A 1,024,905-nucleotide genomic window follows, 5' to 3' on the forward strand; every position below is an offset into this window, starting at 1 on the left:
TTCTGTAAGCACAGATCACCTAAAACGATGACAAGAAGAATTTTGGGCGCTGATTGTTCTTTTTTCTAATTACAGTAGTCTCGGACCCTAGACTTTCTCTCCCTCCTCTTCTTCCCTTAGCACCGAGGTTCAGCCGCTGAATGGCTTCTACTCTATTCGCAAAAATTATTCAGAATAGCGAAGGTGTGTTGTGAAAGAAAAGCTTCAAACAGAACAATCTGAGGCCGAAAAACCGACTTGTTTCAATACAGCTCAAGCAGATTTCACGGTATGTTTAGCTCAGACCATAACATTCAGCAGAACGTTGCGAGAGATTAGTGACTAATGTATATGAAGTAATCCAACCCTTGAAGGAATTGGTTTTTATGTACACACACGCATGCACACACACACATACACTATTTCGACATCATTCTGCCTTCAAGGCTCTCTGCAAATATCAGTCTAGCCTTCTATAACCTACTCTTTCCTCTGGCTTGTATTTTACCATCTTTTTTTATATATAGGAGTCCACATGACCTGTCAGTATACAACTGCTAATATTTTTTGATTTTGTCGATCTGTAAAGGTCATATTTCAGGGTATGCTAAAAGCACCTTGGCGGAAAGTGGAATTTGTTATTACAGCCACAAGAGTGTATTTTAATCGGATGTGTTTAAGTGTGAGTAGGGCTGAATTTGTGTGTAAATGTATGCTTCATAGGATGACATTGGACTTTTTAATTTTAGAAAAGTCCATTTTTCATTAAAAAAATAAGAGCATTTAAAAAAAAAAATAAAAAGAAAAGCCCACAGAATTCGAGATATGCCTTGTTAATAAGTATTCTATATTTATCTTCTATGAAACTCGATTTTTTTATATATCGAGAAACGCACATCAAGAGTACAGTATCAGGTATATCTTTGTCCTCGCAGTCCTTTCTTAGTACTTGTTTGGATTTCCCCAGAAGGTCGACATGAGGACTCGAGAGGGCCCCGAGGAGGGGCGATGGGAGGGCGGGCAGGTACCGCCCGCTGTCGGGAGCCCGCTCGGCGGCGGTGCTGGGGGGTGGCTTTCGCTTGCTGAAAGGTAGGGTCTTCTCTGCCTCCTCCTGTTTGAGCATCGTCCTCCAAAGAGGAGGCAAGGGACGAATTTCTTCCTTTGAGTGAAATCGCCCCATTCGCGATACTGCTCTGACCATGCCCGCGCTTCCACACGCAAGTGAACGTACGGGAAGGAAGAATCCGTCGGTGTCTGCTGTCACCCCGCCCCGCGAACACGGCAGAGGCAGCCGCACGCAGCTCCCGAGCGGGCAGAGCGGCGGGAGGGACCGGCCTGCAGCCGCCGCCTGGCACCCGGAGTGGAGCCGGTGGAGGGGGATGGCAGGCCCTGGTGTACAGCCATAAATCCGAGCTGTCAGCTGTGACAGACGGCTGGTGAAACACAGCACCTGTCCAAACACTTTCCAGCAGTAGGTAATCAGAGAACTGACACTTTACATTTTTGTGTAGAACAAGCGCATTAACCATTTCGCAAACCTTCCCAAAACAGCAATGTTTGTGTGTTTGGGTGCTTTGTCTCTCTTAATGTCTAATAAATCAGGATGACAGAAGAGAGACAAAGCCTTGCTCTTTGTGATATTTAACACATCAGCAGCAAGCCAACACTTTGGCACGCTGCTCTTTCAGCCCTACTGCTGTCTGCATCTGTTTGTTGAATGGGTGCAGTTTGTGGTACTTGAGAGATTTCTACACCCTGCATAGGCAAAAATTAGGTCAGAGGCACAGAAAGCTGGCTGGAACAGGGAACAAAATAGTCTCTTCAGCAGCATATGAGAGGACCTGAAAACATCCCAGGCTGGCTGCTCCAACCCCTCTGCAGTTTCTTTCTGCACTTGGTGGAAACCTCAGCCTGAGCAGGATTGCACATGAATTCAGAGTCAGATTGGGCCCTAGTTTTAAGTGCATTTTTGAAAAGATATTTGGATTTCCAAATAAATATGTTTTGTTCCTGAGACTTTTCTTCCCCCATAACTGTTTCATTTCTTTCAGGCATGTTTTAACTTGCTTTAAAGAGAAATCTGACAATCAAAAGATTTTCATCAAATACTTTGGGCAACTTCTCCCTATCCTGCCCCCCGATGTACACACATACACACCCCATGGCAGATAGTGATAAAAATGGTTACCCTGAATAACTTTAGTCCTAACCACTCTCCTAAATCTTTTCAAATTTTAATGTACTGAGCAAAAGAAGTGCATAAACTTCTCCTTTGTGGATTAAGACCAAATTAATACAAAAGAGATGTCTAAGGAGAAGTTTGTGCACTTCAGGAATTAATAGCTGCCAAGCATGAACTCACAGAAGAAATAAGCTTGCAAAAGTGATCAGTAGATAATTGCTTGCCTATATTACATAGAGTCCATGCGGCAGGATGATGCAGTAATACTGTGTCTAATCTCCTCTGTAGTCGAGTAAGTGTTTTATGCTTGTATCTCAATGGAGCAAGGCCAGCAGGGAAGCATTTTGATTGTATTATTTTCCCATCAGATTAATTAACCTGATTTTTCACCAAACAGATCTGATGAAGCCTGAAACTTGCTTTCACCTTCCCCTCCCAATGACCCATAAGATGGCATACATACCCCATCGATATCCCTAACCGTTACTCAGGAAGAAATCCACTGAAATCTGTCATTTTATTCAAGAGTCACCTCAGCACAGCAGTGCTGGCTACAGGACTCAGTTCAACACAGATCTTCAGTGAAAGCTTCTAAGCAAAAAAGTGCAGCCCTTGGTGTCACACTAGATGCTGAGAGGACTGAAAGAGGTTGGATGGAATTTTGTCCTGGGACCTTACCAGCTTTTTCTACCCCAAAATCTTTTGAAAAGGTGATTCTTAAAGGCAAGATGTATCAGGCACAGAAGACCCTGAGTAAAAAGAAATTTCACTCCAGAAAAAGGTACATACAAAGGGCCCAGATTCATAGGCCCTTCGACCTTTCACACTATGCCTTAAGTAGCCCAAAGTGAAATTTCCTACACAAGAGCAAGGAGGACAACCACAGCACTGCATACAAGGGTAGTGCCTCTGAACCAAAGTCCAGATTTTGCACAACTTTTGATTGAGCTGGGGGAGGTGTTTCATTTAATAACAGGCAAGAGAGTCAGTCCCTTTGTTGTGCCAGGCTTTTTGCCTTTTAAGTCTGAAGGAGACATAAAAACAAAGTTGAAATCCACCTCCAGCCAAATTCAAGGTACTAAGTTGTGATTTTGGCAAGGGTGCTTGTATCCTATTGCAACTCTCCTGAACAGTACACTAGCTCTTTAATGATGGGGTGAATATGGTTCCATCTTTCATTTACATCCTGGAGAGGAAATATTTCCTCCTGGATAAATTCTCCTGTCCTCATTGACACTCTCCAAAATTTCAAAACCAGCTCCAGGGAAGACATCTATGAAGCCCGAATACCCCATAATAAAATCAGAGAAATAGCTACAGAGCACCAAGTCCTTCCTAAACATTCAAACCTGTATTACTACATCATTGTTTAAGTTATATATTGTCAGTTTCAGAAAGCCAGTAATTTGCATAGTTTCCAGCCCTGCATAGTAGCCAAATATTGCTATTGCCTTCAGAAAGTTATACCTCCATAGATCTGGATGGACTAGGCCTTTGTCCTCTTTTCCAGAGCCGGAGGGGGAGAGTATGAGGAAGAATTGAGAGAACACAGTTATTATATTTGTCCTCTTGCACCATGGTATTGTTTTCTTTGTTATGACCTGTTTCAAAATTTCAGAGCTCTTTTAAGCAGCATGGCCTACTAATAGCCTCCTTTGCTATGGGGAAAAGCAATGCTTTTGTGGGTTCTTTCCTCTCCTTAATAGCAGAGAATATTCAAGATGGAGCAATACAACTCTACTCTTCAATACAATGGCTTGAGCAGCTTATGTGGGACCAAGGACCACAAGGTAAAAAAACATGTGAGAGGGGAAAAAATAAGAAAAACAGCCAACACCTAATTTTCCAAATTCCACCGTAGTTGCTTCCTGATCATAACTATTCATGGAGTACATGTTTATAAGCAGTATGTATGTGTTCATAAATGTTTTAATAAGTATAATTTAGCTGGTTTAGGGTCCAATGGGTTTATTTCAGCTATTTGAATTGTTGTTATTTTAAGTAATAATTTGGCACTGGAGTATAACTCCAATAATATCTGACAGCTAGTAACCCTTCACATAAATAGTGTATTTCATGTTTATTCTTACTATTACTAAAGTATTTTTAGTCCACTATAGAGAAACAATGTTAATGAGTACCATACCAGAGTCAAACTGGGCTTAACTACTGGCATTGCATGGCTCCATGAGGTATCCAGGTTACCTCACTGGACAGAAGACTCTTAAGTAAGACTGTGTCTAGGAAATTAATTTATTTTTTTTTTTAGATCTCTTAGTTACCTGTCTAAGATATTTTAAAATTTCAGCAGAAGCCTGGGACTCAAATTTCCTAACCTGGTATTTTTATCAGTAGCTGTTACAAAGAGGCAGATAAACTTCAATATTCCAAGCTGAAGTTGTCAATCTTACTTGAGGGTTTTGACAAAACAATTTTCTGTAAAGCCTCAGAGATTACCTATGGCCTTTCAAACCAGACATATGACACCAAACTGTTTATTTCAATTCCTTCTGTAGCATTTACTGTTGAAAATCTTACTACTACTTACTTCTGTAGCATCTTACTACAGAAATAGTTTCACAAGGCTTCTAGTAAAGATCTGTGAAATGTGGACATGAAAGTCTTCTAAAATTGCCCAATTTACTTTCCCTTCAGTGCAGTTTCTTCCAGTTTATTTTTAATAACTTATGAAGAAGGCACTACCTAGTAGATTTCTTTAAAAAAATCTCAAGCAATGAAGAAGAAATCCCACAAAGATATGTTTTTCTTTGTGAGAAGACTAAAGTTGCATAACCAGGTAATAGATTTTTAGCATTATTCCTGAAACAAGTGTCAGGCAACTGCTGTTGCTCTTGGTACTTCACACAGCCATCTTCAATACAGTGGTATGTGCTCATTACTCATCCTCGTACAACACCGCAGTAATTCCCCTCGTTTTGGCATGTACAAGCCTCAATTAGTTGCTTGTTATCATCACATTCCCCATTAATCATTTAGCAGAACTGTACAGAAGTACAGCAGCAACTTTCTCAATTTATTCCTTGTCAGTCAGTCTGGGAAGCCCCCTAGTCATTTCTGTGTTTCCCTGAACTTCTCTGGAGCACCTCTTTCTGACTAATCATAAGAACACAGTGAAGGCATAGCTTTCTGTGTCACAATAACTGGAGTCATGTCGGGTTCTTCCCACGCCCCCCAGCACCAGAAGAAGCAGGTCAAGGAAGGACAAAGAAGTTATAAATTATATTCCAAGTGGTCAGGCTAACACGTGACAACAAAGTACAGATTGCAGTTACTCAACCTTCTCAATAATAACCACCAAAAAAACCCCTTCAGTATAACTTTTCAACAGTCTTGCTCAGTTAGAGAAACAGCCTTCCCCTTTCACCTCCCTCTGCTCCCTGATCTTACTCGCCGTTATCCAAGCCTATCCTTAAGGAAGCAGAAGCAATATTGCCCTTGAATCTAGCCCACAAAACATTAAGCAGAAAAAGAGAGGACTTGCCATAGACTCTTCTGATGCCTTAGCATCATTTGCTAAGATGACTTTGTCCCATGTCTCATAGAGAGCATCTCTCCTTCCAGACCCTGAATTGGGAAGATAAGGCATATAAACTGTATTTTGCCTGGTTAGATCTCCTAAACCAAAGCCCACCCATCCTGTAGTAAAGTCACTGCTGAGACCATGACCAAAACAAAATTAAAGTATGCCACTGATTGTGACAGTTCCCAAGGAAATGTGAGTTACTGACTCTACTACAGCTAGGAAGGTAAAATGATAGTCAGAGCTCTGCAGAAACAGTCAGGTTAGAATTTTTCTATTCCACAGAAACTCAGCATTGCTTCTCATTTCTTTACTCTATACAAATGAGTTTGGTTTTATACTTTGCTGGGGATAAGTTTCCCCCACCCTGTACTGTTCCTGGTAGCTGCAAGGGAGAATTTCCTCTGTGCATTAGTGTTTCTATTACCACAGATGGGAGATTCAAATCTGAACAGGTGACCTGACAGGCTCAGCATATCCTGTCATCTTGTTATCATAATTTCTTCCTTTCCACTGAAAACAATCAGAATAAGAACTGTAAGACTACCCAAACTGTGTAAAACCCGAACTTTAAATAATGTTTGTACCAGTAAATTTTTGTTCTTTGTACAGCTGAAATCTCAAGACCAAAAGTTCATCTAATTAGCCTGAAAAGAAGTGAAAGGTGTACCTTTTCCTAGCTTGATTTAAATGTTGAGGAATTATTCTGGGTTTTCCTATGGGGTGGAGATGAGTCCTCAGACTGGGAAACAGCTGAAGAAGCTAGAAATCAATCAGGTCACCTACAAGTTTGTGAATACTGGAATGGTGCCAAAAGTCTGTTAGTTGGAAAAGTGAGTCTATGTAACACAGAAGAGTTCTAGATCTAGTGTTTGCACTAATTAACAGAAGTTGCAGTTTTTTACTGTCTTACTTAGAGGTACCATCAAAATCTTTTTCTTTTCAGGTCATGGTGTGGTATCAGCAATTAGTAACTATTTTAGTTTCATATATATGTGTGTTACATTTTAAAAAGCCCCTACAATAAAACATCTTAAAGCTAGTAATTCAAAAACTGGACAACTGTACACCATTGTTATAGTACCTTTTAATTCAGTGCACATATCATTGCAGTGCACTATTTAAATTAAAGGATCACACTCTTCTTCTTCCTATAGGATTCCTGCATTGTCCAATATAACTAGTTGTTGTGGAAAAGAAAGAGTCTTGTGCAATTGAAAGGAATATTGTTTTCAGGGACCTGACTCAATGGAAGTCAGGAGGTTTATTCCAAGTGAGAAAATGAACCTTTGGAAAAGAATGAGTGATTTAAATATTTAAGTCAGTGTTATAGATGTGCATGTACATAGGAGAACTAAAGTAATTAAATCTTTTCAGCAAGCCTGGTATCAGGATATATTGTAAACTGTTGTAAACTAAGCCATACTGGTTTTTTGCAGTTGGAGTACTTCTGGTAGTTAGCTTTATTAGGACCAAAGGCAGTTGTTACTTTACCAGAATCTATTCTAGTCCAGGGGACACTGCAATGAAAAAGCCAGGCTGCTTGTGATGTCTTGCACACCCTGTCAGAGTATCCTTTAAGAAATGAGGTTTTGCAATTTCTGAGCAGTCACATGCACCCAGGCTTGAATCTAACTCAGATAATAATCTAAGCTGTTGGACCCTTCCCTTTGGCATGGTTCTGATCTTCCTAACCAGAACAAGAAGCCTGGCTTAGCAGGCTGGTGCCTACAGGTCTCCCAAATGTGATGAGGTCTGACAAAAATGTATTGTCATACTCACTTAATTGGTTGCAAAACAGGACTGAACACTGCTTGAGTTCAATTTATTTTGGTTGGCTGCTCTTGTAAGCACCATCTATCCATATCCTCTGACATAAGGCCAATAAGTAGCATCCTGTGATCAGAGATTGTGTCTGTAGCCTGTATCTATCAGCCATCACTATACAAAGTGCAGCACAGGAATATCACAGGGATCTGCAACACAGAAGGTTGGTATTGTAAACTTATTACTAGAGTACATTCCTTAAAATGGCACATACAGTGCTCAGACCATGCCTGCTGTATGTACACAGCTTCTACTGATACATCAGAGCCCATATACACACACCACAAAAGCTGGCAAGCAATTATGAACTTCACGAATGAATCATTGTATTTCATCACTTCATAACAAGTGTAAAACACGTGAATTGTATGGATATTTCCCCTCAAAAGGACTGTTAAGAATGGATGCACATAATGAACTCCCTTCTACTTATTTGATACGTTTCCCATTCAATGGCAAGAACAGACTGAGAAAAACTGAAAATGTATTTCCATATATTGACTGAGAATGATGTTCTGTTTGACTTCAGCCTCAAAATTTCATTTCACAATGGGGAAAAGAAAAGTTGATGCTACAAAAAGAAGAATCCATTTGTTTTCAAGATACGCGCACATCTACATGACAGATAGTTCCAGTTGATTTCAGCAGGAGTTCTCATGGACACTAAATATCTCAGTCATTAAGCTCTTGTTGGGAGTGGCTCAAAACCCAGCTGAGCCAGGAACTAAATGTGAGCAGCTATACATTAATCTTAATTGCTATTCTATAAATAGTCCAGGAAACGACAGCCAAACTGAGCAACCAGTGTCAGAAAGGGGTATTTTTGTGTCCCCTGAGTTATTAAAAGGCTACATGAGTGTTCACATTAGAAGGCTCAAACACTAACATCAAATTTTATTTTGAGCAAGAGACTCATTTTGGCATAAAGCCAAAAAATCATAAAACTCATTTTCATTTGTTATATGTCATATTTCTCCACTGCGCTTCTTTAAACTCGCTTTATAAGAGCCAAATTTGAGATCCTAAGATGCTGAACAGGCTGATTACTTACATTGTAACTCTTTTCCTGGGTCTTCAGCTTATTTCAAGGAACCTTAAGGTCACAACTGCAGTAGGTTGTGAGGAATCAGTGGGATTTCAGAGTACATCCAGTTCTTCTGAGGTTCTCAGCATGGAACAAAGAATAGGTTAAACAACCAAGCATGCCTGCTTTTGTGCATTAACAGCCCATCCCTCAGATTCTGCAAAGTTTTGACCCAAACAGGCAAGAAAAAGTCTCCATCTCATACAATGCCACTCAGAAGTCCATGCAATACTTACTATAAATAAAGTCCATCCTTACTATAAATAAAAGAAACACTTTGACTCAACTGGGAGGTGAATTCAATGAGGAACACCTAGAAGATCTAACAGACCAGGTCTTCCAAAGGCACATACCCCTACTAGGCAGAACACCCCCCCCTAATCCTTCAAAATACATACTTATTCTTCAGGTACAGTCACAATAAGCAGGAGTTAGTCAGATAACAATGGACAGACACTCATCATTCTTTAGCAAAATAGGGGAAAGTTACTCCCTCATATATGAAACCCCTGTCCTGAAACCTTGGGGACAATCCTGAGGTCAAGAGTCTTGGATTTCTGTTCTTCTAACCAAAGCTACTCCACAGGATGTCTGCAGAGATACCAGCTTTGCCCAAGCCCTACCAACCACTCCTGCCTCTCAGGACGGTCAATTACCAAACACAGCAGCAGCCAGAAGAAGTCAGAGAAAGGAGGATGAAACCACCTAGTTGCAGCTCTGCCTAACACCTTATCACTCACAAGTCAAGAGGTTTGTAAGTTTCCAACCCAAATACTCTTATCACCATATGCAGCTTTGAGTGTACTGCCCTGAGGGTTCCCTTCTGCCTGTCAATACAAGATATGTCATCATAATTTTCTATCATGTAAACGCAACTACTGTTCAAGCTACAGTGATATAACTATACAGTGTTGATCATCGATATCAGGTTGAAAACATACCTGTACTCAGATGTTTATATGTACAGGCTAGTAGAGAAGTTTGACTGATGGCCCTATTTGCATAAGGCTCTGTCTTCTTACTCTATTAGTTCTACAGACTGAACATACAGAAAAACTTAATATTTAAATAGAATTCAAGGGTTTTTTTCATTAAGATAGAATAATAGGGAGAACAGGCCCAGAATCTTATTTTCAGTTTGGAGGGGGGAAAATCCTATTTGAAATTATTTACATTTCAGCTTTCATTTGGTTTATTTTTCAGAGACCTGAGCAACACTGACAAACATTTCATTTGCTTTATAAACTCAAATACCTGCTTTACTTAGCAACACCCCACAAAATAAGGAGAAAAAAAGCACCAGAAAGTTTTACAAATACCATCTGATGAAAGTAATAGCGAAGGGCCCATCAACACACACAAACTGAGTAATACATCAAAATTTTATCTACAAATAAAAGGCTCAATTGTTTGGCAATTCATAAAACCATTTACACTTACATGACAAAAAAGCATGAATACCATGTTTTCATGGCTGCACAAATAAATACATATTTACATTAACTGAAAAAACAAGTTTGCCTTGTTAAAAGCCACATAATATGACAGAGTAGAAATATGGGTTAAATTTGGTCACATTTGAACTATGAACACAGGGCTCATAGCTACAAAAACATTAGATCTTAAACCTCCAAGTTTCACTGACGTAAATGGGATCATGAAAAACAAAGGTTTTGTATGAAAAAAGACTTGTAGAGCCAGTTTCTCATTCTGCAATCAGAGAAAGGCCCACACGCTACGAAGAAGGAATCCATCCTTTTGATGTGGGAAAGTAAGGGAATGTCTCTTTCTGGACAGCAGCGTGCACCTGTACCATGAGTGGTGCAGGTCACTATGCTGTTCATCACCCCAGGGTCCCATACGTTTCGCTTCAGCCTGTGAGCTCTGGCAATATCTCCCAGCCTGTACCTGTACGGGATGCTGAAAGACCCAAGCAGGGCAAGCAGGTTTGCTAGACTATGACAGCATGTCCTGCCAGGTGAATTACCTCTTGCCCGGTAGCTCTGTACAAGAGAACTCCTGCAGATGTCATGCAGTTCAAATACATCTTACTTAAAGGTCAAATTTACATCCAACTTATATAGATCTTTCCAACTGACCTGTAAGGTGGAAAATGTCATGCGAAACACCGAGGTAGATTGTTAGAATTGTTATGCATCTTTTAATAGGAAGCCATGGGATTCCCAAATCCCTTCAGATATGTCCAATATAAAAATCCACCTGATCTATGTCAAAGCAAAGGTTTAGTTAGCCCAAGGTCCTCTCTCCAGTACAGCTATTCTCCATAACTTAGGAAATGGTCAACAGCAGTTAAACATAGTCCCAAAGTATTTCCTAATCCTGCATGAAGATTAGGATATTCCTGAGTCAAAACAGGATCCTTGTGCTTAATAGCCCTGAAGAACTTTTCCTTCACAAATTTGTCCTGTCACTTTTTTGAGCCCATGCCAACTTTTTCAGTTCAATTTCACAGTCAGATTGTTTCATGTAAAGAAGCATCTCTTGCTATTTTGCTCTGAAAGTACCATGTGATAACAGACCAGAGGATCAACAGTTGCCATCTGAGAGAGATTTGCAACCATTCCCCTAAACGCTTCTCTCACAACTTGAGACTGCGTTAAATCCCCTTATGAGAAGTCTCTTGAAGAGCTATAATCAATTCATTCCTTATCTTGATCGTACTTGTGAACCTGTTCTGTCTTTACTGTACCTTGTTTCACAAAATCACAGAATATAATGAGTTGGAAGGGATGCACAAGGATCATCAAGTCCAGCTCTTGGCCCTGCACAGGTCCATCCCCAAGAGTCACACCATATACCTGAGGGTATCATCCAAATGTTTCTTGAACTCTGTCAGGCTGGGTGCTGTGACCACTTCCCTGGGGAGCCTGTTCCAGAACCCAACCACCCTCTGGGTGAAGAATCTTTTCTAATATCCAACCTAAACCTCCCCTGGCACAACTTCAGGCCGTTCCCTCATGTCCAGTCACTGGTCACCACAAAGAAGAGATCAGTGCCTGCCCCTCCTCTTCCCCTCACAAGGAAGTTGTAGACTGCAGTGAGGTCTCCCCTCAGTCTCCTCTTCTCCTGGCTGAACAGACCAAGTGACCTCAGCTGCTCTTCATTCAGCTTCCTCTAAAGGCCCTTCCCCGTTTTTGTTGCTCTCCTTTGGACACTCTCTAAGAGCTTAATATCTTTCTTATATTGTGGTGCCCCAAACTGCCACAATATTCAAGGTGAGGCCACACCAGTGCAGAGCACAGTGGGACGAACGCCTCCCTCAGTGGGCTGGTGGTGTTTTACCTGATGCCCCCCAGGACACAGGTAGAGGTGGTAGCAATTGTACAGGGGTGTACAAACACATACAGGAATTCAGAGATGAGTGTGCCATGGACCCATATTATCCAAATAGAAGTGAACTGGTAGTCATGAACAAATTATCTTTACTTGTTGCTACTCTTTTCTCCAATTGCAACTCAATGTGGACTTTTGGTTTTCAGTAGAAAAATCAAAGCAGTAAGTGTGGTAAGTTTTGTTTCAGAGCCTACCTGAAGCTTTTTTTACCATTAAAGCTGCTATATATCAAAAAGCCAGACATACTCCAGCTTTGGTGGGTAAGCTTGGACCTGTATATGTGATCAGTATTAGTTGCATAGCTCTGTCCCTTTGTCTTTAAGTAAGCAGGATGGGATTTTGTAGATCTTGCAGCACTGTTCTCAGGGTGAGGTTAACAATAAGTCATGCTTGAAACCCCTCCAAGTGATCTTCCATCATATCATCCATACCAGGATCATTCATAGTTGCACATTCTATTCTTGAAGCCTCACCTACCACCTCTGTAAGCAGAAGCACTGGCCTGCTGAAGACTAACTCCAATTTTGCACAAAAATTTTCTGGTTTTGACCTCTTCTACTGACCCTGAAGACAGAACAAAGGTGTCTTGATTATATAACTGGAAATTCTTATTTTTTAATGAGAGCAGGTGAAGAAAGATTTCATGGTTTAGCAGAATGGGACACAACCATCAGGAACAAGAGATATCTTGTCCACCTTTTTCACAGCAAAGGTTGGCCAAATTCTTTGGGTCCTTTCTATGGGCCTGGATATTTTCTGTAGAAAGAAGACCTTCTCTATTTTAATAGGCTTTGGCTAGAGCTTTAGTCTTAGTAGGCAAAACCACCATCTTTAGGAGTGACCTGTATTTTACAGAGTATTCTTCATGGCAAACCTACATGCCCACCACTGCCCGATCTGCTGAGAAGAACAGTTCTGTATGTTCCTGATTAGGTAGAGAAGCACAAAAGGAAGGCTTTGGAGGAGCTTTCTATTTCATATCTGTATTTGTGAATCAGCCAAAAGCTATTAAAACAAGGAAAAACACTTTCAGAAGAACAAAACATCCATCATGCCTTTCCCTCTTTCCCCCGACAACTACTTTTGTTTAATATTACCTTCAGTAACAAAAAAAAAAAAAAAAAAGAAAATAAAGAAAAAAAAAACTCATTACAAATTACCCAAGCTACAAGATAGCTTAAATATTAACAAGCATGTAAAGCCACTGGGGGTAAGAGCCTGAAGCTGTATAATAATAAAGCAAGACTCAGCGAGATTCCATAATTATTTGTTACACAACCCAAGAAACTAGCTAGAGCATTTCTAAGATTACACACCTTGCATATGATGTCTAATGCCAGAAATTACATAAGGCTTTTTATAACATAATCATTTATCATTAAAAAGGCAGAACAAAGGGTCATTATGACCAGAGGTGACAATACAAGAATTAGTTTACTTAGGATCTGATCCAAAGCCCATGATAGTGATTTACATACATTTCAACATGCTTTGGATCTGACACTCAGTATTTTCCCTTCTGGATTTTTTTTTGTTTTGTTTTTTTGGGGGTTTTTTTTGTGGAACTAAAGGACTGGAGCTGTGGAGGAAATAAAAGCAGGCATGTGTTCCTGTCAGAGCTGAGAAATCAAAGCTGGCACTGATTTTGGTGGTAGTAGCATCTGTTTTACATCTTCTCAGGAAAAAAAAAAAGCTGGCCACCAATTCAGATTCCCAAATATGGATTCAAATGCTTTCTAGGTATTTCAGTTCTGGAAACATTGACCTATGCAGACAGCCCGTGCAAGAGTTGCAGGCAGTATCTGAAGCAGTTCAGATCCAACTGGATATATCTATCCTAATGTACTTTTATGTCAAGAAAAATGCAAAACACATGACCAGCTGTAGTGTTATAACAGGAAAATGACATCTGCAGCATGGAAATAGAGTCCTTAGCTTTAAGTCCAGCTCTATCCAGCAGGAAGTCCTTTTGGATAAGAGTGGACACCCTAGTGAGACAGTTAATCTGTAGGCTTGCAGGCAAGGACTCTACTTCTTCCCTTCCTTCAGGCGTGTTAAGAGCTGTGGAGAACACAAAACTCAGTGGGGATGTACTATGAGCAGAAAGAAAAAAATGTTACCCTCAATATGGTCATATATATATTGACCTAGAAAACACAAGACTCCTGCATAAGAAGCAAAACAAAGGCTTCAAACTGACTTACCTGGTAACCATCTACAGGATCAGGTTAAAAAATATCTCACTATATTTTTGGATACTGTTCTGCAGCAGCTAACCATAATACAGCCAGAGTCAACACACCAGGGTTGGAGGAGAAAAATCACCTCAGAATAATACAACAGAAATCTACAGAATCTTGAATATTGGGGTCAATGTAGACAGGGCCCAGATGTTAATTTTGTTCCAGAAAAAAAAGTTTTATAGTCCCAGAGAAGTCTCCTTGCATGTGAGCAGGACAGCCTCACTGGGCAACCTAAAATGGGATTTTACTTGGTTTCTGGACCTCTAACTTGGTTGGAACATCCACATCTCCAGACCCCCATCTGACAGTAACACCATGCAGGACTAATAGAGCACCCCTGAACTCCGCAGATGCGTAACTTCTCCTTTAGCCCACAATTCACTCCATGTAATTTGAAAGACCTAAGCCTGGCTTCAACTGAGGGCTGCACAATGCTTCTCCAACATATGCTCTGTCTTTCCAAACACAGACATACTGTCTGGAGAATTAATCAGGTCAACAGTAACAGGGGGCACCTCTCAGTAAAGCACAAATCCTTTCTATTCAGCTGCTTTCCAGATAGAAGGATTCATGATGCTGAGCAGCCTAGGGTCTTGCCAAATCATCCAGACTCCATTTCTAAATCCTTTTGGTTCACGTTCAGCTGAGCAGAGGCCAGAAGCACAGTGAGGTACTGGTCTGCATGCCTTGATTTATGCCTGCACTAGGTCTGGGGACAGAATCTACCAAGGACTTTCCCAGGAGCTCACCTCCATAGAGACACTGGAGATGCCCCATCTTCTGGTCCTGTGATTTCCAAATCTGACCCAGCAAGTGTGATACTTGTGCCATACACAAGGCAAAGTCACACTGCAATCAAGGATTGGAACAATAAACTTCATACCCACATTCACACCAATTAAGAGGGGATTCTTCTCTTCCCCCTACCCAAATTATTAGTGCATCAATTTACCTTTCCTTTCCCTCGTTGCTAAGGAAGGCCTAAAAAGTCCAAAAGCCAACCCACTACACTCAGTCTTCCATGTTCTTCAGCAACAGTCTCTGGACATGCTAACACTTTTCTACACAGACTGGGAATCTCAGATTTAAAACTGTCTCTTATATCATCCACCCTTACAAAAGGAGGAACTATTCCTGCAGAACATATTTGGCCCTCATTCTATTCTTCAGACACATGCTTCCAGATGAAAGGATAAGACAGAATTTGATATTACTTCTTGGATATAAAGCTAAACATCTTTCAGTCAAAGGAAATTTGTAGATGTTTGTAGGAAAAGACACTTTCTAAGCCAAGATGGGTTTACCTTTCAATAGGAAAATCAGCAGCCCTTACAAACCTTATGTTCTTAGATCTACTTGGTAAGAACAAACACATTACTATTAGAACTGACATTATTCTTTCTCCCCCTTAGCCTGAGTGACACTGATCAAAGTGTGTGTTATCTTAGTTTGAAGCCAGTTTGCTGGCTTTCTCTTGACTCCAGTTTCTTCAACTGGTGATCAGCATGCCCATTAAGAACAAAAATGAAGCAGAGCATTTGTAGTGCTGTGCAGATAATCAAGGCAACACTGCAGCCTGCAGGTGTCTTTTAAGATAACACCACAACACACCTGGATACTCCTCTGTTCTCCACTCCCAGAGGACAGACAGCGCACTGGCAGTGACAGACTATAGAATCTTCTGAAGTCACTTTAATGGGCTATGTATTAAGTGGACCAAAATAAATTATTCAGGCTATGTTCATAAGTAGAAGGAAATTATGATTTACCTTTCCTGTCCCCTCCCCCCCACTCTCAGTAATTGAACAACTTTGTGAAGGTTATTTGTAGAATTCTTTATTTAACCTTGGATGTTTTTGTGTATGGGAAATGCTAAAAACCTCAAGATGATGAACAATAAAAGCAATTGCATGCAGAAATGGAAACATAAAAGAGAAATAGACTTAGAACCAAAAAGGAACACACAAGTGGGGACCGAATCAGCTAACACTCTCATTGCCTTCTTTGATTTAGAAGCAAGACACCTTCTAAACGTCCCACTCAGCAGCCTGTTGAGGTAACTTTTTTCAAGTCTATTGTCCCTTTCCATTGCTTTAACATATTCCTTCCCTTGGAGTTCAGATGCTTTACCACCACCATTTTCAAGCTATTTCAGATGATCCTCTTCACTTAAATTACTTCAGAATTTCAGATCCTTTGTCAGTTTCTCTAAATAAGATTCAGAAGTAGCATTTTATTTTACCGCTTTCCCCCCATTCATACAGTTAAATATTCTCAGCATACTCCAAGATTTTATTTAGTTTTGTCCTCTTATATCTTTCATTAAAACTCTTCCTTCTAGTAGTTACTCAAAAACAGATTCTGCTCTAACTCCTCCACTCAGTTTTGTGACCTCAGAAGGCTTCTGAATCTTTACTTTTATTTCCCAGAAGCATTCTGTAAACTAGCTGCTCATCCCTTCTTCTCTGGAGAAAGTATATGCATTCTTGGCACATGGTGCAATCCTTCCCTTCTGTTTCCCTGTCTCCCTTCCAAGGCAACTTATTCTGATATAGCAGTCATATGATCCATCTGCCAGGTTTCTGCAGTACCTCTTATAACATAGCTTTGGCTGTGTTCTAAGACTTTGAATACTTCTTGTTTGTTACCATACCCTTGGCATTAGTGTAGAGAGATGTCAAGTGCTCAGCTCACTGTCCTATTATTCTCAGTCCTGTTTCCCTGATGGTTTTTGTACAGCTTCCCATTCTCCCTTCAACAGGTGTCAGGATACTCATTTATCTGTGGACTCTTATCACTTGTCTCTTCAAGTCTAGTTCAATCTTCTGTCTAGAAATCCTTTTCTCCTGCTTAACTAACTGGACGTCACCTTTTTTTTTTTTTTTTTTTCTCAAAGCACAAAAAGTTCATGACCAGCAGACACAGAGCAATTCTATCAGGTCCCTTTGCTCAGCTACACATTCCCTTCTGGCACCTACCTGTCCCTGCCTGAATCTCTACTTAGGGCAATGACAGGAGCTGTGACTCCCCCAAGCTCCAGACTTATTTCCAGTCTCAGCAGGGTCACACCTGGCTGTGGAGCCTCTGTATGGACATAAGAAAAAGCAGTCAGAGAGTCACTGTCACAGTTCATCTTCCCATGATATCTCCACCTGTGGCTTAAACACATCCTACTACACAGAACAACAGGGGAAGCAGTCTGAGGACCATTTCTGTGCCCTTCAGAAGTCAGCCACTGATCACCAACAATCTCTCTGACCACCAATGACTCCTTTTCTACAAAAGCCAAAAAACAATGATGTTCAAACATATATTAGATCACTTTCTGCTAAAGATGACAACTCCTTTTCTTCTGTCAATCCCAGATTACCCAAAGGGGATTGAAACAACTCACACTACATCTGCTAATCAGACCTTGCATCGTTCTAAAACACACGCATAATTGCTACAGCAATCTTCCTGTTTGCAAACCACAGAGAACACCCAGTTATGATCGCAGCCACAGCCTGTGGGCCACCCTCATTTTTATGGTTGCCTTAATCAGCAGTATATGGAAAAGAACTGTGCTGCTCAAACTCAGAAAATTTGCATGCAGTCACCCTGGCCTTACGTTCCCTCAGACCAGCCTCTTCAGCACAGCAGGCAGGTGGTGGTCATCCTTCAAGTGGTCTTTCATGGTTATACAAGCATGAGTTTGGGGTGGATGTTAGGTCCTTTGTGCCCAGTGTAGCTCCTAATGTCATAATATCTCTCCTGCACCTGTCTCACACAGGCACAATTAGGAGTGATGTGATGGGCATTAGCTATTGGAATGGTTTCTACTTTAGCCTTTTTGTCTACTTTTTCCATATGTAGATGGATCCTTTGCAATACTTACTGCTCACCAGAGTGCCCCTGAATGGTTCCCAGGTGGGTGCCAGGCATGCACAGAAGGAGGGAAAGAACATGAAGCCATGACAAAAAGACAGAATGGTGTGAACCTCAGAAGTTCAATTTACTATATATGTTTCAATATTCCAGTAAGAGTTCTTTAACTTTCTGTACCCTTGAGGTAGACATAGAAGTTTTGAAAATTCCTGTGATTTTTCACCATCTCCAAAACTCTCCTCTTCTGTCCCAATATTTCACCATGCACCTAAGGCCTTACCTCAAACATATAATGTTTGAGCCTCAATCTGTAAGTGAAGTAATGTGTGATTTCTAATGTTATCCGTATGACACCAATGGGCAAGAAAACGTAGTAGGAGTATTAAGTGTTCATGCTATGCTGTATTCTCAAGGAACAGGAGGCAAATTTAAGATATAGTTTGAATACTGAGTTTAAGAAGAGCAAAAAACCATAGAAATGTCACTCCCTGCAACTAGGACTTTTTTATGATTATTAATACCTCAGAGGTCAAAAGTTATTTTTGGAGGTTCTTCTTGTTTCTCATACTCAGTCCAAAGCTGTTGACATTAGTGGAAACTTTCCAGTTTAGAATATGGATTGGACCAATCTTTTAGAAGTATATTTTTATTGAAAAACCACAGAAGGTAAAAGAATTATGAAACCAGTGGAATTATCTCAGTGAAGTACACTGGGGTAAATAAGAATAAAGTAGTTCTTAATTAAGTCCCAAAAGGACCCTCAGTAATTCAAGTGAGCTCTTGTAAAGAAGCTTTTTTGCTGGTCTAGGAAGAAGAACAGAATGTAACACACACTCCTGCACTTCATAATAAAATCCTCTTGAACCCCAAAATAGAAGAAGAGAACAGAGATATTGCCTGGCTTTTGACAAACAGCTATCCAAACAGATAGTATTAGTTAAGAGACAGGTTCTGTGCAGAAGGACTCACAGTCCAAATAGGTAAGATAAAATGCAATAAAATAAAAGCAATCTTCTTATCCCTGTTTATTGGGTAAGAAACAGAGCCCTGAAGAAATTAATTGCCTTGCTCAAAGCCATACAGGAAATCAGTGTCAGAGGAAACAAATGTAAACCTGAGTGCCATGGTAGTTCCTTCCTCTTGATACCATTTTGACCATCAGGGCTTCTTTCAATTAAGTCTTTTATTGAGGACATCTCTTTCTAGCTATGCAATTTTTTTATTGCATAACCTACATGGTGGACTTGTAGAATTACGAGTGTCTCCAGCCAGCTTTTTTACTGTGTTTTATGAACCTTAGTGACAACCCTCCCCTCCAAAAGCTGAAATACCTGCATTGAGGGGAAAGGGAGCAGAGAAGCAGAAATAGCAGCATTGTATGCAGCTTTTAGTGTGCGGTCCAGGTTCACGGAGTGGTGTGTAAACAATCCAATTTGAAACGTTTAAGGACACGCACAATTTTAGGAAATCCAAACACCCTGTTAGCCTACTGACCTCTAGATAACCTACTTCAACAACAATGAAACTTACAGTGTGCTGGGGAGGTGGAGGGGCAACGCCGGGAAGATGCTTTGCTGCCATAGGAAATGGGCCAAGGAAAACTCTGTCATCATTTTGATGTTCGTTTGATGAGTCTGTAAAAGGAGAAGAGTATCAGCTTGCTAGAAAAACTGTTTCCTGACAGAGATTTGCAGTGAATTTTGCTGCCCCGTAGGAATCCAGGCACCGAGACGTGGTGCTGCCTACACTTGCCTTGATCCTCTTGCCCAAGAATTCTGCTTTTCCACAGACCGGGGTGAAATGGAATCCAAAGAGAAAGTAGCTCCACATTGTCCAACCTTTTCAACCTGAAGACACAGAGAGAGTGTGCAAATCGAGCTCTTTTGCCTTAGATACATAGTCTCAGTATGGAATGTGGTAATTCATACAAACGGAGACCCAGGAACACAAGTACAGACACAGAATTGAAAGTGAAGGGTAAATTCGGGTCAAAAACAGGAATGAGGGCTGTTCATATGGCTATTTAATAGCATCACACATTCAGTAAGCACCTATCTGTATAAATACCTTCAATTCACCTTGCCTAGGTTTCTTTTTCCGGTGCACAGTCAGGTGTTGGTCACACCGTCACTAAATCCTTCCTGTACAGGAAGAGCTGTGAGGGGAAGTTACACAGTAAGGATGAGACACCATTTGCATTTTTCACCTAGGCATGTCTGCCAGTGTCTTTTGAAGTGCTTTCTTGACGAATTCAAGGGTCCCCATCACCTTAGCTAGTCTACTGCCCAGAAATCTATATTGAAATTACTTGCTCAGTGACAATGTAGAGGACAGAAGCGATGTCTCTTCACCTTGTCTGATCAGGATCACTTTTAGCTGCTGGGAATGGCTCTAGTGATCATAAGGAAATCACACATGCATTGGTATTTTATCTAGTTCAATACGTTTGTGTTCTGAAAGCCTGGACTTACTGTGGGAAAGCTGAAGAGAAAGACCTTTACAGCTGCATCAGCTTTGTGGTGGAATATATAGGAACCTAGAACAGCATTGTTAGGTGGGCTAGCCACAGCAGTGGGCAAAAAGAAACATAAGCAGGCTACAAGGAATAGTCTCATTGCAAGCCTATCTCTGCCCATCTCCATTCAATCCTTTGAAAAAATCATTTGACTCTTTCTCCTCCCAGTCCTTGGTTGTGACATACTTAAGCTTCACTCCACCCAGTACTTAGATAAAATCACCACACGTGCACCACGCAGGAATAGCAACAGCAGTGATCACAGTATTGTAAGAGCAAGAGATTTTATTCTTTATCACCTTGTTGCATTGGTCCTGCAAGCCTAGCCATAAAAAACACCTTGTAACAATACCTAATATCCAATATGTCTGCAGCGAAACACATTTTTCATGTAATCTGACTGTATTGAATCCATATACAGCATAGAAAGAATGACTTGGAACGGGAAGAAAGACGGAACATTGAGTTCTAGGAAAACTCAAAGGAACATTTTATTGTAACATTTGTAATAGAAGTTGGGGGGTTTAGTTTTGCCTCAAGGTGTAACTTGCTCATAAAAGTTCTGGAAAACCTGCTGTGTATAAGAGCCCTGGCCTATGATGTCAGAATTCATTATGCACACAGGGGCTATTTACAGCCTTGTAAAGTTGTAGACGAGGAAATTGTTGCTGAAATATTGTTTCAAAAGTTTAAAGGTAATCATTCTACTGATGTATACACCTCAGCTATTGAACAGATCTTTTAAACAGTTCCGTGTAAACTGAAAAAGTCATGTGGCTTGACTTGTAAACATCCACTCCTGTTTCTACATATGTGTTGGGTATAGAATTATATATATGTATGGGGGTAAATGTGGGGTCTTTATTTTTATTCAAAAGTTATCTGTATAAACCTATAAATTAAGTATATGTATAAGGTGTTCAGAAATAAGACAAACTGAAAGCAATTTTCACTGCCCTCTTTTCACTTCCCATTCAGATACTTAAAAAAAGAGGAAGAAAATCAAGAAAAGAGAGAGACAGCAAAGAACTAAATCCAGAAATGAACAAATGTATTTTCAGCTTTCTAAATCCAAAGGTTTTTTATCAAAAAGACTGAAGCATTAGTGAAAATATGTATTTTTTGTCAGAACAGCTGTGGATTCATGAAGGCTCATTAAGGATCAAGCAAAATTTGATGCAAAAGTGTTGCTTAGTTTAATGGGTCAGGAGAGTCTGCAAGAACCAGTTGAGAAAGCAGTTACTTTGGGTCTGTTACAACCCAGACTGGTAGTCTCCCCTATTTAAAATTAGGGGAGAAAAACTGTTGACTGTAGAGTATGCTCTGTTTCACTTGATTGCTGCATACTGTTTTATTTTTTGGCTCTAAGCATTTTAATTGCTACTACAGTGATTTTTCTGTCACCCTGAAAGGGTTTGTGACCAGATGTTATTTGTCAATTGTCCCACAGTAGCTGGCAATAATATAATTACAGAAATATAGAAAAATGTGCTCAGCACTAGGGATTAATAGGCAATCTAAGCATTTTCCTACTGAATCTTTTTTTTTCAAATATTCCTTCTCACAGCAGTCCAAATGATTTTCTAGCTCTGGATCAGCTAACTTCACAAGCATTCCAGTTATATTTATTTTTTCTAATGCACTTGTCAACTACTTCGTACTCCACCCCAACTCCTGACAGCAAGGCCAATCAAATACCCTCTCATTGTGGTTTCATGGGGAACCAGCTCACAGTCTCAGAAATGGACTTCACCCAATGGCACGAGCCCAAAAATAACCACACCACTTCCACTTTTTTCAGTGTGCCTGCATTGTTCCAATAGCACTAAGATATTACTACTGATTAATGGTGCTATACAAATAACATGCAAAATGGAGGAAACCTTTAAATTGTTGGGATTTTTTTCTTGTTTTTACTCATGTTCACAGTAAAATTTCCATGGAGTTCAATAAACTCTGTATACCAGACTAGCACTGACACAGTTTCATTAACTTTCCTAAATTAGTCCTTGTTTATCGCAGTTGAAATGAGTGGAAAATCAAGACCAAAGGGATAAGAAATAATACTATTATCCTGTCCAGCAAGATTGCTCTGGTTTTAAAGCTGAGGTTTAGTTTTAGCATTTGCTTCTTTGGTCACATAAGCTTTTACACCTTTCCTTGATCTCCGCAGCCATTTTGGTGAGTTCATTTTTCTCTCAGTCTTTCATCTCTCCTTCCTCTTTCTGCTGCTGGGCTTGCTTCTTCACCAGATCTAGCCAGGCACAGCAGACAATTTGTCAGCAATTCATGGTACTTAGTGACCTACTCAGATGACAACTGATAACAAACGTCAAGAAGAAAAATGTCCTTCAAATCTGAGAATTTCTCTGTGACATCACAACATGCAAGTTCCCAAAAGATATGTATGGAGAAGGTGGTCAAGGCACAAATCAGGCAAATTTCTCTCACATCCCTCCAGCTCTGTAAACCAAAGGCATCACCCATTCACCTATATGGAAAATAGTTACCTACAGCAGAGAACACCCATGCATCCAGTCTGCCAAGACAAATGCAGTTACATCAGACCTACCTCATGAACAAATATCATTTTCAAAATGGGATGCCTGAGATTTCACCTCAGTGTTGGTCCCCCTGACATTACTCGGTAGCTCTGTTGGAACTGAAGCAAGCCTCAGGTGAAGAAAACACCAGAGAAGGAAAAACAATTGTACATGGCACTTGTTCCTTTAACACATAGCTAGCCAGTCTGGACTGCACTTGCTAGTGAGTTTATATAAATGTTTTATGTATGTGCTATATGTATGACTATACAAATATACGAAGGTGAAGGTCATATGTGTGTGTAAACATGTATGTTTATACTAACATATATAAAATCTTTTATGGTTTTCCATTTAAGAGCTAAGTAATTGATAACAATCCTGTTGCTCCTAACTTCCAACCAGGAATGTGCCACTTTGCAGGGCTAGGTCCAGTCTCTGAGGAGGAATAACTTTAAAATAAAATTAGAGATGGGTTGAAAAGACAACCAGCCATTGAGATGTAATCTGAATGTGCACAAATGTCACTGCTAGTTATTTTTACACCCTGATGTCCTGGTGAGATGAATGGTTCAGAGAGCTACAAGTGCTCAAACTTTTAAAGAAAATGACATGTCTTCATCCCCAGCACAAGAATTGTATTTCTACATGAAGCTCAGAAAATTGAATGTGCTACCTCCTGTGAGCCAAATTTCCCCTTGGATCCACACTGTGGATTTCAGGAGTTGGAATAAGTTATGCTTTGTAGAATGAATTCATTACTGGCAGGACAATTTTGGCAACAGATTAATCTTCCAATCAGTTGCTTCACTAGCATTCTTCTAGCCCGGAGAAAAGGGCATGTCCTCTTGGATCTGGTGTTTCTTGGAGTGAGTTTGTAATAAGATTCTAATTGGAGGGCAAAAGATGTGATGTTTTCTGTTAAACAGATGCACTCCTGTTCTGTTATGGCCCACAGGCACTTTTTTTTCTCTGTATTTTTTTGTGAGAATGAGAGGAGTAGAAGAGATAGGAGAAGGAAAAGGAAAGGGAAAAAAAAGCCTAATTAAAATAACAGGATTTGAATAAATACAGGACCTTGTATCATCTGTACCATGTGAAGCAGCAGAGCTGCACTGCCTTCCCTGTGGGAAGGCTCTACCTCTCATCCTGTTCACAGCTGTTGTTTCATTTCTTTTTTGGCTCTCTCTTAGGTGTCTCCACAGCCTCCAAGCCACTATGTATGATCTGTTGAAATAATCATATGCATGGTTAGCCATAAGAGTTGTAGACTACCTGTAGGCTCTGAGACTTTAACTAGTGCCTTTCCAGAACACTGGAAATGAAGCCTCTATCCCGCTGTTATTGCCATGCAGAGCTTCTGGTAAAGGAGGAGACAGAACAGAGATCTGTTTTCATGTGCAGACTGAATCAGAGATTCCACACAATTTTCCCCATGGTGTATTTGTTGTACCACAAGAGCATCTGTCAATCCCTGCTGCACACCATAGCCACATTGCCAAGTGACTGGACATACAACTAGGAGAGGAATCCTCTGCACAGTGATTATAGAATGTATTTCCTTGGGTGCAGCTTGGGAAGTGCTGGGATAAGATCCAGAAAGCTGTAAGCTCCCAGGGCAGTAATTTGCTATCCTAGCATCTTTCATGCATGACACTGGATTTCTGTTCTGAGAGCTTGAGATAGAGCCAGGTTCTGACCATGAGAACAGTTCCTCCACCCTGGGATCTGCTGGCCAGACCTCCTTCTCACACCTCTGGCCACCTCCTTGTGTCACTCAGCCTGACACATTCCCTCAGTCAGCATGCCTCTGAGCGCATGCCTTGTTGTCTTTGTCAGACTGCAGAGCAGCTCACCCTGCTTTGCATCTGGGAAGGTCTATCTTCATGCCCTGCAGCCTCCCTCATCAGCAACCCTCAACCAGTAATCAAGAGAGGCACCTGCAGAGAAGAGCCCACTTCTAGCCCAGCTCCACACACTAGAAACTCACTGTTTCACCCATACAGCTTCAGTCCCTTTCCCAGAACTGTATTCTGCCTGTGCAGGGCTCCCCTCCTCCTTCATGAACTCCTTTTTTGTCTAGCAGTCTAAAAGCCGAGCTTACAGACAGGTCTCAGAAAGAGTGTTTAAAGCATCTCACCCGCTAATAACGAGTTACTACAGCAGTCAGGTACACCATTATTGCATGTAGTGGCATCAGGAAAGATGTACATCTTCACACACTCGCAAACAAAGGACAGTGTTCTCTGAGTGGGAGGATGAAAATATTTTCTTTTCATGGAGAAGAACGCAGACAAGGGAAAGGAAAAAAAATAAAGGGTAAAGAAAATTTCTCCCTCAAATCCATTTTATTCTATTTTTATTTGCATTTTTGTTTTCCTGGGGGCTGAAGGCAAGGAAGAAAAGGGGATTTAACTATATCTAGTGCTGGAAGAGATCCATTGCTTTGCGTGTCACATACAACCTTAAAGGCTGTTTGGGTTTGCAGAAGAGGAGGAGTAAAACGACTTCGCGACTGCGTCGACTTGGACATTTTTCTACCTCTTCTCTGGTGCCGTTCAAATGGCTTTTCACACCCAAATGGTCGGAAGCACTTTTCCCCTCCAGCCAGAGCCGGTACCAGGCTGGCTCGGAGAGACCACGGGGGAGAAGCAGCCTGCACCCGGGCCGTGCACCGCCCCGGAGCGTCTGGCTCCCAAGTTCCCCCTTCGGCGACGTCAGAAGGAGCGCCTGGCTCCCTTTTTACAGCCCAGGCCCAGAGCAAGGGGTTTATGTCCACCTAACCCGCACCATCCCCCACAACAAATCTCACCCTCTCTCTCCCTTCCGTCCCAAAAATAAAAACCTCTCCTCGAAGTTTTAATAAAGACGAACATATAACGTAAGTGTGATGTCAGCCTCGTGTTTAAAAGGCATCGCAGGTCTTTATAAGCAGAGGATATTACTCTGCTCTGGGACAAATCCGAGGTGAGAGTTTTCGCTTCTGGAGTGATGTTTAAACCTAGCCTTGCGGCGGGGAAGACCGGGAATGGGGCCGGGGCCGCCCCTCTCCGCCTGTCAGCCTGGGAATTTATTTTCGTGGCAAGAAGCAGACATAGCTGGCGTTATCGGTAGGGATGACACGAGAGCCAAACAAGGGGGCCTTTGAAATCGGAGGGGTCTCCCCTCATCCTCTCAAGCAGTGGCATAGTTCATCTGAATAGGGCGCGAAAAATATCGATACGGAAGTATCCTTAAAACTGTCCGTCTCCGGAACTGTTGGAGAAAGGCATACAGTGAGGGTGAAGATGGGTGTAGGGGGTGGCGGGGGTCTCGGCAGGTGAGGCGCCGTTGGAGCCCCCATTCCCAGGATCCCAGCGCCACCAAGCGGAGAGGCCAGGCCGGCGCCGCGGGGGCCAGGAGTCTCCCGCCAGGGCGGATAGGGAGCCCCGGCAGCACCCCGGGTCTCCCCTCCTCGCCCGGAGACACTGCGGGAAGGAGGTAGACAACTTGCAAGGGGCATCGTTTTAAAACCCTCACTTTTTTTTCTTTTCCACTTTTTGCACCTCTGCTGCGGTGGAAGAGCTGGACCTACCATGCCGCAGGGTCCTAATGAGTTTTGGAAAGCAAGCAATAACGGTGTATGTGCTGTGGCAGTGAAAGTTTAAAAAAAAGGGAAAAAAAGGGAAAAAGAGAAAAAATAAATCATGAGGAGGGCTTTTTGGCCCGGACTCCATGATTCCGAAAGGTCAGTGGTATCACTTTGACGTTGATTATGTAGCGGTTCTGGTCTCAAGTCTGCTCCCCTCCCCTCCCAGCGTGGTGTGCGAGGATTGTATTTGAAAGGGAGGAAGCAGATACCGAAAGTGATGGCTGATGAATTGTCTAAACCCTTCAGGGACGTTTCTTGCGGGGGCTCGGAGGCAGCTCATCCATAAAAGCCTCCCGGATGGAGGAGGGAAAGAGAGAAAGGGTGATGGGAATGGGGGTACGTGGACCCCGGAGGCACCACTGCTCCCCCCTTCCCTTTTGATCTGGTGGGGGATCGTAGCAGACACAAGGCTTTGGAGGTACCGGTGTAAAAAGGTGTGTATGGAGCGGGGAGAGGCGGGGAGATGCAGCCTGTAAAACCACACACACACACCAGGGGAAAGAAAAAAAAAAAAAAAAAAAGATTTAAAATAGGCTTTACGGTTTCCTGCCCCTGCACCTCGAACCGGCCCTACTGAGGGTCGCCGAGGCGGGAGGTGGCGAGGCCGCGGCCGCAGCAGCCGTGCCCGGCCCTGGCAGGCTCGCTACTGAGGTGCGATCTTGGATTATTACTTTTTTCCAAACTATGTTCGTAAATCATGTAATAATCCGGCACTCAGTAACTCGGCCCTACCTTTCACTGGGTCGTTATGTTTTATGGGCTTTATTTAAAAATTAATGCAAACCTCTCACGAAAAGAGAGGGGGATACGGAGGGGGGAGACGGGGAGGAGGAAAGGAGCGAGCGGGGAAACCTGCTCTTGATTAGTGCCTTCTCCGGCAGCGGGGCTGGAGCTGCGGGAGATCCCCGCTCCGCGGCCCGTGGGTGAGAGGCGAGCAGGGTCTCCCGGCGGGGCCGCACTGGTAGCTGCGCGCATCTCTACGAATCCTTCTTCCTCCGAAATTCAAACAAGCCCACACACCCTCCGATGCTACCGATGTGCCTGTCGTCCCAGTCAGCCCTTGCGAGGGCTCCCCCCTCGCTGCCCTCCCGACGAGCCCCGTTGCCTGGCGCGAGGGCGTCCCGCGGAGCTTTCCACGCAGGTTTCTGCGGGAAGGGGATGCTGCCCCGCCGGAGGTGGCGGCGGCCGGAGGGGTCGAGGTGTATTCCTGGCGGGGCAGCGGGGAACAGGGAGAGAAACGCAGCCCTCCACCAGAACCGAGGGCACCGCTGGCTCTCTCCCCCCACTGAAACTATTTGCTCCAAATGGTATGGAAAGTAATTAAGGTCGGCGCACGTATGAAAATTATTGACAATGTGTAAAGTCAGAAATCTCATTTGATTGGAATGTAAGCTTGGGCGGGGGAGAAGCCAGTCAAAAAGGTACCGTGTGTTCAGATCTCGGGCCAAAGCGTTTGCCCTTATTCGCGGCTGTCAATGGGGTATGCAGAGCAGGACTGGAGACAGGGGGTTTTTCCTACAGCGTTGCAGAGACACGATGAATCCCTACAAGGGCTGCCGCTATTATTTTTGCATTGGCGCTGCTGGCATTTGCGCGACCTTTTACACTAAGATGTGTAAAAGGACGTACAGAGGTCGGCATGTGCAGGGGCGGAGGGTATCGGCTCCGAAACCCATCTCTTTAGCAGCCTCCCCTCGGAGGTCTGCCTGAGCCCTCAGCCTGTCTCCTTCCCGGGAGTGCGACAGAACCTCCACCTGCCCGGAGCCGCCTGCTCGGCTGCCGTCGCCCGGCTGCCCGCACTGCGCCGGGACCTCGCCTCTGCTCTGATCTCGAAACATCCCGCTTCTTATTTTACCCCGCGCTTGTCACGTTTTATTTACACCGACAGAGGATGCTCGGAGACAAAGGAGTATTTTTTTTTTCTCTACGTCAGAGATGTTTTATATTTTTGGAAGGGTTGTGTTTCCTTTTAAAGGGGTGACCTATATCCTGACCGCTGTAGGGGGTTTATTTTGATGCTCCGGGAAGTTCAGTTGGAGCTGTGCAGAGCTGGGAGGGAATAAAATCTTTAACATTGTCATCTGGTATAGGAAACGCAAAGTCTACCCACAAAAACACTTGGTGGAAGTACTCGGGGGCTGAGCTGACACTTAAAAACCCGACACTATCACACGCGCAGCGTGCCTTCGTGAAGGTTTAATCGCCGCGATATCCGCGCAGGTCTGGCGGGCTGTTGCAACACCCATATTATCTGCAGGGCGTCCAGGTAGTCTATCAGTAGGAGCCCCTGCTTTATCCCATCCCACATCTGGGGATCCCCTTTCTCCTCTATCCCATCAGCCCGAGACCGCGGGGAAAGCACAGAAGGGCACTCGGGACGGGTTGCCCACTGGGTCCCGGCAAACCATCGTCGGTACCCCTAGCACAGCCCCGCGGCTGGGTGGATATCATCTCTGCGTTTAGGGAACACCTCAGGCTCGCAGGGTGTCTGCCTGTCATGGTTCCCGCGTAATGATGAGGCTGGGGTGGGACGCAGGGGATGCAGGCATCCTTGGGGGCGGAGGGCGGGGAGGGCTGAGGGGTTAACATTGCGACAAAACCTTAGGCGTAGGTGTTCCCCGGAAAGTCTAAACGCTGAGAAACTCTTTTGCAGCCGGTTGAAGAGACCAAACGGCTGTGAAAGCGGGACTTGTCCGGAGAAAGGGGGTGGGGGGCGGCGGGGGGCGGATATGTTCGCGTCCCCGGTGTTCAGTGCTCGCATTTCCCCTCCACGGGGTCCTCCGGTCCTTGAGGCCCACGGAGTACCGGCTCCCTGCGGGAAGCCCCCAGGAGCCAAGGTTCTGCGTGTCCAGCGTGGGAGAGTTGAGTGGAGACTCCCCACCTGCTGAGGCCGATTTTCGCCCGGCAAACACTTCCCTAAAGGCAAGTAGAGTTTGCCCTTCGGCTGGCTTCTCGCCCAAACTTTGTTTTTCGCCTGGTCTTTCTCTCCGTCCTCGGGCAATGAACAAAGCTCTCCTGGCCGTGAGAGTCGTGTAGCAGAGAGGAAAGGGAAAGGTGCGGCCCTGCTAGTTTACGATCACCACGTTCATGGAGGTGTCCTGACCCGGAGTTAGCTTCCCCCCACATCCAGACATTGATGAAAATTTTCTTAAAATATCCTCGTGGAAAGTCATCCAAACCCGTGGCGATACCCCAGGTAACTCCCTCGAAAATGTCACGAGAGGTCCCTGTTATGTGCACAGGGAGCGTGTTTGGTGATGCTTTTGGGGTCAGGCTGGGGTTTTTTTCCCACAAGGCGAGGTAGGCCCCTGCGTTTGCCCTGAATGTCCTTGTTTGCCCTTGAGATGGGAGGTGTCTCAACCCCTCGCATTGCCATGATCATCTCCCCTTTTCCTCTGCCTCGGGAAAGGAGGGAAAGACCAACTCTTCAACGGGAGCTGGGAAGAAGGGTCCTGCTGGTAGCCGTTGGGAAGATGTCTATTAAAAGAGTCACTCCTGCTGCCCATTGAGTACGCAAAGAAAAAAAAAAGAAAAGGGGGGGCGTAAAAAAAAAAAAGTGGAAAAACCTCTCCAAACAAACATCGGGATCGCACGGCTACTGCCAGAGGTCCCAAGAAGTCAAGAGGTCCCGGGAGCAGTACAAAGGACGGGACAAGACCGCTGCGAGTCCCTTCCCATCCCGGCCTTTCTGCTCCCGCCGCCGCAGCGGGACTGCCACCCTCCCAGCCCCCAGGGTGGTCGCTCTGAGCCGCCGGGGACGGGTGCCGGGCGTTCCTCTGCGGCCGCTCGACTCCTTCCAGCTCGTTAAAATGCCCGCATGCCCTTCATGCGGAAAGGGATCTCTGTCAGTCGCTGTGGATGGAGATCTAAATCCAGGCACCCTGAAACTGACAGTTGGAGGAAAATCCTCCAGGGCTTAAGGAAACGCACTTTTACAATACTGAAGGGATTTGTTTAAGTTTCAGTCTCGGCTTTAATTGAAAAAACGCTTCTCATCTGCAGGACCTCAGAGGAGAGGAAAGAGCCTGAAGCACGCAGTTAAAAAAGAGAGGAAAGGGATAGAAAAAGAACAAAAAGAGGGGCGAAAAAAGGACTCAAAGATAACCGTAAACATTTATCTTTCGTATTTGCCTCCCATTTTCTTAACTGGTTTAGTTTAACTTATTTCATTTAGCCCACGAAGCAGAGGGGACTGTGTTATGAACATGAAACTGAAACCGCAATAATGAAGAGATTTCCTAGAATAAAAACTATGATTATAGAACAACATCTGAGTAACCAAATCTGCCAAAAAGTTTAATTTCCGTATACTCTGGTAAAACAAACCAGTTGTGCTCCGAAACTGGGATCAGCTCAGAAATGGATACACCAACTAAAATAAACATCTCCACCAAACAGCAAATGCACTTCTGTTTAATCATAGGCAATTTAAACCATCTTTTAAAGTCTCAGGATCATGTTTAGGAGACTTTCTAATGCTATATTTCAAACAAGCATCTGCTGCTGCGAAGAAGACGTTGCTAACAGGTAGAAGGCGGCTGATCGAATGTGTTACCCCACTGTTCTCGTATCAGGACTCCGTCAAGTCGCGAGTGAAGCAGCACTCGTCTCTCTGCCACTGGGCTGCCCTTCTCGGTTTTGTCTCATTGTGTGTCCATCTCGCACCGCTGAGAAACCAACGACACCCTAGTGTATCGTGACATCTTGTGCTGGGAGTAAATGATTCTTCCTGCTCGACTAACATTAATGATTGAAACGAACTGTCAGAAACGGGGGCAGGTTAGAGTGCTTTACAAGCAACGACCTTCCCCCTTGTCTTTAATGCCTTCGGTCTGCCAAACATCGCAGAAATTACTTGGACATGTCATCCAAAGGTGACATTTAGACAGACATCCCGCCGAGGAAGGCGAAAAAGCACCCTCACTTGCCGATCGTGAGCGAGGAAAGATGTTTGTATTTAAAAACACGGATATTAAAAAAAAAAAAAAATCAGAATAGGTCCTTACAATGGGATCAGGAATTGCATGTTGGCCTCCCTGACCTTCGAGACAGGGGAAAAAAAAGATAAAAGAGATAGATAGATAGATAGATAGATAGATAGATAGATAGATAGATAGATGGATAGATAGACAGACAGATATTCTTCTACTTTTTTTGTTTTATTTCTTTTTTTTTTTTTTTCCAGTGGAAACAATTTAAATCGATGCCTCAAGGAAGGTAAACATGGTCTATCGACCAGGCGATTATTTTTTCTATTAAAAATGTGTCGTAAACATTGCCAGGCTTGGTAGTGTTTTTCTTAGCTGATCCTCAGATACAATCAAGCCATTTTCGGACACATTCCCATGTATGTAGCAGTGGTGATCTGGAGGAAGCTGTCGACGCCTGTTCAGTTAATTTAGGTTTTCTTTGTCTAATTACTGTGGAGCTTAGGGAAAAGGAGCCGGGCTCAGGGCAGTAAACTGACACTTGGGCTCTGTGTGTGGTATCCAGGCAAAGTTTGATGGAAAAAGCCTGCTTCCACTCAACTGCAGGTCACTGTCTGGGACCAGCCCCACCCCCTCCCTGCCCGTACCCACCAGCGAGCTCTCAGCACGGAGCTGCGCTAGAGACAAACGGACACACAGACACACACACACAGCACAGCAGGCACGCTGACACGTCGTCCCGCTCTGTCCACGTCCTTCCCACCCCCGTCCCTTTGGTCCAGCATCCCTGTCTGCTCTGCCTCTTTTCCTGCCGCCGTCCTCCTTGCGTCTCTAGTTTGATCCTGGAGCCTCCTCCATCATCCGAGAGCAGGCCTGTGCCTCCGCCGGCCCCTCTCCTCCCTGCCCCCTCCGGCGCCCCGTTTCCTTCGGCAACCGGCGTTTGCCAGCACGCGTGACCCACCCGTTGCACCGGGCGGGCGTCCCCGGGGGGGGCGGAGGGAGGGCGCATCTCTGATCCTCGGACTCTGCCTCCGTTGCTCTGTAAAACGAAGGGAGTTTTATAGGGCTGTGGGGGTGGCAGGGGGTAGCGAAAAGTCTTTAAAAACAGATGTATAGCAGGCTTGAGAAGCAACAAACACTGCTGCCTCGGGCTCCGGAGGGTGGGCGACCCCCTCATATGCATCTACGCCCGCACACGGCTGCGTCAGCGCCCGTGTGACCCGGGGTGCACCGGCAGGGCTTCGGGTTTGCAGCCGCTCGACTCGCCCCGGGGCGGTGCCGGGGATCAGCGGGCAAAGAGGTGCCTGTGGGGCCACGGGAAATCCGGGGAGGCAGTAAGCGGGACCGGTGCCGGGCCGGCAGCGGGAGCGAGCCGGGGATGGTGCCGCAGCAGCAGCGGCAGCCGCAGCAGCAGCAGCGCCTCCTGCCCAGATGACGGGTGGACAGAGGCCAGCTGGAAAGGGGGTGGTCTCTTTCTCCCCCCTCTCGCTCCCTCTCTCCCTCTCTCTATCTCTGCTGATTTCTCGGCCGGATTCAGGGGGGTTGTGGGGAAAGAGAAAAAAATAATAGCAATATTGAAGGAACTGATAGGCGGTCGCGCTGTGACTTTTACGCAAGAAAAAAGTATATATTAAAGAGTAACAGTGCGGAAGAGATTGGAGAGGGGGGCTCTTGCGCTTCCTCTCCTTGCCGGATTAGGCAGCGGGATGGTCCCCAGGTGGGGGTCAGAGAAGGAAGCGGAGCGGCACTGAGCGGAGCCTCCGCGGGCGGCGCGGCGCAGGGAGGGAGGGGGCCGGACCAGGGCCGGGGCCGGGGCCGGGCCGGTCCATCCCGCCCAGTGCCTGGCTCCGGCGGAAAGCAGAGGAGCCATTGCGCAAGGGACCGTGGGGAGGGATGCGCAGGGCGCTGCCACCGCCCCACCGCCGCCCGCCGCGCTGAGGAGGTGCCCGGAGGACAGCGGCTCCCACCGCCCCCCCTTTCTCCCCCTGCGGGGCACCCCCGCCCCGGTACCCACCCCACTCGGCTCCCCCCCTTCCCTCCCAGCCTCACCCCACCCTGCCCCATTCCCCTCCCTCCGCCAGATGACCACCGAGAGCGGGCAGCAGCGGCTGGAGCCCCCCGTCCCTCTCCGCTCCTGCAGCCCGGCTCCCGGAGCTCTCCAGATGAGCCGGCCGCCCTCCTCCGCCCTGGAGACCTCCACCTCCTCTTCCTCTACCTCCACCTCCTCCTCCTCCTCCTCCTCGGCGGCGGCGGCGTCCTCCAAGAGCAAGAAGGCCAGCTCAGGGCTGCGGCGGCCCGAAAAGCCCCCCTACTCCTACATCGCCCTCATCGTCATGGCCATCCAGAGCTCACCCTCCAAGCGCCTGACTCTCAGCGAGATCTACCAGTTCCTGCAGGCCCGCTTCCCCTTCTTCCGCGGCTCCTACCAGGGCTGGAAGAATTCCGTGCGCCACAACCTCTCCCTCAACGAGTGCTTCATCAAGCTGCCCAAGGGCCTGGGCCGCCCGGGCAAGGGCCACTACTGGACCATCGACCCGGCCAGCGAGTTCATGTTTGAGGAGGGCTCCTTCCGACGGCGACCTCGCGGCTTCAGGAGGAAATGCCAGGCGCTGAAGCCCATGTACCGCATGATGAACGGGCTGGGCTTCGGCGCCTCCATCCTCCCGCAGGGCTTCGACTTCCAGGCGCCCCCCGCCTCCCTCGGCTGCCACTCCAACGGCTACAACCTCGACATGATGCCCAACGCCATGGCCAGCGGCTACGAGGGACTCAGTGGCGGCCACCACGTCCCGCACATGTCTCCCAACCCCGGCTCGACCTACATGGCCAGCTGCCCGGTGACTGCCAACGGGGACTACGGCCCTGACAGCAGCAGCAGCCCCGTGCCCTCCTCGCCGGCCATGGCGAGCGCCATCGAGTGCCACTCTCCCTACACGAGCCCTTCGGCTCACTGGACAGCCTCGGGGCCCTCGCCCTACATAAAGCAGCAGGGCCTCCCCGCCGCCAACGCCGCTTCCTCCGGCATCCACTCCAGCGTGCCCTCCTACTCCCTGGAGCAGGGATACCTGCACCAGAGCCCCCGCGACGACCTCTCAGGTAGGGACCCGGAGGGGGACGGGGGCGGTGGGGAGTGCGGCGCCGGCGGGAGTTTTCGCTGGCGACAAAGGTTTCGCGTGGGGAACCCCAGACCACCACGGTGTTGGAAAAAGAGGTGCATTGTCTGCAAGAAGGAAAAAAGTACGCGTGGGTTGGAGCTGTTCTGCTTCGGGACAGGGGGGCTGTCGGGGGGTTGGCGGTGGGTACGGCTGCGAGCATCCCTCCTTCTTGCCCAGAGCCAAGAAGGAGCAGTTCGAGGAAAACCAGGCTCGTGCCGGCTTAGTGCCGGCTCGGACGCGGCTCACACGTCCCCGTCCCGGTGTCTGCGACATGTGCGCGGCGGTGGGAGCGGGGTTCGCCCAGCCGTCCCGGGCTACGGCTTCACTTCGCGGAGAGCGCCGCCGGGCATCGCCGCCGCCTCGGTAAACCGCGCTCCGCGGAGACGCGTCGCGGGAGTAATCAAATAAAGGCGTCAAATATTACCATCTAAACCCTGCGGGTGAAAAAAAAAAAAAAAGTAAGAAGAAAAAACCCCTAACACCAAAACCACCCGCTTATCTTAAAAAATGCTAGAGAGATTAAAGCGGATCGAGTATATTTCTGCAACTGGAGGGAAAGAGTTTTCTGGTCTCTGTCTCCCACCCCTTCATTCCTCCCCCCACCACCCCGGCCGGTGATTACAGACAAAGTCTGTTCAGAAATATCTGAGCACAAAAATGGGTAAAAGATGTTGGGCTCTTATGGGGAATTTTTCCAAATAGCCCTTTTAAACGTAGGTCCCAGAGGTTAAGCAAACAAAGACAGTCTGGGCTGGACCACACCGAAGAGGATTTTAGCCTGACTTAACCCCTATGAGAGCGGGGTCTTGTTCAATTTTATGGGAATTTCAACAAGTAACAAATACAGGCGACCCTCAGCTCTGGGTCCCCTCCCGCCCCCTCCCTGGACTCCTGTCAATCACTTTCCTGTCCTGCGAGAGCCGGAGTCTGCCCTGGCCTCCTCAATCTGCTGTCGCCGTGGGGACGGCGAGCCGCTGGGCAAGTCCCTTTGCCATCATCGCAGAAGGGATATGGGCTGACAGGGGAGACCAAGCGATTGCAAATTTTTCTCCCTTGAAACATAATAACAAAAAAAGACCCAAACCCCTAAATAGCCCTGATGTGTCTTCTGGGGAGAGGCGGCTACCAAGCGGATCACCGTCCTACCAGCGTTTTGGCACAGAGGAGTGCGGGGACCAGGGGCGTCCCCAGGTGGGCTCCTCCGTGCTTACAGCGCTCTCCTGCTGAGGTTTAAACCAACTTTTCTGAGATATAAGCCATCCTTCCACGTGCTTTTTAAGGCCGAGGCGAGAGGCCAGTGGGTTCACAAGGGCATCCCCCACCGAACTACGTACTTTCACCGTTAGGAATTTCTGCTTTGGTTTGTTGTTTTTGCTTGGATTTCTGTTTTCTTTTCCTTTCTTTGGGTCTGTTTCCCTCTGTTTGCTTTACTCTTCGCGGCCGCACAGTCCGCCACGCAGTGCCCATGGGGCCCACGCGTGGAGCGGGAGTGGGACTGGCACGGGGAACAGAGCTGGGAGGCAACTGCCTCCTCCTCCTACCAGACACCTGAGGTAAGAAAGCCGATTCCTAGAAGAGAAATTTTCATCCAGAAGCTGCCCAAGAATACGCTTCTGAAACTAAATGCAGAGGGAGAGAGAGCAAGGGTTCTGGTCCCCCCGGACCTTCCACTGTGGTTTCCGAGGTCGGGGTGGTTTAAATCCCAATTGTTTCTGTTTAAGGACGGATATAGACTCAGATGGACCATTGGACACTTTCTTAACGCCGACGACGAGCGTCCGTTTCCAGTAGCTCAGATTTAATGCCACCACTATGCAAAACGGGTTTTCTCTGGTTATTTTTTACATCTTCATCATCTGGGCCTAGGAATTTAGTGTAAGCCATCCCCAGTTCTTGATTCACTAAAAACCCCAAACCAACTCTATTTTTTTACGGGGATCCAATTCTTATTAGTGCGTGATTCGTAAAATGCCTGTGGCGTAAACATTTTAGAAGAGCTAAAGGAGATGCGGAAAAAGAATCCGAGTTCTTTCATTTGTAATTATAACCAGCAATAATCTTTCTCCCTCTCTGCACAAAAGTAACATCAAGTGAATTTCACCTTTCCCTTTCTCTTAGTGAAATGCAAAGCAAATTCGGTGGCAATCGCTGTTGATCGGTCAATAATCCTCTACCCGTGACAGCGTCAGGGTGGACTTATAACCTCGAATTTACATCAGACCCAAGTATAAGAGTGGAAAAAATTGGAAACAGGAGGCTTGGTTCTGCTTAAAGGATTTTGAAGCTGGGGGGTGGGGGGAGCCGGATTTTTTTCGCACACTATTAAATCCTGCTAAATTATTGAATCAGGATTGTAATAAAGTGCCCCAGTTTATAGTGAGCATACCAGCAGGGTTATTAGAAAGCCGAGGAAATCCAGCGAAATAATCACTTTTATAAAGTGAGCTCTGCGGGGTGAAGGAAGGGACAATGCCGGAGGAGACGGGCTGTGCGCGCCACCGGCCGCCGCCGCCAAAGGGTTCGGCTCCGCCATCCTGAGGAAAACCGGGGACGTCTCCCTCCTGTTTTTTCCTTTTTTTTTTTTTTTTCTTTCCTTCTTTCTTCCTTTTTTTCTTTTTTTTTTTTTTTTTTTTTCCCCTCCTCCTGCCCCCTCCTTCTCCTTCTCTTTTGCTGCTTTTTTTTTTCTTCCCTTGACCCTCGGTCATATTTGACAGGATGCCGCTAGCCGAGTTTGACATCCATACGCCAAACCAAACCCCTCTCTGGCTCTACCCTGCGGGCCTTGCTCAGGTCGGATCCAGTAGGAACCCTGCCAGACTAAAGATCCCAGCATGGTCCTACGGCGCGGAGTGTTGGGGGTGGGGTGCTGTTTCCCATGCCGTCCCATAAAGGCTGCCTTAGGCTGTGGGAAATTAAAATGAGAATTTGCAAGGTCATTTATATGTCGGTGCCACGGATGTATTTTGCTTGTTGTTGTTGATGAACCGTAGGGTGTATCTTCTGTTTATGAAAACACGCAGGCGAAAAGGCGTGCACGCTCTTACACACACATACATAAATAAATACATACTCTATCAATACACGAATGGATCGTGATTGGAACTCAATCTTCAACCGTTAAAGTCAAAAGCAAAAACCTCCCAGGAACGGGATAGGGAGGGGGGGAGAGCGAGGAAAGATGGGAATCAGGTTTAAATGGCTGCGACGCGTGCAGGAAAACACGCAGGTGGCATTATCTCCTCGGGCGCACACATACAGACACAGACGCAGGCACAGACACAGACACTCCCTCACCTACCCCACATGCAGAGGGTGTACTAACCCTACACGCTGGTAACTACGTGGGTAGAAGGGCAGACAGACAGCAGTGCATGTGTGTCCACGCAGGAGGGATTCTCTGAGATACGCGTGCGCCTGGGACGCGGTCGGGCACGTGTCCGTGGACATCCACCTCCGCATGCCTTCCTCTCCTCAGCCTGCGTGCCACACGGTTGTGTAGTTTAGAACCTCCCCGTAGAGCAGGCACGAGGGCTCGTACGAGCACGGGTGCAGCCCGGAGCCCCGCGGGCCATGGGGGACTCCGGGCAACTCACGTCCCCTCCTCGGTCGGGGCTCTCTGCCCTGCAAACGGGGCAGGCTCTGCCCCGGAGGAGCGTCCAAGTCAACTGCCAGGAAAGCCAAAGAGGAGTTACCAAACCTTGCAGGGGGGAGCCGAGACCCGGGGTAAGGAAGCGGTGTGCCAGCCCTATGCAGGCAGCCTCTCCTCTCTGCGGGTGTGGGAGGAAGGGCTCTCCGCCCGGGCAGAGCTCTCCGACTTCTGAGCAGCTCTTGTTATTTCCTTCTCTTGCAGTGGGACTGCCTCGCTACCAGCATCATCCCTCCCCAGTGTGTGACAGGAAAGATTTTGTCCTCAATTTTAATGGCATTTCTTCTTTTCACCCATCCGCTAGTGGATCTTACTACCACCATCACCACCATCAAAGCGTCTGTCAAGACATCAAGCCCTGCGTGATGTGAAGGCAGCGCTCCAACAGAGACAATCAGGTGGTGTTGAACAGAGCCGAGATATAGACGGACCACCGAAGATTAAATATATTGTGCACTCTGATAGCATTGATAGTACACGAGTCACTTAGCAAAATTACCAAAGGAAGCAGTGTTTTCGGTCCCACTCCATCCCTTGCAGGACACGTGCAGCCGATATAATGCTCCAAAGCTCTTACTAAAAGAAAAATGCCTTGTGTGATATTTTGCCTTAGGGGAGACGTAAGTATCCTTATGCCGCCTTAATCATATATCGCCTTTCTGTGATCTGAAGTATCGAGCATTGGGAAAGGGAACAATTAATTATATTTTTATACCTGAAAGTGTATTTGAATAGGAAAAATAAATCTCTCGGCTCAACACCTGCGAGGACTCCCCCTTCCGTTACTGCGTTAGCAGGAAATTTGCTTCTTTATTTTGTTTTCTCCCCGAGCCCCACCAAGGACACTTTGTATGGACTTCAGCACCGACCAGTTGATTATTATTAAAACAGTGTTGTTTAGCCATTTCGTGTATAGACTTTAAGAAAAGTTCATTTTTTTCCAGTATTGCAGCAATACAATGTTTCGTTTTTTATTTTTACAGAAGTTGTTTTCTACCACAATATTTTTAAAAAATTATTTTAAATAAATCTCGTGTATACTCACACACTATTGCTTTAAAAGGAGAATATATTTGCACTTATGTATTCTTTTTACAGTTTGCCAAAATATTTTGATGTAAAAATTTTTTTCCAATAAAATGTATATAAACGACTATCACTGGACAGGCACTTATGTTCCCTCGTCTCCCTCTGAGAAAACTCTTCCACCCCAGCATCCGAGGTCGTTAAAGATGCAAGCCCACATCCTCCAGCCGCTGGAAGTGGAGGAGGAGAGCGAGTGGCTGCCCCGAGGTGTCATGGTTTCTGGACTGCACCTCCTGCCCTCAACCACTTCCCACCCTGCTTTGCCCCGCTGCTGGATGGACTTTGAATTAACCGGGGTGGAGGACACAGAAGCAGGAGGGTCCAGACTGCACGCTCCTCTCTTCGAGGACCCGTCCAGGTCCGAAACACCCTCTCTGCTGTTTAGGGATGCCTCCAGGTGTCCCCGTGTCCCCGTCCCACATAGCCCCCTCGAAGTTCCTCTGTGCCCGATGGGACTTTGCCAGGCGCGGGGGCAAGAGCCCCTGTGCAATGTGATGTTGGGCCCGGAAAGGCATGTCACGGGTGGGCGGCGAGAGGGATCCGCGATAAAATCGTGGCTTGATGAGGGCTCGGTGAAGCACCGAGAAACGGTGTGGCCAGCGAACCGGGCCGCAGGGGAGAGAGAGAGAGAGGGAAAAAAGTAACAAAAGAAAATTAAAAAAAGGCCCCCGAAGCACCCTAGGCAATGCAACCCTTGTCCCCACGATGCCAACGTGCCCCGTGGATGGCAAGCGGCCAAGACCCGGAGCCGGAGCCGGGAGCTGCTGGCCCGTGCATCCTGTAGACGCCCATGGCCGCGCCGACCCCACGGCTGGGGAATGCCCACAGAACCCACCCCGCTTCGACCCGGCAAGTGACCAGGAGCACAGCCCTGCGCGGCCCCACCGTCGGGTGCGGCCCGCCGCCGGCCCCCCGAGCAGCCCGTCCCGTCCTACGGCGGGGACAGAGCCCCGACGTGCCCCGCCGCCCGACTCCCTCCGGCCCCGCTCCCGGACGCTGAAAAGCGGGAGAGTTTCAGTAAAATGCTACATGCATATGTGCACACGTGTATATATATATATGTATATGTATATATATATATATATATATATATGCGTACACACACATACACACATATATAAAATTATATCTTTGTAATTATACATAGAGATAAGACTCGTCATCTCCTTAAATACACACTTATGCTCAGACATGCCCTTTTCTTCCCCGAGCTTCTCAGGGCCTGTGATAAATTATAAAGTCAGTTTCAGAGTTTGCTCCGACCACAGTGCTGTGTTTACATTCTTTCCGAGGCAAGCCTGCATGGTCGTAATTTATATCCTAAACACTTGAACGTAACTTGTTTACACAGGAATGACAGGACCTCAAAGAGAAAAAAACTGCCTTTCCCTCCCCGGCGGCCGGGCGTGGGGCTCCAGTGCCCTCCAGCGGCCCCTGCCCGCAGCGGCGCCCCGGCCGCCGAGCTGCGGGCAACCCCCTCGGCTCCGCGGCTTCACCCGATGTTGTCATGGCGATTTTTATTTTCTTTTAATTATATTTTTCCGCACCTTTTGAGTGCTGTTATATCCCAGAAAACGTGAGTTTTCTGCTCACGGTGGCTGTTCTCCTAAGAAAGGGGAAGGATTTGCTTAGGGTATACTTCTGTTTTGGGCTTCTATATTCTGCTTTGGTGATTTAAGGTTACTAAGGGTCCCTTTTTTCCCGTTAAACCTTCCCAAACAAAGGACGTTTCAGAACCAGTACTCTTTAGATAACGATATGTTTCTGGGTGCTGCCAGTAAAATGAACTCAGCCTCTTTCTCCCGAATTTAAGGGTGACTTAAATGGCAGGGAGGGAAAAAAATCCGACAGATTTTTAAGTTAATTTGATCTGATTTTGTTTTGATATTTGATTTTATTGTAGTACCTTCTACCCTAGGAATTCAGCTTTTGTTTAGTCTAAAGAACTCCAGTGGTTGCAGAGCCAGTGAGATTCAAGACCAAGAGCTATGCCACTGCAAGAATGAGGTATTTACATTTTAGCCTTACAGTTAAAAATTCTCTGCATCTTTCAACATTTGTTAACAGCCATCGAACATGTGCAAGTACTTCATATTTCAGAAATAGAAATTCTCTGTTAGAGATGCAGCACACTGAGACTTCTAATCATAGCAATAGTGATGCAGTATCAGAGAAAGTATCAGACAAAGCTGAAATTTCTAGTGTTATAACAAACCCAAAAATCGGGATGTGTATATTTAGTCTGAGCATTGTGAAAGATCCAGGAGGGCAGACCTGAAGCTGAGCACGCATTTACTAGTCACCCTGTAGGGAAACCTGTAGTTGTTATGCTGAAATGAGCATCAGGTGGTATAAAACATGGGAAGGTCTGTGTCTCTATAGCTCTGGGTTGTTGCTCTTTTCCTTGACAATAGTCTATTCTCTTCCTTTTTGTATCTTCATTCTTTGCCTGCTAACATGTCCCTGACTGCTTTGTTCTCTATGTTTGAATTGTAAGACACCTAAGTGGGACTTTTTCTTTTTCTTTTGCAGTGCTGTAGTACAAGTAGCACCCAGCAACAGTCACATACCTCCACTGTGTCTGAAAATATGTTCACTGCTGACTTTTAGCCTAGGGCTTCAGCTCTTACATTTACTTTGTCCTTACGGGTGAGCACAAAGGAGAATGAGAGCAGAGAGTTTCTAGGTACACTTCTGGTCTATCCCAATGAAAAACTTGTGTATCCAGAAAGCTGCATTAGCTTTTCCAACCAGATCAGTTGTTCTAATGCATTAGTAATGTGTCTCCTGCAAACCTCGCCTCCCTAATGACCTTGGACTGCCACAGCTACAAGAAAGCTACAACTAAATTACAAATACTTAGTCATCCAGACTGATGGCATAGCTCACATTTGGTGAGGTGCTGAAGCAAATGGATTGAACATAGGCTAATCCAAACATTTCCATTATTAGAGCACACTAGGCAGAGTCTCTGTGGGATGGGAATGAAATCACGCTGGAGCGCCTCAAACAGTTTGCATGTGATCCGCTATAATCTTACATATATATTTTCTCCATTCTCTGGTTTCATCACAGTCTTACCGCCTCAGTGGAGGGATTTTGCTTGTGAGGGTGTTTATGTTACACACAAAAAACCCCACTCAACCACTTGAAAGCTGGGATCATTTGAACAATAATTTTAACACAGGCAAAATTAGCCAAATGCTGATATCTTATGTGGGATGTCAAATTTCTAGTTGGTAGTTGACCAAAGCATTCTTTAAAAGAGTCAGTTTATCAATCCCATTAAATCTTCTTGCCCATTATTCTATTAAGACCAACATCAGATTAATATCTTGCTGTGTTTTGGCTCAGCTGGCAAAGCACTTTTAGCCAACATCACGTTTTCAGTTTAGCGTGAGAGTTTTAGCCTGCTTTGCAGGCAAAGAAAAGATTTTAATTTTTTTTAACTCAATAACAATAACCCTGATTTTATTGAACTAGAAAGATTTGCTCATAACATATACACGAGGTAATATTTAAATAAGACTGTTCAGTAAAATGCTAGATATGTCACTTAGGCCCCGAGAAAGCAAGGTGCTGTTTTCAATTATAATTTTAATATCCCTCAGCCCATGAGTACTCCCATTAAAGTCAATGGGATTATGCAGATGCTTAGGGTTAAAACTGCTTTGCTGGAGATGGATGATGGGACTAGAATTAAACACTACAGGCTCCTCCTATATGCTGCAGCTGAGCTCTGTATAAGAAAAGGAGTAGAATATACCTGATTCATATACAGGATGAAAATTAATTCAAAACATGCTCTAGTTTTGAATAGGGATGTATTTTACAAAACCTGCTGGCATTAATCTGCATGAAATACTGCCTTAGCTAATAAGAACACCCGGGCTTTATTTATACATTGAGCCATTTGATAGATACAAATGAAGAAAGAGGTAAATAGAAGCCAACATATTTTTGAATAAAAGCCCAGAGGTTCTTTCAGAGTTCAATGATCTTTGTGTCTAGATTATAAAGAATTCAGAGCAGCTTCGTGTGACTTGCCAACTACTGAATAGAGCTCCAAAACATCTGTAATATTAAACAACTTCAAGCCTCCTTTTTATGCTTGTTTTCATCCACCAGTGATTTATAGAAATCTATTGGCTTCTCCACTGGTCTTTTCTAAAAAGAAATATGCAGAAAGGAGGAGGAGGTTTTAAAATTTGTTGGGACACCACTACCAAACTGCAGCTGGAAATGAGAGGTATTTTAACAGTGGATTTAGATTTATTTAGGAGATTATGGAGAAATGTTAACTGCTTACATCGATTATTTTAAGCATTGCAAAATGAATTTTTGGTGTTGTGCAAAGAAGCATTGGGTTCACAGGTAATTTGATGTTTTCAGGGCAATTCAATGTTTTCAGGGTAATTCAAAGAGACTGAGCTGCTTTTGAGGAACAGGATTTCTTGGACTGGATCCCCACTGGTAACATTTTCCTTGCAGTAGATTTGCAGTCCATTAATTCTTACTGTCCAAATATAGGTAGCATTAGTTTAAATTAGAAGTTTTATAACTGATTTAGCTGAGCTACTGAAATCCCTTATATACACAATCTTATCTCATTTTCAGAGATCCTCTTTGGATTGGTTTATACCTGTCCTGATTAACATATACCAAACACATTTTACTTGGTGAAAAATATCTCAGTTTTGGTTTTGGATCAGTTCAAGCTAGTTTAAAATTATTCTCTGATACCGAGTCTCATGCACAAGAGTTTTCTGATATGATGAAAAGTGTGATTTAGTTCAAACTGCATAACTGTTGTTGGTGGACACTCCATCACTATAATCCTTCGTTTATACACGTACAGCTGCAAGCTGTGCCAATGCAACCAACTTTAAAGTGGTATCAACTCCCAAAAGCTGATTGAAACTAAACAGGGCAGTGCCTGTGACTAGGAAATCCTTGTGTTAAAGGACTGCATCTTTTCCCTGTGAGATAGCTGAACATTAGAAACTGGATCTAAAGCATGATCAATACTAGAAGTTCCTGGAGAATTTTACTTGTGGAATCAAGACCATAAAGTCATGCCTTGGGCCTTCTTGAATTCATGGTTTGGGTTTTTTTCTTCACAGAGGTTTCCCTGCCAGAGATCTATTGACCACCGGTGGCTTGCAGAGCATTTGCCAGTGGCTTAGAGAAAGCTATTTGGTTACAGGACAGTGCCTCTCATCCTTTGTACTGGAGAAAATATGAGCAAACGGGAGGGGAAAGATGCAGTGAAGGTTAGAGTCAGGAGCATGGTTCACTCTTTTTAAAAAATGGAATAAAAAGCCTTCAACATTAAAATGGCATAACACAGAAATGTTTCCAGATTCTGCCATCTGTCCTTTGGCACATGGTCTCTTAGTGCTGGTAAAGCCAGAGGGGCTTTTGGCCATTAGTGCTAGAAGAGCAGAGTTGTTCACTAGGGAGTAACAAGGAGCATCAGAAAAGCACTGGAGGAAGTGTACTTGGTGACTTAACAGGAAGAGCCATAATAAAAAGGGTGCTGATTCCAGGGAGCGATGTGAATGTTATCAAGCTGGGGTAGTCACTGATAAAAGAGGTTCAAGAACAGGAGTAACCTCTGCAGCCACCATAGGAAGTTTCACTATGTCATTACGAAAGGCAGAATTATTAGGTCCCTTAAATAAGGGTCAAGTTCCACCCCTCATATCATGCACGAAATCCTGCTTTTGCAAGTGAGAAGCTTCCCTCATTTGGGTGCACCCCTTTTTCCTTTCTGAAGCAGAAACAAAGTTGCACCAGGAATCAGGAACACTTGAATACATCAATATATTGGTTTTGCTTAGGGTGAGGTAGCAAGGAGAAGCAGCAGGAAAAAAGTAATAGCTCAAAAAAGTGACCTCCAGTAAACAGAGGTTTGTTCCAGGACAGTAGAAGAGCAGGGGGTAGGAGGATTTTGGCTTGACTATTCATTGAAACTATCCAAAGTAGTCTGAAAAAGCACAACCAGGGTGCAGGACTCGGCCAAGTTACTCGGCAGGCTCAGAGGCTCTGTCAATAAAGCAGTAGAAACTATTTAGCAAAACCTATCTTAGGCACAGGCAAATGAGAAGCAGCCCAGCCTTGCTCGAGCTCCCAGCAGTAGGAAGTATGGAGAGATGTGCAGAGCTGGTAGTTTCTTAAATATCTTCTTTCTAAAAGCATTATTCCTTCCATGGAAATCAACCAACAGTGTGAATTTCAGAAGACTAACAGTCTGAATTTCAGAAGACTACTTTATCCCTGGATACTTGCAATTACAGGCTTCCCCAAAGATGGCAAATGCTCAGCCCCGCGGTCAGCCTGGGAGGCACAACGGGTGCACTGCATTCCACAGCAGCCTCCAGACAGTGAAGCCTGATCTTGCACCCAAGAGAGGAAAGGACCACAGCTCTGTGCTTGCCTTCAGCAAGATCATAGTGGAGATAAGGATGGATCTCAGCAGGAGCACCTCACGCCTGATGTCAGTGTGTTTATGACGGTAACAGAAGTGAATATCCAGGAAGATGATGACAGCTGCAAGAGCCTATTATGGCCAACAGAGTGCAGAGTGGTATTCCCCCAGCATGCATTAGCCTTAGAACTCTGATCTTTTCAACCTTCTTTTGCTGTCCCCTCTCCCCTTTCCATGCCCGTTGATTACCCCAGATGATTTCTTCGTCTGCCAAATGAGCTTTGTTTCAGTCCTGGGACACAAGCCTTGCTCCCATACTACTTCAGGCGAGGCCTGTGTTACCAAAACCATGAGGACTGTGAACGATTCATACATTACTGTTTCTGTTCTAATATTATAACACCAGATACGCAGACCTCTGCAAGCCCTTGACATTTCCTCTACTTTTCCCCACTGATTTCCTCCTTATTGTTACTGATGAATTGTTTGCACTGCAGTTTTACTATAGGACCAGGGTATAAAGACATCCCACAGTAAAAGAAAAGACATTCACGTGTATTTGTTTCCCAAATCCAAAGAGAAGAACTAGGATTCCAAAATTATTATTTTTTTTTTACTGTAGCCTGCTGATTCTGAATTCTCTGATTCCCTAAGTTCCCACTCCCTAAAGGAAATACCAGGAACTCTCCAACTCAGTTTCTGAAGGAAGAGGTCAAACAAGAAGACGACCAGAACAGATGAGGGCAGACTCATAATAACTAAGCAGATCAGACCCACAGGAGGCATAAGCAAAGAGCTAGAGAAGGACAAACGTGGAATTTAGCCCAGCAGGGGTGGTCCAGTTCTCCTACCAGCCAGTACCATGTTTGGTTAGCTCCTTCTTGGCCCCATCCTTCAGCCTTGGAGGAAAATGTGATCAAAAGGCCATGTTCTCATTGAGTAGAAAACATCAGCTGTGAGCAGCTGACAGTTGTCTGTTTCAGGAGAGCCCTGTCTTTCTTTTCAACTACCACTGCCCATCACCTGGGGGCTGGCTGCCTCCCCAGGGGCGTGTCTAAAGATACTAGAGAAGGGCATGAGACATCTGAGATGTTTCCACCTGCCCATAGTTGGTTCTGGATTTAAGTACCCCCAGGATCCACAGGGAGCCACACTCCAAGGGTAAGAAACAGAAAACAGATGGTCATGTGAAACAGACCATCCCGTCTAGGGGTATCTAAGGACATATTTACTAGTCAGGAGCATGCACCACAGCAAAACATGGCTTTCTTTCTATATGGAAAAGCTTTTGATGGTTGGCTAGTATTGGCTGAAAATGAAACAAATCCATAATCCAGATAGGCTCTAAGTGTGCCAAAAAGATCCATGTGCTGGCAAACATACTATTCAGCTTGTTCATTTCCTGTACGCCGTTTGAAGCAGCCAGAGCCCTTTCTCACTATTTAGTCCTTTGAATGCAGAGTAAAATAAAAACAGAAGAAGAAGCTTGCAGCTAGCAAAAGTTCCAAGCTCAGCACTTCAGGAGGCACTTGAGCACAGGGAGAGCAGACAGAGGACCCCCCAAAGCTGGGAAAGCCCCAACTTATAGCATATGTTCTGCATAGTCTGCTCTGTGGAGATGTTAATAAATTTATCTCTTGCCTGCACAGCTGTCATTCACAAGGTCACTTTTTTCTGCCAAAAAGAGGACCTGACATAGCTCTCTCACATCCTTATTGTCATAGGCACTGGGTAGAAGCCTATAAAAAAAGCATCTGTCCATAAAGTGCACATGCTTTCATGTTCTTCCAGGAGTTGAAGTGTCTCTGGAGGGTGTGATCTATATCCTGAATGTCATTCCTTGTTTTAAGAAGATCAGTCATTGCACCTAGTTTTGCCAGGGCATTCATTTTCCCAAGATACCCACTTGGCAGTCCAAGAACTGCCTATCGAACTCAGCATTAGTTTCTTTTCCAAGCCCACAGGTAAATGCTGCACAAATATAAGATATTTTTTCAACCTGTTTAGCCTATTCCACCAGCCTCAGGTACTTCAGAGGATGCAAGGAAATTTTGCAGCAGGCAAAATTGCATCCACACCAACCGCTCTAAGGGTGAAATTTGCACTCAGATTTGAACTTAGCTCTCTAATATCCTGTGCTGGGGGACACCAGAGGCTGTTAAGGTGGTATTTTAAAGATACCTTTTTTTCTGTGCATTTTGTCTATGTTTATTTTAATCTTAATTCCAAGACAGAAGCTCTTGATTCATCTTATTTTTTTTAATTATTTTTAAGTGATTTTGCCACATCTGTACTTGTCCACTTCCTGAGGCAGCTAACCACTACCTTCAGATATTCTGTCCCTAGTGCTTTATTGTGATTTCTTTAATCCCCACCTCACAAGAAGCAAAAACTGCTTAGGCAGGAGAGTGAATTTTTCTATAGCATACCTATTACAGCTAGTGTTCAAAGCTCCTTTTACAGAAGAAGTAGTCAAAATAGGCATCAGAGAAAAAATGATGGGATCTGTTGCAGATCTCTTCTTTAGAAAAACAGAACTGAACTTCTGCATGCATGTTTCTCTCCATTACCTGTAAAAGAGTTCAGAAAATGGGCTCAGGTGAAGATGTCTTTTTTTGTAGTCAAGTGAGATGAATCCTGGCCAAGATGCCAGATCCTGATGGGACAAGTAGTAGACAAGATTGCACTGCCATCTTCTAGCATGATGCTGTATAGTCCCCACCACTCTCCTACTGCAGCTTATAGCTGCACAGGAGAAGCTTCTATTAAGCTGTCTTCGGTAAGATCCAAGTCTTTTTTCAGAGCTTGTATCAAGTGTTCACAGTCACAAGAATATTTTACCTTCCCCTCTACTATATCTTATTTTGAATGTGCCACTGATTTAGCTTTATCTGCTGTTGTACTGGGCCTTTGCCCATTTTGCTGAAGTCCCACTGATACGCTGCACCCATTGAAGTACCAGGCTTTAAGAAAAATAAATAACTTCATCAATTTCACTTCCTTACTCCCATTCCCCTTTCCAAGCTGCCAGTATCTCTGTTAAACCATACCAGACCTTGGCACTTCACTACCAATGTTTTTTCAGAGACAAAAATTTGCCATTTTTTCATGTTTATTGCCTCCAATTTCATAGAATTATAGAATCATAGAATAGATTGGGTTGGAAAAGACCTCCAAGATCATCAAGTCCAACCCCTGATCCAACTGCAATTACTATATCATGGCACTAAGGGCCACGTCCAATCTCTTTTTAAAAACCTCCAGGGATGGTGAATCCACCACCTCTCTGGGTAGGCCGTTCCAATGCCTGATTACCCTCTCTGTAAAGAATTTCTTCCTAACATCTAACCTAAACCTCCCCTGGCAGAGCTTGAGCCCATGTCCCCTTGTCCTATTGTTGGTTGCCTGGGAGAAGAGACCAACCCCCACCTGGCTATAACCTCCCTTCAGGTAGCTGAAGAGAGTGATGAGGTTGCCTCTAAGCCTTCTCTTCTCCAGACTAAACAACCCCAGCTCCCTCAGCCTCTCCTCATAGGACTTACATAGGTTTTGGTTCATGGCTTCTCATCATGTGACAGGCTTAATTTCTACGGCAAACATTTAACCAAGATCTTATCAAATTTCTTTAATGGAAGGATGTTAGATGCTGGAGTTTTGGTTTGGTATTTTTTTTTTTGTTTGATTTGGTTTGTTTATTTTGGTTTGGTTTGTTTTTGTTTGTTTGTTTTAAATATTTTTTGTACAGAAATCAGGTTGGAAATATATAGTTACAATTGGAAGATCAGTTCCCAGGGTGTAGGCAATGCTTTTCAAGCCCATGAATAAGCTTCTTCTCATCTTAGTTGCGTCAGTGCAAACTAAGCAAGCAAGCAAGAGCTTCATTAGTTTTGACTGATTACTTTGGCAGACTTAGTGTAACTGAAAGAAAAACCTAGTAGAAAAATTTTGAGAAATGATCTGATACTGTATTATAAATACAATAAGCTAGTTTGATCAATAAAAATTTTATTTATAAAATTGCCTAGTCCAATGCACAAGTCCAATTATATACTTGCAGATATCAGTATTTCCCACATGTTAAATGCACTAACAGTGATCTGGAGAGCCCAGTAAGAAGAGATGAGAATGAGAAAGAAAACCAGCAAATATGAAGGCCCCAGAGGAAAAAGAATTTTGTTTTGAGATCTGTCACTGTGCCTTTCCTTGCTGTTATTTTCTGTACAGTGCAAAACAAAGGAGGTGGGTAGGAGGAGATGTGCAGGAAATGAAATAAGGGAGGGTTTTAAGATGTCCCCAGAAATAGTGAGCAGTGCTCAGGGGATGGGGAAGCAGCTGATCATCCCAGCACTGCCCTGGCTGGCCAATGAGCTGGCATGTCATCAGCCCCATCCGGACCCTGAGCTGACAGACATTCCCATTTAACACCGTTTCCAACAGAAAGACAGAGAGTTGTGTCCTGCCTCTCCCAGTCCAAGCGCAGAGGTGCCAAGACAACATGGAACTTGCCCAAAATTTGGAAGGGAAGAATGAAGCTTAAGTCATATTTGCACGTGCAGTCCTTCTTTTGTTATTTTAACCCAGTTATCGAAGCAATGTGTTCCTGTTGATTTTTAAACCCTATTTTGTTTTGAAAAGGCCAAACTGTGTCACTGGATGCATTGTCTGGTTACAGAGCTCCCGAGAGCAGGGAACTTCCAGCCAGTGTCCAAGACAAACCAGCTCAGCAAAATGAGTCATGGGGAGATGGGGTTCAAATCCAGAGAGCTAGTCTGAAAGGGATGGTCCCACTCTGAAATGATGGAGAGCACAGGGAAGGGGTGCCTGTGGAGAGGCTGCAGAGGAATGGGAGGGCAGCAGGCACATTGACCGTGGTGGGGTCATGTTGACATGGGCAGATGGATACAGGCTCTCCTCGTAACCTGGTGCTGTGGCATGGTGATGTGACAAAGTCCATCACAGCTGACAGGGATTTTTCCTTTTTCACTTGTGCTTCTATGTTCTGCAGACCCAAAACTACCTGTAGAACTGGCCTGGGGAAAGCATGACATCCACTTAGTTCTGAGAGGTAACACATGTCAACAAAAATGTGTCTGGAAAGCAGGAAAGGCCTGAGAGATAACAAGAGAAGGAGAGTGGCTTTACAAAAAGTGAGCCTACAAAGAAAGACTTTTGACCTAGAGGGTGGGGAAACACATATGGGGTTAGGGCTGGTAAACAGGTAGGAATAAAAAAGGACAAAAGAGAAGTAGTCAGACTCACTCTCATGAGGAAAGAGAGTGGGAAACCCAAAGAAAGGGAAGCAGCATTAGGCAAAAGGCAGGCTAGGACAGAGGGAAGATGAGGAGGCTGGAAGGGGTGAATAAAATGATGATGCTGGGAAGGCATTTACAAATGATAGGGAAGCTGAGATGGTTAACCTGCAGTGTGGGGAAGTCCTTCCAGTTTGGTACATTACGGGAGACGAACTGCCATCAGTCCCTGAAAACTCAGTCCAGGAAAGGAAAGACCAAAGTGCATACAAGGGAAAGAAGGAGGGGATGGGGAAAAAGACAAATCTGCATGGGGATCTTGAAAATGATCTTTCATTTATCCTGCTGCTAGTCTCCTTGGACTTTTTATTTCCCTCTCTCTAAGACATTTCTAGATTATTACAAGCATATCAGATCCTTACTGAAGCTCACATGATTTCTCTGCACAAAGAGATGTGGGGGTCTCAATATATGGTATCTGCTATCAAAAGTATTTTTTGCTACCACATGAAAATGCATTTAGCTTGCATATGGGTAACATTTGCAGATTCCTTCAAAGATGAGCTTTAGGTGTCTTATAACTGTCTCAGTATTCCTGTTTCCCTTATACCTGTAGTCTGCCTGCAGAGATAAAGTCACTTAGAAAGAATATAGATTTACTTCTTCAGAAGAGCCTTATTTTCATCTTATCAGTGAAATAAGTACATCCTGTGCACAGAGACTAAAAAAAAAATTAAAGAATCCAAGGTCCACGGGACCTCACCATTGTCTTACACTGCCAGATTATTATAAAACAGCTTAAGTAAATAAATAACATTGCATTGTCCAAAAACTCCTTTCTTGGAAAGCTTTGTTTCCAAGGTCTTTATGCAGTGAAGGTACCACTAACATCTTCCTGGTCCTTTAAAAAGTAGTCTCTTACATTGCCATAAAAAATGTGGGGAAAACATACTCTAAAATTATTCCAAATAAGGGAAATCTGAAGCATAATTTATTACGGCCATAAATTCTCATGTAAATGTCAGCAACCAATAGATCCTGGACTTCAGTGATGGCAACTCTCCTAGTAGGAAAGACGTAGTGTTTAGTTTGAGGCTGTAAAAATGCTCCTCTGTAGCCTTTGGACAGCCAGCAAACAGAAACTGCCTCCCAGCCATAGAGTGTCTCAAGTGTGACAGACTCCCATCAACAGCACGAACAGCAGCACAGTAGGGTGGTCAGCCTGGGACACTGTGTGCTGTCTCTCAAGATGAACTTCAGCTTTCATCTGGGAAACCCAAGACACCTTTACTCTGAAAATCATGTGCCACTTCAGCAAGACAACAGAAGCCAGTTGCATAAAAATTGAAAGTTGTTTGTCACTCACCACTCCCAGGGTTTTGGGATCCACAATATCTTGAGGTACCCAGTTTGGAGAAGAGGGGTTCTTTGAGTTCAGCTTGACTGCTGGGACAAGAGGTGCAGGAAGATCAGCAGGCCAAAGGCAAGCAGAGTTTTGAAGCAAGAAGTCTGATTCTGCCCTTGGGCTGATTTCTTGTGTGGTTTATTTTTTTTTTAGGTTAGGCCAACATGTTCCACCTGTCCTTTCTCCAGCTTAAGGGAGTAGAGTTTTTGTGCCCGTGGCCACTTGCATGCCTTTCTCCTTAGCTCTGCCTCCTCCCTTACCTCAGCCTGTTCTCTGGCATGCCTGATACAGCCTTTGCCTCTGCAGCAGGGTAATTCAGATGCAAGGTAGGAGGTTATTCATGACATAAAGCAACACCAAAGTTGGTCCAGCTCGTACTGCATTTAATACAACCTGCCAAAAAGCCTACCTTGGCTGACTCATATGCACACATCTATCAAGGAAGTCCATGATATTGCAACATTAAGAGCTGCTCATGGTTTTGCTAAAGCAAATACCTACAGACATGTCATAAGTAGAGATTTTTTTATGTAATTTATTTAGAGGTTGACCACATTCTCAAAGTGAAAAAACCAACACATATCCAGTGGGAGGAGCATGTCTGGAGCAAGGAACAAGGATGTTATTCTTTTCCTCATTTTCTCATTTCTCATTTCTTTTGCTGCTTCTCTTTCTCTCTCCACTTCACTCTCAGCAAATTAGAAACCCTTCCTTCTGTTTCCTTTCTTTGCAAACCCTGTACCCAGTCCCAACACTACAGTTTCCTAGCAGTGATGGGAAGGGACGAAAAATGTGGCTGGTCCACACGTGCAACCCACAGCCCTTTCCTGGGGGTGATGCTGGTGGTGGCTCTGCCATTCCAGCTGGCTCAGCTCACAGGTTGTGGTTAACCTGTTTTATAGGTGAGATGGCATTTTTGAAGCAAAGGTTTCGGTAGATGCTTTCCTAGACTCTTTGCAGCAGCAAGGCACAATCCCTCCCTCCAGGACTGTTCAGCCGGCTTTGGAGAATGCAGCCTGACCATGCAGAATCATGCCATTGACTTTGAAGCCAAATTCCTCAAAGCTGAATGTTTACAGGCAGTTAGTCCAAGATGCTCAGAAACTATTACAGTTCCTTCCCCACAGACTGAAAACAATTGGGAATTTTTCAGTGAGTACTCTTTCATTTTAGTAGGTGCACAAGACCATCAGAGAGAACTGGGCAAGTTGTATTTTTCTTTGGTGTAAAGATGTCCAAAACTAAAGCCAAAATCCAGGGAAGATTAGGGACAAGAGGAGACACTGTGAAGGTACGTGGTGTGGAGAGCCCTTTGGAAGGCCCTTCTCAGGCTTGGAAGGGGTTCAGATGACATTTGGCACTCACTGAAAAAGGTCTTGTCTGAATCAGCCTATTACTCATGTCAACAGCTTCCTCATCACATCAGCCTCAGGTCTTGCTGGGGCCCCAGGGTCATATAGGAAGAAGAGTTGTTGCATCAAATCTTTCTGTTGGAAAGCAAATGCAAAGGTGCAGGTTTAGGGAAGAATTGGCCCCTAAACTGTAGAGGAATGACCAGGTACATACCAAGAGATCTTGTCACTGTCTTTGCAAGATCAGCCTTTCCATACGTATTAAAGCTATACACTTAGATGTGATACCTTAGAAAAGAAAGATGTTTTTTTTAAAGACTATTTTAATTTTCAACCATCATATTTTAAACCCAGTCTCCTCAGAAAGTGAGGGCTGCCTGAGTTAAGGTCTTATACTTTTTCGTCTTGCTTCTCCACTTCCCCTTTCTGCTCCTGTCTAGGGTGGCTCTGACAGCTTCAGCCTTCCTTTTGATTTTAAAAACACAGATGTAAGCAGATAATGAGGTCACAGGAGGAGAATCCTTCAGGATGTCTTGTTTGGTTTGGAAATATTTAAATGTCTGCTGCATTTCCTTTGAGCACAAGGCAGGAGTTTGTGAAAAGGCGCTGCTCCTTCTCCTACCCACAGTACTGCTAAGGGTTGGAGAGTGTGCGTGCATGTAAGCATATGTGTGCATGTGTGCATGGGATGGCTTCTAATCTTTTCAGCATGGTTCTTTTTCCTGGGTGTGCTGGTTTAAAAGTTAACCATCAGGGGGAATGAACTCAACTCAAAGGAGAGATTATAAGTCAGAATAACAATTTATTAAAATGATACAGTAAGTACAATAATACAAACCAACAATTGGTCTCAACCCACAAAAACCCAAATGTGTAACCCAGTGCCCTGGGGCCTGAACAAAGTGGTGTTCCTTGGGCCCTGTTTGAGTCCAAAGTAAAGGGAGAGGGGAAGAACCTGCTGGTGGGAGAGCTGCTGCAGTCTGGCCAGAGCTGGTGATCGCAGTCCAGTGGTGGTCTAAGTCTGGTTGAGAGCGATGAGATGCAGCCGTCCTCTGGATCCCACGAGTGGGTTCAAAAATGTTCCAAAACTCCAAGATTATATATCCTCCAGTTCAGGCAGGAATGTTCAGTGCTCCCCTCAGGGCGGGGAGTTCCACAAAGGGTGTGAGGACAGAAACATCCTCCTATCTCACAGGCCTCTTAACACCTAGTTTATAGCCTGAGGAGTCAGGCTCTATGGGCAGAGGGTGCGAATAGTCTATTGACAACAATAGTCTAGTTTCTGGGAAATGACATGGAAGGCTATAGAATACAGTTTTGGGTTACACCCACCATGATGAACTGATCTCAGCTGTCCTAACTAGGACACTGGGATAATGCGAAAAATTTCTGTAGGTTACTTTTCCCTGGAGGATAAGATTTTAACTCTAGTAGTTCAGGTGAAGCTTGTTCTACCTAAATAGCCTGCCAGTTTCACATGATTACAACAAATTCATAACTTTCTAAATCAGGATGATTTGACAAGTGATTTTTTTGTGGTTTGGAGAGGTTTAAATACTAGTGGCCATTATGAATGATGGCTGATTGGTTTAGATTAAAGGATCATAATCAAGAAGAAAATTTTATTTTTGTGCCATATATAAAGCGGTGAGTGGCTGTTGGATGTATTACACAAGTCTGAGAATCAGAGTCAATCAGCTTTACAGTGAGGGTGATACAAAGCAGTTGCCCAAGAAACCCTAACACAGAAAGAGAAATCTTCCTCATTTTGCTCCATGACATTAAAACTGTGTTGCCAGTTACTCTTGACTTTCTACTGGCAAATACCTTGTGGCCTGACTACCGCAGACAGGGCCTGGGCAGAGGTGGAATATAGCTCTTATTAAAAGGCAAGGATCAGAAAAAGACACTTCATGGCAGACAAATGTGCATAGAAGAATAATGAGTTATACCACAGATGAATAAATAAATAAAACTAATATCCAGGGACTTTTCATAAAATATGAAAAGTCAGTCACATACAAGCCATGCATTTCCTGGCTTCATACAAAGATAGCTGAGGTCTATAGAAAATATTAATAATAAAGAGTTGTTTGCAGAAATGTTCAAAAGAATTGGCAGCATTCATGCTAAAGAGTTGCCAAACATGAAAGATCACTCGTTTTCACTAATCACGTTTGGACACTACAGTTCAAATTTAGAATATACAGATCAATACAAAAAGCAATAGATTAAATTTGCAATACATAAATAAGAGAAAACTAAAATCTGATCCAAGGAATTTAATGGACTTGAAAATGCTCTGACCACGACAAATGATTGTGAAATTTTGAAGTGACTTATTCCGATTTTCAGAAACAAGATTGTTTCAGAGAAGCATAAATTACAAATACCCTTGCATGCTGATTGTGCTCCACATACCAACATGCGTTGGTATCCCAACATATGTTTTAAGCCTCGTATTAAATATGATTTTTTCACATGCACTTGGCAGTAACTGTCTTTTATTGCCTGTGCCTTTGTATGTCATTTTAATCACTATACACTGATACATCAATGGTTTATATACCCATAGTGAAAAAAATTCTCAACTTCCATTTTTAGCTCACAAAGTTAACAAACTTTTCAAACCAAACTAGTGGAAGGATGAAAACCTTCAAATGTTTTAATTTAATTTCTAAGGAGACAATAAATGTGAGGAAATATTTTTAATGTGACTTACTGTATTAGTGGAGACTGTAGTGTAAAGAGCATTTTTTTCTGTTTCAGTTCATTGTGCCAACAGTTGAGCCATGCAGCTTCTCTGCTCTTAAAAATAGTAGTACTATTACAAGTTTAAAACAGGATGCCATGATATGCACTCTACAACCACAAATGCATTCCAGAATGTTGTTGCTAGTAAATATGCATCCTGGGCTTGTCTTGTGGGCAAGTCAGAGAGTGGGATGAATCCATCAACTGAAGATGGACACTGGATGTGAGCTCAGTGAACACACGTAGGCACACAAGCCTACACACACACACACACACACACACACACACACACACACACACATATAAAAGTAAATATTTATTAAATGGATGTCTCAGTGTCAGCCCTGCTCTGTATGTTGACATGATCCAAGTCTAAAAGTCACAGCTCAAAACAAAACAACCTGTGAATACTTGACCTGGAAACAGTGAGAAATTCTTCTGCAATTCTCTGATCTTCTAATATTTAACCCTTGCCAGTTTCACTTCAGGCTTCTTCAGGAATATTTGAGACAGAGCTTGAGTGGCAGAAAGTGAGATATAATTATGTATATCCAATAGATTAACTACCTTAGGAAAAGAGGGCCAGATGAAGTAGAACGTGCTCTGAACAAGTGGAGAAAAAAGTCACACAGCACATGCTGCTCCCAGAAGGGAAAAAAAGAAGGAAAACCTTTGAAAGAGTAAAGATTCTTACATTCAAATTACTCCTTTCCAAGTCTGTAATTTCTCAGCTAGGTCAAAACAGAAAATGAGTGATTACTGTTACAACTGGCATACACTCTGCACTTTGGCTGCATTTAAGATACACAACATTTTCCAGAGAATCATGTTGGATAATTTGTCTTGTGTATTTTAAGCCTTTTTCACATGTCCTGAATGACATGAGCAATAAAATACCTTAAGGAGTGCAGTGGCTGAAGAGGGGAGGAGGCATGGGCCCAGTGTCAGGGCACCCGGGTGCTTTCCCGACTGTGTTCTCATCTATCATATGACTCCAGATGGGTTGCTGACACCAATACTCCCCAACTTGGCTGACTGAAGTTCAAAATCTCTTTGGCAAGAGTAATTTCCAATGCCAATAGTACTGTTTATCTTCACACAGAAGAAAAAGTAACTGCATCTAGACACCTAAGTCCAGACTGACAGGCAGAAATAAGCACTGTGATTTGCAGAACTAAGCTCCCACGAGGTCAGTGCATGGTGCTGTACCTGTTTGCATATCTGTATTGCCTAACTTGCATGGTTTTAGAGGGTCGGTGTAAGGAGAGAGGATCCTTGAAGGAGTTTCACAGCATGAAATGCAGTTTGGTTCTTGGAGGACCCCCTGTTCCCAAGTGCCCTAATCATCCAGGTTGCTCACTGTAATGGGCTCTCACTTCTCCTTGCCTAGACTACTTTCTTATGGAAAACAGATCATGAGAAGGAAGCACTGAGGATTAAGGGGGGCTCTCACCTTGTGTTCAGTATGGTTGATGACACACATACAGGAAACTGGATGGCACTACTGACTTGCCCAGAGCAGACACAAACTTGGCTTCCCCAAGTCTCTTCCTATCTCTTCCTGCTGCCCCTATATACACAACAGGGACACTGGGCTTAAACTACCCAGTATTTGTTTACCCCAGATTATGTGGTATATTCTAGAAATTTCTTTGAGCAACATTTCCTCTGACTTTTTCTACTATATTTTAAAAAAACTCAAAATTCTTTTAAAGAATTTAACTTGTGTGACTATACTTAGAGAAGCAATCATGTAAAAATATTACAGCATTCAGACTTCTTATAAGAGAATTTTTATGCACTTTTTAAACTTGAAACATATGCTCTGGCCTTATTAAGTTCAACATCCTTCCACTTTGTCGTAAATTAATTACTATTCTTAGAGCATTTCTCTTTAAATTCAGTTCCACAAGTATATCATTCCTTGGCTCAAATTTATTTACTGCTATTTACATGGAAAAGGAAAGAAAATTCTAAGATTGCTTTGTGAAACAGAATTGCTAAATTGTGGTTCTAGTCAAAAGAATGAATGTAAAAGTAGAATTCTGGGTTTCGCTGCTGTTGTTCCCACAAGGAACTCTGATCCACTTACCAGCAGACATGTTTTTACCTATTGCTAATATGGAAAATTCAGGCCAGAGTTGAAAATCAGTGTCCCTGTCCAGGAAGTCATGAATCTTTATGGTCAGAAAGGACTTTCTGATACAGGTGGCTGAGGGACTAATGAAGGGAGATGGACCTGTTATTGAAAAACAAGGAAGATTAGGTCATGAATGTGAAATCTGGGTGTGGCTTTGGCTGCAGTGACCATGAGATGATGGAGTTCAAGATCCTGAAAGAAAGGAACAAGCTAAAAAGCAGTATCACAACTTTGGACTTCAGAAAAGCAGACTTTGGCATATTTGGCATATTCAGGGACCTGTTTGGAAGACCACAGGGGATGCTCCTTAAGAGAGGAAGAGTCCAGGAGAGCTGGTGATTTTTAAGGACCACCTTCTCCAAATTCAAGAATGGTTCACCCCAACAAGTCACAGATCATGCAAAAGCAGCAGGAGACCTGTACAGATGAACAAGAAAATCCTCACTAAACACCAGTAAGAAAAAGTAAGTGTAAAAGAGGTGAATGAGATGGCAGGTAATCCAACTAAGGAAGAATACAGATACAGAACACAGTTCTAGTGCGCAGAAGTGGGCTTAGGAAAGACAAAGCCGATCTGGATTTAAATCTGATGAGGGACATGAAGGGTAACAGAGCTTCTACAAGTATATGAACAGCAAAAGAAAGATGTGGGGAAATGTGGGCGTGCTGTTGAGCAGGCAGGGGGATGTGGTGATAAAAGACATGGGAAAGGCCAAGGCACGGAGTGCCTTCTTTGCCTCAGCCTTTACCAATATGGTTGGCCTTCAGCAATGCAAGAACCCCAAGGCTCATGGGAAAGTCTGGAGTAAGGAAAACTTACCCCCAGTGGAGGAGAATCTAGTTAGGCAATATTTAAGCATATTGGATCCACACAAGTCTATTGGTTCTGATGGGATTCACCCATAAGTGCCAAGGGATCTGGCAGATATCATTGTGAGGCCACTCAATAACCTTTTAAAGGTCATGGCAACTGGGGAAGTCTTCAGGACTGGAAAAAACTAAGTGCCACTGCCTTCAAGAGGGGCAATAAAGATGATTTGGGGGACCACTGGATAGTCAGCCTCACCTTGATCCCTGTGAATGTGACAAAGTAAAATATCCTGAAATCATTTCCTAATACACTAAAAACAAGTAGGTTATTGAGAGAATTCATTGTGGATTTATGAATAGGAAATCATGTCTGACTGACCTGTTGGCCTTCTACAACAAAGTGACTAGGTTGACAGATGAGGGGAGAATGGTGGGGTTTCTTTTATAGTGACTTCAGCAAGGCTTTTGGCTTGTTGCCTGTAACATCCCCATTGACAAACTAATGAAGTATAGGCTAGGTAAGTAGACGAAGAGGTGGAGTGAAAACTTGCTGAACTGCCAGGCTCAAAGTTTTGTAATTAGCAGCACAAAGTCCACCTGAAGTCTAGTGACTAGTGGTGTGCCCCAGGGGTAAATATTCGTTCCAATACTGTTAAACATCTTCATTAATAACCTTGAAGATAGGAGACAGAGTGCATCCTCAGCGAATCTGCAGATGATATCAGTGGTGGGTGTGATACGTTCACAGGGACCTCAGCAGGCTGGCTAAATAGGCCAACATGAGCACCATGATGCTCAATAAAGGTAAATGCAAAGTCCTGCCTGTGGAGAAGAATAACCCCATGCACCAGTACAGGCTGGAGGCTGGCCAGCTGGATATCAGCTTTGCAGAAAAGGATCCAGGGTGGTTCTGGTGGTCCCATAGTTGCCCATGACCCAGCCATGAACCCAGAAGGCAAAGAAGGTCAGCAGCATACTGGGTTGTACTAGGAAAAGTGTTACTAGCAGGTCAAGGGATGTGATCCTTCTCCTCTATTCAGCACTGGTGAAACATGTGTGGAGTGCTGAGTCTGAATCTGGGCTCCCTAATACCAGAGATACATGGACATAGTGGCCATGAAGACAGTGAAGGGACTGGACTCTCATATGAGGAGAAGCTGAGAGAGCTGTGACTGTACATTCTAGAGTAAAAAAAGCTCAGAGGAATCTCATCAATCTGTATTGATACCTGAAAGGAGGGAAGATGGAACCAGACCCTTCTCAGTGTTGCCCAGTGACAGGACAAGAGAAAATGGGCACAAACTGAAATACAAGAAATTCCATTTAAACACAAGAATGAAATCTTTTTTTTCTTTTTTTACACTGACAGAGGTCAGACGCTGGCACAGGCTATACAGAGAGGTAGCAGAGTTTGGAGATACTCAAAACCCAACAGGACACAGCGCTGAGAAATTTGCTGTAGCTGACACTGCTTTGAATTAGTCTAGACCTCCAGAGCTGCATTCCCACTTCAGCTGTTCTGTGATCCTGTGACCCCTGTGATCATTTTGTCTAATCTCTTGCCATCCACAGGCCACAGAGTTTCATTCTTGGCTTCCTCACCCACACAAGTCAGACATGCTAACTGAACAGAGCATCACTTTTAGGCAGGCATCTGTAATGGGTTGTAAGATTTTAACTGATTGCAAATCCGCTATGCCCTTCACAAATTTATATTACCTTTGCTATTAAGAAAACATTCTTCACCTTATCTAATCATCATCTTCTACCATTAATATTTAACAGCTAACAACTGAACATTTCCATCAACCAAATAAGACCCTCATTTCTGCTTGAGGAAAAATACTGCATTCACTGAGTTCAGTCCCAGTACAGCTAACTTAAACTTACCAGACACTTCTGAGGGTGAAACATGGCCAAGAATTGGGACTAACTAGCTCTTTCTGACTGGGACAAGTTGAGAAGAGGACAATGGACTGCCAGTCTGAAGAGAGAAGTGGATCAGCTGCATAAAAATATAATATTGTTAAGATGCTTTTCAAAGTAAAATTATCCCCTCTTTAGTAAAATTACTACCCAGATATTAGCAAAAGGTTTCCTGTTTGAAATGCACCTCAAAAGTGGCTGACTGAAACTCCTCCCTCTTAGTTTCCTCTGAAAACCCTTCCTCCATCTTGTTAATGCCACCAAAAATTTCCTTCACTCAGCTATTGCAGAGCCAGAGCCTCTTGCAGAGACTGAAAAGCCAGTTAGACCCTGTGCTTTTAAGATGTCCTTGAAGATTAGAAAATAACTGTATAGATTGTGTAATACACAAGTCATTTTACCTGCCTTGAGAACTATATGTAGTTTCCCACTCATCAGAAAGGAGGGTACATCTGTTAATTTGGAACATGATGTTTCAACCTATTTTTGTGAAACAAAGGCACATGTAACCCACTATTGAAATCATTACAATAGCAGCCACATTTTCACTTCTAATAGTTCACTTTAAAACCAAGACTTTGTATTTCTAGCACTCTGCCACCCTGGTTTGGCTGGTCTCTAATCCCTACCGCAATACTTATTTTAGCTAATCATCATCATTTTTCTTTGAATAAACCCACACTAACCAAAGTGGTGAGGGTATGAAGCACATTACTTCTTTTGTAGCCCAATATCTCCATCTTATGGTCATAGCACGTATAAGTACTGAGCTTCTCAGTATTCATTTTATGATGACTTGTAGTGGAGACTGTGTAGCAGGTAAAACACAGTTTAGTATTTTATCTGAAATAGATGGGATTTTTTTTTTCCTAAGCTTTTAGGATTCTGAACAGGAGGCTGCTGCTGAATCTTTTTCTTAGGAAAGGGGTAGTATAAATTACTGGTCATTGATACAATCCTAGCCTATGCTTTCCTACATTGGTGTTGCACCTCATAAGACAGAAGCTATATGGACAATACCAATTCATCTATGTGCCAGAAAACCATGAATTGTCACCACTGTGGTTTTATTCCACAGAATTCCCAAGGGAAAATTAAGTAACGCAATATTTGCAGTATACTTTCTTTAATGTTTGGAATCAAGGTCAAAGGCGACCAGCCAAAAATCAGAAACAGATATATTGTTAAACTCTGTTTAGTGAATGGTTTACTGCTCTCCCAGGTTGGCTGCTCATAATCTGCACAGCCTAGAAAGACCCAACTGAGCAGATAAGAGCAGAGACCCGGAGGCAAGGAGCTTAGCAGGAAACAGCTGCTGGTAGACAGACGTGATAGACAACAGCACTGATTGCTCTCAGAAATGCACTCCAGATGGTGATATGGCACTCTGTGCTTCACTGAGAGCAACTTTGTTTGTATGGGGCTAGAATATCAGCTCCTGACTCCACTGAAAAGAAGTATATGAATATGCTGAGGCCTTAGATCAGATGGGAGTAATGAAATCAATTTAGCATACTAGCCAGGTTGTGACCTGGGAGATATGCACTGTACATCAAGCATACTGCTATTAATGATGTGATTGATAGCACACCTCTTCTGTTATGTGGTATCTTTCTTCTGGGTCTGAATGGTAGCACCATTTGATTTTCTGCAGAGGAGGAAGAAAACCCCAGTGATATTGAGCCTAGCTAGCCTCAAAACATCAACAGTTTTATTTGCTTATCTAGACCAGTCTTGGCACAGATCAGATCAGAGCTGGCTCAAAGGTTTCCTCTAATCAGACAACCGGGCAAGCAGCAAACACTCTTCAGCTTACCTTGTCCACTTTGGACTGCTATCTCTTCACATAATTCTGAACAGCAAAACCTGCTAACCACACAGCATCTTTTCCCAAGAACAAACATTTCCTCACACACTAGCAAAATTAAGACAAAAGTCTGTATTTATCAATAACATATGGCAAAATCTGCAACAAGAGGACATTTTGGTGTGGGAAAACTAATAATTTTGAGAGATGAGTTAGGCACTTTTTGTCAGTCTTAATGCAGCCTAATGATAATGGCAAGTAAACAGTAGCCCATCCAGCTTGTCTACCTACTGTAGCTCTTCTGTTTGGTCAAGTGAGAGTCTGTCACCAAGTATATTGCGAGTACTGCTTCTAAAAATTTAGAATTTAGGATAAATTTAAAATTTAGGATAGATGTGATGTTCCCATACTGCTCAGCTGGTGTGTTTTGAAAGAAGGTCTAAATTTTTTCCAAGCTTAAATTTAATCCAAGCACTGTTGCAAAAGGAGCACTGAGGGAAATTGCATCATAAGGAAGCACAGTGACTGTATGGGCCCAGGAATAAGAAAGACTCTGTAAGTGGGATGTAAGATGTGCTTGTTTATTTAAAATAGCACCTGACTACTGAAAATCTGCACAGTATGAATCATATTGAATTGAAACATGCCCAATCCCACGTAAACAGGAGAGACTCCAGAATGACTGGGCTCCATGATGCATACCACAGGCAGAGGGACTACATTCAAGAGGCATATACCTGTTATCAGCAATGCAGTTTTTCCTCTAAAATCAGACATCACTACCTAGGCTATACAAACAGAATGATGGCAAAGTGAAGGAATGGGAAACCATTACTTCATACTTTGCTTTATCCTGTATTTTTCAAGCAAAATCGAATCTCAGCAGTCTTTATTTAGTCCAATAATTACAAAAAAACCCTAGCTTTGGACCTGTTGGTTAGAGCAAACTCATGGCAGGTGCCAGAATCTGCAGCTTTCCCAGCTCTCTGCACAGCAACTTATGTTCCCACTGCTCTGAATGCCAGTGCAGGACCATGCAGATAGGGCAGCATGACTGCCCAGATGGGACCTTCTCACCCAGGTCTCTATTCGTCATATACTTGGGACCGACAAACAATTTAAATTCTCTATAAGTTATTTTTGGTTATGGGACCTAGAGTGGTTGACACTGTGTCTAAATTTGCACTTGAAAACAGTCAGAAGTAGAGCTGAACCACTGCAAGACTCACTGTTGAATGAAAACAAAACAAGAGACACAAAACAGGAAACACAAATAACATCAAGTGTAGTAGAAATAAAGAAATGTAGACCTGAAAAAGATATGAGAGGACAGTTACCATTACAGGTGTTCCTCAGTTGTAGCACTGGGAAGTAATAACATGCTGCTAAGTTCCAAAATCAGCTTAACTCATTGTGTAATCTACACATGCATCACAATCACAAAATAAATTATAACTGCTACACCTACACAATTAAACATTTTTCCCCAGTGTATCAGTTCCTAAAAGTATTCACTGGCCAGAAAGCTGAAACATTAACTCTCTTTTGCCAAAGGTACATGCTTTGAACCATAACACCAACTACCTTTCTCTAACTGCACCAGCAAAAACAGTTGAACTTCCTAATAGACAGGAATGTTCATCATCCTTTTCCCAATTTAAATCTGATTTTCTGTTTGCTATAGAGAAGTCTCCCATGGATCCCATAACACACAGTCTGGCATTCTCCCTGCAGAGTCAGGAAAGATTTTGCAGAGTTTGCAAGTGGTGGATAATACAGGCATACTGCTCCACAAAACAAAGCCCAGGAGAGTGAGTTTTAGGCTTTCAGCAGGATAATGCCTGCCTTTAATACTGCACTTTTCCTTCTGAACCAATAAAAACTGTTCATAGAGTTTCAGATCTGAATTGAAGAGCCCTTAAATAAAGTTGTCTTCCAGTTTCTTGTGGTTTGTTATTCTTGGTCTGACTACAAAATTTCCACAAAAATGCTCATGAGTGCTGCCTTCACAACTTAAAAGAGATTAAGAATGTTGTTTCTCAGGAACAGTGAACTATAAAATATCACTGTGGAGACAACAGAACTGTGTAACTGCTCTACTAGTACTTGCAGTGTCATAGTTAAGTCCTTTCCCACCTCATCAACAGATAAAATTGCAGCCTGTAAGTCCTTATTACACTTTCCATTATCTATTTACACTGTCAGCACAATACTGTCATGGCAGATATATCCTCCATGGTAAAAGTGGGTGTGCAGTCAACTATTTATCCATAGGATATTACAGTCAAGGTATCTCAGGAACAAAAAAAAAGAAAAAAAAGAAAGATATATATTTTTTCATACAGAATAAACATCCCCGTACCTGCTCCAGCGTTGGTGGCTGCAGGATTCTGATAGATGTTGCTTTGCTCAGAGTAGTCAAAATGTTTTCGAGTGTTGTTTATGATTTCAAAGACTTTTAATCTCATATAACATTGAACTTTCTGGGCATTTCCTTGGTCATACCCAACTTTGTCTTGCAATGCCAAAAAAAAGTAAATAAATAATATAGAAAAGGTCTATTCTAGCACAGGTATGTAATAGATTCCAAATACTCACAAACTCTTGCTATTATAGAGGATACAAATTCAATTTTACTGAATAAATAAGGGATCTACAGAAAGTGCTGTAGATTTATTGAGATAGCTTTCTTTGAAGAGGTCTTACAGATCCAGTAAAACATATTCATGGAATGAATTAAAAACTGTTCCTTCAGCTCATAGTACACTGTAGAGAATACTATGTGTGCATCACACTTAGAGAAAACATGAAGGATATAAAACACAAGTAAATCTAAGGATCTAATCCATGTACAAGGAACGGTCTCCATCACACCAGTGAAAGTGAGAAAGCATTGCTTTGACAACTGATGAAGCAACATTTACAATAAAAAGCTTTTCCCCAAGGAAATACAGCACCACCAGGTAACTCTCAAGGGCAGGAGCCAAGGTCACACCCTGAATCACCAGAGGCATGCAGTTCAGCACTCACAGTTTTCTCAACCACCTTCATTTACAATTACAAGGGTGAAGGGGGACTTGCCTTCCAAAGGGAGGTTTTGTTGAGTGTTGTTGTATACCCGGGGCTGAATCTGCTCAGCTTTTCACATGACAGTTTCTTCTGAAATCTCAGCACTGCACCAGTTCCAGGGCAGAGGGGACCTGCAGTTGCTCCAAGTGTTGCTGAGTCCAACTCCCCAACCAGAACAACTAGGCTGCCTGTGGAGTCACAGCACTTACTCATCCACAGGGCACTGGGTCCAGTGAGGAGCTGCCTTCCTGAAGGGTCCTCGTGACAAGCAGGAAGAAGGCACTGAAGAACTGGTTCCCTAAGTCTTTGTCTTGCCTTCGCCCATAGCAGGGAAATGGGCTGCTTTGCCCTGCTGCTTGTGTAAATCCTCTTGTGTTCTCTTGGCTGACTCAGCTGGCAGTGAGCTGTTGACAAGGCACAGTCTCTTCCTTTTGCTCCCACTGTCTCCATTTCCAGGTTCATTTTCCCAAGGGTGACTGACTCATAGGCTGAAGGGTGGACAAAAAGGCAGAGTGCTTGACACTATGAGACTTACAGCAGGTAAGCAGTAAAGAAACACAAATAGCTCAGGAGATATACAAAGGATTTTTCAGGAAAATCGTTAAATGTAGATTTTGAGTTTCTTTAATGGAACCTAAAGCAACTGGCATTCCATTTCCATGCACATCATGTGTGTTTTGCATACAGCATTAATCATGATCCTTGAATATTTAAGCACAAAGAATTCCAGTGTTTTCTGACACACGTGTTGATGTTGGATTTATAGGTATGATATTCTAAAGATTAAGTGCTCCCCTTAGTGTTAGCAATTTAAAAGGCACATAGCTATTTCCTCTCATCTAAATATGTGATGATGCAACAGCCAAAATAAATACCCCCAAACACAGTCATGTTGAAGCGCCCATAATATCGAGACACAGTTCTAATATAAGTAAAATAGTGCTTATAAGGGTTTGGCTGGATCAGAGAGAAGAAAAAATGTAAAACTAGATCCAATATACACTCATAAACCATTGCATAGGAAAAAGGATAATTGCAATTCAATTTGAAGAATTTTGCAAAGAGATGTCTTTAAATAAGAATTATTAAATACAAACAACATATTTACACTCATAAAAATAAATCCATTTAAAAAAGCATTATTATTATTATGGACTTATTAGAGATAATTATATTTATAAAGCACTGAAACTTTGTCTGCTGCCCTTACAGAAACACAATATTAAGCAAAAATCAAAAGTGATGCCTTGCACCAAGCAGGCATTTCCCTCACTTGGAGGAAGCCTTAGATGGTCCAAGCTGGGGAGTGTGTCTTTGGGCCAAGGGCTCTGCTGTGCAAAGGACTAACACCCTTTAAATGTTTCTGCTATGGAGCATGACTAGCATGTCATGGAAGTGAGAAGAATAGGGAGCATGGGAAGAGACTATGGCATCTGGGGTGATAGCCCATGTGATGTAAAACCTCATTGAACCAGCTGCAGCCACTCTTTCCCATGCAAGACCAGGAAATTAGGGAGTGCAGAAGCCATCAAGCCATTTTTCCTTCCTTGCTACTCGATGTTTTAAGGGATGTCTATGGCACAGGTAAAAATCAGCACCACAGAGCTTGGTAGTGCAAAGCAAAAAGGGTAACAGTGGTTACAGTAAGCATGAAAGCAATGGTTGCACTGGTTTTGTACTGGCTGCATGAGATCATATAAGGTGGAATTGTTCCTCACCAGCCCCAAAGAGCACCTTTCAAATTTTATATTTGCATTTTATAGAATAGGAGGGCTTTCAAGAAGTGATTTGGAGAAGGAAATGGAGGGCCCTGACACACATTAATCAGAAGGCAGCGTGGAAAGAGGCCCTGAGGCAGGACTGGGGAAAGCAGAACAAAAGGAACAGTCATGGCAGATCACAAAGGGCAGGAAAGAATGAAGCAGAAATAAAAGCTCTATTTTCAGGAAGGTATGAAATGCAAAGGGCTTAGGGGGTTCAAACACCTTTGGAGGGAAAAGAAGAGATGAAGACAGCATAGAGACGCAGATTCAAGGAGACAGGGAATGAATGGTATGAGGTGGTGAGCTTGCTGGAGGGATTTGGAACAGACCAAGGGACTGTGAGCAAAATGGGCTCAGCCCAGAGACTTTGATGTGATAACTGGAGTAACAAATTACCAGAGAAATTCTTCAGGTGTTGGCAGAGGGGACAGTAGGAGACCATTCCTGTGGGAGCACTAAGGAGGGAAAGCAAATGCCATTTAAAGCAGTCAAAGAGGAAGTGGAAAGAGAAAGCTTGCACTGAATGATATCACTTAGCCTTTGAAAGGAAGGAAAAGTAAGAAAACAGGAATGTCAGAGTAAGAAGAACTCAAGTGCAGAAAGGGGTTAAGAGTAGAAAAGATACATATAGACATAGAAAAAGCCTTGAAAAGAGAAAGGTCTTTTGAATGTCAGCAAAAGAGTTACGAGAAAAGGCTTATGGGAACTTGCCTCCCCTCTGCCACTTAGATGCAGTCCATGCACTAAACTGCATGGGCATGGGGAGATGGAATGGCTGCACATACAGGTGTCTGTTCCCACTCCACTGTCTGTATGTGGTGTCTGTGCCCAACTCTACTTGGGAGCTGAACTGTGGCAGAGGTTATGTATCCTAAATGCCCAACAAGCAAGCTGCTAAACAGTGGGAAAACAAAATACAACAAAATTGATTCCAGCACAGCCTCTCACTTGGCTAGAAACTCTAGGCCATGTCTTCAGCTCCTATAAGCTGGCATAACTCCACAGGCATCACTGGAAATGCTTTGACTTATAGCAGCGTTGAGTAGCTGACCCTGTGTTCCCATCATTTTCAGGAAAGAATGTGTGTAGTTCTTTTCTGTGAACAGACTTTGAGCCGAGACCCTTCACTGAGAAGCAGACCAAAGAGAGTATTAATAAAAGAAACCTCCCACCAGCAATTCAGTAAGATAAAATTCCATATATTTTCTTTTAAAGTCTTTAAAATAACTACTGGATGCAAGACTCTTCAAACCCTACTTTATCTCTCTCCATCCCCACTTTGCATTTTCCCTCTCAGCCAATGATGAGGTCTTAACCATCACAGTACTTCATTTTTTATTTTCTGTTTTCTAATTCCAAGGCTTACTGTTTATTTTAGAAGTAACCTTTTTAGCATCCTCCTGTAGTCAGTTTTAATTGCCTGTTTACATTTTATTTAAAACAGTTCCCTATTTTAAATGAGCAAGACAAATAGCTCTATTGTACAATGTCTTTAATTTTACAGTGGTTTTGTGTCACTTTTTTATATCAGTGGAAATGCAGATGTGCTCCTTCTTCAGGAGTTTGAAACTAAATAGCTGGTGCACATCTGTTTAAATTCAATTTGCACTTACAAGTTCCAAACTGAAAGTAAAATGGGGGGGGGGAGGAATGGGTACTTTTTAAAGCAAGTACAATAGCAAAATTCTCTTCTTTTTCTTATTCCCTTATGTAACTATTAATTCCCCCAGACTCCCATGAAAGTCTTTCTGAAATCTGTTACTTTCATTCCGCTGTTTCAGTTTCTTTTATCTTTTTCTCTATGGCTCCTTAGAGCTCTGTTACACCATATATTCTCCCACTGTGTATTATGTTAATCCCCCCATCTAATGAACACCTGTAAAATGTGATTCCCACCTTCTCAAAAAAAAAAAAAAAAGTGTTGAATTTTAAAACTCAACAAACAACAAAGCTCGTTTTCCAAAGTGGTGACTTATAAGCAGCCCAATAACACTATAGTTAGTTCCTGCAGCCCCAGCAGCGACTGGAAACTCCACTGGGTTTGGAAGCAATGGAAGACAAGAATCTCACTCAAGCCCTTGCAAAAGCCATATACATGACCAGAGGGAGCACAGTTGCAAACACAGGCCCCAGGGACAAAGTGTAAGAAAGAGGTGCAGAGGTGAAGCCTGAATTCGTATCCCTCACCAGGTCTGCTGAGAAAAGACCAGGTATGCAGCAAGGCATTTTCTTCCACTTGGAACAGCAGCGGGTCAAAAGGCTACCTGCTGTGCCCACACCAGACATTTCCGTCTACTCCTTCTCCCTCACTAAGTTAGGTTAAATGAGCAACCTGAAATGTGATTAGGAACACTAATCAGCAACCAAAAGTACTCTTTGATTCAGCAGCTGGCTTAGGAACTGAAACAACCCCAGGCCTTTTCTAGTATGGGACCTTCCAGCTGATTTCCCGGGTTAAGGCTGTCCAGCTTAGTGTGAGTAAGAACAACCAAGTCTCAGAGAGACTAAATATCCTCCTATAGAAATGAACACCCTACTCCCCTACAGGGAGAGACTGAACAAATCTTTCATGACCCCTTTCTAACAAAACCAGCCTCTGAGTCAGTTTTTGGCAGGAGACAGAGAAAGGAGGAATCCTTCTCAGTGGGAGGGCTTCGGCAAGAGAACATCAGAAGGACCCACCAGATGGACACTTGGACTACATCTAAAGCTTTCTCACATTTCTTTTCCTTCCTCTCCACCCTCCTTCCCCACCCCCTCCCCGCCCCCTCCACACACACACTCAGTTTACCTCTTCCCTACTTGTCTAGAAAATGCCTGTTCAAAGCGCCGGGAATAGTGATGGATGCTCACACGTGCAAGCAGGAGCACAGCGGCTGACATGCTGCACGTGCCGCCTGTTGCAGGAAAGGTCTTTTGAGACTGCAGGGCACAGTGGGCAGCAGAGACATCTTTCTCTTCCAGCCCAGGTCCACACTGCCTATTAAGCCCTTTAGACCAGGCTTTCCTGGGTCCCCTGCAGCCAAGCCTCCTCCAAAGCCTTTTCAGGCAGAGCCTGGGTGGAATGGCACCTTGCACCAAAGTGCTCCTACCAACAGGCAAAATATCACATGGGCAAGACATGGTGCATGCTGCTCCTACAGACTCCCCAATGCCACCATTTTAATGCCGGGAAATTGGTGGAGGGGGAGGAGAAAGGAGGAGTGGAAGAATGGCTCTGTACTGATTGCAGTGGGATTTGGAGCTGATTTAATGAGGAAAATTATTCCCAGCTCTTAAATTGCTATGGTTTCCTCTTTGATTGTATGTTGGTATTCTTTTAAGCTTTTAAATGAACAAATACGATTATAATATGCATTTGATAAGTGAGTATATCTGGTTCTTTTGCATGTAATTTATCTTGTTAATCTTTATTCTCTCTCAAAAAAAAAATGGTTTGACTCTTCCTAATATTTAGGGCATTAGTTTGCTAACAGGCTGAAAAGTGTCAATTCACCATTTTGATGAGATCTATTTTCTTCAAGTTCTTGGCAAGAAAAAACCCCTTGCTTTAGAAGACAGCAAAGTGTCCTGTCTTGTCTTGTTATTCCATTGGGAACAAATAATTCTTTTATGTATGCTTTGATGTTGAAATAAAAGGAGTTTTAAATACCATTTCACTGTACTGGTTATAAAAACGCTGTCATTTCCTTGTTATTTGTCTTATTGGAAGTAAGTCAGCAACAAAAGCAAAAATACCATATACACAGAAACTTCCTAAATACCCCTTTTATCCACAGTGCTGTGTTTTATTGAAAGGCTCTAAACCTATTGTCCGTGAATGAAACTTCAGAGTTATTGTCTACATGTTGTTATTCTCACTCCAAGTCTGAGTACAGATACGCACATTAACCTGGTCACTATGCAATAAATCACACCCTCACTCAAACACTAATTTGAGAAGTTGAATGCGGTGTGGATTACGTGTTTCTAGTCATATGTTGTGCAAGTGGCGGTACAAGGCTTCTGTATTTGGCTTTACCAACACTAATAGTCTTAGACAGCACCTTCATTCAGAGATACTAATGTCTTATTTGTGACTTCAGTGGCACTTACACAGCAGAGGTCAGTGGACACATGTGTGAACATTTACAAGTTATGCGTTAAATCCCACTTGGATGAAACCAGCACATAGCATAAATTCAGCTCACCACGTATGTTTTGAGTCATGAATGCAATTCATGCCAAGAAAACTGAAGGCTATTGAAAACAGTTTTTATGCAAAATTCAAAAGACCAAGTCTTATGATTAACTTGCACTCATATAACTGCACTGACTCCTACAAGGCTTCTTCCCCTTAGTCGAGCAGAAGCAAGAAAAAGATTAGACCTTTGTATTTAATCTTCATTGCAGAGTTTCACAGAGACATGTACAGACCTGTGTTCAGACACAATAGAAAATATGTTGTTCAGTTACCTCTCTGACACCATTCTTAGAATGTGTTGGCACTTCCACTGCCAAAAGTCAGCATGACTCCCCACTAAGCCATAAAGTGCATGACATTATGTGAAGAAAGGCAATCAGAATGCTAATTCTTAAATAGGTTTTAATGAAAGGCAACAAAAAGTCAGTGGTAGGAAGAACAATAGTTACCAAAGGAAGAGGAAGATACACCTTTTATTAACTTTTGCTCACAACCAAAAAGAGTTCCTCTTCTATAATCTGCTGCTATTCATAGCAAATGGAGTAACTCCTCAGACATTCATTAAACTCTACAATATGATTGTACTGTTGACAGAACAAGTCAATAAATCTTGGACAAGATGGATGGTGAAATCTCAAATAAATTGTGGTTAAGGATGTATATTGGTCATGGACATAAAACAGTCATTGAGAAACAATGATTACCTTAAAACATGGAAATAGGCCTGCACGTGCTACCACAAGACCAAACTGTGAGAAATTCAAACAATCCTTTTGCTTTGTTTTACAGTTAAGCTTGTGTCTGAATCATCATGGAAGTAACTGAAATAATCAGTCTCGCATTCAGCTCCATAGAAGGGACAGAAAGGTACAGCTGAAAGAATCTATAGAGGAGGAGTAGAGAAGGTGGTGTGACAGATTAAAAATATCTCAGAACGTTTTGTTTTACCCTTGGAAACCACATGCTTGAAAGAAAATCTATAGGCAATTATGCAGTCCAGGCTATAGGGGGCTGTCAAGAAACATACAGAATCATCTGTGGTGGACAGTTTTAATCAAATCTGTATTCGTGATCAGTAGACATGAGGTCAGTGTATCAAGGAGGAAAAACATTTTATTTTTGGCTTTTCAAATACCTCTGGATGAAAGACCAAATAATAAAAGCTTAGCTATATAACAAGCAACTCTGTATTTTACAGGTCTTTAAAACACACTTCATAATGTTTAACTAGTAACGTAAGCCTGGTTTGGGTATTAAGAGCACAAAATTTGCACAGCCAATTTTAAACACAAGAACATGAAATACAGAAGAAGTGCAGCAAATTTAAAATTCAGAATAATGTTTCATTGTCAGGAACCATATTTAATAGGTGTCTTTGGTATTCAGTATCCGCATATCTACATGTGTCTTGGCTTCTCTGAGAGGTTGGGCTGCATCTGAGACATGTAGAGACTTCCAAGTTTGTGGTAGAGCAGAAAATTCTAGATTTGCAGGTGCTTTAGCTCACTGAACAATACTGCCTCTTCTAGCTCATACAGTTCTTCTCTCTCTTGGGAGGGATCTGCTAATCTGAGAGCAGAAAGAATTTGCTTGGTCTCTACCCAGTTTGGGTTGACTTTCCCTCACTCTTACCCTCTGCTTTCTTTATTTCTCACTACAAAAGAGAACACCAGACTCTAACAGGCAGCTACCATCACTCAAAAAGTACAAATCTGAACTTGGTAACGTGATGCCTCATAAATTGCAGTATGGGATGGACCTGGGGCAGGTTGTCTTCGGTATGTCCCTTTCTCTTTTGCTGATTTTTATGTCAGTTGGTTGACTCTTGGGGCCCACAAGAGATCCAGAGAGGTACTTTCTACAAAAGCGTGTAATGACGAGACCAGAGTCAATGGTTTTAAACAGACAGAGAATGGTTTTACATTGAGTAATAGGAAGAAAATCTTTACTGTGAGGCTGGTGAGGCACTGGAACAGGTTACCCAGATAAGTTCCAGATGCCCTCATCCTTGGAAGTGTTCAAGGCCTGGTTGGATGGGGCTTTGAGCAAGCTGGGCTAGTGCAAGGTGTCTCAGCCCATGGTAGAGGGATTAGAACTAGATGATCTTTAAGGTCCTTTCCAACCCTAACCATTCTATGATCCTTTATATATCATAAATGCCTTGAATTATCTTAAACATAGCATTAATACATAAATAAATGTTCCCTTGAAGTGCTTGAGGTATCTTCTGATACCTCTTCAGGCACTTCTAACTTTTTCCAGAACTTGTACAGGCTTCTGTGTTGAGGAAAGCAGGACAAGATCTGCAGGAGGCATGAACTGATGTAGCTTCCAGTAAAGTGAGGATCAGGCCCAGGAAAGCAGTGCATTTCCTCTGGAAAGGAAAGCCACCCACCTCTTTCGCTATAAATACACCAGACTTGTGTGCTTTGTTTTGAGCCCAGTTTCCTAAGGAAACAAGGTCTATGCAGTCATGCTGCGCCTGTCTGCTTCTGTTCCCCACTCCTAATGCTCATTAATTGTCTTGACCAGATTTGACCGTGGGGGCCTCAGTCTCCAGTACTTTAACATTTTTTTGCGCCTTGGTGACCAAGAGGAGAAAAGTGCTTGTTGTTCTTTATGTCTCCCCTAAGAGATGAACTTTATCATATGCTTTTTCTGTCCAAGACAGAATCCAGAGGGGAAGAGACCTTGTGAGACAGGTTATCAGGAAACCAGGTTGTGTTAGTTCCTCTGCTCCAGGAACTACTTGTTTAGCTTACAGTCTCCACATGACATTTACCATGCAGGCAGTGCCCCAAAATACCTTTTTGATGCTGGACATTTCGGTTTTCAAAAGTTACAGATCTTTTTAAAGATCTGAGAGGGTACCGTGTTAGCTTTTGAGGGCTGAGGGAAGTCTGATGCTTCTCTGTCAACCATGCCTTTGTCTTTGTGATGTCTTTACCTTTTTGGGGCAAGAAGACTTTGGGGTGCATGGGAGGACGCCCCTTTCCCAGGTCACCCTGCCAGTACAAACCAGGCCTTGCAGATCATGCAGTCATTTGCTTTTCTGCAGATTCAGTGGATGGTAGGGGTCCAGTCATGGTAGTGATGTGTATTCACCTGCTCGTATGCATTGAGCACAAATCAGAGGAAAATGAAACCTTAAGGATCCAATAAGGAGAGCGTTTTATAGCCACCCTGCATAGCAGTGAAAAATGCACACAGTATGAGGCAGAAAGTCTGTTCTCTAGAGTGTCTTATTTGTGTTACAGCCCTATATTAATCATAGCAGTAGTATTCTCCTGGCATGCGTATGCATAAAATCATCACTTTTTTTTTGGTGTAATGATGCTGTTTATCTACTGCCTCAGCAGCTACATGTAACAAGCACATAATCTGCGCTTAAAGAATGAAACACATATTAATAAAAAAAACCCAAACAACTACCTGTAATTCAGAATTGCATGACAGGTTCCAAACAGGATCTTATTTCCTCTTCTTTACTTAACAAACATATCACGTAGACACATCTATCTTAAGGCAAACATGATTATTCATTGCAAAAACTACAGCTATTTTTATGTAAAGCAGAAACTAATGAAGTAAGAAAATGTATTGAGAGATTTTTGGCTACAAATTTTTGGATTGCGAGTGTGGTGTTCACATGGTAGTTGCTTTGCTGGATACTGCCTCACTGATGGCTTGTGGCATTGATTTATTGACATTCCCGAACTAGAAATTAAGGCAGCCTCCAGGGAGGATATCAACTGACCTGTAAATTGGAACATGTGTTTTGAGTTTTTTTGTTGTGACTTTTTTTTTCAACAAGAATTCTGCCACTGACTTCAACTTTTTCCATTGAACACAAAAAAATTCTTCCACATCTCAGATGTATTCAGACCATAACAATAAATTAGGACAATAGATTCATGCTGACTGCTGTCAGTGGAAGATCTAGCTCCTGTGGCTGAATTATTTTTTCCTATATAGCATTAGAAAGAAGAGCTACTTATTCTTTTTCAACAACTTTTTCCAAGGTCAAGATTAATCTTAAGTAACGAAATATGAGGTCAGCGAATACTGAATTTGAGCCAGGATATTAGCAAGTTGGTGAAAGAGCATTCTCATGGAGCTGTCTGCCACATCTGCTGATGTTCCACAACAAAAGAGACTCCTCAAAGTCCCTGTCTTGAATTACCCCTCCACCAGGTTTCTACTAGTCAGTCAAATTTTGTCTCAGTCATTTACCCGCCCACTCCAACAGGAGCGTGGGAGCAATGAACAAAAGGCAGGCACCCACTGGGAACCTGGCCAGAGCGAAGACTGACAGGTCACACTGGGCCCAGATGATTAGATACTACATTTTCGTAATCAAATTGTGAGGCAAGGATTCTGCTTGTCTCTACACTGGCAGAATTTGTCCCATGACGGGGCCTGATACCTCAGGGAAAGAAAATTATGATGATAATTCTGTCATCCAGGCTACTTATGAAGCATCTCCTAGGCATTTTTGAGGCAGGAACAGTATTTCTGGAGAAGCAGAAACACTAAGCTAGCAGAACGTTCAGGGGAGTGGTTACCATTCAGAAGCATAGTTTCCAGCAGATGTCAGTGCCTGGCCACCAGAATCCAGCCACCCTTCAGCCACTGCTCACAGGAGATAGCACAGGCACTTCACTGAGTGACCAACCCTGATCCCAGCATGGGCTGGCAGGCCCTCTGTGGCTCTCTCCCACAGCTCTCTCCATGCCTTCTCCTGCATGGTCAGATGTTAGTGATGGTGACTGATAGTGCCCTTGCACCACTGCACCTGTGCCTGCACTGCAGCTTTTGGCTTATGTGAGATGCTGGCAGCTCATCAACAGCATAGTGACTGGCGCAACGTGCCTGGGGTCTAGCTGAGAAGGACACAGGTTCAGTGGCAAAACACAAGATCACAGAAGTCATCATCCCAGGGAAGCACTTCACGGTACCTGCACTCCAGTTTTTATTCTTGCCTTTGGCCTCATCAGCTGTGTCAGTTCCAGTGCACTCACGCTCACTGGGCAACACAAGAGAAAACCACTTTTCAGTTTCATTTCTCCTTTCTAATGAAATGGCAAGACAAATCCTAACCACTATATTTTCCTTATAATTTTTGCACTAAACCATTGGCACACATTGCAACACTGTCCGGCTACTCGCAATTGCCTTAATCTGATTTTCCATCTCTGTAACACGTGGCCGTATTAGCAAGTGTTATTTTAGAGGAAGACCGAGTTCCAGTGTCAGTTTACCATTTCAGTGCTGGTAGATGTGCTACTTTTTCCTCATCCCTCCCCAGTCCTGCAAGATCTGAAGTAAAGTGTTCTCCCTTTTGAGATTCACCACCTTTGCCCTAGTCGCAGTACAACACAGGGGGAACGTGAAGTGCTCTTAACAACTCCTTTGACATGTGTAGTCTTCATGGTAAGTACCTCTTTGGCCTTGAGTTTCTCTTCTCACTGTAGATTTACCATGTATATGTAACAAGGAAATTGCATTAGCTTTAATGTGCAAAACCATATTCAGTGAATTAAAGATTTTCTTCTTTTTATGGATGTCTACAACTGTACTCATACCAGGTATCTTTTGCTTCCACTGGTGTGTATTGTTCTGAAAAGCATCCATTTGAACAAGTTCTGGAAACTAAAGTTTTTGTTTACTCAGTAAGCTCTGAATGCGTTAGCGCTGAAACTAAAGTGAAAGAAAAATAATGGCCTTGATCTCTTCCTCACCTCCAAGACCAGAAGGTGGAGGAAATCCACAACCTCTCCCTAGATCTCCACCTCCAACATCAGACAGAAGAAAACAATTGCCTTCCTTGGAGACCTCACAAAGAATAAAGCTAAATAGAATTCTCATACCAGCAACTTTGGGAATTACTCTGTTATTGTTACAGCAAAATCTTCACTGATGCTGAAGGACTTTCATGTGAATGGAAAATGGTCCGGAAAAGAAGCCAAGATGACAGCAGTACACAATTCCTACATTGATTCTGCTGTCATGGATCCAGGGCCTGGTAATTCAACCAATGCTTTCCCCAGCCTGATGACACTAGCCTTTCCTTGCTGATTGCTCTTGATTTTCACAAATGACTAGAGCTCAGAGCCTCCAAGGGTGGTCATGGCACAAACACTGGTAACAGTGCTTGTGACTGAGTGGACAGAGGACATCAGGCCCAGAAGAAAAGCTTGTGGTAAGAATCACATGTCAGCAGTTATACAGCTATTATACATCACTAAAAAGCAAAGAAAAAGTCGATTTCACAACTATTCAGATCTTACTCTTTTAATAGTAGCAACATTTTTACTCAAATTATGGGTGTGCTCAGAGAAAAGGCACAGCTCTAAACTTGGCCTCCAAATGCAGATTTGCTAAATATCCAGAATAAACCTGTATGTCTATCCAGTTCTCAAAACCAGTCATCAGGGCCCCTTGCAAAGACCTGTACCTTCTCCAGTTCTGCTTCAAGCCAGCCAGGTTTTGCCAGCTCCAACCCAAGCTGCCCTGAGCTGGCATGGATACTGCCTGCCTTTCCTAAATGGTGTGTGAATGGATTCAGACTGCATCATGGGAACAGCATGAGGGAAGCAATTGTAACTTCCTCTGTGTAGAAAAGTGCCTGCAGAGATTTATTGTCAGCTGGTGTAAGTAAATGTACTGGCAACACAGTGATGGCCATGCTACCGAGGTGGAAGGCAAAATGCACTGAAGGAGTATGAGAGGAAACACTGTAATTAAAATACTTATAATTTGTAGGTCAACAATAAAAGCATTTTACTAGTTTAGAGCACCAGCAGGAGTCAAAAGAGTGAAGCTGTACCCATGATTTGCTATGTAACTTACAGATGTTTACCTTCTCCAACACTCAGTTTGCATAATTAGAAAGTAAAAAAAAAGAATTAGGAGCAGTAGGAGACACAATACACTAATGCTTGTAAAGTTCCTTCAAATATTGGCTCTACAGTAAATTAAAATATAAATTTTAATGATCTCTTACTTATTGAGAGTGAGATAGATGGAAGCAAGGCCTCTGGGTAACCTTAAGGTATTGCTTTCATTGCATACTAACAATTTATTAATGTTCTTTCATTTTCATTTCCCAAATCCATTGTAATTAATTCTTAAATGTTTCTGAATATGCAGAGTCCTTTGTTCAAAGAAAGGCGTCCTCTCCCCAGCAGGCCCAGAAACGCTGGCCCGTGATTACAGGGGTAGGTTTCTAACAATTTATAAAACATTTTTTACAGTTTTAAAGAGATTTCTCAGTCACCTCTCCTTAGAAATTTCTCCCCACTTCAGCAGCGGAAGGTGCCTGGCTGCACCTCCCGGCACAAGCCTGGCAGGCGTGTGTTTATGTGCTTAGCCTTCGCCGCCGAGGAGAGACTGCCAATTGTACTGCGCTGTACTTCATTAAGCAGCAGTTTTACGAGGTGGACTGCAGCACACGGGGGACAGGCATGAGACCACCAGATTTATGGCATTTCAGTGCTGAGCTGACAGCGTGGCAGTATTCACACAACAAAAACCATATTACAAGAATGTTAAAGTCATGGGAGAGCCCTGACAAAAAAACACCCAATAACACAATGAGGTAGGAAGTTCAGGGTTAGGCACGAAAACTCCAGTACCCAGCATGGCAACATTAAGGTAGCACATCCCTACCTCTCCCTGTCTGCTCAGGTCTTTAATCTTTGGCTGTGGCTTAAAAAGCCTGGCTTTTAGGGCAGGTTTTAGATGCCAGGTTCCACCACCCATGCGCCGGAGGTAAGCACTCATCCTGCCTGCACCAGCTCTTCACCATCATCTCTGTGCCAACCATATTGACTTCTTAGACCACCAGCAAAGAGGTTATGATTCATTTAGTATCCACACGGACATCTATCAAATGGGAAAGGAAATACAAAATTTCTTCAAACCTGTTTTTAAAAAATGTTTGTCTCTCTTGCCTGTATCTCCTGCCAAAGAATGGGTTCTTGTTTGTCTCAGTGAGAACTACCATTTCAGTGGTATTTTCCAGAAAAAGCACAGAATTATTACGAAAAGTAGAAATTATATGGCTACCATAGATGTGAAGAGGTAACTGAGTTTTTGTGTACTCAAACTTTAAAAGATCTGGATCACAGGGAAACTCAGCCAACATCCTCCCACACACACATACACACATAACTTTTTAGACCCATTACAGGGAATGTTCTCTTACTTTAGCCCAACACGAAATTCATCCTGGCAATTACAGGCTAGTGGTGTCAGCTCCATGTACCCGTAATTGATTCTTAGTGCCACCAAGGATAGGAGAGCAGAAACTGATATCTCAAGGGCATTTCTCTACAGGACCTTGTTCAGGAAGAATTGCTCAGGAATCCACTTGGAGAATGAATTATACGCACCGGAACAAGGAACTGTCTCTCAAAATCAAAGCCACAGTTAATAAATGTTGTAATTTAACCTGACACCTTTACCTTTATCTGTAATTTAGATGAACTCAAAATCCTGATGGACATCAAGGGTTGCATTGCTCAGTGCAGCCTCTGTGCATCCTCCCAGGCCAGAGGTATGCACATATAATTTCATCCTGGTTTCCAGGGCGGTCTTCAGACATAAAAGAGACCTGCCTATTGCCCAAACCACATTACTGGAGAGAGTTTCCTGGGACCAAAAAATAGCTGGTCCCTGGCTTCCTGGGGCACCCTTTACTATAAACCTTTTCCCGCAGCAATGTTCTCTGTTTCATGGCAGAAGGGGGCAGCAAGAAACCCCCAAAGCAGGCATCTCTACAGGGCAAAGAGTCTTTTTGTTTCTTTGTCTTGGTCTGAAGTTGCTCTATGCGACTAAAGGGGACTGAAGCCACTAAAACAGGCCTTAGCTACAGTCCCAAATTGCAATAATGCTGTGCTTCAGACAGCAGGTAGTTTTGCTTCAGCAGCCTTAGTTTAATTATATCATCCAAGAACTGCATAAAGCTGCTGTAATCTGATAAGGAAACACATTGCACTGATACTATGACTTGATCTTGTTTGCTCTAATCAGGCTTAATGCTGTCCCAGGGCAATCTGGGAAAAATTCAGGTTTATGCACCACATCACAGGACTGAGAATTTTCAGATCAAGGCCCTCCAAAGTGTTTTAGTGACAATTTCCATACTTTTCTTTCATGAAAAAGAAAGGTTTAGTGAAGTTCAGCCTTGAGAAGAGCAGGCTCAGGGGAAATCTCATCATTGAATATAAATAGCTGATAGGAGGGTACAAAGAAGTTGGAACCAGGCTCTTCTCAGTGTGGTCCAGTGACAGGACCACGTGAATGGGCCCAAACTGAAATACATGAGATTCCCTCTGAACATTAGGAAACACTTTCTTACTGTGTGGTAGCGGAACACAGGAAGAGTGAGTCTGTGGTGTCTCTATCCTGGGAGATATTCAAAAGCCATCTGGACATGGTCCTGGACAACTGGCTCTAGGTGGTCCTACATGAGCAGCTGAGTTGGACCAGATGATCTCCAGAGGTCCCTTCCAAACTCAACCCCTCTGATTCCGTGAAGAGTTATAGCCTGAAAAATAAAATTCATCTGAGGCATGGATTACTGCAGGGTCAGCTAGTCACACAGTGCAAGTGTTCAAAATAAAACCAAATCAACCCCAAAAAGCCAGACCACTGCATAGGCACAGGCATGGGCAAAGTAACATCCTCACATCTCAGGCTGCAAAACCACAGAGGGAAAAACAGCAGCACCATGAATGTGAATGAAAATTGAGGATTACTGGTATTCAGAGGTTCAAACCCCCACCATCCCTCCACCCCGCTCTGCCGTTCTGCTGCCCCAAAGCATGCAGATACAGCTCAAAAATCATCTCCTCCCTGACAGACAACTTTTGAGCTCGATGGCTGCAGCCAGAAAGCACAGCACTAGAGGGCACCAACAGGATGCAGCCGTTCCCCAGCTGCTGGAGCTAACCGACCTGCCTCACTGGGGTTAAGCACTTCTCTTTTTGCCTCTTTTATTTTAAAAAATTAAAGATATTTAACTCACTCCCAGAAAGCAACACATGCGTCTCTTTGGCACAGTCACGAGGATCCTTCTGATAAAGAGAAAAGTTGGGTGCTAAGACCCTAATAGAGATTTCACAAGTCCTTGCTGCTCTGCAGAGCAGCACGAAAAACCTCTGAGGCACAGAGCATGTGGGGGACTTCAGACAGTCTGGGCAGCACGGATTCCTTCCAAAGAAGGACAATTGCTTATTTAGCAATATTTGAGCGTTGTAGTATTCAGAACTAGAGGTAAGGAAAGGCAACTAAGGAAACAAAAGAAGATAGAAGATGAAACTCTGTTAGCCAGTCTCCCCATTTTCCCCACTCTGTTCCTGGAGGATGCTTCAGTATCCTCAGCAGGTTGTGCTCTGACACCCTTGGGACCCAGGGCCACTGGTCTGCTTTAGGGAGACAATAGCACTGGACATCCTACCATACCCACACACAGGCAGCAGGACTAATCACCCCAGAAAGTCCTGTGCTAGCACTCCTCAGCTCTCCACAGGGACCTCCCAGGTTGTTGCCTGCCTGAGGTGGCTGCTCATCCTCTGGGTTCATCCTGGGGGTCACCCCAGCCAGCATGAAGTATCCCCCATTTGTCATTGCCAGCCAACATACAACCCCAACCAAGTCACCTTCGCCAGGCTGCTACCATTCCTCTGCAAGGTGTCACCTGCTCTGTCAAGTCTCATCTTCTCTTTCTTTGAATTATATGCACTACGGGGGTGTATCAGCACCAGGAACACCATCTCCTCCATCCCCACAGGAAGGCAGGAGAGGCACACTGGCAGCCAGAGCCATCCCCCACCTCCCTGTCACCTCCAGCCTCCACCTTCAGGGACTGGGAGCGGGTTCATATGCTCGGTGCTAGGCCTGAGCTGAGTAGAGACTGCCAATTGTACTGCACTGTACTTAATTATGTAGTAGTTTTATGAGGTGGACTGCAGCACACAGGGGACTAACGTGAGATCACCAGATTTATTGCACTTTAACTTTGAGCTGACAGTATAACAGGCTCTAAGAGGTAAGTACTCAGTGCTTTATTCACTGATCTTTTGCCCTCTCCCTACATTTTCGTACAGCATTTTGGAGCCTGTCTGGGACAATGGAAAAGATCTGGAATAGTGAATAAGAGCATGAAAAGAAGAGAAAGGTAGGCAAACAGACAAACAAAGACACCCAAAGAATAGGAAAAGGATGAAAACAGAAGAGGCAGCTTCTTGTACAAGCCCACAACCAGGTGCTGCAGACTGCATGGCCCTGGGTTTTCATGTCATTTTCTTTGTCATGAAATCACAAACTGGTCTTGTCAGCAGAGGTAATTCCTCTGGAGGTGCTAATGGCTGCAACCCAGTGGGATTGCTAGCTCAGCACCCATTTCTTAACAGCAACACTCATATTTTAACAAAATAACAAAAGTAACATCTTAGGTGTTTTCAACTGGGAACAACCAGCTATCATTCCCATCCCAATGAAAAGCGAGTGAAGGAGTTACTTCAACAGGATGTTTTCACCAACTTCCTTTGGCGACATGGTCTGGATTCAGCCACATGTGCTCAGGGTTGGAGGAAAAGAAATACTGCTTGGTTTTGGAATGTGGTTGGCTATATGCACCAAGAGAATGGAAAAACCATCACACTTTTTTTTTTTTAAATCTGCACTTGTTCAATATTTAAAATATTGCTTTGAATCTTTACAGATTTTCAGTTATTGGACCACTTGGATTTTTAAACCTCACTGACTCTCAGCCAGACTGCCTCCGTCTGCATTGAAAGGAGCCATTCTTCTACTTTTTTTTTCCCCCTTCAGTGAAACTGGAGCCTTTCCCTTCCCGTAACTTTCAGCTGGCTGAGCCATTCCTAGATCTCTGCATTTTTCACTTTCCAGCCTGACCCCCAGGACTTTGGGAGACCTGTAAGAGAAGTTATGTGACATATTGGCTGCAGTGAAAAGCTGTGTAGCTGAAGTGAAAATGCTACAGATGTCAAAATAAAATAAAATAAAATTTTATATCTACAAGGAAAACATACAGTGAAAACTTTCTGTGAGGAATGGTATTAGCTACAAACTAGAGGAAAAGTACCAAAATAGAGCAAAACTGTACAGTGTAAGAAATAAAGTGCATGTACCATTTTTAATTATATTTGCTTTTTCTAGAAGACCACTAGGAACTGTGTTTTAACTGTTTCAAATCTTCTTTCAAATACAATTATAAATAAATAATCACATTATTAGAAAATAATCTAATTGGGGTAAAACTGCACTTTAAACTAGCTCAAATTAACAGATGTAAATTGTTATGGACACTTTATAGGGAACAGCACATTTTGCTTGGAAAAGTAAATATATAGCATTATTGCAATGGGGTTAAAATTATTAGACTTCTTAGGGGGCTTAAAAACAGTCCCAGGGCATGCTATCAAATACGAGATCACACAATCCATTAAATTTTTCATGAGGCTTAATGTTTGAGAAAGTTTACTAAAATCCTCAGGTTGTCTTATGATTTTTAGTATTTATTCATTGCAAAAATACTGTGAAAAAAGGAGCTCTTAGATTATATGTTGCCATGTGTGAAAGATTCACAAAATTAATTTCTCAACCAAACACAGCAAATAGTCTTGAGCCCCATGCAGCTGAAATGCAAAAATTCACATTTTTCTCTATATTTTTCAAAGAGCAAATGCTCTTAGATGCTGTTCCACCTAGAACAAAGATAAATCTCTCCATTGCACCAACTTAGTAAAAGATAGTTATTGTACCAGGATTCTCTGTAAGTGTTTGAAATGCTTCTCCAGTAAAGCACCAGCATACTGATTCTGTAATTTTACTTCTGGAATTATCTGGGGAAGTATCATCGCTGAGCTTACCATGAGAGGAAAGATTAGGTGTTTTAAGGTTACAAACAAGTGCTGGGCAACTATTACCAGTATATTTATATTGTAATGTGTTTGGACCTGGAGCTGCCTCTCACTATGTGTTTATATCATTCGTAGCACAAAAAAACCCCTGCTTTGTTTGGGGCACCTGGCTGGTAAAGGAATATGAAAGATGAACAGTAAAAGCCTTGACAGGTGATTCTATGTCACTGTAAAGGTTTATTGTAAAGGTGCATATATAATACTGTGCTGCCCCATCTGAAATTATGCTTCTCTTTTTTTTTTCCACAGATCTGCTAATATTGAAAATTAAGATTAAAAAAAAAAAAAAGAAGAAAAAAAGAAAGCCAAATTATTTACATTAGGTATACAAGAAACTGGCAAACAAGATAACCTTCAGTCTTTCTAGGTTTCTTATTTCATTCAGCTTTGCACACGTCACAGCGACAAACACGGTTTTAAAGGAAAAAAAAAGTTAAGACAATGACAACTGAAACAATTAGTCAGCCAAAAGGGGTTTTACCCAAAGATCATTAACAGGATCTCACTTAACTTATCAGTATGCAACAGATGAAATGGAAAATCATGTAAGTGGTGGTGAAAAAAGTCTTAAAACTTCCATTTAGCACTTTCACACTTGAAAAAGGTTGTGCTGCACCTTGCTGCCAGACCTTTCTGTCATTAACGCACATTAAGGTTGCTGAAGCACAGAGAAGTCCTGTTGTATCAGCTCTGCATACCAACCCACGTACGTAGGACTTCATACCGTCAAGACTGGAAGATTTTACCTATCCATCAGTGGCTAGGAAATGTAAGATAAGCGGACAAAGGAAAACGTCAAAGCACGATTAGGTAATCTCTTTCCTTTACGAAATGGTTTCTCATACTGGGAAGATGAATGGGACTGCAAAAAGCACGTGCCCTCTCCTGTCAGTAGCAAAACTTTTTTTTTTTTTTTGCAAAAGCAGGCATTCCAGAGCTCTCAAATTCCTGGGCAGAGAGGATGCGCTTCCCGTTGAGAGAATCACGTTGATAGCTATCCCCATCATCCCACAGTACGTCCCTCCTACGCTCGTCTGCTACAGTGACATGTTGTTTCTCATCTTCCACTTGTCCTGTTGCACTCACCAGGGCATTTGTGAACTATTTGGATCTGCATCTCAATGATATCTTTCAGCACCACCTATAAAAATTAAGTGGATGAATCATGCACACAAGCTGTGTCTAAGGCATGGGCGCCTGTGTTTTCCTAGTAATTTTACAACCTGTTTTCCTATGTCAACTAAGTTTGACAGTGGGAAAACACTTCTTAAGACACAAAGTTCCCACAAGTTCTGAGAAACAGACATCCAAATAGAAGGAATTGGCAATATAAATGTAGGAAAGGCAGCAAGATCAACTCTGCTCTCACAAGACCAGAGTACACCCCATAGACACAAATCCACAGGAAACCAGGTTTCACTGGGTCTGCAACTCATAGAGGTTCTTGATTCAAGGACAAAATGTGTCTGTGCAGGAGTAGTGTGGATATACATTGTGCTTTCCTTCCTATGGGTGTATGAACCACAGGGTCAGGCTCACACCTTCCATTCCCACAGTTACCCTACTCTGTTCAGCGCTGGAAAATGTAAAAGTATCTACTCTGGCAAAAGGGAGTCAATACCTGCCTGTTGGTGTGATTTAGAGGAACCTTGAGGTGCAACTGAGACATGGATCCCCCTTCTTCCCTTCTGACTTGTGCTGCTGCCCAGCTTAGCCCACCAGGACTACAAGTAAGGATGTTCTGTCCTAAATCCTACTCTCTCTGCACCATAACCAGGCCCCAAAGCTTCATCCTAACATAAAGCCATTTTAAATGGGCTTAGAAATGGAAAATGCTTCCGTAAATATCTGTTAGATCCAGATCCAGCCCCAGGAGTTTAGGAGATATCTTCAGTAGGAGAAAAACAGAGCAGACACCCAACAGACGAAGTTCTCTGAAAGGAGGATACACAGGTCTGTGCAAGAACCACCAGGTGTCAATGTGCAACTCTCTGTGACATTCTGTAATTCTACATGCACACCAATACACCCAAGAGTCTCCCACATTGGAAAATAAACACAACCATGGACCATCACTAACAAATTCAGCCTATTTGAGGTCAGACCTTCACTTAGAGGCTCTTTCTCCCCACTTTTCTCAGGACAGTTTTAAATATACATCACTTTCTAGAATCTTTTTTCTTTTGCTCATGCTCCTGAGGGAGCTCTCTCCTGTTTTTCTGCCAGAAAAATGCAAATCTTTACAGAGCATCCACTAGTAAAAGTCCTCTGCATCTGGAAGCCAGTGCATCCCTTTATTTTGGACAATGTCCGTTTTGGGGAAGGGGAGGGCTATTTTTCAGCCAGCTGATTTTGTAATGGAGTCTGACTTATTTGGGTTTTCACTTTTTAAACAGCTGTGGAGAAGTGATCGTGTCTAAGCCACAAGACCACATTGTGTATTTGCTTCGTAAATACCCGGCTTCACAGCTGTCTAGCTAATTGTATGTGCAGACTAAGATGTTTTTGTATACAGTCATAGTGAGAAATAGATAATCAGTTACACAATTATTACATGTTTTTCTTCTCCAAAACTGCTCAGAGTTTTTCTACCTCCATGCCAATGATTCTGTAGCTGCACAGAAGACAAGTATACGTAATAAAACAAAATTCACATGCTGGGTAAGTCTCTGTGACTACAAGTATCACCTCTACCATGCACCTATGTGTCAAGAAGAATAGGTCTCTGAGAATTCATCTTCAAACCCACAAACTTTTCATCCCTTACCTAAAAAAGAATCTCCACTAATGGTGCCAGTTGTGCGGCCAAGCCAGTGACAAGAGAGAGACACAGACAGGAATAGGTTTGACATTCCACCAAGCAGGACACAGCAGTAAGCTACATACCCTTGTCAATACATTTCAAAAGAAATGGCAAGTCGCTTCAGCAAAATATGACTCCTTTGATACTTTCCTGTTTAATTTAATACAGTCTTTTAGTATTAAAAGAACCCCACTGTTTTGAAATGAGGAAACGCGGTCAAAGACTTCGGCAGCCAGCCCACAACTGGCAAGCATAGTTCAGGGACCTAAAACACAACTTCTCACTAGGCTGGCCCTCACAGACAATGGAGCTTTCAAAATTAAGGCTTGTATACACAGGCAAATTTATCAGCCTGATTACACTAGCATAATTAGGCCGATAAATTTCCCTGTGTAGACAAGACCCGAGACTCTCAAACTCAGAACTAGGAAGGTCTTTCAGAGAGAGAGAGAGAGAGAAGGAGGGAGGAAAAAAAAAGGAAATTAGTAACTCCTGAAATATCTGAACAATAATTTTTTTCTGGGTATCTCATTTTTCTTTTTTAATATTTTTTTCCCTACAAGTGAAAGGTGTATTTCATTTCCAAATTGAGATTTGGATGAGACATTGATACACTTGTTTTTTGACAAATTAAAAAGAACAATCACCGACATTCCCTTGACAGAGAGGAGTCTATCTCCAGCGTCAGACACAGCATTGGTAGAGCTAGTCTCAGGATTCCAGTTTAGAGCATGAACTGAAGTGGGTTGCTCATTTTTTAGGACCGTTCATCTGATATGAGACTCTCAGACACCTTTGTCCCTCCACAAGCATCGCGAGAAGCTCATGCTGCTGAGAACAGCAGTCTGGACACACCAGGAGCAGCCTTACTGTTAACTTTCTTCCTTTCCATCCCTCCCTCACCAATCTTTCCACACAAGAGTATCATGTAACTCCCTTTTGAAGCTGCCAACTCCACAATGACATAGATCAAGCCTAAACTGGAAACAGCCCAAGACATCTGACCAGAAAAAGACCCCTCTGGTTTCTCTGTGGATGGGAAGAGTCTCTCATCCCAGCACCTTCTGCACTTCACTAGGCCTCACTGTCCTGGTGCCCTGAAGCACTACTTCTGTGACAATAAGGGTCACATAAGGGGGAAGAATCATATTGTGGTGCATTTGATTGCAGGACAATCAAACTGAATCTAGTCCCAAGATCCTTCCTAATGGATAGTACTGCCTGTGCTCTCTGGGCTTCCCACCGTGTGTGATCCCACCCTTGTTACTCCTAATATTAAGTCACAAAGGCTTCATGAGAATTGTGCCAACACAGCTATTACCAAGATTAATCTGCAAGTGCTGACTTCAGATTCTCATAGTCTCACTCAAAATAAACCCTCAGTGAGCTTGGAAGATCCAGTCTTCAACTTCAACTACTTCCCCATCCCATCCCAACATTTTATCTTTCCCCTATCTTCAACTTCCATCTTCTTCCATACCTCTCCTTGTTAGAGACATACGTCTCTGCCTTGCCAGTGGCAAAGAACTCTCTTGACAACCTAGCATTTTCCCCAGTCTCTCCCTCCCCTTTACGCACTGGTATCAACATAATACCCAGCAGCTCAAAGAAGAATTGGGGCCCCCATCATGCTAGGCACTGCATACGCACACACTGGAAGAGAGACTTGTCTTCTTGATCTTACAACCTAAACAAATAAGGCCAAAAGAAATGTTATTCCCATTTTACAAATGGGAAACCAGGACCAAAGATATTAAATGTCTAGCCCTAGGAAGCCTGCAGCTAAGGCAGGAAGTGACCCCCTGTTTCCTGAGAGCCAGCATTTGGTGCCTAATCGCACATGATCAGTCTTTCCTCTCTACCTCCCTGTAGGCACGAGGAATTTGTGCTCTACGTCTCCACATGTTTCTCTTGCACTGTACTGCACACAGCCATACACACCTAGACGGGACTCCTTAATAAATAATCGCATATGGATTCCTGCACTTCTCTTATACTTGTCAACTCGTGCCTCCCTTATAGCACAGGAATTAGACTTTCCTTCCAGTATTCCCAGTGTAATTATCAAACAAACTTGCCTTTGGCATAGTCTTCCCACACCAAGGACACTTTAAATCTCACACATAAATCTCCTTCATTTCAGCAGGTCTCTCTCCTGGAGAATGGCATTTAATGGTGATCTTTTTTTAATCAGGTTCAGTCCCCTGTTTCCCACCCCCGTCTGGTGGAAAGCGACTTTCCACTTAGAGAGGAAGTCAGTCTTTGATTTCATAAATGATTATAAGAAGATTTAACAGCCTCAGGAGTACAACTATTTTGATTAGAATATAGTTGCTCCAATTCCTTTTCCAGCTGTCCTTCTTCTTGATACAAATCCCGAGATACAGAAATCCCTCTGAATTCACCCGCAGACACTTCAGTGTGGAGACAAGCCACTCACCCTCTCATCATTTGGACTCTGACTCCACGTAATGCAGCAGAATCAAGCAGGGAATTGTCAGCACACCAACTATCTGCTGGCCTGTACCTTAAGCCCTGGCAGGCAGTTTGCTGAGCATGGACGTGTGCGGGCTTTTTTGCTTTAGCTCACTGACCCCTGCTCTGCTACTGAAGCCCTGCAGCACGCTGGGACTGCCACCATGAAGAGCAACTTGTCTGGAAAGACAGAGGAGCTGGACAGCTGAAGACTTTCATAGGAGCATGCATCTGCTGTCACTGTTGCAGACAGGCTGGTATAAGTATAATTTTAAAGGAGACTATAATTTTACAAGTAATGCCCATTTGTGCACAATCTGCCCCTCTTCATGCTGTGGTCAGCTGAAGGAAAACATCGGATGCTGTTTGCACAGTGTAATAGTGGACTGGAGTTTTTTGGCTTCAAAGGCAGATTTGATCTGTAAGATAAAATTTTTCTGAAGTTTTGCTTTCAAAGACTTTGTACCATTTTTCCTTTCAAATATTACCCCTCTGAGGATATGTGTACACGTAAAATGAGATGGTAACATGAGGGCCACAGTCCCAAGTCACCCTCTAGTCCTCTCAAAGGCCGTCAGAAGCTCAAAGGGTTCTCCTTAGAAAACAGTAAATGAGATTCCGGTTTGGAAAGACAAGCTATGCAGAAAATTGCTGTCTAGGTCTCTTCAGCAGTGCTTCTGACTCCCCTACCGGTTCCAAATGGGTGGGACCAAAATGTGAAATTGTTTTTTGATCAAAGTCTTCAACATCCCATCCTGCCTGTCAGCAGCTGTGCAGCTTCATTTCAGCAGCACCAGCTTTGTGAAACAGAGCATGAACTGTGTGAAGTAAACATCACCTCTGAGGACTTCACTCCTTTTTTAACTATTTTCCAGACTAAACCTATTCTCCAAGTACCAAAGACTTTCTTTTGAGGTCTTGATAACCCAGTTTGCAGGTAGCACGCCCACCCAGGAATACATTGATTAAATGCAATCTGCCTATGTTTCAATACCACACTCACTACAGTCCCTCTCAGATCTGATTGGCCTATTTGGATTTGAGCTGGCGTGACTGGAGACTCAAACTCTTACAAGTCTTCCCTTTCCATATCAGCAGCAGCCATGTCAGTGCCTGTGGCTGTTGTTGTTCTAGAATGCAGAAATAAACTTCCCCATCCTACACAGCTTCTTGGATGTTGAGGCCAGAGGGACTTACTGAAATCATTTTGTTTGGCATCTAGAGCAACGTGGACTATAAGATTACGCTAAGTAATTCTTGTTTGAAGTTCCATAGCTGTGGTTGAACAACAACTGAAATAAACATGCAATCGTGGAAAATCTACCACAATCCCTAGTAAGCTGTTCCAATGGTAAATTACCCTCACTGTTAAAAATGTGGACTAGTTTTCAGTGAGAAGGTGTTTAGCTTCAACTCACGGCCAATACCATATTGTTGTTACAAGTCTACTGAACTGCAGAACCCTTCTGAAATCGCTGATCTTACTGAGGTATCTTGAGCCTGTAAGAAGGGACTGGTTTGAAAGTTAAATAAGTAGAACTCCCCTCACATCTTTCACTGACAGGAGGGGTTATTTTTGCTTTGTTTCTTTTCACTTTGCTTTTGTAATATTCCTCTGTACCTTCTCAATTTTTTAATATCCCCCTTGAAACCAGTTGAGGAGCTTGCTGAAATGTAAACGGTTCCCTCAACATTCACAGAGTTAAACTACCTCCTCAGGCTTTGTTCCAAAAATTTCCAAATGCATTTATTAGATCCTTCCAGGCTGTATTTTGACCAGTCCTGAAAGTTACAACAGCATTTCCAAATCTTCAAGACCAAACTCATTTTAAGTGACATTAAGATGAAGCAACAGGCCCTTGAACCCCCACATTAAAAAATTTAGAAAGAAGCAGTTTCACAGCAGGACCAGCAAGTGAGCAGAATGATTTGTCAGCTGTTCCCCCTTCTCTGTGTGGGCAAGGGCCTTCACAACAACTGTCTGCTCACTCGAGTCGATGGCTGCAAACTCACCAGGGCTTTGCTGTTGCTGTTTCAGAGTTTTAGCCTATTTCTTTCCATCTGCCACTCAAAGGGCCTGAGGAAATACATGTTCCAGACCAGCTTTCCTTTTTAATCAAAAAGCAAGCAGCTCTGCATACACATAGGTTGTTCATGCCCAAAACACCAACCCAGCCAAGTAGAGTCAGCAGAAATAGCAGCTACATTTGCAGCTGCAATACCCCTGGAGTCATGCATTAAAGAAAGGCCAGCACTTTTCTGAAAGCATGCATCTCAAACCTATGTTTTCCACTGGAAACAGACAATCTTGCCTCAGCTTATTTTTTGGCAGAGCCTTGTTGATTTACAACTAGCAGTATAACCCATCCTTCTGTTTTGAATGTCATGACTGTAATCACAAATTTAAGAGTTTTTCCTTTCTTTGCCCCTGTTCCTGTGTAATAGCAGCACCTAATTCAGTCAATCCCTACAAGCAACTTCATAGCCTGCAATGGTGCAACTAAAACCCCTTCCATGGTTGCCTCTTAAGCTGAAGAGCTATCCTGGTCTGGCTGCATGGGACGTCTTTGCTTAAGGAAGGAAGAAGACAAGAAGGTCACCACCACACCCCAAACCCAGTCTTTCCCCATACACATGCCACTGCTCTCTGAATATTAATAAAGCAGGTGCTGAAAGCAAAGCTCAGCCTGAGGGCTGCTCAGTACTACACTTGTTGCTTGACCCACCTCCTCATCCTAGAGATTAATTAGGCCTGGCCCCTCCCTGCTAAATTGCCTCTCAGGCACATTGCTCAGTCTTCCTCCTCTTGCCTCTGGCATATTCACTCACTAACTTTTTATTTCAATATTCATGTTTTCCAGTTTGTAAGGATCTCTGCTCATTTTCAGTAAGCTGCCCCAAGGACTCTGCTCCAGTAACAGGAGGTGGCAGAGGAAGGATGTCTGGAACAAGGGAGGAGGAGCACAGCTGTGTAGGGATGGGGAGCTGGAACTTCCAATCTTCTCTCTCTTTGCTCTCCAAGTCTTCCCCGTGATGCTGTCCCAGGTGAAATGCACTAGCTGGGCTGAGAGACAACATCACTTCTCATATCCTGAAGATGCTCTCTCACCACTGGGTGCTCATTTGAGAGTTGTAAGTTCAGAGGTTCTCCACCAGTGGTAGGGCATGCAGTCAGCTGTCCACTACCCTCGGCTGGAGCTATCTAGGGACATGGTTGTGATAACTGGCTGCAGAAAAGGCCTCTAGGCTCTGAATCCTATCTGGGGAAAGAGGACAGTCTGAGGAATAAACCTTCCCCACATTTTATCAGCTAGCTGGCATTGTGCTTAGTATGTTAGCTGCTGTCAGTCCTTGTCTTAAATGCCTTATTCTTTCTGTGCATAATCTATGAAGCTCAGATACCTCACTCAGAGCTGAGGATCACACTTTCAGCTCAACACACCTTTGTATAAGTTTAAATTTTTTCTCCTGTCTCCATCGTTGTTCATTTATGCCATATGGAAAGACTGGAAGCTCTTTGGGCCAATGCCCTCCTTTTTCTACATGTGTGCAGCAATAAGCTCAGGTGAACCTTAATTGAGGTCTCTGGATGCTGTTGTAATACAAAAAAATAAATATTAATTAGTAAGATCAGTAGATTCAGTACCAGCCATATTGCAAGTCACACCTCCACTATATTTATACATGCTGATATGTGAATGTGCCTGCAATGGTTAATACCCCTATATATTTGACTTGTCTGCTTACAGTGTTTTTCATGTAATATCCTTTCCTTTCATAATCATGTGTCACTTAATGTCCTGATTAAGACAGAACATTCTGTAACACAGTAGCACATGTTTGGACAGAATAGCGAAATTACCTTTGAAATGTAGCACAGATGGAAAGATCAGATGATGAGTTTCCATTTCTCTAACTTTCTACTGTGGCTACCTGTTTTTTAATATTTTAAACCATCAATAAGTTCATTCTTCATGCTTTTGATGGACTAAGTCATGCTCACAGCTATCCGATTCTTGTGTGCAGGTTGCACATTCCAAAGAAAATCCATAATGGAAAACACAATTGCAGTAACAAGCACCCTACAGGAATGTAAAATTCCTCCAGAGATTCATCAGGGGTTAATTGGGCTCTTCTTTGCACAGTTCCACAGAGCCATTCCTATTCATATGACTGAACACTAGAGGGAAAGCAATAAAATTACCAGCTAAGTTCCAGGTTCCTGCCTATTCAGTATACCATGCTAATTTCTAAAGACAGAGCTCTGATTGTATGGCTGAGCCAAACAGGATGGCTGTTTTTAACACCATTTTAACTTATGGTAACCATTAACAATAACCTGACTTCCCATTACAACATACCACTGTGTACACCTATTAGCAACTAATTGAATCATCTAAAAATTATCATAATTCAAACCTATGTTTGTGGTTTTGTAATGGTTCTTACAGCTTTTGCTGTAATACAGGGGAATATGCAAATCAAGGCTCTGTTTTAAAGCTCATGGCAAGATGGAAGTTTAAATGGAAATGTAATGGAGTGACAAAGGGGAATAAAGCCATATTGTATTTTTGATGTTACCCATGAGACATGATAGAAGAAACTAATAACAGGCTAACAAGGCTCCCTATCTCTAAACATTTTCCAGCTGTGAGCCACTGAAGAGCCAAAAGACCTCTCTGATTCAACACCAACAAATGCATATACTCACATCATAATTTTCTGCAATTTCTATTCACAATTTGAAGCCGTATGACATTTTTCCTTCTCCCTTTTATTTAAAGAAATAAAAGTATTTCCTCTCAGAGGCATCGGGATTGTTTTTCAACCCACTATATCCTGAAACCTTCCATTTTGTTGTCGTTCTTTAAACATGAGCATGTTGGTTTTGTATTATGAAAGGGAACAAAGGCAACAGCGTTATTGACAGGTTTGTGCCTATTTGCTGCTGGGGATTTTTAATTTGATTTACAGTCTGATTTTATAAAGAGTTTTCATGTAACCTATGGAAAAGTTGTTATGTGCTATTTTGTGTAGAAATATGTATGATTCAGATTAGCATAAATTAGCTTAAACAAGCAAATCAGTTTAAACCATCTACTCAAACTGAAAGAAGAATATATTTCACCAACTGTTAGAGAACTGTCAAGAGCAGATAAAAAGATACCACATGTCAAGTTGAGGTTACTGTCTCTCCAGAGAAAAGATCCACTCCCTTCTGCTGAGTTACAGAATCATGGTGCTTCCAGGCCATTGCAGTGCAAAGTAAGGTGCAATTGCTTAAAGCTCACTCAAGGTGTCATTGAGGTTTGCATCAGTTAAATAAATCCAAACTCAGCAGGAGGGCGGGGGAGGAGGGGGGATTTAGGCAAAACTTAAGCAGCTCCCTCCCACAATGAAGCAAGCACCCAACCACCATCAAGTCTGTCTAATGTTGATAACTATTTGCACAAGGAGGTGTGAATTTACTCAATATATGTGAACCACCAAACCCATCCCACTGCACTCCTTTTCCACATTATCCACCGGTCAGCCCAGAAAAGGGCTGTTCAGATCTGCATATTTGGCTTCATTGTAGGACACAATGCCTGCCTGCTGACGCTGGCATGAGATGCGACCCATTGCTGCCTTGCAGGTCACATCCTTTTCATATTTATTAGATGAATCAGGTGCTTACATCCTGCATCAGCATCAGATGCAGACTGCTGCCAGGTTGGAATAGCCATCAGTTTTCAACCAAAGAACTTTTAAATCACTTGCCATTCCTCAGGCTGTTTCCCACTGTTTAGCACAAAACATTTTGATGGATAGGGAATGGTGGATTGTCCCTCCAGGAACTCTATAATAAGAATTATGTGTTTAACATGGGAGATGGGAATTCTTTTCTGAAGATACACATGTGCAGCCCTGCTGGCTTTCTTGGAATCTGCATACATACTTCTGAACAAACAACAACCACATTACTTTTGTAGGCTCAGAGATTGTGCTAGCTTACTCCAGCAAGCTTAAAAATGTGTCAGAAATAAGCAACTGAACTCTTATTTAGGCAATTCAAACAACAACATTTTTAATGTCCAGCCCCTAGACCTTTGTTTCAATCCTCACTTCAGACATTATAAAATCTGTGTTTGTTAAAAGCACCAGAATTTTCTGGAGCAAGCAGCACAAGGAAGGCAGTGGCCGGGACAGGTGTGGCAATTGCCCTCTGGCTGCCAGATGGGCTCACAAGGTGTGTGTGTCTCCCCCTGGTTTTGGGAAGCCCCTACTGCCCTTATTGCCACCAGAGCTATAAGAGTTTCTTCCACTGATCGAGCTGTGGGGTTTTAAAGCAGAAGAGCTCATGCAGTTGGCCTTCTTATGCCAGCACAGCACAGTTAGTAACCAAGGCACCTACGCTGCACAGCAAAGACATGATAGAGTTGCCAGCACCAAGCCATGGAGGGGCACAGCAGCAACCTAGAAGCATGTTTCAAGGAGCAACCTGTTTGTCTTATAAAGTCTCTTGGCATTGGGAAAAATGTCTTCATCTCATTTCCTAAACTGTAATGAGCTACCAGCTTCCACATTTTTCATTTTAGCATAGATGGTAAAAAAACCCTCCTGAAAACAGGAAAATTGACGGCAGCAAGCAGACTGTGTGCCAACCATGCTTTCTTTCAGTCCCCATTCCATGGAAGAAAGGAAATTAATTTTTTTTTTTAATTCTCCACTCTGACCTACTAAGCTTGTGGGTCACAACCCCCATTTGGGAAAAGCTGCACTTTCTCCTCTTCCTCCTCCCTGTCTCTCTCTCTCTCTCTCTCTCTCTCTCTCTCTCTCACACACACACACACACACACTCTTGCGCACCATGAAAACATTACCCTAATGTCCACTGACAAAACAATGCACAAAAAAATGTGTAAAATATAAGCATCTAAATAATAGAGCCTACAAAACATGACAGCCTCTTAACGTCAATTTCAAACATACAGTAATATGAAAAAAATCCCCAAAAGCTGTACATTTTTACTAGACAGGCAATTCAGCATTACATAAATTGACTGAAAATGACTGAAAGTGAAATAAAATGACAGCACCCAAGAGTAACCATTAATTCTGAGTTCTTTCCTTTCCAGGTCTTCATTCATTTTTCTTCCCTTTGACTTAACACTTGTATTTTTTTCCTCCTTTTTTAAAGATACTATCTTTGGCTATTTCTTTCTGTCTCCTTTCCATATTTGCTTGACTTTCCTCTCATTTTCTGTGGAGCCTAACTCTGGGTTCCCCATGGAGCTCATTCACAGTCAAATGTTTCTTAGTCAGTGAAACCTTCCACATCATCAGGTTTTTCAGTGCAGTTCCTCCAGCTTTCATTATACCCTTGGGCTAAGGACCATGTGAGTCCCCAGTCTGGGGAAAGGAAGTTCACTCTTCCTGCCATCCATGACAGCTGCCTTCAAGCATCCCAGCGGGGTCTCTTGAACCCAGAACGGGAAAACTCAGTCCATGAGCAAATTCCTTTCTCCTCTCGGATATGCCATGCTGTTCAAAATTTCTGTCCTGGGTCCATTACCGAGGAGGCCTCAGTTATCATTTGCAGAGAGGTTCCCTTTACTGGGAGACAGCCATAAATAGAGATGCACCATGCTCAGCCCTGGTACACCCAGATACACCATAAGTTGGATACAGTGATCCTGTCTGGCAATGTGTTTCACCTTTCTCTTTCTGCATCTGTATGTAGCTGCATCTCCTACTTTGAAAAGGAGCAAAATGTTAGATGGCATCCCTGAAGAGCTATTCAAATTCCTGAGCTGCACTTGAGGAAAAATGTTCCTGCTTATCATGTTACTGAAATCTCCTGGCTCCACACAAATTCTCAGTTCACTAATACTGATTCCATAATATTTACCATCAATCACATTCAGGTCTTATTGCTTTCCATCACTGATGATGGTACAGAAGTAGTATTTTTCTAGCATGTTATTTGACTTTTGCATGCTGTGCTCTCTATCTTTTGGAATGCCTTTTTCATTTATTGCAATTCAAGCTGTTTATCACCCCCACTACTCAAGAAACACAGAGTTTGCTAGCCTAGAAAACATCCACCGGTCCATGAAAAGCCGTGACCACGCAGCACCACACATGCTAGGAATGTATTCATGCCAGTCCCAGCAGGGGCTCATGTGCAGGTGCAAGTTAAATGCCTGTTTTGTCCTTTTCACCATACAGCATTAAATCTCTGGATTCCTTAATACTCCCACCCAGCCTCAGAGCAGGCACGTCTGAAGAGACATTAGTGTAAGCATCTTGTAGTGCTGGTGAGGTACTTAGTTAAGCGTTCCCCTTTTGGGCCTCACTTTTGCTACTATGCACAGTAACGCTCAAGGCTATGCAGCTGCACTCCAGTTCATGCAGGATCAGGTTCCCCTGCCCTCTTTCTCCTGGTTTAGCAATTCTTTTTTTTTTTTTTCCTTTTTTTACCATAAACTCATACATGAACACTGCACAGCACAGAACACCATTAAGCTCAAAGAGAACATGCATGAGCACTTCATAGCTCTCTGCATGGCCTTTTTGCCAGCCTGTCCCTTCAAAGAGGCTGCTCCAGAAATTGACTGGAGCCAGCCAAAATCTCCCCGTTGGCCTTGGATCAGGCCCAAAGTGAGGGACACAATTAGACAGGAATGGAGGCACTGACGAAAGGCAGCTTGCCTGCCAGCAGGCAAAACGCAGGGAGACCTACACGGAGAAGAGGAGTATTTGAGGGTCAAACTTGCAGTCCTTTGAGAGATGAGCCTCTGTGTGGTGAATACCCTGCCAAGCAATCTGTGCTCTTCGTGACTTTCATTCAAGCAGCGTGTTGAGGCACTAAGCAGTGACTTTGAACTATGACGTGAAGACAGAGTATGGGCACTGCCTCACTTTTTTTAATCCACCAGATTTATTTGTTTAATATATTTTTGCTGTATTGTTTATTCCTTTTATAAATCTTACTATTACAAAGCATGATTTTTAGATGGCAGTGGAAAATATGTCAATTGAATGTATTTGGGAGAGTCAAAAAAACCCCAACAAATAAAAGCTTGTATTCAAATTTTGTGAGGGGACAAATGGGTATTGTTCTTCTCATTCCCCTTTTTCTTTTGGATGTACCAGTCAGCCCAGGAAGAGATGTCCCAAAGTAATTCTTTCCAACTCTTTACCAATAAATAGGGCAATACAAGAGTCTTCACAGTGCAGAAGTTCTTACTGCCTATTAATAACTTGCAAACACACGCAGTGTTAGCACCTCCCAGTTCAAAATAAAGTCCACATTCAATGCAGATTGTCCATGGTTCTCTATTTTTCATACTGCTCTTTCTTGAAAATTGCTTCATTGGAATGGTTCATCTACCTAGTTTAGATCTCAGTGCTTTCTACTCACATTAACATGCAATGCATACAAATGAACTATCTCATCTGAAAGAAAATCCAACAGATCCTTTTATCAGAGTTGTAAGATTATGTATTTGGATGAATTGTCTAGCAGGGTCCTGCTAGAGCTCTGGTTTGTTTAACATTTTCAGCAGTTATCTGGAAGCATAAGTAGAAAAAACCCATTAATTATATTAGCAGTTGACACCCAGACTGAGGGAGATGAAGGAAGGCAAGAAGTTTATAGGGGAAATGGAAATCAATTTACAAGGATTTGAGAATTAGACAAGCATTATCCAAATGATGCAAATTTATAATTACAGTATGTCAACAAGCAGACTGGTTTCTTATCATGTCTGGATAACATAATATTACCTTGGAAGATACTTTGCACAGAAGAAAAATCTTGCACCCAGAAAATGAGTTGTCCATTCTTTATACAGTATTTTAAATGCTGTAGAAATTCATAGAGATGTGGAGATTGCATCAGGTGAAAAGTACCTACAGCTGAACAGGAAAGAAATACAAATGGAGAGACTTAAACCACTATTAAATGTGCCCCTTTAGCCTAATGAGAAGAATTGAGTTCAACTACTTAATGACCACAAATCATCTCTGTGACAGTTTATTTTGTACATAAATTATGGTTTACTGCACTGCACATAAAGTACAGTTCACTGCAACACAGATTTACTTACACATGAAAAAGAAGAGGAGATAGCTAGATAAAGGTTTCTGTCATGCACAACAAGATAGCTCAGGAGCATCAGTCCATGGAGGAATCCATATGTATTACAGACTGGGCTGTATGTGTTGGATATGGGCTTAGGCCTCCCTGATGGAAAAGCTTTCCTCAGCACTGTAAGCTCTTGCACTATGAGCCATTGCAAGGTCCCAGAAACCTGCAGATGCTGGGTGAGAGGCAGTGAGCGTTGTGATCCATTGCCTAGCTGGACAGAATCCAGCACATCACAGCTGGTGTGCACAAGAAATGGACCCTGTCCCATAGAGATATGGGACTTGAAGACAGCAAGTCTTGAAGGCCACCCAGATTGAAGGCCACCAGATAGACACAAAATGAATGTCTGAGCCATAAATTGCCCATGAAACTTCCTTCTTCTGGCTGCAGCCTACTATTTTTCTCTGGCTCACCATCACCAGCTCAGTTTTCCATCTTCCCAGTCCTCCATTTCCAGTGTCCCACACTCACTCCCTTTGCCTCTTCTTTCAGCCTGACAGGCTCCCTGCCTCTAGCACAACCCCTGGGCACATCCTGGTCTTTCCCGTTCTGCCTCTAAGTCTGCAGGACAAAAGTAAAAGTAATTACAATTTTCTCCAAAACATTCTCAGATCCCTGTGCCAGACATTCATTTCACCATCAACCAGGTTTTCCTGGAAACCAATAGATCTCTGAATACTACAGGGTTTTTTGATCTTCCAGCCCCAAATATACTCTGTACAGTAAATATACCAATACAACTCTGAAGACGTTAAGATGATGAAAGTACAAAAATCCTGTCAAAACTTCAGAATGAAGCCATGAGGGTCAAGGCATGATTCAATTGCCTCAGCACATTTTGGACAGAAGTCTAGAGTTTAGCCTCATTAGGAGCATATTCTCAAGAAGCTGTCCCAAGTTGCTTAAGCAGAGATGGCATAATCAAGTCTCCACCTTAGTGTCATGGGCAAAGTATCCTGTCTCTGCCCATGCCTTAGGAAAACCTCTAGTAATGAGATAGTACAATGGAAAACTTACTCCCTTTGTGGTTTTTCCTTCTCATCATTCTGTGAGTCAGGTGGAATTTGTACTCGTTTGTAAGCATCCTAGGTTGGCAAGGGCCAACTGAACACACTGGGGCTTTGGGCACCTCTACCCTTGCCCTGTTAGTGTGTTCCCAAGACCCACCATGGCAGAATTTACCTCCATTGTCTCATCTCTCCTTCCTCCAAGGTAACAAAGAATGGATGTCCAGGAGTTTTGCTGGGGTATCTGCATAGGCCGTTGACTATCCAACATGCTTCATGCTGAATTCCAGTGTGGCACACGTACACCCCATGCTAGGTTATAGTCAGGCTGTATCCATACTAGTAAACTAGACCATTATGGCATTAGGACCAAACCTCCAGGCCAGTTGCAGAGAGGCCAGAGAACAGTATGCTACTGAATGAGCTTCCTAAATGAGGTGGCAGCAAGCAAAGTACCTACTGGGTAGTGGTACCTATTGGTCCCTGGCACACTCCAGTTGCCAGACCATACCCAAAAATTGTTCAGACCGAATGTAAGTTGCAATGAGCCCTGTTTGTGCCAGAGAATGTGCTAGCAGTGTACTAGCATAGATAATCATCTTCCAGGGCCAAGGAAGACTGCCAGGCATGCTTGGATTTACTAGCATAGACTCAGTCTCAGCATCTGACTGTTCTGCATCTGAATAATGATACAACAGCATCCCAGAATGTGGCAACCACAGAGCTAGAAAAGGTTCGGATTGCACCTTCTGTGTGGGAAGGTGGAAAGGTACATACTGAGTATTTCCTTCCCACTTGATCTTCCCAAGGTGAGATGAAATCCATCAGCACTTTTTCTTTTATCCAGTCTTTTTGGGATAGGTAGGAAAATACACTTGATTACCTTCTTCAGTTGAATTTCTTTAGTTTTAAGATTACTTTTGAAGTTTGCTCAGGTTCTTCAAGACTGCTTCATGGATCTTCCTCAATGTAAATATGTTTTTACTAACATGCTTTGACAAATGACACTCAGAATTTGCTTCACAAACCACACTGAAGTTTAGAAACAGCTGAATGTAGCTTTGGATATATATATTTTAGGGACAAAAAGCTTTCCTTTCAGGCCTACAGAGTTACACATGGAACAAAATATATAGTACACAGAAATGACTGCCCTCATCCTCCTCACCTCATTGTAATTCAGGAGTGATTCTCTCAATACCAGAGTTGTCTGCCAGCATAAGACTAGTATCACAAAAGGAGCAATAGACCCATAATAGAGCCTAACTTTATAGCCACTCTGGCCAAATGTCCTCTTCCAGCCCCAGCTGTGCCATCCACTAAAGGTGCGATCTCCAGTCACCTTACCTACATGCCACTGCCACCAGTAACTGGTCTTTCAGCTCAAGAGTCCTCAGACATTCTTAGCACATTGCACCTGAGTAGCTCAAATTATTTAAAGCACAGGGTTTGGCCAAACCAGCTCGTTTTGACTGAAATAGTTCAAGAAGCTTTTACTTAAGCAAGCCTTCCAGAAGATTAGGATGGACCTTCAGAAGGTAGATGGTAATCTGTAGCTGAAAATTGCAACATCTCCCATAGATGCAGTCCTTTGCTGAGCATCCTAGTTATAAACACAGGGCAATAGCTTCGGAACAGATGTTAAGCAAGGAATAATGTGCATGTACCTTGTGTCAAATGCAGACATTAAGAGCCAAAGTTGATTGAGTTAGGTGCACTCCCTCCAGCTATAGCTGTACTGTTATTTTCCAGCTCCAAACACAGACTCTGATTTAACCTCAGTACTTGATGTTCACAGTCAAAGATTAAGTGGAAAAGAAGACAAGCCACAGAACAACTTTGGCTGGAAGTAACCTGTGGAGAACTCTAGTCCAAGTCCATGCTGAAGGCAGAGATGACTTCAAAATCAGATTCAGGTGCTAAGAGTCTTGTCCAGTTCTGAATATCTCCAGGTAAATGCTCTTCTCTCACCAAGTCCTACTCAATCCAGCCTTAAGGATCTGTCCTTCCCAGTTGAAGAACATCTTTCCTGGGAAGGTGCACCTCTTGCACCTTCCTACCACCTGTGGGTGGAGGTTGCAAGGAGAGGAGGTGCAGGCAGACAGTCATGCCTGAATCCTGTCACTCTCACACAACCCCTTTGCCATTTTTTAGAGCCTCCTCTGGCTTTTTAGAGATGCTGCTTACCTTACCTTCCACTACCTGAGCCTTCTTAGGCCACTGCAGTTGCTTCCAAAGGCTGTGAGGGATATGGGAAAGACAAGAGCCGAGCCCAGAAAAGCAGGGTTCAGCTTTCCCCTTCCTCCCAACTCCTGCTCTAGGACTGGTAGCACTTGGCAGCACAAATAACAGTCATGACCTGCTCATTCCCCCCGTGGGAGTAGTGGCTCAAGTGGTGGCAATGGCTGATGGAAAGGCCATAAGGCAGGTGGAGGAGAAGGGAAGTGCACCTAGGACCTGACACTTTTTACCTACTCCCTCAGACATTCCTCAGGTTGCTCATGGCACCCCTGGCATCTGCTCATCCTGGCAAGGAAAGCAAGACACAGTGGTGGTGGCAATGGGGGCAAGGGACATAACCTCTTCTAAGAGACTCAAAGAAAGGGGAAAGGGGAAGACAAGCAAACCTGAGACCTCAAAGCAGCACCTTACACGTCTATCTTCTCCCACATTTATTTCCAAGCACTCTCCTTGAGCTGAGCTCACCCCTCAGAGAGGGAAGTGGCTGATGTAAATGTGAACTGAAGTGCCCATGTTACAAGTGGGCTCTGCACTTCTCTCCCCCCAAAATACACTACTCACTGCTTTGCCATTTATTGTTGTCACACTGTTTACTGTTCAGGATATCTATATCACTCACCTAGCTTATAAGCTCAGGAAAGCAGTACCTGTGGTGCCAGGACCCAATTTGCTTGCCTTTATCCACCACTATTTCCAGTACAACTGGCATAAATGACTAAAGGTGCTCCTAGTCACTGAAATCCTCCACTCCTGCTGAAGATCAATGTACATCTTCAGGTGCTGGAAGACAACTCAGTATCTGAAACAGAGTCATATTCATCTGTATTTCAGACTAACATGACATCAGTGAAATCATAGCCCAGACTGAAAAGTTTAGGTTTGTCTGCTTACTGTTGGCAACAAGATCATTGAGTAGTTACCTCACTACTGGCCAAATGCTGCATTGCTGACTCAGGCACAGAATGGGATTTTCAAAGTGCTTCAGGAACTTGCATCCCAGATGAAAATAGCACTTGTACCCACAGTCTCACTCAGGGTTTTCTTTGGCTTCCATAGCAGATAGGGACAGAAGGTCTGAGTTCTCTGATCCATGTCTCTATACTGTCCCATAGACACTTAACTGAAGGAAAAAGTCACACAGAGCCCTAAGATGCAACGAAAAGCAGGCAATACTTATAACCACAGACTAGTCACCCTGACTTCTGAGCAGCTCACAAAGGTGACTATATTTTGTCTTTATAGTGGTCTCAACAGATAGGAAGAGATTATCAAAAGGTGTGTCCCTGGAGCACAGATGAACACCTGATCTATAAAGCTGTCAGATCCCAACTCACCTAGGGTTTTGTGGGTCAAAAGCATGAAAAAAAAGGGGGGGAATGCCACTGGCTCAATAGGTACAAGTGAGCATAGCTCCATTAACTATTCACTAGGTGCCTTATCTGTAGACTTGACCCAATTGTCTATGAAGTTTAAAAAATCTTAAATCCTCAGTTTTAACAAACGAAGCTGAAAATACTTTCCTCCTTTTCTTTTAACTTGTATTATTTTTTAACTCAAAATTGATGTATACTTTGAACAATCGAACAGTGAATTCAAAGACGACAAGAGACAGACCAAAAGCCAAAGAGATTCAACCATGAAATCAAGTCCTATGGAATTACTGAAAAGAACAAGACTGGAGGGTCAGCTGGTGCAAATTGACTTTGATCCTTTGAAGCCATTGAATTCCACTTTCTGAGGCAGTTCTTGTTCAAGCCCCTCATGACCTGTTTGGAACCTACTGCCAGGATCACAAAAAGTTCCTGGGCCTGACTGGAACTCAAATGTAGCACTGAAAAAATGAAAAACAAAAGGTGAAGGAAACATTCTCCATTCCATGAAATGCAGAGAAGCCAGAGAAAGACAGAGAAATAAGAAACAGCTTTTTTTTCACCACCAACGAAGAAGTCTGAGAAAAGACTACCACTCCTGTGACAGTCGAAGACTCTAAGAGATGTAAAATAGCTTGTGGTAACAGCCTGAAATTGTCTTGCAATATCGGTGTCCTCATATTGCCTGGATAGATGATGAAACCACATTGCATTAGCTCCATGGCTCACTCCGGGCATTGTGCTCCAGCTCCACAGGCTGTCATTACATGCGGTACTGCCTCCTGCCTACGCTGCGCACATCTTCAGGGCAGAGTATTGGGGATAGTCAAGGACCAAACTTTCAGCTGCCGTAAATTGGTGAAGCCCCACCAGCTTCCCTGAGACTTCATTGATTTATAGCAGCTGAAACTATGGCCCCTGCTATGCTTAAAATCTGAGACAGACTTTCATTGGACACAAAAAAATACACTTTGGGACACTTTGAAACCTGTGCTGTGCGCAAGCTAAGAGCTAAACGATTCCCAAGATTTTCTGTGAGACATGTACAAGCACACATTGTGCACTGAGTACGAGCAGGCTTCACCAGACACACAGACACAGAATACGCTCCCTGGGATGTGCCAGGGTGAAGAAGAGTTTTCTAAGTCACTTCATTTTTACTGGAAACTCTGCACCAGTCCTCCCACATATAACGCACTGTGCACTCCTCGTAACCAGCATTGTCTGAACTTGTGGTATTTTAATAAACGTTCCTGCCAAGCCAAAGACGCCCTAAGACACATCACCTTTGTCCAGAGGAAGATCCCAGCTGCAACGAAGTCCAGAGTGTGACCTCTGCTACAAACCAACACATAGGTATGTTAAATGAGTTTCTATTAAAAATAACTGCTCTCCGTACTGCCTGTAGTAGAAGGGGGCACAGGCTGTTTAGAAAGTGCACATGAGGGTGACAGATAGCAACAAAAAAATCCTTTCACCGTACATACAGGAAAATGAGGCAGTACAAATGAATGCCTCTCTTTTATTTCATAGGGACAGGTTGGCAAAAGCAGGTTATTGGGTTTGGGCTGCATGGAAAAGAAGAATTTTCTTCTTTTTTTTCTGGATTCCTGATTCATCTTCATTATTCAGTCACTCAAGCTTTCTTGGAAACAGAGTGCCACTGAGTTATTATGGCAGTCATAGATGAATTCAGCAGAAAAATATATGTATAATAATGAAAGAAAGTAAAACTGCTCTCCTTGTGCAGCCCTACCGAGAGACAGCCAGACAAAAGCATGAAAAAATTGACTGTCTGGCCAAGAATGAAATTGCTGGCAAGTCTGGTTTCAACCCTGCTATTAGCTTTCTTGCAGCTGCTTCAACTACCCAAGCAGTACTAAGATAAGTGCATGCTCTGAAGTCCTTTTTTTTAATTGGGGGTAGTATATTTATTTGCATATTAGCCTACTTCTGACTAATACCTCATCTGAAAGAATTTAGGAGCTAACAGACAACCACTGTTAAACAAAACAAAACAAAACAAAAAAATAAAACCCAAGGGTTTTGATTCAGAACAAGGCACTCAGAAATGTTCCTGCATTTCAGGATGAACATCGTGCTTCCTCTGTGGGCAGAGCCCTCTCCAGCTGCATCACACATGGGGCAATTCTGCTGTGCCAAAGGGGCAGGACGCAAGCAGCTGCACATGGGGGTGGCTGGGGAAGGCAATGTGCTCTTGCAAACGTGTTCACTTGTGCAACAGGAGGATGGACAAAAAAGAGTGGCAGGGGTGGATGTGCATCCCCAAAGCTCCTGTCCTGACACCACAGCCACCTTAGTGATACGAGGAGCTGTGAGTCAAATGTTATGTGTCTGTGGGAGGAAAGTGGGGGCCTGGGGGAAAGGCTTGCATCTTGACCCTGTCCCAGGAAGGTTGCTACTGAGTGTTGATGGATCGGGTCAAGGGAGGTCACACTCAGGGTCTGGACCTCAGGAAGATATTTCAGATCTGATGTAATGATAAGGCGTGACACTGTGTTAGCCTTCAGGCTCGCTCAGCTCACAGGCATGCCGTTAAGGTTTCCTCTCTTCAGAGGTGTAAAGCACTTCTGTTGCAAGCCCAGTAAAAGAAGGTACTGTCTAAGGGTGGAACAGAAAATGTTACGGAAGATTTGCCAAGAAAGTGCCCTTGCTCTTCTCTTTCCAAAACATGGCAGGGCTTAAAAAAAAAAATTGAAAAGTTTCAAAAGGCATCCAGCGATTGTTTTTTAAGAAACAAAAGAAGTACTTATGGGTTAGGTTTTCCAAGTTACTGCATTAGTATATACACTAAACAGACAGCTTGATCTGGATGAGTCATATAGCAGAAGAGGAACAATGACCTATGTGTTCCTCTAGTAGAAATTATTCATTTTTTGCTGTCAATAAAGATTTTTTTAAATATAATTGCATTTGGGCAGCCAATCAGGAGGGTGTGGCTATCAGAAGATCATCCCATACCCCAGGGAGTCAAGTATTTGGCAGGGTGTCAGAATTTCAGGATACCCTAAGGCAAGCCACAGCACCTTAAAATAACTTCAACACACCTTATATCATGCCTGGATGTTGAATCAGCCCGGAGATGTCAGTCACATACTGCATTCACAGCAGAATCACCTCAGTTGCTCTGATCCTCACTTTTGAACTTACAACTTCCCTTCACAGGAATCAGAGGAGGTGTGGGTATGTGTGTGCGTGCGTGTGTGTGCCTCTGTGTGTGTGTGTGTGTAATTCCCCAGTCTTCACAATAACAATTCCACCCTTTAAGCCTCCTTGTTGGGAAACAACCCTTGCAGAACAGCAAGTTCCTCTTTCACAACAGCTGCTGAAAGAAGGCAGCACAGCTTGGCAATGGCAGTAGGAGACAGCAAACCTGTTTATAGTTTATAGGGCTTTTGCTACCAACAGGCTTTTGCTACCAACAGGTCTGCCAGTGTGATTTAAGCCCACCTAGTTATCCTCAGCTTGGCACCTCTAACTTGTTCAAAAGTATCTGTTCATGGGATGAGCAAGTCTCAGTTCTCTGAGAGCTTGGCTTGAGACACTAGGTCTGGTTTGCAGAGGGTCTCAGGTTCCTCTGGTACTGTATTTACTGTGGTTGTTCCTGTGGTGGTTATTTATCTGCACTGGAACAGTATCCAGCAGACCAGGATCCTACTATGTTGAATCCATATGTGCTCTAAATCCTTACTGACTTTAGTTCACTGTTCAGCTTCCCTGGGGAACAGTATCTACATGCAGCACCCAAAAACAAGGATTTGAAACGAATACTATTTCTTAAAGTATCTACCATCCTCCCTCATACCTCATTTTCTCCAACTGCAAAGTAAGGGTGAATACAGATGTGTAAAATACTGTGGGATGCATAGATTGGTGCCAAGCACTTTGTAAGCGTAGCACAGCATTTCATTGCATTGCTCTTCGGGTTAGGAACACATCATCTTCTCTGCTTCACCTTGCTGTCACAGCATCCTTGAAGTTGTGGTCTAACAAATCACATCAATTCCCACAGAACTAAATCCAAAAAAATGACTTGCAAATACAAATAAAACCCGTATTATTGTGTTATCCTTTCTGGAAAGTGAATAATCCACTGCTTCATATTAGGGCAAGATACACGGTTCCAGAGATGAACTTCACGGACTTGTTGCAGACTTGGAACTCCCAAGTTTGGAGCACTTGCCTTAATTTTTGCAGACCACTAGGTGGAAGTGCTACTCCATCTCAGCCTTGACATTCCCAAGCCCTCTGGAAGAGGTAGCCAGTTGCTAAAGCAACCCTCGGCAAAACCTTTTCATAGGGAAGTGAAAGATGAGGAACCAGAAGCCCCCGTCCTCCTTTTTTCGAAAGCAGAGATTTGGTCCCAGTGCACACAAGTGTCGCAGAAAACATATATCAAAATCAACATATAATGAAAATCATAACAACAAGGCTTGTGACAGTGAGACATAAAACCTGGAATGTGCCTTCAGAAGGAGAGACAGATGGATTTGTCAAGCGTGCCATAACACAAGCCACTTATGAATTATCAGTAATTTATAATGCACTTTTAGAGGAGCGGGGAGAACCTGGGGAAATTAATGGGCTTTCTTGACTTTTCTCTAAAATGATAAATGTCTTCTCTATTCCATTTGCTCTCTCCAAATTCTCAGCTTCTAGCCTCTCTCTATAAGCCTGCTTAGCAAGAGGTAACACTACACCTTCTTCTGCTGCTCTTCCCAAAATGAATTATCTCTTATAGCAGCTGGCCAGGGCAGTGCCTGCCAGAAGGCAAGTGCCTGGGATAACGTCCTGTCCTAGGTTTGTCTGTCCAAAGCCATTTGCCCTGCAGCCTCACTCAGAGCTGACCTAGTAAAACGAGACAAACAACTCACAGCCATCTTCCTCCTCCCTGCTGCCTTCTCTCCCTCCCTTCTGTCCGCCCTCTGTGTTCTCAGTCTCTCACCTCAGCAATTTCATTTTGCTCACTCTCAAATCCTGGGACCACCAGGCACTTCATATGTCCCTGACAGACCAAAGGCAGAGTAGGGTAATCCTGAAGGGAAAGACAAGAAAAATGGCAACACAGGAGGGTTAAAGGCAGGCTGAGCCTAGCAAGCATCGTCTAGACTTTCAGTCTCATGATTCAGTGTGTCTGATGTAAAAGTATTTAAATAAGAGTTATGTAAATAACATAGCAGACAGATAGATTATTTAATATAATCAAAGTGAGATAAGGGCCAGCCTCAATCCTTCCCTGAAGTAAGACTGCTTTGTGCCATCCTTACAATGCAAACAGCCCTGAGGCTTGAAGACCCAGCCAAGGGAGGATCACCCCAGTGCAAGGAGATAGTCTCCTGGCTTGCCACCAGCACAGCAGCTCCTACACAGCTCCTCCATCCCTAAAGCCAAGCAAAGGGGCATTCACGAGAAACCTCTGCATCCAGCTGGTCTCCACTGCCATATTAGCAGTGACAGTGACACACTGGAGTCACTGTCATTTGGGATCATTTGTAACAGTGTTCCTCTAAGGTTCCACTGGAGGCTTCTGCCTGCAACTGAGTCAGCTGGAGACTGTGACCAGTGATAATAAAAAGAGTAACTTTATTCCTCACCTCTTCACCTTCCAGCATGGTTAGCCTCAAAAACATAGTTGAAAATGGCCCATTATGTAGAATAGCACTTCCTTCTCACTACCCTGTTACCACCTTTAGCATATTCATCTGAGTTTTACCTACTTTTAAATGTCCCAGGGCATGTCTGCACCACAGCAGTTGCGTGCAGGATGGGCCCAGCTGAGCTAGCTCCAAGGCACCTTACTAGGGGACTGATGGCAGTGTAAACACAGGAGCACAGGGTTGCTATGATTTGCAAAACCCAGTGGAGAAGCCAGCCCTGTGCACAAGCAGCCAGTGCCCAGAGCATTGCATAAAAGCGTGAGGCTTGCTTGAGTTTGCTGACAGGAGAAGGAGCTGCTGCAGTGAAAACGTGCCCTTGTGTAGTGTAATTCCTCCCCCAGGACGTAAGGCTTCCCACTAACTTGGCGTGTTTTCATTTCATAGTGAGGTAAGGCTATTTTCTTGACCGTTGCCCCTTTCTTTTCCTTCAAACATATAGGGTTGACTTGACTGTCCCTGTGTTAAAATCAACACACAGGCAAGTTTAAGTAAAGTTTAAGTAAGGACTGTGCTGCTGGCACTTTCCACAGTAACACCAGTACCACACCTTCTTGCCTCTTCTTCCCATTCAGGTCACTCCTAACTCTCCTGACTACACCTTTTTTCTTTTCTTTTTTTTTTTTTTTTTTTTTTTAGTTAAGTTACTTGATATCAGCTCCATCTAATCTTCTCATCCACATTGAATGAGACCAACCAGTTAGGCTTCCAGACACAGCTTGACCCACAGATAATCCCCACATGACCACGTCAGTGTCAATTAAGGACAGTTTGTTTGTTTTTTTAAGACAGGAGCACTAAACTGATCAGGGACAGGTGTATTCAGGTATAAATATGCTTTGTACAGGTACACTATAGTCTCCCTCCCACACGGCCATGCAGGAATGTTGAAGCAATGCAATGGAAGCCAGTGCTGTTTTTTTTACATACACATATCAAGCATGCACGGTTTTTGCACACACACAAAACCAGGGTGACTACACGTGGGATCTCTCCCTCTCTATTACAGTCACTCACTGGTGGACAACAAGTTAGTGCATCTTCTTTCAGCCTGCAGGCAACAGTAACCATGTAAAGGCAACTTGAACAAGGAACAGATTTGCTCCGACTTCCTCCACTCCTACCTTCTACCCAAATTAATGTTGGAGTAGATAAGGCTGGAGAGCATTTCCCCTCCCTTTTTTAAACCTTTCTTTGGTTTAAATGGTCTGACTCATCAGCAATGCAAAGATGACAAAATGTCTATTCTCCCTCCCTGCCCACCCCTCCCCCCAAATATTTTGGCATTATTTTGCTATCAAATTAGGGTACTAAATCCATGCCAGTTGGAAAAAAAAATGGGCTCCCAGTACACTCATTGTATATGATTAGGATTTGGGGAGGGTGCGGAGCATAACATCATCACAGGCAGAAAGTGAAAACAGCCAAAGGAAACGCCTACACTCTTCCTTTACAAAAGCTGCTTGTTGTGTCTGTCTGAACAATTGTTAAAAAACCTGGAGGGGAATTAGAAGGAAAAAGATAACCAACTTTATTAAGAGCAAAAGATTGATTGAGCAATTGATTGCACTTAATTGGAATGGTGTGAGCAAGGGAGAGGATTTCAGGGTTGTTCTGGGTTTCTTTTCCTGGTCTCACAGAGAGTCCTGCCACAGAACTGTACAGGCAGCAGACTGAGTCACCCAGCTGAGAGCTCAGGTTTGCTCCTTCTCTCAGGGCATTGCTTGCTTGGAAGCAGCTGGTTTTGAGAGCTACCCCTTCCACAGCACTGCCAATTGCAATATTTGAGGCCTCAAAAAAGAGGAGGAACTTAAGAGTCATAAGGTTAAACTACAGAGTTTGGTTTGTTCATGTGTTTCTTCACAGAGCTTTTTTTTCTTTCTTCTGAGGTTATGCTCACACTCACAGGATGCCTTCCTCTCTAACAACGAGGTCTAGAAGCCTCTTTTTTAAGAGAATGGCAAGATTCTCATTTCATCAATCCATTTCAGGAGTGGATTCTCAAAAGAAAAAGTGATATCCAATTCATAATAGTAAACCCTGGAAGAATTATATTACTAAAACCTCACTAACCAAAGGGAGAGAGACAGTTATGGGGTATATTTTCACAAAGTTGAGACCTCATTTTCTGGAGTTACGCACATAATAATGAAGCTGCAGCACAAGAGAGAACTAGCACAGAGTTTCACAATCTTTCTCCCCAAAACAATCCTCAAGGCAAAAATTACTATGTGCATGAACAGTTAAAATAAAAGCAAACCCCGAGCTAACCCCTTTGAGTGAACCAATTCCTGTTGTTGCATTGTTATTACCTTACTATATATTACCTTAATTTTCCTCTTAAGCAGCAGGAAGGACAGGCATTCATACTGCACAGATAAGAGTCTGATTTCCAGTGAAAACAAAGGTTCCAGCAGTTACATTTGTATTCGCTTTGTTTAAAATCAAATTAAAAGGTATGTGGGCCCCAAACTTATCTAAACAGTACAGTCAGTACACAGATTCATGGAGTCATTGAGCTTGGAAGGGACCAAATCAACACTGCCTTGTTTTGCCAGAGTGATCACTTCACATTAATAAATATAAAGCCCTCTTGCCTGTGAAGGCAAGGAGTTGAACTGGACGGTCAGGATGCCCTGTGTATGGCTATGCTCTAGCTTCCCAGATGCTGGCAGCTGGTACCCTGTAGAGCTGTATGTTCCAATGATGCATTTCACACCCACTAATCTCATTTGCCTACTCTAAGCAACAACAGAGGCATTACCCAAGTACTTGTGGATGAGCAATCCTGCTACGAAAGCAAAACAAGAGAGAACATAGGAGCAACATTGCAAGAGAAAATGTCCAGTTTTGCAGACTGAGGCAATAACGGATGGCCGTAAAAATGGTAGGACTAAACAGGTGTCTTGTGACCTTCCTCCTTACAAGAAGACCTAGGAGCTGTCTCTTGTCCTTCTGCTCCACAAAAAATATCTGAAAGCAAAAACATTAAAAGCAGCACAAATTTCTCCACTACCCCTTCTGGTTTTCCAGTGTGAGTCAAGAGCCTCATGGACAAGCAAGAAGACTAAGGAAACAAATAATACCTTTTACAGTGACATTTTCGATAACAAATTCCTTAGGACTGAGAGACAAACCAAAGGAGGAGGAACCAGCATGGGCTCGTCTCTCTTTGTCAGATACACACCTCCTGTGCCAGCTGCTACTGTTGTCAGCCTCCTACAGCCCTCCTACAAGCCTCTCCAGAGTCACCTTTTCTGCCCATCTACCAGGAGTTACCATTTTCCCAGGTCTTCCAGCTGAGCTGCTCGTTGAAGCACTCCCTCATTCATTCCCACAAAAACAAGCCAGGTCAGCTAACATGGTTTACCATATAGGTCTCCTCTAACCAAGTTCACTGGGACTGAGATGGTTTGGGAAACCATAAGGTGAGCGATTCCACCAACAGGTCTGAGAAGTCAGTGACCAGAGGGCAGGAGGGCAGTGACCAGAGACAGGAAAAATCAACCCTGACAGCCCAGAGAGTCCATGTTGTTGAGCCTTTACAGTCCTATTTGCTCTGTGCCCACATTGCACAGGACCAGTGGAGCAGTCATGCACACAATTCTTCTGCTTCTTTGCAAAGGGCCGCATCACTCTGCAGCTACAATTACCTGTACCTAGTGCTCGTTAAGTGCTTTGAAGATTAAAAGCACAGATACAAGTGTTAAATATTGTAATTATTCTTACTACATAACATTGCAGCACTGAAAGTAGGGAGGGGTTGTTTTTTCGTGTTTGTATGTGGGAATACCATGACAGCTACTCCTTTCTGTAAGTGAATTGCTGCCAAGGACCTTGATAAGGGATTGTGCTTGAAGGAAAAGAACTGAGTCTGGGAGTTTTCTTGGAGTGCTGCATACCACAGCGAAATTAAACTGTGCTCTTACCAGGCTTCCACCGTCAGAGCTTATTCCTATACATGCTGATTACCTTGAGCTGCCTCTGGCTTCAGGAGGAGAAGAGGTGACTCTCTGCAGCACAGCAGGGCTCGATCCTACAAGCAGCACGCAGAAGGAAACGCACTCAGCACAGACAAACAACTTAGGAGCAGCCCTGCAAGCATCAAATCCTGAAGTCCACATTTCTGATTTATTCAGTTCACACTTGGGGCTTTAGGAAAGAGCTGCCTCTGAACAAGGCCAGGGCAGACAGGGGTTTGGTCTCTTCTTTCTGTTAAGGACACCTTCTGAGTTTTTATCAGAGTAAGAAAGGCCTGAGCCTGAACACAGTTTCCCCACACTCTGCACTGCTCTCCTGCACTGTCTTCCTGGCACTGACTCACTGAACCCACATGCCTGGGGGGAGTAGCTGGGGTAAAAGCCCCTGGGTTTACTCCATTCTTCTTTATTGTCAGAAACAGGTGGGAGGATGAGGCTGTGAGAGCAGCACGTACTTCATTACCATCTTGTCACTGCTCCAAATTATGCCAGAAGCTGGGCTGACATCTAGCTGGCTTTCTGTAGCCAAATACAAACAAAGCTAGTCTGAATTTGGGTCATGTCTGAGGACAAAGTCATGAGTGACTGCTTCAGTCTGTGGCATGGAGTTCAGTGTACTTCTGTGTGCTTCTAGTCTCTGTGACACAGCACATAAAGCCAAGGGCTGTAGCATTTAATCAGGCAGTGCTTTTCTGTGTGTACTGGGAGTTCATCTGAGCTAAGATACAAAAGAATACTATGAACTGCTCTTTATATGTCTCATATCCTCCCTTCCCTGTTCTGCAACAACCTTGACCAGATTTGAGCCTTTCTGCAGGCAGAGGCAAGTACATCCCATGGACCAAGAAGAAATGATGCTATGACCCATCTCCTTCACACTGTTAGGCAGCTTTTGGGAGTAGACGGAAACTAAGAAAGGCTGGGGACCAAGGACCCACCTTGCCTCCCCTTTCTGCACTCTCACACACACAGTCAGTCCTGAACAGGTAAAGCCACAAAAAAGGTGGGCTGTCCCACTGGAATAGAAAATCATGAAGAAAGCACCTGAAATCTTACCCTCTCAAAGAGAATAAGCATAAGTACAGGCAACTGCTGATGGTGTATGTAGGAGGTGTGGGCAGGAACCAAGCCAATGGGACCCAGTTTAAGAGGTGTTCAAGTACCTACAGCTTCCCCTGACTCCCATGGTGTTTGAAAGTGCTCTGGGAACCCATGGTGAAAATCCGTAGTGGTGTTTGAGTCCCATAGAAGTCCTTGTATTAATTCGAAACCTACCGACAGCAACAGCACTGGATTTGGGATCAGAGAGATCATTTGTGGAAGGAGGCATGTGTTTTGCACAGAAAGTAGATTTGTCTGTCTTTCAAAAGGGGTGAGGAGGACTAAAAAAAAGGATTAAAACATGTATTCACTTTAGAACACTTTTAAGCTCTTGTAGCATGGGAGAAGGCAGGAAGGTAGCAGAGGATGAAGGACTAGCAAAAAAGAAGCCTGGGTGTGTCACAGGGGAAGGGAAAGGTTGTAGGAGGAAGCGTGGGAGGCAATGCAGACAAGCTCACTAAATTGCAAGGCAAAATGTGGATTTTGTCCCCAAGCAAAACACCTCTGTACTGCTGTCAGGTCAAGCTAATAAAGACAGCTCTTCAGAGACTCCGTCATCTGTCTATATTTCCTCTCTTACTAAGAGGAAAAATAATTAATGAGCACCTTCTGTCTGGTAATCAGCAACTATTTGCATCATCATTTATGGAGATGGAAGCCTTCCTGATCACAAAACACAACTTCTCTTTAGCAGTGGAGCTTCTGCTCATTCAACCCTGTGTGTAGCTGTTATCTACAATGCTACACCTGACTTGGAAGAAGTCCCTGACAGAAGGAGCTGAAAGTGGGCAGCACCCATTGTACAGGCTATAAAGTGAAACTCACCGGGGTTTCTCAAGCCTCAGGAGGTTGTCTGGAGGCGTGAAAGCCAGGCTCCAGTATTGGCAGAATCTTTACAATATAGGATTTGCAATAATATATAAGCATGGCTAGTGAGATGCAAAATTCACAGTGAATTCAGTAACTAATAGCATAACTTCCTTTGTTTACTATGCAGAGGACATAAGAAAATTAAGCTAATCTGGTGCTTGTCCAAATCACTGCTAAAAACATTTTTGACAAAAGCTGACCTCTTTGCTCCTGAATAAATATTAGCAATTTGTTTGAGTATTGTTCAGCCAGTTTGGTAGACAGGCAAGGAAAAACGAGCAAGGAACTTATTTGGTCATTTTTTTCCCCTCACCAATTGTCAAATAAATTATTCACAAATACAAGCTTCCATCATTCATCTAGCACTAGACTAAACACTTTCTCCTAAACTTAGTTTTCAGCATCGTGTTTCAGTGTATACAGTTACATTTTTCCCTGGGCAAAGCGAGCCAGTCATTAGACAGCTCTCATAGGTTTCTACTAAACATGCTTGATTAAGTCTCTTAAGAAGGAGTAGGTGAAGGAAATTGTGCTTTAAAGTCAATGGGAACATTTCCATTCACTTAAATGGGAAATGCGCTGGAAGAGATAACATTATTTTGAAGAGTTAACGAGCATATTTAAGTCTGCATAAAAAACCCCGATGTATCCCTTGCATACTGCACTTTGTGAGGGACAGTTTTCAAACAGAGTAAGAAACCAACCCCAATGCTTGAACTGCCTAAACCAGCAGTTTTCTCTAATACCATCCCACAGTGCGACCTGGCACATAATACACATACATGAAATCTAGCAGCATCATCCAAGCTCTAGTCTTGCTCACTCTCCAGTGGCTTAAATTCTGCGAGTGTATTCACCATGGTGGTGCTGAGCTGGCTCAAGTGCTTGTCTTTAATTTCTCCAAGCCAGAGCCACAACTGATGCAATTCAGTCTAATGGCTTCAGGATCTGGCCTCATTTGAAAGGGAAAGCAGAATATGAAAAGAAAAAATAAAATAAATTTAAGCATTAATTTCAAACATGAATTTCTGGACTGATTTACTGCAAGGCCACACAGCCGTGCAAGGTCAGGATGACACACATGCAGGAGACCTCTGAGACAAAATAACTACATGAAACTACTACATTTGGAATTTCTATGGGTAGGCAAATTGAAAAGCGGGCGCACATCAAGAGCACACCTTTGCTTCAGGTCAGCAAGAAAACTCGGTGTCATCATTTTCTTCAAAGAGGTTTTGACAGCTGCTGCCATTCTCCAAAATTTAGGAGAAAGAGGGACATGATGTACTATTCAGTCTATGCAAATCCATCATGAACACTACTGAATGCAACACCTGTGTTCACCTCTGCAGAAAGTGATCATTTTAATTGAGTAATTACCATAAGCCCTCCTCTTCCAACAGAAATGATCTATTTTATCCCCAGTCCAATCAGTTCCAGATGAATCCTTGAAGAGTATCCCCCAACAAAATTATGCTGACTCATTATTACCACATCAGCTCAAGATCCAGGCACAGTCAGGAGCTAGACAGTGTACAAATGTAGAACAGAAGGCAATCCCTAACCTGCTGAGATTACAATCTCAAAAGTCATAGGAGGAAAAAAAAAACAAAACAAAACCAAAATAGACAAACAGGCTCAGCAAATGTTGAAAGCTAGAGGTGTGGTGGAGGGCTCACATTCCTTCCCTTATTCAGTGTGTAGACGCAAGACATGCCCAGCCTCCGGAGGGAAATAAATGTATGGAGAGACACAAAACTCTTCCCATGGCCCAGGTTGTCCATCCCTGTCATTGCAACCTTATTTTACAGAGCTCTCTCCTGCCCAGAACAGTTGTTTCAGTTGAAGCTATGCCCGTGGTGAATATTAAGCACAACACATCTAGACATAAGCCTCATACCCTTCTCTCCTTCTTCACTCAGCACACTTGGCAGGTTCAGCTCAGAGCTTTCTGAAGGACCAGTGTTTGGAAGTCTTGCTGTCTGCATTTTTTTTCTCCAGACCTTCAAGCTCAAGGCCTGTGTAACAAGGAGAAAGGCAATAGCATAAAAAGCTATTCGACTACTGCCAAAATGTGTCACTTCAAGTCACTCCATCCAAAAACCATGAAGATCTGGCCAGAGTTGAGACCTGTAAAATACAGAGATACGTGGTGCAGAGATGATAAGAACTTTCCCTTCAAATCTATCCCAAAGCCCAAGACATTATCTATTGGATCAGACCTTGCGGGTACTTAGACGCCACTCTGCCTACTTTTTGGATCCCACTGGGATTTAGGCTGAAAACAGGTGCCAAGATGCTCTGACTCAGGCAGTTGCAGGCATGCCCAGCAGCAGAGCTACCAGTGCCTGGGGAACACGCAGGTAAAAGACAGAGGCACCGACCAAGGCTGGATACCTTCAAGGTTAGATGGTTGCTCAGTGTGGGGCAAAGGGGCATTGCTGTGATTTTGGCTCCGTGGCCTGAACTCCCCTTATGTTCTGTTGCAAGCGACAAAGTTCTCCACTTACAAAAGCCATGCAGGTTTCCTCTACACTGTTCTCTCCACTTAATTTAAGTGTGCCTAATCAGGAAATCTACTTAATTGGAATATCTCTGTTAAAAATCAGGGGTGCTTACTAACAATGACTGCATCTTGATCGGGATGGTAATATCACTTAATTGGGATGCCTTCAGGTATCTTAGTGGTTTGGGTTTTTTATGTCTCAAGCTCAAGCTAGTTTTGTCTGTCTGCTCCTCATAAAACAGCTTTCAGTTCCTCCTTAGTAATGATACAGGCAAACGATGATGTAAGCCACTTTAACATTTTTTGCTTCTGGCTGTTAGTTGGTGTGGGAGGGGCAAATTACCTGTTTCTGTGGGTGTTCTTGCCACAGGGACGGTTATGGTAGCTGCAGTCTCCATCCCATGACAAGACTCCTTCTGCCCCCATCACACAGGCAGTGCAGAAGGCTTCACTGAAAAATGAATTATATTTTCTGCTACCTGGCAAGCTCATCTAAACTGGGGGAAAGATACCAACCAGAGTGTCCTATCCCAAGTGTTCTGTTTGTAACTTACTGTTTCAACATTTGCAGTGCCCACAACTCTTGAGAACAAAAACTGTGTACTAAAGAAAGGACAGCAATGTATCTGCCTCTCTACTAAACCAACCACGCTTACACATGTGCAGTTATACCTGTGCAATTATTTTCATTTTTAAATGTAAGCCATGGCTAAGAATCTCTGGCTCTATTTTAGAGGTTATTGAGCTAGATAGAAAACTTAATTGTTTTACACGACCCATTGAGAGTCCTTTCCTTCATGCTACATGATCTTAAAATACCTCTATTTTTATTTATTAAGTGTAGTACCTCTAAATTGATCATCTACCACTGAATACAGGCTAGAAATCCCTTCTGCTTTGCAAAACAGGGGAACTGACCTTGTCTGGCTTGTCTGATACCATCCTCACATACAAACATTAGCCATGTTGCCATCACAGTTGGCCAGCCGGTCTCACTGGGGCAGGAATTGGGGCATGAGCTCAGCAGTTTGGTAGGTGATATGCCAGAGCCATGCACCCAACATGTGGTCAAATGAAGGGGGCTAATGCCACTGGAATAAAAAAGAAAGACTGATAGCTTTGCTTTTACTTTGTCTTTGAGAACAGAGAAGGAGCACTATTTGGGGAGACACTGAAATACATCCTGCCAAAGCCCTTTTCTGCTTCAGTGCAACTTTACTGTTCAAATCATGCCTACCAGCCTTGTGGAGGCAGAGGAGGGAGAGAAAGAATTGAAACTGCAGATGTAACACACTCGAGAACTGAATGATGACTTCTTTTGCCTTTAAATTATATGCTGCTTCATTTTGAGGCCAGAGACCCACTAGAAAGAGGGGCTTACCTTGGGTCACAGCCCATGGGACTCCTGCAGCTGCAAGTTTCATGTGTTTGTGACACAGAGTGCATTTAAAAACCCATCTCTTTTGTGCATTCCTGGTGGTTTGTGGAAAATAATAGCTACATCTCGAGAGCTCTATTTTCACCTCTTTTTATTGTACTTTACTTTTTGCAGAGTGAGACATTGTTTTCTGTATGCAAACAAGCATGGGTTACTTCTACCAGTGCACAATGAATTGCATAGACAGCATTTGTGACTTCATAAAAGTGCATATGCAGATACTTGTATTACCATAGCTGCTCCTAGGAGCCTTAAAGGAGACTAGTTCTTTGGTGTGATTGTACTTTAATAACCATAAATACCTTGTAAAACCCTGAAAACCACGTGTGCGTGTAGCTGTGCATGTGTGTGTATATATGTTTGTGTACATTTACACATCTGTAACAATGGTGCAAAGGCATTTGTCTCTGGGTTTACCAGGCGGTTTTACGAAGAGATTGAACACATCAGTAATTGGACAGCAAGGAGGAGGTTAAAAAACAGAAGTACTTTTCCTGGAAACCAACACTTTATCACGCGCGCGTTTTATTGGCAAACCTGGTAACCAATAAAGACGCTCCTTGGCAGAGAGAGGGAAGAGTATAATGGCCCGGAACGGAGCAGGCATGGCTCTAGCGCTCACCTCCGACAAAGAGCTGCGCTCCGCGAAATCCACGCCGCGTGGCCGCCACTCCAGCAGCCCAGTGGAGGCGGGAAGGGTTTGCCAGGGGGTTTAAACCCCGCTTCGCCCCGCGGCGTGTGCAAGGGGGGAGCGTGGCCGGTCCGCGGGCGGGCGGGGCGCGGGCAGGTGCCCAGCGGGGCGGCCCACGGGGCGGGCGGCAGCGGCGCGGGCGGCCCGGGAGGGGGAGCCCGCGGCCCGCGCAGCGCCCGGACAATGCTCAGGTGGCCGCCGGCGCGGTGCGGGCGGTGCCGTGCCCTGCCCTGCCGTGCCGGGCCCTGCCGGGCGGTGCGGTGCCGTGTCTTGCCGTGCCGTGTCGTGTCGGGCGATGCGGTGCGGTGCGGTGCGGCGCTGTCGCTCCTTCCCCCGCGGGGAAGCCGTTTCCCTTGGTTGTCCGCTCTCCCACCCGGGCACCGCCGGCTTGAGGGCCGACTCCCTGCCCGCGCAGCTCTTGGCCGAGGGCGGGGGGCTCTCGACTGCCCCCCGCCAAGGGCCGCCCGCAGCGGGGCAGCGCCCGATCGCGGCTCTCGGCAGGGCTGAGTGCCCTCACCGCTACACCCCCACTCCGCACTCCCACCTTTCTGCCGCACACCCTCCCGAAAAAGCTCCCAGCCCGCAAAAACGAGTATGGGAAAGGCAGACAATTATGTATCCAGGGGCTGATCTTTATCTGCTACTTAATGACTTGCGAAGTACTTATCACTTCCCAGACTAGGAACTGTCGCTTCATTCTGATGTAAATAAACCCTTTATACAAATAAGTTTCTCCTCTTGTCTGCTGAAGCAATAGGTGGAGATGAAGCAGGATGGAGCTGCAAAGGTTCATACTCCCGGCTTCGCTGCTCCCTGTGTGTTTTCATTTATATGAATCCAGAGAATCCAATGGATACAGCCCCCTCCACCCTCGCTGCCCCTCCTAGAGAAAGGAAGGAAATAAAGGAAGAAAAGGAACACAAAAGGGACAAGGAACCTTGGGAAGTAAAAGAAAAAAAAAATCCACGTCTGGCTATCTTCTTGTCAGTTTAGGAGTGAGTTTTTAACATTCCCAACCCCTCAGATGTGTTTTACCATCGGATGTCAAACTAGAGAACTTAGCAAATTAAAGGTTTCTTATGCACTTGCGGGTTTTAGTCTGTGTGTGTATGTGTGTGTGATAGTATTTTACAGAAATTACTTTACAGCAGAAACAACACAAGTAGTTTCCCACAGCCTGGTTTTTGTTCTTACTCCTAGTGCTGCGACAACTCTGGGACGCAACTTGTGTCACAGAGTCGAATTATATGTACGACCGCGATAATTATCGTGGGAAGATGAAATGCGCGGGCTCTGATCTCTTTATGGTCTCGGTTCTTCCTTGTAAATTAAATGCAAAATTCACTTTAGATACCGAACGTGAAATTAAAGTATTTCTCTCGTGAATTGCACGAAGCCGTTGACTGCTGCCTCGTTTACTGCAAAGGATGATTTATTTCACAGTCAAGAACGAGAGGCTAAAGATGCCACAGGGAATGGAGTGCTTATTTTCGTATTAAGTTGTGTTATTTATGTCTCAAGATAAAAGACGCCCTGGATTGGAAAACTACCTCTGCTTATTTACGGAATTGTTAACCCACATTAATAAAATAACAATCATTCCTGTTTGCTTAACTGAGTGCCACGCAAAACAGACTTTGCATTTAGAGCTCGGCTTAATTGCACAGGCTTGAGATTGCAGAGGTGCTGGTGCAAGGACGGGAGGGAGGGATTGCTGTCACTCATGTCCAGCAGCTCTAAACAGAGAGGGGATTTTCGGCACAATAGATTTTTCTACTGGTGAAGCACGGATTTGATGCGATCACTTCCCTCCCTGCCCCTCGAAAGGATGTCAGCGGTTTGCTCCTGCGGTGTCGCCCGCTGTTTAAAGAACATGAAAAGCTGCATCCTGAGATGCAAAGAGCCGGGCTGGATGGCTGGTTTCGGGGTTACAGGGATACTGCTATGATGTTGAAGCCAAAAGAAAGGGAGAGAAGCGAAGCTCTGACTACGTCTAAACATAAACAGCCCGGGGCTGAAAAGCAGTTCACCCCCAGGTCTTCGAGAGGAGCGAGGACAACGCACAGAGAATTGTTTGTGTCCACCTGGGCTTTGCCCAGGTCAAATGGTACTTCTTCCGCCTACCGTTCCGATGTCATCTTTCTTTCTGACATATTTCTAAATAAGGTTGCAAGTGACCACACACGCGAAGCCTCGGAGGGTTCCAAGACAAGCGCGGCTCCCCTGTCCTGGGGCTGCCCATCGGGGCTCCCGTCCCTCCGCCGGGGCCCCTCGCCCGGCTTCGGGGAGGAGGCGACAGCGGCCGTGCCCGCCGCCCGGGGCCCTGCGGGAGAGGGGGTCCACGGAGGCTGAGGCTGCTGCCGTCCTGCTTCGCTCCTGCGGCAGACCCAGGTGGGGCACCTCAAAGGCGACTGTCCCTCCCGGAGGCCAGGCTGAGTAAGGCGGCGGAGGTAGAGCCCTGGGAAGAGGTAGCCCTGCCGTGCGGCATGGTAGGTGAAGCCCAAGAGCCAAGGACTCTTTCTGGGTGGTGTCCAAAGACAGCAGGGGGAAAACTGATCTTTCAGCCTCCCTAAAACCACTGTTTCCCCACAACACACACACACACAACCCCCAAATCCCTCTATGAACCTTCACAATGGTGACTTTTGTGCCTCGAGTAGAGAAACCAAAGTCCTGCTGGGTTGAGGTCTGTAACTTAACCCACGTTAGTTGCGTCAGTGAGCAATTATAGCATCGGAGTGGCTATTGCAAAATATATTCAATGCAAAATACGCCGGATTAATGCCCCCTCCCCTTCCCTGTGCTGAAACTTCTCGGTGTTACTCCAACCTCTGCCTGTGAAACAGCTTCGCTACCGTCAACACTGTCCAGATAAAATGAAAAAGTCATTGAAGGCTCCGGGTCTCGGAGCGGCCCGTTATGGACGCTCAAGGGAGCGAGAGGGAAGCCCGTGGAAATTGTTTTTAAAGGCAGGTAACACCGTGGGAAAACCGGATGACCTGGGCTGCATGGAAACGTGCTAAAATGCCCCTTTTCTTTCTCTTTTTTCCTTTTTTTTTCCCCCTCAGTAAAACAAGAAAGAGGTTTGAAAATATAAAGTGTTGGAATTGACATTTAGTCCAGCGCTTGCACATTTATTAATTCTGCCGTGATGTGAGGAAAGGGAAAAAAGTGTAATTAGGCAGGAGCAGGTGAAAAATTCCAGACGATGAAACACAACAGGCTAAACGGGATAATGTATTCACCATTAAAAGACTGACATTTATTACCAAAAGGAGACCCGTTACGTTTGAATATGAAAAAAGCAGATATTAAGCAACGTACATTACCTTCTTCATAAGAGTTGAATCTCATTTAAACTACTTATTTATTTTTTAATAACCAACTGATCGGTGCTTCAGCGGAAAAGCCGTACTTGCTAAAATACCACCAGGCAAATGATGCACCTTTAACACGCTCCAGAGACACGATCCCCAAAGCAATCGATCACAGTAAAAAGTGTGGAAAGGGGGTTTCAAATTAGTGAAGCCAAAAGAGTCTTTTGACGTATTTGTAGTGTCACGAGATCAGGATGGGTAATTCATCTCACAAACACACCACACACACGTCTTTTCCATACAAATTCCACCTCTTAAAATAGATTTCAGCTTGATCCTTTCAGCTGACCTATTATTAACGCTAATGAAATTTCAGAGGTATGGTCTCCAAAGAGAATGAAGACTACAGAGTTGTATTTCGAATATCTAACGTATTGGTAAACTAGACTTCTGTGCAACAATGTATGCGAATTTCTCCATGTTTAAAGTATGAAAAGAACAGCTTCTTTTTTTTCAAATACAAGAGAAAATTGAAAGTAGAATTTAAAAAAATAAATAACCAAGCCCTCACTCTTTGCTCCCTATGAGCTCCCGTTAAAGTCTTATTCTGATTAGAGCCCAAATATTATTTCAGATAGTTAGACGAAGGCAAAGGAAATAAAATCTTCATAGTAGAACTGGCCAAGCAGTTTAAGGAACATTCATTTTATTTTGCTTCTTTTTCTCTCTCTCTTTTTTTTTTTTTCGACACACCTGACAAAGCACGGAATCCACTCTGAAGCAGACTAGGAACAAAATTATGCCCTCTCTGTCTCAAGTGAATAAAGAAATAAAGTGAGGATCCGCTCTTCATGTCACATTCCATATGGTCCGTAAAGATTACCTGAAGGGGCGAGCTACAGACCCCATTCAAAGAAACGCACCCCTGCTTATAAACAGCAGAGGCAGCGGGCGCTTCATTTGCAGACAGAGAGAGAAAAGCCCTTGGTGGCTGATTAATAAAAAGGTGCTTTAGAAGACTCGTCAAAACCCTGTCAACCGGAGGAATGCAATCTCTTCAGAAGCGTTTGAGCAGGCAGCTGATTGCAAGCAGGGTGGTGCTGCTGGGGCAGGGGCATCCCACCCCCCCCTCCACACATACACTTTCCTCTCTGTCCCCGCGGAAGAGCTCCTGGCGGGGGAGGGCAGGGAGCGAGCCAACACACAGGCGTGGAGCCGGCCCGCCGACACGGGCGGCAGCCTGGAGGGAATGGGAGAAGAGAGGCCGACCGGAGCGTGCGGAGAAAACACACTAAGGAGCTTACAAAAAAAAAAAAAAAAAAGAAAAGAAAAGAAAAGAAAAAAGAGAAGTAACATTTCGGGGTAAACACGCGTGGCAGAGCGCAGGGTGTGCCTGGGCGGGAAGAGCTCCGGGGGAAGCACATACAGATATAGATATATATACACACATACAGGTGCGGGCATGCACGTCATGCGTGTACCCGGGGTGCGTGTGCGAGAGCGACCGCACACGTAAGTACGCGAGTGGGAGGGTGAGCGAGGTACGAGGCAGTAGGGGTCGGGCGGGTCGTCGCGCAAAATGCGCGAGTGCGGGGGGATCGCCGCGGGTGCGCAGAGGCCCGTGCGAAGCCGGGGCTCCGCGGCGCTCAAGGCGTCCGCGTGTGCCGGCGAGCGTGTGTGGCCGGTCCCCGAGCGCTACAACTCCTGCGGCTGCTGCTGCAGGGGTTTTTTTTCCTTTCTTTTTTTTTTTTTTTTCTCGCTCGCTCCTTTTTTTTTTCCCTCCTCATTCAGAGTCCCGGGTGTCTCCCGGCCGTCATTGGCCGCCTCGGCTCAGTGGGGCGGAGCTAGGCCGCCTGCAAAAGGAGGAAAAGAAAAAAAAAAGAGAGGAAAAAAAAAAAAAAAGGAGACCGAGAGAGGAGAGGGAGGGAAAAAAAAAAGGAGAAAACTGTAAGTGCGTAAAAAAGTTCTCGCCGTGGTGACGGATGCTCAAAAGTTCAGGAGTTTTTCCGATGCTTCCCAAAGCAGCCTGCGACTGAAAAAGAGACTGAAAAAACCGAGAGGGAGAGAGAGAGGGAGACTTTGCACTGGGAGATCGGGAAGGTGGATTTTTTTTCTTCTGCTCGCTTAAAAAAAGCCGACAAAACACATCCCTCTACTTTTGTCCCTCCTTTGCAGACAACTTGTTGCAGATCCCCGTGGAACAAGGAACTGGGACCGTGGGAGCCTCTTTGCAAAGGTTTTATTTTCTTAATACTCTTTCTGCGTTTGGAAGTTGCTTTCTCCGCTGCGATTACTTTTTTTCCCCTCCGCCGTTTTCTTTTTTAAAACAATTTTTCCATTTTTTTGCCCCCCTCCTTTTTTCCCCTCCTTTTTTGATTTTTTTTCCCCCTCCGCGTGGAGCGCGGGAGCTCGCCGGTGGGCTTTTCCTGGGCGAAGAAGAGGAGACTTTCGGCGCTGCCGTCGTTATTCTTTCTCCCTTTTACCGCGCTCCGCCGGGGGGGTGGGGGGGTGGGGGTTGCCCGGCCGCCCGGTCCAGCTCGGTCCGCGGAGCGGCGGAGGGGTGGAGGGGGAAGGGACGCGCTGTTTGGTCCGGCGGGGAGGGTGGGGGAAAGCTGACGGGAGGACATGCAGGCTCGCTACTCCGTGTCCAGTCCCAACTCCCTGGGAGTGGTGCCGTACCTCGGCGGAGAGCAGAGCTACTACCGCGCCGCGGCGGCGGCGGCCGGCGGGGGCTACACGGCCATGCCGGCCCCGATGAGCATGTACTCCCACCCGGCCCACGAGCAGTACCCGGCTGGCATGGCCCGAGCCTACGGGCCCTACACGCCACCGCCGCAGCCCAAGGATATGGTGAAGCCGCCCTACAGCTACATCGCCCTCATCACCATGGCCATCCAGAACGCGCCCGATAAGAAGATCACCTTGAACGGGATCTACCAGTTCATCATGGAGCGGTTCCCTTTCTACCGGGACAACAAGCAGGGCTGGCAGAACAGCATCCGCCACAACCTCTCCCTCAACGAGTGCTTCGTCAAAGTGCCCCGAGACGACAAGAAGCCCGGCAAGGGCAGCTACTGGACCCTCGACCCCGACTCCTACAATATGTTCGAGAACGGCAGCTTCCTCCGCCGCCGCCGCCGCTTCAAGAAGAAGGACGCCGTCAAAGACAAGGAGGAGAAGGATCGCCTGCACCTCAAGGACCATGCCCCGCCGCGCCCGCCGCCGCCCGCTGCCGCCGCCGCTGAGCCCGAGGGCGGCCCCGCCGGGGGCAGCGCCGCGCCGCCGCCGCCGCCCGTCCGCATCCAGGACATCAAGACAGAGAACGGCACAGCCTCGCCGCCGCAGGCCGTGTCCCCCCCCGGCGCCGCGCCGCCGCTCGGCGCCGTGCCCAAGATCGAGAGCCCCGACAGCAGCAGCAGCCTCTCCAGCGGCGGCAGCCCCCGCAGCACCCTCCCCTCCAGCCGCTCCCTCAGCCTGGAGGCCCCCGAGCCCCCGCCGCCGCCCCCGCCGCCTCCGCCGCCGCCGCCCCACCACCACGGCCCGGGCTTCAGCGTGGACAACATCATGACCTCGCTGCGGGGCTCGCCTCAGGCCGCCGCCGAGCTGGGTGCCGGCCTCCTGGCCCCTGCAGCCGCCGCGCCGCGCACCGGCATCCCCCCCGCGCTGTCCCTCGGTGGGTACTCGCCGGGACACAGCTCCGTCTACGGCTCGCCCTGCGGCCAAGCGGCCGCCGGCTCCGCCGCAGGCACCTACCACTGCAACATGCAGGCCATGAGCCTCTACGCAGCGGCGGGCGGCGCCGACCGGCCCGGCCACCTGCCCGCCGCCGCCGCCAGCCCCGCCGAGGACCCACTGCCCGACTACTCGATGCCCTCGGGCGGCGGCGGCGGCGGCGGCGGTGGGGCAGGGGGCGGCGGCGGCGGCGGCGGGGCGCTGGGGCACGGCGGGCTGGGCGGCGCGGCGGGCGGCCACCAGGAGGGGCACCACCCGCACCCGCACCAGGGCCGCCTGGCCTCCTGGTACCTCAACCAGGCGGCGGCGGCGGCGGCGGCAGCGGCGGCGGCGGCGGGGGAGCTGGGCCCGCTGGCGGGCGCGGCGGGCTACGCGGGGCCTCAGCAGGGCTTCGCCGCCGCCCCGCGGGAGGTGTTCGAGGCGCCGCGGCTGGGGCTCAGCGCCTCGCCGGGCGGCGGAGGCGGCGGCGGCGGCGGGGCAGGGGGCGGCGGCGGCGGCGGGGCGGGGGGCGGCGGGAGCTGTCAGATGGCCTTCCCCGGCAGCCAGCCGCTCTACCGCACCTCCGGGGCCTTCGTCTACGACTGCGGCAAGTTTTGAGCGCACCGCGTCGCGGGGACACCGCGGGGACTCTGCTCTGCTCCGCACCGCGCCCGCGGAGGGAAGCGAGCGCATCGCGAAAAGCTTTTGTACAGAGACAGCCCCAAAAGCATGTCTTGGTTTGTTAAAGGACAGTGTTACTCCAATAACACGTAAGTTTTTTTTTTTTTTAAATTGCTTTGAAAAATACTTTTTTTTCTTCCCACCCCGCGTCCCTTAAGGTGTTGTCATGCCCCGTTTTTAAAAGGGAGCGAAAAGTCCAGCGTAGAGTACCAACTTCTTCCCTTCTCCCCTTCCTCTTCTACAAGGACTTGTTTTAAAATGTAAATTGCGACATAGTAATTTATTTTTAATTTGTAGTTGGATGTTGCGGACCAAACGCCAGAAAGTGTTTCCCCCTTTCCTGAAAAATGACGTTAAAATTGACTGAAACGCTGATTTTTTTTTCACTATATAAAAAGGGAAACTGTATTAATCTTATTCTATCAATATTTTTCTTTTTTTTGTTGAAAATATTCTGAAGGTATTGCATTGTTTGTTTATTAATAAATTACCATTCAGTTGGAATGATACACGTCTGTATATTTTAATACTTTCATTTAGAGAGAGGAAAAGAGAGGGAAAAGGGATTTCATAACTAACTTTGTCGCTGGAACAGCTTGTTCCCCTCCGCACAAATTCCAAAGACCATTTAGGAACTGCCAGGTCGAAAAATCCCTTTTCAGTCTCTTCTGCAATATGTTCCACTTAGTCAGCTCGCCTTATCCGCTAGGAAAAAAATACTTTCCCATGGCAGCTCTGAGTTGGCAAATAAACAAACACGTTTTCTTAGCAATTAATGGGCAAGACCTGGAAACATTTGACCATACACAGTAGTATGACAAGATTATGGCTTTTTAAATAATATGCCTATGTAAGGATATATTAAGCGATAACTCCGAGATAGAAGTGCATGCAGCAGATCCCTGCCCTTGTGTAACTGTGTATATATATCGAGCTATTTATCGGTCTCTGTGTGTTTCAAATGTATTTATATCTAGGATTTACATATGTACCTATATTTAAAGAAGGATTACGTAGTTATTTATAGCTTCATATACGCATTGCATATTTTTCTAAATTCCACAGTGTATAGCAGATGCCAAATCTGTAGTACGTTTATTCTTAAATATAATGCAAACATATAAATCACTGCGTTTCAGAATTAATAGCAATGCGTGCAATCACATCTGTGAAGCTGCTTCTGTAATACCTATTTTTAAAATACTATTTTATTTCAGGGGAAAAAAAGTAGTTGGATTAAAGGGTACTTGTACAGTCCACCCTTACACCTTTATAGTAGCTCTACATTACTCCTGTCCTTCAGGGACTTCACTGGTCTGTATCTTAATTATTCGGACTGAAATTATTTTAAAACTATTTTGTGTGGGCGAATTTTTCGTATATAGTTGGAAGGGGGTTGTTTAATTTTTTTTTTCTACTTCCCCCCTCATTTTTCCTTAAATCGGAAAAAAAATATATATTACCAGGGTAGCAGATGAGTGCTGCACAGACTGACATCTTGTCAGATCAAGGATTTTACCTTCTGGACAATTTGCTACTAAGAACCTACGAGCCATGGGGGTCACCTTCCCTTTTTGTAAGTAACCACCAAAATGCAATAAATGCATTAACGTAAAAGAATCAGCCTTGTCAGTCATAGCCTTGAGAATAAGCTTACTTGATTACAGATACTTAAGGCCTAAAATTTGCTTTCAAGGTAGTACAGTTTCCTAACAGAAGCTCTTATCTAAAGGGAACACTTAGCAGTAATTGCTGTTGCATTGTTAAGGGTTATACCGTAAATAAATACAAAGGTATTTACAGTTCAGCCTTATTACCTCACTTTTGAGCTGTGCTTCCCTTCCAAAGCAATAATCCGAAAACACCTTCAGGAGATCGAATGAACATGGGGAAGTGTGTGTCATTTTATAACGCTGGCTTAGAATATGTTTTTGTGAGTGTAGCATAGTCTTTGCTTTTTCGTCATAATACCTCTAAAAAAAATCGGCCTTATTTATATTTATTTGTTTGCTAAGTTGGGTAAGAGAAGCTCAAATGCTCCATCGTCCGATTGTGGTAAAATTGAAGAGAATGACGAGTAAAGGCTGAGCGCCTTCGCTCCAGGGACACGTTTTAAATGCTGCTGCCCGTTTTTCACCAGTAAAGGGAAATAAAATGTTACCTATTGTCAGTCAGGCTCACTTTCTTCTCCCCACCGTCCCCTCTCCCTGTAGCGAGCCGAGGGGCAGCTAAACTGGGAGCTCCCTCCCACCCCCACTGCTTGTGAGCGGGGCTGCCGGGCCAGGGGCACGGCGGGGCTTTCACTGCCTCGCACCTTCGGTCCTTCTCCTTGGAGAGGGGACCCTCGGCGGGGCAGCTCCCTCTGCCCCGGCAGATGGGTTTGCCAGCGGGGTAGCTATGTAATAAGGCCATTCCTGCCCCCCGTCATATATTTAAAAAAAGTTTAAAGAAGGCACAGGGTAGAGGCGATTGCCTGTGCTATTTGCCTGTTATTTTTGTTGCGATCAGGCGCCGGCTTTCCTGTAGTTTGGGTTTTCTCAGCGGTCTCCAGCGGTAGGGTGTTTGTGACGAAAAAAATAGGGAGGAAAGCAGTTGTTATCCCGGCTTGTTTAATAACCCGTTGCATTGTCAGTGGTGCTGCTCGGTTAGGGGATCTGGGGGGACTGTGCGTAGCCTGAACAAGTGCGGTGTGTAATTACTGCTAATGCCTGGGGCGGTCCGCGGGCCTCCGCAGCGGGGCGGCCGCGCAACTTGCGCTACCCGTGGCCCAGGCTGCAAAAGGGGCGGGAGGAGTGGGCTCGGCGAGCTGGGGGGGGGGGGGGGGGCGGCTCACAATCAGGGAGGGGGCAAAGGGAAACCTCCTGCTCGGGCGCAGGTAGGTCGTGTCGGGATCCTCTGCCCCCGGAGGGAATATCTTTCCTGAAGTGACGTGCGTGGTCCTGGCGGAGGTCACCTCCTCGTTCTCAGTGCGATGGGCTGGCTCACCGCACACGCATTTCTGCTTTAGTTTTAAAATCATTATTTTTATTATTACCATAATCATAACTTTTTTTTTTTCTCCTCCTCCGCACAGAAATTGATCACAACAAAAATAAGATCAGTAGTGCTAAAGGTCCCCCCGGTAGGCGGTGAAAAGTGCGGGCTTGGCCGCGGGAGGTGCCCGTCGGGAGCGCAGGCCAGTGCCGCTGGTCCCTGCACAGCATTGCACGGATGGGGACCTGCAGCTCCGGACTCCGCCGGGCCGAAGCCTGCAGTGTGAGGCGTTGCTGCTGCTGCTGAGATGGGGGAAGGCCGGGCGGTCTTGCTATAAACCATTCAAGGTTGGGGCAGTGCCGCTGGGGGTCATGGAGCGGGGCTTTCTGACCGCGGGCTGCCCTCCTGTCTGTAAGGCACGAACTGCGGGCAGTGGGGCCCAGCGTGGGGTACGAAGCCTTGTTCGTGTTGTGCTTCCCTCCTTTTGAGAGTAGAAGGCAAACCCGAGCGTCCCTTCTGACCTATGATTGTCTCCCAGGAGAATCGGGCCTGCCATGAACGCCAAAAGAGATGCAGTGCGACCTTGCGCAGCGGTGGGCACGGGACATGTGCCTGGGCAACAACTGAGATGTGTCTCCGTAAGGCCTCGACATCTGTGTTGGCAGCCCCTACAGCGAACGGGGACGCTCGACCCCAGCAGTGCCTGCAGAGTGGTCCCTTAAGTGCCAGGAGAGCGGTCCCTTAGGTGCCAGGTTAGCATGGGGCTTTTTGTTGAATTTATACCTCAAACTGATTTTTTTTCCCAACTATTGCTTTGCTTTTTGTCTATGAAAAAGCAAAACTTTTTTTTTTAAATTAATTTGAGGGACCATTGTGTTTAGGGGTTTCTTACTTGTATTTGTTCATCTGTCATTTAAACTGTGGAAAATGTGGAGGAGAGGAATATTCTCCTAAGTTCCCTCCTTAGAATTTCTTCTTAAAGCAATTACAGTTCATATTATGTTCTGCAAAGGTCATAACCAAAAATAGCAGAGAACTGCACGCAAATAGTCAAGAGGACATTGATTAAAACCCCTTCTCTATCTCCACAGGCTGGGTTAGATGGAGAACATGGTGAGATTGTGTTGTGGATGGAAATGTTTAAAGGAGTGTTTCCGAATTGGCGTTTTACCATATCTGGGGTCCTTTCTGAAAGCCACGAAGTTCGGGAAAGGCGCTTGGAAGTTAGCATAAGACTATTTTCATACTTAGGTTCAACGTCATAACACTATCGGTAACTCTGCAGCGGCAGCATATTGACCGGTCGGCTGTATGCTGCCCTGATCCCCCCCAGAAATATGCTGCTGGAGCGGGACGAGCTTAAAGCTTCGCCTTGGCCTCCGGAGACTTGGCTTGCGCGTTGCGGGCCAGTCTCACACGGCGCACGTGAAGACCGGTGCGGGTTTTGCGGGAGGCAGAGTGGCGCTGCCGCTGCGCGGGAAGGAGCGGTGGCGCACGGCCGGGGGGCTGCGCGCCCCTCTGCGCCCACGTGAAGACGAGTGTGAGGTCAGAGCGCGCAGTCTTTATCACGTCGTAGGCAAAAGCGTGCAGCGCCGAGGCGCGCACATGGCGCCGCCGCGCAGGTACAGGAGCGCTGCAGTCCGGCCCCTAAGAAGCTCTCTGCCTCCCACTTCCCCAAATCGCTCATTTCAACAGCGACAGCTAATTGAACATTAGATTTCAATTAATTTGTCTCGTAACGTAATTTAAACTCCTCGGCGTACTAAGTCCATTTTCCCCCGTCTCTCTGTGTCAGGGCCGGGTGGTTTGGCAAAATGTTTTCGTCATTTTAAGAGGCGCTGATGTTTTGGTTCGTTTGTTTCTTTTTTAGAAGGGGAGGGCAATGAGGAACGCGGCGGCAGGCGCTGTCAGGGTGTCCGAGGTGACGCGGGGGCACAGGTAGCGCGCCCAGGCGCGCAGCCAGGGTAGGGTGGAGGGCGAGCTCAGGTTTACGCGGCAAGCTGCGCAAGAGGCTGGCGGGCCTGAACTGTGGAGTAAGGGAGCTGCTTGGTGCTCCCCCGCGGACGCGCGTGGGTTTCGATCCATCGGCATCGCGGTCACAAGCTCACGGGCTGGGAGGATGCCAGTTACTCTTCCCGTATAGCTTTCCCCCACCTTTTTTTTTTTTTTTTTCTCTTTTCCCTTCTGACTCGCCCCCCCGGCTGCTTGTCTGTGGTGAATCCGCCCCAAAGGTGGTGCGGTGCCGCGGTGAAGGGAGCTCTCCTGGTTTAATTACGCTGGGGCTCATAAAGCCATTCGCTTCTTTCCAAAGTAATAAACAAACGTCGCGTTAGGTCAAGATTGATGGTGTCCATGCAATAAAAACGGGCCAGGTCAGGAAGGAATAAAATTCAATCAGAGCTCGCGGAATCATTTTTCAGGGGACAGAAAGACAGAAAAGGAGACGGGGGTCAAGGGAGACGATGTCGCCATTCACAATACACCAGCCGGGAGGGAGGGGGGCGAGGGTTAACGAGCGATTGTTTTTTATCAAGCGGAGCCTAATTGAACGAAACAATAGCTGCATCGGCGGAGGAGGTCCGCCTCCTTGCCCTGTAGTTGCGGGGCCGGGCGACAGCCCTGTATTTCGGGGGGCACCGGGGACCCCTCGCAGCACTTCTGTGCCCCCCATTTTTCCTTAAAATTATGCACACGCACCTGGGGCAACGGGCAGGTCTTGTCCTAGGCCGGGGGCTGGAAGTGCAGATAGGGGTAGCGAACGGTCGGATGTGTAGGGGACGAGAGCGGGAGACCCCCTCATTTCGCAACAAGGCGTCGTAAAAGGCCTGCTTGGACGGCCGGAGGAGTAAGCCCCAGCTCTCCCGAGGGTAACTCTGGCTGGTCCGGCCGAAACAGGAACCCTCGGTGTCACTTGCAACTAACTCAGAGTTTAGTTCCGTGGTAACGCTGTTGGCGGCCAGCGATTTGGCAAGCGGCTGCGAGATGGTATTTGCCGGACACCCGACGGCTGGGGGGTGTTCAGCAGTGTTCAGGGAGAAGACACCAGCACAGCCCCGCGGGGAAGCCCCTGTGGTCCGAGGGGCATGTTTTCGTCCCGGCCTGTTTCACCATTGTTTTGTGCGGCGCGGGTCGGGGAAGCAGCCGGCAAAGGCTCCCTCCCTCCGTTTAGCCGGCAGCGTCTTTGGTGGAGGGGGATTTCTTCCTCCTCCCCCCAAGCCAACGCATCTGTCGCACACACCTCCGCGACCTTCTAGGCCCGTAACTTGCGCCTTGCTTGGTATGCGTGTGCCACAAAATAATAACTGTTAAAAAGTGGTTTGATGGGGAGGGGGAAGGCAGTTCGGGCTACCGATGAGATCTCCGGCAGAAATGGAATTGGGTGGTCGGTAATTTTTTTGCCCCCGAAACAAACACAGCTTGAAACGACTTGGGTGGGCAGAAGGGAACAATTTGTGAGCCAGAGAGCAAGTGAGCTGGGCAGGCAGCCGGCCTGCAACTTACCTGCTGGAGACTTTCACCTGACCTTTAGGTGTCAAGGGGCTTGCTTGTGCAGTGTGTTACCCCCACGTTCAGGTCAGCTGCTTTATACTGCGTTCAGCAGAATTAAAACGGCAACAATGAAACCCCCAAACTGAAATCGCCCCTCCTTTCCAGCCTCCATCACCCCTGGGGAGAATCCAGGAAAACCAACACATTTAGAATCATTAACTCTTAAAATAGCTGAATTTCCTCCAGTAGAAAAAACGCAAATTATTACACTGACGAGTTCAGCATATTTATATATTATACGAATCGATGAATAAACAGGTCATATCACTAGAACCGTCATCCCTCGGAAGGCAAGCGGTCGGATCAGAAAAAACGCCATTGCCGTTTTCCCCAAAACATTCCTGGAATTTATTTACTTGCCAGAACATTTAAGCGGCCGACTTTAATTTCTTTCGTTTATACTTTTTTTTTAAATAAATATTTAAAATAAGGAAAAAGAAGAATGTTTTCCATTGAACGATAATGTAAAAATACTGATAATATCATCCGTAGCAGAAGAGAATTGTTTAAACAATGTCGGTGCTTGCAAGATTGCCCAGTATAAATACATTTGCAGTGTCTTTTTGATGCGAGTTTCTAGTGGAACTCTTTCTCCTGCATGTGTTCTGTATATGCATTTCCCCGGTCCGATTGTGTGAAATAGGGCTAAACCCTTTAGCTAGCGGAGGGCACGTCGCTCTTCTCGTCCCGTCGCCCGGGGCCGGGGATGCCCGGCTGCCTGCGGCGCAGGACGAGGCGCAGGCGGCGGGCCGGGGCCGGCGCTCACACACCTCGCCCCTGCCAGCGAGGAGCTGCTTGCCGTTTTCCCCAAGCGAGGATTTATGAAAGTGTTAGCGGCCAGCGCTTCTAACCTCGCCTTTCAAGGATGAGATGGATTTTAAACTGAATAACGAATTGCAGAAAAATTACGACTTTCTCCCGACGCCATTTCCCACCCCCCAAGCTCTCCCCCGAGGGTGTGGGACGGTGGTGGAGCATGGAATGCATCGGTGCGAGCTCATTAGCAAAGCAAAGGTTGCAATTAGTGTCTGCTGCTGTGAAGCGACCTCTCCTCCGCCTGCCTCTCCTAGCCCCCATCACCAAATAATTGTAAAGTATCTGTTGATGTTTTTCTTCCACCCGTCAAAACGTTGGAGCCCTGCCTGCTCCAGGGCTCCGTCCTGGGTTTGTTGTGTCTGGAGACAATGCTCCGCCAGCGAACCATCAGAGGTGAAGGGGGGTCACAAGGGGAGGCAGGAGCGCGGCCCTGCGAGCCGCCTCGGGGCCTCCCACCCCTGCAAACCTGCCGCCCACAGGCGGGAGGGGCGGCGACCCCCGGCCGGTGCCCCTCTCCCCGCGCTGTCCCGGGGCAGCCCCGAGCACGCCTTCCCGGCTGGGCGAGTAGCGGGAAGAGGATGTGACCCTCATGTCCGCTCGGGGGGACGCGGCTGCTTTATGTGCAAGGGGCCGGGGGAGGTGGCGGCGGGGACTCTTCCATTCCACCAATTTACACCTAAATTTTATTTTTCTAAATACACTTACAGCAGTCAATGCGTTTCCGAGCGCGACCAGAGCCGGCCGCGGAGCTGCTTTCCCACCACCACCTTACCCCGGCGTCTGCGTACCCGAGGAGCGGGGCTACCCCCCCTTCAGCCCCCGTTTGCTTTTACCCTTGGGCTGGCGCTCCGAGCGTCGAGGTGTACTTTTAGGTGGTGCTGGCGGTTTTGCTCCGCGACCCCGACGAAACCCCCGTCGCTTTGTCTCGCCGGCCTTCCGCACCGGGACCGGGGAGCGTCGCCGGCTGCGTCGCCGGCGGGCCCTGGGGCAGCGCCGACCCTCGGCCCGGCCTGGCCCGGCCCGACCTGCTTGCAGAGGTGGCGAGGGCTTGTGTTCCCGTGGGGCCGACCCACCGCGGGCCACCGCCGCGCTCCTTGCTGCCTACGGGGACTGCAGCCCACGAGTGTCCGGTGGCCCCGAGCGGCCCTGAAAGGCCTCAGAAGAAGGAAAAATAAGATGAATAATTTAAGAAGGGGCGTTCGTGGCAGTTTTACCTTTAGCAAGACAGGTTTCTGGGGAAAGGCAGCGGCTCCCACGGCAGAGGTGAGGGGCTGAGTTATGGCTAAGAGACGTGGAGCGGCGGCGGCGGCGCTGACAGGCGGCGGGCGCGGGGGAGCGAGCCCGGCCGTCGCTGGTCGTAATTCCCGGCGCTGCCGGGCAGGGAGCCGCAGGCAGGGCCGAGCCGGGCCGGCCTTCCCCATCGCGCCCCAGCCCTCTGCAGCCCACTGGGCAGGAGCTGGACCGCTCTCCACTCCCTGCCCATCGAAACCCCCTCTTCCCGACGGGGCGCACGCCCGGGCAGCCTCCACCACCCAGCGCTGGCATTACTATCCCACTTCTCCTCTTAGCAGCGGTGCAGGGGTGAACCTCTCTGCTTCCCACAGTGCAGTGGGGACAGGCTGCCCGGGCGGGGGCTCCTGGAGGGCTCCAGGGCCCGTTTTTCCGGCCTCGGACAGGGCAGAATGTCCATAAGCTGGACACAACCACCAACCAGCCTTTCCCCGCCGGTGCCACGCAGAGGATCCGAGAAAGGATACACCCACCTTGCCTTTTGCTTTGTTCGGTGCTGCTGCTGTGGGTGGTGGGACGCTTGTGAAAGATGTGGGAGATTAAAAGCATGCTCGGTTATTTACTACTGGAGCTGCCCTTTTCCATTAACGAAGGTGCAGTGACTCCGTAAGAGACTTGAGACGGACAGTGGGGGGATGTATCTTCCGAACCTGGACCCACAAAACGCTTGACGTGCACACTAAACTGATGTACAGAACACAAGTCTGTAACTGTGTTACTATTAGCTATATATACAGTATCATTTCCCTAAATCGTAGTGTGCTAGTGTTTTGTTTTAGGTTTTTTGGGGGGGTTTTTTGTTATTACTTATTTCAAGATGTGATCCCATGGTCAATGCAAAGAGTGGTACTTTAGAAGCAATAAGAATTAGGCAAGGAAGGTAGCGTAGAGGGAACTGAAAAGCAATTCAGACCTTTGCCAAATGGTCCAAGGCAGCGGGGCAGTGTGCGTTTTGTCCTATCACAACCAGTGGTGTGGTTTTTTCCTTCTTAAAAAGGCAGCAAAAAGCACAAGGCCACCGCGGAGGGACGGCTTGGTATAGTATCAGTTTTTGCTTTCCCATCCTTTTTCTCTCTCTGTCCCCAATATAGAGAACGAAAACAAATAATGAGAACACTTCTCTTGAGTGCACTACACTTAAACATACCAAAGAAAAAAAAGCCGGGCAGTCGAAGTTTTCAGATCTCTACAGAGTTGTCTAAACTAATATTCAAATGTACCAGCAAGACTCCCAGTGAATCACTGTAAGCAAAAAAAAAAAAAAAAATAGTTCTCAGCAATACAAAAATGTGTTGTCATAAAAGCACTTTTTAAAATTACTGTTATTCCATGCGCCACCAAAGACCCGCCACCCGCAGCCTCTGACTGCTTGTCCGAATCGCTGCGAAGGGGGCAGCCCTCGGTGAGGCCGGGCAGGAGGAGCTCGTCCCCTCCCCTTAGCGGCCCCAGGATGGGGAGGCTGGGTCTGGGCACAGGACACCACTTCTCCCGTGGTAGGGTGTGCGGCGGCAGCCCGCAGAGCACAGCCACAGACATGCGGCCACACACGGGTGGGTGCCCACGGCAGAGGGGGCAAGAGCGTACTGCCGGGGCTGTGTAGCACATTCGCTGCGGGAGGGGACATCTAATGTAAGGAAGGGAGTTTATTGCTAGTTTATTCCAGAAAAAAAAGGCACAGCTGCGGAGTCATACCCGTTCGAGGAAAAAACATCCAAGAAAACTTTATATAAATATACCCACGCGTGAAGGTGTATACGCGCGGGATGAGAGGGAATGTGTGCGTGATGCTGCAGGGCGCTCCAGGCCTTCCCACGGACGGAGCTCTGCGACCAACTCGGCGTTGGTTTATGCTGGGAGAGCCCCGGTGCTCCGCGGAAACTACGCGTGGGGGCTGGAAAGCCTCACATGCGTAGGGCAGCGGTTGGAGCGAGTGCAACGGGGACATCCTTCCCTCTCCTGTTCTCTCTGCCCTGTGAGGGCTCGTACACCGTGCACCTGTAGGAAGGATCCCAAGCAGCGCCTGGGCTTCCACGTTTTCCTTTCCCCCTTGTGCTGGCATGGTCGCACTTTCGAGGGGACAGCCCCAAAGGAAGCGGCTGCTTGGGCTGCCCGGGTGCGCTCCGCTCCGGGCTGCGCGTTTTTCACAGCACCTCCGGGCAAATGCCGCCGTTGGCGACCGCTGCACCGAGCACCCTTTCTCAGGCCGGCTGGCTCCCCTCCGGCTGCTCCCGAGCCTTTCCTGTCACCCCACATCACTTCCATCACGCTCCCGCTCCCGCGCCCAGCTAGAGCCACAGCCCCTAGCTCCGTGCTCAGCCACCTCCCTCCACTTTTAACAGCGGTGTCCCCCTGCAGAAAGTAAAAAAGCAAGAGATGAACTTTGAGAAAGTGTATTTCCTGTGTATGTCCCGCTTGTGTTTCTCATTCTTTGCTTACTTCCAGGCAAAAAGCTAAAACGATGGGAGTAATTGATGGGTGGAAGATCCGAAACCAACGGGAAATGTATGGGCTTGACGACCTCTGGATAACCCGGGTACCTTGGCACAAAAAGCAAAAAAATATTTACTCACCTTGAAGTTTCTATTTTTTAAAAACTTTTTTATTTATTTTCTTTTTATTTCTTTAGTCATCTTTTGAGATGGTTCAAGTTCCCGTCTGAGGTTTAATTATAGTAAGCAGGAAAAGGGTGGAATGGGAATGGGTTAATTCTGGGGAGAGGGGGTCAGAAACCAAAACACCCTAAACCCCCCAGATTGAGGTGGTGCGGGAGAAAAAGGCTTTCTGTGACTCATGCACACTCTGAAATGAAGATCTGAAAAACACATTCAAGCCCCGGCTTGACTGGTTTGAAAGCAATTCCAGCAATTAGGAATTAATTCGGCATGGTCAAAAGGCGATTTCACTGCAAGTTATATCAAGTTATCCAAACTTTTGCAGAGTTCAAGTGGTGGAAATGGGCCGCTGGGGTGGAGGTAAGGCTGCAGAAAAGAAAACCAACAATTGTTCAGGAAAGACCAAAGAGGGGAAGCTGTGGAGCAAGGTCTGGAGGGATGGTGAGCCCATGTTAGCGCCAGAGGTTTGCTGATGTTGTTGTTGGAGGAGAGGGAGATTGTGGGGTGGAGGGCAGGGGATGCTTTGTTTCTCAAATGGGAGAAAGTACTTAAAACATGCTAGAGGTCCTAGGTAATAGAAAAATGAGTCTTAATTAAAAAATTAAATCAGTGGGCTTGTTACCTGATCAATATTTCAGGTTCAGTATGACCCTTCTCTAATTAATGGCAGGATACAGAGTTAGTCCAGGCAGGGCTGACCCTGGGATGATCTGTGGAGCAACAGGCACTGGGAGGATGTGGAGGGTGGAGGGAGGGATAAAACCGGGTTTGCACACACAGGCAGGCCAACAATAAAACCGTCACAGGGAGGGGCAGGTACCAACCCCGGTGGCTTATGGCAGTGCTGGCCATGGGTTGTATCCCTGGCATGGCTCCTCTGATGCCTGCCCAGCCCAGCCAGGGATCAGGCATTGGGATTGTTCCTCATGAGCTCCACGTCAGCGTCTACCATCTCCCTGACCAGCTCCTGCAAAGAGGGAGAGAGACAGATCAGGGCCCCAGTGCAGGGGCAAACAGGCAGTACATCAGGAATGCCCCAGAGCATGACAAGCCCCCTGGTCCCCCACAGCAGAACGAGGAGGGGAAGGGGCTTTGCTGGGCTCTTCCCACAGCAGCCCTGGCCCTGTGTGTGTCAGTGCATTGCTTTGCACTGGGGTGCCCATAGTTGCAATAGTGGCTGCTGTTTTCAAAGCAAGAACCCCTGCAGGTTCACCAAAAATGGGGTTTCTCAGTGTGCCCAAGTTGTCCCACACAGAGGTCCCCCACTCCCTTCCCCCTCCCTGTGAATTGCTTTTAGAGGATGTGAACACCCAGCAGGTACAAAGCACTCCAGAAAAGCCACTCACATCAAACGTGACTCTTGGCTTCCAGTTCAGCTTTTGCCTAGCTTTGGTACAGTCCCCTTGCAGAAAATCCTGTGGAAAAGAAGAGAGAGGTGTTGCAAGAACCATCACCTTCCCCACCTCGATGGCCTCCCCGTTGCTCATACTTCTCTGTGAGCCAAGCATGGCCAGGGCTGGACTCTTCTGAAGACAAAATATTTCTCTTCAAGATGCAATTTTAGTGGAAGCTCATATGCCTATTAATTCACCAGGAGGCAGCATGCTTTCACCAGGTTATTTCAGACTGAAACAGTTACTCTGTTTCTTGTGTGTGCACAGGGCTTGAACTCCAGCCTTATGGCCGTATAATGGTGAACATTTTGTAAGATGATGTTGTACGTCTTAGTCATGCTAGTGAATGAGCTGATTCAAATTCTCTTTTCCCCCATTTGTTTAAATAATGTAAATCACAGAGCAAACATGACAACTAGTCTCTTTCAAATAAAAACATGATCACAGACAGATGATGCTGAAAGACTGTAATGGATATGGGTAACCATATGCAATAGTAGTAAATGTCCAGCTTTTGAATGTCTACTAATTTTCTTCTATAGTATTTTGAGCATCCACATGCAAATAGAAGTCTAAATATCTCATAAATTAAAAGAAATTATCTTGAAAGCATTACAGAAACCAAGACTTTGGTCATGTTCACCTTACTGTTCAAGTATCCTTAAAAGTGCTACCACACCAAAACAATCCCACAACCACTCATCAAAAATAATGTAACAAAATTAAGCAAAGGCAAAAGCTCCTTTGACTGCATTTCTAATTGAATGCAAAACCTGACCTCATCTTTCTTTAAATTTCAAATAATGTGTTTAAACAGTTAGCTTTTTCCAACTGTATGTGTTCATTTAATAAAATATATTCTTTTTCCTCACAAGCTGTGTTTTTCTGTAGCAATAAATACTAAAATCATATCTGTCTAGGTTTAAGGAAAACCAGACAGACCCAGCTTTGTTAGAGAACAACAAGGCTAAGGCTGAATTCTCCTCTTGCATTTGACTTCATGGTGGTAACACAGCAAGCTTTCCAGAAAAATGCATGGTCTGCCTTTCTCCTCCCTTTTCTACCCCCTGACCAGCAGTGGAGCTAAGGAGCATTTTCTGACTAGATTTTTTAACTTGTACTGCTGCACGTTACATTTTTCAGATGCTCTCTTTTGTGCATATGTGGTTCAGGTCATGTTAAGTTCCAAAATCACCTCATCCTGTGCAGTAAAATGTAGGAAATTCTTCTTCATAATTTTGCTCCAAAAAGCTAGACAGCTTGCTTCCAGGAGCAGAGGAAATCCACCAAAGGAAATACTGCACTGAAGAAGGGGATGTGGAACAAACACGTCTGCCCAGACTTATTCCAGGCAGCATTTTTACTAGTTCAGTCTTCAGGCTAAAAAACATTTCAGCTCACCCTTAGAAAAGAGTAAACAGATGGATCAGAACAAAATGATATGAAAATAAAAAATGCCATGATTTCCTTAAATTAGACTAAATGATTTCCTACTGCAGCCCTATAATGGGCTTTTTGAAACTGCAGCAGACATTTGAGGCCAAGTCATGCAAAACCGCATCAACTTGAGGGATCCCCTGGAGGGTCGTGTGAATATGGATTACAAAATCTGGTTTGAAATGGGAAAGACACCTACTAACTTTGATAAAATTTGGATCAGACTCTAATGTGCTCATGGAGGTATGCCTTTTATCTGGAGTTCAGTTTAATTTACATACGTGTGTATATATATATGTGTCTGGAAACAAGGAAATCCTTCTTAAAATACTAATTTCAGTATAAAAACAATTGCTTTTTTATTCTGTCCTAATTCAAGCCATTAGTTAGAAGTGAAGTGTTTTAACACCACCTAGTTTTAAGTCATAAAAGCCATATTGTAAAACTTAGATTTTAATTTTTATGAATGTTATGTAAGTAAAACTTTTACACCCACAATTTTCATATTGAATACATTCTTTGCAATTGAGCCTTATCTAGGATACCGGCTTCCTATTTAAAAAAAAAAATGGACTGTGAAGCATAGAATGAATTGTCATGGCCTGCTATATGTAGCTGCATTCTGCTTTTGAACAGCTTGGGAGCAGTCTTTTAACTTTCTTGGACAAATGCTTTTTGTTAAAACAGTTTATCTAAAAAAATGCTTTACCTAATTCCAGCCCTTCATTCAAAAACATAAACACTTATCTGCTGAATAGGCCAAAATAAGGGTGGGGGGAGGTTGCAAATCTGTAAAAGTTATTTGCAGTGCTGGATTATACACAGAGATCACACAAACAACTAGTGTATTGAATCCATGTAGGTATAAAAAATACATTTTTCCCTTAAACTTTCAGATGCTTTAAAAGTGATGCATTAAGGGCATTAGGGCATAATCTGTGAAAAAAAAAAAGAGAGAGAGAAAAAGAAAGATTTAATATATATGATAATATGAATTCCCCAGCTGACTTAGGTTAAAAGATTAAAAATGGCTCTCTTGAAGAAGTTTGTGTACTTCTGAGAAATGCTAAACTTTGTTTGTTTACTTGAAAATAGCGTAAAATATCTCCCAGGCACTTTTAAATAGGTTCACTTACAGAAGTTACTAGGTACAGAGATCAAATTAAACCATACTATTAACACCATATTACACCTAAATTCGAGGTTTGATTGTATTCTTATTAGCCAAAATTTCAACATGGAATGGAAGTGATGACTGGAACAAAGCTATTCCTGATTAAAGGATTGTATTGCAGTCATGTTTCCTGTATTTATCTACAAGTAGCTCATAATATGAAAACAATAAGGTAATTACAATAAAATAAGAATATTAAAAAAGCTTCTCTTGGAACGGAATGACTGCTTGTTTATATTATTTAAGTCTTTCACTGAAACCAGAGATGCATCTGTCAGGTTCCCAAAAGGAAAAAATCCACAAAAAAAGACACCGCTCAAAAAAACCTTCAGTATGTTGATCATTAAAGTGTATTGATTTTTCAGTGCCAGGGCATCACTTTCTGGAGGTGCAACCAAATCAGAAAGCAAAGAAAGAAGAGGTGAAGTTCCACAGGGGAAAATCTGGATTTTTGGGGGGAGGAAGGGGCTGATTTGGTGGGGGGGGGGGGGTGGTTCTTGAAAAACAGCTGCTGCTGAATATAAACTACCCCATATCCCTGTTCCTGATGGAAAAGCACCTGATGAAATGACACCACTTCATGTTTTGTATTCCTTGTTCCAAGGATAACTTGTTCTGTGGCATTGTGCTTTACATACTGACAGGAAAACCCAACCCTTTGACTCCATGAAAACTCTGAGGATTTAGATACTGAGCTGAGTCTGCAACCTGAAAACACTGGTTAAGGCTTTCTGTTGTTTTTACAGTACTCAGATCATGAATGTAACATTCTTTGCTTTTAGTTATCCATTTTGTGAGGAACAAGCCCTTATTTTCCATGCAAATAGTTAACATACGTGAATAGTAATGACAAGTTTTACCTGCAAGCTAAGAGTCAGAAACAACATCCACGTAAATATTTAAAGAGAAGGAAGATGGAAGACAGCAGTCAAATTCCCTGTTGCCACCTGAGAGTAAATTCTCCTATGTCTTTCTGTGTAGTTCACTGTCATATGACTGTTTCTCAGTGAACAGAACGAGTTTATACTGTGCAAATTTTTCCATTTTACGTTTTCTGTAAGTGAGGCTGTGTAACTATGTAGAAAATACCCCATTATTACTAAATTTGCTTTTATGATTATTCAATTTTATTGTCCAAATGCACACACAAAAATACATACAGATAAGCAGAGAGAAATTTGTTACACAATGTGGTAAAGCATTTTAAAATCATGAGACAAAAATGTAAAATATTTTAATGTAAATATCACATTTCCCAAGCTCTTGTTCTGAGTGTCATTGCAAGTCCTATTATGTCTCGTGCAGTGATTGATCTGGTTTCACTGTGCAATGTATCACTGTCTCATTCAATTAACTTTGACTGAAAATTTAAAACCTCAAGACAATGTGAGAAAAAGGAAATAGTATGGCCTGAAAGAAGGCCAAGGCATCCTTTATTACTACAGCTCAGCTGATTCTCCCTCGAATGTGCCTTTACTGAAGCCAGCACCCAGTGCCAGCTTTTGCTTTCTCTTACACTAGAATAAAACTGAGATCAAGTCCTCAGTAAAACACCTGCAATGGAACTGTGCCCAGTTCCACTTGCTTTAGCAGAGACAAGGCTTTACCTTTAAAAATAAACAAACTTGATCTAAGCACGTAACAGTTTTACTGCATCTGAAAAGCAGCCAGGATTACGTTTACAATCAGCATAACCGCCTGGAAGGTGATTTTTTACATCAGAGCTCCCATAAGCAAAGAACACAGACCCAGCTTGGTGGAGGCTCTGGCTTGCATGTTTAGTCTTGCACTTTTTTGCTCAAGAAGTTTTGTCAGAAAGGATTTTAAGAGTCTAGGGACCATAATTTCCTGTAAGCCCCACTTGTGTTTTAGTTTCTTTATTTCCTTCTTAAAACCGTCACCTTTCACGTTTAACTCATCCCATTAAAAGAAAAAAATCAATAAATTAGGCAGTGATAGCTTGCAGTTTTGCATTTTCATCATTATAATTGAATTATAGAATGGTTTGGATTGGAAGGGACCTTTAAACTTTACGCTCATCTAATGCTCAGTCCAACCCTCTTGCACTGAGCAGGAACATCTTCAACTAGATCAGTTGCTCAGATCCCCATCCAACCTGACCTCAAGTGTTTCCAGGGATGGGGCATCTTCTACCTCTCTTGGCAATCTCTTTCAGGGTTTCACCACTCTCATCATAAAAAGTTTCTTTCTTATATGTTGTCTAAATCTACTTTCTTTTAGTTTAAAACTATTGCCCTATTATCTTGTGTCCTATCACAACAGGCCCTGTTAAAAAGTTTTATCGCGGTTATGTATATAACAAAGTTTGTCTTACGAAACAGTCTCCCCTTTTGTGCCCTTTTTGGAGCATTTTTCATAGTATTTTTTATGAGGGTTCAAGTAGCATATCTCAGTAGTAACATCAGTAGTAATGTCACAGTATATATGGGCATCTGCTGCAGCTTATTGCTTGGAGAACACTTGTTGTCCAAGTGTTGCACATACTCTGGTGGCTGCATGCATTGCTAGGCAGTTCTTTCACCATCAACCTTACCCCCATTCCCTAGTGTTCTATCACATTTGCCACCATGCCCAGGGATGTCATGTTTTAACCCAGATGCAATGTTGGAGAACAGTTACTGTGACTTCTTCCAAGCTATTCCCTGTGCACTCTATTAAGTAAAACAGTAAGATTTCATTAAGCAGAGCTGTATAGCCTGTAAACATGCACCTTGTTGGTGCAAAATTCAATGCATAGTTTAGCTAAGCTTGGATCAAACCCCAGAAGGAGTCACAATAATAAGCACTGTGTCTCCTGTGTGCTGCTCTACGAGTACTTCTGGAGATCCATGAGGCAGAGAGAGCACTGGTTTGACTTCTTTGCAAAGGGTAGTGTTTGTTATAATATCTATAGTAACAGCAAAAACCCCAGTGTAATTATAAAGTGATTCCTATCTCCACAGTAAATATGAGGAGACTGAAAATCAAACATATCCAAGAGCGAAGCCCAAGCCTAACAAGGAACACAGTAAACATCTTCAGGAATTTAAGATGAGCCAAAACGTGTTGTCCCTCAGTTTTCATTTTTTCTTTCCACTATTCTTAGAAAAGCAAAGTTGTGGAGCAGTTAGGATACCAAGGGAATAGAAGAATGCCAGTGAATTTGGTTCCTGATCTAAATTTGTTTTAATGCAGCACGAACAGACTGCTTTCCACTCTTGGGTCAGCAGTCTTTTGCAGAAAGACAGTATTGTTCGCAAAGAACCACAGGAAAAGGCAAAAGCAACCAATAGGCTGAAACTCGCATATAACTAAATGCCATTGAAAGTAAGAGAGCCATAATTTTTTTTTTCCCCAACATGTTTTCCTATGCAAATCCCCTCCCTATTCAGAAAGTTTAATCTTTACTAAAACCATGTTGAGGGGGAAGGGGAGGGGAAAGAATGACTTGAGGAAAGGACTGATTCTGCACGGTGCTCAGCCCCTGTGCATTTGATGGACCTTGGCAGGCTGCGAATGTTGGGCATTTTTAGGGCAAAGTCTTATCTCGGGACCCCACTATACTCCAACAATAAGGCATCAACACAAACCTCATGGTCAATATAAGACCTGAGCACATCCTTCTTTTTTTCGCCAGGAACCAGGGGCGTTAGAATAGTGGCTTTATCTTATCAGCCTGATAATCTTTAATTTGACCAGCTTCCAAAGGGTTAAGGCAAATGAACTCGAAGCAGCAATAAACATTAGGGCGATAATAACAGTAATGGAGCTCCTCTCTCTCCTCCTCCTCCTCTTCCCCTCCCTCCCCTGCGCCTTTTCCACTTCGCTGCTGCCTATCAGCCCAAACCGAAGCCGAAGCCAGACCTCTCTTTCAATGACAGGGGGTGATAAGAGACTCGCAGAAAACAGCAAGCTGTCTGGTCTGCTCAGGAAGTCGGGGACGGCTGGTATTGTCCATCAGCGAGGCCACGCGGCGGCCGGAGGCCGGGAACAATGCTCTGCTCTGGGGAAATGGGCTCACTCAGCGCCGGTCCTGGCAGCCCCTACGACACCACAGATAAAACGGTGGAGCAGGGGGAGCTGGCCCCAGGTGCCTCGGGGGGCTTGTCCTCGGACCGTAATCGCTTTGATGCCACATTAACCAAGGCGAGGCTGCATCCTGGGGTCCCTGGGAGTAGAGATGTGCAGCCCTTGGCCCCGGTGCGAGCACTAGCCGAGCTGCAGGCCCAAGAGCCCTTCACAGGGCCAAGCATTACTCAGGTCTGTCCATTTGCCAAGTGAAGCCTGAGAAAACATCTTGGCCACTGGCGACCCTCTAGCCAGATAAAATTCCTCCCGAATTACAGCCTGATATCCGTGAAACCAGTGCTGAACTCACTTTGGATCCAGCGCTGAGCTCACTCATCAGGAACCATCCTGCATGGGGATTGGCATAGCTCTGTACCAGGGCATCCCGCTGCAAGTGGGACCATGGCTGCTTTTCAGGTTGCCACGCATGAGGCAGTCTGAAGAGTGTTTCCTCCACAGCAGAGGGAAACAAACAGCAAAATTACCACAGCTGGCTGCAGTGAGGAGGGTGCTTCCCTCCCTCATAGTTTGCCCTGAGGCCCAATTTTGCACTCCTGGGAAGACCTGGAAGTTGTTCCCCAGCTTGGATCCAAGTGTAGTTGTAACCTCAGCTCATGGCTCTGCAAAATGCCAGAGGCGTCTGAACAGAAAGACGATTTCTAGTTCAAAGGAATGCCTCTGCAGAAAAAGCAGGGAACTTCTGGAGGAAAGGAAGAAGATCAAACTCACTCCGTTTGCCACATACAGGCCATAATTACGATAGTTCAGGTATCAGAGCTGGAGACAGTCATAGAATCATGGAATGGTTTGGGTTGGAAGGAAGATTAAAGATCATCTAGTTCCAAGCCCTCTGCCATGGGCAGGAACACCTTCCATTAGACCAGCTTGCTTCAAGCTCCGTCTAACCTGGCCTTGAACATTTCCAGGGAGGAGGCATCCACAGCTTCTCTGGACAACCTGTTCCAGTGCCTCACTACCCTTACAGACAAGAGTTTCTTCCTAATATCAGATCTAAGCCCTCTTTCAGTTTAAACCTGTTCCCCTTTGTCCTATCACTACATGCTCTTGTAAAAAGTCCCTCTCCATCTCTTTTGTGGGTCTCCTTTAGGTACTGGAAGGTTGTTCTAATGTCTCCCCAGAGCCTGCTCTTCTCCAAGCTAAACAACTCTCTCAGCCTGTCTTCACAGGAGATGTGCTCCTTTGGATTATCTTTCCAGCCCTCCTCTGGAGTTGCTCCAGCAGAAACTCTTTCTGATATGGCATACCAAGTCATCTGAACACACACATCACAGCTAAAAATCTTTAGTATGTTTGCTCAAATGCAAGCAATTAATTATATACTCTGTGTTATTATGAACCAAGCTGAACTTTTCCAACTCTTTTAACAAAATAGAATTGCTCTTTGCAAATGCTGGTTACAGGTGGTATCACTTCCATTGACTGCCACTGCCCTGTAGCCTGGCTGCTGATGTGTGAGCTGACCCTTGCGTGCTTCACGCTAACCTGGGCATAAAGAGGTGTTTGAATAACACAGATTTTGCACGACATGGGTTAGAAGCATTTGTGAATTTTCCTTTTACAGCAGAGGTTTTGGGGAGGTTGTACATGAGCATGCTTCTTCAGGCTCCCTGGCCAAATGTGTCACATTTGCATCACTAAAAACCAAGACTCTATCAGAGATTAGCCTCTTTCATATGGGTGGAGATCAGCCATAGTACAGGAAAAAAACAGGTTTCTTCTCTTTTCACTGGTATCTTCAAGTCCTGCTTTTGTTCACTGTTCAGTGTTTTCTTCTTGCTTCACCTATTCTCCACTCTGGCAACTATTTTGTGGGTGAAAGTAAGATAATAATATCCTCATCAGACATGGGTTTATTGCCGCACACATTATGTATTATTTAGGCAAGGGCATGGCACTTTTAAAAATTATTTCATGTAATTCTCACCTCACCCTTTTTTTAAATCCACTCTGATTAGTTTTCTTATCAGTCTTTCTGCAAAGATCAGAAAATCTCTTTGTGAAGCTGTTTGATTTCAGCTGGGTTTATTGTTCAGTAACGAATGTATTTCTCATTGGAAATGGAATATGGACCCTAGGCTTAGCTGTCTTCACTGGTTGACATACCAAGATGAGTAGGAAAACTGATAACCCCAGCAATCCATGATGCAAGCCTACTTAGTTTCTTCTCTTCTTCCACTAAAAAGTACTTCATTTATGACAATATACTGGAAATGTAAACAGATTCTGTTATCATTGCTAGTCAAATACCAAGTGATAACCAACAAAACAGTGATCAAAGGACAGTGATCTTGTATTCTATAGATATTTATCTATGTACTTTTAGAGCATTAAGTAGTAATTTAATGAATGTAGATCTATGAATGCAGGATATTACTACTTCATTAGAATGAATTCTTTTTCTTGTACAGGATGCATTGTTTGTTGTGATTTTGCTAGCCCATGGATATTCAGATTTCTGAAAAAATCATGGCATTTGCTAACACCAAAACGACATTAATTTTTTTTGAAGGGTCTGCTGTTATATTTGACTTAATAAAAATATTAATTTACTCAAAATGTAATTTTTCATCTAAAGAGCATGTCATTGAAAAGTTCTAACCCACCTGTAACAGCATTTGCTGTCTTTGCCTTGTGCTCAGTGCTCACTTCACCACTCTGAAGGCTTGGCTGTGACTGAGATTGGGCAGGAGAGATGATACTCCTTTCTTTACTTGCTATATTGATATATGAACCTCTGTCCCTCTGAAGCATGTGTAAGACTGGGGGGAAAAGGACAGAGAGGAGATGGATATTTCTCTCTTCCGTCTTCCTTCCCGCTATGGATTAACTAGTACATAAGAGTTAGCATAGAGGATGTTTGGTCATTTCTCATTGTTTGAAAAGCAGTTGTAAAATACTCCCTCCTTGCAGTACGAAGGATGAAGAGGGGAGCTGCCACTTCTCTGGACAAAGTTACATACTGTTTTTACTGCTGGTTTTTTTTTTAGAAGCAGCCCCCCTTTAAACGGTCATAAACCAAATGTAATTTATGGAACGCATCTCCTCATCTCCCACCCGTCACTGCATTCCAATTTCTCAATAAAACCTCCATCTGATTTGAAAACCCTTTTCAAGGCAAAATATCTGGAGAGAATTTAAGCTGTGAGAGGTTTAAAGGGAGCTCAAGAACTGAGGGAAAAAAAAAATTCCAAGTCCCCATATGGAGAGGACTCAGGATGTGATACCCTGTACCTTCTGTCTGCAAAAGTGAAGCTATCTTTGACTGAATACAGTTACAGAACAAGCAAGAGTCCACAAAAGGGTTAAAATAAAACAAGGTAGGATAATTTCTGATGCTGAATATGTCCCAAATGTATTCTCCAGCATGCTTGATAGAGAAGGAAGTCCAAGCAGTGGCCTTTCACATGACATCATAAAAGCCTAATTTATCACCAGCCACCAAACATCTAGAAAATCATAACATCCTTTCAGGAAAACCATGTGCAAAATAATCAGATTTGCTTTGATGAAAGCTTTAGTGTTTGAGTCCAAGTAGGACACTACAAAGAATAACCCTTTGCAGGTACTGGCATACAACAAAGCAGCTCATATTTATTGCTTCAAACTCACACTTTATCCATTAAAAAGCTTATGCATTTCCTGCCCATAAACAAACATGTTTCTACTCTGCATGTGTGTTCAACCAATCCTGCTAAGATAAAACACTGTTCACTGGTAAGTCCAGACAAGGTAGACAGCCGCATATGTCCTTTACAGATGAAACACATGCTTGATTGCTGCAACTAAAGGCATTGTGCTCCCCACTTCCTCATCTCATGGTCCCTTACAAGTGTGCTAGGGATGTGGGCTGAGTATTGCCACAGCTTGTCCTAGCTTTTCAAAGGATGAAGTCCTCCCAGCACACTCAGCATCATGGCTACGCATTCCTCCTGACAAACTCCAAAACACTCTGCCAAACCCCCTGTCTGTCTATCCAAAGCTCTCACTGTTCTGGCTCATCAGTTTTTGGTGACCAGTGTAACCCGACTGTCTTGGTGGAAAAATACTGCTGAGCAAGAAGTATATTGCCGTAAAATCAATTGGCTTCACATTTGCAAATGAGATCAAACAAGTCTTCTGTTTGTGTTGATTAGGTAGACTAAACAGACCACAAAGCAATTCATGAATGGCTACAAATCAGCTACATGGTGTTCAAGATTTCTTTTTGCTGTAATTTAAGTTTGTTGGTGTGTATTTAAAGACACACAGATTTCAGTAGCCATCCAGTTCACTGCTTAATAATCTGACCCTTAGGCTCCTGCTGGTCAATGGCCACAGGTTCTTCTGGTCTGACTAGAAAAATAACCGGATTTTCCACACCATTCTTGGTAGTTTGTTGTTGCATGTTCTGTGATCTTGGTTAATAAAAATAACTTCCTATTACATTTCCTGCACAGGCAAGTCTGGGGAAAAAAAATCATAGTTTTTCCTATTACATCTTTCACTTTCTCTCAGAGCAGACCACAAAACCCACCACAATATTCCAAGAAATCAAAAAAATGAATACAACTATTTTATTGTCTTTTAAAGATCAGTATTTTGTTTTCTTCCACCCTTCCCTTGGTATTGAATTTTTCTAATTTTCTTTGTTGTATAAATCTTTCCCATGTTTTGGCAAATTTATTTTCCTGTAAAATCCCATGTATCTTTTTTTTATTTTAAGACATTTTTCTGTACTAATTTGATGTGTCTCCCAGTCTTTCTCTTTCATTCAAGTTTGTCCCATTTATCTTTTGAGAATCAATGTCCTGCTCACAAACATCATCATAAATCTGGCCTTACTTTCCCATCTCTCCTTCATCCTTAAAATATGTCATCTTGTACTGAGATTTTGTTCTCATTTCTACTATAGTGTTCTTTTCGCTTGAATATTTTTTCTGAATACATAGAGGTATTCTCTATGTATCCTCATAGATTTGTTCCTTTTTCTTTTCTAGTGGTAGTCCATTGCATACCAGTGCCAGCTTCCTCTTCACTCAGAATTTTGCGTAGAATATTGCAGGGGTCTGGGAGACAATTCATATTACTGGTAACACAGTAGAGATTTGCTGACAGTTTTGAAACTATGTTGAAATAAGTTTCAAAAAAACAATAAGATCTCCTAAAGCTCACAGTGCCAGTTTCACAATACAGGTAAAAGGCAGATTCATTGACTGCTATTACTATTCACAGTAGCTCCCTATAAAATTCCACAGATTTGGCAGTGCATTCACCATATATACTTTAAAAGCGTGGATAGTATGCTCTGTTTCTTTCCAAAGCATCACCAAATGAAATACCACTTCCTGAAATCTGTCCTCTCAATGACCTTCTTCTCTTAAACACTTTCAATTAAACAAGAAAGGAATTTTGGATCTGTTACCAAAAAAATTCTTTATTATTTTTCACCCTGCAGCAGTCAAATATGAAAAAGTGTTACAGAAGGAAAACGGTTAGCATTTTCTCGTGGTCCTGCCCTACTTACCAAAACTTCTTTAGTTCCACAATTAAAAAGCAAGCAAACTACTCAGGCATACACAGCAGTAGGTATGGGCTCAGAATATTTCAATGCTTTCACCTGTATAATGTTTAAAATGTGAGATGCCTAATCAATCACTTCATTCCTTTACGAGGAAAGTGTCTCTTGAGACCACTCACACGGGAACCATTTATTGCCAAGTTTCAATATGAAAGACAGAGCTGTTCCTCAGACAAGTAATCCTATTTTTCATTCACATTTCGGCAGGGCAGAGATGCCAGGTAAAGGTCCCATTGTACATTGCACAAACACAGAAATGGCAGCCCCTTCTCTGAAAATTTATCAAAGTCAAATATCACCTCATGGAATATACAGTTAGAACTCACTGACAGCTCGCATCTCTTTTCCATTGTGGGTCACCAATGAAACCTTATGGCTTGGTTTACTTTCTTTGATGTATTCCATTGTAATGGCAATACATATGAACACATAAGGCCATGAATTACAGAACTTATGTATATCTACTGAGAATTGAAAGAGCAGTTGAAGAAAGCTAGATAAACATCTTGGCAGCTTCATTCCACTTGTAACCTGAGCAAGACTTCAACTAGATGTAATACCACTTAGTCAAAACAGAACTGCTTCACAGCAGCACTACAATGACAATGAAGGACAGAGAGAAAATACAGATTTTATATAATCAAGCAGCAGAGAGAGAAAATATAGATTTTATATAATTAAGCAATAGTAATGACATTACAATGGGGAGAAAGCACTGTCATCCGCATTTTATAAAGCTAGGAGGCAGGATGATTTAGGGACTTGACCAATGCCTTGGAATGAGAGGGAGGAGCAAGAAGAGAACCCAGGCTGTGTCTCTCCACTTCTCTCTGATGTATAGCTTACTACAGATAAAAGAGCCAAAGCATTCACGTCACAGTGCATCTGGCACAATTTGACCTGAGTGAGTCTGTACCATTGATTTGTAGTGAGCAGCCCACCAGCAGCAAATTGCTCCAAGGACAAGTGGTCATATAGCACCTTGATGCAGCAGGTGACTTATTTAACATGCATTTCTTATTTGTCTAAACTTTCACTTCTATTTCTGCCCTAGATTTACTTTTATAGCTTCGTTCACACAAAAATCAAATACTCATTCCAGCGATACTAAAAAATTATGATTGCTTGCTCAACTTTTCCTCTCCAGGTTCCTATGATCGACTTGAGAGTAAAAGAACTCATGAGTTTATTGGGTTGTCTTTTGTTCTCTAAAGACCTAATTTTCATCTTTACAGAGATTTTTTTCTAAATGTAAGAGGTCAGAGCAAAATATTAATATGTGAAAAGGCTAAGATGTGTGTAACCACAGGACACCAGAACTTTCTGCTTCATGAAAACAAAACAAAACAAAAAAGGATAATACAGTATTAATTACAGGACTGCAGAGGTTGGCAAAACATAACAACAGCTATTTATTTCCCTTCCCTGTCATTCAGGTAAGGGTTTACTGTACCAGTTGCAAGAAAGGACCTTGCAGTGCATTGATACTGCAGCCTACAGGAGAATTCTTCCTTTTTCCTGTGATTTCATCTTTACTCCAAAGGGCATCAGACTTCATCAGAACTTTTTAGAAGTGCATCACCCCATGCATTAAAAAAATAAAAAAGGAAATACAAAAGCATTCAAACTTATCACAAAAGCTGCTCAACACTTTATAAACTTTTGCCAAAGTATCCACAAAATAATAATTAAATCTCCACTTGCTACAAGAAAAGTATAAAAGGACTTTACATTCTTATTCTGTTCAACAATGCTACCCACATCATCTCACTTCAGTAGCACACAACTGAAGCATGAAACAGCTAAAAGCTTTAGCAATGACAAAAAACCAAACCAAAATAATACTACCTCTTTTAATTGAGCTTCACAATGCAGTATATGGCAGAACAGGTAACTTCTGTGGTCTTGATGTTTGATTTGAAAGTATAAAGACTGAAATTGTTCACTAATATTAAAAAAAAAAATCATAGTAACCTAAATGGGTGGGATGTCTGGCAGTTTACACTAAAAAGACCCAAATAGACCAATTGTATTGTTTAAAACTAAACCAGTTTACATTTTAACAGCATATACTGGAGTAAAGTCCCATGAACTTACTATTCCATACAGGCAGTGAACTGAGAGCACTCTGATTTTTCACAGCTTCTTTTGGCATAGTTTATATTTAAATAATAACAATCAGGATCATTTTCATCCATGTGAAAAAACAGAAGTTCAGATCTAATCAAGAGACAGTACTGTCTCCTGACACTGCCTGCTCTATGCTTGCTTGAGCACGTAGGCAGCAGCTGGCACTTCCACAACTTGATCATTACTATTGCTCTTCAAATTATGCCTGTCAGACAGGTTAGGAAAACATGAGTAATTAAACATAAACAGTGTCATAAAATAATAGTAAGAAAAAAATTAATAATCATCCAAAAGAGTGTTTGGGGCACCTCCCTACAGCACCTTGGATTTCTGCCCCTTCTGCTCAGACAGTTTTCCTCTATGTGCTTTTTAATTATTTCCTTCATGAATCCTTTAAGGCAAAGAAGTTTGTAGAGGTGGGAACAAAAACACATATTAGAACTGATGAGAACAGTGATATGCAACAAAGAGAAATGCCAATTAAGTATTCCTGAGCTACTGCAGCCTGACTCTGAATTGCTTATGGCAAAGACTTATGCCTCACTATGACACTGATAGTTAGAGATGTATGTATTTTAAACGCAAAATTTCGGAAATTGCGTGTTCCTTATTTAAACCATGCACTGCAACTGGCCACCTGGTGCAGTATTTCTCTTCTGGTCCATCAGCTCAGTATTTAAACCATATGCAGGTCAATGCAGAAATTCTGCAGTCCTGTGGCCCCAGCAGTACATGCAGGTGTAAGTCTCCTTTTGCTTGAATAGTCAACAACCAAGCTAATTCCTAGCTCAGTTCCCTTACAAAACCAGCATAAACCAACAAAAACAATAAAGATTGGGACTTCGGACCATGCTATTAACAACCCTAAGCAGGTTGTTGCAGCCTATTTTCGTGCACATGGTTACTGGAACTGAGCATGCAATTCTGGTAATTGCATACAAAAATGACCAGCTACATGAGTAACGGGACATTCGTCATCTGCAATTCTTATTGTGTAGGAACTGTGTAAAATGTGTGATCCTTCATGATAGCAGACATGCAAATGTTAGGTAAGAACAGCACTGTTTTCAGCTGCTTTACATCCAGAATAGTTATTCATATATTTAACTAAAAGGTGCAACCAACTAGATTTACTCCTACTTGGTCTGTGTTTTGCATGTGTAAGAATTAGATAAAGTACAATGTAGGGAAGACTCGTGCCTGTCTACATAAGAAGAAAAATAAGTGTAGCAACATACATAATGTTTAACACATTAAAGCCCACATATTAAAAGAACATTTAGAGATGGTTCTTGTTCTCATTGGGTAATTTTGCTCATGTGTGTGCCTCAAGTTATGTATTTTCATACAAATTTCAGCGCCTCTCTGAAATAAAGCTCTTCTTCCCCCAAACCGTAAGTGCTTTACTTTCTATATTCAAGACTGGAATTTTTTAACTGACCTCATCAGAGGTGCTAACTAGTGTACTACAAGTATGCCAGCAATTCAGTAATAGCTATCTAACAGAATATTTTTGGGGGGAATTGCCATTTCTGGGGAGGAGGGACTTGCACATTCTCATGCAATTTCCCAATGAAATCATCAGGAGCCTGGCCAAAAAGTGACCGAGTGGGCTAAATACAGCCAAACATGGTAATGTTCATCATCACTGCTGGTAGTATCCCACCAGGCTAAACTCATAAATTTGAAAGTAGGAAGAAAGGAACTGTCCCCATCTGCCAGTATTCTTGCGTTTTATATCTCTGCTTGATTTAGTCCTTTTTCCACTGACTTGATGTAAGGACCACTAAACTCAACCGCCAATTCTCTCCTTGACTTCAGGGTTTGGTTTAAGCTCTTTTTTCTCAGCATCAACAGATAACATAGGATGAATACCCAGCTTGGTTCCTTCTTGGACCAAGTATCATTGGACATTCTTGATATCTCCAATTCATGGTTATTTTTATCTTCCATTTGATGTTTTTCTACTACGCTTTTTTCCTTTTTCACCATTACCTTCCTCCCCATCTCCTTAAAGGCTCCACCCCTTGTCCTCCTATTTCTCAGCCCAGTGAAATCCCCATCTTCTGCTTTCCTAAGGCTTTTCTACCTTTGACATGTATGAATATACTTCAGTCTTTGGTCACATCTTTGGAGAGGGTGTTCAGTTAATTTGGCTCTCTTCACTAATCAGCTTTCCATCAGAGTTTGCTTGCCAGGACTGGGGCAAATTATACTCAGATTCATTAATCAAGATATAATAAACTCCATTCACTATTTAGCAATGTGTCATATGTGGCAAAAAAAACCCCCAAAACAAAGGGTAGATGAAACTAGGAGACCCTCTGACTGGTTTGTGGCCTTAAAGTATTTCTGGGAAGGTCAAAAATCTCCAAGATATCTCCACAAATTAGGTTTTGCACTTGGATTTCTAATTTAGCTGAAAGATGTGTAAAAACACATGCAGCCAGACAGCTCCTTGGCTATACATCTAAGGAAGCTCAAAGTATAAGTTATTACTTCCAAAGTCAATTGTAACTTATGCTCACTAAATTGGCTCCAGATCCACCCTTTTCAGACAGTAGTACAGGAATAATTTATTCTTCTGGTGAAAAGCACCCATTTTAGCTAAACCACACCCCCAGCTGGGAGTCTCACCAGCAAAAGTGCCAAAGGCAGAGAGACTCAGAGGTGCAAAGGGCTATTGGAGGCCAGCAGAACAGGGGTGAATAAAGCACAGTATGTAATAGCGTCTGTCAGCACACTGAAACATATAACCTCTCCCTAACATAGGGGGTCCACAACACAAATCTGAGAGGAAAATTTGTTCCTGTGGTTCAATCATCACATTAGATGAAGAGGTTTCCTCACTTTTAACATCCATGTGATTTATACCAGAAGTCTTATGGATAGTGGTGAAATCGTTGCAACTTTCTGGATGTTTTGATTTATGTCCTCAATGTGTATCTTGTTTTCTCCCATTGAGAAAATGCTGTATATAAATATGGCATGAGAGGTCTGAGAGCTCTAATTTTAGACACCTAACCCAAATGTCAAGTTAAGTGCCTAACCAAAGCAGAGATACAAACCCCACATAAACTAGGAGCTTTTCTCTCACCTATTACACTGGTAACCTGAGCTGACATACCTGAATTCAGCCCCTTCCAGTGGCAGCAGTGACTTGAGGCGATCTGCACCACAAGAGAGTTAACACTCTCATAAGAGATTGCTTCACCAGCTATCTACAGAAATACCGACCTACATACAAGGCTTTTCTTTCCCCAGGTGAACTCCTGCATCAGCAGCTATCCAACAGGAACCTCCTCATATGAGATCTTTAATAGCAGCAGCTGCTGAAGCAAAGGGAACTGCAGAAACACACTTGTTGCCAAACTGTGCATTTAGTTGGAAGAAGGAGAAACAGATGGGGAAATCGCTCTTCAGACAGGGTTTACTAGCACAATCAGCACCTGAGGCAGCACTTACTCAGGTGCTGAAATTACAGAGGTAAGTTTTATGATGAGAAATCTATTCCTCATATGACAGCTATATTTCTCATCATGGATCATAAAAAGCAGATGATCCATCAGATAACTGCTTGATTGTAACGTGCATCACAGTAAAACCATCAACTTTCTGTTTTGTTTTACGACCCTGGTTACATCTGGAATGCTTTCAAGAAGGATGCTGATGTTCACTATGGGTACAAACTGACTCAGTGAATTTCTGTTTTGCTACTTATGTGGTAGTAGACAATAAGAATAAGGAGGAATGATAGCAGGAATACCTCCAATTTTGCTACCAGGAAGACCCCTTTGTTACGACTAATATAACTTCACTGAATACTCTTCTTGGACTGGACCATAAAGAGGATTCTTAATTGTCTAATACCTTTCTCTTCCTTTTTAGTCAAAAAGACTATTCCTTTCAGTCATCTATTTCCTCTTACATTATAGATCTTTTCCACAACTACTAATTCAATAATAGTAATGATAGCCATAAAACCAGTATTTGTAGTAACCACACAGTTCCGTATTTCTATAATAACAACAGTAATTTCTTATCTTTACACAGTATTTGGTGTCAGATAATTTCTAATTCTAGACCCCTTAGAGGTAGGAAAAAAGGTGAAAATACTTTTCTAAGGTTGCAGAGCAAGCCTCAAATAAAATTCCTGATTTATCTATGAGTATGTAGTGGAAATGCAAGCTTGTAAGTCAACACCCCAAAGACACATGTTACCAAAACCAGTTTTTACAAAACTTAGAGATCTGCTCTTGGAGATTGTTGTGATCTCAGCAGAGCATAAAAACTGGAAAAAAGTTGTCCTTACTGATGTTCAGTCTGCCTTTTTGCTTGGCAAGGTTACAACCCCATTAAACAAAACAAAACAAACTACCCTCTGGTCTTGCACAACTCTGCCAGGAGGGCTTGCAAGTTCTCTGGACAGCTATGGTTGCTCTTAAATTGTGGGGTTGATCCATCACATGTTGAAATCAACAACACTGAACCACAACTCAATATTCAAATCAGTTCTTCATGGAGGAACAACATGTCTGTAACCAGCCAGGACATTGAGTCACTTCATTCTTGACCTTAACCAAAGGGGTTAAAGCAATATACATTTTATACCGCCCTGCAAAAGCTCAGCTGTGCTTGGTATTAGCAAATACTTCCATTCATTCCAAGTACCAGACTTCAGTCATTTTTTTTCTGACTGCATGATAAAATTCAGATGTTTTAAAAAGATCCTTCTTCCCTACATGTGCCCACCCAAGCAGCAACAGCAGGGCTTCTGCTAAAACCTGACAATGAAATTTCATTTTGGAGAAAGACCAAACGTGGAAAACTTTGTGTAAACAACAATTGTTTCAGAAAATTATGAGTGTACCAGCCTGGGGTATGGGAGTTGTAAAGGAACGCGTTTTTGCCAGCTCAGTAGACCTTACCAAGCTTCCACCTTCTCAATGGACCATCAGTATAGACCAATGAAGTCTCTTATTGTACAGGCCAGGCCTCCTCTGCTGCACTTATGGTGGTCTGACTAGCCCTACACGCGAAATCTCACCCTCCTTTCAAGCGGCAGCAGAGATCTGTTTAACCTGCATCTGTAATATTATTTCTGTCCCAGCTGGTGGGGAATCCAAGCTGTCCCTCCGTGAGGCTAGTGAACTCATACATCCTGAACTGAGCACCAAACTTCCACTGTGTTTTTCCCAGTTAACCAAATGCATTTTTCTTTTGCAACAGTTCCCGTAGAGATACAGCTGGATCCTAAGGGGTCTCTAAGTGGAAGATATCTGTCCACAAAGCCAACTGTGCCTATATGTCTTCTAAATCACGTGCTGTGTAGCTAGAAATAGCTACCTTGGTATCTTACCCTACAGATATTGGGGAACAGCATGGATGAAGAGAAACAAAGATTAAGTGATGGAGAAAAGTGCTGTGCTCTACATGCATAAGGACAAAATGGGCAGGAAAAGGGACTGCACTCAGAAAAAAAAAAGGGATGTCTCTGTTGAAAAGTAGATGTTCTCATTGAAGGTCCTAGAGATGCTCACGTGTCATTAAGATTATGAAAGGAGCTTTAACACCTGCTTGGTTGTGTGCAAACAATGCCCCATCAAGACCTAGATCATGCTACATGTAATAAAGTATTTACCGTATTTAAACAAATGCACTGTCAGGTATGAGGCAGGGACTGAATTACAGAATGGAAAAGAGACAGCAAGCAATATTCTTCCTTCAGCCTTTTTTTTTTTTCTTCTTCTTCGAATTGGTGTATTTAAACGAAGGGGTGTAACTACAAACTGGGGGTTTAAAATAAACAATGAATATTTTGCCTGTATCGACAGAAGGTAAGCCAGATGCATGCAAGTGTTGCTACTTCATTTCTACCATCTTCAAGTTATCTAAGAGGACTATTATTTCATCCTACAGAAGAGACATTGCTATTTGAAGTTAAGAAATATTTCTATTTAAAAATTCATATTTCATTGTGAAATTAACCTCTGAAAAACAGTCCTATACCTACAAAATCAAGACACACTGGAAGCACATGGTTTTAGATGCTTTTGTTATTGCAAGTACCAGCTATCAGGAAAAAAAAAAGAAAAAAAATGAGCCACCTCTCCTTTTCTTCAATAGGGTTATTAATTTTTTTTATTCCAGTAGTTCTCTAAAGTATGCAAGCAGTGTCCTCACATGTGGGAAGACAGAAGCTTTTGTTTTATAAACAGAAATTCCTTTTGCCATATAATCAAACTCAGATTTGAAGATTTTTCTACAATGCTTTTAAGGAGCTAAACTCCATTTATCAGATTATGTCTTTATTTGTTGATACTATAAAAGTTTGGATACTCTCCAATGAATCCCAAGCAAAGGGAAAGAAATTTGTATTTTTTTTTTTTTAATCAGGATGTTACCTGATACTACTTGCAGTGGGGGAGAGTCCATCCTGCACCTTTCTTTTAGTGCAGTATTCAAAATATCTCTTCATGATAGTTAATTTCAATAACAAGACGTACATTTCAGTATTGCAAGATTCTGCAGTAGGGTTTACTACTACACTTTCTCCTTGAAGGACCTCTTCTTCCCACCCCTGCCACAATAACTCTCTGCCAAACCAGCTCAATGTTCTCATATTTTAATTGATGCTAACTGGATCCATCTGCTGCATGACTCAGGGGTTACTCTGAGCCTTAAAGTCCATTCTTATGCCAAATCTCAGAGATTTCAGTTCTCTTTTAGGAGAATGCTGTTTTCTCTCTAAATTTTATACGAGGCAAGTTTAAATTTTAGCACATGTTTGCACAGCAGTGAAAAGCTGAATGAGACACTTGACACATCTCTGCCAAGCATTCTAAAGTCAAAGATAATGAACATATGGCTGCTACTCTGTGCCTCATAGCTTGCTTGCTCTTATTCATGATGCCCAAAGGTCAGTCCACATTTTTGCAACTGACTACAGTTTTGTTAAGACCTGTAGCTGAAAGAGTGCTTTGACTGTCACAGAGACTATTTCTGTATTTGTGCGTTATGATGGATAATGCTTACAAACACCTGCAAATGGAGATGAGAAATACTTCTGCCAAGTAAGTGTTTAAAAGGGACACTAACATACAGAGGCATTTCTACTTTTCATTGCTGGCAGCCAAAGAGAAGGCAGCATTTAATAAGTAAGTAGGACCTTTGATTGGGTGACTGTGTGCATGGGGAACAATGCTTACACAAATTGGAGCATGATTACTTTTTCATTGGCAATTGAAGAATCACAGTATCATTTTGACCTAGCTTGGCCATGGACATAATTTTAACTAAGTAATAAAACACATATCATATTACTACAAATACTATTTTAACATTGCATACAAGTAACTCCTGCTGATTTAACAGTGCCTGGAAAAAATAATACAGCATTTGTCTCCACGGAATAAAATTCCTCAAGATCCTGGCAATTGGTTGAATGCAGCAACAGAAACAACAAAAATACTAGAAGTGCTAAATAACTACTGGGAACCAAACTTGAGCAGCTTCCCCTATGCCAAGAACCATAGAAACCTGTTTTTGATTTTTGGCAGTTCTGCCTTTAACAGAGCTCCTAGTGGTTTATATTGGTCTAAAAATTAGGATCTCATTTAATGAATTCACCCTTGTAATTCTTCCTAAAATGCAGTTTGAAGGAACAATGAATCAAAATAAATTGTATATAATAGGGGTTACCATTGAACAAATTACTGTAAGTGTGAGAGGCATTTGGTATGTCCTGCTAAATGCCTTGTCTGGACAAATCTCAGGTGAAGAATTTTCAAGTCATGTCAAGTGCTGAAGTATTCCACTAGGGATCTGTCTTACATGCTCTCCCAAAGGCTGAAATGCAATAACAAAGCATGACAGACCTCTCCAAATATTTAAGCAACAAAGGACAATGGTATGAGACAATGCTGCAAGGTAGTGTTGCATGCAGGGAGTGTTGCTGGCCTTGAAGTCACCTCTCAAAGTGTGGTAACACCCTAGGGTGTCTCCTGTCATTGCATCATTTGAATACGAACTGGAAAAAAAGAAACCTCAGACCTTTAAAGAAACCTATTTTCAGAGAGGAATTATTAGCAGATGGAAGCTGGTAGAAAAAGGACTTTGATCTCTGCAGCTTTAATTCCTACTGAGTTTCATGTATGTTCAAAATGGTGTCATCTCCTGAAGGAAAGGCAGGAGATGTTAGGTCGTTGCTCACCTTACAGTCCCTTCATCTTCCCAGTGATCATGTCCCATTTTAGGGGTCATCTGCCAACAACTCGGACTTCGGTCACTGTTCTGCGTTGGTTGCATGGTGCTGTGGGTATCTGTGGTTCTGATCTACCGTGAAGTTTACACAAGAACTAGGATGAACCCTAAGGTGAATCTAGCCAAGTATTCCAATGCCTTCATTCCACTGAGCAAGTATTTTCAGGCATCATTCTAACTCAAAAATTTTCCACGTTTGATTCCAAATGAACCTTTTCTATAACAGTGTGTGTATTTGGCTAATTGCTGAATCAAACCAATGGGTTTCTATGAACCTTCACTGGGAAGGAATTTGGCCAATTCACTTTAAAATATATTGTGCTTGAAAAAATGGGATGCCAGCTGGCTGTATTTTATCTTGGGTTGTTTCAGATAAATAATGCCTGTTTTCTAGTAGGCTGAAATACATGCATGGGACCACTGCTTCATGCAAAGTAAAAAAGAAATACTTCCCTTTGAACTGCAACCATCTCACTGTGTTGAAATCCAAACACTCTGAATAGCACTGTAATCAGAAACAGCAGATGCACGAATTTAAATTATGTCAGATTTGAAATAGTGTATGGTGGATCACCTTGATTAAGAGAGTCATATTTCACATGCTAGAAACTGAGGATTGCATTCCCCATTCTTCTGCAAAGACAACTCTGACCGCGCCTTATGTTTGCTGAAATCGTTACTAAGAACACTTACTCTGCAACTGGAATATTGCAGATAGCTGGGAAGTAAACTCCTATTTCATCATGGATGTCACTGCTAAACACTCCAAAAGGCACATAGCACGAAGCCCCCAACACTGTGAATAGCATTGTTGTCTGATACAGCAAGTCCTGATGCAGCCAGTCATGGAGAGGGAGTAAATGTTTCATCAAACAGCATAAGTACACCAAATAAAAACACTGAGATGTCTGTTTAAGTGTGATTTTTAAATTAGGCTTTTAAGAATGTGATGAGCTAGCTTTGTTTTTCTGACATGACTTACTTCCAAGAGATGCAGGTTGACATTTTTGTCCAAAGTCAGTGACTACAGTACTTGTGGATTTTGCTGCGTTACCTTCACACAACCAGGTATGTCAGACATTGTGCTCTACAGAACCAGAGCTGAACACCATGTTTATAACAGGTCAGGATGCTGGCTTAATTTCAAATACAAAGCTTGGTGGACTTTCAGATATTTCAGATACATTGTACACTGATCTTACACGATATGCAATTTTATGAGCTCTAGCAGTGAATGGATGCACCAACTTCCTTCCCTAACACTGAAACAAAATTATATATAGGGCCACTTCATGGTACAGATTGGCTTTTTGAAGTCCTTAAAGTGGTTTAAATTGATACAACTTCTTTTTAGGTTTTAAAAAAAACCAAAAGACCAGTAGGTCTTCCATTTAGCAGACTACATGTACATTAACATGAGTGAAAGAAGAAATATGCCCTGTATCAGAGTCAGATAAGGATACACTCATGCACTGAGATATAATCAAAGTAATAGAATGATACAAGCATGTTTTAGCATACTTCTGTTTCACTTTTTAGGTTTACTTAACATCAGCTGCATATATAACGAAAATAAATTGCCTGACTTCAGTCTTCATTAGCTGATGAAGTATGTTATAGTGATACAAAGCTGTTGGAGTGTGTGAAATACATATACTTGGTAGAGTATCAATAAGCCAAAAAGCCACAGCATCATGACAGGAAGAGATAACTAGACACTATTTACACAGCAAGTGGTACCAAGAAAACATACATTATTGACCTGAAGTTACAATATCTCAATACTGTTCTTTACAAGAAGTCCCTAGGCAGAGCTGAAATGCTACTAATTATTTGCAAATGTACAGAGAGTTGATAGAAAATAATTTCCCATAATAATTCTTTTAATGATCCTTCCATTGGAATTTGTAAATAAATAATAAATAAAAGCTTGCAACATACAGTTAGTTATCTGTGGACTCTTGGCTATTAGCAATTAACAGATAAAGGCAGAGGCATTTCTCATTTACAGAGAAAGGGCTTGGTGAAAATGGACCTGAATTATTTAATCATCTTTGGCATAAGAAAAAAAGATTTTCATGAATGATAACATTTATTTGCAAACATGCAGGCAGTCTTGTATGACTGTTATGTATATGATGTCATCATGCTTTTAAATTGTAAAAGATATGAATGACTTAGCATGTAAAAGAATCCCAAGATGTCATTAGGAAGCTATGACAGTCATTCCCCCTTTAATTTTCCACATAAACCACTGACAGCCAAAATGGTTCTGGAGCAGACAGCTAAGCAAACAGAGTGGCAGTGGGAAAGCCCTCCTTTTGAACTCGTGTGAGATGAAAGATAATTATACTGGCTTCACTGCTGGGTTTTTTTAACTGCTCGCTTAATATACAAATTGTGCAGCTGGGATGAGGCTTGCTGTCACCCTGGTAGGCAGACAGGTACTTTGGCTGTAGGGAATATGCAGTTCCTGCCTGTGTCTGCTTGGATTAAAATGGCTCATTGCATGTTGGGACCTGCATGGTTTTTAAGACACGCCTTTGTGTTAATGCCAAAGGTGGCAATATGGTCCATTTGACGTAAATATGATACAGCCCTTGGGCTTCTGGCAAGTCTCCAGGGCAGCCCACAGCTCTCTTATGAAGACAATACCACTGTGATATTCTACAGAAATCAATTAAAATGCTGCAGCCACTTCAACGTTGTCTGCAGCATGTGAGATCCCCTAACCTAGAATTCTTAAGTATGACAAAGATTTATATATTTATTGTAGCCACATGCATATATGCACTGTCAATAATTTCTAATTGAAAGCTCAAAAATTGAGAAGATGAATATAAATACTTGGAATTTGATTTTAATATATTGTGCAACAGGTCAGTGGGATTGTTTCCACGATTGACAAAAAAGTCCAGTCCTGCAAATCTGTCTTGCTCACTACAGTTTCCTGGTAGTCTTTATACGATACTGGCAGGCTAATAATTTCTTTTTGCTTTTTCTCAAGGCAAAGCTATTAGTTTCTCTAATATCATAGTGGGTTGTCTTGGAAATTAGCATACTACAAAATGAGAATGGCAAATAACTCCATTTCCAAATGCTATGTTCAGCAGCCAGATTTATTAGTGGATTTGGCAGCATTTGCCAACTCCTTTGCACATGAATAACTCTACTCACATAGTTTAAACAAATGAAACTAGGATAAATGAGATTAATTTGCCAATAGCAAATTGCATTCTATCTAAAAATATGAATTAGCCTGTACCAAATCCACATGCTTTTGTTTATTTCCAATATAATTAATGCACAGAAACACTACAGCAGACTATCTGAGAGTATATGCTGCAGTACATTTAAAATAGCTGAAAACGAGAGGAGTATCCTAGAACAGGGATACCTTTCTAAGAGCCTGGAGACCACAGATGGGCATGTCAGAAGGACATGGCACAAGGAGAAATTGCAACCATGAACCTCTCGCAGAGCTCATGCCACTTTGGGGAGGAAAGAACTGTGTGTTACAGCCGTCTTAGTCAACACGTCCAGCTCAGATGGAGGGGAATGTAAACCTGGATTAACCTACCATTGCAGATATTGTTATGTATCTAGTCATAGCTGGGGATACTGGTAACTCTACTCAGTGGAAAGCAGAGTCTGCTGTAAACATTACTTAACACCTAAGAAGATTATTTCTCTTATTGTTTCCTTTGCCTGTCACGTATTCAAACTGGTCCTCCAAACTCAAGTTTGTTCTCAATTATTGCATTCCTCAATTTGCTACATAAAGCTAGGGTAAGTATGGCACTTCAGCTCTCACTGATGTACAGTGAAAATTTTTTGATTATTATAACTTTTTACTTCAGTGCCACAAGTACTCTTAAAACTGTTCCCTATATCCCTTCTTAAGTTGTTTATATATCTTCCCTTTTAGGAGCCATGGTCTTTCTTCATCTTCCCTTGGCTGTTTTTGTTTCCTTTGTTGAACACTTTTCCACTTGCTATATTCCCATCTAAATCACCCCTCTCCCTCATATGTCTTTCTTTAACATCTATTCAGTTTGTCCTACTGGGGCTTTCAGACTTTTGCTGTTTCTTCCCTTCCCCATTTCTCTGAAGGTTTTTTTCATTCTCACTTATCCACTGGGACTTCTCCTCCTACACTGGTTTTTGTCCCACCACCCTTATAAACTGTGTGCTAGCTACTCCCTCTCTCAAGTGCAAAGCCTTCAAGATGGGATTTAATGCCAGTGGAGGCAGAGGGAGCACAAAGCCTGCCTTCTCTCCTTGGTCCTTCACCTGGGAAGAGACACTTGGAGCACAAAATAAGAAAAGGATCAAGAAGGTCTCCTTACTTGGAGCTGACACCATGGGTTAGACCACCCTTCCAGCACATAGCTGCATGGGTCCATTCACCATGGGACCAGTTGCAACACCATTCATCACAAGCTCTAAATATGGAAAAGGATAACTGAGAACACAACTGCCTCTAGTGATTAATCCTTCCACACCTTTCAGGACTCGCAAGACTTGGGGGTGGATGGTGACTTCCATTGATAAAGCCAACTAACTTGGAGGTGAGATGAAAGCATCCTTCTCTTAAAAGGAAAACAGATCTGTTATAAAGGTTATCGCTTATGCCAGGAAAATTACATGCTGGCTATTTAAAGACTTTTTCTTGAAAAGCAATAAAAGTAATTAGCAGAAAAGCGATGTCATTTCTGACACTGTCAGTGTGGAAGCCCCCAATAGCAAGTATTGTAAACCATTTCCCAATCTGCTTTTACACAGGCCTATGAACTAAAAAGAAAATTTTAGTGTTTAGTGCTTAAACCAAATGTTTAATTTTGAACATCCCCATAGAGTCAAACTGCAGTGTGGAGGTTGCAGTTAAAAGCCCTGATTCCTTCATCTTCCTGACATTGAACCTACAGTATAACAAAAACATTTTGAAACTAATGTAGAAATAGTTCTAACTGGGGCATTAACATAATTTACTTCAGTCATGTTCATTAGGATCATTTACATCTTACACATGGGATGTGTAAGTATTCACCCTCCCTATACATATACAGTTGGATTTTATATATTATATATAAAAACACTCCCTTGCAAAGTATGATTCATTGGTTTAACAGTTGGTATTTTAGCTTTTCCAGTATGTTCAAAAGCAGTTTATACATTTAGAAATATGATGTATATAATCATTACCACTTTAAGTAGGATCTCATCCCATCTATATGAGAAGACACATTACACATGCTAAGCTAAGCACTGAAAACTACTGAGACGATTCAAAGCTGTGCAAGAACTGTGAGCCAAGCCTTGACTGACTGTTTTCTGTGCCATTATAAAGTGGCACTGATTTATAATTGAGCACTGTAAAATATATGTATCAAGACAAAAGAGAGTAAAATGCCACCCTTTATCATGTACAAGAGCTGATCTTGCAACAGGCTATGCCTTGGCCCAGGAGCAGGACTATGCTGCCTCATGATTAGAGAGCAGGGCGGGGAGTCAGATCCCATGGTCTGTCCTGCCACTGATCTGTGGCAAATTGAATGGTCTCCCTGGGTTTTGGTTCCTAAAAAGGAGTGGCAAATCTTACCAACCTAACCCGTATGTTGAATTTTCTTACTTAATGAATGTCAGAAAAACACAGGGATCTGCTGACTGCCAAGAATGGTCCTATATTCATTTGACATGAATTAAAGGCATTTCCACTGAATACGCATTGAATATCAGCAAACCCAATGTAAACACATCATAAGGAACATCCTTATGGAAACAGTTCACATGAAGGTGCAGAGAAAATGGGAAAAATGCATGCCCCCATGCGGAGTAAAGCTTGTGCCATATGTGATTACAAAGACTTGTAGGCTGAAATGAGGCTGGGTATATTCAACATTTGTGTCCCACATTGGCTGTTATGGGTCTTCTTAATGTTGTCAGTCACAGAAAGCCCACCCACACATGCTGTTTGAGACAGAGGAGAGTATTCTCATTTTTTGGGTGACAGATGTAACTGAGAACCTGGTTCGCTGTTTTGTGTGCAACCGAAGAAAATTTAATGGGACCTTTGCTAAAAACACTTAGGTCAGATAATCACTAACCTGCTAGGCTTTGAGGTCTGCATTGCCTCAGTGTAAGCAATAGAGAATGAGCAAACTTGGGAACAATGTTGATCTTCTGTACCAAGTGGTTCCTCTAACCACAGAGAATGCCATGTGTTGGCAGATTCATTCAGTTCGACTTCATGGTATTGGCAGGATGGAGAGAGTGTGTTTGATGATTCTCAGAAATAACATTTCATTTATCACCATTAGAAGCCCGAATATGTTGAATTTGAATGAAATATTCAGTCATTTTACCTGGAAAAATAAAAGACTTTTTGCTAAGTATGTGCAAGCAGTGATTTTTTTCTATATCTCATAATATGCAGCAATTTTCACAGGAAAAATAATGTATGCCAATGACAATCATAGCCAATGACAATCATAGCCAATGACAATCATAGCATCGCCCTGTTTCAAGTCCCTGCCTCAAAGCAGGATGTTACCAATGTCCAATGACAACAAGCCATATTTTTTTTTTTTTGTAATGATTATTGGAGATTATTTCGAATGAAATTTCCCAACTTGGGACAGACATTTAACATAAAAAATTTCACCCAGTGTGGAGCAAAATGTAGAAACTTTCTCATAAAAGAAATTAAAATTATATGATAGGAAATTCTGTATGGTACAAAAAAGGCAAAGAAAGCAATACCTTTTTGTTGACAACCTTATTTGGCCAGCAAAACCAGACACATTCTGTATGCAAAAGCCTCTCTTAGGGTCTGAATTTGGATGAGCAGACCAGACTCGCCTGTCAGGATGTCTTGCATATCTACCTTCTCCTAATGAGTATATATTTTAGGGTCTGCCTGGTAGTAATCTTGAATATTTAGGTTGCCACACACCAACTTAGATAGTACAAGGAGAAATACATAATTGAACATTATGTTTCCTCATATTAGAAGGGCAGCTCGATTTGTTATTCTGTCTATCACATTTCTCAGTGTTGTGCTGGGTCACTCAGTACTTGCCCCAAGTAATGCCTGACCACCAATCAGCCACACAGGGATGCACTAGGAAACCACAAAATTTCGTCCTGGACTTGACATCTCCCCTCCCAAGCCTTTCCAATGGTCTGTGCTCCTTCCTTCAAGTAAGACATTTCTGTCTAGGTTATATTGGAGAATGGCTCTTCAAGTGAATTGATAACAGGGCTGATCAAAGTCTGGCAGTTGTACCTTATCTATTGGGGATCATAATTCAGGAATGAAGCTGCCCTTCAGTTTGCTCCTCCCCACCATTAAATTACATTCAATCACTGCATGGAGAATGCAGCCCATGCACTCGCAGCCAGATGTTATCATTACAAGCCTTTTCTTATAAACTGATGCTGAAACCTGAGTGGTTGATGAGACTAGCTAAGCAGTTGTACCTTTGACCTGATTGCATTAAACTTGCCCTATCAATTTAAGCTTAGTATAAACACCATTTCCCAGAGTCCCTCATGACTTCAGTAGTGAGAAGAAGCTGACTAAGCCTAAACATTTTTTAACAGCAATCTTGTCTTACAACACCAAGGGGATTTACCATGTATCTGGGGCTTTATAAAACCATATGAACATGCTGAAAGAATTAAAGTCCTTTAAAAAAGCAAAATTGATGGTGACAGTCCTTTTAGAAAATCAGTTTGTTGAACGTCAGCACAAGGGGGGTTGAAAACAGGACTAAAACAGTTTTTAAAAATACAACAGATTCGTGTTTGTTTCACACCGCTGTTCCTGAATACTGAGATTTAAAGACAAAGACAAATGAAAAAAATATCCCAAGCTGAATTCACCACCTATTAAAAAGAAGTCCCCCCTAGCACTCCACAAATCAACGCCCTTCCAGATATATCACCTACCTGAGATCTCCCATGAAACACAGAGCATTTTTACCCTGGCATTTCAGATTTATTTTTAATAAAGTTTGGTCTATTTCACATTGAGGATAATTCAGATAATCCTATCAAAAGTTTCTATGCAGCAGCACACGAGCTAGAGCATATGGTATAGCATATGGCCAACAAAGCTTGGCTAGGCTGAATAAAGGGGAAAATGCTTACGACTGTAAGCATAAGAATGAAAGTAACATCATGCTTGAGTCAACTGTATTGCCTTCTACGGAATCCTAAATCAGTGGTTTGGTACTGCAGATGTTGGCAAAACCGTGGGAGATAAACCAGCAGAACATGGATCTTCACCTCGCTAGGTTGCAAGTGCTTTGGCCCTGATGCAGAAAAACACACTTGAAGTTGAGATGAGTATCCCTGTTAATTTTAGAAGAAGTATAGAAGTAGTCAAAGCTCTGCAAGACTGAACCTCTGTTCCAGAACTGGAAAAAATAAAGAAGTGTGCAGGAGGGGCACTCACTTTAAAACAGAAGTTTTGTGTTGTCTGTTGGTTGTACTAACATAACAAACTTGTCAGTGGAACTGCTGCTAGAAGTGCAAAGAGAAAGAGCGTTAAACAAAATGTGATGGCTTCATGCTTATGGAGAACATGCCTCAGAGCACTGAAACATAAAGCACAGAAAGCCAACGATCCCTCTTACTGTTTTGAAATCTAGCAAAACAGGAATATGCATTTTAAAAAAAATCGAAATAGTAAAAAATGACCTCAAAACAAGCATAAAACCCCAGTCCAACTAACAACTACTTTTACTTAGATAATTATGGAGAAGTTTTTGAAGAACTAATTTATCTCAGTTGTTACCTTGGTTACTCTTAGAAGCAGCAGCATCTGATTTTTGTTAAACAAATGCCACTACAGAAAAAAAATACGAGTAAGGAAAAAATAGTCTGGTGCATAATTTTACATAATACAGAAGCAGAAACTAATATAGAACTTAATGCAGAGTTCTTTTGTGTTCAAATTAAAGCAGGGTCCTTTTAGACAAATAAGTAAAGTGCAGATTTAAATGAGAAAACCTAAACCCAGCATTAAAAGAAGACTTGCACAAATTGCTTGCCTTGCAGAAAGTATATCTTCTTTTGAGATTAGGTGAGACAGAACAAACCCAGTGACCTTGCATCTGAATCCAGAAAGGAAAAAAAAAGGTGTCAAGTCCTTACTTTAAACTTTCGAAACTAATGCTGATTTACCTAGCCATGCCCTGTCACTACAAAAGATACTTCTGTCTCATAGCACAATGTGGAAGCATCTGAGTAGCTTTAACCCTACATTTGATACTAAGAGTGATCTAGCTGTGGCATGATAGGGAATAACATAGGTTATTTTAGCTAATCATGGTGTAAATGGATGCACTGTTCGCTGGGTAAAAAACTGGCTGAATGGCCAAGCCCAGAGAGTGGAGTTAAATCCAGCTGGTGGTTGGTCACAAGTGGGGTTCCTCAGGGCTCAGTGTTTTGGGTCAGTCCTGTTTAATATCTTTATCCATGGTCTGGACAAGGGGATCAAGTGCACTCTCAGTCAGTTTGCAGATGACACCTACTTGAACAGGAATGTTGATCTGCTGGATGGTAGGAAGACTCTGCAGAGGGATCTAGACAGGCTGCATTGATGGGCCGAGGCCAATTGTATCCAGTTCAATAAGGCAAAGTGCTGAGTCTTGCCCTCGGGTCACAACAACCCCATTCAGTGCTACAGACTGAGGACAGAGTGGATGGAAAGCTGATCAGCGGAGAATGACCTGTGGGTGCTGGTGGACAGCTGGCTGAACATAAGCCAGCAGTGTGCCCAGGTGGCCTTCTTGGTGAGGTAGAACCCTGGCTTTTATCAGAAATAGTGTGACCAGCCAGGACCAGGGCAGAGATTGTCCCCTGTACTTGGCACTGGTGAGGCCGCACTTCAAATCCTGTTCATTTTTGGGTCCCTCACTTCAAGAAGGACATTGAGGTTTTGGTGCATGTCCAGAGAAGGGCAGTAGAGCTGGTGAAGGGTCTGGAGCACAAGTCTGATGAGGAGCTGGGGTTGTTTAGCCTGGAGAAAAGAAGGCTTGTGGGGAGCCTTATTGCTCTCTACAACTACCTGAAAGGAGTTTGCAGCCAGGTGGGAGTTGGTGTTTTCTCCCAGGTAATAAGCGAGAGGACGAGAAAAAATGGCCTCAAGCTGCACCAGGGGAGGTTTAGACCAGGTATCAGGAAAAATTTCTTCACTGAAATGGTGGTCAGGCCTTGGAACAGGCCTTGAAACAACTGCCCGGGGAAGTGGTGGAGTCACCATTCTCAGAAGTGTTCAACATGTAGATGTGGCACTTGGGGATGTGGTTTAGCAGTGACCATGGTGGGCTGGGTTAACGGCTGGACTTGTTGATCTTAGAGGTCTTTTCCAACCTAGATGATTCTGTGATTCTATGATTTGTCCTTCCAGTAACTAGAATAACAGCTAAGCTGGAGAAGGTGAGGTACAGAAGAGGAATAATAAAGTATGTAAAGGAGGATGGCAAAAGGTCAGAAAAGGGAAGTCTTAGGCTGGCATGAAGTTACTGGTTGTGTTTGTCATTATCTGCCTTAAGAATCATTACAGGTACTTTCTATAATGTCAAAAATATTACAAACAAGCTGAAGTAGGTTGGTGATGGCTTAAATTTGAGAAACATCAGTACAGGGGAGGCTCAGGTTACAAAGAAAAAACTAGCTCAGAATGAAGATTGCCATCATGGAAAAGTTGAGATTCAGGAGGAAAAAGCGTGAGGTAACTCAGAGACTAGAAACAAAAGGCTCACTGTGTTTGGAAACAACAGATATAAAGAAGAACCTGGAGGTACCAGTTCATCACAGATGAGTGTGAATCAGAAGTGTGATGCAACCGTGAAGGGAAGCACAGTCTTAGTATGTGTAGTATGAGGTGTTTCCAGGCAAAGTAGAGGAGCATTAGTGCTAGTGTGTGAGACACTGATTGATGTGTCTTTTCTTTCAAATACTGTGTAGTACTCAAAAACTACTCTTGGTAGTGATGTTAAAAAAATTAAACTGCATTTGGTTCAGATAAAGAGAAAATTATAAGGACGTAACAACACAAGGACATATTTTGTTTGTTTTGTCAACCATACTAAAATTTGGAGGTGATACAACTATGTGCTATAACATCACTTGGGAGAAGATGCTATAGAATCACTAAAGGAAAGAACTACTTAAATGAAGGCCAGTGGTATAAGAGCAAATGGATATAAGCTTGCTAAAAATGCAAATACAGCGGGAGGTTAGAAGAAAATTCTTAACTACAAGATCAGGCAGGTTCTGGACTGTTGTACAGTGGGATTAGCTGCGGCTAAACTTCCTCATGACTTTTAATGCGCAGTTAATGAAAAAGGTTTTGCGATGTGATACCTGCTACAGAGATGAAGTGTAAGTATCTTCCAACTTGCTGTTAACAGCATGGCTATAACATGAGCATCAGCATCTGGTAATGCTCTTATTCTTCTTAACGATTTAATATCTTAAATTTATATCATACTTTTCAGCCCAAAGAATCCCAAAGCACTTAAAAAATTGCAATTGATGTGCAGTCTGTGAAGAGAGGGCTTAATTCACTGCAGAAACAGAGCTGCAGCACAGGTGAGAGGCAGCTGCTGTTTAAAGTGTGGTTATACTCAAACTATAAAAAAGTATTTACATTTTATAATAGGGAAGACCAAAGTGGTCTTTTGGGGGAGAAAGTATTTTCACTGAAAATTTGTAAGTACTCTGTATTTCCTATTTTCTTCTCCAGGCAGGAGCTCTGCTGTTGATGTCATGGAGGGACCATGGTGCAGCAATCCTAGTAGAATGAAGGCAAAAATATTTCCCCTGTTCATGCTTCTACTACCTGTGAAAATAATTTTGCTATGTGTAATGTTGAAAAGTCATCACTACATTCTTATTTTAAAGGGTTTCCTGCCTTCCTCAGGGGATATTATCTCGAGAGATTCATTAGGACATGATCAAACTAATCCCCCTAAATCAAAGGGGATAGTGAAGTGTGCTTGTGCAGGATATACCAATGGGTGGGACAACTTCAGGCTATCTTCCCTGCAATGCATGAAAACCCCAAAAAATCAGAATGGGCCTTTGCAGGCCACATACAAAGGCTTGGCCAGCTGTTAAGTCTAAACCTTCAAAAATCATGAGACTGGCTTATGAGTAGGATGATGCTATGTTCCTTCTGCCTTGACTTTGGGATTTTTTTCCCTCTCCTTCCCTTGCCCCCCCCGAAGACATGATGTATAATAACACTGGGTAAAATACAGACATGACTTTTAAGGACTGTCCTGTGGCTATCTTTCACCAAAAATGACTGCAAAGAAATGTGTGAGCTCATCAGGGCACCAGTGTAAGAGTTTACACTTAGCATCATCAGATTCTATTTGGCTTTTAAAAACAGTCAGGACAGCACACTGGTCATCCCATTATCAGATATAAGTGAAGACATTAAAGTCAGGTCTCTGTAAAAAGAAATCCCAGTGCACTTGTGATTCTTTACAGCTAAAAAACAGGAGTAACATTTGGAAACTGAAGAGAGAAGAATATTGTTACTGGTAACACCTGAACAACAGGCAAATTACTAGCTATCATAGGCTCAAGGTCTGTTGTTCTGGAAGCTGCAAAATGAGCTCTTCTTGAAGGATTTTCAGTAAAAACTCAGCATACTTGAATGTTCAGAGCAATCTGAAATCCACATAAGGAGAAATCAATGCCATGTCAAGCTTGGAAATAACTTTTTGAAAATAAGCCAAATAAAGAAATTCCCTTTTAATTGTAATGAATGAAAGTTGCTCTACAGAACAGCTGAATTATTCATAGATGTGTCTCTTCCATGGCTTTTTTCTTCCCTCCGCCCGCCCTTTCTTCTACATTCCATAGTTACAAATGGAGAAGTCATCTACAGGTCACATCACTGCCTCTGGTGCTACTTAAAAATTTTTAAAAATGTATCTTCACACCAGCAACACATACAACCCATGTAGGTTGGATTTCCATGAGCAGTTGTTATTCGAGCCCCCCGCTGCTGCCCCGACCTCCCATCCACTTCTTCCTTCTGGCTCCCATGTTCCCAAGACTGGCTGGGCTCAGCTGCCTGGCTGTCACAGAACTGCTTCAGGGCTTGGGGAAATTTTAAACAAGCTCACCCATCTCCAGGAGGCTCTCCTCCCAGTGAACAAATGCCCCTGAGATGACTCTAGGCAATCGGCTCACCTGAAGAATCTGACATGGGCTTCCTTGTAAGCAGCAGTAGTTGACAGGAGACCCTATTGACAGGACAGTCCTAAGACTGTGTCACTGAGCAGATTATCAACAAAACTTCTTACAGGAAAAGTACTTGCTTCCTTTGGGCTGCTGGTGAGCTCAGCTTTCTTTCCTCACAGAGCTGTCAGGGCCTTATCCAGCCTTTAACGAAGGCAGCCCTGGAGCGTATGTACCCACCTGAACCTCCTTTTTCTCTTTGTCTCAGGACAGTGGTGAAAAGCTGCATCCTGTGACCCTGTGTGTTGGAGAGCTCCCTCTTGCCACTGGCCCCTTTTTGTACCAGTCTTAGTGGAACAGAGGAAGAGTAGGACCTGGAGGCTCCATCCCTGGCTCCTGGGTGCATCCTTTGGGTGTTATTTCTCCATAATGTCTCAGCTACTGCTGAAAGAAAACTGTAGACTGTCTAGAAAGCTCTAATCCTACTGTATTTTACAGCTGGGACTCAAAAGAAGCAGGATTTTGGCAGCTTTGCTGGGTGGATATGTTCTGCCATTCTAGTGGAAGCTCACCCAAGCCTGGTCAACTTGTGCCTTTCAAAAAACAAAAATGTGTCAGTTTGCACATGCCCAGAACTGACCGGATAAGGATGGATAGCTTAAACCTTTGGATGCTCCAACATCTCTGAAACATTTCACATGTTTTGTGTATTGGCTAGACAAAGCAAGCAGGTAACCTTTGACAAACTAAGATCTTGTAATGCTCGCATTACCTAGCTTCAAGATATTTGACTTTGTACTTTAATAAGCCAAAGTTCCTTTAACTCTTGTGTGGTTTCTATTTTTTAAATGCTTTTCTAGTGTATTTTTGTTTCTCTGTGTACACAGACAGAGAGACAGACAGGCAGTTTCTGTTTCATAAAGCAGGAGATTCCTACGTGCTCTACTTGCATTAAACAGAATCTATATTCAAGAATGAACTGGCAGACAACTCAGTTTGTTGGTTCATAATATAACCAGATTGCAAGGGGAAGATGGGAAATCAGTGATTTTGCCTAGGGGAGCAACTTAAGTATTAAAAGGAGAGGGGAAAAACAGACTAAAAACCTTTACAAAACCATCATTTTGAACCAGAAAAAGAAAACTACTCCCAAACCATCAATTACTGAAGCATGTGAATACTATTTAGAACACATTTTAAAAATTAAAATTGAAATACCTTGGACCTAATTTTAAACAGGTTTTGCATGGTGTAACACCATTGATGTCAGCAGAATAATTTCCAAGTTATAAATTTGTTAACATAAGGTCAGTACAAGGTTGCAGTACAGTAGATGAGAATTGCTTTGAAAGTACACTATGAGATGGAAGACTGTATGCTAATGTTGAATAATCTTCTAGGAGATTATTTGCTTTCTGCCTACACAACCAAGCTATATATTAATTATTGCTACCACAAAGACTGTCATCTCCTAAGGCATAAAGCAACACAGTAATATTCTAACATTAATAATAATTAATATTCTTTCTTATGAATATTGTTCAAATAAAAGGATGTTGTATTTTAATACACATTTACCAAGACCATGTAAAATACAAAGCACCTATTTAATTTACTGTTCTTCTGCCAAACACAGGTAATGATTAGTAAATAACTTTGAGCTGATGAACAAAGATAGGGGGTTACATCTTTAGAAAGCAATAGCAACCTCCTCAGAATTTTAATTTGGATGTGGTTCAAAAAGCCAACGTAAACAGCCTGGACAACCATATTAAACGTGGCTTATTCACACTTTCAGTGCACAAGAGTTGATGAAACAGTCTTCAGCATTCTCTTTCTGCCTCCTCAGATAGACATACAGGGGCACAAATGCAATGCCAATTGTTAAATATACAGCACGAGCCTTGGACGAGGCAGGGTCAGGGAGCACCTGTGAACCAGAGGCAGGTGTTCTACAGGCAGCTGGTCTGGCTGCCTAACCCTTCAGGGCTCTGGGTAGCTGTAGGAATACTTCCAGGTCTTGCAGACTCCTGTATAGAAGCAATGAAACTACACCCAAAATACAACCTCAGCACCAACAGCGAACACAGGAAAAGACTCCAGAGTCGAGCTGCACCATGACTCAGCTTCAGAACTGTGAGGTGATGACTGAGTAGGGAATGAATACTAGGTCATAGAAACCAAATTAAGTATGGAAAGTAGAACAGAGGCTCAAAGGTCTGTAAACTAGGGCTGCATTTATAACTTAGGAATGAGGAAGAAGGTGGAAAGACTATGTTTCCATCAGTTCAACACAAGCAGAACAGGGAACAGCATATTGAACTTGCAGAGTAAAACAGGTTCAGGAGCATGGAGTGGAGGGCACTGTAGCAGGCTGTAGCGCTCACAGAAATAATGCAGGAATTAAAAGTACATAACAGAGAAATCACTAGCTTATGCCAAGTGAGAGGGTAAAGGAAAAGAACAAATACCTGATGCTGATGCCATGGGAGTAAACAGTAAACCCTGGAAGAATTGTATGGCAAGATAAATTGAAGAAAAGCCAGGCTTATATGACAGTTTATATAATAGTTTTTGAATGGTGAGAATGAAATTTAAAATAAAAGATAGTTATAGTCACAACAGTACATGTAAATGTAGCACTTTGAGGAAAGCAGAGGACTTCTAAACAAAGGACATATTAAGAAAAAACAAAACTAGTGCATCTGACATGCCAATAATGTTATAAGAGTTCAGGAGGCTGGAATATGATAAAAGTGAAAAGACATTGCCTGAAAAAAGAGAAATATAAGGACTCAAAAATGTAGGAGAAAGAATTAACAAATAAAGGAAGGACTAGGTAAAAAAACCCCTGATCTCACAGATTTGAAAAGCCAATAGCGTTCTTGGATCAAAAGTACTACAATGCCCAGTGTAATACATTAGAACCTCAGGAATCAAAAATAAAGGGAGATTCAAGTAACAGTGGGAAAAATATAATAAAGAATTGAATACAATACAAAGGTTCAGAGAGGAACAAAGCTCCAAATCTGATATATGGCAGAAAGCAGTGGCAAGATTTCATTTCCACCCACTGCTACCACAAACAGTAATAAACAAACAACTCCCTGTTCAGTTATTCAGACCAGTTAATTTAGTTGTTTGTTTGTGGCAAAAGACCGAGATCTTTTGTTGATATAACTGAAATCAAGCCAGGTAAAAGTTAAATCCTGCCTGCTAGACATTACTTGGGGCTTGGGAATCATGTTACACGTGTCAGAGAAAACTCAGGCCTCCAAACAGGCTTTAGAGATGCCATGGCTGGTGAGGGATAACTTAGCCTCTTTGCTGCACGCTCCTCCTGAATTCATGCTGCAGTCCTTGTTTCAAGAACACCAAAATCCAGATCTTTCTGAAGCCTCAAGGTCTCATGTCCCTTGCAGTACAGGGACTGTAGCTTCTCCTAGTACTTTGATGGCTAATTTACATTTATTTTTTCATTTCCTTTATTGTATTTTAGCGTGGCCCTAAGTGATCATTCTGACTTATTTTCTCTCTTCCTCATCTCTTCTATAGGTAACTGTACACTGCATATATATTGCACATTGGCTAAAAATAAACACAACATCAAAATTATATTCAATACAGTCTTTGATTGAAGCACCATGCCCTGCCTTATCAAAGACATCAAGTTCCTACTTTGTAATTTCCCGTTTATAGTTACAGACTTCTGATGCATATCTTCTTTTTGCACTGAGGTATGATTTGGTAAATACACCTCAGTTTTCTTGCAAGTTGCTAAAAATAGCAAAGGATATCTGATTCTGTCTAGAAGAGTCACACTGTTCTGGTGAAACCTCCCTGAAGACAAAAGGACAACTCCCATATTTTCACGATGGACTTGTTAGTGGGCGTGATTCACCATTTCCCCATTCCATCTTTACACCAGTGTAATTAAGTCAATGGGGGTTATATCAAGATACAACTGAAAAGCATAATGCAAAGGTGAATCAGATTCCACATGCTACAAAATATAAAAGGACTGTTTCCTAGCAGGATGATGAATTTGGAACTTGCTTATCAGAAAACATGTGTTTCAAGGTGATTCCTGATCATTTTGGAATTGCCATTACAAAATCAGCATGGGTTTGTTCTATTGTTAGTCAGATCACAATTGGGTAGGAAACATGCCAGTGCAAACCTCCTGAAAGATACTTCATATTTACCCTTGAACAATGATCTGGTCTTCCAGAGGGGGAAAAAGAAGATTACAAGATTGACAATGGACTACATTGTTCTTTGATGTTGCAGCATGGACAAATCACAGTGTATTACGTAAATATCTGTCAAACTGACAATTAATATCAGTTAGGCTTTAATCTGACATATTACATTGGGCGCAGCAAATGCAAAATCTGTTCAAAGTAGATTGTAGATATGTACCCTTCAATTAGACAGGAGGGAGGAGGAAATCCTACTCTCTGAGAAGGCACAGCATTTAACTCCTGAACTGCTAGAGCTCTCTGTGGATGAGATTTGTCCTTGTGAAGATGGTCAGTCTGAAACTTTTTTGAGCCCTCGCAATTTCAAAAGTGTAAGTGGCATTTAAGCAATCAAGTCAGAAGGAGCTGTTCTTTATATATACACACATACTTCAGTGTACAGTGTTTAGCAGCTTCTTTCTTTGACACATAAAAAGGCCAGAGTAGTGGAAATAAGAGAGAGATCTCTCTGGATAAGACCTCCTGAAACAATCACTTTGGAGTTGGAAAGTAAGAGAGTATTTAAAAAGCTACATGGGAGATGAAAAAAGTCACTTTCATGGTGTGTCTCAGAGCTGGAAACTGGACTAGAAGAACATACATCTCTTCATTTACATATAGAAGACCTAGTGATACAGCTTCCCCAGACTTGATATGTATGTGTGATGTCCCTGCATGACTGTGTTCAATACAGCTCTGTGAATTTTTTCAGGCTTTACAACCTCAAGCAGATCCCTAAAACACTACAGTCAAAACAGCAATATGATAATTTCTCCTCAGAGTGAGAAACTGCAAATACATCACCAAAACTGAACGATGGATTGTCCTGGGGTCAATGAGACACAGAAGTAAAACACACAGTGATAGATTCTCAGCAAGATTCTCAAGCAAACCACAACTGCTGTCAAAACTTGATACGTCAAAATCTCAAAAGAAAGCAGACATGACTACAGTATTTTGTGGCATATGAAGAATATGCATGAGGCAAATGAGGCAAAAACCACAATACTTGCCCTCCTTCTGGAGAAAGCACATAACCTGTTTTATAGCTTCCTTCATATATTCTGCAACTGCTTCCCTATTTTGAATTAACCTTTTCATTTTATTCATTATCTCGTGTATGCCCACCAAAATATAAAATGCTGACACAATTTTTATACAGCACTATTATTTAATGTTGTGTGAAGTTTATCTTATTTATGGACTTTTCAGAGAGCTGGCTGAAAGAAAATACATAACTTCTCATTAGTCCTAAAATATGCAGATAGAATTCTGTCTCTTGCCAGCCATCAACATAAGCTAAAATTTTCATTCCTCTGACATCCCACTAGCCATGCCTCAAATTCGTATGGAGTTTAGAAATGCAAACATTCAGCAGGATGCCTTTAAATCATCAGATATGCTTCATAACAGAGATTTGCAAAAGAATTATACTTTTAAATAACTCTACTCTCATTTAATAGACATTAAACATAATCTCAACAATTTTAATTAGGGCTGAACTAATGAATATTATCGAAAATATACCCTTTTGTTTGGGTACATAAATACTTACTCTTCCATCCAGTGATTTCATACCCTGAGATAATGCTAAACATTGCTTTCTGAACCCAAAGACGGGAATGAATACTAAACACTAAATAAAAACTAGATTGAAAAAAGGAGTAAAATAAGAACTTCACACCTGAACAAGAAAGCCACTGCTATACAAGAATATGAGACTCGTATTTTCAGTTTTGTGTTTCTACAAAAGGCTAAATTCTGCTCTCTTTGCTTGTGCAATGAAGTATGGTTGACTTTGGTGACTTTATTATGTGAAGGATAGAAAGGAGAAGTCAAGAATTCCCATGGTTGTCTCTGGAGACGTTCAACTCATGGGTAACTCAGACAATCATTACTTGACAGAGATTATGTTAACACTATTATCTCATGAATTCTTGTTCCACTGCTTTAGGTACATACAGGCTTTGATTCACCTTTACAATAAGCCTTCTACTGCTGTCATAGAGCAATAGTATTTTTGACAAAACATTCAGGAGCAAGAAAATCCCTCTTCCTTCTTCTACCTGGCATTCCTAAATTCCTTGTTGACTTTCAGTAAAGTAGAATATCTACTGAGATAATAATTTTTCTGCTTTTTAGGATGTGGAGCTCTGGAGCCACTGGAGCATACCTCCACCCCTTGAACTTTAGAACAGCACTGGAGTAATTCTTGGTATCACCTTTGGGAGACACCTCTCCTGCAGCTGCTGGAAAGCAGTGGGAGAAGCTTTTCATTTCGCTTTGTATTTTCACAAAGCACTTCAAGCTGCTGTCCTGACATGTCTGAGCAAAGCAGGAGGAGGCCTCTTGCCAGACAGCTACCCCATGGTATGCAGCCACTTGCCGCTCCCTGCTCTGAGGCCGCAATTACATAGGTGGCTGACTGCTGCCAATGCCTCTCAGAGCAGAGATCAATGTGAGGACAAGGAAGGAGAATCAGGCCATCACTTGGTTCTGCCATAAATTCATATGAATAAGGAAAAAGAAGAAAAAAGAAAAAAATTAGAGAAAAAAAAAAAGAAGAAAAAAAAGACTTTAATAGGAATGTGTCTTAGAGTCTTTTTAAAATAAAAATCCCATTCAAATAAACAGTGAGCCATCTAACAGACATCTGCATAATAAGAACAGTTCTACTTAGTCTCAGGGTCTCAGACCTGGTCACACTGGAGCTAATGACCATATTTTCAGCATGAATAGTAACAACTATGTCTGTAGCATTTCCGAAATCCTTACTTTCCCAAAACCACCATTATTTCTCTTTCTGTCCTCTGTCTCTTGGTATAATTTTCCTGTATAATGACTACTGTTACTGATCAAAGTTACATTAAAAAAAAGCTAAGTCCCATGTACTTTATGACCTTTAGATGTTAAATGAAGAGAAGTTACATGATACTATACTATGAAAGCAGTCTGACAGAAACAAAACCCAAAACTATGCTACATTTGTTAGAGCAATGTATCATCTGTTATTACTACATAGTTCCATGGCCAAAAAGTATCCTGAGAAGGATTCATACCACAATGTTCGTATGAAATATGAACAAGTCTAGGTCATATCCATCCTTCCACTCCATGAAGAGTAGGAATTCTGGGATTCACCAAGGCTCTTGAGCTTTGCAAATGAGCTGAGAGTCCAAAACAAATGACATTCCCAAGAAAAAACCACGACACAGGGAACGCAGCCTGGCCTGATGTTGTTTCCTCCCAGCTAGAGGTATATAGCAGTGCCGTGATTGTGGCTGAGGTATGCCATACAGTAGCCCTTGACAGTGACACAGAGAGAGTAGCTTGCAGGCCTGTCACAAGAAGAGAGGATTTGATAAACTTGGGGAGGAGAGGAAAGGGATTCTTCTGGGCAGAACAGATCAGGGTCCACCTATCATCAATCCATCAAAAACGCAGCCAGATCCTTGGATCAACACTGTGATACTGCATGGCCATGGTTACACTATCAGTACGTGACAACACAATGCAAAGGGTGTGAACAACACAGTGCACCTGACTGGCCTCACCTTAGTGTGAATTATTGCATTTATCTTACTTTTTTTGGCCGATGTGCTCATATTTTGAGTCCATCAGCCACTGTGTCAAGCATGAACTACTACATTTTAAAACAGTTAATCAAAAACATCAGCAGTCCAACAGAGATATTCTTTTACTTACCTTTCCACAAACCATGACATATATGTCAACTGAGTTTGCAGATCTCTCATATTTGGCTTATTTTAATCCTTGCTCCACAAGGTAGTCATAACTTCAGTGAAGATTTTCCCAGCTAAATGAGGGAAAACTGCAAGAAATGCAGTTTTGAACTTGTTCATGTTTTGAATGAGATGCTCCTGTTTAACTCAGGATTCCCCAAGAGCAGTCAGCACTGCTTCTGCAGAGATCTGCTGTGTTTAAAGGCAAGGTGGTCCTCTTACTAGAACCAAAGCTGTATTTCCTTTGAGGTGTTCTTTCCTTCAAAAACTCAATTACAGGATGAATTGCAATATTCTTAGCACCTAATGCCAAGACTATTTCTTTTCTTTCAGTTGACATAAACTAAACAAGTTATCATACATTTTTGGACTGTACAGATCTAAAGACATGATGGAAACTGATGAATTTAAAGCAGTTTATGGATAGCCATCTACTAAGTTGACCAGTGGTTTCCAATGGTGGATCCTAGCCCACGTCAGTAGTTAACTGAAATACATTCACCTAAACCACTTTCACATTCTAGAAAGGAATTGGGAGGGAAACATTGTTAAAGTTGTTATAATTAAGTTCCCTTTTAACATATTTAAAATATACTGGTAGGTAATCTTGAGCTACTTAACTGGTACCACCAGTTTAAACTATCACCTATTCTGTGGTTTTGCATGCATATCCCACATCCCTCCAAAGCTTTTAACCCATTACTAGTTATTATTTTAGAGGAATGTGATACATAAATTTAAACATGTCAGACACAGTGTTCAACACTTCTAATGATCTATTACCCTCATATTATTGAAGTCCCTCAGGAAGTTTGGCAGACGTCATTCAATCATCAAGCTATCATTACCATGTTTTAGCTTTAATCTAAAGTGCCTAAGAGCTTTGTGCTTCTTAATTCATATTCTATCACTCTTAGGGGAAAAAAAAGGGTAGGTGGAATGGGTGGAAATAGTTCACCTTAATTGGCCTACATTTTGTCATATTTGGGGAACAGATTTTGGTTTTCCAAACTAGATTACTTTTTCATCTTTTAGTTATAAATCTATTTCCTCTAAACTTATAGTGATATCTCACTAATTTAATTAATATACATCTGGAATATGCTATGAGAAAAATATTATGGGAATTAAAAGGACTTCAAAAAGCAAGCGTTGTTGATCCAAATCTTCCCAATATAGGAAAAGAAGTGCAAAGTTAACAGCTTATGCACAAATGCATTATTACTTATGAGTCTGTCTTGCAGTACTGATTATTTATTAGTATCTCAGTTTCTGATTACCTCTCCCAGACCATTCAGAGACATAATATTATGATGTAACACTGTGGCTTTATGAATACCTCACTGTTTTGAGTACTTTGTTGCCTCTGTTGAAGACAAGATTCAGACTGTTTGTTGTAGGCAGTAATACCTCAAGCAGTGATTCAGGATGCCTGTTTTCCAGAGTTCTAAATTAATCTGGGCCAATGTGGGTGTGTATGAGCCCAGTTGCAATTCTGTGGGCTGGAACACATCCAACTCACTAAAACTCCATTTCAAGGCAGGTAAATGTCCAAACACAAAGGCTCTTATGCCCTGTGGCTTATACACACTGTAGGCATGCGCTGACCAACTTGAAACTAGCACATACCAGTTGCTGTGGCCAAATGAGACGATATGCAGATTTTGTGCAACATCTGAACTGTTACAACGTACATCAAAAGATATGGAAGATCCGGGTTGAGTTCCCTCAATTTCCCAGTCAACCTTGCAGTGGGAAACATATTTTTCTGTATCTAATTTAAACCTTTTTTTTCTGCAATTTAGGCTTTTTTTTTTTTCTCCCATTCATTCAATTTCAAGAATAGCCTACTCCCTTCTCCTTTATAGCATCCTCCTACTTATTGAAAGACTTATCATGCCTCCTCTCTGTATTAAACATATCAGTAACACCATCGTTCTTTAGAACGTGGTTTCTAAACTTACAATTGTCTTTGTTGCTTTTCTGAGTCCATCAACCTACATCCTGCTGCAATATGGTGCACAACACCAGATACCATCCTGTTGTTGCAAAACCAGACTTCCATCCCACACCTTGCGAGCACTGAATAGAAGGATCACTGCATGTTTTAGACACAATGTTCCTGTTCATCAGTTCCAAGACGATATCTGTTTTTCCACAGTACTCTGACAACACTGACAAGTTTTAGATGGCAATCCTCTATGTTCCCTCCAAACTCTTCTCTGGAAAATAGCTTTATAGCTCTTGTTTTTCATCCTATATGGCAGATTTGGTATCTCTTCTATAAGTGCAGTACTCTGCATGTGTTCTCATTGAATCATACCCAGTCATATTCATGTCATTTCTCCAATAGTCAAGATCACTTTGAACTCTCAGCCTTTCCTCACAAGTTGCTATCAGATGGCTTTCTGGCCTTGAGTGTTAAGCTAATCCCACCTAATGCCATTCAGATTTAGCAAATATGCTGCCTGTCTCATCATTTTGAAAATACTGGAGAGAATTCTGTAAAACCCCATTTGAAACTTGTTTGTAGGTTGATACTCTACACAAAGGTAGGGTATTGCTTAAACACTTCTTTGTACAGATCTATTTGAAGATAATACAACTTCTTCAGTAAATCCTCTTCCAATGTACACCCTCCCCGAATCACAAATGAGTCAGGATGCCACTTAGTCAATCAAAAGACAGATTCTGGCCAAGAGACAGGATTTATTTTCTCTGGATGGAGAACATTCCTATGCAGGGCAGAAAGCTAAGTCAACAAAATAGTACAAAAGCCCAGCTCTTGCCCACAACTATCCTTTATATGCAGACAATTGACACCAGGGTGTGATTCTTGGGAAGGGCACACTGGATTTGGCTCCCAGCCAAGCCCAAGAAGGTACAAACACCTTTCATGCACCCCATCTTCCACAGCAGCATGCCAACAGGCAGTGCTTCACAGATCTGCTCTTGCCACCATAGCTTCCTTTCAAACAACTGTCTCTCTTTGCTCTCATAACAGGTATACCATGCAGACACAAGACACACTTCTAAGAAAAAAAGAAAATAACATGTTGAGTGTTGAAGATCTCTTCCCATAGCCATTGCAGTTAATGATAGGGTTCACCTGGCAGAGAATTTCACAGGCCCGTGGAAAGCTACCTTTCATTTTTAAATTGCAATCCAAATGGAAATAGTAAGACTTGTTGTGTATTAAAGACCAGCTTGAACTCTACCTGCAGCAATTAGAGAGGGTATGTTGCAAAGGAAAAAGAGAAGAATCCAAACACAAGCTGCTTCCTAGCAGCAAAATGTCATGAGGGTCCTTGGGGTCCTATGGTTTCCAGTACTCTTTATAATTATTTAATTAATTGGAAATTACAGGTAAAAGAATGAGTCGGTTTTTTTACTTTAGCTTGATCAGTCTAAGGCTTCCAACATCCAGCTTCTTTCAAATATGTTGGGGTCTTTTGACTTAAAGTACTGCATTTTTACTTTCAAACTAAGTAGAATGTATTATAGAACTGGATTACTGGGAGATGAGGCCTATCTGGGACCACAGAGAATTTATTCACGCAGAGCATTGTTTTACCCTAAAGGAAAATAATTTGCATTTGATCACGACACCTCCCTTTATATGTCGCGTTACCTTTGTCTGCTTTCATACCACAGGTTCTTTAAGATAAAGACATTCTTTATTTTTGCCTTGTGTGATGCCAAATATGTTGTCGGTACTTAAAATAAATAGCAGTAATACAGGCTCATTATCATGCAATTTAAACTCTGGCAAGTATAGATATACTTGACCAAGGGAAGCCAGTTTTTTTCTGACACTATCTGTGCTATCTGGGGAGGGATTGTGCTAATACCTTCCATGTGTGTTAAAACAGCCCTTGCTGAGAAGGTTTTCATGCTTGCTCTGAATCTGATTTCACATACCCTGTTTCACACTGATGTAACTGTTTTCTTCAGTACAGTTGCACTTCATATAGAACCTTCTCCCAGTGACCCTCCATGAGCCAGAGGGAAAATGTGAACCATTGTTTCTTGGGCCAATGTGAACAAACCTCATATGACTTTATTTTTAGATTTTTTTTTTTTTTTAATAAGAGATGCTGAAGTTTTGTGATTACTTTCCAAAGATTGGTTTCATATTTCCCCTGGGGCCTGAAGAAATGTGACATTTTCTATTATTCTATTTCCTACCCAATGCATTAGCAATTTAGGCAAATTTTGCCTTGTGGTATTTAATTTAAACAACTGGAAATGGGTCTATGCTCTGTAGATTGTGCTGGAGCACAAACATGTTTGCAAGAAAACAGGCTTTACAGTGCTTTGTGTGCCCTGCAGCCACAGACTCCTGAGACAGGAAATCACAGCATTAACCTGATGATCAAGCTACAGACAGCAGCATCTATGTGCCACAGAGTTCTGGTATTCTAAGTAAAAGGCAAAGGCAATGAAAACAGATTAAAATACAAAAATCTGGCAAGACAGAAGAAATTTGTCTCATGGCTCTTGTCTATATGCACATGTACAGCCATATACAGACAAATGTATCTCCTTTTATATGTAAACCAATAGGGATGATATAAAATACAAATAGGTTTCCAACTTCTCACAGAAAACAAACTGCATTCTGAAATGATTCATATTACCTTATGGCATGGCAACATATTATTTAATAGCTGTATAAAGGAATACATGCTCTGAAGGGGCTATGCTCACAAGAAAAGCTTCTTTTGGAGTCAGTTGCATGCATTACATCACTCGTGGCCACATATGAATGTTATTTGTGCATGTACTCTGAAACAAAATAAGGGGGGATAGACAAAGAGAGATTCCTCCCACACCCTTCATGCCAGAATCTCGTTTCCTATCCTCAGCTGGTGCTCAAGAGTCTGACTCCAGCAACAACAGTCTCCCACTGAGATTAAAGCACTGGCAAACACAACTTATCTTGGTTAATGTATACTTAAGTTTTGTGTGTATTATACATACATATATTTACATATATAGATGCACACACATATGTATATATTTATGTCTCTCTCTCCCTCTACTGATACACATATTGTGTTTATACACATTTATAAATATGATATGCAGGAAATCTTTTTGCAGAGAGGCAATAGTCCCTGGGTGGGAAAACACCAGTAAATTTGAGCCCAAGCAGATATGATATTTGACTTCAGCAGCAGCCCCCTGCTCCTCTGCAACTTGACGGACAAAACTACACTCAGAGATCTCCGTCTCTCTTCCTCAGGGAATGCTGGGCTCCAGTCCTGCTGCAGAGTTGTGGATGACAATTTGCCAGTTGCCAGTAATGTTTGTTCCTCCACCTCATGTGAACTGTACTAAGATTGTCATAAAGCCTGAAGGCTCAGAGACCTATGACAAACAGAGCAACAGGTCACATTTTTTTTGGGATGATCAAGCAACTGTGCCCAAAGTAGGCAGGACAGACCCTGAAGATGTTGCTTGCTGACTAGTTTCCTCAGCATTTCTTGAGGCATTGCAACATTTAGCAGTTTACCCCATGGGGACAGTCATAGTGGTAATTGAGGTTCATTTAATGATCCTTTTAAAGTTTAAATTAGTTTGGGCAGACATACTCAGCAAGGGCAAAAGACAAGAGAAAGTGATCCAAATTTTGTGGATCATAAACAACACTTTTGTGGAATTACTGGGACATAAACAGTGCTTACTTATCCCATGGTAAAGTGACAATAATGTTTCTGAAAAAAAAAAGAATAAAAGATCTCTGCTAGTAAATCTCATTAGGAGTATAAAGGTATAGGCATATATGCCTACACACATGCAGTTGTCAGAAGTGAAGGGTTTGTACTTCAGATTTATGTGACATCTTTTGATTACCAGAGCAAATTAATTTCCCCTGAAAACTAAATGGATCTGTACAATGCATGTATGCTGGCGCTTAGAAGATACAAACAGACCAGGAACCTTCATACAAGGGAAATGCTAAAACTGCCAATACTTACTATTGCATCATTTTGGCACAGAAAAAAGGTAAGGGCGGGATGTCCATAAATAAAAGCTGTTATTTTAAATCTACTAAGAAACTCAGGTATAAATATATACCAGTGAGTCAGAAAGTGAGATGGAAGTAGGTGGAGTTTCATCATGCCTCATTTTAGGTGGATAAAAATGAGATGGAAGAAGGGAAGTTAAAGCCTTCAAGTGCCTGAAATTCCGAGACTGAATTGCATACCTGTTAAGCAGTAAGCCAAAGAAACCATGCTAGCATACCTGCTGGAAAGAAAAACAGCATACAGCAAAAGTACTTCTATGCTACAGTCAGCAAAGGTAGAAAAGTTGTGAAGGACACAATAAAAGGAAAAAAATGTGCGAAGGTACAGATAAAATAAAAGAGAGATTATGACAAACAATTGTTCTTTAACATGAACAAATGCAATCCAAGTCTATAAGACAACTGGGGTTCCTCTGAATTTACAATACATAATGCAACTAGAATTCCTTTGTGGTAAATGTCTGCACATGAAGCACTGCTATGAAAAAAAGTCAGCAAAAATTTTGGTAGGTGAAATACCTACATGCGCATAATATATTTTGATAAGAAGCAGCCACATAGTCTGAGAACATTTAACATGAATAGCGTGACTAGCCCAAGTCTATCAGTCTCTTGAAATGGTTTCTTCTCAGCACATGGTGACTATGCTACCAGTTTCTTTAGATGTTTCCCTAATCTCAGCCATTAAGTGAAGCATCTTTTTACTCAACCAACCATTTCATCCTGGCAACAGTATGTTCACGTCAATGGATATGTGTTAGCTTAAGCACAGACCAAATTGTACTGCTGAGAATGCATATAGGAATGAAACTTGTGTTTTCACAGTGGTCCTCACCACTCATGAAAATTCCTGATTCCAAAAACCTTTTAAACAGAATTTATATACCTATGATCTTGTTTTCTATGGGGCTGTGCAATCTAAACTTGGCCCAATGTAGATAACTTTTCTTCACTGGAAGGGTTATCAAGCACTGGAACAGGCTGCCCAGGGAAGTGTTGGAGTCACCATCCTCGAAGGTATTTAAAACTTTTGCAGATGTGGCACTTTAAGTGGTAGACTTCGTAGTATTAGGCTAATGGTTGGACTGGATGATCTTAAGGGTCCTTTCCTGATCTTAAGGGTCCTTTCCAACCTTAATGATTCTATGATTCTACTTCCTTGGGACATGTAGGACAGACTTTCTGAGGGTGTAACCTGAGCAGCTCCTTGACTAATAGGACTTTTTCTCCGTTAGTCTGCAAAGGTGAACAGCTATGACAAAACTTTGCAACTCACAATTTTTCAGTTTGTTCATGATGCCACCTCAAGACAGCTGGGAAATATTGGATCCCTTACCTGTAAGTCTCAGTTCTAATCAACCTTGCTGCTTACAAGCCCTACAGCTTTTCCGTCCTTAGGGATGCCCACAATTTTGAGATCATCAATATGGAGAAGTAGTGCCAAGTTAAGTAATTTCTTTGCACAGTTTTTCACAGGGTCTCTTTAAGGTTCTGGTTCTTCAAGTGATAAAGTAAAGCTGCTGAGGTGAAAGGCCAGTTGTATTGAAAATCACAGCAAAGATATGGGAAAGAGGAATGGCTTACAAACATGGAAACTGAATGGCAAGCATGGCACTCAGAAGCAGACAGGTTTGGTTGCATCTTCTTAAGGCTGGAGGTGGGTTAAACATAGTCAGCCCTCACAGTCCACCTCAATCAGATCTGAATTTATCAGCACATGGCAGTTCAAGTAAAGCATAGCCTTAACTTTCATTCTCGAAATTTGTGTTGCCTCTTGAACAGCACTTCACTCCAGGCTGAAAATGCAGTCTGTAAACTGGAAATCTGAGATTATTAGCACATTTAGAGAAATAATTGGATTAAAGTAGCAAGGGGCAGTAGGGATGGAAATTGTCTATCCTTTAAATACATCTTAGTGACAAAAGCAAAATGCTACTCCTCTTCAGTGCAGCCTAGCCACGTGAAAGACAACTTTCAATTTTGCAATGGGCTTTGAGCCACCAGAGATATGATGGGAGTGGGAGTGAGAAATAAATCTTAGCTCACTAATGAGTTAGGACTATCTACTGTTTTTGGCTGAAGAGCTGTTACTTAGTTAAATATAGCAGTTATTCTCCTGGCAGTGCAGAGATGAACACCTCATGAAATGAATTAGTGACATTCCTCTGGTTTGATTTCTCATGATCTGTAAAATTTTAAAACTGATCCTAATTCCCAGATCTTAGTTTTTGTGCCAGATTCACCAGACAGGAAAATATTAATCTGCTGGAATTTTTCAAGGGATTTTCTAAATCTAGAGATGCTGAGAATATGTTCCTCCAAAATCACATAACAGCTATACTGCTCTCCTCCTTGCTTTCAAATCACTTTTGACTTTCTGCAAGTCTACAATGCCTACCCCACTCAGTCTCCAATGGCTTTTGAAAGATAGAAGTGGAGGTAAAGCTATTCCATTTTTTCCACTAACCCAGTTCTTCTTGGTGCTCAATCCAGCACTGGAAAAACATTGCCTCCACAGAATAGGAGCACTGCAACTTAATTGCGACTCCATCTGAGTCCTGCTTGGGACTTTGTGTCACTGCTTTGACTGCCACTTCCCTGGGCTTCCTTTATGCCAAGAAGAAATTAAAACATGCAGTGAGAAGGTGCACCTCAGCATGCATCTCTTAAGGCCAAGACTTCAAGACAAGCACTTGCAGGACAGAGGGACGAGGTGGATGTGATATAACATACTGAATAACAGAGGGACAGACTGAGCTCTCCTTTCTGTGGCTCAGAATCCACTTCAGAAAGTATGAAAAGCAAATTTTGGCCTGACTCTGTAGCTGTGGCAATCTCTGTCATCCCATGGCTACTTTAGATCCAAAATACACTAGTTTGATTCCCCCACATCATACAAAAAGGGAAAAAAATATAAATTGCAAAAAATATGAGAGAAATTTATGTTCGAACTCTTACAAGGACAGAGCATCCAATACAACCAAGTGACACTCTAACATTTGTGCAACTGGGAGGAGGCATAAAGTGTTTAATGACAAGGTTCACAAAGCTTGCTCAGCCTGTGGATATTTTCCAGGAAGAGAAGCTCTGAATGGGCTGTGTCAACAAAACTATCCCAAATCCCTATGCTTGCCTTTAAAACTGCACTGAAAAACAAGTCAAAGAAGGTACAGCAATTAATCCTAGCTAAAGATCCTCAGAGCAAACCTTGATTGTACCTTACTTATTTATACATAAGGTGATACTTAAAGGTTGATTTCCATATAATATTGAGAATTGATACAGAGTGGTAGTCAGGCTCATTTCAAGTCAAATATGCCCATCTGAAATAATACAAAAAACTTGCTAAAGGTTAATAAGAACTGATAAGAACATTTTGCCTCAAGGCAGACATGATGTTATAAATGTAAAATTTCCAAGTTTTGTGGGGCGTGGGGGATTCCTTAAAACTGACACATCCCTTCCCTTGGGCATTGTCAAATCTCAAACTAAATTGGGAAGCCAACACTACTCTTCCTACACTAGACAGATTCAAAAGAGAGAAGATTCTGCTGGAAACATCTATGCTAAGCTCTGCCAAGGAAGTATGTTTTCTCAACAAGAAATGACACTCTATTTGCTTTGTCTCAGACATGTAAACAAATTATTAACTTGATTTTTTCACATTTTGGACATGGTACCAATCACAGCTTTGATAATGAAACTCCATCCCACCTTGGAGATTATAGCTTGAGAAGCCCCATGAAATGCATAATAAAATACTTTAGAGCCCACAGAGGGAATTCAGCACAACAAATACCTGGAGGAAAGATTATAATCTATTTCCTTTCCACAGAGTCAACAAGACTAAAGACTGCCCACTTGATTGTGTTTCTTTCCTCAGATGCAAGTCAAAGTTACTTTCTTGACAGAGAACACAGGAAGAAAGAAAAAAAAAAAAGCCTGAATTTGCAGTCTGGATGGGTCATGCCTGAGGGCAGATGTGGTGGGCTGATGGTACATGGCATTTCTTGCTGTCTGGCTTTGCAGCCTAAGTGCCCAGAGTGGACCCTTAACCACATAGCCACACCGTCCCATCTGTGACTTCTTCTCCCAGATCTGGAAGGACGCACCCTCTCTGTGAAAGACAGTTAACTGCATCTCCATGATAACTTAGCCAGAAGATTGCTAGTAAGTAGAGGCTATCAATTGTGTTGAAGTATGACTGCTGTTTTTTGTGTTCCAGATTACTATCCACCAAGGATTTCCTAATGCTGTTGGACTCTAGCCCACATATGCAAAGACAATCTGAAGTGTTAAATGAGATGCTGAATTGTAGGTCTTGCTATGGACAATGCAGATTATTTCCACTGAGGAAACCACCTCCTTTCTTAATTGCAGGGAGGTGTTTTACTTGCTCATTTTAGAGCCAATGTTTGCATCGCACACAGAGATAGCTGTGAATTCTTAAGTGTAAAGTGAGAATTAAAAAGTTTCCAAGGTTGCAAAGCACAGTGTAACTTGATAAAAACTTGTTTAGGAAGCCAAGCATAATGTATGTTATGTTACACTAATCCTAGATCATGAGCTTAGGACTGAAAACACAGGGAGAACTTTAAAGTCACAAAAAGCTAAAACTGAAAATCTTGCTGAAGCAACAATTATTGTTTCGCTTTTCCAAAGAACACTTTTATTTTGGAGAAATATTATGCCTTTCACCTCAAAATGCAAACAACCTGGACACTAAAAAACTTCAGTTTAACATTGAAAGTGTACAACAGCTCTTCTGCTTGTCTGCACAGATGTCATATTTCTGCAGCCCAAGGTTAGAACTGTCACTGAACACATGCTAAATTTTGTAATTGTACTGTTTCACATTGCCTAAATAAAATTTATTATTCTCGACTCATAGCACCCCCAAATAAAACACCAGCCTTTTATCTGAAGGAAACCGAATAAGGAAATCAACAGAAAATACCACTTAGTGGCCACCTCAGCTGTTCTTGAAGACAATCATGCTTGGACAAGGTTACTTCCAGTAAATATACTGCTTTCCTTTATCATGTCAACAATGCTTGTCAGTCAGTGTTAGCTGATTTGGAAAACCAACGTCACTCCTGGGATGCTGAAATTACGAACCTTTGAATTGGGTATGACTGATGAAGTAAAATACTTTTTTTCCAAAGGATGAACATGTACAGCTAAAGTAAGCCTTCACTCAGAGTCTCTGCCTGTCCACTGATCCTGGCTGTGGGGGTGTGTTTATACCACAGCCCTGCTGAACTGCAGACCTTTTCAGTGCTCCAGCTTTGCTGGCAAGCACTTCAACCCTAAGGCCAAGACACCGTCCATACCTTCCTTCCTCGGTGAGTAACCCTGGAAGGATGCCTCGCTCACAAATTCCGACCTGAAGCAGGACACAAGATCCCAGGGAACTGTTTGCAGCTCTGAGGCCCAGTGTCTCTCTAAGCCTCTACTCTAATATTAGTATGATTACTGTCAGTTATTAATGTGGTACTGAGTTTGGGAGTGAATTAAGCATGGGATCACTGGCTTTTTTGCTTCAAATCTGACTTGCAGTCAGTCACAGCAAGTAAATGAAAGTATGTGAGTGGCAATTGAGCTACAGCACTCTTGCCATCACACAGAAGGGGAGAGCTTTATAAACTTTCTTTAAACCAACACTTTGGAGCATCTGTACAGCAATACTCACAGGTCTTCTAATTGCAGTATTTCATCAGAAAAAAAGCAGAGGGGGAAAAGCAAAGTTTTCCAAACTGACAGGACAAGACAGAGTGTGTGCATATATGTGTGTGTGTATGTTTCTGTAAATTACCAAAACAAAAGAAAATCATTGTCACTTCAATTCCAATTCTTACCCTGGGTGAAATTGGTGGGATTACCATTCCCTCTCTCTGCAATCATCCCACCAAAAACTCTCTCTGAGAAGCATAAAGCACTTTATTGAAAGCATCCACTCTCCAGGTAGTAGGATCTGTTTTGTGAAAACACACCATACAAATGAGACCTGGGCTCCATTGAAGTCTGGGGTCAGGATTTCAGCCACTACCTGACTGATCATTTCCATACTTTACCTCTTTGGCCCCCGTATTCTGCAAGAAGGTCTAACACAGGCACCAGCACCATAGCACCTTAAAATCAATTTCACCTGAAGAACGAATGGCTCCATTTGTAGTGCATGTCAAGTGTTCAGAGATCTGTTTCACAGCCCACACCTTTATAACCACTTCAGTTCAATATATTTTCCTAAGAGGACGTACACCATTTGTAAGTCTACTTTCTCATTCTCCACTAACAATAGTTCCCAAGGTTCTAATTTCACTAACCTTTCAGTGTGCTGCCTTGGCAGACGATTGCAAGCAGGAAGGGTGGGATGTACTTAATTTGAAGATGCCCAAGTCCAAATATCCTTGTAGCCAGATGTTTGTTATAACTCACAGCATCATCAAACATGCCCAAGATCTGCTCTACTACAACACAGGTACCGATTACTTTGTTATTTTTGAGCATAACACCAAGGAAACCAGGCAGAAAACTCAGCAATAGCAACTACGATATATTCACCGCTCACAAATACTTGTTGTTCATAATTTCTATTGCTGAAGCTGCCACTACTTTGCATCTTTTTTTAGCATTCCACTCATTAGCCAATATCCATAAATAGAGGTATTTAATAGTGCTCCCTGTTAAAATTCCCTTATAAAATTCTACAGTTTTCTACACTAACAGTCCCTAGCGCTTTGTTTTACAGAAGTGTTAGAATAGTGTTTTGGGCAATTGCTCAATAGTATTGGAGTACAGGAGTTGTTAACCTATAGCTCTGAATCAGCAAAGCTATAAATATACCCTAGCAATTTATTTAATTAAAAGAATGGTAAACTTCCAAACATCTGTGTTTCTTCAGATAACCTTCTACAAATACACTCAAACAGGGATGTTAGAGATGGGTAATGAAAACATGAATCAGGAGTACAGAACCAAGCAGAAATATTCACACTGCTCATGATTCTGTCAGTGGGGAAAAATTTCCTTTAATAGAAAGTAAAAGATTTTGGGTTTTTTTCTATGTAATAAACAGTAGATTGTTAAAAGTGCTTTCAGTCTACTCTGAAGTTGTGTGAAATACCTTGTCCAACAAATTTGAGAAAGTACCGATTTGCTGTGAAGTTCTGTCATTTTCTGTTTTGTAATTTTGTCCCTGGCTAAGCACAAGAAACTGTACACGATACAGACTTTGCATCTCTTAAGACAGTGTAAGGAACATTTTCCAAAAGGCACTGGTTGTGTTCTCATGAACCCCTTTTTTCCTCCTTTATGACTCCTCAGCAGCTCAACTGGTTTCAGACTGTTCTGTAGAGCAGTCCCTGCAGCTGGTGTTTGCCTCATGACAGAGTTGCACAGGGATTACAACTCCCAGCAGTCACCAAGCACTGTTTAAATGGGATTTAAACAGAGAAGAAAGAGAGAGAAAGCACATGTATATTCATGACACATGCATCTCATCAAGAGTGAACACCAAATCAAGTTCTGTTTCACTTACTTACCAATATCTGGGGAAAAAAAAGTCACAAAGAAGTTGAACTCTTTCCCTACTTTTTGCCTGTAGAGTATTTCCAGGCATATGTTTTTTTCATTTTTGTTCTGTGCAAGTACAAGGTGGGATTCTTGGAAATCTTTTTAAAAAGGCATCTCCTAGAATAAAACCTGAAGTTCTGTTTCTGCAAAAAGATTGAAAAGATGCTTGCGTGTTCAGCTAGCTGGGCAGCAAAAGCAGAGAGCAGTAGTAGGTGCTGGGGAGTAAAAGAAGTGGGAAATTAGTGTTCTGGGACAAGAGTCTCATAATTCTTTTTGGGGAAAAAAAAGCATAACGTAAAACAGAAGTATTTTAGTCCTGAAGAGATGCAACAGTAAAACGCAATGTCTAAATACCTTTGAAAAGGAGTGGTAAGAGATGAGTGGGGGGAAGAGAAAGGAAAATACTGGAATGACTAATGATGGTATAGGAAGATGGGTGATTAGATGATCAGAATGCAGAGAATTAAGTGTAAGGCTAGGGAGAATAACAGAATATGAAGACAATGTATCTCAATAGAGAGGTATAAGTCACCCTATGCACAAGCACATGGTGAAAAGAAATAGGACAGGAGACAACCCTCAACCTTGCAAAAATACTGTACAGTCTGCACATGACATGTGCCACTAGCAGAGTTAAGCTGATATTTGAGCCTTCGTTAAAGTAGTTTAATAAACTTCCCCTGCAAAGCCCATTTTCATGTAAAAGTAGTATAGGAAGGTCACAGTGTAAATGAAAATGAGTTCTCAAACTCTCTATACAAAACTTCCCAAGTCTTTAGCATCAGAAATTGTATATAGCTCACCCAAGAGTCACAGCAAATCAATGACAATCTGATCCTTAACCCTGAATTTTCAATTTTTAGTAGAAAAACTACAGGATAAGTTTATTTGGATCTATTAGGTACTTTTTACTTCCTCATGAGTAGAAGCAGAGAGGCAGGTGCTGATCTATTCTCTCTGGTGACCAGTGACAGGACTTGAAGGAATGGCATGAAGCTGAGTCAGGGCAAGTTTAGGCCAGATATCAGGAAAAGTTTCTTCACCCAGAGGGTGGTTGGGCACTGTAACAGGGTGCCCAGAGAAGTGGTCACAGCACTACGCCTGCCAGAGTTCAAGGAGCATTTGGACAACACTCTCAGGCACATGGTGCAACTCTTGGAGTGTCCTGTGCGGGGACATGAGTTGGACTTTGATGATCTTTGTGGGTCCCTTCCAACTCAGGATATTCTATGATTCTATTCCAAGATTCTAACTGGATCTTTCTGACAGAAGAAAAAGCCAGGTGTTATACAGTCCGTATAAGGGCTAGATAAAACCACGTTTACAGCTTACAATGTTTCCATAATTTTGAATATAAAATACATCTTATAAAAGTACGTGGAAAATAAAAAAAAAAAAAAAAAGGTTTGAAATTTATAGTAACGCAGTTACCAGTATAGCACTTGTATGATACAGCCAACAAGCCACTACGTCACAACATTTTTTCCGCATGAAGAACAAATTTGTAAAATTGGCTAATGAGCTGATAGTGGAGACTGGAGTGCCAGATATTCTCATTTTCTTTGGATCTTCCTTTAACTGCAGGAACATGAGAGCTTTATATTTAAAAAATGTGTTAGTACAAATACGTGAGTTTACAGTTGCAGACCATTAATTTGAAACACTAATGCAAAGAAAGAAGTACCTAGAATTTCAGAACAGGCTTCCATTGATCCACTGAAGAGTGGAAAGTACTAATAAAAATACTGTAAAACATTTAAAGATGGTATCCAAAGAATTTCCAGTAAGAAGATGAGCTCCTTGGGTCTCAGGGCACTGAAAAGCTGTCTTGTTACTCAGCCAGTGAACTAGGTTTGGTATGCTTCCTTCAGCTTTTTGATGCAGGTGGAAGTCTGCATTTATGAGTCAGAATCTTAACAGATGTAATAAACAGGTTCCCACATATGTTTCTCTAAAATCTTTGCAAAGGTATAATGGTGATTATTACAGTCTGTGTCTAAAAACCTCTGCCATCACCAAGGATCTTCCTGCTCTAGCTGTGCTGCAAATCAGGACCAAAAGAAATTTTCTTGTGCAAAATGTTCATAATGCAAGGCCATGCAGCATATTACTGAACTAGTTAATAACATGAAGTTATACTGCTACTGTGACAAACAGGTTTTTATATGAGCTAATTTAACCTGTTTCTGCTGCACTGAAGCATTTCATACTGATGTGACTAGATTTTTCTCCTTTGTTCAGGCTAAATCATTAAGTCAAGTTGCATGCACATGCCCACAGTACATGAAATGGAGCACAAAAAAGGGCAGTGAAAGAAGACAACAACAAACAGCAGTGGTCATCAAGATGCACAAGAAGTCACAGCACATCACTAGTACAGTGATTTTTGAGGGCAATAAGAGAGTTTTCAGGAGGGATCTGAGGGTACAGAAAGAGGAATCTGCTTTCTTTGCAGCAGCAATCAATGGGATGTTTTGTAGAGGGGGGCAAAAAAGAAGCACCAAACCAGAATGCTTGTAACCTTTCTCTCCCCAAAGCATCACTTTATTAAGCAAAATAAAAATTAATTTGGGGAATGAGAACAAACCAAAGCAAAACTCTGTATGGGACATGAGGAAACGATTTTGTAAGCATGCCTGGAACTTGGTTTTGGAGGGAGCCATCTTTATATCTATGCCTAAGGCCATGAAAATATGCAAGGCCACTTCATATTCAACAACATGATATTCAATATGATTTGGTTCATGTCCACATGAAGTCTATCAGGCTCAAGGCCCTACATATTTTATTCTTTTGAAGAAGCCTAAACTTGCAGCTGAAATGTACTTGATTTGATACAAAAGCAACACAGGAAGAGTTTATCAAAAAAGGATATTAGTCCTTTTCACAGGGCTAGGCTTAACTGTACAGTGTTTCTGGAAATGTTTAATAGAACAAAAGTATGTGAAAAAAAAAAAAGAAAAAACTTCAGGCACAGCTGATGCAAATGTTTGAGTTGGTTTGGGAGTTTTTGTTTGTTTTGTTTTTTTTTTTTTAATAATAATTTTTATATTACCTAAATCTCTAAAGTCAGAGTCTGGACTCTGTCTGAGGGCTTCCCAAAAATCACTGCTTGTCAACACCCTTTCCAAAGAAATGAGTCTGTTTACCTCCACCAGTGCACTGTCAAGTCATCTCTTCCCATTAGCATTACAGTTTAAATTAGTATCCTTACAGAAATGTCTAACCCTCCCTTTCCTTATTCAGAAATTATTCCAATATCTAAAGCCTATGTTAAAATAATTTACAAAGTGCATCTCTACAGAGATCCCTGTAACTGGTTAGATGGTATTTATTATGAGAAGGTCAAAATTTGGTGAGTTGATAGCAATAAATAAAAGGAAAATGCAAAAAGTTCTAATTGCGTATTGATTCACTTTTAATCCTGATCCAAAGTGAATATTTTCATGTAGAGGAACTTGATGTAAAGTTCCTTACTCTGCCTCAACAATCCACTCACGGCTTTTGGAAGTGACACACAGGTGTGATACATCTACTGGAGCATGCCAATATCCTGAACTGTCTTTGAGAGGTTGCACAGGAACCAGGAACTCTGAGGAAGCCTTCATATCACCCACAGTTTGAGGGCATTCTTGATATACTTTGATATACATTCTTGATATATGTCCTGTGAAGCTTTGCTCTGCAAATAGTGTCTCGCTGAGTTCTTGGCAGTTAAAAGAGACATTGGAAGACTTGAGGGACAACCCAACTTCTACAGGCTTGTAGGGGGTTTCTGTGGCTAGGTTTTGGTAGCAGAGGGCAGGAGGGTGATGGTACAGGGGTGGCTTCTGTTAGAAGCTGCTAGAACCTTCCCCTGTCTGGTGGAGCCAATGCCTGCCAGGTTCAGGACAGGCTTCCTCTGCTGGCCAAGGCCGAGCCAGTTGGGAGTAATAGTAATGCCTCTGTGATAACATATTTAAGAACACAAGGTTGTTGCGCAGTCAGAAATTCCATCCAGGGAAGAGCAGAGTGAGAACATGGGAACAACAATGCAGACACCAAGGTCAGTGCAGAAGGAGAGGCAGGAGGTGCTCCAGGCACCAGAGCTGAGGCCCCTGAGGCCTGTGGTCAAGGCCTTGGTGGAGGAGCTGTGCCCCTGCAACCCATGGAGGACCATCGAGGTGCAGAGACCCACCTGCAGCCCATGGAGGGAGGAGCCCATGCTGGAGCAGGTTTTTCCCGGATAGGACTTGTGGCCCCTATGGGGGACCCACACCAGTGGGTCTGCACCCACCGGTGGGTCTTCTCCTTGATGAAGGACTGCACCCCATGGAGGAGTGACCCACGGGACAGCAGTTTCATGACGAACTGTTGCCCGAGGGATGGACTCATGTCGGAGAGGTCCATCAAGGACTGTCTCCCGTGGGAGGGACCCAGAAACAACAACTGACTATAATCCCCATTCCCTGTCCCCTTGCACCTCTGGTGGGGAGGAGGGAGGACATGGAAGGAAGGAGGAGTGGTGAGGAAGGTGTTTTTAAGATTATTTTACTTCTCACTCTTTTGCTGTGATCCTGTTAGCAAGAAATTCAATTAATATTCCCACTTAGAGTCTGTTTTGCCCGTGATGGTGATCTGTGGGTGACCTCTCTCAGCTCTTACCTGATCTCATGAATCCTTCGCTGTTTTTTTTCTCTCCTCTGTCCAGTTGCAGAGGGGAGTGAGAGAGTGGCTGTAGTGAGTACCTGGCATCCAGCCAGGGTCAGCCCACTACAAGGCTTTACAGAAAAAAAAGGTAGTCACCAACAAAGGAAAAGTTGGTATACAAATCAAGGAGGCATTCACATCTAAATATATTTATTTCTTTCTGTCTCTAGTGGTTATTGGCATTCACTGGTGTGTGGAAAGAGTTATTGATTACATTCCTCTGACTACTGTGCATATCCCTTTAGCTGACCCTTTCCTTTTACCATGATAAATAGGACAATCCTTGGTAGTACCAACCAAGAGAAACAGTGACTCCTACCACTTTGTCACATTTCTAAATGGTCCCTCCCAGCTCAAAGTCCTAGTAAGTCATAAGCTGTCTCTATGTCAAAGTACAAAATGCCCTTTTGATGAACTCTGGTATATAATGCTGATCCTCAAAAAACCCACAGCAAGTACATAAGCTGCCACGTACCTGTACATAGGAAGGGCTTTCCCAGAAGTTTTCCACCCAGCAAGCATGGTCCTGACACCTGCTTCCTCTGAAAGGATATCACAGCTGAAGAAGCTGCTGGATGCGGATGTTTGCATCCAGGGTATTCTCAGTCATAGCAAGCTATGCTATCAAGGATATCAAAGATAATTGTCCAGGCATTACTCTGGAGTAGAAAATCCTTCACAAAGCCATATTTAAGAACTCAATTAAGTCAATCATGTTTTTTTTTTTCTTTTCTTCTAATTCCATCCAGCAGTTAAGCCAAAGTTGAACTAATTGTGGTCACTAATACTAGAAGGCAAAAATAAGAATACTTCTTGTGAGCTTTCCAGCGCACAAACTGCCTGTCATCCATCACCAACGCCCTTTGGCTGTTCTTCAAGTGCTCATAAGTCTTTGCTGCTGTCAGTCTCTACTGTGGTGAATAATGCACCTTCACATGTTTCTGTTTTTACTTCTGTGTCCACCTACCCCTTGCATTCGTTATGCCACAGCTACTGAATTATTATAGAGGTGGGTGGCTTACCTGTAGGGCTAGTCACATTCTAATCATGACAACTTTTTGTTTACAGTTCCTGAGGTATCTTACTCCTGGGATTCACTTCATCAGTCAAGATTAACTTTGGTCTTTATTTTAAGCCCACAAGCTATCCAGAAGGCATCTAACAAATACATAAAATACAGAAATAATACCAATAAGCACCTTTGGGAGGAGACAGAGAAAGAAAGGTCAGGAAAAACACCTAAATACTACCTTGGATACTCATCTGCAAGCCCTCTCAGCCAACTATGTGCAGGATAAAAGACTGTGGTAATTTTATAGGATTAGCACTACAGAAGATTTGCTTTGAGTGAGGAGTGAATGTCACAACATGTGATGAGTGGTGACACTGCAGTACATGAAGAGGCCCCAGTAGGCTTTGTTTCATAGATACGAAAACAGTGCACAGAACAAACTTGGCCCTACCTGAGCTTTTCCTAAAACCTCACATTTCCTCTGTTTCCAATGTCACCTTCACAACCCACTTTTTAATCTCCACCAACAGATGGAAACAGAAACTTGGATCAAGAGGAAACGCCGCCAAAGATTAGAAGTTTGGAAATTTACAACTCTTATCTAAGGAAAAACTACAGTGGGAGCCACTTGCTTTAGTCAGAAGCCTGTATTATTGTAAAGAAGCTGCAATATATGTTTTTGCTTTCAAAATCAGAAGGTGGAAGAGTAATATTTTATGGGTCAAGCAGAATTAAAAATAAAAACAAAAGCAATTCATCTCCTAGTCACCCAATCTGGAAATTTTTAAAGCTAAGGTCTGCAAAGCACTAACTTGGTAACAGACATAGTGAATAACAAACATGAACTTGTCACAGATCACTGTAAAAAAAAAGGCAGGTGTCCTACTTTAAACCATATTTTTTTGTTTTCATTACTGTTAATCCGCTTTTCCCCTTACAGCTATTCAATAGAAAGGATGACTGCAAAGTAATACCAGCTCAGCAATTTGGAGGATGGAAAAAAAAGTAAGAGTGCTTTCAAAAATTACAGAACAGAGTTCCAAAAAGAAAATCTGATTTAAAAACTCATTTCTGTTCAGCAGTCAAGTGGTCTGTTTTGAATTTCAATGGCTATCTGTAGCACTGAGGTTTCTGTGTCATTGCATACAGAAGAGCTGACAAGGAATGGTGCTGTCTTACTCTATTCCTAACCATAACCTGGTAGATAAAGTCTGCAGTCACAAGGCAGCTGAGAGCTCCACCAAGACTATTAAAACTGGCAAAGCTGAAAGGAAGAAATTTAAATGAGACCAGGTTAGAGGTTTCAAAGGGATGAGTGACTGATCCTGTTTCATGTTATGCCAGACAATGCTAATAGTTTAAACACTAGCTCTGTCAAGTAAGAAATATATGTATTATTGTCTGTGAATTATTAAAATTGACTTCACCTACTCACCTTTAGACTTTTCTGACTGAAAGAAAAAAAATCAAGGAAAAAAAGTCTCACAAGGGAGGCATGCACTCTTAATCTATTACTAATGTCTTCTTGAATCCTGTTAATATTTTTCATATTGTCTGCTTTGGTGAGCTCAGAGACTATATGTGAGGAATGAGCAAAAATTCCAGCTGATCCTAGGTATAAAGCTCTTAATGTTTAAGTCTCTCTTGCCCTGCAGATAATTACTGTCTCCTCTTTCACCCATCCAGCTGGGACATCAGACAATTTGGGTAGCATCCAAGATGGGCATGAAGATCCATTTCCTGGTTCATGACAAGTACTGTAGATGTTTATGCCACAGAGATAATTTTTCTAGGGTTTTATTCAGCAACAACCCCCCGCACCACCACCTTTTAAAGTTGTTTATATCTGCAAGGCTCAATTTCCCCTGCAATTCAACCATACAAGCTCTCCTTGGACACATGGGAAATATTAAGGATACAAAAAAATAATTAACAATGTAAAACTTTTTTGTAAGTTCTGTTAAGGTCAGAATCATTGCTACAGGTTTTTAGTGGAATACAAAGATGAGACAAGAAGATCTGGAAGGTGGTCAAGCACTCCTCAACATTATCATCATCATCATCACAGGGTAGCAATAATAACAAAGGTCCCACCTTTTCATGCTTCCATCATGAAATTATTAATTTACAAATGATGAGTCTGAAGATGAGAGTAAAGATGAGAGAGCGGAAAAGTGAAGGTTTTTTTTTTTTTTTAAGCAACCACCTCCAAACCTCTACTTCCTTTCCACCATTTGTCCTTTTGAGAGAAATTGCAAATGGTGAAGGACAGAGATAAGAGTCTGAGCAAAAGCTTCTTATGGACTTTTTTGGGGAGACAGAAGATCTCTAGGATCAATCTAAGAAATAGCCTAATCAAAAAGTACCTGCTCCCCAAATCAGGCTTGCCTTAGAAACACTAAAGAGTCAATTTTTTTCTCTTTTTTTTTCTTTGAGCAGAATATTTTTTGACTTTTTTTCCCGTATGTGAAGTTAAAACATCCTACATTTTCTCGGGGAATAAACTTCAGATAACTAAAGAAAGAAAAGAAATTGAAGAAAGTCTATTGTCATTTTTGGACTGTGAAACACCTGAAAAATCATGAAATGAAAGCTTTTGGAGACAAACCCCCAAAACGTCCTCCTTCCTCAGAACTGGCTACACCTTTATGCATTTCTCCTTACCTGGTCCATATAGCCCTTTCACACTGCCCTGGAGTGTCCCTCCAAGGGACAACTGCACTCACTCTCATAACACCTTCAGCAGCACCAAAGTAACAATGATAAATGTTTTGCAGAAGGTGGCATAGGATTTTGAGAATCAGTGGCTTGAAGTACCATCTTTCAAGGAGGAAAAATATTAAGTGCCATGGCATACCCAGGCTTGAGAGAGTTATTACCCCAGCAAACCAGTGACTGGAAGACTCCATGCTGAAAAGGCCAATGTCAAGGCATCTGCTGACCCAAACCCAGCAGAAGCTGCTTTTACCAACACTAAAATGATCTCAAGATAAAACAAATGAACACTCTGGGGCTGTCATCTTCCTTTGTGCACCCACTCACCCATAAAATAAAATAGAGCCAGATGAAGGCAAGCAAGCTCTGGCTAAGGCTGAAGAAATTAGACATGAGTCTAGCCCTTAATTCCAGATTTGTTGAAGGAAACCTCACCTCTGTCTCATATCCTCTGTATTCAAAAGCCATTTTTATTTTCATATAAATCATGTCATTTACAGTTTTCTGCTGCCATTCTAAAACCATTGCAAGGGTTGAGTTGGCAGAACACATGCAAAAGAAAAGGTTACAACGAGGTGGGAAACACAATCAAAATGAGAACAGTATTGTTAACACATTGCTTGACTTTTAAAACCCTATTGTAAAATAAAATAAACAGCTTCTAAAAGGGAGACAGATCTTCAGACATGCTCCCACTTTTGAATGTGAACCAGCAATCAGGTGTGTAAGTGACCTCAACCACCTCTGATGCCAAGGTCTTCAGAAAGCCCTGAAACAGATTTGTGCTGAGCCACTCTGCCACTCTCACTGGGCACTCCAAAACGTGGCCTGAACCACAGTTTGGCTCTTTTGAATGTCTGAACTCATGTAGGAAATGGGGAATAGTCTGTAGGTGGTGGAGACTGCTGGCAGGAGGGAACACAGCAGTTGTGACAAATGTGTCTTTGGTGCTGCCTAAGCCCAGATTTCTGCTCTGGCTTTTGCCTGCTCCAGGCTCTCTCCCACCCCCATGACTTCCCTCCAGAGACTTTGCATTTCCCACCACATCTGCTGGAGTGTTTGTATGGGATAGGCATGGGACAGGCATAGGACAGGCAGCGATAAGAGAACAAGGGATGGTCCAAATGAGGGTGAGACAACAGAGAGAGATAACAAGGGGGAGGAGGAGGCCAAATGGCAGGCTAAGAGAAGGGGGAGGCAAGGGGATAGGAGGTGAGATAAAGAGAGACTTTCTGTGCATGAATAAACATAAATAAGTGAAGAGGTGGCAGTAAGACCCCCCACTGCCAGGAAGGCAGAGAAGAATTATGGGCAGGAAACATCACTGCAGGAGCAGTTGATTAAAACTACAAACTGCATGAACTTGATCTAATTCCTTCTTGCCTGCAAAGCTACCCTAAGAGAACCTGGCTAAAGAAATTCTCCTGCGCTATTTCAGCATCTCTGCTCCTGAGCACTGTGCTCAAGTACAATGGGGCAGGCAAACAAGAATAATGAGCTGGCACCTCCTGAGTTCCCACAATGTTCAGGCTGGTTGTCTCAGTTCCCATCACAGATATATTGCTTTGCTTCATATTAAGACGCAACAATGCACACAAGCACACTCTTAGCTAGTAGTATGGAAACTGTCCCTATTAACTATTCATGCCCTTGAAGTGAAGCACTTGCTTGGATGCGGTGCTGAATCAGGCAGTTTCTAATTAAGGAGGTAAACAGCCTTCTATCCTCATTCATCTCTCCCTCAGCCTTAATCCTCCAGTCACCTAAGTTTAATTTAAAAATCTGTTTTCAGGAGTTGAGCCTGGATCTGTCACATCTAAGATTGCCACTAATTGCTATGTGTCAACAGCATTCAGAAAAATGAGCAACGAATTAAAACCACCAACTCCTCTGCCTAGATGACAGCTTTATCTTTACACAGCTTTTCAATGGGATTGCAATCTCTTTATCCACCCAGATTGGAAAGTTGTATTGCCCAAAGTTAGTCAGAGCTTTCTCCAGTTAGTCTGAACATTTCCAAAGAAAAACTACTCGTCTTGTAAATGAACATATGGTCCAACAACCAAGGTGCAAAAGCACTCCAACTTAGACCCCAGGATGTAAGGAGAAATTGCAAACTCTGGCTAGTTTTGTCAGATGGTTGTGGCATTAGAGGATCGGAAAGCAGACTCAGAGAGACAGGCTGATGTTCTCAGGAAGATCAATGAAGATGTGAAGGTCACAGATGACACATGGCTGGTTTCAAAACCTCAGGAATGACAGCAGAGAAAGAGGTGGTGAAGGAAGAAGGGGAACAGAGCCAGCTGTAGAAGTTGCCAGAGAAATGTTTTGTTGGAGGCACAGCAGAGGAGGAGCAGGATGACGCAAAGAGAAGCAATGAGTAAAGCACAGCATAGGAGCAGTGGTGTCCAGAGGGATTCCTTTACTGGATGTGGCTGTCTAATACTGATGTAATGAGCTAGTTGTGAAGCAAAAAGTCAGAATTGTGTGTGGGAGGGCTGGAGGGGCACATATTAGGTATCTGCTCCCTCAAGAAAGGAGGTAAACTAGGGCTCCTGCTAAGAGTCTGTTAAGAGGATTAAAGACAGTGAGCAAGACTGTACATGAGCCTGCTGAAGCTTCTCCAGTTTGGTGACATATTGAAAGGAAAACATGATAGCAATAATGGTCTTCCCATCTCCTAAGGAAGAACTAAGATGAACAAAATCAGGGTGAGATTAACTAGAAAGCTATCTGTGGAGGAAGGGTTGCATCCACTAGGAATGGCAGCAGAACACAATGCCGTCAGGCTCTTCCCCTGACTTTGCTGCCACTCGAGTATATCACTCAAGTTGTGTAGTCTGTTTGCTCTGCCAGACATGTTTCAGAAGCAGAAAGACAGTGATGCTATTTTTAAAAAAACCTTTTTCACGTGCTTGTTGAGAAACATTTAAAATATGTTAAGTGCTGCTTAGATGTTATACAGAGACAAGTTACTACTGATCATTATTTTAGTTGGCTGAATTTGATAAGTATATTTTCAAAGATACCTCTGAAATACCTGATATGTAAGGCCTTCACTAAAACAAACAAACAAACAAACAAAATCTACTGCAGGTTTTATTAGCAGGAGGGACAAATAAAAGGAAGAGGGTGACAAAGCAATGCAGAGATAATGTTGAGTTTGAAGAAAGGAACAATACAAACATTTTGGCTGACACAGCAGCAAAGTCACCTTGGAGGAGAACTAAGGACAAGAGAAGCAATAGTTTTCAGAAGCTGACATATATTTTCAGAACAAGCGGAAAAAAAGAGAGAATACTCTCAGTATTATGACAACTCACAACTTCTTTACCTGGCTGCTAATGAGGAAAATAGACAGGAAAATCATCTGAGATTATTCTTCCTTAAATGCTCCCATTTCATTTTCATGAGTATTAGTACAGGCCACATATTGACACTGATGAGCAAAAACGGTCCTTGAGGAAGGGAAGCATGTGTTTCCTCATGCAGACATTTGAACAGTTTACAGTCACAGGCGGTTCTGAACTTAAGAGTAGGAAATGAAGCTTGTATGAAAACTAAAGTGGAAGTGTGGGGCATTTAGGGGTTTGTGATTATGGTTTCATTAGATTCTAAATGTTCTTTAGGGCAGGAACACTTAGAGCAGTTCAAAAATGTTTTTGACTGTAAAAAAGCTGACTTTGGGTGAATGTGATATGCCCCAAGGAATTTTTTACTGGAATCCTATGAAACATGGGAAATACAGAGCTGAATTTTTAAAAAAACATCTGAAGAGACTGAAATTTAAAGCCATCCTGCTTAATTCCAAGGAGGGAAAAGGGTAACTGAGGCCAAACATAGTTAAGCAAAGATGCAAAGTTTAGTAAAAGCAACACACAGAAAACTTGAGAAATCACATATATATATATATATATGTATATATATTTAATTTATATCAGTGCTAGAAAGAACTGGGAGAAAAATGTTGAGGTGTATAACAAAAGGAAGAAGTTAGCAAGTTAGCATGACCTTTTTAGTTTGAAGAATAATACGAGACCAGATGATTATTTAAATATTAGCATCACATTGTGACAGAGTTTCCAGGGCTTGCTTAAAGAAAGGAAATTTGCATTGATGATGCATGTGCATCCTCAGAGTTACAGCCATGTCAGCCTATAACAAATGTGATGCACAGATACAACCTGCAGTTCCTACACTAGGCAATCTGTAGGAAAACAGCAGATGCAGGTGGGAGGAAAGGGGAAGAATTCCCTGTAACACATGTAGAGCATTAGATTCAGAGAAAAAACATTTACATATGGTTGAAAGGTTTCTTTTCTTTTCCCATTCAAAAAAGTAACACAAACTCCTAACTGAGAGATATATACATCTAAGTTCTGTGATGACAGGACACACCAGTGAGACCTGGGGTTAATCTTCATTGTTGCAGGAAAGGGCAATGAAATGAAGCAAGCTTCTGTAGAACTGTAAGATTAATATCTGCCATGCAAAAATAATAGAAGCACTTTTACTCACACAGCTTATTCGGCAAAATTTAATTAGAAGCAATTGTGCAATTCTTAGAGGGAAATTTATGCATACAAATTAATAGTAATTGTCCTGCTGAGAGATAAGAAAATTAAAGACAGACCATAATTCTGTAAAAATTACCCAACTTCAGGGGCTGAGAGACCTGATGCCTACGACGTCGTGTGCTGCAGGGATGATTGTTTCCAACTTACTGAGGCAGTTCATTGAATTTCAGTCTTAATTTTTAAAATAAATTTAAAATTAATTTTAATATGTTTTTGTAAATACTCAATAGATTATTTAAATCCAAGTATAGATTAAGTTGCCTACCTACAATATGAACATTCTGACTGTAACATAAGTAGAAAAGACTAGTGAGATAATTTCTGAAGTACCTACATTTCACAGGTGAATAAACTCTAGTGGGAACTGATTTTTACATGCTTAGGGCAGAAAATTAGTGTAAAGTATGAATTCACTAGCCACGTGCTTAAAAAGCTTGCAAAATGCATAAAAGCATCTTTCGTAGTGTAGTATAAAGTTCAGTATAAAAGCAAACTTGCCATGAAGCTCCTGTGAAAACTGTTGATTTTAAGAAAGGCAAAAGTAATAACTTTTCTCCAATCCTTACTGCAGATTAGAGTTTCCAAAAACAATTTAAAAAGGGTCAGAAAGGATACTGATAGGAATTCGATACAAGCCGAAAGAAACAATACTGATAGGTTTGTAGTTGGCAAGGCACAAGGAAGGAAGGAGAGAGACAGGCATTGGAAGCATTAGCAGGAACAATTCCCAAGGCCAGTAAATATCAAGGGGCCCCAAAGCAGTCAAAAGCAGAGTGAAGAGATTTAGAGCCAAGGCATTCAAAGGGTCTACTTAGTTTGACCAGAAGACAGTCTCACATTTCAAGGTTTCTTCTTCAGTACAGCTAAGCTTTTCAATGGGAGGCCTTGACCCCAAGGATCACTAACTGAAGAAAACAAATGTGTTTTCAAATGAATGTATTGGCACTGTCAGAACTGACTGTACACAAGATTAAATTATGTTTATTTTCACTTTCCAGAAGACCATGTTAAATTTTAGAGAGATAGACAGACAGAAATGTTTCCAAGTAAGACATGAGAATCTGAGCATCAGTTTTTCTGCGTCTGTTGGGATTCAACAGCAGAATTCCTGTTAACTGATCTGGCTATGCCTTCTTCCAAAACGTCAACCTGAGTCTTTCTTGCCTTCAGCAGTATTGGTATGGGTGGCAGGAGGGGACATGTGCTGTCAGTCTGTTTTAGTAATTTTGTTGCTTTTCCTTGCTTTTGTGCAATTGATTGGAATTTGGTCTAGTATTTTGAATTGCACAGATGTGATTCTCTGAATGAAACAAAAAGTAGTTTGCCTGCCTCTGACAAAGAATGAAAATAAAATCAGAATTTCAAAAAAAGAAAGTGATTCTGCGTATCCATCCTGAGATGCTCTAAAAAGGAAACTGATTTCAGGAAAAGGATGCCACATCTATTCATAGAGGAGTTTGCTCACAGTTCATCTGTTCCTTAAGACAAAGGTAGTTCAAAACCCATTTTGTGCTTCTACTTTGATCATGCTTGAGCAGCTTCACAGCCTTTTTGGGTTCCATAGGAACCAAGTAGGGACTGTATTAAGAGCCCTCATTCAAGGGAAGGTGGCCTATGACAGATCAGGTAATTTCAGATAAACATCAGACATCCACCATGTTTATACACAGTGCTATTTCCAGGTCAGAATCCACTCTGTATATGAATACATCCTTATACGCATATATGGATCCACTAGAAATTACATGAGTATTCCTGACAGATGTGTTCTTATGCACTATTCCAAAATGGACAAATGTATAGTGAACTGAATTTAAAATTGAGAAACTGTATTCCCAAAAGCAGACCAATAAGGACAGAGAAAAAGGAGACCATGAGCACCACTATTTCAGCAGAAAGCATCTGAGCATGTGAATAAGGTGGAACTACAGCCTACAGTGATGGCTTCCAAACAGCTACATATTAACTGTGAATTTTGAAGAGCGAATATGTACTTGTTAGTAAGAGGTATGACAAAGCAGGAAAGTGGGTCTCACAAAGCAGAGACTTGTTGGGTCAAGTGTCCTTTTCCTGTTTGGCAAGTCCTTTTGTCTCTGTCCTCCTTATCATCCTGACACCTTACCACAGCACAGAATGACCGACAGCTCTTAATGACTTCCTAGCATTTGATTGCAATACACAGGCCCAGCCCTTTTTAACATAACATGAAAGTCTCTGTTCTCCTCTGAATTTCAATTTTAGAACCTATGTCCACTTCCACACATGCAGGCTCCCCACTCCCACCCTGCAACACAAAGGTGCTCTTGTCACCCCCTTGTTTGAATCAGACAGCTCTTCATCGCCTGACAGCTGGTGCTGTGTCAGCAGCCAGTGGGGCTGGTATCACTCCCCCAAGGAGAGAACATCCTCTCCTGTGTACATCCACTACTACATTGCACAATTGGTGCTACTGTTCCCTGTGTCCAGAAACCAGGCTTCGTCCTGTACTGTCTCTGCACATTGCCACCATCCTGCCAGACCTGGAAATATTGTTGTTTTTTTCCCTCTCCTAGAATGCTTATTAGGTGATGGGAGCACAGGGATTAGTGACTTGATCCTGCTGGCAGCATGTGTTGGTTTAGTACCCCTGGTAGACTTCACTGGCGTGTTCCTGGGAGTAAAGATGTGCTCTGCAAACAATCATTTGCTGAGTGGGATCCTGCAAAGCACCCAAGAAAACAAAGCACGCGTGCACTTCTAAAACGGGAATTTTGCAGTACCCATAGCTACAAAGATCTAAACTGGACAGGGGATACTCACTGGGTGAAGTTGAAACACTGTCATGAAACACAGAAGGAGGTACTTTATAATGAAGCTCATCAGTGCCCACCTTCCTCTGCTTTCCGCTCTCATAGCTGGAGGAGAGGTGACCGTATTCCCATTCACAATCGGAAGGAACAACGAGATGTTTTACGCTTTGTTTTGTTTCCCATATGATGTTTTACCCCCTACAGCGCCACCTCTCCCAGTCAGAGAGGCTGACCAAGATTCTCTGTGACAGGGCCACCCGCTCCTCCCACCTGCTCACTTGTTTCTTCCCAGGTAGCTGGCTGTGAGGGGGCCAATAAGCAGGCTAATTTAGAGCTCTAAAAGCTGGCAGCGGGAGTGCAATTAAGCTGTTTTCACAGACTGCTGGCCAAATGCAGCAATTTATTGGCTGAGTGATTGGATTATTCATTTGCAAAGCTAAGAGAGGGCATTTTCTTACCACTTCAGTTGGCCTGTAGTACTTGTGATTGATTGTCACATGAATCTTGCCAGTCTCTTTGCATCGTCCCACTTCATTTTCATTCTTCCCTTCCCACCTGTAAAGAAGATAAACATTTAATCAACCCATAATTACTTTAGTGCTCTGATCTTACCAACATTTGGCCTTCTTTCATTTACTTGAGGCTGGTGTCGATTCTCCCTGCAGGACAGTATAAACTCATTAGCTATAGGAACAAAGGCAGAGTTTAGACTTGAATGGAGCAACAGTGGCTTTTGAAGTCTCTTTGTTTTGGTTTTTGATTCAGTGGAAGGTCTAAAATACAAGACTTCCAAATTAAACACATAATGCTAAGGGAAAATAAAATGTCCTTATTTCATAATGTCTCATGTATCTGCGAATAAATATGACAGTGAGGTTTTTCATTTATGGATTGGTTCAAAGTTGTTTTCTTAAAATATTTTTAATTCTTGTATTTCGGCCAATACTTTCAGGAACTCTTTAATCTGTTAATTTTATAGACGTGAAGCTCTGTTTGAATAGCATTAAGCTGCATAATTTAATTTGTGCTTAACTAGAAAAACAAAACAAAAACAGTTACTAGGTTTTAGTCCTACCTCAACATGGCACTCCACATACATGTATTGTAAACGCTACTTACTATCTGTGAGCTGAAAGACAGCTACTTTATCCAAATTAGTTTCATATGTGTTGAACAGCCCGCAATTTGCTGCAATTTATGTGATCTGGTTGCGCTGTGAACTCTTCTCTTTGAGACTGCCCTGGTCTAAAATTTCAGGAGCAACAGAAGAGGAACAGTTTGGTGGGTGACTAGCTCTGCCTTTTGGGAGGTCAGCCTGCAGCCTCGATGCCTGAGGACAATGCTCCCACTCAAAATAAATGCTTCAGATGACTTGTGTAGGAACATACATCGGTGCATCAAACTTAATCCATTGAATATACAAAATCCAGAGTTATGATTGAAAATCTATCCTCTCTTTGCTTTTTCCCTCTAAGTATATACCATAGGGCTCTGCACCAGCCTGGCATAAAAATATGATGATGAAGACAACTACCTTTTTTTTATGTTTAAGTAAAATCCATATAATTTAAATCAGCACTGTGATTTAGACTATTTCGCCTCAGTCACCAGCAAGGAAAGAAAAGCAACCTTTGCCTCCCACTTGCTAATTGTTCTGTCAGCTCTTGGGATTTTGTCAAAGATTTGATTTCTCCTTGCTCCCCTGCTCCACCCTCCCACCCAAACCCCCCACCCCCTCTCCTGAAGCTTCTAGAAGAATTTAATTCTTTGACAATCTCAGCCTTCATTTTTGAGTTTCTGGCCCTGAGGGCTAAGGAGAAAAGTCTGAAGATGTGACCTCTGTGTGCTCATGAAAGTTAAGACACTGAAAGGGAGAAAGAAATACCAAATATGCATTATTACTAGTTTTTGAATCCCACAATTTTTATAACACAATTCATGACTTCTGAATGACTAGCAAAGCCTGTAGGATGCTTGATACTGGGAACACTTAGCATTGAAATAATTTCCAACAGATAATAGTGACAGTGAAGTCAGCTGTTAATGGTCATGCCATGATGCTAAAGATGATTTATAATTTAAATTTTCCTTCTTTCTTTTTTGCAGTTGCTCTGTTTTAAGCCTGAACTGCAAAGTTTTCATTCAGAAGCCAAAACTAACATTAGCCCCTCCCTTTAAGGGGCAGAGGGTAAAGATGTGCAGGACTCAAATGAGCTTAATAGAAAACTAACCCTCACCAGTAAAACAACAGGAAGCGCTTAGATCAGGAGACGTCAGTTGTTGGAGGTCACTGAGCAGAGAACCCCATTTAACACCCAACAGGCTCCAGAAGGCTCAGTCGAGCCAGTAAAGACTCACTTAATGTTGCTATCAAAGTTATATAACAATAGAAATAGCTTAAGAAGAAATCTCCACCCGTTCTGTTCAGCCCAGTAATGTGAAAAGTTCACAAGTTAAAAAAAAAAAAAAAAAGAAAAGTACATTGTGAACAAAGTAACATTTGATAGCTGCACTTCTAATTGCTCTTGGCACCTCTATGCTCACAGCTGGGGACACCATACTGCTGATAAAAGGGACTGTGCAAGGGCCAGGCTGACACCAGCACCAAGACATCCATTTCATCAACCAACTCCCCCTCCCCTCTCTAATCACAAGGAAAGAGAAAAAAAAAAAAAAACAACCACCAAACCCCTCCTTAATTTATAGTCAAATTGCCGTCAGAATTTTTAACTGGAAGATGTCATGCCAAATTATCTCGAAGCACAAGCGTGGTGGAAGAGGCATGGGGAACCCCTGTGTTGCTGTGGCTTTAGATAGTTCCAGCCACAGACTACCCAATTTCTGCTCCTTAGGGCCAACGCCCACACAGGCAAGAAAACAGTCTTGTGTAACCTGGGGGAAACACTGAAGTAAGTTTGGCTAATCAGGACTGGGCTAAATTTATAGATGATGAGGAGTGGATCCCCCCAAACCCCAGCTGATGTCAAAGCCCAGAGCTACCAGGCAGGCACCTGCTGGCCTACTGGAGGCTTTTCACAAAATGCTGGTCCTGCAGACAACAAGCCTCTACAGCAAGGCCATTGCCTGCCCCACACTGTGTAGCTTAACCCTCTCACTGAAGCAAAGGATGGGTTTGCTGTCACAACTGGTGGCATCAGCCATAGGCCAGAATGTTCTGCACTTGCTACCAACAAAGCAGGTTTGATGCCCTTTGCATCTACACTTCCATGTCGAGTGCCTCACTGTTGGAGATGGGTTCTTTGGGATTGCTTAGAATGATAGTCACTTGTTGACTATGGTGGATATCACTGCTATCGAGGACCTCAGAAATTCCCATAAAACTAAGTTAGTTACATTTCAAATGCATGTGCGAGTTTACTTGCTTGAAAAGTTCTTCACCTCAAGAGCTTTTAAATTCTGGATTTACAGAGGGATGGATTGCATTTACTTTAAGGCTAATTCCATACCTGGAGATCACTACTATCATAATACTTATTATCAGCAGTGACCAATGCTCCTTGTGTTTTACAACTTTGGAGATTCCAATTATTTTTCATTTCCTATAACTATTCAGTAAGAGAACAAGCTTCAAGCTATAAAAACATCCACAGGTAAAGAGGATTTTGTAAGGATGAAAAGCAGGGGTACCCACCTGGTGGAGTGTGAGCTGGGCAGGGAAGGAGACAGGGGAGCCAGGATAATTGAGGAGTGGTGGGAATAGCACTGCAATGGACCAAATGGTCTGAACGGATGTAATTGAGAAACAAACAAAGCAAAGTACATATATTTTTGTGGTGGTCATGAAATCAACTAAAAATTAAGTCTTTCACAGAAGCACAGATAAACTGAACAAGTATATGCATTTCATGTCCTTGTTTGATCTTTACATAGAAACAGAGCTGATGGTATTTAAAAAAACATTTAAAACCATTAATGTCTACAGCTGCTCAGCCTCTTTATGGAAAATAAAACAATCATGTAGACCTTTAAAATGAAAGGCATATTTTCTATATGGCATAGAAAATAATTTTACATTTAAAAATGAACAATAAATTAAAGAAAAATAAAATTTTAGGAAAATTTTGCCCTTCCTCCACAGGTAATATGATATACCATTTGTGTAGACTTCTCAGATCTGTGGCCTGATTTCTGTTGCATGCAAAATTAAGCCAAAGCACTTCATTCTGTCTTGGCACTTTATAAACAGCAAAACTGACACCATATAACAGACCATTAATATCTTTTGCAAGTAATCTTTTGAAGGAAAACTTTAAGCATGACTCTTTATATGTTCATTTGCCACCAACTCAACCACCAACCTCGCCAGCAGCTCTGACGCATCAAAGCAATCAAGGATATAGGGATTGTGTAACCACAGCCTTGTGCTTAAATCAAAAGAAAAAGTATTCCATAAAGGAATGTACCTAAAATTTCTTTTTCAAAAGCTCTGGTGAATCAGCTCTTCAATGCTTTTTTCACTAGACAAACACAGTTAAAAAAATGCTATAGTTGTTGTAGTGCATGCATTTTCAAGCTCGAATTTCAAAAATCTAAATTGTGACTCCCCATATTATGAGACTTAAAAAAAGAATACATGCTAGGCTCCCTTTTTTTTTTTTACATATTTCCAGTTAATTGGAAAGCTTTTGAAGCTCTATCTCTTCACTCCAGTTTGTGAAATTTGGTGTTGAGAAGAAAATGTTTGCTGAAACAATAGTAATGCTTCAGTGAAAATCAAAGCATTATGAAGAGAAAAGTTGTAATTTCAAGTAAGTTACATTAGTGTCAACCTGAAACAAAACTATATTAATAGTATATAAAGGAGATGCTTTGACATCTTCAGAATCGATTTTTTTCTTTCGAATGGCTTTAAAACTTCTATTTACGTTATTCTTTCTTTAAATGTATGTCCAGCTGACCTGAAATCAGATATTTTCCTGAACTGCATTTGTAAGAAATATTTTAATTTAATTTTGGGGGTGGGGAATACGGAATCTCCCATGAAACTCCATATTTCATTCTCACCCAGTCTTCGTATAGAAGAAACTGTCACACCTCTTATGAAGTATAAAATCAGATAATTAAATTTTTACAGTCTTCAAGCCTTAATTTGAATTGTGAAACAGAACTATTATTGGGTCTGCCTACAGATAAAACCCTATATCAATAAGAAAGTACAAAAATGGTACAGTCCTAAGCAAGGACCCATGCTCGTGTGTGTTCACCCAGGCCAGCACTCTTCACCAACCTGGTTGGGTTCCTTTCAACTCTCTTCAAAATGCCTCCAGTTCCTGCATGAGATCCTGTTCCCTTCTTCTTTATCTGAAAGCGTCTGAGTTTCTTGAGCTGGTAAATACAACACATAGCACTAGCTAGCCAGCACTTTTTGATGGGCAAACCAGACTGGAAATAGCAGCTGTTTTGCTGTTGACTTCTGATGGTTCCTCTTCCATGTCCCCACAGCACCATTATTAACATATTGTTGGCTTGCTGTTCTCACAGCAATCCTTCAAATCTCATGTGTTTCTGTAACCCAACCTTCTACTTCAGGGCAAAAAGAAAAAAAAACAAACCAACAAACAAACCAGAAAAACCCTCTGCCCTCAGTTAAATTTCAGTTCAACCTTCACTGTCACTGAAGAGGTCACTGCTCCACTTTTGTTAGTAGTTCACCTCATTAGACCTTATAGCTTATCTGCAAACTTCCCCTTTTTAAGGTCATCGTTTATAAGACCAACTAGCACATTAGTTAAGATAAAATTTGTATGTAGAGCCAAATGACTGGAGTAAAATATTCATTTTTTTCTGAATTAATTCTGATCCTGCAAGCAATGACTATTTCTGTAACAAATGTGCATGTATTTTTATATTAATAAAACCAACAATAAATCTTTCTGCAGCTTGAACAGTTTTTTCTTTTCTTTTGCTTTTTTCTACTTTCCTCATTTGCAGACAGCAGTCTTTCTAGCAGTCTGCAAAGATCTCTGAGTGCTGTAGTGGTTTCAGGCTATCTTCGCAATCCTGTTCTAATTTAATAAGATTAATGACAGAAAATTAGTCAAGACAAGCGTTTGCCTGTTTCGTGTACCCTGCTGTAGTTCAAATTATAGGCGGGAAGTGTTTCCCCCAAGTACTACTTAATTAGTAATAAGTAGAAAGGAAAGTAAAAGAAAAAAAATGTAATCCTTACAAGGGAAAATATTTGTAGCTTTGAGGCTTTCCTGGTAGTACAAAGGGCTGAATTTGAATGATTCAGACTATATAAATATAGTTTGAAATTTCTCCCTTGAAAAAGAAATGTTAGAAGAAAACAACCAGACAAGTTAGATAAACTTCTGTGTACAGTTTACAGTCAATTTCAGAGAGAGAATCAGTCTTATTGCAGCTGTACATTTCATTAGTTACAAAAATGTAGTAAAATTTCTCTCTCTCTTATTTTGGCTGGAAGACATAGTCCTGACATGTGCTAATGACTGTCTAGAACAGAATATTATGTTATGTTCTTGGAAAGACTTTTTAGGCTGTCCTGGATTTTCAGCTGTACAAGTTAATGTGAATTGTTAGGAAGACAAAAAACCTAAAAAAATAAAATTCATATTTTTAGCTGGTTGATGAAAAGCCAGGATTGCTTTTCTTCCTGTTCTCTACTGCAATATCATGATGTGATAGCTAAGATTTTACATAACTTTCCCCAACAAAGCACAAAGAGTTAGGAGTCCCTGCACATGTGCCCAGTGTTCTCAGATGTGGCATGAGCTCTGCCAACTATTGTTTGCCACGACATCCATCCTGGTCATTTACTCCATCATTCCATCAATTTTGAAAGGCAGATTGCACAGCAATACTGGGAGGCTTTGCCATCACTTATAGCAGTGGAAAAGGTGCTGTAAATTTCCCAGATAAGTTTTTGAGGTTGCAAAATTTCATAATACCAGTAACCCTGCAAAAAAACCCCAGGAACCCCAAACAACTCAACACAACTCTGAGGAAGGGAGATAGGAAGAAAGCAGCCATCCCCACAGGAAATTGTTTAGCAATTGCACTCTGGTGTACTGCTTCTTAGGTGCCTCATAAATTGTAAAGTAACAGATCAATGGGACTCACCACTGGGGTCCCACAATGCTAAAAGGGAGGATTTTGCTGCCAGGTTATTCCTTGAAGAAGATATATTCAAACTGGAGGAGGTGGGAGTGGAAAGCTGTTGGGGGTTTCAAAGAATGTGAGAGGTTACCAGCTGGCTGGCCAAGAAGCCAGCGAGGGCAAGGAGAGTGTGTCTGTGTGTGTATGCACTGCAAAAGCATGGGTCAGGCTGACACCTAGAAAAATTGTGGAGGGTCTTAACAAAACTTTCCAAATCCTGAGAAATATTTTACATCTAGTGCAATTTGAAAGATGAGTAGTAGATCTCTTGAGACATTATTCCCACCCTGAGAGCACAGGGAAAGAATGGCTGGTTTATCAGGACGGACTATATCCAAAACGTTCAGAATTGCACCATTGCCAAAATGATCAGCAACAAAATTATCATTAGCATTTAAATGTCACCTTAGTCTCCATATATGCAGTTATACACTGTAAATGACGTAAGGAATTAATAACTTGTTCACAAGAAAGAAAAATTTCAGAAGAGTCAAGCCCCCATTTCTAAAGTAATTTATGTTCTTAAAAATCCATGTCAATCGGTGTCATGTGAGTTCTCATACAATTTTTGAAAATTACTTTTTTTGATTAGTAATTAAAAAATCCACTATGCCTTTGTACACAGAAAATACCTGCCCTACCTCATCATTTGGAGTTGTACTGTGAAGTTTTTCTAAGAGAGCAACTTGTGACTGATTGATTCAATCCAAACACTGACTGCAGCAAACACCAACATGAATGATATGCAGTCCACCACATAGTGCCATATGTGAGTAAAAATTAAACAGGACACAAAATTGGGAGTGTTAGGAACAACTAAATCTAAACTAAGCCTTTAATATCCCCTCTATAACAGAAGCTATTCATAAAAGTACTTTCACTTTTATTGTGGACTTGTTATTTCCTTTAGGTTTTCTTGAGGGTTTAATTTGCTTTCTGAAAAATACACGTGGATTTGTCACTCTTGGGAAATGCTGAGACTCCTTAGGCCAACTCTAAAGCAGGGAGTTCAATTTTAAACTAATGGATAAATTTACTAACATCAAAAGAAACTGTAATGTGGGGAACCACTGCAAATAAAGACATTCAGATACGTACCAACCTATATGTATAATTTTCTAATTGTAGGTAATCAAAATTAAAAAAAAAAAAAGAAGTTGTTTACCAAACATTCATTCTTGTTTTGATAAACAATACTAGACAGGGGCAAAGTAGTTCTCAAAATCACTAGAATTCTTTCTTATACGGAGCAATTGAATTTGCAGCATTTTCTTATCCATGCTTACTAGAGTGAATTAGGTTATAAATACAAGAAAGAAAAGTATAAAAAGTGAAGAAAAAATAAGAAAGACAAAGCTATTACTAGAGCTCCTACTAACTCCTCTTTACCCTCTCAAACCTCACTAGTGTTTAAGGCATATGGCACAATGTGTGATCACAGGGACATCTCGCAGTCAAGAAATGCTAAAATTATGGAGAGAAACTTATTCCCCAAACTGATCCTTTGGGTTAGAAATACTGTTAATACAGTCTCTCTCTCCCTCATCAGAATTTTTTTTTTCTGGAAGCTGATGCCAAAAATTGAAACCAGACACTAAAAACTCATTGAGAAGAAAATGTTATTACCTCCCAGCCACCCACTGGCTGTTCAAATAATATTGTATATATCTGTGCACTTCTGCATATTTATTGAATTTGTCAAGTTTTTGTTCCCAAGTAAAACTTATTGGCCCTGTCAAAAGTTCACCAGCTGCACAAGTGACTTTGATGGCCCGAGGAACAGCCCTGGTGCTAGCGTCATGGAAGAGCCTGTGGCTTTCCTCTCCCTTTTCCAGCTGAGATTGGTATGTTGATGCATGGGGCCCAGAGAAGATACAGAAGGAGGGAAATTGAAAAAATAATAAACAATAAAAATATAAATTACAGAAAGCGCTCACCAAGCCATCCTGGTTTTATTATACGGCCTTGAGAAGGAATTTTGTATTTTCAATCAAACTATGTGGAATATGCATTGTAAACATTCTGCACCCACTGCTCAAGATTTCTATGGCTTAGAAGGAGAAGAGCTAATAGGAATGTAGAGTGGTTTGCTACATAAGTGTTGTAGTGTGGTTGACAGGCTGTCGTGTGGAAAGAATAGGATTGGCAGGTGTCACCTCTTCAGATCACAGAGGATGGGAGCAGGACTGAGGGGATCTAGGGACACAAAATAAAGAATTGGGCAGAAAAGCTCCTTTCATGGGAGGGTGATGAACAGCATTAACAGTGCCCATCTTTGGAAGGGCATCTGTGGCCCCAGGACAGGGAGTGAATGGGAGAGCAGCAAATGAAGACCTTGACTAAAAAATTAAGATTAACCCACTTACATTTTTACTTGTGATCTAGAGAGCACCACTAGACATATCCACTGTGGCAGTCATTTGTGCCTGGAAGGTCTCACATGTTACTATTAGAAAGTGAGGGGAGGAAAAAAGAAGAATGTAGACAAACAATACTCTGTAAGACAGCAAATGTGACATGCTAGAAATGTTCAACCTGTGGCTGCTCTCTTATCTTTGTACTTACACGATGGTTTTCCCAATGTGCTTAAATGACTTCTCCACAAATTCACGGACACTGTGGACCTCCCCAGTAGCTATGACAAAGTCCTCAGGCTCATCCGTTTGCAACATCAGCCACATGGCCTGCAGAAAGGTAAACAAAGTCAGATTCAGTGCACATGTAAGTGGCCCCTTTGGTACACGATATTGTATTACTGCATTTTTGACTTGGAAATAACTAGACGTACACACACATATCTCAAACTGGGGAAATTAGCACTTTCCATACACAGTGGCTATTAACCAGTTCAGTGCAACTCTAAGAAGAGTCCAATTATTTCTTATTATAGAAAACAACGCTGTATTTGATTTTCAATTTGTTTCACAGCAGGGGTTTCTGCAGGGGAGACTTTAATATGTTTACTTTTGAACACTGAGACTTGGTTTAGTGCTCAACAGAGTAGATTCACTTGTTTAAAGCACTGCATGAATTGACATTGATATGGAGAAAAGAACAAAATTTTGTAATGTTTCAGTCTAGAGCGCTGTTGTCTGTCTGTTATAGAACGATGTTAAATACACTGAGGCATGAAAATATGGATCCTTTTCACTCTTTCTTCTGTCATATTTGTTTTTCCCAAGTGAAGATTTTAATTAAGAATAAAAGAGTTTAAAAGGTAACTAAGGATGTTTAACAGCGTATTTGATCAAATGAATCTGTTTTTCCTGCTGAGTATGTGCTGAATGTTACATACTGAAGCACTGTAGAAGAAACTTTTTCTTTTGACACAGGAAAACAGAAAACACTGGTGGAAAAGCGAGACAACAATTAACATCACTTTCAGAGAACTGTTTGTGCAGCAAAAGGTTCGCAATATGGTTTGAAGCAACACTTCATGGGATTGTCAACATCTTTGCATTTCAGGGGAGCATGTTTAATTCCTGCAGCAGTCTTTCACAGAGTCCCCTCCCACAAAAAAGTAATGATGGATGAGTGCCATCTCAGAGGCCTGGCCAGCTAAGTCAGCATGAAAAACAGAAAACAGATGGAAAAAGAAGCATGCAAAGACACGTGTGACTTGTCTAAGGTATGGTGGCAGGTACATTTCAGTTTTCTAATGCAAAAGGCACTGCCGCAGTGACTGGACTATCTGACTGCATAGGAGCTGTAGGTGGACAGAATAATTATTACTTTGGATCAATCAGAATGATGCAAACGGTTCATTTCCTTTGGCAAGGAAAAAGGAATACCTGTATGGCATGATCTTCATTTAATAAATAACCAAAAAGGGAAAACAAAATAATTCAACTCTCTCTCCATATGGTAGAAAGGACTGTCATCCTCTCACAGTGTAATCCACGATGCTATTTGCATTGACCTCTTCACATCAGCTTTAAAGAAAACAACTTTAGTAGGTCCCTTGATGGTAGTGGATACTCTGCAAATCAGATTAATAAAAGCTTTGGGACAGCTCAGTTTCTCTTGGTAAATACCACCTGAAATATTCAATTTTTCCCTCCTATTCTTAATAAATCAGTGTCCTGCATAGCAAGGCAATACATTCCACTTAAATGGTTCTATTTCCAAGTCATTTTTCTTCCCAGTTAATATTTTATGCATCTTCCAAAGTTTTGACAAGACTTTATTAACATGTTCCTTTTGAACCCTTTTGCTTCTTGAACGCGCATGGAAGGCTGGGTTTTGGGGAACTGCTGTGTAAGTCCTTGACATTAATTGTGCTTTAGGGAGATGACCTGCTGGGCAGGACAATGGCAGCAACTTTATTTTTCCTTTCCAGGATTGAACATCCTAACCAATGACGCAGAAATACCCAACTGGCTAATGAAACTCCTCTTGTGGGGAGGAGATGTCTTAACTTGTATCTCTCATATTAGCTTTCTTGGAGCACTGGGGTTTCCCTGATGATTTGAGAGGTCACTGTAAATCACCAACTCCTGTTTCTTCATGACTGGACAAGCTTGCAGGATTTACAGCTGTAGCAGCTGCACAGAAAGGTAACAGGAATATCTGAAATGGGTGGTTGATAGCTCTGTTTCTCCTAGCCTGGTCCCTAATTTCACAGACCTTCGGCTTTCGTTAAGCAGTCCAGCTGAAAACAACATGCTTCCTCATATGAGAGGGCATTATTTGAGCAAAAAAGGATTTCCAAGATTAGACAATCAGTCAGACAGAGGCAGAACTAACAGTGGTTCTTCTCCTGACTTTAGTGGATGTTTCCCATATATAATGAACTCAAGTTCTCACCCTGGCACTGTAGTGTCAGTTACATTTGAGAGATATGTGACAACATAACCGCATTGATGGTAAAAATCACCCCTTAGCCCCAAATGCCACATAGGTTGACCGAATATGCAATAGTAGCATAAGCACTTGCTGTTTACTATGACCTTTGGTAAAGTGGTATTAAAATGTCTAAACAGAAGCCAGGATCAGACTTTCAACAATTTTTTGCCACTCCCCACTTTTAAACACCTCAGTATTGTAATTCATTAGACACAATTTTAGTGCGGGTGCTTATGCTAAAACATTGAACAATCCAGTGAGTATTTAAAATATTTACGCATTCCTTTTGCATATTAATATAAAATAGCATTGAAAGTTTCTCTTTACTATAAAATATGCCCTACATCAAAGGAGACAGCTCCAAAATACTGACAAAACCCAGCCTTTGACAGTGGGTCCAACCAGGTTTTATGCATTTGGGTGTATCAGCTCTTGTCTACTGTTTCAAAAAAGAAGCAATCACTGTCTTAGAAATACAACTTAAACTGCAGTAAATTTTTACAGAATCAACTTAGCAGTGATCAAACAATGCAGATAGAGTTGCTAAAAGCAACTTTTGCCTCAAAACCTACCAGGAAAGAATGTTTAACTTAATGATTGCTTGAGAATCTATCACTGCTAATTCTTTTATTTTTTCTGGCATTCACAATTGTTGGCACTTACAGTTACCTCGATCCAACCAGGTATGAAAAAACTTAACATGCTAAAATTTACAAAGTAAGTGATAGTTCTGTTTTGCTTCGAGGAGGGTGACGAAATGCTGTTGCTTTGAATGTGTCTGCATGAACAGTCTGTAAAAAAATGCCAAGGCAAGCCAGAAGAGAGAAAAAAATTTGAATAAGTTCCACAGTCAAATCTATATTTCCACAGGTGCAGCCCATGACAACCAATGAGACATATGTGTACAAGCAGTAGCGATACGCTTTCCCTACAGCAAGTGCCAGGAATGTGTTTCCCCCCACATCAGACTAATAAAGGCTCTTGACCTATCAATTTCTAGGCATTTCCTTTAAGAATTCATATTGTACCAGACTCCAGGCTGAGAATGAGAGGAAAGAGGGAGATACAGCTCTAGGTTTATTTATCATTACTGAATGGCTTACTGGTTTTAACAGAGGGGAAAAGCTTTGTTTAAATTTCCACTGAAAGTAATTAATGGTTATTGACTGGCAAATGAAGAACAGGTGACACTCTGAATTAGAAGATAAATGATCTCATGTTCTAGCGTGATAATGGGTTAGTAATTGCTACAAAGCCTCAGCCTAGTGCGTCCCATCATAATGCTAGATCATGTCCAGAACACAAAGGCCTCTGTGTGAGAGGTATTCAGCCGTTCACCTCCTGATACAGCTGCAGAGTGATTTGCTCCATTTATTTTCTGATGGACTGCACAACTGAGGCAAAAGTTCACCCATTCTCACCTTCCTGTTCACATGCTGAACCACATGACCCATGACATGGCTGAACTGGGATAAAAACATTGCCCAGCTTCGGCTCTTGGCTATCTTTTAACCATCGCAAGGTCACATATTTTAGGAATTTTTCTGTTGCAGAAATGGAGAATCATGGATTTTTCTGTATTTCTTTGTAAAGGCTTTTAAATAAAGATAAATAAAGAAATTACTTGTGTTCAGTTCTGCCACCTTCTCCCTAATGTTATGCTTAATCCAGATAACAAAACATGGACAGATGTTGAAAAAGAGGAGAAAACTACCATGGATACAATTCAGGCTTCTACTCTCTTAGAATAAGACTGTTCCTTTAATGGAAAATGTAACAAAACATTTTTCATATTTGAACTCTTTTTGGCTCTGGTCTAGTGAATCACAAAGTCTAAAGGCAATACTATGTCATTTACATTTAAAGACAGAAACCTAACTGGAAAGAGATACACAGCAAGTCTAGCAAGCAGACACACTTTTATGATTATGTGGACTAGGATATCTGTTCTGCATGCCTGAACTACAGCCTCTGCCAAAATCTTTCCTCTTTCATCTTTTCCCTCTTTCCTTTTCTCAATATAAATGCCTGCCAGTAGTAAGCACCGTTTTCAAGCAACATATCCAAAATATGAGCCAGTCTTCTCCCCGCCCAAATTTCTTTGCTTACATAGTGTTTGCACGTGGGCTAGTGAGTGCGAAAACCCAAGTTCAACTAACTCTACTCCCATATAGGTACGCTGTGTGCATGCCACTGCTGTTATGGTTGTGATGTGTCTGCTTGCCTTGAGCGTCTGGAGTATGTTGTAGATGTGTTTCAACATTAACTCCCACTAGTTCAGCATCCTAGTGAGAAAACATTTATTAACCGGGCTGTCATCCATGGATAACAAAGACTGGTAGTTGAGGTTATGTTTAACTCTATATATTTGAGACTTTTGTCTCGCTGTCTGCTCTAGCACTGTATATTGTTAAAATGGGCACATAGGTATCTTTGTATTCAAGAGGAAAAAATATACAAATCCAACTTTCTCAGAAATAAAAGATAATTTTTTTTCAAGAGAATAAATAAAACTTTTCATATGTCTCATCTAATTCAAGACCCGAAACAGACATGACTGAACACAATGGGATGAACTGAAAACGTTCCTGTTAGTATTAGTTACTGTTGCCCTGCAGTGCTGCACAGCATTTTTTTCCAAGACCTAAACTGTAAAAAAAGTCTTTCTTACATATCTCTAGGTGTTATGCAGAGACATTCTGACTTCTTTGTATTTGCCACACACAGAGAAAAAAAATCAAACCAAATCAGTAATGTTTACTTTAGGAGATGGAACAGATAGTTGTAGCCTGCTGCATGGTGCATCGTCTGTTGGTTTCAGAGACAAAGAAGCAGACACTGGTGAATGCCTAGCTCTACTTACTTGCAGAAGGCATGGGTTACTTCAAATCTGTAAACAATCAGGGAGCAATTTCTAAGTCAGAAAACACCACCACCTGGAGAGACCCAAAAGTCCATTATCACCATTTAAAGAAATTCTGTCTTTACAGTATTCCCTACTCCATTGTCTAGAAATGGGCAGAAGCATTCAGTAGGTTGGATATGGTACTCTCTAGTGATCCCGAATGTCGCTATCCTGCTGGGTTCACTACTGAGAAGGAGAATTGAGCATTTAGGGCCAAAGCATGATGAGCCTTTACAGGGATGCGGCAGCAAAGGAGAACTTTCTCCCCATATGGCGAGCACAAAGGCCTGGCATGACTGCTGTTCCTGTGTGCATCATGAGGGACTGTTCCATTTGCACTACAAAAGACAGGGCTATTGTACCACCTCCCTCTCTGCATTGTCCCTACTCAATTGCACTGGCATCGAAAGAAGCTGCTCGGCATCTTCAGTGCTGTGCGAGGTGGGGAGATGTCATACCCACGCACTTCCTGCCTGCCTGGGATGTGAAGCGGTTCCAGATGCCACCACCCGGCTGCTCCTGACACAACCCAGCTGACTGGCTGTGGTTTCTCAAGCTGCTACAGAGCTGACCACAGCTGATGACTGTGCCTTAGAAAAGTGAGACGGGACGCTGACTCAGAGCTCTGAACCCGAACTGACTTCCAGTTTATCTATTTACTTACTTTTGGAGAGGCACAGAAGGAAGAAAAGGTGCTGCACTGGCTGAGTCACCCACATCTGATTGACTTCTGAGACTGTTAAAAGCGTGTAGGTGTGTACTGGGTGTACCCAGTAGGCATGAGAGGGTGTTATATAAGGAGATTATCTAAAGAAACAGTGATACCTACATATAATGCACATATAATACCCAACAGAGGGGAAAAAAGATCTCTTTATACACGTTCTGCACACAACAGAGGCATAGCACACATGGCTGAAAAACACTAATGAAGCTAAAGTGCAGCAAAAAAGTCCTGTGATCAGAGTTAAGTGTAAGCTGTTTTTGCCTGAGAGCCAACATACAAAAGTGTTGGGCATGATCCCATGCTCCCTGCCACAATGGGAGTTCAGTCTAGAGTAATGACTATTGCTTTAGTACTTGTTTCTGACAATGTTATAGGTCAAGGCAAGCACAGCAGGGAGGCTCTTGCCAAAGAAAACCACAGGGATGTGCTGCCAGGCGTGCCGATACTCCCAAAAAGCCAGTGACAGCAGGAATATGGTGGGAGTATGCATAATCAATGTACTGCTGTGCTTTTTTCCCCCTAAATTACAACCCTTCTTGCACAGCTACTTAAAAAGTTAGGGTGCACACGCATTAAGAACCTTACTATGCTGTTACAGTTTGTGTTTGAAAGGCAAACTGAAGTTCAGGTCATTGTCTATCACTGCAACGAGTGACACTTTTCAAATGTTCAACCCCCTCTCAAAACCTACAGCAAAAGAAGAACTGCCCAAGAGGTGCAGGACACATGCCTCTTCCTTTCCTCTGAAGAGTCATCATCCTGTTCTCTCAGATTACCAAAAATCACAATGTTGGTGCAAGTTCTGTTGCTCAAGGAACCTCCATTCATGGAAAAACCCTTCTGAACACCATTTAAGTATCTATCAGATCTCATCAGTTTAAATACATTTTGATATGCTTCTACCTTAACTGAATAATGCTGAACATAAGGACTACAAAGTCTGTGTACAAAGTTTTTCCTTTAGCGTTGCCCTTTCTACTCATGCAGAGGAGACATTGAGTACTTGTGACATGGCAGCTGCTTCCATTCAGAAGAGAGACATTTGCAAACCATAGACATCACTGACAGAAAAAAAATATAAAATGAGAACAGATTTGAGATGAAAACATTTTCCTCTGAGAGAAAAAATACATTATTTGCTAAGAAACAATGGAAAATTTATTTTAAGGATCCCAAGAAAGTAAATAAACAACAAATCTCCTGGAGTATAGGTACAGAGATAGTATTTTGTGACTCATTTTATAAAATTTCTCACAGATTTTCAAAGTTACAGTTGATAAATTGTCACAGAAGCAATTTGAAGTATGCTTGCTGATTTAGTCAAATCCTATGGTTTGGCTCTAGATGTGAACTTGTTCAGATCTGAACTGTGTTCAGAGCCATGATTTTTTCTTTCAAGTTAAAAGAGTATAGCTGATACATTTGAAGGTAATAATCCAACAATTATAAAGTTACTAAGATAATAAAATACCTGATAATCTTTGTGGAGCATCTCAAAGAAAAACAATATCAATGTCTTCTGAAACAAAAGCCCTCACATCTGTAGGAAATACTAGGAAATACTGTCTAACTCTTCTCTTGTAAGCAGATAGGCCAATTGTTTTACAGATCTCAGGGAGGACTCGTGAAACTTTAGTAGGCAGTTTTATTAATAAAAACCACAGGAATTATAATCCAGATAAGCCTTCCCTGTTAATGGAACATGATGTTTCTCACATGCATCTTGGTTGAACACAAAGTTCTCATTGTATTATCAAAAACTAGATGACTTTTTTTTTTTCTTGTGTCATTGAATGTCAAAATATTGTTCTTTCAATACGTGGAAGTATTTGTATACAGTTTTATAACTGATCTTTAGTTGCTAGCTGGAGGCAAAAAAGAAACAGTAAAGCTGCTTGTTGGGAAACCTCACCAACAATGAAAATTAATATAGTCTTTTTTCCTGCCAAAAAATTTTGAACAGATTTTTAGGTTCACAATGGTTTGTTTATTCTTCAAATGGTTAGATTGGAAGTGACATGTGTGACCCAAAGCAACTTAAACGAAAAGATACAGAAAGGATGCATATATACTCTGTTTCTTTAGTTTTAATTTTGGAGGATATTGTCACAATTGCTAAGAAAGAGCTGCCTTAAATTTTGTTTACGAGAAAGGGAAAGAAATTCAAAGCTAAACAGAGAGAAAAAAAAGAAAAATTCAAATTGCAGAAAGTATGTGTGAGTTTTAACCACTCAGATTCGTATTACGTAGTCAAGAATATAGAACAAATACATGTTTCTCAGGCTCCACCTAGCAGACAATTCCAAAAGATATTTGACCCACTTCCGCCTCCCTTTTTACCCTTACAGAATTAATTTTCCCTGCTATTTTTATATGAATGAAAGACAAAATACCTCTTCACAAAGCAGCAGACTCCCATTTAACAGGATTACTCATTGCTAAAGTAAAGGGTTGTACCCAGGTTGTGGCGAGGGCAGAGAAGTCTTAGGGACCCATGCCAGGAAAGGCTGGTTGGGGCCATGATCTAACCACAAGAAAACAGACTAGGCTTTCAAGTCAAGTACTGGCATGTTCACTGGAGCAAAACTATCAGCCACAAAATAATGATCACAATGTAGATATTGATCACAAATTGTTTACAGTGCAACATTTGACTATAAAAAGGTCCTAGTTCCTGCTTCTGACACCTGTTTACCTCCTATTTCTTTCCTGGATTGCTCAGACACTTATAGCTAAGCACAAGTTGGTGTGCTCCTTTGAATGGAGGTCAGACGAACAGCATGATCTATGGATCAAAGTACTACTGATGTCCAGCCTGCCTCTTCAGCTTGCTAGCTTCTCCACTCAAGGTTTGTAGGTCTGCCCTAGGGATCTGCCCAGTGCCTATCCAGTAATGGGCCCTGACTCAGGTTAAACCACTAGTCGTACTGTAAAAAAGTGGTAAGAGTAGCAGAGAACTGCCACAGCACAGGCAGATAGGCTCAGAGATAATAAATCAGCACTTCATAATGTTTATACATGTTCGAGGGTATAACTGGGAAGGAAGAAGAGCAATCCTTTAAAATAGTAACAGTAACAAAGCAAGAGCACTGAGATAAAATTTATGAACAATGTTATTTTAAAAAAATGCAGGGAGATAGACTGAGTTAATAACATAAAATTAACCTAAAATCTATTTTATAATTTATATTTCCCCTTCAAATTTCTAGAGTTGTTGCTTCATTATACATATTCTCCTCAGACTGCTACCAGTTTCCAAATGATATTGCACTCCTGAATATTAATCTAAAACAACTGACCTGAAATGTTAATTTACTAGGAAAACATTTACTATTTATGGGGTTCTTAAAAATGAAAAGTTATCATTTTCTGAATAATTTGTGTAAATAAAGAGGCTGCTACCTTAAACACATAATTGAACCTCACTTTCTTATTATATTCCAGTTTTACTGGAGTTGGAAGTAAAAAAGATTATGCCATTGTTACTTATGATGCAGTGATAAAATTGTATGCCAGGCACTGTTTTACTCACTATAAAAAGCAAGAAGTCACCTGAAAAAATACAAAGATACTAAAGTGTTCTCATTCCTGATACCGTGGATTTTTTTTTTCTTTTCCTTTACCAGAACATTTCAGGTGACAACATTCTGGAATTTGATGCTACATTCTCTTGGCTGAGTATAGACTGAGACAAGAGCACAACTTTGATGCCTCAGGGATACGGTAATGAAATACAGAGGGATTTATTTTCTTTTTTATTTTTACCTCATGTCACAAGTTCAATTTTAGGCCAACAGTACCCAAAATGGCCACCATGTGATATAGGAGCTTATGCAAAGAGTCTGGCAGTTTAAACCCAAGCCCTAGGACAGAGGAATCTGCCTCACAGACTTGCTGCCTCAGTGTTCACATTACTGTTGCTCTGACCAAGTTCCTCCATGCTCAGGATTGGATACCTGCTCATGGTTTATGCCATCTAAAATTGGGGCATGGAAATTTCAGCTGGAAAAAGACAACAGTAAAACAATTCCAGAAATCAAAGGATGTTTTTTAGAAGTCTGTCTGTGCAGTGCAGATGTGAAAAGGCAACATGAAGATTTCTTTTGAAATGCACAAAAATACATTTGGAGGACATTTCACATTGACCTTCCCTTGGCTTGTTCTGGTCATTCTGATTCCATCGTTATTAGTAATTATTATTTCTGCAACAGCACTTAGTCGCACCAAAAAAATAAGTCAGGGAAAGGGAAGGATCTGCATTAAAACCATAGATATGACTGCTCTCCATGGGCTTGTGTCAGAAAGGAATAGAAAATTTTATTCAGTTTGTTCCCAGCAATAAATACAATCCTGGCATCCTGGATAAATCCTTCACATAACAGCATGTGTTCTTTTATGCACCCTGGGAGTGATTCTATTTAAAGCCATAGAATTGTGGGTGTGAGACTGTAAGCACATCCACTTACCCAAAACAAAATTAAAACCTGTCTTATATTAGAGTCAGGAGAGCTGTTACGAAAAATGCAAACCATATGAAGTTTTAAGTATACTTATGTTTTTTATCTGTCTCTGTGTAGCATATACAATTGACTTTCACTGCCTGGGATGAAGTGATGACAAGTGTTTTACCATATTATTACAGAATACCCCAGTAGCATTATCACACTTCAACTTTTGCTTGCAATAAATCTCTTCTCCATGCATGTCAGAAGTCATTGCTCATATCACATCCAGACAAAGTAAGGGCCCTCCCTCCCCAGTGGACATGAACGAGACTCCACACACACTAGGTATTCTGCCATTAAGGCTGGAATAACCCCCGCAGGTCAGACACCGGGAACAGTGTTCCCACACGCATTACTTGGCAAGGGCCAGAGGTCTGTTCTCAGGCAAATAATAGTGGCACAGGCATGAGTCATTGCAGAATGCAATGGATTTATCACCACAATGACACCATCATCCCTTATATACTGGTTTCCATGTGCAAGTCTCATTCCATTTTTTCTCTTCTTCTTAGAGATTTATAACTCAACTGCTGAAACATGTTTCACATGAACACAATTCTCTGCTCTGCATACTTTTTTTCAACAGCTATACCATAAACCATATTCTAATTGCAAGGTTCCAGCTTTAGGTCCAGCCTGTTTATTGGTTTCAGTTTGGTCCAAGCAAATGATGAGCAGAAGCCATCTTCAATGTCCCAATCTCAGCGGTGTTAATGACACTCTTTAGGGTCTTCAATAAAGCATTTAATATTACTGTCTAAATTTTGATGTCTATGAAGCTGGAGTCATAATATTTATGCAACAAGTGTGCTGTAAGAAACTTAAGGGTAGCAGAGATATTTCATTACAAAGTACATTATTTGTTATATCACTATTACAGTGAAAGGTGGGAATTCATTCTTCCTTAATACTGACTAGCTCTGGACTAATTAAAAACAAAGGAGCAAAGAAATGTAAGGTTGAGAGCACACAGAAATCATTGTTAGACTGCACAGTCCAAAACTTAATGAAATAGACATTTCTTGAGTTAGTGCATATTTCTGCTTTGATGCAAGCAGTAAGAAACTACTCAGATGATCAAGATACTAATAAACAAGCTACAGTGGTTTCTTGGTGTTTTCTTCTCTCTTGCCTAAACTTCAGCAAATTTATTTTTCCATTTTTGCACAATAATTGAAGGAAACTTGGAAATTAACACTTGGAATATTTTCCCATAGAAATGAGGTTTATCCTGCAAACCATGTCTGATTCCGGCTTCATGTGAAATTAATTTCATTAGTTTCTACAGCCTATCAAAGTAAAAGAGAGGAAAGCAGTTCATGTTAGTGTAAGTAGCTCTCTGATGCTGCACTATTTTCTGCATTTGACCCGCCTGGTAGTTGTAAACCCAGGTGTGAAACAAACTGTTACATCAAATGATGAAATAATAACTAAACTTATTATTAAACCTCCTCACTTAGTATTCTTCCCCTTTTCAGCACAAAAAAAATACCAAGGCATGAGATCATGTGGGAAGGAAAGGGAATAAAACCATCTTGCTGCACATCCCAGAGAGACATCTAAAGCCTGAGACCACTGCAGTTAGACCTCCCTTGAATCCTGTCCTCCCTAGCTGCCACCTTTCCTCAGTCCCCACGCTGACCCCCTGAATCAAGCCAGATGAGACTGGCAGAGACATGTCAAGGAAGTGCTGAAAAGGTGACTTGGGTCTCTGGCAGCTAGTCTGGAGCTCATTTCTATGCGAAATCTCTGGGGGCTGCTGCTTTGCAATTTCTCAGGAATGTTTAATTCTCCTCATCCCTTTGCTGAGTCTCTCTGGAGAGGTCATGGAGGCCTGTGACATCCCTGGAGGGCACTGCCTAACTAAATTAGCATGAGATAACTTTGGACTCTCTTCCAAACAAGAAAATACAAGGGAGAGAATTTCATTAAAAGCAGAAGACTAGGTGATCCAAGTTAATCCCAGCCCAGAGCTGCTGCAGAAATGTTCTCTGTTTATATTTTGACTTTACTCTCTGTTACAGAGTTCACTGACTATAATGGAAGCTGTGTTAAGTGCACAACTTGACCTCAGTTGACCAAATCTTAGTTTCATAATAAAGACAAAAAGTGGGTTAGGCAGCTCTAAAAGGTCTGATTAGTTACTGTTTTGCCTGTTAGTGTGTGTGTGACTATGTAGGGCACCGAGTGAATGGTAGAAGATAAACACTGATGTACTTCATTCTTCATACGAACTTTTTAATCAGGAAACGTGAACTCTTTCATATGCAACACTACTATAATACATACATGTGTAGGCTTAGCAGTCATTAGCAAAGCAAATACAACCAAGTCTCAACCTTGCATTTTGGTTTTTTTTTAATGACTTGTGTATACAGAGTTTTATTTAGATTCCTTCAATGGATAATGGAAAAAAAGAAAACTTGGAGAGAGGGAATGTCAACATCTGCACACTGTTCTGCAGTAGTGTTTCCCATGCAACTCAAGGGCAAGGTAAGACACAATGGTAGACCAACACACCCAGCAATATCCCACCTCATTTTCCAGTAGAAGAGCATTCACCACAGCAAATAGCTCCAAAACAAGGATTTGATTGTCTGTATACAAACAGGATCAGGAGCAAATTAGAAATTTTTCACTTGGGCTGAGATTAAAGCAGCTGACTCTAAGGAAACAGGAGATTAAATAAAAATGCACTGAAAAAAACTCATCACCCGATCTTGATCTATTGGAAAAACTGGGTTGGTGAGACCCAGGAATTCACACTTCAAAGTATTATTAAATATATTGGTAGTAATAAAGTGAAACCACCTAACTTAGTCCAATATGAATGAAAACCACATTATTCTTAGATTAGAGATTAGAAAGTGAAATCTTTGTTAAATGCTGTTTATAAGCCAGTCCAGCATAACAGCATGCTTTGGCTATACTGGGACAAATACTCTTCCTTCTGAGAAGACAAGAAGAAAAGGAAAAGGTACAAAAGTTCATGCAGTTCATATTAAGGACAACCCACCATGCTCTCTCCCTTCAGGAAGGAAATATTAGCATGGCCCCTTAACTACACTCTGAGTGCAATGATCTGCTGGGAAACATGACTTCAAGTCATCAGATCTTGGGGCACCAACAGGCTAAACCAGGCTTCTTATTTGTGTCATAATTGTCTCTGTTTCACAGAAGGACTGCTGCTTTGCCATGGGTGCCACTGAGTTTGTACACGCACAGTTAAAAAGCAAATTTTCCCACTGAGGTTTTCCAGAAAAACTGAGTGTCTTTTTAGTAAGTGCTTTTTCTAGTCTTCCTCAGAAAGATGAAATAATACACCAAAGGAGAAAGTTATTCCAGCACGGAAGAAAGACTAGAGAAAATGCATGAGAATAAATCTTCCTTTGACAGTGAATATTCCTATCCACTCCCTCCAGCTTGCTTCATCACCAAAATCATACCCTGAAATCAGGCATGTGGGCCCAAATCCAGCCCCCCCTGGAGTCAGTAAAATCTTTGCTACAGACTTCTGTGAGGATGGAATTTCATTCTGTGTGTAGGGGCCTGTCACGGCCAAAGGCGAAAAAAAGGGTGTTTTCCATACAGGCTCTGCTTTTCTACTTTTGTGTCCCTTGGGAAACTGGTGCAATTAGATCCCTATTATTATATACTGGAAGGATATATATTGGCACTGCATGTGAGTTTATGTACTTAAAAAGTTTATATACTTAAAAACAGAGGGAAATTTTAAATATAAGTTACTTTCTTTCAAACACCAGACTTTATATATAAACAGTTCAGAGCTGCTATAGTCTGGTAAGTGAATAATTAGGGCGAAAAAAAGCATGTGAAATACATGATTAGCTGGCAGAGGAAGATTGCTAAATAAGACTCTAACCCCTTTTAAATGCCAAAACTAGGGATAAAAATTCATATTTGTGTCCAAAAAATAATCAAACTAACTTCAAATATTTGAATGAGAACCACAAGGAAGGAGATCTAAATTTATAGCTATAGGCTTTTGTCTTTATTTTAGAGCTTCCTGGGAAGATGCAAATAAGAAAATTAATCCAAATAAAGTAAAGGTGTGAACTCAACAAATCTACTTATACATGCATTAAACACATCCTTTGTCAGAATGAGACTTCTCCCTTTTATCTACCTAATTCAGGACACCCTGGTTTTGAACACAAGCCCACATTGGGGTTTAATACAACTGAACTGATTTACTTTAGTGTTTCATTCAGACTGATTTTCCTGGAGGAGACCCATGGGAATACTACAGTGTGAGGAACAACATGTATGGTGAGTGACAGACTGATGGAGTTCTTACAATAAACACTGATTGTTTTTTTTTTTAATCTAAAGACATCTCAGCTTGTGTTCTATTTCCTTAAAAATGTACTTTCTCCTTTTTTAACTGTACTTTCTCCAGTTTTAACTGGATACATTAGTCTGCATTGTCCTAAATTATCAACAACAGTATTTTGAAGTATTTACCAAATAATCTGTTTTGTCTCCTGAGAAAGCAGCAAGTCAATGGTGAAGAAAATCCTTGCATTTACAAGTACAGCATGCATAGGAGGGCACACATGCACACTATATATCCATCCTCATATGTCATATGCATATCCTGGTATGTCAATTAGTCTGTAATGTACTTGCAGATATTTCTGGGTAAAGGTACCACATCTAAGCTTTTATATGCCTTACCAGAACAGACCTAGACAGAGAGGAATGATTTTGTCTTTATGTTGCAGGGCAAGAAAGGAAGATGCCTTTTTTTCCAGCTCTCCCAGCAATTCAATGCCTGGAGGAGGAACAGGAAAGAAACCATGGTGACCTCTCTGAACTTAGGGAAGCAGCTGCCAGCTCAGCAAGAGTAGCATTGCTGATGGACTGTAGTACCTACCGCTGGAAGAAGCTTTTAAGTCAGTTCTCTTTCTCGCCCTCTCTCTCTCTTTTTTTTTTTTTTGACATCCTCTACCCCTAAATTATACAAAGGGAAGAACAAGAGAGGACTTTTAGAAAACTCAGCTTGTTATGAGACTGGATCAAGAAGTCGTGAAGTTTAAGTTTCCATTTATCCATATAAAATCAAAACAATATAATTGCTGTGTTGAGCAAGCAAGGCATAACTTTGTTTAAGGTATGATTTATGTATAATTTCAACTTTCTTGAACACTTTGTCTTTTAACATATTAATGTTACTGCTCTCTGAATTCAAACTTCTAAAAAAATGTTTACATTTCTAAAAAAGATTTAAACTTGGCAGACGTGAAACAAACCTATGTCTCACATGTAGAGAAAAATTCCACACAAAAGGAAAATTCTGACTTTTCTAATTCTAGCTTTAAAGGTACCCCTGAAAGTTTCTAGCCAGTTATCACAGTGGAATTCAGGAACAACTTATTGCCTCTGCCTTTGAGAAAATGAAATTATTAAAAGAACAGAAAGCAAAATAAGGAGATATGGTGAGAGGAATTTTTAAAAATTGTGAGAACATCAGAAAACCAGAACACAGATAGCATCCTGATCCTGAATACTTCATTACACACATTTAATCTTAGGTATCAAAGGGAACTCATGCACATATACGTGGGGAAATACATACATGTTCTAGTACCAACACCACACAGAGATGCCACATGACACTGAGTCACGACAGCTGGTCAGTTAAGGTTTCTTTTTGTTTTCCCTGTTGCGAAGCTAAAGTAAATTTATCATCTTAAGACACTGTATGGAGAGCTTTCAGTGAAAGCACTTATACTTGTGATGGGTTAAGAGCACATAGTGAGTCTGCTATTTTGGCTCAGCTACACAAGGCGACATGTAACTCTTCCTTAGGTGCCTGTTCTTCTTCTGGTTTCTTTTTTTTTTTTTCTCCCCTACTCAAAATTTAGGAGACTCAAGCACAGGCCTTGATTTTGCAAATGTACTCCACAGGGCGTACACTAAATGGGGCTCTGTCTGGAAGTATCGTCAAGCTCAGACCTTTAAAGAAGTAGTTTAGGCTCTGCAGTTAAAGGAAAGAGTTGACATGAGGCTGAGAGAAAAAAGCAGATGATGAGGGAGGGGGAGGAGAGAAGGAGAACATTTTCTGGCATTTGACCCAGGTTTAAAACTGTGTTTCATTTTCTTAAACAAAACCAAAACACTCCTCTAACTTTGGGAAATCCCTAGAAAAAACAACAAAAACATTGTTTCAAAAGGCAATTATGGTTGCTAAAATGACACATCATTTATGAATGGAAGTACTTAGAAGAGAGTAAACTAATTCTTAAGGACAATAGCAAACACACATTGGATCTAAATTTGCTGTTTCTTTGGCACTGTTACATTGACAATTAAATTACTCAAGATTTGCACTACTGTAACAAAAAGCAGAGCCAAGACCATTATTTCCATCAGTGACAAAGAAATACTTATATCCTAACTGTGCAAACAACTAAATAAAACCACAGAACGAACGATTTAATCAGTAAATAAAAGATAGACTAATCAGAAAATTGCTAATAGTAGTAGGGGTAGTAGTAGAAACACTAAAAATAATAATGATGACATTGTGGCCATATATTACAGGCATCCATTAGATAGATTCAAAAGGATGCCTCTGTCTATCAGGTGTATAAGTCACAAATTTTATCATTATCCTGTTAAACGTTATCTACGAAAGCACAGAGCTCAACAGCTGAATATATGCTTGGAAAAACTCCTGTTGTTAATTAGTAAATTTACAAAGGTTAATATGTCCAGTTTAACAGCATTCCAATAGTACTGATACAGAAATTGAAATAGTAGCCTGTAAATATCAACCAGTTCACAAGTCACACTTAAGACTGTATATTGTAACGAAATGTCCATTCTTTAGTATCTGGTAAAAGGAATGTGCTTTTTTTATCATCCAGATCAGATTTAAGGCTTTCCATGCCATCACTCCAGTTTTGAAAGCAAGAGGATAAATACTTCAAATTGCATTTCCCCACAGTCACCTCTCCTGTACAGTCAACCAAGTTCACAAAAGAAAACATTTCCTCTCCTCTTACATATTTACTGCAAAATAGACAGACACAGTTCACTAGATTTTTTCATCTTGTTTACTGATGAAACAAGGCTTATGCACTTTACATGCACATGGCTGCATGTCCAATAACTTCTAATTCCCTACTGCCTTATTTCCACCAAAATTTGGCAAAGGAACATCAGTATGAAAAATACTAAATTTCTGCAAGTCTGAAATAGGAGTTGTCAAAGGGAGAGATAACCTGTTGGATCACTGAGGGAATGGTCAAGCCTGAATGTAACCAGTGAATGCACACAGGAAGGAGTTATTACAAAGGACCAGAACGCACGGGATACTTCAAGCAGAGGCTGCAGCTCATTAGATACTGGAGACTCAACCACATGTTATAAAACAAATGGCTTGTTTACAGAACTGCATGTTCAAAAATGAAGTTTAGACTTACCTGCTTTGGAGAAAGATTGTGCATGAACACAATCTTTGGATTGTTTTCTTAGTCTCCTTTTAAATGCTGTTGGCTTGCACAACAACTAACACATAATAATTACAAATGGACAGGCTGAACACACCTTGCCCAACACACCTGACCAGCAGTATAAAATTTTGTGTGAGTTTCCCCACCAGCTGCTCCTATCCTACCAAGGCAAGTGCATGTGATGCTGGCATCGGAACCCTTTGCCCCTTCCAGTCAGCTGGATACTTCAACACCAGTGTCCCAAAGAGCAGACTAACCTACCAGAGGCTGAGAGCAGAGCACAGCTGATCTGGAGGGCCAAAACAATTGCACATTGCTTCCTACAAGGGTTAAACCTGGAAACATGCTGCTGTCTTAACACTGCAGTGCATGCCCAGTCCTGCTGATAGCATCTGCTTGCTTGCCTCTAATTCAAGGTAGCATAACACAACAATGACGTAGTTCTAAATATGACATTGGGGGGCACCCACTACCCTCCTGTTCTAAGTGGATTGACACAAAGAAGTTATTTTAATCAAGGACATGAGAAAATGCAAACAAGAAAATGTAGGCACTTAAAACTGTTTTTCATTTCCTAGTGCTCTCCAATGAAATTAGTTGAGAGAGATTAGTTATTTCCCTTGTACTGCCCAACTCAGCCCAGATGTACAGAAAACTCCTGGTGACAACAGCCCTAGAGGTTGTACTCATGGCTCTGACTGTAGCAGCTTGGATGGACAATGGGAGCCTATAACATCCTGCAGCCACAAGGGGAGAACAAATATCTGCCCAAGTCCCAAATAAGCTCTCATCAAGGCACTTGGATCAGCCCTGAGCTCACCAGAGGAACACAAACTCTTTGTACATATACCAAGACATTTCATCTCTCAATTGAAGTAAAAAAATCCATATATGTGGGTCTCTAAAGGAAGACGTGTTTTCCTTGTGCAATCCCAACCTACTCCATTCTAAATACACCTTCAATCATGACTCAGACCTGGGAATGCTGCTGAGGAAGAGGAAGGATGCACCGCAGCACAAACACTTGCTAATCCAGCCAGATTACTATGGTGTATAGGGCAGGTAGTTAGAGATATAGAAACATCGGAAAGTATATCCCCATCTTTGGGATAAGAGAAAGCTAGCAGGTCTTTTATTTTATATCACATTATGGTACTACCAAAATCCCTTTGAAAATGTTTGCAGTTAGATATTATATAGTATTTTACCATGCAGCAACAATGTGAAGAGAAAGTATTCATATCTATTTGAAACAGTAAGCTATATTAGTGTCCTATGGCATTAAACCATCATCTTTCCACAATCATTTCACAAGTAGTTTTTTTGTAAGTATTTTTCTTTAGATTTTGTCTGTGTGTGTTCAGTTTGCAGCTCCACACCATTAGAAGCATACAGATGTTCTTGTCTCTTGGTAAATACTATGTAAATTTGTTCCTATGATTACAGCACTTGCTAAAATGAGCATAATAATTAGGAGGCAATTCTTACTTTATGAATTTTCCATAGTAGGTTTGATGCTCCAAGATAAATCTCCAGTTCATCAAAATAGCCGTGCATGTGCTTAATTTCAAACATACCTTTACTTCACCACAATTAAGCAAAAGACTTGAATACATGCTTGTTGCTTGAAGGGGATTAAATCTGTTGACTTTAATTAGATTTATGTCCAGACTGAAGTTCTTGCCTGAATTGAGGCCTGTGAAGTACAGTGTTTTGAAAGAGGAAGTACTGAATGAAAACTAAGAGAGACTATTCAGATTAGCATTTGAATATGAAATAATACTTTATATATTTCATGTTCTGTATGCATTAGCTATTTAAGACATATGTCATCATCCATAAAGAAGACAGTAAATGCCTTTAATTTATTTAATATTATCCAACTCCATTGTAAAAAATCTTACACTTATATCAAGCCTCATAAATAGCAATTCATGCTACAAAAAGCAAACTCTTTTCCTTGTGAATTAATCCTAGGAGAAGATACAGAAAGATTGTTATAGATAAAATAATATGTTTCTTATGCAATTACTTCTGGCATTTCAGGACAATGTCTTTGTGGACACATGAATGTATTTTAAAAGGCTTGGTAGTAATTTTTCTAAGTATATACTCTATTAAATCTCTTAACAAATTTCTTTCAAAAATACCTTCTAAACAATGATCAGTGAAGTAACCCCCATAAGAGAACTAGATACTAATCATAATTTGAAATCAGACAGACAGGAAATTGCCGCACCCTACATTAGTGAATGAATCCAGGTCCCATGGTAGTCTTTATAGTGAGTTTAGATTGTCTATGGGAAATGAAATCATGTGCCAAAGGCCAAGTAAACCCAAAATTAAAATTCACAGTAATGTCTCCCAGTTGCATGCATAATCCTTCTTATTGCCTCTTACATCATTATAAAGTGTTCTCTGGAATAAAACAACCCACTGCTGTGGTATGTATACCACTGACATGCTATAGGCTGTCCAAGTTCTGCTCCAAAGGCCAAATATCACCCACTCAGTTTTAAAAATCATGCTCAGGGTCATCATTCACGTCTATGCGGTGGTCAGACTCTGGGATACTACATGCCTTGGAATTATCTGCTGCTAATTCCCAGGTTTGCTTTACCACAAGCCTTCCGATTCACTTTTGGATATTACATTCTATACGATGACAACAGCAACTACAATCTACACTCTATTATGGAAATAAAGAGTGGCTCTTCAATTCCCTAAAAGTTGTCACTGTAATTACTTGTCATGCCATTTCTGGATAACGTCTTTGTGGACACATACAAATATTTTAATTGTTTGCTGCTAACTTTTCTTTTACATGTATTTGTAATACCTACCATCTCTCTAAAGTTCATATTCAGTGGTCTCAATTCCCTTCACTGTAGTTTGCAAGAATGGGAATTAGAAACTTTGATGACCTGGTGAAATCACTCACTCAAGAAATTAAACCAAACAATAAAACTAAGTAGCCTAAATATTGTTTAGTAGAAATGTGGCACCTGCAATCCATTACTGAAAGAACTCAGTACCACAAAAAACAGTGATCAAGATTTCAGATAGCCCCCAAAAAATGTTAGTAGAGAATGAAGATAGAGTAAGTTTATTTTCTTCTGGTTTCTAACTTCATTTAGATTTTGTAGTTGGCAGCATGTCAGGACCAACAGGCTTCCGGCAGGAGATCATTATTTTAAAACATTAACTCCCATGTTAATGTTTGATTTCCCTAATGTTTAAATTGGGATATATTTCTAAGCAGGAGAATGGAGGGGTAAAAAGATCGCACACAATGCTTTTTCTCCAGTAAAAGTAGCCAGAGATGGGTTACAGAAAAAAAATAAGCTAACATAATGTAACAGATATAATACAATTCACACAGGTAACTACTAAATTGAAGGTGCAGGAAAGACAGGAAAATACAAAGAAAGAGTTTAGTGATAACAGAAGTAATTTATTTGGCATAGGAGTCTCTGCCAGATTTCTATTATCCCAATATTTGAGTGAGGGCTCCTGCAGAGCATCAGTCTTGAAGCTCTGTGTCATCAGAGAAGCAGTGTTCTGGAAGAGACCTAAATCTCAGTGCCTGACTATGGGAAGTCATTGGAGATCCCATCACACTTTTAATGAATAAAGAGGTAGATCCTTGTCATGTAGCACCTGGGTTAAATAATTGGCAAGCTAGCATGGAGAGTGTGAGAGTGGAAAGTCAGAGATGAATCACAAATAAAAGCAGATCACAGAAACAGATATTCTTGCCTCTTGAGTTACTCTCAAACTTAGCTCCATAAAATAGCTGATGATCTCGCATAAGTTCGCTAATGCACTCTTCAAAATAAGAGAGTAAATTTTTAAAGAACCTCTACTGGTTTTAGTCACAAGGCACCAAGGGACTCTGAAGTATATGGCTTAACTCTGAGCTGGATACCTCAAGCATCAGAGTACATAGGACTCTATTGTTCCCTACTGTGCCATCAACTGCTGCAGATACACTTATCCCCATCCTCCTCACAGTTCTGACTGCATCACATATATTTAACTCTCTGTTGATAGCCTTGTGTAATACTACTGCCATGCCTTAAAATTCAGCTCACACCTCATCTAGTTTCCAAGTGTTTTCATAACAGGAAATGTGATTCATACATATCTTTAATTACATGTATCAATGTAAAACACTAATATGTTGCAATAGCAAAGCCTGAATATCAAAACTTTTCCAAAATTTCAGCGTGGTTTTACAGAAGAAAGGATTTCATGTTATGATTTCCCAGTGCCACTTTGTGTGCTCTTCATGAAGACCATGTCTCCAATATTGACACCCAGCTACCAGCAATCATGAACTTTTGTCCTCTGCAAGGAGAACTTTGACTAGAATTTCATACTTCTTTTTACATAACAAGACACCCTGCAGAGAGATACTAAATTTAGATACAAATGAGGCTTCATCCAGATTTCAGAAGGCTGATGTTGCTGAGGCACGCTTACGGGCAATCTAACCAACAAAAGACGGTACGAAACAGTAAACTAGAGCAACTACTTCTGAGATGACATGAATTATTCCCATTAGTTTAGTCAGCATGATACGAACCACAAAAATAATCTGTTACACTGAGAGGAAAAGGAGTAAATACTATAATTTTCTTTCTTAGAATCTAAAAGTAACAATGCAGATTTTCATTCCTGTTGTGCCCTTGCAATACAAAGTGACTGATTACTCATTGAACAAACTGGTGGGAAATGACAGAAAAAAAAAGATATTACACAAATACAGAATACTGTAATTTTTGAGACTTTAATTGGCAGTCTCTACTGTAAACTAACTGGTTTGCATAAATGCATTTTGTTAACTAGTCAGTAGCTCAATTATTACTTTGTTGTCTTGGGTTTAAATAATGGAAGTTGAAGTATAACTTAAAACAAGAAATATCTGTCAAGCAGGAAAGCTCAAGATACCTTTTAATAACATACCACCAGAGAGCTGCTTTATTGTGTTGCTGCTGTTGCTTCTTTTGAACTCCTAGATAATATCAGCTGGGAACATTATACTGTTCTATGTACATTTCCCTCATCACCACAGTATCTGAAAAGCTTCCAGTAGTTCATTAAGCAATGTGACTAACCTCCCTCATTTGTGGTTTCTTCATTCTCTCTCTCATCCTCTCTCCAAGGGAAGAGCTCTGTGTGTGTGTGCATGCTCAGTGTTTTGGTGTATTGTGTTGGTTTGGGGTTTTTTTATTTTAAATTTTATTATGTACATGCTACTCTGCATTTATAACAAAGGGATAACTGCTTTATCTCGCTAAACTTCTGGCTTTGCTATTGCATATTACTGAGTGGAACCTCCATTCCTTGCCCTACCTCTTTTCCTCAGTACACACTACCCTGCTGCTCGTCCTCACGCCTAAAGGACGCAGCAAGTTGGTGCAAAGTACAAAAAAGATCAATTGAGTTAGAGAAAGAGAGTGGAAGGGTGGGAGAAAGGTCTCATAAATTACGCAGGCCATGACTTCACAGTTGCTGACAAGTATTGTGCTTTGTAAGATGAACTACTACAAAAATCACTTTCTGTGCTATTAAAGTGGATAGTGAGCATATGAGAGTCCCCCGTAAGGGCATATAAGGAGTTGCAAAATTTGTCTGCTGTGTATGAAGTGCAATATATAGGGGTTTTGTTGCCATTATACAACTGTGTGGATGAAGACTGCTTTTCATATATAAAATGCAGATATGAAACGCTTCAAAAAAACTAAGCCTGACTCTTTCCCTCCATTATGCTAGCATATGTAGAGCATAGCTGCATTATCTCAGCATATTCCTGTGCAAAAAGAGACCACATCTTGGTAGCATATGTGTAATTTTTTTAAACCCCAGAGTGAAAGACATTATGATAGTTAAAGTATTTAAGTTAGAGATAGACTACCGTAAGTATTGTGGAAAGCTATTTCAATTTTTATGCATTCATCAAATTTGGTATCAAAACACTGGGGACAGTCTCTGTTCCCCCAGTCAACACTTCTGGTATCATCACCTCTCTCAATTCAAGTTCATATGCATATCTAGCTGTGATTAACAATATAAAAATGCCTTCAATTTCTGCAGTGTTTTTCCCTAGTGTATCTGGAAATGGCTCAAGAAAAAGCAATATTTGTTATTATTTTAGTGATGGTGAAAATGAGAGAAAGAAAAAGGAGAGGACCCTTCAAAGTCAGTCAGTAGATCAGAGCTGAGTCCAGAATGAAACTTCAGGGCTCGTACACCAGTCTGTTCCCAAAGCAAAAGTCTGTACTAACCCTACAGAATCTGCTTTAGAATGAAAGGAAAAGTTACACTTATGTTCAGTGGTGTAGATACGCAATTACCTCAATATATCTTTTCTTTCTAAAGGCAAACTTCTGTTCAAGTTATTGGAGATCTAGCCCAGCATTATCTATTATTTGACTGCTGTCATTCAGAATAGTTGCCAGTGAGTTGAGACCCTATCTTCTCAGCCAGAAGGAGACAGCTAGTAAACAACTGAATCTTTAATTGTGTGTTGAGGACACTTCTGAAAGATTTTACTATCCCAACACTTAAAAACTAGGAAAGCCAGAGTAAAAGCTAATATGCCTTAATACGAAAAATGTTGGGAATGGGGCTAAGCTGTCTGGCAGATGAGCAGAAGCCTTACAACCTGCAAGATTCTGAACAGAATCTTGAGGGTTTGCCTGCTGCCTTCAGACATCAATGCGTCCAGAAATGACACAGACACCTGGGTGTCAGCTGTCATTGCAAGAGTCTCACTGAACATTAAAATGCTCCCTGCATCAATCAAATACAATTTCTGGTGTAAAACCAGCCACTCAAGGGTCAGTTCAATTCACCTTCAGCTTACTGTTGCCAGTGAGAGCAGTTGGGGTGCATTTTTCCCTCGTCACCATGGCTTTCTTGCCAAAAACTGTGGTACAGATGGCAAAAAGTGCCACAATAAACTCAAGCTTGCTCTTTCCCAATAGCCAGCAATGTCATTCGGACATTGCCTACTTTAGAAAAAAATGGAGAAATGGCATATTTTGAGACAAGTTTCTTAATTGCTTAGGGATTTTAAGCTAAGCCTTCCAATAATTTGGTTTGCTTTTCACCTTGAAATAGTTTTTCCTCTGAAATACCCTCCTGGTCATAATTTGTTTTGTCAAGTTTGCTTTTTTTTTTTTTTTTGGAACAAGCTTTCTTGGCCTAAATCTTTTTTATGGTTTTAAGTTGCTGCCAATTACCTGAAAACGAAAGTGTGGGTAAAATTTAAGATAGCTGCTCCAGGACCAATACTGAGTTTGATATGCAGGAGGGATGATGCAGACTTGCACAGTTGTCTTGAGGCCTGAGAAATTTTTTCTTTTTTTTTTTTTTTTGGAACAGTGAAGACACCATTATTTTTCCTGCAACGTATAACATCTCAGCCACTTACACCTTCTTCTGGTCTGCACATACTGTAGAGCATAGACCAGTCCTGTCCTCTTATTCACGGATCAGACCTTTGCACCTATTCGAAAACAAAGCACTGCCTCCACCAAATGTATCAGGAAAGGATATTACACAGACAACAAAGAAAGCACAGGCACAACCTCTTGCATGGGAAATGTGTGCGGCTATAAAGCAATACAATAATAGATGCAAAAGCAATTGTTTTCATAAACAAGCAAGGAGAGAAATGCCCGAAACTGATGTTTCTTGTGGGTTGTTTTTTTATCTTTTTACATATTGTCCAGACATTCACTGGCTTAAGCTCAAGGGCCTGCATGCAGAGTATTCACACTGGGACTCTGCTCTTTTCTCTCAATAACGTTATTTCAACTATTGAGTCGTACTGCCACTGGGAAAATATGAACATTTCAACAAAGAAAAATAAATTGCAGTTGTGTTCTCACTTCAACTCCCAGATTCCTGCTGGAGACGTGCCAGGATAGTGTTTCAAGGTGCTGACTATCTCCTTCTAGCAAAACGGAACAGATGGGATGGGAGCTAGGTTGGGACTCAGCAGCTAGATGCAAACACATGGAAGTCCTGTATCAGAGTAAGTCTCTTTCCTTCCCTTACCATCTCTGCTTCAAGTATCTTGATTTCAGAACACAGACATCTAAGCACAGCAATTAGGAAGGAGCCATGGCACCTTTGGCTCATGCATTGCACCATGTGCTGCTGCAGTTTGGACACTGCTGGGGAAAGCAAGGTTTTCTTCCCTCCTTTGCCACCTGCAGCCTCAGAAAAGTCCCTCCACCACTCTCAAATGTAGTTTCCCTCCATTCAACAGGAATAATTCCCTGTTCCTGGGATAGAGCTGTATACCAAAGGCTCTACAATGGCCTGGCACTAATACTTCAAGGCCATGCAAACGAGGAGGCTCTACAATTTGTGTCTGTGTGCATGCACTTCATGTCAGTGGACCCTGCCACTCTGCCAGATTCTACAAGACACGCACAACAAGCACATTTGTAAATATAACCCTACTGTGTATCCACACAAACTATTCACAGAAGTTGGTTAAATCAAACATGGCATTTGGTGGCTGTAAGCAGTGGAGGGAGGGAGGGCGCGAAACATGACCCTAATCGGAATTGGGGAGATGGGGTGAAGAGGGCTGCAATCCACATTTACAGAACACTTTTTGAATGCCAAAAGTTTTCCTCTTTATAAAACAAAAACTTCGTTCAGTTCACTCACTATGAATAATGAACTGGGGAATTAAAAGCTTTAAACCTGTTAAAGAACGAATATTAACTTAGGTATAAATATAGCTGAAATAATCCAGACAGTTTTATGACCTTACACCCCCAAATGAAGGTGAAACACAGAATTCTTTCCCCAGGAATAGTGGTAAACACAGCTAACAGATGGAAGAGCTGAATGGAAATTTCAATAAAGTAGGCCACAAAGAAGCATTTGTAAGTGCAGGGGTGCTCACTTAAAAAAAGAGGGGGAAAAAAAGAAGGCTAAAAAATGGAACTTTGTTTTATTTTGATAGAGTGCCAAAACAGTACTGCATTCCTTAAAGAGCAGAATAAAGGAACGAGTTAGACTGGCCTTCTCAACACCTCAGCAAAAGCCCCCCTGGGTCTCATTTTGCTAGGATGACTATTTATATGACAGGTAAGGGAATAATTTTGTTGGATTCAGTTACACTAGGCCTCCCTGACCTCTGGGTCAAAAGAGCAAATGCAAAAGTGACAATGTGGATAATTGCCTGTTTAGGATAATGGAATACTGATTGAAGGTCAATTATTATAACACCTGAAAGATAAATGAGCTGATGTGAAAGGTTCAGCAGAGATAGCAAATGAGGAGAACTGTCTGCATGCACCATGCCATGGCTAATAATACAGAGTACAGACTGCTGCGTTTGATAGCAGGGAAACATATTTCCTGAGCTGAACTACTGGAGCCGAGCAGTTTCCAAGCCCTGAAATATTTTAGTTTGTAAAACATGCCATAAAATAGAAATTCAGCTCCACTGCCCAAAGCTGCAGGATTAAAGTAATATTATTTAACATGCTACGCAATTAATTTCCATTATAGCCCTTGTCTGTGCCTCATATCCCAGACTCATTATTTCTTCTGTCTCCTGAGTGAACTTTCTTCCATTGCTACACAAATAAAGAAAACCAGGTTTGACATTTGTATTTCTAAATCCAAGCAAAAGGGAAACACCATTCAGGCTGTTACTGCAGAAGGCCACTGTTGTTCACAGGATTTTTAAAGAATCGAATTGTGTCCATAAAATCTTTTGAAACTTCGTGCACATGGCTAGCCTGGTTACCTTGCTCTGCATCGTTTTTGGGTGCTATGGTTCTTGAAATGCTTGTTCCTTACTTTGGTTTTCTTCCTATTTCTTGTTTCCCACAAAAGATGAAGATCCTTCTTTCCTCCTCTACACATCATGACGGTATATGGTTTGGGTTGGGAAAAAGGCATTTTCAAGGCGAAAGCACAACTGACCCCTCTTTAGGGTTAGAGTCCAACAAGAGGTCTGTCACTATTCTCTCCACTGAGTATTTAGTCTGGAGAAAAGGAGGCTCAGAGGAGACTTTATCGTTCTCTATAACTACCTGAAAGGAGGTGGTAGCAAGGTGGGAGTCAATGTCTCCTCCCAGGTAACAAGTGGCAGGATGAGACAAAATGGCATCAAGTTGCACCAGGGGAGGTTCAGGCTGGATATTAGGAAAAATCTCTCCACTGAAAGGGTGGTCAGGCGTTGGAACAGGCTTCACAGGGAAGTCGTGGAGTCACCATTCCTGGAAGTGTTAAAAAAATGAGTAGATGTGGCACTTCTTGTGTGTGGTTTAGTGTTCATGGTGGTATGAGCTTGAAGGTTGGACTTGATGATCTTGGAGTTCTTTTCCAACCGTAGTGATTCAATGAAGGCACATCAACATGTGCAGTGCTTAGAGGGAACAACATGCTTAGAAACTGTCTTCTGCAGAAATCTACCAGAGCAAGCAGACAGCTAGTCTCCAGACCCGTAGAAGGACCATCTCTGGTGCGCAAAAAATATTTCCAGATAATTTGAAATGTCCATCTTGTAGCACATTTCCATGAAAGAACAGAATAATAAACATATTGTATTAATAAATAAAAATAAGAAACACATCTCCATGAACAGCACGGATCTGATAAAATGCTCTCAATATGAATATTCATGTCTCAAAAGTATGCCAGATCAAAAAGCATTATTTAGAGAATATTTCACTCAAGTGAGATGAAAAGCACTTCGGAAATCTTCTGCAATAAACTCACAACTCAATATGAGCCTCCTGCAGTGTGGTAAAATGCCTCTTCCACAGCGGCACGTGAGGACCGTACCTGCTCTTTTCTGCAGCCTCTGTGTGAACAAGGATCTTGGAAAAAGCAGGAATAAGTATGCTTAGGTCTCTATGACACTGTCAACAGAATACATTAGAATATAATAGGCTGCCACGAAAATGAACATATGAAACTGTACCACCTTCAAGGAGACTTGATCACTGCATGAATACACAGCTATGGACGTTGCCCAGTTTGGTTGCAACAGTGTAGGTCATTACTGCCCTATGCCTTTCAGATATGATTTTTCACTAAGTTACTACATGAATGTTAATCTTCCAAATTTATAATCCTGTATTTTAGCACAGATGTATCTCTGTAAAAAATTCCAGCTACAATGACTACAATGCATCGTAAATTAATTTCTTCTCTCCAAGTGGCATATCATACTCTCATACTTCATTTATACTCATCAGGTAAACTGGCAAAATGTGAATCACCAGACCATGAGAGGGGTTTGCAGTTAATTCTCATCTCTAATTTATTCCATGGGAACATCGCTATCTCTTTTTCAATACCATCAGCTGCAGGAAGAGCACTTTTGATGCCAAAAGGAATTTCAAATCCACAATGAAACTCCCTTATCTACAAGGTAAAGAATCAAAACTAATCAACCTAATAACCGCCCAAGCGTCCTGCTAGAAACACCCCCTTGTAGGAACAACAAGGATGGAGAGTAAGTCACATGACTTCGAGTAAGAAAACAAAACAGAAAAATCCCAACCCTGGGCCACTGATCAAACACTGTCTCACAGTGACTAATTTCTGACTAGAACCCTACTGCTTTGGTTTTCCTTTCCCTCAGACAAGATGAATCATTGTATGCAGGCTGACAGAAACAGAAGGCATCCTTTTCCTTCAGCTGCCAAACCCTCATGATTTTCCTGTATGACAAAAGACCGTCTGGCAGTGATGAGAGATTTCTGAAACTAATTGAAGTCTCCAAGGCTTAAAAGATTATTGAGATCTCTTCCAGTGTGGGGATAAGTTAGGTCTTATTTCAAATATGATGTATTTTCTATTCCATTGCATCTAGCTTCTGCAGGGACCATATCCCTCAAAAGTTTCACAGTTCAGAAATGGCTCTCATTTTACTCTCAAAGTTATTTATCTTCCTTGAAAATGTTCTGCCTCTGTGCTTTTGTTATTTAAAACTCCTTGTAGCAGTAAAAACAAAACAAACTCAAACCTCTACAAGCTGAGCTTACAGACACACACTTAAAGGTATAAATCCCATGATGTTTTCAGTTCCCATGCAAACATGTTTTTTTGTCTCTGTCCCGCACTTGGGTGCTGGCATTTTGAGAGGCATCTAGTACAAAGATACAGTGCAAGTTTCATGCAGACCCAAAAGCTCAAGGCAGGACACTTTCTTCCTTCTCACTCCTTTACATGAGTGCCATGAATGAGGCACTCATGTTGCTATTTGGGCTATCCTAACAAAGTATCCCTAAACAAAACTTGTTCCTGAAACTAGTTGTGATGATGGATATTTTAAATTTTCATAAACTGTGTTAACTGTTAAACATGGGCCTGAATTCTCATAAATTACAGGAACTGATTACTACTGCAAAACAGCACAAAGCCCTCTGGAAAGCACCATTTGGTTTCATTTTATTAAGGTCCCACAGAGGATTCTTGTTCTGAGGCTACTTATACAACATAACCAAGTCTCCAAGAGCAGCTCTGCATGACTACCATGTAATATCCCACCAGGTAAGAATGGAAAGTGACAGTTAAGATTACATATATCTCTAGAAAGAACTGCTGCTGCTGAATGAATAGAAAACGAGGTGTGAAGGCAACTGATACATTAGTCCAACTCCACAAATTGCAAAGCAAACTTTCCTGCAATAGCTTAGCCCCAGAAGAGACCAACAGTGATTTTGCAAAGGATGAGAGAGTTAGCAGTGCTCTGATTTGGTGTAATTCCCTTTTAAACAGCCATGCTACCTCCCAGCCTGTTCTTAAAAGGCCACTGTCTTGGAGAATTAGGATGTGCAGGAAGCTTGCAAAACCATAGATTTGTCTGGTTCTCCTAGGGACAGACGTAATACCTGGTCCCACTCTTCATTTTTTTGGGTATGTTATATTTTGACTCCTTAAACCTTACTTACTATCTGTGCAATTTAAGGGGGATCCTTCTTATGCTTAGGGCCTGTGCAACAGGGATCTGGAGCCCCAGGAGGTGCCTCCGAGAGCTGGCATTTTGGCTGGTGTTGATTCCTGTCTCAACAAATCCTCTGCATGGTACAGATGTTGCAAAGGAGCCACTGGCAAATGTCAGTATGCTTGCATAGCAAAAGCCTCATCAATCTGAGCTCTTAGCTTCTTCTCAACAGATGGCCCCAAGATCCCTTCCACAGGAGGAAATCTCATCAAGTCCAAATGTCTAAAACCTTTTTCATTTTATCAGAAAAAAAAAAAAAAATCAAAACCCTGAAGGTGTCTTTAAAGAGATTCAATAGAGATTGCATGGAAAAAAAGCCCTACAGACTAAGGAAAAGAAAATCTGGAGTGACAGTGAGCTAGAAACCTATTGTAAGGACAGGTAAAGAAGAAAATGAAGCCTTAAGTGTTTTAAATGGAGAAGAATACGGACCATTTAATTAAGAAAGAAAGATGAAAATGATCTGTTGTATACAAAATCCAACTCAAATGAGTAACTTCAGGAGAGATTAATGGCAAACACAAATTCAGTAACAGCCAATATAATAGGAAGAAAGGCAAGACTTTATGCGTAACAGAAATACATTCCTAACATTATCCCATCTTCAGCTAACTTACATACCTTGAAAGATGGGAATAACTCAAAATCAAACATAACTTTATCAAAGATTGGGATAAATCAAAATCAAACAGATCTTTATCAATAAAGAAAATAAATCTATAAGCTGACAAAATTCTGAAGATCACTCATGAGAACTATCTCACTAAACATTACTTTAAAATAGTCTCAAATTTGGGAGTTTGCTGAGTATGCTGCAAAGCACAGTTTTTAGAGTGTATTTTTAGAAAAGAATTTGCAGAATGATGGAAAGGTAAAAGGGGTTTTTTTCTTAAATAGCAGGCTGGGAAAATTCCTTCCCAATAATTATTTTAATGCAGCTTGGCTTCATTGCAATACAAATGGTGGCAGGAGCTTGGGGTATTTTGTTTGGTTGTTTTGTTTTGATCGTTGTTTTCTAATTTGTGTCATCTCATTTACATTTCAGTAAAGGCAAGTATTCTCGGATGTTTAAGTTTAAGTCGAGATGTCAAAAAGGACATTACAGTAATTAACCTGAGCTCAAAAGTAAACTTACTGGAAGGAACCTAGAACAAGAAGCTAAAAGCTGATCAGATTATGTACAAGAATATGAGAAATCATCTTTGAAAAACATATTTTTTTACTGTAGTTTTTGTCATTGATGTTTTTTTCTCCTGGGAAGAATAGATTTGCAAGCAGCAGTAATGTTATTGAAGACAAAACTGAAGCTTCTTAGTCTGTGTGATTAAAAGGAAACTTAAAAGGAGATTCCTAAACAATAACTATGCTGTATTTATTAGAAAGGACTGAAGTCAAAGCAACATTCAAACTGTTTTTAGAATTGCTACCAATATTCTACACTTTTTCTCTTTTTCTTTGTGAACAGTTTGGATGCTGTTGTTATTCTAAACTACTAACAAAACAATGACACAATGACAGACAAGATATGCATACCTGACTCAAATGATTCTCAAAGACACCCTCGCACCCCTTACATGAAACCAAAAAGTTAACTGCAGGCTGCAGTCAACTTGAGAATTCTCAGTCAACACCACCATAGACCGAAAACATACCCTGACATCTCTCTAAACCTTGTTCACATGAAAACCAGATATATGAACAGAGACATCTGGAACAACATCCCAGTTTAACTTGGGCATTGGAGTTTACTATTTGGCATCACTGCTGGCCCCGGGCTCATGTGACATGATAGGTTTCCTTTCTGATTCTGACCCTTAAAACCATACACCCCACACCCATGTACCTCTCCATCTTCTTCCCAGCCTGCCTTCCCTCGCATGAATGAGTAATCCAGAAGGCAGTATGGATAAGTGTGACTGAGAAAGGAGGGTTTGCCTTGCCATGGTTGAGAGAAGTCAGGAGAATAAACTTCAGTGTGATGTGCTGCAGAAGGGAACTCCTGACACCAAAGTTTTCTGTTATTTTGTGGTATCTTATGTGTTTGGAGGTTATAGTGACTGGGAAAGGAAGAAAGAAAGAGCATGAAACATCACATTTCAGAGGAAGAATTGAAATTAACATCAATAGGCAAACTCCCTGATTAAAGGGAGACTCACAAAAAGAAGCATTAATTAGCAGTTTAAGTGAGCACTTGAGACTTTCAAGTTTTTAATATACAGATTACAATGAAGTCATCTTTCCTGCTGTTCTCCTTAAGGTTAATATTCATAGCACTTAAAAAAATGGTGACCTACTCCCGCTTGGATATGCCATGCAAATGCTGAGAACATGTAGGACAGGGAAAAATTAATTAGCAATGAAGGAGACAGTGACAGCAATGGAAAAATCTTCTGAAGGATAGGTTTAAACTTTCACTGAGAAAAGATCAGGGCTGTTTTCTTCTATCTTTTTCAAAACAGCATTTTAAAATTGTTTCTGTAATAAATCGGATATTGTAACATCTGAGATGTGGCTAGTACATGGTTTCTATTGAAAAATCTGAAATGCACAGGAAACTTGAAAACGGAAGGCACAAGTTCTCCAGCCATGCCATGAACCATTTTAATGACCCAGGCACGCCAAGAGGGAGCGAGTTAGGCAGCGACGTGCTAACATACTTCACATGAAGTTTAATCTGCCATACCAGAAAATGGATGTTCAGTTTTCCCCTAAGAGGAAAAACATTTATTTTAATAATAGTAATTTAATTCAACAGGTCTGTATCAATCCCTTTCCTTATTTACAGAGAAATAAACTGCTTGCTGTTTAGATAACATTCTCTTCAGGGCAGGCATAGCTTATCGGAGCTGCCTGCTGTGAGCCCAGTCCAGGTTGCAAACAATATGCTTTTACCAACTCTACTGCCTTGAAATCTGACAACATCAAGTAAAGGACAAATTGCTTTCCGAGACTTTCTTCAGCTTTCCCCAGCATAGCTTGGAGAGACTTGGCCCATTTATAGCAAAAGTGAGACTGAATGAACGTATGTGCATGTCAACTGGCTCTTTCAGGGAAAATCCTGGCTGTGTGATGGGCATCCTGTCTAGGAATTTCACTGATGGACTTTTAATCCATTCACTCCATAGAACACACAGAGATAAAATCAGTGGAAACCGGGAGCAAGAAACTAGTGTTTTGTGCCACTCCGCTCTTTCATCACTTTCCATTAACTCACCTCTAACCTGCCCTCTCCTGTGGACTTAACTCTATCAGTGTAACTAAGTTCAACGAACGTTTAAGGCAGGCAAAACAGCTTTTCTCACTTGCTCTGTATTTGCATGCACATGAAAATCTGCTGAGGTGGTCAGCTGCCTGCCTTAGAGGAGCTGCCCTCTGCACCTGCCGGTGTCTGGCAGGAATGTCCCACCACCAGCACCTCCATGTGGCTACATGACCGTAAACATATCGCAGACGATGACCATGCAAGCAAATGATGCTATATGAGCTGTCTGATGTGCCTATATTTTTTTCATACCACAATCGGAACGAGGGTGGCAGCTTTCATTATCATTTTCCCTTTCAGCTGGCCTAAATACACTCACGTTTGAGGCATCACTCTGGAGCAGCCTCCAGGTTTTGAGAAGCCCAACTCTCTCCACAGCTGACAGCCTTGCAAGGTGTCTCAGCAAAAAACTCTGTGTTGAAATTCTGCCAGGGCAATGAAGAAGGGGTTGGCCAGGTGGTTTCCAGTTTCACTGGTGTTAAATAAAAATAATAACTAAAAAAATAATTTTTAAAAAAATCACCAGTTCTGTCAGAGAAAACCATCTCAAAAGCCCCTGGAGGTCCTGCTTCAGGGCAAGGACAGCCACTCCATAGAGTTCTCCTCTCTGCTTTGATAAACAACTTGGTCTTCACACCTCCTGTCTAAGACCAATAAACTATAAAATATCAAAATTAAAATTACCAGGGGATACATCGATAATCCAGGAATTTCACTGTTGGCTGTCTAGTGGCTTGGTGTGCTGTGACCCATAGCCTTCAAAATTATAATTTCTTCCCTGAATGAAACACAATTAAAAATATATAATATTTCAAAGTACCAAGTGCTCCCATATGGAGATCAGTTCTTTAACTGTTGTAATTTGACAACTCTTAATATGCTGGAATTGTTTTAATGAAATATCCTGTGCTATTATGTAAGCAGAGTATTGTTTCCATTCACACTCCTGTTCTACACAGCTATTCCAGATGTTCTACCCACCATCTCAAGATGTTCTTTAGACAAAAAACCAAAAAGTATATACACATGTATACATATTTAAATATGTATGTGTATAAATAAATATATACGTGCATAAAAATCAACTTAATAAAATAAAACCTGGCATTAAATGTTTTTGCATTTAAAAGAAGTAATCTTCTTTTAACAAACCTTCCATCATATAATCAAACCCTTAAATTATCATGGTCCTAAATTGTAATAAAAACAATAATAAAAGTTTACTAGAAGGTCAAAAACTGTCAAGTATATAAGCAAGAGAAAATACAGAGATGCAGAAGCAGCAGAAAGGTCAAGTGCTTCTGAAAATATTCAGGTACTGTACGTTCAAGTATATTGCAGCAGTAGGTGACTGGTTACTGCTGTTTTATTTAATAAGACTTCACATAAATTCCAGCTGCTAACCATGTGATAAGTCCATCTCAGAACAGAAGGGCTTCTATTCTCCTGCCACACTACGATCCAGACTTCCACCCACCTCACTGGGAGTTACAGTCGTACTGAGGGCTGATCCCATGGACTGCTTCCCTGTGTTCAGATTTGATTATAATGCGTGAGCTGTGTGAATGAACAATTTTAGGATTTCAGGAAAAAAACACCTCATTTTATGTAACCATATATGTGGCATGGTAATAATTCTGGGGCTTGACTGCACAGCAATTTTCTCAGTGCTTTAATGCAGAGATGGCACTTTTTTAAAACAGGAAGGAGGGGAAAAAGAACAAAAAAATGCACACAGAAGGAAGAATGAGACTAAAAGATTAGCATTTCTGACTTTTTCTTCTTTTGCTCCTTCCTCCATTCTTCTTTTTTTGCTGTATTCCAGTTATCCTGCTGCTTAATACATAACTCCTGAATTTGTATTAAGGGTCTGATCCTTTACAAAACGTGGAGGGCCCTAAACTTTTAGCTTTTTCCAGCAACTTTATATAGGAAAAATACATTTTTTTTTCCCCTGGGCAGACTGTGCAGCTGTTCTATAAATCCTATGGCAGCAATCAGGTTGTGGTAGGTTCTGCCATACAAACGAGTATTCTCCTGTGCAAAGGAGGAGGAGAAGGTGGACAGGAAGATCCACATGTCATATTTCTGTCCAATCCTGACACTGTGTGACTGATAGTTACATCAACTGAATGGGAATGGGGAAAAAGAAACAATGCAGATGCTGGTTGACTAGCAAAAAATTGCTACTTTTTTCCCCTAAAGAAAAGGGAACTTTTATTCTTGTCTGTTCACTGATCTGTTTCCCCTCTTCTATGTGTAGTTTTTGTACTCTTGGATAGTTGGAAATAAAATATTTACAACTATGAAAATAAGGAGATACTTTCTCCTTGGTTTATAATGGATGTTTTTCAAAATAAAAATATAACATTTTTAATTACATTTTCCCCCCATAAAAATCTTATTAAAAATGATAATTTTGATGAGAGGAAAATAATTCTGTAAAGTATTGAGTTGTGAAAAAAAAAGTCAATTAAATGTTTACTATTAGTGGACACTTATTTCAGAACAAAATAAAGGTATAAAATAAATGCCACACTTCATTTTACTCTTAACAAGGATACAGACAGTGCTGTATATTAAAGTGGTATGTAGTTTTTTTTCCCTTTAACATTTTTAATCTCTTTGCAATGTTATTCTTATAGGAAAACTTTATTATTTCACATACAGTCTATAAGGCTTTCTCTGGAGACCTACATCAAATATCTGTAACACAAGCTGAAATTACATTTAATAACGTCCACTGTGCTAAATTCACTCTTTAAAAAGCAAGAACATTCAAATAATTACGGCTCAAGTGTTTAAAAGAAGTCATGTGACTTAATGGTAGACTTTTTAAAACATTGGAAGTGCAACTTGTCAAGAAAGAGCGTGACAGCCTGGGAGGGGGGGGGAAGATATCCCTGACTAGTGATCATAAGGTCACAAAGAAATCCAGATCTGGAAATTCATCTGTAGCCAGGTAGATGAAGCACACCAAACATGCAGGCATGAACTAAACCATCAAAAAAACTTGTCCCAGCTATCTGTAGAAATAATAAAACAAACAAACAAACAAAAAACCCCACAGGTATTCCAAATTCTTATTTCTCTGCAGCAAGCTGATTTAAGCTCCAGTTGTAGCCCTTCTGCCTGTGGAGTTAGCAGCCAGGCAGCCCAGCTTTGACTCAGATGCAGCCTCAACTCAGTACTCTCGGTATCTCCGAGCACAAGCATGGACATTTTTGTCAGGCACGATGCTCTTTTTGCACTTTTTCCAGGGTCTGCACAGTGAGCTACTGCAGACCATGCAGTGACCTGATGTAGAGACATGCAGGGAAAGGGTGGGAAAACTGAAGGAGGTTTACTGAAAGCGTGACCACAGGAGCTTGGGATGATTATACAAATGGCTCTGCATCTTTTGATGTTTCCTCTTTTCTAATAATACGATGGTCATCTGCATGCTTTGCTTTCTGAGAAACGTCACTTCATTTCTCTCCCATAAAAATAGTCTGTTTCCTCTCAGTGAACAAATTAGAGGAAGAGACCTACGATAATTTGCAGTATACTAGACAGTTATTACTGTGCAATCATATAAAATGGTGATTATACTAAGTGAGAACTTTGGTAAAATTCATATACTGGAAACAGAAGAGTACGTTCAGGTTTGGTACTGCATGTCTGAACTGAAATCATCCAGGGCAACATAGAAATTCCAAATCCCAATCATCTTACTCATTCGTGTAGTTTCATCATGATTATTCAAGCACTGACAGTGTGTTAAGGCTATAACAAATAAAGAAGAAAAGAACTTAAAGGCTGGCTTGTGTGAATATGATAGGCACCATTTGGTCTCCTATGCCAGTGCATCACAGCAAGACTGTGGGTCTTGCTATCATGGCCTTTGCACACACTGAACATTTCTTAGTACAGCTTAGAACAGGAAAATAGGAGAGATAACTTGTTAGTTCCTGCTTACTACCAAAACATGAGAGGCAGAGCTGTGTTAAATGGGACCTGCTTCACAAAGCTGATAAAATTCAAGAGTTCAACAGTGTCACAGCCTGGCATCCGCACTAAACTTTATTTTTTATTAGCTAATGCATGTGCTTCATTTTAATGGATGCTAATGTAAATAGATGTGCTTATTATGACTTTAGTGCACTCACAACAGCTTAATAAAGCATTTTTATTGTCATCATTTATTGCCACATTCTTTTCGCACTTAGAGTGGTGCAAGTCCAAAACAGCCCCCTAGAAGTCATGGGTTTACCTAGGTGTAAATCTGTGGTTACTTTAGATGTTTATTGGCCTGAAAGGATAGTCTGGCTCATAGAATCTAAATATCACTTTGATTTAAGCGCTGCTGAGTTTAAGCAGACTGTAACCAGATGCCAAAGAATCACTCTAGCTCAGGAGGAGTAATAATTTTAAGTAGGGGAGAACTCTATTCCTTTATATAGCTTTTTAAAAATAATTTTTAAATAAGATGTCTTGCTTTGCCTATGAAATATCTACAAAAGAATATAAACTTTGAGAAGGTTTTTGAACCATTTGGCATCAGCTTGCAGCTCTTTAGTGCCCCTACTTACTTTACCCTTGAGAAAGCACTGTCTGCCACAGATCCTTTTCTCCTCCTCATTTTTCATATCAACTGTCAGTGTTGTTAATACACTGACAATACATTGTTTCAACACATTGAAACAATGTGAATTTCCATTCTAGGTAGGGTTTGTACACAGGAATATGTAATGAATTATTTGGGGACCACACAAACCACTACTGAAATGCAACTGTGCCTTAAGTGAGCAGAGCCAGGTTTAAGAGGGTAAAGAGATGTCAGAGAGCATGTTATGGCCAGAAGAGAGAAATAAGGGGACCTCTCAGAGGCATGGAGGAGATCAACAGAAGAACATAAAGCATGCGAGATCACACACATCTTCAACTGCAGCTGCAGAAACAAAACTGGCCTGACATTTTACAAAAGGTCATCAGTCTGTGAGCATTCAAAAAATGCTATTTACACAATCACAGAAAACAACAACAAAAAAAGAGGCAACTCTAGGAATGCTGTTCCCCTAAGCCAGAGTTGGTGTGCTGGTCCAGAAGAACTTGGTACCAGAAAATCAGGTGCTACAAAAGATGTCACCTGACTGAATGCACAGCCCAACTACCACAGTATGAGTTTCTTGAAGGACACAACTGACCACAGCTGAGCACGAGAGACCTGAGAAGAAATAAACTCAGACTGGCAAAGTCCTTAATAGTATATAGGGAGACAAATGCTGGAACAAATGACCCCAGTACAAATAAGGGCATGCCAGTGGTACCCTGGCAACAGCACACATACACAAAACCGCACAGAAAACGCTATGTTGCATTTATCACAGGAAAAAAAACCCCTACATGGAGGCATTTACCACAGAACAACTGAAATGCTGTGGGTACCTTCTGGTAATGCATTGTATATCCAAGACTGGTGCTTTCCACAAACAGTTTTTCCTTGTGTCTGCAAGCTCAGACAGGAGAACATGCTTTCAACCCTAACCAGTCAGGGGTGTTTCTTGCCTTTTCTTCCATCCAAGCTCACTCGATTTAATAGCTCTTCCTTACAAGACTTCACCATTTATGAGGAAGTTTTCTCAAATAAAGAGGTAAGCAGGTGCCTGGTTTTTACTGACTACCAGCACCTTGCTCCTACATGAGCTGTTGAACATCTCCCCAGACTAGCTTTGTAAGTGCCTGTGAAAAATAGGCTGGAGAACAGGCAATCCAGCTGGCACCTACTGCAACCAATATGCCCACAGAGTTGCGAGAAACTTCCGTAGTGAACTCCCAAATATCATCTACCAAGTTTGCCAAAATGTCTGCAAATATCTATGCATTTTTCTGCAGACTTAGTTGAAATTATGACTTCAGGTAAAAGCCATGAGAAAAATCCGTGGTTGTTGTTTCTTCCCAAAGCCAGGCAACTGCCACCAAACCCACAAGTAGAACATAAAATGCAAGACAGGAAAAGTAAATGAAGGAATATTTCCTACCAGCCTCTGCAGTCCAGGGCTGCATTGTTACATGCCTATGAACACCAATTGGAAAGGTTGGGATAATAATGAAATACAAAAGAAAGACAGGAAGCTGAGGTGAGAATCTTCTGATGTGATAATTAATTCTTGATTCATTCTTCTGCTGCAGGCAAATAAGAAACTATTAGATAATTGCACAAATGTTTGTGCAAGCTGTGGGCCCAAATTCTGGTTTCTGTTAATCAGACAGAAAGCTTTCAGGCTGACTATGGCAGAAATAAATTATTCAAAGTGACATAAAGTCACGAGGCACAAACATGCCCTACCCCTGACAGAAAAGAGCATACCAATTTTTGATTATTTTTTCAAGTTCAGAATCCTGAATATAAAGTAATGTAAAACAATAGGGAAAAAAATCTTACTCTCAAGAATACCCTTATCAGACTAACCTTTTAAGCAAGCTAACACTGCAACCAGGTTGAACCTAACTTTCTTTCCCAGTTTTTTTCCAAAGGTAACACAGGCATATTGGACAGAGAATGCAGCAAATCCTCCAATTCTTTGAGCTTAGCAGCTTGGGGAGCTATACTCAGACCCTTTCCATCTTGGTGGACTGGGGCTGCACATCTCATCAAAGTGCTCACGTTGATTACAAGGTCTTATCATCCCACTGCAGTCAGTCACCTGTCAACAACACAGAAAGTCGCACCTCTCATCTGTCAGTAAGTGATGAGTCTGAGGATTCCTCTAAACGAACAATCTCCAGCCACGGATGAAAGCAGGTACCCAACACTGTTTGAACAGTCTGTTTTGCTTTCATTTCCTGTGCTGCCTCACCAGCAGCTCACTCCTGGAGTGGCACAGCATCTCAATTTGGAAGCAGCTCTGAATTCAAATCTAAATCTACCATTGACAGCATGACTTGAAAACTGCTCAATGTATGTACATCGCAACTAGGCAAGCAAATGGTCTCTTTGGCAGAATGCCACTATCCTACAGCACAATTAACAAATCCAAGGTGAAAAAGTTGTATTGCTTCCCCTCTCTCACACCTACACAGGCCTTTTGTGGCCATAGCTAATGAAGGTCTGCCACTTCAAGGAAATACCCTGTGCCCAAAACCTATGCTGCCTAAGAGGCACATTTTGCTTCCTCAAAGCCAGCTTAGTTACACCCACACAAAGCTACATACATTCACTAAGTCTTTGGAAATCCCAGCTTTGGTCTGGGTTTGTATAGGCATTCTTGAGAAGGCTGCCATTACAATGGAGGCACTCCCTTCTCAGAGACGCAAGATGGGGCCTGGAGAAACACATCCATTTCACTACCCTGTGGACAGGTGGAGCCAGGTGAATATGACTGCTGCGTTTCACACTACATAAGCACAGCTCTCACTCCACAGTACCATTTGGGTCACAACATAAAGAGAAAATGTCATTTTTTCATAGATTTTGCACTAATAATTACGGAGAAGCACACTTTACCCTAGGCACAATACAGTACATCTTTCCTGCAAAGAGTAAGTCATGAGCTGAATCACTGGAAATATTTTCTGAATTGCCTACTTTAAAAATGCTTCCTTTAACACAGTCACATGTTTTCAAGCCCAGTTTTAGAGGTGCTTTCTGAGGTTAATTTTAACAACAAAAGCAAGCTGGTGTGATGTCTTTCATTTTTAAGATAAAAAAGGGATTGCCAGATATGGAGCCATGTAACATAGAAGCCTCTTGCATTTTATAATTTTACAAGCATGCGTGTTTACTGAATCACAACTATGTAAAATTAAGCTGCAGAAAAAATATACCTTATTCACCTCCCATCTATTTCATAAATAGGCAAATATCCCATCAAACCCACAACCAAAACCCTAAAACCACTGAAGTCAATCACCCCCAAAAAACCTGCAGCCCATGGATATCACCAAAAAGAACATACTTTTCAGTACTTTTTGTCCCCATGGTTCAGCAGTAAGAATTCAGCGAAATGCTCTGGTTTTCTTGCATGTCTGGGCAACTTTCCAGAGCTTCTAAGCCCAAGAGGCAACTTCTAGTCCTATCTAGGTTGCATTCCTTTGTGCTACTCACCTGCTTCCTCCCTGTTGACATTTGCACAACATACAATGCAGTTGCAGTGAGAGATTCCTTCACAAAAAATGGCGCTGCAGTGCTATCTTTAAAAACATTGAAAAACTTACAAAGAAAGTGAGAAAGAATGACAATACTCTGGGAACATGGAAAACAGATACAGAATTTTGCATACTGCTTATACACATACCTTTGCTTAGCCAACTGATCCCTCATTTCAAATAACTTCCTCTAGTCAAACAGTTCCAACACCTTCTCAATTGATGAGATAAAAGGATGCAAAACTTAATTCTACCAAGCTTTACCTACTTGTCTTCTGATTATAGGAGCTAATTAGCCCTTGTGTGCATATAAAAAGGGTGGTATGCACATAAGATGGCAAAAGACAGAAAAAAGGAATTATCTTATTCTTAAAAAGGGGAACAACCTAGACAGCTCAAATGAAGATAATACATAAAAACAATGCTCTACTTTTGAGCACCTTGAGTTTTTTAGACAGTCAAAAACTTCACAAAACCATAACACAGCTAAGGAATTTACTTAATCTCACAATTCATGGGTTTTTTTAATCCTCCAGCTTCTGTATCAGGTTTCCATGTTTCACTTTTTAAAACTCCTGTTACCCCAATAAATAGCTTTTTTGTTTACACACCATATGCCTCAAAATTGTTTTTTCTTATGACATCAAAAAATACCAACAGAAAAAAAATACATTTCTCTATATCCATTTGCTTCTAAGATACTTCATCTTAATCTTTGAAATGGTTCTCTTCTAATCCAAAACCCTTGAGGCATTTTAGAAGGTAAATGAGTGATTAGAGGCATTCCTGTTGTAATTTATATGCTTTGTAAACCTTAATTGTTCTGAGCCAAAGATTTCTGTCTTCCTAAAGTGCCAAGTTTAGTAGGTTTCAAAGCATACAGCAAGATGTACCAGTTGGTCAGACTTTAATAGATTCTGGCCTACCTCAGTGCATTGTATGCTTCATATTTTAAAATACAGAGATTTCAGTTGTTAGGAAAAAATTATATTTTCAATTACTAATTGAAAAATGCTTTTCATCAAAATAAAAATTATATTTTGAATTTACAAAAATTTTGAGCAGTTTTAATGTTAAGTAATATCCCTGAGGTCATTTTAGAGGCTAAGATGAAAGAATACAAATATTACACCCAGTACTTTGTCATTAAATTGTAAAGCAAACAAACCAAAACCAGTTGCATACATAAAATGCATGTCACAGATTCACTGGGGGCCCAATGGAGCAGCACATGGGGTTTTCAGTGGCACTTGCTTGGAACAATCCATAAGAGCTCATGTATAGCAACTTATGAATAACAGGGTCATTTTAAACTCTGAACTAATAAAAATCTTCATACTTTGTCAACATGCACTATACATATTCAAACGCATGACTAAGGAGAAAACTGCAGACGTGATAAAAGCATGCAAACAGCAATACTAGGTGGTGGTTGTATGGCAAGAAGAAATTAGTTTGCATGGATATGTTCATGTGATTTATGGACACGAGCATGTACTATGTATAGAGAAGTGAAGTAGGTCTATCTCAAACAAACATGCAGGAAATTTATACAATTAATGCTTTTGCTATAGGTACAATATACTTTTCTTTCTAAGTACTGAGCAGCTGGAATCTTGTTTCCTCAGCCCAACATAATTTCATGCTTAATTTACAGAATGAGAATAGTCAATGACTGTCTGAAGGGGGAGAAAATATGGACAGTATAACATTAGTACAGGGACCTGCTACTCTGTTGTTCAGCAATCAGAGGGGCCTGTGTAATTTCTACCCTTCAGTGCATCATAGTAAGATTCCAGCAAAAACATATGTTAAGGGGGGAAAAATGGAGGGCTGGGTGTTCAGCTGAATGAACTTACTGTTACCTTTTTTTTTTCCTAACACAAGTCTTCTTTTTCCTGATACTGTCTGAATTTGAAACATCTAATTTAATACATTGAAGGGCCCCGTCTTCCTTTTATTTCCTGTCTGTACTGGAGCAGTCGCCTGTTTCAATTATGACTTTCTCCAGCTCCTACATTTTTTGTGCTCCAGCTGGCTCAAAGTGCACTTCCTCAGAAGGTAAAATGGACTAACTGTGCTGATCGGAGACTGATAGCTAGAAAGCCACAATATTTAATAGCTGAGCTGATAAGTGGAGGGGTTAACAAAAAAAAAAAAAGGCAACAAAAAAGTCTTCAACCCCTCCCCACCACAATTTTGAGCCTAAACAAAAGGATATTATATAGCTACATGTTCAGTTAAGGCCCCATTTAATATATATATATATATACACACACAGAACTGCAGACTGCTTACATAAATTCATACTTTTATGGTAAATTTCATCCACTTCTATGTATGTGTGTTAAATATTTCTTTCCTGCTTTTCAGTCAGTTAGTGCTGACTGGGGACTAACTCAGCGCAATTATTTCAAAGAACAGGATTGTGGGATTGATATGGCACTACTGCAAACCCCTGTCCAGCTAAAAATAAGATTGTTTTGTAGTCAAGATGGAGGGTGAAAAAAAGTCTCAGAGCTGTAAACACCAGTGAATGTATTTTTTTCTGCTTTATGAAAACCACAAATCTTTTTTTTCCCCTTTCCTTCTTACTCATAGGGCAGTTTAATTACAGTTTAATCTCTTTCAGTAAGCACCCCTTGAGACCTTATTGTCCAAGTACTGTATTATCAAGGCTACAGCTACAATTTACAGCAGTAGGTGGGGGCTCCCTTTAGAAAGGCCAGAAAGTACCAAAGAAGTCAAAAGAAAAAAAAAAGAAAATAGAAAAGGAGTAGTTCAGTTACTTTATTACTAACTAACAGTGCAGAGCTTTACTGGACCCTAGAGGTACCAGTTCAATAATTAGAGAAACTCTGTAAAGGCGATAGCCAACACTCCCCCCTCTCTAACTGGCTTGCGTCAGTAAATCTGAATGAAAACTTGAAGTTAACAAAGTTGTACGGTTCTACATTTGCTACAGCAGCTTAGGTACATGGGGTTGGAGGAGGGAAGGGAAGAAGTTAATGAAGAAAAGCATATTGTGAGGTGTGAAATGCAAGGCATAGATATTTTGGTTTATAGGGCAATATTGAAAATAAGCAGGAACTAGTAATTTAAATAAAAAAAGTAATCTACAGACCTTTGCCAGCTTTGTTTTCAAATGAACTTGAAAGTATTTCCTTGAGATGTGAGAATGACTTTGTGTGTAGAAAACCAAGCTTAATTCAAGCTGGCAACGTGGAGGACATTGCATCAACTATTTTCTCCTGTTGTTTATACTGGTGCAAGTACTGAGAAACAAATGTAACTGAGAAGAGAAATGGTCCAGCATGAAAATACTCATGCTATTGAGGAGAGCACAGCTACCTGATCTTTCAGGTATGGTTTAACTGTATGTTTGCATAGGCAATCAAATTATATCCCAGTCACACATCACGTAAACATGGTATAGTGAAATCTAAGTGATGCATTACTAAAATCTAGGAATGATATTTTTCCAATTATTTTTTGCTAAAAAAACCAACTCTACCTTCCCCTGTCTGTTCTCTCACAAGCATTTACTGCACATGGCAGGAACTTGTTGCCAAGCACACAGATACGATATGGTATGTAGACAGTGACCTAAAGGGAATATTTATTTCTGTGCAGCGTAGCAGGTTATGGTTACAGCTATCAAGCTGTTCCAGTCACTGATTTATTCACCCAGAAGAATAGATACAATATTTTTCTAAATCTGTTTCCTATTAACTTTTCCTCCCCCCTGCCATGGCCACCCCCCTTCAAGATTCCTAAAATGGATGAAGTCTCTTCTTTTCTCAGCCACAAACCAAGGTATACTGTATAGAAAAATTCCCTCATCCTTGAGGCAATGATCAAGGAACAGGATATCCTGGTTAATACTAATGCAGGAAGAAGGTTTGCTCATTCTCACAGACTTTTCAACCCACTGGTGCCTTCTGAACAAGCCTAAGGCATGCTTTCCTTTTCGTCTCTGGGAAACAAAAAACCCAAACCAAAACAAAAAAAAATCCAGAGATTATTTTAAAAGCTCAATGACAAGGCATCATGGCACTGCAAACCCATGCTCTGCCACATTAGACGGCAGCAAGGAGATGTTGTGAGTGCCGTGTGTTTCCCAAGAGCCAGATATATTGGCATGGTGTCCCATCTGGGAAAGTGCTGAAGGCCTAACTGGATGGGGCTCTGCACAACCTAGTCTAGTGGAAGGTTCCTGCCCGTGGTAGGGGATTCGGAACTAGAGGATCGTTGAGATCCCTTTCCACCCAAGACACTCTATGATTGTATGATTCTTTGATTCTGTAAGCTGTGCTCTCAAAGCCTGCACAACTTCTGGGCAGAATTGCGTCTCGAGGCCAAAATTGTTAAAGCAGCCATGGCAACAGAAGATGTTCCAATATCTGGTTGCAGAATGTGGAGAGGCTCCCAAACAATCTGAAATTGTGAGTGATCAAAAAAAAAACCACAACAAACCCACCCACAGAAGCAACCCACGGAAATAGTAAGACATCTACTAGTCCCTCTGGTACTTCTCACACACAGAACTGGATTCTCAAGAATGAGAAAGCAACCTATGCAAAGAAAAGTCAGTAGTACACACCAGTGCAAACTATTCATTTTAACACATACAAACACATACCTCGCTGTTTCAATATCCACTATCTCCTTTTTTCCTCACTTCTGTTAAAGTGCCATGAATTAACACAGATGTTGAGGAGATAAGGTTTTTAATAACTGCTTTTATTTCCCAAAGCAAATGTTTATGCAAGTAGCACAACACCTTGTTATTTTAATTCATTTTAAGGCATTATGCAAATTGCAAGATCTAATCAAGTGACAAACATGTTAGCCACATGAATAACTGAGCAGCCTTTGCTCTTGCTCCTCTTTAACACATGATGCAGGTGGGTTTTGGTTATGCTTGTTTTATATTGGTATAATCTTACTAATTGCAGGGAAAATAATCCTGATTTATAACCATATGAGTCAGGAGGGCAACAAGAACCACAATAATTTAAGCATTAAAACACCTCCAAATAAACATAAAAGCTTTTCCTGCTCGATAGAAATCACTGTGAAAGAAATAAAGCCAAACTTATCTACCTACACACATAGTTATGAACTCATGCAATGAGATTATATTAAATCCCTACAGTGTAACAAGACTTCCTTCTGGTGAGTCAAACAACTTTATTAGGAGAATCTACTCAGGGTAAGAAAGGAATTAAAATTCCACAATCAGTTCAGGAACAGTGCTGAATTCATTCTTGCTTATCACAGGGTGATTTTACACTAGTAATTTTTTTCCCCTTAATGCTATTTTCCAAGATTTTTTTATGTTGGTGTAAGCCACTAATATTTTGTCCATTTTCCCCACTGCTTAGACTCACTAAAACTCATGCCTCATAAAATGAGGATTTAAATCTTCTCAGAATAAATGCATTTTATTTCTCACATTACCCCCTCCCTCCCCACCCAAGGTTTCTACTATAAATGGTTGGTTACAGCCCAATCAAGTGCATAAAAGCAATTGAATAAATAAAACTATGAAGTAAGTGTAAAATATTAGTGTCCAGACATGCAAGATGTATGCAGGTACTACGAAACTTCCACAGCTGTATGGGCCTGGAACTCATGCCGTGCCACAGGTTTAACAGGACCCGCTACCAATAAGAGTTTTATTTGCTTAATGAATTACATTCAAAAGCACAATAGTCCGGGCTCTTAGCTGTAAAATTGCCAAATATTGTCAATGACTGCTCTCTAGTTATAAATAGTAAAATAATGTACAGCTCATTAGATTTTTGATTCCCTATGCAATTCTTTCTAACCATTACTCAGAAACATATAAAAAGTGACTCTACATGACATTTTATAGAGGTTATAAATTGCAATGAGGAGATGACATGGGATAAATCTGTAGGCAGGGTGAAAGGGACTCAGCCAAGCCAAATGTGTAAATTAAGAGTTCGGGCAAAGTGTAGGACTACATGAAACAATACTGCAATAATAAAGACAGATGGATAAGGATTAACTGCAGCAAAAGGAGGTATACACTGATGGAAAAAACACCAACAGACCTCTCTGCTTAAGATAGATAAGTTAGCTGTGCCTGGTAGTATTCAAAAATCTTGAAATCAAATTCACCTCAAGTAACTTTAATGTTCAAAGTAAGATTAATTACACTTGAAGAACCATTGTGGAATGGCCATCTCACTTGTATAAACCAAAGTTGCAGGATTTTCTATTTACTTTTCAAGATGAGTTTTGGCAGCTCTACCATAATTTTACTGGTCCATAGTGAAAATAATAGCTTCACTGGACAATGTTCCCAGAAAATTAAACAAGTTTCTTGTTTCTTTTTAAATAAAGGAACTCATTAAAAAAAAAAACAACACAAACTACACATAATGATGCTTTTATTATTATGTATTTACATACTTAATCAACATATGACAAAATACTTTGAAACTTCCCAACACAAGCTTACAGGACTCATCGCAGTATTTCCTTTTAGTGTTAGGACATCAGGCAGAGAAGCTTTTCCTTCACTGCATATCTCAGTGTCCCTGAGTGACACTAACATCCAGAGGATACTGCGCAGCAATTCTTGTAGTCTTGCAAAATTCTGGGTGCTTTTCACAGGGTAGAATTGCAGTAGGAACCTGGATGAAATCCTGAACCTGTGATCATTTTCTCATACCTTAGTGGAGGTAAAAGTCAGTAGGGGCATATCCATAAGGTTCTACAGGAATAGGGTTTCACCTTAACAGTCGAGGGCATTCAAGTCATTTACAGTGCCAAGAGCTGAGGTTTGTGTATTTGGTTCTCACTGGATATTAAACTGAATTAATGAAATACAAAACTTCCCAGAGTAGCAATTATATTGTCTTCCATGCTTCTTAGAGAGACTTCCAAAAAAGAGGTTTTGCCTTCTCCATCTGTACAGTATTAAAGCCCTCTTCGCTAGGGCTGAAGTTGGCATCTCCTGTTCAAATGACTCCATGTCCTCAGTGCTATGCAATAAATGTGCACCTGAACATCTTGGTATATAAATTTCACTTCTTGGACAGTATCTAATAAGCATCTCTCCACTATGAAATGAGCCAATCCTTTTGGACAAAAAACATGATGGAAAACTGGAAGATATTTTGACTACCTAGTTCACAAATAAAAGACTTCATCAACTAGCATCATTACAGCTGTAGAAGAATGAGAATAAAGCAAGATAGAGTTTTAGGGAGAAACTATAGATTTTATGAAGCCAAATGATTCAATGTGAAAAAAAAACTCCTAATGTTTTTTTACACAGACAAGCCTTTTTACAGGTCTTGATCGACTTCAGTTAGAGCAATAAATGGTACTATGTCCTCCCTACAAGCTATGCCTCATCTGCAAACTTGCAAACAAACATGTTTTCTCACACACTCTCTTCCTTTCTTAAATAGAGGGAAAATGCCTCACGACACTGAACGTTTTCCTCGGACAAATTAACAAGGCATGGGAAATATGTTCCCAGTGCAGTTGCAGCAGTAGAGTAGTCCAGTGGCAGAACATCAGGCTGAATGTCAGGAGACTTTGTCCTATGTGTAGTTTTGCTATGATTTGACCTTTGGTACCTTTCTAGCTATTCCATCTTTCATCCTTTATCTGGCCTGTCTATAACAGATTGACAGTCCTTTGGGGCAGAGTCTACTCTCTTCCTACATATTTGTGTAGTGCCTAATACAAAGGAATCCCGATCTGCTTTTAGCACTGTGCAAACACACAACTGAAAATGCAGCTTTTTCCTCTGGGACCTTGCAATCTCTGGCAAGGGACAACAGAGAGATACATCCAACAGATGAAAAACATAAGTTAATTCAGAGCTACAACTGGTCTGTCCGAAAAGCAGAAGCTGGTTTGATTTGCAGAATATGGCTTTTGTCTAATTCTGAAGGCCCCCATTAAGACACTCTGAACAGTCCACCAGTGGTCATTTTTCCTATGCTCCTTAAGTGAAAATAAACCAACTTTATGGTAGAATAAACAGGAGTCCTTCTCAGGAGATTTTTATTTCTTATAAATTTGCATAGTGGGATTGCAAACTGAAAATGGTATATATTCAGTCTTTTTTTCCATTTGTCTAGTTCCAGCGTTACCTTATATTTTGTTGATGGCTGTTTTCATCTGTTGTCTCTTGGATCTAATCTTCTGAGAACAGACTATCCTGCTGTTGCACACATACTGTGCCCACAGACCTGAGATCCTGGACTAGGAGACAGGTCCCAAAGTACCACCTCAACATAAAAAGGAAAAGGCAACCATTGATAAAAAAGCTCAGTGAAATGTCAACCACCATTCTTGTTCATACATATGTGATAGCAGAACTAGATAGTTTTGTGTCATCTAAAAACAGACACACAAACATTTGAATTCCCTAAGAGCTACAATGGTTATCTAAAGAAATTTAGAAAGTCCAAAATACCTGACAAAGGAGATCATGTGAAATGTATGATAGATTTATTCCATGGAAAAAAAAAATCTGCAAATATATCTGGTTGAGCTGGGACATTTTTATGCTTACACACATGCCATGAATCTCAACTGAGTCAAGGGCAGCATTAGGGGCATTTTTGAGGGAAGAATTTTGCAACCTCCTAGTCAGCTAATTTCCTTTTTTCCATGTCCGAATGAATTGGGTCCTGTCACTCTAAGACCTCAAAAAATCAGGGCCTTGTAGAGCTTTCTAACTGACGTCTTTCTCATTCATGAAAAGCGTAATCTGCTGGGCCAGTAAAAAGCTATAAATATAACTTCTACCCTGTTTCTTTTTCATATTCCTGGCTCATGGCCACCTGGATTTGAATAAATCCATCACCGGAAGATTCCACATGTTTGCTATTTGAGCAAACATCTGTTGGTTAAGCTGCTGTTCCCTTGGGAGTATGGCCTGGCTGCTCCACCAGTCAGTTTGGTGGCTTGGTTTCCCTTGTATGCAAATGCACACTGATTTTATTAGCTCATTCCTTTTCTCTCCAGCTATGGCAGAAGCCACATTGTGCTCTGATGTAAGCTTAAATGCTTGGCACCTTTTTATTGCTCTGCTTAGCTCAGTCCTACTACTCCTTTGGAGGATTGCTAGCTTGCTGATTGTCATACTAAGGGCTTCACTGACAATTATTTTTTCATAGAGTTTTTCTGAAGGATTTATTTTTTTTTTTAATGCCAGGGAATAGTCTAGACCAAAAGTCTTTCTGTCAACATGGTAATTAGAAAAAAAATTAATTTATTAATTATGTGTACACAAGTACCACCCCAAGTCTACTTTCATGACTGTTCCTAAGGTCTTTCTCCCCTCTTCTGCTTCTTCAGTTCTGCATCTTCCCTTTTGTTTCCCTTGAGGCTTTCCTACCTTATTATCTTTCTGCTTCTTCCTTTACTTTCCTCAGAGCATAGGCTCTCACCAACCATCTCCCACCACTTAAAATGAGTGGCAATAAAGTAAGTAAGGGTTGATTACAAAATCAAGAGTTGTATAACAAATCTCAAATGAAACACGCATACACACACACAGATATACATATATGTACACGAGTCTTTTTGAGCTATAGCTTCAGGCAGTTTGCAGACCCAAGAAGACAGGGTGGAATTGGTTACAGGCTGGGCATTCATGAGTCATATCAGTGGTCTAGACACCACTGCTTTAAACTTTCCTCTGAGGATTCAGCTGTCTATGAATGAATTTAGTCTCTGTGTACATGGCAACACCAGGCAGCAATAGCACAAAAGCTTGTACTGGTTTTCTGGTAACAGAAAGAGGATCCAGTGAGAAGAAAATGTTAATTTTATTCTTCAGACTGATCCTGTCCTTTCTTTTACTGAATAATCATATATACTGCCAACATGCAATTTCTTCTCCTATCCATTCCATCTTTTCCCCATATGCTTGCCCATTTGAGAAAGCTCTTGTGCAGAGAATCATGACCAAATTTCTAAGGATAAAATATATACAGCACCCTATTTCAGACAATGGTTTCCCGATCTCCTATTACCCAGAATGATTTTCAGGTTTAGAAACATGCTGGAACATTTGTGCATTAGAACTGGTTTGGAAGTACTAAGAGTGCCTTAAGGGAAGAGAAATTTTTAAAAAATGCAATTTTTTTCTCTTAATGTGGTAATGCTGGTTATTGTAATTTCAAGGCAAAAAAATGATTACTTCTTCTCAGAGCTTCTTCTGTTTTATTTCAAAAAGCAATGATGGTCCCCTTCTGATGACATTTGGAAGAGAGGAGTCCTCACAAAGGGAGTCCCCAAGGGTCGTGGGATCAACCTGCATGGGAGCAGTTGCAAGATAAAGGCCAGAAGCACTGTATGCAGAATTTGCCCTGTCAATCAGTTTATCCAAACAAACTCTTACTGGAGTTTGAGGAGGCCAAAGAGCAAGATTTTATCTCTGTGGAAGAACTACTTTTCTGTTCGTAAATTTTTTGTAGAGAAAAATCTGAAGGAAAGTAAAATAATTAAGTTCGGTTTTTCTTTCATTTTTTTTCTCCTACTTTCAAAATTTTAGCTTCTGGATTTCTTAGGAGAGAGAAGCAAACAAAGGAAAAAAAAACTCCACCAAGTATTGACTCATTTCTTCTAGCTATCAGAAGACATTTGATAGTTGCCTGGAAAAGAAAGCTTGTGCATCTATATGAAGACTGAAGGAGGCATCTCCAAGACATTTGTGTCCCATTGAGAAGGATGTTTCTCCACATGATTCTTTAGACTCATGGCCTAATCTGTTGTTCAGCAGGGAGGGAGCTGCATCCAACTTCAGCTAATGTCTGCTTGTCACAGTTTTCATATAAGAAGCCAACAGCTTTGGCACCCTATATTTCTCCTTCTTCATATTAAGTCACTTTTTGGCACTGGGTCTTACGACAGAGCAGAAGACAGTACATTAACCAGACAATTAGCTGAATTTCAAAACTGACTGAGTAGGCAAAAATGAAAATGAGAAGTCCTCACCACCAGCAGTGCATTTTGCGAGCTGCGTTGTCTGTAAAGCACTGCGGCCACCTGGGTTAAACTGCAATGAGTGCTTGCTGCCAGCTGGCCTTGTCATCACTTTCCCTCTGTGGGCCATGGGCTGTGCAGTCAGAGTAACAGACAGATGATAAATTGCAAAAAGAATCAGAGGACCTGTTGTCCCAGCAATTGAATTTTTTCAGACCAAATAAATGAATGTTTTTCTCTTTGAAGGAAACAAGGCAGCACATCTGCTTCAACCTAAGAGCAAGAATAACTGGGAAAATCTCACACCCTCACCACACATATGTGGTGTGAAGGGATGGGAGGTGCACCTATCAATCAAACACAGCTGTCTCTGCCGAGGGCAGGAAGCTCAAATGGCTGACTCAAGGAATCGTTTTCTAAATTTATACTAAGTCTTATACTATTTTAAATAAGATCACTGTAGCCTCGTGAACTGAGCAGCTTTAAACTTCTTTCGCAACATATTCCTCCTCCACCCATTTAGGACCAGACCCAGCAAAGCATTTCTGCTTGCCCTTCTCTTTGAAGGTCTCATACAGGTCCCTGGAACTCAGCAAACTACTCTTGGGCTTAAATGCTTTGCTGAACATGAGTTGGAGCAGCATCAGCACAGCACCAATATGGTCCTCCAAGGGCTGCATGGAGTGTAAGCATAGCTTGGCTGCTGGCATTACATTAGATGGACTTCTGGTCATCCCTACCAACGTGAGAAGTCATAAGGAAGTCAGGAGATGAGTAACTACTTTGAAGGGTTACAGTTATATGTACTTAATTGGTTACTACTCACACTACACCTTACACTGCTGTCAGAATGCTATTTTTTTTCACAGACTTCTTTTTCCAGAAATGCTTTGGCAGAAAATCTTGCAGGTTGGAAAGAGATGCAGAACAAATGGAGCCAAAGTCCTAGAATCCAAATTCCTAAAAGGTGTGTTATGGAATGAAATCTTAGAATAACAAATGAGCGTGGCTTCTTTGGAGATACTTCCCCACAGCTTGAAACGGAGATGTGGGAATGTCTATGCTTGTACTCAAGCTGTTTGCATGTACATTTAGTAGAACTCTAATATTCATCACTCGGCAGAAATTGGGTTGATATTAAAGCAAATACTTCAAGAGAAGATTTATGCCCAAATCTGCTTCTACTTAAATTGTTTCTAAAATATGAGTTCATTCACCACGTGCCTAAAGCAAAGACCAAAATGAAACAGCTGGTGCACAGGGCAGAGGAGAGAAGCACATGCTTGATGAGCTGTGCTGCATCAGCACTCTTTTACAAATGACTGTGCACTACTGAGCGTTTTGCTGCAGACATGACACCAGTGGTGTAAATACAGGTTGATTCTGCTCCTCTGATTTCATCAGAAGGTGAGATAGGAGGCTAGAGAGAGCAAGAGGAAGGTGCCACCATCAGCCACTCCTGCCAAAGTAGCGGAAAATTCAGACAAGAAAGATTCATACATATTGCAAAATGATGGACTAGCTCAAGCTTACAGCTGAAATTGATGTGAATGATTTCATCCGCAACAAGCCTTGATCATCTAAAACCAGCAGAAATCACCTCATAACTCCCTTGCAGTGGTGAGATTTACAGAAGAGACATTAAATGCGCATACAGTGCCAGGTTCTTATTCATTTAAGCAGCACTTAAACCCAGCAAATGGTCCCAGTAAGTTGACAGGGCTGCTTGCAGAGCAAGGAACTTGTCTCACTCCTGGCATTGAATTATCTTGCACTGTTTGATTATGCACTGCACCCCTCCCCATGCACACCATTGGTAAATCACCTTCTGATTCATTAATGTCCACAGCTTTCTACTATCTTTTATAATTATTCTCCTCATAACATCCACCACAAGTTTTTCCAGGTTACAAGTTAACCACCTGCTGAGTGACCAAAATGCTGGTCCAAAACTTCAAACACATTCCATTACTTTCATATGTGAGTAATTTTATGCTCAGGAATAATGTCACATGAGTCATAATATCCCTTGAATTCACTGTCTGAAGGATCAGTGCCCAAAAGCATCCTCAAGCTCAACAGTTGCCATGTTTTTGTCTCAAAGAAAAAAATAATATAAAGAGAAGGATGCAGTGCTTGTTTTCCTTTTTTATGAGGTAAGATGGCCAGAAGCACTGTTTTGGTTTTTTCTATATTTAACATGTAAGTAATAAATAGAAAAATTCACCTTGCACTTGGAAAATTTTTCCCTTGTTTATATGGATAAAAAGATAACAAGAGAAAATTTGACTGCTTTTCTTTAGGAACATAAAACTCAACTCAGTTTCACATATTAACACAGAAGCAATTTTTCAAATTAATCCAGGCAAACATTCAACTTATAAAATATAAGCTACATTGGCATTCTAATGGGAAAACATTTAATGCAACCGTGATATAAAATACTGAAAAATCAGCACTATGCATGCTTGTAACAACTTTTATTTATTTGTTTTTTTTTTTTTTTATTTCCTGTAACTTATTTGACAAGCTGGAATAGATTTTCTGCTGTGAACACAGAAATATTCGGTGCTATTTCCAGACCCCTACTAATACAAATGGTACCGCAAATTTCAGAGCAGTAGTGAGAAACTGCAATTAATGGGGAAAAAAATAAATTAGTAAAGTTCATGTGAGAAAACCGTTCCAGCATGACCTGCCCTGGCTCTGATTCAAGTAATCCTTCAAACATGTGGTTAAGTGCAAGCACAGATGTTGTTGTAAATAGGAAAGAAGGAGGGTCCCCCATGGGAAATGAGTAAACTGCATTGCCCAAAATTAGAAGCATTTGCCCTGATCTACACCATTGCAAATACAGAAGCTGGCTATCTGGGCCTCTAATCCAGCCATGTCTCCATCAATCAGATGACCAAGTTGGCCAGCAGAAAATCATAAGAAAGTTTCAAGGTTTAGGGATGTAGTCACAAGGCCAGCCAGGGCTACAGAAAGCACATGCTATTTTTAGTCAATGCAACTACACAGAAGCTATTTCTTGCAAGAGATAGTCTGCTTGTAACTCCTAATTATAATATATGACTTATAAGTTCATTAGCCACACATTCTTTTTAATATCTTCTTGACAAGTAGTAATGACAATTCCAATAGTTGTAATTAAATTAGTTACAGGATCCAAAGCAGTCCCCTAAATCAGTCATATGGAATACACCTTACTGCTTAATTCAAATAGGTCTGGACTTCTTCAAATGGAGAGGGTTTTTAAAAAATCTGCTTCTTTGCAATGTGTAATACCTTGAACCAAGACAGCCTTCCTCAAAGATTTGTTTTCTTCTTTCTCACCACAAAATGCACGACACCACTTGACCAAAGGAAAACTCCCCTGCCTGGGAGAGTTGCTCAAATCTTTTGAGTAAAGCTAAAAGTGGGCCTTCAAGGGATAAGAAAATAAATGACTAATTCTAATGCCTTTGAAACAATGATTTTTCTCATTTCATTTCCAAACTTAAATCAACAAAATATTTCAAGAGATATACAATTCTAAATTCCACACAAAATAAGTGCATTTGAGTAATGTTCTGTGCATATTGTCTGAAGACTCTGCAAGAGGCTATGTGTTTCAGAGAGAAGCTATGGGTTACTCTAGCACTGGCAATTGAAACAATATCAAAAAACCTTTATAACTACATATGAAAATTTGCTACAGACATTTTATCTATAGTATAACTGCGTGACTTCTTTTATCTCTTTTTGGATAAATTTTTACAAACCAGCATTCACCAATAGCCACAGCAGGCACACCTGATCAACCCTAATATTCAGTTGTGCCATCAGATTTGTGTCTGAAGGGGATGACTTCATCATCCAGTGGATGCTTCCAAACTTTTACAGCAGGTTCCAGTCTGGTAGTAGACAGAAACCTAGACAGTTATATGAGACACACACTTGAAGTTGTTTACAATGATGCTAACAAACCCTTGGTCTACACACACCCCATATTCTAGAGGAGGCACAAGCAAGGAAGTTTAAAGTCATGCTTGTGGTAAAGCTGAAAAAAAGAGAGAATACCAAACACTTACGATTTTTCAGTACATTTGCCTCCAAGACAGAATTCATCTTCATGTTAACCAGTGTACCATTAAGAGACTGAATAAAAATGCTGGTATCATGATTTCAGATGTAAGACAAGACTAACATGCCAATTCTGTGATGCAAGCCTGACTGACCTTTTAAAAAATGCTGGGAGGACAGGGGATGACTAAATGCCTATCTAGCATTCTTTCCCTTAAAGCTAAAAAAAGACCTTCCAATAGAAACAAACTTCTGATCAAATTTAACAATCAGCTACAGCCAACCTTTACCTAAGAGAAAAACTAAGACATGTTTGGAAATAACATAATTTGTTTGTCAAGATGTAGCATTTTAGTGCTGCCACTTCCCAGAGTTTTCCAAAACTATATGACTGCTCTACACAACTTTTCTGAATGTGATATCATCTGAAGTTTGTATACAGTTCTGGTCTTTAATCATTGCATTGCTGGATCAATTTTACGTTTAATACTGGTGATATTCAATTCTACTTTTTCCTGTATTCTACAGGAGACTAATCCCCAAACACAGATAAGAACATGACTTCATAAGTAGCAGGATGAATTAACATACGAGAGACAGCAGCAGAACACACTATCAACTGATTATCAAATTAATTCATATTGTCTTGCTTTTCCCAAAAATCTGGCTTTGAAAGGCTTAGAATTAGCCTTAATAAGCATTCACATAAAAAAGTATCTTTAAATAAACAGCTATAGTACCCTAATATCCCTCCAACTATTTCCAGTCCAGGTATTGTAACCTATGCAGACTTACTGGTTATGAGCTGCACCATCAATACCCAAGCTAGAGCTTTATCAGTTGCTTCTAGCAAATGTCCTATGCATAATACCTACATGAAATATTAACTCCTCAAAAGTATTTGCAAACTGGGTCTGTACTGAATGAATCGCTAAATTTAAAACATATTTTCTGTTGTTCCGATATTGTTCTGATATTTGATATTAACAAAACTCAAGGTAGAATTAAGAGCCTCCCTTTGTGCTCCAGAGATCCGGTTTAGTGCTATTATATCATATGCCATTAAAACTTGTAGTAGATAATAATGACTTTGAAAAAAAATACTTCATGCATATATGCTATCATGTAACAATGCAAGACTTAATTTCCATTTTAGCGACAACAAGCAATGGAAGAAGAAAGTACGTTCAGATCAAACTGCACAAGAACTTTCCTTTTTCTTCCCCTTTGATTTTCTTCCCCTTTGATTACAGTCGATGAAAAGAGTGTTTTGTGACCATCTAGGAAACTCCCTTTCTTGCAGACATGTTACAAATACTTTTGATGATTGTCCTATAGCTGCTACTCTCTTTTTGTCTCCTTCATTTATTATTTGTCTGCATCTACTTGTGTTTCTATTCCTTGCTTGTAAACTTGCTTGAGTGTATTTGTCCTTTTGTGCTGAGTTTAACAGTGCAAATAATGGAATTCTGGTCCAGGAATGAGTTCCCAATGCAATTGTAAAACAAATAATAAATTAGGCTGACTGACTAGAACAGTGATCTGAACAAAGTTATCTTCATGTTCAGGATGTGGCCCATCAGATATAATGCAAAATGAGATAGGATGTGTTATCTTACCATTCTTCACAGTAAATTATTTCTCTACCCTCTGAAAAAAAAAAAATGCTCCAAATTTGCTGTCTCTGAAACTTGAGAGATTTTCCAGATTATGGAGGACAAATCCAGACTGAATATTTTGAAAATAAAAATTCTGCAATATATAGGAAAAAAAATCTAAACGGGAAGGGCCTTTCAAAGTACAGCCCTATTTTTCAAAAATGCATGTTCCAGGGGATTACCAATATTACACTGTCCCTGACAGAGCCAAAGTTTACATGTAGTCATAATGCAGTGGAACAGAGATGATGGTGATAAGGTTGGTAACAGCTATAGTAGCAGTGGAAACTTGATGATCAGACCAGGAAAATGGATGGGGCAGCAGGGAGGAGTGAGGGGCGGATATGGAGCAGATGCAGCAGGAAAAGTTCTCCATATTTTTTATAAAAACAACAAAATTCAGACTTTATAGACTCTAAGAGACTTTGTGAGAAACTAAGAGGTAATTGTCTACATTCCAAACATTTTGATATACAAATTGTGCAACCATCACCCATGAATAGTTCAGCTGTTAACAATTTCACCCTCCCCCCTGCCCCCCAAGATAATAATCAGGCTTCATGCCAAGCAACTTTTCTCCAAGTGAATGATATTTTGAAAGCCTGGTCAAAACATAGCTGTGACATAATAAGTTTTTAAAGAGCACAAGTGACTCTGAAAAGATCCCAGTCTGGGTTTGAAAGACCCAGTTTATAACCCAATTAGGAAGAAAGCACTTTCAGGCTTTCACTCTAGTGGAATTCTCAGAGAGTCTCCCAAAAAAGCCAGTCCTGCATGCACATCTGTTTCCAGTGTGATGCTGGTATGCAAACTATTGTCTATTGGAAGTGTGTTGTGGTAACGTTTGCCAGGGTTAAAGACTGGGTCAATTTGATCAAGAAGCTAAAATTAGCTTCTGTGTGTTTTCCTGAAAAGAAAAAAAAATACTGTAAAGCTCTTTGTTTTCCTTCAAGTCTTGTTCTCAGATTTCTGTTCAGCTGTGTGAACTACCATAAAGCAGACGGTTCCAAAACCTACTTCTTTCTTACTTGTTCTTTTTAATTGATGCAATAACAGTAGCAGCCATTATCTTTTACAGAACTGAACTGTCTGATGCTGTATTTCATTCATCACAAGAGTTTTAAACTCACTAAGGCACTCAAAATCCCTACAGTAAGACAGATGCAAGGAAAAAAGTTTTGGCTAGTGAAACTAAAACAAACAGAATAATTTCAGCTACTAACAGAACTTTAAAGAAAAACTTTTACATTTCTGACAATGATAAAATTGCACATGTTCCTGGAAATGTTTTAGTGCTTTGTCTTTTAGTTACATGCTCATTGAACAATACGTCACTTGTATCTGCTGTATTACAGCCATATATACAGGAATATTTTATGTCACAGAATCACAGAGGTTGCTAGGGTTGGGAGATCATCTAGTCAAACCTCTGTGCCAAGGCAGGGTCACCTAGAGCAGGTTACACGGGAGCATTTCTGGGGGGGTTTTGAATGTCTCCAGAGAGGGAGCCCACATGACCTCCCTGGGCAGCCTGTTCCAGTGCTCTTCCACCCCCCTACGTAAAGAAGTTCTTCCTCATGTTGAGGTGAAACTTCTTGTGATTTAGTTTATGGCCATTGCTCCTCATCCTCTTGCTGGGCACCACCGAAAAGAGTCTGGTACCACCCCCTTGGCAGCCACCTTTGAGATATTTATATGCATTGATGAGATCCCCTCTCAGTCTTCTCTTCTTCAGACTAAACAGGCCCAGCTCCCACAGTTTCTCCTCATAAGAGAGATGCTCCAGACCCCTCATCATCTTTGTGGTCCTCCCCTGGACCCTCTCCAGTAGCCACTTGTCTTTCTTGTACTGAGGAGCCCAGAACTGGACACAGCACTCTATTTTCATAACAAACACAACAACTAATTTATACTTAGAGTACTTAATTAAAGGAAACTTCTTTATATGGAAATATTTACTAAATTAAACACTGGTAACATTGTACCTGTTCATGAAGGCTTTTAATTAAAGATATTTAAATTAATTAAAGGTAGAAAAAAATATTTAAAAAGTCACACTAAAACTGTACTTTTCATAGATCATTTGGTTCAATTTCAACTGGCCTCAGAATAGCACACTGAGTTTGGGAAGAGGATCTCCCTTCCCCAGGAAGTTAAAAAAAATGAAAGAAAAATAATGTGCAATCACTTTGCTTACACATACATGAGGCTCCTAAAATGGAGACAATGAAAATGTTCATTTTAGAGCATTATAAAGACAAAGATAAAAGGATAAGAACATAAAATAGAATAAAAAGAGCCTGATCCTGAAAGTAGTGTCACATGAATACTTTGATAATGATGAATAATCCCAAGAATTCTAGTGAGAACTACTTTACCTGTGTAAATGTTTGTAAGTTTGATGCAGAACTTGCACCATCAGAAAAATCAAAGAGCTATTATACTGGTTCTGGGAAATAAAAAAAAATACTGGAAATATCTTTAGTTTTAGACACACTGTACGAAGCAACCTGAGACCAACAGGTTTTTTGCCATGGATTCTCTTTCCACAAATATCTCTCTTCTTTTACTAAAGACTAACTAATCTTTTAATACTGAAAAATTGACTGGTTCTCATAAGGCACTGTGGAATGATATGTTTATTTCTGAATAAGCAGTAATTTAAGAACTCATTTGCTAACTTAGCATTAAAATGTCAAAACAAGAAAAACGCCAGCCTAACATACTGTCAGTGTTCAATAGGCTACCTTGAACTTAGTGAATATGTTTCCTATTTAATCAGCTCTAGAAGCAGGATCAAGCTGAAGTTACACAAGCAGAAGAGAGGTCTTTTGGAACATCATATGCTTATTAACAAGAGTTTTATTGTCTTCATTTTTGAATTAGCTGCACACATTGGTGTACCGCAGTTGTTCCAACTACTAGTCCTCCAAAATTTTCAGGCAGACTGCCTTTTAAAGACAGAAAATGTTTAATAGGCAAGAAGTTAACATCTCTATTTTCTGGCTTTTCAAACTGCATATGTTATGTTTCCCTAATTTTTAATCTTTTACTCTAATTTATGAATATCTAAGTCTAGTGTATCAATACAATATACTATCTATGTTAGCTTCACCATCCTTGAAAAGAGAACTTACAAAAAAAAAAAAAAAGGACACAGAAGTTTCAGATCTATTTCAATAAACTGAACTGAGAAAAGTTTACTGTCATCAGAGATAAGGATTTTACATTCGATATTGCATTTCTGCTAGTTCTGTGCAAATCTTTTTGTGGTGAGTATTTTATGGTGTACCTCCCTCTACTTCTTAGATACAAGTTACGGTCTCCAGAGGTAATCACGTAAAGTCACAATATTCCTAGTAAAATCAAAGGCCACTTGCTTAAGAGCTTGGAGCATCTGGCTCTACATGAAACATTTTCATGCAGAGTTTTCCCATGGGCTCTCTGGGCCACAGACTGTAGCTAAGGGGAGCTTCTCCTTGGGAAACAGAAATACAGGCAGTTTTTTGCTTTCCTGGGAAAGTTCACTGTGTCCCTGGTTTTACTGAAGATAAGCCTATGAAAGTTAAGAAAGCCTGAGGAATTCTGGGCTACGGTGAGTTCAGCTACATGCAAATGTCTATCTGAACAGGAAGTGACATTCATCCCATTTTCCAACACAGTCTCAGTTTATCTATCGACGTGCAATTGGAGTAAGGAATTCCAGGGACTCACCTGTTTCTTCCGTCGATCTCATTATTTCAGGCCATCTCAAGACCTTTACTAGTTTCTTTCAGGGACTGAAATCACATTCTGGGAGAGGGACCAGAGACTGCTGTGAGCACTGAAAATACTCTCTGGTTGCTTGGAGGAAGCACCATGTGCCTCAGCGCAAACCAGGTGCTGCAGTTGCACAACCAAACTTCATTGGCTTAAATTCACGAAGCTGGCCCTCAGGTGCTTTCTGGCTGTACACTCTATGGTTCATCTGCCTCCAGAAGTATGCTACACCAATTCGTTTTCAAGACTAGTCATGATCTTTATGGAGATTTTCAGGACCAGTTTTTCTTCTAGATACCACAAATTAGGTAGTTGGAGTTGCAAGACTTAATCACTATTTGCAACTACCGTTTTTGTATCTACAGAACAGAGAAGTAAGGAGAAACCTTGAAACTAGACCAAAACCTTTGCTACTGCTTCCAACTGTACTAGCTTGCCTCAGAAAAGCTTATCAATACATACGGACCTTGTCTAAGCTTATTGTCTACTGTCTATTGTCTTATTGTCTATTGTCTGTATTTTAGGTATGAAGACATTCCCTCATGCTTTGTCTTTCATTTCGTTATACATTTGCATCTTTTTCAGCTACTGAGGAGTACACAGCCATTATTTGCTTTGGATGAGATGCCTTCTTATTTTGCATTTTGCATTGTGTGCATCGTCCTGTTATTAAGGTAATTTGAAACAGCCACGTGCAAAGTAACAAGGGAAGACTCCCTCAGTCATGTCCTCATCCTATGGGCACAATTGTTTTCACATTATTCAGGCTGACTATTACGTAATTACAGAAATGTTCAAGTGAAATTCAGTACTTTTTCTTAAAACAGTCATGTTATTAAAAGACAACTTTTTATCTGCAGTATTGGCTCTCACATACAAATGCAAAAAAGAGGGAGGGGAAAAAAAAAGATTTCTAAATTAGATTTTTTTGTGTTTACCAAAGTAAAACATAGTGGAGCACCAAAGGGAAAGCTAATGTAAAACCTGTAGAACAACTCCTGTAATAGCACCATTTGATGAGCTCTTTGAGAAAAACATTCTGGAAAAATATTTTGTGCCTTCCACCTCCCACCCCCCCCAAAAATAAAACTCACAAAAAAAAAAAACCACCAAAAAACTGAAGAGGAGAGAAATGATCACTTTCTAAGGAAGAAGAGTTAACGTTTTCTGTCTTCACAGCCACAATACAGATCACCTATTTACACAGTAAGGTGTGAGGGCCACACAAGGAAGGAAGTCTTCAGCTACTGAAGATCATTAGCAGCAACGAGGGAGGCCACCATCAGTTGCTCTGGACTAGTTTCTCTGGATACTCGTACAAAGGACGGAAAATTATCGGCGCCACTGGGCCTCTGCCCAGGTCATCCTACAGCTGAACACATGAAACGTTATGCCCTGAGAATGAATGCCCTGGAAGAAGCCCAGGGGTGGTTTGAGCCCCTGCACACATTAATCACCCTGAATGTGGTCTCATGCTGGGATTCACAGCCAAGGCAGCCAGCAAGGTTGACTCCTCTGAGAAGGGGAGGCGTCAGAATAATATTAGAAGCATCAAATGTCCTCCCTTTCCCTGGTATGGAAAGCTCATCTAGGAGGTGTCAGGATAAAACATGAGAGCTGCAGTTCTACTTAGAGACATGAAGGAGTGATTCACTGTTTCATGGCACAAGTAGAGGAGGAGGCTGCAATAAAAACTTTTACAAGGTGAGATCTAAACCCTGAATGCAGCAGTGCAGGATTACAAAGCCTTTTTTGTCTTTCTCAGGAAAATAATACCAACCAACAACTGAGAGAGCTGAGTGTGTTGTAATTAAACTGTAAATTTCTTGAAACAAAAGCACAAACTATTGCGCTCCTGCCACACCTGCTTTATGAAAGTTATTCACGTGCATTTTTGTTGATCCGTACTCTTTAAGAAGGAATCCAAAAGACTTCAACAGAAAAAGTATGCTGCAAACTGCTACACATGAATGACCACCTTTTAATTATTAAGGAAGATAACAAAAAAGATGGAATGAAGTAAACAAAGTAGCATCTCCTTCATGTCTCCTGGGGGGAAAAAAGGCAATAACCAAGCCCTTGGTAAATATACACTGAGAAAAACATATTATTTAGATTTTGTAAACATTAAAGTATAACTGTGCTGGTATATTAACTCTTTACAACTATATGTTAATTAGCATTTTTTGGAAAGATACTAATCATGGTGAGACCTCCAATAGGATTACTCAAAATATAATGGGTCAAGGCAGAAATATATCTGCCTGACAAGACCTGATGAGTCAATAATAACATTAATATTTTAGATAAATATTCTATTAATTCAGGAATTAAGTCAAGTTTAATGACAGCTAAAAATCAGAGGAAATCATCACAAAATGACAAATTACACAATTAAAGCACTAAATTTTCACAGAAAAACAGGAGAACCAGGGAAGGAAAAAAGCTTTTCTTGTGTACTGAACATGCTCACTTATCCAGCAACAAATGCAGCACTATTTCTTAGTTCTGCTGTCCAAGCAATTCCAATGTCAAAAAATTCTGTCTTACCCAAATCTAATAGAAATTTAACATGAAGCCAGTCCTAACTACCACTTAAAACCCCAAAGCTAAGATGTGCCAAGATTCTACTTTGAACATTCTGGTATAAGCAGGAACATCTTACTAGAGAGAATACCTCTTTTAGGACTGGTGAGAGATAGAACTGAATCATACCATTCTGTACTTCATCAAGCTGCAGAATAACTTAGGGTGCTCTACAGTGCTAATTACAGTTTAAAAAAATAAAAAGGAAAGAAAAAAAGTAGCAGGGCTCATATTCAGCATTGTTGTAAGTGTGCTATGTTCTTCAAGACATGTATAGTATGTAGTTTTGGCCTTACTGACATGTCACTCAGATAAATGGAATATCTTCTTTTACACAAGATGCTCCTACATCTGTTTTCCCTGCTCAGATAATTTTCCAAGATCTTGGCTACAAACAATTTTGTCAAATTTTTCAGGTAATCTCAGAGAGATCTGGAAATACAATTCCATACTTAAGTGCTGACAAAAAGTCAGGTCCTGAAAAATTCACAGACTTTGCACACCTTACTCACTGTAGACATTGGGAAGGATCACTTATAAGTTTCTATTGTTCCTATTCTCTGTTCTCAAGCTTTCATTATTGGCCACTGGCAGAGACAGGGTGTTTAGTAGGATGAAATTCTGGTTTGAGCCAGTATGGCAGTTCCTATGAATAGCTAATACGCTGTTGAAAGTTCAATATTTTCATACTAGCTACTCTCAAGATTTTCTTGTAATCCTCTATGATGGGACATTTCTCTAATCCTTCTCACTCCATCTGTAGACCAGCTGGAGTCTTAACCTGATACATCCATGGTCTGATGTTGTTTTAATATATATATAAACTGACTTGCACAAAAAAACTATTGCTGACTATTTTAGTTCACCTCTCTGTATTTTCCCTCTGGGTAGGAAAGCATTGGCACTTATGTCTGCCATTCTGCTGTCTTCATTCAAGCAGGTTTCCAGACGAATGCTCCGGAAGCCAAATGACTTTCTTTGACTACAGTGAGTCTTGCTCCTACCTCCCAATAGAAAAAAACCCCCTCTCTCGCTGGTTCTTTGTGTTTCCTTCCTGTTTCCACTTAATGTTTTTTAACATTCCAACCTTTTCAAGCTGTTGCTTGCTGTGGTGCCAGGACCAAGAAGAGATAGAGGGGCCAAACAAAGAAACCTGGCTGATGAGTAAAGATTTATGTGTCCCAGCTGAACTCCCCTAGCAAGAGAAAGATGCTTTGGGTGATTTAGGACATATGCAGTCTCAAAGTCCAAGGTCTGTTCCCAGTAAGTGTAAGGACCCAGACCTAGCTGACAAAGTCTTCATCCTACTTCTAAACAGGAGTTAAGTACCCTATAACAAAAAAGAAGAATGGAGTACAAGGAAAGCCTGAGACAGGAACTTTAACAAAATGGAGAAAATCAAAACAGAGAGATAGAAGTGGTATGGATTGCAGGACTGACATCCTGACAGAAGGGAACAAGCAATTCTAAAATTACTTAATTCTTCTAAAAATGGGGCCAAGATAGAATTGTGCTGAAACATTTTCAGACTTCTAAGTCTCTCTTTGGGTGTGATTACTCTTTACTAAACTTCTGGACTTTGTCCCTGAAGACCTTTAAAGGCTGGAGAACTGTCCTCAAATATACATCTGAGTTTGAAATGACAAAGAGTTTCAGAAGAGTGTCTTGGCCTCAAGAAGTCTGCAGCTGGAGTTTGGCAGCCATAAGACCATAACACATGCTACATCTGTCGAAGAAAATTTTCAACTGAATAATGTAAAAATGGTAGTGTGGAAAAAAGGCAAAGCTAACACAATACTGATCATCTGACCTCTACATGCTGACAGTATTATGAACATCAAGTTTACGAGCGATACAAATACTATTACATATTTTAAAACATGCTAAAAAATAAAAGTAATTACACTGTGATGGTGACAGGTTATTGTTTGCAGGTGCACAGTGCTGGAGAGCACATCTTTCTGGATTAACAAGTGACAATACAGGCAGATACAGACAGCTGTCAGTCATCTTGCCTAAACTAGATAAGTACTCCAGAGGTGATGCACCAAATATGATGCAACAACCAGAACTGAAAAGCACAGGTGTATTCTAGAGAGTAGACACACAAGAATTCAAAGGTCTAGGAAACGTCTTTTAAAAAAAATATTTTTTTTGGTCATGCTTTAAAGGATTTACCCACAGGAAATGCAACTGCTCTGCCTGGTATTGTCCATATTCCTATGTAAGCTATAAGGTTACAGTCAGAAATTACTAGGCAAGTGGCATGTATGAGCTGTGTTGTCACCTTGAAAGGTGTGATCGTCTCATAGCTCATAGGAGTATTTCCATGAAGACATGCTAGTCTTCATAACTCACTAATGTGAAATGCACTCTTGCAACAATTTGTCCTGTAAGCAACAGAATTGATGATGCCTGTCTTCTCACAGGTTTATAATTTTTAATGTCCTTCACCATCTCAGCTGCTTGTTTCCTCCCTCCTCCAAGAGGTCCTGCTCCTCTTACAGTCCCTACAGCATGTCCCCAGGCAAGAGACAGCCTCTGCTAGAGCCAAGGGACGCATAGGTGTGTGCTGTTCGACCAGGCAACTCTTGTTAAATAGAATGGACAACAGCAAAATTGTACTTACTATTCCCTCAGTGGGGGCATTAATTTCAGTCTCTCCCTTCCTCGGCCACTGATTTTCAGACTTGAAGAAAATTAATTACCTGCGAGACTCTCATTTGAAATTGTCTAGCAAGTTCAAAAGCCCTCAAGGAGAAGGAAGGCACAGAAAAAAGAGTGTGATTGCCTAAGCCTTGTTTCCTTAGGAAACCAGCCTAAACACACATTGAAATGAGGAACATCAACTATAGGCTTCCTTTGGTCTGGTCCCTTAATCAGTAACCATTAATACTTGCATGGAAACAGAGGGGAGTATAATGAAGTTAATTTCCAGGGAAGGTTATCCCCTTAAGATATCACTACTGTTCTTGGCCTCTTTGACTAACATCAGCATCACTCCATGCTTCAAACAGGTCTCACTTAGAGAGACCTGTTAGACAATGCAAACTCAAAACAGCTGGAAGGGTAATTGGCAGATCTGGGTGAGAAATCACTATCTTGTTCTTAATAACCTTTCTGCAACGCTAAAACTTTTCCACTTTACACTGGTGTGAACACAAGCCTTTTGAAACTGAGAGAAGGAAGGCAAAACAAAACAGCATCCCCAGGAGAGACCTATCCCAAAACCACCTGTTGCTCAACGTGTACAGAGTCCTTACTCATCTCCTAAATTCCTAATCCACTGAAACCACAAGGGACTTGAAGCCTAGCCCTTCAGATGTGCCATTTAAACACCTTAGTGATTATTCTCAGGTTGTCACCATGCATCGTTTTTGTTGGAGTTGTGATACCTTTGTATAGATATTTTCATATTTGGACCAAAGAGCATGCAGCTCTACAGAACGCAGACAAGAAGTTTCAGGTGGCATGTGGGAGACCAGGCTTGCAAAATTATTCCTATGGAATAAATATGTGAATAGATCTGTAAATACCCATTTTAAAATGTTCAGTAATATGGTAAAATATACTGCTATAATGTGGGATTGAATATGTGGATGACTGGTCTAAAAGTAACAGTGCTGGTAGAGATAATGAAGACTCGAACTTCTTTTATTTACTGCCAGTGAATTTGTATGTTCGGGCAAATATTTGATTGAAACAAACCAACATTTTTTTCTGTGATAACTTATTTTGTCAGAAAATTCCTGAACCAATCTAGTAATTTGAAATTGTAACACAAACCAATGCCTTCTCACCCTAGGGATTAGGGGAACACTCCTCCAGTACTCCCATGCTCCTTAGGGCAGCATTAGAGGAAGAAGTCCAAAATGTAATTTGATTCCTCCAGGCCTGAATGTTGTACTAGTAGCGGATCACTCTGTTGGCTCCAATTTTAAATTACTATTTAAATAAATTAGAGACATTTTAAATAAACATTAGAAGTTAAAGATTAACCACATCAGCTTATCAGGTAATGATAAACTTTTTTGTTTTAAATGTGCCATTTTTGCTCTAACAGGAATGCACCGAACAGAATATTTAGTTTTAATACACAGAGAAACCAGAAACAGATCTGCCATCAAATACCTCTCTGAATCAACCAAAATAATGCTCTTCTTTCACTGACATGAAATGAAGGGAGAAGGGATGATTTGAGGTGGGGCCAGGGAAAGGGGAGTTATTGAAGTACTTGTATTAATGCATGCTTTTTCACTGAACATTGTAAATTTAATCTTTTTTTTTTCCTATAAATTTCTGATGACTCTACTTGTAAACCCCCCATTTCCACCACAGTTATGCTTTAATTCAGAATAGAAGACACTGAAATTACATAAATCTCCAATACAAAGTAACATTTTGTGTGCAAAGTAAGAGCTGTCATGAAAAAGGTAATGAAGAAGAATAGCTCATACAGAGGGCTCTAATGCTATCCAGCTGCTGCTATATGGCACTCGCTGATAAGACTTTGTTTTAACTTTACAATAGAGAAATATTGGGAAAGGTTAAAAATCAAAATACAGGAAGTAAAACTCTTTATACTTCATCTGTTACATTTCCTCTAAAGTAGCATTTATTTTCTTACATAAATTAGTTTTGCACAAAGAACGTGTATTTGTACCTTCAGGTTTTTTTTCTTCTTAGTAAAAAGAGAAGAAGTATTTTAAGTTGTGGTTTTTAGTTACGTGTTTTTAGGCAGTATTCCTATTTTTCTTGAGAGCTTTAAAGGAAAGGACTGTGCCAGAACGGAGTAACACCAGTAACTCCATCAGAGTTATGTTTTGGGGATATTACAGTCATAACAACACTGTGACACTCTACCATCCTATATCTTCCATTACATTTTAAAAAGGGGAGTGGTTAATTCTAAATTAAAAAATGCTAGGAATGTGTAAATAAAATGCTATTATTATGCTTATTACTTTTGTTGTTTAGGCAACAACTACTGGGAACATGTTATTGAGAGGCATTTTAGCAATAACCGTGTTGATAATTACATTCACAAACCAATTTTTCCACAGAACTATAGAAACAATTTTTAAAATTATGTCTGAAAAATAAACAGAGATGTTAAAAAGGGACAAGAAGGATAAACCTGGCTTTTCAGTTTTGCAAAGGGAATAATTTCATGTTAAGGTTCAAATGCATTAATATGTTGTCCAGCCACAAAAACTAGGATGACCTCAATTAGAATTGGTCTAGAAACAAAAGTGAAACCAACTAAATTCTTTTTGTTTCCTAGATGGGAAAACCATCTAAAAATGTAAAGAATGTCCCTAGAGAGAACTTGTAGTATTTCAGTGGCTATATCATGAATAGGTGGCACTTTGAAACACATCTTTAAGTTGCTTACCTCATGTACCAGTGATAAATATAAATTCCTTTTCCCCATATGTCTTTCTTTTTTTTAATTTTTTTTTCATTTAGAGCTCCTATAAGGGAGGCTAGAAGAGGCACATACCTATCCTACATGTCAAAAATGACACAAGATGATAGCGATTACCAGAGAGCAATGAGAAGCTCCATTGTTCCCTTGCAGTGCATGTGCAGTATCTCATTAGTGCTAAATATGTAGGCTGAAGGAGAGCAAAGCCTCAAGGAACAGAGCAAACTACACTCCAAAAAAGGTTAGCATGCAAACACCTTCACACATTGCAACTATTTACTGGTAAGCCAAACTAGCAAGTTGATACTATGGTTTAAAGCATTTTTATTAGCCTTGATGACACTAAAGATGTATTTCCAAATACTGAAGTTGGCATCAATAATCTCTGAATCAAGCACTACTAACATCTCCCGGGGGAGGACTGGGTAAAACACTGTTGTTAACGACTCTTAATGGCAAACCTCTGCTAGCAATTATATCAAGAGACAATGAGCATTTGGCAAAAAAAAAGCCGAGGCAGCTTTGTTGAGGCAACAATGTTGTAGGAGGCAAAGAGTTAAAGCGAAGCTGTGAAGTTGTGCAGAGCGCTGAAACCTTCCTGTTGGGAGTTCCTTTCAGAAGGACTGGGAAAGGAACAGTATTAATAGCTGTTGCTGGGCTGCACTTTCCCACAGGTCTGGACAGGATCTCCACATCAGCTATTGCCTTTTTGAAAGGAAGACCTGAAATGACTGCAGACGTTGGAAACCTCTGGGCCTCACAAGGAGGAAACAGGAGGACCTGAAAGACAAACCAAAGGCTGTGCCATGCATTATGACTGCCCACAGCTGAATGGCCACAGAGGAGAAAAAGGAGGGGGGGCGGGGAAGGAGAGAGGAACAGTGAGGAAGAGGAAGAGAAGGCGGCAGCAAGTAAGCAACAGCAGTAGTGATGTCAATGAAAGGTTGCTGTCACTTCGAGATTGCTCAAACAAACCCACCTGTCCCCTGAGGAACAAGAAACTTTCTGTCTCAGCAGGAAGCTCGCTGGTACAGGAAAGAATTAAAAAATCCAAGAACCCTCAAACCAAACAAAATTCCCCTAAAAAAATAAATAAAATTGCTCAAGTTTGTTACAAATCACCTTATTTTGCACAGTTGAGTCAAGGTTGTTGTTCTCAAAGAGTTTTACCTCTGGAAGACAAGCAAATACAAACTGTGTCCTTTTTATTACCATAAGTAGGAGTATTCTGCCAAAACCTGTAGGGACCTGCAAGCATACAGGGGTTTACTTAAATTTCTTCATGCTGACAATAAGTTTCTTTGTCTTCACTGCCACTTACATGACTACCACTCCAGCTAACTTAATCCAGGTTATAGTTGTTGACCTGCAGTGCAGCACAAGTTGCCAGAAGGAACTGTATTATCAATACCCAACACATTCTACTGTGTTACAAGCAGCAGTCAAGCGTTCAAGTCACTCCCCTATCTCTGCCATTGCTGGTCACCTTGGGTTTAAAGAATTGTAATTAATACTGTTGAAAAGGGTGAGGAATTGTTTCAACACTGGACACATACCTTATGATTACGTGAATTTGGCCTAGTTTGCATTCTTCCTCTCAAACCCAAATATTATTAAGTCCTATTTGTCACACATGTGAAAAGTTACGCTTCTCATACATGTGAAAAGGCACTTGACTTTTTGTCCAAATAGATCATCCTCTGCAAGTTAGAAACAATTACAACAAATCCCTTGTGATGCAGAATTCCAAATGAACTGGAGTCAATGGGACAGCAGGCAGGAACAAGAAAGTTTTCTCTTATGAGGTTCTCAAAATAATGGGGTCTCAGCTACAGAAAATACAAGCTTTGAAGATGGGATGTGAATAACTTTTTGAGGCTATCACACCACTTGACTAAACATTTTGAAAGCCCTCTGCTCTGTTCCAATACTAAATAATGTTCCCACATCTGCTGTCAAATCTTGCAAATGAATATTTTCTCTAGCCAGAGTTTGTACTAAGCACCTCCTTCTGCTGACAAACAAAAACTATTGAGCAGTGAGTCCTAGTGAGAAGAAACTCATGTCTAATTTAGGTGATCACCTAAAACACAACAGAGGAGATTTTGCAATTAATAAATCCTGCATCAGACCTACTGTGCATCAGTTTCCAGTATGTGAAGCCACATCAATTATTAACCATGGTTTTAAGTGTATCTTGAAAATTATGGCTAAAATGTTCCATAAATGCAAGATCTTAGCAGGCTACCAAGGAGAGCTTATTCCACAGAGGATTATTCAATGGTAAAAACCATTTTGGGAGGGAGAGCAGGGAAAGAAAGGAGTTTGTCACAATCACTAAATGCAGACATACTTATCCATGTTGTTTTCTAAATGTAAAACAACTCAGAAAAGTATATTACAAAGCCACCTTTTCATTAAAACTTGAAATATTCCTTACATTCAACTTCAGGGAAGAGTTGAGGACACTGTCTCATGATTACATTCACTTTTGAGATTCAAGCAGGAACAGCCTAAGGATGTTTATTTTAAACAGCAAAATGCTGAGTGAAATAAAATGAAGTCACTGTAATGATTAGGGGGCTTCTTTTTCTCTTTAACAAGCAGAAGATTTAGTTTTGCTTGGTATTGTGATGTCTATGAGTAAGCAATCATTCTACCTATTACTATTATGTTAACAACTGTAAACCACCTACAATTACTACCATGATCCCTAACCTCTGAGAGGTGGTAATCCAGTATTGGTTGTTAGCTGTCAAATTTATTTCCCTTTGGTGAAATATACCCTGGATTTAATTACCAGTCATTCTTGATACTTTATGGAGTTGAGCTCAAGTACTGTGGCTCTGACATTTAACCCATGACCCTTAAATATTTACCAGCTTTACTGGTTGTGTACAATTATCCCTTCAAGTATATCTCAGATCCATCATTCTGCCCATGACTTACTACTCCAGTCATTCTAAATCATATACATCTTCTCCCTTCCAATGAAAGGGGAATCCTTAGTTTCCATTCTAAAACATTAAAAAAAATTTAAAACATACTGCTGTATGGAATTGTGCATTGTGGTCAGCATCTGCTAACTGTTTTTTACTGTGTTAGAGGATGACTTGCATCTGAGGGACAATAAACTCAGTTCTGTGCAATGTTTATTAACAGGAGCATCAAACAAGAGTTCTGTTACCGCTTATGAACTCAGGGTTCCTCTCCAGTGACAGGAGTGGAGTTCAGGGTGAAAAACAACAATTCTCTGACATGCTTAAATGATGACACTGAGCCCACACACACTTTTCCATGAGGTCATGTTCCCATGGGTGAGAAGATGACAGTACCAGGGAGTAGCTGTACTTCAAACAACACAAATAACTTCTCAGAGTTAATGCAGCTCCAATGTTGCAAAAAACCCTCCAGATGGTCTGCTTCTCTGGAAGAGGCAGCTGATGGCCCTAGAAGAACCATCCATGCAGGGAGGAAAGGGTAAAATGCATCCTCCCAGAGGCAGTCTGCCTCCAAAGGCTTCAGGTTTGGGAGCAGGGTTTCAAGCAGATACCCAGGGCCTTTCCATGGGCACTGAAGCTTCCCAGTTCTGTGCAGAGCTGAAAAGACAATTCAGAGGAATAAAATCTTGTGCAATGGCCTGGGTATGTTGTGCTTTCCTCAAAAGGCTTTTGAGAGTTAGTACAATATGATTTTAACTGATAGGCATAGATAATCTAAATATCTTGTAGAAGCAGCTAGCCTAGTTTAAGATACACAAACTTTCTGCTGCCAATGCTGCTACAGACTAATCTAAATATGAAAAACCTGGCGAAAAGCACAGAAAAACATGCTTAGATGTAGTCATTTTTACAGTGCAACACGTGACAGTGTTTGCACATGTGCATGCACATACATAGCTTCTCAAACAGAATCTGAGCCTGAGAAGGTTTACACTTACCCTTGATTTTACTCAGCATGAGTTGTCACCTCGAGAGGAACACTCACATGGCACAACATTAAGCATATATGCAAGTCTTTGTAGTGGCAGAGCCAATGACACACATAAGTAGTGTTTATAAGTAGTGTTCAGCTTCAGAATATTCCTTTAACATAGTTAATCAGCAACCTGGCTCAAGACTATGCAATCTAACCTCATTGATTCCCATCCAAAATCCAAGCCACTGCACAAAACATATATTAAGAAGTTTTCAAGTTAATTATTTATTTGCATGTAGTTATCTTACTTCCAGAAGTGTTTAATTTGTAGGTAATTTGCACTCCATATTTTTAAAAAGTGTGATAGTCTAGCTGCCTTTAAAATTTGCATATTACTTGAATGCTTTATCTCTATTTTAATATAATTTTTCTTCTCTTATAAATAAATATATAAAGCTTACTTCTAACAGGTAAATGAAATGCCTCATGGCCCTCAAACAGACACACATACTTACCTCATATACAAAGAAAAACACAAATGTTTTTTCAACAGCACTGGAATGTTCCAGAGAATTCAAACTCAGATATTCTCTGTGGAGACTGACTATTCATTCCTCCCTTCAGCTATTTCTAAAATCCACAATAAAGTTTAAAAAACTGTAGAACAAGATGACTCTTATCCTACTGAATTAGCATAAATTCCCTTCTTAATATATGGCTTCAAGGAACTCCACTGTACTTGATAGCATGGTTTTAAGATGCAGAACAGAAATATTAGGACTCTGATAAAAGGTACCTTGTGTGTATGCCTTTTCAGAAGGAATTCAGGCTATTGTTCAGGAATCTGTTGCTCCATGCAATAATTTGAGAAGTAGGAAAGGACATACTGGTATCATGTACATAGTTATGAAACTGCAAGTATCCATAGGCTCAAGTCTTTCAGTTGAATCAGACTTCCTGCTGATGTAACCCTCACTCTCAGAGCAAGAAGTCACAGCGTGGAGACTCAGACAAGGTCATGAAAATGCTAGAAATAAATACCATATTTAATTTTCCTAAGCAATTCCTTTCATTCATCTCAGTGGTAGTTGTGCCAATGAGATCAGCAGAAAAAAACCCACATCCTTCTAGAGTAGCACAGCATGGTTCAAGCAAATCTTTCTGCTTTTTCTGCTATCTACAGAGTAACTTCACTGTAAGACAAGGCTCATTACAACTACAGTTGCACTGTGCACTTCAGAACTTCAAAAAATAAAAATATCTTTGGTTTCACTTCATACTATTATCATTACATGAGCATTCACCATGTGAATGACACTTCAGATCTCTTGGAAAAACTAACGTTAAAAAACCCAAACCCCAAAGATTTATTTTAGACCTCTCTTATTTTAACCAAAAATACAGCCTTCTTTTGAGATGAATAGAAAAAAAAGCAATTCCAATTTGTACAGTGTGTGTCAATCCACTGCATGTTTATGAGCATGAGCTATAAAGCATTTAACAACTAAAAAAAAAAAACAAACCCACAAAAATAATTCAATCCTTATCACCAGCTTCTAAAGTTTTTAGCGGACAATGATACCTATGAGATTATTAACTATGTTGGAGAGAAGTAAGAAGTATAATCAAAGTGAATATATATATCACACTTCTATACTTAAATGGAGCAAATTAAAAACCAAGAAAAAGGCTCTAATGAAAATTTTTTTTGTATTGGTATAGAACTGTCTTTTTAAGGACACGGAACAATGAGAAGCTGAATCTTAAAATATTTGACATGTGGGATATATATCATTTTAGAAAGCAGTCGCATCCAACCTACAAAATGATCAGAGAATTATAGAATAACTGAGATTGTAATGGCCTTCGGGAGCTCATTTAATCCCAACTGACCTAATCATATTTGCTATACAGGCATTTTTCCCCACATCCTCCTTGATTCAGGTTTCTGTGTGTTCTCTTGAAACCATTGTGAATCTTCTGTCTCGCATTTCACACTTTGCAGGATAATTTAAAATGTGTTTATGTCTTTCTGGAAGTCCAAGAGATGCTTCAGTTGCAATAACGTAGCTTCTGAGAAGGTATGCTGTTTTTTCTGCAATTTCTGCATTTTATATATAAATTTATTTATGGAGTTACTCATATTCAAAAACACATTCCAGTGTTTCCTCCCCCAGCCCCTGCCCAATATAGGCACAGTCTAACTTACTACTGTAGAAGAATGAATTATTGGCAACCATCTTACACAAGGATAGCTCTCAGAATACATGACTTTTATTTGCCAAGATTATAGTGTTCAGTCAATACTCCCCATCCCAGTATTGTTCTGCATCAGACTTAGGCACTGATTTGATGACTTACAAAGTATTTGCAGTACTTAAGTGACCTACTGCTGAAAGAACATACAAAATCAGGTCCCTTATCAAAGGCAGCAGAAACCACTATCAAGTCTAATTTGCTTTAGTTCACCTTACTCTTGCTTAAAACACAGGTGAAATTCACCAGTTCTGCAAAGTGTTTTGCATTTCTACACTAAGAGAGTGCATAAACAGGTGCAACATAAGTAATTCTCCACGATATGATAGAAAAGTTTAATGAGTTAAAATAATTTTTAAAGTCTATAAATTCCTGTGAACAATGTTCTTAAGTCCTCCTATCTATAGTTGTGTGTTCAAACTTCAATTATAAATATGTAAACCATACCATGTTTTCCCCTTTACAGCTGGAAGAAATTCTTGAATGAGAGTAAAAAGTAAACATTATAGCAAGGCTTGAGTCTGGATAGTACACAGAGCAATAGCTTTGCAATTGAACAGTGTCCATATTAATTCCAGTGATGTATTATTAACCTTTCTTACATCTAAATGGATTACTTCATGTGATCAAAAGCATGAAAGAGAGCATGGGGTCTCCAACAGAGATACACTTTGAATAGCATTTCATTTTAATGTTAAGGAGATTGGCAGCTGAGAGCCTCTTACCTCTTTCTACTTATCTCAAAGGTTAGGCCAACTCTGAAGCAATCCCAGACCAATGCAGCATCTAGAGTGACACAGGGATGCCAAGAGAAACACACGAATCTACTCAGCTGCATTAAGAATAAGAGCATTAAAGGCAAACTAAGATCTGCAAACTTGGTGGAAACATACAGCTGTGTTGTGAAAACTACAGAACCAAATACCTTGGAGACAGAAACAACCTCTCCTTCTGGCATTAGAAAAACCAGCGCAGTTGAAAGCACATCTAATCCTCCTCCACCTCCAGTTTGACCCAATCTATAAGGAAAAGTACGATCCTATTTTTTGTAGGTACATCTGATTTCCTCAGTTGTTGCCAATATATCTTAACTAGCTCATCAAGTCCGAACAACCATTTGTTTCTTACTGATCACCTGAGCTACAAAATCAGAGCAAAGGTAGTCCTTTTTCGTGTGTCTTTTCTCCTTTCTTCTTCTTTTAATAGGAACATTGTAGGATGCTTAGATAATCTCTGGAATGGTCTAAGCAGGAGTTAAACCAGGACAGTTCTAAAGGTGAGAAATTTACAAAAATTGAAGCAACATTTTTGTTTTGTTTTCTCACATAAGGTTATCTTTGGATACATTATGTGTGAAACCTGTCAATGTAGATATAAGGAGCAGAGAAATCTCAAGCAAGGAAATGTCTTCAACCAACAAATTCAAAACAATTTCAGCCCTGCATTGATTAGCATTGACTGAGAAACAAGGAAGGGCACACTCAGCTGCTGCAGAGTTCAGACTGTCTTGTGATCATCATCACTACCGATATTGTATCTTAGCCAACAAAACTGAATCATAGAATGGCTTGGGTTGTAAGGGACCTTAAAGATAATCGAGTTCCAAAAAATGTGTGTTCTCCCTGTTTAGCCTCCAAAGTTGCTTGATGTATGGAAACTACAAAATGCCTGGGGGCACGATTTACAACCACATCTTCTAACGAGTAGTTTTACAAACCTGTACTGGCATTTGAAACACCCAACTGCATTTTGGAAGAGGTTATACAGAATACAGGTGTGGAGTTCAATGCTGCATACTAAATGGTATTACAACACCATTCAGCTTTTCACCATGAAAACGCCATCTTGACGTTTAAGCCCTATTATAATCCCTCCACACTGCAAATTACTCCAGAGCTTCAGATACTAGACAGTAGCCTTACATATTGTATGATTCCCTCAAAGCAATAAGCCAGCCAACAAACACTCACAAGTAGAGCACAGAAAAGTAGTTTTTGGAATTGATGCTGCAGGTACATACTGACTATTCTACAATCCATTGCAAAATCTGTTGTCTTCAAAACATCATAAGGAAATACCCAAAGAATTCTTGTATCTTCCAGCATATCCTTATCTGCCAAACAGAGCTGTAATTATTTTCCGGTCTTATTGAATTCGGTTTTCTAAATGACCATTAAAAGGCTCTGTTGCCACAGAATCTGCCTGAAATGACAGATTAATACAAGGTCACTAAACAGCTCGTCATGAACTTCCTGATATTTTATAAACTAGACTGCCTTCATATATTGTGACACATGAATGATTGCAAAACTCCTTTCAACAAAGAACTTTTCAAGGCCTTTTGTCTTTAGTACTAGAAGTGTTTGGAGGGAGACAGAGTTCTCTGAAAAATATGAGGTTTAGTTTTTCACAGCGAGGAAGCTCAGTCTTAAAAGACTTTTTGTTCCTATCGAAAAGCCTTTGAATATAAAGTTGAACTGACTAGAAACTCCTGTAAGTGATCCCTGGATGAAGATATAACACATATCAGAATGCATTTCTTTACATCCTCTGCTCCATGCTTGCTAAATTCTCCCAAATTAAATCAGTAAATGGTAGAAAATGCATTTTTGTGCACTTTTGGTTTTATCATAAATGACGAATTTCTGTCAAAAGTCAGCAGGCACAATGGTAAGGATATTTCTGCATCAAAAGGGTTCTCCATTTTAAACAAAGGGGAAACCACTCTAAAGTTGAAAAGTCCTCTGTGAGTGTCATATTGTCAGCTAGACTGATAATGGTTCAAAATGCTATGACTCACTAAAAGGTATGCTTTTTTTTTTTTTGCATTACTATCCCCTCACTAAATTGGGATCATAGTGTTTTCTGTCTTCAGCATAGATAATAAAATCCTGACATATTGAAAGGCCCTTTTAAAAGTGCCCCTCTGTCACTATAAAAATAAATTTTAAAAAGTTAAAAACTACACCCACGTGTTAAGAGATACATTAATCTTGGAAAATTTTCAATTAATTTACAATACTGTTTTGTTTATCAGAGTGGGAGCTGAGCCAAGCTCTCTGTGCCTCTGATGAGTCTCACAATAACCCCGAATGCACCTGTTAATTTTGCCTCCGGGTAAACAGTTGAAAACTCCTCAGCTATTTCCTCAAGTTGGGTGGAAACAAAGAAACATGAGATTAAAAAAAAAAAAAGAAAGCACTAGATTAGGGAATTGGAGATGCATTAATTTAAGAAAGGAACAGGGTCAAACTAGGGGCTAGGAGGCTAATAAGCACAGAGCACACAGCAAGAAAGCTCACAGCAGGGTAAGAGTTCACTTAATTTATTCAAGCGATCTATTCCAGACGCAGTAAATGATACATTATTGGATCCAGACCTGCAACTGCTTACTAGGACCAACCTCACTTAAGTGTCATTACCCTCCCCTTTAGAAATATTGCTATTACCCAAACCTGTTCACAGTGAGGGCTTTACTCAGCTGGCAATCCACTAACTTTTGTTCTTTATGATGCTCCCCCTAATTCCCCCTCTCTGCTGTGGGAATTAGGCATAACAACCACCATGCTAACTGCAGAACACCCAAGTTGATACAACTCTATGAGATTTTTAGTACTATTACACCGAAAACCAATCCTACGGATAGCAGACTATAAACAACAGCAAATGCTATATCAAGCAAGCAGTAAGTGGTTAAGGACTTAGAGGTTTACTAGGGGCTTTCAATCAATCAAAATCTCCTTCGTACAAATTAGAGAAACCTGAAGAAGAAAGCAGAGAAACACTTATCATGGAAAATTTTAAAGGAACTTCAATTTTATGTCTTTTTCTTTGAACAAAAGAAATAAAGGGCAGATGTTTTACTGTAACAGATTGGCTTATTTTTTTCCCTGCTGAATTATGATTAATGCATTTACTAAGCAAGAACAAAAGGGAGCACTTTTATGATGACAAACTCTCCAGTAGCTGGCTGTTGACATCCCTAAGAATATCATCTAATTCAGTGATCAGGTTACACAAGATTTCAGAATACATTAAACTATACTGTACAGACAGAAAGTGGAGCAACTGTGAAGCACATGGAAAGCATAAACCTTTGCTTAGCGGGGACTTTCTTCAGCCCTTGGAAACCTGCTAAGGTCACATATTAGAAACTACTTCCAACTACCTGTCTTAGCATCCCAAAGACACAACTGACTCTTCTGTTTGTCCTAGTAGGGGCTATAAGATTAAACAAACCACAAGCCCCTGCAGCTCTTGCTCTGTGTTTGGGCAGTCTGAAGATGGACAGCACTCAACAAAGAGAAGACCACAACCCACCACCCCATCGTGGAGGGAGACCATGGTGCACATTGGGCTGCGCTTACAGATTACACCACACATTCACCTGCGCTTGCTTGTGTTTTTTTCATTCATGGTTGGGCTTTGCGAATGAAGATCTGGGGAGGGCTCTACCCACATTTGTTACAAGCACGCTGGTGGCTAAAAAGGCCAATACGAGATAGACACGTCCGGTTGCAAACGGTACAGCAGAAGGACTCCTTAGGTGGTATATTCTGCAAGACATGATTCTTTCTGCAGTGCCTTTTCTCCTCGAGAGTGATCCTGTGTGCTTTCTCAAAAGCATCAGCAGCGTTATAGATGGTGTGTGTCCAGACCTCCTGATTGGAGGCCAGAGTAGACCAGTTATGTTGATCAACATGGCCAAGGCTGAGATGTTGTTTCAGGGAGTCCTTGTATCTCCTCTTTTGGGCTCCTCTCTTGCGGCAGCCGGTGGCAAGTTCACCATAAAGCAAGATCTTAGGGAGGCGGTGGTCCTTCATCCTTGAGACGTGTCCTGCCCAGCGCAGCTGTGTTCTCAGAAGCATGGCCTCAATGCTAGTGACTGCTGCTTGTTCTAGAACTGACGTGTTAGTCACATAATCTGACCAGTGGATGTTTAGGATTGTACGGAGACAGTGTTGACGGAAGCGTTCTAGGAGACGCAGGTGGTGGTGGTAGATGACCCATGATTTGGATCCATATAAAAGAGTAGACAGCACTACGGCTCTGTAAACACTGATCTTTGTACTTTTCTTCAAGTGTTTATTTAGTCACACTCTTCTATGGAGTTTTCCAAAAGCACTATGTGCCTTGGCTAACCTGTTGTCTATCTCTCCGTCAGTCTTACCATCCGAGGAGATGAGGCTGCCTAGGTAGTTAAACTGTTGGACTGATTTGAGCTCTGATTGGTCAATGGTGATATGGGGATGATGGAAGACTTCCTGAGGTGCTGGTTGATAGAGAACTTCTGTCTTCTTTAACCTGACTTCCAGCCCAAAGAGCTCAGCAGCATCTGCAAAGTAGGATGTTAAACGCTGCAGAGCTGCTTCTGTGTGGGTGACAAGGGCGGCGTCATCAGCATAAATCAGCTCCTGGACAAGATGGTTTAAGGTCTTGGTGTGGGCCTTCAGTTGCCTTAGGTTGAAAAGGCTTCCATCAGTACGGTATTGAATGTAGATACCGTCCTGATCATCGAGGTCTGCCATGGCCCTTTGGAGCATCATGCTGAAAAAGACTGAAAAGAGTTGGTGCGAGAACGCAGCCTTGCTTCACACCATTAGTTATTAGAAAGGGCTCAGAAAGTGCATTGCCATATCTGACTTGGCCGTGCTGATCCTCATGGAGTGAGATGATCATTTTAAGGAACTTGGGGGGACAACCTAAACATTCCAAAATCTGCCATAGACCTTTTCTGCTCACAGTATCGAAAGCCTTGGTGTGCCATGAACTGTATGGCATAGATGGTACCCCAGATGAGATTTCAGTGTGGTGAACTCCCTCCGTTAGACACCTGTTTCAACTTGTACCTTCCACCTGGCTGGGGCAATAACGTTCTTAGGCTGATAGAAAAGGAAAGGCTAATCTGTCACGAAAAAGATAACTGCTGCAAACCTTAAAAGTTCCTCCTGTCCTCCCCGGGCTCAAACTGAGTAACACTTAGCTTGACACCAAACACAGAACAGCTGGAATAGTGGGAACTAGTGAACATTTTGTTTGTTAAAAAGTTAATTGACTGAAACTCATATATTCAGCCATTTGCTTCCATGTTTGTTAATTTCCCACACTTAATAGCTTTTGCAAGGTCCTTTGCATTTCTCACTGGGGGTAATCAGTTCTTTATCTCTGGAAATTAGCACTTTTGGAAAGAAAACAACACTAACACTCAGCTCAAGAGAAGTAGCTCACTAGAAGCCTTTAGCGTGAAAGTGTTATGTATCTTTCAGATTTGGTATCCATTTGCACAGCTGATTGCAAGGCTGATGACAGTGTCAGCCATTATGATACTTTATCTGCAGCAGAAGACCAAAGACTCTTCATAATGCTTAAATGAACATATTATAAAGAAAAAAAATCCAACACCTATTTGGTCATTTTTCTCTACTATAAAATCTTATAGATAACCCTCAAATGCTTGTGCAACAAATTAACAAAAGTTTGGCTCTCAGTGTGAACTTTCAAGATGGCTGAACTCTGGGATTTTAGGCTGGGACACTCTAGAATAAAGTTAATTCCCAAAGCAGGATTCATATTTGTCTCTGAATGTCAGAAAATGTCTCTGAAAGTGAGAAACAACTAGCTCTGCCTCTTTGCTTTGCACACCTCTAGGTGATAGCATTAATAATGGGAGTGCTGGCGGCAATTTGAATTCCAAGCAGATCTATTCAAATTGATTATATTCAAATTATTGCCATTACAAACTTTTAAAAGGCCTCTGCAAAAGCCACAATAACATTCAGAACTGCCATTTCTAGATTTATTTTAATTGTTACTTTTGATCTTTCAACATTCAGATTTTCAGCCTTTTCTTGGAAATCTCAAGGGCTGCAAAACAAAAAGCTGAGATCTTGAAGTTATCATCAAGCTCCAGGAGCTGAGGTTTAAAGAAAACACTAGATATTGCAAGACCCACATTAAAATCATGAGAGTTGGAAACGCTGTGTGAGGCTTTGGTTTCTCTTTACATAAAGTACTGAGGAAAAACAGCATGTAAAAAAGGTGATTAGATCCACCAGATAGATTTATAAATGTAAAGGGGCTTAAAATAACCAAAATATATTAGATTGATAAAGAATATTTACTACATCTGATATATCTGTAATGTAAAAAAAAAATAAAAATTGGAGTATCATATACATAGACCCAAACTAAAGCCATTCATTTAAAATTCCCCCAAGTTTGTATGACTCATATAAGGGGAATTTTTAATTTTAAATTATTTTTCCCTTCTGATATCAGTGCCAACTCTCCCCGACCCCTTAACACAATTAGCAGCAGACAATGCCACCACTGTTTCCAGGGCAAGGACACAAGCTAGGACCAAGTAATATAACAAAGCTGTTCGTAGCTCTACAGTTAAAGGTTATGTCAGCATTTTCGTGATAGAAACCCTGTTCCAGAGGTCAGTAACTCTTCTGGAAAAGCTCACTCCACTCAGAAACTTGTTGCAGAGTTCCTGCCATAAGACACATTCTTTCAGGAAAACTTAACTACATGCAGGTATGTCTGTGTGTTAGGCTGATGTTGAGAATAATGTGCAAGTCTTTATCCTCATTGTCCCACAAATCAGGGCTTACACAGGCAGCAGTTTCACACCTGCATATTTGTCTCTCCTATCTGCTCTATCCAACTAGGGACATATATGTGAGGCTTTTCAACTCAGACAGCCTGGCAGGCAGTGTTGACATCCAGACAGTTTCACAAGGAAACTTTGGACTGGCATGAGGCAATGGACAATGAGGCAATAGGCACATTTGCCAACAGAGCACCTGGCTGGTAGGGGTATTCAGGGTAGCACTTCTTGAGATTGAGACTGAAACTCCCTGATGCAACTACAGAATTACTTGTCTGTATTACTATGGCATGACCTGGGCTGGGTAGGCTACAACCTTTGCCATAGTAGTTCGCACAGTAGTAGTAGTTTCATAAAATAAAAAGTCTCAGAGACATGAAACCAATAGAGATGGAATTTTCTTCAAATGGCCATGCTGGAAGAAAGACGTAGGAAAACCAGTTTGACTGTCATGACAGGCAATGTTTGCAGTACATCGGCTGTCTAACCATTGTGAAGACTCCTGTTGGCATCACAGACTGAGATTTTGAAGCACAGAAGTGATGAAATAGCTTTGAGAGTGTTTACAATGGATGACTCCCAAGCTTGACTAGTAGTATAGGAGAAAGAGAGAGGTGCTTGTCTGAAAATTTAAAAATTGGGTGCTGAAAATGGGTGTCAAAAGTTGGCTTCAGGCATGAGTCAGCCAGTCAACAGTGAAGCAGAGATGACAGGGTGAATGTAAGCCGTGAAAAGCTTGTGAAGCGGAGACAAGTAACACTGGTCTGATGTGACAGAAGAAAAGAGCCAGCAAAGACTTGTGTGATATGCTGAATGTGGCAACTGAGGGAAATGATCTTCCCAGAAAAGTTCTGAGTGGATGTGCACAATTTTGCAAATCATGTTCTCCAAGCCCACAGAAAATGATGCTGCCCCACTTAAGACAGGAAATTATTTCAGACTGAATGTGTTAAGTAGATTTACAGAATTTAGTATCTCTTAAAGACACGATGCACAAAGACTCAGCAAAATGTAGACTGAAACTGGTGCATCTGGCTTTGTCCATATCTTTGTCCAGAAAGCTTCTTATAAGTTTGTTCAAAGACTGGATAAAGAAGTCATTATCCCAATCTATTCAGCACTTGTCAGGCCACACCTGGAATAATGTGTTCAGTTTTGGTCCCCACTATGCAAAAAAGCTCTGGACAGGCTGGAGAGGATCCAGAGAAGAACCACAAAGATGAGCAAAGGCTCAGGCAGCCTGACATGTGATGACCTTATCACCTTGTCCCAGTATTTAAAGGATGTCTAAAAAGAAGATGGACACTCCCTTTTTACAGGGAGTCACATGGAAAAGACAAAGGGTAATGGGTACAAGCTAATTCTGGGGAGATTCTGATTGGATACAAGAAGGTATTCTTTCACTATGAGAACAATCACCCATTGGAATAATTTCCCCTGGGAAGTGATGGATTCCCCAATGTTGGACACTTTCAGGATTCAGCTGGACAGGGCCATCTTGTCTAGATTGCGCTTTTGCCAAGAAAGATTGGACCAGATGATCCTTGAGATCTCTTCCAACCTGGTATTCTATGATTCCATGATTCTTGGAAAATATGTGGCTTTGGCAGTGTTCATCTCAGCCACCAGAAACTACGAAAGGAGAGACAAACCTCAAAACATAGTGAAGTTCAAACTGTTTGTGTATTCCAAACAATTAGAACAATTAAAAATAGTTAAATCAATAAGCAATTTGTTTATACCAAGTGGAATTGGTGGATGATAATTCTTATCACACACCTGCAACTTTACATCATTTTTTCAGATAAATTATTATTTGTCATGCTTCTAACATTACAAGCTCTTTCCCTGAAAAGAATCTATAAGCCACACAGTCTATCCAAAACTTGCCTACTTTAACAGAAGTCTAGGACTATATTTGTCTTTATTGGTACAGGGTCAAGATGCTGGTGTGTATTTTGTTTCTTTTCTTACCATTCAGATGGGATACAACATAGTAGAATATTCTTTTTAAGCAGGCAGCAGCTTTAGGAAATGACATCTCAATCCTCAGCTGTGTCAAAAACAAAGCCAATTTGTTACTTTGACAAATTGCATACTTTTTATTCAAACAATTTCTGAATTGCAAATATAAATTACATACCATAACAAACCCCATAATTGCTATTCTGAGGCCTTTATAAATTCTGGGGACTAGGATTTTCATGCAGCAGGTGGGAATATCACTATGACTGGGCTTTGATAGACTGAGGATGGACTGCAACCAAGTTCCAAGACAGGGGTGTGGATGGGTTAACTCTGCTACTACTGCACCACTTAAGTGCTTAGCAGTCAGAATTATATGCTAGGTCCCCAAGGAAGGTGAGGCCACAGGGTCTAACAAGACACCCTCCCCTTCTGCACTATAAAGTAGGTGAGAAGCTAAGAAAACACGCAAGGGTTTCCCACAGGGGGAGGGGGGGGAGAAGATGCCCTTGAAGACAGCTGCAGTAGTAGCAGAAAGCCAGCCAGGGAATTTGTGAATAATCTGGGACAAACTGGCAAGGAACTTTTCACAGAAGGGTGTTGCAGGACCTGTGGGGCGGTGGAAAACAGCTGTAGTGTGCCCCGAGCAATGCCTCCAAGTGGGTGTTCTGCTCACTTCTGGCCCTGCACCGGTGCCTTGGGCAGAACTAGTTTCATTGGGCTTTACACAGGGATGTGAATTCCACCTTCAGTGCCTGTATATGGATGCTACGCTAATCCATTAAAGAGAGCAGCAGCTCTCAAGGAGCCGCTGTGGTCTGAAGAATGGAGGTCCTCTTGGCATTGCTTAACATGGGAAGCAATGACATTGCAGGCTACCATACCAGAGCACCAGAAAACAGGGCTTGTAAACAGCACTGAAAATTTAAATGGCCCTCAAACCGATCTGCAAGCCACTCCAGAGCAATTTCACTTCCACTGAACAGAGAGGCAAAGGAAACTTTTTATGAAGTAGGAGGAAAGAATTTATTCATAGTTCAAATATATATTTATATATATATATATATATATATATATATATAAAAAATTTACTCCTTGACAGGGCAAAATACTAGAGCATGAAAACAAAAATCAGAACAGTGACTGCACAATGAAAGGAGTTTCTGCCAACAACAGTGAGCACTAGGACTCACCTGTATGGCATGCCCTGGCTGTTCAGTATTGATGGGGACTGTCTCGGGAGAGGAGTACTGATGAAGGAGGACTTTTTCTGCCAGCACTACACAGAAGTGTGCCATGTGACATGAGAGTCAGGCTGGTTCCTAGCAATAATTGCAATATTTTGGGGGTTACATTTGCATCCAAAGCCCAATTCAAAAAGTAGGTACCCAAGAATCTGTTTTCAAAGATAAATACATACTCTTTAAGGTCTTGTATTTGCAGAAAAATGCCTGACACAATGAATCCTAAAGGCTTATGAACCATAAGACTTTTAGCATTATTATTTTTATAATCTTTATAACCTTTAAGCCAATTTAGTGATTTGTTTTGGATTCAGACTCATAGCTTTGAAAACCTGTGTTTCTGGTTGCGTATTCATCTGAAAACAGAATTTTGCCTAGAAAGACAGTCTTGAAATACATACAGAATTATGCTTTCTTAAACAGGACCTCATTTTAATATCCTGTAATTTACTCCATCCTATAAGGCAATAATAATTCTTTTCAGCATGATTTCTTGTCTGCCTTTCAATATTTGTCAGTGTTATTTTGGCTACCAGTATGAGATACTAATGATTTTAAATGAGTTTTTGCTGCTTGTGAAAATCTTTAGTCACCAGATAGATAACATACATTTAATGGACTTACTGCTAATGCCAAAGTCATATACAACTGCCATTTTATTATACACTGTTTATTTTTTTAATATCTGTGCATAGCTACAAAAGAATATATTTTTAATCCCAGACTGGGATTGCCATTCTTACTAAGATCATGGACTTGAATATCCCTGTTGAGTATAAAATGCAAAAACAGACAAAATGCAGCTATAAAGCAATGTAAGCCCTTAAGCAATAATAAAACACAAAGAAAAGTACTTGAGACGTTACCCCTCATTTCTTACAAAGTAAGCTCATATTTAAGTTCAGATGGACCAGGTTAACAATCACTATTTTTAATGTTAAAATGCCCTGGGGAGGTTATAAACTCACCAAATATGCTGTTAAACTTACTCTATATTGTGTGCAGCTGTATGGCTTCATACCAGTGACCAAACTTCCTAAATGGGCCAGTAAAGTAAAAGACGCTCTCCCCTCCCCCCTCACACCCTACCTCCCCCCCAACAATGACTTACTTGTCACAGGAATTTAATTTATTTCAGTAGTAAGTCAGGCTACTTTTCAGTTCTGACTTTCCCTACCTCTCTTACCCTACATTTTCTGCATCTAGTAAGGTCAGGATGAAAGAACAGATAAAGCAAGAGTAGTACTAAACATTAATGACACTTTCCCCCTTACAGAAGTGATTGCTATGAAACATATATGTCAGATTTCAACTAATTTTGAATTATGTTGTACTGCTTAATGTGGGTTTATTTTATATTCACATTAGAAGCCTTTCCCTAGAACTATCCAGCATAAACAATTCCATAAACTAGTTATCAAGCTAAACTCCACATTTTTCCTTTTTTCCTTTTTTTCTTTCTATAGATCAACCCTATAAGCCCACAACATTTATTTCTTGTAGTAAATGTATTTTCCTGCAAATGTTTCTGTAACCTGTATTGGAGGTCTTAAAGGAGGAGGTCTGGCTTGTGGATTTGGATTTTGTGAACTTAACAAGGAGGCTGTTATGAAATGGAGCTTTGGCACGCCATGGCTCATTGGCAGTGATTAATTGACCGACATAGTTTCACATGATCCATTCTGACATCTAGACACAGACCTCACCTAGGAAATCGCCAAGTGGATATCGATACTGCATCGCCAAACTTAGCATCACAAACTCTTTAAGGCTATTTTAGGCTTTACTGGCAGAAAGTGGCTTCCCCTGAAGCCTCAGTTAGGATAAATGGCCATAAATGAAATAATTACTTAAAAATGGATTTCAGGTTGGATAATAAATAATAAATCAATGTGATCAGAGCAATAAGGAAAAATTGTGCCAGGCTGAAATGCCATCAAGAAAAACAGGCTCGTCAGGAAAAGAGCAGACTAAATGCAAATTAGAAAGATAACTGCTATCAACAGCACAGCAAGGGGAAAATGCTCTCCTCAGTATGGTTTGACAATTTGTATTATTTTTGACCACTAAAAAAATATAATTATTTTTTCTATTTTTTTTTTTTGCACAAAATTCATGCATTTTCAAAGCTCCTAAGACACATAGATAAAAATAGCCAACCAGGTTCAAAAAAAATGCTTTTTAAATCACTGGTCAACTGCCGGACATCAGTTAAAGTATAGAAGAAAATTTATTTTGCTACAGTATACTAGGTCCATTTTTCATTGTAAAGAGATAGCTATCTTATTCAAGAAGAACCCTGATTAAAACTAGTTTTTTTTTTTAATTCAACAAGTTTAAATATATTACTAGTGCTTCAACTTGATTTGATTAGAAGCCTTAAAAATCTTCCCATAATATACACATATTTGTTTTAAAAGTAAATCCGTGTGTTTCATGTACAAGATCAATCAGCTGCCCTGTCCTGTTGGTGACCAAATCTGTTCAGAATGCTGTTTGCAGAGAAGTGAAGGAGCGGACAACATTAAGTCACAACAAAGCATCCTGTCACTAAGTAAACAGTGTTACAGAATGACATCTCACAAAATGAAGGAATGATAAAATAAATGCAACTATTCAAAGTTTGTCTATGTGAAAAGAAGTGGTAGGAACAGCTACCATAATGTTCAGTGCCTGAGGTTGAGGCAGGATCAGGCTTTCCATCAGATTAGCCAAGGGCCACCAGTACAAAGAGGATACTTCTCATATCCTGAGCACTGACTTGATTAGCAGTTTACAGGTAAATAAGGAGGGCAACATTTGCATTAGCAATAACAGTGAATAGATAGTTTAGCTCAGGGCTGCTAGTAACTGCAAACCGCAAAGTTCAGTGTATTGATTCTTTCCATTGCAAGTATTCTATAATAGGCTCTGGGAAATATTTAGTACTTGTTTATTAATTTATTTTTGAGGTTAACAAAGCTTACATAGCAACAAACATGCCACAAACCTCGGGTATTACAGAGAATGGCTTTTGGAAATACTAACTCTCTTCCTTTGTTCTGGATTTCAACTGAATCAGCATCACTGGAAATAGACTCCCTCATTCCTACTCTTTCACTGTTCAGTGCTGTTAAGTCATACTGAAATGTATTCCTATGGTCCAGAAACCATTGTCATCCTAGAGTCGTTGCCTAATAAAAGTATACAGACAGAAAAAACTTATTTGCTTTAGAATACCTTTTCTTTTAAAGAGCAATATTTCATGGAAATGTATCTGTTTCAGTGAAAATATTCAGGATGGAATTTCTAGTGGGTGTGAGAAAGAGTTCAGCATCAAAATGAACACAAGTCCCAAAGCTCCTCTCCCCTCCCTTAAAATGAAATTGTTGTTCTCTGACTAGCCTTTTTTCTGGTGGAGTTCTAAAGGGATAATTGCACATTTTGAAAGCTGAAAACATGTATACCAGTCCATTAAAATAGATTTAAAGCACCTCTTAGAAGAAAAGATACAGCTATTCCAAACTCTAGTCACCATTTCCATGAACTAAGCAAAACTGCTATACAACACACAAAACTGATGCAAATCCTTGTTGTCTCAAACAAGAAACCAAGAAAAAAAGATGAGAACAGGCACATACTCAGCTATGCCTTACCTGCAAGCAAACTGCGTCTATCATAGAAAATCTGAATCCATAAGCAGGCATTCAGGTCACTGTAGTGGGAGCTTATGGAGCCCAACTTCAGGCAAAACACAAAGCTGAGAGCTCACAGTTCCCTCTAAGGAGAATATTACAGGCACTACTCCTAACATTATAACATTACTGTATTATACATAGATGTGAAAGTACCTCTAGGGTGTAGAGGAAGAAGACTGATTTGGAGGAGAGAGGTTGCTAGAGTGTAAACAACTATGCAATAAGGCCAAACAATTAACCCAGTTTATAAAGTTTGCAAAGTCAAAAATAACTCATGTAATTTTATGATGCAAATTCTTCCTCAAATGAAAAACACCCTGTCTTTTGCAACTGTTGGAACTTTACAATGATTAGAAATCAAATTAGGATTAGAAGATATCAGACAAAATTTAAGCAAGGGCAATACTTCCTAGTCAGTGAAATCTCTGTTGAGGGCTACTGTGTAGGCACACATATGTGTGGGAACTCTGTAATATGCTTAAGCAGTAAATAATTAAAAAAAAAAGAAAGAAAATTTCTTACATATTGTAAATAGCTCACACATGTTGCAACTTGTTATAATTTGGGGATTTCACTGGCTATCCCCCAGTTTATTCAGGCAGAATGCGAAAAGCAGTGTGCAGAAGAAAGTCACAAGATCCTTCAGTAAGTAATGGGAATTTTTTCCATTTTTCCAATGCATAAGAAGTAAATTGTCTCACTGTGGTAGCACTGAATGTAATAAGCAGTAATGAATAGCCCAGGCTAGTTTTGGTTAGACTGCTATTGCTCTCGCCTGTCTCCCTGATGTTACGCTGCCCCTGCATGTCACTGCTGAGGTGGAACAATGAAGATCTTGGCAAGGACGTGTGCAGTTCTGGTGGGGAATCGATCCTGCCCTCTCCACAATAAGAGTAACCCTGAAATCCAACCTAAACAAGATAGGGATAGAGGGCAGGAATGTATCAAGACTCTAATACAAGAAATCTGTTTTGCTGAAGTTATGTTCCCTATGCTCAGCCAGGCATGGGGCAGGCTCCTTTTGCCATATGCTTGCAGGTGTATGAGCACAGTGAAGCATAAAGTATTTTTCAAAAATATCTTCCTCCACCTACCTATTCCTAGAGGCCAAATTTCTCTACAGAGGATAAGAAATGTAGTTACATTTGCAAACATTAAACCAATTTGACCTTTGACAAGATGTAGCAGAAAATTTTCCATATACAGCAGACAATTTCCAACTGATTTCAGTAGGAGCTGGATCAGGACTTCACAAAGTAACTGATGAGAAGGAAGACAGTGATGACAAGACAAAAGACTGGCAATTTTACAAAATACTCATTCTATATAAGTCAAACCAGTGACAAGTGTTCTATCTGATACCTGAAAGTACATCCTTTCATTAAACAAGCTCCAGCTTATACAACAGTATTGCTATTACTATAATGTGTTAAAAAAAAATCTTAGTTTACTGGCTGCTACTGTATATAACAACCATGAGCAAAAATTAATGGGAAGAGATATACCAAACAATTTCAGTATGGACTTCAGATCTGCATAATGCTTCTTAAAGCTTAGTCCATGTTATCTGTGAAATCAGACAAACACTAAATTTAATTAGTTCAGCTTGAATAACAACCAAAATGTCCTATCATAAGTATTTTCTAATATTTGTACAGAAGAAATATCATATGTGCAGTTGCGTTTATTTAGGAATTATCTGTTCCAAAATCTTGATCCAAGAGCATTTTTCTCCAATTAGTTATAACAGTTTTTAATTTAAAATACCTACTCCAGTTTCTCCTGGGACTTGGTAAAAGTAACTTACCGTATGAGTAGGAGAGCTCTATCACTACTTCTAATTGCAGAACCTTACAAAAGTTAATCTGTTGAATGTTCACATCTAATGTGAATGTTTCTAACAGAAAAGTCAAGTTGGACAGATTTTGATAGAGTAGCATTTGCCTATAGTAGAAACACAGTTGCTGTAGTAGACAATATTAGGTCATAGACCTAATTACCTGCAATTTGAAAGCTTCTGAACAGAAAAGACTTTGCTAAGGAGACTAATACAAAACATTTAAACCAACACCATCCGCAAAAAATAAAATTCATCAAGGTGATAGAGAGGATATTCAAACAGAGTTCTGCAAAATAATGCAAGCATGCATGCACAGTATCTAGATGGACAACAATACAAAATGCTCTGAGATGAAGCAAGTTAAATAAAATAAATATCTATTCCTTGAATTAGATAAGCCACAATATAGTTTTAACTTGATACTGTAAAAAGTGTAGATATAAGGAATTACTACTTCACATAGTAGAAAGAAAAATGAGGAAACTCCAATTCTAGACACTAAACTTAACAGCTTCTAATTCTTATCTTTAGGTCTTGATAACCTTTGTTACCTTTATAGCTTTCAACTATGCCTACCAAGGACCTGGAAAATGAATTAGAATTGCCCATTAGTCATTTTCTGGTCTCAAAATGTTAAATCATACTTTTGTTTATTCTACCCTTCACATGAAAACCCACTGTTAGAAATGTACAGCCCAATGTTTTACTCTTAACAGGGCAAACGAAAAAGAAGTGACAGGTAAAATTAAATGTTTCAGATGTTTTCTTTGGAAAGTTACATCTCAACTATTTTGTGGGGGAGGATAAATGAAGCGAGATCATTTTAACATACTACCTCAATAATATATGCAGAGTGCCTCAGGAAATGTAAGAACTGTTGGCCCTGCAAATGAAAAATTAAGAGGAAGACAACTATTTATTTCATTAGTCATCTATATTTCTACTTAGAATCATTGAATAACCTGAAGGCTCCAGCTGTCTAAAGATTCTTTGTGATCTCAGAAATCAGGAATACTTAACCAATTTTTTTAAGATAATATTCAGCTTATTTTTCTCTCAAGTCACAGTTGTGTAAGTTTTCTGGAATTTTAGAATATGTTAAGATACATCCGAATTGCCATTATTTTGACTTGCAAATATACATAGGAGTTTTACGGGCTAAAAAACCTGTATTTTAGTTTCCAGTGTATATTTCTGTTTCTAGCATCCAGCCATTTCCACCATGTATCTTTCAGAGTAATTCAGGCAAATAATATTTTTTTCTTTTCTAATTTTAATAACTGCTCATTTCCCCCCCCCTGGTTTTTTGGTATATTTATCAGTATAAAACACATTCTCTTAAGCACACGCATCCACTCTTAAAATCCAGCAGGCTCCTTTGCAATAAGAACCGTGACTGCAATCTCCAGTCCCACAAATGACTACTGTGCTGGGCAAACATCTTCAACATCTATTTGTGTCTTTCATTTGACACTTTCTTGGCACAGATCAAATGATGCCATGACTCTTCCATGTTTTTGTCACAACAATATGTTAGTTAGTAAAAACCATATTTGGAGAAGTCTAACATTTTTTATGAGTCTTCAAAAGGAAAGGAAAAAACAAACATCTTTCAGAGTTTTTAAAGCACCATTAAGGACTAAAAAAATCCATTTGTAATAACAAAATCTTATAAGAAAGATATGCTCTACCTGGAACTCAAAAAGCAAAAGGAAATCATATCACCACACTGAACAAGCTTTGTCCTTACTTGTGTTTTTTAAGGTATGTTTATTCTAAATTAATATTTGAAAATAATTTAGAAGTGTTGATGACTATAATACATATTCAGAATATTTTTTCAAAGTTATGAAAAAAATTAAAGGTGGATTATAGTATAGTTGGTAGTGGGAATCATATAAATCACATAACTTTCTTTTTTAACAGCTATATTTATTTTTTAAAAAATATAGGCTACAGAGAGCCTTAAGAAATCATGACCATGGTCAAGAGACACATGTGCATCCATAAATTTTCATGCACATGAAATGTGCATGAAACTTGGTATTAGGTGCCTTGTGTGGAAAAAAATTAACATTACTTCAGAGCAAAAAAGGAAAACATATCGAATGTTGTATTACAAACAATAGGCTTAATATTCTGTGATGCACTTAGAATAAATCATACAGATTTGCAAGATCTGGACCTGCAAATCTCCATCAAGACTTTTCACCCATAGTCCTACTGAAGTTACAATGCCTATTCTCGAGCACAGAATAAGAGGTACTTAAACTCTTCAGTATCCTATTTATATATCATCTAGTACATCCCAAACCTCAAGGGCTATGCTTCTAAAAACTCATGGGAGTTGGACTCCATGATCCTTGTGAGTCCCTTCCAACTCGAGATATTCTATGATTTCAACCTTTTTACAACACACAAGACCAGAATAAAGAGACAAAAGAATGTAAAACAACTAAACATCACAGCACATTACACAATCATAATCACACGAGATTTACTCAAATGAGTGAAAGTCAAGAAACAGAACCAAAAATTGGTGATGATCTTATTATGAAAAAAGAAGGGCAAACCTTGGGACATTTAGCACCATCTTTAAAATGAGAAAAAGACTTATGAGCCAGTACTCAGATACTCACTAATCTAACAAATTGGAAGTTTGATCTCCACCTTGGCTTCCACTCTGATGTCTGTAAAAGAGATTCCTGTCAAAACCCAGGTAGTGAATCTCCTGTTGTCTTTTCCAGCATGATGTTTTTTGACTAGACAAAGAGCACAGAGATAATCTACACGCTGTAAATTCAGACGATCCTTCTTTCACCCTCCCTCCCCATTGTTTTAAATGTGGTTGTTCATGTACAATTTCTTTGATTTTTAATGTAACTATGATTTGAGTCTTTGGTACATGATCAGATTTTTTTACTCCTGTTTCCAGTATGTTTGGATTATTTATGTATTATGGAAGAACAGGAAAGTTAAGTTTGAAACAATTTTTCTTTCAGAAACTTGACATCAGCTGTTACATGTTTTTGCACAGCTTTCATACGAAGCAGTGGTTTTAACAAACTTTTGAGTGATTATTATTTGAATAATGTCTACATTTAGGACCAGTTTTTGGTGGATTAAAACTAGAAGCAAATTGTGCCAGCACTTACTTATTACTTTTACAAATGCATAGCCCTCTTTTAGCTGCAGTACTGCTCTGCTCCTTACCCCATTACTCCATATCCGTAGCTTTTTCCCACTTCATTTGTATACTTTTTGCACTTTTTGCATGCTTCTTTTTTTGCATTCTCTTATTTTCACACCAGTCAGCTTTTGGAAAACTGACAGTGAATGAATGAATGAAAGTGTTGTGAATCATACCTAAAAACACCTGGTAAAGGTTTATTTTATGGCATCAAATAAAAATGCTGAAAAATACCTGTCAAATGATATTTTTTTAAAAAAACTAGAAAACCAGAAGCTTGAAATACAGTGAAGTAAAAAAAGAAAAAAAAAAGTGTAAATTTACAAGAAGCTAGACAACAGATTAAAAGCAATTATGCAAAAGTTAAAAAAAGAAAAAGATTAAATGACATTAAAAAATATCCAAGTATTCATTTGATTATCTTTAATCTAATTATAAAAAGGAGCTGCTTAGTTCCCTGCAAAACAAGGGGACCTTAGATGGTTTAAGCAGAAAAAACAAAGGTTAGCGCAGCAAAAATAGTGCTAAATTAAAGCACTTGGAGGCCACGGGCTTTGAACCTGGGTTTAAGCAGTCATTCCAACCTTGTGAGGCAGGGACTACAGAAGTTTGGGCTCCTGCTAACAGAGCCCTCATTGTTTCACCAGGCAGCTAGAAAAATGCTGCTTTATATCTCCTCACACCACAAGCCCAGCACACATAGCCTAGGAGGAGAACAAGTCCGAGGGTGTGCTATCCATTGAAAAGCCATTTTTCCGCTATAAACTACCCTGTGCTTCAGCCCTGGCTTGCCAGTGGCGCTAACGGGATGTTATGATGGTGCATAATTTATAACTGGAAATTTCTGATTTATGTGGGATTTGGGGCATTTTTGTGCCCGCCCTTCCAACCTTCCCTCCTTCACTCAACCCTGGGCACATCAAGGTGAAACCTTCAAATTGCAGAGCCAAGGTATCCACTGCTCTAGTAGATAAACATTGCACAGTTGAAAGTTCAGTTATTCCACACCTGTTTAATATGTTTATTCAGTAATTAAAGATTAATGCTTATTCCAGACCAGATAAATATATACTGTACACACGCATGCATGCTGCAAGGAACAAAGATTTAACTGTATTGGGCTACTTAAAGGGTACTGAAACATACAATTTTAAAAAGCCTAAGCCATGTCACATTTAGGCTGTGCTATAAATTACATTATATACGCTGGTAAAAGATGCTAACACTAGGTCAGTCGGAAGAATTACTGAAGACAATTTAGAGACAGGTCACTATTTATTTTTATGGCTTTTAATTACGGCTGTTTGCAGAGATGGCTATGGTTCATCGCTTTTCTGCAGCAAACTCAGAAGACGTGATGATGTTTGCATGATTTAGACTTGCTGAACCTCTAATAAAATGTATTAGGCTGAAGTGCTCCAAAATGTTTTATTTACATATATGTACATATATAGATAGATAATATGTATATATTTTTATATACATAGCTGCAGAAAAAATATTCTTCATATGTATATACATAAAAATTATATATATGTACACACATATAAATTAAGTGCTCTGTAGTAAGTTTTCCATATGCAAAAATATATATAAAATAAAAAGGCCAGATCCACTGAGATAAGATAATGAGATGCATCATCAAAGAAGGACTTTCACAATGATTGAGGCAGACTGTCTTTTCCTTAACAAATGTCCAATTTGAAAATGTCATATTTGACCAATTTAAAAAATAGATGTAATATAATGAATCTCACCTATTTTTTTTTTTTTAATGCATAAGGGAATGGAGAGACTCTACTAGCATCCTGTTACATTTTAAAGGAAGCTTCACACGTACCCTCTCATAAGGCTCTTATGAAAAAAGACTGTTTTCCTGTCTCCAAACTCATGGTGTAGTGTACCATGGAGATTGGAAGCAACATCTCTACAGCCATAAAGGACCATGGGAATAGCTGTGTCATGTCTGCCTGCTGAATTCACAATAATGATGCTAATTCTATAATTTCAATTACTCAATGTAATCAAATACAATTCAGTTAACTCTGCTTCTTATAAAGTTTAGAGATCTATAAACAAAGCATCCAAATAGTAGAAGAGTTTAATGGTATAATTTGGGATGTTATTGTGCTCAATTAAACCTACAAAGCTGGCAAACTAGTATGCTTGTCATGCTGAAAGTAACTAAACCACTGCTAAAGAACACATACCTGAAATACATTTTAGGTGTTTTTATTATTTGTAGCTCCAAATCAGAACAGCAGTTTATGATGTTCTTAAGGTTTAATCAGGAGGTCTTACATGAGAATATACCTCAGTGGAATTATCAGCCCATTTAATCCATGCTCTGTGCTGGATTTGTTTTGCATTGCACTTCCAGCCTCTTTTAAGAAGGAGGGTTCAGCCAGTACCAATTTTTTGAATCTTTTTCCCAGTGCATGCCTTGACCTTGCTCCCATTTAGTAAGGGCAGAAAGTTCCATACACCTGAATGGAGAACAAGGCAAGACCTGTACAGTATGAAGAGCAATCCTCAGCATAGGGCTCTCATCCCACTCACCAGCTAGCAGAACAGAAAAGGGTCTGGACTATTCACACGTAGCAAGGATCTTCCAAGTTTGTTTTTTAAATGATTTTTAAAAGCTGCTGATGCTGAAGACACTGATGCAGTTCTTCTCACAGAAATTGTATACATGTTTCTTTGTCTAGCATTTTCTAGATGGCATGTTAAACAACTCAGAGAGAGGACAATATGTATGAGTGCATGTTCAAATATAAAAAGTTTGTTAAAGCATTACTGTAAATTCCCAAACTGCCTCCTATGGGCAATGCCACAAATTTCTGACCAGTCATCTTTCCCCCTTCCTTGGAAAAAAAAAATTAAAAAAATAGAAAAACTGTTCTCAGTTTTAAGAAAATACATGCACTTTGCATAAACGTGAAGTACACATGCATTTGTAGTAGTGTGTGCACAACTAAGTATAGTGGTCCTTCTCAGAACCATAAATATAAATGTAACAATAGAAATCATTAAACACAAGCCACAAAATTACAAATTAAAATCCAAACAGCAGAATTATTTCATGTTCCAGACTTCTGAAATGACAAGCTTCCTTCCTTCATGTTCATAATTCAGTGGGCAGAAGTGCAGGCAAACAGAAAGGAATTATAATCACTAAAGTTCTGACCCATTCTTGGCTTTCACAATGTCCCTACGACTGTGCAGAACATCAGTAACTGGACACAAAGAAAAGGTGTTGCAGATCCAAGTCTCAAATCAAGGTTTTAGTCCACAGAATCACAAGCTTGTTTTGAAGGGACCTCTTGAAAGGTCATCTGGTCCATCACCCGGCTCAAAGCAGAACAACTTCAAAGTTAATCCAATACCTTGGTTTAAGCATGCAAAACTAGAATAATTCAGCTATTCAAATATCATTTTGGTCAAACAGCACTATATATCCTCACAGGAAACAGAACTGTAGAGGATAGTGTATTATGTGTCCACACTGAAACAGAATAGCAAAGACATTTGCATATTTTAGCAAAAATAAACTTATCTATCTAAATTGTGTTTAGTGTAATTAATTTGCATGGAATTAGTGAGAGGATTTGATTTGTTTGAGGAGTGGGTTTTTTTGTTTGGGTTGGGTTTTTTTGTTGTTCTTCTTGGTTTTGGTTGTGATTTTTTGGTTGTTTGTCGTAGTAACAGGACTCTGAAAATAAAGAATGAGTTTCAGTGAGCTTGTCACTAGAGCACATCGTAGTACTCTGTGTGTATAGTAGAGGCAGATGTAAATAGAGAAAGCACATAAAAAATATCCAAAGTTTTTGACTTTTGGATACACTTGGATGCCAAAGCTGAGCTCTCTTACTGAAAAGTATTTCTAATTTTAATTCTTCAGCCCCAAAGATGTTTTATTTTACTAGCACAACAGATTAAATTTTCAAGTATTTTCTTAAAGGTGAAAACTATACATGTATGTATCTTAAGGTAGGATATGTGACTAGCAACCAGTCACTGCCGACTTTATAAGTCTTGTATAAATACAAAAAATTCAGTTGTAGAACACATAATTCAACACTGGAGCATATTATATATTAATAATTAATTGAATACCATAAAAATGTCTCTACCTATCAAACTACTGAGACTTAATTATAAAGGGAACACAACAAGGCACAGCACAAAAGTACACTGAAATCAGTCCCATGCTAACTTTCCCATTAATGCACTTGGTATTGTTTGCCAAGGCAGAGAGGGTATGAAGGGACTAACCTAGTCCTGTTAAAATAACAAATATGACAGAAAACATTAAAGCAAACAGAGATCTGTGGATTAATAGGTATACTCATCTTCTCCACCCTAGGCAAATGCCTCCTTATCTTGCCTCATCTGCAGTCAGCTACACTGGATTAAGGAGAATCCTGAGGTTTGAACAGAGAAATCACTCTTCACACTAGAGAAGTAATTTGAACAGGCATTTAATTACTGCAGCCATGCAAACTGTAGTGAGGTAAAAGTGCAGTCTTTATTGGGGGGGGGGGAAAGCCAACTAAACCAAAACCTCCAAACATGTGAACAAGTCAAGCCTATAGCAGCTGGGAGCTGTTTGTGACTTTTTCGTTTCACTCCTTTAGACTTTCTGGCATTTTTATTGCCTGTTATCCCAGTGATTATGTAAGCATGCAAATAGATTAAATTGAGAAGTGGGAGAAATAGGGGCCACATGGAAAGGAGCAGAATTGTAGTAACTGATAAATATCAGTAACTTTCTAATAACCTAAAAGTTTCTATAAGTTAAGAAGTGAGCAAATAAACTGTTAAGATAATATTCTGATGGAAAGGCTAAGGGGAAGTTTAACATTTGCAAGAGCAAGCATTCAAAAATTGGTTCTTTAAGCTCCCTACCCTGCCCATTTGAAAAAATGAATTTACATTTTGGCTTCTTTTCTTTTCTTGTTTTTGTGCTTTCAGATTTTGCTTTATGACCCCAAGTGCCAGAATCCACCCCTCTTTTATCTTCCAAATGGCAACTGGGATTTTCTTGAAGTCATTTGACTCCAGTGCTGAGGTTTTAAGAAAAACAAAAGAAGCACACACTCTCCAAACTAATGGGAAAAATAAAAAAAAGCTGAAAATGCTAGGGTTTGGTTAAAAATGTCTTTCATTTAGAATCAGATGTTACCATAGATCTCACAAAAGTCTATGAAAGAAGGATGGACCAATTTTCTGTCAAAATTACAGGATTTGGACACATTGCTTTGCCAAGGTGAACCAGCTAGAATATTCACAATGGTTATATTTATTTACTTACTCAGCTAGTGAAATTGTGGAAAATTCTTTCATAAGCATAAGCACGTTTTAAATGCCTGCAAGTGGGCTTTTTGCCAAAATAAAAAAAAAAAAAAAAGAAAATAAAATAAAAGCAAAGCCTTAAATAAACCTAGGCCACATGGGAAGAATTTCTGATCTCGCTGATTTCATGGGTCCCAGCCTTTCACTCCTATAGAATGAGTTCACTAACAATGAGCAGAAAGCTCTTTTCACTATTTTCCTCAATTCAAAATCTGAAACACAGCCTCAGTTTCTTCACTGATGGGAAGTATGTCGTCAGGTGTCTCTCATTCAAACACTGCAAGGCCCAATCTAAAAAGAGGAGTAAGGCAGTTACTGAAAAGTACTCATTAGGTGTCATCAGTACTCATTAGGTGCCTGGAGCCTTATCTCAAAATAACACTCCCAAAGCCCTCAAAAATTAGATAAAAGCCTGAGGTAGCAGAAAGGATCCCACAAAAGACTTTCAGATTAATTCTCCAAGACCTTGTGCATCAAAACAAACAAAACACCTTTCCTAGTTTTCCACGGGAAATAGAAAAAAGGCACAGTGAAACAGCCAGCAGCTCAGTGGGCTCAACAGCCTTCTCAGGAATGCCAAAGACAGAGGTGCAAGTCCCTGTGGCATTTGATTGAGACTAGAGGATAGAAGCTCTTTCTTTGTGATACACAGTGACTAGCACAAATGTCAACTCATTAATTAAGTCTGAGGCTGATAAGCATTGGCCTCTTGTATATTGACCATAATTCTTATCCTTGTCAAAACTGATAGGCACAGTCCACCAACACCCTTCCCTTTTGATGAAAGAACACATCAGATTAACTTCTCACTCAACTGTTCAGAAAACACCTAGGAGATGGGAGATGCAAGACGATAAAGAACAGTAGGCAAGCCCCTACCTTGGAAAGCTTTTGCTAGTTGGCTTTGAGGAAAAGCACGACACACTTAGAAAGAGCCGTGGGAACCACCAGGATGTTCAGCAGATACAGCCAAAGGGGAGTCTTCTCTCACATGAAGCAACTGCAGTGGGCACCGCTGAATTGACATGACCTAAACCAAAGTGACTGCCAAGCTGGGAACCAGTTTAACAGCATGAGCACCTCGAAGTTCAAATAAGAGGAATGCAATAGCAAGGGTCACTGCAGGAACAGGCTTGTAAAGGACTGGTAAGGTTTATTAAACACCACTCATCACTTCGTTTAGCACAATTGTGGGAAAAGAAGATTTTATAGCACAATGATCCAGTCTACATCAGAATTCAAATGTGCAAGACAAGTCCTGTCTCTTGGGAAGAAATCACCCTTTAGCTGTGAGAAAAACCACATTTGCTTCTTTGGCAAAATATTGGGGACTTTCCTCCCATGCAGAAGTCAGACAGGACTGCTACTTAACTGAAGATGCCAAGAACTTATTACTACATATATAATATTCTACCACATTCTTTCTAAAGGCATCTCTAACATTACATGTGTACAACCATCTACAACAGTGCCATACTTTTGCTTATAAATTAAGTAGCCCAGCTCCCAACACGCATTTGTATGGGAATGCATCATCTGAAACACACAACCAGAACTAAGACTGAGGGTCAGAAAAAATATGCCCTACCTATCTAGATAAACTGTAGAGAAAGCAATCAGATTTATTAAAAACCCCACAACAATATTTCAGAAGCTACATATTGTTTGCTGAGAGGATACTCACTTCAGACTTCATCAGAGGATGCAGGATATTTTCAGTAACTAGGAAAGAGTTACCCCTTTTTTCTTTCACAACTATTCCTATATAAATTGAAATAAAGATATTTTACCATAAAATTTTACTCACTTGTTAATTAACTACTCATGAATAAAGTTATAATCTCATTTTATAAAAAACCTGAAAAAGAAATTAATATAATTTTTATTATACTTCAGGAAGTGAGCTGTGGTTTGTTGGTTTGTTTCTTTTTTCTTTTTGTAACCTGCTGCCCTGTCAGGTCTTATTATTTTCACAAAGATCTGACAATCATGGGGTCATATTTGTTGGCTGCTTCTGACAACATTCAAAAGGGGCACTATATATCACTGAAACAGCTCACAAACTGGCTAGTCACATTATTTATTACGAGCCACACATGTGACAAATTATTTAACTCAGTGACTCCTAATAAGTCAAAGAGCAAGCAATTAGCTAACGCAGTATGAGCGCTGTTTGTGGCAATTTATAGATGCTCTCAAGCTGTCACAGCACTTCAAAGTACTATTGGGGGGGGGAATCTCTTAATGACTCACTTGAGATGACAAGCAATACACAGCACACATGGCAGCGATGAATTTGGCAGCCGATTCTGTTACTTGAAGCTCCTTCCCTTTTCCCCAACAGCTGTTTACATGTTTGCATTTCTCTCTTGCAAGTTGCTCATGCTGGAAATGCGGAGAGGGAGGCACTGTGTTCTTTTGCAACAGAGCACATGCTGTTCAAGGCTGCTCTGTGGGTACATCCCTGGGACTACAAGAAACTCACTGAGCTGTATGACTGTTAACTAGGAGAGAGACCACAGGTAAAATCTATTGGTTGCATTTAATTTCCAGCTCACCCCTGGAATGGACTGAATCTCTTGGAAGTTGGGGTCCTTTTCCAGTTAGGTGGGATTACACTTCGTAATAATTATGCTTTATAGTAAACCAAACAAGGACATTTTTAGGACATCTGAACTAGGTGACCTCCAGACCTTTCAACCTCAAGCATTCTGTAAAAGCAAAGACTATCACTTTGGATTCACTCAGAAATTGGGAAAGATCCAAGATTTAGAGATCAGATCAGCTTTTCTCAAGCTTAGTGCTTGACTTTCTGTATTAAATTACAGTAACTGGTGACTATCTTGAATTTCCTTCTTTGCACCTCCCTAAAAAAGCATATTCTCTTTCTCCTGAGTCCCCTCTTGCACTTTTAGTGGCACTGAGTTAACGAACTCCCCTGGCTGTAAGTATCTTGGTGAATTATGGACCTATGTGAGTCAAAGACTGCATAGGATAAATCTAGTCCAGACGTTCCTGTTCATTTGAACACAGTGACAGTGTATGAGCAGTGCAGGAATCAAAAATAATCTGACAGCATCAGGCTGAAAAACATGGTGATGATTAGCAGATACTGTGTTGGAGAGTGGGATGTTAAAGAGAGATGAAAGAGGGAGCTCAGGAAGGGGGCAGTCAAATTATACTGCAAATTACTTTGCAGTAACTCCAGGCAATAAAACAAAGGTCAAAGAGAAGAGGAGAAAGATAAAACTTGAAGCCACCGTAAAGGTTGTACCTGCAGATATGAGAGCATGACATAGCTGTGCCTGGTGAAAGATAATAGTTATTCAATGAGAATGAATGGGTGACACTGAGAAAAAAACATGCTACCACAGTTGAATGTGACTGTCCTATTTCAGGAGGGAAGGAGAGGATAAAAAAAGCAGATGTCAGACCCACTTTCAAAAGCAGTCACCCCAAGCCATCCAAGTAAAGGCTCCCCCACACTACAAGACATATAGCAGGAGCAATTAAACCTCTCTCTGCCACACGCATTCCTTTTAAAAATGGAAAGAGTCATTGACTGTGTTTCAGCATTCCTCAGCAGCCACAGCTGTATTATAGCAACTCTGTTATTCCAGATAGCTTGAGGGGAAAGTACCTGCACAGAGTGTTAACCTCTGCATTTAATTGCATGATGACATCATCCATGAGATTTAACTTGTGTTTTTGACACAACATCAGACTTCCAACGCAAAAGCTTAATTTAATACACCATGAAAAAGTGCTGAAATCCTCTTCAGTATGAAAATCAATATAGTATTTATCAGGGACAATGGAAGTCTAAATATGTAAGGAAATGTTTTGTCTATCAGAAGAGTTTTATATTTCCAAATTCCTGAATTTGCATATTGAGATTGCTTTAAAATGTGGGTAATAAAAGTTAGAAATTATTTTAACATATGGAGTTTGAATGATAGGAATACCTTTAGGAATAACTAAGCACAAGAGTGTATTTTTCTTCTTTGGGAAGAAAAAGCAACATATTTAAATCTTTATATATTAATATAAAAATCTTCAAATGATATAGGGGAGGGGAGATGTTTTCGGGTTGGGATTTTTTGGTGGTTTTTTTTTTGGCCAATGTTCACTGCAGTCCTTAACTACCTGACATTTAATCAATCTTCTGGCACCTTGTCCTCTTTTTCTTTCTTTCTTTTTTTTTTTTTCCTATGGCATCACTTCATCTTTGTCAAGGTTTGCTTTTCTTCCCATGCATCTATGCCATGCTGCTGAGCTTTTCAGAAGTTATGAAGTAGAACTATCTGAACACTGTGCCAAAGATCATTTTACTACATTAATGTAGTAACTCATCAATCAAATTTCAGATACGCAGGTATTACTTATTTTGTTGTTCTAACTTACAAAAACTGTTATACTCTGAGGGAAAAGTATTTCTAGACAAACCAGGTTTGGGTAGGGGAGGAGGCTCCAGCTTACATTAGGCAGTAGAATAGCTAAGGAGAAAAGAGAAGAAGTAGGAATGTTTCTTGAAGTAGCTCTTTTAGAACTGGTGTGTTATCAATTCAACTGTTTGACCAAAAGCCACAGTTGGCAGAATATAGATTTCATGTGCTGCAGGACATGAACAGAATTCTGATTTTTGCTATCACTCTCAGGATCTTTGGTGCTTTCCTTAGACCTCTTCCTCCCAGAGTGATGAGATTGTAGAGGCCTCTCAGCTTTCTTTTCAAAAGAAATAAAACTAAAACAAAAAAATAAGTCTCTCTACTTTCAAGGGAAAATTTAGAAGCATAACTTGAGTATTCCCCGAAAGCTCCAAAACCCAAAAAGGCAAATAAATCAACACTTACTCTTTTTAGGTTAAATAAATCATGAGGTTTTGTTTTAATCTTCTCATTTTGAAGACCCACTTCAATTTCCATTTACTTATTTATTTAAACACAGGGGAAGAATCCATGGTGAATGTAACAAATCATAATATGGTGGGTAACCTCATGCACCTCACAGGTACTTTTCATCAGGATAACAATTTCCAGTGAGAGTCACAAAATTCAGTCATATTTTAAAATACCTTCTCTTGAATCATCATGACTTCTTTTTCCCAATATCTGATCTCCTAGTAATCAAGGAAAACAAACAGCCTCATTTTGCAATCCATTTCTAATCTGTGGAGAAAAGGACTAATAGTATAATGGTGCCTATTCAGTAACAGTCAAAATATTATTCAAACACTAAGCACTAAGGCAGAAATCCTTCAGGCTCTCCTGTTTTCTGACAAAGATCTCCAACTTGGCAAATGCATGTAAAGTGTGTTTCTGAAGTGAGCAAAGCTAACCTCTGAACTTTGTCTTTAAGATACTCATACTTTAAAAGCAGAACGTAACAATTATAGAAAAGTGAGCTGAAACCCCCAGGGTTTGGCGGAAGGATAGATGGCCATGCCCGGGTAGAAGGGATGATATTCTACACAGATAATCACTCCACTCTTACTTTAGACTTTATATTTTGCCACTTCGATTTTGCAGATATGTGATTGTGTCCATGGTGATTTATTAGCATCTGTAGGACTCAGTAACCAAGGCTTATCCTCTGAACAAATATTTAGTGCTCAGATTAAAACCTGTCACTAAGTAAGACTGTGGCTGAAGCCTTTTAGCCAAGGTTCAGGGTTCAGGTTTTCAGTGGTGATAGCCCTGGCTGTGGGATTTACAGTTTGAAACTGAAAACAATTGGAAATATACAAAATTGTGCCTTAAGTTTGGTAGAGTCTTAATCTTCTGAAATGAGCTTTGGACAGACATTATAAGATCACATTTCCCAATAAATACATGAATGAGAACACGTCTACTCCCTGCAATTAAGGTATCCTTTAAGGACTGTAGGCAATGAGCTATTCCTCATGACTCAAGTGCCTACATCTTCCACCTTTGGAGTGGAGCAAAGAACAAGCCCTTCACAATTCACACAATTCACACTATATCTGTAGCCTTTCTCCACCCTATCAAAACTAGTCATCCTCATTTTAATGCAATTAGATCTTCATTACTTATATCTAATATCATACTGTTTCTTTTCCTCTGACCAGGAATTTTTTCTTTAAATTTGTTCCTTCCCCCACTCCACCATCTCCTTTATCCCATTTTCCTTTGAGTATGTTTTAAAAGATGTCCAGTTCTGATCATTAACAGCATCTCACATCTGTTTGTTCCTTCTCAGCTCCATTATTCTGATCAAATTGAGTCTTCATCTTTCAGTAACGCTATGGATATTCTCTGTTCCACACGTTCCTGAAGTGCAATGTCTTTATTTAATGACTACTGATCTTCCCACACTGCTGTGTTTCTTAGCTTGCCTGTCTCAAATTACCAGACTGGTATGTTAGCTGGATATTTGTCATAGCAAGATATTACATGCATACAGAAAACACATACCTTGAAGATCAGGGTAAGAAGACACAAAAGGCACCTCAAAAGCATTGTTAAATGATGTTAAAGAAAGTATTTGGTCAAATTCATAGCACTATCCTGAGAACCTCAAAATCCTTAGCACCATCTGAGAAGCAGTTCTCCTGGATTGCTGTGATAGACAGCAATTCAGCAAATTGAAAGGGCAAAATATTAGCCACTCTGCTCAACATAGACAGCATTTAGGCCAAATAAGGTCAGTGGTTAGGCAGCTGGACCACATTTGAATGGGTCAGCTAACTTCTAGGTAGATGCATCACAGAGCCACGTTCTCTTCTCTCTCCCATCAGATATGGCTACTTTACTACCTTCTTCCAAGTATTTCAGGACAGTCAGCCACAGAAAACATTAGCTTTGCTACCTCAGTGCTGTGCAGAAACCAGTCAGGCTAAATTACAGTAATAAAATGTCAAGTGCCTGCACAGGAGTTTAATTCCTGCATTTATTGGCCCAGATAGCACAGTCTGCATCTCATTTGTAAGGAGAAGTCTTGATGAACACAGCTGTCTGTTATCAGCACACCCCACTAACAAGAAGTCATTGCTGAAGTGAAATGCTGCACAGAGTAACCTGGTAATCAAATGAGTGTTGCAGACACGCTTGCAGAGAACATTGCAAAAAGTTGCTGAAGAAACTTCCCCGGGTTTGTTTTAGCATCCTAGCTAGAACAATGACCGATGAAGTCAAGTCACCAACAAACTTAAAAGCCAAACAGAACCCCATATGCAACACTCATGCATTGTTAGGATGGTTTTTTTTTTTTTTCCTTTCCCTTCAACAGCTCTGGGTAGCAGAGAGGCTATTATCTTCATAAGAAATCGTACCAGGTCAAACTGAAATCTGAGGATTCAGATTACACCATATGATCAAGAGCATCTGCTTTCATCTCAGGCACAGCAGGGATGAAGCAAGAGTCATCATTCAAGATTTGAAAAATGAATCAGCAGCAAGTGTGGCACAGTGAGCACTCTAGTGGGAACGGAAACAGAACAGAATCAGCAAATATTGTTTTGCTTGTTTGCTTTCCTGCTTGCTTTTTTTAATAAAAGAATCTGCAGAGTTTCTGTGTGTGTCTGTATAAATGCAAAATTATATAAAGCAGAATATGTTATATAGAGGTTATTTAGCTCTATCAAATCAACACTATTTAAACCTAGGTTTTTAACACCGAATTTTTTTATATATGGTAAATATGTCCACACAGAACAATTTCCCTTATAATGCCTGACCAGCTTCAGCTGTCTTTAAAAACCACACAACTGAAAAAAACCCCAAAACCAACCCTCCATAAAATCGTGGGTTTGACTTCTTGTGCTTCAGGACATAAATGAAACTCTAAAAGAGGGAAAGAAGAAGAAATTTCCTTCATGATGCATTTATTCCACAACTGCCTACTCCAAGTTTCTCATCTTTCTTGGTAGGCACAGTGAGCTGGCAGCCATCAGAGACACTGGACTGAATGTTGGTTGGGTTGGGCTGCTACACCAAATCCTATATTTAAATGTACAAGTATTTGTCTTTTCAGTAGTCTTGGTCAGACCTGCTGTACTCAGCAATGCAAAGAAACTTTTAATTTTCCTCTGTTTTTACAGAATGTAAGCACATGCATGCAGGTCAGAAGGATTTGTACAACACTTTACAACAGTTTGCGGAGCAGATTAACTAGATTCTTCCCTGCTGAAAGGATTATATAAAGATTAAAATATTCAAAATAGAGAAAAGCATGTAATGTGTGAGGGTAATTTACACTAAACCTATTATTAGGGAGATGAACACATTTAATTGAAAAAAAAAAAGAGACAGGACAAAACTTGAGCCATGAAACAGTGAGATGATACCCCTTTAAATGAGGACAGCCCTCAAATAAAGCTGTGGTAGAAGTTATTTCTTCACCAAAGTGGCATTTTTGCCAACAAGATTCTTGGCAGCTTTCAAGGGTCAACACTAGCACAATTGACCAAATATGGTTGGGAATTTGAAAACATTGAAGATATTAGCATTTATTCCTGAGTCTAACATAACACAGTCCAGTCTTGCCACCAGAGCCTATAACTATTAAGTGATAACTTAAGCACTGGAATGCAAATAATCCATTGGTTCACATTAGAGTTGTTTCCATTTGTTGATATTCTCAGTCCCCTTCAAATGCTGGCAGTACCTTACTTGACTTCTAAGGGGAACAATCTACAGGAAATGTACTAAAAAAAAGTTAAATTACGAGAGCAGAAGTCGGCGGTGGTTTACTTGCAGAGAAGGGAAAAAACGATGATACATTAAACAACACTGTCCAGAGTTACTTGACCTCAAACTGATTGCTGTTAAATTGCTTGAATTGATGTTAGTCATTTACCTACTGGCAGCTACTCAAGATTTATCTTTACAGGCTACAAGGTTTCATCATTTGTCCTTAAACTCCCCACCAAATGTTAACTTTCAAAATACCGGTTTAACTGTGAAGTGTGTGGAAGTTTTGCTGAAATCAATGCAAAATGAATGTAAGTGCAAGATAAAAGATTAAATACTTAAATAATTTGGCCCCATTCCTCTGAAAAGTTAAAAGGATGCTCTGAATATTTAATGGGTAAAATAGAATAGCATAATAACTTTTAAAGAGCAGTCTGTGATCTGAAGTCATCTGACCTAGGAATGTCATCATGGGCATCTGTATTGGAAAAATAATAAGGGTTTATAATTTATTAGAATATGCTAAACAAAAATTAAATTATGGTGGAGATAAATTTTATGCTACAGAGATAAGTGCAATTACTTCTCATTTGAAGGAGAAACAAGAAAACTCACCCTGGGAAAGATGAAGTCCTCCCACACTTTTAACTACACATTTATCTAGCACATATATCAGTTTAACGTGTCCACACATCCCAGCAAAGAACTGCGACTTTTAGTTTAAACCTGCATTTGAGCAGATACAAGAAACAGGAAAATAAGCAGCAATTCCCCCTCACCACGAACAGTGCCCAAAACATGGATTTCAACAAGCTCTGTAATTGTCATCAGGGTATTTTTTATTTAAAAAAAAAAACAAAACAACAACCCACCAAACTAACAACAAAAAACCCAACGAAAGAATGTAAAATATGACAGTGACCTTACTGAAAAACTGTTGTGCTTTCTTAAACACTGTATTTTTATGGAGAGTGAGCAGCTGCAGGAGGACTCAGCACTTTGTTGGACTGTATTCTGAAGATATGCCTGAGGGACCATCAAATGACTCCCCTAATACTCTTTGCAGCTGACTTCTTCCTGTCTTATTAAGGCCAATCAGTGATGAACACAAGGGTAAAATGCAAGTAAAGTGGCAGACACCAAACTCTGAAGAAACAACCTCCATACCAGCCTGAGCTCTCCCTCCCATAATCCAGTCAAGTGAAGCATTAATCAGAGAGATGGCATCACAGTCCAGCCCAGCCCAGCGGAGTGCCTTAGCTGAGCTATGCTTGAAGAGCCCAAAGTTATAAATATCTTCACAGTCTGACATATTTCCTGAGCTAGTGTTCTCTGCAGAGCCAAACAGGTTGGACAGACCTCCATACCTAAAAGAGGTACAAGGGGACATTTTCCAGGACCAACATAAAATGTTCTTAGAAATAGGCAAAATTCAATTTTTTCCAGCTATGTGCCCTATGCTTGACCCAATTATTTACTATGCCATTCCCCAGAGCATGAAAATCAAAGAAAAACTGAAAATCCTGAAGCCAACAAATAAGTCATCAGACACATCAGCCTCTTTAAATATGTTCCACTGGATTAACTCTGGAAAACCAGAGTTTGCCTGGAAAATGTTTTGGTTATTATTTTCTTTAATTTTATTTAAAAGTAAGGTAAAGAAACAAGCATTTCTGCATTTTCCAATATCTCTGCATTTTCAAAAGCAGCCTGTTACTCTAGGCACCTCAGCTCCTGAATACTCAGCTTCAGATACTGAAAAAGGACTCAATTTCCTGAATTGAATGATCCTCACATTTTCAACAGGTAGATGGAGTCTGCATACCAAAATGGAAGCATTCAAGATCTAGAGCAATAATCTCGTTTAATAATAAAAGTAAAATTTAGAAGATTATTAGATTTACGTTCTGAATAAAGGAAACTAAGCATATTACTAAGCATATTCCATCTGGCCCTTCAAAAGACCACTGTATATTAACATCCACATTGCCAAGATGCATCCCATTCCAAGTTCAACAAAGGGATTTTCACAACTTCCATGAAAACGTAATGACTGGGAAAAAACCCCAGAACTATTTATGGCCCAAATATTCTATAAAAAAAATTCAGTGAATGGGATGCTCAAGTGTAAAAGGTGTCCTGAAATTACTGCTACCATACTTTCCTGCAAGCAACATTTCAACTCACTTCAGTGGAGTTTCCAAATAAGCTGTGAATGCCAGCAATGACTTGGATTCATCTATATCAGATAGCTCCATCAGATGGCACTATGCAGACAAAACTGTAACTTTTGGTATACAAATATCATTGCAACATGAAGCCTAGATATTTCAAGAGGTATCAAAAAAGATTTCTTAAGAAAAAGTTTTCTGGGTGACTTTTCACACTTAATAAATAACGTCCTAACAAAAAGAAAACCAGGGGGTTTCTTTTAAAGAAAGCTAGAATTTAAAAAAAAAAATAAAATCTAAGCATCCTTAGATTAAGTCAATAGTTTATTGGTTCTAAGAGGAGAAAAATGATTCTATTTTGTTATACACTTGCAGTTTTACTCAATTTACTCAAGAAGTACTTGCTCAAGAGTTAATTACCTGAGTAGTAACTCAACCTTTCTTTTTCCTCCTCCTCCCCCCAAATTCCTAGAAATTATTTGAAAAGGACAGCATCACATTCATTAAAAAGCAGAAAATAACATTCCCATGGAAAAGGTAACTCTGCTTGATATCTTAACTAAGAGATTAGATTTGAATGCCTTAATAGTTTACATAAACTTAGTTGTCACAATCTAAACTAGCCTTTAATTTTAATAAATGATTATTTGCATAACATCCCCCTTTCTCTTTGGCATAAAAGCAAGTATATGACTTGGTTTCCCACCAAATATGCCAATTGGCTTTGTCACAGTTATCTTCCTAATCTATGTTAGCAATTATTTTTAAGAAACTTTGCTTAATGCGTAAGAAATTAAATCAATTGGTCACATTCATTTTGTATACAGACTTTTCAACTGCTTTTCTCATTTCTTTTTGGCTCCAAGTCACTATTCAAAACATTTGTAGAATAACATAACCATATTTCATAGATAAGAAAAAAGGGCATGTGTCTCAGCAGAGAGAGAGAGAAAACTCTATTTTAATGCCAATATTTTGACACTTTCTAAGGAAGATAGGAAAAGATATGTGCCCACAGAATTCAACTAATCTTGCATGTCCACTTCTCTTATTTTCCCGTCACATATCACAGCCAGAATAAAATGTTAACTTCCAAGAAAGAAGGCAAATGGGAAAACAGACATGAACCCCACAGGAAATCCAAATTCTCTGTTTCTGTAAGCACACTAAGAGGAAAAAATCTGGAGTTTCACGCAGTTTTCAGATGCAGATCTTAAAAAAAACCCCAAAGTCTAAGCAATATTCTGTATAGAATTTCTGAAATACTTTTGTGGCCAGCACCTTTTGTCACAGGCAAATTAAGGGACCTGTAATAGAAACTCAAGGTATTCAATGGTAAAAACATGAATAATGACAATAACAAAACTAAAAGAGCATTCAGAGGCAACCAAGGTTGTGGTAAAGTATATAAAGCCACAAACTCATGATTCTTAAATAAAACATATAGCTACACCTTTGTTCTAAACTGAGTTTTCAGAAAAAGAGCTAAGAATCTTCTTTCTGCACCTGCATTTTAAAATGAAGAGAGTTTTCAGTTTAACATTATTTTATTTTATCCTTACACTAGCTCTTTCAGAATGTTTTGCAGTGCGCAACTACCTTTCTTTAATTAAAAAGCAAACAATACCCAATGATTTTTTTATTGATGCTATGTTGTTTCTGGATCAAAATATCACTAGTATTTAACAAAGCATTGCACAACGCATCTTCTACTGAGAAAAGTTCATTGGAGATGCCATTTCAGAAGCACCAGAGGTGAAACAGCCTCCTCGTTTCCTTTAGGCATGTGAACAAGAGGAAGAAAAGCTGCTGAGAGAAAGAAACCAAAAACTGAGCTGGCAAGATCCATGACAAGCAGCTGAAAGAGGGACCTTGAGACAACAATGTCGTCATCAGTGTCCAACATTTTTTTCGTTTAAACCAGTTCTCACATTTTTTCTCTATGATGAATAGCTATTTTCAGAGGTCCCCTCCCACTCTCCCCTCAGTCTCTACACAGCAGCCCTATTCCATGTGTCTGCTATTTTCTACTTTTTCACGTAATATTTTCTCCCCCTATTCTCTTTGCACTCCATCTGACTTCCCATGTCTATTTAAATGTGTCATGATGCTCATGCTGCTCAGTCCGGATACGTAAAAGTGTAAATCCTTTCAAGAAAGGATTTGCCATGATCTCCTTCAGGAACTCCTGAAGAATTGGAGCTCTGATCTTGGTCTGGGTCCTAAGAGAATGGGCAATGCATAAAATAAACAACTTATTTCATGATCTAAAACGTTTGCTCAATCAGTAATTGCTTCCCACACAGACATACTTCAGAAACAACTCAGTAGTAGGTAGCTTGCATTGAGAGCTTGTTGAGTGACAAGGAGATCTCTAAAACATCTGGGGACATAATTGGATGATGAGCACTTTTGAAAACCTGTCCTCAGTGCTTTTACCTCCCTGAAAAAGTGCAGACTACCTGTGAATAATTTTAAAGATGTTGATTCCCACAGCTTAGTTGTACAGGTCAGCTTCTCAAAGATGACACTGAAGTTAACAACTAGCATGAGTCAGCTGTTCCAAAGTGTCCATTGCCCCAGTGCTTTTGCAGCAGTGTACTGAATGTCCATATAATTGAGATTACATGGAAAAAAACTCGGAGATCATCATACTAGACATTTTTTCTAAATTACATTTCTTCGCTGATGGGGACAGTTACCAAAATCCTTTAAACTCATAAAAATAAGCATGCACACAGCACAATAGCCAGAGCCACTTCTCTCCAAGTGCAATAACCAGAATAAACATTGTTTACCCATATGATAGTTCCCTATAAAACTCTAAAGAAATAAACCTACAAAAGTATTTGAGGTTGTCTTACTTTAACATATCATACATTCCTAGGCTAATTTGTTCAAAAGTAAACACAGGGGACAAGTAATTTTATTTTTAATCCTGTTGTAGATTTTTGTCTTTTAGATATAGTCATTTAACTCCTCATTATCATCTTTTACCATGAATTTCTACACTTGTGGCAGGAAAGCATTTTTTTTCATTTGAGTAAAGAAAAAAAAAACCTTAAGCAAGTGCTTACCAGAAGGCAAAGGAATACATCCACTTCATTAGAAATGCTCATCTACTTAATACCATCAGATGGTCAAATTTTTTTAATTCTTGTTTACCTATATACAGACACTGACATGTAATTGTCATGACCCTAAAATTCAGTTTTCCTAGCTGAAACCTTCTAAACTGATGATGTCCAAGATTTTACAGGGAACATAAGCTTTAAAAGGCAAAGAAAGACAAAAATGTGCATGTGGTGAAGGTAACGATGCATACAGGCATACATTTGAAGTTATTAGTTAAACTGTCAGTAGCAGGCACCAAGAATTCTCTTTCCCCTCCTTTGGAAATCAAATAACACTTCCTAAATAAAAATATCCAATGGACCAGATTTTCCTTTCAGAGCTGCACTCTAATCCTACCGATATTTGCAAAGTGTTGGGGGGTAAAATTCCACCCACACACTTAAAAGTATGAATGTAGCCAAGGATGGTCATATGAAAAACTGCTTTTCTTCCTCTCCCTCCTCATGGTATCTTTATGACTTCCATTAGCCTTAAAAAATATATGCCTCTCCTTACCTTCACTAAGTTGTAAATTAGTTATTTACAAATAATAATATTATAACATTGTGTATATATATACACACACACATAAATATATTAGGATTCTACTACAAGCAACAGAAAATAATCCCATTTTCTTAAATACAAAAGTGGTTCATTGGACAAAGTGTTATGTAGGCAAATAAGTCTCATGCTTTGCTCCCTAATTACTGTGATCTGTATACAGGATCAAAAAATATTTATATAGTCACAGTGTATATGCATACTTTTCTTAGTTGCAAGACCAAACACTAAGTGTTGCCTATTTTGGAATTCTACGTTTGCCAAAGGGCTTTCATTAACATGTCTGTCTCTATAAACTCCAAGACATGCTAAGGTTTTCTATAAAAGTGCAACAATAAATCCATGCTTAATCAACTCTTTGTTGAGCTGCACACACATAGACTCTGTAAAATACAACTCAGATCTAATGGCAGGACCTCTGTTCATAGCTTCAAGTTCAATGGTGTTTAAGACCTGGAAGTGTTACTATTTTTTACCCTGAGCCATGTAAACATGAATATTTGATGCCTTGGACTTCTTTGATTAGACATGCATTCTACCACACAGCTGCAAACAGTTTTTTTTCCTTCTGCTATTGCTCCCAGATAAAACCAAGTGATTTTGCCTCAATACTAAACTCAATCCTGGTCTCCACTGCCAGTTCACCTCCAGCTGCCTGTACAGAGTTTCACACTAAGCCCCTTGTTTATATCAGTGCTGCAATTAAGCCCAGACCAAGAAGAGAAGTCCCTCAGAGGGTAGCAGAAGTGCAAGGCTAAGAACTGATTTTCAACTCCTGAGATGTAGTCCATACACAGCCTCTCAACCCTAGGAAAAAAAAAAAATCCACAGCCAGATCTCATCTCAACCCACCTTTTTTTTGTGTGTAGAGGGTTTTTTTGTTTTGTTTTATTTTGCTTTCAGTGGCCATTCTGGGGGCATTTTTCACAAGCTGAATCCTGTTTCCAAATTGGCCAGTGAAAAGTTTTAGCCATGCTGAAATCGTTTCCAGGGCTAAATTGGGAAACCTGAGGCAGCTGGGCAATCTTACAGCTGGCTGAACTGTGGCTTGCAATAAAAGGCAGTGTGAATAAGGTATATTGAAGCTAAATTGGATTCGCGTGAAGGGCCATTTATTCTGAAGGGGGGCATGGGGGGAGGAATTAATGAACAGAAATTAAATTAGCTCAACTAAGCTTTTAAAAATATACTGAAAAATACCTGATCTGCTTTTAACAAAGCAGGAACTTTGGGCTAGCAGGACCAGCTCAGCACAGTTTTATTTCCCTGCCAAAGGTACAGATGTCAGAGGATGTACACTACTATTCAACCTAATAAGAAGCCAGGTTTACCATGGATAGGGCAGGTTTTATTTCTGTAACCCAAAGTCAGTGCAGGACAAAGTCACTGCTATGTGAAATCCAGTGTAAACCAATATACAGCCCAAATACAGAGGACATTGTGGCTGATTAAAATATTTAATTAACTAATCAGCAGATCCCTAGAGAAAAAATAAACATGCCCTTTCATTCTTATTGCCAAAATTCACTGAAATACAAAGAAATCACAGACTATGCTGGTTTGGAAATATTATTGATTAACCTTATAAATCTTAGTATAATAATTAACACGAATAATATTTTAGTCACACTAATCTAATCTAGGACCTCTTGCAATGGAAGAAATGCTATATGACTATAAGTAGTGGCTGATTTCAAAACTGGAACACAACATTTCTTTGGGAGCATTTGGTTTGTTGTTAGTGGGGTTTTGGGGGCTTCTTTTTTGAAGGGGTAGTGGAGGCATTTGTCTGGTTATGTTCTTCCCTCCCCCCCCATAACAGAATGAAATAGTGAAACTGCATATTCCTGAAAAGCTGAAGCCACTCCACTGACATAGTTAAATCTGCTGTAAAAGCCACTTGGCTTTCACAGTTTCCCTCTGAATTGTAACCCATATTACATCTAACTTTTCTACCTATTACAAGGGCTAGTACTGTTTTTGAAATCCTGCAAATTTGTACATGTGCTTCAGAATAACAGTATTTGTAATTAGCTATAATAATGCCTACTGATGTGACAATTTATATCTTAACTCTGAGTGAACTTGGCTTCATAAGCTTCTCTGAGAGGCACCCAGATTGCATCCATTTTACATATGTAAAAACCAAGAATGAAGACTGAATTATATCTTGCTTGGACATTTCTTACACCTGATCTGCAGCTCTCCCTTTGCTGGCCACAGCATTTTAGAAATAGAGAAAACTCTCCTGAAAAATATGCTCAGAGATCAGATGTTCTCAGTCACATTTGTTGAGGCAAACTCCAGAGAAACCTGTATTTTGTACCATTTTTTGCCCAAGTATGAGAGCTTTCTAGGGTGGGGTCATGGTTTCCCTGTTTCTCCTCTCTTCTTGCCAAGAGGTGCCACCTTCCTCCTCCTCCTCTCCCCACCCCTCTTTCCAACTGTGAGTCATATTATGAACTTGATGACGAGAGAAATCAGATTTTCCATCACTCCACTGTAATCTTTACCTTGGTATTATTCATCCTCCTCCCAGCCCCAGTTCTAGCCACAGCAGAGTCAGTTTCTCCAAAGTCAGTCTCAATAGAGATAGCTACACTATATCTGGAAATAAAAATATAATTTCTCTGTCTGTGTAGTGACATCTTTCCTGGTATGAGTTGCAAATTTGCTGGGGGCATCATGAGCCATATCAGCAGCTCAGCAGCCTCCCTGCAAGTTGGTGTCACATCAGATATTAAAATACCTAAAGTAAGGAAAGGATACTCTATAGATATTGCTGCAGGCTGAAATCTGGAATCATAATTTAATCAAATAAATTTGTTCACACTGTGCATGCAAAACACATTGCAAGTAAGAATGGGCAAAACTTAAAATGTCTTCATTTTATTTTGTTACTCAGTGGAAATGTATCATTTGTGCATTAAGTTATTGCTTGACTTTTAACTGTGGGCAGGAAGGAAAGAGAAACTGGTTTCTTATGGGCTCCACAGACACTTATATTTATTGTATTGATTGGCTTCTATGGTCACTGTTACCTGGCTGTAGGTGGCAACAAATGCTTCTAAACTTACCTTTTCCCCTGCCTCAAATTCAGTTTTGAAGTTTTCATACAAATTTCTTAGAACGACAGAGCATTCCAGACAGGCTTTTGTGTATTTGAGGATCCCCTGTTTTAAAGTCTTCTATAAGTTGTACTCAATCCACTATGCCTAGGAAGAGGTTAATATATCAGGCAGTTTACTTTGTGTCCTGAAGACTACAAATCCATGTTCAGAGATGAAAAGGATGCAGCTGAGAACAAAGCCAGGTCAGCTCTGTGTGATGCTCTAGATTTTGTGGCCAATATCCTAAGTGAACCCCTGGTCAGTTTAAATGCATCACAATGCAAAAAGCCCAAATAGACCCACTACACATTTCTCCCAAACAGACTTTCAGTGTAGATCATGTGTTGTGGTGGCTGTGGGACTGAAAGCTCAGGCAAGCAGTAGTACAAGACTATATAGATTTGCATTGGGAGCTTGCAATAACCACTGCTGAAGTTTCTCCATGTTTTCATGTTGTGAATTTCAAATTTTCTTTCCCAGACTAAAATCCAAATTTGTCCAAAACTGGAACCACCATATGCAGGTCCATCAGTGTGCCACGGCCCAAAGAACAGTGCAGAAATGCTTGGTCTGGCCTGCCTTTCTGTTTTTTTGTAAAGGGTGCGCTGCTTTCCAAGACAGAATAGTTGAGCCAGTAGTTTTATCCAACATGGAACCCATATCTGGTGGCTTATTTATTGGCTGAGCTGACTGCCAGCTCTTCTGTGCCAACGGTAAATTAGTATTTAATTCTAACTATTTTTTATCACTTTATAACAAAAGCCCTAACAAAACAAAGAAACCCAATCACTACACAAGCATATAGAAGGGTCAACTTCCACAGCACCGCAAATTAGACAGAAAAACTGCTGCACAGACCTGAAAACACAGAAAGGAGAGTTTCCTGGCATCATAGAGACCTCTGGGCAGCACCACTGTTCTCCCCAGCTTCCGCAAGAGACATGGTGCCTTGAGGTAGGGAAGGAGCGAGAAGCAGTCCATATCTGAGACTAGTATCACCTGGATATAGGAAATATGTTCAGGGGCCCCAAGCAACTTGAGAGTGGTGCAGTCTGTAGTCAGCCTGAAAATACCACTACAAACAGAAAGATGCTGTTACCTCTTCCTTATGACACAACTGAGCAAGTTCTGAGCAAAGCCAAGGACCCTGAATGTACATTGAACAATAACTACACGTGCTAATGACTTACATGTTGAAAAATTACATTACACATTGCAAACAGAACAAGAACTCAGGCTAAATTCAGTGTCAAACTTTACACTTGGACTCTGACATCACTTGTCAAAAAATGAGCTGGGTATTTTTATTTTATTTTTTTTCTAATTTCTGTGTTGGGTTAAAAAATGCAAGAAAATATTCTCTGCTAATGGAAGTACCAAAAGACCTCTAATTATAATGACATGAACAGGTAACACAGTGTAAAATTTCTGAAACAAATTTAAAAGGCCAAGTTACTAAATCTAAACAAAGTTAACCGATCTACTTGTATATTTTTCTAATCCCTACACATTCATTACTTCACTCGTGATAATTTTCATCACTTATTCTCTGTTCTGAACAGAATTTTTTAAAAAAAATAAAATGCATTACAATCAAATGAAATGCACTGACATGTTCCTCTTTTTTCCAACTGATTTATCTTCTTTAAACTGTTGCTAAATTTCTATTAGTAAAAACATTATTACAAGGAAGGGACTCCTCATCACCCACTCAGCTCCCAGAAGCCAAGAGAACAAACCCAAAGATTGTTTTTTCTAATTTTACACTGATACTCTTTGGTCCTAAAAAAAATATTCCAGGTCTAGTGTGCATTTTAAATGGATTTATGAAGAATTAGCTCAAGCAAAGCCAAGGGCTAACCTCAAGCTTATATTAATTTTTTAAAACATGGCATATAGGACAAATAATTCCCTAAGTACCTTTTTACTCCCTTCCTAACTTTCACATTTAAAATGCTCCATCTTTTTTTAGGACAGAAATGTTCTAGGATGGTGGAGTAACCTCATCTCTACAGCTTTTAATGCATATCATACTTACTATGGAATTCTGATAATAGAAATAAGAACAATCAACCAAAAGACCTCAGTCAACTTGATTTGAAGCAGGAACGTGATTTTTTCCCTTTCTTCCCTCCAGCTAATGATGAATTATTATATTAAAAATATATATTTCAACTTCAAAGAAAAGCTAGGTTGTTATAAAATGCAGGCATTCAGAATTAAGTTTGAAAAGACTTGACCTTTTGCACACAAAAACTAACACCTACATGAATGAAGTACTGTAGTAAGTGATGATATATGATGGATCATTTAAAATGTGTGTATGGAACGATGCACATTTTTTAAGGCAGGGGCAGATGGTGGTTACAGCACATCCAACATTTTCCAATTACTTTGTTTTTTCAAAATATATCCAGCCTATAAAAATACTAGCAGAATCCTTGAACTTTCATAGAAGCAATACTTTTCAAATATAAAAACTTTAAAATATATTTCAGTTCAAATTTATGTTCAAAAAATATCTTCAGACAATCCCCTTTGCCATCTCTTCCACAGTTCAATAGGTTGCAAAGGAAGAGAAAATAATAAGGGGGTAGACTCAGCGTTTTATTCTAACACGTTAACTAGAAATTTATCCTGGTTATCTTAAATAGGACATAGGAACTAAATACAGAGTTGCTCCAGCCTGATCTGATCTGAAGACAGTCCTAGTCAGATGCAGGGTTTTAGTTTTGTCCAGACTCTAATACGAACATAAGTAATTTGAGACTGAAGATAACAAGAAATCTACTACCTTCACAAAGAGATTAAAAGTAAAATGGGGAAAACAAATACAACACTATTAACACTTTTATGTAATGAAATTAATATTTCTTTCAATCTTTATGCAGTTAGGTAAAACTCTAGGATGACATTTCAACATAATGTACATTGGCCTGACAATGGAGCACAAACATTTTCAAAACAAAAATCAAATAAGAAATATATTGGAATTGGACCCCAGTGTGAAGTGAAACAAAAGTTCACAAACACAGCTCCCTTCCAAGTCAGGCTGTAAACTAGGAACACATGGAGAGAAGAAAAGGCTGTTTGTGTTGTTCCAGGAAACTGGACCAAGGATTATCCCATAATTGCATTAAGCAAATACAGTATAATATCTTACACAGTGAAAAGTTCAGAGACACCATAGGCCAAGTGATCAAGACTGATCACAATACACTGAAGTCCTGGAAGCCATTAATTCCTTAATTACTACAGTTATAAGCATTTTACATCAATACCATTGTGTTCTGTAGCAAGGAAGTGGATAAATGGTGTTCTGAGACATTTTTACTTCAAGTACAATTTTTTTAGCATGTTCATTTTCAAGTTAAAGTGCCGTCATGCATATGTTGAGGATGTTCATGAGTTGATGCATTGTACACAATAAAGCCTGAAACAAAGGTAAGAAATAGTCTTTAAAAACTGTTACTGAACTTATAGGAGCTGAGATGCACACTGTGGTTTCAAGATGAATGTAAGTTACTACACCAAGCAATTATCATATGGTACACGCTACTTACACCTTTACAAAATCACATTATTACTATCTTTACTGGTAAAAAAACCTCTCAGGAAATGACTTTTCATGGGTTTTCAGGTCACCAGAAACTGCTGGGCACAGACACCGATGAAAGATGGAGGAGAAATTGTTTCTGCTTTCATCACTGCAAAATTCTTCCTTGGTGACTCTAACAGAAGACCCAAGTCAATAATGCAAATCCTAAGAAGTTTGGCCTGGGTATGGTCAGGACAAGGTCTGCTACCATACCTTTACATAAACCTAACTACCTTCAGGCTGCAGGGGAGAAGGGAAGAAGTACTGCACTGCTACAATTATGCTGATTTAAGTGAAGCAAATCTCTTTAGAAGATACAGTTTGATCCAAAACTCCAGTTGCTTTCAGAGTCCCATCATGAAGACAATCTTGCTACACAGTACACACAACTTCCTTGTCTGTCTGTCTGTCTCACTGAGACACACTGTACAGGCTAATAAGCTTTCTGCCATCCCAAAATGATACGGAAAACTGTCCCCCTATAGGTTAATGGTTTTGCACCTACCTTACTCTAGAAAGCTACGTAGCCATTGTAAATTAGCATACTACTATTGCTTTGAATGGGATCCACTGACTTGCATCAGCTGAATTGCCAGTTCTCTAAGGAAGGAAGAAAGATTTATTTCCAAAAGTGCTAAGGACAAATCTCCCAGCATCCCTGACAGGCAGGACACACTCCTTGTGCTGTTCATCCGGGCCCAGCTTTGGGTGGTTCAAGATTCAGCATTACTTCTCACACAAGAAAGCTGTTGTCTTATCTCCTGTACCACTCGTCTCTCTCTGGTTCTGCAAGTATGAAATAAAGAACATTACTGGCTGCCTCCCAAAGGGGTCTCAGCCTTCCCAGCAGGAAGGACGGTGACTGCGATGAGAGGGCCCCTTTACAGGGAGAGCGAAGATGGGGAAAAGGGGGGGATGGGATCTTAAACGAATGGACAAGGATGGTAGGGACCACCCAGAAGATAAAGAAAACATGGGTTGAGGGGAAAGCTGGGGAAGCTCCTGAGCATGTACAGTAGCTAATTGTCAAATTTTAAGCACTTAGGCTTTTAAATCTCTTTTTTTCATCCTTTCCTTTACACACACACAGAGCAAAGGCATAGTTCACATTCAGAAGTAACAGCTTGCAAAGACATTTAAAACTAAAGCAGATTTTTAAATTTAGCACAGCTTTCTTAGTGTTTTCTAATCCTGGCTCAAAGGTTGAACTTTGTTAAAATTTGTTACAAACAAGAATGTTAAGAAGTTCCCAGACTTTGATAGGCTTTGCTAAATTTAAACCCATGGTGAAATTTTTATAGGAAATTACAGACCAAAACCGATATAGCCATAAGGAAAGACCACAGTGGAGCTCCTTGTAGCTTCTCTCTTGTAAACCTCTGCAGGATGGGTGTCACAAAACTTAGCTCCCTTTGCAAGCCCTAGGTTTCTCTCCTCCGGTGCTCTCCGGTCCAGGCTTTCCCACACAGAGTAAAGCATTCCCAAATGTGACTTTACAGCAGTCCCCAAGAGGAGAGGGGAGCTGGAGCACTGGGGCTAGGCTGGCTGCGTGAAAGCCAATTATTGTTCCCCCAGGCAAGCAGCCCCACAAGGCACACTGACTCCCTGTCTTCAGAGAGAATGCATGCACAGGGTTTCTTTCCACCGCCCAATATGCTTGGGCACAGAAACATTGTAATTTCGTGTTAATTGGCTCAACCCCCTACTTTAATTAAAATAAAACTCCAGATTTTTCCCGTTCTACCTCCAGTTATGTTCTATTATTGCTCCAGTCCCTTCTGTTGCTCTTGACTGGCACCCCGGATGGACTCCAAATCCGATTCATCACCTTGCCTCACCTGGAGCTGTTGATGGTACCTTGTTACCTGCACCCAGCTCTGCTCATCCAACTCAGATGCTGCAGGACTGTGCCCCGGTTGATGAAGGCACTGCCTGTGCTGGGGTCACCATCAGTGCATAGCCTGGCACCCTCATGGTGCAGCCCAGTTCCCACTACTCCCTGACACTAACAACCACTGCAACTTAACAGGGATCTTCTCCTCAGCAAAGCCACCAATTAAGACTCCTGGAATATTTACTCTTTAGCACCTGCAACTAGTGGCAATAGCAGTGACAGCCATGAAGGGTCTGCCATCTAAAACAGGTATGGTGAACACATCATCCAGGAGCATGGAAGAGACCAGAATTAAAAAGAAACTGCTATTGGAAGAAGCAGGGTACGAGGAGGCCAGTGTAGGTGAAATCTAATGAAGCAAATGGACAGCATCTCAAAATAAAGACTTTAGGAAATATGAAGGGGTTGCACCAAAGACTTGAGAAATGAGCAGGGAAATTGAAGGTATTTAGAATAATGTTGGGGGCTCCTTTAGAGACAGGACCATGCATGAGGCAATCTAGTATAAACTGTCCTTTGGTGACCAATGGAGGAATGTGTACCCAACCAGCGTTGCAAGTTTCTGTGTGACACATTGACTCAGCAGAGAAAAGTATCATGTTCAGTAGGTTTTTCCCCACTGCACAGAACAAGGGAACGCTGTAGAGCAAAACCTGTCACTTGCTAGCCATCTGACATAGAGGTTAGTCAAGGCTCATCATGGTTCTGCTTTGCCAAGGTGATACAAACATGTATCTACCATATGCAACAAGGACAAGCCCCAGAGTCAGCAGGACTGTGAAGTCTAACACCAAGCTTCCCTCAAACCTTGGCTTTCATCAGATCTTCTTGGGGCCTTAACAAAGAACTGTTATACTCTTGGCACACATTTTGCAGAAATGAAACCTTAATCTGTGCCTCTTGTCCACTCCTTATCTCCTACTTTTCTGCCTGTTTTGCAAGATGACACTCATTTAATCGGGGCAGAGGAGAGATTAGAGAGGATGTCATGTCTCTAAGAAGATATATAAGTAAATGAATACACAGGTCTATCACGTACATACGCATGGGAACATCTCATGCCTAGGAATATCCAGGGCATCAAAACTGACAGCTACATAAACAGTGATTCACTACATCAGATTGAGGAGCACAGGGCAGTACTGCTTGGCAGATCTCTCCTGCTATCCCATAACCACTTGTCTAGGTCTATGAAAATTTAACACTGCATCTCATCAGAGCACGTGTGTACTCATTACTTACACACAGCAAGTTCAAAGAAACTGAAACCAATTATGAAATTAAATTTTGGACTAATCTTATTCAGGAAATCATTTAATTCAATACAAACAATCAGGTACTATTTTTTTTCCCCCAGGAAATTGTATTTCTATGCTTGCAAGAGAGAGTGAGAATAACCATATATTGTGTCCCACAACTGAGCTGCAACACTCTTTAAGCGTCTGTCTTTTTTTAAAAGGGTTTATTCTGTGCACATTGTTCAGTTAAATCACTGTACCTCTGGAACCAAAGTTGGAGTTTTACAAAGGCCATAATGCAAGCAGCATGTAATTTCAGTATATTTTACATATTTATATTCAAATATACTGAATTTAGATACATATACATTTCCATATCTGTCCCTATCAGAGCCTCAGGAATCTTCAGTCAAGATGACTTTCAGGAATTTAATATAAAACAGGCACCAAGCAAGCTCAGTGACTGGAAATGCCACATATATAAATTTTTTTGACCATAAAAAGTGCAAAAGTTCACTCACTGTCTTAGTTTTATCCCACTCCCAATTAATGTTGAGCATTTTAACAATTATGTTCTCTAAGGCTGTTAGAAATATACATATGCAGGCTTTGTATTTTTTTCAGAGGTGCTCTAGCATAGAGCTTGTCTTGTTTTCTGCCAACGTGGATGCTATAAAATCATGCTTGATTCAGTTTACTCCTTTCCACCTCTCCCCTCCCTTCTTCCCTTTTCCTCAGCCTTATCCTCCTCCATGTTCTTGGGTGGGCAGATTCATGGGGAGACTTGGTTTTTAGTATAGCCACCACCAAGCAGTTTGCTACTCTCTTGAAGCACATCTGGGCTTTATATCAGGCCTTTAATTAATCCTCAGTGAAAGCCAAGCTATGACATTTTGACTGGGCAGGCTCCAGTTTTGGACAGGTCTTGATTTATTGCGACTGAGTCTCAACCTACTTTGATTTATTTCAGCTTTGGGGAGGAGGGCAAGAACTGAACAGAAAAAGCACTGTTGGATGCAGAACATGTGATGCACATGAAGGACCTCCAGAGTGCTGTGGCCCAAATGACAAACAGCTCAGATAATTTACAATAAAAATAAAATGAAATAAACGCAAGTGATGAAAAGATTTTGGTGAAAGAAATCACTTAAAGCAACAACAACTACTACTATCAAAACGAGCAACAACAAATAATAAAATAATTAGTGAACTAGGATCAAATTATTTGGCAGAAAGTGCCAATGAAGGAAGCTTATGCCTTATCTCTAAGTAAACAGTAAATCCCTGGTCACTCATTAGTGTTAATCATGCCTCTCATCCGCATTCAGCTAAATACAGAGAGGCAGGACCAATGTTTTCCTGATGAGTTGCTTCCAAAGAAAAGGATGTTCTGCTATTGTCTGCCAGCTTGCTTTGAGTGGATGTCCTTTTGCAGATCTCTCTTTCTAACCATACTGTGCATGACATGCAATGTGCCAAGTCTTCCGGACAGCGAGAACAAAGACAACCAGACCCAAACTGTTCATCTAAATAAAGCAACAAACATAACAGTAATAGTAGCCACTGAATAACAAATCCAATCTGCTCTACAAATCTTTCTTGTTTCTATGGGTAGGCCTGCTCTCTTAGGCCCTTTTTTTATTCTGTTTTAATTCAAATTCTCTTGGACAGATAACTTGGCAAGTTTATTCTGAATACTCCTGTAGCTACTTCTAATTAATTCTCATTGTGTATAAACAGAAAGGAACTTAGTATCTTGAACATTCTAATGCAACCAAGTAATTTTATTGTCTTCCTTAAAGTGTTTTTGTTAAAAATTCAAATACACTTATTTATCCCTCTCTATTTTCTCTTCACCAAGTGAAATTTGTTGTTGTGTTTTTTCCCATCTAACTACGGGAACTCGGAGATTTATGGCTCTATCAAAAGAAAAGAAAGAATGAAGTTCCAACAACTGAAAAGCAAAAAAAAAAAATAATTGTGTAAACAAACTGGCACTTTTTATTTGCTGACACCTCTCAGGCTTTGGTTCCTAGTGAACCTCTAGTAGAAAGAATGCTTTTGTTAAAGACTGGGCACCTGCTGCTATTAAAATTTCAGTAACACCTCAGATGCTACTTCAACAGTCCCCACACACAGCCTTGGAGGACAAATCTTTGCACTCTTTTTATTCTCTGTAACACAAGACAGAAGGACCAGCAACACATACATGCACATTCAGGCTTGCTTCAAGGCATCTGCAGCTGTTACAAGGCAGAAGAGGACACACACTGGGTATGAAAATATTATGTGGGTTGTTATTAAAAAGTCATTGTTAAAAAATTAGGTGTTAATTTTTGAGTTTCAGGGTGAAATCTGAAAGAAAGGTCTACTGTACTTGGTTGATCAGATGCGTGTGTAAGTTAAGGCCACAGTCCAATTGTGCACTTTGCCATCAGTAGGTAAGCAGTAGCATTCAAAGCTTAAGATCACTTGTGTCTTCTGCTAATTAGAAGCAACTACAAGGGTGTTCTCAATCTAATTTGTGTCACTGATGACTAGTTTTATCATTTGCAAAAAAGCTGCATTCATTTTAGCAGTGGTAGCATGACAGACCTATTTGTGCTTGTAGGTTACACAGGGAACCCACATTTGCTGCCTTCTCCCCTAACCAAGTGTGCAGGCTGAGCCTGTGCCCAATACAAAATTACTAATTCTGCAGAAATATTCATATGCCAGTACATGAGATCCTGCAGAGCCAATCTCTTTTAGTTTCAGGAGTAGAAGTCTAATTAGTATTAAGAACAATTCTCAAGTCAAACTTATCTACTAAACACATGCTTCCCTCATCTCTCTTCACTCTGTAAGGAAACAAACTATCAAAATCTAATGCAATGTTTGCTACTTTCTATGCATGTTTTTGTTTTGTGACCCACTCAAGTTAGAGAATTTCAGTCTCTTTTCACAGACAGAATCAAGCACAGTGGCAGCTGGCAGCTCACTTTGGCCCAAGAGCAGGTGATGAGAACACAGTATTCTGCTATAAACTAGGGTCTTAATCCCTATACTTGTATTGCCCGCACATCCCTCCCATAGGAAGATGCAGCGTCAGCTGTGGTCCTCCTGAGTATAAATTCACTTTTTTCTGCCAGACAGTGCTTCTTTTAGCTGCTGTAGAACTGGTTCTGGGTGGGATTCTAGATCCTAGCTTTCATCCTGAGTACTCCTATTTTGTTCTAGTATACAAGCAGTTTTATTTTCTACCTTTTATCTGCCTTCATGAAATAGAAAAGTTTGTGTGATTTTTTCCTTCCAAGAAAGTGTAATAACACTGCAAGGTCCAGCAGTACTTTCTAAAACCAACACAGCCAGAATTTGCAGTGACAAGTTAGTAGACTGTTTCACTGAAAGAGATTTTATATGAACCAGTATCCCAGTGAAAGCCATATCTAGGCAAAAATGGATCACTTTAAGATCCTACTAATAAAACTATCAGCTTAGTTATGAGTAAACTATTTTACAAGCAACTCCAGAACATAAACAACTGTTCAAGACATGGTTAAGATAGTGTTTTCAGAATTTGGATTTCCTCCCTCCGCCTTGACATATTTATGACACATTGTATTTAAATGATCAGACTGCTACAAATCAGTGCGACTAATTGCCTATCATCAGCATGCAATTTCATGACACAATTTGTTCCCAAACCTCATATGAATAAATTAAGCCAAGGGAACTGAGTCTTGTTTCTCTTTATTGCACAGTGTATTTTAAAGGTAAATGTCAAATGTGCATGATTCTGCTATTATTTAACACTGCTTTCTGTAATCACTCCAAAATTATTGTGATAATAATGATGATTAATTTACTTTTGGTTTGGGTGTACTTTTTACTCAAACTTGTTCTTTTGCCAGCTATACTTTTACACGTGCCTGTTGGTTTTACACTACCTTTCTTTAGATGTGACCTTATGAACATCAGCAACAAAAAAGCCTTCTTTAAGGAAAGTCTAATTTACTTAATTACAAGGAGTGAGCAGTTGTGCACCAATTCCATCATTCTGTCAAACTTGAGACTGAAAACTGGCACTGAGCAGGCCAGGTGAAAACTCTTTATTATGCTTCCTGGTTTTATTGGTAATGTGTTAAATGTCATTTTAATGTCTCCTGAGGTCACTTTTAGAGCCAAATTGTGGCTGTCCCTATCACAGGTGTACTGTGTAACTCTGGGCAGGCACAGAGCCTCTTTCTCTTCTGCTGGCCTCTGCCTCCCTGTGCACAAATGTATGAATGCACAATGAATGAAGTCAAGTCCCACCTAAGTCAATAATCATATTTTTAGAAGAAGATTTCACTCTAAACCAGTTCCTGCAGTTGGTTTGCATCATCCTCGGTCTTCAGGCTTCCCAAGGGGGCAGTGAGGGAACTCATAGCCCTACAGTCCTCTTGGGGCTTGAGCACTTCACACATATTCTTACCCTGTATTGCTGTCCGGATCAAATAGTATATTTTCTAAAATAGCACCCTTATTTTTAAGATGCCATCAAAATGTTGTACATGACATAAAAGTGTTACATTAAGCGTGCTCAGACCATAAGAACTTGCAAAACCCACCAACCAATACCAGCTTTAAATTGTTACTCAGCTGCTCTTGAGATATTTTCAAAAGGAAAAAAAAAGGTTCTTCTAGAGATGAGGCACCAGTTAGCCTCTAAAAGGTCCTTGGAAGGGAAGCTCCTTAGTGCTCCACCTTGGCATTCCCAGAAAGCAAAACACAGAAGGGTCCTGCTCTACAGTACGGTCCTCCTTGCAAACCAGTATCATTTCTTTTACCAGTACTATCAACTCAGAAAGACACATTCCAGTGGTGTATACCATAGTTATGGCACGGGATTCACTGGAAAAGGTTTACAGGGTATTAGGGGCTGAAATAAAACATCAAACAAGCATAAACATGGAACATGCACATATAGGAGCAGTGGTAATTCCCTATCTGCAGCTTGAATACAACACTCAAATACAGCCTCGGGGTACGGGGGTTTCAAGAGCAAGGCTGCCGGTAACCAGATGATGGTGGTAAGAGGCCAGTGCCAAGCAGCAGCCAGGCACTTCTTGGGCTTTCCCTTGTTGGGAGATGGAGCTATCATGTATTGGTCTGTCAACACAGCCTACAGACCATCCTGTCTTATGCCTCCTGACACCTTTCCAATAACCTGGGATATGCCTGTAATGTGGCAGATGGACAGTTTTATACCAGCAGTGTTTTTAGTATATATCTACCTTGGATACCAGTAATAATACTGGCAATAAAATGAAAAGGGTATATTTAAAATATTTTCCCCTTGTCAATTACTTCCCCTATAAAATGAATATGATATATTAAAAACTTGATGCTTGTTGAATTTAAAGCACCTCAGAGGAAGAGAGAAATTCCCACCAGATTTGGAAAAGTAGTGTCGGTCTGGAAATAAATGCAGTATAATAAATTAATGGTAAGGGGGAAAATATGCCTGTATTGCAAAAGAAATATACTGCATCAGCAATACAAAGCATTACTTTTTCTTGTAAAATAAAGCACTGTGCAGCAAGATCATATGATTTGTACCAACTTTTCATTATGTCTAAAGCAACATGTGTGCGTGGTATTGGAGCATTAGGGTTGCCTTGATAAACTGTTATGGTGTAGAGTAACATCTCACCTGCTAAAGGTTAAGGCAGAAGCAGGAGTTAATGCTCTACTAATGCAATTTACTGCTCCTTAAAGAAACCTGTAAAGTGCACATGGAAGAAGAGAAACCTCTTCCGATATAAAAAAAAAATAAATCAAATCTATTTGCAGATCAAGAAATAGTAATGCACAACTTGCACTAAAAACTATCAGCTTCTAAAAAGTACAAAGCTTATTATTAAGAGCACAGTTAAAGAGTAAGCAAATGTGCTTGGACTGCATTCAATTATCAAAAAAAAAATCCCAATAATTTGTCCTTGCAGAGAGGCAACATTTCACATGAATAGTTAGGGATCCCCTAATTTTCTTCCTCAAATCCAATAGCAGAGACCCTTTTAATCCCACTGCGCAACAGAAAATTTGGAAGCAGATATATGGGCCTACTCACTTAAGAAGCATCATTAAACCCCTTATTTCACTAGAAGCAATGAAATGGCCACCAAGGTTGCTAGCAGCAGGAGTTGACCAGTGCATCTGCAGGGTGTGTGAGGAAGGACAGCTGCTCAGCTCTCTTGCACCAGTCAGCCTTGACCCTCCTTCACAGGAGGAAGTGCTGGGATGGCTTGAAGGAACAACCAGCTGTTTTGCACAGTGCTCTCGTAAGCTGCAGGCACTGGATGATGTCAGGGCCCCACTGTTTACTGCATTCTCCTCTTCGATGGCTGCAGGAAAATCCACCCCAGCCAAACTGCCAAGCTGACTTGGGGCGAGGGCTAAGAAGACACTAATGTCACTCACCTACCTTGCAAATGTAATGCACCTCATACTCCTGAGGAAAGACACAATTGCTTTCAGTGCAGAAATCACGTGGAGAGAAAGGAGTCAAGCACAAGACAACAATAAGCTTTCTTCACATACTTAACCTGGTAACCAAGTGAATCACCCCTAGGGAAAGCTTAACATCGGCCAAAGAAGGCCAACTGGAAAGTTCAGCTGCTCTGTCTTTGGATCATTAATGTTGGTTGTTAGGTCAAGGCTTCGTCCAAAAACACCTACAGCTAAAATTCAAGTATTTCTGCTACAACTAAAAGTGGCATATTAAGTGCACCCTGTGGGTTTGGGGAATGTTTCCCACTCAAACAAACAAAAAAATGGTATTTCTTTTCTGTACCCAGATCAGGAAAGAACAGTCACTCTGCTGATAACCAATCTTCTTAATAATGCACAGAATATTAACAGCTAGAGTACAATAAAAGTGAGCCCTGACATTTTAATTTACCCTCCAAAACATTTCTTCTTTCAGTGGAATGACCTGAAATTGTTGGAGGGCTAAAAACTTTGGTTTTGGGAATGCACTGCCCGTGCTGTTTTACTGGCTTAATTTCAAATGAAAACAATTACTGTATAGTGAGGATGCTGCCACACAGACATAACAACACCATTAACTATTTTTGACTTCCAGTGTAAATTGAACCATTACGGGGTTTTAAAAATGTCCTCATTAAATTTTAATGATCTGTTTTAAGGGAGTTTTTCCCCTTATTAAAATTCAAACCAACTATGCTATAGAGCTTTCTCAGAATGTGGTATGATACTCTAAGATTCAAATAAACCTGTAAATCATAGATTAGTTAATAAAGAGAAACTATATGGATTATTACAGGTGGGGCTGGTAGCAGTACCTGTTATTAATGCTACCTAACATTTACCAATAAAAGATGCTGCTTCCCATTCTTTAAAATGTTGCCAAATACCAACTGATTGAATAAAAAAATTTCTGAGTTCAAAGGTAGACATACTTGGTTGGTTTTATTTTCTTTCTTTCTTTTTTTCCCCTCATGATAGGAAAAAGAGCAAAGAAAGGAAAAACATCAATTGAAGTGATTCAGCTCATTAAAGAATACATTTCATTAGTTCTCTCATAAACTTCAATATTTTTTTTCCATGAACTAGAGGTTTCCTTATTGTACAGTAAGTATTTGAAATTTTGCATGCAGAGGGCTAGGGAATTTTATGAGAACATTTCCTTCAAATTTGCCTTGAACGTGCCCAATTCGTAAAATTTATGTGGACTAAAATGGGGAAAAAATGCTGAAATCATGATTTACACACACTTAAGAGAGACTTGTGAGACCTTTGCTGTTAAATTTTGTGAAGATTCACCTTATGGCAAACACACTCCATTCCATGATGGGGCAGTGGTTTCACTCCAGGCGGAGCTGCAGCCTTGAGCAGGCTCTCTGGTGCATTCACTCCCTGGGTCCAGGCAATCTCATCTCCCTCGTGAGATTCATCTCTTTCCCACAGTCTCATCTGCAGTTGCCCCAAGTTAAAATTACCACGAGACTGTCTGGAAGATGGAACAGACCCATTTTTAAAAAGCCTGGCTTGTTTTCACCCTAGTGTTATATTGCCACCTGCTAATGAGTAAACATTGTCCTGCAGCATGCACTGACGTGGACTGCAATGATGGTGTATATATACTGCATTATGTAGTCTCTCTGCTGACATTCATATGTTTTCTACTGACCCTATAACAAGTAAAAGTACAGCTCCTAAATGTGGACCCTGTAATAATTTTACTTGGGTTTTCACGTATTGTCAGACAGAGCAGAAATCTAAAATTACAGGGACACAGTGTGCATTTACAGTTACTTATGTAAAGTGCCTTAATTTGGTATTTTCAAGAAGAACACACTACAAAAGCAGAATTTGTCAGGAGAACTCTTGTATTTGTATTATTTGATGGAAGAGATACTGCATTCAAGTTACAATGGCGAAATAGGTCAGTCTCAGAAATATGACAACAATACATAATTTATCAATCTGGAAACCTTATACTTGAAAGAAGCCTTATTCTAACCTTTCCATCACTCCAATTGAATTGTAGGACCACCACTGTAACAAGACTACTTAGAAAACCACCAGGGTGGCCTTGATAATAATACACATATCATTGTTGAGACACAGGAAACTAAACCAGATGGTTTTGCTGAGGAAAGTATTTTTTTTTTTGGCTTTGTAAATCCTAAAAACACTAATAGGTCAAACATGAAAGTGGTGAAAAAGAAAGTTAAAGGAAAATCTACGCAAATAATAAAAAAGAAAATCTATTTACATATATGTTTCCCTCACAGAAAATACATCTGATAGAAAATAAAAAGGGAAAAATGTGCTATAGTTCTGAAATAGATCAGGATAGTTTTCTGAAAGGACAAGAAGTCTAACAACAACATTACAGTTGGACTTACAGTCTACCACTGCTGCTGGAAATCAATACCATATGATGTGTATTAGACAGAACACCTACATATTGTAATTAATACCCTTTTCTTTCTTCATTTTTATGTTTTAATTATGGAGACCATTCCTGTCTATTGTAATAAACTACTTACTTTCATGCAGAATCTGTTATTATCAATCATATAAAATTTAACGAGAAAATAGCACATACATGAAAATGATTTTCACAAAAATCATCCAGGCACAGAAACATACTGTCCCTTACAGGTGTTCAAGGAACAACTGGACGTGGCACTCAGTTCTCTGATCTAGTTGACAAGGTGGTGATCAGTCACAGGTTGGACGTGATGATCTCTGAGGTCTTTTCCAACTTCATTGATTCTGTGGTTCTGTGATATTCAGGTTGTGTATGTGTGTGCATGAGCACATGAATAAAGTGTGTTCAAATTTTCTCATTTATGCTGTAATTATTTAGAATCATATTATTTACAGACTTCAGCATTTCAAAAACCATGAAGGACTTGGTTTAGGTTTCTTTTTCTTTAATGTAGACAGCATCCACATGAGTAAAATTAAGATGATAGTCAGAGTGTGTTACTCTGTTGGGAATTGCAACTATTCCTAATAGTCAAGAATTCTAATCTAAATTACACACACTGAAAGAAATGCATTATAAGGTCTTTTATTGTGCAGTCTTATTTACAAAAATGTAAGCCTTTATTTAGCATTAAAAGGAAACTTTTACTATCACAGTTATTCTAAAACACGTTCTCTCTTCGTAAGGGAAAGTTTGCCCATATTTTCAAAATCTGAAAGAAGATGCTTGAGATTTATACCTCCACTGTGCTGGCACCAAATCATGCTCTAACAGAAAGAAAACATGATTATTTAAATTTCAACTTTTTCTCTGCTTCACTATATGCTTATAATTCATGACAGTTCATTTTAGTACCTCTCAGAAATAGCTTTGGAAAAAATGTTTGGTCTTCAGTTCCACTCTGAAGTTTTTGACTAAAATCAGAGAGTTAAAAGAGTGGTTTCTGAAGCCAGATGTCCTTCTGAGCCTAGGGAGCCTGATGGAGCCTACCTGGACAGCAATAAAGAGAGAGAAATTACGTCAGTGTCTCACAGGATCCGATCTTGATTCTGCATGAGACATGCTGGGGAGACACCAGTTTTGTGGCCAGTGATGCCATCTACCACTTCAAATCAAGACTTGAGCTCTTTTGTAGTGCTGGAATATTGTTGAGGTGTAATATGTACAAATAATTTACTAAAACAATGGTAGCATGAATTGCCCTTGGAAATCCACTTATCTATGTCTTTTCCCTATAGACTCAACCAGAGGGAAGACAATCTGTTCTTCTTGGACCTGCTCTTCCAGCTCTCTTGTTGTGTCATGAGGAAGTGGCTGCATTGCAATGCCAGTGCCTGTTGGTCAGCGCTGGGTGAACTTTACTGAGACCAGTTGAAACTGTGCTGTGGTCACTTAGGCTGCCTGTGTCGTATCCTGAGAACTGGATCATTATTTGCGTGGATGATTGATTGAACATATTACCATGGTCAAATGCCCCTTCCTTTATCCTGGACACATCATATCTTCACATGATCAAAGTATTTACATGAGAAAATCAAAGAATATTCTGTCCTTGGCAAATGCTTACTGACTTCAGGAAGATATTGCTTTCTCAACAGTCTCATTTTTTCAGCATGAGACTTAGTTCTACATTAAAGATTTTTAAACTATTAGAAAGAATCTAAGGTGGAATAGTCATTGTCTCATTGTCTTTAATACACATGCTTCCAGAAAAGATAATGCTTCAGCTAGTACCACCTGTCAAGAGTTTAATGAACAGTCAGTAGTGGATCCAAAGTTTATCACATTTTTCTCCTAAAGGTTCATACAGGTCTCTCTGTTCTCACAACTACTTCACTTAGATGGAAGCAATAACCAGTTCAGTGGATAATCACATCCATTGGAGCAGATTTGATTTTATTTGAAGATAAGTTTGGCTTAACAGAGCCATCAGTTATCCCAGCTCAGGCAAGCTGATGGAAAGAAAATGTTCTTATTTGGAAATACACAAAATACTAAAACAAGTCCAGCATTGAGAGTTTGAAATTATTTCTTAACTTTTATTAGAAGATTCTTCTTTATTACTCATCATCATGGCTAGGCTTCGCGAATGAAGATTTGGGAACTAAAGGAGACTTTAAACATAAAAATGAAGCAGTAAGAAAGGAAAAACTTTTTCACTTCAGTCCATAACAAAAAGGTAACCCCATTTAGAAACATGTCTTGAGTTCATGAGGCAATCTCATAACTATAGGAGGTATTGATATTTACATGGACAGATACAACTGACTTTCTTTTTACAACCAACAGTCCTTAACAAAGCCAGACTCTCACAAACAAGAATTCAGCTGGGATGGTGAAAGGATTAATCAGAAAAAACTTCAAGTCTTAGCAGACTAAAGTAAAATGTATCTCAAAAGACAACATATTCTTAACACTATAAGAAAACAACAAAACAGAACTAGATATACCTTGGTCAACAGTCTTGCTGGCTGACTCCTTTTCTTAGGCACAAGAGTAAAGTAAAATTTTAAATAATTCTGTCTGGCAAGAGTTTTTATACTTAAACATACACACGAACATACAAGAAGGGATTTCCCATAACAGAAATGGTAGTAGTTGTTTCCAAGGGTCAGTTTCTGCCTATTAGAGTGGTGAATAGAAAAATCATGAATAAAAGACCGGGTGATGCTGACTAGAGATTAAAACAAAGACTAGATTTTACTATTCAACTTCAATGGGCACAAAATTGTTTAAGACAATAAAAATCACTGCATTTTCTTATGCATTTTAATTGCAGAGTAAAGTATGAATCAGCACCAGTACATATTTGAAAAAAAGCAAAAAAAAAGAGTAAGATGGAAAGTCTCTCTTCAAGCAGTTTCTTAATACACTTGGTTGGCTTGTACAATAACTTACTATATTACTTATTTATAAACTATTCTCTTTTGCTTTGATTGTTTTCTTTTACATTATTTAAATATAAATTAATGGAAGCTGATTCCCATTCAGAATACCAAATGCACCCTGATTTCACCACTAATGCAGGCCCATACTTAATTCTAAACATTTGACTAGACATGTAATTAATTTAATTGGTGCCAATTACGACCAAATTATGAGTCCTCTGTAATTATTGCTTGAAATACTGCTGAATTTCTATTGAAGGCAAGAGAGAATATTTCTGATCTGTATAAATACCTAAAGATTATTAAAACTGTTATCTTTGACTTGTTCTGTTAGTTTTGTAAGACATATATTGGTAGGCTTTTCCTGCATTTATCAATGCAGTATTTCCACTGTCTGCACAACACTGAGGTGTAGGCAGCACAACTGCAGAAGGCAGTCTGATCATCAGCGAGTGATAAAGAGGAAACCGAAGGAAAGGAAGAAAAAGTCTCAGCTTTTGAACTGTAATATGAACTTGCTCTTTTTCCACAGGGTAGGAGGGCTCTGCAGAGGTACCTGAACAGGCTGGATCAGTGGGCTGAGATCAACCGTATGAGGTTCAACAAACCCAAGTGATGGTTCCTACACTTTGGCCAAAGTAACCCCATGCAGTTCAACAGGCTGGGGTTAGAGTGGCTGGAAACTGGCCCAGAGGAAAAGGACCTGGGGATGCTGGTTGGAAGTCAGCTGAACATGAGCCAGCAGTGTGCCCAAGTGGCCAAGAATAGCAATATTGTGTCCAGCAGGACTAGGGAAGTGATTCTTCCCCTGTACTTGGCAATGGTGAGGCTGCACATCAAGTACTGTGTTCAGTTCTGGGACCTCAATTTAGGAAGGACATTGAGGTGCTGAAGTGGTTTGAGAGAAGGACAACAAAGCCAGTGAAGGGTTTGCAGCACAAGTCCTGTGAGGAGAGGCTGAGGGAGCTGGGGTTATTTAGCCTGGAGAAGAGGAGGCTCAGGGGAGACCTCATCGCTCTCTACAGCTACTTGAAAGGGGGTTGTAGCCTGGTGGGGGTTGGTCTCTTCTTCCAACATAGTCTTATGCATCAGGGAAGGTTTAGGTTGGACATTAGGAAGAATTTCTTCACTAGAAAGGGTGATTAGATACTGGAATGAGACGCCCAGGGAGGTGGTGTACCATTCCTGAAGGTATTTAAGGGAAAACTGGACGTAACACTTCACTGCCATGGTCTAGTTGACATGGTGGTGTTAGGTCATAGGTTGGACTTGATGATCTCAGAGGTCTTTTCCAACCTAACTGATTCTGTGGTTGTGTGATTGATGGGCATTTTTTAATGGTCCAAGTTAAATGTTTTAAAGATCTATATTTATTTGAAATAAGACTCTTGGGTGAGGAAAATCTTTATGATTTCTGAGGAAATGTGTATGATTCCTTCTGTTTTATAAATGGCATAGAAATGACACAGACTCTTAAGGTTTGTTATTGAACTAATAATTGAAAATACCTGGCAGATGGTCTGCAACAAATAAAAGGTACATTACCATCACAAAACAAAACAGTACACAGAAGATTCATATGTCAACAGCACTGATATATTGTTTTTCCTCTTCCAACTCAGTGGCATTGATCCTTATCTCAAATATCATCCCATGAGACTTGTGCTGGATCACAGCAGAGTAAAAATTAGGAAAGAGGTAGCAAGAAGCAGCAGCAATTTCTGCCAATATGTTAAGAGTTACCACTGTAATTTTAGATTGAAAATTTTTGGTGTAGGATTATCAATTTTAATGTCTACCTATTTCTATTCTATTCTCTTCAAACACTGAATGGAATCCTTTCTTTCTAATGAGTTGGACTTCCCAGTTTTCATTCACCAGCACAATGCTGCTGTACCCTGTGCATGCAGGTGGCAGTTCAAGTTCCAGAACAAAAGCCTAATCAAACACATATTCCAACTGTTCTCCACTGATATGAACTTATGTTTGAACCTCAAACTTCTGAATTGTCTGTTATTAAAGCTAACCCCAACCCATCCCTTGGTGGGCACATACATGCTGCAGTGCAGGAACACTCTTCCCTACTTTACTGTATGCAAAGGATTTTGCCCAAAATCATACTGGCCTTTGTAACCATCAGACATTCTCAAGTTGAGCACATACGGATATGGTCTCTCAACAAAGTCAATGGGAATTTGCTCATCAACTTTCATGAGATCAGGAATTGACCCATAATATTTTATAAAACAACAAAAAGGAATGCATTTATGGTTTTATTATTATCCCTAATAAGGAAATAAGAAGAAAGAAAACACGGTACATGGTCTGTCTATACGCACATGTGTTACTTGTATTAATATCGATGGGATTTAAAACTACATATGGAGAGGATAAGATATATCCCTATGTGTTCAGCCATATGCTTAAGGAAGCTCCCCAAATGCTTGTAAATATGATCATGCTTTCTAACATACTATGTATTTATTTGAACAACGTTAAATCTCTAAGCCCTACTTTCCAGTCCATTAAAGCCTCAAATAATTGTTTATTTCCAGTTTAAAGTTACTCTATTTTTTAGCCATTAGAAGGCTGCCTGTAACCACATTTTCACAATACTCAGGGAATTAGAGAATTGATAATAATTCTCCCATTATCCGAAGGGATACCTCTCCGGGATGAGAAATACTCAAGATGAACTATATTTTAGAGAGGAATTCTTTCCAGAAGATTTTGGGACAGGCCCAGAATGTGTAGCTGAAAGGCCTGGAATGCTACTTGCACAAGAAACATGTGTTTGTGCCATAGACCTCAGACAACTACATTCCTTCTGGAGGCCAAAGGCCTTGAAAGCTAGTCATTCTTCTGAATAGACTTGTTCTCATTTCCTTTTTGATTTTAAAGGTTTGAATGATAGACTCGATAGGCTGAGGGAGCTGGGCCTGTTCAGCCTCAAGAAGAGACAGCTGACAGGGGATGTATGTCATCACCGTATATAAGTATCTGATGGGAGGGTGTCAAGAGGTTGGGCCCAGGCTCTTCTCTATGGTGCCAAGCAATAAGACAAGATGCAAAGAGCAGAAACTGATGCACAGGAAGTGCCACCTGAATATGAGGAATAACTTCTTCGCTGTGTGGGTGACCGCACACTGCAACAGATTGCCCAGAGAGGTTGTGGAGTCTTCCTCACTGGAGATATTCAAGAACTCTCTGGACACAATTCTAGTCAATATGCTCTAGGATAATCCTGCCTGAGCAATGAGGTTGGACCAGATAACCCACTTCCAACCTTACCCACTCTGTGTTACTCTGAACATAGGACAAGGGTCTGACACATAAGGCACAAGAGGGTTATTTTGCATTTCCCTTACGGAAGAAGACATCAGGATTCATCCCATGATTTATGACTTAGTATAAATTGTCTTGGAATGAGACAGCCAGAGTCTTTATGAAATATCCAATGCCTGTTAGCAAATTATATTCATTATGTTCATGCAACTAATCATTTTATTTGGCAGCTTTTACTTCCTTTCAGTTGAGACTTGGTAACTGATTTTATGAATACTCTTGACTATAGTTTTATGCGTTAATAACATGATAGGGCTGGTATACTACTTCAACTAATGTTGTAGCCACAAATATAGAACAACAGTCATGGAGGTACAGTCATAACACTGATGGTGCCCTTAGCACCTCACACACAAATGCCGCACAGAACCAAAGCCAATTTCAATTATAGCTGACTGACAAAAGGAACCTTCTTCTCTTACTTTAATGTAACCCCTTTGATGCCAAGGCAATGCAGCTGTTTACTTGTTTTAATGTCATCCAGAACACAAGTAAACATTGAGGTATTATGATTTTGTTTTCTTGCTGTTTCTTTTTGACCATAAACAAGATTTGAGAGCTCAGCTTTTACTTTATCTTTAAAATCTCAATTTACGATAAAAATCAGACTTTTTCCTACTGTGATACTTCTTATTTTGTAATACAGAAAAACAAAACAAACAGTCATCATCTTTTTAAACTGCATCAATGAATGGTGAAGTCAAATCCGGTTTCCCAGCAAGGAATTATTAAAAGACAGAAATAGTCCAATGACCACAGGAAATCTTTAAGCACCAAAATGGGGACAAAAATCTCCTGGGGAAAAGACAATATTTCCTACATGCTCATTCATGTCCCCTTGTAATACAATGCAGGGGTATTGTTTGTTTGTCTGCTTAAGTAGATGGGTAGAATAAAATTAGAAACAAATCCTGACTACAAAAACATTTCAAACACTAAATTCAGGCTCATGCATTCCAAAACCTGCCATCACAACTATGTTGTGATGCTTCTTTCTAATGTATAAGCAGAAAGACCTTTGATCATTAATATACACATCCTTCTTGCCTTATTAAATAAAGGTCACCAACCTCCAGCAGAGTCTTTGACTTCAGGTTACACTGCATCTTGCTGCAATTTTAATATTGGTCATAAAATTTGTCAGAAGAATGGAAGAAATACTCTAAAATAGATCCACATTATAGTCAGACCCCTTCCCCAGGAATTCAGGCAAGGAATGTAAACTCAAAGATTTATTTTTCTGTTCAGGTCATGCCTGGGGTAGACTGCTGTGTTACTAAATTCCCTAATCTGAAGTCAAGAGCAAGACAAAGTTAACAGACCTCAACAGGCAACAAAAATCTCAAGATAGCCCTCCATGGACCACAACCTGAAGTTACAGCAATAAGCATTATCCCCACCATGAAGATGACTTAGAAAAAGGCCCAGCTTACCTCAACATAGTCCCTGGCATGACCCCAGTCTCTCTTAGCATCCAGATTGCCCAGGCTGAAACAGTCCAGCTGTCCGAGGTGAATCTTTGCTACCGATCGGCTAATCTTTCGAGTGACAAAGTTAGCCCCTGAAATAGAAATAAAAGGTAGTATAAGCATAGTCACAGTGGCAGATAACTGGCCACCACAAACACCTTGTATACTCAGTACATGGTCCTTTCAGTCTTCATTCACTCTCCTTACATCACCCAGACTCATGCCATCTTTCATCATTTGAGCAGGCTAAGAAGCTTCCAGTGCAAGTGTCACATTAACTGCAGTTTCACAGCAAACATCTTCCTTTGTGGGACTTCTTAAGCATTCCTAATTTGCTGCCTCAGTATTCACTCTAGGCATAAAGCCAAAGAAAACCATTTGGAATGTCAGTTCTTAAACACAAAATGCAAAAGGTTACATAAAGAAGACAGACATCTTAGACCACCCTCAAGTTTTTTGTTGCCGTTTCTGTTTTTCTTTTTAATTTTTTTAAAGGAATGTATATCTCTAAATAAATTTGCTTATTAATAAAATAATGGAGACTGTGCACTTACTACATATTCTCCAAAGGACTGGTTAATGGTTAAATGCATTCCACTTTTCTAGTTATTTATGATTCTTTGTCCACCAGGTTCAGATAGGTCGTGAAATTGTGATTTCAACTTTCTCAGTTGAGGACTGTATGTTATTTTATCATATTTCAGTATTTGGTTCACAGAATTACTTTAGAAAATTTGTGAAACTATTTCCTCTCCAGGTAGAGTTGCTTTAAATAATATTTGTTGTTACTTGCTTTTGTGTCTTGATTTTTAGGTTATGATGGCTGCGTTTCTAAAAAGTGCTCACAGTCTCCTCAAAAGCAGAGGGATTTGAATTTAGACCGTGAGTTTAGGCTAAACAAGTCCAGTGGCATTTGCACACTAATAAGCCACAAAAATTAAAATTACATGCCTTTTTAATAGCTAAAAAAATATGATAAAGTGGTGACAGATGATACTTCATCCAAATGAAAAACAGGAAAGGTAGTGAAAATGACTGCACTTAGCAAATGCTAAAATGCTCTTAGCAAATTTCAGAAGTCCTAAGTAGTGCATAGATATAGATTTTTTTCATTATGGAACTCTGCTGTTGAGATATGCATCTCAATATATTCTGTTTCCTGTCAAACAAATGGTAGGCTCTTGTAACATTATTAAAGAATGGGAAGTGTCTTTTTCAGACTACTGATTTTTCCTGTAAAGTCAGGAGCATTACAGTACTTTTTTGTGTCATTTGACTCTCCCAAAAGTAAAAAAACCCAAAAGAGCACAGTTCTAAGAACCATGTGGAATGAAGCACTTAAATAATTTAGATCTTACCACAGGATTAAGAGAGAATTTTAATCTTTACATCAACTGCTGACCTAATTGGAATTCTGGTTATTAGCCATTTAGGACATATCATCAGTTTGTGCCTGTTTTTTAAAGGATGAAAATCATATAATTTCCATATCCCCTGAAAATGTGTTCATATATAAAGGAAGCTTCCTAAACAGCATGATTTGCAAACTTTCAGAAACAAAATATACTCCAGAGTCTTTTTTAAAGCAAAGTTTCTCAAAAATTGGACAGGAATAACACCGACCAACTCTGCTATTGCAACTTCTGAAAGCAAAGTACTCTGGTTCTCCTGTTCCTGGCTGGACAGACTTGCAGCAGGAGTGGAGGTCTGTCTTAACAGAAACCAGTGACAGTGTCTTTGGCTTAGTCAGACTGGCATCTCTCCAAAGATTGTTTCAGTTTTTACCTTATCAAAGTGATTTGAGACCTTCACACAGATTATTGCTAATAAAGTAAAACCAGATTCAAACTGCTACAAAAACTTATTAGGATTAGCTCTGAAACTTCCTAACCTTCTCCACGGAAATAATTTCAGTTAGCACTATTATTCAGCAAATAACAATTGAAGGAACAGCTCTTTTTCTAGGATAAAGCATATGGCTTTATGTTCCAGACTGCAAATGAGTAATAAGCAAAACAGAATGCTTTCAACACTACATTCCCATTCACAGCAAAAGCAATGAGAGTTCTAGTCACCATCTGCATTAAAGCAAGTTTTACTGTCAACCTACAGGACTAATGAATGTCAATTTCCATCTTGGAGCAACCACTTCCTCAGCATGAAAAGAAAAAAAAAAGTGTATTAGGTTGTGTGAGAGAGAGAACTTTTATGTTATCAACTTAACTTTAAATATATGAACGATACCACACAAGAAAAAGCTGATTTGTCTAGCACAACACAGCAAATACTAATAACTGCTGTCTTCTTGCAGAGTCACTGTTAATTGGAGAGAAATGATCTTTGAGATATTCTCCAAGTAAAATCATAATATTCCTCAAAAGGCTGAAGTGAAGAACTAGAGAGCACCACAATGAAAAACAAAAACCTTTATTTTCCAGAAATATTCCAGTAAGGGTTCCACAAAATAATACCAACTCTCTTCTTGGAAGTGCCTTAGCATTAAAGCTGTGGAAGAAAACTACTACAGAATGCTACTGCTCATTCTGAGAAATGTGATTAGAATTTTTTTCATTCACCCAAGGACTGAATGGCACATTTCAGAAACACTCAAATGATATAGTTCATAAATAATGCTTAAATATGGATTCTCTTCAAACACAGTATCTTAAAATATCCTAATTACGCTATGTTTGATCCCATGCCATTAAATGCACATCACAACTGGAATTTAAGCTGGTGCCCGCTGGAGACATACAAAATAGTTAAGGCTATGTCAGCATTTCCATTAAAAAGCCCTGTCCTAGGGGTTTGCAATCGGGCTATAAAATCTTGCTTTGGCCTGAAATTTGGCAGACGTAATGTCTCTTTCCTCAGGATTGATTCTATCTAAAATGTCTAGGCGGAGTGCTACAGACATCTTTATATAACTGAATGCAAAGTACCTTTTGAGGCACAGAAATGGTTAGCTTCCTTCTTCCTCATGAGATAGTGAGGACTTGCTAATGTTGAACCTATAAGAGCATTTTTCTCCATGGAATGGCCAGCCAGTGCCAGAAAGAGTATCAACAAAGCTGCTGATGTGTTAACCACTTCACCCTTTATATTGATTTTCATCAGATCAAGATGATGCAGCAGTTAAAATGCCACTGGTTATCACAGCTGAATAAGGCCTAATTTACTATACTAACCTTACTAATTCACCTGGAATTGAGTTGGTTGTAGCAACAGAAACTTACTTGGATTGGTGGGGAAGAGAGATGTCAGAGTCCCACATTTGTGTCTGGCTCTACACTGCTTCCTCAGATCAGAAAGGTTTTGTAAAACACACCTCATTGCTCACACCTAGTATGAATGAACGTGGAATGTTCAAAACCCTTAAATGGTTGATGTATTTTGACTTTTTTGAACACTTTTTCAAAATGTGTGAGGGCAGCATTGGTCTGGGAGCTCACTATCCCACAATAACCAAGAGAAGAGTCATTCGAGGGCCAAGCATGATGGGCTAACCGCCTTGCATAGCTATCTGTGCAGCGAATACATCCAAACCATGATGGGCCACATTATGCTCTGGTTTGCACTGCTATTGGCAGCACTGGAATTGCTGCACCGCAGCAGAAGAGAAGTGGCCAGATGGAGCAAAGAGTGCTTTGGTGTGTCAGCACATTACAGTGATTGCAAACAGCCCTACTAGAGCAGTGACTGACAAGTTTTTACATTTTAAAAGAGGCCTTAAGCATGAGTTTTCATGATATTAACAGCTCTTTCAGGAACCCTGGCATTAGCTTAGATTTGTTTTCAAACTCAAGCCCTCCCTTTGAGATCATTAGCATTCCAATAGGAACTGTAAGGTCTGATTTACAAACCCGACTTTTCCTAGACAGGATTTAAAGCAATCCTGTCAAGCAGACCTGATCTGTAAAACATGTAACTTGTCAGCAAACCACTACAGGAACAATACTACAATAAAAAAGGAATAGCAGAGGTATAATGCAATAGCTTTGGCTCTCCAGCCCAGGCCTGTCACCTGTTGCGCTGCCTGGCTCAGGGTGGGAAACAGCTCATCCCTTCAAGAAGGATGCTGCCTACATCTGGTAAAGATGCAGTTTTGAAAGCTGCACACATCTCTCATTTAAAACTATTGCTTTAGGGGCACAGTCTAAATGCACCTACAGTTCCAAAGCTGGATGCCCCAAAAACCAAAATCTTGGTCTATGCATCAATACCCCATTTCTTTTACCAGCACTGGGGTTTCACCCTTTGTGTATCATCAGGAAACTGGCTGTTTGAAGTAGATGTTTTTCTCTGGAATCTGTCGTTTAGAAGAGACAGCCAAATGAATGAAGAAGCTTTAAGAGCCACTACTGTAGTGTCTGTTTGATTTCAAGAACCCTCATTTTCCAGGCTCTCAAGACTACATACAAAACCCAACAGATGACAAAATTGTGGTCTTAGGAAGACTGTAAAACACCAGTTGTTTCATGCATAAGAAAATCCATTATTAATCCTAGTAATATTATAGAATTAGGTTGAAAAGGCTTCCATCAGTACGGTATTGAATGTAGATACCGTCCTGATCCTCCAGGTCTGCCATGGGCCCTTGGGGCATCATGCTGAAAAAGACTGTGAATAGGGTTGGTGTGAGAACACAGCCTTGTTTCACACCATTAGTTATTAGAACTAATATATATCGCTGCTGATGCCTTTGAGAAAGCACGCAGGATCACTCTCGAGGAGAAAAGACAACGCAGAAAGAATCGTGTCTTGCAGAATATACCACCTAAGGAGTCTTTCTGCTGTGCCTTTTGCGACCGGTCGTGCCTATCTCGTATTGGCCTTTTTAGCCACCAGTGCACTTGTAACAAATGTGGGTAGAGCCCTCTCCAAATCTTCATTCGCGAAGCTTAGCCATGATTATAGAATTACAATCAATCTGAGAGAATTTAATAGCAGTACTTATCTATCAACTGAGATGCAGTCCTAGCACAGTCAATCAAGTTGTCATAACACCTTTTTCCTCATTTTACATAAAATACAATAAAAAGGTTTCTGTCTCTAAAGAGGCTGACACAGGAAAAAGGTTGTAGTTTTCTTTTTCTCTCCAAGTTTCTATGGTTCTGGCATAGATTCTAGTGGAAGCCTAACATGTTCAAACACATTGTGTACCCAGCGCTTCTACTAACCCAAAGGAACATATTTCTTTTAATATATATGTGTTGTAAATGATACATTTAATGAGATCATGAAAATGTTTTGATTGCCTGAAAATCCACACTGCTCATAATTTCCATTCTATGAGAACCTTTTCCATTTCTTTGTAACAAGCTGAAGCTAAAAAACAAAGGAACACCTAGATTTTCTAAGAAGTCCAGAGTCTCCTTTAACTTACACTTATGAAAATCAATAACAATTATTCCAAAGCCAATGAATTTATGTCACTGTAAACCAGACAAAAAAATCAAGTTAAGATCTTTAAACTGACCTTTCATATTTTGGGTTTAAATGGAATTTTTAACTGTGTCTTGATCAAAACAACTGATACAGTGCTGCATTTTTGTAAAACTTGACGAGCAGCTACTTAGTATATGTTAAACACTCATGCATTTAAATTGTGAATCCATTCTAAATTTAAAATAACCAATTGTTCTTCTCACAACAACAAATATACAAAGTAGAAACATCAGTTTTTGGCAACAAAGGAAAAATCACTGTTAAAAGTGATTTTTTTTTCCTTCTGCTCATCATAATATCCTGCAAATTTTACACAGCAAGTACAGCTACCTTTGGATGAGCTTTTCATAAAGTCTACAATCAGATTTTTGCAAAATGAAATATATATGAAATAAGGGTGATATGATTCATAAGCATCTCCTTGTAAAGTTATGCATTGAATGGGAAACATCTTCCTGACCAGAGCAATAAATCATTTTATTTCCTAAAACACAAGATATAGTGCTTTAATCCTTACGTTTTAATCCTGTATAGCATAGCTGAAAATACTTTGCTTCATCATAATATGTTGAATCTTCTTCTGTGGTATTTAAAATTGTGGTAGTACCTTATGGTAGTAGTTTTCTCAGATCTTTAATATATTTGTAATGTTTTTCAAACACTTTCAGTTTATGTACCCCAAACTATTTTCAAATGGACATGTGAGATCCCTAAATAGGAAAGGTAAAACTACTGACAATATTTTTTAAAGGTTATTCTTCACCAGCCCCCTGGGAAATAATCATGTAATAATAAAATCCATAGATCTCAGATTGAAAGCAACAGTCCAATAACATGGGGATAAAATTGCCCCTCCTTATCAAGTGACCCTCATCTGGTACTATTTTGAAATGTGTGATTTAAATAAAGTGATGTGGTAGTAATTCTTTTAAATGTTGCTAAGAAAGACACCAATCAGCATATCAACTGAATTCTTTTGTTTTATAATATATTGATACATGTTTTGACCTTTCCAGTGCTAACATGCACTAATTCTGCTTGGCCCCATTTTCCATTCCTTGGGTAATGGAAAATGTGCTACTACTTATATTTTAAAAATGAGGAGGTTAGAGTAGAAAGGTAAAGGCATGCAGAGGTAAGAAACATCAGCAGGGGAGGGCAGCACACTGGAGGGGGCTGATGCTCTTCAACCGAAGAGCACCTCCGCCCCTGCTATCCACTTGCACACAACATTTGGTCAGCTGAGGGCAACAGGAGGTCATATGAACTAGGCATGGGAGGAACACAAATTAATTATTTTTATAAGCTGAGTGGAAAATGAGAGTGAGAGACAATCTTGTGAGGAAAAACAGGGTACAGATATGGAGAGGGAGCGTAGAGAGTAGGAAAATTTTTCTTTTTCCCAGTGGGTGGAGAGATAGCATAAAGTTTACCTCGAGGGACAACTAGTACACCCTGCAAAAAAGGTGCATAGAAGTAGGGCAAATGATGTACCAAGCACGACCAGAGAATGAGAATCAGAGGTGATGTTTGCCACAGCACAGCAAGCCACGCTCCCCTGTGATTCAGTGGTGCTAACCCTTCACTGGGCATCTGTCATCAGGGCTTTAGGCTCTTCATGATTGTTTTGCATACAAACAGATATAGGTTTCCACCTCCCAAAAAACAATGACAGGATGATTTCTATGACTACACAGTAGCAGTTCTCTAAAGCGACTGTGAAAAAATGATGTCTGATTAGCAGACAATCTGCATGTGTACTGTGTAACACAAAGCAATTAGATTTCACATTAAAAATATTACTAATTAGGACTAATTACACATGTCAGATTTATCATATGGGCTTGTTAAAAGGACAGGGTGATATACCAGCAATAAGTACTGGGCAAAAGGTGCTATTTTAGTAAGTTTCCTCCATATAATTTTTCTTAAATTAAAATATTTTCCTCTCAGGAACTGTACACTGAACAGGAAAAGGTGAGGCATCAAAGATTCTTATAAAGGAAAACTCAAACATTAATACTGAAAACAATATGTGAAAGTGTTATTCCTGTTAATGGCACTTACATAAACAGAGCAATGTTTCGCTTACAGAAAACTTAACCTTTTGCTCCAAAGCAAATCACTTTGATTTTTTAATCGCAGTTCATATACACTACATTATAAAACAAAGGTAAATGCCATTCTGATTTGCTAACACTCATTTATACTGTGTTTTCTAAATTGTACAACTAACATTATTGAATTCAACCTCTCATTTCAGCTGTCACTGAATTAGGCAAGCCCTTGCACAGATGAGTTGTGGGTAAACATGAGTGTGCTTGCCCATCAGTACAGACTATTTATATTGTTAAAGCCTGTGTAAACAATTGGAGTTAAGTACGTGCTTTGCTGAATTGGTGCTACAATTGCTAGAAAAGTATGCAATCAAAAGGAAAATTCAGTACCTGTACAAAATGGAATTATCCTGCAGTCTGAGGCAACTTGCACAAAAAAAAGTTCCGATTTTAACTTCCTTTGATAAATAGCTATCAAAGTTCAGATGTGTGCTCTTAAATTTAACACCCCTTTCCTTTTCTCCCAGTCTTTCCCCTCCTCCATCCTCTCAGCAACCAGTAGCACATCAAAAAAGTTGCTGTTTGATGGTTCAAGCTGAGACATTCAGCCTTTACCCTAGCACTCCCTTGAGATGAAGCAGGCAAGGCTTTTAATCTTACCTGGTGACACATGACTGACTAATGCAGTTTCTTGGACCTTCTGACCTCTGAGGGACTAAAGCTGGTTGGTCTCTCAACCTCTCCAGGTGGCTGGGACATCAGTTTGCGGTGAGTCATGATGTAAACAAAGTTTTGCACAGGTCTTCTGTGACTTTGTGCACCCATGACTGTACTAACTTTTATGTGCAAATTTCTGAGTATGAAATGTATTATTTTACCTCAAGTCAGGGAGAAAAAGAACTTTCCTTTACTACTACTACTACAGGTAAAAGACTGTAATAAGAGAGAGCCTTAAAACCAGTCACGCTGGCATACAAATTTGCTGAGTCAGTGCTGATGTATTTTCTTGGAGAGAGAAAAATGGTCTAGCTACAGCCAAATAACTTACTTGAAACTTCACCTCCCACACAAACTAATAAGCACTGCTAGACGGGTTTGACACTTATACAGTATAACTCAAGATGTTCCTAAATCCATGTGCCTCCCTTTGGAGATTTGTTGCTCAACTGTTTTTCTCTCAAGACTTTCTTCTGGTTAGCTTTGCAACAGTGGTAGGCCTCGAGGCACCCTTTAGGCCCTCAATACATCATTTGGTAAATGTGTTTCAATTTTACTAAATCACCCTTTGCTACAGGAGTCCCGAAGCCACCAAAAAAGAGAGGGTCCTGAAACACAGCTGAGTCATTTTTCCAGGGAGTTGGAAACAACCATGGGCAAAGAGCTCACCAAGTAACAAGGTAAGGGCCAGTAAGAATTGGAGGGAAAGAAAAAAGGAAATCTCAGCTTCTGCAAATATGGGAGGCACATTTTTTTTTTTCTACTATGTAAACAAGGCACATAAAATGCAAATGCAAGGTGCTACATTTCTTCCATTTTCTATGTTACGAATAATTAGATTCTCAGTTAGGATGCGGTGAGAAGTATATCTCCAACACCAGTGATGATCCCAAAAATTCAATGTACAGATCACCAGTTGTGAAGGTCTGCAATTACAAGTATAAGGATGAAATCTTCCAGGTACAGACACCCTTTCAGACCTATAACAGACCAATCAAGTAAGCACATGGCTCGGACAGAAGAGCCAAAAAAAAAAATCTAGATAGTGTGTGCTGTGGCATGTAGTCAAGCTGGTGTGTGACCCAGGGTATGAGATCAGCTCGCAGTGTTATCAGCCTGCTCTGCCTGCTCCTGCTGTACCCATTTCCCAAGCTCTGCTTCCGCATAGGGACAAGTGGTTCTGCTGAGGTCAGAACAGGATGACATTGGAAGACATTATTTTAAATAAAACCAAACGAACAACCCTCAAATGTAGTATTTTAACAACAGACCCGTGTAGAAAAAGCTTCAAAGTGATTGTGTGGAGCTGGGGTGGGGGAAAGGGAAACCCAACCCTAAAGTAAACCCCCAGGCCCTAACAGTTTAAGATAATAGGGTTAAAAGGCAGAGAGAAGATGACAGTACACCAGGAAGACTGCAAGCCAACAAAGACAGTAGGTCCCTTCTGGTCTGAAAGACTTGGTCATGTTTGGTCTAGCTGTGTTGACCTCCTCTATTTAGAAAGCCAATAAAAACATTATTTTGCCTAGCTGTAGTTACTGCTGGTTGCTTAAACTTCCCATAAAAGCTATGTCCCTATTTTAGAGCAGGCTGTGATCACTCTCAGAGGACCCTGAAGTTAAGCAAGGGTGCTATGCCTTCCACACTCAGGCTCCACAGGCAGAAAGGGTATGTCAAGAGGTTGCATAAAAACCACTGCTGAGAGAGAACTCCCCTCTGGGACAAAGCCTGGGCCTGTTGCTAATTTTCACTTTAAAATGAATAAGGCACCGAAAAAAGAAATGCACACTTATTTAATGAGAAAATAATTTGAACGCAACCAATAAGTAAAATTATAACAGCTTTTTGAAATGGACACACATTTTAAGGAATATTCCTTATTTCTAATGTTGCCACTGAAATAGAATCCCACTCCTGCATTCTTTCTGTGTGCGAATAGAGTTTCTCTAGTCTAATTAATAAATTAAAAATAAATATGGAGCTATAAACACAGAGAACTCAACCTTCTGGCAAGATAAATTGATGCAGTTTCACTGAAGTCAGATTACTTAAATTTATAAAGAATCCAAACTTATGCATACCACCATTAACACATCCAATTACCACAAAAATTTTACATAAGAAAATGTGAAGCATTTGGGAAGTGATTCCATGGCAAAAAAACAGAGTGTCTATATAAAATGTCTATTTACCACCCTTCAGTTTCTCATGCTCACTACTGTTTTAATATCAGTATTTTTAAGAACACTTCTTCCTTTGTGGAGTCCTGAAATTCATTGTTATCCTGTTTTTGTGATATTTCCCATTTAAGTTTACACTTCCTCTAGGAACAGAAGAGGCAGTCAGATCACCTGCTGTTCTGAGATGTCTACAATACTTGAGTACAATGGGGTGAAATCAGGACAGAAAGTTAGCCCAATTCTGAATTTCCTGGCTTTGTATTTTTAGTGGGACCTTTCACATAATTTTAATATCCCCATAGGTAGCTGTGCATGTTCTCAGAAAAACACACATGCACATACACACACTCTGTACATACTCAAGAACAAAGATGTAAATTCTAGCACTAAAAGTTAGGATTACGTGTGCCAGTGTTGTTTTTGAATGCACAATGACATAGTTCCACAAAACACCCCCAGATTAATCACATACTATAACTTTTTTCCCTAACAGGATTGCTCCCCATCCAGAGAACAGGCTTGCTCTAAGAGTAAAAGTTGCCGTCTTGTGAGAAATGAAGTAGGCAGGGTCCTATGGAGTCTGAAGGTAAAGAATTTCAGAAAAAGAAGTTATAGATTCACAGTTCAGTCTGATTAATGCTGTTACAGGAAAATGAATAAAAGCCGGGTTTCTTGTGGAAATTCTGAAAGGGTGCTTAGAAAGTCACTTAAATCAAGGTTCTCATTTAGTCACTGACACATATTCCTCTATGTGTTTAGTTACCAAGCCCTAAGATGGAAATACATAAGAGTTTTATTCTGAACATGAACCAATCAATCGACCAATGTAAAACTCTCTTGGTTTTTCATGCCTTAGTTTCTCCGCCTGAAAATGGAAAGAAAATGCCAAAATTTTACAAGAATTTGACTGTCTTGGTATTTGTGATACAATGAGACAGAAGTACCCTGGAAGAGTCAAAAAGGGAGGAAATTATTCAAAAGAGTAAATCTGCTGTCAAAGAATACATTTCTTGCACTCTGCCCACCACTCCACCTCCCCCTTTCCCTCCTGTCCTGAAATTGCACATCTAGTCATTCCAATGAGAACTCCATCCCGTGCAAGGAGTAAGGAAGAGGGAGCCTGTGGGGAGAAAAAACAAAAGTGCAAACAAGGGCTTTATCAGAACACATAAGCACAAGTTTAAGTTTGTGGAGGCACCCTTCATTCAGTCATTACAAAACTTTTGAGCTAATCAAATTTGCAAAGTTTCTTTTACCCTCCTTTCATAGTTTTCAGGATGTATTCATATGTATCTCATTTTTTATGCCCCCACTAACAGGGTGAAGACTGTAACTGCTGTGGCCACAGAATTCTTAAATTTTCTGCTTCAGTCTATAATACACTTCCAAAACTGGACAAAACTGAACTTTAAATAGTTTTCCCAATGCACACTGAAGAGTTTGTCTCTCAAAGGGCAGTTTATTGACAGGTTTGAGGAGCAGGGAGGGAAAATCGCTGAAATTTTACCCTGAACCCCACATGAACCCAGGGATTGGGGCTGCATATTTTCCACTGTCCTGCCATCTGCTGCTTCACTGCACATGGTAATCTTTGGCAACCCCACTGAGAGCTGCCTGGGCTATGGCTCTGTTCAGACAGGGTGTAGAAAGAAAAGACACTGAGAATGTCATGGCTGACTGACCAGACTACTGAGATCAGAGAGATTATGCCTCATTTGCTCACCAAGCCCTGCCAAAAGCAACACCATTTAACTGCAGGTACTCAAAGCCCAACAGGCATGTTTAAAGGAAAACCAGGCTAAAAAAGAGGACCATTCATAACATGCATTTGTTTGGGATACTGTAGCTACCACCTTCTGGCAATTATTCATGACAGTTTTAAAAGAAAGTTTACAGTGCCCACATTTCAGGTACAAGTGATATCTGGCAGAAAGTATCATACCCCATTTATAGGACACATAGACCTGGGAGATGACTCAAAGCAGGAATAAACAAAAGGGACCAAATAGACCAGCAAACAGAGACTAACAGAGAAAAAAACATAGCTGTTATTTTAAAACAGCTACAGTCTGTTTATCTCCTGGCTGTGAAATGCTGCACAGTATGGGAGTGTGCGGGTTCGGTACTTATATGCGTAACCTTCATATGTCATCTCACGACAAGGGACCTCCCTTGAGCCAAAGCCAAATCTACATTTGTTCCCCAGAGCACCCCCGCTAGGCTCCAGATGCAGCAGGCAAAGAATCAGTTCTCAAACTCTGATTTCCTCTGACCACACTCTTCTGAATATGGGTCCCCGACTCTTTCAGTGATGAAGTATCAAATGTTTACCCACAGACGTACTGACTTTCAAAATGATGACTATAAAAGCTAAGGAATATTTCAGAAGTGTCTTAGAGCTGCTAAGGTATATTTTCTAATGGTGTTAGATCTGCAAGAACACTACTGTAGGATTCAGAGTTACTGTAGGATTTTTGAATCATATCATGCTGACAACAACCACCTGTTATTAACATTTCTCTCTCCCTCATCCTCCCTGCTTCTGCCAGAAGTACTAGAAATGAAGATACAATTCCATATGTGTTTACAATAACATCCTGCCCCATTTCTTCACTCAAATACTGATCTTGGAAATGACAGTGTTTTCTCTCAAATCTGTTTGGGAAAACAAAGGCACTTCAGTGAGAAAAGCTTCTCCAGGGGCTGCAGAGCTATGGTTGGCAGACATCAGAGTTGACAAATGTTCTTCTAATTGCAAAGGGACACTACAAAATTGTCCTCTGATGTGGAATAGACAGTTACTGTCACCCTTTCTTCTTCCCTGCTGCTCTACTGCCTCCACTCTGTCTGCCTCACAGGGAGATCAGGAAAGAGACAGAAAAAAGCCATGTAAGAGAGGAGGAACAGGCATCTTTTCCCCAGCTCCAGCTGTGTTGGAGCCAACAGGCTCTGTTGTTTTGATGATTCCAGGACCCTCACATCTCATTTGATCCCTTCTTGACAGAAGTGCATAGCAGAGGTGGGAATGGCTCACAGACCTACAGAGAGAGCTTCTGAAATCCTTAAGCTGTTTCCTCCTAGAAAGGGCTCTTCTTTCTGAGAGCTGGCATCAAATAACCTTGGCACCAACCTCTGGTTAGTAAGCAAGACAGGAGCAATGTGTTAAAATGAGTAAGGCAAAGAGATCAAACATGCTTTCCAAGGTATTTTTCTTTTGATACAAACACATAGCTTGAAAAAAAGTAAGTTTGAAGTAATAAGCTGCCCACTAATATTCTCTGTTTAAACTGTTTTTCGGCTGCTAAGATCCGGTGAATCAGAGCTCCCCACTCCCGCTCTCCTTCTTGACTCATAACCTTCTTGACAGCCATGAAACCGGGTAGAGCCACTTTATAAAATGTACTAAATGAAGCAACTTTCAGTAATAACAAGGACTGGCAGGTAGCCATGTTAGAGGAGGAAAGACCTAGTAGGAATGTCCTGCAGCATAAAAATCTCTGTTCTCATTACTGCAAAGGAAGAAAATCTCTTTTAAATGCTTTTGATTCAAATGATCATTTGACAGAAACAAGGGACAAGATAAATGGCTGTAAAACAAGGCAGTTGGATTTCCTACTGCTACAATACCTTACTTGGCTCCCATGACACAATTTCTCTGTTATTCTGCCTTGCCACGGTAAAGTAAACTTACAGGCTACCCAGAAAACAGATGAGTGTAATCAGTCCTTTATAAATTATATCCCTTCACTCAAGGAAAGCAAATAACTTTGCCTGCTCTATAATAACTGTTTCTAATACTTCATTTATTCTTTAAATTGTTTATAAAACACTTCAAGGGAGGTCAAGATGAGAGGGCAATAATAATTGGAGATTAAGGAGACTCTCTAAGTATTTTGCACCTGTGAGTAAACACTTTGGCAATTATTATGGTATGAGATAGATCTACTAAAAAAACCCAACAGCTTATTTATTATTTTCTTGGACACACATGTTATTTCATCTGAGAAGGAGTCCTCATCTTTTCTACAGCTATTTCAATTCAAATTTAATCAGCGGTAAATTTTTCTGATGTCATGTGATTGGCAAGCAACAATAGATTTAACCTGGTCTCTTATCGAAGAAATCTAAAGAAGCAATGAACAGAGGGTAAGTGATTTTCTGGTGAAGTTTTTTCCAAGTCCCTGAGGAAGCAGGGGCTTTCCTCCTCAGAGACAGATATGTTAAAGCCCACAGCAGAGCTGAGCCTGAAGGACAGGGATGCGGGTATCTTCAGGCAGTTTCAGAAAGGACTTTCTAACAAAAAGGGGACATCATGTGCTTTTGCAGTCTCTGTGGCATAGTTCTTAAGTTATTCTTAAGAGTTTCAATGGAATTCAGCATGTGATTCAGTAAATTCAGTAAACAGCATGTGATTCATGACAAAGTACTCTCTTTACCCATTTTATATGGTAAGGTTATCAAAATGCAGATTCAAAATTCAGATTTTATATCACTCCCTTTTACTTTTTTTTAAACTCATGTTTTCTTGATTTTCTCAAAGGCACAAAATCATGTGGATCTAGACACAAACAAAAACTCTCTGCAAATTGCTTCATACTAATACCAAATCAATACAGATTATTTATACATAAAATGGCAACTGAACCACAACTGCTACCCAAACCAGTCTTGCTGACTCTAATGCAGAACTGAACCAAAAAGAAAATACCTGATTACCGGCTCAGAGTAATCAACAAAGAATTTTCCAGAGGAAGGTCCCTTATCACTTAAATTGACATCTAAAAATTTTGCATTTTTGAGCTTGAACTGATTAAGAAATACCAAGGCAGATAAATAACTATTGAAAAATCAGATGTGAACCAAACAATTTACTGCTTTTTCATGCTTTTTGCCTTTTTTTTTTTTGATTGGTACTTTTCAAGTACCACAAGTCCAGAAAACGCAATTGTATGCAGGAAACGCAATTTTTCTTTCATTTTTAAATGAGTTATATTAATCTTAGCAGTGTTTCCCACAAACATTATTTCAGAATAATAGGGAAATGAGGCTAAACAAACATTTCAAGGTAGCTTTCACCTACATCAGTAAATAGTTGACAAGTTCTGCTTTTAGAAGCAGAGAATTATCAGATTCTCTCAAAACTATTAACGTTATGCTTCTGTCTTGGAAGATTTCTGTTAGGCACCTTTAAAATACGTAAGATTCCCAAGGCTTTGAAAAATCTGAATGATCTTGCCACTAAACAGCAGGTTTGAAAATTTGATAAAGGCAAGTGAGATTTCACTGCCTTACCTGTGACAACTTTCTTTTAAAAATCAAAAGAACCAGATTTAGATTTCATAAGCATCAAGGTGCCTCTGTAAGTACTTCCATGATCATGACTATAACATTCTGTTTAATAAAAGGCAGAAACTTCAAAAAGAACTTACTGCATCATGTGGCTGTGTATGTATTCCTTTCCAGACAGGCTCCAGAAAATAAGAAACATTTTTGTTAATCCATTGAGGATTAACGTTCTAATTTTTCTCATCTTAGTAGCCTTGAGGAAAAACATATTTTAAAAAGTGTTAGATCTTTCAGATTGTTTTAATTCAATCTTAAGCCATTTGTATTAAATATTAATAAATATTTGTATTAAATATTACACTATCTAATTTTAACCAGTAGAAACAACACTGAGTTTGACTGAACCTTCACGTGCCTTATCAGTTTGGACAATTTTGATTTATTCTGCTTTAATACCAAATTTTACTAAACACACTAATCCTTTCATCAGACTTTCCTGTACAGGCAGCCATTTTTCAAGCATCATCCATGTACTCACACACATCATTTTGGAAAAAATGAACATTCACTGTTGACTCAGTGGGTTTCTTCATGGGTGTTGATGCCTGGTTATCACTATCTATAAATGCGATGGTAAATCAGATGATATCACGACACCACCAAACCCACAAGGAACCTGCAGAACTTAACTTACTTGCAAGTAGACCAAAGTTGTGCAATAACTGCAGCACACTAATGAACTCAAACCCAGAATTGCTTCATCCCATAATTTCAAAACAAAGAGCTTCTTTAAGTGCAATTTAAGATTATGATGCTTTTCTTAAGAAAAGCATCATCATGAGACATAGCAAAAATTTAATAATGACCTGTTATTCACTGGTTACTTTTCTTGTCAGAAATAGATCTTGGATTCACCAGCATGATGAAAACTGTTGCCAGTTTTTAAGTAACACCAGAACTTTAAGAACTAGGTAGTAAACTAGGTAGCATTTGCCTTCTGTTGTTACACGAAATAAAGCTTTCAAACTCTCAAGAGTTAGTTACACCAATCTTTCTCTGTTTTTCACAAATATTATGTGGCCTGTGTGGACCATTAAATATCCTAAAAATAAAACAATTGTATATGTGCTACACTTCTTTCTTTTTTAGTTTTGTGCAAAACTCAAACAGGATTAAAGAAAAAAGCCTATTATTTGTACTACATGCTCAGTTTACTAGTTAATGGCCTTGTTCACAACAGCATCCTTACCTGAAGGTGCAAATACAACACAAACATAACACAAGCTAGCCGGTGTCCATTACGTATGATTTAAGGAAATGGACTTGAGACTATGTGACAAATGAGGGAACACTTACATTTCTATGAGGACACACCGTGTACAAAGGAGACCCATAGAGCTCAGATGCATGACAAGCACTTATAATTTTCACCAGAATTCAGATGATTCAAGTCATTACCTGGAAATTGCAGTGTATCTGGACAGGTTATGGCCGAGGACACAGAACAGCTACGCAGAAAAGGAGAAGCACATACACTGCCTAGTTTTAGACCATACAGAGGGGAGCGGTTTGTCCATGATATATGAATTCCAGATGCTCTATCCCAATAGAGCACAACTGCAAATTACACCAATAGTACCACTCTATTCAGTTCCCCCATTTCCCCCAATGGGCCGGGATTTGAGAAGGGGAAGACATATCCTTGCTGAAAAACACATATTAAAATTAGCAATTACTGGCCTGATTTTCAGTAACAGATACATGCAATATTTATATAAACAAACAGAATGGAAAAAAAAAAGGAGTATTTGCAAACTCAGATGCCTGTTATGGTCACAGGACTGACTTCACTTAAGATGCAATGGCACTTCAGTATAAATGTTTTAAAATGAAGTACAACACTACTGCCACCCTGAACTAACAGAGTGCTTAGGACCAGGGATAATTTCCAGTTTACTCTGTTTTCAAGAATTATATAAAATTTGGGAAGTTTAATAACTGTTCCTGACCTCAGGAGGTGCACAATGTTTCCACCTATCTTGAAGAAGTGCAATAATGGTGATAAAAGATCTTGTTGGTTATTTTTGCAGTCTGCAGCAAATAGAAAGTCAGTGTGAGAGCACACAGTGTACAACGCAACACAAGTATCCCTAATGGACGCACACCAATGACTCAGAATGTGGGCATGAGGTGGGGCTGAGAAGAGAAAGGTGTCAGCAAGAAAGCACAAAGAAGATTTATAACTTAAAAAAGCCACTGTTTCAAAAGAAATGTTTTAAAAAGTAATGGAAAGTAAAACGTATTTGAGTGTTACTGATGTTTTACTCATGTCATCTGGATTTGTCTTAAACCCCAAACTAGCATTTGATTTTTCCAGATTCACACTGCCTAGACCTGGGATTACTATAGGATTTTACTGTAAAGTTTTGGCAAACATACTCAATCCACCTACTGATGGATATTGATGAAAGGAATAAACACCTTAAATCTGTTTTAATATAAGGATTTTAATACAAATGAGGGGAAAAAATATGTAAACTGAAGGTCTGAGTTGCTTTACCAGATAATTCTTTAGAAATTGTAAATCTATTCACATATAACGTCATGAAATCAAGGCCTTGACTTCAAAAATAAAAATCCATCAGCATTCTTGCAGCATTTCTATAGCAGTGGTTCTCAAACTCATGCGTCCTAGGGCAAAAATCAAGAGAAAGTAGAGAAAACATGATACTGAATTCTCTCTGTTGGCTTAGTTTTAAGTTGTTTTCCCATACCAAAGAGCAACCCTGAAGGGTTTAATGAGAAACGTGCTAAGTCTTTGTTTTAACAGCTATCATTCTATAAGGGTGAGATACAATACAGACTAAAATATGCAACTGATATTGCAACATCTAAATAGCAGGGGGTATCTGGTTTAATAACAATGCTTTTGGCCATAGCTTTCATTTACCAATTGTTGCCTAACAATTAAGTAGAATTATAATTAAATTTTAAGTGTCTGTGAAATGCAAATCCTTGAAAAAGAAGTATTCTAACATGGTTGGCAAGGTGTGCACACATCAACAGTGGGGGAAACGCAGCTGACAGTATATACACTGTTGTAAGTGGTTGTAACAGAAGTTAAAATCTGTTCAAAAATACTTGCAATTAGATGAATAAAACTGGCACAGATCAGCAGTCTGCCACACTGCTGAGATTTTCAGCTATTTCATAGTGAAAACAGTACATGCTTATAAATGTAAAACTTCCATGCCTACCAAAAAGTGCATAATGCACGTGATGGTCTGAAATCAAACTGCCTACACAAGCAATGTTTGTATGTGTAGTTTTGCTTTGTATTTTTAAACACATGTTTCTGGGAACTGTAAGTAAACACTTAGTGAAATCAAGGCAGAAAAGGAAAATTGTTTGTAAATTCAAACCAAGCTCTGACCAAATGCACTAACCTTCTCTCTGATCTCAGATAAAGTAGCTTACCTGCCTAAAACTGCTGTAAAATCTCACTAGGTGATGAATCTTATCAGGGGACATCTGATCACATTGCATTTCTCACTTAATTGTTTTTAATGAATCCTGATAACTTTTTTGAGGAATAATTAGTTGACATTTTCTTCTGCAGTGGTTTTTGAACCACTAATGCTGGAATTGTTTTATTGTGAATTAGTGTTTCTCCTGTTCAGTTTCTCATATCTGAAATGGCTTGGTGGGTTGATTTCAAATAACTCTCAAACAACATGCACTTTCAGTGGATTTACTTTTAAAATATTTTTTTTAAAATTATACATGACTAAGTAGAGTTCTAACAAGAGGGAGGCAGCCTTTGGGAGAGCTGTTTTAGGGAAAACAGGATGCACACTGTTGAGAAAAGGCTTCAGATACTAAGATGGGCCAGGTAAGTGTGGTAGTCACTGTATGCATACACGATATGTGTATGACCAGGCTTTCAAGTTTCTGCTTCTGGTAGATGATGCCCAAAGTTTGAAGGTTGTGGAATAAGGCCTCATATAAAGTTATATGAGTCTCACATACTTAACAACTCTGCAGTGATACCCAGGACTCTGAAGATGGCCCATAAGCAATTTCTAATGGTTTTTACCTCATACTCTCAGGGGAACATTAGCATCACTGATGTTGGACAGGAAAAAGACAAAGCAGTACACTAGTATATTACACAAGAAGTTTATGTATTTGAGAGAATTTATATGAATAATCATAGTAAGACAATCTTCAGAAGGTTAGGAAATAATACAGTAACAATGACTGAAATACTAAACATTCATTACTTATAGAATGTCAACAATGTAAGATGGATTCATTTATGCAACATCTCTTGCCATAATGACTTGACCTTTGCTCTTCATGTGATTTTTTTCCTTTCTTGCCTCTATTTCGGAGTACAATGGTATTTAAATTTAAGAGCAAAATGCAGGAGGAAATCTTAGTGAAACACAACAATTGTGTAGATGCAACTGCAAGGAAAAATGGCTCGAGGAATTTCTTGACAGAAACAAGACACACAACTGGTTGACTGAGTGTCCACATCCAGAGAAACTGTATCCCACAGTATGCTCTCTTGCCCTAGGCTCTGGGTACAACTGAACTATGACTTAACCGTGTGTTCAAAGGAGGTGTTATTCCCCAGCTAAAGTTTCCTTCAGAGAGGGTCTCAAGTACAGCAGCTTGGACTGGGTCCCTACAGAGCCTGGACTGGGTAAGTAGTGGACTGGGGGGCATCTTTCATGTATGGTCTCTTAGGCATCAGATACTGTGATCTGAGACAACCACTCTGTATCTATATTGTCTGCTATACTCCCCTTAATGTTCTGGCTGAAATCACTTTTGTTCTTCTGACTTTCTGCAAACTCTGCATTCGCTTTAAGCTCATTTGTAAAATGCAAGACATAAACCTCATAATTCTTGACTGTATTTCACTTCATGTTCTCATTTATACATATGCAAGAAGAGCAGAATGGCCACATTTTATACTGTGTTTTGCTTGCAGAAAAAGAAATGCAACTAAGGGGAAAATATAGGGAAATAGGCACCTAAACCACATTATTTCTAAAAAGTTTGCTACAGATTTGTGCGTTAATAAAAACATAAGAACCCTACAGGTGAGTCACAAGCTATGCCTCTCTATTTCATGCTTTCGTAATTTCCATAGCACTTTGTTTCAAACTTTTGGGTTGATATTTCATTAAAGAAAAAAACCTGCAAGCTATAGTTTAAGAAAGTAACATTGATATATGTTAATATAACATGAGAAATGTAAAGAATTACACGGAAAGGTTTTCTAAATTTAATAGTTTTGACATTTTGTAAATTGCGGGGATGCTCTGCCTTTTTTTTTTTTTTTGATTAAAAAAAAGTTGAAATCAATCATGGAAAATAGCAAACTCTTCTCAACACAGTTTAAACCACAAGAGAGCATGATTTAATGACAAAAAGATGCATCTGATAAGATAATAATTTGCTCAAGGAGTGATCTGGGTTATGAATGCAGCTGTTCCAAAAAATCTAAACCACAGGCAAGAAATTATTTAGTTTTTGTACAAACTATGGTAAAGATTACCACAAACTATTGTTGCAAAGACTGAAATAAAAAGATTTCAGTAATTACAGAGCTCAACACAGCATCTTTCTTCATCAATGACTTACTTTAGAAAAATATCTTTTTATATCCTGATTCAGTTTGCATACATGACTGTTTTGTTCCCATACGTGTCAAGTTCCATGGCGCTGACCTGGATTACCTGGATGCCCAAAGCTAAGTGCACGCAGAAATAGTCTCAGCCTTTAGCTCTAATTTCAGATGTCTGGTACTGCTTTTAAAACACAAGCTCACGGAGACAACCCCACTTTCTGGTGTGATTGCACTGCCTTCCTCTATCAGCACTGGCTAGCAATAGGAAAGTGACACTGGAAGTATAAGGCTAATATGGCTTATTAGCAACACAAGAATCAGACAAAAATCTCCATATATTTTGATGTGCTCTGATCTGATCTGTACTAGTTGGTCAGTAGCAGGTTCAGCATCATCATAATTAACTGAATTCACTTATTTTGTAACAGCAGATCTTTTTCAAGGGGAAAACACATGTACTTAGGTAAAACAGCAGAAAGGTATTACCCGGCAATTTTCTATTATTACAGTCAATATTACTGCAAAGCCCTCTGTGCAAGTAGACCCCAATGCCCACATTTATCCCCGCTGACATTTGACTGCATGTGTAGATAAGGAAACACCTGCATGGATCACTTAGCAGGATCAGTCTCGCAGCAGGGAGAAAAAGCCAGTTGGAATGCATGTCTTCAGGATACTGCATGCTTTCTCTGTTGAAACATGCAAACTAAAAAGCATGAAATGATCTTGGCTGCTCTATAGCACACAACTGTCTCAGTAACTCCTTTTACATTGGCCATGGTACCTTGCCATCAAGTATTCAATATGCTAGCCAGACGATTCTTGATGATACTAGCCAGCCTGTATTCTTCTCATCCAGCAAGGAGTAATAAAGCCACAAGCAACACTCTGCTGAATTTTGCTATTCAGAAATACTCAAGGGTTGGGAAATTTTGTATTAAATGAAAGAGACATAGCTCTGCACTGAAAATTTTACACACTTCTGTAATTTACAGAAAAACTACCAGCAAAAGTCCTTAGTGTTTCCAATGGTACTAGGTTGACCAAGTTTCTCTTGCACAGAAAGTGAGTCAGGAGACTAGCAATTAGTCTCCTCAACCACAGAAATGAGAAAGGGGAATCTGGCAGATGTTGACTATATCTCTATACAGTAGATGCAGAAGAACAGCTGTTACAGTAGGGATTGTATGGATTTTTTGTGAAAGTCAGTAGCAGATGTCACCATCTGCTTCTGCCTTCTCAATGAAATAGAGGCAAAAGGGAGACTGAAAGGTGATTTAAAAAAAGGTAACAACAAAAACATAAATTCTGAAGATACCCAGACATATTGACAAGTAGGGGAAACTCCTACCCCCTTCCCCGTGGCAAACCTGAGATCCAGATGAACAATAAAAGCAAAGAACATTCCCTATTCTCTTTAAATCATGATTTCTTTTCATTTTAATATTACTACATGTACTTTGACAATGTTCAGCCTGCAATCTAACACCTAGCCATTTCCTCCCCGGCTGAAAGAGATCACAGAAATGAGCAGTTGTATCCTTTCCCTCTGGCTATACAGCAATGGTTTGATGACAACTGCTTTACCAGGGTTGGTATCAGAGAAACAAAAATTCCCTACACAATGATGTCATGTGTGGAGGCAAAGTATTACTTAGGGGGAAAAAAAGCAACAAAAACAAACAAAACTTCTGTTGCATTGTGTCAGGAAACACGCTGTACATGTTTGTACATCTTGGCAGATTAAGATCAGTTGAGGCAAGCAATGAAGTGGTTAACCAAATCAGAAAGTTATGTCAGACATCCAAAGGCACATCTTGTAAACCTGAGAAAACCTCTTACACAGAACTGAGGAGAAAAAATAGTAAGAGCTTGTCTGGGAAGAAACGAATGATACTGTCAACAAGTAGTTTGCTTTCTCTCTCGGAAGAGAAGGTATTAGTGAGATCCACAGCCCAACAAAAGAACAGGAACCTTTCCAATGAAGTAAAAAAAGGTTTGGATCAAGCCCCAGCCTTCCTGAAAACTAGACTTGCTAATTGCCTCACTCTTTCACTGTCAAACCCATCATCTCACTGAACAGAAATATCTTTCAAATATTGCTATAGGGCAGACATTTCCACATTGATAATACTGGTAGACAGGTTCAGCCACCACCAGAAACTAAGTGGCCACCAAGTTCCCCATCTGGTATCCCATAATGTTGTTTTGGGGAGTGAGGGGAGGGGAAGCATCATTCTGGAAAAGTTTTTTAGACTTATTTTTGTTTTTCATTTTTGGAAAAAGAGGCCACCTTGTAGCTTTCTACTACTACAGAGCATTTTGCTTTTCAGCTCCTGTCACACTTAGACAATAAATAACCTTCAGAAATGGAAGATCCCACTCACCTTGGCATTATCATAAATCAGGAAACACTTGAGCCATACTGGAATAAAATTGATGAAAGTAACTGAAGAAATCAGTTTTAGCAAGGTATACTGCTAATATAGTTCTTTTCCCCAAAGGAAGCAAGTCATGCTTATCTTACATTACCAGACTATTACTGGAAGTACTATGCCAGACCCTCAGCTGGCATATATCAACGTGACCCTATTCACTTCAGTGCAGCTATGTTGATTTATGTGAGCTGAAAAGTATGTACTGGTCAAAAAGTGACTATTTCATCTTACAAAACTGTAAAAGTGACTAAGTGAAATGCAAGGGAAATCAAAGGAAAGGCAGTATGTATAATAAAAAGAAAATAACAGAAAGGAAAGTACTACAGAAAGGCTCAAAGTAGATGTATATTTTATTAAGATTAGTCTAACATAGTCACTAATTTTTCTTCATATGAAATTTTAGATAATAGTTTCTGCTGCTACGTACACATGTATCTCTTGAGTAGGGACACAAGTACTTGTGCAATTTAATAACGCTGTACTATTCCCAAATTAAGAGGTAAGGCTTAGGCAGTGGGTCCAGCCAACCTGGAATTTATCACTGGTGTTTTTGTAAAGTCACTCTGACTGTCAGAACATGAAACATCATACTTAAAAGAAAGCCCACACAGCAAACTTAAGTGCTCAGCTTTACAGTATAGCATTGCATCTTAAGAACTACTCCTATGACAGTCTTTCTCTCATAGGGCAAGATAAAAGTAGAAAACCAAATGTTCTCAAAACCAGGACTTCTTTCAAGCCTTTGTGATTTTGAGGAATACGACACCACTCATATTAGACTTAAGCACTCTTTACCCTTATGAACTCTGCGTAGACTTCCGTATTATTATACAGGCTACATGAGATTAACTACTGGTGCTCCTTTCTGAGTTTAAACCAGAAGGCTCAGAAGAAGAACTGGCATTCTGAAATAAGAGGTGTGTATTCCTAAACTCTTTTCACAAGGAAGCAGTTCTTGAGATTAGATAGTTCTCATTTTCACTAGGTTTGTGTATTGCTGCCCCTACAGTACAATATCAGAACACTATATAAAGAGGGATTGTGACAGGTGTACTTGACCTTCTTAACCAAACTAGCAATAGCTTAGTTCAGGCTCCAAAGGAGGTAAAGGCCTGAGCTGTAGCTGGGTAAAGAACTCCTCCAGGAAACCCACAAAGGGCCAGAGTGACCCAGAGTGCACCAATGCACATGAGCTTGGAACACATGAATAGTGGGTGGTTTTTCCAAGATTCAATTATCAAGGAACAAAGAAAGTTGTGGGTACAAAGAGTGTCATACATACCTTTCCCATCACATGTAATTTGACTACAAGCCAACCACTTTATCCCATAAAGATGAGAGCCTAAATGAGCCGTCTTTGAGGTCTCCCTGCTAGGCAATGTGGCAGTGCTCTCTGAGTTAGGACGCCTCTCAAGGTTGTCCCTTGAGCCAGAAAGACCTTTCTACTCGTGACAGATCTTCGGATAAGTCCAGTTTGAGTTCTCTTTAAATTGCAACTGGACTTCATGGCAGTGCCTCTCCCCTTGATCTGGAACCCATCTCAAGGTTTGAGATTCCTTGCCTGTTACTTCATTACCCAAGGTGGAGAGATCCCTTATTCATAACAGATGCTCAGTAAGTTGCAGAGCATGCTAGTTCATTAATACTAATGAATAAATGAAAGAATTAATTCCTTTAGACATAAACTATTGTACAGGTCTGAGACTAAGATTGGAACTACCTTCACTAAAGTTCCACCAGGAGTTTAGAAAGCAAGGAAGTGCACCCTGAACCTCATGACTCAGTGGGTCTCCCTTACACTTAAGTGTTTTCGGTTTCTGTGCAAATCACTGTAAATTGATTCTAACTCAATTTTCCTTTGCATTTTTTCACCTATGTAGTAAATGAGAGTGAATCTTGCCTTCAAACTTTGTTAAGTCATACTTTTATAAATTCGTATAAAAACTATTTTTGTTAATAGCTTTGAGGGTGATTCTTTGAGGGACCCTGAACTACTGATTTACAATACAGATAATGAAGCAAACTCTTTACAATTGTCTATTCAATTCAACATCAGTGACCAGCTGCTAAAAGCCACTTGACAGACAACTGCAATTCACCATCCTTCACCATGAGCACTGGTACTTCAAATACAAATACTTCTGTATTTGATCATAGTCCACAATTCAGCCTGCCAGGTAAGAAAAATGCATTCTGCTTATCCTTAACAGTGCCTTACAATGTCGCATACCTCATGGATCCCTGCCTACAAGAAATACTGGGGTTTGTCTCTTCACAATGTTCTCCTAGAAATACATTCACTGTAGGAAGCCTACAGAAATTTTCAGAAGTATGGTTAACACTTTAGACATGCACTGTTTGCCAGGACTGATCATAGAATCACACAGTGTTAAAGGGTTGGAATGGACCTTAAAGATCATCTAGTTTTAATCCCACTTGAAATGGGCAGGGACACCTCCCACTAGACCAAGTTGCTCGAGGCCTTTTCCAACCTGGCATTGAACACTGCCAAGTTTGGAGCATCCAAAACTTCCCTGGGTAACCTGCTCCATGTCTAACCATCGTCTTCTTAATATCTAATAACCATTTCTTCTAAATATTTAAACTTCCCCCCTTTCAATGTGTACCCATTACTCCTTGTCCTGTCACTACAGTTCCTCATGAAGAGTCCTTCTCCGGCTTCCCTGTAGGTCCCCTTCATATACTGGAAAGTTGCTAGGAGATTTCCATGAAATCTCTTCTCTAGGCTGAACAGCCCCAACTTCCCCAGTCTATCTTCATAAGGGCGATGCTCCAGTCCTCTTATCAACCTCATTGTCCCTCTTCTGTACTTGCTGCAACAGTTCCATGTCCTTTGATCAACTCTGCACCTCAGCAAGAGACACTGCCACAAAATTCTGCTCTTCTCTGACTCCTGGGCATCAGGTTATGTGTAGATGAGATGCACATAGTGCCACCACCAATGGGATGTTGTATTTGATCCATTCAGTGTAATGCCAAACCAACTGGAATAATGGTATGTAATACTGGAAGAAAATATGTGTTGGTTTATTTAGGTATTCCCAATCACTGAAATCAGTAGAATAAAAAAAGGTCAAACCATAAGGCATTTTAAAATTTCCATGTATATTAGCCTCTGGGTATAGGAATTAGAAATCACAGTTAAGTCCTCCTTTTCTCCCAAAGTGCCTTTCTAGTCTTCAAAAGTATTAGGAAAGTGATGAATGGCTATCAAGAAACAATCTCAAAACTACTTTTCTTCCACTTTCTTAGCTGTACAGTTTCTCAGACTTTCTACCATAAAACCACTATGCAAATGGCACTAGCCTGTGGTTACAGTCACTTTCATGGCATGTACTCCTGCTAAGGCAAACAGAGCATTTCTAGGACAAGTTTCCTGTTCATGGTATAAGGGGCTTAAAACTGCACCCAGCACATACACACAATGAAAAGTACAACCTGAGGCTTCCAAGCACAAACTTGGGTTCTCCATGGGGACATTAAATGTGTTGAAAAGGACTTGGGATTGATAACTCTATTGCAGCAGTGTTGCATCAGGAACAAATGTCAGAGAGATCAAAATAGCAATCAGTACTGAAGTTTTCCTCCTTCAAAATAGCAGAAGTCTACAGAGGAGCAGCACAAATGGTAAATGAGTTTGCATAATTTCCATCTTGTAGCTCCTTAGTGTTACTAGAAATCACGCCAAGCAAATACTAGTTATTGCATATTCTCTCTTTATGTTGGTCAGAATGTTTTAATTACATAGTAATAACTCAGTGCAATTTGGACATCAGTTTTCAGCACACTAAGAATATACCTTGGTAGACTCTCTAATAGAAAGCAAAGTATTAGGGGTTCTAAATGAAACAATGTAGTAAATTTGATTCTCTTTTAATTTTGAGCTTGTGCTGTCATTTGCTTCAGTGAAGTGATGCACCAGCTTCTACACCAAATGTTTGATGCACCACTTACTGTAAATGCTGCCTACCCAGCGTATGATGAGATTTCACAGCTGTGACTTCCAAAGACTGAAATCAATATTTAAATCCTATTGATATCAACTCCTTTTTTCTCTTCTTTTCCACCCCCCTACCCCCCAGCACAGTTACAATTATGGTCTATTTTACATTTGTAAGCATGATTAAAATTTTGTGCCAGGCTATAATTTATATAATTGCATTCCTGTAAAACTTGAATTTATTTTTCATTTAGAAACAGACCACAACAAAAGGCTTCTGCACTGAGAACCCAGTTTTCTGTGCTAATATAAAAGTTTAATTTTAGAGTGTTTTCTACAGTCACAGTACTTACTTAAAGAGCAGAGGAAAACTGTCATTGTTAAAGAGACTTATAATCAGCCATGGACTCTTACTCAAAATACCAGCATTAATTGTTCATAAAGTACTGTAAGCGGAAAAGGGATGATTAAGTGGAATTTAAGCTGCATTGCTATTAAGGATTAAACTGAAAGGCATTTTAAAGCCATGTGTTAAAAGCCGTCTTGTCAGAAGGGATGGGCTATAATTCAAAATACACTCATTAGTCTTTCAAATTTAGAGCATCTATTATTTCTGTCTCTCAATTTGACATTTATATGCAAATAAAAACCTTCAGCATATGTCACACCTGAAATTGCATCTGTTTATGTAGTTGCCCAACTAAACATTTAGAAAACTTTCCTTTTTAAATGTGTCTTTTTAACATTTTAGCCTTAACTTATTATCAAGAAGGAAAGAGAATGCAGGGATGTTATGTTATTGCAGTATCTCTCTTTTGATACACAAAGTTAGGTACACAAACCTCCCTTCAGCATCAGAGGGCTACAAAATGGAATACGATGCTCAAAAGGGAAAGCTGTTGCTCTGTAGGCTCTGCCAGAAGGGCAACATTAAATGCCATGAGTAGGCTACAAGTCATGACACCCTCCCTACGGAATTCTGGCTAGTTTAAATGAAACCTGTGGATACGTTGTTTCATTTTTCTGATCAGATGTATGCAAAGTTGGGAAGAGGTTCACATGGATTTTCTAACCTCTCCTGGGGCTTTCATGATTGAAGAGGATGCCGTTCACAGCAAAGAGATTGTAGGCTTCTCTGAAGTTCACCACAATCCAGTAGGCATACAGTTTTGCTGCCCCTATAAAAATAATTTTGAAGCGTTATTGTATATCTGCTCAGCTCGTACACAGCTCAGACACAGACACACACAAATCTATTTCACAGGCGGGGTGAAGTCCACATTTCAACAGCAGAGTGCTTTAGAATTTGATTAATTCCCTATATGTGTCAAATTTTATATGGAAAAAAAAATCCAGCCCAATAAACAGCAGCTGACAGGGAAAATACTCATCTTCTGTGCAGCCTCTGAGCTGGCCAGAAAGCATTAGGGCACCTTCTCACTTGTTTTCTTATGCACACTCAAGCACAGCATTTTTTCTTTTACAATATAATTAACACAGAGCGTGTGAAATACACCACTGTGGTGACCTTTGCTAATTAAAAAAAAAAACAAACAAAAAAATAACTTTGAAGGAATAAAAGTGAAAATCTGGTGCCTTAACACTTAAATTGATTTGAAAGTTTATCACCGAAGTCCTCCATGCCCATTGCTTTAATAAGTGTTTCAAATTTCGTGCGAGTTCATGAAGGAAGAAGTGCGCTCTTGGGAGTTTTTCATTTAGGCAACAAAAAACCCGAAACCTTATCACTTCAGTGGTACCTCACAACCCTTTGTGAAGGAAGAGTCACTCTGCCTCTTCCAGCCCCACCCCGTCTCCCCCCTCAAGAGCTCTTCACCTCTGAGCTGAATGAACAAGGTATTGTGAAGTGAGATGCTAATTTCCAACCCCCAGGCAATGGCAGCAAATACTTTTTATATAGTCATTCATAAAGGTATGCCTCTCAACATGTCTAGTCACTTTAGCTCTATCATGATTCTAATCTCACACACAAATGACTTCAGCCCTGAGACATGAGCAGGGAGAACAGACAGACAGACACTATACACACACACCATCAGCAATCCTCACCATAAGGCGATCTTGGGTAAAAAGGGGTGGTCTCCTTTTGCGGGATTTCTTGCACTTTTCCAAAAAGTTCACTGGTGGAGGCTTGGTAGAACTTCACAGAGTTGATAAGGCCACAGGTCTTAATAGCATCTAGAAGTCGCAAAGTGCCAACTCCATCAACGTCAGCAGTATATTCTGCTAGGTCGAAAGAAATCTTGGGGAGAGAAAGAAATAAAACCCCACTAATTTTACTAGGGGAACCAGAACATGCTGTGATCATGCACAACCAAACAAAGTAATACATCACTTGTCACAGACCATCTAAACACTTCTGTACAGAGTAGATACTCAGAATACAAAAGTATCCTCAAAGGATTTCCAAGAATAAATAAGTAGTTCCATAAATAGCAGAACAAAAAGACTAGTGTTCCCTGGGATTATTTTCCCATGTGAAGCAAGGCGTAAGCCTCCCCCCAGTGGGAACATTATCAGGCACTCTTATCTCCACAGCTGCCAATTTTCACAACATTCACTTGGGCTTAACGTATTTGACACACTTGGATTTGGTTATAATTGCCTAAAATATATTTTAAAAAAATAATAGGCCAGACAGACAGCATGACAGCACAAACATATCAAAAAAACCCCAAAACTTTAAACGACATCTGAAGTTTTGCAATTTTAACATACATCAAAGTTCAGAGAAGACTAGAAATATCTGCTATCAAAATGAGACTACCCACCCCATCTGACCAAGGTGTACCAGAGCTGTTGCTTTTGGACAGAGGTTAGGGGGATGATGAAGTGTGAGAGCAAAGGGTTGAGGTATCCTAAAGAAACCGGACATATCCAGCTGATATATTCTTCAAAGTATGATAATAAATTCATGCACACTGATGGGCCAAGAGTCCTTTTTCTCTCCCCACTCCAGTATTTCTCAGTTGTCTTTATGATGAGCTTGTGGCCTATGCCACAATCAATGTTCAAGTCTAAACTTTCTGAGTATTTAAAAATATATTAGTTCTTTCCCTTTCAGTTACAGCAGAAAAAAAAAAATTGGAAAAAGCAAGCTGAAAGTAAGAGATGTGTTGTGACCATCTCAATTTGCAGGCAGGAGAAAACATGCTCAGAAGGAAACTCACTCTTTTTGCTTGGTGGGTACAGGCTGGTTTTTTGGATGTTCTGACAAAGCTCCTGGACTCTAAGGAATTTTTTCCCACCAGTTCCCACCCCAGAGGCATGTTCCTCGCATGTTCCTCCCTCTACACTCTCTCTCCAATCCAGGGATTTTGCCTGTTAGTTTTTGAAAAAATTTTCCTTGTTTATACTGACAATGTTATAAAAAGTAAGGGGAATGGACTTTTAGAGCAATCTCCCTCATGGTCCTGAAGAATTATTCTACCTATGTCCCCTCTGGCTGATGATTGACTTCCAGGAATGAGCTATAGAGTGATGGCAACATTGCAGTCCCTTTATAATATCTATGCTGGATGTTAGTGAGACACTACCGGTATTAGACAGTACAAATCTACGATACCCCCTTCATTAGTCTTTAGTAACAGGGGAGCTACTAATGGAGTAGAGAGTAAATGACCACAGCTGGACAAGCTGAGGTGTCACAGTGAAAGCAGTGGGAAACCTGTCACTTACCAGTTAGTTTTTTAAGGATCTTTGCAGATTCAGACAGATAGCCCTATATTAATTTCTTTTGTTAAGCCATTTTCCCTGTTCAGTAATTACTGGAAGTTTAAGGCTTATTTATACAGCAGATGGAAAAAAAAATTCAATTAATTTGAGTTTTCACTTTTGGTTAATTTAATACAGGTAAGAAATTCTCTGAATTGTGTTCCTGTTCTCCAAAATAAAAAGATTCTCCCAGAGTTTTGATCTGAAATAGCTAACAGTATGAACAAAACCAAACCTTACTTTTTTTTTTTTTACCAAAAGAACCCCCCCCCCAAACGAAACCTGATACTTTGGCTTGTTAACATGGTATCACCCAGCTGAAATTGAGCACGGATCTACCAAGAAGTGATGTGCATTTTTTGTTTTAATCCCTTTGGCACAAAGATGACAGACACTTAAGGTCTCTCAGCTTCAGTGTCTAAGTAACTCTGAGGAAAACATTTTAATGAATAGGTGATACAGTCAACAATGCACTAAGGAATATAAATTTGTATATTAACCACATGTCCCAGCTTTCCAACAAAAGGCAAAACACTTACTAATTGTAGCAGAACCAAGAATTTACTTATATTAAGGTAGTTTCCAACAAATAACCCTGAAAACATCACCCTGAAATGCAAATCTTTGCTTACATATCCTACTACAAAGTAAATGGCATATGTAACTGAGGGAGTCTGAGATAACAGATTATAAAACCTCTTAACCAGAGAGGGTAATGAAGCTGCAGCAGTACAGGGAAATGCTCTCCCTGGCTGATGCAGAGACCAATTTCACAAGAGATGCTTTTCCCTATTGCCTGATGAATGACCTCAATCTTCACCTACAAAAAAAACACTCCCTGGGGTGTGAGGTAATTGTGCCTCCATGCCTACTGGGTCTGAGTGTCCCCAGGTAGAAACCACCAGTTTTGTGTCTGTTGGGTGGTTTTGTAATGCAGACAGTTGTTCACCAGAGTCAAGATTCAGACCACTAAATTCATTTCATTTTGGAGTGCAGGTTAGACAAGAATGGCATTTATGAAAATAAAAGATGATTTTATCTACTAAAACATCGAACACCAAAAATTCTGGACTGTTGAGACACCCTGTAACAACAGGCAGTAAAACTACAAATATAGATAAAAACAAACCAAATTTTAATTTGATTTTAATTCAAAGTTAAAAATGCAAAAGAGTCTTATAAAATACAAGATCAATTAAGTAGTTAAAAATAAAGCAGGGCAGAGCAGGAAAAGGTGATAAGTTATCCCTTACCACATTATTTCCCTCTCCTTATACATATTATTTTGCGCAAGACCCACAGGAAGACTGAACTGTAAAAAGAAACAACAAAACCCAACAAAAACCACACAAAAAACCTCCAACCAACCAAAACAAAACAAAAAACCAAACAAACCCCACAAATAAACAAAAAACCTCCCCAAAAAAACCTCAAAACCAAACCAAACCAAAAAGAAAAACCAACAAAAGAAAGGCAGGGACCTCGTTAAGAGGGATGTGCAAGAGAGAACTGACATACATGCATGCATAACACAAGAAAAGACTGAGTTATAGAAACAAAATATAGAATCAGATTCAATAGATGTTACTCATAGAAATAATCTCCACTGGTGTACTGAGCTCCAGTAGTGGAAATACTTGAGAGAGTAGATATGTCATGGAAATGATTGTAAAGGCAGGTGTATGAAGGCTAAGAACAAGTCATACTTTATGAAAGATTAAACACTTACCCAGTGGAAAAAAGTGCTTAGATAATACCTACAGATGAGAGCTTTCAAACTGCCTACTTTATGACAACTTTCTTAAGTGCCTGAATTAGGAAGATTGTCTTCCTGCACACCAATAAAGACAGTGGTGAGTCACAGCAGAAGGCCTAATGAAGATGCTCCTGATCATGCTTTGGCAAAACCATATACACACTCCTCTATTAATTCAGCTACCTAAAATAGATGCTCCATTCTTTCCTCAAAAATCCAAAATTATCCGTTACTATCAACTGCAAAAAGCAAGACCTGCAATTACAACTTGTTTTGAAGGATGCACCAGAATTTTTTTTGTAATGACTGGAATAGGGAAAAGAAGCTTCTTTGAATGGCAGAAACTTTAAATCTGCAAGTTTTCTCAAAGAATATTGAAGTCATGGATCCAATACTACTTCACCTTCTTTGGACAGACAAAGAAAAAGCACAACATACCAACAAAACAGAAATTGCCTGCTTGGAACATGTTAGTCTGAGTGACCTTGGTACTCCCTTCCCATGTATAATGAGGACACTATGCTTTTGCAGTTGTCATTATTGATCCTGGAGATACTGTAAAGTATATTCTTCAGATATGTCTATTTATTCCATTCAATAGGTAGTGATAAGTGTGCCATTAAAAGTGGACAGAACACTAAGGAGACACTTAAATCCTTGGTCAAAAGTACTTCAAATTCCAGGGTTTCACATTATGAACACTGCAGAATTCCCTCAAAGAATACTAAAACGCAAACAGACTCCTTATGTACGTAGGAGTTCTATATACTGAGTATCTTCACTGCTGGATTTGTCCCTAATATATGCATTTCAAATATATTCTCAGGCAAGAAAAGATTTCCACAGCAAGGCTCACCCATAGAATGGTAACATTTTCTTGAAAAAAGCATAGTTTCATTAGTTATAACACTTTGGAATCACAGGACACAATATGAATACACTGAGCCACATAATTTCTCTTCTTTCATGTGGCTGCAATCACAATGAGTTTTGTGAACTTGTTTCTACCTTTTGAATTTGAACTCTTGCATTCCCTCCCTCCCATTTCTTTATAATCACCAGATTCAATCTCTACAAGAGATTTGAATTTAATAGAGCGATGTTTTAAATATGATGTTTCCCAACTGATCATTCAAAAGCAAGCTTAGCAAGGTCTTTAACAAGATTTAAAAGCTTACTGAAAATTATCTAAATGAAAACATATGGGTCTTACCCTCCACAAGACCACATTCCTATCATGTCTATAAGCACTACATACAAGACTGTCGACTTAGTAATACTTGCTTCTGACCAATGCATTGTCAGCACTGGTGATATTCTGAAAATTATCAAACACAGGTTTGGCTTTGTGAGATACTTCATCTCTGTTTTTTCATTTGGAACAATCCAACAGATGGGCTGCAGTCATATTAACTATCAGTTTTCAACCAAAAAACCCCCTGTATTCCAGCAGAATATGCTTTAATGCTCTACCTAAGGAATATAAACAATGATTTAAAACTTCATCTCTTTCTTACAGCTTTCTCAGTTTCAGAAGATGGAATTTCTGGAAGGCTAGTGTTAATAAGAGGAAAGGTTTTGTGAAACCCCAAAGGAAATAGGATAATATAAACATAAATTATTATTCTTTCTCTGTAAAAGGAAAGGTGGCTAACCTAACTATAACATCAAAATAAGCATCTTTGATCTCTTGAAAAAACCTACTGTAGATTCTTGAGACTTAGCAAAGTAGAAGATATGTATTGGGTCATTGAGAAAGGTTTAGACCTGAAAAGCAAATCACAGAACAAAAAAACTGCTCAGAAATTTTTCAAGTCTCACAAGTTTCACAGTGGTTACTTTTTTGTATTCTTTAAAATAAATTCTGTTTGCTTTGAATATTCAGTGTTCCTTCCACTGCCAATAAAAACCATTGGGATCACTTATATCATCTCAGTAAGCAAGCTGCTCAATCCCTAGGAACAGGCATGTAAAGCACAACATTCCAGTTGTTAAATCTAATGCAGACTATAGGCCAAGCATTCCTATAAAGTCCTAAAACAATGGGGAAAAAAAAATCTTAGGGATTTTAGGAAATCTAAAGAATCCAAGGGGACCTGGGTGATGTCAAGAGGATGGGGAAGAACCTATATATCTACGAAAATGTCAGGTAACCTTCTAGGAGAATATGACAATTCCTCTTCCTCCCAGCCTCTTAACTCATAATGAATGCTTAACTTATTGTCCTCTCACCCAATAACAGAAGTAGTTGAAAGACACAAGATCCCCCAAACAGCTATATACTTTGCTATACAGAAAAATAATCAATTCCATAGGTCTGAACTGCTTATGGTTAAGCAACACTCTCGATCTCTTAAAGCCCTACTCAACTTCTTAGCTAAACAGAAATTGACTAAAAAAATAATGACAAATTCTTAATAAAATGAACATTCTTTTTGTAGTTTTATCTTCTTTCCTATTTATTTCCCTGTTCTCTCATTAGCAAACCAGAAAAAATAAAGTAATCTGTATAAAATGAGAGTAATTTGACAACATGATTACAAGCTGAGAATTAGCCAAGAAAATTTTTATAAGTGGAAGCAGAAGTCAACATTGTTTCCTAAAATGCATGTTAGCCCAAGACATTCATAATATTGCTGCAGCAAGAGAGTTTGGGTAACTTGGATTTTCAAGGTACTCATGATGTAAAGGAATAATCAATGCAGCTTCTAGAAGATGTGCTTCTCTACCAGCACTTACATTTTGGTCGTAGTGGTGGAGTTTCTCTGCAGCTCTGTCATACTGTGTGACTGGAGAGACTTGCTGAAGTGGTTAAAAGTTTGACTTTGACACCACTGGGCCAGCATTTCACCTTCACCTCTAACTGCGAAGACCCAAACCAAAGCACAAAAAATAAGCTCTTTGCTGTTTAGTGATTTGAAATGATCCTTGATGCTCTTCACATTCTATAATAACTTCCTTTGTACAGCTGAAATACCCAATGATTCCCCCTAACATACTGCATGTATGTTTAATATGGTAGTTTCTTATGGTTTGGCTTGTGTAAATCCTCCTCACAACTCTCCTCCTGACTAATTTCAAGTTCTTGATGCATACACTCTGAAATAAGCTTTAAAGAGAAATAGCTTGGCATTATTAAAACAGGTTCCCTTTTTCCCCTTTTATGAGTAAAAACTACTACTTGCTTTCTGTTGGGGGAAAAAAGAGAAAAAAAAAAGAATCAACTGAAAGCAGAAAATAAGTATAGAGAAATATTCCCTGAATACTTAAAGTTTCATATTTACTAGATCCCTTATCAGTAGGGCTTGTAAGTTGGATTCATTATTCAGTTTCTTTAGAAAGTGACTCCTCCCTGGCAAACGGCAGGTGCAGTTGTAAATCCAGCTCTTGAGGTCATCACATTCACCTTTGCCTCTAAAGCAGCCTGCTGGTATATGCCTGACCAGTTAAGAGCTATAGAAGAACCACCAATTGCCTATTATTTTCAAAATTTTTATGCACAATCCTTAAATTGGAATATCTATTCTCCATTTTAATAAAACAAAGTCTCCTACATATTTTACAGCTGTCTTTGCCATTGACTATTGATTCAAAGGCATGTTTAGAACAGATCTCCATTACAGGTAATTTGTACATTGCTTATTCTTCCAGTCATTAACTAGCTACTTTAGTGAATTAAGAGAATTTAACAGACTGGATTAAAAGACAGTTGCCCAGAGACACTTCAAAGGCAATGGACACAAACTGAAACATGAGAAATTATAACTAGATATTAGGGGAAAAATAAAGTTCACAACATGGGTAGTCTCATACTGAAACTGGTTGTGCAGAGAGGCTGTGGTATCTCCATCCTTGGAGATACTCAAAACTCAATCAGACATCACCCTGAGCCACCTGCTGTAAAAGCTGGTCCCACTTTGTGAAAAGAGCAGGTCCAGATGATATTCAGCAACTGCTCCCAAACTACATTGTTGCATAATTTTAAGAAGGCAGGGAGATGGGATTACAGCAGCGTGTTTCACGGTTCAGACATGTAGCACCATCCAATGACTAGAACGTGGATAGACAGCATGCAAGAACAAGGCCTGGTCTTGTGGAAAATCAGCAATTCCTACTGTGGGAGTAGAGAGTTATTCACAGCAACTTTTTGGAGGCGCATAGTCCAGCTTGCTATTCATCATATCTCCTCCAGAGAAGAGCTTCAGATAGAGGAATGCTCAGATCTGATAGTAAAAAAAAAATACCAAAGCAGAGGAGGAAAAGGAGGAGGGCTATCACAGAACATGAGATTCAGTATGGCCATAAACCTTTGTCACAAAAATGTAACCTCACCATTAGTTTTGCTTATCTTCTCATTCATTTGTTATTAACTTGATGGAACTGGGGAGTTGTCAGGGTTATGTGATGCAAGGGATTTATCTTGCAGAACCATCTCCAAACCACTGTTTTAAGTCTTCAGTTTCAAATTACAGAGATTAGAAAAGAAGCTTTTAAAAAAGGAGCATTGATTCTTTATTCATTGTCAGCATGATTTTGTTCAGGGATAGCTTTGACAACATACATACACACTCAAGTTTTTAAACACATGCCACATGCAGCAAAGTCAGGATGGGTTTCAATGTTTCACATTTTTTAGCTTCAATAGCTAATGACATCGTAATACCCTAAAAGCTTTCTTACATACTGAAGTCCAGCTGTGCCAGAGGCTTTAAATGTTATTTAGCAGAAAGACAAAAAGGGGCAACTTGCAGAGTCACTAGAGAACATTCAAAGGCAGATGTAAAAAGATAGCCAATTCATTTCACTTTATATGTACATGGGGAATAGAAAGTTATGAATAAAATGCATGCAGGGAATGCAGTCACTTCCAAAGAACCAGCACCATTTTTACACACTTTCACATATAAAGAAATTAATTTAAAACGTACAGGTGATTTAAAATTGTAACATGACAACTAGTTTATAGTATTAATTTTATTTTTTTTTAACTCCTGAAGCTTTTTAAAAAACTTGTATCCTTGCTTCCTTGATGCTTTCAGAACACATTGAAAGATGCTTTGCACAAAAGTGATAAAAATAGCATCACAAAAAAAAAAAAAAAAAGAAACAAATCCCAGAAAAACCCACAGACCTTCACCACCTACCTGCTTTATGATTTTGATAGACTTTCAGTGGATAGCTAGATAGATATTGAATTAAAGCAATAATCTAGTATGGCAAAGCTTTGTTAACAACAGTCTCTTTGCTCTTTGCCTCCCTAGTCAACAAGACTTCAAGACTTGAGTTAACACAATGGACCCTCCCAAATATTAACAGAACTTCTGTATTGGCTAGAAGCTAGAATTAACCCAAAACTTTGCAAATTACTACCTTGCCTGACTCTCTTGTACCTCTTACTAACGCATAAAGCAAAATATCCCTATGTTTATGGAGCCTGTCAGAAGTTTTGATTTTTTAACCAGAAAAAAATGTTTTCAGCATTTATTATCACTGAAGATTCCTTCCCAGACTGCAATTTCTTATGCTGCATACAACTGTTAAAGAAAGCTTAAAAGTAGTTCAAAGAAAGTACCAAAAATGCTTCTCCCTTCATGACAAAATAAAATATTTCGTAAATGGAGTTTTGACATACTTGATTAGGGACCGGGGTCTTTTTTCCTTAAAGGCATTTAATTTGGAAACAAAATGTACTGAAGAAAAGCAGATCTTTTGTAGAATAATGTAAATTGAATTTGAAAATCTTGAGAAAGCTTGCTATAAAATGGTAAAATTTTTTTTTTAATAAAAAATATTTTTTGTTATTCTTTTCCCCCCTGCCCCCACATTATCTATCGGCAATTGTCTGACCAGTTCTCTAAGCTATAATTGTCATTATTTTGGTTTGACTTTCTCTGCTATATCTACCTAGTGACTGATGCAGCACAAATCATGATAAAAAGATGAGAAAAAACACTGACTGCTGGCAAAATCCCATAATTAATTCTGACCAAGCTGTGCACACTCTGAATGAAGCATCTATAGAGATATGACATATACTTTATAAAAACCAACTTTCTATGATGATTAACAAGAGCTTTTACTTTTTACTCTATGGAAACCTCTGTGATTTTTAATTTTTCCTTTGAACAAGAATTGCTATCTCCTTCCTAACAGCTAACAAGTGGCTTCACAGGGATTCTCCAAAAAAAAAAAAATTAATTAGATGAATGTGCATGTATTACTCATTAATGGGACCATAAACCCAATTAGAGGGATTGCCCATGAATATGGGCCTTGAGTCAGCCATTCAATTTGCAAGCTAAAGGTGCAGACACAGCCAAGTCACTGCAAGAAAGCAAGTTACCATTTCACTGTGGAACTGAGGTAATGCTGTCTGGAAGCACTCTTAAACCACAGCAAACACAAGATAAAGCAACTTATCTTCTCTCTTTTACTGACAGCTACTCAAAAATCAAACTACTTAATTCATCACAGCCTAAGAGCAGGCAGGTACCTCAGCTCTGACCACACATGGCACTTGCTACCTTGTGGTGCTTCAGTCATGGAAGAGCTTTCAAAACAGGACTTCAGGGAGACAAAACGGAAACATGAATTTTTGAGGAAATGAATACGCATGTGTGTACATGCACACACGCACAGAGAAGAAATGATGACTTGTTTTCTTGGGCACAATGGAGAAATGGTGGAATCACCACTCCTGGAAGTATTAAAAAAATGTGTAGATGTGGCTCTTGGGAACATGGTTTAGCAGTGAAGAGGGCAGTGTTACATTAATGGTTGGACTTGATCTTAAATGTCTTTTCCAATCTTAACAATGCTATGATTCTATCTAGGGAACAATCTTTGCCCTGAAGTACCTGGGGAGGGAAGTTCTGAGCTCAGAGTTCAACATCTCCACCTGTGTGGCATCTTAACAGGTTGCCCCATTTGTGTACTCAGTTTAGTCTTAAAACAGTACTATAAAGTACTATATAAACACATTTTCCAAATAAATGCCACCACTTCGGTCCTATTCCTGGTCCACTCACATTGTTCAATAAGTCTACATTCTCCCCTTACTCACCATCACTTACAATGTGTCTTAATGTTATACCTCCACAGATCTAGTTCTACTTTCTGGTTTGCCATAAATCAGCTAAAACTGAGAACAAGTCTTCTTCAGCTACAAAGCTTTCAGCACACCTCAGACTTCTATGCAATTAATTTCTGAGGCTTTTTTTTCAGTTTTACTGCATGTGTATTAAGAAATAAATTGGGATGGCTAATTGCATGGGGCAAATTTGGGTGGACATGCATGTACTGACAAAAGACATGCTCCCACAGTTGTCACCTTCCCAATTCTTGCTCCAGTACTCCAGCAGGAATGACTGGGAAAATGACTAAACATGCAACAGCATGTCAAGAAATAAGTCACCAAAGTTTTTTTCAGTTTTCTTTTTTGAAGAGGGCAAATAATCGCCTTTTCTTCCAGTGCATAAGGTCATCTTCTGTGAAATTTCACTCTGAAATCTTACTCAAAGAAAGGACAACAATTCCAAAACCAATATATTTTTCCTACACACACCCAGTAGCATTCTTTTCCTTTTACTTGTTCTTGAGAACAGCTGATACTTAAAAACATTCTTTAAATAAATATAAGAGTCTGAAGTTTGCCCTTGCTCTGAAAGGAAACCATTGACTCTTTTAAATGCATTAAACTTGCAACCAACAAACCAAAAAAACACCTTAAAATGCCAAAGTGGGTGAACCCTAGTAGAGGAGTGCTAATACCCCTACCTGTAGTGCAAGTACAGGCACTAAATATGATTAATTTCAAAATCAAGGTATTAATAGCATTCATATAAAACCAGTAGCTGATGACGGCTTTGTTGTGAATGATGTAATAAACCTGTAGAAATAGCTTTCAGTAAACTCACCATAGTAACACCTAATTTTAACATTCCATTTCAGGTAAGATGGGGATAGGAATAATTACATACCTCAAAGTGGACTGTGATAGTTCTTCATCCTGTGTAAGGAAGCTACAGGAATGGAATATACTATTACCACCACTGCTAGAGCTCAGATTTTAATGTTGTTAGGATACTTATGAAATCACGAGCCTTACATCTTCTCCAGTTGCATCCTTTCAGGGCGAACACTATATGACAGTGAGCACTCTGAACTCAAAGGCAATCCCCCCACATAAAATGTTCTACTTAATCAACTCATGTGTCTTAGAAGGACGTGGGTGGGTGGCTGGCTAGAAAGAAACCTGTGGGATGAATTTGAAAAAAACATGTGTCTTGACAGGTATGTAGGGGTAAGGTGGAGAAGGCCAAGGGGCAGTGAGATCTTAAGGGGATGAGACCCTCTGGTTAAACTTTATTGAACAAGCAGGACGATACTTGCAGAAAACAAATCAGTTTGTTATTTTTTCTGCTGGTATCCCCTTTGCCATACTTTATTCTTACATTTATTATTGACTACTAAAGCCTCTTCACTACAGCTCTTAGAAAACAATGTATAGGCATAAATTTTAAAAGGCAGGTTTGGCACTCATGAGCCATGGTGATCATAAATCAAAGCAGAACATTGCAACTAATTTGTGTACTGCAGCACACAACCCTAATTTCAGCCCTGTTTTTCACCTAAGTCTTGGGTTCTGACCCAGAGAAAAGGACTAGGAATAATAGCTGCTTTTCACTTGGATATGAAGGTAAACCTTAAATTCAGGAAATAGGGATGTCATAGTCAACTAATCACATAAAAACAACAAGTTTGGGAGTTTCCCTCTCACCCCTAAGAACAAATATTGCTTTAGTACTCCTGACCTAAAACAGCATTGAAGTTTTTGTCTCTAGTAGTGCTAGAAGCAACAAAAGACCATATTGACACCTATGAGACAGTGCCTCTCCTCGTCTATACTATGGTGTGGCATTTGGTCTGCCAATAAACCCCCTCTCAGAGGAGCTTTGAGTAAGACTTGATTAAGATATAAAAAGCTCCATCAGCTTTCACAGTGAACTTGGAAGCCTCAGGATGAGGCACGTTGGAAAAGCAATATGGAAGACAAGACCAAATTGCCAAAACACACTGAACAAATCATTGGACATGATCAGTGGGAACATCAAATTTCACAAATAAGGTGAAGTCTGTAAAATTGTGAATGACTGCATTTTAGTTTTAAAAGAATGTATAGCTAAGGCAGATGCCACATCTCTATTGTATGCAAATATTTTATTTCAATTAGCACTTTTCAATCATGCTTTTTCTTTTCTGAATGACTCACAGATACCTCAGTCAAGAAATGGCAGGATCAGAAGTACATGCCAACAGGCTGCATTTATCTCACAGAAAGATAAATGTGTAAGGAATCGTGTAAATCTATCTCAAGATTTTTTTGAACCTGTCTTCCCTTCCAAACACATTTTCTCTACATGCCTGCAAGCCTCTATAAAACAACATACTCAGTTTCCACGTCCTTCCAAGCAAGCAGTATTCATAAGAATTTAATTGAAACTAAGGAGATTGTATTTCCAGAGCTTATCCATCAGGCAGAAGAAAAAAAAAATCAAGTTCAGTCTATAAGTTTTATCACATAGTATTAAGCCAAAGAAGAGGTCATAATAGTAACTTGTCCACAAATGCACATACAAAAAGGGGAAATCTTTAGAACTTTTATAGGCCACTGAGAGAGTCCTGCTGCACAGGCCATTATAAGCAGTGATCGTCCATGAGGGAAACACTCTGAATAGCTGTGAAGTACGGCTGGATGAAAAAATACTGTGAGTTAACATCCGTGATTGCACACAATACTGACATAAGCTAGGAACACTATGTCTCGTGGCTGCAGTAGGAGTTTTAGCTAATTTCCAGTGTGCTGACCCCAAGTTGCTTTGGGGCTCTGAGCATCCTCACCTGGGACACAAAAAGTTCTGTCAAGGAACCACAAAACGTTGGGAAAAACATAGTGGTGCTGCCTATTAGCCAGGGAAGCAGAGGAAATTTCTGAAGTGTCATATGGGAGTTTGGAAACATTAGCTAATTTTTGATCCTGCATCACTAGTATTACCAAAGAAGCTGTGCTGGGAAGTCTGAGAAATGTAAATAGTCAATGGTGATGAAAAATTCTATAATTGGTAAAAAATTAAAAAACTTCATCATGAACGCAAAACCTCAGCATTTCACTTTTCACTCCTATAGATTTTAACACCTCTTATGTTGCAAGAGTACTCTCTCCACACACAAATTTAAGCTGATATTAACTGCAGTTGTATCTGAAAATATGTATTTTTAATACTGGTCAGGTTCTAGGCAGTAATCCCTTTCTCAGAAACTGAATGATTTAAATGAAGTCATAGTTGCTAAGTGCACTAGTCAGCCATATATCATGTTCTCAGAAGTACAAAGAGTACTTGAGGGTGAAAGGTTTTTAGGATAATGTACGATTTCTGCATTAAATACAGAACTGCCATTATAAAATTTTAGCAGCTTGCCAAGCTTTTTTTTTTTTTTTTTGAGCAGAAGTAGGAGGGAGAAATAAGGAGGTTGAATGGAACTAAAACAGTACTGTTTGTACCCTGGTGAATATTAGGGAAATGATAAATGATCCCTAGGACACAGACTGATTTATGCAATAAAAAGTAAAATACGGTGGGGTAGAGCCTTTGTGTGAAAATCTCATCCTTGGACAGCTACAAGGTATGAAATGCACCCAAGTGTCTCAAATCCCTCAGGGTTGCAATTAACTCATGATAACCACACCCATGAGAACTGTCTCCTTTGCTCCTCTGTTGGGTGGGAGGAAAAGGAGAGAGAAAGAGGTATATTTCTGATTATGAAAAAGAGAAGATTGACAGTTTACATTAGTGAACCCTTTAAAATCAAACTGTTAAAAGTTCTTATTTTTTCTAGTTAACAGCATGAGTAAAGAGAAGCCACATCTCATGTCACTATGATAAAGGAAAAAACAGATTAAACATGACAGTAAGACAACTACAAGCAAAAAAAGCCATATATATGCATAAATCGGACTTGTTAGTAGCTTTAAATTAATAAAATAATGAGATTAATACAAGAACCAGACAAAATACAAGTAAACCTCATTCTGCAAAGGCTATTACTCAGAAAATTCAAATAAAATGTGCTACTCTTAAACTGGCAACATCGTTTGGTAATCCTACCTGCATGCAACTAGACCTTTTTTTTTTCTGCTTGCAGTGCTACAAGATATCATTAGAGAGCACTGAAGTCTTACACCCTCTTGTATTTTCTTGTAAAAGGCTGAACTCTTCCTAAAAAATTAAGGGATAATGTTAGAAAGTTTTTTCATTTTTTTTGTTGAAAAAAAAGTGAGAATCAAACCATTTTACATTTTTGAACTATACTGGCTATACAGACAATCCTCAGATTCAGGTAAACAGACTTGGCTAATATATATACAACTCAAATTAGTTGGTGTCTACTTATATCCTTGGTGAATGGAAATGCAGATGCATTTTTTCATATTATAAGCTTGCCAAATTTATGGAGAAAATAGCTACTATGCTAGTAAATTATAGCGATGTGTCGGCCTAATAACACATTTACAGCGCATTTTTATCCTGCAGAAAGAGAAAATAAACAATGAATTTTCTTCCTGGGGTGAGAGAACTCATAGATACTTGATTCACTTTACTGAATTGATAATATTTGCTCTCTGTACAACAAGAGCAAATACTGTGCAATGTATTGCCACAGGAACTTACCATATGCAGGTATAAGATCTAAATAGAAACTCTGCCAGGTTTATACAGCAATCTGATCCTAGTAGTCTTGCATACCCCCAACACTTTAGTTCTCATCCACAACCACTAACACTTTTGAAATTATAGCTTCCCCAAAATTCTAAATTTAAACTCCATTCAATTATGTATTTGTTTGATATTCAGTATTGGAAAAATTAGTATGCTCATAAAATTGTATGTAAGGACATTTCAGCACACAGTAGAGTAAATATACACTGCAACTCAGAAGTTTGTTTCAAATATTTATTCTTTTCTTCAGATCCACTAGGAATAGCAAAACTGAAGTTGTTTTAAGAACAGATGAGATGCAACAGGTTGCTCTAAAATGCACAACTTAAACAGTATGAACTTTAGTTCAGATTAATTCTTCATCCTAAAAATCTCTCTCAGCTGCAAATTATGCTGCCTGCATTGGGAATTCTCACTTAATTGTACAGAACATTTTATAGTTCAAGACAGCAAAGGAGGGGATAACAAAAACTTTTTAGCTGTCACACTATTTTTCTCACATTTCCCTTTGCTATTCATCAGATCCTTGAATGAAGTCTTTCACTGTATCTGAACTATGACTCCACGATGTTTTTTCTATTGTTACAAGAGGGAGCGACTACCTTGTCAAGCAGGGGTTGAGCTTTTCAGACAAAATAGGTATTTCTAACACAATGAGTCTACAGTTCATCCATCATCCACCCACAGCCCTGTCTAAAAGAGGGAAAAATGTGATGTGCTCCATGGTAAAGACAAATTAAAAATTTCACAGCTGGCAAGTTTGAGGTACTGTTTTCTTAGTAAAGTGTAGGGCCACAAACAGAGAAACTGATTGACTGCTCACCAGGTTTTTTTTCCCTTCTCACTTTACTGCCTCAGTCTTAAACTTTATAGAAACCTGTTAAGTACAGGATCATGATTTTTATTATTCGATTACTTCTTTTTCTTCAAAACTGTATCAAAATATTAATACATTTAAAATTGGGATTTGAAATTAACTTATGATATTCCAGTATAGTTTGACAAAAGTATTTATCTGAGCTTATTCCAAAATTCCAGCTACAGTGTATGAAAATACATTTCATCTCCCTTTCTTTGCAATCTGAGGCAACACTTTTATTTTTGGAACAAAAGACTGCAGATATTATCTCTGATAAACAGCTCCAGATCTGTCAGCATGATGTCCAGACTGCAAGTCCTCTTTAAAAGTTTACATTCATGTGTAATATGCTACAGAACAATAGGTCAACAAGCTCATATTCCTCTAAAATTTCTTATCTGTCATTCTTTATGTCTTAATCTGCAGGTTTTTACTGACAAATGAATAAATGATGCAAATATAAATAACTTCATCTTAACCAGAGCTAATTTTGAACCTCAAGTGCATACACAGGTTGAGCAAAATTGAAAGGTTTCCCATGGACCCATGGTTTCATCCTGGGGGAGGTGATGGTCGGATCAGTGTCTAAGTTTAGACTTCACCTTTCTAAGGAGAAAGAACACGATCACCAAAAATGTGGCATGTTCACATATGCTATCATGATATCACATATACCTTTAACACTTGGTATTGTTCTATAGTTTTAAACTACTGCTGTAATCTGCCCTCCCAAACCCATTACCCTCCTGTCCCAGTTAGAGAAATCAGTAAATCTGGATCCAAAGCCTGGAGTCATTAGATCATGTTTTGGCAGACCTTGACACTCACAAAGCTGGTTGGGCACACAACCAGCACTATGTATTGACGGGATACTGCCGGCCACATTTCAGAAATGCAGAGCTTCATAATGGTGAGAGTAAAAATCCTGTACAAAAGTGGGCCATGGAAAAGGTGTACAACTACATGAGCAGCAGGAATACTTTCTGTGTAACTTCACCATATCGATGCATGCACTGAAGGAAACCTTAATTGCACGCTGATTAAGTAACTCCTCAACACTAGGCTAAGGAGAACCATCAGCTGCCTTGAATTGCAGCATAAACCCCAGAGAGGTTAGAAATAGGATATAGCAATGGTTTTATTAATATGTATGAAAGGAGCATACTCCACATGACTTTACCCTTCCATGCCTCAAAAAACAGTCTTTCCTATTGCTTTGTTCAAGTCCTAAGAATTAAAAAAATATAACGCTGTAATGTTTCACACTAGTCTGTCTTGGCAGCCTATTGCATTCTGGCTGTAGAAGTGTCTGCTTTCAAACCTTAAGCCCTCATGGCAATTATCCTGCTCTCAGACTAAATCTACAGAGCATATTTCAAAAGAAGTTACATCTAAACAGAGGGTATTCAACAGTGATCAATGTTCAATGGGCCTCAGTGGCAATAAACTATTTACTGCCTTAACCTTTTAAGTTTGCACAACCAAAGCACCCAAGAGCCTTGTGATGAATTAGCTGAAGTGTTTGGTTGTGAGTGGAGCAGCCGCTGGTTCAAATCATCTGTCCAGCAACACCACCCGCCTCGCAGTCCTGCAAACGACAGCCAGGTGCCAGAGTGAGTGTCTTCTCATCTCTTCTGGAGTTCCATTGCCCAGATGTAGTTTCTGCCAGATTTTACTATGTCCACCATCCCTAATGGAGTCATTTTGAAAAATAAAGCACATCAAAAGCTGGGCATGATCCTAATCGTCTTTTCATTACCCACCTGATTATTACCTTGCAGAAGACATAACATAAGAGAGGACAAACAAAGTGCAGTCAGCACACTTGTGGCTGCAGTAGCTAATTTAGATCTGCTTCTCTCCTATTGCAAGATTGTCAAAATAAATTGAAAGGGAAAAAAGAATCACACCTATTGCATTAGTGTTGTTGTCACCAAGACTTTTCCCACCACCCTGCTGCTGAAACACAGTAAAAGAAAGTAATCCACTACAGAAGGCTGAAGACACCTAAGCCTTGGCAAAGTACTTTTGGTAAGTCTGTCTTACAGAAGTTAGTTTTTTTAATTTCAAATGGAATTACTTTGCCCATGACTTAAATGCAAGACTAGGTCTTTTATTTTAAAGTTGTCTTTGTAATTCTGGGATTATTAGCATAGGTTTTTAAAACCACTAAGAACTCTGTAGGTCTTCTTTTTTTAACAGTTTTGGATGAATTTGGCTTCTATCACCACTACTTGGAAATAAACCAGGTTATCTCTACCTTGTCTTTTCAGTTGAAACATCTTGTGTTTTTCTCTTTATGTAGATATATGCATGTGAAATCTACAGGCTAAGATACTACATATACACACTACAGTTAATTCAGGCTTTCTAAATAATCTAAGGAAATATAGAATCAGTTTTATGTTTCTATTCTCCATAAAAAATTTGGAGATCTTATTTTAATTTTTAGTTTCATTTCAAAAGGAAATAGGATTTTTTTGTTTACTTGTTTGTTTGGGGATTTTTGGTAAACACTACTTCAGTGTTTATAATTCAAATGCTTTAATACAAAGCGTGCTAGTGTAAAAATCTGGAAGCTAAACCAGAAACCAGAAACACCAATAACATCTTAGTTTTATACAGAGTAAAAACATAGCTGGTATTATTGAAGTCTGTGGATGAAAAAACTGAAAGAAGCATCAGCTATTCTGACTGATATGTACATAAATCCAATGATTACTAAAGGAAAAGAAATAAATACTTTTGTTTGTATGTACTATGTTCGTAAGTAACAATTATACACATATAGCTAATACTACTTAGAATTCTCCTTTTTCTAATATAATAAAGTCCTGCATACATAGGCCATATGACTTCACTCAGTGATTCTTATACCAAGCTGTATAAATAGCTAGCAGTTATTTATATCTCTTAGGCAAGCATCCAATCTTGATTCAAGGACTGCAAGTAATGGAGAATCTTTCACTTCCTTTGGTAAGCCGCTCAAATGCTAATTGTCCTCACTCTTAAAAATTTGCACCTCTTCTCTAGTTTGAATTTGTTTAACTTTAGTTTTCAGCACTGGATCTCCACATAATTGCCTATGAGGTTAAGCACCCTGTAATACCAAACATCTTACTCCCTGTGTGAGCAGGATCAAATAGCTCCTTCACATTCACTTTAATGAAGTAACTCTAGTGGTCTCCTAATGTCATTTACTGGGAAGACTGTTTTCCATGCCTAAAAATCACTTCTGTCTTTCCTCTGAGTTGTTTCCTATTCTCAGTATATTCTGGAAAGCAGAAGACCTGAGGTGTTCTTATATTAGTTTATATAGTCAATATTAGCTCCTTATTTCTACTCAGTAGCACCCTGGCAGGGTACCACCTTCACTGTTTTTCTGGCGTGTCACTGCCCTGTGTATAGTCCAGCACTTACTGCAACTTCTAAATTCCTCTGCAGCTTCTACTGTCCAGCATACAAACCTTTTCCCCTCCTTTGATGCGACTAAAGTGCTTTCAGAGACAAAAATGCCCAGTTCTGTGGAGGATGGAGCTTGGCTAACGCATCTGCTGGACCCTAACTAGCTCCTCACAGAGATATCTTAGGTATCCCTACTCCATATTCCCAAAACCAGGGGTACTGGGCATTGCCCATCCTGTCTCCAACCATATTCACCATCTTCAGTAGAGCAGCATAAACCTGCTCTATGCCACAGGGGTGCTGTGCCTACTGAGGCTGCCTGGCCAAGTACAACTTCAACTCAAGGCAGAGGTGAGGTTGGCGGTGGTGATAGGAATACTGGTGGGGGGAGAAGGAGAGGGCACTCTGCAGCATGTCAAGAAGCTATGTGAATGAGTAATGTGCTGCAGAAGCAATATGGACTATATTCCACAGGATCACTAAGCTGCTACTGAGCTTCTCAGGCATCCAGAGTAGATGCTCACTGTCTCCATAGTACTGATCCCCTGCCTTGGTGTTCTTCATATTTGCACTCCCTTGTGTACCTCCTATCAGAGTGCCTCGGTGCCTTTTCCTAAAGTAAGAACTGTATCTTACCCAGGGCTCTTAACTACTTCAACCCAAGGTGAAATACAGTCAAAGGAGGTATTACATTAGTTTGATTAAACTTTTTTTAACTTAAGAGCTTAGAAACACCAATCAACTCTTTCTGCAAACTGAAAAGCAACTCAAAGTTTATAGCAAGTTACTAAGGAACAAAACACTAGATTTGTGAGTGACAAATCTATTTGGAAGCCTGACAACATGTTTTTAAATAAAGAGATAAAAACAGGGTATCTCACATCTCAGAGTATGTGAGAATGAAGAAATAGGAAATGTTTCAGTATTATATTATAATTCTGCTTTATTTTGAGTAAGTAGTTGCTTTGATGATGACACCAGAAACCTTTCAGACAGATGACTAATGATTCCTCAGCACACAGCTTAACATAAAAAAAAAAAAGTTATAAGGCTTTCCAGTTGTGGGTATGGGTAGTAAGAAGGTCCGGTTTAAGAAACTACAAGTATTGTTTCTCTAGGGCTTCCATAAGGGAAACTACTAACTGGAAGTAATGTTTTCTTCTTTTTAAATTAAACAGTATGTTGGGAAACTTACTTTTCTTTTAGATTTGTGTACAGAGTAGATCTTTTTGAAAGGCAGTTCCTACACCGTAACTCTGCGTTAGAGACGGGTTTACACAGGTACCTCAAAATCATAGAAAATGGGCCTTGAGCTCGGGACCCCAGGCACATGCAACACAGCAACAGTGACTTACACAGCTGTAGATGGAAATCCCAACTTCCAGGTGGTCATGACTCCTCTGGTGGCATAGATCTTGAGCAGAAGTCAAAGGTACATTGTAGCCACTGGAGCTTTCCTTGCTGTCGTGCCACACAAAAGCTGTGAGACACAGCTAAGTCCTTGCTGTGCCTCCCAAAAAGGCAAATTTGACGGAATAGGACCCCAGAAAAGACAGCTGCATCAAACTAATCTCTGTTTCTTGGCTCTGCTGGCATCAACTAATCATCAATTCACAAGCAGATGCCCTTTCAAACTCCTGGAGCTGATTTGCCAGATTAAGCTGCAATGATTACCTTCATCAGCATCTTTACTGAATTAGAGACCTCACTTGGATTGATCCAAAATGAAAGCAGAGGGAAAAAAAATTTCCTAGATGAAGCAGACAAGATGACCCTCCCTCCCAGTCTTGTGTCACAAAGTTGTGTTCCTACATTTATCTCCTGAGTCACATCACTAAACTCCTCCATTTAGGGTCAAAAAGTAGATGAATAGGCCTGAAGTTCCTGAACTTCATTAAGTTTGTCACAATGCCTTACAAGACCAAAATGTTCACTAAATCTATCCCAAATCCTACTGAAGCAAGTAAAGTTTTACTATGGTTCAGGTCAGTTCTGCTGTGTCTATTCCAATTTCATTTGCTGAGATGAACACACTGGAAACAGGTTTTTTTAAATGGAAAGAATGTCATTATACAACTAACTGTAATTTAAAAGTTTAAAAGCAAATGAAAGGTTTCCCCAAGTACAAGATATCTTTTTCTTGTACTGATGAGCTCCTGCTTTCATTTGTATTAGTTTCATTGCTACTGTGTCTCTGCAAGCATCACAGGATACATTTTTGCTAAACTTCACTATAACAGTTTAGTGATTTACCACTCTTCATGAAAAACGAAGAAAAAAAAAAAAGGAGTGTTTGAAAGCATCATGAGATGCACTTAGTTTCTGAGTTAATGGGAGGAAAGAGCCTCCCGAAACAGAAACAGCCATCTGGGTTTGTTGAGAAAAGGAAAATAAGTCATAAGAAACACTCCTTTGGCTCATTTTGAGACCTAGCATTGTAGGAGTGAAATAATAAAAAATTTGTTTTCTCCTTGTTGGCTTTATCTCTCTGGCATGAAGGGATCTGGAGAACACAACTGAAGTAAAATTCGGAATGTTTGTAATGTGGCCAAAGAGCATTAAAGCTATTGCTTTATATTTATAACTATACATAGAGCAACAGCACACCACCTTCGGGGTACATGGTAGAATAAACTCTAGGGAGAATCTACAGAGACACACACATTTATATTTGCATTTACATGTGTGCCTTTTTCACAGTCTTTTCTCAAGTTAAATAGAAAAACTAACGTACTGATAACAGTACTGTTTTCAAAGCATAATATGCATTGAATAATATAGAATACCTATTGAACCATATAAACTACATTATCTGATATAATACTTTAATAAATTTATTCCTGGTTTGTTTTGCACATCCTTTTCCAACAATTTTCAATGAAAGGCAATTAACCTCTAACTATTAGAGCATTTTCTTCTGAAAGCAATCTCTTTCCACAAATGAACCAAAGGGAGTAGGGGGAATCAGACTTAACATACAAGTTTCCATAAGTTGTCTCAACATCCAGCATCTGCCTTGGGCTTTAAATATAGATATATCTAAGAATACATAATGATTATGTTCTAAAATTGCACCAGACAAGTTCCATTAGCTCAGAGAAAATAAGTGCATCTCTCAGTACATTCGAGCAACTTTTTTTGGCACTACAAGACAGGAAAAACACATTATGTGATGAGTAGGAGTTTAATTGCTCCAGTGCTTTAACTGCGTCTATATAAATATAACTTGTATTGTCATATATAGTGTGAACAATAATTTATAAAGAGTTTCCTAAGCTTTATTAGGAAAACACATTACAAATTAATAGGAAGCTAGGCTATACACGATCAAAGGAAAAAAGAGAGTAATTTGTCACTTTCTAACAGGTGCTAAAAGCCATAAACAGAATGATACCTGCTATACACTGAAACATGCCCATTTGCCTCAAGCAATGCCTGTTTGCTCAAAGAGCTAACCGCAACTTTCCCAAGGGGCAAGGCCCTCTGTTTATACAGACAAGAAGGCAGCACAGCAGCCCAGTACAGACACCGGCTCACCTCTTCTTCCCATGAAATACCACGCGAAAATCATTTTAGCCTCAACCAAAATCCTGCAGCCCTCAGAAGAGTCAAAAGGGGAACATAAAGTACCTGAGCTTTGTACTTTATAGCACAAGTTCATGGAAGTGTCCTTTTGTTCTCTCAACATCTGCAGAGACCCTTGGCTTTCCAACTGTTTATATAAGTATCACTTTTCTTTGCTTGATGTAAAGACACACTGTTTTGGTTGACATATACCAAGATCTTAAATATGGAGCCCCAGAGCTCATAAAATCTGGCAGTAGCTATTCTCACAGTGCCATGGCAAGCAGGCAACAGCCCCACTACTCATATTTCAGGTATACTGTTAATACTGTTTCTCACAAAACAGTACCAGCATTGCCCTGGAAATTTGAAGACAAAAGGGAGGTTTAGAAATGGAGTGTCTGGCAAACTTTACTAAAGAGAGAAGACAATAAAAGTATATGCAGACTGAGACTTTAATAGGTACATTTTCCTTTAATTCAGGATGGGAAAAAAGTGTTTCAGGGATACCTTTAAAAAGAAAACTATTTTTCTCTGAATTATCTGCTTTTCTGAAGTATTAAAGTGAAGGTTGTTACTCTGGCCCTCTGGCAGCACTGCTGCCCACAGAGAAAGGAGCCGAGGGGTGGATGCCCCAGTACAGAGTGCTAGCAGCAGGAGGCCTGATCCAAAGTTTAAGGAAGCCAAGAGAAGTCTTGCTCCCGACCTCATCGCTTGTTGGATCAGACCCAGGGGCTGCACGAGCAAACAGCCTGTGTTATTGACTCAAGGCACAGAGGGGAAGCTGCGCACGCATAAAGTAGCGTTGTGATATGAGTGCAAAAAGCCCAGGAGTAAGCACATAAGAAGTTAATTCAAGAAATGTTAAAGAAGGAGCTTTGTCTTGAGGTTCTTGGAAGATTTCTGACACTGAAGTAATTGCTGTATTTTAAGCAATAAACCACTGTGTAACTGTTACTGTATCTACAGCATATGCTACAAGACGCTTATTTTTTGCACTTGGCTGTAATCTGCAACACATTCTACAACTGCATGGGGGAAAATAACTGCTTAACACTTATTTGAGGGCATGTGTGTACTCTAAAGCTTTAAAAAGCTGTGGTTTTTTATAGTTTCTAGAGCACAGGAAGAAAGCACTGACAAAGGGTTCACATTTTTTCAGTGTTTCCATAAAAAAAAAAAAAAAAAAAAAAAAAGAGAAGCACGTTCATTGAGGGGCTCTGCGTGAGCTTGCAGCAGTGAGAACTACCACAGCGATCCAGATGGAAAATGCATCTTGGTCTCCACGCTGCTCTTACAGTTTTTGACTTGCTGAAGGTGGGTGGGCAGAACTTGGAGAATTTGGCACCTGCATGACCAGAGTCTGTAAAGTTAGCAATTTGGCTATACTGATGATGAGGAATGTTGAATAACATTGTGACCAAAACTGACTGCCTAGGTCAGGCACATACACATTCAGCTTTTTCCTATGTTCTGTACATTCTACGTGGTTTCTAAGGGGTCCAAATACCAGAGGAAATAAGTGCTTATCTGTCAAAGAGTCAGGAAAACAGAACAACAAAGGTGGAAGGGATTAAAAAAAATTCTTTTGCTGTCCTACCCCCAACTGAGAAGAGCTTGGTGCTTCCTCTTACTCCCAGCTGTTCCTAGTGCATTTGGCTTTAATCAGGTGCAGGGCAGGAACTCAACATCCTGTTGCCTTGCTCTGATTAGGAGGAGTCAAATTCTACAAATTGGCAGATTTCTTCTTTTAGTGTTCCTTATTTGATGAATCATTTGTTTTAAAGTATTTGGAAAGGGCCATTACAGAGGCAGTGGATCCAGCTTGTTGCTGCTTCCAAGTCTATTTATAACTGCAGCTCTAAGGAGTTTCAGCAGACTGCAGTTTCTTCTCCTTTAGCACACAGAAAAAACCATCCTGTTAAAGCAATGGTACAAAGGAGAAGTGATAAAAACTCCAAGGCACCTATAAGTGGCAACGTGCTAATAAAAACGTACAGAAATGTGATCAGAAGCCCTATCCTTGAGGTTAATGATCTTTTCTTCAATGTCCATTGTAAATAATCTCAGCTTGAACACTTAAGCAATTTAAGTTATTCCTCTATCCTTGCATTTTACTCCTTTTCATAAAGATTTTGAAGTCATCATTTAACTGACCGAGCACAGTCTGCTTTCCCACGTTGTTAGCAGTAGCAAATCTGTAACTCTATAATCATTAAACTTTTAAGGATAGTTACCAAATCAGTTGATACAGTTAAAGATAGCACAAAAGCCATTTAAAAAGAAAAGTATCTTTTTGTTAAAGACAAGATAATTACTTCTCTAACTGAAAGTACAGCCAAAAATACACTTAGGAAAGGTGTACAGAAAATAATTAACATGATCAGCTAAAGTATTTTCCCCCATTCAGCACTGAAAATAAGAAGAAAGACAAAGGAATAAGTGTTTTACTGCTACTCCTTTTCACCTTTATTTTTCCTCCTGGTTTAACTTGAGAGAAGCCAGTCAAAGAAGAGATGACACTCCACCCTGCCCATGCACAGGATTTCCTCTTCCTTCTTTCATTCTACTTTGCATCTCGCACTTTAAAAACATAAAAATATAAGATGCTGACCAGACTGGAAGTGTATAAGATTGAAGAATAAACTTTCAGTATTAACCTTACTCTTTATAGAGGGATCTTTCTCCTAAGGGAGGAGTCACATTTATTAAGGAAAGTCTAAAAACTACAAATATCCAAGTTTGACTTGGATACATACTAAGCAGTTTGGGTTCGCTACAAAGCAAGGAGTTGCTGGAAAGATCTAGTTTATATATTACTAAAATTCATTGGAGCATTAAGAGTTGAATCTACTGTACTTTGCTTTAAGTTTTTATTAGCTCCCCATTAAAAGCTGCTGCCCAATTTTATCATAAATCTTATATTTTATGTCTGTAATGATTCAGACCATCATCTGCCACACAGAAGTCTAGCTGTCATGTTTGCTAACAAGATCTTGACCATGAAATGCAATTCTGTACAACAAAAAGTACACAAAAGGACTACATCTACCCTTCAACAAACCAACAATTGCTCCTAAGAAGGCAACTCCCAAGCAGAAGATATGCATGGTGTAGCCAAGTGGTCAACACCTGGCAACCTAGAAACCCTCAGAGGAAAACTGAGATTAAGACTTAGCTGCAGCCTTATTCTGATAAAAAGCAATATAGAGAAAACTGCAACCAGTAGTAGAACAGTTTTCTAGCTCCTGGCCTGCACTCTCAGCTGGGTCCTCCGTATTTAGAAAGGCTCAAAGTATGCCACAGAGCAAAGAGGAGAGCAGCACGGTGCAGTCTTTCAAAGAGAAGCTCAAATAACTTTCAATACCTGGATCATATCTGTCCCGTACATTTCATATGCAGGGACAAACAAAGTGCAGAAAAAAATTTTCCAGTGCTTCATCCACAGCTTGCTGGTAATTCATGGTTGAAGAAAACAGACTTTAGGAGCAAAGAGGACACAAATTAGCACATAGAAAAATAAAGATAACTAGTATGAGATGCTTCTAACCCCTCCCTTCTTTTGTTTAAGGTTGGTTGCTAGTGCAGCCAGTCTTCAATCAAGAATGACATTTAAAAAGATATTTTATAAAACCTAAGTGCAGAACACCTGTATGTAACTTTAAAAACTTCAACTTCAAAGAAACTGAGTAACATAATTTTAAAATAAAATATCAGGTTTTCTCCCCACCTCTACCTCAGTGATAGCCAAGAAGCTCCTCAATGTCATTTAAAAAATCCTATTTATTTTGCTCAAATACAGGTCTAGTTAGCAACAAAATACCATATTAATTTTGTTTACTTTGGATTTGAGCTCATTTGTTTATGCTACATTTTCATTATATAAAGGAGGTATTTAATTTTGGTATTTTTCTCTTTTTCCAAGAGTAACATTTCCTCATTTCAAAGTCTACAACTGATTTCAGTCAATGGATAAACAATATCCAGACTATATTTAAGGCTTCACAAGAATTCTTCACAAGAATTAGTCTTGTCCTGTCGTGCATATCAAAATCAAGCTTAATTGCAAATTATATTCCTGTTCACTTCTAAAATGTGTCAGATCACAGGACAATTTAATGGCTTTTTTGTTGCCTTTTTTTTTTTCATTCTGAAGCTCTCAGTAGAAAAGACCAAAAAAACCCCACAAAACAAAACAAAAAAACAACAAACCAAAAAAACCTGACAAGGGAAAGGGAGGGGGGGGAGAGCTGCAAGGGTTTGGGTTTTTTCTGTTGGAGTTTCCTTGAGAACAGGACTGAGGTAGTAATGGCCTTAGCATTTCCAAGAAGGCTGAAACAGAAGGTATTTGGGAAGTCTTTGCTATTTTACATTCTTTTTAACATGGCAACACAAATTGCAATTAAAATGTATTACCAATCCTATTATTTTGAATTTGGGAGGGGGGGGGGGAGGAGTTGAGGTCTCTTTTCCATCCAAAACAGTATATTTAAGGAGGTTTGGTGGCCTTCTTTTTTCCCCCCAACAAATGCATATTTTAACCATCAGGGTGTGTATGTATTTCTTCAGATAAAAATGTACACAAGGCTCTACATGGTTAAATGAACCATTAAAATATTTACTGACACATATCAAAGGGAATATATTCTCCAGAGCCAGCACAATGCACTTGGTAAATAATACATTATTTCATAAATGTACCTTTTTTTTAATAAATCTCTTTTGCCAACAGAAGGCACAACTTCTGTGAGCCAAGACAGTCAGTTGGCCACATTCTTACAACCCAGAGCATTAAGCTAATCGTTCACAGGAACTCTGGAAGCATTTAAAATGAAAAGTACTGATTTTCATCAGTCTGGGTCAAGTTTAAGTCCAGTGTATGAGTGCAACACCCTATACACTCTAGAGCGGGCCTCAAGAACAACTACTCCCTGCTGTCCTAATCTGAATGGAAAAAGCTTTCCTGTTTTCTGATTCACTGGAGTGACACCTCTCCAAGTTGTAGAACAAGCCTTTAAAAACAGAAGCTTATGTTGCAAGCACTGGCAATCTCAGCTACAAAACCTCAAATAACTTGCATTTCTATTCTGAAGGATATGTATTCTGAAAACATTTGTGAAGTTTCCATCTTTAAATTTGTGGTGAGTTCCTCTGAAACTTTCATATGCTTAGTCCATACAGTAATGTTGCATTGTTGTACAAATCCGTATTACTTTTATACACACACACAGCATAAGATCCAAGTACGCTATTATTCCATGCTGTAATTTTCTTCATCCTGAAAAAACTGCCTACAATAAGAACTAGTTGAATTTAAAAGTCCTTACTCATGCAAGCTAAGAGTTGGTCTGAGTTGGCTCTTTCATTCAGGAATCAGAAAGGAAAATAACTATTTTCTTCAAGAAATCTAAAAAATAAAATTATCGCAATACAGTTTCAGAAATCAGAGAAATTTGTTTGATTAAAACGTTCAAAATATTTTTCCCCTTAAACATAAGATAGAAGATATGAGTCCTTCTTAAGGGAATTCTAAAGAACATTTTCCTTAAGGACCTCCTATCCTGTGAATTGGAAAAAAAATATCCCGCTCCCCTTTTTTTCCTATTCTCCTTCTGCACTACAGCAAAGGACACCAGAAGTGTTAAGGTCATTAGCCAGTTGATTTTTGCCTTGCACATGTACACTCATTAGGCAAACAGGATCTAATAAGATAGCTGTCTCAGTATCTTAGTGGTGAAGAAAGGACAGAAGGGCACATGGACTTCCTTTGCTGCTGGCATCTTAATTGGTTCCAGAACAAACACTCACTCAAACTTGTTAAAGGAACAACCCTGCTTCCACAGCAGATTTGCACTACCTGCAGTCAAGTAAGGATTTCACCCACAATTTAATCACACCAACCATAAAGGTCACCTCCAAACTGCATGTGCAGAAGGCAGCTCTTCCAAAAGGTGCATCACTGTCATTCAAGAAGTTTGCAAAATATTCTGTGGGACTCAGACATGCCATGGACTTCTATTGCAGATTTGGGGAGGTCACTAAAAGCAACAGGTTAATAGTTTTACACTCAATTATAACATTCCTGTTGATTGCAATGGGTATAAGATTTCACTCTCAATCCTTCGAGAATATGAAGAATTAATTTTCTTTCAACTTTTCTTTATACTGCACATTGAAACCATCTTGTATACAATTTGCTTCTTTTTTTATACCTCACCTATCTCACTTGTAGGGTCTTTGTTCCTGTGACAAACATCCTGAATTCTTGGCTGCTGGAGTGGCTGCCACATTGATGTACTCTCACAGTTAAGTGAGAGTGGGGGATTGAAATCCTCTAGGATGAGGAAGTTTTACCATACCGGTTTTCCACTTCTTAGGTAAGTAGCTTAAGTACTAGGCTTTATACAGAATAAAGTAGGATACTATTTCAGCTAAGTGTCTGAATGAAAGTAGTTATGACTATATATTCAATAAAAAAAACCAAACCTGTGGTAAGAGACGATTACATGTTTCCTCTGATTCATATGCTGGAGTAAAATTCCTCTCTCCATTAACTAACAAGGTACCTAACAAGGAGATCCCCTCCCTGGGCTCAAGTCAGGATAGGGTAAGGTATTTATCAATTCACATTACCACTCTCTAATGTTCCACAGGTATGAACAGTCCCCCAGAAGTTGATGGTATCACTCGTACGTGTACATCTCAGCAAATCTGGGCCAGGGAGAGTCATCATCTCACAGTGGAAGGCTCTGGGAGTCCTAGTCAACTCCAGAGGACTTGGCCTGAGTACAGACACTAATGTTGGCTGGCTCAGTTCAGAAGAGATCCTTTAAAAAGCATTTAAAAGAAAATATTTGTGAATTGCCTACAGATATGTTCTACAGGATAAAAAAAGAAGGAAAACCTAAGAAAACTCCCCTTATAATAAATCAACAAACCAAACCACCAGTAGTAGCCTGGCAAATTTATGGAAAATTGAGTTAACAAGTTTTCATTTAGCTTCCCTTCATCTCTGTTTAGTGAAATACTGTATCTGTCACTAAAGAGAAATTTCTATCTACAACCTAACGTCTATCCAATTAATTTGATAATGCTGTAAATCCATTGCCTGTGAAATTAATATCTCCTCCACAGCAACTGATCTGCGATACTGTCAGAAAAATCAAGCAGAAATAGTTCAGAGAAAGAATAATTTTCTGTTAAACTTAAATCTCATAAAAAATCCACAAATAAATAAAAAGTAAACCTATGCAAATAAACATGTGTACTGGAAGATTTGAATTTTCAAGAGAAATGTTGCAGTAGTACCTGACTGTATGTTTGCGCTTACATGCAGAAGAAGTATAAACCTAAAATTTTGTACATAGTTGAATATATTTGGACAATTCTCGGTCATATGGATCAAAGGAAAATAAACAGAGTTTTTTACTTGTATGATGAATTTAGAAACCCACAGGGCAAAGTTCTGTCCAAATGTAGTGACTGTCCTTTGAGAGCTGTGTGAACAAGCTCTGCTCGGTTATTCCCTGGAATTCAGTTCCACAACAGGCTACCAAAAGGCACAGCACACTCAACTGCACTTTCATTTATGCTTTATAATGGGAAAATATGACATGTTTTCCAATTTAATTAGCAAAGAAATTATTTTTCTTAATTTCCAAAGACAGCTCATGTAGCTGCACTCAACAGAGAGTCAACTAAACAATGCGACTTACTAGCATGGGACAAAAGGTCATTTGGAAGGGATGTGTCTTTAAGGACTTACAAAGGCTTCATCCTCAGTCCTGTATTAAAAGAGGAAGCCTATCTCAGTAAAGGAAGGATGCCCACTTTAAATAAGGAAATGAGTTTGCAGGATGTACACATGCTGCTTTCTATTAATGATAAGCAAAGTCTACAGAAAAAGCAATAGACTTCTTCAGCTTTGGCAGAAGTGATCTTCTTGTGGATTACCTGTAAAGAACTTTAAAATAAACAGACCACAAATAAATGTCCTCAACCTCTTTTTTAAACTGATTTATGTATGTATAATGGACATTAACAAACAATGATTACTATACTCTGTGGCAAGAGATATAATTACAGACTGATGATTTTACATGTAGGCCAAAGAAGATAGCAGTGGTCTGGGGCAGCAAAAATGACTGGTTGTAATATTTGACATTTTTTTCTTCAAGCTAAACTTCACAACTAGAGAGACTAGCTAGTCTTAAGATGTTCTAAGGATTTGCAAAATTCTCTCTTCAAGTTTAATAAACCACCACAAAGTGATTATTATTTTCCATTAAAACCCTGTTATTTTTTTAAACATGTAATGAAACCCACATTCTGCTTTGCAGCAAAGATTGATCATCAGGCCACAAATTTTAAATAAAAAGAGAAGCTATGTTTTGCTGTACTCTCATTTCACTCTTCTATGAGTACATATTACTTGACCACTGAAGCTCAGGGGAATGCATTATCATGTGTCCTGGAAAAATTGCTGTAAAACTGAAAAAGGCACATGAGTAACAATGTACAGAAATCCTTAATAACAACATAATTAGTTTAAAATATACATACACACACATGCACACATAGGCTTTTTAAATAAATATGTAAATTTTTTTATATGCACATTCAGATTCAGGTAGAAGGGTGAGCTCATTGCCTCAAAAAAATTACAATTTTCATGGCTTAAGCCCAGGACACCAGTTAATGAAAGAAATCAAGTTTCCTATTGCCCTTCAACAATTAGAGGATTCAGTGTTCCTATACATTATTATTTTTACATCAAAAAACATTTTGAGTTTCAAAGGGTGATTTCCATCCACACACCCCCACCCAAGAGTTTTTAAGATGACCACAAATTCTGGCTGGCTTAAAACTCTGAGATGAACATCAGTGGAACAGCTAAAACAGAAATTCACCTCTGTGTAACCAGCAAGAACAAGACTTACACTCCTTATACCACAAAAATCAGACTTTCCTCTCTTTTTTCATTGCCCTTTTTCATACTTTTAAGACAAATTTCCCATCCAGTCTTCAAAACATTAGTAAGAAGCACAGGGAAATTGTCATGGCATGGAGTTAGGAACAACTGCATACCAGAGTGGCCATAATTCTTATTTATCCTCTTTCACCATGTTGCAGAAACAAGTGTTACAAAATCAGGTGTGTAGGCTCAGACATATGCTGAGTACTAATACTCAGGAATACCACCAGCTTTTCCTTTAGTGCCAGAGCCTGATAGTTCTGGTGATGACAATCTCTTTTTTGATCACACACAACACTCCCATGCTATCTGAAATAAATTTGGTCTTAAAGAAATAGTTCAAATAAGACTTCAAAACACGCAGCTCTAAAAAGCAAAAGTCTCATTACACAAAAATTATTTGTTCTGCTGGCCTTGGAGGTGTCAACATTTCCATTATACACTCATGTGTTTAATGTTTATTATTCAGCTGTAAAAATTTGCTGTTAGCCCCGACATTTGGCATAAAAAGATTTTTTAAAAATTCAGCAAAAGTCAGACTGCGTATTATATTACACAAGTGTTTGGGTTTTTAAAAAAAGAAATAATTATGAGGATAAAGCTCTTCTGGGTGCTTGTGTAATTCCAAAACAAACAATTTTCCTTAAAAGTGTCTCTAGGTATTCATGGGAGAGAAGGAAAGAGGGAAATTAAAACTGACCAAGCAATTTCATTTATAACTTTCTGTATATATTTTTTTCAATCAAGTATTTGTAAGAATTTTCAGCAAGCAAACTTTACACACATGTATGGCAACCAAACGAATATGGATAGACCACAACAGGTCCCAAGAGTTGTTACTGTCTATTGGGTCAATAATATGCAAACTGAGAAGGATTTACAAGCTGGACCATAATGGCTCCTCAGGACCCATTACTTTCTGATGGGTAAATAATACATGTTTTCTAAACTATTGCCATGCCAAAATACGTGTTTGCCCTGTAAAGGGCAAACCTGTAAAGGTTCCAAATAAACCAATAGGATTTGTCAGATAAATTATACATTTACAGAAGCAAAATACATGTTTAACTAAATAGCAATGCACTTAAACACCAACTGAAATATGAATACAGATGTCTTTAAATATTGTATATATTTAGAAGTTTATTGGGAATCAATGAGTATGAAAAATCAAAATAAGTTACTAAGTATTAGGGGGAGTTCTCCCTTCTGAACATATTTGCAGACAGCCCTTTGAAATATCTGTCAGAAATAAAACCCACATTCAGACAACCAAAGCGAAAGCTACTGAAACTGTTTGCATATAAGAAGCAACTACAGATGTTACAACCCTTAAGGGTTCTAAAGGTTGCCACATTTCTCAAGTAGTCTGCATTTCATGGGATGTCCTGTTATTAAACCATTTTCCTGACCATGTCTCACGACGCTGTTCTCACATCATGATTGTTGTCTCTGGACTGTCTGATCTCCTCACACTTTCCTCCCAGCTTTGGCTGCAGCATGTGACCAAAGCTAGGAGGGAAGCACTGATCAAAAGCATGAGAATTAACCTGATGATGTTGGGAAATGTGATCCCAATGTTTGGGAAGGGGAGATAACACACAGGGATGGTGCAGAGAGCACCAAGGAGGAAGGAACAACAACAAAACTCACAAGGGAAGAAGTGGGTGGCAAAGACAAAAGCCAAAGGAGGAAAGGAAAGATGAAAGGACCACAGACAAAAAGGAAAAAAAAGGAAAGAAAAAAGGGAAAAAAAAAAAAGAAAAAAAATACCAAAGCAGAACATGTTGTCCCGCATTTCAGACTGCAGAGAAACCTTTGTCTCTACTAGAAGTCTCATAAATTGCCAAACACGGTTGAACAATTAGCAAAAATAGTGAGTTCAAGTATAATACCAAAACCATGCTTCAGAAGTACTCAAATGGCCCACCTCTACTTTGGATATGCTTCTTCTGGGGACATTTTATGAGTTCATCAGCATCTGATGTCAGGAATGCAAGAACATATAACACTCCTTTATCTCACAGAGGCAACCCAAGTCTAGTCTGGTGAATCTTAATTAAAATTAACCAAGTTACAAAACACTGGTTTTGAGACTGACTGGATGAATCAATCAAAAACTGCATTTAATAAGAAATGAAATAGCATAAACAACCAAAAGACAGACTGTAGCAGGGAAAGGTGCTTTGAAAGGAGCAGAGGTGATGCAGCCTCAGAGCCTCTGCTTCCAGGAGAGTTCTAACTTTAATCAGCAGCAGGCAGCTAAAAGAGAGGCTGCAGTGGCTAGAAAGGAATTTGGTGTTATTTTTGTCCTGCAGCCCAGGTAAACCTTTAAGTTGGGTGAGGAGGATATAGATATCGAAGCAAGCAAAATACTTGAACAAGACCTACATTTAGTCACAGCAGCAAAAATGTTCTTCTGTTTCCCTTCAGCTGTTTGGAGAGCACTTCCTAAAGGGAAGGTGGTGAAGCTTGTAGTGTTACCCTTTTCAAAAAGTATCCTGCTGAAAAAAGAATTTCTTTCATATCTGCAGGAGTAACAAAATGAACGAGATTCTCCAAAGGGCATTTTGCAACCCTTTGTGTCTTAAGTTAACAATAAGTATTGAAACAATAGGTCTGGACAAATCATTGCTTGTTCACTGCTCCAGATACAAAGGAAATTCTATATTCAATCTCCATTTCCTTCAGCAACATTCATATCTCACCTTTGACATTCAACAGAATATGAAAAAGAATTTAGCCTCTATTTTAATTTAATTTTTTTAGCAGTTTCTTTACATTGGAGGGTAGTATTTTAGCAGCTAAAATAATTCATATTTTATGATAAATCACAACTGATGATGCATTGGGGAATATAACACTTTATTATGTATTTACCCTGCAAAAAGAGAGATGAGATTGTTGTGTTCTGACAAGGTTTTTAAAAAGAAATTAATGGTCATGCTTTGGGGTGTAAAAAAGTTTCAGTTTAACCTCCATCTCTAACAACCTGTCAATAACAAAAATCAGCAGAGCAAAATTAAATGATAAATTTTCCTTTCCAAAAAATATATTAATCTTTTCTGGACAGCTCTTAATTTAACAAGGTATTAATAAAAATCTACATATATTGAGGCAATATCCAAGCACATGTCTCTGAAGGACATTTATCACCACCCACAGCCATCTTCACAGAGCATGCAGAATCGTGGACAATCAACCCTCTTGAAGACTGTGCTGTAAATACTCTTGACAACAACCTTTGCATGCTCAATATAGCTCACAAATACTGCTCAAAGATGCAGGATTTAGCATTAGTTTCAAAATTAGATGAATGAATCTACCAGGAAAAAAATTTAGGATTTAATCCTTCCCAGTTACTAGCTCACACATCATATAGGAGGAGATGATAACTTAACATGCAATTAAAAAATGGCAGGCCATAATTTTATTTATAATATGTACCCATTATCAGGTAGAAATGAGTTACATCTATATCTTACAATCAGCAAACAACTAAATTCTCTATTTACAATCTGCTGGGCAGGGATGTAGAAGGGATGATTTCCTGGATCCAAAGGTCACTTACTTAAAACCCAGGGTTCACCGAGTTGCATCGCTGTACTTTTCTACAGTGGCCATGACTCAAGGTGTGTCAACCTGCTATCATACCACTTACTTCCCAAGGTTGTCACCTGGCCATCTAAATACTCAAGATTCCCAATCATTGGGACTTGTCCTTATCCTTTAAGGCATAGCTATTTAAAAGCAAATTTATCTTCCCGACACAGTCTCTATTCCTCTGAAATTTCTGATGCGAGCTACATTAGTCTGAGTGTCAGTCTGATCAATCTCCACTGTGGCAAGTTGCCTGCTGTTTCCTCACTTTATTAAAAGATAACAGGTTTTGGTCAAACAATTAACTTAAAAACCAGTTTGGCTCCTGAGGTGAGTACTGGTCTATAATCCTTTTTCCTTGACTCTCTTGCTTCCAATTTCCTGTCTGTGACTCACCATAGGGAGGAAAGACTGTTGTGACTTACCTGTCTTGAACATTGAAACATACAGATTACAAAGCAAAAATATAATTCTTTGTTCTGCCTGGTTTTGCAAACCTTTAAAAATCAGTAACACTTTGTTCCTCAGAACCGATGATATCCACCTGCCTCATGTTTCTCTCCTCCTGTTTGAGGTATGATCCACACCTGTAAAATGTGTTTGAGAACCCAAAATAAAGAGCACAGTAAAGTGATCCACAGAAAGTGACCTCCCTTTGGCATGAGGTCTGCTAATAACTCACCCTGGGCAACTATTTCTCTTGGTCCATACAATTTATAAGAATTAAATTGAACACCTCCATCAGAAATTTAAAATCATACTAAATTAATGAACATTGCTAATAAACAAGTGAAGCCCTTCAAATTAGCCAGAGATAGCAACAATTTCTATAACATAGCTGCTTTGAAGTACTTCTTAGACCACTTCCTTGCAAGGGCTGTCTAATCACATCTACTGCAGCAGTTATGACATACCAGTAGCTGCATGGGGTACGTTGTGGGGGATATATTCTACAAACACTTCAAGAAGTTACACTGGGCAAAATAATCTGTATTGAAGCAATATTTCAGGAAGTCTCTAGGTAGCAATTTGTCAGCAGAAATCACAGGTACTACAATAGCTAGAGATGCCTGGGTCCTTCTCTGGGTACAGGTTGCATAGCACTGAATCCTAGGTAAAACTCTACCAAAGTATTTCCATTGCAGCTATGTAAATCCATCCTGTCCCTATTTAGTCATTAATAGCCTCAATCATTGTCTCAAGCTGTTGTAACGATATTTGAGCATTCTTTTAGAATACAAGGTTTATTAAGAGTCATATCAAATAATTCTGATGAGTTCCGTCCTTGGATTGATATAAAGTGAGTATTTTAGGTGGCGCTTTTTTGTAAGTCTCCTAGATCCAAGTTGTTAAAAGAATGTTATTTATTACACTTATAAGTATCATGGATCAAATAATCAGTACTAAAATTAAAGTTCTCCACTGTTCCACATTTCTTATTAATTTTCTATGTTTAAGAAAAGGAATCAAAACACTGTCCAGTAACAGACCTCATTTGCACAAGTTCAAAGACTGATATATAACTCATTAACAGGATTTGTCATACTTCTATCAAAGTAACTAAAGTAAATTGTTTCTAGACTTCACTTGTATGCCATGCAAATGCTGAAATTCTGAACAAGTTGAATATTTAACACTCCCTCCTCCTACTCTATCCCCAGGAAAACGCTTCTGATGACAAAGTTCCCTCACACAGAACGGCAGTTTTGGAAAGTCATAATAAAACTGTTCTAGGAGGAACCACGAACCACAGCCTGAGACTTAGCTTTGCCATCAAAATGACCGAACAGAAGGTGTTCAGAAGACTGCAGCATCATGAATTCAAAACACTCACAGTCGTGCAGGGATAATCTTCTCTTGGGATGCCTGTGGTCTGCAAGGTGAAGCGTTATGCTGTACCCTGCCAAAAATCAGCAGTGTGTCAGTGTACTTCACCCAGCGGAGAGACATAAAAGCCTGACAAGCTTCAGAGGGACACTGGAGCCAAACCCAGCCTCATCATCGCCCCAGCGGGATTTGGCCTGGCAGAATGGCATTCCACTCTCGCCACTTTCCTTCTCCAATTATTAATCTCCAGAGGACTTGTACAGGTTGGAAATTTTACAGAGCATTTATGAGCCTGAGACCAGTGCACAAGGTAAGGGGGAGGAATGGGGATTGGAGCAGCAAGGGCCAGAGCAACAGTCCAGCCCTTACTCTAGTGAAGACCGCAGGTGCTGTGGGCACCCGTTGAGAATGAAGAAGGTATTTTCAGCAAGTGTCAGGAACCTTCGCTTGAAAATTATCCTTCTGTATTAATCTCTGGCTAATACAGGAGGTGATTAATAAATGCCCAGTGCCCGCTTCCACCCCACACACCTCTCTCTAGCACAGAACTAAAGAAACCCTTTGCTACTCCTCTGCTTTTTAATCCACCCAAGACCCTCTTCAATACTGGACAGCCTGTTAATCTACCCTGCCACCTCACGTGTTCCCAGTTGCTTGGGTTTAGGTTTGCTCTGCCAATCCCCTGCGTCCCCCACAGTGGACCTCTATTTTCTGGGATCTCCAGGCCCAGGAGCAGTTTGTGGGAAGCTCAGCACTTTCACCATCATACTTGTATTCTGAAGAGCAGGCCTGGTACTAAGTCTTTCTCCACTGCTTCCCCCAAAACTGCACTAAATCCATACACTTGCAGAGGGTTAGGTTCACCCCCATGAAGGCTAGATATTTAACTTGTGCTTAAGTAAGAAAGCAAACATTGACAGAAACGAGGTGTTAGTTTCCCCATTCTAAAAGTGCTATGAACCTGCCCCTCAAAAACTGTTCAATCTCAGTCTACCTTAGAATCTATTTTTATTCTCTGTATAACCACATTAAAAAAACAGAATGGAAAAACACAGAAATGTAAGCACACACATTCACAGCCTGTATCTATGTTAAGGATATACAACTCTCAGAAATACTGATGGATCCGGTCTGCTATATTAGCACTTGAAAACAGATATGCTGACACTGTCCAGAAAGGGGACAGGGGTTTACCAGCAAGTAAAAATCCCTGTCCCAGTGCTCTGAAATCCACCCTGTGGATATTGCATATATTAAACATCTACACAAACACACATGCTTAGCTGTGATAGGGAAAACACTTTTTTTTTTTTTTTTTTTTTTTAGTAAAAAACAAAAACCACAGAACCTTGGAGCTGTGCTTGGATTCTTTTCTTTTAAAGCTTATAGGAAACAAACCCTAAACTTGAACAAGCCCCATAGTACAATGTTGTTCTTGTCATGAGCTCTGAAACAGCTCCACAGCACATAGTGTATGCATTGAAAAACAGCTGTTGGGTGACAGACTGCTAGCTGGGAAGTTTGAGTTGAGTGAAGCGGTTAACCCACATCCCTTCCCCACTGATAAAGTGCTTTGATAAGCAGGCTATACTGGTGAAAGTTAGAAAAAGAGCCAGAACTGAGACTTTCAGGAATGAATGTAAGACTTGTTTAGTGGAAGCAACCTAAATCTCTTGCACAGCTTCCTTCAGTTGCATTTTACCCATCCATCTCCAGTTACTTTTAGTACACACTCTTTCTGATTGCAGCAGAACCAATTCTTTGACATGTCAAAGCAATATCCTGTACATATGGGAAATAAAACCAGAAAACTGCCAAAAAGTCTCCCTTACTTCGATGTTTTATGAAAGTATTTTCTGCAATTCAAAATGTTACTAGTGGTGTAGCATTAAAAAAAGGTCTCTCTTGGAAAAAGCATGACTGGACTAACTACAGGCAAGAAACACATAGGTATACTTTTTGGGGGGGTTTATTAACAAAAAGTAATTCAAATGGAAAACAAAAAGATTTCTTAGGATGAATTTCTGAGCTTCAGCTGAGCACTTTTAGAAATAAAATTCTTAATTAACTACAGATGTCATGCTGACAAGATTTTACAAATCTTACATTTTAGAAATATGCCCACAAGCTGTACTTACTATAAAAAAAATCCACTAATAAAAGACACTTTTCTCTTAGCATGTCGTCTAATTTGTCTAAACAGTTCTTACACACATACAAATTTATAGAAGGTTTTTATCCTTCCAATAACATAAAATTTCAGTTTAGTTAGAAGTAGGCATATTCGAAACTCTCTCAAATAAATCAATACCTACGCAATAAGGCTGAAAGTTTGCTGTACTACAGATATACACTGGCACACTCTGAATACTTTTCTTCCATGTTCTGGTCTTGGTGTCTCTATAGTTCTGGTACTCAATCCCTTTGAAAATTGAAGAAATAAACTGCCTTGCAATTGTTGCTTGACCCCCAAAGAACCATGCTATTGCTTTAACTTAACCTGCAGTTATTCATCTGGCTTTGCATCGACACGCACGTTGGCCTACGTGTGGAGTGAGATATATTCCCGGATTAAAAAAAAATAAAGCTTCTCTAGATGCATTCTCCTACAAAACCATTTAACTCAGCATTGATTTTCTGCTGCTAATGCTGACTAGTCAACAGAGATAACAGTAATGCAAAAACTATTTAAGAAAATTATAATAGTTCCGAGGATGAAAGTTTACAGGAAAATGTATTTTAAGTATTTTTTTCTTAGCATTTTGACATATCACAGTCTAATCAAATTGATCAGAAGTAGTTTTTCTGTCTGCATTTAATCAAACAAACAAGTAATTTCTAAATATCTACACTTAAAACAGTTGCAAAGGGGTCTAAAAATTACTAGACAGGGAATACAGAAAAACAGGCAGAATTCTGAAAGCCAATTAAGAATTGCTTAAAGGAAAAATCCTACTAGTCGTCCTCTTCACAATTAGTAATTAATCAGAATTTTTTGTTAGTATAAAGCCTGTTAATTTTTCAGGAAACGTAACTAGAAGTGCAAATGAAGAGTAGAATAATAACAGTCCTCCCCATACTTTAAGTAAAAGCATATTGTTCTAATGTTCAAGAAAAGGGAGCGCTCAACCATTTTACTTTCTAAGCTTTCTTAACTATCTTCATTAAAAACATAGTACAGCTAAACCAAAAAATGTTTCTGTTTGTTTGGTTGGTTTTTTGCACCGGAACAGAAATCTGAAGAGAATGGATTGTGTGCAGGCCTAATTTGAAACTGCTTTGTTTATTTAAGCAAAACAAATCCCCACTAAAACGACTGTTATTATTAAGGCCAGACAACTAATTCAATTGATCATCTATGAAGGGGAAAAGGAGAATTTGACTAAGGACATCAAGAAAAAAACAGTCATATTTAAAGGACTGGAATAATATTGAGTTCTATTAGGGCATACACCTCCTCTCTCCCCAGACTTCAAATCAAATTGAAAAAAGAAATAACAGTGCTTTCAAATTGCCATTCAAAGTCTTATTTACCAATACATCAAACAATTCACTGTAGACACCTATGCTTGGAATGAAGGACTTGAAAATGGAGAAGGACTTTGCCTTCAACTAGCAGCGGTAGGAGGGCTCCTGGAGGAAAAGGGAACAAGTTAGAGAAAATCAAAGGTAAAGAAACTTCTGGTGAACTTTCTGGTGTGTTACCCACATAGATATGAGTAACAGTAGCTCACATAGCTACTGAAAAGCCAGGGTTGGTGTCTTTTTCATTGATTTAGCCTTTTTGAAGCTATTTTGATACAGAATCTACCTACTGGAGTATATAAGCAAAAGCTACAGCATCTACAACACCCAGTGAAGTCCAACAGCACTACTTTTCCAGTGCATTATCTTGTTTTGGAAGAACATGATCTGTTTCAAAGACATGCAGTGAAAAATTGGTATGTATAGAGATACAGCAGAGAGAGACTGAGATAGATACTGGCCTGCTTCTGGTTCTAGAGTGCTTCAGGGTCCAGAGAAATTTCCCATTTCAAAAGAAGTTTGGAAAGGCTCTGAAAGCATGTCCCCAAAGCAAAACCAAAATATTGCCATAGCATGGATACACAAGCTCAAATTGAGTTGGTATGGATAAAAACAAAGCACTGAGGGTAAGTTACATTTGCACCAAAAATCCTCGGACAAACAACCTTGGTAGCAGACTTAACAGACAGAATGCTTGATAGTTCAAAGTGGAAGTCCATGACATCACATCTCTGTTGTTATCCAGCCTTGTGCTCATTAGGTCAGTTCTAAGAAAGCTGCACCACTTCTGTTTTACAGCAAAGATACACTGAAAGCTACAGCAGCTGCAGACCTGTCCCCATGACGGTCCCCTATGCTAAGGTATGAAAGATGACTCAGCCTTTACAATACTTGACAGGGTGAATTCACTCTGACTTTCCTCCAGATAGTCCTCTACTTTTATTACTTTTTTATAAGACAAAGAAAATAAAAATCACAACCACTATCTTTACCCATAATAGGGAATCCCACCCGTCAGAGTAGAGAAAAAATTCAGTGCAGCCATCCCAGAATTTACAAACTTCTCTATGGGGACCAGATAAACCAGTAAATCTTGGTTTTGATTATAGGGACACAATTTACCCACATAAAATATATTTTTCTGTAGGTGCTTTATGAGACAATACTAAGCTTGAATAAGAAGCTCTAGTTCAAGCTACAAGCAGTGTGATGCTTATGTCTCCAGACTCTAAGCTGTACTCTGTCTTCTTGTCAACTGCCAGATGTTACTTGCTTTAAGTTAGATTTTTAATTCTAGGTCAGGGGCAAATGTGTTTTGCAAACCAGGAATGAGGCCTAACAAGATGTCCTATATATTGCTGTATAACAAGTAATGAGAGGTCTCAACAGCTGCTTATAGGACTGATTATATTAGCAGGCAGGATGCTGTTCTCTTCTTGAAACTGAGGGAAGAAAATTATTGCTGTCATGCAGCATTTGTATTACTGGGGTAGAGTGGAGAAGACTGAGCAGGAGAGTGACATTCCATTCACTTATGGAAACACAAAGGAAGAGGAGAAATACCTATTGTTGTCAAAACCAAATTTCTCTGTAGGGACTCTGTTCTCTGGCCCCTATAAGCTGGTTACACCTGTAGCCTTCTGAAGTACTCGCACCAAACTACCTTTGATCACGAAAATTTCAGCTTTTACCATAAAATACCATAGTTATTGCAGGACCAAAACTAGAAGACTGACAATTTCCAATTTTTCTTACAAATGTAAGCATGTTCAATATCTAGAAGAGTGCTAGAAGACCCAAATTAAATCTCCCTTTGAGTCATCACAGATCAAAGGCCAAGACATTGGACTGGTCTTAAGATTGATTAGTCACAGCACATTACGGTTCAGGGGAATATTTTGGTATCTAGGACACAGAGAGTTGTCCAGGCACTTTAAGGGAAGCACAGAAAGCATGGACTTGCATCTTCAAGGATTAGATTCTGTGAGAAATACAGCTCTGAGACACACTAACACTGGAATAAAGCAGAGGTCACACACAGATTTAAAAGGTAGTCCTGCAATCTAAGAGTAAGAGTCAGGTTGACCAGCAACGCACTTCACCAAATTCATCTCTTGTTTCTATTGGACAGCTTTCTTATGAGATTTTTTTTCCCTTGGACAGCCAGTCACTTTGCTATCAAACTGACTTAGTTCCTTCCACACAGTTGGGAGCTGCAGGTGCTGAAAAAAAGAGTTACCCCACATAGGTCCAAGCTTTCTTAAACATAAAATACAAACACTCACTTTATTGTTAATAAAAAAAAAAAAAAAGGAATAACTCAGAAATAGAGGACTACAGACAACTAATTGCTATGCCCCCGAGGAGATTTTTAAAAAGACAACCAAACAAAAAGCCACAACAGAAAACACAACCAACACAACTGCAATGTCTGTCCTCTTCTCAATGTAACTCCTACTAACACAAAATAAAATGGCATAGTAGAGGATTAAGCAGAAATTGAATCTCTAAATATTTTGCCATCTCACTATTTAATAAATTTTGAGAGATAAACCAATGAAACAAGCAAAAATTCAGCTCTCAAAAAGGCTACATATTTCAGTAAAATATATTCTGACAGCTACTTCAGCCTATATTGCGTTACACAAAAAAGGAAGGCATACTATGAAGCAGGTTTTCAATTATTCTAGCGCAACACACATCTTTCAGCTCCTAGTTTTGAAGTTAAAAGTTTCATTGATGACGATATTATGCTTGGGTGTGAAACCTGCTCTCTACATATCATCTTGCAAGACAAGCCTCCCTACCATCAATCCCAGCTTTCTTCTCTGACAGCCAAAGACAAGCTGCTTGCCTGCTTATTCTGACACGAATAGGTTTTACTGCTGCCGTAAGTACAGAAAAAATAAGTAGTAAATAAAGCCCAAAAAATGATAGAAAAAGAATTTTAGTCCATTTTCTCACAGCACCTTTATAACATGAAACATATATTCAGTTGGCATTAGAAACAATTTATTTTAAGAATAGTGTGCAGAGATTGTGTTAAAGCTCTAAAGACCTACCCAGACAGAGACACTTTTAATAAACTATGTGCCAGTATTGTGACATAACTGTTGGGATGTTCCCGGGGACCTTTTGGATTAAGACTTGGTGAAAAAATATCATATGCTCTTAATGAACACATAAAGCCAAGTTATGTGAAAAATGCAGTATCAAGGATACAGCTACATATAATTAAAATCTCAGTAAAGTGAAACAACTGTAGTTCTCACTTTGAGAAATCATATTATCTGGTTGTGTCTTCTTGATCTTATGCGAAGGGAGTAGACAATGCAAAAGAAGCAATAGGAAGCTCATTCAGTCCACCAACAGACACAAAATTTACTGAATATATTCATTCTATCTTCTACTGAACTGCTTACATAGCATACTCTGACAAGATATAATTATTATACTTAATTTCTTAACTTCATGCTTCATTTCTGATTTTGACCTATTTTAATTTTATGCACTGAACTTCATAGAAATTTGTCCTTTTTGGACAAATTAGAAGAAATAAGGATATCAGCAGAACCAAGATCTCCTCACTTCAAGTACATTTGATTCAGGTACTCTATGTAGAATAACTTCACTGCCCACATTCTTTCTATTTCTTAAGCCAAACAATTAATGATTAAGCTCTCTGTTACACTCTTAATCCTTCATGTAGAACTAAGGGTCTGTGCATGTTCACGTATAAAATTTCCACTGCATCAAACTGTTACAATGATAATACTACAGGTTGGAAAGGAGTTGTAATACTTTAAAAGCAGGACTATCTTCTATCAGGTCAACCATCAGCTTTGTCAAGGTATGTTCTGAATATTTCCAAGAACAGTGTATCTGTGTAATGGAGATTAGTCTTATTTCATATCTTTACAAGAACTGAAGAAAGATGCAAAGTGAGCTACAATGAAAAGAAGAAAATATGCACCTACACGACACAAAACCAACACTATTTTCAGTGATGCCAGGACAGTTCCAAGATAACGAATACTGACTTTGCAGACTCTTGAACATCAACACTTTTGGTCTTCTGAAAACATGCGTCTGTCAGAAATTTCTCTGAAACTTTAGAACTCTGAGTCTAATAAATGTCCAACACATTGAACTTAATCTGAGCTGAAAATTATATAATAGCAACTGTTTTAAGCCATTTTCCACGGGAATAAATGTGTGCCAAGAAGCATGGGGGGGGGGAGGGAAACTTAAACTTACTAACTTACTTCTGTTACTCATTAGAAAAATAAATTTGAAGATTAATAATGCTGTTACAGTCTATCATAATTACCCACTTCATTATTCAAGTCTAAATTCTAGATTCCTCAGGGTACTCACACACCTAACTTTCAAGGAAATATGATTATTTTTACCAAATCTGGCTTCTGCCCTGTCTCAGCCTTGCCTCATATGCTCTGCAGTCAGGTTTTGTCTTCAGCTGTTCTTTGCCAGACATTAACCATTTACGAAGCCAGTGTTTTCCATATTTGCATTCTGCCTAAGGCTGGTGGGGGGTTGTTTTGTTTTTCTCAAGTTTATCTCAAGATATAGCTCATGTTTTTTGCAAATTGGAAGCTAGCAAAACTTCCCCCCCCGCCCATGAAAAGCTACACTGCCTACAGAATTTCAAGTAGCAGCAACAAGATACAACCAGGAGAGTTACAGGCCAGAAATGCGGATTTGCTGATCCTATAAAAAAATCTATCCTTGCTGAGTTTTAAGACTTTCCAAATACCAACACTTGCTTATAGTTAACAAGCTTAAGTATTTTATTGGCCCATAAAAATACAATTTCAAAATTCATCAAATCAAGCCCAAACTCAAGCAGACCTAAGTAACAGGTGACAAAATCTGCCAACTAAAGTGTCTGTTGATACCTGTAGAGTGAATAGATTAAAGGAGGAATATCTGGTGTTACTCTATCTGAATCAGATTAACTTCTGTGTACCTCTTTTCACTTGGAAGATGACTGCTATCCCACTCTTCCTATTCCTAATTCCAACTATTTGAACCAGTGTTCCCGAATCATTCAAACCTCCAAGAGACGGGAACTCTTCCTTATGATTAATGGAAATTTTATCAGCAGAGGCAATGTCTCATCATCCCACCATGTCATCACACCTTGGCATGATTATGAGGGATCAAACAGACGAGCTGGATATCACCAGTGCACATGCACCACATCACCACCTCTCTGCACATACAATTTTCTCTTCCCCACATCCCTACTGCTGAGCACCTGACTACACAAGGGGTGGTCTTTAAAGCAAAGCATGCGTTCACACAATTTCTACTCTCCCCACATCATGATGCACGTGCTTTTGTCCTGCACTCCATTAACATTTATATTCAACCTTCAGCTTTCCAATAGCTGGTTGTCACTATTCTTCAGGAATTCCAGTATGATCACCATCTCCCTTGCTCCCACCTTCATCAGATCACCAAAGGGCAATGTAGGACACAGTCAGAGAGGGAAAAAATGTGGAGAACATTATTGCCCTGGACTGGCAGTCAGGAACACAGTAGGGACTCAGATATTGCACAAGACAGGTTTAGAAGTGCTAGGAAAGCAGTTGGGTAGGTGTTTCCCAACTTTTTGATAAATGCCATCACAATACAGAGGTTCTTTTGCCTTTTCCTTTTATCATCTATACAGTAGTTGATTTAAACTTTCCCAAAAAAATTGCTATTACATAGAAAACAGCAGCATGGAAAATAAACATTTCACAAAGATGAAAATTAAAATTAGTAGAAAGCGAAGAATTTCCTTGCTTACATTTTACTATCCTTAACCTTCTTCAGTAATTAAAATCCTCTAATTTATATCCTACGCCTGTAAAATGTGGAATCCTGTAATTAAAAAAAAGATGAGTAATTATCTCAATTAAGATAACATAATTTCCTGTAGGAAAAATACATACAAATAAATGAGTCACAACCCTGAAATTATCGCTTTTGGTCATGAAAAGAAAACATTTGTAGGATACAAATGTATTAGGCTGCCAATTTATAGTGACCCCTAATCCCTGTGCAGTTTAAAACTAACTTTACCTCACTGCAGGGAGATGCTTTTCCAGCAAACACTAACATGGATTGTTAGGATTGCACCCAAAGCATGAAAGGTTTTTCTCCTCCCTTTCTAAGGGAAATCACAGTCAGAAGCCTTTTTAAGGGGAGAAAAAAAAAATCAAAAATATATTAAAAAAAAAAAATCAGCCTTATACCAGCCTTTTAATTCTGATACATCTCAGTTACTGATGAAGCATACTGTAGAGAGTATGAATTGCTTGGTTTTGTTACATTTGGAAAAATTCCAAGGATTTAAAAAAAAACAAGTAGTTTCAATGTGTAACAAAACTGATACCAAAGTCACACCCCAGATTACTGCTCTTATGCAATTGACATTGGCCAGAATCCATATAAAAACATACATATCCTGGCTTCCTGCTCTAAAATTTGCACTATTTCATTTCAAATCTGTGCTTTTATTCTTAAAGCCAGAGCAAGATTATCATACCACAGTGAGAATATTTCTGCAGAAACTCAATACAGCATATGTGCAAAACTATCCTCTTTTTCACACCCAAAGAAGATATTATTAAATTATACATCTACTGTAGGACTAGTAAAACCGTTATAAAACACAAAATTAAAAGGTAGGGAGAAGAACACCAACAGATTCTACTTTTTTTAATGGAATATTTGCAAAAAAGCAGTACCAGTTGTCTGGCAGCAATGTTTATGATGTAGCTTTTAAAAATCACACTTTCTTTTCAAATGATAGAATCTTTTATTACAAATGTAAACTAACAAATCTTTCTAATCAGATGCTGAGGAGTAAATAGAAGACTCAGTCTGCACGTTTGCTAACTTGTTTTCTTTGAGCGAGAGAGTTAACCATTACCTAAACTGAAACACGCAATTTATGCTGATATTAATGCATGGGGTTTTTCTACTGTCTCACAGAGGTTTTTGTTTTTTGACAGCCAAGGAAGGGTTTTGAAAGATATCAGCCCTACTGTTTAAAATATAACCCTGCAACATAAGATGGAAAAAAGTTAACAACATACTCAATCCATCATACAAATTCATCTATTGCATTTCAGTTTACATGACTTCTCAATCACTTTACAGAATATGACATTTTTTTGTTGTGAACAGTAGTGGGTATAGTTAATATCTATTAATTCAGGATAGTTTGTGTATCTGACTACTGTTTTCAAAATTACTGTGTGTTATATGCTGGAAAAATTAAGCATTACCACAGAAGAAAGCAACACTACTTGCAAGCATGCTGTGCATTAAAGGCATCATCCAACAACATTTTTAGTCTTCCCAAAAAATTATAATGGGAACCATGATTTTTATTGAAAAATAAATAATTTGCTTCACGTGGGTTTACTTGGAGAAACAAACAGATTTTTTAAGCTTCCTTGGGAAATACAAACATATTTAAAGGCCTAGAGTTTTAAATATGTGAACACCAGTGCCAGGCTTGAAAGACACAAGAGTCATTTTTAGCACTTCTCTTTCTGCTCCTCCAGCATGGAGAAGACCAAGGAAAGAGAACAACATTTCTATAAACAAGTAACTTAAGATACCTATGGTGATATTCATATTTGTAGTTACACTCAGTTGATAAAGAATGCAGCAGTCATATGATAAAACATTTACCAAGACCCATACCAAAAAAAGACCAAATACAACAAAGAGATCAAAGACAGGAGGTCACCAGTTGATGGAGAATCTTCTTTTTAAAGTAACAAACAAGCAAATAAACCCTAATTCCACTCCGTACACAATGAACTTTTTAGAAACAGCAAGGAATATGAAGGAAAAAAAATCTGAAGTATTACCATTTCGTTTTTGTTTTGGGGGGGGCTGGCAAATTTAAATATGAGAAGGGTACATAATGTTATGTTTGTTTCACTCACATCTCTATAGCTTATACTTTATAGCTTAGAAATCACAGCATAGCTTTTCAAACACTGACAGTATAATGAACTAGGTATCGTTAGCATAAGTGAGACTGAAAAAAATAGGTCAAGTTAATAGCAGATTTCTAGCATTAATGATTCATAGCATTAATGCACTGAAAAATAAAGCTTCTCTGATAAAAACATTTTCAACACATTGGTACTGATACTTCCAGAGCCTTTCAGACAAAAGTTAGAGGAAAAAATAGTGCAAAATCTGTGGTTCTGATAGATAAATGTAATTTCACTGAACAATTAGTTTGATTTGGTCACTCTGGAATAATGTTGAAAGTCACTGAAATCAAAAAGTGACCCTATCCATAAGAATGGCACACAGGCTTACCAGAACCAGTCACCTATGCCCTGTCAAGCTACTCATGATCTTCACTACCAAACCCAAGTGGTAAGGAAGACCACAACCAGTGTGCAAAGACTCACTTTTTTGTGTAAAATATCTTGATGTAATTATTAAACAGGTATAATATTTTATTTTCAATCTAACCCTTCAATGTGTACTCCATTATTTAATACCCATTGTGTTCTGCATTTTCCATATAGGATGCTAAAGGCTTAAATAGTTTGAGGAAGGAGGAATGGAAAATCATTTTTGAGGTTATGGCTTTAGTAGTGCCACAAAGTGGTACCGGTCTGAAATAAATTAATAACTAATCCAGTCAAACTTTTTAGCAAATTTCAGGCAAAGCATATTTTGAGTTTCAGAACATATGGATACATGAATAGTCAGAAGTTTGTTACACACATCATAAACGCAACTTTTACAATTTAGAATTTTTCCAGGTAGAACAAATATCTATCTTCTAGGACAGGAATTATTATTATTATTATTATTATTATTATTATTATTGATAATAACAAAACCAACAACATATGTATAATTTGGAGAAAAAACAGATCAATGAAACATGCTGTTTCCTCTGTCTATCATGAACAACTTTAAAATTCAATAATTAACTGACAACAACTCCTTGACCTTCCCAATCTGCTTCTTTTAAAGGTCAACAATTTCTGTCACCTCAGTCTATGCAAGCCTCCCCATACAGATGCATACAGTTTAACAGCAAATTCATGTTGCACATGTTACCAGAGGACATCCAATTCAGAGCCAGTGGCTGCAAAACTAAAAATCTGCCCTAGTCAGAATTTGGGCAGAAGGTTACCAAAGGGCTAGCAGGGAAATTCAGTTGACATATGATGCCAAAAAGGACACGAGGAGTGCAGCAAACTTCCATTCCGACATGCTGGCAAACAAAAATTTCATAGCACTTACAGTGTCATAATCTATAACCTAGTACATAATGTTGCCTCTATGCATGCCTCACTGACAGGAATTTTTGCAAGTATTAAGCATAAGAAGTCCATTTCTAAGTCAGTGTACAACAATTACCTTATTGTCACTCAGCCCACTGTGCATTTTAAGTCTGATTTCATGTAGCAATCTTGCTGCATGCTGTCATGCCCGGGTACGACGATTATTGTATTTTCACTGTTCTTACTTCAGGGATGACAGGTCCACCTCTCCACCTTCTTCCTCCTTCGTGTCTCCCTCCCTGGATAGCAGGACATTTTAATCCAGGCACCCTCACAGCGGAGTGATGACATCATGAACTTTACTTACATGTGCTGTCTTGAGATGCAAGACGTGGCCAGTGATTTAAGCTGTTGAGAGGTATCACTGGTTCACTTCAGTGCAGGTGTTTCAGAACTGATCTATCACAGTTACAGAGCCAGACTCGGTGAAAAGTCAGTCACTTAAAATATTACATTAAAATGTGCTTCTAGTCATAATTTCTAAAACGTTTTCCTCATATTCTATTAGGAATAATTTGACAGGTATGTTTTATGCACAGAATCAATAGGTCACCAGGTGGTTTTAACTTTTCTTGAATGGTTTGTTTTCTATTCAAACTGTTTCTCCATTGGTTTAAGCTCTGCAGTTTAATGACAAGACAAGACAAGGAAAAATGAACACAACAAAAATAGGACAAAAAACATCTCTAAGAAAAATATAGAGAAATAGTTAACATTTCAGGGGGTTAATATGAAACAAAATTCCTTTTAAAGCTACTATTATCAAAGTACATATTTTTTTATCCAAGAGCAATGGAAAATAGTATCTTCAAGCAGGTAATAATCTTGCCAAAAAAAATGGAGCAAAACTTAAGAACTTCTTATGAAAAAGTTCATGGTCTCAATTCACATTTGGCCAAAATCCTGCTGTAGAAGTGGCAGTGGATTAGTCACTGGACTACCATTACTAGATTAATGCAGAAGGAAAATTACAAACTTATTTTCTATTAGTAAACAGCTGCTTTACAAAAAGATTTTTACTAAATAGGAATATTTAATGAGGTTATTTTAAGGATCATTTTCTTCAAAAGATGTCATGAAAAGTGGTGATAAAGAATGAATGAAGCACTCGAAGTGATTCCTGTATTTATTTTGCCCTAAAGCACTAAGGGCTGTAAATGGATGGTAGTAAGAAGTAGTCTGTTTCTGTTAGTAATTGGACTGTTCCAGAGAGAAAAAGCCTAATTAGAAGAAAAAAAAACAAAAACTAATTAACTCCAAATATTGATTTCTAACAGAAATATAATATCTAATTTTGACATTCCTTGAAAGCAAACCTCTGTGACTTCTACTTGAACAAAATAAGTCAGGGTGTTTGCCATGCAGACTACTGTACTTCATCACACAACACTGTAATTTGTTTATTCACAAGTAAGTGGGGAAAAAAATAGGCAATAAAATGTGACAACTGTTTTTTCAGGCAAATGACAAAAGACTGGGTTGACAAAAAAGTTGGTGCATTAAGAATCCTTGTATATTTGTCATTAGTATCAGTATGATCTTTTCTTTCAGCAAGAAAGTCTATTAATTTTTAAGATTTCCAAAGTTACATCTTTTGGAAATTGGTCTATTTATTAGAGAAGTGGAGATAAATCAACAAATCCAAAGAAAGTATACTCCACAGACAAATGGAGACAAAGCTATGCTACAAACCAAGAAACGGTTCATGGTCCCTCAGACAAAAATTAGGGAAAGGATGTCAGCACAGGTAGGTTGAAGCCCTCCAGCAAAATGGTTGCTCCACAGTCTAGATGGCATTGCCTCAGTCTTCTAAGTTTGGACACCTCAAGTTCCCTCTAGTTCTCCAGCAGGTACTTTATCCTCTTCAATGAATATATATGGAGTTTGGTTATCCAATGTGTACCTTTTGTTTCACTGTCAAGTTACACGACTGGAACAAAACAACATGGCTACTTCCCACTGCACACAATTCTCAAGTAATGCTTGTAAGGCAACTACAAGACCAAAATCACTTAGGACAGGCTTTCTACAGAATTTAAGCATCTGACAGTTTTATAGCTAATTTTGAAAGTAATCATATCCTTACTAGAGCTTTTCTATTTACTTCAGTGGCATTTTCCCTTTTCTCATTCAAATCTATATGAGCGGGAACATTTCATTTCAAATGCAAAAAAACCATTTCAGATTTGATTTTTCAACAACACATATTTCTCAATGTTTACTGTTTGCACTTAATCACTGCTGAGGTTCATTTCAGGCTACTTAAATAATAAAGACCATAGTACATATTCTATTTCAATTCCAGGTATTCTGTTGTCCAGGATTTAGAATGGCAATTATTTTTTTAAGTCACATAGTGGTCTTATTCAATATTGTAAAGGTCTGTATGACTGAATGCCTCTGAAATGTGGCCTCAAAGTTTTGAGATGTCAGACTTCTAAAATACTAATTTTGACATTAGTTTTTGATCTGGAAGTTATCTTTTTCATAGCTGTCTCATGAAAACATCATGAATGTAACAGCGCCACTCACGCTTGCATTGATATTTTTGGGAAGTACAGACACGTTATTAGATATCCTTTAGAAAGTTCTCAGTTGAGGTTAAATTTACAAAGTGCCACAAACATACTAGAAGTCTGGATCTTACTTTGGAGAAATTCACCAATTTCAAATTAATAGGAAATTTGCCACTGGGCATGTTGGACTAGGAAATTCTATTTTCATTGTTCTCTTACCTCACGGCAATACCTATATGCAGTTTATTATAAAATTTTTGGTGAAACAGTATATCATCTCCAAATGAGTATAAAAGAAACTGATATTTTGGTTACTTTAATTTTCTTGTTGACATAAATGTTAAAGTAATATTAAAAAAAAAAAAGTATTCTCAACAGGTCTCTCCACCCACTCCATTGTCATGATCGCCTCTCCAAGTCAACTCTCCTACCCAAAACATACTGCTATAAATTAAATACATACATAGTCCTCATTGAAATAATTTGTAATTTGTAAAATTATTTTGTAAAATACTAGAAGATATATCCTTGTTGGTTCTTTTATGGAATGCATTCTGATCTGGTTTTAATACATTACACTAGCTTTAAGTCAGTAGCTCTTCCTGAATTCAACAGAATAGTGAAGATTTGTACATTTACAAATATGAAACCTGAAGTTCTAGTTTTCATGCTTTTTAGTTCCAGTTTATTATTTATCAGCATTGTATGCAGTGCACAAAATCATTAGACACATTTGCTGACACAGGGAAATAATTTATCTTTTCAGATTTATATGATCATCTTGTATGTTGCTCTTTCCACTTACTGATCATCATATTAGCATGGTAACTTTAAATGTTCTTCTGATTGCTAACATATATATAACTATACAGCATATGTACCATATCCTTAACATAGATCACATGGAAGAACACACATCCCAGCTGCTTCATTCCACTACTTTATTTGTAAGTGTAAAAATTTTTGGTTTGAATTCACCTTCAGTGGCCTTTTTTTCCCCCACTTGATTCTGGTTTTCACCATGAATTATAATCAGTTGCTTTTTTAATTGAATTTATTTCAACGAAAGCCAGAAAAGATTCCTTCCGGCAGCAATATGCTGAGACCTTTACCCAGCTTACAAAGCACATGGCTTAAAAAAAAAGCAAGGTACAATGGCATAAACCAAATACAGGCTTCTGCTACATCAGGTCTTTTCACAGGTATGCACCAACTGCTTCCTTTCAACTCATTCCACGCCAAGCCAATTCAAGCGACATACAAGGGCAGCACACAGAAGCTGCCTTAAGAAATACATCTTAAGTTCAAGCACTGGCTTATTACATGGTAATTCATTCATCTGCCTACCTCATTGCAAGGAAGACTTATAATAGAACATACATAAGGGGAAGGTAATCAAGAGAGAGGACTGTCAGATGTAGTTATTTGTGGTATTTATCCTGAAATGCATTTGAAGTGTTCCCCTATTTTGTGGATTTTAATAACAGCAAATGCTAACAGAACAGTATTAACAGTGAAACAAATCCCATGTTTTAAACATTAAGTTAGATTTAGAATCTAGGGGAAGCACTTTTCAGGCATTATAACATCATTAGCATCATTGAAGGTAAAAGCTGTAGTTTCTGCTAACAGATTACAGAATTTAGTTTGAGTAAGTCACAATGCTATACAGTTTTGAAAAACTTTATAGTTGTCTTCTGAATGTTTATCTTTGGAAATCTTGGTATATTCTGTGAGTCTGTGATTGTGTGAAATTTATCGTGAAAGAAGAACATCAACATATACACTATGCTAAGGTCCAGATATTTGAAAATATTCAGGAACCTAGCAATAGAAATTTCATAACTAAAATACCTTCCCACATTTAGTCTGAATTCTTAGACAAACAGGATTTATTAAATGGTTAAAAGTGACCATCCTAAAAGTAACAGAAAGTCAATGTAAGACACATCCTAGGCTGCAACTGTGAAAAACAAGCTACACAACAGATAACTAAGACAACAGTAAAAACAGATTATAAAGGGATTAGACAATTTCACAGAAGCCAAATTTGTTAATGGCAATTCAAATAAAGGGTCTGGACATCACATTTGGTTTGTGAAATCACCAATTCACTTGCTGCCAATTTCTTATTAATTCAGCAACTCGCCCACCTGGGACCTTGCTAACTCAATAACGTATTAATTTATTTCAAGCTGCAGATAAAGTAGTTCATTTCAAACTCTGGATTAAGTCCCCAGTATCAACGTTACACTGTGTTTGGTCTTGACATTCACAGATGCAGGAGAGACCAGGTTTCCTGTTACTCTATTCCTATCTGCTTCCTGTACTGCAAATCAAAGTTTCTGGTTTGCCATACCTGCTCAGGACTTCTACTTAACTCTCAGAAAACTGGCATCTTACTGTTGAATTTTAAGCTTTACCTTCTTTCTGTTAGTAATTGAGAAACTGAAGAAACTAAGGCCATAAGTCCTCTACAGTCACAGAGGAGTTCAATATCCACATGAATCTTCAGACTGCTTCTTGCTACCCACTCTGTTCCAACATTTGAGCACCTTTTTTCTTTAAATCTACTTCTCATGTTTATAACATTATGACATAGCCTAACATAAGCTGAACACAAGGCATCCTGAGTAGGTCATTAACATCTCACTAACATTACTGAACTAAAACTTCTTTTTCTTTCATTTTAACAGAAAACTACCCAGAATTTCAAAATACTGAGAATTATCCAGGTAATCCTTTGCTTTATGCCATTTTGAGAGAAGCTGGGGATGCCCCACTGCTGCAAGTGTTCCAGGCCAGCTTAGATGGGGCCCTGAGCAACCTGCTCTAGTGAAAGGTGTCCCTGCCCATGGCAGGGAGGTTGGAACTAGATGATCTTTAAGGTCCTTTCCAATTCAAACCATTCTATGATTCTGCGTGTTTTCTCTGCCTGAAAACTTGAGGTTATTAACAAAATGGAGACAATGATTAATGAAATGCTAAAACAAGGAACCAAAGAGCCCAGCCCAGTACGGGCATACAAATTTTTATTCATGTGAAATGGAGGTTCACCAGAAGTTCCTAGAGAACTCCTGACAGATGTGCTGTAACCCCATGGCACATGGGCAGGGGCTGCAGTCCATAATGTAAGCTGGGCACCTGGGCAAGCCTAAAGGTACATCAATCAGCAATGTCACAGAAGCAGGATTTTTGGCTGTACTGGAGTCTAATGGAGGTGCAGCTGACTCAGTGCTCAGGGAAAACTAAGTGAACTGGGCCCTTGCCTTTGGCATTCCTGACTTACAGAAGACCTTACCTTTGACATGCCTTTTCTATCATGATATGCAACAGAGAATATAGCAACACTAACAGCCTAAAGAGCCACATAATGCATAAAACTAGTGACAGCATGTCCTTAATCATCTACTGGCCATCAATTCTTTCCTAATTACACCTTTATAAACGTTACATCATAGCTTGTTTCCTGCTGGGATATTCTTGCACAGAGACAACAAAGGTATACTCTGCCAGTACCAAAACCAACTGCCTGCCTCCAGTGAACAGATAAGAAAATTCCAAATACTTAGCAAACAAATGTTGAAGTTGTATAATTTACCCTGCCTTCCCCACTATCAGACTGTGGTTTTAGAGTCACGGTTTTAATAAATGTTGCTAAAGAAAACAGAATTGAAATATTTTATTTATTGCTGTATATTCCAAACTAAGTGTGAAAGGGAAAAAAAAGCATGCACACCTAAATATAACGGGAGATTTACTGTGGAAAAAAAAAACATACAAAAGGAAAACTTTTTAACTCCTGTTGTACAATTTGTTTCAGAAACATGCTAACAATGTAGGAAAAAAGCCCTTGATGCCATTTATAAGGCTAACTCTTGCAGGCATGTTCCAAGTCCAATAAAGAAGGTTAATGCTACAATGGCAGTGAGAAACATGCAAGTCAAAACACAATCTGGAAGGAACAAAGCACCCCATACAACCCAAATTTCAGCAGCACTAAATAATATCCCACCTGTCAGTATGTCAAATAGCTTGGCATGTTTCCATTACAAGACAAAAGTTACTTTTGTTTGTGTGTCAAATGTGCTCTGAGCAAAAGGGGAAAAAAAAAAATCATGCTTACCACCTTTGTGTCTATGTTCAAATATAGCATTTTGGTCAGCCAGATGTTACAAATATAGTTACAATCACACATAATGAACAAATTTAGACATCACTGATGCATGGAAGATAAGACAGGGTAGAAGATACCCCCGCAACTTCAAAAAATTATCTGCAATTTACTAATGGGATCCAAACAGAAATGCTTGTTAGTACCTTGTTTTCCATTTCGCCAGGATTCTTTTTGTGTGTTGATTTATATTTTTTCTATAATCAGAAAACAGAGGATGGCATTAAGAAGATGGACAACATGATTTAGTGTTGCCTTTTCATTGCCTGATATAATTTCACAAAATATACCGATTTTTAATTTTTGCTTTAGTTTAAATAATCTGTTCCACTTATTTTAAATGAAAACATTGAACTTGGACAGTGACAGAACAGATTGTTTTTGTCTCAATACAAGATGTGCCTTAAGCTGGTGATCTGTCAGTGGTTTGAAAACCCTCTGTTTATTATAGTCTCTTAGCAGTGACAATAATTGCTTTATTCCAGCCTGTCAGACTACTTGGTTCAAGGGACAAGAAAAATCAGAGTTGGAAAATGTAAATGGAAAGATAGATGGCAATACTTTACCATTCTGTCCCTGGATGCCAAAGAACCTTACAGCTGTGAATTATAAGCTTAATTGTGAAATGCAAGTAATATTTAATGATGACAGTCATTCCTAATAAGAAAACAGAAGGAGACCCTGTACCAAATTCATTGCATTAGTTTACAATAACAAAAAAAATAAAAACAAAAACCCCAAAGCAATAATCCTCATACCTCACAGAGTAATGGAGCACAGGTTTGGCAGGTTCTTAAAGCAGCTATACCTGGACACTGGATACTGTAAAATACAACTCGTAAGATCAACTACGTAATCATGCAAGAAGCCTGACAGTTGATATTAGGTTCAATAATAGTGCTCACCTTTTAGCTGGTTGTTTTGCCTAGAATATTTACAGAACATTGGCAACCACAGAAACACTTATGGAGGAAACCCAGCAACAAATACCTGCTATCATGACTTTATTTCCCATGAAAAGGAGACATGGGGAAGTCAAGAGGACAATTAATTACATTCAGTGGTAACCACCAAATGGCTATTCAAGCTGTTTTCACATACTCAAAATAAAGCTAAAAAAAAATGTTTTATATGAATTAATGCAGAAATTAGGCCCAAAAGCAAAGTCAAAGCTCTTTGATCCTGTCATTGCTGCGTAGGAGCTAAACTTTTGGTTGTTTTATTTTTATTATTGTTATTTAAGATCAGCAAGCAACTCACTCATATCACTAAAGGTGTTAGGAGTGAAAGAGATCATCAATTATCTCATAAGGGAAGTCAAAGAATTTACACCATTCCAAAAGGAAACTGCAAAGATTTAGAAGATATGACAGACTGATAAAAAAATGTACTTCATGTCCAGAAGGGTAATCCCCCAAAAACAACAGTATACTGATACCCTGCCTGAGTCAGAAGGCAGACTAGTTGGTAGTATAGTGTAAAAATACTTCAAAACTGCTACTTTGAAGCATGTTAATCTTTCTATATCTGTATGGAGCAATATATTCACCACATGCAAAAAGGAGCAAGAAGTTGAAATCCCCGGCCCTGCAAAGGTCATTGCAAAGGAGCATGGTGGGAAGGAGGGGAGAGCTCATAAAATGCAAGGTTTAAGGAATGATACTGGAGCACATCCAAGATAAATCTCCATTCCATTTCATAATTTTTGGGAGAAGCAGCAGGTTCTTCACACCACATGGAGTAAGATCACAAAATGCCAAGAACAACAGGCATAATTCTTTCAAGATCATTCCATCAGGATTTTGAAAACGAAAACAGATTGAAATATCTGGGGAAAAAGAACTGCTGAAGAGAACAAGATTTTCACTTTTCATCCTTCTCACCACCAAGTTGAATCTAATTTCCCCTACCTCACAAAGACCTTCTAAAAGACAAGGAGAAAAGCTGGAAAGTGAATACTCAACTACCTCAGACAGGTGAAAAACCAAACAGTTCACTGGCTGCCCTTTTAATATTTTATATGAGCCTTTCCAAGATTTTACTGATTTTCTTTATGTACTTTTACTACCAGAGGCTCACTAATCTTGGAATATTAGCTAACAGTTGTGGTCTTACACCACAATGTTTATGTTAGGCTGTCAGTGCACAAAGAAAATGAATACAGCTCCCACCTGCAGCTCCTGCTGTTAACTTATGCACATGGCACATGTGTGCAGGATTCATGAAAAAAAAATCCACTGCATCCCTGGATTCCCTAGGAGGCCTCTCTCCAACCATCTCCAGCTACATTCAGTCTCTGTGGTATTCCAGTGGGGCAGAACCAGGGCTGGCTTTAGGCACAGGTAGCAGTAGTCTAAAGCTGCAGATTGCTAGGGAGCAGCAACCAACCTCCCTATGAGGGTATTGATGCCAATACGTTGTGTTGTCAGATGGCTGGAGAGGCAAGTGGGCTGCTACAGCCCTGAAGGGAGAGGTCTGGATGAGGCAGCAGCCTTTCCTTAACTCCAGCAGAAGATGCAGCCACCTCTCACTCTCATCTGTGGTGACAAAATTAATTTCTGCCTACACCACACAGAAATACCACCCATGGTAGAACCATCTGCCTTTAAGTCCTCAAAGAAACAATCAAAGGACCCAAAACCAGTCAGGAATATGTATATGAATATGTATATAAACAGGTACAGATGAGACTGCTCTTGCTTTCATAACATCATTCCCTTTATTTCCAGGAAGAGCTGTATACTATCAGATCCCCTGAGTTTTATGCCTTTTCTTAAAATTCCAGCTCATGGAAGAGAGATCCTAAAAACTCACTAGAAAAGTGTTACTAAAAGTCTTCAGTTTTATTCAGTTATAGTTATGATTTCTCCCACACACCCCAATTTTGTATGCTTGTGATTTTCAAAGTTTGTCTTTCATTTTTAAGTTAGATTAATGATATTCAGTTGCATGAGACTGTCCACACAATTAAAGACTAACTTATACAAAGGATCAGAAAATTGAAGCAGCTAACCAGTCTATGACACGACTTTGGATGCAACTTTCCTATTAAATTCTATTGCTCTCTTCCTTGAAAGTGAATTAAGAAAAAGGAAATATATTTTTCAATCACAGACATAACATTGAAGATGTCAAGAAATCTACTTTCATTAACAAAAGAATTTCATGACTTAGCAGCTGCAACTGTCAAAACAAGTACACGTCTGTCTTCATTTTTTCTTGGTCTAGAGAGGTTAATGCTTCCTTCCGAGACCATACACTGTCTTACAGTATGCTAGTAGGACTAAATTTGTAACTGGAAAACACAAACAACCTCAGCAAGCAAATGGAAGTCAGTTGAAAGGAATAATATGTTAATACAGTCTAGTGAACACTCATTTTTTTAAAAATTACTTTACTTGTAATATAAATTGTTATTTGATAAAGCTTCATTATGACCAGAGCTAGTTTTTTCATATCAATAAAACCTCTCCAAATTTTTCTGTCAAGAACACACCTTTTCAGCTCGTCTCAGCTGTTCTTGAGAATCAGGGGAAATTCAACAGGTGTTTTTTGCATAAAAGACGGAGCAAAACACAGACTTCAAGAGATTAAAATTTAATTCTTAGCATTTTTTGGCAACAAATAAAACATATTTGTCATGTACCTGTGTACATGCCAGTCAACTTAAAAGAAGGTACAATAATATATGGAAAAAAGGTGTTCCAGTAGTAGAGAACTGCATTAGACTGTACATAGAGCATGTTTTAATAGTTAGCAGATCTTTCTAACATTATTCCTCCTTAACATTACAGTGAGCAGAATATCACCTCAGTCTGACAAAAATTAGGGGGGTTATCTATGACAACCTGCAAAAGAGCATTACTGAAACCTCAGAACCAGAAGATGATTAGTCATCCTTACTCCATCATGAAACTCCCTTGAGTAAATAAGGTGTAAATGCAAGAGAACTGGGAGACAGATTATTGCACTTTAAACACTCTGTCCCTGGAGTCCCATGATAAAAAAGAAGGGATTCTTTCATTTTAAAACCAGAAAAATATCAAGTCTACTCTTCAAGACTGCAGAGAAGCTTTCTAAGAAAGAACAAAATACACCAAGGTCTTAAATACCAGAAGACAAAATACAACAATGGTTAAAACCACATGATTTTGAGTAGCTGGATTGATAATTCCAGAAAGACTACTTCAAGGTATGCATAACAGGTGAAATTCTAGCAGCCCCAGGAGGAGTACTTACAAAGCAGAACTGGGGCACTTCCCCTATGTGAGCACTGGCTTAGCAGAACACTAGTGGTTATATTATCTGTTTTAAACATAGCTACAAGAAAACATGGTATGTTGAGAGACTCTAGCACCACAAGCAGTTATTCCCCCCTGAGTATGGCAGAAACAAGGTGTCTATTCATAGCAGACAACATGCATCTGAATGCATATATGAAAAATACCTCTATGACATAGAAACATTTTGCATAGCATGGAAATGACGACCCATGTTCTCTAGAAGAAAGCTTTTTTTCCTCATTGGACAGAATGTCTCCCGAAAATGCTGTTCGAAGCACCCCAAAATAGACATGACTTTGCTTCTGGTTGCATCTGTTCGCAGATGTGGCACTGTCACCTTTTAACCACCATTGGGGCAACGGTCTATGGATACCACAGTGTGAAATCCACCTTGTCCCACACGTTTTACTACCAGCTAAATGTATGCTTCAACATTCTTGCTTTATCTCAGTGAGATGTGAACTTCAGTGACAGGCTAGGACCATATAAAAGCTATAAACACAATGGTTTTCTCTTCATCATGCCCTTTCCCCCTTCTTATACCTCTGAAAACTAAAGGCACAGAAGAGGAAGAAAAATATTATTAACATAAATTACTGTTTAAGGGAACAGTAAAGAAAGGCAAGGGAATGAAATATTCACTGATTCATACAGCAAAGAGATATCAGACAGAGCACTGTATTTATCTAATCAGATGAGCATTAATTGCTTGTATGACTGATTTTGAATGGCAGTTAATTTCAAGCAGCATCAAGAAACACACTTTGTCATATGGCAAATTTACTCTTTTCCAGATGTTAAAATGGAAACCTCTTTACAACATCTTTAAACATGTATAACTTTCACTTTGCACATTAAAGGCAGTTTTAATGCAGCATTCCATCTGGTGTATTAACAGCAAAATCATACTTGTCTAAACACAACAGTTTTGGCTGATGTCTCAGTATCATTTTGTCCTGTTAAGAAGCTTATATGTTCCTGTTCATCTGCCATGATCCAAAATACCTGCCAGACACTTTTCTCGTTCTCCTGGCCATATTTTTTTCATGAATGAACTCGCCAGTACATTTCAAGGTGATGTTTTGTTTTTAAATCACAAGCATAAAATTGTTTTAAATTTTCCACATCTCCCTTTACATACACAGAGGTTCTCTTTATTCCCATTTCTCATATATATAATTTGGCAGTTGAGGGAGGGGAGTGTTTGTTTGGGGGTTTTTTGGTTGGCTGGTTGGTTTTTACTTTTCCCATGCATCTGTTGTGGTTTTACTCAAAGTGCCAAACATTTAAGTAAATTGTGGAGCAGATCATTAATAGTGTTACAAGTTTACTGCCTACTTGTAGAAGAAAAAAAAAAGTAACCTGACATAAACTAAGTAATATCAGAAGACCTAAAAAAAGCATTTTTATAATGAAAGAAAGGTGTATGCGCTCATCTACTCCCAGAGAACTATTTTCTTCATACCAGCTTGGTCTTTAAATGGCAAGCTATGTTTTGATTTTTGCAGCTGAGTGAAGTGTACTAATGGCTTCTGCCAACATAGAAAGCTCAGGGGAGGAACTGAAGTTCTAATTAATATAATCATAATTAATTGGTAGTTTATATGGTTAGGGATTATAACAGGTCATTATATTTGATTAAAGACAAAGGAGAATACAAAGTTTTTAATTAAACTTTCAAATTTCCTGGTGAAAACCCTAAGTTTTAATGTTTTACAATTTAGGATAACCATATAATATCTGTGTGTTACAGTTAAAAGAGGGATCAGTGGAGTGGAAAAAGCTCAAGCTCTTAATTACATCTTCATGAAATAAAGCCAAGTGACAAAGCAGTTGCTGCTGCTTATTATATATAGTTGCTTGGCTATATTGAATTAATTCCTTAGCACTCTGCTTTTCACACCCCGGTTTATAGGTCTCTGATGATCCACAAGCTCAAAGCTAATGGTCTACAGGACCAGATCTCATTTAAGTGTTTTTAATTAAAAACTTAACAGAAATATGCACAATCATCCATGAAAAAGGCAAAGAGTAAACAGTGGCCCATTGGTACAAAACCCATGGGCACTACTGTCCCAGCATGATGTCAAAGGGTTTTATGAAACAATAAATACCAGCACAAATTTCAACTGGTAGACTGGCATCAGGATCTTAGTCACTTGAATTTTAAGGAAGGATTGGGCTTTATAGCAAATATCTAGTAACTGCTTTTCCAAACCACTTTAATAATAGTAACACAGAATAGTTTCTTGTACACTAGACTAATGGTTGGATACTGTCAGTGCCTCTTCAAGCCCAGTGGAAGATGGGATCACTAACACGGCAGGTATGTATGAAAAGTTGTGCTGCCCATTACTGGCCACCACAAAAAAACCTCATGAGACTAAGGATGCCCACTCATAGCAAGCCCCTGTCCTTCAGGTAGCTTTGCAGCAAGCACACTAACTTTCAGTCAGAGAAATGAATCAACAACCAGCAAGCTACAGCTGTCCATTCATCACAAAATTTTGAAAGTAATCAGATTACACCGAAGAGATTTAGGGCATTACTTTTAAGACAGCCTCCAGTTTGCCCACACAGGTATAAAACAGAAAAATGCTTGCTCATCCATTTACTAAATCCATCTCAGATGACTTGCTACAAAAACATTTTGTCTCTGGTGTTCATATACCTTTACCTTGGTGTCACAGCCAGGGAAAACCTTTAACAAACTCCCCCTCATTCACAGAGATCCATAACAACAACTTCCTTCTTTTAGAAGTCTACAAAAAGACAGAATTGCCACTGGAACAGACAGTAAAGATGCATCATCTTTTCCAACACTAGGAACAATTGTCAGTGTCTGTTTTTCCTTGTTTAGTTATTCAGGATACCAAAATCCTTCATTATTCATGAAAAAGGATTTTTTTCCTTTTTTTGCTGATGATCCAATCACCTCCAATATATTTTAAGGTTTAAGAAAACATCTTAACATTTAGGTAAGACCAGCACATTTTCACAAACCAAGAGCTGCCCACATGTTGTTCTAGTGAGCATTTTATTTGGAATTTTGTTAATAGTTTGACATCTGTACTTTACCATGTCATTGCTACTGACAAATAACAAGGAAAGGAGCACTCAAAGATGCTCCAACAATTTTAAGAGAAAAAAAAATAAAAAGCACCCCCAAATCAGACACTTTTTTCTTCAAAGTCTGAATCAGCTTTTGTAGATGTACAGCAATTGCTTGCATATTTGCCAACACAGAAAACAATGAAAATAATTTTCAGTCTATTTGGATACATCATAAATCAGTTAAAAGAATCATAACAGAAAGACAGAACTTTTTAGTATGAATTGCAAAGGTTTTAACAAGTGAGCATTACTCCACCCTGAGTATCAGAACCTTAGTTTGCCCTCCCTTCCCAACGGACAATGGCAAGCGAACAGTTAAAACCCAGGACTGCTACTTTTAGCCTAGTATTTCAGCCATTAGAATGTGTTCTCTACTAATCTCCTTTTTGTTCCTAAATATTTTTTTTCCAACAGTGTTGATTGCTCCAAGGTTCCTATCTGCAGAACTCTAATGAAACTACAAGAAGTATTTAAGCTTAAGGCTGAATTATCAAGTATTTTCAGGATATAGAAAGCAGGAAACAGCACCACATTATGTAATACAGCCATTATATACTGCCATAATAAATATTTAGAAATTCCAAGACTCTCTAAAGAAGCCATTCGTGCACAGTATCAGCATTCATCCCTTCAGGGTGTAACATACAGACTGCTTCTCCACAGGGAGTTTTATCTTATTTCATTTTCGTACTGCATTCCACCTCTATGTCGCCAACCAAATTGTTTCCTGTTTTATTGTACAGAAGACCAAGAAAATGTTTAGTAGTCACTATCTGCTTTTAATGCATACTGATGAAATTACCTAGGGCATCTAATATATCTGCTGTTATTTAACCGTAGGAAGTCAACAGGGTCAAAAAAGGTGCAAAATATTGTATTTTTAGATCTAAATTTTATGCCTAACATTTAAAAACATTTTAACATCTATTAGAATTGCTTAATTTTCATATTAAAACTTTGCATTTATGTTTGAATGGGTATCAAATGCTTTGGTCACTAAGAAGGGGTAATGTCACTTAATTTACAAGGTACCTTTTCGTTTCACTTTTCAGAACAGGATTGCAGCCTTGGTTATAATACAACAATACATTATTCTTATGCACGTCGGCACAATCTTCCTGTTTGGAAAAGGCACTGTTTCTCAAACTGGATATCATAAAGAGCAAATTAGGAATTTTTAAAATAAATTTATATAATAATAATTAAAAAAATAAATTTCTTTATTCGCACTTACAAGACACCAAATCTGAAACAAAAGTGTATTAAAAAAACCCCAAGTTTAATTATGATAAACTGAGCTACAGGTTTCCCACATCCTAACACAGTTCACTAGACCAACCAAAGTGCAACATATTAACTAATGAAATCCGCAATAAATGTTGTATAAAACCAATGACCAACAAAGCCTTAATGGCAGTAACTTGTGCTTTTGATTTGTATGATTCACAAAAAGCCAAATAATTAAAATGTGAACCTGTAACTCAACGTCATATTAGTTAGCATGTTACTCAAAGGTGGGATGGAAATAACAGCTCTCTGTGAAAAGAAGCCTTAAACAAGCTCATGCCTACTCTGCATTTGAGATGTCTACAGTAAAAGTGTTATTTTTATGTCTATACTACTGAGAAGAGTCACTACCATCCTGACTGCTTGAATTCACAATTACTATTGGTACACTAAACAAAACAATGTCACCATCTAATAAAACAACTAGTGTTTTGATTTCTATTCAAGACACATATACCAGTTCTGTTACTGACACTGCAGTGAGAGGAGCAGGGAGAAGCCACCTTCCCTCCTCCTGTCAAAGGACCAGGCTCTGGCTATGATCAGAAATACATCAAGTGGAACACTGATCTAACCAGACACAAAAGGTACTGTAACACAAAAAGTACCTGTAACACAAATCAAGATGTAACCCATTGTCTCAGGGAAAAAAAACCGCAAATACCTCAACATAGAATTTGGAGCAATAAAAAAAATTCAGTTATTTTTTTGAAGAACAACTTCAAAAAAACCAGCAATCCCCGTGAGCTTGGGGTACAACCACGTCATGACTGGAGCGTACTATTAATAGTGTCCGAGGCAGTAAAAACACTTGTCACATTGCAAAGTCTGAACTATTCCCACAGAACACAACACTTGAAAAAGTCTGAAGCATTTATGTTTCCAGAGCAGTTTTATAAACATAACCTAGTCATCAGAATATGCAAGTATACTTTCTAAAGTGACCCATGCAATACCTATTAAGACTAAATGGCTGGAACACATACATTCTGGCAGGGAAGCATATGCACCTCTGAGACCAGCCCACCTTTGAACCTCTTCACTGTAGCTCATGCTTTGAAGTAGGAAACCATAAATGGAAGTTGTTGCTTTCTTCATTTCATATACAAGATGAAAGATCCTTACAAAATGCACGTCAGATGCCACAGCAACAGATCTTACATGAAAGACAGCAAGTAACACAGAAGAGCTACATCTCTTGTCACATAGAACTTCCTATCTATGCTAGCAACACAGCCCAAAGGGACAATGCAATACACCATCCTACCTTGTTGACACAGTTAAATGCTGCTGGTTTTCACTATGAAATAAGCCAGTTCTTAAGAGACAGGTGGATACTGTGCTCTGCGTAAGTTTGTTTTCAATGAGCTTGCTCAGGGAGCAGCAACATCTTAGCTACAGATATTCTGGAACGCGCCTCAGAAGTGTGGGTCTCTGGAGGAGGGATTTGAAATAAGTTAGACATATAGATGAGAAGAGAGGAGGTTCTGGTTTTAAATATTATTATGCATGAAGACACTCCTGGGTGGAGGGAAAAGAGTAGAAAGGCAGTTTGCACCCACTGTCAGCTGCTCAGTAAAGATCTTATGTCATCGCAGGTGAAGGAGGATGCTGGTTAGTAGGTGATGAAACAGCCTGAGGGCAAATAAACAATTTACACTCAACTTTGTTTTCAGCTTTGAGGAATATACTGTAACATTTTTTTCATAAATTAAAAATGTTACAATTTCTAGGCAAAGAACAAAGAACCCTGAGCCAAGGGGCAAAGTAACTCTAAATCCAGTGCAGCGGGCCTTATTTTTTCATTTTAAAAATTCAATTTAATTCAAAAATTTGGTTCCTAAAGCTTCCTGGAGAATATTTGTCTTCCTGGAACAAATACCATATCCTAGGATCTGTCTGTTCCTAAGTACTGTCCCTCTGCACTGACGACCTACAGGCATACAGCTCTCATGGAGTTCATCCCGTGAAAGGTGGGGTTCATATCTCCAGCACCTGGGATGAAGCCCAGATGTGCCTTTAGCAAATGACACAAATATTCTCAGAGTTGACTTGGCAAAAAAGGGAATATCTAGCTCAGGGTGAAGACACTCTTCACATAACTGTGAAAATTATGCCAGCTTCAGCTTTTGCATACTCTGTGGTTTTGTATTTATAATGAGTTGAGGTCACAAATCACTGTAACAGAGTATGGGCCTGTAACATGCTGCACAATTTTCTGATGCTGCACTGACACTTTATTTTTTTTAAAACAGTCTGATAGAGGATGAACATCCTGAAAAAGTATTTTTTGTTCTCTATCGTCTTTTAACTATACTGCTTCTGCCAACTTCTTTATCTGAAAGCTCATTTTGGATAAACTTGCAATATGGTGTTGTTTACATTTGCCCATTTTATTTGGTAGGGGTTTTTTGGGGGGAGTTGTTGTTGTTTTGGATTGGTTTCTTTTCCTTTTTTTCTTTTTGGTATGTATTTTTTTCTTTTTGGCTAGTATTTTTACCTGTACTATATCATTGGTATCTGCAGCTGTATTCAGATGGATGCCGAAGGACAAAGACAAAAATCTAAGCTATGGAGGACTCTACATATCCATACATACAGCAGTTAGAGTACTGCTTTGTTTTCAAAAAGACTGACACAAAACATTAGCGGTAAGGAGTCTCCATTTACATTTAAACCCACCTTTTTGGCAACAGAATTATTTAGTGATCAGGCACATCAAGGAAAAGGTATAGCATGGGGGTTTGTGCATGAAACCACCACTCAGAAAGCATTATCTGTACATTGGGTCTTGTTTTGATGCTTGCAGGGCATTTATGATTTTTTGTTTTAAAACGGGTAATGTTCAGATACCCACTTCTAGTTGTAAAAATGAGATAATGGAATATTTTCCTGACTTGCTCTGAGAGTAGGGAGTATGTAGAACATCAGTTTCTCTATCAAAGTAGAAACATGTGCCTCCGGCAGATCATACAATCAGAGAATGCTTCAGGTTGGAAGGGATCTTATAGATCATCTAGCTCCAACCATCCCCCCCATCCACTATCGGCAGGAATAATTATGTTCTTTCCCAAATTTCATCCTATTAGTATCATATTGTTTAATATGCAAATAGGTGGCTCCTCTCCCATGAGTATCCTATATGTCCCTTCCCACTAAGGAATTCAGACCTGCAAAACTATCCAGAAACAAGAGTAGGCTGCTACAGATCATTGAGCTTTCAGTATCTGTATGCTTTGTATTTTTACATCTTATTATTTTTGTAGATAGTTCTATCCACTAGCTCCCCTGGGATAGGTTTGGCCTATTTTTCAAGAGCAACTTGAAGATTAGGAGGTGGGAACAGATGGTTTTAATCAAAGCCTTTTAAATCAGTTCCAAAGTGTAATATTTTCACATACTCCCCATGCTTACCACCCATCTAAAAAATCAAAAGAACAAAAATCAAAAAGTGACAGAAAAGGAGGAAAAAAAGATGAAACAGACTAATTTATTCAGTCTGGCTTTTGTAGTTTAACTTGGTAAGTTTTAGTTAATAACAAAACACCCAATCTACTACACTGGTACTATTATCATTACATTTAGCACATGACATGACAAATACTTGAAATCTTTGGCATTATTAGTATGCAGAAAATACCTTTGATGGTATTCCAAGTAATTAATCTGTGCCACACATTGCAACTAAGTGTTAAAACAATGAAGTTCAACATGTATGAAATGTGGTATCTAATAATAATAATTTAATAAACAGTTAAAAGAGCACTCTTTTCTGTTATGCTATCTCTTCATAATTTCATGCGTCTTTTGTATAACAGCGTCTCACACAGTGCTACAAAGAAACAAGCCAGGGAAAAGAAAAAACATAAAAGTTAGGAGACAAAATACATCCAATTAATAGAGAAAAACAACAGTACAGATAGTGTAGTCTTCAGATTTCATTGCCTGTCAGGCAAGCAATTTCTCATTTTAAACATAGCATTTTAAAAGTAATTACTGTATGTTTCCATATTAAGAGAAACAGAGTAATTAGAATTCTGTGAGAGAACTACCATTTTCTGAAGATACTTTAAATCACAGTCATTGATGAAAATAACTATTTGCCTATTGCCCTCTTATTTTCAATCACAGTTTCTAAAGCAAAGGTTTTTAATAACTGGCTGTAGTTATGTGACAGGATGGTCAAATACAGTAATACATGTACTAATAAAAATTTCTGTAAAGGAAAGAAAGTGTAGGCAGGCCACCGTAGACTGTGATAAAAAAAATCTAGACAGTTAAGTTAACCCTTATTTATAGGTTTTACTCACAGAACCTGACATCTGTGCTTATGTTTTTAAAAGGAATGCATCTGCACTTACAGCAAACATTTTTAACTACAGATTTACAATGTACTGGCAAAAATGATATCTTAAGTGAGAAGATTTAATTTAGGAAGTATATGGTTTCTGATTTTACGCAAATCTAATCAGGTTGTAAAGATTTTTTCTAGTAGGCTGAAAGCTAAAGAAAGAAAAAAAGAATTTGTACTAATTCATGAAAATCAAGAACGTACATGAATCACCACCAATGCTGTGCAAACACCAGACTAATTAAAGCCAAGAAAAACTACGTTAGAAAGCTTGGTCTGAAGCAAGGTGCCTAACCGTGTATTAGTGGAAGTGAAGCAAATATATATTTCCACTTAACTGTTTCATTTAAACCACGGTCTGACATTACAGCATGATAGTACTGTCCAGAAGAGATGTTATAACCACAGCAGAGCCCACTTAGAGTTTAGAAGATGCATGGAGAAATATCCTCTGTGCTGCAGGTCTTGTCACAGACTCACTACAGCAGGTAGAGATTAACACACAAATGAACCAAAGGGCACCTAAGCAAAGGTCTAGTGACAGCCAAGTTTACACACATCCATGTGCACTCTGGGATGTTCTTTTCAAACTCATAGGCATATGAAAGAAAGCTACTTCAAAAAGTTTAAAAATTATTTGTGACGTTTTAATTCATAACATTTTATGGCACTGTGGAAAAAGTTCCTCTTCAAATATTAAAGACAGAGAGTTCATCCTTCCATACCCCACATAAAACCAAAAGTGTCTGCCTACATTAAAAAAAAATAAATCCAACCATAAATTAAAATTTAAGCTACATTTAATTAAGGTTCAATTGCTTCCTTGCCTTGAAATGTAATAACATTTTCAATACATTGTTCTTGAGACCTTTAAATCTTCAAATTCTTTACACTCCATGGCATTAGAAAGCCACATTTCACTTTGTTAACAGTGCAGTTTGTGAACATGTTAACATCTAACAGTAAATATGCATATGTAACATGTCATTAAGAAAGACACCCCTCCTATAAAAATATTAACATTTGCTTACAAAAGCAAAGTCAACTTTAATCTGTACTTGCTGACAGAGAGGATAATATATTGCAGGCAATTCTGTTTTATCCATGGGTCTCACTATATTAAACTTTCTTTTACTTCCCCTCCCCCCTGGTTTTTTGTTTTGTTTTAAAGCAAACCAGTCATGGATTAAAAATATTTCAGCTTTATTAAGGAAACCACTGAATCAATGGAAAAATTGCCCTGTGAATAAGGACAGGTTTTCACACTAGATAATGTTACATGGATTTTTCAACCATTAAATTGCAACACTATTACTTTCCCTAGATTACTAAATCTACACTGATACTATCATAAATAACTTCTATTGATCAGATGCATGTCATTATTGGGAAATTTTGTCTTCAATATGACTTGATGCTAATCATCAGATTTTTAATTATTTATTTTAAATTGAAGCATTGGAGAGAATGTTCAAATAATTTCCTTTTATCTATTTAGTATAAAGAAAGAATACCCTACACTAATATTTATAGAGGAATTCTAGTTCAGTACCTTAACCACAAATGTAAGGCAATGAATTACAAGTAATAAACCCCTTACACAATTTAAACACGGTTAACAGTTATGTCATTTTCCAAAAACTACCCAAAGTTTGTGTTCAACTGACTTGTGTGACATTCTTTTAGATCTTAATTAGCATTCAGTGTTTACAGTCCAAATTTCTAATGCACATTTCTTATCACTATACGCTATTTAATAAAAATAATACAGCAACAAATGGTAGCACTATAAAATGCAACTACTGGAATTTGCAACATGATATATCCAAATGTGACAAAATGAAAATGCACAATGTCTAGAAATACTAATAGCTGAACAAAATCAAAGTATTACAGTATAGAAACAAAATCTGAAAGCATGAAATACTCCCAGGCACTGTAAAGAATCTATGCCAGTGATGTTAGTGGCCTTCAGATCACACCTCATGACAAGTCAATCAGTCCTATTTTTTTTCATTAAAGTATTGCAATCATTTTCAGGAACATCTAGTACATGAAAAAATAAAAAACAACCTGATGTGTTTTACAGAATTTCTTGCATAGTACTTTTGAAAATAATTCTCATTTATCAGCTATTTACATACTGAATTGTTTCATTTAAGCTGTAACTTTTGAAATCTGCGGGAAGAATTCTATAACATTTTATTTCAGATAAATGTTGCAACAACTGCCACTATAATTAAAGTTTAGACATGGAAGAGATTACAGTATAGATCGGTATCACAATTAATTAGTATTTTACATTATCCTTTACTCAATGTAAATTTAAATCTATTTGATCAGTGGAATTGGCATTTTAGATAATGTAAGTTTAGTAAAGTAACTGAATCTTTTACTAGCTCCAAAGACTCAGGTATGCTGAATGTATGCAATGTTTTCAGGAACATTTCTTAGAGCTTTGCAATTAAATTTTACTGCCCAGCTAACTAAATACATAGGTTGCATATGCCTTGTAATTAAAATACATCATTTCTGGAGGATGTTCTTTGCCACAGTGGAGTTTTAGAAAAAAGTCAAAGGAAAAATATTACACCAATATAAAATTAGAAAAGCTCCACAGAACTCACAGCTTGTTATACAAACACACTCAGAGAGCTTAAAAAAATTCAAGAATATTAAGCATATTAAAAGCTTTAAAGCAATGCTTAGAACTTCTAGCATCCTTTAATTTGTTTTTACATCCTTGTTTGATGCTGTAAGGCTTTGTTCTGATGCTATGCCAGTGAAATTGCATCACCATGAAGCAATATTATGCAAGAATGTCTGGCTAAAATTAAAATGCTATTTCTCAGCATCACATACTTACAGGAAAAATGCAGTTCAGGCATTCACAATGCAATTATGCAAGCCAATATATTTGGTAAAAACTTAATGAAAAAATAGGGTAATGGAAAGCTAGTATGGATAGCTGTATAGGAGGATAAACACCAGACTACTCCCTTCTGTTGCCCTAGCTACTCCTTTGGAGACCAAGTCTATCACCAAAGATGTTTGATACAGCTCCACTTCAAAAAAGTCAGAGCAATAAAAACTAATAGAAGTTGAGGACTTCATAATGTAATGGTAGATAGTACTGATTTTTTTTTAAATTAAGTTTTTCCCAAACCATCAGCTGTTATGTAAAACATACCTAGCCTCTGCAAAACAAGTTGCATGTTAGAGCACAAACACTGACAAAGATGTTCTCTCTATTGAAATCTGAGCATTTCATACAAGCAGGGAATGTTCCTATGTTACAGCTCTTTATTGTCTCTGAAACAGAGAAATTTCCTGAATAACTGTTTTCTGCCTGCTAAAATGTAACACAGCATCATCACAATAAGATTAAACTGCAGCAAACCTATTTAAACCAATTTGAATCCTAATTCAAATGGATTATCAATAAATACCAGATGCACACTGTTTACAAAGTAAACCATCACCTCATTCACAGGAGACACTTAGTTAAGATACAATATTCTATACAGATTCCCTCAAGATTACCGTGATTAAAACAAAAATGAACACAACACCGAGAGACCCTAAACATCCCAAAATGACAACTTACATTTTTTTCCTGATATATTTTTAAATATAGTGAAGTTGAATAACTATGTCTATTCCCAACATCCAAAAGTAAAAAAGTCTCTTTATGTTTCATCTTCAATGTCTAAAATGTTCAAGGAAAAATAGAAACTTGTGTCCATGGACTATTATAATAGTGGAATTAATCTTTGTTCTGTCACTCCTGGTCACGTAGCCATTCTAAATCATACTTTCTGTGAGGTTAAATGTGCATGTCTCACTGCAACAGTTCTTTCACAGAAATGTTTTGTGTACTTTAAGTTATTTCAATGCCGCTTCACTAAGAAAATAAGAAAAAACATTTTTTACCACAGAAAATCTTTATTTCTCTTGTTTTGCATGCCTGTAAAACATACTGAGAAGCTTTAAGATGCACAATGCTCTTCTTCCACAGATGAGGAAGTCGAGAGAATATACATATATTTTTAAAGCTGCATAAACCACAAAGCCAAACTCACACAGAACAAAGAACAAATCTAGCATTACTCAGCAAGAAGACCAGAAACATGCACGCACACATACACCCTGACAATTCTAATAAAACTTAAGGAAAAAAAGAAATACTGCTTTGTTATGCAAATATACCATTTCAAAATTGAGAAAATTAAATGATGTCATTCAAGCTAATATCCTTACCTCAATGGAAAAGAGGCAAGAGACAACAACAACCCTCCCTCCCCAGCAACCCCCTTGCAAACAGTGCTATGAGGTTTGGCTTCAATAGCAGTCTGTAGCATTTAGCCTCAAGAAGAATTACCAAGAGAGTTTTGGAACTGCTTATTTTAAGAAGTTTGCATTTGTTCTGCCAACCTAATTTATCTGGACAATCAGTGAAATGCATGTATTATTGCGTAGTCACAGATTTTTCATAGCTTCCATTTTTAGTGTTTAGAACAGCAACTTAGTAAATGGTTTATAAAAATATAAAAACACAGCCATGTTATTTCTTCCAAGAATTTTAATATGCCTCCATGGAAGCATGTTCCGACGCACAATAAAAAATAAATATATAACAAACTAATGTAAGACTTAGCAAAGGAAAAAAAATGTTTTAAAATAGCTTTATATTATTACTCATCCAACAAATCACATGCATTTCTTTCATTTAATAGCAATGTTTTACCAGTGTTCAAATAGCAGATAATTGTTATATCCAGATTTTTCTTAAAACTGCTACTTTAAGACATTAAATAGTAATAAAATAAATAAATAAACAAACCAAAACACACACAGATACACTCATCCTTCTGCATGAGCAATAATTTAACCACAATGAAAAAGCTCCAAACGTCAGAGCTATTCTATTAACACCTTCCATAGTGTACGATGAACGATACCGAAAATCACCTACGCTCTTGTAGACCTGCATTACCCTGCAATCTCAGTAACCTGTAGCAGCTAGCACCAGTTGCCACACTTCAAAGTGAATCCTATATGCTTTTCTTTAAACCTGTAAGAAACAAATTACACGGTGGTTTGGGTTTCTTAATAGCTTGATGAAGAGGGTGGATGGATCACTAAAATATCCAACATGAGAAAAAGAAACATTATATGAGAAACAAGTTGTTATCACAACAGAAATCTGCCAGTTGTCCTCAAATTTCTGCAATAATTTTTCAGGTAGCCAGGTTAAAAAGCATGTTTACAGAAAGTAAACCCTTTATGAGGTCTATCATAAATAAAAACAGTAAAGCTAATGCTCAGCCAGGATGATTGCACTCAGAGCTGTAAGAGAAATAAAATATAATGTAAATTTAAGACAGCATCCCACATTGACTTTTCCAGCCTTGGCATAATTTCTAGACAGTAACGCTATACAACTAATAATAATTTCTTAACTTCTTTTCTATCTTTCTACCATAATATCTTAAAATCTGAGAGCTTGAGCAATCATTGACATCAAAGCCTTCAATTCCACCTTTTATTTCAGGATCATCCTACTACAAAATTTTAGATGCAGATGAGCATACAACAAAATATGTTAATGTCTACGATGACTGCAGCTATTATGCAGCCATTAATTTTGCACTTAATAAATACCAAGCCAAACCCTGTACTAATTTTATTAATCAAACACTTCTAGAGACAAATCTGCAGCTTGACCCAGTTTAATAGCAAATCTAACTTTGGGGATCAGAGCAGAAAAGACTGCAGTTCTTTTTCTAAAAATGCTGACATTTAAGTAAACCTTACCAAAGAATGCTTGCCTGATTGAGGACTGACATTTCCTTTCTCTAACTCACTTAACTGAAAAATAGGCTTTCTGGCCAACTCCTACACTACCCCAAGGCAGCTGTATATCACTTTCAGTTGCAACTTGTGAATACTTTCTTTTTCTTTCTGTCTCTTTATTTTGACATGCATATTATGTTAGCTGATTTCAATCATGTTGCATGAGTGGATGACATACCTTAAAAGATTAAGTTTTGCCACCTGGGACTACTCCAGAAATTCAGTACTTTATAGCATCTCATACCCTTCTTCATCCTCTATGCGCCTGCATTATCAATAGTAGCTTTCTTCCCTATTTTATGCTTAACGACAAGTCTTTCAAGGCTGCAGTTGATACAAGTCAGCTTGAAGTGTCATTCCCCTCTCATTCCCATTACAGGATGGAGCTGCTCCATTGTGTACAACGCTCTGCTGCCATCTATTTGACAGAAGAAATACAACGCCGCCACCAACACCACAGCTGGGTTTGCCTTCCCTTTTCCCCAGCTTTCTCTCCCCCTGCATCAGCTGTTAGAAGAAAACCCTCAGGGAAGTTTTTGTCACTCCTCCCTGCTCATGTCCAGAAGCAGAAACCACTTCAGCAATTACTTTTGCACAAAAAAAAAACCAGCTACAACTACAGCAGAGATTTGATTATTGCAAGCAAAAGCAGAATGATACGATAAACCATTCATCTCTAAAAAGGGAATCCAATTTAACAACATTCTTCCATTTATAGGCCAGTTCTAAAGTATAGAATAATTGCTTTAAAGCAATTATTTTAAAAGTTACAATTTAATTATGTAGCCACAGATCACATCGAAGGCATGATTTCAACAGGTATCCAGACTCAGCTGGGGTCATGGCACTGAATGAACACGGATTCATTGGCTGTCCCCCTTCACTACAAAACGCTTAAAATTCAGAAGTCAGGAAGTCACATTACAGAGCCTTAAAGCAGAAACCACACACAAAGCACGAGATGAAGGAGGTGGTACTTTATCCGTCATCAGGGTCACAAAGATAAACACCACTTCATTCATCACAGCATTCAGCCTGCTCTGTATGTGACTGCACAACACAGGAACAGCAGCTGAAAAAAGTCCCTAGCTTGCGTTTGTAAAACATCATGCAAGAGACACTTGTTAAAGTTGCAAAAAACTCTAAAGGAATCTATAATCTTCAGTTACAGATTCATGACAGCGTACATTCTGTTCTTTAAAGACTAAGCCATGTGGAAAAGTCCTGTTTCAGGGCTCAGTCTGGTCCTTTTCACGTCCCTGATTAAGTACTCCATTTTTTAAAAAAATTTTTTTTTTACACGGTTGCTTTCCTGATACACTTAAACAACATATTTATAGAAATGTGCTTCAACATTTACCCTGGAAATGATCCATAAGAAAAAACAGCAAAATGAAAGACTACATAAAAGCAAAAATGTAGCACACAAACTATAAATAAGGTCACTGTGATCCAAAAAGCATATGAACTCTTGCGTATTTTTCTATAGAGGGGGAAAGAATACCCCAGCTCAGAGCAAGAGCAGGGAGAAAAGGAGAGTCTTTGTTGAGGGAGGAAGGAGGAAGGTAAGGAGAAAATGAGAGATGAGGAACAGGAGGGCATGGAGGCAATACCAGCCCGCAGCAGGTTATGAAAGTTCTTCCATAGTATTAAAATATACCCATAAACATAATGTCTTCATCTTCTCACTGGTATTGACATAAATAGTACTTGGTTTGGGAAGCAATTTGTTAATGCCTGTATTTATTAATAAATACCAGTACCACTGAGTGCATTATTCCATTGTTCTTTTTATGCATTCATAACATTTTCAGCCATAATACATGTAGTTAACTAATAAAGTTAATCTGTTTAATAAAGTTATTAGTTGCACTAAGTTCCTTACTAACACTTGGTTTTAAATCTATTTAGTCTGACAATACAAGCTGCAATTATAAAGATTGTATAAAATTGCCATAAATATTTAGTAGAGTAAGTGAAGAGACATATATAATTCCAATTGCTAGCTATTACTGGAATTACCTTTCCTTCAAGGTCACACAGAATCTGTTTGAACAGGTACTGCACAGGTACCGCCCAGAATAATTCAAGTGTAAAACTACCTAAAACCTGATTGCTTAAAAGGAATTAGATTACTTAAAGAGTTTAAACTACACACAGCATAACATCACATATAAGCATTTGAAAAAAAAATCACTTGAGAGGCTTATTCTGCCCTCTGGTGCACTCTATCCCACAAGGACACAGCATCCTGCACAAAATCCAGGAAAGCATCCAAACGACTTCAACAATCTGAAGTTGAAGCAATTAAAGAGCGTGCTGAACTAAATTAAGACAGTTCAGCACCTTACAAAATCATACCCTGTGTAATATCAGCATGAGCAAAAGGAGTAAAACACTCTGCAGGACAGAAGGTAACCCAGCTAATGTTTATTCCTTTGTATTTACAGCAGAGGGTCTAAATGCCCTGGCTAAGGAACAAGACCCTATCATCTAAAGCCCTGTGCAAATACAGAATTTGCTGGTTAGCATAACAAATTTTAGAGTGAGGTTGTGTTCACAAGGCTAGTGTCATGAGCTGGCACCACCAGTAAACAGATGACAGGAGACTGACAGTTACCAAGCAGGCCACAGAATATGGTACCACAGGCCCACGCTAGGGTCCAATGATAATCAGTGGTACCTTAGGGCAGTAGGTTCTATATTTACAGTCTTGTACTATAAATTAATGGCGAATAAATTGAACAGCCATACATGCTAAATTAGAAGTAATTTGATATCATATTCAGACAAGAAATATTCTATAAAGCGTAGCTATAAAATTCTCTAATTACATAAAACTAAGGTCTGTTACACTTATTTTTCTCTATGAATAAGTCTTACTACAAGTCTACAGAGTATTGCTAATGTCCTTTAAAATTAACTAGACTAAAACTTGTTACACCGAGCGGCCAAAATGCTCATTCTATAAAACACACAAAAAAACCCCATTAATTTTCTCAGAAGCCATGAGCTTCTGTGACATTCATAAGAAGCTTAAAACCTATGCAATAATACAACAGCATACTGAATGATAAGAACCATGAGGTACAGTACATAAAACATTTATTATGCAAGCTGTAATGACTAATTCTAAGCCTTCTTACTAGTGCAAATACTGGCAAAGCTTTACAGTTAATTCCTTGAATTATTTAGCCTACAGTTTCATGTAAGTAATATTGTATTAAATAATGAGAAAAGTTAAGAAAACTCAAATGCACAAAAACAACAAACCCAATCTTTTGCCATGAGAAAGCACTGCAGGATCAGAACCAAACTGGGTATGTACAAAAGTAGCATAATTAAGACTACTGATTGGCATTTACATGTGACAAGAAAAAATAATCCACTCTACAAATTAGAGGAGAGCATTCCTGTTTAACACATGGACCACCATACCAAAACACATCTCCAGTGCAAAAGAATTACTTTCAGAATTAATTCATCAAATAGACAATGACAGCAATCACCAGAAGCTATTTTGCTTCAGTGTTACTGAGATACCTAAAGCTAAGCAAAATCAAATTGAAGGTTTTTCAACATAAGGAGCTTAATAGAGAGCCGCTCTCTAAGGAGGGCATGTTTCCCAACCTGGCTATTGAACAGCATGAGGACAGACCTTGAAAGGATCCCACAACTCAGCATTTAGGAGACTTCAATACTCAATTCTGACTTAGTTCTGTGCTAAGTTATTTAGTGCCTTGACTATCCTCATAGCTAAGTACTCACTGTATATGTGCAGTGGAAGTACGTTCTTCACATGAAACTGTCTCAGAGCGACACCATCGTCTCCTACATAGACTTTCTCATAAATAATTTTCAACTATGCTAACTGCATGGATAAAGAAGGAATCAGAAAAGAGGACTGCCCCTACAACATCACTGATAAAACCTGCAGGGGAAAGTCAGCAATAGATAATTTTAATTTTTTTATTTGCTTGTGTCCTAAACAGAAGGATTCCGGCTTCCATACCATGTCCTAACCACTGTCTTCTTCACTATAGAGTTGCACAGCACCATTACCCTCAGCAGACTCTTCTCAGTGGTATATAGAGACAGAAGGTGAGGTCACAAACTGAAATACAGCGAATGCCATCTAAAAATATGAAAACATTTCTGGTGGTATGTGTTGGTTTTTTACTGTAAGGGTAATGGAACTGCACGGGTGAGGAAACAGTTGCTCTGGGGGTCTCCATCCTACTTAAAACTTGACTGGACAAGGTCCTTTGCAGCCTGCTCTAGCTGACTCCACTTTGAGTAATGGGGTTGGACTAGACAGTCTCCAGAAGTCCCTTCCAACTTTTAACCATTCTGTGATCCTGTTAAATTATATGATGTAAACTTTTTCTTGTGTACTTCGAGTTTCCTCTCCCTGTAGACATCCCACTTTCCCACCAAGCAGCATGCAAGCTATAACTTCAGGATGTAACAAGAGACATGGGTGAGCACAGGTTTTTGCATAAGTTGGGATTTTCCTCCCTGAGCTCTGAAGACCTATGCATTACTAGGCTATTTAATACTTGACTACTAGGAAAGCAAGAGCCATAAAAACAGAGTTGTTTCTTCAGTCCTACATTTAACTGCTCAGATACATTAAAAAAGTTTCAAGTGCTGAAAGCAAGGTATCTTTTACTAAGGTAACACTGCCTTTTGGATTCAGAAATTTGTCAAAAAATATTTGCCAGCTTCACTAGTTCAATACAACTCAAAAAGAAAATCTTAGAGCACAGTCAATTACTGATGAGACCATCTGTCCTTCAGGAAAAAACAGTTACAACCTTATATCTATGTGTGTGCCTCCTCTGAAACCTGTGCAAGAAGAGACATTTACATCATTTTAGCCAACCTATCATTTGGATAATTTATTTTCAAGACATTCAACAGACAGAGGGATATGAGTACAGAGTTCTGGATAACAGAATTTGAATTAAGCCATCTGAATGCTACTATATACAATAATAGATTATTGTTTAGAATTAATATACTGTAAACAATCACTAGCATGAAACCAAATTAAATGAAAACAAATCACAGTCAGCACATCAGATTCCCAATGAACTAAAATGCAAAGGAGGAGGACATATAAAGACTGGATAGAGAAAATGAGGCTGAAATGTTTATTTAGTAACTATGAAGTGAATGTGCCACTGTTTTCTGAACATCCGATGGCAAAGACACAGTGCAGAGAGCTAATCCCTGTTTCTCACCAAAACAGACAGGAATGTACCCTGGATAATTTGTTCCTACTGATGATATCATTCTGTTAAGTTTACTGTTTTTAATAAGAAACAAGTTTCAGTCTTCTCTCACTTTCTCCCATGTACAAGATCAGATCAGCCTCCCAGTGACCTACTTTATGAGTCACAGCCCTCACTATTTATGATTCAGAAAAACGTCTTCTCTGACAGTATTTCCCAGACTACTGTGGGTTCATTCCAAGAACCAATTTCATCTTCATTGGTTTCCTACAGGAAACCAGACCAACTTCCTATGATTTTATTTTCCTTCATTTCAGCATGGCTCACATAAACTAACTGGAAGTGAGAGTGATAGAAAACTTTATTCTGCATAAACACAAGCCAACATAAACACCACCAAAAAAATACTGAAGATGTCACTGACTCAAAGCCACCAGAACATGAAGCAAGCTAAGATTAGAAGTTCCTTTCCCTCCTTCCCCAAACATGATGCACACAGGCAAATCCAGTAAGTTTATATAACCAAAGTTTAATAGTAAGAGCTGTTCAGGTCTCTGGTGAAGACATTCACCTGAACAGATGGCCAGGTTCCACTCCCTCTTTCAGCACTGGCAATTATTTTAAAATGGTAAACACTGTTGGACCATTTTTAAGTCCTACCAATACCATAGTCAAGTCCCCCAATCACCTGAGTCAACAGATTTGGGGTGCCTACCTTCTCTCCTCAACTGCAATGACAGAAGTACTACTGGAGATGCTAGGAAGCAAGCACACTTCAAAGAAGTCCATCTAGACTTCATATAGGACTGTTAACTTTGCCTAAGTATAGGCTTGTTGCATTCAGGGTAGCTTCCAAGAGAGCCATTTTCATGGTCCTTCAAGATACATCAGATTTCCAAAAGCTAAGACTGGGTCAGATCTTCATGGGTTCAAAATGCTCATGCAGTGAGATATTTCAGGAATGAAGTTTCCTGTATCCCATGACAGTCATGGAAATATCTATAGCATCACCACCACCACCACCAGCTCCCCCTTCATGCCACCTCAGTGCTGTGACTGAGCTGCAGCAGCCACATGGAGATAGCTTGGTACTAGAATATTAGTACCATGCTAACATCATCTAAGAAGGACAGGTAATTTCCATGGAGATTGCTATGCAGTTAACCAGTTCAAGAAAAGGAATGCTGGGATACCTAGCTGTGAACTGCAAATACTCCAGCATAGTTTGCTGGCTCAGGTTTCACTCTGCAAAACAGCAGTTCAGTCGCCTTCTGGACCAAGGCTGCCCTTGGATTCATACAGCCTTGTCATTATACTGCTCTACCTGAGCTAATAAACCCAACCAGACCCATGTTTACCACAGAGCAAGCTGGATAATTCAATCATGCAAGCAAATTATAAGCAAAATTATTCTCATTTTGTCTTTATATTCTGCTGTTTGTGTTGTCAACAACTGTATTCTTTCAACATGATTTCCTCTTACTGGGTTTCAAGGCTTACAGAATGATAGGAACAAGAAGTTGCTTTTTGTAGGAAGGCTGACTTACAAAACTAAAGGCAAACTGATTTTCATGAAGTTTAAATGCTCCTTCACTTCTCAGCTCAAGAGAAGCCAGGGAATATTAACACTTTAGAATACTTTCACATCTCACACAGTAACGACAGAACATATGACTAACACACAATTTATTTTAATGACAATTTGGTACCTGGCCATCAGCTTCAGTCTGTAATAATGAAGAATGAATAAGTATTTTGCAAGTAAATAAAGGTCACCTGTTAGTAAACTGAGATTTTCCATAATACAGCAAAGTAGCTTAACAAACATAAAAACCAAATTAAAGTTATCATCTCTACTATTCATTTCCTTTCCTTTTGATGCAGCAGTACTTGCCAAGGTCAAGTGACTAATCTTTAACAAGCCCTTCTTGTTCTAGCTTCTCTGACTTGATTTTTGCAACCAAAACCCCAACAGTTTCATAATATTGCAAGTAGCAGCAGAGCTGTTTCTCTATTTGTAGATCAATCTTTCAAAGAATACCACCCGCATGAAAACTGGTATAGGTAAAGCCTTTCTAAAAGTGACACACTCTGATATATGTATTGATTTTAAATAAACCAAATCATGTTATTTTAAGCACTGTTTGGCGTAAGAACACTACATAACTTCTCCACTAGGTCTGATGAGCAGCAAACTCCACAGTAAAAGTTGTTTCATATGGCAGAAAAATCAGATTTTTAAACCAGTTGATTTTGTTGACAGTGACAATTCAACCTCTACTATTGACATCATAATATATATTCAGTAGCAAACTCACGCACTAACTTAGCACTGCAGCAAGCACAACTATCTTGATTTAAAGCAGTGTTTACCTGCTGAAGTTAGCAGTTGTTAAAATGGCTATAAATGCTGCAGTCTACAATAATCAAGGCAATATACCACCACCGCCACCACACATTCACAATTCTTGCTGCTAGAGGCTACTCACCTTGACATGGCTCTGAGCTCCCAGGTTGTATATTTCAGAGGGTTTGACTTCATTAATGATCTTCACCAGGCAGGTGCTGTCAGTGAGATCCCCGTAGTGCAGCTTCATGTCTTCGGAGTTTAAGAACAGAGTTAATACGCTTAATCTCAGAACAACACTACATTCTTGGTCCAAATCCTATTTTACAATAAAATCTAGGTAAATATCTATTGGAAAAAGTTAAGAGATCATCAGCTAAACATGGTTTTGCTTGGTGGTTTTTCCTGCTTTAAGCACAAAGTACATTTCTCCATTTTAGATTCTCTTTTCATTAGTCTGATTTATCTAGCAACATTTATATCACTTGTTTAAAATTAATAACTAGTTTACACCTCATTTACTCAGGTTGTATAAATTAGTTCAATATCATATATAGAATTCCACAAAAAAAGAGTATTTTTAGTTTGGGCTTCCAATCTGTCAGTCACAAAGGTTTTAACACCTTCTTAAGCATATGTGAATAGCTTTCTTCTTCTTCCCCAAATGTTGCACATGTTAAATTTCTCACTGCGAGTCATTTCACACCACGAGTGCCTAAGGTATCTACAAGATGAACATTTAGATAACATTACAGTACAACCTGCTGCATTTGTTACTATTGTTTTGCATTCAAAAAATACAGATACACACTGGAAAGCAATTTCAGAAGACAATTCAATTGTCAATGAAACATGCTTCATGATACTACATACCAAAATTTTGAATGCAGCTAGATGCAGCTGTTATTTTCCCTGTCCTAACTTAAGTTTCTTTTTGATTTGTGCATAAGAAGGTGGGTAAGAGCTCCCATCAAAATTAAGAGAGTAAGTGGCATTGGTTTATCAAATTGTGCTTGATTTCAGACCCTGACCTGTCAAGAAGATATTGCAAAAGTGAAATTCACAGAAACAGATCTCTTTTTGCTCTTATTAGAAAAGAAAAAAAAAATCACCTCACACTGCTATTGACATGCCTTTCCAATAAAAACTTATAGCTATTGATGAATTAGCTGTTTATATTTATTTGCCATATGCATATAGGTTTTCATTTCATGTTTATGACCTTAATAAATTTATGTTTGCACTGCCCTATCTCCAGGAAAATGAAGAAATTCCTATTTCAGTATAGTTCAGCAGTTTTTCCATTTGATGATGGTCCCCACTTTTCTGGGACTGTATCATCTACAGACTTAATCAACTTGATTACTTATTTTCTTCCTTTTTTTTAGCCCTGAAATACCAGGCTTATTACAAGAGACTATCACAAGAATCCACAGTACATTTTTAATTGTTGCAGTGATATGTAAACTTGTTATTATTTATGCTGGTTTAGGTTTATCTTTAATTTTTTTTTTAAACAGGATAAGGCAGCAAAGAAGTTACAGATAACGCATTTCTCAGATGTTCAGCCTTGTACATTCCTATATAACAGGTTGTTGAGGCTCTTCAGGTCGATAAAGTAATACAGCCATGGTATATTCTTGAAATTTGCTTTTACATCCCACATTGCTTGAAAAAGACATTCTGACAACACTTCAGACCCAGTTGAAGCTGTGACTAACAGGTAATGGAATGGTAACAAAACTTTTTTTTTTTTTTTTAAAGTGATAACTGTGATTAAATATGAAGGCTGGCAAGCAGCTTGTGACCATTCTTGTGCATACACCTCAATTATCCGTTCTGTGGGCTACCTTCATTCCTGAGACCAGTTCTATAGAGGCTGTGCTAGAACACACATTTCCACTGGTATGGAATACAGCTGTTCTGTTTCCTAAATTAAATTCAGTACATGAAAGTAGTTCCATCTGTGGGGAGAGGAGGCTGTTACAAGGGGAGGCTCAGGGAGCAGCAGCAGCTCTCTAAGAGCCTTGAGGTCTGCAAGAGCAACTAGTTCCCCTCCAGCATAGGCAGCTGCTAGGCAGCAAAGAGGTGCCACAGCCTGTTTTCCTCTTCCTACACATGCAGTTCTGCAATCATCCCCAAGGCAGAGTGCAGTTTCAAAGCTTCTCAGGGGAAGGTGGGCTGCTAGCTGGGCTGAGCCAAGCAACAGAGATACCCTCCCACTATTACCTTAAATTTAATGCTCTCAGGGGGAGTGCCCATTTTGGTCTACCATCAAATCTTCAAAGCTTCTTGTCCACATGGCTTTTTTGAGGAGGAACAGGGCATAAAGCTATGTCCATTTTCTGATCCAAGAAAAAGAGGTCTTTCAAGAGTAATAGGCTAAGTGGAAAGACTTACTAGAATTGGGGCTTGTTTGGTGCACAGATTTTTAAACACAGATCAAATGTCAAAACCTCTGGGCTTTAGTACTATTAACCTATCTGAGAACCTCCCTAGCAAGCAACAGCTGGAGGACTTGCTTCAGGAAGCACTTTTCTTTTTCCTTCTTGTGCTTCCTACCTTTTTTTCATATAGAAGTTCACTGTCTACGAAGAGTACCATCTTGCAACATGCGATCAATTCTTCAAGGGAAGAACACATGTGGCAAAGATAAAATTCAGGTTTGCTCACATAATGACTATTGCCTCTTTGCTTTCTCTAGTAGTGCCTGGAAACCCATTGTTTCCAAAGAGTTTCCATGGAGCAGCCTTTCCTGAGATTCCAAGTCCAATTCCTTCTCCTCCTCCCATTCATATAGCTGCATTCTTCAGTTAAAGGAAAATAAGATAAGAAATGGGGAAAAAACTTCAGCGTCTGCTTTCCTTTTCTTTCTTCCATCCCTTTCCTTAAATGTTTGTGTATGCATTTATCACAGTCTACATTGTCTTCTCAAATCACTTTTCATATTCACAAGATGGTCCTCACAATGCACAGGTTCCTGTTTCATTTCATTTGCTTCATTTTACCTCATGAGCCAAGAATACAAGTCATGGGAAACAGTTCTTACATTGTTCTTGACAGAAAAACAGGTTTCAGCATTTTTCATGAAGATATTTTATTCAATTTTACCCCTCTCTTAATCAGATATTTTAAGGAGCAACGTACAGTAAGTAGCAACTATTCACAGCAAATACCATGTCAGAGTCATGTAAGAAATTAAGTATTTTTTTTAAAAAAATCACAAGTAAAGATCAAGTGAAATCTATAAGTTGCATTATGTATTACAACTTGATAAAAATAAGCTCTGTTCAACTATGGTGTGAAGCAGACTTTAAAGACATGATTTATTTACACCATGGAGATATTTAGTGTTAACAATACCTTAAATTGGATTATTTAGGACAGCTCCTGTCCTAGTTAGAACAGCTGTCCTAGTTAGAACACAACTGTCCTAGTTAGAACAGCTGGGACCAGTTCATCACTGTATGGGTGTAACCCAAAACTGTGTATTCTATAGTCTTCCATGCCATTTCCCAGAAACTGTCATCAATAGACCATTTATACCATCTGCCCAGAGCAGGCCTGACTCCTCAGGCTATAAACGGGGTGTTAAGAGGCCTTGGAGATAGGAGGGTGTCTCCCTGTCCTCACATCCATTGTGGAACTCCCCACCCTGAGGGAGGTACTGGGCATTCCTGCCTGAACTGGAGTCTTGGGACTTTTTCAACCACTCGTGGGATCCAGAGGAAGACTGCAGACTACCACTCTCAACCAGACTGCAACCACCACTCTCGACCGGGGTGCAATCACCACTCTTGACCAGACTGCAACAGCACTCTCACCAACAGGTTTTTTCCCTCTCCTTTTACTTTGGACTCAGGGGGCCCAATGAACAGCACTCTGTTCATGCCCCAGGGTGCTGGGTTATACATTTGGGTTTTGTGGGTTAAAATCAACTGTTTGTCTGTATAATTGTATTTATTGTATTATTTTATTAAATTGTTATTCTGACTTATAATCTCTCCTCTGAGTTGAGTTCATTTCCCCTGCTGGTTTACCTTTAAACCAGCACAACAACTCTACAAAATACACATAGCATAGAGAACTACATGCTTGTTAAAGTGCTCAGTCCTTCTGCTGAACTGGACCCATCCAACATTTGAGTTGCTTCTCATTAAGTGACCACTTAACCTTCTTTAAGGTAAAATACTCAAACAATTTTTACAATGTGTACATTAAAGGTAATAATTTCAACTTCCCAAATTATCAGTGGTAATAGAGAATACAGTAAATTTTCAGCAAATTTCCAAGAGCAATGCCTTTCCTTCAGGGAAAGCAAGTAATCACTTCCTTGCGTGTAGAAATTCATAAAGGTCCAAAGATTCATTCTTCCTGTCATCAGAAAGAACTTATCACGTCTTACTCGTGCTGTCATACAGGCTGCTTCCAAACCTTCACCTCCATCAGACACTCAGAAACTCATGAGGAAACAGAATTGGAGTACTTAAGATAAGTGCCTCAACCCCCCCCCCCACTTTACTATTCTAACATTTCAGTGTTTTTAACCTCACACAGCTTTTTGCAGGCCCAGCCATTTTTTAACTGCCACTGCCCAGCTATGTGTGAACTCTGGCAGCATTTCTACACAACAAAGTGCTTTCCCGGGCCCCTCATATTTTCCACTCTTTGTAATTCACACACACAAGAGCATCTATACTTCATGCCACATCTTCAGAGAAAAATGGTCCCTTTTCTTTCTCAGATAGAGCAGCTAGCTAACACAAGCACAGGAAAATGGGATTCCCTCCCTTCTCCCAGGGACCTTTCTCCGCCAAGCTGATAGAACAGACTAAATAACATATACCACCTTAAATAAAAAAAAAAAGTCTTACTTCCTTCAATGTGAGCCTGTGGGTTCTTATAGAGATGTTCAATCCGGCCTGTATTAAAAGAACTAGACCGACGAACGATGCCATGCACCTGGGGATTGAACAAGTTAAGATGCAAAAGATAAGTGGGAAACATTAAGAGGAAAGTGTTTATCACCATCACTCAAAATATTCATATGCACAGACCTAACCCTTATATCAGGTAATCAGAGGTTGTATCTATTCCTACAGGTGGGCAGTTATCCAAACAATAACATACTTGGAGATGCCGTCATATTTACTTGAGTACTCGAGTGCTTTCCCCTTCTCCCTTGCTGATACCACTAGCAGCTGGAGCATCACACAGTACAGAAAACATATTGAATTGCCCTAGAGCACCGTCTCCTAGTGTGTGATATTTGATGTTATTACCAGCATTGGAGAAGAAATATATGAATGCCAAGAAAAGCATTTCTCCCTGGTTGCAGTGAAGACTTTCTGGAGGCAGAGATGACTGGCATGGAAAAAGCAGCAGAAGGAGATGGGACTATGGAAAGGAGAGAGTGAGCAGAGAAGAGAGAAGGGAAGAAAAAGACAAGGGGAAAGAAGAAGCAATAGCTGCAAGGCCCAAATATATTTTAGAAATCAGCTGTCATTCACTTCCTGGGGTGTTGGAAGAACAGCGAGAACAGTCAGTGCTGTTTTGTGGACCTCATGAGTCAGTGTTCTCCAGTGGGTTACACGACACACAGACAAGCCTGAGGCTGAAATCCAGCTTGGGAATTTCCTTTAAGCAGCCACGATAAATAAGTTGGTGGGAAAAAAAAGCCCCACTGGTTCTGACTAACACTAAAGAAAAGATCATTTTTGTCTAATACATCAGAGAAATTCGAACACTGACCCTGTTTCCTCCTCTCCTGTAAGACAGGATCATGATGCCTGCTGGTAAAATTCATATTAGCTTAGGTTATCAGCTGCAGAAGTTGCACTTGTACAAGTGAAACCAAGCTTAAGCATCTGACTGTCCCAACTCTCCCTGCCTTTTATTTCTGAAAGTGATCCCTTACACTTTGATGTATCCTACACTTGGTTTGGTCAGGCCATTGCTTTACTTTCTCACTTCCTGTTAACTTGTACCTGCAAGAACAGAGCAGCAGGAACAGGCAGTGTTTAGGGCTTTGGTTTGGTTTGGGGATTTTCATTTTACACATAACACAAGCTATGCTTATTGACACAGAAAACGTTTTTCATTCAACCATAAGTCAAAAATTTAAATGAATAGAAAAGTGTACACAACTGCAGATTGAGACCAGTTTGCTGCTTTAAGAATGACATTTTGGTGTCAAAATCTCTAAAAACAGCTCAATAGTCATCTTTACAACTGCAAGTCAAATTTATGATGCCAATTTCCTTGCATAAAATCTCCTGTGTGCCCAGTCACACAGCACACTCACAACATACCATGTTCTACAATTCAAATATTTGCACTTTGAGGATCAATGAGGCACTGAGAAACATGCCCTGTAAAAGAAATTTTCATCAAATAATGAATTTATGAAGATAAATTTTCAAAGATATGTAGTCAAAAGCCATATCAAAATAATTAGTTATAGAATGTGTGGATAATTTATAGGGACATCAGGTTTACAGAGAAACACTATCTAAAAAAAAAAAGACCCTTCCATAATATCTTCAGTTTTACAAAAGATGCTGGAAATATTTTGAGTACTCAAATGAACTAAGTTTGCTGAGTAAAATATCAGACTTCACAGTTTTAAAGCAACAAATTATTCTAAAGGAAGCTAACTGAGGTGCTCTACAAGAGGGGAGGTTTAGACTGAATATTAGGAAAAAATTTCTTCATGCAAAGGGTTGCCAAACACTGGAACAGGCTGCCCAGAGAAGCGGGTGAGTCACCAACCCTGGAGGTACTTCATAGACATGCAGATCTTGCATTTAGGGACATGGTTTGGTGATGGACTTGGCTGTGTTGCATTAACAGTTGGACTAGATGATCTCAGAGGTCTTTTCCAACCTAAATGATGCTGTGATTTTTCTAGCAAAATTAAAGATTTTGGCTTAAGGTTCTGATGAGGGACTTTTTGAGCACTCAATTATCTATCTCTGAATGAAATCATGCTAAAATTCAAGGTCATGTCAACGATTAATCAGTAAGTCAAATCTTGCCAGCTCAAAGCTTGATGAAAGACTGGGCTTGCAAGAGCTTTGTGTCAGCTGAATGACTGTGATTCCAACATTTGACCAATGAGATGTGCTAAATGCAATCATCCCAGGACTTCAAAAGTTTCAGTAAACATCAGACAAACCCAGAGAGCCTGTTGCATCCAGCAATAACAAGAAAGCATGTGAACTCTGCTTTTTTTTCTTTTCTTTTTTTTTTCTCCCACTCCTTTTTCTGGTATGCACATACAAGAGCAGGAAAACCTGTCAAATGCTTAATCCATGACAGCAGTGTAATTGTAAAAAAACTGATGAAAGGTACCTTTGTCTGCATGGGACAGGTGAAATGCAAACTCTGTGACAAGCCACAATGTGTGCAAACTGGTTAATCTGGTTAAGAATGTAAGATCAGTGGATTTTTCCCAACAGGCCCAGATCTTTAAATAGATTGAAATTAAAAAACAAAACAAAACAAGTTAAATGAAGCATCTTGGTTAGGGAGGCAATCAGTTATCACGTGGGCTCTTGTGTTCAGTTATTCAGAAGAAGAGATGTCTAACTGGGAACACAGGAAAGAATTCCAAGAAAGTGACAGAGAGTTTAGGAACAGAAGAAAAAATCTCTACCCAAATACAGTAACCTTTCTATTGTGGAAAGGGTTATATTTCATTTTATTTGCTGTTGGCAGTTCCCAGCTTCATTGTGGACTAGGAGAGAGTATGTGCTTTTGCCTTCAAAGGAGCAGAAGCAACCTTGTTTCACACCATTCTTTATTAGAAAGGGCTCAGAAAGTGCATTGCCATATCTGACTTGGCCGTGCTGATCCTCATGGAGTGAGATGATCATTTTGAGGAACTTGGGGGGACAACCTAAACATTCCAAAATCTGCCACAGACCTTTTCTGCTCACAGTATTGAAAGCCTTGGTGAGGTCAACAAAGGTTACACAGAGACCTTTGTTCTGTTCCCTACACTTCTCTTGCAGTTGTCTGAGAACAAACACCATGGCTGTGCTACTCCTGTTGGCTCTGAAACCACACTGACTTTCAGGTAGAATGATCAGGACGGTGTCTACATTCGATACCGTACTGATGGAAGCCTATTCAACCTAAGGTGACTGAAGGCCCACACTAAGACCTTAAACCACCTTGTCCGGGAGCTGCTTTATGCTGATGACGCCGCCCTTGTCGCCCACACAGAAGCAGCTCTGCAGCGTTTAACATCCTGCTTTGCAGATGCTGCTGAGCTCTTTGGGCTGGAAGTCAGCTTAAAGAAGACAGAAGTTCTCTATCAACCAGCACCTCAGGAAGTCTTCCATCATCCCCATATCACCATTGGCCAATCAGAGCTCAAATCAGTTCAGCAGTTTAATTACCTAGGCAGCCTCATCTCCTCGGATGGTAAGATTGACGGGGAGATAGACAACAGGTTAGCAAAGGCATATAGTGCTTTTGGAAAACTTCATAAAAGAGTATGGTGTAACAAACAGTTGAAGAAAAGTACCAAGATCAGTGTTTACAGAGCCATAGTGCTGTCTACTCTCTTAAATGGTTTCGAACCATGGGTCATCTACCGCCACCACCTGCGTCTCCTAGAACGCTTCCACCAACGCTGTCTCCGTACAATCCTAAATATCCACTGGTCAGATTATGTGACCAATACTTCTGTTCTAGAGCAAGCAGTTGTCACAAGTATTGAGGCCATGTTGCTGAGAACACAGCTGTGATGGGCAGGGCACGCCTTAAGTAAGAAGGACCACCGCCTCCCTAAGATCTTGCTTTATGGTGAACTGTTGCATGAGAGGAGCCCCGAAGAAAAGATACAAGAACTCCCTGAAACAACATCTCAGCCTTGGCCATATTGATCAACATAACTGGTCTACTCTGGCCTCCAATCGGGAGGCCTGGAGACACACCATCTATAACGCTGCTGCTTCCTTTGAGAACACATGCAGGATCACTCTTGAGGAGAAAAGACAACGCAGAAAGAATCGTGTCCTGCAGCATATACCACCTAAGGAGTCTTTCTGCTGTGCCTTTTGTAATTGGATATGTCTATCTCGTATTGGCCTCATTAGCCACCAGCGTGCAGGTAACAAATGTGGATAGAGCCTTCCTAAATCTTCGTTCGCAAAGCCCAGCCATGATGATGAGCAGAAACAACCACAGTGATGTGTCTCTTCCACAAATGGAATGAAGAAATAGTAAAAAAAGAAAAAATCAATTTACAACACTGAAAAGCCAATATCAATAAGCAAATCAATCAACAAAGCAGGAGAAAGGATGGAATAAGCAAGGCAAGATTAACCTGGAGCAAAAGCATGGAAAGCACAGACTGGTTGAAAAGAGACTTCTCACTAAGCTATGAAGCAGTATTACAACAGAAGTAATAAAATTCAATATTAGAACAAGCATTAGCTTTTACTAAAAATGAAATTAAATTGATCACCCCTCTCCTTCCATTATTGCACCTTTTGGAAGCATCTTGCATGACTGAGAAGGCAAATATTCTTACATTTATGTCAACATCAGTTCAAACACATCAAATCATATAGATGGCAACAATGTGATTATTGCTTTGCTGGGTCACAAGAAATGTAATTTTGCCAGGGAAAAGTATGCAGTAAGAAGGAATCAGACTCCTTAATTCAAGGAAAAGGTAAGTAAAAATCATATGCTAAGCAAGAATATAATAAATCTAAGAGAAAAGGTAGAAAGCAACTCTACCAAAATATAGGTTGTTTTGGGTTTGTTGTTTGGGTTTTTTTTTTGCATTTTAAACAGGGAAAGCAAAATGCAAGATTTTCATTGCTGAAATATAACTGCCAAAATAAAAGGGCCTTTACTGCAAAGAGAGAGGAGGGAAAAGAGAACAAACAAGAGATTCTTATTCCTTTATGTGGTACATTGCATAATAAATTATTCCCTAATTCCTTACAGTTTTGGCTCACGCAGGTCGCTGCTTATCTGAGTTGGCGGGAAACATGCAAAGCAGCTATACCCTGAGGAGAAGGGGGAATCCACTAGTGGACATTAGATGATAAATAGTACAATAACCTGGCATGATTACAGGCCATGTTGCACATTCCTCTCTGGAGTTTTGATTTGTTATCTAGGGCTGGAGTGGAAAACATACACAGAGAAGGACAGAAGCAGAGGAAGCCGGACAGAGCTGCAGCATCCAAATGATTCCATCAGCCTGCAACCAGTCACCGAGTCACTCACCTCGTAGCCTTTTTCCAACAGGAACTCAGCCAAGTACGATCCATCCTGGGAATAGTAAGACATAGGAAAATGTTAGAAACACATTGAACAGGCCTGGGAGATTTGGACTGCTTAAGATCTCAAAAAAGGGAAGAAAATAACCTTGTTGTGAGTTGATGGGGTAACAAGCATATACTTTGATTTCTCTAGATTCATATACTGATCTAAAAATACTATAGACTCTTTTTAGTTACTTTTATATTAAGCAGCAGCATATTTTAAGATAACTTGCTTACAAATGCTAGTTGAGAACTCCTGTCTCTTGAATTTCTTCCCAAGTTCCATTATGAAGTGCCTGGGGACATCTTTCCAAAATATCCTAACCAGACTTATTGAATATGAACTATTTTGGACATAAGGAAGGAAGAATATTTAAAACCAAAGTAGTGCAAGCTTGGCATACTCTGCAAACCACTATGTCTCTGTAGCACTGTGTCACACTGGCATTTCCCTTGCACACGCGGTCCTTCCACACAGCTTCTGAAGGCAGCAGTAACTCTGCCTGCCCGACCAACTGAGTTTTCAAAAACATCCCTAGCACACCCTATATTTATACTACAGAATACAAGCCATTTTCACATTTTATGTATCATTGAGGGTTGAGAATTTGGGTTGTTTATTTTTAGGAATTTTCTTTTTTTTTTTTTTCATTTACATCCTTGTCAAACTTCAGCTAATAAACTCCCCAGAAGACAATACTTTAAAACACATGCTAGTGCCCATTTTCCTGCAATAAGATGGTTTTTCTGGTATGAGTATTGCCAGGATTACCAAATACAATAAGTCATATCATCTTTATAAATGTGTACACTCCATCACAAACCCAGTAAAGTTTACCCCTCCAAAAGAGTTCTCATTGTCCAATTCAGTGAATAGTACTCATGCCCGAAGTCTGCATCTTCTCACTGACTTTTTGAATTGTTTGTTCCTTTAATATGCAAATGTATTTCACCAGAGCCAAATGGCTTGCTACAAAAAGACCATAAAAACACTGAGATGCCACGTAAGCTTACGTGCTTAAACCCTATTATGTGCATCTGCTCTGTCGTGATCATGGCCAGAGCATTTAAGTGCAATACAAAGACACATCTCTGTGGTTGTCCTTTAAAAGTATGTTTTCTTCAGAGAATTTTTTTTTTACCTCAAGTTAAATGAACCTTTTTGTCTCACAGAGAGCCTAAGAAGAAAAAGATACTGAAGTAAGAAATTTGAGAAGCACTAGGAGGCCCTAGAGCAGCAGGACTGCCAGTAGAGACTGTTTACTGCATTGATGGCAAAACCCTGGGTATATCTATGCAAAATGGCACAGTGCAGTGTACGAGGGGCATGTTGCTCTATGTTTAAAACTTCAGCATTAGAAAAAAAATTAGTTACTTTATGTGTAAAGTCTTACAGAGTCTAGAAAGCTTGAAAACAAGAAAGAAAGTCTCAGCTTACATACTTCTCCCACTATATGTACATGTGTGTATGCACAAAATTTTACAGGGCTACAGCCCTACAACAACAGCCATCAGTCTATGACACCCATTAATTGGGAACATGACAAACCACATCTGCCATGGCATCACTGGAACCATATGTATTTCTGTACATCAAATGATAAGAACAAGACCCTACTGAAAGGAGAAATTCAAAGAATATTCAATGGAAAATGTGGAGGAACATGGGGCCAGAGCAGGGGATGACAGCTATCTCGAATGATTTTGTCATCTTTTTCATTAGTAATTCCTCCAGGATTTAGTAGAGGGAGGAAAACTTCCTAGTTCTCCTTGGTTGCTCAGTCCACTAAAATAAAAAAAAAAAATAAATCAAATAAAGCAGGAGGTGAAAGTGGGAGACTCAGACCAGAGAGTGCAAAGGAGATGAAAAAAAGAAAGGCTGTGATTACTTAGGAAGCTGATGGGAAACAGACTTGACTAGGATTGAACCCTGTCAATAAGGTCTTGTTCTTCTCACCCAGGCCATTGCTCAAAGTTTCCAGTCACCCTGGAACATTTTGAACCATCAGTGGCACTTGCTTCCTCTGCGCTTCCTTTCCAGGTCTATCAAGTGATAGGGCAGGGCTTTACAATGAGTGGGAAACAGGCAGCAAGTGTGAAAGCTACTGCTTTCTGGCTCTAGCACAGCATAGCTGATTTACTGTCTGGTAATCACACGCAGTGCAGATTCATGCTGTCCTGCACTGAGATACCATATCACACGTGGCCCCCAGGTTTCATGTTTCCCTTCCTTTTCTTTTCAGAACAGCAGCCTGTCAATGCAAACGGTAATCAGAACAATGATCAAAGTGTCAAAGAGTTTGCATCTGGTAAGGACAGTACAGTTTCCATCTTTTTCTAATGAGGTCAGAGAGTACATAATATTAAGTAAGCTCTGTTAAGTGATTTAAACCTTAATCCATAGGAGACTGCATTACACATACAAATTCTATTATCAAAGCTATTAATTTCCATTTATACTACAAACAGAGCTTTCAAAATTCAGGAATGACTGAGCCAGAAAAGGGATATTAACGGAACTAGGTGTTTAGCAACAAATCTCAGTTTTTGTTATGGTTAGCACATTTTGCTTTATTTGAGCCACATAATGACAAACATTCATTCCGGATTTGTATCTGAGTAGGAACAGACCAGCATGAAGTGCATGACTTGGTATGACCTGTGAAGTTGGAGACTGGGAGGCAGGGTCTTCACAAGAAATGCTTGTAATGACCTTGATCCTATTTTGTTAAGTGTTTTACCCCAAGACTACATTATGTCCTCTTTAGGACTGAAAAAACCCAAACAGGACCAGCTTAGGTAGCACATGCAACCAGCAAGGTATTAGTACACCCAGACCCCAATCAGATCACTGAGGTAGCTATGGATAGTTACTCTACTCCCCGCCAAACACAAAACCTAAAAAACCAGGATCTGTACAGACCAGAGTGCTTACTTAATGTGTCCCTCCACTGGGCAGTATGCTATTCTGCTTCAGACGTGTCACATTTGAGAGCTTAGTTTTGCTAATGTAAAGCACCCAGCTAATACTATTCCATTTATAACAAATCAACAAAATCTCAGATGACAAAAGCAGGTTTTGTCTGTGGACAAAACATCAGTCTTAAAAGAAAATTGCCTACAAATTGCCTTTAAGTAGGATTGCAATGAGACCTGGCTCTGTGCAGATATGTTCCAGCTTGAACGATCAAAACAGTTCAACAAGATTGATTAAATAAACCACCTCAGTTAAAACAGTTCCTCATCAGCACACTCTAACATCTCAGACTTAAAGATTCACTATGCTGTCTTTAGTCAAATAGTAGTTTGAAAGCTCATGCAAAGAATGATACTTCAGCGGGCTTCCAAGACACAGCAGCAGGTTTCCAACTGCAGCTGCCTTACAACATGTCTGTAAAATTCCTAGACAAAAGAAAACAGTCACATAAACTAGCGTGAGACAATTTTAGGATGCAATATTTTATGTTTAATACAGTAGTTAAAGTCAAGAACTAAAATAAGCTTTGAAACTACCAAAGAAAACCTCTTCCAATGGAGTGAAGAAATTGAGACATAAACAAGTTAGACAGTGCTTTGCCACAATCATCTGGAATAAAAACAGTATCAAGTTTGACTTGATCCATGAGCAAAGAATAGGACAATTTATACAGAAAACTGAAAACAAGTGGAACTAAATAGCCTGTTTAACAATCAAATATCCTTTATTTTGCACTGTTTTACACAGGGAAACTCCACTTGCAATGAATTCATTTTGAATTTATATTGACACATTCAGAGAAGGCTGTAAAAGCAACTTGAAATGCAAGACATCTTCATCCTCTTCCTTTGATATGGGCAGTTCCAACACTGTTCCACACAGTTCCTGGATTCAAGAACTAGATAACATCCTACCTATGATCTGCTAATAAAGAGGAGTGGAAGAAAGTACTAGATGTATGAAAAAGCAAGGGAAAAGAGACCAAGAGGAGGAGGAATAGGGTTCTTTTATTACTATTCCTAGAACTCCAGGAGAAGTGTATGGAGTGCCTTTTCAGAAGGAGGGAAAAAGAATTAAAGACCTAACAAATTATGCAAGTTTATTATGACTATATTCCTGAGGAGAAAGGGCTCTGAATTGCAGGGGAATAATATAAACAACTGAAAACAAACATCCCTACAGAATACCAAGTTTTCCAAATTCATTACACCTTTGGAAAAAAGGTGTAACAATTTTCCACATACCACAGAAAAGGCCAAGGGTGCTTCTATTTATAAAATTCAAAACTGATTGAGGCTAGTGCCATGCTTTTAGGAATTACTGGAAAGGTGAGTTTATGGAAGTTCAAACTACAGATGGTGTCAATTATCAAGGTCATTCTTAGTTCTAAATTCCTTTTGAACTACAAACTATAGCTGTGCTCTGCTGAAGTTAAATTTTGATAGGGTCAATTAATCTGTTTGGGGGACAGTAGGTGGAGAAGAGGCAAACTTTCAGCCATGAGACACAGGTTTTATGTCTTAAAGACATTTTTCTGCAGTAATATCACCAACAATGCACCGTCACCATTTGCATTTAGCCTTGTTTTGAATGAATAATCTATACTTCCATTAAAATATGCAGAACCAGTGCCACTAGTGCTTTGCACAATAAATCGTTGCTTCATCAAATTTTCAACTTTTGCATAGCTATAAGCCAATGCTTTTTTAGAGACTTACAAAACTGAAGTATGGTGACAGATCCTTTGGAGCAGGGAATACACACCATTCTAAAGCAACATCTAAACGATTTTAATGTCAATCCATAACAAAAATTCATTTCTTTGTAGCACTCCAGAAAAGTCTCCTTTAAGAAAAAAAAATCCAAGAGAGTAATACAGTGTTATTTTTGTTGAAAAATGCATACTTCTAATAATTTCCAGTGATTTACAGAGGAAATCAGTAATTTTTTGCAGCTACTATAAACAGAACAGTGCTGCACTTTGTCTCAAGTCTTCAAGGTGATACTTGAGGTAAAGCATTAAAGCATTCATAAAAAATCCCCATACTGAAAACAGGAAAAATTATGAACTCTGAAGTATTTAACTGATTTATTAAAGCTGCCACCCTCCAAATGCAGTAGTTATTTTGCTATTTTGATTTGTATTCTGGTCAAGTAAAAATAGAAATATAACTGTCCTTTTTTCCTGCTGTCAAAAGAAAAACTCAAAAGGCAATAAATGACAAAAAAACCTAATCTTTGTTTTAAAAGATTGTTCACTTAATTGAAGTTTTTTAAAAATTCATTAACTTCAGTACAAAATAAAATTGAGGAGGAGGAAAAGCTATCATTTGCAACAACAACAAAAGCATTCTAATTACATTACTATGTTCTTTTTCAATTAAGAGTTGTTTAAAAGCAAAAGCAAGTTGCTTTGGAAAAGTGAATCACCATATTATTTCCTAGTCTAAGCCCCATCTGACCTCACACACTATTCCACTGCTACACTATTAAGTTATATTAAGAACTGCAACTGTAGTTACAGACAACACATTTTTCTTCCTTCATCCCTCCAGTTGTCTTTATCCAAAACAACATTATTCACATCATCAATATTTATCGCTATTCTACTGTGAACCTCAGCACGGACACCTCGTCTAAAAAACAAACCTCTGCACTACTCTAAAGCCAACATAAACAGAATAAACTTCTGTAATTCGAGTTTGCTCCTTACCATTAGGACAGGCAGCCAGTTCTAAATTTTGGGTTAACTTAAGCCAACAACAGTAAGGTATGTCAGCTCGATGTTGCTGATTTATTTTTCAAGTGTTGATACTTAAATATATTAAAATCTTTAGTCTAAACCACATACGATATTCTACAACAATCAAACAGCTTGTATCTATCACACAAACCTCCCCCCAGTATCTCAGGTTGGGAAAAACAAGTTGCACCAACAAACTGAATGTATAAGGTTTTTTCTTGGTTGCAGGGAACTGTGGCACTTAGTGTGTTACTTCCAAACACACCACAAATTTCCCAGTAATGACAGTCAAGTGCTCGACAGATTTTTAGAAAAAAACCTAAAGATCATGTCCCTAAACTCTCAGGCTGTGTGCTCTAACATTAAAATACTCAAAATAACTACCACTTCTCAGATATGTCCAAAGAACTACTATTATGAAGAAGAATAGAATCAGTAGAGAGCCTTTTGAAGATTTTAAAGAACAAGCTTTTTCTCAATGCATGTTATGAGCCACAATATCCTACTTTTTTCTTCAAATATGAATGACTGAAGTATACTAACATAAACCAAAACAGTTACGAACTCTGAATTTGAGCAAAACCTAGCTATATTTTTCTGCCTCACTAGTGAAACCACAGGGATTGGAAGAATGTGTCTATAAACATGGAAATGCAAATCACATGGACAACACTCCACATGAAAATTAAAACCTCTACTTATAATGTTTGTAATGGGAAATACATAAGAGTTTTAAAACCCACAAGCTGATTGTTTTACCCATCCCTATTTCCTCCTGCTTTCAGAAAGGTACTGGTATCAGATGATCTTTCACCTTTCCAAAATAGCAAGAGCAGCTCCAGTCAGCAGCAGCTATGAGCATTTTGGATGTGTCCACCCTCTAGTACCCAGATTAACCCAACAGCCCCATTAGGTGACTAACACTGACTCAGGGGAAAACCCCTCAATATGCAACAAATGCAAACTAACCTCAAACACTACCCAATGGAAACCCAAATATGCAAAACCTAGTTGCACAAAGTAAAGAAACCAGGAAACCCAGGACTAAACTGCAGGCCACACCCCCAAAAGAATAACTTTGACCTCAAAATTTCAAAGTTTAGAGTTGTCACAGTAAAAAAACATAAAGCCGAGAAATTTTGGATTTGGAAGACATTCTGTGTCTTTCATGTTTAAGGCAAATGAGTAATTCCGTGAAGTGACATCAGGAGGAAAATATGAAATCTTAGCATGCCATCTTTACCTTCAACATCCTACAGAGGAAAACCAAAACAAAGCAGTAACATGGCTATTAGTGTAACTTGAGGAGGCCACCTGAATTTATGACCACAGTTCAATACACATCCTACCAGAAATAATGGACCCATCTCATTCTTAGACAGAGCTACATTTTTTCTTTTCTTATTTTTTTCTTCTTTTTCTTTTCTTCTTTCTGCAGCAGCCTAATACAGTTGCAGAGGTTAAAGCTGTTTTAACCATTGTAGCACCAGCCTCTCACATTGATGGCTCAAGCAGGCTTTCTACCACTTCTGCTCGTTGCCTGAGTTTGCTACTTTAAGCTTAGCCCAAGATATTGTTTCCTAATAGGGTGCAAGGTCAGTTATTGGAGACAAAACAAAATAAACATCACACTTGCTATCTTGTTTGCATGAGACCAAAACCTAGAAAAGGAGAAGTAAATGAGTGTAGACTGGGAAAAAATTTTTTAATTCATTCTTCTGTACTCAGCTTTACATACAGACATAACAATTCTGTCTGAAATGTGGTATATTTACAGATAAATACAAAACCAGAAAGCAAGCATGTTCCAATTGGAATAATGAAGTAGTGCACAGTAACTCAACTTTTAAGAAAATAAAAGTTTGCATAGTTAGAAATTTGAAAATCCAGTTAGGAATGCGTGATTGGTATGTTATAACTTGAACAGCTCTCAGTGTTGCAATATTTGCTTGAATAGAAGAGAAGTGCTGATCCTGCAGTGATATAGTCTGCAAATCGTGGGAGCAAACATTGTTTCTGGACACTTGAAGTTCTAGTAAAAGAGAGCTTGTCTTACAAAGGGTCACAACTCTCTTTGGTATTGCCTCTCCCAGTCAGCATCCTCAGAGCCCAGCTTTTACTGTTCTGGCATCTACCAAAGCATAAGCAAATTTGTTCACGAATGCTGCTTTGTTTATGCAATTTCCACCTTTTCATTTCGAGGTTCTCAAACTTCTCAATTTTCAGTAACAGAAGTCTTTAAAAGGTGGCCTCCAACACTTTCCAAAGTTATGAATTCAGAGTGGCCAAAAGATCAGCAAGCCTAAGTGTGATCATCACCATCCTGGAGCTCCAGGTAGTTCAGATTTCTCTTTACACCAGAAAGGGATAAAATAAGAAGCAAAAGAACCCAAAAACCTATCACAGCAATGAACTTCCTAATACTTCTGCAATGGAATAGAAAGGGAAATGCTCAACTGAAATTCCAAAACAAACAAACAAACAAATAAACAAGGAAAACCCCCCAGAAAAGACAAAGCTAAATTCTTGCAAGAAAATATAAGTATTTGGACGAAAGTGCTACACTTTTATTTACTCTTTACATAACTATTTGTAATATCTTTTCTTCAGGAAAAACTGAAGAAACAGTAACGGGAGAAATGTAGCAGGAGAGTTCTTAAGAGTTGTTCCCTAGTGTTTATACACATGCTCTCCCTCCCCATAAAAGACGTATGTTATGTATCTATGTATCACCTAAATCTACACTTTAATTCATTAAAAAAAACCCACAAAAACAAAACCAAAAAAACCACTATAAAAATACCAAATTATAAGAATCTTAATATGACAAGTTCTTCCTATGCCTTCCAAAACACTGTCCTAACAAAAAAATAATTCAGAGAAACAACTGGTGAAGTCAAAGACACACGGTCTTCAAATATTTGAATACAATACTTTAAACCATTTTTCCCCAAAGATAACACTTGTCAGAATTCCATGTTTTGCAACATTTTTTTATTATGCCTAGAAGTAGCTTCACACTTGTTGGATATTTTTAAGCAAGAGTAAATATGCTTCAAAGGTTTTGTTGTTTTGTTTTCTCATTTTTTTTACAGCCTAGGATTCACTTTTTTAAAATACATAATGTATGTGACTATAGTATAATTGTAAATAAACACATTCACTCTCTGGTAAAATATTATTGAATGAACAAAAGTATTAATTCAGACAGTGCCTACTTTCCTCTGTAAGTAAAGACAACTGTTAGTAAAGATGCTTAACTATATAACAAAGGTACTCATGTTCAAAACATTGAAGTATAGATTGACTGAAATCGGACATTAGACTTGATACCTCTGTTCCACATGGCTGCTCTTGCTAATCAAGGGCTCTGATGCCACATGGACTGAGCTTCCTGGTGGCGAGAAGCCAAGCAGGATAAGGATTATCTGGGTGATAGCAAAAGGATGCAGTGTTTTTTCAGAGAAGGTTGCAGAAGGTCATCCCTATATTTACAGATACCATACAATGCCTTGTGTACCCAACTTCACAGGTTTCCCTTGTCAGCTTCCAAAGGGGAAAAAAACCACCCAGTTTCAATTGCCAAGGTTCTTGCCTATGGGGAACTAGAAAAAGGAAAGCGAGCAATCGTGTTTGCTTATCCTATCTGTCAGGAGCAGGATCTGGAATAGCCAACTACCATAAAACCACCAGCAAAATACCAATTCCTTCAGTTCACACAGTATTAAAGATCACCTGCAGTTTGAGTAAGCAATAACCCCTTGTATTATCTTGAAGTGCAGAAATCAAGAGAATTCTTTCATCCAGATAGCTTTCATGAACAGCTTCCTAATTAAGATTAGGACAGACCAAAATCAAGGGGAAGCAACTGTGTAGTTTAACTATTTCCACGTTAGTTTTATTCCAATTAATTAAAACAAAAGAACTATTTAAAACTTTCCCAAAGAAGCCCTCAAAAAGTATCAAAACACATTACTCTAAAGAGTATTTGTATTGCTACAAATAAATTTCTTTCATTTGCTTTTCCAGAAAACCTGAACCTAGTTGAATTTAACTAACTTTATAAGCTGTGGAGAGATGGAGTACATAGAACATATTTTAATCATTTTTTGTTGTATTCACAGTGATTTCCTCTAGTCTCAAGGTTTCTTTGCACTTTGTTTGAATCACTTTGAGCCCTCAGAACTACAGGAAATACTACGGAAACCTCCCAGTCTCACTAAGGTTGCAAACTGTTCTGTTACATTTATTCCTACCAAAAGCCAAATGCCACAGGATCACAATATCACTTCTTTAAAATTCATAAATTCTTTAATTTCCAAGGGACATAAGGGTACACTTTAACTGAACAAACACAGCAGTTTTTGCAAAAAGGCCAATGTGAAGAAAGTAGTATCTACTTTTTTATTACAAAATCACTAGCACTGGAAAATGGCAACTTCCTATCCTTTTTTAAGAAACACTGAAAATTTCAATAGCAGGCACAGTAAGAGAGCTCTTGGTTTGCAAAACATCCAATGTAAACATGACCAAGCAGAAGAGGGCCTCATTTTCAGAAACATGGGGACTCAAAGCAGCCCTTTTTTTGAACAAGACACTAGAAGAATATTATCAGATATATAAACAGTCCCTAAAATGAAGTACACAGGTCCTCCTTTTAATGCTGTTAAGAATTGCAGATTAACACCACCATAAAGCTATTTAGAATAATCTTCATGTTTCATATTTGCAGGTTCACCTGACAACTGGCTTTTGCCTGGGCTTAGCCAACACCTCCATCAAATAAGGACAACAGATAAAAGTCAAGAAATTGCACCTTATACCACATGAATCTTTTTAAATGCTCATGCATCAAATCACTACAATATGCTCAAAGTTGACAGAAAAAGCAAGCTTCCATGCTGAACTACATCACACATGGAAAACTAATTTGAGCAGCCCTTAATGAGTTCATCACCACATCAAGTAAACTACTCTGCATCAAACCATCTCTCTTGTTCCTCTGCCTCATTCCAAGAGAAAGGGCATCATCCATTCCCCTCCCATTCCTCCCTTTAAAGGGTTATCTGTTATTCAGAAAGCTTGAAGAGGCATCATAACAGGACTTTTATTTAATAAGTCACCTGATTTGTGATCTGTGCCCTGACCAAACTATACTAGAGGGTACCCTTTAGAGCATACTTACTCTTCAGGGGCTGATTGCATTTACTTAGGGCATCAGGAAATACACTGAACAAGGTCTGAGGATGCCCTACGCAAGGTTTGGGCGGGGGCCGGTGAAAACTGAAGGACGAATGCGGGGTGGGGAAGGAATGCCTCCCCATGACATGTGGAAGCTGAGAAACTGCAGCAGCTGGAACAGAGAGAAGCCAAACCAAACAGGTTTTTTCTGGATAAGGACTTTTGGTGAAAAGTATTTGGGGTATAAAAAAACGAGCAAGACCCAGAAATCCTGCAACCTGGAGGGGAAAGAGTGAACATCTTACTCTCTGGAAGGAACCTTCACAAACCAGGGAGGAAGGACTCAAAGCTGACTCCCTGGACCTCGTGACGAAGACCTGGTAAAGCAAATGTTCCTTTGCAGTCCAGGAGGAGACCTCGGCAGAAGCTGAGGAGCTGGTGGAGGTGCAAAAAGCCCCTTTCCTGATACCCCAATGAGAGAGAGACTTTAACTATCATCCTGGAGGGTTTTTCTTCTGAACTGATGTCAGAGGACCCCCAAGGGTGGTAGAGATTGTGTTAATACTGTGTATTTATTTGCTTTTTAGTTTCTATAGTATTTATTGTGTTAGTAATAAATTTTGATAAAACTCCCCCATGCTGAGTTGTGCCTGTCTGAAACCTTCTCTCTCGTACATTGAGGCAACTCGTGGGGGAGCTTGGAAATTGGATATTTTTGGGGTCAAACCCCCACAAGATGACATCATACCAGCAGGTATTTTTGAGAAAGTTCTTCAATTTATTACAAGTCACAAAGAAGAGTACAACATATTGCTGTGAGATGATGGTAAAACTCAACCTTCATGATCTGAGGCATCACAACTACACCCTTTCCCTCCCTCCCTTCTCACAGACCAGTTGTGCTGTCTGACACAAAGCACTACGTTTCATTCACTCAGAGTTGTGACTAATGCTGTAGTCATCTGTGCCATGTGTTGTGTACAGAGAGACCATCCATACGCACAGGCAGATCTCCAGCCACCCACACACTGCTCCCATGGCAGAATTCCAAAGAAAAACTGTGGCTTCATGTTTGCACCTCTTGTTTGTCAATATTACTTTGTTTCTCTAAGAACTTGGCAAACAGACAGGCTAGATGGATTCTAGCTAGTGCAAAGCTGCTTCTTTCAGCAAAATACCTACATGTTGCAATTCAAACATTCTGCATGTACTGGATGCTCTGTGAGGGAAACAAACCTTTCTAGGTAGTTTTAAAAGTTTCCTTGATTCTAACGATTGCAACAGTTCTAGTTACATATGGAGAACTTTCCTTTTATTCCCCAGATATTTCTGTTTTAGTCATGATAGTGGTTTACATGAAGGGATGTTCAAACTTCAAAGAAAATATTTCCAGGTATTCTCATGCACTTCTGTAGGACAACCTCAATCTAGCAAACTACTTCAGCCATCAGGTAACTAAAGTCTACCTCAGCAGGTAAACTGCAGGGGTCCCAGGGAGGTAGCAAACAACTCTAGTGGAGGGATGCTTATCCTGTTGAAGTGTAAGAAAAATTTCTGCCAAATGACTGGAATGGGACAAGCAAAGGTTGAGCTTGTTACTCTGACATGCAGAAAAGGTAAAATTGTCACTTGTAGTGAAAGTTGATGCACATATCTGTTCGGAGAGTGAAAGCTATGCTTTCCCACAACTATTGTCACACTTTAATTTTATTCTACTTTCCTTAAAACAAAAGTATTTCCCCAGAAATGTTGGTGTCAGATACCTAATCAGCCTTCTTGATGCATTTCATGCTGTAAGGATGCCAAGCTATATTTTTCTCTATGTACCCATGTTAATATACATCCGGTACCTTCAAGATGATTGAATCTAGTCAAGTAAAGAGCATTTCATGTAATCTTGTACACAAAGTCCTCTTATTGGTTCATTTACACAAAAGCAGTAGCTAAGCTCACCACTAGCTCCTGAACAACATCAGGAATCATTTGAGCACACACATTTCATGCATGGGGTCAAATGCATTTCTGATCTATGACAATTCAGTTTTCCTTCAAGAACACATGGAAATAAGCGGGTATATTCCTCACTTGATCACCCATACCCTCAACAGCTTAATTGTTCTATGCTTCATTGATGCAGAATCACAATAATTGCATTGCATCGTGCTTCTTCCTTCCCCCTTTCATGGAAGCTAGCAATTTGCAAACACTCACTTCATTTATATTTAACTTTTCACATTAAATTGGGAGAAATTCATCAGGCTGAAGCTCCATGATCCTAATGACACTTTGTAGAAGGTGGTCAAGAAGCAGCACAGGAACTGGCTGTCCCAGATGTCCACAGGAAAAACAAACAGAACACCAATATCTTATGTACTCTATTTTAGAATCTTCTTCATCTCCAACTATCTATGCTTTCTAAAGTCTTAGAAGTTAATAATAAGGTGAAGATCATCTTTATAAGATAGTTCTTCACTTTGCTTATGTTTATTTATAGCTTGAGGAAAATCCTAACAAAAATGCCTCCTACAATGCAAATGGCTGGACTAGTAGTGCAAGACACTAAAAGAAATCATCTTTTTTTCCCTTTTTAATGCATAACAAGACTGAATAAAACAAATTACTCTTGCTGATGTCATGCAGCTAAAGCAAAAATTGCAAAGTAGTTTTCACAATTTTTGGGTCATTCTCCTGAAAAGGACTAAAACTCTGAAAATGCTGTTTTAACAAGAGGTACAGTTTTAGTTGCACTGTCCTTCCTAGTTTAAAACATGAAAAGAACAGTTCTGTGGGGCCTTCACTTTTGCCTCTGGCATGATTTGTGTTTGATCTCAACCAATTAACTTAAACTTGGCTTGAAGGCTTTTTTTGCCAAAGTGTAAGATGAATGATTATGCATAACATTGCTTATAAAACACTATAGCAACATATCCAAACAGTCCTGAAAACAGGTATCAGGAATGAAAACTGATTAAAACATGGATACAAGCACAAGTCCCAGCAGAAATTCTCAGACAAGAGAATTTACCTGTTGTTAAGAGGAAAAGGGGAAAGGTTTTTTAATTGCAGAAATATTACTAAGTGGCACATTCAAGTATGTTTTGACAGACTAGGCATGAACAAATTGATGTTAAAATTGCTAGAAACAGTGTGGTGGCTGCACCAACACATTTTGAATTGAACAGATTTGCTGAAATCCAGAGGAGAAGCTTGACTGAAAAATGAAGCTATTAAAGTAATACAAGCCTTACTGGCCTCTATCAGATCCACTGACTGTGGCTCATTCAGTTAACTGACCCTTGACAGTGTTTTGTGGAACCATTTTCAATTAATTCATAATTTTAATGATTATTTTTATTGACATTAATAACATTTTCTAGAGAGAGAGAGGGAAACAAAGACAGACCTCTTGGGTAACAGTACTATAGCAACTGAAAGGCTCAGAAAGAAATCTTCAGCTTCCCTGTCAACGATCATTGAGTACATTGTGGAACAGCTGGCAGGACATTCTACTGCATCTCATCACTTCTTTCTCAGGCCTTCTCCCTTATAAAGTTATTTCCTCTTGATATCACCAGACACACAATAACTGGGCTGAAAAATAAAGCTTGCTGTCTAGAGCAATCCACTTCTTTTCTCCATCTGGAGTTCAAGCCAATGTAGGAATATTGCAACATTTCTGGAGGATTTTTATCATTATTTATTAAGAAAGAAGCTTATTTTTAACTCTCTTATGAGCAAATTGCCAATACCCAGGAATTGGGAATACTTTATTAAAATAAGCCAGCTAGAATTTATATAGCTGCATTGCTATATATGCCATTATGCGCCATGTTTCTTCTGCCAGTAAAAATAAAGTTGTTAAGGACCTTGCTTATCACATAGAAAAATTCTGCAAGTTATGGTTAAAAAGGGAGAGGGAATAGAGAGAACCCTAACTATGCTAGATACTGAAGAGGAATGCCTTATTCTTAGATTTGTTCTAATTCTCAAAGCTTCAGTGTCATATTTTGTGTGCAGAGAAAGAGCTGTGAAATATTTTATAGGGAAACATTGGGGGAGAAAGTGTTATAGTATGAACTATTCAGCTTCATTTTACTTTCTGTACATTGCACAATTTCATAAAATGGTTTAGGTTGGAAGGGACCTCAAAGATCACCTAGTTCCAACCTCTTTGCCGTGGGCAGGGACAACTTCCACTAGACCAGGTTGCTCAAAGTCCCATCCAGTCTGGCCTTGAACACTTCCAGGGACAGAGCATCCTCTCATCTGAGCAACCTATATGGTTGGTACAAATTGGTGGGGTCTCTGAAGAGAGAGACTTCACGCTCATGAAAAGCACAACCCGAAAAGAGACAAAATGGGAGGAAAAAAGAAAGGGGACCTATACTTTGATTTTAAAAAGCATACAAAAAGGTTTTTATCTCCAAACCCCAGGAACTAGTTAAGAACCATACAGTGTATCACAAATACAATCCTTCAGACTGAAGTAATTTTTCAATGCTCCCCAGCAGTGTTAGCTTACATGAGGGCACTACTTTGTATTTCTTCAGAAAAACTTTGTTCCGGATAATTAAAACATTTTTCCCCCCTCTAGCTGAGGGAATACAGTCCTTCAGATTAGAGGGAGTCTTAAAACCAAAGACTTAGTCACAGGAGGTTAATACTTCAAGCAAAAGAAATTACTTTCAGATAAAGTAATCAAGTCTTTCCTTTGTATTTCAAAGTATAATGTAATGCTAGCATAACACTGAATCCTTCAGTACTATGGCAAGTCAAACTATTCATACAGATATAAGGTTCCACCTCTGAAATAACCTAGAAGTAAAAATATCAACAGCAGGAGTGCACAGCCTTGGTTATCACAGACACCACCAAGATTCAGGGATGGAAACACAGAGCACCACACAATTTAACAGATCTGTAGCAGAGGCTGCAAGTACCTTCATGCAAGGCTATCATCAAGACACCTGAAGTCATTAGTCTATTTTAAAACTTGAATAGACTTGACAAAACTTATCTGATGTACCATGGAGACTAAGACACACTTCAGAACCAATGTCAGATCACAGATGCCCTAGAACATTTCCCAGATAATCCACTGCATTAAAAAACATGTGTTCTCATTTTAAAGATGCACATGAAGGCCACATTGTTCCATTCTGAAAGCAGAGAAACTTTCTTCAAGATTCCAATTTAACCAGTGACTTTCATACTGTTCTACAGTTAGTTCCCATCTTTATACTCAGGATTAATAGAATAATTCACCAACGTGATGATTCATCTGCAAGTAGTCAACCAGTAATTGCTTCCTTCATCTCATCTGAAGAGCATTTGAGTTCTTGTTTGTTTGTCTCCATTTTTGTGTTTGTTATTTTAATTTTAAGCTCTTTCCTTCACCAGTGGTAGATCCCAGGCTGGAAAAGAAACAGCAATTCGTCATTAATGTGTCTCCAGAGGAGAAAGTGTTTGGCTACAACTTGATGTGACACTTTTGGTTTTGGCACAATATAGCAATCTTTCAGTCACTGTATGAAATTACAGAAAAACAATGTGCAAGTCAAAGTTCAGCTGTAAATTAACACTCACTTTAATAAAAAAATCACTTTAAAATAATGACATCAGCTAAGCCACTCTCTTGTAGACTTCTTCTCACACCTGCAAATATAAAATACACAACAGATGTTGGAGAAACCAGACTCTTCCTCCACTCCAACTGAAACACTGAGATTCTGCTGCAAGTTGATTACATTCATATCTTTTTTAAATGTGTGGTTCTGCTGGCATACATATACATATAAAAAAATCCAACTTGCACAACAAAACAGGTCTGAAAACCTCAATATGGTTCTGCTCCAATTACAGCATAGGACAGGAAAACCAGAGGAGCAAAGGAGCTCTAACCTGGTGCAAAACCTTTTCACTAATTTGGGAATGAATTAAGTAAATAAAAGTATTGGATTGGCTCCAAGGAGAGCAGAACTTCCACAGTTCGTAGCTGACACCAATTAAAAGTTGGGCCGATGGCTTGCATTAGAAATCAGTGAGAAGGAGCCCACAGCTCCTTCTGGATGTCTCTGGTAAATAACTCCTTAGCATTTAAAAGGAAGCCTATTGTTTCCACAATTCCTACAGAAGACTGATGGACATTCCCACTTAAATGAACCCATACAGACAGCAGAGACAGGTCTCTCATAGTAAAAACGGTCTGGGATTTTGTTGTGTGAGGTTTGTTTGCCTTTTTTAACTAAGAAAGCCCTATGCAATACCATTGGCTTTTCAATTAAAATACCACCTCAGGGACAATCTATCCTTAAGAAGAATTTCTAGCCATCCCTTTTTAATCTAAAGGTACCAGAAGTATCTGAAAACTGCTAGTTTTCCCTGGAAGGAGGTCACAACAATGAAGCAGGGAATTTCTGCATTTCCAGATTTCACTTTCAACCCTGTTCCCCAAACTACAAGCTTCAGCACAAAAGCTCTCTTCACTTTTGGAGTGGTTTAATCAGGTTCTGTACTGCCCCTAGGATGGATGAGTCCATCCTAGGCATCTAGGATCTATTCACAAAACCGGCAGCCATGTCAATCCCACAAAGCTTTCATGCTTTGGGAAGCCAAAAAGCAGCATCAGTATAAAAAGAGGTCTCTGTCCCCAGACTTCAGGTGGCATCATTGGAGCCTTCTGCATTTAGGGATTTCATTTCCAAGGAAAAGTAAAACTTATAATGGCATTTAATCTCACTGTAAATGAGATTAAAGGTTAACACAGGGAAGCTGTCAGTCATACCACCTTTTGGCAAGGGATGCCAGATCTTTTTTTTTCTAAGCATTTGATTTAGATTACTGATTAGGATCACCTAAATATAATATCCTCCTATAGTTCCTGTAAGAAAATTTACAGTTCTTTCAACCATCTGCACTACCATCTTTAGAATAAAGTCTACATCCAGAGTAATTAGTATATATATAGCATAGGCATCTGTATTTTCAAGTGAATCTTTTTTTTTTGTTTTGCTCCAAACAACAGGTCATCTACTATTCTTACAATGCACTTGAACCCTGTAAATCTTCTACATAAATAAAGCACAAGAAAGTACATAGACCTGATATCAGGTTGCACTGCAGAATTTAAAGGCACAGACAAATGGAAAGACATGGAGACAGCAGAAAAACACAGTCCAAGCAAAGCCTAATGGAATAATTCCAGCAAACATTCCAACAAACTAATCCTCTTTAGTGTTTGACATCTTATAATTAGGAAGCAAAGGATTCTTATAGGAAAGGTCTATAAAAACAACCGTTTTACTGCAAAAATAATGGTTGAATCACTTGCTCTATGGCTTAGCCACATGCCAGCGCAATATGCATCATACTCTGATGCAGCAGTAACTACTGTGGTATTAAACAAGTCCTTCTGAAGGGAAGAACCTGCCCTTGGCAATCATAAACAGTAGTCTATTGAACAAGAGTTAGTAAAGAACTGAAGAACAATATTGAGCTCTCACAGTAGTTCTCTTCAGAATGAAAGTTTGAGAATTCAATGAACACTATGGAAATTGCTAATCTGCTAATCTGGAAATTATTAAAATAAGCAAGTAAAAATACTGACAGAGAAATACCCAAAATTTGATCAACAAACTTGATGTTGGTTCTACCTGAAGTTTAGCCACTTCTTTCCCCCTTGTCAAAACAGATTTTTCTAATACTCTTCTGAATGCTGGTATAAGGCAAGTCAAAACATACTGTCAAGATTCTTCTTCCAAGCAATTTGCTGGAAGGTGCTTATTTTCCTTGGTGAAAGTGATTCAGACAGCTTGTCTTAGTTACTACTTTGATTTTATGAATTATTTTGCAGAAGTAAAGGCTCTTTTTGATATCAAAAACCTGTGCCAGATTTGGTCCTGGCATAGGACTTCAGCTAATAGATTCATAACCCAGACAAACTTGATGGCATGTCATTATTTGGCCCTTATATACGTTATTCAGAACACACATTTTATGACACACTCTTTTAGCACGTTGCAAATAAACATCAGGTTCAGAGACTATCTTCTAAAAGCATCTTCAAGTGTATTGACAATAAATATTGCTCAAAGCAGTCATTGTCCCATACAATATAGTCTAACTTTTCTGCTTATTACCTACAATAACATTGGGTGAAATAATTTTACGTTTGATAGCCTCCAAGGTGAAAAAGAACCTACCCTCTCCCCTAAGGAAGGGGAAAGATTCAAAGAAGAGTGACAGGGACTCAATGCTGAGAAGCAAATGTTACTGTACAATTTGGAGTTTGGGTGTTCAAATTAAATTTGTTAATCTGTCCCAAAATTGATACTGAAATAGCAACTGAGAATGCATGAACACAGAGAGAATATGAAAAAGAAGCCAAGAGGATAGAGGAAAAAAATGTATACATTTTTTCGCTATACACCACACATTAAGTTCAGTTTCCTTCTGCCATCTCCTCTGTGAGGCCAAACATGGAAACAATACGAGTTCTGTGACCCTCCCCTGTGCTTAAAGGTTGCAAAAAGGGGAACACAGCACCAACTCTGATTCTTAGTAAATTATGGTGAACACAAGAAGCAGAAGGTAAAAATAAAAAAAAGCTAGCCACATTTGGGAGGAGGCTAAAAAAGTCTTAAAATCCCAGGTTTAGTTCCTTCAAAGGCAGATAGAGATAGCTGAGAATAAGCCAAGAAAACCATACATTAAATTTCAGCTTCCATACTGGATGAGGTGGGAAGAATGTAGCTACGTATAAATGTAGAGCCACTGTGGCAGAAATAAATGCTATAAGGAAATGCTTTTTTCAATAAAGGGGTGCTCAAAAAATTCCCTTGAGAACAGCCTGAGAATGAAAGGCACTTGCTAATTGTTTGAAGAGTGAATAGCCTGAACTAGTCCAACAACTGTAGCTGCTACCTTAAAAATACAACATGTTTTTATTCTCCAATATGAACTTCTGGGTCTTTGCAAGTGAGGGGGTTCCCACTTTTTCTTTTGTTTTTGACACTGCAGGGCTTGCCGTAAGTTATTTAAGAAGTTGAATATCAGGCTGTTGCATTAATTTAGCCAATACAAACAGCCAAGTTGTGCTATTCCACCACGAAGGAGGCTGATTCCTCACTATTCTACTCAGGACTCCCTAGAACACCAAGGTTCACATACTGGAGTTTCTCACATCATCCAACTTTCTTCCCCCAGATTGTTCTCCCCTTCAGACAAAGCTTGGTATGTCCTAAAAAACTAATGTTGAGAAAAGCTAATTAGCTTATTAATCAGCATAATTATTAATTAAATATTATCAGTTAATAGTACCTTTTAACTCAGGAAAGAGTATCATTTTATGCCTGCTGCCATGCAAAAGCTTCTACAAAACTGTTAGAGGTTTTTTTCCCTTTAAACTTCCTTCACAGTAGCTTCAAAACTTTATTATCAGAGCAAAACTTTCAGCAGTTATAAGTTAATGAAGGCACAATAAATATTAAAACATTTACTAGCTGAAGTGAGCTGGGGTATGCTGCAAAGAAGGTAGAATGAGAACCATTTCCTTCCAATGAGTCTCCTATTGAACCATTTGAGAACATAAGCCTGCAAATCACTTCCACATTGCTAATCCTAATTATTCTAATTATTCTCTGAATAGTATAAAGCATATCTCCCCACTGGAATTGGAATAAAAAGAGAGGAGAAGTGGAAGCCAGCACTGGCATAACTCTTAATCTGCTAAACTACTAGTTTATCTTGATGAAATATAGTTAAACTATCAGAATGCTTTGAAGGTGTATGCTAAGAATATTTAAAAAAATACTCAGTAGCAGTTTCCAGAAAATAGCTTCCAGGAGACTAAATGCAGGTTGTAGACACAGCTTTAGATGGAAGTTTAAACATACCTATTCCTCGCAAGGCAAAAAAAACCCACATTTAATAAGGAAACTTAAGTCTTACTACAAGAATATATGTACCAATTTAAGTTTTTAATCTCTACATAAAAGAACATGTTTGACAAAGAAAGGGATTGTTTCTGAAACTACTCATCCCACGTCTTGATAAAAGATTAACATAAATATTATTAGTTAAGTTTTCACCAAGAGGGAGATGCTAAGGAGAAGGAAAAACACACATCTAATAAAGTAAAATAATATTACTATACAATTATATAACAGTCTTCACGGAACAGTAATGTCCGAACTACTATTCTCAAACACATCAGCAGATTAATAGCTTCTTTTAAAAGCATTTACAGTCAATATGAAAGCTGAAACACTTCACTTTTGAGTGACCGGAGTTGCAGTTACAATGCAACACCAAGAATGTACTCATATGCTCCAAAACAGAAACAACCAGTTCTTCAGTGACTCATAGTCAGTAGTATTAGATTTTGTAGATCAGTACAGACTTTAAAAAGTGAGACAGCAAATCCTCAGAAACATTGTCAGGTAAAAGGACTTCATAAAATTGTCTGTATTATTCTCAACCTTAATTACGGGTTTACAGTAGTTACTTTATATAAGAACACTGCTAGCCCTGCTATGTGACAACATTTAATTACACTTTCCATCTCATCTTACCAGGGAGTAGTTTTCAATGTGGCACACTGCAAGATGATGAAGATTGGGAATGAGTCAGTCCAGGAGGAAGGTAGTAGAGAACTACAGCTCAAATCCACCAGAGAAGAGGGAGCCAAAGTGGTGGTGTTTGGGTTTGTGACAGCAAGCAACTATTTTGCTTTTTCTTACTGAATGAGGTGGGGTGGGAAGGAATCAGACACAATTGTCAACTCAAATTAGAAAACATGAGAAACTTAACCCCCTCAGTAACAGGTCTACCCAGGGTATTATTAAAGAAGTTGCTGATTCTCATTCAGCACCAATGAGCAAAGACATCTGTTATAGTAAGCACAGACACCCTAAAGTTTGAATAGGTACTTGAGAGGGATGGAAGCAGGTAAGTTTATCCTACGCTGTTGATTCTTTTCTGCAAGCCATAATGCAAGTGAAGTTTCTTCTGAGGAAGAGTTACAACACATAACACACAGCCCAAGAGCTAGTCCTTCAGAACTGCATGGGCTAAGCAAGTCGAAAGGCATCCAGAGGAGCACCAGCGAACTGACCCACTTTGCAAAATGGAAAGAATGAAGGGAGAAGAAAACCAAGAGGCAGAGGCTGGCCATTTGGTTAAAAGTCAGTGAAAGATGGGTCACAATTGCAAAGAAATTTGGGAGAAGGCTATCCTTAGAAATCCTGAATGTAAGTGAAAGCCACCTTGAATTTGTGTTTCTAAATTAGAGAACTCTAAAGCAGCTGAAACCATTTTGTTGTATGAAAAGAATGGAAGAAGCCACATAGGTCACAGATTCAAGTTGTCTCAAATGGCAGGTCATTGCATCATGAACACCAACTCTGGAAGGGCACACAAAAACAGCTACCTTGCACCGTCTTTCCCTTCCTTCTTCTCATGTTCTTAACACAAGTATATTTCCCCAAATTATTCCTTTGATGGTAAGACTCGAAGTATCCACACAACTCTTAGGCCCCACTCACAGCTCCAGGCAACTGCAAGGTTTATCAATAGCATCAGCAAACCTCACCCAACGCTACACCATTCTCTAGTGCTGCAGTAGGAAAGAAAACCTTTCCCCATAGCTTTACTTAAAGCAAAGTAGAAGACTACTTTCCAGTTTCTACAGGAATAAAGTCATTACAGAACTTCTCTCATTGTTATGAATGTCCTCCTTTCTCTCCACAAGCATAAGGGTTCTTGTGACCATTTTACAGGCATTCAAACCTGTAATTCCTATCCTTTCCTAGTCAGAATGTGTTACATGAATACAGGAGATTTAAAATTATATCTAGATACCAATAACAGATCCCAGAACTATCCCTATATATATATATATCCATATGATAATTCCTTGTAGAGGAACTCAGTTAAAAAGAGCAAAATCAACACCCATTTGATACTGCTTCATGTCTCAACCACACAAAAGACATCCTAACAAAGTCCACACTGACAAAAAAAACCCCACACCAAAACTGTAAAATGCCAATCTCCTAATATTAATAGGATTTTTATTTTTTTATTCCAAGTCAATCAAGTAGGATTACAGCTTTTAAGGTAAACTGTCAGAGTTATATAATTTCTCATTTTACTGTTTACCCTCTCTTCCAAGAATGAAACAGCAAAACCACAAAGAATCTCCAAGACACATGGTATGTGTAAGTGGAGTGTCACATTCAAGGCGTGTCAGTGCCCCAGCTAACATTTCAAAGCCTGACTCAAGCCTTAATGAAATCGGTGACCACAGATTATGCAGAAAAATGAATAAAAGTTATTTTATTTTAAACAGTTCATTAAAAACAGACAAACAAACAAATAAATAAAAAAAATCCCAAATCAAATCAAAAAGAACCCCAACAAACACAAACCCAAGATAAAAACAACCAACCTACCCTTGTCAAACCTGAAATTTGGTTACTTCTAGTTCATGGCACAGCAATCTGTACTTGCCATATATTTTAATCTTTTGGGTACCTTACAACAAAGGAACAGTTAAGTAAAACACTTTTGTTTGTAAGGTTAACACATCTATAGCATCATTATTTTGAAAAAGCAAAGTATGTTTAATTTTTCTTCAGAGACCAGATAGAACCACCTGATCCTGCAGGCACAAACACTTTCCTGTATTTTAAACACAGACAAGTAGAAGAGCACCAGTTCAGAGTACTATCTGCTTAGCTAGAAAAAGATGATATAACACAAAATAACTCTCTACTGTATCAGATCATACATCATAAATATTTATTGAGTGATAAATACTTCTCAGGGAACATGGAAACAAGCTAATTTGTAGAGAGACCTTGTACTCCAGCAAGATGATTACAGACTTCAATTATTTGACTATAGACACATTATAGTGGTGATACAAGTTTATATTGTACAAAACATAAGCAAAACATGTGAGTCAGCTAGATTTTCCTACCAGGGCACAACTGTTAACCTGTTTATCTGAAATGAGAAACACTTTTACTATTAAATAAACAGTGAATGTTTCCTTGTAGGAGGGGAAGGGGAATCCCCATTCCCTCCCTCACTCCAGGTTTTCCTACAGAATCATTTCAAGTCTCATAATGTTCATACTGGCTCTTTCAATGCCAGTTTTTCCTTTCTCGTTTTGCCAAATGCCTTGTTCTCCTTTAGCAGACAGAGTAGAGGCTGGAAAAATATTCCTTCCTGCATACTTGCAAAAGAACATACCACACTTACATGAGATTTGAACCTATCAAAACTTTTTAGAAGCTACCAAAAAAGTCAGATCTAACACAGAATAAACTAAAACGCAAAATAGGACAATTTCAGCTTTAGAAGAAAGTGGATTCCAACCGTTCCTGCGACTTTTCTTGGTCTTCAAGAAAACAAAAGGAAAAAGTGATTTCACCAGAAGCAGGTTTCCATAACAAGGCAGGAAGGTATGATTAAGCAGTTGCCTGTGCATGGGATGCATTTTTTTATTTTCTCTTACAAAATAGAGAAAGAAAAAGGCAATTATAACACAGAAAGCAAGTACAAGGCTCTGTGGCTAAGAAAAAAACTGTAGTAATTTTATGTTTGCCAGACAACTTCAAGCATTTCCTTTCTCATTCCAGGAGTTGGCATACAAACTAGGCACACCCTATAAACCCTACCACCATCCTGGCCCTCATACATTCCAGTTTTTACTTCATTAAGCAAAAAAATTAAATAGTGTATGTGTGTATGTATATATATACATATGTCCATACATTTACACACATATATATCTTATCACAAAAGAAAGACCGATAGCACTACTAAAAATAGATGTATGCCTTGCTTTAATGTGAGAATAAAAGTATGTTTTCACTTGCAATCAAAGCGCAATGAAGGCACCAAAGGAGATTGACATTGTGCTCTCATTGATGCAGGGCATTTCTCCATAAAGGGTACAAAAATCTCAAGTCATCATTTGTTTATTGGCATGTTACTTTCTGTCAAGGGACAGTATATAATACCACCATAACAATTTTGCCTTTTACCTGGAGATACCCGGGGCCTTCAGGGGTATATTCTGGCACATTTACAAGTCAGGAATTTTTAAACTATTTGTCGTTTGAAGTTGTAGGTTTTGATTCTGTGACTTTTTCTTAGAAAAAAAAATCGGTTCACTGAAAGCAAATAAGTCTCCTTATTGGTATCAAAGCCCCAAAGCTGTTCTGAATCCAAAATCTCTAAGCAACGACTAAGGAGTATTTAATTCCTTGATTTGTAGTGTTTAAAAGTGATACATTAACATCATTAATGTTCTCATCCAGTGCTGTAATGAATTTCAAGTAGCTTGACTAGCAGGTGTTTGTTCAAGGGTTTTAAATAGAGGTAATAGTGGCTACTAATCAAGAGGAAAAAAAAGACATGGAGGGGAGTGAGTAGAGGAGAAGGATGACTTTTTCGCTTATGTTACATTGAGTAAAGCCATATTAGAGTCTGCTGTTAGGTATTGTAATAGGAAGGAACAGCTATTTGTGGCTTTGTTGGATGTATAACCATTAGCATTGCCAAGCAATTTTCAGCTAAAGGGACTTCATTTTGGAGGGGCGGGGAAGGAAATGCTTTCTCCCATATCAGACTCAAATATAAAACTATTTAGCATTCATATGTTTCAGCTGAAGCTCCTTGCCCAGTTTGTAAACTTACAATGAGCCACCTTCTCTTTACCCCTTTTAGAGTCTGTATTTTGCCCTTGTCTGGGCAAATAACACAAGACCCACTCATCTGTGGGACAAACATGGTTACATGGGGGTAAGAAGACTTGACTTCCCTTGCCTGCATCCTGAGTGAGCATCTAAAATAGCTTTAATTCTCCCGCCACTACCTCCATTACAGGCTTGGGCTGGGTGAAACTGGCCAGGTCAGAGGAAGAAGAGATGCAGTTTAGTCTAGACACAGCATTTCCCCTTTCCTTTACCATGGTCCTGCTTCCAGAAGAGATCCTTTAGTCAGTATGCCACATAGAGGACATTCAAGAGCTCGGGGCTGTGAAAGAAAACAAAAAGTGCTAATTCAGGAAAGGAATATCTTGGAACAAAGCAGCTGTAGTACAGTCTGGTATTCACCAAATTTCCCTTCCTGAAGCAGCACTAAGTGTCCTGGATCCACCCTCAACATTGATGTCAAAAAGGAGATCTTTGTAACTAGTCTATCACAAGGGAAAACATGTTTGGTTAAGCATGCAAGTTGCACCTCAAGGGCTACAGTTCTACAAAACTGCTCGCAGCTTACAGGTCCTCTAAGGCCCACACCTGTTTCTTGATCATTGTAACATGAGTGCCAGAGCAATTTGTACAAACTGCATTCAGCTGAGGCACCAGAACCATTCTTCAAATCCAGGCATTGTCCTGGACAAAGCCTTACTGATGGGAGGAAAGACAACCATATAACACACTCTACAAGGGACTGCTGTCCTCAACTACCCTGACTTGCCACGCTAGACATACTGCAGGTACTTGCCAGCAAGCTGGTACAGGGCTGCATGAATTCTGCTGCCTGCTCTGCAGTCCTCATTGTATTTGTGGGTATTTTCATAGTTCAAAAACTTTATTATTTCTTTCCAGACACAAAATTAAACTAGAATATTTGGCTAAACTTCATCATACTTAAATCCTGACTACAGCAGGAAGACTTGTATTTAAGAATACTTCTCACTGTTGCTGGATAAACTCCAGATATACAGTACATGTGCATTCAGAAATTAAAAAAGATTAGTAAATGCTTGTTTCTGACTCCACTACTAAGCATAGCATGTCAGTGTGATTTGTGAAACATGAGTATCATCTTAAAACAGGGTAACAGAACAGCCTTTCAGTATCCAAGATGCCTTCTCTCTTCTCAATTTTAATCACATGATTTTAGTCCCTAATATGGTAGTCAATATAAGATATAATCGCTTCATTATTTGCCACAGCTACATGCAAAATGTTAATTGTCTACCAGCTGTGAAGCCTAAACAACCCACTATGGATCAAAATAGTTCAAGATTTAAGGGATAATTGTATGATACTAATCTTTTTCAGCTTGTTCTGGCCTGCATCCCCAGAACCAGAAATATCAGCAGCTGGTGAAAGTCAGACCATCATGTACTTACTACTTATGTGCTGACAAGATGTGGTCACAACATGAAGAAGCAGAAGAGATAATGAAACCCAGGACTCCCCATCATAGGTCTGTAATTTCCCAAGATCCATAAGATCTGCATCTTAATACTGGAAATGTTCATTTTTTTTTTCCTTAATCTCCACCATCCTCTATTCCTCACCTTGGTGGCAAACCTCTCTCCCTGACCCATGATAGCACTATTAGGAAGCATTAGTCATTATCAACAGGAGATGAACCTGCATCCATTCTGTAGCTCAGGCACTGCTGCCACTTCTGTTTTAGCATTCCTACTGGTATCCAAGCTAGAATTAAAAGTAAGTTTTACTAGGTCAAAATGGAAATTGTGTGGGCTGGAAGATCATCTTGTTCCCTGAGAACTTCCCATTTTTATTTCAAAACAAGGTGACACTTTTATAGTTACTCTTTGATCCCAGGCATATTAAAGAGATAAGGATCCCAAATATCATGTTTTTTTCTGCAGCTGCATGGCCATTTTTATTTTAACTTTTTTTGGAAAGAGTTCACCTTTCAGTGTCATAAAAATTATTATTTCCATTTTCTCTCCCTACAAACAGTAAGACAACCTCTACTTTGGAGGGCTTAAGAATGAAGTTTCAATTAAAGCTTCAAAAGTGAGTAACAAATCACCTTAAGATGAATCAATTCCAAAAAGTTTGACCAAAATACAAATCCACACTACACAAACATGTGGAGGACAACTTGCTGCCTCTACACTCGTGCAATACAGACCACACAGGGATGCACAGAAGTAACTACGTACTGCTCGAAACCCGATATAGCAGGTCGCAGCACTATACACTACAAGTGTTTTCACATCGGTGCTTAACCTGTAGTGAAATACTGCGGTGTGAAGCGCAGCAGTTTTTAAGTGCCCGAGGCGCTATATTGTTGAGCCACCTTGTGGTATATTTGCCGCATTACAGCATCACGCACCGGGGGTTGACAACCACTGTTGAAACACTGGGTCTGTCCAAATTCAGGTAAGAAAACAGCACATAAGGTGTGCTACTACAGCATGCTCATGAAGTACTCCCTCAGTAAGAAAAACGTGAATTTTGGAAGTTAGGCTTCATAAGACCAGCCAACTGCTCGTGTCAATCCCCTTTTTCTAAGAAACTTGGTTATTCCAACCAATAGCTCCTTACAAAGCAACCTGCTATGCAAGTTCTTAAAAACCACATTTAGGCTGTGCATACATGTCTCATCTTATGGATGAGACAAGTGTGGTATATTATATCAGCTGGGAAAATATTCAGCAATATTAAATTCCTCCCCAAAAGAAGATCAAGAACAGGCACTCTTACATTTTCTGAATGTAAAATATTTTCACATGCAACAGTTTTCTCAAAACAAAGTTCTACAACCCAAGGTTTGCTCTGAAATTGTTAAATTTTTGGATTAATGTAACTTAACAAAAAGTGAAGCAAAGCCAGAAAAGAAGCGTGGGTCTTCCGAGGCCTCAGATAAAAAGGAAAGCATTTTTACTGCAGAAGATCTCTAGGCGTTAGTGAATCCATGGAATATATGGAATACAAACTCTCCCTACTGCCTGCATACATAGGACAACCAAAGTTAGTGCCAGGGCAGGCACAGCATTGGTTACTGCAGGTCAGCCCTTATGTAACAACCCATTCTATTCCACGGTGATTTTTTTTCCACTTCTAAACCCTAAGACAGCACCAAAACACACAGCTGTTTTTTATACAAAGTGAGCGTTGTGTGGCCAGTGGTAATGTAATCTTCTTACCACTTTACTGTAATCATTACTTCAAGAGTCCTTCATGGAATAATTATAGTTATCCATTGTTGCCTCTTCTAGCACCACTGAAAGAAAAGTAGCTTTTAAGAGTTAAAAAAAACCAAAACAAACCACAACAAACTTAACACCTCACACACTCAGAGACATTTTAGATCCTTGTTTACCACTATATACTACTCATACTGTTCATAAATGTTTTCTGCAGATATACTACATATAGGGTATAAAGAAATACAAACTTTTAAAATCAGTTCCAAGCCTCAAAACCCAGGAAAACCCATTAGACAAAATCCTGGCAGGACACAACACACACACCATTTCTAGACAAATAAATAACAGTGAATCTCAGCACAGTACCAACAAGCTATAGCCTTTCCATTAACCCCAAAAGTGTCGAAGTAAAGGAGAGGATTTACAAGGCCTTAACCAGCTTTATAGTCTTTTCATAGACACTGGGAAAATACCAATAAGTAACATTCTTGGGATATGGCACACCAGATACTTCACTAGAACACCCACTATGGTTGACAGAAGAGTAAAAACCATGATTTATTTACTTACTGCCTTAATTGTTTCCCACTCTATCCTTTACTGAAGTCATGAAAGCACAAGTACTAATCTTGATTCTAATTTCTTAATAGTCTCAAGAATGTAGATAACCACAGCAAAAATACAGAGATGCTCTAACAACCATTTCCTTCCATCATCTTAATTTTGCCCACTTCCCTCTCTTCCTTACCAGAAAACTTCCTACAACCTATAAGTTTTCAGGTTTCCCAATTTCTGCAGCAAAAACAAATTAGGGTTGGTACCAGCAAGATGAGACATAATAGGAAGCAGCAATACAAATTGGCTTAAAGCACACAACTGAATAGAACAGAATAATCAGCTCAATCTAAAAATGCTTTTCTCTCAAGTGGCTTGGAAGCTGGTAAATGAACAACACTTAAAAAGAAAAATTAGGGACGGGTCTTTGAGTGGGCTTGAGGGCAGTCCCACGCACCTTTCAGTCTCAAAATGTCTAGCCCCATCCCCACAGCTTTCAAAAGCGTTTCACAAACTTGATTTACAGTAGTGGAATTCTTCAAAATGTCTCTACTTGCATCATAATCTAAGGTTACTAATTTGGAAAAGTCATATCATCCCATGATATAGATATCTAATCTTGGGATGAAAACACAGTACAAAACCCACAAAGCTTTTTAACTGCTTTATGCTCTGTTTCAATAGGAGGAAAGCATCTCTGTGATGTTTGTGGATTAAGGCTTAATACAATGTTAAAGAGTTGCCTTTTCCTAAAGCTAGAAAACATTTTCAATTTGGACCGTTCCAATTATCATCAACATCCTGAGCCAATGCAGTTTAAAATATATATTCCCCAAGCATTGACATTCACACATTTCCTTGCAGCAAGTATCTATGCCAATATACACACAATTAAAACTTTGAAAAAAAATAGCTTTTCAGATCGACTTTCCATTTTATCTTCCCTCAAGAGATCTGGAGTGAGGAGTTCGTGCAGAAATCATGGATATTTTACATCTCCACAATTACTTGACCTGAAAGCCAATGTCTGCTGCACTTCATGAAGTATCTACCTGCTTATAAGGATTTGGGATAAAGACTACAGCTGATAATAACACAGTCATTTCACAGTTATTATAAGTTAAATAACCTTCGTGCCAAAACCACAAGATTTGTACAAATGGAATTTGATAAACTTTATGCAATTAATAAGTTGAGATGTTTGTAAAGATCCAAATTTTGCAAAGCTGCAAAAGGCATTACAATGATCAGTCAACTTCAGATTTTAATGTTTAAATTCAACCTGAATGTGCTAATTTTTCCCACGTGCGTAGAAAGCTTTAAGAGCTTTATGCTGATACTTAAGACTAAATCTAAATAACTCAAGAATATTTTAAAAATAGCAATGCATGTTAATTTAAGTAAACACAGTATAATATATCAGCATGGGATTCTGCATCGGTCTCGCTCCTAAAATAATAAAAATTAATGAATGTTGATAGAAAGCATGTTTAGAAAAAAATGAGTGTTCAAATGTTAGAATATCAGACTATGATTCACTATTTTCAAAACAACCCTCTGTCCTTCAGTTAACTATTAAAATAATGGTATGAAATGCATTGAATGAGGTTTATGTTGAAAGGAATAAAAAACATTCAATAACAATACAGAAAACCCTCAAAATTCTGAAATGTTGGTAGACTGCCCCAAATTAAACCTCTTCAGCAACCAGATTTTTAATCCCAGAGCAGGATTTAATCACCATAAAATATACTACTCCGTCTACATAACCATCACCAAAAAATAGGATTAAGTTTAAAAAGCTTCACGCAAAAAATATCCAAACTTCCAAAAAAGCCAGCCATAAGCTGCTTTCACGAGGAGAAATTAGTTTTTAAATCTGTAACTTAGTACTATTGCTCAGGAAGAAAAGGACTCATACAAACGGAGTTTTCGCACACCAACAAGCATGCAACACAAAAATGCCTGTAAAAATTTTCTAGTTAACAGAACAGCTGATTTGCATCTCATCTGCCTGCAATATCTTTAATCTAGATTTAGAAAATATTCAGCTCTCTTCAGTAAAAGGAAATGCATCTCCCCTGTCTAGACATTCAATTTAAAAAGATAGCACCATTTTTTCGATTTCAATTAAAGAACACATATGCCAGATACTTCTTTTATCTAACACTTCTGAAACTCATACAGTAGTTTATTCATGAAACTAAACCTGTAAATACAAACCAGCTATTTATTTCCCCTTCAACAGCAACAGTAAGTTTAATGACCTGTTTCATGTAAAAACGCTTCATAATCCTATATTGTAGACTTCAGCTGTTCATGGTTACACAAATATTTATCCCAATTAATTTATTGTGTGTTGTTAAATCAATTTTATATACATCATTAAAAATTATTACTTTTGTTTTAGAACTGCGATTTTCCAAGAACCCGTTTGATGGAAAGTCATAATTTCATGAAAAGCATTTCAAACCAGACATCTCTGCTACGCTTCTTGTGTACAACAACAGTTCTGCATTTTAACCCTCTGCTGGCAGCAGCTGAGGTTACCTCGAGGCTGATGTCTCAATACCAGCACGCATTTGCACTTGGGTCGAGAAATATGAACTCTCACCTTTGAAGGGTTAAATGCAGAAATAAGCATGCATTGCTTGCCAAGGGACTATCTGAAAAGCAGCAATTCATATGACTGCGCTTTTAACCATGACTTCACTGTAGCTGCAGAGGGGCACAGGCAGCACAAGGTTAACAGATAAAAGCTACTGACCTTACCAGAATAATTGAGATTTATTTTTTTTTTTTACAGAAAGGAACAAAGAAACCTATAGACTCAAACCATCCTGAAGTGTATATTCCCACAGCAATGAAGATATAGTTGATAATAGCATTCCGTAAATTAAGCAATCTGATCAAGATTATGAACAATCACATCACTAAATTCAGAGGAGCAGGGGGAAGCTACACATGTATTTGTGCATTTAGCGGTTTCAGCTTTTTTAAAAGCACGGAAGTAAGAATGTGACATACTATCACCATTGCTTCAAGTGTATGCTTCAGCAAAGTAACATTAATAATAGAATCAAAGTAATATACAGGAAGATAATCCAGCAGTTCTAGATCAGGACATGACCGTAAATCAACCTTCATAGAAAATTTTCTTTATTATTATGGCTTTTAGCAGCTCCTTTAAGTTTTTAATATCATATTTATTTTTCATTTTTATGTACCTATTGAATTTATGCAAAGTTCAAGGAAAAAAAAGAAGTATTTTTAGTTTCTACTCTCCAAGTGTAATTTGATTGAAGCCAGCTATGTTGGCATACATATTTACTTTCAACTGAATCATATTAACACTGAAAAGTATTTTTATTCTACAGTAAGGAATACAGCAATCCAGAAAGTAGTTTTACCTTTAGCAACCTTTACCTTTTATCCAACTACAACTGACACAGAAGTACTCAGCAAGGGAGCTGTGCTGTAGTCCCAAGTCAGCGAATTTAAGAGTAAGTCAATCACCACATTTATTACAACAGTTTTGTCTTTATAAAATTGTTTAGCCTATAAATTTGATAAAACAAGGCTCAAACTAGAGACAGGCTGTTTTATAAAATATGAATGGTAGAATACATTTTAGCAAGGTGAAATCTCTCCACAAGGGACCTGTTAAATACGTAATTACTTTAAAAGCATCTTAAATGTTTCTAAAACTATACTTGGCATGTAAACTAGCCATTTTATTATTAAGACCATACTTGGGTTCAGCATTATGCAGTGTCTGTAAAATTGCTATTTACCAGATGAGTTTCTTCAAGACACAACACAACGAACACTCTAAACTAACAAGCAAGCATCAAAGCTTCTATACAAGAGGTTGAATTACTGAAGTATACAGACATGATCTGAGCTAAGAACACAAACTATCACCCATAACAGCTCAGGTGAGTACTCTAATCAGTAGGCAGAAAGATTATTTTTCCCTGTCTCAGAATATACAGATAACCTAAGTTTAATTTACTCCTAAAAAAGCTTAATTGTTAATAACTCGCTCCAATAAATTTTCCCTTGAAAGACTGAGTTTCAAAGCTATGTAACCTATTATGGCTATATCAACACAGACAAACACTAAACACAGTATTTACTTGTTTAATAGAGAAACCAGTGCAAGAAAAATAATTTCAATGATCATGTGAAAATTTGTTTCAGAGATGCTTTGATCAGAGAAACGAGGATCAAATTGCAAGTTTCACTGAGCAGATAAGAAGTAAATGGCTATATATATATATAAATGTCATGGGTTAAGATTGGCCCCTCCTGAGAGTCAGGGGCTCAGAGGTGATTGGGTGCCAGGGCAGTGCTTCTGCTAAAAATCATACACACACAGCACCAGAAGCTGTTGGCAGTTTTTCTATTGGTGTCTGCTGCATGTAGATGTAGAAGGCCAGGGGGTGGCTGGGCTTCTTCTTCCCCCCTCCGGTGGGGAAGAGGGGAGACCTGCAGCCCCCCAACTCTGCCTAGGCCAGAGTTAGAGACAGCATCGGAGTGAGTGTATGTTTGTGAGGGATGCGACTCACGAACAACTGGTAAGCCTACTTGCACAGGCTCTATATTCCCATAGCTCACAGGAATTTCACAGGCATATAGCAGAAGTGTACCCACATGGACATGCTGCCAAATCAAGTAAAGGGGCTTAGTGTACTTTTTAAACACAACAGACGTAGTATAAACAGTAATCTTAAAGACCTTCGCATCCACCACAACACAATTTGAGCACAAAGCTTTTAAATAAAAGTCTGTAAATGTAAGCACATGGAAAGTGACTACAAAGGTGCTGAAGATCAAGGGCTATAAAAAAGACTGCTGCATATAAGAAGAAAAAAAGCTATTTTCTTCTTTCATCACACCAGGTTTGCCTGTTTAGTGCAGAGAATATTTGACTACACTAAGTTTATCCTAAGTGCTTTCACTTTAAGGCTGCAAATCTCTTCAAACACTTGAAAGAGAAAACACTAAGTTCAGACTACCTGTTACTTCAGAAACTGCTAAATGCTCAGTTAGCAGGAGAAAATAGCTTTAAACAAGTCAGTAACTGTTTAGAGCAAAAGATATCTCCCATCTTTGTGGTGGTTTGGGGCAGAGAGTGCATTCCTCTATAGAGGAGGGAAACAAATTAAGGAAGATGCTAACAATGCCTAATTTTTCCTGGACTGAGGGAGTAAAAGAGAAAGTTGAAACTGCTGTGTGACAGGTCTTTCCTAATAGCAGCAGTACTTTAACTGTGACAAAATTTAAAAGTCCAGTTTATTACACAAAGATGCATGAACCAAGGTGATGCTGCATAGTGGTACAATAAAGTAAAGTAAATGTGGATACATCCACAGAGCAGCTCATGCTGTTCACTACTCTTAGCAGTTCTGATGTTCAGAGGACTCATACCCATTAGCAAGGGACAGAGTTCTCGTTCCATAATTCCTTGCATACACATACAGGTAAGAGAAGAGACCTTTGCTGTGAAACTACCAGCAGCTTTTCACGCTTTATCCTTCAGTGTCGTATTTTACAAAATGCTGTCGATAACTCCTTTCAGGACATAATTTCCACACAAGAATTCAATATTACTTGAATAAAACTAAAACTTACATAGCTTAACTCATGCAAAGAGGTTCAAGTTTTTCTGTTGGATAACTAGTCAAGGCAATAATCAATATATCAGCTGAATTCTTGAATTATAGTATGCAAATTAAAAATTTTCAACTTAAATTATTTGTGTCAGTTTTTTAATATTACTTCTACTAATTCATTAGGATCCTGTACCATGCTTTGCCTAACTAAAAGCTTACAATTTATAATTCTGCAAGATTTCTACAATAAATAAATTGTAGCTACAGTCTGTGCTGTCTTGTGCACATCAATTGCAAGCAAAAATAATGGAAACCTATCAGACAACAGTAACCAGCATTCCCAGGTAAGGCTGGAAAAATTAACAGTAAACAATGGCAAGGCAATGAACAGAGACTGTGCATCTGACGCTTCATCACACTGTGAAAATACACCATGTTATATTCTCAAGCTGTTAAAAGACAGATTTTGCACCTAGAATTAACTACAAGTTCCTCTATGAACACCTGGTAACAACTCATAACAGAAAATCAGTACACACAACTAGCACTTCCAGAAAATATGAGGGTAAATTAATTTTTTTTAAAAGTTAGAGCCAGCTAGCTATAATTTATGAGTCTTTACAACATACCCAACAAAATTACATGCCTTCCACTATTTTAATACCATTTCTATATTTTATCTTACTAAAACCTTTCAAGTCTTACTATCAAAGCAAATAAAAGGAAAGAACAAAGTCCTCAAATTCCCCTTTCCAATCTCTAAAGATTAGAAGGATGCAAGACTATGAGCTGGTTTGATGAGTGACTGTGACCCAAATCTAATTTTGGAAAAGGTTCCCTATCATGGGAGGCAAGGAACCTCTCTAAGGGAAACAAATTGACTATTAGTTCACAAGTTTTACACAACAATACCTTTCTCTGTATTTATCATTATTCCCTTGTTCTGTTACACCAATCCTTTATTTTGAGAAAAGCAATACTTTCAAGTAAAGCTAGAAGGTCTCATTTTTAAATGGTATTCCTTTCAGACAACAGAACAGCTTTCTGTTTCTAAACTAAGCGTTACACACATTAAAATTACACCTTCGCAAGCCTTAAACTCCAGCTTCTTACTGAGAATGTAAGAGTCAAACACTAAATCAGTTTTAATGAACTTGTAAAAAAATGCTTTCTAGCACTGATGACATTTTCCAGGATGTTTCACAGATTTTCCATAGTAAGTTTCTCTGATTTTATTAATATTGCAAGACTAAGAAAACTATTACAATTTTCAGGTCATTAAACAATAATCAGGAATTCAGCTCTGAGGTTTTTCTCCCCCAGGTGAATGAAGTTATCAATAATTCGGTAGCCCAGCTATTATATTTCTGATTTCATAGCTCTAGTAAACTGACTCGTGAGCTTTGGGTGTTGTACATTCCCAATCTTAGTCATCTAATTTTCAATACTTTACTCAATGTCTTAGCTAAGATAGTCCCTTAAATAAAAGTATTTTTATTTAATAAAAGTCTTCTAAAAAAGCAAAGAGAAGTTATGTAGACTTTTTTTAAAAGAGAAGTTATATATACTTTTTTTTAAAAGATATGCACATTTATACTAAAACCTTTACTCTAAAATACCTACTGTCATTACAACTATTTCAGTATAATGAGTTAACCTCTCTCCTCTCCTCTTATTTGAGCAAAGTATTACCCAACCACTTGGACCTACAGCCTGACCCCCATAAGACTGAATAGGTGGTCTAACCCCTAATTTTGCTTCCCTTTGCTATATATTTAGAAACTATTAAAATAAACTGGGAACAAGAATATCATTAAGAGTACCAGACACCTGCCATTAAAAAACTCGACTTAGTGTAGCAGTGTCAGCATAAGCTCTTCAAGCTTAGCTAGCTTATCTCTAAATTCTGTTTGCCTCTATTGAGAACAGGAGTGAGAATTAACTACCTTCAAGGAAAATAAAATGGGGGAGGGGGGAAAGATACTGTTTTGTGTCTGTGTAGATATTCTTAACAGCTTTGGTGTGAAGATCCAGCTTCAAAGATGGATCTGCTTAATAACTAATTCACTTTAATTCCTGCAGGCTGCTGGCTGTAGGACACCCTCCACTGCTCATTAGAGTGCAATGTCTCAAATGGCCTGCACAGCAAAGGATAAAACTAATCATTTACTGCCTTAATTCCTCCCCCTCAAATGTACATATCTCTAATACAAAAAATAAATTTCTTAATAATAGAAAACTCATGAACTACATTTCACATTTTAGCCAAGGCAGACAGATCTTTAGTGGGGGTTTTTTTGTTTGTTTTTGTTTGGTTAGTTTTTGTTTGGTTGATTGCATTTTTTATTGTAATGAAATTTAAATGCATATACCAAATTGTTTCTATACAATTGAAGCCTTCAGAAATTAGTTGTACTACCAGACTCAAGTGTGCAAAAATTCGAGCAAGAATATGTTGCTAGATATTTGAAAAGCTAGGAAACCCCCAAACTGAAGGAAGCTCCTAGATGACTTTATTGAAAATTTCCCACAACAGCAGCTTCTTTGGTAGGTGCACAGAGAATATTTTCTTCACTTGAATTATTCAACTTATAAAATTGAATAATAAGTTCTTTCAAAGCTGAAAGCAACTTTAAATAGAAAATTTGTAAGAAAAATAAGCTTTATAATCTATAAAACATGACTAGATATGATCTTGCACTTGACAGCAGGAAGACTTCCACTCCGAACAACTTTAAAAGGTGCAGAGAAGGAAACAAGCCATAAAAGAAGCCCCTGCTCATCTCACTTAAAAGCACTGATGATTGCCTGATGAGTGGTACCTCTCCTTTGTGTTATTTTTGGTTGTAGCCCAACTCCCAAGCTGAAAATCCTACCTTCACTCCCCTCCCCCAGGAGAGTTAACACTGCTTTAAGTAAAAAGGTTTCCAACTCCTGGGGCTTCAGTCAGTTTAACTGAGTCCAAGTTAGCCCCTGACACAGAAAAATATTATTGTGCAGTAAACAAGTAATTCACAATGCTAAGAAGAATAAAAGCTAAGATACATACGGATATATTGTTCAAAAAGTGTAACATGTTCTCTTGGTTAAGAAAAGTAAAACCAAAGGTAACACACAACCTATATTTAATAGTCAGCATGTTTCATAATGTGCAGGCTTTGAAAATTAAATCATTTTCTAAAGGACTGAAATGTATAGAAATGCCAAAAAAGCCAACAAGAATAACTATCTGGCTTAAAAATCAAGGCCCCTTAATACCCCAGATTTGAAGGAACAGATGTTCCAGTTTACCTCCCAAATACTCACTGTGTGGATAAGGGGAAAGTACAATACAGATAGCACAGAAGGACCTGTTGGTATTTATATTTCAAAGAAAGCATGTCCATAAACAGATACACTTTTGCCCATAATAAGACTCCTAGTTCACCACAATTATAAGTTTTTCTCACATGGAGAAGCTTTGAATGAAACACATTTTAGCTCACTCAGGAACAATTCCAGCTCCAAAGGATTTCAAAGCAGTACTCAAAGACAAATTAAATGCTTTCTGCATGATGGCAAAGTATTTGAGTGAAGGAACTCTTCAACACTTTCTGAAAAGCCACAGATTTTATCTTTACAGTTAATATACATGTGGTTTTGCCCATCCACAAGTGTTTAAATTATTCTTATAAGCTGTGGCAAGTAAATTAATGTCACAAACCTACAGCAAATGTACTTCATTTTATACTGCATTTTGATTATACTGCAGACCACCTTTTTAAAATTGCACCAGTATTATCAAAACCAAGCTCAAACAACTAAGAAGCCACTCATCTGACACACGTATCTTCAAAAAAAAAAAAGGATGAGAGCCGACATCTCAAAATACAACTGCAAAGATTTGAAACTGCTTTTCTTGTGCCACATTACTCAGGCCTGTCTAGACATTGTGTTAAGGTTGGTCATTTTCTGAACCGCTTGCAAAACTTGCTTAAGAGCCTGGAAAAAAAAAAGTCAAGAAAATAACCCTAGAAATAAATAAATAAAAATCTCATTCTAAAAAAAGGCATCAAAACAGCATTTGCACAAGTTTCCCACAATGGACCTACTGTATTGTCTGGTGGAGTTTGGCATTTCTATCTAGAGCCAGTCAATAACAGGAACTCAATCATAAATGCCCTGCTTTCCAGCGAGTGCCACAGCCTCAGCTGTGCAGCCTAATGAGCCAGGGGCACAACAGTTTCAGCAACATCTGGAAGAAAAGTTCACCAGAGAAGGTTAAAAGTTTTTACTTGGTTTTAATAAAGCCAGAATTATTTCACTGTTAAAGGAAAAACAAAAAAGCCCACCAAAACCAACCAAACAACAGAAACCAAACAACCCACACTCCTGATTCTCTCATTATTGCAAAAAATGGTAGAACAGAGTAGAGGAGAAAAAAGGAGGGCAAAAAAAAATCAGCAAAGAAGGGTAATACAGAAAGTAAGAGAAGAACAGCAGAAAAGAAAGGCAGGGAAGAAGAGTAGAAATGGACAAAATTAAAAGAAGGGCAGAGAAAAGAACAGAAGGATGGAGAAGGTCAGAGAAGTTCAAAGAACTTCAAAGAAGGTCAAGGAAGATCAGGGACAGTTGAGGAAGGTCAGGGACAGTCCTTATTGAAGATACAGCTCTTCTGCTAAGAGTCCTTGTACTTAGAGCACTCACTGCACACATACTTGGTGCAAGTTACCATGCTAACAGGAACATACGTAACTGATTTTGAAAATTACTAGCCTTTGAAAGAAACTGTAAACAGGCAGTTTTCCATAAGCCTAAAGACGTTACTACTATAAAAAAGGTAACCTCTTCTTAACACTTTCTCTTTAATATTCTTCTTATTCCTTTTTAATTCAACTGTGTTTTCACATGGTTCATTAAGCAGATTCATCCATTTACTGGTTTTTGAGAGGAATCCTATAACATTAAATGGGAAAAACAGAGTATTGTTGAAGGAGCACTAATACATAGCTCACTGTCTGTATACCACGTGTGTAAGAACCACTTAAGATCTGAATTAAGAAAGCCTTTATATGAAGCTCCCTCCCCACAAAAAAAAAACCAAAACTTGCTATAAATCTAAATATCTAGAACTCTGACTCCTACTAAAAGTGAAAAATAATCAGTAACTTTAATATGTGCATAAGTTTTGGAATTAAAGATGTCATCTTAATTACAATTAAAGCACTGAGATCATTTCCTGTGAAAAAGCTGTTCAGGTTTATTAGTTCAGTGGAGAGTTTTCAACCTCAATCTTAAACTGAGAATCAAGATTTAGAGCAAAGGCATTTTCTGTGGTTAAACAAAGTCTTACTCACATTCAACATATTGCAGTCACTTGATTCAACATTATAAATCTACAAGAAGTTTCTGAACAGTATCAAAACTGATTAGACACCTGTATGCACACCTCATTTCATTTAGGTTAGAAATGCCTGTAGCTGTCCAGAGCCTTCAAATATTTGTGTGGCTAAAATCTGTGCTGGTTTAAAACAAGATCATTTTTGACTGACACCTTTTTGATTAGTATGAGTTCTCCAGTTCACATTTGTCAGCTTGCAGGAATTGCCAAGAGGGGTTCAAATCCCAACCTCCATCTGCACACAGTTACAGTGAAATAAGTGATGGCCACCACATATGTCAAAGTTAACACAGAAAAGTAAGTTTTTGTTTTGTTACTGAGATGACAGCTCAGTGCTTCAACTGAAAGTTGGCATCACCCACAAGTATGCCCAAGTCCATAGCTCATGCTTCACTGAGGTTGATCCCTGTGGGCTCCCTGCAACCTCCCACTTTACAATGGCCCAGCAGTCAAAACGGAGGAACACAGCTCCATCCACTTCCAGCACAGAAAGTTTCAGATAGAGAGTATTTTTCTTACCATAGTGCTCTGGAGCAAAGCATTGTATTTGAGACCCAAATAACACTGTAAGCTATAACCTCAGGGGAAACACATGACATGAAAGGGAGCAAGACCCTGCATATCACTGCTCCCAAACCAGGACTGTCTCCCTGACCAAGGCTCTCCATGGAAAAATTTGACAGAGACTACAATTTCTTTTCTCAAAAAATGAAATAACGAACAAAGTGCATGCATCAGGATGTATTTAATACCTCCCTCACTGATGAGAGGATGAGAATGGGGACAGGTAACCTGAGAGCTGGATTCAATATCCATCTTACTGAAAGTCCTTCCTATCTCCCTTTCTTTCCTTCCCACTTTAGCTGGAGACTGCCAGAAAAGAGGGTCCTCAATTTTTGGAGACAGAAAAAGGGAATTGCAATGTCTTTCTACTCTTCACATTTGTTTCCAAAGGGCCCCTGCTCAGTTTCTTATCCACCACTAGCACCAAGTACAGTGGCCACAGTACCCTCTATAGTCAAAACACTCCTGCTGCTTCAGGCCCTGCTTCTCACCTGGTTCTTCCACATCTTTTCTTCTCTCTCAATAATGAATAGGATAGGAAGTGATAAGGACTGAATCTGGCCAACATACCACATAAGGAGCAGCCTATTAAGCATAAAGTACTTTGTAGATGTTGTATTTTGCACAGAATATTTTTTTGTCTTTTGATAATTACATACAAGTGGCTTTAAATAGCTAATAAATAGGCACTCACTGTTGTTATTTATCTAGTATTGTAAGAGTCACTTCCAGATTTAATTACATAAAACTCCATGTTAATGATATGTAAGAATGAGTAATTTGTATAACACAATAACACAGAACTGAAGGAAGGTTATCTCTGTAGCACATGTGGTACTTATGGAGCCTCTAAACTTGAACTGTGATAAACAACATCTGTTTCATTTTTTAAAATAATTCAGAAATCACAATAAGTAATTGGGTTTTAACAATAAAAAATTGTCATTGTTTTGAATAATTAAAAAAATTGTCACAAGCTGTTATTCAGAAACCAACAAGTCATATGAACAGCCTATCCCAGGCAGCTTTCTGATGGAAAGACTGCTGCTCCATTTTGAACTTCAATCAAAATGGAGCACCAGATACTTCAGTGAGTCATGGCATATCAGTTTTTTAAAGGATGAATGTAAACATATAGGCTATTCACTTGATAAGAGACATACCTGTATCCACAATAACAAGCCATATAGAATCCTAGGGCTTTGATTTTGAAATTAATAACTAACAAGGTGCCCTTATACTGTCAAATTCAAAGGGCAACAAAACACTAACTCACTTCAACTATAAAACTCCATGCTTTTCACTATCAGAATTGAAATTCTCCAGGCTAATCTATTGTAAAAGACCAAAATTTCATCTTCAAATTCAAAAAAAGGAAGCAAAACACAGTTTTTATGTCCAGAAGTTTCCAGGGCAGTAAGGGTGTCAGGATTTCTTCAGTCAAGAATTTGATTGAATTCCATGAAGAAAGTGGCCTGTAATGAAGCTAAGATGATGAAAATGACTGGTCACCACACAATCACTTCCTGTACATTGCTGCACATCAGTAGCAACAGCACAGTTCTTAGAATTGAACATATCTGTCCACGAGGCATCCAAGATTATAGGACACAACACAAGTAAGAACTAAGAAACCTTGGAAGAGCAGCATGGGAAAACATGCCTGTAATCCTTCTGCATTCCATACAACCCAATACTTAAAGTTACTATTAAATTGTCACCCCAGTTCCTAAAAACAAGGTGCTTCTCCACTTGCCTCACCAACAGCCACAGCTATAATGACACCTCACACTACAATACCCCATATCACAAGCAGCAGCAAAACACACTTTCAAACGGAATAAAAGGATCATCTCTATTCACGTGGGGCAACAAGTTTGTCCGGCATACCATAAAAGCACTCAAAAAGGATGAATTAAAGCCCATGGACAAGCTTGAACAAGTCCAGAGGAGGCTAAGGAAGATTATCAGGGGGATGGCGCACCTCTCCTCTGAAGACAGGCCGAGAGAGTTGGAGTTGTTCAGCCTGGAGAAGAGAAAGCTCCAGGGAGACCTTATAGTACCTTTCCAGTACCTAAAGGGGCACTTCACAGGCCCACAAGGATGCTGAGTCTGGCAGAAGAAAAACGTTGTAAGGACTGGAACATTGTCAGCACGGAGAAAACTTCTTAGGAGTCAGACAGGCAAGACTGTGAAGTCCCTATCTGTCTACACAAACAGACTTTTTCAAGACTTTATGAATATAGCCAAATCAGAGATAAAATCCTTTGTCCCAAAAAAGACCTCAAGACCATGCTCCAAACCACTCGCCTCATCCTAGTGGTACAAAGATTATGCAACACTGTAAAACTTGCTCTTCATCCTCACACTTTGTTTTCTCTCATAGTTGGTTCATTCAAACTGACATGTCGTGAAACAGACAGTCAATGTAGAAAATTTTAGGATCAGCTGTAAAAGCCTGGCAAGAAAAAAGAAGGCAGTCTTACAACAGGAAGTTTCAGTATATCTAGGAAACAGAGCTACCAAACTCACCCATCATGGTGGTAGCAGAACCCTATAGAAGACCCCTGATACTCTGCATCAACACCACAATGTGTTGTCAAATATAATCTGGGTTAACTCACTTATGGCTTTCTTCCCTGAAGCATTAATTCAGATATCAGCAAGTCAGGTTGATTTAGTGCAAAACTGTATTTAACAAATAGCATACACAATAGCAATAACTAACTTTAAGCAGTAACTCTTGTTAATAAATATCACATATGTTCCAGCAGTTCCTCCTAGATCTTTCAAATTATAAAGTATTATTTAATTTTGTTATCTCTGTCCTCAATTGTCATGGCAGTTATGCATAAGCAAACTCTTCTCATTGAGGCTGGAATAGGAAAGTAGCTTAGTTCATATGAGGAATCTGAAAATCAAAATGCCAGTGCTATAAAACATGAAGAAATTGAACACATAAGAAAACTGAAAATATTCCAGGCATATGTAAGAACACAAGGATTTCATCCTACTCACATTAAAGTTTATTTCCTTCCGTAAAAAAGAAAAAAAAAGGAACGAAACTAAGTTTTCTCTCTTTGTCAGGACAACATAGCTTGAATCTTTATAACATGTATTTGCTACATTAACCACAGTGAATATACTTTTTGCCAAAAATCAGAAACACATATTTCTAATTCTTCATCAGAGTCCAAGATTTTTTTAAAAAGGCTGCCACTACACCAAAGCAATACATACCTTCTGCAACAACCTATTTTGAGTCCAGATGAACAAGATATATATAAAATTTTCAAAAGGTAACATTCAGCAAATGACTTGAAATGTTCTTTCAAGAAGATAAGTACAATTTTCTGCTGGAACAGAAACCTTATCACCTCCTGAAACTACACTCAGATGCAGCAGTTTCATAGTTCTTCACAGATGGAAGAGGTATGTAAATCTCTGCACATCTGGACACAATCGTTAACAGAAAAGAACAAAATTGTTGTTGGCTTACTTTGTGGCTTTTTTAAGCACATGAAAAATTCGAGTCTGGGAATAAACTGGCAACTTCGCAAGTCCCAGAGCAGGACAGATAGAAATATCATGAATTACTTTGCTCGTTACCCGGCACTACATCACCGCATAGCACTCCAGCTGTGACACAGTGAAACTCTGTTGAGAAAGACACATACTTTATAACTTCATATCTAGAGAGAAGACTGCCCATTGAGGAATTTTGCTCCCTTGCCACTCAAATTGGGAAGCTGAGGGGTTGATGTCAACTCTAAAGTACGCCACCAGTTCCTCTGAAAGCTTGGAAAGGGAGGTGGGGAAATGGCAGCAGCTACAGCTGCTGGATGAGAGTGGTTCTGACAACAGTTTTCCTAATAACCAAAACCTAACAGCACAGGAGGTGGGCAGCTAAGTTTCATATAAAACAAATAAGGTATAAAACAGAAAAGACCCAATGGGAGAAGAAATCTAAGGTAAAAGCAGGAGAGCTAATATACTGGAGGGACACAATTTCTTGCAGCTTAAAAATACGACCTTTCACCCATGATAAAACGTTCGGGTTTAGACATTACATTAGACGTTCGGGTTTAGACATGCAAGCATAGCCATACATTTGGAGCATGCTGGGAAACACACTTGCCCAAGTATTGTCTTCAGCCAGAGTAAGGTATGCAGCCACTCTTCAAAAGCATGCTTTCAAACCAAGGAATGAACAAAGCAAAGACAGTAACTCTAGGCAAGTGATTTCTTTCGAGGCATTAAAAAAAAACAACATAAAGAGGCCAGGAGAATGTAAGGACTTCTATGATCAAATTTTTGCATACTGCATCCTCTCTTATTGACTAGGAGAGTTTAAGGGTTTTATTGAATACAAAATGCTAACCAAAAGTTATCAGTTACTTGATTTTGCCCCTTATTGATGGTGGAAGCCTAAAAAAGCCAGGTACAGCTAAGGTACTGAAAATGATGACTAAATCATGGTAAGAAACAAATCAAGGAATCAAGTCAGAATTTAATAATACCACTACAGAAATGCTGATGTATAGCAACAATATTTACCTTAAGGCAGCTTGTCATATTTCATCTCTAACAGTTACTTCAGGAGTATCAAGTTTATCTACAACTTATTGCAACACCTAGACAAAGCAATTAATTTATTTAAACATGTAAACAAGCTTTCTTAAAAAATACTTATTTTGTTAATGAACAACATACAGTTTTACTCTTGCATGCTTCCACTGAAAGGGGTCATCCTACCTTTATCCTCCATACCCAGTGCCAGCTATATATTCTTGATGTTTTCCCAGCACCCAATACCTGTGTGGCCAACCAAGGTCAACTAACATTGAAGACCAACCAAAAACCCCTGAAAGAAGGTTTTCAGCTGGAGCAGATGTTAAGTCCTCATCTTTTCATAGCTCTTAGTTTACTTGCAACCATCAGCATTGAACACAAAGAATCTTCCATTTCCTGCCCTAGACATACTGTTGCATCATCTGTCTCTCATGAGCTGAAGATTTGATTTGGCTCGGCTTGAAAGCAGCAATGAAGATAGACCCACTGAAACAACTAAAACTAGAGGAAGGTCATCCAGAAGCTTTAACTTTATGATTTCTACTCCTCACTCCCTAGTCCCCACCACCTCCCCAACATTTTCAACAGATTAGTCAGTCTTCTGCCATAGAATTAATGAACTAAGAGTGGCTAAATTTATTAACAAGATAGCAACGTTAGGAGTGTTAGTTCTGCAGGGCTGGTCTCCATGCTAATTAACAAAATCTCCTAAAAGCCTAATAACAACTTTCAGCTAAATCTAGATCAAGTATTTAATTACCTAAACTGTTTAAAGGTGCAGCTACATACCCATGCATATCTGATATAATTTTGAAATCTGCATCAGTGTCATCAATTGCACATAAACCTAACATACATTTTTCAAATGTCAACAAGCTCAGGTAGAGGCCAGACAGAAAGAAGTGTATCAGTACCACACCACATCTGCAAGTCATGTTTCAACAGCAGTCCCGAAGAGGTTGTAACTGCAGTTGAACACTGAATTATTTGCTTTATAGATGCCAGGAGCCACACACAGAAAATTGCTCACTTCTGAAACAAATTACTCTCAGTTCAGTTTCTCCAGAGGTCAAGATAATTATGTCCTGGTGTATTATTGCATTAACCTGCACTGCCTAGTAGAGGCAGTGTGCCAGTCTTCAGCTGCTTTAAAATGAAGCTCAATGATAACTGCACAAGAGAGCAACAGGTTTTACAGTTCACTCCATGGAGGGTTGTCTGAAGAGTGATTATATCCACCTAAGCTGTTCCAGATTCACGTTCTGTACACAGTCACTCCTTTGTCCTCCTAACCCCATCACCTACAACAGACCTAAGAGGGAGCAACAGAAAGCCCTGCAAGGGGAACTCTGTCTTCTGTCATCTGCTCTGCTAAAAGCACAAGACATCTCTATATACACCCAGCAAGAACTGAGGGAAGGCTTTACTACTATATTGAGTTTTCCTTGCTGGTGTCTGAAACACAAGCATACAGGCTTTTCTTCACAGTTTTGCTATACCTGGTATTCCCTCAAAGAGCTACAGCTCCTACACTGTCCTGCCAGCCCAGCAGCAATGGCAGAGCAGTAACAGAGATCCATGTTTTCTCCGAGAAAATTGACAACAGAAACATCAGATAGCATGAGGCTGCCCACTGTCGTAGCCAAGCCAGTTTCTTTCTGCTTTTCACCCTAACACAGAGCTGCACTTGAAAAATTAAAAGTAATGAACATTTTCAACATATGGATTTTTATGACCAAAAACCTCAATAGGAAAAAGAGTCAAAAGGTCTCTCTGCAAAAATTAATTCTGGAATTAATGTGATTCATTTGAAAACTTACCAAGTGTTGTCTTATAAGAATTATTGTACAGGAACACCTGTAAGGAGCCAGCTATGAATAGTACCAATGAAACTGTCAAACAAAAACAAAGAAGTGCTACTTGTGGCACTGTAATTAAGGCTGTGTCAGCAGTTTGATTTTATTGACTTTAACGCCCCGCTGTAAAAATGGCCTTCAGCAGAAGCAAGCATATTGCGCCTGCACCCATAGGAGAATACTTTCTGTTTTCACTGGGAAAAATGCAAGAGTCAACTATATTTTCATACATAATCTCCAAAAGTAAGATCTAGAATTTGCAAATTGTTTTGGGAAATAATCACTGCCAAACAGGACTACACCTTAAAAGACAGTTTGATAAACAGTGCAAGACAGAAACTTGGTAGAGTACAAGAAACTGAGAAATAAGAATGTGTGATTTTTCTGTTTTGGCATAGGTTTGTCAAGAATTAAAGTTATATCAAAGAAACTGCCTGCTAATACACAGTTCACAACTATAGATCTTCATAACTTGGCCACCATTTGCTTAAAAACAGAACGGTTTTAACAGATTTATGTTTCAAAAGGCACCACTTGACATTCAAGCAAGAAATTCATAACTAAATAATAAGCAGTGATTAGCCTTGTGCAAACACAGAATTAAGAGCCCCACTTACACTGACATAGGACCTCCATAGGACCCAAAGAAGAAGGAAAAATGCAGCATTTCAATCAAATGCATGTTAGGGATGCATTACTGAAGAGGTCCTGCAATAAAATAGCATCTTCTTTTAAATAAAAAACAGGGTCAAATCACAAACAGAATGCAACCAGAACCCAAAAGAACTTCTGCCCATTGTGTTTTGATGCATCAGGCACACTGCCAGCACTCTGGATTTTATTCTAATTAGTATTAAGTCTAAATTACAAAAACATTATGATTGTCTTAGAAGGCTAGCACCCTTGACTGCCTCTGTATGGAAAAGCAGTAATGTCTCTTAGTTGCAATAGTAAGATAATTCAATTAAACACTGAATTTTAACAGTCTGCATCCGCCACACAATCACATATAAACTATGAGCTATGTTTCCTCCACATTCATAATGCTAAAGGCAATACAGTCCTATTGTAAATAGACAAAAAGTAGTTTTTCCTCCTGGTCTTTCCTACATTTTTTTCCCTTATCCCATATTAAAACAAAGCCTCCTCACTGAGACAATCAGAAGAACATGTTGCACTAGAAAGATTTAAAGGCAATGCATCTCATAAATTCTGTAGATTTATAAACTCTCCCCTTCTTCTTTCCCTTGGTCCCAAACATGTGAGAGAGAAAGCTGAACACACACACACACACAAAAAGTTAAATCAAAGTGAAAAGTCCCATCTGAACTGTAAAGAGTAATTTTCTAATTGAGTGGTGTTCTGTTTGTTAAAAAAAATAAAATATTTGAGTTGATAATTAGCAAGTACCACTCCCATAAGTTCAAATTATTTCTTACTGAAAGCAATTTAAAAAAAAAAAAAAAAATAATCATGGAAACCACCAGAACTGAAAGTCAAAAACTGCTCTGGATCAAACTGGTGACTCAGCATACTGAATGGCTTATAAAACTTCATTAGGAATGTGGGCTGGTACTTCCTTTAAAAGAGTCTCTCTTAATAATTGATTTTTGGCCGCTCTTTCTCTTTTCTTACCATCCACAGCTATGAACTGGCCTTCAACACACAGAGGCAATACAGTAGCTGCCAACATTTGTAAGTAATTATAGGGAGGTTTTACAAGGGGAAGATGGACAGTCCTTAACTTACACCAAAGTGCCACAGTCTCAGTGAACCGATAGAAAAAAACAACCAAACTCTCCAGAGAGTTTTGGAAGCAAAGCCATTACATTTTTGCCTGGAAGCATGGTTTAACATCAAAGTCTCACTACACACGTGATAGAGAGCAACATAAGACACGTTACTGAGGCCAGGCAAGCTGAAAAATCAAAACATGCTGGTTGGTTCCTCAAACAGAAAAAGGATCAGGGACAGAGAAGACAGCAGTGACAATGCAGCTGCAGTGCTGTGCAGAGGGTGCTCAGACAGCAAGTAGGGACTTGGCAGCACAGTTCCTCTTCAGAACAATTCCAAAGCAGCAGCCTCACAGGAGCAGTACCAGCAAAAGTACTCAGTCCCCATTTCTTTAATTGCATATAAACACATGTACTGAACCATATGCTCTTTTTACTACAAGACATAATACAAGTAATCAAACTCTATCACCTTTGTTAATCCTATAAAGTGCTTTGGATTAAAAAATTGCTCCCTCATAACAAGACAAAGTGCTACTCAGGACAACAGAAGTATAAACCCCATTAGGTAGCCACCCTAAGCATCTTTCACACCCAGCAGAGGAGATAGGCTTATAGCCAATGCAATTCACAGCACTAGGCTTCCTAAGGTAGGCACTTGCATTTGCTCAAATATGCCTGGCCTCTCAATCAGCTAGAGGGTTCTCACTCACTGAAACAGATGCCTAGACAGCTTGCTCAGGTATTGAAACAGCTAAGCAATAAGGTTCCTACCCAAGATGACAGAATCCATCACCAGTAACACCTGCTTGTACAAAGGAAATGAAATTGATTCAACTAATTAATGAAAGCTCACTATCATATTTTGAAGTCACACCAAGTAATTCTGAGAAACTCAACCTACTTAACCAATGTGAAGAGTAAGCTGTATGTCCACCACTGCAAATACTAGTTATGCAGCTTCTCCACCAGTTAACGTATTTTAAACACATGTGCACACTCATTTCCTGCTTTACACATCTTCATGTTCACTAAAAATAACCATCATTTTACAGTTCTCTCAATTTATCAAAATCAAAACCACAGCATCACTGCTTAGGAAATTTTAGTAGTCTTAAATTTGTTTTCAGTTTGCCAAGTCTGTGTTACACTTCCCTGTAACTGATCAAGGCGACAGATGTGAGATCCTGGGGTATGACTAAAACTGACAGAGTTTGCATGTGACAGAGCTGAATTGCACTCTATAAAGAATTTCCCCATTTGAGTTACTCTCCAATTTTAAGAAAAAGTCTGATCACTCATAATGTTTAAACAAGCAAAGCAACAGACAATATAATTATTTGTTCTACCTAGACTTCACAAATCAAAAACACCAGCATAATAATGCATTTCCACAAAGATGGTTTTTACAACATGACTAAATATTGAGCCAGCATAAAGAGAAGAGTGCGAAAACACAAGGATAATACCAATGAAAATACAGCAAGTGTCATTTTGGAGATCCAGTCAGTCTTATGATCTTATTTTATTCTTAAGTAACAGAAAATTCTCAAATTAGAAAAAAATCCTCTTCTCACTTTAAAGTGCAGAAAAATGACTGAAACAGTTGCACTATATATTCAATTATAAAGTGCTGCAATAAGAACATAGAAATATTTAACGTATATCAGGTGACCTTAACATCAAATACATGAAGCAAAACCCCATGGTTGTAAGTTTTCAGTCTCTGATCAGCTGCAAACATAACTGTTCTCCTAAAATGGATTAGCAAGGGCATAAAGCAAAATTTAACTCTCAGTCTTCATAACTTCCTTGCCCTCACATGTCAAGAACAATTCTCCAACTTTATTTTGCCTGCAGATCTACAGCCACAGAGTACCACTGCTCTTCAAAGGCCAGCCAGATTCTGGAACAGCTTCCAGTATCATTGAAAACACTGAGGGGAAAAAAATTACTCGTTAGCAAAGAATCTGTAAAGGTCTGCTGATAACAGACCAGACCAGTAACAGCCAAATGAGCACCAGCAAAAAGCCTCTCAGCAGTACCTTCTTAAGTATTCCCATGCAACACAGTCACCTCAAAAACACACATAAAAGGTGGAAGAATATAATATTTTGCATGCAGGCCTGAAGAGTTCTGTGTCCCTTTTACACTGTTTATTTTGTAGTATTTTAATAGTATTTAATTTCAGAGGCAAACAGCATGCTCAATTTTGGCAGGAATACATTGACAGACTATTACTGTGTAATCATGGAAAGAATTACACTGACATCAAAACCACAATTATTTAGTTGTATGAAATCCAGAAAGTGTAGCCAGAAATTTCAGTTTTCAAAACCAAACCTGCTCCACAGTAATGTTTATGGTCTTAGAGAGTGGTATCAGTGCTAAAAAAAGGCAAGGACACTGATCCACAGCCAAAGATAGTGCGTCTGTTCCTTATCTTTCCAAAAGAGAAATCTCAATTAAAGGGAAGCTATGGGTCATCACCAGTATCACTGATTAAGCCTAGCCATTGCTAATGCACCTAAACAGGCTGCATGCACCAAACATTAGGAAAAAAATAGACCAAATAATCACACCCCACTACAGTGTGCCTGCAATTTGATAAGTAGCAACTTCAATGGTCAGATATTGCTACCCAGTTCCAGAATAGCACCAGCAGAAGTTTACAGGTAAGATCTAGAGTAGCAGTCAGGAAGGACTGCAGCATATCAAACTAGAAGCATTAAAATAGGAACAGTCAGGAGTATTTCCTGTTTGACTTAGGGTTTTATGTTCTGCAAGACATATATACCAATCTATATGCCTTGGGAAGGGCTTATTTCCATTCATAAAGTGGTAAATATCCTCAAGCTACTTCTGGCATGGGTTCAGACATCATAGGATACAAACAAAAGAACTGTTTACTGTCTTCTAAACCGGGAGTTGGGTGGGTTAAGGCTTCCACTGCAGTATGGAGACATGTTACCTCAAGCTGCCTATGAATACACAAGAATAGTTACAGGATACCTGACAGCATAACCAAGAGCCAAGAGGCACATATGTAATGGCTATGCAGGTATCAGATGTGCAGCAGAAACAAGGCATCTTCTCATTATAGCAAAAGCACTCAGACATTTAACATGGCAAATTTTTTCCTTCTGCATTAGAATTCACCACACAGGCTGTAGGAATTCTCCTTTAAGAAGAACTTCCAAGCAGCAGTAAATCGGTCAAATGACAGCTAAAGGAAAGCCCTACAGAAACTTTTCATAAAATTTGACTATATCTTACTAAATTTTATAGTTAGCCAGATTTTTCTAGCATGAGTATATTTTCTTCCTGTTATTTCAAAGGTGTTCAAGCATGGCAAATGCAGCACTAGCTGGTTTATCTGCTTGGAAACTCTTTGCAAAACACCAAGATCTATGGCATTCCACAGCCAAGGCAAGTACAACTTTGCAGCTGACATACCTGTTGGATCACTGTGCTTCTGAGCATCACAACAGAGTAGCTGACAATATCACAACACCTAACTGACCAATTTGACTGTACAAGGCAAGTTGTACCATTATTCAACAAAATGGAGTTGTTTCAGGGTACAGTATCAAATGGTCCTGAATGGTAATTATTACAGAACTAACTGCAACCAGATCAAAGTCATGTTAGACTTAATTTGATTACTGCCAGATGACACTGTTGAGTTACAAATCAAACTTCAGGTTTCCCATTAAAAAATAATAAAAAAGAAGAGGAAAGGAGACTTTAACAGGAAATACTCCTGAAGAAGGAAGCTCGCCTTAGGTACACTGCTTTGTGCATATTTGTGACTAAAGAAAAATTGTTACAAGATTTACACTGAGGAAGTTCAGTTGCTTAACACCACATGTAAAAAGCATGGGTGATACAAGATAAGCCAGTTTACATCAACTTGTTTGGCAGGCTTTACAAAAGGTTCATTGTGGATTTAGATTGCAAAGCCTGTGCACACCCAGAAAGGAACAAGCTATAAGGACTTTCCAGTAATAATAACAGGCAACAGGAGAGAATTCCACTCTTTCACCTCACCTTCTACAGTTTTGCTTAATTGAAAGTTTTGGACTTAACTGCATCCCCAATTCATATACATATGATCCAAAGGAATTCCTCAGCTGAGGTTCTGAGGGGGAAATAAAAAAATCAGTGGACTCATATGAAAGAGGCAGGAGGTAGCAAAAATAATAAAGAAAAAGAACTTTTATTTTGCTCACTTGGCCAAAAAGCAACCAAAGTAGCAAGAGATTTAGAGCAAGAGAGAGCATATACCCGTCAAAGAGGAAATTGGACATCTACCACGCTGACGACCTGCTCTTGTGCCATTATTCACTCAGTGCTTCAAGGAAACCATGCTTTCCAAAATAAACCTGAGTTGTGCTGCAACAGTGTAGGAGAAACTGAGCTGACAAGTTTGTAAGAACAGTTACTTAATCAGGATGCTACTCTAGACCCAGGACTCTCAAGAAGTTGGGATAAAGTTGCTAGAAATTGCCAAGAGAGAGAAAGTACTCCCTGCCCCCCCAAACTAAATTAAAGTATAGGTAAGTGCAAAGAAACTCAGCCTTGGTACTCCTCAAAGACATGAGGTGAGGGCAACAGGAAGCACCACTAAGATGAATACCAGTATCACAAATGCACTGAAAAACCTTTTATTCAACATTTTATTTATTATTTATAGGGATCAGAGTAGTAGCCTTCACAGTATCTCTCACATAGGCCATCAGCAGGATCAAGCACTCCATTTTCCTTGCCCTTCTGCATAGCTATCTATTTTCTAAGAAACTGGCTCCCTTGTGCAGAAAGCTCAACAGTCAAAATGATCTGAAAGAGACAATCAGAGGGGAAAAAAAGACAAAAAGTTAGTGGGAGAAGATGAAGTCATAGGGAAGAGATTTTTACAGGAGTTCTCTATTCAGATTGGGTTGGCTGTACATACACGGAGAAGACAATGCTTCAGTTCTTTAAAACTTTAGGAAAAAAAGAAATACAGATTCTGTCTATGCCAACAGTCACCAATCTTCATTAAATTAAAAAAAAAACAAAACCAACAGATAAAGACTAAGCAAGAAGCATGCTGCTAGCAATAGGATATTCTATTCTTCTTGTCAGTCTGGGCAGCAGTGGCAATAGCACCCCTATCCACAGTATTAGAAACTTTCATAAGAAATGTTGCTTGAAGGAAGTCATCTTCCCAAACCCAGTTTGGTTACCATGTGTCTATCTGTTTCGTATCTTAACACCATTAACGTGAACTTTAATATTTTATTTTTCCTGGAATATTTTCACTATTTTATCTACTTTCACAGCAGGTACACATCATAGTATACAGTACCTTATAATTCCCTTGCTGTTCACAATGGTTTTTGATCCATATCCTGTATATATTGTGTTCAAACACAAAGGAATCAGATTGACTGCACTGGTCTTTGAGTTAAAAGCCTGCTAGCTGAGCCAGGCTACCAGAACTTCCCTCTCTAGTATACAGCTAAAGAATAGACTTAATTGGCAGTCACAAACACTGAGCAAAGCTGTACAAAGACGGAAGTTAATACATCAAGACACACATGAACTAATCCTGTATCAGTGATACTTTTTATCATTAATATCTTCTAGCTTACTTACGTTCAAACGCCAACAGTAACTGCACAGTTCTGAAAGGCAACGGAATACAGCTGGGCTCACCTGGGCAGGCACAGACCAGCCAAAGTCCCAGACTCCCAGTTCTCAGAGAAGACAAAAGTCCCATCAGTCTGCAAATGTTGTAGAGTATAAAACACATATGAAAGAGTAAGGCATTGAACCATGTATTTATAGATTGCTATTAATGCACTAGTTGAATTAGACTATCTGGTAGCCCTCCTCTCTTCAATAGAGAGTCAAAGCAACCAAAATTCAGGCATCTTTCTGCAAATAGGACCTCTGTTTTCAGGTAATATTCTAGCCTCCCATTTCAGTATTTGTTATACCACTTCTCAACGAAATACCTTTTCCTCAAGAGTTTGGATAAAAGTCAACAGCAACACTTCTTATTTCTATCCTGTAAAAGGAAAAGACCTGGAATTATGTTTTAGGCGAGTTTAGGTTTCAGAGCCACTATTCATTTGTTGCAAAGTTTTCAAAAAGCCACTTATGCCATCTTGTCACAAACTGCAGGTGTTCAACTTCCAATACTGTGGAAGAAATGCAGAATGATACAAGTTTACGTTGAAAGGGACCTCTGTGGATCACCCAGTTCAAGACAGGGTCAACTAGTGCAGATTGCTTAGGGTCATGTCCACTTTAGTTTTGGATACCTCCAGGGACAGATACTCAACTTCTCCAGTCAGTTTCTTCCAGTGCTTGGTCCCCCTTGTCATTTACAACAACACAATCAAAAAAACCCAACCCCAAACAATACACACCCTCTCAAGTTTAAATGAAGTTTCTTGTAGTTCAGTTTGTGCCCAAGGCAAGTGTTCATAAATCTCTGTATCCTCAAACTATGATAAGGATGTTCAACACACCTGAAATTCTCACTCAAGACAACTGCTGGCTACTCAGAGACAAACTGAGATACAGTACCTGGTTTCAATTAAGACAATATTTGTTTAAATGAAAAGGCAACAATACTAATATTTAGCCTTAACCAGAAGGCTATTTGTTTTAATAAAAGGCAGCAATGCTAATATTTAGGTTTAGTCAGTGTCAGCAAAAATTGTCCTCCTATTTCTATGCAGAAAAGCAATCCTTTCAATTTTATCATTCACTGGGCAAACCAGTGTCCTGTCTCTGGCACAAAAGGCTATAATGTTTCTCTGCATCTGTTTTTCAGGTGTATACACATTCCCCAGTGACACAGATTCCCACCTTACCACTTGATCGCAATACTGAAAGAAGCTTTAAAAAAAATTTAAACTGTTTCCTTTACAACTCTTCTCCAAGAAACAAATTTATTTTAGCCACAACGTATTAAAGAGTTTTACAGCCACACTCCATATCACCTATTTGTTTTTTGTTTTTTTTTTTAATACTAGGAAATAAGTAATGTTCTCTTATTATTGGTACTTTGCCCCATGGAGTCTGGTTTCATCTCAACAGCCAAATTTAAAAAAAAAAAACCAAAACAATTTAACCTCAATTCACAACCACAAATCTTGCTTCCTCAGTATCTTTCCCCTGTCTTTTGATACAGTTAACCTTTTTCAAACTATGAACTGTAACACCTGCCTCAAACTTGCAGTGCACATATATAGGGGTTTGGTGGGTTACAGGAATAGCAAAGGCTGTAAGCAACCGAACTTCTGATACCAGAAAGACAGAGGCAGACCCCAAGCTTCACCTACATCACCTAATCGAAAAGAATGTTCTTATATTTCTTCATGCACACTCTTCTGTCAGTTGTATTTTACACTATCTTAGGGTTTGGTTGAACATTCTGAAGTTGCTACCTTAAGTTTTGCCAAAACGAAGTCTTATTTGACAGAACTGCAGGCAAGGGAGCAGAAGCTGGTTCTAATGCAGCTACAGTAAGAACTCTCACAAGGCAGAAATGCAACTGCTTTCTTTATCTACAATTTGCAATAGCCTCTGGGCATATACTGGCACTGAGCTCTAACGCATTTCTTCATTCAAAACTGAGCTTTGCAAGTGCCTGTTGAATTATCTCACTCTACAAACTCTTACCTTCCTGTCTCTCCAAGTAAATCAGGACAGAATCAGAGACGGCATAGACATTTACTGCTCATAATCCAGGAACTGAGTGGGGAAAATAGAAACATCAACATATAACCTCATCATTAGGCTCAGACAGATTATTTCTTGGTGTTTCTCCAAGAAGTCAAATATCTAAATGCTTCTACAAGCATCAGTTTTCAGAAAGTCAATCAGACTGATTGCAGTGCAATCAGACATTGTAAAGAGATATTTAAATGCAATTTTAACAGACATTTAGTCATAATGTCTAGAAAACAATGCTATCAAAAAGTACTGCTTTAGTGGCTTCCAGAAATAAGAGACAAGCCATATTTGCATATCTAGAATTACATTGTTAGTAATACTGGTATCCCAAAACGCCCATTTTTACAGAATAATTCTTCAAGGTACCAAGGTTTGAAAAGTCCAGCACATCTATATTGCATTGTGAAAGCACTCTTCCAATAAGAGTCACATTTGAGGTTTGTTTTGTTTTGCTTTAATACACACAGCAGGCCTGTTTTATTTGAAATACTTTTCTTTAAATGAAGAAAAAGGTGCTATGCATTATTCACAAGTAGTCTGCCAGCAGACCAATACCTACATGACACTTCAGAAATGTTTCATCCATCTAACCACAGCAACTGGCTCACTCTGTAAGTTATTTAAAAGAAAAAAAAAAAGCAAAGTGTGGTTCATCCCACTGCTGTGGTGTGAGAAAGAAGATAAGGGAAATCTCAATACTGCAAAAGGAGTATATAACACCACTGCCTATGTGCTTAAAGTCTCTTATCAGTAATGCAAGTGGTAGAATGATACCGATTTCCCTGTAACTCCACAGGCGAATGCAGGATTTGTTGAGGTTCATACATCTGCTTTGATTTCATAGAAACCAAGGTTCAGCCCTTGTAGCCGGAATGGTGTTTGAGTCCTGACTATACAATTAAGAAATTTGCTTTCCTTTGTGGCTTCACCATGCATATTGCAAACTCTTTCTTTTATGTGGCCAAAGGTCACAAACTCACTTTCCTATCAGTAACACATTTGCCCTTGCAGATACCTGTCCTTTTAACATATTGTATCTAGAAGAAAAGCAAGTCACCAGAACTGGTTTTGTTAACTGGTGCAGTAAGCAGGCAAACAGCACATATCTCCAGTCACTCACTATACAGGGGAACTGTGCAGACAGCCCATCCTCTTCTGGCACGCTGTAAGGCCTTATGAATCCCATTAAAAGTCCATTAATCAGAAGTCACAGTTGTACCACATCTCCCTGTTATGTTTCAGTTAAAAGCTGTATCGTCAGTCAATTTCCCCATTATCAAAACATAACCCTACCTGAGCTCAACACTTTCTCCATCATAGAAAGAAAATTCCATCTTTTGTCAGTAGAAAAGATGGACAATCCACATGGTCATGGTTATACAGATGTTCTGAAAAATAATGAGTTGTCTGATTTCAACACTACGATAAAGCACGCTTGCTGTGGCATCATCTTAACCCAGGAAGGGCTGCTACAGTTCAAGCAGCACCTTCCTTGGCCCAAGAGTGCTCTAAGAACAAAAGCACTACTGTACATTTGCCTAAAATTGTCATGGTCCTGTTAGCTCAGTACTTACCTCCCACCTATCCTTGTTTCAGGTACCAGGCCACCACAGGGCCTTAGTTCAGCAAATATTCTCAGAGTACACTAGCCACACATAAACAAAAGCAGGTTCCTTATACAATGCAACTGTGCCAGCTCACCTTTTGCAGTAGCAGAAAAGGCTCAGTTTAAGTAAGGGGAGTTTACCACCTGATTCTGTTCTATATCATCTTCAGTCTGAAGAGATCTAAACCTTTATCTCCCACCTTGAAAGAGCACCGCTTTCAAGGAAGAATGTAAAACAAACCAAGACTCTTTAGCCCCATAGTTGAAGTAACTGCCTGGGAAAGACAAAGCCTGAGCTCTAGCTTCCACTTCAGCATATTTTTACATTTTACACATGGTAATTAACTTTGAAAACATGTGGCACTAGGATTTTCTCCAGGGAGGGGGACATGCAAGTCTGCCTGTTCTCAGATAAACAAAATCCAAATGTCCCATTTCTGGGTGAGGCCTCTCCAAATAAAACAAAAGCTATTGCGTAAAAATAAAGAAAGGGAGTGGAAGATGGTAAGGAACAAGTACTATGGTTACTTTCTTTAAAGTTCATCTAAGAAAAGAGGGACTAGGATTCCTGGCAGCAGATCTCAAAATTATGGAGAACTACAGAACCCCAGAAGAGGCCACACTCTACATAAAACTTTCATCTTAAGCCAAGAGTTGGCACAGTCCTCACGAAGGAAGCCCACCTCTCTCACTAACTTTCATGTATCCCAGGCCTTTACTAGCTCTGGGTCTCCACACATTCCAATGCTAAATAATATGCCTTGCAAAGGTTAAGCTGAGAAGGAAGAGCTGCTTTGAAAATAGAGAAAGTAACATAGAGAACACAGTAGTGTAAGAATCACGGTATTGTAGCTACAGGCCTCTAACTTACTACCTTTGATGAAGAGAAATGTACTTCTGTCAACAACCTGGAAGACTTTTCACACAGCACCAAAGTAGTCCTTGGGAAAGCTCTGACTGTGCTCTTGCTAAAAATAAACATCAAGCAAAAGTGTTAGTATACAGAGATCATTAGTTTTTCCTCTTCTCAGTTACAATCTTGTCAGAGAGGTGCTTGGAGGACTTTCCTCAGCACCGCTATTGGCACGCAGCTGCTAACCCATGGGAAAAGTGCACCAAAAAGTGTGGCAAGAACACCTGAGAACAGGCATAATGAGGTGAAACACAAACAGTGGGTGAATGTTCAAAGCATAGTGCAGGTTCTCTTTGATAACAGATGAAAACTGCTATGACACTGTACTGCATCTGGATTTACTCCGTCATAAAAGTCCCAATGGCTCTTCTACTACCAAAAAGAGAGGAAAAAAAAAAAAAAAGCAGTGAGAGAGAGCGAGCATTGACTAACACTGTCTCAGACTGAAAGAGCAACATCTTCATTTTGACACGTATTTTTTTCGCAATGCTCATGGACTTCTAAACAGCCCACACGAGCACCTCACAGTGGATCTGCAAGCATACCAGGACAAGTCACAGGTGAAGGAGAAGAAGTTCTTCCATGTATGAAGCTGTCACTGATTAAATGCAAGCCATAAAGGAAAAATGCTGTTCCACTAGGATTCCAAAATAAGCATTAATGGTAACTATACATTACTTACTTAACAGGTTATACCAATCACAGGACATGCACCCTTCAAGCAGAAGTCATTCAGTACCAGTACATTCCAAGAGATAAGCAAAGTGAAGGAGAGCAAACTTTTCCAGGTAGTGTGCAGTATCTACATTGCAAATAGGGTGTTCCTCAAATATGACTAAGTGTGTCCAGGATAACTTTCATTTAGCACCCACTTGCCAGCAAACATAGGGCAATGCGTGCACAAACAATCCAACCATCTAAGCTACCTGTTGGAAAAGTAGCAGTACAAGCCACAAACTGCATATATCAACCCTCCTGCATGTCTCACCAGGTTGAAACTCACCATCAGCACATCTTTTTTCACCAAACAGAAGGTGCTCCAAGGGAAACTGATTTCTTTTTCTTTCCATGTCACCTTTCTCCTGCACCTTCTGCTCAAAGCACCAGGACTCTGAAAGCATCATTATCTCTATAAGTAATATAGAGTAATAAGTAGCCTGGGGGATGCTTTTGTCATCCATTCAGATTTGGGTATAAAGGAGGTACTGACTGTAAATGCACGGTTGTCCAGTGTGTCAAAGCAAGAGACAGCAGAAAAAACAAGTCTGCTGGGAACAAATCCGATGACAGGATGCCTCACATTTGCACTGCTACCTTCCCCACTGCAGACCATCAGGAGTAAGAGTCCCAACACTGGCTCCTTATACTGCCTTTTCTAGGTGTGGCTGCTTTCTCAGTGATGCTCCCTTCACACTTCATCTCAGTACTGGTTTAGCTGATTTCTCAGGAAATCCTGGTACAGGTTACTATACAACAGTCCAAATCCGAGACATAAAAGCACTGCGACTCCCCGCCTCGCACACACCGGCTGAAGAACACTCCGCACTCCGGGGGCAAACAAGCACTACCCACGGGGCGGTGTGTCCGCCCCTGACCCTGCTGAGGGCTGTCAGGGGGAGCTCCAGACCGGCGCGGACTGTGCGGGGAAGCGGGCACCGGGCACGGTGCTGGAAACGCACCCGCGGGGATGCGCCCCAGGAGCCCGGGAGGGAAGGAGGGAGCGAGGGAGAAGGGAAGGAGCGAGGGTCGCCGCAGCCAGCGAAGGCGCCAGGCAGACCCACGCTGAACCCTCCACCGCCGCCGCTCCCATGCACGGCCTCAGTCACGGCGGGTCTTCCCCATCCCCTGCCCCTGCGCCGCCGGGAGGGCACTCGAACGAGGGGAGCCCCCGCCGTTACCTGCCCGGTGATGCCCGTGATCAGAGCCACCTTCCTGCCGTTCATCTCCTCGCCGTCGTCTCCCGGTGCCGCGGCGGCGCCGGCACACGCCCCCTCCTCCGCCGGCTGTGCCATCCTCCCGGCGGCGGCGGCGGGCACGCCCCAGGTGCAGAGGTATCCCGGGGCGGAGGCGCGGCCGCCGGGGTCAGGCTCGCGGTGCTGGGGGCGGGCACGGAGGGGAGGAAGGATGCCTGCGGCCACACGGGCGCTACCTGCGCTGCCCCGGCCGCCGCAGCCGCAGCATTTCCGCGCTCGCCTCCCGCCGGCGAACCCGTCCCGCCCCGCCCCGCCCGCAGGTGCGGCCCCCCTGGCAGGCGCGCTCCCGAGGGGTGGCCCGGGAGCGCGCCCCGCGCTAAGAACCGCTCCCGCGGCGCGGCTCGGCCCCGCAGCCAATCAGCAGCCGCGGCACTTCCTTAAAGGGACGGGAGACACGCCGAGGCCGAAAGCGGGCGCGCTGATTGGTTGAGAGCGCGCGGCGGTGGGCGTGGCCTCGGGTCTTGCAGGAGGCGCTGGGCCGACACTTCCTGAGCGCGTGTCGGGGAGGGCGGAGCGGTCCCGCGTGAGGCGGTCGGGTCTGCGGCACAGCGCCCCCAGCGGCGCGGAGGGCACCGGGCGGGGAGGGTAAACGTGGTGCTCCTGGGCTTGCCGCCGGTTACAAGTGGCCCAAAGGCTTCTGGAAAAACGGGATTTGTAACAAATATGCCTTCTTCTCGTGAGATACTGGATCAGCATCCCGTTTCCCGAGGCAGCGGGTTGCTGTGTGTACAAGGAAGAAGGTGCCTGCCCGCTTGCTGTTAATCCATGCAAGCTGTCGCACCAGTTTTCTCAATGTATGCTTGGATGATGGAGCCTCCGCATACGCAGACGATTGTCTTACTATAAATTTTCTATTGTTACAGCTTACTATGGTGCATGGTCAAAAATTAGTCAGTGTCACTGAAAACCCGTTTCTTTAAAGAAATGTGGAGTCTGACAGCATAGTGCCTTTCAAATGGAACTGTACTCTCAAATTGTGATTGGGTTTTTTTGCGCGCTACTACCCATGCTCTCAGTTTAAATCCCCTTTTTGCAGCCTCGCTGTCTGTGATGCCATGGAGAAATTGTATTATGTCACAGTTACTTAGTTGCAATATGTCATCCCAATTGTACATTCTCTACAATCTACATCCTGATTCTGAAACCTTTTCCCAAGAACATGCAGTTTTATAAAGTTGGCAACACTTTCATTGCTTGTGAAAACTGATTTCATTCCACTAGTGATTGCTTTATGGGCGTGCAATCGCAGATTCAAAGAGGAGGGACAGCACAAATAATATGAATGCCACCCTCTCAGTTCTAAAATGACACTGAAAAAATAAAAGGATATCAGATTTTGAGAATTTCAGGATTCCATTTACCAGAAATAAGGGACAAAACTTTATTTGAAAACCGAGGATTTGAGATTAGAGGGAGTTAGAGCAAGTTTCCTTTCTCTACTTGCTTATATACATTGTTCCCTCTCCTGCTAGATCTGAGCTGCGTAAAGCAACGCACGAGCCTTAAAAATTGTCCTTTTTGGGGCCAGATAAGCTTGTCATTTCTAGCTTTCATTGGCAGTCCATTAAATGTGCTGCAAAGTCAATATTGCTTTCTTTCTTCCTTCCTCTGCCCAAGAAAGCAGTGAGTAGGGCTGATAATGCCTAAAGTCTTGAAGCTGGGCTAGAGGAGCTCACATCCCTGGGGCCTACATGTGCAGTTAAGAGCCTTTTTTTGATTACTTTCTCCAAGTAGAATTTCTCTTACCCCAGTTGTCCAATATCCCCCAAGAATTATTTTTCAGATGTAGCATTTTCCTTGACTGTTATTCCCAAAAGTGCTCCACTGAGCAGGGAAGCTGGTTCACACCTTTAAAAAATGATGACCTTGTGCACGGTTTTACTCTCATATGGCAGACACCTTTGGCTCTTCCCCTGGTCAGAGCAGTAGCTTTTCTTCCTACTCAGTGTGTGCGCTCCCGAGTGATTTAGAGCAAAAGACTCTGCAATGTCTGTCACTTTTGTAAGGGAAGCACCTCAGCTTTAGCTGAGACTTAGCTGAGAACACTTTAGCTGGGTTCATACTTGTATTTTTCATCAATACTAATACTAAAAACAGGTAGATGAAGCGAGACAGGATGCAGCCCAGTTCAGGTTCCAGCTGACTAAAGAAAAAAAAAGGAAAAAAAAAGGAAAAAAGGAAAAAAAAAGGAAAAAAAGAAAACGGAAAAAAAACTTGTTTAAATTTCTGTCCTGTTTATAAGTCTGGCAGTAGCAGAGTAGTTGCAGACACTGTTAGCCAGCTACCATAATCCTTCTAGGTCTGCCCCTGGCATGCACAGGCATATTCCAGGTTTAATGTACAAAGACTGTTCTGTCACCAAAGTCTTCCAATGTACATTTACAGAAGAGACTGAAGGCTCATTTGTGGCCCAGGTACTAGATTTTACCTAAGTTGCTCTGGTGTTGACAGCAATTTGTGTCAGATTGCAGCTGAAAACTGGACCAGCATCCCCCAGGGACTCCAGGATTAATATTCACTCTGAGCGTTAACCTGCACTGATGACTCCTTGCTGCCTCCAGCACCTGTACCATTGCATGTGCTACCTTACTTAGAGCTGTGTCTGCCCACACTATAATCACCTTCTCACACATCTGTGTGGACCTGGTTCCATCCTCAGAAAAACTGGCAAGGCCTTCACATAAAGAGGAGACAGCAGACTGATACACATCTGCACCTCTAGCCCCCTTGAATCCCCGTAAGAGGAGATGCTTGTGTAAGCATGGGCATCCAGTAAAAATTTTATGCCCAGCAAGTACAGAGTCTAAGGAGACAAAAAGAATAGCATGTGTAACATTATCTTTAAAGCTGCCACCCCAAGAATTGGTGATAAAGAGATAGGACAAATGCTAAGAAATTTGCTTGGTGGTGGGTAAAAACATGTATCGTGGGGAAGAAAGAAGGATGGAGAGCATAATTGATTGAATCAAGCTGGTTAAGCCAGGAAATAATGTAAAACGAGCAAGAACAGGGAAATTGGAGAGAAAATAAATGTCATTGAGAGGAAGGAAGAAAGGAGTAATAGGAGGAGAAGTGTACTGTACACTGAAGAGCATTAGATTACAAAAAATAACATCTTACATGTTAAGGGAAAGTCAAAACGAGGGAGAACATATATACACTGAAGCTTTATTATGCTTGAATACCACATATATTGCAATCTTGATGATCTCCATGTTCAATTGGGGATGTGGCCACATTGCTTTTGGAATTTGGAAAGGTAACTGTGTGGTTTAAGAATCTCATGTGAATCGATTCTAAGTGCCTTCAGGAAATAAGTAACCTTACTTTAACTTCAGAGGTAGAAATAGCTGATTTAAAATGCTGGTTTTATTCACTGTGGGACAAAGGTATCCCTAATTTATTACAGTAATAGTATAGTTCATACTATAACTGCAGTAAAAGTTTACATAATAAGACTGTATCCTGTTCTGTACAGGAGTTAGAAGTTGTCATTGAATCAAGTGGAGCCCTCTTTCTCCACATCACTCAGTGCAACAAAGGGGAAAAGTGATTATTTTTGTTTTTTCTGAGATTCTTCTGAATGATCCACATCCAACAGTTTAAGCAACTTCCACGTCATACGGCTGTGAACTCCACTAGAGCAGTGTCCAGGGATCACAGAAGAGCACTGACCAGAATACATGGCACTTTGCTTACCTGCAGCTAGAGAATACTTTGGATGCTGTCCCCAGCTGTGAAGTCCGTGGTGGCATCTAGAGGTTGTTCAAAACGCCACCATGGGTGGTTTGGGGACTGCAGAAAAGGAGCCAGGGGAGGACAGGTGGTGTATCTGAGTGCACTTTCTTTCTGAGGAGCTTTTAGTTTATATAGGCAGGCAAGCGAGGGGACTGGTAGGCTCAGAATAAGGCACTATAGAAATAGTTTCTTTTTTTACTTTGTTACTTTAAAGTAATGACAGAAAATAGTTGTATTCATTGACTTCACAGATCTAGGGAGGTGAGGAAAGGATGTGGAAAAGGAGGGAAGGGTGAGTCCAGGGGAGATCCGCTACAATGTGAAAGTGCAGATGTTGGAGTGAGAGTAAGAAGTCATAGAGGAAAGAGTACCAGATCTCATTAAGAAGTAAAGAGAAGTGAAGAGCGGGCAGAGGCAAGAGGATGAAAGGGAAAGTCTCATAAGTGTTTTTCTAACTGTTGGTTTGAAGATTTGAGGGCATGTAGAGTGAACCACAACCTCAGTACCCTGGTATGGGGAATAGCAGGTGGATCAGAAACAGGAGGATTCAGGGATGGTTCTGGATAGCCAGCCTCAAGGCCAGGGCCCGTAAATAAGCAGTGCTTTAGAATCCCTTGCCTTTCAGGTGGACATGAGAAATCTTGCATTTTTCCCCACAGGCTGTTGAATTTCTTTCCGATAGGACCTTCTCAGTAGAAAATGGCAGTCCTGAAAAGTTGAGTCATCAGTACTTCTGCTCAGCATTACAGAGTGGGGAAAAATTCCTGGCAGTACTGGCTCCCAGCTGGAGCCCTTTGCATTCAGCATTTGTGGTCTGTGCCCAGCCCACAAAATACTAACAGCCTCCTTTTCCTCTCTTCAGGAAGGCTCGTCTGCTTACTTTTGAAGGGGTGGGTAAGACAGGCCAGATTTGCTGAATTCTTGGCAGAGGCACACTTTGAAAGGCAGAGACCCTGTTCCTGTTGGTGCTGTCACAATGTGACTTCTGCAGCACTCTGTGCGGAATGGTGTTTCAAAGGCAGAGGCAGTGCCAGTGCCATATTGCTCTCTCACATCAGTCTCCAACACTACAGAGAAATCATGCTACCCTGCAATAAAACTGATAGAGGAGCAGGATCTAAAATGAGCTTTGTGCAACTGTCTGTATCCATCCTAAAGATTTACGCCTGGAAGACTCAAGACTGGAACAGCACCATGACCGGGCATGCAAATCTCAATCCCTCCTGTGCTTGGTGCAGGAGCAGCACGGGCGTGAGGAAATGGGAATGCTCGTAGAGCTTTGTGCAGCAGTGGTGGCCTGTGTCTGATAGCCTTAGGCACTTGGGCAGGGCTGTGAGGAGCTTGAGTCTGGCCCTTCTGCAGCATCTCTGGGAACCGGGCAGGGGGGTGGGGGGTCTGTCATGGGATTCTGGGACATGAGCACGGTTGGAGGAACCTGTTGGCAGGGAGGGACAGGCCGGACTGTGTGTACCTTTGGGGCTTGGACAAAGCAACCAGGAATCCAAGCCAAGCCCTGACTCTAAAAGAAATACTGTTTTGTTAAAAAGGAGCATGGCAGTGACAGTCTAGTACCTAACTGATTGTGGTCCTCAAGCAAGTCAGCCCTCAGTGTAATGTGTTCCTCAAGCACACAGATATAATTAACAAATGTTCCTTTGTACCTCAGCCAGCACTGGAGGTACCTAACTGTGGATATTGTTTCTGTAAGAAACACCAAATAAATGTCCCTTTTTCATTCCCAGAAGGAAGTAAAGAGCCATGAATACAAAAAGCATCAGGTTCAGCGATGTGTTAGCATATGCAATTGTCCTTTACAGTTTTGTAAGCTGGTGATAACTGGACTGGAGCCAATGGAGTTAAAACACCTGAGAGAAGAAATAGGTTTCTAACTGGAAGGAAAAGTAGAATTCTCTGTGCGTGACTGATTAGAAACATTTTTACTCAATGTGATTATTTCAGTATGTACAAGGAGTCATGAGACTTTTAAGGGAGATGTTGGCAGTTCTTTCAGATGTCTAATGGTCGAAGTTCAGAAAATTATACAAGCATAATTTTTCTAGAGTTGTCAAGCATCTTTGCATATTTTAGAGAAGCTGCCAAAGAGAGAAGCTGAATCCCAAACATCCAACTCCTTATGAGGGTCTTCACATGCAGTGCTTCCAGCAGGATAGCGGTGATACGAAAACACGTCTTAGAGAATGAATGCTGTCAAAATTTAACTAATAGGTTTGAAAAACAACATGAAGAAATCACCGAGCCTGATGAGAATAGAAACCTCAATATAAAAATATGACAGACTAAAATTTTATTTGTTGGACTTGGTTTCTTTTTCCCTGAAGAAGGTATCTCCATCTATGGCCCTGACATATGTCAAGTTATTTTTATTACAGACATTTTCTTTATGGGGAGTAAGCTTCAAAAATGCAGAGGTAGTAAACCTATTGAAGTTGTTTAATCCACTCACTAACATGAATGTGGACATCAGGGACTGCTGCTCTGGAAAACCATCAGAATACAGGGGTTCTCTTCTTTTTTATGGCTTACACAAATATAGGCTAATATACACCCATATTCTTACATAAATCTTGTCCAAAAGACTTCTAATCAGAAAAGAAAACAACAACCTTGGATTTCTCACACTATAAAATAGACCACCATGGGAAAAAAACAATGCACTCACAGAGTGGTATGGTGTCTGTTAAGAGAGTTCCCATTAAGCAAGTGTTAGCTATTCAAACAATTAACTGAAATGGGACATTAAGTCAGTGTCTGTTCCTTGTCACTGAACTCAGGGCTATAGCAGAGAAAGAAATAAGTTATAACAATTTTAAACAGGAAAATAAAAAAGAAATCACTGTCCCCCAGTCTGGATTATTCTCTTAGAAAGTGGCTCAAAATAGCTCTGGTTGCTTTTCCACATTGTCTCCCCAGTAATAGAATGCATGAGTAGCAGAATGTAAGAGACCCAAGATATGGACCAGAGGGGACTCTTAGCTTTTCTGGCATTGTGTTTTTTGTAACAGCATTTATATTTGGCTAGATATATGCTATTTACTCTCTTTATATATGCCTTTGCATTTATTTGTGGCTAAGTGTAAAGTAAGAATTAATGCCATTGTTTTTAACATGCATATTTCAAGTGAGTAAAAGCTGTTCCTCAGTCTTATATGCCTAGGATTAATTGTTCTGTGATTAGTTGTGACCAAAACCAGAAGAATGATACATAAAGTTACTCCTTTATTACAGCTATTACAATGCATTAACTGTATGCTAAGTGCTGACAGACTCAGACCCTGGCAGCCCTTCTTTTGGTTTTTCACAAAGAGTGCCGTCTCCAAACCAAAAAACAGAGCACACTGGAGCTGGTCAAAGAGGAACATGGGTGCCTGTGACAGGGAAATGACAGAATTCACATTTCCTTGGGAGTTGAGAGAGGCAATACAACAGTAAAAGTCAACAGAATTTCAGGAAGACGAATTTCAGTTATCCAGAAGGTCATTAAGTAACATTTCCTGGAAGGCTCATCCAAGGAAAAAAAGTGAATTTAAAAAGAAATTAGGTACCATGAAAGAAATTATACTAAAGGTGCAACTGCAAACTTTCCAGGTGGAGAAGATGGTCAGGAAGCGGAGTAAGTGATCAACTTGGTTATATCCCTTTGATCCCAAACATAGGAGGAAATTATACAGGAAGTAGAAAGTGTATCAGAGTACTAAGTACTTATTTTCAACAGCACAGGGGAGCAACGCCAGAAAGGCCAGTGAGATGTTAGTCCTAGCAACCATTGCTTGTGAAATCCTTCTGTCAGTGCCTTAGTAACAGGAAAAACAGGGTTGGTGAACTCATCAATGGAAGAGCAACTATTATCAGATGACATTGAATGACAACTTATGTAATGTTTTTTGCTAAAATGTGATTGACAGTTAAGATCCATAAGGAATGGATCCACAAAGGAATGGATCTATGCAAGGTGGTGTTTACTTTAAGATGAAATAGAAAGATTTCTGTGAAGCCGAGGGGGAATGCAAATAAGCTGGGTTAGAAATAAAAATTATCTCCAGTGGTGTCCTTGATAAAATAAGGAAATGGTCTGTGGGGAAAATCATCGTAATTCCACAGGGACAAAATCAAAATACTGCACTGGGAGGTGGGAGGGGAACTCATCAGTTTAAAAAAAAACAAAAAACAAAACAGAATAAGGAACTCTGATGTAGAAAGAAGTACAAAGCTTACAATGAAACCAACAATAATGTATTGTTGCTGAAATAGGAAAACACAGTATAGATACAGGTGTATAATCTGTAAATACCTGAAGTAATACTGATGCATTATTTAGCACTAGGGTCTCAAATGGGGGACTGTGTTTGTTGCAGGATGTTGAGAGGCTGGAGGAAAGCCATGAAATTTATCAAAATTTTAGAAACCATGGAAGCAAAGATAGGGAAAAAGTGGGATCTTTTAGCATAAGAGGGAATGACTTTGAACAGGAAGGAAGGACCAGGACAGTTTTCAACTACATAAATAGCTGCTACAAAGAGTTAGGGAGTAATCTATTCTCTGTGCTCCTTTGGTAGGGCAAGATATGGGAGAATTTTAATGTTAAGGATCTAACAGTACTGGAATAGGCAGCTTGTCGCAGCTCCACAATTTAGTTCTCTGACAACAGACTAGATGAATACTCATTAGGAATTACCTACAAAAGCTGACCTTGCCCTGAATGAGTGACATTCTACTTGATGCTTCAAGGATGACTCCAGACTTACAGTATTTTGATAGGAGTGGATTCTTGACCTCCCCAGGGTCAAAGAATCCCACTGCATTCCCCAGGTCTTCAAGTGCCAGGCAGACTCATAAATGGCACTTGCTAATCCTACAGCGGCCAAAGGTGTGTTGTGCTCTTCTGCTCTTAGTGAACTCTTCAGGATTACATACAGGTAGCAGAACTGCAATCAGAGAGTGGAAGACTGAGTCCCATGGATTAAATTTGTCTCACCCAGTTCATCATTTCCCTGTTGCTTGACACCACATTTTTAAAGTTGACAGCTGAACAAACACTCGTGACAACCCCAGTTTCAGGGAGCAGCAGGGGTGAGGCTGGGAGGTGAGGGTGACAGCCAGATGATCAGCCAGCAATCTCACTGGCACGGGGTGCAGTACTGTAGCACCGAAAAACAATGAGCAGAGAAGGTCCTGTGACAGTAACCAAGGTTTGTCAAGTTTGTAGTGATGAGGCAATGTCAAGGTCAAGCCAGGATATCAAGTCTGCAAGCCAGAGCCAGTATCCAGATCAGCGAGGCACATGGCCAGGCACAGGGACCATGGCTGAGTGTCTTAGCTTGAAGGGAGCTCCTAAGTCAAGGGGACCAGACCCCCATTTCCCACGGCTTTTTCTCATCCATTTCTTTCCCCAGCACGGTTCCAAGGTTCTGCAATGGAACCAGATCTGAGCTGGCCTCAAGCACCAGGTGCCAAATGGCTGGGTAGGGCAATGCTTTTACAATACAGACAAAAGCATTTGCCACAGCACCAAAAGACCAAATTCCGCAACACTCCCCCAGAATGACAGATTCATATTGCATTTTAAAGGACAGCCATGCGCTGATGTAAGAAAGGCCACTAATAAGCTACAGCCCCAGGGGAAAAAAATTCCAAGTACATATTTTCAACATGAGTGACTGGTTTTAACAAAGTCATACTCTCAAGGCTATAGCCATAAGAAATGAGGGGATGTTGTTTGTTTTGGTTTGTGGTTTTTGTTTGTTTTGTTTTGTTTTGTTTTACTTTAAAGGGCAGATTAGCAGTGACATTTCTGATACTCTCATTTCTGGCTCCTGTAGGCTCCAGAGATCAGATCTACTAATGACAACTCTCCTTCCAAAACATTTTGTAGAATCCAGTGCTACACCCATAATCGCCCTGAGTGTAACTGAGGTTGTTACCACTTTTTATTGCTGCAGCCTCCTGTCCCCATTAGACTCTCCTGCACCAATGAACCACCCAAGAATCTGACCCAAACTGTTCAGTATTTTATTTGTGTTTAACAGTCACTACATTGAAACAAAAGCTTTTTCTCTGTTTAACTGTGAGGAAAGTATGTTTGGCAACAGTCGAGCCATCAAGCTGAAGTGTTTGACTATAGCCCTGGTGACACAGTTGGCCCATGGACATGAGGAAGTGAGAGCATCAGCTAAGTCCAACCACTGACCCTACTAACAAGTCTTACAATTTTGGAGACTGTACTTACTTGATCATCTTTGTCATATGCTTTCACTGATTCATGGGTTATAGACTATGAGGTAGCGTCTCTGCTTTCTGAATCAAATTAGCCATTGGAGTGGCTGAGCCAGATGCTTAGTAAAAGCATCTGCTTAATTCTGGTGGTTAATCTCTTTGAGTACCGCCCTGCTCATCGTACAGCCTGTTTGCTTTTCCTTCAAGGATGTTTATGAAGAGCTGCTTCTTCTGGCCAGGCAAAGAGCAGTTGTACAAAAATCCCTATGGCTTGAGTAGAAGGGCGTGCTTTGCAGTCATGCTTTGCCTTTCACACTAGGCTGTTAAACTCACTGAGTCAAACAGGGAAAGATGTTTCATCAGGCTTAAAGAAAGTTCCCGTAACCACTTCAGGATGAGCACTGTTTTGGCCACTGTGAGAACAAGAACTGAGGGGCAGAAAGAAGGTAAAGGAAGATATACAGGAGAAAACTGATTAACCAGGATGGAGTTCCTGTGACACAGATGCAGGGACCTCATCTTAAATTATGCGTATGCTTTATTCTCCTTGATGGCATCTGAACCAAGATTCATTTAAATGCAAACTTGTATCAGGTCAGATACTGGCTTTTTGCAGAATTGAACAGGGACTTCCAGGACAGAGTCTCTGGAGTGGCCTCAAGCTATGTGGAATAAAGTTTATTTTTTTTCCATTCTGAACATCACCTCTCCTTTGAACACCTAGGGATGTTTCTGGTTGCCTGATGGCAAAATGGCACTGGAAAGAAATTTGTTAAATTAGCACTTCTTGCTGCCAGAAAACATTTTGACTGCAAGGTGGGAATGTGAGAAACCTCCCACTCTGCACATGGGGCACACATTCGGCTGCTACGCTCCACTGGAAAGAATCTGCTATAATTTCAAACAGAAACCACAGAGGTCTGACAAAGCCTGTAGGAGGCTCCTGGAACTTTAACCAAGTTGTTACTGTATTTCTAAGTTGTTGGACTATTCCTGTCAGCCTGCATTATTTGTCTACTTTATCCAACCAAACTTCCCATTGACTAGAATGAGATGGCCAGCAATGCACAGTGTGACAGTGTAAAGGACAGGATCTCTACAGAAAAGGGTATTTAGATTTTTTTGATGGTCTCCATTTTTCCAAACAGGATTTCCCACCCGCATTTTTACCATGTTTTTCTTTTTGGCAGATTTCAGGCGGCTGCAAATTCACCCAGGGAAATGGAGTCCTCATTAAAAATTAGGAACCTAATTATTGGCTACAAATAATGAGGTTAGGTGCACAATCTTTTTCATTGTAAGACAGCAAGGTATCTCCTTTTAGATTCATTTCCAAGTACCTCAGTCCTCAACACAGCTGGAACAGTCAGACTTACTCTTTGGGTTCTGGTAGCTGTACATGTTTAGGGAAGAATTGCAGACCTGGATTCTACATCGCATCTGTTGTAGGAAATACAGATTTATCACTACCTGAGCTCCATGAGCTTTGAATCAGATTCTCTCTCAAGTTCATTAGAGCAGTGATCAACAAAAATTACAGTAACCAAAACACTGTTTGGCAGGCTGAATCAAAAGTAATAAGTAACATAGTCACCTAATTTCATCAATATGAACTTCAGTGTAGTCGTTTAAAAACTGAGCCTGTGAACCATAAGGTTGGAAACAAACTCCAGTCAATGGAAAGACATTCACTAAGCTAAATGGCTTTGTATCAAGCTTTTACTGGAGAGGGCTATAAAATATTTCCTCCAGAAGTTCTGCAGGCTATTTTAGTCTATCCAAGCTGTAGGGAAGGAAGCTAGAAAACAATAGCTGGCCAGACCAGGAGAAGATACATAAATATGGGCAACTGAAATATAGCAAGTTAAAATCTCATTGGTATATAGCCAAAGTATGATCTGTATGCTTAACTGTAGCTTGAAGATTGCTTTCTAGTGGCTGTTCAGTTATACTGATTCCTAACTCTGCAAGTTCTGCAAGGTGTGTAGCATTTCTTAAAAGTAATTTAAAATGAACCCTAGGTGAAGTATTGGTAAAACAGCAAATTAAAGCTGGAGTTCTAAGAAGATTTAAAGAACAAAGTATGAAGCATAAGGCATCCCATTCCTTTTAAAAGGAGAGTTTTTATTTTTAGTCTTTCAAAAAGAGCAGTCAATTAGCCTGCCAAAAAGATGTTTGTGCTTTTGAATCTGAATATCAGCACACCATATATTTCTAGTTAATTTGTTACATAACGTAATTTATTGTATTAATAAAACACAAAGCATTCAAATCAACTTGCACAACATCTGAGTGTGAGTGATTTACTCTTTCAGTCTGTTGAGTTTGAATCTTGTTTTAACACTATCCACATCTTTTTCTTCAGCTAGAATAGCAGTGGTTTGTACTGCTGTGTTAATTATGTGAGCCTTTAAAGTGTGGTTTGGAAAACATTACACATCTATATTTGTGTAAATTAGGGGATTAATAAAAAGACCTGATTTTTCCTTGTTTTTAAATGGAGACCTTGAAAGGAGTGTGTGTGCATGAGATGAAGCTGAACCAGCACTGGTGTGTGTCTGTATACATTCCTCTCAGTCCTCTTTCCCATATCCTTCTGCTCAGTAAAGCACAGATAATGTTGCGAGCCTTATGGGTGACAGCTGGGTCACAGGTTACATTCTCGCTCCCTTACAGGACCCTATCCTCCAAGCTAAAACCTAGATCTCCAATGCTAAAAGAAAAGAACATATATGTACCAACATATGCACTAAACATATGCCTAAACAAAAATAATAGCTTTCTGCCTCTTTATCATTCAAATAAAGATTGCTTGCCTTACTGGAAGCCAAAACAGAAACTGTGCTTTAGTCAAATAAAAGTTACCAAGCTCAACAGGGCCACTGAGTAAAATTTAATGACCTGTGACTTAGAGGTTACACCATGTGATCTAGTCCCTTTTGGCCTCCAACTCCACAAACCTAAATGGAATTTAAGTGTTGTGGGGTTTTTGGTTTTGTTTGGTTTTGTTTTGTTTTTAATTAGAACATTGGTGAGAGTGAAGGGGCCTACCTAGCTTCAGCCGCATGTAGGTGTGGATGAATGGCTGTATTTTTGTTGGGTAAAAGACTGCCCTTCTGCATTGCATTTGGCTTCATTTTTGAGCTGGCTGGATATCCATTCCAAATACAAATTGGCCCAGAATTAATTTCCACTTCCTATCCTTCCTTTTGCTGAAACAAATATAACCCAGGATTTGTCCTGAAGAATTCCCAACTTTGTGGGCAGTGTTGCAAAACTATTCACTAAACAAAGAGCATAGCACATAAGGAGCATGCAAGACGCATCCAGAAATTCTTTGGTGCAATAATCTGACTCAATACCTCCATTTAAGAAAGTTAATAATTATTTCCAAGTAACTTCTGCCAGACAGCTGTGCAATTGCTTAATCACTTATGTGCTGACTCAGGAGTGAGACCTGAGAGGTATTACAAAGATCCCTACAGAGAAGAGCATGAAAATAAATCAAAGCAGATATCGAAATTCACATTGTCATAGTTCAAAATGTATCTTCCAGGTCAAACTGACAGAGCAGAAACCCTGGCAATAATGAACTTGGGCTTTTAAGTAGCCATCACAATTAAGCATCTTACCTGGGTCTAGTCAGTTCTTGAAATTTTATTTCCAATTACTTTGCTCAAAGACTGAGTAGGACTTACTATATGACAATCATTAAGCATCTAACTTGGCCGTAAGGCAAAATTTGCCTAATACAAAGGCAAAGAAGCTAATGGGATACTTTATTTATGGAGCTGATCATTCATCACAGTTCCACCTACTTAGCAACAAGTGAAGAAAATGTTTGAAGATTTGTTATCCACTTGTTTGAAGACTTGTTATCCACTTGTTATGCGCTTGTTATCCATTCAAATGTTTGAAGACTTGTTATCTATTTGAAGACTTGGTGGATAACATATGTGCCAATACATGTTCTCTACAGAATACTCTACACTGAAAACTTCTGTGTTAAAATTACTACTGTACCATTGAGGATGACATAAGCAACACCTAGTGCTTTCTTCCTCATTCTAAAATTAAGCCAGGTCATGTTTTAAAAATCTTCGCTGGAATTATCAGGCCTCCCTTCAGGACTGAGACCTGTAATTCAAACAGAGTACCTTGCATTTGCTCTTTGCTTTTTTTCGGGTGGAAATAAAGAGCAATTGGAAAACAAACAAGATCTGACAGAGATATAAGGCAACTCTAGTTTTTAGTATTAAGGGCTTGCTAAAGCTTTCAGTGTTCTGAGTATTATTATTAACTCATAGAGGAAAAGAATTGGAAATCATGGCATAGAAAAGTTGAAGTTTGGGAAGCTTAGAAATTTCTACTACTTGCAAAAAACACATGCTTACATCCTGGCTGCAGCATACCAATTGGTGAATTATCTGGGTGCAAGCCAGTTCATTATCTTCTTCACTGCTAACACTGAGTAGCAGTAAGAAGCAAATATCCTTCCCTGATTTTCATCTCCAGACTATCTTTCCTTTCTTCTTGCACTAGTATCTCCTTCTATGCCAGTAACTGGCACATCCCCCTTCCTGCACTCTTCTTCCTATGTCATGAATGGAGAACCTACTTTATTTTGCAGTCTGCCCACCAAGTTGGGTAGCTACATTTGTAGTTCCCCTTTTAAGTGACTAACAACCCTATTCTTTGTGGAAAAAACTATCTTAACAATACTGCTTTTATTGTTCATTAAATCCATCTTCCTTGCCCAGGGCAGATACAGCATTCCTGCCATGACTAGCTTGCCTGCTTATACATAAGGAATTTGCATCCTGTTCTGTGTTGTGGTCTCCAGTGCTACTCTCTATCAGAAGAAAAGGTTTTCCTAATGCCCAACCTGAATGTCCTTACTGATGTTTAAGCTCAGTGTTTCCCTTTCTAGTCGCCTCAGGCAGAGGCAGTTGATCTTTATCCTGTATGTATGTATCTGATGGATCCTACATAACATCCCATCTTTCACTTGACCCACTGAATATCATGTCATTTTTTCCAGACCATTTCTGCAATTTGTTGGAATTGTTTAACCCTCCCAGCAGCATATATCCTCTGCCACAGCTGCCAACTTGCTTTCACTTGAACATATACTTTTTAGCCTTGCAAAGTGCTTTTGGATATCTTGAATAGTTCTGGTTCCAGGACAGACCCCTCTCAAAGCCCACTCAGTACATTTTTCTAATTTTGACAGTCAAACACTGAAAACTACTCTGCAAGTGTAATTTTCTATTAGTGAACCTTCTGTGCAAGGCTGCTGACCTTAACAGGTCATTTTGACAGATATTTGAAACAACTGTAATTGCAACTTTACTCCAAAAAACAAAACTTGTATTTATTTTCAAGAAACTGCTAACAATACCCCATCTTCAAAACTAACTGATAACATATTAAATGTTTAAATGAATGCCAGTTTAACTTCAGTAGTTATTTGACAAAGCTGTTGAGGATCCTTAGAGGATCACTGAGGTTGGTGGGTTACTGGTCTACAAGATATGGTATATCTGTAATTTGCAATATGGATAAATAACATGTGACTAATGATTTCATTTTTATGAGTGCTCAGAGGGTAAGCTAGAGACCTGATTTTCAAGGTTACAACAGAGACTGACAAAAAATTGCAAAAATAAAACCCCTATATTCTGTTAAAAATCAGACTCACAGTGTCGTTAAACATTAATAGACTTTTACCCATAACATTTGGCAAAAATATGTAGCAGCTTCTATATATGTTACAAAATAACTCTTGATATATGTGCAGAAACATATTTTATCCTTAATTTAAAAACCATATGTTGTTTTGCATAGCCCTTTCCACTCACTCTTGTGAATATTGCAAGAGACAATATATGCTATTTGAATCAGAATTTCACTACAGAACAGTGTGACACTTTCATAAGTAGATTTTTTTTCCCCCCTCACAATATGCATTGCCTATTAAGAAATGTTTTCCAGCAATATCAGCCCTTACAACCTTCATCTACAGACAGTTTTAAAAACAATAAAGTGAATGGTATAGCATAGTGAAATAATAATAATGCTACTGCAGTTACAAGTATGAAAAATGGGATTAGTAATTTTTTTAGGAGTCAAAGTAAACTGCACTGGAAAGAAGATTGGAAAATAACCCAGATGGTCCAGCTGAATTGAATAGATGATCTTCATCTGAAGACTCCAGCAGTACTTTTTCTGTGAAGCAGGTTGGCTGGAAAGTACTGAGATGCTGTGGTGACCAGTGTAACATAAAGCCTTACCTCAGACAGAGAGATTTTGTATAAGCATCTTCTGAATGGTGTAAATTAATTAGGAGCATATGTTCAATGTGTTTCAGTAAAATAGCTCCTTGTGAGGCCAGCAGCTGTAAGGTTAGTGGTCTTAGAGCCCTAAACGACCTTTGGAAGTGGCAATAATTTATATACTTTCTAAAAAAGCACTGCACACTTATTCAAAACATAAATAGATTTGGGCTTAAGCAAATTCTTAAATATAGACTAAAAGAACTACCAGTTCCATTTTCTTTTCTTAGCAGCAACAGTCTTTCCTACATACTGGAAAGTTTTTAGTTTTTGTTTTATCTAAAAGGCTGAATGTGTAATGTGTAATGTTTTCTTTCAAGTGATTTGTAGGAAAGATTTGAACTTTTTGTATGGAGGCTGATTTCTGGTCCTGCAACTGTCTTCCCAAGGCTTTAAGGAATAAACTGTAGCTCTTTAATAGTGTGCAGAGGTATTACCAGCCTCCAACTTCCTTGGAATTGTGATAGGTCATGGGCATGCAATGCACAGGCTCTTCAGGAATCCTGTCACTACTGAATGCTGGTGAAAATGCTGAAGTCCTCTTCTTTGAAGACATGGATGGATTAGATTTCAAAAAGAAGCTGGTTTGTCTTTGCTAGAGGGAGTCTTCCAGAAGAGTAGTCCTTTAAAGGCTTTTGCTGTTTATTGTATGAAACTGCCGCCATGGTTCATTGTCCATAGAACTTCTCACTTCAGCTCTCTACTCTCTTCCTCTTCCTGCCTCCCAAGTCTTGGTATTTATTTTTTTTTTATGTCTTTAGTGCAAATGGAAATGTTATGCTCTAAATTTTCTTATTTCAAAATTTCTGGTAGAGTAACATTAGAGACGAGACTGGAATTACAAAGCAGTCAGGAGTTATGGTCTCTCTCTGTTCCCTGCAGGTGCTGCATCCATCAATAACTACAGAAGACAAGACTTGAAGCGCAATTGCAAGGAAGGGCTCCTCCCACTTAGCAAATAGGAGACATAAGAGGTTTTCAGGTTCATTACTGCCATCCTGCCAAACTGTAGAACCTTTGCCCTTGGAAGTAGACCCATTACAGAGGAAACATCTGCTTTCATGGCAGGAAAGAATGTCTCTCATCTCATACTGTGGTGTGATATCTGGTATCTCTATTTGTCTAAAGATGCAAAGTTGGTAGGAGATATTGTTGGCAGGTATTAAAGTTCTCCTTCTCCAGAGGGAAACATCAAGGGATGTCACAACATGTGATAGATTTGTGCAGATGTCTCTTAGCAGGGCTGGATGTCATGGGTTTGTAGCAAGTACAGAAAAGAGGGCCTGTACTGACAGAATTGTGGTAGAGTTGTGCTATCTCTCCGTGGTGTAAGTTACCATCTTATATTTTGTTTCAGTTTTTGATGGTGGTGACATTAGTACCATGAGTAGGTCTTCTCTGTAGAGTAATCTCAAAAAAACACCCAAGCTGAAAAAAAAAACCAAACCAAGAGCCATTCAACCCTGTACTAATGGGAAGTTTTTGGGGGTGATATTTCAAGTTCTAGCTTATATTATTTTTCTATATTTTGTATACTACTGTAAGGATTTGCTTTCATTACCTATATCCTTTCATCCTGTGCCATTTGAATACAAGTTTGTGCATGCATTTCCATACTCCCTCCTTGCAGTCCTTCAGGGAGAGTTGGAAGTATTCCTGCCTCTTGCCGTCCCAGAAAACAATTCAGTCTCATAACAATGTTTAATTTTTGGTGGACAGCAGCTTAGCCAGTGCTAAAATGTATGGACAATCAGGAGTTTAGTGGTTAAAGGAGGGATGGTACCAGCCAGCCATAGGTGCTCACCCCTGAGGCAGCATGTACTCCATCCAAGGATGTAACAGCAGCTGTGGATGTGTACATTATCTCAGTGGGCAGTAATGAATCAGATCCTGGGTCCATCCTGGGGGTCCAGTCAAAAGCAGTAAGAGACAGGACCAGAGACAGAGCTGGAGGCAAGCTACAATATGGGTCTGAGAGGCCAGAAGACAAACTGCCTACACAAAGGTCCAAGGTGCAGCCAAAGATATCCAGAAGCAGGACTGGAGCCTGACACATCCATGATGCTGCTCAGGCAGGATCTGGGTGCTCAGGCCTGAGCAGAAATGGGTCTCTTGTACCACAGGCAGAGGTGTGTATGGAGATCCTACTGGGAGATGGTCAGGGAGATTGAGGCTTGTTGGTGCCCAGCTGGAGTATCGAACTAGGATATGCTCAGTGATGCCATACTCTGGAAAAGCGGGGTAATAGCTAAACTCCAGCTCACAGAGACACAGCAGGCAGTATTCGACTTTCACAGAATCCCACTATAACTCACAGTTACCTAAATATGGACATCCAAAATACAGAGGCATAACAAACTAATGGACACAGTGGTAAAGCTTGGTGCTAGATGTCTTGACGACCAAATGAAAGGTAAACTAGAGACATTGACATTACAGATTACTGAGATCCACTTTCCAGTTCTGGCATAGAAATAGCTCTCCTTCCCATATTTCTTACTGATTTTTGTTCTATTATCCTATTTGAAATGGACCCAAGCTTCCAAAAATGTAACTGAGTCTCAAAACCAATATGAACGTCTTTACTTCTAAAGCTCCCATTTTTCCTTGTCAGCTTCCTCTGTGTAAGTACAGGTGTTTTCATGTTCTTCCCTTTTCTGCCACCATTCTGATTTCTTGTAAATCAAGGGCATTTTCCAGGGTGAGCAGTAGTTTTCTCATCACCTATGGGAATGATGAGTATCAAAGTTGGCTTAATGAAACACAGAAAATCAGAGAATTTCCTTCTATCTCCCAAACGAGATGTGATGCCAAAAGTAATACATGGACAATGCAGTACTTCTGAAACATGGCTCACTTTGATGTGTGACACAAAAGATAATATCTTTTAAAGTAGCAAAACACAGATAAGATTCATTTGCTCATTTCTTGGGAACTGGCGTTTCACAGACAAGAAAAGTTATGTTAAGGCTTGTGAGTGCTCTGGGATAAGGTCAACACTCCCACCTACTGGTCTCATCTAAGAAAGTTTTATTCCTTTTCCTCTTTTTCTTTTTTTTTTTTCTCTTTTCTCACCCTTTTCACCATTTTAAAAAATTTTCTTTTTCTTTTTGCATTTCTTTTCCTTTCTCTGTTCCTGTTTCTCTCTTTTCCTTTATGTATTTCTTTTCCTATTTTTCTTTCCTTTTTCAGATCGAAACTTCTATTTTCCATCAAGGATTCTACAGATTGACACAGATAGAAAGAACTGCGCCAGCCAAGACATGATGTTGGAAAATACACATCCTCAGAATGACATATTTGTTCTTTTCTGGCACTTGTGAAATAACTTGAGGTGCCTTGCTGTTGTGAGTGGAGCAGCTTACACCCAATCACTGCATTCTGGTAGAACAAGTAATAATGCCGAACTGACACTGTCTTCAAAATCTAGCAAATCACCATTTAGATAAATTTGTTTTCAAAATCACTCCATTGTACTGAAAATCCTGCTTGTCACTCCCTGTAAGTAAGATAAACAGTATAATTTGGGGAATTTATTTATTGTTATGCAGTGACAGTCAGGATCCCTGTGTTTTCTGGTTCATGCTTCCACGTGGATCTCATTTGTTCCTAAGGACCAGGACAATTTACAACTTTGAGCAACACACTCTGCCGGAGAAAGGGTGCCAGAATGCTGACTCCAAGCAATTTTATTTACTTAATTGACTCCTGGGACTTTGTTTTGTTTTGCAAGTAGATACTTGAAAATGTAAGTGTGTGCTATAAATACTGTGAGGCCCCGTAGAAATTATTTGCTCCGATTCTCTCAGAATCATCTGCTTTGCACACTTGCACATTCGTAATGGTGCTAGCTGTCCCAACTGCAAGACAATGAGTAATTCTTTCTAACAAGCTCAGCTCAGCAGAAATCCATTTTGCCAAGTAATCCTGACATATGCAGGATATCTCCCACACACCTTCCTATGTACTGGTCTTATTTTTTGCATACGGTAATTCTTCTGTGTTTTGACTTTCTTCACTTTTGGTCTGAAAGCCAATAAAAATACTGACATACATGAGGGAAACATAGTATTTTACCTCGAAGGATTTCAACTATTTTCACTCTTGTTTCCTCATTTTTGTGACTCTTAGAAGACTACAACTTATTGCTAGAAATGTGAGAGGAGAAACAGAAACATCATTTTAAAAACCCCTCCAAATCTCTTTCTTATAATTTAAAAGTAACTTCTATAGATGGATCTCCATGATTATTTGTGTTACATTAGTGCCTATGGGCTCCAACCAGGAAGCACATGGGGATGAAATGACTTGCCCATATTTGAGTTGCAGCCAGAGCCAAACCAGTGACTGAACCCACAGCTCAGTCTTAGACTTATAGCCAATTGCATGGACTGTGCCACTGCCCTTCCAGCCAAGAAACACGTTTCCAGAGGCCTTAATAGCTGGCTGTGTGAAATTAGCCACACTTTGGTTAATGAACATGAACTCAGAGCAGAGTGCTGCTGCCTGATAAACTATTTCATTTAGAATACTTAGGTGCTTGTACAAGTTGGATTAATTACCTAAGAGTCATATTTTCAGTTATTTAAGCATCTAGATGCACAAAAGATCATTGACTGGGGTTTTCAGAAGTGCCTCCCTGTTTTACTCCTCCGGGATATACATCCAGTAGGTTTGGGCAGCTCAGTACTTTTCATTGCCTGACTGGAGTTCTCACTGTGAAGAGAGCAAAAAGGAGGCCTCCATATCATAAATATGGTTTACACCCAGTGCCAAGTGATAGTGGGGCTTCTGCCTACCTCCCCATCTCCTTTACTTTGGAGTTGTCCTAAATGCTAGCTTTGATAGAATTGTGAAGATCCATATTTTGGCCAGGTTAAGCTGTCTACAGTGTGGACTTCTCTGATGTGCTTTTAATTTTGTCATGCCTGTTTTCTAACCTCCTGTTTCCCATGGAACTGCACTGACTCACGGGATGGAACACGCAGGCTGCTTTGCTCCTGCCTCCTCCAAAGTTCTGGTTTTGTTTTCAATGTCCTGAATAAATACTATGAGCAGGATGTGACATACATCCACCCTAGCTTCCCATTGCCAGCTGTAGGAACTGAAGACACACACATGCTGCAGGGAGTGCTCAGGGATACACAGGGACACACTTCTTGTCAAAATGCAAGCGCCTTTGGTGACAATGCTCATGCAGGTACAATGTCACAGTCTAACACGGACTTACTCTCTCATTTTCACTTTTACAAGAAAGGAGATATTAGCTTACCATTGTCTATGCTGTGATAGTATGGCTTCTTCCTACTGAAGTATTAATTTTGTTCTGATGCAACAGTATTGTGAACTGTTCTTTCACAGCCTTGCTGCCTTTGGTAACTGTTTAGGCACCAGTCTTCTAGTGGCCCAGTACAAGTGGTACTATGGTTCCACCAAAAATCTCTTGACTGAACATTAAAAAATATCAGTAAAATAAAAGTATTCAACTTTCTCAACAAGCAAGACTTTACTCACCTCTGCCAGTGTTGGTAAGTCTGCTGGTTTGTATGAAGTGTGTGTAACTCTTCATCCCTGTTGGGTGCTGTGGGTTCCGTTTGCTGAGCCTGCCCAAGAGCAGGGAGGCTGTAGGAATAGCATGTGGGTTGTAAAGTGCTCCAGGAGGAAAGATATCTTGAAGGCAAAATATTTTGTTTTATTGGATAGTCTTCCAGCTGTATCAATAAAATATTGGTTAGCAATGTTTATATACATGAGATTTATCATGGTAAGATTAATTCCAAACTTAGATTTATTGTGCAAGAAAATGAAGAAAAATCAGTCATGCTGTCAGTTCAAATTCATTTCCTAGCACTTTTTCTTCTGAACCAGACAGACCCCTGGAAATACACATCTCTTAACCAGAAATGTCCTTCAAACTTAGCCCTAATGCCACTTTGAGGCTCAGTTTCATCAACTAGTTTTTTGATGCTGTGCAAAACTCCAGTATTTCTGGCCCAGTTGAAAGGGAATCCCTGGCCTTTTTCAAAAGAAAGAAGCAATGTTCTCTTGTTTAAAGAAACACATTAAAATCCCTAAGCATGGACTGTTGCTGTAAGGTTCACTTCCCTACACTTCTGCTGTACAACCTTTTAGCTCAGTACTTTGAAAAAGAAATATATATTGAGATGTGGATATTCCGCTGTAAACCTTTCTTAGTGAAGCCACAAGATTTTTTGCATTTAACTGCCAAAACCCAGGAAAAAGTTTTTACTGTAAAAGACTTTACTGTAAAAGCATGCACAGTTGTGTGTCACAAACAACTTTGACTTTTTGGAATAATTGATGCACTTGAGGTTCTAGGTGAAATATAGAGATTTTTAAAGGCTACATTTTTTATTTTCATATCTCTCTTGGTTTCAGTGAATCTAACTCACTACATTTTTAATTTTGGATTTTAGGTATAACTACTGGAGCTATCTGGAGGTGGGAAGTCAATTGCCATTGAAATGCTAAAGCAACCCAGATGGAAAAAACTGAACCCATGTTTGAAAATATTATTCTTTATTTTAAATCTGCGCAGTTCTAAACCCACCAACTTTGACTGCCTATATTCTTTGAAAATGTTAAATTAGTTAAAAAATATTAGAGACAGTGAAGTTAATTGCTGGAACTGACACATATGAAGTTGTTTAGTCTTGAATCTGACAAGGATGTACATCAGTTTTTGGTAAACAAACATGGGGATAATATTTCTAGACAGGATATGTCAAGTTTTATGCATGCAGGCGTCTGCGAGGGCTCATTTGTCAAATTGACGAAGGTGTAAAAGGTTTTAATGACCTCCTAAATCTCCTTCCCTGACTGTCGTGGTGAGATGCCTTCCAAGGTCAGTAACCCAAATAAGCAGGTTCACTTGTATTGTAAACAATCGTAGATCAGACTGAATTATAATTGCTGGTGGACCCCAGAGCACAGAGAGCTATATATATCACAACACTTTCTTGTCAGGGCAGTACAGGTCAACTGTGTTTGTTCATGGACATTCTAGGCTTTGGTTTTCCTGAGCCTCTGCATCTTTGACAGTGGTCCTACTTTCCCATTGTATTTGCTGTCTGGACAGGATGTTCTACAAGAGGAAGTGCTCCTTATGGAAAAGGCGTCAATTAGTTGTCCAACTGACCCTCATTTCTACTACCTCCCTTACAGGTATTAACATATACTAGATATGAGCTTACATTGGTTTTATTGCTTTGCCAAATGAGTAAAGCAGTAAGGCCTAAAAGTTGCTGACTAAAGCAGGCAATAATGCAAATTTCCATTTCCACAACATGTCGTCAGCTATTTGTGTTATACATAAGATAGTTTTTGAATGGAATAAACATTTAAAAGGTCATGGCTGGTCAACAAGGTTAATTAATTGCTGTGTTGGCAGGCAGCTTTGTTTGAGAAGGCTGTGATGCTGTAATCATTTGAGACTTTCAAGGTTTTGTTAAGGAAACAGGTCATTGAAAAATACAGGATTTTGCATAAAGGATATGAAAAATAAAAAAGGGAGGAGAATCTTCTTAGCAATCTGGTGTAAACACCAGTTATCAGGAATATGACACACTAAAACACATATATGTTTCGGGTACATTTCCTCAGAATAATCTATTCAAATTCATAGGAAAGCAAACATTAGAATACCACAGGCAGTTTTAAAAAGAGCTCTTGGTCCCTGGGCAGTCTTCTGGCAGGCAAGAGAAAGCTCTGCTTGATCACATAGCATGTGTTATGAACTGCATTTGATTTTATGGGTTTCCAAAAAGCTGTCCAAAAAGGAGGTAGGTTGGTTGGTTTTTTGGGTTTTCCTCCTCCTTCTTTGTTCAAGGGGTCTCAGCCATAATAGCATGTTTTTTTCCTCACCCTCTTGACCTAGGCCAGGGAGGCATTTGCCAAGAGGGTAAGCAGCTCCCAAAGGCAGTGACTAGAGTGCAGAGCTTGCTGGTTCAATTTGGAATTGCTGGGCTTTTGCTCACCTATGTCTTCTGGACTCTTTGTTTCCTCCCCTCTATTTAAAATTCTCTTTCTTTGCTTTTTTATTACTGCAGCAGCTGAATTTGCACTACACCATGGTAATGGCAATGCAAAATAGCTGCTTCTGAGATGGCAACTCTCTGATGTTTCTCAAGCATTTGAGAAAAAAAAGCAAGTGAAAACTTGATATGCAGGCAATGCTATTTTGAAACCCCACACCTACTGCAACCATCTGAAGAAGATCCTTCGTGAGATAACCAAAATCCCTAAAACCAAAGCAGGATCACCCACCTGAGTGAGCCTCTGGGAAGGGATGTTATCAACTTGTCCCTACAAAATTCATCCATGCCTTTGGCAGTGTAAAAGAAGAGAGGTAACCTGCTAAAGAAAATTCAGTTACAGCATCAGCTTAAATGGAAATGGCTGAAATGCTCAGCGATTTTAATGGTGGTGTTTGTCCATTGTTGCCTAAATGTCACCTATCATTACCACAACTGAGAAATGCTGGTGGATTCTCGTTCTTGTAATACCTTTATCACATCAGGAGGTTCCCATTTTACAGGCAGGACACCAAGGTGCTGACTAAAGCCATGTGTGTATATGTCCGATTGCTGCCCTGCGTGTGGTTTCACAGCAATGAACACAGACCCCTCAGTGAAGCTGCACATGGATCAGACCTTCCCCTCTGGCGTAACCCGAGTGTAGTAAGGCAACCTCAAGCACCATTTATGGTATGTGTGGAAAAACCGTGCACAAACTACCACAAATAAGAATAATTTTGTTTTCAGAAGGACTGCCAAATGGAAATCTTTTAGGGGATAACTCTTTGATGAGGCTTCCATTACTCAGATTTTGTTTACTTTTTCTAAGCAGAGTGTGTTTAAGAGCTTAAAATAATATCAATGGAGATGAAATTAGGAAAATAAATTGCAATTATTTGTTGTTTGCGTTTATATCTCATGTTTCAGTTGAAATGTTATCAGTGCTTAGGCTCACTAGGGAACTCCAAATGGAACAAAACCACTGAGAATTTTATGTTAGGCTGCAAGGCTGCCATTACCAGAGGTAGTAAAGTGTGTGTGATTTTGTAAATACTCGTAAGACATGGAAAATCCTGCAACGTGATGCATCTACTAGGTATTTGTAACACCTCAATGTCAGTCTCTTGAGGCAATTTTTGACAAGCTGTAGTTTTTAATTGGTTCTTCTATGTTTCTGAAAGTTACATGGTTTTAAAAATTAAAACCAAAGCAATCTTCCCAACTTACAAAAAACCAACAGAAGCAGAACAGCAGCAGAAAGGGTGGAATGAAGCTTTTCTTCTTCACCATGAAATGTCGGCTGCATCTGTGTACACTGTTAAATCATTTTATTATGGTTCTATGACATGGGTGGGTTGTTTGCCATTCTGTCATTGTTTTATTGCAAAGCCTTTTCCCTCGAGTCCTATTAGCACCGTCTGTGGTTTCTGCACACTTGGGACTATCCAGTGGAAGAGTTTGTAGTTTTACCAAGATTTAAGTGAAAGTAAGTAATTCTAGTCATTTTGCATTGTTGTTACCCAAACACTTTCAGGTGTCTTATGTAATTACATGAGTTGCTTAAAGGCAACACAGATTGCTTCCCAAAGTTTTATAATGCCTTCAGAAATTAGGTCAATCTGATGGGTTTTATTTTTAGTTATGGTATGTTTGGCTCAGCTTTTAAAGAGTAGCAGTTTTCAGGTAACTGGCCAGACAATGTGACAAGGCTTAATTTTAAGAAACCACTCTGTCTCCATATTTTGAAGATTGAGTTGATTGGAGGACAAACAAATGAACTAGTAATTTCTCTCTATTGCCATTTTATAGTCCAGAATTTAAATAAGAAATATTTGGAAAGCTGGATTATTTCTTTAGACTCTTACCAGATTTAAATATGAACACCATTCTATGACCTCTCTAATTACAAATCCCAATACCTTGTAATAAGATAAAATCCAATTGTCAGAGTGGAATGAATCCCCCTGCCAATAAAGTCACTTTTGAAATTTCCTACTGGTGTTGACAAGATGACTTTAGATTCCCAGACCTTCTTGGGAATCACCTGAAAGGGCTCACTCATGCTGTTGAGAATGACATTACTTATAGAAATAGTACAAAGCCTCCTACACGAAATGTCACATCTTAGGAGTAGAAGTTGAACAAATAGAGCTCAACTGGGGAACTCTGTCTTAGGGCTAGGAGCATAAGCATCCACTAAAGTCAGTCATGGAAAAAAGAAGAAGAAATGAAAAAAAAATGGAGCTTGCTTTAGCTAGGTGTACAGACTGTACAAATCTGTAGGGGCCTCTAAGTGTACAGCCACAAGGAGCCAAGTACAGAATGCTGGTCTCTCTCTTCTGGATATATTAGCCTTGTGCACTACTCTTTTCTCAGTTGTCTTCTCTTGATATTAAATTCTTTACATAACTTTAAAAGCAGAGGAACAAGACAGTTTCCTAATGTCTTTCTCCACACTTATTTTGAAAAGTAAGAAAACAGGTCTGCCACCCAGTGCCTGCCAAGCTGAAGTTTGGTTCTGGAAGTATTTGTTGAGTAAATAGTGATCTAAAAAATTTTTTGTAGCAAGAAATATAATTACTACACACTCTACTCTGTCTACAGTTGTTCTCAACCACAAACACATCCATACTGCTCTCTGGAGGCTCAATAACAACTATCAGACTCTGGGCTCTTTTGAAAGCCTGGCATAACACAGGCAGCCTGTGTGTGCTCGTAGATGCATGCACATATGCAAGACATGAAAGTATCTCAACTTCTATTGATTGCTTGCACTTGCATCATTGTATACCTTTGTACTTCTGTCTATTTGCATTTTCCACACTTGCTTTGTGCCTGCTCTATCACAGGATTACAAAATGATGGGGGTTGGAAGGGACCTCTGGAGATCATCTAGTCCAATCTGCCTTTTAAAGGTGGTCCACTTAGAGCAGGTTGCACAGGATTGGGTCCAAATAGGTTTTGAATATCTCCAGAGAAGGAGTCTCCACAACCTCTCTAGGCAGCCTGTTCCAGTCAGTGCTCTGTGCTCAAGCAAATGGGGTAGACAAAGTGCACAGTGCAGTGGTAAATGATGCCTACAGTAGTGAGAAATAACAAAGTTACATTTCAGGACTTATGTCCCATGTCTTCTGAGGTAGTTTCCCAAAAATAGCTTGTGGAATTATGAGCCATTACAAGATACTGGAAAAAAAATTACGTAGCTTCTTGTGATGCCAGCAAAACTGAAAGCATGTCATCAGTGTATACTTAGTAGATATTTATAAAATCTGGGAATTTCCACTTTCCTTATTTCATAACATATTTGTCTTTCTGAACAGCTCATGACTGAACACCAAACACCACAGTTTGCTGATGTGTATTTAGTGAAAGAAAGTTCAATCCCAGCCTACTGCTGCTCAAAGGCGATTGCAAACTTGGTGCATGATGTGTCAACGTGCAGAGTGTACCTGAAGCACTCTGCTATAAGCTATACTTCCCTTGTTCATGGATGTATAGGTCCTTTTCATCTTTCTTTCTGGTTGCAGCCTGCTGGTATGCTGAAGCAATTACTGGTGTAGAAATTTGTGGGGGGCAGGGGTGGAATTACTCTAATGAACGGCCAATTGAAATTTTCCCCAGTCATTGGTCAGTATATTTAAAGAATTACTACAGTAATTATATTTTATGAGCATGAGTCATTTTTCTGTTTTTAAAAAAAGTACTTTGCTTTACCCATATCTTTTAGTACATTTCCATTTGGTGTGGTTTGGCTTCATGGAGAAATGTGGCAGCTGGTTACTTGAAAATATTTAACAAAGCACCAGATTCCTCAGCTCTGGCATACCTGTGGACCACATATATGGACATAATTGCAAACATCTGTCTACCCACCCATGTAACAGCTAAGAGGAGTCATTTAAGAAAAAGAAGGCTAAAATAGTCAACTTTGAGGGTGAGAAACTGCAGAACTACCTATTTGTATGTTTATTTATTCATAATATATTACCGGCTAATGGTCTTCAGAGGCAAACTCCTTGGCCATTTTGACAGAAGGGCTGTGACAATGCAATATATTGTAGTACTACAATATATACTCATTAAACCAAGCAATGATTAGTTACAACAAAAACATGAAAATTTTAAGAGCCTTCCTATCAGTTAAAGAAGGACTTTCTATGGTGGTGTGAAACAACAAAGAGGAAAGAAAAAAGCCTTAGGGATGCATTGGGAAATGCACCTTTCAGCTCCTTGTGTGATGAATAATTCAACATAGATTTTTTTGAACCAATTAAATTACTTTAACAGTCAAAACTGAGACTCTAGATCCAAACTGATCTTCTCACCTGCAGTGAATTGGGTACTAGGGAGCACTGATGGGTCCTTCTAATTCTGGTTTGACCTGAACCTCAGTCCAAGCTCATCCTACCCCAGGCATCCTGAATTCAGTGGTTACCATAAAATTAAACAATTTCTATAGTCACCTCAGTGTATTTTCTACTCTCCAGAACTGGTTATATTTATGATCTATATTCAGATTGCCTTCTGGAAATTAGTCTTTCACAATAGCTTGAATGATCAGAACTAACATCCTTGCCTAAAATTCTTCAAGCTTTGTGATACTTAGAATCTAGGCCCACAATAAAATTTGCTAATATATATAATACATCAGTTACTGGCTGTCACAATCAAAACTTCCCTTTCCTCTAATCCACCTTTACCCCTCCACTAGCCATTCAAACAGCAGAATGGTGGATTGTTGAGATCTGGGAAATCCTCAGAGCTGGTAGACATGACCGAGCCAGCACCATAATTCCTTTAACTGTAAGAACAGAATATTTGAAAGCAGGAAAATTTTGGTCAGCTGTTATGCTTATGTAGGGGCAGGGAGGAAGGTGCTACTTCCTGTAGACTTTCAGCTCCTGAGTCTATAAACAGGGTGCAGATGGGTAGCTTAGAATAGCCCCAAGGCTACTTTAAATCTCCTCTAAATTATATTAGCATACACAGTGAACCTAGGGCACATTCTATCACTGGAGTGAATGTGATTTACAACAATCTTCCTCCTTGTCAAACTAATTTTATATATACTACATAGATATTTAGTACAAGATAAGAAGATATAGCTCACATTTATTTCTTTCAGTGGAAGCCTATTCCTTGTACAGCAGTGTTGCCCTACCAAACACACAAGAGCTCTCGTTAATGCACCTGAGGCAATTTAAGACCCTGCAATGTCCAGTGAACCACACAGACACAGTGCCTGGGATTCCTGCCCCTGCCAAGGAGGCAGTGGAGTAGACCACCCCAGCATGGCTGTTTAAACCCCTTCATACATAAACTTCATCCATATACAAATATTTTAAAGCTAAAACTGAGTGCTCAGTTTAATACATATGCAACCAATCCACAGTGAACTAGTAAACTAAATACCAAGTTTTCCCTGCCCATTTATTTTCTCCTTCTCTCAGACTCCAGGTTCTCCTGAAAGGCAAGGGACATCTGTCTGAAGAAATTTATCCTGGGCAGAAAAGAGGTTGAGCACATGGCTTTCCCTGCTACGTCTCAAAGCTCTGGGAAAAACCATACAGGTGAAAAGAGATCTGTCAGTGCAGTGTTATGAGAAGCAGAACATGCATTCATAGCCCAAACAAAAGTAAAATTGAGGATGTGATGTGGTGTGGTATTTTCTTGGACTGATGATTTCTGGCTGATCAAGGTCTGAATGCTTTGAATGTACTTCATTTGCCATTTGGATGTACCTCATGGTGATCAACAATTGAAATGATAGTGTAACACCATTACTCAGCATACAGCTCCAGAGTGGCATAATATGCAAAATCTGCCCCATGTTAAAAGGCAAGCTGGAAATCAGCTCCAAGCATTTATTTTGTGGAAAAAAATCTAGTTTTTTTGCAAAGCCAAAATTCTACCTTCCATCATAAATGCTAAACATAAGTAGTGCATAATGGTAACAAGGTGTTGGCTAGAGGCTTGCAGGTTTGGCTTAGTTCCTAATCTTTTTTTGCTATTTCTTGACATATAGCACCACAATTGTGCTACTATTAGGCTGACTAAAATGTTGTTTTCCAAACAGATGCAGTGAGACCTAGATCTATATCAGACAGAGGCATAAGATCTGAGGAAGGTCATGAAAGCCAGACACAGATCATACTGATCTGGCGATTGCCAGTTTCTTCGTAGAACTGAACTTTCACTATTGTAATTTCTGTTTATATAGAATGAGGGGACAATCTTTACTGTCTCACTCATGGATAAGTATTGCTAGAAGAACTCTGGAGAACAATAATTATACCTCCAGATAGACACTGAAACATCTAGCAAGGATCATGTCCCAGCTGGGCTGAAGCTTGGATTCTTTTCCCCCTATGCATTGGTTTAGTTATCTCAGATGCTCATAATTAAAGAAGCAATGAAATTCTTAGTCAGTTACTATGTCAACCATGATTTAATTGTAAGTAATTATCTCATTAATAGATAGATAGGGAACAGAGTCTGTATAATTAATTGTAAACTTCAACATCCACCTATTGTCTGAAGGTGGGGAGCTGTGCCAATTCTCCTAGCATGTGTTGCACTTTGGAAACTAAAGTCACAGCGTAAGAACATAACTGGGCATGAAAAAGTTTGTATTCAGGGATTTCACTGCAGCTGTAGAGTGAAGAAAGCATCTTGCCACACAGAACAGTTAAATACTTTCACAGAAAAACTGGAAAAACTTTCCTCAGTGGGTGAAGGATAGGCCCGTGGGACTTGTCAGCACACAACATGCGTTCAATTCTCTGATCTTTCTTAGAGACTGTATAAATGAGCTGGACCCAGAGTTTTAATTGTTCATGACATTTATCATATAGCACCACAGTTTTGCTACTACTAGGCAGACAGTAAATTATCTGATTTTTCTTTGTTAAAGGGTATTTTCCATTTCTCACTGGCATGTGGGTAAGAATCTTAAAGACTTCGAAGTCCTCTGATGCTATTTCCAGAATCACAGGGCACTTTCTGCTTCAGGGTTATCCTACTTTCTGTCTAGCAGTATTACTAGCCATCACTCCTATAAAACTGGTAGGTACACCAGATCAAATGAAAATAACACTTTCAGCACCGTCCTTCTGCCTCTGGAAGTGCAGGTTGTGAAAGAAAGAAGACAGATCAGAAGGAGTTGTCTCATGTTTAACCTCTTTATTGAGTGTGATTCTGACCTTATCATAATTCTTGAGTAGAGGATGGCCCTCATGAGAAGTAATCAGTGTCCCTGCCGAGGTGATTACACAGAAGTCAACAGTGAATTCAGTGCTGTTGAGGTGCTGCTGACTATCCTTCTCTTCACCAGCTCTCATGATGATGGGAGCTAAATCAGAACCTGGCAGGAACAGTGGCAGAAGTTATTTTCTTTTCCCCGTTCTCTGTTAATCCCCTCAGTGCTACAGGGTTGGGAGGATGAAGCCAACCAGTTAAGAGTTCCCTCGACAGGTAGGTGGGCAAGAGGAACAGCAACAACATCATCATCTGTCCGGAGCAGCACCCAGAAGTACATCTGCAGCAGGAGTTTGCGAACACTTCTTGTGAAATCTTGCCTCTTTGCATTATGAGGCTTTGGACTGCATTTTGGTTTTGTGGTGAAAGAGGCCCCACAGATGCCTTGGGAAAGACACTGGTCCTGAGAGTGGGCAAACAGATTTCTCTGCAGCGTGACCCGTTCCTTGTCAGTCTTAGAGGAACCTTCCAGAGGGAATGTTTCTGATGAGTTAAGCTACATCATCTGAGTTTATAATTTGTTACTTGACCTACTATACTTGTCTGAGTAAGAGCCGAACGCCTCTTCCCATAATTTTTCCCCTCTTCTGTTTAGGAGGCTTTATTCCATGCTTGAGTTTGTTCATCTGCTAGTGCTGGTATTTATCCACATAGCAGGACCAGATAAAAAACCCTACTAAATCATGAAAATAAACAAGCAAATTCTCAGGTAGTGTAGAGCAGAGTGGATCCACTGGCTTTGAAAGAGTTGTGCTGAATGATGTTCTGGCCTGAACTGTTTTGGGTAGGGGTTAGGACCGACAAAATCCTCACAGTCCAGACCCTGTTACTTCTCTTTTGCAGTCTCACCAGTTTACCAAGCAGCCTAAATTTACAGATGTGTGTGGGGTTTTTTCTCCTTCTGTTATTCCACTGTCTGACTGTCCTGATTATTATAAATCTTATTTGCAGTCTAAATTGATGGATATTATATCCATGTTATCTCCACTGTCTCTTGTAGCTAGTCTCTTCACCCTAATTAGTTTTCTACTAATTGGTTCAGATAAAGAAGTAACATAATTGCTCCCAGTACTTGAGTTACTGGATTAAATAAATCAATGTCATTTAGGTTGTTCGTCCTCTAAGTAGCAGAGCCACACCATGACACCATTTCTTCTAGCTGGAGCCCTAGAAGAATTAAAGTGCATTTGGCTCTGGCAATTTATTCCAGCAGCTTGAGCATGTTGATGTGACTGCACAGCTTTCAGTTCTCAAACCAGGTCACTCTAGTGACCTACTTTGCCACAATTTTTTTCGTGTCCACAATCATCCTTTTGAAATAGGTGCTCTACCTCCTTATCCATTTTCACAACCCTGTTCCAGCTTCAATACCTTTTTTGCTTTTCAGATGAAGCCTTGAAATTGTCTTACAGCTGCCATAGAAATATTTCACCTGCTGCGTCCTAATTACATCCAACTCAGGATCATCATCATTCTACATTTTGGTGGTATATCCAGTCATGTCTTCCTCTCCTCAGTTGTTTCCAGCTGTGTTTCTCAAACAGAAATTATTGTTATTCATCCTGAAGGGCTAGATTTTGCAGTGTTATTCACTCTCATTCCATTTCCATTACTTCTGTCCTCAAGCTCATCCAGCTCTCTCTGTATGGTATTCTAGTCCTTCTCTGAATTGACGGTGCCTTCCAACTTCGTGTCATCAGCATATTTCATAAGCCCACTCCTACTTTTTGAGCCAAAACCACTCCTTAAGGAACTCCATTAATAGCCTATCTCCAGCTCAATGCTTTCTTTCTTGACAGAGTATGCTGTCATCTCTGCTTTAACCAGTTTTCTAGGCATCTTACAGTTTCTCCCCTAATCCCCCTTTTCCTTACCTACGCAGACACTTTCTCACATGGCACCAAACCAACTGCTTTACTGAATCCAGAACACTGTATTTCCTTTGTCTAGGGAACACAGTTATCCTGAAGAAAGCTATTATGCTAGTCTGGCATGACCAGACTCTAACCAAGGTAGACTAAAAATGGCATTTTCCATTTTCCTGCTTATCGTTCTTCTTTCCTACGAAATCTATTCCACAGACTTGCATATTGTTGCAAACTAGATGACCCCAAGATAACCAAACCACATTCTCTTTTTCTTATTTCATTTTGACATTTGGGTATGGCGTTTTTTGTTCTTTAGTCACCTCCTCTGTCTCAAGTGTTCCAGAGGGGGAACTTCTAATGAGTTGATGATTTCATGTGCTGCTTCCCCAAAATTTCTGGAGCGGAAAGTAACCTGTCCCCTCCAAAACAAATTTGTTGTGGTACTTTAAGTTCTGTTTCTAATACCATAGAACTACTCCTTATTGACATACTGTGTCTCTCTTCATTGTCAGTGTCATTGTGCAATAAAGGGAAACAAAAGTCACAGTGTTTTAAGAAAAAATCATTATTAATCTCCACCCTCACCTAGTGCATGGCTGTTCCCTTGCTTCTTTTGTGCTTAATTCCTCGTTTTGTGGATGAAATTTTTTTGCCATTTGTTTTATTTCCTCTGTAAGGTCTCACACAACTTGACTTTTGGCAATTTGTACTTTATTTCTGCACTTTGACCTCTTAAGATGCTGTTTTCTCAGCTGATTAGACTATTTCTCCTTTTTAGGCTCTGTTATTATCCATGTGATTCTTACGGTGAATTTTTATTTAGTTCCTTCCTACATTGTCCCCTCCTACTTTTGCCCTTGCTTATGAAACAAGTTCCAGGTATTTTTTTGACTTCTGACTCAATGCAATCTCAACTGTAAGTAGCTGTTGCTTTTCAGCCTCTATCAAGAAGTGAATGACTTCTTCCTGAGGTAATTAATCTTCACGTATTTCATGAACCAATCATTATCACTCCCAATCTTATTTTGTTTCCAGCTTTTCCTGGTCAGTGCAGAGCTTGAAATACCTTTGATCCAGTCAAGGCTCTGTTCTGTGCCTTACAGAATAGGGGACTCTAGAGACTTAGAACAATACTGCAGGTAGTAAAAATCACAATAATAACATTATAAAGACTTTTTTTCCCCCTGAGAGATACATATTCATATTTAGAGAGTACATGTTAATGCAAGACTAAAAGTGATCTATCAAGCTTAAATATTTAAAAGACATTAACAGTACCAAAGTATGGTAATGTATCTTAGCAAGCCCTTGTACCAACGAAAGGAAATTAATCCACCTCTCTCATAGTTCACAGAAAAAAACAGGTGCTTTTTCTTAGCATTGCTAAGTTGGACAGGAGGAACAGAAAATGTGCCTTGAGCAAACTTATGGGTGAGAAAGTACCATTTTTACAGAGGTCCAGGTGATAAAAAGACCATACTTAAAGGTTACTTAATACTTATACATACTTAAGCCTCTGATAGAGTCACCCAAACCCCATTCTCAATCTTTAGCTTCTACTTTGCCAAAAAGCGAAACACTGATTGAAAATGTTATTTCTTCTGCTTGACTTGCTGCTACTCAGAAGTTGGAAAAAAGGTACAGGACAGCACCAAGCATTAAAAAGTGCCTGGGTACTTAACAAGGGCCCCTGTTATGAGAGATGGCTATTGATAGTAATATGAACAGTTAAATTAAGTTTCCGCTGGTTGCATCTAGACCTAATACAAATTAGAGCAATGGAGAAAGTCTGAACTGTTCTCCATCTGAAGAGAATTGGCTAGCACACAGAATGCCAAAGCCCTAACAATTGTGTGCTATTTTAAGTAGAAATTTTTAAGTAGAAATATCCCAGGTTAAATCACTGAGCCTTGTCATACTGTGCAGCCCTCGGCTGGTAGGGGTGAGGTATAGGCAGACAATCTTTAGCAGCTGATGTCAGGATGGGACAGAACTGCATTCCTGATGTTCATAAGAATGCATCGGCTACACTCCTTGAACTGTACAACAGAGAGGAAGGAGAAATGCATTGTTGCTTCCTTCCGCTTTCGTTGTCCAGATGACCTGCTTGACTCTTTTCCAAGGAGTATACTCGAGGGAATGGCAAGAGACATCCTGACTCCCTGAGGCAGCACAGTTGAAGTGGTTCATATAAACAGCATGAAACATGAGGATTAGGGCAAGGTTATGCATAAAATGAGATGTCTAGCCCCAAAAGAATATCCCCACCTAACTTGTACATTTGCTTAAATCATTGCTTCTTATTACATGTCGTGTCTTTGGGAAGATCATTATGAGTCATTAGATTATGAGTTCCAGACTCCTATCAATAACTGCATTATAGCACTCAATGTCATCATGGCCATGTTATTTCACACGATTCTCCCTTAGTTACACAAAGCATTATCTTATCTAAGAGGATACCAAACAGTCTGTACTAAAAACAGATACTTCAAGGCAGTGCTTTTTTCAGGCAATTTTTTAAAAGCACAAATAATGGCTCAGCTCTTAAACCCCCAGCAAACCAATGCTTCCATATCCCTATTCCTTTCTGTGTGTCCTGAATATGGGATTTTTTTCCTTCTCTAAATGTGGAAAGAGAACCAGCACAGACAACACAGTAAATTTTGTCCTGTTATATAGACACCTATTTTTTGTGTGTACCCACAATATGCAAAAAAAAATCTTGGAGCTCTGACACTGGCAGCCACATAAATTTCAGAGAGGCTGCTGCTCTGGCTCACTCTATGAAGAGGTGTGCTTGAGTGAATGCAATGAATTTTCTCTCCTTTGTTCTTCTCTCTGTCAGAGAAGACAGATGCCAAAATCAGGATATTGATGTGTGTGCCCACCACTGAAATGAATGGTAGAAGTCTGAGTAACTACCTGATTAGAGAGAAATTAGTTGTAATTTTAATTGTGCTTTTAACTGAAGTGTGTTAACTCAGATCTACGGCAATAAAAGTTGGTGTTGATTCTGCTCTCAGGCAACATCCTACAAAAAGACAATCCAGTTACTTTACCTGGATCCTGGGACAACGGTTTGGACACAGGAGGTTAGTTTTGTGGTAAAGGAAAACATCAGGTTCTGCCCGGTTTGAAACGGCCTGCATGTATCCAGCCAAGCCGCTTGTCACGCACGTGTTTTCTGGCTGTGGAAAGCCAGCACTGAGCTGCCACGCAGAGCCTGTGGCACAGAGTGCTGCAGTGACAGGTGCCTCCTGTGTCTGATGTGAGTGAAGCAAACATAATGCACTGGTGTATCCTCACTCAAATGATGCCTGAGAGCAGGGCAAAGAAGCCTGACCACTATTCATCCATCTGTATTTCTGATTTTATTCCTCTAATTTTTTGATCGAAGGCAGCTGGCTTCAAAACAATACTAAGCATAATTCCTTTAAATTTTAGGAAACATGCCAGAAGAAAGTGATAACATCCAAATATTTTTAATTCGTCAGAGATCATCCTAAATCCATTACGTGAGCAGAAGGACAGTTGTTTTCATTCAGAACTTGATACTGGCTGTATGGGGTATGTCCTGATATACCGTATGATACTAAACATCCAGCCTTTTCCCAAGTGCCTGTAAAACTTAAAAGTGCTCATTTTTTTTTCTCACCTAAGGGGTGGAATAAATTGTGCATCTCATCTGGCTTTTATTTCAGACAGTGTTAGTAGAATATCCAGCATTTTAGTGGGGAATTGGCTGGAAACATCCCTGTCAAAGCCAGGGACAAGTACCCTGCCGGAGATTGGTTTGCCACAGCACAGACGTTCTGTGCAGCTGATGCAAAACACTACTTGAAATATGGAAACATCCAGCATTTTTGCACTGTGGCCAAAATAAGCTTTTGTTTCTGCCATTTCAATGGGACCCACCCCGTGGAACTGATGTGAGAGTTTAGCTCAAGTCGTGGTGTGAGTCAGATGAGGCCAAATTCTCATGTGGGCTGTACCCACATAACTCTTCTAAGGCAAGACAGCTGAACAGGTGTAATTCAGAGAAGAGTAAGAAACCAGCCTTAACCTAGCATTGCAAATCCAAGTCTTTATTTTATCCCCTGTTTTGTTTTTGTGGCCCCATTTTTCAAGACACTGAATGACTGCAGTTCTGCTCGAGTTCAGCCACCGTGCACAGAGCTCAGTGTGGCACAGGAACTGCAGTTTGGATCGTGTGTACTCCTGGGCCCTAAGACTGACCAAAAAATTCCTCAGGAACAACTTTGTAAATGCTTAGTATTCAGCTCAGGTGCCAGAGTCTTACAAAGTGCTCATTATAAATCTTGTGGAAAATGTAACAGTACAGCAAAATGTCTGAACTGGAACAGCTCTTTTTTAGAATCTGGATTTTCAGTGTGCTATAAACTGCAGTATTTTCAAATCCTTATTTTAGGAGACTGGATTTTTATCAGTCAGTTGGTAGCTAATTAAAAGGGTTCGTTTGAAAAACCAAACCAAACAAAAAACAAAACCAAAACACCCACCCCATCTAGCTGATCATAGAGAGGAACAGGATCAAATTAGTTTCCTGCATATGACAGGTCAAGTGGACAGTATCTTGCAAGCCAAAGGCATAAACACTAACTCAACCACATAATTTTATTACTGACTAAAATAAAACCATATGATGTTTCTGTATCAGTGCCTGAAAAAATCAGTTCACTAGATTCTGGCAATATAAAGTGTCCCCAACACTTTCGTTCATACACATATAAAGTCCAGTGAAAAATGGTGATAGTTATTTTCAAGCAATAAAGGAATATCTGGAAAGCAATTCCCCCAAAAGAGAAGTTACCTCAGCTGTTTGCCATTACTGCCATCGATGTTAACTCAGAAAATGTTAAAACTGTAATTTTATAGGTCTTATTCAATAGACAGTGCAGTAAGAGAAAGGACTCAGATTAAGTTCAATGGATTTTGGAACTGTCTCTCTGCTTCACACCAAACATTACAGCTACACATTCAAGTACTCTGACAGTATGTATACTCACAAAAGTTAGAGATGATGTTACGTAGTTTTATGAATAACTGTAGAGTTAAGGTAACATCCATCCAGAAGACAATTGCTTCCATCTATTTAAAGGAACAACATTGTTTAGTTATGGTTACATACGTTTACAAGCAGGATTGCAGCAGAAATATATGAATTCTGGCTACAACACTGTTTTAAAAAACTACTGCTATTTAGCATAGTTCAATTTTTCCATGCAACAGAGCAAAATATAAATTACCCACAAAACCTGCTATCCCAACTAGCACATTTGAAAATACAATACCCTGATTTATGTAATGTCTTGCCATCCAGGGATCTTGAAATATTTTATAAATAAGAATGACCTTGAAGTATGCTCTCTTATTTCTTTCACTGTCCACAGAGTGAAAGTGAGGCGCTTACTCTGTTGAGCAAATTGCCACGTTTGACAAGCAAACCCAGGAATGGGGTCTGTAATGGTGTTGCCTTATTGTCTTTTTCTTCCACGGTATTGCCTGTCGCTTTCAGCTGAATCTGTTAATGTGTGGAGCCTTGTAGAATGAAGCAACATCTCTTACTATAGAGCACATCTACTATGGTTAGAAACAGCTCTTTGTGCACAACACCTTAAAATTAAAATGATCAAAAAAGTCTGTGAGACTGACAGGCCTGGAACAAAAGCCCACAGTGCTCAAGCTTAGGAAATGTAACTCTCAGGTCAGTGTCCTGTAGGTGAGGCAATGGAGAGCAGTATCACAAACAACTGCAGGGTGATGTGACAAAGTCAGGCTAAGATTTCAAGCTGCATTTCTTGGCACCTGAGGAAGGGTTTGGGATAAGCTAGGACTGTGACACATGGTCCCGTAGGTACAGAAGTTGTGCAGCCCTACTCTCATGCACGATTGAGTGCAGGGTCTGTTGTATGTCCCCACAGCATCGACCAGGTCTCCTCAGCCCTGCCTTTGGCAAATCAGATGCTCCTCCTTCCTCAGCCGTCTGGGGCCCCTCAAACCAATATCAAACCTACATACACATGCTCACACTCATGTGTGTACACGTTTGCCTGTCTTGTTTGCTTATGTTCCCAGGAGCACAAATCAAGCATCAAGAAGCCAATTTGTATTGAGTCCACACATTACAGCAAATTTTTTCTTTTCAGAGCTTCTCTAGGACTTTCAGTCCTCTGAACCTAAGAGCTACTGGATAAACTCCTTTTTAGACATGACAAGGTCCTGCCCACTGGCTCCTCTGATTAACGGTGTTGTCCCTTGATGGCTGTGTAGTAAGAAAGGATGAGAAGTGTCCTGTTTCTTTCCCCCTAGGCACATATTGCCATGCTAAAAAGTGGAAAATCCATATGTTTAAAGCTAACTCTAATCACAGTTCTATATATGTAGGTCATCAAATTCCTGTGGGCTTTTTTTTCAGAGAATAATTTTGATTGCAGCATGTTGATTTGCCTGCCATTTGCCGTTACGGAAGTGCTGATGTGATCTTTACACACTTCTTCACACCAGCTCTGATGACTTCTGTGTGCATCTGTTTTGCCTGCTCATTCTCGGATGTCACTATGAGGTATGTCATAAGTATGCATGACAAAACCCTCAGAATTTTTAAAATGAAAATAATATGTCCAAGAATTCAGGAGAATTTATAAGCTATAAAATAAACCAAATCTGGACATCTTCTGAGCTGACAAGATACAAGACAGATGTTATTGACAAGAAATACTTATTCAGAATTTTCACTCATAATAAAATGTTTAGTAATATAACCACAGTCAGAAGAAAACCACACATTTTTTTCATTGCAATTATTTTAAATAAAGTGCGTAATTTTTTTCTCAGCCTGATGTTTGGCACCAAGATAGAATTGTACTTGAAATGAAGCAGTAAAAGACAATTAGCCTTTTTATGTAGCAACGGTAGTTTCAGATTCATTCGGCTGTAACAAAAAATTGTGGAGTTTTTGAATCAACAATAAATCACAGATTAAGATGCCTACCAGAAGAAAATACCAGTTCTACATTTTTATAAGTAACACTTGATGTTTTTTGTTCTGCTCCTTACCCCTTCACTCCCTCAAAAGATTTGATTTATGCCACCATGGCCAAAATTTCATTACCAGCTGTTTAACCCAGTGGAAATAAACCCTATCTTGAGCAATCTGGAATATGTGAAAAATCAAAGTTTGCTTTTTGATCTTTTACTTTAGGGTATAGAACAGAAACTCCTTCTCTTTTCTCTCAGAAGCAACTACCTTGATTTTTTAATTTATTTTTTAAATTTCTTTCAGCGACAAGGAATGGAAGATTAAAGAAACGGGATATGGTTTATAAAACTTTTTTTCCACGGGCGTGCCCTATATGACAGACTGTGTCCCTGAAACACCTTGGCTCAAATGTAGTAGCTATGGGTGTGGTGGTTATTTCCTGGCACAAGGAGGGATTTCAGGAAAGCACTGGCTCTGCCTTCTCCACCCAGGCAGGTTCCTGACCTCTACTTACAAGTGACAAGAGCACTCGTGTGCATAAATCCTACAGAATCCTTTAGGCAAAACCACTCACAGTGTTTGCATTGTGGGACTGTTCTCTTGAAAATATAAATGTATGCATAGCATGCCTGAGGGTACCCAGTTTTGAATTATAGAGTGCCTTGTGAGCAGTCGTGGCATTTGGTTTGAAGACACTTCCCCTGGCTCCCTCCCCACTTCCCACTTCTTATTTTAAATTCAGCTTTTCAAAAGCTTGTTACCAAAAATATTCTGATAGATCTGTGGTGGTGCTGACTAGCAAGAGCTTTGCAACAGAGAGTGAAAGATCACTTTATAGACTTCAGCTCCTTCCTGGAATGGCTACTTTTTTCCTTTCACTTTTTTTTTTCCCATTTTGGCAGATATATGAAAGAGAAAAAAAAAAAAAAAAGAGTGTATGGATTTATTGCTGTATGGGGCTGTCAGATGGGTAGCCACAGAGATCAAAGTGCTCTCTCTGCTGAACAGGTGTGGCATGGAAAGTGCCAATTCTCTCCATTTTGAGTCCTGCACTGAGGGATTACATTTGTTGGGCAAGACTTTATACAACCAAACATGGAGAGAGCCTGAACTAGAAAAAGTTTCACTGAGTAGGGAGGATGGATGCAGGGGCTGTGTATCCAGATCAGGCTTAGATCAGTGGTCTAATAGACTATATAAGCGACAATAAGACAATTCTAGACCTATTCCTTTCAACACATCTATCTTGTCCTGGAATCTTGTAGTAAGTAGATCATTAGAGAGAATATTTAAAAGAGACTATTTACAAGAGCATGTAGTGACAGGACAAGGGGGAATGGCTTCAAACTGAGAGTAGGTTTAGATTAGATATCAGAAAAAAATTCTTCACTGTGAGGGTACAGCACTGGAACAAGTTGCCCAGAAAAGTTGTGGATGTCCCATCCTTGGAAGTGTTCAAAGCCAGTTGAATGGAGCTTTGAGCAACCTGGCCTAGTGAAAGATGTTGCTGCCCATGGCAGGGGGTGTGGAACTATATGATCTTTAAGGTCCTTTTGAATCCAAAGCAGTCTGTGATTTTATGATCCTTTGATTTTATGATCTGACTGTGGTACATCAGCAGTGGGTTAGACCAGGAGCTCTGTTTGCCTCATACATGGACTTTTCATTATCTTTTTCTAGAAAAGAACAAGAGAACACTAACTCTGGGCAATGTCAAATAGCAATACACTGTAGCTGTTCAACAAATGGCCCCTCCCCCTTCTTTGTAGAAAAAGATCGAAGTATTCTAATTAATCTTGTCAAGGAGGCTGTGGTGGTGAGAAGGAGACAAGGAGCAACAGGGGCATGAACTTGAAAAATTTAGGCCATGTTTTAGGCAGAAACCAGAGTAAAACTGCCAGGGGCTGCATCTTCTGGCATCTACTGGTACCAAGTCACCCATGGCTTGGCCCGTGGCAGTGGAGCTGTTGCTGAGAGCTTTGAAGTCTTAGGGGGATCTTGTGAAATATCTTCACCAAGCAGAGCATGCCTTAGGTCAGTTCAGGGGATTCATCAAGGGACAAAGCACTCAAACAGCAAGCCTCATCTTTGGAAGCCTCAAAGTTTAAATGTCTTGAGTAGAGCCCTGCCTTTGTTTAAGCAAGCCTGGGAAGAGAAACATACTGGAAAGATCAGGCCAGAAGCAGCTGGGTCTGAGAAAAGGAAGTTAGGGGGAAAAAAGACAAAAATGAGGTGCTGAAATGGACTGTGCCCTCCAAAACATCCTATCTTCCAAAGTCTTGGCTGGAACCCAGGATTCCTGATCATTCCTCTGCTTGTCAGCAAATATTGTGAAATCCATATGAAAAATCTGTTTGATTCTCCTTGGGTACAGATGTGCACCACCATCCCACATTCATCACACTAACTCACATCCCTGTCATTGTGACTCTATTCACCATTACCACAGCTTACCATTATGCACAAGGAACCCTATACAAAAACACTTAATCGTCTGAAAGGGCATTACTGAGTCTTGAACTGAAGTACTCAAAGCAAAGAAATTGCCATGCAGACTACACTCATACCCTTACTCACATGAATGGATTATGATAGGGCCTTTATTGCATTGGACTCCATGATCTTGGAGGTCTTTTCCAACCTTAATGATCCTATGATTCTTTGGTATAAACACCCTATCTTCTTCAGAAAGTGACATTTCCATTCCAGAGCCTCATTTTCTGCACAGTGAGTATTTATTTGGGGGTAGGTGCTAACCTGTGCAATGAATGGGGGAGGAATCTAAAGAAAAAAAATCTCCATGTGAATGCCCCTGTAAAGACAACCCTTTGGTTGATGTACATGTGTGGTGTTTGACAAAAACTGCCCTGAACTAACTTAATGTGTTGTACCTTGAAGTCTTTTCAGAACAAAGACCAAAGACCAGGAAGTCATGTTTTCTGAAACAGTACATCAGAGACAACTGATTGCACAAAAATCCTGTCTTCTTCAGTGACAAGAGCACTTGAGCTCTGAGCTTCTTTGTTAAAAGGGATTGGGAATTTGTGTCAAGCAATCCTGTCTTCCATCTTTGCCTTGGTCTCCCAAACATTTTAGAAATTATATAATTTTTGTCAGGCATTTTAGCATAGCTGGGAAGTTTTATTTTTTTTTCCCAACACTTGTGGACTTTCTTTTTTGTGTTATGAAATGTAAACAGAATGCACCCAACACAGCACCTAAGCACATACTTAGCTTAAAGCTTCAGTGGAACTACTCAGTGTTCACAATTAATGGTACTTACATTACATGGGAGGAACTGACAAAGGAGACCGATGGAATAGGACTTAAAACTCTACTGAAAGCCAGTGGAAGCTGGGCATCTGACTCAAAACTCTCCCCTAAACTTTTTTAAAAACTGCTACAATGTTGCGTTGAGGCCCAAGAGTGAATTTTCAATTCCATGTCAGTATATAATGATTTAGTGGTCAGATTTGAATGAGGCAGACATGACATTTGTTTGCCACGACTTACAAAAAGAGAAGAAAAAAACCTCCTGTGTGCAACTGCTTTGAGTATGCACTTGGTCATAAACTGGCTGTTCATTAAGAGCGTATCTGTGTTTGTTGTACAGTTATTCTGTTTACACCTAGACTGCACATACAGGTTTTTACCATGGCTTGTTCTCTTTCCTTTACACAGCATTGTCTGCACAAGGAATGCATATTGCTGTCATTTAGAGCATGGATAATACTACTAATTAAAGTAGAAATGAATGGAAAGAATACCAAGGGAAGACATAGGAAACTAGATCCAGTCACCAGTCCTATGTCTCAGTTTCTTCATTTGAGAAAATGGGAGCAATAATACCAATTGTTTCTGAGTACTTATGAAAAAAGCAAAAAAATATATCTAAGTTCATATGACATAACAGTTGCATGTAAGCAGAAATTAGCCTTTGGGCTAATTATATGATTTGGGTAAATCTGAGTCTGTTTCAAAAGGACTTTATGTGTTACAAACTGCTATCTGTCGCATATCAGCTTTTTGTCTGAAAAAGCTGATATATATTTGTTATACCTATTCCAAAGAAATGGCAATATCTGGGAGAAATGGTGGGAAAAGTGTATTTTCTGTTAAGTTTTGGTTTTACTTGATTCATGCTCAAACTTTCCTAAAATAGTCACTCTTGGAAAGAGAACAACCCTGAAAAAGGTTCAGCCAAGAAGGCTAAAGTTTATAAAAATAATAAATAACTTAAACTGGGCCTTCAGAATGGAAATGTTTAGATGAACTTAATATTAGTGCTCCTACATATTGGTGCTTCACTGGTTTTTTGACTCAGAAATATAGAGTACAGGAAATGAGTGGGAGAAAATCACTGGTGTTTTAAGTTTTTTTTAATTTCTAGTGTTATTTTAATGAAAACAGGAAGAAAATAGAATGTGTCACGTACATTATGTGATACTGATAGAGTTCACTTAGACCAGTGACAAATCCTTGTGCTACCAGTGAATCATCTTTGGTGAGTAAAGTGAATAGCAACTGAAAGTGGATACCAAGTGTTCACATTATACTTTAGTTCATTAATATATAGTAAGCCCACAATCAGGTACCTTCTGCTGTTGTGCAATGAGGAAGATGAAAAGAAAGAATGGAATCATGTAAGTATTTTAATTTGCTGAGGTTTGTAGACTGATGTTATTGACAACACAGGCATTAGCAAAATCAGGAGAAGAGTTGGGGATAATAGGTAAAATTAGAGCCCATAAATGTTTGAGATATCATTTGACCTCTAAATTTTAAAATATTATTGCTTACTTGTGATGAATGCTGTTTGGAAATACCTGTTTGTACAGCTTTGTTGGTTACTCTCAGTTAAGCAATTCTTAAAACTAACACATTGGAGTTTTCAAAATGCCCTTCCAAAAGCATTTGAAGTATATATACTATGACTCAGAAAACTCACATGCTAATCTTCCTCCTATTAATTTTCTACTGAAAAATATATTAACAAGCATTATTTGGAAAGCAGATGGAAAAGGAATATGATTTATCTTATTTTCCTGAGTTTTACTGAAGTGAATGCCTATGCATATTATTTGCAGCATTTGCCTTCTCTCTGGCAATGCTGTTTGATGTTCTACAGTTCAGCATGAGTAATCTCTCCAACAGGAGAGAATTTTGGCATTAATAATGGGTAAAAATGGCTGAGCTCTGAGTTGCTCCATGTCTACATTAGTGTCTTGGATTGAATAAGGCATGGTCAAACTCTGGAGGATTGCATATGTTTTTTGTTTTGCAACCAGCAGCTAATCTCTCTCACTCGCTCCTTGTTCCTGGATGTAGGAGGGAAGTCTGCGTGGCACTCCACACAAGCTCAGGAGCTTCCTGGGCAGAGCAGAATATAACATGAAATCTCAGTCACTGATAAGCACTGTGTTGCCTTCAGAGACACAACAGATGTATGCAGTAAGGTTAAGACAATCTAGTCTTTCAGCTCAGGGCATAGCACTACGAGTGCAGCTCACATGAATGCAGCTCACATTGCTCTTTCATGGGATTTGAAAACAATCATCACCTGTCTGTACAGAAACCACATGGTTCTCATGAGTCACCTGTTTGGGTTCCATAGTGGTAATCGTCAGAGAAAGTAACAACTTCTGTGAATCAATCTTACCACCTTTGGCAACGAGTGGAACTCACAGAACTCGTCTGGGCTTCCCTCTGCGGCCATCAAGCTGGACAGCGATCTTCCCTCTGCTCCTTTCATATGTAGTTCAGCAAAAACCAATCTGACTCACAAAACATGAGTCCAAAATCTGCTCTTACCATTAGCATTGTCAGTGGTATAAACCAAGAATAACCTGCCAGATGCATCTGGAGGCCTTTGAACCTGAGGCCAAAATGGCAAAATTGGAGGTCTGGCAGAATGCATGCACCCATGTGTAATCAGGGAGTGGACTTAAAGCCCTGGCAGCTGTCAGGAGCCATAACTCACAGATGAGTTAACTTGCATGAGGAACCAATTAATATGCCCCATTATTGGGTGGATATTTCTAGCTCCCCTCTGAAGGGTCTGGATTTTCTTAACAGACTTCTGGAAAAAATTTTCAATGTTTAAGATACACTTCCCCTGAAACAGAGATTATTGTTTGTATTAGTTACTAAATTGTTGATGACTTAGCTGAGAGTGCAGTTCATAACTTGAGATGCACATACAAAGCACTCAGGTCACTCTTCCTCTACAAGGAGAAGGTGGAATCAAAGAAGGCCTATTAAAGCATGGAAAATAGCATGGTATTGAGAAGAGAATAAACCCTCAAGAGAGTAAAAGAGAAAAGAAAAGGAATTAAGAAAAATCAGAAAATGAAATCAGGAAATTTCAATCTAGTAAACTAAGTTAGTGAGGCCAGAAAAGGGGGAAATTTGAATCCAGGTCCAGTGCTGACATATATTCATCTAATACTTCTGTTGCTGAACATCGCATAAGAAAACCCTGACTTTTTTAAAGCTTCTTAAGTGATGTGTGTACACATTCCTGTGACTTCTATTTGAAGCTGAATGTTTGAATTTTCCCCAGTGGAAATGGAAATCCTTCTCCAACTACTTTGCTATCTGGACAGGCCAAGTAACTCACGTGGTAATGTAATGCTACATAGATACAATTGGTAAGAAGGAGGAGTAGCAAAAACAGTAATATAGAAGTGTAGCGTCCTCCTGAATTTCATAGAAATACAAATTCTTCTTTCACCTCACATACTATATTGGCAAGTCCAAACTTACTATAGATTCAGGTAATTGGAAGTTAAATGTTGATATACATAGAGACAGAACTGGCATATATTTTCTTCCCATTTACCATTTCTTTCCTAGTGGGTAGACCAAGATATCAATGAAAACATCACTCCTAATCTAAATTTAAAGTAATGCAAGCTCCTGGGAAGAGTAAAAAGGCAAAATAGTTCCCTGTCAAAAGTTTTGAAAAGTCACGTTGCAAGCTTCCTCCACATGGTTGCACACTGTGCAGGACACAGAAGAGTCTGTCACAACATTTTGTTCCTGTTGTACTGGTAAGACTGCCTACATGGACATGTCAGCTGGTGATTCCAACTTTTGTCCAGATTAATAGCCATTTCTGCATTTGTCTGTGAAAGTCCTTTGCCTGTGCACTATGTATATAGTACACAGATTGCAAATCACTGAATTGACATGCGTGCAAGTGCCTGAATTGACCATTTGTGGTTATGCACTCACTTCCCAGGGGAAGGAAGAAGCTACCCAACTCTTGCAAATTAATAGCAATATGCTCTTTTCCCTACTGCCTTTGAGATTTTTCTTCCAAGAGATATAGCTCTGATATAGGACTGATTGCTTTCCTATTAGCTACATTGTTTTCCCATTTTTCTACATTTAGAAAACAGAAATTAATACAGACATTTACACAAAGTTCTACCGGATCTATTACAAAATCTGGAATTCCCTCCAAAGTAAGCACTAATGCTTTATTGGAGATTACTGTAAATCATGGCTGGGCCATTTTGCCTTTTGACTAATGGGATGTGATACAGGAGGGATGGCCTTTCATTGGACATACTCAGACCTTTAGATTGACTTTTGCTGGCTCTCTTTACATCAAGAACAAAAATTGCTGCTAGCTTCTGCAGAAAATGCTTTCCTCTCTTATGCTTCCATGGTCCTTAAAAGCTGCTGTTTCTGCTGCCAAGAGGTGAGACCATGCAAAAGGGTATGATCTCAAATGCTGAAAATGCAACAAGTAGCTTTCAGAGAATTGGTAATAAAGCTGATAGACAAGACTCAACCCAAAAATGCAAATACTTGATTTTCAACTCTGTTTGATTTCCGGCTTCCAGAAGCCTCACACATTCTACCAACACTTAGTGCTCAAGATTTCTGGAAACAACTACAGAATTTCAGCTTTCTTCTCTAGGGTCATATTTTGTTTGGTATAGCATGGGGCAAGTCCAAAATAATTCCTTAAACCCACGGAGTTTATAGTCAAAGGGAGATGTCTTAGCTAATCCTTAGAATTCAAGAAGTGCCTTAAGACTGAGTAGACAAGTCTTCACATTCACTATGTGATAAGGGCTCTGAGGATTGTTTTATATTCATGACTGTCACAAGCACTGACAGCATGGAAAAGCTTGGTGTGAATGAACTCTGAACTCTAATATGGCTTGTGATAATGATAAGAACATAGGAGGCCTTTTTATTAATGCGTGTATTAAACTGAATGAGTGCTTGTGAGTGTAAGGTCCATGTTTACCCCTAAAGAGTGACTCATGAACAGCTACACTGAGTGCAACACTGACCTTGTTCTGGTTTTGGGGGTTTGTTAGTTTTTGGTGGAGTTTTTGGGCAGTTTTTTGCCTTTTTTTTTTTTTTTTTTGTTGTGTGTGGGTTTTTTCTTTAATCTGTCTAATTATAACCTAATTAAATCAGTTTCACAAAGTTACTTACAGTTTGTCCAACAAGCACTTAGGTTGTGAAGGCTGTGTTTTATAATAAGCAAATTCCAGGGTATTTCATATAGCATATCAAATAAGCAGGGACTTTCTGAATCAAACAACTAACTTTTCGTGTATTTCAAGCCATCTCTGAGATTCTGCATTGTGCATTCTGAGATTGCACAGCCCTGGCTCAAGGCTTTTCTAAAACTAAGCAAAGCTGAACTGTTCCAGACCTCAGGACTTACGTGGTACCAGGCTTCTCCTGCTATGCAAAATGGAGAAAAGTAGGGCTGAGAAGGTGGGTCCTGAGAGACAGTTGGGGGGAAATGGGCTTGCCTGTCTTCCTGCCACCTGGGGGAGATTGGAGGTAGACAGCATCACCTAAACCCAGCCTCTCTCACATATATAAGCCTCACTGTCCCAAACTCTAGCATAAAAAAAACACTGAAAACAGCTGTTTTACTGCCCTGGCAGGGCACTGTAGTAGACAGCTGCCAACTTTGCTGATTCCTGAAGCAGGTATTGGGAATGTTAGATTTTTTAGTGATATTTGCTTCCCAATACTCTATTTTCACATATGAAGACAAGATATCCAGCAACCTGCAAGGTAAATCACTTTCTGTTTGCTTTGTCTGTGCCTTTGAAGGTACAAGGTATGAATGAGTTACACAGACTATCACCTACCAAGGGTTTACTGCACTGAAACCAAATGGAAGAAATGGATCTAAAGTAAAAGTTCACAGTCAAAATAATTTGGGGTTCTGTGCAAAAACCAATCTATAATTTTGAACTCAGCAAATAGTTCAGTTGTGTTCAGTCTCTGCTATACTTATGGCCATCAGGGACTAGGTACCGTTTCTCTGACATACATGAGCGGGCAGACCCAGCGCCCTGAAGGAATTCCAGTTGATGCTTCCCAGGTCATTACCTTGTGTTCTTCCTACATGAACTCTCAAGCAATTTTTGTTGGCTATGTTACCCTTTGCTTCCCCTGCTAAAAACAATCTTGCTGGCACTGCTGCTTTTCCTTAGCAGAAGTAGTTACACTTCCATGACGGGTGATGTGAGCTCTGCAAACACAGAGCCGAATTCCACGGTAATGCAAGAGCATGTATTTATGACAGCAAGGGATTTGTGCCTGGTCACACTACGGCTGTATGAGGTTGATAGGTGATAAAATCATCCAGGGTGAAAAGCATTATAAAGTATTTTTGATATAGCAATGTTAGGTAAGTTCTATCACAAAGCTGTTTAAGAGTCTCATGGTAAGTCTTGTAAAATACCAGGTATTTACACAAATATATTTCAGAGTTCATCCATAAGTTATTCATCTTTCATCCTTTATTCAGTCCATTCTTGTCTCCAAAAAACTGTTAGTTCATTATTTTTAAAGCACTGCTTGCTTTATTAAAAGCTATGGAAAATTATCATTGGTGATATACTGCAAAAACTAGTATTTCATTTGACAATGAAAGGGCCACGGCTGCAACATCATCAGCCCTGGCTTGGAGCTACACTGCTATAAAATGTGCCCTCAAAAGTGTGTCTGTATGTATTTGAAATCATCAAAGTGGAAAAGGAATTTCTGACATGTAAACAACTAGTTGTCTCCTGCAATCTTGAGCATAGACCCCATTATCTTATCGTTCATTAGCAGCCTATTGAATTCACATAATCAGTAATAGTTTCTGGAAGCTGTTTGGCAAGCAGAGATGGAAATTACTAACTCACAGCTGGGTAAGAAAAAATGGCAAATATACACATTGTGCTTGCTCTCTTCCCCCCTCTTCCTTGGACACTGTAGATTTATTGCCTCACAGTATTCACAGATGATGTTTTCATAGTCACTAATGAGGTCCCAGCAGTTTTTCAACAATAACAGGACATTACTACTCCTAAGATATATTATGTGTTTTCACCATTTTTCTCCATTTTGATTGAATACTCAGAACTGTGCTAGCTTAAAAATCTCCTGGTTTATTATTATTAAGATTGATAGTCCAGTCACATGACATAAAGAACTTTTAAATTGTTAATTTGTATAAAACTGTAAAATGTAATCTTTTAACATGCTGTTCATGGTTTTGTAAATAAAAATGCCAAAATACTGGTTTGGTTGTTCTAGTTTCTACAAGCAGAAAGCCAACACAGCAAAGATCACTTTCCAATACTGTTGCACATTCATTTTTCCTCCCTGCAAGAATCTGGCTTCAACACATCATAGTTGGCAGGAACATACAAGGTAAGATGAAAATATTTACTGGAAATTATTCAAATTAATTTGTTTGGAGATCTGCAGTTCTTCTACACTTATTCAGCAAAACTTACTTGTTCAGATCCTGATTCAGAAAAGCATGTAAACATTTCCTTTGTTTTATGCGGGTCTTTTGGTTACACTAACCTTCAGATAAGTCTGAGGGTTTTCATTTTAATGAATTTGAACTTTAATGCATAACTCTTCTACAATAAAAGGTACATTTCATTGGTAGCATGCTGCTTTCTGATGTCAGACCTAGAAGCTGCTGTCATTTGAGATCATAATGTTTAGAAACTGTTATAGATGAAGTCATGTTTAATGCGTATTTAATAAGCTATAGTATATAAATCTAAGCAAAGATGAGTTTAGAAGATCAGCCTCTCATTCACCTATTTCTCTGAAGTATGAATTTTGCTATCTTCTTCACCTGTGATTTGAAATCTTTCCTCTACAGTGTGAACCTAAAGAGTCTTCTGCTAGATAGATACTTGCGACAAGCCCTATTCATAATACTGAAACTGTCCAAGGTCCCAGCTATTCCAATATCTACATGCCTAGTGACTTCATGGATATGGGACTATAGACACACCTAAAGTTAACCTTGTGTGTAAACCTTTCACAGGTTTGGGACCAAAGAAGCTATTTGATAGGAATGGGTAAAACTGTGGTCAGGAAAACTCCTGAAGCTGATATTTTCACAATTTGCTCACATACCTTACTTAACACCTCTCAAGCCCCTTATGTCTACATGCTCTTCAGAGAATACCTGAAACAGAAGACAAAGTCCACACCCACAGAAATCAAGAGGAGCTTTGCCAACAGGGTTCATGTGACCAGAATTCTTTCCCCAGGAATGTGCATCGCTTCTTTGGATTTCAGTGTTTATGAATGTGGTCTGTGCATTCAATTTTTTTTTTCTTTTTCTTTTTTTTTTAGTATTTTTCCTTAGGCTATATTCATCTCCCCTTCTCTCTTCCCTGTGCAGATGATTTGGCAAGGAAAGCAGTAGGCATAATGGATGAAAGAGGCTGTGAGATAGATGGGAAATTTCCATAACCTGGGAATTTATTTGGTCTAATATCTATCCTTTTTGGTAAACTAAATTTTGCCAGAAATGCTAGTTATTTCAAAATATGCTGTGCTATAATTTTGTTCCTGAGAGATACAGGAATGAATGGCTATAGCTCTTGTTTTGCAAACCTTGATCCTCATTCTGTAAGGAGATCCTCATGGCCAGGCGCTTTGTTCTGTTTAAACTGCACTAGATGACAGTTAGTTGCATTTTAATGCGGTAATTTATAATCATGGACTCTTCAGTCCTGTGCTCTTTTTCAACCAGTTGCCAAATTCAGTCATCTAATGGTTCCAATTTTGCCCCACCTCAAATTCTTATGATGTAAATTTTAACTGAAAGTGTCACTTTGAAAGCCCAAAAAGCTCTGTCAAGGACCATAACACTTCATTAACAGACATATTTGCAGCCACTATCAGCAACTTGCTCCTGCCAACATCCCAGGGCACTCTCCTAGATACAGTGGATGTCTACCCTTTGTAGCTGTTAAAGCCATGATATTTTCCTTGAAAGTTACTTGTAAGAGTCTTATCCCCAAGTCCCTACTATCTCTCCCTCTCTTTGAACTGCTTAGGCCATTTCCAGCGACTGAAAAGGAGCCAGTCCTTCGGAGTGAATGACTAAAGAGCATGGGGACGGGGAAAAAAATATCATAGAAATGAAGGGAAAATAATTTTATTTTTATTTGGAATGATAATGTCTCTATCATAGTTCCTCTGTTTTCCCTAGATATTACATTCTCACAACTCTTGATTATCTCACCTGCCTGACAGTGTTCAAACATACACCAGGTTTCCATTCCCATTTTGGAATCCCTTTTCCATGAGGCTCAGCTACAAAGGAAAAAAGAAAACCAGAAGAATTTTGAGCATTGGTGATGTTCAAAATTAAGAAAATATGAAGTTGTCCATAAGTGACAGAATTAGTGAGGCCTTGCCTTCTATAGGACAGTCCTTGTTCTTCTGCCTATCACTCAAAAAATGTGCTCTACTTCTCCATGACAGCCATATCAGAGAAAAACAGCATTTCCTGTGCTAGTTCATATTAATGCATGGGCTGACTGACCAGCTCACTGAAACCAAAGAAAATGTGTAAGGGCTAAATAGCAAATGTTTTCCCCACTGTGGTGTGAGGTGTGGGAGCAGAGGGGGGACTTTTCTTCATCCAGCTGCCAGTTTTCTCGATATTTGTGAAATTCCTACCTCTCTTCTATGCTGTGTAAAAAATGTGCAGTGGATTCAAAAGATGTTGACAATTGGGAAAAAACTGGCAAATACCTTGATTATAAAGTCTTTGTACAAATCCGTGAAAAAAATGGGGATCCAGTTCGAAGCACACCAGGTGGCTTGGTCCTTTGCAGGCAGTTGGAGCTATCTTGTTCCCAGGAGAGACAGAGACTTCTGGTTCTTGCTGAAGTCTCAGCTCTGAGGTGGAAAGTCAGCTGCTGCTGACTTCTTCCAAAAGTGCTCACCCCACAAGGACTGGGGTTTCCTCTGGTTCTGAGAGTTTTCGAGGCAAGTGGTGATATGATGATGTTTAAAACACAAAGTGATAGTGTGGAATCATCCCACATATCATCTGACTTGGAGTGCTGAACAAAGCACCAGGAAAAGTAGTGCAATGCAAAAATACAGATCCATTTCCTCGCTCCTTATTCATACGTATCATAAAAGGCAAATGCTTTTACTCTTAATGAAAGCTACAAATCTCTTCTATCAGAGAAGGGCTTTGAGGCGTTACTCTGGGAGGCAGGTTAAATCATGACAGGCTGACCAGTTGCAGAAGCTCTTGTAAGGGAAGAATAAGGACCTGAAGTAAATGTTTTGTTGGAAACAAATCCCTCTAGAGCCAGGTGGTCATGAAGTCTTTGCCACAGAAGGACGTTCTGATGGATGGAACCTGCTCGGATCATTCCTGGAGGAAAGATGATGTACTACTCCTCTGCATTTTAAATACGAGGGGTGCTTGGAAGTGTATGTCTTCCTCTGGGTGCTATGGGGAAGATAGTCAAGGCAGAGGCTCTTACTGGTGAGGATGTCTCTGTTTCTGGATGCCATAGCAGGTTTTGCCTCCCCTTGCTGGTACTTTGAATTACAGAAGCAGAGATGATATGTTGCATGAGGGCCACAGTGCTTCCTTGAAGAGCTCTGCTCCTGCATAGCCTAGTGCAATGGCTTCCTTCTGTGTCTCACCCATGTCATTCCCCCTGTGCATGGGCAGATGTTGCCATCCCATTTTAAAGAGCATGCTTCACAGTTTTTTAAGGAACAGCAGACATGGCCTCTTAGTGGGTGACATCTGTGGTGGGGCAGCCATGGATGTGGAGGTTCATCCTGTCCCCACATTCTCCTCCATTCTGTTCTACTCTCCAGTGCTTATCAGCTTTGGCCAGAGGCAGAGGAGTGACAGCAGCCCCAGGTTTGCTGCAATATCTGCGTGCCTTTACCTATACAGCATGTTCAGCTGCTTTTATTGATTTCTCAATTTACAAATGCTGCCTGCTCAAAAGTCCTGCTGCAAAACCTGTCACTGACCTCTGAGCAAATTCTTATTGCCTGGAGACATGTCAACCATGAAAGTGGCAACTTGCTAGACAGAAGTAATATGACTGAAGTCAAGCAGGTTTTTCCCTAAAAGCAAAGAAATTACTGCTAAGTGCCTAAATATGTGTTTCCCTGGGCCAGATGTGCATGCCTGTTCCTGGTAGAGGACTCAGCCAGTCCTCATGGATCCCCAACATTCTTGGCAGAGGCATAGGGACCCCCACGATCAGATCCCAGTGAAGGACTGGGACCCAGATTTCCTGGAGAGAGTTCACTGTTCAACACCATCTTGTTTGATGGCGACACGTTAGATTTGGTGGAGACACATCAGATTTGATGGAGAAAGTTCATATATCTTCCCCTCTCAGCCCCATCTTCCCTGTGGGGAAACTAAAGCCAGGAAGCAAAGGCTGGATGGTCACAGGGTGCTTTATATTAAATGCCCTAATTTGGTAAGTCATGAGGCATCAGCTGTTCTCATTGAGTGTGGTTGGCAGTAAAAGGTCCTTCATATGTCAGATCATTTATTTAGGGCCCTAAATTTAGAACTTGAACTCCCAGTAAGATGAGAAATATTAGCCATGGGTTACTGCTAGGTGCACAGCAAGAGTGTACAGCTGTATTGCTGCTTGCCTTTCAAGCTATTTATCCTTTTTTGTCCTTTCAGGCAAATTTAATCCTTTCAGGATGTCTATTATTGTGGACTAGTAACATCAGGTGCCTATAATACAATTTCTTCTGTTAGCTGCCAACTCTGTTGTCAAGCAACCAGGCATTACAAAAAGCGTTTTAAATGAAACTGCATTTTTCATGTTTTCATGAAAGTATGTTTTCATCTTCAGAGGGCAACCTCGTTCTGCTGTAAGTGGGGAAAGCCACCTTAATTTTAGAGCTACAAGACACAGATGTACACTTAAAGATTCTCCAAACTACGCTTTTGTTTTTACATAGTCAATCTGACTCCAAAGCTATTGCTTTCATTTTAACTGGAATACAGGAGAAAAGATTAATAAGATAAAAATAGAAGAATAATTTTCTCAGCTCATTTACATCCTCTCTTTAGTTTTCTGTAATGATGGAGAACAAGGTAGCTAACTTGTTCTTACTGAGTATTCAATACAATATAATATTACTCAAGACAGAATCTTTCGTTTCAACCACTCCATTATTTTCTGGTTATGTCCAGTTTAAAAGAAAAGGCGAGAATGACTTGGCTCAGTTTGAAGTACTGAACGTGAATTGAAAATTTGCAGTTTTGGACATCTCTTCCCCTCCCACACACAAATTCATAACTATAGGGATAATACGATAAATATAGCCACTGATCACTGGAATTCCAGATTATTTACTACTGGTAGACCTCTGGTTGGGGACTTTCTTTCCCCAGTTGGTTCAATATGTGCTGTTACCTAAAATCCAAATCAGCCTCATACAAAGCCGCTGAAAGCTTTATGTGCTCTGAGAACACACCACACCTAATTGCAGTAGGACATTGTTTCCTTGCCCTAAGAGAGATTACAGAGAGTTACAAATAATAGTTAAATTGCTCAATGTATTTTTAATGGATTAGCAAAGTTAACAAATGATATCTTATTTTTGGCTCCTTCTGATATAATGTAATTTTTTCAAAAGCATACTAGATGTTCAAGTTTAATGACCCTCCCTCTTTTCAGGGAACAAATATGCACATCCTTGTTGCTCAAGTCCTTCACACCAACCTTCCAAAACATAGTTGGAGACAGGACAGCTTTTGTGCCAACTGGATTACCCTTGTCCTAACTGAAATACTCAGTTCTAGCTTTACTTTCTGATGGTATGAATTTTTAGAGCTGGGTGACAGTTTTAAGTAAGCTGAATCAGCTGGGGAAGATATCAGGCCATCTTCTCAGAGCAAGCCACAAGTCTGTCGGGGACTACAGGTTCACTCATGCTGACACTAGATTTTCATTGCCATTGTACAAGTTTCTGGCAAGGGTTGCTGGTGTCTGTGTGTGGGTTACACCCAGCCACGATGATCCTGACAGGGGGAGGAACACCTTTTGTCTTCTTCCCCTCCCGTCCGCCCCACCTTTTAGACCTGACCTTCTTCCATTGGAGTGACTGCTTCAGGCTCCTGCTTCTGGTTGGAAGGGTGGGGTGAATGGTTTCCTCTTCCTCCTCCCTTCCCTTCCCTTCCCGTCCTGTCCCTTCCCTGCTCCAAGCTCTGCTGCACAGATCACTTGGCTGAGAAAGGCAGAGGGGAAGGGTGTTTCTAATGCCAAGCACTTTAAAAGGCGTGTGAGGATATATTGCATGATTCCTGTTTCAGATAGAAGCAAAGTGCAAGGCAGAGAAGAACAAAATGAAAGATACCAATCTCCAGGGAGATGATGATGCCTCAAGCAAGTCCAGTGAACAGCAGAGACATCTATGTGCCCTGAAAAGTCAAAGCAGCAAGTGAGGCTCCCGTCAACTGCACTGAAGTGAAATCTAAGGCACATTTCCCAGTTTGAGGGCTGTGAAATGTTTTCCAGCCTCACTGCTACACTGTCCTCCCACGTTTCAAACTAGCCAGAACTGTTTCCCTCATAACTCACAGTCCAAAAGGAATCAGAGCTGGGAGGCAAGCACTGTGGTCTACACTGTGCAGTGTGAAGTATTTTGAGGGCAAAGGGTGGTAAGAGCACCCTCACTAGGAGAAGGCAGAAGAGCACCCTCATTTTTTCAACACAAGTAAATGAAGCTGAGAGGACTCAGTTGACCACTTTTGCTGGTGGTTTGAATGCTGTACAGCAGTAGAAAAGCCAGTTGAATTTCACCCTCACCTTTCCTGGGTAGATGAGGTAGGGAAGTTGTAGCTTCCCTACGCAGTCAAATTAAAAAAACAGTTTTGTCTTAGACCTAAGTCATAGTTCTCCACTCATTTTCAGGTCAGCCTTTTGCAGTCTGATGCAATCGTGGCAAAACTTACTGGCTGCTTCTGTCAAAAGCAGGCTGTTTTGAATCCCCTGGATCAAAAATACAATGTTTTTGAACAAGTACTACCTGTTCACTTCCAGGAAGCCCACCAAATCCTATGCTCCATGAGGAGCATATGATCACATCTGACATGAGAAATAAGGAGTGGCTACCACAGGCTATTCAGTTAGTTCTAAATTGTCCACATGGCACCACTCTCTCTTTGGGTACCTTTTGGGAATGATGCCACACATCAGAAACGTGGTCCTTGTCTCTGTCCTGCTCCTGGAGGCTGTCAGAGGATGGTGCCAAGGAGAAATCTGCTTTCGTGGTGAAGCTAGTACAGCCTGCTCTCTTTCAGAACATCATGGAAAATGTACTTCTTTGTTCAGCATTTTTACTGAGTGTAAAAGTGTAAAACCCTTGATCATTTGCCATCTGGATTGAAAGTGCTCCCTGTTGAGGAGAAGACAGGTAAAACACAGAGTGTGTAGGTTCTAAGTTTTGATGTGGAAAATATTCAGTCTCTCAGGTGATTACTGCCATATTTATGTGCAATTACAGTAAATAGTATCAAAAGAACAACTATCAAAAGAACAAAAATAATTCCACAAGCATGACTACTGAAGTTTTGAAACCAAAATAAGTCAACAGCTCTGTGAAAGAGGAGGCTGAACAGGCACCACATGTTGGGTGCAAAATGACTTTGGAAATGCATCTTTCCAGTCGGGAAAAAAAATGTAAGTTAAAGGCAAAAAAAAAGCTCATGTGTTTGTTTGCAGTGACTAGGTGGGGAGCAGAACAGTCAGGTGGTGTGGGAGACCTTGTGGGGAGGAGGGCAGAGAAAACGGTAGGATGTAAAAAAGAGCAAAGAACTTTTGTGAGCTTTTTGGCAGATTCTGGAGCAGGTGGAATGCAGAGTGTTTACACAGTTCATATTTCAATATACTAAGAAAACAGAGAGAGTCAGGCTCTAAGCTGTTATTAAGCGCCCCTCCCCTCCTGCCCCAACCACTTCTTTAAAATCTGCCTTCAGATCTCAAATGAAACTGGTCTCTGCTGGACCGATGGCGCTGAGGCAGTGACTGTGCCACCAGCTGAGAAAACAAATTTGAGAAAGAGAGTGTGCACTCAGGTTAACAAGCCTTGGGCGAGCAAGGTGTTCCCCCCCAAACTTTCCCTGTTCTCACCTCCTGTTCCCCAGAGCCCCTGGAAACAGTGGACTTTGGTAGGAGAAGCTGTTAGGCATCGAATGGCGGACAGGCTTCAGAGCAGCGAGTGGGGAGGAGAGGGGAGATTTACAATGTTCCAGTTTTGACTTTTTGCATAATGAAAACCAGAGGTCTAATAAAATACAGCAGCAGTGACACTGCAAAGGGAGGGGAAAAAGAAAAACAAACTTTTGGGATAAAATAAACATTGTGTACTTAAGTAAGGGGTCTATCTGTATTTCCATCTATGGATACAGGCATAAACATATTCTCCTTTACTATTTCAAATTAAGAAGATTAAAACCAGGTAAAGAACTATATGGCCACAGAACTATATGAGTGGCCTAAAGTTGTTTTTTCATACCTATTTGCCACTCAACCATGTTCTGACCCTGGTTATTCAGAAGAGGGCCAATTTTTTTTTTAAAGTTCTTGATTCATTCAGAATTATATTGGCAGGGGGGTTATTGCAGTTACACTTTTACTACTGTTTGGGGAGAACTTTCTTCTTTGCAGGACTGGAGCAGAAGAAATTATAGAGCACATGTGAATACCTCAGTGGGCTGGTTTACATCCTGTGGGATGAAAACAAACATTATACAATGTTTTTTATCATTGATATACATACTGCTTCTCATCTTAAAACAATGTGGAAACATTATTATCAGGATACACTGGCCAGTTAGAGGAGCTGGAAGACCTGTGCAGCACACAGAGCATCTTACACCCTTCAGAGCTGCTGCATTTACTTCAGGATGCAAAACTAAAATTTCTCCATGGTCATGGATGTGGGGAAATGAGGGTGGAAAGAAAGGGGTCATGAGCTACAGTCTCTGCCTCTTTCATCTGATCTTGGAAGTTCAGTTCCTGAGTTTAATTCATGGGTTTGTTTCATTCTGAGTCTGTGATCCTGGGAAAATCATTTAACTTCTTTGAATTCTCCAGTTACTCATCCACGAACTAGAGAGTTTTATTTGAGCTGGGAAGCTCGAGTAAAATTTCTACTTGAAATTTTTACAGGAAAACTAATATAAAGAGAATACTATTGCCAGAAAAGCAGTAGCACCCGGTCATACTTGCAAATCACAAAGAGCTTCTTTGATATGTGTTTGTTAATTCTGTGCTATTTACTGGGATTTTGGAAGGACCACGTGCTGTATTATTAGTGATATATTCACTAATAAAATCACAGTGTCTTGATGACAATGAAACACAGCATTGGAAATTCAATAACTGTATCCTGCATCCTGTTCAAGGACTGTGAGCATGCGGGCTGATTGGCCTGCTGCGCTCCTAGATCATGTTTGGATAATGCAAGCTCTGCTGAAGTGCACTAGTGCTGACTTTGGGTGTTCTAATGTAATCTCTCAAACTTGAGAGCAAGGTTGGCTATCCACGGATTTATCATGGCTTCATGACTTCTCACCAGTACTTTGAAGAAGACATACTTCACTCTGCCTAATTCAGAACATACTTTGGAAAAGCAGCAAATACTTAATAGACAGACTCTGAACTCCTTTGGCCAAAAAACCAAATTTCCCTTATTCCCTCTCTCCCTCCTCCCCCTTGTCTCCTCGAGGAATTTCATACAAGATATCATCTGTGGACTAGAGGCAGTAAAACTCTTAGGGAGCACACAACCATAGAGTCAAAATCCCAGCCTGACTTATTACATATAATTCTTTTTTCAGTGCCCAGACAACCAACTGAGCTGTGACTGGGGGGTGAGGAGGGGGAAGAGAAGGTGTCCTGCTCCCTCACTGGTATGCCCTGACACCCCAGTGAAGACAAAACTGAAAGTCTGTGTTTGTGAGCTCTATCTAAGGAGTTGTGAAAGCAGCAAAGTGAGCAGGTCCCTTCGTGTGAGCACCTCCAATACAACAGCACCCTCCACTGTCTGCTCGGTGTAGAGAGAAGCCTGCCTGGGTAATTCCCTTTGAAAAGATGATAAAACACAGACAGCAGAGATCATTCTAATTACCACAGATTATCCAGCTGTTTGAAGAACACAAATTAATATAAATGATGGTAAGTAAATGATTGGAACGTGGCCATTCCTTTGAAAAAGAAATATAAAAGGAAAGGACACTTCAAAAAATGCAAACCACTTTGGAGTAAAATTAAAGATGAAATTGTAATTAGTCTACTGTGTATATTCTACTATGATATCATTCCAAAGAATGTAAAATTCTTTATGGTTAGGATTTTTCCCTTATACTGTTATTTGATGATATTTTTCAGTCTTAAGGAAATACAAGTCAGATGTGCTTTCTCACAGTAAACCTCAGCCATTTTAAGTTAGAGTGGCTTATAGCCAGAGAGCTATACTTATTTATGAGTCACAACTCCTTTCAGTCACAAATGCAGGACACTAAACATGACGACCAACTACTATTTCTAGGCTGGGAGGCCTTTCTGGAACTACAGTGGCAGGAATATTTCATGAAAAAGTACTGTAAAAATAGACTGGTTTACTCATTTTTTTTCTTTCCCTCCTGTACTTTTTTTCCTTATTTCTTTTTGTTTCACATATATTTCTTCTCCTTAAAACACTCATGGCTGAACTAAGTTTGCCATTAGCATTCCCTGGTGTAAGCAAATGAAACAGAATTGCCATTGAGAGAGAGTCACCTTGTAAGCAGGGAATGAGGTGCACATACCTAAAATGTTTGTAAATGTGAGGTGAGGGCAGGAGAGAGACGGGTAACCAGCATAGCATAGGAAGTAGAGGGAAAATATGGAGATGAGTGATATAGTGAGGAAAAAGCAGGCTCCTCCTCCAGCTCTGTGGAATGTCTCTTATCTCCTCCTGTCAGACCTGGAAGTTCTCCTTTCGGAGAGCTGCACTGCAGCACTGCAGCCATACATTGCAATTCTTTTTCCATGCATGCTGCAAACCCACAGTACCTCAGCAGCTTCTCAGTCCATGTGGCTGAGGAGTGTGAGCATAACACAGGTATTACAGACAGGCCTGAACGTCCTCAGAAGTTTTCTGACTTCCAGCACAGAGCATCAGTTCACAGAAGGGGAGAACAGCAGGAGGGAAATACAGGCAAAAGTCTCTGTACTGCCACACCTGGACAATTGGTGCAGAGCCCAAATCAAAGAAGGTCTTCCTGACTGACTGGTTTGTTGTTTTGTCTTTTTTGTTTTTCATACTAGCATTGCTGTAGCTGGTGACAAGAGCATGAAGAGGTAAAAGCAGGGATTTAAGTAGTAGTCGAGGCAAGAGGAGGCATCTAGTGGGCACAAAGAAAAGCAGGAGGAAGATGAAGTAACATTGGTGAGGCTTATCCCAAGAGGTTTAGGGGACCTGGACCAACTTTTCCCAGAAGCTGAGAGCAGTGGACCTCTTTGGGGTGTGGATGCTTTGCCTGGGGGCCCTTGTCTCCAGAACGGTCATACCAGCAGCTCCTTGCAGATGAGCCATTGCTTTGCTTGCAGAACTTGAGAAGGACACTGGAAACAATTTCAGCTCTGCAAAGCACATCAAGAGGCAAGGTATTGTTCAGGTGTGTGGCAGGGGAGCACCTCTTTGACAGCCTTCCAGGAAAAGACCTGCTGGAAATGTAGCAAGTGAGTGAAGGAAAGTCTGCTGTCACAGCTTGATGGTCACTCATCTTAGTCCGCAGGGACAGTGAATGAGGTCTGAGTCCAGAACAGAAGCAATATAAGAGCAACAGTCTCTAAGGCTGCAGAAGGACACTTGACAAAAGGGGTTTGTAGCTGTGGTAGAAGAGCCAAGGACCACTGTGCCTCCCCCGCTTGCTTTCATTTAGTCATGCGTGACCTGTGCCACGTCCATGGGTATACTGGAGAAGGATGCAGAGACACCAGGGCTGCTTTGGAGACGGATTGCTCTTTAGCTGCACCAATGTATAGCTTGGTTCCTTTGTACCAGAGTTGTCTGAAAAGGACTCTTGGTTCATATCTCTGTGGTGACAGAGCTAAGTTACTACTGATACCAAAGTGAAGTAAGATATCTTTGCAATAAAACACACTATTCACTCTTTATTTAGATTTCAAGACTGCTACTTAAATGTTTATCATATACTCTATTTGAATTGGAATTGCCAAAGGGAGTTAAATTCTCATGGAAAACAGGAGAGAGCAGGAAATACAGTTCCCTAAGTTCCTTCCAAAAATGTCAGCAAAGAAAAAGAAGTGTTTAAAATTCCAGAAGCTTTTCACATAAACATGGATCATACATCCAAAACTTACTTCCTGTCACACAGAAAGCAAAATACATAACTGAGAAAAAACCATTTTCAGCCTGACTTTTCAAAATGCCATTGCGCAGGTTTTTTGGCAAGACTTTATCCAGCTTAGGTCACCCACATTCAAGAACAAATTTGTTCAGACTGGGACAGTCGTGGAAGACTTCAGGCTCAGGGTAAGAAAAGCCTGTCTTTCTGAATGAGACCTGTATAGTCTAGCAAAAAGAAGGTTGAAATATGTTCGCTTTTTATAAATACATGAAGGCAGTAGACACCAGGAGGGCCAACAAGCTATTTAAGCTAAAGAATGATGCTGTCAGAAGAACAAATACCAATAGACTGGCCCTGAATACATTCCCACTGGAAATTATGACAGGTTTTCTAGCAGAAAGGGTAGAAAAATTCTGGTAAATCATTAGTGGCACTTGAAATGTGGCACTCAGTTTATGGGAGGAATTATGAGACATAATTGCCTGCATTAACTGTGTCAAAGATGACTACTTAGGATGTCCTTCCTAACCCAGGCTCCTCAGCTGGCTGGTGCTCTGGATGCCTTCTTAATTGGTTCTCACACTCAGATCTGCTGGGAAAACACTGTTCCCAAAAAATGTGTAAACTTTCTGAGTATTTTGCCTGGGTCAGCCTAAGAGACACATCCAAAAAAGTCAACACCATGACTTGAAAACACCCAATTTTTTTGTCTTTTTTGAGATTTTTTTTTTTCTTTTCCTGTCTTTCTGTCTTTTTGTCTTTTGATCACATAACCAGAGTCAACATTCTTAGACATTGGCTTGAAAGTGGAGTTTCTGATACACTAGTAGGTAGGTATTAACTTGTAACAAGAAATGAGTTCTGGTGCTCATGCCCCAAGGGTTATTTAAATGTCCATCAGTGTTTGTTAACGCCTACATCTACCACACACTATCAGATGGAAGGGTAGTAATGAAACATTCCTTTGCCTCGAGGAATCCAGAGAGAAGACATTCAACTAGATGAGGCAAGACGACATATTCCAGAACTAAGTATTTACAGTGACTTGAATGTGTGCACACATCATACACTGTGATTACAGATTATTACAAAAAGCAAGCCAGGCAATCTTGACATAAGAAATTCAGTTTGTGTTCCACTAGCATCGGCTGCCCTATAACATTGAATTATTTTCTACTTTTAAAGTATCTTTTAAACAGTTTTATTATAAAACTGCATACATACAGAACTGCCTCCAAGCCGCCTCATTCTTCTGGCTTTTCCACGATTCATTACCTGCTTCTATTGATAAGGTGAATTACAAAATGATGGGGTCAGAATCTGGGGAAGGCTGAAGAAAGGTAAGCTGCAGGTTCTGGCTAGGAAATACAGTGCCTGTATCATGAGACTACTCTTTGTAGCAATGCAAGAAAACAGGCAGAATAATGCATTAACTATTCCTGGCACTTAGATATTATGGTGATGTATGGATTTATGCAAAATCACACACATATACAGTATTTGAACAGATAGGTCAACATGAGAAAAAATGACTGCCACACGTCCTTGGTAACCAATGATGAAACCCATATGAAAACCAGAGAGAAACAGCACATTTCTAGAAGCTGAGGTTGGCATTGCAGAAAGATCACTATTTATTGATCCAGTTAGGCTGTAAAACTGAGGCTGTTCATAGTTGCAGAAGAAATGTCAGCGAAACATCAGCTGACTGTAGCTCTCGTTCTTTTATCAGCAAATGCACACTGTTGGACACCCTGCAACATGACAGTTCTTCTACTTTATGCTCAGTAATAGCTCTGCAAGCTAATTTAAAAAAAAAAAAAGAGGAAAAATATAGAAAGGAAGTTTATTTCTTTCGGACAGCTTTTCAAGCACCGCAGCTCCTGTTTTTTTTATGCCTATGCTGAGGTCAGCTTGCAAGAACTACCTTTGAGCACTGTTTACCAGAATGCCAGAACTAGATGAAAAACTCCAAACCTGGAATTTCTACACATTGAACTAATGAAATTTCAGAGAGAATATGGCAACTGGGGCCATCCATTGACTGGAAGATACTGTATTTTCTTGCTAAAGACAGGGAGTTCGACATAGATTTCTGAGCACCACACATATCTTCTGCCCAAACTAGCAATATCAAAATATTATTTACAAAGTGAGTGATCCGTGCATGAATCAATTAATAACTCAGATGTTTGCAAGATCTGTATCAGTTTGAACTATATTTGTCAGCTAATGATATTGGAGAGATCTTTACATTCAAGAAAGAAGTTCCCCTCATGTGAACATTCATCGTTAAGCTGCTTAGAGAATTTATTCAACCAGGAAAGCAACTGGTGAACATTACCTACTAACTACAAGGCACTGGAGGCTTCCAGTGAGTTATAAGGTCCTGCAGACAACAGTTAAATTATAGATGTGTTTTTAACCAGTACCGTGCAGTTGATTTGCTCACTAAGAAGAACATATGCAAAAATACTATCAATTTTCAGTTATCACTTAGCAGCTTTGTCTGAAACAAAGTATAAAAGTATTTCCCCCTATAATGTGTAAATATTTGGGGTCTTTCTTTTTTTTTTATAATATTGCTTTTTCCCATGTGCAGAAAATTCCAAAACAAATTATGTGCAGAATAAGAAAAGAATCCCACAAAACAACCAACCCCCAAAATGTATCGAGCCTGTGTAAAGGAGCCACGGCTTAAACTAGTCATATTGAAGGGCTTCCTCCATGGTCTATTTACCTAATAGATATAATTTATACATATTCCTTTTCTGGCTTATGTAGAGTTGGCCCGTCTGCCTAAGATAGGTGATTTTGACTTAACTGGTGTTTTTGATGACGCATTGTGATTCTGAACCTACATACTACCTATTTAAAGTGTCACTCCTACTCCAGTGAAGTTTATTGAACCAGGTAAGTTGCTAAAATATAACTCATCTGGACTCTGTGACACATCTGTTCAATACGTTTTGAAGGCAAGATAAAATGTCCCATCTTTCTAAAGGATTTGACTTGCTGTCAAGTTATCATATATGCACATGGGAGGACTGATTAAGCAGTTTTAGCTGAAGCCCTATGCACAGCCAATGGATCTGTAGAGCTCATGTTTGTATTAGTGTTGTCCTTTCCAACTCCCCATTCACCAGATACTTCCTCACCTGACAAAATAATGCAAGCATTCAGCAGCACAATAAATTCTCACTTTTCAGTTTTGAGAAATATTCCGTAAGTCACTTGAAAAAATGTAACCAAAGAAAAGTTTGCAACCAGAAGCAAAAATCATGCATAGTTTCAATAAGATTTATAAAAAAATGTGTTTAAAAATATATTAAAAAAGGGCCATTTTGATTTCAGCTCTCCCCCAGGTGTTGGTATGTGGAATTAAAGCACCCATAGCTTCCCAGAGCACAAGAACCAAGGCCATCTTTCCTTTATGATGATGACTTCTGTTCCTTCACTTTAATAAAAGATACTGACTCAACAATGAGTATAATCCTCAAATCGTGCAATCTGAGGAAGCGTAAGCTCTTTCCAGTCTCTCCTGTGGAAAATGTAGGACCACACACTCAGTTGTACCTCTTTTTACAAAGTCATTTCTTTCCTCCACGGTCTTTTATTACCCTTTTAGCAGACTACATAAAAACAAGATGATGTGGCAGAGTTCTCATGACTGAAAGTGCTGTCAAAAAGATTTAAAGCTGCCTTGCTGATGGAGAGGGGCACAGCCTCACAACTGATGGCCAAGTTTAGAGCCAGTATTGGCACAGGGATCTTCACTGAACACTTTAGGGCCGGGCTCGCTTTCTGAATTTGGCCCAGGCTCTTTGGCTCGGGAGTTGAACAATGAGCAAAAACCAGTGGTTATGAAACTGCACAGTTATTACAGCCACTGAGAACTCAGCTTGTTACACATTATAGTTATAACCAAAAAAAAAAAAAAAAAAGCAATCTTTGCCTAAATTACTTCACTTGTTTGACAGCTGATTCCCATTAAGGGTGTGTATGGATCATACCAGTAATCTTGATAAACCTCTGATAAGGTGTCCAGATGTCCTGGGTTTGCCAGTTTCTAATTGGCAGTCCTGGAGTCCTGTCAATTAAAGTTGGTGTTTGCTGCCCAGGGCCATAAAGTGAAAAGTTCTCTGCATCTGATGTCAATTCTTCAAAGAAGGACCCCCTCCTTACCATTGGATATTGAGTCCCAGTTGGAGAGACTGCAAATTTGATCAGCCTTACAGAAATTACAGGCAAGCCTGGAAACAATATTCTCTTGTGCATGTCCTAAGAAAGTGCCATTCTTCCCCCACACTTTGCCTTTGCCTATGGACAGATGTGCCCCAACCATCCTGGGAGAGACAGGGATTCATCTCAAGATGACACGCTCTAAAAGTGAAACTATGCAAATTTAAAACTCCCAGGCCAGATAGATCCAGCTTAAAGGCTGAAATGAAAAAAGCGGGTCACCTACAACTTTTCAGACATGTGTTGAGCAACAGGGAATTATGTGTGACAATTCTAGCAGCAAATTCACCACACCTTTCTTTGTTCTAAATGCCCTTAGGCTCTGTAAATTCCTCATCCTTTTCTCCCATAGTTCTACAGAATAACATTTCAAGAACAAGCAAACAATGAGTTGCTGAGATGGGAGGTAATCTAAATCTTGACCTAATGTTTAAAATGTAGAGTTTAACTTAAGATGTTGAGGTTTCTCAGTTTCTGTAATAAGACAGGTAGAAAGCAGTAGATACAATCTTTTTCATGACACACAAGAGTGTAACACTTCTGTTTTAGTGTCACCAAATGCTTATCCTCTACTGCCTTTAGTTTTTATCTACCATTATATGTGTATATACATTGGAGTTCCTAATTATAGGGTCAATAAGTCTTCAGAAAACAAAAAAGCAGCTACCAAATCCTAAAAATATCAACTCAGGCACTGCTTTTTCATCCATATTCATGAGGAGAGAGTTTTACTGACAATCCTCAAGTGTTCCATGTTAGTGGAAGGTGTGACCCTGTGAATCTGCCAGACAAGCTCCTCCACCCTCTTGCCATCCTCCACCTGGCTGCAAAAAAGCAGAGGTGTTAGAGAGCACAGAGTCATTGTTGAGATTATCAAGGTTCAAATCACAAAAGATTTCTCAACCAAGGCTTTAACAAGGGCATTGAATTGTCACAATGAGAGGTAAATCTGGGTGCGACAAATTCTATGCTCTGAGCCTGGATGCCCTGCAAGAGGAAAACCTCTGCGGTGGCCCCCCAGTGGCATTGGCTTCTGCTGAGAGCACAGGCTCAGCACTAGATACAGACACTCTCAGCTCAGGGATTTGGTATGCTTCCTCGGCAGACTCATGTTGTCCCTGTTTAGTTTCAGTAAAAACTTGTCCAGCCGACTCCACAGAGGAAAACCTTCAATATGAAACGCGGCTTGCCAGGAAAGTTAGCTGGTCATGTGAAATCTCAAAAGGAAAATGAGGAACCCCATTTGTCAGAGTTATAAACTGATAAAATTGGAACCCTGCCTCTAAAGGAATATTAATGGTAAATAAAATGCAGCTTTTTACCGACTGGGCAAGCTAAGCAAAAAATAAAACAACTTAAGTAAAACTTCTGAATGTCTGTCCCATCATTGGCTCTATGAAGCACGTTGATGTGGGAAGCAGAAGCTCTGCTTTGCAGAGATGCAGTTTTACACTCAGTGGCCACTAGACTGTGTAATGAACTTCATGTACACTTTATGACCTCACTGAGCAATTTCCACTCATGCTGCTCCCACCTGGTATCAAACTTGCCACAAGATTTGCATTCTTTTTTTATTTAACTGCATTGAACTACAGTCATTCAGACCACAAAAAACTATTGTTGGATGTGTTAGAAAAAGAAGGATTTAGAAGTTGTACCTCTTTCTTTTTCTTTCAACAGATAAACGCTAACACCAAAATTATAGCATAGGCTCTTAAAGTCCAGTAATTAAAACCAAAGGTTAGTCTCTGTGGCAAGAGGTACTAAGGTCTGCAAGATGTCCTTCAAATTGAAACTGATTGCGAAACTTACAAAATCCTAAGGACCAGCCCAGCCCCTGGATAGACTTACTTTTATTATGTTTTTGACTTTCGATAAGCAAAAGACAAGTTACTCTCATGGTATGTTAGAATTTTTTCTCAGACCCTTGATGGAGTCAGAAATTAGAGAGTAACAGCAGTTACTGAGAAAAGCTAAATAAAGCCCAAGCACAACCAACGAGCCTTTTGCAGAGCTCATGAATATCTGAGTTTGGACTGGGTTGTATTCATGGGAGAAGATTCTTGTTGATTTTTATCTTGGCTGATCCCTTCCCTAGCATCTCCAGTCTCCAGCACAGCACAGTGTACATACCAGGAGAGTACAGTGCCTCAGTAGAGATTTCCACCACTAGCAGCTGTATCTCAAACTCTGGCCAAGGTCAAAGGAAGAGTGATGGTGGTGGTCTAGACCTATTCCCTGGGAGAATTTTGTCCACATCATCGGCATGGACACAAACATGGCCTCTACCACATGTATTTGGAAGACAGGGGTTTGGAGAGTCCCCAACCACTCCTCACAGCACTGAAGCAGAAGGACTGCTGCTGGTCAGGATGGTGTTGTGTTGGTAGAGCTGTGGAGGAGTCTGGCACAGTCCCAGATGATGCTCTGCTTTGTTTTGATCAAGCCTGCAAGCCCTTGCTTTTCATTAGAGTTACTCTGTCGCAGAAGATTTCACCATATATAAACATTTTGGCAAAGGCCCCCAAAAGGTCCAAAGTCCTTTAGCGATGACAGGGAAATTGTACAGAGGAGGTCCTGACCCAGGCGCTGGGAGCAAAGCAGCACAGTGCAGGATCATGGCTGCTAACCAGGAGCACCAGGCAGCAAAACCCTCCCATCTATTAGCACTTCTGACTCATCCAACTCATTCCCAAGGAGTCTTTCCTGGTGAAACACACTTAACACACTCATACATACACACAGTGGCTCTTCATGAATGCCCCTCTGCTAACATCAAAATAAACGTGTTTGGTCTGCAAGACCAGTGGGGTGGACTGAGAGCTGCAGTGACACAGCTCCAGCAGAAGCACATGTCCCACTGCTGAAGGAATCAGACATCCCAGTTAACATCCTTAACTTCCTCTCACCCCCCTCACCCCCTTCTTTTCTACCTCTTCCTCTTCCCCCTCCCCCATGTTTTATTTTTTTAATTGACACTTTTCCTTAAAGTGTCCTTCAGGCTCCTTCTTTGGTCCGACTTCCCTCAAGAATCCTACCAGCCACACCTCCTTTATGAACTACTGGACCTTGGCATCCTTCCAGTGCTACAGAGTTAAAAAAGACATTTTCTATTCAGCAGTTCTCACTCCATCACATATGTCTCTGTAGAGTAGGTCAGAAGGCAAAGCCTGCAGAGTGCAATAATATTTATACTGCTGTCTAGTCCTAGAGGGAAATTCGTAGGAGGGAAGCAGAACCAGTTAAGAGAATGCCAAGTACCTCCAAACCACAGGGCTCTGCAATAAAACGGGGAACAAAGAGAGATGGCTCTAACAATACCCACAGTGTTTCTTAATCTAATTACATTTTTACTCTCATCATAAGAAATGCCCCACAAAGGCTTTTGTTATCTTTTCCTCTGTCTTAGGTAAAGTTGCTCACCTAGTTAAATAGAAAGCTGCTAGTAAAACAGTTCAAATATATAGCAGATGCATAAGAATGCCTTAAGAAATGATTGCTGGAGACATAAAATCTGATTTTCCCCTCCGATAGTTCTTTTTTTTTTCTTCCTCCTGTGGTGAAAATGTACCTCTCTCATAAATGTCCATGCTTTCTCTTGGACTGAGGCATGGTGGTCCTGCTTTAGGCTTGAATTGTATCATCATAGACAGTATTTAAGCTTACATTTTTATGAGAAAAGTATACCACGAAGGAGAGCCTTTCCTTGCTTCACTGAAGAAGCTTTACCCTTTCCAACACCCAGAGTGAGGAGACTTAACAACGCAGTTCACTTATCTGTCTATTAGAAATATCTCATCTGAAAAATTGTACTATCTTAAAAGTTGAAAGTAGAGGAATGAGCCCCAACCATCAACGATCCTTCTACTACTACTTGTAGCTTTCTGTTCCTCCGTATGAAACCTAAAAAAAAAATAAAATAAATCCTTCGAAATTCTTTCCAGGAGGACAAAAGTATCACCTCTAAGTAACAAAGATCCTGAGTTAAAACTATCACTTTAATTGCATTGGTTTAAGAGAAGAGAATCCCACAAGAAAGAAATAATATAAGACAATCTCTCTAGTGAGAAATTTCTGTAATCACTGTGAAAATGCTTGCAACAACGTATTAGGGGGTAGTATCCCCTCAATTTACTATCATGAACTATACATGACCTTGACAGTTTCCTTTCTCTACCCTTCCTTGAAAAAAGAAGTCAGAAATTATGAAATGACACCTCAATTCTTTTCATTTCCTCTATAGAATTATTCTTTCAGACAGTGTTTTCCATCTAGAAAGAGCAGAGAAAGAGCAGAGAAAGGCAGTTACTTTTCTTCCCTCAAAACCAGTGTGTGATTTTCCATTTTCTCTGGTTCTGATAAAGCGAAATACTCCAGACTCAGCTCAGCTACCCAAGTGTCTGCCATTTGAGATGCCATTGAGCATCCCCTGCCGCCTGCTGCTGCTGGACGTCTTAGCCATGTTTTGGAGCTCTGTTGTTGCATAAACTCTCTAATACATTCAGATCACCAGTCCCGAACTATTGAAAATAAATCCTGTCCTACCAGCTACTCTCGGCTCCATGACCACACAACACTGGTCAAAAAAGGACAGCCTTGATGTGATTGCAGATCTCTCAGGTTTTGCAGACAAAATGACCTAAAGACTAGTATACTTCATCTCTGCCTTTAATAATGACGGGCTACCTTTTGGGTCTTTGTTTAATATACATGGCATCGTGGAACAAGATTTCAGTTTTCAAGGTGGATACAGAAAATTTGCTGCAGGAGTGGCAAGAATCATTAAAGTAGTAACTTGGAAGACCAGCTCTAAATGAGAAGAGTACTTTATTTCTGAAAAGTGGAGACATCAAAGACATTTTTTCTCTTATATTGGGGTAATTTCAAGTTTGAGACACACAGAATAGGAGCAGGAGAAAAATGTTATCTAAACAAAAGGTCTTTTCCCCTTTTCTTCTCTCTTTGTCTTTAACAAAATTCCTAATCTCAGAATTTCTCAGGAATATGCCAACACCCCCAGCCTGTCATTAAAATATGCCTCCTGTTCTGCAGAGAAAAAGTACCAGACCTGAGAAGTATGAGAGGTAAGATTAATGAAATTGTATTACACTAATGTCCGTGCCAATATGTACCCAACTATATTGTCCATTAGGATGCAATGTGGGAAGAAACAGCTTAGTCTGAAGATAATATGTGAAATAGAGCTGTGGTGAAATACATTAAAGTTATTTTGAGGATGAAGGTGAAAAGTAATCACATCATAAATGAAATAAAGCATTTGTAACTAATTTCCTTACTTTTTTCAAATGAACCTCTGAAAACTAGATATAAACTTTCCTCTCCTGCCAGTTCTGTGAAAGTTTGTTTTCCAAATAAAAGAAAAAAATGAAAATAACACAATAGGCATAATTCTTCACGAAAGATGTGGATCAGGATGCCATGTTTTAACATTCATTTGTAACATTATTCGCATACCAATGTACATTCAGTTTTATAAACCCCTCTTCTCATTGGTGATAGCAGATTTTAAGATAGGATATGTGCTGCCCTAGCCTGACAGATGGAGCTGAAAAGCTTTCTACTGCTTTAAAATAAATCAAACTAGTAAACATAAAACTTGTGGTGGACAGGAAAAAAAAGATTTACTTTTTGTTAGATACAGATCCAAGGAAGGTATTGTACCTGCCCTACTGCAGGATTTGTTCCTCAGCAGCATTCATGCTCTGTGGGATAGCCCTTTCTTTTTGCTTCTTGACAATTTGAGTTGAGACCTTTGACTACATGCCAGGAGAAAACTGACAATTCAGAGCTGTCTTGCTCTTGGTCAGATCTCTCGCAACTAGAGGAGAAATCTGTTGTTGTTCTTGAGCTGGATGAACATTGCTCCCTGCTGCCTCCCTGACCTGGACCAGGAAAGCCCTGTTGCAGGTACCTTCTCTGAAATAGCACTCCATACAGCTCATAGGATGTCAGCACAGCCAAAATAGCATGCAGAATTTATCACAAAATAGAAATACAGGTGAGGGCGGAAGGAAAACATTGCAGTGCCTTAAGCCAGGTAGAAGTCACAGCACTGCCCATCTATTCTGCCTTACATTGAGCAAAGCTTTGAAAGCTGCACTTTGAAAAGTCCTCACTATTTTTAGTGTCCTGTTAGAACATCTGTATCACCACATAGGATAGCACATTTTGAGGGGTTGGGACATGCACCAGTTCTGAGATAGGATGCCAAGTAATACTTCTCTGCTGAGTCACTTCACAGGGTCACGTAAGAGCATTACACTCTGCTCTGCTAATTTCTGTGATCTCATTAGCTCTTCCCCTTCACAAACATCTCATTCACCCACAAAAAATGTATATGCAGTCCAATCTTTATCCCATTTCTGTTGCCTGGATTTTAAGCTCTGCTCCATTCCTAGTTGTTCTGCGATGGGATCAAGCATAAAACAAATCTGCTCCTGATTCTTCCTGTCAACAAATGAACTAAAGACTATAAACTATATTCTTCCTAATCTACTATTTCAGCATATTAGCTAACATAAAATCTGCTCCACTGACCCATGTAATAACCACACTGACATTTTATGCCTGGTTTCTCAGTTCCATACGTACATGATTAAAAACTACAAGGCATTTCTTTTTACAAATCTATTAATAGCTTGGGGATTTTTTGTTTCATTTTTAGGGTAGCATATTCTGAGTTTGAAGTGCAACATGCATAGCAGTGGCTGGTATTAGAAGCCACTGCAATATACATTTCAGTTTCCTTCAGTCAGCCACAGCAAGAAAATTGATGGCTTGTTCTCTGGGACTCATGTGTTCTTCCTTGGCTGCTGTCTCCCACGCTGCTGGTCTATTACTCTGTTTTCACTGGAAAAGAATGCAGGACATTCAAACTATTCCAAGCAGCATCCTTGATGTCTGGATTTCATGGGAATATTTCACGCCATAGTTTTTGCTAACTGTTAACTTTCATACCTCGGGCTGGTTTTTTTGGCAGCTCCCTCTGTTTTGCTAGCTGCACAGACACAAGCCCAAGCAGCTTTCGCTGCAAACCTAAGATGCATCACCATCTATCATATCATTGCCAATAGGGAGACCCAGCTGATGGCACCTTGCTCTGTGGAAAAAAAAAAAGAGGGAAAGAAAAAGAAATAGAAAATAATTTTGAAAAACATAATTCATCCTCGCTGTGATCTCCAGGAAAGGTTTTCAATTCATTTCCTGGAATAACTTGGAATTTCAGCACCCTAGTGTAGTTAACCGGTATTTAGGCAAAAATGTGTGTGCATGTACAGGAGGAGACAGCAGTTGTGTCTGAGATCTTCTCCATGTTATCAAAAAAAATTTGAAGCAGTTACTCTCTGAGGAATGACTGGAAAAGTTTGGAGGAGGTAGGGGGGGTCACAAGTGTACTCCACCATCTCTACCACTTGCACGTCTCTTCTGTTGCTAGTGCTGTCTGCTTTCAGAAGGTCAAAAGCAAGGCAGGGTTAACCATTCTTTGCAGTCTTACAGCTGGCAGCACACCAAACTATCCTTAATACTGCCTTGACACTGCAAGAATGAAAAAGGGGCATGGGAAGAGAGTGCTTATATTTGAAACTGTTCCTATAGTTGATTTGATTGATACCAGAGAGATAATACAAAGCTTGGACTCAGACTGAGTTTGTCAGAGTTCATGGGTCTTCAGATGGAGAGCTGGGTTCAACTTCTTGAATTAGAGGCTAAAAAAAGTTCAGATGCTGATCTGATTTGCGATGTTCCTCATGCAGACTATCAAAAATTAGGGTTTTGGACTAAGTCCACATACAGCACAGAAAATAAACTATTGTTTATGTCACAATGAAAAAATAAGATAATTATTATTAGGAGGCTGGGTCTACATTCCATTCAAAAGCTCTGAAAATACCACAGGCTGCAGTGAGAAGAAAAACAGAGCAAGACAGGAATCTCTCAGCAGAGTATTTAACAGGCTTTTAATGCTGTTTTTCGTTTTCACTTGGAGTGCTTCTATATAGAGAGATAGTTGCAAAATGTCATAAAAAATCTATTGAGCACAAAGTGTTTCCTCAAAAAGGCTCAAACTCAACAGCAGTGCTTGGGCAGGGGAGCCTGCCTTCAGCCCTGGCAGATCCACTGCAGCCACAAGCCAGTTGCTTGCATTCTTCCCATCAAGATTTTGAGCGCTGTCATCCTGATCTCCCTCTACAGTCACTGGAGGGAGAGGTGCACACTTCCAGAAGGCAAGAAGGATGTTCAGCTCTGATGCAGAGTAGTTCAGCACACAGTACTGAATTCAAAGGGTATTTGGGTTATCTACATTCCTCAGGAACTCAATAAAGGCACTCAAAATCAAATGCCATTGTTCATCTGTAAATACGGAATGGATTAAGCATCTTTGTCAACCAGGAATTGGTGTAAAACCAAAGAATATCAAGCTGTAAGGAAACTACAAATTGGGGGGGGGGGGGGGGAAGAAGAAAAAAGAAAACAGAAAGAACTGGGTCCAGTCCAGTTCAGATCTTTCCTGCTAGTATAATCATCATCTTACTGACAGAGAAGAAAAACACAAAGGCATTAATGGCTTGTTTGAGGCCACACAGGAAGCCTGAGAGAGGGCTGGAAACTGAGACCATATCTTTAGCATCCAAATCCTTAACCACAAGGCCATCCTCCTTTTCATAGCTGTCTGTCTTGGGGAAGAGAAATAGAGTCATTCTGAATCCCAGGGGCCAATAAGTTATATTACCATGACATGCAGAATCAGTGCTTTGTGCTGGCGTATTCTTTGTTGCTTGCAATTACCTTAACCAGGATCACTGAGCTGCATTTATTGGAAGACTAGTACATAATTTGGTGGAGATAATATGTCTTACTGTTTTGTGAGACCTATAAATGAGCTCAGTGGTCTCCAAAACTATTGTCCAGTGACTAATGGCCCATATTGCAAAATTCCTCCACAATTTATCATCATCTGCAATATATTTTGGATTGTCTTCTGACAAAAAAGGCTGCTGTAGATGAGGCTGAAAGACAAAGCTGGCTAGAGGGAGTTTGGACATACCGCCTATGCATCTATCTGGCAATAATTCCTCATGTTTCTTATCACTCCTTGTACTTTTAAAGATTGTGACGAGGGGGAGACAGGAATGAGTTTTTAGTAATTTTTTTTTTTTTTTAATAACAGCCTAAGGATCAAAGGTAAGGTGATACAGGCCATTAGAGAGAGGTAATGCCTTATTTTAAGTACATAAAATAAAAACATGTAAAAGATACTAGTCTGGCTAGAAGTCAGTACCAGAAGGTGCTCTGATGTGGTACAGAGTCTTCACTAGCTGGCAGTCATGCACACACCAGTTCTTCACAACATTGACCCTTATGGATCTTGGAGATGGAAATAAATAGCTTACTGTTTCCTTCAACTCTTGAAAAAAAGTATTGAGCCTTCCTGCGTAAGATGTCTGAAATGTTAAATTGACTTAAAGTCCTGTGAATGGAGGATACAGAAGTCATGTGTCTTACTCTGGACTTGCAAATGGTGGAGATTTGGGAATTGGCATAGAGCATGAAAGACCTTTTAAAAATTACTCCATAATTCAATAGTAGATATAAGAGGATACTGGAAAGAAAGAACACAGTAACTCAATATTAGGAGTGGGACTCACAGTGAGTTACAGTACAGGTGATCTTCCTTTCCAGAGGACAACTGACCAGGTTACCTGCACTTATCTGAAGGGGTTGAGATGGAAGAACAGTGATGTTCCCTCACTCAGGGCATGCCCCTTCCAGTTTTTCCATAAGTGTGGAAAATTAATCAGGTGAGGCAGCTACAATGGGGCTCCTCATGCTGGTAGTTCTACAAGAGTCAGTCTCAAACAGCAGAGAGGCTGAGCCCATTCCTTTCCACAAGCTCTAATTCCAACAAGATATTGTTGAGTAAGCCCGAGTGTAGTCATGCTTCCAAGATGCTACACACAATCCAGCAGATCATAGTACAACTAATAAAGGAAGGAAATCAACCTTGGGAGCAATTTAGGATACCAGAAAAGGTTAATTACCTTCCTACCTTGAGTCAATCTTTCCCCTGTTGCTCCCATGGTGATCCTACAGTATTTTAGAAAGCAGTGTTTGGGCTGAATGGATATTCTCAGAAGAGGCAGGGTGAACCTCTAAACACACATTTCAGCATATAAATCAAGAGGTGAAATTTCATCAACCCACACTGAAAACCAAGTGGTTCATGACGATGATGTCTCTTCCATCTCCAACTATGGTATTAGAGGTCTTGGGAAGCATTATCCCACAGTTGTACACAGAGACACATATTAATGAGGTCCTGTCCATATACCCTTTCCTATTAGCACATACACTTGCCCTGGAGTAATTCAGAGGCATTTCAGGACCTTCTGAAAAATGTAGAGCCGCTGTAAGTAGATTTCATGCAAACATGTGTGACTATTGGAGGCCATATGTGATATTGGGCTGGCTGATAGCTTACAACTGTGCCCGCTTACCAATGAGAGACGTTAAACACTTTAACCATAAACTGTTTCTGTATGTTTGAAAGAGAAACCACGTGAAATGCAATGAGAGAGATGGTGTCAAACTTTACATGCAGGAAGTACCTTACACTCATGTTAGAGTGAAATAGCTGACCTTCACATCTTCTGAAGCATGCAGTGGGTGTACACTACTTTTGCAGCCTTCACCTCTCCAGTCTTGTCCCTGTTTCAGGCTCAGGCTTCAAAGCTGCTGAAGAAGGACCTGGTCTGAATACATCCTGAAAATATTCAGGTTTGTGAAAGTTGTACCTGGCAGCTACTTTAACTCCCCCACTGATGGAAAACAAATGTAAGTGCCAGAGGCTGTTCAGTAAAGTTCACTAATAATCTTTGACCTGTGTGTTATAGGTATTCTTGTTAGCCAGTGTGTGTTATATTTGGCTGTAGAAGTACCTCAGTTTTCATTTTATGCAAATGAGCCAGTCGGAGACATCTGATAAAATCTTGGATGGCCTGGCAGTATTGCTTTCTGGAGTCCGTTGCACTTTGGAGAGAGTGAACATGAATATATACCCAAATTAAATTAATCAGAAGTTATTTTCTTTGCTGACATAAACTATATGAAAATTAAAGGCCTCTCCACGTGGGCTCACAGAAAGGAGACACACTGACACCTGCTTTGATTCCAGGTTAAAAACTTTTTGTATTGAAGAGAAGCCACCTTGCTGCCAGGCTGCTGCGAGTTTAAAATCTTTATTTCCCACTAGTTGTATGATATTGAGGAAAGCCTTATAAATCTGAAGAAATCTATAAAGGGACAGAACCTTAAATAGTTGTAAAATTTACATCACCTTTAAAAAACATAATCCAGATGGTTTTGACTGGATTAATTACTTGTAAGCGTTCAGGTAGTTCGAGTCAACGATTTCTTTCTTGAAAGTTGTTCACAAGGGACCTACTTTCTCCATGCACCATTTCTGCTGTGTAATTCATCACTTAGGCCCCATAATCGTGTTTCTGATTCCTTGCTGAGTAACTAAACATGTTCAGTCCTGTGGACATATTTAAACAGGAACATAAGGAAGAAACAAGTGAAAAAACTAGTGAACAGCCCAAAAAGCACTTTTTAAACACAGTAACACCCTAAATTAAAACGGTTGTGGCCCAAATATTTAATGCAAATTAAATCTTTGTGCAATCATTGAAATCTGTGTCATCAGTTAATCATAAGTTGGGTGCAGCTAGACAAGAACACAAAGAATTTGGTTATAAATGTTGCTCTTACTAAAATAAGAACACCCTGGTGTCAAACCTGTTCTGCTTCAGCACAGCATGGTCAGTATGAATATCACTAGGCAGAGAGAGAAGAAAATCATTACCTTTCTCCTGTATAATTCTCTGTCCTGTTAGACTGAGACAGTTTTTGTTACATTGATTGAAAGGTATACTTGAGAAAGGTACTGCTTAGGTCTTGTTTCACTGTAAAAAGTTCCTGGCATAAGGCTAGCTATAACTCTTCTAAACTATCCATTTTGAATGACTGTCATTAGGAAAGAATTTAGTGGCTTTGCATTTCATATAAGGTAATAGTTTCTGGAGGATTTAGGGGCAGCAAATAATAACTTTAAACGGTCTCAGGAGAAGTCTGGATGACGTACATCATTCAAAGCACCTGAGAGAGTCTGTCTTTTACCATCAAGTTTAAAAGCATCCATTAAAGCATCTATTACTTACCTTCTTGTTGCTGTCTAAACCAGTTCCTCTAACATAGATAGGAACAACTCACTCTGTATCACCCTACCGTTGCCCTCTCAGCTACAGCTCGTACTAGTCTTACCCAAGTTGTTACCAGAGACATCTAGGAGCTGAAAAGCAATATAGTGGACACTCCTGTAGAAATCCTGGGGGCATTTTGAAATAAACTCAATTTTTTACAGTATTAGTCCTTCAGTCAACACTTCACAAACCAATCTTTGGTGTAGTGATCAGAGGGAACACTTGCAGATATGTGATGAAGTGAATCAAGATGGATCCATTCACTGGCAGTTTCCACAGCCTGCAGACTTGCTCCATAGCCTCCCATTGAGGAGAAAAAATTTTTCATGCTATGTGCTGCTAATGGTAGTATTGCATAATTTTATTGCGTGCTGCTGTTGAGCACTTATGGAAATAATGCAGAAGCATCCAGTGCTCTGCATGTGTTGCCCCATGTGACATTCTTTGAATCACTGGAAATAATATATAGATGAAAATTCCTGGGAATAAAATCTTATCAACTCAAGAGAGTCAAATTTTCCAGTCAAGTTTAGTTCTTTCTTTAGACTAAGAAGGAAAGGCAGGCAGGAGAAGTAGACAGGTTTAAAGGACCAAGTTCTGTAGCATTCAATTCCAGTAAGTTTTCATGGGTTGAAAGTGAGGGCAATATTTGTCATATGAATGAAATCCTGGTAGTGCTTCAATTATCACATAGCTCTGACCACAATGAAGCCGGTAGGAAGCACTTCACTTCTCATTGCTTAAATTGTTTTTAGTAAAACAAGCTCATGATAAGACAGAAGATTTTTAGAATTTCCAGGATGGCTCTCTACTCAAAACCACTTAATCTTAGTTGTAGTTGGAAGATGGATAAAAATAAGGAAGAAAATAACTGGGTTTAGAAGTGCTAACATGTTATTTTACTAGTTTCAAATACTTTAACTAACATAACTGAATTCCAAGAGCACTCCAGCACATGCCACAAAACCGGAATAGGCTACACAAAATTTCTAGTTAGAGACAGATAAATAGATCTTACTATATAGTACACACTAGAATTTGGATGAAAAAAAGTATCTCGCCCTCACTCCATTGTGAGAGTCATAACCAGAATATGTGTTATCTGTTCTTATTCTGTCTTTTTATGACTAAGTCATCTAAATTCTCCTATAATATGGAGTAACTGCAAGAGGACGAGACAAGGAAATGGAAACTGAAATTAAATACAACATCTCTCAACGAAGAATGTCTGCTCTGAATCAGGTAAAGATGCAATATAAACTTTGTTCCTCTCAGCTCCTTGATGAGTAACCGTGGTCCACCATGTAGGACATAGATTACCACTCAAGTTTCTACTTTCTGTTTTGCTAACAATTCCAAAAATGCACATTCATTTTTAGGTCAGCCCAAGATCATTTATTTCTTTTTCACTAGTTAGCCAGCACACCAAACCCTCCAAACCTCAAATGATTTATATTTAACTTGTCTCCAACACTGTGTCACACCACAGTGAGCAATACATCTCTTGGGATTAAACTATTGCCCTGATCTTCATTCATACTCTATAGAATAGAGTTGAGGAGAACAACTTATGGAATAAATAAATTTCAAGTCCTACCAAATCATTTTAAAAGAAACCTTGAATGTAAAATCAAGGTATTTATCAGATCTAAGAACCTCCAAAACAACAAGAATCACAGAATCATAGAATCAACTGGGTTGGAAAAGACCTCCAAAATCACCAAGTCCAGCTCTTGATCCAACACCTCCATGGTTACTGGACCATGGCACTCAGTGCCACACCCAGTCTCATCTTAAAAATCTCCAGGGATGGTGAATCCACCACCTCCCTGGGCAGCCCATTCCAATGCCTAATTACTCTCTCTGTAAAAAATTTCTTCCTAATATCCAGTCTAAACCTCCCCATTAGAGCTGCTGGTTGCCTGGGAGAAGAGACCGACGCCCACCTGGCTACAGCCTCCTTTCAGGGAGTTGTAGAGAGTGATGAGGTCTCTCTCCCCTGAGCCTCCTCTTCTCCAGGCTAAACAACTCCAGTTCCCTCAGCCTCTTCTCACAGGACTCGTGCTCGAGTCCCTTCCCCAACCTTGTTGCTCTTCTCTGGACCTGCTCCAGCACCTCAATATCCTTCCTGAACTGAGGGGCCCAGAACTGAACACAGTACTCAAGGTGTGGCCTCACCAGTGCTGAGTACAGGGGAAGAATCACTTCCCTGGTCCTGTTGACCACACTGTTTTTGATACAGGCCAAGATGTCATTGGCCCTCTTGGCCACCTGGGCACACTGCTGGCTCATGTTCAGCTTCCTGTCAATCCAAACTCCCAGGTCCCTTTCTGCCTGGCTGCTCTCCAGCCACTCTGTCCCCAGCCTGTAGCACTGCAGGGGGTTGTTGTGGCCAAAGTGCAGGACCCAGCACTTGGCCTTGTTGAACCTCATTCTGTTGGAATCAGACCACGTCTCCAACTTGCCCAGGTCCCTCTGCAGAGCCCTCCTGCCTTCCAGCTGATAGACGCTCCCCCCCAACTTACTGTCATCTGCAAATTTCCTAATGGTACACTCGATCCCCTCATCCAGATCATCAATAAAAATATTAAATAGACCTGTGCCCAACACTGATCCCTGGGGGACACCACTAGTGACTGGCCACCAACTGGATGCAGCACTGTTCACCACCAGTCTCTGGGCCAGGTTTTTCAGGAGAATGCTGTGGGAGGAAGTGTCAAAGGCTTTGTTGAAGTCCAGGTAGACCACATCCACAGCCTTCCCCTCATCCACCAGGCGGATCATCAAAGGAGATCAAATTGGTCAAACAGGACCTGCCCTTCCTAAACCTGTGCTGGCTGGGTCTGATCCCTTGTCCATCCTGTATGTGCTGTGTGATTGCACTTAGGATGATCTGCTCCATAACTTTGCCAGGCACTGAGGTCAGGCTGACAGGTCTGTAGTTTCCTGTGTCCTCCTTGCAGCCTTTTTTGTGGATCAGCATGACATTTGCCAATTTCCAGTCACCTGGGACCTCCCCAGTGAGCCAGGACTGTTGGTAAATGACAGAGAGCAGCTTGACAAGCTCTTCCACCAGCTCCCTCATCACCCTATGATGGATCCCATCTGGTCTCATAGACTTGTGGGCATCCAAGTGGCTCAGCAGGTCACTAACTGTTTCCTCCTGGATTACAGGGGGCTATTCAGCTTCCTGTCTCTGTCTACCAGCTTCGGAGGCCAGTTGTCCTGAGGACAACGTGTCTTACTGTTGAAAACTGAGACAAAGAAGGTATTAAGTACCTCAGCGTTTTCCTCATCTTTAGTGACTATGTTCCCACCCATGTCCAACAAAGAATTGAGGTTTTCATTGCCCCTCCTTTTGCTATTGATATATTTGTAGAAGCACTTCTTATTATCCCTTACAGAAGTGGCTATGGTATTGCAGAAGACAGATTTGCACACCCATGCTGTTTGCCTGAAGCTCTCCATCAGGACATGAGCATTCCACCTTCAGAGGTGATTCCTTTCCAAAGGGTCTCTCAGTTCCCAACTCAAAAACTGCTTTCCATTGCTGTCTTATACAAGACATCACCAACGCTTCCACTTCATAATGGAAAATCTTTCACACTTCAGGGTGTCCTTCCATAGTTGCGCTCATGCTGCACTGTTCTAAGGGTTCCTGGACCATCTTTGCAGCAAGTTTTCAACCAGATGGTTGTCCTCAAATGTGGTTACTGAACAGCACATTAAAGAGTTCACAACAGAATATGTATTGCACGTATAAACATAACATGAAGAATGGCTAAGGATGTAGCCAGAAGGAAGTAATATTGCAACTGTAAGGGGATGTCACACTTCAAAACATCACTTCTTCCCCCTTTTTCCCTCCCTCCATTTCAAGGGGTGAGAAACAACCTTAAATATCGAGACAGAATGTTAATCTTTATGTGAAGAATTTATTATTTTTTTAAAGTCCAGACCTCTAGACCATAGCCAACTCTAGTTAATTTTTATTTGTAACAAAATTCATGTATGACAAAGTAAATAAAAAAAAAAGGAAAGTTATGAAGATGTGGATAATTACAGCTGAGTCTTACTGACATCATAAATCATGAAAGACCCAAGAAGTACTTATGTCACTCTAAATTTCCCTTTGGGTATTCTGTGCATTATTGCACACACACTCTCTATAAATGCACATTTAAAAAACCCATGAGTTTCAAATGGCACTTTATTATGGAGCATTTAAATAATTTCTGAGAGTAAGATCAATTTAAGCATGCAGAATTTTTATTAGTAGCACAAAAGAGGAGTCCAGCTGTTCCTATGGAGCAAGCGTGTGTGAACTAGGCTCCAGAGCAATTTCTGCTATGCCAGCCACAGTGTTAAATGCTGGCCAAGAGGGACTTTGGCAGAACGGAGTGAATTGAGTCTGCAGCACAGCTGAGGCAACACTGCCCCACATTTTGTATTTCTTATTAGAGTGACCCACTCCCTGAATCACCCGAACAAGCCCGTCAGAGCTTTTGATCTCACAAAGCACAATATAAGAAGTTCCTCAGGCTACCAGAATATGAGAGAAAGAGGGTGGGAGGTATCAAGTCTAAAATATCTGTCCATCAAAGAAGAGCATCTATGTTCTGGGAAGCAATGAGTTTGGCCATGGCAACCATCGTAGCCTGGCACATTATGTGTTTTAACCAAATATGTAAACAGCGGATTAGGTCGATTTTCTCAGTCAAGCTCATGAGCTCACTCTTAAACACCAGGAATATACCTTCTAATTTGGGAATCACTATTACAATGCAGGTAGCTAAGTCACCACAGAACATCCCCTAGAGCTACTAAAGTTTACACCAGTTATGAATTTATCTACCCCTGGAGCCATTTTTGCTTCCAGCAAAGCATTCTTCTTCCAACGAAATATATGCCTTTTTAAACACAAAAGGAACATTTACCAGAATAATTGATCTTTTACTCTGAACGTTTAAAAAAAAAATCAGACAGAAAAATGGACTAGGTCTGACCTAGTTGAGCCCTGATGGAAATTGCAGAAAAATATGTTTTAATTGCTGAAAAAAGTCCCTTTTGCCAAAAATCATGTCTTTATGGAGCTTGTCAGACATTTTCGGTTTCTGTCCAAAAAACTGCCAGAGTGAAATCCAATCACTGATGACAGCAAGATTAAAAGTGAACAGCCTGGCTGTCTGAATAGCAATTTATAAGAGAACAAAAATGCTGTGGATTTTGCACAGTTGATTCATAGCAAACTTTTTCATAGGACATAGATTTTAATACCAAATGCCCATCATTTCATCCCTTGACATTTCTTGAATACATGGAAAATGTTAGACTGGAATACTAAAAAACAGAAGAATTACTTCAAGTACATTTCCTTTTCTCTAGTGACAATTAAGAAAATTAATTAGAAGTGGGTACGATTGGAAATAAAACAATGTTTAAATCCTAGCCAGTCTGTAACTCTGATCTTGATTCATACCTTTACTGCCCCCCACCCCCTGCCCCAAACCCCACAACCAACAGCTCCTTTTACTCAGAAGCAGATTTTGGAGACATAACATCGATTAGTGTGGGAAATAACTGCATAGATTGATGAATGCTCTATATAAACATAAGAGGTCCTTTGGGCTCCATTAACAATCTCAGCTGTTACAGAAAGCTGAAGAAAAGACAAAGCCTTGTCTCCAAGTCAGTTGGACTGGACTTATAACACAGAAAGCCATGGTGTTCTATATTCTGGAGACACAGAAGGTTTGTGCCCTAGATTTAAAATCACTGAAGGAAACAAGAAATATTATTCTTCTTGAAGGCTAAAACAATCTATTCTTTAAAATCATGAAGAGATGAAGAATAACTTTAAAATTTCTCCAGGGGAGAAATGGTACCAAACTGCAGCAAAACCTTTAAATACTTTACCCTTTATGGAAATTCTTACCAGCTGTTGAGCTGTTTTCAACGCAATAGCCAGTTCTGTCTTCTCTCTGTGTTTATCACAGAATCACAGAATATGTTGATTTGGAAGGGACCCACAAGGATCATCAAGTCTGACTCCTGGCCCTGCACAGGACCAGCCCCAAGAGTCACACCATGTGCCTGAGGGTATCATCCAAATGCTTCTTGAACTCTGTCAGGCTTGATGCTATGACCACTTCCCTGGGGAGACTGTTTGAGCACCCAACCACTCTCTGGGTGAAGAACCTTTTTCTAATATCTTACTTAAACCTCCCCTGACACAACTGCAGGCTATTCTCTCTGGTCCTATGACTTGTAATCACAGAGCAGAGATCAATGTCTGCCCGTCCTCTTCCCCTCATACAGAATCTCTAGACTGCAATGAGGTCCTTTCTCAGTTTCCTCCTCTCCAGACTGAACAGAACAAGTGACCTCAGCCTCTCCTCATAAAGCTTCCCCTCTAGGCCCTTCACCATCTTCGTTGCCCTCCTTTAGACACTCCCTAATGGCTTAATATATTTCTTACATTGCAGTGACCAAAACTGCACACAATATTCACTGTGACTACTGCAAAGAAAAAGACAGAGGTTCCTTATTTTTGTTTTTAAATGGAAAAAAATGCCATCACAGAGACTGCATGTAAGAATCTGCAGGACCTTAAGAATGAAGGTGGCTTTAAATAAATAATTCATATGAAATAACAATATTTTAAAATAAGTTAGAAGGAGAAAAAAAACCAGCATTTGCAACATTCAGTAATTTCAATTTAGGTATGTTATCAAATCCTTATCTTTAGATTCATCTGGTCTAAATCAGCACTATATAATTTCAGTGAGGGACTTTGTTTTTTCCCTCACTGTTCTACGTATGCTAATTATTTTAATGACAGTAACACACTTTCTGCCTCAGTGCAAACCTTGAATGATGATTTTGTTTAACAGTGCCATAATGCCAATCCACTATACCATTTAGGTAATGGTTGCTGTTACCTCTTATTATTTTACATTACACTTCTCAAAATAATTTGGCCATTCATACATCTTATTGTTCAGGCTTGTCCAGTCTAATAACACAAGGTGAAAAATAGCTGTTGATATTTCTTCTTTTTCTAGACCTGTCAAACTCATAAGCTAATTGTTGTTGGGAGTTGCCAAATACATTATCTATATTCCTTAGTTTTGAGAAAAGTGATTAAAAAAGTTAGAAGTGACAAAGTGATCCAGATACTTTGCTGTTATAAAGACCAGGTAATAATAAAGCTTAACATGACTTGTTCCCAACCATCCTCTTAAGTGAAGCATTTTCTATTCATCTCCTTGTTGCAATACCATGAAATAATGTGATACACGAATGCCATCACAGATAAACAATTCTGTGCTTCTGCATGTCTTTTAGATTGTTGATACCTCAACTCTACTACTTTTTTCATGGAAAGCACTTTCCTTCTTCCATCTTCCAGTGTCCATCCCTCAAGGGTGTGAACTAGAAATGAAGACCAAATAGTAACATTTGGTTTTAAAATCAAATGAAAGACTGTCAACACAGTGTCTTAAGCATTTGCCAAAGACTGATCTGGTTAAAACCAAATGTGTAGGGTAATGCAAAAGACATCATTGCCTTGATTCAATAAAGAATTTGTTTTCTTACATTTACATGTGTCACTGTCATTATGAGATGCCATTACCTCAGATGTTATTAGATAGTCAGCATTGTGCAACTCCTCGTTTTCAAAATTATTCAGAGCTATTTAAGTAAAAATTCCTGTTTTATACATCTGAACTGTCCTAAAACTACTCATACACAAAGGAAAAAACTGATCCTGTAAGTGTTTCATTGCACCTTAATCCCACCCCCTTTTCTTAGGAGATTTTCTTGTAGATTTGAATACCACTTTAGTCAACACAAGCTTTGGTACTGACCTTAGGTGGAGGCAAGATTTCACCCTTAAAAGGTTAGGAAAGGAAACTAAAGAAGCATTAAATTATTAAAGACAACCAGGAAAATAGATTAATGGAGTCTTGTCTTGCAATACAAAAGATAACATATTAAGCAGAGAGACAATTGCATACATAGAACTTTATATTGCTAATCAAAAGATGAACCACCATAGGAATATAAATGTGAATTTGATTTAAATAGAAAAAGACGGAAAAGTGAAAAAAAAAGAAAGAAAGAAAGAAAAGAGAGAAAGAAAGAGAGAAAGAGAGAGAAAGAGAGAGAAAGAGAGAAAGACAGAAAGAGAGAAAGAAAGAAAGAGAAAGAAAGAAAAAGAAAGAAAAAACAAAGAAAGAGAAAGAAGGAAAGAAAAAGAGAAGAAAGAAAGAAAAAAAGAAAAAAGAAAGAAGGAAAGAGAAAGAAGGTAAGAAAGAAAGAAAGAAAGAAAGAAAGAAAGAAAGAAAGAAACAAAGAAACAAAGAAACAAAGAAACAAAGAAACAAAGAAACAAAGAAACAAAGAAAAAGAAAGAAAGAAAAAGAAAGAAAGAGAGAAAAAGAAAATATTAAATTCAATTGAGTTATTCGCTTTTATCCATTGAGCGAAGGACTCAGTATGTTGCTTATTTCAGTCTGGGCTATTCCTTGGTCTCTTAGTTTTTCTTAACACAGGCTCATCCTTACAGTTGCAATTCATACATAAGACAGAAACAATTCATAGGGATGTTGATGAATCTTATTGCCTTATTTTTTCTGTCATTCCATATTTTCATTCAATTCTCTTATCCATTGCTCAGAATCTATATTATGCCATCCCTTCCTGCATGTTTGAAGATGAAAGTAATTGCAAAGGTAAGACTTTTCTATTCTTCTCTGTTCCCTGCAACCTATAGGAAATATCTATGTTAGTTAAAAATTTAATTATCTCCATAACTAGGGAAAATCCCAAAGAGAATTCTTAGAGTGTTTCTAAAACAGGCTTAGAAATAAGCCTAATGAGCAGCCTGAGTGGCACTTCACTTGCATAATTAGTAATGCACTATACACTTAATTCTGGCAAATCCTCTCTGGCTAAAAATAATATTTCTCATTCAAACTACCAGAGAAAACTCTTGAAAGGGTGTATCCTTTGCTAGTGCTTAAAAAAATCATGTTGATTTTCAGACTCTGCTGTACTTAATGGCAATTAAAAAGATGAATCAGTCTCTCTTTGTTCCATAATTGATCCTTTGCAGGCACAAAACATTTAGCTATTTGCAACATTTTCAAGGGACTCATCGAGGTAAAGAGAGATGACTGTTTATAAAAAGCTTCCTCTCTGTAATACAACTGTGGAGTATACACAAATCCACTAAAGAAATATAGTATTAGGAACAATGGGCATTTCAGGAGAGAATGCATCAGTCTCCACTTGTTTTCCTTGACAGTAGAAACATTATCAAAGAATCATCCCTGCCACATCATTCTACCAAGACCAAACAATCTACTTTTCTAAGGACATACATCCAACTCCTCCCAGTACTCCAGTAAAATACAAATCATGCAGTTCAGGGACTCTAGGAGCACTGCAGCAGTTATGTACAGTTGCAGCAGCAGCATCGCACAAGGGTAAGGGTAGTTACATGCAGGCAATCTGGTTGCAAGACAGGCTTCCTGCTGCAAATACTTGAGCAATCTCTAAGGCACTGAGCAGTATTTTAGTAGGCCCTCAAAATGATCCAGTGCTCAGTAAACACGTTACCACCTTTTACCCAGCGGTCCCAACATCTGACCATTGTGAAAAGTCAGTTCTCTCTGTAACACTGGAGCTAGATCCTCCCAGAGTCACCCATCATCACTGTATCCAAGCACAAGATATTTCAGGAGTTCTTTTGAGATGACATTCCCTTTGGGAGGTTTTACTACCATTTGACATAACAAAACTGTTTAAGTGAGAGACAGGTCAGCACAGTCTGGAGAACAGACCTTGGGCTGCATAATAAATGGCATCATGATGCCAAAAGCAAAAAAGATGACTATTCTAAGTCTTTGTAGACCTAGGAACCAATGTGTGACAGCTTAAGGGGATGATGATTCTGCATATCCCAAGCCTTACAATGAGCAAGAGCCTGCTGTCAAGGCAATGATGTAATGCAGTAATGGAGCAATGGATCTGAAATCATCTGGTTCATATATAATTGGTTTTGGTGCAATATCCAGTCATCTAGCTTGCTCTGTCACACCACTCATCATATCCTGAAACAGGGCACTTGTTGAGGGTTTTTTGGTTTCAGCTTTTTCATGAAATAGTATGACCTTATGAGATATTTTTGAAATATGTTTTCATATATGAACCATATTTTTTAATTTCTGCTTTCAGTCTCCAGACAAAGAATAGTTATTCTGTAATATAATAAGAACTAGTTACTGGTACTGGAACCACAGACTTACTGTAAGTTTCACAGAATTCAAAATGAAATGTCAATCTTCCGGTTTTCTTTTTTCTTAGCCCATAATAATTTATTGCCATAATCGCATCAGCACTGTCTCACTGTTTAAAAAAATTTTTAAAAAGTTGGTTGAAAAACAGACTGTGAAATATTTGTTTTTAAATTTAAACTTAAATAAATGGCTATTTAATAGATCAACTACAAGTTAGTGACTAAAAAGCAACTGAAGTCGGACTGGCAGTTTAATTCCCCTTTTCTTTTTTATTGGTCTCTTCACCTTCTCCCTTCTGACTCAGATCCCTCAAACACACAGACACAAACACATATGGGTATTGACTGCTGGTGTTTATCAATTTACTCATCGCAGAAGTCATCATCGGTAATAGAAGGATTTAGCAATTTTTTAAAAAATCCAGATATAACACTGAACCAATATGGAAAAAGAAATCAACTGTGAATTACATTCTATATAACTTACTTAGTTTTAAATTTACTTGGCCTTACTGCTGAAGTAGTGAATGTTGCTCACATTGTGTGACAGGATCAGAGTAAGTAAATGGATTTTTATTTACTTTACACTAAAAAAGGATTGTTCTTCATATATTTATCAGTCCAACCTTTTCCGACATATTTCACACAAGAAGATCCCAAGGAAACTGGGATTTCCAGGAATGAGTAGAGTCTCCTAAAGCAAACTTACTGGCAGAAAATGTGTCCAGTCAATTGCTTCCTATCTTACTGCTTCTCCCTCTACCCCTAAGCTTCCATCCTCTCAGTTGCAGCAAATGTTAGCCAATTGTTTGAGTTACTGCATATTAAGGAAAGAAAAAGTGTCTAGGGAAGGTTGATACAAGGGAGAACTGATGCTGGCAGAGTGAAGGAAAAGAGAAGGGAACTTTTAAATGTTATTCTAAAGAGTTATATTTGTTGTCTTTAAAATTAATCTATGAATTTTTTTTTTTTTTTTTTTTTTTTACAGATCCACTGTAAACTAACTGTAACCAATTAGATTTTGTTCACTTTATGTGGCTTGTTCTGGTTAGGGCATGTACATGTAAGAGAACATTTGCATTTTTCACACTTGGATTTTCCAGAAATGTCTTTGTTCAGTCTCTAAACTTGCTGTGTTCTGATGGCACAATAGGGACTCTCTCCTGTAGTTAGTTGCTCCACAATCAGAAAAGTTTTCAGCTATCCTTCAGCTTTGCACTGTAGAATGTAAAGTCCCTCTATGATCCTCGATTTTTCTATCTGTCTGCTTGGTGAGCATTACAAATTTTCTTGAAAGCTATTTCCTTTCTTAAGTACTTAACCTAAATTTAGTAAAAGCTGGGATGCTGATGACCTCTACTCTTATTTATCCACAATTAGGTAATTCCACAATCACACTCAGAGCTCTTTCACCAAGTTATTTGTTTTTGTCTCACTGTTTTATATACTAGGAATGAACTGATGTCCAACTGATTAGCCAGATCTCGTGTGGAAGAACAGACCTGTCAGACCTTTTAACATCAACATTATTCAATCCTGAGTCAGACAAGTTGGTTATCATGAAGAAGCCTTACAACATTTTAACCTCATAACATGTGAGCACAGTCTGATTTTGAGGTGATTTGACCCTTTTCCCACCCAACTCATTCCTCAACATATAAAACCAGATCCCAGAAATTGGCACTGCACTGCTCAACCAAAAGGCAGAAGGATTTTGCTCAACTTATTGCTCTAATCACATCATAACAGACATACCAAGTGCAGGGTGAGGAAATAAAAAAAAAAAACAAAACCAAAAAACAACAACAACAACAAAAAAACCAAACCAAAACAAAACCAAAACAAAACCAAAAACAAACAACAAACAACCAAACAAAAACGAAAGAAAACTAGGAAAAAAAGACATCAAAATAGGAGCAAGTCTGTTCTTTTATAATGCAAATGGTCTTTTTATTTAATTCCTCTACTCAGCGTAAATACTATAATCCTTTATTTTCCTGGCTTTTGGGCTTATAAGTGTTTTTTTAGAGGACATCACCATTCATTCTTTTTGTATGATGTCAGTCTGACAGCCTTATCTACTGTTTTGTGTTGCTGGCAAATCCTAGTCATCTCCATAGGGCAGTTGGAAGCAGAGGCATTTATTTCAAAGCTTCAGCCCTATCCTGACCTAAATTACTAAACCTCAGCAGCTTTACCTCAACCCACACACAGCAAGTCACATAACTCCTGCTAGTATTGCATGTCTGTTGTTGTAGGAGCTACACAACAGGGGATTTGTTCCTCAGACCTAAGACTCCTGTTTGGCATCTCCCCTGGGGCAGGATCTGAGAAAGCCACAAATGAAGAACTAGGGCAAAATAAGGGGAAACCACATGGAGGCACATAGACACACATGAAGCACCTACCCCCAGGACAGGATGGGCAGAGACACTGCAAACTCAGCCCTTCCTGCAAAGAAAGGACACTAGTGAAAGCTGAAGGAGGAAAGAGATGGAAAAATGTAAAGGGGCCTTTCTATCCTGAAATGGGTTTTTTTTCCTAGAGGACTCAATCTTTCAGTATGTGCAGGCTTAAAATCATTTGACTTTAATGCAGATTTGTTCAAGAGGACTTCAGAACTCTACCGTCTGAGTGAAGTTATCTATGGGAGAACTTGTAAATTGTATTCAAGTCAAGACACACAAATATTATGGAGATGAACATATTATCTTAACATTATGGATTACAGCTGCCAAATATGCATCTTGTAGGACTGGTATATGCTACATCTCTGATTTTCAGTGCTGTGGTAATGCAAGGTGGCTGGAATACACCAACTATTTGACTGTTCATTGCCATCAAGGATTTCTACCACCCACCAATATTATACTCTTGGCAAGTTCTTCGGAGCAAGAAATAGATATTTTAACTTCACAGCATTTCCAGAATGTATCACAGCAGTATCACCATATAGAGTATATCAGATGGCATGAAAGACAATATTTGTGTGATTTATATAAATGCAGTCTACATTCAATTGATCTTTATGCCTAGAAAGACCACAGAAATGTGTAGGAATCTCACAAGGAACAGAAAGAAGAGCTTCCATTTAGATTTTGTGCCTGAAAATACAGTCACAGAAAAGTAGTAGTATTTATTGTATTTCTCAGCTGAAGAATAGTTTTTAGTCCACCTACACACACACAGTCCTTCCCTTTTGGGAAAGACTCCAGGTCCTGAATGAATTCAAATGTTTTATTTACCCTGCAGGACGCATAAGCAGTAAAATAAATTACTTTTGTCCTTCATTTCCAAAGCCAACTAAAGCCAATGAAGTCTTTAACTTCATATCAGCAGCCCCTGCTCTTCTTTCCCCAGGTGGTTTCCAGCCCAACAGGGTTACACCCTACCCTCAATAAGGCCTTCAGGGATCCTGTTGTTCATGAGAGGCTCTGACACAGAGAATCATAGAGTCAGGATGTAGCAAGTGACACAGGTGGAAGCTTATAACCACTGTAGCAACATGTGACAACAGAATGATGGCTTCAGAATTAAAAGGAATTATTTCAACAGTGGAATATGATTGGCTGATGAAAATGGAAATCCTTAAAGAGCAGCCAAGGTGGGAAAACGCCCAAACACTGAAACTTTCTTCTGACTTAAAGTCAGAATATTAAATGTTTAAAGCTAAGTTAGCCTTCGGTCAGCCGGAGCAGAGGTACAAGGAGCTCAACAGCAGCTGCTGTTGCCCAATGCCCTGCTGCAATTATCACAGGAAAATTTTGAATGCTTCTCTCCCAGGTCCCCAGCAGCCAAAGTCCTGGACACAGAGCAGGGCAGGGGAACTACAGGTCCCCCAAACACTGCTCAGCTCCCCTTGTCCCTCAACTGCTATTTGAAGGGCTCCAGTTTCCCAGGAGGCCCTAAGACCCTTTATGTAGGTCAGGAAAAAAGCCAAAATAAAACAGACTCTGATTACCAGCTGAGAACAAGGGCTTACTGCAGGAGGAATGGAAATAATTCCTTGTAAAGTGAGGGTCTCTAATAGGGAGGTTGCTGAGAAATGACACTTTTGGGTATATTTTTATTTGATTCCTAGAGCTGGGTTCCCTCTGAGAACTATGACTGTTGCCCTCACACTTGAAGCATCCAACTTCAAATCTGTTGCTAGTGTAAAGCTCACTGTAAGTTGTTTAAGCACAGCAGACATCTTGAGAGTTCTACACTGCCTTATGCATTTGTTTGAACTGCATTTCCAAAAGCAGTCAACACCCAAATCTTCATGCAATCCTTCCTTACTAAAGTGCCTCAAGTGTTATGATCCTTAAAAAGAGAAATGTTGGCAGAATACCCCCACATGCTGTTGCTGAGTGGCAAGGAGAAACACAGGGAAATCAAGGACAAAATCCAGGCACAGGACAGTGGAGGAAAGTTTTACCACATAAGAACATGAAACCTTGCTTGGAAAGAAATGCTGATGGTGCCTACCTGAGGAGAAGGCTCCAAGCTGCAGCTCCAAAGCAAATTAAGGCACCTCTAGGATGCAGGAGAAAGGAACAGGGCTGCAGGCTGACCTTATTCCATTTCAGATCCTACTATCCGGTGGCAGGCATTTCCCTGCTTGTCAGGGGGCAGGAGGAAGGGGCAGTGAATTCCTTTTGGAAGGGCAATGCTGTTCCCACACAGTGGATGGGGAGTACTGGTTCTTAATATACCGTTCTGGATTTCATTTCTGCCAAAACCTAAGCTTTTCACACATGACTTTCAGGCACTTAGGTAGTCTTTTGGATCTATCATTACAAGGTTTGCCAAAGATTGCATAGGAAGGTTGCAGCAGTCCAAGGTCTTGAACCTCAGGTCTCCTGTAGTCCATACTGAGCTGTTAATCACTGTGCCTTTCTTCCTCCCTAACAGGTTCTTTTTAAGAGTTACAGTCACCAAAAGAGAGAAGTTATATTCCATTATAAAATACATGACCAATCATATAGCTCAAATTTAATACATAGCAGCCACTTGCATCAGCCTGCCAACAGGTTTATGTGACAGAGAATTATTCACAAAATGGCAACTGGCCCAAACTGGCAAATGCCTTTGAAATCAGAAGCTGTAATTACACATAGCTTGGATAGGGATAATTAGCTAAATATGGTCTCTTCTTGGAGAGAGATACTTTCCAGCCAAAAGTGTATTTGACTTATACAATAAATACAAAACACAGAAGAGCCCAGAAAAATTGTGGCCTCTCCCCTCTTCTTCCCGCTCTAGCTTTTTCAACTTCATCTCTCATCCTGAACCTCCCAGCAGGACAGCAGCACATCTGCTGACTCCATACACACATTGCCATCCTGTGGCCAGGTTCTGCCAGCGCAGGTGACTGTCAAGGAGGCAAAAATTAGTCCTGTGAAACCAGTGCTGCTACTTCTAGAGAAGTAAGGTGCCACCAGGCAGAAGCAAAATAGGGCTTTAGAGTAGTCATAGGCTTGAGAGAGAAAATGCAAATCCAGCCACTTTTTTTGAACCTTTGCAGTTTAAGCTGCAGCTTGATTTATGATTCAGAGGACTACTGAAAAGTATCTGAATAATCACAGAAACACAGAATCACTGAATCATTTAGGTTTGAAAAGAACTCCAAGGTCATTGAGTCCAACCTTTGACTGATCACCACTCTGAAAACTAGATTGCAGCACTAAGTGCCACATCCAGTCGTTTCTTGAACACCTCCAAGGATGGTGACTCCACCTCCTCCCTGGGCAATCCATTCTGATGCTTAACAACCCTTTGCATGAAGAAATTTTTCCTGTTGTCCAAACTGAACCTTTGCTGGTACAGCTTGAGCTTCTTTTCCTGTCACTAGTTGTCTGGGAGAACATACCAATCCCCTCCTTGCTACAACCTCCTCTCAGGTAGTTGTAGACTATATATAATAATAACAATAATAATAAAGATTATAAATAAACATAATTCTATAAATAATAATATTGAGATGCAGGTAAACAGAAAAGGAGCTTGAGGGAGAGGGAAAGGAAACATCAGACTCCAAAATCTTCAGCAAAAAAGGAAGTGGCCAACACTGAGTTGTGAGCCCCCCACGGAGGATCAGGGAACAAAAACCAACCAAAAGTGTAAACACAAAAGAAAAGCCTTGACATGACAAATGACCCAAAAGTTCCTGGAAATGTGACACCACTACCAAGAGGCAGTTGGAAGGAGGGCATGACTTGATTAGGGTGAGTGAATGGAGAAAGAAAGCAGAAGCTGGGTGGCAGCCTGAGAGTTGCTGGCCCATTTCAGAAAGTTACCGTGAGTGTTGTATCCAGTCTACCATGGCCAGGGCAAGGGGGACGTACAATTCTAGTAAGGTTGTGTTTTGGTTGCCTAATTCTTTTGGCCTGCATGGAGGAGGCAGTATTCCCTTGCAACTTCTTAGGAAGGCAAAAGGAAAATGTTGATTAGCACTTAGCAGAGGAAGTGGTTTATTTGGCCTGATTATAATCATGGGAACTTTGTTCCCTGTGCTCCAGTGACCACATTGGTAGTGTTAACTGGAAAGTTAAGTAACTGGTAAAGAAACTGCTGAATCAAGCTTACTGATACTGCTTGTGTAATTTTCCTTGAATGTACACACAAGGAACATCAACTTTCTTAATACATTGGGCCCTTAGTGGCTTTCTCCCCACAAAAAGCCATTTCACAGTTCCTTATTGGGTCAAAATGTGCCTCTCTTTCCCCTTGGTGGCTGCTTGGACAGTGATAAGGTTTCAGTGGGGTTGCCTGAGAGCAAAATTTGGGCCTGGGATGTGCTGTAGCTATCAGTCTGTCATCATTATATATGCTGAACTCGAGAATTATATCTTGAGACCCATTTCGAGGCAAGGGGTTATGTGTGTCTGTGCGTGTCTCTGTGTGTGTGTGTGTGTGTGTTAAAGCAAAAATTCACAGTGCCATAGACATTCATTTCAGTGCGGGGTCATATAGGCCAGGAACAACTATGCAATGGTAAATTATATTATGTATATTTTGACATATATTATGGTTGTATTATTAAATGCTGGGAAGTGAAGGTGAGATTTTCCTTAGTTCTGCTACATTAATGGCTTAAGTCAATGTACTTATCACTTCACCTCAGCATGGGCTGGAAATCCTTCAACGCAGGCAGCTAGAGCCTTTCTAGGGTCTGCTACATGTCAGTGTAGAACATCCTTAGGACTGGTTTAAGTTGTGCTTTACACTTCTTTTTGGTGGTGCATTTTAGCTACACTGTCTTCCTACCCAACCATGTTGCATGTCCCCGAAGCTTGGTCATGGTAGGATCCCTGAGGCTGGGTCTCTGTGGGCCGTGGAGGATGTCTGGTGTGAGCATCTCCACACTTTCTGTGATCATGTTGGTTCTAAGATTATTAGCTGAAAATCAGGCTCACAGGACCTGAACATCAAAAGCAAAATCCATGAGAAAGACTGGATTCTCACTTCATAACAGAGCATGGCCATTATCCTGCAGGACTGCAGAATAGGTTTCTTTTTTCCCTGTTGCCCTCAAAAGCAAAACAAGAAGGAAAAAAGTAGCCATTTGGCATATTTCAATGAACAGAACAGGTTCAAGAAAAAAGAAGAAATCTTACTATGTAATTTTCAAGCCCTGTTTTTCACAGTGGAGACTACTGAATCTTATTAAAACATCATGTGGGAAAATGATTTTGTTTGGAAAATGCAAATAAAAAAGAATAATTAATAAGTAACAGAAGACAGGTCCACTTAGTGCTGAAACAGACACCCTGGGCTTAGGAGCACCAAATAAAATTACTCTGAAAAATATCCATGTAATCCTCCACCTTCTCTTTCTCTTTAGATAAGAGCAGAATATTCCAGGGATTTAAGGCATCATTTGTTTACATGGTCATATTTTAATCATCTGCAAGAAGCTAAGGTTACATAACCCCAGCCTTTAAACTATCCCCTACCTTACTGTTTATAAGAAGTGGGGCCTGACATTCATAACGTTCCCAGGCTGTTCCAAGGGGACAGGAGGAGAGGACTAGGGATGGAGGAGGAGGAGAAGGAGGAGGGAAGAGAGGAGGGAAAGGTCAGCTCCCTTTTTAAGCATTTCTGAGCTTGCTGGAAGCTTTCAGCTTGTGGGTGGTAGGTGTATCGGCTGACATGGGGAAGTGTAAGCGTGAAGCTGGCCACCCAAGACCTCAGGGTCACTGCTGACACTCCAGATCTCTGAGCTGGGGAAGGCACCTGCTCCCTTGCCAAAACAAACCATCTCCTGCTATGGGCATACTTGAAAAGACCTGCTTTTGTCAGCCGGGGGGAAGAGGGAAAGGGAGGGGGGCAAGGGGGAGGAATTAGAGGGATGTAGGGGCTTTTGGTTTTACTTAAACAGTCTCAAATAACCAGTTTACAATGCAGCGATGTTCTTCAGAATTTATTAAAGAGGAGGGAAAAAAGGAGCTGAGGAGACTTGACTCCAGATCTGGTGAGCATTAATATGCATCGTGCTAGAATTTCATGAGGCAAGCGAGTTTTGTAGCCCTTGCTCCGGTGGTCCTCTGCTGACAGGATCTCAAGCTGCTATTTGTTATCTTTAGGCCTGATAAGTACATCTGGTTTTGATTCAGGTGGCCACGAGCTTGTCTCAGAGTTGAAAAGGGTGCTTTGCTTAAATTGAATTTTCTCACAAATTTCAAACTGGGATGAGAACCAGAAGAAGCTGGACCCTGTCACACAAAACTCCCGTTTTGCTTGCTTGGCCCTTGGGCTCGTAAAAACCTGGCACAAATCAGTTTCACCTGTTTGGCTAAGTGAGTACATGCTAAAAGTAATAAAGCTATTAGTGCAATCAGATATTTCTCTGCATGTGTTCTGATGTAAAAAGAAAAAAAAGAAAAAAAAGAAAGCAGGGAGGTGAACTCCTCAACCCTGCCTGTCACATATCTCCTGCATCCCTGTAAATTAGTTGCAGAGAGGCTGCTGCTGGTTCTCCACGCCTTTCTGCCTGGGCATAGTAGGCTGGTAAGGAGACCTGTCTGCAAAGAGCTGTTCAACTTTGTCACCCTCCTTAGAAAAGTACTTAGGTTGCTGTCTGAGGTAAAGAAGGAACTGAACTATTTTTGTTGTTGTCATACTTTCCTGTTCTTTTTGCACAAATACCAAACTTGCTTTCACTTCTAGATGGCAAAACCCAACCTGGTTCTCCAGCTTCAGTGCCTGAGCATCCCGAGTCCTGCCCCCAGATACAGTCACTTCTAGTGGCAGAATAGTGTGATTAGCTCCTGGGATGCTACAAAGTTTGAAACAACACACAGTTCTGACACCCTTTCCCAGTGCAGTGTATCATCATGCCCTCAAAGCCAGCGTCTTTCGTGACTTCTGGTAAACGTAGAAATGAAAGAATTTCAGAGGTTTCTGGCCCCACACAAAGACTACTGACATCTCTAATTAACTACACTCTGGCAACATATTTTATTACCCATAAATTTGTGGCATTCCACTGGTGTCTCTTGCTCATGCAAAATGCTCTGTAAAACACTCTGTGAACCTGCTGGACAGAAGATGCCATAAAAACATACTCTGTAACTCCTCACCCTGTCATTTGTCTATACTTCACTTGAGGAACCTTCAGGACAAAGCATGGGACACATTTTCTTTGATCTATTATCTATTTTCCAAGTCCCTTTTTTCCATTTTGTCATATTTTGCTTTGTCAATCATTTTTCTTTGCAACAGCATCTCTTATGTCTCATTTTATAGGAAATTTCACCTGTCGTGAAGATTAAGAAATTATATTTGTGACATATATTTATCATGCCATCTAAATGTCTTACTTTAACAAAATTAATCAAACAAGCCCCTTTGTATAAAATAATAATCCTCACAGAGACATTTTAAATTGCATCAAAGCAACTCCCTAACCTAGATTGTAATAAAGGAATAAAAAGAATGATATTGTTGGAGTTTTTCATAAGTATTTCTCCATATTTTCCAAAACAAAAATGCTATAAAAAATATAAAACATCTGTATAGCTTCTTGCAAGGAAAGATGTCTTAACTGAGGAAAAAAATTACTAATTTCCCATAGAAGTTTTATATGTTAACATCTTAAAAAACCGAAACAAACAAAAAAGCTGAATGTTCCCTCTCTTAAACATACAATGCAAGAGAACTGGCTGCTGTCTGATATGAAAGGTTCAAGAAAATGCAAAAAGATATGGCTACCCATTTCCTTCAATATTCAATAGCTAATATCTAACACACTAATTCATGTATCTTTGGGGTTCTCAAAAAAGACACTCCATTTGCATGCTCCATCTGTGTACTCAGGGTCTGAAAGGAATTCACTTTTGAAAGTGTTCTCATAATTTTTCATGGTCCCTTTTTTTAAAGTGCTATGTAGTGAAGATATCATACCTTGCTTCTCTGACTGCTCCCATGGAGCAAGCATTCCTGCATACCATACAAATGTGCAGTTTCTGATTACATGACAGAGCTCTGAACAAAGGGTGCTGAGATGAACACTGGCCATAAACCAAAGGAAGAGCTGAATATTAGAGTCAAAATATTTCTGTCCATCCAATCCAAACCAATCATTTTCAGGAACTGTTTTTGTAAGTGTCACATTCTTAGGCAGGCCAAGGGAGATGGAAACCCATAAAGTATTTGGATGTCTCCTCCAGTCACTTCTAGGCCCCTTGGGTGCTTGAGAGCATCTGAGTGACTTCTTTTCATGGTCTTCATGGCTTTGTGGTGTTTCCTACAGCAGCTTTCTACCAAATGGAGTCTATGACACCTTTGCAGGATCCCTAGCCTCATAAATTCAATACCATGGTATATCTCTTCTGGCATTTGGCAAGCACTGTGGAAATTCATTTCTATCTGCCCATCTCTTCTGGCTGTAGCTTTCCTTTAAAAAGAACCCCAAAACTGCTCTTAGCCGTATATCTGTGTATGTTGTTTGGTCTGTTACTTTGAGCCTGTCATCAGGCTTATTGAGGCCACATCACTATGTAGGTCGTGGTTCTCCTCCATTCATTTACTTGGCAGGGAGTCACCCAGATCTGGGACAGAGAGACAAGATGTGGATGAATGCATGCCCACAGCATGCCCACTTAGGATGTGCTTCTTAGCTTCCGTATGCTCTTTTAGCCTCTGTCACTTGCATTTCCTGTAGATAGGAGTAAGGCACTGGTGACCATAATGGCAAGAATCATAATAGCTATTCTTTTTGATTGGGTAGTACAAAATTGATCATTGATCTCCACACTTGCTGTCCTGAATACCTCCACGTAGTTGTTCTTCAAACTACCAGTCCAACTTTCCCAAACTCTAAGCAAATGAAACTTCTTATCTTTCACTTCTGACATTCTGCCTCACGTTTGCACCAGACCCACCAAAATTCTCCTCATTCTTGCGTTGTTTCTCTAGGCTGTGAATCATAGAAAAGAATGGGAACAATCAAAAAAGAAAACAGTCCTAATTTCCACTGGTGGGATGCTTCCCTCCACCCACATCAGCCTTGTTTAGGTGGCTGTGCACGCAGCATGGCCCTTTCTAAGCTGACAAAGTTCACACAGAGTAACAAAGTCAGCTCACCACAAGGTAACCATCAAGTTAGCATCGGCAGTGTTTCTTGGCCCCTCCACATGATCTTTAGGGAACAGACAGATCAAATGAAAAGTCATTGAGTTTGGGGATTTTTGCCTTCTAAGTGGTGGAGACAAAAGTCACTGGCTGAAGGGCAGCAGCGGGAAGATCAGAGTGTTGGTCACCATGGGCAGGCTGAGAAGACAAGGAAAGGATAAAGCCCTAAAAGCAATTCAGTGCCAAAGCAATTCAGTGCCCCTATACATGCAGGAGCTGGGGATCATGGTAGCAGAGTAACACGGGGTGGCTCATTTGGTCTTTGTGCTGCAGCTGACACAACTCCACCAATCCTGATTTGTCACCTGCCTTCTCTCAAACCTCATTCTAATGTTTACATCCATTCAGAACAATTTTTCCTAACTCCTTTCCATTTTTTCAGTTAAAATATAAGAAGACAGAATTTGTTTAAAATCCAAAATCTCAGTACTTCATTGTTTTTTCAGAAAGCTATTTTACAATGATGTATGCTTTTCCTCTTTCTTTCCACCAAATGTTTTCCAAGAGCCACAGTCTAACAATAAAAGCAAAATATTTAAGGTACCAAGAAAAAAAAAGCGAGCCAACTTATTTAAGCTGGTTGAAATAGATCACATCCACAGAAAGGACATATAAGCAGAAAGAATGTCAAAACTTCAACAGAAACACACCTTAAGAATGAAGGAATTGACCAAAACAGGTTGGAATAAAGTGGGTTTTTAGAGGTTCTGGTTTCTAGGTTTTCTCTCTACAAAATCTTGTACTGTTTTTCTTTTGCTTTTTATATATCACACATTTTTAATGTGAAATTCTGTAAATTCAGAACTATAAATATTTATCTTTTATTTTTGTGGGGTTTTTTTGTTTAATAAAATAAAAATAGGAAAAGAAAAAGATCTGGTTTAATGTAATATATCAGAAATCTTGCTGGAAATGGCAAAATACATGATAAGTGCAGAAAGAATGACAAAAATATTTACGCATTCTGTGGAGGGATACATGCAGTCAGTAGTATTATACTGATGTTTTTTGAAGAATTTTAGTTCCAGCAAGTGTTTAGAAAATTTACTTATTTTTTTTCCCCCAGAAATCCACATGGGTTTTACTTTTCTCCATTTTTTAAAATAAATCTTTAGAGTTAAAATCAAACATAATTACTTTCTGAAATAGGATTAGTGTTCAAGTGATCTATAATATTTAAAAGGTGTCAAATAAATCAGAAGTGAGTTCTGGGAAGAAATGACCCATTCGTACAATACTAGATGGCCAGAAAGTCAGAATATAATTAATGTTTGTTTACCATACATCTCTTTCTGTAGCAAAAGGACAACAGATAATTTACTATTTCTAAGTTAGACAACAATATTACAAGAGAAAGTACTCTATTCAAAAGTCAGCAAATTTTAAGTTATGAGAGAGAAGAAAAGGTAGAAATGGGTTTCAGAATGTATTTTGTTTCTTTAAGGATGGGTTTTCTTGGTGCAATCTTGTGGTCTGAGAAACGTCAGGATCTTTCAGTTGACTTAATTTCCTATTTCCTTTTCTCAGATCTCAAATAATCACAAACTGTGATTCAATATGTAATTTGTTTGTTGATTACAGTAGAAAATATCATCCTATCACTTCTAGAGGTATTTATTAGTGTAGTTCCCTTTTTCCTCAAAATTAGTTGATCTTCACAAATGTTTGATTTTTTCCATTGACTTGGATAAGATGCACAACCAAACAGCAACCTTAGTCTCCTAGTTATGTGGGAACATGCTCAGAAACAGCTAACTTTGCTGCAGAGCTCTGCGAAAAAATTCTGCAGGCTGTTCAGGAATTTAATTGCTTTATCCATATGAATACACTAAATCAGACTATGTTTGTGTGCAATACTGAGCTATTTATCTCCATTTCATATAAAGGGAAACAGTCTCATCTACAGACACCTGAGATGCGCAGGTGAGAGTGAAATCAGAGTATCCCAACCTCACCTATGTTCTTTGTGAAAGGCATGGAGAAGACGCGCAACAGATGCACAAATTTTATCCAGTTCCCAACCCCTACACATGCTTTAGTCCACTCTTGTTGCTTCGACTTAAAAAAATAGGTATGTGTGTATTTTTTGCCTACCTTTGCATACCTTCTCTTCTCCCTGTGCTGAAGTATTATGTGAAAGCATCAACTAAAATCATAAGCTTTCTCTTTGAGGACTGCCAGCTTATCTGAAGTAACCTACTACTGGGTATTGGGTAGGAGATTTTTTTCCTCACTCAAGGATGTGTATCATTCAGAGAAACCATCAAGGAACACCTATATATTTACCCTGCAAGCCACACCTAAAAGTTTTGTTAGTTAGCCTTGGGGCTCTAATTCACATGGGGCTGTCATGGTAGTTGCAGCTGAGAAGAAAATAGTCTCAGAATGTATTCTCCATCTTATGTGGGGGGGCAGTTCATCTTTACATGTGCAAACCTCTGACTTCCTGCAATTTCTAGAGAGGCATTGAAAGGCAAACTGATATTAGTGAGGGTTTACCCTAAAATACTGTGCTGTAAAGCACAGCTGTTCAGCAGCATCTCCATCTGCCAGGCAAAGGATGAGTGGGGGATGCAGCCTCTCCCAGTGCAACAAATCCCATCTCCACTTTGTGATTCAGGGCACAGGCAAATTTATATATCCCAGACTTAAGGGCAGAATGGAACACGGTTGCCCTTTTAGCCTGACCTCCTATGCACGTTATAAAACAACGTGACTCAGCAATCTCATTACAATTAAAAAATTAGGTTTTTTCGTTACACCCCGGACACTTTTCTTCCCCTGAAAAAAAGTTAAGCTTATGGGAAAAACTATTGTTCTCACAAGCCCTTACAATGAGTTCACAGAATGAAGTGTAGTACAGGCTGGAGTGAGTTATAGGTGGTAGGTAGAGTTTCTTATTATTCTCGTGTTCAAACAAAAAAACATTGATGATTTTTTTTATGGCATTCAGTACTTTATCCTGTTATTTTTGTATTGTCAAAATGCTGCAAAAATTAAGCACAGACAGATCAATAGTGAATATAGTTGGTGAGATATATAATTTGAAGCAATAAGTAGCCCCTTGAAGTTAGTGGCCTGAGTATGCCCAAAGACATGGCAATTGAGGGGTTAAAGTTGAAAACTTAGGTCCTAAGAAAGTTTTGTAGATTTTAAATCCAAACCATTTACCCACTAAGCAGTTTTTTCAAAAGGTGTACAAGAACCTGACTATCATCTGGGGGCAGCCAGAAGAGGAGTAGTGGAATAGTATAATTTGTACACTATAAACCTGTCTGGGTATTTCTGGCATTATTGTTAACTTAAAGTTATATTAAAATGAAACACTTCACTATTTAGCTTTCTGTCTGCCTGGCAGGTTTTGCAACATAAATCCAGTTGGAGAAAATTGGCCCATTTAAAGTTGTCATTGGATATGGCATTTCTGCACCATCAAGAAAATGGCTGCACATTTTTTTAATTGTTTCCCTTGCATATAATTTTTAAGGAGTCTTATAAAAATGTTTTCCTTGTTTCACTCCCCACTGAAGTAAGAATGCAGATGAATAGTTGCCAGTTGGCCTATGTGATAGTCATTCTAGCAGGCAGCAGCGAGAAAGTATGAAGTGGGTTTTGGAAGACCTACCTTTCTTTGCAAAATGCACTAGACTTCACATAGCTTGAAAGACATGCCTTTTATTCCCAGCAGACCACTTCCTTCAGCTTGGGAACAAAGAAGAATTTCCTAACTAGTGAACATAAAGGATAAATGTAAGATATCTTGTATGTACTACTTGTGATCTGCTTTGCAAGTAAACAACCTTCTGCTATTTTGTTGAAATTTAAGTGACTTATATTCTCCAAAGATCTTAACTGTGCATTAAGACAGAAGTCCGTTGTTGCTGTAGGCATGTATGGTATTTAATTCTTCCTGTTCCACTAGCACACACATGCATACACATATCCATTAATAAAACGATGATTGCCCTGTAGTTGCTCAGTTATAGTCCTTTTTGGGGGGGGTTGGAGGGGGAGTCACAGTTTCTTGGAAGACTTTATCATGCTGACACACAAAATGAAGTTTGAGAGGTATGGAAAGTAAGAACAACAACTTTGTGCTGCCAGCTTATTGGATAAAATCTGTTTGAAAAGGTGATGGTGTTTCTGTCACTGGAAGAGAAAGAAGGGGAGTGAATTCCCACTGGGGCTGCACTAGCTGCTGATATCTCTAGAGCTGTTCAGAGTGAGCAGATAAGGAGACAGATATTTTATTTTATTGTATTAAAACCAAATAGTTTTCATAAAGCAAAGTTAGAAAAAAAAAGTTTGTCAGATGAAACAGCAAAAAAAAGAAAGAAGATGACTGGAAGTGAGTGGAGACAGGATGGTGATACGGTGTGACTGAAGGCACTGACTCTAGACAGGGGCTGCAAGAGCTCCCTGCCCTGTTCCACCGACCCCCTGCCTGGGGGGCACGGAGGCTCCCTGGGGCCCCTAGGGCTGCCAAACAATTGCTGGTTTGTTGCAGGGACTGGTTGCCTGGGGCCGCCAGACCCAGCTGGATCAACACTCCCTGCTCCCAGACTGGCCTGGGGAGATCCTCCACCAGGCAACACCAGGCAAACCTATAGGAAGAGAGAATAATTGAAGGCTTTTAGCAAAAAAAAAAAAAACAAAAAAAACCAAAAAACCCCAAAACAAACAAACAAACAAAAAAAAAAACAAAAGGGAAAAAATAAAAAAAAACCAAACAAAAAACAAAACAACAACAAACCAAAACAAACAAACAAACAAACAAAAAAGAACAAAAAAACGCTGACAAACTAGCTTTCCACTCTGGTGCTTGCTTCATGTTTTCAGCTCTCAGATAACTCTAAAGACATCTACACCCTGGGACCAAAGCTCAATCTTGACCCCAGCAGAACAGCAGGGACCTCAAATTGATTTTTAGAAGGCCCTACCACATAGTAATATCTCCCTGCTCTGCCTAGCTCCTCACTTGGTGAAGCTGATTAACTGGTGAGCATCACATCAGGGTGAGCATAGTGCCCTCAGGGGCACATATCTCTGTCCCAGGGCTCTGCCTTCAGGGTTTTGCTCAGGAGCTGTCATTCTGTGGTACAGGCTCCACAGGCTTGCTCCATCTTCCATGAAGCTCCAGAGGACAGTTGCAAGAGATTCCACAGAAATACCAGAGAAATCTGGGAAAGACACCTTTTATAACAATATTTTCTTGCTTCTGCTTTTGAGGATTTGGTTTCTTTCAGTGTGCTCTGGACTGTGTCATCTGGCAAAAGCTGGCTTTATCTAGATCTAATTGTTTTCTCAATTAAGCCCAGAGAGAGACATTTTCCCTCTTGGATTACCAGACTCATTTTAAGAAGATAATTTAGTGGCTTAATTTAGTAACATTAAAATTAAATTTTAACTTCTGTTTTTCCCCACATGCTGAGGCATGTAATGAATAAGTCGCCTCCTGGGAGGGGTAAATTTCTCTCCTGTTTTTCCTTAGTTGAGAAGACACTAGGGAAGAGGAAAGTAAGAGGTGAGCTGAAAAAAATTAATCTTTTCATGGTTGGACTCTAGTTCAGAGAATTAAGACTGAGAAAAATATGGGTTAATCCTGACACCCCAGCGTGTAATCAAGAGCAAGATCTTCCTGTTGCCACCAGGTTTCTACTGCCCAGATCAAGTTGTGAGGAATAAAACAAATAGCGAAGGTATCTTTTATCAGTTTGGGAAACACAGCAGCCTGTAACCCTTTTACCATTAAACTGACTTCACCTGTGAAGCTGATGGGGCTGTGGAGGATCAGGTGGAGAGGCAGATCCACTCGGACCAATGACCTACAAATGCAAAAGAATAACATCATTAGCTGCCTTGGGCTATTTAGTTTTACATCTTTCTTCTTTAGGTCCTGTCACTTGTTCTCCCTACGCTGGACCTCTCCTCCACCCTTTTCCCTTGTTCTCAGAATTGCCAGCTTCCCCGCAAGCCTCCATGCAGCAGCCAACAGAGAGATCCTGGCCCCAACATCCCCACCAGCACAGAGAAATCCCATGGGTAACTGGGCATTACTTGCATAAATTCTGGTCCTCCACACAGGCCTGGTCAGTAGTCATTTGAAGTTAATAATTTCACTGGGATTTGCACAATGTCCTGGAAATTCCCAGTCTCAAGGTGCTGCTAAGCACCCAAATCTCATGTTAATCTCTGTCGTGATGGATGAGTTTTTTTCTGAAAATAAGGTTCTGGGGGAGGCAGGCACAGGTCTGGGGGAGAAAGCAAAGTGAGTAGCAGAGCCATCTACTTCTTCGGAGAGTTTTAAGGGGACTTATACTGTTTTATGTTACTTTTCTGATTCCTATTTAGACCCCCTTTTGTACGCTTTTCACAGAAAAATCTTTTGACTGCAGCTAAGTGAATATGAACTTTGTCTTGCAAAAATATTAGGAACATTGACTAGGACCTTTTGTTCCCCTATTCACTGTATTTTTCGAAACTTACAGTGACACTTCATAAGCAAATGACAGTGCAACTTTAAAAAAAGCTAGTGAAGGATTGAAGTGCCAAAAAGGTCTGTTAAAGTCTGTTAAAAAATGGCAACTACATTAAGAAAACTAGCACCCAAGGCTTGAAGTGATGTGATTTTATTAGTACTGCTAGTAAATTGCAGTTTGCTAGTAAATTTTGCAATTACTGATTGGTAAACATCCAAGTGAGAACTATTCTATAAAGCACACATTGATCTCTAAATCTGTAAATAGAAGATTGAAGCTCTTTGGGCAATGATATTTTTTTTAATGCAATTCAGAAAGTGTACATTATACACTTCCTTCCTTACCTGAATTTTTACACACATTTTTAAAATATTAAGATGATTACTAATGCCTGCGGTACAGAACTAGTAGCAATTTTATCTTCTTGAAAAACTTTACTTTTTAAACATGTGCCTCATCACGTATCCATTTATTTTTCTCTCTCTATCATACACAAAAGTTTCTTTTCACACCTCATCTCTCCCACAAAAAACCCCTCACTCATAGCTCACACATTCATATAAAGAACAACAGAACAAGAAAACAGGTTTTTCTTGATGTCAAGAATTAAAAGTATTTTTAAAATTCCAACTAAAGAATATAATAAATAATATAATAATATCCTTATTATATAAATAAATAATATCCTTATTATATTAAAGGAATATAATAAATAAAAAGCATTTTAAAAATTCTAACTAAAGAATATAATAAATTAAATAATTTAAATGTCCTAAAATTTTAGAAATAAAGCCAATTAAATTATTCACATTGAAACATAAACCTTTTTTCACATTCGAGTACTAACTGAAATTATTAATGTTTTCTGGAAAACTTTTCTTTGAAAGTTGGATAATTCAAAATGAAACCTTTCCAATTTTTTTTATTTTTTTTTACTAAGAGAAATGGTAATTTCCCCAAGAAAAATCTCTAAGACTATTCCTTCATATTTCTGTTTGTTAATCCTGCCTGATCCTACGTAGGACTAGTTGTACTTTATTTCTAGGCATGTTTCTAGAAATGATATCCATAAACCTTGAAGTTAGACTTTAAAATTGAGAGTCTAATGCTCACTGCTAATTTCAGACTTCACTGCGTTTCATGCTGAGTGCTGCACAGAAAAAAGGAGGCAAAAATTCATTTCTGGTGTGACTCTTCAAAGGAGCCCCAAAATGATTCTGTCCTGTAAGTGCAGCTGTTGAGTCAGTAGTGGTGGATTGAGAGGGGCAGTGAGGCCTCTGAAATGCTTTTCAAATATTTTTACAAGAAATTGAGAGATTATGTCCTAGAGAATTCCATGTGCCTTGCGGAGGACTCATAAATAAACTGCTTTTGGGATAATGTTTCACACTTCAGCAAACTCGAGAAAGTTACCCCAACGATTTCTAAGGAAAAGTGTTCCTCACAGAGCCCCTTAAAATACAACAGTGTTTTCTGTCAAGTTTTGCCTCCATATGACTCTTTTTCCTTTGGTGTGAATTAATTACCCATATTCTTTGGTCTCTTTGGCCAGCCTAGTCCCATGTACCCTGATTTTATTACTGAATTTTCAGTGTTTGCTGGTTCCACCCTTGCCCCCTCACAAAGTGTTTCTCAAAACCCTCAACACGTCTTCTCTGATTTTTGCTTGGTTTGGGGTTTTTTTCTGGTTTTTTTTGGTTTGTGTTTTTTTAAAACATTTCCTGTTTCTCTCAATTTTGAATTCACAGCTCCATCACAGTAGCAAAATATGCACCGTAGTCACAGATAACACACACATCTGTTCCCAAGGGTATAAACAATATACTAATGAAAAAGGCCCCTTCTCATTAACTTATAGTTTAAGCAGCATTTACAGGGAACGTCACAGAAAATCCCTACAGCAAAATCTACCTATTGCCTGCTTAGGTTTTAATTTTGTCTAAACTATTTGATCTATCCTGTAACAAGATAAAAAGGTTTCAAGTCTCACCTTGCTCTATAATTTAAGAAACCTCTGTGCTGTGCATGATGATCCCTTTGAGTGCACAGTGGGTCTCTGCTCAGGGCTCTGAGCTACAACTTCTGAGTGACTTCTATCCACTTTATGAGATTCTAAATCAGATTGAAGTTATGAGCACTGTTTTTCTTCACTGCATATTGCTGCTTCTAAGCAAGGTTTCTTGACAGCTTGTCGGCTCCTAATTCAGGCTACCTGTGAAACACACAGAAGCCTGCTGTAGGAATCAGCTGGCTGCTGTTTTCCTTAAGGATGAAAATTAGCAAAATACATGAGTATTTCTGAACAAAAGCCAGTGCTTCATCTGTGAATGAGAAAAGCCCATGGCAAATAAATGTGACAACATGTTTTGTCTCGTTCTTTTCTCTTTTGATGTTTTCAGGTTTACCTCCTGGAATTTAAAATCTATTCAAACTGTGTTGTCCCATTCTCTGTGCCTGTGTCATAGGATGATAACTGCATATTACAAGCAACTGCTTACTTCTTAACATTAAGGTATAAATTTTGAATTCATACCTATGTTAGTGCAGATGTAGCAATCCTAATTAATGTGTAACCATAAAGCTATTTGGTTTTTCAGCTAATTGGTAAAAACACAGTATTTCCTTCAGCATTTTCACCTGATCCTGCAAATATTTTTTTTCACCCTATCAAGATAAAAATTTATTGTGAACCAAATATTTTATTGAAGGCATTTTGTTTCCTGGATTGCCTTGCCACTTAAAATTTAATTTCAATAAATTATGTCTTGAAATAGTTTTATTTTGGGAGTCTCAAATCAGTATTGTAAAGTTTCCTTACATTCTGTGGAGGGGTTTTTTTTCCCAATCAAGATCCTTCACAGATATCAGAAAATGGACCGAGCACCAAGGGTATGGAACATGGACACAGAAGTACTTTTAAGTTGTGGCTAAAGCATCCTGCAAGACTTTTTTCATTACCCCTGCCTGTAATTTTTAGTGCAGGTGAGCTAAAAGAGGGAAATTTGATGGGGAAAAAAAGAGTGTCAAATTGAAGAACAAAAATTGATGAAACCAGAGACAGAGGGGCAGCACAGGGATGACTTGGATGAGAGTGAATTTTAAAAGAAAAATGGTGGGGTTTAGCAACTTGTCAGCTTGCCTGGCTATTTTCTAAATGACAGCTAATCCATACCTTGTTTTACAGAGATAGGGTTGTTTACGAATATGGATCTGTAGGAAAATTTGGAAAACCTGCCTAAAGCTCCATTTCTCCCTCAACCCATGGCCAGGATGGCCAGAACACGGTGGAGGGAGAGGGGCAATGGGGACTTCCACGGTGGCAGATGTCACCATCCTTTAACCCAAAGTAGGGTGAAGGACTGCCAGTGCAGCGGTGGCCTCAGCTGGCTGCCTGACCTCCCGCTGACTCAGGGCAGGCAGAAACAGAAAGATTTTGTGCTCCAGCGGAGCTGGGCCTTCCTGTGACCTAGGCAAAACCCTCCAGCCGCTTTCCCACAACGCCGTGCCGAAGCCTGGCTGCAGCTCTCCGTTTATTTTTTCAGGTGAGTAGAGGCTGTATCAAGTACTGGTTTCTCAGTTGCTTTTAATTAGGCTTCTGGAAGCTGCTCTTTCATCTCGGGCGAAGCCTGCGTCACTTTGCTCCAGCTATTTTCAGTCCTAAAGCCACGGGTTCACTTTCATGCGGCTAATTGAAGGCACACGGGAAAGCTGAAAAGGCCTAATCCCAATGATTTGAGATATTTTATGGTTGGGGTAAAACCGCACATTTTTCAGCCGCAGAGAATCACTTTCTAAATTTTAACCTCCCAACCACTTCCCTGAGGGGAAGGGGGTGGCTCCCAAGAGAAACCAGCTGTAATGACATGAGATCCCCACAGGGTCCTGTACACTGTAAGGGAAGGTTGAGCAGGCGATGAAGACCTCGTGTGCCATAATAGACTGTCTTTGGTTTTAAACTCCTGTCCTTCTGGTCATCTCATCCTTATCTCCCAGGTAAGCAGTTGAAGTCCAAAAAATTGCCAGCTAAACTTTCAAGGCACCATGCAGGGACATTCAAGGCGTGCGACCACCATAAACATCAGCTGGACTCCTGCAATAGGAAGTGCCTTCATGAGTTTGAAAATGAAGTAACAAAAACATTTCATCAGCTTATAGGAGAGATTCATAATTACTGTCTAAGATTTTGGGCTATAACAGCTGTGTCTGGACATTCGTCACTTTGTCCTGCTCAAATCTGCAGCATGACTACACCACCTTGGTGTGCAAGAGAACATTAGGACTCTATAGCTACTCTGTGTTGTGGTGCGCTGCTGCATGTTGCTGTGTGTGTTGTGTGTTGCTGGTACTCCTGCAAGCTTGCCTGCCTGCTCCCTCAGGCAGACACCTGTATCCATGCTGTAGCTCCCAGGCACTCCTCTGTTGCTGAAGTGCAGTGTGTAGCCCACATTATGGACAATCATCATTAAGAAGACGTCTTACAATCTTTGTGTTTCTCAGCATACGAAGAAATCACTGTAATGACAGCTTTGGAGCTATGCTTATGGACACACATTTCTGAGGCAACTGGGTGAAAGCTGGCGCAAATTTACTTTAAAAGTATGAACTGGGTGGATGGTTTTATTTGCTGTGAACTCAGCTCACAGTGTGATACACTGAAACATCTTTTCTCACCAACCACTATTTGCAATCAGTCTGTCACCCCATGGTATAATCATTCCTTATCTCAGTAGCACCACTGAAGTGCAAGAGGCTTTTGACAAGTGTTTCTCCTATAACTCAGTGTCTGACACCTAATATCTGTCATTTCTTATTGAACTTCAAGACAGATGACCCAGAGCAATCCTCTTTTATTGATTTTTAAACACAAACACACATATATATACGTACATACACATATATGTACACGCATAAATATATAATACCGGTTTGCAATCACCCGTTCCTGAGTGTATAGCAGTGTGTTTTGTGCAGCAGCTGAATGAACAGCACAAGCAGTTAAGAGCAGAAATCCCTTCACCCCAAAATGTGACAGTGCTATGAATTGCCAGAGAAAGCCTACAAAAGATTGGAGAAACAGCTGTTTTCGGCCCTGGCTGTTCCACAGGCCTTTGACAGCTTTTGTCTTTCATCTTCTCGAATTCGTATTTTCTTTTGCTAGCCAATATACTGTGCAATGCATCAAGCATGTGAGCATCAATGAGGAAGTGTGATGAACCAGAGAGATCAAGAATACCAATGGTATGCTGGGCTGTGGGAAGGGCTCAAAGTCTGTCCACTTTTCTTCTTCTGGCAGTCCAAAGACCTGTAGGAATTCAGAAAAGAAAACCAAACACCCTCCACAACAATCTGTTTATGTTCCTTGCACCTTGATTAAGTTGCCTAGATGAATGGACAAAGTCTTGCTGCTTGTTTAATTCATCCCTGCATTCCCTACATACCATAGGAAAATCCTTTCCTCTCCAGAACAGGAGTGCAACCTCTTAGCTAAGGGTTCTGTATGCCTGTACCTGGGGGGAAAAGAGTTGTCTCCTCAGGCTTGGGAATACCCACAGAGTGATGGCTGTGCTCTGGGCTAACATAACCAGCACAACCCCAAATGATACAAATGGGTGAATGGCACAGGGTAGAAAGACAGCAAAGAGGCAGAGGGGTAAGTGTAATAGACAGCATAAAACATAGCCCTCTATTTCTGGTCTTCTCTTTCTTCTTCTGAACTATAAATTGGGTTGAAAAAATGCATTTCTGGGAAAAGGCTATTTGCAAATTTGGAAAACAAACCACCAAAAAAACGTGCTTATCAGAAGATTTTAAATTGCTAGAGGAGTTTGTACTGATAGTCTTATAAAGCAATAAGTTTTGGGAAACCAAATTTCTCTGTTTGAAGGCTGAAGCGACACCATGACTTTTCACTGTGAAATGACATTTTTCACTTCACAGGCAATCTACAGCTCTAAAGCATTTTAAAAGGATTAAGTAATTTGAAACAGAAAATAAATAATTCCTGTCTTACATTTCATGAAAATCTGAAAAATTCTGCTTTGGTTTAAACCAAATGTTTTTTCCTCTGATAATTCTGTTCAGCAACTGAACTGAAAACCCATTATTCATCCAGTCCCTACACAGGTAATTGCAGTTTGAAAATGGGAAAGGTTACATAAATTATGCTCAACAGTCCTTCTACTTAATTATTTGCTGGCTTTTTTCTCATAGCTTCAAAGCACAAGTGGCTCTCCAGGCAGGATTTGAACGATGTGAAGGTACAGAGCTAGCTTACAGTGGTTATGGGTTCATATTTTGCATATGGAACTATTATTCCAACTAATAGATCACCACCAAGAGAAGCCATTTAAAATATCTTTATGGCCTATATCCTGACAGGGAAGGAGTTGTAAAAAGGTCATAAACTGTGCCAAGAACCATAAAAAGAAGTTGGTGTTCTGCATTACAAGAAATGCAAGATAAGGTACTTGCACGTTCCAGGCATGGTGGGTGGGTGGGCAGAGGGCCTAACAATATCCAGATGGGCCCTGAAGCAGGGAATGGAGGAAGGCTCTGCGGTGCCTACCCTTCCCATCTGCTGTCTCTTATCCACGTCACTACCTCCTCACCCCTGGGTTTCAGCCTTTGCCTTATGTAGTCTGCACACTCTTAGCCCTTGCTAGGCTTTCTGCCTTTCATCCCTGCTACCTCCTCCTTTGGAGCCTGGGCTTCGCCTTTGCCATTCCCAACTAGCCATAAGGCTGTAACCTCCAGGGCCTTGCTCCTCTGGCCATGCTGTGCTATGAAGGAGACCACAAACTCAGCCCTGTCAGAGCAGGTGCCTGCTATCTCAAGGATTTCTTCAGGGGTAGCATCTGGGCAGAGGAAGTTAAATGGGTCATCTGGTTCTGCAGGAGTTTCCAGCTTCTGGTCTTGTCCCCTGACAGCAGTGGGGTTGGAAATTCAGTAACTCTGTCTAAATCCTCTGCATACATCCTTTCCCAGTTTCCCCAGTGGAGGCTTCAATGCAAACTGTGGTGACTGGTAGCTGAATAGGGCTTGTCTGCTTTTGCAACACCACAGATTTCCAGGCAGGACATACGTCCCTGAAGAATTTAGCCCTTATGCATACAGCCTTGTGCATTCCTGCTTTGAATCTTGCCCTCTCTCTTTCAAGGGGAATCTTAATTTTGAGTTTCTGAGCTGACTAATATTTGGATGTTTTGAGAAAGTTTCAGTGCCCTTAAAATGATTTTTTTTTTGCTCCCTGAAGTAATATGCTTTTTCCAGTCTTCTTAACTAAATCTATGGAAAAAAAAACTGCAAAGGAGCATATTCCCACTTGTACTGTGCTTATTTTATGTTATGATAACATGTATATATGTATATGATATTCATAGATGGACCATATGCAAAGTAAGTTGGGTCCCAGGTTCTTTTGAGATACCCCAACTATGGAAAAGATTAGTGCAAACAAGAAACAGGCTGTAACAACCAAATGTTTGAGTACTAATTCAGTCTTTATTTTGGCAAAAATCTCCCATTGCCTTCAATGAGAATTTCCATACATGAGAACAGAGTGAATGCTATACTGTAGTTTTCGTAACCTTTGTACGTGTTTGTGAGCACTTACAGAGATGCTTAGTCACACTGGGATGAATGTGATGAGTAACTGCTCACCTATCTTTTTGTAGGTTGCACAGCCCACTCAAGGAAAACCCACAAAGACTTTTAACTCAGAAAGAACATTTCCATTACTGGGGACACTCAGGGCTTCCCTGACAAATTTGGTCTTCTATAGATAGTAACAGCAGAGCTCTGATTATAGCTGTGTTTGAATAACTCCTGCAACTAAAATTCACTGAATCTGAAGTGGCAGCATTATGCCATGATTTGCTGTCATATCACACGTTAACTCTCTGCTGCAGAGACTCATTAACCTACTGGTGCTAAATAATCACTCCATTTCAGTCTCTTCACTTGTACCGCTCCTTGCCGGACTCCAGTAAAGATGACTTAGTCAGTGCCAAACTCTGCAGGAGAGCATGAGTCTCAACACCAATATGTGTTTCTGACAGATCTCAGAAAATGTGCCTCTCTTTTTCCATCAGGAGGGAAAAACATACTTTGCCATTTTTAGTTCTGCTTCCTGCTATGCTGCCTTATGAGCTCTTTTTCTGACCTATATATTATATGGCTATCCTACTTATGTAGTGACTCTAATGAAACCAGGGCCAGATGAAGCCAATCCAGGAATTTTGGTTCATTATGGTATGGATCACCTGAAGCCTCTCCTTCCACTTGCAGCAGAGACGGAGAGAAAACTGTCTCATTCCAGTAAAGGTGGGCTTTGTATCCAGAAGACTCTTTTTCCAAACGCACACCAAGCACCAAAAGCCTTGCCCATTTCACTTCTAAAGTTGATCTTGGCCAGTCCAAATGGATTGGTGCCTACAGAAAACACAGCCAGGGAAGGTGATGCCCCCTCACCAACAAATGCAAAGGTCTGAAAGGTTAAAGCACTCACTGAGGATCTGGGAGACCCCAGTTCAGATCTTTCCTCTGTCTGCAGTAATTTGAACCTGTATAAATAGCCAGTGTGCCAGAAGGAAAGTGAGTGATAATGTCACAGGCCACACACAGAGCCTCCCCTTGGGATGAATGATGCAGATCTCCATATTCCCACAAAAATGCCCTGACCTCTAGACTTCACCTTCTCCAGTCTGGTGAAGAGTTATTACCAACAAAGCAAAACAGCTTCAGTGGTGGGAAAGGCTGGGCCTGGAACACCATTTATGGCCTGGTCATGGCTCAAATCTACTTCCAGTGAAGGTGTATAATGCACAATCAGATCCCCTCAAACAGAAGCAAAAATCAACCTAAGGTCTGATACACCCCAGAGTACTTTTCAGTGATCTCATATGTGCCTCCAGGCCATGGCTGAGACACTCATCACAACTTATCCTATTAAGGATGCCCATAAAAACCCTCCAACAAATGCCCTGGCTTACCAGCCATTGCCTGCCCAGCAAGTAAGCAGGTACAGCTACCCTTACAGCTGTACTCCAAGTGAGTTTGTGCATTAATGAAGAGTATTTACACAGACTCTATTAAAAGTGTAATCTTTTTGCAGATGGACATTTTTCTATTGACTAGTGTGTTATTCTTCTTTAAGAAGAAAAGAACTAAATCAGACTGTTTAAGAAGAAAGGAACTAAATCAGACTGCTCAAGTTACCGTGGTATTACTCTGCTCTCCACCGCTGGCAAAATCCTGGCAAGAATGCTCTTGAACAGACTAATACCCGCTATAGCAGAAGGAATTCTACCTGAAAGTCAGTGTGGTTTCAGAGCCAACAGGAGCACCACAGACATGGTATTTGTTCTCAGACAACTACAAGAGAAGTGTAGGGAACAGAACAAAGGTCTCTATGTAACCTTTGTCGACCTCACCAAGGCTTTCAATACCGTGAGCAGAAAAGGTCTATGGCAGATTTTGGAACGTTTAGGTTGTCCCCCCAAGTTCCTTAAAATGATCATCTCACTCCATGAGGATCAGCACGGCCAAGTCAGATATGGCAATGCACTTTCTGAGCCCTTTCTAATTACCAGGCTGCGTTCTCGCTCCAACCCTATTCACAATATGATGCTCCAAAGGGCCATGGCAGATCTCAATGATCAGGACGGTATCTACATTCAATACCATACTGATGGAAGCCTATTCAACCTAAGGCGACTGAAGGCCCACACCAAGGCCTTAAACCATCTTATCTGGGAGCTGCTCTGTGCTGATGATGCCGCCCTTGTCACCCACACAGAAGCAGCTCTGCAGCGTTTAACATCCTGCTTTGCAGACGCTGCTGAGCTCTTTGGGCTGGAAGTCAGCTTAAAGAAGACAGAAGTTCTCTATCAACCAGCACCTCGGGAAGTCTTCCATCATCCCCATATCACCATTGGCCAATCAGAGCTCAAATCAGTTCAGCAGTTTAATTACCTAGGTAGCACCATCTCCTCGGGCGGTAAGATTGACGGGGAGATAGACAACAGGTTAGCAAAGGTTTATAGTGCTTTTGGAAAACTCCATAAAAGAGTATGGTGTAATAAACACTTGAAGAAAAGTACAAAGATCAGTGTTTACAGAGCCATAGTGCTGTCTACTCTCTTATATGGTTCTGAATCATGGGTCATCTACCACCACCACCTGCGTCTCCTAGAACGCTTCCATCAACGCTGCCTCCGTTCAATCCTAAACATCCACTGGTCAGATTATGTGACTAATACATCTGTTCTAGAACAAGCAGCAGTCACTAGCATTGAGGCCATGTTGCTGAGAACACAGCTGCGTTGGGCAGGGCACATCTCAAGTAAGAAGGACCACCGCCTCCCTAAGATCTTGCTCTATGGTGAACTCGCCACCGGCTGCCGCATGAGAGGAGCCCCAAAGAGAAGGTACAAGGACTCCCTGAAACAGCATCTCAGCCTTGGCCATATTGATCAACATAACTGGTCTACTCTGGCCTCAAATCGGGAGGCCTGGAGACACAACATCTATAACACTGCTGCTTCCTTTGAGAAAGCACACAGGATCACTCTCGAGGAGAAAAGACAACACAGAAAGAATCGTGTCTTGCTGAATATACCACCTAAGGAGTCTTTCTGCTGTGCCTTTTGTAATCGGATATGTCTATCTCATATTGGCCTTATTAGCCACCAGCGTGCTTGTAACAAATGTGGATAGAGCCTTTCCCAAATCTTCGTTCGTGAAGCCCAGCCATGTGACTAGTGTGTTACAAAGGCAGCCAATGCTCAAGTGATGTTAATAGGGAAAATCTCATTTTCATTTTTGGACCACAGTGGGTAATAGATTTTGACCTCTTTAATACTTAAAATTCCCAGAGTTGAGGTGGTTTATTACATCATTTCACAAATTAATGCAAAATGACAACCAAACATCCACGTGAGAAAAGCTAACCTGAGTGAACTTCAGCAAACTGAAATACAAGGGCTTGTGTTTTACTTGTAATGTTGCTCCTAAAGAGCTTTCGTGTTCACTGTCCCTAGTAAGCTAGGTAGCTCACAGCAAGCAGGAAAAGTTCATGGTTTCCCTGAGCTGATCACCAGCTGTGAGTTCCAATCTCAGAATCCTTATTTTCTTCTAATCTAGCCGTGATATCTTCAGAGCAAGATGACTACACCAGCAGGAGAAAAACTGAGACTTCACATTTTACCCCTCATCTACTTAGCCAGACTCTAAAGAACTGCTGCCTGGGCCAAACTCCCTGGAACATGGCCCCAGAGACTACAATCAGTGAAAAAAGGGATCAAGCAAACATTGAGAACAACCTTCAGGACCAATCCATCAAGTCAGAAGACACAGTTGTATCACTGAGTACATTTGCCCTCTCCAGATGGAATTACAATCCTTTGCAGCAAGACATGGGAGGAAACAAAGAAACTGGGTTTTTGTCCCTGACTTCATACATGCACATGATTCTTGAAGAGGGTACCCATTTCAAATATATATGTAAAACAACACCAAAATATACAGGTTTGCTGAGGCAATACAGTCAGAATCCTGGGAAATGAGATTGTGGATGAGCAGTAACAGCGTGTTATGCTGCTCAGACATGGAGAATTAATCTAAATGTCTCATCAATAATTCGTAACTACTGTTCCTCATAATATTTCTGAGACATAGTGCACCTCCAGAAGAGTGACCTATGGTGTCTTCTGGTTCCTACATCACTAAGAGAATTTCTAAGTTCAGTCGAAAAGACCAAACTGCTCCTTCAGTTATATTTGGAACTGGAGGATGTAGCAGAAAATGGAGTGCAGAATTTGATTTTCAGAATCTTTATTATTAATAATGTCTCTGAAGCCAGCAAGAGCTTAGCTTGATATTTTTAGATCTAAAAGTGAAGCTAGCAAATTAACTTTGTTTTTGTTCATCAATACACTTAATTCCACATTTATTTCAGCTTTTAGAGTACAAAGCCATGTCTTACTTCTCAGAGTAAAGTGTGCTGTCCAAGTTCTTAGAAACATGCCTTTTCTTTTACTGTCACCCCAGACCATTAAGTAAGAGTTTTCATAGAGTACCATAAAATATAGCATTCTGTTCTGCTAAATAGTTTGGTGATTATCTCAGATACAAAAGCAGATTTGGCTTCAGTCTTTGGTTATAGACTGCTCCCTATTGCTTCTGTGTTGTAGATACATCATTTTCCCTGTTCCCTTGGTAAATAGTTTTCTGTAGTTTTGTCCTCTTGCATTCTAACCTTTTGTTACAGAGTTAGCAGAAATTACTGAGGAAGGAACATTTCTTAAGAGCTTCTTATGTGATAGACTGGGAAAACAAGCATTCACATGCTGCCAAGATTGGAAGGTAAGGAGAGAAAGGGCATGTTTTGGGCAAGCTGCTTTGGCAGGATTGGGATATTTTGTGGTAAACTGTCATTCTAATCTGAGGTATTTTAGACCAGACAGCTACAGCTGCTGTCAAAGAGAAAAGCTTCTCATTTCTGCTGGTCTTGCAACTTTGGATAACGTGTGTTTGCTGCTGCCAGTAAAGCCAAGAGTTCTTCCAGAGGGCACTGCTGATCTAGAGGGCAAAGCTATATATAATATTTTTTGGTATACCATGATATGTTGGTCCTAAGGGAACCCAAGCATCCAGGAAAGATTGAAGTTAGAAATGTGGGTGGAAGCTTTGCAGCCCACAGATATTTCTAAGTCCAAACAACATCCTGAGGAAGTGAGTCTGGAAAGGGACTTTCTCATGCTGTACTCTTTTCCAGCTATTAACAACATTATGTGCTTTGCAGCACCATTCATGCACCAGAAATGCAATCACTTATCAGAAACGAAGGCTATTTAGTCTGTTAAGGAATGCAGCCTTTGGATTAATGCATGGCATGCCGCTGATACTCCCTCTCCAAGCATAATGTATTGCAGCCATAAATGGTGAAATTAGGCATGACAGATTGAGACTTGTAGTCTAACTGCCTGCCAGATGGGTTTGAGTTTTGTACAGCCACCCACACGGAAAAGAGCGTCCTTGGCCCCTCAGATGTTTTAGGTACAATTGGAGCAGTCAAATCTTTAAAGAAGAATTCTCTTTGCAACAGATACTGATCAAATCTGGCACTTAGAATGAGACATGCAAAGGTATAAGGAGTATGCTTTTGTAGTGTTCTGTGCGTGCAATTTATGCACTTCTCTTTTGAAATTTTAATCCAAGCCTATGCTACTAGCAATTGGGCAGCCCAAAATACACAATAATAAGCTGGTTGGAGCAATAGTGACTCTTTGGTGGAAATTTCTTTGGGGGTCTCTTTCTTTAGACGACCCCAAATGACAATATCTCTGTCATTGTTCCAGATATCCTAAAAGTGAGGCTATTTACAGGTTTTGTACATTAGTGTCTCATATCTCCGCCCACAGGGAGACAAATGAATAGTTGAAAGCAACAAAATGAGAAAATAAGCAAAAAGAGCATCTGCAGCAGAATAAGTGATGAAACACACATACTCTTGTTTAAAATCACTGTGTAGGGAAGGGCTTTATAGCAATGCAGTTCGAGTCTGCAAAAGACTGGACTGCTGGGGAGGTCATGGCTTTATAATTTGACAGCAGTTCTATTTTGGGAGACCTCCTAGTGAAGAGGAACAAGCATCAGACAGACACACAGTTATGCACATACGCACGTTCACATATCCTGACACATGATTGGCATAACCTGGCACTATGAGAAAAACATGACTAGCACACCTTTTACCTGGAAGCCTTAGAATGATTTCATATTGCTGTTTCTTGAATTAACAGCAACCTTATGGCACAGAATTAGTTCAGAGCTAGTAAGCCTTGTGAATTAGGGACAGGTTAGAAGAAAAGTATTAGGTCAACAGCGACAATTACAGAAAAGTATTCAGACATCTCCAAAGCTATGTCATGTTGGAGCCTAGATAATGCTGTTGACAGCCTCATCAAAAAGGGTAAGAACTTAAGAAATTTGGAAAATAAACTACCCCTCCTCCATTTTAAAGATCTCCAAAGCTGAGATGAAGCCACTTGGAAGGGCAGATGTTTGTACTGCTATGAGTATTTTATTCAGATTTTTTTCAATACTTACATTTTCACAACATGGATGTATCTTCAAAGAAAGGACCACCATCTGCAAACAACTTAGTAACCTGCAACAACAAAAAAAAATAAATTTTCAGAAACTCTTACAGGAACAGTACAGATTTCCTGATATAGCAAAAAGAAATTCTGCCTCAAAACAATGTCCTGTCATTATAGATCCCGTGTGACAAGTTGCTCACTTAGCTGCTACAGATTTCAAAATGTTCTGAGCATTTACTGTGTATCTTTCCAAAGGTTATCTATTTGGTGAATTAACCCTTTACATTCCTTTAGCTGCATTAATATCCTGTCTAGTGTGGTCCTTCTCCGTTGTCCTGTTATGCTATGGTAACATCTGCTGGTGGAAAAGTCTCTACTATAGTAAATGACTTTTAAATACCAAGAAACCACCAAGCAACTTCTACAGTCAGTTTACCAAGCTACATTAAAATATAGTTCTACAAAATGCTTTTAGGTGGTGTAGATTTCAAATAAGATATTAGTTCACATCGTACAAATAAACAACAGGGTAGGAAGGTCAGTATGTTCCAGCAGAGGAGCAGAATTTATTTCCCCAGCCTCAAAGTTACAATAATATTCAGGATTACAAAGGTTTTTCTGATCAAATATTAAAACTCTGCTACAAAGCAGGGTAGGCAATTTTATTTTTTTTTTTAAATTTATGTACCTGAGCAAGGCCAGGGACCTAGGAGGAAAGGAGAGTGACATGGTAGTGCTGGAGTTTATACTGGTATAGATTATTTTCTCTTTTTTAAAAATGTTTTATTCTAGATGGGGGTGCTCACAGAAACCAGTTTGTGGATATAAATGCATCAGTATGAAATCCAGATTTCTTAAAGTTAAAGTTCAGAGGTGTGTCCAGCTTATGACATGAAGGGCTGTGTTCAGGTTAGGCACCTTTGCACTCATGGATACATCAAACTATGTAAAAATGGAGGGATCATGAAGTTTCTTTCATCAGATCATATGCCAAGCCAGTGAGTGTGCTTAGGGAAAAACCTGTACAGAGGAGAAGTGATTTCTTGTCATTATGCAGACCTCTTCATCAGGCGTGGGATGGCTGGGCTGGAGACCCACTTCTCCAACTTCTCTTTGCTAAGGCTTTCCTGGCAGCAAAGCTTATGTGACATCAAAAGGCTCCTTCGCACATCAGCACATGCAGCTCTTAATGCAATGGGGAATATTCCTTTTCTTCCTCTCTGGATCAAACCCTTCATGCCTCTGGTGCGTCCTGAAGTCCCCAGGGGATTATTCCCCACTGCCTCCTTGCAAGTTTTGAAGGAGATGGAAAAAGAAGGAAAACAATTTTCTATGTTGTGGAAATGACAAAGGAAACAGCTTTCATATGTGCCCAAGGGTTCAAATTGTAAAGACTGATTTGGTGCTATCTCCCAGTCACAGGTGTGGGTGGGTTTTTAGCAGAGAGGTGAGGGGTGGGGGAACTCAACAAACTCATCTGAGTTCCTTTAGTTCAAACACTTCTTGTCAAGACTTAGAGAGAGAAAAAAAGTATTAAAAGAGCAAAAGCAGGAAAGGGCCATTTGGCTTATCTTGTTCACTTCCTGAAATCCAAACAAACTTTCAAAAAAATCCATATCACACCCTATCCATTCACCCTGTTTCCCTGTGCCGAGGATGGGAGAGTCTAGACAAATCTGGGCTTTGCAAAACCTTTGGAACTTTTTCTGAAAATAGGTTCCAAATGTTTTGTTAAAGGTTTTGAACTTGTTGGAAAACACTTGCTGGGGGTTTGAGGGAGGTTTTTTGGGTTTATTTATTTGTTTTCATTCTAAGCACCATTGCCAAGAGCACGGGAGAGACAGGCTGGGAGGTCTGCGCCAGAAAGCGATTACTCACATGAAGCAGTCTCAGTGACTTCCTTGGGACACTATTTGCCAGTAGTGACTCAGCCAGTGTCACCACAAGTCAAGAACCAGCCCTGGTTGGATGTGGCAGCCCCCCTGACCCTTTCACATTAGGTGTTTCCCAAAAGCTCCTGCCTTTATACCTCTCACTCCAAGTGCAGGAGCATGGTTTTCCAGTGTTTACCTACCTGGCCTTCTTCCGGCTGTGCCCTGTGGCTTCTCGTGCACTGTGAAGTTCATCTCTGTGGCTTCACCTTCTCGTAGGAGATGTTTGACCCCTGGGATTAGAAGCAGCAGCCCCTGCCCCTCAGCTCCCATGTCTGGCTTGCACAACCTGGAAGCCAGGTCTGCAGGCGGACACAGAGACACCATTTCAAATGAGCTACCTCAAAGCCTGTATGCATCTGGGCTTTGCTCTCTGTTGACCCAGGGTGCATTTTAACTAGTAAATGGCAGTTTCTAGACCAGTGAAAATCCAGTTCTTCTTTACAAGTCAGATTAAACAACAACAACAACAACAAGAAAGAAAGAAGAGCAGCGTCAGAGGTATTCACTGCAATATTGGAGAGGTGAATTTCCTCAGAGCATGTGCCCAGCTCCTCTCCCTGCTCACTCCTCTGGCCTTCTGCTGTAGTTGCCAGTTAATAAATACCTTGTGCTATTCTTGAATCCCACCCTTCACAAATATTCTGTTCTTTCTCATGTCCTGATGAAAGAAATGCTCCAGAAATGAGCCAGTCTTGTTGGGACTCCTGGAAAATTTGTGGGTGCTAACTTTATGTCATAAAATAGAAGCAAGCTTGGCAGTTGCTTTAGTCCAAGGAGACTTAATTGAAAATTCACTGAGCTAAGTGATGAAAGTCGGGAGCCTTCATCACAGATTTGACTTCTTAATGTCTTAAGCCTTTCTTGTAAGAACAAGGGAATGGTCACGTTCAATCCTAGCTGGATTAGGTGTTTTTCTAATTGACCTTTTTGCTTAAACACAACAAAAACACACAGGAAAATTTTGGAACACTATTATTACTTGTGCCGGTGGTTTAGTTTTGTTTTAAACTCTCTGCAAATCCTGATGCTGTAGAACATTGATTCACAACTTTAGAAAAAATGTCAGGAAAAACTCATGAGGCAATACTTATGGGAGGCCACCAGGATTTAAGGGAAAGTGTCACCAAAAAGGTAACATTAAGGAAGATTTGAGCAGTTTCCAGTTAATATGAAAATCAACAACGATAACACCACATTGTGAGACCCTGAAGTAGCGTGACTCTTTCTTTTACATTATACAGCAAAGGCTAGACGGCTTTGGGGAAAAGTTAGCTCACAAATTCCCCTGAAATACAGGCTGGGCTTTGGGAAAATGTGGGAACTGCGTGTAAAAGTTTTTCACACACTTCAGTGTATTTTACATCTAGAAGTGGAAAAAGAGTGAGTGAAACCAGGGTGGGTGAATAGATTTTGGTGGACCTGCATTTCTCAGATATCTAAAACCAAGTCATCCTTGGGAACTTGCAAGGATTCTCTTTCTTCAATGAAACAAGGACTAATTTCTAGTTTGGCCATACAAAGTAACAAGTTTGGCTAATTGCCTGAAAGTTTTGATTAAGTTGTTAATAAATTAAGTTTAGAGTAGCCAAAAATCACATCTCGCTGATAAAATTCCCATTTGATAGAAAAATCCTACAGTTTGAAAGAGAAAGGAATGTTGTACCAGTTTAATGTGGTCCCTTGGACTGACACTTGAATGTCTCTTCAGGAGAGGTTCTTCTGTGACCTGCCCCATGCTGGGGCAGAGTGGAGAGGGGAGCACAGACCTCCCTGTCCTCCTCTCATCCCCTCACCTGCCTCATGCTCTGCCATTATTTTCATTAGCAAGCTACAGGACCCAAGTGGACCATGCTTCATTTCAGAAAGAGGAAGACAAATCCAAGGCTCTCAGCCAGTTTCTAGGGATTAACAGGAATAAATAGCCCTGAAAATGCCTGAAGCTCAACTGACTCCTAAAAAGGAACAGAAAAATGAAATCAAAGTCCCAACCCATCCTGTAAATTGCAGCACTAGCACAGAATTTACTTAGTTTCAAAAATTTCAGATTTGTAGTCCTCATGTTCAAAATGAAGTCTGCTGAGTTAAAAATATAGGAGATGTTTTTGACATCTTGTAATATATTTTTGACAGAAACAGAGATAGGATTATAGAACAGAGCAGTCCAATACAAACTATGGTCTCCAAAAAATCAAATCCCCAAACATTGCACTGTGGCCTTTCCTTTTTCCTGGCCAATGATCCCTTTAGATGGATTAGCTTCTGAATACCCTTCATCTGGTAACAAAGATTTGGTTAGGTAGAGCTTACTGAATACCACAGAGACAGAGGTGTCTCTTGACTGTTTAAAGAAGAGGGGGGTGGGGGAAAAGGAGCAAACCCAGTTTTTGAAAGTTGGTAGAGGCAATCTGTCCCCTTCTGTAGACCACCACTTTTCACCTCTGAGACAATCCTGTTGCACAAATATGACCAACCAAAAAAAAGGTCAGGCTGGTAGAGCTTTAATTTTGGTACAAAAGGAGACACTGGTATTATGTTTTGCTGTTTCCTTTGGTTTCTTTGTTGAGAGGGTGGGTTTTTTTGTTCCTCCTAGTCTGAGCTCCAGTGATTCATCCATCTCCAAATGTTGACATTTTAACCCGATACAAATCCCCCTGCCTAGCTTTCTGTCTTTTCCATTTTCAGTTCAGATTTCCCTTGTGGACTTGCAATTCACTCTCAGATCATTAATATCCTTTGCTGGCAAATCCCTCTATATATACGCAGCAAGAGCGCTTGCTGCCAACTGATCTTCCTTCACCTTTTATTTCCAATGAGGAATGTAACCTCAGCTGCCTTTCAACATTTCCGGCTCCTATTTTTCTACCTATCATTCGTAGTTGCATAATGGTCACTTTACCTCAGTTATCAAGGCTCTTTATTATTGCTCACTCATTGCTGATGTTTGCCTGTAACCTCACTTTTCTAGAGGGTTGGTAGACAGGAGGCAAGACAGACTCAGGCCGCTGAGCACAGGCTTTTCTGACTATCCAGGATGTGGCATAAGCCAAGAAAGTTCCCCCTCCTTCTGAAGAAATACAGATGGGGGGGGGGGGAAAGAAAAAAAAAAAGAAGCAGCAAGTAAGTCTCAAGACCAATTTAAGCAGAATGAATGAGTCTTTGTTCTCTAGGGCAGGGTTTGCCTTTATATTTGCTGTGTTAGCCACGGTTGTGATTTAATTGCACATCTTAATGACTTTTGGTGTTTCCGTTAAAGACCCAGAACCTGGAATTAAGGGAGTGCATAAGGCCCTTCGTGTGCATTCAGAGCAGAAGGTAAACCTTACTTTTACAACAAAGAGGAACAAAATTCTCCCCAAAAGGCTCCAAAACCCAAAGGAAAATAAAAGGAAATTGACATTTGTTGGTTTTAAGAAGTCTCAGGATCTTTAAGCCACTCTCGGGGTTTTGGAAGGCATGATGCTTTGATGCTCGAAATTGACAGTGCTGCCTTTATGTTGAGTGTGCACAAATTTGCTCAAGAAATTAAGAGCAAGAACTCCCTCCATATGCTACACCGGCCCTTTCAACATGTTCCTTGTTCTCTTGATGCAAGTGGTGGCAAGGAGAGAAGTCACCGGCCATCTCACCTTTGCTGCCTCTGGAGGTTGCCCATCCTTCACAACTTTGCTAGTTAGACTCTCGTGACATCTTACCACGTACAAGAGAGCTGGTTTAAGCACACACTGTACAGTGTGGAGATGTTTTATTATTTAAATGAGAAGACATGAACACAGGGTTGGGGTTCACAGGAGAATGAGGCCAATGGATGATCTCTCACTGTCCTGCGGTGAGATCCTTCCCTGCAGCCAAAGGGCCCGACCCTGTTTAGCAAAATCACCAATAACATTGCCATAACTTCAGTGGTGATCACCATGTCAGGAAGTAAAGTGTAAGTGACCCATGTCTTCCATCTTCTGCTGTCCAGTTTTGCATATTTGTGACAAACTCCTTTCTTTTGATATCCTTCATCCACTAATATTCTACCCAATTCATCACTGCCTTACTGGGTTGCTGAAGCTCTCATTCCCTTTTTTTCCAAGGGAGGTTTTCCCAATTCCCTGTCTATACCAGGGATTTATGCAGGCAGCACAAGCTGTAGCCGGGATAAGTCCCAGAGACTCGAGTTAATGCTTTTCCACAGAGCATGCTGACTGAACCACCAGACTGCAGATGGCCTGGCTGTGCACATGAGGAGCTTCACCCCAACCCTGTATGTTTGCTGTCTACCATCTGCCAGAGCTGTTACCAGAGCTGCTTTTTGGATGTTTATTAGCTGGTCTCTGTCAGCATCAGCCAAGTTAGCAATGATCTACCACCTGAGCTTGGTTTTTGCTCAGGGAAGACTGTGGAAGGCGCACACTAGATGTAAAGAAGCATACCTGGATGGCAGGAGTTTGTGATAATACGGATAGGTCATGGCCAGCAGCTGGTAATGTAGCTTGTTGAGATGGGACTGAAGAGGAAGTGTGTGACCAAACCTGGAAGACAAGCAAACTCTGGTCAAACCACTTTGCACCTCTGCTCTCCTTGATGCCTTTGCCTTGTTTATCTACTTGGATTGTAAACTGCATAAGCAAGAGACTCTCTCTTAACTGTGGATTGGAAGACCAGAATGAATGACAGCAGATGAATTTGGTCTCAGATATTTTAGACCTTACTTTAAAAAATTCTGATAAAACCTCAGGACTATTTTTTTACACACTGGCAAACATGATACTGATGGAGATCCTCCATCAACATCGTGTGCTTAGAGTAAGCCAGATTTCTGACTTTTCTTAAGGCTGGATTAGAGAACCATGGAATCACAGAATCATGAGGTTGGAACAGACCTACAAGATCATCAAGTCCAATCATCAAACCAGCACTACCACTGTAACCCCTAAACCACTAAACCATATCACCATCCAGGGATGGTGATTCCACCACCTCCCTGGGCAACCTAACAGTGGAAAAAAGCCTGACCACCTTAACAGTGAAAACATTTTTTATAATATCTAATCTGAATCTCCCCTGTCTCATTTTAAGGCCATTTCCTCATGTCCTCTCACTGCAGGAACTCTAGAAGAGTCTGATCCCCACCTCACTACAACCTCCTTTCACAGGTAGTAGTAGAGAGCGATGAGGTCCCCCCTGAGCGTCCTCTCCTCCAGACTAAACAAACCCAGCTCACTCAGCTCCTCATAAGGCACGTACTCTAGTCCTTCCACAAGCCTTGTTGTCCTTCTCTGGACACGCTCCAGCACCTCAATGATTTTTTTAAAGTGTGGGGCTCAGAATCAAATGCAGTACCTGAGGTGTGGCCTCACCAGTGTCGAGTACAAGAGGATGATCACTGCCCTGGTCCTACTGGCCACACTATTCTTGATATAGCCCAAGGTGCCATTGGCCTTCTTGGCCACCTGGGCATACTGCTGGCTCATGTTCAGCTTCCTGTTGACCAGCACCCCCAAGTCCTTTTCTACTGGGCACCTTTCCAGCCACTCTGCCCCCAGCCTGTAGTACTTTGTGGGATCATTGTGGCCAAAGTGTAGGACTTTCTATCTTGCTCTCATACTACCTTTGGATACCTACCTTCCCTTGACCCACCCAAATGGCACCTTCCCTGATTTATGTCATATTTCCATTAACAACTTTTTCCTCTGTTGACCCTACTGATTTCTTTGAAATTTACACTTTGATTGAAGGAATATGTAGCTGCAGCCTGTTGATGGCTAGGGGGAAAACCTCTGGACTGACCTGAGGCTCTGTTGTTACACAGGGCATTCAACTGGTATGTAGAGAGAAGGTGAGGCCATTCAGTGAAAAATGACGTTGTTTCTGGAGTCCAGGGACTGCTACCTGTGTATCAGTGTTGTTAACCAGATGACAAAGGGCCTGCTTGTGGGCTGGGAACTTCTGTCCTGGCTAGCAGGGAAAGCCAGGCAACCTGATTGGCAACCTGCAGGTCATAGCCAAAATTTAGTGACCTAATAGCCAGTGAGGCTAACAGTGATCAAGAGTGTGGGAAGAGATAAGTTCTGTTCTCCTGTTATACCTGACGCTGAGGTAACAGTTACTGGTATGCTGTGTTGTATTACAATGCCAGCAGTATTAAAATGGTTTCAGAAAACCAATATATACATAAAAAAAGACTTTTAAGAACATTTCTTATGTTCTGTGGTGAAAGACGGGAAAGAGCCACCCTGTTTGTTGCAAAAAGAAAGTAGAGAGTGGGTTTGGACAGTCAGTCTAGAAGTACAAAGGCGAGGAGGCATTTGATAGTAGATAGATTTATTCAGTTTGGCAAATGTAAAGCAAGAGCCAATAGCTAGAAGGTGAACAAAATCAGACAAGAAGACCTTTTTTTTTTAAATGTGCAAGAAGAAAATAATTGGGGGAGTTCTTATGTCATCTGTGTACTGACGATCAGACAAGGCCATCACAAAGGCCTTCTCTGACCATACAATTTCTTGTTTTATTTCATGAATAATAATTCAGTTTCCATATGAATAAAAAGAGGATAACAATATGGAGCTTGAGACCTCCATTCTTGCTCTTTCTCTCAGGACAGCAACAGGACTTCTGTGCATGGGGCAAATAAAAAATAAATGTTTTCACACACAAAGAACCAACCCTCCTAGTTGCCTAATGTTCTCACACCCCATTCAAACCAGTAGAGAAGTACCCATCGTGTGTTTAGCTTCTTACAGGAATTCTTTCTCAACACACAAACTATATGGTGTGATTCTATTTAGAGCAGGAGTGTGCAAGCTTCTTCATATTTTTCTACTCCTGTCAGCTGATTTACATGCAAATCCTAAATCACATCTATTTTCTGTTTGTGTTTTGCAGGCAACCTAAAGTAGTGCTATTGCCAAAGGGAGAATGATGTAAAATGGCAGTAAGTAAGAAGCACTCCAGCTACACAGTACATTTCCCCACATTTGCCTTGGCCAGTCTCACACTGTGCAAACCCTCCAATCTTTTCCTGACATCGCACCTAAGGCACTTCCCTGGGTCCTCCTACTTGGTGTGTTAAGGACAGGTTAGGGATGGGGTTATAGGTTAAAAACTATATTTAGTGCAGTTTGTACCTGAAAATAAACAGCGTTATATTAGCCAGAGATATTTTAAAGGCCACCCATCTCCACGTGCATGGGCTGGCACAGCGGTTCCTAACTGTGATTTGGGAGTGCCAGAGCACCACATATCCCAGCCGGTGCTGGCGGTTCCGTGCGCGATTTGCCTTTCCAAAGGATTTCCTCCGCTCACGAACGCCAATGCTGACCCCTCGTGGCCGCGCGGGCCCCCGCAGCACAGTGTCACCGGTGCCGCCTGTGCATCAGCCGTACGCAGCTACCGGGCTCCACTGGGGACCACGGGCGTCTGAGGCTCCCCGGCCCCGGCGAGGGGCAAAGGGAACTGGCACACGACCCGCACATCGTCTCTTGAAATGCTTCCCACAATGGGGGCATCGCCTTCCCATTGCTACCAGTTCCACCCTGGTAGTACTGACCGACTCACCGCCAACTTTGGCTCCGGATCAGGGACTTTTCCATGGTCAGGATCCAACTTGCTTCTATTGCAGCAATTGTTTTTGCTATTGCTTTTTTCTCTGTCTACTAATGCCTGTGGGACTAAATTTGACATTTCAGGCCATAGCTTTCCACAATTAGAAATTGTAGAAATTCCACTCCTTGAAACATGGGTATATTCAGGGATTAAGAGCAGAGTAGACGAAAGCTCCTCGTAATGGATATTTTTTAAGTCTGCAGAAGGGAATCATAACAAAAAATAAAGCTAGAAGCAAAATGAAGAAACTTAGCAAATATCAGTGCCAGTTGAATAGGTCCTTTCAACAGTCTAGTGGTTTGGCTTTCCCAAGTGTTATCTATGAAGCGAGTTTTGTCAGTGAGGGATTAGGAACCCATTATGTACTGCCTGACAAAGCAGAGGGGTACAAGTAGTAGGTGACACGGTGATGCAGCAGGAATCTCAGTTGCCACAATGAGGTCACCACATTTGAACAAAGCAAGACCCTGCCACCTGTCTCTACATCATCTTTGACCCCTGAGGTCATACAGACTGAAATGGGGTGAACACATTCAAGGTTCAGAGCAGGGGTGTCTTGGTACCCTCTCTGTGAAAATACTCATGTTATTGAAGGACTGAGGTCATCCTGAAGGTTCTTCACCAGACCTGTTTTCAGTGGTCAGATGTCACACCTACATCAGTTATAGAGATAGACAAAGATAAGAGTTTATGGAACAGTGATTGGGCACTTAAAGGAAAGAGACAACATGCATTTAAATCAGCTGGTAAAGAGTGGACAGCTCTGGAAAATAACAACTTTCACCTTTTCTTCCTCATCTCTGCCACAGTCATAGCTTTGTGTCCCCATGAGGCAACAGTATGTTGAGCCCTGGAGACAGCTTCACATCTGATTCATGATGGTAGCAAAGATGTTTGTTGTGCACTCACTGATGATGGGCACAAGCTGGAAGCCTGAGGGTAGATACAGCCCACTCAGCACCAAAGAGGCACTGCTGGGGGTGATGACTCATTTACTCATAGAGCACACCCTCCAGTACCGCCTCCCTATGCAGTTAGTCCCACCACCAGCAGTGGGGTCAGATCCCCATGTGCTGCACTCCCTGCCAAAGCTTTCATTGATTTACATCCCAATCCAAAAAGGGTGAACGTGCTCCTTGCTTTCTGCAAAGTTTATAGTAGGCCTACTAATGGCATAGCCTGGAGCTGTGAGAGCTTGATCCTGTCCATGGCCAGGCACCCTCAGTTCTCGCTGCAGTCACTCAGAGCCAAAAATATACGTCACTAGCCTGCACTGCAAGATGGTTTTGCTCCTGGATGAACATCTACTGTATGCAAGAGATGTGAGTCACCCGATTAAGGGGTTTCTCCCACCCCCTTTTTTTTGGATGAGGAGCCTTCCAGAGAGGAATTTTGAAATCTCCAGTCCCTTTTCCAAAAGCTTTCATTAAAACAGCCCATAAAGTTTCTCTGGAAACTTTAGGAGGCCTTTAAGGAAAAAAAAATTGAAATTAAAATTCATTTTTATTGAACAAATGGGCAGCACCAAAAATATTCAGAAAATTAAAATTAATTTGAAAATAATTAAAAATAGGAGAACCTTAGTGTATGTTTCCAAGTTCTGGGTAATATTAGAGTAGCATTAAAAAATTGCAAAGGAAATTTACTGTGAGCAGGTGTTTGAAATAATTGGGGGAGAAAAAGGGCTGAGTATTAATTAATGAAGAATTATGAATATCCCTTGTTGGATTTTTTTCCTATAGTCAACATACTTTTAACCACATGAACTTAGTGAACACATTTTAAAAACGTGGAGTTGCTTTACAGACACTTACAGGGAGCTGAGCATTATTTTATCCCCATTTATTTTATTTTCGCCAGTGGCACGCATTCAGCAGGAGCTGTTGAGAGGACCAAGGTACTGTGGTAAAGTCTTCCTCAACAGCTACAAAGCACAGATGTTAATATTTTATGGACAAAAACTCCTACACCAGGGTCAAAGGCACTGAAAACTTAAACACAGCAACTGGTTTCAAAAAAGGCAAATGAAGAGCAAATGTATAAGGCCTCGTCATGCATAGGAACTTGCTCTGGGCTGTCACCCCAAAAGATTTTCAGACACCTACTGAATTCATCAGGGCCCCATGCAGACAGACACACAATGCCACGTTCCCAGCAGCTCAGCGTCGCTGCCAGCACTGACTACATTAAGGACCCTGCTAGAACACATTTTTCAGAAGGAAGAAACAAAGCCTTTGTGTGAAGATTTTGCAGCCTGCATATTGGAAGGGAAATCTCTCACCTACCGGAATGGGCTTTGCCTTGGCTAACCAGCACGGCACTGTTGAAATGGCTGGTGGTCTTGGGGCTGTCTTGAGCAGGGGTAAAGGGGCAGCAGCTGCATGTCCTGTGGTCAGCTACTGTAAAATTGTTCTCTTGTCAATTCCTCCAGCCCCCAAGCTCTGCCAACTGGATTGTGATGGCTTTGTTCCATGTCGGCCCAGGAACACTGAGCTCCCCAGGGGATGAATGCAACTCTTTGGTTGATTTAACTTACGGCTTAATCAGGAGGGTGTCATCATGTATGCTTAGGTCTTACATCTGCAAACTTCAGGTTTGTCAAATACAGGCTGATATTGAATGGGAATTTTCCAGTGTAAGAAGCTAAAGTTGTTTCTCAAGTATGGTGAATGTCTTATGTGCTGCAATCAGAGCTACAGATAAACCAGGCAGAAAAAGTGTTACTTACAGAATATAAGCCAGTGATAGTCAGAGGTTGCTTCCTGCTCTTGTTCTTTATTTTTTCACTAGCCAGCCCAGCTGAAGGTTGATTTAACTCTGCGGGAAACATTCATTCTGATTTCAGACTGTTTTGTTAGTCAGTGAACACCTAGACGGGGTAAGGTAAAAGTGAATCCCCCAGACAGCAATACTGAATAATAAGGCAGTGGTGCAAGTGTGACAATTTAGGGAGAAAAGGACATCAGGTCCACCTTAATTGACCAAGCACCAGAAATTTCAGCAATTTCTTCTTTCTTTCTTAGTGACCTGATCTTAAGGATTCAGATCAAGACTGCAGTCGAGATCACCTCAAGTCCCAGTTATTTGCAGAGAGAGCTGAGGCTTTCTTACAGGGGGTGAGTACAAGCTGTGAGCCTGAGTCTACCTTTGGCTTAGGTATATTTGTTTCAATTGAAATTTCTCTTCATGTATCTAGAGAGAGCACTTGGGGAAAAGCTCATGGTTCTTTCTGTCACTAGTATAAATGACAGACATATTAAATACAGCAAAGAAAAACTCTGGAGTAAACAAAATCTGCATTTATTCCTCAGTCATCTTTTTACAAGATTGCTTCATGTTTTCACAAAGGAACACATACCAGAGATACATGAGTTAATCTACAAAACCAGATATTCAAACCAAAGTGATAAGGTACATGAAAATCCACGCGCTTTGTGATGTAGTTGCCACACACCTGTCACTTAAATTCAAGAGAAGTTGCTGTGAGATACACAAACATTAGTTCTGCCACACCAAAATGTGATCACTAACTCTATGGACATAGCTAAAAAACATATTTACAAAGTGTTATCTCTACCAATTGTCATCTAAGTTTGAAACAGGTAGTTAGTTGTTCAGCTACCAAGCCTTCATGGAAGGTGAAACAGTCTAACGTCCCTAAATGGATTCATGCAGTGTTTAGTTTTGTTCACAGGAGATACAAGAACAAGTATCTATCGGTGATGATAAAAGTAGTACATGAAGATGCATCACCCCCCTGGAAGGAGTTAGAAGCATCAATGCTCATTCGTTTATCACTGCTGTGGGTGCGAAACTTCCATTGCTATCACACATTCCATTCCCAAGCTGAGAACTCTCCTGCTCACTGGTGGGTCTAGGGGAAGGGCATGCAATGCTTCTAGATCTCCATTAGTGGAGAAGAGCTGACAAACACCTTCTTTTCTCACAACTCCTGTTGGTGAGGGACATTTTGCTGAAAGAGACCGACGGTGATTTGTAGTGTCAGCATTAAATTCAAAATGCTAAAATACCTTGACTCTTACTGCAGCAATTTAACCACTGCAGAAAAACTGTCTCTTGATTGAGATTCCTTAACTGTTAAAAAAATTAAGGTTCTTTTTTATTTTTACTGATCAGGATTGGTGCAAAGTAGATTTTTTTTTTGGCAGGGAGGCAGGGAAGTTGAATTTGGCTCTTGTACTACTCACATCACAAAAGGTGGATCTAGTACTTCCCTTATTTAATTCTGTAGAGTTGCACTGTTATTCCTGCTTGGAATCAAGCTATAGCAGTATTTAGTTTGGCTTTAACTTTATTCAGCTTCTAACATTAGAAGGAATATGAAAATAAAATTAAAAAGTAACTCCTTTTGTAGTCTCCAGAGTGGATTATCCCGAGTTGCCAACTGCTTATGCTGTGAGGGTACCCAGAGGAGTGACTGGCTGCAGGTGCTCACAAACATAGACATAATAGTATGGACATCTTTCTGCAGTAAAAGTTTTCACCCATTTCATAACCTCTACAATGTACAACATATAAAAAGAGTTGGAAAACCAGTAGTGTCCCATCTTGTGCCTTTTTGCTTCTAATCCTGATGTCAATGTTAGACTGCTCTAGTATATCTTGCATCTAGTATACCCCCTGTATCTACAGGAATGGGAATAACAGTATGTTAATTTTTATGGGAGTCAGGTGATAGCTGTCATGTTCCCATGAAACGACCTTTAATTTTTACATGTCAGGAAGCATACTATGGTGTACGCAAAACAAAGACTGCATCTTGGCATTTTATCCCTTCCACCACAACTGATGTTTCTATATCATTCTTGAGTTATCTGCAGTCACCTCTGACTGTCTGTGGATATTCAGCTAAATGGAGTAACAACATTAGTATAGTGCCTTTCACACACAAACCTGCTCACAAGCACAATAATTCACAGCCTCCAAATGCAACCACATAAGCCAATACATAAAAAGATTATTATAAGCAAACTCAAACAGATGCAGGTGACTTATTAGAACCTAGGCACCTTATTATTATTACCTAGTAGAAAATAAATAATGATGTGTCAAAACAATAATTTAACACAGAAGGCTTTAGCTATTAGTCATTACAGAACACATTTAAATCATAAAATCATAGAATCATAGAATAGTTTGTGTTGGAAGGGACCTTTAAAGATCGTCTAGTCCAACCCTCCTGCAATGAGCAATGACATCTTCCACTAAATCAGGTTGCTCAAAGCCCTATCCAACTCAACCTTGAATGTTTCCAGGGATAGGGTAGAGTAAAACAGAACCAAAATCAAACTTGCACACCCGCACACACACACAAAACAGCATGCTGCTCAAAGTGCAATGAGACAGAATTAGAAAGCCATTAAAAAGAAGCTGTGTCAAGTGATTATTTAACTAAAATTACAACAGCCAGAAAAGATCACAGAATTGTTAGGGTTGGAAGGGACCTTTGGAGATCATCCAGTCCAATGCCCCTGACAAGGCAGGGCCACCTAGAGCAGGAATGCATCCAAGTGGAGTTTGAATGTCTCCAGAGAGGGAGACTCCACGACCTCCCTGGGCAGCCTGTTCCAGTGCCCTGCTACCTTCAATGTAAAGAAGTTCTTCCTCTTACTGAGGTGGATACAAGATACCAATGAACATCTCTGGAAACACTTTTCTCAGGCACATTGCAACACATAGCAGTGATGATTACGCAGCAGTATAATATTTTTACCCTTAATAACAGTAAGAATCTTGGTAATACACCTCCTTTCTGACTCAGTGCTGCAGATCCAGAGTCTATAAGGCAATAAGAAGTGCATTTGGGATTCTTTCCTCCTCCACTGTACACCTGTAGGCCCATGCTTGTGTTTAACCCTGGGCACAAAATGGCACCTTCAGTCACTGTAGAGACTTCCTCAGTCCAAACTCCTCCAACTGTCCCCCCCTCAACCTCAAACCCCACTGCAGGAGCTGTTCCAAGGATGAAACAGTGGGGCAGTTTACAGATAGGACTCTAGAGTGGGACCATCATTATCCATGCTATTGAGAATGAAAGTTAATGCCTTGATTATGTAAGCACACTGCCCCGTTGCACAAGCCAGAAGCTAGTGAGGTGTCCTCTCTTCAACACATGCCTTGTCAAAGGGCCTAACTTCTCAATGTGAGGGAAATACGTCCAGCTATTCCACCCTCCCACATGTGCCTATTTCTGACAGAGCACTGTGTGGATGTGCTTAACAGAGGCCATGTTCTCCTAGGGCTCCTGGAGGATTTATGGTTGACTCAGCACAGTACACTCTAACACTGGGCTGATCTTCATGGCACTAAGCTCTTAATTACTACTCAGATGTATATATCAACAAATGATAAATCCCCTTAATTCAACTGAGCAACAAGCAGAAAAGACTGTAGTCACACTGCTATTTTAGTATAGTGAAAAAAATTCAAAATTACAAGCAATTTATTCATATCCATGTAAAATATACCACAGGACAAACAAAGTCCCAGCCCAATCCTACAATACTGGCACTAAAGTGCATAATGACATCCTGTCATTCCAAAGTGGTTTGCTGCATTTTAGTCTGATCATCGAGTTGTTTACTGGACAAAAAGCTACAATGAACAGGAGTGGGAACTCCAGACCTAACAGAAAGGTAGCTTTTCTATTTATTTTTTACAGGCAAACATAAATTGTGATTGAAAACAAGCAGCCCAGTTTCTACCTAAAAATTATATGCTTGTTTTCTTGCTTTGAGACTACTCAGTCTTTTCCCAAATAAACTCCAATTTCTCCCTGTCAAAGCTCACTTTAGTTAAGACTACAGATGAGGACTTGAAGGTGGCAGTGCTCTACATTGTATAAAAGTTACATGGTGTGTCAGTGCGTGAGAGTAGTAATGGGTCTCATGCATTTACAACCACTAGTACAACACATCAGCATTTCTCAGATTTCACAGCTATAAGAAGCCCTATTCATTTACAGGAATAGTCTAAAGAGATCTACTACAATGGCTTTAAAACATTGGATAGAACTGGCTGTAGAGAATGTGATGGCCACTATGTCCCACTAATGGGCCCCTTTTATTTCAATATGAATGCTATCCAGAAAGGACAAAGGTGTGAAAACCAATCATTGGGTGGTGATGAATAATACTGTTTTGTCTTTATGTTGATCCCCTTTTAAAAAAGAGAGAATTTAAATACATAAACCTATGAAATATATAGATAAATATATAGAGATAGCTATGTTAATATGTAGTTTGATTACAATTGGGTTAACCAAAGAAAATCTAAAGGCACCACAATATATCAGCATCATTGAATAAAATACTCACTATCATTTTCATGTAGTTCTGAAAACAATCAGTAAGAAAGCCATATAGAGCAGGGAATAAGTCTCATTATTTTAACCTCAGGACTAGGAAACTAAGGCTCAGATTCACTTAATGATGTGCCACATTCAAACAATCTCTGGTAAAGAATTCAGCAGTTCTGAGTCCCAGTTTTTTACCTAGTTAAGAGTCAGAAAGGCTTGGAAGCAAGATAAGAACACTTCAGAAAAACAGTGGATTTTCGTTTGGGCCTATACTCAGAGGTTATAATGGGCAAAGCACTGAGCCTCCTCTTTGTCAATGGTCCTAATCAGTCATACTAGCATTAAACAGATTAGTTGCTATAAAATCACTGCTGTTAAAATAACTCTGAATTCTACTTGCATATTGGAGAACAGCGTTTGCATGGGTACAAATGAATAGTGCCTTGTTCTGTTTCGTGTTTAATTAATCCAAGTGTATTTAAAGCAAGCAGTAATTCATCAGGCTAAAAAATCCTGAAATATACCATATCACAGATGCAGCAAATTCACCTCCATGCAAGGAAAGGCTCATTTCTCACTTCCACTGGTGTTACATTTACATGGCTTTAACTATGGTTGAGCTAATCCTTAACTCATTTTAATGTGATAGGAAAAACAAACTTCAAATCTTCTACATAAGGCAGCTTTAAATTTGCTGCAATTTTTTCCCCCAGAATTATTTGACTCTGGTTTCAAATCAACCTTGGCTACAGATATAACATAGTGACAGACTTCTTTCTGGGCTGAGATGAGGAACAGTTAATTTTCCATGATAATTTGGACTTCAAGAAGCCTTTGATAGGTAAATGAGGATATAAGACTAGATAGAGAAAAGTTCATGAAACCAAGCTAATGTAGCACTCCAAGACATGGAGAACATGCTGCTCCAGAAGAAACACCTTCCTACAACCTGGAGAAATATTTTCCTTCTTTCAACAGCTGAATAGAGAAGAAGCAGCTCCTCAATTCTGGGATTTGTTGTCCTTTAGTTGCTGTCCTGCAACTAAAGCGCTGTTGGTCCATTTAGGAGAAATCTCAGTCATGGCAGGGGGGTAAAGCACCAAGACTGCTGATATTTTCAAATCTCTTAGCAGCAGCAACCACACAGTAGCTTTTCTGCAAAATACATAAAACAAGAATCCAGTTAATTCATCAGTGTATTTTTTTATTTGGTTAAGTGTTCTAGAACAACCACATGGTGGTTTCTTTGTGCATAAAGAAAAGTAAGCAGCACTGAAGCTTCTTGCTTACAAAGGGTTCTTGCAGCCACTTTTTTGTGAAATCTTTTATACAACATTATAAAGACAAGGCCCTTTTGTTAAGTGGAGAATTGATCCTGGAGGTCTCTCTTGAAATGCAGCTACTCTGCTTTTTTGCCTCTCTTGTCATACAGATCACAGCATAAAAAGGCATGCTGCAAACCTCTCCATTTATTTCTGTTACCACTGCAAGCATTTATAATGCCAGGTCTAAATCAACTGGCACTTGAGTACATTATTTTGGGTTAAATGTGGTAACTATACAACTTGCCTGACAAAAATAGCTAAAGGGATTCTTTAAAAATATGCTATGACTATTCTTTAAAAACTGCTATGATTTTAGATCCACTCATTAAGTAAGCTCAAATAAACTCCAAAAAGAAAAACACACGCAGAGGAAATAACACCGCTAAAGCCAAAACCAGATTTTCCTGCAAGTTAGATCATGAGTAGGTTACTATGTTACAAAGCTATTAAAAGTTTATTTGAAAATAATTTTGACCGCTTTTGGACTGTCAATTTATCTCAGAGTTGACTTTGGTTGTAATAGAAAATTGTGCAATACAGTGCTTCCTGCATTAGAGAAGGAGAATTTTCGCCATTTTATTGCTGTGCTTGTTGACACAAGGTAGTGTCTTGAAATGGGAAATACATATAAAAACACTAGTCTTACAACAGGTCAGGGAAACTTGTTTAGAAAACTACTATGTAGAAGCACACAGGCGAGCAGAACAAACCTTCATACAATCTGTGTCAGCACCAGTGAAGTGAGGACAAAGACTGAGAATCACAAAGAGATATTAATTCCTACTGGATTTCCACTACAGAAGTTGATGCTCAGATACTACCGTATCAGGAAGTTATATGACTTCAGAGAGCAAGTAGGATATAATCATGACACCTGAGTCCTTACTGGCCTCCACTGTATGATGGAAAAGCAGCTTCAAGTCCCTGAGATTTAAAGATCATTAACTTCTGTGTTACTACACTGCACTGTATAAAATCTGTTCTAATCTTACTTAGTCAAAACAGAAAAATATTTCCAGCCTCTCACAATATACTCTTTTTCACATGTTTCTGGACAAAACTTGTTGCAAAAAAACCCAACACCTCACTTGCCTACCAAGCAGATGATAGATAATGGCACCATCAAAAACTTGCTTGTGGTGAAAGGTAGAATACTTTTCTTTTGGCATCCTGTTGTTAATCATGACGCACTACTAAAAGGAAGTGGTTTTACAGTGTATGTGTGTGTTCTCAGTCTAATTCACATCTTGACCCTCCACTACGTTTTGCCCAGAGATGGCCTCCAGAACCTCTGAGTGGTTCCCATGGTCCTTCAACAGAGGCACCAACTTCTGTGGTGGTTGGTAAAAGTGGTTGCGGGAATTGGTGTTTTGGTTTATGGAGATACTGCACCACCTGAGGTAGCCTGATTTTAAAATGGCTGAGTGAATACGCTTTGGTCAAAAACCAGAGACAGAACATGAGAGCAGACTTGAGACGCCCTGATCCCTGGGGGGAGGCAACCAAGCCAGTCTGAGAACCACTAATGAAGTGTTTGTTAATGAAAGGGCAAAGACAAGGAGCCAGAAAAAAAGGACAGAGAGAGAGATGCTCTGTCAAAATTGTTTGGGTTGCTAAAAGAGAAGATAAGTGCCCTGTCAGAAGTGGGTCCTCAGAAGTGTGGAGCAGCCTCTTTTAGGGGACACCTTGCTTTGATTTTGTTACAGTTAGTGGAGCTGCCCTGAGGGTCTGGCCCGTGCCTCTGCTAAAAAGTTATTACTTTTCATATTTCTACCCTTTTTAAACTATACTTCTAACCACAGCATGAAAACCTGAAAGCTTTCAACACTGAAAAATTATTGGGTGAAATCCTGCCCCATGAGAGCCAGTGGGAGCATAACCATTCCTTCTAAAATGGTCAGGGTTTGCAGCACATATTGCTTCATGCACATTAATTTTTTTGCACATTACTGTTACTTGGTATAAGTGATAGGGCCAGTTTACATTTTGAATGATTTCCAGACAGAAGCAGGGATAGTGGTGGTGAATACAGTTTCAACCCTGTACTTTGGACTATGCAAGGTTGTTGGCTGCCCACTGATCCCTTCTGCAGGGGCTACAGCACTTACATCTGAAGAAACACTTGGGACCTGAAACAAACCTTCTGTTTGGCAGCTCTTTCAGAAAGGTTATTGAGCCAGGGGTGCTTGAGACACACAGTGACCTTCAGCCTTTTTCTAAAGGAAAAGAAAAACGACAACAAAAAAAAAGAAAGATACCATTATTAGAGCATTAATTGGAGATCAGTGACATCTTACCTCTAGTTAAGGTAATGGCAGAAAAACACTGCAACATCAGATGTTTAGTGAAGCTATCTTGCAAAGCACAAGAAATACGAATAAAAAATACTACGGGAGAAGATACAAAGGACAACATGAGTTGTAAGGTTTGTATTAGGGTAGGGTTTCCCTGAGAAAAAAAATGGTGATGGGAAGCAACACAGCCCAGCTTGTGTTGTTGCAGCATTTGGAAAAGACTGTCTGTTCCCCATATTACAGAAATCAGAGCTTCTCTGGAGCCCAACTAAAGGAGACAAATTGTATGCTATGGGTTTCATAGGATATCTGAGGAGGATATCTCTGAAGAGATATTATCTGTGACAAACTCTCCTATTTTTACTGTGCACACACACTTATAAATCTTCTAGTAATCTCATAAGCATTACTGTTTTGGGAGATTGTAAAGAAAACGAAATTTCAATGAAAATTAGAATATTCTTATGTTATTATATTCTGTTTTATAGTAATTCTGGTTATCCTTACTCTGTATTACAGGAACATGCTGCAAGGACAGAGCTGTCAAGGCACTATTCAGTCCATCCTGCCCAGAACCCACACCACCTCATCAGCAGAGCTACCACTGCCTGATTATCATCATAATCTTTGCTCTTACTTTAATAACATTATTTTGCAAATTAGCAAATGATCTATTGATTCTTAATGATAGCTGTATATCAAAAGGCACCTTGACATATACATCCTCAGCAACATAGCAGTCATTTTATTTAACATCCATGTGCTTTGCCTGCAAAGGAGGAAGTGAATATTGCACTTCAAATGCTGTAAAAATTCTGAAACCTAATTAAAATTATCCCCTTGCAAACCACTGAACCACAGAGTGGACTCACAGAAACAGCCGACAGCAAGGTCACCAACAGCATAGATCTCCAGAAAAATTACTGACTACCTAACATGGGAATAACCAAAGTGATTTAAAATCTTGTTGATCCTCCAACTCAAACCAACTGAATTGTTCGCTTGAACAAACAACTTATTTTTTTGTGCTGCCCACAAAGCTGGCTACATCTGAAGGGCAAGAAGGCTCTTAAGTACTAAGAGACGCACAAGGTGAAATTCCAGGCTCTGTTGGGAAAGGTATCCCTTGGGAAGAGATAGGATGAAATCAGACTCATGTGGGACTTCAGGAGAGCCTGAAAGGATCTTCAAAGCAGGAATAAGAATCATCCTCAGCTGGAAAATCCTTTTCATATGGTAATTCAGTGTTCATTTTGTAAATACTCTTATTTTGCTAAGAAATAGATCCACTCAGCAACACACAGCTTTGCATGATCTTATATTTCTTCCCAGATGTGCAAGAACTGATGAGCAAGTGTGAGCATGCAAATTGGAACAGCTAAAAAAAAAAAGCAAGGGAGCACATGCACCTCACAATGGCAAGAAACGAATCAGCAACAAAGACTCAGAGGAAGTTAAGGAAAATGTCAAAGCAAACAGTGATGTGGCAACACAAGAGGGCAACAGCAGATGCACAAGGATATCTAAACTTAGGGACCTGGAGTCTGTAGTGGAGCTGGTGGTCTGTTAACCATGGATGTTTTAAGGCAGCAGTTGCACTTAATCTCCAGCTAAAGGAAAAACAGAATGCTATTAAGAGTTTTCCCCAGAATCTTACAGTTCAGCAATTATCCGCTACAGGTTGTGTTCTGCCATCATGCAATGTTGTCATTTCAGAACACTATGCCAGATGGCAGCTAATCCGTGAATTAAGTTTTGTTTCACAGAAAAAATATATTCAGGTAACTTCAGAGCATTTTATGGATACAATGAACAACACCAATGAAGTGGCATTAAAATATTCTACATGGACATAAAAAACTTAAGTCATATTAGTTCTGCAGTGGAGCAGCACAAATGACATAGCTGTGTCATGATGGCATGGAACACGTGTTTCAAAGTTATAGGGATTATATACCATTTTTCCTTGATGAGAAGCTTTGAGATGAAATCTTTGGCCTCATCAGAAACATTTCGAAATTCCTCTTCTTCAAAATCCCAGTTACAGGCCAGGATATTGTTGAGGGTCTCATTGTCATCATCACCCAAAAAAGGAGACAATCCACTGAGGCTGAAGTTGAAAGAAATACTCTCAGTCCTTCTGTCTTTCCCCTTCCTGTACATGACCTCCAGTGTGCTACCTATGATTGTTCTGTCCCTACTGGCCTGTGTTGCAAAATGCTATTGCCTAAGAAGGTCCCTAGATCATTCCCATTTTTCATCTATTTACATGTTTAAATAATTACCCTTCTTCTCTAATAAACCAGTCATTACTGTCTTTCATGGTAGGTCATATTTTCCAGACCTCTGACCACTATGGCACTACCCACCGGGAATTTACCAAGCAGTTTACATTATTCTGGAAGTGTGATGCTCAAACACTCATGAGGGATATGCAATGAAACAAAGAAGAAAAGCTCATGGCAATTGGAAAAGAGGAGAGATTGCTCAATATGGAATTTGGAAAGAAGTCTACATTTCCTATCTTGAGTTCAGATTTTTTCAATCTGCCAGTATAGCAGCAAACTTGGGTGACTTACACAGTTCAACATAGAAACAGCTTACAAAGGAGATACTGAATCCTACTTACAGCATATAAGCAATGACTCCTAAACTCCACATGTCTGTAGGAAAAGAGACAAACTCATAATTCACAACTTCAGGAGCAAGAAATTCTGGAGTCCCAAAGTTAACTCGAAGCTTTTCCCTGGGTTTATATCTAGGAAATGGGAACATCAAGTACAGGTCTTATTAAAGGAATTCTGGAAGGAAATTCAGTAGGAAAACAAGGACAGACAACGGTACAAAGTAAAAAGAAGTATACCCATATATCGAATGAAAACAGTTTGCAAGCTTTATATCATACTAGGGCAAAATGCAACTGCTATAAAAAGGAAGAAATTCATATTTCAAGGACTTCTCAGAGCAGCTTTTACCATCCTTTTGGGACTTCTCCATATCATAGGCATGAAATTTTTAACCAGTAAATCCTTCACTGAGGTTATGGCACCTAATTAAACTAGAAAGTGATATAGCATGGGATATATTGTAACAGCCCTTGATGGTACGTTACACTCTCTTTTGAAGAATCTCTTAATATTGCAGACAAGAGACTAGACAAGACGTACTACTGGTTTTGTCCATTTTAGCTGTTCCAAGATACTTTTATGCCTGCTTAGTCAGAATCAACCCTCTTTCAACCATATACCTGAAAAAGGCTTCAGAACAAATTTTTTCCACTCAGCTCCAAACATTCCATATTAAAAGACATCCCTTGTTAAAAGAAAACATTAATTTGTCCTAACAACAGTAGAAGGCCATTATTAATGAAATACATAACTGTAGAGATGCAATATTTTTTCCATTGTTTCCTAATCCATTCAAGATTAGTAAAAACACATGCATGTACCTTCTTGCCAATCCAAAATCAATAATTTTTATTTGATTTGCCTCTCGGTTCACACACAGGATATTCTCAGGCTGCCAAGAGAAACAAAAGAAAAAAAATGCACTTTAATGAGTATGAAAAACTGGGCTTTTAGCAAACTGTAGGCAGAAAAACACTAAAAGCAGAGTAAATATCTTCTAAGCACCTTTTGCTTTCCTCCTTGTTCAGATTTCTCTGCATGGGTAGCCCTCTTGCTGTCACGCAGCCATTGGAGCTGTGCATGCTGTGCTTTGCAACTGCTTTTTCCTCTCCATGGCTTTTCAACTTGACATAAGGCAGCAGTTCAGATAAAGAACACATTAGGGTGAGGGGGACAGGGAAAGCAGACTTCCAAAGAGGGGTTTCAGAATGCTGTCACTGCTGATACTGATTTTAAAAAAATAGAATTTGTTGGGCTTTGAAATTTATCTTACAGTTTTACATTTCTGAGTTCACAGATGTTCTGTCAGATTGAACATTAATTTATTAAGCTAGTCACATCAACTTTATGCTTTTCTCAGACATTTTAGCAAAAGATAGGATTCACAGGTTAAATCCCTCTGGATTTTTATAGGGCCAAATGCTACTCTTCACTTTCCTGGCAGGAATCCTTTAACTTCCAAGAATTACTGCAAATTCATACAGAAGGGACTGAGAACAGGATTTGGCCAATTGTCTTTGAAATGTAAATACCTAAAATACAGTCTCATATTCATTGCCAGCACTTTTATAGCTACTCTGTCTTATTGCTCAGTGAGTCCTCTTTGAAACAAAACAGCCCTTAACACTTAAAACATTAGTTAACCTTTGTCACCATTACTAATTCATTTTACATTAGGACTTTTAAACACCATATGTCCATAGTTTCTGAAGTCCTGGATGATTATGGTCAAGATTATTTTCTTTCCATTTCAAGCTTTCTTTCCCAAACTCATTTGTTACTGACAGCAATCTATGAACAAGCAAAACAGAAGGGAGAAGCTGTAGCTGGCGAGCACATGAAAAAAGGTCTCTGGGATTAATTTCTTGGACTGTATATGTATCTTTTTGTCAGCAGTTTGACCTCATATTAAAACTGTGCCATCTCCAAGATCATAATTAATGTGTCCCAAAGAACCGTGTGAACTTCTGTTTGACAGGTTTCTAGGTAACTGGATGTTTATAAAGAGAAAAGTGAGTCTGGTCACTGATCAGCTACTGAAGCAGGTCCCAACAAGCATCTGCTCATTTGCTTAACCACTGCAACAATATATATGCTAACAACATTAAGGATGTACTATATTAACTCAGTCATTACAAGCCAAGAACAGCAGCCATAATAAAAATCTCACCAAAGAGAAAACCATCTTGTGCACTTTTTGTTTCTTTTTGCTTTGTTGTAAAGCTCAGGGATCGCTAGGAACTTTATAGACCGTCATAAAACTAAAGCCATCATCCCATTTTATTCCTGCACTAAATAGAGGTAAGAAACAATTCTATTATTCAATTAAAAACTTGTGCTAAGGGAGAAAGTCAGCTTAAATATACAATTTAATGAAAAATAACAACAAAAATTTTCTTAGGGGTGATAGTTAACCATTTGCAGCCAACCAGAGTAAGGATGTACAACCGATGGATTTTTTTTTGAAAAGAAGTGAGGAGACTTTTTGTGTATATAGTCCAGTAGTTCATATAACTAAGCAGAAGGTTTAACTAAGTACACAGTAGAGGATCTGCCACCTTTCTCTGGGCTTTCAGCTACACTGGCAGTTATTGACTAATCCAACGCAGACATACTGTATTTGTTACATTAGCCACTGACTGTTTTTAGTTCTTTCATTTTAGCAAGTACTTTTTAATGCACTTTCCCTTAATCTGGCTATTTTTTCATGACTACAGCAGTTTACTGTAGTCTTCAGAAACTTGTGCAGGGTTTATGCTGATCCTGAATGACCCTTGAATTTAGTTCCACTCACTCATGTCTTGATTTCTGCATAGTAAAAAATTGGGATAATTGCTAATTAAATAATATTTGCACAATATCTTGAGATTCAAACATCAAAATTGAAAACAGTAAGGTATTTGTACTCAGCTGCTGGCTTTCTGTAAAATCAGCCTGTGGAAAATTCAAGCACTATGAGGCTTGATGACAAATGACCAGAATTCTCATCTAATTTACTTAGTCCTGTAGTAATTTAACTGATCTCAATGTGGTAAAGTAAATATGCATTGGTATAAGGAAAGTAGAATAAGGCCCTCAGTTGTTTCTGCCATGGGAATCTGCTAAGCTATGTGGTCTACCATTAAGAATAAGAATTTCCACATCTGTCATTGCACAAAATATACGTCGTAATACTCTACCTTGAGATCCAAATGAAGAATGTACATTTGGTGCATGTACTGAATTCCCTTGCAGATCTGTTTTATGAATGAGATAGTATCCATCTCTGTCAAATTGTAGTTTTCATCAATAATTCGGTCAAATAACTCTCCTCCTTCCACACTGAGGAGAGAAAGACAATAAAGCAGTGACCAAGTCCAAATCCAATCCCATGCAGTTAGATTAATACAGAATTTACACTACTGACTATTTTCATCATTGACAGTCAAGTGCAGTAAGACGGGTCTACAATATAAACTTGTACCTTGATGTGAATTTTCCCAAATCTGGGTACTTAATTTTAAGGCAATTATTTTGTTCCTGATTAGCCTTATAAACCAGCATAAAAATCAGGATTATCCTTTTAGGCACTGAGTATAAGGATTAGACACAACACCTACATCTGGTTCCTCTTCGGTGTAAGATGTCTTCATTTGCCTCCCAGAATTGGAGATATTCTGAGAAGTTTGTTTCTTAGCTGACACAAAATAAAATTATAAACCAAAGAGAAGATATATAACACAGGTCTTTCTTGAAATGGAGCAGTGGCTTTACAGCACCAGTAATGTGGCACATCACTGGAAAAAATGCATAAATGGCTAATGGGAAAATTTTTCTCTTAAATTCTCTTTTTTTTTCTGTTGTTCTTGAATACATATTTCACATGTTCTTTCCTGTAAGAAGCTCTATTTCTAATTTCAGGAGAAAGCAAGAAAGAAATTGACAATTCTAGTAAAAGTGGTAAAGACAGAAAGGGAAAGAAAACACACTTACTATTCCATGACAAGTACAATGTCATTTTTAGATTCAAAGGCATCATATAGCTGGATGAGGTTCACGTGATTCAGCTGGTTCATGACATTGATTTCATTTTTAACTTCATCCTGTAAAGAGTCGTAAGTATTGCTTCAGATGCCTTTTTTCTAAGAAAGCTACATGAAACAGGACATAGTTTGAAGCAAATGTACATTATCCTCATGTATTTGCTTGTGGCAACCAAACACAGGGTTTTCCTTTGATTGCTCCTGCAGTGGTAGATATCAAGGTTATAGGAGTTACCAGACTGAACTCAGAGCCTGAGTGGGGACTGCTTCAGTAATAACTATTTGGTGGAAAAGGAAGAAGAGAGACCACTTGGACAAGTGGTGGGTTCACAGGGATGTAAAGAAAAAAGAGAGGCAGAAAATGGTTTGGTTCAAACAGCTGTAGGTGTACAAAATCAGGCTAAGAAAAGTCCAGGACAGTCCTCAAAACCTAACTTTGTAATCAGAGGAGAGAGAATGGTACCTCCATTCAGCCCAACTATTTTAGACATCCAGTTTAGGATGGGATGAATCATTCTGTGATGGTGTCAGTCTCTCTCCATTGACTACAAACGGATTCTTTCTGATCAGCTTGGCCACAGCTATACCTTAGCAACCTCAGTTAGCTGAGACAAATCCCACTCCTGAATACCATTAATGACACTGCTGTCACATAAAGGATGATACGCATCATGATATGAGAAAGCAAGCCACAGATGGCCAGGAGGTTTGCAAAACAGGCCAGATTAATTCCTCTCATCTGTATTTGTGTTGATTTCAGGAGCACAGATCATGCCTGTTATCAGCATCCCCCACAGTGACATCAAGTCACTGCAGCAAAGGCTACCGTGCGTTTGGAGGCAATATGCTATGTCTCGGGTCTGACAAATGTTTTTACTATTAAAAAAAATGCTAATAGGATTAACAGCAGAAAGAAAAAAAAAGAGTTAATATAAGTTTTGAAGGAGAAGGGAAATAGCACTAGAGTCAATGCTAATCCAGCAGGTCCTATGAGTGTCATGGCTCGTGAGACGCTTGGTCATGGTCTGTTGTGTTGCTGAAGAACAGGTTGGGATCCTTTTGGGAACAAAAGACTAATATCACACTCTACCAACCTTCTGTTTTGGACCTTTTGCTTTTATAATTTTGGCTGCTAGCTTGAGACCTGTTGCTTTCTCTTCACATTTGTGCACTTGCCCAAATCGCCCTCTAGAGAAAAGGAGGAGGAAAAAAAAATCATCCAGTGGTACTGGTGTCAACTCTGAATGTAAACTGCAATATAAACAACATAAATTATCCTCTCCCTTCTGGATTGCATTTCAATTGCTCTATTGTTGCTATTTTGTTGTGTAGATTATACTTGCTACTATTTATTTAGGCACACCAAAAGTCACACACTGTTCTATCTGGTATATTGCACTTACATGATTCACTATACTCACCTCATAACATACAATGACTAATCCCAGAGCAGTCAACATACTCATGCACAATCTGCCTCTCTCCATCACATCATTCTCCTCCATGGGAGGGTTGTGATTCCATGAAGAATCAAAGCCTTACCCAAGAGCACGCTGCCATCAAAAATTACAATATCCCTCTATCCTAAACAATGTCAGCATGAGAGATCAAGGAATTACATGGCCTGCCAGATTAACCTGCTAATCTATCTGAAAATGCATGTGTTTTCAGGGATGAGACCCACTGAGAGAAAGAAGACTACAACATGTCTCTATGTCCTGCTGGCTGTAATGTGAGGTAAAGTATTACAGCATCTTAGGAGCCCTGTCATAAACCCTGAGGGCATCTTGCTGACCTAGAACAATATCAAACACAGACCAAGTCTGCTGGTGCCAAATAGTTAGCCAAAATTCACTCACACTAAAATCAGCCTCCTCTTTTCATCCCTCTATAAAGACTTCCATGACTTTGGATCTAGTGGGGCATGTTGCCTCCATTCACCTCCCAAGCTGCTTGGTTGTAAATTTATGCCTTGCTTTCCAAGTTGATTTGCTTTGTCTGACTTACCCTCCCAGAATTTCATCCTCATTGACATTATAATAATTGTTGATCCCAACCCTTTTGGCTGAGACAATCCGGTGATCAAATGGTGCTGGTGGAGTAGGAATATCATCTACAAAAATAAAAACAGACAGATAGCATATGAGTGGTCACATGCAGTGCTTGTCTGTCTCATATTTTATTTCCTTTTTTGCCCAGATAAATTCATTTAAGAACTGAATACACTTACTGCAACCTTTATAGATAAGTCTTTCCCTGTTATTTAAGAAGGGGTTTATTTCAGAAGCTCTGGCTCAGAAAAAAGGTTGTTGTTTGGGAGCTACACTAAGACAAGGACTCCTTTATTAAGTTATCATATTCTGCACAACAGTAGGACCACTAGGCTGTGTCAGTGTAGCTTCGTGCCCACAAAGGGCCTCAGTAACTCACCCTTATCTCTGATTTTTTTAAATATTCTTTTCCTCCTCAGGTACTGTTAATAGGTGAGCATGTACTGTAACTCTCCAGTGGGGTAGGAAAAGAAACTGAACTCTCCTCCAGACCCAGCTAAGAAAGGCTATTTCCCAGCTTTTGCTGTTCACAGTGAAGAATCCTCTTCTCTACTGATTGACACAACTTGTCTTTTTCTGCAGTGTGGTCATCACCTTTAAAGATCACTTTTAGAGTTTATGCACATGGGGAAGTTTTGCCCTGGCAGATAGCATTTAGGGTTTCCAGTATGGCTCCGGATCTGGTATGGTAGATAGAACACATGGTAACTGACACACAGTGCTCTGAGGAATTTTTGTCCTTAAAAAAGGATGACAGATAAAAGGTAAGGAGGGACACATAGAAGGGATGTGTTCCCGACATCACACTGTAGCAGCAATGGAGTTTCAGCAAGACTCGGTGTTATTGTCAGGACCTCCACATGCTGGACCTTTCTGCCATCCTGATGTCAAAATCCCTGCTGGAGACCAGCCCTCCATGCCTAATTTGGACTTTTTACAGGCTGTTGTGACTTCAGTTTCATACCCACGTTGTTTTTCATTTGATTGATAACCCCAAGAGTGACCTTTGGCTGACCAAGGTGACAAATACTTCTTCAACTGTTTGGGAGGGCTACAGCCCCAGTGTTTCCACATGAGCTCTCTGGTTTGGAATGCCAGCTCCTTTTTGTGTGAGGCTTGTTGAGCAATTTTAAAACCATCCATTACTCCAGTGAAAAGGATCAAAAACACAAACAAAAAACCCCATGACAGCATGTAGCTGGCAGGAACACTTTGGTCATTAATGTAGCGGTAGATTGTCCTTATTCACAGTGAATGTCCATTTTTCCTGGACACCAGCTGTGTACCTAGATTTTTTTTTGACAGTATTAATAACTTACATGGTCAGGAAGTTAGTTCATGGTCAAGGAATTGTGAAAAGCTGGGGCTTCTGGAAGTTTGCCACCTACTTGGGATTCTGCAGAGTTTGAATTGCACAACCATAAGTATGGGTCTTTGTGTCTTACCAAGACCCACAAAATGCCAAGAAAACCTCTACCCTAAGGCAGAATTTGACTCTAACAACACAAATTCCAAGGGCTCCAGAATGTAAGTGACAGAAGAAAATGTCTTTATAAAAGCTCAGCTCCAAACCACTACCCAACTTTGGGCAAGGAAATGTTCTTTTAAAGAGGTCAGTCTGCTTTTTAAAACTACGTAAGTTTTTGCCTTCAAGACATTCCCAGCGACAGAATTTCTATTTTTCTTTTCCTGAAAACCAGAGGGGATTTCTCCCTATTCAAGAATGACCTCCTATTACAGATCAAAGATGTTCCAGCAGAGACACTCTAACCTTAATGCCATCCCTAACAATTTGCCAGAGCTCAGGACAGTTTATAAATTTTAAAGTTTTAGTACACTATCTCCTGTTTCCTGCTACACAAACCTGGCACAAACATGTAACAAATGTTTCCCTTCCACACTTTCCCCCCATTTCCAAAGCAAAGAAATTCATTCTGAGTCCTATGCATGCACATGCACACACAAATAGCTTCAAATCTTTCAGGCCCCCTTCTCATGTGCCACAATTTCACATACAGGAATAGGCACTGAAATTCTCAAGCCAGAGATCTAATATTAGAAATCTCTGCCTCAGCATGGTGAGCATGCTTCAGAGTTTGGTGCCTGAGCACCATTTATCTGACTGTTCAACAGCATCACTCAGGCTTCCACACAAAAGTCTGTATTTCTTTATAGGCGTAGTTGTTCTCACTTCACACTACAATGGTACAAATATAAGCAAGCTGGTTTTTCAGGCTACATCCAGAGCACTGCAGATTCCCTGCTAACACACAGTTTCAGCACTTCCACAGGTCAACCAATTTTGCCACGCATGATATAATTTCTCCCTCCACTTTATAGTTTGGAGTCTTAGCTCTTTTGTTAAAAGAAGAGGGAGAGAGGATAGTATTAGTGGAGTAGTTGTGGCAGAAGCAAATTAATTGTGTATAATTTCTGACAGAACAGAACCCTCTAAGATGGAAGCAAGCAGAACTGTGTTATTTCTCATCAGCTTAGGACATGGTCCATGAACAACTGTTTCCTGCCAGAGCTACCATGCACATCTTTTTCCCCTACCAATTACAATCACAAAATAATTCTCTTCTACAGATATCTCTCTCTGTTCATCACCTTAATACCCATGGAATTAAATGTTTTGCCTTTAAGATACTTCCTTTAGGAGCTTTTTATATTTTTAAATATGTCATCAGCGCTTTCTGCAACTATCCTGCTCTTTTTGTTATCATCTTTGATTAGACCTTCATCATTCACTCAATGCTTACTGCTACCGCTATGCTCAAATTGGCAGGTCTGCTCAGTATTGAACTATAATTTCCTGTACCTTTTTCGCAGCTTTTACACCTGCAAGGACAAAACATGGCATTAGTGCAGGATACACTTAAAGCAGAGCAAATTTAGAAACACAGGTGAAAAATGCCTACACATACATTGCATTCAAATAACATTACGTTATTTTGTTTCATGGTGTAAAATAAACTGGTTTAATATTCACTTTGAGAAATAAAAATGGTCCCTAAATTAATCACGTCAGCAAAATATTTCTCAATTACTGAAATTCTCACCTGAGATCTTCTAAACTTAACATTTGGCTATCAATCTCACCTTTAAAACAAGGGGAGAGTATTGGAATTTAACTATGTTCATATAGGTTCCTGAGAGCTTAAACCTGTTTATCCCTGAAGGGCTACATACAGTGTAGCAAAGAAAGAATTACAGTAAATAAATTTATCACTTTAATTGTCTGGGCCAAGTTTCAAGTTTGACATTGTTATATTATCCCTTAAGTTACTACATTTTGCAGTAAGTTAATTCCCAGTTGGCAATGGCCTAATTCCCAATGGTCTAATCTAGCCTTATTTTGCTCATATGTTATAAGACACTGCAGTATATAAACTGAAAAATGGGAGCATTCTCCTCAGAGATAAAGAATAGCATAACGTAATACCCATGTTCTTAATATTACCCAAGCAAACAACCAAAGCACACTGCTAATTCCATGTATGGTAGATTATTTGGCTGTCTGTTTTAAGAGTATAATTTCACTCAGAGAGATAAACATGTTTTTCACTTCTGCACTGGGCTAAATTTTCAACAATATTTATATTAACCAGCCACTTCGACTTGAAACTTGAATGACACATTTTTCTAAAGCATGGGTCTCTTAAGAATGTGCAGTACAAGCTTCAGGCCTTACCTTCCCTCTGGTGCCTCTTGATCATGGCTTTGTTCTGCCTCATCTTCCTTTTGGGAAGGAGCTGGTGGTTCCTCAACACTTTTTTCACTCTTATCAGCATTTCCCACCCCTTCATTCTCCCTCTCCTCTTGTTGTTCATCTCCAGGCACCTGATGTTCCTCCTTCCTCTCCTCATCTGTTGGGGGCTCACTCTCTATCTCTTGCACAGTTAGCCTTTGACAAGCATCATCAACAGCATCTTTTTCCTGCTGTTTTGCTGGAGCCAATGACTCCTGAACAGAGTTTCTCCTATATTCTCCTATATCCTGTTCTTCCTGAACAGAATTTCTCCTATATTCTTCTATATTCTGTTCTTCCTGAACAGAGTTTCTCCTATGTTCATAATAACTTTCGAAAGCCAAACTTTCTTCTTCCTTCTCTGATCCTTCAGTATGAAATCTGGGAGAATCCACTTCAAGCAGAACAGAACTTTCCCTCTTGGCATTTTCCTCATTGAGCTTATCAACTTCTTCTTCTTGAGAGCAGGACTGGCTCTTCTGGATGGCCCCCTCTGTAAGTGAAGAGATTACAAAGGAATCTGACAGTGGTTTTCTGATAGTCAGTAACAACATTAAAGTAGGGCTGCACACTTAGCATAAATTTAGTTGCATTTGGAACTAGGCATTTGCTTTTCTTTTCCACTGTCAAGGTCAGTTCAAGTGTCTCCTAAGCAAGAGCAGACTACTTATTCAAAACAGAGATGTCATGGGTCACAAATGCTTCCTTTGACACACAGCACTAGAAAATGTTTTTGTCACCCAAAATTATTGTCAGCCAAGTCAAGGTTAATGAACTTCTCAGGCAAAGCACTTTTTTGAGCTTGAGTTTGAGACCCTGTGCACAGGCATGTGAAAAGTAGATTGATGTCGCTTCAACAATTTTCACTCATGCTGTTGAGCACACATGTAACTCAAACAACTTCATTGGAGCTGCTCAGGAACATAATGGCTAGTTTTGTGCTATTTCTTAGGAACTAGAAACCAATCAGAGAAAAAAATAGTCCAACCTGTTGAATCTGGTGGCTTCTTTTCTTTTGTTTCTGTTTCATTCAAATGTAATTTTTCTTTGATGACCTGTGGAAAAGGCAATTGACATATTAGTCAATGTATATATACAGTTTACATATGGTATTGGTCCTCATGAAATTGAAACCTGATTTTTTTGGGTCAAATACAAATACTCTGTGTTGTATTTCACACATTTCCTATAAATGATGGTCCTTATTATAATCACTACCAAGCTGATTGAATTGGTACCAGTGTAAAGCAAGAGAAATTATCTCAGTTGTGATCAGCATCAGTGTTGGCATAAAAACAGCCCAGAAAAAATCAGGACTGAACCTCAGAGACTTAAAGAAAGAAACATCCAGAAATGAGCTGTTGCCCTGCACTAGCTTTTGCTGTTAAAATCCAGGTTAAACCAAAGCTCAGAATATTTAATATTCTAGTAAAATCTTCGGTAACAGTCTTAATGACAGATATCAAAAAGTTTCTTGCTGTTAATCAGCATCTGGTAACGGCTTTTTTAATGATGCAACAATTTATTATGGGCTGACTGAGACAGTAACCAGGAATTGGAGCATACAAGACATAACTTCAGCTTTGTAGCCTTCTCTTACCTACACTTTACAATGTTGCAGTGACATCTAGAGGTGCTTCATAGCAACTCAGGTCCTCTTAAAACCTCTTTCAGTTACCTTTGTGGATATTTACTCCTATTCCTGTTGTGGATATTTACTCATATTCTTACGCTGTGTACTGTTTCTTCACTTGCCATCCCCCAGACTTCTTAGTAGGGTGGTGACCATGGTCTCTGCTGTTGCTTGGTGCTCCTTTTTCACCTGCTTTCTTCTTCCCACAGTACTATGAAACTGGCACTAACATTATTATTAATCGATCCACAAGGTGTGAAAAATGCAGATACCTCCAAATATTTTCAAGAGGAACTGCCAGCTACAGCAGTGTTATGTGTATCCCAACAAAATATATAGAGTCAGGAACTTAATTTTGAGTGTCTTAATCAAGTGATTAGTCCCACAGCTTAGTCATATTGTACTCTGGGCATGAACCAGTTCTATTACTAAACATTTGTTCTGGTAAGCCCTCTGCACTTTTTATGCTTTTTTTTTTATTATTTTAAATTCATCAGGCTATATAGAAAATAGGCATGAAATCGAAGCAATGTGTATCCACTATAAACAGAGTTCAAGGGAAAGGAAATTCCATGAGAAGCAAAAAAGAGTTGAGGAAAAACTGGATGTAACTGCATGAAGGATTTCAACAAAACTTTTTCAGAAAATCTTGATCTGCAAGGGACAAGGAAACTGTAATATGAGCGTAAGATCTGAGACTGACAATTATTTGGGATGCAGTTGATCCCAGGAGGTTGCAGGCCACAAAATGAAAAAGGCCTCAATACAACTAGGTAAGTACTCTTGAAATATAAATCAGAGCCTTGTTCCCATAGAACTTAAATGTAAATGTAATTATTCCAGATGGATCACAGGGAATCAACCAATGCTCATTTTGCTATTTTAATGGTGAAAGGCACCAAAAAAAAAAGGAGGGGGAAAACTCAGACTTATTTATTCTGCAATGTGACTGCAATTAGTAATGCACTCAGATTCCTGTAAGTATGTCAGTCTCACCAGACCACTGAGGACATCAGCTCTGATCAAACACAGTCAGCTGAGCAAATAATCAGAGAAATGGCCTCCAAGCCCTTTGATGCATAGGGCCAGATTTCACTTCTGCATTCAGAATTAATTGCAGACACACAGCGCTTCCTACTAAATTTTGCTGTAGTTTGCAGGTGTGAAATACAGAAGCCAGCTTTTGAAAATCCATCAAGTAGAAGGAACACTGGATGGTGCTGAATACCTGAGACTGCCAGGGCATTACATGAAATACTGCAATGTTTATTCAAGCACCATTTCTGATCTCTTACATTTTAACAGCAGACAAGGAGCTCATACTAATTTAAATGGGGGGGGGGGGGGGAAAGAATACAAATTAAACATTTACTGGTATTCTTCAGAATCAATGTGCAATAAATGCAGGGGCAATAGTGCACTAGAATAAGAAATACAAATATAAAGACTGGATATCTGTAGACACATGAATAATTTAAACATGAACATCCAAGTCTTCTACATGTTTAGCTATTTGCAGTAACATGTGACTTCAACTTGTCAAATCTTGACCTGGCAATAAACCCAAGAAATTTTGCTCACTATTTCTCCCCTGTAAAGGGTAGGGGTTCACTGGGTTCTCTGGAGCTGACAGAAGTCAACGTATCCTTCCCATCCCAGCCACAGGAGGTACAAAGACCTCCTTGTAGTTCTCCTTGTAGTTTTTCAGGGACATGTGTGAAGTCCAATCCCAGGTAGCTGCTCTGAGAGCCCATTGGTCCCAAAAGCTTTGACACTCTTCTGAAAATCTCAGCTGAAAGGTCATGTGGTTTGTTAATTGCATCTACCCCACCTGAGTACACTTCGTACTACTCGTCTTCCCTCAGCAGTGCTTTCTTAAGGATCTTTTTAACTTTATCTCTAATAATATTTTATTTATTGATGTATTATTCTTCCTGAACTTTGGTGACATGACTATTTCCAGTCTGTATTTTCTAAAATTAAAGAAATTAATATTCCTTAGTGGAAATTATGCCTCCATGTTATTTTTTCTTCTTTCTTAATGACTTGAATATGCACAATTGGGTTAATGGCAGTGCAGTCATTTTTCCTATTCACACAAACCAAAAGCTTTCAATTAATTTTCCATTTTCATTTCACAAAAGGTTAAATATGAAAGCTTGCATTGTGACCTTGTAATGTATACCAAAGCAAAAATGTGTCTGCATCTACGCAATTTGTTACTGCATCTTCAAAAATACATTTTCCAGACTTAAACATAGTCTTTCATACAAAGTATTGCTAGACTCTAAGTAACAGAGATAGAATAAAAGCCCAGGTGATGATATAGAATAATGTGAGATAGCCCAGAAGCTGAAACTTCAGTATAGACCAATGGAAAAGAATCCCTTTTGGAAATTATTTAAATTGACTTTAGAAGCCTGCAGAAATTAAGCCATAAGCAATTATATACACAAATATAATATATTCTAACAGAAATTTCAAATGCAGCAAGAAATTAATGTCTTTTATAGACATCTGACTCCTTTTTAATGAGCTCTACATAGTTAAATTCCTTCTTTATACTGTAGCAGTCCTACCCTTGGAATGTTTTTTTAGCTAACTTTCAAATTTTTTTATTCACCTAATAAAACTCTTTGATTCTTTTTTTTTCCTACTGCAAAAATTTTTATAATGAATGGCCTCAGGAAGCAGTCTCAACCATTTAGTTAGACATCCTTTATCACTCATCCTTTATCACCCCGTCACACTAAGGAAGCATGGGTTGTTTAGCTCAGAGAAGAGGAGAGACGGGAGACCTTATCACTCTCTACAACTACCTGAAAGGAGGTTGTAGTCAGGTGTGGGTTGGTCTCTTCTCCCAGGCAACCAGCTGTAGGACAAGATGGCACAGCCTTTAGCTGTGCCAGGGGAGGTTTAGGGGAAGAAGTTCTTTACAGAGAGAGTGACTGAGCAATGGAATGGGCTGCCCAGGGAGGTGGTGGAGTTGCTGTCCCTGGAGGTGTTTAGGAAGAGATTGGATGTAGCACTTAGTGTCATGGCCTAGTTGACAACGTGGTGTTTGGTCAAAGGTTGGACTTGATGATCTCAGAGGTCTTTTCCAACCTAGTTGATTCTGTGATTTCATTTTATATCAAGACATTATTCTCAACTTCCACCTGCCACAAATCTTTGCATATGCCTAACCCACATTTTAACTCAGTGTTGCTTTCTCATATTCTTGACAGTTTGCAGAACTGTATTATGGCAAGATATCCTGGTTTCGTGTAAGGTCCAATCACCATTCATTTATCAAAATGATTAAGTTATGATTAAGTTCCTTGAGATTTATAATTAATGAATTTCCCTAACAGCCAGAAGTCAGCCATGGGCTTTGCCACCTGAGCACTGTACTGTGAATGCTCCCAGCATCTCCTCATCGGTACACAGGAGAATTCATCACATACCACAGAGACCTTGGGGAAGCCACATGCACGGTGATGCCTCCTGTGCTATCTCTCAAAGCTGGACTTCATCCCCTCCTGCCCTTTTCTGTTCCCCTTCAATACACATTCCTTTTCCCCCCAGCAATGTAAAATATTCAGTGAAAGTATTTCTGATACAAACTTATAAATGCTACAAAGTGTACTCATGGGAATTCTGCTTTTACTGGCAGGTAGTACATCCATTTCCATGTCATTATTTTTTTGCTACACTACAACAACTGCTGGCACCTTCAGGCAAAGGTTTTGACTGTTCCATGATTTTTATAGAGCTCCTTGAAGTAGATAAATAAAGCATTCTTCTGTAAAAACCAAACTCAAACCACGAATATACTCTAATCACACACAAAAAATAAGCTCTGAGCCACGAGAATCATGATTCTCCCAACAGGAAATACAAGACAATTTCTGTGTGACCTGCTGCCTTACAAATACATTGGTAATGAGATAACAATGTCTGCTTGTGAAAAATCCCCCAGAACAACACCATCCTAGGGGAGAAGCTGCGGATCAGTGAAGCCAAAGCCTTGTCCATTCCCTACTTCAGTTTGCTGACTTCCCACCTGCTGTGCTGGAGAAGCAATGCTTATCCTGTTTCAAACAGATGCTTCCTCCTGACAAGCCATTCTTTTCAAAACAGGGGATCTTACACTGAAGAGTAGAAAAGGTTTTCATGCAACCAGGCTCCTGATAGAGCCCATGGCCTCAATGAAGATGCAATATATTGCACTAACAGTAACAGTTAGATTCTAAACATCTTTACTTTTGCCTTGAGGTCTATCCACTGTCATTTAACAGAGGCAGTATTAAGCACAAGAAGAGCTTTGGAGGTAGATTTTTAACTCCAATTGACTGGTATAATTGCAATGTCTCTGGAATACACAAAGGCCTATAATAACCACCAGCAAATCTGAGGCTACCAATACACCCACTAAGACCAGAGCATTCAGTATTACCTGGCTTTGACACATCCTATCCCTGCATTTGGGAAATCAAATCAACCCATTAATATCATTTTTGGATTTCTCATCTGAACGAACCGGAGGCAACGTCAGGCAAGCACAACCAGTGAAGAATTCAGCTGCTTGTCTTACCAACACATTGGACAGCCAAACATCTCTCCCTTCTCTATACTGCTCAATGTCCATACATGTGTGATGACTGATAGGGAGCATGTGTGCCTCATATGCACCTGTGCCATAACCCCGAAATTTTCCAGGTGCTGTTCTTCACTTTTCTCCATTACTATTAAATGGGTCATCTTCCAAAGTGTGTTCCACTATTCTCACAGTGTAAGAAAGGAGCAAAAAAATCCATCTTGAAAACCAAATCATTGGCAGATCTCTTTAACTGTGGGCATAAACCACCCATTTGTCAAACTATTCCAGTAATTTTTTTTGCTACAATATCAGTTAAGAATTCCCACCGTAAAGAGGATGTTTCTCAGCTTTACTAACTTAGCTGAGCTAAGCTTGCAATGACATGAATGGCAAATATCTTCAGACTTTTTGAACTGCCCTTCCTAATCTGTTTTGGAAAAATCATAGTTGGGAGATTTCCATCCAAAGGGTTATGAACTTAAGAAATTACCCCCTAGAGCTTTGATGACTCACTTATAATGGTACTCCAGAAATGCAGGTTTCCTATTAATGCACTTCATTTAACAGGAAGGGGGTTTGGGTGGAAGGGAAAGGCCTGGGATTTTTTTATTTCCCCTTTATAGACAGATCTTCTCCTTCATTTTGATAAATGAATGGTGATTAGACCTTACACAAAACCACGATATCTTGCCATAATACAGTTCTGCAAACTATGGTTTCTCACCATGCAGAACCCAGCGAACGGAATGTGGTGGGACTCTTTCCAGGCTCTGTTGGGGCTGCTGCCCAGTCACCCATCACCACTCATCCTCACTGCTGCACGTGTATGCAAAACCCAGGGTGCTGCTAGGATGGCACAAAATTAGTTGTGTTCCAGAGCAGCCACTGTTGTCATTAAAAGTCAGTGTGGTGGAGACCCCACATTTAATTGCAACCCAGCTCTCCTACCAGAGAAAGTAGTCAAGCCAGGTACCCCTGCTATTTCTGATTGGGGCTGAGAGGAGTCATCACCAGAAAACTGCCTAGATAGCTAGGACACCTGATTACAAAAGGTGAATCTTAGATGACTGCAGTGGACAAATACTTATTCCCTGAGCAAATCCTTCCTACCTCCCTCTCATCTCTTTGAGGAACTTTCTGCTTTTACAAGACTAACCTCTGATGACCTGTCTTGCATTGCTTTCCTGAACTTACCAGCTCTTGATCTTCATCATGAGGTCTCCCGAGTTTTTCAAAGGAATTGTATTAGATTCCTAAAATGGTCACTCTAACACATAGGCATTAACGTCATGCCCACAAGACATCTGATGTGGCACGCAGGTATTTAGAAATCAGCTGTACCTGCTTTGATTTTACACATTCCTCAGATTTGTAGAGAGAGCAAAACCACAACAACAGTGCCCAGGGCACGATCCTATGCATGGGATATTGTACAGCACACAGCAAGTTCTGAAGATAAATGAAAACAAAATTAAACACTATTCTGAATTGGAAGTGTGTGAAAAGATTCTTAGGGTTGTCAGTAAGGGAGAGCATGGGGCAAAACGAGATGAAAACACTGTCCTGAGAAAACACACCAGTTTTATAGACATTCAGAGGAAGAATTATAACTCTAATGTATTATAGATCACTCAAAAACTGAAATACTTCTACCAAGAACATATTTAGGTAAAGCATCAGTCCTGAGGGGAAGAAGAGCATTCTGGAGTATAATGGCACCTGACAGTGCTGACCAGCTGCATCGTCCAAGCAAAAGACAACTATCAGCTGAGATTCTGCAAAAAGCCTAAAACCACCAAATACAGCAGAAACTCTGGCAAACAGATGCTAAAAAAAAAAAAAAAAATTAAAAAAAGAAACAATTCCTGCCTATTTGGCAGGAAGATGAAAAATACACAGAACATGGCCAATCTGAAGAGAATTTAAATAATGCATAAGGGACCTGTTAGTATTTGTAGGCAAAATGAAGGAATCAGAAGAACTGTTATAGACTGAGGCTGAATGGATCTTAAAACACATGTGGCAAACAGCAGTTTCATTGTGAGCTCCTACTAGAGCAGCCCATGAGCTGCAATTGCAGTGGAGAGACAGGAGGGTTCAAGCAGAAAACACAGCTCCCACTGGTGAAGTGTCTTTAGTGTGGAAAACAGCCCCAAACTGCTAATAGTTGTTAGTCCTACAGCAAAGCCAGTAGAAATGTCAGGAAACCAAAGCTACAGACACCTGCAGGCAACTGCAGGAAGTTCAACACTGTTTTATGATGGCAACAAAATGGACTTTCTGACTCTCCAGGTGAGTATTTGCAGTTTAATAGTACAGAATCTCTGAACTGTTTAATTTGGAGGAAATAAATGAAGTATTATTTTACCCTCTTTCTTTATAAGTGGAAGAAATAGGACTGAAAATGGAGTTAAAGAATCATTTTGAAACAGGATTATCACAGACTACTTAAAAAGGTGAATTTGAGGAAAACCTCAAGACTTTTAAAGACCCTTATTGTAGAACTGCTGATTTCCCTGAGTGGTAATAGCAACAAAATAACTTAACACGACAAGTAATACATGCTACTACTCTCAGCCATGTGGTGATAGGGTCATGCTGCACTCAGTGGAAAACAGCTGGGAGACATTTGGCAGCATCGACAAAGCATGAAGTGTCTCCAGGCTACACAATATTATAACTCCAACCCAAACCAGAAATAAACTAAACTCCTGTATGAGGCAGTAGAGGTATTTCAGGATGGCAGTAAAAGGCAGGAAAGCAGAAATTTGCTTCAGAAGAGAGCAAACCCTATATTTTGTAAGAACACAAAATATGCCTGTGGAGCTTGTGATGAGGAAACTGTTTCAGTTGCTGCTGAAGCCATAAAAGAGATTACGCATCCCAGCTGCTTATCACCCCTTCTTTACCTCTCATTCTCCCTTTTCCCTCCCCATTGTTATGCCTCTTCCAAAGCTCTCTACTCAACCCCGTTCTGTAAAAAGAGAGAGCTAGAAAAAATTAGAAAACAATACTACATTAAGCAAAGTGCAGCACCTTTCTAGAGAAGAAAGAATGGAAAGGCAGGAGATTAAGCAGTATGTAAACACAATTCATTGCCTTGTCCAGTTGTACCCGTGGCCAGCTATTGCACCACCTACTAGTAATTCATTCATAAGAATGATTGGATTATTTTGCAGGACCAGGCTGGGGAAAAACAAATATTTGACAGACAGTTCAGCTATTAGAACTAAGAGATGGCATTTGCTCATAGTGGGGCAGGGTGGATGACAAACAGGCACATCATCCAAAACATCTGACCATCTCCCGCAGTGCATAGAAGTGGGTACTGTCCTTCTGAATTAACTGTAGTGAATGTATTGCCTTGTTGATGGCTGCACAGGAACAGAATTCTGTATATGTCTAAAATGATTGAAGAGTTGCTCATGTTGCCATACAAAGTCCACCGAGGATACCAGAGATGTTGTTCTTACTGCCTGGAAGCTTGCACTTCTGCAGGGTCAGCATTATTCTCAATTGTCATTAGGTGGGGATTAGTCAGGAGTGGAGATTGTGAGAAATAAAGATTGATATCTGCACAGTCAGGTAAATTGCTATGTCACCAGGCATCAGTGGTACCTGTCAGGTGTAAAACTCTGCAGGAGTGAGACCCCTTATTTCTCTATTCTTTTGCTTTTCTTTTTACTTTAATCACAACTATATAAAACATCACTTGTAAATCCAGTTCATGTCAAGAAGAGGCACAAGCAACCAGCTTCACAGCATCTCATGGACCAGTCTTTTGACTAACTTGCTCAGGGATGCTGTTCCTATACCCTCACCCAGAGGATAGTCTGTTTGCCCTGAATGCTGGCACACACTTTCTCCTACTAAGCCGACAACCAAGCTGAGCAATCTCTGCTGAAGGATATCATACCATGGTTCCATTACTCTTAATGCAGGGATGACTTCAAGTCTGTTTTTACTTAAACCCAAGATGACTGTTTACTAAAGCCAGCTGTTCTTCATGAGATAGCTTGATAATTTTATGATGGCCCTTTTCTAATAAATCAAATGCACAGAGGAGGTAATGACAAGCAAACATATGTATGCTATCTCATAAAACAAACAAAATATAAACAACGTAATAATATCACCAGCATGCTTCCAGACGTGCTTATGCCGCCCTTCCTAAGCACATGTGAGACAAGTTCCTACCAAGTCCACTCAACATTGCTGAGAGTTTGCCTAAATAAAATGAATCAGTGAGGGGATTACAAATGTAGCTGCTGTTGGAAAAAGACAGTGACTCCACTTGCTCCTGTCCTTTTCGGGTCCTTGTGAGTAGCCTCTGTTTCTGTCATGTTCAAGCCCCCCTTGCCTCTACTTCCGTGCCTCTTATAGCTCCAAACTCTCCATGGGGCACCTGAACCTCTGCCATCCTGGCTCCCCTCTGGTCTGCCAGAAGCACAACCTCCTCCTTTGACGTGCCTCTTCCACTACACCCATTGGCTCCCACAAACTCACCAGTAAAGCCTGCAAGATCCCCTCCTTTCCCCTGACCCTGCATTTCTAGTACAGAGAGCTTCACATCTACTCTGGTCTCCAGGAGCTGCCCGTTCATTAACATGCCAGGCCTGTTTCAGTTTACATTTATAAGTAGTTTAGATGAATATGTAATTTCACCAAGATATGTAGAGCTCTACCACAAACTGCACTGACAGCCGCATTACAGAGGTGACCTGTGGGTCTCACTCTGATAGGGCTTTTAAAACAGATGTTTTCATTGATGCTTTGAAAAGCAAAAGAAGTCCTAAACTCAGATGATCCAAATAAGTAATCTTTTCTAATCAAAGTAATGGTACAAAACAAGAAAACCTCTCTTTTTTTTGAAACTTCTTTGTTGAAACCAGTCCAGCCTGATATTCAAGAAGGGCCTGTAATGACCATTTTTGTTGTCAATCTTCTTGGGCAAGGAAACAATTTTTCCCTTCAGATAATCATGTTCAGGAAACAGGGATGCACAATTTATATCCTTACATAGTGGCAGATCTCCCAGTTCAGTTGACAGAGCTTTATAAGATGCTTCTATGCTGCTACTCAGCACTGACTGCTATTTTTATAGTTTCCTTTGATGGCTCAAATGCTTCTTTGCTTTTAGAAAAACAGTCTCAAGAACCATTCTTTAAATGAACCCGAATGTGACTTTTCTGAGAGAAAAAAAAGTAAGGCAAAACAGAACAAAATATGAAGGGCAACCTTTTTGGTTCACTGTAGGTTAATTAAATACCGACATACTTTGTTCACAAGGAATTCCTTAATTTTCTTTACCAAACAAAGAATACTCAAACTACCTTACAAGAGCATATTATAGTCAATGGAGACTTTCAAGAGTTTTTTGGTGGTTTTAATCTGAACTGTAAAGAACATGATGAAACTCCCATTATGGTGACACGGGCATTTTTTACCCAGGGAAGTTTACACAAGCTGCAGCTCCAGTTACAGTAACCCTACCTCAGATCCCAGTTTAGAAGTCTCCTAGTCCTCACCAATGTCAGCAGAAATACCAGATTGGAACAGCACACTTAAGATGTTCTTTGAAATAAAGGACAAACATATGTACATTTCCTGACCCAAGGAGGATTTTTACCAGTTTCACTAATCTCTAGACCCCAGAACACATAACATTACTGCTGCAACTTGATTCCCCCAGATAATTATAAATCGAAAGAAGATCATAGAAAATGCATGGCCAGAACCCAAGACTCCTGAAGTCTGTGTCAATCTTTGTCACCCATGTCAGTGACTCCTAGTTAGGTTTTACAACTGCAAAGAAATAATTAGAAAAAAATGAAGGTCTGTATAAATAAGTAGGTTTTCTATATCTTTTCCACTGAAACTTGCACAGTTTGTTCCTATACTTCTCTCTTTTAGAGTATATTGGTGGTTGTCTCTTAAATGCCAACAAAATGAAAAAGCTGAATATATAGCAGAACATATCCGTAGCTTGCAATGATCCTTGACAAGATGAAACACAAACCTGGGCTCACCTTTTCATTTTTCTTCTTGAGCAGGTCACCAGCTGTTGTCTCCGAGAAAACGTGCATCCTAAAGGGATTTCCAACTCCTTTTCTATAATCACCTACCCTGCAAACTTTACGTTTTGGAACATGGTGTTTTACGCTTGAATTATGAATTATTAATGTTTTCACCTTCTCAACCAGAGGCCCTACAAGTTTCTGTAGTCCAGAAACACTTTGTTCAAGTCCATCTAGTCTTTTAACCTGCTGCTCTGCATTCTTGTTTATATCACAAAGAGATTTTTTCATTTTAAGGCAAAGTCTCTTCATTTCATTACTTCTCAGTTTTTTGTTTCTTTCCATCCTTGATCCAGGTTCTGATGTTTCCACCTTTACCATCTCAATATCTTTTTCAATGCAACATATTTCTTGAGAAACACTGTTAAGCTTCTTAAGAACATTCTCTTGCAGAGTCAACAGCTTATCAATTTTCTGTTCAAGTAAGGAAAACTTCATATCCATGATGTTAAAACTTTCAGATGTGCTGACATCACTGCTTTCAACACGAAGAATTTGAGGAGGTTCCATTCCAGTATCAGGCCCTTGGTTTTGCAAAGTGTTTGGATCAAATATTTTGGCCAAGTTGTTGACCACAGACGTAGAAGAGGTCTGCCTTGCTGGTTTGGGTATGGGAAGGAAACGCCCTGATGATCAGCTGCTTGTCAGTTGCAAAGGCTTCCCATCCAGGCTGCTCAGATACACAGCCAAGTTTGGTAACTCCAGCTCAACTAATTTATAAACTACTCTCATATATTTGACTAAAACAGAGGGAAGAGAAACCCAAATTATTTAGGAAGAAAAATGTCTTTCATCTATTCTTTTTTTTTACATATATATATATATCTCTATCTGTTTCCAAATGATGTGAATATGGAGATGCATATCCTAAATTGACTCGGTTCAGTGACTTTAGCCCTAGCAGGGACTGAACTATTTGCACGCGAATGGCATTTGACAGCAAAAAGGCTACACGATACGTGAGAAGTCTTTAAGGGTAGGAACACTTTGGCAGTGGTGTTGTTGCTTTTCAAAAGCCTAGTATGTAATGTGATCCCTGCTCTGAAGAGAATAAGGGTCCTTACAGGGAACTCAAATGTGGCTGCTTGAAATTGCTATATTTCAAGGTAAACTTTTCAGATGAAAACTTCTATTCCATGAAAAGCCTGTTATGCCAGGCAGGAAGTCAATAGACTGGTTAAAAAACAAATACAAGAAAGAAAGTAAAATAAGAAGGAGACATTGGAATGCAAATATTTGAAAAAAAATTCAGAGCCTTTTTATCTATCCTATGTCTCAGCTACCACATAGCTAGTTATGCACAAGCAATTAATTTCATAGCCAGTATCTTCGTGTACTTCTGTATTTATCAAGACTGTGCTAATTTGCCACAAATGAAGAGGCTTTTATGTCTTACTATCATGAGGTCATATAATACCAAAATAGAACATTTGATAGAGACTCAGCTCTTTTCTTTGTTTGCCTGACAGTAAAGGTCTCAAAACCAGCGATTAGTATTCATAACTCAGACAGTTTATTTAAATGTAGGTCTGACTTAAACAGTTTATTTAAGTGTAGGTCTGAATTGCTGAACACCTCTCATCTTGGTTAGAAAAATAAAAACAGAATTAAAAAGAAAGAATAAAACCAGAACTACTTCTCATCTTAAGTCAACTATACTCCACATGAGCAAAAAGCAAATCAGTATGGATCAGCTTGATGGAGACAGGCTGCCTCTGAAATACAAAGAAAAGGCTAACTTGGACAAATGACAGTCACAGATTGACCACACATAGGTCAGTCTGCACTTGTGCCATACCTCTTATAGAAATAAACACATAAAGCCATGTTTTGGTTGAAAAACATCCAGACTGTTGCTCTGTTCAAAGGATCAAGAGCTTCTTTTGTGATCCCAGTCAACTATTTCTTTTGCCAATCTCAGTTTCTCCATCCTTTAAATGGGGAGCCTGAGAGATAATTAGGTAAGGCACATAGTGAGTTCTGAATATCTAAAACACTAAATAGCTTTTCAAAATTGCATGGTCTTCTCTTAATTTTAGGTGCCAAACATGTCTTTTAGAAACAATCATAGCTGAGGTTTTCAAAAGCTTCCAAAGGCATTCTCCCACAATCATTTATGACTCAACATGTAGTCAGTGTTGACAAGGATAAGCTAATTCAGGAGCTTGTTCTCTGGTTACTGCAGGTTAATAAAGGAAAAAAGTTCATCAGTACATTTGTCACCTTATGAGATCAGCATGTTACTGCAAATGAAAGGTGAACTGTGTTCATGCATGACCCTAAAACATGGATCGAAATCTCTTTACATAACAGACATCACCAAGAGGTGACCATCATGTGTTAATGTGCACAGCATATTCACTGAGCAGATTAAGGTTCAATTATTTTAAAATAGGAAACAGGATACAAAACAAACAAACAAACAAAAAGACAAGGAGTTTAGAGATCCCTATTTCATGGAAAGAATAATATACAGGACAGCATTTAAAAAAAAGACAAAGTAATACCAAAGCAAAGAATAGCACATCAGTTCCAGCAGAGTAGTTATGCTTGAACCCTTTTGGCTTCTTCTGTTTATCTCTGTCAGAAACATGAACTAAACCCTCCTAATAGTTTTGTATCTGCAGAAGCCCCTGTTGGACACGAATGTCCAGAAGAGGTGTTCTCATGTCTGTAAAATGGCCAGGCTGGGAGAGCCATTTAGCTTAGATGAAACATCCCTGCAGGAGTTCATGGTGAACTTTCACCTGTCCTCTGCCCGCCCCCCCACACAAAAAAAAAGGTGAAAGGTTTATTAGACCTTGCCACCCACTCATCTAGGACTCCTGCTCTGGGGGATTTCATAGGCAAAGCCTGTCAGTCACAAGAATTCTCTCCAAAAGGAATATTTTGTGAAAGCAAGAACTTATTAAAAGAAAAAAGAAAAGCACATACAGATAGCAATGGTAAAATCATGTGTTATACTAGTGTGCATAGCCACATATGTTAAACATTTAAATCTCTCCTAACAGTTGCCCAGGGAAATGTTATGTGAAATACCTCAAACCAGTACTATAAACACTAATAAAAATTTTAAGCTCTGTGAGGTAAGATCCTATAATCAAGTACCATCAGTAAAGTCCTCTTGATTTAATATTATACCATGACATACAAAAATGCCAGACACTGAAAACATAGAAAGCACAGTATAAAAATGCTTCTTTAAAAACTCATCAGTACATGTTAGCAGTTCTGTCTGAATCTGAAGTGGAAGAGAGAACTGCTGTGTAGGGGTTAGAAATAGGAATAAAAGGAAGAAAACTAACATCAGCTTGCTTTCTAGGCTCAGAAAGCCCTTGCCAGTAACTTCTTCATAGCTGGAATCTGTGATCCCTGCCTCTTGCTTTGTAAAGTGGAAATAACCTTACATATTTAGATACTTTTGAGGAGTTCAGTGAGAATTAATCGATAAGGGAAAGTGTTCTGTAAAAAATAGTGTCATTTAAAGTATTTGAACATTTCTTTTTTAGTGTGATGACTCATTACAGCTACTTTACTAAATTCAAAAATATTATATGTAAATAATTTGAGCCATTTATAATGGCATTTATAAGTACCTGAATGCACTTTTCCTAGTCACTAAAATAATCTCTTAGCAACTATACCTGTCATTAAGGCACAAAGCTGATATAAGAGCTTTCTTATTTTCATCTCACAAATTTTAATGATGACTGGTCAATGGATTTGCACAGCACCAAAACTGCTAAAAAGTCTGTTGGAAGTTAATGGTGTGAGTTGCAGCAATGGCTACCTTTCATGAACTGAAAACAAAGAAACACAACCAACTAAAATACTTTAGAGAGAAAGCAATTTCACTAGCTTTAAAGATGACACGATTACCCATATGCCAAACGCTGCCTAATATTACAATTCAGAATATTAATACTAGGCCACTACACCTTGGCAGTGACAATATCAGCCTAGGGGCTGACTCTAAACTCTGGGAATTTTTCCACAAACACCTGCTAATCAACTGATAAAACGTGTGGTGTTTGATAATCTTCCATACAGTTTTATTTCTTTTATACAACTGCGGCTCCATTGATGATGAATTCTTTTGAGTGGCTTTTACATCAAAAAAATTGACTCATAGTTCTCTTTTATTTCAAGTTCATTTGCAAAAGGCTTTAAAGCATCATGTGCAATTTTCAAAGTGTAGTGGCATCTAAAATTTGGAAGAAATAGCAATGTAGTAGCAATGGATACATTGCTCCTACTGTGACTTTCACATTTTTAACGTCTGCAGACATGATACAGTGAGCCTCTAAGAGATGTGATAAAACTCCATCCTTCATAGAGACATAGTAAAAAGGGCTAAAGGTGAAGATTTGACAGACTAGAGAAGTAAAGTTTTCCTTTTAATTCCTCTTGTGAACTCAAACTGCAGTCAGTGTTATTTTCTCTGCACAGATATGGAAAGCTGGCTAGCATCAGGAAATTAGCACAGCATGTGTGTTTGCTGCCCTAGCTCTCTTAGCTGTCTGCTTCTGAACAGTGATCCTCCAGTTCAAGGGTGCACAGACCAAGATTTTAGCACATTCTAACCTTGACCCTGAGACTAGTTCAGTTAGTTAGAGCCTGGTGCTAACAACATCAAGGTTGTGGTTTCAATCTCTCTATGAGCCATTCATTTTAAGAATTGGACTTGATGATCCTCATGGGTCCCTTACAACTCAGAATATTCTGTGACCCAAAGCGTGTGAAGGGCAGAAGGACCCCAATGCCACAGTATGTGATCTCAGTCCCAGAGGTATTAGAGAAAAAAAATTAAAAAATTATCATAGTCCAAAACATCAAAACAGTCTCTAATCAGCAAAAAGAGGTAATATTTTGGGGTGTTTAATTTCACGTGACAACTTACCAGTTCAAAGAAAACCTGCTTTCTGCTTAAAAAAGTTGTTCACTAAGTTTTCACTAACTCTTGGACCTCTGATCATACTGCTGAACTATTAACTACCCTGCCTTATCTTATCTTGTTCTACTGGACCCATGTGAAATGAAGTTTCCCTTGCCCTCCCTGTCTTTTTAGCCTGAGTCTTTTCTATTTAGTTCAGCTCAGTTCTTCCTTTTTCCCAACAATTACAGGTCCAGACAGAGCACCTTGTAAATTTATAGCTGCTGGCATCAAACATTATAAACAAGAGTACAAGTGGAAATGTTTGAGTTATAGAGTCTTATTCCAAATTTTTTGAGCTGTAAACCATGTACCAGGATATGCCACATTTTGTGGAAGACTGCTACCACTGAAGTTTATCTGGAGAACCACAGTCATCAGTCTTGAGTTGTTCCAGACAAGGTATCTCAAAAATCCCTATGTACAGTTTAATATTTTACTGTTGTGGAGGCTTGGGGTGTTTTTCCCCCAGAAAGAACATGGGGCCACCTGCCATGCATGAGATGGCAGCACGCGTATGACGCACACTCCACATTCCAGCCATTCCTAACTCATATGTGTAAACAGCACACGTTCTCCCGACATTTCTGTACCTATGTCCTGGCAAGGGTTAGGTTTGCATCAGTTGTATATTAAAGGGAGTGGGTATGTGAACAATTAGCTCTGATTTACAAGTGGTAATTTAGACCTGGCCACTGTGACCTCCATCTTTGAAAGAAAAGACATTACAAAACAAACATCTCTTGATCACTCAGAGGTGAATTATATGAAATTCTATACAATCTAGGTTAGAGTGGGTAGGGAATGATGTGTTTCAAGTCATACCCATATTGAATCTTCCTGCACGTTTATAACTAAAATAGTGGGAAATTCAGCTGTCTTTATGTAGCTGAAAGACAATGTGGTGCAAATACATTTCTTGAACTTGTATAAAAGTTTGTCTCATACATTCTCAAAAACTTCCATTACTGAACCTTCCACAACTTCTCTAAGCAACCTGTTTCAGTACTAAAAATTTTCTCTGTTAAGAGTTTTCCTAAAGCATTATCTAAAATTCCCTTGGTGAAATTGAAGTTGATTTCTTCTTGTCCCATCCATGGATGACTAAAATAATTTGTTCTCTTCTCTTTTCCAAATATTTGAATTTTTTTATTTCAATTCCCTCTCAGTATTCTCTCAAATATATATTTATATTGTGCACAAAAATATATTACCATTTCATAGAAGTGATCAGTATTGAGAAAAACAGGGACATTTTTTCTGGAATATTTTTCTGGAGATGTTGTCTTCCTAGATGACAAGGAATTGAAGATATTCATGCATTTGTGGATATATAATAAATTCCTTTGTGAAAATGGTACAAGTTAACATCTTACACTGTATCTCCCAGAAAAGAATGTAAGATTTGGCTTTCCTTTGAACATATAGATCTCCTCTCCTATTTAAAAAAAAAAATAGCTTAAATCTCTAAAATAAAATCTCAGTACAGATAAAAGAAAAACATCAATTTATAAACATACACCAGGAGTCAACTTTTCAGAAGCTCACATAATAAAATTACTATCTACTGTTTTATATTTCAATGACTTAAATAAGACCTTTTGTAAGATTATCCTTATCTACCATTCTCTTACTTTTCTGCTGACTTCTCATTTATTTTTATTCTTTTCAGTGTCTAGTTCATGCCTTATATATCCCAGCCCATATATCTGGAACTCTCATGTTCTTCTTCCTTCCTTAAAAATTAATTCTCTCCTGCAACCTTGACCACTTTTTTGTCTTCAGCATTTATCCTATGGTTGATCTGTATTCACCTAATGAAAACTCAGTCATAAACTAAGAAAGGTCAGGGAATATTTGCTAGCCTACATTTATGAAGCTCTAGTTCAAATTAAATATTCTGATGCTCTATCCTTTACAAGTAAGGAAAAAAAAAACACCAAAAAACAAACCAAAACAACAATCAAAAACAAATAAACAAAAAACCAACTAACAAACCACTTCTTTTTCTGCAACTCTGATTAAGAGAGAAACAGATTTTGTTCTCTGATCTTCCAAGCAGATGCATATCTTGCGGCTGGACTGGCCATAGCACCTAGTAGAGAACTTCCAATAGTATCTTTTATATCTGAATCACCAATTGTCTTTCACAGATAAACCATATCTTTGTCTTTTTCCCTATTGTGATAGTGGTCATAAACTGTAGATATCCCTAGCAAAGTCTGTCTCTGTTAATAATTTGCAAATGAGGTGTTTTGAAGAAAACCATTTTATCATGCACAGAATATTTCTGTAGAAGTCTCAGTAAGATTCATATCCCAGTAAATCTCAAAGAAGAAATAACTTGAGACTGGGGAACAGGAAAGCCACTATTTAAAATATTCAAGGATTTCTTTGTGCTAGGCACAAAGCAGAGAACGCTGGTACACAGTAGTGCACATGAGAGCCAAAGTAGGTCTGCTCTTTCTCTAGTACACAACAACAGCTCCCTGAGAAACAATATAAGCTTACAGCTGCTCAGCTCTGAAAGAGATTAGAAAGCAAGCATGAAAGCTATGAACCAGATTCAGAAAGTCATGCTGTTTACTGAAAGTTCACAGATGTCAGTGATGGTAGAACAGAGAAACTATTCTCTTCCCCCTGCCCTCCTCCCTCCCAATCAAAAAAGATACATCAAGATAGATGAGGGAATTTATCCAAAATTACATATTTCTACAGTCAGCAATCATGTTGGACTCTTTCACCATGGGGGCTGAAATAATTGTATGCCTAAGATTAAGTGACATACTGTGTCATAAGTGATATACCTTTATGGCTCCTCTGGGGTCTGCCCAAAACACTTGCCTGGAATTCTGCTTAAGGTCAGAAAAGGAAACAGCTTCATACAGTGCAGGAGCATACAGCAAGAAAAGTCTGGCACTGAACTTCATGAAGTAGGGCTAGGGAATTTACTGCTCCACAGGGCCCTCTGCACACAACTACTCTACAACCTGCTAATTAATTATGAATTCTGACTTCCTTTGCTATAATGACTCTGGTAACTAAGTATCCTGGACATATCCTAGTGATAAATGATGAGAGCAAGTCCCTGAAACAAACTACAAAGATATCCTGTTAGAGTTCAGTGATCAATCTGCAGCAGTCTGGTACTGGTCTTTTAGATATACTACTACCTTCAAATTTTGAGCCTCTCTGTAAGCATTTGTATGACCCCTTTTTGCAGAAAAAAAAAAAAAACAAACAAAAAACAACAAGTTAATTGATCTGTACATCCCTCTGTAGAAAATATCCAGATCTTTGAAGATGAAAATGATAATAGAAGGCACTATCCATGTTCTGGGGGTGAGATCTCTTGTACTCTGGAACTCTGTAGATCTCTTACATGTGGAAAAACATTTGCACAGGAAAAGCAGTGCAACTGCAAGTTGCACGGTGCAGCATTTATCCAGGTCAAGCACGGCTAACTCACACATGGCATCCCACTGTTAATAGGTTTCTTTGGATGAAGAAGAATTGCACAGCACATAAAAAAGCCACCAAAATCAGCATCTCTCTGTTTAACAGCTGAAGTTCAAAGCACTTCACCATCAAAGTGCACGATGTTCTTTCACTGAGAGTCGGTCGCCACTATCATCTCCTGCTGTCAAGATATCACATCAAGAGACTCACCTTTGCTTAGCTGTCCCCAATTAACTGTACTAAAAACAAAACAAACCTCAAAACCCAGCATTTCTTATGGTTGAAAAATACTGTGTGATAAATTACCCATTAATAGCCTAAAACTCTATTTCCAGGAAGCCTGCTTAAAGGAAAATTCCTGACTTTCTGAGGCTAAAGCAGAGGTGTCATAACTCTGAAACAGAGCAATGAAAGAAGTACTGTCTCCAGGTGCAGCAGGAGCTGTACCTCATTTCATCTGCTGGGTAGACTGGTTAAAATCTTTGGTTGCAGTCCAAAACTTTCTGGCAGCTAGCATCCTGTATTAAAATTTATAAACCACGAAAGGCCTTTTCTTACAAAAAAGTTAATTCAGTATGGATAGGCTGAAAAGACTTGAAAGGGACAGTCATCAGAAGTGGTTATATGGAAAATTGGATGTAAGTAACACCTTTCAGTCCATCAGAACATACTAAAAATACAGTAAATGCAATTTCAGTGAGAAAGGGAAACTGTGTTGATTAAAAGATCTTTAAAAGAGCTGCAGAGAAGAGCCCCAGAGCTGCCTGGCCTGTTGGGAGGTAGAAGTTTTACAAATTACGTTTTATCCTCTCCAGAAGACACATACTGATAGCTCAGCTTTCTTCAAGTCGCAAAACTTACCTACTGTCCAGCCCACAGTATCAGAGCCTTAGTCAGAAACAGTGAGCATCCTCTCTGGTGACTGCCCTCTCAACAGGCAGCACCAACAGAAAGAGCATTGGAGATCCACACATCTTGGGCTGTCACTCTGTGATCAGCTAGGTTTATGAACTAACCCTTACAATGCAAAGGCAATTATCTTTTAATTCACTCAGTTAACCTATATTCTCTGCTATAAGAACTCTGCAGAGATAACAACACCCACGTTAGTGAAGATCCCAGTGTGGCAAAGAGGGGAATGTAGTGCTCTTCTGATGAATGACTACTGATTTATTTTCACTTGTGGTGGTTTGTTCCCTGCTGCCTTCTACTGTGAGACCAGCTATGGGACTGCAGAAGTGGGAAGGAAGGCTTGTGGATTTTTGCTTGTTTGTTTTTTTTAGAATAATAGTAAACAGTCTCCACAACTACTATTAGCCATATCATATACTTACTGCACCAAAAAACAGAAATTCACTTATTCTGTAGGTGAGCCAGGGTACTGATTATTTATCCAGGCAGTCTCTGCTGAAGCAAACATTTTTTTACCAGTATCACTGCAGTCAGAGTTGAAATTAAACAGACTTTAACTAAGTAAATCAGCACAAAAACTGTGTGCAGAAAATACCTTGACTCATCTCTTCTTCTTGAAAATTTAGTGTCAGAAAAAGTTAAATAAATGGCACGTTCATATTAAGCATTAATGTCAGAATCCAGGACTGTGTAGAAGAAGAAGGGAAAGCACCATGAGATGCATATACTGGAGACCAGTGTTTTTAGGGAAGGTGCAATTTGAGCTTATTTTATCCATAGAGTTGGCTAATTCTGGTGAATGTTTATTGATATTTTAACAGATTGTAACTTGTGCCTGGCAAGTTTCCATAGTATAACTTTATTCTTTGGGGATGAAGAATTCAAAGGAAGGGTGTTATCTAAAATTTAACTTCTGAGCTACATTAAAAAGCTCTAAAATCCAGAAAGATAAGTATTACAGTTGTTCTCCCCTGTCATCTGTCTGTTTTATACCAATACAAATAGCCCATTCTTCTCAATTTTATGACAGAATGAATGGACATCAGGTAAATAAAGGTCACAGAAATCTTTCTCCCTGCCTTCCTGTCCTGCTCAGGGTGCACATGCTAATACCATTTTGCACTGGTGGATATTTTTGGCAACAGAAATGCCTTTTAGCCAAGTCTTCTTTTTCAGCTATTTTCTTCCCCCTAAAGTGTCCATTCCAAAATGAAACATGGCAAGTTCTCAGCCTTATAGCTGAATTTTGAAAGCTCTCACCTATTTTTGTCTCCTTCAAACCCCACATATTTCAACTGAATGATCATTCCAGATGCCTGGCCACCTGGCTGCAAAGATTAGCCACCTTCAGGGCCCAACCAAAGACATTCAGCAAATTAAGAATATCAACAGCTGTTACAAAGATCCTACATGGCACTTCTTCAAATTTCAGTTACCTGGTGCTTTCTAGAAGGTGCTATGGTAGCTGGCAGGACACTGATATATAAAATAAGCCAAGATTCACCCAATATCTTCTATAACAAAGCCTTTTTGTTTTCATTTTTCAAGCTTTATTCAACTTCCAAAAATGAACATCAGTCTTGTCATCATTGTTGCTAGAAATTTCAAATTAAATTATTTCCAGGAAAAACTCAGAAATTTTAAAGATGTTTTGTGTGTACTAAATATATACCTATGACCATTTACAAAAAATCTGGAGAGAGGACTCCTGCTGTCAAGTACTTGCCTTTACTAACTGAATAAAAAAGCATTCATGGAGTCTATTCAAAGCCACATGCAAGCTGCACAGATCTTGTGCTCCTGGAGGCCAAGTTAAGGGGGGACTTTCCTTGCAGATGCAGGAAGTCTGAGCAAGATTTACCTTGCAGATGCTTCTTTCACTTTCAAGAGCCCCCAGTGGCCCTGGCAGATGCATCCCTGAGCACTGATCTTTTTTTCCCCCATGCTTTCACTTCTGTCTATGACACCCTCCAGGCATTCTAGAATAAGTAAAGAACCTGTTTAAATGGAGTGGAGTGAATATCACAAGGAAGGATGCACTAAATAGGAAGAAGCAAAAGTTTTGAAAATCAAGCTGTTGTGAACATGTTCCTGTTTACCATCCAGAAGGGTCCCAAAAAAGTGGTATGTATCCAGATGTTAGGACAGTCCATAAGACCTAGGGGAGAAACTCTGAGGCTGCACATTTGACATTTTTCAACTTTTCAATGCTTTTCTTGGGAAACAGTGCTCCTTAAGGCAGGCCAGGAGTAAAATAACAGCTGTATCGTTCAGGAAAGAAGAAGAGCTAAGTTTTTATTTCATAGAAATGCTGCAGGAAAAGTGCTTTCAACCGTCAGTTTGGGCATCTGATGAGTGCAAGAACCCAAAAGACGCACAGTTGGATTACAGTGCCCATAAGTGAAACACTGTTTCCCCAACTTTAATGTGCAGGCTAAGTAAAGCCATATAAGATTTAAAGTGCTTGGCCTTTGGGCCAACTAGCTAAGCAAAAAGAGCGCTTCCTTTGGCCAGCCATAGCTTTTCCTAAACAGAAGTTTCTTTTCATAGAAATTTTATCAACATGTAATACTGAATAAGTCTGCAGTTTGAGTAAATAATAAAATACACCAGTATTACAGAAGTTGGCTAAATAAAACAGAGGCTGGCATTACTGATTCATTAATATTCTGCTCCTGAAACAGTGTGTTTCAGTCTGTAAATACTGAGGTAATGCTGGGGGTTTGTTTTTAGAAAAAAATTTTATTAGTTCTATGCTGCCTGCTGAGAAGCTTCACCTCCCTACCACATTGTATCAGTTAGACACTTGCAGTCCTACCTCTTAAATCCCTGATTTCATGCAACTACCAGAGTTTTCCCTTTCTTTTTTCTTCCAGAAATGCAATGCAGTCTTTCATTAGACTTTAAAGAACTCCAGTAGTCAGCACTGTTAAACTAGAGTCCAAAATGAAAGCCTTGTATTAATAGAATGGCTCACATATAACAGATATAACACAATAACAGAATAGATCACAAGTGTCTTAAGACCAGGTATTTTCTCCTAGCGAGTACAGAAGAACCCAACCAATGGACACGGTCTGTCTACTCAAGCTCAGCAGTTGTATCACTTCTTTGCCAAAATGCTTTCCTGTTGTCACCTGCTCCAAACTAAAAGTCTGTTCCAGTGCCCACCTGCAGGCTACCAAAGTGAAGGCTTTAAGCCTTTATGAAGTCCTTGATGCAGGATTAAGCATTAGTTTTATGAGGGTGATTATAAGCTACAGACACTAGAACTGAGGTATGATCCATTTAGGAGAGCACTTCCACACAGGCGGCCAGAACAGGTGCAAGGCAACCTTTGCCAACAGTAGTCGTGTTTCAGTGTGTTTCCGCATCTGATGCCATTTACGTGCATCCAGAAACGTTTCTGACTGCTTTTTGAAAAGCCTTTGGGGAAAAGTTTCGCCTGATGTTCATACTTGTGAACTTCCAAAGTGCCTTCTTGAGTGCTCAGATCAAAACAACTGTGCTGCTGTGCGGTACTAATGGGAATGCTCCAGAAACTGAGGAAAAGAGCATTCTGAACAACTGATGCAGGACATCAGCCACATGTACTGGTAAACAGGCCTAGTTTCTTAGCAAAGGAGATGGTCAGAGCAGTGCTCTCCTAAAAACTTGTCCAGCAAAAAGAAAGACAGGTGAAGAATTGTACCCTTACTTTTCCCACTTCCCCCACGTAGTTGGCCCAATAACTAATTGGATTTCTTCTCCTATCCAAGAATAGAAAAGGGGGTGATGATGTTTAGGTAACATGGCCTGCTTGAACCTGTAATTTCCCTGCGCTTCTGCATAAGGGGCGGGGGGGGGCTACAGGCTCTCTAACTTTGCACAGTGAAACAGGGACCAAAAATGTTAGGGCTCTTGCTGCGTTGCACAGCTGACCACAGCAAACACCCTGTGTTATGCAATAACAATTAATAAACCTCATAAATAGGAAACTCTGACTTGAAAATGCAGCAGGATTTGGAAACGTTATATCTATGCAATGTAAGAAAACTAATATTCCCTAGGAGCCAGACCTTTTGCATTTACTGATGTGTTTTCAGGCTAAATTGTTACACAATTTTCGTATTGAAGAAAAAGGAAACATAACATTGCTTAGAAAAGGTTTGTTGTATTTACGTTAATGAAAGATCAGATCTGGATTCCTGAGTGTCTAGTGTCTCTGCTTCTGGGACAGGGAAACATGAGAAGAGCAGTCATGTTATGAAACAAACTCTCCTCTTACCTCAAAGGCACTCTCCTCTCTTCCCCTGACCTATCCTCATCTGTTCATATCTTCTATTTATGGAACTCCATTAACGTTACTCACTCTAATTTGATCACAACTTTTTGGGTTCCATACAGAAACCTCTGGCTGATTTCCATGGCCTCTGCACTGTGGAAGATTAACTTCTGACCATGGGCTGCTGTCTCACTGAAACTCAGAAGGCTTCCCTGAATAAGAATATCTCACCTCATGTTCCCCAGTTTTAGATACTGCTACTGGCCACCTGCAGCTGGGACGCTGGCCAACCTCTAGTTCAAAAATATTCATATGAGAATCCCTGTTTTATTGCTTGTAAGCCTTTCTTTCTGCTACTAGAACATAGTGCTTGCACCTGGAAACATTTGGAAGCCTTGCCGTGACCTCACTCACCTTTCTGCCTGTGGGGTTCAATTTCATGACTGCTGCATTTTTTTTACTTAAATTTTTCATCTGACACTATGGAAAATGAACTGTGATTATCCAGAGCACAAGCCTCTTTTCCCTGACCAATTCATATGATCCAGCATGGGAATTAAAAATAGCTGTCACTAGAGTTAACCAAAGAGTTTTCAAACAGAACACTGGAATGTGTTGGAAAATGATGGCTCATGAAAACAGAAGACTGATGGACACATGATGTGCTCTTACAAATAAAATTAACTGAGGAAGAAGGAAAAGCAATACTTGCAACCCTACTGAAATGAAGCACATCTATTTTTCATTTCAGTACAGTTTTTCTTTTGCAGCCCTCTCTTCTAGGGCACAAAATTATTACAATGAAACTGAAAACCTTATGAAACAAGCCAGATTATAAATTTCTTTGCAAACTGATTTCAACCAGCTTGCTTAGTCAAAAGAGTTTTTATCTTCTGGAAACTTACTGACCAAACTGAAATGTACTTATTATGAAATAAGATCAACTAAATTTGACATAAAAACATGGATTTACATGAAGTTGAAGGTAGCTGATTTTGGTTTTAAATGCTAGTCTGTGTTGAACACAGCATACAGAGTCAAGGCAGAGCATGAAGCTCTGACAACAGGTATAATTGTTGGGATCTGCACTGATTTTTTTACTCTTTCTTCTCTCTTTTCTCCTTTCACCCCTACCCCACTACTTCCTGACATTTTCCTTAGAAGATATGGTTTCTTAACATCAGGTTTCACAGTATCCTCATAGCACAGCCAAATCCTTCAATTCTTTGGTTCTGCTGTACTAGCTGTTTCAAATTTACTTTCAGTGGTAAACATTCCACAATGAGGAACATCACCATATATCAAGTAGCTGTAATCAGGCAGATCAGGTATCAGCAATTTTCCTAATAAAGATCCAGTGTCAGAGATCAAGCATGAAGGAACAGATGTCTGCATTGCCACCATACAGAATCAAGTGTCATGGATCAGGATTGTAACCGCAAGGAATGAAATGTCATGTGTGGCAGAGCAGAGAGCAGACATTATCTCTCCCTGTGTCTCTGTAGCTTCACCACTGGATGTCAAGGACTAATACAGCAAAGGCAAAGACAGTTAAATTATTATTTTCTTAGGGGAACACAATGTTTCCTTGCCAAACATTGATTTGGTCATATAGGTGTGTCTCTAGGCAGCCAGTACCTGCAGTTCTGCATGTGCAGTTAATCTTTTCAGATGCTGCTAGTCATGCCTTTGACTTGCTGCTCAGTATATAAATGCGTACATGTTTTTTTAAGGAATATTTCCTAAATGCATGTAATGACAAGGGAATACCCCAAACTTGCATAGCAGTGCTCCTGAAGGGAGCTGAAGGGGCATGATTTCTTGAAAAGGTCCAGTTTGAATCTCGAGGACCTGCCATTGCCCTCTGCTTCTCTTGAACACTTGAACATACTATCAGTATGCCCAGTGCCTTAAGACTTAGCCAAAACTGGCAACTGTAGTAGAAGAGGAAGAAAAGAAAAAAAATAGGAAGAAAAAAAAACCTAGGATTTTTTTTTAATAGTAAAAAAAAAATTAAATATTTTCTTCCATTTGTATCTTGTTTCAGGTTCAGCTTTTTGAGATCAAGGGAAGATATCACGGAACTAAGGTCAATCCAAAGAGACATGATTCTTCCAAATGGTCTAACTTGAATATCAAGGACCAGTCAGCCATCTGCTCCTCTCAAACACATTATCACTGTAATCCTGTCATTGTTCTGAAGCATTTTGTGCAAAGCTGTTGAATCTTGTTACCTGGGTGTTTAAATGTGACAGAACGCCCATCGGCAGCATAGTCCCTGCCTCTCCCTAACTCCATGCACAGCATCTCTTAGGACCTCAAAATATGAAGAAACATTCAAAGAAGAATCAATTACTTAATCCATGTGCTAATACTGAATATGTGAAGATTAAGTAGGGAGATTCTGGTAGGCTATAAATTCACCCCATTTCAGAGCACTAACATGCATTCACCCACCTGAACAGACTAATCCAAATCAAGGAAAACATTCACTGGACAGGGGCACTGATGGAGCATTACACACACCAAAAAATCTACATGAACCTTGAATATCTTATTCCACTGTGGGGTAAAATAATTTACATGTCCCAAATAGATACTTAGAGATGTGCTTTAATATGAATAACCAATGCAATTTGTTTCTCAGGGTTTCAGAGCTCATTAGAAATTTCATAGACAGAGTTAAATCTGATTGCAAAGTAAAAGGTTTCAGATGCTTCATTAATGCTGCAGTGCCCCTCACAGCACTGTAAATTAGTCTGCTCAAGCTTAGGTCAGACTGAGTACAATTGTTTTAAAATTTAGGTCTTTTTTTAAATACTTAACACAAAAAATCTGAGACAAAGTACAAAGGAGAAAGACAGGCAGAATGAAAGAAAAATAAATTGAAAAATAAATTAAAAATAAATTCATCTATTCCCTCTTCGCTCTCTCCCCACCTTGCCTCCCCAAACTATGGGTAGATGTAATTAGCATTTGAAACATGAAACCCTGCAAATGCATTTCAGTGGCTTGCATCCTATCTTTCCTTCATCCAGGGTGGGATAGATACAAGTCTCTAAGGAAGGCATCAGAAGTTCCTTGTACAGTGATATCATTCACTCCTTATCTAGACGAGGATCATCTGGAGGCATAAATTTTGTTTCTGCCCTGCTTCATCTTGAGCTGGGAAATAAGGTTGGTGGATGCAAGCAGCTTTAACTTTTTTTTCTTATGTTAATACACAAAGTCACAAATCTGTAGATTTTAGGATAGGATGGGCAGTTTATAATTATGTATTCTAACTAGTTTGCATTAGTTCCTAAAAATTATCTTGTGATTCTCAAGTATCCCCCAGAAAACAGCTCATCGTCAACAAACCTACCACTGCTGAACCAAAAAAGGAACCACCACTGTCCTCAGGAAGCACTTCTGGAAAGTACTGGCACAAGTAAGTTCACAGAGAACATCCAAAATGATGGTTTGAAACTATGACACATTTTGATAGTGCTTGGTATTAAGTCCTTGATATATGAGCCATCTGTAAATCCCATCTATTATTAGCAGGGATAAAGGAATATGCCTGGAGCCATTTAAGGAGCAGAAACAATTGGGAAGACGTGGACTCCTTATAGTTAACATTCATAACACTGAACACCACAATTAGAAAGTCTTATCAGCCCACAAAACTCATCACTCTCTGCAGGTACTTCATTTCCCAGTTAGCCTTGATAGAAATGTTTTATAAGCCAGAAGAGCAGAGCCAGCTACAGCCTTGCACCATTACATTTTGCGTCATAGGTCTCAACCTTTGTTGCTATAACACCTGCTGTGCTGGTGGCAACTACAGTCTTCTAACTTTTCAAGCTGCCCTGACACCATCAGCGTCTCTTCAGAGGTCCACAGTCTCTCAGAGAGGCATGAAACCTGGTGTCTGCATTCAACTGCCCAGAGATTACCAGCAAAACCTTACAGGGTGAGCACCACACGCCTGTCACTGCAGAACCATCCATGGTTATGTCTGTCACCAGTTCTTCACCTCAACTCAAAAATGAGCCTTGCCGTTTTGTCAGCCTGGAAAATCAGATGAATGGGCTATTCTTATCCATGTTTACTCCACAGCTATTAGAAATATGCATTCAATTTCCAGGCATTTACAGAGTTCACAAGGATCAGGCTACACAGAGATTCCCAGGAACCTAACTGGGTCCTTTCCAGTACGGCACCCAAGTTCCCTCTCTCTTAGGATCTGAATATTCCCATTTACAAGCATAGTTGCCCCCTTGCAGCCCAGAGTAAGGGATGCAGAAATGTGCTCAAGGGCAACACTCCCTTTTCTTTTACAATGACAACAGGATCTTTCAGTCACTGTGATTGTGGCAAAGGTACAGAAAACCTTTCTAAAGGAAACACAACAGCAGTCAACTGATCTGTTTGGGAAGGACTTAGAGAAAAGCCAGAAAAAAAAAAATTGTAGTAGAATTCAGTAGGCTGCTCTGCTGTGTTGTTTAGTTGTTTAGTTTGTTTTCCAAATTTTTACCTGTGTCAAGAAAGACAAGGCACTGCAACAATCTCTCAATACCATCCTGAAGAAAATCCATGAGAACTAAGGATCCATTATAATCAGCAAAATCTGATTCAGAAAGTCAGCAAACAAGACTTCATTTGCGAATTCTGAAATCTTGTCTTCATACCTGTTTGGTTTTTTTCTGTTTATCCAGATATTCCCAGGAAAAGGTAACTCCCATTATAACCCTGTTAGCAACTCAGAATATGTCCACTCAAGTCACGCATATGTTAATTTACATTCACAGCAGCTGTCGTAAGTCTGGTGATTTCTGATCCCTTGCATGTCTACCACAGAGCACATGCACTTGGTATATGAAGTGTAAAAAAATGAAAATCATCTGGGAAAGGCAAGTGATTCCCGTTTCATATTAACCCCCAAAAATTTCCTCCCCACTCCTATAAAACCACAAACAACCGGTGACATCTTGATGGTTCTTTGTAGAATCCAGCTCTATTTTCATTCCTGAAGATAGATCTCTCTTTTCTATAGGGAAAGGTCATTAATGCTAAGAAATGGAAGTAAAGAATGCAGGCTATTCGGTGCTGTCCATAGTACAGAAGTCAATGTAGGTAAAGACAAGTATTCTTCCATTAAAATTGCTATGGAGGACTCTAAAGCATAAAGGTATATTCTGCCTTGTAGAACATGGAAATGTCTTCCCTCCATCCATAAAATCATATTCCAGCACCATCAATTCCAAAAATATACTCTATTTGTGGGGTCTAGGCTAGCCAGATGGCTAAACCATTGCAGAATCAGCTCTCAACATAGAACACTGAAGAAACTGGCTGAAGCGAAATGGAAAGATTCCTCAATGAAGAACATACAAGAAACTACGTAAATATGTGGGAAAGCCAGAAAGGCAGACATGGAAAAAGCTTAAAAGAAATTATGAGCATTGAAGAGACTATAAAAAATAAGATTTCTGAGGGGAGGAAGAGCAAAACTGATCTCATGCCATTATACCAGGAGACACCTACTCAAGCAAAGCCTCATACAGTGCATATACAATACAGCTCTAGTATGACTATGTGCAACTATTGTCAATCCAAAAAGCAAGAAGATTCTGAGAGGAGAAAGAGCAAAAAGAAGAAAAATCAAAAAATCTAAGATTTATTTTTCTAAAAAAGCAATAACAGAAACTCAGCAAAAAAACCCATTATAAATCAATCTGAATGTAATATGCTTTATAGGACTGAAGTCTGCATCATCTAAACCCTCTGAGGAACGACTTTCAGACAAAATTGGGGTATTAGCTCCATCCTTCTTCCAAAAGAGGTTTTTCACCACTGGAGGTCACTGTAAACTGTGGTTGCTCTTTATCAGTCTCTCAAAAGAAAATAAAAATATTGAACACATGTTATCTAGGATCCAGGATCTGAGGTGAGATAGAACTGAAATATCACCTGTTTGAAAAACACCTCTAGCTAATTGGGAGGGCTTCTCTTTGCTGGAGACAGACTTAGTCTTGTTTCAACTCATTCCAAGCAGAGCAACTGGCAGACTACTGAGAGTTTAAACATGTGCCTGTGAATACACGAGACTGGATTTGCCTGCCTCTCTTGCTGCTCTTGCAGACTCTCCTGGACACCAGCAAGCTAACAACAGGTAAGGTGATGGGGACACAATGGGAGACCTACTATTGCAGCTCATGAAATTCACACGGGGTTTTTTAGAAAACAAAGGTAGGATTATCGGCATCAGGATCTCTAGAAAAAAAGACAAAAGTTTGACAACAGTTCCTAATAAAAACTTAAGCCTACTAGGTTTGAAGATTTGAATCCTATGTAAACCATAGATACTGCTCATCTGAACGCAATTTTCTTCTTTCTTTTCATTGCATTCAGATAATCACTATTGGGAACAATCAAACAATTTCTAGCTCACCCCATTCAATCAGATAGCAGTGCACACATACTATATACATTATAGATTTTAAACTGATGCTCAGACAGTGAAGAGATGTTAGTCTAAGTTCCTGTCTCCCATACTGTAGGAGTCCTACTGATATGAATATCGGAAGGAGCAGACGATGCTCACAAAACAGAGATGTTGGGCCACTTTCTGGGGAAATAAATTTGAAAGCACTGGAAAAGAATAAATATAAATGAGATCAGCTAATTCCAGATGTATTAAAAAAAATAAATATGTAGCTTCATAAACCAAAGGCTATACATTTCAAGGACATATCTGAAACTCCCATTTGACCACAATTCTGACAACAAATCAGTGGCAGCTGGGCAGCATTTTGATACAGAAGGGGAATCATCCCAATACAGGTTTCTGTATTTTCTGCTCAGTGAAACACAACAGATCAATTCTTGGCTGCTAACAACCAGAATAACTCCAAAGGAGTTTGGCCTAGTTTGATCTAAACGGAGAACTTCTGTAAAAGACAACTAATCTGGGTGTCTGAAAAACTGAAAATAAATTAAAAAGGGACCAGCTTTTCTTCACTCCTATTTATCTTTTAGTTTTCCCTTTATTCTTATGCACTTTAACCTATTTCAAGGAATCAGCAGCAGAAGGCTCATCCCACAGTCCATGGTACAGCAAAATCCTAAGACCAAACCTTGCAGAATGAAGCTTGAAAAAATCTTCAGATGTGATTAAAGCATTATACCGGTTAAGCAAAGCTAGCTAAAAAGACAAGTTCACTGAACAGTAATATCATTGATCTGTTGTGTCATTCTCCTTTCATTTTTATTTACACATAGAATATGAGTGCCTTGAAAGAGTAATTGTCTTTTTACTGGATGTATGCTCAGACAACCTCAATGTAAATAAATACACAATACCCAACAGTCCTGATTTAACAAAGTATTTCAGCACATGCTTAATTTCAAGCATGTGAATAGACTCACTGTAATTAATGTGTAATCTGAGACCACCCACATCGTGAAGCATCTCTAGCCATATCCTTTAGCATGTCATTTTAGCTTACTGGAAGGTAAGAAATCCCATCTTTCCACTGGAACAAACAGTACTTGCTTGCCTGCAATTATAATTGACTAACAGAGAGCAGTACTTTAAATGTCTTACACAGTTCAGAAAGCTAGGCTTTAGTTTCATCTACTTCTTTCTAATACTGAATGAATCTTTTGAGCTACAGTGGAGTATCACAAAGACCAAAGAAAGCATACCTTCATAAGCTGAGAAAAAAACCCAGGATAGATATTGAACAATGGATAAACAGGTGCTCAAAAGCAATGTTTTGTTGGTGTTTTTTTCTACAAAATGTTTATTTGGCATAAACATCGGTGTTTCATTTGACAAATTAATTCTCATTCCAAATTCATGCTGATAAAACTCACTGCAGAGAAGCATCTCTCTTCTTGACTTTCCTTGTATTGATAGGTCTTTATAAATTAAGATTTCCAAAGTAAATCACAAAATGCAGTTTCTAAAGTCAAATGTCATTGAAAGATAATGGGAGGGGGGATACTTAAGAGTCTAGTTTTTACTTTGGTGTCTGCTGAACATTTTGGAAAACCATTCATAGTTCCAGACACTGCATACATTAAGAGTACGATTCCAGATGGAGGAGATCCTGGGAACTATGGGAGAATCGGTAGATCTGGAAATAGAGCTTAAATCATTATTGCCAACCCATATTCTTTCAATTATGCATTCCACTGATTTTGGAACCTAGAGATAGCTAAGAAGCCAATATTCTCTACCACAGTGAAATGGAGAAGACTGAAGAATTTGGGGGGGGGGGGAGAAATATCTCCCACATACTTGGCAAATGCTAGTTAATAACGTGAAGGCTTTCATACAACATGTGTCAGAGAATACAATCCCCGATAAAAGAAACAGGTGTGATAAGGAAGACATTTCTTTCTTGCAAGGGAGTCCTGCTGCAGTAGCAGCGTAACTCAGGCCCTGACCTGGAAGTCAGAAAGTCTGACTTACAGCCTTGCTTCTGTGACAGATCTCCTGGGTGATCTTGGATACTTATTTCCATCCCTGTAAGCTCCTGCTTCTCCACTCAGTTTCCTAATGGTCTATCTACTCAGACAGTAATGTCTCTGATGTGACAACTGTCAGAGTGTACATAAATAATCTCTGATGCATTTAAACTTCATATTGTCTGAGGATATAAGGAGCAAATTCTCATCCTGAGCTGGCCTCCTGAAATATCCAACCATGCATGAAACTACTGATAATGAAGCAGGGTGACCTCGTAAGGCATAGTGTGAGCCAGGATTAATGCAGAGGCATCCCACAAGGTTTCTTTACAAGTCCCATGGTAGCCCTCACAAACATTTGAATCACTCCATTGGCAACTGCTGGCAGAATTCCTAGCCAAAGATTTGCATGCCTATTCTCTGGAGTAGCTGCCTGACAAATCATTTTTAGTGCAATTTTTATGCAGCATTAAGCGTACAAGGTGTTATCCTTATAACAAGGAAAGTGCTGTAAATACTGTGTTTAAGAAGGCCAGTAACTAACCATGACAGGAGAGGCAGTAGTTGCATGTGGAATCAGCATAAGGAAGAAAAAATTCTTTCAAAAACAGGCCAAATTTAAGTTTTTGGATAAATGCCTGCCTTTGCCTGTGTCTCTATTTTAACAGACAGTGAATTATTCTATAACTAAAAATGAAGCACACACACACAAGGAAGATTAAAGGTACAGATCTTGGATGTAAGTGCTGGAAAGATGCTGTTTAGCAACTAGAACGTTGTCTTGAAAGAAGGACAGCTTAAAGGATCAGAAGGGACTAAAACAAAAACACAAATTAATAGTTTTAATAAGTTTGTCTGATTCATTTGTCCTAGACTTCTCAATTTTGCTCATTCTTCCATTTCAGTGATGCTATATGGAGTTAGGTTTAGACCTCCAACTTTTTAGATGTCCTCACCATCAAGACACATTTCCATACTGTACATTTCTATTCTTATAGAATAGGTTTCTTATGAAACCATAATAAAGCCCTGTTAAGATACGAGTCGGAAGAAATACATAGCGTAGGTATAAATAGGAGAATGTAGGACGCCTCTGCTATGGTCTAAAACACGCAGGTCCAAGAGGCTTTAGGCGACTTCTCCAGATTTAGAACTACCAAACAAGTTTCAGAAACCTGTTTGGTTTGATGAAAGCAACAATTCCTTTAGTGAACATGTCCTTTAAAATGCAATGATATTAATGTCTATGGCAGCATCAAAGGTCAAGAGAAAATCATCCCACACCTTGTTGTCTCCCTGCCAATAGTTAAGTTAAAAGGCTGTGATTTTCTCTATAGTCACCAACTATAGTCACTATTCAAGATATGAGATAAACTAGACAGACTCATAACTAGATTGGGTCCTAACTGAAATTAAACCTGTCTGCCCACATATCTGCTCCGTCACCGTTTAGTCCAGGCATGGTGTTAGGGAGATCTTGTGTAGCAGTATGCCTGCTTGGTTAGCCTTGAAAATAGGGAACTATTGAAAAATACTTTCTTCCGTTTTTAATATCAATAAAAAATTAATTTACGTATATTATAACAACATCCTGTGTACTTTCTCTAGCATAAAGTCATATTATAGAGCCCCCTTTTAATTTCTCCCAGGAATTTCTTTTGCAAATGTCAAATAAGCACTTAAAAGCACTTGACTGCCTAGCACTTAAAAAAAATTCTTCCTTACATATGATACAATGCATGCCTAACTTATGTTTTCAATATAAGCAATTAAGCAATTTGTTTAACTCGACGGAAAAATAAACCATTTTCAGCAAACACATAAGGACCAAACTCCAGGAATTACATTGGGTTGTCCATATAAGGGGAAAAATGAAGATTCTCAACTCCTCAAAATGCTCATTACATGTTAAGTTTCCATTCAAGATGTTAGAAATGTGACCACTCCCATGCAAGGACCCTTGTTTGGAATCCTCATGCCACACTCAGCACTGGAAAGTCACTTTTACTGCACCGTGACTTCTGCTAAATGCGTTCACTAGACATTGCACAAGGGCGCCAGAAAAGAAAGGTCACAGGGACTGTCTGAGTGTCTCTCCCTGGACCTCCGTGTATATTACAAATTGGTTGGATAGGTAACCTGTAACAAGACACTTTTGAATGATCAGGGCCAAAAGAATCCTTTGCGAAGCCGTGCATCTAAGGTCAAAAAGGAGCTTTCAAGAGAAGACAGACAAGATGCAACATCTTTTACACAGAAATAAATACATATGCCTTTGCTGTCTTGAAACTCATTTGATTTTCATATGTTTTAGCAGTGACATATTCCAAAGGTTATGATAAACCTCTCCCCACGGTATTCATAGGAACTAAATAAAAACCAAGGAGAATTAATTGTGTGAGGAAGAAGTGAATTGCATGTAAAGGAACACCAGAAAAATAAAGAAGACAACTAGAAGATACTACAAATGCTTGAAATTTTTGATCCTGAACCAAATGGTGTGCAGGACCTTTACAAAGTAATCAGCATTCATGAAATGGTTGGGATCCAGCAGGCTGAGGGTTCAGAGGCATGCCTCCCCTCAGACCTCAGTATATAGCTATGTAAAGAGGGGACTAGACAGAGAGTCAGCAATTTCATTTCCATATTGCAGATGTCTCTGTGCAGATGTCACTGACTGAGAGCATGACCTGAGCATAATCCTCAGCCACCTCTGTACCATTTTCCCATTTCACTTCTCCCTCACCCAGATGTTCAGACAATGAATTCTGTGGAGTGGATCCAACCTATACTATTCCTCACACAATCCCAGTTAGGGTCTCTGCTTGCTCATAATAACACATGTAATTATTACCAAAGACCCTTCACAACCCACTAAACAAATACATACTTACCAAAGGTACAGTTACCTCCACTGGCAGTAGTATTCTGCTGCAGTATCAGATACAGAAACAAAATGGATTTACTGCTAGCTACTTGTTATAGCTCTAATGCTTCTTTCTCAATTAACAGTCCTTTGAGGAAGGAGCATCATGACCTAAGGGTAGCACTATTCCCTCATGCTCCCTTAAGAAGCCAAACTCTCATTTTCATCTGAACCACAGAAAAATGAGCAAGACCTCACAGAGTTCTTTTGATCCCAGCCCCTTTTTTCCTCACTTTGGGAGTTCAAGGAAGTACCACTCTCAAATATGATCTCTGGCAGAGAACACCAGCCTAGCCTTTCTCATCATAGCAGTCCAAATCTTCACAGGTCTGAGAGCCACAGGACACATATCTGCATGCAGAGGAACAAGGCAGCTCTAGGAACTGTTTACTTGCAGTTGACAACAACGTTTCTCTAGAAAGGGAAGGGGAAGGATGAGTCTGGAATGGACATGCCGTGGGGTCCTGAGATGACACAACAATCTTGGTTGCAAGCTGCTGTTGGCTCATTTCCTCCCAAAGCTAAGGATTCAGATTACCCAGGAGTCCCTGCATAAGCACAGCCCTACTGCCAGTCCCTGGCAAGGACACTTGCCCTGCCCTTGGAATACTTGTGAGTCATGCCACCTTTCTATGTATGAGGATTTATGAGACAGCCTAGGAAACTTGCACTTTATGAAAGACCTTTTAACTGAAAAGAACAAATGTAACATAGGTAGACCAATTAAAAAAAAAAAAGTCTGACAGATATTACCACTCTGAATTTCAAAAGTGGGTTTATGACATAAAACAAAACTAGCAAAGAGCTCTGACAGCCACTGACTTATGCAAAATTCAGGAAAAATATTTTAGTGCTGATAAGGCCTAGAAAACAATCTCTGGTGGTCTTAATACAGGGCATTTTAAAATCTGCTTTCTTCACAATGCAATGTATATAGTTCTCTTGCTAACAAATATCATTTATTACATTGGCCTTAGGTCTTAAAAACTGGAAAATAAACTGACAGTAGCAAAACAGTAGAAGTGCAATACAAATAGGACAGTGGAATGAAATTAACTTTTTTTCATTTCGAATTACAATTCACTCAAAACAAAATGCAAAATCTTAATGAGCTAGGCATAAGTGAAAGAGTGGATCTTTTTTCAAGCTCATGTGTGAGTGCAGGAGGTTTCAGACTGCATCAGAGACAAAATGCAAACTACCAATCACAGACTTGATTTTTTTTCTATTCGCCGGGTGATTTCTTCGTGAATCTTATTAATCTTGACTGCTGATATGTGTAGCAATATTTCAATCATTCTACTTATCACTGACTTATGTGCTCCTCACATTATGTGTGAAAAATTCTGTTAAATTCTGTTATATATTCACACACCAGGTCGTGGCTCTTTTGGGTAATAGTACTAGAAGAATATAAATGTGAGGTTGCAGACTTTTCAGATCTCAAACCTTTGACATGAAAACAGAGATTTTGACAGGTGGGTTTCTTCACAGAAAGAAAGAAAAATGTCACTTGTGAGCGAACTAACTAAAATCCTAAACATTCTGGCAATCTACATCCTTGGAGCTAGCAAGCTACATCCTTTAGAACAAGTGTTTTTGCCTTTCTAAACTCATATATTTCTTTTGTTTAAGTCATGTTTCCTGTTAAGAATTCTTCTGAAGGGTCTTGAGCTACATCATCATGGGTCATCACTGCATTACTTTCTGGGAAATCACAGCAAATGTGGATACTATCCTTGGAACATCTAGTGATATAATAACTAGTGATGTTACTTCTTAGGGGATATAATGCTACGGTCACTTGACAACGACAGGAAAATGAGGGTCGTGCGCCTTACTAGGGATCTCTGAGACCCACAGCAAGAAGGGCTGGCAATCTTGCTCCCACCACAGCCAAAAAGGGTAACCTTGAGGCAGTCCCTTTTACTGTACCCAGTAGAGGTCACTAGAGGATGCATCAAGTTTTAATAGCAAGACAAAGCCCTCCAACAGCAAGGGGAAAGATGCACCTTTCTGAAAAGTACCTTTCTGAAAAGTACATCATCTGCCTAGGATTGACTGCCAGGTAGACTCTTGTAAAAGAGAGAAACACATGCCGCTCCATGAAAAAAGAGATACATGGCTACATTGGAACACAAGCAGCATTCATCCAGTTAAACAATATTGATACCGAGCAGTGAAATATATCTAACTTATTAAAAGTATATCTACTACCTGTGCATTTCCAGATGCAGGGATCCCTTTCTTTCTTCCACAGCTTAACACAGTCCACAAGGTGTGCCAGAGATATGAAGCCAAAAGGCAGAAATTATCTACAATCCAGGCAGCATTTCTTTGCAGGATTAGATCCATCCCTTTAATTTTAATCATCTGATTAACTTGGTTCTCCCACTCTAGCAGATGTAATTTGGCAGACACCCTCAAAACCCTCCCCAGCTCTGTAAGTACCACCTAGCTAGACAAGGCTCAGACACGCAGCAAGATCCCATCTCACACTTCAACGCATTCCCTGAACCTATAAGGAAAAGAAGTGATGGACTACTGACAAGCATGAAACAGGTGCAGGGATCTACACATGAGATGCGTATTGCACGGACTTGAAAGGCAATTACTCTGACATTCCAGAACTTCTCACATGAAAGCAAACTGTTAGTGCATTCCATTTGCAGTTAGCATTTCAGACCATTGGTCATCTTTTTTTTTTTCCCTTTTAATAGGCAAGAAATGGAAAAAAAAATTCAAGGCAACAACTTAAAATGTGTCATGGTGCACATGCATAAAAAGGTCAGTTTGAAATGCCATAGCTTTACTGTGTGCAGTCCCTTCTGTTCCTGTGCTTGCAGTCTATCTATGTGGTTCCCATGTCCAAGCCAACACCATGCAGAAACGGGGTCCTAGCTGTCTCCTCATCTCATATCCAGCATCTGCTCACCTGTCAACCGTCAAGTCCTTCATCAAAAGGATGGAGGTACTCAATTATTTCAACCACATGGATGTGAAACTTTCAATATCATCAAGGTATCTTCTTTCCCCTAAAATTTCCAGAAACACATAAGATTGCTTCTGTTGAATTTTCCGAAGCAATTCAATGTGACGCCAATTCTGCATGGAAAATCTTCAATTAAACAGACAAAACCTGGGAAATTTTTAAACTGAAAACAGGTCTTAAAACTGGAAGTGGTAAGCAACTTTAATAAAAAATCCTTCTATCAGCTCCATTGTAAGTCCTGGGAGGCTGTTTTTCTTCTAGAGATGGAAAAATAAAAATCTGAGGAACAAAGTACGTTGTGGTTTTTTCTCTAATACATAAGGATATAAGGATATATGTATGGATTCTGAAGGACCATTATATAAGGAGTCCTTATATATAAGGATTAAACATCTTCCATGCAACAGCTGCCCATAATTATAGGGTACTAAGAGTCATTGTGGAAGATGAAGCAGTCATTTCTCCTCTGCTTGGGTACTTACCTGATCAGAGGTGAATAAGCAAACAATATGAGTACCAGAAATCTCGAGTGCTAAAAAATTCATAAATCAAGCTACAAAAATTACATAATTTGGAAAAAAAAGTAAAGAAATTAAAGAAAAGTAAAGAAAATAAAGAAATTTAAAACTGACTGTTTTCCTTTCCTTAGTCAACTTCTGACTTCTGTGATTCAAAGCACTCTCAAGCCACCTTTTGAGTTTTTATGTAGTCATTATGTTGAGGAGGGTCAGTTTAGTTGTGGGGAGGTTTTTTTCAGCTGGGAAACATTGATATTCTTCTCTTTCTTTCTGAGAAAGACAGACAAATATTTTCACAAGCATGGGAATGGGGAGCATTAGCTAAAACAAAGCTGCCTGGCATCATGGAATCACACACATTGCTGCATGACAACAGCGTGCCCTGAAGTTGGGAGGTGAAGAGTGCACCACAAAAAGTACACTCTGTAAAGCTGCAGCAGACTGAGGTTGACAGAGTGATATCTGATAACAGCATTCCAAGCAAGCTAAAAAGGCAATTGGTAAAACAAAATGGGCCCAAACTTGGCTGAAGTCCACTTCCACTTTTCTGACCATACCAAGGCAAGCTTTAGCCATGGTTCTTCAATTTCAAGGCTGAAGAAAGCCTTGAGGGTTTTGATCTCTTCTTCATTAGTTAAGAAGTTGTACTACAAATGTACTGAGTCCCTTGCAGGATTTTTTTAAAGAGTCATTTTTTATCAAAATTGTAAAACAAGAAATAAGTTTCTGTCAACATACTTAGATCAATATCTTGAACAGTGTTGGGGGCAGAGGAAAGTTATTTTGCCTTAATTATGCAATAATTTTTTGCCATGACTCTGGCCTCCCCTGAAAAAAGGAACTTGGAAAAGTAACATTACCACAGCACAATCGTTTCCAATACAGAAGCTGCAGAGAAAGTAACTGCTACAGAAATGGTGGTGGTGGTGAAGGGGGTGAAAGAACACTCAAACGAGACAAGGCTGATAACATTCTGCCTGGAGACAAGGAATTAGAGGACAATTAGCCATCCCCAGGCCTAGCTTAACTGAACATCAAATATTGAATGCATCAAATAGTTCTAGCTGAACTAAATATTTAGAAATTAGTCCTTAAAATGTTTTCAGATTATTATCAAAAGGATATGTTTGCATAAAAAATGCTCTAAAATTATCCTCTTCAGGGTCAGTGACTTGTGTTTAAATCTCGGCTCCATGATTCGCGTGCGTGCAACTTGATTCTTTTCCATTAGTGACATTCAGAACTGTAGAAGCTCCTAGGCTCCTATTTACCCAGTTAACTCACCCACATTGGATACTAATTTCATGACCACTTTTTGCAGATAGTAGTTATAAATTAAACAATTCTAATTGCATTCGCAACCCAAATATTAACCAGGTAAGAGCCAGAGGAAGAGACAGCACATTTGATGACGAGTTCATCAGATGTGCAGCTCTGGTTGGGCCATCAAAAGCAGTCTAGCTGGTCAGCTTGGAGCTCATTGGGTAAATGCAGCTGGGTAAATTGTGTGGTTGCTTCACAATCAATTTACATTTGCATAAGATGGTGCCGTTGTCAGAAGGGATTGTTTCACCTTCTCACATCTGCTTCTTCCTACCCTGTGCCACCCCCCTCCCTTGGACCACTAACTTCAGACACCTTGATGTGTCTATTCAGTGCAATGGGTCAAGGATAGGTCTGGATTTTTATTCTTTCTTCAATCTGGTTCCCACACATGAAAATGTTCCTATAAAACAAAATGTCTCTCACTTGTTAACATATAAACTGAAGCAAAACTTCATTCCTGAAGACAGAACATAGCAAGCCACAAAGACGTGCGCTGCCAACAGTACAAATGGGGGACAAGAGGGCACTCTAAACAAAACACGTGTAAAGCAGGTCAAGAGCAGCTTTGTCATGAGTTGTCGTTCCGTCCAAGAGGGAAATGGTCGGTAAAGAGCTGCTGTGCAAAGGGTGCCATCTAGAGGGAAGCAGCGGCACAGCTTCTCGACAGCACCAATTATTCGTAATTGACGGTCAACAATTCCTGGGTCTACTTTCCCCAGCAGCCTTTTAATAGCTCTGAAAGTTATTATTATTATCATTATCATTATTATTACTATATTAGTTTTGGGGGTTTTTTTACAAAAACATGCTGTACCAAAATATGAAAACTGTGTTTGCTTTATTTTTTTAATTGTATCTAGAAAAATAGTTGTTTTGAGGAAGTGGATCGTTTTCTTCTTTAATTATAATCATTTCGTTTCAGCCAGAATTATTTCTTCCAGCAAGTACACACTTTGACCACTCTCCTCTAGATGGTCTCTTGGAGGTTTAGGTTAGGTATTAGAAAAAGGTTCTTTACCCAGAGGGTGGTTGAGCACTGGAACAGGCTCTCCAGGGAAGTGGTCAAGCTGACAGAGTTCAAGAAGCATTTGGACAATGCTCTCAGGCACATGGTGTGACTCTTGGGGATGGTCCTGTGCAGGGCAAAGAGTTGGACTCAATGATCCTTGTGGATCCCTTCCAACTTGGCATATTCTGTGTTTCTAGGGTTCCCATCCACTCCCATTTAAATGAATAGATGTTCTGTCATTGCTTTCAACTTCTTCCATAGAAATTACATACATATGCCCTCAAGCATACACATTTAAATGCATATAGCTGATATTTCCTGCCAGCACATTCTTCTTTCCTTCCTCTCCTGGTCAGTAAGATAAAACTGCTCATCAGACCAGCAGACCAAGGTAAGACCTTTCAAAGGAAGGGTTTGGTTTTCCTTTCATTGATATTAACACCACAGTTAAGGCCTAATATTTTATCCCATTGAGAAATTCCTTAAAAAACAACCTGTGTGAAAGTGAAATTTTAAAAGCTTAGGAAAATATAACTAATGTTTATGTATTTGCAAACCTCACTCTGGTGAGGTATATTACCAGAGTTCAGTTAGATTGCCTTTCACCTTTGAAGTCTTGTTCCCAGGAGACCAACGAGCTAAAATGGGAATACAGAGCTATTTCTCCGGCTCGCAACTACCCACCAGCTGTTCATCTTCTAAATGTACTCCTTTCTTCTCTAGTGCACCTCCAAACTCTCCCTGTTTTTTCTCACAACACTCTTAAGAAAGAGCCAGTTCCAACCATCAGACTGAAGAAGCAAACATCAAGGCAACGAGTTAAGAGACTGCAGCACAAAGAGGTGAAAAATCCCACCACCTCAGTTACTATCTGCAATTCATCATCAAGCTAAGATACATTAACACAGGCAAAGCAGCTCTCAGTCTTTTTCCTTACCCTAAGGATAACAAACTTAAGGGAAGAGCTACATAGCAGAAACAGCAGGTTTTGCTGTCTCACTTGTGCAACTTGTTATTTTCACAATGGAAGAAAACTCTCTTTTAGAAGAATCATTGACATTCTCCAAACCCTGACCACCCAATTGTATTTTTTTTCTTTAGTACTCATTTTCACTGTAACACTAAATGAAACTCTCTAAAATAAACACATCCTACTTAGAGGAGACATGCTTTGTTTGTTTTAATATACAGATCATTTTCTATGTCTATAAAGTAAAGACTGGAATAATTTTGAACAGAAGTGACACAACAGATTAAGAATTATCAAAAATTCAGCTTCCCAAATTGATAATACAAATGAAAACATATGGAATTTACCTATCATCTGAACACAAAAATATTCAGAATACTTGAAAAACTGCTTTATCGTATCAGCACAATCAGCATACAAACAGCCACAGCACAAATTTTTCAAGTCTTTTCACAAACTGGTGTGTAAAATTAATCACTCATTGTCCTACTGCAAGCAGATTTTCTCAGTTCTTGTCTAAATGATGCGTCAGTAAAAATACTGTTTCCCCTAGACTCTTGTATAGAAAAAAGCATAATACAAGAAAATGTGTTACTACTTCTAAACACATTTTGGCCAATCATAGAGTCATTTTCCTACCAGAGACCCCATACCACAATGCCCAGCACTGTTCTTACTGGACTCAGGTGTAGCACAGAGCTATACTGGACAACACTCATCCCTGCACATATGGTGCACTGCATTAACCATGCTCTGTTCACCAGTTAATGGGGAGCAAAGGACAAAGTTACCTTAGTTCCTCTGGGAAATCTGTTCTTTCCATGGGATTCATTCAGTCCCCACTAACTCCAGTGCTGTTAGATAGGACAAATGTTTTCAAAACATGAATTCAACAAAATCCATGTTTAACTTCTGATTTTGAAGAGTGGTAGAACCACACAACTTTTTTTACAATTTCTGAATATTAAGTCCAGCCGTAAATAAACCCCAGAATAACAATAGATGTGCTTGCTTCTATGAATGCAAAAGATTAAAAGACCGGTTTTTCACAGTTAAAGTACATTTTCACAGACGATAATGAAAGATTCAATTCTACTGGGAAATACACATAGTAAACTCCTTAACTAACTGGAAAAAAGAAAGAGGCAGTGCTTTAGGAAGAGGAAATTAATTATGCAGTTAGTTAGTTACCTTTTTATCTTCTGTTCTAGGATGTGGTTCACTGAATTTTTCTTCCTTAAAGCTTCTAGTCATCTCCATTTTTTCCATACTCTGAAAAAAGGCTGTTTTTTCTAGTCTGTTTCTGTTGTATTGTGTATTTATCTCTTCCAGCCTGCTAATCTTAAGTAGCTTCATACTATGTCCAGTTAATTTACTGTCTGTTCTCCTCTCCATCTTAGATTCATAAACCAATGAACACTCGTAACTTCTGATTTCTCCTCCTTCTTGGCTGTACAAAAGAAAGACAAATAAGAGGCATTAGTGTTATTTATGCATTTTAGCTTAGAAAACTACTGTGTTGCAACACTTCATATTTCAACTCTCTCTCCTTATACTTGCTGAACCAATACACAAATACAGAGTTTACAGCACTAGCTGATCACAGATACAATTCTACATTCCACATCAGGTAATTCAAGCAGGCTACAAGACCAATGTAATTTAATTTGTTCACAGAAACTATGTAGCTCTATCAAATCAATATATATTGCTGTTGCTTGTAGACCTTGCTTATGGACCGCTCTCCACTGTTTAGCTACTTCAGTGGTTCCCTGTTTCTCAACATGTTCTATTTTCTGTTCCAGTTCCTGAACTTGCAAAGACCCTGTTATTACGTCCATAAGGATTTTAGATACTAAACAAAGTAGTTTAGGCATGAACACAGCCTTCCCTCTCTTCTCACTCTTCTGTACTACAGAAATAGGTAATTGCCAAAATGGTGGAGATTTTAGGCCCTCTGTTGAAGGCTGTAGAAAAGCACAGTCCTCAGCTGGGTTCTCTCCCACTGTAGGCTCTCGTGATGCACCTGGTACTTACATGATGTAGGATCACTGAGGCTTGTTTAATGGTAGATTGGCTGGAAGGTTATTCCAAGTCAAGCTGTCAGTTTTGATTTTCTTTAGAAGGGATTTTATTCCACAGCAAGGTGGTGGGTTCCCCCCTCAAGTAATCTCTATTTTGAGTATATGTTCTACACTTTGAATATATGTTCTACATATATTTGAATATATGTTCTTTTGCACAAAGAATTATTTTAAAAGAGCAAGAGAAACTACTCTAAAACTCCTCTTAGCATCTCTGTGTAGACCCATGAAAGAGAAGACAAAAACATTTCCATTTTTATTATTACATATTCCTTCACTGTACTGGAAATCCAGGTACAAAAGCACAGACCCAGTGCCCTAGCTCTAGAAAGCCGAATCTGTTAAATCTCATTACACAGCTCATAGTTTTCAATTTAACTTGCATAAATACCATAAACTATATGGTGTAATTAAGTATATATATATATATATATATACAACCTTACAGTCATTAGGAGCACAGAGAAACAGCTTTCAGTGTACAACCAGAGACCCAATTAAATCAGTTACTTTTACCTGAACACCTTCCAAGAGAAAATGTTCCTCAGTGTTTTGACCCCACATCTGTGCACATGCAACAGATTAGATGTGTACCTACATCAGCTATCTCCTCTGCCCACAGTTAGCCCTCCAGACTTCCCAGATGAGAAAGATGCCACGTGATATCACATGTGATGCAGGAGATGGTTAGCTAGTGGTGAATTTAGAGATAATAGACAGCAATGGACCATGCAAGCAGCTTTCAAATAAGTCTTCCAGAGATACTTCTGCTACCATGTTATTGCAGTCCTAGATCATGCTGTTAATATGGGAGGGGCACAAACACCATCATTGGACTGTAAGACATTCATCATCTGAAGAAGTCTGTAAAAATATCCAGTCTGCTGCTTCTAGCCTCTCTCACCAGCTTTCATGGCTCTGACATGCCTTTCCATTCCCTTCAGCTGAAAGAACACTTCATGACATTTTCTTCCCCCATTTCTCAAGAGCAGGTTCTTGAGTTTTCCTAAAGGCTCTGACAATCACAGGTGACATACCCAAAGGCTCAGTGTAACCTTCGAGCCATTATTCTACAGATTCTTTGATCTACTCCAAGCCAAGGGGTGATGCAATTTAATCCAAAGTTGTCAGAAAAAAACAGATGTTTCTAGATGCCCTCTTGCTGCCTCAGTGTCTCCAGCTAATCAAATCCTACAGTGTTTTAGAGTGGCCTGGCTGTGAAGACTGCTTCTGGCCTGACATGACTACAACCAAGAAAAACGGATTCAGGCTCTCCATAGCTCTTCCAAGAGCACATCATCCTCCAGACTTTGATCACCAAATGTGCCCATCCATCTAATGAGAATGACATGTCCTAATTAAAGGACACATTGTTCCTTCAAGCTGACCAGTGAGTCAGTTATCTGGGAAAATATTTGTGGGATGGCAAGCTCAAACATCTTACTGGGCTCTATTGCCAAGCAGAGACTCAAACGTGATTTCCCTCTCCCCTATTATTGTCTTAAGACATCCCTGAAACAATAAGCTAAACAATGGAAAGTTTCTAGGATGCACACACTGAAATTTGTTTGCAAGGACCTCCTCCATAGTCCCAGAGAAGAAATCTCACCCTGGTCATATGCCACTGAACAACAGGAAACTATGACCTTCACATGGTGTGGAGCTCCATTTCCCACAAAGGAGGGTGAAAACCTTTCTCCAGTCATTTCCATTCCCCAGTTTTGGCCAGGGAGATACTTTCTTCTGGGTCATCTTCAGCAAGCCACTTTCTCACTTCAAGCAAAATAACTTGTTTCATGAACTACATCTTCACTTACACACTCAGAAACCACACACACGTCATAAACCAACAGAAATTTGCCTGGCTGTAAGAAAAGGCAGTACATACGTACAGCCCTTCTGCTTTTTCTGCCCAATAGCAGAAAACTAATATATTTGCACAATAAAAAATATAAACAATATGGTAAATGTTTATAAAACTACTCAGAAATAGGTATTAGTCACAAAGAACACATAAACAACCCCTTTTTGTTTCAACGTTTGGGTTTAGATCGTAATCCCTTCAGTCAGAACTAGATTTACATGATGGGCTGTAAAGTATTTTGCTTGAAACTCAGTCCTTTGGCTTCTATCTTCAGTTCAAATTAAAACTTTATTTCTGACCCATTGGCCATTTTCTAACCAGCCACTTTCAAATTTTAAGCCTGGGGGTACTGTTAGCCAGTAGGCAGACTTGTTTACCTCCTCATACATCTGACATTAGGCTGACCTGAATTTTACAAGCTGGGAACTATTATGTCACCATGTATAATTAAACCTAAATATACAATTTAAGAAAGAAAACAAGATGTAATGTGGAAAGAATTACCAGTGGGTCAAGTTCAGGTGGTAAATCAGGATGTGAATGGTTCTGCTTACTGCACCCTACTTTGAAATACAACCTGCATGCCCTGCATTCTGCATAATACACAAGAGCTGAGGTTTTTTTAATTTAAAAAAGGGGACAAAAGGGGAAAAAAGTAATTTATTGGTAGCTCTTCCACCGAGAATGAGGTTTTTACATATTTCAGTGAAAAACCCAGCGGACCCCCAAACTCACAGACATCGACAATATTGATCAGCATGATCCCATAGTATCTCCGCGGGGCACAAAAGCCCCGCCGCCGGGGGCGGGGAGCGGCGCCTCCCGGACTACAGCTCCCGAAGGGCTGCGGGCGCCCAGGGCCGGCGGCCTCGCTTCCTGCGCGGGCCTGGGCAGCCGACGGAGCCGATGGAGCCGACGGACGGCGCCGAGGAGGAGGCGCTGGTGCGGTGCCCCGTGTGCTTGCGGGAGCTGCCGGGCGCGCACATCAACTCGCACCTGGACCGCTGCTTGCAGGCCGGGGAGGCCGCGGCCGAGCCCCCCAGCAAGCGGCCGCGCCTCGCCGCCGCCCCGCCGGGCAGCCGGGCCGAGGGGGAGCCGGAGGAGGCCCGCCCGGCCGAGGGCCCCCCCGTCTTCTCCCTCTTCCAGAAGGGCCGCGGCGGCGGGCAGAGCCCGGGGGCCGGCGGCAGGAGGAGCGGAGCGGGGCGGGACGAGGCCGCCGTGCAGCCGGGGGATGGATGCTCGGCGGCGGCGCTGCGCGGGGCCAGCCTGGCGCAGAAGCTGGAGGGGAAACCCCTGGCGGAGCTGTTGCGGCCGGACACGCTGGGGGATTACGTGGGGCAGGAGCGGGTCCTGGGGGCGCAGACCCTGCTGCGGTCCCTGCTGGAGTCCCACGAAATCCCCTCCCTCATCCTCTGGGGACCGCCGGGCTGCGGCAAGGTGAGTGCGGGCGGTGGGCGCCCCGCCGCAGGCTCACAGCGTGGAGGTTCATGTCCTGCGCTTTTTCACTCTTGAGGCAGATGAACTTAAAGGATGAGCGGGACCCGTTTCTTTTTTAACTGGCTCTTTTTTGTCTTACCGTTTCTTATGTTGGCCGGTTTTCCACTAGTTTTCACTTAAGATTACAGAAACACAACCTGCCTCCTGAATAAAGTAGAAGTGGTTCACCCCCACCAGTCCCACTCCCTGCGTCTTAACGTTTGGTTGCACTGGCCCCTCTTGGTTTAAGATAATATTTTGTAAACTCCAAACCCATTGCCTAAAAAATAAGCTGTGTTTTAGTCAATGGCTGAGAAGCTTAAAAGCAGCAACGACACAGAATCTGTGAATATATCTAGGAAACAGTGTGAGATACAAGCAGATTAATACAGCGGTTTGCAAGTGCTGGGTTTGCTTTAGCCTACAAATTCCGGCCCCTGAGAGAAGGCAGCTCTGGTGTGGAAGGGAAGTAGCCTAATGGACAGGCACTCGTCCACCTTTAAATACTCTAAAACTGTTTTTTGCAGGATCTGACTACTGCAGCTTCTCATTTTGCCTCCTTTAAGATACCAGGGGCAGACCGTGGTGAATCCCAAAAGGCCCTGTAATTACAACACAGCAGTAGTGAGGGAAGGACCAAAGGAATGCCTCAAGTGTGGTCAGGAGAGACCACTCTTAAGATCTTGCCTTCCTTTTTGACCTTGTATTTCAGATTTGGGTGTGGGGTGGCAGGGCAAGCAAAATAGACGGTTATCTCTGTCAGTCTGATGTGTGCATAGCATTAAGTTTTGCATGTTATATGTATAGGTAGGTGTTTTGGCTATGTGGAGAGTATGTGTGAGAAATCTGGGATAGGAAAAATAAGGAATTAATTCTTAGCAGAGAAGTTAAGGACAGAGCAGCAGTATGCTTGAAAATAAAAGGAGACTTGATATGGATGGTACTTGAATAATAATGCCAGTTAATCACAGTTAATAAGGCACAAGTATGAGAACTATTGATAGATGAATATTGTTAGCAATGATACAACAGGTTGTTTAGACAAGGTAACATACACCCAAAAAGAACCAACTGGTGAACTTAAATAATTGTAATTTCCTTTAAAATAACAAGGTAATAGCAGAAAGCAAGAGCTCAGAAGAAATGGGGTAAAGAAGGGCTGTTTCTAAAAGTAATGAGTTTCTAAAAACTCATTAAAAGGGAGGTGAATTGTCCGAAGTAAGATGGCCAGAGAGAGAAGTGGAATTAAATTCTTTAATAAATAGGAATCCTCCTTACTGAATGAGTAATGCATCCAGGGGCTTGCTTCTATATTTATTTGTACTCTTCTGCCTTTTGCTTCATGTTACTTGTGTCAACAGCATGTGCTTGCTCTTTGTCGAAGCCCTCTTTCTTCTGGAAAAAAAGGTCTGTTACAAATGCAGTGGTAGCATAGCAAAGGCTCCATACAGTCTCTGAAAACTGGCACTGAATTCAGGGGCCTTCGGGTTGTGATTTGATGAATATCCCTGGTTTTGGCCATGGACACGCTTTTTCATGAGCATGTGACAGCTTAACAGTTGTGTTTCACTACTAAGACTGCCTTTGAATGTGTGATCTGTTTTATGCCTGTAATATTGCACCTTTCACTCTCCTTTCTTATGACCCATCTTCTTCACCCATATGCTTTATGCAGAATTATATTTAGTAAGCTTGATTCTCACAGAATTTAAATTCTACTGCTTATCAGTCAGCTGACATGCATCAATTCTGTGCCTTTTGACCCATCAAGGAACAGTTCCACAATTTATCTGTTACTTTTTCACTCTCTAAGTATTTTAATTGTTGGGTAACTCGTTTACTTTCTAGGTTGCTCCTTCTCAGCAAACAGTTTTGAGTCTACGTGTTTTCAGCTACCTCCTGATGGAACATCCATTACTGGCTGAACCAGAAATTCCTATGGCAGGAACTTGAACTTTTTTCTTCACCCATGCTTATCAGTATTTCTAGGATGGTACCAGAGTATAGTTTCATCTCAGGCCTTCTTCCCCATAAATCATATTCTCTGTCTCAGGGAAATATCTGAAAGTTCCATCCTTTTTTTAAGGATATTTTTTATTAAATTCCTCTCCTTACAGATGTAACATGCAAGCAAAGTAGTCTCCCAAAAGATGGGAAAAGAAGTCTGTGGTTGCCTGCCTGTCCCATTCACTTACTATTTGGGTTCTATGTATATAACATGTCTAAGAAAACATTTAATGAGAAAGTAACGTAGTGCTTGAAACTTGGAAGAAGCTGTGAGGGAGAAGTAAGTATTCTCACTACCTCAAGACCTGGTTGGAAAGCTTCTTCTGTTAAGTACAGTGTTTTTCAGAAGGAAAAATCATAAGAAATAATTGCATGTTATGTAGCTTCATATGTAACAAGGCGACATGCTAAGCTCTGCCCATCAAAGAGCTAAAATAGGAGCATAATTAGATATGTTGGTCTAAATTCAGAAGTGCTGTGTAAGATGGTCATACACTTCTTAAACCTCTTCATGCTCTTGCTACCCATGGAATCCGGTTATTGCAGCCCATCTATGCCTTCTTCCATTTCTACAGCCAAATGCCATGCTAACTGATACTTTTGCAAAGGGTAGAGCAGGACTAACTAAAAAAAAATAAAATAACTGGAGATGGAATAAATCATCAGGACCAAATTTCAAATCAATCTGTGTATTATTTTTCAGTTTGGACCCTTATGAGAAGTAGTAGTTCAACAGACTTTTCTAAGCAAGAAGAAAATAATCTTGCCTGTTAAAGTGCTATAACTGCAGTATTTCACATTGTAGGTCATGAGTACTTTTGGAGAATTTTAATCATGAAAGCTTAGGTACTGGAGTAAAAATACATATGCTTTGTAACTGCTTTGCCCAAGTGAACTTTGGCCTCAGCTGCACTTGAATATTCAAACAAACACCCTCAAAACTGAAAAGACAAAATTGATGTACTTCTGTTATGATCATTTCTCATGAGTTTCCATCTGTATTGAGTCCTCTTCCTTTAAGGGAGCATGGTCTTTGAATTTGTCATCCTAATTTCTTAGGGAGCTGAGGTGCTCTCGGTGAAGAGGCTTTGATTCTTTCTTTGTACTTTTGTCGCTCCTAAGTGTTGAACACAAGAACCTATTTTCTGCTTTTAAGAAGTTGACCACACACATGCCAGAAGAAACACTGCCTAAAAGAATTGCCATGGTTATAAACTTAGGAACAGTTACCTTGTTCATCCTGACTATGCAAATTTTTTAAAGCCTGTATGAATCCTAATGTAATCTGAGTAAGCTGTACTGTGATTTATGGCACCTTAATGCAGGGATTTAGATTTTTGCTTGTCTGCCATTGGGACACCAATTTTAGTAAAGAGTTAGCAAGGGGACACAGCGTAACTTGAGCACTGAATAATTTTGCGGCCACAGATGCAGTTTAACCTTATAAACCTGAACATTCTGTATTTAAATACAGTAAACATTCCCTCTTATGTGTGTTGTTTAACAAGAAAAAACTTGATAGCAAGTGGCATGAACCCACTCCCTACAAAAGATAAGACTTTTTTTTGCTCCGTGCATATTTATCATGCCTTCCCTCCAGTGCTTTCTGTTTTGCTAATTCAAGTGGTTACCTAAATGGCTGTTTGATTACTTGAGTGTATTTCATCTTCTCTTATTCATACAGCTTGGGGCCTGATTTGAACCATTTGAAGTAATGAGTTCTTTTGATTGATGACCATGAAATTTTTAACTGAAAATGCATGATGTCTTTTGCAGTAGCATACACTGAAAGTCCAGAACAACTCTGAAAAATGGATTTGTCTTTGCAGTTGCCTGGGAGAAGTCTTCTAATACAGTGCACTTGTTTTTGCTTACGCCAATCTAAATCAGGAATAACTTAGGATAACTCTCTAGGTAGAGAAATCTGGAGGAGAAAACACAATTGTATTCATGAAAAAAAGTTGGAATATAAGGAGACAAATCTGGATACAGCAAATGGAGGCCACAGCTCCATTTCAGTAAACATTATGCAATGACCTTGCATCTGTTTATGCTTGGTTGGGCTTGGATTCTGGAAGTGCTGTAAACCACATGTTGTGGCTCTTGTTCAGTGACACTTACTCCTCCGGTAGTATCTCAGTGGGCTATTTGGGGTGTGAGGAATCAAACAAGATGGGTAAGAATAGCATCTGCCCTTACATAAATGCCAACTGCTGCTACTTTTGATTGTGTTTATCTGTATAGACAGTGTCCCCGAGCCATGTTCATCTGCTATCCTGCCAGTTTCCTTTAGACACACAGCCAGAATTATCTCCTGTGACGCAGTGTGGTAGTTTGGGTCAGCTCAGCAGTGTTGGGTAGGACAGACCCCAGCTTTCTGAGCTGCATGCCAGGGAATTATTCCCCTTTTTGGCATCCTAGAATGCTGGAAGTGTTGGTATCTCCCTCAAGGCAATGAAACAAAGTATGGCCTTTCCTGACTGCTTTTCAACCACAGTATGGCCCTGCTGCTAGCAAAGGGAGGGTTCAGGGTGAGGAGAGACCATTGATGGCAACACCTTGTAAACAAAGGTGTGGAAATCCTGGCCAGAATAAAGGAAGAGGAAAAAATACCCAGAAAGTCATGGTCAAACAGCTACAAAGAAAATCAGGATGCTAGTTTTGTCATCCCTGTCACAAACATAATTCACACAGTGGTTTGCTCTGGAACAAACCAGCAAAGTCACTTGTTGGAGAGACTTACGTGCTGGCTAGATTATCCCTACTCAGGAATAATCCATGCCCCACTGCAGTCTAAACACTAGTACCAATCTGTTCCAGATCTGCTTTGGTCACTGAAACATGGCCTGGCAGAGCAAAGCGTCTATGTTGGAGGGACGCATCCAGCTGGAAGGAGAGCTCTTGCACCAGTGTGCTCCTGCAATGTGTAGTGTGAATGTCAGCTCCTCATGAAAAGGGCTGTGAAGTTGGAACAGAAGGACTGTGAGCATTTCTCCATGCCTTGCAGGAGCTCTCTGGCATGAAAGCTGATGACAGAATAGATGTAATTGATAGATCATGTGTTTTCTGTGCCTGACATCTACAATGGTTGTTTCACTAAATTTATGCAATGTAAGAATGATTAAGGGAAGTCTCCATGAACAGACAACCTTAGGCAAATCCCTAAACAAGATCTACCTGATCTGCACAAAAGTTAGGAATGATCTTAGGTTTCACAGTCAACTTCTTGACTCAAGTCTTCTTGACTATGATCTGACCATATATTCTGATCTTTTCCCAATTTTTTTCAGTTCCACTTTTTGAAGACAGCTAGGCAGTATCACTCTTCATTCCTGTAAGGGGCTTTGGTGAGCTAACACAATGGGCATATTTTAATGGCCTGGTAAAGGAGTGCAAAAATCAAAAGACTACCTTAATTCTAATAACATAATGTTAGTCACTGAACATCAGCATCAATACAAGTGGCTTAATTAGTACTTGCTTCTTGTTTTCTTCCATCCAGGGGTTTGAAGCTGCATTGACTAGTCACAGTGCAGAGAGTAGGGAAGAAATTAAAAGAGAGTTGCCCAGTCACGGAAACTTGTGGGTATACAGAAAATTCTTGTCTCCTAGTACAAACAGCCAGCTAACTAAACAGCAATTGGATTGACTTTTCTGCTGTGACAGTGAGAGGTGTGTGGAGTCAAGCATGCTTTATGGGTTCCTTTTGTTTCATCCCTAACTTATATCAAAGCCTGGAAGAACTGGTAGCATAGTTGGCTTACAGTGAGCTTGTTTGGCTGTTTTTGTGTTTGGTTGCTGGGTTTTTTATGGTTGCAGCCCGTAGGAGAGGATATTCCTTTTTGGGCTGACACAAGGCAATGTACAGGACAGTAAAGGAGGGCTTCAGCCGTTAAGTGTTTGTTCTGTGTGTAGTGGGTCTGAAAATAAATGACCACAGGCTGAAGTTCAAAGTGTTATTGATTGGTGAGTAATGATTCAGGAGGACAACATGTTGCTTGTTGTGTAGTGGAAGGTGTAGGGAGATAATGCTGTCAGAATGACCTGTCGGCAGATTTTTGAGTTTAGGAACAATAGAGTTTTTGATCATGAAGCCAACTCCGGAGAGATGCCACCTCCCTAAGATCTTGCTTTATGGTGAACTTGCCACTGACTGCTGCAAGAGAGGAGCCCTGAAGAAAAGATACAAGGACTCCCTGAAACAACATCTCAGCCTGGGCCATATTGATCACCATAACTGGTCTACTCTGGCCTCCAATCGGGATGCCTGGAGACACACCATCTATAACGCTGCTGCTTCCTTTGAGAAAGCACGCAGGATCACTCTCGAGGAGAAAAGACAACGCAGAAGGAATCGTGCCTTGCTGAATATACCACCTAAGGAGTCTTTCTGCTGTGCCTTTTGCAATCAGACATGTCTATCTCATATTGGCCTCATTAGCCACCAGCGTGCCTGTAACAAATGTGGATAGAACCTTTCCCAAATCTTCGTTCACGAAGCCCAGCCATGAATGATGAATGGTTCAGGAGTTTCTTGGTGAATATGTTTCTGTGTTTCAGAACAGCTCCTTATAATGGCACTGCTTTAGCTTGTCTAAACAGCTAAGTCAGTAAGGTCTCACAATTTTCAGCATAAAGCTTGAGATGATAGGTGTGACCTTGGATAGTTTGGTGTGATAATAGAACCGAGAATGATTTCTGGAAGGGGCAAGGACTGTGAGCTTTGTAAGGTGTAATTTTTAGTGAAGTTAGTAACAGGTTAGTTTGTAGAATCACTCCTCTTCTTAATTTGTGGGAAACAATATTTCTGCTCCTCCCCATAAGAAAAGAACACAAGCTAATTAAGAAAAACCTGTATAATAAAAGGAGCGGGTTATCAACTTGTTTAGATTTCCTCTTCCTGCTTGTTATGCAGTTCTAATACAGATGTATTATTAATTCATATTAAATTGCAACATCAGTGTTACTATTTTAAAGACTTGTTTTCTAATGTAACAGTCAAACTTCAGAATTATTTTAAATGGTGAAGGATATTCAGTGTGTTTTCTTCTACCTTATTTCGTATCAGATTTCTGATTTTCTTCTTATCCCTTAAATGCATTGCCTCTGAACTTAGTGAGGGGAAACTATGGGTCTAGCATATGAGTTATAGTTGTTCTGTGCTAGTGCCTTCATGCTTAAACAACCCTACTTAAGTCTCCACTAGGTTATGTGTTCTCTTAGGTTGTAACCTGAAGTAACACAGGGAGAAAACAGTGTGGAATGTTACTGACTTTTGCTTGAGATGGTGAGAGAAGCAGCAGCATAAAAAACCTGAGCTCATGGGAAATAATAGTCTTTCAGAGGCAGGGAAAGTTTGATCTGTATGTGATAGGCAGTTAGACTTGCTACATGATTAATTGTGCAAAACAGAAGAAAGAGACTGTGAACATGCCTGTCCATGTCTAACACTGCTTTTGAAAGGCAATGTATGTTATTCTTATTACAACCTTTAGTGACCTCAAACTTGGCAGAGCAGGAGGGGTACGTGCTGACTGAGAGTTGTGCAACAGTTTTCAAGTAGATTCTTGGTCTAACAGTAACTTTCAAACAAATCTCTTTGTATTTCATTTTCCTAAATTAGTGTTAGAAGTATGGACTCCTGCATGTGTGTAAAACAAATTCCTCACAGCTTTTGTTGTAAACAACAAAACTCTCTGAATGACAGCCAGGGTACATTGTGAGCTACCAGTCCAAGTAGAGCTACAGGAAGAATAGCCATTTGACTTATTTTTCATTTTTCTTTCTCCTCTCACCACTGCCACTTTTAGAGAAGGAAGAGGTACATTTTTCCTTTTTCATCCTCAGCTTTGATATATTGGGGGTTTTCCATGCTTTCAGAGATTTTTAAGGCATGGGTATATCCTCTGAAGGTACATTCTGAATCAAGGCCCTTTTGTAAGGAAACACAAACTTTGGTTTTCACTTGGTAGCTTAATTTCAAAGATAGTTTCCTTTTGTTTTGAGGGGAGGATATTTGGTTGGTTGGTTTGTTATCCAGATCTTCCTGATTTCTGTAGGCTTTGCTGCAAACACTTTCTAAGTGTCTTTCAAGTCTTGTCTTCTGTAGTGTACAATTGGGGAGGAGCTGGTTGCTTGAGCTCCAGGGAATGAGGGAAGATCTGACATGGAATACGAGTCTTGTATCAGGACCTGAAATGACACCACCTCTGAAAACAATCAGGAAGCCCTTACTAAAACTAAAGCAAGAATAAATAGTGATACATCCTCCTCCTTAGCCCCTGCTTTTCCATCTTGGGCTGGTTGCCATTTCTGAGACAAGGAGATCCATTAAAGAGACAGAGCAGTGCTGCAACACCACTGGTAGCCAAGTGATAGGTGGTTGTTTCTGTAGCCTCCCTGGAAGAGGATCAGGTTGACAGCACCTGCTGCTTTAACCTCAGCACTTGGAACATCTTCTGAGGTGGTTTTGCCAGCACCTGTCCCGCTCATCTTTTGAGGCTCTCCTGTCTTCGTTCTCCTCAGGCTCCTTCTTTAATAGAAGAGTGTGCTTGATGGAAGAATCACTTGTTTTCTCTAGCAGTACTTTCAAATAGAGATACACTCTGCTTGGGACATGCAGATACACCCACCTTTACTAAGGGTTGTGAAGGAAAGTCTGAAAATCATTCCTGTGATGTTTTCAGGTGTAATAAATCTACCTAGGAGGTTGCTGGAGGTTGCTTCTGTGCTTTGTTAGACTTCGTGAAATTCTGTATAAATAAATTCTGGTTTGAAGAGGTTGTTCATAAGGAAAGAAAAACAACATAGCTGCTCACTAAAAACAGCCAACAGCTTGTTCAGTCAGCTGTCTTTTACTTCCCTGGGCCAGCATTTGATTACTGTTGACTATTTAGGTTTAAGAGTTACATTTTCTTAAGCACAAATATAATTTTTCAGTACTAACATTCCCATGATTTTGTAGAAACTGCCGTCTGATTAATTTCATTTTCATATGTATTGGAAATAGAAAAGGGTTTAATTAACAACATTGTAGGTTATGTTTTTGTGTGCACTTTTGGTGTACACAATATAAGAAAGACATTAAGCTATTAGAGAGTATCCAAAGGAGAGCAACAAAGATGGTGAAGGGCCTTGAGGGGAAGCCGTATGAGGAGTGGCTGAGGTCACTTGGTCTGTTCAGCTTGGAGAAGAGGAGACTGAGGGGAGACCTCATTGCAGCCCATAACTTCCTCATGAGGGGAAGAAGAGGGGCAGGCACTGATCTCTTCTCTGTGGTGACCAGTGACAGGACCCAAGGGAATGGCCTGAAGTTGTGTCAGGGGAGGTTTAGGTTGGATATGAGAATAGAGATAGAGAAAGGTTCTTCACTCAGAGGGTGGTTGGGCACTGGAACAGGCTCCCTAGGGAAGTGGTCACAGCACCAAGTCTGCCAGAGTTCAAGAAGCTTTTGGATGATACCCTCAGGTACATGGTGTGACTCTTGGGGCTGGTCCTGTGCAGGGCTAAGGGTTGGACCTGGTGATCCTTGTGGGTCCCTTCCAACTCAGCATATTCTGTGAATCTGTGAAATGTGGTTGCACTGTAAACTCTGCTGCAGGTGTCTTGGGATAGTCCAGCTCTTTAGCTATTAACATACTTTACAAAATAACTGCACAGTGAATTGCAGTCAGCCTGTCTTCTGTGACAGATATGTATTTGGCAAAGAGTTCTTCTTCCATGATAAAGGAGACAGCTGTCATTGCTGGCCTTTTCAGTATTGAGACTCACAGGGTCTGGTACGTAAAAGTGCAGGCATTAGAAATGCAGCAGAGGAATTGGCAGCTACCTCTAGCAGGAAGTTTAGAAGTCTTCAATGTGCTAGAATAACATGGACTAAAATGGCTTACTGTATAAACTGTCAACACTGTCCCCATGTCCAAAAAATATAGGTTTGCTCTTTACATGTTTTCTTCAAATAGGTACTTTCTGTGTCCAAAATTATTTTTACAAAGCTTTCTCCTATTACTGTTTCAGACTACGCTAGCACACATCATAGCCAACAACAGCAAAAAGAATGGCACAAGGTTTGTGACACTGTCAGCCACAAGTGCCAAGACAAATGATGTTCGAGATGTCATCAGCCAAGCTCAGAATGAAAGAAGGCTCTTCAAGAGAAAAACTATCCTCTTTATTGACGAGATCCATCGTTTCAATAAATCTCAGCAGGTATTGTACTACACCGCTTTTTGAAAAAAGCTTTTGTCAGCACTTCTGTAAAATTTCCTACTTTGCTTTAAGATGATACCTTCCTTTGGGCTTTTGATTTCAATGTTAATGTTTTTAGTAGGTGAATTAGGAAGAAACATAAAAATTAAATTCCTTAACTTACTTCCAACCAGCATTTAATTATTGTGATTCAAAGATATAAATGAAAGGCTGAGTTATAGTTGACTTACATGCGAGTCCTTATATGATATTTTTATGAAATTTTATTTCTGCCAAGTCATGTTAGTAGTATTTGCTGCACACATCTTCATTTCAGCCTCCACCTCATGGTAGCATTCTGTATTACCTTTAAAAAGGTCTGGAATGTGAATGTGCCAAGGGTATGTATTTTAATGTTGTCCCCTCTACTCTGTGAGAAAAAGTAAGGCATGGCATGGTGCTTTGCGATAACGCTGCAGCCATCACTTGGGTATTTTTTTCTTTTTCCTTTTCTAATTATACGGTTTCTTTAGTTGTAACATAAAAAGCTTGAATGCTGCACTACAAGTTACAGTTTTTATATTGAACTGTACTGCAATCTTCCTGTAGTTTTTTGAGCCATCCTTTAGAATTATGTAGGGAATTGTAGCCCCAAAGGTTGGTTCATAGCGTAGCCTCACTATTCATAATACTTGATAAGGCAATTTCATGATTTCTTATGAAATTTGCCAAGCAATAAATCAAATCCCTATAAATAAACTAAAAATTTGCAGATTTTTTTACCCTGTTTTCATCGGGTGAGGTCATTCTCATTCCAACCATTTGTTATTAAGATGAACAGCCTGTAGCATGTTAGGTGCATGAAATTAAATCATTTACTTATCTGCGCAGATGAACTGCCTTGTCAGGGAACCCAAAGACTCACAAGATGCAAAAAAGCCACAGCTTACTCACCTGGGATGTTTCAGGTTGTCATTGATCGAGATCAGCTTTTTCTGCTTCCCTCCCATCCTCAGGACACTTTCCTTCCTCACGTCGAGTGCGGGACAGTGACCCTGATAGGAGCGACCACAGAAAACCCTTCCTTCCAAGTCAACGCCGCTCTTCTGAGCCGGTGCCGGGTGATTGTCCTGGAGAAGCTCTCAGTGGAAGCAACGGAGGCAATTCTGATGCGGGCCGTCAGGTCCTTAGGGGTCCAGGTTTTGGGCCAGGGCGACCAGCACAGCAGCTCTGCAACTGGCAGCGGCAGTGAGAGCTCCGAGTGAGTACTTTATGGGCTGCAGGGTGTTAACGCACACGGCCTGAGGAGTTGACTGCCTGCCAGGGAGAGAATGAAGCAGTTGGGGGGTGGGAAGAGAAACCCTAGCCACTTCTGATAGTAAAGAAAAGAAGTGGCAGCATATGGCAGGGGCGGGGGTGACAGGAGAGAGAGAATTCAAAGCATTGGCTCTCTCCATCCAAAACATAATCTTACCGTCTGGATTAGGAGAGAATCTTATGCTTGGATCTGTAGCTCCTGACTCACCCTCACAGGATATTTAAATCCATTCTGCTGCTGAGGATTTGCTGTGGAAGTCTGTAACTGGGTCTTTGTCATGTCCTAGTGTGTGTTACTTCTTGTTACCAGTTGTAAAAGCATCATGTTACCATTCAGTAGTGGACCAAGTATCCCCTCTTAATTAATTTGAAAGTGCCTGACAAAAGTTTGTTGTTTTCTGAGAATTTTTTTTTAATATGATCAGGGAGGATGCTGCTGCTCCTATTCTTTAGTTGCAGGATTTGTGCTGTGCTACATTTTATGGTATCCTTTGAGGAGAGGAGGCTGTTGCTGTGAGATGTCAAGAGACTTCGTTTTTCTCTGCTCCTTAATGTCCAGGCCAGATAGAGTCACATTAAATACTTGAGAAAATTTTGGAAAAAGACAAGGTCCGGATTTGTCCATAAGGGACGTTATCTGCCTTCTGAAATGGAAGGCTGGCAAATAAGCGTAATGCTTGGTACTGTGGTATTCACATGCAGGCTCTTACACTTCCTTCTTGTTGGTTCTTGGCTACACTACTAGTAATTTACAGTGCATTGACAGGGTGGTGATTGGCAGGCAGTCTGTATGAAATAAATGAGAGGGAATCCGCTTGAACTTTATCACAGAATGTAAGCACTAAGAATCGCCAATCTGAATGCTGAGGTCAGGGCTGTAAGGAAAGGTATTTCTTTTTTGATTTTAGATTACCCTGCCTCATAGTTTACTCATTTGTTGCTTTTACATGTTGTAGTAATGTGAATTTTAGAAGAGAAGGGAGTACTACATGTCAGCCTTAATGTAATGGCACAGCTGTGGTTGTGGCTACACCCTGACTGGGGTTCAGAGACTTTCTTTGCTACACAGGATTAAAGTACAAGGCATAGTTTCAGCTGCAGTTGTTTGGGTTTGGGTTTCGCTAGACTCTGTATCTGTAACCTTCCAATAGCTATGGGTGATTTAAACAGCATAGTGTAGTGCTTCATCAAACTGAAAGAAGTCTGGCAGGCAGACTGTCAGACTAACACAGTTTCAGTAATCTCTCCATGAAGAGAAAGGGCCACACTCCAATGGTTAATGTGGGAGTCAAGCTTTTGAAAATAAAAATAGGGGTTTGAATTGAGGAGAGTCTGTTGCAGTTGTGTGTCAGGTCTTGTCTTTTCTGACACTGTCTGGTTCTGGTCCACAGAGGCTACATAGAGTTGCTGATGACTTAGGTTTTTTATAATCCATCCTGTCCCTTACTGTGGTTCTGGTTTTGGCCGCCTCATGAATTCCATCTTCTTGCTTCACTGTTCATACCATTTCTGCTCCTTCATTTCTTCTCCACCTACTACTCTGCAGGAGCAGCTGTCTCATACCTTTTGACCACCCTGCTTCCATGACACAGGACTGCCATTAGATGCAGGAAGGTAACTGTTCATGATGTCTTGAGGAATAAATTAAAGTCACGAGTTACAATTGATTTGGTCGTTAACTGTGCTCACATTTGTTCCAGAGTTAGAAAAGGAGCTGTAAGGCAGTGTGTCCCCAGATGGTGGGGTATGCCCACTTTGAAAATGTTGCAGAGATCTAGCCAGAAGGCACAAGATATGTGTACATTGAATTTTGGACTTAATTTCCCATGTGAGTCCCTTTTTCCAAACCACAGTATGAAGTACTGAATGTGCTGCTTGGCCTCAGTTTTTCAGATGGTTTTGGTATCACATCACTTGTCTGACATGACGACTTACCTAAATGAGATTCTGAAGAAGGGCATGATTCTTTGTGGTCTCTCCTACTACCTTGAAGAATAAGATGAGGGGTGAATCTTCCTTAGTCTCCACAGGCATCTTCTGTGCTCAAAAAGAATGCAGCCATCACTTTGTGATTCAATGGTTTCATCATCGGCACTCCACAAGGAAAATGTGCTCTACCCAAATCTGTTCTCTTAAATTTTCTTGGTGGATTTTTCTTATCTTTCTTCCACCATTGTTGCAGGCTTCTGATAGGGTTAGGTCACCTGGCTTCTCCTTCATTCCACTGTTGCCTTTTCTTGCTCTAAAGCTGAAACAGAACTAGCAGGAGGTATTACCTACTTTGGCATCTTTGTTGTGTCATCATGGCTCATAAAGCTTCTTTGACAGTTTTTATGTTAGTTACTGTATTTCTTTAGGATAAGATGTGCTTTGTGTTACATTTTCACCAGCATTACTGCCATCAAACTGTGCCTATGAAGTCTGCAGTAAATCAAACTGAAAGATGGGGTAGCAAGAAAGGACAAAACATATTCAGGATGTACAAGAGTAAGAAGTCAATATTGAAGATGCTTCATATTGCTGCACCTTTGCTTGTGCTTTCTGAAGTTTATGCTGCCTCAGTAGTAGCACAAACTGTACCAGGTGTACAGTAATAGTGTACTCTGACACTACTACTGTGTCAGTGATGGAGGAAATCAAATACTTTTCATGGCTTTTTATTTTTATCATTCCAGTGCTACCCTCAGAGTGGTAGCTTTAATTGAAGTCAGGCAGTAAACTGGATAGTGGATTAATGTCTTTGAAGTTAGATAGCACAGAAGGCACTCAGCTGAGGGAAATGAAAGGATTCCTGGTTTCCTTTTGGCAAGCTCAGACATCATGCAGTTCATCTAGTTACTGGCTGTATCACAAGTTCTGACACGTTTTAAATTCACTGGCTTGTAAATCACAACATTGAAGATAGAATTCCTTTGGGTCTTCAGTGTTCAATACCCCTTTGAAAATTACTCCTTATTTGGAACATCTATCCAATTTCCTTGCAGGAAATGAGTTGCTGAGGTGAGAGGTGAATTTCGCCATGGAAGTGGACAAGATCTTCGCTTGTAACCAGATTTTCCATACTTTCTTGTGAATATTTGTTTCAATTTCTGTGATATAAATTGCTTGTGTTGAGCAAGCAGGGCACTTAGAGTCCTAGAGTGAAATTGAAGAGACAGGAATACAACTCAGCTTTTTTTGCCAAGCTTCTAGTTAGCAGATAAATGGCAAAAGTGCCCTGAAGCCTCAACTTGGTTTGGTACAGACTGTATGCAGCTTCTTCCAAGTGTAGTACCTGCTTTTTAATACTTTCAGCACTTTCCTTCCACTTGGCAGTCGCTGTGTGTGTTGGTGGTGGGTGTCAGTTTGAGGAGGCCTCAAGTGCATGGTGTTCTTCTCTGCAAACAGAGGGCAAAGAACTTAGTCCTTTCAGGTGAAACCTTCTGTTCAGTATGCCCTGCTGGTGTATCCGAAGTGTTTATTCAGTGTACTGTATATTTGGTTTTGTTCCCTGTTGATGAAGGTAATAGCAGCAGGATGTCTGTGTGTAGCGCCTGCTGTTTTTTTAAAAATTGATTTTGCTTCCCTTGCTGGCTTTTTTCAATGCATATGAAAAATCTGATGCCTGTCTGTACTGCTGAGGCATGAACGTTGCTCCTTGATTTCAAGGAATTTGATGCCTGAGATAATTGACTGTGCTGTTGTATTCTTCTGTTTCCTCATTCAAACACAAAGATGGTGTTTGAAGCACCTGGCGAAAGTGCCACTGTATGTGTGTTAAATTTTTTTCCTAGCTTTATCAAATAGAGAAGAAATGAGAAGATGGAAAAAAGGTATGATGAGATGTGTATATAGATTTATTTTTCCCACAGGGTGTGATTCCTGCTGCCTACTCTCTGCAGCATGGGTTTTGCCCCTAGAAGACATTTGTTAGCCTTCACTTGCAGTGGTGTGGATTAAGATTGCAGCTCTACTAGCTTTTTGCTCTTATGTGTTGCCATGAGAGGACTCAAATATTAACTGTTGAAGTTTTTCCAGGACTTACAGTCCTTTTCTTTTGTGTGACAAGTGTAAAGTGGGTTTGCAAGGAGGAAGAGTCAAGTAATGAAGATCAGTGGGTACATGTTCCTGGGACACTTGGGATTGTCTTTTTGTACACCACTGGTAATAACAGTAATATATCTTTTTGGTGAATGAAGTGCAGGGCTGTTGTGAATCCCTAATTATTTGACATACAAGAGCTTCATAAGAAAGTGCCTCTCACACCAAGCTCTGTGTGCTAATCCCTGCTGATACATGTCACTCTTGATTTACAGTTCAGTTTCTGGAAATGGCTCAGTTAGGCCATTACTTAATGCCATGTTTTAACTCCATTAGCTACTGTTTCCAATCAAATCAGTTGTATCCTCTGCCTGGCAAACATGGTAGGTGTTACCTTGTCTACCTAACTAAAGTTTGAGGGTTAAATCCTCAACAGTATGTCTGTGACATGTGCAGGGGTGAGCTGGTTTCTATGTGCCCCAGCAGTGGGGACTGCAGCCCACTAGATGAAAACCTGGAGACAAAGCTTGAGGACTTTGTTGTTCTCCCAGAGTTTTCATAGACCCACTGTGAGATCTCAGGAGATTCTTCACCTGCAGCTCCATTTCTTAGCTCTTCCCATGTTGTTCATTCAGATTGTGAGTTTGCTGAAATTTGGCCTTTTTCATGTATTTGTATAGTCCTGGCACACTTAGAGTAGTAGATGGCAAGAGTGACATGCATGTATTGGAATGCCATTTCTTTATAGGAAGATTTTTTTTTTGTACCCCACTGACTAAAGCTGTAATACCATACCAAAAAAAGAAAAGCAGGATGCATATACTTTACAATATAAACAATCCTTCCAGTTGCTGCATTTTAAAGAAAACAGCAGCTCTTGCTATTGATAGTTCAAAACCATATGCTAATTACTTTATAACTCACTATATTCTCTCAGCTGCATTTGGATAGCTTTCTACCTTTTCATTGTTCTTCCAACAAGGAATTTGAAATGGTGATGGAGTAAAACCTTGTGTAAAGTTCAACTGGCTGTGGGAGAATTGTGCTCTGGCAAAAACCTAACCCTAGTTTCTGTTGAGTTTAATAGGGTAGGAAAAATAAGGGGGTCAAATCATCCCTAGATTTTTCATGTTCAATTTTATTTAACAGGCATTGGATCAGGAGGAAGAGGGTTGGGTCCCACGGTGTTCTCCCTGGCTCTGCAGTACTTAATCATGGCAGGATGAGTTAAGAATGAATCTTAAGCCCAGCTGCATCTCAACAAACTTTGTAAAGAAACATCATCCCTGGCATAATAAGCATGATGGGGGCTCATGTTGTGTGGTTATTCTATTGCAGATTCCCGGTGTTCATAGAGGCCAAAGCTCTAAACACACTTGCCTACCTTTGCGACGGTGATGCAAGGACTGGACTGAATGGACTCCAGTTAGCAGTTCAGGCCAGATTAGCAGCAGGGAAGACCACTCCTTTGAATATTACCAAAGATGGTTCTGCAGATGGCATTCTGATAACAGAAGAGCATGTAAAGGAAGGGCTCCAGCGATCCCACATCCTGTATGACCGAGCAGGTGAGTACCTGATACAGTTTCTGAGATGCAGTGTTCTCAAAAGGTGATAGTCTCTGTAATTTCTTTTTCTTCTCCCTTTTTCATACCAGATGCTCTAGTGAAACAGTGATTTGCCCTAGAAAGTAGTTTTCCTGTACAATGCAGTTCAGCCAGAAATTCCTTCTAAACAGGGTTTCCTCTCAGCATTTAGGAAGTGTAGGTTAGCTGAAAGACACATTTTCTCCCCTGAAAACAGTTGCATGGTGGAATTATTTGTTATTTAAGGTTATTAGAATATTGTCTTCTACGAGAATTGCAATGTAAAGAAGGCGAAGAATTTGATGAGAACATTTTTCTTGGAGGGTTAGGTATCTTCCATTGCACTTTTACTCCTTTGAAAGTCTTGAAAGTGCTCACATTCACAGCAATATGTTACATCAAAACCTGAGCAGTTAGCTTTATTTTTAGAGTTGCTTTTTAAGGTAATGAATTTTGTAGCTTGCTTAGGGCAGGTCATATAAATCTAATTACTTGAATGACCATCCAGGGTAGTATCAAATGATTATGCCAAGCAGTATTTGAAGAACTGATTGATTTTTTTTTTTTTTTTTTTACCACTGTATCTGAAATGCTTAATTAACTACCGCTGTTCAAAACCTGTGATTAGAGGTTTCTTGAGGTTGGTTGTAACATATGCCTGCTTGCAGCCTTCCAAGGAAATAATGATGACTCACTGTCAGGAGCAAGGCAGCTGAGCAGATACTGATAGAATGGCAGCTGAGAAGTTCAGGCTAGGCAGGGGGAGGGAGAAGAAAAATTTTATGAAGTTTGTGGCAGGAAGAGATCATGGTTGGAAGGAAGCAGAAAATCTGACCAGTTTGCCAGTGTGAGTCTCTTGTGCCGTGTAGGTCCCTTGTGTGTTTGCTGTCTCCTTGTGGCCACTGTCATGAAGAACTCTTGACTGTGTCCGTTGCTCCCAGCCCTCCTATGCCTTCTTGCTCTCTTAGAGATGGCACACAGTGCCTCTTCCTGAGGCTTGCATCCAATCTAGGTGGCATGTGTCAGGCCCTTCTCTGTTACAGAAACCCTTGTTGTGGTTTATTGTGGGGTTTTTTGGTCAGAGATTTTCAGAGAGTGGTGAAAGCAATGAAAATTTAGTTTTTCTTGGTTGTACACATGTCAAAGAGCCTGCCACAGATATTGTCATAGCAGCAGGTTGCCCGAGTACTTGTCTTTACAGAATTTCTGTCTTCTGTGGAGTAGTCCGTGTCTTGGTTGACCACTTCTGTCCATAGCAGAGTAAGTTGTTTGTACTTTTGTGTACAAAGGGCTTCTGAAGAGATGCTACTATATAAAGGGTTTTTTAATTGTAGCATGTTTTAGCTAATAAATTTTGAGTCACAGTTGTGGTGCTGGAATCTACAATGCTCTAAAATAAAATGCTTCAGCCTTATAAAGTGGAAGGACATGATGCTGTCTAATCATGATAGCAGCAGCATACATGTTCATGTAATGTGTTCGTGTAGAGAGCACCATATAATTGATTAGTGTTCAAAGTTGAGTAAATATGGAATTTTGATTTTACATGTTTATTTTTTTTTTGTTACCTTCTGCAAAATTTGCCAAATACATGTAGTTGGGCATTCTCTTCTGTACTTTTGTCAAGTAATCTAGGGAAGAAAATATTCATAATCTGGTTGTTAGGATGTTGTTCTGATATGTGTGCAGACATGTTTAGCTGGAAGGACAAAGAAACAACTTTAATCAAAGTTCACTGCCAACAGCCATCTTTTTTTCCAGCTTAATTTTGTTCTGCTGGACCAGAACGAGAAGTCTTTTTATCTGTGCTGTTGCTCTAGTCCTACTTTCAAGACTTTCTTCTACCCTTTATTAATGAGCAGCTAAGATAGAAAACTGTGAGGTGGGGACTGTGATTTTACTTTTACCCACTACCTTACTAATAAGGAATGGCTTAAGAACTCCAAATATTAATTATGGACAGTGAGTGACACCTTTTCCCAGTTGTCTACCAATAAGTCTCTAGATAAATTGGCATCTTAAATTAGCCTGAAAACTCTTCATGAGCACATAAAGCAGTTTATGGGCATATATCAACAAGATTTGTGCATCTGTATATGTTAGACACTAGAAAATCCTCCCCTTCACAAAGCCTCTTGTGTAGTATCTTGTTTCAGAAAGGTATTTGCCTTTGTGGGAACTGCATAGAGCAAATGCACTTTGATTCCAAAAACTCTTTATAGTTTTGATTTTGAGAGGTATCTGGGATGCAGAACAGCAGTGATAGATAAGCTGGTATGTGTCTGTCTCTCAGCTGAATTGATAAGGCCAAAATCTATATGTTGGCTAACCAGAGTGAGGGACAGAGCTAATAAATAAAGGTCTAATAAAAGTTCTAATTTTTTTTAAGCTGCTTCTGGTATCTCAAATAAGATATCTATAAAATATATTTTTTAAAATGGAAATATAACACTTCTGTCCAATGTGCCACTGTATTTTGTCTTTAATTGAAACTGCATTTAATGCAGTTTTTCTGAAGAAGTCTCAAGTCTTTGTGTATAAGTATTGTCATTATGTTAATGGCTCAGTCACCAAAATTAACTTTGTGAGGAAGGAAATAAAGGGAGAAGAAAACTGTTCCCTTTCTCAGCCTGCAGAATCTGAAACCCCCTGCAGGTATATATATCTAGTCCCAACCTATCCACTGCATTCCTTCTGCCTCTCCAGCTGATGTCTCCAAATATGACACTTTACAGTAGCCCAAACAGCATATAAAAAAGCAGTCCAGCAGAAGAATCTGGGCGAGTGCAACCTCTGGAGATATTTAAAAACCATCTTTCTTACTTTTAAGAGACTAAGAGACGCCTCTTCCAAGAGGACGATGCGAGTTCAGCTGCTTAGGTTTATTGCTACTAACTCAAGTGTCATGATGGAGCATGGACATGCTGTTTGTGTTGGCAGGAGTAATGGCTGCATACCACAGGGCTCTTTGTGTGGAGTCCTAGCAAAAATAGCTGTCTGTCGGCCTGTGTTTGCCAGCATCGCTTGTGTTGAATTCTCCGCAGAACTGCACTCCAGCATGAGCAGAGATGGAGGAAGGTGGACCCAGTTTCTGACCTGGGAGGTGGAGGTCTTGCTGGCTGTGAAAGGAGCAACTGCAGCATTGTGGGGATTTCGGTTTTCAAACTCATCCATGCAGCCTTTTATTTTGCAGGGCCTACAAGTGATGGTGGTGTGTTCTGATATGGCCCTCAGGCTGTAAATCCTTTTAGCCTGAGGAAAAGGAGAAATATTAACAGATGGCTGTGCATGCAGCCAGTTGCCTTTATAATACATGCTTAGCTGTGAGCCAAGGAATGCCAGGCACTTTAAAAAGTAAGAAGGGCAGATTACATGGAAAGTTTAACAACAATACTGTGCCAAAATGCTCTTGCAAGTTTGATTAAAATAAATGTGTCAGAATCAAAACCAGCCGCACAGAGAAAAATTGTAAGCAGGCTCTTTTTCAGTGTTTGTAATATTGAACCTCTATTTTTAAGTGTATCCTTAAAAGATCTGTGTAATAGATTTGCTTCTTCTTGGAGTACATATCTAATTAAATACTAAACTTTAATATTAAAAAAAAATCCCTGTAATTCATTCAGTCTTCTCACTTCTTATTTAGCAGTCTTACATTTCAAGTATTGTTTGTGTAGTTTTTTTCTTTCATCTGCTTTCAGTTTTCAGGACCCTTCCAGCAGTGCAGGTTTCCACAACTGAACTCAGGATTTCTTAGGCATTTGCCAGGGTTGTGTGCTGCAATTCTTTTCTCTCGAAATTGTGTAATGTTCCATCACTGTATATCCACAGCAACATTTCATTTCCCCCTACCCCTCCCATATAATACATCAAACTCATGTTTGATTTACTGCACATTTTATTTTCAAGTTTTATCATTTATATGTGCTTATATTTTACTCTTTTGGCAATTAGGAGCTATTTAAATAGAGTCTTCTTCCTAACTGATTAAAATATCTGGGTTGGTTTTTTTTTTTGAAGGAAAGGTCATGAGGGTACAAAAACCAAATTGTTTACCTTGCAGTGTTTTAAAAAAAACACCTTCTTTTCAGTTTACAGTTGCTCTGTTTTGCTTATGTAGTTAGTGGAATGATTCATGTGGCAAACCATGAAGGCATTGAAAACATTAATGAAGGCTAACCATGTATACGTAAAAAGAACTTGAAAAAGTTTACAACTTGAAAAGCTTAGGTTTACTGATCTAGTAAAATATATTCTGTTCTCTTGAATGCATTTCATGTAATTTCCTCCTAACAGCTTTGTACACTTCTCCCCCACTGTAAATAGGAGAAGAACATTACAATTGCATCTCTGCCCTGCACAAGTCTATGAGAGGCTCAGATGAAAATGCTTCCCTTTACTGGCTTGCTCGAATGCTTGAAGGTGGTGAGGATCCGCTTTATGTGGCAAGGAGGCTGGTGAGGTTTGCAAGTGAAGATATAGGTCAGTATTTGCAATATTTCATGTTGGAATTCTGTGTTGAATGAAGATCTGCCAAGCTTCTGGTTTCTGAAAATTGGGTTTTGAGAAAAAAACAAAACAAAACTGCTATATGCAAAATAGGTACAAAATATTGAAATGCCCCACATTCAACAAAAAGCTTTGTATATGCAGGCAGAGACCTACATGCAGTGTCATTGTGAAGATTACCTGCTGCAGTAGAAACATGTTTTTGAGGTCAGGTTTGGCAGTGTATTAATATAGATTCTTTTAAACTCTGGTGGTTGTAAATCTCCAGTAACCTTGTGCCACAGAGAGTGTATTTCAGTGATGTCTGATCTTTTAATGAGTCTGGCAGGTGAATGCCTACCCTGACTTAAAAACCTCAGATTTGATAGCTGGCTCCCTAGTTGTAAGGCATCTTGCTTGACTTATCCAAAGTAGAAGGTGCAGCAACACTTTTACAACATGTGTGATGGGTGAAGAGTTAGGAGATCTGGGGAAACTATGTCTATATAGCAGTACTGTCCCATTTCTTTATCAATTCTGAAAGGTGAGAGATTCATATCTGGTCAGCTACTGCTCAGGCCACCACTGTGTGGCAGCAGATTCAATCCGTAAATTGTACCCATGACTTAGACCTTTCTTTTTTGGGGAGGGGGGACAGAAGGGAGAAGGCTTATGGGTGGAGGGAGTATATTTTATGTCTGCTATGATATTGTACCAGAAATTCCAGCATCTGAGAAAGCAACTTTGAAATTTGCATGGATATCTCACAGGAGAGGAAAAATTAAAATTGGAAAAAAAAAAAAGAGACATAAACTTTAGCCTGCTTTTATCTGATCCCTTTTTGTAGGACTGGCAGATCCTCTGGCTTTAACACAAGCAGTTGCTGCTTATCAAGGCTGTCACTTTATTGGAATGCCAGAATGTGAGGTAAAGGCTTCATTAATTCACTGATTTGAAAGTACTGCAAACTGTAAAACCTGTCTGTAACTATAAAATGTAACTGATTGCAAGGACAAAGCAAACTTAGTTACTTGTTCATTCAGCATGCCCCTTCTTTGACAGGAGAACATTGTAGCTCTTAAAATATGTGTTGTAGTTTAAAATAAAATTCACTTTATGTTACTGTGTATTTATTGTCAAAATATGATATGTGAACTTATATCATTTTGCTCTGTCCATTTTTTTCTCTCTCTTATAAATAAAATAATATATTCCAAAGTAGCTATTATTTTCTAGTAGTGAAAATCAGGAAACTGTGTTGTTGTTAAATAATAGTATTCATATTATGGTAGGATGTAGAGGTCAGTTTAAAAACATAACCCCTGCCATGCTATACAAACAACCTGAATAACAGACCTTTTCCCAAAGAGCCCAAAAGAAGTGATTTAACATTTTCCCTTTTCTTGTTTCCAGGTGATTCTAGCACAGTGTGTAGTGTACTTTGCCAGAGCACCAAAGTCTATAGAGGTGTACAGGGCATATGGCAACGTCAAAGAATGTCTGAGGATGCACACGGGACCTTTGCCACCAGTTCCACTGCACCTGAGAAATGCCCCAACAAGGCTCATGAAGAACCTGGGCTATGGCAAAGGCTACAAATATAACCCCATGTACAAGGAACCTGTAGAGCAGGACTATCTACCAGAAGAGTTGAAAGGAACAGACTTCTTTAAGGAACAGAAAACGTGACAGCTGTGCTTGGAATGGGTTTTGATTCTATGACTCATACATTTCTACTGGGAGAGAAATTCCCCTAACAGTGTCAGACATCTGTTACTGTGGTTGAAAGGATTAAGCCAATGAGCTTTTGAGATACTTCTTTATCCTCCTGGTTTTACTGCTGTTATTCTGAAGGTATTTTGTAAAGAGTTGCAGTTAGGCAATGTAGAAATGCAAACATGACCTTTAACCTTATAGTGCTGTCACTCTGTGGTTCACATGGAGAAAAAATGAGAGACTTGTATATCTGGCTCTTGCTGGGAGACAAGGAATATTACTGTGCTGCTTTTTAAAATCAGTATCAATTTCAGATTTTGAGAATGTTTATTTTCCAAGAAAATAGTAATATGTACCCCCTTTGCTAAAATACTGTAAACAAAATATAATTGCAAAGTAATTCTTCCTGTTATGATATTCCAGAGACAAATTTTGTTCAACAGTTATTACCAATAAAGCTGTTAAAAGTAGTGACTGTGTGTTTGTTTAAATACTCTTGTGACAGCAATGTAGTATTGAAAGTTTGATATCCCTTTTATTTTATTATACCTACTTTCCAGAGTAAGTTTAATTCATTTTGTAAGTAAAATAGTCATAAAAATAGCCAAATTATGTTATTTTTTGAAGTTTTATCACTTAAAATTTTAATTGTATGATGACATTTTGGGAGGGTTTTTTTTAGAGGAGATTTCTGGTAATGGAACTCATTTGTCTATTTCCAGTTGTGCATCAAGAATTTCATTAGCTTTAAATTGGAAAGCTGAGAGACACAAATTGACTTAGTGCTGTTATAATACAGAGTTTGGATTCCTCTTCCTACTGAAAACATAACAACATCCAAGATTGCTATTGACTGAACATTTCAGTAATGTTGTTATCACTGATGTCGACAACATTCTTTCATTTAAGTGCTGATTATTTTTCTTCTCCTCAATCCTCCTTAGGTGTGCAGTGGCTCAGTGTGCTGAAAAGACAGCAAGGGCTAAAACCACTGTGCTAACTTGCAGTTGGGTAGGAGAGGAGGACTGTGTTTTGTTAGAATTTCATCAGATAATTAGCAAAGAAGGTTTTAATTACTGAAATGCTGACCAGCCACTGGGGCAACTGTCCACACTTGTCAAAGTACCATGGAGTTAACTGGCCCCCAGTGATGAGGATGTACATCTGGGTTAAAAATTACCACCACCACCATAGTGCTGTGTAATTGCAGCTGGATTTGCTTGGTAACTACTCAGGGTTTGCTTGCTACCTGCCCCGCATACTTTTGTTACTGGGTCTATGCTGATTACTGGTGGACTTCAAGGATTCCTTTCCTGATCCTGCTTAGTTTGGGAAATGTGGTAAGGTCAAAATTTACAATGCTTTGTGTATAGCTTCTGGTCTTTTGCTGTTCAGCTGCAAATGCCATGTGTCTGCTAAAAGGTGACTCCTTGAGAGTAGTCAGAAGATTGCTAACTCTTCCCCAGAAGGACTATGTACCATAGATATTTCTTTTTATAATATTACTGAAACATTTGGCTTTTTGTGATGTGTTACATTTACTGAACAATGACTGGTGCTTCATTTCATGTTTACAGTATTGCATTTAACAGTTTTTAAAAACCTCTATTCATCTTCTCAATTCAATTTGTAAATAAATGTTTCATTCTTTGATGAAGGAAAGCTGATTTGTATTTGAGCAATACTGAGCTTTTTGTGCCTCTCTCCAGCTGTGATACCACCCAACCACCTGCAGGTCAGCTGCCTGGAATACACAAATTGCAGGTGGGTATTTCTTGACAGCAGAGATATTTGGTGCTGTGTGGAGTTTAGATCAGAGAGATTGCCACAGCCACACATCTGGAGTTCATTCAGAGCAACTAGCAAACCAGGAGGTCTGTGGTCTGAGGATGCAGTGCCAAGTCCAGAAGCCAGCTTTATTCAGCTTCCTCCTCTTACATTTCAAGACAGATTGCTGGCCCTTGACCGTGATCAAAAGTTTTCAATATGCAACTGCAAAACTTTGCGATTTGTATTGGAGATTAATTTTGTTGTGAGACTCCCTTCGTATGAAGTTCTGCATGACAAAAATGTAGGACTTAAGCCAAAGATCGTGGTGTAACTGAAATGTTTTATAAATTAAATCTGTATGCTGTTAAAGGGTTTGAGTCAGATTCTTTAAACATTCCTATGTTCTTCTTACTCAAATAAGTATAGTTTTTGAATGCTTTGAGCAAACTCTGTTTCTAAAGCAAGTCTTTTGACGAGCTTCATTTATGTAAGTTTGCAGGATTTTCTTTTTAATACAATTCACTTTGTTGTAGTTTGGGTGGAACTTTCTTGTTGCTTAAATTAATGGGGTAATAATTAGATTAGTGTTTTTATCCTGCTGGTCCTCTGAAATGCACACGGAGGAATAAGGCAAGGTGCGGTCTCTTCCAGTGCTGGAGTAAATCTAAGCATCGTATGCTTGCCTTCAGGGGGCAGCACAGGTTGGCAAAAAGTTCAGAGGGTTTTTCATTCCTCAGCCTCCAGTGAAGGCAAAAAGTTCATGCCCCTCAGGTCAGATCCATCAGACAGTGACATCTAATAGGCTATAAAATGTTGGCAACAACAAGTTTAAGTTTCAAAGCTGTCATGCCTCATGGCCACTTTCCAAGGAAAGCATTATTTACCTTTTCTCTTCCTCCCTGTTCTAATTAGCAAGATGTGCTATACGGGAAACAGAGTGGCTGCTTTCTATTCTCTCCCTGCCACTGATGTGTATCTTTATATTCCCTCTAAAGAGAGTCATCTCCACTGTTTGAAGAACTCCATGCTCCATTAAAAAGTCCATCAGGATCAGATGCACTCACAAATGGACACTTCACCCTGCACCATTTCCTGTCCCTCCAAAATAGACCCAAGGCAAAACCATCTATTTCTTCTCAGGATGATGTATGCCGTGTTCACATAGGATTGGTAATGCTGCTTTCAACAAGCGGAACCCAATCTCCTTGTGAAATTGCTTCAAAACCACAGAATGAAATAATGAAATTAAAAAATCATGAAGCACATTTTGTTGTTTTCTGGCTTTTGAGTATCTGGAGCTTACCTTTTGAAGGTCATTGAAGAGCAAGAATGGTTAAGAATGGTAGTATGGTGGTGTATTTATTTATCTTTAGAGTGCAGAGCTTTAAGGAAATACCAAATATTGCAGTGTCACTAGAAAATTTGGGATGAGATTTGGATCCCATCAGGTAACAGTTGCTTCCACTGTAAGAGGCACCATCAAAGTCCACCATATCTTATAAATTGTCCCAATAAAAAATAATGCAAGCCATGAGAAAGGCCATGCTGTAGCCTATGTTGAAGAATTCAGTACACATGAGAAACAACTTGTCCTGATGTAATTTGTTTCTCCCAGCAGTAACATGCCAATGTCAATGATATGGATAGCCAGACCAGAAATATCAATTAAATAAGTCCCCCAATGAGTTACACCACAGCTTTTTTAGAAAATTACCTAATGAATATTTTTTCCATTATTTAGCTTGTTTGACACTCACAGATAAAAAGTCGGATGATACAGCTGCTAAGGAGTTGTCTGGACTTTTATGCTAAATATTTATGCAAAATCATTACTTGTATTTTAGTCTTCTTGTCCTGTTTTCCATGCCCAAAGAGTTTAAACCCTCAGTTAATCTCTGGACTGCATTTTCTCCTTTTCTGTAAGTGTTTTCTTTGTGTTGAGAGAAATGTTCTTGGCCAAAATGACTATAATTTTCCATGAAATGACTTAAAAATAAAAGCATTTATACAAGCTGGTTGTTTGAAGTTCTATTTATCCTGAAGATACAACATTTTCTGGCCACTGCACATGTTCAGTATGTTTCCAGAAAGGCTGCACTCACTCTCCAGGATTTTGTCTGTGGTTTTTGTCTTTCATTGTCACTAAGTAGTCAGGGATTGTGTAGGCCACTTAATTAATATGGATAAGAATATGCTTTCAGCTGGTACCATAAGATGACATGATAGAACTAGAGGTTCATTACAGTAAAAAAAACAAAAAAACAAAAAAACAAAAAAACAAACAAAAAAAAAAAAAAAAACAAAAAAAAACCAAAAAAAAAAAAAAAACAAACAAAAAAACAAAACTAAACTAACAAAAGCCAGGTTCTGATTTTAACTGTACATTTTTATCTCAGTAGGTTCAAGTGAACTGCACTGGTCTAATGAACCACAATTAAAAAAAGCAAGAAAAACATCCATCTCTAACACTTGATCAGGTTTACGTACTTCACCAGGATTTTGGTCATATATAGATACATGCAAACATTTAACGGTGAAGGTCTGAACTCATCTGAGTAAATTTATCTCAAGTATAAGGTGACATAAAACCCAGAGATAACTCTCCTCCTTATCCACATTATGGTATTTACTTTCTAGAATGAGCAACTTAAACTGCATGAATCACAAAAAGCAGCCAAATGATGGTGGTGGTGAGTGGTGGTTTTTCTTTTTAAATTACCAAAATCAAAGAGCTTTCCTAAGGCGTCTGTGTAAGCAGTAGTACAGTCTGGCCTACTCATCATAGCACAGTGAGCAAATATTGCTCAGAGTTTTGGACTGTTACAAAGCCTGATCTTCTTAGGAAAGACCAAAATTGAGACTGAAGTCCAGCTGCTGTAATCTTCTCTTCCACTCAAAGAAACTCCCATGTTGTCTTCTCATAACGGCAGCCAGTTGCAAATTGGTTTTGGACAGGGAAGTTCTTGTTCAAGGACTTACTGGTCCCCTCCTAGGAAATTTAACTGCAGTGAGCTAAGGTTTTAATGTTGGAGTCCCCCAGGTTAATATAAACTAAATATTTTATGTGTATAATGTATTTTTTTATACTGTGGGTGTGGATTTATGACTGCTACTTTGCTAAGACTAAGGCTAAGCTCCTGGTTTTATATTTTCTACTTTTTTCCTCAGTTAAATCATCTCATACTGAAGATTACTATGCTTTGAACTCAGTGAGACCTGTGTTCATTCAGTAGATCTAGAAACAAAATCCTTCTCAAGAGCTAGTTGAAGCAGGATATTATTTTTTGGAAATGTGAATAAAGTTGGCATGCCAGTTTTCTCTGCAGGAGTCAGCCCTTGTCAGTCACTTGTTCTTACAGGAGCACAGGAAAAAAATGAACAGTGTTAAGGAAAAACACAACCACCTTATTGTGGGACATGAATTACGGGATGGGAGTATTGGCTGGGCTTTTGTAAATGCTTGAATGTGAAGCTGATTCTATTGAGATTCTTATTGCTGGATTTTATTTTGCACACATAGTCTAGAAAACCAAATTTATCTCTGTAATAGTTCAGTTACTGAATACTGAGACCAAAGCAATAAATACAGACATGAGTCTCCTCATAAAGCTACACTGATTTGTACAATTATGCAAGATTTTATCTTTCTTCTGATCTGGTAATTGCTGCCCTAAAAGCCTGCAGGAATCATATATCTTGCATGCATTGACTAAGTTTAAGCAAATAGAGATAAGGATGTATTTATGATGAAGTTTTTTAGCCTTCCTTGGGCAAAACTCATTCATGGCAGCAGAAGTTTTATTTGCTAAATGCTGAAGACAAAGGCACAGAAACCCAGAACTAACGCAATGTCAAACTGTTCCAAAATTTTACATGGTTTTGTGCTAGTATTTGTCTCATTTATTGGTTTTCAAAGTGCTGGGTTTTCAAAGCATTCAGCTCAGAAAGGGTTACATTCACAACTGCACTCTGCAATACACTCTTTCCTTTACAAACCTACCAGAGCCTTTGCTGCCGGGGTATTGCACACACATGCAGACCAAGTGTTTGTGCCATTTCATACTGATGGTGACTCTCTCCCTGCTCCCTGTGGGGTAAGCAGCTAAAGTTACACTTCCAGAGGAAGCTAATGGTTCATGCAATCACCTCTTCTATTGACCAGTTTGTTTTTCAGTATTTTCACATACTCTGAACAGGCCAAGGACTTCACATAGCTGGTCACAGCTGCTGCACCAGTGATTTTCCCTGGAACTAGCCTTCAGGTATACAGTTATTTTTGTACTCTGAAATACTAACTTGCACACAGAAGTTTCCATTTTGAACACAAGTTTAAGAAAATTACTTTTATTTGTTGCTTGAAGAAAAAATTAATATACAGTTTGAAGTTACAGAAATTATTGTGCCACACTCAGAGCTGAGGTTGTACAGGTAAACATTACAGTACCCAAGATAAACATGATACAAGCAAATAACCTCCAGAAATAAACACAGAACACTACAGTATGTAATTATATTGGCTCACAGGCACAAGGCTGTGGTACAGTACAAGAGGTTTGTGTATAAAGAGGTAGTGGAAGTCAGTAAATATAGAATCCTTGTACATAAAGATACACATCAGATATTTCTTTCAGATTATACCCAGTTATCCTCTGGGGAGGTGAAGTATCTTTTGAGGATGATATAGGTTCTGGCCAGAATCTAATCTCATATTGACAGCTTCTGAACTTGCAAAAAGGCACCTAAAATGTCTAATCCCTGGCACATTTTCACGTTTTCAATAACTAAAATGGCACCAGCCTGTAAATTTTAAAAATCCTCCTCATTCAAAAGCTCTTTTTCAAGTTTTCTGGCTAATGACTGGAAGGGGTTACTTTTGTTTAAATAGCTTAATCCTTTTTCTATTAATAGATGACTATAAACAAATGTTATCTGACCTTCTATTTCATGACAGAACTGGGTAAACTCAGCTGTTCAGGATATGCCTTTTGGTGCCTAGAAGTATTTTATTACCGTATTTTCATAAAGCAAGGCTTTAGGGGAGGAACAGCTTTGCAAGAACATCCTAGCATATATGCATAAGGAGTGACTGGATTATTAAGGAGTGACTGATTATTACAACAGGGGGCTGTTGACACAGAAAAACCCATGTAAGGACGCACATAGGGTTTTCCTGCGCTTGAGGAGACACACGTTTCTTTCAAGACTATTTCTATTTCTACTCCAATTTCAAAAGGTTTCCTCTGTCTACAGTCAAGATTTTCCTCATTTCATTAAAGATGATGCCAATCTCAAGAAAGAAAAATAAATTACACTCCTATATTTCTCTGGAATTGTTTTAATGGGAAAGGCAGAATCTCAGTGAAAGTTACTAGGAACTCAAGACAGGAGCATTCACTTCCTACATCAAAATCCAACTCATTCAGGAGCAAAGTTTTCATTAACAGCGGCAGGAGCTGGTCTGCAAATGCTAAGTTCTCTTTTATGGAGAAGCATATCTGCCAAAGAAAAGTATGGTTTGTGTTGGGTTGTGGCGAATAAAGAAGAGGAAAGGATGGTTAGCATTGAAATCCTCTTCCATAACCATGCAGAGCATAGCAATGCCAGCAGTGGCAGCTGCAGCTTCCGTGCCTTCCTCATTCACTTCTACAAAAGCTTTATGGACAACTTCAGAGAGAAAGAGGTCACGTGCCCCTGACATTCCCGACAAGTCAGCCTTACCACTGTCAAATACATCCAACAAGCCCATAGCAGCTAAATCTGATTTAAGATCATAGCTTTCTTCCAGCTTAAACTTCGGCAAATGCACATTAACATCAGTGGAATATAGGTGTTCTGGACGTGTCCATTCCTGGAGCTTCTCTAAGGTAAGCTGCTTTTCCAGCTAGAATTAAAAAGACAGAGATCATTACATGTCACCAGTGTAGTCTTTCATTTTCAGTAGCATTTACAAGGCTTTATTTATAGAACACTATACAATGGTAAAGCAACTATACAAAAATGACCATACCCATATCTTTGATACCTACATATAGATCAAACAAATACTATTAAAATTAAGCAGAATCAATGCAGTTTTTACTTTACAAAGTGATGCAGACGTTTGCTTCTTGCTGCAATGTACACACGGGAAAAAAACACATTGATAGCAACACAGTCATTGTTACTGTTGAATCTAACTAAATGGAATTACCTAATTAAAAACAAGTAACAAAAATCATAATCAGAGAGCTCAAAGAAGCCGATGAGTTCCTGGTCATTTAATGGAAAACAGTCTCTCTACTTCATGCCTGAGAAAATAAAGATTTTCAAAGGTAATGAAAAAAAAGTTCTGTCATTAAAAACAATCAAGGCAAGTTTATTTCACAGCTAACTCTGTTTTCAACCTCCATCATGCTTCAGTTCAGCAAGCCAGAGGACACATGAACACAAGCTACAAAATCAGAACACAACTCCTCTTCCTGGTGCAGCACATGCACATATTCTTTATTGCTGTGCTAATAGAGAGTTGTCTAAATGATAGATATGGGGCTCTGAGAACACAGGTTCATTAAGGCTTTAATTTTTAATGGCTGAACTTAAGAACATTGAACAACTGCATTAGCTTAAATGGCTCACCTTCTGCAGCCCAGTAGAGTCATCTTCAATGTCATCAGGTAACAGGATGATCATACTAAGTTCTCTTCCATCGTAAGGCAGCTCTAAAACACGGACCTTCTCTTCAGGAATGTACCCAAAATTAAATTTATTTTTCTGATACATCATTTTCACTGTCTTTCTTTCTTTCTGGATAGATAAAAGGTAACAAAAGTAACAGTTGAGGAACTACTCATTTAAAGAACTGATAGGAAACAAGTAAGTTAAAACTGCATTTTTGCATAAACTTTTCCTCCATTATATCAGGTGATATCAGACTCCTGCCTGCCTGTTTAAAAACAGTTTGCTCTGAAGATATAATGAGTTTGTATTATATTTGCTTCTCCTTTAGCTTCTATAGCACAGACCTTGCAAGAACTGAATCAATTTCTGTGAGTTGCTGGACCTTTATATTGCTCTAGGCACAAAAATGACCATGTTAAGTAAACAAAGATCAACTCTGTTCAGCATAAAGCAGGTGACTGTATACAGTAACTTGTAAAGCTGTTAACATAACCAGAATACAGAATAAGAAAATGGAGCTTAACCAAAACATGCTATCATTTTAGTACAACTTACCTACCATCACAAACAGTCACAGTTCACAGCTGCTGAACTGCTAGAGGACAGAAATTCTGCTAGGTCCTAATCTATAGGTGAGAACTGTCTCTGACACTGTTCCAGTAAGTGAGACAAAAAATAGCTTGCTGAATACAGAAAAACACTGAAATCCATAAAAAAGTCCTTTCAGGTGAACTGAAAACATTCATTAAAGACTTTGTATTTCTTAATTATTTTATCTGTAAGCAAAGCTTCACTTTAGCACCTATATCATTTGACATTTCCATTAGATATATGCTACCAAGACAAATCTGTATTACCTTACTTAACTGAAACGGCATGTCAGTGGTGTCAGCTTCTTTAAATTTCTCTGCCCAGTTCCCTTTGAAATAAATAGCATTCACCAGCACAAGCTTGGTCGAGCTATCAACTGAGCCCTCAGACAGCAGATCAGGGATTTTACCTTCAGAGGCAGCAAAAAAAAAAAAGTGACAACAAAATCTTGTAATAAGTTGATGGTATATAAAAACATATATGAAGAAACTGATACCATGGGAATACTACAGATATAAAACTCTAGTCCATTCTGTAATGACATATATTTCAGTACCTGTCTCTCTACTTCACCATACTTTTTAACTTTTGAAACAGTTTTTTGATAAGTAATTTGATGAAAACATAATATTTTTAGCTTAAACTGTCACATTTGACCCATCATACAAGAACCAGAAAACACCCACATTAAGGATTACTGAATTTAGAAATACATACACAATACAGACCAAGACTGTCTAAAAAAAATTCTCCAACTCATAACTATGTTCAGGCATCTCTCCTGAACTCACAGGAGGCACTCACAGCCTGAACACACAAAAAAGGAAAACTCTCAGGACGTTGTTTAAACATCTTGCTTAGGTAATTTCTTGTTTCGTGAATACATCAAATGAATATCCCAGAGCAGAATTAAACTGTTCTAAAGACAGCAGAGAATAAAGCCTATTCCTGCTCCCAAAGTATGAAATGCTGCCAGTTACTTTATTAACCAAAGTAGTTTACCTTCAGTTTTCTGCTCAACCCACTGGTTAATTTCTTTCCTGGCTTCATCACAAGCCTGAAGAAAGTCAACTGTAGCCAAATCAGCTCCATATAATTTCCGTGTATTAGTCAGGAAATCCTAGATTTTGGAACGATAAGAACAGCTTTCACTGCACGCAGAGAAGAAAACATAATTATCAGGTAGATAAGAGGTACTCAAACAGATTGTCACCTGCTTCTAACAGTGCACTACCTGAGGGGGATTCTGAGGTTAGCAGGGTTTTTTCTGCTCTTAGAGTAAGCCTCATAGTACAGCAGCCACATCTACAGCTGATGGGGTTCTTACTGCAGGTGTTGCAATATTTACCTGTAATTCTCCTGAAACGGGCTCAAGCACAGATAGAATTAAAAAAACCTCTCTGAAATAGCTGAAGAGGGATAAAAAATAGCAACCTAGATGCAGACAAAATTATAGTTCGCTAGCGAAGAGGCATGTTGTTAAGACATACTGAGCATCCCCTACCAAATAAAGAACGTATTATTTAAATATTTAAGTAATGTGGTACTAGACCAATGAAAATCCTAAAAAGCTGATTGCAACAGAAACAGAACTGCCTGTATCCTAAACTGCCTATCCTAACTGCCTGTATCCTCTGCTTGCAACAGAGTGGAATGTTATGATAGTTACTGTAAACTAAAAACCTACACAAGTGATTTCTCTCTTGAGCCCAAGAGCAGCAGAAGTGAACATGCAATGAAAAGGGTTTGCTGTGTAACATCCTTTAGGTGAGATGCACAGATGCCTACAGCTATGAAAATGCATATGCAAGCAGCAATACTTTTGTCAGCTGCCCAGTAACATTTAGAAATATGCCCGGAAATACTTGTACTTCATAAATACTCAAATAGTAGCATTTTCCCACCAGGTTCCACCACACACCATCATGTGGTGCACCAGCATACCGGCAAAAAGCTGTAGGACTTCTCTCCGAAAAGCCGACTGGCAAGTCGTAAGAGATAGGGAGCATTGCTTCTGTTTATATCCATTGTCAGAGTCTGAAATCTTGAATGAATGTCTTCAACTTTGTCAAAATGAAGTGTCTGAAATAAAAGAAATTAACTAGCTGCTGTTAATACTGTCTTAAAAGAATTTAGAGTGTATCTCTAGGGTAGGTCTGATCCAACAGGTAGGTAGGTTGAAGAAAGAGAAAAGAAGAGTCTGGAAGCTGCTTAGAGACTTCTGTAAACCTCCAGGAATGAATCAAACTGTTTCTTGGTGCTACACAGCCCATGTCAGTCACTTGTATTATGCTCCTCGTTTATGCACAGTCACAGCTGAAGCTGTTGATCAGAACCCCAAGTCCTGTCTGTATGATGTCTGTATGCTTCTCCATGGACCACTGGGCCCAAGAACTCATTCCCATGTGGGGAATAGAAGAGAGAGATGGTGCCATGGAGACACTTTTGCTTTATTGGTTCCCCCTTTGGCCAAAGAAAACCTGGGGTTTTGCTTTTCAGAACATACAATCACCACTAGCACAGGTGAGGTCTTGAAAAAACTTGGAAAAATTGTCTTTTATAATTTTGTGAAAATATAATTAAATAACAAAATAAATGAAAAATCAAATGCATTACTGAAATTTCTCTTTACCAGTACTTCCTTTTCCAGAGTCAAGCTCTCTGGCCAAGGCTTACAGATATGACAGCACAAGCTGCCAGACCTCATGAACAGGGAAGGCTAGACCAAAGTAGGGACATTCACATCCTAACTTAAACCATGCATTTCACAGTAGGAAGACTGCTATGAAGCAGTCATTGGATTCAAAGGAAAGCCTTCACTTTCTCTCACTGGGTTTTTGGTCAGGCCCTGCTGCCCACCTTACTGCAAGATGTGCTGCACAGATGAATGGCTGAGCAAAAACATCATGTAGGCAACTTACAGTAAAGATATGATCACGGAAAAAAATTTCTGTATGCTTGCAAACAACCCTCAACAATTACTAATCACTGCCTCCTTAATTAGCACCGTGTTCATAAGTAAAGTATTATGGTACAGGAACATGTCTCATTGAGGGTGACTGAGTTGAAACACATTTATTTCCCCCAAGTTCCTTTTGCATGATTTTTGCTGTCAGTAGGTTTATCCTAGGTGGGGCTGTCAGTCTGATTACATGAAAAATGTTTCAAGTCTGTTTGAACACGGAGCTAGAAAGTAATTTTATTGTCTTGTTGAGTAAGCACAGCAACACTCAACGGCATAAAACAGTTCCTCCTAAAGTCCAGAATACAAAGGTGAAATTATTCATAGGCAATGATGACTCCAATGAAAAGTCTCATACGCCCTTTTACAGGCGTTACCCTAACAAAGGTGCAAAAAATAATAGTGAGGAAGTCTCTTTTCCATGCCAGAAACACTCCTATGTGCACCATTTTTCACAAGGAAGTTTTTTTAAACTATCTTACCTAATCTAAGGCTATGCTAAAGATAACCATGCAAGCTTAGCTCCTCAGAGATATCTGAGTGCCTAGCTGACTAAGATATTGATACCACATATCTCATAGTTGTTACACTTTAAATATAAAACTATATATTACGATTGTGCATTTTACAAAATACACAGTGTTATAACAGTGAACATACTATCAGTGACCTTTTGTGATAAAGTAATAGTTTGTCAAAATCTCTCATAAGGCCTTGCTGCTGAAAATTTTAATCAATTTAAAAGGAGACTGATTAATGTAATTAGTTTCCTACTTTGAGAAACAACAAGTGAAATTAAATGAGCAACAAGGGCCATAGAAGATATAGAGAGAGGGCTCTGGAGCAGGGCAGGCAGAACATAACTAACTGCAGAAATGAATCTGAGAAAGACTCAGTGTACATGAAAGAAATCTTGTCCTGAGCATATAAAAATAATGCTCTCTTTTCATCTTTCCTGCCCTAACACACAACCATTTTTAATGTGAATAACATATAATGTGAACGAATTTTATTTGGTTTTTACTAACCTTCAGCACCTGGGCCTCTGTATTACCTTTGGCCCCCAAAAGTACCATGGCCAGAGCAGCAGAGACACCGACAGGAGAGAAGAAAACATTTCCTGTTGGGTTGGCCTCACTAAACCTTCTGAGCAGATCAAGTGCAAATCTGCTGTTGGCATTAGGCAGGTTCTCCATGGTTATAGCTGAAAAATAAAACAATTGATAAGGACCCTGGGAAACACTCTTCAAACACCTTGCCTAACTCTGTGTGACTCAGAGAGTAATGTCTGGATTAAACAGATTGCAGTTGTGAATAGAAACAGCAAGAATATCAGTCAGTGCGTTCTCTTCTCAAAAAAAAAAAAAAATCAGTCACATTGAAAAAGCAGGGGATTTTTTCCACGTAAATTGTATATTCCAACCTTTCTTATCACACTAACTTTAAAGAATCATAGAAAAAACTCCTTGCCTTCAGATCTGAAATTTGAAGTCCATGTTCTGGCAGGACTGCAAATTAAAGTCCCTCAGCCTCACAGACCCAGCACATCCCGAGGATCTCACTCCAGCAGCTTTCCCCCAACTCCTCTACCCACATCCTGCACAGAGGACATTCGCAATATCTGCTCAGGGGCATTCAGACTCCTTTCAGCAACCTGCCCGTCTTCATGGCACAAAAACCAGGCCCTGAAAGGTGCTAATCCTGCCAAAGATTCCGGGTACACTGACCTTCAGCACGTAAAACACCGCTGTCTTCTCCAGCCTGCGCTGCCGAGAGCAAGAGAGCTGCCTGCCCGCTGCATCCAGGAACAAACACACCCGACTCCCAAGGGGGCCGGGCGGCCCTAAAGGCTCGGGCAGGGAGAGCGGGGTTCTCAGAGCTGCAGGTGACCTACCGGTCAGCGAAGGCAGAAGCGAAGTGCAGAGCAGAAAAAGCGTCAGGACTGACACTGCACGGTCAGAGCAGCGATTCATTTTGGGGAGATGCTCACGAGGAGGCCCTTGGAGCGGGTGAAAGGTGGAAGGGCTGTGTCAGGCACAAAAAAACACCCAAAGGCCACTGGCAGTACTGCTGGATGCGGTACAACCTTCCTGCTCGCCCAGCTCAGATGCCGGCTGCTCTGTGCTTGCTTGCAGCCGGACTGTCGGTGTGGCTGTTTCTGTCCTGGACCAACTGCGTGGAAGAGTTTACACCACAATTTGCGTGTTTCCTGCACAGTCTTTCTACAGGAATTGCAGAATATCACTTTCAGCTTCCTCCGACAGACGGGTAAACAGCCGGCAGCTTTGCAACGTTCTTATCGAGCTCTATGCTAAAGAACGCCCACTAACATCCCTAAAATTATACGAACCCAAAGCGTACTTTCACTTTCGTTTACTTAGAACTCCGCTCTGCGCAAGCCTTCCACCCAAACCAGCTGTTTTACAGCCTCCATCCAGGCTGCCCAAGAAGCGCCCCCCGCGCCGCAGAGACCACACCGCTAGGGAAGTGCGGAGGAAAAATTTCCCCGTCTCGTCCCGTTACCGCCTCTTTCCTGCAGGATGCCCCGGGGAGCCCCACGGAGCCGCAGCGCAGCCAAGGGCCGCCTGGCCGCCTACCTACCGGGGCGGCGGGAGCGGAGCGGGATGGGATGGATCGGAAGGAGCCGAGCCGGGCAGTGACACCGCGGGGACACCCGAGGGGACCCTGCCGGGGCGGGGGGGCGGAGCGAGAGGCGGGGCCGCAGGTGTTACCCCGCGACCGCGCTCGTCCCGCTGCCCACGGGGGAAGCCTGGGTGTCCCGGCGGAGGAAAGGGGGAGCTTCGGGAGCGGGAATAACCAACAGACCTCTCCTGCGCGAGCGGTACAGGATCGAGGGTTTTTTAGCCCCGTGGGACAAGCGCACCGCGGCCGCTCGGGACAGCGCGTCTCTGTCTTCCCACCCTGCGTCTCTATTTACGCTCCAAATTTTAGGTCAGTCATCTTTGCCTCTTTTTTCCCCCATATTAAAGAAAGTAAAAGCATGGAGGGTTTTCTTCGGCTTATCGCGATCTTTGATCTCCAACAGCCCTCGGTCTGGCCACCAGAACACACAATGCCTGTACTGATTTCGGGTGCACAGCACCAGCCCTCTAACTGGAGTGCATGACATGCGTCCTGGTGACAAAACTGTTCGGTGTCACCACCCTGCTCTTAGAATAATGCTTTTACTTTCTTCATCTGAGACAGCTGGGTTACTGTGCACTGAATTAAAGGTAGGGCCGTCTAGCACCTTTTGATGATGACCAGCAAGCCTTGATTTGAAGCTGTGCACAAAAACAAGAGGCAGCGTTGCACTCCTGCCCAGAAACAACCAATTGCATAGGGAACCCTTTGCCGGAAAGCCTTGCAAGGCTAACCCCTTCACTTCATGGCAACCCAATTAAGCAGCTCAGGTTTCAAAATCTAGAAAATCTCATGTTTAACAATGAATATGAAACAAGCTACATAGAAGCTAGTCATACTATAAAGGAAAAACTGTGGTTTTTTTAATTCATAAAACTGATTTTTAAAAATGCAAAATTTATGGTTAAAAAAAGGAACAGACTCCTACAGTGCTTTTATTATTTCGGGAACAGAAAGCTCAAAACACAGCCCTGTGTCAGGAAACTGTTGCAGATCTATCGTTGGTATTATACCATTAAACCACATTCTTTGTTAAAGGACTAGAACCAGGAGACAGGTAATAAACCCAGGTGTCCTATGGTGATGAAACAAAGGTTCTCAACCCACAAACACCCCATAAGGACATCTCAGACAAAAACATACTTTCATTCCCATTCCTATTAAGTCCTTGTCCAGTTAGTAGACAAAAAAAACCCATCTAGGCAGGGTGGTCAGCAACACCTGGAACAGGCTGCCAAAGACTCCTTTCAGCTCTAGGGAATGGATCAAGGCACTAAATGGATCAGACTGGAAGAAGAAAGGGGAGTGCAGCTAAAAAGGTGCTCCAGCCTTGTCAGAAGCAAAAGTAACTTCTGCTCTCTCACAGGCTGTCAGTGCCCGACTCAGCCTCATGGACACTAAAAGTCAAGTCAAGGACAGGAGAAGCCTTTGCTGAGCAAGTGGGATGTTACTTCTGTCAGCAAGAACCTCCACACAGGTGCACAGGGAGAGAGGTGTTTTACATGGCACTTGCTGTGGAGCTCTAAGCAGCTCTGTTATTCTTGCCAAGCCCCAGATCAAGACCACACAAGAGGGTTCAGGCACAGCTCAGAGGCAATTAGTGCAAAAGGAGTCATGCTATTCAAGAGAAATCTTTATTGTGTAATGGCCCCTATCCTGCCAAGACATCTCCTCTTTAGGGAGAGCAAAACCTGCCACAGAACAAAATGCTGGAAGATTTGTTGTGCCGGATGAAGAAGAGGAAGGGATGATCAGCAGTGAAATCCGGAACGATCCTTACACTGGTCGCGAACATCATTACTGCTGCTGTGGCAGCAGCTGCTTCAGTGCCTTCTTCGTTGACTTCCACAAAGGACTTGTGAACCACTTCAGAGAGCACCAGCTCATTGCCAGATGACATTCCCGAGAAGTCTGCCTTCCCTGAGTCAAATGCATCAGGCATTCCCATGCAGCTCAGAATGGGTTTCAGATCATAATCTTCTTCCAGTTTAAATCTGGGTAAAGACACCCTCACCTCTGTAGAGCCCATCATTTCAGGACTGATCCAGTCTCTCAGCTTCTCATATGTAAGTTCTCTTTCCAGCTAAAAAAAAAAATCCCAAATGTACGTAATTAAAATGAGAAGAAAGTCAATGTTACATGGCCAAAAGTAGCAACTACTGTGTTTGTTTACATAGTACATAACATGTTTTGTTGGGGTTTTTTTACATTCCTCCATATGAGAAACAAAGGCACAGAACTGCTGACAAAATCCCAAAGAAACGGATCCCAGTTCTTCTTTAACCAAAGGTTCGTCCTTATGGTGACAGGATGATGAAAAAGTCTGCTCACAAGGCCCTTCACAGTCAGCGTTAGAAAACCTTATTAATAAACTCCTTGCCAGAGCACAAAATAGCCCAAACTTTTATTCCATCTCCACAACAGGAGATCCTACCCTTTCCTGTCTAGGTGCTGTACCAGACTTCCTTTCCTGGAAGGATACAGACTGTCTTTGTGTTCAGCTCAACAACTTACTCTTTCCAAGCCCGTGGATCCATCCTGGATTGCATCAGGGAGCAGGATGATCATGCTGAGTTCATTACCAGCATAGGGCAGCTCAAGGATTTTGGTCTGCAAGTTTCCAATATAGGTCATGTTAAATATGTCTGTCTGGAACATCATCTGCACAGGCTTGGTCTCGTTCTAAAAGTTAAGAGATGTCATCAGTTAGTGCTGAGCTACTGTGCTGCTCTCAAAACACAGAGCAGGCAGCCAGTTACTCAGGGCTTTTGAGAATTTAACCAAAGAGAACTAATCACACACCATGGAGTACAGCCCCACCGTGGCCTTTGCTAAAGCAAGAGATAAACCCCATCGATACACAGTAGCACTGCACAATATTCCATCACAATTCCAAAGGCAGATTATTCACCAGCAGTACATCCTATTGGTGTTACATCTTGAAACCTGGCCCTAGCTTAGCCTTGGTCCAAAGACGAGAAAACAGAATTGTGTCTCTGGATACTCTGCCAGCTTTTTCAACACATTTCAACAGTGAGAGGGCAAGGTCCCCAAAACCAAGTCAGTCCAGCACTCTCTGAAGGGCTGCAGTAGGTAGTATGGGGTGAGCAGTAACATTCCCTGTTGAAAGACTGGTATTAACCATTTCAAACATTCTGGGATATTTTTCACCACTGGGGGAGGGACACTTCCAAGTCAGCCAGAAGGGCTTCTGTTCTGCAGAATGTTTCTTTCAAGCAGGTGAGTTAAGGAAGGCATGTTAGCAGTTCTTGTTCCTGACATTGGAGGCCAACCCAGAGGTGCAGGGGATCCTGAGGGGCAGCCATGGCCTGTTCATGACAGTAGCCAAGCCTTCCTCACTAGCCCTGATCTGCTTCTAAAAGCAAGACAGTATAACACGGAGGTCTTCACAGGACATTTTACTCCCATTTCTTTTGGATCAGTTCATTGGTAGAAATGCAGCAAAAACCACTGAGTGAAGGCGACTTAGATATACAAATTTCTGGAGGAGTAGAAGTGCTCTTTTCTGCCTAAAACCTAAAGAAAAATATTTTTCTGATCAACTCCAGTTTAAGGCTGAAATAAGCAAGTTCACTAATCCTGTGAAATTGTTCATGACACTGAAATAACCTGACAACGTTGCTCAAATGTTCTCTCCTCATCAGTTCTAAGTCCTGTCATTACGTAGAGGGGTAACTTTCTCAAACAAAGAAGGGTTAAAGGAAAAAAAGGAGAGAGAGAATGAAAGAAATACTTGTTAGATTAAACTTTCTAGTTATTCTGTGAAACTTTACAGAAACTCAACAAAGACAGCATCCATAGGAAAGGGAGGGGGCATAAGGAAGTTCATACAGCCTAACCAAGGTCACCCTGCTTGAATGTTTTTTCTTCAGAATGCTATGGGTTCATTTCAGATTAACAGCATATTCCCATCATTTCAGCACATCATACCTTGTTAATATGAAATGGCCTTTCTGCGGTTCCCAATTTGTTGAACTGGTTTTCCCAGTTGCCTTTGAAATAAATGGCATTCACCAACACAAGTCTGGTCAGGGAATTAAGAAGCCCCTCTGCCAACAGGTTCTGAATTTTACCTTTATGATACAAACAAACAACATTTAAGAGTTGGACACATATCTAATTATTATCCAGTACACTATCAACTCTGCAATTAAGACACAAGAGAGAAGAGAATTATGTACCACACAGAGCAGGAGCTCAACAGTTGGCTTGTTTTAATTCACAACCTCATATCCTGAAATAGCTCTTTACCCAAGCCATGGCCACCAGGAAATACAGCAGGGCACTTGGCAAAGCACTCACCTTCAGTCCTTTCCTCTACCCAGCCATTGATTCGTTTTCTGGAATCCTCCCAAGCGTTCATGAAGTCAGTCGGTTCCAGTCCAGCGTGGTAGGATTTCTGACTCGACTCTAGAAATGACTAACAGGGACATGCCCAACAGATTTGCAGCAAGAGATCTGACTCTCATTCAGACATGCAGGATTCTTAAACACACCAAGAAAATCTGCCTACTTTCCTCCCCCAGCTTCACATAGAACACTTAAAGTTCTGGCTGACATTTATAAGATTTATACAAACTACTTGAACTAGGAATTGTCCCCTGTATGGTTTCAGGTCAAATGGCTTATTTACTGTGCTACAAACCTCTATGTAACTTCACTGACAAATGAAGTGGCTGCTGTTTTCGTGGAGTTTTCTTCATGGTTCAGCAAGAGAACATATGATTTTCTAAGCTACTCTCTACATAAATTTAATTGTTACACTTCCCAGACTAATGGAAAACTTTTAGTTCAGTTGAGAAATTAATCTTTCATAGACAGGATAAATCATCCCTTCTGTCTGACTTAATATACTTATAGCTTTATTACACAGAGGCAATGTTTGAGACTAGAGTCCGGGTAGTTTTCATCTACTAGACAAATGAAACAATAGCACTCTTCATAAAAGAAACACTGGAAATGACACCCAGAGGAAAAAAAAAATAGAGCCTTACATGTTCTTGCACCTAGGGAAGCATTGAAAGAAACATGTATAACACAGTATCTATTATCCTTATTTAGATCTTCTGATAAGGAAAATCTTAAAAGTCCTCTGTTGTTCTCACAATGCTATCAGGATCACTTACCTAGGAGACAAAAACTACAAAATACTGCCCATGCTGAAGAGCAGTAACAATCCTTTTTTTTGGTCATATTTCCACACAATGAAGGAAAAAGAAATACATCAAACGTGTGTCCCACAGCCAAAAGTGGTAGTGGATCACAGAACCCTCGAGATGGAGAGACTGATGGATTTTACCCTACTTTGCAACATTCAGGGTATCTGAAAAGAGATTCTCCACCAAATTCTGACAACAAACTCTGGCATCATCTACTGCATTGCTAGTCCTCAGCTCAGAAAATTTGGAAAGCAGAGCCCAAAGCCTGCCTTTGACCTCCAAACCAAACACGTAGCAAGTACATTATACTAAGAAATGCCACACATTTCATGGTTACTTACTGAGAGAAACTCAAACGTCTTTTCCCCATAAAGCCGGTTTGCAGTTCTCAAGATGTATTTGGTGTTTGGATTGTTAATTTCAGAGAGAAGGGATTGATACCCATTGTGAGCATCCTCAGCTTTGTTCAGAGAAAGCACCTGCACAAACACAAACATCCTCAACAGGCCTTCTCGAAACACACCTGCTTCAGCACAATGACTTTGAGTTTTAAAGGACTTCTACGTTAAACACTGTGGCTTCAAGCCAAAAGATTTTTCATCCCATCTGCAGCTTATCATACAAGGCACATAAGATGCACCCAGACAACCCAGATGTTGCCAAAGGAATAAATTAGGGAGCCCAAGACTCAGCAATACTGATTTTCCTTCCATCAAGCCAAGCACTGGAGGATCACAGAATGGCTGAGGGGGGAAGGGACCTCAAGAGACCAGGGTATGACAACCTGCCCAAGCAGGGACATCTACAGCCAGCAGCTCAGGACTGTGTCCAGATGGACTTGGAATAACAACAGTAGGAAAAAAAAAAAGATTTTGGAGTCAATTTAATAGATTTAAATGGTAGCAAAACAGGATATTATATTCCTCTTCCGTTTTGCAAAAAGGGCAAACATCATAACACAAACGACTGACTGTTCATTTCATGCTGTCATTTCCATATGTTAAACATATGCCAAGCAGTATTTGCAAACTGAGCTAGATTTAAAAAAAACCTAAAAACTAAACCAAGGTGCAGTTACCACTTTGACATGCAGGCAGCAGGGATTTCTTTTTTTTATGTGCCTGGATTCATTTTGAAAACATGTGTCATCTCATCTTAAGTGCAAACAAGAAAACAGAAGAAACTATTACACATTGCTAGAGATTCATCCAACCAACAAATCTAACCCCAGATACCTCTCAATTAAATTTGGAAAGGAGATCTGTCCGTGTGAAAAAAAAAATCAAAAAAACTCACCCACAACAAAACCTTGAAACCTTGAAATTTCTACTGAACAAAGATGCCCCTATAAAACCAATGAAAACAGGTTGTCCGTGCACACACACACACCCCTCCCAAAGGAAAATCTCTGCTCTCTCAGACCACGATGACAACCCAAGTTAAGCAGAAGTGCACGTCACAGACTATAAGACACATTTGTTGATCACATTCAATCCAAGAAGTCTATTTTCACTTACCTTGCTTATCTGGGCTTCAGTGTTACCTTTTGAACCCAGCAAAATCATAGACAAAGCAGAAGAAATACTAAAAGGGGAAAAGAATAGATTCTGACCACTTTTCTTCTCACACAGCTTTCTTAAGAGGTCCAGGGCAAAAGTGGTATTTGCTGCACACAGGCTTTCCATGGTTTCAACCTGGCAAATAAAACACAGAACAAAAATGGATCGAATTTATTTGAACACAAAAAAACTGATTCTCTCTTTCACATTTCCCAGCATAAACTGGCCAGCAAATGTCAGCATTAGGCTGGAAAACTATCGCCTGAATGGAAAACTGATTTGGTGGCACAAGCACCTTAAACCCCATACAACTCTCTTGAGTTATTTTAGGGATTTACTGTCTGCTTTTGTATTTCAATCCCATACCTACGTATTATTACATCTTTTGAGATGATCAGGCACAACAGGATTTTGTTCAGAACTCAATGAAAGAAAGCTCTCTTGACCTCACAAAGAAAATAATTTGCCTTTATACAAACACCAGACCAAAAAGTTAGACATCACAATGGCCAAATTACAAACTCTTACCTTCTCTAAGTCTACAGATCTTCAGCTGTACCTTCAGCTTCCTCCTACGTGTGCACACTGTGTTTTAAACAGCTGGGCTGGGAGAAGTCAGCAGAATGACTTGTCCTACAAGATAAAAAAGGAAAGAAAAAAAAACTATTTTCATTAGCATGACAGATTACAGCAATTTCCTACTGTAATATAAAGAAAAAATCAAAGTCCATTTCAGTTCCATTTTATTGCCTACAACATGGAAACACACACAATAAAATCTTAGTGCCTCTCATCCTCATCTCTGTAGGTAGTTAACTTCAGATTAAACCACACACCTATAAAAAGAGCGATAAATACTAGAACACTGAGTTAACCACAGATAGGTATCATGAATCATAAGACAGCAGCTGGTAGTAAATGTCTCCATGTTTTGTTCTTCCTTTAAGGTAGGGCATACTGTTTATACGTTGCCAAAAAATACAAAGCCAACACCTTATTCATACTACTGATTCATTATCTCAGATAACTAGGTGAAAAGTGCAAGTTTCTGCATACGTGGTTTTCCACCCAAGAAAATTTCTTGCTAGGAGCTTCACTATAAGCAGTAGCAATTTTCTCCTGTTTCTCTTCTCCCATAACTGAAAAAAAACGCTAACCAAACAAAGAAACCAAGCAAGCTTAGAGGGAAAGAATCCTCCAACTCTGTCTGAAACATGTAACTTAAGTACTTTATAGCGTAAGTAGGAGACACAGTGTTCACGTTAGCTACAGTGAAAACCGGAATTTTCCTAATATCCCAATACCTGCAGATTGCTAGCAATAAAGTTTTTTGACCTCCAGGACAAAGCACACAGGAATAGTGACAGCAGCAAGCACTTATTTCCTAAAAAGTTTCCACAGGGCTTGCATGTCTATTGGCAGGTCTGCAGGTTAAAGTTGTTCAGCTTCCCAGGCCCAGCACACCCCACACATCTCACTCCCGCACCTTTCCCCCTGCTTCTTACAGCACAACTGTCCAATTTGCCTGCATCCTTTCAGACCATTTCAAACTCCTACGTGGACGCGTTTGCACCACAACGTGGGGATTTCCAGGACAGTCTTCCTACAGCAATTGCAAAATATCTCTGTCGGCTCCCTCCGACAGAGGGATAACCGCCCGGCAGCTTTGCCATCTTCTGCTAGCAAAGAAAAACCACCGCCACCTTCCCGCCCCCAAAGCCAAACCAATACCCGAAAGCGCCTTTGATTTCCTTACACCAGCCGAGCAAGCCTTTCACCCAAACCATCCAGCTGACGGCCTCCAGCCCACCCTGCCCGAGAACCGCCCCGATTTTGCGCGAAGACGAAACATTTCCGCATCTCTTCCCGTTACCGCCCCGTTGCCCGAGGACGCCCCGGGGCGGGGGTAGGGGCGGAGACCTGCGGAAGGCTGCGGAGCCCCGGCACAGCCGAGCTCACCTGCCCGCAGCCCTGCCCGGCCGGCGGGAGCGGCGACAACCGCGGACACACCGCCCGGGTGGGGCGGGGACCCAGGGGCGGGGCGGGGCAGCCACACAGAACCCAGGTGTGCTCTGTCCAGAATCGTTCTCCTCGTACGACAGATTTTAAAAGGTATGTATAAGTTAGGGTTGAAAAAAAGGAACAGAGTCCCACAGCGCTCGTGGGTTTTTATTATTTCAGGAACAGGAACTCCAAAACACAAACACAGCCCTCTGCTAAGAAAGGTGTTTCGGCGGTGGCTTTGGCATTATACGGTTCAGCTATGATGTTTAAGTAACTACGAATAGGATAAATATATAACGATAGCAAAAACGTTAAAGCTTTGTCATTCAAATATTGCAGAGGCACCATATGCTCTTTTCTTACATTCTTTGTTAAAGGACTAGAACCAGGAGACAGGTAAACCCAGGAGTCCTGTGGTGATGAAACAAAGGTTCTCACTCCACAAACACCCCATAAGGACATCTGGGACAAAAAATACTTTCATTTCCATTCCTATTAAGTCCTTGTCCAGTTAGTAGACAAAAAAAAAACCCCTCTAGGCAGGGTGCTCAGCAACACCTGGAACAGGCTGCCAAAGACTCCTTTCAGTTGTAGGGAATGGATCAAGGCACTAAATGGATGAGACTGGAAGAAGAAAGGGGAGTGCAGCTAAAAAGGTGCTCCAGCCTTGCCAGAAGCAAAAGTAACTTCTGCTCTCTCATGGGCTGTCAGTGCCCGACTCAGCCTCATGGACACTAAAAGTCAAGTCAAGGACAGGAGAAGCCTTTGCTGAGCAAGTGGGATGTTACTTCTGTCAGCAAGAACCTCCACACAGGTGCACAGGGAGAGAGGTGTTTTACACAGCGCTTCCTGTCGATTTCTAAGCAGCTCTGTTATTCTTGCCAAGCCCCAGATCAAGACCACACAAGAGGGTTCAGGCACAGCTCAAAGAGGCAATTAGTGCAAAAGGAGTCACCCTATTCTAGAGAAATCTTTATTGTGTAATGGTCCCTCTCCTGCCAAGACAACTCCTCTTTAGGGAGAGCAAAACCTGCCACAGAACAAAATGCTGGAAGATTTGTTGTGCCGGATGAAGAAGAGGAAGGGATGATCAGCAGTGAAATTCGGAATGATCATTGCAGAGCCACCCACGATCTGTCCAGCTGTGGCAGCAGCTGCTTCAGTGCCTTCTTCGTTGACTTCCACAAAGGACTTGTGAACCACTTCAGAGAGCACCAGCTCATTGCCAGATGACATTCCCGAGAAGTCTGCCTTCCCCAAGTCAAATGCATCAGGCATTCCCATGAAGCTTAGAATGGGTTTCAGATCATAATCTTCTTCCAGTTTAAATCTGGGTAAAGACACACTCACCTTTGTAGACCTCATCATTTCAGGACTGATCCAATCTATCAGTTTCTCATATGTAAGTTCTCTTTCCAGCTAAAAAAAATAAATCCCAAATTAACGTAATTAATATGAGAAGAAAGTCAATGTTACATGGCCAAAAGTAGCAACTACTGTGTTTGTTTACATAGTACATAACATGTTTTGTTGGTTTTTTTTTTAAATTCTTACATATGAGAAACAAAGGCACAGAACTGCTGACAAAGTCCCAAAGAAACGGACACCAGTTCTTCTGTCTTAACCAAAGGTTTGTCCTTATGGTGACAGGATGATGAAAAAGTCTGCTCACAAGGCCCTTCACAGTCAGCGTTAGAAAACCTTATTAATAAACTCCTTGCCAGAGCACAAAATAGCCCAAACTTTTATTCCATCTCCACAACAGGAGAGATCCTACCCTTTCCTGTCTAGGTGCTGTACTAGACTTCCTTTCCTGGAAGGATACAGACTGTCTTTGCGTTCAGCTCAACAACTTACTCTTTCCAAGCCCGTGGATCCATCCTGGATTGCATCAGGGAGCAGGATGATCATGCTGAGTTCATTACCAACATAGGGCAGCTCAAGGATTTTGGTCTGCAAGTCTCCAATATAGGTCATGTTAAATCTATCTGTCTTGAACATCATCTGCACAGGCTTGGTCTTGTTCTAAAAATATAGAGATGTCAACAGTTAGTGCTGAGCTACTCTCAAAACACAGAGCAGGCAGCCAGTTACTCAGGGCTTTTGAGAATTTAACCAAAGAGAACTAATCACACACCATGGAGTACAGCCCCACCGCGGCCTTTGCTAAAGCAAGAGATAAACCCCATCGATACACAGTAGCACTGCACAATATTCCATCACAAATCCAAAGGCAGATTATTCACCAGCAGTACATCCTGTTGGTGTTACATCTTGAAACCTGGCCCTAGCTTTGCATTGGTCCAAAGACGAGAAAACAGAATTGTGTCTCTGGATACTCTGCCAGCTTTTTCAACACATTTCAACAGTGAGAGGGCAAGGTCCCCAAAACCAAGTCAGTCCAGCACTCTCTGAAGGGCTGCAGTAGGTAGTATGGGGTGAGCAGTAACATTCCCTGTTGAAAGACTGGTATTAACCATTTCAAACATTCTGGGATATTTTTCACCACTGAGGGAGGGACACTTCCAAGTCTGCCAGGAGGGCTTCTCTGTTCTGCAGAATGTTTCTTTCAAGCAGGTGAGTTAAGGAAGGCATGTTAGCAGTTCTTGTTCCTGACACTGGAGGCCAACCCAGAGGTGCAGGGGGTCCTGAGGGGCAGCCATGGCCTGTTCATGACAGTAGCCAAGCCTTCCTCACTAGCCCTGATCTGCTTCTAAAAGCAAGACAGTATAACACGGAGGCCTTCACAGGAGATTTTTCTCCCATTTCTTTTGGATCAGTTCATTGGTAGAAATGCAGCAAAAACTACTGAGTGAAGGCGACTTAGATATACAAATTTCTGGAGGAGTAGAAGTGCTCTTTTCTGCCTAAAACCTAAAGAAAAATATTTTTCTGATCAACTCCAGTTTAAGGCTGAAATAAGCAAGTTCACTAATCCTGTGAAATTGTTCATGACACTGAAATAACCTGACAACGTTGCTCAAGTGTTCTCTCCTCATCAGTTCTAAGTCCTGTCATTACGTAGAGGGGTAACTTTCTCAAACAAAGAAGGGTTAAAGGAAAAAAAGGAGAGAGAGAATGAAAGAAATACTTGTTAGATTAAACTTTCTAGGAATTACATGAAACTTTACAGAAACTCAACAAAGACAGCATCCATAGGAAAGGGAGGGGGCATAAGGAAGTTCATACAGCCTAACCAAGGTCACCCTGCTTGAATGTTTTTTCTTCAGAATGCTATGGGTTCATTTCAGATTAACAGCATATTCTCATCATTTCAGCACATCATACCTTGTTAATATGAAATGGCCTTTCTGCGGTTCCCAATTTGTTAAACTGGTTTTCCCAGTTGCCTTTGAAATAGATGGCATTCACCAACACAAGTCTGGTCAGGGAATTAAGAAGCCCCTCTGCCAACAGGTTCTGAATTTTACCTTTATGATACAAACAAACAACATTTAAGAGTTGGACACATATCTAATTATTATCCAGGAGACTATCGACTCTGCAATTAAGACACAAGAGAGAAGAGAATTATGTACCACACAGAGCAGGAGCTCAACAGTTGGGTTGTTTTAATTCACAACCTTATATCCTGAAATAGCCCTTTACCCAAGCCATGGCCACCAGGAAATACAACAGGGCCCTTTGCAAAGCACTCACCCTCAGTCCTTTCCTCTACCCAGCCATTGATTCGTTTTCTGGAATCCTCCCAAGCGTTCATGAAGTCAGTCGGTTCCAGTCCAGCGTGGTAGGATTTCTGACTCGACTCTAGAAATGACTAACAGGGACATGCCCAACAGATTTGCAGCAAGAGATCTGACTCTCATTCAGACATGCAGGATTCTTAAACACACCAAGAAAATCTGCCTACTTTCCTCCCCCAGCTTCACATAGAACACTTAAAGTTCTGGCTGACATTTATAAGATTTATACAAACTACTTGAACTGGGAATTGTCCCCTGTATGGTTTCAGGTCAAATGGCTTATTTACTGTGCTACAAACCTCTATGTAACTTCACTGACAAATGAAGTGGCTGCTGTTTTCGTGGAGTTTTCTTCATGGTTCAGCAAGAGAACATATGATTTTCTAAGCTACTCTCTACAATAATTGTTACACTTCCCAGACCAATGGAAAACTTTTAGTTCAGTTGAGAAATTAATCTTTCATAGACAGGATAAATCATCCCTTCTGTCTGATTTAATACAGCTTTATTACACAGAGGCAATGTTTGAGACTAGAGTCCGGGTAGTTTTTATCTACTAGACAAATGAAACAATAGCACTCTTCATAAAAGAAACACTGAGGAACAGTGGAAACAGAGGAAAAAAATAGAGCCTTACATGTTCTTGCACCTAGGGAAGCATTGAAAGAAACATGTTTAACACACTATCTATTATCCTTATTTAGATCTTCTGATAAGGAAAATCTTAAAAGTCCTCTGTTGTTCTCACAATGCTATCTGGATCACTTACCTAGGAGACAAAAACTACAAAATACTGCCCATGCTGAAGAGCAGTAACTATTCTTTTCTTTGGTCATATTTCCACATAATGAAGGAAAAAGAAATACATCAAACGTGTGTCCCACAGCCAAAAGTGTTAGTGGATCACAGAACCCTCGAGATGGAGAGACTGATGGATATTACCCTACTTTGCAACATTCAGGGTATCTGAAAAGAAATTCTCCACCAAATTCAGATAGCAGGGTCTGGCATCATCTACTGCATTGCTAGTCCAGCTCAGAAAATTTGGAAAGCAGAGCCCAAAGCCTGCCTTTGACCTCCAAACCAAACACGTAGCAAGTACATTATACTAAGAAATGCCACACATTTCATGGTTACTTACTGAGAGAAACTCAAATGTCTTTTCCCCATAAAGCCGGTTTGCAGTTCTCAGGATGTATTTGGTGTTTGGATCGTTAATTTCAGAGAGAAGGGATTGATACCCATTGTGAGCATCCTCAGCTTTGTTCAGAGAAAGCACCTGCACAAAGACAAACATCCTCAACAGGCCTTCTCAAAACACACCTGCTTCAGCACAATGACTTTGAGTTTTAAAGGACTTCTACGTTAAACACTGTGGCTTCAAGCCAAAAGATTTTTCATCACACCTCCCATCTGAAGTTTATCATACAAGGCACATAAGATGCACCCAGACAACCCAGATGTTGTCAAAGGAATAAATTAGGGAGCCCAAGACTCAGCAATACTGATTTTCCTTCCATCAAGCCAAGCACTGGAGGATCACAGAATGCCTGAGGGGGGAAGGGACCTCAAGAGACCAGGGTACAACAACCTGCCCAAGCAGGGACATCTACAGCCAGCAGCTCAGGACTGTGTCCAGATGGACTTGGAATAACAACAGTAGGAAAAAAAAAAGATTTTGGACTAAATTTAATAGATTTAAATGGCAGCAAAACAGGATATTATATTCCTCTTCTGTTTTGCAAAAAGGGCAAACATCATAACACAAATGATTGACTGTTCATTTCATGATGTCATTTGCATATGTTAAACATATGCCAAGCAGTATTTGCAAACTGAGCTAGATTTAAAAAAAACTAAAAACTAATCCAAGGTGCAGTTACCACTTTGACATGCAGACAGCAGGGATTTCTTTTTTTTATGTGTCTGGATTCATTTTGAAAACATGTGTCATCTCATCTTAAGTGCAAACAAGAAAACAGAAGAAACTATCACACATTGCTAGAGATTTATCCAACCAACAAATAAAACCCCAGATACCTCTCAATTAAATTTGGAAAGGAGATCTGTCTGTGTGAAAAAAAATCAAAAAACCCCCACCCACAACAAAACCTTGAAACCTTGAAATTTCTACTAAACAAAGATTCCCCTATAAAACCAATGAAAACAGGTTGTCCTTACACACACACACACACCCCCAAAGGAAGATCTCTGCTCTCTCAGACCACAATGACAACCCTAGTTTAGCAGAAGTGCACGTCTCACACTGTAAGACACATTTGTTGATCAAATTTAATCCAAGAAGTCTATTTTCACCTACCTTTGTTATTTGAGCTTCAGTATTACCTTTTGAACCCAGCAAAATCATAGACAAAGCAGAAGAAATACTAAAAGGGGAAAAGAATAGATTCTGACCACTTTTCTTCTCACACAGCTTTCTTAAGAGGTCCAGGGCAAAAGTGGTATTTGCTGCACACAGGCTTGCCATGGTTTCAACCTGACAGGTAAAACACAGAACAAGAATGGATCGAATTTATTTGAACATAAAAAACCTGTTCCTCTCTTTCACATTTCCCAGCATAAACTGGCCAGCAAATGTCAGCATTAGGCTGGAAAACTTTCGCCTGAATGGAAAACTGATTTGGTGGCACAAGCACCTTAAACCCCATACAACTCTCTTGAGTTATTTTTGGGATTTACTGTCTGTTTTTGTATTTCAATCCCATACCTACGTAATATTATATCTTTTGAGATGATCAGGCACAACAGGATTTTGTTCAGAACTCACTGAAAGAAAGCTCTCTTGACCTCACAAAGAAAATAATTTGCCTTTATACAAACACCAGACCAAAAAGTTAGACATCACAATGGCCAAATTACAAACTCTTACCTTCTCTAAGTCTATAGATCTTCAGCTGTACCTTCAGCTTCCTCCTACGTGTGCACACTGTGTTTTAAACAGCTGGGCTGGGAGAAGTCAGCAGAATGACTTGTCCTACAAGATAAAAAACATTGTCACTGGAACATTCTCTTTCAAAAACAAGCAAAAAACACCCCAGTCACATTGAAATACCATATTTTTTCCCCACATAAACTATATATTCCAATCCCACATATCAGACTCAGTTAATGGCATTATTTAAAAGAATTCCTTGCCTTCTAACTTGAAATTGGAAGCATGTGTATTGGCAGGTTAAACTTGTTCAGCTTCCCAGGCCCAGCACACCCCACACATCTCACTCCCGCACCTTTCCCCCTGCTTCTTACAGCACAACTGTCCAATTTGCCTGCATCCTTTCAGACCATTTCAAACTCCTACGTGGACGCGTTTGCACCAGAACGTGGGGATTTCCAGGACAGTCTTCCTACAGCAATTGCAAAATATCATTGTCGGCTCCCTCCGACAGAGGGATAACCGCCCGGCAGCTTTGCAATCCTCTTCTAGCAAAGAAAAACCACCGCCACCTTCCCGCCCCCAAAGCCAAACCAATACCCGAAAGCGCCTTTGATTTCCTTACACCAGCCGAGCAAGCCTTTCACCCAAACCATCCAGCTGACGGCCTCCAGCCCACTCTGCCCGAGAACAGCCCCGATTTTGCGCGAAGACGAAACATTTCCGCATCTCTTCCCGTTGCCGCCCCGTTGCCCGAGGACGCCCCGGGGCGGGGGTAGGGGCGGAGACCTGCGGAAGGCTGCGGAGCCCCGGCACAGCCGAGCTCACTTGCCCGCAGCCCTGCCCGGCCGGCGGGAGCGGCGACAACCGCGGACACACCGCCCCGGTGGGGCGGGGACCCAGGGGCGGGGCGGGGCAGCCACACAGAACCCAGGTGTGCTCTGTCCAGAATCGTTCTCCTCGTACGACAGATTTTAAAAGGTATGTATAAGTTAGGGTTGAAAAAAAGGAACAGAATTCCACAGCGCTCGTGGTTTTTATTATTTCAGGAACAGCAACTCCAAAACACAAACACAGCCCTGTGCTAAGAAAGGTGTTTCAGCTGTGGCTTTGGTATTATACAGTTCAGCTATGATGTTTAAGAAACTATGAATAGGACAAATATATAACGATAGCAAAAACGTTAAAGCTTTGTCATGCAAATATTGCAGAGGCACCATATGCTCTTTTGTTACATTCTTTGTTAAAGGACTAGAACCAGGAGACAGGTAAACCCAGGAGCCCTGTGGTGATGAAACTAAGGTTCTCACCCCACAAACACCCCATAAGGACATCTGGGACAAAAACATACTTTCATTCCCACTCCTGCCCAAGTCCTTTTCCAGTTAGTAGACAAAAAAAAAAACCATCTAGGCAGGGTGCTCAGCAACACCTGGAACAGGCTGCCAAAGACTCCTTTCAGCTCTAGGGAATGGATCAAGGCACTAAATGGATGAGACTGGAAGAAGAAAGGGGAGTGCAGCTAAAAAGGTGCTCCAGCCTTGCCAGAAGCAAAAGTAACTTCTGCTCTCTCACAGGCTGTCAGTGCCCGACTCGGCCTCATGGACACTAAAAGTCAAGTCAAGGACAGGAGAAGCCTTTGCTGAGCAAGTGTGATGTTACTTCTGTCAGCAAGAACCTCCACGCAGGTGCACAGGGAGAGAGGTGTTTTACATGGCACTTGCTGTGGAGCTCTAAGCAGCTCTGTTATTCTTGCCAAGCCCCAGATCAAGACTACACAAGAGGGTTCAGGCACAGCTCAAAGAGGCAATTAGTGCAAAAGGAGTCACCCTATTCTAGAGAAATCTTTATTGTGTAATGGCCCCTATCCTGCCAAGACAACTCTTTAGGGAGAGCAAAACCTGCCACAGAACAAAATGCTGGAAGATTTGTTGTGCCGGATGAAGAAGAGGAAGGGATGATCAGCAGTGAAATCCGGAACGATTTCAAGGCACTTCAACATTATTTTTGCCGCTGTGGCAGCAGCTGCTTCAGTGCCTTCTTCGTTGACTTCCACAAAGGACTTGTGAACCACTTCAGAGAGCACCAGCTCACTGCCAGATGACATTCCCGAGAAGTCTGCCTTCCCCAAGTCAAATGCATCAGGCATTCCCATGCAGCTCAGAATGGGTTTCAGATCATAATCTTCTTCCAGCTTAAATCTGGGTAAAGACACCATCAGCTTTGTAGACTTCATCATTTCAGGATTGATCCAATCTATCAGCTTCTCATACGTAAGTTCTCTTTCCAGCTAAAGAAAAACCCCACATTTATTTAGTTACAGTGAGAAGTGGGTCAGTGTGACACAAGCAAAAGAAGTGGTTACTGGGTTTGTTTACATAGCACAGAACATGCATCTTTTTTACAGTGCTTTAGAGTGTCTCAAGCCAAAGTGCAAGTTATACTTCTTACTACAGACTACGGCCCCAGCCAAGATCATTCCCATATGCCTTTTTTTGGTAGGGACAATAGGGATTAATCCCTTCCATGTAATGTTTACTTTTACAGAACATGTTAGGATTGTTGGGGTTTTTTTACATTTTGATATAGGGGAAGCAATGGCACAGGAGCTGCTGGCCAAGTCCCAAAGCAACTGAACTCACTTCTTCTGTCTCTTAACCAGGGGTTCCTCCTTCAGGTCGACAGGGAAGGAAAAAGTCTGCTCATAAGGCCCTTCACCATCAGTGACAGAAAACCTTATTAAGAAACTTGTCCAGATCACAAAATACTCCAAACTTGTATCCCATCTCCAACAGAGGAGATCCTACCCTCTCCTGTGAGCCTACTGCCAGGTGCTGTGCCATAGACCATCTGCCAGCTGCTCAGAATAGAAGATCTACAGGAGAAGCCACAGGACTTCCTAAGACACCACCTAAATTCCCCCTCTCCACTTATGATGCTCACCATACCACGCCTTCACCAGAACCACAGCTGACCTCTGCTCCTGAGGAGGGTCAGATCTTCTTCCAGAGCCTCTGCCTAAGGAGGCAGCACCCAGCTTGAGCAGCAGTGACACCAGGTGGGCTACTCACTTTGGGGGCAGGGAACTGTTGGACATTTCAGCTGGCATTGAGCATCAGCGACAGAATAGCTCTGGAACCAAACTGAGGTCTATGTGCTATACCACACTTTCTTCCCTGGAAGGATACAGGCTGTCCTTGCATTCAGCTCAACAACTTACTCTTTCCAAGCCCGTGGATCCATCCTGGATTGCATCAGGGAGCAGGATGATCATGCTGAGTTCATTACCAACATAGGGCAGCTCAAGGATTTTGGTCTGCAAGTCTCCAATATAGGTCATGTTAAATCTATCTGTCTTGAACATCATCTGCACAGGTTTGGTCTCGTTCTAAAAGTTAACAGATGTCATCAGTTGGTGCTGAGCTCCTGTGCTGCTCTCAAAACACAGAGCAGGCAGCCAGTTATTCAGGGGTTTCGGGAATTTGACCAAAGAGAACTAATCACACACCACAGAGTACAGACACAGCTCTGTCTTCTGTACATCACTAAGATTCACTGAGATTTAATTCTTAATTACGAAGTTAGAAATCTCGGTGAAGATTCCTCTAAGGAAATATGGCAAATATGTGTCCTTGCCCTTTTCCTCCCTGAAGAACTAGTGACAAGCCCTGAACAGAGACACTAAGAAGCAGGGGCTCTGTTCCTCGCTCTAAACGAGTAAAAGTAATTTCAATATATGGACTTTCATTTTTACTTCATGTGGTTCCAAGTACTACAAAAAAGAAGAATTTAAATACTTTAAAATTATACTAAAAATACCAAGGAAGTGAGAGCATTATTTTGAATTCTTACAAGTCATAAGCATAGTAAGAAGGGCAGAGATTTTCATTTTCTGCTCTCTCATTCCATTTCCACATGGACCAACAGCTACTATTGTTTCAATCATTATTTTCCTCCTTTTCAGTCTCATTGTTGCAGTAGGTAGTATAGGGTGAGCAGTAACATTCCTGTTGAAAAAGCAGTATTAACCATTTCAAACATTCTGGGATATTTTTCACCACTGGGGGAGGGACACTTCCAAGTCAGTCGGGAGGGTTTCTGTTTTGCATAATGTTTCTTTGAAGCAAGTGAGTTAAGGAAGGCATGTTAGCAGTTCTTGTTCCTGACACCAGAGGCCAACCCAGAGGTGCAGGGGATCCTGAGGGGCAGCCATGGCCTGTCCATGACAGTAGCCAAGCCTTCCTCACTAGCCCTGATCTGCTTCTAAAAGCAAGACAGTAAAACACAGAGGTCTTAACAGGAGATTTTTTTCCCATTTCTTTTGGATCACTTCACAGGTAGAAATGCAGCAAAAAAGCATTGACTGAAGAAGACTTACATCCACAAGTTTTTGCACCTGTCTTTGTGTTAAACTTGCTAGTAATTACGTGAAACTTTACAGAAACTCAACCAAGCAAGTGTCCATAGGAAAGGGAGGGGGCATAAGGAAGTTCATACAGCCTAACCAAGGTCACCCTGCTTGAATGTTTTTTCTTCAGAATGCTATGGGTTCATTTCAGATTAACAGCATATTCCCATCATTTCAGCACATCATACCTTGTTAATATGAAATGGCCTTTCTGTGGTTCTCTCTTTGTTGAACTGCTTTTCCCAGTTGCCTTTGAAATAGATGGCATTCACCAACACAAGTCTGGTCAGGGAATCAAGAATCCCCTCTGCCAACAGGTTCTGAATTTTACCTTTATGATACAGACAAACAACATTTAAGAGTTGGACACATATCTAATTATTATCCAGTAGACTATCGACTCTGCAATTAAGACACAAGAGAGAAGAGAATTATGTTCCACACAGAGCAGGAGCTCAACAGTTGGGTTGTTTTAATTCACAACCTCATATCCTGAAATAGCTCTTTACCCAAGCCATGGCCACCACAAAATACAGTAGGGCACTTGGCAAAGCACTCACCTTCAGTCCTTTCCTCTACCCAGCCATTGATTCGTTTTCTGGAATCCTCCCAAGCGTTCATGAAGTCAGTCGGTTCCAGTCCAGCGTGGTAGGATTTCTGACTCGACTCTAGAAATGACTAACAGGGACATGCCCAACAGATTTGCAGCAAGAGATCTGACTCTCATTCAGACATGCAGGATTCTTAAACACACCAAGAAAATCTGCCTACTTTCCTCCCCCAGCTTCACATAGAACACTTAAAGTTCTGGCTGACATTTATAAGATTTATACAAACTATTTGAACTAGGAATTGTCCCCTGTATGGTTTCAGGTCAAATGGCTTATTTACTGTGCTACAAACCTCTATGTAACTTCACTGACAAATGAAGTGGCTGCTGTTTTCGTGGGGTTTTCTTCATGGTTCAGCAAGAGAACATATGATTTTCTAAGCTACTCTCTACATTAATTGTTACACTTCCCAGACCAATGGAAAACTTTTAGTTCAGTTGAGAAATTAATCTTTCATAGACAGGATAAATCATCCCTTCTGTCTGACTTAATACAGCTTTATTACACAGAGGCAATGTTTGAGACTAGAGTCTGGGTAGTTTTTATCTACTAGACAAATGAAACAATAGCACTCTTCATAAAAGAAACACTGAGGAACAGTGGAAACAGAGAAAAAAAATAGAGCCTTACATGTTCTTGCACCTAGGGAAGCATTGAAAGAAACATGTGTAACACAGTATCTATTATCCTTATTTAGATCTTCTGATAAGGAAAATCTTAAAAGTCCTCTGTTGTTCTCACAATGCTATCTGGATCACTTACCTAGGAGACAAAAACTACAAAATACTGCCCATGCTGAAGAGCAGTAACGACTCTTTTCTTTGGTCATATTTCCACATAATGAAGGAAAAAGAAATACATCAAATGTGTGTCCCACAGCCAAAAGTGTTAGTGGATCACAGAACCCTCGAGATGGAGAGACTGATGGATTTTACCCTACTTTGCAACATTCAGGGTATCTGAGATGAGATTCTCCACCAAATTCAGATAGCAGGCTCTGGCATCATCTACTGCTTTGCTAGTCCAGCTCAGAAAATTTGGAAAGCAGAGCCCAAAGCCTGCCTTTGACCTCCAAACCAAACAGGTAGCAAGTACATTATACTAAGAAATGCCACACATTTCATGGTTACTTACTGAGAGAAACTCAAACGTCTTTTCCCCATAAAGCCGGTTTGCAGTTCTCAGGATGTATTTGGTGTTTGGATCGTTAATTTCAGAGAGAAGGGATTGATACCCATTGTGAGCATCCTCAGCTTTGTTCAGAGAAAGCACCTGCACAAAGACAAACATCCTCAACAGGCCTTCTCAAAACACACCTGCTTCAGCACAATGACTTTGAGTTTTAAAGGACTTCTACGTTAAACACTGTGGCTTCAAGCCAAAACATTTTTCATCCCATCTGCAGCTTATCATACAAGGCACATAAGATGCACCCAGACAACCCAGATGTTGTCAAAGGAATAAATTAGGGAGCACAAGACTCAGCAATACTGATTTTCCTTCCATCAAGCCAAGCACTGGAGGATCACAGAATGCCTGAGGGGGGAAGGGACCTCAAGAGACCAGGGTACGACAACCTGCCCAAGCAGGGACATCTACAGCCAGCAGCTCAGGACTGTGTCCAGATGGACTTGGAATAACAACAGTATGAAAAAAAAAAGATTTTGGACTAAATTTAATAGATTTAAATGGCAGCAAAACAGGATATTATATTCCTCTTCCGTTTTGCAAAAAGGGCAAACATCATAACACAAATGACTGACTGTTCATTTCATGCTGTCATTTCCATATGTTAAACATATGCCAAGCAGTATTTGCAAACTGAGCTAGATTTAAAAAAAAACTAAAAACTAAACCAAGGTGCAGTTACCACTTTGACATGCAGACAGCAGGGATTTCTTTTTTTTATGTGCCTGGATTCATTTTGAAAACATGTGTCATCTCATCTTAAGTGCAAACAAGAAAACAGAAGAAACTATCACACATTGCTAGAGATTTATCCAACCAACAAATAAAACCCCAGATACCTTTCAATTAAATTTGGAAAGGAGATCTGTCCGTGTGAAAAAAAAAATCAAAAAAACCCACCCACAACAAAACCTTGAAACCTTGAAATTTCTACTAAACAAAGATTCCCCTATAAAAGCAATGAAAACAGGTTGTCCTTACACACACACACACCCCTCCCAAAGGAAAATCTCTGCTCTCTCAGACCACGATGACAACCCTAGTTTAGCAGAAGTGCACATCACAGACTGTAAGACACATTTGTTGATCACATTCAATCCAAGAAGTCTATTGTCACCTACCTTTGTTATTTGAGCTTCGGTGTTACCTTTTGAACCCAGCAAAATCATAGACAAAGCAGAAGAAATACTAAAAGGGGAAAAGAATAGATTCTGACCACTTTTCTTCTCACACAGCTTTCTTAAGAGGTCCAGGGCAAAAGTGGTATTTGCTGCACACAGGCTTGCCATGGTTTCAAACCTGCCAGGTAAAACACAGAACAAGAATTTGTTGAACTAGCCGGCAAATGGCAGCATCAGGCTAGAAATCTATCACCTAAATGAAAACTGATTTGGTGGCACAAGCACCTTAAACCCCATACAACTCTCTTGAGTTATTTTAGGGATTTACTGTCTGCTTTTGTATGTCAATCCCATACCTACGTATTATTACATCTTTTGAGATGATCAGGCACAACAGGATTCTGTTCAGAACTCACTGAAAGAAACCTCTCTTGACCTCACAAAGAAAATAATTTGCCTTTATACAAACACCAGACCAAAAAGTTAGACATCACAATGGCCAAATTACAAACTCTTACCTTCTCTAAGTCTACAGATCTTCAGCTGTACCTTCAGCTTCCTCCTACGTGTGCACACTGTGTTTTAAACAGTTGGGCTGGGAGAAGTCAGCAGAATGACTTGTCCTACAAGATAAAAAACATTGTCACTGGAACATTCTCTTACAAAAACAAGCAAAAAAACCCCTAGTCACATTGAAATACCATATTTTTTCCCCACATAAACTACATATTCCAATCCTACTTATCAGACTCAGTTAATGGCACTATTTAAAGGAATTCCTTGCCTCTAACTTGAAATTAGAATCATGTGTATTGGCAGGTCTGCAGGTTAAAGTTGTTCAGCTTCCCAGGCCCAGCACACCCCACGCAACTCACTCCCGCACCTTTCCCCCTGCTTCTTACAGCACAACTGTCCAATTTGCCTGCATCCTTTCAGACCATTTCAAACTCCTACGTGGAGGAGTTTGCACCAGAACGTGGGGATTTCCAGGACAGTCTTCCTACAGCAATTGCAAAATATCACTGTCGGCTCCCTCCGACAGAGGGATAACCGCCCGGCAGCTTTGCCATCTTCTGCTAGCAAAGAAAAACCACCGCCACCTTCCCGCCCCCAAAGCCAAACCAATACCCGAAAGCGCCTTTGATTTCCTTACACCAGCCGAGCAAGCCTTTCACCCAAACCATCCAGCTGACGGCCTCCAGCCCACCCTGCCCGAGAACAGCCCCGATTTTGCGCGAAGACGAAACATTTCCGCATCTCTTCCCGTCACCGCCCCGTTGCCCGAGGACGCCCCGGGGCGGGGGTAGGGGCGGAGACCTGCGGAAGGCTGCGGAGCCCCGGCACAGCCGAGCTCACTTGCCCGCAGACCTGCCCGGCCGGCGGGAGCGGCGACAACCGCGGACACACCGCCCGGGTGGGGCGGGGACCCAGGGGCGGGGCGGGGCAGCCACACAGAACCCAGGTGTGCTCTGTCCAGAATCGTTCTCTCTGTACGACAGATTTAAAAATCTATGTATAATTGACGGCTGAAAAAAAGGAACAGAGTCCCACAGCGCCCGTGGTTTTTTTATTATTTCAGGAACAGGAACTCCAAAACACAAACACAGCCCTGTGCTAAGAAAGGTGTTTCAGCTGTGGCTTTGGCATTATACGGTTCAGCTATGATGTTTAAGTAACTAAGAATAGGATAAAGATATAACGATAGCAAAAACTTTAAAGCTTTGTCATGCAAATATTGCAGAGGCACCATATGCTCTTTTGTTACATTCTTTGTTAAAGGACTAGAACCAGGAGACAGGTAAACCCAGGAGTCCTGTGGTGATGAAACTAAGGTTCTCACCCCACAAACACCCCATAAGGACATCTGGGACAAAAAATACTTTCATTTCCATTCCTATTAAGTCCTTGTCCAGTTAGTAGACAAAAAAAAAAAAAACATCTAGGCAGGGTGCTCAGCAACACCTGGAACAGGCTGCCAAAGACTCCTTTCAGCTCTAGGGAATGGATCAAGGCACTAAATGGATGAGACTGGAAGAAGAAAGGGGAGTGCAGCTAAAAAGGTGCTCCAGCCTTGCCAGAAGCAAAAGTAACTTCTGCTCTCTCACAGGCTGTCAGTGCCCGACTCAGCCTCATGGACACTAAAAGTCAAGTCAAGGACAGGAGAAGCCTTTGCTGAGCAAGTGGGATGTTACTTCTGTCAGCAAGAACCTCCACACAGGTGCACAGGGAGAGAGGTGTTTTACACAGCGCTTCCTGTCGATTTCTAAGCAGCTCTGTTATTCTTGCCAAGCCCCAGATCAAGACCACACAAGAGGGTTCAGGCACAGCTCAAAGAGGCAATTAGTGCAAAAGGAGTCACCCTATTCTAGAGAAATCTTTATTGTGTAATGGTCCCTCTCCTGCCAAGACAACTCCTCTTTAGGGAGAGCAAAACCTGCCACAGAACAAAATGCTGGAAGATTTGTTGTGCCGGATGAAGAAGAGGAAGGGATGATCAGCAGTGAAATTCGGAATGATCATTGCAGAGCCACCCACGATCCGTCCAGTTGTGGCAGCAGCTGCTTCAGTGCCTTCTTCGTTGACTTCCACAAAGGACTTGTGAACCACTTCAGAGAGCACCAGCTCATTGCCAGATGACATTCCCGAGAAGTCTGCCTTCCCCAAGTCAAATGCATCAGGCATTCCCATGAAGCTCAGAATGGGTTTCAGATCATAATCTTCTTCCAGTTTAAATCTGGGTAAAGACACACTCACCTTTGTAGACTTCATCATTTCAGGACTGATCCAATCTATCAGTTTCTCATATGTAAGTTCTCTTTCCAGCTAAAAAAAAAATCCCAAATTAACGTAATTAATATGAGAAGAAAGTCAATGTTACATGGCCAAAAGTAGCAACTACTGTGTTTGTTTACATAGTACATAACATGTTTTGTTGGTTTTTTTTTAAATTCTTACATATGAGAAACAAAGGCACAGAACTGCTGACAAAGTCCCAAAGAAACGGACACCAGTTCTTCTGTCTTAACCAAAGGTTTGTCCTTATGGTGACAGGATGAAGAAAAAGTCTGCTCACAAGGCCCTTCACAGTCAGTGTTAGAAAACTTTATTAATAAACTTCTTGCCAGAGCACAAAATAGCCCAAACTTTTATTCCATCTCCACAACAGGAAAGATCCTACCCTTTCCTGTCTAGGTGCTGTACCAGACTTCCTTTCCTGGAAGGATACAGACTGGCTTTGTGTTCAGCTCAATAACTTACTCTTTCCAAGCCCGTGGATCCATCCTGGATTGCATCAGGGAGCAGGATGATCATGCTGAGTTCATTACCAACATAGGGCAGCTCAAGGATTTTGGTCTGCAAGTCTCCAATATAGGTCATGTTAAATATGTCTGTCTGGAACATCATCTGCACAGGCTTGGTCTTGTTCTAAAAATATAGAGATGTCGTCAGTTAGTGCTGAGCTACTGTGCTGCTCTCAAAACACAGAGCAGGCAGCCAGTTACTCAGGGCTTTTGAGAATTTAACCAAAAAGAACTAATCACACACCATGGAGTACAGCCCCACCGCGGCCTTTGCTAAAGCAAGAGGTAAAACCATCGATACACAGTAGCACTGCACAATATTCCATCACAAATCCAAAGGCAGATTATTCACCAGCAGTTCATCCTGTTGGTGTTACATCTTGAAACCTGGCCCTAGCTTTGCATTGGTCCAAAGACGAGAAAACAGAATTGTGTCTCTGGATACTCTGCCAGCTTTTTCAACACATTTCAACAGTGAGAGGGCAAGGTCCCCAAAACCAAGTCAGTCCAGCACTCTCTGAAGGGCTGCAGTAGGTAGTATGGGGTGAGCAGTAGCATTCCCTGTTGAAAAAGTGGTATTAACCATTTCAAACATTCTGGGATATTTTTCACCACTGGGGGAGGGACACTTCCAAGTCAGCTGGGAGGGCTTCTGTTCTGCATAATGCTTCTTTGAAGCAAGTGAGTTAAGGAAGGCATGTTAGCAGTTCTTGTTCCTGACATTGGAGGCCAACCCAGAGGTGCAGGGGATCCTGAGGGGCAGCCATGGCCTGTTCATGACAGTAGCCAAGCCTTCCTCACTAGCCCTGATCTGCTTCTAAAAGCAAGACAGTAAAACACAGAGGTCTTCACAGGAGATTTTTTTCCCATTTCTTTTGGATCACTTCACAGGTAGAAATGCAGCAAAAAAGCATTGACTGAAGAAGACTTACATCCACAAGTTTTTGCACCTGTCTTTGTGTTAAACTTGCTAGTAATTACGTGAAACTTTACAGAAACTCAACCAAGCAAGTGTCCATAGGAAAGGGAGGGGGCATAAGGAAGTTCATACAGCCTAACCAAGGTCACCCTGCTTGAATGTTTTTTCTTCAGAATGCTATGGGTTCATTTCAGATTAACAGCATATTCCCATCATTTCAGCACATCATACCTTGTTAATATGAAATGGCCTTTCTGCGGTTTCCTCTTTGTTGAACTGCTTTTCCCAGTTGCCTTTGAAATAGATGGCATTCACCAACACAAGTCTGGTCAGGGAATTAAGAACCCCCTTCGCCAACAGGTTCTGAATTTTACCTTTGTGATACAAACAAACAACATTTAAGAGTTGGACACATATCTAATTATTATCCAGGAGACTATCGACTCTGCAATTAAGACACAAGAGAGAAGAGAATTATGTACCACACAGAGCAGGAGCTCAACAGTTGGGTTGTTTTAATTCACAACCTTATATCCTGAAATAGCCCTTTACCCAAGCCATGGCCACCAGGAAATACAACAGGGTCCTTTGCAAAGCACTCACCTTCAGTCCTTTCCTCTACCCAGCCATTGATTCGTTTTCTGGAATCCTCCCAAGCGTTCATGAAGTCAGTCGGTTCCAGTCCAGCGTGGTAGGATTTCTGACTCAACTCTAGAAATGACTAACAGGGACATGCCCAACAGATTTGCAGCAAGAGATCTGACTCTCATTCAGACATGCAGGATTCTTAAACACACCAAGAAAATCTGCCTACTTTCCTCCCCCAGCTTCACATAGAACACTTAAAGTTCTGGCTGACATTTATAAGATTTATACAAACTATTTGAACTGGGAATTGTCCCTTGTATGGTTTCAGGTCAAACGTCTTATTTACTGTGCTACAAACCTCTATGTAACTTCACTGACAAATGAAGTGGCTGCTGTTTTCGTGGGGTTTTCTTCATGGTTCAGCGAGAGATCATATGATTTCCTAAGCTACTCTCTACATAAATTTAATTGTTACACTTCCCAGACTAATGGAAAACTTTTAGTTCAGTTGAGAAATCAATCTTTCATAGACAGGATAAATCATCCCTTCTGTCTGATTTAATACAGCTTTATTACAGAGAGGCAATGTTTGAGACTAGAGTCTGGGTAGTTTTTATCTACTAGACAAATGAAACAATAGCACTCTTCATAAAAGAAACACTGAGGAACAGTGGAAACAGAGAAAAAAACCTGAACCTTACATGTTCTTGCACCTAGGGAAGCATTGAAAGAAATATGTGTAACACAGTATCTATTATCCTTATTTAGATCTTCTGATAAGGAAAATCTTAAAAGTCCTCTGTTGTTCTCACAATGCTATCTGGATCACTTACCTAGGAGACAAAAACTACAAAATACTGCCCATGCTGAAGAGCAGTAACAATCCTTTTCTTTGGTCATATTTCCACATAATGAAGGAAAAAGAAATACATCAAACATGTGTCCCACAGCCAAAAGTGTTAGTGGATCACAGAACCCTCGAGATGGAGAGACTGATGGATTTTACCCTACTTTGCAACATTCAGGGTATCTGAGATGAGATTCTCCACCAAATTCAGATACCAGGCTCTGGCATCATCTACTGCATTGCTAGTCCAGCTCAGAAAATTTGGAAAGCAGAGCCCAAAGCCTGCCTTTGACCTCCAAACCAAACAGGTAGCAAGTACATTATACTAAGAAATGCCACACATTTCATGGTTACTTACTGAGAGAAACTCAAACGTCTTTTCCCCATAAAGCCGGTTTGCAGTTCTCAGGATGTATTTGGTGTTTGGATCGTTAATTTCAGAGAGAAGGGATTGATACCCATTGTGAGCATCCTCAGCTTTGTTCAGAGAAAGCACCTGCACAAAGACAAACATCCTCAACAGGCCTTCTCAAAACACACCTGCTTCAGCACAATGACTTTGAGTTTTAAAGGACTTCTACGTTAAACACTGTGGCTTCAAGCCAAAACATTTTTCATCCCATCTGCAGCTTATCATACAAGGCACATAAGATGCACCCAGACAACCCAGATGTTGTCAAAGTAATAAATTAGGGAGCACAGGACTCAGCAATACTGATTTTCCTTCCATCAAGCCAAGCACTGGAGGATCACAGAATGGCTGAGGTGGGAAGGGACCTCAAGAGCCCAGGGTACGACAACCTGCCCAAGCAGGGACATCTACAGCCAGCAGCTCAGGACTGTGTCCAGATGGACTTGGAATAACAACAGTATGAAAAAAAAAAGATTTTGGACTAAATTTAATAGATTTAAATGGTAGCAAAACAGGATATTATATTCCTCTTCCGCTTTGCAAAAAGGGCAAACATCATAACACAAATGATTGACTGCTCATTTCATGCTGTCATTTCCATATGTTAAACATATGCCAAGGGTATTTGCAAACTGAGCTAGATTTAAAAAAACCCCAAAAACTAAACCAAGGTGCAGTTACCACTTTGACATGCAGACAGCAGGGATTTCTTTTTTTTATGTGCCTGGATTCATTTTGAAAACATGTGTCATCTCATCTTAAGTGCAAACAAGAAAACAGAAGAAACTATCACACATTGCTAGAGATTTATCCAACCAACAAATAAAACCCCAGATACCTTTCAATTAAATTTGGAAAGGAGATCTGTCCGTGTGAAAAAAAAAATCAAAAAAACCCACCCACAACAAAACCTTGAAACCTTGAAATTTCTACTAAACAAAGCTTCTCCTATAAAAGCAATGAAAACAGGTTGTCCTTACACACACACACACACCCCCAAAGGAAGATCTCTGCTCTCTCAGACCACGATGACAACCCTAGTTTAGCAGAAGTGCACATCACAGACTGTAAGACACATTTGTTGATCAAATTTAATCCAAGAAGTCTATTTTCACTTACCTTTGTTATTTGATATTCGGTGGTACCTTTTGAACCCAGCAAAATCATAGACAAAGCAGAAGAAATACTAAAAGGGGAAAAGAATAGATTCTGACCACTTTTCTTCTCACACAGCTGTCTTAAGAGGTTCAGGGCAAAAATGGTATTTGCTGCACACAGGCTTTCCATGGTTTCAACCTGGCAGATAAAACACAGAACAAAAAAGGATCGAATTTATTTGAACACAAAAAACCTCTTTCTCTCTTTCACATTTCCCAGTATAAACTGGCCAGCAAATGTCAGCATTAGGCTGGAAAACTATCACCTGAATGGAAAACTGATTTGGTGGCACAAGCACCTTAAACCCCATACAACTCTCTTGAGTTATTTTAGGGATTTACTGTCTGCTTTTGTTTTTCAATCCCATACCTACGTATTATTACATCTTTTGAGATGATCAGGCACAACAGGATTCTCTTCAGAACTCACTGAAAGAAAGCTCTCTTGACCTCACAAAGAAAATAATTTGCCTTTATACAAACACCAGACCAAAAAGTTAGACATCACAATGGCCAAATTACAAACTCTTACCTTCTCTAAGTCTACAGATCTTCAGCTGTACCTTCAGCTTCCTCCTACGTGTGCACGCTGTGTTTTAAACAGTTGGGCTGGGAGAAGTCAGCAGAATGACTTGTCCTACAAGTCATGACTTGTAGCAGAATGACTTGTCCCTGGAATATTCTCTTACAAAAACAAGCAAAAAAACCCCTGTCACATTGAAATACCATATTTTTTCCCCACATAAACTATATATCCCAATCCTACTTATCAGACTCACTTAATGGCATTATTTAAAAGAATTCCTTGCCTTCTAACTTGAAATTGGAAGCACGTGTATTGGCAGGTCTGCAGGTTAAACTTGTTCAGCTTCCCAGGCCCAGCACACCCCACGCAACTCACTCCCACACCTTTCCCCCTGCTTCTTACTGCACAACTGTTGAATTTGCATGCATCCTTTTGTGATAGCCAATAAAGACCAAAGGAGAGATAAGTTGCTTATCAAATTATATTTGCAACACTGTAATTACAAACTGCGGTAAACAAAGTCTCAAGTTTCTATAAGTTTCAAGTAATAGTTTCATTCAGTGTTTGTCTTGACTACCTCATGCATATTGATTGTATCATATACATGTATATTCCGCGGGGTTTTTGCTAAGTGTTTAACATGTAAGTTTTCTTACACCTAAAGCTGAGAGTTATCTCTACAACCAGTCATAGTTCATGTATTCTTAGACGAACAGGCGCCTAAAGATTTGAAGTTCTACTATATTTACAGCTAAAGCTAAAAGAGTTATCTCTACAGCCAGTCATAATTCATGTATTCTTGGACGAGTAGGCGCCTAAAGACCTAAAGTTGTACTATATTTCATTCTTAGGATAGTAAGTGTGATAGACTACGCTGGGTGGTATTGTTTATCAAACAGAATGTATTGCTTAACCGCTAAGCTAAAGCAAGTGCTAAACCACAAAGAACTATGCTAATGCTTAGGCAAGGTATACCTTAGGATTGCTAAATGTTCCAAGAACTAAAAGGACAGCCCATATAAGGAAGACGATTACCACTAGAGCCAAAGGGCAGAAAGAGGACACCCGAGGAAGACGTCTTACTTCAGCCTCGACGACCACTGGGAGGCAGAAGAGACCCCCTAGCAACAGCCCAGGCATGTGAAGAGTACTATTGCCACATCACGGAAAGCGGAACTAGAAGAATATAAAAAGAGACTGTCTTAGCATGATATTGCGGTAGTTGGTGGAGCGGTGACTCCCCTGTCGCCCAGCGCTGCACTTTGCTCATATTCTCTTGCTGTAATTAATAAATTCTAATTGGTTTATTGATCCGTTGTGGTCTAACTTATAACAGTAAGGAAGTTTTAGGCCTTTTGACCTTGTGAGGGTCTGTTTTGTTTCCTTGTGGGGGTGGAGTTTTTGTAATCCATTTGTTTTGTTTTAATGTAGTCACCCATTTGTTTCACGAATCACAATTATTTATATATCACACAAACCATAATGTTATGTTACAATAATTAGTGATATTTTGTTATGTTATGTAATAAGAAAAAGAACCGAAAAAAAGAACAGAACTATTTCCCAGCGCCAAGAAAGCACATGCGCAGAAAAAGCTGACTACGTCAAAAGGATGGAGTGAACAGAGCCGAGCTTGTCTCCTAGCAACAAGATAACGCATGCGCATAGCCTCTTGGCAACAGAACAGAGCCTGCGCAGATAGACCAGATAACCTAAAGCAGAAAAAAAGGAGGGGATTTTTAAAAAAAGCAGCTACAAACCGATAAAAAGCAGATTGGAAATTATTGAAGTGTGCCTTGGATGAGCAAGGAAGGCTCATCAAGTCATCCAGCGCTGTTTTGCTTATTTGATTTTTATATAAATCTATAATAAAACTTTTTACTACGATATTTAAGCCTAGTGCTGATTTTTACTTATAACCCTTTCAGACCATTTCAAACTCCTACGTGGACGCGTTTGCACCACAACGTGGGGATTTCCAGGACAGTCTTCCTACAGCAATTGCAAAATATCATTGTCGGCTCCCTCCGACAGAGGGATAACCGCCCGGCAGCTTTGCAATCTTCTTCTAGCAAAGAAAAACCACCGCCACCTTCCCGCCCCCAAAGCCAAACCAATACCCGAAAGCGCCTTTGATTTCCTTACACCAGCCGAGCAAGCCTTTCACCCAAACCATCCAGCTGACGGCCTCCAGCCCACCCTGCCCGAGAACAGCCCCGATTTTGCGCGAAGACGAAACATTTCCGCATCTCTTCCCGTCACCGCCCCGTTGCCCGAGGACGCCCCGGGGCGGGGGTAGGGGCGGAGACCTGCGGAAGGCTGCGGAGCCCCGGCACAGCCGAGCTCACTTGCCCGCAGCCCTGCCCGGCCGGCGGGAGCGGCGACAACCGCGGACACAGCGCCCGGGTGGGGCGGGGACCCAGGGGCGGGGCGGGGCAGCCACACAGAACCCAGGTGTGCTCTGTCCAGAATCGTTCTCCTCGTACGACAGATTTTAAAAGGTATGTATAATTTACGGCTGAAAAAAAGGAACAGAGTCCCACAGCGCCCGTGGTTTTTTTATTATTTCAGGAACAGGAACTCCAAAACACAAACAGCCCTGTGCTAAGAAAGGTGTTTCAGCTGTGGCTTTGGCATTATACGGTTCAGTATTATATTTAAGAAACTATGTACAGGATAAATATATAGCGATAGCAAAAACGTTAAAGCTTTGTCATTCAAATATTGCAGAGGCACCATATGCTCTTTTGTTACATTCTTTGTTAAAGGACTAGAACCAGGAGACAGGTAAACCCAGGAGTCCTGTGGTGATGAAACAAAGGTTCTCACCCCACAAACACCCCATAAGGACATCTGCTACAAAAACATACTTTCATTCCCATTCCTGCCCAAGTCCTTGTCCAGTTAGTAGACAAAAAAAACCCCTCTAGGCAGGGTGCTCAGCAACACCTGGAACAGGCTGCCAAAGACTCCTTTCAGCTCTAGGGAATGGATCAAGGCACTAAATGGATGAGACTGGAAGAAGAAAGGGGAGTGCAGCTAAAAAGGTGCTGCAGCCTTGCCAGAAGCAAAAGTAACTTCTGCTCTCTCACAGGCTGTCAGTGCCCAACTCGGCCTCATGGACACTAAAAGTCAAGTCAAGGACAGGAGAAGCCTTTGCTGAGCAAGTGGGATGTTACTTCTGTCAGCAAGAACCTCCACACAGGTGCACAGGGAGAGAGGTGTTTTACATGGCACTTGCTGTGGAGGTCTAAGCAGCTCTGTTATTCTTGCCAAGCCCCAGATCAAGATCACAGAAGAGGGTTCAGGCACAGCTCAAAAAGACAATTAGTGCAAAAGGAGTCACCCTATTCTAGAGAAATCTTTATTGTGTAATGGCCCCTATCCTGCCAAGACAACTCCTCTTTAGGGAGAGCAAAACCTGCCACAGAACAAAATGCTGGAAGATTTGTTGTGCCGGATAAAGAAGAGGAAGGGATGATCAGCAGTGAAATCCGGAACGATCATTGCACAGCGCATCATCATTATTGCCGCTGTGGCAGCAGCTGCTTCAGTGCCTTCTTCGTTGACTTCCACAAAGGACTTGTGAACCACTTCAGAGAGCACCAGCTCATTGCCAGATGACATTCCCGAGAAGTCTGCCTTCCCTGAGTCAAATGCATCAGGCATTCCCATGCAGCTCAGAATGGGTTTCAGATCATAATCTTCTTCCAGTTTAAATCTGGGTAAAGACACCCTCACCTCTGTAGAGTCCATCATTTCAGGATTGATCCAATCTATCAGCTTCTCATACGTAAGTTCTCTTTCCAGCTAAAGAAAAACCCCACATTTATTTAGTTACAGTGAGAAGTGGGTCAGTGTGACACAAGCAAAAGAAGTGATTACTGGGTTTGTTTACATAGCACAGAACATGCATCTTTTTTACAGTGCTTTAGAGTGTCTCAAGCCAAAAGTGCAAGTTATACTTCTTACTACGGACTACAGCCCCAGCCAAGATCATTCCCATATGCTTTTTTGGTAGAGACAATAGGGATTAATCCCTTCCATGTAATGTTTACTTTTACAGAACATGTTAGGATTGTTGGGGTTTTTCTACATTTTGACATAGGGGAAGCAATGGCACAGGAGCTGCTGGCCAAGTCCCAAAGCAACTGAACTCAGATCTTCTGTCTCTTAACCAGGGGTTCCTCCTTCAGGTCGACAGGGAAGGAAAAAGTCTGCTCATAAGGCCCTTCACCATCAGTGACAGAAAACCTTATTAAGAAACTTGTCCAGATCACAAAATACTCCAAACTTGTATCCCATCTCCAACAGAGGAGATCCTACCCTCTCCTGTGAGCCTATTGCCAGGTGCTGTGCCATAGACCATCTGCCAGCTGCTCAGAATAGAAGATCTACAGGAGAAGCCACAGGACTTCCTAAGACACCACCCAAATTCCCCCTCTCCACTTATGATGCTCACCATACCACGCCTTCACCAGAACCACAGCTGACCTCTGCTCCTGAGGAGGGTCAGATCTTCTTCCAGAGCCTCTGCCTAAGGAGGCAGCACCCAGCCTGAGCAGCAGTGACACCAGGTGGGCTACTCACTTTGGGGGCAGGGAACTGTTGGACATTTCAGCTGGCATGGAGCATCGGCGACAGAATAGCTCTGGAACCAAACTGAGGTCTATGTGCTATACCACACTTTCTTCCCTGGAAGGATACAGGCTGTCCTTGCATTCAGCTCAACAACTTACTCTTTCCAAGCCCGTGGATCCATCCTGGATTGCATCAGGGAGCAGGATGATCATGCTGAGTTCATTACCAACATAGGGCAGCTCAAGGATTTTGGTCTGCAAGTCTCCAATATAGGTCATGTTAAATCTATCCTTCTTGAACATCATCTGCACAGGCTTGGTCTCGTTCTAAAAGTTAAGAGATGTCATCAGTTAGTGCTGAGCTCCTGTGCTGCTCTCAAAATACAGAGCAGGCAACCAGTTATTCAGGGGTTTCGAGAATTTGACCAGAGAAATAATCACACACCACAGAGCACAGACACAGCTCTGTCTTCTGTACATCACTACGATTCACTGAGATTTAATTCTTAATTACGAAGTTAGAAATCTCGGTGAAGATTCCTCTAAGGAAATATGGCAAATATGTGTCCTTGCCCTTTTCCTCCCTGAAGAACTAGTGACAAGCCCTGAACAGAGCCACTAAGAAACAGGGGCTCTGTTCCTCGCTCTAAACGAGTAAAAGTAATTTCAATATATGGACTTTCATTTTTACTTCATGTGGTTCCAAGTACTACAAAAAAGAAGAATTTAAATACTTTAAAATTATACTAAAAATACCAAGGAAGTGAGAGCATTATTTTGAATTATTACAAGCCATAAATTGGCTTCTTTAGCCAACAATGCGCCTGCAACAAATGCGGGTAGAGCCCTTCCGAAACCTTCGTTCGAGAAGCCTAGCCATGATGATGACAAGTCATAAGCATAGTAAGGAGGGCAGAGATTTTCATTTTCTGCTCTCTCATTCCATTTCCACATGGACCAACAGCTACTATTGTTTCAATCATTATTTTCCTCCTTTTCAGTCTCATTGTTCCAGTAGGTAGTATAGGGTGAGCAGTAACATTCCCTGTTGAAAAAGTGGTATTAACCATTTCAAACATTCTTGGGTATTTTTCACCACTGGGGGAGGGACACTTCCAAGTCAGTCGGGAGGGCTTCTGTTCTGCATAATGTTTCTTTGAAGCAGGTGAGTTAAGGAAGGCATGTTAGCAGTTCTTGTTCCTGACACTGGAGGCCAACCCAGAGGTGCAGGGGATCCTGAGGGGCAGCCATGGCCTGTCCATGACAGTAGCCAAGCCTTCCTCACTAGCCCTGATCTGCTTCTAAAAGCAAGACAGTAAAACACAGAGGTCTTCACAGGAGATTTTTCTCACAGGAGATTTTTCTCCCATTTCTTTTGGATCAGTTCACTGGTAGAAATGCAGCAAAAAACCACTGAGTGAAGAAGACTTAGATATACAAATTTCTGGAGGAGTAGAAGTGCTCTTTTCTGCCTAAAACCTAAAGAAAAAATATTTCTCTGATAAACTCCAGTTTTAGGCCGAAATAAGCAGGTTCACTAATTCTGTGAAATTGCTCATGACACTGAAATAATTTGACAACGTTGCTCAAGTGTTCTCTCCTCATCAGTTCTAAGTCCTGTTATTACATAGATGGGTAACTTTCTCAAACAAAGAAGGGTTAAAGGAAAAAAAGGAGAGAGAGAATGAAAGAAATACTTGTTAGATTAAACTTTCTAGGAATTACGTGAAACTTTACAGAAACTCAACAAAGACAGCATCCATAGGAAAGGGAGGGGGCATAAGGAAGTTCATACAGCCTAACCAAGGTCACCCTGCTTGAATGTTTTTTCTTCAGAATGCTATGGGTTCATTTCAGATTAACAGCATATTCCCATCATTTCAGCACATCATACCTTGTTAATATGAAATGGCCTTTCTTCGGTTTCCTCTTTGTTGAACTGCTTTTCCCAGTTGCCTTTGAAATAGATGGCATTCACCAACACAAGTCTGGTCAGGGAATCAAGAAGCCCCTCCGCCAACAGGTTCTGAATTTTACCTTTATGATACAAACAAACAACATCTAAGAGTTGGACACATATCTAATTATTATCCAGTAGACTATCAACACTACAATTAAGACACAAGAGAGAAGAGAATTATGTACCACACAGAGCAGGAGCTCAACAGTTGGGTTGTTTTAATTCACAACCTCATATCCTGAAATAGCTCTTTACCCAAGCCATGGCCACCAGGAAATACAGCAGGGCACTTTGCAAAGCACTCACCTTCAGTCCTTTCCTCTACCCAGCCATTGATTCGTTTTCTGGAATCCTCCCAAGCGTTCATGAAGTCAGTCGGTTCCAGTCCAGCGTGGTAGGATTTCTGACTCAACTCTAGAAATGACTAACAGGGACATGCCCAACAGATTTCCAGCAAGAGATCTGACTCTCACTCAGACATGCAGGATTCTTAAACACACCAAGAAAATCTGCCTACTTTCCTCCCCCAGCTTCACATAGAACACTTAAAGTTCTGGCTGACATTTATAAGATTTATACAAATTATTTGAACTGGGAATTGTTCCCTGTATGGTTTTAAGTCAAATGGTTTATTTACTGTGCTACAAACCTCTGTGTAACTTCACTGACAAATTAGGTGGCTGCTGTTTTTTGTTGTTTTTACTTTATGCTTCAGTGAGATAAAATATGATTTCTTTATAGGACTTCTGCTAAGAGATACATCATCCTTTTGTCCCACAGCCAAAAATATAAATGGATCACAAAACTCAGACAATGGCGAGACTGATGGATTTTACCCTATTCTTTAACATTCAGGGTATCTGAAAGGAGATTCCCTACCAAATTCAGATACCAGTCTCTGGCATCAACTATTGCATTGCTAGCCCTCAGCTCAGAAAATTTGGAAAGCAGAGCCCAAAGCCTGCCTTTGACCTCCAAACCAAACAGGTAGCAAGTACATTATACTAAGAAATGCCACACATTTCATGGTTACTTACTGAGAGAAACTCAAACGTCTTTTCCCCATAAAGCCGGTTTGCAGTTCTCAGGATGTATTTGGTGTTTGGATCGTTAATTTCAGAGAGAAGGGATTGATACCCATTGTGAGCATCCTCAGCTTTGTTCAGAGAAAGCACCTGCACAAAGACAACATCTTCAGTGGTTGCAGAAGTAATTAATTAAGGAGCAGAACAGTCAGCAGTATTGAGTTTTCTTCCCTCGGGTCAAGCACTGGAGGATCACAGAATGGCTGAGGTGGGAAGGGATCTCTGGAGATCAGAGTATGACTCCCTGCCAACCCAGAAAACCTATAGCCAGCAGCCCAGGACTGTGTCCAGATGGACTCTGAATAATTCCAATATGGCAAAAATATGATTTTGGAGAAATTTTTATAGATTTAAATAGTAACAATATAGAAGGTTACACTCCTCTTCCACTTTGCAAAAGAGGCAAACATCATAACACAAATGATTGATTGTTCATTTCATACTGCCAATTCATTAGTAAAACATATACCATGGGGTATTTGCCAACTGAGCAAGTTTAAAAAGAAAAACTAAACCAAGGTGCAGGTACCACTTTGACATGTAGACAGTGAAGATTTTTTAAATTTTTTTTTTACGTGCCTTGCTACATTTTGAAAATATATATCATCTGACAATAAGAGCAAACAAGAAAGCAGAAGGCAGTATTACATATAGCTAGAGATTCATGGAACCAACAAAAAAAATCCAAAAAAGAAACCAGGTACTTTTGAATTACATATGGAAAGGTCTGTCTCAAAAAAAAAAAAAAATCAAAAAACCCCACCACACAACAAAACCCCGAAACCCAACAAAACTCTCTTAATTTCATACTGAAAGAAGCTCCCCCTAATGAAACCTGTTCTGCTTACACACACACCCCCCAAAGGAAGAGTTCTGTTCTTACAGAGCAGAGTGACAACCCTAGCTAAGAAGAAGTACACATCGCAGACTATAAGACATGTCTGTTGCTCATATGCTCCCATCGCATTCAATCCACTAAGTTTATTTTCACCTACCTTTGTTATCTGGGCTTCGGTGTTACCTTTTGAACCCAGCAAAATCATAGACAAAGCAGAAGAAATACTAAAAGGGGAAAAGAATAGATTCTGACCACTTTTCTTCTCACACAGCTTTCTTAAGAGGTCCAGGGCAAAAGTGGTATTTGCTGCACACAGGCTTGCCATGGTTTCAACCTGGCAGATAAAACACAGAACAAAAATGGATCGAATTTATTTGAACACAAAAAACCTGGTTCTCTCTTTCACATTTCCCAGAATAAACTAGCCAGCAAATGTCAGCATTAGGCTGGAAGACTATCGCCTGAATGGAAAACTGATTTGGTGGCACAAGCACCTTAAACCCCATACAACTCTCTTGAGTTATTTTAGGGATTTACTGTCTGCATTTGTTTTTCAATCCCATACCTACGTAATATTACATCTTTTGAGATGATCAGGCACAACAGGATTCTGTTCAGAACTCACTGAAAGAAAGCTCTCTTATCTCACAAAGAAAATAATTTGCCTTTATACAAACACCAGACCAAAAAGTTAGACATCACAACGGCCAAATTACAAACTCTTACCTTCTCTAAGTCTACAGATCTTCAGCTGTACCTTCAGCTTACTCCTACGTGTGCATGCTGTGTTTTAAACAGCTGGGCTGGGAGAAGTCAGCAGAATGACTTGTCCTACAAGATAAAAAAGGAAAGAAAAAAAAAATAATTTCATCAGCATGACAGATTACAGCAATTTCCTACTGTAGTATAAAGAAAAAAATCAAAGTCCATTTCAGTTCCATTTTATTGCCTACAACACGGAAACACACACAAGAAAAAACTTAGTGCTTGTCATCCTCATCTCTGTAGGTAGTTAACTTCAGATTAAACCACACACCTATAAAAAGAGCAATAAATACTAGAACACTGAGTTAACCACAGATAGGTATCATGAATCATAAGATAGCAGCTGGTAGTAAATGTCTCCGTGTTTTGTTCTTCCTTTAAGGTAGGGCCTACTGTTTATACGTTGCCAAAAAATACAAAGCCAACACCTTATTCATACTACTGATTCATTATCTCAGATAACTAGGTGAAAAGTGCAAGTTTCTGCATACATGGTTTCCCACCCAAGAAAATTTCTTGCTAGGAGCTTCACTATAAGCAGTAGCAATTTTCTCCTGTTTCTCTTCTCCCATAACTGAAAAAAACGCTAACCAAACAAAAAAACCAAGCAAGCTTAGAGGGAAAGAGTCCTCCAATTGTGTCTGAAACATGTAACTTAAGTACTTTATAGCGTAAGTAGGAGACACATAGTGTTCGTGTTAGCTAAAGTGAAAACCGGAAGTTTCCTAATATCCCAATACCTGCAGATTGCTAGCAATAAAGTCTTTTGACCTCCAGGTCAAAGCACACAGGAATAGCGACAGCAGCAAGCACTTATTTCCTAGAAAGTTTCTGCAGGGCTTCCAAGACAACCAAGAATTTACAGACAAAAGGATGCAACTCACACTATTTGCCTGCTTCAAAACCAGCGCATTTAACCAAATTATAAGTAATATTGCAATAGCTGGGACACACGATTAGGAGTTATATCTGTGCAGTTAACTATGCTTTCTCTGCAGCTCAGGAATACTAACGCAACTACTGACATCCCTCCTATCAGAGGAGTTTTGGAGACAACACACAGTGACTGCACTTTAAGGACCTTATGATAAAAGTACATATTTGTCAATCAATTGTAAACTGTTTGCAGCAAACCCCTCGGTGCTCAGAAGGTTTGCTGACAGCAACTCATTCCTCACTCTGGTCTCCCCGTGGGCTCTGCAGGTCAGCAGTAAGGCACTCGTGCTGATGCTCGTTTCTGCATGCCTGGACCCTGTGTGTTCCTACCAGTATGAATTTGAAGCATTTGTCTCAGCAATCAACACCTACGCTTTAGAACAGTCTTTATGGACCAAAAAGCTGTATCTAGGTTAGACAGCACACGCTGCAATGCGGGGCCATGGGGGAACCCGGTCGGAGCAGGGTGCAGCTCTTCTCCAGCCTGCAGCCCATGAGACATTTCCCACGAAGACTGTGACGTGGATCACCGTCCAGTGTACAAGGACCTTCCCCACCTTCTGTCAGCTGCCTCAGAGGAGCCACAAGACGACTATTTCAAACACAGAGAAAACTGCGTCTGCGGTACGGACGCCTCTTTTCCCACCCTCTGAACCAAAGCAAGCTTCCTTGAGAAACAGGGCTTCATTTTAGGATTTGGAGAGTTGGGAGCGATGTTAAAACATCTGCAGGGTAAGACCGCTGACAGTTCCTGGTAATGGCTCTTCCCAACACCCCTGTCCAGGGGCAGGCGGTGGGATGCGTGGGAGGACACAGCCCAACCCCGCCAGCTCTTGGCCCCTGTGCCTCAGCCGGAGTGGTGGGGGGCAGGGAGGAGCCTGACAGTGACCCAGCAAGCTGAGTCACAAGAAGCCTAGGGTTTGGCACTCCCTGGGGCGAAGAGTTCTTCCTCCGCCCCCACCCCGGGTTTGGCACCGCAGGGCGGACGTTTCAGCTCGGCATCGCCGCGGCGCCACCGTCGCTCCCACACACAAGAAGCGCTCCCGGCGCTCCGCCGCGGCTCCAGCTGGCAAGAAGCACCGGTGTGTAGGGAACGTCCCGAAAAAGAAAAAAGAAAACCACAAGGAAAGCAATGCCATACAGCACTACTTGTTGGTTTGTTTGTTGTTTTAAGGAAAAAAAGGGGGAGGGGGAAGGGGAAAAGGGGGGAAGAAAAAAAAAAAGGAAGACAAAAACCCTAATACCAACGAACACAAGCGCAAGCTTCCCGCAGAAAACCTTCAGGACAACGGAGCCGCCGCACTCACCCCGCCGGCCTCCGCGCTCCCTTTTCCCGGAAGCAGAGCCGAGCAGAGGGAACGGAGCGCGGCCCCTCCCGGGATTCAGCCGGCGGCAGCGACACTCCCCCCTTCGCCGCGCCGACAGCGCGGTGCCGCGGCCCCGCCCGACAAAATGGCGGCCGTACCGCGCGTCGGCGTGGCCTGAGAGCCGCCCCGCTCCGAGCCTTTGCAGCTAGTGATTTTCCATCTCTGCCTCCCTCTCGTGGCAGAGCGTACAGAAAACACCCTCAGTCCGTGAATGGTTAATTATTATTATTGTTATTTATGAAGCAGGGGTGGTTCTGAGCAAAAGTCAGCTATTGCTGTAGCCAGAGACCGTACAGGCTTAACCCTTCCTCGCATTTCTGAGGTTTGAGTGAGGCAAATAGCCCTTATAGAGGTGTGGAGTATTTTATTTTATTTTATTTTTATTTTATTTTTATTTTTTTATTTTTATTTTATTTTTTTATTTTATTTTATTTTAATTTTATTTTTATTTTATTTTTATTTATTTTATTTTTATTTTATTGAAAGGAATCTGTGGAGTGACGTTAGGCTAATTGGGAGCTGATGAAGACTTAGAGCTGGGACGTGGAAGGAAAGCAAGGGTGAGAGTTGGCAGGGTTTACCTCCAGCTGTAACACAAGAACCTAAAGGGCTAGAAGGGTTAAGTGTTAGAAAACGAGCTGGGTCTAATTGCTGCAGGCTAGGACCAGGGATCAGGGGCCCTGTCATGAGGGTGAGGGGATGGACTTTACTAAAATACGTTTTTACACACTGCTGAGAGGGGGAGGGATAGAAATGCCATAGCTAATAGTGATGAGGACAGAGCTACCCATGATGGCCTGATCTGAATGAGAATCAGGATTGCTTGCTGGATGCAAAGCATCTGCACTCCCCTTGGCACTGCACTGATTGCCTCTTTAGGGTAGGTGGGAAGAGGAGCTGTGCCTCAGGCCCCAGAGTGTTTGGCCTGATGGAGAGAGTTCAAGTTCTGCTCCCCCGGGTTGCAGAAAGAGTTCAAGGTTTGGTATTTGCTTCTATGCTAGCAAGCAGGCGTTACCTGCTCTGCAGGGCAAAGAATAACTGTGAACAGAGTCTGCCGAAGAAGAGGATGGTTTGGGATTTGGTGTGTCTGATGAAGAAGATAAAAGGGTGGTCAGCTTTAAAAGTCATTGTTGGTGCTTTTGATCTCATCACCAAGACACCTGTGGCAGCTGCTGCCTCAGTACCTTCTTCATTGACCTCCACAAAAGCTTTGTGAATTACTTGTGAGATGAAAAGATCCTTCTTCACTGACATCCCTGTGAAATCAACCTGAACTGGGTCAAAAGCATTTTGTATCCCCATGCTGCTCAAAGGGGATTTAAGGTCATAATTCTCTTCCAGCTTCAACTTGGGCAGGTACAAATCCACTTCAGCTTTCATCATATTGGCTGATTTGGTCCATTCAGCCAATTTCTCATAGGTCAGCTCTCTTTCCACCTGCGGTGAGTTGGGGAAGAAAATAGTTGGAATGCAAAGGACAGAGACAAGACATGCACAGACCAGTGTCTTAATGCTCATCAAGAACATGTAAAACAAAACCGAGCTACCAGCAGTGAGTACCGATGGAACGTGCACCATATTCACAGGGCATGATCCTGCAAAGTGCCGAGTGACTTATACTCCTGTTTATTTTCTTAAAGGTGGTGAGATGTAGGCCTGAACCCTGAGAGTAGTTTATTATTTTTTCTCTGGTGTGAAAAATATTGCTGTTTTGCAATGTGTGACTCATAATAATAGGCGCTTGCTGTGTGTGTATAACTTTTCTCTTAGTAGTAATAAATAAATAGAATGCATGGGAACTGACATACAAATAAAAATATGTTTGCCCTGATCTGTTTAGAATCTGAAACTGATCCTGGCATGGTCTTGAGTGGCTGTTGGCACCTTCTGGGTCAGGGTAGTCATCACTTAGTTTTAGAAAGCTCACCACAAACTATTAGGTGCAAATCCAGACTGCAAAGGACATAAAAACGAATTTATGCAGCCTTCAGGAGAAGATAACTCTAGGGCATAGTGATTCAGATGCGGTCCTTGCTTTCCTTTTGCTAGTCTGGCAATAGTAAAGAGGACACAAAATAGGCTGAGATAGTTGTGTGGACATAGGTTTTAGAAGTACCATATTGGCAATGTTATCAAATGCCCTGAATCCTAGGTTGAGAAATCATGATATCACAGTTTCTGAAACAAACATCAGAGCTATTCTATTGTGGATTTGAAGCTTGTTCTTCTTCACTCTTTTAATCTGATTCTGATACTCTTTCATAGTGTATGTGGTGCAACAATAGGCCAACTTTACCAGCTCTAGACCAGTAGTGTTATCATCTGGGAGGAGCACGAACATGCTGAGTTCATTTTCCACATATGGCAGTTCAATGATTCTGAATTTCATGGTTGTTTCATAGAGTACAAAAAAATTATCTCTCAGAAACATCATCTGTACAGGTTTAGTCTTGGTCTGTGAAAAAAATCAGCATTAAAAAAATCCTTTATACATTAAAGAATGATAAAATTTATTTGCTTCATTAAACTGAAAGCAAAAATTTGAAAACAAGTATGAGACTCAGCAGCATTTGGATACCCAGGACTCTTTCCTTTGGACAATATTGCATTCACCCCCTTCTCAAAGTCTTTGGGATCTTTATAAAAAGTCAGCATAGGCACATGTGCTAACTACCTACCAGCTGAATTCCACGTAATATATTTCTTAATTTAAAGTAAAGGAGTTAGCTTTGATAAGCAAGTAACTACTGTTAAGGGTTTCATGTTTTCTCTGAAAGGTTGTGTTATTTGAAATGAGAGCCTTGACGGAGGAGAAAAAAGTGTTGACTTCCTTCCTTCCAGGCAGTACTGATTGTCACACTCTGCCTCTGAAACATATTTTCTGTGACCTGTGCTGGCTTTTCCTCTTCCCCAAACTGCATAGGACTGGATTACTAAATGGAATTGGACTGCCCAATAAACTTCTGAATCCCTGTGCTGTGTTATGTTCACAGAGCTGTTACTAAGTGCTAAAGTTTTATCTGTTTGCAGGCTGCGCTATTCGCCCTGTGAGTTAAACCCTCTCTGGGCACCAACGTATTAGGTTTGTGTGGTGAGGTTTTGGTAGCAGGAAAGCTGCAGAGATGACTTCTGTGAGGAGACATCAGAAGCTACCTTTGTGTCAGGCAGAGACAGTTCCAGCTGGCTCCAAGGCAGACCTGCTACTGTCCAAATCTGAGCCAGTCAGGGACGTTGGTATTGCCTCTGGGATAACACATTTAAGAATGGGCAAAAACTGCTGGACAAAAGCAACTGGAAGAGCTAAGTGACAAAATGTGAGAGGAACAACTCTGTAGACACCAGCGTCAGTGAGGAAGGAGGGGGATGAGGCACTCCAGGTGCTGGAGCTGAGATTCCCCTGCAGCCCATGGTGAAGACCGTGGTGGTACTAATGTCCACCCTGCAGTCTGTAGATGACCCCATGCTGGAACAGGTGGATGTGCCCTGAAGAAAGCTGCAAGCCATGGAGAAGCCATGCTAGAGCATGGCACTGTGGGAGGAGCCCATGCAGGAGCAGGTTTTCTGGCATCACCTGTGACCCTGCAGTGGACCCATGCTGGAGCAGCCCATTCCTAAGGACTGCACGCCAGGGAAAGGACCCATACTGGAGGAGTTCTTGAAAAACTGCAGACTATGGGAAGGACCCACATTGGATGTGAAGGACTGTATCCCATGATTGGGACTCCACACTTGGGCAAGGAAAATGTGTGAGGAGGAGGGAGCGGCAGAGACAACATGTGATGAGCTAACTGTAACCCCCATTCCCAGTCTGCCTGCACTGCTTTGGGGCACAGCTGGAAGAATCAGGACTGAAGCTGATTCTGTTGGGAAGGGAGGAGTTGGGGGAAGGTGCTATATATTTTACTTTATTTCTCATTAACCTACTCTGATTAATTGGCAATAAATTAAAGTTGAGCCTGTTTTGACCATAAGGGTAATCGGTAAGTGATCTCCCTGTCCTTTTCCTGACCCATGACCTTTTCATCCTATTTTTCTCCCCCTGCCTTGTTGAGTAGGGGGAGTGATAGAGAGTCTTGATGGGCACCTGGTGGCCAGCCAAGGTGACCCACCGCAGCCATCTGCCACGATGGATCCTAAAACTGGACATGTAGTGCAGTAGGTTTTGGGTACACAGTCACATCGTCAGCACAATTGCTTCACTTTGCCTGGCATACAAAAGGTATTTGCACTCTTAATCCATGTCAAACAAATGCTTGCTTCCATTGACAAATAATTTTGCTTGCTTTTGACACAGTCCAAAAATATGCATGCAGTCAGCTACTGGGAATTGTCAGCGCATGATAGTTTAAATACTGTTAGCTCAATAGTGTCCTCTCAGTTAATACTGAATAGGTCATACTCCCATACTCAGCTGAAATGACAAACTCCTGTGAAAATTCCCTGTGAAGTTTGACGCAACACCCAGGATGTGTGGAGAGAGCAGCTGGATCAGATCCCTTGAGCTCAGGGTCCCAAGAGCAGAAGAGAGTGTGTAAGCAATGCTTACAACTTGTGAAAAGTAACTTGGTCCCGTTTGAAAATGCGAACATGTGAACATAGAGACATTTCATCATGTCCTTAAGCTACTTAACTTACTTAACTTACTTTTCTTAACTTTAACTGTTCTCAGGTGTTTTGATACTGAGGACGTATTGATTAAAAATCCTGTTCTCATGGATATATGTAAATAAGATAATGCTGACTTATTTTTAGAGTTGCTGTTCTCACTGAGTTTATACCATGTGCTCAGCTGTAAGAAGTGTTGCAGTGGCATATGAAATACAGGTTAAATATTTAGTCTTCAAAAATAGTCGTACTGACATATGACAACAGGCATATAGACAAGGAATTTACCTTGTTTAATCTGAAGGGCATCTCAGAAGTATTTTTCTCCAGAAATTTCTTTTCCCACTTTCCTTTGAAATAAATGGCATTTACTAAGAACCACACAGTGCGAGAATGGAGAGATCCTGCAGGCAGCAGACTCTGTATTTTCCCTTCAAAATCAGACAAACAGGACTGTTATTTGAGTGTGACTGTGTAACTTGCCAAGTTTAATTGTGACTTCTCTGTGCCTAACCCTGTTGCAAAAATGTTTGCGTTTGGGAGGGGTTTTTTTAGTTGTGCATTTCTATGATGTACATATGGTAAAAATGGGGTTTTAAGTATCTCTGTATCTTTTACCTGGAGAAGTTGTGTTAAAACAAGACCATCCCTGGAAGTATTCAAAGCCAGGTTGGATGGGGCTTTGAACAACTAGTGGTCTAGTGGGAGGTGTCTGTGCCCACGGCAGAGGGATTGGAACTAGATGGTCTTTATGGTCCCTTCCAAGCTAAACCAATCTATGATTCTATGATTAATTTTTTTAATATTGGAGCTTTGGTAGTAAACAGCATTGGAAAGTGGGTCAAGTGGTATAGCTTGAATGTTCTCTGAAATTGGTTGCAAGCAGCTGAATAATGCAGAAGTAAAACCCTCACTAATTGAGGACTACACAATATCTGCCATGCATCCCTCTGAACAGCAATAATTCAAAAAGGCTACGACATAAAAAATCAAAGGAAGGACCTTGTAAGGAGCAGAAATTAGGTTTGGAGATAGGCATTCTTCAAGCTATTTAACCATACTTTGCTCATCACCTCCCTCCTCTGAGTTTCCATCTTTTGTGGAGCACTGACTGCAAGAGCAATAAATCTGGAAATACAAATAATTTGAAAATGAGTCAAGAAAAAAAGCCATCAGAGTGATACTTACTCTCAGTTTTATTTTCAACCCATGAACTGATCTGTGCTCTGACTTGTTTTGCAGCTGTCTTAAAGTTAACAGCTTGTGACTTGGCATTGTAATAGCTTGTAATGAGCTGTAAGAACTTCTGAAAGATAGGATTTGAAAATGTATGCTTATTTAGTTAAATTCAACTTATAAAAGTGTTAGAAATAATAACTTTGACAAATTAGACAATCAGCTAATACATAATTTAAGAAAATAAAATTTGGTCTAGGTGAGAGAACCCTTATCTTAAGGTCTGATACATTCTATACTAAATATTAAGTATGGACTGATCAAACTTCAGTCTCAAGGAAACTGTTACTTCAAATTTTTTGTGTTTGAAATCAAAGGTGCACATTTGTTATTTTGAAATATCCATGAAACAGACATTCTTCATCTTTTTTTTTTAATTTCTCAAAATGACATTTTTACATCATTTAAATACTTTTTTCCCAGCTTTGTGACATAGTGTTCAGTACAAGGTGGAAGAATAGTCTCATATAAAGTTGAAAAAAGGCTTTTAGTTTGCTTCAGAGGTGAGGAACCTGCCAAAAGTTTGTGAGGACAATAGGAGATCGGGTATAAAGGGGAAGTTCTGGTTGAATAAAATCAAGGCAGAAAAGCAGAATTAATGTTTGCATTGCTGTCTGCTGTGAAACAATTAATGGAGATTCCCAGTAGGAAATCCCCTAGATTCTCTGTAAAGCCTAAGTACATGAGATTATGGAGAAAATGAACAATACACATTCAGGAGGACAAATTGCTAATTACTCAGGAAACCAAACACACTCCAAGATCAAAGAACAGTAATCTCATTTAAAACTACCTTCCAAGGAGCTGGAAGATGATTAATACAACGTCAGTTTTAAAAAGATTTTGAAGACACAGGTAATTACAAGCTCATGAGTCAGTATGGGGCAAATGAACAAGAATAGGTGTAGTGGGTGTATGAATTAACGTGACTTATCAGAGGAGTGTCAACAGCATTTTGTAATAGGAAATCCTAAATCAAAATCTGTTGGATTTTTGTGGAGGTGTCAGGAAGCACATGGGTAATAAGATTGAGCCATTACAGTCTTTTGGATTACCAAAAGGCATTTCGTAAGACTTCTCACCAAAGGGTGAGCATCTGTGGGACTGCAGAGATAGGTCGTGTTTGAAAGACTGGAAAACAAGCGTAGGAAGAAATAATGTTCACAGTGAAGGGTTGTTACTACTGGAGTACCACAGGGGTATATGTGCTGGGGTCTGTGCTAAAGTATTTTTCTATAAAATCAAAATCTAAATGATTGCGTTAAAATTTATATATATATATATATATACACATATTCACAATTGATCCGGTGAAGTGTAAGGTATAGAAAGGGATTACTACTCTTTAGGAATGAGGTCTTGAAGCTATAATGGACAGTTGCATGACAAAAAATCTGCCTATTAGTGACAAAAAGGCAAATAAAAATTTTAGAGTTAGAAAGAAAGGAGTAGGCAACAAAAGAGAGGCTTCTAGCATGACACCATATAGCACTCTGGTGTGCCCCCTGTCTGAGTTCTCAATGCAGCTGTGACTTCCCCAATCTCAGGAATGCTAGAGTATAAAAGATACAGAGACACGGGATGAGGGTGACCAGAGATGTGGAGAAGCATCCTTTAGAAGATAAACTAACCAGTAAACGATGCCAACAGGCAGCAAGCTCAAAAGGCACAGGCACTTCCTACAATGTGGAAAGTGCCTGTGGAAATCCTGGTGCTGAGGGCTGAAGTACATTCAAAAGACAAGTCTGCAAAGTCTCGAAACAACAGCTTGTCAAAGTCTATTAAGTAGACATGCCTTCTGGTTCACAAAGTCTCTGAGCTGCAGATCACTTGGTGACCACAGCAGATTCTGGAAAAGCATCATTACACAGCATGCCTTTTTCTCACACACTTCCTAAACTGTTGCCCACTGCTGGAAAAAAATGGACCTCTTGTCTATCCAAGGATAGCCATGTATGGCTGTCTTCCTATTCTCACTAAAACCTCAATGCTATCATTTGGCATTTTTTTATCATCTCTATTGATAATCCCTCTTTATGTCAACATATTCTCAAAGATGTTCAACTCATGGGTAGTAATGGGTAGGTCTTTTCCTCATACAGCCAGTTAGCACTCTTCAGCAAGTAGGTGCTTCTCCTTTTGTTGATGACAGATAAGAGTTGAAGCCAGAGTGGATGTTTTCAGCTCGCTCATGCTCAGGATCCTTGGAAAGAGATACCAGTTAGTATGAAGTATTTTTTTTTCTGTTGCACTTGCTGTGTTTATTTAAATTGTTCAATTTTTTTTAATTAAAAACGAGTTTCAGGGAATTAAACACTTTTTTGTGCATGTTGCATGTTAGCAGCACTGCATATAACTGGATAAACTGATCTGTTTCTGCAGTGCAGTGTAGGCCTTTGGGGACATCAGCTGACTGTGCTTCCAGGAAGTTGAATCTCCTCATTTTTGTCATGGTCAGGCCTAATTTTTAGTTTCACAAGACCTTTTAGATTCGCAAGGACCCATCAATGCAGCCTGCAGTTTTTGAGGAGGTGTTCTATTGTGATAGACACTGGTGTCAGACCATGGACTTACCAACTATTCAAATTATCCCTGTTTCACATGATTTCTGCTGTTGCTGTTTGGATTGTGGAGATAGCTTGTCCTGGATGTCATTGTTGATGGGTTTAGGGAGCATGAGCTTTCTTTCCAGCTGTTGCCAGCCGTTGCTTTGCTAATGGAGGAATAAGTTGCTACCAGTCAGCTGTTCCCCGTGAGCTGCCTGGGTCTCCTCCCCCGTGTCATGTACCATGCCCTGGACACGAGACACTGAGAGTCTCTGCCACTGACTCATGGTGACCTGTCATAAGATTGGTGAGGTGACATTCCTTGCTCTGATCTTTTCTCACTCATGCTGAGACATGGGCTGCTAGGAAGGACACCTAGGAAACAATTTGGTATCCAGAGGACACAGTATAGCAGAGGCTGAGTTTTGCCATGGGATGGGAACAGAATGAAGAGGTAATAGAGTGAAATATCTGAAAGACAAGATTAGACAGACTTTGCCACAACTTATGAAGTCAGTGAGTTGCTAAAATGAATGTGAATGTAATGATTCATCTTGGAAAATCACCCTGCACCATCTAGGGAGAGAATGATATAACCTCCTACCCCCTTTTGTTTCCAGTTTGTCTAATTTAATTTCTTTGAGCTTTCTTTTAGTTTCTATGCTGAAAAAAAGAAAGGCTTGTTCAAGTTTACAAGTTTAGTTTACAAGTTTACAAGTTTACAAGTTTAGTTTACAAGTTTACAAGTTTCAAGTTCACAGTGTTTAGGGAGTTCCTTTGATGAAAAAGATCTGGGCAGTTTGTCCTGGTGGCAAGTCTTTGGGGAGCTGATGAGCAAGGGTGAGTCAACATGCATTACCTGAAAGGGAAATTTTGTCTACCTGATGTGTCCATGCGTAAGAAAGGTGGAAGGGTCTTTACTGGGTAGGGCTGGAGTGAGGTGTGAATGCAGTAGTTGTTTTTTGCTAACACTACAGAGAGAAAAAAACCAACCTGAAGCTGATAAGAAATAGAATTGTCCAAAGCATATTAGGACAGTTGTTTTCTTGGTATTTCAACAGCCCAGCTAAAACCAAGTAAGACAGTTTTAAGGCTAATCAAAATGCTGTTGGTGTCCGAGTTCTGATTTTGAAGGCCTGAGTTCATGAGTTTTCAGTAATATTACCTACTTGTTCACTTTTTCTATATAAAGTTCTTAATGAAGTGAGGCAAAAGCAGTAGCTGCATTGGACTATTCCATTCTCAGAGATTTTTATCTTTAAGTCTTTTGTTGTAATAAATACCATCTTTCTTTGGTCTCCCTGGAGAAGGCCTTGTCTCAGATGAACCTTCTTCTCTTGCAGTCTGGTTAAAATGAAGAACCTGTGATGATGATAAATGTTCATAAAGACAGCTTGTTTGCTGGAGATAAATATGCCCAAGGGTTGTAAGTATTTTAGTTTTCTATGGTAATTCACCAGCCATGTGTAATGATAGTTAGTCTATTAAAGTTATTAAAGTTATTGAGGACAAGTTATTGAGGACTCTCCAATAAATTTCTATAACTGTATCATTACTATGTAGATTTTAGCCCCATTGACTGCTTAATAATAGATCAATACTGTGACTCAAATATGGTTTTATTTAGATAAGTGGTTAGTTTGTGCTTAGCATGGATTCTATTTTCAGATCATAGGAAACACAACAGAAAGCCTAGCACACTTCAGAGTCTTACTAACATGACACAAATGTAAAACTCTACATTTAATGTTTTTAAGTAAATGAGTATAACCTAAAAGAGTACAAATATTGAAAAGTTCAGCAAAAGAGGGCACACTGTCTCTCACAGGATCCTTCTGGACAAAACGTCCAGCATACACTGGATAAACATGTTACACAATGGATGAGCTATTGGCTCACAGGTCAATTACAAAGAGTTATAGAGAATGGGGTAACATCAGGCTGGCATCCAGTCACTAGTGGGGTTCTGCAGGGCTTCATCCTCAACCCAGTTCTCTTCAACATCTTCATTAGTGGCTTGGATGCAGAACTTGAAGGAATACTAAGTAAATTTGCTGATGACAAACTGGGAGGAGCCATCAACTCCCTCTAGGGCAGAGAGGCCTTGCAGAGAGACCTTGACAATAAGAGAGATGGACAATCACCAGTGATATGAAGTTTAATGAGGGCAAGTGCCAGATTCTGCATCTGGGACAGGGCAACCCTGTTTGTGTGTATAGATGAGGGAATGAGAGTCTGGAGGGAAGCACTGTGGAAAGGGACCTGGAGGTCCTGGTTGACAGCAAGTTGAATATGAGTCAGCAGTGCCCCATCAGCCAGGAGGGCACACCATGCCCTGGGGGGCATCAGGCAAAGCATCAGCCAGTTGAGGGAGGGGATTGTCCTGCTTTGCTCTGCACTGGTGTGGCCTCACCTTGAATATTGTGTGCAGTTTTGGGCACCATAATATAAGAAAGACATTAAGCTATTACAGAGTGTCTAAAGGAGGGCAACAAAGATGGTGAAGGGTCTGGAGGGGAAGTAGTATGAGGAGTGGCTGAGGTCACTTGGTCTGTTCAGCCTGAAGAAGAGGAGACTGAGGGGAGACCTCATTGTGGTCTTCAACATCCTCACAAGGGGAACCAGAGGGGCAGGTACTGACCTCTTCGTTCTGGTGACCAGTGACAGGACTTGAGGAAACAGCATCAAACTGAGTCAGGGGAGGTTTAGATTGGATATCAGCAAAAGGTTTTTCACCTAGAGGGTGGTTGGGCACTGGAACAGGCTCCCCAGGGAAGTGGTCACAGCACCAAGCTTGTCTGAGTTCAAGAAGTGTTTGGACAATGCACTCAGGCACATGGTGTGATTCTTGGGGTGTCCTGTGCAGGGCCAAGAGCTGGACTTGATCCTGATGTGTCCCTTCCAACTCAGCATATTCTATGATTCTATGATATTTTTAATACTCATATGTCTCCATTATTCATGGTAGGATTACCATTTTTATAGATTTACTATGTCACAAACAAAGGTATTTATGCCACTCCTGTGCAACCAAAAATGCATTCAGGAGAGCTTTCTAACTTCTGCATGCAGTATGAGGAAGCAGATATACTGCTGCCAGAACCCGATGATGTCTGGAAGCAGTGATATTATCTCCAGATTTCTTTTCTCTAGCATATCTTAGCTCTATATTATTTTATTTTAATAAAGTTGTCTCTTCATTACTATTTAAGTGCTGTATTAGGTGGATTATTCTGTTCAGAGGGCAATTAAAATGGAGTGTAGTGTTTCAAACAAGACCAGCAGTAATCTCTAATATCAATAACTTCTCTTTGGCAGACCCCTTGCTATGCTCTGGGAACTGTAAACACAAGCTAAATGTAGAGGTACTGCAGAGCAGGAAGATCTTGGAAATAAAGTGGAAGAATAGTGATTTCCAGTGCTGACCATGTAACTGGGGCTATTTCCTGTACCACATTATGGCAGGTCACTGTTCTCCCATATTGTTCCTTTCTGTTCCCCATAGGTAGAATAACAATGCAATTTACGTAGGAACCACATTGCTAATTTCAGAACTTACCTCAGCCGTCTGGGCTGCGGTGTCACCTTTTGCACCCAGGTGGACCATAGCAAGAGCAGTTGCAATACTCCAAGGAGAAAAGAAAATGTTTTGTCCTTTGGAATTTTCGTTCAGCTTTTTGTAAAGGTCCAGAGTGAAGCTGTTGGTTGACACTGAGACTCCATTGATACACCTGAGACAAATGAGTGTCAGAGAGAGGTGATGACTACTTCTTCATGTCTGTCAAAGAATACAAAGCTGTTATTGGAGGATTGCCTACTCCCTCTCAAATACAGTCTGAGAGTGTCCCTGTAATGGGTAAAATACTGCACAGATGCCAAGTACAATCAGCTAATAGGTCTCTTTCTAAAACCTGCATTATTTCTTCCTTCCACATAACTTTCAGTGTCCTCAGCTTTTTTATTTATTCTTTGTCAGTTGAGTACAGTTTTAGCGAGAAATGTTTTCACAGTCTAGACTTGTTTCAAAACCCCATTCACTCTTTGCTTAATTTTCATAGAGTTATCCTTCGATTCTGAGAGAGTGAAACAAAATAGTTTCTCACTGTGCTGCTTTGGGCTTTTTTCTGTTTATTTAAACTTCCTGTGCTATTATTTTCCACTGAAAAAAGCATGGTGAATTAATGTGATTCACTATATCTATCCTGATGGCTACTAGAGATATGTAGATTTTTATACATTCTTGGAGTAGGTAAACCCACATTTGGAATCTGGAGCTGGATTTGTTAATTGCTGTTTTTCAAGTCTTGTAGCTTACATAGAACTCCAAATAGTTCCTGTTGTAACCAACAACAAATTTTCTCTGGTTTCCTGGTGGTTTATCAGAATCTGCAGGTTTCCCATCCTTGTTCTGCTTCTTTTCTAAGTATGTTTTTACAGGACAAAACCAAAGCAAACACATAACCACAACCCCAGGATTAAACTAATTTTCTGTGATGGATCCAGAACAAACCTGTGCTTCTTATTAGCATATTTTAGATCAATCTAATACTTTGATAAATATTAGGATAAACTCAGAAATTTCCACTGTCTTCACCAGCATAATGACTAAAAACATACGGTGAAGTCAGTGCAAAATGGCATCAGGTGAAAGGTTAAGCATTAGATCAACAACAGCAACCAGACATTTAAATCTATCTTCACCCACAATTTGTGTGATTAAATCAAAAACTGCAGTCCTTAAAGAGAACTGCCACAAAGTGTCAGAGATGCCTGGAACCTCTGGGGTCCTCAAATTTTGTTTTCAAAGCTTCCTAGAATTTGCAACAGCTTTGAAGCATTCTTCAGAGGTGAATGCCATGCAGCCTGTCTCATGCCTAAGTATTTTTAGGATCTTCAAATGTGATATCTTACTGCTGTTCCTGGAGATGCTGATACTCCCAGAGCATATCCAGGGGACAGGACTGAGCTGAATATTTTTACATGAAGGATTTCAAACTGACATCTCCTTCTCCTGTTCCCAGAGAGTGTCTGGGGAGCAATCAAGTATTTCTCAGGCTTGAGAGAGAGAACATGTGTGTATTTCTGTGAGGTTCCCTGGTCTCCTAACTGGTCTCCAAAGTCTCCTAACTTTGGTCTTCTGGCAAAGGAAAGGTCTGGATGCTTGATCCAGTAGTTATTTGAAAGTAGTAAATTAGAGGCTTGAACTAATATACCCAGTGCTGGGCATCCAAAACACTGTTCTAGAGAGTCATGTTGTCTTGCGTGTTCAATTCCATCATCAGTAGGAGGGTGTTCTCTCCTGGAGTTTGTTCTCAGTCCTCTGATCTAAACTGACCAGTAGCCTGGTGATTAAAGCACCCTTGCTACAGGTGAGGAGACTTTCTGCCCTCCCAGGCTATGTAGGTTTTGCCCAAACTCAATTTGCATTCTGTCCATTGTGCCTTGGCACAGGGTTTCCCTAAGGGCGACACTTTGTACTAAATAATAAGCACTCCCTTCCTCTGCATAACTTCTATGCCATCTTTTAACTGCTCCATTCCGAAGAATTTTTAAGACTTCCAAATAAGAGCTAGTTATTTTGTTATAAATATTTACACTACCTGAAATCTTGAGAGAGAGAAGGGTTAAGATCTGTCTTCAGTCAGGATCTGTGACAGTCTGTGGGGCAACGAGTACTTCTGGAAATGAAGAAATGTTTGCACCTCCATTTTCTTATCTACATCCTCTTCTTGCATTATTGTGTACGTTCTCTCATTTATTCCTAGTTCTTCTCTTTATCACCTGCTTTCAGAACTCAGAAAGAGGGGGAGACCTCCTGAATTCAAGGCCAGTGTTCATGGATGTATATCCTGGAACGTGAAGGCCAGTATGCGTTTTGCCCACAGATGTCCTCCACAACCTTGGTGTTTGGCCTGCAAAGAGTGTAGGAGTTGCAGAAAGTGTATCAACCACCCTGTGTTGGCACAAGATATGTTGAAATAACTTTAGGGCTTCCTTTTCTTTTTACTCAACAAACTGGGGAAATAAATAGAAACTGATCTCAAAGTTATGGCTAAAAGAGAATATTGAAATAGACTGTTGGTCTCATTCATCCTGTGGTTAGATTTGAGAGGGAAAGCATTTGAATTCTTGTGGCACTCAGGTCAAATAAAACCCTTACTTTGTACAGGGATATTTTGTATTTTTGCTCTTCTGTTACAGAAAGCAGGTCACAAAGGAAGCTCAGAAGATATTTACACAGTCACCTAAAATAAGTGATGAAATGAGAGTGAACCCTGGGCTCATTTGAAATGGTGGATGCTGTTTTAAGAGACCGCTGCTCCTCACAAAGGAGGTGAAGGTGCTTTAGATACCTACAGGCCCTACACTGTACTGAGCTCATTATTCCTGTCTGATGGATTGAGGGATTTTGAATCATCCACCAAAAACTGCAATACTGCTTGAAAGTGCTGCTTGTAATGACTTTTGCAGAAACTGATGTCTAGGAGTAGAGAGCAAAAACAGGAGGATGTGTAAAACTGGATATCAGCAAAGGTGAAATCTAAAAGACTTACATGTGCACAAACGTTTTACTTTAAATTGGTGTAATTCTGATCCTAATTTGTGTGACTTACACTAAATTGTGTTGATGAATTTCATTTGTGATCATTATATGTCTTTTCTGCTACATTTAGGGTTAGTAATGGCCTCTGCCCACTAGTATGACAAATGCAAAGTAAACCAATTACCATGCAGTCAACCTATATGGAAAAAGCATCTATGTAAAGTGTACAAGTCCATATTTTGAATAAGAATTATATATTAGTGCTTCTATTCACTTGAAATGTGACTGGTACGTATACTGCACAAGGTTTCAAGAGGGATATATGTGCCTCTCTTTCTTCCTATCTTTTGGTTTTAAGTGTGTGCAGCTTTCATACCAGGAATATCCTCTTAATTTCTTGCTTCAGAAATATATTAGACACTATTATATTTAGTTATGAGCCTAAGAAATGTTCTGCTATGTATCTTAATCTGCTGTTTATTTTTTAGATAGAGTAATAGGAGAAGAAAAAAACCCAAGCAGTTAGTGGTACTATAAGCTGGAAAGATTGGCCAAAAATACAGGAAAATGAAGAAAGGGTACCCAAATTGTGTAGACACTCTTTGTGGTATGTACCAGTTGCTGCAAGATCCTTTTTAGTAATTGGAGTTACAAAGGGGAGCACATTAGCTGAAGAACTGCTCTTGGTTTTGCTGTGCCAGATTGAAACAGTGAGATAAATTAGTTAATTGATACAGCCAGAATGATAGAAACAAGGTTTCACAGCATCGCAACACCTGACCTGTTGACCTCAAGTGGATTGACCTCTTACAAACGGTCATAAAAAAGTCTTTTGATAAAACTGGTCATTTTCCTCTGGCATATGGTGAAGTAATTTTGGTCTGTTTTGAAGCTGTCTTTCATCCCCATCTTGCTCAGCAGTGAGGTTGTATCTTTCTGCCTGTTCAATTTGACATATTCCCATACCTGTACTCTGTATATGGTCCACTCTGAGTAGCCTTTGAGGCATCTGTTGAAGATCAGTTCTCTTACAGGTACACCTAGTAAAAAGCAGCAGAATTTAAAATCACTGTTAGACTAAGTCCAAGTATGGATTTTTACTCTGCAGAAAATCCTATTCAGTTATGTCCCCTGGGAAGAGAAATGAAATTAACTATCACATCTGTTGCAATAGAACTGTAAAGGACTGGACAATAACTAACATGTAAAAAGAGGGTTTCTTGTGCCTCTTATTGATGGCAAAATAAAACCTTTAAAGGTATGAGTGTATTTGCTTTGAAGTTTGAAAGCAGTGGAGTTTTTATATGTCCTTGTCTTGAATACTAACAGTACACCAACCACTGTAAATTTTCTTGGTTTTGTTTTTGTGTGCTGTGTCTACCATTTCTGCTTGTCATGAAGTTCATCCATCACAGAGGTGCCAGGGATTATTTTATGAAGCTGATTTGCGCTGGGACACAAAAGCTCCATCTTTCACTGAAGGATAACTGAAAGCATGTTTTGACAGGCATGGAATCACTAAGTGACAACCAGTCTACACTCACAACATTTATATATTGAGGCTGGTTTTATCAGTTTCATGTAGGTACTTCTTTCTTTAGTTTTCAAAGGTACTGTGACTTTTCAAGGAGGAGTTTGTGGACCTGAAGTTACAAATCTTGATGATACAGAATAAATCCAAGTCTTCTTGTAAATAGTTATTGAGAAATGCAGTATTGGCTATTACTTGGCCAATACCTTACAAGAGGCAACAAAAAAGAAGGAACCAGGCCCTCCTCAGAGGTGCCAAGTGAGAGGACAAGAGGCAATGGGCACAGACTGAAAACGTGAAATTCAATCTGAACATAAATAAACACTTTTTTTACTGTGAGGATGATCAAACACTGGCACAGGTTGCCTGGAGAGTTTGTGTAGTCTCCATTGGTGGAGACAGATATTCAAAATCCAATTGGACATGGTCTTGTGCAACCTGCAGTAGCTTACTCTCTTTGCATAGGGGTTGGGACCAGATGATCTCAAGTGGTTACTTGTCGCCTGAACGATTCTCTGATTCTGTAAGGGTTAGCCTGACTTGAGAGCCAGGTGCTGGTTATCATGAAAATAGTACAGGGAGGCACAAACAAAACAGCTCCGTGTGTTGCTTTCAGTAGATGAGCTCTGAAGAGTGTTACACCCGTGAAAGGGTTTCTTTCCTTCTCTTTCACATTTTTCATCTGTAATTCCAAGTCTTATACTGGAAGGTATACTCTTTAAGAAAAGCTGAGACTGGGAGTAGTTTGGTACCAAAAGTAGTCTGTTTGACCCTTTGCACCTCTCATCAAATGGCAGTCACTGTGCTGTAGTTCCTCAGAGAGCCTTAGAGCCCTGCAGTGTGCTATGAGTGAGGAGATGCACAAAAATTGAAGTGGGAAGACTTTTCATTGGGTTTGGTATGGAGCTCTTTCCACCTTTTGGGTAAACTTCTGCTCTTACATGTAGTGACCCTTCAGGCTGGGTATGCACTATTTAGGAATTCCCAGTTATTACTTATTGTGGAATACACACAGCAGAGAGATAGGATTACAATGCTACAAGGCTAAGAATTAACATGCTTACCCACCCTGATGGGTCTTTGATGGCCAGGCATCACTTAAGTGGAGGAGGAATGGTCTTTGTTGCTCCTCAGAAGAGTCTCAGCCTTCATGTTGACAATGGTCACCTTCCAAATTTTCATTTTTTTAAAAAATTATATTTTATACCTCCTCATGCAAGTGCTTCTCCTCCTGAAGCCTTGCTATCTTGACTATTCTGTCCTAACAATAACTTCTCTGTTTGTGGTACAGTGAACAAGATGCAGGTATACTTTGTTGGGTGGAGATGTAGTTCCACATAGAATACCTTTTGGTGAGGTGGAGTGAGTTGTAATTATAGGTGGAATTTTGCTGAGAGTAAATGCTTTTACAGTAGCCTGCATTCAAATGTTGTTGTCTTAGACAATGCTTTCTGACACGTAGTCAGAGTACCACAACGGCTACAAAATTTTGTGCTATTCCTTTTGGCCACAGGATACCACAACTGCTGCCCTCCCAAGCCAACAAGCATTGCTTGTTTGCTACTGTACATGGGCAGAAGGGATGTGTGGAAGATTCACTTTTATCTTGTTGCTTGTTTGCTGTTGAACATGGGCAAATGGGCTGTTTGGAAGGTGATCTTCTGGGCCATAGCCTCTAGTCATACTTCTTATTTCTAGTGTGTTGTGACAGATATGTTTAGTGAATGCCTAGGACAACATGTGGAATAACAGTATTTTGGGGCCTATTTGAAGTCCACTGGCATATTGGGATGGTGTGCGGTTGACTTGGAATGGCAAGAGTGGAAACATGCTCCAGCCATGCACATTACAGGATATTCTAAGAGAACCAAGTAGTTAATTGTCTTGAATAACAACACAACTCCTAGTTAATTTACTTTATTAAATGCAGGTCATGGTAAAATTATCAAGTAAAGCATCAATCAAAATTTCACTGGTGTTTCTGTGAATACCACAAATAGCTATGCTGAGATGCACTCATAAGGTACAAAACAAATGTTGGTCAATAACACAGGAAGCAAGGAAGCTGTGCAGATATTAGACAGGAAACAGGTATAATTAAGTAAAATTAAAAAGAGGAAGCAGATTTAAATTCTAAAGGATTTAGATTACATATCAGTAAAAGGTAGCAAGAAGGCATATTGCTCATAGTTTTCTTAGCATTTTTGATGGTTGGAACTCTCAGCAACTTTAAACTACAAAGTTTAGAAAAATGAGGAAAAAATGCAAGATGATTAGAAGTCAGCAATTAAATGTTAAGGGCTGGACAATTTTTCCTCAAAGCCTAATTTTTTCAAGTAGCTGAAGGAGCAGGAGGGAGGTGTGATGTGACTATATACGTGTGGTGAGACAGGAGAAGGTAAGGAGCTTTTTAAGATTATTCTGGATTTGTATTAAATTTTGTTAATCCCCAACAGTCCTAAACTGGAAATTAACATAAGGAAATGCAAATTCCTCACTTCTCAGTGAGGAAAAGAGGTCAAACAGATTTCTACAAGTTCTTTTTTTTTAATTTTTAGGGATTTTTTTTTCTCTCTGGGAGAACCAAGAGAATGAGCTGCACTTCCCTTGAAGTCAGCATTTGACATAGGCTAGATGATGCCATCTAGCTAGGTGCAGAGGACTTTTATGACTCCACCTTACTCTCAAACAACAAAGCCAGAAGAGCAGGTTTGATACAAGGGAGCAAAATTCCACACTGTTTTCTGTGGAGGGCTGTCTCATTAGGGCAATGGAAAGGAGCAGTAGAAGGGCGTTCTTTGATGGCACAAGATGGTTTCTGGGTGCTGCCTTCTTTGAGGGGGACTGGGGTGGGAGGAAAAGAGCGTACATTTTCAGTACAAGTGGCTATATGGCTTAAGGTTGAGATTTTAGCACTGCAGTTCACATTTTTCCATTGAACAGTGAACCTTGGTTGCTGTCTGAGAGCAAGTAATAATTCATTCTAGGGGAGAGCAGAATCTACCAAAAAAGAGGATGCTCTTGGATTTGTTGTGTCTGATGAAGAAGAAGAAAGGGTGATCAACCTTAAATTTCAGAACATGGCCAACAGGTGCACTTGTTAGCTTTATAATGACAGCAGTAGCAGCAGCTGCCTCAGTGCCCTTTTCATCAACTGCAACAAAAGACTTGTGAAAAACTTTGGAGATCTGCAGAACACCCTTCTCAGTCATTCCACTGAAATCAGCATTGCGGCTGAAGGCGCTGGGCATTCCCATCCTGACCAAATTATCACTGAGGTCATATCTCTCTTCCATTTTGAACTTAGGTAGGTACAGATCCACAAGAGTTTCAGTCATCTTCTTGGAATCAGTCCATTCAGACAGCTTCTCATAGGTCAGTTCTCTTTCCAGCTATCATTTAAAAGAAAGAGAAGGAATTTGATGTTTGCAAGGGAAAAACAATTAATTAACTATGAATTATTCAATTTTATGGCAATGTAACGAATTAAACATTTTTTAAAATAGCGAATTTAACATTTATCTGAAAGCATGAAATAGAAACTGATTTTACTGATTATCAGAGACAGAGTATGCAACAAATATTTGAGTCTAAATATTGCAAAGTTTTGAGCACCAACCCTGCCAAATTCATTGCAAAAGGAAGACAGAGAGGGCACTGAACAGCTGCCATTCCCTGAGGAAGTTCTTTCCTCTCTTTTAATTCAGTCTTGCTGTGAAGAAAATTGCTGTGAGATTGACAGCTGCGTGGCATGTAGTTTGGTCCAGTTCTATAAAAACAGGTGTTAACATTACTGCACGTATTACCATGACAGCTTTGAAACAAATGTCTTCCAGCAAGGTCTTTCACTGCCACTCTGTGTCCTGGGCACTACACCATGACAGTTCAGCTCAGATCAAATGGAGGAAAGCAATGAATGGTATAGACTCCAAGAATTTAACAACCTTGGAACTGTAGTAACTACAGTGGTAGATCTCATTATTATAGCAAATGCAGTCTCACCAAAATCTTGGTTTTTCAGACAGCAAACAAGTGGTGGGGGGAAGAGGGGCAAACAGAATGAGAACAAGATGGTAAACAAACTTCCAGGCCATGGGGCAGAGGGGTCTGTTATTTTAGGAAGAGGCTGTTACTACTTGTGCAGTACTGACCCTCCTGAATGTGCAGTGAGATTTAACCCTTAAAGAACACGTAAGATTGGGTGTCAGTCATGGGGCTGTTGAAGAGCTAAGCATCTGATTATGCACAGTGTTTACTCTCTTCAGTTCTTACCAAATTAAGGGTGCTCAGTGTGGAGGAACTTTCTTGGGATTAGATAAGTATCAAAGGAAATTAACTCAGCTAGTGGAGGGGTCAAACAGTATGACAGCATGTCCTCAGAAAGGGAGATATGGTTGCCAGCCTGCTTTTTTTTTTTAAATGACTGTGTGCTAATATAAAATGGATGTATCATGTTTTTTTACCTGTTCAAGACCTGTAGTGTTGTCTTTGATGTCATCAGGAAGGAGGATGAACATGCTGAGTTCATGTTTCACATACGGCAACTCAATCATTTTGAAGTTCATTCTTTCCATGATGAGAACTGGAAATTTATTTCTCATGTACATCATCTTTACTGGCTTGGTCTTGTTCTGTAAAGTGTTTATTTAAAAGGAAGAAATCATTCCTTGAATGGAAGGATGATGATGTCTCAGTACAGTGCAGGGAGCAGAAACTTTTATAAACAGCTTTTAAAACAGCAATTTATCATTCATTTTCCAAAGCTTTTCTTGACTGGACTATATTGTTCATCTTGATGTTTGTCCCAAATCTTTCATTGGGGGCTGAACTGACAGATTTTTCTCTTCCCCCCTCAAAATATGCACAGCAGCCAACAGAGGAGGGAGGAAGAGAGTTAGAAATGTCTGCAAGGATTAGGGGGATGGAGGAGGCATGGGTTATGGCCTTACAACACTGTGGCAGAGAAACAGCTATGTTTTAAGAGGAAAAATGTTGTGCAGTTTTCCAGTGGTCTCCTCTCTCTGTTGATAAAAAGTGGCCCGCTGATTGTTCCTTATGTCACAGCCCTTAAGCGAAGATAACACTAGTGTCAGGGCAAAAGGGCTCATGATGAAGGGAGTTCCTGCCAAGCAGTTGCCTTGTCAGGAGTATGTAACCTCCCTTAACATCTACGTCCCTTCATTCAGGGAAGCAGACAATGTATAGAGGTTAATCAGAAGGCAGAAGGTAGAGTTTGTGGAAAATGCACAGAGTTCTTGTCTTTTAATGTGAATTCATTAACATCTCTTCTGGATACATGCCATTATCATTTCTCCTAGTCCCTTCCAACCATGCAAAACTTCAGGGTACACCGTTGCAGCTGTATTTGGTCAGGTATGTTTGTGCCTAGCTAGGTTGCACACCTCAGAGGTCTGGGTACCCTACTCAGCCGTGACGTGCCATGTAGTTCTTGTCCATGAATCCTGGGCTCTCAAACCCATGTTTTTATGATCTAGTCATTCTTAGCACTCTTGCAAAAAGAGCTTAAGTGACTAGTACTTTTGGAAACAGTAGCTGTTATCTGGAGCTCATTAACATTTACCTGAGCATCTTAATATTTCAGTGAGCTGAGAACTGACAGATTTTGCTGTAACCAGCTTTTCACAGAGGGTTACCACATGGATACCTAAAAAACTTATGATTTCAGCAGTTGCTGTTGTCACCAGGTTGTTTACAGTAAGAAGGACACAGGAGGAGCTTACCTTGCTCAGTCGGAAGGCTTGCAGATCTGTATCTCCTTCCTGAAATTTCACTTCCCATTCTGCCTTGAAGTAAATTGCATTTACCAGGACCAGCTCGGTGGCGTTTGACACATCTCGTGGAGTCAACAAGTTCTTGATTTTGCCTTTTGAAATCAGAAGAGTCAAATTTCATTCCAACAGTGTGAACATTTTGATCATTTTTTCCCTCAGTTCACCTTCTTAGTAAAAAGTCCTCAGTGCCCTGCTCCCTAAAATACTCCCTAACATAAATCAATTAATTTCTTTACCATTTCCAAAGCGGTTTGCTGTCCTCCTGGCTAACTGACAGGGATTTACTCCTTCCCCCAAGAATGTCACAGCTTTGTGACAAGCAGCTAGAAGCAGAAAGCCATATATTGCCTCACCAGCTGGTTGCACCAGGTAGAAGGAGAATAGCACCTCTGGCCAGTGCAGGATGGCACAGCTGGGCAGGCATCCCCACCCGCCCTGGAGCACACTGGTAGGCAGAGCTGTCTTTCCCCTCTGTCTGCTCAGCCAGTGATGCATGGGTGCAGTGCCAGGACAGTGGTTGTACTGGAGGATCAGCTGATGCAGAGCACAGCAGAGTCAATGGGAGTCTCCCCAAGGATCTCACTGGTGTCTGGATCAGCTATTTGAAGCTGTTTAAATGTGCTGCTTTTCCTCTGTCCTCCCACCACATCTCTACTCACTGTCCACATCCACATTGGAAAGCATGACCTGGCTGCTGCAGTAGCACCTGGGGAAGCAAGGACACCTGTCCAAAGGAAATGGCAGGCTGACTTAATGGGAGAGCAAAGATGTTGGGGTTAAGCTCAGCTTACCCTCAGTTTGTTTTTCAACCCAAGCGTTGATTTCCTTTCCAGACTGTTCTGGTGCTGTCTTAAAGTTAACCTTCTGTGGTTCTGCTTTGTAGTAGTTCTTACTGAGCTGTATATATGTCTGAAAAATAACAAAAAAGCAACAAAAACGTTCTGTGCTAGAGAACTATGCTATTTTCAGTCCCAAAGGGAAGTTGTTAGCTCTTGTACTTGATAGATTCTTGGGCCTTGAGGACTGCAGGATTCTCCTTATTGCACTCTCTTGGACTGTGGGTTAACAATTAAGAAGTAACTGAAGAACAGAAATTTCCTGTATTTGTTCCAAGTTTTATCTGGAGAAGTGACAAGGATGCACGCATCCCATGGATGTGCTTAATTTTTACAGTTTTGTCTATCGGGGTTTCCAGTACTAAAGGCACGTTGCATGAAAGGAATCCCTACAGTACAGTCAAAGGGCAATGCATCCTTAAATTCTGTGAGCAGACCGACTGGTATTTTTTAGTTAAGTTTATCACTGGAGTCCAGAACTCTCATTTGCAGTATTCAGGGTCAGCTTCAAACCTGTTCTATTAATGGCAAGTAGTTGAAGTGAGAAATATTTTTTGCACCTTTTCTTACTCCTCTCTGAGATTTAACTTACAGGTAATAATAGGAAGCTTTTTTCCATGTAAATGCGGTTGGCACTTCTCAGCGAGTAGGTGCTTCTGGGTTTGTTGATGGCAGTCAGGAGCTTTTTGAAGCCAGAATGGACATCTGCAGCTTGCTTGTTCTCAGGATCCTTGGAAAAAGAAACCAAACATTCAGCAATTGCATTTTTGCATGAAGCTTTCAAAACATGCTAAGTGATGTATGTGGGACAGGAATTTGGGTTCCCCTTTCTTACTCATTATTTTTTCAAGTTTACCATCAAACCATATAGCAAACCCATAGTACTATCCCAATGACTTGTCCTTTCATACTTCTCAGAGTCTGAATGAGTGATAGGAACTGAATTTCAACCTGTTGTGAAGTATGGTGGGCATTTGTACTTTAAAGGGGGGTGCAGACAATAAATACTGGACTCCTAAAGCTGTATCTGAACATTTAGATTTGGAGGTTCTTTGTCTTCGAATTTCAGCTCTAATAGATACCATTTTTCTTCTCTTCGGTCTCCCCCGAGAAGGCCTGGCCACAGAAGAAGAGGCTTCAGCTCCTGCTGGTTGAGTAAAATGAAGAACCTGCAAGAAGAGTTTCTAAAGATAAGAAACAGGCATGGAGGAACTGGTGTTACTTAAAGACAAATGGGGATCAAATGGTTGTCTTGTTTCACTCCTTGTGATAACTCACTGTGCTGTCTGCTGCTTAGGTGACTAATCAAAGGGAAGCTGAAGCTCTAGTATACATAAATTCCATAGAATAACAATGATTAGCTCTGTCCCTCTCCCAGAGCATCAACACAATGCTTCTGTCTGCACACTGCAAGGCAGATCTCCCTTCCACAGCTGTTGCTTCCAGCAACAGGAATGTGTTTGTACAAGCCCAAATTGTTCTCCATATGATAATGGTACAAAGGCCTCTGAATAGGAGTGCAGTGATGCAGAGGAGAGTGCTGGGCGGTGCTGAGCATCACAGCTCCTTCTGAGCCAGCAATGTGCCTATGGGACATTAAGTAGGATTGGGTTTGGGGCTGTGGATATACCAAAACCCTTCATATTTTCCTGTTGGATTATCAGGCAGTTGTTTAGGAAAGCATAAATCAAGATAGAAGGATGCACCCTGGCCAAGATAGAGAGGGGGAATGCAGGGATCTGCAAGCCTCCTACCAATTAGTTAGGAGCTATTGGCATCAGCTTTTTGCTTCACAGAGGCAATGTCCCATCTGTGACAAAGTCATAGAATCATAAGATAAATTAGAAGATGTCAAATAATTTAGAAGTCAGGTTCAGAGAACTGCTGTGCTCAGCATGTGATACCAGTAGGACCCTTTCTCTTAGTGGAGAAGAAAGTGATGTGCTATGACATTAATAAAATTTGCCATTCACTTGTTATGTGCCTTGGTTCCTTGTCATTATGGTGGCAAGTTTTTCTAACACTAAGATTTGTAGCTAATACAGGAGCTAGGTATTGTATGGGGTGTATGTTTTATAGAGCTACCTACCTCTGCCATCTCAGTTGCTGTATTCCCTTTTGCACCCAGGTATGTCAGAGCCAGAGCAGCTGATATGCTCCAAGGGGAAAAGAAAATGTTTTTTCCCTTGTTGGTCTCATTCAGCTTGTTGAAAAGATCAACCGTAAACTTGCCAACTGAGGTTGAGACCACTTCCATTGCTACAGCCTGGAAAGAGTCAACAGACAGAATTGTACTGTTTGAATGTTTAAAATTTTGTACACAAAACGTATTAGTAAGAAATGTTACATGTGCAACACAATGCATTGACATCAACAAAAACTAATAACATAGTTGTGTATTTATCTTCCACACAGATACTGTTTACCACCTACTAGGAACAGTAATTTCTTCTAGGTTTTTTGTTAGCCAAATAATATTTTCCTCTAACTATGAATATGTCCTCTTTTACAGAGCTGCAGTTTTCTCCTTGTTTCTTTCTACCTTTGCTTTTCAAAAATATGCAATTTGTAAATTGCATATTTTTCTTCCTTTTTATCCTTAACTAATGATTTATCAAATTATTGTTTGCAGGGGACTGTAAATGCATCTTTAATACATTGATTCACAGCATGTCTGAGTTTCCCACTGCTTCATTTTGGATCTGTATAGAATTGAAAGCTGATTCTGTGAAAGAATTTAGGCATAATTCTTAGGCTCATTTTCTTTTCCTGCCCAGCCACCTATTCTGAATAGTATCATGAACAGCAAAGCTGGTATTTCCATTTAGATTGATGGAGTTTTATTCATTATGTGTACCTACCACCCCTTCTGTATGTTCCAGCAGTTTTATTTTCCCCAGAAACTGGCAGATGAGTGGAGGTTATAAGTACTCCAGACTTTAGGATATCTGCCCAGTAGTACCTGCCTCATGTCATTTTCTACTCAGAAGACCAAAAATGTTGATTTTGTTGTTGTTATTAATATTTGTATCTATGGAATGGAGCATCAGAAACAGTGGAGCAATCTCTGAAGTCTACAGATATTTATCAAGTGTTTGATTGCCAAACCACTACAGTTCTTCTGGCAGCCAGTATCCTGTCAGTACCACATCTGGACGGCTGAGTGATTTTCTCCCCTTGGAGAACACAACCAAGAGAGCATCAGGATGGAAATTTCTCTGTTGTCTGCTAATGAATACTCCTCTGAGTCCCTTAATGTGCCTTCACCTGAAATATGGAACTCCTTTATTGAACTGAAGATTTTAATTGAAAGGCAGTCACTACCCTAAGAAAACTTTCCTTCTCGTAATCAGTTCTGTCCCAAATTAGCAGTTTTCCTTAGGCTCAAGATTTATTTTGTCTAATGGTCAACATTTAGGAAAACACGAGGCAAGAATTATGCACTATAACACTGGTATATTATACTTTATCTATACAGTCATGCACGGCACAGATTGCTTTTTAAAAGCATTGTAGAAGTTACTACTCAAAGTTTAAATATTTTAGTTTAAATATTTACCTCTGATCCTGTGAGAGAGAAGACTTAGGTCTTGTCTTCAGTCAGGTTCTGCGTTTGTGTGTTAAGCAATTTTTAAATTAAGAAATATAGTACTACTTGCACCTCCCTTTCCTTCTCCCCTACATCCATGTTGTTTCCTTCTACCCAAAGCTCTTTTCTATCCCCAAAAGATCTTGCATAATTTTGGCCTCTTTGTTAACCTTGTCACTTTTCAGTTTTAGACATTTCAAAAGAACAATGGAGTTAAAGTCTCAGCTCTGTTGTTACACCACAGTAGTCTACTGACAGGATAGCAAAGCAGGTCACCCATTCCAAAGGTTTTCTGGTGTTGTGGAGAAAACAAGTCTGTTGTTTAAAATAAGTGACTAGCAAAAAGGTTACACAATACTTTTTTTTTTTCCTGGATTTAAGCAGATATTGAAGGCCTGATTCTTCTCTCTGGTTTTGTGCAGCTGTGACTCCTGTGTTTCCAATTCAGTACATCAGCATAAAACACCAAGCTTAGTGATTGAATTAGACACTGCTTGTCCAGCTTCAAGTTGAAGATCATTAATAACATAGGCAGACCCAAAGCCATGAAGGACCATGCAGAGGGTAAAGGATGGACACCCCACTGGTTGCGTTGGTGAAGAAACCTCATTGCAACCATACATGGGAATCATTTGTGAGAAACACTGCAAAACACTGAGTTACTGCACAGTACTTACATGTAGTAAAGGGGGACAAGAATTGAAACAACCACACTGGGAGGGCTTGAGCAAGGTTGGAGTGAAAACAGACAGTGGAGGGAAACATGGCACTGCAGTTGTCACTCTACAGTCCCAGAAGAGAGACAGTGGTGAAAGAAGGTGGTGGCAACTACTGTGAGACCAACTGGAGGACAGGGGAAGGTGAAGGAAGGGAAGGAAATTGTGTGCTAAGCATTTTGCTGCAAGCCTGATTACAGGAACAGAGTGGGTTAAGAATTCTAAAAAACGGCAGAAATCAATGTTGTGCAAGGCAGTGGAGAAATGCCAGAAATTAAACAAGTGTTCGTTTTAGTATAATGAGTAAGTCCTCAAGAAATCTGGATAGCTGAAAGGTAAGTTGAATGGTTAGGTGGTAGGAAAGCCCAAGCCAGGAGACTTCCAAGTCCCAAAGAAGTATGCTGAATGTGAGCAAGCTAGCTGCCTTTGCTAGTCAACATGCAAGGATGCCAGGCAGGCTGAGAAAGAGAGATGGCAAGGCAGAGTGGCTTTTGACAGGAGAGAAAAAAATCACACATATTCATTGAAAGAGACATCCAGAAGTCAATCTCCTGCTGGGAGTAGGGCCACCAGTAGATAAGGTTAACCAAAGCCCTTCCAAGGATGGAGATTACATAACGTTTCTGAGTAACCTTCTCCAGTTCACGGCTGCTCACCTTGGAAAAAGGTTGTTCCCTAATATACAACTCACCCTTCAAGCGTTGTGGCTATTGCCACTTGGTAATGACCTGGCACTGAGAAGAGGACATTAAGTCTGTCATCTTTGCAATCGTGCTTCAAATATTTGAAGAAGAGTGAAAAGGTGTCTCACATTTCCATTGACTTTAAAGGCCTGTGAGTTTGTTTGCATGTTGTCATGATTTTGTTTTTCATTGGCCTCCCAGGTGTGGCTTTCCTGTCTTTATTCCCAAGATACATCAGGAAGTGCTTAAGATGTTTATCCCTGGGGACATGAAGCTCTTGTACTAGTGAGGGAAGGCAGAATTAGACCTGAATTCATGGGGATCCTGTGTCATGTTTCACAACTGAGACAGACAGAAGGCAGTGCTGCTGGGGTTGTATAGGGGTAATGTAAAGTACTTGCTTCATTACACTTTTTCTATGCTCCTTCCCCTTTGGAAATCAGAACCAGAAGGAACCCTGGAAGCAGTTGAGCACTTGAAAGAAAAGAGAAAGGACTCAGTGACAGTCAACAGTCTCTTCTCTACCAGGAAAAGGGAGTCTTGCTGTCTCGAGAAGATGTGTTTCTAGTAAGATGCTGTTGGTGTGTGCAAGTCCATTAAGAACACCAGTCCTTTGTTCTCTGTTGTGAATTCAGGTAGTCAGGAGCACTCACAGCAAACATACAAGACTGATTAGAACACTTTCTTAAGAGAAAGAGCTGTGACAGGAGTAAATACAATCTGGGGGATTTCGCATGTCATCTTCCTGAAAGCACTTAGGGAGTACGTATTACTTGTATTAAATTAGACTTAATTCTCCCATTTGATCTTGCCTCAAAACAGCGGAATAAGTGGCAAAGCAAAGTGAGAGCAAAGCAGTGCAGTGCTAGATTGGAAACAGTATTGTATGGATGGAAGGTTACAAAGGAGAAGGTTTCAAGGTTTTCTTTTCCTCCAGTTCTATAGTGTTATTCAATATTTTCCAGCTGCTGTGGGCCAGAGATTAGAAAGTACTTGCGTTAGCCTCTTTTCATGCAAAAAAAAGAGAAGCATCAGTACCAGGAACACAGAAGATTTTGCAGGTTTATTTCATTATCAGCTCTGCCAGGCCACAAAGTTGGTAAAAAAACTGACAAGAATGTAGGTGAGGTAGCCCTCCTGCAGGGATCAGCATAGTGAGCTGAAACTAATGGAGATGGAGCAGCATTCTGGAGGAAGATTTTCTTTTCTTCTTAGGTACCAAAACACATATATTGAAAATTACTTGTTTAGATCAACTCAACTTGTTCTGAATGGTGGCAGTTCTGGTTCAGAAAGTACTGAAAAGACACAGCCATATTGTTCCATGCACAGTCTGGTACTTACAGGGTAAAGCTAGCATTTTCAAGTTCTTTGGACAGGAAAATGAGCCAGAGGCATGAATTCATGGTTATTTTTAATATATGCTCTCTTCTAACATTGAGAGATTTGTCAACAGTAAAGGAAAGTTAAGAAGTGCACAGACTATTGAGATGCTCTTCGTGGTGTGTATTTTGTTCATTATTGTTGTTGCAATAACCTGTTTAGTAATTGTTGAGTTTCTAGGGGGAAGAGAATCTTCCCAAGAAGAGGATAGTCTTGGTCTTGTTGTGCCTGATAAAGAAGAGGAAAGGGTGATCTGCCACAAAAATAACAGTAGCACCAAGACTTCGTGATGCCAGTGCTGCTGAACTGGCAGCTGCTGCCTCTGTGCCTTCTTCATTGACTTCCAGGTAACACTTGTGAAAAACTTGTGACAAAAACAAATCACCGTCCTTCGACATTCCTGTGAAATCAGCTTGGCCTTCTGTGAAGGCATCTTGTATCCCCATCCTGCTCAAAGTAGATTTGAGGTCATATTTCTCTTCCAATGTAAACCTTGGCAGATAAACCTCCATTTTCATTTTCTCCATTAGTTCTGGATTGGTCCATGAAGACAAGTTTTCAAAAGTCAATTCTCTTTCCAGCTGCAGTTAGTAAAAAGAGAATTAGAAAATTACAGAATGTTCTTCTCTTTTCTTAAATGGAGGGCTTTTCAAGCTGTCATAAGCGTACAAGAAAAACAGTAGAGAAACGCCAGTTTGGAAATCTTTTTAACTAAACAACAGTGTTGCTTATGGTTGGTCAACACAGTATTTGAACTGTTTTCAATAATTGTCAGGGAATATAGCAGGGTTACAATAGGTTGATTTTCTGTTCCCAGTTCTGTCTTCCCTGCATTTTAGAATTTATTGAAAAGAGCTTTTTTTTTTCCTCTCACAGAACACCCTATAAATGAAAATTTTTTAAGAGTTTGTTATCCAGAGGCATAATCAGTCTTTTTACAGAAGGTGGCAGTGTCCATACATACCAGTTCTGGACATCCTGAAAAGTAGCAGAGGCTGCCCAGTTTTTGGTGGTTTTTTTTTTTTTTTAGAATGAAATCATATCTGTCTAAATCAGCACAGACAGTGGATCTCAACAGGGCTGGCTGGCTGTCCTCATTTTTGTTGGGCAGGAAGAGGAGCAATCTTATGGTTTGGGTTACTTGTTTCCAGGACTGAGCAACACTGGAAAGCACAGATGTGCTAGCTTCCAAGAGTAAGAAATCTAGTCTGAGCTTCAAGAGGTTCAGGTTCACAGTACTAGACCAAATTTGAGATTTGCTTTACCTTGAGCCTGATCAGTGCCCTCCTTCCTAGAAACATGACTGCAGCCTGGTCTTTTACCTCACACATGCATAAAGTAAGTAAGTTAATGAAACTCATTTTCTCAGATGATTTATGTTCTCAGTTGTTTTACCTTTTGTAAGCCGGTGAGGTCACTTGGTAGCAGGATAAACATGCTGAGGTCATTATTGACGTATGGAAGCTCAAGAACATCAGCCTGGACTGATTCTACGTAGCTTAAGTTAAATTTGTCACTCAGGTGCATCATCGGCACTGGTTTAGTTGTATGCTGCAACAAATCAAATTAAATGGTTTCCATTTGTACTCTGAACACTAAAGGACTGAGTTAAAACAGCACAGTGGATGATTATTATATTTACTCTACAAGCTGCCCAGTGTATCTGAGATATCCTTATGGCTAGGACACAGGATCTTCAGAGGACCCCTGGTCTTCTGGAAAGGCACTTGAAGGCATGATAAGCTATCTGAGCTGTCTCAGATGACTCCCATTTTGGGAAGCTGCATTTCACTCTGATTCGTTGTATGGTTAAAAATAAATATGTAAAGAACTAACCCATACAGTTTTGTCCACCTCTTTGTTTTTCCTGCTATCAGAGAATGGAAGCTTTTTTCAGGTCAGCTTCTGATAATTTTACTTGTGGCTCAGGGCCTACTATGTGTGTGCAGCCTTAGTGCTGAAAGTGTGGTGAAGAAAATATACTGTATGCTTTAAATGAAGTAACTATTATGCCGCGTGGATTTAAAGTGTGACAGGAATTTCTCTTTCGGTTTTCTCCATCTGCAGTGTAGCGTATAGGGCAGCATATTCCCATACCGTGTTTATTCTGAAAGGCCTTTGCCTGGTAGCTTCAGCTTCAAACTTTGTTGCCCAATTTCCTTTGAAGTAGAGTGCATTTATCAGGACTAGCCTGCTGAGTGAATCTATGGATCCAGGAGGCAGAAGATTTTGGATTTTACCTAGAGAAAATAGAAGGACATTCACACATCTGTGTACTTTTACTGTTTCAGTGCAAGTGTTGGCACAGTTTCTGTGGTTATAAGGCAGGGAAATTGTAAGTGCTGCCATAGCACCCATCTATTTTGAGATTATTCGCAAATATATTGGGCTAATCTTGAATTACAAAGAAGAACAAGCCATATTTCTCCCACATTCAGATGGAGGACACTAATTTTAGTAAGGCCTTGTAACTAGATGAGTACTTTAGGAAAAGTGATCTGATTTACCTTTCTGAGGTTAATTGTTTACCCGCCATCGGCCCCTTGGGTAGAGAGAAAGCAAAATGGCTTCTTTTTGATTTGGAGAGGAGAGGCTGGAACTTACCTTCAGTCTGTTGTTCAACATTGGAATTGATCTCTCTTCTGATTTCATCTGCTGCTCCCACAAAGTCAACTGATTGTGGCTCTGCATTGTAATATTTCTTGGCTAAGTGTAAGTATTCCTGCAGTGCAAGAGAGACATTGGTATTAGGCTTGTTCTTTTACAATATGAGTGCTACTACAGCCAGAGATAAAAATTGCATGGACAAAAGCATAGCATTTTGTCAAAGAAGCAATGTATTTTTTTAGTGGAAATGCTCAATTTAAATGTTCTTGTCTAACTACATCTGCAAATGATTCTTAGATTAGATACACATCCCATAAAACTAAAATTTTAGTGTCCAAAGTCTCAGAAAAGTCTCATAGAAAACACTTATGTCAAGGATAATAACATGATTTGCAAATGTAGTGAAAATATTTAAAAGTATGTGGTTTATATTGTCATAGACAGTTTATGAAGGTTAACTGGCACTGCATAATCTGAATAAAAGGCTTACCTTACTGAAAGGCAATGATTTTTCTCCATATAACTGGTTGACACTTTTAAGCAGGTAATTTTCAGTAGGTTGATTGATTTCAAAGTTTAGTGCTTTAAATCCTGTATGGATATTATCTGATTTGCCAATTTCTTTCTTGAATAAAGAAAAAAAATGTTATTCATCTGTTGTGTAAAATAGTTAAAAATTCACATTTTTTTCTTTCATACAGCTCCAAGTAAAGTATTTCTCTTCAGGTGATCTCTTACCTGTATCACAACAGAAGAGGTACTCTAAACTTGTCAGTATTAAAAGAATAATTTAAAAGGTGTGGGCAGATATGGTACACAATGTAAGTCTTAAGAGCCTGAACTATGTAAAATATTTAAGGATTTATAAGTGAAGATTATAAAACTTAGGATATCCAGAAAATGAGAGAGAGTAATTGTTAAACAATGCATAAAGATTTGGCTCTGTCGCTCCTTTCATTTATGAAAGTCAAGGGTGTTACATGGAAGGTTTACCCTTAATTTCTTAATCTCTCTCTTAAAATTTTGTGGTTTGTTTGGGTTTTTTTATTTTGTTTTGTTGGGTTTTCTTAATGTTTCAGTAATTGCAGTAGGTTATTTGTATTAAAGTAACAACAGGATTAAATGAATGTTGGCTCAGACTCTCAAATGAGCTCAAGGAATATAAACTGTGAATTAGTAACCTAAAAGTCTGCACCTGTGCTGTATTCACCTTGTTATTGATTCAGAATCAGAGGCATGAACAGACACTTAAATCTCTAAACTGTTCAAACTTGTAGCACTACACGTAGTGCTGTACATAGCACTCTGTAATTCTTACAATTAGGACAAGCATTACTCATGAGCAACAACCCCTCTTCTGTTCATGCAGTGCCAATGAGATGTTGACATAACCCCTAAAATAAATCTTCCCACCATGGGATTTGGCCATGGGATGGAGAACCAAGTGGCCACTCATCAAAACTCATAGGAGTTGGGGTTTTGTGGGCAGACTGCAGGGAAATGGCTCACTCCCACAACAAATAAGGATGATGGGAAAGAGCAAGGAGAAGAGCTTGACACCACCCTGGTTAAATTGTCAACGAGAAAAAAGAGCTTTTTTCCCTCAGAGGGATTACATTTGCCTTTCTGTGTTTCTCTGCTGTGTTCAATTACATATACTTCGGGACAAGATGCCTGCCAGTATGGCAAAGAAATATTTCAGGAATATAATTATTCCCATCTCTCTAAGATTTATTGCAGGCAACTGGTCTACTTCAGGAAATCCTAATATGTAAATTTATTTTGTTAACTGCTCAATTGAAATGGAGACTAATTTCTGAAACATATCAACCATAGGTAGCTTGGAAAAGTTAACGTTTTGGTTTTATTGTCTTAATGATGCAATCAAATGTGTGGAAGGCAGCTAATCCTTGGAATTAGCTCTCTGAGGTAGGAAGTGTGCTAGCTTTTGAACAGTAATAATTTGGGAAAGAAATCTGCCCTGAAAGCTAAGAGAGAAAGAACAAGAGATCTATTGATAGAGAATGATGACATCAAATGTTAAATTTTGCAAATTTGAGATTAGATTTTGCAATTCTGCCTAAAAAGGGGAAGCATGTAATAAATGTTGCATTAGGTGAAGGTATCACAGGATGTTGTACCAATTAGTTGCGTACACTAATTCTGAGGAAGGCAAATGTAAGCAAATGCAAATGTGGAAGGAAAATACAAGCAAGAAAAGATGTGACCATGCCCATAGCTTGATCACTATCTTGGGTGAGGTACCTTCTGGAAACATGCACATCGATTTGATAGACTGTCTTCTGTTCTAGAATAGACTTGCATTCTTATGGTTGTGGTGACGTTTTTGGCTCCTTCAACTTTGTTAAAGTGAAGTACCTGTAGTGGAAAAAGCAATAATAAATGGATCAATAGAAAATTTGCCGTTTCTGTTAAAATTTTCAGTGATGTCATGGGAACTGGTAATGAAGAGAGTCAAGCTCAGATTTTATTCAGGCCTTTCTGAATATAAAATCTTTGATTAAGTCTTGAGGCTCATGTGTACAAAATGGCTTGTGTACACTAAGCTGAGGGCTGCAGTGCAAAACTCTTACATACCTAGTCTTTATAGAGAAATCTGCCTGCTTGGAATTATGTCTTAGGAAGAGCCAATTATCTCCAGGTGGAGCCTATCAAAACAGAAGTCTAAATGGAGCATGCATATGTGTTAGAAAGCCTGAAAATTGTGCAGGCAGTTTCATGCCTTAAATCCCTTTCTCTGGTCTTGTTCGCCTTACCCAGGCTACAAAGGGGCACGATCAACCTTGGAACATTTTTGAGAAGAGCTGTGCCTTTTGTTTTGTTTTCCCTTCATCCTAACAGGAGATCACTCCTTTCTTTTTTACCCTACTGGCTCTCTTTTTTCCTATATATCAGGAGTTACATCACTGCCCTAGCAGGTGGGACAACTTCTGCCTTAGCAGATGCAAATTCATAAGGATCACCTCCTACGATAGGAGGTAGGTAACTGCATTAGGTGTTAGGTAACCGTGCATTGGGGCTGTCATTGCTGTCACGTGCTGAAACCATGAGCTTTGAACAAGTGCAACTTAGTGAATTCAGTCAGTGATTTTGCCAATAAAATATACATCCTAAAGAAAGGGTTGTAGTCTCAAATTGTTTCTTCTCTAATCTCGGAGATGTGGATTTATGTTTAGCAAAGTGTAAAACTTATAATAACTATAAGGGAGAGTCCTTTTCTGTGCAGTCATTTCCAGTAAGATGAGATATGAGATATGAGATATGAGATAAGAATTTTCTGTGGCGGAGTAGAAGAAGAATCCAAACCTCCTACTCCCTGGTGAGTGCTCAAGTTACTGAGCTTTGGGATAAAAATCCCTTGTTTCTGCTGGTGAAATTTAAAAGGTGACAATGGCACCAGTGCCACTTCTGTCATTTCTTAGGGTCCTGTTTGCAGAGGCTAGAGTAGAGTTGATCTGCAAAAGTGGAGAACTGGTCTATTCATTGCAAAGCACATCAGGGATAAAATGGGAGCTGGCATAAGTAGAAAAATCACTCTAATCAAAACTCTACACATATATGGCTTTCCTCTGTTCCATCACAGTAAAATTCTGTCATGGAGGACATTATTCCAAGAGACCTACCCTTTCAGACATCTACTTTTTGAAGCCCACACTCACCTTTGCCATTTGATCTGCAGTGTTACCTCTGGCTCCCAAATAAACCATAGCCAGGGCAGATGAAATACTTAAAGGGGAGAACAAAATATTCTCGTCACCATCTTCCTGACACTGCTGTTTGAAAAAGTCAAGAGCAAAGCTTGTGTTTGCTTTATTTAAAGCATCCATTGTTCTGAAGCTGCAAAGAAAGGGAGAAAATATGCTATTAACAAATGATTAATTATGACTGCTATGTGTCTGCAAGTTTCTCTTCACTTTTTGAACTTCCTTTTGTGATTTAAAGGCTTTCTAAAATTATCTATATGAAGAATGAGGAGGATTAACTATAATAAAGTCATATAAAGTTTAGCATGCCCTGTCCATGTCCATGTCCATATTTCACTGATGGCACTAGCCATCATTTTTAGGGATAAACCAGCCTCCAATCTTGTTTCCTATTTGGTGACCATTTGCTGCACTGTCCTTTACAGCATCTTGGAGTAACAGTTGATAACGTTACTCACCAGTGCCTGGACTAGAAAATATGGAGAAGCTCTCCCTTATGACAAATTTTATGCTTCAGTTTGTGCAAGAGTGTTTTGATGCTCATTGCTGTAGTGAACAAATACTCTGGTAACAATAGAGTCAAATTATTCATTTAGGTGAGGACAAAAGATTCCTTCCTATGCTTGAGGAAGCACCGCCCCAGCTGTTGCATGCTAAGCATCCTGAATTACCTTTTTGACTTTCAGAAGTGTCCTGAGCTCTGTCTTACAGTGGTAGCCCAGATCCTAGCTTCCCAGTACTTCTGCAGGACAAAGTTTCTGTATTCAGTAGCCCACGAATGCTGCTATTTGTCATTTGTCTTTCAGGTTTAGCTGAGAGCTCTAGACAGGGACTAGGAGATTTTCTGGTTGGTATGGGATGGCCTTAGAATAAAGACAGTTTGTCCCCAAAGTAGTTTGCATACCAGGAGCTGATCTGATAATTCTAAGCACTAAAGAGCACAAGAACAAATTAGCTGACTTAAGCAAACATTGTGGTTCTTACTCTGCTATGATATATGTGCTAGTCAGTGAGCCCTAGAAATTATAGAACTCTGAACAATAAATTGCTCTTCCTGTATATTTTTAAGACTTTCACCTTCTAGACTATGCCTGTGCAATCTTAGTTAATTACTTTCCCCAGTATTAGATGGTTTCCAGTTCAGATCCCTGCTTCCTTTTTTGCTATGCATTTGTCAACAAAGCAACATCATCCAAGAATGTGTGAAATAAATGGTATCTAGAAATCATTACAGTACCTTGTTCTGTACAGGAAGAAACACTGCTGCTCCAGGTGTCTCCAAGGTTTCTGCAGTTCACATGAAGGGTAGGGTGAATTTATAGTGTGCCTGGCCGGTTCTGCAAAGGTTCTTATGACTCATGACTGGGCAATGTGTTCTGCGCTGTAGCCCACATCCCTGTGGGAGAGCTGAATCATCTCAGAGTAGGATGTGAAGTGATGGTAAGAATGATACCACACAAGAACTTCACAAAACTGACTACATAAGTATTTCTATAAACACTTCTGTGGCAACAGACTAGTAACAACTTGAACCCACACTACTTTGAAGAGCCTTTCTTTTGTGGTTTGGAGAGTTTAAAAAAAGGCAGTTCCTGACCTACTTTTTTTATGATTTGTCTAAAGAATTTATCTCTGAGAAACAGACAGACAAAAAAAAAAAGAGAGTGACTTCTTATGTGTGAGTTTTTCTGTTGTCCTTTTCCTTCTCAGAAAGAATTGGTCACTCCTGGTGGGTTTCAGTTTTGGAAAAATGGGTTTTGCTAATCTTGAAGGATTTTAAGACAGTACAACCAGGGAAATGCTGCCACTGTGAGATAGCCAAGGTTAAGAGACAGGCATGAGACCTTTGCTTGTACTGTCAGTGGCAACATCACTAGAATCTAATGTGGGTCTTAAATTAGACTTCATTTCTGTTTCCCCACCTAATCTGAAAGCTGACTGATGTAGCACAACAGAGATCTATTCCTTATTTTTTTTCCATTTCATCTTTCCTTGGCTACAAAAATACCTCCTTTCCTGATTTTCCTTGCAATCATGCTGTCCCTTCCTCCGTTGTCCTTCCTGTAGCCGTCCATCCCCACTCTGACCCCTAACCGAAGCATCCTGTATAATCCTACCCTGGCCCTTTATTTCATTTTTTACCTCTCTGCATTGTTGAAAACTCCACCTTGAAAACCTAGACAGGAGTTGCTTTCCAGGGCTGCCTCCTCGACACCGAGCAGGACTCACAAGGTCTCTCTCCTTGGCACAAACTACCTTTGGAGCTTTCTTCTGACCTGCTGTCTATGAGCATGGGTTAAACGTGGACTTGTGTTGTAGGTCAGCAGCTGTCATGGAGGATCCTGTAGTGAGGAATGAACTATGGAAATACCTGCAAAATTTGATGTAGGGCATATGGGTGCGCAGCTGCCAATTCCCTGCCAATGGTGAACCTTCTGCAACAATATAATTGGGAAAGGAAAGCTTTGTTAAAGTTGCTTTCCTACCTGTGAGGTGCCACATTACTTTAATTGGATATTTTCCTACCCCTCGGGTCTTTTAAAATTGTAGCAACACATAAGGAGCATGTTTCAGTGTGAGTTGTAATTAGATGCATCTGTTAGGTTTTCTAGACAGCAGCATAGTGTAGGAGAGATACTCACTGCATAATTAATTGCTTCCATTACACCTGGGAAAACTCTAATCTGTTTATATTGGCATTCAGTGATTTCCAAGGCTTAAATGATTAGAATAATGTTTGCAAATTTAACCATGTTGTTGAACAAGTGATAGATACCCTGAAAAGACTTCATTTCCTAGAGCAATCCAATACTGTGGATTTTCTGGTTTTAAAGCAGAGTAATTTAATTTTCTACACTGTGATACTGCTTGCTGCCTTACAAGAAGTGACTGAGGTGTTCTATTTACACAGAAATGCGCAGTTAGACTGAATGAGAGGCTTGTGCCTTTGCACAGGGTTTTAAAGCTACCTTTTTAGAACACTTCTTGAGCTGGTAGTTAAGAAATAAAAATAAAAATAAAAAATAGAAATAAAAATAGCATACTGAGTAACTAGAATTATACTCATCTCAAAGGACAAAATATGCTAAATCCATGTGATGGGTTGATAATGTTTTCTAATATCCTTTTAAGTTAGTATCACCAGAGGACACGACTTTGAATGGTGCTACTGCTGACTCAGTAGCAGCAGTACTCCCACTCTTTACTAAGTCAACACAGCAGTACACTAGAGGACTTATATTTGTGTTAATAGTGCCCTTCCTGTGGGAAGTAAATCTTTGGGCCCTTTCACTGCAGTCATTCGTGTTTCCATTTGGTTAGAACAAATATTGGCAGGGTATCAGTGCCCTGGCCAGATCTCAGCCTTTTAAAGGCATTTTGTTTTCCTCCAGTTTCAGTGTAACTTTGCACACGTCATTTTGACTTTCCTGCAGTGTGTTGCTCTGTTCATTAGCATCTGGGTTCAGGAGTAGGTGATATGTTTGATGTCTGAACAGAACATTATTCTGTGATTCTGTGAAGGTTCTTGAGGGTCTTGAGAGAAAGACTTGCTGTTGCAGAAAATAGTAGCTTCTCCTCTCCCACAGGATTTTTAGGATACAACTTTCCATGACTGGTTTTCATACTCATTGGTAGCTTACTTTAGCTATCAACTCTGTACAGCTCTTGGAAATCTCTTTTAATTCAAAATTAACATGTTCTAAATTTCAGGGAAGATCAAAAGAAAAAGTGATGTTTGAAGGAAAGCTATTCAGTTTTCCTGACATCCTCAAGTGTTTTTTACCAGTATAAGCACTGTTTATTTACTTGGGAGGGAAGAATTTCTAATTCAGCCAGCTGAGCACTCTATTCAAGTTTTTGACTGAGCCAGAGCAGGCCAGTAGATTTTAAATATGAAAGAATTTTAAATGTCCCCAAACCTTTAAAAGGACTTTAGGAGATACAAGAAGCATGAGGAGGAAAAGGATTTTGAAATCTGAGAAGATTTGAATATCTTTGGAGGTCTGATGTAATTTTTTTAAAAAAAATCTCTGTGTGATTTAAAGTTAAAAACTGTAAGGAGGGGCACAGAAAATGAAGAAATAGTAAGAGTGCTAAGTGTTCTACTCTGCACTGATGCGGCCTTACCTGGAGTACTGTATGCAGTTTTGGCCACCACAGTACAAAAAAGACATTAAGCTATTAGAGAGTATCCAAAGTAGGGCCATGAGAATGGTGAAGGGTCTGGAGGGGAAGCCATGTGAGCGGTGGCTGAGGTCACCTGGTCTGTTCAGCCTGGAGAAGAGGAGACTGAGGGAAGACCTCATTGCAGTTACAATTTCCTCGTGAGGAGAAGCAGAGGGGCAGGTACCAATCATAGAATCATAGAATCAGATGAAGAGATCGGTGCCTGCCCCTCCTCTTCCCCTCACGAGGCGACAGAGTCCCCAGGGAAGTGGTCAGAGCCCCAAGCCTGTCTGAGTTCAAGAAGCGTTTGGACAATGCTCTCAGTCACATGGTGTGATTCTTGAGGTGTTCTGTGCAGGACCAGGAGCTGGACTCGATGTTCCCGATGTGTTCTTTCCAACTCAGTATATTCTATGATTCTATGACTAGAAACATAAACTTTTCAGTGCTAAGAAGGACTCTTTTTTGTGTGATGCCTCAGTTGTGGTGTTATTGAGAGCATGGCATGAGCTTTTCCTAATACTGTCAACTGAAAAAAACCCCTATATGTATCACCTAGGCTGATTGTAACAGATTTTGGGCTGTGCTCTAACGGAATTATATGTAGAATAATAAGTTTGAATCAACCTGAAATTTCAAATAGTTTTTAAGTTTAAAAAAGATTCATTCTTTGAGTATCTTTTCTCTCTTTAAAGCTTTGGTTGTTAATACACGTGTCTTTATTTTGAAAGAGAGTAGATAGTGATCTTTTGTGTGCCTCCTACTAGTAAATTTGCAAGCCTTCCCTTGCCAAACAATCCTTGCTGACATACTCTAACACTATTTAAAACCATATGAGTTTCCAAAGGGTGTGGTGAGGTTCTTGTATAGATATTATTGAGGCATTTTGCTCCACATCTGCCAAAAGCAAAGGTGTGGTGGAATTTGGCACGATTCACCATACTTCAGTATTACTTCTACATGCTTTAGCTTCGACACTGTAATTAATAAAGGTAGTGTTTGTCCTGAGAAATTCTGCTCTGTTAAGAAGCGCAACACTTCTGAGAAAGGACTGATCTCTATATCTGAAGAGAGAGAGTTTATCTGTTAATGAATAGGCACGCTGTTTTCACATGTGCAAGGGTGCAGTTTTCCTTTGAGTGACTCAGGTGGTGAGCATTTTAAAAGTATTCCAGGTAGCAGTGACATCAAAAGTAGAAAGAGTGGCCTGAATTTCTCAATCATGATACACAGTGCTGCATTATGAGTAATGATGTATATGTGGTTTGTGTGCACTTCAGCTGAAACTCGTCATTTTTCCGAAGAAATCTCTCAAAGGGTGTAACTGTATGTCAGCTGCACAACTACTGAATCAGAAAGCTGATCCCTGCTTCCTGTTGCAGTTCAATAGTGCAAGATATGCCAAGTTATGGGATGAAGAATGTGAATATCAAGTTGATGTATCTTCAAAACACATTTCTAAACCAGAACCTTGTGCTGATGTGCCAGAACACAGAATAGAGGAAGGACTCTCTTTTAAGAAACCCATTTAAACATTTGCTCTTTTTTTTCATACAGGTTGACTGTAAATATTCTTGCTTGGCAAAATGACCAGGATTTTCCCAAGGCAGTTGGTATTTTTAGGAATTTTATCAGGAGAATTTTCCCAATACTCACTTAAGGAAGTGTAGAGGAAATCTCAGCTATTCACTGACTTGTTTGGCACTTGCTGGCCCTTCAGTTTCATGCCTTTTAGGCTAATCTTGGAACTGATCTGAACTATCTGGTTAAGTGCACATACAAAGGCAGTAATGCTTTGTCATGGAAGAGAGTAACCCCAAAAAGAGGGGCTTGGAATGGAATTTCCCCCTCAGACTGAGAAGGACCTTGAGTGAGCTGGTGTCATTAGCATCACTTGAGCCTGTCTTATCAATGCCTTTGCCATTGCAAGATTCTTCCATCTTTCCATCTCTCTCATTCACTGCCTGTTGCACAAAGGATCTCAGACTCTTGAGACCTGACATCCTTTTACGTGGTTCAAGTTAGCAAGCTTTTAGAAATAGTGACCAAGGGGCAATTTAATGACATGATACATGACAAGTAAGACAAGATGATCTCATGTTCGTTTCTGCTCTCTGGTAAAATAAGATGGAAAGTTTTCATTTTGTTCCTCAACCTTTCTTGAGGCTTGCAAAAGTGTGAACTTGCAGGGTATTGCACTGAAGACCTTCTTTTAAACTATCCTGATGATTATCTGCACTTCTTTACCAAAGCATTTCCAAACTCTTTGGAGAGGTCCTTTCCATTTGTGATTCAGCTGCATGCAGAGCTTCATGGCTCCATTATCTTTTGGCCTGGTATTTGTGGCTTTTTTAGATCTTCCAAAGCCAAAAGCAGAACTCTCTCTGCATAGTTTAAAACTAGTGCAGTTGTCCCTTCCATCTGCTTTAGACTTTATTTTCTTCTTGATCTATCTCTGTTCCTTTTCTAGACCTTGGGCTTTATCTTCCTTAATATTCTTTATCTTTCTTAGTATCCCTTGCTTATGTGGTTGCTGTCTGGGAACATAGACTGACCAAGACATAGGTGAAGAATAATTTGAATTCAATGGTACAGAGGCAACATCAGGCTAAGGAAAGTTAGCAGGAGAAATGGAAAGTTAGCAGAGGACATGTAAGGAGAGGCAGAGCAATTTCTCTCTGCTTGTGGCTGGAGGAATGGGCCCTTACCCCACCTCCTGCAGATGCAGCTGAGAAGCAGCTTGGACTCTGTAGCTGACACAGCATAATTGCATGGCAGATGATCCCTCAAGGCAGCAGGAGCAGTAACAGTCTCCTCCCACTTCCTTCCTCTCCCTGACATCTCTCTTCTTAGAAACAAGTCTTGACCCCAGCCCTGCCGTCTTCCCTCACTGCCCAAAGAAGATTGCTGAAGGGCAAGGAGGAAAAAGGAGGTCATGGTGAGGGTGGGGATAGTAAGCACCTTGGGGAAAGTGGTTAATGAACTACATTCAAGGGAAATGAGGCAGAATGAAAGAGAAAAGAGGGAAGAGGAAAGAGGAACTACTACACACAGCTCTGTAAAGTTCAGTGATTCCTCCTCTGCCTCCTTTGTTGACCTTTAATTCCCTACCTTACAAAAACACTGGCATCTCACTATTCTCCCACTCCATCTTGGCCTCTTGTCAGACCCACAACACTGGAATTTTACCTGTGTGACTAAGAAGTCAGCCTTCCACTGTAAGGATTTACTCACCTCCAGGAACCTGTTCCTGTTCTCTGAAGATGCCACTAATAGAATTGCATTGTTTGCCTGCAATGATTTTAGAGTGAGGCATGCTATTTCTAACATTTAGAAAAAGTAGGAAAATGATTAATAAATTGAAGAAATAAAAACATAAAATTAATTTGGAACAATTTTTTTTCCTGGGAGTAGAATGCAAGTGAGAGCATTTGTTCCTGTCTCAAGACAGTTGGACTATATGATATTAAACTCTGTATCTTGTGATGTTTAATACTGTAACAGTGAGGAAAGAGAGGCCAGGTGCAAATGATATCCCACTGATAATCCACATAGAATAAAATGGAGATAAAGTATAAATTACTCTACTGGGACTAAAAATGTGCAGCACGAAGCTGTCTATTATCTCACTTTTTCTCCTAAGCACTGTTAACCATGCTAGGAATTTGCTGTTCACAGAGTGACTAAACACTCCTAGGGATTTTCAGAGATATTCTGTATTGGCTACAAGAGGGTAAAAGTGAGGGAAAACAATGAGAGCTTTTTGGACTGAGCAGGGGAGAATCAAAATGAAGGAACTGGTGGGACTCATTCACACACATGTCCAACTCTGATTTGGTGATAGAAAGCTAAGCTGGCTAGATAGTTGACACCTCTTATACAATAGTGATATTTATGTTTATGTTTAAAATTAAATTAGTCAGAACATTGTGGAATCTCCAGACTTAAAGATATGCAAAATTTTGCTGGGAAGGGCCCTGAGCAACCTGGTGTGTCTTTGAAGTTAAGACCAGATGACTGTTAGCCTCCTATTCCAACCCAAGTTGTTCTCTAACTCTATGAACTTCAGGACACCAGTTTTTGCAAATAACTGACTTTGTTCAGCTGTGTAATATTATTTTCATTCTTACATATTAGAAGAATTAGTACTGGAATAAACAGTAAGGCCCCAAGATCACTTTCTGTCATCTCTATGGAATTATCTTCCCATTGTAAGACCACAGGAAAGCAAGCAAGTGTGGTCTTATATCTGCACAACTCACTAATCCCTTTGAATTAATGTTGTGTCTTTGCATGTGTGAAATTGCAAATATATATGGGGTGTAGTGGTAGAGCAGTAAAAGCCTCTAAAGATGGAGCCTAAAGCTGTGAGTATGAGCCTTCTTCCATACTTGAGCTGAAAGAAATACTGGGGGTAAATGAGAGGGCAATCTACGTGTACTTCATGACACGGCAGAAGGCTGAAGTCTTTGTGACATAGTCCTACTTTTTGCTTCTTTGAGGATGGAGAGAAGAAGCTATAGCCTCATCTATTGGCACAAAGGAGAGGATTTGTTCCATGGTGGACAATGGGGGCCTGATATCTGGCATACAACTTGGGATTAGGTCCAGGCTTGTTCCTTTATAGTCCTGTACTTTAGGTACTTCTTAATACAGAAGCTACAGTACCTCAGGTGTGAAAGGCTGTTGAAAATTTTAGTGGTTAGACAGATATTTCTTTAAGATCTGAGAACTCCAGCATCCATTCCTTAATAGGAGTGTGATTTGCCAAGTCCCAAAATGGTTTCAAAGTTTTTAGTCTCTGAAAATATGGGACTGGGAATGCATATTTCTTTTTTTGGTTTTGTTTTTGCATTTTTTTTTGGGAAGGGGATATTTATTTATTTTATTTTTGTGTATTAGGGATGGACAGACTGCACAGCTGGTTAAGGAAGTGACTATGGAGGACAAGAATATCGCTGCTTGTTGCTGTGCTGGCAGGAGAAGTCAACAGAAATCAGGAGACAGCACTGAAACTATTTGTCTACATACAGGATCAAATGTACTTCTTTGTGTCTTCTGTTTGTGAAGAAGTATGTTTTAATTGATAAGAACTACAACAGCCTGAAAATAATGCAGTTTTAGAACAAATCTACTGAAAGTAAGTGTCCTAAGGAATTTAGGTGCCCTATTTCTATGTGGAGATCAACAGAAACTCCAGGTCAATAGTAAACACATTGTTAGCCCTCTTGCAATAAATTTCCTCATTTGTTATCTCTTGGCAAACAATCAACTAAGTTAAAGGAAAGTAAAGGAAAATATTTAAACTATTTACACACTAGTGAAGGTGGTGTCATGTTATCTTCCTTCTTTTGCAAGACCATGTTTGCTCCCAGCAAGTCATGTCCCCTAGGTCCTGCCAAAGTATGTGTTATCTTGGAGGATGAAGGGGGAAAGTTAAAACAAGTAGAACAAGCAAAATACTGTCTGGTGGAAGTGAAAAAACATTCCACCGCAGACCACCCAGCACTGATGCTATGCTGTACATACTGGGATCAGGAAAAAGCATAGCCTTCTTGCAGTAACTGCACTCTCCAAAACCTTTCTCTTTCACTCTTCTGGTACTTCTCTGTAACAGTTCCTCACAGTTCTGTTTCCCTTCTTGCTTCAGGGACAGAGAAGAATAATTAATTCTAGAGAAAAACTAACTTGCCATAAATGTCATGTCTCTTAGCATGGTTATTCTCTTCAGTTACTAAATAAAACCAGCCACAAAGATAACTGAAAAACTCCTTCCCATTTCCCATTCCCCTGGACTCTCTGAGGCAATGCTGTGGTCTCAGTGATATGTAGATTCTGCACATATCCAGCTGCCTTCCACACTGCTTATCAATATTGTATCAATATTGTAGCCCAGAGTTAGGACAGCCTCTCATTCCTCACTTCTCTGAAATCAGTGAACAAATTCTGATAAAAGAATCATAGAAACATAGAATATCTCAAGTTGGAAGGGACCAACGCCCTGTTCCTCGCAGGACTACCTAGAAATAAACCATATGACTAAGAGCATTGTCCAGACGCTTCTTGAACTCTAAGAGGCATGGTACCATGACCATTTCTTGGAAAGACTGTTACAGTGACCAACCATCCTCCGGGTGAAGAAACTTTTCCTAATGTCCAATCTAAACTTCCCCTGATGCAGCTTCATTCCATATCTTCATGCCCTCACTGGTCACCAGAGAGAGATCAACACCTCTTCCTACCCCCATTGAGGAAGTCATAGTCTGTGATGAGGTCACCTCTCAGCCTTCTCTTCTCCAAGCTGAACAAGCCAAATGACCTCAGCCACTCCTTGTAACTCTTGCCCTCAAGAGATTTCACCATCTTGATCACCCTCCCCTGTACACACTCTGTTAGTGTGATGTTCTTACATTGAGGCACCCAAAACTGCACACAGTACTTGAGGTGTGGCCACAACCAGTTCAACGTAGAACAGAACAATCACCTCCCTCGACTGGCCCATGATGCTTTGCCTGATGCACCCCAGGACGTGGTTGGCCCTTTTGGCTTCCAGGGCACTGCTGACTCATATTCTACTTGCCATCAAACCAAACCCCCAGATCTCTTCCTACAGGGCTGTTCTCCAGCCTCTTGTCCCCCAACTTGTACGCATAATAAGGATTATCCTATCCCAGGTGCACTTGAAATACTCCAAATGAAATGCATTTGCTTAAACATGTTTTTATTATGATAAAAGGAGCAAAAGAGTACATCTGCAAGACCCATTATATATGGATACATGGAGAAAATGTGAACAGCACCCTGCCATATTTGGTCATGATGATTAAGCAAAAAAGATTTAAGGAGAAATATGAATTATAAGATTCCTATAATGGACCTCCAGAAAGTGAGGAAGAGCCCTGCAGGATCAGGAGCAGAAAATAAAATCAATTGCTTTGTCAGAGTAGGTATGGTACCAACCATACCTACTGGTATGATAGTTTAGAGTTTAATCTGGGAACTTTCCAGTGACTATTCCAGAGAAGTCACCACAAAATTTGTTCATAGAGAAACCTGGCTTAATTAGAAGGATGCATTTTTTTCCCCTCATAAAACTTCAGCTGATAAAGTGGGTTGTGTTTTCTCAGTGTGATGATTCGGCACCATTATTGTTAACTTGCACTCTGTTCATGCCCATGCTTTCTTTGGGTCCAATTTTCACTCCATTAATTCTTCATGCATAAGTAAGTAATCCTTCCTCTGCAGGAAGGAAAGGCAAAGGGCCTATGTTTTCATGGCATAATTTCTCTGCCCTAACTTCTTTTTTTTTCTTTTTTTTTTTTTAATAAAACCTTCTGGTTTTAGAAAATATGGATGAAAGAGAGAGTATGTGTTTCTTTTTACCCTTGATAATGCAGCATTTTGGATCTTGCTATGAGAGACAGAAACTCTTTCAGCTTCCCTATCTTTAAGGTGAAAAGCATCTACCAAAGAAGAAGATGCTGTTGCTTGGGTTGTGCTTGATCAAGAAAAGGAAAGGGCGGTCAACCCTAAACTCTTCAGAGACACTTGTATCATCCACCCCAGCTTCTACCACCCTACTGCCTGCTTCATAGATTTCCATAGACGCCTCATGGAAGGCTGAAGACACCTTCAGTCTCTCTGCTGAAGAGATACCAGAGAGATTGGCTGATGAGCTGAACAGGTCAGTGATACCCAAGGACGTTAATACAGATGTAAGGTTATATTTTTCCTCAATCTTCATGCGAGGAAGATAAACTTTAATTTTCCTTTCTTCCATTTTAGTAGAACTGGTCCACTCCTTCAGATTTTCAAAGGTGATTGCAGTCTCAAGCTGCAAGAAGACAAGCAAATTAGACCTCTGGGATGACAGGACAACTTTTGTGGCAATGTAGAACTCTTTATGGGTTTTTTTCCCTTAAACTAACTGCTCTTGTCATACTGTTTTCTAGGTGTATGCAGATCAATATGTATAGAAGAGAAAAGCAAACCTTGCTTTGCTGTCCTGTTTCTATTTCTTTAATAGGCTCACTGCCAATTAATTTTCTTAATGAAATGGCTACTCAGCAAATTTCACCAAAAGTCTTGCCTATTTATCTTCTTTTCTTTAGAAATATATTCCAAAAATCATTCTGTACTTATGAGGTATAAGCTCTATCTACATTTAAGACTGCAAAGTAACAAGGTTTTGATGGTAGCTTATTACTAATACCTGAATGATCAGTTATTACTGAAGAAATTTAGCTATGTTCAAATGTCTCTTTTTTTTATAATTTAAATTCTTTGAGTTAGTGTAAAGTCATTTCAATGAACTCTGATTTTTTACATCACTTTTCCTATTCAAACTGCACTCCTCCTAATGGCAATATCCCATGACTGTATTCTGTTCATATCAACAATAGTATGTCATACACATTTTACTTTCTGAAACAGCTTTAACCATTCCATTACTCCTCATATTCAGTTTTTAGATACTTTAATTTTTGAAGGTATGAAGGAAACATGTTGTATGCTGTCAAACCAAGTAATAATTATGAATAGTCGAGCTAACATGAATTTCGCAGGAAGCTCGTCAGTGTGCAGGAATGGAGATATAAAACCTTTGGAGTTCAAGCTGCTGGCATAACAGCTGCTTATCTGAGAAGAATGTGTTCTGCAGTGACAAATGGTTAACCCACTATAGCAGTTCCTTAAGCAATCCATGCTCATCACTAACTACTGGAGGACCACTGAGACAACTGCATGCTTCTATGCAACAATCACATGTTGCCAGTATTTAGATCTGTGCTTTAAGACAACTTTATCATGAAGAGCTCTTCAGCACCTAAATTTCACCATTTTTGTGGTTTTCTGAAACCCAACTGCCAGGGTCATACCTGCTCCAGGCCAGAGATGTCATCAGGCAACAGCACCCACAGGCTCAGCTGCCCACTGGCATATGGAAGCTCCAGGATCCTAATTTTCTCAGAGGCAATCTCTGCTACTCTAAATGAACCAATCTGGAACATCATCTGCACAGGTTTGCTTTCTTGCTGCAAAACCAAACAAGATAATACAGTTTTCACAAAGATCATTCTTAAAGTGTAGAAATGTCTACTTATGGTTTAAAATGCTAATTGCTCCTGTTCAGGAAGGATATATAACAGCTTGTCAACTCCCTTCATAAATTCTAGAAGATGACACCTTTAAGGGAATCTATGCACACATACCTCAGTAATTCTGAATGGCACTGTCTGGGTGCTTTCATCCTTAAATGCTTTCTCCCACAGTCCTTTGAAGTAAATGGCATTGACAAGGACCATATCAGTCTCTGGATTCACAGAGCTTGGTTGAAGGATATTTTTGATCATTCCTGTAAGAATACATAGGAAAAGAGAACACGTGTAACATACCTGTGTATAACACACCTTACTTGGCAATCACAACATTAAATGAAGGGTAAAAATTTTGTGGAGAGAAGTGTAGGACAGGGACATTGTTTTGGTTTTGTAGCTGTTATCTTGTACTTCCATGGTTGATTTGCTCACTGCTCTTGGCAATGGCTGTATTTTTCCTCGCTATAAAGAGTTATAGTGAGGGGTATAAGACCCAGAGATCTACTTGTTACAAAATGAGTGTATTTCGTGACAATGGGAGGAACTATTGGAACCTTTTGTCCCAGGATGGTTTCCAAATCAAACATTTAATACCTTTTGCTTCAAACCAAAGTTGAAACATTAGTGTCAAACCACTTGTCAATGTGTACAAAGCATATTTTAGTGCTGTCCCTTTTATCTAGACTGGAAGTATTACATATCCACAAAGTGCCTACAGATAAAGAGAGCCTTCTAAAATGGTATGTCTGAGGAAAAAATATTCATTAAATGATAGTTCTATATTGGGAACTGATCTATTATCCAGGAGAAGGAGCAGAGGGAGAGGTTTTAGAGGTTTTTTTCTCCTTCTCATATGCTATTCAAACATAGTGACAACTACCTATGCTGATAGTTGGCTTCCTCTTACCATTTGTCTGACTTTCAACCCAGGAATTTATGAGCTCTCTGGCTTGTTCTGCAGCTGTTTGAAAGCTGATAGGTTCCAAGCCTCCCTTATACAGTTCCTTAATACATTGTAAGTATTCCTGCAAAGGAAGAATATGCCATTTTCAGAGCAGAACGTCAAAGCATTTTGCAAATGTAAAATGCAAGAATGAAATTAGCAGATATTAATAATCCGCTTGTTAAGGCTAATCAGTAAGCCATTATTCTAGTTCATAAGCATCTTAAGATTTTACATTCATTGTTTCAAGCAAGAGTATCTGCCCGCATTTTTAAAAAATATTTTCTGGAATTTAATTTGGTTAGAAAATGGCATTCATTTCAGTTAAGTATGGATTTTTTTCCATTTTTCCCACTTTTAAAATTTTTATTTTTCAGTGGTATTTCCCTCTAATTTCAAAGTAAATGTTCCTTTCAATGGAAAACATTGGAATATTTTTGAGAATCTGAAGTTATTTTTCAGGGGTTTTTTCAAGTAGAGAAAACATTTGCAGTTAACTTTTACCAACAAAAATTACCTTTATTAATTATACTTTGACTTGATTGGATTGTTATGATACTTTGCACAAAAAAATGTACAAACATCTTTTTGACTAGCCACATTTTTTCTCAAGACTGTCAAGGGTTATGGCTGTGATAGAGAGAAGTCATGAATCCTTTCTTCTATATAGAAGAAAATTTCTTTTGCAGAACCTAGACTTCTGACAGTGCTTTTTGCATTACAGAAAGGTACAGCTTTGACGTGAAAATATATTCAGATCAGACCTTAGAGCAACTCACCGGCAGGATTGGATACTTCTCTTCAGCATAAAGTCTACTGGCAATGCCAACTGTATAATTGTCACTTGGTTTGGTGATTTGGGTGAATATGTCTTTAAGTGAAGTGTGGATGCTCAGAGATGTGCCGCACTGCATCGTTGACAGGAACACAAATAAAAAGACAGATGATGTTATCCTAGTTTTAATGATTAGTAGGTTTTATGTGCTATATGAAAGGAGTAGAGTAGTTCAGACATTTCTGCTTGTAAAACTGTTTATCCTGAGCCTGGTTGCTATAACTATGATGATATAGTGTTTTTGTGATATGTACAATTCCGTGCTGGTTTTCTAACTGTAATTTCCTCATAGCTTTCTCAGGGGGACTCTTAATTACCTGCTACAGTAGTGTAGCTCCAGCAGATCAGGTAAGCTTTCCTCCATTCCCAACCAGTCCCATTAATCCAGTAACATCCGGCTATTTTGCCTAATCATACAAATATCTGTAATTTTGCCCTATTTGCCCAATATTATGGTAATGGGTTTCATTTTATGCTTGTTCTGAATCCTCAGTTACCTGCCTTCTCTGTCTGTTCTTATGAATGTAGTGTTCCCCCAAATGCTGGATGCAGAGCACTAACTGCTTGCTGGAGAAGGGTTTGAACTGCTAAGAGACTGTTTTATCTGATAGTTTTTGCTCCCAGGAGAAAGTGACACAGAGAAGGAGATGAATTTTTTCTGTACCTGAGATTCAATACTCTCTCCAAATCCTGGGATTTTATCGAAGTGAACAGCCTGTAATTGAGAATAACAGTAGTTGAAATAACAGGTATGACAAGAAAAAGGTTATGCAACTGAGATTAACACATAAGATTTGAAGCAAACGTATTGGCTAACTGAGAAGCAGGATGACTCAAAAAGTGCAATCCATCTGTACCATCTGTGAATAGCCATGCCTGCTGTTGCCTGTGTGGATGATGTTTTTTCTATTGTACAGCTAGGAATCAGCTCCAGTGTGTGCTATCAATAATAGCAATTTCTTCTAGGTAACAAGCCAGCCACCCACTATGGAAGTAGTGAGAGCTGTAGGAAGCACATGAAGCACTTAGTCTGGAGATATTTTGGCTCTTTCCCTAGAGATTTTGTCTCCTTTCCTTGCTCCAAATCAAGGACCACTACAACGTGTTGTTGTCTTTGAGAATCCTGTTGCTAACAATGTTAAAATTTAAATCCTTGAGTTTGAGGTGGCCATAGCTTTTGATAACTCTGGATGTACATTTTTTAGCCTCTGATTTATGCAAGGGATGCTATATCATTAAGTGCTGTTGAGCAGCAGGAGGGTTTAAATCCTTAACTGTAGCCTCACCTTTTCTATCTGAGCCTTGGTGTTATCTCTTGCACCTAGGTAGACCATGGACAGAGCTGAAATGATGGTCACAGGGGAGTAGAAGATGTTCTCCCGGGCATGCTGGATTCTTAGCTCCTTGAATACATCACAACAAAACTCCACACTTAGTGGACCGATGGAGCCCATTGTGAAACCAGTATTGTCTAGAGCAGAAGCAGAATAACAATGTAATGGCATAGCATACAAACACAGCAGGTTTAATAGCAGTTTTCGAGCAATGAAATATAAACAAATGGGTTTGAAATCATTCTGTGGTAACACGCCTACTGTTATTCTCACCTGTCATGAATGTTAGAAACTCTGAATTCATAAATCTGTTTCTTTCTGCATTTGTATCATTGCCTTTTTGTAACAGTTCCTCAGAGGTCTTAAGTCTGTTTACCTTTTCAAAGCAGTCAAACAAGAGTTGCCTGTACTTATTTAATTCACTGAAGGCTAGAATTCCTTAGTACTTTGTAGTAGCTTTGATGAAAATAAGAAAATATTACCTTTGATATACTTGCAAAGCTGGAAATTTAAGTGCAAATTACGTTAGACTTACTCTAATTTTGGACAGATATAAGTAAAATCAGAGGTTGGCTGGCTATTTTTGTTTTTTAAAAGTAAGTGCAGTAAAATATCTATTTGTTGCACAGTACTTAAAGTCAGTAGATCTTCAAAGGCCTGTAGCTTTACCTTTGTTTTAGTAATGGAAGTATGGATAGGCGATATAATTTGTCTAAGGTACAAAGTCTAGGAGCAAGACTGATGCTCAAAATTTGTGTTTCATCCTATTGTGCTTTCAGATACAGCTTGCTTTGCTCAAATATACTACACTATAACCTTCCTGAGAAATTAAATTGTGTTAGTGGCATTCAGGTAGAAGAGAAAGGCAGATATGACAAAATAGCTATGTGTACAGTCATTCAGCACAATTAAATGAATATTTGTTTGTGACATAGACCAATAAAAGCTTTATGTTTGTTTCTGTCTGAGGCTACTCTAAAGTGCTGGATGGTATAAGTCCTGTCTAGCCACTGTGCTTATATAAAGCACAGCTTCTGAGGTCAGCATGGATTTAGTTTCCATCTTGTGATTTATAGGAATTTCGAAAGTTTGTTGTTTTTCAAAATCCAGCCTCTTATGTAGGAGCTAAATGCTGGGATCTCAAGTTTATCTTTGAAGTCTTAAGCTCAACCAAGGTTTTTTTGTAACTGTACTCTTGGATATACACATACACTCACACACATATTTCTCTCACTTTCCTTTCTGTATACATGTTCCCATTTATAGGTTATTTAAGAATTGTACATCTGTACATCCACACACCTTTTTATCTTGTGTAGTGTTCACCAGCTATATTTTCCAGGGATGCAACTGTTAGAGAAATTTCACACTAAAATAAACTTATCAAATTCACTGTATGGCACAGTTTTGCCCTCAGTGCACTCTATTGAAACCAGAGGTCAACCAAGCAAACTTATTATTTGACTGCCAAAATAAAACTTAAAAGATACTGAATGGTAGGATAGGATGCTCTGAAATAAAATCATATTTTAAGCACAAAATAATATTTGAAGCACAATTAATAACTTTTAAAAAATCTCCAAAAAAACCTCAGATACTCAGATTTTACACATAATAAAACAGTGTGGAATGCATGCACACGAGTGAGACTTGTAGAGACTATCATGTAAATATTCTGTCCTGAAAAATGATTTCTAGAGCAAAGATATGAAACACAGAACAATATTTACTCTCTTTTTAAGTTTAGTCATAATCCTGAAATAATAAATGCTTACCTTTTGAGTTTCAGCACCAATGGTAATACAGCTTTCCAGCTGTATGTAGACATACTGGCTGAGTCCTTGGGAATTTATACAGTCTGAATTGTGAGCCACCCACTGCTGCCTTTCAGAAGTTTGATCCTTGACACCATAAAAATAATTTAATGGTATTAGGTCAGTTTTTTTGTTTCAGTGGGTTTGTTTTTGATTGAAGGGAGAGCAAATATTAGTTTTTTATTCTATACAACAGTGCTTTCCATCAGTACATCAGTACGGCTGAAGAAAAAACTGGGAAATAATGCTTATGTTCCTTAAAGCCTCATTTGCAACTAGGTACTGGGATGGCAGTAAAAACAAAAAATGTGAACAGCTTAGTGGTGGAGCACATAAGTAGCAGTTATTAGTCAACCTGTCAATAATTAGTCAAATTGTTATTCTGGTTGTAGTAACAGACCAGAACTCTCTATCAATTAATCCTTTCTGAATGCACAAAATGCACCCAAGCCATGCTAAACAGAAGAAAAGGAGAACAGGTCTTGACCTATTAGTCTACTAACAAAACTGGGGAACTAAAGAAGGGTGCATGTGAGAAAACCAGTTAAGATGAAAGTTAAAAACAGGCCCATTTTCTTTGAAAAGCTGGGATGTTTAAAAAAAATCTTTTAGTGATTGTGGTTTTATAGCAAACTAGTTTATTCTCTGGGCTTTAATAGCAAAACATAGCTTTCGACAAAGTAAAAATATCCAAGTGTGTTTGTAGTATACACTTACAGTGTCTCTCTCAGATCTTCAAAGAGTAACTTAATGGCCTGACAGATGACAGAGGAACTGTGAAATCTAGCTAGAGGAGTGTTCATGCTCTGTGGGACAATCATAATATACAATAGCAAATATATTTCAATTATAAAAACATTTCAGTTATAAAAACTATTGTTCTGTATTGAAATAATAGAAGGGACAAACAGTAAAGAAACCATTTTGACCTCTGTAAAGTACTATGTGATTTTAAAAAAAGGAGGAGGGGAAATCCTGAAGTCTGTATGACATAAGTCTTTCCAACATATGGGACGTGACTGTGATCCCTGTTAAGAAGAGGTAGGCTCCTGTACTGCTGTCAAAAGTTTAAGCAGTGCAGTGTTCTTTGTCTCAGTTTGATTTATTTTGTAAAAATAAACATGGCGTAGAAATCTACATTCTCCTTGATAGCAGAGTTGTTATCACCAAGGCAGTCTGAGGGCTTAAACAAGACAAGATTGTAGTGGAAGTGTTATTTTTCATTAGATCTCTACTCCATAGGTATCAGCTAAGTGTTTTGGTTTAGTTTGGGGTTGTTTTTTTTTTTCCCCACGGGTAGGCTGGCAGATACATATCTATACTTAAGCACAGAATAATTCTTACTTTTTTTTTTAAGTCAGACCTACTGCTCCTGTTTCAGCCTTTAAGAAGGCATAAAAAACTTGTCTGCTTTTTGTGATGATAGAAGTGCTCCTCAAAAAAACATTGTCCTTACCTATAAAATATATATTGGTATGTGAATGGAGAAAAGGAATCAAGAATGAGTCTTACAAGTGTGTTGTCAATCAAAAATCTTCTCCATCTGTTCTATCAAACACCGGTAACAAGTTGTGTACATTTATTCTACTTGGCTCTTCATATCTGTTTGTTAATATACAGATCAATGTAGACCAGATGATCCTGACACACTGTGATATCCTAGTGACATAACAAGGAAAAGGAGGATGGTTTTGCCTCTCACCAAGGCAAGGAACTGTTTACCAAAGTCAGATGCTGGAGAAGCCTTAAAGGGATGCTTCCAGATACTTTACAGTGTCTGGATGATGCCTGCAGTCATATGGTTTATATACAGGTAGTCCTGCAGATGTGGACTTGATGATGCCTTTCAACTTGAGATATTCAATGATTCTTTGAATCTAATAAGCTGTTTTCTCACACTATTTAGAGTGAACCTTGGATTTGTGCCACTCTTTTCAGTCTTTATCTCTTTTTTATTTAGGGCCACTTTGTGTTCACAGGGGTTTAGTTCTACTTCTACCATGCTGGTCTTCCATTGCTGCATGTAAGAGTTGGCTAGCATATTTAACTCAGTGAAATCTGTCTTTCTAATGTCCTTCAAGCCTCTCTGCTGAACAACCATGATCCCCCTTTCCTTAATCTGGCCTGAATTACAGAAGTGTCCAGACCTGTGTCACAAGCCCAACTCATCACATATGGCCTGTATTTTAGTACCTACAAACATGTCCAGGAAACAGCTGCAGTTTTGCTGATGATCATTTTTTTCACACCATCACACTACCAGTATAGACTTAAAATTATCCCAGTGGTGATATTTTTATACCTGGTGAACTTGACTTCTGTATAGTGTCTTGGTTCCAGACCTGCAGAACAGCTTTGCTTGTGTTGGATGCAGTGCTCTGTTTCATGAGTTATACAAAATCCATATTTTCTCTCCAAGAATTGGAGTTTCAGGTTCAGAACACATCCACAATAAGCAAATACGTGGAGGATAATAAGCTCCGCTTTTATAGCGTATGATAAAGGGATGCTGTGCTCTTTCTAAGAGGTCTCTTGTGATTTTCTGTGCTGAAACTGATAATTAATTGCAAGCCAGTTTTAAGCAACTGAATATACTCATGAGTAAATTTAGAACTGGATCAGAGCAGACCATCAGCATAGCATCAACACACGGGGGGGTCTTGTACAGTTTGCTTGACATGGGATCTAGAGAGAATAAGCAAAACTTCCTGCAGTTGAAGTTTACCTGGGACAACTGGCAATGGATTGCCCTGTCCAACACAGCTGTGCAAAGCAGTACAAACAGTTCAGTCCCACGTCCTTGTTTGACAATGCTTGTCCCAAGAAAGAGGTCAGCTAAGGCTCTCTTGCCCTTTCCTCTACCAGGCATTTAATTGTGGAGCTGTCCCTAAACCAACAGACTCTTGAGTACCCGAGCCATGAACAACTGAGAGCGTAAAAGGCAATTCATACTAAAAGGATATGAAGTCCAGGTCAGCTCACAGACCAAAACCTCTCATCCAATCACAAAAACCTATGCAGAACTCAAGATTTTGTTCTCCTCCTTGTTACTGCTCTTTTGCCAGTAGGAAAGAGCATGTTGATTGTTTTGTGTTTGTCTTCATTTCACATTGTGACTCTGGAAGCTGTCTTTCAATCAGGGGCAGAGGCAACCATTCACAGAGGGATAAATCATCTAGCAATTGTAGTTGCCTGTCTAACTGCTTATCATTGCAGACCTAGGTGCTGTAGCTATCAATGATGACTTCTCTCTCAGTTGTTCCGTGGGACTGTTTTTTCCCCAGTACAAAGCATATGAGGTGTGTGGTCAAGCTCCTTCAGACAGGTGCTCATAGCTCACAGGGCACCTTTCTGCAGCAACTCTTTGCCATTCTAGAGATGTACGTTGTTGCCTGCAGTGCTGCCTTGATCTCTCACAGGCTATGATGGGGCATTTATCTTAATTGTCATTGCAATATCCCATATGACATCTTACACTGTTTTTAACCTGACATGGACTCAGACTTCACTGTGTAGCTGATGATTTCCTAACGCTCCCCCATGGATATTTGATCTGATATAGATTAGTTTGACCTTCATGGTGTAACTTTTAATGATCACATCCCACAGGCTAGCAATGGTTTGGATGGCAGTATTTGTCTCAGATCCTGAAAGTCATCCTTGCTATGGCTAAATGACTTTTAGCCCCACATACATGCAAAGCCTTTTACTTGCCATATATCTTGCTGTGGAAGCAATATACAGTGTCTCTGATGATGAAGATGCCTTCATTCTGCCTGAACTCAAATGCTAAAAGAAAGTGTACAAGAGCTGAAAGCAAGAAGAATCCACCAGGCAAGAGTATGGGAGCTTTTCCGCTGCATGAAGGAATGGAATTTGAAAAGCAAAAATTGTGCTGGAGGGAAAACTGACAAGGGATGTGAAGGGGAGTAAGAAAAGCTTCTTTAGACAGAACAGCAAAAAGACTGAGGAAAAGTCGGAATGACTGGAGAAGGTTCCTGATGATTTGAAAAAGTGACTAATTTTCAGAAAGATAAAAGAAGAGAATTGAGGAGACTACAGGTCTCTGCAGTCTCTGAAAAGGTGTAGTACACTACTGCAAGGCACTGAGGGTTAGTATTCATTATTATCTGCATCAAGAAAGATACTCGGACTCTGTAAGATATTGCTTAAAATACCATTTATTGCAGCTAATATTAGAAGGAAAAAGGATAACATAGGTTACATTCCCTCAACCCCAAGTTGTGCAATATTTGACAGACCGCCAGTCAAGGAATGGCCTGCAGTGCAGGAACCATCCATGGAGATAGGTGTTTACTGACACTTTGGTCTTTAGAGCTCTTCCAGGAATTTTGAAAGAAGAAAACCATTGATTTCTACTGTGAAACAAAAGGATGTTCGTGAAAACTTGCCACTTCACTTTACAATCAATACAAGGGCACAGGGAGTGCAGTCACTCATGACAAGTGGGAGGAACCTGCATATTCCTTCCTTCTGGCTTGCATGCAAAGTTCATCCTTCAGCCCAGGGCCATGTGCAGCACAGCACAGAACAGAGAACAACCTATATGCTTGGCAAGCATAGGCCTGTGCTTTCTTCTGTCAACTGTTATGTGGGTCCTTGATGCACCTTGGTGGGCAATTGTATCCAAGCTTAAATCCCTACAGAAGGCTTCAAAGCAAAGCCTCCTGGGAGCATTTTGAGACAAGGAATAAAAGATGATGGGGGAAAAGGGCACAGATTTTCCAAGGGCAAATTTCTCCTGACCAGCCTCATTGACTTCTAGGATGGGATGGCTTGTTCTATCTACAAGAGAAAAGCAGAGGATGTTCTATACTCTGACTTCAGTAAGGCCTTCAAAATGATCTCCCATAATATCCTTGTCATCAGATTGGAGACCTGTAGGATGAGCATGCAGGAAATGTTTTTGGTGTAAAGTTAAATGCCAGGAGCAGCAAGAGCAGGGTTGTTCCATGAAGACAGTGAGCCAGGCCAGAGGTCACCACCAGCATAGGCAGAGCCCTCACCAACCAGTGCCACAGCACAATATCTGACCACAGGAAAGCAGAACCAAATGCAAGTAACAGGATCCATCAAAAACCATGGGCACAGCAAGAGAAGAATCAGGACCAGGGCCCATTTACAGAGGCTGGGACTAGGGAGCAATGAGAGCTGCCTGTGGGATGGGAGACTCACTGACCAGGGCCCAGAGCATCTGGGGAAGGGAAATAGGACAGACTCTGAAATGGTGACAGGTCCAACGAAGCCTGCAGATCATAAGGCAATATAGCAAGAGGGCAGGTCCAAAACCAAGCTGGTAAGTCATTTCCTCAAGTGAGGGCTGGGATCAGATCTAGTGACTACCAGGCAGGTCCACAGTGACAGAGTAGGCTCAAAGGCGAACGAGGAAATCAGTCCACAAGTTGGGACCAAGAGGGCCCATGGCCAGGCAGGGCAGGGCTGTGGGGAACAAGAGAACAGCCCTGATGTAGTGTTGCTAGTGCAGGGGCTGATGGCTCCAGGAAGGTAACATGAGATCCTGAGCTGTGGGCAGGTGGGGGATGTCCCACGGGAGGTTAGGATCAGTGAGGGCTGTTAGTGCCCTCAGGGCTTGGACCAGCAGCCTCCCCTCCAAGGATGGTGTGTCCTCGCTCCTGGGCTAAGGAGGGACATGCTTTAGAATGAATTGATATGTCCCTTAAATCATAAACTGGTGCTCAAGGTTCTGAAAGATATTTTTTGGTTTATAGCAACCAAGAGGTGGTGGAGTCACTGTCCCTGAAGGTGTTCAAGATAGGACTGGATGTGGCACTTAGTGCTCTGGTCTAGTTGACAAGGTGATTATTGGTAAAAGGTTGGACTCTATGATCTTGGAGGTCTTTTCCAACCTAAATGATTCTGTGATTCTGTGATTCTGTGATTTTGTGACTTACTTTAGAGTGACCCCATGGCTGTGGGATATTGGTCAGTTGTTTCAGTGGACACAGAGCCAAGGCAGGGACAGTGGAAAGAGACATGGCATGCGAGGTTGGGAGCTGAGTAAGGTATGGCTCCAGAAGCTGGTCGGCAACAAGCCAGGGGAAGGAGGGTCTGGCTGGGTGGAAGGGGGTTCACTTAGAAACCTGGGTCCGAGTAACAGGTGAGCACGATGGGGAGATCAAGAAGATTTGTAAGGACGAGGCCCTGTGTGACCAGTGACCCAGTGCTTGGCAGAGGGCTCAGAGAGGCCTGAGGCTCACTGTAGTGGAGCAGCAAGGACCAGCTTCTCCCCAGAGAGGGACAAACCAGGAGGCAAAGGGGATCCCACGGCTGGCAGTGCTGGAGCCTCACCATCCAGGGCTCAGCAGCTGAGCAGAGCAGGTCTAGAGATCACAGGCAGTCCAGATCATAAGGCAATGTCATGGCTATGAGGCAAGTCCTAAGACACACCACGAAGTCAATTCACACATCAGAGATAGGTCCAGGTCCAGCGATCACAAGCAGGGCCAAGGTCACACTAGGAGTCCTTGGCCAGGAATGGGCACAGCTGTGTTTGAACTGGAGACTGATATACTGCTGATGTAACACAAAGAGGAACTGAAAGTCCAGAGCATAGCTTAGAGCTCCTAGGCCTATAGAGAACCTCCAGATATGGCTGATCAGCTCTTTATTTCATTCAGAGCTCTGTCACCCACTTATAAGCAAAAGAGATGGACCTGGAGACAAGGCTACAAGTCTGAGGTCTGTAAGGAGGCAGGCCTAGAGATGGTCATCTGCAGTGCACTTCAGGCAGGGACCGAAGGCTAGGCTGAAATAGGCTTCTCTTGTGGGCAACAGCCTTGACTTGAGAAGTTTCATATAATTTCTTGCTGATGAACAAAATTTTTTTTGTTCTTGATGTGGGTATTGACCAAAACCAATGTAACAACCTATGAAACAAACAAACCTTTCAACCTGCTTCCCCACACTCAACTTCAGTACAAAAAATCTGTGCTAATTAGTTTCACCTTCTCAGTGCTTCCCACTCCCTTTGGTGTAGCAGCAGGTAATGGAAAATGTTGGGATTGGTATATAACTGTTTCTATCTGCCAGTTGTTGCTGCTCACTTTTATCCTGTGAAAAAAAAAAGAGTAAAATAGCCGGCTCCACAGGCTGCAGTTCCACAGGAATGTCCTTGTTTCAGCCTTTCAGGGGTGTCATTACCCTGACATAGGTTACCTGTGGCTGCAGTCCTTCAGAGGTGCCTCCCAAGAGTGTGTCTTTATTTGAGCTCTTAATAACATCTCCTTCCATGTGTCTTTTGTTTTGTTTCTCTAAATAGTTTCTCACATTTCTCTTGCCACCCTTTCTTAAGTAGGCTTGAGCAGAGGTGCCATATGCTCCTCTACTGAAAATTCAGCATACAATGAGTTCTTTTCATTCATCATAGGACAGTTTGTGTCCTCCTCTGACAAAGACCATGCCTAGTACCAAAACGGTGCCAGTGCCCAATATAGGCTCCATACCCATATGCAGGGGGTATTGGGGAAATCTCCTGCTGGGGCTGGTCACACTGTCAGGGCTCTGACAGTGGCCATTCAGTCCTGGAACTTAAATAGGTGGTAGTATTTTCTATATATTTATTACCTCTCAATGGATTTCTCTTCCATGGTTTTGTCCAGTCTCTCTCTAAAGTCATGTAAAATTTTATCATCTCCAGCATTCTTTGGCCATGAGTTCCATCATTCCAATACCTGTTTGTTTTCATCTACCTCTATCTTCTGCGTTTTTTTAAACTACTTTCTACTAACTTTTGTAAATACCGTTATGTGTCAGAAGATATACTGAATAGCCAGTCTCTGTCATTGTCTTCATATAATTCAGGACTTCAGAAGCCTGCTGTTGAAAACATCATTCCTCTCCTAGGAGTTTGACTGCCTGGGCTTGGGCACATCTAAAGCAACTGCCAAGCTTTGTATCAGAGCACTGTTTGTGACAGAGCTGTGAGATGCCTCCATGGGGTTGCCTACATCCCCCTCACTTGAGAGAAGAATTTAAACTGAGTCTCTTGATTGTGGTCCTTGCTAGCTTTCATGCCTGTGCCTGGCCATGAACCTCACAAAAATGTACCCCATGATATACTACTGCACGTATTTATTTTAGACACAAGGAAGAAAATTATTAAAGGGCATTTTATTGGAAATAACATGGGAGGGAAAAAGGAGATAACATAGATAATTTCCCTTCCAATGCTAGGAACCCCAAGCAGTGCAGCACTGGATGAATCTTTATTCAGGGCATAGAACACTGCATATCCTGTGCATGCAGAAGTTCTCTGGTTGTGTGATCTTTACACTCTTATAGGTATGTTCTTAGAAGTAAACAACACTTTATCATTTATCATTTCTACTGATGAATAACGGTATGACAAAATCACAGAATCACACAATATACTGAGTTTGAAGGGACCCACAGGGATCATCAAGTTCAACCCACAGCCCTGCACAGGACCATTCCCAAGAGACACACCGTGTGCCTGAGACTATCATCTAAATGCTTCTTGAACTCTGCCAGGCTTGGTGCTGTGACCACTTCCCTGGGGAGCCTGGTCAGTGCCCAACCACCCCTCTGGGTGAAGACCCTTTTTCTAATACCCAATCTAAACCTCCCCTGACACAACTTCAGGTCATTCCCTCAGGTCTTGTCACTGGTCACCACAGAGAAGAGATCAGTGTCTGCCCCTTCTCTTCCTGCATTGTAGACTGCAATGAGGTCAAGGATGTGCTGGCAGCATCATCACCAGGTGCCAGTTTGGGACCATCTACAAGCCTCTCCATTACCATTAGCAGCTAAAGTTTAGCCCACAGCCACATGATGTGTTCAGCACAGTATAGTCCAGGACACCAAGCAGTATGTACAGCATAACTTAGCACGAAACAGCACACATTGGTCAACCTGATTAGGTCCGTTTTTATGTGGGTCACTAATGTATAGCAGTGGTCTGGTTAGGGCTGGTACAGACCATGATGTGTGTACTTAACCTCTAGACTTGATATTTGACCTACCTCATCACTACAGACTTGTTCGAGAATTAGTGGACTGCAGCAAGAGTATAGGGAACTTGAGCACTGAATGCCTTATGGGGGATGCCACTGCCCTGCTGGCCTTGCTGTCATCTGCTTCCTTTGCCAAGCAGCCTCACCCCTGCTGCTCCTTGACAATCCCCTCTCTGCTGTCTCTTTTCCAGATTGAAAAATCTTATCTCACTAGCCAGAAGAAAACTGAACCACTGCTCTGTGTCAAAGCCTTCCCAAAATACATATAGCATCTGTTTTTGTTCAGCATGCTATGTTTTGTCAAATACCATTTGGGGTCCCAGGACAGCTTTGCCCTGGAGTCCAAGAGGTTCTCTGAGTGCATCTCCTCTGAGGACTCTGTTACAGCATACTGCCTGCCAAATCTTGTGCTTTCAGCCTTGGATTTGGTTTGCTTAGGAGAAGGTAGGCCTATCTTGCAAGTCAAATATGCAGAGGGATGTGGAATGGTCCCAGACAATTATATTCCCCAACGGGCAGAGAAGATATGCCATCTCTAACCCTTCCCCAGATGACATGAGAAGGAAAGGCACACTTGATTCACAGAGCATATTGAACGCTGTCTTTATGTGTATGTCTGTTTTTATTCCACAGACCCCTACCAGCACTGTGTATCCAGAACAACACTGCACAAAGTGAAAACAGAGTGTAGTGAATGGACAGATGGCAATTTATTGACATACCATCTTCAGTGAGGCTGTCAGGGAATGAAAAGGACTTTAGGACAATACCTAGACTTCGTGGGAGCTGGGATCCATGTTTTTAAACTCTTGCTGGACTTCAGAGGAGAGGTCAGAAGCAGCAGGCAGTGTTTGCTCTCCTCATGGCTGCTCTTCCCTCATCCCTTTGTAACACCATCCATGCTGCTCTTTTCAGAACTGCTTCCCATGGGGGCTGCAGCAGCCACACTGATCACAGCAGTGCCCTTACAGCAGGTCCTACCAACCCAGACCAGCAATGCACCGGTGCAGTACTGGGCCCAGACATTGATACAGGGGTATGGATATTACTCAACCTTGCTGAATCTGCACTTTTACCTCTCATTTTAGCCTCTATGAAGGATGTTTTCTCTTTCATAAACCAAATAGCTCTACTCCTTCTACAGTGTTTGACTGTGATATTTTTTCATCCAGGACACAGACCTCTTAAAATGCCTCTGATCTTTCATCAAATAACATTTCTGGATTTTTCTTCAAAAATGACTAGGTTCCAAGCACAGTGCCACAGGTCTACATTTTCAGTATATTGATCATAACCATCTACTTGCATAAAAATTAAGAACAAAATTGGAACGTACACTAAGCTACCAAACCTAGTTTTTGAAGACTGAGACATCATTTTGTATGCCTAGTGACACCTAATGGCCTGTTCAAAATTAGTCAAATAGCTCTGTTTCACAGTGAGGACATTAGGTGGACTCTGTGGCTTGTAAACCTCTCTCGTATGTAGTTTTAGGAATCCATTTACCATTTCAGCCTTGATTTTCTCAATTTCTTTTCTTTAAAATAATCATCAAGCAAAGAAACAATTAAACAGAATAGTGGGGGGTTTATATTCATGTTATGTAATAAATACTTCTATAAAAAATGTTCATTTTATTGCCTTTGTACCTAGAAAGTGTAGAGTGACAGACACACACTTGTTTCAGCTTGATAACAGATTTGTAATTGTTTAATAACATTTTGCACTCTGCTCCTTAGAACAGTATTTTATAAATGCTGCCTTTTCCTCTTCTTTTATTTTTAGTTGTAGCAAAACTCTGTTAACTGCTTTAGGCCATAAGGGAAGCAAAACATAATATGCACAGTAAACCTTGAAATGTCATATATATTAAAATAATTTTTTGCTTAAATACTTGTGTTTACGGTATCTAATCTCTTATAACTGTCTTGGGAAGACTAGTATTTTCCCATAGACTTCATAACAGGTAAGAAAATGTGTTTCCCTGCGGTTAACATCATCATTTCAAGTTATATTTAATACTGACTTTGAAAATGTTTGAGGCAGCTCCACGTATCTCCTTTCTTTAAGCACTTTTTAGGAAGTGATACTGTGATTTGCAGTTCTGCATGTGTATCCCAGCAGAAGGAAGATTGCTTAAGTCAGCAATTACCACTAATAATTCTTTCAACTGGATAAACTGCAACCTAAGGAATCTTCCTCTAAAGACTGGGAAATAGGAAGTAATATCTTTAGGGGACTATTTTATCAAAAGGCAGTAACAAAGGTTTCCTCGTGTGGTTCCTGTGGGTATTGAAGCTGTCTACCTTCTAAGAAAAAGACTCTTCTCATGTTTTTGAAGATATATATCTCTTAAGCACGACCCCAATATATTTACTGATGGGAATAAGAGGAAATATTTTAAAACCCCCTGGAAATACAATAGCAGATTCAAAAAATTGAGTTATTTGATATGTCATATTGAGATAAGCTCAAGGTAACGGTAGGAGCTGTAGGGATTACCTGCTTAAGCTCAAAATTTTAGAAAAAAAATGTTAAGCTCTTTATTGACTTCATATATGGGTACATTCTAGTTTTGAAAATAGGATCTAAATCCTTGTGTAAACTACTTCTGTTAAAAATCACGACCCACTGTATCATATATTTTGGTTGTGGGGTGCAGTAACCCAGAACAGGTGGAGGCATGTTTAGTTTGCAATGCTTTTATTAGAATAAATAGAAGGACCATGAATTAACATTCACAAAATCAATGACATGTCACAGGAATGAAGATGGGAAATTATATATCAGGAAGATGTTGTATTTGAATTTGATGATTTATGAAGAAATGGTAAAATTTCTGTATACTCCCTCAGAACAAGACACCTATCTTTACAGTACATGCAGCACAAATTAGCACAAATGCATTCCTGGAAGAAGAATGCTTTGCTGAAGTTAAGAATTTCATCTGCAAGTTGTCCAGGCATCAATTCAACAAGTTCAAGGAACAAGATTATTCTGAAAGCTGTGTTTATTTTGGAGAACTCCTATAAGAAAATCAGATTCTCAATATCAGTGTCAGATTTTTTCACAAAAATCAAAACACTAGCCCTATCTCTCAAGTTATTCAATGACAATAGGAAATACTTTTAAGCTACCTCACAAAATTCTCGCTTAATCCTGGACATAAATCCTGAGTATAACTTGTGTAAGCAGAAATACCTGCACCTAAAGATCTGAAAAGTCACACACTTCTTCCAGAATATCTTACTAGATATTGAAAGCTTTCCACTTAGAGAAAGTAGTGAAGAGATGAGATTATACTACAATACTAGAGTAAAGGGGGGCTGTTTCTGAGGGGAAGGCAAGCATTATTTCCAGCTCTTTTTCTCTTTAAGGAGAACAATATCTACCAAAGAAGAGGATCAGGTCGCTTGGATTGTGTTTGATCAAGAAAAGGAATGGGTGGTCAGCCCTAAACTCTTCAGACTCAGAGGATTCTTGGATATCTCCTTTCACAACAGCTGAGCCAGTCACCTCAGTGCCCTCCTCAGTGACTTCCATGTACGCCTCATGAATGGCCTCAGATATCTTCAGGCTCTCTGCTGAAGAGATGCCAGAGAGATTGGCCGAGGGGCTGAACAGGTCGGTCATACCCAAGGCTGTTAAGACAGATGTGAGGTTATATTTTTTCTCAACCTTCATGCGCGGGAGGTACACTTTCACCCTCTTCTGCTCCATCACACTGGGACTGGTCCACTTCATGAGTCTTTCATAGCTAATTTTGTTCTCGAGCTGTAAAGAAAGGCAGGGAATGAAATGTCTGAAACAAAAGTTCAGTGGCCTTAACAGCTGTGTTTATACCACGTGTTACTGTTTTTTCACATTTACTTTATGTACACAGTAGAACCAATACTTAATCTTAAATGCGTTTGTTTATCCAGTATGCTTCCTCCTGACTATGGACTGTATTTCATCTATCTTGAGGAATTTCTTTAAAACTTGGTCATCTGAAAATTTTTTCATCAGTTCAAGTCTTTTTTTGTGAAAATACAGTTTTTGAAAACATCAAATCAAATTGGCCCTAGAACTGTTCCTCTTGGAACATATTTTATTGATATCTTTCCTCAATGTCATTCTTCTCTAGTGCTACATTTCTCTCTTTTTTTTTTTTTGGTCACCTCTTGGAATCCTTTCCTCCTCACTTCCATTTTTTATTTCCCCTAGGATAAACTTTTCTGCTTTAGCAAACCTTTGAAGTCACTCAAAGTGATAAAAATCTGGCTTTGTGTAGGTTTCTGATACCTGATGGTGATTGGGGCATATGGCAACATCCTCTTCTGCAGGACTACAGCAGCATTACACTGCCTTACCTTCATTTTATAAAACTGAACTCAGGGCTCTCTCAGGTCTCTGCCTGAGCACCTGCTAGCACCTGGGTCACCTTTGTGCTCCCCTGCCAGCCCAGCACAGCTGGGACAACTGGGACATCAAGAAGTCTGACAGCAGCAGCCAAGCCCCACTGAAGTGATAACTCTTCTGCTTCCCCTACCAGGGTCATACCTGTTCCAGACCAGAGATGTCATCAGGCAACAGCACCAACAGGCTCAGCTCTCCGCTGGCATATGGAAGCTCCAGGATCTTCATTTTCTCTGCAACCACTCTTCCCACTTTGAAGGTACTATTCTGAAACATCATTTGCACAGGTCTGCTCTCTTGCTGCAAAAACAGAAATGTGAGATGATGTGACTGGGGAGCAATGTTTTTCTTTAGTCAGTCAAATGTACAAGCCCTTTGAAAGAGACAGAGTTTGATCTTCAAGTTTGTTGCCTTTGAAGAAGAGCTGTGTCTCCATTTTCGTCTCTTGCCTACTTGTGTGCCCTGGAATCCTGGTCAGACACAGATCTTGCAAACACCACTTGGCTTTAGGCCAAGCACTGACAGTGAGGCACTCAACTAAATCACCCAATCTCTGACAGCAATAGGTTGTATTTGTAACACCCAGACTGCTGCCTGTGTGAGCCAACAGCTGTCCTGGCCAGAAGGTGCGTCCGTGCCCTCCTACCTCTGTCACATTGAAGGGCACTTCCCGAGTGTCGTCTTCTCTAAACGCAGTTTTCCATATCCCTTTGAAGTAAATGGCATTCACAAAGACCAGCGCAGTATCGAGACCAACAGAGTCTGGCACAATCAAATCTTGAATCCGTCCTTTAATAAAGAGACAGGGCAGAGAGTGGTAAGATATACCTTCTCTGGTATGCACCAGCCTCTGCAATGTAGGGATGAGGGTGAGGGGTCCTGCTTTGTGGAGTTTTGCTTTTACAGCAATAAGCAATCTGCTCTTGTTTGACCCACTTTTTCTAGACATTATGAGGAGCGGAAGACAAGGATATAGTTTATGGTAGGTGGGAGAAAATACTTGCTACCCATTTTTCAGTCCTTACCATTTGTCTCTTTCTCCACCCAGGAGTTAATGAGCTGTCTTGCTTCCTCTGCAGCTGTTTTGAAGTTAACTTCTTCCAACTCTGCTTTGTAGAATTTCTTTGCACACTTTAAGTATTCCTATAAGCAGAAAGATTGCAGTTGTCAGACTCGTGAGAACTTGGAGTTATATAGATGTATAATGCAAGATTGTGACATAAAGCAGAATGGTTAAAAGGACGTTGAATGTTTACTCCTGTGTTTGAACATGTTAGTCATTGAACATGTCAGTCATTGAACAGTCACAGCTGTCTTCCTGCAACTGAATCTTAAAGCTGTGCAGCAAAGACTGCTTCACATATAGAGGTCTGGCACTTTTTGATGAGATAAGGCTCTAAGTTACAATTTTGAAATATTTTCTTTATTTTACCAAACCAACCTCAGTTTAACAAACATTTTCAAGAACAGACAATGTTTGTCTCCTCTTTTTGTCTACTTTTTATTTTGAATACTGTGTTCTTACATTTTTAGATTTCAAAAACAAAGCTTCCTTTCACCGGGAAGCTTTGATATTTGGCTTTGAAAAAAATCCAAATTTGACAATGTTAGTCTTCATTATTTCCAGTCATAAAATGTATTTAATTCCCCTTAAAAGTTACATTTTTCATTAAAAGCCCTTTTTCTAGCAAACAAACAGCAATCTTGACCAGTATCCGTGACATGTAACATGGGCTTATTTTATGCCTGAATACTTTTCCCTGATCACCAACTAACAGCTACTTAAAAGCCACAGTAGGTCCAAACTCCTTCTGTACCAGTTCCTCTCACGGCTCACAACTGCCTCTTTATCGACAGAGAGTGGGCTGTTGTTGGTGGTGCATCTCTAGGGTAGAGTCACAGGGGCTTTCACAGGAAATCTCATGGAAGTCAGTTCACAGTGTAACTCACCTGAAGAACAGGGTATGTTTTGTCAATATAGATTCTGTCAGCAATCCTGAGCGAGTATGTAGCATTTTGCCTGGTGACGTCTGAGAGAAGATCCTTCAATGTACTGTGGATGTGTTCAGAAGGGCCACACTGAGGTGATGACATGAAAATAAGAAGACAGATTGCATAAGGAAATAAGACCCTAAAATATTGTCCCTATCAGTTAAGAGTCATGCTACAGAGAAGTCCTCCCCCACAAACATAGGACTGTCACCTTTGGGACAGCTGGTGCTGTGGTGATGGTGCACTGAACTGGCAAGTTCATCCTCGTCAAGACAAGTCCCCTGACATGTGCTGTTTATAAGATGGCATTGTGTTCCTGTCACTGAGACTTCTGGGCTCTTCTCTGCCCTGCATCTTCCTGCCCTGCTTTGGAATCTCTCAGCTGCAAATCTAACTGCTGTACCCTGGCTCCAGGTGATGAGTCCCTTTCACATGCCATCCTCCACCAGCACTTGCCTAGTAAGGCACTCTGGTGTTCACAGCATTCTGCCCCATGTTCTGTTGAAAGATGAGCAACCTGCTGTCCTTCTCTATTTGTTAAAAAACAGGTAAATCACACCCTTCTTCCCTCTCTCCGTAGATCCCCTTGGTTTGAGGCCGTTACCAGAGTTTTTTGTCGGAGTCTGAAATTACCAGAAGGAGAGGCAGAACAGTTCTAGTTTTGTTCTAAGGAGAAAATAAGACAGAAAGAAAGATTAAATTATTTCTCTACCTGGGAGTCAGTAGTGTCTCTATCTCCTGTAACATTATCGAAGTGAAGAACCTGCAAGAGAAAATACCAGTGGTAGAAATTACAAGCGTAACCAAAAATAATGTGACTCAGATTCACACAGGATGCTTGAGGTAAAACTGTTGGCTCAGGAAAAAAACAGGTGCTAACTGAGAACATAGATTAATTAAAAATTTACAAGTGAGCTTACAACTGGTCTATGCCCTCTGTGGCCTTCTTGGAAACTATAAATACCACTCTTTGCTTAGATTATATTTTTATAGTTAATATCTACAAATTAATTGAGTTACATATTTTGTACTGCTAATAATATTCTGTCTTCCTCTCCTCTTGGGATATATAATTTTTATATATTAAAAAAATCTGATTACATTATCTGGAAGTTGTGAGAATTTAGAAAAAATCATATAATAAAATTTACTGACTGGTAATCTATTTTACTATTGTCCTTGAGATTTTTTTTCTACGTTAAAGCCAACTGCTTGTTATAGTGAAAATATACATTTTTTTATTATTTTCTCTATATAACTCTTGATTCATTTCTCCATTTTGTGACTTTGGCTTACTTCTTTACGTAAAAGTGCATTAAAATAGATGAGAACCTTGTAATTGGATAATATTTTTCAGTGATGTTACTTGGAACAACTAGCACAAGTAGAGGTTGCTTTACACCCATGTGAGTAACTTACCTTCTCCATCTGAGACTGAGTGTTACCTCTTGCTCCCAGATACAGCATGGACAGGGTTGAAATCAAACTCAGGGAGGAAAAGATGATGTTGTCATTGGCATGGTGAACCGTCAGCTCTTTGTATACATCAAAACAAAATTCTGCATTTGCTGCACTGATGGAGCCCATTGTGAAACCTGGATTGTTTGAAGCAAACAGAAAGAGTCTGACTTATTATGATGGAATATGTTAATTGTAATGCAATAAAGTCTGTATACGTGAACCCCTGAACTTGGTGCACAGGGTGTTTTTCCGCAAACAGAATCCAGTGGTGTGGATTTAAAAGAAAGACATTCTTTTGGATTCAGGAGCAATCAAAATGCTGGACATCTGCCAGCTATGCATAGGCTGGTGATTCCTGTATTTGAAACTTGTCTTTCCCTGTACATGTATACCATCTTGTTAAAAATCTTGCAAAGAATATTAGCTATCTTGAAGGAAGCTTCTTGACACCCCTTAAGGAAAAAAAACACATGTAAGTTTGTTCCCAGAATCTTAATTTTTTTGAGACTCCAAATCAGATTCTTCACTATAGCTTTTAACACTACTTTTAAGATTAGTGACCTTAAAAGGGGAGCAACCCCCTATTATCCAAACTACAGTTACTTCCAGAATACAATGTGCTGAAGCAACAGCATAAGTTTTACTAGATTCACTGTAATTTCAGCCCAGTGTAAATGGAAGCTAGGTTCTTACACCACCTACTTTATCAGAGGTCTCAAATGTTAACAACATTATCTTCTTTTTTTTTAAGTAAAATAATGAAGGCACAGTAATGAAGACTACAAATGATTTAATAAATTAATCCAGTTTATGATAAACATCTATGACTAATAAATTCCATTCATCATTGACTCAATAATATCTCACTCTGTTTTTAAAAAGTGTTCTTTAATTTTTATTGGCACTTTTTAAATAAAATCTGTCTTTTAATAAAACAGTGCTTGTTTAGTCTCATGTTTAATTTGCAAAGATCTTCACATATCCAATATTTAAATGTTTTTTCTGCCCTTTCTCTAATATTCTTGCAAAATTTTCCCTGTAGTTACAGCATCTAGCATTTCATCTAGCCCCAAAAGGAAGGATTTCTTAGTAAAGAAGACAACACACTGTAGAAAATACAATACTGTAAAGTCTAATGCAACAGTATAGTGTTTATACCACTTATAATGTGTAATGAGGATCTTCAAGCAATTTGTTTCCCTCTGTGGCTGCTAGAGAACAAAATCCAGGGTACTCTACCACATGTATCACAATCCCTATGGAATCAACACATTCATGTGACAGTCATCTCATAATGTGGAATAATTTGAAAAACAATACATTTAACTGCTCCCCTGCTAGAATGGATGATCATTCTCTCTCCAAATGGAACTGCTTGTATAGGTAATATAAGGTAGATTTTTTTATAATTCGCTTATTCTGCTTACTATTATATTTTAGATTTTAAGCTCCATTTATATTCTTGATGAAGAAAGAGATTCATGAAGCAAATGTTTTTGTTGTTAATCTTTGAAAATGTAACTATTAAAGATAACACGGAGCTGCAATGTGCTGGGGTCACCTGAACATGCTGCATTCCTTAATTTAATTCAGAGAATATCTTCTATAACCCCTGGAATTTAAAAAAATTCATTTTTTTCTTTTGATTCTAAATGAAAAATTAAAGTAATAAAGGCAGAAGGAAGAACATCTGTTGTAACATGTGTTACATATGTACACTGCTTTTCAATGTGGAAGAGTTAGTAAACAAAATTATAGTACATACAGACAAATACTTTGGCTTTATGTATGGCAGAGTGTAAACCAGTAAAATAATACAGAACACACATGTGAAGGTAGGTAAGATTTCTGCAGAAGGCATCCTTTAATAATTTGTTTCTTCAACTGATATTGAAGGCCACAGACATGAGGTTACATCAATCTGATTCTAAATTCTGTAAAATAATGTTTTTTAAATTGCAGATTAGAACTTAAATCATGATTGAAAGAAATGCTTACCTTATCAGGTTCACCTGCGAAGGTAACAGCACAGCTTCTCAGCTGTACATGGGGCAGATCGGACGAACTCCTTGTAATATATCTTGTGTTGTTTTGTGACACGCCCCATGCTGTGTTTACCCAATAAAGTGATGGATGGAGCTCAATGTCAAACATGCACTTTAGTTGGAATCAGTCCATTCTTTGAAACAAACAAAAAAAGTCTGAATGAAAAGATTTTACCCTAAAATCTCCAAAAAGGAAGATTCATTATTCATAGCCTGTGAAACCTTCCAGAAAAGGAAGGAGCATATCGAAATGTCTGAAGCAAAAATAATGGTAAAAGCTGTTCAATGGAACTTGAATAGTAAGTAAGATTTGGTTATGACAGTAAATAGTGTAGCATAACTTGTTAAAATAGAATAAAAATAAAAGTTGAGGAATTCAGTCTTGCAGAATGTCTGTAAGGAATTTTTTGTTATTTTCCTTATTATTCCTCTGCTGTGAGAACTGACGGGCCAGATCACACTCAGCGTCACCATTTGGTGAACTCACAAATTTTGGTAAGATCAGTATATGCAGGACCACACTGTATTTATTGTAATCTTTTTCTATTGTTGGCTGGGCCATCAATACAACTAGTTTTTCTTCCTACCAGAATCCATACCTCTTGCTGAGGAATGGAGAAAATTCTGCTACCAGGGAACATGAGAAAGAGTACAAAGAGCACATTCTTCAAATCTCAGTTGTTAAATTTAATAATATTGAAGTCGATTTTTCTGCAAAAAGTTGTATGCAACTGTCTGGTGTCACTTGCTGCACTGTAAAAGAGCATAGACACAGCGTTTCACAAAGCACAGCTAGAGCAATCTAGTTCAAGGAACTCTGACATAGTCACATGCAACAAAAACACTCAGTGAGCATATTGTGACAATACAACTTAATTTCAAAAGCAATATTCAGAACATCTGCATAGAAAAGAATTACAGAGCTAAAGAAAAATGTGTTGGGAAAGAAGGGTTGAGAAGATAAGAAAGACTTCTGTTGCTTTTTAAATTCGGGCATCAGGATATTTAGATCCCAGTCAGATGCTACCAGAAAAGGATTTTAACTCGGTGCTAGAGTTTTGAAGAGTAGTTTAAGGTGAGTTGTTCTTTTCCACAGGTCACAGCACCAGATGCTAGGTTCAAAATGTGCCTTTGTACATACAGAGACCATTCTTCCAGGTTTTCCACAAGCAACTTCATGGCACATCAGCTGAACAAACCAGCTGAAGAAACATTCATGGTCTGCAAGACAGTCATAATATACAATAGAAAGCAGAAAGCAGTCACATAATTCCTTTGAAATAAAAGAATGGACAGACAATAAAAGAAACAGCTTTGACCTCTCTAAATGCCATGTGATTTTAAAACAGAAATCCAAAGTCAATACACAAAATGCCTCTGAAATTGTCTAGAACAAATTATGCCTCTGGAGAGTAGAGGTGGACTTTTTAACCCTTTTAGTTGTCCGTGCAAGAAGAAAACCTCTGAATCATCCATACCTTTCTCCCTAATACAGTCCTTACTAATTCTGTTTAGATGAAGCTGCTAATGCAATAGAAACCATGAAGAGCTCAGTCCGGACTGGTGCACTTACATACCACTAATATTTTACATGGCACAGTGTGTAGTTCAGACCAGTCTGCTACAACCCTTGCTATGCAGCAAAAGTGCTTTTGAGGAAAGATCTTTAGACCTTGACTCACTTAGGGGGCTCATCACTGCAAATCTATTGTAAAGAGAACGACCTTTTCTTTCACAGGAGCAGTATGTAAATTGGTCACCACTGATGTGAGTCCCACTTACCTGAAAATGGTGCTACTGTGCTGGTGGAAGACAGGTCAAATGGACGCATTTGTCTGTGTATGGTGAATCCTTAATCACACAACTGGGAGTGCTTCCTAGACTGCAAACTGTTCCTGCAACTGCTGCCCCTTCTGCCTTTTCCACTTGAGACTGCCTTGTTTCTTCTCAAAGAGGCTTTAACGCTCACAGCCGTGGTCCATTGTAGTGTACTTGACAGCTCAGAAGTCAAAGGATTAGTGAATATCTTCTACCCTGTCACTTCTAACTGTCACATATGCCTTGAATCTTTTTCCTTGACAATCAAATTGTCTAGTGGCATGCTTCAGCTCACCACAGGTGGTCCACCTTGGATTTGTGCACCATCTACCTGAATCACATTTGTATCATCATAGACAGCCTTTAACTTAGTAGGCTACAAAGATGTCCAGTGAGTCAGTACAGTTCTGTAGCAGCCAACTCACAGCATTAATGTTGCTGTCGTGGTGTTCAATACTTCTGAGTTGAATATATTCATTAATGAAAGGAATTTGTTGTTTTACAGTTGAAAAGGAGCAGTCCACTCCTCAAGACGCATTTTAATACACAACCCAGGTTATTGATTTTTTTAGCATTTCTATTTTGTATTTTTATTAATGATTAATATAAAGCACATTCTGGAAGCAAAACAAAATCATTCCACAAGTAAGTAAAAATCTTGATCATGATCAGCTGTCAGCACAGAATTGTAAAAATATAAGAGGTACTGCCTAGTCAACTTGGCGACTTTAGACCTGTTATGGAGCCTAGTGAGATTAAGCAAAACTCACCTGCAGTGGAAACACTTCCTAGGATAAAAGATAATGGATTACCCTGTCCAGCATAACTGTGTAATGCAGCACAAACACAAAAGGATGTGTTTATCCACATGTCCTTTTTGACAATGCTTGTCCCAAGAAAGAGGTCAGCTAAGGCTGTACTGCCCTTTCCTCTGCCGAGAATTTCATTGTGAAGCTGTCCCTAAACCAACAGACTCTTGGACATTTGAACCTTTACAAAGGGATATGAAGTCCAGGTCAGCTCACAGACCAAAGCCTCTCATCCAATCACAACATCCCACGCAGAACTCAAGATTTTGTTCACATCCATGCTGTTGTTCTTTTGTCAGTAGGAAGGAACACGCTGATTGTTTCATGTTTGTCTTGCTCAGAGTGAGTGCCAGTGATTGTTCCGTTACCTGCCATTGATACCATAGCTGTCAATGATGGTTTCCCTCTCAGCTGTCCTCTAGGACTGTGTTCTTTCCCCAGTCTGACTGGTCGAGCTCCTTCAGACAGGAGCTCATAGCCCACCTGCCACCTTTCTGCAGCAGCCCTGTGCCGCTCTGAAGGTCATACATTGTTGCTTGCAGTGCTGCCTTGCTCGTTCACTGGCTGTGACAGGAATGTGGATCCCTAAATGTTGGCAGAGTGAATTTCTCTAGTGAAGGCATCTTCAGAAGGATCCTGTGATGGCCTTGGTCACAAGTCTTTCACCCTTGCTCACTGAATTTGCTTAGCAGCACACACAGCATCCAGGGTCTGTTGCTATACAGATTCTGAAACAGCACACAGAGTAGTCCCTTTATCTGTCACCACAGCGTATGTGAAGTCCCTTATTTATCCCTCAAGTCCATGGAATCAGCCAACAACCAGGACAAGGCTGTGTATGGCCTCCCTCACTGGGTCCTGAGGAGGCAGCGGGGTAACCAGGTCCTTACACCCAGCATACATATGGCACTGGACAGCTGGCCACTGATCCAACTAATTTACTGGCTGTGCCATATGAGAACTTAGTTACCTCCCCACAGAGAAGACTGTTTATGGCAGCCTGTGACTAACACTGCTCATGCCACCACACCTGTCACTTTACCTCCCATCACTCACTGGAAGTCTGCCCAGCATGTCCTTTATCTTGGCACACACTCCCAGGAAAAACAGCATTTTTCTTTTGCATGAAATAGGATAAACTAACCTCCTGGTTTGTTTCAACACAGACATCCTTCCATGAAGCCTTCCTCTCCTCTGATTAGTAGCCTACTGAGATTCTTAACAATATTCCTAACATGTTTCCTGCTTCTCCTGCAGGAAGACTGCTGCAGAAAAGGAGAGATGTCATTGCACAAAGCTCTGTGCCATCATGGCAGCTTTGCATTAAAGAACTGGGAGTCCCTGCAGACACCAAGTTGACCATGAGTCAGCAATGTGTCCCTGTGGCAAAGAAAGTCAACTGCACAATGGTCTGCCTTAGGAAAACCATTGCCAGCATGTAAAGGGAGGTTATCCTGACCCTCAGCTCAGCACTGGTGGAACCAAAGTTGGAATGCTATGTCCGGTTCTGGGCTTTCCAGATCAAAGAGATGTGGATGTACTGGAGCAGGACCAGAGATGAGCCTCAAAGATGATGAAGTGATTAAAATGTCGATCATGGGAGATGGGACTTGTTACCCTGGAGAGGAGAATGTGCAGGGAGGATCTTATAAGTGTGCATAACCTACTTGATGGGAAGGTAAAAAGAAGATGAAGCCAGACTTTCTCCTGTGAATAGGCAAGAGGGAAAAGACACAACCCCGAATAGCATAAATTACATTTAAACATAAGAAAATACATTTTCTTATGAGGAGAGAGGTAAATCCAGGTTGCCCACAGAAGCTGTGGATCCCCCATCCTTGGAAATATTCAAAACCCAGCAGGACATGGTCCCAAGCAACCTGCCATAGATGACTCTGATTGAAGGGGGGAACTTGGAATAGAAAATCAGCAGAAGTCATTTCCAATCTTAACTGTTCTGTGATTTTGTGAGGAAAACTTCAAGGCATAGGGAGACAATGGGGTTACTGCATATTGATGTTCAAAGAAAATGCTGTGGTGTAGATGAGGAGTGTATGGCATGTTCACTTGGAATGGGAGTGTATGGCATGTTCAACAACTGTTTCCATGTTGTATGGAGAGCAACGTTGCCTCATAGTGGCAGACCCTTGGACCTCTCTTTGTGCTTTCTGGAGGTGTGTTATTTACACCAGGAGGTGTAGAAGGTTTCAGATTTTGTGTTGCCCCATGTGTTACCTTCCACCTGGAGCTGCATAGCAGTGTGTCAGACAAACAGGGTCTCAGTTCTCCAGAAAACAAAAAAGCCAGAAGCCTTTGGAAGGCTATGACAAAAACGCCAGTAGCAACAAGGAGGTTTTCTATGTTTATTTATGTTCTTGCCTTTTTTTCAAGGAAAAACTTCTGGAGCATTTTAATACTGTTACATTTTCTTTCTCTTTCTTTTTTTCTTTCTTTCTTTCACTTTCTTTCTTTCTTTCTTTCGCTTTCTTTCTTTCTCTCTCTTTCTTTCTTTCTTTCTTTCTTTCTCTCTCTCTTTCTTTCTTTCTTTCTTTCTTTTTTTGAAAGCATATATGCTCAATTGCCTATCCCATGCCTGAGAAATGAAACCCGAGGGCGAAAGCACACAGGTGCTCAAGACAGAGCATGGGGTCCCTCCATGCTGCTGGAGCACCTGTACCTTTCCACTACATGCTTGCTTGGTGGGCGAGAGCACAGGGATGCTGAACCACAGTCACTGCCTCTCTGGGGCACAGGAAGGAATGCTTTTTCCAAATCTCTCCAGTTTTGGAGAGCTTGGAGGCCACAGCAGGCATTCATCATTCCACTGTCCAGGTCTGCCATCCCCTTCATGGTAAACACTTTTTCACTACCCTTTAAATATTTTACCTTCTACCCATCACATGGTGGACAAGACCACATCCTAACCATTGGTGTTTTGTTACAGGTTTGGTCCAGTATTGCTGAATTTGCACTTTTTGCTGTCTTCTGTTTTCCCTTTAGGGAAAGGGAAAACTTTGTATTTGCTTGTAAGCGTCATGACCCTTTTCCTTTTTCCCATTCCTTCATTTTGACCTCTGCTGTCATTCAGGAAACAACATTAGTCACTGAGTCATATCTTTGTACTTTAAGCACTTTACAGTTTAATAATCATAGAAAGGAAAGTTTGCAAATGTAGCCCTTTTCAAGTCTTCTTATTGTTTAAGTGTACAGGCTTCTAAATTTAACAAACTGGACCAACTGCTCCTGGCTAGAAGAAGCCAGATACTTCTGGCTACAAGAGAGGCAGAAAGTGAATAAACTGCTTATGATAAGCCTTGAGATGTTGAAATTTTGCATCTCTTGGAACTGTTCATACCACTGCTTTAATTTCTAAAGCACAAAAATTAATGTATACTTGGTAAAATAGCTGTTTTTACCACTGAAAAACAATTGAGTCTATATCACAAATATCCTGATGATATTTAAACATTGTGGATGTCAGACATGTAGCATCAGCTTCTTTCCTCTACAGATCCACTTTTATCATACAGTATCCTGTGTTAATGTGGAAATAGAATCATGGAATCATGGAATACCCTGAGTTGGAAGGGACCCACCAAGATTTCACAGAATTTCATATAATATCCTGAGTTGGAAGGGACTCACAGGGATCACTGAAGTCCAGCTCCTGGCCCTGCAAAGGAAACCCCAGGAATCATGTGCCTGACAGCATTGTCCAAATGCTTCTTGAGCTCTGTCAAGCTTGGTGCTGCAACCACGTCCCTGGAGAGCCTGTTCCAGTGCCCAACCATCCTCTGGGTGAAAAACCTTTTCCTAATATGTAACCTAAACCTGAGACAACTTCCTGACATTCCCTTGAGTCCTGTCACTGATCAACACAGAGCAGAGATCAGTGTCTGCCCCTTCTCTTCCTCTCACAAGGAAGCTGTAGACTGCAATGATGTCTCCCCTTGGTCTCCTCCAGGCTGAAAAAATCAAGTGACCTCAGCCACTCTTCATATTGCTTCCCCTCCAGACCCTTCACCAGTTGTCCTTTGGATGCTCTCTAACAGCTTTATGTCTTTCTTATGTTGTGGTGCCCCAAACTGCACACAATATTCAAGGTGAGGCCGCACCAGCACAGCGCAGAGCAGGACAATCACCTCCCTTGACCAACTGGTCATGCTGGGATGCAACTTGGGACACAGCTGGCCCCTTTGGCTGCCAGGACACAGTGTTGGTTTATATTTAACTTGCCATCAACCAGGATCATCAGGTCCCTTTCTGTGGGGCTGGTCTCCAGCATCTTGTTCCCCAGTCTGTTTGTACATCCAGGGTTGTTCTGTCTCTTAATATTGGAATAGCTGATAGCAAATATTAACAACAGAGTACCTCCTCTCAAAACTCTCAGTGGGGAAATGCTTTGCCTAATAGTTGTCAATTTACTTATTCTTTCTTATGCTTTTTGAGTTGTATGATTTTTCAGGTGATTTCATCCTCTAAAATGGCAGAGTTGATGGAATACTTGTTCCTTGAAATATTTATCATACTAATTGTCAGTGCATCTTTAATACCCATTGGAATTGTATTGAAAAATACATAAGAAGAAATTAGTTTTCCATTCCATTAGGCTATTTCTTGGTAATCTGTGCTACAGGGGGGAATCAAACTCTAAATGTGTGCATTCATTCATTTAACAAACTGGAAACATTCATTTAACATTCATTTAAATAAATGCCTAGGAAACTTCATCTCTACATGCTTATTCATTCTAAAACAGGAGGATTTTATACTTAATTCCATTTTGCTCACAACAGTTATCACTGTAATAATATTTTTAAGGATTTGTGGTCCAGAAAATTAAGAAAATAAACATAATTTCATGACAAGCATTTGTGACTTTCTTTTATTATATTAACAAAAAAATCAATTGTATGCATCAAACTCAATAATGTATGATTAGAATGAAAACAGGTAATAGTATTGAGCCAATATATCCATATTTGGAGATGGCAATAGACACACAGGAACAAAAGACAGAGAATATTAGTATTATCATGTGTTTCTTAAGAACAAGAGATGTAGCCTTGAATTATCATGGGAATGAAGAAGCCCAGCTGCATTCATGGAATAATAATGTACTTGAATTTTGAACAGTTGAGAGCTTTCTAGGGACTAATTGAAGTGTACTAGCTAAGCAAGACCAACAGAGATGGGATTATTTTAAAAGCTGTGTTTTTTCATAAAATTCCTTGTGGAAAAATCACTTTCTTTAGCACCACTTGCAGTATTTTTCACAAAAATCAAAATACTCTCAAATTTTAAGTTCTTCAGGTGTTTTAAGCAAGAATTCAGCTCTTTTGCCTGGTAGTTCTGAGTCCTGGATAATCTGGATCATCCAGATATCCATGTTTAAGGCTTCAAATCTACACACTGTGAGAAGGCACCTAGGTACGTTAGATCTCCTTGCACTCTCCATCACTTTGGAGAACCTCTGAAAGAAATTATGAATTATGTGAAGTACTCATGGTGAGAGGACAACTCTGGTGATAATGTACACCATTTCCCAACAGCTAAATAAAAAAAATAAAATTTACATAGGCACCAATTAATAACCTGCATAGCAGAGTCTTATCCACAAGCATCTCCTCCAGACAAGAGATCTCAAGGACTGTGTTTCAGGAACAATAACATGGGTTTGTCAGCAGGATGCTACCAGGGGATGGGATGAGCACAGCCCATGTCTTTCTATGTAATGGACTCCCAAAGATTATCCCATTCATATCTGCAACTAGTTCCTTGAATGAAAATCGCTTGACCCCTTCCTGGCTTGTGAGAGTCTCTAGTCTTAGTGGGCTCAGTCTTTGCTTAGCTCAAGCAACGCTGAAAACAGTCCGAGAAGGGACACAAATAAGCATGCTTGCTACTGTTTCCTCACCTGCAGGTATCTCTTTGCTATGGGAGTTTCCTTCATGGGCATCTTAGATGAGCCTTTCCACTTGGAGAAAATGTTGAAGAGATTATACTACAATATTAGAGTAAGGGGGGGGCTGTTTCTGAGGGGAAGGCAAGCATTGTTTCCAACTCATTCTTTCTCTAGGGTGAACAATATCTACCAAAGAAGAGGATCATGTTGCTTGGATTGTGTCTGATCAAGAAAAGGAATGGGTGGTCAGCCCTAAACTCTTCAAACTCAGAGGATGCTTGAGTTTCTCCTGTCACAACAGTTGAGCCAGTCACCTCAGTGCCCTCCTCAGTGACTTCCATATAAGCCTCATGAATGGCCTCAGATATCTTCAGGCTCTCTGCTGAAGAGATGCCAGAGAGATTGGCCGAGGGGCTGAACAGGTCGGTCATACCCAAGGCTGTTAAGACAGATGTGAGGTTATATTTTTCCTCAATCTTCATGCGTGGGAGGTACACTTTCACCCTCTTCTCCTCCATCACACTGGAACTGGTCCACTCTGTAAGTTTATCAAAGCTGATTTTGTTCTCGAGCTGCAAAGAGAGGCAGGGAATTAAATGCCTGGGATGCAAATGCAAATTCTTCATTTCAGACAAGGCTATCATAAAAAAACCCAACCAACCAGAGTGGTTCTTACAGTCATCCTATTGACATCCTTCTCCACTACTGCCTGTGTCACTGTCCTTTTATTCAGTTCTTTATCAACTTGGCACATCCCCTCTTGTCCAATTAATCTTATGTCTCATAAAGCACAACCCAACAATTTCACAGCCTAGTAAATCAGTCAGCCTGTGAAAGAGATTGCAAAAAAACCAGACCATGAAAATTTACCTACGGTTTATAGTGCCTAACAAATGCAAACTCTTCTACATCTTTAATAATTCTATTTTATAATTCAGAAGTATTGCTGAAATAAGAGTAATTGTTCATATAATGCAGACTGCATTGCTTTTTCCCTTTCTTGGGTACAGACAGGTAAATTTTAACACATTGATAACTTTATTTTAAGTGATTGAATCAAATTAATTTTTCAAGTTTTGTTTCTCCCTTCCATCTGTCCGATTTTTTTCCTCTTTGCTGTTAGCATTCTGCATTCACTCAGGTCTTTGGCTTCATTTTCTTCCAAGACAAAGAAAAAAGTTTCATTTCCTGTTGCACAGGCAGTAGATTATATTTGTATTCTTGCCTCACTGCATTCTGGTCGCACTTTTCTCTTTTTTTCTTAAAAGTACAAAACTATTTCTTTTACTAGTTTTGATGAATCTGGAAAAAACTGATTCAACCTAACTAAAAATAGTTTTGACATTTTCTTTTACTTTCTATGTCATTCTCATGTTCTGTCCCTTTATGTTCATGGATTATTTCTGTGGTTGATATTCATCCAATTAGACTCAAGTCTCTTTCCTGCCGATGCATAATTTCCAAATATCTTCCATGCATTTCCTTTCCATCTCCATGCTTAAGACTCTCTGAGGTCTTAACTGAAGAAGTGGTTTTGATCAGTTTGTTCAGCTTGATTGGTTTCACAATTTCAAAATTAAGAATATTTTATAAAGATCATGCTTTATCTAACTTCGTTTTTCATTCCATGATGACATAATCGCAGCAATTTTTGAAAGCAGTCCACTTATGATGTTTGATGAGAATTTTATTTTAAAAAACTCATCAGCGATTCCTTCAAAGAATGTCTAATTCTCAACAATTTTAGCAATGTTTCCTCAACAGTTTACAGACAGGGGAGGAGTGGGGGGGGGGGGATGGTATGTGTGTGAAATTACCTCAATTTTAAAAAAAAATAAAATCTGGCATATATACATCCTCTTTTTTGGGGCTACAGCAGCACTATGCTGCCTTACCTTCCTTTTATAAAACTAAATTCAGTGTTCTCCTAAGAGGCCAGTCTCTGCCTGACCACCTGGTAGCACCTGGGTGGCTTTTCTGCTCCCCTGCCAGCCCAGTACAGCCATGGTGTGGGCAACTGGGACGTAAAGGGACAGTAAAAAATCTGATAGAAGCCAAGCCCCACTGAAGTGATAACTCTTCTGCTTCCCCTGCCAGGGTCATACCTGTTCCAGACCAGAGATGTCATCAGGCAACAGCACCAACAGGCTCAGCTCTCCACTGGTATATGGAAGCTCCAGGATCTTCATTTTCTCTGCAGCCACTCTTCCTATATTGAAGGTACTATTCTGAAACATCATTTGCACAGGTCTGCTCTCTTGCTGCAAAAACAGAAATGTGAGATGATATGACTGGGGAGCAATGTTTTTCTTTGGTCAGTCAAATGTACAAGCCCTTTGAAAGAGACAGAGTTTGATCTTCAAGTTTGTTGCCTTTAAAGAAGAGCTGTGTCTCCATTTTCCTCTCATCTGCTGTGTGCTCTGGTCAGACACAGATCTTGCAAATCTGACAGTGAGGGGCCCAGCTAAATCACTTGGCTGACGACAAGAGAACGTTGTCTTTACATCACCCAGCCCACTGTTTGTGCAAGCCAATAGCCTGTCTCCCTGGTCAGAAGCTGTGTCTGTGCCCCCCACCTTTGTGACACTGAAGGGCACTTCCCGAGTGTCGTCTTCTTTAAACGCGCTCTTCCATATCCCCTTGAAGTAAATGGCATTCACAAGGACCAGCACAGTGTGGAGATCAACAGAGCCTGGTTCAAGCAAATCTTGGATACGTCCTTTAAAAAAGAAGCAGGGCATAGAGTGATAAGTTTCATAGCAGTAATCTTGCATTTTAGATGTCAGTCAACATGCTGCTGCTTGACTTGACTTTCTCTTCTTCAAAGGTGTGCACATGGATTTCAGGTTCATGAGGATGATTTAATACACTGAAAACTGGCACATGGCCAGACATTTCTTCAAGAAGACAGGTAGGTTCAAGAGTATTATAGATCCTCAAGGATATTTCTAACCAGTGATTTGGAAAAAAAAGATTTATATAGAAAAGAAGGGAACGGAGATGGAAGCAGCAATATAGATTTTCTCTTTCTTGCTGTATTTCCTTCTCACAATTTACTCTTGGTTTTTCCTCCACCTTAACATGATGAACATATACCAGCTTCTGAATCATTCATTTCCCACCATCAGCTTAGTGTGCATTACTTTCTACCCTGGAAGCCCACTTCTTACCCATACAGCATATCCTTCTATAATTATGCCCATATTCTAGAGAAACCGGGACTAATCTTGGGTAAGTTAAGCTCTCCAGACACAGAAAGCATGCATATAAAGTTTGCATATCCTGGCATCTCTGCCTTTGCCAGATATGTTCAAAACACACTGTCACTGGCACACAGGTGCAATAGAGTCATCACTTTCCACAGGAAATATCCACTAATGGAGACAGGAGAAGGAAATTTCTCCTCTAATGTTTAGTCTTTCCAGAAGCTGTTAAAATACAGTTGTCAGAGGGAAATATACTTCATAATCTTGTGTGACTTTACCATTTGTCTGATTTTTCACCCAGGAATTAATGCGCTGTCTGGCTTGATTTGATGCTGTTTTGAAGTTGACCATTTCCAGACCAGCCCTGTACAGTTTCTTCACACATTTTACATAGATCTGTAAAGACATCAATTGTAGCCAACAAAATAGTCATTTTTTTAAAAAACAGTATGAAAGTGAAATAAAATGTGGCTAATAGAATTTTTATAGTGATATAGAAAAATTCTTCTAGCCCAAGACATTTTCAGATCTGAAATTTCTGTTACTCAACCAGTTAAGAGTATATATTAAAAATGTTTAAATATTTTCTGGAAGAAATTCGGATCCAAACTCCCTATTTTAAGGTTCATTTCAGACTGTTTTATTATCTTTGTGTCTACTTTCTTTTTTTAAAAAATTTTCCCTTATTTTTAAGATAAGAAGTTTCTTTTATTTTGAATATTTTTTATCTTTTCTTTTGAAAATATGAAAGAAAGATTTTGACACTTTCAGAAGTTGTTTTTGAGGTGAGGCTTTCAAGTGAAGAAATATGCCAAAGTCAAATTATTTCTTGGGGAAAAAAAACAAACAACCAGTGGGGGGCAAGTGGGGAGTGGGGAATTACATTACCAAATAATTTTGTTTATTAGTCCATTCATTTTTTAATAGGGCCGTATTTTTTGCCTCAAATTGCTTTCCATTCAGACTATTGCCAGGGAAGCAGTAAAGGGAAAAGCCATGTAAATCCACACCAGTGGGGACCGTTGGATTAACAGATCACCTACTCTGGCCAGTCCTCCTGATTACAGGTTTACACAGAGTTTAGTAAGAAATCACTCACCGGTAGGATTGCACTTGTCTTTTCAGCATAGAGTCTGTTGGCAATGTGGAGTGAATAATTGGCTTTCGGTGCAGTGATATCAGAGAGAATTTCTTTAAACAGAAAGTGGATATTCACAGATTTGCCACACTGAGTTGTTGATAAGAAGATAAAAAAGTAGAGGGTTATTTTACTAGAAAGAGGATTATTTATAACCTCCAAATAACATTTGAAAACACACAGTGTTTGAACATTTGCAAATGAATGTCTAATACAGTCTAAGAGTTCCGTGGGAGGCATGTTCAGTATATTAGCAACTAATGATTTACAATTCACTCATAGCATATGAAGGCACTCATTCTAGATGATAACAAGCAGAAAACCTCACTGATGCATCTGAAACCATACAGCTCAGGAATGAGGTGGCAAAATGAAAAATGCTGGTGTCAGTTATTGCAATTGGTGACTTGTCATAGATAGAGAGCCTCTAATTGACAGCTGGTGCTTGCATTTTTATGGCAGCTTTCTGCAGAAGCTGCAGGTGGAAGAGAGCTAGATAGGAAGGGAATCAGGAAGTGTCTCGTAACGTAGAGAAAAAATGGGTCAACTGTCTAATGTGCCAAGAATGGTGTTCTAGGTGACACAGGCTAAAAGCATGTAAGAAAACTGCACAATGACAAACAGTAGCTGGGACTTTATTTTATGAGAATAATTGTGTTGAACTGCTCCTTTTCAAATGCTTAACTAGTCCCTAAATACTCTAGCTAATAACACCTTTATTTAAAAAAAAGAAAAAAAAAGGAAGGTCTTGCTCTTTTTAAGTCCCACCTTGTGCTTTGGATCCCAAGTGAATGGGAACAGGCCGGGCTCCATGGCTTGTGTTATCTTTACAGAGGTAGCAGATTAACATGGAAGAAAGCATACAGGTGGTATCACGGTATTGGGAAACCTCATGGTACTCTTGGGATAGCAGTGACAACTGGAGGCTGGAAAAGTCCCTGTAGCTTTTTTAAGAGTGTGGTTACGTTCCATCCTTTGAGAATTCTGAGCTCTTTTCTGCTGAAGTATCTTCCTGTCCCACTTTGGAGTCTCAGCTGCAAGTCTGCCTGCTGTACCCTGGCTCCAGGTGCTGAGTCGCTTTCTAATACTGTCCCCCACCAGCACCTGCTGGTGTGCAGAAGCTCATTAACACAAAAAGGTAGCCTGGTGCCCAAAGTATCCTATCTGGTCCTGTCACTTGTTCTGGTGCAAATATGTACAGCCTGTCTTCTTTTTCTAGTCTTTTTGTTTGTGTGTTTGTTTATTTGCTTGGTGTTTGTTTTGCTGCTGTTGTTCTTTGGATTTTGGTGGTTTGTTCCATTATTTTTTTAATTTACATCTCTCAAATTAAGAAAATTACAAAGGAAGGTGTTGAACCTACTAAAAGCACAATCAGAACAGTCTATTCTCAGGAGAAAAGTGTGAAAGAGAAATTAATGTACCTTAGATTTCTGTACCTTGGTCTGGATACTTCCAAGTCCTGCAATTTTGTCAAAATGAAGAACCTACAATTGAAAGTAGAAACTAGGTATGTAAAGTCCACTGAGAGTCACTGATGTTTGTGTTAAAACTGTAAGTTTTGACTAACCAGGTCTGCTTAGCATATAGATGAACTGAGAAATTTCATGTGAGCTTTAAACCAGGTGCCACACTGAAAATTTGTGACTATGATGTTCAGCTTAGATCTCTTCCAGTTAATGGCATTCAGACTATAAATCAGCTACAAACTTAGTGCACTGTATTTATAACTGCAACTCTTGTTTTCTGAATGTTTAATCTTTTGTATGTTTCAAGTTGTCCTTCCCGCCCAGGAGGAATCAGGCCTATGAGAAAATATAAGCTGAAATAAGAGACCTACCTTAGCCATTCTCCAAGACTGCACTTTCTTAACGAAAACCAAAGGTTGCTCTTGCCCTTCATGGGGAAATACATTTGTAAGCGAAAACTCAGCTCTATATTCAAACCTAACAGTTTGGAACACCATTCTTTTTCTAGGCAGGTTTGAATCCAGTGCCAAAGGTGACTATGTGACTTGCTCCCCTCAACTGGAGTCACACAGGTGTAATCTGCTGCCTTTTTGAATGGGATCAAAGAGAGTTTGTACCCATTTATGTAACTTACCTTCTCCATCTGATACTCAGTGTTACCTCTTGCTCCCAGATAGACCATGGCCAAGGCTGCCATCATGCTCAGGGGGCAATAAAAGATGTTGTCATTGGCATGGTGAACTCTCAGCTCTTTGAATACATCAAAACAAAATTCTGCATTTGCTGCACTGATGGAGCCCATTGTGAAGTCAGTCTGCAAACAGAAATATGACTGTATAGTGGTGATATGCAGGGCTTGTTTTAAAAAGTACTGCCAATAGCCCAGAAACTGTTACTTCATTGCTGGGTTTGTGATGCTGAACCAGTGAATGATGTGAAGCTTACAAATTCTGTGATTGTTAGAAATACTTTTACATCTGAACACATTTGTTTTCTTTCAGCAAGATTCCATCTCATCACCAAGATAGTATCTTCTACATGCCTTTTAGGAAATAGATCTTTCAACCATTATTCTTTATGATAAATATAACATTGAATGGATGAGTTTCCCTATGGCCATCAGAGGGATGTTTGAGACAATGCTAACTTCCTATTTCATTTCTTCTGTGGCTGCTCTGGAAAATGCTCTGGATCTTTAAATCAAAAGTAGTCAACTCTCTGCATTTCCTAGTGTACTTCTTACTATTATTAGTTCAACCAGCCACAAATTTGGAGGTTGCTTTCCTGTAATTTATAGGAATAATAGGAGTAAGTTGCTCTGTAAACCCAACCAGTTGCTTAGACACTGAAATATAAATTTAGGGGGGTTCTTTCCTGTAGTCCTGTTTGAGACATTTAATCTCATTTAATCTGTTTGAGACATTTTTGTTCAGAAAAAGCACAAATGTGTATATATGTATATATATACATATATATATATATATACACTAAATATGGGGTTTGGCAGTACAGCTTGAAACAGCATAGAGCTGCATTTCTTCAGTCGGGTGCAAGTCCTGTAGATGCAGATGTATGTGACATGTAAAAGATATTCATTGAAACATGCAGTTGCTCTCTCTTTTGAATCTAAGGCTAAGAAAGTTTACCATTTTTCTTGTATCTCTAAAACAGTTAAAGTTGGAGGAATAGAGCATATCCATAGTTTGGAGCAGGCGTGGTTGATTATGTGACCTGAGAGGCCTCTGAAGCTAATGACTGTGGAATCACAGACTCCATGAATCATCACACTGTACCTCAGCTGGGCCCTCCAGAGAGTGAGATTGAGAAAAGAGAAATAACCTTATTTGCAATTATTAAAATTATAAAAGAACAGTTTTAATGTGACAACAGATTTTCAGTGAAAAAGAGCTATTTCGACTCAAAGCTATGGTGCACAAACACTCATATTTCTCACACCTAAAAGAATTTGACAGTTAAACAGTATATGATATATTGACAAGGCAAGGTAAAATTACTATATATGATGTCTTTTTATATTTACCTTTAAGTTCTTAAACATAATATCACCTTTTTTCCATATTAAAGAACACAAATTAGAAATTATATTTTACTTGGAGAAATACTTACCCCACAAACTTCAGAGGCATGCAATAGTCCAGCTTGCCAGCTGAACCCAAACAGCTTCTCTGAGTTGTTGGTGATATATATTGCATGAGACACTCCCACTGTTGCCTTCAAGAAGTCATCTTTCAGTCACTGCCCTTCGTCATGACCTTTTGATTCATTGCACTTTGAAACATTGAGTAGACCAATGGTTCTCTATCTGCAGTAAGTCAACCTTTATTTTTTGAAGTAAAATCTGATTAAAAATTGAATATTTAAGCTTTTGCGTTAACGTATAAGGCTGTACCAAAGCAATCTGAGTTCAAGCCTAAAGCTATGTCTCATGCAGTTCTTTTGAATTTGCACATTAATGTGATTGAGCTCTATTAGGTAACTAGAGCCAAATAAAAAAAAAAAAAAAAGAGAAAAAAACAACGGTACAAATACGTTCAGCAAAACAAAATACATTTTTAGTAAACCCAGCTGTAACATCATATCAGGTGATTCTCACAGCCAAGTGAAGGTAAAGATCCCAAAATAGTACAGGAAAATATGACCTAGTCATAGTGCTGTGATCTGGGAGTGAGCAAACAGTTCCCACTACAGTCCATTGCTAGCAAGCATCCACGGATATAGCAGAGAAAAGAGTCTTATGTTACCAGGGAGTGCAAAAACTGCATCAATCCCAGAAATCCCAGACAATTCTCTTCTTCTCACATGTAAGGCACTGTCAGTGCAGAAAGCACTCTAACACAGTACTCTCACCAAGCATGAAGGGAAAAGTGGACGCTAGGCTATCTGCTGAAGGTCTGACAGACATGCAACAACTCACTACAGTGTCTGTGCAGTGGAAGAGAGGGAGTTCCTCATGAAGAGTGACCATCTGACATTGCTGAAATTACATAATTCCACACAAAGCCAGTTTTCAGGAGGGTCATTCTATTAAGAGGGATTTGAAGTGGATTTTTTCCATGTGAGAACAAACCTAAAAATTTCTGTTTATTTGTCAAGAGCCAAATAGTACTGAAAGGTGTTTTGGTCTGCCAAAATGCAGAACTACATCCCTGAAGTCAAAAGGTTGGTGTGGTTAATAGCTTGTAGTTTTTCAAAGCACAGCCATATCTATTTCTCTACCTGGGTGAGACTGAAGTTTTTACCTGAGGTCAAACTATAGAGTCTACACATACATGTGGAGGAGGGGAGAAAGGCTCTGAGAAGAAAGCACATTTTGCTAAAAACCTCATTATGATGTAAAGATTCAAAGCAACAGCATTGAGATTAATTAGAGGTCTGAGGATGGGCATGGCAGAGGAAGAGATTAGAGGAACAGTTGAGAATTACATGTTTCCTGGACTGTAAGTCAAACCCCAGAATATTCAAGTAGTCAGAAATTTATTTAAACCAGCCAGTAGGATTTAAAGGATGATTGAGAGTCAGCTTTTAACTTTCATTCTCCGCAGGTCATGGCAACAAGGCCCATGGTACATGCACAGGCCATTCTCATAGATCTTCCATACCTACTTTTTTACTGTGGCAGGTGAATAAACTACGGAATCTGTCTACAGGAACATTCATGGTCTGTTAGACAATCATAATGCACAATATAAAATATAATTCAATTGTAAAAAGCGATTACAATTTATTGAATAATAGACTTGATGAGCAGTAAAAAAACCAAATATAGTATCTGTAAAGGCCATAGAAGTGAATAATAGGAATCCAAATTTGTACCTATTAAGTCACAGAGCATAAAACAGTAGGAGTACCCTCTGTGAAAGGGAAAGGGAGCTACTTTACCCTTAGCAGTGTTGTTTGCTTTGCTGAAATTATCTAGATATTCCTGGAGGAAATTTTAAAAAAAAAAAAAAAAAAAGGCAACAAAAAAACCCATAAAAAACTCAAAATATTTCTGCTGTAGGAAATTAAGTGACAACCCTCATTACAGGCACATCTTCCTTGCTCACACACAAAATTCCTTTTCCTGTTGTGATACTCGTGCTCTTCAGGATAATATGTTAAAGGACACGCCTTTATCACACATACCAGTAATTGTTTTTCTTATACATTTTATCTGAAAATTTATAGGCCTGATCATGCAAGCTAATAAATTCTAACACTGTTCATTTCACTCTTTTTTCTTTTAACCTAAGTGGTTCATATCGGAGACAAACCAGACATACACAAAATATCAATTGCAGTCATTGAAAAACATGGGTAACTATTTTTTGCATAGTTTATTTATCAGAAGAGCCAACAGCCTGTGATTTGTGTTATCTTCACTTAATTGATATGACAACTGTGCCTCTACAGGTAATTTTAGTATTTCAGGCTGTATTTCATAATTCAATTGCAGCCACATGAGGTATCTCCACAGACTGTAATGGGTCTACTTTATTTAGCAATTCAATGTGTGGAGTAGTGTAATTTACTGTAATTTTTCCTGCATATCTCAGCATTTGGAAGAACTCTTTGAATCTGCAGTTCTGAAATGGCAGTAGTACGCTTGCAGTGTTTACTTTCTTCCCATCAGTGAATAACAGGAAAAGGAGAAGTGAGTCATCAAAGGGGTGTAATATTTTTCCTTTAAAAGCAAGTATTTTTCATATATCTGTGGATTTTGGACATTGCCTACTGACAAACTGGGCAGGCTGCTCTCGTCTGTAACCCCTTGCTATGCCTTCCCACCACTTACGCCACAACACCCAGGAGCTGGTTTAGGGAAGTAGGTCATCAGCAAATAAATTAGCTTTACCAAAAATTTTCCCCTTCATTTACGTCCCAGAGAACTGCTCATCCTCAAGTCAGGCAAATAACAGTGGTGGCATAAGGGAGGGAACAGAAACACACAGAACAAAGGAAGGAGGCAAAGCATTCTCCTCCTTCTCAGTGGCATTAGACTGGCTCAGCCATGTCTTAAAAGGACACTTTCAATTCCATGGTAAAATCAATGTGAGAGAGAAGCATTAGGTGAGTTTCAGGGTTTACATGTCCTAATGTCAAATTGTTCAGTGCCTAAACTCAGGATGACAAATATTTAAAAGTGGGAGGTAGACTTCAGCATCACCTACGTTTTTTAAAGGATTACTATTATTTTTACTTGTTATATTAGACTATTCCTCTGTCCACTTAATTCTGCAGACTACTACGTTTAATATTTGGTTTGCAGTGGTTTTATTATGATAAATCTAGCAGACACAGGCTACCCATCTAAATACCATCACTACAGATTTTTTAATTTTTTTTATGTTAATGATGAATAAAAAAGCTGGAACAAAAAACTCACAATATCTGAGGCACAAATAGAGTTGTTTTTTAGAAATGAGAATAGCTGATCACTACTTAAAGTTTTCTGTGGGAATTATGTGTCTCGTTCCCAGCCATCACAGAGCAGGCCTTGTGAGAAACCCATTACTCTGAAACTCTGTTTTTGTTACATGGAAGTTTATGAAAAAGTTGGAGAATTTTCTCACACATGCAGGGGTTTTAATAGAAAAAAAAAAATAACAATGGTTCTGCCCTGCTTGAAAACAAGCAAAATTACACCAGAAAATCTTCTGTTTTCTGTGGTCTCCGGGAAAAAATCCTGAGAGTTCCAGCTTAAAATCAATCAACATTTAAAAGGGAGGTCCCACAAGAATACTTTGCTACTCCCCTACAAATTGTCATTTTCCTTCAGGCCTACAAAGGTTGGGTAGGTAAAGCTAAAAGAGACCAAGGATCTAAGATTATCCTTTTAATGTAGATCCCTGTCTTCTTGTCTGCTACATGTGAGTGAATATATCAGTTATCTTTAGGGCACTACAATCATGGGTTTATTGCATCCATACTGCACTAGGAAAGCCTTGAAATAAGGTTTTCTATGCGGACATCTCTAGAGGCCTACAGTTCTTTGGCAAATATCACATAGCGTATTTTAAGGTACATATTTTAGTGAGGCCTCCTAAAAGTAAAACACGCCTGAAGTTCATGTTTTTTAGTTTTTATCTTTAATTTGGCTCTTCTCAGTCTTTTTAATAGCAAATCAAACTTTAGGATAAAGCCAAGAGAAATGTCTTTTGTTTTGTCTTTTGTCCTTACCGCTTACCAGTTTGGATGTAAGCATGGAGAAAGATCTAATTTCCTCCACTTAAGGAGAGCAATATCTTCCAAAGAAGAGAATAGTGTTAGTTTGGTTGTGTCTGATGAAGAAGAGGAATGGATGGTCAGCTTTGAACTCATAAGTAAGTGGGCAACACAGAGGCATTGCAAGAAGCCCTGTGGCACAAGCTGCTTCTGTGCCCTCTTCATTGACTTCCACAATTGTCTTCTGGATGGCCTTGGACACAACCAGGCCACCTTTCTTAGAGATTCCTGACAAATCAGCTTTTCCCCAGTCAAAAACATTCATTACTCCCATCTCCTGAAGAGTTTTGTTGAGAACATAACTTTCTTCCATCTTGAACTGAGGCAGGTATACCTTCACTTTCAGTGGTTCCATCCTAGCAGAGCTGGTCCATTCTGCTAGTTTTTCATAGGTGAGGGCACATTCAAGCTGTAAGGTGGTATTGATAATAATGAATGGCACCATCATGAATGGAAGGAAAAAAAGTTCAGTTTTTTCCATTTGGCTTCAGACCATACTGGAGCAACATTAAAGTATTGCTCTCTGTGTATTTTACCAGACAGAAAATCAAATATTACCTGTTCTAGGCCAGTAAAGTCCTCACAGTCATCTTCAGGAAGAAGAATGAACATGCTCAGTTCATTATTAAAGTATAGGAGCTCTATGACTTTCATTTTCGGTTCTTCTAAGATGGCCATGTTAAAATATCCTTCTTGAAACATCATCTGCACTGTCCTACTCTCATTCTGGAACACATGAAACATATTAAATGGAAAATACAGAAATAATTACCCTGTTATTAATTTGTTTCAGTATTGAGGTTAGAGTTCAGTCCAAAAGCATTACTTACACTGGTCATGGGTTTAACATACTTGTAGCCTTGATCTGTTCCTCTCAACTGTAGCTCCAATGAAGTTATCCATTTTAGAAGCATAAAAGCTACTTTTCCTTCTCTACTGGTGGAAGATTACTTTAGTCACAGCTTCGTTGTTACATCTTTCTTTTGTCTGGCATGTCAGATTAGAAAATTCATGCATCTGATGCAACCATAAATCTAAATTCCTCATGAATAATGTATACATTCCCCTGAGATAATTTGTCTTCAGCTCATTTTTTCCTGAAAGCACACACTATTCTGTTCATAAATAGTAACAGGGGAACAGAATCCTCAGTTTGACTTCCAAACCAGACTATTTTTGAAACAGCATCCTTAGTAGCAAAATCCCCAACAAAGTTAGCGCATTTGCTCAGTGGTTTTGACCCAATCAGGATTTCAGCTGCACAAGACCCATTTCTGATGTTAATTGGTACAAACAGTAACATATTTGGTTATCAAACTGAAGAGAAGATGCAGCTTTCTCTTGTTCTGGCTGAGGACAGAGAGGAGGAAAGCTCCCATTTGCTGGTTTAGGGGACAGATATCTGATTTCCATCCCCCAGCTGCTTCAGTTCCCGTCCATACTGTACCTTGTTCAGATGGAAATATGCTTCCTTAGTGTCTTCTTTCTTAAATTCTGCTGCCCACTTTCCTTTAAAATACATAGCATTGACCAGGACAAGTACAGTAGAGGGATCAATAAAACCAGTAGAAAATAGGTCTTTGATTTTACCTGTAAAAATAATAAATTAAAAAGAATTATTTTGTTCAGGCAATCAGCTGACTTCAACTATTAATAATTATTTCTGTAAATCTGAAAAGTAGTACAGTGCTGTCAGACAAAAAAATTTTATTTACAGTTTTGGAAGCCAGGAACTCAAGGCATTTTTGTTCCTCTTCCTATATTTATTTCCTATTGAGAAGAAAAAAAAAAAAAAAAGTAGTTCCCTTTAGAAAAAAAAAAAGTGGAAAGTGAAATTCATACATGATATCCCTAACTAGTTCAATTTCAAACCAAAAAACCTGCATGGTTTCTTCTTTACCTTTTGTCTCATTTTCCACCCAGAAGTTAATTTTTTCTCTGACTACTTCTTCAGTGTATTTAAAATTGACTGGCTCCAGTTCTGCTCGATAGAATTTCTTTGTAGAATCCAAGTATTGCTAGAAAGTACAAGATTCAGAATTTTATTTCAACATGATGATTTTTATAAGATAATTTCATGGCTTCAGGATAATTCCATGAAGTAGATCAGCCAGAAAAGAATGAGTAAAAAAGGCATATGTAAGAAATTATTTGAAATAACTCAAACATTCAATTTTTAGAGACATTATTTTTTAAAAAAAATTTGCAAATATATTTTTCTGTAATTTCAAGATGTAATCAACAGCAGAAATGTCTCAGCACAGTGAAAAATATCTAAGATCAAAACGTGGTACCTTTTAAGCTCATATATCATTGTTATGATATATGTCTTCCCAATCATCAAATGAAGAAGGCTGTCTTATTTTGAACAAATAACCAGGACTGATATCACAATGAGATCTCTGTCTGTACATGTATATGTATTACTCAGTGTGGATATACGCACTGTAAAATTTATAACTTGTATTAAGTGTAAAACTTTTCCTGGCTGCTGGTCACCTTTTTCTGGCTCTGAAAATCTCTGTTCACCTAGAGCACAAAGGAAGCATCTTGAAAGCAAGATGAAATCTTGACTTCAAATGAGAAAGGTGGTTACAGAGATTAAACAGCACTGTTCCTACTAATACTCTTTTAAACACCTTAGCTCTATTTTCCTGAGTAAATTGTTTGTATGGTCTTGCATTGTCTGGGCATCAGTGTTTCACAAGAATGTTCTGAGACGGTCAATTACACTTAAATGAGACTAATAGACACAAATCTCAAAGATGCTACTTCTTTTAAGCCTTGCTTGAAAAGGTATCAGGAATCATAGAGTCCTATATTTGTGTAAATTCTAAGGGAAAGGTGGGAGAGTGAGCAAAATCATTTCATGAGAAACAAAGAAGACACTGGGAAAGGGAGGGAAGTCTTCTGCTGGACACAGACTTTTCTTGCTCGGATAGAATTGACACAAGAAGCACTGTCTCTGTTAGACACAGGGAGTGCGTGGTAAGGATACACTGATGGTGATCACTGCTATCACATTTTCTGGAATGTCAAGGGAGAGCAATTACCATAGATCTGTTTCTTCATCTAAAATCTTTAACTCTGGCTTCCTCATGCTCTGCCCCATATCTGGGCAAGTGAGATGGAAAGGCTCCCTGACTGTGAGCTGTGGAGTGCAGTCATTTGTCAGCACACCCTGACAGTGCCATTGTGTTTCATTTCCCTTTGTGCTTCATGATTGAAGAAATTCTACTGAGCTTGTCACTCCTAGGAGCTGTTAAAAGGGACACCACGGCCACTTACCTGGAAGAACGGGTAAGTAATTTCTCCAAAGAGCCTGTTGGCAATGGTGAGACAACATCCTGGACTGGGTTCACTGACTTCAGCCAACAGTGCCTGGAACTGGGAATGGACTCCTTCAGCTTCTTCACACTTCAAACAAGAAAACAGACATTTCATAGTAGGCTTGAGCTTTCCTATGCAAAGCTGGACCTGAGGGTGAATTGCAGCCTCCCTCCACATGAGAAACTCCACCCAGTTGATACAGGCACTGGAATAAATGCAACAACACCACCTCTTACTCCCCCTGTGCCAGATGTACAGAATTGACAAAGCGATTCCACTTCAGGCCAGCACCTTCAAGTCATGTATCCTACAGCAATGTCTCTGTGCACACTAAGCAAAAGACTGCTGGCTTACAGACTGTGAGAAGCAAGCTCCAAGGTGCTTTTGGCACACTCTGTAGACAAACCTTTGCAGGTGGCAACTAAAGCACTTATCACTTTTTAGATTGGTACTGATGTTTTGGTTAGAAACCTGTAATTAGAAGGCTTAGCCATTGAAATGTGTGACTCACAAGGCCCCTTAAATAACTAGTAAAGGAACAGTAATAAGCAGGTCTGTAAATCTAGATGGAAAGGCTGATCAGCACTGCTGTACCTTCTGATTAAGTGATCATCTGCAAGGAAAAGGGCTGACAAACTTGTTCCTGTTGCTTCAGCTCAGAGCAATTGTGTCTTACCTTCTCAGAAGGGTCTCTGTTGCTCTGTCCTACACTGCTCAAAACTTCACTGAAATGAAATACCTGCAATGTAAATGTTGATTAAGTGCAGCTCAGTGACAGTACTTCAAAACTAAAGCAGTGTTGCAAGCCTATCCCAAAACACAGCCAGACACAGTCACTGAGGAAAGCTCCCTTTGTTCTTTACTCTATGATCCTTGCAAGTGAACAAGTAGTTTTAGTAGACAATGAATGCATGAAATCTTTGAAATCTTTCAAATCTTTCTTCATAGAAAAGAAGACTTTGGTTGTCCAGAGAAGGCAGAAGACCATATCAAAGGGCAGTAACACTTCTGAGACCTGAAGAGTTTGGGAATGTCTCCAAAACGCTTTCTTTAGCACTGTTTAGCATTCACTGAACAATCAATTACTAATAATAATGTTTAGTCTGAAGAACTTTGTTATTAGGAACAGCATAATGTATTTTTAAAGGCCTCTCTGTGTGCACCAATCCTTTGGATATTTAGGAACTATATCAGCCTCTTGGCTCATATTATGCCACCATCCCCTTTTGAGAGCAAAGGAAACCTACTTTCTCAATCTGTTCCAGTGTGTTGCCCCTGGCTCCGAGGACAACCATTCCAAAGGCAGCTGACAGACTTAGTGGGGAGAAGAAGATGTTTTCATTTCTTTTTCTTTTGTTCAGCTCTCTGAAAAAGTCAAGACAGAACTTGGCATTGGCTGCGCTGAGAGAGCACATTGTGGCACTGCAATCACCTGAAACAAGGGAAAAAGTAATTTAGGCTTCTCATCCTTACACCTGCTACATTTAGATGCCTTAGTAGAGCATGGTAAGGTTTTCTGCAATAGCTTGGCTGAATTATTCTGCGCTACACAGAAGATTCCCTGTTCACCACATTTGGGATTTCAAAGTGAATTTGAAAATCAGCACCCTGAATGGCAGGAGAAACACATTTGCAGAAGCAGTATTCTGAGTTGAGCTGCTTCTCCAGCTCAAGCAATAGCTATGGCTTCGTCAGTTAGCCCTAACTTTGTCCTAACCACAGTGCCAGCTTAGTTTATACAGTGATCTTTCTTGCCTAGAGTCTTCCAGGCACAACCCTTATTAATTACACCCTTGATCGTATCTCGTTCTCTGTCTCTCTAAAAACTTTGTGAGTATTAATCAGCTGTGTCCTAGATACTGTGTCCTTTTGAGGCTGGTTGCTTAACAAACATTTGGCAAAAAAATAGAAATACAGACCGGCTCGCTTAGTAAGATTTTTAACAAAGACACATTGTGTATTAGTAGAAAATTCCGGTCATATTTTTTATCTTATCTGCAGCTTAAACTATTTTCCCAAATATACTTCAGTTACAATCACAATTACTATAAGCAGATAATCTTGAATATTCAGCAAAATTCTTCATACCTTACACCTACGATGGAGTTCTTCTCTTATGAAAGCCAGTGTCTTCATCCAGTAAACTGACGTAGAAACATCTGATCCATTAGAAAGTTAGTGCCGTATTTAGTGGTTCCACTATTCTAAGTCATTTTTTGTTTGATTCTTACTGAGTCTGAATAATTTTCTCCACAGGTGTGGAAGGTATCTTTCCTCCATTACACAAGAAGAATTAAATTATCCATATAAATATTTAAAAGATGGAAGAGCGTAGGAAGACTATGCTCTCATAAGTTACTAATTTGGGTCATAAAGAAGTTGGAATCAGTTTGGTTTTGATCTTCTTTAGAAACACACTTAGTAAAACCATTGTGCAAGTTAAGCACAAATTCATCACACAGCCCATACATTTTAATGAAATCCAAAACATTGCACAGCAACTTGAAAATATTCTCACTTCCTCAAAATAAGTCATATAGCGCATATATGTGCTAAGTAGTATGTATGTCACTAATGCACATATCAATCCTTAGACATTTCCTAGTTCTGTCTTTTAGAATTAAAGATCATGGAGATATTTACCTTCTCCTTGGAACTCACGGTGTCAACTTGACAGTTGAGCTTGTTGATGGGCCTTCTGGAGCAATGGGATATAAAACCATTGCCACTCCCAGCGGCAGCATAATTTTCACTCATGATGAATCATATTCCTGTCTGTTGCAACCAGTTAGTATAATTAGGGGATCTTTTGTGGAATCTTGTATTTTTCCTTATCCCTAAGAGTTCAGAAAGAAGTCACAATTTCAAATGCATACTGAGATGTAAAAAAATTTTACGAAGTTATAAAAGAGAAAGCAAACTCCTAGAAACAAAGGAGATCTGAGGCAATTTTTTACCTGTAAAAAATAAATTCTACAAATTTTGATGTGTTTTACTGTCAGAAGTGACACCACTGAATGCAAACACATATGTTTCTGTAATAGAAACTAATTATTAAAACCTCTGATGTTGGCACAGTAGCAAGGGAAAGTAAAATGCAGAATTATCTATTTGGCCAATTGTGACATAAGGCAGTGGTTCCAAGGTGGAGGTAGGGCAATCTGCCTTCTCCAGATCTGTGCCTCTGAAGACTTCTCTCTTAAAGATCCCTTCCAGGGAACTTTCCCTACCTGTTTACTGCCTCAACTGAAAATTCTGTCCTTAACGCAGAAGACGAATTTAGCCATTTGTTCCAGAATTTGTTGAATACCCAACAGCCTGGGCAAACAGTAGCTTGCTTTCATTTGCATGATATCCTAGAAGAGAGGGCACGTTGCACGCACAGCTTGACTGTGCCGAGCTCGTACCTCAGGTGTGCTGCAGCTGAGCATCCGCAGTCATTGCAGCGATGGGGCACAGCTCATGCATTCACAACAATGACACAGTGCATGCAGATTAACTCTGGTACTCCTGGGATGCTGTGCTTCCTGCAGAGGCACTGCAGTGAGGGGCTCTCCATGCATTATCTGCATTGGCCCAAGTTCTACGGATGGAAATATGAGATATTCTCCTGGGGATTCCCAATATTTCCACTGTAAGTAGGGAAGGCATTTGTGGCACAAGGGGCAAAACATTGAGAAGCTATCCCTGTTCATATAGTCTTCTTTCAAAACCTTGCATTCTGCAGATGTGTTAACAGAAAAACTGCTGTTTTGTCCAGGCAGGCTTTCCACAAGACACTGACATATCTAAGTTTAGCCCACAACTCCTCATTTTTGTCAGTGTCTCTGAGGAAGTCTGGTCCTTGCCTTATATTGCTTCAGTGAGGCATAGGCAGCAGGGACAGAGCAACCTAATTATAAGCAGTAGTATATTTCCTGTTATTTTCCTGAAAAATAATTTTCCTTCACATATAGATTGATATGGTGTGTGGGTGGGCAAACACTTGCATAAGTGTATGCAAGCACAAACACTTAAATCACTGTTTTGTAAGAAATACTGAGGTATCACTGCTAACATATACTTACATATCAACCCAATCAGATACTAGGCTTCTCTGCTATTTAGGAAGCTTTGAAGGCAGTTTCATGTCAATCACAAGGTAGTCAAGGGTTTAATTCTCTTCTGGTTTGAATTTTCTCATTTTTTTTCCGGGAGGAAATAGAAATTAAAAATGTGCTGCTTGCTCATGCCCTGAGGGCAAGAGGGTTGGACCGGCACAGATTTTGCCTGAAGGAAAGAAAGCCACAGAGTCTGGTTTAACTTGCTTAACACTGGGGCAAGAAAACTTCACAAAGAAGTGTCTGGCTTGCTTTCCTGGTTTCTGGCTGCTCTCCAAACAGCCACTTAAAAGCCCACCTGCAGAGCCTGTTCCTCACTGTTAAGGAAACTTGTCTGTTCAACCATCCAGGAACCATTCCATCAGTCGCACCCATACCACCCAAACTGGGCCCCTTTGCAGCTGCACACCCCACACTCACACAGTCAGACCAGCTTTCCCTACCAGCTCAACCTTTGGTTTCCCATAGCAGAGTCTCAGATGTCACAACCCTTAAAATAATTTAATCATGGTGCAATAACAAACTATCAGCTCGACCTGAGTGCCTCCAAGGAGGAACTCGAAACAAAAAGACACCACCACACTTTTATACCCTCACAGTCTAAGTATGGGAAAGTCCAGGGTCCTCAGCTCCTGCCCTGTTGGGTCCCCTGGCTGTGCCACAGGTCTCCATGCCCTGTTTTATGCAAAGGGTCGGCAGTTCAGGTTAACTCTTCAGCCTCTTGCCTAGGGCTCGGGCTCTCACCACCCAGAGCTCAGCTTGCAGTTTGCACTGCAGCTGCACCCCGAGCTCCCTGCCCTGAATGTATTCCTTGACACTCACACTGTCACCAATAGGAAACTGCAGAGCAAAACTGGGCAGCTGCTGTTCTCTTTCTTGTGGTGGCAGGCTGTTCCTTGCATTTTTATTTTTGGCACTAGGCATAGCACAGTTGGAAGAAAAAATGTTATGGAATACAAGAGGGGAAAGTATACAAATAGGAGCCACGAAATATATTAGTTGTAAGTCAGGGCAGCACTCAGTCATCTCCCGGAACAGAAGAAGGGAGATAGTTTTCAAGCAGCTAGACACAAACAAGTATTTCTCTTTCAGGAACTGGCAAATTTTAGTCCAAATTAATATAGTGAATGGAAAATTGCAATCCTGAAGCGCAATAAATCATGTCCTTTAGGCACAGGGGTGTGTGGCTAGAGACACAAGTACCCTTGAAATTCATTCTTCTGTATAGGAATCCATTAAGGCAAAGTTCAAGTTATCTAATACGCTATCAGACTGAAATACTACTCTCCTAGTCCTGCTTAGGTTTCTGATACTTTTGAGCTCTTGCCTTAACTGTCTTAAGCAAACAGGGTTTTTTATGGTTGTTTGTTATTTCACTGGTTCTGTAGGTACTTCTGTTCATTTCGAGTTAACCTGAAGATTAACTGTGGCTCCACTCTTCCTTTTGGTGGAGGTTTGTTTCACATGGATCATTTTCTGTCTTTGGTCAAATTATAGCTAATGAAAGAGCTGAACTGGCATTGATTTTCAGAAAGGAACATTTTCTGCTGTTCTTCTAGTCTCCTCCTTTGATATTTCCTTCTCTTCTAGGCTAGTTCAATGTGGGTTAGAGAGTGCTTAGACAGGCACATTTTTTAATGGCAATGTCCGAGAAATCCAGAAGTTTTTGTTCAAGTGGATTGAAGGATCTCCTGCTTTGTAGGTTCTGAGAAGACTTGCTATGCAAGCACCTGCTGGGAAAAACAAAGCTATAACTAATTCTGCTGTTGAACAGGCAGCTGGACTAGGAATTGCACCACATTTGTCAGATCTATGACTCCCTTCTTGCTCTTGGAATAATGCAAAGGTGCATTTCAGGCCAGAGAAAAATTAAGAAGATTGAAGAAGGTCATGGTGGTTTCAAATCAGGAGACTCTCTTTATTCCTTTCCATGAATAAGCCTCTAGCAGGAAAGGATAAATAACAGGAGGACTTTTTTTTTAAAGGTTATAGAAAATGCATTTTGTGGAAAGGAAGACTAAGATGTAAAAGTACTGCAAGTACAATAGAAGTGACAGATTTTCTTTCAGATACTTAAACTATTCTGGTGAGAATGCAGACTTCAAAGACAGACCTTTTAGGTGGTGGTCAGATGCTTGTCGTAGTAAAGTTGCTTTCAGGTACAGAGGAATGGATCACAGACTGAGCTGCTTGCTACACCTAAAGTTCTCTACATTTAGATAAGACTGTAAATAGTACAACATGCTTAGGGACAAGTTTTGTTCAGTACTGTTTGTCTGTTTGCAGTCATTTTGGATGAAAGTCTCAAACTTTTTCTTCATTTGCCAATGACATTTTTTTTTATGTTTCTTATGGCCTTGGGGCCAGGACCAAGGGAACGAAGACTTCTCTGTATGATTTGTAAACCATAGAGTTCTGATGACATGGATGAGATAAGCATAGGAAGGCCAAAACAAGGAACAAGAGATCTGCTCAGTGATGTCAATCAGCAGGACACAGTCTCACAGCAAGAAGCAATGACTCTGTAGCAGAACAGACCACCAGCATATTCCTTGTGATTATTCTTTGCTGCAAAAAGATGCAAGAAACTTGGACTCCTACAGTTCTCCCTTGGTTTTTTTCTCATTGTTTGCAGCCATATGCTTTCCTTACTGTCATTGTCTGCATGATGCAGCAGAGAAGCAGATTCCTGTTGAGGAAACAGAGGCTGATCTCAAGTTTGACAGCAAAGGCTCTTCTTGTCCCTTTCATCTGGCAAAATGCACATTCTGCTACCACCCTGCTCAGGTGGTAATTACAGAGTACCTGATTTGTCTGAGGTTGCTGTGAGTAAAGGTACCATTAGATAAGTAGAGTTGCTGAATAGCAAGAACAAAACAAGCACTCCTGTGATTTTCATGAGGCCAAAAGGGCCCTCCCTCTTTGTCAGACATCTGCTTCAACAAATAACAGGCCTTATACAATATATGGGAGCAATTAAGAGTGATAAAGTATCTGTGGTGATCCAGAGGAACATTAACATGACAGAAAAATACCTCTTGAAGTAGTGGAAGAAGCTGGAGAGATTTCAGATGTTGCTGATGGTCTCAGCTCATTTGGGAAGCACCACGTGAGCAAAGTCTGATATTAATTCCTGTGATCTTCAGGTTGTATGAGTCAAGAACTTATTGAAAAGCAAGTATCACCTTCTAAATCACACTGCTGTCTTCTGACTCTCCAATACTGAATTTATTGGCAAGAGAGTGCAGGAATTGATAAGTGTCAACTTGCAGAGATTTGAGCCACCTCATGCTGGTCATTCAACTTGCCAGGGAAAAGGTGAGCCCAGTACTGGGTTTTTTTCCACCTGAACTTCTTTCTGCAACAGAAGTTTTTCCATTATTGCAATGAAACCCCTTTACCCTCCAGGGAAACTTAGACATGACACAGAATAGCATCAAAAATTCTTCATCATTGATTCACTTATCTTACCAGCATCTAAAAATAGCTTTAGCAATACAGCCAGTTCTGCCTGTTTTACATTCTCTGCTCACAGTCCTGCTCACCTGTTCATGCGCCTTGACTAAGAGGAAATTACATTTGTAAGCAAGGATGTCTGCTTAACTGACTTCCAAAGCATAAGGTGTTATGATTAGACAGATAAATATTTTTGCATTATGATCCCATTTTATAATGCTGATCCAGGCTTTGTGAGTGATATCATCTACAGTATTTCTGGACATCATCCCTTTGTGGCACTTTAAATCATTTTCTAAGCCAGCTCTCTTTACCTAAATAACAAGTGCAGCATTTTTTAAAGCTGTGCAATACAGAATGTCCATAAGTATTCCTCTTCTGGCTCTACCTCAGTGCATAGCTTTTCTCATCAGTCAGTATTGTGGGATGGAGTAGATAGTAGAAAAATTCTCTTGCCTTTTAAAAAAGGGGCTGTTTTTCTATATTGCTTAGCCACTGGAAAAGATAATAGATAATCTCATGCAATGGATTTGTTGTTAGCTTTGGTTGAAAGTGACAGAACTGTGTGGCTGGAAGGAGCTTTGAGATTTCTAGTGTTTCTGATGCCCTAAGGTGGGATGAAAGACCTAGACTACAGTTGATAGGTGTTTGTCAAACCTAGTTTTTGAAGCCTCTACACAAAGAGTTTCCAAGCTTCTGTTATGTTTCAGTGCTCTCTTATTCCTGGAGTTTTAACTCAACTTTCTTTTAAGTTGTCCTGACTGCAAACTGGAATGGTTACGTCCAGTCATCTTTAAACTTTGATATGTGCCACTGGCCAAGTCATGTAAATACTTATTAGTCAATTTATCCTTTGTACAAGATGTAGTATTTGGGACTATTGGGACTATTATGTCTCCCTGGTCATAAAATGTCATTATTGTAGGTATACTCATGACCAGAAACTTAACACTACACTAATCACACTACCCAAAACACCGTGGGTATTGTTGGCTACTGAGCTGCTTCAACAACTTATGGACTTGGTAACCTGAAATGTCCTTTAGGGCTGCTCAGCCCTTTAGTGCATGGTATAATTCTCACCATTCTGAGGAGAAAAGTTTTGCTTTTGGCCATCAGTCTGGATGTTAAAGTAATTGTTTTTCCTCATTCCCATGACAATCCTTGTGGTATGATTTCCACAGCTAGTCAAATTATGCAGTTGCTCAGTAGTTTAATATGTTAGTTGCATAAATGTTCCTGTGGGGATATTCTTGCCAGTCCCTACAGCTAGTGAAATGAGATGCATTGTAGGTCCAGAAATGGAGTGTATGTGTTTGCTGATATTGCGCACATATTGTTAGTGACCGAGTTTTGAAAACAAATGAGATTTGAAAACACCCTTCCTAAACTGCCAAGCCCTGTGAGGAGCTGACAGCTGCATAATTTGAAACCACAGGGTCAAATTTTCAGTCACTGTAAAACTGATTCAGTTCCAGAAGAGGTGTGAAAAGAGAATTTGTTCTTCTTCAGGCCACAGAATAATGTGGGTGTACAGATGGTATGTTTTCCACATCCTGCCATAGAATTTGTACAATATATAATTTCATCATTCTTCAAGTCAGATTTCTACATGCCTGGGTTAACCAAGGACTACTGAACTGTTCTGAAAATAAGTTCTCTACATCTCTTCTCTCAGTTCCACTGATTTTTACTATTGATAAAGTGGTTGGTCCCATATTATCCTGCATAAAATTTGACAGCCTCTTCTTTTCTGGCCTGCCTGTAACCCAGAAACATCACCTTGTGAATCCCATATACTTGTATCCCAGCTGGTTGTAAACATTTATAATCTAAAAAAAACTAATGTTGAACTTGTGACCAACCTTCATAAAATAAGATGCTAAAGAAATATCTACTACAGGATAAGAACACTACGCAGAATACTATACAAAATACTACATAGAAAAAGGTATTTAAGAAAATCTGACTTTAAAGCATTATGCTCCCAAGAACCACTATTTCATGCAGAATATGTAAAGTAGTTCCTGCTATTTTGGTCTTAAGCAATCATTGGATGCGAATAAGAATGTCTTGACAGAACATGATGTCCAATTGCTAGTGGAAAGTACCATTTGATTCTTTTCCTAAACCTTCATCTTGTACAAAGTAAATATTACCACTAAGCCATGGGAGGTAAACCGGATCTGGAACACCATCAAATGATTGTGGGGTGACTTCAAAGCTCTGATCCTGCCAGCAAGCCTTCTCATTTGAGAGGAGGGAAAGCCTCCAAGAACCTGTCTTTATTCACAGAACTGCAGTTTACTGTATATTTAAGACATGGTTAATTTTTTCCCCCTGCATTTGGAAACCAGCTACAGGATGTACTCATAAATATATTCTCCCTTTGTCTGACTTCGTGCTACATGGAGAAACACAACTGTGTGGGTTCATTTCTAAACTGAGATTCAGGATGGCCCTTTTTTTCTTCCTGCTATGCCAGGTATCTGAGCAACTCAGCTATAGAACTGGGACTGAATTCTGTTCTCAGGCTTGGGTGTAAATCTATCACAGCTCCACTAACACCAGTTCACTGACATTTTAATAGCTCATAAATGCATACTCTGTAATTGCAGAAAATTTTATAGGCAGAAGAGACCAGACTAAGACCAAATTTAATTTTGTTGTACAGTTCTATTCTCTCTGTCCCAGTTGTGAAACTCAATAATTGACTGCAGGTTTCCAAATTTTTGAGTCACTAACATTCACTGAAAACTACGTGTATTCATTCACTCCTGCACAGACAGAAAATGAGCTTTGCTATGCAGAAGCAAACTGAGTAAACACATTTAGATAGCAATTCTTATAATCAAAAATCAGAAAAGACAAATTTAATTATTCAAGGCCTTACCTGAAGTGGTTTTGCATAGAAAAACGGTCAGCTCACTATTTTGTGCTATATTATAAAATTGATATTAAAATATTAAAACCTATGAATGCCACACAAGAAAAATAAACCAAAAAACATTGCCACATATTTGCTGGTTTAAAATATTTCCCTTTATATTAGAGCATTTGACAAACTGCAGCTAAACCCTGTGGTGTAGATTGATCCCAGCCAGCAGCCAAGCACCCACAGAGCTGTTTGCTTACTCCCCTCCATCCCCAAAGGGATAGGGGGGAGGATAGGAGGAGCAAAAAGGGGAGGCGAAGGGGGAGAAGTGAGTTGAGATAAAGGCAGTTCAGTTGGTAAAAGAAGCAAAAACAGAAGCAAAAATTCTTCCTCTCACCAAGTTTTTATTGCTGACATGATGTTATATGGTATGGAATATCTCTTTGGTCAGCTCTCCTGGTTGTGTCCCCTTCCTGCTTCCCAACTTATTTTCTGGGGATAGAGGCAGAATGGGAACAAAGAGAAAGCCACAATATATTTTGGCTTTTACTGAACGGGAAGAATTTTCTTTGAAAGGTCTCTTTCAAAAACCCCCCCCATCCTTTGCATCCATTATTATTTTTAGAATTAAGGTCAGGTCATGGCTAGGCTTCGCAAACGAAGATTTAGGAAGGCTCTATCCACGTTTGATTTTTAAAAGTCAGACAAATGCAGGTGGAGGACATTCAAGTTCACATTGCTGTCCCAGGACCAGTTTCAGACCATGCTTTGCACTTCATAGCAAAGTGCACCTCACACCCTGACCTGAACAACCACGTCTGGGCAAATCACCCCTTTAGTCATGTTCATGCTTTTCTGCTGTCTGTTCCAGCTAGCTCCTCACTCACTTTCATCTCCTCAAATTTTTTTTTTTAAAGGCTGTACTCTGTGTAAATATGGTCATGTAGTCAACATCCTGTTTTTCTTGCAAGAATTGCTACACGGTTTAGAAGCACTGGTCAACATTCAGACACTGAGTAATTGTGAATTCACTGAATCACACAGTATAAAAACTTTTTCTTTTGTACATTGTGTAAAACATAAAGCACATTGTGTGAAAACAAACAACAGAGAGACCAGCAAATTGGATTGTCAAGACATAGCCAAAAAACAATCTTATTCCTCTTCCTCTTGAATTTGAGGTAGCAAGTTCATATGTCCTAGCACTTCTAACATAACTGCAATGCCATTTATCTCCTTTTGCCTTTAGAGGGGATTATCCAATTCCCTTCTGCTGTTGACCCAAGGAAAGAATTTGGCTACATACCTCCTAATCCTGGGATTGTCACATCCATGAAATGTCAGCCCCGCAGGCAGAAACACTGCAGCTAGCCTTCGTGCATTGATGCAACGCACTTTGCTCCACTCCACCCTATGTTTATAGTACTGTCACTACCCCAGGAAAACCTAAAGCTGAGAGAGTTACCTTCTCCTGGGAAGAGCTGACTGACAGTTTCTTCACTGATGAAGGACGGTGTCCCACCCCATCTTAAATTGAAACCAACAACTGTGTAGCCTGCTCAGCTTATTTCTGAAAAAGGAGCGTGCTTGGGGAAATCAAGGTCCAACAGACAGAGTACCAGGAGAATGGTTTTTCATGTCCCACAGGAAAGTGAGACACACTGAGTGATCCAGTGTCTTCTGGTTTTCACTCTCTGAAACAAGTAGCAAAAGAAGGAAGTATACCTCTTTCCCCTCCCAGGGAGGAGGCACACTGTTGATCCTGCTTCATCTCATTCACTTGTTTTGCTGAATCATCTGTACCAAAGACATGGCAAGCATCTGCAGAGAGCATACAATAACAGCAAGAGGAAAATGGGGAAAAAAATCACAGAAAATAAGAGTCTGATACACAGCATTTAGAGAGGCATCTCCCTATACTACCTAAATGCATCTGACAACCTCTGTCTCATGGGGAGCCCTGATAATCCTGCAGCAGATGACAGACCTGGGCCCATAACCATAAGATGTTATTTCTTCTTTAACTCAGACCATCCTGGAGCAGTGCAATGATCCAGACTGTGCTGCAACAGCTCCTCTGTCTCAGACTTACACTTAGCTGGGGCTGCCTCAGGATGGGCACCAAAGGATCTCCAGAGATCCCTTCCAACGCTAACAATTCTGTGATTCTGTGTTTCCATGTGACACTGTGCCTGTCTTGGAATCTCAGCCTGTTTTTCTTCCTGCATCAGCAAAGCCAGACAGTGGAGTGAGCACACAGGAACCTTCAGCAGCACATCCTAGCCTGGGATTTGATTGTTTCTCAGACTCTGTGTCTAGAGGAGGCAGACCTAACCAAGTACTACAGGATGTGATCCAAAGGGCAGAAGAAGTCCCAGTGACACAGCTCTGGGCACGAGGTTGTTCGCATATGGTGAGAATCTTGGGGAACAAACTTTTTCCATTGACCTCATGCGGCAAAAGGGCAATAGGGGGTGAAGCAAAGGCATCACCAGTCCCACTTAGAAAAGCTCAGTATGAACAGCACTAATGGGAGGAGCACTGAGATGGGCACCTCTGTCATTCAAACTGGTACTCCTTACTCCTCCAGGGTTAGATGTGGGTTTTTCCCAGAGTCTAACAGAGAGTTAGACACTGCAATGGGAGCACAGCTGAGTTCTCAGTTCTGAATATTTGCTACTGTACTCTAGCTGTGGATCTGGTTTTCTATCTCTTAGGTCTAGCTCACATATTTCAGCAGAACTGTGTGAGGAGCTTGAGGCATTGATATTTTTGATTTGAAATGCATGTGGGACTCCTGAGTCTTTTGTTGAGCTCCACAGTCATTCTCAGGCTGCACCTCCAGAAGGTTTGCACAAAACAACAACAAAATAAGGCAGCAAGGTGGAGTTGCTCCTGCCTGGGGATACAAGAGATACATCAAAGGCCGCTGGGTATGTCTTCCAGGATTCTCCATATTCATCACCATTCATGAGCAAGGAAATGGGCTCCGCACTGTCAAAGCACTCATCCTTTGGCCCTTCAGGTTGTTTTGTGTCACAAGCAGCAATCAGCTGGTGTCTCGAGAATGGGTGTGGGCTGAGCACTGTCTATATTTTAGGCCAACAGGCACTGTGCTCGTCACTGCTCTGGGCAGAATATTGTACTTCTTACAGAAGACCAGCAACCGAACCTATTGAGCAAAATGCAGCTAAGCCCCCATTAGATATCACACAATGATTGCATTAATATAATCTGAAAATATTACTTGGGGGACTTTTCCCTGTTATGAAACTTCAGCTTGAGAACGTCTTTCCCTTCAGTAGTCATCCTACTAGGATTTAGAAAGGTGATTCCTCACTCAGCAAGCTGAGGGCTGTGGAAAAGGCAGAATTGGTCAGTGCTGCCCCATGTTTGGGGCAGCTTCGTGCTGACAGATTGCAGAGGAGAGGAGTGACAAGCAGCAGAGAAGGCTACAGTGGGGATCTCTTGGAAAAGGAGCCGTCAGGGGTGTGAATGGAGGCAGAGCTGCAGCTGGTGCTGTGAGGTTGCAGGCTGCTATTAGGACAGAGCCGAAAGTAAACTTCTTCGTGAGGCAAGAAAACAAGGCATCCATCAGGGTTTACAAAAGAGGTCCTTCAGGAGTGTTTTTCCAGCATGTTTAAACTATCAGTAAGTGTATGGAAAAGCTGGATCCTGTTTCCAAACTGTGGCACTCAAGTGAGGGAGTAATGCAAAACAATTTTGCACATGTGCATGTGGCAGTGCTCTTACATAAAAGCTGTGACATGATTAAGAATATCTAATTTCATGCCTGAAGATACAGATGAAAAAGCTGCACAGCAGCACCCTCTGAAGAGCTGAAAGGAAGCTCACCAGCGACTTACTTTAGTTGCTATTTTCTTTTCTAGGCAGATATTAAGAAAGTGAGAAAAAATTCATGCTATAAGAAAGATATAGACAAAATACTTCCATATCATTATTGCTAGGATAGACACACACATATAGATACTTTTTTTCTGTGTTACTGGACTAAAATAGAAAGAGTCCTGGGACCAGAGACTGGAAGCCAGAACTCATCTATAATACAGTTGTTGAATTGCAAAGCTATCAGTCCTAGAGTTCTCTGCTTGTGTCATTAAGCTGCACTCATTTATGTAAGGGTTTCAAAAGGAAGGTGGACAGTTTTGCCACACAATCTGTGCCAAATCCCAATGCCTGATAGCATTTGGTGCGTTCTCTCGGGAGCCATAGGCTTGAATTCCAGCAAAGATATGGGATGCAGGCCCTTCACCTCCTAAACCACATGAATTTCTTCACTACAGAAGTTAAGTACTATTTTCAGTCAAAACAAAAATGAAGTCAATGTAATGGCATTTTCCAGGAGCCCTATTTGAAGAGTTTGCACAAAGCCTGCTTTGAATCCATTCACTAGATGTTCTTTAGGGATTTACACCTCATTCTACCTTGCTCCTGACTTTCAACGTGGGAAAAGCACCTCATCACTCACATCAAGGCAGTTCAGAGAAAGCAAAGAAAAATGCTAGCTGCTAGAGAATTTACAAAATGTGAAAATAAAATGCCTACAAATTTTGGATAAGAGAATTTTTCTTTCAGATGGCTTCTTGGATGTACAAGTTTAAAGTCAGCCTATGTTTAGGAGAGACACATCATTACTTTAGTGTGTCTTCTCCTTTCTGAAGCCATTTATAATTCTGTGCATTAAACATGTTATTCACTGATTCTCCATTACATATACATAAAAAAACCCCACAGTTTGCAAGTGTGACTTATGAATCTGGTTCTCATAACACCTATGACTACTATGATGCAGTACCTGCTAGAGGTGATTATAATTCAATATAGAAAATGACCACACTTTCCAAGAAAATAAAATCAAGGATTTACTAAGTGACAAATTTTTAATAAATATGGAAATTAAATGTCTAGATTATCCTGATGCCATTACTGTGTGACTGACTGCACAGCTGGAATAGAATAGCACCTCTTATAGTACAGAAGGCATGAAGCTACTTACATTACCGTCAGTCAAGGCCAGCCTTCGATGTGTGGTAATTTTATATTGTAACAAATATTACATTATTATAATTAATGTTAATAAATTATAAGTAAATAAAAGTTAACCTATTTATCTCGATAATAAATAAATTTAATTAACTATGTACAATTTATATAATAAATCATATCGTGCTTGAATGTCGAACTTTAGTCCTGATAATCTGCTCATAATACCTACTGTAGATCTTAGCCAGAGGATGCTAATTAGTAGCAATGCCATCAGTCAGATTCAGTCAGACTGCATATGTCCTTCCTTGCTGCTTTGTTCAAGCCTTGGTAGTATCTGAATATAGATGTGATGCTACTACACATTCACCCTGCTAAGTTGACTCTACTGGACTAAGAGAATAAAATATGGTATAACATGGAAGTTTAAAAAAAGAAGTGAAATCAAAGCATTCCTTCGTCATGATTTTCTGAACCCATACAAGTGAGCTGGTACTTCCATACATGTGTTGGAAGTGCAGAATGGATGGTCTATGCAAAAGGTGCTGGAAAATTGATAAATACTGGAAGGGAGACTGGAAACAAAGTTCCAAATGCATAAGACTTTTTCTTTTTTATGGTTGGACAGATAAGAATATCTGTAAGAAATCAGTGACAGGATAGTTTTTAAAAACCATTTGAATATTGTAATATGTTTTACTAATGATACTACTGTGTTTAATCTTAAGATCAGAAGGAATTATATCTGAGTTTCTGTATAAAATAGGTTTGTCTCTAGAAATCCAGAACACCAAGGCCAAAACCAAAAATGACCGAGAGCCAAATTCTGAGATATTCATAGGACAACTTAGGAAATAACAGGTCAAATAAATCCTGCTAAGTAGCCTCTCCTGAAGTGTACCAGTTGCTGCTCACTTTATTGCTCATAACACATTAAACGATTTTGTGATTTGAGGGCCAAATTGTGGCCCTCCCCTCAGTTGATACCAGGGTAGACATAAGTATCTAATTCAGTGAGGTGATGAGCACCATGCAATGGAGAACCCAGAGCTGCTGACGAATCCTCTCAGAAGGACTGTGGCCTCACAACTTGGAGAAGAAAGCTGAAACACTGAGCATCCCAAACACACCAAGCCAAATTTTGAGAGAAGAGGTAGAGATTTGCTCCATACATTTCTACTGCCACCACTTCCCTTGCACCAAGAGGAAACCACATGCAAAGTTACCTCAGACTGAGCATGAATGATAGAAGTGATACTATGGAAGTGAAACCTTCAACATCAATCACATCTCTAAATCTAGTCTCAGCCCCTGTGCACTGAAAAATAGTATTTCTTCACCTTGTAGCTTAAAAGCTATATATTTTGCCAATAACCATTATTTCAATCACTGCTGAGTTTCTCCTCCTCCAGTTCCAGACAGAAACAGGAAAACAAGGCAGATCCTACGCAATTCAGTAAGCATAATACAGGATATTAAAGTTGGGAGAATGTGAGATTTTACAATGTGCCTGTATGTTTCGGGTCTAAGACACAATACCTGATAACTCTTTCATTTTTTACCAACTCAGATATTTTTTGATGCAGCATGGTTGCTATAAACCAGTCTGACCAGCTGTAAATCAGTAGCTGACCAGAGCTCAGTGGAGATAGCTAAATCCAGCTAATCAGAGTGCAAGACACATAGAATAGGCTTTGGGTTGTAAAGGACCTTCAGAGGTCACCTAGTCCAACGCTGGGGTCTCAGGGCAGAGACACAAATACATCCGAACCTTGCCATTTGCAAAAGAGATGCCTCCTCCCCAGCGAGCTGCAAGCTGTGGGGAGAGAAGAGGCACTGAACCTACATGAATGGGGATTAGCAGTGAGAGAGGCACTACCTTCAGTAGAGTTTGCGCTGAGGGAAATAAAATGTGAAAAACCTATGTTACATAGACATTTGGGGGTTTTGCTTCCTAACATTTGTCTTCTCTTAGTTCATGAGGTTGTTGCAATATTAAATCTGCTGCTATCGCATGTGTCAGAAAAGGCCTAGACGTATCTCTGATGCCATGCAGGGTTCACCACTCATCTTCATGGCTCCTGGGCTCTGACAGCACAAGAACGGCCCAGCTGAGCCAGTACTAAATGGAGGCTTTCACTGCAAACATTCCCCTCTATTTCTTTCGCTGTCAGGACTAAGCTCCTTCATTCTTCACTGGTAACAAGTGCAGATCTGTCACCCTGCTAATCCACAGCATTGCCACAAACTCTTGTTTTAATCCAAAAGTCAAAAAAGGATATGCTTGGTGTTGGGGACTGTATACTCATTTCTGAGAAAAGATAGGAATAAAAGGAAGAGGCCACTTCATCACAGGAATCCCTGTCCCTCTGTTTTCAAAAACATTGCTGATTATTGAGGTTGCAGTGCTCAGAACTTCCCTGGGGAATGTAAATGCCGGATGATGACAGCTTTAGGTAATAAAGACAATGCCTAATAGGCCAACTGGGTGGCCAGCCTCCAGAAAGGAAACACAGACACAGCCTGAAGAACTCCTGCTGCACTTGTACTGCACCTTCAGATTAGACAGTCAAGAGTAGTAGTTTGCTTATTTGACTCTTTTATTGTCCTGCTCCTGTCTGTTCCTGCTCAGTTATCACTCACTTTTATTTTCTAGACTTTCTTGTCCAAATGGCTCCAGGCAACTTACGGTGCATAAGCTATGGTAATCATGAATGCAGAACATGAGGGTGTACGGTGAACAGCTGACGTACATTTTCCTTTTCAGGGGTCAAAAAGCACATTGCAAACATTCATTTGCTAAATCTCATGCAGAATCTCTCTGAGGAAGATGTCACTTATGTTAAACCAGCAAATTAGCAGTAATATCTCCCTATCAGTTAGGAAGTTTTATTTTTTCCCCACAAACATTTGCAGGTAATGTTTAACTGTGATTTTCATGATTTACATTGTACTTTTCAAAATCATACCTTATTTTTCAAAGCATGGAGAGAGCCCCGTCTTTCAGATTTGCATCTGAGAACATTAAAATTCACCACACAGCAGCATGGGAGAAAAAACCCCCACATTTCTTGAAAGTTCATTGCTACAGTTTTCCGCATCAGTAACTTCAATGGGGTGCTTTAGACCATTTTCTTCCTATTCTTTGAGACTGAAATCATTTGATTTATCCCCATATAAAAGGCTTTACTATGTAAATAATTAACCATCTTTAGAAATATGCAGTTTCATATCCTGTTCCTGCAGACACTACGCATACAAAATTGTCTTTGGAGTTATTTGAGAACTTAGGACGCACTTTCAGGAGGTTGTTCGAAGAAGTGGTGGAGTCTCCATCTTTGGAGATATCCAAAAGCCATCTGGACACAGACTTGGGCAACCAGTTCTAAATGGTCCTGCTTGTGCAGGGGAGGTAGACCAGATGATTTCTAAAGGTCACTTCCCATCTCACCCCTATTGTCACCATCATTAATAAGCAGAAATGCATATGAATGCAGGAATACAGCAGCATACGTGCACATCAAGGAAACAAACTGTTATTCATATTCAGTGAAGTTAAGGGAAAATTTACTCCCATTATGGATTCAGATCAATACTTACAATTCAAGGAGCCTAGTGACAGAGCATCCAATTAATAGGTTATAAACAAAACTGGTTACAGTGATTACTTTGAAGTACAAACCAGCTGCCATAGGATTAAGAATGCACTGGGGAAAAAAAGTACAATTTCTGATTTTCATCCGGGTGTTCCTTACAATGTTATAAAACAGCCCTGATTTTAAGGTGAACAGAGTTTACCAAAAAAAATAATAGTATTGGTAGGATTGTGTCGAATAAAGAATAAGAAAGGGCGATTAGCCATAAACACTTCTGTGAGAGGCATAGATCTCCTCACAATGCTAGCTCCTGTACCAGCTGCTGCTACGGTGCCTTCCTCATTGACTTCCACATACGTCTTATGGACAACATTTGACAGCACCAGAGATTTTGCAAACGACATTGCAGAGAGGTCAACTTTTGATTCAGTGAAGATATCAGTCATCCCCATCTCTTGTAACACCTCATTGAGGTTAAATGTGTCTTCAAGCTTGAATCGGGGGAGGTAGACCTCCACTGTTGTCTCAAACATGTTCTCTACAGAGGTCCACAGCATTAAATTTTCATAGGTCATTTTGCTTTCAATCTAAAAGATGGGGGGGAAAAAGAGATTAAAATAGGTGGGCAACTTTAAAAATTTAGATCTTTACCCACTGTTAATTCAGACAACTAACTTTCAGTTCTAGCCCATGATATAAACTGCCTTACCTGCTCCAGCCCACTGATAGATCCATCAGCCACGTCACCTGGCAGCAGGATGATCATGCTCAGTGACTTCTGAGCATAAGGGAGTTCAAGGATCTGAGCACCCACCTCCTCAATGTAGCCTAGTTTAAATGTGCCTTTCTGATACATCATCTGCACAGGTTTTTTTCTGTTCTATTGAAAAGAAAATATGAAGTCACTTACGCAATACAGCCCTTACTAACACCTCTTCCCAACAGGAGAAGCAAGTTAAGTTCCCAAAACACCCTTACCTTACCTTAATCACGGGCAGCTAAGCCTTGGACATTGTGCTTCTGCAGTGATCACGCTTTCCAGAGTAAATAGTGTTAAAATATACAGAATGTAGATGTACCTGATTCAGTTTAAAATCTCTCTGTACTGTTTTTTGTTCCTCAAACTTGTGTTCCCAGGGTGCTTTGAAGTAGATGACATTCACCAGCACCAGCAATGCATGTCCATCAATCACACCAGGAGCAAAGAGTTCCCTGATTTTACCTAAGGGGAATTTTGAAATACGTAAGTATTTATTAGTTGTCATTAAGACTCTGGGTTTAGACTCAATAACTGGCCTGTGAACTTAGTTTTGGGAAAACTTAGGAACTTTTGGTTTATTCAAAGGACAGAAAAAATATACATAAACAAATGGTAGATTCCTCTGCACTGTTACCAGCCAGGGAGGACAGGAGAACTGGGGGTCACCAAATTAGCCAGCTGTCACTGCCAGTGACCATACGTATGTGTCAGGTGACATTTATCATGGTAAAAGAGACAGCACCATTAAACACATATTTTGGTTTGCATGAGGGCATCTTTTCCTTCCTATCAAGCACAGCACTTAACTGGCCATGGAGCTTTTGACTTTCTACACAGAGGCTGAGGTAGGAGTTAGCAGGTCCACAGGCTTCATATGAGCACCCAGACCAAGGATGGTTCCTAACCCTGTCTGAGGTGGCTTCTGAACTTTCAGCTCTCTTACTGGGAGCCAACTGTTAACACGTCTTCCCCACACCAATCACAGGCTGCTCTGCCAGTACAAGGACAGGCTTGGTCAGGAGATGGGCAGCTGAGAAATTGCAGAAGCCATCAAATCTATTTGCCTGTTCCTGAGGAAGTTCTGGTTTATGTTCAGCCAGAAGATTTAGGAAATTTTCGTCCCACTGCTACTGCAGATCTGGCAAAACTAAAGGAAAATGGCAGATATCATGTTTAGTCCAATCAGTAAAAGCCAATGGCCCCTGCTGCCCTGTCATGGGCAACAGTTGGTTAAATTATGTCACTTGTGATGGTGACATCTCTCATCTTTGGGGGCATTGCTTTACATATAACCAGGTCCCCAGACGGGTTCACTCCCCACCACCACTCTTCCTGGCTGCTCCCAGTCTCACCATAAATCTCATGGCTTCCATCCCCTGCTGTATCTGCATTTGTGGCTGTTTGCAGAAGCAGTTGGTCTGGTCAAGCCTTATAGGTATTACTGTAATTACCATGCCAGCCATAAGGGTGGGAATACGAAAGTATTTGACAACAAACATATTTTTAATTCAGAAATAATTTATCTGGTAACTTTCAAGAGTGGATGGGAAGACAAACTATATTTAAACAGCATAAGAGTGAACACCCCGACATGTAGACAGGCCTTTGCTTTTCATATTCTGGAATTTCATTTGTTGAAGCAGTGTAAGAAAGCAGCGAGAGTATGACAACGGTTTTGCTTTGTTTTACCTTGTGTCTCACTCTCAACCCAAGCATTAATTTTTCTTCTAGCAGCTTCAACAGCACCATGAAAGTCCACTGTTTGCAGCATTGCTCCATACAGTTCCTTGGTACACATTAGAAATTGCTGTAAAGCAAAATAAAGATTATGACTTGATCAGGTCTATTAAACACTTATTCCCTTTGGAAAGAAATTAATGGTTCAACAGTGTTTTAGAAATGGTGAGGGACCTTTTGACTCCATAAGGCAAAGTTTCATTTTGGAAACATCAACTATCTGAAGTTTATTCAGAGAATCTTTGAAAACAAGATAATTATTCTATTGTATAGGCAAAAAAGGTAAACAAGTAGCAAGAAAGCCAGGAGAAAGAGTCTTCTCATGGAGAACTGCACAACTGATGTCCAGGTAAAAAAACAATAAAGAGAGAAAATGTGAAATATGTTTTTTGATGCTCAAGTATCTAAATAACTCAATAGAAACTCAATAGAAATAACTGACAGAAAAGTTAAGATGTAACTAGCAAGATAGCCTTACCAAGTAATCTCAAGACCACTCTTCATTCAGTAAGAAAGGAGCAAGAAATTCAGGACAGCAGCTCTGTGCATGAATCTGTTCAACATCCCAGGTGATAAGTCCTCTCCAAACTTACTGCTGCGCCAGAAGTAGGTAGTTTACAGACAGCTTGAATAGGACATTTTTTGGCTGTTGGTTCACCTCTGGCTAAGTGTAGCCATGCCAAAAGTGAACAGCCCTCTGCTTTATTTTTGTTCTGTAGCTATTGATATCCACAAGGTGGTTTGTTTTATTTTAAATAAAATAACTGAAAGTTGACAATCTTGTCTCTTTCCCAGAGGCCCCAAGAGATATAGCTCCAAGAAGCACACTAAGTGCTCCAAAGCATAAACGAGAGGGGCAACAGTGAGATTCGGTTAAAGGGAAGCTTGAGGGCAGGGCCACAGCAATTAGCAGATACAGGTAACTTACCTGCTGGATTTCAAATCCTTGTTGTATAAAGAGATTGTTGGCCAGGGTTAAAACATATCTTTCGCCAAGGTTTTGTAGTTGCAAAAGCAATGTCTGGAACACTTTATGGTTAAGGTCTCCATCCTTGTTACACTGGGATTATTTCAAACACAACAATTAAAATTATTCCTCTGTATAGCTCTGGTTTTTTAATTTGCATCTTAATTAGATTACGCTGTAAGGCTAACTCCTGCTGAAGTCATTTTTAGATCCAGCTACTCCAAGCTTTGTAGCCTGATCCTCTTTCAGATGAGATCACTGAAGGCTTTGGTATTGACTTATTGAAAGGTTTGGCCCTTAATAAAATAACACCTTGTATCAGGCTTTTCCAAGAGGATTAGGTAGACTCTGAGCCTGTGATCTTGACTCCCTCCAGTGGCAAACTAGTGCTTTACCCCTACTAACCTACCTCACAGGGAAGACAGTGTTCCAGCTCTCCCCACCCAAGGACGCACCTGTGAGAAGGAAGGCTGTCTCTCCCGAGTTTCTTTTGGCTCCATTTCTGGGGTTGCATTCTCTTGATCATATCCAAGGCTCATTCCTCCTGCAGATTTCCTGACGTGGAGCACCTGCAGTTGAAGATGCCAAGTTATGGCAACTGTAACTGGGATAAAAGCATTTTCCTCGATTAAAAGCTTTGCTGTGCTGCCCTGGATAAGTGGTGTAGATTTATAAAATATGTTTTCTCAGCTTCACTTATCAGCTGAAATGGCAGACTTGAAATTGTTCATATACTCATGTTCAGACTCACGTCTATATTAACAAACCCAGAAGAACTTGCACTAATCCCTCAAAGTGTTTCTCTTCCTTACCCCAGAATGTTTATATTTGATTTGTGTTTCATTGCTACAGTTACCTTAAATTTCAAAATAAAAAGTTGCCCCAAACAAATGTTTTTCTTTGAAAACATCAAAATTGGATTCTTGCAACCATTCTAAATACTGGCATCAGCTTAGGAAATATATCAAAACCATAGTGCTCTTAATGGAAACCAGTCCTTGTTTCTAATGTGCAAATATCTCACTGAAAAATTTCCAGCAGCTTCTCCATTACAATAATGTTGCATCATACATAGACTTACTCTTTTTATTGAGGATACTGATATTAAGCAGTCCCCCTTTCTTTCCCAAAACAAGCAGCAGTCCCTGTGTATCAGTTTGATGTGGTATCATTATGGTAGCCAGGGGGGCTGCAGGCCTCTGTATGAAGAGAACAGACTATATGTCAAACTGAGCTGGTTCAGCCAGCTCCAGAATGAGTCAAGTCTGTTTTACCGTGACAGTAATTGCCAAGTGATGTCCCTGTCCTTATCTTGACACCCAAGCTTTTTAATCTTATTTTCTCTTCCTGTCCTTGTAGAAGAGGGAGCGTGAGAGAATGTCTGGGTGGGTACCTGGCAGCCACCAGCCAAGGTCAACCCACTACACTCTGGAATCCTCACGAGGAGAGCACATCTACCTTGGCTGTGGGTGATCCAGCAGTCAGACTGTGCACGTGGTAGTGTTAGAATATGATGCATTAAAATGTACCAGTACAGAGTCAGCTACTCAGAAGAACTTTTGCCTTAGGATTATTGGGTTTTTACCACTCATAGGCTCAAACAAGAAAAGAGAAGAAAGGTTGTAGAAAGCAGAACTTGTCCTGCAGGGAGTAAAGGCACAGTGATTGAAGGGGTCTCTGTGAGGTGAGACACTTTGACTCTTGAATGTCATAAGTGACAAGTGAGCTAATGCTTCCAGCCATACAGATGCAACTACTTCAGGTTTCTGCAGCTCTCCCCACTGCCCACCCAGACACAACTTAAGGATTCTCATACCAACCACAACAAGAAACTCTGATCTATAATTTTGAAACCAAGTCTGATATTCTGACAGCAGGCTTGGGGAAAGCCAGAGTGCCCCACTGTGCTGTACTGCCACTTCCCATTCAGTCCTTGCTCCTTGCTCTTGCGTGGGGGCATGATGAGACTCACACTAGCAGATGGCAAGGATCGTAGTGCACCAAGCACGACTGTGAAGGCAGAATCTGTGCCTGCATTTGTGCAGGTTTCCTATGAGACCCTTGCACATGTGTCGTGCTAGGATGCCCAACATTTTCATTAAGGGAACAGCAAGAAATGAGGAAGCATCTCGGCATGGTTTGTTAATACTTACTTTTTCTATCTGAGCAGCAGTGTTGTTTCTGGCACCTAGATGGATCAGGGCCAGGGCAACAGAGATGCTCGCTGGAGAGAAGACGATATTTGTGTCCTCTGCATTTCTGTTGAGCTTATTGTAGAGATCAAGGCAAAACTCAGTAACTGGTCTAGAAATGGAGTTCATCATGAAGCATCTGATAACTGGGAGCACAAAAGAATGAAGGAATTTAATGCAGCTTGTCTAGCTAGACGCTATGAAGCACCTGTCTGCCCTGAGTTTATCCCATAGCTGGTTGCTAAATAATAAAAGTTTTCTAAATTCTGGGAGTTTGAAACAGCCACCCTTGCACATATCTGTCAGTCTGTAATGCACAGATGTATCAAGGACACAGAGGGTCTGGAAAACGGACCTACACACACATAGGGTCCTCAGAAAGGACCCTTTTTTTGTCTTATCCCATGCTGTATCTTATTTCAGCTCATGATATTGAAATCAGTCAGCTATGGATTAACATTTTCCTCCTCCAGACTGGTTTGATGGATATAGTTGCAACAACTCTTTTCTCTTTTAACAAAATACAGTGACACAGACTTGGTGACAGAAACTATGCCTGCATATAACCATGTGTGGTAACCAAAGCTGTAGTATACAGGTTTCAAGCAATAGGCTTATAATAATAAAATCACTATTAGTTGAATGTTTACATACATCAAAAAGGGTAATTAACAGCTATGGAGACTGAACTACATATGGAAACATTAACAGTTTGAAATACACTTTTTCACCTCTCGTGAGTTTTCCAGGAGCCACAGATTCAGGCAGGATACACAACTAAAAATTCCAAACAAAGTAATAGCTCAAGAGCCCTGAAAAAAATTTTGTAACTTCCTGCTCAATGATATAACAAGATCTGTGTCAATCTCTTCTTTTGTACTAGAAACATTACAGTCTGATACCTTTCCCATGGGTCATTTACTTTCAATTCACTCTGCTAAGAACAAGTTAGGACCAAGTTCAGCTTGGTCCTTGCAAGGAGGAGACTGTGAAGAAAAAGGGTTATAAACTCCTTTCCTGAATCTTAGGAGAATAGTAAAGGTGTTATGTGGATATGAGTGGGATCACACAAACTTTTACGGAATCATTATACCAAAAAAACCCAAAAACCAACAAAAAACAAACCACATCACTTTCAGTATCAAACAAATAATATTTTGAACAGCACAAATGAAAAAAATGTATGAAAAGCAAAGCATACACTCGTCTTCTTGCAGACATAGAGCTAGGTAGTTGTGGTCTATGTTTCAGAAAGATGATTTATTTAGGGGAAAATATATGGCCACAGTATGGAGAGAAGTCCTTCATGTCTCCCATGGCACAGATCTGGCTGGCTCTCCCTCTCAGTCTGCACTGGGACTAGCATGGGTCAGGTCCAGAGCAAGCTGCCGCAGTTCCTCTCCATTTTTAAAACAAGTCAGTGCACAGCCAAGTGGTTATGCCCAGTGCCCACAGAAGGCCATGGCACAGCAGGCAGGCACTCCTTCTCAGCCCTGTCTGCCTGGCTGCTGCAGCCTGCTAGGCAAAGTTACATGAGGAGCTCCAGTTTGTGTCACCAAAGGTTAAGGGTGGGGAAAGGCTTGTGAAAAGCTGAACTTCAGGATCATTTATCAGCAGGGGCCATATACAGACTGTCCTGGGCTGTCACTGCCCCTCTGAGAGTGGTCTAGAGCCTTCATGGGGAGCGTTGCCTGGTGCCAGAGACCTCCATCCCCTTCCAGCCAATGCTCTCCTGTCACCCTGCTCTCCCACTGAGGCCCCAGTTCTACCACAGCCACAGCCCCCCCACCTCACAGAGACCCTGCCCTTTACAGTTTTCTTTTTTCGAAGAGCTACTCAAAACGTCTTGCACTGTTCTTAAAATGCAGAGTGCAGGCTACCTCTTACTCAGCCATGAGCCAGGTATTCATTTTGCATGAGAAGCTGGAACACAGGTGCCAGAAGAAGTTGCCAGGGCGTTGGGTGTTGACATGGCTCAGCCAAGATGCAGCACTTATCTGTGCAAACTATCTTAGCCCACAGCAAGTGCCAGACAACAGGAATGAACTCAGTCCACAGAAAAACAAACTGAGCCTAAGACAGATTGCTGCAGAGGATTGGAAGAGCTGAAAGGTCAAGTTCCTGAATACGTGAAGGTGCATTGTGTGGCAAATGCAGACATTTCTTGCCATTTGACTAGTTTGAAAAGCACAACAATAATCAATGCTTCATCCTGTTTCTGAATGAAGCTCTGTGGAAAGAACATGTGATGCTGAAAGAAGAAGTTTGTGTATGTTTCATACTGAGACATTTGTTTTACCCTGAAGTCCAGAAGTACTTCACACAGAGACCTAATACAAATGGAGAAAAGAGAGGAGAAAGACCAAAAAAATTCTCTGCACAGAGAAATCAAAGATCAGTTTTTCTCATTAATTCTGAAAACAGTAGTTCTAGCTCTGCTATTCGTGTCTTTGTATGAAGTATGGTTTTCATTTTCCTTTTAGTAGTGCAGTCATCTTACCACAAGACATTGCACTAAATAATCATTTCTCTTTTGTTCTACCTTCACATCCTACTATTCAGAAACTTCTGGAAAAAAAACTCAGTGCATCTTCAGTTCTTAAGTTATTATTGTTCTACTTCCATATCTCTGGAAAAATCTGAAATGGAGCTGTGAAATCAGTCATGGTGAACGTAGGCCATGAGGCACATTGTAGGTGTGCCCAAACTTCAGAACAAGTCAGGGAGAAAAAAAGAGTTAATAAACTTACTCAGTGGGAAGGAGGCACCTCCACCCTACCCTGCAGGGAAAGGGCTGCATACAAAGAATGGAGGGAGAGGCCAGGATCTGGGAACAGGTTTTAAAAGCAAGTGTCTGGCATACTGAGGTGGCCACTCCTTTTGCAAAAGCAGCAGGCTGTCCTCAGGGAGACATCCAGGTGCAAACACTACAGCCAACTCCATGGTTTTGTGAGTGGAAACTACTTAGAGAGCTGCCCTAGAAACCCAAATGAAGGAGAGGGAAGTATGGGTTGGTCAAGGAACTTTCTTACTGAAGACTTAAAGGATTTAGTGAACTTTCTTAATCTAAATTGGGGTGGGCACAAGTGTGTGAATGATTCCACACCATTAAGTCTTCTGTATAATCTGTGTAATAATTCAATCAGAGTTTTGGAGCTACTGCAAGGACCGTGGCATTTGGAGAACACCTACATGGTGGACAACAAATGGTAATGTTACTTTTAAATAACCTTGGGGTGACAAGAAGGGACAATATTAAGAGCAAAATAAGTGTTCCAGGAAGATCCTAGCTGCTGTTCTGCACTAGTCAAAGCATGTGCATTGAGCATTATCAATAGTGCAGAACCACTGATGAAGGGAGATGCTTTGCACAATAGCTCATTAGCATTTAACACAGTCCAGCAGATGGAAATTACTGGTGCCGCTGTATGTGAGCAAAAGCCACCCAGAAAAATAGCTTCCTTCAGAAGAAACCACTGCATACCACAGACCTTGCAAGGATGACAAACTTCTTCCATACCTGTGTGAAATGACAAACACTTCTCTATAACTATTCATGATCTGTCCTCCCTTTATAGTTTTGGTTTTGGCTAAGGGTAAATGAAATCTAAATTAAAATTATCAAAGAATTAAAAAAACACCTGTGCTCAAATCTATCATAATTATTGGGTGTATTTAGATTATATTATTCAGTCAACAGAAGGAGGCAGTAAATAGGGCAGAGAGGCTGAGAGGTGTAGCCTTGGTTTTAAGGTAATTCTGTATTTCATACAAGGTAAGTAAGAAGGAACCTGTTTTCTCTGATGCCACATGGTACTTTCTATTGCATGTTTTACTTATTCAATCTGCTTTCCATTAATGTGCTTTAATACACATTCATCTCTCATACACAAAGGAAGACAGAATAGGCAGAAATTACATGTGTCTGTCCTAGAAAAAGATCACATGACAGATAGTGCTGTTTCCTCACACAAACATTGGTAGAAGTTACTTTCTTGTTTTTCATGGCCATTCTTACAAAAAGACAATTCCAAAAGTTTCCGTGATGATTTGGAGTGAAAGGGACAAGGAGCACATAAGAAAAATTAAATTTCCTACAACACAGAAATTCTAATCATTCCTAAGTGACACAAAACATTTCCATACTTTAAATTAAAAAGCAATACATTTCAGTAAAAAACAGTTTTTCAAGCAAAATGGTGCCAATTTCATTTTCCAAACAACCTAGCCTCTCAGGATGCTACTTTTATGCCAGAAAGCCTTTTTACTGACTGCTTTTATTAGTTTGAATCAGTCCCTCCAGTATCTTCTATACCTCATTCTAGGCTAATTATTTCTGCACAAACAGACATGGATATACATTGGCATGTTGCAGGCTGTACAGTGGCAAGTTATTTGCTGTGCCTGTGTGCAGCTGCACAGGCAAGCTTCTAAACGTTGTTGCCAAACCCAGGAGCTAATATTTTGCTGGCTAAGACTAGCATCCCCACTAAAAAAAACCAAAATCTTAATACCACTCCACTCTCTCTATTTTATAGAGTCATGGTTCAGGAACATAAACAATTTCCCCGGCAGCGGGGATCAGAGTACCAGGCAAATACCTAAGAACCCAATAAAAGAATTGCAGGATCTCTCTCTCATCTAGTGAACATTTCAAGGCTTTTTCTTTTGCCATGGAAACCTGAGAAAAGAAGTTACATTAACATATATCTCCCACTCTGTGGGTGAGTTTGCTCAGGTCATCAGCATCATCATTTTACATGAAGCCTGTTTCTACCAGAGTAGGTAGAGGTGCTCTGAAGGAGCCTGCACTTCAGCCCTTCTGGACATACAGGCAGAAAAGCATCTACTTTCTCGTTTAAGCCCCTGAGCTCATTAGTCCTGTAGAACTTAGACCACAGTGGATGTTCTGTGGAAGACAGAGATGTTCTGTGGAAATTTCAGATTCGAAAGCCTGTGAAATTTAGGCAAGAATCTTTAGATTGATATCTTTGGGCATATGTTCCTAAATTCCTCATTCATATCTCACAGAAGACCAGCTCCTTTGTGTGAGCCACCTGAATTTCAGCAGTGTGTTTTGCTGCCTGAAGCCTGTAAACCCTCTCTGTTTCTTCTGTAAACATGATGTTTACCAGCCTGTAGACTACTTTGGATCTGCCAAAAAAATATCACATGTTATTTGGGGGGGAAAAAAACAACAAAAACAACATAGAATTTTTACCTTCTTGCCTGAAGAGGTTAAATGAAGAGCACAACAGCTGAGCTCTGGAGCACGTTCCTGTGACTACTGTATTACAAAAATCTCCCACTCTCTTGTTCAATCTCTAACCAATTGCTGCTGATAGCAGCATGTTGCAGTTCAATGTGAATGCCATCAACATGAGGTTTCCTCACAGAAGACTGGTAAACCTGCATCTAGCAATATGCTATTAGCACTTCTCCCAAGGCTGCCCAACAAGTTTGGCAGATAATATCTGCTGGCAACATTTCCTGATTGCAATGCCAAGTCACCCTCAGCTGGAAAACTGATCATTAACCCTGGAGATCCATGGCTACACGGCTGTGTGTAGTCCCTTTAAAATTTGATGGGGTCTGGCTCGGACATAGGTGTTTGCATGCCAAGATTGTTTGGACTGAGCTTGCTTGCACAGAGCAAATGAATGGGAAACACATGAGCTTTATGTTGCCTACAGCCATCTCTCTCTCTCAGGTAAGGAGTCGGCTTTACGTGTATGGAAGCAGCTTAATTAGAGAAGGGAAGAAGTATTTCCTTGAAGTGTAACAGGAATTCTCAGCCAGGAGGTATTCTTTTAAATCCTTGGAGTTAAGAATAAAAGAAGGCCAGAAGTGGTTGATGACATAGGTTAAGTCTCCAGTATAGGGTGAGAAGGAAGTGAAGAACAGGAAGGAAGCATGGAGCTGCATCAGCACAGTGTTTGATCTCCGCTAAGCAGCACGACTGAGCTCAAGTGCAACACTGGGTTATAGCAGCTGGTCTCAGAGATCAAAATTGATCCAGGGTTGTATGTGGATTTGCAATCCTGAAAATTTTATGTCTTTCCTTTCTCACCTCTTCTTTTTTCCTACAAAGCATAAAACTGGCTTTGTATTTGTAGGTAAGCAGGAAAGAGAAAGAAGATCCCCCAGCATCACCTTGTCCTTCCCACAGTTTCCTTCTAGTGCTGAAGCTGGACTACCCTCTTCCTTAGGCACAGCTCCCATCAGCTTTGCTGTTCCCTTCTCCTCTGCCAAGGTCTCAGCCCAGTTGGCCAGGCTCCAGTGCTCTCATCCAAAAAGGGGGATTTGTAAGCAATGCAAGACACAAGGATAAAGTGAGTGTTCTTGTTACCTCTATTCTTTTCCTCACTTTTTTGCTTTCATTTGCCATTAACTTCTTTGTTTCTGTTTTTCCTTCCTTCGTGTTTCTGTAGTGCTCCTTAGTCTTCCTCCTCAGGTCTTTCTTTCTCTATTTTTAAAACTTATTTATTTATACAATTGCCTTTTCGTGTATCTTGTGATGCTTTTGTGAATCCTAGACTCTTTTCAGTGAAAGTCTAGGTATTTTTTAGTATCTCGCAGGACTTTCTTTCTTCCAGCCTCTGTGCTTTCTCCCTCCCTCCTACATTGACATTGTTCCCTCACTGACTTATTTTACTTGCTGTGCCGTATATTCCCTCAGAACTTCCTTGACTGACATCAGTTTAACTGCTTTGCCTCAGGAAATGTCAATGTATGTGGAAATCTTGTCTTTTCTAGGCCCTTAGGATACTACATTAACGAAAGTGTCCTGCTTTTCCAGTAAGGCCAATTGGCCCTACCTTGCATTTTTCAAGTTTCAAATCCAAACTGCTCTTCCCCACAAACAGCTTTTGCTACCACCAAACATTAAAATGTATCCCTTCTCCTCAAGCAAATGCTAGGAGCAGGAAGTGGGCAATGACTGTGCAGATGAGCAAATGATGAGATGACTAGGCACATAACACTACAGTTTGCAACTGCCTGCCAAACCAGCCATGGCTTGCTTTTTTCCATCAGGGGCATCATCCATCACTGGATAGTAACGCTCTGTTGAAAGCTGAGGTGGAGCGCCTTTTCAGTCTGAGCAAGTCCTCAGCTATGTTCACTCTCTCCATTGTAACCAACACCTTTCAGCACATAAGTGTTCCTATACACAAACTCCCACACACATTTTCCCATGTCCTCCCATGAGATTTCTTGCCCAAGGCCCACAGGGGTGTTCCAACACGGGTGGAACAAACAATAGACTCTAACATGGTTCTCACACCAGCAGGAGCCTCATGGATACTTCTCCATGAGAAGAAGTGCTGCAAGATGGAAAGGCGTCACACTGGGACTGGTAGAGAGAAGAGGCAGAAGTGAAAAATGAAGATTTTCATGGGCAAGGCACCATGTTTACAAATGACCAATAAGGGGCTTTGCCTTATGTGGGCTAAGACAGTTTTGTATCTCTAACATCTGCTTGCCTTGCACAGACTGGGATACCTTGGTATTAGTCAAGAGGTGCAGAAAGATGGGCCCCACCCTAAGGCTGTTTCGCTCTGCTTTCACGGGATAACCCTTCCTGGCAAAGCTATCACAAGGACAAAGCATGCTTACATAAATTTGTGGGGATATGCCAAATGCTCTGATCAGCATTTAAACAGAATACAACCTCTATTAAATGAAGACTGGCTCCTGAATTGGAATGTTTTCAGAACCTCAAAACGCTTTGGAAGTGATGTCTGAGCTTTTCTCCTTCAGAAAATCTCATCCAGGCAGAAAAAGAGAGATGGGTAATCTACCAGAGGTTTTCATTAGTCTAGCAGACCAGCACAGATGTAGCAGTAAGTGTGATATGGCCTACTGAACAACTGGAACTACCTGATGAAGAGTTAGTGCCCAAACACAAACTGTACGGACTAGAGGCAACTAATCCATCTTGCCTATGCACAGACTGCCTGTGCAGCTGCTTAGTCATCAACCCCATGCACAGTGTCCTGACACACCTCATACAGGAGAACCAGGAGAAATCACAGTGATTAAATAACCCTGGATAAATCTGACCCCAGCCTCCAAAGCAGATCAGACCATGATTGTGTGTACCAATCGTTCAGGTATCACTGAAATTGAGCCAGTAAAGATCTTTGCAGGTAATTCCTTCTCAGACAGGATGGGCTGCACAGTAATTTTTATATTTTTCATTCTTCTGACTACTATCCATGAATCAAGATACCTGATGCATATCAGCAAAGATCCATAGAGGTCTGCAGGGTCTCACCTCCCATTGTTTTTGGTGGAAGTTAGTCTCCTCAGTACCCTCAAAGATATGGACCAAAGACCGAAGTTAACCTCTGGCATTAAAATGCATTAGAGCCCATTAAACGTCCACAGAGGGAAGGGAACAGGTAAAACTACTGAATCACACTCAAAAACTACTGAATCATTGTGAAATCTTTCATGGGTTGATAAGAATCAAAACAGTCTCTAAATTCTCAATAACCACAGCACTGCTCTCTGATGTTGAAAGTATGCATACTTGGGGTTGCCTCTTTCCATTTAGAAATCTCTTTCCAGCTGCTTTCAGACCTGAGGCACCAAGAGGATTTCTTCAGTAAAATACTCCCATCCTTTGAGAATAGATAATTGAATTCTCTGTATATCCTGACCAGCTAGTAACATATTCCTTACTGGAAACTATCATCATGTGGCCCAGAAGGGCAATCCAGACATTCACTTAGGTTTTTTTTTATTCTGACTCTGTGGCCTAAGTGAATCTGTTTGCCATTCCTATTATTTATTGGAAGTCAAGAGTGAACACTGACACTGTCAGTGAACACAAAGACTGACACTGGAGGTATTGCTCATTTGACACAGGTTTTATAGTGCTTTATTCTGAACAGTAATTAGGTAAATCAGTACTGAACATATGCAGCAGGCAGTCTTTAGATAGAAATGAAATCTGATTACCATGATCTCATGTGGAATTTGAAGACTAGTAATTACAATGTTAATTTCACTCAAGTTGAAGTCCTTATTTCTTTCTCATGCTTCAGACATTAAGTAACTGTAGAGGAGTTTCCTTAATGCTGAATCCAGAACTAGAAGTGTGGCACTTCCAGTATTAATCCAACTGTGTTCTATCCTTGAATTGCATGATGTTCTTTTTCTTAGGATATATACAACAGGGCTCCTCATAACTGCGCTGAACTTGTCCCATCTTCCATGTCTGAAGGGATTGAATGAAAAAATGCCACACAGAAGAATCCAACCTCCCCAGTCTGGGAAATGATGTAGCTCATGCTGAAGAGTCTTCTGGGTATACATTCTGTCACCATGATTTTTGCCTCTGGCATCCATAGGCCTCAGTGTGACTGATGTTTCACAGATGCAAATTCTGATGCCAGCCTGAATAGTTTAGCTATGCTGCAGAACTTGGGCACTGTTTCACTGAGCATTGGTAGGGTCTTGTAGGGCACCCTGGACCACCAGAGTGCAGCCAGGTCCAAGGGGAGAGCTATCACACCACATGTGCACAGTTCTCCTTATAGGCAGTAGGAATCCAGAGAGTCTGAGTCACAAGAGAGAGTGGTTTGACTAGGGAGCAGGAATGTCTTCCCAAGACCCTTTCCAACCCCTGGTCTGTCTTAAATCAGGCTCTCAGTTCACTTCATTTTGGGAAAAAGGAGTCACAGAGGAACAGAATATTCTTGTTGCAAGGCTGGGATACTTCTCAATGAAGTGTTTTTCACAATGGAAATCCTTCAGCTTAAGGGGATGAAACATAAGGAGATAAACTAGTTCTGCTGCATATGTAGAGTACATTGTATTACCCAGCCAATATATGGAACTCTTAGATTTCCTTTCAAAGATGATTGTCAGGATGACAAGCTTTACAGGAGCATGCACCACCATAAATGTAAATGTGCTTTTTCATAATGAATACGCCCTGCTTAGGGAGAACAGAATCGGCCTGTGAGAATCACATTGCGAGTTTTGTTATGTCTAAACAAAAAGATAAATGGATGGTCAGCTTTAAATTCATCTTTGTGTTGCAGAATCCGATATCCTGGTACCTCTCGGGAGTCACCACCTTGTTCATTTACTTCCAAGGAGACTTTATGGATGATCTTTGACAAAACCACACCTTTTGTCTCACACATCTCAGAGAAATCTGATGCACTTTCATTGAAGATATTTGTCATTCCCAGGCTTTCCAGAAGTGGCTTCAGGTCATAGTCACCTTCTATGCTAAACTTTGGAAGAAATACATTCACTTTGGTGTTGGCCATCATGCTGGGATTGGTCCACTGTAATAATGTCTCAGGAGTCAGTGCCTTTTCCAGCTGAAAATGTAAAGGAACAGAGGAAATTAATGAGCAGTCCAAGGAAAGAGAGGAAAAAAACAACAGACCATTCCTGAACTTCTCTCTCCTATCAAGTCTCCAAAACATAAAGTCCAAAAGGCAACTTGTTCTTTTCAATTAACAACTGCAGCATTTAGGTTTAACATACTCTCAGTTACATTGGTGCAAGTATGATTTAATCCATAGGACTGGCCTCTAGAAGAAATCTACTGTATGTGCATGCTCTGGCAAGCTTTTGATAAGCAATCACCTCAACAACCATATGAAGGAACCTGAGAAATACAGTCCCTACCCAGGTTACACCTGGCCAACTGGTAGAGATCCAAAGTCTTTATTCCTGATCCTGCAGAGGATCAGAAATTGCTGCTATCTGGGACAGAAAAATGCTCAGAATACAGTCCCTGATCTCAATCAAACATGCAGCTGTTTGAGCAATTTTTTTAAAACTGGAAAGTGAGGAGGCAGAATGTGGGGCCACAACAAATTGCTATCAAGAAAGGCATTTTAAGATATGTGTGTTCTGTTATTTACTAGGGCGTATGAAAGTATCTTCCAGATGCAAAGACACATTCTTCCTGCCTTTAAAATTTGTGGACAGTTGCAGCAAATTACAAAGGAGAACTGTGTGATTATCTGTCTTTTAATCTTAAATAATTTTATTAATTAATTAATTAGTCCTTAATGAACTTTGAAGAGGAGTGAAAATATATTCTAAAATTTTCATAGAGAAATGACATAAGAAATTGTTGTTCTTTAGGAAATGCCTTATTAATTTTCACAAACTTACTTTTTGTTTCCTTATGCATTGCTTCAAGATAACAAAAACCTTCCATAAACATATGGCATTATAAATGGGCTGTTTCCAAGGAAGTATCATAGCAATTCTACTTTTTTCCCTCACCTGTTCCAGGCCAGTGGTCTCATCTTCAATTTCTTTGGGTAGCAGAATGAGCATGCTTATATGTTTGTTAAGGCATGGAAGTTCAAGGATGGAAACATTTAAATCTTTTACATATCCCAGGCAAAAAGTAGCTTCCAGATTCATCATCTGCACTGGTTTAGTTTCAGTCTGCAAAACATAGAGGAAACAATCTCTCATTCCTTTTAATTCACAAATCAGATGCTGAGACAGAAAAGTTTGCAAGCTTGCCTGGAAGTAGGATATTGAGTTACCACCACAGAATTTTTTGGCTTTCATAGGTAATGAAAGCAGCAGCAAAACACAATGTTGGCTTTTTACAGTAGGCAGCTTTCCAAAGAAAAGTGGGACGGTATTCTACTTAATACAATAGCAACATATTGGGGGTGTGCCTTAAAAGAGCAATTTACCTAGTATCGGTGGCCCTTCATGCCTTTTTCCCTGAGTGCTACAAACTATACTATATACATAATGCCACTAAGTGTCAGGCACTGAGCACATCTCAACAGTGAAGGTCAAGCTGTTCGTATGAATAATTGATTTTTTGGTTCAGGAGCTGAAATAGAATAAGAAGAAATTTCAGGCTTACCTAAATTCCTATGTCTTTGCTTTTTGTGAATGAAACAAAACAAAACAAAAAAAATTCTTTATTTCATAAAGAAGGTTTAAAAAACTGTTCTGTTCACATGGAAACATTCAAAATTCAAATTCAGTAGAAAATGTTACATTGGAAAAAAAAGTTGAGATGTTTCACTTAAAAATTTTAGTGTTGATTGTATAATTTTTTAAATTTTTTTGGCTGAAACTATTGGTTGAATAGGTAATTTATTAACATTTTTAGTGAACCTGAAACTTCAACTTTTCTTTTGCATCTATATATATATATAGGTATACATGTATATATTTGGAGTATAATCTCTCTATCTCACAAATGTTGTGCAGCTTTGTATCCTGGTTTAAAGCTGACTGTCTGATTACAATATTCATTACTGGTCACAGATTCCTGAATGCACCAGCCATAGGTGCTACACCCATTTGGACCTCATGGCTAAGCAGGACTAATATGCAGAAGGCTGCAGACCTGAGCCTGGTTGGAAAGAGGGAGATTGATGGGGCAACACCTCTGCTGAGGAAAACACAGGGCCAGGCACCTAAGGGATGTACTCAAAGAGGTGTAACAGTTGTAGATATTTCACTATCTCTGTGACTACGAGAAATGCAGTGTTTCATGCTTCGCCTCTGCTGGTTTTTAGGTGCAACCTCTGGTTCCTCCAACCTTTCAATCTCTTGGAATAAGCTACTCATGAGAATGTGCATCTCCTTACAGACAATCGCTGCTTCTGATCACTCGTACTCAGATCACATACTAACTGGTATATACTCACTGACACACTAACAGGACAGTCTGAGACCCTTGCAACACCATATAAGTTTAGATAGAGTCTAAGAATGCTGTGGCAAAAAACATTTCTCATTTTGTCTTGTTGTCATTTCCTTAGATCAAAGTTTACATCTTCATGAGAAGAAACAGTACTCCATTTTATTTTATTTTTTTCATAACATACCTTGTTGACTTTAAAAGCACATTCTTTGATCTCTGCCTCTGGGAACTTCTTCATCCAGTTTGTGACAAAATAAGCTGCATTAACTAGAAGGATCTGAGTCTCACCACTTACACTATCCTCGTTCAAAATATTCTCCATTTTGCCTGTGAACAAGTTTAAGGTGGTTGTTAATACAACAATATATTAACATTATATCAATTGCTTCAAGTGAATATGGTAGCATTTCACTGAACTAAAAACATTTTTGTCCTGCGTCTCATAGATAAAAGATTTTATTTCTAATGGAAAATTTCAAAAAGAAGTACTTACTTAAAATTGCAGCTTAATTTTTGATATGGAATTTAGGATCAAAGCAGATCTTCCAAATTACGTGTTTTGTTGGCTTATATTGCATGGAATCAAAACTATGTCTCCTGCTTTTTTTTCAATACCTTAAAGAAGGTGCTCATTTTTCAGTGACATTCAACAGATGTAAGTGAAAAAACATTTGTCATTTGGACAGTAAGACTTGAAGGGAAGTTCCACACTAGCACTAGCAGCTACTCATTTCTAAACTGATACATGAGAATAAAATTACCAGAATAACAAAAAATGCTGCTCTGATTACATTTAATAACCAAATACTGTGACAGACTTCAAAAAGAAGATGTAAATGACATGTTTTCTCTCTGTTTCAGACCTGTTCAAGCACTGCCATAACTGACCCTGAATTCAGAGCTCTGGGGAGGCAAGTCCTGTCTTTGAAGGGCAAGATGCTTCCACATGGACACCTGTTCCAGCCTGGAAGGACCAGACTCGTAAATGGTGTTTCCTTATTTGTACCACACGAGGGCAACAGGTGGCAACCAACCCCAGAGCCATCTCTGCCCAGGCTTCCGTAGGAAGGCAAATAAGAGATGCCCATCTGCTTGTGTTACCCTCACTGGCAAAAGGAGGTGGTATATTGATTAACAGCCTGAAATTCAGAGTCCAGCAAGTACTTCCCATTAAAATAAAGCTTTTAAAGGAGTTAGGGTCTGGGCTTAACATATTGGTGTCAGAGTTTTGTGACACTCCACAACCAGGACCTGTCATTCTCCCAAATCATCTTGCTGCAGTCAAATGTGAGCAGCTTTCCCCAAGGCTAATGCACGGTCAGTCTCACATTTCCACCTTCAGAAGTGCTGCAGTAGTGAAGTCAGTGATTTCAAAACAGGCTGATGCTGCTAATCCTCATGAGTTCAAATAGTAGGTCTAGTCCCACTGCTTTCACTAGGTATTTACTTCTAAAATCATTAGTAAAGAAGTGTCACAAGGACAAAGATCTTTGTCCAAAGAGGCAAACAGCATCCCCAAGGTTAAGCTGTACTCACCATCAGTTAGCTCTGAAAGAGATTTGTTGATTTTTTGTCGGGTTTCCTCAGTTTTTTCTTTGAACTCCACTAATTCCAGTTCAGATGGAAAAGGCCTCTTTGTGGAGTTGACAAAGTCCTGAAAGATACAGGGAATGAAAGTCATGCCTGGTTAAGTGTCATCCACTTAATGATTCTTTAAGAGCCTTCAACATCAGCCTCTCAAGCTTCACCATGGGGTAGCTGAGGAGTTCATTATGATAGAAAGCTATTAAATAACCACGTGACAACCAGGATGCACAGCTGCATCCAGCACATTGCTCCCAAGGTTGTGTTCAGTCCAATGGTGTTACATCAGCAGCTTTAAAGTAACTTCAATATTGCAGGAGTGACCATGTTGCCAGAGTTCAAAAGAATAAAACAATCCTCAGTCCAGGCCTGGGTAAGACTGAGATAAAGGCCACAGGCTGCTCCCATCATGTCTCTCCTCATCAGGTGAGATATTTATTGCTCTGGATGGGTATTGGCCTTTGCTGTGTCAGAGGCTGAACAGTAGACAATCTGATTATAGCATCACTGAAGCATGCTGAGTTTTCTGAAACATGACTTTTAGGCTGATGTTATCTTTCTTGGGACCCTATTCAATGACAACTTTCAGGGAAAAAAACCCAACACATACAGAATTCTTCTGAGTTTTTTGCAAAGTTCATAAGTTATAAAGAACTTATAAAGTTATTCACTTGTTTTGCTTCAATAGCTAGGCTTCTGCCTCACAGATTAAAAAACAACAGTTTATGCAGTAATTACTTGGGTGTGTGAACTGGACACACAGTTGCACCATCAACTTTTTTTATACTCCTCTTCACTCATACTTGCCATGCAAAGACTTTGATGTGGCATAGAGGTTATTTTGCATTCAAAACCAATCTAGCTACTGACCTAAAGCATATTAATGAAAAAATTAGAAGTATTGTAATAGTTGCACAGTTTGAGTTCAAGCAGCAGACTCATACATCCTCCTACAAACTTCTATGGCAGCTGTTCATCATTTGAGTCTAGTCAAGAAACAGCCAAAATTCAAAGAATTTATTTTAAATAACATTGCAATCTGACACAATAATCCGTCAACCTAATGGTTAAGCAATTCACAGTACCAGCGTTTTCCTAGAGTACTTACTGTGGTAGGATTAAGAGACTTGTCTACAAACAGCCGTTTGACCATTTTCAGTGCAAAGAAGGAGCTGAGTTTGGAAACATCTGAAGTTATTGTCTGAAACCCGAAAGAAACGTCTTTGACATCTTTTAAATGGAGTACCTGTTAAATGAACATAGTAAAATACTAAGCATCTTCTTTGTTACCATTAGCTAAACATTTCGAACAGCTTAGCAAAAAATAATGCTAATTTGTGACCAGAGCTGTGGCTTTTTGTATTTAAGCTGATGACAGAGCCTCTCACTGTTGTTACTCAAAAATCATTTATTTATTTGACATCCTCACATAAATCTAAAAACCTGATCCTACCAGAACTTTAACCAAATATATTTCTTTCCTGTGAGCAGTCCAAAGAAATCAGTAGAGCTGTTCATGCTGGTCAACTAAAACTGTGGTATGGAGTCATAATGTTTTCACCAAACTTACATTTCCTTCCAAAAATATGGAGCTTCTAAGATAGATAAATGAAGATCGTAGACAATCTCCTTTCTAGAAGTGGGCTACACCTTTAAAAATGCTTGACAGATCATCAGGTTTTCTGACTGCTGTGACTAATACATGACATCACATGACATTTCAGCAAAAACTGATCAGATAACTGTGTCTGTTTTGGTAGACACAGTATAACTGTGAGTAGGGCTGCTGACCCATACATGGCCACTTCCCAATTCCTGGGAATGACAAGTCCAGTTCTAGGAAGTACAGAGTTGACCTAAAACTTGTTGCTTTTAGGCACCAGAGGTGAGAGGTTACTGGTGCCTTTGCTTGAAAATAACCCTATAAATACAAACTGAACTTTTAATGCCTATTTATTACAGGATCTTTGATGGTGGCTGTTTCATTACAGGCAGCCTGCCCAATCTTCCTCGTCTGACTCAAGTTTCCACATGAGGTATAGCAGGCATTAGTGACCTTCTTTCCCTTTGTACATCACTCCTGCTCTTTCAGAACACATCACCTCTTCAAAGACACAACAAACTGCTGCTCGTTCTAGTCACCTTTCCACATCCTCCCCTCTCCTTGCTCAGTGGGAGCAGAAGGAAATAAACTCCCAACGACACACACCAGTACAGGTCTCATAGACAAACTCCATGGTCATTTCTTCAGAAACAGCTTTCTCAACTTATTTCCTTTTCCTTCAACAGTTTATTTCTCTGCATGTTAAGCACAGAAAGCTTCTGTGCCTGGGAACTGTGTTGGAAGAGAAAGCTACTGCAATTCTCTACCTGAGAGAACTTTTGGCACAAGTTTTTTAATGTTCCAGAGTACAGCTGCCAATCTGGTTCCTTTTGTATTTAGTGTTTAAAACCCAAGCACGAACTCAGGGACAGGCAGAAGCTAGAATAAACATGGAAAGTAGGAGATATTACATTTAAAAACATACCAAGCTCTCCTTAGTACCTGAAGTCAGCATTTTTTAAATACCACTAGAGAAATATGAAATATAAATGTGCTTGTGTAATAGAGCTCCACTTCTGGATGTGTAAGCTAACTTATTATTATGCAATGGTTCAAAGTAAAGTGCAGAGACAAGTGAAAACAAAATAAGGGCAGGTTAATATGTTGAACTCTCCCATCAGAAAGACGACGCTTGAATTTTGAAATCGTGAGGGAGCTTCAGGGTGACATTTAAATTAAAAATAAAAATTAAAAATAAAAATTTTTAAAAAACCCACTAGAGTTAATTTTTAAATTTAAAAGAAAAATGCTGCTTAAAAAAATTTGCAATGCCTACAAGATTCATCCCTGAAAGCATTCAAAGCCAAGTTAGATAGGGTCCTGAGCAACCTGGTCTAGTGGAAGATGTCCCTGCCCATGGCAGGGGGATTCAAGGTCCCTTCCAACCCAAACCATTCTAGGGTTCTATGATCTTCATGGACATATTGCAGTGTAGGTCTGTGAACAGCACAAGATTCACTGTAATCTGTGGCATAAGTAGGGGTGTGCTCGGAGGTGCTTTCGGTGAATGAGAAAGTACAGGGAGGAATTCCCAAGGGAGGGAAAATGCATTCAAATATGTAGAAACTTTCAGAGCCAGGTGATGATCAGCATACAAATGCATACTGAATTTGCCTCTAATCCACCTTTAGGTAACTGCAGAAACCATGGGGACTCTCATTGGGATAAAAAGGAACTAGACCTATCTCTGCTTACACAGAGGAAGCAGAAGAGGCTGGAGGGCTGACTCCCTCCACCCCAGAGTGAGCTTGATAAACTGATTTAATCATGACTGCCATGCTGCATCATGGTGCTGGAAACCCTTTGAACACCATGAGCTGCTTGTGAGGAGAAACACAAGCTGAAATTGTGCCCCTTCTGCTGCATCTGCCTCCTCTTAGCAGCTTTGCAGGAGAAAAGGGAAATGCCAGTGGCAGGGCTGCTATGCATACTTGCTGCTGACAGACAATGGCAAAATTCTTTCCAATTCTATAAAGCCTAGGTGTTTTTGAATAAAAAATAAACAGTTATCCAGAAAATGCAGTGATCTCAACTGTGGCTTGCAGCCAGAAACAACGCTGCACTAAAAAGAGACAAGGCTTTAATGCAATTGTTAAGGACTCTGCCATGTTCCTTTCCACCTTCTACACACTTGAAAAGTCTTTTCTTTATGACAGGTTTTGTCTTTTGTTGTGTGGGGCTATGGAGTGTGGAACTGTTCAGGAAATTCAGATGGTTGGCTTGAAGTCTGATTTAAAGGAAACAGACATCCAGGAGAATATTAACAATAATAAATAAGAAAGATATCTACAACAGCCGTATAATTTTGCAGCCACAAAACAACAAAACAGGTTGCTGACAGTTTACCTGTTTCATTTGGTCTGCAGTATCACCTTTCGTAGCTTTATATGCCAGAGCCAGAGAAGTTGAGGTGCACAGTGGGGAAAAAATAATATTGGCTGTTTTGTCCTTCTCACATAGTTTTTTGAACATATCAACCGCAAAGGCAGTGTTCGCTAGCTGCAGAGCATCCATTGTCATCCTGAAACAGAAAAGGGAAAAGAGAGATGACTCAGGCTGTAATTCTAGCTCCTGCACTAGGGGCTATGCCAAAGAACTGAAAGAAGTTGGGCACCAGTATCTGAACTGGATAGCTTGAACCGAGGAGAGGAGAGGTTTAGTAATAGCCATTATCTTCAAGTGACAGCTAGCAATGCCACATGTTATGTGGAGCCAGTATTACCAGAAGAACTTGGGGAAATCTGTGTAGGTCAGGGTGACCCAAGCATACTGAGTCAAATTGGATCACATATGAATTTAATCTGTTTTTAATTGATACACTTAAATTAAATATGCCAACTCAGAAGGTACTTTGCCTATGCTCTGGGCCCTCCTGGCTCTTAGGCAGGCCTTTAATGGTCTCATAGCTTCTCTATCTCTTTCTTCATGGCTAACTGTTCATTAAGCTTTAGCTTACATGTCCTTCTTCTGAGGGTTGATTCCCCATTCTCTCTGGCCTTGCTAGGAGTCTCCAAAAAGCTATCTGGTCCTATAGGTTGAGGTTGTTCTAGAAATTTGAAAGAGGCCTTCAAAAACAAATACTGCTGTGTGTCCACCCATCACTTACACTGTTTTAACTGAAAATATTTTCCTAGCCATTCTTAATAACTGCAGTTGCCACAGTGCTGTTAGATGATCTGTGCAGTCAGGAATGACCCAGGGGGCCCAAGGGACAGTTGCTGCAGTCCATGCTGTAGGAAAGCCAGAGGCTATTCCCATCTTCCAGGCTGCTTTCATATACCCAAAGTTGCACTTTGGTATAGGTACATTTGTGTAGATTCAAGCCAACAAGGGTGAATCACAGAATTTCAGTCTGTGACCAGCAAGCACACAAGAGATGACCCCCTTTGGCAAAGTGAATTTGACACTACTCTACCCTAAATATCATGTATTCCTAAAAAAACAAACAAACAAAAAAACCAACTGTTAAAACTGGTGTTAAACAGCTCCATCAATGCTCTTGAAAGAGACAGAAAGGAAATAGAAACAACAAATATTGGGAAAGTCTTCCAAAGGCATAAGATTTCATACAGAATCTAAAAGGTGTCTCCAGTATTTACTCTCTCCAGCAAAACCAGCAAAATAGTGGAATAAAAATGGTATAGAAAGGTGATTTTAAAAAGGTGTGTTCTTATCCACAAACATACCTATCTACATTTGCATTTCGTACTCAGACACTGATCTAAGGGTCCTATTAAGCAAAAGAAAATTGGTTATTTCCTAGGTTGGTAGGAGGTTTGCTAATCATTGGAGAAACACCTTAAGGACAGGGATTTCTCTCTGAGAATTGACTACTTAATAGTGCAGTCTCAAACATTTATTTACCTTGTTCATAACAGTTGCATCCTAGCCAGGAAAGACCTCACCACGTGAGAGCAGAACAGTATGAGAATACAAAAAGGGGAAGAGGAATCAAGGAACTGTCTCCAGCAAGGTATCTTTCTTGACCATTCACTCTCACCTCAGTTTGGAAAGGCATTTTGAATTACAACAATCTCCTCTTTGAGTGCATGTGTCATACTACTCAAACGTAGCTGAACATCTGACACCATTGTACAGAGATACTGCTGAGCAGCTGTGGCACTTGACAGTCGTGAATGATTTCCAAATAATATGTGGCAGTTATACATTTTTATAGGACTAATAGAATGGGTGCATAATTTGCCTGCAACATAGTAGAGAAAACACTTTGACTTACTCGTAAGACCTGTTTGACTACAGAACGTCTTTTATAAAATAAATGTCCTTATTTTTATTTTAATTAACTTATACATTTTCTTGGATCTATTTGGTAAAGCAATTGTTTTACTTGACAGCTAGTTTGTTTTGGGTTGAAAGATGCAGTATAAAAGGTTAGTGAAATGCACGGCACAATCTAATCAAATAAAAAAAAAAGATACTGGCATAAAACCAAGGCTTTTTAAGTTAGTGTTTGAAAAGCACACCTAACCAGCCCTGCACTCTTGCAAAATGTTCTGACTGTTGGTATTAGCAACAAACTGTTTTCTAACAAATCCCCTCCCACTGGGGAAAAAAAAAATAATTTGTCTGGAAGAGAGCAAACATTAAACACATTTCACTAAAGAAATTTATCCCCACATAAAAACACAGAGGAGTATGCTTTGCAACATCCAGAGGTTTTGCCAGAACCCTGAATTCAGGATGGGTCTGGTTGGATTTGTCCATCTTCCAGTAGTCTGGCAGTGCCCAGCAGCTGCTTGGTAAAGAGATATTATCCATGCCAGATTCCATTTTACAGCATCAGCAGGCATTGAGCTGATGTCAGAATAAGGTTCAGGAAACATGTCTCAGAGATCTTACGGGTGTAAAGGGAGAACTAAGCACCAGCCTAGCACTGCAACCATCTACCTTTTTCACGTAGACACAATTTCTCAGGCATGAAAGCAACTAATTACCAAAAAAGTCAAGCTTGCCAGCAACCATGAGCTCAGCACACACCTTAAAGGAGGAGAGCTTTAAGCAGGACAGTGGCAAAAGACAGTTAAAACAAGTTTGAAGGACTGAGACTGCTGATGAAGGAGTAACCTGGAACAATATGGGCAAAGAAGCAAATGTAAAATCATTCTTTCAAATACCTTCCCGCAATTCCTCATTACAGACGTGCTCCTTCATGCCCGTGCATATCTTAAATAAGCTAGCATAGGCTACCTACCTTATCTTCACCATTAGCTCAATCATTCTCACATGAATACACAATACACTGGTATACTTTGTCTCCATCTCAATCTCGCTCTCTGACCCACCCCAGCCCCACCCCCACCCCCCAAACTAAAATGTGAATATCTGGGGCAAGTACCAACTTCCCAGGTATTTCTTACTGAGGAGCTGATGGAAAATTACTTAAGGACCCAAGAATGCGTCATTCAGTAAATATCTACCACTCTCAAAAAGACAAACAATACAAAGAACCTCACACGAGGCATGCAGTGCACCTCGAAAAACTTACTTGTCAGTGGGGTAGAGTATAATTATTTAGTTCTGGCTAGCATGATATTATTCTACTTAGGTCTCTGGATCTTCCTTACAGGCCAAAAATCAATATGCAATCATAACCACTTAAAAATACCCCTTGTTTGTTTCTGCCTTAATACTGACCTAGTATGTGCTACCTGCACACTCTTCTTCCTTGTGCCAGTTAAAAGCTGTACCATGGCTTAAAAACTCTTCTGACTTCATTAGTAACTCTGATACTATTCAAGTTGGATCTTTTTTTATAAAGTTTCAATGTTTCTTTTCATTGGGAAAAAACAGGAGGTATTTCATGGTGAACTTTTTATTTACCTCTGTTCACTCAGTAACTGCTGATACTCTCAAAGCTTCTTTAGTGCAGAATGCAACTATTTCTGGTAGTGGCAAAGCTCTCCATTCTGGTTTCTTCCTTTTAGTGCTACTGTTGAAATAAGGACCATTCAGGGCATGTTGGGAAAAAAGCTCAGTTTCACCCTTAACCTTGAATAAGGGGATGGATAGCAAAGAATAATATCTATTCCACAGTCTTTTTCAACTGTCAGTCAGTTTTTATTTTCCATTTTTTAATGATGTATGATATTTAAGAGCTCATTAAATTCATATTATTGAAAAGAATTTCCAGTATTAAATATTACAAAATCTTAAATCTCGTTAAAGCCTTGAGCATCCCAAGCCTTGTGAGTCCAGTAAAGCCAGTTCCGGACAAATAGGAAGAGTTGAGGCTCCCAATAAAAGGAAAGCCCATTAGCTGCCCATTAGCCGACTCAGAAATCAGACCATAGCTCCTGTGCCAGTAATCACAGGGAACCCTCAAAGGGGGAGGAGTCAAAAAATTAAAAATGAAATTTTGAAAAGGCCTGCTGCATGGATTCTTGCTGAGTCCCTCCTTTCCCAGGAAAGTGGTATGTCAGCGTTTCCAGTGAGGCCTGCGGCACTGGGGCATCTTCTAAGCACGGAGCTTGTGATCCACCCAGCTTTGCTTAAGACTGTGACTGTCACAGTGTTAATGAAACACTTTCAGATACATAAGGAAGCTGAAGGCTACTGAACTAATTCAGGAAAACCTGATTTAAACTTGTTTATTGGTATAGGACACCATTTTTGCTTAGTCACTCTTGGATGCAGCAACAACAACAACCCCTGTCCCCCCAAAAAAACACAACAGTGAGGCTTTGTTTAGTATCTGCTAAGAGAAAAGATAAATATAGCTTATCATTTAAAAATATAATTACAAGAATAGCAACGTCTGTGTGGAAATGTCTGACAAGTCAAGCTAGCTATATGATAAGAATAATCTGATAAAGCTGAACAAGTATTTACTTTATTCTTGTCTCAGTTAAGAAGTCCTTTCCGAAGAAGACACCTGTGGCAGATAAAGCGTAGACAGTGCTGGCCATCCAGTTCTGGGGTTATATTGGGTTTATATCTCAGGAGCTGTGAGCACCAGCACTGTAGTCTCTCCAGTCCAAACAAACTTTCATCAAGAGGATAAATTATACGAAACAACCCACACATGTTTCACGAGCGAGGCATTAATATTGAAACTAGATCAAGTGTTTAACATGACCCCACTTCAGCTCTTACTCAGCAAATAAAAAATATAAAGGAGATAAAATACTTCTGCGAGCCCTTTCTTCTTCTGCAGAAATGACAACTCTCCACCTGGCAAACCACCTGGATAAAAAACAAGGACACAGTTTCCTCTGAACAGACATTGAGGAATGCAAGATATCAGACTGATGTGGGACCAGAGCATCTCATATGGTTGAGGAAAAAGCACTGTCAGTAATATAGCAGGGAAAGTCACTCCAGGAAGGAAAGAGAAACAAGTCACTGCAATATGCTTTGTTGTACTTTAATAGCCAGTGAACTCTTCAAACTAGATGGTCACATTGAAAATAGATTTTTAATTACTAGGCCTAAGTTCCTGTTCTTCACTTTAAACAAATGTGGATTAGTCACTTGGTTAATAACTCAAAGTAAACAGAGCAGAGCATACACACCTCTGCAGAAAATGAGAGGAATATTCCTCTGCAACAGATTAACAAAACAGCCAAAATCCTACTTTGGCACAAGGAGCATTTCCATGGCATCATACTCAACCTGCTTTTTCTGATATGGGGAAAGCCATTTTCAATAAACCACCATATTTTAATAATTCCTAATGCCCTTGCTGTCTCACCAGCCAGATCCTATTCACCACTTCCAGTGAATCTTTTCAGAAGGGAAGAAATATAGCATAAAAAATACAGCAATTTTGGAATGAAACTAAAACACTGTAGTTTGGGAAGGTAAAAAAAAGCTCCTTTAATTCCACATAATATCTACCTTTCTGCACAAAATTTCCTTATCCCGCTCCCTCTACGCAGCTATGTTTCACAGCCAAGATTTGTTGACTAACATAAGTTAAAGTATCAGAGGAAGAAAAAAGCTGTACTTACTTTGCAAGGCTATAATCCTGGCAAACGAATCAATGAAATGAGCACAGCACGAAGAACTAGCTGCCCGTGCTGAAACTTTGCTGAGCGGAAGACTTTGTTACTTGCCTACTTATTGACACCACTCCCACTTTCCCAACCTCGATTTGTGCACACACACACTCCCTCTCACTCTCGCTTTTTTTTTTTCCCCTCCCTTAATCATTCTTCATGGCAACTCCTACATTGGAGGAGCAAAATGATTCACACCAGAGTTGTCTTTGCCTGCCCAGCCGGTGAATACAACAACAAGCTCTGGCAGGAAAGAGCAGCCTTGCGCGTTGCCTTCAGCAAGCGTAGTACAGGCACCAGGCAAGAATGAACGAAGGCTACAAAGGAGAGAACGCAGGAGTTGATGAGCAATTAAGAGACCTCCTGAGCAAAACCAGTACTCCAAATAGCATTGGGATTGCTGCTATTTGCAGGAAAATTGTCACTGTGAAAAAGAAACCCGGGAAGACAACTAAAACACGTAGGAGTGTGTGGCTGGGCGCTTTGCACCTGTATATGCATTAAGACTATCTTAATTCTGTCTAAGAGGCATATGTGTGTGTTTGGCTGCCTTAAAAGCTCAAGGCCAGATTGGAGTTAACGCTCCAGGAAAAACCTCTGTTTTCTTACTGCTGTAAAGCAAGAGCTCCATCCCATTAGCAGACAAGTTGTCTGCAGAGGAGCAGCCTTCCCTGCTGCTAGCTGTCCCCAGAGGTGGAAGGGGAACAGAAAGTCCCCTGCAGACAACACCAGCAGGTACTCCCTGGGAAGCCATGGCTACACTTGAGTCCCCATGAGGAAACAATGCACCACATCAGAGGCACAGTTCAGGTTCACACCTCAGTAACCCTAGGTGGCCCTGCGTACCTTTAGACTATAAAAGTTACAGGCAGGATAATTGAATTTGCATTCAGCTTTGCAGTGCTGGTGTGTCCAGCTGGCCAAATGAAAGGGGTAGGACACTGAAGGATGTGTTTCCGCTGACACTATACTTCTTTGGTGACAGTGGGAATTGGGGAGATGTTATCTCCGTCTGGAATTACATATTTCTGTGTTGCTTTGAGCATAAATCAGGCCACACCACCCTGATCAGGTCCTACCCATTTTTCCTTCCAAAAGGCTACTATGCTTTTGTTACCCAAAGGAAATTATGTTTTTCTTTCTGCTGAGATGCAGATCGAGTTCGCTTTCCATCATTGACAGACTGCAAATTTAAAATTTGTATGCTTTGCCATAAGTGAATTCAAACAAAGACAGGGTGTGGATACGTTTAAGCAATTAAAATAAGATAGAGGCCAGCTGGCTAAGCTGTGCCATCTGGGCCGTCATTGTTATGTATCTAATTAAGTCTTCTGTAAGAGAAATGTTTATGAAAATACACAATAATGTTGGCTGCCAGACTCTTCTCAAATGTCTGCAGGTAATCTAAAGCCAAACATTGCCATCTCTGCAGGAGCAAATCTTCCTTCAGACCCAGGTCTAACAAGTATGGTCGCTGTGAAGGAGCTCAGCAGCTTCTGGATAAGCTGTAGGGAGGTGGACAACAGCCAGATTGCCCTAACAGAGACAGTACAATTCACCAGATTCATTTCCTTGCTAATGGGAAGTGGAAAATACAGATATAACTATATGCCTCAAAAGGCTGGACAGTGGAAAAAGGAAAGGACTCTACATTGCCAAGCTGGAGGTGTGTAAACATCACTTATGCTTCACTAGATAACTGCTCTGTGATAGCTGAGGTGTGGCACTGTGTAGCGGTACAGAGTCCTTCAATCTGACCTGGTTAATACTGAGAAATTATTTATTTCTGATCATGGTGCCGTGAAACTAATAATTACTGCTGCAATTGAGATGCTTCAAGTGAAGGAGTACATGCTGGCACTGGTAACTGAGTGGTTCAGAGGGCAGGTTGCTTCCCCCAAGAATGGGTAGTTTGGGCTCATTTGCTCCTGGAGGTACTGTTAAAATAACTGTGACTTCCTGCTAGCTATTTATGCAGATGTATGGGAATTGCTGGCATATAAAAGGGTCTTACAAGGAAGATGCGGAAAAGTAAAAGATGTTAACTTGAAAAGTATAAGATGTTTAATCTTAGTTGAGGTTTGCACAGGACAAGAAGTAAAGCAGTTCTCCCCCTGTCCAGGAACATTCTTTCTCAGTCTGACTTGCATCAACTTCCTTATCTCCTGCATTTACCTTTCACTAAATTAGTCTGTTCAGTTTAATCTTAAAGTATTTTCAACACACACCTATTATGACCTGTATTTCTATCATCATATTAAAAAAAAAAAAAAAGGAAAAGAACACATAATGGGATTTTTCCTTATCAAAAAATCAATACTATTTTTAAGCCCCCTGTTAGTTGGACACCTCCTACTGTGATATTATCTCAGAAAATAAGGTAGAAACAATGGGGGTATAACATGGAATACACTGAATCTTAAAGTATGAAGCCTCTTAACACAGGCAAGTTACAGTTTACTGGCAAAGTAGTAAATTAATTACTGTCCTCACTCTTCCAGGTCTTCAACAGCTCAAGGAAAACTTCAAAGATGTTGTTGGATGCTAGGATCCAGCAGTTACATTTGCATATCTCCATCTCTGAACTGGCACGCCAGACACCAGACATCGTTTCAGAAGGGATGGGACCCACCAGGTGACTCTCCTGTTACTCAGCCTATTCCCAGTCCTCACTCCCCTGGCTCTCCCTGCCACTCCCTCCTAGGAACACTGTTCCTACATGCTTCTGGAAAGCAAAAAGCCTTCTCTCCACTCTTCGAGCAAGCTCATTTTGGCAGGAGGCAGGAGGGAATACTCTTGCTGCTCAACACAGCATGAAGAACTATTTCAATTATTTCAGAGGCTCAATGCATTCACTGTAGTCTTTTATTTTTCCTTCCCCCAAACTCACTAATTCTCAGTGCATGTCTGATTGCAATTAATGCTGGCATGCTTAGGAGACCACACGGGAAATCATCTACAAGTAGGACTGAATAATGAATAGAACAAGACTGGTCATTCTTTCTATGCCATCAGTCATGAAAGATCTTCTAATCAAGTTACAGCTTTCACAATAATCTTTTGATCTTGCAAGGAAACTAGAAATAGGAGGTCATTTGAACACTTTTATTTTGATTCAGTGACCTACAACTTTAACACAATTAGAAATATTCAAAGGGTAAGAAAGACTGAAATGTCTGTAAACAGGTATACACAGCAGAGCTTTTCATATTTTTCATATAATATGGGTCTAGATTACTATTTAGCAACAGGAATAAGCCACAGCCAAAATATTTTTCATTGCATAAGAAATGCTAGCAAAGATCACATCAACCACAAGCTAATTTGAAAATAAAATACCACTTACAATAACAAAGCATTACTCCATGGTTCCATTGAGAGAGACACAAACTGAACAGAAACAAGCTGTCTCTCTTTTTTTTCCTCCCAAGACGTCTGCACCAATATGTATAAAGGGTGGTGTCACATAGCAACACATTGATCCAACATGTGTGGTAGCAATACAGTTTTCTTCAGATATGTCTGCTGACGTAGAAGTATTACTCACCATACTTCGAACAACACACAGGAAATTAATTTCTCATATTTACATGTGCTCACTTTTGTGTTGTTTTTTTTTTTTTTTTAGTGAGGCTCTTCTGAACTTGAGTATATGTTTCATTGGGGAAAAAAAGTGAAATAGGCAACCAAACAGCTGACAGATTTCAGTGAGAACAAAACCTTTAATCCAGTGAATGGGAAATGAATGATCCCACGAGCTGGAATCAGGTTATTGAGGATCTGACTATTTTCCCTAAAGACGCTGCTCCCAACACTTTGCACCAGGCATAAAGCTCAGTATAATACAAATAAATCAGCTTAATAAAGACATAGCTTTGATTGACTACTTGGAGAAGCCTGTGGAAATAGCCTCACAATATAACTAGGAATTCAAACTACAAGGGGAAATGAATATATGTAAACCAGACCAAAAACCCAGAAACGTTATTCTAAAACTTTATCTGTTTCCCAATGTACAAAGACTAAGATCAACTTCTGCGTGATAAAAACAGAGAGACAATGCTTTGGATTAATTACTTCTCACTAAAGCACCTGTGATCCGCTCCTTCCATTAAAAAAAACCAACTCTGAACACATCCATGTGTGCACTGCTGGTTCAGGGTGCCATCTCATGGGCACACAGATCATAATTTTTTTCCTTTGTCACTTATGCCTGTAGTTACTGCATCAGCTTCCTTTGCCAGGCTGGAAACATGATCCAAAATCACCTGCCCTACCTTTGTCCCAGAAAAAATGCAAACATGCTCACATTTGTCATGTTTCCTCAGTAATTTTTTTATCCATTTAGTGATATTTTCAAATGTTTGAAGTGCCACTCTCTAATATTGTTTAGGTGAATGGATTCACCTTATTGAAACCACCTTACCACAGGAATGCTGTTACTAAGGATGCTTTCCCTACATATCCACAATGTGTTGTGCTTGATTATAGATTTGTGGAAGACCCCAGTTAGTGAATTACTGACAGCATAATAATCCATCAGTAAATTCCAAACTGAGTATAGGAGCAATTTTAGAATTATCTGCCTTCAAATAGCAAAATAAAATCCGTATGAGGATAGGATTGCTCCTGTGACTAGATGAATGTGGAAACTCTAAAGAGAGAGGACATCACATTGACATACAGTAAATTAGCAGAAGTATCTTTCCCAAGAGGAATAAAGGGACCAAGCAGCTCCCTCCTTTGGATGCCAAACTAGTTTTAACTCAGAGCTTCAGCAGGTTCTGGAAAGGATTACATGACCTTCACTGCTGACTGTTGGAGACGTTGACTCTGAAACACAGCTTCTCTTCCAGCTCTGTGTTTGTATTACTCCCTTAAGTGTCTCCTTGTCATGTCTACAGGCAGGCGTTATGAGAATTAGGGGACTTTTTCCCCTCTTGTTTTTATCCATTGTCATCTGTAGATGACTCGCTTTCTTCTGTAATCCAAGTAGCTAAGTGTCTGTGTGATTAATGTGGATGAAGGCACACACTTTCCTAGGCTTGCTTAGTGCAGTTTTCAGCCTGAATATATGCACATTAAAGGAAAATACAAGTTTAGAATCAATATTTGCTGAATATTTCACTGGAAATGGGCATGCCCTCACAGACTGAATTTTGTCCTCTTGTGTGTTTTCAGGGTAGGATGAAGGCCTTTGTTTATCCCCAAATGCAGCTAAGACGGAGGGGTGAATATGTTAATTCTTGCTTCTCCAGGTTAAAGGCAACTAAATCACAGTGTGCATTCTTACACACTACTTCAAGGAACACACCCTGCACATTGTCTGTATGATCAATAAATTACAGAAGTTATACCTGCAAACCTATCTTGACTTTCATATTTAGAATCTACAAATAATGGTCCAAAACCCCAGTGAATGTAAACCGATTAGTGTCCATGAGAGCCAGGGAGCTACTCCCATACTCGGCAGTTTATTCCGCTCCTATCACCACTAACCCAGGACTGCAAGACTTGTATCACAAAACACATAGAAAAGAATTTTATATTAGCCCATAATAGGGTAAGTATAAAACAGTTGTAAACTGATTATATATTTTACAGAAGAAAGTGCTAGGACTGGATAATAGAATTTACCAAGGTGATAGGTAACCTACTGAAAAGTTTTCTTCAGTCCTTCTGAGATCTAATGGTCCCATTAAGCTCTATGGAGAAACTTTAGAGGATACTGCATGTATATTACAACAAGCTAATAAACTTACTAGCACAATAACATTAACATTTATCTAACAGAAATAGGACATAAAGTTGTAATAAGGCAAGATGTAATTACTTGTGGTAATGCAAAGAGTTATTCCTCTGTCTATATAAGCTCAAGATTTAAAGCCCACTGCAAAGGTGGCTACTGACTTCAATGGGGTAAAATAGGGCAACAGACTTGTTAGGGAAAATTGTACTGAAAAGTGTAGGGAAAGCATTGTACATGTGGAAGCATTATAGACAACTTACAGTAGAATAATAGCCTGGATCAAAGAGCTTCCTGCTTAAAATGAAAATTATTCTGCTAAGAGTGGCTTGGATCAAGAGAAAGTTAAATGACTTCTCCATCCGGTTTTTGCTCCTTTTCATACAAGACCTAATTAAAAGGCTTAGGAATTAATAAAGAGTGATCCAGTAGGGAAATTCTAGCCCAGAAATCTAGTGCAGACTACACTGCAGTAGCTGCACAGCTAGTCTAGTTCCATACCAGTTCTATTCCCCTTTATCACCTTAATCATTCAGACTACAAGCCATTCAGTGACGTTGGAAACACTGCTCTCACAGGAAAAAGCCACTTTGAATTTAGCATGAGAATAAAGTCTGTTGGAAGCATCAGGGGTATCCCCTCAGTTTTAAAACTTACTCATGCAGGTGACTCTGTTTTGCAATATCCAAGTTCAGTTATTCCGCTATATATTGGAATGGCAAAAGTTATTCCCCTATCATCAGTTTAGAGGAGTCTGGTAATACTTCTAAAAGTACTTACTGGAGCAGAACTACTTTTATGCTTCTCATTGCCCAACACAATTTAGATTCCTTGTACTCTGGTAACAGTAAACATACAAGCTTTTTATTGCACAGGAGACCAGATTCCCAGAAAGAAAATCTGCGTCAACTCACGGATTTGTGTCTTTTTAAGACAGTGAGACATAACACTGTGACAACCAGCTGGCTTGAACCCTTGCACAACACAGGTTGTAGAACTTGATCTACCAATTTTATGAGTCCCTTGATTTCTCTTTGGATTACAGCATATATTTTTGAAAAATCTGGCAGTGATTAAAAAAGACTCCCAGGTGATGAGAGCAACTACAACTACAATATCCTTAGGAGTTGTTCCAAAGACTTTATAGGTCATCAGAATTTTAAATGAAGGCAGCTAGAAGCAATCCAAAGTGCACAGTCCAAACTTGAAGCTTTCTAAACTCGAAGAAACATTGGCTGGGGAACACTTCCTCAATTTTTAACGATAAAATCTCTGAGGTGATTAGGGATACATAAGGCTGTTAAGTGTGGTGACTATGAAAACATTTCTAAAAGAAATGCTGCTTCACCAAATTCAACAATGCATAGCACAAAATCCCTGAATTCATATATGTATAGAAGAGCTGACAGTCTCCAGCTGGCAAAATTGTATATTTTAAATGAAAATGAGTCAACCAATACAACCTTCAAGCCACATCTGCTCGACTGTACAAAAAGTCACCACTGAAGAGATTTTATTCCATTCAATCTCAATGAGTTAGCAAGACCTAATATATGAAATGGTATGCAGAAAAGACCAAGGTGAAATGTTTGTCCTTGGCCTCTGTACAGAATGCCTGTATGAGTGTCCCTGACTGCTGCGTTCAAGATGAGAAAAGACTCAGAAATCCCCAGACTTATGCTTGTAGAGGGCAAATACTGCCCTTGAAGACAACATGTGCAAAGTTAAGAAAAATACTGTTTCATATTTCATTTTTATTCTTTTGGCAGCAACATCCGCCAGAATATTTTCCTACCGTTACTCATGTAACAGTAGGAAAAAAGTCCTGAAATTCACTATGCTAAATGTTGTTCAAAAAATATAGTAGCACTGGACTTTATATTTCACAAATTAAGAAAATACGCTATGTTTTTATTTCTGTGCTTTGTCAAAAGATCAGATGAACAGTTTAAAAATGTGCCCTCAGTTATACTTGCAATCATTTTCTTAGGTTGTTTTCCCAAAGTACCAGATTAATCTCACTATGAAGTACAGAAATATACATCTTGAGTCATTCCATTACCAATTAATTTAGTCCAGAAGGCAACACATTTTGTACACACACACACTTGATTCAAAATCAGTGTGCCTTGAAGCATTTACATATTTTGAGTTTCCGAGTCTAAAAACTAAACCAGAAGTAGAGTGAAAATTAATATAACTAAGAAATCTAAAGAGTTCAGCTTGAAAGCTACAAATTTAACTTTTCCGGAAAGGCACAACCAGATCCATAACTGTACTATGGCAGGAAATATATTGCCACCATCCACCTCGGACCCATGGGATGAGATAGAGTCTGAGCACCACTTACTCCTCAAAATCCAGTGCTACAAGTCCTGCCCCAAAGCTCACTCTTGTCTCTAGCACCATAGATGTAACACGGCTTAATTTTGCTCTCAATCCTTCTAGTCCTGAAGGCAGCTTTAATTCTTTTCCTTCCAGGCTCCATAGCTACACAATACCCTCTCTGTGCCCAGAGCTCCGAGTGCTTTAGGAATAATAACTCTTAGGATACAGCCCTCCGCCACAATGCTGGTGTGGTTTCAGTGCTATTAGAAGTGGTTACGTAGGGCAGCCATCCACCTGGGAATACCACAGCAGTACTCCCACATGCACTACATTACAGGCAGACAGGTTCCCAAGGACAGCTGGTGGCTTGAACCTCTTAGAAGGGCAGTGCTCCTGCTTTTTGGCACAGTATGTTTGCTGGTGCAGGGAATGAACACAGATGCGCTGCAAGTCCCAGGTGCACGAGCTCATTGTGTGTACACCAAATTGGATCGAGGTCATGTAATGGGATTTATATTGATCTTGCAACATCATTTCATCATGTAGAAAAATACAAAAAAATAGAGGCTATATTTTCCTGCCTTCTCTGTCTGCACTGTTAAGCTCTTTAAGGCAGTGATTTCCCTTAACTGCGTGGCTCTTGTGTCATCTAGTTAATAGCAGTCTCACTCTGATAATGACATTAGTCATCTCAGTCAGCTGCCATGGCAGAGGGGAATCACAGATATGAAGCCTGGCTGTGCTGTAGACATGCCTTGTTTTATTGATGTATCCACCTATTCTTGCCCCAAGGTGTCCAGGCAACATGCAGGGTGGATCCTTTCCCTCTATACCAAGATAAGGTAGCAGGACGCATTCTCCACAACAGCTTACTCAGCCTTAGGAAACACAGGAGATCTTCCATGCTTCTGCCACCTAACACTGAAGCAATGTAAGCAACAAGGCAATGATGAGATGGACTTAGTTGAGGCCAAGAGGTACCCATATTAACATTTTAAATATGTTCTATTTTCATTACACTTAGTTGTACACAATCATTATGATATGAATTCTTAGAACATGGTAACACAGGATCTTCAGCACTGGGAAGTATTAGATAATGTGACCGTACTTGTCCCTCAAATTGAAGAAATACCCTTGACATGACACTTCATCAGCCTCTCAGGAAATAATCTTGATGTCATTACTCAGCATTCATCGTTCATCCAGTCTTTCCTCAGGCAGAAGGAGCTTCAAAGTCAAATTATAGCAGGAATATTGTATGAGTAAGACTTCAGTAAGGAGTGCAAGATTTAGCCTGTTATTGTAATGGCACAAGTGCCTTTTCTGATTTACTTTTTTAAATCACACTTATTATTTCTGGAGTTCAGAAGCTAGTTCAGTGTGACTGGAGAGTCATTTACTACTTACACACTTGCGACATTGTTTTAGACCTAGGTCTAAAAGCTAGATATAACACTACAAAATTAAAAATCATAGGTATAGAGGACACAGCCAGAAATATTAGTGCCAGGAATGTATCTAAGAGTACTCTGTTACACTAATCAGAATGAGAAGGTAAAGCCGAAAGGGAAATGACATCCCCAAGGAAGTAGTGTATTTTAAATAAGAAGGAGGTTAAAAAGAGCCCAAGGGCTCTATGATGACATAATCAATGGTGAAAGAGTAAAAAGGATGGTTTTGCCTCATCCTTTGAAGATGGAATAAGAAAGAAATTGATATATGTGATTTAGCCCCCAGTTTTCCTGAGCACTTTCCACCATGGATGCTATGCTTGAATCCTGATGACGACACAGCTGTAAAGTTCCTTCAGAAATCATCAGCTCTCCCTTCACTTTGGCCAATTTCAGTTGTCTTCTGTGGCAAACTCCCTTTACCATGTCATTTTCCAAAGCCTGATTACATGACTTAATCTTTGCTACATCGTCTTTACACATTTGGAGTTGAGCTGAGGAGAACAGTTGTTACAGAACATGTCTAAAAATCAACCAAAGCATCCTCGATACACCAGGACACTTACCAAGATAAACTGCCAACCTGGTGATCTGAGGAAAATATTACCACGACCTTCCCTGGTACAGGGAGGACTGTGGATGTGCTTTTTTCCCTCTGCCCAGAACAGGCAACCTACTTACAGTAACAAAAAGGTTCACTGAACTGTTTTATTTAAAATTAAAAAAAAAAATAAAAAATAAAAAAAAAAAAAATTTAAAAAGTGACATTGAAATTATTAAGTCAAATTTGCACTGTGGTTACTTGGAGGTAGTTGGAAGAATGGGGTTTATTAATCTAGTGAAGTTTCCCAGACATTCTTTTTTGCCCTAAAGGAATTAAAGTACTGTGGGGAAGGATATGGCACTAATTTAGCAGGCGTCCCTAAATCCATACAGCAGGTTGGCTTTACAGAACTGGTTTGTAATCAGCTGCCTGTTGAGTCACTTCCTCCTCCACACTCCGTGAGCATCACACGTCACCAGAGCTTCATTACTGACCCACGGGCCAGTGACACTTGACCGCTCATGATTGTGTCGGGATGGATTAAACAAGATTGGGCCTGCTTAGTCTGGAGGAGAGAAGACTGAGAGGGGATCTCATTAATGCATATAAATATCTCCAAGGCAGGTGCCAAGAGGACGGTGCCAGGCTCTTTTCAGTGGTACGAGGAGTAATGGCCATAAACTAAAACACAAGAAATTCCGCCTCATCATGAGGAAGAACTTCTTTTCGCTGAGGGTGGCAGATCACTGGAACAGGCTGCCCAGGGAGGCTGCGGAGTGTCCTTCTCTGGCAACATTCCAAACCCACCCGGACGTGTTCCTGTGTCGCCTGCTTTAGGTGACGCTGCCTTAGGAGGGGGGTTGGACTGGATGATCTCCAGGAGTCCCTTCCAACCCTAGCGATTCCGTGACTAAGAGCGGCTCAGGGAACACCAGGGAACACCAGGGAACACCGAGGACTACGAGGGGCTGCGCGGGGCGCTGCCCGGCCCGGTTAGCGACTGGCTGGCGGCCGCGGGGCGTGCCCGGAAGCGGAAGGGGCGCGGTGGGGCGCGGGGTGCGGAAGGGCGGGCGGAGGCCGCGGTTTCGGTTCCCGTTCCCGGGCCGGGGGCGCTGCGACGGCTGCAGCCGCGGGCCTGCGCTCCCTGCTCCCGCCTCCGCCCCTCTGCCCCTCTGCCCCTCTGCCGCTCCACCATGGCGGGCAACACCGGCAACCTGCAGGTACAGCGGCGCCGGCCCTGTCTGGGGCAGGGCGGGCCGGGGGCGGCGGGCAGGGAGGAGCGCGGCCGGGGCTGTCCTGGGCCGGGGCTGTCCTGCGGGCGGAGCGGCGGCACAGGGAACGCGAACGCCGCCTGCCCGCCGGGCCGAGGACACCGTCGGGAGAGCCGCAGGCAGCCGCAGCCAGGGGCGTGTGGTGGGAAGTGGGCTCGGGGCTCGGCGCGGCTGAGCCCGCATGGTCACCACTCATCGGCACCGGGGTTGAGACCCCGGGAGGGGGTCCCTGACCCCTCCGGGAGGGGGTCCCTGCGAGCACCAGCCCTGCGGGACCCGATGCCTAATGCCCGTCTGGGAAGCGCTGTTGCCTCTTGTGGTCTGGACGCATAGTTTGGCTTGTGTTTCTTGCTGTAGGAAGCCCTTGCCTGCTCCGTTTTCTGCTTGTGTTAACCCTCAGTCGGGCCTGTGTAATCGGTGCTGCGGCGGGCCGGCAAAACAGATCCAGAAGTGACCTGTGTTCAGAACAGTCTCTTTTCAGCTGTTTGAACCGTGATCATTTCCGTATGCAGTGTTTACATAGGCAGTGTAATGTTTATACTGGCAAAGCAGAGGATATATTGCAGGGTCTAGAATAAGCAGAAGGGGGATGACACCTGTTAAGGCTGACATTCTTTCTGAGGGTGATATTCATCAAACTATCAAACTATGGCCTGATGAATGTGGTTTGTGCCTTAGGGATAGTTAAAGCTGGTCATCTATGCCCTAGTTCATAGAACTTTCTAATAATGATTTTCTGTTTGATAGCAGTGGTGTTCTTAGAATCATAGAATCACAGAATCAACCGGATTGGAAAAGACCTCCAAGATCATCAAGTCCAACCCTTGATCCAACACTGCTGTGGTTACTAGACCATGGCACGAAGTGCCACACCCAGTCTCATCTTAAAAATCTCAAGAGACAGTGAATCCACCACCTCCCTGGGCAGCCCATTCCAGTGTCTGATTACTGTCTCCATAAAAAATTTCTTCCTAATATCCAACCTAAACTTCCCCTGGCAGAGCTTAAGACCATGCCCTCTTGTCCTACTGCTGGTTGCCTGGGAGAAGGGACCGACACTCACCTGGCTACAACCTCCTTTCAGGTAGTTGTAGAGAGTGATGAGGTCTCCCCTGAGCCTCATCTTCTCCAGGCTAAACAACTCCAGCTCCCTCAGCCTCTCTTCACAGGACTTGTGCTTGAGTCCCTTCATCAGCTTTGTTGCTCTTCTCTGGACCTGCTCCAGCACCTCAATATCCTTCCTGAACTGAGGGGCCCAGAACTGGACACAGTACTCCAACTGTGGCCTCACTAGCACGAAGTGCAGGGGAAGAATCACTTCCCTGGTCCTGCTGGCCACACTGTTCCTGATACAAGCCAGGATGCCATGGGCCTTCTTGGCGACCTGGGCACACTGCTGGCTCATGTTCAGCTTCCTGTGCAGCTCATGTAAGGAAGTATTAGAGCTGAGAATCTAATAGCCAGGTAATCGTCTTTGGCTGTTTACAAAACCAGGCAATACATGATGTAGACTTTTTCAGAGGAGCAGGTCTGCAACATGCCCTGTTTTCTCACAGTTCTGTTTTAGCAGGTGATCTTTGCCATTTATTCTTTGGATTTAGTGCCATGTATATCGTTGTCTTTGTTGTACTGCATCCAGGAGTCATTGGGCTGTCCCATAGTAACTGAAGGCACTGAAGGGACTTATGAAGAAAGAAACTTCTGTTTGGGGTTAATTTTTGCTCTTTTGCTAGATTTGAATGGTGCTTAGAGGGGCCTAAGGGAGCCAGCACAAAATGAGCCCCAAGGACGGGACTGCCCATTCGTACCTGGGAAACTGCTTATCAGCTCCTGGCTTCTCCGGAAAGGAAAGAATAAATCCTGTTCCAGAGAAACAGATGCTTACAGTGTGTCCCAACACTTGCCACAACACAGCCATAGAGTCTACTTTATTGGTTCATTGGTTTTAAATACCTTTGATTTCAGGCAGATCTGTTGAGATGATGTTTGCTTCCAAGACAGCAATGCAAAGCAATAGAATGAGAGATTTTGTTGTTTCTCTCATGTCAGTTTATTTTGCCTGAAACACAGCAGAGTGTCTGGATAGTGGCAAGAGTATCTGTACTGAAATGTCTAGTGGAAAATCCTTGCTGCAGTTGAAGCTCTCCACCTTGATCTCTGACATTAGTCATCCTAAGCATACTAACAATGCTTAGCAAAGCAATTGAATGTGAAAAAATAGGTGAGGGGCTAGAGAAGATTTATTTGGAGTTTGTTATCTCCAGCTAACCAACCACTTTTTTTTAACTCACATGAAGGAGTGGTTAAAACAGAGAGTTTTAATTGTCCTGAAGTGGTATTGGCATTCCAAGGAGGAAAGTGTAATAAAAAGTAATAAGCACTTAAGAGCAATGAAATAGCGGTGATAGCAATAAATCCACTGGCCAGTGTGTGCAATATGGTAGCTTAAATCACAGATCTATTTGAACAAATAAATTAAAAATCTGTTCATAACTGCTCACAGAACGCTTCTGATGCTTGAGATTTGGATATGTTCTCTATGCTTTTTTGTACGCTAGTAAATTGCTGTTCATAAAAGGATGAAAATACACCACGTAAGACTTGTAATGGGTTGCCTTCAACTTTTGGGGGTAAATGTTGAGAAGCAGGAAAACTCGCCATCAAAAAACAGGGTAACAGCTTAAAGCGTCTCCGATGGTGCAAACTGCTTTTGCACAGCACTTAATTACTTGTTTGTGTTACAGAAAGCAATAGACCTTGCTAGCAGGGCAGCACAAGAAGATAAAGCAGGAAACTATGAGGAAGCCTTCCGCTTGTACCAACATGCTGTGCAGTATTTTCTCCACGTTGTAAAATGTAAGTGTAACGTCTTGGATGATTAAGTGAACTTTAGTAGTCAGATTGCACAAGAGTAACGTCGTATGTTAACATCAGTATTTAAATTTTTACTCTCGTCAACAGTTGATACTTGCGAATTGTAGTTTGGCTGACATTGTATATTTTTCAGCTTTTGCCTTTCCTGTGTTGTGTGCTTGCTCCATTCTTGAAAGAAATTGGATTATTTTTTACTTGTGTTTTGTTTTAGGGTTTTTTTTAAGACAAGAGGCAGCTATTTGCTGTCTCTCTTCTGGACTTTGGTAGCAGTGTTTCAAGCTGACCACTGCACAAGGAAATGTGACAATAAGTGCAGGGATCCCTACATTTCTGTTGTACTGAAGTCCATGTTACCACGAAGTCTTTGCTGTATCTACAGAGTGGTTTTTGCTCCTTTTAACTCATGCAACTTGCCTTTCTACAGTCCCTCTGCTGGCATTTTTTGCTCCTTAATGTCATGGTCTTGCTGTTCATCTTGGCCAAGAAAATGTATAAGATGGATTTGTATGTTATAACTTTTCTTCAGGTTTCCATATTCTCATTATTTTATGCCTTTTCACACTTCTGTGTAACATTTTGTGCCGTGTCCAGTGCTTGTATGCAAGGAGTGGGCCTTCTTAATGTAGGTACAGCCCTAATCTAAGTGGATTAGTGTTGCTTGCCTGACGTAAGTGCACTTAAAGATCTCCATGATTGGGAAAAAACCACTATTTTCTTTATAGCTTCTTTATAGTCCTTTATTATTATGATAATTTGTGTTTATCACTTCTTATCCATTTATGTCCTATAGACTTTCTCAGAATATCACTTTCTTTTAACAATACTGATATACTTTTGGAAACTTAACACATAAACTTGATGTTAAATGTTGATTGCTGATTTGAAATACTGTAATAGTGACTACGAGAACAGTGTGGCTGTTTAAACACACCTAATTCTTTCAGATATTTTATGTAATTTTTTTCTTTATCTTTTAAAATTAGCAGGCAGTGGAAAAATCAAGTATGCTTCTCAATAAAAATTGCTTAGCACAAGCAGCATCTTGATGAGCTATTTTAGAAAATCAGTTATTAAGGCAGTGTCTAGCAGCTTGAAGGGCTGACACAAAAGCTTCCAGTGCCGTTATCCTTAATCCTTTACAGTCAAATTTTAAGCCAAGGCAACGTTCAGGTGTATATTTGATTTCTGTTATGTGATACATCCTTCCTGTCACTTCTTTCCATGGCATAGTGGAAAAATAAGTAGTTGAGGTATTTGGTTATGTGGTGAGCCCTCAGAGGGCTATATTGATAAGATATAAAGATGACAGAGATTTTGTCTTGTTTTCTGGTGATGCACATGTGTTTTGCTGTTAACTAAGAATTGTTTCTCTTCAAACTTTTAGATGAAGCACAGGGTGATAAAGCAAAACACAGCATTAGAATGAAATGTACAGAATACTTGGACAGAGCAGAAAAGCTGAAAGAATATCTGAAAAAGAGAGAAAAAACTGCACCAAAACCAGTTAAAGAGTCTGGTCCTACTGATGCAAAAGGGTATGTTTTTGGAGAAGGTAAAGCAAAATACTTCCTGAACTCAGCTTATTCTGAAATTCAACTATTGAAAGATCATTTTGAGTAGTGTTTTTGAAATACTTCAGGTGATGACTGTGCTGAAATATAGTGGGCTAATAAAAATACCATGAATTACCATCACAGGCATTTCTGTGCTTGTTTACTAAAATGTGTGACCATTTGCATAGGAAATTCACTGAAGAATGAAAGCTGAATCCAATGATTATTGCATTTAATGGCAATGAGCCCAATGACCTTTAAAGTTTTTCTGCATTTAAATACTTACTAACTAGAAAATAAATTTAGACTGGTGATTACTGGACTTACTGAGTTTGATCTTTCTCACACTTGATAAGAGGTGAAAAGTTCTATATGGGGTAAAGTTCTGTAAGATGGACTGAATCACTCTAATGTCTTGCTGCTGCCTGGTCTCTCTGCTAGTTTCCTTTTATGAGATTTGTTTCTCACTTTGCATATCAGAGAGTTGAACAAGCAGAGTCACCCAAACAAGCCCAGCCTCTTTTGCTCTTGCTATTGCTGTTATAGGAGAGAGGAAAATTTCAGGATGATAGCTTCTGGTGGGGCTGCCCTTTTAGCAGTCCTGAACAGCTAAAGTTACTTAGTTGTCTCTTAAAATGTCACTCTTTCATCTCATCAGTTTCATTTTTTGAGCTGTACTGTGTCCTACTGTTTTATTTTTAGAAGGAATTGGTAATACCACAGAGGCTATGTGTATTTTCATGACCTGCACTCCACTTGTTCACTATCTCTTTTTTCCTTCTTTAATTTCCACTATCCTTTGTTCTGATGAGAGTGTAGGATTTCATAGTACTAGGTGTTATTGGCCAAGTCGTGTTGCAAGTCCAGATTGTCACTTTTGCCCAATGTCTACAAATAAACCTTTTTATTGCTTCTGTGTTGCTGAATATGAGGGTTTTGTTTCCTGAGGGCTGGCTCAAAGCATGTAGAAGTGTGTTAAGAGTGCTCAGACCCGTAAGAGGAAGTTGAAAAGACAAGGAGGGTGAATTAGAAAGAAATTGTGGAAAAAGTTTAGGAAAGTGAACAAAAGCAGGAGTACAATCATGTAAACTTGTACAGGTCTAGAAGCATCTCAACATTTATTTCATTCCTTCCTCAGCCTGATGTTTTTTCTGCTTTTTGCATTGTGACTTTTACCCTAAGACAGCAGTCTCTCTTACTGTATTTCAAATTTTTTTTCCTTGTTTCCATATCAGGAATGACAGTGATGGGGAAGGGGAATCAGAGGATCCTGAAAAAAAGAAGCTACAGAATCAACTTCAAGGTAATTTGAAGCATCCTTTTCTTTAAATAGGAGTGACTTCAGTCAAGCAAGTTCCTACATTTTTGCCATCTAAATGCTATGGGTAAACTTTAATGTCTGTAAGTGGCTCAACCAGTATGCTCAACACGTTCAAAAGCATAGTCTTTCTGGAAGTATGGGCTTGTGTGCCATGAATTTATACAGTGACTATATTGAAATGTATCTCCTGTACCCTGTGCTTCGTGTTAAAATTGTACCATCTTTCCGGACAGCATTTTCCGACAGGAGAAGTTGCAAAATCCCAGATAGCTATAGGCTAAACTGAATCAGTATTTTTTTACTCTTAAGTGAATTAAAGTATTGCCTAGGGCTAAAGTAATGAACATCATGCAAACACTTAGTGTAAGCAGGACTGTTTTCACAAAAAAAAAGCTTGTGCTCAAGTTTAGGAGTAAAGAACATGGATTACTTCCCATTTATAGCAATGGGCAGCATTTTCTCATATGCAGTGCTGATGCTCTCACAGCTAAGTAGCATCATAGTTTGGAGTTTTGAGCTCTAATTCAGAATACAGTTAGTGATGCAATGTATGGCAGCCACCAGTAGTTTTGTGCGCAGTAAAAAGGAGGATTTTTTCATATTTATTACCCTTTAATGGTGAAGAATTGTTCAGAGCTCCCCTGACAGAAGGTGCTTATGGATCTGACAAAAACCTCATTGTTCTCCTGCTTTTCAGAAACTGTCCCATGCTGCTTCTACTTCGCTGCACACTTATTTAATGTTATGCACAGTTATATGGGACAGTTTCCTATTTTTTTTAAAAATGACAGAAAATTGCTGAGCACTGGACTCTTATCCTGTTTCTCACTATAAAGACTTTGTTTCTTCCTACATGAATCTGACCTTCAGGTCCTATTTCAAGAATAGTTTCCTGCACCCAGAACTTCCTTGATACTTTCTATAAAATGACAACCACCTTGCTTGTACATTTGATTGCTTGAAAGTCTGAGGTACCTTTAAACTTAACACAGGTGTTACTCAGATAACAAGATACAAGCTCTGCGTTGTCTTCAGACTACTCATTTTCATTTTACTTCCTATAACAGCCACAGAAATTTCATGTACTTAATTTTGCTTCCTTGTTACTCCTAGCCGAGTTTGCCTTATGGAACTTTCCCATATTTGTGACTATTTAGATTTTAATTATAGTAGTAACTTATGGTGGAAGAAGTGACCAGGTGACACTCAGACTAGATAATAGTTGGGGGTCTATTGTCATTACTCTTGTTTAGAATTTTAAAGGCCTTTTGCACTCTATTGCTTAATCTTCCAGCTGTTCATTTACACCTACAAAATTAGGAAGCCTACTGTTCCAGCTCCATTTCTGTCGTGGTACAGGGGATCTCTTACAGTGCAGTGATTTCAGTTGCCATGGTATGTCTGGTCTAGATCACTGATATTTTTACTTTGAAATAATCTCTTGTTCCAGTCGGAACTGTTACTTGTTCTGCTAATTGTTTTAATGATGGAGCCCATAGTTTTGTTTAAGAAAAACTGAGATGTAATCAACCTAGCAAAAGAATTGAATGCATTGAAGGTGGGTGGTTGAATTAATTCCAGTATATAGATTGCAAGTTAAGACAGTTCACAATTAACTTTCTCTAACATTTTTAGCATTTTAAATGATATGTTGTTGGTTTTGGACTCTAAATTCCAAACTGTTAATAGTTGCAGTTGTTAACAGAAATTTTTCATGTCAATCTTATAGAGAAGGAATGCAACAAAGGAAAAACTCTCCTTTATTTGCTTTGTTCATTAGCCAGTGAGTAACAGTAAATTTTCAGTCCCATAAGAATAAAAAAGCCTTAAATTACTTCACAGAGCTCTGAATGCATGAGATGAAAATGCTGAGAAAATACCTGGTGAAAGCCAATTGTGAAATTACAGAAAACCCCTTGTAGAGAATTAGGGCAACCAAAACTTTTATTGTGTTTGAATACTTAGATAAGCATTGGATTGTTTGGCATTTGTTCATGTGAAAATTTCTCTTATCTTTTGGGTTTGCCTTGGCTAGGATTACAGGATCTAATATTCAATTACTATCTGAGTTCCAAGTTTTTCCATCCAGAAGTAGTAGAAACAAAATAATTCTTAGCATGTCAGACTAACCAATCTGAAGTCTGAAGAGAAGGCTAAATTACGGCTCAGTTGGCTGAACTCACTGATTGAAGAAGATGAGACTTGGTGATAAACTTTGAGAGAACGTGGCTTGACTAAGAAGATACTTCTGCAGCTAAGCAGGCTCCATATAACCTTTCTGACACTTTCAGCCCTAGCTCTCAAACTTCATTACCATTAGGTAGTCCAATTGTTTGCTGCACATCTGGAGATACCAAACAAGTTACTTCATCTGCTGGAGAATCTTACACATCCTGAGCTAGTGGAGCTACATTGTTTAAAATGAAATTTCAGATTTTTTGGGAAGTGCAATTGTGGTTTAGTGAGGAGATAGTTTCTGCAGGACTTCTGCTAACTCACAAGTATTCCGGTTATCCATGGTTTATTTTGGTAAAACAACGTGACAGATTTCTGTAGAAATAACATCCATTTGCCTACTGGAATTCGATGTTTATATCTACTTAGAAATGCCTTGGTTTTATTCAGTATTGACGTGGGCATATATTTTTTATATTATTCTTTTTTGCCAAATGGAATTTGCTGTAGTTGTGAAAAGATATGTGCATCACTAACTTATACAATCCTTTCTTATAGGAGCAATTGTTATGGAGCGACCAAATGTCAAATGGAGTGATGTTGCTGGCCTCGAAGGTGCCAAAGAAGCACTTAAAGAAGCAGTCATCTTGCCCATTAAATTTCCACACCTGTTTACAGGTCAGAATTATACTTATTTACTATTGGCCAATCAGGACTGACACTGGGGCCTGTGAAGTGTGTTATGCCAATGTGTCAGAGACTCAAGCTGAGCTCTTATCAAAGAGATTGTGATCCATCTGACTGAAGTTTCATGGGTAGATGTGGAAAACCTCAGAGTACATGAGAAGGGCATAATCAGAAAATAGGTTCAGTCTTTCTACAGTATTTTGAAGACTGCTGGTTTCTCTTTTGCAGGCAAAAGAACACCCTGGAGAGGGATTCTCTTATTTGGACCACCAGGAACAGGAAAGTCTTATTTAGCAAAAGCTGTGGCGACAGAAGCAAACAACTCTACCTTCTTCTCAGTATCTTCCTCTGACCTAGTCTCAAAGTGGTTAGGTGAAAGTGAAAAGTAAGTTGGAGTTGCCAGAGGTCCAGGAAAACATTTTCAACAAGAAATTAATATAGAGCTAGATGAGTTGCTGTAAAGAACTTGAATTTGAGGGAACAGTCTTGTCTTTTTAAAAACAAACTTGAGGTGTTTCTATGTTTCCTGCTGCAGTGCCATGTAATGGTATCATCATGTTCTGCATTTTGAGAAACTGCATCTAGATCTTTCTTCAGGGCTCAAGATAGTTTTAAAACTAGCTCAGGAAGGTTTATGGAGCACCATGGAGCTCATTCCCATTCTGAATTCAGCTGTGATTGCACACTCTATCAGTCTGAAGTGCTGGCTTACTTTGCTTCTTGGCATCTCCCCACTCATCTGTCCCAGCAACTGTGTGGCATTCCTTTGTCCATATGAAGGTGGTTTTTTTCTTCATTCTGATTTCAAACAAAATCTGAAAGACATAAGAGACTTGCAGAAATAAGTTGAAGGAGAAGAGCAGCCATGAAAGGAAATTTCAGGGGTCCCTATGCTAACTCTTTGTTTGTTACTATGTCATATGTAAATAAGACCAGGAAACCTGAAGTGATGTGTTGGCTGCAGTCTAGAAGTGCAGAATTTGTCCATCTAGGCTTCCAAAATCTTCCCTGATAAATCTTCTCTGAATTAATCAAAAGATCTGGGTTTATACAGAAAGTACCTTCATATAATGATGAGAATATTTGTCAAAACCATACTTCAATAGTTTGAAGTGCAAGACAACTCAGCAACACTATTTAAAGTTGATAGATTGAGGAAGAAAGGCCATAAAGTGTTTGAACTGAGGGGTTTTTTTTCCTCAAAAGCTGGAAACCTTAAGCTGCTTTTCCTCTGTTGCAAAAGAAATACAGAACTGGAGTTTACCTTGGCATTAGATTTTATTTGACTTCATTTGAGACTATTGCTTGAGATTTAATGCTGTAATGTGAAAATTCTTGCAGCATGTTCCTATTTGTTTTTCTTTTTAACTTAGTAAAATGTGTAAATGAAATATGGCTGGAAGTATTTTGGGTTCTATTTTTAGGGGGTTTTTTGGTTTGTTTTTTTTTTTTTGCAAACCAATGTTTCTTGTCATATAGTAATTATTTAGTAAAGCTGTATAAAGTAGAAGTACAAGTTATTTCTTACAAAATCCCTAGAATTAATTTGATTAAGTTAAATAAGAAAATACCATGTTCCTTTGAATCTGTCTAGAGTGGTGGTTTTGTATAGTCCAGGCTGTCATGTAGAAGTGTATACTGAAAAAGAGCTTTTTCTTGCAAAACCATGCCTGGAGCACTCTAAATTTTTTCATCTCTCTTTATGCTGGGCTATCTTTCTCAGTGCTAAGCCTTGGAGCTGGAAGAATGTTGTGTCTTTAAATAGCTTTATGTTAATACTTCTTTTTTCTTGCTTTCTCTGAAGGGAACTACTGTTGTGTGTTTTTACTGATGTAACTAATAAAATTATTAAGATAACTGAAGCTGTTTTCTTCTTTAAGATTAGTGAAAAACTTGTTCCAGCTCGCCAGAGAAAACAAACCTTCTATTATCTTCATTGATGAGATAGATTCCCTCTGCGGGTCAAGAAGTGAAAATGAAAGTGAGGCTGCTAGACGGATAAAAACAGAATTTCTAGTCCAGATGCAAGGTAAGTTTGGTTTTCAGAATCAGACAGAGGAATTAAGAGATGTATTTTAAGAACACTAAAATAACTGCAGTTCCACCTCATTACATTTTGATGACTTTTTAAAACAGTCTCTGCTTATCATCTAAACACTGAAATTATTTCTGTCCTGATATAGGGGTTGGTGTTGACAATGAAGGAATCTTGGTCTTAGGAGCGACAAACATACCCTGGGTTTTGGATTCTGCTATCAGGAGAAGGTATGATGTAATTTTTTTCATGGTGTGAAATTCATAACTGGTGTGAAGGTTCAGTCAGAGACTATTTGAGGTGGTAATCCAGCTCATGTTTGCAGCCATGGCTAATGTTCTGCAACTCAGTTCCATGAGACAGACCGAGCCAAACTAATAGCCTCTTGCCCCTTTAGAGAGGTAGGTTGTTCACTCTTATATCAGCCTTGTAGTTTATTTGATTTCTTGGTTAGATGATTATGCTTGAAGAAATGGAGGAGTTTTCTGCTTCCTTGTTGGTTTTCTGGTGGGCTTGGGGAACAAGTTAGAAAATGCACACCTCAGAAGGGCAAGAGAGGGCAGAGCTTTCCTTTTCAGCTGTTAATGAACTGCTGAGTAGCTTGAATTCTTTCATGGAAATGTAACCTTACACAGAAACACCATGGTATTCTATTGGTCAGGTATAACTTGTGATTTTCAGTGCATGTTTTAATTGCTGTTTTGTAGATAAAGAGCTTCCAAATCTGTATCTAATTATTTGGATCTTTCTTTGAGCTGCAGAGCAAGCAGAGGACAAACACAGCTATATGACATATATGATTATGTTGAGATGAGGGCACAGCTTGCTTAATGGTCATTTTTGTAGGCTAAAGAAACATTGCTTTTTTATGACTGATGCTGACTTTTATTTATATACTTCATTCAAACTGTCCATACGTAGATTTGAGGTTGGATCACGTGACCTGCAGAGGTCGCTTCTAACCTGTATGAGTATAGTGTTGTGTGAGACAGATTTAGAGGTGAACATATTGCTTAAAATTTCTAGTCACTCCTGAAATTCCAGTTGTGTGGTCCATGGTACAAGACAGACATGGACCTGATAGAATGGGTCCAGAAGGGAGCTGTGAAAATGATGAGAACACCTCTCCTATGAAGGCAGACTTAAAGAGTTTGGGCTGTTCAACCTGGAAAAGAGAAGGTTCTCTCTGGAGAGACCTTATTGTGGCCTTTCAGTGTGTAAAGGGAGATTATTAGAAAGACAGAGAGATGTTTGTTGTTTTTCTTCCAAGGCCTGTAGTGCCAGGGTAAGGGGCAATGGTTAAAACTGAAAGAGGGTAAGTTTAGATTGGACATAAAGAAGAAATTTTTTACTATAAGGGTGATGAAACACTGGCACAGGTCGCCCTGAGAAGTTGTGGATGTCCCATCATTGGAGTGTTCAAGGCCAGGATGGGGCTGGATAGGGCTTTGAGCAACCTGATGTCGTGGAAGGTGTCCCTGCCCATGGCAGGAGGGTTGGACTAGATGAACTTTAAAGGTCTCTTTCAACTCAAACCATTCTCTCATTCTGTGCCCACAAGACTTAAAGGGATTTGTACAACAGTGACTGTAATTATAGTATTTTTCCATGGATTTAGGCCACTCTGTCATGTATATCGGGTTAATTATGTTCTATAGAATTTGGAGTCACTCTTGTTTTGTTGATGGGAGGTAATTCCCACTCTGAGAACAGATGCTGCTTCAAAGGAAGAACTGCAGTTACCAACACTTTCTACTGACGACTCTGTTGAGAATGTGACTTCAAATTTGCTTCCAGCTATGAGGTTTGCTTTAATTTAGTTGGAGAGTGTAGAAAATTGTTTCATCAGGTTGTTATCAGGTAGTTCTTTCTTTGAGTGTGAAAACTGTGCAAATATACTTCAACACTTAGGCTTCTTCATCTCAGTTTTTTCTTTTATGACTCAAACTCTGCTGGAGAGTATCTGGGAAAACTTCAGTCTGAAGAGAAGATTTTTGTAATGAAACAGAAGCAGTTATATTCTGGATGTTAGCTTACGCTAACTGAAGTATTATTTATGAGAACAGGTTTTGAATATTTGCCTTAGATTTTTTTGAAAGGTTTATCATACTGAAACTGCTTCTTTCTAATATTGTTAGGAGCAAAGTATACGCTTATTTGCATAGGCTTCTTTTCACTGTGCACCTGCATGAGCTAGTATCTGAGGAACACTTTGTTTTTACTTTTTTAAACCAGGTTTGAGAAGCGTATTTATATTCCTTTACCTGAAGACCAAGCCAGGGCTGCAATGTTCAAACTCCACCTTGGGTCAACTCCAAATCTCCTAACAGAATCAGATTATCGAGAGCTTGGAAAGAAAACTGAAGGCTATTCTGGTGCAGATATAAGCATCATTGTACGTGATGCACTCATGCAGCCTGTTAGAAAAGTGCAATCAGCTACTCACTTTAAAAAAGTAAGTAGGAATCAAAAATCTCTCGCATTTCCTCTAGTCCTGCTATAAGTCTGGTGGATCTGGTTTCTGAATATTCGTGCTATGACTCTTAATGTCTCTAGAGAATGTTAAAAGCATTCAGTTTGCAGTTTGACTTAAATGGGAATATTACAGAGGTGCTCTTTTTCTGTCTCAAGTGTTTCTTAACATGGTGGGGAAAAAAAAGTATTCCCTCATACATAGGAGAACACGTGGATTATACTTAAGCACATTCTGTTTATTTGGCATATTTTTCAAACCAAAAAATTAAGGTTCTTGTAAAGTTCTGGTAAAAACATTGAATCAGTGTTACTTGTGACCGTAGTAAAGGGGCAAGACAACTGAGCAAGGTCTGTGTTTCATTGTTTGGGCAGCGTGCAGCACCCTATGGACACTATGCTGTAATGTGGAAACTAATTTATGATTAGTTAGTTTCATAACAAGAGCCTATTCAAACTGTATTGCTTGGCTTATCTTGCAGTTACCTCTACCTGCTGTGTACTGACTTAAGAAACATTTCTTCATGATATTCGGATCTCAGAAACTTTATCTGACAAAGAACCAGTTGGCATTCTTTACCACCAATCTAAATCAATTAGATCTGGGAATGTCTTTTCCCCTGAGAATTTGCACATATGGGTCCTGCTCAAACTTAATTGTTCTCTGTAAACAATTGAACTCTTAAAAACAGTGTGATTATAAACAGAGGTTAAAATACATGAAATACGTATATTGGTTAAATAAAATTATATTTTTCATTTGTAATATTTCTTAGAGTAGACCCAGACTACAAGTATTTTTTGTTTACATTTTCAGTGCAAACTTTGATTTTTACAGAAATTCACATATCTTAGGTGAAGGTGGGTCAGGGTATTCTGCAGAGGTGTTTGCTGCTGTAAAGGGAAGCTTTAATTTGCCACTCCTTAAAAGAGCAGGTGTGGTAGGAAAAATTTTAGATCCTAAGCTATCAAGATATGTACCATGTAACTTGTGTTGGCAGCAGTTCTTTGTCATCTCAGTTACAATTACAGGTTTTTTACCAGTAAATCAGGATTAAGGGCCCTGAACTGAACAGCTACACTTATTTTGAAGATACTCTTTTTCTTTCAATGTAGTTTCTTCCAATGAGTACATTCAGCTTAAGATTCAAAGAGAATGACACACTTAAGTCCAATGTGGTCCAGAATGTGAGAGGACAATAAGTGTATCTTCTGAGGACACCTCACAGTAACACTGTGGTGTAAGCTGTATTTGTTGTTAAATAAACAGCTATTTTGATATATCAAGAATTTTCTAGATGCTTTCTTCCCTTAAGCAGTGATGTCTGAAGTATTTATCTATTGTTGACTTTAACTGACAGTGACATTTTTGGCTAAAGGGCTGTTACCTTTTAGCATTTTGTTCAAATTTGGAACAATCTGAGGCATGTTTCAGATTGCCATGGAGCAATTAAATAACCTCAGTTGTCACAGTTTGCAGAGCAACCCAAAAGGAATTCTTGTATCTTACCTTTTTATTCTCAAAAAAAAAAGGAAGGAAAAATCCAACAACTGCAGTACTTTGAGGGCTCTGACATAAGCCAAGTTGATTCCACTTGTGTTAATACTTTAATTGGATGTGATTTCCTATTTTTATAAGCAAAATCTTAATGTTATTATTTGCATCGTAACAGATGACTTGCTTCAGTTCAACAGTGCTTTCCTCAATTGTTAGTAATCATTCCTTGCTCTGTGTTATAATTCAAGTTTGTCAGAGTGCATTTTGAATATTGCAATCTGCTCTCCAGGGTCGTGCTCTAAATGCACTTCGGAATAGCAAATCCAGTTCTCTCTGTCAAAAATAGCAAGTTAGCGTGTTGTCCTTCAATCTTTGCATATGCTTTGCATTCCTGTGGATGTGTGGGGCTTCAGGGAACAATGACGTAAAGCAAAATCGTGGGTAACAGATAGTGTGTTGCAGAAAGGGAACAGATGCCTGGTGCATCTTTTTTGACTCTGTCAACGTGTCTGGGGGGAAAAAGGGTGTGTTGTGTTGTCCCGCTAGGTGGCGCTGTTCTCTATGGAGCGCTACTCGCGTGGTGCTGGAAAAGGTGCTGTGGGAGCTTTGGAATGCTTTGGAAAGCTCCCTCCGGCTTCCTGACTTGAGGGACTCTCAGGGAGAATTACTGAGAAAGCTTTAGAAAGCTGTTAACCAGTGATGAACGAACTCCCAAAGTGACCAGGAAGTGTGGTCTTCACCAATTACATTTCCTGGCATATTGGTTTTCCGCAGAAATCCTTGGTGTTCAGAGGAGGTGGCTTTTTGGATTTGTCCTGATGTGAATTTAGGTATCTACAGCTTCGTGTTTTCAAGGTGAATGATAGCCATACTCTTACAAAATTTTTCTTTCACAGGACATATCTTCCCAATGGGTAGGCCATCTGCATAAAATCAAGAAATGTTTTTGCTCTAGGGTGCTGTTCAGCTGGTTTTTGTGTTTAAAATTATAACTCCTATAAACTGAGTGTTTTCTTATTTTTAGGTAAAGGGACCATCAGTGTCTACTCCAAACACAATGGTAGATTTGTTCACCCCTTGCTCTCCAGGTGATCCTGAAGCCATAGAAATGACATGGATGGAGGTCCCAGGGGATAAATTACTGGAGCCTCAAGTTTCCATGGTAGGTATTCCTTATAGCTTTTCTTTCTTGCTTTGCAGAACCCTGAAAAGTCTTTAAGGTGAAGAGTTTTTCAAGAGAATTGGATGAATTGTTTGTTTTCAGAAACGCTGCACATACCAGATAACCAGATATTTGAATTCTCAATATGCAGCACTACAGTATGGCATGCTTACAGAAAAGCCAGCTCTCTATCCCTGAGAAGCAATTCTTTTTGTTCTTGTCTGCTGGCATGCAACTGCTGTTCTTTCATCCATGGGCAGCATCTGGCTCTTCCACAGTTCTTTCACTTGGCTTTTATTCATTTAAAACCTTTGGGGTCCCTGTACCATGATATGCTTTCTTCCCATCACTCTGTGGCATTAATACTGGGAAATGGAAAATTACATTCAGTGTAAATTGGGGCATGATGTGCCATAGGTAAATATTGCCCATGAAATAAATACAAGCATAAACAATAAAATGTAAGAAGATTTTGGATGTAGTGGTAGTTTTGGTTAAACTTCATCACAGGTGATACAGCTCTTCCAGCTGTTTTCTTTGTGTATATTAAAATTTCTTTGTGTATATATAAATTCTTTGGCCTAGGGAATAAAATACATCATTTTAAGACAATTTTCAGTTTTAGTTCACTAAAAATTAATTGCTGGACACTTATTCTGCATTTTTCCCCAAGGGCAGCAAAAGCACATTCTGAATTTAAGTACAAAGTTCATGGGAAGCACTTAATAACAAATCCATGCTGCTGTCATTTTCTGTGTGCCAACAGTCCTGTAATGAATGAAAGAAATCTGTGTATTTCATGGGGATCACAAACCTCTCAAGCAGTAGGCACTGCTTTGTAAATATAACCGTCACTGTATTTCAGAAAAGAATTTTCTGTGCCTGTTTGCATACTGAGGAAGCACAAAAGGATGTATGCAGCTTCAGGCCTGCCCTAAAACTTCTACCTGTATGGTCTAAGTGGATTTTTAATCAGTCTTTCCTGGAATTAAACATAACAGCTCCTTGTGTGCTCCTAATGGTACCTGGGCTCTGATGCACTATAGTGTCCATAATCGGTTTTTGTCTTTATAGAGATCAGGCTTTAATTCTTTCTAAGCAGGGTACCTCTGATCTGATGAGAGAAATATCAAGTGTAGAAAATCATGATACTAACTTTTGGATTTAGCCATAATTTTATAGTAATATGCGGTGTTGGGCATCTACTTTTTTTCAGTTGCCTTTAACTAGGACTTGATTAATTTTCTTTCCCTTTTTTATTCACAGAGTGTTTTAACTGCTGCTTTCAACTTCATAGATCTGTGATTTTTCTAAACTCTATTTTCTAGCATCTAATTATTTATCTAGGAAATTTACTAAATTGAAGAGACAGAAATTACCAGTCATGAGCAGTAAAACTTTGCTGGAGATGAATCGCAGTCTGTTGTTCTATCTTGCTGGACTGTGAAGAGTACATGGGGACATCTGATTCTTTTCCACTCTAATCTGCTGTAAACAAGGGTTGAAAATAGTAGCTGACAAATAAAAAAAAGGAACTAAGTTCTTATCAGGAAAAACAGATGAATAAAACTTGAATGGATGAGTGCCTTAAACCTAAACCTGAGGTTGTGATTTTGTTATTGGAAAAGTCAGTAACTGTCGTCTGTCTTGACAGTGTTAAAATTCTGCCTCTGTGCAGAAGTGTTTAAGCTTACTTTGTTTTGTGTAAATAGGAGCTTTTTAATGTTTTTTTTTTAATGCGTATTCTTTTTTTCTCTGACAGGCTGATATGCTCAGGTCGCTAGCTAGCACAAAACCAACAGTTAATGAATTGGACCTGGAGAAGTTAAAGAAGTTTACAGAAGATTTTGGTCAGGAAGGCTAAACCAAAGATACACGTGGACCATTAGAACTTTTTTTTCTTTTAAAAGTATTCTTGTGTCTTTATTGATGGCACTTCAAATAAATGCCAATAAAATCACTCCTTTCTTACTTTGCAGAAGGAATAGAAGATACCTTTGCAAAGACCCTTAAGCTTTTGTATTGTATCGTTTTCCTCAGATGTCTATTAAATGTCTTCTATTGAAAAATAATACAGAAATACAATTTTAGGGTGAGACAGCAAAGTGATGTGGTAAAGTCTAATAAATACTAGAAAGCTTTAAATTAATAGTTCCATTTTAGGTAGTGTATTAGATCTGGATACAAATGAGTTTTAAACTCCCAGTAGGCTCAAAAAACCCTTTTTTGAGGGGTGGAAGAGAACATATTTGTCAGGTGTTTTCGGTATTAGTCAATCAGCATACATACTAATTGCTCTCATTTCATTTAGGAAAACGCAACAAAATTTGCTAATCAAGCATACTGCAAATGTGGGTTGGTATGAAAGTAGGAAGGAAAACACTTTGAGGATAAGACTGCGTGGGCCAATATTTTGCTTAAATACTGATGGACCTGGTATTTGGCTTTTTCTGCTATGCTGTGTTAAAATTTTGCCTTAAACAGCAAGCTTTTGTTTTTAACTCTTTACTGGCTGTTACACACTGTCACTATGCAATTTAACAGACGTTTGTTAAATGCAAGTAACTCAGAAGGTGTTTTGCTGGCTGTTGTTGGAATTGGTTTATTTGCTGTTTTGGTTCTTTTAAATCTGGATGAACTTTCTGCAGCAGTTTGACTAAAATTAGAAAAAAGCATTAGTAATACCCTGTAAGATCCCATGTCTTGAGGCTGGCAAGGTAAACGTAGTCTTTGGAGAATGTATGGGAGGTATTTTAGGAAATAGCATACTTTCACATATGAGGAGGTTATAACAGATGTTTTAGCCACAGACTTTCTGGTGATAAATTAACCCAGAACCCCACTGGTAACTGTAGCATATGGGTTACATCAATTTAGTGCTTAAACTTCGAGAGAAGGCTGGCAGTTTAGTACAGAAGTAGCACTTCCATTGCTCTTTTTCTGAAGAACTGCAAATGGAGATGTGCCTGAATGTAACTTACAACACTACAGCATCAGCATTGAGTTTGTGCCTTGTAAGTTTGCACTGGCTGTAGATATGAAACATCATTAGGATTATGTAGAATACTCTATCTTCCATTATCATTGTATAACTCTATCCTGCAAATGCTTTGTTTAACTTGCATTAAAAGAAATTTGCACATTTTAGGTGTGTATGTTCTATATACATATACACATATTTGATAATCTTTTGAAGAGGTTTGGTTTCTTTTCTGTACATATTTTGTGTACGTTATAAATCATAGGATGGGTGACATTTTCTGTACTTAAATGAAGTAAAATGTTAAAGTACAACATCAGCTATGTTCTTTGAGTATTTCTTCAATGTTATGTTCAAGTTTTTCCTGCTTTATTATTTTTTAGACTTGTTTCTGTGTTTAATAGCTAAACAAAATAGTTAAAAATTCTTTGATCTGCAAGGTGCTGAGCTTTTGTTTACTAACATGATGAAAAATTCTTTCCAAAATCCTTCAGTTACAGCTTTATCTTTGTCTAATATCAGAATATGTAAATGTGAATCAGTGGGCTGCAAATCTTTCTGTTGACCTTTGTGGGTACAGCAGGAGAGGGAGTGGGTGAGGGCAGGAATTCCAGTGGAGGGAGGTGCAGGTAGCTGTGATTAGTAAACTTAATCCTCGTTGCAACAAGATCACTTTTTTGTAGTTTTCTCTTGTGAACACTTTAGAAGTGAGCCACATACTGTCAGGTCTGTCACTCAGAGGTTTGAAACTACTATCTGGAGTACTCGTCTCTTGACCTTTTTTTAAAATGAGAGTCCTTACTGCAATCTTAAAATTCTCAGGAACATTCTCTCTTTTTTTTTTTCCTTTTTGTTGTAAGCTGATTTGTCCTATTGGTTTCTAGAAGCTTAACTGTATAATCTCTTATCTTTAATGTAAAAGAAAAGTATACTGTATGTTTTAAATTTACATCTTGCTGCTTGCTCATTTGTGGGATGACATCTGTAACAGGACCTTTAATGTTTGATGTTGAAAGTTGTTTTTAGAAATATATTCCAAATAAACTTTGCTGCTTGGAGTTGCAGCTAGAAGGACAATTTTTTGATTTGCCGTCTTTGTAAAATGACAATACTATATATCACAGAGCCTCTTAGCTAAGTAATCCCATAATAAGTAACCCCATAATAAGTAATCCCATAATAAGTAACCCCAAATTGGGGTAGGGGGGGACATGCAAAATCACTTTTTAGTTTTCACTGTTGAAAATTTTCTAAATGAAAGAATTTATGAAAGGTTATATTTGTCTGTAAATACTGGACAAATTAGTCGTATATTTTTAATAAGTATGATCTTTGGCTGGTATAATAAGTATGATCTTTAGCTTACAATTTTTTTCATAACTTCTGGTGTTACTGCTTACTGTGACCGCAGTATGAAGAAATGTCATTTTCCTTCCTGTGTGTAAAATAATTTTTCAATTAAATCACTTGTATGTGTGCTTTTTGTGTTCTGCATAGTTGGTTTCTTCACAATGACATTAAATTTTGTATTTCTTGGTATACTTCTTGATGCATATACTCATAGGGTTAGAAGAGCACAGCAAATTAACTCTTACATTGTTTCCTATGTTGCCTGACTGACCTCAAATTCCAGAGTCTTGTTTCCTCCCTATTTTTTTACCTTTTTCTTTTTGTCATTCTCTAGCATGACAAAAACTTACAAATCTATGAAGTTTTTCATAAATCTCCTAAAGTTTGGGGTTTTTTTTTTCAAAATCTGCTGGGCTTTGAATATACTTATATGCTTTTGTTTTAATTAGTGGAGCAGAACACGTATAGCTGAGGAATCTGCTTTTGTTCATGCTCCTGCCTGTCAGAGTTTGCTCTTTTTGTCAGCTGAAGCAAAGAAGCTGCTGAATGTTTTCCGCTCAAGTGTTTTAATCTACTGTTGTGTTTATTTATTCTTCTTAATAAGAATATTCCAATTTTTTGTTGTTGTTGTTTTTATTTCTGAGGATTATCTTGACCGGAAGCTTTTTAATAGTTCTGAATGTGTTGGAATATATGGGAACGTCTTCATTTCAATGTTTACTCTTTCCTTCCTCCAGAATGACAAACTTGTTTCATGATTGGCTTCCATACATGTTTTTGGTCTTAACCAGATTCATCCTAGTAATCATGGTTGACTTAAAGCCATTCCTGTAACTTACGTAAACTATTGCAAGAACTCAGTGGACTGTTTGTTTCCTACTGTGCTGCTGATAATTAATCCTTATCAAAACATAGTTCCTTTTAGTCTTGAGCAGGAATCTTTTGTTGTAGCTCTTACGGCATGGCTTCAGTGCTTACCCCTTCAGTTTTTCTTTAGCTTTTTATTAACGTTTTAATCTAGTGATTTTATTCCACAAATCCTCTGTCATCATAATTAGCTTCTTAAAAACTCTTTAATTGTTCGTTCATCCTCTGTCCTGGCATTTGGGTAGTGACAGCCCAGGTATTAGATAAGATTGTCCTGGTTTTATCTTTTGGTCCCTGTGACCTAATTACAATTCTCTCTCTCCCTCCCTAACTCTACATACACACACACACACACACACACGCCCTTCTGATGGTAGCTTTTTGACTAGGTCATTGTTTTGTGCCATTTTGTTTACTTACCGTTGCATCCTTTATCCTACCTAAGACACTCCCAACTTGATGAATGAACACTCAAGGATACTTCTTTTCTTCATCACATCAACTCCATGTTTATGAACGTTGGAGTCCATCTGTCCATACCACGTGTGCACTGTACCCGCCACATGTGCAATCTGCTAGTCTTTTGCAGAAATATGTGACATTTTTGGGCTCATTTATTTGAACTTCTCAATCATTAGTCATGAAAACACAGTACAGTGTCCTACGTGCATCATTGCAGGAGTTTAGTTCCCTTCTAAAATACGCTTTGGTTGTGTTTTGAGATATCTTTAGGAAATAAATCACTGACACCTGAGCATAGGCCTGATGTTGATAATGAAGCCAGGATTTTGTTTCCTGCTTGTTGACCTATTATCAGGCACTGTGACATGAATTGGCAAGACTTGCTTTTTCTTGCCCTCCCTCCTCCTCCTCTGCTGCTTCAACTCATTTAAATCCAAGCTATTCAAGGCAGGGACTTTGCTTTCAAACATGCTCAGTGTCACATGTGTTCTGTAAACTATAAACAGTAATTTCCTCTGACTCACTCTGTTGTCGGCGGATGGCCATCCACAGGTAATTTGTTACAAAAATCTCGGCTAGAGCACTTGCCTTCTGCTGCTTCTCTGTCCGTATCTCAGCAATAACGAGACAGCTGGGAGAGGGACTGAGAAAGTTGCTATAAATATCACCATCTCGTGCAGGAAATATAATGGGAAATGAGGACTTACTTGCAGCTGTGACTTAGGCTCTGGCAGAGTCAAGTGAATCATTTGCCCAATAAAAGTTAGGAAAACATGAAAATAAAAACTATATTAAATTCAAATTATAATTTCTTCTTCCTCTCTTCCTTGAAAGCTTGATCGTGGGCTGTAGCTGGGAGGCTCTGACCTATGAAGATGGATTTTTTCAGTAAGATTTTAGAAAATCTGGAAAAGTAGCTGATTACTGTTTTCAACTGTGCCGTTTAAAACACCATTTGAAATGCTCACACTCTTGCTTGACTGAACATGAGCTCACTTGGAGTTTTAATGCTGTTTTAATGAATTAGTCGCAGCTATTAATTGCTCTGTAGACAACTGAACAGCAAAGAAATTACTATTGTTTTTGTATCTTTACGCCTGCTCTTGTTTTGATGTGGAGTGGTGTGTTTCTGTCCAGCCTAGTTCTGTCTCTATAATTTAAAATGTTTTCTTCTTTTCTCATTTGTTCTTACCTGTCCAGAAGCCTCATGCACATGATGCACGTGTCTACTGTCAGGATGGAAATGAGAAGTCACTGTGCCTGCCCAACAGCAAACCGAGTGTAGTTGCAGCATAGCAATGGTTTCCACAGGGCTACTGACAGAAACTAAACCCTTCTGTCTGCCCTTCACCTTCACTGTCCCTTCACCAGCTTCAAGACAGAGAAGGGGTGCCCATATAAATAGATACTGCCATTGCCCAAACTCACACAGAGGCCTGTGATACACATGCACACCCATATGTACAAACTCTGGTGACGAACGCCCCAAAAACCCACAGATACCTGTGTGATGATCCACAGAATGCACAATGGGTAGGCACTGCAAAGTTACATTAATCCAGCAGTTGTAGCACTGTGAGGTGCTGGCTCATTTCAGGTTTAGGTGGGCTCAGTCCAGTTGGGAACAAAGTTATTGAGATTTTGGGGATGGTGAGGCACAATGTTGTTATTCCTCCTGGGCACTCTGAGGCTCTACATGGCGTAAATGAATCTCCAGAGACATGTGCAGGGTCTGTGCTTCAGATCTGTAGCTGGCACAGGGTGCAAATTGATTAGTGAACAAGGGCAGTGATGCCGATGCTCTGGGCTCCTATGGGGTTTTGTCCTAGTTGTTAACAGTGTGAAATGGTTTCCACAAGCTTTGAGGCTATTTGGCTTATTCTCTTGGGCCTTCTTTTGTGTAAAGCGGGCTCACTTCACTGCAGTAGATACTGGAAAGACATGATGCTTCTTAGAAGAAGAAAAAGATTCTGATGAAAATTTTCCTTTGATCTGAATGTTAATTGGCAATTTATGCCTGCCTCTTTCCTGTTGCTTTTGACTAATTTTCTCTTTTTTTGCTGTTCTCTCTAATTTCAGTTTCTTTCTTTTTTTGTCTGACTTACCCTCTGTCCTTCACACCATTTTTTTTCTCTCTCAAATGGAAGATAAGGCACTGATTTCTTTTTAAATCCTATTTCAAAGCTCTTTATGTTCTGATATTTCTCTAGTGTTTATAGCAAAGCAAGCTTATAACAACAAAGCAAAAGCTGACAGAGTGCCTCTGATTTCCATTTTTCCCTTAAAAGCAACAGGCCCATCTGTACATGCTGTCCTTTCCCGGGCTGACAGCAGGAAGGTAATGGGCTGTAAAGTTAGAGGATGAAGATGGACTTGGAGGAGCACAAGCAATACTGAGGTATTTGATAGCAAAGCAAGGGGAAGAAGTGGTTGGATTTCGGCAATGTATTTTGTACCTGTCTCTGGGGTTAGAGGGGAGAACTGAGCTATGTACAAGATGTCTTCTAAATTTCCATTTCATAGCAGCAACTCCTCTGCAGTGCATGCCAAAGATAATTTGTTAGGGATTGATGACAAGGGCAGATGTTGTGTAATTTCATTCAATAAATAAACACCAGCCTCTTGCCGGTGCTGTCAATATCCTGTGCATTAGCTGCTACTGGAAACAGACTTGAAAGATTGAGCAAAGTTATCTGAATTGCTCTGACAGAGAACCTGGCATGAACCTGGAGTATGTAATCTCAGTTCTTCCGGTAATTTTTAGAGTGCAGCTACAAAGCAAAGAGCAGTGGGAGAGTGCAACACTGTCCCACACAGCAACATGGGGTAGGGCAAGCAGCTCTAGAAACGTAAGGAATTCTCAGTGAGTCACAAAGAAGACCTGGAGAGCAATGCAGTAGTTTGCAAGCACAGAAACTACCTAAGATCACCCACAGAAGGTAAGTTTTTGAGAAACAAGAGGCCTACCAAGACTACAAATCCTTAATTTGACCTTTCGTAATAAGGTGATCATTTGAATGTGGGCATAATAGACATTGCTTGACTGAATAACTAGGCATGGTATAACTGGTAGATTAACCTTGAGGCAGAGAAAACTCATGAAAGTTTAGGACCTGTCAGTCTTTTACCTAGAGATACGTGTTTCCAAGCACAAAATTATGCCTATTTTTGAAAAAGAATAGGAGCAGCTTCATCACCAAGTTGCTCAGCAGAAATCAAGTAAAGTAAAAGAAATAGGCCAGAAGTTGCTGGAAGACTAACTACAAAAATTTTCTCTATCTGGCTAAAAAGTGAAAGCATTCATGAAAATACATATGCAGGAAGGTAATAATGACAATAATGAAGGTAAAGACTGTCTCTGAGGGAATGCAAAGCATGATACAAACATCACATAAGCAATGCAATACCTTCAATGGTAATTCCTAAAGGATGTAGTTGAAAACAACCAGAAAAGGCTTCCTCCCTCAGCTGTCCACCTAGAATTTCTACCTGAAAACCTAAAAAAGCATAGTGACCAAGGAGGTAATTCCTCCGTGGGTAAAATTCTGTATTAAAGTTCTCCCTGTCACAGAATCATAATATGAGCTTAGAGATGGTAGCTGCAACAGCTGTAGATATTCTAGACAGGTAGGGGGCAAGGGCAGGCGACGCCATGGCAGTCCTCAAATTACTCTTATCAGAGTTTGTTAAGTGGCAGAGGGGTTTCTTAGGTCTATGACACTCTTCCCTTTCTCTCATTATCTAGTTTTCCAGCAGGAGGTATGTGTCACCCCACAGTAAACACAGCATGGGCATCTTCTCCTCTTCCACCCCCCCAAAGCATATATTCCCTGTCAACACACATCTTTGATCCCTCTGGTCGGTAGATCCTTGGTTTATGCACTCAGCAGTTCAGCTCCTCCTTAGTCCACTGGGGAAAGGGGGCAGCTGCCACCAGATGGAGAATTGTGAGGCAGAGTAGGAGCTGCAACTGATTTTGCTGGCAAAGAAGAAAAGGTCGTAGTGCAGCGCTGAGAAGTGGAAGGCTGCAGGGGGAAGGTGTGGAAAGGCAGAGCAACTCCAGAAAAGGCTGACATGTGTCACATCTTGAAATACAGTTAATGGTAATAATGGCTCTACACACCAATTTTAGGATGAAGATCTTCAAAATACAAGGACTAAGCTTTCTCCAATAAAGACTATGCCTGCTTATCAGAAGAATTATCACTTTTCATTAGGAATAAAAGAATCCTCTTACCCAGCCCTCAAGGTAGAATAAGTAGTGAAGAAAATCATACTCACTACACCTGAGAGAAAGGCAATTTTGGTGGAACTGTATTTTCAAACTCACTAGTGTATCGCTTCTAGTTGTATAGTGCATTTTCCTATATGTATTCAGTGATTGTGGCCCAGTAGTGGGTTCCCAGGGGCTGGGTGCAATAAGGTGGAAGGGGCAGTGAGGCACTGGGGGTATTGTTATAGGGTCAGGTGAACACACGCTTCCTGTCTCTACAGCTTCATCCAGTCAGACAGCTGCCGTTATCTATAACATCACCTCTGCTATCTGAACCTCTATTGTAATCATCTGCTTAAATATAATTTTTGAGGTGAAAAGACCAATTCAGAATGAGTGCTCTCATGTCAAGAGACAAAGTGGATGTCCCTGCGTGAAAAGCCTGCATTCACTTCTTGCGGATACTAAAGTATGTTTTAGCGCTGAGCCTTTCAATGCAAAGACCAGCCATAGCCTGTCCCCTCCTGTGCCTGTTTCTGCTCGCTTTGAGCAGTACTTTTCCGTGCCACCTGAGTAGAGGTAGGCTGCTCAGCCTTCCCCAACCTACAGTCCACATCATCCCGAGGAATATTTAGCAAGCTAAAGGAGTCTCATGTCCAAGTGTGAACAGCAAATTGTTCCAGTGTGAAGTCTGGTATAAGTAGGTGTACCAAATGAAAAGAAACACAGATTCTAAATGAAGTTCAAGATCATCTTGGTCTCAAGTTTAATTTATGCCTTTTTAAATTGGACAGTATGGATTTGCTCTTACTACTGGGTTGTCATTAATTTTATTTCAATAGATCTATTGCTCAATATGCAAAATATCAGCACAGTTACTTCTTCAGCATAAAATAAAAAATAAATAAATTATAAAATATGATAGTTTAAAATTTACAAGTAGTTAATTTTGGATATTGGTTTTCTTTTTTTTTTTTTAACAACTCTGTCAAACATGTTAAGCAGTTAAATAAGTTTGAAGAACAGTGTGAAGAAAAAAAATTCTGATTTAAATAGTGCTTACAGCATTTTTGTTTCTATACTGCAAATCACAAAACAGCTGCAGAAGCCAGGGGGAACTGGGCTGGTGGCTGGGCTATATAAGTACCCATCACCTGCTTTTGTACCTCACTGTCAGCCACCAACACCTCCTCTGCTCCCAGCAGGCAGCCTTGGTCACAGTTGAGCCACTGCTGCCTGTAAGCATCCCTTGCCTGTGTGCACACAACCCTGGGGAGTGATTCTGCAGAAGCCCCTGGCCCATCAGCCCTGCCCGAATTCATCATCACAAGGGCTCCTGGAGTAGCTGGTGGTGAGAGCACTGGGATCCATTCCTGCTGCAAGCAAGCATCTTCTGGACGGTATGCTGAGTACAGCAGCATTGGAAATTTCCTTCTAAGAAGACCCGCAAGATTGGCTGACATTTTTCCAGCAGAGAGTTGGACAGGGCATTCCAGAAGCTGTGTTGCCCTGCAATACAAAGACAGTTCTATGATCTGTGCCTAGCATGACAACCAGTACATAAGCTGTTTTACAGCTACAGGGGGGCTGGTTTTTCGTCTGGGGGAAGCACAGCCAGGCAGACAACTGGCAGACAATGTTTCAGTCACACAACGTTAGTCAGCACCATATACAGGCCTTCATTTCATTTATCTTCTCCAAGTATCCTCTGCAGGCAAAGGTCAGGGACAGACAGTATATTAGATAGATCCTTTTCTGAGCGTGTATTTTTATGTTCCTATTAAGTATTCTTCCTCAAGAGATGAGGGATCAAGAAAGTTGATTGACAGGAACCACCTATTTAGGCTGCCATTATTCTAAAACCTGGAGCTTCCCAGGAATCCCAGAATTATTAACATGGCTCTAATCTCTTGTAACCATTAATGCTAATTTTTTAAGAGGAATGTTGGATGCCACACTTATGCTTGCTACAAAAAAAAAATAGCAGGGGGTGGAGAAGGCTAGAAGAGAAAGCAAGTCACAGATAGAAAAAAGTTATTTTCTTTGGCCATGGAAGTTACCTTTTCACTGTTTTTTCTTTTCCTAAATGCAGTAGTACAGGCTGGATGGAAATCACATAAAGAATTCTCCAGCTATATCACAGTGTAGCCTGTGGATCCTGATCTCCCTTCCCCCTTCCCGATATGCAGAAAACATAACAAGAAAATTCAGTAGATGAATAGTTGGACACAATACAAGTGACTCCAGCTGGAGGCTGCAACCATGCTACCTGCTCTTCCAAAACTTTGTTCCTTTTGAAGGTCTCTTAAAGCAAGGCATGTTTCTTTTACATGTACCTGACATGTTTTGGGAACATTTATCTTTCAAGAAGATCAAAAGGGCATTTCTAATATCAGCCATTTGTCCTGTGGTATTAGCAGTTCACAGATTTGTTTCCATGTTTAAATGACAGCTTTGCTTCTACAGTTGCTACACTTTGGATCATATTGAATATCTCAACCTACAATATTGTTACTGTAAAAGTCTGTTGAAAGATTTAAATGAACAAAACTGAGGAAGCAAAAAACCACAGCTGCAACAGTTCTTACGGTTTGTCTGGTTTCATCTACTTGTATTGTATTCCCTGTTCTTCTCTAAGCACATCACTGTTGTATTGAAGCTTCTCCTGCAGATTAATTAGCAAAGAAATGAGCATGCTTTATCCATTCTTTTTCCCTCCCTATCCTTGGGGTATATACAGACATTGGTCAGCTTGCTCTTGAAAATTATACACTTTGTGATGTTATTTATGAAGGTCAGATTAATTAAGTATTGCTTTATGTATAACTGCAGTTTGGAGTGGTGTTAATGATGTTTACGTTAGCGTTCGATTTCCAGTTCCACAGTCATTGAGAAAACAGTTCTGTTGTAAACAATCCCCTTGTGCCAAGAACGCATGTGCCAGGTGAATGAGGTCATGAGTGATGAATATAAATTAGGCAAGTCGGGAGGGCAAACATTAGTCTCCTTTGGGATTCTTTAAAAGAATCAAAAAAGTCTGCTGGGGAATTCTTTGCTAAATTGTATGCAGCTTGTAAGGTCTTCAGGTTGGAATATACTTCTCACACAGAAATATAAGACACTTTAAAATGCAGGGAACAAAAGAAATGCAAGCATTATCAAGTTGCACTGTCAATCCCAAAGTTGTTAAGGTGACTTCTTAGCCAAAAGAAAAAAGGAGTATGGATTTCTCCATGAAATCTACTATAAGGGAGCACCACCTTAGTCTAGAAGGGCTTTTAGTGTTCACATAGTGAACATAACTGTGACTGAACAGGACCATATCATGAATTCAAGGATTCTCAAGGTCCCCTACCAATATGTTTAACTTTCATCTTACTAGGAGTTAAGTGTAGATGATTTTTTGCACTCATGTCCTCACTTCACCTCAATCTTGAGAGTTATATTGTGAAAGACATTTATCTCTGTCTGCTTTGCTTTATCTCTATACTGCTTTGAAAGTCTCAACATCTTCTGTGGTGGAAGTCTATAAATAGTCTATAGTTATTATCTGATTAATCTCCTCTTTCGTGTCATTTGATATTGTTGGAAAGACAACACATATAGACTGTCCTGTACGTAAAAGAGGAAATGAACACGTTTGGTTGCTGCTTTTTCCTGTCCACATCTTATTTTAACTTCTGCTAATAACATAATTAACATACTTTTCTTAGATGAATCGCTAGTCAACTTCCATTGTTATCACCGTAGCAGCTAGCATTTTATTATGTACAATTTCTTCCTCTTACTTCCTTGCACCTCCACCTCTGTAGCACTGGACTCAAAATGCCACCAAAGACATAGTTCAGTTCAATTCAATTTCAAGACTAATCCTTGGTTTTCTCATCCTTTTACTGCATCAAATTCAAGTTCTTTGTTCTCACCCTGAAAACTGCATAATCCCTGCCCACAACTCTGTTTCCATTTCCACCTACTCACTACTTCTAATCTCTTCTCCAATATTATTTTCACGCCCTTCTGCACACCTTCTTGCCTGGGGGATTTTGGTTTTTCTTTCCTTTTTTTTTTTTTTTTGGTAAACTGTTTTATACAAGTCAATGACTGCATATTAACTAGTGAGGAAAAGTAATTTGAATGAGTTTTTCAGTTACAAATAATTATCTCTTAAATTAAAAAAACTACCAAGTGCAGGCATTTGTACTAAATAAATATCTAAATATCTAAGTCAAATATATGGAATTATTTTATTCAGACTGCTCAGGAAGGGGTTTTTGTTTGTTTTAACATTTGTCCTAATATTACACCTTTAAGATGAAGCCCATATTTTTATCTTCTTTTAATGTGAATAACATGAAAAACCTGTAGTTTCACCCAGCACAGAACACCACGCTGAAAAAAAAATTCGAATTTAGAAGAAGAGAGCAGCACGACCTTCAACTGCAGCCAGCAGAACCTGGTGGAGCTTGACTGCGCTGCGAACCAAGTCTCACAGAATCTGCATCTGTTTTCACTGGAGGCAGTGATGTAAAATAGGCCTTAAAACATGCCATGATATAGTCTGTTAATTATATTTCATAAAACTTTTATGCTTTCTACCTCACTGACACACGATGTTTTCCCATACAAGGGAGAGCTCTGTGCTCTCATCCCTTTACAGTAGCACATTGCAGGAAGGTTCTGACACATCTCCACCTTTTTTGTCACGTCAGTTGGTAACCTCGGGTAATGTATTAAAAAGTTTGTGTACAAACGGGTGCTTAATATTTAATATGTTTTTGTAAGCACATGAGAAAGGCAAGATAAGAGCTAGATATTGCCATATTTTGGCATACTTTGACAGGCTGAGAATCACAGAGGTTGTTAAGGTTGGAAGGGACCCCTGGAGATCATCCAGTTCAACACCCCTGCCAGGGCAGGGTCCTCTAGAGCAGGTGACACAGGAACGTGTCCAGGTGTAGTTTGAATGTCTCCAGAGAGGGAGACTCCACAACCTTCCTGGGCAGCCTGTTCTAGTGCTCTGCCACTCTTAATGTAAAGAAGTTCTTCCTCATACTAAGGTGGAACTTCTTGTATTTTAGTTTATGGCCACTGCTCCCTGTCCTGTCGCTGGGCACCACCGAAAAGAGTCTGGCACCATCCTCTTGGCACCTGCCTTTGAAATATTTATAGGAATTGATGAGGTGCCCTCTCAGCCTTCTCTTCTCCAGACTGAACAGGCCCAGTTCCCACAGCCTCTCCTCACAAGAGAGATTCTCCAGTCCCTCAATCATCTTTGTGGCACTCTGCTGGACCCTGAGAAAGTGAAACTGAGAAAACTGTGGCTGTTCAGCCTGGAAAAGAGAAGGCTGCATGGA

At 40.1% G+C, this 1,024,905-nt stretch overlaps 18 protein-coding genes and 4 long non-coding RNA genes across 58 annotated transcripts; 7 read left to right on the forward strand and 15 right to left on the reverse strand.

Annotated features, from left to right (window-relative positions):
• The first annotated feature begins 33,675 nt into the window (after positions 1–33,675).
• Positions 33,676–39,594, forward strand: FOXF2 (forkhead box F2). Its single transcript, XM_051798666.1, has 2 exons — positions 33,676–34,790; positions 38,700–39,594. Exons 1-2 carry the CDS (start codon positions 33,776–33,778, stop codon positions 38,864–38,866), a joined length of 1,182 nt encoding a protein of 393 aa, XP_051654626.1. The 5' UTR covers positions 33,676–33,775; the 3' UTR covers positions 38,867–39,594.
• Positions 39,595–126,871: 87,277 nt separating this feature from the next.
• Positions 126,872–162,613, forward strand: FOXC1 (forkhead box C1). Its single transcript, XM_051799451.1, has 2 exons — positions 126,872–129,512; positions 159,709–162,613. Exon 1 carries the CDS (start codon positions 127,657–127,659, stop codon positions 129,358–129,360), a length of 1,704 nt encoding a protein of 567 aa, XP_051655411.1. The 5' UTR covers positions 126,872–127,656; the 3' UTR covers positions 129,361–129,512; positions 159,709–162,613.
• On the reverse strand, positions 140,643–553,042 carry GMDS (GDP-mannose 4,6-dehydratase). 2 transcript variants are annotated; one of them, XR_007906642.1, is made up of 12 exons: positions 552,678–553,042; positions 491,372–491,416; positions 485,992–486,079; positions 481,260–481,369; positions 397,657–397,849; positions 396,660–396,764; positions 367,820–367,947; positions 224,999–225,117; positions 215,752–215,848; positions 142,010–142,078; positions 141,488–141,630; positions 140,643–141,029 (listed from the first exon to the last, which is right to left on the reverse strand). XR_007906642.1 is itself a non-coding variant. In XM_051799489.1 (11 exons), the coding sequence occupies exons 1-11, from the start codon at positions 552,789–552,791 to the stop codon at positions 141,568–141,570; spliced, it is 1,131 nt and encodes a 376-aa protein (XP_051655449.1). In that variant the 5' UTR covers positions 552,792–553,042; the 3' UTR covers positions 140,643–141,567. The 2 variants fall into 2 exon arrangements, 1 of the variants encoding a protein (XP_051655449.1); XM_051799489.1 differs by having other exon boundaries at positions 140,643–141,630.
• Positions 202,855–210,055, forward strand: LOC127476495 (uncharacterized). Its single transcript, XR_007906647.1, has 3 exons — positions 202,855–203,556; positions 205,269–207,299; positions 207,359–210,055. It is a non-coding gene; the product is annotated as an uncharacterized LOC127476495 (long non-coding RNA).
• LOC127476494 (uncharacterized) lies at positions 545,183–551,772 on the reverse strand. 2 transcript variants are annotated; one of them, XR_007906646.1, is made up of 6 exons: positions 550,741–551,772; positions 549,554–549,648; positions 548,207–548,278; positions 546,529–546,581; positions 546,227–546,294; positions 545,183–545,365 (listed from the first exon to the last, which is right to left on the reverse strand). It is a non-coding gene; the product is annotated as an uncharacterized LOC127476494 (long non-coding RNA). The 2 variants fall into 2 exon arrangements; XR_007906645.1 differs by lacking the exons at positions 549,554–549,648; positions 550,741–551,772 and having other exon boundaries at positions 548,207–549,293.
• Positions 553,043–554,675: 1,633 nt separating the features above from the next.
• On the reverse strand, positions 554,676–768,559 carry MYLK4 (myosin light chain kinase family member 4). 5 transcript variants are annotated; one of them, XM_051799449.1, is made up of 15 exons: positions 768,473–768,559; positions 753,092–753,350; positions 708,828–708,894; positions 707,783–708,332; positions 706,910–706,929; positions 704,045–704,150; positions 703,132–703,225; positions 701,988–702,097; positions 701,195–701,336; positions 698,837–698,907; positions 698,018–698,146; positions 697,346–697,498; positions 696,926–696,998; positions 695,235–695,310; positions 687,731–692,924 (listed from the first exon to the last, which is right to left on the reverse strand). In XM_051799449.1, the coding sequence occupies exons 1-14, from the start codon at positions 768,526–768,528 to the stop codon at positions 695,263–695,265; spliced, it is 1,878 nt and encodes a 625-aa protein (XP_051655409.1). In that variant the 5' UTR covers positions 768,529–768,559; the 3' UTR covers positions 687,731–692,924; positions 695,235–695,262. The 5 variants fall into 5 exon arrangements, 4 of the variants coding, with proteins under 4 accessions (XP_051655408.1, XP_051655409.1, XP_051655410.1 ...); XM_051799448.1 differs by lacking the exons at positions 687,731–692,924; positions 753,092–753,350; positions 768,473–768,559 and adding exons at positions 554,676–554,686; positions 720,084–720,986; XR_007906641.1 differs by lacking the exons at positions 753,092–753,350; positions 768,473–768,559 and adding an exon at positions 720,084–720,986 and having other exon boundaries at positions 695,203–695,310.
• WRNIP1 (WRN helicase interacting protein 1) lies at positions 756,710–784,446 on the forward strand. Its single transcript, XM_051799454.1, has 7 exons — positions 756,710–757,285; positions 767,348–767,539; positions 768,535–768,779; positions 774,194–774,423; positions 778,765–778,920; positions 779,774–779,853; positions 780,340–784,446. Exons 1-7 carry the CDS (start codon positions 756,755–756,757, stop codon positions 780,613–780,615), a joined length of 1,710 nt encoding a protein of 569 aa, XP_051655414.1. The 5' UTR covers positions 756,710–756,754; the 3' UTR covers positions 780,616–784,446.
• A 1,452-nt stretch (positions 784,447–785,898) lies between these two features.
• LOC127476489 (leukocyte elastase inhibitor-like) lies at positions 785,899–795,538 on the reverse strand. 3 transcript variants are annotated; one of them, XM_051799456.1, is made up of 8 exons: positions 795,220–795,276; positions 794,517–794,794; positions 793,651–793,826; positions 791,605–791,742; positions 790,663–790,780; positions 789,927–790,069; positions 789,028–789,195; positions 785,899–788,293 (listed from the first exon to the last, which is right to left on the reverse strand). In XM_051799456.1, the coding sequence occupies exons 2-8, from the start codon at positions 794,593–794,595 to the stop codon at positions 787,892–787,894; spliced, it is 1,224 nt and encodes a 407-aa protein (XP_051655416.1). In that variant the 5' UTR covers positions 794,596–794,794; positions 795,220–795,276; the 3' UTR covers positions 785,899–787,891. The 3 variants fall into 3 exon arrangements, with proteins under 3 accessions (XP_051655416.1, XP_051655417.1, XP_051655418.1); XM_051799457.1 differs by lacking the exon at positions 794,517–794,794 and having other exon boundaries at positions 795,220–795,538; XM_051799458.1 differs by lacking the exons at positions 794,517–794,794; positions 795,220–795,276 and adding an exon at positions 794,350–794,511.
• Positions 795,539–796,484: 946 nt separating this feature from the next.
• LOC127476493 (uncharacterized) lies at positions 796,485–812,506 on the forward strand. 2 transcript variants are annotated; one of them, XR_007906643.1, is made up of 2 exons: positions 796,485–796,742; positions 812,294–812,506. It is a non-coding gene; the product is annotated as an uncharacterized LOC127476493 (long non-coding RNA). The 2 variants fall into 2 exon arrangements; XR_007906644.1 differs by lacking the exon at positions 796,485–796,742 and adding an exon at positions 804,675–804,822.
• On the reverse strand, positions 796,878–837,268 carry LOC127476490 (serpin B6-like). Of its 25 annotated transcripts, none has more exons than XM_051799473.1 (9): positions 837,156–837,268; positions 818,452–818,556; positions 817,934–818,111; positions 816,759–816,896; positions 815,574–815,691; positions 815,264–815,344; positions 799,217–799,278; positions 797,780–797,947; positions 796,878–797,348 (listed from the first exon to the last, which is right to left on the reverse strand). In XM_051799473.1, the coding sequence occupies exons 3-9, from the start codon at positions 818,099–818,101 to the stop codon at positions 796,941–796,943; spliced, it is 1,143 nt and encodes a 380-aa protein (XP_051655433.1). In that variant the 5' UTR covers positions 818,102–818,111; positions 818,452–818,556; positions 837,156–837,268; the 3' UTR covers positions 796,878–796,940. The 25 variants fall into 25 exon arrangements, with proteins under 25 accessions (XP_051655433.1, XP_051655439.1, XP_051655437.1 ...); XM_051799479.1 differs by lacking the exons at positions 799,217–799,278; positions 815,264–815,344; positions 815,574–815,691; ... (2 more) ...; positions 818,452–818,556; positions 837,156–837,268 and adding exons at positions 805,981–806,033; positions 807,297–807,439; positions 807,669–807,786; ... (2 more) ...; positions 810,603–810,707; positions 827,830–827,953 and having other exon boundaries at positions 797,780–797,894; XM_051799477.1 differs by lacking the exons at positions 799,217–799,278; positions 815,264–815,344; positions 815,574–815,691; ... (1 more) ...; positions 817,934–818,111; positions 837,156–837,268 and adding exons at positions 805,981–806,033; positions 807,297–807,439; positions 807,669–807,786; ... (1 more) ...; positions 810,033–810,209; positions 827,830–827,925 and having other exon boundaries at positions 797,780–797,894.
• LOC127476491 (serpin B6-like) lies at positions 819,865–834,961 on the reverse strand. Of its 2 annotated transcripts, none has more exons than XM_051799487.1 (7): positions 834,874–834,961; positions 825,121–825,297; positions 823,948–824,085; positions 822,758–822,875; positions 822,386–822,528; positions 821,192–821,359; positions 819,865–820,756 (listed from the first exon to the last, which is right to left on the reverse strand). In XM_051799487.1, exons 2-7 carry the CDS (start codon positions 825,286–825,288, stop codon positions 820,352–820,354), a joined length of 1,140 nt encoding a protein of 379 aa, XP_051655447.1. In that variant the 5' UTR covers positions 825,289–825,297; positions 834,874–834,961; the 3' UTR covers positions 819,865–820,351. The 2 variants fall into 2 exon arrangements, with proteins under 2 accessions (XP_051655447.1, XP_051655448.1); XM_051799488.1 differs by lacking the exon at positions 834,874–834,961 and adding an exon at positions 825,691–825,795.
• LOC127476485 (serpin B6-like) lies at positions 829,035–874,345 on the reverse strand. Of its 2 annotated transcripts, XM_051799452.1 has the most exons (8): positions 874,246–874,345; positions 872,964–873,141; positions 871,549–871,662; positions 869,774–869,908; positions 869,281–869,398; positions 868,774–868,916; positions 868,072–868,227; positions 866,339–867,257 (listed from the first exon to the last, which is right to left on the reverse strand). In XM_051799452.1, exons 2-8 carry the CDS (start codon positions 873,129–873,131, stop codon positions 866,853–866,855), a joined length of 1,239 nt encoding a protein of 412 aa, XP_051655412.1. In that variant the 5' UTR covers positions 873,132–873,141; positions 874,246–874,345; the 3' UTR covers positions 866,339–866,852. The 2 variants fall into 2 exon arrangements, with proteins under 2 accessions (XP_051655413.1, XP_051655412.1); XM_051799453.1 differs by lacking the exons at positions 866,339–867,257; positions 868,072–868,227; positions 868,774–868,916; ... (3 more) ...; positions 872,964–873,141; positions 874,246–874,345 and adding exons at positions 829,035–829,494; positions 830,424–830,591; positions 832,159–832,301; ... (2 more) ...; positions 834,305–834,481; positions 834,874–834,978.
• Positions 837,650–850,003, reverse strand: LOC127476408 (heterochromatin-associated protein MENT-like). The gene is given in 10 exon segments (XM_051799298.1): positions 837,650–838,652; positions 839,512–839,670; positions 842,109–842,251; positions 843,009–843,127; positions 845,127–845,217; positions 845,220–845,259; positions 845,534–845,538; positions 846,886–846,964; positions 849,162–849,333; positions 849,918–850,003. Coding segments are annotated over 10 exon segments (1,320 nt in total). The 3' UTR covers positions 837,650–838,226.
• LOC127476488 (heterochromatin-associated protein MENT-like) lies at positions 855,589–864,436 on the reverse strand. Its single transcript, XM_051799455.1, has 8 exons — positions 863,865–864,436; positions 862,395–862,571; positions 861,388–861,474; positions 860,898–861,035; positions 860,261–860,378; positions 859,419–859,561; positions 858,141–858,308; positions 855,589–857,069 (listed from the first exon to the last, which is right to left on the reverse strand). The coding sequence occupies exons 2-8, from the start codon at positions 862,560–862,562 to the stop codon at positions 856,656–856,658; spliced, it is 1,236 nt and encodes a 411-aa protein (XP_051655415.1). The 5' UTR covers positions 862,563–862,571; positions 863,865–864,436; the 3' UTR covers positions 855,589–856,655.
• A 9,618-nt stretch (positions 874,346–883,963) lies between the features above and the next one.
• LOC127476260 (ovalbumin-like) lies at positions 883,964–892,714 on the reverse strand. The gene is made up of 9 exons (XM_051798950.1): positions 892,653–892,714; positions 891,158–891,283; positions 889,335–889,519; positions 888,713–888,763; positions 887,993–888,121; positions 887,178–887,295; positions 886,385–886,527; positions 886,052–886,207; positions 883,964–885,009 (listed from the first exon to the last, which is right to left on the reverse strand). Exons 3-9 carry the CDS (start codon positions 889,500–889,502, stop codon positions 884,623–884,625), a joined length of 1,152 nt encoding a protein of 383 aa, XP_051654910.1. The 5' UTR covers positions 889,503–889,519; positions 891,158–891,283; positions 892,653–892,714; the 3' UTR covers positions 883,964–884,622.
• A 10,820-nt stretch (positions 892,715–903,534) lies between these two features.
• LOC127476261 (ovalbumin-related protein Y-like) lies at positions 903,535–908,198 on the reverse strand. Its single transcript, XM_051798951.1, has 7 exons — positions 908,020–908,198; positions 907,313–907,363; positions 906,559–906,687; positions 905,634–905,751; positions 905,255–905,397; positions 904,753–904,908; positions 903,535–903,984 (listed from the first exon to the last, which is right to left on the reverse strand). The coding sequence occupies exons 1-7, from the start codon at positions 908,185–908,187 to the stop codon at positions 903,583–903,585; spliced, it is 1,167 nt and encodes a 388-aa protein (XP_051654911.1). The 5' UTR covers positions 908,188–908,198; the 3' UTR covers positions 903,535–903,582.
• A 10,566-nt stretch (positions 908,199–918,764) lies between these two features.
• Positions 918,765–925,250, reverse strand: LOC127476259 (ovalbumin-related protein Y-like). The gene is made up of 7 exons (XM_051798949.1): positions 925,083–925,250; positions 924,419–924,466; positions 922,944–923,072; positions 922,123–922,240; positions 921,215–921,357; positions 920,744–920,899; positions 918,765–919,210 (listed from the first exon to the last, which is right to left on the reverse strand). The coding sequence occupies exons 1-7, from the start codon at positions 925,248–925,250 to the stop codon at positions 918,809–918,811; spliced, it is 1,164 nt and encodes a 387-aa protein (XP_051654909.1). The 3' UTR covers positions 918,765–918,808.
• Positions 925,251–930,677: 5,427 nt separating this feature from the next.
• LOC127476256 (leukocyte elastase inhibitor A-like) lies at positions 930,678–935,418 on the reverse strand. Its single transcript, XM_051798945.1, has 7 exons — positions 935,251–935,418; positions 934,680–934,742; positions 933,962–934,150; positions 932,574–932,691; positions 932,121–932,263; positions 931,232–931,399; positions 930,678–931,082 (listed from the first exon to the last, which is right to left on the reverse strand). The coding sequence occupies exons 1-7, from the start codon at positions 935,416–935,418 to the stop codon at positions 930,678–930,680; spliced, it is 1,254 nt and encodes a 417-aa protein (XP_051654905.1).
• A 17,715-nt stretch (positions 935,419–953,133) lies between these two features.
• On the reverse strand, positions 953,134–964,220 carry LOC127476255 (serpin B12-like). Its single transcript, XM_051798944.1, has 8 exons — positions 963,912–964,220; positions 958,652–958,836; positions 956,954–957,067; positions 956,460–956,591; positions 955,484–955,601; positions 954,114–954,256; positions 953,744–953,914; positions 953,134–953,621 (listed from the first exon to the last, which is right to left on the reverse strand). The coding sequence occupies exons 2-8, from the start codon at positions 958,820–958,822 to the stop codon at positions 953,217–953,219; spliced, it is 1,254 nt and encodes a 417-aa protein (XP_051654904.1). The 5' UTR covers positions 958,823–958,836; positions 963,912–964,220; the 3' UTR covers positions 953,134–953,216.
• On the forward strand, positions 964,216–972,351 carry LOC127476258 (uncharacterized). Its single transcript, XR_007906529.1, has 3 exons — positions 964,216–964,400; positions 964,807–965,022; positions 972,216–972,351. It is a non-coding gene; the product is annotated as an uncharacterized LOC127476258 (long non-coding RNA).
• SERPINB5 (serpin family B member 5) lies at positions 967,552–989,625 on the reverse strand. 2 transcript variants are annotated; one of them, XM_051798947.1, is made up of 7 exons: positions 985,906–989,625; positions 976,888–977,062; positions 974,047–974,184; positions 972,891–973,008; positions 971,539–971,681; positions 969,956–970,123; positions 967,552–969,033 (listed from the first exon to the last, which is right to left on the reverse strand). In XM_051798947.1, exons 1-7 carry the CDS (start codon positions 985,932–985,934, stop codon positions 968,641–968,643), a joined length of 1,164 nt encoding a protein of 387 aa, XP_051654907.1. In that variant the 5' UTR covers positions 985,935–989,625; the 3' UTR covers positions 967,552–968,640. The 2 variants fall into 2 exon arrangements, with proteins under 2 accessions (XP_051654907.1, XP_051654908.1); XM_051798948.1 differs by lacking the exon at positions 985,906–989,625 and adding an exon at positions 982,512–982,617.
• A 4,046-nt stretch (positions 989,626–993,671) lies between these two features.
• Positions 993,672–1,012,978, forward strand: VPS4B (vacuolar protein sorting 4 homolog B). Its single transcript, XM_051799375.1, has 11 exons — positions 993,672–993,851; positions 996,647–996,758; positions 998,161–998,311; positions 999,565–999,632; positions 1,002,384–1,002,503; positions 1,002,741–1,002,897; positions 1,004,393–1,004,541; positions 1,004,696–1,004,777; positions 1,006,783–1,007,002; positions 1,009,542–1,009,679; positions 1,011,442–1,012,978. Exons 1-11 carry the CDS (start codon positions 993,825–993,827, stop codon positions 1,011,541–1,011,543), a joined length of 1,326 nt encoding a protein of 441 aa, XP_051655335.1. The 5' UTR covers positions 993,672–993,824; the 3' UTR covers positions 1,011,544–1,012,978.
• Positions 1,012,979–1,024,905: the final 11,927 nt, after the last annotated feature.

Source organism: Manacus candei, unplaced genomic scaffold (genome assembly GCF_025592945.1).
Source record: "Manacus candei isolate 608988 ecotype Guabito, Panama unplaced genomic scaffold, ASM2559294v1 h1tg000049l, whole genome shotgun sequence".
Taxonomy (NCBI): Eukaryota; Metazoa; Chordata; class Aves; order Passeriformes; family Pipridae; genus Manacus; species Manacus candei.

Excerpts from the sequence above, each read along its gene's own strand:
- FOXF2 (XM_051798666.1), top strand. The coding sequence starts at position 33,776 with ATGACCACCGAGAGCGGGCAGCAGCGGCTGGAGCCCCCCGTCCCTCTC. Across the intron at positions 34,791-38,699 it reads CCCCCGCGACGACCTCTCAG|TGGGACTGCCTCGCTACCAG; the intron begins GTAGGGACCCGG and ends CTTCTCTTGCAG.
- FOXC1 (XM_051799451.1), top strand. The coding sequence starts at position 127,657 with ATGCAGGCTCGCTACTCCGTGTCCAGTCCCAACTCCCTGGGAGTGGTG.
- GMDS (XM_051799489.1), bottom strand. The coding sequence starts at position 552,791 with ATGGCACAGCCGGCGGAGGAGGGGGCGTGTGCCGGCGCCGCCGCGGCA. Across the intron at positions 225,118-367,819 it reads ATGCCAGGGACTATGTTGAG|GCCATGTGGCTGATGTTGCA; the intron begins GTAAGCTGGGCC and ends ACCTTTCTGCAG. Across the intron at positions 142,079-215,751 it reads ACTACAGGCCAACTGAAGTG|GATTTTCTGCAAGGGGACTG; the intron begins GTAAGAAAATGC and ends TCTTTTCCACAG.
- MYLK4 (XM_051799448.1), bottom strand. The coding sequence starts at position 720,641 with ATGGAACCTCCTCAAATTCTTCGTGTTGAAAGCAGTGATGTCAGCACA. Across the intron at positions 701,337-701,987 it reads ATTGTACTTGTCATGGAATA|TGTGGAAGGAGGAGAGTTAT; the intron begins GTAAGTGTGTTT and ends TTCTCTCCTCAG. Across the intron at positions 697,499-698,017 it reads GGAGTCATTGCTTATATGCT|CCTCAGTGGATTGTCTCCTT; the intron begins GTAAGTAGGATT and ends TTTCAACTTCAG.
- WRNIP1 (XM_051799454.1), top strand. The coding sequence starts at position 756,755 with ATGGAGCCGACGGACGGCGCCGAGGAGGAGGCGCTGGTGCGGTGCCCC. Across the intron at positions 757,286-767,347 it reads GACCGCCGGGCTGCGGCAAG|ACTACGCTAGCACACATCAT; the intron begins GTGAGTGCGGGC and ends TTACTGTTTCAG. Across the intron at positions 779,854-780,339 it reads TTGGAATGCCAGAATGTGAG|GTGATTCTAGCACAGTGTGT; the intron begins GTAAAGGCTTCA and ends TCTTGTTTCCAG.
- LOC127476489 (XM_051799456.1), bottom strand. The coding sequence starts at position 794,595 with ATGAATCGCTGCTCTGACCGTGCAGTGTCAGTCCTGACGCTTTTTCTG. Across the intron at positions 793,827-794,516 it reads GCTTCTGCCTTCGCTGACCG|CTATAACCATGGAGAACCTG; the intron begins GTAGGTCACCTG and ends TTTATTTTTCAG. Across the intron at positions 790,781-791,604 it reads AGTCCTACAGCTTTTTGCCG|GATTTCCTGACTAATACACG; the intron begins GTATGCTGGTGC and ends TCCAAAATCTAG.
- LOC127476490 (XM_051799473.1), bottom strand. The coding sequence starts at position 818,101 with ATGGCAAGCCTGTGTGCAGCAAATACCACTTTTGCCCTGGACCTCTTA. Across the intron at positions 815,692-816,758 it reads AGACGTTTGAGTTTCTCTCA|TCATTTCTAGAGTCGAGTCA; the intron begins GTAAGTAACCAT and ends TGTCCCTGTTAG. Across the intron at positions 797,349-797,779 it reads GATCCACGGGCTTGGAAAGA|CTGGAAAGAGAACTTACATA; the intron begins GTAAGTTGTTGA and ends TTTTTTTTTTAG.
- LOC127476491 (XM_051799487.1), bottom strand. The coding sequence starts at position 825,288 with ATGGAAAGCCTGTGTGCAGCAAATACCATTTTTGCCCTGAACCTCTTA. Across the intron at positions 822,876-823,947 it reads AGACGTTTGAGTTTCTCTCA|TCATTTCTAGAGTTGAGTCA; the intron begins GTAAGTAACCAT and ends TGTCCCTGTTAG. Across the intron at positions 821,360-822,385 it reads GGCCATTTCATATTAACAAG|AACAAGACCAAGCCTGTGCA; the intron begins GTATGATGTGCT and ends CTATATTTTTAG.
- LOC127476488 (XM_051799455.1), bottom strand. The coding sequence starts at position 862,562 with ATGGAAGTGGTCTCAACCTCAGTTGGCAAGTTTACGGTTGATCTTTTC. Across the intron at positions 859,562-860,260 it reads GGTTGAAAAACAAACTGAGG|GCAAAATCAAGAACTTGTTG; the intron begins GTAAGCTGAGCT and ends TGATTTCAAAAG. Across the intron at positions 857,070-858,140 it reads ACACTACAGGTCTTGAACAG|CTGGAAAGAGAACTGACCTA; the intron begins GTAAAAAAACAT and ends TTTAAATGATAG.
- LOC127476485 (XM_051799452.1), bottom strand. The coding sequence starts at position 873,131 with ATGGATGCTTTAAATAAAGCAAACACAAGCTTTGCTCTTGACTTTTTC. Across the intron at positions 869,399-869,773 it reads AATCATTGCCTTTCAGTAAG|GAATACTTACACTTAGCCAA; the intron begins GTAAGCCTTTTA and ends CTTGCACTGCAG. Across the intron at positions 868,228-868,773 it reads GGCCTTTCAGAATAAACACG|CATACAACTAAACCAGTGCC; the intron begins GTATGGGAATAT and ends GATTTGTTGCAG.
- LOC127476260 (XM_051798950.1), bottom strand. The coding sequence starts at position 889,502 with ATGGGCTCCATCGGTCCACTAAGTGTGGAGTTTTGTTGTGATGTATTC. Across the intron at positions 888,122-888,712 it reads GAGAGAGTATTGAATCTCAG|TGCGGCACATCTCTGAGCAT; the intron begins GTACAGAAAAAA and ends TCAACGATGCAG. Across the intron at positions 885,010-886,051 it reads ACATCTCTGGCCTGGAGCAG|CTTGAGACTGCAATCACCTT; the intron begins GTATGACCCTGG and ends GTCTTCTTGCAG.
- LOC127476261 (XM_051798951.1), bottom strand. The coding sequence starts at position 908,187 with ATGGGCTCCATCAGTGCAGCAAATGCAGAATTTTGTTTTGATGTATAC. Across the intron at positions 905,752-906,558 it reads AAACATACCCTGTTCTTCAG|GAATACTTAAAGTGTGCAAA; the intron begins GTGAGTTACACT and ends TTCTGCTTATAG. Across the intron at positions 904,909-905,254 it reads TGCCCTTCAATGTGACAGAG|CAAGAGAGCAGACCTGTGCA; the intron begins GTAGGAGGGCAC and ends CTGTTTTTGCAG.
- LOC127476259 (XM_051798949.1), bottom strand. The coding sequence starts at position 925,250 with ATGGGCTCCATCAGTGCAGCAAATGCAGAATTTTGTTTTGATGTATTC. Across the intron at positions 920,900-921,214 it reads TGCCCTTCAGTGTCACAAAG|CAAGAGAGCAGACCTGTGCA; the intron begins GTGGGGGGCACA and ends CTGTTTTTGCAG. Across the intron at positions 919,211-920,743 it reads ACATCTCTGGTCTGGAACAG|CTCGAGAACAAAATCAGCTT; the intron begins GTATGACCCTGG and ends CTCTCTTTGCAG.
- LOC127476256 (XM_051798945.1), bottom strand. The coding sequence starts at position 935,418 with ATGTGCTCTCTCAGCGCAGCCAATGCCAAGTTCTGTCTTGACTTTTTC. Across the intron at positions 932,264-932,573 it reads GGTGGAAAATGAGACAAAAG|GTAAAATCAAAGACCTATTT; the intron begins GTAAAGAAGAAA and ends TTATTTTTACAG. Across the intron at positions 931,083-931,231 it reads ACTTTACTGGCCTAGAACAG|CTTGAATGTGCCCTCACCTA; the intron begins GTAATATTTGAT and ends ACCACCTTACAG.
- LOC127476255 (XM_051798944.1), bottom strand. The coding sequence starts at position 958,822 with ATGATGAACTCCATTTCTAGACCAGTTACTGAGTTTTGCCTTGATCTC. Across the intron at positions 956,592-956,953 it reads GACAGCCTTCCTTCTCACAG|TGTAACAAGGATGGAGACCT; the intron begins GTGCGTCCTTGG and ends AAATAATCCCAG. Across the intron at positions 955,602-956,459 it reads AAGGATTTGAAATCCAGCAG|CAATTTCTAATGTGTACCAA; the intron begins GTAAGTTACCTG and ends TTTGCTTTACAG.
- SERPINB5 (XM_051798947.1), bottom strand. The coding sequence starts at position 985,934 with ATGGAACCATGGAGTAATGCTTTGTTATT. Across the intron at positions 977,063-985,905 it reads TGGAGTAATGCTTTGTTATT|GATGACAATGGATGCTCTGC; the intron begins GTAAGTGGTATT and ends TTTCTGTTTCAG. Across the intron at positions 974,185-976,887 it reads CTGCAGACCAAATGAAACAG|GTACTCCATTTAAAAGATGT; the intron begins GTAAACTGTCAG and ends TTCATTTAACAG.
- VPS4B (XM_051799375.1), top strand. The coding sequence starts at position 993,825 with ATGGCGGGCAACACCGGCAACCTGCAG. Across the intron at positions 1,002,898-1,004,392 it reads TGGTTAGGTGAAAGTGAAAA|ATTAGTGAAAAACTTGTTCC; the intron begins GTAAGTTGGAGT and ends TTCTTCTTTAAG. Across the intron at positions 1,004,542-1,004,695 it reads ATTTCTAGTCCAGATGCAAG|GGGTTGGTGTTGACAATGAA; the intron begins GTAAGTTTGGTT and ends GTCCTGATATAG.